Source organism: Anabrus simplex, chromosome 1, assembly GCF_040414725.1.
Source record: "Anabrus simplex isolate iqAnaSimp1 chromosome 1, ASM4041472v1, whole genome shotgun sequence".
In the NCBI taxonomy this organism is placed as follows: domain Eukaryota; kingdom Metazoa; phylum Arthropoda; class Insecta; order Orthoptera; family Tettigoniidae; genus Anabrus; species Anabrus simplex.
Window position 1 is genome coordinate 768,435,167 of NC_090265.1, and position 1,153,433 is coordinate 769,588,599.

Genomic DNA, 1,153,433 nt, shown 5'->3' on the forward strand with positions numbered 1-1,153,433 from the left:
GAAAAACCGTCATTGAAGCTATAGAGCCGATCCTGAGCAGTCACATAGCCGTCATTGAGGAGACGCACATTAATCACCTCCTCATTACCCCACTCAACAACAAATTCATTCCTGCCATCCTCAAGAAACTCAAAATTGCAGACATCCCATCTCCGATTCTAATCAATCCGGTTATTATGTCATCCCAACCAATAACTTCCAATAGCAGCCACCAGACGCCTACCACCCAGGACATCGAAATTCAAACCGACCCCATCTCTGTCAGCTCACAACTGAATACCCAAGATCAAGAAATTCAAACCGACCCTATCACACCTTCCGACCCTGACACCCAGACTCCCCCTACCCCTCCCCCATCACCAAGAACTGACTCTAGCCAAGAACCAGAGCAAACTTCACTTAACTTCACCAGCAGTGCCACTCAGACACGCCGGAGAAGAAGAAGAAGAAGAAGAAGAAGAAGAAGACGAACGCCAGTACAGAAGACTACTTCGAACCCTGAACCAGTCACTCACCGTACCCCCCCCCCCTCCATCCCCCGCCCCTCCCTCGTCGTGCAGTGTTTTAACTGTCTCCAGCTGCATCATACAGCTGGGACCTGCACCAACTCCACCAGGTGCAACCGGTGCGGCGTCCCCCACCGCCACACTGACTGTCAGGAACCTCGCGACCAGCCGAGGTGCGCAAACTGTGATGGAAAACATGCGGCGTCGTTCCCCGGGTGCCCGTACATCAAGAGAGTCATCAAGTCGCATTACAAGAACTCCAGGCACCTGCACCGACCAAGATCTCCACCACCACATCTCAACCACTCCAATCTACCGCCGCGCCACTCACCAGCCAACCCAACCAACCAGGACACCTCTCCAATAATCCAGCTACTTCTTAGTCTTCTTTCCTCTCATCTGTCACCTCAAATTTCCCACCAAGTTCCCTTCATGGCCTCCCGGCAGCTAATAATCCCATAACCAGCTCACCCTGTTTATCGCCTTGCCACCTTCAAATTTAACCAGAAAAACTTGCTATCTTGCCTTCTTCTCCTACATACAATGTCTCCCAGCCTTGCTCACTAGCACTAGTCATATTAAATAACTAACAGTGCAGCGATGAGGGGTTTTCTTTTCTGACAGGTGGACTTGTTTTCGCCTCGACAGAGCCGATTTTTCCCCGCTAGTGTATCGTGCTGGTGCTGATGTGATTTTTCACACTTCGCTGAAACAGGTGAGTAGAGTGGCCTTGTGTTCGCCACGGAACTCCCACCTACGAGCTATCAACAAAAAAAAAAATTGCTGAGTTTCAGTCCTTCCTCCTTTCTATTAAAGTTATCCGGATGTTTAGGTATTTCGATTGCTTCCCTGTAGAGACGGGCGTGAAAGTGGGATGTTGTGGCCAGTATGTCAGTATCCTCGTAACGGATCTCATGCTTTCCGTCAAGCAGTGCATGCTCCGCTACTGCTGATTTGTCGTATTGCCCCAGGCGACAATTCCTTTTGTGCTCCGTCAGGCGAGTATTGACACTTCTGCCAGTCGTGCCAATATAAACAGCTCCACAGCTGCACGGTATCCTATAGACCCCAGTCGATGTTAGAGGGTCACGTGGATCTTTGGCAGAACGTAACATGTTTCGTAGCTGTTGGGTTGGCTGAAAAATGGTTTTAAATTCGTGACGTTCAAGGAGCCTTCCAATACGATCCGTGACGTCCCGTATATACGGCAAATAAGCGATACCTTTCTTCCTGGGTTCTTCTCGCTTACTATTCGCTGGCTGTCTTCTGGGGTGGAGTGCTCTCCTGATCTCTTGTACCGTGTAGCCATTGGTTTGTAAGGCTAGATCAAGATGCCGTAGTTCCTTCTCGATGTACTCTGGTTCACAGACACGAAGGGCGCGATCCACCAAAGTCTTCATCATGGCGCGCTTGTAGCCAGGATGATGATTCGAATTTTTGTTTAAGTATCGGTCTGTGTGTGTTGGTTTTCGGTATACTTGATGCCCTAGGGATTCATCATTCTTCCTCTTCACCAGCACGTCCAGGAAAGCTAATTCTCGATCCTTTTCCTTCTCCACAGTGAATTGTATACGAGGATGAATACTGTTCAGATGTGTAAGAAATCCGTCAAGTGCCTCCTCTCCATGTCCCCATATTACAAAAGTGTCATCCACAAAGCGGAACCAACAGCTGGGTTTATTTACAGCAGTCTGCAGGGCTTCCTCTTCAAAGAACTCCATATAAAAATTAGCAATAACAGGGCTAAGTGGGCTTCCCATGGCAACACCGTCTGTCTGTTCATAAAATTCATGTTTCCATTGGAAAAATGTCGTCGTAAGTAAATGTTCAAATAATACTGTTGTCTCCTCTGCAAAGAGATGTTGAATATGTTGGAGAGTATCCTTGATTGGTACCATAGTGAACAGCGAGACGACGTCAAAACTAACGAGTATATCCCCCGGTTGTACTCGCAAGTGTCGCAATCTGTTTATGAAATGGGCCGAGTCTCTGATGTGTGAGTCCTTAGTCCCTACGTAAGGTTTCAGTAAATTGCTAAAATATTTTGCAACTTCATAAGTTGGAGATCCAACGGTACTAACGATGGGACGAAGAGGGACGTCTGACTTATGGACCTTAGGAAGACCATATAGTCTTGGACACAAGGCTTCTGATTTCTTCAGCTCCTTCTGTTCTTCTGGTAAAATAGAAGATTTCTTAATCAGAGTATTGGTCTTGCGCAGGATACTCATAGTCGGATCACGGGGAAGTTTTTTGTAGATCGATGGATCAAGAAGTTCTTTGATCTTATGTTCATAATCCACGGTGTTCAAGATAACAGTAGCATTACATTTGTCAGCTGCTAATATGATAATACTTTCGTCGGCTTTTAAATTCTTTAGTGCTAGCCCCTCCTTCTTGCTAAGATTACGTTTTGGTAACTTGGCCTTGCAGAGTATCTTGGAACAGTCGTGACGTATTTCCTCGGAAACCTCTGGTGGCAACTGACGTATTCCTGATTTTATGTTGGAAATGATATCGTCTATTGGGATGGTCGCCGGTGTAACAGCAAAATTGCCTCCTTTTGCAAGAACAGTAGTTTCATCTTCTGTGAAACACCGGTTAGATAAATTAATGACTGTCCGAGCAGTATCCAACTTTCGCAGTCGCCAGCGGGATACAGGAGAGAGTATCTACACGACGCCACAGAAGATGACTACCGCAGCAGTAGTCGAAACGTCTGGGAGAAGCGAGAGGAGTGGACCACGGCATAACAGCCCGGAAGATTTTTATTAAATTGAGACAATGGTTTCTAATAAAAATGCCCATCAGGCAATTATGTCAAAGGCTCACACCCGTGTTCTAACCTTCTGTGTAAAATGATTGTGGTGTCCAGTGGGCACGATTGGATACCAATGATACCGATGATAAATGATTAACTCTTCAGGGATTACTTGAATAAATAGGAATATTTTTAAACAGACCTTTCATTTGAGTAGATAGATTAGAATTACTGAACCCTGCCTTTACCTCAGCAAGTGACGAAGAACCCGATACGACCCAAGAGACAGATCTCATGAAATTTTGCTGATAGGTAAGGAAGGTAGGTATCCTTCATATTGGACCATAAGGGAACAATATATTAAAATTAATATTTAAACATGTTCGATTCAAAATATTTATGTTATCCATACACTGAACATTTAATTATAATTATAGGCTATTTTATGTTTTGACCACCCCACTTTCCTGACAGCAGCACTTGAAGAATTTTAAAACTATAATTGAACAATAATCTCAAGATTAACATCAGAAGACAAAACTATTGTGGTAAGTTCTGCTATGTATCTAAATGCTATGGATAATAAAAGTAAATACTATTATTCCTCAAATTTAAGGAACGTCAGTTGGACTACTCCATCTCTCCGCGGTTTCATGGCAAATATCAACGAAAGTAGCCTTTAGGATTAATCATTTTAACAGTATTAGTCAATGTAACAAACTTCTTCATTCCTCTAAATTAAGAAAAATCGACAATCAAAATCATTGTCAGCTGTATATCTCTCTGCAGTTTCATTTCACGACATTATTTTGGCAAATATCAACGAAAGTTAGGATTAATCATTTTCACAGTATCAACTTATACAACATTCTCCATACCTCTAAATTACGATAAATCGGCAATCGGCAACGCATCAAGTCGGCTGTGCCGAACTTAACCTTGTTGATGGTTTCTCCTCCTGATAGCAACACTGTGGTTCCGCACTCATCAACACACACAAAAATTGCCTTTTCAAAAAACCTAATGATCATGAATATGTCTTTCAACAAATGAAACTCAAATATTCATAACGATAACCGCAGCATCTTTGGCGACCAAGGCTTACGATATCAACTAATGTGACGCCACTGACGGTACACGTTCTATTTCAACACACACTATTTTTACAAATCCACAGCCATAGCATCGTTGGTTACTAAGACCTAGATAGCAAATAATGTGATGTCACTGACGGTACACTTTCTATTTCAACACACTCTCCGTCACACATTTTGTTGCGTTACACATATTTTCGGATGACCTCCAGCCATAGGACATATTCATGTCAAAATGACATCTCGGCATTCCCAGCTCAAGTAATCTGCCGCCATTACAATACTGACTGATGTATACATAAATATATTTCCGACAGATAAATGTCACATATAGCACAGTTTCTATTACTTTCAATAATCCAGGACCCGAAAACCATTATTTTTTATGTTTTATTACAACATAACCCCATGTACACAACTCTTATCGTACACAGAACAGAACAGAACAAGAGAACGTCAGTGCATGGATCAAACATGGACGATCTGCGTCCCGACAGATAAATAAATTAATTTAATTTAAAGCAAATTCGCCATAGTATGAAATAAAATACGTATTGTACACAACAGCAACTAAAGTGATACGTTTACGTAAACATCTCTCTCGTAACGTAAAAAATCACTTTCCGTGGCTATTAAGGAAATAATTTATGGTCCTGAATAAGTCCCAAGTTACAAACTATGCTGTACATTTGACGAAAGGATCTCCGCACAATTCAAAACAAGAAGCTCGTAGTGAACTGAAGCGTGTCCGGTGTCAGTGTTTCTCTCTCCGCCAAATTCGATCCCTTCTGAACGAAACCAAGAATGAAGTGGACCCTCCAGGACATTGCAAATGCCCTTACCTTAAGGCGACAATTCGGAGATAAAAAGATTTGTATTTTTTCAATTTTCTTTACATCGCACCGACACAGATAAGTCTTGTGTCAACGATGCAATAGGAAAGGGCTAGGAGCAGGAAGGATGTGACCGTAACTTTAATTAAAGTACAGTCCCAACATTTGTCTTGTGTGAAAATGGTAAACCACGGAAAACCATCTTCAGGCCTGCCGGCAGTGCTGTTCGACCCCACTATCTCCCGAATTCTAAGTGACTCAAACCGCGCAGCTACTCGCTCGGTGCAGTAGTTTGTAGATGAAAGGAAGACAACATTCAGATTTTTCCACGCTATATTAGTGAGGATAAGAGAGAACCTCCGTGGCTCAGGCGGTGGCGCACCTGCCTCTCACCGTTGGCTTCCGTGGTTCAAAAACTTGTCACTCCATGTGAAATTTGTGCTGGACAAAGCGGAGGCGGGACAGGTTTTTCTCCGGGTACTCCGGTTTTCCCTGTCATCTTCCACTCCAGCAACACTCTCCAATTTCATTTCATCTCTCGGTCATTAATCATTGTCCCAGAGAAGTGGAACAGTCTTCGGCAGCCGGCACAATTCCTATCCTCGCCACTAGATGGGGTTCATCCATTCCATTCCTGACCCAGTCGAATGACTAGAAACAGGCTGTGGATTTTCATTACTATTAGTGAGGATAAAGACAAACGGTATACTATGAAAGGAAGAAGCTCCTATAGTATTGTCCGACTCGTTGGCTGAACGGTCAGTGTACCGACCTTCGGTTCAGAGGGTCCCGGGTTCGATTCCCGGCCGGGTCGGGGATTTTAACCTTAATTGGTTAAGTCCAATGGCACGGGGTGTATGTGTTGTCTTCATCATCATTTCATACTCATCACGACGCGCAGGTCGCCTACGGGTGTCAAATAGAAAGACCTGCACCTGGCGAGCCGAACCCGTCCTGGGATATCCCGGCACTAAAAGCCATACGACCTTTCTTTTTTCCTATAGTATTTTAAGCCGTAGTGTTAAGCACTGGAAATACTTAAGCTGTTCGTGAAATTTTATATGATGATGCTGGATTTAGAATGATAAACAACAGAAAACACCCGATTATCCGGGTGCGGATTATTCGTGCACCCCCGAGGTTTATTGTATGACTTTTTCTTAAATTTCCTTTATTTTTGCACCGCATTTTGAATACGTGTGAACTACGCGCTTGAAATTCAAGTGCGCTCTCGACTGCAAGAGTGCTTTATTCGAGAACTAAACACTAAACCATGAACTGTATTGCAATTCTTTGTTGGTATTCTGTAATAGCGGTCATGGCTACGAAGGGGAAGCAACTCGTTTTAACTTTAAAACAAAAGCTCGAATTAAGTGAAAAGTTCGGGAAAAGACAATCAGTACAGAAATTAGCGAATTATTATGGGATTGGGATGTTGTATACTTTTGTACTGGTACCTCAAGTATATTACCAACAATAGACGTAAGTACTTTATTTCGTGGCGTTTGTATTGATACAAGTGGTTATTGAATGTGTTAATCGTTCGACATTATTGCATTTTCAAACAGTAGGCTCAGGATGTGCCAGAATCGCTCTCCCGCGCTAACTGCTCTCGTAGCTTGTGACGTCACTGTGAGGACACTTCTATAGCGTGTTCCAAGCGGTAACATTAGTAAGCGGTCTCCGGTCAGCTGTTTAGTTGTTTATTTAATAAATTAGTACAATGTGTGAGTGAAGTTTAGATTACGTACTGTGATATAGTGCAAGGAGTTTGTGAAATCAGTAAAAGCAGGGATAACTGAGCTGTTGCAGTGTAAAAATATGGCCTTTAAAACTGAATAAAATTTATCTCGGCTTTCCAAAAAAATATTTATAGGCTAAATGAATGTTATGATATCAAAGAGCTGATAAAATCAACCCAATTCTGCTAAAGAAATCTGCACATTTCCTCCCTCATAACTATGAACGGGACCCAGACGAACTGCTGGGCTTGCCATTAAAAAAAGGAAATTGAAGGCAGATGCTGTACCCTCTCAAAATATTCCTAACTGGCATTGAAATGACATCTATGCTACAAGTACAAGAAATAATGACGATAAGTTGACAACATTTGCGCCATTATTGGTATTAACAATTTGCTTTACGTCGCATCGACACAGATAGGTCTTATGGCGACGATGGGATAGGAAAAGACTAGGAGTGGGAAGGAAGCGGCCGTGGCCTTAACTGAGGTACAGCCCCTGGTGTGAAAATGGGAAACCACGGAAAATCTTCAGGGCTGCCGACAGTGGGGCTCGAACACACAATCTCCCGGATGCAAGCTCACAACTGCGCGCCCCTAACAGCACAGCCAACTCGCCTGGTATATTAGTATTAAGATAATTACTGTACCGATATTCTGAATGCAAAAAATCTGAAAGTATTGTGAATAGGCTATTCCTATTTCTACTTGTACACCGAAATGATTACATTATGTTCTACAGAACTTCACCAGTCATCAAATACAGTCACGATTCTCGAGATAGCTGACAATACCAAAGAAGAAATCAATCGGTTGAAAACAGAAATGCAGAGATTAAAGAAAGAAAATTTGTCATTAAGGAAATAATTTATGGTCTTGAATAAGTCCCAGTTACAAAATATGCTGTACCGTTGACGAAAGGATCTCCGCACAATTCAAAACAAGAAGCTCGTAGTGAAATGAAGCGTGTCCGGTGTCAGTGTTTCTCTCTCGCCCTCCCATCGGAACGAAACCAAGAATGAAGTGGAGCCTCCAGGACATTGCAAATGCCCTTACCTTAAGGCGACACTGCGGAGATAAAAAGATATTTTTACGTAATGCATGTATTTTCACGAAATTTTGTGGGAATGCCACCTACATAAAAGTAGAGATATTACGAACATTTCATTTATATACAATTAATCGTTTTCCAAGAAACATTTAAGCTTTTTGAAATTGTTAATTCCATTTTTCATGAAATTTAATGAATATGATAATGTAAACTTGTAATTAGGTAGATAATACTTCTTTGAAAAGCACTACACATCGATTTTTCTGTACATAATTTATATGAGGAGATATAAAGTTTGTGTAATTTTTACGTTCTAAAATTTTGGACTTAAAAATCTCTACTACTTAATATTATGGGAGAAAATGGGATTTAAATGTAAAAGTTACAATTGACAGGAAAATTAAAGCAAAGTTCAAGTGACATTTCTTTCCTGATTCATTACCTAAAAGTCACCAGAACCGTATGTTTTTTCTTCCCTACCTTTCTTAGCAGCTTCTGTACGAATACTGGTAACTCTGGAAGCTTGTCACTTCTTCTTCTTCTTCTTCTTCTCCAAAGAAAGGAAAATGATTCACCTGCATTTTGTTTTTTCACAATGCAACTTTTCCTGAGTCAAAGTCATGGGGATTGTAGTTTCTGTCATCCTGTCATGTCATGATTGTTGGCTACAGGTGCATGACTTACATGGCTTGAAGTTCATGCGACACTTTCCTTATGAGAACAATCTGATCCCGATAACATTTCATGACTTTTTGTCCCTAATTTCTTCAATGGAGACTCCTGTTCTGTTCGTTAATAGCTGATCCCCATCTCTTTCCTATCAAAAGTTCAGCAATTCGTCGCTTAGCTAAGGCTGATTTATGTTTACGCATATTGTTTATTCCCTTGGATACAAGCTATCAATTGTTACAGGACAATAATAACAGTATCCTAATACGCAACTACAAGACGTTACTTGCGCGCGTACTTCACAAAATTGGACAGGCTGGCTACAACCACAGAACCCACAAAAGAAATTAAACATACAAAAATAACAAAACTTATAGCTGTCAGCACTATTATAGTACCATCAGGAATACCAATACAAGCATAAAATATTGCTCAATGACAGCCGAGTTCTGAAATATTAGTCCGCAACAGGCTTTATAAATTCATTCAGAAATATGGTAGATCTTACAGCTTGAATCTGTATAAATATATCGGGAGAGGGGCGGGTGAGGGGGAAGGCTCTTGGCCCATCCCATGCATGCGTAATTCCAAAGAACAGGCATATTTCATTGTGTACCGGGCGGTACACCTCCACGCCGCTAATTTAAAATGTGCGCCAGTTGAAACTCCTCTGCTGGAGGAAGTCTGAACTTTATTGACGGTATTAATTTTCTACTTTCACAGAAGATGTCACTACCTGCAAATTTCGGAGTTTTAGAACTGTGTCATTTTTTATGTGTTTTTGTTTTGCTTGAAGTAAGAAGTGTGAACTTTCTCTTCTAGAGGACACTACTGAAGAACTACAATAGTGCACCCTAGTGCGAAGAAAAATAACTGTTCTTTGGAGAAAATTTTATTTCAAAAGTTTGTTCTTTGTTAAATTCCTTTCTGTTATTGTTTAAGTTGGCTGTATACCCCTCTCTTTCCCCTTGTTTGCATTTAACCAATCCCGAATTTCCGTTATTAATTTCTGACCAATCATAGGTATCTTCCCCCAACTTGAATATGTTGCTGTATCCTACCCAATAAAAAGTTTGTGGGAGGGTGTTTTCATTCCCCTAACACCTAGAACCTTCCGCGAGAGTATATAAACTGCTGATTTTAGGGTCTCTGCGCCACTTCTGTTCCATCTTTCTGTGTGTAAAGTACATAGCAGGGGGCGGGAAGCGCCTCTTTCTTCGGCAGCGGTCAACAACAAGGTAATGGCCAATTAATAACTTCTTTCTTTGCTAGCTCAGCAGTTTAACTCTCGGGGCGGGTTCGAAGTTTTTCCATTATGTAACCTTCCGTAAAATGTAAAGAAACTGGTATCTATCCTATCTTTTAAACTGCATATCGGGATAGAGAGTGCTTAACCCTCTCGAGCTCCCAATCATATTGTTTTGAGGTGAACTTATTTTCTCAACCTATTCTTCGCTAACGTAAAACAAATTGTTCTTTTCTAAAGTCACCTCTGTAGTATGGGATTAGCCCTTGCATTAGTGGCCTAGAGCCGGATTAGGTTTTAAAAACAAGTGTATTAGGAGTGCAGATCGCCTCCTCTCAAATTGTTATTTTAGAGGTCATGTAATTACCCCTTTTCATTTAATAGACCTCAGTAGGTTGGGTATTTTACCCCTGTGTCTATGTCCAGTGAGGACAACTTGAAGGTGGAGTTCGGTGTGGCCTTTGAGAGGCTTAAAGTTGAGAGCGAGTGGCTCTTTTTGTAAATTGAGTGTTGTATGCCTCGTGGAGGGTTTTCAGTGTAATTTGGAGCTAGGGCTCCTAGGCATGAATGGGGTTTTCTGCCCCTCTGTTGAAACTTGTGTTTGGGGTAAAACTGAGCTGATTGCCCAAGCATTGTGTTTTCAGAGCTCGAAGCCCAAATCCTGTAAATATTGTAACTACCCTTTGACTTGCTACTTTGTACCTGCCATGCTTGTTATTTCTTTGTTTTTGAAAAGAAAATATAACCTTGTTAAATTTTAAATTAATTTTACTTTCGTAGTTTGAGACCCGTTCACACCCGCACCTTCTTTCACGCATAACTACCACAAAAATACGGTAACACATTGAATGGAAACATGACTGACATCATTACCTAACAAAGCAGTTTCAGCAGATGGCACACTCATTTCTGCGGTGTGCACACTTGCAAAAAAAGCATTATTAAAGTGATAAATTGTTTGAATTCAAAGAAATGACTTTGTGACAAGAAAGAATAAACTCAATCCTTTCAATTTCAGTCATTAAAAAATTGCCAAATGACCAAAATATCGATTTTTATCTCCGGGGTGTCGTCTTAAGAGCTCTCCCTTCTTAGGCATATGTTTATTTCCGCAAACAGAGATATCCTTTAAGTCGCTCAACCTTTCAAAATTGGGACAAGCATTTTAAAGTGTAAACCTGGAATTTTGACAGAGGTTCTCGATACCATTAAGGCATTTTAGTTAAAAACATTCCAGCAATTACAGAAGGTAGCAGTTATTAACTTCGTCGAAGTAAATATAGATGATCGTATGTTATGATTCATCTAATGACGTGATTTTAGGTCCGCATAATTCCCTGAAATTCACAAAGTAATATCTCTGTATGTGAGAACAAAAAAATTCGTTAGGATTAGACGAACTAGAAAATATGTATGGACATTTCACGAAACAATGCTATGGAGAAGAATCTTCTCTGTGTAGCATTATCATCATTTAAAACGAGTTAATATCTTATTTCCGATAGATATAAGTCTAGATATATAACAAAACATTCTTAAATTACTGCATTTCCTGTAACCTTCATGTCATATAACTCGTATGTTTCTTTCGAATCCGCTATAATTAACTATAATAAGTTGAATACTAACTGTCCTTTAAGTTAAAAAGTGTTGAATTCAGTATTTTCCTCATTCATATGCTTATTAGTTCGAATACTTCGTTCATAAAATGTTATTTTCTCAATTCCGCAATCGAAGCTGTGAGTGTGTGTGCATCGTTACAGCTACATATTTGAGACGCTATGTTTTCGTATTAATTTTAAATGACAAATGTTATGTCCTCTAAAGTTACATGACTAAGTGGAGTGTAATTAAAATAATATCTAACAACATTAACTTTTAAAAAATCTCAGTTAACTGTACCTTTTAACATAACGCATTGAATCCGGTGGTAGCCCTATCCTCCGGGTGACGTCACGCGCACCAGCCAATGGCAGTGAAGCTCCCCGGAATGGCCTACCTCTTAGTATTCTAGTTACATTGCAGTGGGCTGTTGTATGTTCTGTATTATTAAAAGTTTCGTTGCTCACTAAAATTTGCACAAAATCGTATTGTCCCCTGATAAGCCCGGATAATCGGCAGTTTGCTGTAGTAGTATTCCTTGCCGTAATTTCATTCCATGGAATTGCTTGTCCTACGTTTGGTATTTTGGGGGGGGGGGTAAATATGTTTTAACTTTATTATCACACTTCTGTAAGTGACCATTGACAGCGGTATATTTTCCAATTACGATGTATGTGTTAATAATAATAATAATAATAATAATAATAATAATAATAATAATAATAATAATAATAATAATAATAATATTTAGTACACTGCATACAAGGAGGAGTTCATTGCTCAAATTCCTTAGTGTAGTCATTGTTCACAGCTCACACGTTCTTGGACTGTGAAACAGAACATGTCAGGGTGAGATTGAACTGGGTGAGGAAGCAGTAAAGGATTTAGCTAAACTATATTGTAAATTTGCAACTTAATTTCTTGGAACTCTAAGAGGAATACAGCTCAATGTGATCTGAAACAGAACTTTTCCATGACTAAGGTGATATCAGTTTGGAAAGAACGTAGAAATCCTGAATCCCAGGGAGGGAGTATGAAACTGAAGCAGGTGGGTCATAGGATTTATTTTTCAAGGGATCTCCAGGCGAGGGGACAAGTGTTCGATTCCCCATCATAAACATAGAGAATTCCACCCCCGGAGAGGCACTTGAACCTGAGGTTCAATCAGCCTACAACAGAAATGAGCACCAGGTTAAATTAATTTCATGTGTCTATTTCTAGCCGAGTGTAGCCCTCGTAAGGCAGACCCTCCGATGAGGGTGGGCGACATCTGCCATGTGTAGGTAACTGCGTGTTATTGTGGTGGAGAATAGTGTTATGTGTGGTGTGTGAGTTGCAGGGATGTTGCGGACAGCACTAACACCCAGCCCCCGGGCCACTGGAATTAACCAATGAAGGTTAAAATCCCTGACCCGGCCGGTAATCGAACCCGGAATCTTCTGAACCGAAGGCCAGTACGCTGACCATTCAGCCAACGAGTCGGACCGTACTAGGTTGATTAATGGTGAGACAATCAGCCGGGCATAGAGCTAAGTGCCTTCCACTTCTCCAAGTGCCTCAATGGCTGTACGTTCAACCGGGACAACAGTGAATTCTCAGTTGCGAACAACAAGAACGTGAGTTCACTGACGAATTTTTCCTATAGCGCTCCGACTTCGCTGTTTGGGAATAAAAAGTGAGTGGACTCGTGTTATCTAACTCGAAAGTTGAAGGTGGACGATTTGAATGTAACAATATTTATTCCTGGTAAAATCAGGCGAGAAAAAGGGTAGGAGGGAATTCATAAAGAACGGATAAATGGCACATGTGAAGTGGTTGTAGGCCTGCAGGAGTGGATAGGAGAAGAGGGTAGTCCTCAGACATTCAGAGGAGGAGATGATGGTAGTATTTTTACAAGGAAGTACACTCATGTACATAAAAACCAAATCACCTTGAAAGACTAGAGATAGGAAGTTCATGTTAACGGAGCATGTGCATTAGTATGTTCTGAAGAAATGATTAGCATTTGAATCATGTCGGCCCTCAGGTTCAAGGTCAACATCGATATTTCGGCGCACCACCACCGATTGGTAAAATGTACCTGCGGCTCTCGTTGTCGCTATAAACCGAAGGTAATGGATCAGTGTGACGTCAACAGATTGCAAGATGCCTCGCAGACGTATACGTGAACCGTGCCGTAAAATTAGTGAGTTTGAAAGAGGACGCATTATTGACATGATAGTACGCAATGCATCAATCCGGGAAATTGCTGTACGTGTGCGATAAAGTGTGTCGGCAGTGCAACGGGTGTGTTCAGAATGGTTCACAGAAGGCCGTAGAACACAACGACATGGGTCTGGTCGCACCACCCAGACCACCTCCTGAGAAGATCGACACCTCATCCCAATGACACTGCAGGACGGGTCTGGGTCCTCCTCGGCTCTGGCGCAACAGTCGAACAGTGCAACACCTCGTACACTATCAGGAGTGACAGTCCGTCGCTGCTTATTACGATCTCCGCCTACCTTTGACTAATGTGCATAAACATGCTAGACTGCAATGGTGTATGGAACGACGTCACTGGAGGCAGGAATGGCAGCAAATAGTGTTTTCGGACCAATCCAGGTTCTGTTTGTTTAAAAATGATGGCCGCATTTTGGTTCGCCGCGGACAGGGGGAGAGGCATCACATCGACTGCATTCGCACAAGACATACAGCGCCAACTCAAGGCTTTATGGTGTGGGGTGCTATTGGGTACAACCACAAATCACAGTTGGTACAGTTGATACGTGTCCAGGGCACTGTGACCAACTTGAATGACGTCCTGCGACCCTTTCTACATGGCACCCCAAACGCCATATTTTAGCAGTATAATGCGCGACCACATGTTGCTGCACGAACACGTGGCCTGTTGTAACGGAATGTCAGACTGTTGTCCTGGCCCGCTCGATCACCGGAACCGAGCTCGATAGCTGCAGTCACTTAAGTGCGGCCAGTATCCAGTATTCGGGAGATAGTAGGTTCGAACCCCACTGTCGGCAGCCCTGAAAATGGTTTTCCGTGGTTTCCCATTTTCACACCAGGCAAATGCTGGGGCTGTACCTTATTAAGGCCACGGCCGCTTCCTTCCCACTCCTAGCCCTTTCCTGTCCCATCGTCGCCATAAGACCTATCTGTGTCGGTGCGACGTAAAGCAACTGGCAAGAAAGAAGAAGACGATCACCGGACTTGTCGCCAATCGAAAATGTGTGGGATATTGTGTAATGACGGGTGCGGCGCTGTGATCCAATGCCAACCACCAAAGATGAACTGTGGAACCAGGTGAATGCAGCATGGATAGCTATACCCCAAGACGCCATTCGCGCATTATACGCGCCAATGCCATCACGCATGGAACAAGTTATCAGTGCCCACGGAGGACCAGTGCCTACGACGCAACAGGACACATGCTGAGTCTAAGTGACTGAAATGCTAATCGTTTCTGTAGAACACACTATTAAACATGTCCTGTAAATATGAACTTCTTATCTCTAGTCCTTCAAGGTGTTCTGTTTTTTTATGAACATGTGTGTACATCTGAGCAAACATCCTCTCCTGACACTAATCAAAAGGAAAACGGAAGAAGTTCGACACTTTGAAAAATAAAGGTATCGAACCAGGAAAGACAGGGGGCACGAACGATCAAGGGAGATGAGATTGGAAAGATAAAAGCGAGGAGACTATCAAGCTAGGGGCCCTGTGGGGGCCAACCCGCTAGGGTTCCCTTTTAGTCCGCTCTTACGACAGGCAGGGGACCGCCCCCAGGACCTAGGAGAAAATAGACAGAATGAGATTTTAGTCAGAAGAAATGAGGCTACAATGAAATGGCGTATGGCTTTTAGTGCCGGGAGTGTCCGAGGACAAGTTCGGCTTGCCAGATGCAGGTCTTTTGATTTGACGCCCGTAGGCGATGTTAACAGCTCACAACTCAACAGCGTACTTCGCAATATTTCGCAACTTCTTTCCATCAAATGAAAGTTTAATTTCTTGTGAGACTAAAAGCATCCCATTCAGACGACTAATGTACTCAATGTCAGCCAGTGGCAAATACGCAAGGTGGGGCGTGGGGGGGAGGGGCGTTCCTTCTCCTCCTCCTCCCCTGGCATTTCAATTCTCTTTCTTCACTGAAATGTAAGACAATGTATATTAAAATATATTCATATAATAAACGGTTGTACTGTTGATGCGTCAGCTATGTGCAATCCCAAAATGAACTTCCTATCTCCGGTCCTTCAAGGTGTTCTGCTTTTTAATGAACATGTGTCTACATCTGAGCAACCATCCTCTCTTGACACTAATCAAAAGGAAGGAGCCGCAGTAGGGGTACAGACACAGCACAAAACGTCAAAGCATTGCACCACACCAAGCTTTTTTTTTTTCTTTTTGCTAGTTGCTTTACGTCGCACCGACTCAGATAGGTCTTATGGCGACGATGGGACAGGATAGGGCTAGGAGTGGGAAGGAATCGGCCGTGGCCTTAATTAAGGTACAGCCCCAGCATTTGCCTGATGTGAAAATGGAAAACCACGGAAAACCATTTTCAGGGCTGCCGATAGTGGGGTTTGAACCTACTATCTCCCGAATACTGGATATTGGCCGCAATTAAGCGACTGCAGCTATCGAGCTCGGTACCAAGCTTTTATAGACTCACCTGTAGACTCGAAACATGTACCCTACATAATAAAATCCAGTCAACAGAAATGAAATTCGTCAGAACCATGAACCGAAAGACCAGGAAAGACAAGATAAGAAATGAAGCAAACAGGAAGGACGCTGGCATCAAAATACCTGTTACGGAGCTTTTAGGAAGACGCAGGCTACAATGGCTTGGACATGTTTTGAGAATGGGCAGAACGAGAACAGCAAGGAATTACATTTACAGAAAAGTGGTAGGGGAGAGGCCAGTAGGGAGGCCAAGGAATCGGTGCTTAGGCACTGTGAAATTGGAGATCAGCAAGAGGAATGTCTAGTGAGAGGACATAGAGGAACAGAAACTATACTTTGACAGGAAGAAGTGGCGAGCGCTTGTACAGCACACCCGGGAAACTGGAGCTGTAAAATGACGATGATGATGAGGAGGAGGAGGAAGATGATAATGACGAGCAAGCATTTATTGCATGGTCGAACAGTGTTGGACCATCCATAGCACAGAGACAGGCTGCGACATGGTCGGACAGTGAGGATACAGACGTCGAATGACCTGAGGAAGATCCTGCCACAGCTGACGCAGCTGACCCTGCAGATCTGCCAGATATCGGGTCCAATCTACTACCAAGCGCTCTCGATGGGCGAGAGGTCCAGAAATCCTGCTGACCAAGGAAGCATAGACCATCACGAAGCAAGACCTGAGATACCCGCGCTGTGTGAGGCCGGGCATTATCTTGCTGGAAAATAGGGCTGTCCAGCTGCATCAGGAAGGCGAGCACATACAGTTGGAGAATTTCCATAATGTATCACTCTGCCGTCAGGTTTCATTCAATCACCACTAGTGGGGAGCGGGAATCGTAAGAATTGATGGTCAGCCACTCTACAATGAAACATGGACCACTGAGCTAGCCAGGACGTCTCCATACTCGAATTCAGTGCTGATCTGTATCCAGATAGAACTGTGATTCGACGCTGAACACCACTCATCCCCAATAGGCAAGCTGCCACGTACCTGTTTCTGACAGAAGTTCAAACGTGCTCGGCAATGTCGAGGTCGTAATGATAGACGTCGTAGGAGACATCGCGACGATGCGAGAAACGTCGAATCATAATGTTTGGTGGTTATTTATGAAACAAGGATGTTCAATTACTTTTATTATTGTACCGGAGGTACACCTTCTCCGTACATTTAAACTGAGCGCCTCAGAAGGCCATCTGTGATGTGAACCTTGAACTGCGTATTGGAAGGAGTTTTGAACTTGAATTTTCAGATGTCTCTACTATCGACATATGTGCCCCCCCTGGATGGAGGACAGACAGTTAATTTTCAAAAGAATTTTGATATTTATAAGTTTTTAAAACTGAAGTGTTTGTAGATGTGTGTGTGTGTGTGTGTGTGTGTGTGTGTGTGTGTGTGTGTGTGTGTGTGTGTGTGTGTGTGTGTGTGTGTGTGTGTGTTTTCTAAGGTTACTAGCACTTCCTTCTTCATTAAGTTATTAGCCAATCAGAAAATTTTATATTTATTCGGTTAGCCAATCAAAATCGAGTGTATGTAGAGGCCATCGGCCTAGAGAGTTCTGGAACTTTCTCCTCCGCTATAAAAGCTGGGAGCTTTGGGGCCACGTCGACTTCTTCATCGCTCCGGTCTAGGGAAAACATTGCCCGCCGTCGGATGGCCCACCAGCTCAAAGTAATGGCAGACATCTTTTAAATATATGATAGCTCGAGATAGCTGACTTGAGGGGAAGGTTTCAAAATACATTCTTAATGTAAATTTCTAAAATTTAAGATCATCTTTTAAATGTAAATTTTCAAGCGAGTCTAAGGACTTCATTCAAGACCCTGCGGGGAAAATGTAACCTAGGGAATAAAGAGTGTTCACCCTCTTTTAATTCCCATTCAACTTGGTATTGGGCTCACTACAATTTTGTAAAACTTTAAATTTTATCTCTTCTTTTGGAACTTAATATTTTTCTCCATCTAGTCACCCTCTGTAGTATAGTCTTAGACTCTGTAACTTAGGGCCATAAGCCCATATAGGATCTTTGGTGTTTCAGAATATATTTCAAAAGGAGTGCAAGTGTTTAGCCTCCTTGCATTTTGTTTATGGCCGATTTCTTAAACCTTTTCTTTTGACCACTCAGGCCACTTGGAGTCACTCAAGTGCGGCCAGTATCCAGTAATCGGGAGATAGTGGGTTCGAGCCCCACTGTCGCTGGCCCTGAAGATGCTTTTCCGTGGTTTCCCATTTTCACACCCGGCAAATGCCGGGGCTGTACCTTAATTAAGGCCACGGCCGCTTTCCTTCCACTTCCTAGGCCTTTCCTATCCCATCGTCGCCATAAGACATATCTGTGTTGGTGCGACGTAAAGCAAGTAGCAAAAAAAAAATAAAAAAAATAGGCCACTTAGAACTGGCAATCATTGCCTCTGTTTAATCCTTTTCTTACTCATAGTCTACTGTGGATCAGACTGTCGATCAGAAGAGACAGTGAATTCTGTTTTCAAGGTTTACCTAGTGTTTGGATAAGAAAATTGTGCCGTAACGTTGGAGCTACAAGCTCATTCTGCAACTTATTGTGTTCCTGAATTTGGATCAATCCTGTTATTCGAACGGACGAGCTCCTGAATTGTTGCAAAAAGAAAAAAAAAAGAGGAAAGAAGTAAAATTTCAGTTTTTAGTGTTTTAAATTATACTTCGATCTTTACTATGTCCACCCATCCACCTCCTTACACCTCTGCAATCCACGGTATCCCCGTAACAATTATCATTAACGTTATCGTTATTTCACAATGCTCAAACTAACATTTGTACATCCTTGTTTCCTAAATAACCACCAAACATTCTGATTGGACAATACTTTTTATGCATAGCAACTCGTGGATATTCAGCTGAGAAGGAAATGAAAAATTCCAATTTATTATATGACACCAAGATGATAACCCAAGTGAGTAAATTTTACAAAATAGTTAAAGTTATTCAAAATCGGCTGCATTCGAATCCTCCGAAAAAGGTCACTATTATGTGTGAACGCTTATAAACAGTCAATGAGCGTACCACAGATTTAGCTCTAGGATTTGAAAGGTGGTGGTGGTGGTGGTGGTGGCGATTATTGTTTTAAAAGGAAGTACAACTTGGCAACCATCCTCTATTAACACTAATCAAAAGGAAAAAAATAAAAGGGGCCCGACGCTTCGAAAAATGAAGGTACCGGACAAAGAGAGACAAGTGCCACGAAGGACGTGGAAATGAAAGACTCCCTGGGCCTCGAGTTCTCTATTAGCGTCGGGGTCGGAAAAGAACTAGAGTTGACCAAGGGAGGTCGGATAGGATAGATGAAAATGCGGAGCTTGGCACAAGTAAGTGGAGGCAATGCCAGGATTCAGCGAAGGGCCCCATGGCCGCCAATCTACGCTCCCAAGAGCTACTGGGCCCTTTTTAGTCACCTTTCATGACAGGCAAGGTATACGTGGTTGTTATTCTACCAACCCCACCCACAATGGGAAGGATTTGAGTGGAGTGCGGGCAAAATTAGAAGTCAGTGGAGGAATATTTTTCAGAAGTGGGTAAATAGGTCCTCCACGACTGAATTCTGGCTAGAATCTAATCAGTATAAAGATGCTCTTTAAACTTCGCCTCATTCCAATACAGAAGTCGAGAGTGTGATCAATGACCAATAAAAGAACTAAGAATCAAGAGTGTAAGTGGTAGGAAGTTCTTCTATTTGTCGACACAAGTGAAGCTCACATATCAGCAGAAAAATCAATGGCTCCCCAAGTACTTCTGGAAGGGATGCAGTTGAGGAGGGAGGGATCGGGATGATGAAGATGATACATATATTTGTTAGGTGGGTTCGGTGTCATTTAAAACAAATTGTACGCGTAGGTATTTTTCTTTTTCTCCCTGAGCTGTTACACTTAAAAAAGATGTTTTCTGTGTGTGTACACCAACGCATACAGCGCTATTTGCAAACTACCCCATATATTTAGCCAATTCTGCCATTTAGGCAGTCAGGCAATGTTGTTTACATGTTACTTTACGTCGCACCGACACAGATACGTCTTATGACGACGATGGGACTGGAAAGGTCTAGGAATGGGAAGGAAGCCGCCGTGGCCTTAATTACGGTACAGCCCCAGCATTTGCCTAGTAAGAAAATGGGAAACCATGGAAAACCATCTTCAGGGCTGCCGATAGCGGGGTTCGAACCCACTATCTCCCGAATACTGGATAGTGGCCGCACTTAAGAGACTGCAGCTATCGAGCTCGGTGGCAAACTTTTTGTGGGGGAACCAAGCACTTCCCACAAACAGAAGGAAGATTATAAAAGTGATAATAGCAGAAGGAAATATAGAAAGGTGGGGGGAATATTTTGTCACAGTAATACCAAGGTATTTTTGTCCTTACAGTAATATGGCGGTGGAGGGGGATGTGTGTGTGTGTGTGTGTGTGTGTGTGTGTGTGTGTGTGTGTGTGTGTGTGTGTGTGTGTGTGTGTGTGTGTGTGTGTGTGTGTGTGTGTGTGTGTGTGTGTGTGTGTGTGTGTGTGTGTGTGTGTGTGTGTGTGTGTGTAGGGAGGGGGAGCCCACTAAGACACTTTAGTTAAGTTTATTCTCAGTCACAAGTGATTTATATGTATATTTTAATTTATTAATTAAAACCTGATTCATTCAAAACTTCAGAAAGGGTCATTGAATCCAGAGGTAGTTAAACTCGCTAAAGATCGCTTTAACTATACCCATTTTTACATGAACATCAGAACGTTCTTTTTCCCCCTTGAGAAGATTTAAAACTTACCTGAGCTGGAACATGACGCAAGGAAAACTGAATGACAAGAAACAAGAAAACAAGAAAAAAGAAAATGAAGTTCGAAATTGTGGCGAACTCACTTTCTCCCGAATGCAAGCTCACAGCTACACGGCCACTTGCTCAGATGGCGCCCCTGCGAGTCAGGTTTAGCTACTTTTCTTCGTCAAGTGTTAGCAATAATGCGTGACATTTATCTGGACGGTGCCCAGCGAGGCTTGAGGGCTATGAATAGAAGCAGCGATTCAGAAAGGAGTGATGAAAAGCTGCAGGTTGTCGCATCTCCTTTTCAATGTCTATATAGGACAGGCATTAAAGGGAATCGAAGAGTAATTTGGTAAAGGAGCCAGAATCCAAGGAAGGAAATACAAATTATTCTGAGATTAGCCGATGATATTGTTATTTTATCTAAGTCTGTAGAAGATCTGGAGATATTGCTGAATGGTATGGACACAGTCGTAGAGAAAGGGTGCAGGGTGAAATTAAATGCAGTGCAGTCAAACGAATTCGGGTGATGTAGGAAATATTAGTTCAGGAATGAACTCTTCAAAGGAAGTAGATGAGTATTGTTACTAACGATATTAGAAGTAAGGAGAATATGAAACGCAAGCCTTTCTTTCATGGGCGCCCGCAGGATCTTTTCCAAGGGGGGGGGGGGCACATTAACAATTTTCTTGAATATAAATACCAATATAACGTCAGCAACATTAAATTGTTTACAGAAATTTGCGAATATAACAGATGCTAGATGACTGTCAGTAAGTTCAGTTTATGAAATAATCTGGTATGATATTAAACAATTGAACATCAACTTTTTAGAATTCCAGGGGGGGGCACCCCCCCCCTTGCGGGCGCCCATGCTTCTTTTAAGAAAAGAAATATGCTCACTTCGAACACTGATATAGAAATTTGAAAGACGTTTTTGAAGACTTTCTTCTAGAGCATGGAATTGTATTGATGTGAAATATGGCAATAAGTAGCTCAGAAAGGAAAAGAATTGAAGCTTTCGAAATGTGGCTTTACAGAAGACGATGAAGGTTAAATAGGTAGATTGAATCACGTATGAAGAGATACTCAATCGAATTGGTGAGATGAGAACAATTTGGCCAGAAGAAGAGATAGAATGATAGACACCGGATACTTGTTCAAGTTTTTGAGTGAAGTAAGAATTGTAGATCACGGTATGAATATGACAGACAGATTAGAGTAGATTTAGGAGGCATAGTGTGGCATGGAGGGCTGCATCAAACCAGTATACGGATTGATTGCCCAGAGAACGACCAATCTTTTGTTCTCTCGCAAGTTTTGCTGTACTGCTGAAAGTCAGTTTTCAGGGAAGGCGGTACAGATAGTTACATTTACTTTAATTCTGATAGTGGACTCACTGGGCATCCCACGCTCTGGTAAAACTACAAATTGCACACTGGAATAGCACGACGTGCACCAAAAACGAGATTGATTACCTGCATTATTGAATTGTGGGATTGTTGGGCCATGCTGCATTTCGACGTCTTACTTTTTTACTTAATATTATGTCCTCGGTCTGAAAATATTGATCTGGAATCCCTAGTGTTTCATCAGATTGTAACAATGATTTTAAATTTTAATGGCAATATGTCTTTGGATGGGTTGGCGCTAAGGGCGTAGCGTAAAGGTGTGATGAGCACGGAAGAGTAGTAAATCAGAGCGCATGCGCCGTACGCCGGAAGGCAAGCAGAGCCGTAGCGCCCGACTAGCCGGCAGTGTGGCGCGTGCTCTGTTCGTGTCGAGTTATAGCAGTGTCGTGTATTTCCCGTTGACGAGTGCTCAAAATATTTTTTAAAAACAAATAAAAAATAATAGAAGATTTCTTCTAGTGCTCAGTTTTTTTTTTTCTGCAGTTCCTCCCAAGATCCACACGCATCTCGCAGTCCACCCAGCGAGCCACACTCAACGGCACCCAACGGGAACACGCACTGGTTTAAAGTACAACCCCTTCAGCTCTCGACTCGACCAAGTCTTCTTTTTTTATATATAAAAACTTTTTGAGAAGACAGACCGTAATGGAAGGAACCGGCCATATTGTGAAGGTGAAGGAGGGTGCAGTCCACAACCCCACCCCTGTACCAGAGGGCGGAGGAGGCCTACCCCTTATGCAGGTAATGTTTCTCCCACTTATTAATCGTGACAGAAATTGTTTTCAATGATTGTAAGAACGAGAAGTTCACCATGGGATCTGGTAACTTATTGCCGCTCCTGACCGTTACCGCAGTCAAATTCGATTAAATTAAACTTTTTGTGGTAAGTTTGTCAAGGTGTAAATGTTGGCAACTTCTTGTTGCACTTCTTTGAAGACAAAGTATGTATGTAAGTTCATGCGATTATCGTACACGCTATACTGCTGCTGGAAAAGAATATTGTTGCAACTTACAAATGATCTCAATAGGTTTTGTATCGAGCATCAGCGAAATTTCAGACAGGGTGGGCTTTACAGGCACCATTCAGCATGACTGTAGTGTTTCATTTCTTTTTTTTTACAATTGGCTTTAAGTCGCACAGACACAGATAGGTCTTATGGCGACGACAGAATAGGAAAGGGTTAGGAGTGAGAAGGAAGCGGCCGTGGCCTTAATTGAGGTACAGCCCCAGCATTTTCCTGGTGTAAAAATGGGAGACGACGGAAAACCCTCTTCTGGGCTGCCGACAGTGGGGTCCGAACCCACAATCTCCCGAATAGAAGCTCACAGCTGCGCGGCCAACTCGCCCGGTAAATTTAATTTCTTGCCCTGGACGTAATATTACGTGGATTTTACATCTTTTCTATCACGACAGCGGAAATAAGGAGTGCCTTCCCTTATAACCCTTATGAGAAAGGAATTCAGGAAATTCAGGTGCTTTTAAGGAAGAGGCCTGGTGACTTTTCTAAATGATTTACTCTCGCAGTAATCCTGGTGAGTGTTCTGGTTTCGCTGAAACTGGGTAGTTACATTTCTTGAACACCCTATCGGGGTGAGGGAAGCTAAATTCAATTTGAACTTCCTTTTTTATGGCTCAGAGAAAGCTTGTAGTACGAGAGTAAGAAAATAACAAATCATTCTTGTGCACACGTTCACAAACACTGACGATGATTAAGCAGTTCACATCCTGTCTGTAGTGCTACGCGTATTGGCCACGAAATGAAGAGGTTACGCCCCAGTTCCGGTTTCATTCTAGTTCAGTTGAGTACGTTTGTAACCTGCTGTTCAATTAGCAGCAGGCGTGGTAGCTGACTGGAACAGTCACTGGCTTCTCAATAAAGCAGCCGTGGTTCGAATTCAAACCAGTACATGTAAGAGTTTCGAAACGAAACGTCAAGTACCTGCGGTTCGGATTCTACGTGAAACGAGCTCACATGGACAGTAACATAGAACACAAACCTGTTTGCTTTTAACTTGGGGAAGTCCCTAGAAGTGATTTAGTAGGCCTACTGCTCTCCTCACAACTGCGGCCACGTATGCGGTACTGAACAATAGTTTAAGACTGTCAGAACCTCACTATACATTTCTTTCCCATGGAAAGATAGCAACCGAAATTCACATGATCTGTAGCCAGTAGGTATCATTACACCCATGGACCAAAGGAACTTTGTCGCCCCCTCCAGATAACGGCGAATTGAACTGTCTTTAGATATTGGTAGGATATTTTATTGTTATTATTGAAGTATAACCTAAAACATTACGAATTCAAACTCCCAACCACACTACGTCACGCATTAAATAAAAGAGATTTCATATCGTATATCGTATGCATGACACGCAAACGGTATCTAAGTAGGACTCACGAAGACAAAGTAAGTACAAGATAAACGACAAGCGAATAGAAATTCACAATATTAACACATATTTAAATAAAAGTTTGTCTTGATAATTGTACGTAAATGCTGTCGGAATCTAAACGTGCTCACAAACGTACCGAATCTCGTAGATAAGCAATGCCAATGCCATGAAAAATACATGTCGAAGTAGTAAAATAGACATACCATAATTACCTTCATAGAGAACGTTAACTCAAATTCACCGCCAAAACCAATTCGAACTTTCTTTAAATACATAACCACCGGGCGAGTTGGCCGTGCGGTTAGGAGCGCGCAGCTGTGAGCTCGCATCCGGGAGATAGTGGGTTCGAACCCCACTGTCGGCAGCCCTGAAAATGATTTCCGTGGTCTCCCATTTTCACACCAGGCAAATACTGAGGCTGTACCTTAATTAAGGCCACAGCCGCTTCCTTCCCATTCCTAGGCCTTTCCTGTCCTATCGTTGCCATAAGACCTATCTGTGTCGGTGCGACGTAAAACAAATAGAAAAAAAAAAATACATAACCCACTATGTGGGGTAAAATCCCAATAGGCTGAGCTGCTAGTTTCATTTCTCTCAACCTTTCTTACAAGTTTCTAGAAAATTAACTTCCAGTCTGTAGACAACATACATGAAAAATATCAAATATTTCAGCAACAATGCCCATGATGACGAGTCGTTCTCAAATGACGTCATGAGTGCTGACGCCAGTCTCTTTCGCAATACCGTAAACTATTATTGCCGAGACTTCTTGATCATTCAGTGTTTCGCTATTGTTCCCTTAGTTAATGGATGAATACGTACCACTTATTGACTTCTGTCAGGTCAAGGTTTATGGATCGATGACCGCGTTCCTCGGGACACTACTCCACGTCCTGGAGAAGTCTCGTGACTTAGCTCCCCAGCCCGTCCTAAATTTTGGTTTACCGGGCGAGTTGGCCGTGCGGTTAGGGGCGCGCAGCTGTGAGCTCTCGTCCGGGAGATAGTGGGTTTGAACCCCACTGTCGGCAGCCCTGAAAATGGTTTTACGTGTTTTCCCATTTTCACACCAGGCAAATGCTGGGGCTGTACCTTAATTAAGGCCATAGCCGCTTCCTTCCCATTCCTGGGCCTTTCCTCTCCCATCGTCGCCATAAGACCTATTTGTGTCGGTGCGACGTAAAACAAATAGCAAAAACAGAAAAATTGGTTACGTGCCGGAAGCGACCGTACTGGATGCGACCACGCCAAAGTCGTGACGCATGCGACTAATCAATCACCACTGATCTGCGTGTAGGGCAGTCACCCAAGTGCCGGATTGTAGGCTATATCAATTATTTGCCTACTCTTTTCTTAAATAATTTCAGAAAATTTGAACATTCATGAAGTATCTCCTTAGGTAAATTATTTCAATCCCTAAGTTATCCTCCTATAAACGAATGTTTGCCCCAATATGTCCTCTTCAGTTCCAACTTTATCTTCATATTGTGATCTTTCCTACTTTTAAAAACACCACTCAAACTAAATCGTCTGCTAATGTCAATAATTCACTGTACCGGCCATAATTAAATGTTGTTCACAGTTTGCGGTTATATTAGTTCGCTATTTGAAAAGAATAAAGAACAAACCGCCTCTGTGGTGTAGTGGTTAGCGTGATTAGCTGCCACCCCCGGAGGCCCGGGTTCGATTCCCGGCTCTGCCACGAAATTTGAAAAGTGGTACGAGGGCTGGAACGGGGTCCACTCAGCCTCGGGAGGTCAACTGAGTAGAGGTGGGTTCGATTCCCACCTCAGCCATCCTGGAAGTGGTTTTCCGTGGTTTCCCACTTCTCCTCCAGGCGAATGCCGGGATGGTACCTAACTTAAGGCCACGGCCGCTTCCTTCCCTCTTCCTTGCCTATCCCTTCCACTCTTCCCATCCCTCCACAAGGCCCCTGTTCAGCATAGCAGGTGAGGCCGCCTGGGCGAGGTACTGGTCATACTCCCCAGTTGTATCCCCCGACCACGAGTCTGAAGCTCCAGGACACTGCCCTTGAGGCGGTAGAGGTGGGATCCCTCGCTAAGTCCGAGGGAAAAACCGAACCTGGAGGGTAAACAGATGATGATGATGATGATGATGATGATAAAGAACAAATTCATTCCATACCCGGTAAGCAGTGCTATAAACTTTTGTCCAATTTTGTATTTTTTTTTTTCTTAGTTCGGATTTAGCTTACCTTATTTTGGATGATGATATGAAAATCCACAGCCTGTTTCTAGTCATTCGACCGGGTCAGGAATGGAATGAATGGAACACCCATCTAGCGGCGAGGATAGGAACTGTGCCGGCTGCCGAAGACTGTCGCACTCCTCGGGGGCAATGATTGATGAATGACAGATGAAATGAAAATGGAGAGTGTTGCTGGAATGCCACATGACAGGGAAAACCGCAGTACCCGGAGAAAAACCTGTCCCACCTCCGCTTTGTCCAGCACAGATCTCACATGGAGTGACCTGGATTTGAACCACGGAACCCAGCGGTGAGAGGCCGGCGCGCTGCAGCCTGAGCCACGAAGGCTCTCTGGATGATGACATGCCTTATTAAATGAAAATTGGGCTATAAACACTGGTCGCATCTGGCAGGACACCCTAAATTTTAAACCTGCACAAGGAGTACAGAGCCCGAAAACGACTAACAGTTCAAGCAGTTTACTTTTAAGTGCCTAATGAACATATAGAAAAATATGTCAACTGTGAACTGGTCTTTGACATCCGTAGGTGCATGATAGTAGGGGATGGTTGGAGGCTGTTTTTGAAAGGAAACGATTGCCAGCTGTAAAGGACAAGAGCAGCTTGTTGTTCTTACAAGGGAGCATTCCCTACACGTCACCACCGATTTCGCTCAAATTTATAGAACATGCAAGGCTTGGCTAGAAATGACAGTACCCGAAGTGGGAACTCCAGATGGCCAAGCGTATAGAAAATAAAAATAAAAATAAAAATGTTGACACGGCTCTCGCTCCGTATAAGCCACTTACGTTAGCGCGCCTGCCGAGCAGTTGTTGGCGTAGCGGTAAGAGCTCGGACTGGGAATTCGATGGTCGTGGGTTCAACTCACGGTGTTGAGCCTGGTATTTTCTGTCAACCTTTATATTATTCATTTTCCAATTAAGCAAAGAGGTGAATAATTCATTTTATTTACTTATTTATTTATTTATTTATTTATACGCAAAAGGCATAGAAAAGGTAAAAAAATGGGATTTAATTGTCAGACTTTTTTCTACCTGCGCCAAGAATCTATTGTTTGTGTAAAGCCGCCAGGAGCAACCTTCACTTTTCAGGTGAAAACGAATCTTACAGCGAAACAACTATTCACGTTTATGGGACATTCCCCAAGGAGGGGAGATAGCCAATAAAGGAAAAAAAAAGAATTGCCGCCTCTGTGGTGTAGTGGTTAGCGTGATTAGCTGCCACCCCCGGAGGCCCGGGTTCGATTCCCGGCTCTGCCACGAAATTTGAAAAGTGGTATGAGGGCTGGAACGGGGTCCATTCAGCCTCGGGAGGTCAACTGAGTAGAGGTGGGTTCGATTCCCACCTCAGCCATCCTGGAAGTGGTTTTCCGTGGTTTCCCACTTCTCCTCCAGGCGAATGCCGGGATGGTACCTAACATAAGGCCACGGCCGCTTCCTTCCCTCTTCCTTGCCTATCCCTTCCAATCTTCCCATCCCTCCACAAGGCCCCTGTTCAGCATAGCAGGTGAGGCCGCCTGGGCGAGGTACTGGTCATTCTCCCCAGTTGTATCCCCGACCAGGAGTCTGAAGCTCCAGGACACTGCCCTTGAGGCGGTAGAGGTAGGATCCCTCGCTGTGTCCGAGGGAAAAGCCGACCCTGGAGGGTAAACAGATGATGATGATGATGAAAAAAAGAATTTCTGTTTGAACACGTCGGGAATGTTTGCAACTCCAAATTTTCTACATTTGTGCGCTCATTAACAAAATGACGTCCTATATGCCTTTTGCATACAAATAAATAAAATAAAATAAATGAGTAATATAAAAATTGAAAAAAATAATCTCCACATGGGGAGTCGAACACACGACCATCGAATTACTAGTCCAAGCTCTTACCGCTACGCCAACTACTATTCGGTGTGCGTGTTGACGTAAGTGACTTATACGGCGCGAGAGCCGCGTCAACATTATTATTTTTATTTTCTATACGCTTGGCCATCTGGAGTTCCCACTTCGGGTACTTTCATTTCTAGCCAAGCCTTGCATGTTCTATAAATTTGAGCGAAATCGGTGGTGACGAGTAGGGAATGCCCCCTTGTTAGTGACATACAGTCATAGGGGACTTCTAATCTGACAGCCTTGTTGAAAGCCTAGCGATAGTGACGCTGTTGAAGGGGAGAAGGTCCTGAACGCTGTGTCAAGCAAATATCCGGTCTTCTTGTTCCAAAATTAGTCTTCGTCGGAGCTGGTCACATTTTACAATTACCACCTGATTAGATCCACTTAGCGATGTGTAGCGGTGACCTTGACGTTACGTAACAGCTGGCGGTGAAGCACATGTTGTGCGCGCTAAACCAGGCCATTTCTTGGCAAATGGCCTGCTGATTGGTGCTGGGCGGGGTACATTCCTGTACGGTGTGGCAATGTTACGAAATCTCAGATGGCATACTGTTTAATTTCCATGTTATTTCATATTTATTTCAGCCATGTGAGGCATGTTCTCTTCCCTGCTCGAAACTTTTGACTGACGAGGTAGCTTGCTAAGACTGAACAGTCATAGGCGGTGATTATTGTTGCAAGGAGAATTGAGGCCGGCACTGCATGTGGATTAACGCTAAGATGGCGGTGATTATTGTTTTAAGAGGAAGTACAACTAGGGAAACCTCCTCTGCTAACACGATTCAGATGGGGAAAAAATGGATGGACGGGGACTCAGCTAAGGACCCCATGCTCGCCAAACCACGCCCCCAAGGTATCGCCCAAAGAAAGAAAAGGGTCACGAAAGGCGGGGAAAGTAAAGACTCCGTAGGCCCTGACACCTAATACCGTCGGGGTCAGAAAAGAACAAAGGAGGTAGGATAGGATACCGATAGATGAAAATGAGGAGTCTGGCAAGCAATGCCAGGACTCAGCTAAGGGCCCAATGGCTGCTAACCCACGGTCCCAAGTTAAGAGCCTCTGGGGCCCCTTTTAGTCGCCTCTTACGAAAGGCACGAGATACTGTGGGTGTTATTATACTGCCGCGACCCACAGAGGGAATATGGTGTGTATATTAGGAGGAGGAAGAGCAGAAACACCCTGCCCACAAGACAGATGAATTGAGGAACAGATTCGTCTAAAATCCGCTGCCCGGTGGAGAATCGAGCTCGAGGCTCTCTGAACCCAAGATCTGTACGCTAACCACTCAGGCGAGGAGCCGGACAGCAATTCGTTTGAATATAGTTTGTGTTTGATAACGTATGTACACTCTACTTTCATGAATACTCAGATATTAAAGCTGACAGGAGCATGAACAATATCCAGAATTATAACATAAGCCATTCATCTGTTCTCCTTAGGGAAACTAGGACGTGCTCGCGTTGTGACACCACCGCTCTCGAAACGGGGCCGTTGGTGATGGATGATGGTTTACGATTTTCACCTACTTTTCTATCGTGCCAAACACTCGAGTCTTTGGTGCCAATAGAAACGAGCATGTAGGCTATAGTGAATAAGTTCTGTAAAATGGGAGTGATTTGAACATGGCTGGGGGTGTATGTGGAACTTGCGTCATCGCTTTCCCGACACTATTGTAACATGGCAACCAGAGTATACTAGGTCAGTAGCGTCACCTTCTCACTGTGCACAGTAGTCTATCGCCAATCACTAGGCAAACGGCGATGAAAAACCGAAAGAGCCGTTATATTGCCACCTCGAGTTCATGTACACTTGTAAATAGTTCTATTATATACTGTAATTATTAAGATTAAGATTGTGTATACCAGTGGTGAGAGCCTCCGTGGCTAAGGCTGGTTCTCCACGAGCTGGTAAAACGCCGCTGTTCGCCCGCTACAAACCCGCTTGCGGAACAGAACTATGGGGTATTTGTAGAGTTGTCTACGCGGGCGGTTTGCACGCCGCGGGTGGACGCGTCCATGAGCGGGCAGGCGGTTCTAACGCCAGCAGAGGCGTTATTCCCTCTAGCGGTAGAACAGTGAATCATACTCCACGTGGCGGCAGTGAGCAGTTCACCCGCGTCTGTCGCACGATAGGAACTGCTTGAAGTATAGTATATTCTTTACTAGCTGATGTACCCGTGCTTCGCTACGGAATTCTACATTGTATACAGAATTCTAGGTTAGGTAGTGTACACGTTGTGAGCAAGATTGTAATAAATTCCATACCTTTTAACGTTACCCTAGAAACGCGACGGGGAAGTCACCAAACGTCTTTTCTCATATGAAGACTGGGTTAGGGAATATTCATTGTAACGGTAAGCCCGCTTGCCTACCATCAGTCACAATCAAGTTGAGGAGCATTATAATGACAGACACTCAATCTCCACCTGCCTTTTTACACCTCAGAAAGACTGTCTTAGTAATTTTCCCAACTGAAATGAACATATGTCATTACAATGATGTCAGCAGGAATGACACGAATAAAAGCAATGTTTTCATATGAAATACTCGATCAAATGAAAAACCACGCATTTTCTCACTTTTAACGAACAGCCCTACGCTTTCGATCTAACAATCCAAATTTTCAGAGCTGGAATGACCAAGCCGCAGACAGCCGTGATCCGTGAACACTCTTCGTCTTTTTTCGGCGGGGGGTTCGAATAGTGGAGAGTCCCAGGGCAAAACCTATGCCCTTTTACTAGTCTGTTTCCTAGTAATTCACGATGATCGGAAAATCTCAATTCACTACACTGGCGGGGGAAGAAACTATCTGACTTGGACCTAGAGACATAGGGAAGGTTTTCATTCCCTTCCCCGAAGGGGAGGGGCGGGCCACCTAGAAGGGAACGCCTTCTCTCTGGCCAGGAAATTCGGCCGGTTTGGAGGATTGATGGAATTTGTGAGAGGGGGGATGGGGCTTTGATACGGTGAAGGAGTAGGGAGGGGGTCTCGACCGCTTGGCTAAGTGTTTTATTGATCTTTTCAGTTTGTACACTTGGGTTACAATTTACATATTTTGTGCTTTTACAATGAATAGGAGGCAAATTCTTCTTCAAAGCCAGAGGAGAAAGCTCCTCTTCACTGCTAATTTGGAATAAAATGAATATGGATTTAATAAAAGTGAAGCTGAAGAAGCTTTTCTTAAGAAACGGCTTTTTTCAGGGTTGAATTTTGAATTATCTAGTGAATTGTGGTGCTATAATTTGGAGTAGGCCTAAATTGTAATTCCAGACCAGGTCATATTACTGCTACTATTACTAAGTGAGCCTTTGCCTTAAGTGTGCACTCCTCATTCAAAACAGCTCGTCAGAGTAGGGATCGAATAGCTGGAATACTACGATGAACCAGTGTGTTACTTACCAGCAGTATCAGGAAATGTATGAACCGAGGAATGGAATGCTAAAGAAGAAAGTTTTCTAACTTCGCAGGTATTTCCCGCCATATTCAGTCAGGCTTTTATACTCTGTACTCAGCAGTAATCCCATCTATCGGAGTTGAGTGGCAGAATAAGAGACAAAGAACATCACAACAAACAATGGTCAATATAATGTTATTGTTGATGATTGTTATGCGCTTTCGATATTGTAGGCCTTCACATTTAGTTTTGTTCCGACTCTGAAATACCACTCTTATCGTGATAACAGTGGTATTTCAGTAAAACTGAATAAAACATAAAGGTAAGGGTGTATTCTACCCGAAGTCAGGTCCAATTCACGTGCGGTAGGGTGACCAGTTCCTTTCCGATCCTCCATCCCCTTAGCCCCGCCAACAGCGCGTGTCAACCCATCCAAATCTTGACCACGCCCTATGTTGCTTAACTCCAGATATCTCACGGGATCCGGTGTTTCAACACGGCTACGGCCGTTGGCAATAAAACATCAATGATCGGAAATTGTATTCTCTCTAACTTTTGTTATGCAGTACTTTTCGATATAACCAATATTGTAGGTATTTAAAAAATAAATTTTAGGTGCCTTCCCCTAAACTGCAGTTTCATCCAGGGTGAATAAAATTGTTTATAGCTTAGACGGTAGTTTCTTATTCCCCGACTCTATGTACCGATTTTCATTAAATTCTGTTAACCAAGTTTTTCCTGGTTCGGCGTTCATATGGACTTGGCAACAAAAATACAAATTCATGAATGTCTCTGTTATCATAGCCGGTACAGTAAACATGTATGAGACATAAATGATCGGAAATTTAATTCTATGTAACTTTAGTTATGTAATAGTTATCGATAGGACCACCAATAATATAAATATTTGAGAATTAAATTTCAGGCCTTCCCCTAAACTACCATTTCACTCGTTTAGTAATATGCACCTTAAGTTCAAACAGCTCATCGAATGAAGCTAGTTGCTTTACGTCGCACCGACACAGATAGGTCTTATGGCGACAATGGGACAGGCAAGGGCTAGGAATGGGAAGGAAGCGGCCGTGGCCTTAATTAAAGTACAGTCCCAGCATTTGCCTGGTGTGAAAATGGGAAACCACGGAAAACCATTTTCAGGGCTGCCGACAGTGGGGTTCGAACCTACTATCTCCCGAATACTGTATAGTGGCCGCAGTTAAGCGACTGCAGCTATCGAACTCGGTCGTCGACTGAAGCAACTGACATTCTATAATATTGGAAAAAAAATGTCGAATAGCTCCTGTGTTCTCAAAACGTTAAATAAAATTGTCCAGTGGTTAGCCGATTCGATAACGCAGGGGAGTACACCAACGTCCGCCTCTGTGGTGTAGTGGTTAGTGCGATTAGCTGCCACCCCGTTCGATTCCCGGCTCTGCCACAAATTTGAAAAGTGGTACGAGGGCTGGAACGGGGTCCACTCAGCCTCGGGAGGTCAACCGAGTAGAGGTGGGTTTGATTCCCACCTCAGCCATCCTGGAAGTGATTTTCCGTTTTTTCCCCACTTCTCCTCCAGGCAAATGCCGGGATGGTACCTAACGTAAGGCCACGGCCGCTTCCTTGTCTATCCCTTCCACTCTTCCCATCCCCCAACAAAGCCCCTGTTCAGCATAGCAGGTGAAGCCGCCTGGGCGAGGTACTGGTCATCCTCCCCAGTTGTATCCCCCGACCCAGAGTCTGAAGCTCCAGGACACTGCCCTTGAGGCGGTAGAGGTGGGATCCCTCGCAGAGTCCGAGGGAAAAACCAATCCTGGAGGGTGAACAGATTAAGTAGAAGAAGAAGAGTACACCAACGTTTTATCTTACAAGGTTTCTTTTTTAATATTGCTAATAACTGTAGTTGAACAGCTCCAACAACACAACCTATTTGTACGACATCCATAATTATAGGAACGCAAGTTTATCGCTGGTGGAGAATGGCTGCGCGTGTCGCCGGCGTTTTTGGCGGTGTTTACAGGCGTCAATTCAACCGCTCGTGTAGAATAGGCAAAATGTTTAAGCGGTCAGGCGGGCGAACAGCGGCGTTTTACCTGCTCGTGGAGAATCAGCCTACCCTCACTGTTGGGTTCGTGCTTCGAATCCCGGTCACTCCATGTGAGATTTGTGCTGGGCAAAGTGGAGGCGGGACAGGTATTTCTCCGGATACTCCGGTTTTCCCTGTCATATTTCATTCCAGCAACACTCTGCAATATCATTTAATCTGTAATTCATTAATCATTGCCCCAGAGGAGTGCGACAGGCACAATTCCTATCCTCGCCGTTAGATGGGGGCTTCATCCATCGTATTCCTTTCCCGATCGAATGACGGAAAACAGGCTGTGGATTTTTATACCAGTGGTATTCAAAGTGTGGTACGCAGGGTCGTCTCAAGGGGTAGCTTTTGTTTTCAGTGAGCCGTTCAGAAAGGAGTTGAACCTGCTTATTTTCAATAAAATTTTGTTTTGAATTATTGTTTTCGTCTACCACTACCCAGAGTCCCCTTTCCGAACTGTTCATTCATTCTAAAATATGTGTCATATTGTTACATTAATAATAATACTCGTATAAGGCAACGCAAACCTCGTAATTCCACTCACCTTTCTCCATCTTCCTTGCAAAGGCTTGCCGCGTTGCCTGAGAAGGGAACAGAAGATTCAAATGGTCGAATCATTGAGCTACCGTTAAGCAATGAAAATGCCAGGAACAATTCTCCGGCCATTGCTGACCGTTTGACTTTGGGCTTCTTCTGTAAACCTTACTCCGAAGGAGATGCAAGGTTTCCTTTGCCGATCGAGGATATATATGCAATTTATTATTGGCGGGTGTAGCTGCTTACTTGCTTGCCTCTCATCCCGGCGACGGTGGTTTGATTCCTAGTGTTGCTGGGGTGGGTAAAAACATACAACATACATGTTGTTCAGTTGCACCAGGGTATATTATGTGTATACTGAGGGGTTGTTGTGTTAGTGATTCATCTGTCACGGAATGGGCAATCAGATGGCGCTCAGGAGGCCTGTCCGTGCGCACTCTGCAGGCAATAACTGTGCTGAGGTTAGAGGTAAACAGTGTTCGCAATATTCATTCTAGGGTACAAGCATGTCCCGCTGACGAGTACGTGCTCCTGTTGAACAAGTGCAGCCATTCGAACGGGGTCGCATTGTAGGCCTAGATGGAAGTATCGACGGATTGCACAATGTATCAGCGGTGTTGTGTCGCTGCTTTCCAACCTGTAGACGAGGCTCCCGACGTCCGCCTAGTACAGACACACGTCAAGATACGCATTGCGCGAGCAGCGGTGGCCGACCGAACATCACCCGGTCACATGTTGCACCTACTCCGTCACCGAGGACCATTGAGAACTGTCTTCTTGCAGCAGTATTACGATCACCTGTGCCTCTGGCCAGGTTACCACTGACATCACGACACCGCCAAACACGGCTATCTGGTGTCGTGAAAGAGTCGGCTGGAGAGGGGAATGGCGCTCTGTTGTCTTCAGTGACGAGAGTAAGTTCTGTGTGTATGCAAGTGATGCACGTACACTCGCACGGCGTAGACCTGGTAAGCGACCTATTCCAGAATGCATTCGCCCACGACACCCAGGTCCCACCCCAGGCTTCATGGTGTGTGGGGGAAGGGCATCAGTTACTACTCGCGGTCACAGCTGGTGTTTCTATAGGGTAACGTGACCAGTGGCCGCTACATTGCACAGGTTGCTGTCCCCGTGCTACTTCTTCGACAGGAAGGCGATGGGCTTTTTCAGCAGAACATTGTACGTCCACATCAAGCTGTTGCGATGCAGCGAGCTCTACGTGGTGTACAACAACTGCCCTAGCCAGCAAGATCACCGGATCTTTCGCCAATTGAACACGTATGGGACATGATGAAACGGGAACTTACACGTTTTCCAGAGCCCGTACGAACCATTGCTGAATTGCATCAAAAGGTGCAAGATGCTTGAGACAATCTATCGCAGGATCCCATTCGGCATCTTTATGATCGTTTGCACGCCTGCATTGCCGCAAGAGGGGGTTACACTATGTATTGGTGCGACTGTTTGGACACCGTTTACTGTGACGTGTTTGTTTCATTTGGTCTGAATTTGTAACCATATACAGTACTCCTGCAATGAGAAACTGCCTGTCACATCGCTTGAGAATAAAATTACATTGTCCTTAAGGGTGTGGCACGTTTTTTCTTTCTTTCGGCGGTGTAGTTCCTAAGCAATCATAGATTAGTATTACCTTAGTTTATAAATCTTAAAATACTCCTGATCACCAGGAAGGAATTGTACAATAGAAAATCTAGTTTAGTACCAAAAACTACCGCAAGTTGCACGATCTGCGAGCCTCACATTAAAATGGAATGCTAGGACCAAATAGGTCGGCAATTCCAACTTAACCACAGCCGCCGCTCGAAGGCAGCACTCGCTACGCGACACATACAAGACTGAACCCTGCTGGTACAGCCACGGATTGATAACCACGGAAAACCATCTTCTAAACTCAGGGCTGCAAAGCCGTCTTACTCGGAACCCATGTCGGAACTTGAGTGAGATTCATCCATTTAACAGTTCAAAGTGACCAGGGGTGTCAAGATTAATGCAATCATTAATTCTAACAACGAACTTATAATTTAATACTGTTATTTGATTTACGTTCCACCAACTAATTTTTACGGTTTTTGGAGACGCCGAGGTGCCGCTATTTAGCCCCGCAGGAGTTCTTTTACGTGCCAATAAATCTACCGACACGAGGCTGACGTATTTGAACACCTGCAAGTACCACCGGACTGAGCCACGATGGAACCTGCCAAGTTGGGCTCAGAAAGCCAACGTCTCAACCGCCTGAGCCACTCAACCCGGCGGGCATTAAAAAATATTAGGTTTCAACATGTATATATATTTTCTTGTCTCGCATAAAAAAAAGAGGGCATGTCTCTTCCCTTTTATAACAATCCTCCCGGTATTGAAATGGCGTATGGCTTTTAGTGCCGGGAGTGTCCGAGGACAAGTTCGGTTCGCCAGATGCAGGTCTTTTGAGTTGACTCCCGTAGGCGACCTGCATGTCGTGATGAGGATGAAATGATGATGAAGACGACACATACACCCAGCTCCCGTGCCAGCGAATTTAACCAATTAAGGTTAAAATTCCCGACCGTGCCGGGAATCGAACCCAGGACCCCTGTGACCAAAGGCCAGCACGCTAACCATCTAGCCATGGAGCCGGACCTCCCGGTATATACAACAGGACTCTGCGGGGAACGAAGAACCGAACATTTGTATTTTACACAAAGCGTTACGTAGCTTTAGTTCAACTGATTTAACCCAGGTCAAGTAACGAAATGATGGTGATGATGATGATGATGATGATGAAGATTGTTGTTTAAAAGGGCCTATCGTCCAGATCATCCGTTCCTGTAGTAAAGGAACCAATTAGCTCGGCAGCTGGAGTCGCTTAAGTGCGGCCAGTATCCAGTATTTTCGAGATAGTAGGTTCGAACCCCACTGTCGGGAGCCCTGTAGATGTTCTTCCGTAGTTTCCCATTTTCACACCAGGCAAATGGTGGGGCTGTACCTTAATTAAGGCCACGGCCGCTTCCTTTCCACTCCTAGCCTTTCCCTTTCTCGTTGTCGTCGTAAGAGCTATCTGTCTCGGTGCGACGTAAAGCAACTCGTAAAAAGTAGTGTAAAGGAACCCTCACTAAATTAACAAAATGTTTCATAACATGACGGCCAGTCTGTATGACCCCAACAAATAGGCTGGACGTTGATGATCCAATCTACACCAGCGGAGCACGCCATTGCTGCTTAGCTTGGAGAATCACTCGGGTCCCGGTGTTTCAGCATGGCTACGGCATTCCTGAAACAAGTGTTTGTTATTACTGATAAGAATTACATTCGCACCAATTCACATCACATGGCCTACAGTGTTGCCAAATCATGTTTAAGGAAAAGTCTTAAGACACTCCTTTCCAGCAGAGAAATAACTTGTAATGGTTACCGTATCTTGCAGTAAAGAATTCTTTGGTGTCTGCGGCTCTAAAAACAAAATCTGTTTATGTGCAAAACCGCTCAACACCCAGAAGCAAACTGATGAATGCAAGTACCGGGCGATTTCTGCACATCTTTTTTTAGAGACTGTTATGCCTTTCAGCATTCAGTCTGCAAGCCTCTGGGAATTTACTAACCGCCACCACAGTCCTCTATTTGGAACTAGCCCTGTGGCCTCGTTTAGTTCTATACCCTGTGCCCTACAGGACTCTATGGTTCCGGCCAGGCGAAAGCCGGTCTCGAACCCAGAGTACAGTAGTGAAAGAACTCTCACAAACGTGAGCTGGTGCACATAGTCTTACCTGAACACATATCCTGGCTCGGCCATCCAATAGCGCTCTTCTCAGGGATCACATGGGGATCAATGGGCAACATAAAAATAAAACACTAGGATATGTGACTAATCAGGTAAGAATCAGCTAGATAAAAAAAATCTAACAGAAACATCGCTGCATTCAAAGTTTAACAAATAAGGATTTATTACAAAAACAAAATCTAATTACAAAATATAAGAGCTTTCAAAATGCTTGGGTAAAGATAACGTTGAGCCGATGACAACCAGTTCACTGCCTTCACGAAACAGCTGTGCTGTAACAAGCATGTTACAATTGTGTAAGTAACGAAATCTAGAAAGATGGATATCTGCTGAAATACACATCTAACAGTAGTTCCCATAAAATTTTACTATGCCTCGTACCATCGAACCCCGGTGCAAACAAATATAAACACAAAATGTACAGTGTCCTGACTCGGTCACGAACCCTAATCCCATGAAGAGTAAGGCGTATAATATTCATATACGAATAATCTAAAAAGAACGCAACCAACATATCCAAAGTGACAATATCAAACGGGCCAATGTTAAAATTAAAGTAGGACAAACAGATCAAAAAAATCTCTCCCTGCGTTCCAAAACATCAAGGTCGTCTACTCCCCCCTTACACACTCGACACGCTGCAGACAGCAATATCACCGAGTTTCAAGACTGTGACGTCAGACACACCAACCCTCACCATTCGACCACTTGACGAGCGGCAGTCCACATGATTTACGAGCTCAGCTGACTGCAGGCTAAAATACCTCGCCTTTCACCTCACGTAATCTGGCTGCTAAAAGCACTCTTTAAATACACCTAGGCTATCCGCCCTCATCTCAATCTTCTTCTTCTTCGTTTTGCCTCATGACTGAGGCGTCGTGACTATCATAATATTCAGCCCTCTAGCCGATGAACCATACTCCGCCATTCTTCCCTATCTAAAGTTTTCAATGTGGTTACTCTGAGAGAACACTGTAGGGGGCCGTTCACCATGTCAATCCATCGCGCTGGTATTCGTCCTCGTTGTCTGGTTCCCTGGACTTTGCCCTCAACAATCAGCTTTTGTAGACTACCATCTCGGCGCATTATATGTCCAAAGTAGCGTACAATTCGTTGAGAGACCTTACACGATAGACGAACTTTTATCTGAAGTTGGTTCAGGATTGATGTATTCGTGCGATGAGCTGTCCAAGGAATCCTTAACATTTTCCTCCAGCACCACATTTCAAAGCTTTCTATCCGTTCACGATCACGTTTGAGGATGGTCCACGTCTCTGCGCCATACAAGAAGACTGAGAAGACTAGAGATTCAACGAGCTTCTTTTTTTGTCTTAATGGTGATGTTATCTTTCCAGATCTCAATATCACCAGCAATATAACAAATCTTATTTCCGCCTCCCATGGGCTCAACCTTGATAATACAAAGACACAAATCAATATGCGATAATCACATGGCCATAATAAGGCATCTCTAATGCATCCAATACACTCTCAAACTGTGCTGGGCTTTCTCATCTCAAATACATACAGTCAGCTACCTGAATAATGCTCACATCTCTCAAACATTCGGACTTGCTCGCCCTGCCAGTAAAGCTGGGTGAATTACGGGTTGAATCCTGGTCTCAACTCTACCGCCTACGTCTGCAGAGACAAATGCCTGAACGTGACACAATAAATAGTGCCTGCCTGTTAGACTAACCTATCATGACCAAGGGAGTTCGACCTGATCCAAGAAGATAACAAGTACGCTAATCTAATACAATTGAAATGAAGTATAAACACACCAACAAGGAATCTACAAACTATCATCTACCCTAATGTACGGGGTTCGAGCTTGAGGCCTAACTCTATATTACAAAGAATTTTCCTACCATAACTAACCTGTTGACTATTCCTATCTAAATTTAAATGACATGCTTGAAACAGAATTGGAAAGCTCTGACCTTATATGATTGATGACATGACGGAGCGGCCCTCCCTGTGGACCACTGAATTTACCACATCATGACAAACTGCGACGCTTGCAGCAGATACTGGTGAACACTTGGAGACATTCTATCTTGCGTGAGTCCTTCGTACAGCTCCTTAGATGGTTGGAAGATGTCCCCTTCGACGTTGCGCTGATCAGGTACACCCAACGTTCCTGGATCGATTCCCGATGTCGTGTTGGCTTCAGCTCCGGTTGTGGCTTCCTCGCAATGATGATGTAAAGCTCGTTCTGACTTGATGCAGGGGTAACTGAAAACAAATTCCTTTATTACAGACTGTCCAAACTCGATGCCTGTTCCCACTACTATCGTGTCTCACACGTTACATTGACCAAGTCTTGTTCAGAATTTTAAACCTGGTACACTATAGTTTCTTCACCCCTCTTAGTAACACTGTTATTCCATCCTTTCACTCGGACAACATGTAGTTCTTGAACAACTACCCTGAGCCTATATTTATTCTAGCATTACGTCAGTTACAACTTGACCTCACAGAAATATGAAGCTACTAGTTCATCAGTCTATTATAGGCAGTACCTCATCTCACCATAGCATATCAACACAGGTAATATCAAGGATTTAGCTGAATATGCAAGTTGATTACTTACTTCCTCGCCGATACAGTAGTACTAGTTGTATGTGCAGCTCGAAGACAAAATGCTGTTCGCAGTGCCGACTTGTAGCATGACGACTTCGTTCAAGCCGCCTTACAGTCAAAGAATGAGACTGATATGCCAGGCGGCCTCGCTTTTATAATTGGGTTAGCGTAACCACGCCACTTGATCGCGTGCAGGATACGCGCGCCCGCGACTCGAAGTTTTCCCGCACAAGCACGTCAAGTACCTTATTTAGCGAATGCATTTATGATTGCAGCCCTAATGCATATCAAAATAAAGCAGAAATTATGCAGGTTGCAATTCTTGTATCAAATCCAATGCAACTCTTCCGTAACCAAAGATATTTTAATTCTTTCTTCCCTCCGAAGGTGAGTTTTGCCGGGATCCGGGAAGCGTCCCCAATCTTCATTACGAGGCTTGGCTTGGGACATAACTCCCTTTAATGAGGTTCTGGAGATTTCTCATAATGACGCTCCAGCTCTCTTCACACAAGAACGCTTCTTCTGGACTCTTTTATGAAATCTACTATAAGACAATGACTTCGTGGGTGGTCTTATGTAATCCCAATATCCAATACTAAAATCTATACTATTGGTCCATGAACAGTATGGTTCAACCCCTTATCTTTAAATCGTTAGAAAGGAAGTCTAACCATCGTCGTCTTGGTCTTCCTCTACTTGTCTTACTCCATAACAGTGGCCATTATTCTCCTAGGTAACCTATTCTCTTCTATTCGCCTCACATGACGACCACCACCGAAGCCGGTTTATGCGTACAGCTTCATCCATCGAGATAATTCCTAACTTATCCTTTATCTTCTCATTCCGAGTACTCTCTTGCTATTGTTCTCAGCTGTTTGTACCTGCAATCATCCTTACTACTTTCAAGTCTGTTACTTCTAACTTATGAATAAGATATCCTGAGTCCATCCAGCTTTCACTGCCGTAAAGCGAAGGTGGTCTGAAAACAGACCTACGTAAAGATACAGTAGTTTCATCCGGGAGCTACTTCTTTCTTACAGATTACTGTTGATCGAAACTGCGAACTCACAGCATTAGCTTTACTGCACCTTCAGTCCGGCTCCATGGCTAAATGGTTAGCGTGCTGGCCTTTGGTCACAGGGGCCCCGTGTTCGATTCCCGGCAGGGTCGAGAATTTTAACTTTCATTGGTTAATTTCGCTGGCACGAGGGCTGGGTGTATGTGCCGTTTTCTTCATCATTTCATCCTCATCACGACGCGCAGGTCGCCTACGGGTGTCAAATCAGAAGACCTGCACCTGGCGAGCCGAACGTGTCCTTGGACACTCCCGGCACTAACAACCATACACCATTTCAATTCATATTACTGCACCTTGATTCAATCTCACTTACTATACTACCATCCTGGGAAACATGCATCCTAAATACGTGAAATTATCTACCTTTTCCAAGCCTCCGTGGCGTAGGTGGCAGGTCGCCGACCTCTCACCACTGTCTTCAGTGGTTCAAATCCCGGTCACTCCATGTGAGATTTGTGCCTGACAAAGCAGAGTTAGAACAGGCTTTTCTCCGGGTACCGGTACTACGGTTTTCCCTGTCATCTTTCATTCGAGCAGCACTCTCAAATATAATTACATTTCATCTGTCAGCCGTTAATCATTGCCTCAGAAGACCGCGACAGGCTTCCGCAGCCGGCACAATTCCTATCCTCGCCGCTAGATGGGGGCGTGTCATTCATTCCTTTCCTGAGCCGGTTGAATGACTGGAAAAAGGCTGTGGATTTCCATCTCATTCGATGTACCTGTTCCTGCTTTGCATCCCCTATGCGGCATTCAGGTCTCTTTAATTTCTTATCTACTGACATCAATTTAGTCATGGAAAGGCTAATTTTCATACCATACTCATTGTAAATATTTTGAAATTCCAAGATATTAGATTGCTGGCTTTCGACACAATCTGACAGTTGTACGTTTCTTAATGGAATAAACGGAATATTTTTATATACATCTCAGCCACCGATGTATGTTAAATCTGGGTTATCGTTCTACGATAGCCTATTTCGTTAATGTTATGTTGAAATGTCGATCTGTGTTCCAAGGTGTCTCTGGAAACGAGGAGGTATAAAACAAAATAAAAACACTAAGCAGGGACTTCAAATTTAAATCTGTTTTTCTGTATAATGAATGTGATGTAAGAGGAGATTTTCCAAGTCGGAGAAACAGGCTTGTACATTTGAACGGTGCAGGAAAATGATACACTATCTCGTAAGGCAGACGCAGTTTTTTCTCTAATACACATTCAATTACTGCTACAGATAGTGATCTGACTATCTGCGATCCCATTGCTGATATCAAGAGTCCCAATTAATTTCCAGTACTGATGGCCTCCCTCCCCCCCCCCCTCTATCTCTCTCTCTGAGCCCATCCTCAAGACCGAGATCATATTTCTGTAACGAAGCAGTTACCAGCCATTAATTAATGAGTTGAACGGACAGTTCTTAGCAGAAAGTTGGTTAGGCGGGAGGCAGAACTACCCTCTATACATTGAGGTAAAGAAACTTTCAGTTTTGGGGACACTGGTCCTTCTATACACAAACCATCTGTTTCTCTTCATCTTTACATGCGAAAATTGTCGCTTGTAGTCTGTAGTTTTAATAAGTAAATTAGTCTATGTATGTATTTATTAGAGGGTAAAGATGTTCGCCGTTCTGGGGGACTGTGGGGTTAAGGGAAAATGATTAAAAGCAGTCAGAGGCATTTATGCTGAGAACTGGGCTGCAGTGAGAATTGATGGTAGAATGAGTTCTTGCTTCAAGGTAGGCCTACTTACAGGGCTTAGATAAGGTTGTAATCTTTCACCTTTGTTTTTCATAGTATACATGGATCATCTACTAAAAGGTATAATATAACAAGAGGGATTCAGTTAGGCAGTTAGCTTGTCCAAAAAAACCGTGTCAGAAAGGTACTGATAGCTAAGGTACACCTTTGACAACAACTAACAAAACTTGGCAATGTCTTCCACAGCAAAATATGCTGTTAATAGGGTGTATGGTTACCCCTAACTGCCACACATGCTTCGCAGCGACGTGGCATGCTCTCTGTCAGATGGTCCAAGAGCTCTTGTAGCAGTCGATCCCATTCCTTCGAAAGGGCAATGCGAAGGTCTTGGAGGATCTTTGGTGGAGGCTGACGGGATACAATTCGCCTCTCCAATACATCCCAAGGCATGTTCTATAGGATTCAGATCCGCAGACCTCGCTGGCCAGTCCATGCGATGAATGTCTTCCCCAGCCAGAAATTCATCCACCAGAGCAGCGCGGTGCGGTCGGGCATTATCGTCCATTAAGAGGAAGTCTGGACCAACCGCACCTCTGAAGAATCGAACATGTGGTCTCAGTACCTCATCCCTGTATCTCCGAGCGTTTACAGTGTTCCTCGGACCACCCATGAAGATATGCAGGTCCGTACGACCATTCAGCATGATTCCGCCCCCACACCATGACGCCACCACCACCATGCTGGTCCTGTTCCACAATGTTCCTGTGGTTATATCGGCTACCCGGTTCTCTCCAGATTAATGTGCGACGGGAATCGTTCTGCAAACTGAAGCGGGATTCATCTGTGAAGAGCACATGCCTCCATTCATTCACGGTCCAGTTTCGATGCTGACGGCTCCTCAATAAACGGGCCCGTCTCTGTTCTGGAGTGAGCGGGACGCACACCGGTGGACGTCGGACAAACAGCCTTGCTGTTCTAAGCCTCCGGTACACAGTTTGCCGGGAAACGGCAACCCCTGAGACGGCTGCAAGCTCCGCCGACAATTGTCTTACAGATGCACTCCGATTTCGTCGGGCGGTTAAGGCCAGATATCGGTCCTGCTGTGGGTTGGTTACCCTTGGTCGACCTGGTACTGGCCTACGACTAACATCTCCTGTGTTTCGAAATCGTCTCCAAAGCCTGGAAATGACACTTCGTGGCACATTCAAGGATACGGTGACTTCGGTCTGTGTCTTGCCTGCTTCCAGGCGGCCGAGTATTCTACCCTGCAAAACGGGGTCCAAATGGCGTCGTTGTGCCTTTATGTTGTCACATTCACCAGAGGCTACACTCCGCACACTATAACAGGGCAAACACAACTGAGGGAATATGGGACGCAGGCACTGACTCTGTTTACCTTGCAGTTCCGCCACTAGTCAAAGCAGGGAACACTCCTTTCGTATACAGAGCGAACACGTAAGGTTGGTAGATGCATATGTCGTGCGATTTGCGGTCTATTTCCTGTTGGCGTGCTTATTCGTAACTTATGCTTAACTTTTGGACACTAGTGTAGTAAGCAGTTTGGCCTATGCTGACGACTTGGTCTTACTGGCACACTGTACTAAAAGTATGCAATGTAACATCTTGAAACTTGAAAATAGATGCAGTGAATACGATATGAAAGTTAGTCTTTCCAAGACTAAAGTGATGTCAATAGGGAAGAAACCTAAGTGAATTGAGTGATAGGTTGGGAATAAAAAGCTGGCACAGGTATTTACGAAGTGTATTTTCCCAGGGTGGTAGTATAATAAGTGAGATTGAATGAAGGTGCAGTAAAGCTAATGCAGTGAGCTCGCAGTTGCTTTACGTCTCACTGACACAGATAGGTCTTATAGCGACGATGGGACAGGAAGGAGTGGGAAGGAAGCGGCCGTGGCCTTAATTAAGGTACAGCCCCAGCATTTGCTTGGTGTGAAAATGGGGAAAAAACGGAAAACCATCTTCAGGGTTGGCGACAGTGGGTTTCGAACCCACTATCTCCCGAATACTGGACACTGGCCGCACTTAAGCGAATGCAGCTATCGAGCTCGGTTTGTAAGAAAGAAGTCAGCTCCCGGACGCCGGTCTGTTTTCAGACCGACTCAGCTGTACGGGAGTGAAAACTGGGTGGATTAAGGATATATTATTCGTAAACTGGAAGTAACAGATATGAAGGTAGCCTACCGTGAATGATTGCTTGTAAAAATAGATGGGAACAATGGCAGGAGCTTGCCTCACTGAGGACATACGAGTTAAGTTAGGTATGAGCTGCGTATATGAACCAGCTTTTGTAGTGGGGTCATGTGAAGCGAATGGAGGAGGATAGGTTACCTAGGAAAGTGAAGGACCCTGGCGTGACGTGGAAGGTAAGAGAAGCAGAGAGAAACCAAGACGGGGATGGTTAGTGTACTGTATAATAAAGATAATACGTACTTAGTTATTTATCTGGCCTTACTACTCCGTCAAAGGAAACCGGGAAATGTATCGTACCCGGCGGATGAAAGTTGAGGTTCGGGCGACGTCACAAGACACTCAGCAGGCTGTCGAACGTCCTCGCACATGGAAAGTGAGTCTGCGGTTAGACAATGCGAGTTGCATCGGACTAGTGTTGGGCACTATGTCCCTGTTTCGGCACACTGTGCCGGTATACAGTTACGCTCCGCTGTTCCGGAGCACCGAGTATCAGTTGTTCCGTAACATTCTCAAGCGAGATAAGAATTCAACCCTTCTCCAGCGCTTGAAAGGATGTCAGGCCTTACAGGTTTGCGATGTATGGGAAAGTAAACACGGCAATTTCGTACAATTTACATTTTTCCGGGGAGCATTTGCATCTAGATTTGATAGATTGTACGTAAACAAAGACCTAGCACCCAATGTACATGACGTCAGTGTTCAAATAATACCCTTCAGTGATCATCAGCATCACGCTGTCCTACTGAAGATTCCTACCACTAGAGGAATACCTGTTATCGGGAAGGGATATTGGAAACTAAATAATGCGTTGCTAGATGACGAGCAAGTAAAAGAGAACTTTCAACAGATATGGTCAGATATGCTCAGTCGTCTCACCAAACAGGGACCTTTAACTGTTCACAAATGGTTGCATAAGGTTAAGCCAGCAATGCAAGCCTTCTTTAAGGAACATGGAGCAGAAAAAGCAAGTAACAGACGGAAAACTCTACACTCTTACTACACTATATTAACTGACCTTCTGGTGCGTCAACAAGCAGGTTACAACGTAAACAGTCACATAGCCGTAGTTAAACGGAGAATAACAGCCATTTAGGAAAACATCCTACAGGGTTCCTTAGTTCGTTCGTGTTCTAATTCACCCCTAGCAGAAGAAAAAGCGCAGCTTTATCATGTAGCCAATGAAAAAATAACCGGGAAGAGCAAAATATTATCCACTCTTCATACAGGTGACAACAGACGAGTCTTATCTACTAAAGACTGTCTTAATGAAACTGAGAAATACTTTAGATTTAGAGAAACGTTCCGGGACTGTGAGAATTCCCCACTAGATCAAACGACCATTCTGTCTCTCGTCGTACAACAACTCAATGATAATGAAAGGCAGCAGCTCCTCCACCCGATTGAAGAAAGTGAACTATTCGAGGCCCTACGAACGGCCAGTAACAGATCAGTTCCAGGCCCTGATGGTCTGACGTCTTTTTTATACAAAAAGTACTGGCACATCATGAAAACAACCCTTTTAACACTGATGCAAATATTGTTCGCTAATCTACAAGCTTGGACAGGTGTTAATGAAGGAATTATAATCCTTAAACCCAAATGGTGGCGTGCCGGTTACGTGCCAGATGCGACCGTGCCGGATGCGACCCGGTCATTATCGTGCCAGATGCGACCGTGCTGCATGCGACCCGTGCCACTAGCGACCGGCGTTGACAACCTAGTTTTAATTTAACAAGCAGTGTCATCATCCAAGATATGGTAAGCTAAATCAGAACAAGAAAAGGTAGGCCAAACATTTATAGCACTGCTTCCCAGGTTGGGAATTATATTTTTCTTTGTTCTGTTCAAATAGCGAACTACTGTAACCACAAACCGTGCACAACATTTAATTATGTACACTGAATTAGTCGTCGGTAAAGAAAGAAAAAATGGCGTATGACGTTTAGTGCCGGGAGTGTCCGAGGACATGTTCGGCTCGCCAGATGCATGTCTTTTGATTTAATGCCTGTAGGCGACCTGCGCGTTGTGATGAGGATAAGGTGATGGAGACGACATAATAATCCCAGCCCCTGTGCCAGCGGAATTAACCAATGATGGTCAACATTCCCGAACTTGCCGGGAATCGAACCCCTGTGACTAAAGGCCATCACGCTAATCATTTAACCATGGAACCGGAGTCGTCGGTAAATACAGCCGATATAAATCTATACGGAGAACAATCCCAACGACTGCGTGAAAGGTTTACAGATAATAATTAATGAGTACATTTCTTTGACGAAAGTTCAAATAAAACATGCATACATTATATCACACACAAAGGTAATATCTAAAACCAACTCAAGAACTCGTCGTTGAAAACTAAATCACTGTAATGCATAGTTTGGAATGCCATTAATAGAGGTAATCCTCCCCAAGAGGAAACATAGATGGGTCATAAATAATGCAAGAGATATTTAAGGCCAAAACCCTAAGAATGCGGGGGGAAATGTGCAGTCAGGAAAAGCTTGCTCATGTGTGATAGGTAATGGCTGAACCACTTCAGCATATGAGTTTTTCATAACAGCTTCCTTAGTTTCCTTGAATGGCATGTTATATTGGCCGAAACCTCGTATATCTATAATCGTTCGTTATACTCCGCGCACTCTTTACTGGCCTTGACAATGTACACACTGAGGCTGAGGCAATGAGCAGGGGTTTGGAGTAGCCTATGTGGCACACCACAGTCATTGCATCTACCCTGTGAGTGACAGTGTTTACTAATGTGTCCAAAGTGCAAGCAGTTGTAGCAAATACGTACTGGAGCACATATGGAGAAACCTCACAACGTGCCCCATATATTGACACACTGTCAAGTAGAGTCTGAGAGTCAAAGGTAACCACACAAATCCGTATTGGAACAGCAGTTGAAACATTGTCCTTCATTGTGCGTCTATACATACGACGGACTCGTCTGATTGTAACAGAAGAATCTATCACTTGTAATAGTTCGTCTTCCTCGATTTCTGTATGTACATCTCGAATGACACCAAGTCGAGTTATGACGTGTGACGGAATGTAACCTCTTAATTGATGTGAGGAAAAGAAAGTAGAGCTAACAAACCAGTTTGCTGCTTGTGCTGAATGAAATTCCATTTTAAGACGATTTTTCCCGATGGAAGAAATATCTTTGATATTTCGACGTTGAGATGGACACTCCCGATAAATCATTGTAACAAACGCCATCGGATGTAGTTTACCTATGTTTCCTTCTTTCTCTTCCACATAGATGTAGTAAGGCCCTGAAGAATCAATGTGATACCGTTTAACTCTGTTGTAATCATATGCACTGAGCCGAGGCGGTGTTCCGCTATTTTGAGGAGGAAGCACAGCTGGTACCACATTCAAGTCAGAAACACTATCACTTTGACTAGAAGCTGAGCTAGACCCTGAATCACGGGGAGAATACATCTGTTGTGAAGCGTTTTCTGGTGTAACTGCTTGTTTCTTATCGATGTTACCTGAAGGTTCATCTGATGCTCGCTTGTTTGCTGCCACAACAGATGGAAAACTCGCCTCCATATTACAGTCGTAGGTAGGTGACGGATTTAGAACCGCCAAAGCATTCCCGACACTATGAGACACCTGCTGTATACTGTTCGGTATGAGCAGATTAGACTGTGATATTGGGGGAGGACCGCCCTCCCCATATAGGCCTCCTTCTATAGCACTAACTGCTAATTAAACTGCAAGGTATGTTATTAGGCTACACACTAGTAGACGTAGTCACTGAAAGGCATGTCCACACAACTACTAAGTCCGTACGGCCGTACGATAAGTGAGCGTGAGTCACACGGAGCGAACACACAAGCAACTGCACGCCACGAAGGTTACGAACACACACTGAGCGGTATTGTGTATTATGAACTCTTGAAACCCGGCGAAACCGTTAATGCATAACGCTATCGCCAACAAATGATTCATTTAAATCACGCATTGATCGAAAGACGACCGGAATGGGCCAGAAGTTATGGCAAAGTGATTTGTTGCACGACAATGCGCCGTCTCACACAGAAAAATCAGTTCAAGACACCTTGAAATCTCTGGGATGGGACATCTTTCCGCACCCGCCGTACTGTCCCGACCTGGCGCCATCTGACTTATTACTACTTCGCATCAATGGGTAGAGCCCTGCACGGATGCGGATATCCGCGGATTTATTCGCGGATAACCGCGAAGTTAGTGTCTTGGCGGATACAAACTGTATGGCAGTGCGAATAATTTTTCTGGTAATTTCTAAATAATGACGTTTATTGATTTTCACTCAGTTATACTCTTGTTTTTGCTTGTGATTAGACAACCCGTGACACTGGTATGGGAGAATAGTGATATACAAAGAGCATTGAGACAATAAAGGCGAAAATCTGACTAAGCCTAGCTGGCTGCTGTCCTCCGTTAATGGAATTAAGCAACAAAGGTCAATACATCGGTAGTTGTCGAAAGAGAAAGTCCCTCATGAACCTGTGACTGTAGGGGTTCTGGTGCCAGGTACGAGGCCTATTGTATTATGTTAACAGATCTATCCATTTGAATATCTTGGGTGTAATATACCGTACTTAAATATTTACAATATCCGTGGATAACCATTTTGCGGATAATCATTCGCGGATGCGGGTGCGGATGAAGGAAGTGCGGATGCGGATATTATTTTCTGTATCCGCACAGGGCTGTGTCAATGGGGCACGCACTCGCAGAGCAGCACTTCAGCAATTTCGAGGAAGTTGAAAAATGGCTCGACGAATGGTTTGCCGCAAAAGACAAGCCGTTTTTTTGGCATGGTATTCATAACTTACCTGAAAGATGGGCGAAGTGTGTAGAAGCCGATGGTCAGTATTTGAATAAATAAAAAATGAAATTCCCTTGAAAATTAGTGTATTCTTTACTACAAAGCCGGCAAAATCTTATGCATACACCTCGCACATGTAATATATTTGCTTGTGTGCATTATTACAGCGTGGTTTCTCTTCAGTCCGACAAGGGGGCTGAATTATTTACACCAGGCAAACACCGAAGAATACGGTTATAGTAATAATAATAATAGCGCATGGCCTCCAGAGAGGCCTGGTGCACGTCTTTTTCTAGTAGACGGCCTATTAGGCGACCTGCGTGTCTTTGAAGATGAGGACCCTTCCTAGGATGATTTCTAATGTTGAATACGCCACACACACCCAGCCTCCGAGCCATTGGAATTAACCAGTTAAGGTTAAAATCCCCGGCCCGGCCGGGAATCGAACCCGGGACCCTCTGAACCGAAGGCCAGTACGCTGACCATTCAGCCAACTAGTCGGACACGTTTATAGTAATGAGTACATCAAAATAAAGACAGAAATATATAACATTAAATTGAGTGAGGGTGAGAGAGAGAGAGAGAGAGAGAGAGAGAGAGAGAGAGTGTTTATCTCCATAATTCCTCCTTTAAATTGAAAGCCAAGTTAATTATGAATATCTTGATTGATCATTTATTATCATTTACTTGGGTAAGGAAACCTCCATTATTGATACTTACATTGAGGTTAGTTTGTTGATGGTAAAGGCTCGTGATTTCAAAATGTAACTAGGCAAGTTGGCAGCAGTGATGAGCGATTAAAAAAAGAGAATAGGGCGGCGATATTTGCCTTCTAATCTATAACCTTACGTAACGAGTGCTATAGAAATGGCTTAAGCTACGAACCGCTGTAGTCCTTACGGTACGTCTGGTTTGGGAATGTGAAGATCGCTTCGCAAGACCGCTGATCCCAGCAGAACATCTGTATGACGGGAGCGCTACGAATATTGTCGAAAAAACCATAATTTTCGATTCATTTATGCGTTTTAATTATTTTAGCCCACATTTTCGTACTTTAGGAAGAGATTATACGAAAAAAAGCACGTCCAACGGGAAAGTATAAAAATATATCGTCTGGCGCTCAACGTGCGCCTATTATACTAGGGTGATTATTCTTTCTACAGACAATATGTTTACCAATGAACTGCTCCACGTCGAGAAATATTTCGACTACTATTTGATACAAGTGATGATTTCTGTTTTAATAATAAGTCGCCACCGAGCAGTTGGTCGTGCGGTTAGGGTCGAGCATCTGTGAGCTTGCGTTCGGGAGATAGTGGGTTCGAACCCCACTGTCCGTAGCCCTGAAGATGGTTTTCCGTGGTTTCCTATTTTCACACCAGGCAAATTCTGGGGCTTTACCTTAATGAAGGCCACGGCCGCTTTCTTCCCACTCCTAGGCCTTTCCTGTCCCATCGTCGCCATAAGACCTATCTGTGCCTGAGAGACGTAAAGGCAGTTGTAAAAAAAAACTTAATTTCTTCCCTTACACAGTCTACATGTTTCATCTTATTCTGTAACGTAGGTACATTTCTGAAGACCAAACGTGGCGTACGCATCACGTAGGACCATGTTGCTTGTTCATGATCGTCAGTTAGTGTGTGGCTGCTAAGTGACAGGCTCGTTACTAGTTCATCTGCACATACTGTTGTTCTTCAAGAACGTATCTATTCACGAGAAAAATACTCGAACGTAATAGGCGTGGTATTTAGTTGCCTGATTCTTTGTAAATCCCTCTTTAACCATCTACGGTAAGATTCTACTTAATTCTTCTGTTGCTGTTTTCCTTTATTCGTTGAACTGAAATTATGTGCCTTTTTTAATCATTGATTGTTATGGCTCCGTAATTAGCACGCTGGTCATCCGTTATATTTCCGGTCGGGTCGAGGATTTTAACCTTCATTCCCCTGGGTATTTGTACCGTCTTCAATCTTTAGATTTCATCCTAGGTAGGGCACCATCCTTACAGATGTGCAGATCGCAAGCCAGCTTGCAATATCTGCTCAAAGCCCTACGCCATTCTGGCTCTAAATCGTGCATGAACAAATCGCGATTAGTTTTAAGAAAAACGTTCGGCGCAAAAACAGGCTGGTATTACAGAAGAGGTAAACCAAGACCATACCGTTTGTCAAATTAAAAGGCAAAATCCATTCACTATCATCTGTAATAATAATAATAATAATAATAATAATAATAATAATAATAACAATAATAATAATAATAATAATAATAATAATTGTACCGGGATGTACACCCCGACGCCGCGCATTTAAATCTAGCGCCTAAAAGAACTCCTCTACTGGAGAAACCGTGAAATTGAAACTAGATCAACTTATAAACTTACTCAGAAGATGTCACCACTAAAATATGATATAATTTTGTTATTGTGAAGTTTCCTGAACTGTGTGAATTTCTACTTGTTTTGTTTTCCTTTCATCAAGGAGTTTGGACATTCTCTCATAGATGACACTACCAAAAAAAACTATGATCATGCACCCTGATGGGTGGTATAAGAACTTATATTTTAAAGAAATTTTGTATTCATAAGTTTTTTTTTACTAATTGCTGTTCATTTATTTTTTGGGTTGGCAATATTTTTCTTTTCTTTCCGCCAGTTTTGAATCCAACCAATCCCTAATTTCTGTAATTAATTTTCTACCAATCACAGTCTTCTTCTTATTCTTATTCTTATTCTTCGATTTTCTGTGTAATTTTCAAATTCACCAGTAAAGTGAGAGGGTGTGGCTAGTTTCATCTTGAATGATCTCGAACTTTCCCCGAGAGTTTATAAACTGCGGATTTTCACATCTCTTCGCCAGTTGATCGTCATCTGAACTAGTGTGTGTGTGTCAAAGCAGGAGGCGGGCGCCGCCTCTTTCATAGGCAGCAGTACACCGACAAGGTAATGGCCACATAACATCTTTATTTCTTGCTAGCTCCGCAGTTTAACCTGAGGGAAAGGTCCGAATCATTAACTATGTAACCTAGTTTTCCTAAAAATGTAGCTTTCTGCCGGCTAATGTAAAAACATAAATCTTTAATTGTAAATCGGGGACAGAGAGTGATGTACCCTCTCGAGCTCCCCTTCATCTTGCTTTGAGGTGACTACGTTTGTAACTGGCTTTCTTCCTTTCCGTAATGCATTAATTTATCCTTATACGAGTCACCTCAGTAGTTTGGGAATAGCCCCTGTATCTCCGGCCTAGTGCCCTTTAGGTTTTAAGTGCTCATATCTAGGAGTGCAAGCATTCGCCTCCATTCATTTTGTGTTCGGGCCATTTATTTAACCGTTTTTCCTTTTACATGAAGGCCCAGTAGGTTGGGTATTAAATACCCCTGTATAATCATTTTGCTATTGTAAGTTGTGGCTTCAGAGGCCAGAATTTGTAAGTTGATGTTGCCTGGAGTAGGCTTGGAAACTGAGAGCCTGTTAGCTCTTTTTCAAAGTTTTTGTAAGATTAATGAATGCCTCTTGAAGGCTATGTGTTGTAATTTCGGGGAGCAAGTGCTCCGTGAATTAGGGGATTTCTGCCCTTTGAACAATTTGATGGTCGTCTGTAAATTTGAGCTGGGAGCTCAAAAATTGTAAAACTAGGGGCTTGAAGCCCAAGAGTGTTAAAGTTCTGAAATCTTGGATTTTCTAAGTCTTGTTTCCAAATTGCTATTTTGTATATGAAATGTCATTGTTATCTCACTAAGTGAAAATTTGTTAAGTTGTTGTTTTTTCAAAAATATAACCTTCAGTTTACGTTTCAAATTCAATTCTTGACATTGTAGTTAGACTCATTCATCCCGGCACTTTCTTTCACCTCTGCGTTCACGGGTAACCCCGTAACAATAGTAATAATAATAATAATAATAATAATAATAATAATAATAATAATAATAATAACAAACATAATGAATTCGAGGTTGACCTGAAATTGCTGGCATTAATTAAAGCCGTCCTGGAAGATACAAAATCCAAAATAAAGTTCCAAAGATGTCTCTCGGATTCTTTTGATGTCAAAACAGAAGTCAGACAAGGCGATGGGCTCTCTCCGATGCTTTTCAACTGCATTCTTGAGAAGATCATCCGGAGCTAGCGAACGAGATTAATGGAAATCGACTATAGCCCACTGAGAATGGGAACCAAATCCAAGAGAATCATTGTAGACCGTCTAGCTTTTGCCGATGACAACGCCATTCTGTCGGACGACGCAGAAACCGCTACGATTCAAATCGAACTGTTACAGGAAATCGCCGAACAAACTGGCCTACAGATATCGTTTGAAAAAAACGGAAGTAACGACTAAATTAAAGAGGCGCCACCAAAACTTCGAACGAAATACGGGGACATCAGGCGAGTAGAAAAATTTAAGTACCTGGGTGAGGTCATCATGCAAAATGGACTGGACAAGGAAGCAATTATGGAACGGATACGCAAACTTGAAATAGCCTACCAAACGTCACGCACGATCTACAACAAAAAATGACTTTCCCAAAATACTAACATGCGTCACTATGAAACGGTTCTGAAGCCAGTAGTTAAGTATGCATCCGAAACCATATCCCTAAATGCCAATAAAGAACTACTCGAAAAACTGGAGGAAAAATGAACGCAGAATAATTAGGGGAATCATGGGATCCAACTTCAAGAATGACATCCACCAAAGAAGTCTAATACAAAATAGAGAAAATTACAGACACGATCCGCAAAAGATGGGAATCAGATTTTTCACCTACTGTATTTGATTCAAAAGCTAAAACCACGATGCCTTGGTTTAGAAACACCAAAGACCTTCAAGAGCTACAGATCAAACCGGAAGACACCTTTGACAGAGCTCTTTTCCGAAAAAAGATAGTGACGAACGGGCTAAACCGAGACGAACAACCGGAAAGAAGGCACGGTGTCCCTTGGACAGAGGAACGCAAGCAGGCCCACTCAGAAAGAATGACGGAATTCTGGACTCAAAAGAAAGCACTGCCAAATGTAACAGGACTTAACGTGATCCTCGATGGTCTCAGCGATTAAATAACAATAATAATACTAAAATGGTGTATGGCTTTTAGTGCCGGGAGCGTCTGAGGACAAGTTCAGCTCGCCAGATGCAGGTCTTTTGATTTGACGTCCGTAGGTGACCTGCGCGTCGTCATGAGGATGAAATGATGATGAAGACGACAGGTACATCCAGGCCCCGTGCCAGCGGAATTAATCAATTACGGTTAAAATTCTGGACCCTGCCGTGAATCGAACCTGGGACGCCTGTGACCAAAGGCCAGCGCGCTAACCAGTTCGCCATAGAGTCGGACACTATTTGTACTGAATATGACCTAATAAGTTGAAAGTTTATTTCGAGTGCAAAGCTGTCATGAAAATTCAATATTTATTAACATGGAGTATTTTGTATTTCCCGTGCCCTGGATGTCGGAGTTCCGCTCACATCAACATGGCCCTTCTCGTATGAGGCATATATGTGACCGAAATAGGCTGCTTTTCTGCGCTGTATGACCGTTAACTTTCTTTCTTTCTTTCTTTCTTTCTTGATCTGTTTACCCTCCAGGGTCGGTTTTCTCTCGGACTCAGCGAGGGATCCCATCTCTACCACCTCAAGGCCAGTGTCCTGGAGCTTCAGACTTTGGGTCGGGGGATAAAACTGGGGAGAAGGACCAGTACCGCGCCCAAGCTGCCTCACCTGCTATGCTGAACGGAGGCCTTGGGAAGATTGGAAGTGGCAGGCAAGGAAGATGGAAGGAAACGGCCGTGGCCTTAAGTTAGGTACCATCCCGGCATTTCCCTGGAGGAGAAGTGGGAAACTACGGAAAACCACTTCGAGGATGGCTGAGGTGGGAATTGAACCCACCTCTACTCAGTTGACCTCCCGAGGCTGAGTGGACCCCGTTCCAACCCTCGTACCACTTTTCAAATTTCGTGGCAGAGCCGGGAATCGAACCCGGGCCTCCAGGGGTGCCAGTAATCACGCTAACCACTACACCACAGAGGCGGCTATGACGGTTAACACTTGACAAGATTTCCCGGCTTGACGGACTACCCACTCGTTGATGAGCAATACCTCCACATTTCAAAGGCCAGTTCAAACACAGAAGCACACGGCTTCTGCTTCAGTTCTTGTGTTAGACTGCAACCTAGGTGCTTGAAAAGTGTCACCTTTTCTTCTGTGTTACCGTCAGGATGATAGAAGCGGTGATTGCCATGAACGTTGTCTTCAAACTCCTTTTCTGAATTGTCAGCCCATATCACGGTGACTGCATAGTGTATAGAAACGTCGTATTGGACGTAGTAGGCCTGTTCCTCCCCAGCGCTGCAACTAGATATTTCCTCTCCTTGTCTATCTACCATTCATCAGTAGCGATCTTGCGGCTATTGGCTGTGTCTAGACTCCAGAGCCACTGTATTGATTGCAAAGAGCGTGGCGCAGTGGCCGGCCATGTGAGCTCACTCCCGCTCTACTGTCTCAAGGTCTAGACTCTTACTCTGTGGTACATAGTACGAGGAGGGTGGTGCCAAAACACGTGACTGCAGTCATCGTTCAGCGACCCTCTCTTTTATGCGAAAGCAGAACTGCATTATAAAGTTAAACGTGCGTTACTCATTTCAACTCATGGCATATGTTAATTACCGCATGTGTACCATTCTACTCGTCAGAAAGGGCGGTAACTTTGACAAAATGCTTATTCTCCACCGGGAGTCTTCAAATAGCCGACTCCGGTACGGATCTGAACCCCGATGACTTTGTCCCCGGACCTGTGCGGTTTATACGATGTCAAGGTGAAGAAAGGAGAACAAATTACGATTAAAACATTTTAAAAAATATATAGAAAGTAATGTGCGACGTATACGTCCCCTGGCGTTGAGCAATATTTGCTCCACAGATGACAGGGAGATTTTACAAAACAAGACATGCCACTTCTCTCATTAATGAGTTTGGGTTCGTGAATTATGAACACTGAATTTAAATATCATTTTTGTAAAATATTGTTTGTTATGCGAATGCATAATCGAACACTTCTTATTTTTCTTGTACTAAATCCTCATTGAATATCGCCTGTCATCAGGGTGATCTGGTTCTTGCTTTCACCAACTCAGAAAAGAGTGGGGGTACTGAGCCGATACCATTGTCCTAAATTCCGTAGCCGAGATATTCGCATTTAAACATTCAAAAAAAAGCAAAGCAAAGTCATCTCCGTACAGGACATGAAGGTCCTTGGAGGAGTGGAAGGTAAACGCTTCCACTATCCGTAACCTCGGCACTTGATGGGGTAGCATGATTAACTCTACGCCCGGCCGCCTTTGCCCCCAGGAATTAACCTGGTACTAATTTTTGGTGTAGGCTGAGTGAACCTCGGGGCCATGTGCATCTCCGGAAGTGGAAATCTCGTTTCTATCTAAACATTCCACCGGTTGAAATTTAAGAAATGCAGGGAAACAGTGCTCCTTGATAATACAGTAATATGCATGGTATTTACATTTCTCTCTAAATAGTATACGGAGTAACCAGTCACCGCAAGCAAGTCCAGCACCTGTTTTATTCAACCAAATATTTGGACCCTTTTGCAATATTTCCATAAATACGCGTTTTAAAACTCGGTAGTCTCGACCAGCTGCTTACCAGATTGTCCTTTACAGCCGCCGCGCCGGTGGGTGGGTCAAGGCCTAGAAAAGACATACTGCGGATATTGGGGCGCGTTTCATTTCGAGGCTGCTCAAATTATTCATAGATGCCCACTGAACTTGCCATATTACGATAAATTTTTTAGTGTGTAATTGAAATATCTGGTAAGAGAATGCAATAAAAAAGAGAACTTGCGTGACGATAAATCCTAACTCTAGAGGGGAGGGGCTGAGTTAGCTATACCGGGCCGCACGTCTTTATGAAATGGTTAGGAAGGTGTTCTTAGAAATGCAAACTTTTTGGATGACCTCCCCGCACTAAGACATATCCATATCAAAAGAAACCACTTTTCCCATTGCGAAAATCAAGTGGTCATAAATACAGTACTTCTCCCGGTCACGGCCATCCATCAACGGCTGTTAATTTCAGAAGGCAACAAGCCATAACACATAGCCTGGACAGTTGCTAGGTAACATTGTCTGACTATCCATCCATAGGCTACCTTACATCACAGCCTGCACGGCTGCTATGGTTACACTTCGGTCATACATCTTGTCCCGTCACGTTACACATATGTATGTCCAAAATAATTATCCATGAACTAGTAAGTGAAACACCTGGAACCAACACCTCCTAGATATATAAGGCCTCACAACTGTTCTGGGAATATACTGTGACGTCGGCATAGGGAGGCAAGCTTGAACCTTTTCAGTAATAACACAGCAATGAGTTTGGCCATGTAACGCTGAATATAGAAGAGTTTTAATTTGTTTAATGATGCCAATTGCTAATACCGTTGTAAGTAATGGTACTGATGTGTTGCGTACTCAACTGTAAGGAGAATTCCGACAGTGATAACGAAGTGCATGCATTAAGTTTACGAAAGACGAGGTTATGCGGCAAATATGTTTACGTGTAATTCCAAGACAAGACTACAGATTTACTAATAACTCAATGGTGAATAACTATTATTATTATTATTACATTCTCACACAAGCATAATGAGTATAGGCCTATGACGTATTTAACTACACGCAACAGCTGGTGATATATAGGCATATTTACTTTTCAATGATATAAGGTTATGTTAGCTCACAATCATGGGATACATTATTTCAACGGTATTATTATTTTTATCATACGCATTAAAACATACCACCTACAAGAGCTGCTGGTGTAGGCCGAATCATTCTGTAAATGCACGAATTTCGCTCACGATGATACATTATTTTATAGGTACGGTACCGTATGCCACAGACATTTCAAAATCCGTGATATTTTATGGGAAGTAACAGGAAAAACTTTTAAGTACGCCTCTTCCAAGACCATGACTGTCAGAGACTGCAGTGGCTTATATCTTTCCCAACTGCTCATCATATTTATATTTACATTCTGGCAGGTGAGGAGAAAAACCGGACAAAAATGTAGAATAGAATGAGGAGCAATAAACAGAGCCACTGAAGATCGTACATATCTCATACACAGAATTTCAATCCACAATCTTACACAGCTGAAAAGTACAATAAACATGTTGTTACCTGATGGTTGTTGTACTGTGATGAAGGGAACGTAAGTAATTTTTCTGTACGTCGATACATCACGGCAGCCATACTGCATAGCATATGTAATCATCTTATAGGACATGGCCTTTATTCTAAACGGGTTTTATTAAAGTATAAAATATTTATAATGTATATGTGGACAAAATTACTGATACAAATGCGGCATATTCTTTAGTTACAAAACATCATAGCTGCATCACAAGGAATGAGTGTAACAATGTGTAGAAAGATTCAAGAAATAAGTTAATTCTAGTCCAAGTTGGTGAATTGAACACCGAGGATGATGTCTCCACAGTTCATTTAATAGTCATAGTTAAAACATTTCTTAGTTCATAAAGGAGTATGTGTATGATTTTCTTGTTATTTGTTGAACCTTCTGTCTGATATATCCTCATGTTTACAAATTTATGGCCGACCTCGTGGTGAAGGGATATAATGCCTGCCTGTTACCCGGAGGCCCCGGGTTCGATTCCCGGTCAAGACAGGGATTTTTACCTAGATCTTAGGGCTGGTTCGAGGTCCACTCAGCCTGCGTGATTACATTTGTGAGCTATCTGACGGTGAGATAGCGGCCCAGGTCTAGAAAGCCAAGAATAACGGCTGAGAGGATTCGTCCTGCCGAACACAAGACACCTCGTAATCTGCAGGCCTTCGGGCTGAGCAGATCCAAGGCCAAGCCCCTCAGGGCTGTTGCGCCGTGCGATTTTTACAAATTTATGGGACATAGTAGCAATTTAATGTTGCCACATGTCAATACTTTTAAAAGAGTAGGCCCCAGTCTGAATGGTAGTCCAATATTAGGACAGAAACTTACACACTTTCTGGAATACATAAAACATAAAGTTCAAGGTTTCGAACGGAATGACAAATTGGTAAAATCGATGGTAGGTGAAATTCTCATTAAACCATACATGAACTTCAAGGGAGGAAATACTGCAAATACTGCCAGTGATGCTACATCAGCTTAGATGTTAGGCCTATGCTAATATTATACGTGCTAGTTTTCTTTTAAGATCATGTAATGCCTATTTAAATTGAAATATGTTTGTAACATCCTGTTGTGCTGTGAGTAATTCGGCCTAAGTAAGTTAACATTGCAAAATACTGTCATATTTTACAACTGTTTGCATTTTTTCTTTAATGGCAGAGTCACTAAAATACGGTAATAACGACAGTATAATTCAATATCCTTTAAATTTGAAATGCTATTTGTTAATAAATAAATTATTCCACTGGCAAAAAATATTAAAATCATGTCTGTGTTTAACCATGTTCCGCGTTTCTCTGCATTGCTATCACCTCCTTAGCGTGACGTCACCATGCTGTTGTTAGGCCTTATTATCTAGGAGGTGTTGCTGGAACATCATTGCTCCCTTGACTGACTTGACTTCTTTCCTATTGCTACCTCTGGAGCATAGAGCCTTGGCGAAATTTCTTCACGCAGTACGGTTTCTGGCCATTCTCTTAACTTCACTCCAGGTCTTGTCCACCTCTGCGATTTCCTTCTCGATCGTACTCTTCCAGGTCGTCTTGGGCCGACTTCGCTTTGTGGTGCCTTGAGGGTTCCAGTCTAGGGCCCCCCTCTCAACAGCTCCATCCGGCTTCCTTAGTACGTGCCTGATCCAGCGCCATTTCCTCTCCTTGATCTGGATGTCAATCGGCTGCTGGTTGGTCATGGTCCAAAGACCTTCATTTGAGATTGTGTCCGGCCACCTCACATTTGTTATGTGACGCAGACATCTATTTGAACGGAACAAAGAACAATTTCATTCCCAACCCGGTAAGCAATGCTATAAATGTTTGGCCTATTTTATAACCTTTTCTTGTTCTGATTTAGCTTACCTTAATTTGGATGATGACATAGCGTATTAAATTAAAACTGGGTTGTCAATACCGGTCGCATCCGGCAAGATTGCAGATTATGCGGTCACTATTGGCAAGGGTCACATGCGGCACGGTCGCATCTGGCACGACACCGCTCCCCCATTCGTTGTAACTGTACTGCCAAGGCAGAGGAAGGACTCAACTCGCTCAATTTCTTTTCCATTGACTGTCAAGCTGGTCATGATATCAGAATTAATCATCCTCTCTTTGGTCTTGTTTATGTTATCATGAGACCTTCTGCAACCTACCCAGTGTGTCCTCTTATGCCCTCGTACCATTGTGTCATAAGGCAAATGTCGTCTGCAAAGTCAAGATCTTCAAGCCTCTGTCTCATCCCCCATTGAACACTCCACTCCTCTTCCGTACTCCCATTACCCTCTTCATCAGACTATCCAGGACCAACAGGCACAGAGTGGGGGAAAGAACACACCCTTGTCTCACTCCACACTTCTCTGATAGTTTCCCTTCATGACACGCTTTCTCCTCGTACATCTCTTTCATGATCTTGATGATCTTTGATGCAATTCTGTATTCCTTCTGGGTCTTCCACATGATTCTTTGATTTGTAAAATCGAAGACTTTCTCGAAATACACGAATGTGATGTAGAGGGTATTCCGCCATTCCACACTCTGCTATAGAATGATTCGTGATTCGGAGTGTATTGATGAGATCATTGCTCCCTTATTTTTCCTTATTCGTGATTCGGAGTGTGTTGATGAGATCATTGCTCCCTTATTTTTCCTTATTCGTGATTCGGAGTGTGTTGATGAGATCATTGCTCCCTTATTTTTCCTTATTCTACAAGGACGAACAAACAGAAAGGTTTGACGTAAGGTTGTATCCTCTCTCCAATCCTTTTTAACTTCTGCAACACTTTTTTCACAAGTTGCTTTATGTCGCACCGACACAGGTAGGTGTTATGGCGACGATTGGGAAGGAAAGGACTAGGAGTGGAAAGAAAGCAACCGTTACCTTAATTAAGGTACAGCCCCAGCATTTTCTTTGTTTGGAAATGGGAAGCCATAGAATACCATCTTCAGGGTTGCCGACAGCGGGGGTTCCAAGTCACTCTCTCCCGAATGATAGTCTAGCTACGTGAGCCAAACCGTGTGGCCACTTGCTGGGTGCAGCCGTTTTCAGAATTGTCCTTCATGTCGAGAAAGGAATCGACATTATCAGGACGGAAAACACCATCCGGTATCAGTAAACCTTTAAAAAAAACATAATTCATGTTATCACCCTCGACGGAAACGCCACTTCAAGTATCTGCAAGAAGTGTGTTTCACTGTTTAAACCATCTTGTGGGGAATCGTGACTTATTGGCGTGTCATGAAGTGTTTTATGTCATCCGTGGTGATTTTCTGGACACTTAAGGCTGTGTCAATGAACCGAGAGTAAGTACAGCTAACTCTCGATTATCCGAGACTGCACGGATAACCGAAAAACATGGATAGTCCAAAATATACATGTTCTTACTGGAATCTGCGCATTTACAGCATTTTAAAAACATGCTAGACATAAAATTTGAAAGCCCGCTGTATTACTTACGAGTAGCTCACCGTAAACTGGCAAATTATTTACAAAATTGCATTTTAAAATACACTGTATTTCGTATGACTTGTTTTCAGTTCACTTTCTGGAAATCATCGTCCAATTCGTTTCTGTTTTCCATTCACGTTTTTTCTGACTACAGTTCCCATTTTCCGGAGAGTCAAAACATCGGTCTAGTCAAACGAGTTTTGTCGTACGTACTCTAACAACAAATCAACGCATTTCAATGCCACGATGTGCGTGCTAACGCGTTCGCTCTTCTCCTCAGCCGAACACCCTTGTTCACTGTATCCGCGTCCTACGAAAATGGTTTGGCAAAGATATAGACAGGAAATCGGCTGCGGACATGTTACGAGATTAGAGTCATGGCATTCACCTGAAAATAAAATAGGAAAAATATTTCAGGGTCGACCGACGGTGGAAATAGTGTCCATAGCGTGAGTCACATGCACAATAGTGCATTCTAAATGAAAACATTCGTTTAACAATTGAGGACCTGAATTCCAAATCGTGCTAACTCAACAGTTTTAAAGAATCGGGAAAGGGGAAAACCGTACTAGCTTATTTATTTTGTGTTTGTTTATTTTTCACTGAGTTTTACTTTAGATAAGGTACTAATCACAATACATTAATTTAAGGTAATGAATATTTTTGTATCAATTATTTCATGTCTAAAAAAGATAAAAAATAAAAAAGTTTGCATGGTTTGGTAGCAGATGTTTACAAATGCACAAGTACGTTATGTTACAGATGTTATCACAAAAACCTGTTGCGAAAGAAGGAATCAGGTATAAGTTGTATTTGTTATTTATACATATTTATTACCTACTACAGGATCTCTCATATAAACTAAGACCGGCCAAGCGGCGTGTTTACTCTCCGACACGTAAGCTTCAGTATTGGAGGCGCGTGCATAGTTCTTAACCTTAAAGCAGCGTGTACATGTTCGACCTGGCAAGCATCAGTCGCCAGTCTGAATTTCAGCTGTTAACATGGTGAGGCAGTTATCATGGCAACACCATATTTCCGTATTTGAAAGTTTTGTTAAGAACGAGTCGGCTCGACGGGTACGCGATGCATTTGTTCAGAAAATTCCTGGTCACACTCATTAACACAGATTCACGTAACTTAATTGTAAGTAAATTTGAAAGTACTGGCTCATTGCTCAATAAAAAAACATGCGCGCACACGCGAACAGTTTTAACAGAGGAAAAGCTAGATGACATTGGTGCGAATCTTGAACGATCACCGAATAAATCACTCACAAAATTAGCACAAGTAGGGGTTTCTACTAGAGGACCCGTACTGTTCCCCGACATTCATTATAAACAGGTCAAATAACGTAGCTTAATATGGAATTGCTCCATGGTACGTTTTTGAAAAGCTTCTTTTAGGATTTATATCACCTGTTAATGTGTCAAAACCGGCCCAGTGGTGTAGGGGTATCGTGTCTGCCTCCTACCCGGAGGCCCCGGGTTCGATTCCCGGCCATGTCAGGGATTTTTACCTGGACCTGAGGGCTGGTTCGAGGTCCATTCAGCCTATGTGATTAGAATTGAGGAGCTATCTGACGGTGAGATAGCGGCCCCGGTCTAGAAAATAAGAATAACGGCCGAGAGGATTCGTCGTGCTGACCACACGACACCTCGTAATCTGCAGGCCTTCGGGCTGAGCAGCGGTCGCTTGGTAGGCCAAGGCCTTTCAAGGTCTGTAGTGCTATGGGGTTTGGTTTGGTTTGTTAATGTGTCAAATGAATTATTTTTTTTTGTGACATTGACCGATATTTTACGAACTTTTTGAACTTTTAGAATTATTGCTATCTGTTTACTTTAAAGTTTTATTTATTTTTTAAGTTTTTAAGTTGTAGATTGTTTCAGATGGAAGTTTATCCTTGTTGCAGCCCATATTGTCTGTGAATTAGATGATACTTTCAGACAAATAATAACAATAACGTAGGCGATGGTTGTATATGTGTACGCGTCGCGCAATAGATATGATATACACGATTCCAACCGTCATTGGGACTGTCGCCAATTAGTCCAGTGAACCCGAGAACAAATCCTCACACATTGCAGGAACTGAAAGAAAACGTTACGAATTAAATCAGAAACATTGTCTTTTATAAGATAAGGTGTCATATAAGATTGTATACTCGCTTAGAGCAGGGCGGTAGCGCAGAGTACAAACACCGTGCGTTCGATCTTAGTTTATATGAGAGACCCTGTATAATTCACAATACATCTCTCTGTCCGTTTCTGCCACCTTGTTTATCATTAAGAAAACAATAATTGCTTCTCACTTCATAAAAATTTTCGAACTCTGTTCAAATCATATAACCTATATACTGAGATATAATGCTTTTTTACTCATAGTCACTTCCATACTCATTCATTACCACCACCATCATTAGATGGTTTTGATTTTAGGGATTCGTAGAACTTTGTGCCCTCTTCTGGAATGAACTTCATGAGTTTTGTTATTCGTATTGAGCAGGAGTTCAGGAGTTAGACGGGTTTCGTAGTGAAGTATCATGTCTTATTACATAACTCAATTTCGACATTTTGGAGGTGGAATGTTGTAGAATTCAGGTCCCCAGTTGTCTAATAATGAATTATAGTGATGGCGTTGACAACAAAGGGGTACGGAGACGGCGTATTAACGAATTCTTTCTGACATAACATAGAGATGGAATTATAAATAGTAGGTATAGTTAGAGTGGTTATTCACTTATTAAATATTTTGTTAATTAAAGTCAACGAGAATAATTTAATAATAATAATAATAATAATGTAATTTTCTTTATGTCCCACTAATTACTTTTACGTTTTTCGGAGACGCCGAGGTGCCGGAATTAGTCCCGGAGGAGTTACTTTACGTGCCAGTAAATATACCCACGGGAGGCCGACGTATTTGAGCACCTTCAAATACCATCAGAGTGAGCCAGGATCGAACCTGCCAAATTGGGGTCAGAAGCCACTCATCACGGAAATTTAGAATAATTTAAGTCACAATCAATTTTTATTTCTTGTAATATGAAACTACTTGATGGTTTGATATATTCTCACTCGTGGTGAAATTATTGTGATCAAACGTATTATTTCGTACGCAGTAGAAATGTTGTCGAACTCGTATATTAGACACAGGATCGGTATGAGGAATGACATCCTGCCGTAAAGCTGGACCAAGCCCATCAGGGTCTACAGTGTTGACTTACTCTCCGAGCAAAGAGACTAGAATGTATTACTTAATGAAGTGGCACTCGCCTTCCCGTTCCATATGTGGCGGTGATGTCAGACTTCTGGCGGCTAGAACCTTAAATGTAGGCCTACAGCGAGACTCGGTGACGTGGGACCACGTAGTGTAAAAATTATTAGAAATGATTTTGAAAGGTTTATAACGCCACTGGAAGAATTTCGTGAGTCGCTTATGGATGACCAGAGGGTGGCGGGTATTAATGAACGGAAAGAGCTAGGGAAAGCTCTCCTCTCCAAATGAGGGATGCACAGCTGCTGGGGAGAAGTAATTCCTTTATTATAATCGTAACTAATACATGTCCGCTTCTGTGGTGTACTGGTTAGTTTGATTAGCTACCATCACCGGAGGACCGGGTTCGATTCCAGGCTCCGCGACAAAATTTGAAAAGTGGTACGAGGGCTGGAACGGGGCCCACTCAGCCTCGGAGGTCAGCTGAGTAGAAGGAATTTCGATGCCCACTTCAGCAATCCTCGAAGTGGCTTTCTGTGGTTTCCCACTTCTCCTCCAGGCAAATGCTGAGATGGTACCTAACATAAGGATGCGGCTGCCTCCTTACCTCTTATTTGTCTATCCCTTCCGATCTTCCCACCCCCCATAAATCCCTGTTCAGCATAGCAGGTGAGGCCTCCCGGGCGAGGTACTGGCCCTCCGTCCCAGTCTCATCCCACCGATCCAAAGTCTCACGCTCCAGAACTTTGAGGCGGTAGAGGTAGAATCTCTCGCTGAGTCCGAGGGTAAACAGATTAAGAATTAAATTAAAACAAATAATTTGAAATAATGAAGGTATTGGAGCTAACAAATGTTACACAGATGTGTGCCCCTAACTGCACAGTCAACTGCTATGTGACATTGAGTCCTATTAGGTTATTTTAGGTTTCTTATCTACTGGTATCAGTGACGTAATAATAATAATAATAACAATAATAATAATAATAATAATAATAATAATAATAATAATAATTGTTAAGGAAATATCGTGGATCGTACTGGTGTAAGATGCGTGAGAGTTCAATGGGTGGACAAGGAATTAACTAAAGCAGAAGTTAACACAACAAATTTTGAAATTTTATTCCTTTCCTTTTCCTCTAATTTAAAAATTGATAAATGTAAATTCTGAATAACAACAATATTAATGAGCTCGTCAGCTCTAGCAATAACAAGGACTTAAAACTCCGAAAATCAGGTACCAAATTTACGATTGTCAATAGGTTGGTTGATTTACATCGAAAAGAGAGTTTGTGCTCTTGCCAGGTACAAAATTTTATAAGAGCTAGAAAAGCTCCAGGAAAATACACTTCGTAGGAGTTTGCGCTCCAACTCAGAGTTATCAATTTTCTCATTGCGCACTTACAATCCATCGGTTGACTTTAATTAAAGTGATTTACACTAAGTAGCCCTGCTTTGAGCTTGTCTATGGCTAAAAGTTTATAACTTACTGTTCCTAAAGGGAACTTCACACCAGAAACAATTGTCGAATAAACAAGGGGAAGGTTTCAACCTCATGTACATTTCTAAATTTGGTGGTTTAAATGTGGAATTCTCGGCAAGTCTGAGGACTCTTCCCCCTGTGGATGGGGGCGGTAGAATAACACCTGCATGTCATAAGAGGCGACTGAAAGGGGCCCCAGGGGCTCTAAACTTGGGAGCGTGGCTTGAATATAAAAGGAAAAGGTTGATTATGACTAGTTAAGACTAGGAGGCGAAACACTGGCCCTGTTGTTAAAACCCTTATTGGGCTTATGGTCCAATGATACACCGGGGTGACTAAGTAAGAAATATTAAAGCCAAATGTAATCAAAGAAAAAGGTTTTGAAACTTGTAGTCACTCCATGCCAAGTTGAATGGAAACCGACAGAGGATGATCACTCTCTGTTCCTTTACATTACATATTTCGCAGTAAGGATTAGAATAGAGTCCTCAGAGTGGTGGTGGTGGTGATTATTGTTTTAAGAGGAAGTACAACTAGGCAACCATCTATATACCGGGTGGTACAGCTGCCCCTATTTTTCCCGAATATATGCAACCAGCTAGGACGTAAATGCATTGTTAGTCCCATCTTGCGCAACACCTTACAGCAATGTTATGTGCAGTTAACCCGATGTAGACTTCTCCGCACAATGGAAAAATGGTACAAGAGGCAGTAAGTGAGGTCCATCCCAAAAACACTGTACCATTTTATGTAGAGCGGTGTCCAATACTCTACTCATTTTTACGAAATGTTACTATACTGTACAAACCATAAACACGCCTATAGCTGTCGGTACAGAACTGCGCACCTGATTGGTCCAAGAGGCAATTTTCTTTTGATAGAAAGGGCGGTGTCCGCCTCTGTGGTGTAGTGGTTAGCGTGATTAGCTGCCACCCCCGGAGGTCCGGGTTCGATTCCCGGCTCTGCCACGAAATTTGAAAAGTGGTACGAGGGCTGGAACGGGGTCCACTCCGCCTCGGGAGGTCAACTGAGTAGAGGTGGGTTCGATTCCCACCTCAGCCATCCTCGAAGTGGTTTTCCGTGCTTTCCCACTTCACCTCCAGGTGAATGCCGGGATGGTACCTAACTTAAGGCCACGGCCGCTTCCTTCCCTCATCCTTGCCTATCCCTTCCAATCTTCCCATCCCTCCACAATCTTCAGCATAGCAGGTGAGGCCGCCTGGGCGAGGTACTGGTCATACTCCCCAGTTGTATCCCCCGACCAAGAGTCTGAAGCTCCAGGACACTGCCCTTGAGGTGATAGAGGGGGGATCCCTCGCTAAGTCCGAGGGAAAAACCGAACCTGGAGGGTAAACAGATGATGATGATGATGATGATGATGATGATGATGATGATGAGAAAGGGCGGTCGTGGTATCATAGAAAACGTGATAGGGTAAGACCAATTACAGACATGTCAATGCACCACCATTTTGTACAGTCTCATCACATCGAAATTGATAGAAACGTGTTTTGCACTGTAGTTTATAATCTGTGGCACGCAAATGCTGTACAGCAGATGTGATAGCTTACGCCATGTAAGGCATAAAACGGGACCATAAGGCTGTAACTCATCAGCAACTTGTCGAAGCGGGAACTTCCGCTCTCCTCGTGAATACAGAGTTACAAGGATGGCGCTTGTACGTTGCAAATAGCTGCGCGGAATTACGTATGGAAGACATACCTCGAGAGGTTACTTGAAGCAGGAAGGATTCCAACCATTCTTGAGTCATGCATTTTTTTAATGTCATTTCGTATTCGCCTAGGCATCGTTTACGAAGACCTTTCTGAAGTCTCCGATATTCTTCTACGGAAGTTATAATAAACAGGTATCATAAATATCGCCACATACGCACCGATTGTGAATACCACCTGAAACATAACGCTGGACTCATTCAACCAAGTAACGCGTAGAAAATGGTTGCAACTATCTGGGCGTAAGAGAGACGCGATTCTTTAGTTCACTGTGGTGTTTGCACATTTGAGTTCAGAACTTTTAACATCAACGATCAGTATCGAAGCGATAGCCTAGGTCAGGGATGGCGAACCTATGTCACGCGTGTCAGTAGGTGACACGCGAACGCTATTTCGGTGGCACACCACACGCACATATTAACGTGTTTATGTACCTCTTGTGCTATAGATTTTTCATACCACGTGCATCGTATAGTCATAGTGTTTCAGGTTTAACAAATAAACAACGAAGATCTAAATTCTAGTTCCATTTGGACGTGCATTATGGCAACATTGATAGTTCCGGAAGTCAAGTGAGATGAATATCACTTTTTATTTTTACAAGTTGCCTTACGTCGCACAGACACAGATAGGTCTTATGGCGACGGTGGGACAGGAGAGCGTTAGGAGTGGAAAGGAAGCGGTCGTGGCCTTAATTAAGGTACAGCCTCAGCATTTGCCTGGTGTGAAAACGGGAAACCACGGAAAACCATCTTCAGGGCTGCCGACAGTGGGCTTCGAACCCACTATTTCCCGAATACTGGATACTGGCCGCACTTAAGCGACTGCTGCTATTGGGCTCGGTCAGATAAATGCCAGATCCGGCGGACAATCCATTTGCTCACTAGCATCAGTGAAGTTTGGCTTGTACCTGGTGGCCAGCAGCGCGTAATTATTCTTAGTGTCCAACTGTTTATTGAATCTCATAAGACAAGTTGTTGCCAAATACCCCAATTTCGAGATTTGGAGGAACTGTCGTATTTTATTTCAGAACCTCATATTGTACAAATGAGTGATATTAAGGCCAATTTTTTGAGTGGTTCGATATTGCCAGTTTAGAAATGGAGTTGACTGAATTTCAGAAAAGCAGTACATGGTTAAACAAATTCGTACAACTTGGTGAAGCATTGGTGAAAATCGAATGTGCTGTTGATGATGAATACTCTCTCCACAAACCGAACAACTTAATACCTGAACAGCGGAACAGCCTCTCACAAATGTTTTCAGCAATGAGGAAACTTGCTATAGCGCTAGTTACTTTGGGTCATCATACGCCTGCGAGCAGCTCTTTTCTACGATTAACGTTGTGAAGTCAACAGTTAAAAACCGTCTTGGTTCAGATCTACCGGGCGAGTTGGCCGTACGGCTAGGGGCGCACAGCTGTGAGCTTGCATCTGGGAGCTAGTAGGTTAGAACCCCTCTGTCAGCAGCCCTGAAGATGGTTTTCCGTGGTTTCAAATTTTCAGACCAGGCAAATGCTGGGGCTGTACCAAGTAAGGCCACGGCCGCTTCCTTCCCACTCCTAGGTCTTCCCTATCCCGTCGTCGCCATAAGACCTATCTGTGTCGGTGCGACGTAAATCCAGTTATTAAAAAAATGTTCAGATCTAAGTGTTTCTCATGTGTTATTGAAGACAAGAAATCATGAACCTAACATAAATGACATGGGTACTAAGAATTATTGTGGTATTGGCCAAATAGACCACGAAACATGCAATCAAATGTATTATTATTGCAATGTACATAATGTAAAAACGTATTATGAAACACAATTTTGAATTAGGGATGAAAGTCGGGCGTGGGGGTGGGGGGTATGATTTGGAGCTATTACAAACGAAAATAACAAGTGACACAGTAGAGAGTTGAGAATAATACTGCAGACTTAAACTGGCACACTAGTTGGAAAAGGTTCGCCATCCCTGGCCTAGGTAATTCCATTAGTACAGAGCTACGAGACCAGTTCTTTGTTGACTGCAGTGGCTACATGGCACCAATCGCAGCGAGCATACGATATGTTAGCAGGCATTTAGAGTTCGAATCTAGTTACGAGCTTTTCAATTTTATTTTTATATTAAACTTGTAAGGCCATTCGTAATAAATATTTAACGTTCTTAAGTCTCAAAGCCGCCTCTGTGGTGTAGTGGTTAGCGTGATTAGCTGCCACCCCCGGAGGTCCGGGTTCGATTCCCGGCTCTGCCACGAAATTTAAAAAAGTGGTACGAGGGCTGGAACGGGGTCCACTCAGCCTCGGGAGGTCAACTGAGTAGAGGTGGGTTCGATTCCCACCTCAGCCATCCTGGAAGTGGTTTTCCGTGGTTTCCCACTTCTCCTCCAGGCGAATGCCGGGATGGTACCTAACTTAAGGCCACGGCCGCTTCCTTCCCTCTTCCTTGCCTATCCCTTCCAATCTTCCCATCCCTCCACAAGGCCCCTGTTCAGCATAGCAGGTGAGGCCGCCTGGGCGAGGTACTGGTCATTCTCCCCAGTTGTATCCCCCGACCAAGAGTCTGAAGCTCCAGGACACTGCCCTTGGGGCGGTAGAGGTGGGATCCCTCGCTAAGTCCGAGGGAAAAACCGAACCTGGAGGGTAAACAGATGATGATGATGAAGTCTCAAAAGTAATTTTCCACCTTTACAAAGAAAGCATACATACGAAAGGAATAATAACATGCGACTTCCATATGGCAAACGACTGCAGGGAATGAAGCGCAGTGCACGTGTTGTCAACATTCTGACCCACCCATTCAACCAAGCAACCGCGCACGTTCGACTCGTGGCCAACTAACAGCGGTCTACACTTCATACGTAGGGCACATGAAACAGAATATCGTAATCCTAGCAGCAACGTGTGAGCACGTACTGTACGGTTAGCACGAAAGCAAACATTATGTATTCACGGGATGATTATGTGAATATGGTACTACTTTATGGAGAAGCAAGGCAAAATGCACGGGAAGCCAGACGCTTGTATCAAGAACGATTTCCTGGACGAAGGCTGCCAACTGCAGATACATTTCGACGTGTTGAAAGACGGTTGCGTGCAACGGGGTCATTTCATACATTACCCTCCGTTCGGGATGCTCCAGTGACGTCTGGAAATAACGACGAAGCTGTTCAAAATGCAATTGCATACAACCCGCACACAAGCTCACGGGCCATAGGAAATGAACTGAACATCAGTCATGTATCTGTACTGCGAATATTGTACCGCCATAAATTCCACCCTTTCCATCAACAGCTGCACCAGGAACTTCACGGAGATGACTTTCCAAAACGGATAGAATTTTCGCAATGGATATTACAAAGAGTTGAAGCTGATGCGAATTTCTTAATGGACATTCTCTTTAGTGATGAATCCAGATTTCACAACAACGGAACTGTTAATCGTCACAACTTCCATTACTGGAGCGTTGAAAATCCTCACTGGATTAGGGGAGCTCGATTTCAGGTACAATGGGGCGTCAACGTGTGGTGCGGGATACTTGGTGACAAGATAATTGGACCATATTTCTTCGAAGGAAACCTCACGGGACGACGCTATCTAGAGTTTCTTCGTGAGTACCTCCCACTCTTATTGGAGGATGTGCCCCTTATGACACGGTTACGGATGTGGTTCCAGCAGGATGGAGCTCCCCCACACTGGTCGTTGGCAGTACGGAACCACTTGCATAGGACATATCCTGGACGGTGGATTGGACGAGGGGGTCCGGTCACATGACCGGCTAGATCACCTGACCTTACTCCACTCGACTTTTTCCTCTGGGGTTATTTAAAGGAAAGAGTCTATGAGCAGGAGCCTGAGAGCCCGAATCATTTACGGCGGCTCATCACGGAAGCCTGCAGGCAGATTCCACCACATATGTTGCAGCAAATACCGTGCTCAGATGTGCATTAACGAAGCAGGTGGTCATTTTGAACATTTGCTTCGTTAATCGAATGGCCATGCATAAGCCCATCGCACCGCTGTCGGTACAATCTCACTTTATTGCAAATAGCTCTTTTAAGAGCTCCTTAAAAAACAAACATAGCTGAGTACCTGCAACATGAGAACTGATCATGATTTAGATTTGTCGTCAACAACACGACTCTCACGAACATCAACAACGCAATAAAAATATTCGTCGTACACAGAACTCGAACCGCCTACTAACGAACACCGGTACTCTCCTCTAACGTTTAGCAAGCTCGGCTATCACGGGTTGCTGTTTAGCGCTCTTGTGTTGCTGCTACTTCTAGTCATTCACCAATAATATTCTCTGTACAGGACGTTTCTGCGACACACAATTTTCACGATTCTTTACCATCAATCGGTATTTTATCATTAATGCTGATTTGCTTGACACGAATAAACGAATTATGGAAAGCGTTGTAAGAGCAGACATTGTAGTGAGTAGTCAAGGTCAATATTTTAGGTTCGACTATAATCTGCGGGTTGCATAAAACTGCGTGAATAGGGGCAGCTGTACCACTCGGTATATAAAATAAGAGTTTTGTCTGTACATTGCTCAGAATTTGAAAAGAATGGTATTTCTGTATCGATTATGTCCACTGTAACAAGAAAATGCACTTTTTACTATTCCGCAATGTCTGTCTGTCTGTCTGTCTGTCTGTCTGTCTGTCTGTCTGTCTGTCTGTCTGTCTGTCTGTCTGTCTGTCTGTCTGTCTGTCTGTCTGTCTGTACACGCATCACTAGAAAACGGCTGGAGAGAATTTAATGAAAATCGGTATGCAAAGTCGGGGAATAAGTCGCTACAATCTAGGCCATAAATAATTTTATTCACGCTGATGGAAATGGTAGTTTAGGGGAAGGCCTAAAACTTAATTCTTAAATATTTACATTATTAGTGCTCCTATCTCATTGAAAATTGGTATGCAAAGTCGGAGAATGAGCCACTGCAATCTAGGTTATAAATAATTCACTTCACCCTGAGTGAAATGGTAGTTTAGTGGAAGGCCTAAAATTTAATTCTCAAATATTTATATTATTAGTGTCGTATCAGTAAATACTACATAACCAAAGTTATATAGAATTAAATTTCCGACCATTTATGTCTTATACATTTTTACCGTACCGGCTATGATAACACAGATATTCATGAATTTGTATTTTTGTTGCTGAGTCCATATCAACGCCGAGCCACGAGAAAATTGGTTAACAGAATTTAATAAAAATCGGTATAGAGAGTCGGGGAATAAGAAACTAAAGCCTAAACTATAAACAATTTTATTCACCCTGGATGAAATTGTGGTTTAGGGGAAGGCGCCTAAAATGTAATTTTTAAATACCTATGTTATTGGTCCTATCGAAATATACTACATAACAAAAGTTATAGAGAATACAATTTCCGGTCATTTGTGTTTTATTCAGTTTTACCGTACCGACTATGGTAAGAGGGGTATTTCAGGGTCGGTAGAAAACTAAATGTGAAGGCCTACAATATCGAAAGCGCATAACATTAATTAACAATAACATTACATTGACCATTGTTTGTTGTGATGTTGTTTGTCTCTTAAGCTGCCTCTCAACTCCGATAGATGAGATTACTGCTGCGTACCGAGTATAATAGCCTGACTGAATATTGGCGGGAAATAGCTGGGGAGTTAGAAAACTTTCTTCTTTAGCATGCCATTCCTCTGGTTCATACATTTTCTGATATTGCTGGTACGTAACACACTGGTTCATCATAGTATTCCAGCTATTCGATCCCTACTTTGACGCGCTGTTTCGAATGAGCAGTGGGCATACTTAAGGCAGAGGCTCACTTAGTAGAGTAGTAGTTGTAGTATGGCCTGGTCTAGAATAACAGTTAGGGCTATTCCAAATCATAGCACCACAATTCACTAAATAACTCAAAATTCAACCCTGAAAAGAGCCGTTTCTTAAGGAAAGCTTCTTCCTCTTCAATTTTATTAAATTCCACATTCATTTTATTCCAAATTAGCAATGAAGAGGGAGTTTCTCCTCTGGCTTGGAGGAAAAATTTGCCTAGAAGTCAGATAGATTTTTCCGTTGCCAGTTTAGTAAATTGATACTTTCAGATTCATCGGGGTACTCCTAGGAAACAGATTAGTAAAAGGGCATAGTTTTTGCCCTGGGAGTCATCACTATTCGACCCCCTCCCCGCCGAAAATGGACGAAGAGGGTTTACGGCTCACGGCTTGGTCATTCCAGCTCTGGAACTTTGGACTGTTAGATCGGCAGCGTAGTACTGTTCTTTAAAAGTGAGAAAATTTGTGGTTTTTGATTTGATTGAATATTTCATATGAAATCTTTGCTTTTAACCGCGCCATTCCTATTGACGTCATTGTAATGTATGTCTATTTCAGTTGGGAAAGCCACTAAGACAGTCTTTCTGAGGATTAAAAAAAGCAGGTGGAGAGTGTCTACCATTATAATGAAAGCTCCCCGACCTGATTGTTACTGATGGTATGCAGCAAGCGTGTCTACCATTACAGTGAAAATTCTGTAACTCAGTCTTCATATGAGAAAATATGTTTGGTGACTTCCCCGTCGCGTTTCTAGGGTAATGTTAAGAGCTACGTATTTCATACAACCTTGCTCACAACATGTACACTACTTAACCTAGAATTCTAACGTAGAATTCCGTAGCGAAGCACGGGTACATCAGCTAGTCCTCTATATCACACTAATCTGAGTGAAAAATGGAAGGGATCTGACACTTTGAAAAATGAAGATATCGCTCAAAGGAGGACAAGGGCCACGAAGAGCGGGAAAATGAAGGACTCCCTAGCTCTCGCAAACCTAGTAGCGTCGGGGTCGGAAAAGAACAAGGGTTGACCAAGAATGGTCGGATAGGACAGATGAAAGTGAGGAGCCTGACACAAGTAAGTGGAATCAATGCCGGGACTCAGCTAAGGGCCCCGTGGTCACAACGCACGCTCCAAAGTTCAGAGCCCCTGGGGCCCTTTTAGTCGCCTCTTACGATAGGCGGGGGATACCATGGGTGTTATTCTACCGCCCCCACCCACAGGTGAGGAGTCCTCAGATTTGCCGAGAATTCCTTATTTAAGCCACCAAATTTGGAAATGTACATAAATAAAAGAGGTTGAAACCTTCCCCTCAAGCTATCCGCAGGAGCTATCACATGTTTATGAAAATCCTGCCATTACATTGAGTTGCCGGGCCTTCCTAACGCCGCCCGCGCCCCTGCCTCCTGGTTCGCGTCAATACACCCTCCTCACACTGGAGCAATTCAGACAATACTGCGCTAAAGCGCCCCGCTTTTATAGTATTTTTGAGGGGAAGCCTCCAGAACTCTTTACTGATAGGCTGGATTCCTGTACACACCCGCAGTTTTAATTGGCTAGAGAAAATATTTCAAGTTTCTGATAGGTTGAATACTACTGAAGAAAGAGCCAGCTGAAGTGTTGGACAACTTTGATACATAAACCCAACAGTCCTCAAAACCTAAGGTTTGCCAACAGCAAAAATAAACTTTCCTTTATGGCGCAATAGAGTTTGTCCCGCTAGAGGGAGCATTTAAAGCGATGACAAAGACAACCAACAATTGAAGATCAAAGTATCTTGTAGTAGGCCATTTCAAGTTTGTTTACATAGATGGCCTTATAGAAGGCGCACAGTTTAACTGGCCGGAAAAACAGTAATAATAATAATAATAATAATAATAATAATAATAATAATAATAACGACTGAAAGAATCCCTGATACGATCAGGAACAGGAGAGCTGGGCCAGACTCACAAAACATAATCATGTTTACAAGAGTAAGGATGGCAATCAGTGGATGTAAAGTGTAAAGAGAGATATGGCGGAAATATAACACAGGACAGGACAACTTTTAGGAGATTGATACAGAATTTCAAGAGTTTCCAGAAGAAAGAAGAGAAGGAACGGAATTACATCTGGACAGAAGAGAGGAGGGAAAAACATAGTGAAATAATGAAGAACTATTGGAAAGCAAGAAAGGAATCAGGAAACAAACGGAAATGAATACATTGCGTTATGTAGAAGGTCCTAACATGGCCAAAATCGAGAAAATAATAATAATAATGTTTGTTTAACGCCTCTTGAGCTGCTACGCCGAAACACCGGACTTCGGTTCTCAAACGGGTGTCTTCACGGGACAGTAAATCTACCAAACATCCAGAAGATGCACGTGGTTCAACGCCATAACACTGGTGAGTGCAGTAAGTGGTTCATAAACTGAGCTTACTTCCCTCTCGCGCCCCATAAAGCACGCGTACGCTTTCTTGAACATTGGACACAAGCCGCCTTGGGCGCTGAAAACAGAGACATGGCAAGTAGGAGTGTTCTCTGGCGGTGCACATGTTATGATAGTGTATGTTTAGTCCTCAGCCCGAAGGCTGGTTGGATCCTCTACAGCTCCGCCATCAGCTGTCGTAGATGACCTAGGCATCACTGAAGAGGCGTACAAGGGAAATGAGTAGGGAGGTAGTTATGATAGTAAAAACTTGAATGTGTTATTATTGATAATTCTTTCTTTCTTTCTTTCTTTCTTTCTTTCTTTCTTTCTTTCTTTCTTAATTTGTATACCTTCCGAGTTTGGTGTTTCCCTCAGACTCAGCGAGGGATCCCACCTCTACCGCCTCAAGGGCAGTGTCCTGGAGTGTGAGACTTTGGGTCGGGGGATAGAACTTGAAAGAGGACCAGTACCTCGCCCAGGCGGCCTCACCTGCTTGTTGAACAGGGGCCTGGTTGGGGGATGGGAAGATGGGAAGGGATAGACAAGGAACAGGGAAGGAAGCCGTGGCCTTAAGTTAGGTAACATCTCGGCATTTTCCTGGAGGAGAAGTGGGAGACCACCAAAAACCACTTCGAGGATGAATGAGGGGGAGGAATCGAACTCTCCTCTACTCACTTGACCTCCCAAGGCTGAATGGACACCGTTCCAGCCCTCGTACCACTTTTCAAATTTCGTGGCAGAGCCGGGAATCGAACCCGGGCCTTCGGGGTGGCAGCTAATCACGTTAACCACTACATCTTAGAGGCGGATATTATTGATGATGATAATAATAATAATGTTATTGGTTTAGCGTCCTACTAACTACTATTACGGTTTTTGGAGACGCCGAGGTGTCAGGAACAGAGTGATTTGGCCGTGCGGTTTGGGTCGCGTAGCTCTGAGCTTCCATTCAGGACTTACTGGGTTCGAGTCCCACCATCTGCAGCCCTGAAGATGGTTTTCCGTCGTTTCCCATTTTCACAGCAGGCAAGTGCTGAGGCTGTACCTTAGTTAACGCCACGGCCGCTTCCTTCCCACTCCTAGCACTTTCCTATCCCATCGTCGGCATAATACCGTCGGTGTCGGAAAAGAACAAGAGTTGACCAAGGGATGTCGGATAGGGGAAATGAAAGTGAGGAGTCTGAGAACAATGCCAGACTCAGCTAGGAGAACCATGCTCTGATTTGCAGGACTAGAGTGTATTAAGATGAGGATGTCTCAATATCCTGACCGACACCATTAGTGCTGTAAGGACAACAGTGAAGATGATTCTGAACCTGTTGCAGAAGTCGACGAAAGAAGACGTAATTGAGGTGATATTCATCAAGTCAGTGGAGGATTGTACATATCGACTTCTGCTGGCTGTGCCGCATCGGTATCGAATCGGATAGTTGGGTCGATTATATACGCATTTTTTGTGTTCTCGTCGTTTGTGTTCAACGAGCGCTGCCAGTAGTGGAGATGCCGTGAACTTCTTAATGGACGACCATGCCAGAGTCTTTCAAGCTCTTACCCAGGATGGAATATATTTCAGTTTCATTGTGCGTGCAGTGTTCTAAGAGCATGGTGGAGGGTTTCAATCTCGTGACATTGTCGACAACGGTTACTGTCATATGACCTGCCTGGAATAACTCATACTGTTACTACGTTGCCGACAATCTCAGGACCCTTTCACACGATCCATTGGTATCCACGCCACTCCACTCCACCAGAGGTGTAGAAAGTGGCCCGCAGCATTTACGCGAGACACTTCGTGTGCCGCAACCTCTCCACTCGCGTCAACAGCAGGGTGCTGTCAATCGGCATGAAGTGTCTTCCACTCTTGGCGACCGCAAGCTCACCAAATCAGATTAGTTCCTTCAGAAGCTCAACATCATGTGCGCTAGTGTTGGCTACTGAATGCATGATTCGAAGCAGTGTATCAATTCATTCAAGTGTCCGAGTGAATCGATTCAAGGAACGGCGAGCTCACGGCACGCGATTCAGCTTACTCCCAGCGGACAGTGCTGAGTGGTGCACTCACTGGACGTTGACGGGGAGCCGAGCTTCCGCTGAAGTGAGACAGTGAATCATGGCACATCGAAAGAATCGTGAACGAGCGCGGCTCAGTGAGACACATGATACACACGGCTCCTTATCGGCTCACTGGACACGCGGAGAGCCGAGCTTCCGCTGCAGCGAGACATACAGTGAGCCATGGCACACCGAAAGAATCGTGAACGAGCACGGCTCATTGAGACATATGATACACACGGCTTCTTATCGGCTCACTGGACACGCGGAGAGCCGAGCTTCCGCTGCAGCGAGACATACAGCGAGCCATGGTTCACTGAAAGAATCGTATGCTATAATGGACTCTCGAGCTCGGCTCATTTGAAAATAATACCCATTTGCTTTCACTGTCCTCTTCTTACAGGGAGGTTTAAATAATAGATGGATTTATTTGCAGTGTTAAAAAGGTAGTCAAAACATAATTCTGAAGTTGCTAGTAAGTAGGTAGGCTATTAGGTTATACTATTTATTAGTTTAATGAGTCTTAGTATTATAACTTAGTTGACATTTGACAATTAAACTCAACTCTAACCTGCCCTATGACTATGAGTCATGCTCATGACCACTCAAAAGTACCTGTTTTATATTGGGAAGAACGGCTCAGTATTCTCTCAGTTCATATGTCACATCGTTGCACAAGACTTCAATCATACGTGGTCAGACGCAATAACTTAACCAACAGTATGTTGAATCAGAAAACCAGCGGGCTGCTGTACATCTCGGGTAGTCTATACAAAATATGACGATTTAAAAAAATTCTCAGCTGATTAGAAAAATACAAATTTTCGAAAATGACTGAGCGAGTTGTCGTGCGGTTAGTATTGCGTTGTTATGCGCTTGCATTCGGGGGATGGTGGGTTCGAATCCCACCGTCGGCAGCCATTAAGATGGTTTTCCGTAGTTACCCTATTTGCACACCAGGAAATGCTGGGACTGTACCTTAATTCAGGCCATGGCTGCTACCTAACCTTTCCCACCCTGCGTCGCCGGAAACCTTCGATGTATTAGAGTGACTAGCATTTTTTTATAAGAAAGGAGTTCATAGTATGAAGACCAGATGGCAGCTGCGAGCACTGAATGCTGTTGCTGCTGTCTTACCAGCATATACTACACAGATGCAGTAGGAGCGGTGACTAATGTGCCGTGAATCGGATCACTGTATCGATTCAGTAACGTGAACGGAATCAAATGAATCGATTCAGTAAACTGAATCGAATGTCCCATCACTAATGTGCGCCACAAGTTCAAAGTTTTTGTTTCAAAATGTCGGTTCCATTCATAGGTGCTGAAAGGTTAAGAATAGAAATACAAAATCGTCCTTGTCTGTGGGATTTACGGACGACAGACTATTGAAATAAAATTGTAAAACTAAAAATGTGGACTGAAGTTTCCCGAGAAGTGATTCCCAGTTTTACCGAACTGGACCTAGTGAATCCTACTCTTCTTTCTCCTCCAACTTCTTTTCGTAAGAACATAAATACCAAGGACAGCGTTCGACTCCATGGTCCAAAGTCAAACAGAGACGCAAAAGATATGGTGGGGACAAGAAGTTGCCGGAAGTGGACAGCAAGGAAAAACAGTGCGTCTGAGAAGTGGCGTGGAATGGCGTGGAAAGCAGTGGATCGTATGAACGCCATCGCGCCATTTTCTGCTAGCCTTAGTGGTTTCAGATCCATTTGTTGGCTGAGTTTTTGCTTAGAAATAATAACTCATTTTCTTTCTTTTTATTAATAATAACGGTGTAATGGTGGTCATAAACCAACTGCGTCCTCTGTAATACCGTATTGAAGAACGGGTTGAGCCAAACCCTAAAGTACCGGAAACAATACATCAGTAAACATATAAAATAGATTATTTGACGATATCTGTTCCGACGTAAAAGCCGGTTTATTATGATTTTTAAGTGTTTTGTTTGAGATGATCAGTTTATAACAAGACATTAACAATTGTTACGACAGCAATCATAATTATGTATTTAATGTAAAGTGGAGAATCAATGGATTTGAGACCTATATATGATTAAGAGAAGGGAATGACGATTATTTTATTGGTATTTAAATTGAGAAAATTTGAGTGAAGCACCTTTTAACATTATTTTCATTCAGCTATTTGTATTATTATATTTCTCATCCCCAGATTTTACTCCAAGTAATAAAATGATGCCGTCTGCATATGAGAATAAAGATCTGTCTCAATCTTCTTCTTCCATAAATCATTAATATAAATACAAAAGTAAATTTGGTCCGAGGATTGTACCCTGTGGACAAAATATTAATGTTTCGATCATGACAAAATTCATTATCAGTTTTATTTTGCTGAGATGACTCGCTCAAATTCGAGCAACTTCCTATCCTATTTAATTTGTCTACTACCGGACTGAGCCTGGATCGAGCACGCTTTGGCAGAGAAGGCCGGTGCTTCTACCGTCTGAGCCACTCAGGCTGTTATTATTATTATTATTATTATTATTATTATTATTATTATTATTATTATTATTATTATTATTATTATTATTATTATTATTATATATTCGTTTACGGCCATTAGAGACCACGTTAGATAACAATTACATGTTTCTGGAAGCCTTCCTCACAGCCCAGAACTTCAGCATCCTCTCTCTGGCAGCCTGTCTTCTTTCGTCCGTCCACCCACGGTTAAGTTTTGGTTCGTCATGGAATCCCTGAAACCTGTCGATCACTGATCTAAACTTTGTTCGGTTTGAGATATCTTCCGAATTTAGTCCCACCTGTCTGAGATCCTTTCTCACCTCCCTGAACCATTTGTCTGACACTTTAGGTCTGCTGTCTAGTATTGTGAAAATCCTTTTCGTTAGTCTCTTCTCATCCATTCTAAATAAATGCCCATAGAATTTAAGTCTCCGATTATTATTATTATTATTATTATTATTATTATTATTATTATTATTATTATTATTATTATTTTCACCATCGATACTGTTTTTAATTTATGCGATCAGTATAAAGTAATGCACTTGTAGATGCGTACATAATGCCTTAATTTGTAAAAGTATCTCATTGCAGTAGTTTTACAGAAGTAATTTCACAGAAACGAAAACCGGCGTAAAGAAGTCCACTTAATATACGTACCACCCCTTTCGTAGCCCCTTTCGGTACTCCCTGGAGGGGACGAGTGAGTTAGCCGATGGGGGAGCTCCCAGCCGGCCTGGATGGTCTGGACGGCATGGCCGGCCATCCCGTTTATTGTTCTTTTCGGGGGTTCGGGGGCTGGCTGTTTGTGCTGTCCCCAACATCACTGCAACTCACACACCACACACAAAACTATCCTCCACCACATTAACACGCAGTTACCTATACACGGCAGATGCCGCCCACCCTCACTGGAGGGCCTGCCATACAAGGGCTGCACCCGGCTAGAAATAGCCACTCGAAATTAAATTATTAGCTAGTCTTTCGAAAATTAAAGCTCATTCGAGAGAATTTTGAAATAGATATTAATAGTATACCCCTGTAATTAACCTCCCGAAATCGTTTGTCATGTGTTTGGTTCAAAGGCTCAGATGATAGACCATCGGCCTTCTGAGTCCTAGTTCTTTTTACAATTCACTTTACGTCGCACCGACACATATAGGTCTTATTGCGACGATGGAATAGGAAAAGGCTACGAATGGGAAGTGGCCTTAATTAAGGAGCAACCCCAGAATTTTCCTGGTGTGAAAATGGGAAACTATGGAAAACCATATTCAGGGCTGCCGTCAGTGGGATTCGAGCCCACCCACTTCCTCCCGAATTCAAGATTAGAGTTGCGCGACCCTGACCGCACGTGTACTTGCTCGGTGAGTCTTCAGGCGCACGTCTCGTGCTACAGTTCTCTTTCGGTTAGGCCTTAATAAGGGGCGATAAGCTAGATGTTAGGACCCTTTAAACAACAAGCATCATCATCATCATCATCATCATCATCGTTTAGGCCATCTGGAAATCTTCGCCGACTCTGCCTTCACTTTTCGCCGATATCTTTTCATACTTTCTTCTATTCTTCTGTGAAGGATCTTCGTTCCTTTTCTGAATCCTCCCCTGTCACCTGGACACCTCGGAACTCCTTGTCCTCTACTTTCACCGCGATCGATTCTCACTTCCCGAATCCATTTCGGCTCTGTTTTCAGTTGTCGGAACAACATTAACATTCGTTCTGTCAGCCGGGTTCTGTACAACCTCATTGCTCTCTTCCTCGTGAGTTCAACAACTCCTATTTTCTGGTACAGTTCTTCGTTAGGTCCCAGTACCTCTCCCTATTTGTCATCATTGACCCAGAATTGTCCTTCAGTCAGTCAATCAATCAATCAGTCAATCAATCAGTCAATCAATCAGTCAATGAATCAATATGCCACCTGAGCGATGTGTTGCCATCTGCACCGGTGTTTGTAAGACTGCTCAGCTACGTCGCAGCTAGCCACGATGCTCAGGGGTCATACACGGCACATTTTCGAATGGGACATGCCTTCCCGTGAATTTTGGCGAGTCAGCGTATACGTACTGTATATACAGTCGAAACTGGTTATAAAGACTACTCAGGGACCGCCACGGTCGTTACAGGCGACAGTCGCACAAACCGAGCTGTCTAAATATGTCGTATCTGTACGTTATAAGCTGCACACTTACATGATTGATTGACACAATAAAATTAAAACTTCAGAAACCGTAAGTGAAAAATGTACTGCATTTGCAATACCGTATTTTTGGAGTGGGAGTGAAAGGAATTTTTCTTCTAATGTTTACACAGTGCGTACAGCAATGATAATAAAATATAAGTAAACAAAGAAGTAATCAATAATGTCGCACACGGTCTTGGCTAATAAAGGAGAAGTTCTCTCTGTCCTTCCAAATATATTGTAGAAATCGTTGAGTGTGTTACACCCAGTTCCTTCGCCGTGCTGACGTTTGTTTCCCCATTTAGTATTCACCATATTAGGTGTGACGTCCCTTCAATATTAAACACTTTCCCTCTCTTTTGCGACATCTTCACAGCGGTGCATATCTTGACTATTTAACAGACTGATTTGAAATCTACAAACTACTGAAAATAATCTTTACATTGTTGTCAGCAATCCCCAAACGCGTAACAAGCAAAAATCAACATTGAACGTTAAAGTCCCTCTGTGGTGTAGCGGTTAGTGTGAATAGCTGCTACCCCCGGAGGACCGGGTTCGGTTCCCGGCTCTGCCACAAAATTTGAAACGTGGTACGAGATCTGGAACGGGGTTCACTCAGCCTCGAGAGGTCAAGTGAGTAGAGGGCGTTCGAAGTGGTTTTCCGTGGTTTCCCACTTCTCCTCCAGGAAAATGCCGGGATGGTGCCTAACTTAAGGCTACGGTCGCTTCCTTCCCCCTTCCTTATCTATCCTTTTCGATCTTCCCATCCCCCCACAACGCCCGTATGCAGCATAGCAGCTGAGGCCGTCTGGGCGAGGTACTGGTCCTCCTTACCAGTTGTATCTCCCGATCCAAAGTCTCACGTTCCGTGGACGATAACCGAAAGAAAGAACGTTGAGGTCGATACCTTTCTTTGAAAATGTTATAATAAATACGCCATTTCATACGATATGTCGTAATAAGCGATGTTGTACTAAGCTATTTTTAAATGCAGTGTTTATATGGGATTTAGAAATGGCCGGTAGATTTCCCTGTTGTATCGAATACGTCGTTAGAAGCGATGTCGCAATAAAAGGTTTCGACTGTATATAAGGTTATATATTCCCGACAGAGCACTTTTTTTGCCGGTGGCTTTACGTCGCACCGACACAGATAGGTCTTATGGCGACGATGGGAAACAAAAGGCCTAGGAGCTGGTGTGAAAATGGGAAACCACGGAAACCATCTTCTGGGCTGCCGACAGTGGGTTTCGAACCTAACCGCACGGCCAGCTCGCCCGGTACAGAGCACTTTTAACTGCATTCTGTTGTTATTTCGGGATGGATGTTTTCTTGGTACAGTGTGGTTGTTACGGTCAGTCATACTGCAGTGAGGAAAGCAATGGCAAACTCCTCATCGTGCCTAGTACGCCTCATTACGGTGGCGCCATCGGAATTTTCAGTTTCTTTATAAATACATTCTCGGTGTTGCTATTTGAGGATTCAATCAGCCTCAGTGCTGAGGACTAGTGTGCTTCTTTCCGTGGATGGAAGAACATTTCCAGCAGCGAGTATATCTGGCGAGTCGCCATCCAGGGAGGTGTGTTCTCTGGTAACTCGAGAACTTGGCTATTTTTGGCCTGCACTGCCGTCTGTGACGTAAGAGCTCGCCTCTCCCATGTGCTTGTGAGACACGTGCTTCCTTGTGACCCACACACTGAGGGATTCCCCGGAATTACAATCCTGTCTTCTGCGTAACTTACTTAGAACATCATTATCAGCTCCCTCTGTGGATCAGTGGTCGATGCCAAGATAGCAGGTTCGAACCCTACAGGGGTAGTCCATTCGACACTCCCCATCGTAGGTTGTCTGGTGGCACAATTGGTGATTATCAGACAAAATTAATTACAACTCAGTCATATACACCCAAGAGAGATTCTGTTACTCTGCTTTCTCTTGTAGACCTAGAGTAAAACGTAACGTCGAAAATGACGAGCAAGCAGCCAGATGGCGTCAGATTGAAATGCTTGCAGCTGAGGCTATATTATTATTATTATTATTATTATTATTATTATTATTATTATTATTATTATTATTATTATTATTATTATTTCTTCGTTATACCCGACTTAGAAGCGCGATTGAACTTGTTTAGCTGATGTTGCCTTTTTCTTCTCCCAAAATCTCTTCATCTTCTGCTTTTCTTGCGATCTTCTGACGAGATTTTGTTTGTTGGTAGTTCTTGGATGGTGTGTAAGTGGTGATTGTCGACTAATTTTCTGAACTTAGATCTGTCTAACACAATGTCATCTGTGATGCCTATTTGCTAAAGTTATTTTCCAACTTCGAGCAGACAATTTTTTTACTTTCATTGATAGGGCAAGGTTCAGAATCCTTAAAGTGTGAGATTTTCTCTGAGTGCTGGTACAAGTCATGAGATATCCTTATCACCCTGATTTTCCTTGTACAGATTGGTCAAGAAAATGTTCTTAATATTTTTCTTCCATGCTTTTCTACATCTTTAATCAATGATCTACCCCCACTGATCTGTGTTTCAGATTCATATAATGCTTCAGGCTTGATTACAGTGTTGTAATGCCTTAATTTTGCATTACGGAATATTTTTTAAAAAATTATATCTGTTCCTATTGAGTTGGTATGCTCTTCGTAGTTTAGAGATCCTTTCTTTCTGTTTCGAAGCAGAACACATCTTTCAGAGTGGACGGTACCACATGAATGTCCACCTCCTGGACATCGGCACAGCTGGGCTACTTGGAGGTCACTTAATCATTTGAGGAGTGGTACTGGAAGATCTAGGGACAGCCTCAAGAAGCGGAAAACGGACAAAAGTTAGTGGTTGTGGGGCAATACAAAATACCCCACACTGTGTCCTGCACAAGCAACCAAAGAGGGAATTACCCTCAGTGTGACCGCACGAATTATATCTGTAACGTGCCGTGTATTTTGTGTGATCTAACGCATATTTACATATATGTGTATTGTGTCAACGCTCTGATAAGATATAATAATTTTAAAAAATGGACCCAGCCCCGTGGTGTAGAGGTAGCGCTCATGCTTCTTACCCCAAGATCCCGGGTTCGATTCTCAGACACTCCAGGTATTTTAATTTCTCAATGAGGGCTCAGCCTCGTTGAAAATCTCACTGATACTAGTGGTACCGGACTCGGTTAAGAAAGCCATGACGATGACCAGATGATACTCCAGTATCTACCTGGGCAGCAGTCGTCTTGGCAGGCTAAACCTCCTATTGAGCTGGTGCGCCAGGTGTTGCCTTTTTCTTTTTCTTGGGCTTGTTTAACGCCGCACTAGCACATCGAACGTTTTCGCGCCCGGATGCAAGCTCACAGCTGCGCGACCCTAACCGCACGACCAACTCGCTCGGTAAAGTAAAGTAAATTCGTGTCCTCATCCCGAGGTGGTGCAGCTCTTTCCAGGCACACCCCCATTGGAGGTGAGCTACATGTACCATATCAACCACATACCAGCCCTCCTGCCAGTTTTTTTTAATTTCTGGCAGTACCGGGAATCGAACCCGGGCCCCCGAGGACGGCAGCTAATAACACTAACCGTTACGCTACAGCCTCAAGAAGTAGAAAACGGACAAAAGTTAGTGGTTGTGGGGCAATACAAAATACCCCACACTGTGTCCTGCACAAGCAACCAAAGAGGGAATTACCCTCAGTGTGACCGCACGAATTATATCTGTAACGTGCCGTGTATTTTGTGTGATCTACCGCATGTTTTTTTTAATTTTCATTATTATTATTATTCATTCGATTAGGCCATCTTACGAGCATATGAAACAGTTTTCTTCTTCTTGTCTTCCCGAAACTTCACCCTTTTTCTTTTTCTTTTACTGAAAGCATGAGCTATTTTTATAATGCCTTTTATAAAAAAAAATTACAAGTTGCTTTACGTGACACCAACACAGATAGGTCTATGGCGACGATGGCATAGGAAAGGCCTAGGAGTGTGAAGGGAGCAGTCGTGGCCTTAATCAAGGTACGGCCCCAGCATTTGCCTAGTGTAAAAATGGGAAACCACGGGAAACAATCTTCAGTGCTGCCGATGGTGGAGTTTGAACCCACTATCTCTCTGATTCAAACAGCTGCGTGCCCCTAACCGCACGGCCAACTCGCACGGATTATATGTCGTGTTCTGATCTGAACTTCTATATGCCGTTCTGTCAAATAGGTCCCATAATTTTCCTTAGGATTTTCTTTTCTGTTTTGCTGATTCTTTGTTGCGTATAAAGCTGCTGGAAGGATTACGGTTTTGTAGTGCATTATTATTATTATTATTATTATTATTATTAATGCTACTTGCTTAACGTCCTACTAGCTACTTTTGCGGTTTTCGGAGACGCCGATGTACCGGAATTTTGTCCCGCAGGAGTTCTTTTACGTACCAGTAAATCTACCGACACGAGGCTGACATATTTCAGCACCTTCAAATATCACCGGACTGAGCCAGGATCGAACCTGCCAAGTTGAGGTCAGAAGGCCAGCGCCTCAACCGTCTGAGCCACTCTACCCGGCATTATTATTATTATTATTATTATTATTATTATTATTATTATTATTATTATTCCTTTGCTGGCAGGACCTAGTGTTTACAGTGCACTGTGTCTTCTGGTGTAGGCTAGAGGTACTCCAGTTTTCCCTGTCATCTTTCATTCCAGCCATACTCTCCAATTTCATTTTATATGTCCGTCATTAATCATTAATCATTGCCCCAGAGGAGTGCGACAGGCTTCGGCAGCCGGCACATTTCCTATCTTCGCCGCTAGACGAGGGCTTCATTCATTCCATTCCTGACCCGGTCGAATGACTGGAAACAGGCTGTGTTTTTTTTTCATTTTCAATCAATGATACCCTAATTTCCCAACATGTCATCTCTATAAATAAATAAATACATTAATTAATCAGTAGCTGGCGATCTCGGTAAATCACGGCAAGGTTCAATCAGTCTGGGCAGACCTGTGCGGGACTTTTAAGTGCTTATTGTGTTATCCCTCGATGAGCCTCTTCTATTTCTTAGCCCTGGGAATGATTTGACGCTTCCTCTCTCTCAAACGAACTTACGACTTCCTTCTTGCCGTGCTCTGTTGACAACCGACTAACGAACTTACAACTTCCTTTTATCGTGCACACTTGACAACCGAGTAATCTACGTTACTAAGCTACAGAAATGAGATTTTTTTTATTTTTCAGATTAAAATTAGAACTACCCATTCACTCAGTGACCTCGTGGTTAATGTGACAAAGATGAGGGAAAGGGAAAGTAGCCCATTTCAGGTAAGCGTTGAAATAATTATATAAAAATACGAATATTTCTTTTATTTTTTTACAGTTTGCTTTACGTCGCACAGACTCAGATAGGTCTTATTGCGACGATGGGATAGGAAAGGTCTAGGAGTGGGAAGGAAGCGGCCGTGGCCTTAATTAAGGTACATCCCCAGCATTTGCCTGGTATGAAAATGGGAAACTACGGAAAACCGTCTTCAGGGCTGCCGATAGTGGAGTTCGAACTCATTATCTCCCGGATGGAGGCTCACAGCTGCGCGCCCCTAACCGCACGGCCAACTCGTCCAATAATTTTTCTCTAAAAGTGGTGGTGATATTTTGGAGTAGTCTCCCATATTTAGACATCCAGAACTCCTACAATAATACTGAATGAAATGCTTCAACATACCGTATCGAGAAAAACAAACAGCACTGAACTTTTGGTACAGTAGTATGTGTACCACCACGAGCCACACATTGTTCATAACGGTTCTGAAGACTGTTGAACGTTTTGATGAACAAGTTTGTCGAACACGAATATAACGCTCAGAACACTACAAAATATCAGTAAAAATTGAACATGTGGTAGAGTAAAACGAAATGTTGACATTGACGGATAAGCAGCGTAAATGTCATCAAATTAAAATGCCTGCACACTGTACCTCAGGCCATATTATTATTATGTAGCAAAGTCAGTTTATAAAAAAACATAAAGCCGGCACCGAAATCGTTAGATATGGAACAGTCAAAAATCAAGCGGGTAGAAAAGTTTAAATATGTAAGTGAGTGAATAGAATCCAACATGCCTGAAAAAGAAGCCTTAATGCCACGCATGAATAAAATGTAAGTCGCCTACCATCTAACAACAAAACGTCAATATCGTTGAACACCAACCGCACCGTCATTCGTTCGGAGGGCCGTCCTGAAGCGGAGTACCTCACAATAAACAAAACATGCCTTATTGAGAAACTTGAGATCAAAACAGGAAAAGTTTTGATGAAAATCTTGGGCCCCATCACAGATAAATGTGAATGTAGAAGACGGCACAGACACGACCTGTATCTCCACGTGGAAAAGATAACCGATACGATGTGAAAGAGGATTTGTTTCTATGGTCACTTGACAAGAAAGAGCCCTGCAAGGTCGACGAAGCGGATCCTCTACTTCCAAGATAAGAAGACAAAAGGGGCCTGGTTCAGTGAGGTAAAATAAGATCTACAAGAGGTGAGCATCACACATTATGATATCCCGTAGCCCAACGCACTTACGAAGAAACTTGAAGGCCGCGAGGCTTTCCAAGAAAAGCTGAAGTTGAAAACAGGGAAGGCGTGGACCAAAGCAGGACAGGAACAACACCTGCGGCGAATGAGGGAGTAGTGGGCAAATGTTTAAAGCCCGGGGGAGGTTGCAGTTAAAATGACGTGGTCCTTCGTTGGCCGAAACGACATGAATTATTATTATTATTATTATTATTATTATTATTATTATTATTATTATTATTATTATTATTATTATTATTATTATTATTATTATTATTATTTCCTTAGCCCGCCCTGGTAGCCATCATGATCATTTATGATCATTTAACCGTTATGTCTATATGGTCTGACACCGCGGTTGGCCGGTTAGAATCCCGTTAGTCGAAAACATGTTCACCATCGGAATGCCGGCAGGCAGGGTAGGAGAGGTGGTGGTATACAATTTATAATCACCAGACAGCGTGCCAAAAGTCTGGATTCCATTCCAAACCTCCCCAGAGCGCTCATATGGAGTGAGGGCATATGACGCTGTCAACAGCGATACGTACGTCGGATGGGAACGTTAAGCCTTGAGCAGACCCCTTGTTGCTATTCGACAGGAGTAGGCTATGTGTAGGTACCGGGTTTCACCCTCTCCCTTCCTACTGTTTTCATTTCATCTCATTAACTTCTCAGATCAGGTCGACGTCAGGAAGGGCATCCGGTCGTAATAAATCGCTACAAAGATTCATCTCACTTCATACTCAATCCCGTAGAGAACCGGGATAATTCTTGGACACACATTATCATGATTTCCTGGACGAGTTCTAAAATTCTATTAGCCCTCCTGTTTCGATACCATGTACATTTGATTGATATGGCTTAAATTAATTTGGTTTGTTACTTCGAAGCACATGCTTTGTAATAAAAGCTATGCAAAAGTTTTAGTTCTTAGGTCATCTTTATCGCATTCAGCGAAGTTGCTGACCGCTTGGCGCGGGCCGTTATTATAAAACTTTCCACTAAACCGTCTTAAAATTAGATCAGTGATGAAACTGGCTATTTTCAGAGGCGTGACTGGTTCAAGGTCATCTGAAAAATAAAGATCTCTTCATTATTAGTGGTGACAGGTTCTCTATGCACGGAGTAAGTTGCCTGAGGAGTGGAATATTGCATTTATAAATGGTTGTCAGAGAAACCGGTACCAGATCATACTGCAGCTCAATGACGAGTGTTATTTTTAGCGCTCCATCCTCATTGGGAGACTCTGAAGACCTAATAAGCACGGAGGAGGCAAGCCCTCCATCACGAGTGTAGAAGAAACACACCTGCCAGGAAACAGGAACACATTTCCTACTTTATCGTTTGATGTGATGGCGTCAGGACAAGCATCCTCTATTATCACTAATCAGAAGGGAATAAGGCCTCCCATATTTCGTAGAGAACGGAAAGGGCCACGATTCCCCAGGCCTCGCGGGTTCGGAAGAGAACAAGAATTGACCGAGGGAGGTCGAATAGGATAAATAAAAGTAACGAGCTTAGAACAAGTAATTGGAAGCAATGCCAGAACACAGCTAAGGGCCCCATTCACTAATTTTACCGTTTTCATAGATGCCGACATGCCGGAATATTGGCGGTGGTGGTTATTGTTTTAAGAGAAAGCACAACTGGGCAACCATCCTCTATGTAACACTAATCAGAGGGAAAAAGATGGAAGGCATCCGACTCTTCGAAAAGTGAAGTTAACGACCAAAGAGTCCGGCTCCATGGTTAAATGGTTAGCGTGCTGGCCTTTGGTCACAGGGGTCCCGGGTTCGATTCCCGGCAGGGTCGGGAATTTTAACCATCATTGGTTAATTTCCCTGGCACGGGGACTGGGTGTATGTGTTATCTTCATCCTCATTTCATCCTCATTACGTCGCGCAGGTCGCCTACGGAAATAAAAGACCTGCACCTGGCGAGCCGAACCCGTCCTGGGATCTCGCGGCACTAAAAGCCATACGCCGTTTCATTTCAACGGCCAAAGAAAGACAAGGGCCACGAAAGGCGTCAAAGTGAAAGACTCCCTAGGCCTCGAGTACTCTAATAGCGTCGAGGTCGGAAAAGAACAAGAATTAACCAAGGGAGGTCAGATAGAATAGATGAAAGTGACGAGCCTGACACAAGTAAGTGGAAGCAATGCGGGACTCAGCTGAGGGTCTCGTGGTCGCCAACCTACGCTCCCAAGCTGAGAGCCCTGAGGCCCGTTTTAGTCGTCTCTTACGACAGGCAGGGAATACCATGGGTGTTATTCTATCGACCCCACCCACAGGGGGGATGAAAGTTAGGATCCTAGCGCAAGTAAGTGGAAGCAACGCCAGAAATCAGCTAAGGGCCCCGTGGTCGTCAACCCACACTCCTAAGTTCAGAGCCCATGGGGGCCATTTTATTCCCCTCGTACGACAGGCAGGGTATACCATGAGTGTTATTCTATCGCCTCCACCCACAGGGGGTTATTGGTTGTACGTCCCATTCACTAATTTTACCGTTTTCATAGACCCCGACATGCCGGAATATTGTCTCGCTGCAGTCTTCTAACGTGACTACTGACACGAGGCTGGCCTATTTCAGCACCTTTAAAACTGCAATGCAATGTATGGCGGTGAAGCACGTAATATAAGACTAAGACATGAAATCACCAAGAAAGAGTACATGGAGCCTCAGTGCAAATACACATATACATGCCAGGCTGTCGTTTTTGAAAGTACAGTACTTGTCTGGTGTATTGTAGTGAACCTGGCACGATAGTTGTCTTCTTAATTATTGCTCTTAGCTTGTTGGGAGTTCCTATTTCCAGGACGCCAAGATGGTTCGACGTAGCTCAGAACAAATATTTCCTAGCAGGTACATTGACAGATCTAGGTGGTAAAAGTACCGGTTCTTTCGCAACTTCATTTCCCACACTCCCAACGTGACTTGGGAGCCACCCGAAAGTGATTCTAGTCCTAGCTAGTTGTACCAGTGGGTGTTGTGGAAAACAGATGTCAATAGACTGCAGAGAACTTAGGGAGTCGGTACACACGAGGATTGACTACCCACTGTGGATCGTTCCAAGATCTCATCGGTGCGACACCTCTCAGCTCCAATCTGGCTGCAGTCGCCACATGTCAATTTATTATGAAGTCTTTATTTTTACAATTGGCTTTACGTCGCACCGACACAGGTAGGTCTTACAGCGGCGAAAGATGAAGGCTTTCAAACCAGAATATCTCATCCGTCTATATACAGTATATTGTTAACACATATTTCTGCACATTTATGCTCTGACGCACATTTGTTTGTATAATTAAGACCTGTTGTTCTTCATACAGTAGTTTTTATGCATTTTCAACTAGAGTTCTTGATCTATCGGGAATGCTCCTTTGCGTTTGAAATATTTATAAAGCAGAACGCATGTGCCGCAAAATTCCTACTTCTTTAATTTACATTTTATGATGTCAGGCTATAGACAGGTTAGACCTATAGTACTCGTCACGTAAGGCTGTTCACTAAAACGCAAATATCGCCGCCGCATTCTCTTTTTTTTAAATGGCTCATCACTGCTGCCAACTTAACTAGTTATATATTGAAATCACGAGACATAACCATCAACAAACTAACCTCAATGTATCAATAATGGAGGTTCCAATTGAATGATCAATCAATATTGTTAATTAAGTCCGTTTTCAAGATCAATGAGGAATTAAGGAAATACACACTCTCTCACCCTCACAGTAACCGTATTCTTCGGTGTTTGCCTGGTGTAAATAAGTCAGCGCCCTTCTTGAAATTTCCTATTACTTGTCGAACTGAAGTGAAACCACGCTGTAATAATACACACAAGCAAGTATATTACACGTATATATGCCTAAACGCGACGGGTCAGTCACCAAACATCTATTCTCATATGAAAACTGGGTTATGGAATTTTCATTGTAATGGTAAGCCCTCTTACCTGCCATCTGTCACAATCAGATTGGGGAGTTTTCATTATAACGGCAGACATTCACTCTCCACCTGCCTCTTTACATCCTCAGAAAGACCGTCTTAATAGTTTGCCAATTGAAATGAACATAGGTCATTACAATGACGTCAGTAGGAATGGCGCGATTAAAAGCAATGCTTTCATATGAAATACGCGATCAATTGAAAAACCACACATGTTCTCACTTTTAATGAACCGTACTACGCTGCCGATCTAACGGTCCAAAGTTCCAGAGCTGGAATGACCAGCCCAGACAGCCGTGATCAGTGAACACACTTCGTCTTATTTCGGCCGGGTGGGGGTGTCGAATAATGGAGACTCCCAGGGCAAAAACTATACCCTTTTACTGTTTCCTAGGAGTGCCCGATGAGTCGCAAAATCTCAGTTCACTACACTATGATAAACCAGTTTGTTACGTACCGGCAGTATCAGAAAATGTATGAACCAGAGGAATGGCATGCTAAAGAAGAAAGTTCTGCAACTTCCCAGCTATTTCCCGCCAATATTCAGTCAGGCTGTTATACTCTGTACGCAGCAGTAATCCTATCTGAATTGAGCTGCAGCATAAGAGACAAAGAACAACACAACAAACAATGGTCAATGTAATGTTATTGTTGATAACAATGTTATGCGCTTTCAATATTGTAGGCCTGTACATTTAGTTTTCTTCCGACTCTGAAATACCACTCTTATCATCGTCGCTACGGTAGAACTGAATAAAACATAAATGGTAGGAAATTGTATTCTCTATAAATTTTGTTATGTAGTACTTTTCGATAGGACCAATAACATAGCTGTTTAAAAATTAAATTTTAGCCGCCTTCCCCTAAACTACAATTTCATCCAGGGTGAATAAAATTGTTTACAACTTAGACTGTATTTTCTTATTCTCCGACTCTATATACCGACTTTCATTAAATTCTGTTAACCCATTTTCTCGTGGCTCGGCGTTGATATGGACTTAGCAACAAATAGCTGTGTTATCAAAGCCGGTACGGTAACGATGTATGACATAAATGATCAGAAATTTAATTCTATATAACTTTCGTTATGCAGTATTTATCGATAGGACCACTAATAATATAAATATTTAAGAATAAAATTTTAGGCCTTCCCCTAAACTACCATTTCACTCAGTGTGAATAAAATAATTTATAGCCTAGATTGTAGAGGCTCATCCCCCGACTTCACATGCCGATTTTCATTAAATTCTCTTCAGCCGTTTTATCATGATGCGTGTACATACATACATACATACATACATACATACATACATACATACAGACAGACAGACAGATAGACAGAAATTACGGAAAAGTAAAACTTGCATTTCCTTGTTACTATGGACATGACCGATACAGAAATACCATTCTTTTGAAATTCTGAGCAATGTAGGCCTACAGACAAAACTCTTATTTTATATATATAGATTACATTGTATCACTTTACTGTAATAGATTTAATACTAATTAAATTAATAGTAATATGAGAATGATAAGTGATAAGGTTAAATGAAGATTAAATAAATTAGGTATAATAAAAGGATAAATTCTTAAAACTAATATCCTACGTGTAAAAAGAGGTAGGACATAAAATTTAATAACATTTGAAAAACAGATCGGGTAAGAATTTTAGACTAATCTTCTACCAGAACATCCATGGCAATAGAATGGTTGTAAGTAGCAGCATCAAGTTTAAAGATGAACCTTACTGATGCATAAAATGTCTCCACAGAGCTTCCTTGAAAGTGCGAATAGCGCTTAACCTTCTGATACTTTCGGGAAAGAGGTCCCACTCCCGGCAGGCAATTACCGTGAATGATTTATCGTAGATGACAGATCTATGGGTAGGTAAAGCAAGGATGGAATTGTTAGTAGATCGGGTGTTAATACTGTGATAAGAAGATAGGTATTTGAAATATGAAGTAAGGTAAAATGGCTGTGAGGAATGAAGGATTTTATGAAGAAGGCATAGGGTATGAACGGTGCGGCGGATTTCTAGTCGGGGCCAAGACAGGTGGTTATATGAAGGAGTTACATGGTCATAGTACCGTAGGTTACAGACGTATCTCACACATGCATTTTGACCACATTGTAATCTGCTCAATAACTTGCACCCAGCATCTCTATAAATCACGTCACAATAGTCGAAATGAGGGAAAACCAGAGCTTCTACCAACATTTTTTTCTTTTTAGATTTTCAGGAAATAAGTATTTGTACCTGCGCAGCATGTGCAATGCAGAGAATGTTTTCTGAGTGATGTTCGTAATATGCGTTTTCCATGACATGTCATCATCGAAAGTAACGCCTAGGACTTTTACCGGGGACGTGAATGGTATGTTAGTATTACTTAACCTTATAGATGGAATCTCTGGTCGATTAACCTTCGCGAGTAGTTTCGAGTATCCAAGGATGATGGCTTGCGTTTTTGCTGGGTTTAACTTAAGACCACATCTCAAAGACCAAGACGAAAACGATGTCAGATCCTGATTGCTTTTGTCTATGGCCTAAAATATTCGATCTGGAGATGTATGGAAGTACATTTGTACATCATCAGCATAAATATGGTATTTGCAGTGCGTTAGGGTTTGGTAGATATCATGAATGTAAATAGAAAAAGGAAGGGGTCCTAACACCGGCCCTTGGGGCATACCACACTGCACGGATCGCCAAGTTGATTTGTTTAACCTACTGTATCTGTAACACACTGCTGACGGCCATGCAGGTAGGAATGCACCCAAAGGAGGGCACTGTCCGAGAAATGGAGGGAATACAATTTCGAGAGCAAAATGTCAATGTCAACAGAGTCAAAAGCTTTGCTCAAGTCTAGTAGTATTAAAACTGTCACTTCTTTGCTGTCCCTTTAAACAACAAGCATCAATCATCAGAATACACGAACTTCATGTCTGCAAATCGTACGAAAGTCGTGACAAGACAAGATTAGGTTTAGAGTGATAACGAAATTTCTTTCCACTTCAACTAAACTGATCTTTATAGAGGAGGTTATGTTGCTTTCCTTTACGGAGGTGTTCTTGCAAATTTTTCTTGCTTCTTATAGGTCTGCATCCTAATTGCATTTTATGTGTATGAATTGAACGAAATAGGCCATGCTATTAAAATGCTGAAATCGTCATTTAACATCAACTACACTATTACACTCATTATTCGAACATGCCACAGTTCTACTTACCTGGTATTACCCAAACAGTTTTATAATCCTACAGGAAAATATATTGTGCTTTACTCACTCCCGCAACTCAAACCTGCCTAGTTGGGGTCACAAGGCCATTGCCTCAACCGTCTGAGCCACTCAGTCCGGCTCTTGACGTCAAGGTATCTTGATACAGTTTTGGAACAACTGTACATTGACTCTGACTTCTCAGTCCACGATCATAACATACAGTTTTACAATACGGAGTGGCAATACGTAATCTCGCAACATGCAAGATTAGCAGTAACTGTACGACGCTGTATCGGCAAGTAGGGTCCCTAAACTGTATGCTTAGCGACTCTGAATCGAACCCAACAGTCAGTATTAACGGGAGAGAAGGAGTAAGGTTGTATATTCTTAGCTGACAGGGAGTATAGATGTCTTGCCGTCTTGCATTATGATTGAATGAAGACGCGGAAATGATCCATTATTTTGTAGAGTGGAGAATACTTACGCCTAATACAGGACTCTGTTTCCAAGACTTTACTTCCCTTTTAGTCTCTACGTCGCTCGACTCTAGGTGCCAGGGACGTGGCGGTGAACAATAGCCGATGTTCCATGTGTACCTGGCGTGATGTGTGGGAGGACCTTGACATTGCACGCCCTTGGCATTGCGATACCGTACAGCTGTTTTCTTTCTTGTCGCATTAACTTTCTCTGCGCTCATATTTCTTGCATGAGGGAAGCGATTACAGTAATTTGTATTTTAGTCCTCATTGCCCTTGCTAATTTATCGACTGGGTAGTAACTTACTTCTCGCTAACAATCGTGTGTTCAGTTCCCGACTGACACAAAAAATAAGAGGATTGTGAATCTTACGAAAACTGCCTCTCAGGTCAGCTTTAGTGCTCATTCATCTTCATTCTGTACGTTTTTAGCTTCCCCTGTAGTTCAGTGCAGTTTTAGCCTCTATATAGCACCCACGATCCTCTTCACAGCTGCCTGAGGTTATCGGACTAAATTAACCCATTCAGCGGTTCATATATCATGTAAAATATTCGTATACTCGACAATATGAATTAAAACTATATATAGGTCGTCCAATAGTGTTCTGGTTTCTTTGACAACTGGTGTCAGAGAAACGGCGAAATTGACACATAAGCAGTTTAAATTGTAGCAAATCAAAATGTCTACCACGTGTGGTCCAATCTTCTCTTCGCCGAATGTGTTGTTTGGGAAATGAATCCCCAGTTATAAAGTCGCAGGGAAACTCTATGGTGATGGGCAGTGGAATAGGATTACCTAGATCACCCCCACCCCCAAACCGTTACTCTGAATCTTTGTTGAGGTACTAACATTGTACAGCAATAGGAAAATTAAGTAGATCTTTATAGTTCAAATTCGAATTGTACTTCAAGGCCAGCATATGTAATCAATAATCGTTGATGTATTTTTCGGACACTTCGATAGAAAGCACAGAGAAAGAAGTACGAGTATAAACAGATGTCTGACATGTGTTCACAGTCCCTACGTGTTGTAATACGTACTTCGTTTGGTAGCTTATATGACAGCACTGTATGTTTCCTCTCAGTTCTGCCCAAATCGATAGAAGCGAATATATCATTTCGTGTCTCATTCTATTTTTGGCTTCAGTTTGAATAACGTTCTACTGACTACAAATTCTTTCCAATTTATTCCACATTTGATCACGGCAATGCGAGGCATGGCAGTGCAAATGAAGGCCCCCGCGTAAGAAGGGTCTAAGCCACATTTTTCAGCAAGTTGAGTTTTTTTGCGGAATAAGGGTCTATATCATCTCAGGTTATTTCATGCGAACTATGATAGTCATAACTTTAACAGAAATAGGTCATTTGTCTGTTAAAAAACTTCTTTACCTGGAAGAAGGGTCTATGCCACTCATTCAAGATGGCTGCCAGTGTGTTGAATGTTTCGTCCAACGAGTTAAAAACTTGAATAAAACCAGAAAAACTAAGATAAATATGGATAACTGGAAGGATAATGAACGTAAAAGGAAACGAAATAGGGGTGAGGCTTATACAACAACAAAAGGCGTTATAAAAGAAGCAAAAACGAGGCCACAACAGGTGAGTGGAATAAGGGTCTATAATAAATGGGTTATGTTGTGCTAAGAAAGATCCTTAGAATGAATTTGGTCATTGTTACATTATGCATTATACAAACCATTCATTTAATTATCATTACAGTAAAATGGTACGCACCGAGCTCGATAGCTGCAGTCGCTTAAGTGCGGCCAGTATCCAGTAATCGTGAGATAGTGGGTTCGAACCCCACTGTCGGCAGCCCTGAAGATGATTTCCCGTGCTTTCCCATTTTCACACCAGGCATATGCTGGGGATGTACCTTAGTTAAGGCCACAGGCGTTTCCTTCCCACTCCCAGACCTTCCCTATCCCATCGTCGCCGTAAGACCTATCTGTGTCGGTGCGACGTAAAACAAAAAAGTATCCCCGACCGAAAGTCTCACGCTCCAGAACACTGTCCCTGAGGCGGTATAGGTGGGATCCTCTCTGCGAACGAGGGAACACCCAACCCTGGAGGGTAAATTGATAGAAAGATTATTATTATTATTATTATTATTATTATTATTATTATTATTATTATTATTGTACTCCCATAACCACTTCTGTGGTTTTCTGCGACGTTAAGGTGCCGGTATTTTGTCCCACAGGAGTTCTTTCATGTGCCGGTACATCTGCCGACATTCGACTCTCGTATGTCAGCATCTTCAAGTACCGCCGAGCAAAGTCGGAATTGAAACCGCAGACTTGAGCTCAGAAGGCCAGAGCTCTACCGTCTGAACTACTCAGCCCGGTACAGCATATAACCAATACCAATCAGTTCGTACTCTTCATTAAAAAATGAAATGGCGTATGGCTTTTAGTGCCGGGAGTGTTCGAGGACAAGTCCGGCTCACCAGACGCAGGTCTTTTGATTTGACACCCTTAGGCGACCTGCGCGTCGTGATGAGGATGAAATGATTATGAAGAAGACACATACACCCAGCTCCAGTACCAGCGAAATTAACCAATTAAAATTAAAATTCCCGATCCTGCCGGGAATCGAACCTGGGACCCCTGTGGCCAAAGGCCAGCACGGTAACCATTCAGTCATGGAGCCGGACGTACTCTTCCCTAATAAATGAGCTACATGTATAACACAATGTAAGAGCATCGTATATAATACATGTTTACATGCACTGGAATATACTTATTGCTTAAACTGTTTTACTATTAATAATATTGTAAATGCATTTGCAATGGGATAATATGTGTCAATAATCAATCTACAGTATTCTATCCACCTGCACCTATTGCAAACAGAATGTCAGCAGATCAAAATCTGTTATTCATAGCGTAACAAATAATGCGGCGATCTTGAAACGATTACAGCATTTGAATGACAAACGTGGGGGAACACATGCATCTGTGGAATTAGTAATGAAATTTAAATTGTAATTCCTCCTAAGATCACCGTTACAATATTGCCCACATTAAAGCATTTGAATTTTCCGCCCGTGAATTCAATCGGAGGACTACCGGAGGTCTCCGGAGGACGAGCGAAAACAACTGCTCCGCTCCGCTCCTACCGTTCCCAGCTCTAATCGTCGCCACAAGACCTACCTGTGTCGGCGCGACGTAAAGCAAAAAAAAAAAAAAAAAAAAAAAAAAGGTATAGGGTATAACATTTTAATAATTTTCTGCTTCTTCGTTGTTTCGGGGCCGTGTGTATAATCCAGAGTTCTGTAACAAGAATGGGTGTATTCAGCTCACTGACCGTGAAAATGAGGAGTAGTGTAGAGAATACTATACCATGGACCTCAATGAGCAGTCTTTGTTTCTTGTGAATAAGTGCCTCAAAATCTCCGAACCGAAAAAGAGGTGTGATCAGAGAACAGACGCCACTCCACGTCGGAAACATTCTTTTGAATGCCACATTCCAGCAAAAGGCAGTGACAGTAGTTCACTGCATGCATGTAAAATAACTTTTCCAGACATGTTTAGTCTGTCTGTCCAGAGTTTTGACTCCAAAGACGCGAAATGTTGGTCAAAGACCCTAAATTCGAGGTTACTGAAGCAATGTGACTGAAGTTTTTGAAGATGACCCCACATCTGTGTTTATGCGAAGATGCCACAATTTGATTGCTCCTCAGAAAAGATATATCTTAGTTTATGGTGTCAAGAACAGACGGAATCAGCCACTGTTCCTGCCTCAAGAATTGCCACAACTCTACGGCTCAACACTGCCATTAAGAAAGAATAAAGAATGACCTACTGAAGATGTGTGACTATATGTTTCTCAAGAATTCAGAGGATTCGATAATGATTTGAAGCGATTCATATCGCAATAAGTAACACTGTATTAAAATGTGAAAATGTGGTTTAGACCCTTATTCCATGATTTCAAAATGAGAAAGTGCTTTTTTACTACATTAATAAGGCTAATTTGTGATCATTCGGTTTTCAAGTGATCTTTAAACATTCTGACTTATTTTAGAATATATATTTTTCATTTTCTCATTATTCAGACGTTTTTTCAGTTTCCTGAACATTTTAGTTTTGTGGCATAGACCCTTATTCCGGGGGGGACCTTCAAATATTGACGGTTCCTGAAATGCATTGGTGGCAGTATTTCATCACTTTACGCCAGAAATTAACGGGTCTATGGTTTGAGACCATTTTACACACGATACAGTTTTCCAACTGATATATTAATCTTCCGGCTGCCGTCCGAGTTAGGTGATTCAATCGCTCCACTTGACACTTGAAGTAGTGACACTTTACTATGAAAGAAGAAAGAAATGAAGACGCACTGAAGCGTTCCTTGCTTCCTTATTTTTAAGGGAATCCCATACATCCGAGCCCCGCCTATAATTTAGGTCTTCCTCTACTCGCCTTTTGATGGCATCACGACCATCAACGCCAAGAACTTAAATTTCAACTGTTACATTATTATACTCTCTGTCACACTGCATGAAACTTTAATTGAAAAACCACTAAAATATCCTCTGAAATAAGCATTAAAACGACCAGATTTCCCACTGCCCATCGCGTGTTAAAATTCACCCACTGATGAAGAGTAAAAACAATAGATTTAGTGGGAAAACCATTAAGTTGGCAACACTGGTGATGGGAGTAGCAAGGACAGAGTCTGGATGACAAATTAATTCTCGTGGAGGAGGGCTGTATTTAAAACCGCATACTTTTCCCCGGCTTGTAATGGGTAATCTGAGAAACTAATGGACCGATTTTGAAATTTCTTTCACGATTTGAAAGATAATATCATTCCGGGTAACATAGGCTATGTGTCATACCGGAATATGGGAGGATTCCTGCAAGAACCTTGATTTAAAGAAAGTATGGCAGCAATAATAAATCTCAAAATTTGTATGTTCGCCTGTCTGCGTAAAAACTCCTCGATGGATGGAGCTCAAATTTGGTAAGCTGATACCTTTGGTTAACACACAGGCTACTTATTATCACTCTATATTTCTTAGTGGGCAAAATGTGAAGCTTGGGACCCTTAAAATTGAACACGCTGCCTAAACGGTTAGTCTTACTGTATTAAATAATCTAGGCAGCGAGTGTATTTATATATCCTAGAAAAAAGTTTGTAAGTATTTCCTCCTGTCTCTAGTAGGTGGCTACAGGCGGTTGAGGCGCTCGCTTTCTGACCCCAGCTCGGCAGGTTCGATCCTGGCTCGGCCTGGTGGTATTGGTCAGCCTTGTGTCGGTAGATACTGGCACGTAAAAGAACTCCTGCGGGACTAAATTCGGCACCTCGGCGTCTCCGAAAACCATATAAATAGTTAGTGGGACGTAAAGTAAATAACATTATCATCATCTAATAGTTTTCGAGACAAAAGAATGTTTGGCTGTGTTTTGGTGCATGCTTTATCCTTGGTCTCGTTGTTTTGGTTTCTTTCACGTAAAAGCTGCTTTACGGACTGAGCTTAAATTTGGCAAGCATACAAATGGAACCTTTGATTAACATATAGTCTAATTACTATTACAGTGTATCTTACGGGGGCCCTGAAGGGAAGTAAAATGTGAAGGAAGTGACAAGGAAAATGTACGCCTGGGCGGCTTCAAATTGAATAATATGCCTGAACGGTTAGTCCTACTGTATTAAATGATGGAGTCAGCGAGTATATTTAAATTCTATTTCCTACAAACACGTTTATAAGCATTTCCTTCGTGATTCTAACTATTCCAGAAAAAAGATGCTTTTTTGTATTTTACTATCACACTATCTCTTAGCTCGGACACGTCAACTAGTTGTAAAATACTACCCAGAGTGGTGACGCGCTGTTTATGGGACAGAAGATACGGCGCACGCATGTGACACGGTACGATCTTGACATGACAAACAGAGCACCTGTTGTAGGTATGAAGTGACAATATTATAGGTGTAGCATTGATACCTGTCGTAGACACACTTCACTAGCTGTAAGATGTATAATGGCAAGCAAGCAGTTGATACCGTGATATAGTCAGGGAAGCTTCGTCTTTAAGTGACTGTTGATATCGTGATCATGACACACTCCAACTTGTCGGACCAACTGCCTGAGCAACCCGACAAATTGTGCTATCTGTAGACCTGACGGTCGGCCAGGTCGGGTTGGTGAGACCATCCAATCTCTGATACCCTTACCACATCGCCCAACTTATCGTACAGGAGGCCAACTGGCCAACAGTTTGATGCTACGGTCGAAATACTGAAAGAAGCTTTCTGATAGTTCTTAGAGGCAGGTCCGAATACTGCCTGCCTGGGTGGGGAGAAGGAAGTAGGGGCATCTCTTGAAGACATCATTTGCGCGCTCAGTGTACTTGCGGACAAAACATGACGGCCTCTCTTCCTGGAAGCGAGCTGGAAGTCAGCAGTCAGTCACTCTCTGCACCCTGCTGAGTTAACGAGTTTTAAGTGTTCCTTGTTTGGTGTGCAGAGGCTATTTGGCAACTCCGGCGACAGTAGACGTAGTAAATCCTGTAAGCCGCTAATAGACACCGGGCTGCCGCTGGAGAGGAGGTCGTCATGTTTCGTCCCCATGTATATGTACTGCACATTTGGTTCTGATTTCTTGGCATGTCACAATGGTATCATGCAGTAAGTTGACGAGGAAAGTAGAATTATTTATACTGAACTGCTGGAATGTTATAAAGGATATTTGTATATGGAACAGTTCGCAAATTAGGACTGTAGGAATGATGCATATTAAAAGTATGCAAGCAAAAGCAGCACTTGATACACTAAAAAGGAAACTGGAAAATATACGAACTGCATACAAGAGAGAAGGAAGGTACTATAAGTTGTTCAAAAGCCTAATACTTGCATCTATACCAAACATCATGTATGTTCGCTGCTCGAGTACTGTTATATTTAAGTATAAAAAATAATGCGATTACAGGTGAAAGATTGAAAAAAAAAAAAAAAAAAACAGGCGCAGGAGCCCAAGAAATTTACTGTCCAAGTTATGGTGCTTCGACCAGTTAACGTTTCTAGACGAGGAAAACGTAACAGAAGTGGAACTGTTACACTGGATGGAATTGCGTATCACGTTTTCCTATCAAAGGTTTTACCAAACTGAGTAATTCAGTGAAACATTCTTCATTCGTAATAATAATAATAATAATAATAATAATAATAATAATAATAATAATAATAATAATAATAATAATAATAATTTAAATCTAATTCTTTCAATAAACATATGAGTGATTTTTTTCGCTTGTAACAAGAACATGAGTTGACAAAGGGAAGTCGGATAGGATAGATGAAATTGAGCAGCTTAACACAAGTGGAAGCAATGCCAGAACTGAGCTAAGGGTCCCGTGGTCACCAACACACGCTCCCAATTTGAGAGCCCCTGGGCCCCTTTTAGTCGCCTCTTACGACAGGCAGGAGATACCGTGGGTGTTATTTTACTGCCCGCATCCCCAGGGGTCCGTCCTCGGATACCCGGGTTCGATTCCCGATACTGCTGGTAATTTAAGAATGGCACGAAGGCTGGTGTGTGTTTAGAATGGTACATGCAACACGTGTTAGTTCCAGGAACCTTTGTCGCTGTTAGGTTGTACTGTATCTTGTAAGTTCCCTACAGGCTGAAGTAATGTACAGTCACGAGAAGAAAAAGAAGGCTCTGGCAAGTGTTGTGCGGAGAAAGTGAGAAAAGCTCCTGCGCCAGTCTTCGAGTCAGTGACTCCACTCTGCAACGTGCTATTGATCTGTGCGGCATCGACACTGCAGGGCGCCGCGACGCTCCGTCTGGCATCACACGTCAACGTCGTAAAGCTCTTGCTACGGCACATGAATTAACGAATTGTTACATTTTGCGCGAAATGAACCAGTTCTTCATTATACTTCTATTGTGTGGCCGTCTGTGAATAGAGTAAACTTTAAGGGTCGTATTCAAGAACAAGACTTTTAGCGGATGCCTTACACTTCTATTTTGATAGGAAAGTCCAACTTTGCTCTAAGTCTGTTTCATAGATGCTACTTTCCCCAAAGTCGACTGTATTTTAGGTTGGCGATGATAATGTCTGTAATAGTAATAGAAGAGCGGCTTTCATCAAGCATTTTTGGTCATTTCTGATCAGGCCTAGCTTTTCGTAATTATTCGTAGTATATTTAGCTCAACCATGCAAGAAAATTAAAATATTTTCAGCTTGTGAAAACTTGAAAAATTGAGGTCCTTTGCTGGTAATCAGAGAGGTATTGTAGTATTTCCTTACAAACCATATTGAGTACAGTTGTAGCTCTGAATCGTACTTTGACGTCTATGGATCTGCTTACTCTTGACAAAGCTACATACAACTGTCCAAGACCAATCACCAACAGCTGGCACATGCCCTCACTCAACACGAGCACTGCGGGAAGGTTTGGAATTTAATCCAGTCTTTTGCCACGCAGTCTTGTGATTAGAAATTGCATAGCACCACCTCCCTTACCTTGCCGGGTAACATCCTGATAGTAAAATGTTTGTCAACCAATGAGACTCAAGCCGGCTAGTCTCGGTGTCAGACGATGTAGATAGAGTTCACCACAGCCACAGAAAGACTGTTTGCTCAATGTAGATAATGTGCTTTCATACCCCAGAAAAGAAATGACTCATTTATTTTACTGAAAGATAGAATTTATCATTAAACATTGTAACCCACCCATATCTGGTACGAGTTGGAAAGCAACAAAAAGTCAAAGGATGTACATAGTTCGAAGTCATGCTGATTGGTATAGCTGTGTACCTACGTCATCACGTCGATTAGACAATAACTTTGCTGATAAACACATTTTTGAAGTACAAATATCGTGATCGTGAGAGCTTCATTGTATTTTTCTTGTAAAGAAGACATAGTCCGCCTCTGTGGTGTAGTGGTTAGCGTGATTAGCTGCCACCCCCCGGAGGCCCGGGTTCGATTCCCGGCTCTGCCACGAAATTTGAAAAGTGGTACGAGGGCTGGAACGGGGTCCACTCAGCCTCGGGAGGTCAACTGAGTAGAGGTGGGTTCGATTCCCACCTCAACCATCCTGGAAGTGGTTTTCCGTGGTTTCCCACTTCTCCTCCAGGCGAATGCCGGGATGGTACCTAACTTAAGGCCACGGCCGCTTCCTTCCCTCTTCCTTGCCTATCCCTTCCAATCTTCCCATCCCTCCACAAGGCCCCTGTTCAGCATAGCAGGTGAGGCCGCCTGGGCGAGGTACTGGTCATACTCCCCAGTTGTATCCCCCGACCAAGAGTCTGAAGCTCCAGGACACTGCCCTTGAGGCGGTAGAGGTGGGATCCCTCGCTAAGTCCGAGGGAAAAACCGAACCTGGAGGGTAAACAGATGATGATGATGATGATGATGAAGACATAATAATCCATAACTGGTACCAATTTCAGCTGCCGAAAGGATCCCGTTCTCTCAATATCGCTATGAAAAATGTCTAAAACCTGTCCATTAATTAATTCTGCTTATCAACCTAACTACATTCATGGTAAAGGTAAAGTAAAAATTTGAATTATGTAGCATGTATAGTTTCCCAATATGTTTTAAAAATGCATGTCGTTTACGGTGTGGGTTACTGTAGTCACGTGGTGTAGGGGTAGCGTGCCTGCCTCTTACCCGGACGCCCCGGGTTCGATTCCCGGCCAGATCAGGGATTTTTACCTGGAGCTGAAGGCTGGTTCGAGGTCCACTCAGCCTACGTGATTAGAATTGAGGAGCTATCTGAAGGTGAGATAGCGGCCCCGATCTCGAAAGCCAAGAATAACGGCCGAGAGGATTCGTCGTGCTGACCGCACGACACCTCATAATCTGCAGGCCTTCGGGCTGAGCAGTGGTCACTTGGTAGGCCAAGGCCCTTCAAGGGCTGTAGTGCCATGGGGTTTGGTTTGGTTTATATACAAATAGATCTTGTATAGATTATTTTTTCGTATCGATTTTATGTGTAAAATATGGCTGAAAAACTAATTGAATTTTTAAAATGTCTAAAACCTGTCCATTAATTAATTCTGCTTATCAACCTAACTACATTCATGGTAAAGGTAAAGTAAAAATTTGAATTATGTAGCATGTATAGTTTCCCAATATGTTTTAAAAATGCATGTCGTTTACGGTGTGGGTTACTGTAGTCACGTCCTAGTTCGTGAACCATGGGCAACAGCTGAGGGGCCTAATAAGTGGTCCTGAGAGTCGGGATACCAGTTGCTATGAAATGGGGGTGGGCATCTAGGACATGTTCTGAGTCATAGCCCTCCTTGTGCTCAGCGGACTAGGACTATACTGTACATTCCACATGTGGTCCCTAGCCCGTTAGAGGAGAGATCCCCACTTGGACTGTGTGTAAGTAAGGGTACCACCCTGCTTCATAGAACGTTCGGAACGTTTTACGCAAGCCTCGGACCTACGAGAATAACGGAGTTCTACTCCCATTTGGACTCTTGGAAAACAACTTGGCGAACGAAATGGAATTCGATGGGGAGCTATCAGTATTAATGGGGCTTAGAAAGAAAGTAGAACTGGCTGAGTCAGCAAAGAGGATGCGTCTCGATGTTGTTAAGAGTTAATGATATTCGGGTGAGGGAAGATAATGAGGAAGAGGTAGGGGATTATAAAGTGTTCTTGACGGGTGTTAAAAAGGGAAGAACAGAGTGTGGGTTAGTACTGTTCCTCAGGAATACTATTGCACGCAGCATAGTTTCTGTTAGGCACGCAAATGAGCGAATGATGTAGATAGATTTGGCAGTTGGAGGAATTAGGACGAGAATTATCTCAGTGTACTTACCATGTAAGGGTTCAGATGCGGATGAAGTTGACAAGTTTTATGAAGCATTGAGTGACTTCGTAGTGGGGTCAACAGTAAGGTCAGGATCGTGCTAATGGGCAATTTCAACGCGAGAGTTGGGAATCGAACTGAAGGATACGAAAGGGTGATTGCTATATGTGGGGAAGATATGGAAGCTAATAGAAATGGGAAACGTTTGCTGAACTTCTGTGTTGTATGGTTTTAGCAGTTACGAATACATTCTTCAAGCATAAGGGTATTCACCGCTACAACATGGGAGGGTCGAGGCACCAGATCTACATATAATAGACTATGGGCCGGTTCTACCACCTACTGGTAAAGTAGCGCGTAACTTGCCCTCCGCGTAAAAGGATGTTTCCGTTCGACCACCTCCAGATAGCGCTATCGGCAGCATAAATCGTAGTTACCCCGCGCGTAATTTATCGGCCACTTCGAGGGCCCGATAAGACTTTACCTGCCGGGCAAGTTCTGAGAGTTGAACATTATCAGCTGTATTTCTGATGACATACAACTTAAATTAGCTTAGTATACTGAAAAAAGCATGATACTGTAACAGTGGCCGATATTGTATTGCAGGATCTTGAACATTAATGCTACCCTTGAGTTACAACGGTCACACCAGCCTCTCGCATCGGTAGCTTAGAAAAAAAAAATTTATACGTCAAGCTTTCGTAAAGAAACTTTAAAAGGATATAAAATCAAAATCTATTTGGAAATCATTTCAAATGGGCTTTAATTTTCTACTTTTTCGGTTTTCAGGCACGAGGTATAACTTGATGTATGTATCCTAACTACCTCAAGCGTTCTCGTAGCGAAATGGCTAACGCGCTTACTTCGTAATACAAGGTATGCAGTTTTGAATCTTTTTTATGACGAATCTTTTTTATGACGAATCTTTTTTATTTCCATTATTAGCGTTGTGTTAATCTGTATGCCTCTTTTCATACGTTCTTTTGTTAATAATATATTTCATTGAAATATTTAATCGCAATATTATGTCTACGAGGAAATTACTTTATATGTATGCTACTTATAGAAAGTGATGTTATGATTAATAGCATACAGGACTATCACCCAGGTAGCAGATTTCCTATTAGTTGTTTATAATCTTCTTGTAAATTATTTCGAAGAATTGGAAACTATTCCATTCCCGAATTCCTCTTCCTATGAATGGATATTTACATTTACAGTACCTTCCAAGTTTATCTTCATAAAGTTTAACATTAGAATGAAATGCATTATCAATAAATGGAAGCATGTGGAACTAAACGAGGTCACAGAACTAGATGCAAATAGAGCATCGTGGAGATACTTAATCAATTCACAGAAGCCTGCAGATAGAATGCTCAAAGGCAATAAGTCCGTAAAGAAGATGTGTGTGTATATACGTACACGGAAGCGCGTAAAAGAGAGTTAAGAACAACGGCAGGGAACGAAAATGCATTTTAAAATGTAAATTATAAATACGATGAAAACCTGCGTACCTTCTATTACGGAGCGAGCGACTTGACCAATCTACTACGAGAATACTTTTCAAAAACGCTGCCTTACATGACAGGCTCCAATTAGGTATTGATATTGAAGATCATAGATTAAAATCACGAAAGCTTGACATAAATCGCTCTCCATAACTAGAGGCATGATTTTTTCGCATTAACGATAAACGCGACAAAAAATATATTTAAGTGATTTTGCGATATCTTTACGAATCATATGTTTCTGGTTACAAAAATATGGATATTATGTTCGCGAATTAAAGCGATAAGGCCATTTTAAAGTGAAATTCAATTTCGCGATAAGCGCGATATTACAGCGAAATCTGTAGTAAATAGCGAACTTGACATTTTGTTCCAAGATTATGTATGAAAATAAAAGGAAGAGCGAACAAAGATTCATCCACAGGAAAGAAATATGTTATCATTAATGTTCTGGAAATTCTCTTAAGAATTCTCAAAGAAAAGGGGTTGGCTCCACGCTTCTTCATCATCATCATCTGTTTACCCTCCAGGTTCGGTTTTTCCCTCGGACGTAGCGAGGGATCCCACCTCTACCGCCTCAAGGGCAGTGTCCTGGAGCTTCAGACTCTTGGTCGGGGATACAACTGGGGAGTATGACCAGTACCTCGCCCAGGCGGCCTCACCTGCTAGCTGAACAGGGGCCTTGTGGAGGGATGGGAAGATTGGAAGGGATAGGCAAGGAAGAGGGAAGGAAGCGGCCGTGACCTTAAGTTAGGTACCATCCCGGCATTCGCCTGGAGGAGAAGTGGGAAACCACGGAAAACCACTTCCAGGATGGCTGAGGTGGGAATCGAACCCACCTCTACTCAGTTGACCTCCCGAGGCTGAGTGGACCCCGTTCCAGCCCTCGTACCACTTTTCAAATTTCGTGGCAGAGCCGGGAATCGAACCCGGGCCTCCGGGGGTGGCAGCTAATCACGCTAACCACTACACCACAGAGGCGGACTCCACGCTTCTTGCCAAACGAAATGTTTGGAATGTTGTTCCGGTGGTGGCTGGAAATCCCACCGCAGCCTGTTCCCTCCAAAGACTTTAATATTACTTATCCCCTCACGGCATTGTGCAATGCTGGAATGCCTAATGGCGTCTACAAGCATCACAATTGACTGGTGTATTTCGGCTTCGTGGTCGGGTAAAATTAAGAAAGTAATCACAGACAGTAGTAAAGATGGGTCGCTCGACAAGTGTTACGGTGCACAGCAGAGCCAAACAGTTTGCGAGTGAAGGTTTATACGTTTCGGAAAACAATATTTTAATGTGTAAATTTTGTAATGTTCGTATCGAGTGGGAGAAAAAAGATACTGTCTCAAAACATTGTTTTAAATATAAGGAACATTGAGAACGTAAATTTATCACTCCAACAGTAAAACGGCAGGCAGCAATAGAACTCTCATTCGATATGCAAAGAAAGCTAAGAGTGAAAAAATAGAATTTATTCACGAAACAACAGCGATACTACTCATAGCCAACATCCCGCTGGAGAAGGTAGACGACCCTGCAGTTCGGATATGGCTTCAAAAGTATGTACCAGATATGTACAGTCCATCAATTAAGACTCCAAAATCAACGATCAGTGATAGTAATGAAACCTTTAATGATTAATTTTAGAATTTCATCAAAGCGAAATTAAAGCAATACGGCAATATCTATTTCGCGAAATAACGCGAAAATTAGTATCCTTCTCGCGAAAACGTTCAAAAATTAATGCGAAAAAATCATGCCTCTCTCCATAACTCTTAAGACTCCCCTTATTAGGCTTTTTGGTGATAATCAGCAGACGCAAGCACAGGAAAATAAGACAATCGAAATGAGTTTCATACATCTGACGATAGATAGTACCACACTTGAAAGCGAGAAGTCGCTGAAAATCAGTCTAGTTCGTATATCGGTGTCTAGCTCCGGGTAGCTACCTAGCGCTTGCGCGGAGGTGGTTGGACGCTAGCCGAAGTACCAGCCGATTTACACCTCCAGGTAGTTTACCTCCCGGGCAGCTGCCAGCCACTTTACCAGCAGATGGTAGAACCGGCCCTATATCATAACCGACTTTCAATTCAGGAAATCTGTTAGGAATAAGCGGGTATTGCGGGGATATTGTTTATGATACAGACCACTATCTGATCTATAGTGAACTAAGTAGCCTATCTCTAGGCCTAGGATAGAGAAAGTGAAATCTCTCTGCAGACAACTAATGGTAGAAAATCCCCAGGACGAGGAAATTACACAGAAGTACGTGGATATGATTATTAAAAAGTTCGATACAGTGGACAGTAAGCAGGTTCAGGATATAGAAAGAAAATGGGTGGCATAGAGGGACGCTGTAGTAGAAACAGCAAGGGAATACCTAAGATCAACTGCATGTAAAGATGGGATAAACCGAACATCTTGATGGAACGATAAAGTAAGAGCAGCTTGTAAACGTAACTTAACGTAACATAATTCCAGTCTAAATACCTGGTGTTTTGTTCGTAAAAGCGATGGGTTTAGAGTTCATTCATGAAACCAAAAAGGACAGATGTCTAATTATTTAAGACAACATCCAAACACGAGAATGACAGTTACTATATTTCCTAGATATAATTAATTCATTTATATTTATTCATTGTGAGGATGAGGAGCCGGGTGCTAGGTGTACCTTGGTGCGGTATTTACCGAAGTCAGAGCGAAGTGCGGAGCTCGATAACACGCAGAGCAGGACAGCGCAAAGCTTACGAAACTGCGAAGTGGACGTGAGCGCACATTGCCACGCAGGGTCTCGTCGGTTTTCGGAAAGAACATGTTTTCTTTAGACTCTGTGATATTGGGGCATCCAGTATAAAGAGGATCTTTTTTTCTTTTTCTTCAAGCATTCGCGTTTTTTCTCATTTCGATAGTCACCTTCACAATTTCCCTTGTGCTGATGGCAACGCGGTTATTCACCTTAAGACAATCGCAATAAAAACAACCACCTTCGCCAGTTTACAAGACTGAACAATATTTCTATGTTAGCGATGTTCGGCGTTCATATGGACTAAGCAAAACATCTAAATTCATGATTACTTTTTATATATTTTACGTCGCACCGACACAGATACGTCTTATGGCAACGATGGAATAGGAAAGGGCTAGGACTGCGAAAGAAGCGACCGTGGCCTTAATTAAGGTACAGCCCCCCAGCATTTGCCTGGTGTGAAAATGGGAAACCACGGAAAACCATCTTCAGGGTTGCCGACAGTGGGGTTCGAACCCACCATCTCCCGAATGCAAGCTCATAGCAAAGCGATCCTAACGGCACGACCAACTTGCATGGTAAATTCATTAATAGGATCAGAGTGGGGGAGAGGGAGAAAATATGTATTTACAAAGGTTACGTGCCAGATGCGACCGTGCCGGATGCGACCCGGCCATTATCGTGCCAATAGCGACCGAGCGGATATGCACCGTGCCGCATGCGACCCATCAATCACTTACAATTGATCTGCATTAAGGGCTGTCACCAAGTGGCAGATTGCTTCTCAGTAGCTAACTTGGTCTTTTCTAAAATAAAGGTCTGACACCGTTGTTAGCAGGTTCGAGTGCCGTTGGTCGAAAGAAAAATATGATAATGTTGCTGGCTTTACGTCCCAGTAATTACTTTTATGGTTTAAGGAGACGCCGAGGTGCCGGAGTTTAGTCCCGCGGGACTTATTTTACGTGCCAGTAAATCCACCGACACAAAGCTGACGTATTTGAGCGCCTTCAAATACCACCAGACTGAGCCAGGATGGAACCTGCCAAGTTGGAGTCGGAAGACCAGCATCTCAACCGTCTGAGCCGTCGAGCCACTTAGCCCGGATGAAAAAAATTTCACCATGAGAATGTAGGCCGGCAGGGTAGGAAAGTTGGTGTACACAATTTGTAATCACTAGATTGCGTACCAAAAGCCTGGATTCAAATCTAAACTTCTTCGCAGTGTTCAAATGAAGTGAGGCAATATGATGCTGTTGATGGTGATTCGGCCGTCGGATAGGGACGTAAAGCATTGAGCAGACCCCTTGGTATTATTCGAGAGGAGTAGGGTACGTGCCGACACCGGGTTTCATCTTTCCCTACCTCATTACCATAATCTCACATCCAGACGCGCAGGCCTCCCATGTGCGTCAGGTAGAAAGACCTGCACCAGGCAAGCCGAACACGTCCTCGGACACTCCCGGCACTAATAGGACACGATAAGTAAGTAGGCCCAAGTCGTAAATAATTTCAGAGAATTAGGATCTTCTTTTTTTGCTAGTGGTATAACGTCGCACCGACACAGACAGGTTTTAAGGCGACGATGTCCGACTCGTTGGCTGAATGGTCAGCCTACTGGCCTTCGGTTCAGAGGGTCCCGGGTTCGATTCCCGGCCGGGTCGGGGATTTTAACCTTCATTGGTTAATTCCAATGGCCCGGGGGCTGGGTGTTTGTGCAGTCCCCAACATCGCTGCAACTCACACACCACACACAACACTATCCTCCACCACAATAACACGCAGTTCCCTACATATGGCAGATGCCGCCCACCCTCATCGGAGGGTCTGCCTTACAAGGGCTGCACTCGGCTAGAAATAGCCACACGAAATTATATATATTATAGGCGACGATGGGATAGGAAAGGGCTAAGAGTGGGAAGGAAGCGGCATTGTCCTTGATTAAAGTACACATCGACTTTCACATTTGCCTGATGTGAAAATGGGAAACCACGGAAAACCATCTTCAGGGCTGCCGACAGTGGAATTCGAACCCATTTTCTCCCGGATGCCAGCTCACAGCTGCGCGCTCCTAATCGCACGGCCAACTCGCCCAGTAGGAAATTTATTGAACATCTCCCTTGGTAAATTATTCCAATCCCTAACTCCTCGTCCTATAAACGAATATTTGCCGCAATATGTCGTCTTGAGTTCTAAATTTATCTTTATATTGTGATCTCTCCTACTTTGAAAAACACCACTCAAATTTATTCGTCTACTAATGTCCTTCTACGCCATCTCACCACTGTCAGCTCGGAACATCCCGCTTAGTCGAGCAGCTCGTCTTCTTACTTCTAAGTCTTCCTAGCCCAAGATTTGCAATCTTTTCGCAACGCTACTCGTGTGTTTTGTTACCAAACATTATCGATTGTTTTCTGAAAGGGATTCAAACTTAATTTCGGAGTCCCCGGTACAGCGTAATTAGATTCTGATACAAATTTAGATATGACTAGCTAATGTACCCGTGCTTCGCTACGGAATTCTACATTGTATTCAGAATTCTAGGTTAAATACTCTACACGTTGTGAATAAGATTATATTAAACTACATAGCTCTTAAAGTTACTCAGAAAAGCGACGGGCAAGTCACCATACGTATTTTCGCATGTGAAGACTTGGTTAGGAAATTATAATGGCAGGTCCTCTTGCCTACTGTCAGTCACAATCAACTTGGTAAGTTTTCATTATGATGGTAGGCCCACTTGCCTACTGCCAGTCAGTGGAGTTGGGCAGTTTGATGATAATGGCAGGCACTCACTCTCTACCTGTCTTTTTGGTTTTGCCAACTGAAATCATCATAGGTCATTACAATGAAGTCAACAGAAATGTCGCAGTTACAAGCAATGCTATCATAATTATGAAATACTCGATAAAATAGAAAACCGCACATTTTCTCATTTTTAACAGTACTATGCTGCCGATCTAACAGTCCAAAGTTCCCGACCTGGAATGACCAGGCCGCAGACAGCCGTGAACAATCCTCTGCCATTATTCCTTTAAGTGTGCACACTGCTCATTCCAATCAGTGCCACAGAGAAGGAATCAAATGCGTGGAGTACTATGATAAACCAGTATGTTACGTACCAGTAGTACCAGAAAATCGATGAACCAGAGGAAAGTCATGCTAAAGAAGAAAGTTATCTAACTCCAGATTCCCCTGTGGAGGGGGGCGGTAGAATTACACCCACGGTATTCCCTGCGTGTCGTAAGGGGCTCTCAACTTGGGAGCGTGGGTTAGTGACCACGGGGCACTGAGTTGAGTCCTAGCACTGCTTCCACTTACTTGTGCCAGGCTCCTCATTTTCATCTATCCTATCCGACTTTCCTTGGTCAAATCTTGTTCTATTCCAACCCCGACGGGATTAGAACTTTCTAGGCCTAGAGAGTCGTTCATTTTCACGCCCTTCGTGACTCGTGTCTTTCTTTCGCTGATATCTTCCTTTTTCGCAGTGTCGGATTCCTTCCATTTTTCTCCCTGATTAGTGTTAAATAAAGGATGGTCACCTAGTTGCACTTCCTCTTAAAACAATAATCACCACCACCACCACCACATTAACATGTAGCATTTCTCCTCTAATGGTTGGCGTCCAGAAAAGCATCCAGCCGTAAAAGAATGCCAAATCTGCTACACACCCTGACCCGCAGTAAGAACCGGATAGAGTGGGGAGTAATAGAAACGAGCCCAGTGGCATCACTGCTCGCTTCTCACCAAGACAGTCCGGGTTTGATTCCCGGCCAATATTTGTGGGATTTACGAAATGAAATACCACGCCCATTTTCCTGGAGATGAAAAATGGGAAACCACGAGAAATAATTTTCGAGGATGGACGACGGGGTATTCGAACCCAGCAGCCTACCGAAGTAGCTGTAACTAGTCGTCCGGCAACGCACTGACCTAACCTGCTTGGTACCTTCTCCCAGACATGGAGGCTCAGCTCCATATATGGAGATATTTGAGGAAAATACCATTTATTTGCTAATGGCTTTACGTCTCACCGACACAGATAGGTCTTATGGCGACGATGGGATAGGAAAGGCCTAGGAGTTGAAGGGAAGCGGCCGTGGCCTTAATTAAGGTACAGCCCCAGCATTTGCCTGGTGTGAAAATGGGAAACCACGGAAAACCATATTCAGGGCTGCTGACAGTGGGATTCGAACCCACTATCTCCCGGATGCAAGCTCACAGGCGCGCGCCTCTAACCGCATGGCCAACTCGCCCGGTGGGAAAAGACGTAAACGCATCACCATATTTCGTGTTGCAAAACGAGTTTCCCCCAGAAGTGTTATGTAAAGTAGGGGCAGTAGCTGCTTATAAGACTTTTAGAAATTACATTGCACTTCGTTTAGCTTACCTTATCTTGGGTGATGACACAACTTATCAAATGACCATTTGCTTGTCAACGCCGGTCGCATCCTGTCAACGCCGGTCGCATCCTGTCAACGCCGGTCGCATCCGGCACGGTTACAGATTATGCGGTCGCTAGTGGCACGGGTCGCATGCGGCACGGTCGCATCTGGCACGCCACCTTTACAAATGTACTGGTAGATTTTCATCTAGTTGCTACAAGACACAAGATACTAAAATCAATCAACATTGACAATCTGTTGTGAACGCGTTTGCATTTATGGTTGACAAGACATGATAAATTATTTTCCGCACTTATCTCTTCGCATAAATGTGATGATGGATGACGGCGACGGAGTCGGCGATGATGCTCTCCATAATCAGCATTAGATCTTTGTCTTAAATACTCTATGTTGCGAGAACTTGGGTCACGGATTGTTTCATAGATATTTGAGGATTACATTCATTATTATTTTTTGCTGTTTGTTTAACGTCGCACTAACTCATCGAAGGTTTTCGGCGACGGAAGGGTGGGAGATTGGGAAGGTAGCGGGCGTGGCCTTCATTAAGGTACAGCCCCAGCATTTGCCTAGTGTGAAAATGGGAAACCACGGAAAACCATCTTCAGGGCTGCCGACAGTGAGGTTCGAATCCACTATCTCCCGAATGCAAGCTCACAACTGCGCGACCCTAACCGCACGGCCAATTTCTCCGTGGATTGCATTTTAGGCCTTCCTCTAAACTACCTTATTACGCAGCGTGAATAAAATAATTTATAGCGTAGACTGTAGTGCCTTATTCCCCGAATTTACATACCGATTTTCATTAAATTCTGTTAGCCATTTTCTCACGATGCATGTACATACATACGTACATACTGCTTTGCAGTCCACATCATGCACATAGTACCTACAAAACATGGTGAGACCGAACGGCTGCGGTAATTTTCTCCTCCATTTCTTAACTAACTATACGACACGTGCGCAGGAAACTGTGTTTCGAAGACTGCGCGTGGTAGGCGGAAGTAGGTGCAGAACCGGCCTGCTCTGCTCTGTCCTGTCCTGTCTGTCAACTTGCGATGGTGCAATGATTTGTGTGGATTACAAAAATCTGCTCTGCGCTGCGCTGCTTTAGCTGCTTCGCCTGCGTCCCAGTGTGCACCCGGCCTCAGTGCTGTGCTGTGCGGTGGATGAGGCCACAGAACTGTATCAACGTCTGTGTGAACAGTGACGTAGTCTTGTTTTATTCATCCGCTGTGGTTAGCATGCTCGTTAGCACACACCACATAGCTCCGACCACTAAACCTAGCGGAGAGAGGGCGAGGATATTTTTGTATGGTACCTTGTGTTGGACGTTGGCAGTCTCGAAGCAGATCTGTTGGTATCCTCTACCTCTCTCTCCTTCCATGACGAGCTGGAGTATCGCTACTTTCCTTCATTGCTTGTCGTATGTCCGAAGGTTTCTGGCTTCCTTTCACTTTACTCATTCAGCTCAATACGTTTTGGTTAGTCACAAATTCAATGCATGATGTTCTAAGCCACATTTCAAGGGCATTGGTCATCATCTCAAATGCTCTGGTTAAACCCCAGGACTCAACTTGGTAGAAAAATCACAGAGATCACGTAGCATTTAATGGTGGTGGTGGTGATTATTGTTTTAAGAGGAAGTACAACTGGGCAACCATCCACACTAATCTGAGGGGAAGAATGGAATGGATCCGACACTTCGAAAAATGAAGGTATCGGCCAGAGGAAGACAAGGGCTACGAAGGGCGTGGAAATGAAAGACTCCCTAGGCATCGAGTGCTCTAATACCGTCGGGGTCGGAAAAGAAAAAGAGTTGACCAGGGGAGGTCGGATAGGATAGAAGAAAGTGAGGAGCCTGGCACAGGTAAGTGGAAGAAATGTCAGGACACAGCAAAGGGCCCCGTGGTTGCCAAACCACACTCCAAATTTCATAGCCCCTGGGCCCCTATAGGCGCCTCTTAAACAGGCAGGAGATACCGTGGGTGTTATTCTACCGCCCCCACCCACAGGGCGATTCTCATTCTAATCTCCGTCTCTTGGTCCCAGTAGGCCTACTTATTTCGCTGACTTGTCAAGTAGATAATGTTATTGTCTTAACTATCACGAGAAAATAATTGTTTAATGACCGAGCGTGAGGTGGGCGAAACGGCAGTGGACTCTGGCCTGTGCTTGCCACGTGTTCGAGGTCGGCCCCCACATCGTACCACTGGGAATATGTGTTATCATTTTGTGTTATTCATTGAACCTAATAATAATGGTATTTACTTAACGTCCCACTAACTACGTTTACAGTTTTTGGAGACGCCATGGTGCCGGAATGTAGTCCCGCAGTAGTCCTTTACGTGCCAGTAAATCTACTGTCACAAGACTGACGTATTTGAGCATCTTCAAATACCACCGGATTGAGCCAGAATCAACCGTCTGAACCACTAATTGAAACTCTCACCTTCATTTACGTCTTTCATAATAGTGATGTGATTCCTTCTACCCAACTAAAGTGACTTTCCACGCAGTTAATATGTCAGGTGTTGACCGTCTGAAAAGTCCAAGTCATTATTTAAACCGAACGTTTTGGTTCTGAAGGAAACTATTTGATGTGTCACAAAAAGTAGTTCGCAAGCCCCTGCGTAGCCGAGGCGGTTTGTCCAGAAGGATGTGGGTTCGATTTCTCGTCAGAAAATGGAAAACTTAGAAACGAGTTTTCCACTTGTGGAGAGGGAGTTAGCCCTGATTTTACATCAACAGTGAGTACAAAATAAATGAAAGACGGCCGCTAACCACTCTGCGGAGATGTCTCGCTCGGCTGCAGCTCTTCACGCTTCCTGCAGGTCTGTGAGGATGAAGACGACACCCAGTCCTCAAGCCAGCGGAATTAACCATTGAAAATTAAAATCCCTGCCTAACCCGGCCGGGAATTAAACCCATGGAGCAGTAGCAACCGAGGATGAAATGATCACTTGTTGAAAGAAGCTCTTGTACACCTCGACCACCCTCGCGACGTGCATCTGGAGCCACTTAACGAACATCTGTGTTAGTAAGATTCATCTCCCGCCGTCTGTCGTACAGCAGACGTGTCCATGGTTGCCAGAGTCAGTTAAATCTCTAGGTTTTCGACAGAGAAACTGCCCGTGGTATGTTGAACATTCGGAGGTGTCTAAGTTCGTGTGGTGATTTTACAACACGTTTCTTTTATCTATAGCTTGTGATTTTCTTTGTCACGTGAGTGAGTTTACATGAACTTGAGAGGACATCATATCTGAATTGTAGAATCAGGGGATCCCAAAAATATGAGAGCAACAGAGAGACAGCTTCTGTTACGCAATAATGTGAATCGCACTCGCTCAAGGAACATTGTTATGACTGTGTTCTTTGACATTTCAACGCGTTTATGAGAATACTAGCGTTTACCCATCGTTTCACACGCTTGGAATTCTTTCCAGTTTGATATGAATTTCAACCAATAGTAGTTCGCGCCCAAGACAGTAGCAATACTTTAGCGCTCTATGCGAACTGGGGTGTTGGTGGTGGTGGTGATAATTGTTTTAAGAGGAAGTACTACTAGGCAACCATCCTCTACATAACACTAATCAGAGAGAAAAAAATGGAAAGGATCCGACACTTCGAACAATGAAGGTATCAGCCAAAGGAAGACAAGAACCACAAAGGGGGTGAAAATGAAAGACCCTCTAGGCCTCGAGTGCTCTAATAACGTCGGGGTCGGAAAAGAACAAGAGTTGACCATGGGAAAACGGATAGTGGAGGTAAAAATGAGGAGCCTGGCACAACCAAGTGGAAGCAATGTCAGAACTCAGCTGAGGGCCCCGTGATCGCCAACCAACGCTCCCAGTTTCAGAGCCCCTTTTAGTCGCCTCTTACGACAGGCAGAGGATACCGTGGGTGCTCTTTTACCGTCCTCACCCACGGAGGGATATTAGTCGTCAGATACAGTGACAAAATCGCTGGATGGTGTGCTTGGCATATGCTGTACTTTGTGTTCCTAGTGGCTGAAATATAAAGCAGTTTTCACATGTGCCTGCATATACTGCACTCTAGCGGATGAAATTGAAGCATATCTGCAGTCGCTTAAGTGTGGCCAGTATCCAATAATCGGGAGATAGTGGGTTCGAGCCCCACTGTCGGCAGCCCTGAAGATGGTTTTCCGTGGTTTCCCATTTTCACACCAGGGAAATGCCGGGACTGTACCTTAATTAAGACTACGGCCGATTCCTTCCCATTCCTAGGCCTTTCCTATTCCATCGTCGCCGTAAGACATATCTGTGTCGGTGCGACGTAAAGCAAAAAAAAAGAAGCATTGCGCCTTGCGGTCACTGGGACACTCAGCGCATATAAAAGCCAAGCCAGACTGAGCAAAACAGTCTTTTATACAGTGTCTTATGTTTAGACACTGTGTCCGTGAGGTCTGACGCACATACCCCGACAAGCGCCACCAGGGCGCATGTCGGTTTGCGCTCTAGTTCAAATGTAGGCATTCGTGTTCTTGAAATTCAGATTTAACATAAACTGTTCTTGGGACGAAATTAATCGCATATTCTCTCTTTATCATATTGATGGTGCCACCGCACACCGGCACTACCTCATGAGCCGACCCTGGCAAGCAGCACCCAAACAAATACATTAAAACTGTTTTCTAGGAAATTAAATTCTAAGTGCACTTGGTATGCACCGTATTCACTTCCGAGGATCCCAGGCCTACGTTTTTCTCTGACTTACTTCAGATTGTCTTTCGCTGCATGGCCAGTTTAGGAGGTGTCCGGACTTTTCCAGTCACCGCAAAATCACGGACATTTGCGTTTACTGAGATGTGTTCGTCCCCGGGTTGTGTCGGCCAAGGTGCGAGAGGTATCTGGCTCCTAAGAAGTGCTTGGCGCGTTGCCTGAGAACGGAACCAGACTTTCCGTGAAGAAACTTATGCCGAATGTGATTGAAGCAACAATAATTAACGGCAAATGTAAAGGAGAAGATGTGCTGATTCCGCGCATTCCAATGATCCCAACTGATTTGCCCTTCGCATTCAAACGACTACAGTTTCCTGTGCGTCTTGCATTCGCGATGACAGTAAACAAAGCTCAAGGGCAGTCACTGCGTGTTGCCGGATTAAATTTGGAAAATCCGTGTTTTTCGCATGGTCAACTATATGTTGCTTGCTCCAGAGTAGGAACTCCAAAAGCTCTTTACATCTATACACCAAATAAGAAAACCAAAAATATTGTTTATCCACTCGCGTTACGCTAAATGTTAGCATTAGTTTAAATAATATCAAGTTGGTTCAAATATACTGCATGGCGAATGGAATAGTAAAAAAATATTGTTCATTCGCGGGAATTATTAATTTAAAAATGTACATAGTTCATCATGAATTTCTATCAATGAATTATAGATTCTAGATTACATACAGATTATCCATTTTTATATATGCTAAGGTAAATAAATGTACACAGCCAGGACAACGTCTGTCGGGTTTTGCTAGTATTGTATAAAAGACACTATTCCAAGGTGATTGAAAATGTCATTGAAATATGAGAACATATCATCACATTAATACAACAAGGTTACTCAAATTATTTTTCACTTTCATGTTATAAACTGTGCATTTACCGGCATGAAGTGATGACTTGAAGAATGCGATATCTACATATCAATAATAGCTATGCAGCCAGTTCGCATTATTTACTGCAAGACCTGTCCAGTGCTTGCTTTGAACGTTGAACAGTAAGGTGCATCTGTGTAATTTTAATATAAACGTATTTGCATGATACTTGGGGTTTGAAGAGGGAAGACAATGGTTGAAGCTGCACTCATTGTTCCATACCGACCCGGATCGACTCGAGATTTCATGCTTACCTATATCCCTAATTCCTTTTAGGGCACAAAAAGAAAGGGAAGTTAAATTCGGCACCCATATTGTGAGGCTCGAATTGGGTATATTGGAGTGGTACTTTGAAGATTACGTTCAACATAAAGACTCGATTTGAGTATGTTACGGCGTATCCTATGTTTGGCAATTAAATGTACATACATACATACATACATACATACATACATACATACATACATACATACATACATACATACATACATACATACATACATACATACATACATTACATACATACATACTGTACCGGTAAAATAGCCCGACTTCATGAATTAACTTTAAAGTTAGCACGAAGTAGGTCTCACGGCAATTCTGGGTGGTTTCTAGCTAGGGATTGGTACAGGAGGCAGGGTCCTATCTACAAGAAAATTTTTAAATTGATTGAATAATTGTTTTATTCAGAAAATGCATTTCAAAGTGCACATCACCTTACTGTTGATAGTCGCTATCTTCAACATCGCCTTTTGATGACCCGTGCTCCCAGTTCAAAAGGCTGAACGGGGCTGGAACACGTTCTGGAAGTCGCCAATATTTCGTCGAGATAAGGCCGGAACACCCAGATTGGTTTGAGTCTCAAACTTTCGACGTTGTGGACGGTCTCCGACGCTCTCCGACGATGTTGCCGGGTAGTCACTCGTCACATAACTTACACGAGTGTCCAAATTTACACAGTCCCCCGACACTTTGGTTTAACAGCACTATTTAATTTAATATGGTTGGGATAAGCCGTCGAATTCACTCTTAATCTTGTAGATATAATTTATAAGTTCACAAAAGGTGTAGATGCGGGTAGCATCTAGATTGGAAGAAAATAAAGCACAGTTCATGAATAAAAAGAATGAAACTGAAAATTGTTCACGCACTCGGCACAGTTCGTGGTGATTTTCCACTAAATAAAGTAGCACTTGACATTGAAAGAAATGTATGACTGCTAGAGTTTATCAAAGACACTGCTGTCAGTCACACACAGATAATTTACACACTGTTCAGAAGATATAATACACAGTTCTGTTTGAATTGGATAAAAAAACACAGTTTGAATTCACAGTGAAACACTTGTGTCGCAGTACACGATTATACTTTTATCATGGTAATCATTTGCAGTAACAGTCATAGGAAAGTTCGAACACTTTCATAAATACTCGTGTCTATTAAGGAAATTATGCTGACTGAGATATGAAGAAAAAATGTCGCAGTTAATAGTATAACGTAATAGTGTCACACTGAAATTAATGCTATGTTTGTTCAGAGATTACGTTCTGCTGACTGATATTTAAAAAGAAATATCACAGTTCCTAGTATATCGCAGTAGTGCCACATTTAAATTAATATTGGTTCGGAGATTAAGTTTCACACAGGCAACGTAGTAATAAACTCAGTTTCACAAGAACGAAAGTAAGTTATATCAAGAAGTTTCTACATGCGCACAGAATATAAGTTATACTTTACTGTTGTCACCTAAGTCTAATACATGACTTGTCATAATCAGAGTTCTAACACACGCAAAATGTGCAAGTTCAACACGCCTGTCAGAGTTTAAGTTCCACATGAAGACTTTAAATACATATTCGAAGATAGCCTCTGTCAGCACTTCGACGAACACTGCAGCGTGGAGAATCAGGCTGGACACTCAGCTATGACTGTCTGATCTGGGTAAAGTGAACTCTCCTTATATTCGGTTTGGGGCTCCTACGTCATCATATAACGTGATCTCTTGAGGTTGATTATCTCGCGAATCCCTCGACGGATTTACTTGAGATTCACAATTTGAGACGTTTACGTTATCCTCTTCAAAATAACGTAGGTCTCACGGCAATTCTGGGTGGTTTCTAGCTAGGGATTGGTACAGGAGGCAGGGTCCTATCTACAAGAAAATTTTTAAATTGATTGAATAATAGTTTTATTCAGAAAATGCATTTCAAAGTGCACATCACCTTACTGTTGATAGTCGCTATCTTCAACATCGTCTTTTGATGACCCGTGCTCCCAGTTCAAAAGGCTGAACGGGGCTGGAACACGTTCTGGAAGTCGCCAATATTTCGCCGAGATAAGGCCGGAACACGATTATTATTACAGAAGTTTTAAAAATTTTCAATCAAAAGTTCGCGAAGTTCATATCCAGAATATACCAGGCCATGCAGGCTACACGTGGCGTCAGGCGGGTAGTCTAACTTGTCCCTGCAGCTACGTCACACACACAGCTGTCGGCTAGTGTTGGCTACTGAATGCATGATTCGAAGCAGTGTATGAATTCATTCAAGTGTCCGAGTGAATCGATTCAAGAAACGGCGAGCTCACGGCACACGATTCAGCTTACTCCCAGCGGACAGTGCTGAGTGGTGCACTCACTGGACGTTGACGGGGAGCCGAGTTTCCGCTGCAGCGAGACAGTGAATCATGGCACATCGAAAGAATCGTGAACGAGCGCGGCTCAGTGAGACACAAGATACACACGGCTCCTCTTCGGCTCACTGGACACGCGGAGAGCCGAGCTTCCGCTGCAGCGAGACATACAGTGAGCCATGGCACACCGAAAGAATCGTGAACGAGCACGGCTCAGTGAGACATAAGATACACACGGCTCCTTATCGGCTCACTGAACACGGGGAGAGCCGAGCTTCCGCTGCAGCGAGACATACAGCGAGCCATGGTTCACTGAAAGAATCGTATGCTATAATGGACTCTCGAGCTCGGCTCATTTGAAAATAATACCCATTTGCATTCACTGTCCTCTTCTTACAGGGAGGTTTAAATAATAGATGGATTTATTTCCAGTGTTAAAAAGGTAGTCAAAACATAATTCTGAAGTTGCTAGTAAGTAGGTAGGCTATTAGATTATACTATTTATTAGTTTAATGAGTCTTAGTATTATAACTTAGTTGACATTTGACAATTAAACTCAACTCTAGCCTGCCCTAAGACTATGAGTCATGCCTCTGTGGATCCGTGGTAGAGTGTCGGCCTCCGGATCCCAAGATAGCGGGTTCAAACCCGGCAGAGGTAGTCGGATTTTTGAAGGGCGGAAAAAAGTCCATTCGACACTCCATGTCGTACGATGTCGGCATGTAAAAGATCTCTGGTGATACATTTGGTATTTACCCGACAAAATTAATTAAATCTCAGCCATAGACGCCCAAGAGAGATCCGGTTTACTCTGTCTGCCATCTAGCGGACCTAGAGTAAAACGGAACGTCGAAATTGACGAGCAGACAGCCAGATGGCGTCAAATCGAAATGTCTGCACACGGTAGCTGAGGCCATACGATTATTATTATTATTATTATGCTCATGACCACTCAAAAGTACCTGTTTTATATTGGGAAGAACGGCTCAGTATTCTCTCAGTACCGGGCGAGTTTGCCGTGCGCGTAGAAGAGCGCGGCTGTGAGCTTGCATCCGGGAGATAGTAGATTCGAATCCCTGTACCATAATTAAGGCCACGGCCGCTTCCTTCCAACTCCTAGGCCTTTCCTATCCCATCGTCGCCATAAGACCTATCTGTGTCGGTGCGACGTAAGGCCCCTAGCAAAAAAAAATATTCTCTCAGTTCATATGTCACATCGTTGCACAAGTATGTTGAATCAGAAAACCAGCGGGCTACTGTACATCTCGGGTAGTCTATACAAAATATGACGATTTTAAAAAAATCCTCAGCTGATTAGAAAAATACAAATTTTCAAAAATGACTGAGCGAGTTGTCGTGCGGTTAGTATCGCGTTGTTATGCGCTTGCATTCGGGGGATGGAGGGTTCAAATCCCACCTTCGGCAGCCGTTAAGATGGTTTTCCGTAGTTACCCCATTTTCACACCAGGAAATGCTCGGACTGTACCTTAATTCAGGCCATGGCTGCTACCTAACCTTTCCCACCCTGCGTCGCCGGAAACCTTCGATGTATTAGAGTGACTAGCATTTTTTATAAGAAGGGAGTTCATAGTATGAAGACCAGATGGCAGCTGCGAGCACTGAATGCTGTTGCTGCTGTCTTACCAGTACATACTACACAGATGCAGTAGGAGCGGTGACTAATGTGCCGTGAATCGGATCACTGTACCGATTCAGTAACGTGAACGGAATCAAATGAATCGATTCAGTAAACTGAATCGAATGTCCCTTCACTACTGTCGGCAGCTCGCCTGTTCGCTCCTCCGAACGTAACCAAACCAAGATCGCTCTGAACGTCTTGCGTGATGATGAAGTACAATTAATAGCCAAAAAATACGGCATGTACAGGTCGTAACCGGTACAATACATACATACATACATACATACATACATACATACATACATACATATATTATCATTATAGACCGTATTGCCTTTCAGCGTTCAGTCTGCAAGCCTCTTGTGAATTTACTAAACGTCGCCACAATCCTCTGTTTGCAGTTAGTGCTGTGGCCTCATTTTGTTTTATACCTCTTATCCTTAAATCGTTAGAAACTGAGTCTAACCATCGTCGTATTGGTCTCCCTCTACTCCTCTTACCCTCCATAACAGAGTCCATTGAGCTGCCTCTGTGAGTCAGCGGTAGAGTGTCGGCCTCCGGATCCCAAGATAGCGGATTCAAACCCGGCGGAGGTAGTCGGATTTTTGAAGGGCGGAAAAAAGTCCATTCGACACTCCATGTCGTACGATGTCGACATGTAAAAGATCTCTGGTGACACATTTGGTGTTTACCCGAAAAAATTCATTAAATCTCAGCCATAGACGCCCAAGAGAGTTTCGGTTTACTCGGTCTGCCCTCTAGTGGGGGCCTAGAGTAAAACGGAACGTCGAAATTGACGAGCAGACAGCCAGATGGCGTCAACTTGAAATGTCTGCATACGGTAGCTGAGGCCATACGATTATTATTATTATTATTATTATTATTATTATTATTATTATTATTATTATTATTATTATTATTATTATTATTACAGAGTCCATTATTCTCCTAGGAACCTATCCTCCTCCATTCGTCTCACATGACCCCACCACCGAAGCCGGTTTATGCTTACAGCTTCATCCATTGAGTTAATTCCTAAATTAGCCTTTATCTCCTCATTCCGAGTACCCTCATGCCATTGTTCCCACATGTTTCTATCAGTAATTATTCCCGCTACTTTCATGTCTGTCACTTCTAACTTATGAATAAGATATCCCGAGTCCACCTAGTTTTCGCTACCGTAAAGCAAAGTTGGTCTGAAAACAGACCGATGCAAAGATAGTTTCGTCTGAGAGCTGACTTCCTTCTTACAGAGCACTGTTGATCGCAACTGCGAGCTCACTGCTTTAGCTTTACTACACCTTGAACCGAGCTCGATAGCTGCAGTCGCTTAATTGCGGCCAGTGTCCAGTATTCGGGAGATAGTAGGTTCGAACCCCACTATCGGCAGCCCTGAAAATGGCTTTCCGTGGTTTCCCATTTTCACACCAGGCAAATGCTGGGGCTGTACCTTAATTAAGGCCACGGCCGTTTCCTTCCCACTCCTAGCCATTTCCTGTCCCATCGTCGCCATAAGACCTATCTGAGTCGGTGCGACGTAAAGCAACTAGCAAAAAAAAATAAATAAAAAAAAAAACTACACCTTGATTCAATCTCACTTACTATATTACCATCCTGGAGAATACACAACCTAAATACTTAAAATTATTTACCTGTTCCAGCTTTGTATCACCAATCTGACATTCAGTTCTGTTGAATTTCTTACCTACTGACATCAATTTAGTCTTCGAGAGGCTAATTTTCATACTATACTCATTGCACCTATTTTCAAGTTCCAAGATATTAGACTGCAGGCTTTGGGCACAATCTGCCATTAAGACCAAGTCGTCAGCATAGGCCAGACTGCTTACTACATTTCCACCTAACTGAGTCCCTCCCTGCCACTTTATACTTTTCAGCAGATGATCCATGTAAACTACGAACAGCAAAGGTGAAAGATTACAGCCTTGTCTAACTCCTGTAAGTACTCTGAACCAAGAACTCATTCTACCATCAATTCTCACTGAAGCCCAATTGTCAACATAAATGCTTTTGATTGATATTAATAATCCACCCTTAATTCCATAGTCCTCCAGTATGGCGAACATCTTTTCCCTCGGCACCCTGCCATGTGGTTTCTCTAGATCTACGAAACATAAACACAACTGTCTATTCCTCTTGTAACATTTTTCAGTTACCTGGCGCATACTGAAAATCTGATCCTAACAGTCCTTCTGTGGTCTGAAACCCACACTGGTTTTCATCCAACTTCCTCTCAACGACTGATCGCACCCTCCCTTCCAAGATGCCAGTGAATACTTAGTCTGGTATACTAATCAATGAGATACCTCGATAGTTGTTGCAATCCTTCCTGTTCCCTTGCTTATAGACTGATTTTGTCCAATCCGAAGGTACCTTGCCAACACTCCATACTAATCTTATTATTCTGTGAAGCCATTTCATCCCTGCCTTCCCACTATATTTCATATATTTCATCTATTCCTGCTGCTTTATGACAATGGAGTTTATTTACCATCTTTTCCACTTCCTTAAGCGTAATTTCACCAACATCATTTTCTTCCTCCCCATGAGCTCGGTTGTTCGCGCCACCACCGGAAAGATTTCCTTTTACGTTGAAAAGATTTCCAATATATTCCCTCCACCTGTCCAGTGATTCCCTGGGATCTATTATGAGTTCACCTGAATTACCCCAAAAACTGTTCATTTCCATTTTCCCTCCCTTCCTAAGATTCTTTATTACTGTCCAGAAAGGTTTCCCTGCTGCCTGACCTAGCCTTTCCAGGTTATTACCAAAATCTTCCCAAGACTTCTTTTTGGATTCAACAACTATTTCTTTCTCTTTGTTTCTTTCATCTACGTACAATTCCCTGTCTGCATCGGCCCTTGTTTAAAGCCGTTTTTGATAAGCCTTCTTTTTACGTTCACTTGCTGCTCCCACTTCATCATTTCACCAAGATGTTCGCCTTTTTCCGTCTTTACACACAGTCATTCCTCTTTTTCCGTCTTTACACACAGTCGTTCCTAGGGATTCCCTTGCTGTTTCTACTACACCATCCCTGTATACCACCCATTCTCTTTCTATATCATGAACCTGCTTACTGTCCACTGTTCGAAACTTCTCACTAATCATATCGATGCACTTTTGTCTAATTTCCTCGTCCTGGAGATTTTCTACCCTTATTCGTTTGCAGACAAATTTCACTTTCTCTATCCTAAGCGTAGAGATACTTAGTTCACAACAGATCAGATAGTGGTCTATATCATCGAAAAATCCCCGAAAAACCCGTACATTCCTAACAGACTTCCTGAATTTGAAGGCGGTTAAGATATAGTCTATTATGGACCTGTTACCCCTAGCCTCCCATGTGTAGCGGTGAATAGCCTTATGCTTGAAGAATGTATTCGTAACTGCTAAACCCATACTAGCACAGAAGTCCAGCAAACGCTTCCCATTCCCATTAGCTTCCATATCTTCCCCACATTTACCAATCACCCTTTCGTATCCTTCAGTTCTATTTCCAACTCTCGCATTGAAATCGCCCATTAGCACTATACTGTCCTTGCTGTTGACTCTGACTACGATGTCACTCAATGCTTCATAAAACTTATCAACTTCATCCTCATCTGCACCCTCACATGGTGAATACACTGAGACAATTCTCGTCCTAATTCCTCCAACTGCCAAATCTACCCACATCATTCGCTCATTTACGTGTTTAACAGAAACTGTGTTGCGTGCAATAGTATTCCTCATAAACAGCCCCACCCCAGACTCTTCCCTTCCCTTTTTAATACCCATCAAGTACACTTTATAATCTCCTATCTCTTCCTCGTTATCTCCCCGTACCCGAATATCACTTACTCCTAGTACACCCAGTTGCATCCTCTTTACTGACTAGTACATCCAGTTGCAATCTTTACTGACTCAGCCAGTTCTACTTTATTTCTTCCATAAGCCCCATTAATATTGATAGCTCCCCATCGAATTCCATTTCGTTCGCCAAGTTGTTTCCAAGGAGTCCCTCGCCTGTCAAATGAGAGTGGGACTCCATTACTCCCATAGGTCCGAGGCTTGCTTAAAATGTTCTGAGCTCGGTAAATTCATGAAGCAGGATGCTACCCTACTTACGCACAGTCCAAGTGAGGATCTCTCCTCTAACGGGTTAGGGACTACCGGTCGATTGTGTAGTCCTGGCCGCCTGAACACAAGGAGGGACACGACTCACAATATGTCCGAGATGCCCACTTCCATTTCATAGCAACTGGTATCCCGACTCTCAGGACCACTTATTAGGCCACTCAGCCCTTGCCCATGGTTCACGAACTAGGACGTGACTACAGTAACCCACACCATTAACCATCCATTAAATGTATGACCTATATATATATTATTTTTTTTTGGTCGATTAAGGCAAAACCGTATAATACATTATGTTACTTTTAACTTTGCAAATACTGCCAGTATAACATTAATCTATTCGAAAAGGAATACGACATGATTTCACTTGGGAGGAATTTGCGACATGTACTACCCAGAAGCTTTCCTGTGTTTTGAAGAGTTATATATTGATTTGCTGTTAGTTATAAGAAGTGTTAGTTGTAAGGACTAATATTAAGTGTTACTATCCATTCTTATCATGGAGGAAGGACAATTGAACCTATTATAAGGGCTTTTGCACAATGATAGAACAGGTTAACGTTAATGTCCGTACTCAGATAGAGCTAATGTTAACGCTCAGATTGAACTTGTAAATTTGAATGTAAACACTCACATTGAGTAACTTACGTCAGATATGACAGACATTAAACACAAATTTTTGGATAACGTCAAACATCTTAGACAGGAAGTTAATACTCAGATAATAGATATTAAGAAAGATGTACAGGTCCATATTTTTGAACAAATCGACATTAAATTCAAATTATCGAGGTATCTAATAAACTAACTTATTTAGTTACAAGACATGTGGGAGCCAGTAATTGGTTAAGAGAAGATATCAGGAAAGCATATGTTGAAATAGGAGAACAAATTAGGACTTTAGACAGAAATACATTGAAGAAAATGCAGACAGATACAGAAGAACGTAGACGAGAGATCATGAACGAAGTCGGTAGTTGGAAGGAAGAAATCATTAGTAACATTTCCAGTAATGCTCAAGAACAATTCAAGAATGATTTCCAAAACAGTCTTCAGGATCACGAGAATGGGGTACAAGAGTTCCAAAACGGAATAGATACTCAAGTCAACCAACTTAGTAACAAGCTAGGAGACCTTGAATTAAACCAAAAGAAACAGATACAGCATTAGAATATATTGGAAAGAAGCTAGAAGAGAATGATCGTGATCTGCTCAAGTTTAAGGAGATTGTTGATACAAATAAGGCCCAGATAGGAAGTTGTAAAAGAAATGAAGAGAACGATAGGGGAATAGGAGTTAGTAATACTAACCTTGTTACAGGAAGTCACATTATACAACCATTAACATTAGTCAAACTGCACGAAGAGAAACCAAAACAGTTTAATGATATAGGAAGCTACACACCAAAAGAATTCCTTAGTAGAAATGTTAAAGAGTGTTTTCAGGAAGTCAAAGTACCTCTTGAAAGACAACTTAGAAATGTAGGGAAGTTGTTAGAAGGTCCAGTTTCTAATTGATATGCTTCATTTAGGTATTCTTAGGAAACGTTTGAAGACTTTTCAAAGCCTTTCTTAGATAGATATTAGAATTATGATATCCAACATACTGTTCGGATGAAATTATATAGTACTAAATGTAATGGTCATTCAGATTCTAAATATGCAACATTCTTCACACCTCGACTCAGGCAGATGCAATTTCTTGATCCGCCACTGAGTCAAAATGTATTAATACACACAATGATTAGATTATTTCCAATAGATATTCAGATAATACTAATAGCTGCAAAGATCATTGATTTTATGCAATTTGATACTATCCTGAGATGACTGGATCATACTAACTCATTAACGAATACCAGAATTCGTCACAGTGAAGCTAAAATCCACGTATTAAACCCAATTGACCAGAATGATATAGTGACTGCTCCAAGTGTTTTTTTTTTCTACTTGCTTTACGTCGCACTGACACAGATAGGTCTTATGGCGACGATGGAACAAGAAGGGGCTAGGGGTGGGAAGGAAGCGGCCGTGTCCTTAATTAAGGTTCAGCCCCAGCATTTGCCTGGTGTGAAAATGGGAAACCACGGAAAACCATCTTCAGGGCTGCCGACAGTGGGGTTCGAACCCACTATCTCCCGAATACTGGACACTGGCCGCACTTAAGCGACTGCAGCTATCGAGCTCGGTCTACTCCAAGTCAAGACAGACGTAAGGATGATAGCAAACAAGAGGATAGTGGAAAAGGAGATGACTATTTAAGAACCAGAAGAGATAGAACTACTGCATGTCAAGAATGCGACAAAATAATTGCAGACCATACTTCAGAAGAAAATACAGATTTTACGGAAATATATTCAATAGCAAGTATCAGAGATACAATAAAAATAAAAGTGATGATGATCGTAGACAAGAGTTAGTGAGAAGACACAGAGAAACTCAAGAACATCTTGATAGGTTTATGAAGGAGCAGCAGACGCCTAAGAATAACTATAGAAAGGAGAAAATAAGAGTCAACATGGAAGATCACCAGGAGATTTATAAATTATTAGAGTTATCTGAATATTATCAGCAGTATGATAGAATAGATGAGCATGAGAGGAGAAATGGTGTGGTGGTAGGCAACCATCCTGTAGGCTATATAACACTAATCAGAAGGAAAAAGTGGAAGGGATCCGACACTTCGAAATATGAAGGTATCGGCCAAAGAAACACAAGGGCCATGAAGAGCATGAAAATGAAAGACTCCCTAGCCCTCGGAAACTTAATAGCGTCGGCGTCGGAAAAGAACAGGAGTTGACCAAGGCAGGTCGTAAAGGATAGATGAAAGTGAGGGGCCTGGCACAAGTAAGTGGAAGCAATGTCGAGACTCAGGTAAGGGCCCCGTGGTCGCCAACCCACGCTCCAAAGATCAGATCTCCTGGCCCCTTTTAGTCGCCTCTTACGACAGGCAGGGTATACTGTGGGTGTTATTCTACCATTCTACCACCCCCACCCACAGGGGAAGAAATTGTGGTTTTCCTATTAAAAAAGAAAATGACTAAATGGGGATACATTACTATATGACACTGAAACAAAGTTTATCATCAAGATCGAAACATGGCACGTATGAACCTGAAAATGTCATTGAAAAATGAGAACTTATCTTCACATTAATACAACAAGGTTACTCAATTTTTTTCACTTTCATGTTATAAACCGTGCATTTACCGGCATGAAGTGATGACTTGAAGAATGCGATATCTACATATCAATAATAGCAATGCAGCCAGTTCGCATTATTTACTGCAAGACCTGTCCAGTGCTTGCTTTGAACGTTGAACAGTAAGGTGCATCTGTGTAATTTTAATATAAATATATTTGTATGAAACTTGGGGTTTGAAGAGGGAAGACAATGGTTGAAGCTGCACTCATTGTTCCATACTGACCCGGATCGACCCGAGATTTCATGCTCACCTGTATCCCTAATTCCTTTTTGGTCACAAAATGTGATCCCATCTACACATTGGCATTTTTGTAACACCACATTTCAAAAACGCCAATTCTCTTTTCTGCTCTATGTAATAGCCAGACAATAAATGTAAAGTTTTAAACTTTAAGTTGCTTCATTTACGCAGTATTTTGAGTATTTATTCTTGAGAACTGCGTGGACGACGACAGTTAGCAGAAGGTGGCTCATATAGGATCATCCAGGCCTGTATGACAAAGAACAAGAAATCAACGAGGTGAAACCTGGGAATAAAGCGACAGAGTCCAATGATTTGAAATGAATTCTAATGCATAGAAGAAGCTGCTCATTTCCTTGGTCAGTTATTTGCTTCCATATAACAGTCTATTTGAGCAGAGAAATGCGGCAACGCTGTGGACTGGGGGAATGTCAGCTGATAACGTTGTTTGTTGGGGCTTGTGATAAGACCGTCCTAAGTCCAAGAAGTCTGTCGAGGGCAAACTCGTGAGGGAAGAACATGTCGGCCATTCTATTTTATCTGCTGCAGAATACTACTACTACAGCCGGGCAGAGTGGCTGAGACGCTTGCCTTCTGACTCAGTCCGGTGGTGTTTGAAGGTGTTCAAATATGTCAGCCTCATATCGGCAGATTTACTGGCACGTAAAAAAACTCCTGCGGGACAAAATTCCGGCACATCGGCTTCTCCAATAATCGTAAAAGTAGTTAATGGAACGTGAAAGCAATATTATTATTATTATTATTATTATTATTATTATTATTATTATTATTATTATTATTATTATTATTATTATTGAAAATCCACAGCCTGTTTCCAGTCATTCGACCGGGTCAGGAATGTAATGAATGAAGCCCCCATCGAACAGCGAGGATAGGAACTATGCCGGCTGCCGAAGCCTGTCGCACTGCTCTAGGACAATGATTAATGAATGACAGATGAAATGAAACGAAGACGATATTGGAGAGTGTTACTGGAATGAAATATGACAAGAAAAATCGGAGTACCCGGAGAAAAACCTGTCCCGCCTGCGCTGAAGCACGGAACCCAGCGGTGAGAGGCCGGCTCGCTGCCTCCTGAGCCACGGAGGCTTCCATTATTATTATTATTATTATTATTATTATTATTATTATTATTATTATTATTATTATTATTATTATTATTATTATTAGATCGTGGTGGTGATGGTGGCGATTATTATTTTAAGAGGAAGTAGAACTTGACAACCATCCTTTATTACCTAACACTAATCAGAGAGAGAAAATGGAAGGGATCCGACGCTTCGAAAAATGAAGGTATCGGCCAAAGAAAGGCAAGAACCACAAAAGTTGTGAAAAGGAAAGACTCCCTAGGCCTCAAGTGCTCTCATACCGTCGGGGTCGGAAAAGAACAAAAGTTGACCAACGGAGGTCGGATAAGATAGATGAAAGTGAGGAGCCTGGCACAAGTGAGTTAAAGCAATGCCAGGACTCAGCTAAGGGCCCCCATGGTCGCCAACCCACGCTCCCATTTCGCCTAATAAACTAGATCTCTGTTGGGCTCTCTATGGCTAGGTTTTGATCAGTTTTGTCTGGTAGATCATTTGCAAGCCGACGTGGAGTATCGAATGGTCATGTTCTCGCCCTTCAAAAATCCGACTACTTGTGCTGGGTTTGAAGCTGCGATCTTGGAATCCGGAGGCCGACATTCTATCAGTGATCCACGAAGGGAGCTAGCCATATGCATTTAAAATCCCTGACTCGGCCGGTAATAGAGCCTGGGCCCTCTGAGTTGAAAAATCTATACATCAGAGAGCTGGACCATCCCCTCAGAAGAAAAATGCAATCCGTCCAATCTTGGAATAATCAAGATATCGGCAAAAGAAAGGGAGTGTGGTGGTGGTGGTGGTGGTGGTGGTGGTGGTGGTGATAATTGTTTCAAGAGGAAGTAGAAACAGCCAACCATCCTCTATTAACACTAATCAGAGAGAAAAATGGGAGGGATCGGACATTTCGAAAAATGAAGGTATCGCCAAAGGAAGACAAGGGCCACGAAGGGCGTGAAAAGGAAAGATTCCCTAGCCCTTGAGTGCTCTCATACCGTCCGGGTCGGAAAAAAACAAGAGTTGACCAAGGAAGGTCGGATAGGACAGATTAAAGTGATGCGCGTGGCACGAGTAAGTCGAAGCAATGTCAGGACTCAGCTCAAGGCCCCGTGGTCGCCAACCCACGCTCCCCAAGTTCATAGCCCCTCGGGCCCCATTTAGTCGCCTCTTACGACAGGCAGGGGATGCCGTGGGCGTTATTGTATCACCACCATTCCCACAGGGGGGTAGGGCAGATGAAAGAGATGAACCTGGAACAAGTAAGTGGAACAATGCCAGGACTCAGGTTAGGGCCCCATGGTCGCGAAACCATCCTCCAAAGTTCAGAACCCCTGGGGTGGTGGTGATGATTATTGTTTTAACAGGAAGTACAACTTGGCAACCATCCTCTAAATAACACTAATCAGGGAGAAAAAATGGACTGGATCCGACACTTCGAAAAATGAAGGTATCGGCCAAAGAAACACAAGGGCCATGAAGGACGTGAAAATGAAAGACTCTCTAGGCCTCGAGTGCTTTAATGCCGCCACAGAATGGGATAAATAACATGCAGGAAACCTCTACACAGGCCGATGACTTTCACAGAGTACCAATATGTCGGCGATGCACACTGCTCGTCTCGTAGCATGTTTACGACCTGTTTATTGTGGCTCTTTGTACATGTAAAACACAGATTGATGACATCGCTACTTCCGTAACTATGCTTGCTTTTGTGTTCTTTCTTACTTACTGTGTGCTCTGTTTATGTGATATAACCTGCGTTGTGACTAATTGTGCAGACACTAGAAAGGTCCTGGTGGTCGGCCGGCAGTCTGGCACTTCCAACTATCCGGATATTAGTCTTCAATATCTTCATATCTTGAGGTACGAATTGTGAGTACACTGTCTGAACTATTATAAATACAAATGCCAGAATGTCACCAGTAATGTTTGTAGCTCATAATGAAATCCTCATTTAGAAAGTATCCTGTACACTGTGCTTATAATGCCGTAAATCGTCTGGTCCCTGTCAAATTCTAGTATCGCGAGGTAAGGGTGTAGGTGGCCTTGGTTAAATTGCCTGAGCACCTGCCGCAAAGACGTCTTATATATCAGCCGTCACCTAGAGCAAACGTGACATCACCTTCAACGCATTAGCAGATATACTCAGTGAATGTTTAATCCTCATCCCGAAGGCTGGTTGGATCCTCAACAGATCACCCTCCAGCTGTCATAGATAACCTAGGCGTCACTGAGGAAGTGTACTAGGGAAATGAGGAGTGAGGCAGCTTTGCGTTGCTTTCCTCACTGACCTAGAAGGTTTTGTTACATATCACCGACTCAGTGGGAGGCGCTACTGGGTGTTGGTCTGGCCTTGGGAGGAGACAGTACATTTTGCACTCAGAGATAGATCAAGGCAAATATACTCAGTATTCGAGATAAATTCACTCTTCATTAAATAGACACGCAATTCAATCATATTCCACGCAAAATAGCTTGTATAATACGTATCAACTTATCATATTGTACGTCCATGTTATCAGTAGTTAGTTCGTGAAAAATTGTAAGTGCCTACAGTAGTAATATTTCCATCTGATGACCACAAAACGCGTCTGTACTCTAAACCAACTGCACATATTAAACGTGTTTCATAATTTGTTCAAATTTTCGGAGATTCGGCACTAAATATAATTTAATTATCCTTTCTAAGCGGAGAGGCAACATTTCGGTATAAAAACCAAGTACACAGATGTACGCGGGCGAGATGGTCTCCGCAGAATTATCGGCTCTTGGACTTACACTTTCACACGACTGTCACTATTTTTCACAGTATCGGAGAAATGTAGAGATGAGAAAGTTTGTAAACAAAGAGAGTGTCCGGCTCCTCCTCATGATCTGTGTAAACAGCATATAAGGTCCTACCGAACTTGAATACCAGATTACATGAAAATCCTCCAGATCGTTATACCGTGAGGCAAACGGACAGACACCAGACAAAAATGTAACTGAGCCCGACAGTATCAGGTTAACATTCAAAAAGTATGGACATGCAGGTTAGCCTAAGAGTGCATTGCCTGGTTTGCAAACGAAGATTCGCCTTTTACATTGCATGAATTATCGGTATTTAAGGAGTACACATAGATGAGTTAAAGGGCATAGTTTTCGCCCTGGGACTCTCATTTGCTCACCCTAAACACACACACACACACACACACACACACACACACACACACACACACACACACACACAAAAGTAAGTGGATGTCGGATCACCATGGTCTTTCATGTTCAGAATGGCGGGAAGAAACAAAATGACAGCCAATGTTGCCTCAGTTCGCTCCCTACCGGACAGGTCCCTGGGCAACACCCTCTGTTGGCGGTGCCACAGAGAACAAGAAACACTAGTCCATGTCCTGGGTGCTTGTCCGTTCGGATATGTTTTAAGGAATAGTCAACACATGATGGCCGGTGCCCTCAAAGAACGATGCTATATTATCTACGAGGAAGTGTCTGGATGGAGGCAAGAACGGAATGATCATTGCTCAATGTGTGATTTCAATTCCATTCTGGTCAGCCAGATTTACAGAAGAAGAGCATTTGTGAACGTATGGTACACGAACACGACTTATGTTTTTAACATGTAATAATAGATCGGAAATGTACCAACACAGCATATTTTTACATTACGCCTTAATAAAGAAGTATGTGTCAATTAATTATATGCTATATATTTTACAAATTTTATTAGGTTAAAGGTAAATTATACGTTATTCATAAAATGTACCTGTTTTTAAAAATATAATTTTCAGTGATATTTGCGAAATAAGAGAACCTCCGTGGCTCAGACGGCAGCGCATCGGCCTCTCACCGCTGGATACCGTGGTTCAAATCCCGGTCACTCCATGAGAGGTTTGTGCTGGCAAAGTGGAGGCGGGACAGGTTTTTCTCCGCGTACTCCGGTTTTCCCTGTCATCTTTCATACCAACAACACTCTCCATTACCATTTCATAGCATTTATCAGTCATTACTAAATCACTTTGGAGGTGACGACCCCATCGTACTAATAGCCTATATATGGTTCATTCATTACATCCCTGACCCGGCCAAAGACTGGAACACAGGTTGTAGGTTTTCATTTTCATTTGCGAAATAAAATCATGAAACATTCAGTCCAGTGGATTTATGTACACTCCGGGAAAATGAAAAAATAACGCCTTGACGCAAGTGAACAAGGCCTGCCATACTTGCACGGGACAGTACGAGAGGGCAGTGCCCTGGCTCCGGACAGCGGCGACTCACAGATGCACGCCAAGACCGTCGCATCTTACGAAGTGCCGTACTGGACCGCACCGCGACTTCACAACAAATTAAAGACACTGTTGCTCCGGTGGTATCAGAGAGGACCATTCGCAACCGTTTTCATGAAGCAGGGCTACGATTCTGCGTGCCGTTATAGAGTCTTACCCTCTTGTCCCAGCAAAACGTGCAGCCCGCCTCCAGTGGTGTAGCGATAGGTGCTTATGGAAGGATGAATGGAGACGTGTCATCCTCAGTGATGAGAGTCGCTTCTGCCTTGGTGCCAATATGGTTGTACACGTGTGTGGTGTCGTGCAGGTGAGCGGCAACATCTGGGGTGTATACGACAGAGGCACACAGGGCCAACACGCGGCATCATGGTGTGTGTGAGGAGCCATATCCTACATTGGCCGTTCTTCTCTGGTGATCGTCGAGGGAACATTGGACTGTGCACAGTACATCCAAACCATCATTCAACCCATCGTGCTACCGTTCATGCACTAACAAGGCGATGTGTTTTCCGACAGGACAATGAACGCCTACATATATCCGTGCCATCCAACGTACTGTCCAAGGTGTACGTCTACTACCCTGGCCAGCACGATCCCCAGATTGTCCCCCATTGAGCCTATTAGGGACCGGATGAAACGTCATCTTGCGCAGTCTGCACGACCGGCAGGAAATCTGGCCCAGCTGAGGCACCAAGTGGAAATTGCATGTCTGGCCATTCAGCAAAATTATATTCGTCATCTCCACGATCGTCTCCATGGGAGAAGTGCAGCTTGAATTGCTGCAAAAGGAGGGTGTACACGGTGCTAGCGCTGGCATTGCGCACGCGCTGTCCACTGTTCTCAGAATGTATAGCTCTGTCGGTGTGATCATGTGTTGTATACGTCCTCAAGAATGTGTCAATGAAATTTCTCTCTGCTGGGTCGACGAATTGATGGTGTTCATTTTTAATTTTTTCCCTGAGTGTATAATTCTATATAGTACCTAAATGAAACCAAAAGAGGGGTTCCATGATGATTTCAAAGGAAAATGACCGATGGCACACTAGGCAGTAAAAAGTAATAAACAAGACCTAAATTGACACGCTAGTCGGTAGAGGTTTGAAGTTCTAAAATAGTAATAAATAACAATTCAGCCACGTTTCCTGCGATAACTTAAAATCTACAACAATTGAAGGAAGGTTAAAACAAACAACATTCGTTCTGGTCACGACACAGCAATAACGTCAGTTCCAGTACTTTGAATTGTAATGTTCGTGTTAAATGTTCGAGAAGATGGCCACCACTGATGGCGAGTTTTGCTGTCCCGTTCAGCAGTTATAAGGCTCACTGATTACAGCCCAGACTAAAAACCAATTTGTGCTCGGCAGTTACCATTGCCAGTGGTAGGTTAGATAACCATATCCTGTTTGGCTCAGCGGATGTGGGTGCAGTGAAGGCGAGAGGTTACTCCTCACCTGATCAAACCATGTGTTCTAGTGATACGTTCCTTTTCGTGCACACGGCCCATGTTGAAGAAAAAACTGTATCTATAAAATAAAATTATATGTTTATCTGCCCATACACTAGAGCCCGCCTCGTGGCCATGATCGTTAAGGCGTCAAGTCTACATGGTCTGACACCGTGGTTAGCTGGTTCGAGTTTTGTTGGTTGAAAAAAATGTCACCATCGGAATGTTAGCCGGCAGAGATGACGGTGTACAGTTTATAATTAATAGATTGCGTACCAAAAGCCTGGTTGTGCACTAGACTATAGTATATGCTGGTGTACCAATATTAAGGGGGCCACAGCAGGAAATGTCAAATTTCTCCATTAATATTTGTCGTGTCGAAAAACTATAGGTCCTATATGATAACAGGTTGTGCAAAATATAATTTGAGATCTTTAATGTTTCGTGACTTTTTACCATACGAGGAGTAACGGAAATTTGCGATTATTGTATTTTCTCACAAACTTACAGATATCTCTACAGTATATAAAACGCATATCTATTTTTAATACAGAAAATAATACAATGTTCTGTCTTTTATATCCGATAGAGCTTTACCATACAATTCATTATAATGGAGATATTCGTGTATTGCTATTGTTCAGTCATTCTGGTTACGAATAGAGTTTGTTTATTACTAATAATCTGTTTTGATAATTCACTTTGTAGCGCAATTCATGGTCGAGTGTCACGGAAGAAAAGGAAATGTTCACTTAACACTACTACCACGGGGATGGGAGGACAACAGGAGACATGAATCGTCATCAAAAGGAAAAGCGCCAGTATTCGAACCACTAGCAGCTTGGTGACGATTCACTGAACTCGTGGATGTGATCTTTCTGTTCCGGACAAAGAAAGATTGAGTTTGCGGTCGCATTTAGCAATATTAGAAACGAATTAGTGACATAGAATTGATAGACTACTGATTATAAAAAACGGTTGTTCAAGTCCCTCGTCACGTATCACAGCTAAGACCACTAAGGTTTCAGACCAATCGTGGTGGAAATAAACACGTACTAGCCACAACACAGGGCTGGGAGCTTAATCCAATAGGGATTAATTTCGGTTCATTCGTTATTTCGCAGTTCTCCGGGTACTTTTACGTTCTGCGTTGTTAACAGGAATGTTGTATCTTTCTGACGATGGACCACCTAAAGTGACGACATCTGTTTCACCTTTGACACTTGAGAGATCATAGACAGCAGTTATAGAGTCTTCTCTGCTATAACTAATATGCATACAGGGTCTCTTATAAATCCGGACCGTCCAGCGGCGTTTCTAGTCTCCGAGATCTAAGCAGCTGTACGAGAGGCGCGCGCATAGTTCTTGACCTTGCAAGGAGCGTGCACATGTTCGACCTAGCATCAATAGCCAGTCTCAATCTCAGCTGTTAACTAGGTGAGGGAGTAATCATTGAAACACCGTATTTCCGTATGTAAAAGTTATTTTAAGTACGAGTCGGCTCGACGGGTAAGCGATGCATTTGTTCAGTAATTTCCTGGTGAACAGCCACCTCCATGAGCACAGATTCACGTAATTATAAATAAATTTGAAACTACTGGCTCAGTGCTCAATAAAAAACATGCGCGCACACGAACAGTTTTAACAGAGGAAAAGGTAGACGACATTGGTGCGAATCTTGAACGGTCACCGAATAAATCACTCACAAAATTAGCACAACAAGTAGTGGTTTCGGTTTCTTCTGCACACAGAGCTACAAAGCTGTTGCAAATCACGTTTATACGGGCCCATTGCTTAAAACCTGCTGATCCAGCCACAAGAGTGAGATACTGAGAGTGGTATCTTACATCATTGAATGATCGTTTATTTGACCCACAGCTTGTGTTCTTTTTTGATGAGGCCTTGTCGTGTGAACAGTCATAACTCCTACTATTGGTGTGCAGAAAATCCTAATGGCGTTTATGAAGTCCCTCATTGTGAAGGATGACACTTCCAGCATCTTTTATTAGGTAAGATTTCATATACGATTGTATACATGCTTAAAGCAGGACGGCGCGCGCGTTGTAAGTTGAGCTGAGGCAGCTGCTGTAGCGCAGAGTACTGTATAGTACGCGAGCCCTGAGCTCCATAGTGCAGAATGGGAACTAGGGCTCAAGAAAAGGTTCGCGTACTATACATACACAGTGTGTTCGGTCTGAGTTTATTAGAGAGACCCTGTATTGGCCTCCCATTACGATTCATTCTCTCCCTCCATGTCAAATTCTGATGAAGCCAACTTGATTCAGTAACCCTCTGCTCTCTTTATACACTATATTAACACCATCTGAGGGCCACCGGTGTCGTAGACATATTCGTTCTTCTGTAGTACGATGTTGGCATGTGTTTACTCTACAAGAGGATCACTGAGAGCAAGATTCCCCTACGCTACGGGCTAGCGGCAGAGTAAAATGAGATGTTCTTTCCCCTACTTTGCAATTGTGGATTGGCTACCACGATTCACTTAGCTGAGTCTTACGTGGGTCAGACTCTTCACTTTCAAATTCGAATCGGACGTACTTTGGTCGACTCTTGTTTTCTACCGACCTTATAGGCATTACGTTCTCGAGGCCTAGAGAGTCTTTCATTTTCCTGACCTTTGTGGTCTTTCTCTTTCCTTTATCTGATAGTTACCTTCATTCAAAGAATGAGAGCTCGTCCTTCTTAAGTGGGGATGGTTGTGTAATTGCATTTCCTCTGGAAACAATAACTGCCAGTACCTTTCCCCTAGCATTGCTCTGTACGTATTCGCTGTAGTATTGACGGGACAGTCATATGCAAACTTATTGAACTTTCCGCCAATATTTAGGCATTCTGTTTTAGTCGGTACACAGCAGAAAAGACAAATACCATCACAACAATGGTCAAGGTAATGTTATTGTTGATCAGTTGTTTTAGCTTTCGATGCTGTAGGCATTCACACTTCAGTTTTCGTTCGACTCTGTGATATTATTAGGGCACCTAATGTAAAGGGAGCACTTCCTTCTTTCTCGACTCCCTCTTGTCTTATTCTTCAAGCGATCGTTCCTTTACGGTTTTTCTCATTTTTTATAATCATCTTTACAATTTTCCCTGTCGATACTGAACCCTTTCGGTCCATACCGAAGGATACCTACCTTTCTTACCTATCAGCAAAGTTCATGAGATCTGTCTCTTGGGTCATATCGGGTTCTTCGTCACTTGCTGAGGTAAAGGTAGGGTTCAGTAATTCTAATCTATCTACTCAAATGAAAGGTTTGTTTAAAAAAATGTTCCTATTTATTTAATTATTTCATGTAGCATTTCTGCTATATCTACGGTATCATTTAACTCAATTGTGTCCACTGGACACCACAATTACTTTACATAGAGGGTCAGAACACTGGTGTGAGCCTTTGACGTAACTGCCTGATGGGCATTCTTACTAGAAACCATTGTCTCAATTATTAATTAAAGAAAGGAAAGTCTGGAAATCCTTAAATTCGGCTTCCATGTGAGACTACATGTACCATCATAGTTATTCTTTATGGTCCAGCCCTCGTAACACGAACTCTGGACTCTGGGTATAATTAAGGCAGTCCAATCGGTGTGTCCACAGAGTGGTTATACGGCATGGACCCTTAATTGAATCGATGTGACCTGCGACTACGTCATGGACCGACATCTAAACTTCTAAGTTACTTTAAAGTCATTGTGGATGATGACCGCAAGGAAAATGATGCTACAGTGGCATATGGCTCTAATCTAAGTCACTGAGGTTGATGACCCCCTGACCATCCAAGTTTCTAAGCTGAAGGCTAAACACAATTAAGTTACATCGGTTGATGACCAAAGTTTCCACTTTACTATCCCCAGCACATTCACTGCTCAATCAATCAAAGTTAACTATTACAACAATAGCAATGCTCACAATACTTTGTGGCAGTAAAATCCATTACCTTCGGATATGTCCCCTTAATCGTTACCTTAACGTTTACACATTCCCCAGAAAACAAACTAAGATTTCCAGAATGCATCTCCAAGTTATTCGCTTGATTTAAAGTTATTTCAAAATGCGGTTTCACTGAATTTAATAATTAAATAAATTTAAATGATTTAATGAAATCTTAAAGAACAACAAATTCTATCTCTAATTGTTTCTTCACAAATTCCTACGCAATTGTGATGTAAATGTTTTAATCCTGTGATGTTTATCTGTTGATTCCGATAGCTGGAAAAGAACTATTATATCATTCATGTCCAGTTTATATCTTGTTTCATGACCTCACACTTTTAATCTAATCTAACCCTAGCCATTATTAACACTTGGATAACCCTAATAATTACGTACAAACCAAAAGCAACTCGCCATATAATTACGATGTCATATCTCGTCATAACATTTTATAAAGTTTGCACACCCCTCACAGACAATCAATCATCACTACCATGACTCTATACTTTGGACAACCCTGAATTTGGCTAATATTGTTCATTATATTCTAAGTTCGCGGTCTCAAATGCACATTACGTTCCCAATTAAACAAATTTACAGTGTCTAATAACACACACGTTATTCCCGGATGAAAATTTCAACTAAATCTAACATTTAACGTTATCCCCTGCCGAAAAATGCAATCTCAATTCCATGCGTAACACACTCTGCCTGTTCCGTTATCCCAGCGGCGAACCCCTATCAGCTGACGGCATTTCGCCCCAAGCCCGCTTGGCAGTGATGTGAGACATCTGGTCGTTCTACCTAACTGGCCTCTCAGAATGCAACCTTTAAACTCTGCCGACGTAATTAAATAAATACGATATTTCTAAACAACAAAAACACATAGATTATACTTCAAAATGCCCACAATAATTATACACGTCGCAAATTAATACCGGCACGGATCCTTGTATACTGTTTTCCATTCCCAACATTATAAAATCTTCCTCGGGCTTCATTGACAGGTCTCCAACCTGATTCATAAATCTCATCTCTACTCACACGACAAAACTAACCTCTGTTTTCCAAACTCACGACTATCACTGACAAAAGAACTGGAATAAAATCCTTACTAGAATCCACGACGTCTAATAACGCACCGTGCTTTAATAATGAACAACTTCGCATAAAATGATATCGTATTTTTATAACTGGATTTTCACGCAAATGACTGAAAAATTCTACTAAATCTTTTTTTATTGTCAGTCAGACACAGTTTAACCCTTTGTTGCCTGAATAGTGAAAATTGATAAGTTTACTTTATTTTTTCATCTTATTCTAATGGAATATGTTCAAATAGTAAATGTTAATACTTTTGTAGCAGATTTTAGAAGGCAGTGAAAGACAAGAGACAAAAGAAATAACAGAAAAAAAGAAAGTAGGAACCCGATATCGCGAATTCATTTAGATGATGTTTTTTTTGCTTGTAAAATCTTATTGTTGTACATACAGCAGTGTAAATAAATGCATTAAATATTGATTAGTGACCAAGAGTTATAAGCAGTAACATTGGTGACCCCCGACGTGATACAAATAACGGCAAGTTTTCGAAGTGTAGTGAAGTGAAACATAAAGAAGCCACCAATTAAACAACAGCACACTGTTACGTGAGTAGAAGTTCTCAGTCGCATTCATTTCATCACCCTGTGATGAATATCAATCTTAGGCCGTAGACTGTGTTGTAAATTGTGTATTCAGAAACATGTACAATAGGAACTAACCCCGAAATGGCAACCCAGGAAAACAAAGATATTCCAACCGTAGGCTGCGAAGCTAACAAGGTTAGCATAAAAATTCCTCCGTTTTGGTCTGAGAAGCCCGAAATTTGGTTTTTCCAAGTAGAAGCCCAGTTCAACATTAATAGAATCACATCCGAAGAAACCAAATTTAATTACATAATTGCCCAACTCGAACCAAAATATATCGAGAATATTTGGGATATAATAACAGGACCAGGAACTGCTAAATATACGGCCGCCAACTCACGGCTCCTGGATATTTTCAAAGAGAGTGAAGATGTGAAAATCAAAAGATTGTTTACTGGTGTAGAGTTAGGAGATTACAAACCTAGTCAGCTTCTTAGAAAAATGCAGTCGTTAGCTGGAAAGGACGTGACTGATAAGGTTATTAGAACCCTTTGGCTAGATAAGCTTCCAGATTCGATAAAAAATATCCTAGTCGTGAGCGAAGAGTGCCTAGAGCGTGTCGCAGTGATGGCTGATAAGATGTTGGAGATGAACCCCCGCAATGACGTATTCAAGGTTGATACCCAAGACCCAAAAGGTACTATTATTAATGAGTTAATTACTAGGATTGCTCATTTGGAACAACAAATCGCTACGATGTCCGTAGGACAACCCAGCAGTCGAAATCGTAGTCATCGCCGGCGAAGCTCTAGTCGTGACCGAAGCCGAAGTAGAAGAAGATACGACCCAAAAGGCAAGTACTGCTATTATCACTTCCGATTTGGTCAACAATGCATTCCAGAGAAATGTAAACAGCCTTGCTCATGGAAGTCGTCGGAAAACTCCAACGGGCAGTAGAATTAGCGGCTAGTTCACCTGCCGAGAACCATGATAGAAGCCGCAAACACCGGTTATTCGTAACAGATAATAAAACAGGCCTGCGGTTTCTAGTTGACAGTGGGGCAGATGTGTCAATAATTCCACCAAGGAACTGTGATCGAATCGATGATTCGTTTAAACTTTATGCTGCCAATGGTACTGTAATTCCAACGTATGGTATCAAAACCCTAACTTTGGATTTAGGTTTACGCAGACAATTTCAGTGGCCATTTGTAATTGCTAAGGTCAACAAGGGTATATTAGGAGCAGATTTTTTAAACGAATTTCATTTATGTGTCGATATTCGTAACAAACAATTAACAGATGGCGTAACCAGACTTAAAAGCAAGGGTGAGGTTATGTCCATTTCGGAAAATGAAACTATAAGTACAGTGAACAAAAGTATGCAATTTGCCGACTTGTTCAGGTCCTATCCTGAAATAACATCGCCAAATTTGGTACCAGAAAAGATTCCACATAATATTAAACATTATATCAATACCCAAGGAACTCCAGTTTATTCTAGAGCAAGACCATTAGCACCTCATCGGTTACAGCAAGCGAAACAAGAATTTCAATTTATGCTGGATCATGGAATCATCAGGCCATCAAAGTCAGAATGGGCTAGTCCTCTTCACTTGGTAAACAAGAGGGATGGATCACTTCGTCCATGTGGAGACTATAGGAGACTGAATGAACGAACAGTTCCAGACAGGTATCCTATTCCGAGACTTGAAGACTTTCATCACATCTTGGATGGTGCAACGATTTTTTCCAAAATTGATTTATTCAGGGCGTATTTTCAGATCCCAATAGCAGAAGAAGACAAGCACAAAACTGACATTATCACACCATTCGGACTTTTTGAATTTAATGTCATGAGTTTTGGACTTAGGAATGCCCCATCGACATTCATGCGGTTCATCCATGGTGTTTTGAATGGGTTAAATTTCGTATTTCCGTACCTGGATGATATATTGATTGCCTCCAAATCAGTTGCAGAACACAAGCATCACCTACAGCTAGTTTTAGAACGGTTGTCGAAGTATGGCCTCCGTATCAACATGACTAAATCTGTAATAGCTGCAAAAGAACTTGAATTTCTAGGGTACCTGACTACACCAGATGGTTCGAGACCACTTCCTGAGAAGGTACAAGCAATCAAGGACTATAAGTTACCTGAGACCGTGCGTGACTTAAGCACATTCCTCGGTTTGATCAACTTTTATCGTCGTTATCTGCCAAATGCAGCAGAAACTCAAGCTATTCTACACGAATATTTGAAAGGAGCTAAGAAGAACGACAGCAGAAAAATTGTCTGGACCGACGAAGCCAAGAAACAGTTTGAGAAATGTAAAGAAGACCTGATTAATGCTACATTCCTGACATTTCCAGTTCCAGATCTGCCTATAGCCCTTTTCACAGATGCTTCTGATCAGGCTGTTGGAGCAGCATTACAGCAATATGAAGACGCTGGTTGGAAACCTATAGCTTTCTACTCCAAAAAGCTTAGCAGTGCGCAAAAGAATTACAGTGCATATGATAAAGAATTGCTTGCAATATACCTAGCCGTGAAACAATTCAGGCACCTCATTGAAGGTAGAGAACTTACCATTTTTACGGATCACAAACCAATCACCTACGCATTCCAACAAAAGAATGAGAAGGCATCCCCTCGGCAACTACGGCATCTGCAGTACATCTCGCAGTTCACGACTGACATACGTCATGTCAGTGGCAGAGATAATGTGGTAGCCGATACTCTGTCAAGACTTGATGAAATTTCAGTAATTGATTATGAAGTCATAGCAAAGCATCAAGAAAATGATGAAGAGCTGAAGCAGTTACGACAGGACAATACATCACTGAAATTCAAACAGTGTCAGTTAGGTTCTCAGTACATGTTGTGGTGTGATGTCTCTACTAATAACATTCGCCCTTTTGTTCCAAAGTTATTTCGCACAAAAATTTCCAGACAGATTCACGATATGGCACATCCTGGCGTGAAAGCAACAGTCAAAAACGTCGTTGCCAAGTTTATATGGCCAGGAATAAGAAATGATGTGCGTAAATGGGCTCAATCTGGCATTAGTTGTCAACAAAACAAAGTGACAAGGCACACTAAGTCTCCAGTTGGAAATTTCGAGCAACCAGATGATAGATTCAAAGTGGTTCATGTAGATATAATTGGACCCTTGCCACCATCAGAGGGAAACATTTACTGCCTTACTTGCATTGATCGATTCAGCAGTTGGATGGAAATCATTCCAATTGCCAATATCACCGCCCAGTCAGTAGCAAGTTCATTCTACAACAATTGGATAAGTAGATTTGGAGTTCCAGAAGTAATTGTTACGGACCAAGGGAAACAATTTGAATCAGAATTATTTAGAGACTTAACAAAGCTCTGCGGAGTTAAGGTGCAACATACAACTTCGTGCCATCCCCAGGCAAATGGAAAAATAGAACGGCTACATCGTACTCTTAAAGCAGCAATTAGAGCACACAAGGACCCCAGATGGACTCAGAGCCTACCGACAGTTCTACTTGGTCTACGAGCAGCCATTCGAGAAGACTCCAACTACTCACTTGCAGAAATGATGTATGGAACCACGATCAGACTTCCTGGAGTGTTTTTCGAACACTCAGTACAGTTACAGTGCAATCCAGATACTTTTGTGACCCAACTCTGGGATCACATAAAGCATCTTAAGCCTGCTGAACCTAGAACAGTGACATCCAGATCTACATTTATTCACAAAGACCTCTCTTGTAGTTCACATGTGTTCTTGAGGACAGACAAAGTTAAAAAATCCCTCGAGCCACCTTATGAAGGACCGTTCCGAGTGGTAAAGAGGCAGGACAAATATTTCACCATCAGTATCAAGGGCAAAGATGTAAACGTTTCCATTGATAGACTCAAACCTGCTTATATACTAGCAGATGAAGAAACAGAACGAGATACAGTGAGGAATTCTAATCTACCTCCTATAACACCCCCTGTTTCCGAAAAATACCGTGCCAACCAGAAACAGGAAAATACCTTCCAGGACAGTGAAGGAGTCAAGACTACACGTAGTGGTAGAGTGATAAGATTTCCTACGAGATATCGAGACATTAATGACTTCTTAGGTTAGGTTAGGTTAGGTTATCCTTTTGTCATGTACAGTTCATAAAAGTTTTCATCTTCTGTTAACGTAACTTAGTTACTGGCAGGAGAGTGATGTAGCAGATTTTAGAAGGCAGTGAAAGACAAGAGACAAAAGAAATAACAGAAAAAAAAGAAAGTAGGAACCCGATATCGCGAATTCATTAAGATGATTTTTTTTTGCTTGTAAAATCTTATTGTTGTACATACAGCAGTGTAAATAAATGCATTAAATATTGATTAGTGACCAAGAGTTATAAGCAGTAACACTTTCAAATCATAATTTTAATTTTTGGTATGTTTTTGGGGCCTGGTACTTTTAAGTACCGTCAGGCGTATATGAGGCTTCATATTTGGGTAGATAAGAATGTTCACATTTTGGAATTATATCACATTTATTGTCTCAAAGTATTAGTAGAACATGTTTTTCATACCTAAAACTATTACAAAAATGTAAAAGCAAAATTTAAACCAAATATGTGTAATAAGAGTGAAGTTTCCTAATATTATTGTTCATATGTAGAACATCTTTTATACATCCTATACAGCTGACACATTATGATACTCTGCAAAGCAGTTCTTTTTTTCATTGCAGCAAAGAAAAACACTACATGTAGTAAACTTTGAATGTGGTCTTGACTGCACCTTCTTTCTCGAACACACCTCACATCGACCACGGTTTTTTACAAAAAACAACAAAATGATTTCAACGATTACTTAGTCTGACATCACTGGGCGCAGAATATTCTGTTTTCCTCCTTTTTGGTAGACAAGTTTGCTCTGGTGACTTTGGTGATCTCATATCACGTGAAAGTTTTCCTGGAAGAGGAATTTCTTTCTGGTTCATCAGTCGTAGGGCCACATTACGCCGGAATACCATTAGAGGGACTTTTTCATGCAGGTTACAGTATATGATGTAGGCATTGACAAATGCTATCTCAATCATTCCCCAAAATAATCTATGCCACCATTTTTGGATCGACGGTCTAAACCATATAGGCCTACGCCTCGAAGTCTGTCGGCATGGTCCACTCCATCTTTGTGTGCATTGTAGTCTTGCACAACAACCGGGCAATCAACAGTAACATTACTTCCATCCTTCTGTTTCCTAGAAACAGTTGTGGCTTCTGTTCCATGGAAATTAGATGCTAAGCACACACCTTTACTGTCTTTCCACAGAAAAACACTGGTGTCCATTGAAGGAAAGCATTACTTTCGGTTTTGGACATGACTAACATGAGACCCTCCATATGGCCTGACGGTACTTCTAAGTACCTCGCCATTTACTAGCTATATATCCACACCAATTGCAAATTTCATCAATTTGAGTATTTTATTGCATGACAGAAGCATACTTACATGTACTAAAATCACTTGCAGGTCGAATGTAACAATAGGAGCTAAGAAATAATCAATCAAAATGTCATTTGTTTACAGTAGTAACACTATGACTACACTCCTAAGAATGAAACGATCTCCCGCGTTTTTCATCAATACCAACCTCAAAAATCAAATATCTCTGTTTCAAGAATTAATTAATTGAAAGTACCAAAAGGAAAATAATACAAGGGTAGGATTTACTGAATAATTCCAAAGCCATGAAATATGATATGGTACTTTAAAGTACCATCAGGCAACAAAGGGTTAAATGGGCCTAGAAAAACGTTTCACTCCGTGACCAAATTCATCACACTATACTCTCACCCGACAGCGCGCTTCCACTCGATTGAAAATGGGTAACTATGGATTTCTTATATTATTTACGTCACAATTTCTGACAGAAAAATTGTACGTCGAATGAACATCTTAATTTGACATCACAAAATATAGGCAATAAACACACGGAAATGACGATCTACATTGGACGTGATATCACTTCGAAACCCTATTTAATAACTTTTTTACAACATCATACGGCACTCGCAAGACTTCAAAATTTTATCCAAGTGGAAAATAAAACAAATGACCATTTTTCGTCGTATTATGACATTTACAAAAACCACATAGGGGCGACCAAACTGCGTTGTATATACTCCCTTCAATTACACATATTTTAGACATCATGAAACAAGATATAATAGGTGGTAAGATGGTAAGTCACATACCTTATGTCACGCCATCGTTCATCATTGGGCTCACCTGTGACCCTAGCATTTTTATTTAGCCATTTTTACATTTTTGGCTGTACAGATCATTTTATTTTTCCGGTTTCCTGGAAATAAAGCATATAAAAAGAAAATGCCCTTCACTTGTTTTTGTTGAGCGCACACGATGGACTGTAATTATTTCCGCACACGAATTACTTTCTTTATCTACTACCAATTATTTCGGCCCATTGACCGTCCTATTTGGTACAATTATTTCCACTTCAAGAAGAACTCTCTCCACATGGAGTCAAGACCCCAGCCACAACGACTAAAATCTGTGGGTTGGACTTAGTCTACTTTTGTCGTTCGATTTTACAGAGCAGATCAACCCTCTGTATTCAGCCTCGTGATACAAAATGCAGGGCTTCGTCATGGCGTCCCTTCATATTTATAGACACCACCCCCTCTCTCCGGGCATCTCCCCTTGCCGCCAAGAAAATTTCTGTAACTTTTCTGACTTAACTGTAATTACAAGAGTTTTGAAGGTGACTGTATACTTTCTACATTTCCGGCGGTAGTGTTCATGGACATTTAAAATGTATACATTTTCAATTAGCTGGATAAATGACCTCCTTTGATAGGCACTATATTTTCGACTTGGCTTGGGCACGCCACACACATGCGCTCTTCTGAAATAGTTCACAAAATGACTTAAGATTCTTCCGCCGTTGACACGTGCGAATGACGTCACGTATCCCAGAGCGTGGGACAGAAGGCAGCCACCCCCTCGCCACGTGTCAATTCCGTGCTATCAAGAATCGAACTTCTTATCCAATTGACAATTTAATACATAATATTCTTAGGGCACAAAGGTCATGGGTTCAATACGGACCGATGACTACGCGGTTTTACACCTTATGACAATCTCGACAAAAACCATCGCCACTTAACACGATTGTACAATATTTCCATGTTAGCAATGCTCGGCGTTGATATGGATTAAGCAATAAAAGTCTAAATTTATGAAGTCTATAATTATGGTCGGTACAATCAAACTGTGTAAGACATCCATTATCTCGTGGTTCGGCGTTGATGTGGACTTAGCAACAAAAATCGAAATTCATGAATACCCAGCCGGTACGGTAAAAATGTAGAAGACATAACTGATCGGAAATGTAATTCTATGTAACTTTATTATATAGTATTTATCGATAAGACCATTAATAACATAAATATTTGAGAATTAAATTTTAGGTCTTCCCTAAACTACCATTTCACTCGACGTGAACAAAATTATTTGTAGACTAGGTTGTAGTGCCACATTCCCCGACTTTACATGCCGATTTTTATTTAATTCTCTTCAGTCATTTTCTCGTGATGCCCATACAGACAGACACAGACAGAGATGATGGAAAATTAAAAATTGCATTTCCTTGTTTCTGTGGACACGACCGATACAGGTCCATATAACGTATGGGAGAGGGCTTTTTTTTCATCATATGAATAGTCACAAGTACCCAAGGGGAGGACGTGCCTGTGGAGGGCGTGACCGGCTGCTGGTATCTTATAATAGAGAACTTATCTATGTAAACTCTTTCTAGGTAAACAGTAGTAGCCCAACCACTCGTGACTTTCATTCCATTTTGCTCGCAGCTCGGTCAGTTCTCTCGCGCTAGACATTGTGTCTCGATCTGTGGATATCAGAATCAATAAATTTGACCATCGATTGGTCTGTATTGACTAAACTCATGAAAAATACCACGGGCAGTTGTTGGGTCTGCCCTGTCAATATTTATACAATTCGTAAGTTTACACAATTATTACTCGTACATGTTTCGAGATATGGTTATGAATTTTAGAACAGGGCGGACCCAACAACTACCCGTAGCATTTTTCTGTGGATATCAGTCAAACGGAATTTCCTAATATTCTGCAAACTTTAACTGTCAGTTGTATCTTCTAAATCGTTTCAATAGCACAGGAAAAATATTGCATTTTTTGAAAAGTCAACGGAAATATATTTATTTTCAAGATCAAATCATTAAAAGATCACTCAAATAATTGCAGGCGAAGGCTTACCCTAACCCGCAATACATTCTGTAGGCCTACTTGGCAGATTGCTGAGCGACTAACACTTTTTTATTAATGATTACTACCTGTCAAGCCAGAGAGTATACACTTCCTCTGATGATGGAAGCATATTATTCTCTGCTAGGTAATCTTTGTTTCTCTGAAGTTCCCCAGCTTCTGAATATACTAAACCAACGAACTAGAAAGAGGACTATAGAGTGGCTATTGGACCGCCATATTTGAATCTACTTGAACGCTGCGTCCGCCATATTGTAAGCGATCAAATCAAGTGAGCGTGGTGATGAAGCAAGTACAGAGGCTGCGGGAATAAATACCGTTTCACAGTTTTCTAATTAGGGAAGCACCCAAAGATGCATAATGCCTGTTTAAAAGGACATTAAAAATACAAGATACAGGCTATGGTACTTACATATTGTTTAAAGAAAGAAAATTAATGCATTTCCAGTAATTACAAAAGAAATCACAATATATTGCCATTAAACAAATTTAGCCCTACTTACAGAGAATGAAAATATAAAACAGAAGACCTTGAAGAAAATAATATAACAACATCGAAGTATAATTTTGTATAATAATAAAAATAATAATAATACGGAGCTCGATAGCTGCAGTCGCTTTAAGTGCGGCCAGTATCCAGTATTCGGGAGATAGTGGGTTCGAGCCCCATTGTCGGCGTCCCTGAAGATGGTTTTCCGTGGTTTCTCATTTTCATACCAGGCAAATGCTAGGACTGTACCTTAATTAAGGCCACCTTATATTGACAATGAGATTCCCGTTCATGATTTCATATTATTTTCGCCAATTCAAGTCTGTTGCCCCGGCTTACTTTAATTGTTCTAACAATGCGACATTGCAAATGAATGGAGATTTACCTACTAGCCCGGCGAGCGTACTGTACAGTAATGAGTGTAATGACATTCCCAGCGCAGAATAACGCATGTCTGCTGGTATTGAGAGGAAGGCGTTGAACTGGCGAAAGAAAGGGAAGGGCCCTGCGCCTCACAAAACTAATATTGTCGAAGTCGCAAGACAAGAGAAACGTGCCACATCGCAGTCAGGTAAGAGCGGTGCTAGTGATTGCGACAAGCAACCATCTTCTCCTAACACTAATCAAAAGGAAAATGAAATAAAGGTACCGGTAACAGGAAGTGCCACGAAGAGCGTGCAAATGAAAGACTCCCTAGGTCTTACAAGCCTAATACTGTACCGCCGGGTTCGGTAGAGAACACGAGTTGACCAATGGAGGTAGTACAGCAAAGACACGAGTTAGTGGATGCTTTGTCAGACTCGCTGCGGGGGCTCATAGTCGACAACCTACGCTCCCAAGATGAGAGCCCTCCTTTTGCGGTCCTTTGGCCATCCCGCTGGACAAGGCGTGTTCCTTTAGTTATTGGTAATTTACACCTGTACAGGAACTTTCCGCTAATGTCATCTGGCGAGTAAACTTCTTAACTACAGATTTCATCACGTTTCTTGTTATGTTCGCGTGTTTTGAGTGCCGTGCCTTTCCTTTTCATCTATGACCTACCGTAACTGTTGTTTGTAAACAAACACGGCCTCCGCAATGAATGTGACTTGAACGATTCAGATATTACAGATCTTTTGTTGGTTGATAATTTTTCCTCGGAAGATTGTGAATTTGTTGACGAAGGTACTAGTGAAGTTAGTAGGAGTGATAATAATGAAGAAAGTGAAATAGAAGTAGGAGAAATAAATACAAGAGACGATTCTGGTTGGAAGAAGATAAACCCGCCAGGTAATTCATTCAAACATTGTAACTTCACAGTTCCTAATCCTTGTATTGAGTTATCAGGCTCTGTATTTCCCATAGACGCTGTCGGATTCTTTTCATTATTTTTTTTTTTTTCGACGAGCTTTTGACTGAAATAGTGAATGAAACAAATCGATATTCAGCTGCCAAGCTTTCTTGTGTTCCCTTGAGAAGCAATTCTATCTGGTGGTCATGGAAAGATGTTATATTGACAGAAATGAAAACATTTTTAGCTGTTACATTGAATCTGGCATTGAATCATAAGTCTGATGTAAAGGAATACTTTTCTAAAGACTGGCTTTCTTATATGCCATTTTTCAATTATGTCGTTTTGTTCAGATATTATGGATGTTACATTTGAACCCACGACACAATCAAGCTGCAAAGGGTACACTGAGTAGAGGCCAAAATGTTAGGAATGTAGTAACTTACTTGGGGAATGCATTTCTGAAGTATTTCAAGCCTGGTGATTGCATTGCATTAAATGAAAGCACTGTAATCTTCAAGGGGCGTTAGCATTCATAACAATCCTCAGAAACGAACAAGTGGGGATTGCGCGTTTTTGTACTGGCTGATTGTGAAACTGGGTACGTCTGTACGTTCGAACCTTATTTTGGGAGTGCTACAGTACAGTCATTGCCGAGACGTGGAATGCCATTCACCTGTAGAATTGTTTTACATCTCTGTGATCAAATTTTACAAGCAGCTGGTGGTAGTGGGTACCATTCGTTTACCGACAGATTCTACACTAGCCTTCAGTTGACTTTATAAGACCAGTCATCTGTTATGTTTCCCTTCATTTTCAAAATGCATAATTGAATATATTCTGTATTTTGTTTGAATTTATATTTTTGTTTGCATTTACTGTAGTTCATTGAGAGAGCATGGTTACCAAGGTGTACTGCTATCACAGGTGTTATTCTACCACCTCCATCCACTTGGTGAACTTTATTTTCGTGTCGCACCGACACAGAGAGGTCTTATGGTGACGACGGGATAGATAGGGCAAGGAGTGGGAAGGAAGCGGCCGTGGCCTTGATTAAGGTACAGCTCCAGCATTTGCCTGGTGTGAAAATGTGAAAGCACGGAAAACCATCTTCAGGGCTGCCGACAGTGGGGTCAGAACCCACTATCTCCCGAATGCAAGCTCACAGCTGCGCGCCCCTAACCGCACGAGCACTTGCTCGGTACTTGGCGAACTGTCAGTGACGATGCCACTCGGCTATGATGTCCCGCACATAGATGGCATTACTTTCACTTACTTGTGCCAGGCTCCTCACTTTCATCTTTCCTATCCCGTCTCCCTTCGTCAATTCTTGTTCTTTTCCGACTCCAACGATATTAGAGCATTCGAGGTCTAGAGAGTTCTGTTCTCGCCTTCGTGTCTCTCTTTGGCCGATACTTACATTTTTCGACGTGTCGAATCCATTCCACTTTTCCCCTTCTGATTAGTGTTAATAGAGGATGGTTCCCTAGTTGTACTGCCTCTTAAAAATAATCCCTCACCAGGTAGATTCACTACTCCTAAACCTCCTCATGTATTAACTGAAATTCGAAGTTGTTCCCCATTGGCGATGGTGCCATAGAAACATGATGACTGCACTAGAGTCCATGAGTTACATACTATGATCAGTGTTTGCGAAGAGCAGCTTGTGAGTCGCCGCAGCTGAGCCTTTGTGTGCCCGTAAAGCAGTTCACCACCATTTGAAGACGAGACGCTCGGGCAGCTGCTAGGTTTCGTCTTAAGTACACCCGCGTCTTGCTTTCAAGCCAAAGAATGCTTCAACCAGCAGCTGTGCTGGTGCAATCTCCAGGTAACACAACACAAGGAATCTTGGATCATTTGTCGACCGGGTGATGAAGAGATGTGCAAACTTGCAGCTCTTTCATCACACAGCTGTCCAAGAAGAAAACACGGAGTACGGTTCCTACCTGCCTCACATTGAACTCCCTTGGGCTCGTCTACAGTAACTATACTTTCATCTTGAAAAACATGTCTAGTTGGCTGTACGGTTTGGGTCGCGTGGCTGAGAGCTTAGATTCGGGGGATGGTAAGTTTGATCTCCAACGTTGACAGCCCTGTTTCCAATTTTCACACCAGCCGAATGCTAGGGCTGTACGTTAGTTAAGGCCACGACCGATTCCTCCCAAATCCTTTACGTCGCTGAAAACTTTCTATGTTCTTAGAGCGACGTCAAATCACTAGAAAAGAATCCTACTCCGTGTATTTTTGTTTACCTCTTCTTCTGAACTATCGCAGCATGAGCGGAGCGACGCCTTGCTACCCGGCGCTAGTTGGTTCATGTACGTTTAGTTCTGTCAAACTCGAGTGAGGTTATTTCTCTCTCTCTCTCTCTCTCTCTCTCTCTCTCTAGATCCACACGTTCGGGTTACAATTAGAAATGTATTGACCGGGCGAGTTGGCCGTGCGGTTAGGGGCGCGCAGGTGTGAGCTCGCATCCGGGAGATAGTGGGTTCGAACCCCACTGTCGGCAGCCCTGAAGATGGTTTTCCGTGGTTTCCCGTTTTCACACCAGGCAAATGCTGGGGCTGTACCTTAATTAAGGCCACGGCAGCTTCCTTCCGTCGGTGCAACGTAAAGCAAATAGCAAATAAATAAATAAATAAATAAATAAATAAATAAATAAATAAATAAATAAATAAATAAATAAATAAATAAATAAATAAATAAATAAATAAATGTATTGTATTGTATTGTATTGTATTGTAATGTAATACAGTTCTTACGAAAACAACAGCCTGCCTGGTGGCCATGATCATTAAGCCGTCAAGCCTGACAACGTGGTTAGCTGCTTCAAGTCACGTTGGTCCAAGTAGGAGAGGTGGTGGTTTACAATTGCTAATCACTAGATTGCCTGCCAAAGTCTGGATTCAATTCCAGACCTCTCCATATATGACGGTGTTGATGATGATTCGTTCGTCGGATGGATCAATCAATCAATCAATCAATCAATCAATCAATCAATAGGCCTACTGATCTGCATTTAGGGCAGTCGCCCAGGTGGCAGATTCCCTATCTGTTGTTTTCTTAGCCTTTTCTTAAATGATTTCAGTGACATTGGAAATTTATTGAACATTTCCCTTGGTAAGTTATTCCAATCCCTAACTCCCCTTCTTATAAATGAATATTTGCTCTAATTTTTCCTGTTGTATTCCAACTTTTTCTTCATATTGTGATCTTTCCTACTTTTAAAGACGCCACTCAAACTTATTCGTCTACTGATGTCATTCCACGCTATTTCTCCGCTGACAGCTCGGAACATACCACTCAGTCGAGCAGCTCGTCTCCTTTCTCCCAGTTCTTCCCAGCCCAAACTTTGCAACATTTTTGTAACGCTACTCTTTTGTCGGAAATCACCCGGAACAAATCGAGCTGCTTTTCTTTGGATTTTTTCCAGTTCTTGAATCAAGTAATCCTGGTGAGCGTCCCATACACTGGAACCATGGGTGCCCATACCCGGGGGCAAGGTGGGGACGCCCACCCCCTAGCTCTCAGGGAAAGGAAAAATATAATATAGTCAGGTGTTTTTCTTTCATTTAAAAATCGGTATTACGTAGAAGTGGTAGGGGATACCGTGTGTGGTACTCTACCGTGGAATACAAGTCGCCATTCATCTTCCAAAATATTAAAAATAGTACATACCCCCAAGTCTAACCCCCCACCCCCACCCCTAAAAACTATCCTATGGGCGCCCATGACTGGAACCATACTCTAGTTGGGGTCTTACCAGAGACTTATAAGCCCTCTCCGTTACATCCTTGCTACAACCACTAAACACCCTCATAACCATGTGCAGAGATCTGTATGCTTTATTTACAATCCCATTTATGTGATTACCCCAATGAAGATATTTCCTTATATTAGATCCAGACACTTACAATGATCCCCAAAAGAACTTTCACCCCATCAATGCAGTAATTAAAACTCAGAGGACTTTTCCTATTTGTGAAAGTCACAACCTGACTTTTAAGCCCGTTTATCATCATACCGTTGCCTACTGTCCATCTCACAACACTATCGAAGTCATTTTGCAGTTGCTCACAATCTTGTAACTTATACTCTATAGAGTATAACATCATCCGCAAAAAGCCTTACCTCTGATTCCACTCCTTTACTCAAATTATTTATATACCGAGCTCGATAGCTGCAGTCGCTTAAGTGCGGCCAGTATCCAGTATTCGGGAGATAGTAGGTTCGAACCCCACTGTCGGCAGCCCTGAAAATGGTTTTCCGTGGTTTCTCATTTTCACACCAGGCAAATGCTGGGGCTGAACCTTGATTAAGGCCACGGCCGCTTCCTTCCCACTCCTAGCCCTTCCCTGTCCTATCGTCGTCATAAGACCTATCTGTGTCGGTGCGACGTAAAACAACTAGCAAAAAAAAAAAAAAATGTATATATAGCTTTGAGCACACCCCGTTGGTTCTATTCGACAAGAGTAGGATATTTGCCGGTACCGGGATTCCTCCTCCTCCTTCCTACTATCATATATACCGCGCATTTCCTTTCTTCTCATTAACTCCGGTGATGAGGTTGACATGAGGAAGCGTATCTGGGCCTAAAACCTCGCTACGAAGGTGCATCGCGCTTCATACCAGACCCCGTAGACAAACGGGGCAAGGGTTGCACATACACTAAAAAAACAAAGCAAAGCCACCACCTTATAGGCCTCTTGAAGCCCCTTGAAGGCCCATGGAGGAGTTCACCTCACAACTAATAGAGTGCCTTTGTCCCCACTAGTTAACCTGATGCTGCAGGGTCACGAGCCAATAAATGTCTAAATTTTGGAATCCTGACGGGGATTCTAACCGATATCCTTGCTGGTGAAGCCTTTACTGCCTCGGCTAGGCGTCTCTTCTCAATTATTAAGAGGAATTTAAAACTATAGTGTTAGTTGTGTAATATTATTTAAATAGTAAATTATTTTTAAAAAATATTGGTTGTCCGTCATACCAACTACTTTTACGATTTTCGGAGCCACCGACTTCTTTTTACACTACAGGCGGGTTTATTTATATGTACCACCGGGCTCATGGTGATACCGTCTGAACCACTCAGCCTGGCTTTGGGTTATCATGTGTGGTAGTAGACCCCGCCGTATAAGACATAGAAGTGAACTCGTAACCAAGTTGAATACTGTACTTCATTCCAGAACGCTCGCTCTACCTGTGGGTGTGCTATTGTGCTCACGAGGAGGGAGAGTTCTTGTGGCTAACAGCTGGCGCGTGCGCTAGTTGCAGCTGCCATCCGACCCTACTTTCGCGCCAGAATTACCAGGTTGCAGACTTTCCGAAGTTGTGTCATCTAGACAGCCTCCCTACCATTTTCGAAGTTCCGATTATGCTCTTATCTAGCAGCGGTAACGGTAGACTTCTGGACAGTTCGTGTGGCCCAGTAAAGCTGAGTGCTTCACCAGAGGTCGTTACAGGGCCAACAAGGACGGCATCGGCCAGGCTGATGACCGAAAGTCGGTGCATTTTATCCCAGCTTACTCCGGTGGTATTAGAAGGGGTAAAAGTATTTATCAGGACGGAAAAAAACTAACATTATTATAGATAATAATCGCTTGGAGTGCTACGTTTTGACCACCCGGGCCGGGCACTATACAGTTAGCGCTCGTAGTTACGAAGCCGAGAACTCAACCGGTAAGACTGTGAAATTTACGGGATGGTCATGGTCATTTTATTAGCCAATAAGAAGAATGTACCGAATGCATTTGTTCTCATCAATTTTAGTGCAGAGTGCCACGAATTTTTCATGCAGTGTTCAGGGTGGGAAATAATTTGAGCATTAGATTGGTGGCTTGACGTATCACAAAGGACAACGACAGGTAGAATAACCCCTTTTGACGTAGCCAGGTAGTGAGAGATGGGGTTAACATCCTGTCTTGTGTGTTTCATAAAACTATATTTCGGTCAATACCTTGTATCGAGTTTCATTGCAGGGGGGACTCTTCACTGAAAGGGAGATAGAGTGATGCGTTGCTTCGTTAATTCCGCATTATATTCGTGTGAACACTATCATCACTGCAGTGAGGAAGTAGTTGAAATTTTCGTCATCCTTTCTTGAGTAATGCAACTTATTTCAGTATTGAATGGGTCGCTCTTTTACAATGCGTACGAGCTGCTATTTTCGTATTATTTTCAAAAAGTTATTCTAAAGATGTCCTCTAATTAAAAAAATATGCTAACTATTCTCATTCAATGTACAGATTGAGCCGGGAGTGACCCGGAAGGTTATAAATAATGAAGATAACAAAGCCAAGATGTGTTGTACAACTCTATACCGCTAAGAGAGCGATTGCATCTGATGTCGGTCATAACGTGTCTGCAGGTAGACTGTCGACGAGGGAAAAGGTCCAATACTTCCAAGAACGAAAGTATCGGCTAAAGAAAGGGAAGCGCCACGAAGGGTGTAAAAATGAAAGACTCCCTGGGTCTTTCAAACCAAACACGGGTGGGGTCGGAAAAGAACAAGAGTTGACCACCCCAGGTCAGAGAGAAGAGATGAAAGTGAGGAACCTGACGCTAGTGGAAGCTAGGGGAACTGTGGTCGCTCCCGAGTGATCCTCCTTTTAGTCGCCCATACTGTGGATACCTCCAGCACGCCTGGTGGCCATGATCGTTAAGGCGCTGAAGTCTAAACGGTCTGACACCGAGGTTAGCCGGTTCGAGGACCGTTGGTCGAAAAAAAATTCACCATCAAAATGTTGGCCGGCAGGGTAGGGGTGGTGGTGGTATACAATTTCTAATCACTAGATTGCGTGCCAAAAGCCTGGATTAAATTCCAAACCTCTCCGCAGTGCTCATATGGAGTGAGGACATATGGCGCTGTTGATGGTGATTCGTCCGTCGGATGGGAACGTTAACCCTTGAGCAGACCCCTTGGTGCTATTCGACAGGAGTAGGCTATGTGCCGGCACCGGGTTTCACCCTCTCCCTACTATCATATATTACGTCATTCATTTCATCTCATTAACTCCTCTGATGAGGTTGACATCAGGAAGGGCATCCGGTCATAAAAACCCGCCACGACAGATTCATCTCACGGGACAAGGGTTGGACAAACAACACTGTGGATACCTCCAGGACGGTGGTGGGAGGAGTATCTCCTACTGTGTGGCCACATCCACTAAGGTTATATAATCGTACGATGAAGTAAGTCAAGGTCTATCATCTCGGGACAAGGAGGTTACAGCTTCATTGACGGAGTTGGCAGCCCCCAGTGCGTTGACCTCTAGATTGCTTTGCTGGAGAAGTAGGTGTTGCCAACATTCAAACACTACAGTAGGGCCTCTCCTTATACAATAAATAATGACCTGGCTGACGGACGAGCTCTCTTTAAGTACATTTACGGAGGTCTCATTTTGCATCTCCTCAGAAGTTTTAGATTGGAGTTAAATTTGTTTGCCCTCCAATGACTGATTCTAATCGCCGCGCTCTGACTGTAGAACCCAACTTGGAAAGTTTCATCCGGCCTCAGTCTGGTAGAAAGTGTTCAATAATTCTACCGTCCCGTAAAGGATCTCCTGTGGGACAAACTTTCGGTACCTCAGCGTCTTCAAAATTCGTAGAAGTAGCCACTATGCCGTGACACCAGTAGCGTTATTGCGATGGTAAGCGAAGGATTGGCGCTGTGTAGTCAAGATCTTTCTAATGATATCTTGTGATAATTACGAAAACTGTCATACGATGAACGGCAAGGGCGAAATCAAATCGGACACTAGTTCAAGGGACTCAGCTGGGACATTCTATCGTCGAACATGATGTTGATATTGGGAGTTTTATTCTAAGTTGTTGTTATCGATATGTTTTATTACAATTTGTTTTACGTCGCACCGACACAGATAAGTCTTATGGCGACGATGGGATGGGAAAGGCCTAGGAATTGGAAGGAAGCGGCCGTGGCCTTAATTAAGGTACAACCCCAGCATTTGCCTGGTGTGAAAATGGGAAACCACGGAAAACCATCTTCAGGGCTGCCGACAGTGGAACTCGAACCCACTATCTCCTGATTACTGGATACTGGCCGCACTTAAGCGACTGCAGCTATCGAGCTCGGTGAAACAGAAAGCAGTCGAGCCAAACCTGACCAAGAAATACTGTATATCGATTTTTTTTTAACTGCTAGCAGTCACATCAAGAAAGTAGAAAATGCATTGTGATACAAATTCCATAACGGCGATGCATGTAGTGTATACTTTGAAACAGCCAGCCTATCTGTAAGTGGGAGTTACAGCGGCCGTACACTTATTCCTGAGACACACAAAATGTTGCTAGCACAGGCTAGCTTCAGGTGAAGTCTCTGTGCTGTGACCGGGTCAGTCGTGCTGCAGTAGCCCAGTGCTGAACCTGCCACAACGTTGGTTTCCCCACATGAACTGAAAAGTTTTGGCAACCACTATGTTATGGAATCACAGTACTGTAATAGCACACGATGAGCAGCAGTCGAGCCAACCCAGATCAAGAATTACTGCATATCGATGTCTTTTTTAAACTGCTAGCAGTCACATCAAGAAAGTAGAAAATGCGTTTTGATACAAATTCCATAACTGACGATACATGAATTTATAAATAAACATTTACCCTGGGTGGTGGGTATGGTTTTGTAATATGATAAAATATTTGAACCTACACATTACTTCATATCCACAGTGATTTTCTTCTTTCGGTATAATGTGTTATCTTCATACGAGTGATACGTTTTCTTATACAGGCAGCGAGACGATTGGAAAAGGATTATTCAGTTTTCTTCAAACAATGGCTTTGTGTTCTTTCTTCGATATTGTTCATTTTCCATGCGCCTATCAACAGTGTTTTGTTTCCAGTACAATCGCCGACATGACGGCAAACGAAATTGCTTCGAGGTTGCAAGTGTCTGCGTTCACGTATTCAAAATTCATTTTGAGCTCTTCATGTCCTGTTTAAGGTAACTTTTCTGAATGAGTAGAAATACGTACTGTTATATTGTACATTTTTGTACATTTTTACTGTCTCGACTGCTGAAACAATCTAATGTTTAAACGTGAAGTGTAATAATGGCAACATACTGAACTTCGTTCACCGTTGAAAATGACTATTTTTCTCCACACGAGGCACGCGACCTCCTTATTCTTATTCTCCGGTAAAAATGACTAATATTTTCTCCACCTCATAACCCGCTGATGAGGCACGCGACCTTGCCTCACAAGTGTTCAGGTAATGACACAGCTATTATCGGGTTCCTGTCTGACGTCGCGCTATTAACATGACGAGTTTTCTATGGCGAGGAACAAGCCTCACGTTTATGTGCTTCTTTTGGATGTAGGAAGAGAGGGTAGGCCTATAAATAAAATTTATCAAAGGAAATGTTCGACAAATTTCCAAGTTCTTTGAAATCATTTAAGAAAATACTAGATTAACAGTTGATACGGAATCTGCCACCTGAGCGACTGCCCTAAACGCAACCGGGGCTCTCTGAACCGAAGCTCATTAACTGGTCATTAGGGTTAGAAAGTTTATGACCTAAAGAAATACAAAATATTCAAGCAAATACGCCCTAAAACAAGATAAAATATGACTTTAGCATTCGAGTATCGTATTACTAACATTAAACGTGCCAAAACGTTGTTAGCGAAAACATAGCAGACACAAACTGACAGAGCTGCAGTAGGTACGATAGAACTTTATACAGTCATACAGTTATCATAGCCCTGAGGCGCAGTTCTCGCTCTGTTTTCCTAAAATAAGAACCAAAATTCGAAGTATAAGCATGCTTCATGGTTCGGCGTACGTTCGTACAGAATTTTTCTCAGAATCATGTCTTCTAAACGTGCTGCCTATCCGTTTCGGGAAAAGAAAGAAAGATAGATCTACTACAGTATGTCTGTCTTTGAAACTCGGTCCGGATAACATGTAGGGTCTACCTCGTCAAAAACGACGCATCAATTTACACAAAAATGCTCAAAATATAACCAAATATGACCCATATCACTGAAATGAGCAAAATATGACGAAAACAACAAAAATGCTGAAATATGCATTTATATGTAACATCAAATCTTTAAATGGAATTAAGGACCCGTCGTTCGCAGTTATTTTTCAGATTTCGGGTAAAATGAGCTCAGGAAAGAAATATGAGTTTTCCTTAACATCCCAACCTTACTGATTATTCAGCCTAGGAACTGACCTTGGAATCTGGCAGGAAATACGGAGGCCATCCGGAAAGTGGTACCCATTTGCGCAATAAAGACACAGGAGTAAATATTTAAAAATATACTATTTTTTTTTTTGGAAAGAGCATACTTTACACTACTTCTCCACATAATCTCCAAGCAAATTTAGGCATTAGTCATAACGTGGGACGAGTTTTTTTTAAATCAAGTTTATTTATTATCGCTTTAACTTAGAAAGTCATATCGCGACATTCATAATCATACATACAGAATTATTACATTGATTACATAGAGTTACAATTGTAAAAATAACAACAGTACATATTGATCAGATAATGATTATATGTCATTGAATAGATTTGTTTGTCTAAAAAACTTAATGATGTTTTTACACTATCTTTGTTGAATATGTCACAAACTCTATTATGCTGGTTTAAATTACACAACTGTCTTTGTTGATCGTATAGATGACATTCTAGTAAAATGTGGTCAACAGTCTTTCTTTTTTGACAGGTGTCACATATTGGTGGAGGTTTCTTAGAGAAGATATGAGCATGAGTCAGTTTGCTATGGCCTACACGTATTCTAGTAATGAGCACTTGTTCTCGACGCTGAAGGAATGAAACATCAAATTTATCTGTAGATCCACGCCTGATATCATGGAGTCTTGTGGGTTGTTCCCTTGTCCACTCAGTTAACCACTGTTTTCGGATCTTTGTAGTAAGAAAAGGAGCAACGTCGGTGTAGGGGATTAGAAAGTTTGGATCATGTACAGGAAGACGAGTTGCTTCTTTAGCTGATATATCAGCTTGTTCATGGCCTTTTATTCCCTTATGTGAGGAAATCCATATTATGGTAACTTGCTGTCCTTTATTTTTCACGGTATTGTAAGTTTGCAGTATGTCTTGGACTAATGTATTTGAGGATGATGCATCTTGAATGAGTTTTACTGTTGATAAAGAATCACTAAGGATTAGAAAAGGTTCTTTTTGGGGGGAACTCTTTATGGATTCCATAGCTTTTAGTGCATACTTCACTGTGTAATCAGGGTGGACAACAGCACAGCCGCTACCATATTCGGTTTTTGAGCCATCAATGTATATAGGAGTGTGTCTGGGCAGACTTTCACATTTTTCAGATAGCATTTGTTTACGGTACTGTCTGTTGTTTCTTTATTGAATTCACTTAAATCTAATATTATTGGTGGTGGTTCAGCTTTCCATGGAGGGAATGTGTTGTCTTTTTTAGTTCTTGAAGCAATCGGGGGAACTGAAGAATTAATTTCCTGTAAGTATTGCGTAAACCTAATGTGGAAGGGTATATGTCTCTTTTGTTGCGAAGAATAGCGTTGAGGCTGATAGCGTGGGAAAACATACTCGTGTGCCCTGGAATGAGGAGAGGCCGCTATCTTCACTGGGTAGTTGATAGTCAGTTGTTTTCTACGATTCTGAAGCGGGGGTTCATTAGCTTCTATTAATAAACTTGAGATCGGGCTAGTTTTGAATGTTCCCAGGACAATCCTGAGAGACGTGTTTTGAATCGGGTCAAGCATTTTCAATGAGGATGCTGTAGCTGAATTATATATAATAGAACCATAATCCAGTTTGGTGCGAATTATAGATTTGTAAGTGCACATTAATACATGAAGATCTGCTCCCCAGTTGTTAGCTGCCAATGATTTGAGTGCATTAATTCGATGTAGGCAATCTCTTTTTACAGTTTTTAGATGGGAGTTCCATGTTAATTTTCTGTCAAAGGTCATTCCTAGTATTTTTATTTCATTTACTATCTCAATTTTATTTCCCTTGAGGAACAATTCAGGGCAGTTACTATCACTCTTTTGTTTGGAAAATAAGATGCATTTGGTTTTGGTTGAAGAAAAGATAAAGCCTGTGTGTTTTCCCCATTTGGCAATATCTTCAAGAGAATTTTGTATAATTGTTTGGGTGGTTGACAGGTTGCGACCTCTGCAAAAAATAGTCATGTCATCAGCAAAGAGGCAAGTTTTTACAGGAGGGTTAACGCATGACGTGATGCCATTTATAGCTACTAAGAATAGTGTTACACTCAGAACTGAGCCTTGTGGGACACCATTTTCTAAACTAACTTCTTGGGATAGGACACCATTAGCTCGAACTTGAATGCGTCGGTCTTGCAGGAAGTTATAGATAAAACTGATCATGTTTCCCTTAATATTATGTTGCATTAGAGTTTTAATAACGTGAATTTTCCACACCATATCATATGCTTTATGAATATCTAGGCAGACAGCAAGGAGATGTTGTCCATAATGAAAGGCATCCAGGATTTCTGACTCTAATACTACTAAGGTGTCAGCTGTTGAGTGAAACTGTCGGAAGCCACACTGTTCTGCAGTGAAGAAATTCTGTTGTTCTAGAACCCATTTTAGTCTTTTATTTATTATTTTTTCCATTAGTTTGCACATAGTGCAGGTTAGAGCTATTGGTCGATAGTTATCGGGTAACATGTGGTCGCAGCCAGGCTTAGGTATTGGAATTACTATAACTTTCCTCCAAGCTACAGGAAAGACTTTCTGTGACCAAATGAAATTAAATATTTCAGTGAGGAATGCTAGGCCTTCAGGAGGAAGTTCTTTCAAGAAGTCATATATAATATCGTCAGGACCTGGGCTTGTACTTCGACAGCTACTAAGTTCAAGTAATACTTCAGTAATACTGATATTATCGTTGTAGCATTGGTCAGCACTTAGGGCTATTAGGGCTATTTTTCGTAGGTGTTCCCAAATTGTGTTTTGTGGGGTCTGATGAGAAAGGGATGACACATACTTCAGCCAAGATGCTCGTTTACTCTCTTTTATGAATTTTCGGGCTGCAGCACGACTTTCTTGGAACCGTAATTTGTTTTGTAAAGTGGGATGGCGTTTATACTTGTAGAATGCTTGGTTTTTCTTTTTAATTGCAACTTTACAGGAATCATTCCACCAAGGAACTGATTTTCTGTAAATTGTATTGTTGGTCCTTGGAACAGAATTTTCTGCGGCTTTAAGTATGATATTGATGAATTCTCTTACAATAAAGTCAATGTTGTAATTTTTGAAATGGGTAGGTGGTGGTAATCTATATAACTCTGCCTTAATATTTTCTTTATATTCTTGCCAATTAGCATGTTTAGTATTCCATTTATTTGGGCATACACTTGGGTGGGGCTTGCTGTTTCCATTTATTATGACAGGAAAGGTATCACTTCCGAATAGGGTTTTGCTAGCTGATGATGTATATATCGTTGCTGCATCTGGAGTGCTCAGACACAGATCTATAGTACTAAAAGTTCCGTGCTGGAATATCATAATGAGTAGGACCATTCGAGTCTATTAGGATCAAATTTTCAGAATCTAGCAACGATTCAATTATTATTATTCCTCTTGTGTTAGTGTAAAGACAGTTTCATAGGGTGTTATGGAAGTTGAAATCTCCTAAGAGGAGGAATGGTTTAGGAAGTTGATTAATCAGATCTACCAATTCATTTAAATCCATGTTCTGGCTGCTGGCCAAATAAATATTACAGATGCATAGGGAAAATGTTAGAAAGACGGTAACTGCTACTGCTTCCAAATTGGTTTTCAGAGGTATTTCTTTTTGAGGAACATTGTCACAAATGTAAGTAGCAACCCCTCCACTTGCATGAATGGGATTGTTGCGGTTTTTGTGATATGCTGTGAAATGTCTCATATTAGCTACGTAGTTATCTCGAAAATTAGTTTCTTGTAAGCAAATTATTTCGGGTTGGTGTTCATTAATAAGTTGTTGTAGATATTCGTATTGAGGGTAGAATCCGTTCATATTCCACTGCAGTATCCAAGAATCCATGATGGCTTTTTAAAGATGTATTTACTAGATTTGATCCTTATCAGTTATTGGGATTGTCTGATCTGGGGCAGGCCTATTGCTTTCTCCGTTTATGGCTGTAAGTAGTTTCTTAACAAGTCTGGTACTCTGGTTTTTAATTTTTTTGTCCTGATAGTAGGGATATAGTTTATTCAGGGTCTCGATAAGATCTTCAACATGGGAAGTGTAAGATAATGCAATAGGTAAGATATTTGTTGCTGATGTTCCTTTAGTATTTTCAAATAAACTTTTGAGTTGTATGAAATTAAGAATAAAATTTGAGGGATTAGCTTCTATTACTTCCTTAACAGGAAGTAGTTGTTCTTCAAGACTGTGGGGATTTAATACCATTAGTTTCTTCTTAGGCTGTTTAATGTCTTGGGTTTTATGTGATCCTAGAACAGGAAATTCATCATCTGTTTTATCATCTCCCGAGATAGAAGAGTTATCTAAGAAGGAAGTGTTATTTGAAGAGTCACTTGAAAGGAAGGGTCGTTTTATTCCTTGAGGTTTAGTTATGAGTGATTCTTTATTTACTTCATATATTGGGACTGAAGTGTTCAAGTTCAAGGAGACGCCCTGTTGAGGGAGGTTTCTAGAGGAAGATGATGTGTCATTAGAATGTTCAATAATTTGCTGAGGGTCAGTAGTTGGCTGAGGATTCATAGTTGCATTTGCTGGGTTGGAGGTGTCCTCCTTGGAGGAAATTGAATGTTGATCAGGTGGCTGGTTGTTTTATTCTAGAGTCTCAGGTAGTGAGGGACATACTCGGGCCAGGTGGCCTTCTTCTTTGCAAATAAAACAGGTGGGAACGTCTGACGAAGTGTAGATCCAATAACTGGTTCCTTCAAAACATATTTGTAGTGCATTCGGTAGTTTATTGAAAATGTCGGGTTTAACATATAGTTGTCGGCGGAAGCTAAGAATGTGTGTGAATCCCGGAATATTAATTCCAGCCTTTAGGTTAGATATAGAATACATTGGTTTGATACCCAGTTGTTGTAAATGTTCTTCAATGACTGTGTTGGGTAAAATAGGACATACATTGGATAATATCACTCTCTTGTTTGCGACAATTAACGGTCTGAGAGTGAGATCAATATTATTGATTCTAATTACAGGGTGACTGAGTGACAATTCCTGAACAATTTTTGTGTTCGATAGGAATATGCAAATTCTTGAGTTTGAAATACGAGATATATAACGTATGTTAGCTGGATCTGTTATTTATCGTACAGCAAAGACGTAGTCTCTTATTGGGATTCCGTCGTGAGCATCAATAATAATAGCCTGTTCCTTTTTGGTGTTAACTGCATTACAGAAGCATAACTCTTCTGAGACTGTTTAGGAACATTATGGGTAGAACTGTCGGTAAGGTTATGTACGGTCTGATGTTCTTGGTAAGAAGCCATTTCTTTGAGGGTGGAAGGCTTTGAAGCCTCCCTGAATTACGATGTTCAACTGTTGGTTATTGATTTCCTAACGGTTGTGTACACGTAGAACAGAAAACAATCAATTTCTCTCTAATTAAATAAAATTACGTCGAGGCCAGTCCTCGAAGTTTACACTGAGTCGTAATACTCACATTTAGTCCAGTATTTGCATTGAGAAAGAACTTGAAGTATGTTTATTTATGTAAAAACTGGCACACATCAATAACAGATTTGTACACATTCACTGCCACCTCGATCTCCCACGAGTTTTTGTATTCCAGCGTCATAGTCCTCCGCCGCCAGCGTATTGAGATACGTAGTCACGGCTCGTTTAAGTTCTTCATCGCTGTCAAATCTTTTTCCCGCCAGAAAGTCTTTAAACTTCATAAAGAGATGAAAATCCGAAGGGGCCAAGTCCGGGCTATACGGGGGATGATCGAATGTTCCCCACTTGAATTGCTGCAAAAGTTGTTGTGTTATCGCAGCTGCATGAAGGAGAATGACGCCTGTAGACAATAGACCTCGCCGTCGATTTTGTATTGCCCGCCGTAATTTCTTTAATGTTTCACAATACGCATTAACATTAATTGTGTCTCCACGGGCCATAAAATCAATGAGCAATGGGCGATCACAGAAAACGGTTGCCATGAGTTTCCTGGTGGACAGAACTGTTTTGAATTTTTTTGGTTTGGTTGGTGAATGAGCATGATGCTACTCCATTGACTGTCGTTTACTCTCAGGTGATGCATAATAAACCCATGTTTCGTCCCCAGTAATGATGCGAGTCAGGAAAGAGTCTCCTTCATCGGAATAACGTCCCAGAAACGTCATTGCTGTAGCCATACGCTTTGTTTTGTGCTCTTCTGTAAGCACGCGAGGGACCCACCTTGCACAGATTTTTGAATAATGCAGATGGTCTTTGACAATTTCATGAACAATTGTTCGAGACACATTAGGAAAATGTTCACCGAGTTCATCAATTGTGACGCGCCGATCACGCATTCGTCTACTGCGCTCAGTAGTTGGTCTGTAATGACAGATGGTCTCCCTGAACGCTCCTCGTCGTGTATATTCCCCCTCCCCAGATTGAAGTTGCGACACCAGCGCCGAACAGACGACTCGTCGATCACATTGTCTCCATACATCTCCGTTAATTGGCGATGAATATCACAAGGTCGAACGTTTCGTGCATTAAGAAATTAAATACGGCCCTCACTTCACAATTGGCGGGGTTCTCGATTTGTTTAAACATTTTAAACGATCACAGACACAACACAGGCAATGCTGGCGTCACGCAACCTCGCACAGAGCAGGCAGACAAGCCACTGACGCGGTCTGACCTTGCCCAGCGGCTACCCGAGTCGTCAGCGCTTCATGAGACGCTAACGGGTACTACTTTCCGGATGGCCCTCGTAGGTTATTGAGTTGTCTATAGAGCAGCAGTAGCGAAAATATGGCTCCCCATGCTTCCTAACCTCTCCGACCCCCACGATCCCTCTCGACCTCGTTGTGCTGCTAATATAGTCGTCAGTCTGTTGCTTCGATTCCTTCTAGATTCCTTTCACCTAGATGGGTGCTGTCCACGCTGCGTTACACTGTCGCATTTTCGTCAGGGCTGCTGTACAGAAAGCAACGCGCAGGCCGGCGAAGCTGGAAATACAGTCGAAACTGTTTATTGCGACATCGGTTTTAATGACTTATTGGATATAACGGCGAAATCTAACGCACCCTTTTAAACCCTATATAAACACCGTATATTTTAAAAATCATTACGACATATCGTATAAAACGGCGTATTTTTTAATCACATTTCCAAAGAAATGTATCGATTATAACGTCCAATGTTGATTTTAGTTTATTACACGTATGGGGAATTGCTGATAACAATGTAGCTTGTAGATTTCAAATCACTGTGTCTGTTGAATAGTCAAGACAAGCATCGCTGTGTAAGATGTCGCAAAAGAGAGTGTCTGAATAACAGTCACACCTAATACGGCGGTTACAAAATGGGGGAATCAAACGTCAGTGTCGTGAAGGAATTGGGTGTATCACACTCAACGATTTCTACAATATGGAAGGACAGAGAGAACATCTTATTCATTAGCCAAGACTGTGTGCGACATTACTGATCAATACATTGTTGCTACTTCTTTCCTCACTTATTATTTTATATTTTGCTGGCATATAATTGCTCTGCGGTGTAAAGATTATAATAAAAATTCCTCTCAGTCCTACTCCTCAAATATTGTATTGCAAAACTTACCTTTTTTGAAATTTTAACTTTATTCTGTTAATATTAACCATGTAAGTATGAGCCTAAAACTTATAGGTATGACATTTTTAGCAACAAAAAAAAAAAAAAAAAAAAAAAAAAAAAAGACCGGTTTGTGCGACTATCGCCTATAACGACCCTTAATTGGCGATCTTGGGAGTCGTTATATCCGGTTTCGACTTTACTTTGAAGTCTCCTCCACGGCGTTTGTGGCCCACGAGTCACGGGTTGGAAAGCCCTGTATTACCACAGAACGCCAGACCGGTTCTGTCGCGGGTAATTCTCGTGATTAACTTATTGAAATTAAATTTGCAGACGTCCTTGCTGCTTGCTTGTGCAACAGAATAGGGTTCGATCCTCTACCATGAAACTAGAATTTATTGATGACATATTAGGCAACTCATAAGGATTCAACATTGGAAAGCTTGGAGAGTGCTCTGATAAATGATTCATCCACGTACCGACCTACTTACTGCTTTTTGACACGTGTATTATCTGACAACCAAGAGAATCAAGCAGCAGTTAACTCGCCCTTCCATCGACCCAGGTACTGACCTCTCCCACACGTGTTGTTCCCGTTCAGCTTCGGCTGTCAGTCGTCTGGCCAACATTTTATATTAGGTGGGTAGCTTAATGTCTTTAGGACTGGGAAGATAGAGACCGTGGTCTTAACTAAGATCCAGCCCCAGCATTTGCCTGGTGTAAAAATAGGAAACCACGGAGAGCAATATTCAATGCCGCCGACGATGGGATTCGAATCTACCATCTCCCGAATGCAAGCTCACTACTACGCTTCCCTGCGGGCGAAGGTGGTATTTCCTGGCTGTCATAAGAGGCGACTAAAAGGGGAATCCCCAGGGAATCTCATATTGGGAGACCATGGGATCTGTAGGTCCCACGCCAGGTTCCTCTCTTCGGACCACGATGACAGTATGTCCACGAGGTCTACGTAGTCTTTCATTTTCATTCCCTTCGCAGCACTTCCCTCTTTTGCCGATACCTTCATTTTTCGAAGAGTCGGACCTCTTCCATTTTCCCTCTGAATGCTGTTAACACAATAATCACCACCACAGCCACGATCCCAGTGAGATCTTCTTCTTCTTCTTCTTCTTCTTCTTCTTATTCTTCTTCTTCTTCTTCTTCTTCTTCTTTCCCCAGGTCGTATATAATTCATATTAATTCAGTAGTTATAGTCATGTATCCCATTTATGGAAGGATCGCTGTATCTTCTTAACACTGAAAATGAGAGTACTGTAGAAGGCTATTTTGTCTGGTATTTTCAGTTTTCCTCTATGAAGCCGTCCTACAGGCCTAAAGAAAATCGATTCGTTTGAAGTGTGGTGCTGGTGAAGAATGTAACGCATACAGCATTTTGCACCAATGATTCTATTATACACCAGCTCAGCCTAAGAATCAGATTACCATCTGTTTTTAAACAAATAGTTTTAGAATTCTTTGGACACAATAAGCGGCATGGATATGACAGCATTAGAAAAACTGATCATTTTGGAAATATTCCCGGCGAGAGAGGTCGTGGACGAGTTCCCTCCGATTCGACGGTCGAATATTATGAAAAGTATAACTGTGTTTGGTGCAGCACCGCAAGAGAAGGAGACAATTGACCAATAACCTCCTTGGAGATAACGATCCTCAGAATTGAGGGAACGATAAGAGAGTTACGTGTACAGTGACTATAGTTGCGTGTACCATGATAAGACTCATTTCTCACTGTTTATCGCCTACCTTAGAGTCAGTTGAATGATCTGTACAGGGCGCTGTTTGCCGTAAGATTCTGGAGTACTGTCGAAACATTAGTTGTTGCGGAAGAAAATCGATCGAATATCACCCCCCAGGATCACAACCATTTGTATAGCAACGTTTGTCACAGACCTTTTGTCAGGCAAAGAATTTTGATATAAGAGTTAAGAGATCATTATGCACTTTAACATATCTTCATTATCAACTCGTGCAAATTAAACGTGTAAGACTTTCTCTTGAACATAGCCACTGTACTTAGCGTAACTGGTAATTAATTAGCATTCCTACAACCATACGAGAGTCGTGAGGTCTAGTATCACAGGAACAGTAAAATAAATAAATAAATAAATAAATAAATAAATAAATAAATAAATAAATAAATAAAGACACATATATACATACATGGCCGGGCTGAGTGGCTCAGATGGTTGAGGCGCTGGCCTTCTGACCCCAACCTGGCAGGTTCGATTCTGGCCCAATCCGGTACTATTTGAAGGTCCTAAAAATACGTAAGCTTCGTCTCGGTAGATTTACTGGCACGTAAAAAAACTCCTGCAGGACTAAATTCCAGCACCTCGGCGTCTCGTGAAACCGTGTTACCTGGGGAATTATTATTATTATTATTTTGCTAGTGGCTTTACGTCGCACCGACACAGATAGGTCTTACGGCGAAGATAGGATTGGAAAGGCCTAGGAGTTGGAAGGAAGCGGCCGTAGCCTTAATTAAGGTACAGCCCCAGCATTTGCCTGGCGTGAAAATGGGAAACCACGGAATACCATCTTCAGGGCTGCCGACAGTGGGATTCGAACCCACTATCTCCCGGGTGGAAGCTCACAGCCGAGCGCCCCTTACCGCACGGCCAACTCGCCCGGTGATACCTAGGGAATTAGGGACTCGACTATGGAAGGTCCTATTTACAAAGAGAATTAAACGTAAATGCCAGATGCCATGTAATATAATGGAACAGTTCACAATGGATGGAATACGCGTTCAGTTCAACGTTAACATACAGTAGAAGGTTGCAAGGTCCAAGCTTCTGCGCGGAAGTTTATGAGGAACATGAGAAATCAGCCAATCAAAACGCACTGTTGTTGAGTTCAAAGTATTTGGTTCTTCATCAGACTCATCCTCATCCCTTCTTGCATGACAAGAGGAACGGATCGTACGTAGGTGCAGTGTTGAAAGCTAACGTGAACTGAATTCTGAAGGAAAGTAAACAGGTTATGTTAACATTTTCGCTCTGAATGGGCCTAAGAGGAACCTACGAGACGATGATTGGATTGAGTATTATTATATTCTCCAGAAGAATGAGATGGGGAACATCGATCTGGCGAGTGTTCTTGCCGTACCAGTCCCCACGGCCACGTTAGTGTGTCTGCTCTGAGACATAACCAGTCTAGATACCTTATTTATTATTTGGCGTATGATGAATAATGACAACCTATAAACTATTTACACAACCAGTGAAAGGTGAGTACAAAGTAAATACAAATTATCATATCTATACAGTCAAAGAAAGCAATTTACAAAGTTTGAAAATACAAGAAGAAAACACAATATATTTACATCGCTATCCACCTATCAATTCTGACAGTTCATATATACACACTGAGTGCGAGTGATGTACATGTCACTAAATGTGAATGTCCAAACCCGCCACCCACTTCACTGCTTCGGGTGTTGCTGTGTTGAGGTCTTCCATGGTGCCATTGAAAGCACGGAGTGGACATTCCTGCACTACATGTTTCATTGTTTGTCGAACCTCCCCACAATCACAGTATGGAGAAACTGACCAGCCCCAGGTGTGTAAAGTAGATGCTGTTCTACCTACTCCACATCTCATGCGGTTTAGTCTACTCCAGGTGCAACGTGGCAGATCAAAGCCTGCCAGCTTTGTGGATGGGTTATCAATATCCACTATTGCCCGAGCTGGGGATAAAGACCACTCTGTTAACCATTTAGAGGTGGGGTTGAATTCACTAGATGTTATCTTCACGGCTGTCTTCCAAGCAGGCTGGCGAGACTTCAGGCGTGTGCATTTCTGTCTGATATCCTCATGAACAGGTAGACGTTCATTCTTTAGCATTCTGGTCCATAGCTGAAAAAGGGCCTTCTGTCTCCTGATATGTGGAGGTAGTATATTGCTGAGAACCGGTAACCATTGGGTCGGTGTAGCACGAAGTGTACCAGTTATGATTCGCATGGTTTGACGAAGTTGTGAATCTACTAGCTGTGTGTGAGCACTGTTAAGCCAGACACCAGAGCAGTATTCTGCTGCAGAATAGACTAAGGCCAGAGATGTTGTCCTTAATGTGTTTCCATCTGCTCCCCAGGAAGTTCCAGCCAATCGTTGGAGAATGTTATTACGACTTTTTAGTTTGTTGGCGGTTTTCTGCAGATGATTTTTGTACGTAAGAGACCTGTCCAATGTTACTCCTAAGTAACTGGGATTGGCACAATATTGTAGTTCATGGCCCTTGAAGAATACCCTTGGATGGTGGTTTGCTTCTGCGTTGTTCAGATGGAATGTAGATGTCACTGTTTTCTGTGGATTGGGATGAAGGTACCATCTTTGAAAGTAGTCATCCAACAGTTCAAGGTCTCGGTTAAGAACTATTTCAGCTTCTGCGAAGTTGGGTCGTTGAATTGTAAGGCAAATATCGTCCGCATATATGAACTTTCGGGACACTGTTTCAGGCAGGTTGTGGATGTATAAGTTGAAGAGAGTAGGAGATAGAACCGACCCTTGAGGCAGACCATTGTTGACTTTGTGGAATTTGCTTCTGTTGTGTTCTAGATACCTTGAGGGAGAGAAGAATTTTCAAGGCACATTTATTTTGTTGGTCCTCGAAACAAGCAAAACGGCCCTATGTACGAAAAATCAAAGTTGCCCAATTTGCTTCGATGCACTAACACGTTATTATTACTTTAAAATGTAAAAATTCAGAATTTGACTTGGGACGTGAGTCGCTGTTAACAGTCGCTTATGGAGTAAGAATGTCCTCGGACACTCCCGGCACTAAAAGCCATACGCCATTTCATTTCATGGAGTAAGAAGATCACCTTATATGTGCAATTAGAATGTACATTTCAGTGGCCTCGTTACGGACTGTTTCATACAGTTCCAACTGTGATACTCATTGTATCTGTGAGATTGCATTCGGGAGACAGTGGGTTCGAACCTCACCATTGGCAACATTGAAGTTGTTTTACCATTGGATCTCAAATTCCTATCACCCGTTGGGTGAGGCCGTTGGAATAACACCCACGGTATCTCCTGCTTGTCGTAAGAGGCGACTAAAAGGGGCCCTCGGGGCTCTGAACTTTGGAGAGTGGGTTGGCGACCACGGGGCCCTTAGCTGAGTCCTGGCATTGCTTCCACTTATGCCAGGCCCCTCACTTTCATCTATCCTATCCGACCTCCCTTGGTCAACTCTTGTTCTTTTCCGACCCCGATGGTATTAGAGCACTCGAGCGACGCCTAGGGAGTCTTTCATTTTCACTCCCTTCGTGGTCCTTGCCTTTCTTTAGCCGACAGCTTCGATTTTCGAATTGTCGGATTCATTCCATTTTTTCTCTCTGATTAGTGTTATATAGCGGATGGTTGCCTAGTTGTACAGTACTTCCTCTTAAAACAATAATCACCACCAACACCATCTCATGTCCCTATCAGCCAAATGTTGGGGCGGTACCGCAATTAAGGCAACAGTTGCTTCTATGTCAGTCCAAGCCTCTTGCTCTCCCATAGTCGCTAAAAAACCACTGTCCACTGCTTGTGACCCAATTAGTCCTCTCAATTTTAATTATTGTAAGTTATTATTGTAAGTTATTATTTTAATTACTGTAAGTACCTTGGTGTTAACACAAGGAAATATGGTGGCGTGCCAGATGCGACCGTGCCGCATGCGACCTGTGCCACTAGCGACCGCATAATCTGTAACTGTGCCGGATGCGACCGGCGTTGACAAGTAAATTGTCATTTGATAAGTTGTGTCATCACCCAAGATAAGGTAAGCTAAACGAAGTGCAATGCCATTTCAATAAGTCCCATAAGCAGCTACTGCCCCTACTTTACATAACACTTCTGGGGGAAACTCGTTTTACAACACGAAACATAATGATGCGTTTACGTCTTTTCCCACCGGGCGAGTTGGCCATGCGGTTAGAGGGGCGCAGCCCTGAGCTTGCATCCGGGAGATAGTGGGTTCGAATCCCACTGTCGGCAGCCCTGAAGATGGTTTACCGTGGTTTTCCATTTTCACACCAGGCAAATGCTTGCATCCGGGAGATAGTGGGTTCGAATCCCACTGTCGGCAGCCCTGAAGATGGTTTACCGTGGTTTCCCATTTTTACACCAGGTAAATGCTCGCTGAGGCTGCACTTTAATTAAGACCAGGGCCGCTTCCTTCCCATTCCTAGCCCTTCCCTATCCCATCGTCGCCTTAAAACCTGTCTGTGTCGGTGCGACGTAATGCCACTAGCAAAAAAAAAAAAAAAAAAATCCTAATTCTCTGAAATTATTTACGACTTAGGCCTATTTACTTATCGTATCCTATTAGTACCAGGAGTGTCCGAGGACGTGTTCGGTTTGCCTGGTGCAGGTCTTTCTACCTGACACCCGTGGGCGGCCTGCGCGTCTGGATGTGGTATTATGATAATGATGTAGGGAGAGATGAAACCCGGTTTCAGCACGTAGCCTACTCCTCTCGAATAACACCAAGGAGTCTGCTCAGTGCTTTACGTCGCCATCCGACCGCCGAATCACCATCAACAGCATCATATCCCCTCACTCCATTTGAACACTGCGAAAAGGTTTGCATTTGAATCCAGGCTTTTGGCATGCAATCTAATGATTAGAAACTGTCGACCACCAACTTTCCTACCCTGCCGGCCAACATTCTGATAGTGAATTTTTTTTCCATCCAGGCTAAGTGCCTCAGACGGTTGAGATGCTGGTCTTCCGACTCCAACTTGGCAGGTTCGATCCTGGCTCAGTCCAGTGGTATTTGAACGTGCTCAAATACGCCAGCTATTTTTCTTTCAACCAACGGCACTCGAACCTGCTAACCACGGTGTCAGAGCTTTATTTTAGAAAAGTTAGCTACTTGGTGCCCTTAATGCAGATCAATTGTAAGTGATTGATGGGTCGCATGCGGCACGATGCTTATCCACTCGGTCGCTGTTGGCACGATAATGGCCCGATCGCATCTGGTACGTAACCAGGATATATCTTCATCGGGTTTGTAAAGAAAGGTTACAGATCTCTTCACATTATTATGAGGGCATTTAGGGGTTGTAGTAAGGATGTAAAGGAGAGGGCGTATAAGTCTCTGGTTAGACCCCAATTAGAGTATGGTTCCAGTGTAGGGGACCCACGTCAGGATTACGTCCGGCTCCATGGCTAAATGGTTAACGTGCTGGCCTTTGGTCACAGGGGTCCCGAGTTCGATTGCCGGCAGGCTCGGGAATTTTAACCATAACTGGTTAGTAATTCCCGACATAATCGTCGCACTTTTTATACCAAAATTTTCGAAAAAAATAGTAGGGTGCGACCATTATACGAAGAATTTTTAATACCAGTATTTGTATTACTCAAAAAAGGTATTTATAACTAAATTGTATTTGATACAAATTTAAGATGCACGTAATGCTCATGTTTATACATCAACATAATTAAAAGAGTCTAAAACAAAATGTATTGTTATTCGCAACAATTCGGCGAACGTTTTTCCAACCTGAAAATAAAAATGAACGTATTAAGTTAATTGTCATTAATTTTAGTATTAAAGTTAAAATATTACACTTGCAAAATATTACCGCTTTGTTGTGAAATACGGACTTACCGGTACACCATTTATTCCAAATCTTCTGTGTTAATACCGGTATCAGATTCTTCGTCTCTCTGCCACACTGCGTCATGTTCGGATCCGTCTAGTGCATTCGAAATCCCAGTCCTTTTGAAGCTCTTGGAGACTAGTTCAGGTGGTATAATATCCCAACTCTTCATCACCCACGAGCATATCAAGTCCAAGAATGGACGCCTGATATTTCCACCGGGCGTCAATTGCTGATCGCCGTTTATCATTCACTCGTAAAATCGACGTAAGTGGTCTTTAAAGGGTTTATTAATACATACGTCTAGTGGCTGCAAAGCAGATGTTAGGCCACCAGGAATGACTATCTGTCGTGTCTTATTTTTACTGAGAAGTTGCTTCACTTCGTTCACGAGGTGACCTCGGAAACTATCTAAAACAATCAGAGCTGGTTGTTTTAGCAGTACGCCGGGTCTTCTATCCCACACAGTTTTAACCCAGTCCAGCATGAGTTCTACGTCCATCCAGCCCTTTGGTTGCACTCGTACATGAAACTGAGTTATATTGTGTTTGCGCGCTACCTCCCGTCCCTTAATTTGTAACATTTCATATGATACACTGCAGCCATTGCTACGTATTTCATTGACGTACATAAACACTTCTTCGTCAATTATAGGAAAGTTCCCTGTTTTAGGACCTCTAGATGCGCGTCTAGATGGGTTTGTGCTTTTTAGCTTGTTTTTTTAATTTCCGCCAGTCACGCACCAACTTTTCACTCACTGAAAATTTTCTTTCTGCAGCTTTGTTCCCTGCTGTTCGGCGAAGGCAATTACGCTTAGCTTGAAGCCCGCAGAATAGTTTCTATATTTACCCATAATCGCTAATAAATGCTTCACACGTTAATGTTTTGCAATATAAATGACATTCCGTAATTGTTCACTATTAAAACAAATTTTCTACAAACACCCCAAACACAAATTAAAAACTTAAATTCTCACGTACACATGTCTACAGTAATCACATTAGTCACAAACAAATATATTCATCTGTGATCTGTCCATTCCAGAGCAGCCAATATTGTTAGGCAGCAAGGAAGCATGCAGCAATTTGTTATCAGTTGAGGTCGATGGTTGCGGCACACTAGTGCGCTTGCGCAAAGCTCGCAAACCGGAGCAAGGATGTCTTCATACATTGCTCCAGCTAGCGGTGTAGATCTACTGTAGTTGACCGTGTTCCGAGACGTCAGTAACAAACATTCATTTTTTTCAATTTCTTTTAAACATACGGTAATTAGGTTAATATTTCTTTCCAGTTATTGATGATTTTACATTACATTACTGACGAGTTTATAAAATAAAACGTTAATACCATTGGATAATAATTATCTTGACTGATTGGGTAAAAGTTTTCGGTTATCCCATTCTAGAGGTGTGTCGGTACTGGTGTACCGCTACGCATCACCTATTCTCGGAATGGAGCAGTGACAACCTGCTCCAGGAGTCTCTTCTCTAACGGTCCACTGCTACTGTGACAGTGTTGCACTGCGACTCGCAGTTTGCTGCTACCGGTACACTGCTACTGTGACAGTGTTGCGCTGCGACTCGCAGTTTGCTCTACCGGTCCACTGCTACTGTGACAGTGTTGCACTGCGACTCGCAGTTTGCTCTACCGGTCCACTGCTACTGTGACAGTGTTGCGCTGCGACTCGCAGTTTGCTCTACCGGTCCACTGCTACTGTGACAGTGTAGCGCTGCGACTCGCAGTTTGCTCTACCGGTCCACTGCTACTGTGACAGTGTTGCACTGCGACTCGCAGTTTGCTCTACCGGTCCACTGCTACTGTGACAGTGTTGCACTGCGACTCGGAGTTTGCTGCTACCGGTCCACTGCTACTGTGACAGTGTTGCACTGCGACTCGCAGTTTGCTGCTACCGGTCCACTGCTACTGTGACAGTGTTGCGCTGCGACTCGCAGTTTGCTGCTACCGGTCCACTGTTACTGTGACAGTCTTGCGCTGCGACTCGCAGTTTGCTCTACCGGTCCACTGCTACTTTGACAGTGTTGCACTGCGACTCGCAGTGTGCTGCTACCGGTCCACTGCTACTGTGACAGTGTTGCGCTGCGACTCGCAGTTTGCTCTACCGGTCCACTGCTACTGTGACAGTGTTGCACTGCGACTCGCAGTTTGCTCTACCGGTCCACTGCTACTGTGACAGTGTTGCACTGCGACTCGCAGTTTGCTGCTACCGGTCCACTGCTACTGTGACAGTGTTGCGCTGCGACTCGCAGTTTGCTCTACCGGTCCACTGCTACTGTGACAGTGTTGCGCTGCGACTCGCAGTTTGCTCTACCGGTCCACTGCTACTGTGACAGTGTTGCGCTGCGACTCGCAGTTTGCTGCTACCGGTCCACTGCTACTGTGACAGTGTTGCACTGCGACTCGCAGTTTGCTGCTACCGGTCCACTGCTACTGTGACAGTGTTGTGCTGCGACTCGCAGTTTGCTCTACCGGTCCACTGCTACTGTGACAGTGTTGCGCTGCGACTCGCAGTTTGCTGCTACCGGTCCACTGCTACTGTGACAGTGTTGCGCTGCGACTCGCATTTTGCTCTACCGGTCCACTGCTACTGTGACAGTGTTGCACTGCGACTCGCAGTTTGCTGCTACCGGTCCACTGCTACTGTGACAGTGTTGCGCTGCGACTCGCAGTTTGCTGCTACCGGTCCACTGCTACTGTGACAGTGTTGCGCTGCGACTCGCAGTTTGCTGCTACCGGTCCACTGCTACTGTGACAGTGTAGCGCTGCGACTCGCAGTTTGCTGTAATGGGAAGTGTTGTTACTCCTATTCGCAAACGGTCCAGTGATCCAGCCATCGTCATCCCGTACCGTTAAGGTGCGTTCTCCAAGGTGCGATTGTAGCCACAACGGCGATTGTAGCCGCACGGCGACAGCAGTCTTCCATCTCCGCGCATGCGCAGTTTGAATTTGGTCTGCGACTTGTTGCGATTGCGGCTTGAGCCACCACACTGGTGCAGTGAGCAGTGCTGGCGGCCACAGTCGCTGCGACGGAAGTGACAATTGCTCAACACCTCCTCCGCAAGCATTCTCCTCTGTCAATCAAGGGCCGATAAAAGCCGAGCCGTGCTCAGATGCAAACAGTCTTGATATCTTGTCAAGATTAGTGGGTCATAATTTATAGGAATGAATATACAGTGTAAAATGTACTTTTAAATAAAATGCAAATCCCACTCTGCATTATCATTTTTATGAGTTTTTATTGATTCCTTCATTCCCTAAATTACACCAATGGAATGGCATGCAAATAATTGACATATTGGCGCAATTAATGTTGTGTCACTCAATTAAGTTGCGGGTTTGTTAAGCTTGAAGTTTATCGGGCCATTTGACTGTGCTGTTAGGGGCGCGCAGCTGTGAGCTTGTATCCGGGAGATAGTGGGACCGAATCCCACTATCGGCAGTCCTGAAGATGGTTTTCCGTGATTTTCCATTTTTACACCAGGCAAATGCTGGCGCTGTACCTTAATGAAGCCACGGCCGCTTCCTTCTAGCTCCTAGGCCTTTCCTATGCTATCGTCGCCATAGGACCTATGTGTGTCGGTGCGACATAAAGCCACTAGCAAAAAAATCTTGAAGTTTATTACGACCACATATTTACTGATCATTATGTCTTACTGTAAAAACACTTACTCAGCTGAGCTAAACACTGTTAAAAGAAGATTAAAATATCCGTACCTGAGAGTGAGTGCAAGTTTCTCAGCTAGGCCGATAGGCTTCTTGTACCGATTGCACGGGGTTTTCAAAATTTCACTTTTTAACAGTTACAGAATATAACTAAACACTCAGTCTGAAATACTTCCTGAACTTTGTCTCATCACTTAACAGATGCCTGTTAATTAAATTGTTATAGCGTCCTTCCTCATAGTGGATTCAAATATACTGTTGACTTTCCTTCTTTTCGGGCCGAGATACCACATTGACAGTTCTTCTCCTCCTCCTCCTTCTTCTTCTTCTTCTTCTTCCATTAAAATGTCAAGGAAATCTCTGCCACTAACGAAATCGCCCGTGCTCTCCTCCATTTCTGACGGACTGGACTGCGGGACTAGCGGCTGGAGTCGTGTCTAAGAAAACACCCCACGTGCCCGTCGCTTGCGGCTGCTGTCGCCAACGTATATGGCGACCCCAGTCGTTGCGGCTCTGGCCGCCGTGGCGGCTATACAGTAGTCGCACCTTGGAAAACGCACCTTATTAGGAAGGTTGTGACAAGAATAGGACGGAGAAATACCGGTACGGTGTTAATTATTTCACGCGAACGAAAGAAATCCACAGTAATCTACTTCAACACTAAAACGTTTCTATAAATAATAATAATAATAATAATAATAATAATAATAATAATAATAATAATAATAATAATAATACCTTTTTATTATTGTGATTATTATTAACAGTTGTTTTTCTTAACATAGTTAAAATATGGTCAAACGTCATTTTTGATACTATAACTAAACATTTAATCTGGCGAATATGATCATTGAATATTTTAAATTCACAACACTGAATACTTTTTAAAGCGTCAGATATTTCAAAATAATTCTCGGCGATCTCTAAAACAATATTATAAGGCCATTCACATGTCAGAATCTTAGGTAAGAATTGCACACAAAATGCTTTCATTTTACGAGTTGGGAAGTAATTGGGTAAAAGTAATCGGATTACTTGTAACGATTACATTCATAACAAATTTTACTTGATCGTTACGTGTTACAAAAAAGAAGTAATTCTTACTTGTAATTTACTTCTTGAAATAAAATTGTGCCGGGCCGAGTAGCTTGGTCGGTAGAGCGCTGGCTCTCTAGCCCCAGCTTGGCAGATTCGATCCTGGCTCAGTCCAGAGGTATTTGAAAGTGCTCAAATTCGGCACCTTGTATCGTCTTCTTTCTTTTTTCTATGATTTTTTAAAATCTGCTTTACTTCGCACCGACACGGACTTGTGACGACGGCATAGGAAAGGACTAGGCGTGGGAAGCGACCGTGGCCTTAGTTAAGGAACATACCCAGCATTCGCCTGTTGTGAAAATGGGAAACAACGGAAAACCACTTTCAAGGCTTCCGATAGTGGGGTTCGAACCAATTATCTCCCGAATGGAAGTTGACAGATGTCCGCCTCTGTGGTGTAGTGGTTAGTGCGATTAGCTGCCACCCCCGGAGTTCCGGGTTCGATTCCCGGCTCTGCCACGAAATTTGAAAAGTGGTACGAGAGCTGGAACGGGGTCCACTCAGCCTCGGGAGGTCAACTGAGTAGAGGTGGGTTCGATTCCCACCTCAGCCATCCTGGAAGTGGTTTTCCGTGGTTTCCCGCTTCTCCTCCGGGCAAATGCCGGGATGGTACCTAACTTAAGGCCACGGCCGCTTCCTTCCTACTTCCTTGTCTATCCCTGCCAATCATCCTATCCCCCCACAAGGCCCCTGTTCAGCATAGCAGGTGAGGCCGCCTGGTCATCCTCCCCAGTTGTATCCCCTGACCCAAAGTCTGAAGCTCCAGGACACTGCCCTTGAGGCGGTAGAGGAGGGATCCTCGCTGAGTCCGAGGGAAAAACCGACCCTGGAGGGTAAACAGATTACGATACGATACGATGGAAGTTGACAGATACGTAACCTAAACCGTATAGCCAGTTGCTCGGTCAGTAGATTTACTTACTCCTGCGGGACTAAATTCCGGCACCTCGGCGTCTCCGAAAACCGCATTAGTAGTTAGTGGGACGTAAAGCAAATAAGAAGATTATTATTAGTAAATTTACTGGCAAGTGAAAGAACTCCTGCAGAACGAAATTCCGGCGCCTCGCCGTCTCCGAAAACCGTAAATGTAGTTATTGGGACAAAAAACAAAATAGTATTATGTGTGTAATTATTAATTGAAGATAAAAAAATATTTTCGAGTCTTTCTACCTACCACCAGTGTGCCATTATCGAATCAGATAAGACAGGCGTGATCATGACATCATCGAAGAACAGAGCAAATCGTGCATCCCCTGGCTACATAAGCCTACTGATACTATATTCCTCAGCTCCATTTATGCTTGTACCGGTTGCCACTGGACCGGCAGTGTGTCACCGCGCTCTGCCGTAGCTGTGCCAGCATGCTCCTCAGCTCCATCTGTGGCTGGACCGGCGACGTGTCACTACTCCAGTCGTGTCACTGGAGCAGTGACACATTATTTCTGGACCGTCACACCTCTATCCCATGCCCGGACACCTATGACGTAGTAGTGAGATAAGAGTCTAGCGATGACAACTGAGACATCGTAAATAATTCGGCTGACCGTGAGCTGAATAATTCGTGGAAAGCTGTTTTATCGTCTTGGATTTCACTTCGTGCGCAATAACCCAGGAACCGGCCCCGTGGTAGCGTGCTTGCCTCTTACACGGAGGCCCCGGGTTCAATTCACGGTCGAGTCAGGGAATTTTACCTGTATCTGAGGGCTGGTTCGATGTCCACTCAACCTACGTGATTACAATTGAGGAGCTATTTGACAGTGAGATGGCGGCCCCGGTCTAGAGAGCCAAGAATAACGGCCGTGAGGATTCGTCGTGCTGACCACACGACACCTCGTAATCTGCAGGCCTTCGGGTTGAGCAGCGGTCGCTTGCTAGGCCAAGGTCCTTCGCGACTGTTACGCCGGGGGGCGGGTGGTTGTAATAACGCAGAATTCTATCAGACCTCTTGTCTACTAGAAGACAAGTGTGTGTTGGTACCGGTATTTCCTGGCGACGTTACCGATAAGCGATAACTTACAGTCTTACGTATTTCAAATGAGAACTCATAATATGTAGGTGGTGAATAAATTGTACACTGTCTCGCGACCACGTTGTCAAACTGCCGATAGCCTACCGGTAAGCCATGCGTCGTACATATAGGGTACCGGTATTATTTATTTATACGTTGTGCAACATCTCGCAAATGAGACTGTGTTGCCAAAATGCCCATAAACCATACACGTATTTAAATTGCGCATTCATGTGCAACTTACATTGCAGTTCCATTTACCTTTTAACCAGGTTGGTGAACAAAATTTGGACGTGCGACGATTATGCGATTAAATGTTTAAAGTCCGATTTTTGTATTGAAAATAAAGGATGCGACGATTACGCGGTGGCGACGATTATGCCGGGAAATACGGTAAATTCGCTGGCACGGGGTTGGGTGTATGTGTCGTGTTCAACGTCATTTTATCCTCATCACGACGCGAAGATCGCCTACGGGAGTCAAATCAAAAAGACCTGCATCTTGCGAGCCGAACTTGTCCTCGGACACTGCCGGCACTAGAAGCCATACGCCATTTCATTTTATTTCATTGCCAGGATCACTTGATACGAGAACTGGTAAAAGTAGTAGGGCAATAGGGTTCCCAAGACCATCGCGTCAGCATTTTTTTTTTGCTGCATCACCACCTGAGGTCTAGTAGTGTAGCTATATCGGTTCCAATGCAAGGTCATTGACCCCTAGTATAGTAGGTGAGCAATGTCGATTTGCGGATTTTGCATAAAAGAACGATCCTAATCTCACAGTCGCTATCTTGAGGGGCCTAACTACACTTTAACGGATAGTTGCCCTTCCCGACGCCTAAGAGAGCAAACCTAACCTCATGGAGGGGCCTAAACTTAGTTTTACGGCTAGATGCCTTTCTCGACGTGGACAGTCGTTGTCTTGGAGGGGCTTAACCTTACAGGACGTTGTTTTTTGGGCGCGATGCCCTTCCCGACGCTATCTTGCGTAGTAGGACAATGATGATTCTCCCGGCATTGTTTTAAGTAGTAGGGCAACGGGGATTCACATAAGTAAGCACAAATGGAGGAGTCTAACTACACAGGGTCGTAATTTTACGGCAAGATGCCCTTCCCGACGCCAATTGCACAAGATAGCGACTATACTCAGCTCCTTTGAGTCGGTTTAGGGGCGCTTGCGCAAGATGGCAGCTATATATAGGCTCTTATGAGACGGCCTATGGGCGCTTGCGCAAGATGGCGGCTGTTTTTATGAGACGGCCTAAGGGCGCTTGCGCAAAATGGCGGCTGCTCTTATGAGACGGTTAAGGGCGCTTGCGAAAGATGGCGGCTATACATAAGCTCTTATGAGACGGCCTAGGGGAGCTTGAGCAAGATGGCGGCTATATATAGGCTCTTATGAGACGGCCCAGGGACGCTTGCGCAAAATGGCGGCTGCTCTTATGAGACGGCCTAGGGGCGCTGGCGCAAGATGGCGGCTGCTCTTATGAGACGACCTAAGGGCGCTTGCGCAAGATGGCGGTTATACACAGGCTCTTATGAAGAAATCTGACTCGGGGGCCTATTGAGCAAGATGGTAGCTATACACAGGCTCTTATGAAGAAAGCTAGCCTAGAGGCTACTGCGCAAGATGGCAGCTATACATAACCCCTTATGAGACGGCCTAAGGACGCTTGCGCAAGATGGCGGCTATACACAGGCTTGGCTATATATGTGCTCTTATCAGAACGCCTAGTGCCATAACAAATACATTGGTTATACTCAATCCCCTAGCAGTCGAACAAATTATAGGATAAACATTTAACTTGAAATTTCGGTTCGGAAATATACTCTTTGAATCTGTTGGCATGTGTTATAAGCATGTAGCTCATGCGGAAAGTGAAACTAAACGGAACGCCTAGTACTATAAGAAATGCATTGCTTACATTTAAGCCCCTAGCAGTCGAACAAATTATCGGATGAACATGTAACTAGAAAATTTCGGTTCGGAAATATATTATTTGAATCTGTTGGCATGGGTTATAAGCATGTAGCTCATGCGGAAAGTGAAATAAACAATTTGCGTAGCGCTATAGGAAATACATTGCTTTCATTTAAGGCCCTAGCAGTCGTACAAATTATCGCATAAACATGTAACATGAAATATCGGTTCGGAAACATATTATTTCAATCTGTTGGCATAGGTTATAAGCTTGTGGCTCATGCAGCAGCGAAATTAAACAACGCCTAGTACTATAAGAAATACATTGGTTACATTTAAGCCCCTAGCAGTCGAACAAATTATCTGATAAACATATGAAATAAGTACAACATTTTGAATTCAAGGAAAAATTTATTGTATATTTATTTACAAAATTAAAATAATCTACTACAACAGTCTTGGTTTTGCTGCCGACAAGGTTGCTATGCTCTTTAACAGCTTTCTGCGAAGAGGTAGCATGCATCTGAAATTGCAATGCCTCCTGCAATATTCAAATTAAACAAAACATTTAGTGTTTATGAAATACATTATACTATATATGTTATGCTTCACAAAGAAGATAATGCAGTTCTTACTTTGTTGTTATTCATGTGGTTTGTTCCTTGTGTGAATTATCTTGATCATGTACTGAAATGAATGAAAAAAGTTCATCAATACACTGTGTACATTGTTCAATCCTCGGATTTGGTCCTTCACAATCATCATTTTTACCTCGATACTTGTAATGACGTTGACAGGTTTTGCATAAAGCTACGTTGATTGACATCTTACTGTAGAAAGGAAGGATATCCCGAAAGTTATTTACGAAAGGAGCAGCGTACGTAGATAAAAATCCTGGTGGTAAACATTGACTCAGATGTTTCGGCATCTGAGACAAGGTCCCATGTTTATAGAACATCTTAATAACTTTACTTACTTGTGTGAGATAAATAAGATGTTGCGTATTAGCATGCGAACAGCATGCACATTGACAGTTTTGTTTGTTATTAAGAGATTGTCTGTAACCTTGTAGACTTTTTCTTCTTTCTGTTCCATAGCGTACGATGTCGAAGCACACACTAATGTTGATGATAAAGGACTATTCCGTAGAAGGAGGGATTGAGCTAACCTCAGTAACTGTGATGAGGAGGAAGAGGAACGTAGCTGACCTGTGAGGCGGAGGAGAAGGAACACGACTATGTCCGGTTAGAGGAGGAGGAGGAAGAGCAGGAAGCTTGTTATCTTGACAGCTGTTTAACAGCTGTTACATTTAAAAAATAATATCGGGAAGGAACTATGTCATTGACATTTCTCTATCTAAGAACGTGACGATACGGAGGACAGCACAATCCCTTCTCCTCCTCTTCCTTGTCTTTATTACAGGTATAAAAGTCAGCTCAAACCCCTCTTCCTCCTACAGTTCTGTATCCGACAGCGTAACATTGAATTCAAAATGTTGTAATTATTGCATATGTTTATCCGATAATCCCATGCCAACAGATTCAAATAGTATATTTCCGAACCGAAATTTCAAGTTACATGTTTATCCGATAATAGAAGAGGACAGCACAATTCCTCCTCCGCAGCGATGACGTCAATATAGTTATGCTTGTTTAGTTGTGTTCGTTAACAAGGTTACTCTAGTAACCTCAAGCCTTTACGGTAGGCGTAAAGGGAATGCAATAAGTAGAACATTTATTTACTGATTTTATCCTATTTCTACATGTAATGTCACAATAACATTATTGTTGTAACTTGTGTGCGTCTTTACACAATAATACGCCTACGACGTAATTTGTCTTCTATATCTTGAATCTCTTGTACATACACTGTGAATCCAGCATCTTGATAAGCTCTTAGGAGTTGTAATAGTTCAACGAGTAAGTTAACGTCTTTAGAGTACCTTACATCTGCATAGGGTAAGAGAGTTTTGCTAATACGTGTTGACAGCTGATGCGTAGAAAACGGAAGAACTTGTTTTGATGCGGTATGTGCTTCTGCAATGTTATCAGCAGATAAAAACCCGGTTTGTACACAGTGTATGGATGAACTTTTTCCATTCACTTCAGTACATGATCAAGAATTCAGAAAAGGAACAAACCACATGAATATAAACAAGGTAAGAACTGCATTATCTTCTTTACAAAGCATAACATACATAGTATAATATATTTCATAAACACAAAATGTTTTGTTTAATTTGAATGTTGCAGGAGGCATTACAATTTCAGAAGCATGCTACCTCTTCACAGAAAGCTGTTAAAGAGCATAGCAACCTTGTCGGCAGCAAAACCAAGACTGTTGTAGTAGATTGTTTTAATTTTGTAAATCATTATACAATAAATATTTCATTGAATTCAAAATGTTGTAATTATTGCATATGTTTATCCGATAATCCCATGCCAACAGATTCAAATAGTATATTTCCGAACCGAAATTTCAAGTTACATGTTTATCCGATAATCTGTTCGACTGCTAGAGGCTTAAATATAACCAATGTATTTCTTATGGCACTAGGCGTTCTGATAAGAGCCCATTTAATAGCCGAGCCTATGTATAGCCGCCATCTTGCGCAATTGCCCATAGACGTCATCTTTCTCCATAAGAACCTGTGTATAGCCGCCATTTTGCGCAGTAGGCCTCTGGGCCAGCTTTCTCCATAAGAGGCTGTGTATAGCCGCCATTTTGCGCAAGCGTCTTTAGGCCGTATCAGCTGCCATCTTGCGCAGTAGCCTCTAAGCTAGCTTTCTCCATAAGAGCCTGTGTATAGCCGCTATCTTGCTCAGTAGGCTCCTGGGCCAGCTTTCTCCATAAGAGCCTGTGTATGGCCGCCATTTTGCGCAAGCGCCCGTAGGCCGTCTCATAAGAGTATGCATAGCCGCCATCCTGCGCAAGCGCCCGTAGGCCGTCTCATAAGAGCAGCCGCTATCTTGCGCAAGCGCCCCTAGGCCGTCTCATAAGAGCAGCCGCCATCTTGCGCAAGCGCCCCTAGCCTGTCTCATAAGAGCCTATGTATAACCGCCACATTGCGCAAGCGCCCCTAAGCCGACTCAGAAGGAGTTGTGCACAGCCACCATCTTGTGCAACTGGCGTCGGGAAGGGAATTTTGCCGTAAAACTACGGCCCTGTGTAGTTAGACTCCTCCATGTGTGCTTACTTATGTGAAACAACGTCTGAAAAAATCATCATTGTCCTACTACTCAGGATAGCGTCGGGAAGGGCATCTAGCCGTAAGACTACGTCCTTTAAGGTCAAGTCCCTCCAAGATAACGACTGTCCACGTCGAGAAGGGCATCTAGCCGTAAAACTAAGGTTAGGCCTCTCCATTTGTAGGGAGAGGAGTTACGGAATGTAATGTGCTTTTAATGTACGTAATACGCGATTATTACTAAGCTTTGACGGCAGAACTTTTTGGGTGCGAGCAGTTCCACAAATAATATTTCGAACTTCAATATTTTATAATAAGCCGTCTAATAAATTGATATTTACTGTCTGGCAAATCAACTCTGAAGGCGTGAGTTTCAGTTCCTCAACAATCCGTGGTACATATCCTGGCCTCCCTATTGAGTGGTGTATGTTCACGGCCAAGCTGTCACCATGTGACGCAATAACTGAGCTAGATTCTTCTTGATATGCCAAGGTCCTTAATTTTCCATGGGTTTGGTTTTGTTAGTTGTATATGCTTCTTACTCACTCTTAAATGTTTACCTACTTTAATTACTTGTTTTGAAAATGCGTTACAATGTGTTTTTCTCCTCTTTTTCAGGTATGTGCCAACTGAAAAGTAACTGAACGCTCTTAGGGTAAGTCTTGTTAGTTTGAGGAAGTCTGTTTGTATTTAGAATCAAATATCTTTTTCTTTATCATCCTTACCGACCCAAACAGACGTGTTTCGTAGCCAGTTTGTGGGGATTTCGTGGAAGTACTTGTGTAGAGATACAGAGTAAGCGCAGAATGAATGTAAGGTGGATGAAGTAAAGTAGGGAGTACCGTCAGCATCATTGATATTGTGGACCAAAATAAATTAGATACAGGAAAACTCGATAAGAGACGGGAAGTACTTGTGTAGAGATACAGAGTAAGCGCAGAATGAATGTAAGGTGGATGAAGTAAAGTAGGGAGTACCGTCAGCATCATTGATATTGTGGACCAAAATAAATTAGATACAGGAAAACTCGATAAGAGACGCTGTCCAAGAAATCACACGGATACTGCAAGAAGAAACTAAGCAGTTCTCTTTAGGAGCTGCCTGGCCGAGGCGGCAAAGGCTTGCTCGGTTCGCCTGGGAGGACTTGGGTTCGTTTCCTCGTCAAGAAGTCGTAACGAGACTTCCGTATCCGGAGGTGCACATGGCCTGCACCACGTTAATTGAGAGCCGGGCGTAGAGCTAAACCACTCTACCCCACCAGGTGTCGAGGTTACAGATAGTTCCTTCCACCGTTCCGAGAGCCTTTTTGTATGTAAAGTATATTACATACTGGCGTATCATTTCATTAAAATAGTGTAATGGAATTAAATACTTTACACTATATTGTATACACAGTATTACACCCTCCTGACGTCATGGCGAGTGAATCACGAGTTTTTAATATCGTTCTTAACATTGACGATGGAATTGCTAATGAATCAGCGAGCTGTTTCTGGTTAAGATTAGTGTTTTAATCGTGCTGCTTTCGCAAAATTGTAATTAAGATGGTCATGGATTATTGTTTTAAGTTTCTTAGCTCACTCCCTTGTCCATGATTGCTGCATTGGTACGTAAAAACTGGCCTTTCCTGCAGACTCCCTGTGGCGAGATTCATGCAGACTTTGGAGGTTCAAACGGCTACCCGGTGGCTGTTGCACTCTTTCCTAACGAACGAATGAACAAAGAGAGACATTTATCCGACCTTTTTACCATGTATCTGAGACTACTTCAGAATGGAATCCAAGAAGTGTGAATTGATTTGTAATTTCTGGTAGTACCGGGAATCGAACCCGGTCCCCCGAGGATGACAGCTAACTGTTACGCTACGGAGATGGACACTTCCACATGAAGAAGTTTCTCTGGAGAAAATGGGCAAGATTTGAGATTAAACTCGCGAATACAGGGAAATTTCTAATGTGTATTTGGTGTATTTGATGGCTGGCTTGAAATGCATCAAACATCTGAGGTCACAAAGCTTTCTGAGTCTTTTGATTATTTTTGGAAGAGATGGTTGGAAATGCCTCAGTCCAGCTTTGAAGTGCTACAGGAGGAACCGTAGAACCACAAGGATGGCACAACCAAATCACAAACTGCTTCAATCTTTCTTTCTTTCTTTCTTTCTTCCTTAACTTTCTTGATCACTTTATTCTCTAGGGTTGGCTTTCCCTCGGACTCTGTGAGAGATCCTACCTCTACCGCCTCAAGGGCAGTGCCCTGGAGCGTGAGAATTTAGATCGTGGGATACAACTGGGGAGGAGGACCAGTGCATCGCCCAAGCAGCCTCACCTGCTGTGCTCAACAGGGTCCTTGTGGGGGATGGAAAGATTGGAAGAGGTAGACAAGGAAGAGGGAAGGAAGCGGCAGTGGCCTTAAGTTATGTACCATCCCAGCATTTGCGTGGAAAAGAAGTGGGAAATCACGGAAAACCATTTCGAAGATGGCTGAGGTGGGAATCGAACCCCCTCTACTCTGTTGATCTCCCGAGGCTGAGTGGACCCCGTTCCAGCCCTCGTACCACTTTTCAAATTTCGTGGCAGAGCCGGGAATCGAACCCGGGCCCGTGGGGGTAGCAGGTAATCACACTAACCACTACACCACAGAGGCGGACGTTTCAAAAACTTCAATAATTAAAAGAGATGTAACCCCCCAACCATGACACTACAGCCGTGAAAGGCCTTGACCCACCAAACGACCGTTGCTCAGTCCGAAGGCCTGCACATGACGAGGTGTCGTGTGCTCAGCACAACGAATCCTCTCGGCCGTTATTCTTAGTTTTCTGGATCGGTGCCGCTGTCTCGCCGTCAGATAGCTCCTTAATTCTAATCACATAGGCTGAGTGGACCTCGAACCAGCCCTCGGATCCAGGTAAAAATCTCTGACCTGGCCGGGAATCGAGCCCAGGGCCTCCGGGTAAGAGTCAGACACGGTACCCCTACACCACGGGGCAGGCTAAAAGAGATGTAAAAGAAATTTAAAATGTAAATATAAGTAATGTTTGAATATGTAAATAAAAATGTATATAAAGTACATACTGTAACAACTGTAACATACTGTAACAGTATCACTGACGGAGTTAACTCTAGGCTCGACAATTATTATGTATCAACAAGCTAGAAAGAGGACTATAGAGTGGATAGGGGGCCGCCATATTTGAATCTACTTGAACGCCACGTCTGCCATATTCTAAGCGATCGAAACAAGTGGGCGTGGTGATGAAGCAAGTACACAGGCTGCGGGAATAAATACCGCTTCACAGATTTCTTAATTAGGAAAGCACTCAAAGATGCATAATGTATTTTAAAAGGCCATTAAAACTACAAGACACAGGCTACATACTTACATTTATTGTATAACGAATGAAAATTTCCAGTAATTACAAAATAAATCACAATGCATTGCCATTAAACAAACTGAGCCCTTCTTACAGAGAATTAAAATATAGAACAGAAAACCGTGAACAAAATAAAATAACAAAGAGAAATAATGCATAGCCTATGACATGAATAATAATAAAAATAATAATACCGGGCGAGTTGGCCGTGCGCGTAGAGGCGCGCGGCTGTGAGCTTGCATCCGGGAGGTAGTGGGTTCGAACCCCACTGTCGGCAGCCCTGAAGATGGTTCTCCGTGGTTTCCCATTTTCACACTAGGCAAATGCTGGGGCTGTACCTTAATTAAGGCCACGGCCGCTTCCTTCCAACTCGTAGGTCTTTCCTATCCCATTGTCGCAATAAGACCTATTTGTGTCGGTGCGACGTAAAGCCCCTAGCAAAATAATAATAATAATAATAAGAAGAAGAAGAATTCCTGCTCTCTCTCTCTCCTCAGTTACCAGGAATCGGCATTCTGTATGAATTCAGCCCATTTTTACGTTCGGATGCCCTTCCTGACGCCAACCTTAGGAGGAATTATGTATTCACTATTGCGTGTTTCTGTGGCGGTTTGTAGTTATGTTCTGTTGTGTGTAGATGAAGATGATTATCCAGTCTCCGATCCGGAGGAATTAACTGTAGACTACCCAGGTAAAATTCTCGACGGGGTCAAATCCGTGGCCCTCTGAACCGAAGGCCAGCACGCTGATCAATCAGCCAAGGAGCAGGATACTAAATAATAATAATAATAATAATAATAATAATAATAATAATAATAATAATAATAATAATAATAATAAAGATGAGATCGCCGGGTTGAGTGGCTCAGACGGTTGAGGCCCTGGCCTTCTCGCTCCAACTTGGCAGGTTCGATTCTGACTCAGTCCGGTGGTATTTGAAGGTGCTCACTTTCGGCAGCCTTGTGTCGGTAGATTTACTGGCACTTAAGAGAAATCCTGCGGGACAACATTCCGGTACTTCGCCGTCTCCGAATAAGTAGTAAGTGGGATGTAAAACCAATAATAATCAAATTTACAAAGAATAAGTATTCTAGAGACGTATGTTTGAAGTGAACAATGGTGTAATAAAGTATCCCATAATAATAATAATAATAATAATAATAATAATAATAATAATAATAGTAATAATAATGGTAATAATATTAAAACGGGAGTCAGACAAGGGGACTGCCTATCACCAATATTATCTTTAACATTGTTCTAGAAAAAATCATTAGAACCTGGGAAAAAGCCTTGGAAGTGAAAGGAATAAAGGGAATACATTTAGGGAGGAAAGGACAGAACTTAGAAATGAAGTGTTTGGCTTTCGCGGATGATCTTGCCCTCTTGGCTCACAACCGAGAAAATGCCCAAATTATGCTGAAAACTCTACATGAGATCGCTGAGAAAACGGGTCTCAAAGTATCATATGAGAAGACGGAATACATGGAATATGGACATCAAGGGGAGAGACACTTAGAAGTGAAGCATGGGACTGTAAAATGAACTGAGAAATTTAAATATCTCGGGGAATGGATAGAACCTAACGGACTGGATAAAGAAGCGAATAGGGCAAGAATTAGAAAACTAGAATTATCTTACAGGTTAACCCAGAGCGATACAACAAAAGAGCAATATCTTACAAGGCGAAACTTAGACACTACAACACAGTGGTAAAGCCAGAAAGTCTCTACGCTTCAGAGAGCCTGACAATGAATAAAAAGGTTGAGGTTCAAGATCTCGAAAAAAAAGGAAAGGAGAATCTTACGGAAAATTTTAGGAGCACAGAAAAATGCTGATGGTGAGTGTAGGAATAGAAAAAAATGATGATCTTTACAAATACACCGAAAAAATCATTGTCACCATGTGAAAGCGAAGGCTAAAATTCTATGGGCATCTAGAAAAAATGGACGAGAAACGGCTAACTAAAAAATATTCAGGTACATCACTGGACTGAAAGCTTCGACGAAGTGGGTAGAAGAGGTAAAAAAAGATGCAATAGAAAGTGGACTTACAATGAATATGACTCACAACAGAAAAGAATTTAGAAGCCGAGTGGACAGCATCAAAACATTCCAGGAGAAACCACGAAAATGTAGACCCAAACTGGTCATAGTCGTACCTGAGAAAGAAAGGAAGATCAGAAGTGAAAAGATGAAGAGGTTCTGGGAGGAGAAGAAGAAGAAGAGAAAGCCTTAAATTCAATGCGATCCATAGGCGGCCAAATTCTGAAATAAATAAATAAATAAATAAATAAATAAATAAATAAATAAATAAATAAATAATTAATTAAATAAGGAAGTGGCAGTGGCCCGTGTTACAGCAGGTCCCGCATTTGCCTGATGTGAAAATGGGTACCACGGACAACCAGATATCAGGGCTTTCGACAGTGGGATTTGAACGCACCATATCCCGAATGCAAGGTAAGAGCTACAGTATATGCTGCAAACAACGTAGCCAACTCGTTCAGTGGTAGTGGAGATATAGGATTGAACGTAGGCAGAGCGTATGAGGTGACTACGTAATTCAAAACATTGTAGGTGTGGCGTTGGACTGCAAGCGTCTTGTACCATCGCTGTTAACTATTATATTTATTTTCAAAATGCCTTGTGCTGTGCTCTGCAGGATACCATTTGATAGTAAATCGTGTTGTTTTTTTTGCTTTACGTCGCACCGACACAGATAGGTCTTTTGGCGACGATGGGACAGGAAAGGGCTAGGAGTGGGAAGGAAGCGGCCGTAGCCGTAATGAAGGTACAGCCCCTGCATTTGCCTGGTGTGAAAATGGGAAACCACGGAAAACCATCTTCAGGGCTGCCGACTGTGGGGTTCGAACCTACTGTCTCCCGAATACTGGATACTGGCCGCACTTAAGCGACTGCAGCTATCGAGCTCGGTAATCGTGTTATTAGTTTTTCGCTCTACCAACTACATTTTTACGTTTTTCGGAGAAGCTGAGGTGCCGGAGTATTGTCCCGCCTGTGTTACTTTACAGGCAGATAAATCTACTGACACGAGGGTGACGTACTGAGCACCTTCAAATACCAAGTCTGCCAACTTGGCACTCTTCCAGGCAGGAAACCTTTTATTATGTTTTGCTGTTTTGTCAGTTCCTACAAGAAAATAAAAGTCGACCTAGAAAGATCTTTTGCCCCTACCTTGCACCATATGTTATGAAACTGCGTGTATTTGGAAATTGCGGAAGTGTTATGTTGAATGTGAGAAAAGGAACATTAAGGACGACACAAATACCCAGTCCCCAGGCCAGAGATATTAATCATTTATAATTAAAGCCCGATGACCCGGCCGGGAATCGAACCCGGGGCCGCCGGGTGATAGGCGGACGCATTACCCCCTACACCGCGGGGCCGGGGGGGCTAGGCCTACTGTACACAGGCTGGATTGTGTTACAAGCACAGGCAACGTAATTCTGCTAATCGCCATCTGTGTAGGCCTACTTTACTAAAAAAGAACTTATTTGAAATATGTTAATATGTCCTTTATGTTTTCTTTACAATTTATGCAATTGTGAGCCTCACACGAAAAGAGTATAATTCATGCAGTTAATTTGTTCGATCTAATCTACTGTATTAAAAGTAACGCACTGTAAGCGGTGGAAGTATATGGATGGCGCTTAAAATATGGCGTCGCTATTTCGCCTTGGCACTACCCAGAGCGCTGTAGCAGTCATGTTAGCCACTCTATAGTCCTCTTTCTAGCCCGTTGTTATGTATTTTCGCCATTCAGCGGGTCCAAATCCTAGAAAAAGTGAAATGGGAATCGGTTTAAAACATTTTGAAATATGAGACTTTCTTGCCCAATAATACGTTTCACTGACACGTACGGATCATATTGCGCGCTATTTACAGGGCACCGTACTTCCAAGAATATGTTTGACTGACAGCTTGTACTTATACATTAAATACAAGCTTCTGTGAAACATTCCTCTGTTCCGATGCTATTCAACCCTCTATTTGCAACTAGTTCCACACTTCTGTCCGGCTCCATGGCTAAATGATTAGCGTGCATGGGTTACATGGGTCCCGGGTTCGATTCCAGACAGGGTCGGGAGTTTTAACCATCATTGGTTAATTTCTCTGGCACTGGGGCCGGGTGTATGTGTCGTCTTCATCATCATCATTTCTTCCCCATCGCGACAATAATCACCACCACTCTTACGAGCAATCCTTCTCGCTGCTTTCATGTCCGTTACTACCAACGTATGAATAGGATTTCCTGAGCTCGCCCAGCATTCACTTCTTTATAATTTACACTAATACCTTCCTGGGAAAATACACTTCCTAAATAATAGAATATTTAAATACTGGGAGTAACCAAGCCCCACAATCTCAGGGTGTATTATTATAACTCGTGTACTGTGCAGATGGCCTTGAAAAAGACTTACCAGGTCCAATGTATCCCACCTGCGGCATATCTACACAAGCTAACTTTGTATGGTACTATAGCTCAGTCCATGTTAAGAAAACAGCATTGCTCTTATGGATCTACAAGCAGTGAACATACCCCCTCTTAGATCTCATAATTCCTTGTGATTAAGGAATATTATAATGCTTTTTATATCGACGAAAGAAAGAAATTGCATGGGGCATGTTTTTGTCCGTGAGTTATTAAAATAACTACTGAAGCTTTTGTATTTCGTAAATACATTCGCAGGGGGGAAGCATAATGGCCATCGCTTTGTTGCCTTCCTTCATTTTCCTTCTGAGTTGCTTTGGTACATGCAACGCGTAATCCGTTTTATGCTGTGAATCGCCGGCTCCTTATCATTGTTGTAGAGAAGTACGGTAATCTGTTTTTTGTGTCTGTGTTCTAATATTCTTGTACTGTACAGCAGTTGTTACTGAATATTTCGATGCTGTGGTGCGCAGCGATACATCAGGCCATGACTTGTACTGTTACAGAAATTGCCTATGATTTTTATCTGTGCTTGGTTTTGTTATTTAGCTTTTGTTTCTTAAGCGCATGTTTTGGACACAGTTTTACCACTTTTTCACAAGCGTATTTAATTGTTACCATTCTTTTCGTGGGGCGATATGATGGCCCAGTAGCACCCGGTGTTGTCTGTGGAAATTTATTAAATGCAATTATCTGCATCCTCCACCCCCAGCCTATAAAACTGATCTGTTATCTATTTTCTCCCAGTTTGCCTTGAACTTCAATACTGAGGTTTTGTATGTGCAGTACTTTACCCATGTTGCTGTAAAAACATTAATAGGCCGGACCCCCTCCCCCCACTTCTGTTTACAAACCCTGTACCTTAGATTTTTTTTAAATGCAGCTTAGTTTCTTTCTTACGGAGCTCGATAGCTGCAGTCGCTTAAGTGCGGCCAGTATCCAGTATTTGGGAGATAGTGGGTTCGAACCACAATGTTGGTAGCTCTGAAGATGATTTTCTGTGGTTACCCATTTTCACACCAGGCAAATGCTGGGGCTGTACCTTAATTAAGGCTACAGCCGTTTCCTTCCCACTCCTAGCCTTTTCCTGTCCCATCGTCGCCATATGACCTAACTGTGTCGGTGCGACGTAAAGCCACTTGAAAAAAAAAGTTTCTTCCTTCTTTTATTTTGATTTTAAGTACTGAGTTTCACCAATATATATGCTGTGATAGTACATATATCACACCCCCGAATTATATGTAGAAGTTAGAGATATTATTGTCAGTATTCGATTTATTATTATTATTATCATTATTATTATATTTCATTTGTATATTTTGCCATTTATATTGGTAAGCTGGAAGATATCCACATATGTAGGTATGAGTAATTTGTTTTGCACGAGTGGGAAAACACTGCTTTAATAACTCTGGTAATTTGAATGAGTCATATGGCTGCCCCAGTGTGTGTTGTGATGTACTTGTGTCAGGAAATTCTATTAGTCATGTATATATCCCAGCCTGATGAGATGAGCTTGTTGTTGTACCAGGGAAATTTGATGATTCATGTAAAACTCCCCAGAGTTTGTTATTGTCTTGGGAGGAAGAAGTAGTTCAGGGCTTGGTCTTGACTAGAGATCACTCATGATTGGTGGGCAAGCACCAATCCAGACGTATCATCTGAGAGGAGGGGGATGTTGATGTCTATAAAGGTTGATGATACGGCGGCAACCAGGAACATTGTATGGGACATTGTAAGGAACATTGTAAGGGTGATTGTAGAGGTGATTGTAAAGGAACGAGAAGGAAGATAACTACAACCAGTGACACTGTATGAAGGAACGACAACTGGCACACTGTACGGGAAGGAAGTGGTGCTGATACACGGTACTGGAGTGACACGGCTGCAATGGACTGGACTTCAAACGTTCGTAGAGCGTAGTCTTGTTATGTTAGTGGAAAGTGGATGATTGTGGAGAGTGCTTGCGCATTAAGTATTGTAGCACTTGTGGCGGCCTAGCATTATATGTTGGTGAAAGCTATCTCAGACTTTCCATAATTTATGTTGAGGATCGACAGACGTGTGTATATATCTTTACAACAAGTGTTAAAATATGTGAACACAGTAGTACAAGGTACAGTATCTGTGTGATGTGATAACTGCCGATTATGAGAATCGGTAAGTCGAATTGATATAGAGACAGTGAAGGGTATTTATCTTCATACATGTACATTGTTCATCGGACGATCTACAAATGGTAGCTTAGTTCTCGCTTTCGTTTTCCCACGATTTTCATTATTATTGTTGTTGTTGTTGTAAATATGGAGTCTTCCAGCAATATTTTATGTGTGTATTATATGTATAATGTTGTATGTTGATGAGGTGCTCATGCACGGAATGTGTTAAGAATATAGTTAGCTATTTTAGAATCAGTGTTATTGATGAACCTAGGTGCAGTTCCTACCTAATTAGTCGTTTTCAGGAGGTTAGGTAAGGCCTGCAGCAGATGTACCAGTACGCAGCATTATGTACACGCCCTGGGATATAAAGTTTATCATGCTCTTATCTAAATTCGAGGGATCCATTCTGGTGAACTCTGGCGCCCATACTACGGACATTTCGGTTAATTATGCTTATTAATTTTATTAAGTTTTTGAGTAATTTTATATATTTTTATTCATGATTTTATTTATTATTATCATCATCAAAAAAAAGTTACAATGCCACGGCTTTCCCGTGATGCTATTGAGCAGAGATGTTCAATATGGCAACCCTGTTGTCATAAGAGCAATACTGTTTTCTTAACATGGAATGACCTATAGCTACTATACCCAGGTGAGGGATTTTTACCTGGATCTGGCTCGAGATGCGCACAGCCCACGGCGCTGGTCTAGAAAGCCGAGAGGATACATCGCGCTGGTTTGTTTGTTTATGTTCCCCTTTCGTTGTTAACGTGTGTGAAAATTCTTCACCCTTATTTCGTCCGGCTCCATGGCTAAATGGTTAGCGTGCGGGGATTCGGACAGACATTTAACAAACGCTGCTTCTTCACATTCGTCATTTTTGACGTATAGCAGAATTCGAGGAACAGTCCTGCTTTTTATTACATATCCAGATTTCCTCACATGTCTTGTAGAACAGAATGTTAGTTTATCATAGACCCCATCACCTGCACTAGTTTGCGTTATAATGTTGAATTTGAGGTAATCTTCTTCTTGGTCTCATTAAGGTCGGTATGGATGTGTATTTGGCCCAGTTTTACGCCTGGAAAACATTCTCAACGCTCCCTCTATGTGGAGAATGTAGATGAATAAGAGCCACACGAGGCCAGCTCGCTCATTTGTCAGTCAAGGAGTCATATTCGTTGTAATTTCAAGATTGTATTTTTCGTTGATAATAAAAAAGCTACTATTACGACGCTCTGTACCATGCGAAAATTAGGTTATATATTTTATTGCAATATCCGTAAGACTCGACAACTGCCCTGTACCGTACGTTGTGCTGTGAAGTCTGTGTCGCAGCGACATAGATAGGACTAGGATACTTTTCACAGCGACATTTTATGATTGCAACTTGTTTTTAACAAAACAGTTTTACAAAGAATGCATTACATTTAGCGTAATTATACCTGTACGTCTCTGTGGTGTAGTGGTTAGCGTGATTAGCTGCCACCCCCAGAGGCCCGGGTTCGACTCCCGGCTCTGCCACGAAATTTGAAAAGTGGTACGAGGGCTAGAACGGGGTCTACTCAACCTCGGGAGGTCAACTGAATAGAGAGTGGGGGTGTCGACTCAAACTTCAGTCATCCTTGAAGTGTTTTTCTGTGGTTTCCCACTTCTCCTCCAGGAAAATGCTGGGATGTACCTAACTTGAGGCTACGGCCGCTTCCTACCCTCTTCCATGTCTACCCCTTCCGATCTTCCCATCCCCCCAAGGTGAGGCGAGGTACTAGTCTTCCTCGTCAGTTGTATCCTCCGACCCAAAGTCTCATGCTCCAGGACACTCCCCTTGAGGCGGTAGAAGTGGGATCCGAGGGGAAAAAGCAACCCTGGAGGATAAACAGATTAAGAAAGAAAGAAGTAATTATACCTTTGCATTACAAAATATATAAAGAGGGCTTTTTTCTGACGAGAATACCGTGCTCCTTATTCTCCAACGATATAGTGTATCTTATATTTGTGTTTGTGCTCTCTGGACAGATCGATCTACTGCATGTGAATGTATACGAATGGAGTCCCAGTCATTTTTCTCCATCGACCGAATCATGCGTAGCAGAATATTTATTTTCTTGATGCCGCTACGTCACGACGGGATTGCCAGGAAACCCCAAAGCCAACGGCTTCGGTGTTATTCATTATATTTGTTTTGACGATGACAGTACCACATATTAACCATCTTCAGCCACTTGTTCAGAGAAGTACTTGACTACGAATCTACCTCGAGAATTAAACTTCCACTCCCTGCAGCTGAATTGAAAAGATGCTACATTGGAATGTCTTATTATATTTCCCGCCAATGGAAGCAGTTGAAAAGCTTCCACGGAATCGTCATCACCGTTCACTTCCTTTGATATCAAATTCAATTAAATTGTGAGCCTCATTCTAGCAGAGAGTGGATTTGGACACTATACTATAGGATTTTCCTCATTCTAGCAGCGAGTGCAGTTGTTCACTGTACTAGAGAAGCTTCCTCATTCTAGCAGTGAGTGTTGTTTTCTCCATGCTATTACACTTTCCTGATTCTCCATGGGTGTAGAGGCGCAGCTCGCAGTTATAATCGGAGCCGCCTCATTCCTGACCTGACATAGTGAATAATTCATTGGTCCCAGGTAGGCGATGTGAGTGCTCCAGACGTAGGTTGATGACCAGGCGCCCGGAGACTGCTCGCCCGAAATAGCCGCAACCCTGCGCCAGTTGGAGAGCAGAGCATGTTCCCCACACATAGGCCTATCCACGTGCTTGTACTCCTCTGTACATTACGTTGCAATTTCGTTAACATCTCGTAAACTTTGAAGCGTTCTTGTCATGCTTTATCTCTAGTTCGCATTCTTATCAACATTACTGTTTCGACAAACCTCAGAGTCCTAGATTAGAACACCAAGAAATCGTGACTACATGGTAATACTGTTAGCATTGAGTTAAATGATCAGGCTTCGGATAATTGTGCACTTAAAATGCCAAAATATGCATGAAAGTATGTATTAAAAGGTGTCAAAATTTACAATAAAATTTTTGAAATATGCATTGTAAACAACCATAAACCTCATATCGATTATCAATCATCAATGATCTGGATTGAGGGCTGTCGCCCAGGTGACAGATTCCCTATCAGTTGTCTACCTAGCCTTTTCTTGATCATTTTGAAGGAACTGCATTTTATGTCATAGAAATAATATTCAACTTTAAATATCAAAATAACAATAAATTATACACCGTACCACAATAAAATGCTCGAGTTTCTCAATGAAACTCACAAGTCTTGATTACATCATGATGCAACAGGTGCTCAAACACAAACGTGTGCTTTTCACTTAAATGGTTTTATACCCAGAAAACACTCTCTTTACATCACATATCACAATTGGAGCATAACCCAACTTAGTTAAATCAGAGACATTTAATATCGATGCATCGTCAATGTTTTCATTGTCTTGATGAACACCAGAAATGTCTTTAAGTTTACGGAGACCGGAGTTTTTACTGCATTCTTCATCTTTTTTCCGAGAAAACTTGATTTGTTAGGTTTATTAGAGATCATTGACTTCTTCAGCAATTCCAGTAGGCCTACTAACATGAACAGCAATTTCTTGATGGCTGAACGAATGAAGATGAGTTACTACGAATACCATCTTTGCCCAAAACTTCTTGGGTTTCTTAATAGAAGCAGCTACTTCTGTTGGACGTCGGATGAACAGATGGTCTGAAACTATCACTCTCATTCACAAGGTTTAGTTTATTAGGCCAGTTATTTATGGCCTCCTGTTTGAGAACCATTACATTACTGTTGGCACTCGTGGTATTGAGATGAGGAGTGGGATCTGTACTAATCGAGAACTCTCTACTGATTTAATAGGACCTGTATTCTACTCGTACAAGGTGTCAGTCCGTAACTGTAAGAGAAGCTCAGACCACTCGGTCAGGTGACGAAAGAGTGGGAGTATGAACTGTGCAGAGTTCATCAGGGAGAGATGAAAATCAGGAGCCTGGGCCGTCCTGAACGAATAAATATCATACCGGCAACAGCTGTAAAGAAATGCTGATATAACTTTTCTTTTACGTAGAAACAGTGGCGGTGCACAAAGTTCAAACCCGATGTGAGATTCTGCTGCGGTTTATGCCGATGTTACTAGTTGGGTGGACATGGTGTAGACAGATGGGACAAGCCTGCTGATACAGACTTCTTATGCTGTCGTGATAAATGCGTCCAGTGAAACAAGCGTCTATTGATAACTACCCTAATATACGCGTTTATTCCTGTTACTAGAAATGTAACCTAAATTGCTGGCTTTAATATTTATTATAACAAGCCTAATGTTGTATTAGGCCTTAGCCGATATGTATTTTTAAAATTTTGACCGTTCCATTCACACTTCTTTGATTATTATATTACTTTGTTCATGCTTAGGCACCCTAAATTAGGCCTACTGGCTGAAAAATTGATTATGATAATTTTGTCATATAAGCTGTTCTGAATGCCATTGTAACTGCTCACAATATATGAAAACCGAGTGTTTATAGATGACAAAATATAAATCTTAGCATTATTTTACTATTCGCAGGTTATTGTAAAACTATTAATTACTTGTAATCAAATGCAAAAAGACTCATTTTAACAGCTTTTTGTTGTTCTTAAAACCATTTTTAAATACGAAACTCGCCTGTATTCAACGCGGAAACACTGTGGGGAACGCACAGACTTAATCCCGATATGGCGGCTCCATAAGTAACATTGGGTTATTACCGTTCCGTCGTCATTCGTTCGCTTTATATGTTATTGGTTGGTGCACGCATAGCTTACACAGCTGCACGCTCTTCACTATAGAATATTCATTAAGGAAGGTCAAGGGCAATTTGGGGACTGATATAAATGGCGGCTTACTTCGTATGCTTCAAAATCGACACTTATTTCCCTAGTACTTTGTCTTTAGTCTTTGCTCTTCCTGTGATGCCACTTGAGGTACAACGATCATATTGAGACCCACGTAGCCTGGAAAACCACTTTCTACAGTTCCAGGGGCACCTTACATGGCGACCTGTGCGAACCACGCCCAAGAGTGCAACCTTGGCCGAGACCTGCTATGACCTTGGGACACAGAGCCGGTTGGCTGAAAGTTGAGGTGGTAGCCGCTGGAAGCTTTCTCTGGAGGACTGAATTCGGTGCAAACGTTTTGAAAAACCTAAGTGTCCTCTTAAGTGATTTGTCTTATTTTCAGAAGTAATTATAATGTCCAGTAAATACATGTCTGGTTCAGACGTCATCTGTGACAATTCTTAGATGTTGGGCTCAGCCGAATGTTTTAAAAGGAAGTTCCTCTATTAAGAGAGCAAGATGCCGGCCGACACTTCGAGGAATGAAGGAGTCGCCAAAAGAAAGGAAAGGACGACACATGACGTGAAGGTCTCCCAAAACTGAATACCACCGGGCTCCGAAGAGAACAACGGAGATCGGATAGAAAAGTTGAAATTCAGGAGTCTGACAGAAGTAAGTGAAAAAATGCCTGGCTCAGCTATGGGCCCCATGGCTGCCGATCCACGCGAGTCCTTGAGGGTTGTCCCCTTTAGTTGCCTCTTACGACAGGCCACCTCCACCGAATAACATCCGGATCTCATCTACCACCGTAAGAGTATTGTTCTATGTACTGTGCCCTACAGCCTCCGATACACGTCAAGCAAATGCTGAGAACGTATCGGAAATACTGTAGTGTCGTAGAAATACCTTCGTCTGTCGTAAATATTGGCACATAGCTTTCCATCATATCCTGTCCTCCTCAGCTCCATGCTACTCAGTCGGTGAGTTCCAGGGATTTCGTGCGACTTATAAATGCCTAGGTTTCTTTTATATCACGGTTGTAGTGTGAGTTGCCAAAAGAATTGATTTAAAACAAGATAACAATTTATAACATAAAGAGGGATGTAAAATTCAATAGCAAACATGAATCATAGAACAAGAAACTTTGCATAAAGATCTGTACAAAAAATTCTGCCATGAAGTGGCATATTCAATCTTCATCATAATTCCGCCATTAAGTGGCATAATTAATCTTCTTTAGGCGTACTGCTGAGAGATCTCGCTTATGCTGGCTTTGTGTCATGGCGCAGACAGACTCTACTCGAAACCGACTTTCAACCTATTAGATCGTGTTACGTACATTTAGTACGTGTTGAAGAGATGTTAAGTACAGAACAAAAATGGCCAACCAGACACCAGTGGGGTCCGAACCCACAGCCTCCCGATTTCGCGTCGTTTGCTTTACCAATTGAGCTATGGTGACCTAGGCCATCTCTGTTCTGTTGGAAAGGATCTAAGCTACAGGTCTGGTACTACTACCATCACACTGCAGAGTGCGTTTAAGTTGTGGGTTCGGATCCCACTGGTGTCTGGTTGGCCATTTTTGTTCTGTACTTAACATCTCTTCAACACGTACTAAATGTACGTAGCACGACCTAATAGGTTGAAAGTCGGTTTCGATTACAATGCGGTCGTGAAAATTCAATATTGGCCCTCAACGGGCAACTTAAACGCACTCTACAGTGTGACGGTAGTAGTACCAGACCTGTAGCTTAGATCCTTTCCAACAGAACAAAGATGGCCTAGGCCACCATAGCTCAATTGGTAGAGCAACCGACGCGTGGGTTCGGATCCCACTGGTATCTGGTTGGCCATTTTTGTTCTGTACTTAACATCTCTTCAACACGTACTAAATGCACGTAACACGACCTAATAGGTTGAAAGTCGGTTTCGATTACAATGTGGTCGTGAAAATTCAATATTCGTTGGCTTGGCCCTCAACGGGCATGTAATAAAGTACAATAGTGAAATGCGTAGATCCTTGCAGCTTTCAAATACGTACAGGCGACTTTGCTCCAAGCCCATTCCAAGCCACCCCGCCTAGGCCGTTGACCTGCTGCTTGGGTGAGGGAGAGTTTCAAATCAAAACAAATGACGTCAGCAGCAGCTCTGCTTGCCCTTCACTTCTCCAGACATGATTACGTCACACGGCAACCATCATTCTTTGCCACATAAGACCCTCATAATTTACCACCCTGACTATGTGACAGCTCAGTGGGGTCCGTTACACATTCATAATTTTCTTTCTTCCTTGCGTACACGCAGATAAGAGGCGTAACCGCCTGGCCCTTTTCATATTATTATAAATCGCGAAGTATCAATTCTTAATCTCATTTCGTGAGTATATCTGCACACAGTACAGCTCATCTGTGGAACTCGTTACAGGCCATTTAACATCATACATTATACACCTATTTGTTGCATAACCACGCAAATTAAGGCTTATCTAGCCTAGCCACCTACGGGCTGATCAAACTTATACATGTGGTCTTGGCATCATATCTCTGAACTCTGTGATCCACCGTTCAAATCACGCTCATGTATGAGAAATTGTCTGATGGAGCTGTTGTGATGACCTTATTGATTACAACGCTGACAAACAAGTTATGGAAACAACATCTGTAATACATGCTCACGCAAATTTCTCTCTAGCTAGCTCACCTAACTCACAAGGTCTGTCTATCGATGTTACTCGACCGTATGGATCGCTTTCTTTAATGATCTTACTTATCTTCAAATGTAAATGACAGAATCTATTTACACAAATAACAAGAAGCAATCTAAAACAGTGAACAAATATAAACTAACATTGAAAATAAATAAAAATTACACTATCTACGCATGCAGTCCTGAGTGTGAAAATTATTTCATTATAGCCTGAAGGGTGAAAAAGATTTATTTACAAACATCTGCGAAGCTATTCTATCTCTAACCCATGCTTAAAATAGAGTCTGTCTGACCTTAATATTTCCTCATCTTAGCGGTCTTCCATGGTGGACTACAGGCTTTAGCACGCCATGGTACAGCTGTTGTCACACGACATCGATCTTTGGTTCGTCTCCAGTGGCTTCCTCCATGGTCTTGCTTCTTCTCGTGCAACTGGGACGCGCCATTATGTATTGGCACTTACGGATGAGCGTTCGTGGGGTATAATGTAACTGAAAGGAAATGCAGTTTTTATACCTGTCTCTGTGTTTACGTGTATATTCCCTTATTATCGCACATCAGCTTTACTCCTATCGTTTATTTTGAGTAAAGTTTTAAACAAACCAACGTGCTAAACCGCACACGCACTTCAATTCTAGCCACACGTACACCAAAGTTCTAGGCTAGTTCATCCGTCCTCCTAAGCTAAGCTCACTACTGTTTGTGCTATTCACCTAGCTGCTTCTAGCTTAGTCCCCTGTACATCGGCAGATTACATTCTGTCCACATGAAAAGTTTCATTACAAGACTGCTAATCTGCACAGTATAGTCTGAACTCACACAGATCTGAGAGCAAGTTACCATTCAGGCTTCACTGTATTTATGCCTGCACAACGGGCAATTCTAGAAAAATAAGAATGCCTCTAATCCGCATCATCACTAGCTGATTTCTGCTCGATTTTAGAATACAATTTCAAAGTAATTAAGTGGTATTTTAACCGCGCAGATAAAGGAAAGTTCTCCAAATCTCTAACACAGTTCTAAGATGCTTTGTTACACAAAGATATGCCTTAGCGTGATCGACACACATCACATACATTCACGATCGGAATTGGGTGTAGAGTGGGGTCCTGCCCGCGTCTGCTCACTATTTATTAGACTGATAAACCAAGCCCCGCTAAGTTTTTCCCCGTCCGGGATAATTCACATCCACTTGGGCTCCTTGTGTGGAGCTGGCGTGCTTCTCACAGTACTTGAGACGAACATCACTTAATTACAGGAGATGATAATTAGCATAGCCATGCATATCAAATCACTCAGAACATTATTCCTGATATTTCTATTACTTTATCGCCTCCAGATTCCGTCTGTAAGTGGAGATACGTCTCCAGTTTATTTTTTCGTCAGGTCTGGTGTTTTCCGCCTTTCTTGTTAGCAGATTGGCATCAGAAAATCCCCTCGCATCAAGTGGTTGGCGTTCCCTGTCTCTGTCCTTGTCATACAGTGAGCCACACCCGAACTGACGCTATGATGCATCCAAAAATGCGCGCTATTGCACCATATTGCCCTTTCTTCGTGGTCTCATATGATTATTCTCGCTGCATTAAATAGTACGTCCATCGGCCCATGAACAGAACTGTTCAGTACTGACAATAAAATTCCGATTTCCACTGGAACACAAAAGTAAACAGTCTCTCCCGGTGAAAGAGCGCTGCTCCTCACTTGGAGAACATGAACATGAGTGAGCACAGGAAACTTGGTATGCTTTAGACATTTATTCAGTGAATTTTACAGTTAGCCTCCATTTGTGTTTTGGCGCATGTTGATAGAACTAATTTATAACCGAGCAAGTTGGCTGTGCGGTTAGGGTCGCGCAGCTGTCAGCTTGCATTGGGGAGATGGTGGGTTTGAAACCCACCGTAGGCAGCCCTTAAGATGGTTTTCCATGGTTTCCTATTTTCACACCAGCCAAATGCCGGTGCTGTAGCTTAATTTAGGCCACGGCCGCTACCTTCCCACTCTAACCCTTTCCACCCTTCCGTTGCCGAAATCATCCGATGTTTTAGTGCGACATTAAAAACATACGTATGTGCAGTACAATCTGCTTTACGTCGCACCGACACAGATAGGTCTTCTGGCGGCGATTGAATAGGAAAGGGCTATGAGTGGGAATGAAACGACCGTGGCCTTAATTAATGTACAGACCCAGTTTTTGCATAGTGAGAAAGTGCGGAAACCACGGAAAACCATCTACAGGGTTGCCGACAGTGGGGTTTAAACCCGCTATCACCCAAATGCAAGCCAATAGCTACGTGACTCAAACCGCGTGGCCACTTGCTCAGTGTTTTCATTCCTGTTCTAAACTTAAATAATTTGCTGTAAACCTGAACACAAACTTGTACGTACTAAATAGTCCCGATGTGCCGTATCTCTCACGTGATCACCATGTACACATACTTTTCAAATCACTGCGATGGTTCTCGGAGTTACGAATGTTCCATTGATTGACACCCGCATCCACTTGCAGAACAGTCTGTTGTGAGAGGTCAACGACCCGTTACATAACGCTCATCCCACAGGAGCTGTGATTGCGGCCTCGTAACTATCAGATCTTCCTGTGACGCGCTGGCCGTTCAGCCTCCATCACGAGTACAATCGTTCTCATAGAAATCATCTCACATTTAGCGTGAACTTACGGGAAAGCTAACAATGTGTTACAGTACAGTGCTTCCCAAACTTGTCCCAGAAGTTCATGTGGATTTCGCCAACTCGCTACATGTAGATTTATCGACACGTAAAAGAACTACTGCGGGATAAAAATCACGGCACTCTAGCGTCTCCGAAAATTGTACAAGTAGTTAATGGGATGTAAAATAATAATAATAATAATAATAATTATTATTATTATTATATTATTATTATTATTATTAATTTATTTTTATTATTATTTTTATTATTATTATTATTATTATTATTATTATTATTATTATTATTATTATTACGGGTATGCCCGTGGAGCAGAAAGAGGTTAAAGAAGGTGCGGGCTTGAATGGGTCTAACTACGATATCAAGGATTGATTCAAAACTTTAACAAAGGTTATACAGTATATCTTTTAGAACTTCAAACTTAACAATTTTTCATAACAATGAAACATCAGGTACAATGACAATCTTGAAACAAGTCTAGGAAAATCCAAGATTAGTGAACTTTACAGATCCTGGGCTTCAGGCCCCTCGATTTTCAATTTCTCAGCTCCCAGCTCAAATTTACAAAAGAGCACACATTTATTCAAGGGCAGAAATCCCCTAATACAATTTCTAGCCTTCTAGAGGCACTCGTTAATCTGACAAAACCTTTGAAAAATAGCTAACAGGCTCTCAGTTTTCCAAGCCTATTCAAGGCAATCACTGGCCTCTCAAGGCACAACTTACAATTTGAAAAATGATTTTATACAGGGGTATTTAATACCCAACCTACGGGGCCTTCATGGACAAGAACAGGTTAAATAACTGGCCCAGACACAAAAGGAATGGAGGCATACACTGCGCTCCAAGACAATGAAAACCTAAAAACCTAAAGGGCCCTAGGCCGATGAAACAGGGGCTATTCCCCAACTACTTAGGTGACTCGTGTAGAAATTACTTTACCACATTACAGAATGAAAAAAAAATTATAAAACGTAGTCACCTCAAACCAAGATGAAGGGGAGCTCGAGAGGGTAATTCACTCTCTATCCCCGATTTACAATTAAAGGGTTTCCGAAGTTTTCACATTAGCCGAAAGATGATCTACATTTTAGAAAAGTAGGTTACGTAGTTAAAGTTTCGGCCCTTTCACTCGGATTAAACTGCGGAGGTAGCAAGAAAGAATAAAGTTATGTGACCATTATCTTGTAGATGTTCTAGCTGCCGACGAAAGAGGCCGCCCGCCTCCTGCTTAACACACACACTCAGAAAGATGGCGATCATTTGGCCAATAAAACGTGAAAAACCGCAGTTTATAAACCCTCAGGGAAGGTTCGAGATCATTCAAGACTAAACTAGCCACACCCTCTCAATTTTATTGGTTGAGTTCAAAAGTAACACTCAAATACGAACAAGAAGCCTGTGATAGGTTGAAAATTAATTACAGAAATTTTTCAGTGGCCATATTCAAAACTGACGGAAAGGAAAAGGAAATATTGCCAACCCAAAAATAAATGAACATTAATCAGTTACAAAACCCTAGAAATACAAAACTTCTTTAAAAATTATAAGTTCCTTCACTTTGCACCAGGGTGCATGATCATAGTTTTTGGTAGTGTCATCTGTGAGGAAATGTCCAAACTTCTAGATGTATTACAAACAAAACTAGGAGAAATTCAGTCAGTTTAGGAAACTTCACAATAACAAAATTACTCAATATTTTAGTGGTGACATCTTCTGATTAAAGTTCCAAGTTGGTGTAGTTTCAGTTTCACTGTTTGACCAATAGAGGAATTCATTTAGACGCTGATTTTGAATGCGCGGCGTTGAGGTGTACCTCCCGGTACAATTATTTTATTATTATTATTATTATTATTATTATTATTATTATTATTATTATTATTATTATTATTATTATTATTATTATTATTTCGTTATGCCCATTCATAGAACGCGCTGGAACTTGTTCGCCTTCCTATTCTTCCAAAATCTCTTCATGAACTCACTCTGTTGCCTCTTCCGTTCTTCTTTTGTACTAGTCCTGCTGCTAGTTTTCACCACAAATGTCTGTTTATTTACTGAGGTCCTGAAGACTTCGCGATTTTTTCATGACGTCTTCCCTGAAGTTCAATTCATTCAGATCTTCTCTTGTTTCCTCCAGCCAATTTATTCTCTTGTTTTGGGAATTTATTACGTTAAATAACCTTTTTTTGAGTCTACTATTATCCATCCTAAAAATGTGTCCAAAAATTTCAAACGTCTCCTTCGTGCAGTATTGATGAAAATATCTGTATAACTATAGAGATCTGCAGTTCGCCTTTTTAGCCAAATTCCATTTTCTTGTATGGAGCCGAAAATTTGTCTAAGAATTTTACATTCTTTTTCAGTATCTGCATTTTTAGAATGACCTCCAAAAGTTAATGTTTCTGATGCATATAGAGCTTCCGGTAGAATAACTGTTTCGTAATGTTTCAATTTAGCATCACGTGATGACCCCATGTCAGTCTAAATGCTCTCTGAAGTTTTTAGGCCTTTTCTATGTTAGCCAAACTGTCTAGTCCCAAAAGAAGAATGATTTCTCCAAGGTATTTAAAAAAGATACCTGTGAAATTGTCCCATATGCCGTTTCAATTTTATGTTTCTTGCACTTTTGCTGAAAATTCTGCATATACGTGGTGTATTCCAATGATATCTGAAAGCCTGCCTGTGATGCTATTCTGTATAATGTCTCGATAGCATACCTAGTTTCCTCCTTGTTCTTAGTGATTATAGTTAGGTCATCTGCAAAGGTCAACCATTTCACTTTGATTTTGTTCCCACCAGGTCCGATGGTTATGCCTGAGATATCCTTTTCCCAATCTCTGATGTCTTTATCAAAAACGAAGTCCATCTCTTTGACAAGCACCTGTGTGTACTCCAAAAGGGTCAAAAATTTCCCCCTAAAATGTCAGTTTAGATGTTGTATTTGTGAGGATCTGACGTATCAATTGTCTGGTTTTCCTATCCATTCGAAATTCTTCTAGCGCAGGGCCATCCAGCTATTGCGCTCCGAGAGCGCGCCCGCGCTCGGGGAGCACTAAGCAGTCAGACTAGCGCTCCTTCCCCTACCACCACTAAACTGTGGCAGCGAGGAGACCTGAGACGGACGATGTTCGGACCGCGCTGACTAGATACGTACGTACAGTCGTGCGTCCGACGGCTTTTGTGGGTTTGTTGACATCATACTGATAGGGCTGTTTTGCTGTAACAAATATACCGCATATACAAATCGATAGGTATTCCGATGTATGGAATATGCAGGAAACGAAATCAAGTGTTAAGTAAAGAATACAGTAATGCGATTTATTCAAAACTGAAAATTGAACATATCTGAGAGGAAAATTCAACAACCTTTTACCAATGTTTTACCAATATTCTTAAACAATTACGCGAGTTTCTGTCGCTCATCGTTACCCGATATTTACTTTTGGTAAGCTTAAGAACCGAAAAGAAACGCTCACAAATTTATGTACGTTGAGCCGAACATTGATAGAACTTTACATGCATGTTTATATAAAAGGCGATAGCTGCAGTGCTTAAGTGCGGCCAGTATCCTGTATTCGGGAGATAGTAGGTTCGAACCCCACTATCGGCAGCCCTGAAGATGGTTTTCCGTGGTTTCCCATTTTCACACCAGGCAAATGCTGGGGCTGTACCTTAATTAAGGCCACGGCCGCTTCCTTCCCACTCCCAGCCCTTCCCTGTTCGATTGGCGACTGAGGTCTGTCAAATCACCGTAATCATCCCTGTGGTTGACACTGTAATGCCGTTACAAAGTGTGTTTTTTAAAACACATAAAACCTCAGTGGCACACTAAAAAATCGGCTGCTCTCTTCGGCCCGGCGGGCAGACCGCTCGCTCAGCTAGCCAAGCTCCTTCCACCACTACCGAAACTACCTTCCACCAAAGCGCTCGGAACACTGGCTTGGAGCGCGGCCAGAGCGCTAGCGCTCGGGGAGCGCTGTTTGGATGGCCCTGTTCTAGCGTGTGGAACAAGGTCTGTCTGTCCACAGTCATACGCTTTATTCAGGTCCACAAAGGTGACTGTCGTGTTGTTGCTTCTGCGGATCTTCAGAATTATCTCCAGATTCCATATCTGTTCAGCACACGAACGTCATTTCCTAAAACCCGCTTGATATTCCCCAATCAAACGATCTGTTTCTCTAGTCGGCTTAGGAGGGCTTTAGATATAATTTTATAAGCAACGGATCTGTTTTGTCACGTTTCTTATACAAAAGATGAATCAACGCTCACTTCCAGTCCTGCGGGATCGCTTCTGTTTTCCAGATTTATGTTAGGATTGCGTGGATTCTTCTAGAAAGCCCTTCTCCTCCAAGTTTTAACATATCTAAGGTAATGCAATCTTCTGCCGGTGCTTTATTATTTTTAAGAGATCGAATGATCACTGCTGTTTCTTCCAGTATCGGTGGATGTGAATCTGGGTTTGGCGCGGGCTTTTCAAAGTGAAATTTGTCCTTTGATGGGTCACAATTGAGTAGGTCTTTTAAGTAATTTGCTAGGATCTTGCAGTTTTCTTCGGTGTTCGTCTCTAGTGTGCCATCTGATATACGGATACATATGCTTGGAGGCTGATAACTAGATAGACTCTCACGGAACGTCTTGTAGAAATTCCTACAGTTGTTTTTAATAAAATCCTGTTCTATGTCTATGAGTTTGTTCCTGTCGTATGCGCGCTTTACCCTGCGAATTATCTTAGCTGTCAATTTCTGAGTCTTAACGAATGCCTCCCTCCCATCGTTCAGTCGCCTGGTGTCCGTTCCATTTTTTCCAGACTTTGATTCTGTCTTCAATTGCTTTATCACAGGTTGATTCCACCAAGTGTGTTTTCGTTTCTTCGGGGGCCGTCCTAACTTCTGTGCTGATATTAGAATTGTATATCGCAAGTCAGGCCAGTCCTTGGGATCTTGTTCTTTTATGCCGTGAAGAAATGCATTTGAGTTTTGTTTAAGGTATTCAGGATCCATTCTCGGTAATCTATGAAATTTGGGCTTGGATCTATTACGTTGGAATTTCACTTTGACGTGGGTTAGGTGGTGATCAGAATCAACCACTCCCTTACGTACTCTAACATTTTAGATTTCACATATGTTCTGTTTGGAGACTGCTACATGGTCGATCTGGAATTTCCCTAATACGGGATTTGGTGATTTCCATGTTTTCGTCTTGTGTGGAGGCCTGGAGAAATATGTAGACATGGGTTGCAAATTAAAGGATTTATAGCAATCTATTAGGTGTTCACCATTCTTATTTGTCCTCATATGTGCTGGATGATGGCCTACGATCCATCTGTACGTTCTTTCTCCACCATTCTGTGCATTAAAATCACCTAGTAAGATCTTCACATGATGTTTAGGGATGCTGCTGATGGTTTCCTCAAGGAGTTCACAGAAGTCTTCAACTTTCTGAGGGCCGATGACCTTCGATGTTAGGCCCCTTAAAACAACAAGCATGCAAGCAACTTTCTGAAGATTTCTCTTATTGTCGCTGTTTATAGGTGCATGAGCATTAATCAAACAATATTCAGTTCTGAATTTGCTATTGATTTTCTTATCAAAACGGCTGTTCTAAATTGCGGTAGTTTCTCTCCGATTTTTATGGCTGGTTTACCTTTATATATCCTACAGTTTTCTGAATCAAAATGGTTCTTGTTTTGGAAGCGCGTGTTCTGTACTGCTGCAATTTATTCAGGATGTCAATTAGTTGTTTGAGTTTCCCAGTTTTCAGAAGGGTGTTTACGTTGACTGTACCTATTAAGTTATTTTTCTTGGGACGAAGAGATTTTGAGAAGCTCCGACTCTTCTCAGCATGATGCTCTCGATCTCCCAGAATTCGATGATCGCGAAGACTGTGTGCGTCCGGGGCCTAGGGTAGATGCTTTGATCGACTACGGCCCATCATGCCAGGTTCACGAGAAGTTGGAATCATTACTTTAGATGATCACATTATTACAACTCGATTGCTTAGATCGAGAGGTGCCCCTTGATATTCTGTGGCTGTTCAGAGTGTGTTTGGTCCGCGAGAGCTATTTTATTTCGCTCAGATTCACCTGTAAGCCGGTGAGGACCCCCTATCCGCCACTGGGACGCGCCCGTGAGAGTATCGCCTCTCCCCCTGCAACGGCATCGTAGAAGGTCTGTGGTGTTATTATTATTATTATTATTATTATTATTATTATTATTATTATTATTATTATTATTGTAGTAGTAGTAGTATCGGTTCGTTGTGTAATTCACTGTAGTCATGTCCTAGTTCGTGAACCACGGGCAACGGCTGAGTGACCTAGTAAGTGGTCCTATGAGTCGGGATACCAGTTGCTAGAATGGGAGTGGGCATCTCGGACATATTCTGAGTCATGAGCCTCCTTGTGCTCAGGGGACTAGGATTATATAATCCACTGTGGTCCCTAACCCGTTGGAGGGGAGATTCTGACTGGGACTATGTGTGAGTAGGGTAGCAAGCAACCTGCTTCACAGAATTTACCGACCTAAGAGCATTTTAAGCAAACCTCGCACATGTGGGAGTAACGGAATCCCACTCCCATTTCACCGGCGAGGGACACCTTGGAAACAATGTGACGTACCCATTCTTGCCCACAGATGTGTGACAAATTTGTGACGTGGCGGGTCACCTTAATTTTAATATAAATAATATCTCATTGTTTCTTCATAAACAATATACCATGGGCGCCAGCCTTCAAGATATGGCTTGAAAACGATAGTTGATAATTAATAATGATAATAATAACAACACGTAATGAGACTCTAAAAACTCCCAGGGGTAGGGTGACGGAACACTAACCATTAAGTACACTAACTTGCAAATTAAGGATCATTAATAATAATTTCAGAAAATACAAATAAAAACAGCTATTTATTAGGATGAAAAACGTGACGTAACGGCGTATTAACGGAATCTGAACTTACGGAAGCAAAAGAAAAATTGAATGAAATAAACTCTAAGAAAATGAATCGTTACGCGAAGACTTGCAGTAATTTGTGCCATTAGGTCACCATTTGTAGACTCTGTTATCTGGGTGCAATCATGTAGTAGCTGATGTTTGATGGACCTCTCGTACAGGCGGCGTCATCTCTTGTTGTGGATTCCAGTCCTACTTCTGCTTTGTGCATAGCACACTAGTTGTACTACGACTTTCCTCCCTTTTAACACTTCCTACTTTACTCCTTACATAAAGTCGTAATGAGTCCCAATTTTAATAGCAAAACCACCATGGGTTACGTTCATGGAGAGAATACACCTGTATTCTTCCGCATTACGGAACAGTAGCGTAACTAAATTCATAACAAAATCTCTCCTGCCCTATTACAGTCAAAACCGGTCTCCCGTTGACTTTAACTCTCGTCATTGAGATGACAGGTCCCAATGAGAGTAAATTTTGAGTAGTACACTACTAAGATGCGAAGTGAACTAAAGATCTTCTCCGATGTCAAGACGTACAGCGCTCCTCCGATGATAGATTAGAATCGTCCTTCTAAGTAGTTGTAAGTAAGAGTGTCCTTCCAAGTGCGAGTGTCCAAGAGTCTCCCTCCATCAACCACATCACATGGTCCAGTAAGATTTGAGGTCTTATCCCTTCTCCTATGTATTGCTGTGAATCCATCCTGTTGCTTCATTACGTCCATTCACATAGCTTGAACTTCCCCGCGGAAACAAAGCGTCAGGTAGCGAACTTCGAAAAGTAGGCGTTAACAAGGTATTAACTGTCTCTTCAGAGTGTGGAAGGGGTACGGTCTCTCGTAAGCTTGATGACGTACATTTCCTGGTAATGGACTGAAATTAGCCTTATGACTCCGGTCACCTCACTACGGCTATTGGAAAATTTACTGCATGCTATTAATACGAATGATGTTGAAATACTTTACACAATAAGTTGTTCGTTCAGAATACGTTATAGCCGCGATACAAAGAAATGAAATGATGATGTGAAATAGATGATTAAAACCAAAAAAAAATGTTATTTGCTTTTACGTCCCACTAATTTTACGGTCTTCGTAGACGCCGAGGTGCCGGAATTTAGTCCCGCAGGAGTTTTTTACGTGCCAGTAAATCTACCGATACGAGGCTTTTGTATTTGAGTACCTTCAAATACCACCGGACTGAACCAGGATCGAACCTGCCAAGTTGGGGTTAGATGGCCAGCGCCTTAACCGTCTGAGCCAGTGATTAAATATATACATCTCTTCAATTAATTACACAGTTCAATAATTTATTACATGCTGTGATGTTCGAAACATCACAACAATTTGGAATGGAATTCGATGGGAATTTATCAATATTAATGGAATTAAGGAAGAAAATATGTGGAACCATCTGAGTCAGCAAATATATATATGCGTCTGGATGTGCTAGGAGTTAATGACATTCGGATAAGGGGAGATAACCAGAAACAGATATGAGATTTTAGTGTACAGGTGTTAAAAAGGGATGGGCAGAGTGTGGGGTAGGACTGTTAGTCAGGAATACTATTGCGCGCAACATAGCTTCTGTTAGGCACGTACATGAGGGGTAGGTTTAGCAGTTGGAGGTATTAAGGTGAAAATTGTATCAATCTCTTCACCATGTGAGGGTGCAGATGGCGGGGGGGGGGGGGGGGTTCTTGACAAGTTTTATGAAGCACTAAGTGACATCGTAGTCCAGGTCAACAGCAAAGATAGGAGAATGCTAATGGGCGATTTCATTCCGAGAGTTGGAAACTGAACCGAGTTGGCCACACAGCTGTGAGCTTTCACTCGGGAGATAGTGGGTTCGAAACCCACTGTTGGGAATCCTGAAGATGGTTTACCGTGGTTTCCCCATTTTGTCACCTGGAAAATGCTGGGGCTGTACCTTATGTAAGGCCACGGCGACTTCCTTCCCACTTCTAGCCCTTTCCTGTGTTATAAGAGATATTTTATGTGCGTGAGGCGCACGTGATAACCACTAAACTGCGGAAACAATATATGGGCCAATTAGTTCAATACAGTAGTGCAGGTGTTAGGTTCATGAGGGGTAGGTTTAGCAGTTGGAGGTATTAAGGTTCCTAACTTTGCCAGGTATAATATAATATAATATAATATAATATAATATAATATAATATAATATAATATAATATAATATAATATAATATAATATAATATAATATAATATAATATGAAGTACATACATCGGAGAGTGGATACCGGAGGACCTAAGTGAAACGATGGCTCTTGAACAAAAGAAAATCAAATTAGACAAAGCCTATCACTCCTGCAGAAAACTGCATGCCTCAAAGCATTTATCAAAGAATGTAAAACTGAGACACTATAATGCAGTAGTCAGACCATCAGTCCTCTACGCAGCAGAATGCCTATCCCTAACTAATAAGACCCCACTGGGAGCCCTGGAAGTGCAAGAACGGAAATTCCTGAGAAGAATAATAGGGCCAGGGATCCTACAGATGGAAGGCGATGGTACAAACCCAACAATGAGCTCTACCAGCATCAAGAAAACTACATAGATGCCATCAGAAGAAAACGTCTGACTTTCTATGGACACCTACACAGAAGGGATCCTAATAGATTATCCCATAAGGTCTTCAAGGTTGCTAACAAAAGCAAAGCGTACTGGATTCTCCTGGACCAAACAAGTGGACAAAGATCTTGCAGAGCTTAATATTAATCAAGCCCTCATAACTGACAGGAATGCATACCATTTAATGGTCAAAACTAAACCTTTCCTAACATCCCTTACATCAGCTAGCCACAAAGGAGCCGGGAATTGGTCAGAGGAGCGCAGGAAGGAATTCAGCGAGAAAATGAAGGAATACTGAGCCAACAGGAATGCTCAAGAGGCCGCTAAAAACCCAACCAGTACGCCAAAAGGGGCAGACGACGACAAAAACACAGCTAGAACACAAGCACCGTGGTCTGCAGATGGCCTAAACGCAAAGAAAAAAATAATGTAACATAATTAGAGATAATAATAATAATAATAATAATAATAATAATAATAATAATAATAATTTCGTGTGGCTATTTCTAGCCGAGTGCAGCCCTTGTAAGGCAGACCCTCCGGTGAGGGTGGGCGGCATCTGCCATGTGTAGGTAACTGCGTGTTATTGTGATGGAGGATAGTGTTATGTGTGGTGTGTGAGTTGCGGGTATGTTGGGGTCAGCACAAACACCCAGCCCCCGAGCCATTGGAATTAACCAATGAAGGTTAAAATCCCCGACTCGGCCGGGAATCGAACCCGTGACCCTCTGAACCGAAGGCCAGTACGCTGACTATTCAGCCAACGAGTCGGACATAATTAGAGATGAGAATTGTAGGCTCTAAAACAGCTAAAATAGGCAGGCACATAGGCTCTTAAATTAGCCAAAATCGGCATGTAAATATGCACTAAGGTGTAAAATAGGCAACAAAATAGGCACGAAAATATACTTATAATTTAATAACACACTCAATTATTATAAAAGGGATTTACAACAAGCAACTTTTCAATGTTTTCCGGTAACAATCTTGTTCTCCTGTCGGACAGAATGTTTTGTAATGAAAGAAAGATCTCTCAACATCACTGGAAGTTTTTGGACAAAACTTCAAAGAAGCCACTTCGTCTGGTTTTAGTTCAACTGCTTCATCTACCTCACCTCGTAGCACCCTGGCTACGTTTACCGTCGCTTTTCATCATGGATTCAGCTGCAGGACTCTTATGGAACTTTTTGCTGACAGTGGCTACCTTTCCAGAGGTTCGGTCAAAACTTCCCCTGACTTCTTCCACTACTATAAATGACTCCACCAGGGGGGAGGCCACTCTTCTCCAGCTCGGTGATTGCTTCCGGCAGCTTGTTGAAGTTTGAAGATGCTCCAGTTTAAGCACGGGGATATTAGCTCCCACCATTGCAGTGCACAGATCTATAGAAAATTGTTGTTGGTCGTTGTTCACAGTGGACTGGTAGAAAATCTGCGTTGATACAGCTTTTGTACTCGTGTCAAATGCATCGCAGTATTTCTATGTTGATCTATATGGTATCTTTTCACATATGATCTGAAAAATAATAAAATTGACTTAAATTACAATATTCCTATATCTTAAATTTCTACATCTGGGCTAACTGGCAATAATGCTTAGTATTAACATGCATTTGTTTCATTAAAAAAAAGAAAAAGACTATTAGAGGTGATATTTCTAGAAGTACAAAACTTTAAAGTAGGAACAAGAGAATTCGTAATTTGCATGGAAAATGTCCTAAAAAATGTTCAGTTATAATCTGGCAGTTTCCTGTCAAGTTCACCGGGTGAAAAAATAATAAAAATGACGTGAAACGATACCTGAGTAGCGTAGAGGCAGATCTTTTCTATATGCTTGCCAGGGACTCATCAAGCTGCCCCTAGCATTATTTTCACTTAGAGCATCCAGCGTTAAGAAAATATGGGCTTTTAATTCTACTGGTGTTACCCACTTTAGTTCTACATGTATATAAGAATTATAATGAATTCCTATGCCCGACTCGTTGGCTGAATGGTCAGCGTACTGGCCTTCGGTTCAGAGGGTCCCGGGTTCGATTCCCGGCCGGGTCGGGGATTTTAACCTTCATTGGTTAATTCCAATGGCCCGGGGGCTGGGTGTTTGTGCTGTCCCCAACATCCCTGCAACTCACACACCACACATAACACTATCCTCCACCACAATAACACGCACTAACACATATGGCAGATGCCGCCCACCCTCATCGGAGCGTCTGCCTTACAAGGGCTGCACTCGGCTAGAAATAGCCACACGAAATTATTATTATTATTATTATTATTATTATTATTATTATTATTATTATTATTATTATTATTAATGAATTCCTATCAGAATGTATAATTTTTCTTATGAAACAAGCATTGGTTGTGCCATACAATACTGAAGAAGACGTAAAATAAATTTTGTATATGCGGTTCAGTACACTGAACAGCCGGCCATGCTTCTCACATCGCGCGCCACATTTCAGCGTGTAGTGCGGAAGTGTGTACAGTATTCATTCATTCGTTCATTCATTCATCATCTGGTTACCCTCCAGGTTCGGTTTTTCCCTCGGACTTAGCGAGGGATCCCACCTCTACCGCCTCAAGGGCAGTGTCCTGGAGCTTCAGACTCTTGGTCGGGGGATACAACTGGGGAGTATGACCAGTACCTCGCCCAGGCGGCCTCACCTGCTATGCTGAACAGGGGCCTTGTGGAGGGATGGGAAGATTGGAAGGGATAGGCAAGGAAGAGGGAAGGAAGCGGCCGTGGCCTTAAGTTAGGTACCATCCCGGCATTCGCCTGGAGGAGAAGTGGGAAACCACGGAAAACCACTTCCAGGATGGCTGAGGTGGGAATCGAACCCACCTCTACTCAGTTGACCTCCAGCCCTCGTACCACTTTTCAAATTTCGTGGCAGAGCCGGGAATCGAACCCGGGCCTCCGGGGGTGGCAGCTAATCACGCTAACCACTACACCACAGAGGCGGACTGTACAGTATTCAACTCGTGTAATAACTCAGCTCAACTACTGCGCGGCATGTTTTCCATTTTGCGTGTGCCACTCATTACTGATTGCTTATGTAAGGGAGATATTCGGCACATTAAAGTGATCGTCTTTCTGGGGCGCATAGTATTTTGTTATAAATATATTGTGTGTCGTTTTTCGTGTATTGCATTGCTTTTGTCTGTTTAGTATTTTATATAATCAATCAGCGAGTAATACATTTAAATTATGGCTGAACATGTGAAAAGGAGAAGTGATGAAGTTGCCAGGAGAAAGGAACGGCAAATGGTGCTTAATACATTTTCGTATTTGAAAACAAAGCATCCAGGACAAAGTGTAAGCTGGGTAGTAGATGGAGCCGCAAAGTTTTTAGGAATTCTGAGGTCTTGCGTCTTCAGAATAAGGAAGGAAGCCAAAGAGTCCCAGCAAGAAGCGGGAATGGAACAAGTTAATTCGCAATAATTTCAGACTCATTAAATACGATGATTTCTTCAGAAGTGGAATACAGCGCATTGTTCATGAATTCTATTTTAGATATGAACCGCCAACTCTGAACTACCTGATTTTGAGAAATCATACGAATAGGTCATTCAGCATTCTGTATTTTATGTTGCGGAATAATATAATATAATATAATATAATATAATATAATATAATATAATATAATATAATATAATATAATATAATATAATATAATATAATATAATATAATATCACAGTCGATACTGCATAGTGCCAGTGTGTTGTCCTGCTCGTGCCAGTAATTTTACCGACACGAGGTTGACGTATTTCAGCACCTTCAAATACCACCGGACTGAGCCAGGATCGAACCTGCCATGTTGTGCTCTACCGTCTGAGCCACTCAGTCCGGCAATGCATAGTGTGAAGCACAAGCCACTCTCCAGGATCCCGAGCACTCACTCAAAAAAATAGGAACAATTTGAAGGTGCTCAGATTAGTCAGCCTCGTATCCCTAGAAAGAATCCCACCGGACAAAATTCCGACCCCTCGCCGTCTCCGAAAACTGTAAAAATAGTTAATGGTACCTACTGCTATCAGAAGTATTCATGGTGAACAAGAGTCCTTAAGGGTCTCTGCTGTATGTTGGGATAATTTATGCATTTATTGATGTATTTATTTATTTATCCTTTTATCTTCCAGGGTTGGTTTTTCCTCCTCTGCCGCCGCAAGGGCTGTGTCCTGGAGCGGTGTCGTCGCGATTGCGGACACAAAATATTTGGGAAGAGTGCCAGCTCGTTCCAGGGTTTTCCCCCTTTCAGTTGCGTCTTTATTGTGGACAGTCTCGATTGCGGACACATCATTAGTATTCTCGATGTGCCTATTTCCTACAGATAGGCCTTCGTGAAATAAAGTATATCTAGTACTTTTATTACTAGTGCAAGTGCGTAAAGGTTCATTGTTTGTTAGCGCTGACCGGGATATCGTGCCTTTTTTTTTTTAGAGCACCTCGCTTATTTTCGGGGTAGGCCTGCCGTGTAGCTCCGCACATGAAATTAACGGCAGGGGTTCGGAAGACCCACGAACGCCATGAACCCGCACGGTTAACCGTACTCGGCCTTTAAAATAATGATGACCTAGTTCCATAATTAACTGCTTTTTGTTTTGCTTTGGCAGAATAACTGTTTGCACGTTTTAAGAAGTTTGTAGTTTTTACTATTAATTAATGTCCGACTCGTTGGCTGAATGGTCAGCGTACTGGCCTTCGGTTCAGAGGGTGCCGGGTTCGATTCCCGGCCATGTCGAGGATTTTAACCTTCATTGGTTAATTCCAATGGCTCGGGGGCTGGGCGTTTTTGCTGTCCCCAACATCCCTGCAACTCACACACCACACATAACACTATCCTCCACCACAATAACACGCAGTTACCCACACATGGCAGATGTCACCCACCCTCATCGGAGGGTCTGCCTTACAAGGGCTGCACCCGGCTAGAAATAGCCACACGAAATTCTTATACTACTAATTATTTACGTATTGATTTAGGCTTGTTATTATTTCTCATGTATAAGATACGTCATAATTTTACATACATACTGTTAATAATACACTCTTATTTACAACATACGTTTTCTGAACGAACGACACTTACGCCTACTTCATTCTGAGGACAAATGACATCACGTCCATAAACCGTTCCAAGTTGCCATCCTCATTGTACTTCTCGTGCTTCGAGCAATTCTTATTCCGTCCAGTTTACGGTACTTTCTTTTTCTTTTAGTTCCTTCCAAATTTAAGTACATCCGCATAACTGAATGATCCGAATTCTCTGCTTCCAGCTTTAGAAGGTGATGAGATTTCTTATTCTTGGGTGAGGCCTTCCAATTTTATTATTGATTTTGTAATTCCACCCTTCAATTGTATTGCTTGTTCTTTGTCTAACGTTAAAACATTTCGACATCTCCATCGGGATAGATTCATTCAACAGCCATTGCTCAACAAAATAGTCGAATAATTCTGTTAATTTCACATCCAGCGGAGCTTGACTGTGAATTGGAATAAAATGTTAATAATCAAAATAAGAATAACAAATATTTAATAAAAAACAATTATTTTGGTTGCTAACAAATACAACAAAATTAAGTTAAAACATTTCTACGCGCTTCATAACACGTGCAGGGACACTTTAAGTTTGTCAATCTGGAAAAAATTAATTGGATCACAAATAGTAAATATAATGTATTTTAATAGATTTGAAACTGAAGTTTAAATGAATTACAGTTGAAAATCAATAGAGAGGTATACATATTAAAATTATTAAAATCTTATAAGATTAAGTTCTGTTACATATCTTAAGTAAATAATTTTCCTTTGCACTTCTTCGTCCACTCCCTCAAACAAATCCATGTGGTAACACCATATTTACTAATTCTAAACTGTCTGTGACTATAACCATACAATAAGGTACATGGCTTACCTTTCTCCGTCTCAATAAATTCCATAATAGCACAACGATTAATGTGCAGAAACAAGCAAACGAACTAAAAACTCAACACAGTGGTAGAGCTAATATTCAGTATGACAACTAGAGCAGAACTGGATTGTAAGAGGGGTGGAAAACCCTGGAACGAGCTGGCACTCTTCCCAAATATTTTGTGTCCGCAATCGACACTGTCCGCAATCAACACAGCACCCCTGGAGCGTGAGGCGGCCTCACCTGCTATGCTGAACAGGGGCCTTTTGGTGGAATGGGAAGATTGGAAGGGATAGACAAGGAAGATGGAAGGAAGCGGTCATGGCCTTAAGTTAGGTACCATCGTGGCATTTACCTGGAAGGGAAATGGGAAACTACGTAAAAACCATTTCGAGGATGGAGGGAGTCGAACCCACTTTTGCTCATTTGGATCTCCCGAGGCTGAGTGGACGCCGTTCCAGCCCTCGTACCACTTTTCAAATTTCGAACCTGGGCCTGCGAGGGTGGCAGCTAATCACACTAACCACTGCACCACAGAGGCGGACGAAAAGTCATGCCCCAGGTGACGATCGAACTCAAGACCTTAAGATGATGAGACTTACTCGCTGCCGAGGCTCTTATTTATTTATTTATTTAATTTATTTATTTATTTATTTATTTATTTATTTATTTATTTATTTATTTATTTATTTATTTATTTTCACTAAGTCAGATAGATTTTCAGTGACTATGGGATAGGAAATGGCTAGGACTGGGAAGGAAGTGGCTGTGTACAGTCGAAACATTTGCCTGTTGTGAAAATAGGAAACCATGTTGAGGGCTGCCGATAGTGATGTTTGAACCTACCACGTACCACGCAGCCATCGCGCTGGGTGCTATAGTAACTGAGTGTCGTGCTTGTCCCAGTTTCAAGCTACAATCGTGACAGTCGCGTTAGGTAATTAACGAATCTTGTTCACATTGTAAGGGACATGAGGTAAACCTACCGGGAGAGCTATTGTGCAATGATTACATGGAACGGCGGGGAAGACGACCGGAGGTGCGTGAAGTCAAGTCACTCAAAACATGTCTTATGTGAATTAAAACAATTTACATTTAACGCGTTTGGGTATTCAGTAATACAGTTTAATAGTAATTCTGCATCAATGTTGGAAAGTGTGTGCGTCTCACACTCCTTGACAGGTGACATTTTATAAGTACATAGTAGACATCGGATTTATATGCTGTGTGATACTGTATTTAAATATGCACTTCCTTTCGTGCTATTAAACATTTGTATGAAATGCAAACGCAACATTCCTTTACTATACACACGCCATTCACCCACACCATACATAAAATCATGCTCATGAATAAACAACTCAATGACAAACAAATATCACACTATATACAGGTGCGGGTTTTCCACTAATACGAACAGTCCGTGCGCAGTTTTTGAGATGCAATCTGTCATTGTTCACTGTTAAAACAATATGCATACGTCTCGTAGGTAAGACACAATGTGTTATTAGGGTAAATCAATTAGTAAGGTTGCAGTATAAAAAATACAAACGCAAGAAACACACTAAAATACACATTCATCTTTCATTTTATACTACACATCCTAATTTTCTTCTCCACAAGTTGCTTTGCCATGCATTACAACAGTCTTCTCCACGTTTTCTGGTTTAAATCTGTGGCATTTGTCTGTTAAAATAGCTTCAATGTGGAGAGTGATCTGTCTACATCTACGGATGTGACAGGACAGTACGTGAATTCGGAAGCGAGTGTACGTTTTAAACATTCTGGTATATCCACATTTTCAGTACCTGCCAAATATGTTTTTGTAGCTACCATGAATGTCGTTGCCCGCATTTCGTTTAAGGACATCACGATGGTATGTTTGCAGACGGAGTCCGAGGTTATTGGGATACCTTCCACATCACGCTTCACATTCTCCATAATGTTCAGAGAATCACCAAAATGCAATTTATGTGTTTCTAGCTTCTTGATTCATTATAGTATGATTTGGAAGTGTGTCCTGATAAGTGTCAGTTTCCTTTCAAGCGTTTCCTTGCCGAAAGCGTTCACGGTATTAATTACTTAACATTTTCTTGATGACTGCTTGTAAAACACGTTCAAATATGCATAATAAAAGAAAACATGTACAATAAATCCGAAATTTGAAATGTAGGGCCAGTAGTATAATTTGACAGTTCTAGCGCCACCTCCACCTCAGGCTCCCAGATGCCTTCTCCACCTAAGCCAGAGGCCTCTTCCAGTACTGCCAACTTAACCTAACTAGCGCGAAATTTGAATTTGTAAACAAAGCCACGTGCTTTTTGACAGACAACAACGCATCGCTAACCTCAGTACTGCCATCTTGACGGGCCTAAACCTCAGTAGTGCCAACTTAACCTAACTAGCGTGAGGTAAACAAAGCCACGTGTTTTTTGACAGCTGTCATCGACAACAACGCATCGCTAACCTCAGTACTGCCATCTTGACGGGCCTAAACCTTAGTGGTACCAACTTAACCTCACTAGCGTGTGGTAAACAAAGCCACGTGCTTTTTGACAACCACGTGCTTTTTTGACAGCTGTCATCCGCCATCTTTAAACTACAGAGCACTGTGCTGCCCTCTTTAGATGTAAAATTCATCACCTGTCATCCGCAGTGCTGCCATCTTGACGGGTCTAAACCTTAGTGCTACCAACTTAACCTCACTATCGTGAGGTAAACAAAGCCACGTGCAGCTGTCATCCATCATCTTTAATCACAGTGCTGCCCTCTTTGTGGTGGCGGATAATTTGAAAAATGCTTTTTGATAGCAGCCATCTTTGAGCACCGTGCTGCCCTCTATGTGGTGGCGGTAAATTCCACGTGCTTTACAAACCCATGTGATTTTCTGACAGCTGTCATCCGCCATCTTTATTCCAGAGAGAACAGTGCTGCCCGGTGGCGGCAAATTCCACGTGCTCTTGTTTGGAAACAAATCAACATGCTTTTTTTTTGACAGCTGTCAACCGCCATCTTTAATCACCGTGCTGTCCCCTCTTTAGCTACTTACCTTTGACAGCTGTCATCCGCCATCTTTATTCCAGAGAGAACAGTGCTGCCCGGTGGCGGCAAATTCCACGTGCTCTTGTTTGGAAAGAAAGCCATGTGCTTTTTTTTTGACAGCTGTCATCAACCATCTTTAATCACCGTGCTGTCCCCTCTTTAGCTACTTACCTTTGACAGCTGTCATCCGCCATCTTTAATCCAGAGAGAACAGTGCTGCCCGGTGGCGGCAAATTCCACGTGCTCTTGTTTGGAAACAAATCAACATGCTTTTTTTTTGACAGCTGTCAACCGCCATCTTTAATCACCGTGCTGCCCTCTTTAGCTGCTTACCTTTGACAGCTGTCATCCGTCATCTTTAATTTAGAGAGAACAGTGCTGCCCGGTGGTGGAAAATTCCACGTGCTCTTGTTTGGCACTGCATTGCAATCAAACACTGATTAGAAAAAAAATCTCTTCTCAACATGAGCTAGACAATAACATACTTACGAATCTGCTCATCACCTTCTTTCTTGCTTTTCTTCTATGAGTAATAAACAAAAACTCTATCTTGCAAATAAGGAGCGGGAGGGAGGTAATACCTAACCTAAAATAAAAGAATATGTCAATTCTACATTATTTATTTACATCTTGTATGTACAAGTTTTATCTCGAATCGTTTTACCCTAGTGATGTTTGCGTACTTCTCGATGCAATTCTTGAATGTACAAGTTTAAACTCGCCGTACTACTCTCTCAGCGTACCTCTCCCCTACAATATGTACAGTGAATTGCGATGTAAGACAGCGTAACGTAAGTACACACCTCTAGCATAATGTTTACATCTGCTTTAAGTAAAGTAGTACCTATCAATACTACTATGCCCCCAGGCTAGCGTGTTGGTAGAATTTGGAATGACAAACCGTTTGCAATCATCGCTATTAAGGGCTACCTTACTAATTAAATGAGTGTACAACTGGTGCTTCTTGCTTCTAATGACAGGCATTTGCTTATGCAAAACAGGTGGATTACTTTTAATGCAATTGTTATAGTTTTCAAAACTTAGCTGATTCTGAACGACATTCTTTTTAACCCCCTTCAATCTCTTTATTTGTAATTCATTTAAGAGTTTTATGCAATATGACTTGGATTTAGTACCTACAAATGAATCGATAATATTCCCAGCACATTCATCTTTCATTTTACCTAGAACCTTTTTGTTCACTAGCGGTAGATGATATTGATTATCTGCAGGATAGTTACTTGTATCAAACCTACCCAAGTCCGGCTTTATATCATTGTAATAGTCATCAGTTTTGATTTGATAAATAAACGAATCGGTATCTGTGTAGAGCAATTGCGCATTATGCGCGTACTTCTTCATCATATAATCGTAATGGAATTCATACATGAGTGTTTTAGCCAACTCAAGTACTGCAAAGCCGACGTAGGTAGGTTTGTCATACTTAACCTTAACACGATTCATCTGTATAATAACTAAATTCTCATGTATGATGGTGCAGCTGTGGAAATTTGGTTTACTTATTAAATAGTTAGCACCATACCTTTTCTTAATATTATCCCAGTTTGTAATCAATTTTACATCAACGCGTTTGTCAACATTTTCCATAGTCTTACCAAACACACTGTTATTCATGAGCTTGTAGAAATCTTTTTCAAACTCGTTAACCGCATTCGTTCTTAAATTATTGTTCAGATCGATATATGGCTTTAGCCACGGTGACTGATTAAATTCTAGTACGCGATGAATTTTGGATAACTTCAAACCATGCTGCAAACACTGTTTTAAATTTCGGTAATGAATGATATACTTAGATTTATCGCATAAATTAGCAATGAGCATTTTCGTCGTTGATGCAATGTACGGGGGCTTCATATTTTCAGGGCAGAACGGTAGGTCATTATGAGAAGTGTGTAACTCTTTAGGATACTGTAAGTCAATTTCGAGGAAATAACCTTTATCAGCTTCATCGCCTAGGGCGTGTAGCTGTAAAGCATCAATTTCGCACTGCGTCAGCCAGCGGAAACCACTCACCGGTAGATGCTGACTCATCGCCCACCCATACTGATTATTAGCATCCAGATAAACGATATACTGAGATTCCTGACTAGAATCGAAACTCGGCATGTACTTATTATTAGCCCTCGAATATCGTCCGCTGCACTGACTCAGACCGCCTCGAATGGATGCTTTTATAAAGTGCACCATATCGATATCGGTTAGCAGTTCCAAATTCACACGCGTGTATTTTAACATCGCGTCCCAACTTAACCCAGGTGCAGTAAAATACTGACATGGGTCAAGGCTGTAGGTGTTCATGCAAACAAAGCGAAAATTTTCAAAAATATCAGCTAACAAAAGTACATCTGTCTTTAAATATAAATCGGAGTATTCACCTAGCGTTTGAATGTGGAACTGCTCCCAGATATGTTGTGCATGTAAATAGTCATCATCACTAATATCTGCTGAATTCAGCGAGCTGTAAAAGGATTGTTTCGATGGTAAGGCACGTTCTTCGAGGCGGTCTAAGCAGTCGAGATATTCATAACAAAAAACACCCTTACGCCGAAGTAAATTAAACTGCGCTTCTTCAGGGAAAACGCGTCGAATTTCTGTAAATTGTTCAGGCTGTAAATGACTAGAAAGTTTATCGAGGCTACTCGCCCTAAAGCGAAACGAGTCAAGGAATCTCAGTTTTATAGAATGCTCAGCATCTACTTTTACAGACTTTGCAAACGCAATGTACCGCTCTTTATTCTGAGGGATTATATCTACTTTTTCATCCGAAGCTCCAAATTGTGAAATGATGAAATGAGAGTCGTAACCAGATAAGTTATGAAAAATTACAGGGATAAATTTAGGAACTCTATACTTAAGATTACAGCTATAATGAGCGGCACATCTGTAGAAACCAGTTAAATGATCATGATCAAAAACTTTAGGGTCATTTTCGGAAAATTCCCCATCACAAATGCTACACTTTGTAGCACGTTCATGATCATTTAACTGAATTTCGGTGAGTGGCTTCATAGGATTATTACTATTCAGAATACGACCGAGACGAACTGCATCACTTTCAAGTCTTTCTAAAAATATTTTAGCAGCATCATGTCCTCGATACAGCTCTAACTTGTTAAGCGTACTATCGTAACTACACTTGATGTAATACGCGAAGCTATACGGGACATGCATGTGCGTAGTATTAGTGAAAGAGTTGTCAGGATTAGGTGAGCATGTGTTGCATAGCGTGAGGATGGCTTCAAAGTCTGCATAAATCACGAACGGTACCCACATCTGCTTGTGAAAATTTGTAAATTTTAAAACATTATTGCCCGTAGTAGGTATCTCTGTACGTACATGATTGCAGTCATTCTTGGAATGCTTCGTTAACTGATCTTCAGTTCTAAAATACTGCAAGCATCCATCACATAGCCACTTTTTACCATCATGTTTTGACAACTGACTGCCAACAAGTCTACTCAGATTTTTAATCCAGCAAAAGTGGCTATTCTCACTGTTTTCAATATAGAGTAAATTAACCTGAGTACTCTTCTTATGACATGTATAATACAGAGGACCTACTACAGACTTTTTCTCTACACTATACACATTAATACTAATGTTATTTAGTTCCTCAAAGCGCTTAATATCCTTTATCTGCACAGGAAATTCTATACTATCGAAATTTAGTTGCGTTGAATAGTGTAGATATGATGATGTTCTATTCGCTACATTCGATTTAGCAGGATTTAAAGCCGACATCACCGCCCATGCAAAACATGCTTCGTCATTGTTTTGGATGTTTACAACAGCTTTTCTTTGCTGAATCCATGTCGGCAGCTCGATGTGCGAAGATCCACGCATAGGATTGTACTTATTGATGTTAACTTCTAGATACATTATTTCAACTAAAGCCCAGCCTGATTCCTTTTCCTGAAATTCCTCGCTCTTAGTTGAAATAATGTTAGAGACATCCCTAAGTACATCACCAAAATTAGTCGACTCACTTATGACAAAATTCTTCGTATTAAATGATTTAATGTCCGTTATTTCGGATTCATCCGTGCTTTTAATGTACAAGGCGAAAAGTTCAAAATTAACTTTAAATAAACTATGATTGGACAAAGATTTAGCAAGAAGCTGTTGTACATCCGGTTGAACGCGATTTAAAAAGTTTGAAGTGCTCTGAAACTTTTGACTGGTGCGAATTCGGTAACTAGCAATCCTACTTTTAAATGCTGTATTAATTTCCTCGATGTTTGCGTTACTACCACTTCTACACGCATTATTTTTATGCGCATTACTCCGTAAGTGTCCCTGAAAATACGAAGATGGTACATCAGTGTTACAGTGCTCGCAGTGAATAGTTTGAAGTTCATTTTTCCTAGGTTTTTTACTACTAGTACTTTCTACAGCTACATCAGTAGCTGCACGCTTTTTCCCTACTACTACCTGAGGGCAAGTAGATATTTGATGTACCTCTGCTAAGTGAGCCTGGTATTGCTCTACATTAGCGAAGTACAGTCCGCAAACATCACATAAAGCAGATGTTATGCTAGGGTGTTTTGATTTCATATGGCGCATGAAGTTATCTCGCCTTGTAAACGATGCCTCACACTGCTCGCAGGTGAACGTAGACGCTTCTCCATGTTTGATTTGTAAATGCCGTGTAAGGGCATCTCTTCTTGTAAAAGTTATATCACACTGCGAGCAGGGAAACATCTGAAAAGAGAACAACCAATAGAGATTAGCCTAAAGTTGCGATGTTCAACCTATAGAGGTCGGACATGACTGTGAGTTTGAAATTATACGATTAACCTCTTCTATGGCATGCGGGTTAAAGAAAATAACTATTTATCAATAGACTAAAGTTACGATGTTTTACAAGAAACCAAGTTTCAGCCTGTTGAGGTCAGACATAGCTATGCATGCGTGTTTGAAATTATAAGATTAACCTCTTCTATGACATGCAGATTAAAGAAAATAACTATTTGTCAATAGACTAAAGTTACGATGTTTTAGAAGAAACCAAGTTTCAGCCTGCTGAGGTCAGACATAGCTATGTGTGTGTTTGAAATTATAAAATTAACCTCGTCTATAGCATGAGGATTACAGAAAATGACTATTTATCAATAGACTAAAGTTACGATGTTTTAGAAGAAACCAAGTTTCAACGAATAGAGGTCAGACATTGCTGTGAGTTTTAAATTATAAGATTAACCTCTTCTATGACATGCAGATTAAAGAAAATAACTATTTGTCAATAGACTGAAGTTACGATGTTTTAGAAGAAACCAAGTTTCAGCCTGCTGAGGTCAGACATAGCTATGCATGCGTGTTTGAAATTATAAGATTAACCTCTTCTATGACATGCAGATTAAAGAAAATAACTATTTGTCAATAGACTAAAGTTACGATGTTTTAGAAGAAACCAAGTTTCAGCCTGCTGAGGTCAGACATAGCTATGTGTGTGTTTGAAATTATAAAATTAACCTCGTCTATAGCATGAGGATTACAGAAAATGACTATTTATCAATAGACTAAAGTTACGATGTTTTAGAAGAAACCAAGTTTCAACGAATAGAGGTCAGACATTGCTGTGAGTTTTAAATTATAAGATTAACCTCTTCTATGACATGCAGATTAAAGAAAATAACTATTTGTCAATAGACTGAAGTTACGATGTTTTAGAAGAAACCAAGTTTCAGCCTGCTGAGGTCAGACATAGCTATGCATGCGTGTTTGAAATTATAAGATTAACCTCTTCTATGACATGCAGATTAAAGAAAATAACTATTTGTCAATAGACTAAAGTTACGATGTTTTAGAAGAAACCAAGTTTCAGCCTGCTGAGGTCAGACATAGCTATGTGTGTGTACGTGTTTTAAATTATAAAATTAACCTCTCTATAGCATGAGGATTGAAGAGAACGACTAAAGTTACGATGTTTTAGTGAAACCAAGTTTCAGCCTGCTGAGGTCAGACATAGCTATGTGTGCGTGTTTGTATAAATTTAACCTCGTCTATAGCATGAGGATTAAAGAAAATGACTATTTATCAGTAGACTAAAGTTACGATGTTTTAGAAGAAACCAAGTTTCAACGAATAGAGGTCAGACATTGCTGTGAGTTTTAAATTATAAGATTAACCTCTTCTATGACATGCAGATTAAAGAAAATAACTATTTGTCAATAGACTGAAGTTACGGTGTTTTAGAAGAAACCAAGTTTCAGCCTGCTGAGGTCAGACATAGCTATGTGTGCGTGTTTGAAATTATAAGATTAACCTCGTCTATAGCATGAGGATTGAAGAGAACGACTATTTATCAATAGACTAAAGTTACGATGTTTTAGAAGAAACCAAGTTTCAGCTTGCTGAGGTCAGACATTGCTGTGAGTTTGAAATTATAAATTTAACCTCGTCTATAGCATGAGGATTACAGAAAATGACTATTTATCAATAGACTAAAGTTACGATGTTTTAGAAGAAACCAAGTTTCAGCCTGCTGAGGTCGGACATTGCTGTGAGTTTGAAATTATAAGATTAACCTCTTCTATGACATGCAGATTAAAGAAAATAACTATTTGTCAATAGACTAAAGTTACGATGTTTTAGAAGAAACCAAGTTTCAGCCTGCTGAGGTCGGACATTGCTGTGAGTTTGAAATTATAAGATTAACCTCTTCTATGACATGCAGATTAAAGAAAATAACTATTTGTCAATAGACTAAAGTTACGATGTTTTAGAAGAAACCAAGTTTCAGCCTGCTGAGGTCAGACATAGCTATGTGTGTGTGTGTGTGTGTGTTTTAAATTATAAAATTAACCTCTCTATAGTATGAGGATTGAAGAGAACGACTAAAGTTACGATGTTTTAGAAGAAACCAAATTTCAGCCTGCTGAGGTCAGACATAGCTATGCGCGTGTTTGAAATTATAAAATTAACCTCGTCTATAGCATGCGGATTGAAGAGAATGACTAAAGTTACGATGTTTTAGAAGAAACCAAGTTTCAACGAATAGAGGTCAGGCATACCTTAAAATCTTCGCGCTGCAAACTGTTACTCGGATGAATAAAATGCGTGCGTTCAAGCCTGAAACTCGAATGATAATATTCTGGTCGAATCTAAAAAGAAAAGAACAAACATATATGAATGCAGTGTAGGGTGTATCAGCTAGCCTAGTTATCTTTACAACTCAAAGTTCGAAAACATACCTTAAAAATGAATGTGCTGCAGACTGTTACTCGGATAAATAAAATGCGTACTTTCAAGCCTGAAACTCGAATGATAATATTCTGGTCGAATCTAAAAGAAAAGAACAAACATATATGAATGTAGTGTAGGGTGTATCAGCTAGCCTAGTTATCTTTACAACTCAAAGTTCGAAAACATACCTTAAAAATGCATGTGCTGCAGACTGTTACTCGGATGAATAAAATGCGTACTTTCAAGCCTGTAACTCGAACGGTACCTAAAAAGAAAAGAACAAACATATATGAATGTAGATGTCTATTACCTAGCGTAGAAGTTGCTTTGCAGACAGTAACTAACAGTTCTAGCTTACCTTAAGATAAAGGCTGAAGAATAATATTCACAGCAGACAGTACTTAGACGGGAGATGTGTACGTGATAAACGCATACAGAGAACTGTGAGCACTTCACGCAGACTGCAGCGAGTAAATATGCTGCTTGTTACCAAGCGGATGTGAAAATCGCTGACAACTGCAGTACAGTCGGAACGAAGTGTTTATGCAACAAGAGCACTCCTGTAGTCCCGCAGGCTGACGTATTTAAGCCGGAATCGAACCTCCTGTTGATGCCGAGGTGTCAGAATTTAAGAGTTCTGCAGTGGATCGAGCCTTGGAAAGTTAGCGCGCGATCCTCGACTTCTGGACTTAAACGGGAGGGTACTAAGCTACATCCGCGGTATTCCTTACCTGTAGGCACTTAAAGGTATTGGGCTAAAACTACATTTAGCTAGATCATGTAATGACGATCGCGCAGGCCCCTCGCCTAGCATTTGCTATTTTTACGGCTTCTAGTTCGAACCCGCTATCTTCCGAAGTAGCGAGAATGATTGAAGAGTGTTTGAGGGTGATTCATTTGTTGGATGGAGGTGTTAAGCTGGCTTCTTCGGTAGGAGTAGGCTATGTCGGGATATCGATTTAAAATCCTAGTCAGGAGGGGCAACCGGTCGTATAAAACTATGGTGTGAGGCGGGGTGTGCAAAAAAAAGCTAGCAATAAGTAAGGGCTGTTGATGGGGACGTTAAACCTTGTGCAGACTCCTTCGAAAATGATTTTTTGAGTACAAGACGTTGAGGGTGATTCATTTGTCGGATGGAGGTAATAAGCCTTGTGCAGGCTTCTTTGGTAGGAGTAGGCTATGTGTCGGTACCGGGATATCTAGTTATAAAACCCGCTACAACAAATTTATCACGTATACTGCGATTTAAAATCCTAGTCAGGAAGGGCAGCCGGTCGTAAAACTATGGTGTGAGGCGGGGTGTGCAAAAAGCTAGCTATAAGTAAGGGCTGTTGATGGGGGGCGTTAAACCTTGTGCAGACTCCTTCGAAAATGATTTTTTGAGTACAAGACTTGACGGTGATTCATTTGTCGGATGGAGGCAATAAGCCTTGTGCAGGCTTCTTCAGCGGGAGTAGGCTATGTGTCGGTACCGGGATATCTAGTTATAAAACCCGCTACAACAAATTTATCACGTATACTGCGATTTAAAATCCTAGTCAGGAAGAGCAGCCGGTCGTAAAACTATGGTGTGAGGCGGGGTGTGCAAGAAAGCCAGCTATAAGTAAGGGCTGTTGATGGGGGGCGTTAAACCTTGTGCAGACTCCTTCGAAAATGATTTTTTGAGTACAAGACTTGACGGTAATTCATTTGTCGGAATGAGGCAATAAGACTTGTGCAGGCTTCTTCAGCGGGAGTAGGCTATGTGTCGGTACCGGGATATCTAGTTATAAAACCCGCTACAACAAATTTATCACGTATACTGCGATTTAAAATCCTAGTCAGGAAGAGCAGCCGGTCGTAAAACTATGGTGTGAGGCGGGGTGTGCAAGAAAGCCAGCTATAAGTAAGGGCTGTTGATGGGGGGCGTTAAACCTTGTGCAGACTCCTTCGAAAATGATTTTTTGAGTACAAGACTTGACGGTAATTCATTTGTCGGATGGAGGCAATAAGCCTTGTGCAGGCTTCTTCAGCGGGAGTAGGCTATGTGTCGGTACCGGGATATCTAGTTATAAAACCCGCTACAACAAATTTATCGCGTATACTGCGATTTAAAATCCTAGTCAGGAAGGGCAGCCGGTCTTAAAACTATGGTGTGAGGCGGGGTGTGCAAGAAAGCCAGCATTAAGTAAGGGCTGTTGATGGGGGCGTTAAACCTTGTGCAGACTCCTTCGAAAATGATTTTTTGAGTACAAGACTTGACGGTAATTCATTTGTCGGATGGAGGCAATAAGCCTTGTGCAGGCTTCTTCAGCGGGAGTAGGCTATGTGTCGGTACCGGGATATCTAGTTATAAAACCCGCTACAACAAATTTATCGCGTATACTGCGATTTAAAATCCTAGTCAGGAAGGGTAGCCGGTCGTAAAACTATGGTGTATGATCTAAGAGGCGGGGTATGCAAGAAAGCCAGCATTAAGTAAGGGCTGTTGATGTGTTTTAACCTCTCCGTACAATCATAATAGTTTACGTTAGGAACTTACATAGGCTAAATGCTACACATTCCGTAGCAGAGCCGGGAATCGAACTCGGACCTCCGAGGGTAGCAGCTAATCACACTAACTACTACACCACAGAGGAGGACTATTTCAGAATATTTTACAACCTTAATTAGTACTGTGTTTTAAGAGCTTGAATGGTACTCAGCTAAGAAGACCTTCGCGAGTTACAAGCCGCTTATCAGCATGCAGTGTCCTCGTTCAAGGTTACTACTACAGCAGGAAGATACGTGTACAATTTCAGCTAACACACGCATTCCGCGGCTCGCTCTGATACAACTTCAAGGACTGTAGAACAAACCCATAGCCTACAGTATGCATGCCTCTCACCCGGTAGTCACGGGTTCGATTCTCTTGGGAATAAAAATGTGTTTAAATCGCAAGAATTTGTTGAGTTGCCCTTCCTAACGTAAAACTAGCAGTATCTAACCTCATACACTATAGTTTTCAACTGGTTGCCCTTCCTGACGTCAAAGAACTCGGATTAAGAATCTGTCGAGAATCGGGGCTTTTACAGCTAGATTTTAAATCGCTGTATCACGAACTATTGTTTTACTACCGGTTGCCCTTCCTGACTAGGATTTTAAATCGCAAGAATTTGTTTTAAGACTAGTTGCCCTTCCTAACGCAAAACTAGCAGTATCTAGCCTCTTACATCATACACTATTGTTTTCAACCGGTTGCCCTTCCTGACGTCAAAGAACTCGGATTAAGAATCTGTTTTACAACTTCTAACACGAGAATCGGGGATTTACAGCTAGATGGTCTTCTTAGATTTTAAATCACTGTATCACGAACTACTGTTTTACAGCCGGATGCCCTTCCTGACGCAAAACTAAGATTTTAAATCGCAAGAATTTGTTGAGTTACCCTTCCTGACGCAAAACTAGTAGTATCTAGCCTCTTACATCATACACTATTGTTTTCGAACGGTTTCCCTTCCTGACGTCAAAGAACTAGGATTAAGAATCTGTTTTACAACTTCTAACATGAGTATCGGGGATTTATGGCTAGATGCTCTTCTTAGATTTTAAATCACTGTATCACGAACTATTGTTTTACAGCCAGATGCCCTTCCTGACGCAAAACTGGCAGTATCTAGCCTCTTACATCATACACTATTGTTTTCGACCGGTTGCCCTTCCTGACGTCAAAGAACTTGGATTAAGAATCTGTTTTACAACTTCTAACATGAGAATCGGGGATTTACAGCTTAAAGATGGCGGATGACAGCTGTCAGAAAAGCATATAGGTTTGTAAAGCATGTAGAATTTACCGCCACCACATAGAGGGCAGCACGGTGATTAAAGATGGCGGTTGACAGCTGTCAAAAAAAAAAAAAGCATGTTGATTTGTTTCCAAACAAGAGCACGTGGAATTTGCCGCCACCGGGCAGCACTGTTCTCTCTGGAATAAAGATGGCGGATGACAGCTGTCAGAAAATCACATGGGTTTGTAAAGCACGTGGAATTTACCGCCACCACATAGAGGGCAGCACGGTGCTCAAAGATGGCTGCTATCAAAAAGCATTTTTCAAATTATCCGCCACCACAAAGAGGGCAGCACTGTGATTAAAGATGATGGATGACAGCTGCACGTGGCTTTGTTTACCTCACGCTAGTGAGGTTAAGTTGGTAGCACTAAGGTTTAGACCCGTCAAGATGGCAGCACTGCGGATGACAGGTGATGAATTTTACATCTAAAGAGGGCAGCACAGTGCTCTGTAGTTTAAAGATGGCGGATGACAGCTGTCAAAAAGCACGTGGTTGTCAAAAAGCACGTGGCTTTGTTTACCACACGCTAGTGAGGTTAAGTTGGTACCACTAAGGTTTAGGCCCGTCAAGATGGCAGTACTGAGGTTAGCGATGCGTTGTTGTCGATGACAGCTGTCAAAAAACACGTGGCTTTGTTTACCTCACGCTAGTTAGGTTAAGTTGGCACTACTGAGGTTTAGGCCCGTCAAGATGGCAGTACTGAGGTTAGCGATGCGTTGTTGTCTGTCAAAAAGCACGTGGCTTTGTTTACAAATTCAAATTTCGCGCTAGTTAGGTTAAGTTGGCAGTACTGGAAGAGGCCTCTGGCTGAGGTGGAGGAGGCATCTGGGAGCCTGAGGTGGAGGTGGCGCTAGAACTGTCCAATTATACTACTAGGGCCTATGCACTAATCTAAAATATATGCAAATATGCATATATAAATATGCACTATTAAACCTGATAATTTGTCCAATTTCAGCTTCAAACGCATTTCCTTGTCAGTTTTGGAGGTCTACAAAATATGCATTTTCATACAAATGCGATGTTTAGTTATAAGTGCTACTGCTACACTTCCTGTGACCGCCTCTATCAAAGACCGATTTTTAAAGTAACGGATTTAAAATTCCATGAACGCAACGTATTTTGTGTCTCTATTTGAAGACCACTTGTCAGTGAAATTTGGAGGAGCAAAACGTATGAGTGACAAGTGCTCACCACATTCTTGAAGAGGTAAGAGGCATCTTCCATAAAATAATTTAAGAACCTTAGTTTTGTTGCAAACAGTAAGGCCTGCATTGCGTGAGGGCATATCTAATAAACTCAGGAATACACACTCTCAGTTAGCAAGGAAGTATACTGATATTTATCCTACAAGTATTTAAAATCAGGGACAAGAGGGTGTGCATCATAATTCATTTCTTGGGACGTGGTGTGGCGGTAGAGAATGCGAGAAGCGTGTTTTCTCTTGAAGATCGCGTGGAAGACATTCGTGATCTGAAAGTCAATCAGCCGAAAACTGTAAGTATGCCAAAACTCAGATCAATTTAATTTTAAAATCCAAACATAGCATTTTAACTGAGTGGAGTACTAATGTGAATCGCGATATTACGGAGAAACGCAAGAATCTCTCTTAGGCATCTGTGGTTGGGTTTTAATTAATTTTGTTGGGTAAACACCAAATGTTTACATGCCGATATCGTACAACATGGAGTGTCGAATGTACTTTTTTCCTTTCTTAATCCGTTTACCCTCCAGGTTGGTTTTTCCCTCGGACTCAACGAGGGATCCCACCTCTACCGCCTCAAGGACAGTGTCCTGGAGCGAGAAACTTTGGGTCGGGGGATATAACTGGGGAGGAGGACCAGTACCTCGTTCAAGTGGCCTCCCCTGTTATGCTGAACAGGGGATGGGAAGATTCGAAGGGGTAGGGAAGGAAGAGGCCGTGGCCTTAAGTTACGTACCATCCTGGCATTCGCCTGGAGGAGAAGTGGGACCACGGAAAACCACTTCGAGAATGGCTGATGTGGGAATCGAACTCCCTTACTAATTAGTTGACCTCCCGAGGCTGAGTGGACTCCGTTGCAGCCGTCGTTTCACCTTTCAAATTTCGTGGCAGAGCTGTGAATCGAACCCGGGCCTCCGCGGGTGGAAGCTAACCACACTAACCACTACACCACAGAGGCGGACTGGACGTTTTGTCGCCCTTGACAAATCCGACTATTGTACCTTTGCCGGGTTTGAACCCATGATCTTGGGATCCGCAGGCCGACACTCTACCACTTATCACACAGCGATATTAATGGTGCAAAATTGCACGCTTTAAGTTTACCGCTAATGAAATCGAAATGAATAGTTGCTAAAACTGGCGGGATGTTACTGCTAGGAATAGGTGGCTTAAAAGATTCCATGTGCGTAACATCATTTTCCGATGAGTCGATGGCGGAGCGGGCGAAGAAAGTAAGTGATGCAACTTGCATGAACTGGAAAAAAATATCCATTTTTTGAAGGTTACGATATGAAAACGTCTTCGACCTGAATTAATCTAGGCTGTTTTCTCCATCTTTTCCATTTAAACCACTGCAATATGCACGTAGAAAAGTTTCGAAAGTGCGTATAAGTCTCTTTCAGTGTTAATGAAGAAGAGCAACCGTCAGTCATCGGCAGATCTCTTCGTCCAAGATGCTTTAAAAACATGGACTTCGAAATGATTTGGGGAGGAAACACCAAAGCTTGGTTAACAAGACTTATTTTTAAGCAATGGTTTTCAAATGTAGACTACATTTTTTCAACTTGCTTTACGCCGCACCGACACAGATAGGTCTTATGGCGACAATGGGACAGGAAAGAACTAGGAGTAGGGAAGAAGCGACCGTGGCCTTAACTAAGGTACCACGGAAAACCATCTTCAGGGCTGCCGACAGTGGGGTTCGAACCCACTATCTCCCGAATGCAAGCTGATAGCTCCGTGACTCAAACCGCGACCTCCAAAATACCTTCAGGATCAGAAGAGAACAAGAGTTGACAAAGGGAGGTCTCATATAAAAGTTGAAAGTGAGTAGTCTGACTCAAATAAGTGGAAACAACGACTGACTAAGCCAACTCATCCCGTCCTCCTTTGTTGTGAGCCCGTGAGGGATGGGGTCATATTGTAGGTCCGGCTCCAGGGGTAAATGGTTAGCGTGGTGGCCTTTATCCACAGGGGTCGCGGGTTCAATTCCCGGCAGGGTCGGGAATTTTAACCACCATTGGTTAATTTCTCAGGCACGGGGGCTGGGTGTATGTGTCGTCTTCATCATCATTTTATCCTCTTCACGACGCGCAGGTCGCCTGCGGGAGGTCAAGTCAAAAGACCTGCAGCTGGCGAGCCGAACATGTCCTCGAACAATCCCGGCTCTAAAAGCCATACGCCATGTCATATTGTAGACTTTTAACAGATCACTGTTGCAGATAACATTCGTATGACGTCATTGTAAGGGCGAAGGCGAAGTCAAATATGGAGAACAAGAGCGTGGGCGTGTTGAGTTCCCAGCCCCCGTGACGTCATCGTGCCGGCAGGCAGATGCTCTATCGCTATGGCAACAGTTGTATACATTTCCATGGGAGATGAGCTCTGACGCAATTCTGCACGGGCGGTCGGAGCAGCTCGTATCTCCGTCCAATATCCGACACGTTCGCACTAAGATAGCAGCAGGGAGTAGCGGGACTATACAACTACTTAATTTAGAAACGCTGACGGTTTCTTAACTGCAAAATTATGCGTCTCGTATGATGAAGGTGGTAAATGAAACGAATTAAAACGAATTATCTTTAACTCTTGAAACAAAATCGCTTTTCTGAGTGAGGGCCGTGCGCTCAGGGGCGCGCAGCAGTAAGCTTGCATTCGTGAGATAGTGGGTTCGAACCCCACTGTCGGCAGCCATGAAGATGGTTTTCCGTGGTTCCCCACTTTCACAATTCACTTAATTAAGACCATAGCCGCTTCCTTCACATTCCTAGCTTTCCTATACCATCGTCGCTGTAAGACTTATCTGTGTCAGTGCGACGTAAAGCAACTTGTATAAACAAATAAATAATCACTTTAGGAAGTGGTGTTACCAGTTAAGTGGTTTTCCGACTGGATCTAGTTTTTTGAGAAATATGTCACGACTGGAAATATATTTTTTTAACGTTGATGGACAGTTGGGTGACCCAGTGGTAAAGAAGCATTGGCCGTTGGTTGGAAAGAGAAGTTTGTGGAACTCCCTGTCTTACGGAATTGAAATTTTTGAACGTGTTCTTAAAAGAGACAATATTACACAGAGTCTATTAAATATTGGCTAAAATATAATCACAAAGTACGCATTTATTATCCATTTTGGTGAAAAGAGAGAAGTTTCGGTATGTCAGTAGGAATTAGTTCAGGTTTTACTCGTATATACGAATTATCAACTCACATCCGTACAAGAACCAGTGATCAATGAATGGTCTCACAGAGCACTGCAATTCCTCATATACAGTATGTTTTCTGGTGAATGTCTTCCTGTACTGTCACCATGTCTCAGTAGACTCTGAAAATCCCTTACATTGTGCAACCTTTATTTCAGTCATGTTGGCCAGTGAGAAACGCTTACTCATAAAGGTAGCAACACATGTGGCATGGGCATGGATGTCTGAAGATCATAATCAAGACTTTTTGTTGACTATACTGAATATATAACAAGTGGCTCTTTTCCATTGGGCCCCTCAATTATTGAGCCAAGGAATCCTTCCATAGACGTATGAATGTACCAAATTAATTCTTACGTACCATATATCGGAAGTCACGTAGTTTGTCTAACACTGTTTTAGTTTTGTTGAACGTATGGGCTGGATAGCAAATGCGGAAAAACGTAAAAGAAATTCCGGAATAATTAATTTTCATTGCCACAAAAATACTTTTTCATTATCGCAAAAGATTTCTACCTGGAAGCTCAGTCGGGGATGCGTTCGTAGAGTTGCATAGTATTGCTCCCAATAACAATCTGTTATATTTTTTCGAGACTATGTACTGTACTTGAGAACTATGAAAGTGAAGACGCTATATTTCCCTCTAATGTATGCTCCAGTATACCGTACCAGCAGATGTAATCAGAACTACAGATGGTGCGGAGTCGTTTCCAGGCAATTAAAACAACAATTTTAGAAACCCCATCCTTGTATCCACGAGTTTTCGGAAGCTTTAAAGCAATTGCAAAATGAAACTTACCTTGCTTTAACACAGTGGAAAATAAAAGAAAAATAGATAGACGTGACCGTGAAAATCATCTTGTTGCTACTGAATTGTGGGACAGGTATCAACGTGGTGAATTACCGTTACTGGAGTACGGTACGTGAAAAGAATTGCTCATAGGTTCCAGCCTACCCCACCTTAGGACAAGACTTATGGCCGGTTTCACCAAGCTTCGTTTATTAATTTGACGACTGTTTAACTTTGACGATTCGTTTATCGTCCATTTTTTCGTTTCTTCAATATCTGTTTACTTTGAAGATCGTCAAACGCACCGTCAATTTTGCCGCGCCGATTTTCGACCTTCAAACATGACGATTCGTTTAAAATGGTGTATCCGTGTTGTAAACACTGCAGTGTTCAATAGTAGTTGGAAATTACAGATCTCTTTTAAAGTGTTTTAAGCGTTTCGGCATTTTACAGGAAGTGTTAAAGCATTTCACAGAACGTTATTTAGAAGATCATGAATGTGGGAGACAACTTTGATGCTTAATTACTGTATATAGAATTATTGGAAAATCTGGGACCTGAACGTGCAATTTCTGACCGTAATGGTCATTTCTTCTCAATGGATGACTTCAATTTTGTAACTAGGTACAGACTTTCCAAAAGAGTAGTACTGAAACTTTTAGAGCAAATTGAAAATAGACTGGAATATCCTACTAACAGAAACCGTCCGTTACCACCGATACAACAACTACTTTTAACTCTACGTTTTTATGCTACTGGTTCTCTTCAGTTGGTACTAGCAGATGTGAATAGTGTATCTAAATCAACAATTTGTCGCTATATTAGGAATGTTTCCGAAGCAATTGTTTCCTTGAGACCCCTGTATGTGAATTTTCCTGAAGGTGACGAAGCTCGTTCAGTTATTTGCGATTTTTATATGATAAGCAACTTCCCTGGAGTAATAGGAGCCATCGACTGCACACATATACCTATATTGTCTCCTGGTGGACATAATGCAGACGTTTTCCGCAACAGAAAGTCCTATTTCTCAATTAATGTACAGACTATTTGTGATGCTAATTTACTAATAAGGAATATTGTTGCTAGATGGCCTGGATCCGTTCATGACAGTTTTATTTTTGATAATTCTGAAATAAGAATGAAATTTGAGACGGAAAGAATCCAAGACGGACATCTCCTAGGGGATAATGGATATCGGCTTACACATTTTCTTCTTACGGCATTCTTAAATCCACGAAATCAAGGCGAGGAAAACTACATCAGAGCCCATATTAAGACAAGAAACACTGTTGAACGACAATATGGAGTATGGAAAAGGAGATTTCCGGCCTTATCACTGGGTTTAAAAACAACAGTAACAACACCTTTGTCTGTCATAGTGGCTACCGCTGTGCTACATAATATTGCTATGCAAACAAAGGAAGATGAACCCCCGGAAGATGAAGTACTCCATCACTATCTAGAAGAAAAAAGACGACTTAACAGGAATTATTTAGTCTTTGAGGAAATTAATGTAGCCTACCTGGCTTAGCTGATCAAGATGGTCCTCCAGTTGTTAATCGGAACAGAATCGTTGAAAACCATTTCCGTTAAGACTCTGGTTTAAAAGTGGAATACATTTAAAACACACGAGTTCTGTATCACTAATATTATATAAACAAGCACACACTTTATTGATTTCTATAGCACATAACAGGCAATTAATGTGACTGTATGCTTGTTACTAATAGGTCATTGGTTAATGTTACTTAAGTTTATAGGTTAATACATTCGTAGATTATTATTATTATTATTATTATTATTATTATTATTATTATTATTATTATTATTATTATTATTAAATTTAGTCTATTGTTTCTTCAAATAAAAGGAAAGTTTTGCCTCTAGCACTGCACTTCTCAGTTTTTCATTTTCTTGCTTATTTTTTTCGGTTTCTTTTTTCATGTGTATTAAGGCTATTTCTTCGTTATGCCTTAATTGCAGCATGTCTAATTCTTGCTTGCAGAGATCCCTTCTTGCTTCTGACAATTCAGTAACTTTTTCACGAGCTTTCAATGCTTCTGATTTCTTTATATTCTTAAAAGAAGGCCGGTTTATTGATGCCCACGATATCTTGCTACCGCTAGTTGATGGTGAAAGGTCATGGATTGTATATGGGACCGTTTCTTCTCTGGTATGAATAAGGATCTCTGTACTAGGTTCTTCTTCAAACGTCACCAGTACATTGCATGTTTCAATAGTGTTGCTACTGGATGCGGTTAGGCCTACGTATGCAGAATCGCTATCCAAGTTGTTGGGAAGAGGCTCTACTTGGTCCCTGATTATTTCTAGGAGTTGTGATGATGTTTGGTCTAATGAAGGGGTTACAGCAACTCCACCTCCAGTTTTAAACATATTCACCTTATCCTGGCATCTGTTTTGCTTAGCCCTTCTTTTGAAGTTGTCATAAAACATTTTCAGTTGTTTCACTGACCTCTTACAAACAAATTCATGAGAATTAAAACAATTTGCAAGTTCTATCCACGCTTTCTCTTTATCACGCAACGTTATGCCATCGGTTTTCTTGTTTTCGATTGTCTCTTTCCTTTCGGCAACAAGACTCACGAACAAACTCTTCTCGTCTTCAGAGAATTTGGATCCTCTCTTCTTTGACGAAATATTATTATTATTATTATTATTATTATTATTATTATTATTATTATTATTATTATCCATTTTTGAGACCACTCTTACAACAAAAAATTAAATTACAAAACAAGTCTATTTTCAACCACGGCTCAGTACTTCAATTATTAATCGAGAAACGGCAATCAGAACGTACGATAAAACTCGATATATCGCGATATAACGTCGTTTTGAAATGCGAGATCGTGTCAAAATAAACGGAGCGTCTATTCCAGCTCACTAGTGATGATGAAATGTAAAAGGTTTTGACGAAGCGTCAAAAAGAAACGGGTCGTCATTTTTGACAGACGTCAAGCATATTAGGACGAAGCTTGGTGAAACCGGCCATTAGTGTTTCACCGGGCAAGCAGTGTGCTGCGCTGCCAGTTTTAAAGGTAAGCTCTTGTACTGTACATTTTATATTTGCGGTAGTGATGCGGTAATGAAAATAGGAAGTTTCGCGATAAAGCTAGGCTGATTTGCGGAAGTGCAATCCGCCGAACGTATGCACGCATTGTGTATTTTAGCTTTTGCAAGGCTTTTCATACCCTTCGTGGCCCTTCCCTTACTTTCGCCGGTATCTTCACTCTTCCAAGTGTTGGATCTCTTCCATTTTCCCTCTAATTAATGTTAGTAACAATAATTAAAACAATAATCACCACCATCGAGAGAGAACAACAGTTGAGGGGGGGGGGGGATTAAAGCAAATACAGTACAGATAATACGCGACACTGAGCGAGATATCGAGGGACAGCTACTGGAGCTCACTCTAGCGGATAGACCTGAACAGTACTGATTCTGTCATAAGAGCACGTGTATTTTTGTGTGAAGTTCTTGGTGTTATTTATGCGTTTTCAGTGAGTTGACATAAATAAATAGTAGTGTGTGTCATTCCTTGATATCTCCTCTCGACATGAGGGGAAAGGTATGTGTTGTGTTTGGCTCCAGTTAATTACGAAGTAGAGAAAAATGCGCGGTCGTTCTTCAGGTTCCCTCGTGAGAAGAACATGTAGGTAATATTGTGTTTGCATAAATATTCTTCCAGTGACAGAGATTTTTATAGTACTTCATAATCTTCTGACCTGCTCGACCCATATTTTAACTGGCATAAAATGTAATACGCATATTTTATTCTATAGTGCAGCAGTTAACCTTCAATACCGATGTGTTGTTATAGGTGTGATCTGTGGGTTTTGAAATGTCACAGAAGCGATTTGGATAAGGTGTACAAGAAAGAAGGGACGTTACGCTTATATAAGAATTATAAAGATCTGTTCAGATCATTTCCAGGCCAGCGACTTTAGAAATCCTCGACAATACAGCCAAGGGTATGTTACATTTTTGCTCTAATTGTACGTAAATATTCCTTAACGCATCACTATCAACAACATTTTCATACTTTTCTTTCTTTATCCCTCTTCTCAGATTAAAGCCGGGATTTTATAGATTATCTTTCTGTTAGTAGGTTTCATGTTAGGAGGAAAATTGTCCAGCTATTAAATGTTAATTCATTGCATCATATGTGTAAGGAATGTGCCGATATTTTTATTAGCAAGTGTCTTAATGTGATGATACAATGTTAAGCTAAGTGGCTCAGTCCGGTGGTATTTGAAGGTGCTCAAATACGTCAGTCTTGTGTCGGTAGATTTATTGGCACGTAAAAGAACTCCTGCGGGACTAAATTCCGGCACCTCGGCGTCTCCGAAAACCGTAAAAGAGTAGTTAGTGGGACGTAAAACAAAAAACATTATTATTATTATTATTATTATTATTATTATTATTATTATTATTATTATTATTATTATTATTAAATGTAAATTCATTGCATCATATGTGTAAGGAACGTATTTCTGTTAGTAGGCTTCATGTTAAGAGGAAAATTGTCCAGCTATTAAATGTTAATTCATTGCATCATATGTGTAAGGAATGTGCCGATATTTTTATTAGCAAGTGTCTTAATGTGTTGATACAATGTTTTTAAATGAGAAAAAAGACAAATCCAACCGTAAGAGTTCAGGCAGGAATGCTAAAGCTAAAAAAGTAATGCATAAATGAAAGATCAAGCCGTTTCACACCAGTCCATTTCACTTCTTGTTTATATGTCTAATTTCAGTCTTTGAATAATAACTCTTTAAATAATTCTTCATTCATTTATCCAGAATTGCTTTAGCAACTTCGAAGTTAATATCTCAGTAACACTTTCTTTCTAGACGTAATTTATTTATCCATTTCCGTATATAAATTTCCATTGATATTTGAATTTAGCACGATTTGTTCAGGCCAAGTCACTAGGAGCGCCACCGTCGAATTGTCTCTCATTTTAGCAAGGCGAAATCTGTAAGTGTCGCGTATTATCTCTACTGTATTTGGTTAAAGTGAGCGAGTCTGACACAAGTGAGTGGAAGCAATGAGGACCCATACTCCCACCTCCCTCCCCCACGGAGAGGTATTTTGTAAGAAGAGGATGAATTCTTATGCGAAAATATATTTACATTGGTCTATTTTCAGACTTATTTTCCCCCTCCAAGTGATATGTAAAAACCTCTTAAGTGATAAGCGACTGTAACGTCTTCGTACAAGTTTTTTAAAAAAATCAAAAAAAATACAAAATGACCGTAAAATATATCATATTACATATCTTTTTGCTCACTATAAACCAGAGAATGTGATTGTGTAATAATATTGGGTACAGACCTTGATTCCATTTTGTTGGGGGCGGTGAATGGCAGTTTTTCATTTTTGAAAACAACAATGTTTCAACTTTCACTGTACGTAGCCTCAAAACTATAAAAGACCGAGAGTACATATTTACAGTAAAACTAAAGAACAGAAAGTTATGTACAAAAAAACCAAAACTATGTACATCTCCTCCTTGGGCATAATTATTTACTTCGAGTCACTCGCAAGAGTTTTTCTTTGCCGGGCTGAGTGGCTCAGACGGTTGAGGCGCTGGCCTTCTGACCGCAACTTGGCAGGTTCGATCCTGGCTCATTCCGGTGGTATTTGATGGTGCTCAAATACGTCAGCCTCGTGTCGGTAGATTTACTGGCGCGTAAAACTCCTGCGGGACAAAAGTCCGACACCTCGGCGTCTCCGAAAACCGTAAAAGACGTTAGTGGGACGTAAAAGCAAATAACATTATTATTAAAAGAGTTTTTCTTTTCTTCCCCTGTAGAAGTGTTTCAACTTATGGTATCAAGTAAGATGAATGCCATAATTACGCTTAGGGCACCAGAAGTTGCTTCGCTTTCTTTTTATGGCCGGATCTTCCGAACAAACTATGCATAATCTTTCTTTTCGCCCAGGTAAATTTGAAGACAATGTTCATCTTGTTGGCTGAGTCTTGGATGTTCAGGCTGAACTCCCTCTGCTAAATCTAATACAATGCAGTTCACACAAATGCATCAAATACAATGATGTCGAGAAGATTGAAAAATATTATTTTCCAATATTTTTTGCTGGTTCTGCTACAGGACTGATGATAAATGCTTTTCTCACTGTTATCAACACAAAATAGCCAATGAACTAAACTATCGATTAGTGCAAAGTTCGACGATATTCATTGAATGGTTGGCCAGCAATACGGCTCTAAAAATGAGTCGTTAATAACGACTTTAGGCCTAACATTTCACAAAGGCATAAATGAGTCGTTATCACTTGGTCCATTTTCAGACTTATTTTCCTGTACAGTAATGGCAGCTGGGTAGACTGAGCGTACCTTATTTATAAGCTGGAATTTAGAGACATAAAAGTTACGAGAATGAAATAGAAGAGGCGCTTCGTTCACTCACAGGGGATCGCGAGACAGAAAGGTTCTTTGATGCTCCTTTTCTCTGTCCCCTGGTTGTACAATCCGTATGTACTAATGTTTTTGGGTGTCGCAACAATGTGCTCTTTCTTTTTCCTCTGACTGTACAAAATGTATGTCACATTGTGATGCAACGATGTGCTCTTTATTTTTCATCTGATTGTACAAAGTGCATGTTACAGTGTGATGCAACAATGTGCTCTTTCTTTTTATCTGACTGTACAAAGTGTATGTCACAGTGTGATGCAACACTGTGCTCTTTATTTTCTATTTGACTGTACAAAGTGTATGTCACAGTGTGACGCAACAATGTGCTCTTTCTTTTTTATCTGACTGTACAAAGTGTATGTCACAGTGTGACGCACCACTGTGCTCTTTATTTTCCATTTGACTGTACAAAGTGTGTGTCACAGTGTGACGCAATAATGTGCTCTTTATTTTTCCTCTGATTGTACAAGGTGCATATCACAGTGTGACGCAACAATATGCTCTTCCTTTTTCATCTGATTGTACAAAGTGCGTCCACGTCGCATGTTTCCAATGCGTTGTGTGTGGTTCAGAGCTGTAAATGCACGTACCGATAGCCGGGCAGTGTAGCTCTCACATTGTAGAATGCGGTGTTCAGCTATGTCAGCCTCGTGCTGGCAGATTTCTCACACGTAAGAGAACATCTATTATTATTATTATCATTATTATTATTATTATTATTATTATTATTATTATTATTTATTAATGCCTTTTTTACAGTGGCGAAGTTAGAGCTCGAGGCCCTCTCTTCCACTTAACCACATTCATTCTTTCTCAATCTGTTTACCCTCTAGGGTTGGTTTTTTCCCTCTGACTCAGCGAGGGACCCGAACTCTACCGCCTCAAGGGCAGTGTCCTAGAGCGTGAGACATTGGGTCGGGGGATACAACTGGGGAGAATGACCAGTACCTCGCCCAGGCGGCCTCACTTGCTATGCTGAACAGGGGCCTTGCGGGGGGATGGGAAGATTGGAAGGGATAGACAAGGAAGAGGGAAGGAAGCGGCCGTGGCCGTAAGTTAGGTACCATCCCGGCATTTGCCCGGAGGAGAAGTGGGAAACCGCGGAAAAAACTTCCAGGATGGCTGAGGTGGGGATCGAACACATCTCTACTCAGTTGACCTCCCGAGGCTGAGTGGACCCCGTTCCAGCCCTCGTACCACTTTTCAAATTTCGTGGCAGAGCCGGGAATCGAACCCGGGCCTCAGGGGGTGGCAGCTAATCACACTAACCACTACACCACGGAGGCCACTTAACCACATACTAGTGAATATTATTATTATTATTATTATTATTATTATTATTATTATTATTATTATTATTATTATTATTTGATGTATAATTTGGGGGTAGTAAGGTGAGAAAGTCAAGGTTGAATAAAGTTAGGAACATTAAAATGAGAGAAATTATGGAGGTATAGAGGAATTTGTTCGACGGGATTGAAGAAATACTGTAAAATTAAAATGGTTGGGACACGTGAAATTGGTAGCATATGGCATTATCCCCAAGATGATACAAAACTGGAAAGCACCGGACAAGATTGGATGGATGACTTCGAGAGGTTGAGGTGAGGACGTGTTGGTATCTCGCTTCATTAGTCTTGCTCGGACTGTACTGCTGACTCACAGACAGTGCCCCCACAACGTCCTCCATTCATACACATCCCATGTGTCACTGCCTAGTTCTTTTCCTGAAAAAGGCCAGAGAGAGAGAGAGAGAGAGAGAGAGTGTGTGTTTGTGTGTGTCAGGTGTTCTGATTTGGAAGACTGGAAGTGAGGAGGTCATTGGGACTCCATGTGCACCATTTAGCGGGTTCGGTCGTGGTCAAGAAGTGAAATGGAAAAACTCACAGTTCGACATAATGGTGTATTTTTTTAAAGGGTGTGCACCCGGCAGGATTCTTACTCTTACCAAATTCTGAGTTCGGTTACCTGATAGGATTCGCCGGGTGGTGTAAAATTAGAAGGCACACTTACATTCGAGAGGCCAGCGGTGTAGGGGCCAACGCGTCCGCCTGTCACCCGGCGGCCTCGATTCGATTCCCGGCCGGATCAGGGGTTTTTAATTGTAAATGATTAATATGCCTGGCCTGGGGACTGGGTGTTTGTGTCGTCCTTAATGTTCCTTTCCTCACATTCAACACTTTACACTTCCGCAATATCCAAATACGCGCAGGTTCATATCTTTATAGGTCGACGCCCCGAACAAACAGCATTAAAAAAGTACATTCGAGAGCCTAGAGTCTTTCTCTTCGGGCTAAAAGCGAGCTTATCGCGATCATCACCACGGGATCTATAGTTAAACGTGCAGTCCGAACCACTGGGCCAGGAGTCGTCTACCGCGCTTTCCCCAGCGCACAGTGATGACAGGGAAGGGCGTGGAAAACTCCTTAGGCTTGGAAAACATCGGCTTCAGAAGAGAACCAGTAAGTGGAATCAGTGTCAGCTATGGGAACAGTGGTCACCAAGTTAGAGCCCCCGATCCCTCTTTTTGTCGCCACTTGCAACAGGCAGGGGCTGATCTGAGGGCTGGTTTGATGTCCACTCAGCCTACATGGGAAATGTTGAGGAGCTATCTCATGGTTAGATAGCGGCTAAGGACTAGAAAGGCAAGAATAACGTCCGCGCTGACCATGTGCATTTCGTAATCTGCTGACCTTCAGTCTGATCAGCATGCGCCTAACACTTCATATTCTATCGCTTTCCCACAACAGCTGATGCCCTGCATGAAATAGACATCTGTGAAAATCAAACTGAAATGTATACGGAAGAAGTAAGCTCTCGATTCTCTGATGACAACCTGGCCAGAACAGTAACAGTGACACGGGCATTATTACGTATGTTTCTTCCTTGTTATTTATGTTATTTGTTGTTTCATTTTTAAAGAATTCGTTAATATTAAGTCTTTTCTTTATTAAATGTTTTGTTATGCAGTCATTATAAAATGGAATACTTCGTACCTGTATACGATTACTTCTAAATAAATAAATAAATAAATAAATAAATAAATAAATAAATAAATAAAAGCCTTGAGGGCTGCAGCGTCATGGAGTTACATTAAATTACGACTATTCATTAGAAATGAAATTCATTGATATTGATGTGGATATCAGTTCCGTTGCAAGATCGAAAGGGTCAGATGTGGTACTGCGTTAAAATTACAACCAATTTTATTGCAAGAGATGCAATGCTTTGTTTTAAATACTGGGGTAAACGTAACGTTTTTATAAAACATTTTAAATTTTAATTTCTTAAATAAGTGAAATAGTTGTTCCCATCACTTACTAGTAGGTATCATCTGCGATAATAATAATAATAATAATAATAATAATAATAATAATAATAATAATAATAATAATAATAATAATAATAATAAGTATGTGATTATGCTTTGCAGAGCATGTGCAATACTATAAAAATTAACATTGTATTCGTTTTGTAATATACTTGTAATTAAACGGCTGACGACCCGGTTTTAATTCTCGATTGCTCGGTACTCTAATGCGACGCGTCTCTCTGTACAGAAACAGAATGTTCACGTCTGTAAGGTATCAGAGTTTGGACGCTAAGTAATAAAATGATCAATGTTTCAGCTGCTATAGATTTCAAGAGAAGAATTAACTGTGTCACGAACTAAGATCCGAATTATTTCAAATGGCAATCCTGATCTACTCGCTTTCATTGCCAACTTAACATTTCACTACTACTAAAACGTTTTCATTCCGTCAGTAGTTCGCTTCTTGTAATTTGCAGATCAGACTTTACAACGGAGTTGCAATTTATTTAGTGCTTGTGTTTTGTTGAGGGGTACCTTCCTGAATACCACATTTTGCTTATGAATGGCAGGTAATGCCTCCAGCAACCTCGCATTCTGACCCTAGACCTTCCCCTCCCTTAACAAATATCTGTGCCACTTCCTGTTCCATGCGCCATGCCGCGCCGCGCCGTGGAGAATTCCAGACTCCCAGCAGATGTTTCTATTGGCGGGCTGCGTGTGCGCACGAACAAAAGTCCCCTCGCCTCGCCTCGCCTCGCTACGCCAGGCTGAACGCGGTGTAACGCGTAGTGGAATTTTCTCAAATATATACGAGTCATATCTCCTGCGACTTGCTTGTGTAGTTCAGTAAACTGCGAGTAATGATAATTTTGGTGTTTGTAAATTACAAGTTTTTCATTTCAAAGGAACGAAGAATGTTATTGATTTTACGTCCATAGCCCACCTGGTGAATACGATTGTTAAGGCGTGAAGTATATATGGTCTGACACCGTGGTTAGCCGGTTCGTATACTCAGAATGTTGGCCGGCAGGGTAGGAGAGGTGGTTATACAATTTCTAATCACCAGACTGCGTGCCTACAGCTTGGATTGAATTCCAAACCTCTCCGCAGTGCTCATATGGCGTTATGGCATTTGACGTTGTTGATGGTGATTCGTCCGTCGGATGACGACTTAAACCTTGAGCAGACAGGAGTAGGCTGTGTGCCGGCGCCGGGTCTCACCCTCCCCCTTCCTACTCTCATACATAAAGTCATTCATCTCATTAACTCCTCTGAATGAGGTTGGCGTCAGGAAGGGCATCCGGTCGTAAAACTCGCTACGAAGATTCACCTCACTTCATACCCGACCCCGTAGAGAAACGGGACAAGGCTTCGACATACAAATATTGATTTTACGTCCCACTGGCTAGTACGGTTTTTCGAGACGCCGAGGTACCGAAATTTTGTTCCGCAGGAGTTATTCACGTGATGGTGAATCTACGCGGAAGAGGCTGACGTTTTAGCACCCTTACACATGGTCGACCGTGCCTTCAAATATACTGCCGGACTGAACCGGGAAAGAAATCCTTAAATGACCTCAGAAATTTCCTCGTGCAGTCAAAAAATCCCTGGTGTATTGTCCTCAAGTTGTTGATGATGATAGTAATAATACAGAAATAATGAACATACTGAATCTGTACAAACCATGAATTTGAGATAGGCCTATTCATAGTAAACATGAAGAAAAAATGAACTGTCGATGGTAAAGCGTTCTCGACAGTTTGCTTTCCCCAAGCTTAGCTGTTAATCACAATAGAAGCATTTATTACAATAAGATAAGCGTCAACTCCATCAACGTTAATGGTATACGTAGAACAGTGAAGTTGTGAATGAAAAAATCATAATGAGCAAAATTTGTGTATTGAAAATGTAATGTTTGTCGTACGAACAAGACAATAAATTAAGTCGTTTACACAGTGCAAATAAAATTTTCCATTTAGTGACACATTTGCTGTATTACGCCATATTTAAACCTTGCAGGTGTCGCAGTCATCGTCCGTCCTCAGCCATGACACTCTGGAATTCTACTCATATGACAGTCGTCACATGATCTCGCTGCCATGAAAGAGATTTAAGGGGCTTGGCGCTCGCATGACGTGGGGGACCTCATTCATGCGCTGGCGGAACGTGTGACGTCAGAGAGCCGCGTGCTGAGAACATGAGACCAGAAACATCACCGGATGCGCACAAGAAACACCATGAATTCGCACCTTAACATTACAAGTTGCTTGACCTTCAGTTTTCTGCGTTCATAAAGTAGTCTATCTTTGGCCGCCATAAAAAGGATGATTTCTAAGATGAAACATTGCACTATGTAGTGAAACTTTTGGATTAAAAGTGCTAGTAGGACGCAGCGAATGGTATCACAATATTAGCTGAAAAAAGGGGCGCAACAGTATGTTTGACAGTGTATTTGTTTCAGCGTGGTCAAGAAATACTATAATAATAATAATAATAATAATAATAATAATAATAATAATAATAATAATAATAATGTCCGCCTCTGTGGTGTAGTGGTTAGCGTGATTAGCTGCAACCCCTGGAGACCCGGGTTCGATTACCGGCTCTGTCACGGAATTTGAAAAGTGGTACGAGGACTGGAACGAGGTCCATTCAGCCGCAGGAGGTCAACTGAGCTGAGGGGTGTTAGAGTTCCCCCTCAACCATCCTTGAAGTGGTTTTCTGTGGTTTCCCACTTCTCCTCCAGGTTCCTAACTTAAAGCCACGGCCGCGTCCTTCCCTCTTCTTTATCTCTCCCTTCCAATCTTTCCATCCCCCCACAAGGCCCCTGTTCAGCATAGCAGGTGAGGCCGCCTGGGCGAGGTACTGGTCCTCCTCCCCAGTTCATCCCCCGACACAATGTCTGACGCTCTAGGGCACTGCCCTTGAGGCGGTATTGGTGGGATCCGTCGCTGAGTCCGAGGGAAAAAACAGTCTGGAGGGTAAACGGATTAAGAAAGAACAAATAATAATAATAATAATAATAATAATAATAATAATAATAATAATAATAATAATAATAATAACAACGGAAATTCGCCAAGACTGGAAAAATCAGGAATCAAAGTGGCCGACATCACTGACCGAACCTGCTACAGAACGAAAATCAACAAGCGGGAAGTAGAGTCAGAGAGAAACCACAAGGAAAAGACAGGAGCTAAGTGGACAGAAGAACGAAGAACCACGATGAGAGAAAAATTGAAGGCTGCCTGGCAAAGAAGGAAATGTACAACTTCTAAGTGAGCTTTCCGTAATCAGTTTTCTGGTCTTTTTCGCATCTAATAATAATAATAATAATAATAATAATAATAATAATAATAATAATAATAAGCTGTGGGTGGGCCTTAGTTTGGTCATGCTATTTTACTTAGGCTTCATTTAGGCTTCATAATTGTAAGTACTATGAAACTCTCTTGTCATCTCGTCTTATGAAAGCGCTATTTTCTATTGTTGAATTTTGCAGATGAGCGGTATTCTCGATAAAGAAAACAAAGCAACCAGTGAATGCAACCAAACAGATGTCAAAAAGACACCGCATCCCAGGATCATATGACGAGTAGAATATTCCAGAACGTCAGAGGACTGTGATATGGCATAATGCAGCCGATGGTGGGCGGGAAGCAGCGTGTTATTGTGGTGGAGGATGTATGAAGTGCATAAATACCCAGTCCCGAAGCGAAGGGAATTAACTACACCCGGCCGGGAATCAACCACTGACCGGTCAGCTTAGGAGCCAGGCTGTGATACGATAGAAAAACTGATATGCATATTGTGAGCTTACATTAGCTCCGATCTTCTCCGCTTTCCTAAATATATCGTGTTATAACGTATAGCCATACTCTTCTTCGTCTGGCGCCATGGCTAAATGGTTAGCGTGCTGACCCTTCGTCCAAGGGGTCCTGAGTTCGATTCCCGGCCGGGACGGGGATTTTCAGCTGTACTGGTTAATTCCGATGATTCGGGGGCTGGGCACGTGTGTACCGTGTTCAGCATTAGAATTCATTTTAGGTAGGGCTCCATCTTCGTTGACACGCAGGTCGCCTATAGGGGTTGACTTGAAAGACCTATACCAGATGTCTCCAGAGGTCACACGTCATTATAATACATTATATCTTCTTCTTCGCCCTAAAAGACTGCCTAGACTTCGCAACAGGTGAGCATCTGATCTTCAGCCAGCTAGCTCCATGTTAATAGTAGGCTTTACACAACACCAAATTTGTAAATAACTGAATTACCTTCATAAGTTTAATACTAATGATAGCTGGAGACACACACATGACTACATCGGATATGCCGTGCATATCGACCAAGCCACCTTGGGTTTGAACAAGTTTATTGCTGCATTTCATTCTTAGCTGCAGCTTGCCCAAGGAACAAGAGTGTCCTGAAGATGGTTTTCCGTGGTTTCCCATTTTCACACGAGGCAAATACTGGGGCTTCACCTTAATTAAGTTCACGGCCGCCTCCTTCCCATTTCTAGCCCTTTCCTGTCCCATCTTCCCTATAAGACCTATCTGTGTCGGTGCGACGTAAAGCAACTTGCAAAAAAAGAAAAAAAGAACAAGAGTACCCGAACAATAATACAGTAGATACAGAACGAATGAATGGTTTAGCCCTACACAAGATGTTCATTCATGTTGTTTACTTTACAACTATTTTAGAGATAAGTACCAGCTGCATATTAAGTAACATGTTCTGTATTGTAAAATAAAATGTAAACAAATATTTCTGTAATTCCTAACGCGAAGATATAATCTATCTATACTATAGAGGTGGGCAAAACAGTTGCTAGTAAACAACGGTTGCCGCCGAAACAGTTGCGCTCATGTAACAGTTGTATAAAGCGGTTGCAAAATAACGTACTCCTACCGATATGAATAGAAATGAGGTAGTACGTCAACCTTGCTCAGCCGCGGCAACGTCTCTCGACAGATATAAAAGAACTGAACTAATTTACGCATTTCACAGTGATACAGCACAACCATTGGATGTATACAACGCGATCAACCACCCTGAGCCAAGTCCGACTCGTTGGCTGAACGGTCAGCATGCTGGTCTTCGGTTCAGAGGGTCCTGGGTTCGATTCCCGGCCGGGTCGGGGATTTTAACTTTAATTAGTTAATTCCAATGGCACGGGGGCTGGGTGTATGTGTTGTCTTCATCATCATGTCATCCTCATCATGACGCGCAGGTCGCCTACGGGAATCAAATAGAAAGACCTGCACCTGGCGAGCCGAACCCGTCCCGGGATATCCCGGCACTAAAAGCCATACGACATTTCATTTACCCTGAGCCAAAAGGAAAAATTGCCTCACAACATTGACAACACCTTTTTTCCCCTTGGAAATATATCATAATGAAATGTTTAAACAATGTGTAAACCATTCCATTTGGGTTTAATCAGTTAAGGTGTTTTCTGAGACGCAGATGCACCAACACGACGCTCACGTATGTGAGCAAACCCCCTCCGGGCAGATTTTACTTTGAGAAATACCCACTAGGATCGCTGTCTCTTCATTGCTGGTTCAGCATGACACGCCGTGATTTTTCAGCAGAGATGACCACATCACAGTAACAGGAGTTCGATCGTTGGCTGTCAGGGCAACTGCTGAGCTGTCATCTACCGCTTTGGTACTGTACTGTACTGTGCTGTGCTGCGTTAGTTTCTGTCCAACAAGTACTTCGACGAATTCAGGCAAGCTATTGGTGTTTCCAAATATAGAATCGTTCAGGAATATTTTTCTATTGATGAAGACATTTTACGTGCCAACGCACCGTCCACTCCACTATGCTCCAGCACGAATAGATCTTAAAAACTACACAACATGCACCATTGGGCCTCTTATGATTTATTACCCATTCAATGCTTTGTATTTTGAAGCCGAGGCCATTATGCTCACTGTCTTACATGCGCACGTCACGTGCTCGTGACGTAATCATTAGGAAGTTTTATGCTTTCTTTGAAATGTCATCTCAACCTTGACAGTCATGAACTTCATTGTAACGTGACGGCAAATTTCAGAGCAACCTTACTTGTGCTTTCATTCTCTAAATCCGGACTGAAATAGTGAGATCATGATGAAAATACAGTCCAACACAAGAAAAGCTATAACAAATACCTACATCAAGAACTTCTTGTTTACCGGGCGAGTTGGCCGTGCGGTTAGGGGTGCGCGGCTGTGAGCTTGCATCCGGGAGATAGTGGGTTCGAACCCCACTGTCGGCAGCCCTGAAGATGGTTTTCCTTGGTCGGAATAGACCAAGGCAAATGTTGGAGCTGTACCTTAATTAAGGCCACGGCTTCTTTCTTTCCATTCCTAAGCCTTTCATATCCCATCGTCGCCATAAGACCTACCTGTGTCGATGTGACGTCAAGCAAATAGCAAAAAAAAACCTTCTTGTTTAAATGAACGTTTTTCTTTAAAAGTGATTAATCATTTTAAATATATACACGTTCTTCAAAAATGAAAATCCAGAACCTTGAAATCTTCAATTTTAAATCTTTCGGAAATGTGAAGTGTGAAACATGAGGCTGTTTTGCCGGGCTGAGTGGCTCAGGTGGTTGAGACGCTGGCCTTCTGACCCCAACTTGGCAGGTTCGATCCTGGTTCAGTCCGTTGGTATTTGAAGGTGCTCAGATACGTCAGCCTCGCCTTGCAAAATTTACTGGCACGTAAAAGAACTCCTGTGGGACAAAATTCCGGCACCTAGGCGTCTCCTAAAACCGTAAAAGTAGTTAGTGGGACGTAAAGCAAATAACATTATTGAGGCTGTTTTGTTATTTCCCGGAGTGTATCAGACCAGAACGCTGTTTGACTGGAAACGGTTGACCAGGGATACTCGCAAGTCGTGCTGGTCGGAATAGACACAGGTTTTTGAGGGAAATCTGGCACGAAAGACAAATGAAACGAACATCACCCAGGTAATTGGGAGCAATGCTGAATCGGCCCATGTAATCAAATGTGAGACCCTCACAAGGCAATTCTAGGATTTTTACTTCTGGACTTTTAAACTAATTTGGTAATTATTTATATTCCTCAGTTCACTAAAACTTTAAATTAAAGGCGGTTTGTGGTTCGGTAGTTTTTCCCTCTAGAGTGGCTTCGTTTGGTTTTACAAATCCTCTGGGTCCCTGCAAGGAGTCTTTGAGATCGAAGATTACCTTTGTTTTTTGTTTTGTTTTTTGTTTTTTTCATTACAGATACTTAATTGTTGGAGTACATGAAACAAATTAACACGAAACACTTGTAATAATTGTTGGCTTTACTGAGCACTGAACTTAAAAAAATTCCAAATCCCCGAAACAGAAACAAGAATTTTAGTACCGAAATACAGTATGTGAAACGGTCGTAAACCAATAGGGAATCGGTGCTGTCCTCATTCAACATTTTACAAATATCACAAGATGGTCACGTGTTTCAACGTGACCTGGCGAGCGGAAATTTCGCGCCCTGCTTTAAGTAATCTAACTTGAATTTCGACTTTATTCCAGATTACGCACAAGTACGTCGTAGGCTTCGTAATTGCAATTTCTTTCTTAATCCGTTTACCCTCCAGGGTTGTTTTTTCCATCGTACTCAAGGGCAGTGTCCTGTAGAAGTGTGAAACCACGGAAAACCAGTTCGAGGATGGATGATGTGGGAATGGAACTCCCCTCTACTCAATTGACCTCCCGAGGCTGAGTGGACCCTGTCTCAGCCCTCGTACCACTTTTCAAATCGGGAATTAACCCGTGCCCCGGGGGGCACAGGACAAAATATCCGAATTTCAGAGGACAGTTTAACAAACCAGTTCGCCACCTGGACGACGAGTCTCAAAATATCCGAACTGCTTCAAAACACCCTGCATGTAGGGTACCACAAGAAATGAATTTCATAGTTAGTCCTGTGTCACAGGACACCACAGAGGCGGACTAACTGCGATTTACTTCGTAGAATCTATAACGTGTAAAATGAAAAGCAAACGGAAGCTCTTTGAAGGAAATAATTTGTCAAAACGAAATAATATTGATGTGCTGTTATATTAGCAAACACGTATCACTTGCTCCTTTAAGAGCTTAGGAAACTTGGTTGCCGTGCGTCCTATGCAGAGGCAGAACAACTATTAAAAAAATAGTCTTGTTACTGCGTGTCGTCTCAAAACATCCGAGTCTCAAAATATCCGAATTTCAGAGGACAGTTTAACAAACCAGTTCGCCACCTGGACGACGAGTCTCAAAATATCCGAACTGCTTCAAAACACCCTGCATGTAGGGTACCACAAGAAATGAATTTCATAGTTAGTCCGTATTGTCAACCTTAACAGGTTAGGGGTTCTTAATGGTTGGGTAATTCCACCTTTACAGTACTATACAAGTTTTATTCCTTTTTCCATTTAAAAATTGACATGTTTCGTCTTTCTTATATGAGACATCATCAGCCATATACAATCATAGTAAAAACATAATACTCCTGATAATAATAAAAACAGTGACTTATCCACAAATCTAGGAGTCAGTATGACTCAGTCATATCATGCATAAAAATAACTGAAAGCAGTTCATATTGTTAAAATATCTTGTGATGAAAATATTATGTCATAAAGGTAGGCTGATGGAAATTGTAATTTCCATTGGATGTATAATTCTTAAAATAAAAGTTCAATATTAGAGTAACAATGATGTTTAGAAGTAGGCCTACGTTGTTTGTAGTGGAACGTGGCTTATTTCATCTAGGTGGAATTTCCTCAATGTATTGGTTGCGTTGCCGGACAAACCGTGTGGTTACGTATATGGTGGATTGTGAGAATGAATCTAAAACTAAAGAAAGAAGAGGTATAAGACCTGAACAAGTTCTAAGGCGTCTGAGTACTCTCTCTCTCTTGCCCTCCTTGCCTGTGTGTATGCAGTATTATCATAATAAGCAGAAAGTAATACATCAAGGTTCGAAATGGTTCATTGTTAGCACCCGGTGGAGCTGCAGGACCTGCCCTCTTCTAAGAAAACCTCAATCTTGAAGTGTGCCTGCCGCATAGCCTCACACAAACTTATACGACGGGGACGCTGAAAACCCTCGCAAAATTAGGCCTAGTTCCATCGTTTGAAATGCAGTTATTGCTCTGTCGGATATGAACTACCTTGATCACTTACAAATTTTACTATGAAAATATTTTTTCGTCAGAATGTTGCCACAGGTTTCAGACCGTTATGACCATGTAGCCGTTTTGATTCTTTCTTTCTTTCTTTCTTTCTTTCTTTCTTTATCTGTTTACCCCACAGGGTCGGTTTTTCCCTCGGACTCAGCGAGGTATCCCAACTCTACCGCCTCAAGGGCAGTGTCCTGGAGTGTGAGACATTGGGTCGGGGGATACAACTGGAGAGAATGACCAGTACCTCGCTGAGGCGGTCTCACCTGCTATGCTCAACAGGGGCCTTGTGGGGGGATGGGAAGATTGGAAGGGATAGACAAGGAAGAGGGAAGGAAGCGGTCGTGGCCTCAAGTTAGGTACCATCCCGGCATTTACCTGGAGGAGAAGTGGGAAACCACGGAAAACCACTTCCAGGATGGCTGAGGTGGGAGTCGAACCCACCTCTACTCATCTGACCTCCCGAGATTGAGTGGACCCCATTCCAGCCCTCGTACCACTTTTCATATTTCGTGGCAGAGCCGGGAATCGAACGGGGTGGCAGCTAATCACACTAGCCACTACACCACAGAGGCGGACCGTTTTGATTCTTTCGTCTAAAATGCAATATCTTCTTCCCTTCGACCCTTCGAGATTCATATCCACCCTGGCTATTTGAAAATCAGATGGTCCAGCTTCTCAAACAAGATACCAACTCCTCGAGGTTCGATTCCCGGCCGGGTCAGGGGTTTTAATTGTAAATTATTAACATTCCTGGCGTGGGGACTGGGTGTTTATGCCGTCCTTAACGTTCCTTTCCTCACATTCAACACTCTACACTTCCTCCATTCCAATTACACGCAGGTTCATATCACATGGTCCAAGTAGAGGCAAAAGATCTCTATAGGTCGACGCCCCGAACAAATAGAAAGGAAAAAAAAAACATCCTTCGACAGCATTATTTGTTCGGTGTCGTTTTCCACGGCAATTTCACTGCTCAAGTGGTATTTGTAGACTGTCCAACCACTGGTCGTCGAAGTAGTCGGAAAAATCTTTCAAATAAAACGAAAGTAGCGAAGTACGGGCACCCAGCTAGTAAAGTAAAGAACTGTTTGTTTTTAAGCCCCTGTCACGTATGCAGCTACCTACACGTCTCGGATATTTTGAGACTCAGTAGCTTATTTATTTTAGGCACATATATCTTGCGGATATTTTGATACTGTTTTCTGTCATGTTGTCTGTCTATCATGTTGAATATTTTGAGACTGATTTGACTTATTTCTATTTGGAGGATGGATCTACTATCATATTTTAATAAATATGATTGAAATTTAATAGAGGACTATTCTTGTACTATTTCTTCATCATGTACAGTACCAAAGTGAACTACGGTCGAGATCAGTGGTAATAAACTCCGGCGAGCTGGTAGAGTTCAGCACTACTGTTTGTTATGCACCAGATCGATCTGTTCCCTGCCTTGTACGTTATTCTTCCCTTCACCCTACACACGAGCTGCAATTTCCGGAAGGAAACCTTTCACCTTCACCAATCATGCAAAGCCACATTTTGTTTCAAGTACTGATGGGGCGGAGTGTAACTTACATGGGATTTACTCAAGAAAACTAGGCGGCTGTTCTATATTTACTGTTGTTTGCCCAAATGTCTTCACCATTTATAACAATTTGAACTGTTCGCCATATCGTTGCATGGAAAAGGGCTTCATTTTATATCATCATCATCATCATCATCATCTGTTTACCCTCCAGGGTCGGTTTTCCCCTCGGACACAGCGAGGGATCCCACCTCTACCGCCTCAAGGGCAGTGTCCTGGAGCTTCAGACACTTGGTCGGGGATACAACTGGGGAGAATGACCAGTACCTCGCCCAGGCGGCCTCACCTGCTATGCTGAACAGGGGCCTTGTGGAGGGATGGGTAGATTGGAAGGGATAGGCAAGGAAGAGGGAAGGAAGCGGCCGTGGCCTTATGTTAGGTACCATCCCGGCATTCGCCTGGAGGAGAAGTGGAAAACCACGGAAAACCACTTCCAGGATGGCTGAGGTGGGAATCGAACCCACCTCTACTCAGTTGACCTCCCGAGGCTGAGTGGACCCCGTTCCAGCCCTCATACCACTTTTCAAATTTCGTGGCAGAGCCGGGAATCGAACCCGGGCCTCCGGGGGTGGCAGCTAATCACGCTAACCACTACACCACAGAGGCGGACTTCATTTTATATGCGCAACCAATATGAGAAAATTTGACTCAATATATTTTCTATTACTTAAAAAAAATTAAATTGCCGAGAGAGCATGTAATACACCACATCTAGATTCGTCCGCTGAGTTTGTGACTGTTCGCTCTGATGTAGGCCTGGCTGGCCTTTGGTTCAAAGGTCCCTGGATTAGATTTCCGGCCAGGTCGGGGTTTCAACTTGAATTGGCTAATTCCACTGGCTTGGAGACTGTGTGTGTGTGTGTGTGTGTGTGTGTGTGTGTGTGTGTGTGTGTGCGTCGTCTTTAACATGAAAATTGTGTATAAAATTATTTCATCACGTTTAACAATAAGGTACGACCAAACTTTCAGGACGTATTCCTCACATGTAGAAGGAGAAAATATGTAATATGGAGATATTATTTCCATGTTAGAACTCGTTTTCTACAACTGTACGTAGTACATTAACACAGGAACAGAACGTACCAGCATATCACATGAAACTGTTTCTGACATTGAAATGCCCTCCGCTAATATTGATACATGTGTACGCAGTACTCCAGGGATACATCAGCTGAGGCACCAGGGTGACGCCGTCTCTCAGGTTGAGAGATTTGTTACGGTGAAAGAGATGCTCGGAGAAGGTGAGGGGGTTGGCGGCCGTGGCCTATACTAGGAACTGTTGCGGCATTCGCTTTAGTGCAGGAAAATGGAAAACCACGGAAAACCATTATCAGGATAGCCGACGGTTGTGGCTAGCCCCGTCCCGTCTCCCGAATGCAGAGACTTAGAGCTACGGTAGAGCCGTGACCACGCCTCCTCTGCTCGGTTGGCCGGTCGGAGTGCAGAGCTGTTGGACCACAGACCAGCCGTGGCCACTTGTGGACCGAGAGCCACTCTGCGTCTACCGACCAGGGCCTGGACAGCATGTCCTGGCGTACCCCTGGAGCAAGTGTTTGAACAAGAATGGTGACTAGGCCTATGTTGAATAGTCCTACTATTTACCTGCATCCAGCATGCTAGCTCTTAATGTGCTCAAGCCATTATTATTAGACATCATTAATACATGGCCGCCTGCTTGATGGCCATGATCGTTAAGGCGTCAAGTCTGTATGGTCTGACATCGTGGTTAGCCGGTTCGAGCCCCGTTGGTCGAAAACTTATTTTAGCATGAGAATGTTGGCCCGTAGGATTGGAGAGGTGGTGGTATACCATTTCTAATCACTAAATTGTCGTGCCAAAAGCCTGAATTCAATTCCTTAATAATAATAATAATAATAATAATAATAATAATAATAATAATAATAATAATAATAATTGCTTTATGTCACATTAACCACTTTCACGGTTTTCGGAGACGCGGAGGTGCCGGAATTTAGACCCGCAGGAGTTCTTTTACGTGCCAGTAAATCTACGGACACGAGGCTGACGTACTTGAGCATCTTCAAATATCACCGGACTGAGCCAGGATCGAACCTGCCAAGTTGGGATCAGAAGGCGAGCGCCTCAACCAGCCGGGCGATTCCACTCCAAACCTCTCTGTAGTGTTCATATTGACTAGGGGCATATGGCGCTGTTGATGGTTATTCGTCCGTCCGATGGAGACGTAACGCCTTGGTGCTATTCGACATGAGTAGGCGTTGTGCCGGCGCCGGATTTCACTCTCTCCCTCACTTCTGTTATATATCATCGCATTAACTCCTCTGATGAGGTTGATGTCAGGAAGTGTATCCGGTCGTAAAAGGTTGCTTCGAAGATTCAGCTCACCTCATACCGGATAACACGGACGGGACAAGGATTAGACACACACAAAAATTATAATTCTTTGCCGTTTTTCCGGAATTTTAATTTAATAACTAACGTTTGGACAATTTTAAACGTAACCTAGTATTCGGTTTAGTATTTGTTGTATTAAATTGCTGGTTTCACATCTAATTCCGTACTCTGATGAAAAGTGTTAGTCAGCCCAAAGGTTGTAGGAAAACAGGAACACGTAAAGAGGCGTACAATTTATGATGAGGAGCGAGGTAATTTGCCTTTGCTTTCCCCACTAGGCCACAAAGGGATATTGCAGCACGACCAGCACCTTTCATAACAGCCGGACGCAGTCTTCTTCGCTGTGTTAAGAGACACATGCAGTTGCAGTGTTAAAGTGCGTTTTCCAAGGTGCGATTGTAGCCGCAACGGCTATTGTAGCCGCACGGCAACAGCAGTCTCCATCTCCGCGCATGCGCAGTTTGAATTTGGTCTGCGACTCGCTGCGATTGCGGCTTGAGCCACCACACTGGTGCAGTGAGCAGTGCTGGCGGCCGTAGTCGCTGCGACGGAAGTGACCATTGCTCAACACCTCCTCTGCAAGCATTCTCCTCTGTCAATCAAGGGCCGATAAGAGTCGAGCCGTGCACAGATGTTAAACAGTCTTGATGGTTTCTTGTCAAGATTAGTGGGTCATAATTTATAGGCATGAATATACAGTGTAATATGTACTTTTAAATAAAATGCAAATCCCACTCTGCATTATCATTTTTATGCCTTTTTATTGATTCCTTCATTCCCTAGATTACACCAATGGAATGGCATGTAAATAATTGACATATTGGCGCAATTAATGTTGTGTCACTCAATTAAGTTGCGGGTTTGTTAAACTTGAAGTTTACCGGGCCAGTTGACTGTGCTGTTAGGGGCGCGCAGCTGTGAGCTTGCATCCGGGAGATAGCGGGATCGAATCCCACTATCGTCAGTCCTGAAGATGTTTTTTTCGTGATTTTCCATTTTTACACCAGGCAAATGCTGGCGCTGTACCTTAATGAAGCCACGGCCGCTTCCTTCTAGCTCCTAGGCCTTTCCTATGCTATCGTCGCCATAGGACCTATCTGTGTCGGTGCGACATAAAGCCACTAGCAAAAAAATCTTGAAGTCTATTACGACCATAGATTTACTGATCGTTATGTCTTACTGTACTGTAAAAACACTTATTCAGCTGAGCTCAACACTGTTAAAATAAGGTTAAAATATCCGTACCTGAGAGTGAGTGCAAGTTTCTCAGCTGGGCTGATAGGCTTCTTGTACCGATTTTATGGGATTTTCAGAATGTCACTTTTTAAAAGAGAATATAACTAAACACTCAGTCTGAAATACTTCCTGAACTTTGTCTCATCACTTAAAAGATGCCTCTTCATTAAATTGTTATAGCGTCCTTCCTCATAGTGCGATGCAAAGATACTGTTGACTTTCCTTCTTTTTGGGCCGAGATACCACATTAACAATTCTTCTTCTTCTTCTTCTTCTTCTTCTTCTTCTTCCATTCAAATGTTAAGGAAAGCCCTGCCATTAACGAAATCGCCCGTTCTCTCGTCCATTTCTGACGGACTGGACTGCGTGACTGGCGGCTGGAGTCGTGTCTAAGAAAACACCGCACGTGCCCGTCGCTTGCGGCTGCTGTCGTCAACGTATATGGCGACCCCAGTCGTTGCGGCTCTGGCCGCCGTGGCGGCTACACTCGCACCTTGGAAAACGCACCTTTATGCGGTTGTATTTTAAATCGCACAGAGTAACAGTTCGCCTGTGTGGTGTAGTGGTTAGTGTGATTACCTGCCACCCCCAGAGGCCCGGGTTCGATTCCCGGCTCTGCCACGAAATTTGAAAAGTGGTACGAGGGCTGGAACGGGGTCCACTCAGCCTCGGGAGGTCAACTGAGTAGAGCGGGGTTCGATTCCCTCCTCAGCCATCCTGGAAGTGGTTTTCCGTGGTTTCCCACTTCTCCTCCAGGCAAATGCCGGGATGGTACCTAACTTAAGGCCACGGCCGCTTCCTTCCCTCTTCCTTGCCTATCCCTTCCTCCCCAGTTGTATCCCCTGACCCAGAGTCTGAAGCTCCAGAACACTGCCCCTGAGGCGGTAGAGGTGGGATCCCTCGCTGAGTCCGAGGGAGAAACCGAACCTGGAGGGTAAACAGATTACGAACGAACAGAGTAACATCTTCTTTAAAAAAAGGATCGATGCTTCCCGACCTGTGCCACTGTGCTGTCGCTACCACATCCACTGCCAATTAAATCAGCGTCATTCACGTGCCATGCGTACTGTCACTTGCATCACATGATACCAAACATGATACGATGCTCGACACTGGCGGAAGACGGCCTTATCGTGCCGGAAGTTGTATTAACACCCTCTTGAGAGAAACCACACTTCCCCGCTCAGGATGGCTCTACATTTCATTCTTCCCAACCCTAGGATCAACTCTTCTTTGCTTTTGACCGCAACGAGCACAGAGTGTCTTTATCTTCATAGTATTTTCTTTTGTGGATCCCTCTATCCTCCAAAAGGTCGGACGTCTTCCAGTTTTCCTCTGATTAGTATTAACACCACCATCAGGGGAAGCCGAACAGCTTGGCTGACGTCCGGGGGTCGAAGATCATGAAGTGAAGTGTGACTGTGACATCCAGAACCATTTTAATATTTTAGATTTTAATTTTCAAGCTAATTTATAATGTTTCTGTCCGACTCAATGTCTGAATGGTCGGCGTACTGGCCTTCGGTTCAGAGGGTCCCGGGTTCGATTCCCGGCCGGGTCGGGGATTTTAACCTTCATTGGTCAATTCCAGTGGCCCGGGGGCTGTCCCCAACATCCCTGCAACTCACACACCACACATAACACTATCCTCCACCACAATAACACCCTCATCCATGGCTGTGACAATATGGAAGTTGCTGGGGTATGGGTAGTGCTGAGTAATGACGTTCAGAGCATGACTAGTGCATCTGAGTGTAATGAAAGGTGCTGCTCATAGGGTCAGTCGTGCTGCAATAGTACTTTCTGACCCAGTGAGGAAAGCAATGGCAAACTACCTCACTCCTCATCTTGCCTAGTACGCCTCATTTTGGCGCTGCCATTGGTTTTTGGGGTTTCCTTATAACCGCATAACCTTTAGTGGTGCTATTTGAGGATCCAACCAGCCTCTGAGGTGATGACCTAACAGACACATGTCCTTCTGCGTTCAGTCTGCAAGCCTCTGTGAATATGTCTGGTATCGTCTCTAAGACCACTCAGCCATTGCCCATGGTTCACGAACTAGGACGTGACTACAGTATTCCACACCAAGTCTTCCCAGCCCAATGTTTGCAACATTTTCGTAACACTACTCTCTTGTCGGAAATCACCCAGAACAAATCGTGCTGCTTTTCTTGGGATCTTTCCCAGTTCTCGAATCAATGCAAGGGTCTGATTGGGGTCTAAAATGTTCAGCTCGACTAACTCGTAAACCATAAAGGATGTCCACTATCTGTAATATTGTGTTGGGTGTTAATAATCGCTGAGATAACTATATATTTTTAAATGGAACTATACTGGTGGGAAATTCAAATTCAAGGGTGTGGTTGTTTTCAAAATCTGAGAAGGCTTCGTGAGCCAGCCTATTCGAATGAATGTTATTGCATATCCGTGTTACCTATCGCGATATCACGCGAGTGTGTGCGGGCACAGCCTTAGTAACTTTACTGAAAGTGAAAACAGATCGTCGTTATTTTTAACAGTCTTACGAGTGATTTGTTCGTCTGCTGCTGTAGGATGCTGTGGCAATATTGTGTATGTCATTCTACCAATTTCTGGGATTCGAAACATGACAATCGGCTAAAAACAGGAAGAGTTAAAATCACCATGCAAGTGAAGGAAACTGCGAGGTCAGAGAGTGTCGACAGATGACCTTGAGATCCGCCCTCTGCTGTGCCATGTGCGAGCCTAACGGAAAGTTCCTCTCGCGTCAGATAAGATAAGAGGGCAAGCGTTGGGGTGAGCGCCAAGTCCACCTGTTGCTTTAGCTCTCCGTCTGGATCAGTGGTAGATCCTAAGATCGCCTAAAACGTCGGCATGTAAAACATTGCTAGTGACACATTTGGTGTTCACCCAACAAAATGAATTAAAACTCAGCCATAGATCACCTAAAAGTAAAATGAAACGTCGAAATAGACTCTCTGGTAGTCAAAGTGGCGTCGAATGGATATACCTGCACACATTAGCTGGAACCAATTTATTATTATTATTATTATTATTATTATTATTATTATTATTATTATTATTATTATTATTATTATTATTATTCGCAGTGTAGAAAATTTCGAGATTTTTGTCACGATCTCTTCGTACGAACTGATACCAACTATTAAACTTCAGAAAAAAAAAAAGAAAAAAAACGAACCAGTTTAAGCAAGATAGCAGATTATTTGACAACTGCACCAACCTCGTTCCTGCTTCTCCAGTTTTAGAACTCATTTTGCTGTAATTCTGAGCCCTTCTGAACATTGTCCTAGACCGGAAGTGGATGGGTGTCGGTTAAGGAAAGGGATACGGAGGGAAGAAAGATGAGAATCACAAACCGGATACGCCTACTGCCAAGTGACGAAAGTGAGAACTCTGGCATCATTTATTTAAACTGCAGATCAGACTGACGCAGACCTGTCAAACAACACAATACCATTTTTCATACGGTGAGTGTTTCCACGTAGATGTTATTTACTAGCTCTTACCATGAAACGGTCCGGCTCCATGGCTGAATTTTTTCTTTTACAAAATCCTATATGTTCTTTTGTCCCTACTTGCACCATGTGATATGAACCTGTGTGACTGGCGGGCGCGTTGCCCACTACACCACGGAGCCGGACCTGGCTGTGTCGCGGATTGATATTGGTTACGTCAACAACGAAATATCTATGTATTCTTTGTATATGTATAGTTGCCTTCTTTACTCTGTGACGTGTGTGTATTGTTGATAATAATAAACGTGATATTGTGAACACGACGGTGAAGTCCTCTTTTAATTCAGTAGTTACGATTTATAACACAAAATCTTGGTGCCGAAACCTCCGGGAATATTACGAGTTCAACGCGACACGAGAGAACAGAAGAGGATTTTCACACCACGGACACGTATGTTGAGCGACTTAAATCTCGACATAGGTTATCTACGCATCTCTGAGGAGGAGAAAGGATCACCAACGCAGAACTGCCTACAACTTCAAAAGTAGTATAATGGGAGAGTTCGGCGGCCGCCACCGCCACCGGGCTCCCAGAGGCCACCTCCACCACCACCACCACAGCCAGAGGCCTCCCAGATGCCTCCTCCACCACCACCACAGCCAGAGGCCTCCCAGAGGCCTCCTCAAGCACCCGCGCGAAATTTGAATTTGTAAACAAAGCCACGTGCTTATTGACAGCTCTCATCGACAACAACGCATCGCTAACCTCAGTACTGCCATCTTGACGGGCCTAAACCTCAGTAGTGCCAACTTAACCTAACTAGCGGGAGGTAAACAAAGCCACGTGTTTTTTGACAGCTGTCATGGACAACAACGCATCGCTAACCTCAGTACTGCCATCTTGACGGGCCTAAACCTCAGTAGTGCCAACTTAACCTAACTAGCGCGAGGTAAACAAATCCAGGTGTTTTTTTTGACAGCCACGTGCATTTTGACAGACAACAACGCATCGCTATCCTCAGTACCGCCATCTTGACGGGCCTAAACCGCAGTAGTACCAACTTAACCTAACTAGCGCGAGATAAACAAACCCACGTGTTTTTTGACAGCTGTCATCCGCCATCTTTAAACTACAGAGCACCGTGCTGCCCTCTTTATCGCAGTAGCTGCAAATTCGTCACCTGTCATCGGCAGTGCTGCCATCTTGGCGGGCCTAAACCTTAGTGCTACCAACTTAACCTCACTAGCTCGAGATAAACAAATCCACGTGCTTTTTTGACAGCTGTCATCCGCCATCTTGAATCTATAGAGCACAGTGCTGCCCTCTTTAGCTACTTACCTTTGAAATGTGGTGGCGGATAATTTGAAAAATGCTTTTTGACAGCAGCCATCTTTGAGCACAGTGCTACCCTCTTTGTGGTGGCGGGAAATTCCACGTGCTCTACAAACTCACGTGCTTTTTTCTGACAGCTGTCATCCGCCATCTTGCATTACAAACCTCAGTGCTGCACTCTTTAGCTGGATGCCTTTGAAATGTGGTGGCGGCAATTTGAAAAATTCTATGTGCTCTTGTTTGGAAACAAAGCCACGTGCTTTTTGACAGCTGTCATCCACCATCTTTAATCAATAGAGCACTGTGCTGCTATCATGCGGGCAATTTCGTCAGCTGTCATCCGCCATCTTTAATCCACAGAGCACCGTGCTGCCCTCTTTATGACATGTAGTAGCGGGCAATTTGAAAAGTTCTGTTAGCTATCATCCGCCACCTTTAATCAAGAGAGCACCGTGCTGCCATCTTTAGCTAGATACCTTTGAAATGTGGTGGCGGCAATTTGAAAAATTCTATGTGCTCTTGTTTAGTAAACAAAGCCACGTGCTTTTTTGACAGCTGTCATCCACCATCTTTAATCAATAGAGCACTGTGCTGCTATCATGCGGACAATTTCGTCAGCTGTCATCCGCCATCTTTAATCTACAGTGCACCGTGCTGCCCTCTTTATGACATGTAGTAGCGGGCAATTTGAAAAGTTCTGTTAGCTGTCATCCGCCATCTTTAATCAAGAGAGCACCGTGCTGCCATCTTTAGCTAGATACCTTTGAAATGTGGTGGCGGCAAATTGAAAAATTCCACGTGCTCTTGTTTAGTAAACAAACTCACGCGCTTTTTTGTCAGCTGTCATCCGCCATCTTACATCGCAAACCTCAGTGCTACACTCTTTAGGTACATACCTTTGAAATATGGTGGCGGATAATTTAAAAAGAAAAATTCTACAGCAGCCATCTCTCGGCGCTAATTGCACAAGATGGTGGCTATACATGACTCTTTAAAGGTGCTTATGCAAGATGGCCACTATACATAGGTTCTTATGAGACGCCCTTGGGATGAATGCGCAAGATGGCGGTTATACATGGCTCCTTATGAGATGCCCTATTGGTGCTTGCGCAAGATGGCGGTTGCTCTTATGAGGCGGCTTACGGGTCCTTGCACAAGATGGCTAGAGACGCCCTAACGATGCTTGCGCAAGATGGCGGACGCAAGATGGCGGCTATACACGACTCCTTATGAGACGCCTTAAGGGTGCTTGCGCAAGATGGCTGCTGCTGTTATGAAGAAAGCTAGCTTAGAGGCTAACGCGTCGTGCTAGTTCGATTCATTAAATTTGGGGCTTAAATATCAAATGTTAAATATCTCGAACGCGGTGCATCGTAGAGCAAAACGGACAAAAAATTTTCTGCCCAGTACCTCGGTTAGCAGTACGAGGAACAAGAAAAACATAGTCTAATGATGAGATCAATGGTTCGGTTCCTCCTAGGCCCTTTGGCATTCGCTCTGTTTTAGCTTGTATTGAAGCAAGTCTTCGTAACATGATCAGGTTTAGCTATGGTAGAGAGTATAACGTGCCGTGCAGGTTCGATTCATTAAATTTAGGGCTTAAATGCAAAATGTTAAATATCTCGAAAACGGTGCATCGTAGAGTAAAACCTGATACCTAGGTTTGCAGTATCAGGTACATGATAGCATAAGAAAAACATAGTCTAATGATGAGATCGACGGTTCGATCCCTACTTAGGCCCTTTGGCATCTGCAGCTATCTAATTCTACAAGATGGCGGCTATACATAGCTTCTTATGTGACAGCTTAAGAGCGCTTGCACAAGATGGCTGCTGCTCTTATGAGACGCCCTAGGGGTGCTTGCGCAAGGTAGCAGCGACAAGACGGCGACTATACACAGCTCCTTATGATACGGCGAGAGGTGCTCACACAAGATGGTGGCTGCTCTGATGATGAAAGCTAGCTTTGCATCGTGCAGATATCTTTATAGCACTAAACCTCATACCTTTGAAATGTGGTGGCGGGTAATTTGAAAAATTCTACGTGCTTTTGCTTAACAGCAGCTATCTTTAAACAATAGCGGCTATACATAAGCTGTTAAGGCCTCCTCTTATGTCAAGGCATAGCTCTATCGAACAAGTTTAAAGCTGCATCGGGATAGCTAGAGTAAGCACGTGCTGCAGTGATGACGTCATTATGCATGTTTAGATTTGCAAATCACTAAAGAAATATAACAAGACTAGAATCGAACACTGCACTCTATGCCGTTAACTTTATCATGTGATCGGAACATTGATTGTAGTGTTTAGAACGCTAAATAAGTAGAATCGAACACTGTACTCGATACAACATGTGTTTAGAACATGTCAGGGGATACCTTTGTTCTAAGAAGATTAGATTACTACACATTCCTTGTAGGGCTAATAGGCTAAAGGGCTAATGGGCAAAAGGGCAAAAGGGCTAAAGGGCTAAAGGGTTAATGGGCTTAACGGCTAAAGGGCTAGGGTGCCTCTCCTCTCTTTATCCGGGCTTGAGACCGGCTCTACAACTAGAGGCGGAGTTAACACCCTAAGGAAGTAAGAATGTTGGGAAATAATCTATACGAATATAGCTACTCGATCGACTATATACTACAGATGGATGACTTAGGTGAGGGTAAGCGCTTACTTAATAATACCTACACGACGTAATTCATGCTCTATTTCAAAAATATCTTCTTTGTACTGTGTGTAACCAGCATCATGATAGGCTCTTAGCAGTTGTAAACGTTTTACGAGTACGTTGGGGTCTTTACAGTACCTTATATCTACATAGGGTAACAGAGGCTTGTTGTGAACTTTGAGTCTATATGCAGACAGTTGATGTGTAGGGACTTGTTTTGATGTAATACGTGCTTCAGCAGTAGCGTTTCTAGGTACAAACTTAACTTGTTTCGATAGCGATGAAGCGTTGAAATTTCCTTCTTCTTTACCTTGCATCTCTTCTTGAGATGTTTGCACTGCGACAGAACGTGTAGTAGGCTTAGGAAATGAAGTAAAATCATCAAGCTGTAATGGCAATGAATTTTCTTCTTCTACTTCTACTTTCCCTTTACTACTGTTTTGATCAACATCATTATCCTTATTATCATAATCATGATCTTGCCTCTCTTTATCTTGAAGTTTGTGCTTAGTAACAGAACTCGCAGCAGGTCTAGACAACAAGGGATAATTAAAAATCTCTCGCAGAGGTGTACTTTTTAAACATAAATCAGTGTTCCCTTGAATATGGTTGAGCTCTTTGTATTTTGTTCCCGATGAAGCTACATTACACGCGGATTCATGACGTTGAGCGTTGTATGCGTTCTTGAACTCTCTTCTACAATGTTTGCATTGAAAAAGTGTCCTACATGATATCTCATGACGTCTCCTGTGATAGCTTCGGGAAAATGCTTTTCCACACTCTTCGCAAATATACCTAGAAGTGGGTTTATCCATGACGGACTTTTATCTTCTACTAACAGATTCTTCTTTAAATCTACTTGACATTTGTTACTCTCTACTTCGATGATGCGAACAGCTTAGCGATTAACAGTAAACTAACACAAAAGCGTATAACCAAGGTAGCAACAGTAAGGTTTAAGCCCATCAAGATGGCAAGAGTGAGGTTAGCGACGTTCTGTTGTTGGATTTTAAATTCCGCGCTATAACATGCATAAGGTGGCAGCCTTGAGGTTTACCGCCGTAAAGATGGCAGCGGTGAGGTTAGCGACACTCTATTGTCCTTCAATGTGAGGTTAGGGTCCGTCAAGAAGACAGCTGTAGGAAAAGCACGTGGCTTGGTTTACTAAACAAGAGCACGTGGCAGTGACGTCACGGTCACGTAGTATGCTGCTTCAGAATGCTAAGTTCAATGTCTACACCTACGTAGTTAACACTCTGCTATGTTCACAAGATTTTTTTTCACATAGTTATTCTTTATGCTTTAAGTTCGTGCACATAGGTTATGTTAATATAGCAGCACATGTACAAGCGTTGGCGCACGCCCGCGTAGAAGTTGTTTAGTACGATAGTTGATGTATGCATTATCAAAAGGTGATATGTACGCGCTTTTAAACCTTGCTATTCTTACTGTTACTATGTTCGCAAAGATCGCTATTCTTTACGCTTTAAGTTCATTCGCATATGTCATGCAAAAATAGCAGCGCAAACACGTGTGAACCTTGTACATTCTAGCAGGATGTGTTTAGTACGATAGTTGATGCATGCAAAATCGATAGGTGTTGTGTACACACTTTGAAACTTAACTATTCTTCGTGCTTTAAATCCGTGCACATAGGTTATGCTAAGATAGCAGCACACTCTAGCAGGAGAAGTTTTGTACTCTAGTTGATGCATGTATAATCGATATGCAATGCGTGCACGCATTTAAAACATTGCTATTCTTACTGCTGCTGCTATGTTCACAACATTTTTATACATCAGTATTCTTTATGCTTTAAGTTCATGTGTATAAGTTATACTAAGTTAGCAGCATACTTATAAGGTTGTCGCACACTCTAGTGGAAGAAGTTTAATAGGAAAGTCGATGCATGCAAAATCGATAGGTGATGAGTACACGCTTTGAACTTGGGTATTCTTTGTGCTTTAACTTCATGCAGATAGGTTATGTTAAGATTGCAGCACACACAAGCGATGATCGCACGCTGTTGTGGAAGAAGTTTAGTACGATAGTCGATGCATACATCATCGATAGGTGATGTGTACATGCTTTGGAACATAGCTCTTCCTTGTGCTTTAAGTTCGTGCACATGGGTTAGGGATACACAAAAGCGATTGCTACATGCTCTAGCGGAAGAAGCCTAGTACGATAGTCGACGCATGCATCATCAATACGTGATGTGTACACGCTATTCTTTATTCTTTAAATTCACATACATAGGTAGCAGCACAGAATTGCGAACGTTGTACACTCTAGCGGCAGAAGTTTAGTACGACAGTCGATGTATGAAAAACCGATAGGTGATGTGTACGCGCTTTGTAATATAGCTATCCTTTGTGCTTTAGCTTTATACATATACGTTAGCAATACACATATGTGATCGTTGTACACTCTGTCGATGCATGCAAAATCAATAGGTGATGTGTACACGCTGTTAAACATCGTTATTTGTTATGCTTTAAGTTCGCGCGTACAGGTTATGCTAACATAGCAGCACGATCTAGCGGAAGAAGTTCAGGGTGATGTGTACACGCTTTGAAACATGGCTATTCTTTGCATTTTAAGTTCATGCACATAGGTTATGCTAAGATAGCAGCATAATCTAGCGGAAGAAGTTTTAGTACGAGAGTCGATGCATGCGAAATCGATAGGTAATGTGTACACGCTTTGAAACATGGTAATTCATACTGCTGCTCTGTTCCCAAGATTTCTAAACATAGCGAATCCTAATGCTACTGTTAACGACGTAGAGCTGAGGATTGATTGCGTGACCGTGACGTCACTGCTACGTGCTCTTGTTTAGTAAACCAAGCCACGTGCTTTTTTTGACAGCTGTCTTCTTGACGGACCCTAACCTCACATTGAAGGACAATAGAGTGTCGCTAACCTCAGTGCTGCCATCTTTACGGCGGTAAACCTCAAGGCTGCCACCTTATGCATGTTATAGCGCGGAATTTAAAATCCATCAACAGAACGTCGCTAACCTCACTCTTGCCATCTTGATGGGCTTAAACCTTACTGTTGCTACCTTGGTTATACGCTTTTGTGTTAGTTTACTGTTAATCGCTAGGCTGTTCGCATCATCGAAGTAGAGAGTAACAAATGTCAAGTAGATTTAAAGAAGAATCTGTTAGTAGAAGATAAAAGTCCGTCATGGATAAACCCACTTCTAGGTATATTTGCGAAGAGTGTGGAAAAGGATTTTTCCCGAAGCTATCACAGGAGACGTCATGAGATATCATGTAGGACAATTTTTCAATGCAAACATTGTAGAAGAGAGTTCAAGAACGCATACAACGCTCAACGCCATGAATCCGCGTGTAATGTAGCTTCATCGGGAACAAAATACAAAGAGCTCAACCATATTCAAGGGAACACTGATTTATGTTTCTGTTACTAAGCACAAACTTCAAGATAAAGAGAGGCAAGATCATGATTATGATAATAAGGATAATGATGTTGATCAAAACAGTAGTAAAGGGAAAGTAGAAGTAGAAGAAGAAAATTCATTGCCATTACAGCTTGATGATTTTACTTCATTTCCTAAGCCTACTACACGTTCTGTCGCAGTGCAAACATCTCAAGAAGAGATGCAAGGTAAAGAAGAAGGAAATTTCAACGCTTCATCGCTATCGAAACAAGTTAAGTTTGTACCTAGAAACGCTACTGCTGAAGCACGTATTACATCAAAACAAGTCCCTACACATCAACTGTCTGCATATAGACTCAAAGTTCACAACAAGCCTCTGTTACCCTATGTAGATATAAGGTACTGTAAAGACCCCAACGTACTCGTAAAACGTTTACAACTGCTAAGAGCCTATCATGATGCTGGTTACACACAGTACAAAGAAGATATTTTTGAAATAGAGCATGAATTACGTCGTGTAGGTATTATTAAGTAAGCGCTTACCCTCACCTAAGTCATCCATCTGTAGTATATAGTCGATCGAGTAGCTATATTCGTATAGATTATTTCCCAACATTCTTACTTCCTTAGGGTGTTAACTCCGCCTCTAGTTGTAGAGCCGGTCTCAAGCCCGGATAAAGAGAGGAGAGGCACCCTAGCCCTTTAGCCGTTTAGCCCATTAACCCTTTAGCCCTTTAGCCCTTTTGCCCTTTTGCCCATTAGCCCTTTAGCCTATTAGCCCTACAAGGAATGTGTAGTAATCTAATCTTCTTAGAACAAAGGTATCCCCTGACATGTTCTAAACACATGTTGTATCGAGTACAGTGTTCGGTTCTACTTATTTAGCGTTCTAAACACTTCAATCAATGTTCCGATCACATGATAAAGTTAACGGCATAGAGTGCAGTGTTCGATTCTAGTCTTGTTATATTTCTTTAGTGATTTGCAAATCTAAACATGCATAATGACGTCATCACTGCAGCACGTGCTTACTCTAGCTATCCCGATGCAGGTTTAAACTTGTTCGATAGAGCTATGCCTTGACATAAGAGGAGGCCTTATCAGCTTATGTATAGCCGCTATTGTTTAAAGATAGCTGCTGTCAAGAAAAAGCACGTAGAATTTTTCAAATTACCCGCCACCACATTTTAAAGTTATGAGGTTTAGTGCTGTAAAGATACCTGCACGATGCAAAGCTAGCTTTCTTCATCAGAGCAGCCACCATCTTGTGTGAGCACCTCTCGGCCGTATCATAAGGAGCTGTGTATAGTCGCCGTCTTGTCGCTGCTACCTTGCGCAAGCACCCCTAGGGCGTCTCATAAGAGCAGCAGCCATCTTGTGCAAGCGCTCTTAATCTGTCACATAAGAAGCTATGTATAGCCGCCATCTTGTAGAATTAGATAGCTGCAAATGCCAAAGGGCCTAAGTAGGGATCGAACCGTCGATCTCATCATTAGACTATGTTTTTCTTATGCTATCATGTTCCTGATACTGCAAACCTAGGTATCAGGTTTTACTCTACGATGCACCGTTTTCGAGATATTTAACATTTTGCATTTAAGCCCTAAATTTAATGAATCGAACCTGCACGGCACGTTATACTCTCTACCATAGCTAAACCTGATCATGTTACGAAGACTTGCTTCAATACAAGCTAAAACAGAGCGAATGCCAAAGGGCCTAAGTAGGAACCGAACCGTTGATCTCATCATTAGACTATGTTTTTCTTGTTCCTCGTACTGCTAACCGAGGTACTGGGCAGAAATTTTTTTGTCCGTTTTGCTCTACGATGCACCGCTTTCGAGATATTTAACATTTTGCATTTAAGCCCCAAATTTAATGAATCGAACTAGCACGACGCGTTAGTCTCTAAGCTAGCTTTCTTCATAAGAGCAGCAGCCATCTTGCGCAAGCACCCTTAAGGCGTCTCGTAAGGAGTCGTGTATAGCCGCCATCTTGCGTCCGCCATCTTGCGCAAGCATCGTTAGGGCGTCTCTAGCCATCTTGTGCAAGGACCCGTAAGCCGCCTCATAAGAGCAACCGCCATCTTGCGCAAGCATCCCTAGGGCATCTCATAAGGAGCCATGTAGAACCGCCATCTTGCGCAAGCATCCCAAGGGCGTCTCATAAGTACCTATGTATAGTGGCCATCTTGCATAAGCACCTTTAAAGAGTCATGTATAGCCACCATCTTGTGCAATTAGCGCCGAGAGATGGCTGCTGTAGAATTTTTCTTTTTAAATTATCCGCCACCATATTTCAAAGGTATGTACCTAAAGAGTGTAGCACTGAGGTTTGCGATGTAAGATGGCGGATGACAGCTGACAGAAAAGCGCGTGAGTTTGTTTACTAAACAAGAGCACGTGGAATTTTTCAATTTGCCGCCACCACATTTCAAAGGTATCTAGCTAAAGATGGCAGCACGGTGCTCTCTTGATTAAAGATGGCGGATGACAGCTAACAGAACTTTTCAAATTGCCCGCTACTACATGTCATAAAGAGGGCAGCACGGTGCACTGTAGATTAAAGATGGCGGATGACAGCTGACGAAATTGTCCGCATGATAGCAGCACAGTGCTCTATTGATTAAAGATGGTGGATGACAGCTGTCAAAAAAGCACGTGGCTTTGTTTACTAAACAAGAGCACATAGAATTTTTCAAATTGCCGCCACCACATTTCAAAGGTATCTAGCTAAAGATGGCAGCACGGTGCTCTCTTGATTAAAGGTGGCGGATGATAGCTAACAGAACTTTTCAAATTGCCCGCTACTACATGTCATAAAGAGGGCAGCACGGTGCTCTGTGGATTAAAGATGGCGGATGACAGCTGACGAAATTGCCCGCATGATAGCAGCACAGTGCTCTATTGATTAAAGATGGTGGATGACAGCTGTCAAAAAGCACGTGGCTTTGTTTCCAAACAAGAGCACATAGAATTTTTCAAATTGCCGCCACCACATTTCAAAGGCATCCAGCTAAAGAGTGCAGCACTGAGGTTTGTAATGCAAGATGGCGGATGACAGCTGTCAGAAAAAAGCACGTGAGTTTGTAGAGCACGTGGAATTTCCCGCCACCACAAAGAGGGTAGCACTGTGCTCAAAGATGGCTGCTGTCAAAAAGCATTTTTCAAATTATCCGCCACCACATTTCAAAGGTAAGTAGCTAAAGGGTTCAGCACTGTGCTCTATAGATTAGAGATGGCGGATGACAGCTGTCAAAAAAGCACGTGGATTTGTTTATCTCGAGCTAGTGAGGTTAAGTTGGTAGCACTAAGGTTTAGGCCCGCCAAGATGGCAGCACTACCGATGACAGGTGACGAATTTGCAGCTACTGCGATAAAGAGGGCAGCACGGTGCTCTGTAGTTTAAAGATGGCGGATGACAGCTGTCAAAAACACGTGGCTTTGTTTATCTCGCGCTAGTTAGGTTAAGTTGGTACTACTGAGGTTTAGGCCCGTCAAGATGGCGGTACTGAGGATAGCGATGCGTTGTTGTCTGTCAAAAAGCACGTGACTGTCAAAAAACACGTGGATTTGTTTACCTCGCGCTAGTTAGGTTGAGTTGGCACTACTGAGGTTTAGGCCCGTTAAGATGGCAGTACTGAGGTTAGCGATGGGTTGTTGTCGATGACAGCTGTCAAAAAACACGTGGCTTTGTTTACCTCCCGCTAGTTAGGGTAAGTTGGCACTACTGAGGTTTAGGCCCGTCAAGATGGCAGCACTGAGGTTAGCGATGCGTTGTTGTCGATGACAGCTGTCAAAAAGCACGTGGCTTTGTTTACAAATTCAAATTTCGCGCGGGTGGTGGAGGAGGCCTCTGGGAGGCCTCTGGCTGTTGTGGTGGTGGAGGAGGCATCTGGGAGGCCTCTGGCTGTGGTGGTGGTGGAGGTGGCCTCTGGGAGCCCGGTGGCGGTGGCGGCCGCCGAACTCTCCCATTATACTACTTTCAAACCAACAGATAAGACGAAACACAATTGCAGTATACGTAGTGTCGACCGTAGATTGTAATTTTTTCTGAACATTTAATGCATAGAAAATTGAAGGAATTTCAATATTACTCGTAACAAGAAATATAACCCCACCTACGTCAAAATATCCGTAATGGCTTCCATTCCAAAGAGATCTATGCATGCAACACTCGATTAGAACACTAGCGCCGTCTGTTGTAAAAAGGGAGTAACTAAGCTATGATCTTTAACTTTTAATAAGACATCTCTGGCAATCATTCATTGACAATAGTGTATGACGTAACGTTGAGCCGCGCAATCATTTCACATGTTTATTTTTTTGTCTGAATATTTCAAGGAGTAATACTTTTCAGATCAGTGAAGAATTGATTTACTAGTAGGAGACATTATGGAAGGCAGTATAGCGAATCAGCTCACGAAATTGAAACGTAGACGAGTAACTCAACGTTCGAACACTATGCGTTTTATTAATGAGATTCATTCGTTCAATCAATCCACGGACTTAGATGAAATAGAGCATATCCGCGAGCGTCTACAGGAAACGTTAGCGTCCTTAAATGCGTTAAATGACAGTGTCCATGATTTACTCGATGACGCGGAGTACGAAGACGACGTGGCAGCCTGTGAAGAATATCTGGACAACTCCAAACGGGCGATTAGAAAGGCCACGGGCCTCATACAACAGAAAAGCGCGAGGAATGAGGCCGACTCTACCACTACGTATCCGAGTGTCCTTGTTCAACCCACGACTACAGCGGAGATAAAGCTTCCTACCATTAAACTGCAGTCATTCTCAGGGAACGTAGAAGAATGGCCGGGATTCTGGGAGCAGTTCGTGTCTTCCATTGACAAAAATTCGTCGGTGTCCGTCGTAAACAAACACGTATTTCTCCGTGGGTACTTAGAGGGAGAACCAAGGCGTCTTGTAGACGGTATATCTATAACGGCAGACACATACGAACAAACTAAACAAATTCTGATAGCACGATATGGTGATAAGAACAGGATTATTCAGTCTCACCTCGATTACTTGGAAAATCTCGAAGTTGCAGTCTCGGAGGCCCCCGAAGTATTAAACACGACCTACATTGAATGCCATCGCCGGATACAAGCATTAAGAGCACTAGGTGAAGACGTCGACGCATATGGTCGAATTTTAGGACCCAAACTATTACGAGCCTTTCCAGAGGACATCTGTCGCCGTTGGCTCGTTCACGCTAAAAGACTAGGCATACAAGAAGGGGACACGACTCGACTAATGGCGTTCCTTAACGAAGAAGTAGAAGGAGCTCTTAACGCTCAAAAGATACGGGGTGGCGCCCTATTAACGACTTCTTCATTACCCACAGCAGCCACTCTTCACGTAAACACAAAACCAAACAAACAAAAGGGGAAGCAGACACCTCAACCAGACCCGTTCTCTGTGTACTGCGAAAAGTGAGGTCACTGGGGTCAGGATTGTCAACAGATGAAGGATCCCCAGGTGAGAGTCGAGAAACTGAAAGCCACAAACCGGTGCTTACTTTGCCTACGCCGTGGGCACAACAAGACACACTGTTTTAAGAAGAGGAAGGCATCCTGCAACAAATGTCGAGGGTCACACCATGTATCCATTTGTACCGAGGGCAGCAGTCAACACACTTCCGTGGGCAAGATAGGGGTCATCACGTCCGATTTCACACATCTGCAAACGGCCCGTGTATGGATCAAGGGGCCGACAGGGCGAAAAAGACTAACTCGTATCCTGGATGCAGGGAGTCAATCGAGCTTCATCCACAATTCTCTGATTGATGCGTTGCAGCTTAATGTTACTGATCGCAAGACTCTTGAGATAAGCACGTTTGAATCACCCTCCAATATGTACGATATTAGACGGAAGGTTTGTTTCGATATTATGGGCTACTCAACCAGAGCTCAAGTATCGATTACCGACTTTGAAAGTCACAGCTCCTACACTTTTCAACCAACTGCACCCCAAGACATAACCGCGCTAGCATCGCTAAGGAAGATGAGGCTGGCTGATCCGAGTGACGACCTTGACAAAGATCTTCCGATCGAGGTACTTATAGGTGCGGATTCATACTGGAAGATAGTAGCAATGAAAGAACCTATCAGAGTAACAACATCACTGGTTCTTCTTCCTACTATCTTCGGTTACGTTCTCAGCGGAAGTAGATCTGGCACTACGATCAACCAAATAATGGTCCATCATGTCTCACTCACAACGGATCAGATAACTGATGAAAGCGTGCGACAGTTCTGGGACTTAGAAACTATTGGAATTGTGGATAACCAAGAGCGAAAATTATCCATTAAAGAAAACACTATTTTTCAAGAGTTTCGCGACTCTTACCGCACCGAACATGGACGGAGAGTTGTATCATTACCTCGAAAGGTAGGCATTACAGGACCAGGGCATGAACCAGAGCTGCACGTCTTCTGCGATGCTTCGGAGAGAGCATACGGAGCTGTCGTCTACACGAAGTCAACGCTTAACCACACTCCGGTCACAAAACTCGTCTGCAGCAAAAACAGACTAGCACCCGTGAAGAAGTTAACTCTACCAAGACTAGAGCTGCTAGCTGCACTTGCTGGTACACGCCTTCTTCACTACTTCTCACAAGAGACTGGCTGTGACATCACGAAGGCTCAGCTGTGGAGCGATTCTACTGTTGCACTTGGATGGATTCGCAACGATCCGAATAAGTGGAAGACCTTTGTCTGCAACCGCGTAACAGAAATACATAATCACGTAAACCCCAGTCAATGGAGACACTGTCCTGGAGATCAGAACCCTGCAGATCACCTCACTCGAGGAGTATACGCAGATCAGCTAGCCTCCTTAGAAACATGGTGGCATGGTCCTCGCTGGCTCATCAAAGACAGAGGCGCATGGCCACGTGACCCAACACCCACCTGCACGCAGTTGCCAGAAGCCAGGAAGACGCAACAAGTTCTCACGATCACTATAGCGGAACCCCTACTGGATATCTCGAGGTATAGCTCATACTGGAAATTGCTACATGTCACAGCTTGGGTACTTCGTTTCGTCAGTATGTTGAGCAAGAACACAAAACACCCCAATGCACTAACGGCTGAAGAGCTACGTGCGTCACGCACATACTGGATCAAAAGGGTTCAAGAGGAACGGTTCACTATTGAACTAGCTGCATTGCGAAATGGTGAACAATTACCAGGCACTTCACAGATTGCTAGATTTAACCCATTTCTACATGAAGGTATCATCCGACTTGGTGGCAGACTACAATTCTCAAATTTGTCTCAAACTGAGAAACACCCAACAATTCTGGACGGCCGTCACAGGTTCACCGAGTTAATCATTCAAGAGACCCACATCAAACTTCACCATCTTGGAGTACGCATAGTACTGGCAGAACTACGTGAAGAATTCTGGATTGTGCGAGCTCGACAAATAACTAAGAAGATTCTGCATTCTTGTCTACCGTGCAAATTAGCGCACAACAGCAGACCAGTGGTGATTGAGGCGCCATTACCAGCAGACCGCCTACAGATGACACAACCCTTCTCTGTGATTGGGATCGACTTCGCTGGACCCCTGTACGTTAGATGTGGCAACAATGTTAACAAATCGTACATCATTCTTTTCACTTGTGCCACCACCCGTGCTATCCATCTCGAGCTATCTACGGATATGTCTACGGATAGATTCTTGATGGCCATGCAGAGGTTTGTCAGCAGACGAGGTGTGCCGCACACCATATATTCTGACAACGCTCAGACCTTCCTCACTGCTCATAACGAGCTTATGGAACTCAATAAGATTATGACAGACACCAAGGTGCACCACCACTGTGCTCACAATGGTATTTGTTGGAAGTTTATCGCACCAAGGGCGGCTTGGTGGGGAGGCTTTTGGGAGAGAATGGTTGGCTCTGTAAAAAGATGTCTAAGAAAGGTACTCGGCCATTCCCAGCTGAACGAAGAAAGTCTCAATACAGTATTGACAAGTGTTGAAGCCACCCTCAATAGCAGGCCAATCACCCAGGCCACAGACACGGGAGATCTCCTGACACCATCCCATTTTTTAGTTGGAAGAAAACTAACGTCCATCCCAGAAGGGCCAGAACCGAGCACGAGGAAAAATCTCGTAAAGGAATACAGATTACAACAAAAGGTCTTGGGGGACTTTTCACGACGCTGGAAAAAGGAGTATCTGCTTCAACTGAGAAGTCACCATGAGGTCAAAAATCAAAAGACCAATACACATTTGCCCAATATCGGAGACATCGTCCTCCTCCAAGAAGACGTCAGACCTCGCCACATGTGGAAGAAAGCGAGGATAGAAGAGATGCGCCCAGGAAGAGACGGACATGCAAGAACGGTCGTTCTGCGGCAGCCTGACAACACGCTCATTACTCGGCCAGTGCAGCTGGCCATCCCTTTGGAGATAGACCAGGGTGGGGAAGATGTCGCGGATTGACATTGGTTACGTCAACATCGAAATATCTATGTATTCTTTGTATATGTATAGTTGCCTTCTTTACTCTGTGACGTGTGTGTGTATTGTTGATAATAATAAACGTGATATTGTGAACACGACGGTGAAGTCCTCTTATAATTCAGTAGTTACGATTTATATAACAGGCTGAATGGTTAGCACGCTGGTCTTTGGTCCAAGGCGTCCTGGGTTCGGGTCGGAGATTTTAACTTTCATAAGTTAATTTCTATGGTTCGCGAGCTGGCTGTTTGTGCTGTCTTCATCTTAGGTAGGGCCCCAACCTCACTGACGCGCAGGTCGCCTATACGGCGGCAAGTCGAATGACCTGCATCAGGCCTCTCCGAAGGCCATACGGCATTAATTAGCCTTGAAACGAAATACTGGTATTACAGTAACCTTGAAAGGAACTGTTTGAGAACAACTGATTACCACCACCACTTAAACTCAAGGTTGCGATACCGAATCTCTTTTGCCACATTCGAGTATTTAAATGCTGTTTAATTTGTAATTTGCATACAATTTTCAGTATTGATTGTTATGGCTTTAAGTAACGAACGTGCAGGATCCATGGTAAATACGTTTAAGTAAATATGTGTGAAGTAGAGTTCTAGATGTCTGGTCTATGCTTAAGGAAGACGATGGAAATGTAGAAAATGCCTGCTTCTGTTTCATAGGAACTTCGTCACCGAGCCGTAGGTTATTCAGCTGGGATGAACTGAACTCACGTTTGCAACTCCAAGGGGGCACACAAATGGATAATGTAAGGTGGGACTACCAAGCGTTAGGTCCTATGTTGCATGATTGCTGGTTGGTATGATTGTCTGTTAAGAACTTTTGTTAATTGGCAGAATTATAAAGGCGTATAGACGTCGTTGCGACAAGTTTACCCTATTTTCCAGTATTTCAGGAAATAATGTGGAGGTGTTGAAATATGGAGGTGGCAAAGTGGAAGGCGTAACAAGGTACCGGCTGGGTCTATAGGGAGATGAGACTATTAGAACGTACAGACAAGCATCTGCCATCTGTACGGGCACGCATTATGAGGACCACAAGGAGTTTGGTCGTAGTGATGGCATGGGCATGCAGTATTGGGAGTGGTGGGTTTTGTTTGAGGTTAGTTGGTGCTGGTTGAGAAGGATAGAAAACATTCTAATAGCTCTATTGAAGTGAGACTGCGCGGTGTGATTGTCTGAGATGAGGGGTACAGGTGATATTGAGGCTTGAACGAGACAGGTGTTGTTGAGATGGTGGTTCAGAGCGCTGTAGGTGTTTTCTTCTGGTGTAATGAGCCTCGAGTGCTTTTTTTGAAGAAGAGGCAGCCAGGATGTGATGCTGCGTGGCTGTCAAGGCAGTTTGCATGTTCCCGGGACACTGTGCACTGTTTGCCACATGTGTTACAGTGGGTGTCATTAGTAAAATTTGCAGTTGAAGACCGCGGTAGCATAGTGTGATGAGAGAAGGGTAAATGTGAGGTTTCCGGGGGTTAGCGCGGGTAGGAAGGAGGGGTTAACCTGTTTTACTGTAGGTACAGTCGGTTGTTGCTAGATTTCAGTTAGGATAGGTTGTGGGACTGGAGAGTGTGTTTGGGTGTTTGGTTTTGATTGCTTTAGTTTGTGTATAGGCTTGGCGGGTGAGGACAGGTGCAGTTTGAGTGCTAGAATCCACTATGGACAGCGAAGTGCTGTAGTCAGTTAGTACAGGAACAGGTTCTTCGTATTCTTCTCTGACTATAATCTATAGTTGTTTTTCAGTCGCGTACGGAGACATGAGCCGTGAGACACCCGGTGTTATGTGATTTCCTGTGTGAACGCTTGAGTGTGCTGTCAGCTGCTTGTGACTGAAGGTGTGGCAAGCAGAGTGCCATGTGATAGATGTTCCTAGCAAGCTCGGTAGTGATGTACTGAGTAACTTATCGTGCTTCTGGGACCGCTTGATGGCCGTAGTAAAACGGTCCTTTTAAATCACATGAGCTTTGTATTGCACTGCGAGCCAAGGGTCGTTGGCGAAACTAACTCTTTTTCTTTCCGGAATGGATGTTTAAAAGTCTCGATATTATTATCCCGTTATGGCCTGCTACGGACCACGTGCCAGTTTTAAGTTCTCCTGCCTTTGGCGTTTCTTCCTATTTTCTTTCGAATCCTTTCACTGTGTTTCTCCTTTCTCACCTCAGACCAGATTGTACCAGTTTTCTTTTCCCTTTTGCTTTCGAATCGTTCCATATATTACACTTTGTTTCTAAAAGTACCCCTTTCTTTGATTTCTTCTTCTCATATTATTTCGTTACGAATCTTTCTTGATCTCTTGAATCCAGGTTGTTGTTGACGATTTCCCCCAAAGATATTTGAATTTTTTTTCTTAGTCTGTTTTCATCCATCCTAAAGATATGCCCAATAAATAAGAGTTTCCATTTATTTATTGTTTCCGTTATGTTTTGTATGTTCTGTATGTTCTGATAGGTTTCTTTATTACATCCACAATTTTCTACTTTTCAGTTGACCCCGCATTTTTCTAATGATTATTCTTCCTAATATTTCAAGCTTATCTAATCTATAATATAACACTAGTCATTCGCTCGCTAACAGACATTCCGGTTTCACTACTGCGTTATAGTGCCTTATTTCAAGAATTTTGGACAAACACTTTTTATTGTAAAATTCCTTACTAATACCATATGCCCATTCCATCTTATGTGTCCTTTCTTCTACAGAATCCTTTTCTAAACCATTTTCCTGAATTATCTGACCCCAGACATTCCAGTTTATTCACCTTCTCGATCCTATCAATGTCTGTCTTTAAAAAAATAGGAGCATTTTTTAATGTTCGGAATAAATTTGGCTTTGTCTTAAACCTGTTTCGTTGTTTATTTATTCCAAGAGATTGATTTGTTTTGCTGCATTTGTTAGGTTTTCTGAAAGTATAGCGAAATCATCTGCAAATGCCAGGCAGTTTATTTCACCTTCACCTTTTCTCCCCAGTTTTATTGGCGAACTTTTGTGTTAATTTAATTTTTATTTCCAAATTCTTACAATTTTCTCTAAGAAACAGTTGAGGAGGATGGACGATTAACCATCGTCTTTCCTTAAACCTGTGTTTATCTTCAAAGGTTATGATATTTCGCCCGTAAAGTTTAACTTTGATATTGATACTCCAAATTTCCAAATAGGCCTAATTTTATCCATGATTTCCATATCAACAGTCAGATTTTAAAAAAAAATTCCAATGAATGTTACAACTATGCCCTTGGAGTAAATTACTCTGTGGCAGATTATGGACCACAAATTAAATATTTGTTCTGAACAAGATCTGCCTCTTCGAAATCCACCGTGATATTCACCCAGTTGATTATTGGGGATTGTCTGTACTCTGTTTAGCAGATTTTTGGATAATATTTTGTAAGCAACTGTCAGAAGGCGGCCGTAGCCTTAATTAAGGTACAACCCCAGCATTTGCCTGGTGTGAAAATGGAAAACCATCTTCAGGGCTCCCTCTAGGGACACCATGACCTTGACGTCGGTGTAGGGGCTTGTGTGCTTGTTGATCCCGAGGGCTGTGCCAGCTCAGGGTTACCCTTGCTGGATTGGCCTCGGTGTAGGGCCAGACTAACAAGGTGTCCCCCGAGTTGCTTGAGAGGTGTCTGTGCTCTTTATTCTTCATCACTGTTTGTACCTATCTATTCTCACCTTCTTAAATTTCATTCCTCTTCCTGTCTGGCCACCCACTCTGCCTCGGGTAGATTAGGTTAGTACGGAGGTTTTATCCTTCCCCAATCACAAGTTTCGGGTCGTGGCGAGGTGATGCATGGCTACTGGGAGAGTAGTTCCTAGCGACCCCCTCCAGATACCGGGCGCCCTCTGGAGTATATAGCCTTGCCTTCGGCACGTTTCCTTGGCTCTGCCGAAGGTCGACCTCATATTTCCGGAGTACACGTGGGACCAAAAACGGAACCTCTCTCTTCTATTTCTTCTGTTCCAAAGGGTGGCACCCTTCAAAAAACAGCGTCAAAAATTGGTAAGAAACGAAAGCGGTATATTCCAGTTCCAGTGGATTATGTAAGTGACGAACGTCTTCCTCGATTCCTGGTTGCTTCCGGGGTCGATGGTAAGAGTTTTCTTGATGAATGTCCTTTCATGATCAGCAATTCCATCGAAGAAATTGTTGCTGGTGAAGTCGGCGAGATGCGCAAGCTCCGCGATGATACTATGATCCGGTACCTAGCACGTCGGGGTGTAACCGACATGAAGAGGTTGAAGAGTCGTGTGGGTAATAATCTACTCGATACGGGTGCTTTAATCCTTACCTTCGACGCCGAGACCGTACGTGAACGGATAAAAGTGGCAATGTATCGTCTGACTATTCGTCCATATATTCCGACACCACTGAGGTGCTACACCTGTGTGCGTCAACTGCCCGAGTGTGCATGCTCCAATCTCCAAGGAGTGCCCCACATTCAAGCAGGAGAAGAAGATCAAGGAGATAAAAACGCTGGAAAAGCTATCTTATCCAGACGCCCGGAGGAAGTTCAAGACTATGGCTGCTCCGGAGTTCTCCATCTCCTTCGCTGAAAAGGTCGCAAACGTACGGATCACTCCACAGAGTTTTGTACAGAACAGCAGTATTGAAAACGCATCGATAAGTCAAAGCCAGCAACAAAAGAAAATCGCTAAGGAAACTGAAGTTTTAACAGCACAAGGACCGAAAAGTGCGTTATTGCCGACGTTGCATGGGAAGGTTTTTTCCCAGGAACGCTCGGCTGGGAAGACCTCCCCCAACAGGGCGGGGGGAATGACGTCCCCAAATAGGGCTGGAAAGTCCAGCCCTCCTTCCAGTGCCAAGCTTACAAAGGAGGAGAAGGTGAAGCCACAGAGCTCCCTAAAAAACTGGAGAAGAAGCCTTCTCCAACTAAATCGGGGGTCACAGGATCCCCGAAGAAATCTGGGAAGCCATCTGCCGGCTCTCCTCCAAAAAAGAGAGAAACGGTGGGCAAGAGCGAGAGGCCCCGACGCCCTTTTGTTCGATCACTTTCTGGAGAACCTAGTTCTCCCAGGAAGAAGGCCCACTGTTCCCGATCAGTGAGATCACCCTTCGCGGAGGGTCCAGTCACCGCGCCTCCTTCTTCTGAGGAGACAATGGAGACTGAACCACTCATTGCAGTAGATGGTGATAATGACAAAAACTGTACCGACAAAGGCGGCGGAACCTGGCAGGAAATGGACCGAACGAAGGGCAAGAAATTGCTCTGAATTCGAAGCTTTACCTATCCACACAATGGCACTATTGCAGTGGAACTGCAGTAGTTATCACTGTCGCCTAGCTGAGTTTCGTCAGTTGATATCCGTCTGTGCGGCCTCCATAGTCTGTCTACAGGAATCTCGTTTGAGACCTGGACACGACACGACTATGAGAGAATATCGTCTTTATTCCAAAGACAGAGTAGCTGTGGATGGCGCGGGTACTGGGGGCGTTTGTAGCCTAGTTCGCTCCGACATCTTCAGCGAAGAAGTACCGCTCCGTACTCAGCTAGATGCAGTTGCAGTTCGCACTCCGTTGCCAGTAATGACAACGGTTTGCAACGTGTACATTCCACCGGATAACGACCTTGAAATTTGTGCACTACAATATTTGATCACTCAGTTGCCTCCTCCTTTCCACATGCTGGGAGATGTGAACTCCCGTAACATACTATGGGGTTCTCCGTCCTCCTGTTCTAGGGCGAGGATGCTCGAGCGAATGATCAACCAGTTTGATCTTTGCGTGCTTAATACAGGGGAACCGACACATTTCAGCAGCGCACATGGCACATTCTCACACCTGGATGTCACTTTGTGCAGCCGTGCGCTAGTTCCCCTGCTACGGTGGCAAGTACACGACGACCTCTGTGATAGTAACCACTTCCCGATAATTCTATCTCTCTTGAATCAAAGACAGTCCGAAGTACCCAAGCGTTGGTTACTTCGGTGGGCAAATTGGCCAGAATTTTCGAAACGCGCAGTGATGGTTGATGATAAACTGGAGTCCGTTGACGACCGCGTTTCTTCCATTACTACTGGAATTTTGGCTGCTGCGGAGGAAACAATTCCTTCCTCATCCGGTATTCGTCGCCGGAAACAGGTCCCATGGTGGACGAATGAAATTGCAGCAGCCATACGTGATCGCCGACGGGCTTTTAAGCATTCTCGTCGGAATCCTACGATGGCCAATCATATCACTTTTAAGCGTCTGCGCGCGAAGGCCCGTTTTTTGATTCGAGAAAGTAAGAAAGCTACGTGGGATAAGTAAATGGTGATAATGACAAAAACGATACCGACAAAGGTGGCGGAACCTTGTCATCCATCACGGCAGATACTCCGTCATCACAAGTGTGGACAAAACTCTGCCGTATTGTCGGAGTAGAGAATGTGCCCTCAGTACCCGGAATCTCCATTAATGGAGATATAGGTACGATTCCTTCAATCGTTGCCGACTACATCGGGTCACATTTCGCAGATACGTCCAGCTCTAGGGGATACGACTCTGCATTTCTTCCAATTAAGCGTGAAGCAGAGGCACGTCATCTCTCTTTTGCCTCTAGTGCTTCGCATCCCTACAACGTGCCCTTCACGGAGTGGGAGTTGCGGAATGCACTTGCGCTATGCAGAGATACGGCTCCTGGACCGGACAAAATCCATAATCAAATGCTTAAGCATTTGAGTGACAAGTGTCTCAAGGATATTCTCACCCTATTCAACAGAATATGGAGTCTTTCGAGTCCGAGTAGGGAATGCATTTTCTCAATATTACGTTTAGGAAAATGGAGTACCTCAGGAATCTGTACTGAGTGTCATGCTGTTCGCAATCGCCATCCACGACATAGTTGCCGCTGCTGGGCCCACAGTCGTTCCATCGCTGTATGTAGACAACTTAGCTCTATATTACAGCTCCGGAAGGGTGGCGTTTGCTGAGAGACAGCTACAGCAAGCTATTACCCGAGTCGACAGATGGGCCCTGCAACATGGTTTTCGATTTTCAGCAGCAAAAACCTCAGTTGTACACTTCTGTCGACGTCGGCCTGTTCATCCCGAACCAGAGCTCCGCTTGCGAAACAGTGTCTTACCAGTGGTTGACACCTGCAGATTCCTGGGTCTCCATTTTGATAAGAGAATTACGTGGCAGCCCCACATCCGTCAGTTGAAGGTTGCCTGCATGAAGAGACTTAACATGCTTAAGTTTCTCAGCGGCACTTCGTGGGGGGCTGACCGTGCGGTACTGCTACGATTTTACGCGGCGACGGTCCTCTCCCGAATTGACTATGGAAGTGCGGCTTATGGCTCAGCATCAAAATGTACGCTGAGCCTTTTAGACAGTATTCACCATAGTGGAGTAAGGCTGGCAACGGGAGCTAGCCGCATTCCCAGCCTACTCGCTGAAGCAGGAGTTCCACCTTTACGGATAACGAGGCAGCAGTTACTCCTCACGTACGCTGCCAAAATTCGTGAAATGCCGCTTCATCCAAGCTATCAATGCATCTATCGTACCCAATACCACCAGAGGTGCGAAGACCGGCCGAATGCCGCACGGCCGGTTGGGTTTCGGATTGATAGCTTATGTCATGATTTGAATATCGATATCGGTGGTTGTCTTGAAAGAACTAGGTTCCTCCGTGGTTGGTTCCGCGACTGGTTATACGTCTAGATCTGCTCCGTGGACCCAAGGTGAACATGGATTCCTCCGTTTATCGGAGGTATTTCCAGGACTTCGTTCACCAATATCCGGCTGCGAGACATTTCTTCACGGATACTTCTAAAATCGGAGATAATGTTGGTTGCTCTTTCGTCATTGATAATATGAGCACGAAGATCTCGCTTCCTAGAGTATGTAGGGAGTATACTGCAGAGCTTTACGCAATTTTAGAGGCTCTGCAGTTTGCACTGTGTGCCGAAAGAAGCCACTTTCTTATGTGTACCGATTCGTTAAGCTCTCTGCAGTCTGTTGAAACCTGTTTCTCGCAACACCCACTGGTACAGCAGATACATGACCTTCTAGCCAGGTTAAGGGATGCTGGCGCCAGAATCACTTTCGCGTGGCTTCCAAGCCACGTTGGGATTGCGGGAAACGAACTTGCGGATGAAGCTGCAAAGGAAGCTGTACTTTTACCTCCAAGACCAGTCAATGTACCTGCTAAGGATATTTGTTCTCAGCTACGTCGTGCCATCTTGGCGCCCTGGGAATCGGACTGGCTAGCTATCCGAACTCCCAACAAGCTGAGAGCAATTAAGAAGACAACTACCGTGTGGCGGTTCTCTTTCCGACCTTCATGGAGAGAGGCCATAGTATTGTGCAGGCTGAGGATAGGTCATTTACGATCCACGCACTCTTATCTCCTAAAGAGGGAAGACCCCCCCCCCCCCCAAGTGTGTTCTTGTGGTGCCGACTTCACCGTGGCCCACATCCTCACAGAGTGCGCTGATCTCTCTGGCCTAAGACGGAGCCCCGGCCTGCAGGATAGTGTTGGCTACTGAATGCTTGATTCGAAGCAGTGTATCGATTCATTCAAGTGTCCGAGTGAATCGATTCACAGGAACGGCGAGCTCACGGCACACGATTCAGCTTACTCCCAGCGGACAGTGCTGAGTGGCGCACTCACTGGACGTTGACGGGGAGCCGAGCTTCCGCTGCAGCGAGACAGTGAATCATGGCACATCGAAAGAATCGTGAACGAGCGCGGCTCAGTGAGACACATGATACACACGGCTCCTTATCGGTTCACTGGACACGCGGAGAGCCGAGCTTCCGCTGCAGCGAGGCATACAGTGAGCCGTGGCACACCGAAAGAATCGTGAACGAGCCGGCTTAGTGAGACACAAGATACGCACGGCCCCTTATCGGCTCACTGCAGCGAGACATACAGTGAGCCATGCTACACTGAAAGAATCATATGCTATAATGGACTCTCGAGCTCAGCTCATTTGAAAATAATACCCATTTGCATTCACTGTCCTCTTCTTACAGGGAGGTTTAAATAATAGATGGATTTATTTGCAGTGTTAAAAAGGTAGTCACAACATAATTCTGAAGTAGCTAGTAAGTAGGTAGGCTATTAGGTTATACTATTTATTAGTTTAATGAATCTTAGTATTATAACTTAGTTGACTTTTGACAATTAAACTCGACTCTAGCCTGCCCTATGACTATGAGTCATGCTCATGACCACTCAAAAGTACCTGTTTTATATTGGGAAGAACGGCTCAGTATTCTCTCAGTTCATATGTCACATCGTTGCACAAGACTTCAATCATATGCGGACAGACGCAATAACAGTATGTTGAATCAGAAAACCAGCGGGCTACTGTACATTACGGGTAGCCTATACAAAATATGACGATTTCAAAAATCCTCAGCTGATAGAAAAATACATATTTTCAAAAATGACTGAGCGAGTTGTCGTGCGGTTAGTATCGCGTAGCTATGCGCTTGCATTTTCAAAAATGACTGAGCGAGTTGTCGTGCGGTTAGTATCGCGTAGCTATGCGCTTGCATTCAGGGGATGGTGGGTTCGAATCCCACCGTCGGCAGCCGTTAAGATGGTTTTCCGTAGTTTCCCCATTTTCACACCAGGAAATGCTGGGACTGTACCTTAATTCAGGCCATGGCTGTTACCTTCCTAATCCTAACCTTTCCCACCCTGCGTCGTCGGAAACCTTCGATGTATTAGAGTAACTAGCATTTTTTCTAAGAAAGGAGTTCATAGTATGAAGACCAGATGGCAGCTGCGAGCACTGAATGCTGTTGCTGCTGTCTTACCAGCACATACTACACAGATGCAGTAGGAGCGGTGACCAATGAGCCGTGAATCGGATCACTGTATCGATTCAGTAACGTGAACGGAATCAAATGAATCGATTCAGTAAAATGAATCGAATGTTCCATCACTACTGCAGGAAACACTCGAACGCATACTAGCCGATGACGCGACTACTGCTGATCTCGTCATCCGCTTTATGTGCGACAGTGGACTTATCAAGGGTATAAAAATTACAAGTGCACTGTTACTCAGGGAACGCAAGTTCCCTTTTGATTCGTTAGTAGTTTTTCGGCCTAATTCTGTAATTTTTTTGCTTTATTTTGTACTGTGTTTCCAAATTCCTTTGTTGAATAAATAATTTTGTTCTTTATTTTAAATTTATTTTCCACTAATTTTTTCGGAGAGAATGATTACCTCGTTGTACTTCCTCTTAAAACAAAGTCACCACCACCACCACCACCACCACCACCACCACCACCACCACCACCACCACCACCATCTTCAGGGCTGCTGACAGTGGAGTTCGAACCTACTATCTCCCGAATGCAAGCTGATAGCTACGTGACCCAAACCGCGGGACACTTGCTCGGTAACAGTTTTAATAAACTGAATAAGAACTATAAGATGTGAGATATATCATAACCACGTTTTCTTTTCATCCTTCCTTGGAATCCTTTCATTCTTTAAGACTTTCTTCTTAAAAATCTCTCTTTCTATAGTTCCTCTTCCCTCAGTTTATTTCAGTCTATATCTTTTTAGACATTATTATTATTATTATTATTATTATTATTATTATTATTATTATTATTATTATTATTATTATTATTATTATTTCATGTGGCTTTGGGGCCCTTGTAAGGCAGACTTTTGGCTTAACCATATTTGGTTAATTCTGACGGCACGGGAATGGGTGTATGTGTTGTCTTCATCATAATTATTTCTCATCACGACGCTCAGGTCGCTTAACTGCATCTGGCGAGCCGAACTTGTCCTCGGACACTCCTGGCACTAAAAGTCATAGCCTACGCTATTTCATTTCATTTCGGACTAAATCAACTTTACATTGGTCTACTTTGAGACTGACTTTCTTGTACGATATTGACTACTTAGAAGTTAACAGAGATGAAGGGAGCGAGAATGATTGCTGGTGCGAACAATGGCTGGAAGGTACTCGGAATGAGGAGAGAAAACCAAAGTTAGGGATGATCTCGATGAATGAGGCTGTTTGTAGAAACCCAGCTTAGATGCTGGCATTTTGAGAGGCGAATGGAGGAAAATAATGGACTGTGCCATGGAGGTTAAGAGACGTAGATGGAGATCAAGTTGAAGATGGTACTCAGTTTTACATGATTTCATGATAAGAGATGTTGGACTGAAGAAGACCTGGAGGCTAGTTAATTGCAGATGGAGGATTGTGGGATGTTGCACTTGCACGTGTTGACAGCACTGCTGTAGTTATTTAAGACTAAAATAGGAAAACTTAATTAACCTACTTCTTTTTGTTTTTTAATTTGCTTTACGCCGCACCGACGCGCATAGGTCTTATGGCGACGATGGGACAGGAGTGGGGAGGAAGCGGGCGTGGCCTTAATTAAGGTACATCCCCAGCATTTGTAGGGTGTGAAATGGAAATCCAGGGAAAACCATCTTCAGGGCTGCCGACATTGGGGTTCGAACCCACTATATCCCGGATGTAAGCTCACGGCTGCGCGACCTTAAGCGCACGGCCAACTCGCCCGGTACTTTTGTTCAGTTGAAGTGGAACCTCGCCTATATGCCACTTTTTGCTACGTTGCGGCAGTCTGCAGTTGTAGTGGAACACTTAACTTTGACCCTAAATGTGCCGGACTTCTTGACAGCTCACAGAAAGGCGCTTTCTCAATAATCTTAGATACGGTTATGTGCAAACACGCGCGTAATGCTTTAGGTCCTAGGCCACGCCGAAGTCGTCGAGGAGGAAACGTATTTGGCAGCGAAAGTTATTTCGAGAAACTCACCTGTGTTACCTTTAAAGGTTAGAAGGTGGATAAGGTCGATTGGTGGCGCCTATATACTAGTGGTTTCCTGTTTCTTTCCGCTGCGTAGGTGTCAGTATTCAATTATCTAATCTGTATAATGATTTCACGTTGCACTGCGGAAACATACAGTATATGACGATCGTGGACAATGTGGATGCAGTTTTAGGTCACTTGTAACTCAATATCCGCTATTCTTTGAAATTCATGTACGAGTGCGTCATTTGTGACCTATAAACCTCATCCGTCACACAATGATAACATATTACGGAGTTACTGTCTGGAACCAAGGTCACGGAGATGAATAGTAATTACCTGGAGAAGTGCTCAATCTCGTCTGCTGACCACGTTGTTTTTTTCTTTCAGATTTGCCAGTACAGCATTAATATAGCTCGTACATTGAAGGAAGACCATAGTATTTCTTCCAGCTATTTTCTCACGCATTGTGGGAAATGCTCGGCAGGATTGTACAGCTGGGCAACCATCCTTTATTAACACTTATCAGAAACAAAACAATGAAGAGTTCTGAACCTTCAAGGGATGAAGGTATCGGTAAAAAGTGAAGGGTGTGAAAATCAAACATTCCCTAAGCCTTGCACCATCGAAGTCAGAAGTCAGATGATCGAGGAAGGCCAACCCACAATACCAAAATGCGGTTCAAGAGAAGGCTTGTCGCCGTTACGTCACTTGTCTTATTCACACGGGGTTCAGTCACTGCAATTTTGCAAACCATTTCTACCGGATAGGAGTTCCAGACCCGCCTTCGAGTTCCTGTGACCGCCAAGAAATCGCTCACCCAAACACATCTTCTCGTGCCAACTTAACCATGTGCAGCGGAAAAAAATAATAACAACTTTACTTTCAATCAACTTCCAACTCCCATTTATCATCCTAGCAACCAGAGGTGCATAAAGCAATTTTCAAGTTCTTAAAAAACACCGATTTAAGACTATATAAAGTTTGCAGGGCTACAACATCGAAAAATATAACTTATCAGACTACAATAATAATGATATTGCCTTTACGTCCCACGGTTTTCGAAGAAACAGACTACAGTTGCAGTGTGTACATTTCTTCTTTATTCTCTCTCTGTGTGTGAGAGTATTCTGTAAGGACGAAATCCAAGTACACTATTATGGAAGATTCATACGTGCGTATGTGTTGCAAGCGTATATATACTGTTCATGTTTTTTTATTCAAATGTATTTGTAGCTTGCTGTTTGCTCTGTTACCTAAAGCCAATATATATATACTAAAGAGAAGGATATCTTGGCCGAAATCCCTATCTCGTACCCACGCATTAGGATCTACAAATCGCATCCCCCGTTTCCTGCATATCCACTGCATAGTGTCATGTATATCCCGATCACCTTCCAGTCAATATCCCACTGATGACAATCTCTTCACCCGCGCTGTCATAACCCGATCCCACACATCCCCAGTTGCGGTGGTACATTACATCGTCGGTATCAACCTGCTCGTCACCCTCCTCTTACTTACACTTTCATCAATATCTACCTTCACATAATTCCTGAATAGAGTCTAATACTCTACCCTAGTTCCCTTTCCTCTGCTCACTTTCCCCACGTGCCTAACAATGGAGTTCCCCATGGCCAGAGCCTCATTAGATTCCCTCCCCTCCTGGTCCTGTAGAACCTACTTCCTTCTCCCTTTTCTCACTCTCATGACCCTGTTCTACTCTCCGCTTCCCTTTCCTACCTTTCCCTATCCTCTTACCTCCCCACTTCCACACTTCCCTCTGCTGTTCTACCTGCTGTGACTCATACAGATTTCTTAGCAATACCTCTCCTGAACTCTCCATCTGAATGAACTCCTTGGCCCTCAATTTCCTTCCGTTTAAAACATTAGCCTACATGTCTTCTACAACTTTGCCCATACCTTCCCCTCCCTCTTGTACACAGTACCTATCAAATCCTATACATTGTTGAAGGGAGAGGGACACCTATCTTCATTCCTGTCCTCCGTTAGAATACTAATCAACTCCCTGTTGTTCGGTAATTTCATATCACGAATTCAAATTAATTGGTGCACATGCTTAATATTAGAGTAGACAGGTAATTTAGCCTAACTGCTGATAGTACTTCTGTCAATAAATCTCTGGATATGTTCACTGCAATCAAGTTTACCTTGGTTTCTCACACTTTTTCTCTTCATCCCGGACAATGCTCTTCATGTCTCTGATCAAACCTATATTCCTATAATTCACCATTTGTCTCACATAACAGTAGTGTGAATAATTAAATAGAACAAGTAGTTTTGTTTGCTTTACTTTTTTACTTGTCATATTTATGAGGGCTATGACTTGGACGTCGAAAACGACACCGAGTATGGGAAGACGCAGTGGCCAAACAACCGTTCCGTGAATTTCTATGCAATGTTGAAACCTGGCGAGAAAATGTATAGAAATGCACGGATCATCATCCAGTGTAAGAACAGGATTTGGGCTGTGAATGGTGCGTCCTTGACCACCTTGTAGCTTTATTACTGTCAATTGAAAATAATTCATTTAAGACTCATAATTTGATGAGCCATTACCATGTACTGACTGTGATAATTAGGCTCCTGTTTTCGGAGGAAATACAACTGGGCACAGGAAAGTCCGCCACTTCGAACAATGAAAGAGTCGGGAAAATATAGGGAAGGCCACGGGCCTCGCAAACCTACTACCGTTGATGTCGGAAGAGAGCGAGAGTTAACCAAGCAAGGTTAGACAGCCTAGTTGAAAGTGAGGATTCTGACAATGCCAACTTATGCTCCCAAGCTGAAACCCCTGGTCGCACCTGACAAGTGGGGGATACCGTGAAATTTTTGTTGAACACCGCGCTGACCATGGTCACACACAGATTCACTTGCCGCTCCGAAATATGTGCGTGTGCCTCTAGCAATTGGTCGTCAGGCTAGACAATCATCTCATCACAATACTCGTCGAATATTTTATTGTACATTTCCGTTCTTTCCTTAGAGCAGAAGGCACCAGTAATACACGTTCCCTTGGTCAGGGGAAACTTGTTATCTGCCAACATCCGGAACAAAACGCATACTTTGCGTTTCAGTCCTTGTAGAAACTATACCTACGTTCCTCATTTAGCCACTGAGAGTGGCTACACACCTAGGTGGTCACAGTTCGAATGCCAGCCGATGTTTTCAGATGAAAGGTGTTGTCTCTTGGCCTGAATTACACATAAAACTGGAGGTCGTCATCCGCTGTCACGTAATACATGTATTTCATTTCCACATACAATCTGTATCGGCCTTGGATTATATTTCTTCCGTTCAGCTCCTGTGGGGACGTGATGTGGCTGTTTATGGATGCCAGACACATTTATCCCATTAGGCGCTATTGGCCAGATTAGCTTAGGTCGGGTTAAATTGCCTAACTACACAGTGGTCGCGTAATTTCGACTGTTAAGTTGCTGCGGTCCTTCTTCCGCCCACACATTCCTTTTTATGAGAGGGAATTACATCTGTAGTGTTGTCACAGTATTATCAGTGAATGTGACTCGCAACTTCCCGCGGAATCTCTCCGTCTTTGTTTCGTATTGCCCTAGCTACCGTGTGCACGCTATCTGGCTGTTTGCTCCTCAATTTCGACGTTCCGTTTTTCTCTAGGCCTGCTAGATGGCAGAGTAAACCGAATCTCTCTTGGGCATCTATGGCTGAGTTTTAATGAATTTTTTCAGGTGAACACCAAATGTGTCACCAGAGATCTTTTACATGCCGACATCGTACGATATGGAGTGTCGAATATACTTTTCTTCCGCCGGGTTTGAACCCACTACCTTGGATCTACCACTGATCCACAGAGGGTGGCCTAAGCATAGAAGAAGTGACCACTTGATGTTTGAGTTGAGAGTAACCTACACACACAAACAGAACTCTGGGTATAGGGGGGGGGGGGGGAAATCAGCATCCTAGGAGTCGAATTTACTTTTCCTTTGTACAAATGCTCTTCATAATTGTTTGTTCCAATATTCGAGTTTACAAGATAGTGTTAACACAACAAAAGTCCTTTGCTAAAGTTGGGAGAAACTAATCAGGTGCTCGACAAAATCACAACTTCAACAATGTTTACGAACAGTTACTTAGAAATAAACACTGCATTTCTTCAAAGAAACAGGTCCTATTTAGGCCTACATGAGGCAGCCGACTAAATCTGATAGCGAGATTTTCAAATGTATGTGTAGCGATCTTACTAGCAGTCTCTGTTTAATACCCAATATCCACCAGCAGATTTTGATCTGCCACGTAAAACGTGGGTTGCCTTTAACAGGTGTAAGTGGGGCATAAGAACTTCACCTTAACTGCAACTGTGGTGCGTAAAACAGAGTATTCGGCATATTATTACTGAATGTCGTAACAGGGCGTACTTGGATTCGCTGGAAGGCTTTGCTCGATCCTCTAGAATGGCTATAGATAGCTAGACAATTTAGATATAAAATTTTAAATATTTCAGGTGCCCAGAAGATTGTTTTCTTTTTTAGATTGTTACAACCAAAACTGAAATTTTATTTTATATATATTGTGTAATTTTCCATAAGCTAAATAAATAAATAAATAAATAAATAAATAAATAAATAAATAAATAATATAACAAATGCGCACATTTGTGCATTTTTACAATATGAAATACTTCTCTACCTGTATTTTAAGGACAAACTTAATGTATGGCAATAACTAGGTCTTCAATGTAATGTAAATAAATAAATAAATAAATAAATAAATAAATAAATAAATAAATAAATAAATAAATAAATAAATAAATAAGTGGCTCTAAGTACATGTTGGTGTAGGCTACAGACACGGTTAGCGCTATCCAATCAATCGTAACTATGATTCAAATATGTGCAAAATATTTTATTTTGCTTTGGAACAACGTGCGATGGCTACTCGATGCCCTGGTTCTACAAGGAAGTGGCCTTTGTACATCTGTGTCGGATTATGAGGTAGATGAGGACTTCCTTGCAGTCGTAAGAAAGAACGAGCTAAGCTTGACTGAGGGTAGAGAGCGACGCCACCTCTCATTACACACCACAGCTTCTCACCAGTCTCGTTTTATTGTGTGAGTAAATAAATATTACCGGTAGGCCTATTATAAGTTTGATGCGATGATGGCATAATTGCACCTGAAGCATGTATCGGATGCCTATCCTCTAAGGAACATGAACCTCATATAAGCCACGAACACTTCCTTCACTGAAAAATTGTCTTATTTAAACTAAAGTCTCTTACATTGCTGGATAAGTGAGGAAGAATGATTATTCAGTTGAGGAGATACAAGAACGTCATCTCTGTAATAACTGTACAGCACCGGTAAGTTAAAAGCATTGCCATGAGATTTGGAAGTTACATCTGGATGTTTTCGCTTTCCGTCTGTGGAAATCAGAGCAAGGCACTATCTGTGGAGACTTGTTTTCCACACAGGAAGACGAGATTTGACAAGGACAGCAGGTCATTCTCCATCATCGACACCTCCCACAAGAACTCTCGGTGACCCACTGCCATTATGACAGGTCGTCTGCGTGGGGTTTCTTGTTTCGTCATAGTACACCACCATATTATCATATACTTACTCGTATGCCGTCACTAAACCAACTAGTGTTGAATGCTGTAATCAACGGTGACTTCATTTAGGTCTCTCGTTCCCTGTGATAATAGATTTATTTTGTCTGTGCAGTATATAAACGATTGTTTCTTGATCTATCCCTGAAGAACACAACTTAAATCAAGCAGTCCTCTGTACACCCTATTAGTTCCTGTAATTGTGGCTTAAGAGGCGGCCGAAGTCAGTTCTAGATTCGCATTTTATTTCAAAATATCGCCACTAGTCTCGTTGCTGTCGACAGCTAACTCCAATGGTAGTTACATCGCGGGTGCATAGATGTCAGTATGACAGGCCAAGGCCGAGCGAGCGATTCCCCTCTCACCCTCCAGCGTCACATAGTCTGTCACCAGGAAGTTGTGATACAGTACTTGCACGGAGCTGATGGTGTTGACATTTGTACGGAATGCGAAACATTCCAGGAAATTATTGAGCCTGGGTTAGTGCTGAGCAAAACAGTCAAAATAAGGTACTGTTTCCGACAAATATAAATGAAATGGCGTATGGCTTTTAGTGCCGGGAGTGTCCGAAGACAAGTTCGGCTTGCCAGATGCAGGTCTTTTGATTTGACTCCCGTAGGCGATCTGTGCGTCGTGATGAGGTTGAAATGATGATGGAGACGACACATACACCCAGCCCCCATGCCAGAGAAATTAACCAATTATGGTTAAAATTCCCAACCCTGCCGGGAATCGAACCCGGGACCCCTGTGACCAAAGGCCAGCACGCCGGACACTGTTTCCGATGTTGAAATGAAGTAGAGCATCAATCCCGTCCCCGCCTCACGTCTTCCCTGTACCGGCCAGTCAGTGATACATAATATAATTCTATCCAATGAAAATACAAACTGATATAACAGAAGTTAATTCATTTACGAATTTTTTAGTCACACAGTGATACTTTGGACATACGATAAATATTGTAACGCGACCAAGAACGGAATTTTCCAACAACCCTGAGTAAAAAAAGAGCCTTAGAAATTTATAACATTTTTTCCTCTTGGAAACAAACAGTTCTGAAATATATAAACAATGTATAAAACATCCCATTGTATATTGTGTTAAAATTTGAATTCGATCAAATAACTTGTTTTCGGAGACACAGAGGTGCCGCAATGTTGTCCCGCAAGAGTTCTTTAACGTGTCGACCTTCCAATAACACAGCCCTGAGCCAGGATCGAACCTGCCAAGGGGCAGAAGGCCTGCTTTCCCGAGCCATTGTGAGAGTCTCTTTGTCTTTACAAAGACGGATTTGAAGTCGTATGCTTTCGTATAAGTTTTAAATAATAAATGTTACCGCATCTAAATATCCATTAGTTCTGTATTTCATGACTTAAGTGGAGTGTAATTAGAGTAACTAAGCTCAAAAATATACTTCATTCTCGCTCTCGGTGACGTCAGGCGCTTTAGCCAATAGCAACGCTGCTCACCGGAATGACCTATCTGACCTGTGAGTTATTCCAGTTGCGTTGGATAACCCAATTTCCAAGAAATACAAGGACTGTAAACGACGGTTTTGTATACCTACCCGTTATGAAACTCGGAAACGGTGGTGGTAAAGAACGCAACAGCTGAGGGGCACTGCAACTTCCCTCTGTAGGTGGGGGTAGTAGAATAACACCCACAGTATCCCCTGCCTGTCGTAAGAGGCGACTAAAGCGGGCCACATAGGCTCTGAACTTGGGAGTCTGGGTTGGCGACCACAGAGCCCTTAGCTGAGTCCTAGCTTTATTTCCACTTACTTGTGCCGGGCTCCTCACTTTCATATATCCTTCTTCTTCGAGTGACATCTCCTTTTTTTGCTAGTTGCTTTACGTCGCACAGACACAGATAGGTCTTATGGCGACGATGGGGCAGGAAAGGGCTAAGAGTGGGAAGGAAGCGGCCGTGGCCTTAATTGAATCGATTATTTCAGAAAGCAGTCAAGTGCCCAAAAATGAGTAATACGCACATTTTGGTGCTGAAACCAGTCAAGAAACGTCGTCCTATAATAGTCACGCATTACGTTGAATTTCGTATTTAGTTCAGAAACCAGTTAAGTGACACCGCTTGGTTGGTTTCTGCGATAAACTGCTGGTACCTTTCCGGTTGGCGCTGCTGTTCTGAATCCAGAATAACCAGCTGTTCATCTGCTTTTGTTGTCATTGTAGTGTTTCTGGAATCGTATGTTCCTAGTTTTGTGAACAACTGATTCAAAAAGTGTTTCTTTTGTTCAGTGCAGTGTTTTTTATATTCTTAGTAATATGTCTCGCCTCTGTGGTGTAGTGGTTAGTGTGATTAGCTGTCACCCCCAGAGGTCCGGGTTCAATTCCCGGCTCTGCCACGAAATTTGAAAAAGTGGTACGAGGGCTGGAACGGGGTCCACTCAGCCTCGAGAGGTCAACCGAATAGAGGTGGGTTCGATTCCCACCTCAGTCATCCTAGAAGTGGTTTTCCGTGGTTTCCCACTTCTCCTCCAGGCAAATGCCGGGATGGTACCTAACTTAAGGCCACGGCCGCTTCCTTCCCTTTTCCTTGCCTGGCCCATCCATTCTTCCCATCCCTCCACAAGGCCCCTGTTGAGCATAGCAGGTGAGGCCGCCTGGGCGAGGTACTGGTCATTCTCCCCAGTTGTATCCCCGACCCAAAGTCTGAAACTCCAGGACACTGCCCTTGAGGCGGTAGAGGTGGGATCCCTCGCTGAGTCCGAGGGAAAAACCAACCCTGGAGGGTAAACAGATTAAGAAGAAGTGATATGTCTGAAAATTCAGAAGCGGGTTCGAATCCCACTGTCGGCAGACCTGAAGATGGTTTTATAAATGTATACACACAGAGATAATACAGAAACATTAGTAGCAACTACTATTCAGTATGCGGATTCTCAACCATTACTACATCTCTTTCTGTAACGTTACGCCGTTTAGCCATTCTTTTAGTGAGATATGTTGTAGCTTATTCGAACTGACGATTCACCTCCGACCTACAATTACCAATAAAAATAAGTTAATTGTCTTAGTTTGAATAGTAAACATCATTGCGTCACTAATATAACAAAGACAATTCAATAAAGTCGGATAACACCTACCTCAGATAAGGCAGCTGTTCTAAGTTCATTCGCAATTTCATGGTGTTCTTCACCAACATATTTGTCATATTCTTCGGCGTGTTTTAAAGAATAATGTCGATGAATGTTAATTTTTTTTTGCTAGTGGTTTTACGTCACACCGACACAGATATGTCTTATGGCGACGATGGGATAGGAAAGGCCTATGAGTTGGAAGGAAGCGGCCGCGGCCTCAATTAAGGTACAGCCCCAGCATATGCTGAAAATGGGAAACCACGTAAAACCATCTTCAGGGCTGACGACAGTGGGATTCGAACCCACTATCTCCGGGATGCAAGCTCACAGCCGCGCGCCTCTAACCGCACGGCCAGCTCACCCAGTGTTAAAATTTTTAATAAAGTTTAATGCCATTCCATTGCACTCGGTAAAAAGATACGGCATAATGAAACACGACAAAATATAACGTGCTATTGAAAGGTCATACCACAACTAGCGAGTAACAAAGTATTGTCAGCCTGTCCACTGCCGCTTGTTATGAAGCAAGGGTGAGGAAGCGACTGATAGCAGCTGAAGATCTCGCTCACCACATCCCTGCGTGGGTAAGAGCTAATCTGTCATCATCCCTCTTCAAGGACAAGGCGCTGCGGCATCTGACGGAAACTGGCTGAACTACCAGCACTAGAATTCGGCCGACACTCGTAAGTCAATAAGCAGAGCTTTATTAAAATCACGATTAAATATATAAAGAATCCCTAATTTTGAAGTATGTTAAAGTAGCCCCTTAGAGAAAAATATAAACTTCGCTACGGTATAGTTTGCTTCCAATTTGAACACCATCTTGACTTAAAACAAGTTTAGGAAAACCGCGGTTCAGAGCTCAATTTCATATGGAGATTCGTTATTTTAATTACCATTTTATAACTATATTTGAATTTCTTTTTGAAATGTTTTTGCACTAATGAAAAGTGTATCACAGACTACCGTGCGCTATAAAAACAAAATAATTTTACCTTGTTCCGTTTCCTTATAACAACTCTTACAAACTTTTGACCCATGTTACAACAACTACTGAGCTGGTGGCCGGCCGTTCCAGCTCCGGCCGCCTCTTAAACTGCGGATGTGGAAATACTCGCTGGTCTGCTGTATTGAAACTGGTCCTGATCCTTCATGTTGCCCCCTCGAGTCGATTCTAACTTGAGTAAACATCTCTTCGCTCAAAAATAGTGGTATATAAAAGATAGGAAACTTTGTTTTGTACGTTTTTGTGAGGACTAATTATTAACGAAGATATTTGAAAATTAATTGTGAGATTTCCTCTAAACTTTTACTCCACTTGTTATTTATAGGCCCAAGTCACTTGATAGATGGACAGATATGCAAATGAGATTCCTAGAACTGGTTGACAACTGACGAAATGAAGAAAATATTGAATTTCCTGCGACGTAACCTATTGCTCATGTCCTCCTTTACCACCCTGCTAAACCCAAACCCCACGGCGCAACAGCCCCGAAGGACCATGGCATAGCAAGCGAACGCTGCTCAGCCGCCCGAACTTAGACGGTGGCCGCTATCTCACTGTCAAATACATCCTCGTCTGTAATCACGTAGGCTGAGTGGACCTCGAATCAGACATCAGATCCAGTTAATAATAATAATAATAATAATAATAATAATAATAATAGCATGCGGCCTCCGAAGAGGCCTGGTGCAGGTTTTTCGAGTTGACGCCGTGTAGGCCGTATAGGCGACCTGAACGTCTTTGAGGATGGGGCCCTACTTGTGTTGAAGATGGCACACACGCGCACACACACACACACACACACACACACACACACACACACACAGAGAGAGACAGAGAGAGACAGAGCCACTGAGGCATCGGAATTAACCAACGAAAGTTAAAATCACCGACCTGGCCGGGAAACGAATCCTGGACCCTCTGAGCCAAAGGCCAGCACACTACCCATGGAGCCGGACTCAGATCCAGGTAAAAGTCCCTGACCTAGCCAGGAATCGAATCCGGGGCCTCCGGAAAAGAGAGAGCCACGCTACCCTACACCGCGGGGTCAACCTACCACCTTCCTACTTCCTTTTAACTCGACTCCATATAAACTGCCTGCGAGTAAATTTCGACGTTCCAGTTTACTTTACCAGATGGCAGAGGAACGGATCTTTGTGGATGAGTTATCAGGTAAACACCTAATGTGTCAGCAGAAATCGACATCCTACGTCATGGAGTGTCGATGAACTTTTTACCATCCTTCAAAAACCCAACTACTTCTCCCAGTTTCCATCCCGTGATCTTGGGATTCGCAGGCCGACACTCTGCCACTGGCCCACAGAGGAAACTTAGGTGAAATTATTTCATTCACTGCAGCAACGTGTATGTTATATGTAGGAAGGGATTTTAAGGTGCAAAGTATGGTCAGAAAAGGTGAAAAGATTCTGAAAATATATACAAAAAGGTGCAAAAAAGGTGCTGGATGAAAGCACGTTGTTAAGATTTAAACCAGTTACATATACTTTCTTTATCCAATTTATTGGGTTTTAATAATTGTTATATTAGATTACACACAACATTTCAATGTCTTTGACAGTAAGTCGCTGGCGCTTTGAGTCAATTGATCCTTAAAGGATCCATAAAGAGAGAACATCAGAGGGTGCATAATATTTCACTCAGACTGCATATTAATACGTGAATGGTGATGTTAATAATGATAATAATGTGTTGTTTGAGCCATCAGTCCATAGACTGGTTTGATGCAGCTCTCCACACCACCCTATCCTGTGCAAACCTTTTCGTTTCTACATAACTCTGTAATTCGGCTTCTCGCTGTTTTGGTTTCCCAAATAAATAAATAAATAAATAAATAAATAAATAAATAAATAAATAAATAAATAAATAAATAAATAAATAAAATAAATTAATAAATAACTGCTGCATCCTACATCTGCTCTTATCTGCTTGTCATGTTCATACCTTGGTCTCCCCCTACCGTTCTTATCCTCTACACCTCCCTCAAAAACCAACTGCACTATTCCTGGGTGTCTTAAGATGTGTCCTATTATTCTATCTCTTCTTCTCGTCAAATTTAGCCACAACGATCTCCTGTCACCAGTTCGATTCAGTATCACTTCATTCATGATTCGATCTATCCATCTTACCTTCAGCATTCTTCTGTAACACCACATTGTAAAAGCTTCTATTCCCTTTCTTTCTGAGCGAGTTATCATCCATGTATCACTTCCATACAATGCCACACTCCAGACGAAAGATTTCAAAAATATATTTTCTAATTCCTATGTCATTGTTCGAAGTGGGCAAATTTCTTTCCTTGCTGTGCAACCCTGCATTTTATGTCCTCCTTACTTCTGCTATCGCTAGTTAGTAACAATATTCATCTATTTCTTTTTTCATCTTGTACACCTTACACAAGACTCCGTCCATACCATTCAGCACTTTCTCCAGATCTTCTGCAGCCTCAGATAAAAAACGTTTCTAGCATGAATAACAATAGACTAAATAAACAAATCATCAAATTGAACAGCTATAAATTCAAGCCAACGTGGTTCATTGAAATTGAAAACGATATGAAAAACGCTGGAATTAAAATAGATAGGTAGTAAACAGAGCACGTTTCAGAGAAGTAACACGAAAGACAGGATTTCAGGAGAGAAAGAAATTAACTGGAAGAAAATGGACTCTAGAGGAAAAGGAACAAGGTTATCAGAAAATGAAGGAAGTTTGGAAACGAAGAATGTTAAATGCAAAGAAAAGTAACCAAAGCTGATTTATCGTACCCTCAAAAGAGTTATTTGATTAATAATAATAATAATAATAATAATAATAATAATAATAATAATAATAATAATAATAATAATAATAATAATAATAATAATAAATATCATTATAGACTGTTATGCCTTTCAGCATACAGTCTGCAAGCCTCTGTGAATTTACTAAATGTCACCACATTCCTCTATTTGGAACTAATGCTGCGGCCTTGTTTCGTTAGATAGGTCAATTGCCTCACACGACTCCGCCACCGAAGTCGGTTTATGCATACAGCTTCACCCATCGAGTTCATTCCTAACTTAGCCTTTATCTTCTCATTCCGAGTACCGTACCCTCCTGCCATTGTTCCCACCTGTTTGTACCAGAAATCATTCTCGCTACTTTCATGTCTGTTACTTCTAACTAATGAAACGATATCCTGAGTCCACCCAGCTTTCGCTCCCGTAAAGGAAAGTTGGTCTGAAAACAGACCGATGTAAAGATAATTTGGTCCGGGAGCTGACTTCCTTCTTACAGAATACTGTTGATCGCAACTGCGAGTTCACTGCATTAGCTTTACTGCACCTTGATTCAATCTCACTTACTATATTACCATCCTGGGAGAACACACAACCTAAATACTTGAAATTATCTACCTGTTGCAGCTTTGTATCACCAATCTGATATTCAGTTGTGTTGAATTTCTTACCTATTGACATCAATTTAGTCTTCGAAAGGCTAATTTTCATACCATACTCATTGAATCTATTTTCAAATTGCAAGATATTAGACTGCAGTATTTCGGCACAATCTACCATTAAGACCAAGTCGTCAGCATAGGCCAGACTGCTTACTACATTTCCACCTAACTGAACCCCTCCCTGCCATTTTATATCTTTCAGCAGATGATCCATGTAAACTACGAACAACAAAGGTGAAAGATTACATCCTTGTCTAACCCCTGTAAGTACCCTGAACCAAGAACTCATTCTACCATCAATTCTCACTGCATCCCAATTGTCAACATAAATGCCTTTGATTGATTTTAATAATCTACCCTTGATCCCATTGTCCCCCGGTATGGAGAACATCTTTTCCCTCGGTACCCTGTCATATGCTTTCTCTAGATCTACGAAATATAAACACAACTGTCTACTCCTCTCGTAGCTTTTTTCAGTTACCTGGCGCATACTGTAACTGGTCTATCTGTAACTGTAACTGGTCTGTAACCACACTGGTTTTCATCCAACTTCCTCTCAACGACTGATCGCACCCTTCCTTCCAAGATGCCAGTGAATACTTAGCCTGGTATACTAATCAATGAGATACCTCGATAATTGTTGCAATCCGTCCTGTTCCCTCGCTTATGGATAGGTGCAATTACTGCTTTTGTCCAATCTGAAGGTACCTTACCAACATTCCATACTAATCTTATTATTCTATGAAGCCATTTCATCCCTGCTTTCCCACTATACTTCACCACTTCAGGTCTAAGTTCATTTATCCCTGTTGCTTAATGACAATTGAGTTTATTTACCATCATTCCCATTTTCTCAAGTGTAATTTCACCAACATCATTTTCCTCCTCCCCATGAGCTCCGTTGTTCCCGACACCACCATGGAAGATTTCATTTTACGTTAAGAAGATTTTCAAAATATTCCCTCCACCTGTCCAGTGATTCCCTGGGATCTATTATGAATTCACCTGGATTACCCAAAACACTGTTCATTTCCTTTTCCCCCCTCCCTTCCTAAGATTCTCAATCAATCAATCAATCAATCAATCAATCAATCAATCAATCAATCAATCAATCAATCAATCAATCAATCAATCAATCAATCAATCAATCAATCAATCAATCAATCAATCAATCAATCAATCAATCACTACTGATCTGCATTTAGCGCAGTCGCCTAGGTGGCAGATTCCCCATCTATTGTTTTCCTAACCTTTTCTTAAATGATTGCAAAGAAATTGAAAATTTATTGAACATCTCTCTTGGTAAGTTATTCCAATCCCTAACTCCCCTTCCTATAAACGAACATTTGCCCCAGTTTGTCCTCTTGAATTCCAACTTTATCTTCATATTGTGATCTTACCTAACTTTAAAGACACCACTCAAACTTATTCGTCCATTGATGTCATTCCACGCCATCTCTCCACTGACAGCTCGGAACATACCACTTAGTCGAGCTGCTCGTCTTCTTTCTCCCAAGTCTTTCTAGCCCAAACTTTGCAACATTTTTGTAACGCTACTCTTTTGTCGGAAATCACCCAGACAAATAGAGCTGCTTTTCTTTGGATTTTTTCCAGTTCTTGAATCAAGTAATACTGGTGAGGGTCCCATACACTGGAACCATATTATAGTTGGGGGTCTTAACAGAGACTTATATACCCTCTCCTTTACATCCTTACTACAACCCCATAACCATGTGCAGAGATCTGTACCTTTTATTTACAATCATATTTATGTGATTACCCCAATGAAGATCTTTCCTTATGTTAAGACCTAGGTACTTAAAATGATCCCGAAAAGGAACTTCCACCCCATCAACGCAGTAATTAAAACTGAGAGGACTTTTCCTATTGAAACTCACAACCTGACTTTTAACCCCGTTGCCTACTGTCCATCTCACAACATTATCGAAGTCATTTTGCAGTTGCTCACAATCTTGTAACTTATTTATTACCCTGTACATAACAACATCATCCGCAAGAAAGCCTTACCTCTGATTCCACTTCTTTACTCATATAATTTATATATGTAAGAAAACATAAAGGTCCAATAATACTGCCTTGATGAATTCCTCTCTTCATTATTACAGGGTCAGATAAAGCTTCACCTACTCTAATTCTCTGAGTTCTATTTTCTAGAAACATAGCCACCCATTCAGTCATTCTTTTGTTAAGTCCAATTGCACTCATTTTTGCCAGTAGTCTCCCATGATCTACACTATCAAATGTCTTAGATAGGTCAATCGCGACGATACAGTCCAATTGACCTCCTGAATCCAGGATATCTGCTATACCTTGCTCGAATCCTACAAGTTGAGCTTAAGAGGCATAACCTTTTCTAAACCCAAACTGCGTTCTATCAAACCAGTTATAATTTCGCAAACATGTCTAATATAATTAGAAAGAATGCTTACCGAAAGCTTACGTGCAATGCATGTCAAACTGACTGGCCTATAATTTTCAGCTTTATGTCTATCACCTTTTCCTTTATACACAGGGGCTACTATAGCAACTCTCCATTCATTTGATATAGCTCCTTCATTCAAGCAATACTCAAATAAGTACTTCAGTTATGGTACTATATCCCAATCTATTGTCTTTAGTATATCCCCCGAAACCTTATCACCGAGCTCGATAGCTGCAGTCGCTTAAGTGCGACCAGTATACACTATTCGGAAGATAGTGGGTTCGAGCCCCACTGTCGGCAGCCCTGAAGATGGTTTTCCGTGGTGTCCCATTTTCACACCAGGCAAATGCTGGGGCTGTGCCGTAAATAAGGCCACGGCCGCTACCTTCCCACTCCTAGCTCTTTCCTGTCCCATCGTCGCCATAAGACCTATCTGTGTCGGTGCGACGTAAAGCAACTTAAAAATAACCTTATCAATTCCAGCTACTTTTCTAGTTTTCAGCTTTTGTAACGTATTGTAAATGTCATTGTTGTCATAGGTAAATTTTAATACTTCTTTAGTATTAGTCACCTCCTCTATCTGGTCATTATCCTTGTAACCAACAATCTTTACATATTGCTGACTGAATACTTCTGCCTTTTGAAGATCCTCGCATACACACTCCCCTTGTTCATTAATGATTCCTGGAATATTCTTCTTAGAACCTGTTTCTGCTTTAAAGTACTATACATACTCTTCCATTTTTCACTAAAATTTGTATGACTGCCAGTTATGCTTGCCGTCATGTCATCCTTAGGTGACTTCTTTGCTAGATTCAATTTCCTAGTAATTTCGTTCAATTTCTCCTTACTTCCACAGCCATTTCTAACTCTATTTCTTTCCAGTCTGCACCTCCTTCTTAGTCTCTTTACTTCTCTGATATAATATTGTGGATCTTTACCATTCCTTACCACCTTCAAAGGTACAAACCTATTTTCACATTCCTCAACAATTACTTCATAACAATTTCTTTATTACTGTGCAGAAAAGTTTACCTGCTGGTTGATCTAGCCTTTCCAGGTTATTACCAGATTCTTCCCCCGACTTCTTTTTGGATTCAGCAAGTATTTGTTTCCTCTGTTTCTTTCATCTACGTACAATTTCCTGTCTACAGGAGCCCTTGCTTGGAGCCATTTCTGATACGCCTTCGATTTACGTTTACAAGCTGCTCTCACTTCATCATTCCACCAAGATGTTCGCTTTTTCCCATCTTTACACACAGTTGTTCTTAGGAATTCCCTTGCTGTTGCTACTATAGCATCCCTGTATGCCACCCCATTAACTGCTTTCTGTCCACTGTTCGGAACTTCTCACCAATTATATCCATGTACTTCTGTCTAGTTTCCTCGTCCTGGAGATTTTCTACTCTTATTCGGTTGCAGACAGTTTCACTTTCTCTGTCCTAGCCCTAGAAATACTTAGTTCGCTACAGATCAGATAGTATTCTGTTTCATCGAAAAAACCTAATAATAATAATAATAATAATAATAATAATAATAATAATAATAATAATAATAATAATAATAATAATAATAATAATAATAATATAGAAAGCCTTTACGGCCTTTACGAGAATCTTGCAATGATCGCTGCTTTTCAGATCGTGAAGCGAAGGCGTGTGCTTAGGTTTCGACTTCGAAGTTTAATGTTCTTTATAACCTATGTTTTATGTTTGCTGTATTGCATGGAGTGATTTATTGTTATTGGTTGCTTGTCATCGTTTGCGATATTTACTTCGCAAACGGCACATCGAAGAATGATGCCATCAGTTTCGATAAACTGCATGTTGAATTCTTCTGAAAATGCATACAACTTCTCCTCGTTAACCATGGGCATTATTTTGTGATGTAAAAAATACGTTCTTGTCCGGACTGATAAAACACAAACACGACCAACAACAGAGTACACAGTCGGTAAGTGGAATGGTTAAATTCCTGCCAGTACTATATAAATGAACTTTGTTTAAACTGTTGCAGGATCATTGTTTAAATTTTACTTTGGTATCACAGCTCCAGATTGGCCATTCTTGCTGAGGTTTCCATTGTTGCTGGAATGTGAATTATCAGTTTTAAAAAATATATATTTTAATGTGTATTTATTGACTATTATTGACTTCTGCTTAAACAAAATTTTAAAAATCTGTTCAGTAAGATAAAAATCTGTCTATAGTTTTAAAATTTGGAGATGCAGTGCTGAAACATGAAAGAGAAGGAAAAAGGGGAGAAGTGTAGTAATATCACAAAAAGGTGCAACAAAGTCTGTTTATTACGCTTCATTTCGTGTCCCCACATACATATATTGACCTAAACCTTAAAATTCTTTCATTAGTGACATGGACATTCTAACAGTGTTTTAAAAACTGAACTGCTGCTGCATAATATCTCGAGAGACCAGAGCATGTATCACGATTTACTACTGACAAGTACACTCAGTATCGGAAATGTTCCCTCTTGTTACATTTTCTATTCAGGATATAGTTCTGTATACTTGTAGGTTCCCTCAAGAAAGTGGAAGGGGATATAACCTTCGGACGGATAAGCAGTAGTGGATGGACGTCGTCTCCCGACGCTATGATCACGCGATATCTGGTGAAGGTCATCCACTTCAGCACAGAGAAATATGTCAAATGAATCGTGGAGCATAACTCGTCTCTTTAAATATTTCGCATGTATTTCACTTATATATCAACCACTGAAGGATCAGCTTCGCAAATCTCAGTGTTATATTTGCAAGTCAACACTAAACCTGTCTCTTATAATGTTCCTTACTTCTAATTGCCCTTTAAGATTCTAATCCTCCGTGATAATAGCGAATTTGTGGTCAGGTTGGCAACACCGCAAACACCCAATCCCCGGCCATTCTCTCGTAACGGCCAAGTAATACTAAGGCCTGAAGACATGACATTGGACAGCGTCCCGATAATTCCAAATAGAAGTGGAACTGAATGCCTCGTCGACACCAGCAGTACGAAGAGTACTGCTAGAGAACGATCACCAACGAACCTGAAGTGGAAAACTTTTGAAGCGGGGCTCTTTAGGTTGTTGATGATCAGTCAGCCGGAAACTGAAGTAGAACACTTTGGTAGCGGGTATATTGTGCTTCTTGATGATCGATCAGCCCGGAAATGAAGTAGAACACTTTGGTAGCGCGTATCTTATACTTGTTGATGACTAGTCAGCCGGGAACTGAGGTAGAACACTTTGGTAGCGGGTATCTTGTGCTTGTTAATGATAAATCAGGCGAGAACTAAAGTGGAACACTTTGATAGCGGGTATCTTGTGGTTGTTGTTGACAAGTCAGCCGGGAACTGAAGTAGAACACTTTGGTAGCGGGTATCTTGTGCTTGTTAGTGATAAATCAGCCGGGAATTGAAGTAGAACACTTTGATAGCGGGTATCTTGTGGTTGTTGATGACCAGTCAGCCGGGAACTGAAGTAGAATACTGTGGTAGGGGGTATATTGTGCTTGTTGATGATCAGTCTGTCGAGAACTGAAGAAGAATACTTTGGTAGCGGGTTTCTTGTGGGTTGTTGATGATCGATCAGCCGGGAACTGAAGTAGAACACTTTGGTAGCGCGTATCTTATGCATGTTGATGACCAGTCAGCCGGGAACTGAAGTAGAACACTTTGGTAGCGGGTATCTTGTGGTTGTTGTTGTTGACCAGTCAGCCGGGAACTGAAGAAGAACACTTTAGTAGCGGGTATCCTGTGCTTGTTAATGATAAATTAGGCGGGAATTGAAGTGGAACACTTTGATAGCGGGTATCTTGTGGTTGTTGTTGTTGACCAGTCAGCCGGGAACTGAAGTAGAACACTTTAGTAGCGGGTATCCTGTGCTTGTTAATGATAAATTAGGCGGGAATTGAAGTGGAACACTTTGATAGCGGGTATCTTGTGGTTATTGTTGACCATACAGCCAGGAACTGAAGTAGAACACTTTAGTAGCGGGTATCTTGTGCTTGTTAGTGATAAATCAGCCGGGAACTGAAGTAGAACACTTTGATAGCGGGTATCTTGTGGTTGTTGATGACCAGTCAGCCGAGAACTGAAGTAGAACACTATGGTAGCGGGTATATTGTGCTTATTGATGACCAATCAGCCGGGAACTGAAGTAGATCACTTTGATAGCGGGTGTATTGTGGTTGTTGATGATCGGTCAGCCGGGAACTGAAGTAGAACACTTTGGTAGCGGGTATCTTGTGGTTGTTGATGACCAGTCAGCCGGGAGCTGAAGTAGAACACTTTGGTAGCGGGTATCTTGTGGTTGTTGATGATCGGTCAGCCGGGAGCTGAAGTAGAAACACTTTGGTAGCGGGTATCTTGTGGTTGTTGATGATCGGTCAGCCGGGAGCTGAAGTAGAACACTTTGGTAGCGGGTATCTTGTGGTTGTTGATGATCGGTCAGCCGGGAACTGAAGTAGAACACTTTGGTAGCGGGCATTTTGTGCTTGTTGATGACCAGTCAGCCGGAAACTGAAGTAGAACACTTTGATAGCGGGTTGATGACCAGTCAGCCGGGAACTGAAGTAGAACATGTTGGTAGCGGGTATATTGTGCTTGCTGATGACCAGTCAGCCGGGGACTGAAGTCGAACACTTTTTCCAGCGGGTCTCTTGTGGTTGTTGATGACCAGTCAGACAATATGGTAAAACAGTTGTTTAGCCCACTGCCTTCCTGTCGGAGTAATACGCCTGTTCAGTTCCAGGATAATGACATCAGTACTACGCCCTTCCTTCGTCCAGGTAGGTCAACGTAACAGAATTTCCCAACCAGCTTCTCAGGGGTTCTTGCAGTTGCGATGTATTTTTTTAGCGTGGGATCCGGAGAAGACTTTGATGCGCGATACGAGTTCACCCATTTTCAACCTGGTGCGTTATTAATCCTTTTTATCTCCCCCGATGAACGTCTACATCCGACTCATCAGTAACGACATTCAATCAATGAAAAACTAACTACTATACCTAATTCTAACATGATATTCATACATAAATTCTCAAGTGGGGTTTTCTTAATCTAGCATTATTATCGCAATGCTCTCCTATGGTATAAAAACTGTTGGCATGACTTGGATTCATTCACACTACGGTCACTTCTTACTTCAATATACATGGATTGGCACATAGCCTATGTTAATCGTGAGAGCTAGGCATGTCAAAGAAGTTGATTTCGTCGATCACATCAGGCACAATAATTATTTTACACTTTCAAACAACATTATATTCTATCAAACTACATAAATATCTTAAAATAACAAGAAACTTAGAGTCTATCTCAATTCCTCCGCGATTTTGGGATGGACTGGTCTGCTTGGACACTTCTCCGTGCGGATCGATTGTGTTTTCTAAGTTGTACTTTCCGTGAAAAAGCGTGTTCTTTTTCCTTGTTTGCGAATGGATATCGCTAATACGTTAATACGCTTCTAGGTTAGTATTTCCTTTTCTTTTCTGCAGTTTTGTAATGTAATTTTATTTTCTTGGCTGAATTACTGTACGTCTGAATACTTGGATTGCCGATAAAATAGTCGTTCATATTTTTTCTACTGTTGTCTCGTTTTAATAATCCAAATCTCATTCCTTTGTCTTTTACACGGCCAGCTAATCTGGATTTCTATGACAATGTATGCTTATGTTTGATGTCACCGCCTGCCATTGTATTTATTCCGATCACCTTAATATTTCCACTTTAGGGATAGCGTCATGGTACAGTACAGATACCAAGATCACACAGATTATCATACTCGCTAATCGCGAAAAATTCGATGGAATGGCCCACGTCTGTTCATATAATATCTATTATCTGAAGTTATTGGTTTCAGATTCTGATTTGCGTTAGCTGTAGAAAACCAGTAGGCAGCCTGAATTTGTTTTTCCGTGGTTTCGCAATTCCACAGCAGGTAAATACTGGGCTTAATTAAGGCCACTGTCTTCACCTTCTTAGTCCTTTTTGCCCTTGTCAATGGGGGCTGGAGAAGATATCTACGGTATCCCCTGCCTCTCGGAAGAGGCGACTAAAGGGGGACCAGGGGCTCTGAACTTGAGAGCGACCACGGGATTCAGTGCAATTGCGGGTGGATGCATGTATCCGTGCTAACGGATTTCATGTAAGGAAGAGTGGTATGCTGGTGCGTTCTGTTCCTGTGTTTCCCATCATCAATGTAGAGTTGTAGAAAACGACTTCTAACGTGGAAATAACATGACTGTATAACGTGTGAGGAATGTATCATGAAAGTTTGGCCCCTGTCCTCCCAGTAGCCTTATGCTTGAAGAATGTTCTAATCCCATATTAGTACTACACTCCTTATGCACACTGCGGAAAATCCAGGTTTTTGGCACGGAATCTAGTGATTAGACATTTTAGGCTATATCACCACCTCTCCTATCCTGCCGGCCAACATTCTGATGGTGATAGTTTTTTCTACTAACAGGCCAACCACGGTGTCAGACCATTAATGAACCTGGCCAGCAAGTGGACAGTGAGCTCACTGATCTAGTTGCAGGTGGTTCTTAGTTAATTCACATAGGCTCGCAGACTGAATGGTCTAAAATAATGATGTATTTTATGTATCGATAGGGAATTTCACATGTACGAGTTCAAAATTCCGCCGCGCACGTTGACGTTTGAATGTAGACTTGGATGGTGTGGGATCGTGGTTCATTGGCCTGGTACGAACAGCTGTGCGATCTATTGAATTAGTGTATCATATCGAAAGAAGGAGAAGTGGATTATCGCATCGGGAAGAGAGTGAGGTCATAGGGGCTGAACCGCTTAGCAACCAAGGAGACATCCGTTGGCCAAAGAACATCAGCAGTTTGAAACAAATTAAATTGCATTTTTTACCATCGTCATTATCTGTCTAATTTGGAAACACAAATTTCATGCCTGAACTGACTCTCCAATTTCCTCTCCCCCATCCAAGTACTGACCACGTCCAATGTTGCTGTGTTTCAATTTGCCTGGTCCGCTGGTACGGTGTTGGTTTAACTAGTGTTTGACTGTTGCACCAACTCAGATGAGTTTTTGGCCGTCATCTGATTTATATCATTCACATATACAGTGTTTCATAGGAATAACAAGTGCCACTTGTACAGATGAGGAAACACCTTCTGTCGAACTGTAAGCTGAACATGGGTCTATAATGAAGCAAAGGGCGGACAGGAAAGATGAAAGCTACTAGACGGAATTACACAAAATGCAATAAATGAATATCGGAAACAGTTTGTCCAGACGAGTCGCTGAGGTCATGTCTTTTGCTCTTATTCACATTCTGTAGGTCATTACCATGTACTATTTATTGATGATAATAATTTCTTTCTTTCTTTTCGTTGCAGGTAAGGCTCATGGAGAACAATGTTAGAATTCAGGTAACAATATATTATATAAAAAACATTATCTCAGAGTTTCAAGGGGTCACATTTTACAGGAGTAAGTTACATTCACACCACCACCAAAGTCTACCAGTTTATATTTCAGCATAAATTGATCAAAGGCATTTCTCAGACAGAACTGACATGGCATTTCGAAACATCACACTGAGAACTCTCGATCAAACTTCAAAGGTGTGGTTAAAAATGTTTGATCAATTTATAAAGTGAAAACCGTTTGATCAGTACCTCGTTAAAACTGGTTTAAATTGTTGATCAACTTGTAGGTTTAATTAAAACTGTTCAGTCAATACCTCATTCCTTTTTCCCCCGGTCATTTCTTTCTTAGGATGCTTTTATTAACAAAGTCAATTTGGAATATCGCATGGTATTGTATTTAGCCTCTCTTGCTCAGCACATCCTTTGCTGTCTTAAATCTTCAAACTCAGTTTTGTGGGATAATTCCAGGTCCGTGTAAATAAGGATTACAGAACATGTTAACACACCAGGATAACAATTAAAAATGGGATTTCTGATCGCTGTGGAACCTTTCTATATTGTGAACAGAGTCCATGACCAATGTAAAATGATTGACTCGCATGGCAAGTAAGCACCTATTCTGCCACATCATCTGAAAGACCAAAAACAATTTCCTTCTGTTTGTCTCTCAAAGAGCTTCTGGGTTTTCATCCCGTTCAAGCTCATGTTGAAATTTTGGGTAACATGAATATGATTGGTCAGCCTCTTTTTAACCGCATGTGGGCCGATGACCTAGCTGTTAGGCCTCTTTAAATAACAAACATCATCATCATCATCATCATCATCTTCAACCGCATGGAAAATAACTACTTCAGTTCGTTCAGTTATTTCTGTAGACTGTGTCACGACGTCTTCATAGCGCTGTAAACGATTACATTGAAAGTGTGTCCGACGTACTTCCCCCTATTTCAACAGTGCAGGTCACTGCCGCACATCACAGGAATCTCTCGGCGACACTTTTGTATAGAGGGCGCAGTTTCAACTCCAGTGTCTAGTAATATCCACCCCTCTCGGCGAACTGGAGTGTTGTTTTCAAGAGTGACGTATGGAAAAGTAAATGTAGCTGCTGCTTGTGGAGTAGTTGTAATCGACCTGCAAAATATACGCTGTAAAAGGAAGATAAAGTGAGTTTCTCTCAATGGTTGGCCGGCAGGCGCGCTCAGCTTATCTGCCTCCCGTTGACTCATCACTCCCCGCTCCGCGGCATAGCAAGTGTCGTGACCTACCTGTCCTGTGAGACGTCCTAGTTGGTTAGTCACCAGGCCGTTGGAGTTGGCGAATTACCTGTCCTGCCGAGCGGTAAAGTAGGGAGGTAAATTGTAGGTGCGAACTCTGTCCCGCAACTCCCAAAATAAAAGATGAATTAGCTTCACTGTCCTTTATTACCCAGGACGACTATGTACGCCATATATAAATTCATTTACAGGTTCTGAATAAGTCGGTCTGACGAGAGCTTGCTTCACGAGTCTAACCTACGGATATGCGCTAAATTCGAATTCTGCCCTGTGGCATGTAAGTACAACTTCACTGTCACCACTAACTGCTCGGAAGAGCCTGGTCCTAAGAGTACGAATTACTAGTCGAGAGAGAGCCCCGCGCCATCTTGGCTTACGGTTATATCTGCTCACCTAGAAGCAAAGGTCGGTCCCTTCCCACTACCTTAGGGGTTGGGCCCATGGGCGTTACCTAGCTGATCACCTTGTAGGTGGCGCCCTCAGTTACTATTCTGAAGTAATTGTCTCAGTAGGTGCTGCCCTCTGGGCACTGCTGTCTCTGTCCCTTTCCTTGCACTTTTGTTTCCTTGTCTCTACTAGAGTACAACTGTACTAGCTCTGTGCTCTTTGTTGGCGAGCCGCCGGCTCCTGTACCGACTATTAGACTCTGCTTGTCAATACACAAACAAGCGAACATCCGCTGTTGTAAACATATTTTCGTAGGCGCGTTCCGCAAGCCCTCTGCCTGACTAATGCTCTCCATTACTTGTAACTTCACTGAAAGCTTCTTCTTCCATCTAATTATTAAATCTTAATATAATTACCATACAATTGTTCTGGCACTACAAGGTGTCCCGTATTACTGGTTATTACTCTGACACTGATATTCCAAGATCGAATCTCGGCTGCGAATCCTGGCTGCCGTTCATCTGACAGTCCGCCGGTTCGAGCCCTTGGGAGGTCGGTACACGACACAAGGACAGCACTTTGCTCACATTATCCGTGCATGACATGAGATAACATTTAAAATTAGGAAAATACGAATTTAAAAAATTAGTAATTAAGAAGTTACCTTGTATGTTTTCAATTTTTACATTTTCGTAGCTCTTCGAAACCCTAGCTTCTTGTCCATAATCATTTTTGTAGGATTTTGTAGGCGCATGTTCTAATCTTTCTGCGCTTTCATTTACTTTCTCCCCGTTAAGAACACGTTTTGTAACACTTCGCTTCTTATCGAGTAAGAACCAGTTCCTCTCAATTTGTTTACGAGTTTCCGCTCGATCTCTCTGTATGGAGGGTGTACACTTGAAAATTGTGTTACAAATCGCCTAAACTTCCCTGCAAGACTCTGTTTTCACATAATTATCGTACATAAATGTTCTTTCCTCTACCGTGTACACATGTGGAGGTATTATGAGAATTATACCCCGAAGTAAAACTTCACAACTGGAGAACAGTTGGAGCGACAATAAACGTTCTGAGCATGAACCTGAACTGCGAAGTGCGGGCATTCCCATGCTGCCGCTGGGCTGTGTAACGGGAAGAGATGAGTATATGAGAGGCCGATAAGGTGGGTGCGCCTGCCGGCCAACCGATGAGAGAAACTCACTGTAGGAATTCTACAACATTTGTGTAAATCAGCAGATAAATAATTCATCCTCTTCTGTCAGTGTAGTTTGGAATACAGTATTACAGTGCTGACAGAAAGTAACAGCAGTATGAAAATAAGAATTATATTTTTGCTGCCTATGGTTAAATTGGAAACAATATATTCCCTGAATAGGCACTGGTACAAATTGGTGAAAGGCTCTGATCCTTAGTAGAGAAAAGACCTCGTTCCCGAATGTTTTATCTCGCCCTCTATCGCAGTTATATCCACCTCTGTAGTGTAACTTTCGGCAGGGAAGGCTTGGGAGTAAGGATACAAGTATGTATCGAGTTGTCAGTGGAGAGATGGCGGTGGAATGACATTAGTAGATGAATAAGCTTGAGCGGACCTTTAAAAGTAGGAAAGATCATAGTATACAGACAAGAAGTGAGGGGTTGGAATAAGTTATCAAGGGAAATGTTTGATAAATTTCCAAGTTCTTTGAAAACGTTTAAAACAATTGATAGGGAATCTGCCACCTGAGCGATAGCCCTAAATGCAGATGATTGATTGATTGATTGATTGATCGATTGATTGATTGATTGATTGATTGATTGATTGATTGATTGATTGATTGATTGATTGATTGATTGATTGATTGATTGATTGATTGATTGATTGATTGATTGATTGATTGATTGATAACGGTTAGTGCTGTTTGACTGCTTCCTCGGAGGTCCTGGTTCTATTTCCAGTACTGCCAGATATTTAAGATTGGCAGGAAGACTTGTACAGTAGATGCAGCTCACCTGTAAAGAGCTGCACCACCTCGGGGAACTGAAAGCCCACCAGAACGTATGCAGCGGTCTAAGCTACCATCCGTGTTCCAGCTCTCTGTAGAGTGTGTCACCACAGATCTCTCACATGAGGATACAGGACTTCTCTCCGTCCTCTGCCACGGTGTCGGGATCCCTAGGCCGAAGTGGAGCTTAACCAGCAGACTATCGAGTACAAAATACAAAATATGTAAGGAACATTATAACATCTGGAAAATAAAACATTTTATTAGTGAGACAAATACTTGTTTCTTTCCCTCAAGAACTCTTCAGATGCTTTCAAAATAGTTATTTATCGTGCGTATAAAACTTGTCACTGATTGTGATGTGCAGGTGCAAAAACAAAGCAATTAACCGTGATCAACAACTTTTATAATCAGTGACAAATGTACGCAACTTAAAAACTTATATACGCATGATAAATCACTGATTTAAGAGAATCTGAGGATGCTCTAGAACAGGGATGGCGAACCTATGACCAAGTGTGCCACTAGGTGACACGCGAACACTTGTGTGGGACGTCAGACAACATACTAACATATCTGCATGTTGTTAACATGTAATAAATAGCATATTTCAATTACGCTTTAATAAATAAGTATGTCACAATTAATTCTATGACCATATTATTTACAAATTTTAATAGTTTAAAGCAAAAATATATCTTATTCTTAAAATTAGCCTGTTTTTAAAAATGTAATTTTCAGTTATGTTTGCAAAATAAAATCACGAAACACTCAGTCGAATGGATTTATATGTAATGCACTCTTAATATCTAAACGAAGTCAAATGAGGGGAGTTTCATGATGATTTTAAAGGAAAATCACCGATGGCACACTAGACGGTAAACAAGTAATAAACAAGACCTTAACTGACATGCTAGTCGCTAAAGGTTTGCCATCCCTCCTTTAGTAGAATGAAGCATGGAATTCTGTTATTTATATGTTTTATTTCCCAGGTATGTTGGTGTTTTACGTTCGACAACTGAAAAAATTAAAGATTACATTAAGTCGGCACTGAAAACTAATATTATAAAGAGGAAAAATTTGTTTGTAACGAATAGACTCAAAAACTACTGAACCGATTTTAAACATTTCTTCGCCTATAGAAAGCTACATTGCGAGTGAGTAACATGGGCTGTATTTTATTTTCAAAACAATTCGAAGTGGGGGGCACGAGGGGGAGATATAAAAATAATAGGCTAATATAGGAAAAAACGAATTTGTCGTATAAGGACGAGACAAAGCTCAATTTAATCCTCTTGACGCAAAGAACAAAACTCCGTAAGCCCTACGGGCCCGAAAACCATGTTTTAAGGCCCTAACCAACCGTTACGGAGATATTGGCACCACTCTACCCCTGCTATAGGAATCGGATAAAGTAATGAACTGCCGTAACCATGGCAACGTCAGCTCCAGGATTCTACAGCAGCGAAATTATCTACAATAAATCACAAAAACTTAACATGTTACAGGCATGAAAATTGATATTTGGAATCCTCTTTAAAAATAAAAGAACACAAATATTCGTTTTCAGAAAATCCGCTTAAGGGGGGCGGGGTGAAAGAAAGTGAGGAAGGAGTTGAATTATTTATATGAGGATACATATATCTAAATAAAAGAAGATGTTACAGACTTTAAAATTTGTACTTGGAATCTATTTTTTAAAATGAACACACTCTTTTTGGAAAATCCACTTAAGGGGGTGAAAAGAATAAAAAAGCGGGTGAACTTTTTAAAAATGAGTGTCTTCTTCTTCTATCGCTTTATCCACACCTGTGAGGTTGCGCGTGCTGTGTAGCACATGTGGATTAAACCCTGTTTTACGGCTGGATGCCCTTCCTGACGGCAACCGTATGTGTAGGGATGTAATTTATACTTCTATACTAATATTAGATATAAAGAGGAAAAATTTGTATATTTGTTCGTAACGGATAGACTTAAACACTACTGAACCGATTTTAAAAATTACTTCACCTGTAGAAAGATACATTGCCATTGAGTAATATGGGCTGTATTTTATTTTCAAAACAATTTGAGGGGGTTGGGGGGAGACGGGGGAATATATAAAAATATTAAAATAATAGGCTAATATAGACGAAATCGAATTTGTCGTACAAGGACGAGACAAAGCTCATTTTAAGCCCCTTGACGCAAAGAACAAAACTCGGTAAACCCTTCGGGTTCGAAAACCATGTTTGAAGGCCCTAAAACCAACCGTTATGGAGATATTGGAACCACACTACCCCTGCTCTAGGAATCGGATAAAGAAACGAACGGCCGTAACCATGGCAACGTCAACTCCAGGATTTCTTTTTTTTTTTTTTTTTTTTTTTTTTTTTTTTTTTTTTTTTTTGCTATGGGCTTTACGTCGCACGGACACAGATAGGTCTTATGGCGACGATGGGATAGGAAAGGCCTAGGAGTTGGAAGGAAGCGTCCGTGGCCTTAATTAAGGTACAGCCCCAGCATTTGCCTGGTGTGAAAATGGGAAACCACGGAAAACCATTTTCAGGGCTGCCGATAGTGGGATTCGAACCTACTATCTCCCGGATGCAAGCTCACAGCCGCGCGCCTCTACGCGCACGGCCAACTCGCCCGGTCCAGGATTTCTACAGCAGCTAGATTATGCATGTACGTTTGGGCATAGCTGCCGACCAAAATTGATACACATATGATTAACTATCTGGAAAAAATAAACTGTTGTGTAAGACGCTCATAGCACTCCTTTGAAGGGGGATGGAAAGGGAGTGAAGTATAAAAACAATAGCCCCGGAGATCTCCGTAGTACAGCGACCAGCGGTTGCCGACGGGCCTCCGTTTTTACGTACTGGCTTAGGTTTCAGCATTTTGCGGAGTCTGTTACATGTAGTTTAAACTATTTTCTATCAAATCATGGAGTAGTAGGATCACTGATGTTAATAGTGCCGATATTTTGGTCCACTTTTACGATCATTGTAACCATGAAACCTATATACTGTACACAATTGTCAAGATGGTGCGCCCATTATTTGAAAAAAAAAAAAAATTCTCAACATTTATACTCAGATTCATTATATGATGTGCGACATGAGTGACAAGCTCTGAGAATTATAATTCTCGATAATTATAGTAGTTTCTTTTATGCATCGCGTATTTCCTTTATCATTTGTAATAGTTATGAAATGTCGGGTCAAACAAATACATTCAATAATATTTATATTTGTGGTACTATCTGCCGAAAGTATACTTACACTAAACCTGCAGCTTTGTGAAGGGAGCAGGTATATCTAGGTGGGAATGAAGGAAAAACATGGTAGCAAAAGATCTTAGAGGTCGACGCTAATTAGGAACTAATATTTAGAGGCCCCATGAAGAAAAGAAGAAGAAGAAGATACACTATAATTCCAAACATGACAAATAATTTCTACGTAATTAAGTAAATACACCAGTGATATAAATATCTAATAAAGTCAGTCACACCGATAGTATGAGTAACTAAAGTCAGTTTCTGATAACCCGTACGAAGAACGGGTACTTCTGCTAGTAATAAATATGTGCTGTATGAAAATAATTATTATTATTGTACCGGGCGGTACACCTCCACGCCGCGAATTCAAATATTGCGCCAGTTGAAATCCCTCTACAGGAGGAAGCCTGAACTTTAACAATCTGTATTAACTCAAAAGTTTCTCGGAAAATGTCTCTACTGTAAATTTTGAAGTGTTCTGAACTATGTCTGTTTCGATTTGTATTTGTTTGCTCTGTAGTAAGAAGTGTGAACATTCTCTTCTAGATGGCACTACTTAAGAACTACAATTGTGCACCCTAGTGCGAAGTGAAGGAACCTTTTTTTGAAGAAATTTGGTATTCATAAGTTTGTTCTTTGTTAAATTTCTTTCAGTCATTGTTTGGGTTGGCAGTATAACCCTTCTCTTTCCGCCAGTTTTGAATTTGACCAATGAGTAATTTCTGTAATTAATTTTCCACCAATCCTAGATGTCTTCTTCAGTTTTGACTTGTAATCTTTAGCCGACCAATACAAATTTATGGGCGGGTTGTAATCATTCATGAAACGTCTCGAATTTTCCGCGAGGGTATATAAACTGCTGATTTTCTGGTCTCCTCGCCACTTCAGTAACATCTCTCCTAGTGTGATTATGTAGCAGGGGGCGGGAAGCGCCTCTTTCTTCGGGCAGCAGTTCATCCATAAGGTAATGGCCATTTAATAACTTCATTTCTCGCTAGCTCAGCAGTTTAACCCTCGGGGCAGGTTCGAAACTTTTCTCATGTAACCTATCTTTAAAATGTAATAGACACTTGGTAAAACTTCGTCTCTTTAACTATAAATTGGGATAGAGAGTGCTAAACCCTCTCGAGCTCCCACTCCTATTGTTTTGAGGTGACTTTGTTTTCACAACCGTTTCTTCCTTTCTTAATGTAATAAAGTCCTCTTATACAAGTCACCTCTTTAGTATGGGATTAGCCCTTGTGTATGCGGCCTAGTGCCAAGTAGGTTTTAAAAGTGTATTAGGAGTGCAAGTTACGCCTCCAGTCAAGTTGGTATTTTGGGCCATGTAATTAACCTGCTTCTTTACTGAATAGGCCCAGTAGGTTGGGTATTTATTACCCCTGTTCTTGGTATGCCTTGAGGGCAGTTTGAAGTATAGTTTGTTGTGGCCTTTGATGGGCTTGAATCTTGAGAGCGGGTTTGCTCTTTCTTAAATTTGGTTTCTGTGTGCCTCGAGGAGGCTTAATATGGTAATCAGGAGCCAGTGCTCCTTGGCATGATTGGGGTTTTCTGCCCCTTTGTTTGAACTTGGTATATAGGTAAAGTTGGGCTTATAGCTCAAGGTTCGTGAGTGTCGGGCTCGAAGCCCAAATTTTGTAATGAACTAAAATTGTAGTTTGTTAATTTGTTGATCTGCTACTTGGTACCTGTTATATTCTGTTATTTAATTATCTTGAAAAGAAAATATAACCTTTGTTAAAGTTTTAAATTAACTTTAATTTCGTAAGTTGAGACCTATTCCCGCCCGCACCTTCTTTCACCTCTGCTGTTCCACAGATACCTCGGAACAATTATGATGATGATGGTTAAACGCTTCTCTAACAGGTAGAACTCAAATGAAGATTATACTGATCACGTCCACTTTATGATTATTTGAATCATAACAATGTTTAGTACGTACGAGCTGTGAGCACACCACTACCGACGCCCCAGTGTCTTGTTCTTTTTACGCTTTCTCTGCTACCAGTACGTCCTGGAAGCACGCAACGTCCGAATATTCCCCGCGCTCCACAACACAACGCGGCCGAATTGACTCACACAAAGCGCGTACAATCTCGTCTTTCATTGCTGTATCTCAACGACTTCTGAAAGGTTCTGGGTAAAACAGAGACAAGATGAATATTTTAGCAATAACGCTACATTGTGGCATTACGAGTGCCAGTATTCTTTTCTTGTCAGTTTTCCCGAATACATGAATGACTTCATGCAGTTTTGAAAGCATTACGAGATAAGCTTGCAGTGCACGCAATAGCGAAAATAAAAACTGCATTTTTTTTACAGTTACTTTACGTCGCGCCGACACAGATAGATCTTATGGCGACGATGGGGCACGGAAGGACTAGGAGTGGGAAGAAAGCGGCCGTGGTCTTAACTAAGGTTCAGCCCTAGCATTTGCCTGGTGTGAAAACGGGAAACCACGGAAAAACATATTCAGGGCTGCCGACAGTCGGGTTCGAACTCTCGATCGCCCGTCTGCAGCTATCGAGCTCGGTAAACACCGCGTTACTATCGACTTCGTTTTTAGGAACAACTTACAATTATCTGCACTCCACCCTATTCGATGAATGTTTAGATATGAAATTTTATTTGCAACTTCTAATCGAGGTTGAGTAGAATACTACGACTTTGTCATACCTGTGTCAGCTTCTTCGCAAAAGGGATCACGAGAAAATATATACAAACATTGATAGCCTGTAGTTCTTCCGATGGCACGAAGGGCTCGTGTCACCAGCTACTCTGGGGCACGCTCTTTCTTAACTTTGAAGCGCGTTAGGACATATTAGATCACAGACTTTGGTTTTCGTGCTCAAGGAAGGTTGATGCAGGACTTATCTTACCGTAAAGAAACGAGGGAAGTCCTCTCATTAAAAAAGAGCCATGTTAAATTATATTGTGTCGCTTTGTTACATTTTTCACGTCTTCTGTGTAGCTAAAGTATGAACGTGACACATTCGGCGGGAACGTTACATTTTTCACGTCTTCTGTGTAGCTATAGTATGAACGTGACACATACGGCGGGAACTTGGAACAGCTAAGCTGCCTTGCCGTGTGTCACATCAGCTGATTCGAACGATAAACAGTAAATACCGTGGACCACACTCAGGCTTGCAATATGCTCATTGTTGATATTAGTCTATATATATAAAATCAGAGTTTTGTCTGTACATTGCTCAGAATTTGAAAAGAATGGTATTTCTGTATCGGTCATGTCCACAGTAACAAGAAAATGCATTTTTTTTACTTTTCCGTAATGTCTGTCTGTCTGTCTGTCTGTCTGTCTGTCTGTCTGTCTGTCTGTCTGTCTGTCTGTCTGTCTGTCTGTCTGTCTGTCTGTCTGTCTGTCTGTACACGCATCACGAGAAAACGGGTGAACAGAATTTAATGAAAGTCGGTATATAGAGTCGAAGAAGAAGAAACTACAGTCTAAGTTGTAAACAATTTTATTCACCCTGGTTGAAATTGTAGTTTAGGGGAAGGCGCCTAAAATTTAATTTTTAAATACCTATGTTATTGGTCATATCAAAAAGAACTACAAAACAAAATTATAGAGAATACAATTCCCGATCATTTATGTTTTATTCAGTTTTACTGTACCGACTAGAGTGGTATTTCAGAGCCGGAAGAAAACTAAATCTGAAGGCCTACAATATCGAAAGCGCATAACGTTGATCAGCAATAAGATTACATTGACCATTGTTTGTTGTGATGTTCTTTGTCTCTTATGCTGCCGCTCAACTCAGATAGATGGGAATACTGCTGCGTAACGAGTATAACAGCCTGACTGAATATTGGCGGGAAATAGCAGGGGAGTTGCAGAACTTTCTTCTTTAGCATGCCAATTCCTCTGGTTCATACATTTTCTGATACTGCCGGTACGTAACAGACTGTTTCATCATAGTATTCCAGCTATTGGATCACTACTCTGACGCTCTGGTTTGAATGAGCAGTGTTCATACTTAAGGCAGAGGCTCACTTATTAGTAGTAGTAGTAGTAGTAGTAGTAGTAGTATGGCCTGGTCTAGAATTACAATTTAGGCCTATTCCAAATTACCACAATTCACTGAATAACTCAAAATACAACCCTGAAAAGAGGCGTTTCTTAAGAAAAGCTTCTTCTTCAGTTTAATTAAATTCTACATCATTGTATTCCAAATTAGCAGTGAAGAGGGGATTTCTCCTCTGGCTTGGAGGAAAAATTTACCTCCAAGTCAGACAGATATTTCCGCCGCCTTTGTAGTGAACTGAGATTTTCCGACTCATCGGGTACTCCTAGGAAACAGATTAGTAAAAGAGCATAGTTTTTGCCCTGGGAGTCTCCACTATTCGACACCCCCACCCGGCCGAAATAAGACGAAGTGTGTTCACGGATCACGGCTGTCTGCGGCTGGTCATTCCAGTTCTGGAACTTTGGACTGTTAGATCGGCAGCATAGTACTGTTCGTTGAAAGTGAGAAAATGTGTGGATTTTCAATTGATCGAGTATTTCATAGAAAGCATTGCTTTTAATCGTACCATTCCTACTGACGTCATTGTAATGACCTATGTTCATTTCCGTTGGGAAAACTACTAAGACGGTCTTTCTGAGGATGTAAAAAGGCAGGTGGAGAGTGTCTGCCATTATAATGAAAGCTCCCCAACCTGATTGTGACTGATGGTAGGCAAGGGAGCCTACCATTACCGGTACAATGAAGATTCCATAACCCAGTCTTCATATGAGAAAAGACGTTTGGTGACTTCCCCGTCGCGTTTCTAGGGTAAAGTTAAGTGCTATGCAATTTAATACAACCTTGCACACAACGTGTACACTACCTAACCTAGAATTCTGTATACAATGTAGAATTCCGTAGCGAAGCACGGGTACATCAGCTAGTATATTTATAAATGCATCAGTATTTACATGAATAAAGATTTACACATGAAAACTATGCAGATTACATTGGTATTCGTTTTCACTACCTATAACATACTTTCAAACAATTAAAAGCGCAAAACACATTCTAGTTGGATGATGCAGCTGTACTCACCAGACAGGGAATAGACTCCTGGATATCCATTATTTGTCTCACTACATAGCTATGTATTACACTGATACCGTACTACGTGTTAATTGTTACGATTTACGCATTACTTTCACACCTACCCTTCGCAGTCATAGTAGTTACTTTTACACGGTCTTTGATAACATAAACAACTAGTTTCCTGTTCATTGTGGAGATACAGAAATTATTGCCGTGTCGAACTGAAAGAAATTCATAAATGTGACATAAAACAAATGCACTTCCGAACAAATTCAAATTCTTGAGGTTCATTAATCACCAGTGAAACAACTCCAAACCCTCAGTCGCTTGACAAAGAGTTCGATTCCTTCTATTTCACCTAGCTATCTGTGTCCTCCACATCATCATCCTCATCGTCGAAGCTTGCCCACACTAATGATCTAGGGTTACCATACGTCCCCATTTATGCGGACATGTCCGTATTTTCGACATTTAATGTAACATTCGCGTACATGTATACAATTTCTGCTAATGTCCGCATTTTTTAAATTTTGGGAAGCAAGATATTTTGATATTTATTTCCATTTCGTATCGTCAACAAGTTGTATGTTTTTGTATATTAATTAATTTAATTTTCACAATATGCATAAGTAGAGTCAGCTACTTACGACACTTTGGTGTAACGAATGAGACCACCGTGAGCTGAGGCATACAAGAATTGAAAGCCTCGATAGCAATCTTGAGGCATCACCTCTACGCTCCATCCACTTGACTACATCATTTAAAGTAATTTATCTGCTGTTTCTTCGTTTTTTGTACATTATCAATAGAATGATTGTTTTTACACTGTACTCTGTACATAATTTAAATTGTATGATATTCTTTGTCGGTTTGGCAACCTCAGTCATTTGAGGAAGAATAAATATATCTTAAATCTTAAGCACTTTCACAGAATTTCGTCAGAGACATTTCTCTGCGCTTTCATGTCATTACGTGATATATTTTACATGGTTTATCACAAACTTTTCATACGCATATTTTTGTTTATCGATTATTGAATTACACAGTTTGTTTTTCGCTTACGATCGATGCATCAATCTTTCAAGCAAGCTTAGAGACATTTCTTTTTCCTTCCAGTTTTTATTTAACAATTTATGTTTGTGCGATACACGTATAGACTCGAGCGAACTAGTGTATTCATCCAGTTGCATCTTCATTGAATTACATATTCTTCACCCAGTGAACCAAACCGGAAGAAATGGTGCAAGTACACTGAGTCGTGTAATAGCGAAGAACTATTGCGCAGTTCTTTGCAGTGCCAGTCCGTAACACTTGTTCTCCTTAATACAGCCACAGTGGGCAAATGAGCGAAATAGACTGACAGTTGATTCTGTAAAAGATATTGCAATGGTAAAATTTAATTTTAGACATGTGAATTGCAAAAACATTTTGTGTCAACAAAAGGAACTGTTAAAAAAGATTCAGTCCAGTGAGAAATACCCATGGGACATGGGCTCTAAAATGTAGTTATGTCGATGTATTTTGTTTGTTTCCTATATAAATATAGCTATTTGACGACCAATAACGTTTAATTCGGGATTCAGCAGTCCTACATGCGTGTTGAGGGTGTCCTCATTTTGGTGTTTCAGAATATGGTAACCCTAATTTCATCCGCTGCAGTATCTAAAATTCCCTCTCGATCCATTGCCTTCTTTATTTCCTTCTGCACATAACTCAGCCTATCCTTGGGTCGAGCCTCGATGAAATCTTCCCTAACCAATCTTTCTACCTCCGTCAAGTTGAATACGCTGGCAGTATGGAGCACTAGGTGACAAATATCAGCCAATGGGAACTCGCCGACGTCCATATTTGGCTGCTCCCACCACCCTCCACATCCATCCACCATATAACTACTTCAAACAATCATAGCACTTGTTATTAACCGGACCTAAATCCAGAGACAGCCCCTTACCAGCCACTCCTCCCCCTAACCCCCACCTCCCTTCGTACCAACCATACAATACTGCATGCCCTAAGCATTCCTTCTCCTCTCCTTACGAGCTAGTAAAATTCCCTAGTCAAACCTCGTTCAGGCGAAATTTGTTCCCTTTCAAAGACTCCCCAATACCTATTCCAGACGCTCCAACTATTCTTATCCTGGAAGCACTGGAAATAGGGTTAAATACGGTTCAGCACGTTGCACTGACTATATCGCGAGAAATCCCGCGCACTTGAGTACGCGCGACAATGGTGCTGGTCACATTGTCATCACTGACAATGTCGGCGGATGCAATCTCCCGCCAAGTAGCGGTTTTGCGTCTCGTTGCGGGGTCCATAATAATAATAATAATAATAATAATAATAATAATAATAATAATAATAATAATAATAATAATAATAATAATAATAATAATAATTCACGAAATTTACTTATTTGTCATAAGTCTGTACAGAGTTCTCCTCCATTTTCACGGACACTATACATATGTGTATATAAATGCCTGAATGAGTTATTTTTAATGAATGATTCCATGACCGAATTAAATTGTCATGCATGCATGAATAAATGAATGAATGCTTCTCAGTCACGGATAGCCACCAACTGAGGAGAGAGCATTCGCTGAATACCTCGAACTAGCTCGGGAGATACGTATTCGACTACTCGAGAGAAAGATTGAAAAATGGGAGGAACTATGCCGTAATATCTCTGAAAACGAGTCAGATCGCGAATTTTGGCGGATCACTCGCAATCTGACCAACCCCCCCCCCCCCCTCCCTCCCTAGGCGTGCTATTCACGGCAGCCAAGGCTTAGTATTTTCCCCTTATGATAAAGCTGAGGCCTTTGCTGACTCAGTTGAGAGTCAATGTATAACTCACGACATTTCTGACGTTGACGACGACGAAAACGAACGACTAACCCGTGAGATACACAGAAAAGCCTAAACGTTCAAACGACAATGAAGACCTGACAATGACATACCTGACGTAAAGCCTCAAGAGGTCCGCAGGGTCATCAAGGGCTTAAATGAGAGCAAGTCTCCCGGAGATGACAAGGTATCGAATAAAAAAATCAAATCACTGCCTTATAAGGCACTATTATTTTTGGCATCCATCTTTTCGGCTTGTATGAAAACGGGTTACTTCCCTGGGACTTGGAAGACGGGGAGGATGGTCGTTATTCCAAAATCGGGGAAGGGCAGACTTTTCCCACAAAATTACCGCCCGATCACCTTGTTATCGCATATCTCTAAGATATTCGAGAGACTTCTTCTTACGCGGCTCACTGCCTACTTGGACCCGCGTAGGATTATGCGACCCCAGCAGTTCGGCTTCAGGTCCAGGCGCAGTGCCTCTGTTGCGGCGTTGCGCCTAGTCCAATACGTCACAAGGTCGTTCAGTATACGCCGTAGCGTGCCGGCAGTATTTTTTGATGTTGAAAAGGCTTTCGACACTGTCTGGCACGAAAATTTAATTGTGAAACTGCTGGAAACTTACAAAATCCCAGCGTATTTGGTCAAAATTATTCAATCTTACTTAACTAATAGGAGCTTTTATGTCTCCTGTGAGGGGGAGAAATCGACCCCAAGGGCCCTCCCAGCCGGAGTCCCCCAAGGGGGAGTCCTCTCCCCGATATTATACGGCCTATATGTGAACGATCTTCCCACCCTGCAAGGTGTCGAGGTCCAGCAGTACGCTGATGACATAGCCATTTATACCACACAACAGAGAAATAACTATGCCCTCAGAGCGCTGCAAAAATGGATATCACTGTTCTGGAAGTGGTGCGTAAGGAACAAGGTGAAAATTAATCCTGCCAAGACGCAGGCAATTGTTTTCACCAAGCGCCTTCCTAGAATTTGGCCGTCTTACTATTGATAATGTCCCCCTATCTCGGTCTAAATCTGTTCAATACCTAGGTCTCACATTAGACCGCGGGCTAACGTGGAAACTGAATATAAAACAGGCCTTACAGCGTGCTACGGCAAGGGTGGCAGCCCTGAGACCCCTGCTATGGAATAGGTACATCTCTAAGTGTATTAAGAGAAGCCTATACCTGGCATGTGTCAGGCCTATACTCCTATACGGCTGTGAGGCCTGGTGCTATATTCCGAAAACACATATGCAAACCCTTCAACGCTTTCAAAATAAAACCCTCCGCCGAATAACAAATGCACCAATTCTGCGGTCTAACAGGAGGATACGAACTGAACTACGTATCCCTCTTGTTAGAACTCAGATATATAAAATAGTTAAGGCGGCTAAAACTAGAATCCTCCTTAGTCAGTCTGCCGACCCTGGCATCCTACTCTTAAAACAGGTCGTAAGAACCAAGAAGCCGAACACTCGCGGCCCTTGGCTAACTTATGACTTGTTTTAACTGGTAACGCCCCCTTTTTCGGCCTCATTTTTTCCTTTATAACTGAACCTGCCAAATTCAAAATTCAAAATTAACCCCCCCCCCTGAAACGGCCCGTTTGTTAAGAAGGAAGCTCCCTACCTCTTAAACAATTTCTTCTTCGCTCAACTTTACTCCGACCCGACTATTTGATTTTTAACAGTGTAGCGACGTGGAGAAATATTTCTTCTTCACGACATATTGTTTTTCCCCCGCCAGTGCACATGATGGAGATTTTCCGACTCATCAGCTATGTCGCGGAAACAGATGAGTAGAGGGCATAGTTTTCGTCCCGGGACTCTCATGTACTCGCTCTCAAAAAAAAAAAAAAAAATGCACTGACTACAATGTCATAAAGTGAACCAAACGTACAAACAAGTCATGCTCTACGAGCACCCAAATTAAAATGAAATTTGTGACCTATCAGGTCATTTGATACATTCTACTCTGTCAAATTTATTTCTTTTAGACTCATGGCTTTCATCGTAGTTCAAGTCCGCCTCCGTAGTGTAACGGTTAGTGTTATTAGCTGGTGTCGTCGGGTTCGATTCCCGGTTCCGCTAAGGAGGTATACAAGTTGAGATACTTCATCATACTTGGAGAGCAGGAGTTTGGCCATTGTCGAAGTCTCGGGTTCTATTTCCGGCTGGGTGAAAGGTTAACTCCCTCGACTCAGGACTGCACCTTAGTGTTCACCCGAATATTCATGCAGCTTGTGCACCACGCATCACGTCAATAAGGCAAACGCAGGGGCTGCATCCGGCTGTAATAATCACTCGTACCATTTCATTATTAAAAAGCATGGGTACTGGGAAGGCTGGATTGCCCGCTTTAATATTTCTAGGTCAAGTCTTGTTCTACCCATACGTGTTGGGCCTGGGACGGGAGTCGTAAAGGAGGGCTGATTATCCCATGCATTGCAGAGAATCCACCTGAAGGTTTAATCACGTCACTCTGTATCGAGTACGTGGTGATAAGAGCGCGGTTCAATCGCCATCGCAAGTGGACGTGACTGCAAGGCCCTCTGACCGGTACAGCTCATACACCGTCCCCTCCTAGTGGAGCGGTTAGCTCATGATTCTTGGTAGGAGGGCTTTAAGGTAGCTGCATCACCTCTTGAAACACAGAGCATTATCACACAGGTAAAAACTTGAAGATTGTAAATCACGGACAGCCACCTTCAGGGTTGACGATAAATGGGGTTCGAACCCGACATCTCCCGAATGCTACACGACCTATTCTGCTTAACCACATCGCTCGGTAACTTGAAACTTATCGGAATTGGCCTACATTTTCAGTTCTTGTCTGTCATCCGGAGGGACCAGGTTTGATTCTTGACTTGTCTAAGGGTTTTCATTCTGGATAGGGTTGGACTAGAGTTCATTCAGCCTCGAAAGACCAACTGAGGAGCCGTATGATATGAGAGGCATCGGACAGCAGGCAGGCCAAGGGTTTTGTTCTTTTGTCATTTAAAACGTATTGTTCGGTATTGCATTTGAACACGAGCACGGCATCAGAGTGGTGACTGGCCTCAGAAGATAGATGTACAGTCGCTCAAGAAAAGAATGAGCGCGTATTCCTCGCATTTAATATTTTTTCAGACGAACTTATCAACAAAATATATGGCACCCCCTGTGGATCCCCACGTTGTTGTTGCTTGAGTCATTAGTCCATAGACTGGTTTGATGCAACCCTCCGTGCCACCCTATCCTGTACTAATCTTTTTATTTCTATGTAACTGCCACATCCTACATTATGTTCTAATCTGCTTGTCATATTAATACCTTTGTCTACCCCTACCGTTCCTCCCGCCTACACTTTCCTTAAAAAACAGCTGAACAAGTCCTGGACGTCATAAGATGTGCCGTAACATTCTATCTCTTCTTCTCGTTAAATTTCGCCAAATCGATCTCTTCTGACCAATTCGATTCAGTATCTCTTCTTTCCTTATTTGATCTGTCCATCTCACCTTCAGCATTCTTATGTAACACAACATTTCAGAAGCTTCTATTCTCTTTCCTTTTGAGGTAGTTATCGTCCATGTTTCACTTCCATACAATGCCACGCTCCAGACTAAAGTCTTCAAAAACATTTTTCCAATTCCTATATCAATGTTCGAAGTGAGCACATTTATTTTCTTAAGAAAGGTCTTCCTTGCTTGTGCTACTCTGCATTTTATGTCGTCCTTACTTCTGCAATCGTTAGTTATTTTACTACCCAATAACGATATTCATCTACTTCCTTTAAGACTTCATTTCCTAATTTTATATTACCTCCATCACCTGACTTTGTTCCACTGCACTCCATTACTTTTGTTTTGGACTTATTTTTTCATCTTGTACTCCTTACTCAAGACTGTGCCCGTACCATTTAGTAATTTCTCCAAATTTTTTGCAGAGTGAGATAAAATAACATATCATCTGCAACATCGGGTTTTGATTTCTTCTTCTTGGATTGTGAATCCCTTTCCAAATGCCTTTTTGATTTCCTTTATCGCCTGTTGTAAGTTATGTAAACATTGAAAAGGAGAGCGGACAAACAGCAGCCTTGCTTCACTCCTTTCTGCACTGCTGCCTCTTTTTCGAAGCCTTCGATTCTTTTCACTGCAGACTGATTTTTGTACAGATTATAGGTAATAACTTTCACCGGTGTCTGATCCCGATCATCTTCAGAATCTCAAATAGCTTGGTCCAATCAACATTATCAGACGCTTTTTCTAGGACTAGAGAAACATTGTAACTTCAATTATTATATCTGAGAAAAGTGCTTCTAACTCAGCGTCAGCTCGCTGCTGTCTTAATAAGATCATGAGGTGAATAAACAGTATACAAAATTAATGTCAAAATCATCATCTTGTTCAACAGTTTCCCGCCTATAATCACAATATCACTTCATACTGGAGGTGCTGAGACTATCTTTATATCACGTAACCTTCGACGGGTCTCTCCTTTATTCTGGACCACGGGATCTACAAGGCCGCACCTAAACGCTACTTGCCTGGTTGTTCCTTCCCTGAGGGATCGGTGGGGGGCTGTTGGCTCTTTCAGGGTGTCAGGTTACCACTCTGCGTTGAGTCGCTGACTGCATGCCTACTGGTCAAACTATCTCATTAATGTAAACATATTGTTTTGTCATTTTAAGGCACATTTTTTTTGTAGAGCACATTATGCTCAAAATCTGTCTGTCGTTGTCAATTTAAACTCTGAAAATGTAGAGGACAGCTGTGCTTATAATGTCATTTAAAAATCAAGACGACACAATTATGTCGGTTTTTAATTATACACTGACCGGCCCCGCGGTGTAGGGGTAGCGTGCCTGCCTGTTGCCCGGAGGGTCCGGGTTCGATTCCCGGCCAGGCCAGGGACTTTTACCTGGATCTGAGGGCTGGTTCGAGGTTCAGGCAGCCTCCGTAATTACAATTGAGGATCTATCTGACGGTGAGATAGCAGCCCCGGTCTAGAAAGCCAAGAATAACCGCCGAGAGGATTCGTCATTCTGACCACACGACACCTCGTAATCTGCAGGCTTTCGGGCTGATCAGCGGTCGCTTTGTAGGCCAAGGCCCTTCGGGGCTTTTGCGTCATGGGCTTTGGTTTTTTTTTTTAATTATCGACTAATGACGGAGCTAAGATTACGAAAACCGGTTATGGATTAAATTATTTTAATGTATGCTGATATAGACTGTTTTAATGTTAGTGAATGTATCAAGCCATCATGACCGAGCGGGTTAGCCGTGCGCAGCTGTGAGATTCGGGAGATAGTGGGTTCGAACACCACTCTCAGCAGCCCTGAAGATGATCTTTCGTGGTTTCCCATTTTCACACCAGGCAAATGCTGGATCTGTATCCTAATTAAGGTCATAGCCAATTGCGTCTCACTCCTAGCCCTTTCCTGTCCCATCGTCGGCGTATGACCTCTGTGCGTCGGTGCGACATAAAAAATATAATCAGAAGTTGAATATGACTCCCCACCAATATTGATACAAGTTGTAAGCTCTCTTTCGAGGTATGGAAGATCCTTCTCTATTTGTTACACAGAATTCTTCAGTAAGATTAACATCAACAACGATACTCTGCAGGAAATAAATAAGCAATTCAGAATCGTAAGTATTTTCGTTGTTATTCTTCGAGTGATAAATTTGTACTGCGAATAAGATCGGAACTTTTATTTTGTACAACTCCTGTTATGTACCATTTATCGAAAGGACCAGTATTAACCGAGATATTTGAGAAAAATATTTATAACCCTCTCTCCGACATTCATAAGTACTGATTTTCAATAACTCCTGTTCAGTATTCTCATGGTGCTCGTGCATAAATATAGACAGAACATAACCATGAATTTTTAAAAATTGCTTTTCCTACCTATTCTGGACAAGACCGACAGACAGATACGAATTATTAAAAAATCTGCCCAGAGTATATATAAAACTATTATTTACTTAAATGAGTTGTTGACATGAAGACATCATTCGTGCAGTAGTTTAGCTACAGGGCCGATGACCTTCGATGTTAGGCCCCTTATAACAACAAGCAAGCAAGTTTAGCTCCAGGCTTTCCGCTCGCACGGCAGAGGTTCAAATCCCAGTCGATCCTGGATTGGAAGTTTCACCTGAATATCACGTGGTGTCAGAAAGTATATCCAGCGTTAAACCCCGGCCTAAACCAAAATCAACCTGGATGACCCCAGTGACCCCAGAAATGTCTGGGATAAGCTGAAGACGTACGGAGTTTCTTTGCCCTCTGATTAAATTGTACTTTATATTGTCGTAGGCAAAGTAAGCCAGAGGTCAGTCCCGTTATTTTGGCAGGTAACATTACCGTAAGTAGAAGCAGACATTCACAAGTTATTTAACCCGATCCACCGTGCAGCTATATGTTGAGACTTATTGAATTTGGCGTTGCGAACTAGCCTCGAGCCCAGGAACATAGTAGCACGTAAGAGCTGAAGAAAGTGAGATGTACGGGGATAACATTCCTAGGCACGCTCTTGACCAGCGGCGAGCGAGAGTGATGTAACAGCCTCAGGTGTTGAGCCATACTTATTAATTGGAAGTTATAATACTTGTTCACCAGTTATCTTGTCCTCGGACACTCCCAGCACTAAAAGCCATACGCCATTTCATTTCACCAGTTATCTGGCAAACATATCCCAGTGTAACATGTTAGCACGTTTTAAATGGCTCATGTGGTGTGGGTTCCAGAAGAAGAGCCCTTGAGGAATTCTCCTGTATTTTAAACGGTTCATATTACGTGGTTTGTGTACTAGCACCACTCTCCTGTAATTTAAATGGTTCATATTAAATGGTGTGGGTTCTAGCAGCAAGACTCCTTTATTTTAAATGGTTCATATTACGTGCTGTGGATTCTAGCAGTAAGACTCCTGTATTTTAAATGGTTCATATTATGTGGCGTGGGTTCCAGCAGAAGAGCCCTTAAGCAAATCTCCTGTATTTTAAATGGTTCATTTTACGCCCTACACTGCATGATGTTTTATTTTCTCTTTATTTTAATTCTAGACATATATAATGTAATCCATAGTAAGGCAAAAATAGTTAAAAAATTCTTAAAATGATTTTGAGAGATTTATTGCAAGAAAACTAACATGAGCCTAATTAGTCCCACCATGCACTGTCGACATATTTGTTTTGAAGGTGCACTTCCCATTTTCAGGTTGCTCACTTGTGGAGAAATTCCTTGAAACAATTCTTTTTGTTTGTAATGCACAAAGCTACACCACACTTTTCGCAAAATATAAGGATTTTCCCCTTGCACAAGGGAAATTTGCACCGTTGTTGAGTGTCTTTGTGAATTGGCCATTGTTCCAAGCTATCTTGACTGACTGGTTGTGGAGGGTAAACTGCTGCTGAGGACTTCTTCCTCTTCTTTACGAGGTCTCCTTGTACTTCAAAACTTGGCTGTCCTCACTTTGGGGTGATTGACAACCCCACTTGACGGAGTGAAAGGGCTAAATCTTCCCGCAATTTCATTCGACATTGCAAGTGCGTGCAATATCTCCTCTCTCAAGAATTACACTTTTTATCATGTTTCTCACCTAAAATATTATTCTAAATGGAATTAATATATTTGTTGACATTTACACACATAAAATGCAATGAAGTAGGTAAGCAGCATATGTCATTCCATGTTTGAGGTTATCATACCACTACATGATCAAACTGCATAATGGGACGAATTAGTCACATATTTATTTTTCTAAAATAAATCTATACCAAACATCAAAATGCTTTTTAGTGTATAGGAGTATGAGCAGAAGACTTACCAGTAACAGTATGACTTATCTTTTTTGCACAAGATTACAAATACGTGCTATTATTGCGTGTGACTTTTAGCGTGAATAATCAACTCCCTCCCGCTCTGGAGGACTTTCAAATATTTGCTTCTGCTTGTGTTTCCAACCTTACGAAATATAAAAAATGCTTGCTTACATACACAGATGTCACAATCCTTCGTCCCATCACCCATAAAGGTTCACTTTATCTTGCGTAACTATAGTTACGGTGAAATATTTATTATGTGCCGAAATCGTCCCACCATGCAGTGTAGGGTTAGCACGTTTTAAATGGCTCATGTGGTGTGGGTTCCAGAAGAAGAGCCCTTGAGGAACTCTCCTGTATTTTAAACGGTTCATATTACGTGGTTTGTGTACTAGCACCACTCTCCTGTAATTTAAATGGTTCATATTAAATGGTGTGGGTTCTAGCAGCAAGACTCCTTTATTTTAAATGGTTCGTATTACGTGCTGTGGATTCTAGCAGTAAGACTCCTGTATTTTAAATGGTTCATATTATGTGGCGTGGGTTCCAGCAGAAGAGCCCTTAAGCAAATCTCCTGTATTTTAAATGGTTCATTTTACGTGGTGTGGGTTCCAGCAGTAACTCCTGTATTTTAAATGGTTCATATTACGTGGTGTGTGTTCCAGCACCAACTCTCCCGTATTTTAAGTGGTTCATATTATGTGGTGTGGAATCCAGCAGTAACATTCCAGTATTTTAAATGGTTCATATTATCTGGTGTGGGTTCCAGTAGTAACAATCCTGTATTTTAAATAGTTCATATTACGTGGTGTGGGTTTCAGCAGTAATATCCTGTATTTTAAATGGATCATATTACGTGGTGAGGGTTCCAGCAGTAACAATCCTGTATTTTAAATGGTTAATATTGCGTGGCGTGGGTTCCAGCACCAACTCTCTTGTGTTTTAAATGGTTCATATTATATGGTGTGAGTTCCATCTGAAGAGCCCTTGAAGAACTCTCCTGTATTTTAAATGGTTCATATTATGTGGTGTGGGTTCCAGCAGAAGAGCCCTTGAGTAACTCTCCTGTATTTTAAATGGTTCATAATACGTGGTGTGAGTTCCAGCACCAACTCTCCTGTATTTTAATGGTTCATATTATGTGGTGTGGGTTCCAGTAGTAACAATTCTGTATTTTAAATGATTCATATTACGTGGTGTGGGTTTCAGCAATAACGCTCCTGTATTTTAATGGTTCATATTACTTGGTGTGGATTCCAATAGTAACACTCCTGTATTTTAAATGGTTCTTATTACGTGGTATGAGCTCCAGCACCAACTCTCCTGTATTTTAATGGTTCATATTATGTGGTGTGGGATCCAGCAGAAGAGCTCTTGAAGAACTCTTCTGTATTTTAAATGGTTCATATTACGTAGTATGAGTTCCAGCACCAACTCTCCTGTATTTTAATGGTTCATATTATGTGGTGTGAGTTCCAGTAGTAACAATTCTGTATTTTAAATGATTCATATTACGTGGTGTGGGTTTCAGCAATAACGCTCCTGTATTTTAATGGTTCATATTACTTGGTGTGGATTCCAATAGTAACACTCCTGTATTTTAAATGGTTCTTATTACGTGGTATGAGCTCCAGCACCAACTCTCCTGTATTTTAATGGTTCATATTATGTGGTGTGGGATCCAGCAGTAACATTCCAGTATTTTAAATGGTTCATATTACGTGGTGTGTGTTCCAGCACCAACTCTTCTGTATTTTAATGGTTCATATTATGTGGTGTGGGATCCAGCAGTAACATTCCAGTATTTTAAATGGGTCATATTACGTGGTGTGGGTTTCAGCAATAACACTCCTGTATTTTAAATGGTTCATATTACTTGATGTGGGTTCCAATAGTAACACTCCTGTATTTTAAATGGTTCATGATACGTAGTGTGGATTCCAACAGTAACACTCCTGTATTTTAAATGATTCATATTACGTGGTGTGGGTTCCAGCACCAACTTTCCTGTATTTTAATGGTTCATATTATGCGGTGTGGGATCCAGCAGTAACGTTCCAGTATTTTAAATGGTTCATATTACGTGGTGTGGATTCCAGTAGTAACAATCCTATATTTTAAATTTTTCATATTACGTAGTGTGGGTTCCAGCAGTAACATTTCTGTATTTTAAATGGGGGGGGGGGGACAACAACGTTGGTCAACGTCCGTAGGTTTAACCTTAAAGTACCCTACACGTGTTCTCTGGGTGGTGCTGATAGAGCAATAACAACAATAAGATGCCGTCGTGCTGCCCTACAGGGCTTCACGGTTATGACAATCGAGAAATCAAGTTAAATAACAATAAAAGCAGTCCTTCTGAGGACTCGCATTTTCAGACCCGAACCTTCGGATATCAGTTAACAATCTGGCAACTTAACATCGAAGGAATCAGTAAGGCAAAATGTGAATACTTATCCAAAATCATTTTGGATGATTCCGTGGATGTAGATGTGCTTCAGGAAACTCATAGGGAAGATGACCTCCAACTGAACTGTAGGGGTAACATTCCTAAATACCAATTAGCAACAGCAGTAAATCATCCTAAATATGGCATTGCCACTTTGGTCAGGAAAGATAGAGTGAACTATGATGTACTTGAAAATGCTGTGAATCAAACTTTCTTCTCCTCATCTATACAAGTGCAGAATGTTGTGATAACTAATGTATATAAGCCACCTACAGTCGATTGGCCAGATCCCATCGTGCTGGTACCTACAGAAAATAGCATAATCATTGGAGACTTCAACAGCCACCACAGTTTATGGGGTATGATGAGTGTGATGAGAATGGTGACAGACTGCTTGAATGGATGGACAAGAGAGACCTTAAGCTAGTCTACTTTGGCCGTTGGAATAAAGACTATTCACCCGATCTCTGTTTCGTTTCTTCCAATCTCATGACATCACCAGTACACAGGCAGATACTGAAAAATTTTCCTCGAAGTCAACATAGACCCATAATTTACAAAATTGGCCTGCAGATACCTGTCATTAGGTCTATACCTAAACCTGGCTGGAACTTTCAAAAAGTTGATACCGGGCAAGTTGGCCGTGCGGTTAGGAGCGCGCAGCTGTGAGCTTGCATCCGGGAGATAGTGGGTTCGAATCCCACTGTCGGCAGCTCTGAAGATGGTTTTCCGTGGTTTCCCATTTTCGCACCAGGCAAATGCTGGGGCTGTACCTTAATTAAGTCCACGGCCGCTTCCTTCCCATTCCTAGGCCTTTCCTGTCCCATCGTCGCATAAGACGTATCTGTGTCGGTGCGACGTAAAGCAACTAGCAAAAAAAAAAAAAAAAAAAAAGAAGCTGATTGAAATGCTTATGCATTGCACATAGATGCCAATATTAGATGGATAGCTCCAACTTCAGAAAATTACCGTAGGTTTGTTGGACTAATAAAATCGGCCACAAAATGAAGCTATCGAAAGGATTACATTCCAGGTTGGAATGAGGAAACCAGTCGCTTGTCCGCTGAATATGAGAAAGAATGTAGTCAAGAGAAAGCAATCGAACTTCTCAAATCCTCAGATTATGCTAGAAGAGAGAAGTGGATAACAACTGTAAGGGAGCTCAAGTTCACACATTCCAGCAGAAAAGCATGGTCTCTCATCAGCAAGCTCGATCGAACTTCCACACCATCAAGAAATCACTCCTCAATTAATGTGGAAACCATACCTAATCACCTCGTCTCAACATCGCGCATTTCAGGGGATAAGAAATTCACCAAGCAGTTTAAATCAGAACTAAGGCAGAGTAAACAAGACACCCAGCCAAATGACCAGTATACAAGTCCATTTTCTCCAGAAGAGGTATAAAAAGGTTTGGACACACTCGGAGATGGTAAAGCTTCACGACTTGATAGCATATACCCTGAACTTATAAAGAACTGTGGCCTAGCAACCAAACGTTGGTTTGCTTCTTTTTTCAGTGATCTTCTGCAATATTTCTGCTGCTTTATTCAAAACAGCTAGAATTATTGCTATCTTGAAGCCAGGCATGGATCCGAAATCACCTCAAAGCTATAGACCCGTATCTCTACTAAGTGTTGCATATAAGCTTCTAGAAAGACTGATCCTTAATAGAATATGTCCTGCAATTGAACACCTTATTCCACTTGAGCAAGCTGGTTTCCGGCATGGTCGAGACTGGGGTGATCAGGTTCTTTCTTTGACTTCCTTCCTTGAAGCAGGATTCGAAGGAAAATGAAAAATCTATCTGTGTTCCTTGATCTCACGGCTGCTTATGACACCGTTTGGAAAGAAGGCCTTTTCCTGAAACTCATCAGGACTATACCATGTCTTAAAATTTTTACCAACCGGGCGAGTTGGCCGTGCGCGTAGAGGCGTGCGGCTGTGAGCTTGCATCCGGGAGATAGTAGGTTCGAATCCCACTATCGGCAGCCCTGAAGATGGTTTTCCGTGGTTTCCCATTTTCACACCAGGCAAATGCTGGGGCTGTACCTTAATTAAGGCCACGGCCGCTTCCTTCCAACTCCTAGGCCTTTCCTATCCAATCGTCGCCATAAGACCTATCTGTGTCGGTGCGACGTAAAGCCCCTAGCAAAAAAAAAAAAAAAATTCACCCTGATAAAAAAATATGCTCAGTAACAGATTTTTCCAAATTCTTACAGAACATGTCCGTAGCAGATTCCATAAACTTAAAAATGGCTTGCCACAGGGATCAGTCTTGTCTCCCATTCTCACAACTTATACATCCATGTTCTCCCAGAAACTGTATCTCGCAAGTTCACCTATGCAGATGATATCGACCTCATCATACAAACAACATACTTCAATGAGGCAGAAGGCGATGTATCCCAAGACCTTGACAAGATGGGTGATTATTTAGAAAATGGTGCCTGAAACCTAGTCCACTAAAGACAGAGGTAGCTACGTTCCACCTAAATAACAGGCTGGCAAACTATCAACATACGATCAGGTTGGAAACCACACACTGCAGTGTAATACCAACCCAAAATATCTTGGTGTAAGTTTAAACAGGTCCTTAACCTATCGACGCCATCTTGAGAAACTGGCTGCTAAGTTTAAAAGCCGTAACAACTTGCTGGGTAGACTAGCTGGAGCTTCATGGGGCACAGATGCATGCACACTACGAACAACTGTTCTATCAATAGTATATTCACCAGCTGAATATTGTAACTGTTCCCTCTCTTCAAAACACTTGGGGAGATGAAAGTTATTATCTTGGGATACATGAATATTAAATAAACTATTTGTAGCTTGCCCGCAAATTGCCACGCAAATAGAAACAATTAACATTCCATGGTTCCCCATTTCTCTATGTAATGTTTGGGCGCCATGGTTACAGTTTTAAATAAAACTGTAAACCAAAATTTATATTTACTAGCATAGAGACTTATACATAAATCACAGGGGTAGGATTTTAAATAATTAACCATTAAGTATCGCTTAAGAAAGAAAATTAACGCAATATAAAATACAAATGAATTTATTATTTTTAAAAAAATGAGATGAGTCGGAAAAGTTTCCTTAAAGCGTGGAGGAATTTAGAATTTACTGAATTTACTATCGCTTGCTTTATCTAATTGAAGCTCACCAATTGCAGCTTCCGTTGAAGTCATCTGGTTTCCGTGGTTACTCGTACTCTTCTTCTCGATGTAGACTTTGCTCCATGGAATCCTTCCTTCCTTCTCTGATATGGTACGGGCTATCTGGACTAGCACTCCCTGCTTGCCTAGTCTTTAAAATAGATATTGGCCCTATACTTGTAAAAACTGACCAGCGTTGATCGTATGAGGAGAAAATTCAGAGATATGAATTTTTCCATATTAGTAGAAATCTCAATCCAACTGAGCTATACTATTTATACGGTACAGACTTGTACCAAATTTCCGTAGACTTGAACTAAACATAGTTCTTCGTCCATAATATTTACTGAAAATAACACAAGCCGTAAGCTTGTTTCTTCTCACGCAGATCCGATAACATTACCGCAACTAAGTACTGTATTGAAACGACAACACATTGTACAAAAGTAACTATGTCGCAGAGCGACCACACACTGTTTCAAAAATCAAATTACGTCGTTCAAAGTTGATGTTCACAGTAGAAGTACTAGTGATGGAGTATCCGTAGTTAGGTTGTAAGGTTGTTAGCTCGAAAGGCCGTAAGGTTGTAAGGTTGTAAGGTCGTAAGGCTGTATAGTCCCGTTCTCGTGTTGAGAATCAGTATATATCCGGGCTCACCCCCACTCTTGGTAACAGTTCAATCTCAACACTCATATACAACGAAGTATGTGATTCGATAGATCGAAGCATCAACTCCCCTTCTCTTCCTCGACAAGTCCAGAAGGCGTGGCGATGATATAGCTGACCAGCTTGCAAGCCTCGCGCACGGGTCGCTGTTTACTAGCCTTGGTCATAAAATAAACCCATGACTCACGCAAAATCCCAAGCTTCAAGAATAACCCTCCGTATACACAAACATGAGATGAAATGAAAACAACTATGTCTCAACATATTGACCGTATTTACAACATAATGAATTCTTATCCTACATAATATAATAATTTAAATAATAAAACGATGTTATCATATATACAATATGATTCCAAAAAGCCTTGATTACAAATGATTGACGTTGAATAAATATGTTATTACAAATAATTGCCGATGGCGGATAAACTTGATATCAAATGATATCGCGTAAAATGATATTATATTAAGTTAGTAGGGCTGGAGAAGCCTGGACGGTTACAATATTGTTCCTCTGTATGGCTCAAAAAGCTCCCATGCTAGTCTAGTTGATGTCCAACTGCACCACATAATGAGAATTATATCTGGTACATTGCGCTCTACTCCTATTCAATGGTTACCATTACTGAGCAACATTCAGCGTCCTCGCATCAGACGGCAAAGCGCCCTTGTTAGACTGCGGACCAGGATAGCGAAGAACAATTACCTCCCAATACATCAGGATACAGATGAAAATGCCGTAATGAGACTTAACTCACAGAAACCTGCCTGGAAGACGGCAAAGGAATTAGTTAATTCACATTTCAAGCCTGATGAAATATGCCTGTTAAGAACTTGTACATTGTCGATTGTCAACTGTAGCATCATACGCTACATAAATAATCAATTTTTAATGGTTCATATTACGTGGTGTGGGTTCCAGCACCAACTCTCTTGTATTTTAATGGTTCATATTGTGTGGTGTGGGTTCCAGCAGTAACAATCCGGCATTTTAAATGGTTCATATTATGTGGTGTGGGTTTCAGCATCAACTCTCCTGTATTTTAAATGGTTCATATTTCGTGGTGTGAGTTCCAGCAGAAGATCCCTTAAGCAACTCTCCTGTATTTTAATTGGTTCAGGTTACGTGGTTTAGGTTCAAGGAGAAGAACCCTTAAGTAACTCTCCTGTATTTTAAATGGTTCATATTGTGTGGTGTGGGTTCCAGCAGTAATAATCCGGTAATTTAAATGATTCATATTGTGTGGTGTGGGTTCCAGTAGTAACATTCCAGTATTTTAGATGGTTCATATTATGTGGTGTGTGTTCCAGCATCAACTCTCCTGTATTTTAAACTAGCTGATGTACCCGTGCTTCGCTACGGGATTCTCAGAAATACTGACTTTGTGGTTTTCCTAACTGAAATCAACATAGGTCATTACAGAAACGTAAGTATGAATGTAGCGATTAAAAGCTATGCTATCATATAAAATACTCAATCAAATGGAAAGCCGCACGTTTTATCACTTTTAACGAACAGTGTTGCCGCACGTTTTATCACTTTTAACGAACAGTGTTGCGGTTAGATTGCGGTGCCAATCTAATAGTCCAAAGTTCCAGAGCTGGGATGACTAGGCCGCAGATTGCCATGAACACTCATCTGCCATTATTCCGCTAAATATGCACACTGTTCATTCCAATCAGTGCCTCAGAGTAGGGATTGAATAGCCCGCATGCTATGATGACCCAGTGTGTTACGTACCAGTAGTATCAGAAAATTTATAAACCAGGGGAATGGCATGCTAAAGAAGAAAGTTATCTAACTCCCCAGCTACTTCCCATCAATATTCAGGCAGGCTGTTACACTCTGTACGACTGGGCGAGTTGACCGTGTGGTTAGCGGTGCGCAGCTGTGAGCTTGCATCCGAGAGATAGTGGATTCGAACCCCATTGTCGGCAGCGCTGAAGATGGTATTCCGTCGTTTCCCACTTTCACACCAATCAAATGCTGGGCCTGTACCTTAATTAATGCCTAAGGCACTCCTAGCCCTTTCCTATCCCATCGTCGCCATAAAACCATTCTATGTCGGTGCGACGTAAATCAAATAAATAATACTCTGTTCGCAGCAGTAGTCCTATCTACTGGAGATGAGGGGCAACAGAAGACACAAAGCCACCGCCGTCCACAAAGCATATCACGACAAACAATGGTCAATGTAATGCTATTGTTGATCAATGTTAGGAGCTTTCTCTATTGTAGGCCTTCACATTTAGTTTTCTTTCGACTCTGTGATTTGTAAAATATTTTATACCGTAAACTGTAGTTTCTTATTCTCCGACTACATAGCGATTTTCATTAAATACTGTTTACCTATTTTCTCGTTACTCGGCGCTGATATGAACTTAGTAATAAAAATCCAAATTCATGAATATGTTTGTGATCATAGCCAGTACGGTAACAATGTCATGAATAATACATGAATAAGACATGAATAATAGGAAATTTAATACTATATAACCTTAGTTATGTAGCATTCATCGATTACACCTCTAATAAGAAATATTTGAGAATTACATTTTAGGCCTTCCCCTAAACTACCATTTCACTCAGCGTGAATAAAATATTTTACAGCCTAGACTATAGCGACTTATTTCCTGACTGTGCATACCGATTTTCATCAAGATAGGACTACTAATAACAACAATACTTGAGAATTAAATTTTAGGCCTTCCCCTAAACTACCATTTTTCTCAGCGTGAATACAATTATTGATAGCCTAGATTGTAGAGGCTCATCCCCCGACTTCACATACCGATTTTCATTAGACCACTAATAACATAAATAGTTGAGAATTCAATTTTAGGCCTTCCCCTAAACTACCATTTCACTCAGCGTGAGTAAAATGATCTATAGCCTAGATTGTAGAGGCTCATCCCCCGACTTCACACACCGATTTTCATTAAATTCTCTTCAACCGTTTTCTCGTGATGCGTGTACATACATACATACATACATACATACATACATACATACATACATACAGACAGACAGACAGACAGACAGACAGACAGAAATTACGGAAAAGTAAAAAGTACATTTTCTTGTTACTGTGGACATGACCGTTACAGAAATACCATTATTTTCAAATTCTGAGAAATGTACAGACAAAACTCTTATTTTATATATATAGATGGTTCAAATTTCGTGGTGTGGGTTCCAGCAGAAGATCCCGTGAGCAACTCTCCTGTATTTTTAAATGGTTTATATTACGTGGTGTAGGTTCCAGCAGTAACAATCCTGTCTTTTAAATGGTTCATATTACGTGCTGTGGGTCCCAGCAATAACACTCTTGTATTTTAAATTGTTCGTATTATTGGTTTTGGTTCCGGCAGAAGAGCCCTTGAGGAACTGTCCCGTATTTTAAATGGTTCATATTACGTGGTGTATGTTCCAGCATCAACTCTCCTGTATTTTAAATGGTTCGTATTATGTGGTGTGGGTTCCGGCAGAAGAGCCCTTGAGAAACTCTCCTGTATTTTAAATGGTTCATATTACTTGCTGTGGGTTCCAGCACCAACGCTCCTATATTTTAATGGTTCATATTATGTGGTGTGGGTTTCAGCAGTAACAATCCGGTATTTTAAATGGTTCATATTATGCGGTGTGGATTCCAGCAGTAACAATCCTGTATTTTAAATGGTTCATATTTGGTGGTGTGGGTTTCAACAGTAACACTCCTGTATTTTAAATGGTTCATGTTACTTGGTGTGGGTTCCAGCAGTAACACTCTTTATTTGAAATGGTTCATAATACGTAGTGTGGGTTCTAGCAGTAATACTCATGTATTTTAAATGATTCATATTACGTCTTGTGGGTTCCAGCAGTAAGTCTTCTGTGTTTTAATTGGGTCATATTACGTCGTTTAGGTTCCAGGAGAAGAGCCCTTAAGCAACTCTCCTGTATTTTAAAATGGTTCATATTACCTGTTGTGGGTTCCAGAAGAGGAGCTCTTAACCAACTCTCCCGTATTTTAAATGGTTCATATAACGTGGTGGTGTTCCAGCAGAGGAGTCCTTAACCAACTATCCCGTATTTTAAAGGGTTCATATAACGTGGTGGGGTTCCAGCAGAGGAGTTCTTAACCAAGTTTCCCGCATTTTAACTAATTTTTGTCATATCAGCTTCCGTATTTATCTCCAAAATACTCCCGTATTCTTAATAGTCAATCATTTTTGTCAATTTTACGACTCTAAGGAAACTATGCTGCGAAATAAAATTTCCCACATATCAATAATTTGGAAAATTCTAATTGATACAATTATATTCCCATCTACGTAAATACATTAAAGTTCGGCGAATATGTTTTAGCATTGTGTTCTTGTGATCTTGTAACATTTGATGCGATTTTAATTACCGATACCCATTTCGAATAATCAAATCGTTGGTAGCAATTTTCAAAACACACTTTATGATTGTGTTTGTTTCGTTTCTTGCGTTCATACCAGCCGTTGTATCTGCATTCAACCATAGTCGTCTCGATCTCCCTCTGCCTTTCTTACCCCCTGTGGATGAGTGCTGTATGATCGTAGGTCTCCATTTGCCTCACACGACCCCACTACAGCACTCCACACGACGTACCCGAGGAGTTCAGTTCGGTTTAATAGTCTTGGCTTTAGCATATGCCTGATTTCGTTGGCACATCTGTTTTCATTACAGAAGACATTCTATCCATACATTAGCCTACAGTCATCTCCTCGGTATTCTCAAACGCTAAATATGATAAAACATTTCTTGTTTCAGTTCTCTCTTGAACACGATACACGGCAGAGCAGGCTCCTTTGTAACCGCGTAGAAGTGCGTGTATAGAGATGAACAGTTCGTTAATGTATTGCTCTTTCTGGAATAAATACCTTAGGAGACCCTTTGGACAAAGCTAAATGAGAACTCCGACCTGCCTACATCACCCTTACAGCAGGCAGGAAATATAGGGCAGTGATGCCATATTTCTGAGAAGTTGAAATAAACCAGTTAAATGAGAAATCCGGCAGTGGCGCGTCTGCCGTTGTGTCATCAATGGCGGCAGAGCGATGTCTTACATCAGGTTTGGCTGCCGTCCAGCTCCGTCGCCTCGAAATAGCATCGCACTCCTCAGCGATGCCAACTATGTGATAGTAAGTCACATGGTTTCCAATTCCGTATGATGAGTTCGTAAAGCAGCGCAGTCCGTCCGTACGTCCGTAGAGGTCGTGGTCCATTGGTTCGCAGGTGGAGGAAGTACTCCAAATCCTACCATTTGTGAAAGACTATCTCAAGTACGCACTTCGTCCAACACACCAACACACGATCCACGTAATGGCTGTCAGTACTAGTGGCTGGGTGGTTATTGTACCAAAGATCGTGAGCTAGATCCCGACCGAGGTTCTTGGATTTTTTAAAAACGGGAACATCCGTAATCATGTCGGCACATTAAATGTTCATTGTGATGCGTCTACACAGGGTTGTCGTTAATGACAGTGGCGTGAGTTGTTAGCGAGAAGCTGATTATTATTATTATAATTACTTGCCGAAAATGCAGGTAAGAAACTCGTGTCCTCATCCCGAAGTGGTGCAGCTCTTTTCAGGCACAGCCCCAATGGAGGTGAGCTCCATGTATCATTTCAATCACATACCAGCAGTAGTGTAAAGTGGACAGTTCTAGCGCCACCACCGCCACCTCCTCCTCCTCCTCTACACGCTCTCGGGAGAGGCCTCCTCCACACGCTGGCTAATAGCGCGACCCTAACCTCACATCCGCCATCTTGGAGGGGCTTAACCTAACGTTTTATGCGTAAGAGAGCTAGCCTAACCTCATGAAGAGGCCTAACCTCAGTTTTACAGCCGTATGCCCTTCCTGACGCTTAAGGTCGCGACCCAAACCTCACACCCACCATCTTGGAGGGGCTTAACCTAACTCTTTATGCGTAAGAGAGCTAGCCTAACCTCATGGAAAGGCCCAGCCTCAGTTTCACAGCCGGATGCCCTTCCTGACGCCCAAGAGAGTGAGCCTAACCTCACATCCGCTATCTTGGAGGGGCTAAACCTAATGTTTGACGACAAGACAGCAAGCCTAACCTCATGAAAGGGCATAACCTCAGTTTTACGGCATGATGCCCTTCCCGACGCCAATTGCACAAGATGGCGGCTATACATGGCTCCTTATGAGACGCCTTAAGGGTGCTTGCGCAAGATGGCGGTCGCAAGATGGTTGCTATACATAGGCTTTTATGAGACTCCCTAGGGATGCTTGCGCAAGATGGCGGCTATATGGCTCCTTATGAGAGAACTTAAGGGTGCTTGCGCAAGGTGGTGGCTGCTCTTATGAGACGGCTAAAGGGTGCTTGCACAAGATGGCTGCTATACATAGGCTCTTATGAGACGCCCGAGGGATGCTTGCGCATGATGGCGACTACAAGATGGCGGCTATACATAGCTTCTTATGAGACGGCTTAAGGGTGCTTGCACAATATGGCTGCTGTACATAGACTCTTATGAGACGCCCTAGAAATGCTTGCGCAAGATGGCAGCTGTCTAATTCTACAAGATGGCGGCTATACACAGCTCCTAATGAGAAGACCTAGAGGTGCTCGCACAAGATTGCTGCTATACATAGGCTCTTATGAGACGTCCTACGGATGCTTGCTCAAGATAGCGGCTATACACAGGGTCTTATGAAGAAAACTAGCTTAGAGGCTACTGCGCAAGATGGCAGCTGCTGTTATGCATGCGGTGGAGGACAATTTGAAATTCCACGTGTTCTTGTTTGTAAATAAAGCTACGTGCTTTTCGACAGCGGCCATCTTTAATCAACAAAGCATCGTGCTGCCATTTTTACCTACTAATTTTGAAATGTGGTGGCGGGCAATTTGAAAAATTCCACGTGTTTTTTGACAGCTGCCATCTTTTAACTTCAAAGTAACGTGTTGCCATCTTTAACTACTACCTTTGAAATGTGGTGTTGGCAATTTCTACATGCTTTTTTGATAGCGGCCATCTTCAATCAACAGAGCATTGTGCCGCTATCTTTACAGCACTAAACCTCATACCTCTGAAATGTGGTGGTGGGTAATTTGAAAAATTCTACGTGCTTTTTTGACAGCTGTCAGCGGCTATCTTTAAACAACAGCGGCTATACATAGGCTGTTAAGGCCTCCTCTTATATCTCTATCGACCAAGTTTGAACCTGCATCGCGAAGGCAAGAGTGTGCAGCGATAACATCATTATGCAAGTTTAGACTTGCAGATCACAAAAGAAGTGACTGAAACATAACAAGACTAGAATCAAACGCTGTACTCGATGTCATTAACTTCAATATGCGTTCAGAACATTGTTTGATGTGTTCAAATCACTAAACAAGTGATCAAGACTAGAATCGAACACTGTACTCGATACAACATGCGTTCAGAACTTGTCAGAGGATACCTTCGTTCTAAGAAGATCAGATCGCAAAAGAAGTGATTGAAACATAAGACTAGAATCAAACACTGTACTCGATGTCGTTAACTTCAGCATGTAATCAGAACATTGACTGATGTGTTCATAACAGTAAATAAGTGATCAAGACTAGAATCGAACACTGTACTCGATACAACATGTGTTCAGAACATGTTAGGGGATACCTTTGTTCTAAGAAGCTTAGATTACAAAAGAAGTGATTAAGACTAGAATCGAACACTGTACTCGATGTCGATGTGATTAGAACATTGATTGATGTGTTGAGAACACACTAAATAAGTGATTAAAACATAACAAGACTAGAATAGAACACGATACACGATACAACATGTGTTCAGAACATGTCAGGGGATACCTTTGTTCTAAGAAGATGGATTCGAACAGAGAAAAAAATAATAAGACTAGAATTCTGAACAGCTGGTGCAAGATAGCGGCTGTTATAATGTCCTCCTCCTCTTCCCGCTTGGTTAAGGCATATCTCTATCGAACAAACAACGCGATCTCATGCATAAGGCAGTGCACATACTGCGTAGCCAACTCGCACGGTAAACGATAATATGAATACAACAAAAGTACAACTTTAAATGATTTGCCTTCTATTATTTGTCTTGTGCGAAAAGCAGTCGAACAAGTTATCGCATAAACATGTAACATGAAATATCGGTTTGGAAACATATTGTTTCAATCTGTTGGCATGGGTTACAAGCATGTAGCTTATGCAGGCGAGGGCTACTACGCAAGATAATTGTAAAATGCTGAACCGGAAAAGTAATCGTGCTACACACATGATAGGGAATGGAACCCGGGGATTATGTCTTTTCAGAAGGGCAAAGGGATGAAAGGACTCTTCCTCTACCCCCTTCTCCTGACTGTGTCCTCCTCCTCCTCCTAGGGCTAATGGGCTAAAGGGCTAAAGGGCAAAAGTGCTTTATTGTTAAAAGATGGCAGCTGTCAAAAAACACGTGGAATTTTTCAAATTGCCCGCCACCACATTTCAAAATTAGTAGGTAAAGATGGCAGCACGATGCTTTGTTGATTAAAGATGGCCGCTGTCGAAAAGCACGTAGCTTTATTTACAAAAAAGAACACGTGGAATTTCAAATTGCCCTCCACCGCAAGCATAACAGCAGCTGCCATCTTGCGCAGTAGCCTCTAAGCTATATTTCTTCATAAGAGCCTGTGTATAGCCGCCATCTTGCGCAAGCATCCGTAGGACGTCTCATAAGAGCCTATGTATAGCAGCCATCTTGTGCGAGCACCTCTAGGCCTTCTCGTAAGGAGCTGTGTGTAGCCGCTATCTTGTAGAATTAGATAGCTGCTATCTTGCGTAAGCATCTCTAGTGAGTCTCATAAGAGCCTATATATAGCAGCCATCTTGTGCAAGCACCCTTAATCCTCTCATAAGAAGCTATGTATAGTCGCCATCATGTAGAATTAGATAGCTGCCATCTTGCGCAAGCATTCCTGGGGAGTCTCATAAGAGCCTATGTATAGCAGCCATCTTGTGCAAGCACCCTTAAGACGTCTCATAAGAAGCTATGTATAGCCGCCATCTTGCGCAAGCATCCCTAGGGAGTCTCATAAAAGCCTATGTATAGCAGCCATCTTGTGCAAGCACCCTTAAGCCGTCTCATAAGACGCTATGTATCGTCGCCATCTTGTAGAATTAGATAGCCGCCATCTTGCATAGCCGCCATTTTGCGCAAGCACCCCTGGGGCGTGTCATAAGAGCCTATGTATAGCCGCCATCTTGTGGCTACCATCTTGCACAAGCATCCCGAGGGCATCTCATAAGAGCCTATGTATAGCAGCCATCTTGCGCAAGCGCCCTTAAGAGGTCCCATTAAGGAGAACTGTATAGCCGCCATCTTGCAGCCGTCATCTTGCACAAGCATCCCTAGGGCGTCTCATAAGAGCCTATGTAAGCAGCCATCTTGTGCAAGCACCTTAAGTTGTCTCATAAGAAGCTATGTATAGCTACCATCTTGTAGCCGCCATCATGCGCAAGCATCCCTAGGGAGTCTCATAAGAGCAGCAGCCATCTTGTGCAAGCACCCTTAAGCTGTCTCATAAGAACAGCCACCATCTTGCGCAAGCACCCTTAAGTTGTCTCATAAGGAGCCATGTATAGCCGCCATCTTGTAACCGCCATCTTGCGCAAGCATCTCTAGGGCGTCTCATAAGAGCCTACGTATAGCAACCATCTTGCGACCGCCATCTTGCGCAAGCACCCTTAAGTTGTCTCATAAAGAGCCATGTATATCCGCCATCTTGTACGATTGGCGTCGAGAAGGGCATCCGGACCTAAATCTGAGGTTAGGTCCTTCCAAGAGGTTAGGCTTGCTGTCTTGCGCGTCAAAAGTTCATGCGCAAGCACCCTTAAGGCGTCTCATAAGCAGCCATATATAGCCGCCATCTTGTGCAATTGGCGTCGGGAAGGGCATCCGGCCGTAATACTGAGGTTAGGCCCTTCCATGAGGTAGGCTTGATGTCTTGTAAGCCAAAATTTAGGTTAAGCAGTACCGGGAATCGAACCCGGGACCCCGAGGAAGGCAGCTAAGAACACTAACCGTGCAGGTAAATGGGTGCCAGAGGTCATCATAGGATTCCTCAATTTAGAATAATAATAATAATAATAATAATAATAATAATAATAATAACAACAACAACAACAACAACAACAACAACAACAACAACAACAACAACAATAATAATAATAATAATAATAATAATAATAATAATAATAATAATAATAATAATAATAATAGGAACTTATAATTTACGATAGAGCATGAAGAATTCCATTTTGGGTAGTGTAGATAATGACTGGCAAACTGGTATCCTGTTGACAGGGCCTTACCTAATACTGCCATAAACGATACAAAATGGTAGGAGCAAGCAAACAAGGCTGACATAAATTACTTTAACTATCTATTTGACTCTCTAAAGAAAACAACAATGAATATATAAAAATTGCTTAGAAATGAGAATTTACAATGTGTCTGGCGTGAATCTGATCAGCCCTAAAACACTTTTCCCTGTAGAATGTTTCATTTACTTCCCACCTTCGAACGGGCGCGGTTACTCGCTTCAGAGATTGTTTTTTCCTTCTCTGGTGTTGAGCCATGCGTCCTCAAGCTACGGAGCTGTTATTGTTTCGATCTCCTGGTGAAGACAGTGCCGTGTTATGCATCCTCTCCTCTCTGCTTGTGGGTGCCGTCCAACTTGGCACACTTGATAATACTTACCACATAATCCACGCAATAAACGTACAGTCCGAATAAATACAACAGTTCGTGTGATATAATTTTAGTACCTCAACCGAATTATGACAAAAGATCACAGATGTCGCCTTTGTTGTCCTGTGACTTTACGACGTTTGTTCCCGATCTTGTCTATCTAGTTTTCTCCATGGCTCTTCCTCTAAGTTTTTTTTAATATTTTTAATCTGGGTGTAGGGTTTTGGCGAGCGACATAATGTTTACCCACGTTTCTTTTTACAAGCGTTATTTTAAACGTTCTAAGACGCAATGTATTTTGTCTCAGGTTCCCAACGTGCTTTTGCACATGTGTTAAGGTAATGTTTTCTGGTTTTGAAGTTGGCCTTGTGGCATTGTGGTTGGCCACTATTTCTTGCTCTCCGTAGGTATTTATTTATTTATTTATGCATTTATGTATTTATTTATTTATTTATTTATTTATTTATTTATTTATTTATTTATTTATTTATTTATTCGGTGGCCCGGTTTGTTCTTTCTGTTGTTGTCCATGTAACGTTATTTATATCGGCTATGTTTTCCTTTGTGTCACAGTTCGGTGTATTGATTTGCGTCTTGCTGTAATTGAGTGTCTGCATTGCGTGAATGAGCTCGGTTGCACCTTGGACGTGTGTTACTTCGATTTTATTCTACGGTCCATTTACTATATTGCTCTCCGATGTCGCCACTATGCTGTCGTGTATCGGAAGGGCCTGTACATGGATGGTTTGTGCTGTTTTGGCTTTTAAATTGTGTATGAGAGACGTATTGATGATGTGATTTGGGCCTCCGATCTTGTGTGGGTTCGGCTTTGAATATCCGCGTGAGACGATATTTATGAACCGTGGTTCTACATTTGGGTCCTTTTGACCATTGTTATCTTTTATGCGTTCCCTGTGTCTTGGACCCCTTTAAAAAAATTGTGTAAGTATTCGAATGTGAGATATGTGGGATGCATATCATATTGTCTAGTTGTGTCGTTTGTTCTTATTTTTCCTTTTTTGGGGGCTTTGGCATTATTTTTCGGGCGTGTATGTGTTCCTTTTGCAACGCCTTGTTTGTCCCTGATCCGGGGCGCCATGCCTGCGTCCGCCTTCTTTTCCTTTGATCTTTGGTTCGGCCATATTTTATCTTTCGTCGTTCTTTTTTTTTGAGTTCATTGGAAACCATTGTTGAGTGGCATCCCATAGATCGGCCGTGTATCGCGACTCGTCCTGTTGATATGGAGATCTAATAATTTATTATTTTGGGGTGAGCTCTGCATCACGCATTCATTGTATTTTGTTCCCAGGTTACAATTTCTTTTGTTATTTTCTAATTAATTGTATTCTACGTGTGGTTGAACCTGTCGGCTGATTCACGTTATGAGGAGGCGCGATGCTATGAGGATAGTGAATAGTTTATTGAGCTCATGTTGTAACTTTTTTGATGACTACCATTAAATAAAATCATGAATAAAAATATATAAATAAAATTACTCAAAAACTTAATAAAATTAATAAGCATAATTAACCGAAATGTCCGTAGTATGGGCGCCAGAGTTCACCAGAATGGATCCCTCTAATTTTAGATGAGCATGATAAACTGTATATCCCAGGGCGTGTACATAATGCTGCGTACTGGTACATCTGCTGCAGGCCTTACCTAACCTCCTGAAAACGACTAATTAGGTAGGAACTGCACCTAGGTTCATCAATAACACTGATTCTAAAATAGCTAACTATATTCTTAACAAATTCCGTGCATGAGCACCTCATCAACATACAACATTATACATATAATACACACATAAAATATTGCTGGAAGACTCCATATTTACAACAACAACAAAAATAATGAAAATCGTGGGAAAACGAAAGCGTGAACTAAGCTACCATTTGTAGATGGTCCGATGAACAATGTACATGTATGAAGATAAATACCCTTCACTGTCTATATCAATTCGACTTACCGATTCTCATAATCGGCAGTTATCACATCACACAGATACTGTACCTTGTACTACTGTGTTCACATATTTTAACACTTGTTGTAAAGATATATAGCCTACACACGTCTGTCGATCCTCAACATATAAATTTATGGAAAGTCTGAGATAGCTTTCACCAACATATAATGCTAGGCCGCCACAAGTGCTACAATACTTAATGCGCAAGCACTCTCCACAATCAGCCACTTTCCACGAACATAACAAGACTCCGCTCCACGAACGTTTGAAGTCCAGTCCATTGCAGCCGTATCACTCCAGTACCGTGTATCAGCACCACTTCCTTCCCGTACAGTGTGCCAGTTGTCGTTCCTTCATACAGTGTCACTGGTTGTAGTTATCTTCCTTCTCGTTCCTTTACAATCACCTCTACAATCACCCTTACAATGTTCCTTACAATGTCCCATACAATGTTCCTGGTTGCCGCCGTATCATCAACCTTTATAGACATCAACATCCCCCTCCTCTCAGATGATACGTCTGGATTGGTGCTTGCCAGCCAATCATGAGTGGTCCTCTTCTCAAGCCCAAGCCCTGAACTACTTCTTCCTCCCAAGACAATAACAAACTCTGGGGTATATTCCATGAGTCACCAAATTTTCCTAATACAACAACAAGCTCATCTCATCAGGCTGGGATATATATATGACTAATGGAATTTCCTGACACAAGTACATCACAACAAACATTGGGGTAGCCATATGACTCATTCAAATTACCAGAGTTATTAAAGCAATGTTTTCCCACTCGTGCAAAACAAATTACTCATACCTACATATGTGGATATCTTCCAGCTTACCAATATAAATGGCAAAATATACAAATGAAATACTGATAATAGTAATAATAATAATAATAATAATAATAATAATAATAATAATAATAATAATAATAAATCGAATACTGACAATAATATCTCTACCTTCTACATATAATTCGGGGGTGTGATATATGTACTATCACAATGTATTGTTTCCACCTGGGCCTGTTTTCCAATTTTATTTTCGTGTGGCCATCTACTATTTTTATGTAATTACTATTTAATAAACTCTTTGTTTATCTATCGGCGTTATTATTGTAGGAGTAGGAGGGCTAGCCTTTTTAATTTTATTCTCTCGGTTTAATAGGCTCGAGTTCAGTTCATGACTTCGTCTCTATAGTCATTTTCGACTCGGTCTACATGAACATTACCGTTACCTCAGGTTGTTTTGAGCTTCCACCGATTTTTTTTCACACCAATAAATACAGCATTTTTCGTTATCTTGTTGCCTGTGTATGCGTTGTGTTTTCCGGCTACTTATTCCTCGGTGCTCATCGTGCCCAGACCTGTCGTGGGCATGCAAGAAGAATAACACGGGGCTGGTCTAACAAAACAACATATCGTATTCAGGTTCGCATTGTGGGGGTACACATGGCAGATGGAATAGTAGAAAATTGTCGCTTTAAACTAATGAGTCCTCTGAATAACACTCCCTGTTTATAAGCTCACCGGACAAAAAAATAGTCACCCCTGGAAATACCATTACACGCATCATTTAATACCGTGTAACTCTGTCTCTGGACTTAACAACCACCTGGATTCGGTTAGTAAGTATGTCCACAAGGTAGTGCAGTTACGCCGCATCCATGTTAAGTCACTCGCTGAGGATTTGATCGCGCAGTTATACCAAATTGCGGGTATGCTGATGTCGTCGTTTTACCCGGTGTTACAACATATCTCACAGATTTTGAATGGAGATCAAGTCAGGTGATTTTTCAGTCCAATCGAGATATAATAGTGTGGGGAGTGTCCATAAAACCAGTGGCATATGCGTCCAGCCCGATGAACTTCGCTGTTGTCATCTTGAAAAATCGGGGTATCAATACTCATTATGCAGTTGTTGACTGAAAGGCAACATCTGATCATCCAGAATGTGTAAATAAACATGCTGGTTCATGTTAGTGGTCACAGGGGCCGATTACGTTTGATGTTAGGCCCCTTAAAACAAGCATCATCATCATCATCATCATCATCATGTTAGTGGTCACCTCAGTGGGCGGGCCCAATCCGTGGTTTTTGTGCGGGCCCAATCCGTGGTACGAAAAACACCCCCAAAACATCACAGACCCACCTTCGGCTTGATCCTGACTTTGCACACATCCAGGATGAAATGCTTCACTTGGCCTTTGGTGCACTCGACGACGTACGCCATCGGAACATAGGCAAAAACATGATTCGTCAGACCACTGTCCACGTTCGATAATTTCTAGCCCATTTAAGACGTGCAGATTTATGTGGCTGTGTAAGCAATGGCCTCTTGCCAGGTGACCGACTCCAACTGTTCACTGCATGCAGTTCCCGTCGCCATGTTCTCTCGCTAACATGTTGGGATGGACCTTCCTTCATTGACTGCAGCAATTCCTGTCGGGTTTGGAAGCGATTTTGATTCACAAGCCGTGAAACGCGTCTCCGGTCGGTTTCAGTCATATTTTTCCGAGCACAAACGTCATGTTTCGCGACCACGTGTAGTATACCGCTGCTTGTAGACACGTTGAACAGTCCGCTCCGAAATACCAATAAATACAGCAATTTTACGCACTGTTTGGCTAGGGACACGGTCAAACATAATTGCCCCTTTCTGCCACTCTATCGCCCTCAAATCAACCCATGTTGGCGTACACTGTCCGCTTGAAATATCGGTGTCTCACTGATCGCTACTGCATTATGTTCGCGTAGAGGCAGTGCGCGTGCGGTTGAGCACGGGACTTGTTCGCTGTGCCGTCTGTACAGACTTATCTGTGCGTGCGCACTAGGGTGACTAATTTTTTGACCGGTGAGCTTATATCCGTTTTTCACGTTTTCAACTTAACTTGAACTTCAGTTACTTCCGTTCCTGTCAACCACGTTTTCCTAACAAGTTACTCGGACAAACTCTCTTCTCTCGGAGTGTCCACCTTTCTCTGGCACGCAAGTAAGATGAATTGCGATGCCCCAGAAAATGGCTGTCTGATTCTTACCACGTATATAAAGAGTTTTGACTGCACGGAATGCCTTACTTAAAAATTATAACCCATAAATTTACATCATGCTACCAGAAATGTAATTATGCCATAATAATATAAAGGCCCCTTATTTTTTCACATGAACAACCTAATATTCATAAATTGCCATGCGTGTAACACTTCACTCACACACAGAGAGAGACAGAGAGTGAGAGAAAGCAAGTTTGTTTTTAACGTGACTACTGATATCATGAGCATAACCACATGACCTCCAGTTTAACGTGACTACTGATATCGTGAGCATAACCACATGACCTCGAGTTTAACGTGACTACTAATATCGTGAGCATAACCACATGGCCTCCAATTTAACATGACTACTGATATCGTGAGCATAGTCACATGACCCCCAGTTTAACGTCACTGCTGATATCATGAGCATAGTCACATGACTTCCAGTTTAACGTGACTACTGATATCGTGAGCATAGTCACATGACTCCCAGTTTAACGTCACTGCTGATATCATGAGCATAGTCACATGACTTCCAGTTTAACGTGACTGCTGATATCATGAGCATCGCCACATGACCTTCAGTTTAACGTGACTGCTGATATCGTGAGCATAGTCATGTGTCCGCCAGTTTAAAGTGACTGCTGATATTGTGAGCATTGTCACATGACCTCCAGTTTAACGTGACTGATGATATCATAAGCATAGTCACATGGCCTCGGAATCCTGAGTACAGGGAAATGACTTTTCATTACCAAAATGGCACGTACAGCGCCCGGTATGGTGAGACATGCGGCTACAACACCCCCACAGAGGGGAACTTGAACACTAACCTAACACTACCATAATTAATCCCCAATTACACACATGTCACGATGTCTGTCTTAAACAGTCTGCAAAAAAGTATAATTACAGTAGAGCACCGGTTATCCGGAACAGTTGGGGATTGGAAGTGTTCGAATAAACGATTTTTCTCATAACCGATGTTTGTCCAACCCTTGTCCCGTTATCTACGAGGCCGAGTATGAGATGAGGTGAATCTCTCGTGGCGGGTTTTATGACCGGATGCCCTTCCTGATGTCAACCTGATCAGATGAGTTAATGAGATGAAATTAATGACATGGTTTATGATTGGAGAGGGTGAAAGCCGGTGCACGTAGCCTACTCCTGTCGAATAGCACGAAGGGATCTGCTGAAGGCTTAACGTCTCCATCTGACGGACGAATCACTATCAGAAGCTCATATACCCTCACTCCATATGAGCACTGCGGAGAGGTTTGGAATTTAATCCAGGCTTTTGGCACACAATCTAGTGATTAGAAATTGTATACCACCACCTCCCCTACCTTGCCGGCCAACATTCTGATGGTGAAAATGTTTCGACCAACGGGACTCGAGCCAGCTAACCAAAGTTTCAGACCGTTTAGACGTCAACGCCTTAACGATCATGGCCACCAGGCGGGCTATTTTTTTGATAAGCGATTATTTACGAAAAAAATGTTAAACGCAAATCTGTATATATTTGTATCACGTGTCTTACACAATAACTTTACATAAAGTAATGCATTAAAGTAGGTCTACAGTTTAGGAAAAGAAGTTCAACATTGTTCTTGCTTTTACTGGCAAGCACACTTGAAAATTTTATAATGACATCACTGTTCCTTTTAATGTCCGATATTGTTTGCAACGCCATATTCCCGAGCTAATTATGATCCACTAGCACCATTCTTCAACGCTGCTATTATATTAGCACTGAGAACAACGCGTTTACGTTTAGCCGCCACCGAAAGCGGCACAGTTTGCCGAAACGCTTTCGGTATTAGGGTAATCGATGGTGTACTGGCCTTGATTGTGCAGTGCAGGCTGTAGGAAACAAATACTCAAATATATCCTAAGAGGAGCACATTGTGGACCTCCAGCAAGGTTCAGGGGAGGGGCCCCGGCTCAGTCCGGTAGTATTTCTGCGGGACAACATTCCGGCACCTGGACGTCTGAAAACCGTATAAGTATTTAATGGGACGTAAAATGAATTCAGTACTGCCACATGGTGTGATACAATACAGTACCTGTGTGGATCTCATAGTTGTGAACAACCGCAGCCTAAGCGACGGTAGTCCAAACTGTTTAGTGCTGTCTGAGAAAAACTCTCCAACGTAGTAGCCAATTGGAAGTTATCCAAAGGAGAACGCCCGCCATAGATACAGGTCCAGGGATCAATCGTCATGTCTCGCTTCCGCCTGGCATAAGGTCAGAGGGATAACGAGATGAGTCAGGACTCAGGAGAAGGCGTGTTTCTTCTGCTGCTTTCCAACTTCAAGAAAATGTGGTCGAGAGAACTGGAATGTTCTCGCCAACAGTTGAAATATTTGCATGGTTTCTCCCAATAGGAAAGTAATCTAAAAATATCTATTATGAAATAAAATTGTATAGAAAGATTCTTTATATCAAAGTAATTGGCCTACCATTGCTCTGTTGTTAGAAATCGCTAATTGCGTAAGCGTTATATTTTCGAGAAAATGTACGAAGCACCAATGTTACCATACATAAAAGACAAAATTTCACTTCCCAACAAGACAGCTGCCATTAAGGTAGCTTTTATAGGAGGCAAACACTATATTAAATTGCCGCAATATGCTGTCAGGGAGTATGGGAGTTGAAATTCACGTTGAAAATGACTTTTTTGTGAAAACATTCTATTTTCTTTTTTCTTTTTGCATTTTATGAAAGTTTATCTTTCTAGTTTCACAGAATAAGTTATATAATTAATTAGGCCTACAAGATTGTGAGTGGCTTCAAAAAAACCTTAACCGTGTTGTGAGATGGACAGCAGACAAGGGGGGATGGGGCGGAAGGTCCATTGTGAGTTTCACAAAGAAGAAAAGTCCTCTCAGTTTGTATTAGTGCTGATGGGATGGTAGTTTCTCATGGGGATCATTGTAAGTACCTACGTGTTAATATAAGGAATGATCTTCACTGAGATAATCACATAAACGGTACAGACCTCTTCGCATGTTTATGAGGGTATTTAGGGGGTTCGAACCCCACTGTCGGCAGTCCTGAAGATGGTTTTCCGTGGTTTTCCATTTTCACAGCAGGCAAATGTTGGGGCTGTACCTTAATTAAGGCTACGGCCACTTCCTTCCCACTCCTAGCCCATCGTCGCCGTAAGACTTGTCTGTGTCGGTGCGACGTAAAGCAACTTTTAAGATATTGTTTCTCGACGGCCAGGCTCTAGCTGAAGTGAGTGGTTTGGGGCAGCAGTATTCATTGACATCGATTGAGTTGGAAGAAATAACTGCTATTCTTTGCAGTTCTAGTTATATACTCAATGAGAACAGAATTGAACGGTGACACTTCATGGTATTCTTTCTCTTAATTACATTCTCTTGAAGACAATATTGTCACCTTAATTGAGATCTTTGCTGCAATTCTCATCCTTTGTAGTTGTGATTACGTACTTAATACGAGTAGAATTAAAGCCTGACACTTCATGACATTCATTCACTTGAAGATGATATTGTCACCTCAATAGAGCCCGTAACCCCTTTGTAGTTGTGATTACATACTTAATACGACTAGAATTAAAGGTTGACACTTCGTGATATTCATTCTTTTGAAGATGATATTGTCACCTCAATAGAGCCCGTAACCCCTTTTTGTAGTTGTGATTGTGTACTTAATACGTATAGAATTGGAGGTTGACACTTTGTGGTATTCATTCCCTTGAAGAGGTATGAATTCCTGTTGAATACGGTCTCTCGTACAATATCTAGTAACCTTTAATGCTGGAGACAGCACGTTCACATCTCCACAATGCGTTAGGCTGACGATAGCAATCCCCTCCTACTCTCTCATCAACTCTTTGTATTCATTGGCCTGGGACATTGAAGACTTCCATCTCGTCAGAGACCTTTGGCGGCCATCAAACATTTAAGCTACCCGTATCAGCGTTGCCATATCACGATGTCGAACCAGGGCTGGAGATTCCGCAGCCAGGATAATCTTCGACACGTTTCTCTGCTATGATCACTAAAGGCCTCAGTCTTCGCATGATTTTCCGGCACCTTCTCTTTGTAAGATTATTTATTTATCGTGTCAGAAGCGACAAACATTACATTAAAGAAATAATAGTGCATGTATAAATAAAACACTTAAAAAAACAAGAAAAAACACATAAACTGTACTGTGTGGTCGCAGGATTAAACTGTAGAGGACCAAAAGCTGGCCACTTCAAGAGTATTTGGTGTCGCCTTGAGCAGGTCTTCCACTGTACCACGTGTTGGTCATGCACCACATTGCAAGCCCCACTTCTGCATCACCCATCAATTTAGATGCTGGCTTCTTGCTTGCCTCTCTTTAAATTTTACTTGCCGTGATGTACCTGGAACTGCCTCAGCAGATCGTAAGAAGCTTATTCTTGGTCTAAGACGTTGGCAGGCTGGTTGATAACCAAACCGAGGATGTGCTTGAGTGCCTTATTCTTCTCCTTCCTGGCAGCTGTTTCTCGACGGATGTCGGGAGGTGTTATACAGTGGAGCTTTTCCAGAGGTTTAAGACGCAAACAGCCAGTGATAGTTCAGCATGTCTAGTTGAGTGCCATATCCACGGTTTTGGCATGGCAGGATTTATGTCATACTGGGCAGATGTCTTCACTACATCTGGACGTGCTGTTCCAGTCAACTTCCGTACGATGTACTGTGTAGCAACATCTTTGTAAAATGAAAGCACGTCATTGGATGCGAACTCTCTTTATTTCTTCACAGAAGAGACAATATTAGAACACAATTTCTGTGGGTTCATGGAGTGAAGAAACTCCAAGGAAATAAAACGAAGGCACCAGTCTTAAACGTTAATGGTTGAAAGTAGAACAAAAGACTTCCACATGTTTATTAGCATTTCAGATCATGATTATGATAAGAAATTTAACTTTCTGAGGGTTCATAATGTTCTTAACGCCAAAAAAAAGTTATACATATTTTATGTCCTCTAGATATTTACGCATTAAGCTGGTATTCACTGGATGATTGAGCTGTGCGGTTTGGGTCATGCAGCTGTCAGCTTGCATTTGGTTTGAACCCCACTGTCAGCAGCCCTGAAGGTCGTTTTCCGCGGTTTCCTATGTTCACACCTGGCAAATGCTGCGGCTATACCTTAATTAAGCTCACGGTCGCTTCCTTCTCCAACTTGGCAGGTTTGATCCTGGCTCAGTCCGGTGGCATTTGGAGGTACTCAAATACGTCATCCTTGTGTCAGTAGATTTGCTGGTACGTAAAAGAACTCCTGTGGGACAAAATTCCGGACTTCGGCGTCCCCGAAAACCGTCCCCCTGTGGGTGGAGGCGGTAGAATAAAACCCACGGTATTCCCTGCCTGTCGTAAGAGGCGACTAAATGGGGCCCTAGGGGCTCTGAACTTTGGAGCGTGGGTGGGAAACCACGGGGCGCTTAGTTGAGTCCTGGCATTGCTTCCACTTACTTGTGCCAGGCTCCTCACTTACATCTATCCTATCCGACCTTCCTTGGTCAACTCTTGTTCTTTTCCGACCCTCGACGCTATTAGGTTTGCGAGGCCCTTCGTGGCCCTTGTCTTCCTTTGGCCGACATCTTAATTTTTCGAAGTGTCGGATCCCTTCCCTTTTTTCTCTGATTAGTGTTATATAGAGGATGGTTGCCTAGTTGTACTTCCTCTTAAAACAATAATCACCACCACTACCCCGAAATCCATCAAAAAGTAGTTAGCGGGACGTAAAACAATAACATTATTATTATTAGACCTCTCTGTGTCGGTGCGACGTAAAGCAGATTCTAATAAAATTAAAAAGAAAATACAAACATGATCCTTCTGACATTTCCAAAACACGTTGTAGGTCTTAGTACACAAATGAGTGTTAACTGTGCTTGATCATATTTCAAGTGAAAGACGTCGAGCTTGTGGACTCCTTATTCTCTAAGCTCATCTCCTCTGAAAACTATGTTTAATGTGACGAACATATTGTGATTGATTGATGATTGATTGTTTAAAGGGGCCTAACATCTAGGTCATTGGCCCCACGAACATATTTTAACAAGAGAATTATCAAGGTAAATATTCGCTTCAAACTGATTTTAGGGTAGGCCTAGTAAGTGCCCGCCGTAGGCCAGTGGTGGTGGATCCCAGCTCACGAGTTAGTCTGAATTGCATTCGGTGTTTTCCCGACAAAATGAATTTAAACTCAGCCATAGGGCTCTTGCCTTACTGATCGTTAGCTTTCGGCTCTACAGTTGCTTGGTGAATGGTCAGCGTCGAGGACTTCGGTTTAGAGGATCGCACATTCCCTATCAGTTCTTTACCTAGTGTTTTCTTAAATGTTTTCAAAGGACTTGGACATTTATCGAACATTTCCCTTGATAACACATTCCAATCCCGTACTCGTCGTCCTATAATTGAATATTTGCCCCAATTTGTCCTCTTGAATTCCAACTTTGTCTTCATAGCCTATTGTGATCTTTCCTACTTTTAAAAACTCCGCTCAGGCTTATTCGTCTACTCATGTCATTCCACGTCATCTCTCCACTGACACCCCGAAACTTACCACATAGTCGAGCATCTCGTCTCCTTACTTCCAAGTTTTGCCAGCCCAAAATGTTGTAAAAATTTCGTTATAAATAATAATAATGCCATTTGTTTTACGTTCCATTAATAGCTTTTACGGTTTTCGGAGACTCCGAGGTGCCGGAATTTAGTCGCGCAAGAGTTATTTTACATGCCTGTAAATCTACCGACATGAGGCTGACGGATTTGAGCACCTTCAAATACCACCGTACTGAGCCAGGATCAACCTGCCACGTTGGTGTCAGAAGGCCAGCGCCTAACCGTCTGAGCCGCTCAGCCCGCCAAAATTTTCATAACACTACCCCTTTGTCGGAAATCACCCTGAACAAATCGTGCTGCTTTTCTTGGGATCTTACCCTCTCCTTTACATCCTTACTACGACTCCTAAATACTCTCATAAACATGCGAAGAGATATGTAATCTTTCTTAACAATCTCGTTTATATGATTACCCGAATGAAGATCCCATGAACACAGTAATTAAAATTGAGAGGACTTTTCCTCGTGGTGAAACTTACAACTTGAATTTTCATCCCATTGTCCGCTGTCCCTATCACTACATTGTTAGTTCCCCTGCAGTCGCTCACAATCCTGCAACTCACTTACTACTCTATACAGTAGAAAATAGCCTTATCCGTGATTCCAGGTTCTTTACTCATATCATTTATATTCATAAGAAAACATAAAGGTCCAATAATACTGCCCCGCGGGACCCCCCATCTTAATCATTACAGGATCAGATAACAGTTCACCTAGTCTACTTGTCTGAGTTTTATTTTCTAGAAATTCAACCACTAGTCCAGTATCCCTTATTATTCTCTGTAGTCTCGCATGATCTATCCTTGGATAGGTCAATAGCGTTACAGTCCATTTGACTTCTTGAATCTAAACTATTTGCTGTGTCTTGTTGGAAGCCTACAATTTGGTCCTCACTGCAACAACAACACAGTTTAATACGTCCACGGTATCCCCAGCCTGAAAGGAGCCCGCCTGGACTGACTCCGACATTACCACGCTCCTCATTCGACCTCCCTTGATCTCCGCGGTTTTAGGTTTGTGAGCTCTAGGGAGTCTTCTTCACGTCCTTCGTGCGCCTTCCCTTTTCTTTGTTGCCGATATTTTGATTCATACGACCATTCTCAAGCTCTTCTAGACAACTGTAGCGTCTGGTCTAAGCAATGACGTTGTCCTTGTGATAACGTCGACAACGGTTGCTGTTATACGATCGGTCTGGATATGTATCGACCAAACCAAAAACTGTGAAAGACAATTGCAGTTCAGTAAATTAGAATAGACCATATTTCACATTTATGACCTGATGCATCGTCCGTCGGATGGAGACGTTAAGCCTTTAGTAGACCCCTTGGTATTACTTAGTAGGAGTAGTCTATGTGCCGACAAACGGTTTCACCCTCTTCCTATCTCCTCCTCATCATGATGATCATCATCCATCCCAATATTATAAAGTGAGAAAGTTGGAGACTTTGGAAACCATTCAACTGATTTTAGTATGTCTTATATATTGTTTACAAGTGGATCATGCATCGGGGACCTTCTATTTAACAATAATAAACATACATGCAATAGTTAAAATTGAATTTCTTATTAAAATATTAACACACATTTTCTATAACGGTTTGCCGAAAAATTTGCATTGCGAGTATGTCGAGCGCGGTACTGTCGTGCATTGAACACTGTTCACTCGTTAGATAAGAATAAATACGAGTGGCTTCATGTCACGTCTCGCTGCTGTTTAAATTGTATAGTGCATTTTCTCACGCTCTTGTTACTAAAACCATCCTGTCACTGATTTCTCCTCTGATCAGCGATGTACTCCTACACCAGCAGATCGAACAGGTTGGCTGGGTGCGTGCTCATGAGACACGATCATAATAATTAATAATGTCATTGGCTTTACGTCCCACCAACTACTCTTACGGGTTTCGGAGACATGGAGACAAAATCCCTCTTCGGCCATTCTCGAAATGGTTTTCCGCGGTTTCCCATTTTAAACGCCGAGATGGTGCCCTTCTCAAGGCCACAGGCGCTTCCTTGCCATTTCTAGCTTGCATAGTGACTAATACTCGCATACAGCGGTACTTGTAGCTCACTCCCATGGGAAGACGCTACACAACTGGCAAGCCGAACATATCCCCGAGCACTCCATACGCTAAAGGAAAAAAATACCAAGACGATCGAAGAGGCTGTGATAGCTGTACCACCAGTCCTACTCGTGTCTGTTTCGGTACGCAAAGAGAGGGGTTGGTGCACACCCCTCCACCGTGTCAACACCCACACATTCCGGTTTTTTAATGGTCCATGCATTTTGCTATTTGCTTTACGTCGCACCGACACAGATATGTCTTATGGCGACGATGAGGTGGGAAAGGCCTAGGAATGGAAAGGACGCGGCCGTGGCCTTAATTAAGGCACAGCCTTCAGGGCTGCCGACAGTGGAGTTCGAACCCACTATCTCCCGATTACTGGATACTGGCCGCACTTAAGCGACTGCAGCTGTCGAGCTCGGTGGTTCATGCATTTATGATATTACGAGAGAAAAATAGGAAATTCCACAAATGTCTATTTATAATTACTTCATAAAATAAACCGTTGTGACCATCATAAAACCCTACTTTTCTTCAGAAAATGTTTTGTTATACTGTTTCTGTTCCTACGGTTATATGTTCACCTCAGATGTTTCGATCTAAATCATTATTGAACAAGGGGTGTGTGTATGTGACGAGAAGTATTTCGTCAGCGGTATGTAAAGATAATTGAACATAAGGATAAAGTCCAGGTAGGGAAAGTGACTAATACTAGCGATGTATTGAAATTTACCTATGATAACAAAGATATTTAAAAAAATACAAAACTTGAAGACTAGAAAAGCAATGGGAATTGATAAGCTCTGGCAATGGGCGGGGAAATAGTGCCATATCTTAAATAATTTGATTATTGTTTGCATGAATGAGCTATTCTAAATGAATGGATTGTTGCTATAGTAGCCTCAGTGTATAAAGGAAAGGGTGTTAAATAAACGTAAAGCGGATAATTACCGGCCAGTCAGATTAACATGTGTTACATGTAAACTCCGAGAAAACATTCTTTCTGATTATACTGGACACAATTGCGAAATTACTAACTGGTTAGGGAAGCTTATTTTAGTGAGGCTCTACTTGTAGCAAGATATAGCAGATATTTTAGATTCAGGAGGTCAAATGGACTGTAGCGCTATAGGCCTATCCAAGGCCTTTGATTGGGTTGATCATGGGAGAATACTGACGAAAATAAGGGCTATTGGACTAGACAAAAACGTGGCTGAATGAGTGGCTACATTTCTTGAAAACAGAACTCGGGAATAAGAGGAACCCTTTAATGATTAAGAACGGGGTCCTGAAGGCAGTATTATTGGACCTTTATGTTTTCTTATATATACAAATAGGGTATGTCTGGCCAACGCGGTAAAGGGGTGCTGGATTCACCCGGAAGGACATGGGTTCGATTCCCCGTCAAGAAGTCGAAAAATTTAAGAAACGAAATTTTCACTCCCGGGGGTGTGCATGGTCCTGAGGTTCACTCAGCCTACACAAAAAATGAGTACCAGGTTAATTCCTAGGAACAAAGACGGCCGGGCACAGAGCTAACCACTACACGCTATACCCCACCAAGTGCCGAGGTTACGGATTGTAGAAGCCTTTACCTTCCACCGCTCCAAGGGCCTTCATGGCCTGTACGAAGATGACTTTGCTATGTATATAAATGATTAATGAATAAAACACTGGAATCACAGATAAGGCTATTTGTGGATGATGTATAGAGTGGTAAATAAATTACAGGATCATGAGTAACTACAAAAAAGACCTCGAAGATGGAATCGTACAACTTTAAGAGATTGTTCTTGTGCCTTGTTGATGTTCATAGCGAAACTGAAATAAACGGGGAACTGCAGACATCTAAACTTAAAATGTATACCCGAAGAAATTATTCGAATCCGAGGAATGAATATTACTTCGCTCACGGCATGTCCAATCATGAGAATGGCTTCATTAATATTAGTCATCAGTTTCAGAGTCGTGTACATTGCAGAGGGCAGGATTCTTATTCTTAAGAAGGATAATCGGTGCCACAATCGTCCGCTCTAACATGTTGGAGGGTACTCCAGGTGACTCCAAGTCTTTCAAAAGCTCTGCCGTGTAGGCGATAGACTTGTAACTTTGTAGAACATCGGGTAATTCTTGTAAAAGTTGCTTGTTGATGGCGTTGACAGCTTCCCTTCTTGGAGCAAGAATTGCTCTTTGACATAGCCATGCGTCTTAGGTGAAAACCTGTGCCCATCTATGACAAACATTTCAGATCTTTGTTTGACGTAGATTTGGCTGGGCATCGCACAGAGGCAGACAGACAGACAGACATACAGACAGACAGACAGACAGACAGACAGACAGACAGACAGACAGACAGACAGACAGACAGACAGACAGACAGACATCATGGACCGAAGGAAAATGGCTTCCCATTCCACGGACTTAAACTGGCATCTTGACTGATATATGTATAATTCCTTGTTTATTCTTATCGTCTATGTTGTGCCCTATATATTTCCTCTAAATGTATACATGCCCAAGCCTTGTCCCCTTTCTCTACGCGGTATGGGTATAAAGTGAGATGAATCTTCGTAGTGCGTTTTTACGACCGGATATCTTTCATGACGTCAACCTGATCAGATGAGTTAATGGGATGAAATGAATTATGTGACATGATATATGATTGTAAGAATGAAGATGAAACCCGGAGCCGGCACATAGCCCACTCCTCTCGAATAGCTCAAGACTTTACGTCCCCATCCGACAGGGGCATATGCCCTCACACCAAATAAGACCAAAAACGGCTTTCTACGCCATGGACGTAAAATGTCTCCTTGAATTGTGTTTTCTACCTACCTTATGTACGTTGCTTAGCGACAGTGACTCTATGCATATAATCTTGGTGACAGCACGTTGAATTGTCATATCCCAATACACGTTTTCCGATGGGTTTTCGTTCATAACTTATCAACGAAAGCGAAAATGAAAATTCCGGCTTCGAGATGCATTCGGACCCCCTTCCATCTACCTATGTTCAAAATTTCAGATCTCTGCGTGGTGTAGATTTTGCTGGGCATCGCGCACAGACAGACAAACACTTATATTATAGATTTAGGTTTTGTAGTAAGGATGTAAAGGGAAGGGCGTATAAGTCGCTGGTAAGACGACCCAGAGTATGATTCCAGTGTATGGGATGCTCACTAGGATTATTTGATACGAGAACTGGAAAAATCCAAAGGAATGCAGCAAGATTTGTTCTGGATGATTTCCGGCAAAAGAGTAGTGTAATGAAAATGTTGCAAACTTTGGCCTGGGAAGTCGAACTGCTCGACGAAGTGGTATGTTCTGAGCTGTCAATGGAATGGCATTAGTACGCGAATGAGTGGAGGTTTCAAAAGTAGGAAAGATACGAAGATAAAGTTGGAATTCAAGGTGACAAACAGTTCATTTATAGGAAGAGTTAGGTATTGGAATAATTTTCGATGCACTTCTGTTTCGAAATTATTTTAAAAAGAGTAAGTAAACAACTGTTTGCCTCCTGTGTGACGCAGCTCCAGGAGCTCTGGTCCTCGTTTTACATGGCTAGGGCCTGAATGAAAGAATCAGAGGATGAATCTACCTCTCTTCAGTCATTGTCTACATTTCCTCATGTGGAGGAAAGAGCGTTGACATGTCCCTTAAAACACCCATAATTCAGTCCTTGGGTTCAGTGTTGAGAATACACTGTATGACGAAAATGTTGAAAAGAAGTTGTGAACTAATGCTAGTTATTCATGACCTATTACATTGAGCTGGGTGGGAGCTCTTGACCCAGGCCATAAAATTTTACGATCTCTAACTACAGGTTTAGAGTATTGCAGTTTATTGAAGATGCTCTATAATTAGAGGTAGGTTGCTGAAAATGTCTGTATTACATTATGCTTGGCCAAATCAGGGATGGCTTTTATTTTATTTTATTTTATTTTATTTTATTTTATTTTATTTTACTGTATTTTATTTTATTTGGAGGCAGATATAAAAAAATCAACTCAAAATGTATGGCTCACTTTTTCATTTGTGCGCTCTTGCTGTTGCTGTTCTTCGTTATCAGTGAGAAGTCTTGTCATATCCTCCTTTTGGTTGCAGGCGGTATAATACATCTACAGTCGTACGAGGCGACTAAAAGGGAGACCTGAACGGCATGGGTTGCCTATCATGGAACTGTTACCTACTTTTCTGTCAGGCTCTTCCGACCCCGACGGTTTTTCCTGGTAGATTTCTTTCTTTTGCTGATACCTCCTTTCTCCGAAGAATCGTACTTTTCCCTTATTAGTACTAAGGGGAGTCGTTTCTGAAATGTTGCGATTTTTGACCAAAATATAATTTTCAGTTTTTACCTTAAAAATCCCCAATTCTTCCTCTTTCAAATCCCGTTATCAGGTTTTACTCAACGCCATTTTTAAAGCTCTAAATGCCTCACGCTGAGTTCTTTCGGACAACCATTTCAATAGTACCGCTACCTTGTAGTAGGCCTACGCTGTGCGTGACGGGAGAAAGACAACTGAGGGGGCAATTTACAGTCCAGGGCAGTTTCAAAGCAAGTAGGCTACGTTTCTTAAAACTTTCAATTGCTCTTATCTATCTTAAAACTTCTTCAGCTCTTTACCGTGTGTAAAATGTTCCTTGCAACAGAGTTCATATCGCATTGAGCTGAAATTTCCAGAGAGTCTTTGAATATGAACAGGAATTAAAAGTAGCTCTGCATTTTATTATCAGTTGAATATTACCTTCATGTTTATACTCCTGAAATAGCATGAAACTAGATTTTTGCCTATTGAATGAATAATGAAAAATTGAGGAAGTCTTCTATACTTTATATCTGACTGCAAAAGCCGGAATTTTTCTTATATATATGAGTATTTTTGACAAGTCTGCCAAATGATAGCACAAAAAAATGAAAACTGTGACGCAAGAAGCATTAACATTTTGTATTTGTCAATAACTCTGCTTGTTACTTGTTGTTTAAAGGGGCCTAACATCGAAGGTCATCGGCCCAATAACTCTGCAAGAAATTAACTAATCCATTATATCTTATTACTATGTGCTTGTATTTTAAATTTAGTTTTGATACGGGTATTTTAGAAGTTCAAAATTGCAGTCACGACTTTCAGTCACGACTCCCCTTAAGAGAGGACAGCTCTGCATCCAAGTGCCGATGTTTGGTTTGTGATGAATACGAGTTGAGACACTGATGAAGACCCGTTCCTGGACTTTAGAGAGAAAAGAAGGCTACAGTTCTTTTATGTTTGTGCGGAAATGTTTCGGTATCATCTCAAACATCTTACAACAGCTTAAAAACACATTTCCGGTAGCTCGATGTGTTCAGCTGTCTGAACAGATAATTATTAATGGCGCATGACCCCCAGAGGCCTGGTGCAGGTTTTTTGAATTGATTCCTATAGGCGACCTGCGTGTTTGTGAGGAGAGGCTCTACATAAATTGAGGACGACACACACACACACACACACACACACACACACATGCACAGTCCCCGAACTAGAGGAACTAACCTAGCCAGGAATCGAACTCAGGAATCCTTGGATCAAAGGCCAGCAATGGAGACGGATATCTAAGAGATTTTATTTTAGATTCTTGTTGCGGACTGCTTTCACTCTGGATGACGTGGATGTGGAGACCATGCGTGTCGGAGAGCTCGCCAGCTCGACGTCTGTGAGACGTGAAACGATGGCGCTATGAACAGGACAGTGAGAATCAGCCTCGTGTCCCCTTAGCCTCTGGGTCTCAGATTCTCTTTACAAGACGGCGAGTTCGACTCTGGCTGAAGTCGGTGGCGTTTGAGTGTGTTCGGCAGGGACATCTCCTTATCGCTGTCTGTTCAAGTCTCTTACAACTGAAGGGACATTGAACAGATTACGCTATTGTGTGAAGAGAAACAAATTATAAGGAGACTTTTCGTTTCGAGAAGACTTAGATTACGATGTAAGCATTAAAAAAAAATCTTGCGTATATGTTTGAAGGCAATAACTGGGGCACAGAGTTGTTTGGAGACAATAACTGGGGCACAGAGTTGTGTACTGCAGAGGAAACTGACGTCTAGAACTGATCATAACCACCTTCATTCTTCATCATCTTGGCACTGATTATAAATGTGAACTGTTAAACACTATCCGAGACCGATGACTACCAGGCAGTTCCCGGAATTTCAATTTGCTTCTACTGTACTTGTGATAGGTTCATTCTTCCATCTCTGCGCTGTAGATAAGGCCAGCAGACAGGTCTGGAAGAGCGCTCCACCAGAATGTCGTAACCTACGATAGTTTATGGGTAAATCAGAGGGTTTCGACCTACCTCGTGCTCCAAGAGAAACAGTTCAGCACATTGTGGAACAGCATAGCGAGGAAAACCCTGGGACTTTTTGCAGCTGGCGGCGTCGAGTGTGGACTGTATAAATAATGTGAATAGTTCCTTAATACTGCGATTCTTATGTGTTTCTTTTGTTTTCATATGTTCAACAAACGAACTCGTTCATCTTTCTTGTCTTATCTCTTCTGGTAAAGTAAAGCTTGCAACCCTGACCGCATCTTTCGTCTGTTTGTTCCCATTTCCTAAGTATCAGCCAAGTCTTCTTCTTACTTCCCCTATTTCATTTTCTTTTCAATGGAGGGTGCTAAGTTGTGAATAGAACTATTGCTTGACATAACAATACATTGTCGTCGGTTCCTTGCCCCGTGCAGTTAGGTCGTCGTGTGGATGATTGTCTAAAGGCGCCAAGGTGAAAATCTCCGGTCTTTTATGGTTCACTTGTATGCAAACACACTTGATGACAATGTCAACGTTCAGATTTAGGCGTCAGGTGTTCTTTTAGCGCCAACCGTAGCACAGTGATAACCAGGTGTTGTGTGTTGCCAGTCAGAGAATATATCAGGTAGAACGACTGCTTTTGTCCTCTGGCGCAAACAACAGTGCAGAGGTGTGACTGTTCATTTAAATTCTTCCAAGATAACCGTAACACTGTGCTGTACTGTGACAATCATATTCACTTGATGCAATGATACTGTGAGCTGTCGCCGGTTGCTGTTCAGCTGTCCGCTCGTTTATCAAAATATTCACTTTTTAAAATAAGCTTTCCAGAATCACTGTCACTCGCCCTTAGCTGTCAGTTACATTCCAGAAAGTGATCTTTTCTCAGTCCAAGTCCAAATCGAAGCTTATTTGCGACCCAGCTTGTGTGGCAATGAAAGTTGGGATTGCCGACCACAGACACGTCAAGTGGTTTGTAGTTTGGTTGTTTCAACTGTTGTTTAGAAATTCGAATGTGACGTCGTTACAGTCATATTTTTATCCTATTTTCCAGTGTTTCTAGGAAGAATAGCGACCTTTATTGGAGTGACTGAAATGTGGTTGTGGCTGTTATGGGTATAGAGCGAGGTTTGAGCGGGGTTGCCGTTAGTTCTGGGACGCTTGTGAGGGCTACGAGGAATGTAGTGCGGTATGTTGACGGCATACAATATTTAGGGGGGGGGGGGGCTTACAAGGGTTTAGTTGGAGTTTGTTAGGAAAACAGTCTGTGACTTTAGAAGTTCTGTTGGTTCGAACCCACCTGTCGGCAGTCCTGAGGATGGTTTCCGTTGTTTCCTATTTTCACACCAGACTAATGCTGGGCCTGTACCTAAATTATGGCCACGGCCGCTTTCTTCCCATTCCTAGGCCTTTCCTATCCCATCGTCGCCATAAGACCTATCTGTGTCGGCGCGACGTAAAGCAACTTGTAAAAAAACAAGTAGTCCTGTTGTAGAGTGAGGCTGAGAGGCATAGTTTATTGCGATAGGGTCAGTAGGGGGATTAATTTTGATACCTAGGAGGGACACGGGAGGTTGAGTTTGTGGGTTGTAGTAGTGATAGAAGCTGTCGTCTGGCGTCAGGCAGGATACAAAGCTGCGTGCACACTTCGCCTGCTAGACCTACATAGAGTAGTAGTGGTGTAGCGGTGTCGTTGGTGCATTCTGCAGGCGAATAGTGCAGTTGGAGGCAATTATAGCACATTGTGGATGTGAGGTTTTTTGTAGTTGGTTCGGGTTCGACCCTTGGTGTGGGCAGTGGTTTGCGTTGCGGAATGTACCTGTTTGATTGTGGATATTGTAGGCAGTTTAGATTGGGGTGTGGCGGGCAGTTCTTCTGTCTGAGTGTATTGTGACGCTGCGGGATGAGTTGGTTTGTGTTCCCTGCTATTTGGTTTTAATGGAGTTGGTTTGGTTATAGGCTATACGGGGACCCGTAGAACTAGAGTAATCATTTTCTTGCAATGAAGATTTACAAAAAGTATATTTTCCCCTAACATATAAGTAGGAAAAGATTTTTTGAAAGCCTATTTCAATAGGTAAACTGCTTTTTTTGATACACTTAAAACTCTTTATTGTAGATACTAGTGTTATTAACTCGCACCAAAACAATTGGTTTCACAGTACATTCCACGAATTACTTTTGCTGGTTCGGAGCTGCCGAGCTGCCGAAATTTAGTCGTAAATAAGTTATTTTAGTGACATGTTTGAGTACCTTCGGGTACCAGGTTCGAACCTATCTATTTGAGCTCAAAAAGCCAGGGCCCTAACTGTCTGAGCCACTAATCCTAGTGGAAACAACAAAACGAAGAACGGCATCTGTCGTAAACATTGTACCTGAAGTTGTGGCAGAAATGTGAATTGTTAAGTGTAATTTGTTCCTATTTACATCCCTGTTAACAGGTGATATTCCTAGTTGATGTTAGATATGAACCTAGAATTCGTGAACAAGTTCTAACTGGTCTAACACTGCCGCTAAACATAAAATAATACTTGGCCATTCAACTCCACGTGAATGCTTGGATGGTTCCTTATGTTCTTCACAAGACTAATACTATACCCTTTAATACCGCTAGGTTCATGATGGACATAAATAGCTTGTCGTTGAAGATGAGTGGAAGGAGAGGAAAAGCTATCAAACTTGTTTCCATCGGGGCCACTAAAGAACAAGTGTCGAGCAAAGGGAGTCCGTGTCGTCTCAAAATATCCGAATTTCAGAGGACAGTTTAACAAGCCAGTTTGCTACCTGGACGACGAGAGTCTAAATATCCGAATTTCAGAGGACAGTTTAACAAGTCAGTTTGCTACCTGGACGACGAGTCTCAAAATATCCGAATTTCAGAGGACAGTTTAACAAGCCAGTTTGCTACCTGGACGACGAGTCTGTAAATATCCGTATTTCAGAGGATAGTTTAACAAGCCAGTTTGCTACTTGGACGACGAGAGTCTAAATATCCGAACTGCTTCAAAACATCCTGCGTAAGCTTAAAGTAATACTACAACAAGGTGCGAAAAGTCTCATTGAATCGTTTGTTTCAGAAACGACACTTCTCCAACGTACCAAATTGTTCAGATAAACAGGAAAAACTGTCTGTAGTGTGTAATGTCATTTCTATCCTTCCGATATTTATTTTGCTTATTCTGCTGTTGAAATGACTATGCCAGATAGGTTGTTTGTATGAATTAGTCCAATACTTTCCTTTACAGACTTTGTTGAAAATGGTGGAGACGTGCTGTTTCTGCAACAAACGCCATTAATGAGAATATAAGGAAGTGTAACATTGATTTTAACGACATTTCAATTTCAAAAGGAACTTTATTAAATAAAGTACAACCGGGCGAGTTGGCCGTGCGTGTAGAGGCGCGCGGCTGTGAGCTTGCATCCGGGAGATAGTAGGTTCGAATCCCACTATCGGCAGCCCTGAAGATGGTTTTCCGTGGTTTCCCATTTTCACACCAGGCAAATGCTGGGGCTGTACCTTAATTAAGGCCACGGCCGCTTCCTTCCAACTCCTAGGCCTTTCCTATCCCATCGTCGCCATAAGACCTATCTGTGTCGGTGCGACGTAAAGCCCCTAGCAAAAAAAAAATAATAAAGTACAAATTTTGTACTGAGGAAATACAGTGTTTTAACCCATTATTTAATAGTTATTTGTAAGACTTACTTATGTGCACATATTATGATTAGACCACATTGTATAGGAAAATAAACAGAAGAATACTCCTTTTATGTCCCTTTCCAAAGTTCAAAATCTTATCTTTGAACAATGCTTCTCACATCTATTGCGCTGATGTTGTTCATGCAAACAGTACATTATAAAACTCATGGTGTTCTTCTGGTATGTAAGATTCCAACTTCTTTATGTCTGCTAATTTATTTTCATTTAATGGAACACAGCCTTGTGGATAAGCAAGTCTAGTTGGTAACACAGGGAGACTGGTTGCAGAAATAAGCAACTTGAAAGTATGAACGCACAGTCCATCAATACAGTATTTTCCTAAGACATGATTTGCCTCATACTGAAACTCCACAAATTGATTTATATGAAACGCGACTTTTGCATCTCTTTTCACACCTCCTCCTAGCGACTCAAGTGAAGTAAAAACAACACCTCTCCAGCATAAGTGTTCTTTCTGCACAAAACGGAAGCTCTCATTCGCGACTGACAGGCAGAGATATACGGTAGAAGTGTTTTTTCTGCACAAAATGGTAGCCCTTCGTGCATTAATCATGGCAGTATTAATAACTCATATAGTGTCAAAAAGTGGAGAAGTGCTGTTTCTGCAACAAACGATTCCATTGTTTTCATCAGCTGGAGCTGCGTGACCTGCCTTCTTCTAAGATAAACCTCAGTCACGAGGTGTGCCTGCCGAATAGCCTCACACAAACATATACGACAGGGGTCAGTACACCCTCGGACACTATGAACCCTCGGACACTATGAACCCGCGCGAAGTTAGGCCTAGTCCCTAGTCCCATACAGCTATTGCTTTATCAGATATGAAGAGCCTTTAAAAATTTTACCATGAAAGTCAAAATTTTGCCACAGGTTTCAGTCCGTTGGGATGACGTACGAGATTTCTGCAGTTTCCTCGTATTTAGCTGTAGCCCTTCTGATTCTTTCGTCTAAAAATGCACCTATTTCAACCTTCGAGATTCATATGCATCCTGGCTATTTGAAAATCAGATGTTCCAGCTTTTTTTTTTTTTTCAAACAAGATACCAACTCCTTGAAGTGGGAATGAGATTTGTTTTATCAGGCGGTTGAACTTACAGCACCATTCTTCAACGGCATTGTTTGGTCGGTGTCTTTATCTATTACAATTCCACCGCTCAAGTGGTATTATTTTTCAGATTGTCCAGTCACTGGTCGTCGAAGAAGTCGAATTTTTTTAATAAAGTAAAATGAATAATAATAATAATAATAATAATAATAATAATAATAATAATAATAATAATAAATTCACCCTCAACGTTATGAAGTACGACACCTAGCTAGTAAACTTAAGAAGTCCCTATAACCTATGCAGCCTACACTTCTCGGATATTTTGACACTCATTAGCTTATTTATTTCGACTACCGGAAGATCAAACAGGAAGCTCGAAGGATGTAAAAGCAATTCAGCGCATTCCGGATTTATGTTTTACACAGCCTTCAGGTTCGGCTTGAGATGGGAGCTCGCAGGATTGTTACAGTTTCCTACTAGGCTCCCGGTCATTCATCTCGGATCCCGCGTACTTAAGGCTACTACCACTGTTCTTCTAAATAAAAATAATTTAGTCAGAGTAGGTGGGGAATGCTTAGTTACAGAGTTCAGAAACAATGAGTATGAAATAAGTAAAGCATTGAAACGTTTATTCGGACTGTCATATTTACAGCCGGAAGACGTCCTGGACTGTTTCACTGAACATTTAATGACTAACAAACCACTTTAAAAGTTTTTGACTATATTTTTTAAATACTTATTTATTGTCGCTTTAACTTAGCAAGTCATATTGCGACATTCATAATTATAAATAAAGGATAATTACATTGATTACATAGAGTTACAATTACAAAAATAACAGTACATATTGATCAGATAGTGATTACATGTCATTGAATGGATTTCTTTCTGTAAAAAATTTAATGATGTTTTTACACTGAGTATCTGTGTTCAAGATGTCACATACACTATTATTCTGGTTTGAATTACACAATTGTCTTTGTTGATCGTATAGATGACATTCTAGTAAAATGTGGTCAACAGTTTTTCTTTTTTGACAGGTGTCACATATTGGTGGAGGTCTCTTAGAGAAGATATGTGCATGAGTCAGTTTGCTATGGCCTATACGTATTCTAGTAATGAGCACTTGTTCTCGGCGCTGAAGGAATGAAACATCAAATTTATCTGTAGATCCACGCCTGATATCATGGAGTCTTGTGAGTTGTTCCCGTGTCCACTCAGTTAACCATTGTTTTCGGATCTCTGTAGTAAGAGAAGGAGCAACATCGGTGTGAGGAATTGGAAAGTTTGGATCATGTACAGGAAGACGAGTTGCTTCTTTAGCTGATATGTCAGCTTGCTCATGGCCTTTTATTCCCTTATGTGAGGGAATCCATTTTGTGGTAACTTGCTGTCCTTTATTTTTCACAGCATTGTCTGCAGTATGTCTTGGGCTAATGTATTTGAAGATGATGCATTTTGAATGAGTTTTACTGTTGATAAAGAATCACTAAGGATTAGAAAAGGTTCTTTTTGGGGGGAACTCTTTATGGATTCCATAGCTTTTAGGATAGCATACAGAACACATGTGAATATGGAGCATGTAGCTGGTAGTGCATACTTCACTGTGTAATCAGGGTGGACAACAGCACAGCCGCTACCATATTCGGTTTTTGAGCCATCAATGTATATAGGAGTGTGTCTGGGCAGACTTTCACATTTTTCAGATAGCATTTGTTTACGGTACTGTCTGTTGTTTCTTTATTGAATTCACTTAAATCTAATATTATTGGTGGTGGTTCAGCTTTCCATGGAGGGAATGTGTTGTCTTTTTTAGTTCTTGAAGCAATCGGGGGAACTGAAGAATTAATTTCCTGTAAGTATTGCGTAAACCTAATGTGGAAGGATATATGTCTCTTTTGTTGCGAAGAATAGCGTTGAGGCTGATAGCGTGGGAAAACATACTCGTGTGCTCTGGAATGAGGAGAGGCCGCTATCTTCACTGCGTAGTTGATAGTCAGTTGTTTTCTGCGAGTCCGAAGAGGGGGTTCATTAGCTTCTATTAATAAACTTGAGATCGGGCTAGTTTTGAATGCTCCCAGGGCAATCCTGAGAGACGTGTTTTGAATCGGGTCAAGCATTTTCAATGAGGATGCTGTGGCTGAATTATATATAATAGAACCATAATCCAGTTTGGTGCGAATTATAGATTTCTAAGTGCACATCAATACATGAAGATCTGCTCCCCAGTTGTTAGCTACCAATGATTTGAGTACATTAATTCGATGTAGGCAATCTTTTTTTTAAAATAGTTTTTAGATGAGAGTTCCATGTTAATTTTCTGTCAAAGGTCATTCCTAGTATTTTTATTTCATTTACTATCTCAATTTTATTTCCCTTGAGGTACAATTCTGGGCAGTTACTATCACTCTTTTGTTTGGAAAATAAGATGCATTTGGTTTTGGTTGATGAAAAGGTAAATCCTGTGTGTTTTCCCCATTTGGCAATATCTTCAAGAGAATTTTGTATAATTGTTTGGGTGGTTGACAGGTTGCGACCTCTGCAAAATATAGTCATGTCATCAGCAAAGAGGCAAGTTTTTACAGGAGGGTTAACGCATGACGTGATGCCATTTATAGCTACTAAGAATAGTGTTACACTCAGAACTGAGCCTTGTGGGACACCATTTTCTAAACTAACTTCTTGGGATAGGACACCATTAGCTCGAACTTGAATGCGTCGGTCTTGCAGGAAGTTATAGATAAAACTGATCATATTTCCCTTAATATTATGTTGCAGCAGAGTTTTAATAACGTGAGTTTTCCATACCATGTCATACGCTTTATGAATATCTATGCAGACTGCAAGGAGATGTTCACCATAATGAAAGGCATCCAGGATTTCTGATTCGAATACTACTAAGGTGTCAGGTGTTGAGTGAAACTGTCGGAAGCCACACTGTTCTGCAGTGAAGAAATTCTGTTGTTCTAGAACCCATTTTAGTCTTTTAATTATTATTTTTTCCATTAGTTTGCACATAGTGCAGGTTAGAGCTATTGGTCGATAGTTATCTGGTAACATGTGGTCGCAGCCAGGCTTAGGTATTGGAATTACTATAACTTTCCTCCAAGCTACAGGAAAGACTTTCTGTGATCAAATGAAATTAAATATTTCAGTTAGGAAGGCTAGGCCTTCAGGAGGAAGTTCTTTCAAGAAGTCATATATAATATCGTCAGGACCTGGGCTTGTACATCGACAGCTATTGAGTTCAAGTAGTACTTCAGTAATACTGATATTATCGTTGTAGCATTGGTCAGCACTTAGATGGATGTGTGACTGTAAATCAGGACAAACTTCACGAGAGGATACAAATTCCTATTCATAGTTTGAATCACTTGAAATTTTTGCAAAGTTCTCTGCTAATGCATTTGGAATATCGTGATGTGTAGTTGTAACTGAAAGTAGTTGTTCTTCAAGACTGAGGGGATTTAATACCATTGGTTTCTTCTTAGGCTGTTTAAAGTCTTGGGTTTTATGTGATCCTAGAACAGGAAATTCAACATCTGTTTTATCATCTCCCGAAATAGAAGAATTATCTAAGAAGGAATTATTATCAGCCTTGAAAGTGTTATTTGAAGAGTCACTTGAAAGCAAGGTTCGTTTTATTCCTTGAGATTTAGTTATGAGTGATTCTTTATTTACTTCATATATTGGGACTGAAGTGTTCAAATTCAAGGAGATGTCCTGTTCAGGGAGGTTTCTAGAGGAAGATGATGTGTCATTAGAATATTCAATAATTTGCTGAGGGTCAGTAGTTGGCTGAGGATTCATAGTTGCATTTGCTGGGCTGGAGGTGTCCTCCTTGGAGGAAATTGAATGTTGATCAGGTGGCTGGTTGTTTACTTCTAGAATCTCAGGTAGCGAGGGACATACTCGGGCCAGGTGACCTTCTTCTTTGCAAATAAAACACGTGGGAACGTCTGACGAAGTGTAGATCCAATAATTGATTCTTTCAAAACATATATGTAGTGCATTCGGTAGTTTATTGAAATCGTCAGGTTTAACATATAGTTGTCGGCGGAAGCTAAGAATGTGTGTGAAACCCGGAATATTAATTCCAGCCTTTAGGCTGGATATAGATGACATTGGTTTGATACCCAGTTGTTGTAAGTGTTCTTCAATGATTGTATTGGGTAAAATAGGACATACATTGGATAATATCACTCTCTTGTTTGCGACAATTAACGGTCTGAGAGTGAGATCAATATTATTGATTCTAATTATAGGGTGACTGAGTGACAATTCCTGAACAATTTTTGTGTTTGATAGGAATATGCAAATTCTTGAGTTTGAAATACGAGATATATAACGTATGTTAGCTGGATCTGTTATTTTTCCTACAGCAAGGACGTAGTCTCTTATTGGGATTCCGACGTAAGCATCAATAATAATAGCCTGTTCTTTTCTTGGTGTTAACTGCATTACAGAAGCATAACTTATCTGAGACTGCTTAGGTACATTATGGGTAGAACTGTCGGTAAGGTTATGTACGGACTGATTTCCTTGGTAAGAAGCCACTGAGTGGTAATACATTTAGTCCAGTATTTGTATTGAGAAAGGACTTGAAGTATGTTTATTTAGATTAAAACTGGCACACATCAATAACACGTTTGTACTCATTCACTGCCAACTCGATCCCACTCACTATATTTTTGAAACTTTATATAGGAGAAGATTGCAACTTGGCTCCCTAAGCGTGCGCCCTCTGCCCTTCTCTTTCTACAAACAAGTGGGAAGCGTTTCCTAGCAAGTTCGGCAACGTGTGGAATGCTGCCGATGTTGTGGATGTATTAAAAAAATGAAATAAAAACTCGCAGCTAGAGGAAGACTGTCCACGTTCAAACATTCGTTAGGATCTTTCCTTTATGTCACAGATAGATCTTATGGCGACGATGGGATAGGAAAGGCTTAGAAGTGAGAAGGAAGCAGCCTAGTGTGAATATGGGAAACCACGAAAAACCATTTTCAGGGCTGCCGGCAGTGGGGTTCGAACTCACAATCTCCCGGATGCAAGCTCACAGCTGCGCGCCCCTAACCTCACCGCCAACTCGCCCGGTAGGATCTTTCCGGTGAGCTGAGTACTCAGAACTTCATAAAATACAGTGTGTTTGCCGAAATCAAAAGTCTGTGTAGCAATAACATGACGCACGGCGTGAGGGAACCCTCTTTACTGCATAACCACCTACCGACTTCTCGAATGGAAGTAGTATAATTGGACAGTTCGGCGGCCACCACCACCACCGGCTCCCAGAGGCCACCTCCACCACCACCACAGCCAGAGGCCTCCGAGAGGCCTCCTCCACCACCACCACAGCCAGAGGCCTCCCAGAGGTCTCCTCCACCACCCGCGGGAAATTTGAATTTGTAAACAAAGCCACGTGCTTTTTGACAGCTGTCATCGACAACAACGCATCGCTAACCTCAGTACTGCCATCTTGACGGGCCTAAACCTCAGTAGTACCAACTTAACCTAACTAGCGCGAGGTAAACAAAGCCACGCGTTTTTTGACAGCCACGTGCTTTTTGACAGACAACAACGCATCGCTAACCTCAGTACTGCCATCTTGACGGGCCTAAACCTCAGTAGTACCAACTTAACCTAACTAGCGCGTGGTAAACAAAGCCACGTACTTTTTTGACAGCTGTCATCCACCATCTTTAAACCACAGAGCACTGTGCTGCCCTCTTTATCGCAATAGATGTAAATTCGTCACCTGCAACGAGCTAGAAAGAGGACTATAGAGTGGCTAAAATGGCTGCCACAGCGCTCTGGGTGGTGCCAAGGCGAAATAGCGACTCCATACTTTAAGCGCCATTCTTCCGCTTACGATGCGTTACTTTTAATAGATTAAATCGAATAGATTATGCTCTCTACGTGTGTGGCAAGCTAATGCATAAATTGTAGAAAAAAACACGAAGAATGTAATCATATTTCAAATAAGATTTTTTTTTTACTAAAGTACACAGTTATGGGCGATTAGCAGAATTACGTTGCCTGTGTAGCACAATCCAGCACGTGTAGGGTAGGCCTACTTTTATTTTGTTGTAGGAACTGACCAGACAGCCAGACACGATAAACTGTATCCTGCCTGGCTGAGTGGCTCAGACGGTAGAGCGCTGGTATTCTGAGCTAAGTTGGCATATTTGGTATTTGAAGGTGTTCAGATACGTCACCCTTCTATCAGTAGATTTACTAGCACGTAAGGGAACTCCGGCGGGACATATGTCCGCCACTTCAGCGTCTCCGAAAACCGTACCAAGTAGTTGGTAGGACGAAAAACTAATAACACTATTCATTATTACATTGTATCCTACAGAGCACATTTCCCTAGCATTTTGAAAAAGAAGTAATGTGAACAAATACTTATTTTTCGTAAATTATTATTAGTTTTACGTCCTACTAACTACTTTTTCTGATAAGCCGAGGTGCCTGAATGTAGACCCGCACGAGTTCTTTTGCGTGCCAGTAAAACTACTGACACGAGGCTGAGGGATTTGAGCACCGTCAGATACCATCGTACTGAGCTAGGATCGAACCTGCCAAGTTGCTTTGTGTCCGGCTCCTTGGCTGAATGATCAGCGTGCTGGCCTTTGGTTCAGAGGGCCCCGGATTCGACCGAGTTGAGGATTTTTACCGGGTAGTTGACAGTTAATTCCTCTGGATCGGCGACTGGATAACAATCTTCATCTACACACAACAGAACATACTACAAACCACCACAGAAACACGTAATAGTAAATACATCATTCCACTCAGGGTTGGCGTCGTCCTCAGGAAGGGCATCCGGTCGTAGAATCAGGCTAAATCCATACAAATGCCAAATCCAGGTAACTGGCAAAATACCAGGATTTATTATTATTATTATTATTATTATTATTATTATTATTATTATTATTATTATTATTATTATTATTATTATTATTATTATTATTAAAGTTATCGGAGCCTCCATGGCTCAGACGGCAGCGCGTCGGCCTCTCACCGCTGGATACCGTGGTTCAAATCCCGGTCACACCATGTGATATTTGTGCTGGACAAAGCGGAGGCGTGACAGGTTTTTCTCCGGGTACTCCGGTTTTCTCTGTCATCTTTCATTCCAGCAACACTCTCCATTCTCATTTCATAGCATCCATCAGTCATTAATAAATCACGTTGGGAGTGGCGACCCCATCGCACTAACAGCCTATATCTGCTTCATTCATTACATTCCTGACCCGGTCAATGACTGGAAACCAGGTTGTAGGTTTTCATTTTCATTAAAGTTATATGCATTATTTCTCGATGTTGTTACATTACTTTGTTCAAGGTTTTCTGTTCTATATTTTCATTCCCTGTATGTAGGTCTAAATTTGTTTAATGGCAATGTACTATTGTGATATGTTTTGTAATTAGGGCTACCGTACTGGAAATGCACTAATTTTCTTTCTTTATACAATATGTAAGACGGAGCTCGATAGCTGCAGTCGCTTAAGTGCGGCCAGTATCCAGTATTCGGGTGATAGTGGGTTCGAACCCCACTATTGGCAGCCCTGAAGATGGTTTTCTGTGTTTTCCCATTTTCACACCAGGCAAATGCTGCGGCTGTACCTTAATTAAGGCCACGGCCGATTCCTTCCCATTCCTAGTCCTTTCCTGTCCCATCGTCGCCATAAGACTTATCTGTGTCGATGCGTCGTAAAGCCAATAGCAAAAAAAAAAAAAAAAAAGATATGTAAGTATGTAGTCTGTACCTTGTATTTTTAATGTCCCTTTAAACAGGCATTATGCATCTTTGAGTGCTTCTCTAATAAAGAAAACTGTGAAACTGAATTTATTCCCGCAGCTTCTGTACTTGCTTCATCACACGCCCACTCGATTTGATCGCTTACAATATGGTGGACGTGGCTTTCAAGTAGATTCAAATATGGCGGTCCAATAGCCACTCTATAGTCCTCTTTCTAGCTCGTTGGTCACCTGTCATCCGCAGTGCTGCCATCTTGGCGGGCCTAAACCTTAGTGCTACCAACTTAACCTCACTAGCGCGAGATAAACAAATCCACGTGCAGCTGACATCCGCCATCTTTAATCTATAGAGCGCAGTGCTACCCTCTTTAGCTACTTACCTTTGAAATGTGGTGGCGGATAATTTGAAAAATTCTTATTGACAGCAGTCATCTTGCATTGCAAACCTCAGTGCTGCCCTCTTTAGCTAGATACCTGTGGTGGCAGACAATTCTACGTGACAGCAGTCATCTTTGAGCACAGTGCTGCCCTCTTTGTGGTGGCGGCAAATTCTACGTACTCTACAAACTCACGTGCTTTTTTCTGACAGCTGTCATCCGCCATCTTGCATCACAAACCTCAGTGCTGCACTCTTTAGCTAGATACCTTTGAAATATGGTGGCGGCAATTTGAAAAATTCTACATTCTCTTGTTTGGAAACAAACCTATGCGCAGTCATCCACCATCTTTAAACCACAGAACACCGTGCTGCCCTCTTGCGTCAGCTGTCATCCGCCATCTTTAAACTACAGAGCACCGTGCCACACTCTTGCGTCAGCTGTCATCCGCCATCATTAAACTACAGAGCACCGTACCGCACTCTTGCGGGGTAATTTCGTCAGCTGTCATCCGCCATCTTTAATCAAGAGAGCGAAGTGCCGCACTCTATGTGGTGGTGACAAATTCCACATTCGCCATCTTTAATCTACAGAGCGCCGCGCTGCACTCTTTGGTGGCGGACAATTTGAAAAGCTGCCAAGAGAGCATCGTGTTAGCATCTTTATTCTTCGACATGTGGTGGCGGATAATTTGAAAAATGCTTTTTGACAGCAGCCATCTTCTATCAACAGAGCACCGTGCTGTGCACTCTTTGTGGTAGCGGTAGACAATTTAAAGAACATGTCAAGGAATACCTTTGTTCTAAGAAGATATTACAAGAGAAGTGATTAAGAATATAATCGAACACGGTACTCGATACAACATATGATTAGAACATCGGTTGATGTGTTTACAACATATCAGGTGTATACCTTTGTTCTTAGAGAAAAAGTAAGACTAAAATTTTGAACAGCTTGCGTAAGATAGCAACTCTTATAACTTCCTTTACTTTGCTAAGGCATAGTTTTATCGAACGCAATCTTGCACATATCGCGTACCTACATGTTTATACTTGAACACATACTGCTGTTCATAGTTCGATATTGTAGAACACTGCATTGCAAGACTAGAATCAAACACTTTTGAGGTAAAAAATTCTGTTTTCGACATACTTACCGAACTAGGCGATACTATACTTACGAATCTGCTCATCACCTTCTTTCTTGCTTTCCTTCTATGAGTAATAAACAAAAACTCTATCTTGCAAATAAGGAGCGGGAGGAAGGTAATACCTAACCTAAAATAAAAGAATATGCCAATTCTACATTATTTACATCTTGTATGTACAAGTTTTATCTCGAATCATTTTACCCTAGTGATGTTTGCGTACTTCTCGACGCAATTCTTGTATGTACAAGTTTAAACTTGCCGTACTACGCTCTCAGCGTACCTCTCCCTAAAATATGTACAGTGAATTGTGATGTAAGACAGCGTAACGTAAGTACACACCTCTAGCATAATGTTTACACACACATCTGCTTTATGTAAAGTAGTACTGATCAATACTACTATGCCCCCAGGCTAGAGTGTTGGTAGAATTTGGAATGACAAACCGTTTGCAATCATCGCTATTAAGGGCTACCTTACTAATTAAATGAGTGTACAACTGGTGCTTCTAATGACAGACATTTGCTTATGCAAAACAGGTGGATTACTTTTAATGCAATTGTTATAGTTTCCAAAACTTAGCTGATTCTGAACGACATTCTTTTTAACCCCCTTCAATCTCTTTATTCGTAATTCATTTAAGAGTTTTATGCAATATGACTTGGATTTAGTACCTACAAATGAATCGATAATATTCCCAGCACATTCATCTTTCATTTTACCTAGAACCTTTTTGTTCACTAGCGGTAGATGATATTGATTATTTGCAGGATAGTTACTTGTATCAAACCTACCCAAGTCTGGCTTTATATCATTGTAATAGTCATCAGTTTTGATTTGATAAATAAACGAATCGGTATCTGTGTAGAGCAATTGCGCATTATGCGCGTACTTCTTCATCATATAATCGTAATGGAATTCATACATGAGTGTTTTAGCTAATTCAAGTACTGCAAAGCCGACGTAGGTAGGTTTGTCATACTTAACCTTAACACGATTCATCTGTATAATAACTAAATTCTCATGTATGATGGTGCAGCTGTGGAAATTTGGTTTACTTATTAAATAGTTAGCACCATACCTTTTCTTAATATTCTCCCAGTTTGTAATCAATTTTACATCAACGCGTTTGTCAACATTTTCCATAGTCTTACCAAACACACTGTTATTCATGAGCTTGTAGAAATCTTTTTCAAACTCGTTAACCGCATTCGTTCTTAAATTATTGTTCAGATCGATATATGGCTTTAGCCACGGTGACTGATTAAATTCTAGTACGCGATGAATTTTGGATAACTTCAAACCATGCTGCAAACACTGTTTTAAATTTCGGTAATGAATGATATACTTAGATTTATCACACAAATTAGCAATTAGCATTTTCGTCGTTGATGCGATGTACGGGGACTTCATATTTTCAGGGCAGAACGGTAAGTCATTATGAGAAGTGTGTAACTCTTTGGGATACTGTAAGTCAACTTCGAGGAAATAGCCTTTATCAGCTTCATCGCCTAGGGCGTGCAGCTGTAAAGCATCAATTTCGCACTGCGTTAGCCAGCGGAAACCACTCACCGGTAGATGCTGACTCATCGCCCACCCATACTGATTATTAGCATCGAGATAAACGATATACTGAGATTCCTGACTAGAATCGAAACTCGGCATGTACTTATTATTTGCCTTGGAATACCGCCCGCTGCACTGATTTAGACCGCCTCGAATAGATGATTTTATAAAGTGCACCATATCAATATCGGTTAGCAGTTCCAAATTCACCTGCGTGTATTTTAACATCGCATCCCAACTTAACCCAGGCGCAGTAAAATACTGACATGGGTCAAGGCTGTAGGTTTTCTTACAAACACAGCGAAAATTTTCAAAAACATCAGCTGACAAAAGTACATCTGTCTTTAAATATAAATCGGAGTATTCACCCAGCGTTTGAATGTGGAACTGCTCCCAGATATGTTGTGCATGTAAATAGTCATCATCACTAATATCCGCTGAATTCAACTAGCTGTAAAAGGATTGTTTCGATGGTAAGGCACGTTCTTCGAGGCGTTCTAAGCAGTCAAGATATTCATAACAAAAAACACCCTTACGCCGAAGTAAATTAAACTGCGCTTCTTCGGGAAAAACGCGTCGAATTTCCGTAAATTGTTCAGGCTGTAAATGACTAGAAAGTTTATCGAGGCTACTCGCCATAGAGCGAAACGAGTCAAGGAATCTCAGTTTTATAGAATGCTCAGCATCTACTTTTACAGACTTTGCAAACGCAATGTACCGCTCTTTATTCTGAGGGGTTATATCTACTTTTTCATCTGAAGCTCCAAATTGTGAAATGATGAAATGAGAGTCGTAACCAGATAAGTTATGAAAAATTACAGGGATAAATTTAGGAACTCTGTACTTAAGATTACAGCTATAATGAGCGGCACATCTGTAGAAACCAGTTAAATGATCATGATCAAAAACTTTAGGGTCATTTTCGGAAAATTCCCCATCACAAATGCTACACTTTGTAGCACGTTCATGATCATTTAACTGAATTTCGGTGAGTGGCTTCATAGGAATATTACTATTTAGAATACGACCAAGACGAACTGCATCACTTTCAAGTCTTTCTAAAAATACTTTAGCAGCATCATGTCCTCGATACAGCTCTAACTTGTTAAGCGTACTATCATAACTACACTTGATGTAATACGCGAAGCTATACGGGACATGCATGTGCGTAGTATTAGTGAAAGAGTTGTCAGGATTAGGTGAGCATGTGTTGCATGGCGTGAGGATGGCTTCAAAGTCTGCATAAATCACGAACGGTACCCACATCTGCTTGTTAAAATTTGTAAATTTTAAAACATTATTGCCCGTAGTAGGTATCTCTGTACGTACATGATTGCAGTCATTCTTGGAATGCTTCGTTAACTGATCTTCAGTTCTAAAATACTGCAAGCATCCATCACATTGCCACTTTTTACCATCATGTTTTGACAACTGACTACCAACAAGTCTACTCAGATTTTTAATCCAGCAAAAGTGGCTATTTTCACTGTTTTCAATATAGAGTAAGTTAACATGAGTACTCTTCTTATGACATGTATAATACAGAGGACCTACTACAGACTTTTTCTATACACCATACACATTAATGCTAATGTTATTTAGTTCCTCAAAGCGCTTAATATCCTTTATCTGCACAGGAAATTCTATACTATCAAAATTTAGCTGCGTTGAATAGTGTGGATACGATGATGTTCTCTTAGCCACGTCTGATTTAGCAGGATTTAAAGTCGACATCACCGCCCATGCAAAACATGCTTCGTCATTGTTTTGGATGTTTACAACAGCTTCTTTTCGCTGAATCCATGTCGGCAGCTCGATGTACGATGAACCTCGCATGGGATTGTACTTATTGATGTTAACTTCTAGATACATTATTTCAACTAAAGCCCAGCCTGATTCCTTTTCCTGAAATTCCTCGCTCTTAGTCGAAATAATGTTAGAGACATCCCTAAGTACATCACCAAAATTAGTCGACTCACTTATGACAAAATTCTTCGTATTAAATGATTTAATGTCCGTTATTTCGGATTCATCCGTGCTTTTAATGTACAAGGCGAAAAGTTCAAAATTAACTTTAAATAAATTATGATTGGACAAAGATTTAGCAAGAAGCTGTTGTACATCCGGTTGAACGCAATGTAAAAAGTTTGAAGTGCTCTGAAACTTTTGACTGGTGCAAATTCGGTAACTAGCAATCCTACTTTTAAATGCTGTAGTAATTTCCTCGATGTTTGCGTTACTACCACTTCTACACGCATTATTTTTATGCGCATTACTCCGTAAGTGTCCCTGAAAATGCGAAGATGGTACATCGGTGTTACAGTGCTCGCAGTGAATAGTTTGTAGTTCATGACTTTTTCTAGGTTTTTTACTACTAGTACTTTCTACAGCTACATCGGTAGCTGCACGCTTTTTCCCTACTACTACCTGAGGGCAAGTAGATATTTGATGTACCTCTGCTAAGTGAGCCTGATATTGCTCTACATTAGCGAAGTACAGCCCGCAAACATCACATAAAGCGGATGTTATGCTAGGGTGTTTTACTTTTTTATGTCGCGTAAGTGCATCTACCCTCGTAAACGATGCCTCACACTGCTCGCAGGTGAACGTAGTAGACGCTTCTCCATGTTTCATTTTTAAATGTCGTGTAAGGGCATCTCGTCTTGTAAACGTTACATCGCACTGCGAGCAGGGAAACATCTGAAAAGGGAACAACCAATAGAGATTAGCCTAAAGTTGCGATGTTCAACCTATAGAGGTCGGACATGACTGTGAGTTTGAAATTATACGATTAACCTCTTCTATGGCATGCGGATTAAAGAAAATAACTATTTATCAATAGACTAAAGTTACGATGTTTTAGAAGAAACCAAGTTTCAGCCTGTTGAGGTCAGACATAGCTATGTGTGTGTTTGAAATTATAAAATTAACCTCGTCTATAGCATGAGGATGGAAGAGAACGACTATTTATCAATAGACTAAAGTTACGATGTTTTAGAAGAAACCAAGTTTCAGCCTGTTGAGGACAGACATAGCTATGTGTGTGTTTGAAATTATAAAATTAACCTCGTCTATAGCATGAGGATTGAAGTGAATGACTATTTATCAATAGACTAAAGTTATGATGTTTTAGAAGAAACCAAGTTTCAGCCTGTTGAGGTCAGACATAGCTATGTGTGTGTGTTTGAAATTATAAAATTAACCTCGTCTATAGCATGAGGATTGAAGAGAACGACTATTTATCAATAGAGTAAAGTTACGATGTTCGGAAGAAACCAAGTTTCAGCCTGTTGAGGTTAGACATAGCTATGTGTGTGTGTTTGAAATTATAAAATTAACCTCGTCTATAGCATGAGGATTGAAGAGAACGACTATTTATCAATAGACTCAAGTTACGATGTTTTAGAAGAAACCAAGTTTCAGCCTGTTGAGGACAGACATAGCTATGTGTGTGTTTGAAATTATAAAATTAACCTCGTCTACAGCATGAGGATTGAAGAGAACGACTATTTATCAATAGACTAAAGTTACGATGTTTTAGAAGAAAGCAAGTTTCAGCCTGTTGAGGTCAGACATAGCTATGTGTGTGTGTTTGAAATTATCAAATTAACCTCGTCTATAGCATGAGGATTGAAGAGAACGACTATTTATCAATAGACTAAAGTTACGATGTTTTAGAAGAAACCAAGTTTCAGCCTGTTGAGGTCAGACATAGCTATGTGTGTGTTTGAAATTATAAAATTAACCTCGTCTATAGCGTGAGGATTGAAGAGAACGACTATTTATCAATAGACTAAAGGTACGATGTTTTAGAAGAAACCGAGTTTCAGCCTGTTGAGGACAGACATAGCTATGTGCCAGCTTAGCATTGGCCAGCAGGTATTCATCGCTGATCGCGCGGAATTTGAAATGTCGCAACTTTCAAGCACCGTAGTTAACGCCCTAATGAATGTTGGCACCCAAACTTGATGCCGACATCGTTTCCGATGTTCGGAAGAAACCAAGTTTCAGCCTGTTGAGGTCAGACATAGCTATGTGTGTGTTTGAAATTATAAAATTAACCTCGTTTATAGCATGAGGATTGAAGAGAACGACTATTTATCAATAGACTAAAGTTACGATGTTCGGAAGAAACCAAGTTTCAGCCTGTTGAGGTTAGACATAGCTATGTGTGTGTGTTTGAAATTATAAAATTAACCTCGTCTATAGCATGAGGATTGAAGAGAACGACTATTTATCAATAGACTCAAGTTACGATGTTTTAGAAGAAACCAAGTTTCAGCCTGTTGAGGACAGACATAGCTATGTGTGTGTTTGAAATTATAAAATTAACCTCGTCTACAGCATGAGGATTGAAGAGAACGACTATTTATCAATAGACTAAAGTTACGATGTTTTAGAAGAAAGCAAGTTTCAGCCTGTTGAGGTCAGACATAGCTATGTGTGTGTGTTTGAAATTATCAAATTAACCTCGTCTATAGCATGAGGATTGAAGAGAACGACTATTTATCAATAGACTAAAGTTACGATGTTTTAGAAGAAACCAAGTTTCAGCCTGTTGAGGTCAGACATAGCTATGTGTGTGTTTGAAATTATAAAATTAACCTCGTCTATAGCGTGAGGATTGAAGAGAACGACTATTTATCAATAGACTAAAGGTACGATGTTTTAGAAGAAACCGAGTTTCAGCCTGTTGAGGACAGACATAGCTATGTGCCAGCTTAGCATTGGCCAGCAGGTATTCATCGCTGATCGCGCGGAATTTGAAATGTCGCAATTTTTAAGCCCCGTAGTTAACGCCCTAATGAATGTTGGCACCCAAACTTGATGCCGACATCGTTTCCGATGTTCGGAAGAAACCAAGCTTCAGCCTGTTGAGGTCAGACATAGCTATGTGTGTGTTTGAAATTATAAAATTAACCTCGTCTATAGCATGAGGATTGAAGAGAACGACTATTTATCAATAGACTAAAGTTACGATGTTCGGAAGAAACAAAGTTTCAGCCTGTTGAGGGCAGACATAGCTATGTGTGTGTTTGAAATTATAAAATTAACCTCGTCTACAGCATGAGGATTGAAGAGAACGACTATTTATCAATAGACTAAAGTTACGATGTTTTAGAAGAAACCAAGTTTCAGCCTGTTGAGGTCAGACATAGCTATATGTGTGTGTTTGAAATTATAAAATTAACCTCGTCTATAGCATGAGGATTGAAGAGAACGACTATTTATCAATAGACTAAAATTACGATGTTTTAGAAGAAACCAAGTTTCAGCCTGTTGAGGTCAGACATAGCTATGTGTGTGTTTGAAATTATAAAATTAACCTCGTCTATAGCATGAGGATTGAAGAGAACGACTATTTATCAATAGACTAAAGTTACGATGTTTTAGAAGAAACCAAGTTTCAGCCTGTTGAGGTCAGACATAGCTATGTATGTGTTTGAAATTATAAAATTAACCTCGTCTATAGCATGAGGATTGAAGAGAACGACTATTTATCAATAGACTAAAGTTACGATGTTCGGAAGAAACCGAGTTTCAGCCTGTTGAGGACAGACATAGCTATGTGTGTGTTTGAAATTATAAGATTAACCTCGTCTATAGCATGAGGATTGAAGAGAACAACTATTTATGATTAGCTTAAAGTTACGATGTTCGGAAGAAACTAAGTTTCACCGAATAGAGGTCAGACATACCTTAAAATCTTCGCGCTGCAAACTGTTACTCGGATGAATAAAATGCGTGCGTTCAAGCCTCAAACTCGAATGATAATATTCTGGTCGTACCTAAAAAGTAAAGAACAAACATATATGAATGTAGTGTAGGGTACATCACCTAGCCTAGCTATCTTTACAACTCAAAGTTCGAAAACATACCTTAAAAATGCACGTGCTGCAGACTGTTACTCGGATGAATAAAATGCGTACGTTCAAGCCTGAAACTCGAATGATAATATTCTAGTTGTACCTAAAAAGAAAAGAACAAACATATATGAATGTAGTGTAGGGTACATCAGCTAACCTAGCTATCTTTACAACTCAAAGTTCGAAAACATACCTTAAAAATGCACGTGCTGCAGACTGTTACTCGGATGAATAAAATGCGTACTTTCAAGCCTGTAACTCGAATGATAATATTCTAGTTGTACCTAAAAAAAGAAAAGAACAAACACATATGAATGTAGGTGTCTATTACCTAGCGTAGAAGTTGCTTTGCAAACAGTAACTAACAGTTCTAGCTTACCTTAAGATAAAGGCTGAAGAATAATATTCACAGCAGACAGTACTTAGACGGGAGATGTGTACGTAATAAACGCATACAGAGAACTGTGAGCGCTTCACGCAGACTGCAGCGAGTCAATATGCCGCTTGTTACCAAGCGGATGTGAAAGTCGCTGACAACTGCAGTACAGTTGGAACTAAATGTTTATGCAACAAGAGCTCTCCTGAGGGTCTTACGCTGAGTTCTGCAGGTTGACGTATTTAAGCCGGAATCGAACCTGCTGTTGATGCCGAGGTGTCAGAATTTAAGAGTTCTGCAGCGGATCGAGCCTTGGAAAGTTAGCGAGCGATCCTTGACCTCTGGACTTAAACGGGAGGGTACTAAGCTACATCCGCGGTATTCCTTACCTGTAGACACTTAAAGGTATTGAGCTAAAACTACATTTAGCTAGATCATGTAATTACAAGTTATGACGATCGCACAGGCCCCTCGCCTAGCATTTACGGCTTCCAACAGTAGGAGTTCGAACCCGCTATCTTCCGAAGTAGCGAGAATAATTGCGGGTACAAGAGTGTTGAGGGTGATTCATTTGTCGGATGGAGGTGATAAGCCTTGTGCAGGCTTCTTCGGTAGGAGTAGGCTATGTGCCGGTACCGGGACATCTAGTTATAAAACCCGCTACAACAAATTTATCGCGTATACTGCGATTTAAAATCCTAGTCAGGAAGGGTAACCGGTCGTAAAACTATGGTGTATGATCTAAGAGGCGGGGTGTGCAAAAAAGCCAGCATTAAGTAAGGGCTGTTGATAGGGGGCGTTAAACCTTGTGCAGGCTTCCCCAAAAATGATTGTGAGTACAAGACGTTGATGGTGATTCATCTGTCGCATGGAGGCAATAAGCCTTGTATAGGCTTCTTCGGTAGGAGTAGGCTATGTGCCGGTACCGGGATATCTAGTTATAAAACCCGCTATAACAAATTTATCGCGTATACTGCGATTTAAAATCCTAGTCAGGAAGGGTAACCGGTCGTAAAACTATGGTGTATGATCTAAGAGGCGGGGTGTGCAAAAAGCCAGCATTAAGTAAGGGCTGTTGATGGGGGCGTTAAACTTTGTGCAGGCTTCCCCGAAAATGATTGTGAGTACAAGATGTTGAGGGTGATTCATCTGTCGGATGGAGGTGTTAAGCCTTGTGCAGGCTTCTTCGGTAGGAGTAGGCTATGCGCTGGCACCGAGTTTTACCCTCTCTCTACGGTAGTATATTACATTCTTAGGCAGTTTCGAGGGTGTGCAAAAAAAGCCAGTATTAAGTAAGGGCTGTTGATGGCGGGTGTTAAACCTTGTACAGGCTCCTTCAACAGGAGAAGCCTACATGCCGGCGCCGTGCAGGCTCTTTCGATAGGGATAGGCTATATGCTGGTACCGTGTTTTAACCTCTCCGTACAATCATAATATTTTATGTTAGGAACTTACACGAGCTAAATGCTACACACAGCTAAGAAGACGTTCCGTGAGTTACAAGTGGCTTATCAGCACGCAATGTCCCCGTTCAAGGTTAGTGCAGCCGGAAGATGCGTGTACAATTTCAGTCAACACATGCATTCCGTACCTCGCTCTGAATGACTGCGCCGATACAACTTCAAAGATAGTGTTCTATGCGGTAGAACAAAAAATGTAACCCATAGCATGCTACTAAAGCTTAACACTGTAAATGTTTGGAGCTCCTGTTTTACAGCTAGATGTAGTTCCTAACGTAACAGGACCGGGATTAAAAATATGTTTTACAGCCGAGTACCCCCTTCCGTAAATAGCAAGGATCTGTTTTACGGCCGGTTGCCCTTCCTGACGCGAGATTTTAAATAACAAGAATCTGTTTTACAACAGGATGCCCTTCTAGGATTTTAAATAGCAGTATCTAGCCTCTTACATCATACACTATTGGTTTCGACCGGTTGCCCTTCCTGACGTCAAAGAACTGATTTAAGAATCTGTTTTACAACTAGTTGCTCTTTTTATCACGAGAATCGGGGTTTTACAGCTAGATGCTCAAAGCAGTATCTAGCCTCTTACATCATACACTATTGTTTCACGGTATGGCCGGTTGCCCTTCCTGACGCGAGATTTTAAATAACAAGAATCTGTTTTACGACTGGTTGCCCTTCCTGACGAAAAACTGGCAGTATCTAGCCTCTTACATCATACACTATTGTTTTCGACCGGTTGCCTTTCCTGACGTCAAAGAACTGGGATTAAGAATCTGTTTTACAACTAGTTGCCCTTTCTAACACGAGAATCGGGGTTTTACAGCTAGATGCTCTTCTTAGATTTAAAAAAGCAGTATCTAGCCTCTTACATCATACACTATTGTTTCACGGTATGGCCGGTTGCCCTTCCTGACGCTGAAAGACCAGGATTTAGCCAGTTACCCTTCCTGATACAACAAGACTAGGATTTATTTTTTTAGACTGCACTTGGCTAGAAATAGCCACACGGAATTATTATATAGAAAGAGAATTACCGGCTCCTGCAGTTTGGTTTAGTGTGCTTGCCTCTCACCCGGCAGTCTCGGGTTCGATTCTCTTGGGATTAAAAATATGTTTTACAGCCGAGTGCCCTCCCCCTCCTGACGTAAGAGTTTAAATCGCAAGAATCTGTTTTACCACCGGTTGCCCTTCCTAACGCTGAAAGACCGGGATTTAGCCAGTTACCCTTCCTGATACAACAACTCTAGGATTTATTTTTAGACTGCACTTGACTAGAAATAGCCACACGAAATTATTATATAGAAAGAGAATTGCTGGGCGGATGACAGCTGACGCAAGAGTGCGGCACGGTGCTCTGTAGTTTAAAGATGGCGGATGGCAGCTGACGCAAGAGGGCAGCACGGTGTTCTGTGGTTTAAAGATGGTGGATGACTGCGCATAGGTTTGTTTCCAAACAAGAGAATGTAGAATTTTTCAAATTGCCGCCACCACATTTCAAAGGTATCTAGCTAAAGAGTGCAGCACTGAGGTTTGTGATGCAAGATGGCGGATGACAGCTGTCAGAAAAAAAGCGCGTGAGTTTGTAGAGTACGTAGAATTTGCCGCCACCACAAAGAGGGCAGCACTGTGCTCAAAGATGACTGCTGTCACGTAGAATTGTCTGCCACCACAGGTATCTGGCAGTACTGAGGTTAGCGATGCGTTGTTGTCGATGACAGCTGTCAAAAAGCACGTGACTTTGTTTACAAATTCAAATTTCCCGCGGGTGGTGGAGGAGACCTCTGGGAGGCCTCTGGCTGTGGTGGTGGTGGAGGTGGCCTCTGGGAGCCGGTGGTGGTGGTGGCCGCCGAACTGTCCAATTATACTACTAATGGACGTGTGTTTGTGTGTGTTTGACCACAATACGGCGCTCCAGCTGCATCAGGCGAATACCCTGGCCAACATTTGTACGTAGGCCACAGGGCTGGCGGCCGTTGGGCTCCTGGCTGAGTGTAAATTGTTATCTTCCTATTCCGAAGGCTTCAGGTTTTCGAGCCGTGAGGAGACGGTCATTTCCACGCCCTTCGTGGCCCTTCTCTTCATATCGCTGTTTCTTTCATTCTTCGAAATGTTGGACCTCATCTTCTGATCAGTATTAGAGGGTGTAGTTATCTGGTTGTACTTCTTCGTCGAAGGATTTGTTTTACACGGGCTGCACCGCCATTACCACCGGCACCACCAATCCTCTCCATTCTTTCTTTGCTAGACACGCACCTCTTTTCTTACGGGCTGCACCGCCATTACCACCGTCACCACCAATCCTCTCCATTCTTTCTTTTCTAGACACGCACCTCTTTTCTTATTTAGTCGACTCGCGAGCATGTGCGAGGAAAAGTGAGTCTTGCAGGGTTTTTCATCTTACTCTAAGCTCTACGGCTGAGCAGTCAGCGCCTTGGCATTCGACTTTCAGGTTCCTGGATTCGATACCCTACCGGGTCGTGTGATTTTAAAGGTGAGCAGTGGGTGTCTGCCCTGTTATACCTCTGTCTTGGAACTTCGTGAGACTATCGAGTTAGTGTCTATCTTTCCTGGTATCGGTTTTAGAATTATGTCGCCTGATAAATTTTCCAAAGGAAACGATGACAGATATAATAATATTTGCCATGAAAAACAGGGAATTCTTTTGTTATCAGTCGGAAATGTTTTCGTGTAGACGAGTAGCTTTCTACATAACTATGTTAATAGACAGCCCGCAGGCTTCCACGAACCACGTGGCATTGAATCCTTTCTTTGCTGGATAGCGCTGCAGTAATATAGGTGAAGTGAATGAGCTAGTACAGGACTCCAGCTGAGTCAGGCACTTCCTTGTGTCAAGCTTCTCACCCTCGGTTTTCCAATACAAGCCACGAATCACATGTATGGAACTAACCAGTCATTACAACGATCAACCCACGTAAAGTAATAACTAGGGCCCGGAGGTTTATGAGCTAAAAATATTAGAAATATGCAAGCATTTATGACCTAAAATGTATTAAAATATGACAATAAACATGACAAAAGTTTTTTGGTCACATTTTCAAAATCTTCAAAATCTTGCCGTTGTTTAAATTAACATTAGAGTATATTGAAGATCTACTTTTACAGTCTAGAACATTCAATAATAATATCAATTTTATTATTACACTTTGAATTTATTTAATTACTTAATTATTTAATTACTCAGTTACCCTGGACAGAATGAAATGAATGTCACATTTTGATGGGCGATCAGAAAGAATTACAATAACAAATTAGGCCCTACATACATTTTAAAGTTTTCAAACAGGAACCATCTTCTATTTTCACGCAACATTGACTTATAACGGGGAAAAGGACCGCTCAACATCGCAGGATGTTCAGGATGTTCAGGATATTATTGGGCCATATTTGAAATACGTCAAATCATTAAGAGTTAAATTGAGGCTGTCGCTTTATACGCATCTGTCTCTTTCTACACAGCTTACCCTTCTATTTCACATAGATACGTATTTCTAAGAAAGATAATTGAAGAGAAATTACAGACAACAATTAGATGAAAAATCCGTCTTTGATACGAGGGGGGGCCCTAGTAATAACCCATGGGTAGAAGATGATTTTTTCGCATTAAATACCCTATCGCTTGAATTCCGCTATAAAAATGTCTTAAAATTGTTCATAAAAAGTCCTGTTTGTGTGATCTGTGAATTATTTATGTGAAATATATATAAAGAGTAACAATATAGATAATCATTCATTATTCCTTATGTAATGCTTGATTAGCACTTGCCTTTTCACCTTACATGACCATAGTTGATATCTTCGGTTAACGTATAGGCTACTTAGTATCACGCTGTCTTTTAAGTGGGCCAAGTAGCGAAAGAAGTCGTGAAGCAAGTCAGAGGAAAACACTATATCGCCATTCAACATTAAAAACCATCTTCAGGGCTGCCGACAGTGGGGTTCAAACCCACTATCTCCCGAATACTGGATAGTGGCCGCACTTAAGCGACTGCATCTATCGAGCTCGGTCGTTTCAATATTCTAGGAAATCCCTTAATGGTATGGCGATATAGCATACAATAAAGGGAAATTTGATTGATCCACCTTTTTTTTTTCAATAGGCTACATAATATTATGTTGTTACTTTTCAATACGGACCAGATATGGTTTTCCGTGGTTTCCCATTTTTACACCAAGAAAATGCTGGAGATGTATCTTAATTAAGGCCACGGACGCTTCCTTCCCACTCCTAAACCTTTCCTGTCCCATCGTCGCCGTAAGACGGTGGCGTGCCAGATGCGACCGTGCCACTAGCGACCGCATAATCTGTAACCGTGCCGGATGCGACCGGCTTTGACAAGAAAATTGAAATTTGATAAGCTTTGTCATCACCCAAGATAAGGTAAGCTAAATCAGAACCAGAAAAAGTTAGAAAAATGGCCAAAAATTTAGAACACTGCTTACGGGGTAGGGAATGAAATTGTCTTTGTTCTTTTCAACTACTAATCCGCAAACTGTGCACAACATTAATGTACACTGAATTAGTCATCGGGAAATACAACCCATACAGTTTTTTTACGGAGAACAATTCGAACGATTGCATGAAAAGCTCATAAATAATAATGAATGAGTACATTTCTTACGAAAGTTTAAATAAAACAAACATTACTTCACACACACACACACACACACACACACACACACACACATTTTAACAAGGATTATTTGTTTTACAGTTAACTGATCTGTAAGTACAGCTCTTGGGGATCATCAGAACCAGTCCCTGGATTTTCGGGAAACAGATATGACAGAGCAGCATCTTCTTCAGTTGCTTTTCAAGAACTTTCCTGTGAAGTACCAGTACGGAGTGTAATGTCATTTCAACAAGTCCTATAAGCAGCTGCTGCCCCTACTTTATGTAACACTTCTGGGGGAAACTCGTTGTCTTACAACACGAAATATGGTGATGCGTTTACGTCTTTTCCTAAAATATGTCCATATATGGAGCTGCGTTTCCATGTCTGGGAGAAGGTACCAAGCAGGTTAGGTCAGTGCATTGCAGCACGACTAGTTACAGCTACTTCGGGAGGCTGCAGGGTTCGAATGCCCCGTTGGCCATTCTCGAAAATGGTTTCTCGTGGTTCCCATGTTCATCTTCAGGAAAATGCCTTGATGGCACCTTCCTCCAATTTCTACCCGTGCAGTTACACCCACAGGCAACACCCTCATACAGCATACATCCTCGGACACTCCTGGCACTCAAAGCCAGATGTTAAAAAATGTTAATCAATCAGTGCTTTGTTGTGTCTCCTAGTGAGGAGTGTTGTAGCAGGTATAGGCCCTACAGAGAATAGCTGACATTGAAAACGCCATGCCCATGCGTGAAGCTGGTGGGTCTGGGCCTGATCTTCGTACAGAGGACCGCATATTAGAATTTACTGCAGAGGACCCCCAGCAGCAATACTCGCCAAATCGCGGCACTGGTAGGAGTGGACCGTCCTACGAACATAACGGGAAGACTGGCAACATCAGTATCATTTGCAGTGTGTTCAGCACTACTGGAAAGAAATTATGCACCGCAGATAACCTTTTGTGAATAGGTCCATCCTCAACCCAAAGACTTCATGTTCACAAATGAGGTCTCGTTTACGAGGAATGACAGCTTCAGTTTTGACAACGCGTATGTGTAGCGGAGAACAAGCCCCATGCTATGAGACGTTCCCACCACCAGGTTCGGTTATCCCATTAATGTTTGGACAGGGATTTTGGGGATCATTATCAAAGAATCTGTGATATTACCTCATAGAATGGCTAGCGTATCTTATCTACAGTTTCTAGGAGGCACTCTACCACTACTACTACTAGAGGATGTTCCACTCCATACGCGACGGCATCTGTGATTGCAACATGATGGAGCACCCCCGCACTTTACCAACGCAGTGCGCCGTCACCTGGATGCCGCCTATCCGCAGCGATGGATCGGCCGACAGGAAGTCCCGATCAAAATCCCTTAGATTACTTCTTTTGGGGGTACATGGAATCTAAGGTTTATCGCAGAGAAGTGGAAATTCTGCAAGAGTTCCGGGAATGTGTCTTGGAAGCTGCTCAGGACATCAGTCAAAACAACGAGGTACTGAAGCGTGTTCAAGAGAATTTTCTCCGAAGGTGCCGAGCATGTATTGGCACCAATGGTATTTTCTAACACTGTTGTAACAATGAAAATCATTTCCCACGGCCAACCTGGTCAAGTGTAGTATTCTCTAAAAGGTACATAAACGTTTGTCGTTGTTTTAATGTTTGTCTTTTAAAAAGTAAATGCGTTTAGAGTTTTACGTGACTTTTACTTTTGTGATCATGAGCCACAGGACCTCCATTTTAATGTAGAATCCGACCCATAGGACGTGTCATTTAATTTCGTAAATCCCACACGTATTGGCCGGGAATCAAACCGGGACTGCCTTGGTGAGAAGCGGGCAGTGGTACCACTGGGCTAGTTTCTATTACTCCCCACTTTATTCGGTTTTTACTGCGGGTCAGGGTTTGTAGCAGATTTGGCAGACTTTTACGGCTGGATGTTTTTCTTGACGCCAACCATTAGATGAGAAATGCTACGTGTTAATGTGGTGGTGGTGATTATCAGAGAGAAGAAATGGAAGGCATCCGACACTGCGAAAAATGAGAATATCAGCGAAAGAAAGACAAGGGCCACGAAGGGCGTGAAAGACTCCCTAAATACCGCCGGGGTCGGAAAAAAACGAGAGTTGACCAAGGAAGATGGGATAGGATAGATGAAAGTGAGAAGCCTGGTACAAGTAGGTGGGAGCAGTGCCAGGACTCAACCTAGTGCCCCGTGGTTGCCAACCCACGCTCCCAACTTGAGAGCCTCTTAGGACAGGCAGGGAATACCCTGGATGTTATTCTACTGTCCCCACCCACAGCGGGATGTGGAGTTAGATAACTTTGTTCTTTATCATGACATTCCTCTGGTTCATCGATTGTCTGATACTTCTGGTACGTAACGCACCGGTTTATCATAGTATTCCATGCATTTGATCCCTACTCTGAGGCGCTAATTGAAATAAGTAGTGTGCACTCTTAAAGGAATAATGGCAGAGGAATGTTCACAGCCGTCTGCAGCCTGGTCATTCCAGGTCGGGCGTCTTGCGCTTCTGGATGTGAGACTATGATAATGAGGTAGGGAGAGGGTGAAACCCGGTGTCGGCACGTAGATCGGCAGCATAGCACTGTTCGTTAAAAATGAGAAAATGTGCGATTTTCTATTTTATTATTTCATATGATAATATTGCTTGTAATCGTGACATTCCTACTGACTTCATTGTAATGATAATGACCTATGATGATTTCAATTGGGAAAACCACAAATACAGCCTTTCTAAGGATGTAAAAAGGAGTTCATTACTATTCATAAACTTTAACAAAAAGGTAAGCTAAATATAAGCTAATGGGTTCATACCCCGTAAATAGGATTGTCCTCCTTTTTAATCTTCACTACTCCTGCTAAAACTTTATTTACTACAACTTTAATTTTAGGCACACTCATTGCCACTACATCAACTTCGTGATTAGGGGTTTGAATAGGATTAGAAATTAACCTCTTATCTTTTATTCCCCTGATAACTGACACAAAAAACCTTATATCAACAGAAGCTTCCCTAAAATACTTCTTAGTGCAAGCCTTAGCATCCGCTGCACTACTTTTCTCTATTATTTTAATGTTTGTATTATCTAATAATCCTTTTTATATAAATACCGAAGTCTTTTCAACCTTGATATGTTCAGCATTGCTACTAAAAATGGGAGCCGCCCCCTTCCATTTTTGGTTTCCAGCAACAATAGAAGGTTTAAGATGAAAAAACTGTTTTGTTCTAATAACCTGACAAAAAATTGCCCCTCTAATATTGTTGGCATATATTATTGAAATAAACATTTTCATTAGAATAATTATCCTTTCCTCAGTACTAATTGGATCTTTAGGAGGATTAAATCAAAGCTCTCTACGAAAGCTAATAGCTTATTCTTCTATTAATCATATTGGTTGAATAGTTGCCGCCATAGTAGTAGGAGAAAACCTATGAGAACTATATTTTATTATCTATACATTTCTCACCTTATCTCTTATTTTAATGTTTAATGTTCATCGCATTTACCATATCAACCAAAACTTCTTAACAATAACTAATAACCAAATTACAAAATCTTGTTTATTCCTCCTTCTACTTTCTCTTGGTGGTTTACCTCCTTTCTTAGGATTTATACCTAAATGATTGATTATTCAAACCTTGGTTGATCTAAACTATCAATTCATCGTCATCATCATAGTGATTATAACCTTAGTAACATTATTTTATTATCTTCTATTAACATTCCTTGCATTCCTATTCTCCTACACTGAATTAAAATTAACTTTAGTTGGTTCCTACAATCGTACTTTTTTACCCCTCCTATTAACCTTTACTGGAATTTCAACATTGGGATTACCCTTCTGTTCCGTCGTCTATTTTATGCTTTAAGGCTTTAAGTTAATAAAGCCTTCAAAGCTATAAATAAAGACAAAGATCTTTAAGCCTTAATAGGTTTTACCTACTCCTTTAGAATTCCAGTCTAATATCATCATTGACTATAAAGCCTGGTAGGGGAGAAGAATTCTCCTAAATAAATTTACAGTTTACCGCCTATAATCTCAGCCACCCTACCGCAACAATGACTTTTTTCAACTAATCATAAGGATATTGGAACATTATACTTCATTTTTGGTGCCTGAGCAGGAATGGTAGGTACATCTCTCAGCTTATTAATCCGTGCAGAATTAGGACAACCAGGTTACTTAATTGGTGATGCCCAAATTTATAACGTAATTGTCACTGCTCACGCATTTGTAATAATTTTCTTTATGGTAATGCCCATCATAATTGGAGGATTTGGAAATTGATTAGTCCCTCTAATACTTGGGGCCCCTGACATAGCCTTCCCTCGAATAAACAACACAAGTTTTTGATTGCTCCTCCCTTCACTTGTCCTATTACTTAGAAGTAGCTTAGTGGAAAGCGGTGCAGGCACTGGTTGAACAGTTTACCCCCCTCTCTCCTCGGGAATCGCTCATGCTGGTGCTTCTGTTGACTTAGCAATTTTTTCTCTCCACTTAGCAGGAGTATCATCAATTCTAGGGGCCGTTAATTTTATTACTACAACTATCAATATACGAGCCCCTGGAATATCACTAGACCAAACACCTTTATTTGTATGGGCTGTAGCCATTACCGCTCTTCTTCTCCTCCTCTCCTTACCCGTTTTAGCAGGTGCTATTACTATACTATTCACTGACCGAAATTTAAATACCTCATTCTTCGATCCTGCAGGTGGGGGCGATCCTATTCTCTATCAACACCTCTTTTGATTTTTCGGACACCCCGAAGTCTATATTTTAATTCTCCCAGGATTTGGTATGGTCTCTCATATTATTAGTCAAGAAAGAGGGAAAAAGGAAGCATTTTGTACTTTAGGAATAATTTATGCAATAATAGCAATTGGTCTTCTCGGATTCGTCGTATGGGCACACCATATATTCACTGTAGGAATAGACGTAGACACACGAGCCTATTTCACATCCGCCACCATAATCATTGCGGTCCCTACAGGAATTAAAATTTTTAGTTGATTAGCTACACTTCACGGAACCCAATTAACTTATAGTCCAGCCTTACTTTGAGTATTAGGATTTGTTTTCCTCTTCACAACAGGAGTTGTGTTAGCCAATTCCTCAATTGACATTATTTTACACGACACATACTATGTCGTTGCCCACTTCCACTATGTTTTATCTATAGGAGCAGTATTTGCAATTATGGCTGGATTTATTCAGTGATATCCATTATTTACAGGATTAACCTTAAACCCTAAATGATTAAAAATTCAATTTACAAATATGTTTGTTGGAGTAAACCTAACATTCTTTCCTCAACACTTCTTAGGACTAGCTGGTATACCACGTCGATATTCTGATTATCCAGACAGTTGTACATCTTGAAATATTGTTTCAAGCCTAGGGTCAACTATCTCCTTTATTGGAATTATCTTCCTTATTTTCATTATTTGAGAAAGTATAATCTCAAATCGAACTGTATTATTCCCCTTAAACATGGTAAGTTCATTAGAATGGTATCAATCCTATCCCCCTGCTGAACATTCATACTCTGAGCTACCTATATTAACTAATTTCTAATATGGCAGAATAGTGCGGTAGATTTAAGCTCTACATATAAAGTTCATCCTTTTATTAGAATATTAAAATATGGCAACCTGATCGAATTTAAATCTACAAAATAGTGCCTCTCCTTTAATAGAACAATTAATTTTCTTTCATGATCATACACTTTTTATTTTATTAATACACTGACTGACAGAGCAAATGCAACACCAAGAAGGAGTGGTCAGAACTTTATGCCAATTGCAGGGTAGACTGACGTCACTGAGGTATGCTCATGATGTGAAATGCGCCGCTGTGCTGCGCACGTAGCGAACGATAAATGGGACACGGCGTTGGCGAATGGCCCACTTCGTACCGTGATTTCTCAGCCGACAGTCATTGTAGAACGTGTTGTCGTGTGCCACAGGACACGTGTATAGCTAAGAATGCCAGGCCGCCGTCAACGGAGGCATTTCCACCAGACAGACGACTTTACGAGGGGTATGGTGATCGGGCTGAGAAGGACAGGTTGGTCGCTTCGTCAAATCGCAGCCGATACCCATAGGGATGTGTCCACGGTGCAGCGCCTGTGGCGAAGATGGTTGGCGCAGGGACATGTGGCACGTGCGAGGGGTCCAGGCGCAGCCCGAGTGACGTCAGCACGCGAGGATCGGCGCATCCGCCGCCAAGCGGTGGCAGCCCCGCACGCCACGTCAACCGCCATTCTTCAGCATGTGCAAGACACCCTGGCTGTTCCAATATCGACCAGAACAATTTCCCGTCGATTGGTTGAAGGAGGCCTGCACTCCCGGCGTTCGCTCAGAAGACTACCATTGACTCCACAGCATAGACGTGCACGCCTGGCATGGTGCCGGGCTAGAGCGACTTGGATGAGGGAATGGCGGAACGTCGTGTTCTCCGATGAGTCACGCTTCTGTTCTGTCAGTGATAGTCACCGCAGACGAGTGTGGCGTCGGCGTGGAGAAAGGTCAAATCCGGCAGTAACTGTGGAGCGCCCTACCGCTAGACAACGCGGCATCATGGTTTGGGGCGCTATTGCGTATGATTCCACGTCACCTCTAGTGCGTATTCAAGGCACGTTAAATGCCCACCGCTACGTGCAGCATGTGCTGCGGCCGGTGGCACTCCCGTACCTTCAGGGGCTGCCCAATGCTCTGTTTCAGCAGGATAATGCCCGCCCACACACTGCTCGCATCTCCTAACAGGCTCTACGAGGTGTACAGATGCTTCCGTGGCCAGCGTACTCTCCGGATCTCTCACCAATCGAACACGTGTGGGATCTCATTGGACGCCGTTTGCAAACTCTGCCCCAGCCTCGTACGGACGACCAACTGTGGCAAATGGTTGACAGAGAATGGAGAACCATCCCTCAGGACACCATCCGCACTTTTGTTGACTCTGTACCTCGACGTGTTTCTGCGTGCATCGCCGCTCGCGGTGGTCCTACATCCTACTGAGTCGATGCCGTGCGCATTGTGTAACCTGCATATCGGTTTGAAATAAACATCAATTATTCTTCCGTGCCGACTCTGTTTTTTCCCCAACTTTCATCCCTTTCGAACCACTCTTCCTTGGTGTTGCATTTGCTCTGTCAGTCAGTGTAATTACTCGACTGACTGGCAGTAGGAAGTGGGCCTGCCATCGTAATGAAAACTCTCCAAGTTCATTGTGACTGTAGTAGGCAAGAGGAACTGCCATTATAATTCCCTAATCCAGTCTTCACATGAGAAAAGACGTATGGTGACTTTCCCGTCGCTTTTCTGGATAACTTTAACAACTATGCAACTTAATACAATCTTACACACAACGTGTAGAGTACTTAGCCTAGAATTCTGAATACAATGTAGGATTCCGTAGCGAAGCACGGGCACGTCAGCTAGTCATATCTAAATTTGATTCAGAATCGAATTACGCTGTAGCGGGGACTCCGAACTTAAGGTTGAAACCCTTTCAGAAAACAATCGGTAATGTTTGGTAACAAAACACACGAGTAGCGTTACGAAAATGTTGCAAATCTTGGGCTGGGAAGACATAGAAGTAAGAAGACGAGCTGCTCGACTAAGCGGGATGTTCCGAGCTGTCAATGGAGAGATGGCGTAGAATGGCATTAGTAGACGAATAAGTTTGAGTGGTGTTTTTAAAAGTAGGAAAGAGTTAGAATTCAAGACGACAAATTGGGGCAAATATTCGTTTATAGGACGAAAAGTTAGGGATTGGAATAATTTACCAAGGGATATGTTCAATAAATTCCCTAATTCTCTGAAATTATGGTCTACTTACTTATCGTGTCCTATTAGTGCCGGGAGTGTCCGAGAACGTATTCGGCTCGCCTGGTGCAGGTCTTCCTACCTGACTCCCATGGGCGTCTTGCGCTTCTGGATGTGAGACTATGATAATGAGGTAGGGAGAGGGTGAAACCCGGTGTCGGCACGTAGCCTACTCCTCTCGAATAACACCAAGGTGTCTGTTCAAAGCTTTACGTCGTCATCCGACGGACGAATCACCATCATCAGCATCGTATTCCCTCATTCCATTTGAACAATGCGAACAGGTTTGGATTTGAATCCAGGCTTTTGGCACGCAATCTAGTGATTACAACTTGTGTACCACCAACTTTCCTACCCTGTCGGCCTACATTCTGATGGTGAAAATTTTTTTCATCCAAGCTAAGTGGTTCAGGCGGTGAGGTGCTGGTCTTTCGACTCCAACTTGGCAGGTTCGATCCTGGCTCAGTCCGGTGGTATTTGAACGTGCTCAAATACGTCAGCTTCGTGTCGGTGGATTCACTGGCACGTAAAATAACTCCCGCGGTACTAAATTCCGGCACCTCGGCGTCTCCTTAAACCAGAAACATAGTTACTGGAACGTAAAGCTAGCAACATTATTATGATTATTTTTTCGTCCAACGACACTCGAACCTGCTAACCACGGTGTCAGACCTTTATTTTAGAAAATACCAAGTTAGCTACTGATAAGCAATCTGCCACTTGGTGACAGCCTTAAATGCAGATCAATTGTAAGTGATTGATGGGTCGCATGCGGCACGATGCTTATCCACTCGGTCGCTATTGGCACGATAATAGCCGGGTCGCATCCGGCACGGTCGCTTCTGGCACGTAACCCCGTACCGTATGACATATCTGTGTCAGTGCGACGTTAAGCAACTAGCCAAAAAAAAAAAAAAAAAAAAAAAAAAAAAAAAAAAAAAAAAAAAAAATGGAAACGAACAGATCCTTGTGTCGAATTGAGAAATCCTTATTCTGCCTTCTGTTGCCCTTCACACACGTAATATTGAAATACAATTTCAAGCTCGGTATTTTCCATGAATTTCGCTGCATTGTCGTACTTACCGCAAAATAAATAAATTTCACTTTAAACTGGCCTTGTCGCTTTAATTCGCTGTAATTCGCTAACACAGTATCATCGTTGTCTTAACCAGAATCATATGATTCTCTCTCAAAGCACCCAAGTATAAACCTAAGTACATAACTTTCAGAAATACGAAGGATATAAACGTGGATTACTTGAACGTTATCAACTACCATATGGAGTCTAAATGACTGACGCTAAAGTTAATACAATGGTAAAAGGCTTATATGACAAACATGCCCCTAGGGTTTCTCACCCTTCTTGTCCATCATTATTTGATGAAATCAAGACAACCATGGACCATCGTGACTTGTTATATGGACGTTATAAACAAACCCCAGATGATTCAGACTTCGAATCTTTCCCCATCTTAAGAAATCGCACAAAGCAGTTGATCAGAAATGTAAATATGTAGATATTTCCGTAATTTAGCTAACAACTTAAATTCTAATCGCGCATGGGACCAACATCGTTTCCTGGGAATAGAGAGAGAGAAATCCTGACATTCCATTTGACGAACTGAACGTTTACTTTATATTCAACCTACCCCCCACTTAACTGCACTGACATACGCCCTCCCCTCCTGCCAGTCCACCATGTCATAAAAGATCACGTTAAAAATCCTATTACTTTTATACATAACATTAAGGATCCTGTACGAAGCGGAGACGGGACAGGTTTTTCTCCGGGTACTCCGGTTTTCCCTGTCATGTTTCATTCCAGTAACACTCTCCAGTATCATTCCATTTCATCTGTCATTCATTAATCATTGCCCCAGAGGAGTACGACAGGCTTCGGCAGCCGGCACAATTTCTATTCTCGCCGCTAGATGGGGGCTTCGTTCATTCCATTCCTGACCCTGTCGAATGACTGAAAACAGGCTGTGGATTTTCATTTTCATTATGGATCCTGTCCTGCCTGTACTGACGAACATACTACATTAATGTAGTACCTTGTGGAATACCGCTGTTTATGATTTGAAAGGAAGATCTAACTTTCTTTACCTCGTAATCTACTTCATAATTTACTTCAACGCACTGCTTACGCTGTTGTAAGTAAGGAGGGTTTTTTTTTTTTTTTTTTGCTAATTGCTTTACGTCGCACCGACACAGATAGGTCTTATGGCGACGATGGGATAGGAAAGGCCTAGGAGTTGGAAGGAAGCGGCCGTGGCCTTAATTAAGGTACAGCCCCAGCATTTGCCTGGTGTGAAAATGGGAAACCACGGAAAACGATCTTCAGGGCTGCCGACAGTGGGATTCGAACCCACTACCTCCCAGATTCAAGCTCACAGCCGCGCGTCCCTAACCGCACGGCCAACTCGCCCGGTAAGTAAGGAGTTAGCAGATGTGAAGCGACACTACAATTTCTTCAGCAATATGTCATCGACTACACAAGTCTAAAAATATTGAAGTAACAACATTATTATAATCAAGATGATTTAAAACATTATGAGTAAAAGTTAGAGCAGTAACAGCTGACAAACCTGTCCTGAATCCATGTTCAAAAAATCTTGCTTGTTGTGAAATTGTTTCCCATAAAATGCAAGTAGGCGTTATTAAATTACTTTCTGGAGGAGTTTACCTAAAGCAGACGTTATAATTATTGGCCTGCTCCTTTCGTATCAATAGGTTTTCAGACATATTGGGAAGATTCCATACATTGGCGCTTGGTTTACAAGGTTCATTAACGGGATAATGCATCCAGTTGAAAGAGAATTTCCTGGGCTATCTCACTTGGGTAATTATAGGGAATTGAAAAACTGATTTGCCTAATCTAGGAAGGTTGTTAATCTCATGTGCACACAACTTCCTGTGATATTTCCATGGCGAGAATTTATTGAAAGTAGTGCACACTTCGTGTGGGGGTTAACTGTAGAATCATTTATATTTAAACATACATTTCTAGGAATGTTGCTGTGAAGTTCATTTTCCCTTCTTATTTCATTAATAAAAATGTAATGGCGTATGGCTTTTAGTGCCGGGAGTGTCCGAGGACATTTTCGGCTCGTCTGGTGCAGGTCTTTTGATTTGATGCCCCTAGGCGTCCTGCGCGTCGTGATGTTGAAGAAGACACACACACACACACACAGCCCCTGTGCCAGCGGAATTAACCAATGATGGTTAAAATTCCCGAATCTGCCGGGAATCGAACCCGGGATCCCTGTGACCAAAGGCCAGCATGCTAACAATTTAGCCATGGGGCCGGACTTTTATTTCATTTATAATATTCCATACAGATTTAGTCACATTACTGTATTTTGTTAGCTTTCTACTAATATTTTAAACCTGTAATTTAGTAAGAGTCTCTCTGCAGTGAACTCCGAGAAATTTTTACTCATTGCAGTGAAATTCTGAATCGGTTGACTTTAAATTTCATTATGCTGCTTTCATCTTCTCTTGAATGTATTTCAGTTCTGATGACTCTAACCTACCTACCGATGTCTTTTTGTTCTCAACCTTCGTTTTTTCACAGGCTTTGTTGTGGTGGATACTGAATAGCTCGTGAAATACATCGATTATAAAGATTAGATTCCTATTTGAGGACTTTTTTAAGTAATTAACGTAGAGGACACTAATATACCTACTGGTATGTTGTTCAGTTATGTTCTGCTGGATGATGTATCTGTTATATGACCACCTGTGGATATCTCTGTAGTCTATAAGCCAACCTGTAATTTTGAAACTTGTAAAATGTAAGTTCTCTTTCCTAAGACCGTGTTCTGCTACAGTGTTTACTGGTAGGAACTCGCCTACTGATATTGAACATTCTTAATGTATCATTTATTATTTGTTCTGAAACACCATTACTTGATTTTTTTTTTTTTTGCTTTACATCGCACCGACACAAATATGTCTTATGGCGACGATAGAATAGCAGAGGTCTAGGAATTGGAAGAAAGCGGCCGTGGGCCTTAATTAAGGTAGATCCATCTACAGGGTTGCCGACAGTGGGGTTCGAACCCATGATCTCCCGGATGCAACTTCACAGCTGTGCGCCTTTAACCGCACGGCTAACTCGCCCAGTTTTTTTATATGTCTAAAACCACGTAACCTATGATCAACGTCTGAATTGCTATTTGTTGAACTATGGAAGCCCCTGACTGCATTTACATTATTAATAAAGGGAGTACTGTCAGAAGAATTGTCCACGTATCTTATCGCCCATATGGACAGGTTTCTTTCTTTCTTTCTTTCTCCTACCATTGTTTTATTAAATCCAATTAAATTTTCTAGCTGACTGCACATTTTGTTCCTGTGAGGCCCAGGCCTTGTAAACTGTTATCTGCATAATCTCTCCGGTTGATATGTTTTCATGAAGTTACCATTCTTACACTGTGGTTATTAGTCGCGTCGGCTGACTGGACCTCGAACCAGCCCTCAGATCCGGGTAAAATCCCCTGACCTAGCCGGGCTATTGGGCTGGAGCGAACTGCACATCCAGCGACTCGATGCTGTTTTGTTCATACCGGGTCACTTGCTTATTCATAACGACAGGCCGAGCGAGGGTTTGAAATAGCATTCCTTTATATTTCTCGTTAGGACTGTTACCTTGCATCTCTGAGACGGTCCCTGTGTTAGATCTACCTCACAAGGTATGGACAACACTCAATCGGTTGAGAACAGAGTATGGAAGATGTGCAGACTCACTCTTCAACTGGAGAGTGCAATTCTCACTCGCATGGTGACTGTGACGCACCACGGCAGACAATTCAACACATTACGGAAGACCTGACTGCAGAAATAGAGCCTACGGGAATTCCTAATGGCAACCCTGAATTCCATCAGATACATCCAAAAACGAGATGTGTGTTTATAATATAGTAATGAATGTAATTATGTTTCTCAGAATGTATCCGAAAAGCCATACGCTAAATAAAATCAATCTTATGAAAGTAAATACCCAACCCATGATGCAACAGCCCCGAAGGGCCATGGCCTACCAAGCGACCGCTGCTCAGCCCGAAGGTCTGCAGATTATGAGGTGTCGTGTGGTCAGCACGACGAATCCTCTCGGTCGTTATTCTTGGTTTTCTAGACCGGGACCTCCATTTCACCGTCAGATGGCTCCTCAATTGTAATCACGTAGGCTGGGCTGAGTGGACCTCGAACCAGCCCTCAGATGACATGGCCGGAAATCGAACCCGGGGCCTCCAGGTAAGAGGCAGCCACGCTACCCCTATACCGCGGCGTTGGCATAAAAGTAAATACTGTGTATAGTATTTTTACGGTTCGAACCCCACTGTCGCCAGCTCTGAAAATGGTTTTCCGTGGTTTCCCATTTTCACACCAGGCAAATGCTGGGGCTGTACCTTAATTAAGGCCACGGCCGCTTCCTTCCCCCTCCTAGCCCTTTCCTGTCCCATCGTCGCCGTAAGACCTATCTGTGCCGGTGCGACGTAAAACAACTAGCAAAAAAAAAAAAGTATTTTTACGGGCGGGTAGGTGGGTCCCTTCGGTAACGCAAAGTAAGGCAATAGTTGACTTAACAATGTATCGGTAGGATGCGCGCTGAAGAAAAGTGAACGGAGTTCGGGATGTGGAAGGGGCAGAGAGGGGCAGTGGAGGGGAGGGATTAGGCAATTCCACTCCGCTGTTTGACAGCTGGAAGCGTGTTCAGTCGCTTGCTTGCCCTAGCTGAGGGCTTTACTGTGAGTATTGTAGTGCTAGTGAGTATCTTAAGTGCACTTGACGGCTACGGCTTCAACCACGGATATAGGACATTCTCTGGATGTGAGTATCGTAGATTTAAGGCCTCATTTGAAATCTTCAGGAAAATAAGAGAACTGACCATTTGCGATGAAACTGTTGTCCGCAACATGACAGAATGCGTGATTCTGAATGGGAATAGTATGCACCTTTATTGATAATTTCAGACTGCATAATATAATCCATTATAATTGAAACAGAAGTATTGAGAATAGAATATTTTGACACGTTCATTTACGGTACTGTACTTTTTAGTAATATGGGATTGTAGGGGATGAAATACTGCTCTTATCGAAATCTCATCCGGTGAAAAGTATTTTATGTGACTTTATAGTTATGTTTCTAACTGCTCTGAGCCTTCCGGCTATAAATTACACTACCGTTGATTGTACGGCAAAAATGATTACTACTATTAAATTTAGGACATGCATTGATCATTCACCCAAGTCGAGTCCAACGGTTCGCTTTGTAAATAGAGTGAACTGTGCATTGCAGACAGAGCGTGTAACCTGATATCATGGGGTCATTTGACCAATTTTCTGCTGTTGCCTGGACGAACACACTGCTTCATGTATTTGAAACGTCTATGAGATTGTTCCGTCGGAAATGCACAATAGCCTAATTTTCTTTGGTAGGTTCTTAAGTGACTATGGTGAAGGTAAACAGGTGGATGAATATTTACTGTTAAAAATTGCGGTGCTGACTTGTAGTAACCTCTCTGCTATAATGTTATGTGGACGGTGAAGTAATACTGGAGAACGTCTAGTAGACACCTTTTTCGAAGTAGACTTGTATTTTAACTCGTGTCTTAGATAACTTGTGAATCATCCATCATAATGAGCTTGAGTAATTTTTACGTCGCGCTTCAGCTGAAGTTGGGAAATGTTATTTGCCGTTAGTCTTGCAAATATTAACACTGTTTAATTAAGTTTCCTGACGTAAGATTGAGTTATGTAATTGTCCCGCTGAAGCTCGGCCAGCTTTGGTAGGTCAGTAATCCCAGTCGCTGAAAGGCTTTAGCACGACCCATTTCTCTGTTGACTTGCTCGCTGGCTCTGCTCACACATAGTCTGTGGTAAAATACATCGCATAACAGAAGAATACGAAAACTGTTCCAGGAAGTGTGCCTGTGTTAGTAAACAACTGAAAGTTCGATGAGACAACTTTTTGAACTTTTTTCTCTAATACAGTGTTGTAAAGAAAGAGGATGTTAGTTCATTCAAATATTCTAATCTCCTTTGTAGTGCCATGGTTGATTATATTTTGCGGTAGAATCTGCTGTGATGCAATAAATTGCTTCGAATTGCTAACCTCGGGTTAATTTCCTTTACAAAATGGTTCACTGTGTTACACCCAACACTTTGATAACGTCTAAATCAATGGTGAAGTGGTGATATTAAGAGTTGTTGGTTTAAGTAGGTTATTTATACTTAATACAGATTTCACTAGTAGCGAAGATGGGGAGTACCTCAGTAAACATAGGAATGCTAGGATGTGAAGTTCCTTCCTCCTAAAGACATACACCACTTCAAGCACTCGGGAAATGGAGAAAAGTAATCGCTGAAAAGTTACGGTTACCGCAAACATGAGTTGCGATGCATTGTTAAAGAAACATTGCATGGTTACCATGTTTGTTGCCCAACATAGTGTGTGTGCCGTGAAAATGATGTTCAGATGGCAATTCCTGTTAAATGATTTAGAATTGTTTGAAGTCACTATGATGTATTAATCCTTGCACGCAACGAATAGTGAACACCGGGAGATAGTGGGTTCGAACCCCACTGTCGGCAGCCCTGAAGATAAGTTTTCCGTGATTTCCTATTTTTACACCAGGCTGAATCTTAAGACCACGAACGCTTCCTTCCCTATCACATCGTCGCCAGAAGACCTAGCTGTGTCGGGTGCGACGTAAAGCAAATTTGATTTTTTTTTTAAAGTGAAAATTAGATGAGGTCAAAATAATTCGCTGCTCTGAGACATCGTTCCATTGGTCATTTGTACTGGGTAATGAAATCATTAATACTGTTATCAGGATACGCATTGAAACTTAATAAACATTGTGTCTGGTAACAGAAAAGGCCTGCTATACTAAAAAGTGGTGCATTTGGCAGAATTTTAGGCCCACCCTTTCAGAGCAGTTGATAGCAGTCGTGAAGATTGCCGTTAATGTGAATCATATTTGATCGTGTTTTCATCACAAACTAGACGGAGTGGATTAATCAAGCGTATGTATGTAAATGTCAAGTGCCCTGTTACTAAGGGAAATTAAGGTTTCCTTTCGATAAGTTTCTGACGTCCTCGGCGTAGAACAATATTTTTTTTTTAATTCATTTTCAAATTCCTTCGTTGAATAAAATAGTTTTGTTTTATTTTAAATTTCTTTTCCGCTTAATTTGTTCAGAAAGGACAGTTACCTATTTGTACTTCCTCTTAAAACAAAAATAATCACCGCCACTCTCATTAACTCCTAATGAGATTGATGCCAGGGAGGATATCCGGTTGTAAAAACGCGCTACGAAGATTCGTCTCGCTTCATACCCGCCTCCGTAGGGAAACGGGACAACGGTTGGGCATACATGAACAATTAAACTAAGATATAACTGTAAACATCATGGAGTGTCACGATATAGTCCATTTTACAACCATAGTGCAACATTGTCCGTGGTCATGGACATAACACATCATAGAAATGAGTCAAAAATTGAGATGCTTTACTATTACGTAAGTAATGCTGTAAGAGAGGCTTCCTAAATGCTACAAATTAAATCGCGACTGGAAGATAAACTGTTCAAGTATCGTTATCACTTTGTCACGAATTAAGGCGTACCTATTAAGACAAAAACAGGTGCATTGAAATCATAGAAAAGTGCACCTCATTTTGGCAGAAATCCGACAGTTGGGTAGGTCTAAATGTGATACCATAAAATCGACAATAGGACTGAAAGGGTCAAATATTTCTAGGGCTCCTCGAAACACTACTATAAACATGTACGTAGATGAGACGTTTCAGGACGTCCCTTAAGGGCGTGGACGATTAAAGGGACAGTAGTGGATTACTTGCGAGATAAGTGCTAAGAATGGTCAGTCTTCTCGAGTTCTCTACAATCTGCCCATGAACTTTCAAGGTTGAAACAGTTCTGTGATGTCTTTTCAATTGTCTGTCTGGCTACTGCCATGCTCAGCTCACGTCAGCCTTGACTTAGTGCTGAACTAACAAATAGTCCCGTAACACTGACCTTCATTCATGTCTGAGATAACGCTACTCCTGTCGTGTGGATTTTAAAGAACTGTTGGTAATATTCAGAGGACGTACGTTCAACGTGTTCTAACTTCGACATTCAGCTCATTCGCTGTCCTAAGTTGAAGGAAACTTTTCACTTGATCGACGCGTTACTGCGGACAGCCCAAGGTGCACCTCTGAGGTAAGGCAGTTGGATTGTCCGAACCTCTTTATTTAGAACTAGCTTGAAATCCTTCCAAGAATAATCCTTTTGGCTCTTCTTCGATCTGACATATTCTGTGTGTGTGCGACGCCGGTGTTAATTATGCCCTTTACCTTGGTTATTCGATAACTGTTTTTATAGAATACACATATTTATGCAGGAAGTTGGACAATTTCCAACGCGTGGCCATGATCAGCTTTTGTAAGCTATTTCTTCAGTGCATGACTTGTCCGAAATATCGCAGAATCGGAGACCTTGACGGTTAGGCGACCAACACATTCGTACAATGAGCTGCTAAAGGCATTCTCAGCCTAATCTTCTAGCACCATATTTCAAACGCTTAGATTGGTGCACGATGATACTCCGGGAGTCCACATATCTCTCAAGTGTGAGAAGTCTGGTGACTCAGCTTCTCCCCCGGGTCGGTATTTAAGCAATTTCGATGCTTTATTTTTCTTTCGTGGACCTATCATTGCTTGAAGAGAACTAGGTGTTGTCTTCTCTTTGACGTGAACGCTTCATATTTGAATATAAGAAGTAATTTTTTACATTCCTTGATTACATATTTCGTAGAAATGCACGGTTTAAGGGAATTAAATTATCTAAAAGGCAAGAAATATTTGTGGGCTAAATGAAACTATAAAACAGTGTTCGCAATGTGTCTAGGAACTAGTGAGGTTGTTGTTGTTGTTGTCGTTGTTTGGATAATCATTCCCAAGACAGGTGTGATGTATTTCTGCATGTCGCCCTATCCTTGCTAACCTTATGTTCGCAGTGAGCGAATTAATTTGCTTAAGAAAGGCATTCCTTGCTTGTGGTAGTCTGTATTTTATGTCCTTACTTTTGCCATAATGTTCTACTACCCAAGTCATATTCATCTGTTTCCTTTAAGACTTGAATTTCTTAATCTAATATTTCCTGTATCACCTGACTTTGTCCGACTGTACTCCATTACTTTTGTTTTGGATTTATTTATTTTCATCTTGTACTTCTCCAAGACTACGTCCATACCATTCAGTAATTTCTTCAGACTCTGATTAAATATCAGTAAATCTGAGTTTTGATTTCTTCTTTCCTTTTCCAAATTCCTCTTTGATTTGTTACCGCTTGTATATAAACATTGAAAGAAAAGAGGGAATAAACTGCAGACAGATTTTTGTACCAGTATAGTTTGTAGACAATTCTTCGTTCTCGGTATCTGATCCCTATCACCTTTACAATCTCAAATAGCTTGATCCAATCAACATTATCGAATCCCTTGTCTAGATCTGGATCTACGAATGCCTTGTCTAGATCTGGATCTACGAATGCCATGTTCGTGGGCTTGTATTTCTTAATTCGATCCTCTAAAATCGGACGTAAAGTAAGGATTTACTTCACGTGTTCTAAATTTCTTTTGAAGCCAAATTGATCTTCTTCCTACTCAGTTTCAACTTGCCTTTCCATTCCTCTGTAAATAATACGTGTTAACGTTTTGCAAGCGTGAGATACTGAACTTATTGTGCGGTGGTTTTCACACTAGTCAGCATTTGGTTTCTTGGGAATAGGTAGGTATAACAACATTGTCTAAAATCGGATGGCACTTCTGCACACAAAATGGAATAACCTTGTCCTGCCGGTTTCTCCTAAGGTGGTCAGTGATTTTGAACGTATGTCATAAATTCCTTTTCCAAGACTTTTATTAAGATACTATATGAAATGCACCTTGGCACTTCATAATTACGTAAGTATTTTTTATCACCGCGGTAGTTCCTTCTACGGACCAGTGGCAGTGTAGACACAGGTACCGGAGTTTTGAAGAACGGATAAAAAGTTCATTCTGCACTCCATGCCTTCATATCTGGTGGTCAAAATTCACCCATAGATCTACCTCGACGCGCACACAATGCCTGCACACTGTAACTAAAGCTAGTTAATAATAATAATAATAATAATAATAATAATAATAATAATAATAATAATAATAATAATAATATTACAGCGGTTTTGGAGCTACTTGTGAGCATTAATTCGAAAGTGAGATGCAATGCACGTTGCATTCTTCGTCTGTTTGAAATGGATATCAGAGCGGTTTTCTTATTCGCAGACAGTTAAGTTTCCATATAAGCTCAATTATAGGAGTGTTGCACTCGAAGGAATTCAGAAGTAATCAGTTGAATTCGAACTCCCACAAAGTAAACTCGTCAATTGCACTGGGACCATATTTATTCGCAATAAGTGGCGATACTAACCAGTCAGAATCGCTGGGTCCTCCGTCTCAACATAAGGGGCACACTGAAATCGGAAAGAGGTTACAATGAAGTTTGGTTTGACATTCTGCCATCCTGAGATATTTTTGCTGAACAGCCAAAACTCAGCACTTCCGGATTATTTGCTTCAACTTCTTAGCATCTGATGAATTATTTCCTTCCTGAGATTTGAGTTTCAAATACAATTACTTAGGGAGTGCGTTGCTCAGTTTAACGCCTAATTTTAGCGGTGTACATCCACTTCCAAAAAAAATTTGTAGACGCCGTCATTCCAACACAAACTGGTATACATTATATTAAAATGAGACACACCGAGCTCGATAGCTGCAGTCACTTAAGTGCGGCCAGTATCCAGTATTCGGTAGATAGTGGGTTCGAACCCCACTGTCGGCAGCCCTGAAGATGGTTTTCCGTGGTTTCCCATTTTCACACCAGGCAAATGCTGGGGCTGCACCTTAAGGCCACGGCCGCTTCCTTCCCACTCCTAGCCCTTTCCTGTCCCATCGTCGCCATAAGACCTATCTGTGTCGGTGCGGCGTAAAGCAACTAGCAAAAAAAAATTAAAGACCGCAAACATTGTGTTGAAGAGCTGATTGCTCAAGGTACTGAACACAAAGAAATAGTAAACATTACCTTAGGAGTATTTATTTACTATAAACACAGCTCAGTTCGGAATATTTTGAATACCGTACGCGCACCTTTTAGCGATACATGGACACCCTAGTGCTGAATAGGTCGATCTCGGGCATCTTCGAGATTCGTATTGGCAACCTTGGAAATACAAACTATGAATCGCTTATGCATCGCTGTGTGGCATCTGGCGTACACTTTACGTACTAGTACTGCTGTTGTTTATACAGCAAAACCAAACTATAGAATTCATGTTGGGAACAAGATTCGCATCGAGAAATGTTATATAATGTTATATAAAGTGTGTATGACAGTTGTTGACTTAAGATAATAAAGGTTTAGAAAATTCATATCGATCGATCATATTATCGAGTCAATTCAGATTTCATTTTCATTCCGTTGGCAGTATTACCGGAACCGTGAGAGGCCCCTCCTTGCTCCACCCCCCCCCCCCATACAAAGAAAAGGTGCGCGGACTATACAAAATTGGTGATACAATGGTTTTGAACACTTCGAGTGCCATTATGATTATTTTAACCATACCCGTTGTAGCAAACAGCTCCATGCAGAGTCGTAAGAAAAACTGATCAACACAGAAATTAACCACCGGACGCAAAATTATACCCAGGCCGGGCTGAGTAGCTCAGACAGTTGAGGCGCTGGCTTTCTGACTCCAAGTTGGCAGGTTCGATCCTGGTTCAGTCCGGTGGTATCTGAAGGCTCAAATACGTCAACCTCGTGTCGGTAGATTTACGGGCACTTAAAAGAACTCCTGCGGGACAAAATTTCGGCACCTCGGCGTCTCCCAAAACCGCAAAGGTAGTTAGTGGGATGTAAAGCCATTATTATTATTATTATTATTATTATTATTATTATTATTATTATGTATACCCAGATTTGACCATCCTACGCAACTGATGCGGTCCGCCGACCAGGTTGTTAAATGGTTAAGGACCGAAACTCGCTACAGAACGTTCGTTAAGAGTGAAGTATAAATTCATGTGTGTAGTCCGATCACATTGCGTACGAACTGCGCAGAAGATACTACTTCCGTAGTCACGTGTTTTCTGAAATACCATGAGCGTACCGCGAGCTTCAAGGGGCTCACAGTTTACGAACGTGGATTGCTAGTGTGCTTTGTTTCCGCAATCCTGTCTTCCGACCTAATGTCACTTGTAACATGTGACAATTGTAACATTACTGCTACTCTTAACATTATTACATTCATTCGCCTCGCGCTTGGGCTCAAATTATAACAACTCCGCATATCTCAAATAATAATAATAATAATTATATATTATATATAAAATGCATGATATTAATGAATTGCAATTTTCTGCAAGTGCCAGTAAATGGGCGCCAGAAGTCTCTATAGGATTCCTTAATTTTGAATATTAATAACGATAACAAACAGTGGTAGAAATTATAGAAGCATGTAATCAAGATTGCCATAAGTGAATTGAACTGACGGTGATTTTACTATTTGTACGAACATAAAAAGAATGTTAGATGAATCTGTAATGTTCACAATCTGAATTAGACCAGCCTTGGTAACTATTCCTCGTGGGAGTCTCAATATAATTCCCATCTCAGTAATGGGCTAGGACTCACTCCTGCTGATCGTACTTCCCTATTCGGTTTGGACATCACTTCCTGATGATCCACTGTTGCCCTTGGTTCCGTCCCCTGGCTGGGATATATACTAGAATATATGCAGGCGCGCATAACACCATCCTCATTTTGCAGTAGTAGGTCTATCATTCACATGACTGGCTGGCATAGCAATTGAAGTAAAGTGTAAGAGCAGTTTAAACTTACGAACCAATACCAGTGCCGTTCAATCTTTCACCTGATGATCCTTGAGACTATGACCACATAGCCTAACATGGCTCCCTAAAAACTAGGTATGCTGGCCCGCCATTATGGTTCATTCCTGCACTACGTTGGTAAGGCAGTTGACCGCCCCAGCCTTGTATATCCCTCTTTTTCTTCTGTTCTCCACGCAAGAAAATAATGCTAAACATACTGTAAAAAAACTCATTCTCAGTATTACTCAAACGGTTACTCAACATAAATGTTAGTATATTTCACATTATTGTGTAATCTTTACTCGAGACGGTGATTGTAAATGCAAAGTCGTTGATAATTTGCCTTTTAATTAACATACTAGGCATGTACTTAGTGGAGAAATATTAGAAAAAATAGGTCGCTAATAAATCGGTTTTATTATATTAAGTAGAATGTTGTTCATAAGCTATGCGCTGGCGGTACCGTCAGATGAAATGAGGAATACCCGCGTATTCATCTAGGCTACTGTCATTCTTAAATCGTGGAATTTGACGTGGTAATCGGTCAATGCCGAAGATATATAAATTGTTATAGAAGATTTTGATACCATACTGTGATCTGTCTGTATTTCATACTTGCGTGAAATTGATTCAGCACTATTTTCAATGTTGTCGAAATAAAAAAAAATCGTCGAAAAAAATGTTGAAATATGATGTATGAAGACGAAAACGCTCAAGTACCTGGGATTCTTTAAGTTTTTCTTTTAAAATTTAGTCCCTTTTCTTATTTACCACTATTTTAAGACATTCTATATGTAAAATAAACTTAATTTTTGGTGGGTGTTATGAATCTCATCAACTTATGCAGTTGTAATGAACAGGATTTTAATTTATTCAACTGAACATTCATGAAAAAATGTTATAAATTACATTCGGGAAGAAAATTGGAATCAACTACTTCTATAGCTGAATCTTCTCTCCCAACCTGAAGTATTGCACTGATAATCGGTTACCAGTGACTTGTAAGGGAAGTGACCCTCGAGCTGTGGATAATATTGAACATTTTGACTTTGGCAAAGTTAACGGTTCTTTGTTTTTCTCTTCAGAGATTCCTCTGGTTTGAGAAGTAGTATTTCTCAACACGACTCGCCTTATGCAACTTCATTAGAGTTGCAACATTGGTTAACTTTCTCAGGCAGCACATTCAAAAAAATATTTAAGTAATATTTTACAAATTTACTGTCTCCTTTTATTACAGTATTTACAAAACAATAACATCCCGTTCTTTGTTTATATTTTTCTCTTTTCCGAAGCATCCCTTACATTTTACCTCATTTCCGTACATTCTTGTTAAAGTCCACAACAGCATAGGATCGAATTTTGAAGAAGTGTCATAACATTTTTTCTTTTAAATTACAGCACGTTGGAGAACATGTACTGGTACATTTTTCATTCGAAATTTTCTCCCTTAAAAGGTTTGCATAATTTTGCTTTATATAATGCTTATAGTTCGTATAAAAGACCTCACAATTACAAATTAATTTCATAACTTCACAATTTGGTTTCTTTAGACCACCCAAATTTAAAAAAAATACGGATGTTTCAGAGCTTGAGTCAGTAAGCTCATGGTTTAAAACCTGTCTGCATATAGTCCTACCACAGATCTTAGTTTTTAATAATGCATTTGTTGTACTACCACGAATGTTAAACAAATTATTTCTGTCATATGAATTTAGTTTTGACAAATATTGTAACTGTGGCGTTTGGATGTTGAACTCCTGTTGCTGGACTTTGGGAACAGAACTGAATATTGAATGGTCAATGTGACTGAATTAAGGGGTGTAGTAATGTCGGTGGGAGCTGGATGCAGGTTTTTAAGTCAACAGTTGAAGTAGGTGTAACAGAGGAGTGGAGGCATAATGAACCAGAAGGGAATCTAAACATGTATCCCGCAATAGAGACATTACTACAATTAGGTGCAGAACAACCCACCATAATGTAAAAAATATCCACACTAATATAGCACTATGCTGTCCCTGCACGCGGTGATTAAAGCAATACGTTCAATGTGACGAAACGAGCACTCGTAGGAGAAACTAGTCTGATCACATAGCCCATTGGACCGGAATGGCGGCTTAGCATACCCATCTTATAGAGCCTTAGCCTAACAGCCTAGAAACTAACGTCACTTCATAGATAATTTCTCTGCAACGATTAAAATATAGCTATTTCTTCAATTAATATCCGCTATACTAATTCAGAAGATATGGCAGCAAGTCAACTAACCATAGCTGATGTAGGACAGTTCTTTCTCATTTCGTCATTCATCTGAGTTTATTCTTAGACTTCCCATATTTAGGTATATTACCATGTTTTAATCTTAAATTAATTTCGTTTTTAGGTCACCCACCATAGTTTCTTAAAATCGCGAACACTGGCGAATACTTATCTGGGTACCTCCAAACTCGTTATGTAACAGTACCGATGTTCGTTCAGATTTCACGTTTTTCACTTCATTTTAACTCGAGTTCACGCGCTGGTAACTCCTGGCTCTGGGTTTCTCCAAGATCAACTCATTTTGTTACACAAGACTGGTTCTTACCCAGTATAACTTACACGTATCTCACTGAAAAATTACAATCCATTAATAGAATAACTCTCGATACATTGCCCCGTAATAAAATGCACGTAGTTAATGTACGTGTACCATATGTTACGCACTGCCAATCTTCAGTTTCCACCTGTACGTAGGGGGTGGGAGAACCGTGCGACCTTCTCCGGCCGCAGCGTGTGATAATTCCCTCGTGTAGGCATACACACTGCAGACTTTCATTTTCAGTGGTTGCGTAGGCGAGTGGTTCACATGTATTTAGCATACCTTGGTGTCGCAAGTCCCAGTCTTTCCAGGGCTGTTCTTCCAGCTTCCAGTTGGCTCTGAAGTTCTTCTGGGCTGTAGGGTACCTTAAAACTGTATCCCAAAGCCTTTATCTTTTAGAACAGCACCTTGTGACAAATATGGGATCGTGCGTACCCAATTTATCAGACTTGTTACTATCCGTGAGATGAGTAAGGGAAAAACAATTCAGTGATTTATGGGAGCTGAGAAGAATGCATGGGGATATAATTTGCACTGCTACTACAAAGTAATATACTATGGAATATGTACAAATAACGTTCTTTTGAGGGAGTTATGAAAGACTCAAAGGAAGGTCAGTGTATAATGAAGATTCGTCCTGTACTAAACTTAACAGTGCGGTAATGTAATCATCCTAAAGCTGAAGTGTAGGAATCAGATCAGAAGATGGTCCGGGAATACTCTGGATGCTCTCCTAACACTAATCAGAAAGATGTCCGATGCTAAGAACAATGAAGGTATCGGCATAAGAAATGCCTTGCGCGTGTTGGCCAACGGAGGTCGGGTAGGAAAGGTGGAATAGTCTCTCAGCGAGAGGTCCTGTGGCCACTAACTCACGCTCTTGCGACAGGCTGGGGGATAGCGTCCCGCCCACAGGCAGTGTAGTCGTCTTCTATATGCCGTATCCAGTCTCTCGGACGTTGGCGATCTATATGGACAGTGTAGTTGTAGGCAGTAGATATTAATTTCTGTCGGAGGGCTGATGATAGTTTTCCGTGGTTTATCAGTCTAATGCTAGGCTTTACCTCAAGGCCACGGCCGCTTCCGTTTTACTCCTGTCCCATCGTTGCCGGTGCGACGTAAAGCAACTTGTAAGAAACAAGCAAAAAAAAAAAAAAAAAAAAAAAAAAAAAAAAAAAAAAAAATCATCGGGTAATGAGAAGGCCAGACTCCAGGTTTCGTTCTTACTGCAGTCTACAGTATACTCTGTACTTCATGTATTATTTCCCAGGGCGGTTCATACGTAAAGCAGCGAGTTGAAGGATTGATCACTCCGACAAACTTAGTGTCCACTTATAAAACATTTCATGCAAATACGTGTATTTTTATTCTTTGGTCGCAAGTCGGCGTGTTACATCAGCAGTGGCTATAGACTAACGTCGCTACAAAACAAGCATTTTTTGTTGTTTTGAGTTTGTACTGCCGCAGAAAGCATCTCTCCCTAAATGAGAGTAACATATTCGAGCGAAGAGTCAGTCGCTGACGTGAACATAGTGACTTTTACTTTTCAAAGTGAACGCTATGTGCACTATTGACCTACACAGGTGGCCCAGAATACGTAATGCCTAATGCAACACCGGCTGCCTGTTGCTGGCGCGCGCGTGAAGATGTTTCTAACAGAATCGTGATCGGGGAACCGGTCTTGCAATCGGATAACGAAACTGCCTCATGAGGTGATTCCTCACTTTCCCTGTCTGTTGGTCAGTGCTAAAACATTAGGAAGTATTCTTCATAAGATATTGTAATGGCTGTTACTGGATCATTGAAACTAGTAAGTTACAGGAGCTGGGATGGAAAAGACACAGTTTCAAGCGTTCTTGCGTTTGCTTGCACACGAGTTAACTTAAGTTTCTTGAAGCTGAAGGTAGTCTTCATTGCTCTCACCGTCAGTTGGTGACGTTAAGCCTTGGTGTTATTCGACAGGAGTAGGCTCTGTGCGGACACCAGAATTCGCCCTAATTTCGAGTACCCTACTGTCATTGTTCCACCTATTGTACCAGCGATCATCGTCGCTACTCTCATGCCTGTTACTTCTAACTTATAAGATCCTGAGTTCACCCAGCTTTCACTCCCATACAGTAAAGTTGGTCTGTAAAGATAGTTTCGTCGGAGAGCTGACTTCTTTCTTATAGAATACCGTTTTATATAAATTCTCGCGGGTTTCTTCCCCCGACATCGATTTAGTCTCGGAAAAACTAATTTTCATATTATACTCATTGCACTGATTTTCAAGTTTTAAGATGTTATCCTGCAGACTTTAAGCACTCAGCTATTATGGCAGCCGTCGCATAGGCTGAACTTTTTACTAAATTCTCACCTGAGTCTCTCTCTGCCAGTTTATACCTTTTGAATAGATGATCCATGTAAACTATGAACAATAAAGGTGAAAGATTACAGCCTCGTCCAACCCGTCAGTATCTTGAACCAAGAACCAGTCTACAATCAGTTGCCAACATAAATGCCTTTGATTGCTTTTAATAATATAACGTAATCCCAAGAAGACTTCTGATAGTACGTGACCTGCATGTCTGCGAAACGGGGCCCTATCTAAGATTATTTCTAATGCTGAACACATCACGAACACTCCCGAGGCAGAAGAATTAACAAATTACGGTCCTACCCGGCAGGGAGTCGAACCCGGGACCCCTTGGACCAAAGGCCGGCATGCTAACCATTAGATCTACGGAACTGTCTATTCCTCTCAATTTTATGGCACGAATGGGGTTACGCGTAACTCAATTGGAAAATTACGTATTTTCCGTCACTGTTCATCAGAAAACTGGAACGCACATGTCTGTGAATGCCACGCTTATGTTGAGAATCCCACATATGTATATCAACAGATAAAATACGCTGTCAGTGAGCAATTGTGAAGCTTCTTAGCGTTTAGTTAGTGTGCAGGTTGTTACTCGTAAAATGTCAGGGAGAACTGGCAGGAAACTGCGCGAATCATCTAATGAACACATTCTTTCGTTACGAGACTTCGCAGCGAAGATTACGGCTACTTTTGCCTCTCACGTCTGAGAATAAAGATACTAAGAAGACTAAAAAGATTGGAAAGAAATAGTTAGAAATGGCTGTGGAAGCAAGGAGAAATTGAAGGAACTTACTAGGAAACTGAATCTAGCAAAGAAGGCAGCTAAGGATAACATGATGGCAAGCATAATTGGCAGTCATACAAATATTAGTGAAAAATGGAAGGGTATATATAGGTATTTTAAGGCAGAAACAGGTTCCAAGAAGGACATTATAGGAATAATTAATGAACAAGGGGAGTGTGTATGTGAGGATCTTCAAAAGGCAGAAGTATTCAGTCAGCAGTATGTAAAGATTGTTGGTTACAAGGATAATGTCTAGATAGAGGAAGAGACTAATGCTAAAGAAGTATTAAAATTTACATATGATAACAATGACATTTGCAATAAGATACAAAAGTTGAAAACTAGAAAAGCGGCTGGAATTGATAAGATTTCTGGGGATATACTAAAGACAATGGGTTGGGATATAGTACTATATCTGAAGTACTTATTTGATTATTGTTTGGTTGAAGGAGCTATACCAGATGAATGGAGAGTTGGCCATAGTAGCCCCTGTGTGTAAAGGAAAGGGTGAAAGACATAAAGCCGAAAATTACAGGCCCGTAAGTTTGACATGCGTTGCATGTAAGCTTTGGGAAGGCATTCTTTCTGATTATATTAGACATGTTTGCGAAATTAACTGGTTCGATAGAAGGCAGTTCGGTTTTAGGAAAGGTTATTACACTGAAGCTCAACTTGTAGTATTCCAGCAAGATATAGCAGATATATTGGATTCAGGAGGTCAAATGGACTGTATGGCGATTGACCTGTCTAAAGAATTGGATAGGGTGGATCATGGGAGACTACTGGCAAAAATGAGTGCAACAGGACTTGACAAAAATGACTGAATGGGTGGCTATATTTCTAGAAAATAGAACTCGAAGAATTAGAGTAGGCGAAGCTTTATCTGACCCTGTAATAATTGAGGGGAATTCCTCAAGGCAGTATTATTGGACCTTTGCTTTCTTATATATATATATATATATATATATATATATATATATGTGTGTGTGTGTGTGTGTGTGTGTGTGTCTAAATAAGTGGAATCAGAGAAGGCTTTTTGCGGATGATGTTAGTCTGTATAGAGTAATAAATAAGTTAAAAGATTGTGAGCAACTGCAACGCGACCTCGATAATGTTGTGAGATGGGTTAAAGGTTGTGAGTTTCACAAATAGGGAAAGTTCTCTCAGTTTTAATTACTGCGTTGATGGGGTGAAAGTTCCTTTTGGGGATCGTAAATAAAGGGTACAAATCTCTGCACATGGTTGAGGGTATTTAGGGTTTTAGTAAGGATGTAAAGGAGAGGGCATATAAGTCTCTTGTAAGACCCCCAACTTGAGTATGGTTCCAGTGTATGGGACCCTCACCAGGATTACTTCATTCAAGATCTGGAAGACATCCAAAGAATAGCAGCTCGATTTGTTCTGGGTAATTTCCAACAAAAGAGTAGCTGTGAAGAACTGAGAAAGAAGACGAGCTGCTCGACTAAGTGGTATGTTCCGAACTGTCAGCGGAGAGATGGCGTGGGATGACATTAGTAGACGAATAAGTTTTGAGTGGCGTCTTTAAAAGTAGGGAAGATCACAATATGAAGATAAAGATGGAATTCAAGAGGACAAATTGGGGCAAATATTCATTTATAGGAAGGGGAGTTAGGGATTAAAATAACTTACCAAGCGAGATGTAATAAATTTCAAATTTCTTTGAAATAATTTAAGAAAAGGCTAGGAAAACTGACAAGGAATCTGCCACCTGGGCGACTGCCCTATATGCAGATCAGTATCGATTGAATGTCTTTTCAAAACGAAAAATAATGTATCTTCATATTAATAAAATTGTTTATAGTAAAAATAAATAATAAATAAATAATCGTATGGCCTCAGCTACCATGTGCAGACATTTCAATTTGACGCCATCTGGCTGTCTGCTCGTCAATTTCGACGTTCCGTTTTACTCTAGGCCCCCGCTAGATGGTAGACCGAGTAAACCGAAAATCTCTTCGGCGTCTATGGCTGAGATTTGATGAATTTTGTCGGGTAAATACCGAATCTATCACCAGAGATCTTTCACATGCAGACATCGTACGACATGGAGTGTCGCATGGACTTTTTTCCGCCCTTCAAAAATCCGACTACCTCTGCCGGGTTTGAACCCGCTATCTTGGGATCCGGAGGCCGACACTCTACCGCTGATCCAGAGGTAGCTTGTCTATAGGAAATGCATTCTTAATATATAAATGTTAAAATGCTGTGTCTTGACACACCCCTAGTCTGCAGTTGAAGTACAACCTCCTCTCTCAGCGCATTCCCATAGTGTAGTAGTCAGTGTAGTTCATTGGTCAGTTATCATAATTTTATGACTGAACTAGGAGTAATTAAAAGGTTTTAAAGTTCAGTTCACGACTTGAGTACCTTGTTTAATGACCTTGAAACTCTCTTAACTGTGTGGCGAATGTTATCTACTGTACTTCTGGTCGAGCGTTGATACGTATCTTCTAGCTCCTCCGTGCATAATGTTCGGTATCTGAGTCCGACTTGACGTACTCCCATACGCCACTAGAGACTGAAAATAGACATGTCTGGCGGCCCCCGATGACGTTTTGCCGTTAGTCCGACCTCCCGTGGTCTCTTCGTGTTCTCTCCAATATGAAGAGGTCATGGGAATCTTTATCTGTTACGTATCGTAGATAGACGCCAGTCTTCTATATTCAAGAGTGGAATAGCAGTGTGCGAAATCAGAAAGAAATGGAGGGGTGGGGAGAAGCATCGTAGGGCTTGACTACTAGTGTTTATTTCAGGCAGTGCCCAGTGGGGGAGGGGGTATACAATTCACCGGTATGTAAATTGCCCCCTCCACAAAAATAAAAATTTTAAATCTTTTTGTTTGAATTGTTATAACAAGAATGAAACGCGTTGGAAGGTTATTCAGTTTGTACGTTCCTTAACCGAATATTGTCCTATTGTCTCCTTAAACGTTTAGTCCCACTGTTCTATAAAAGATTTGTGACCAGGACTGTGGTAATCTGGTATAGCCTCTCCCAGTTGGATTATGTAATATTTGCGACTGATTAAACTTCATGTAAAATGGTTCTAACTTCGAAACAAACGGACCACTTGACTTCTTGTGTTGGTTAGTACCCTTCGAGCTCGACCAGACTTCTTGGTAGGGGCGGTTCTCTTCTTTGGAGCGTGGGGTGGTGCTCAGTTTGGTCAACTCTTGTTCTCTTCCGACCCCGACAGTATTAGCTGTGTGAGGCCCAGCCAGTCTTTAATTTCCACCACCTTCGTGACTTCGAATTGTCGGACCTTTTCTGTTTTGTCTCTGATTAGTATAGTGTTAATAGAGAATGGTTATCCAGGTGTTCTATTACAACTACCACAAGAGTTGCTTTGTCGGAGTGTCGAAGAACTCTTGCCACCTGCCGTAATGGTCTAACATTACATTCAGAGCGTTCTACCTTGTGCTGAGTTCTGGTTGGTTTGACCATGCATTGCATAGCAGAGGTTAATTAATATAAAAATGCTGTAGAATGATAGATTGGTGCTAATCTTAAAATTATATTTAGAAAAGGGGGACTTTGAAGCCTTCACTATGTCTTGCAGTCTGTTTATTACCGGCGAAATACAACAGATCGTCTAAAAATGTCTTGAACGTTGGGAAAATTAACTTATTTTCATTAGCTGGTTTCATTTATATCTTACATTCGTGTGATGGCCGACGAAAAACTTAATCAACTGGATGGAACACCGCCGTTTATTAGGGTTGGGCATTGATATGGGTTTAGCCCAGCGTTATAGTTTTCTCTGTAGAAATGTATTAACACAAGCACAAACACCCTTGCTGGTACTCATTAAGTGACCATTACTAGTAATTGTTTAATAATAATAATAATAATAATAATAATAATAATAATAATAATAATAATAATAATAATAATATTATTATTATTATTATTATTATTATTATTATTATTATTATTATTATTATTATAGTAATGTTATTGGCTTTACGTCCCACTAACTACTCTTTAGTTTTCGATTTGCCAGAATTTTGACCCGCAAGAATTCTTTTCCGTGCCAGTAAATCTACGGACTCGAGGCTGACGTATTTGAGCACCTTTAAATACCACCAGACTGAGCCAGGATCGAACTTGCCAATTTGGGGCCAGAAGTCCAGCGCCTTAATCGTCTGAGCCACTCAGCCCGATACTGGTAATTGTTCAACACCGAGTGATGTAGACCGGGAGACTGGCGGGTTCAAGTACTAGAATGAGATTTCTAGAGGAGTGCAGTGAATTGGTAAATGGTTAATTATATGATTGAATTGTGATTGTGCATGCATGCATGAATGAATGAATGAATGAATGACTCTTTTCACGCGGTCACGGATAGCCACTAACTGGGGAGAGAGCATTCATTGATGAATGTGTGCGACTTGGACGAATTGAACATTCCATTATGAATGAAATCCAAACTGCTAAAATGAAGAGCATGAGCGAATGGACTGTATTCCAAGTCCCCTCTCCCAGTCGCGGATAGCCACCAACTGTGGGGAGAGTTACATGAATTATGAATTGATGAATGGATGCTTCCATGATTGAATTTTTCATGCCTGAGTGAATGAATAATCACTCCTCTCCCAGTCAAGGACAGATCTTTCTATAACAATGTGAAATTAAAATTGAATTTGCATAAAGCTAATAGTAAAATTGAAAGTGCACAAATAACAGTACAACTGTATATCCCCTTTAATTCGTCGTGCTGAAAACGACACCTCGTAATCTGCACACTGGCCCGAAGGAGAACACTGACCCTTCGATTTATCGGAGGCTCTTTCTGTCCTTTTTGGCCGGTATCCAGGGTCAGTCGTCGTTTACACGGATGGCTCGAGAACAGACACTAAAGCGGGCTGTGCGTTCGTTGCCGAGACTGATAGGTTTCTTTTTGCTCTCCCGGAAACCTGTAGTGTGTACGCAGCACAGCTCTACGCTATCTGTGAAGCTCTGCGGTATACACCGTCCGATGAGCGCCGACACTTTCTTCTGTGTACTGACTCCTTGAGCTCGCTACAGTCTATTGGTAAGTTTCCCTCGGCATCCTCTGGTGCAGCGGATCTAGGACCTGCTGGCCGGGTGTTCAGATGCCGGCACCAGAATCACGTTTATGTGGCTCCCAGGCCACGTCGGTGTAGAGGGAAGTGAGTGAGCAGATATGCCTGCCAAGGAGGCAGTTACACTGCCCCCGTTACCTTACAAGGTTCCAGCAAGTGATATTCGCACTCGGCTGAGACATTTGGTTATGTCCCTTTGGGAGATGGAGTGGCAGGCCACTCCACTTCCAAATAAGCTGAGAGCAATAAATGGTACAAAGAAGGTATGGAGGACTTCCCTTCTGGCTTCTCGGAAAGAAGCAGTGGTATTATGTCTTCGGATCGGCCACGGTATACTAACGCACTCCCATTTTTTGAAAGGAGAACCCCCTCCGGTGTGTACTTGCGGCGATCATCTTACCGTTTTACACATCCTTACGGAGTGCGTGGACCTGGTCGGTCTGCGCCGTAAACTAAAACTCCCGCGTACCATCTCCCTCATCCTGTGCGATGACGAGCAGTCCGCAGACCTCGTCATCCGTTTTGAGGGATAGTGGTCTTTTTTCGCGTGTGTAATATTGTTCTTGTCTTAGTGTATTTTTGTCGAATGCGCTTTTAACCCATTGACTCTATTTTAGTTCGTGTTGCTTAGTTTAATGTGTTATTTTAACTCATAACTTGAATTATATATATGTCTAGGCAGTGCCTTAGTCGACTATCACCTATTTTCTATCCTTTTATTAGAAAATGAGGCATTGCGAATTAGATCCACTGCTTTTTTAAGTCTCATTTTTCATCATTTTAAATTCTGGTCAGTGGATACATTTTAATATTTTACTTATCTCATGTCAATCTCGTACCATTAGGGGCCGATGACCGTAGATGTTCGGTCCCTTTAAACAACAAGCAGCATCATCATCACGAGAGGGCTCGCACCTCACACACTAGAACACTTTTGTTCTGTCATTCGTATTCTCCTATCACTTCAATGAAGTATATTTTAGCATCTGCACTGTAGGTAGGGCCCCAAAGTGTCGGCTTTTCTTTCTAGAAGAAAAAGTTGTTATATTCTCTTACATTAAATTAAATTAGTTTTATATCTCATTTTACTATAATTTTCGCATTTTATCTCTTACTCAGAACATTTCAAAAAGTGGTGTACTGGTCGTTCCGAACACTTCACCACCACTAGCAATAGGTTGTGTTGTTAATATAGTGCTGTCCGGCTCCATGGCTGGCTTTTGGTCCAAGAGGTCCCGGTTTTGATTCCCGGCCGGTACTTCCATTGCTTAATTTGTCTGACACGGGGACTGGGTATTTTTGTTGACTCAATTAGATTAGACGCGCAGGCTGCCTGTACGGCGTCAACTTGAAAGACCTGAACTAGGCGCCATTTTTTAGTGCTGCGTTTTGAGGAGGATGAGATAACATTAAATTATTCAGCATTATTCAAGAGAAGTTCGCCCATTTGGGTGTTCACATGTTACCGAAGCTAAACTGTAAAACAAGTTCCCGTTGAATTCCTTATTTTTCAAAACAAAACACTACATTGACAGGCTTTGAAATATTTAAATCTACAATTAGACCACCTTGCTACGGTTTGAGGCCGGATGCCTTCCCTGGCGCTACGTGATTTTCCTACTGAAAAAATCGTTCCCACGATTGACCAGGAGATAGCGAGAAGTTACAGCCAACTTACGCGGGATAAAAAGACCTAAGAGAATGAGGCAGTGTCAAAGAATAATTATATGAAATAAATAAGGATAATATCTCGCTGTCTTGAATTATGGGAGTAACGTTTCATTAGACAAATCTTCAGGCAATGGTAGTGTGTATTCGTGCCACACCGCCAGCCATGAACACCAAATCTTAACACCAATATGTTGAAATAGTTCAGGCGTAGCGAAGCAGTAATTACGATTCTGAACACTGGAAAGCATACATTTCGCCACTTATGCTTTAATATGAAGAGGAAATAGAGGACTAAAGCTGCGCGACTTATGATTTCATATTAAGAAGTAGAAGTTAAAAGCCGCGAATGAACGTACCCCTCCTCCTCCAAGCAATCGTAAGCTTTCCAGCAGTCAAATCACAATTGACCCCGGCAGTACCCATTCGTTAATAACTTCCAGCAACGTATCCTTGTTTCTACTTTCTACTGGAACAACAAAAAAGTGTGATCGCCCCTTTCAACACCCCGAATAGCCACTGACTGACCTGTAATATATCTGCCGCGGTGGTATTTAGACTTGCCGAATTTGCTTTCGTCTATTTCCACAATAACATTCGGTCCACCTATTTTTCTGTTCCGATCTACTCATGCGACACAAACTTCACGGCAAAAGCTACTCAAATCTACCACAGTTGTGACCGAAACCTTTAAAATAGCGTATCTCGGCTTTGGTAAAGTGCACCAAAGTACAACGAAATATCCTATATCGAATAACGAATGTTTCAATTTCTCAAAGAACGGATTTCTTTTAGCACTAACCCACCATCCACATTTGACACCGTTGTATCTTCGAGAGCACCTAAAAAATAAATCGCTGCCTGACGAACACTGAGTTTGGTGCTTTTTCCACATTTTTCACATTTTCTCTCCCTCGTGATGAGGCCTTGATAAAATAAAACGATAATAAGTCTTAGAATTTACACCTAAATAGAGCAAAATTTACTATTTTCACACAGCAGTCTCCACAACCAGCGACATTCATTTCAAATGGTAAGTTGTTGATTAAATGATTACCATAGCAACGAAAAGAATAATTAAACATCGCGCGCAATCAGTACCCTCCCGTTCATCGCCCGGCCAAGTTGGTAGTTCGTGCTACGTAATGTTACGAACTAAGTTTAGTTGTTGGTAAGTCATACTAGAAACTAATTAAAGTTGGTACCACCAACTAATTGAACTGACTTACATCCCCAATGACAAATGAACATTAAACAGCGGTTCTGTGTAATTATTTCACTCGGTTCTTCCATTTGCTAATTTCTTAAATTCCTGTTATTTGTTTGTAAATCTCGTATATCGTCCACTGCGGAAGGAATCTAAAAATCCACAGCCACTCTCACTGTCTCAATATTGAGGCTTCTGCAAAAATATACACACATTGTCTAACTGTGCGGAAAAATGCCTTAGCATATTGCGCGGGGTACTTGTTTGGTATCGATGCGTTAATCGGGCTTCTTACGGGCTCCAGTATTAAAACATGAAGTTATTCGAGCCAATAATTCGAGTGAAACCATCGGCGCAGCTCACGGCGGGTGATCTTGGGTTTGTGGGGGAGGGGCTGGACCTTGCGCCAGCGCCCTATGGCTCGTGCGTCATCACCATATGAATGAGGCTGAGAGACCTCCTGCCGGAAATGAACTCGCTGTGCTGTAATACAAGATCATGACCCTGTTCCTGTCGTTACACACGGGTTACGATCGCCTCTAATTGTTTTGCGTGCCAGCACCTTCAAATACCATTGAACCGCCTAGCCATTCAGCCTGGCTTACCGAACGGATTTTGATGCCGGTTCATTTATCGAGGAAGATTCAGGTATACAACAAAAGTGGCAATTTTACAGTTCGGTCCAAAAAAGTATCCCCACCTACAAATTTTACTTGATGCATGTCAAAACGAAGAGGCTATATTTCATTTGATTACTAAACTTTTTTAAGATTAAAAGTTAAATTAAGTTGTACAGAACATATTACATAAAAATCAACTTACATTAATATTTTGTGTGTTCACCCCTATTTAAGGGCCTGAACTCGATATGTCATTGACTCGAGTTTTTCACATGTATCAAGTGGAATTTCATGGTACCAGACTTGAACAATTTTCTCAATTAACTCTACTTGTACAGCAATATTTACATAGTTTTTGAGACATAATTGCCCACCAATTCTCAATATGGTTCATGTTGGGAGAATTTGGGGCCCACCATAACCGCTCAAAACCCAGGTCTGCACAACACTCCTGGACAACCCTGGCACGGTGACAGCTAGCACTGTCATCTTGGAAAATGAAAGGCCCAAGATTTTCTCCACTGAAATGATCCTTTGCTGTATTTAATACCTCATTTTTAAGGATATCACAGTATTTTAACCCTGTAATTGAACCTGCGCAAACCTTAGTTCTTCCCACTCCTTTCACAGTGATTGCTCCCCACAGCATTACACTTTCGCTGAATTTCGTTTCCACTACACAATCTTTCTTTAATTCCTTTCCTGGTTCAATCCACAGTTTCAAAGAAGTCATTGCCATACACATTAAATTTCTTCTCATCCGAAAAAATCACTCTTCCAGTCCTCGGATGTCCATTGTTCGTACAGATCGACAGACTTTTTCTTTCTTCAACATGCTTTTGTGTTAGGAGGGCTTTCTTTGCAGGTTTTTTCTTCAGGTTGAGTTCAGAAAGGCGTCTTTGCACTCTTTGACGGGAAGTTGAGGTCCCAAACTCCTGCTCAATCTTAAAAGCAATCTGCCTTGAACTCGGTTTTCTGTCTTGCTTTGCCATAATTTTCATTGCCCTGCACAATCTGGGACTGGAGATTTTCTTCCGATCACATTTGTACCTCAAACTTGACTTTCCGGTTTCAGATTGTTCCTTTATTTCCCACAGTTTTGTGGTCAATTGATAATTTCCTAGCAACTTCCCTATTCGAGAAACCCATAATCTGTGAAACCAAATATTTGTATGAATAACCACGGAAACAGTCATTGTTATTTACGCCTTAAATAGCACAATAGATAAATATAAAAACTGTCTGGATACTTACGGAATTAGGTTTTCACACAATTCTTCATAAAATGCACATAATTCAGCTTAACAAACAGCTGACAGAAAATTGGAGGGAAGACAAACTAGACAACTGGGGGAGTGAAATAAAACTTCCAAGTATCTAAGTGCCATCTATTATCAATTTTTGTAACTGATGTATATTTCATTTCAAAAACTTGTCGAGTCAATGACCCATCGAGTTCAAGCACGTAAAAAGGTGCGAGGTGGACACACACAATATTAATGCAAGCTGATTTTGATACAATATATTCTGTACAACTTAATTTAACTTTTAAAGAGAAAAAGTTCAGTAAACCAATGAAATATAGCCTCTTTGTTGTTGTTTAGACCTGCATTAAGTAAAATTTGTAGGTGGGGATATTATTTTGGACAGAACTGTAGTTACGGAAGTCGAAGAAACGAGCATTCATCGTGGCTTAAACAGTCACTCGGTGGCCCTGGGTTTGATTCCCGGCCAGGTCAGGAATTTTTTATCTGGACCTGAGGGTTGGTTCGAGGTTCACTTAGCCTACGTGATTACAGTTGAAGAGCTTTCTGACGGTGAGATGGCGGTTCCGGTCTAGAGAACAAAATACCTGCCGAGAGGATTCATCGTGCTGGCCATGAGTCACCTCATCTGCAGGCCTTCGGGCTGAGCAGCGGTCGCTTGGTAGGCCAACAGTACCAGTTACTTCGTGTTTGTTTTGAAATATATTCCTGGTAGTTGCGTTGGCCATGATCCTTAAGGCGTCAAGCCTTTATGGTCTGACACCGTGTTAGTCCCGTTGGTCGAAAAAAAAGGAACCATCAGGATGTTGACTGGTAGGGTTAGTGGGGGTGTATACAATTTCTAATCACTACATTGCGTGCCAAAAGCTTGGATTAGATTCCAGACCTCTCCGCAGTGCTCATATGGAGTGATGGTATATGACTCTGTTGATGGTGATTCGTCCGTTGGATGGGGATGTAAATCCTTGAACACATCCCTTAGTGCTTTTCAACAGGAGTAGGCTATGTACCGGCACCGGATATCTCACTCTCCACTCCAATCGTATATCAAGTTATTCATTTCACCTCAATTTCTCCTGGGGTTGACGTCAGGAAGGTCATCCGGTCGTATACTCACTACGAAGATTCACGTGGCCGGTCGTATAATTGTTGTATAAACTCGCTACGAATATTATTTCAATATTAGGATCAACTATTTCATTTATTGGAATTATTGTCCTCATTTTCATTATCTGATAAAGTATGATTTCAAATCGAGCTGTATTATTTCCTATAAATATAGTAAGTTCATTAGAATGCTATCAATCCCACCCACCGGCTGAACATTCATACTCGAATTGCCCATATTAACTAACTTCTTATATGGCAGAATAGTGGGGTAGATTTAAGCTCATACCCGACCCCGTCAGTGCTGGGAGTTGCGTTTGAACAACCATATACACAACGTCCGTGAGTTTGTTCCTAATATTCGTAGAGTATTCAGTTGGCTGCTTTGAGCGTCATAGTGTGACGTATTAGAAACTACGTGAGGCGGATACTCTTTACGAACGGGTGGAAGGACGTGGGAGACCTAGTACAGGATTGTTGCTGTTTATTTTACTGAGGGCTAGGACTAGGAAGGAGTGGGGTCCGAACCCACATGGCCCGCCCCGCATAGCCCTCTTCCTCAGTGGGATGCAAGGTTTCATTTACACAACGTGGAAAGGCTCAGCAGTCTGTAATCTGTAATGACAAGTAATATTTTCTTGCCTAGAAAACGCTTTGGGGGAGTTCAGGAACATGCGAATGTTATTCTTATTTAATTCCAATGGCTAAGGCATTAAGACTAACTAGAGTGCGAAAGAAACGGGATGTGGGTTCCCAGTGTCAATGAAAATGGAATTGTGTGAAATTTCTTATATGTAACTGAATAAGGTTCTAGTCTCCTTCAGTCTGGTTTTGGTGCCTCAGTAATTCTCACTTTGATGATGCGAATGTTTGGCAAAATGTTTTTCTGCTCTCCGGTGATAGGTTGTGTAATATTAGCGAGAGTGCAGCGTTTGCAAGAACAAGTTAAGCGAAAGTGTGCAGCTAAGTGGTGCATTCCTGATGTAGTCATCGGACGAGCCTTATGCAACCCGCTATAAGGAGCAGAGCACATTCCTGACGCGAAAGTTGTGCTCACTTCCTCTGCACTTCGTTGGTGAAGAAATGGGAGAGGATTGTTTATTTCACACCGCGCTCCTATGTCCAGGTTATCCTCCACCACACCCTCTGCACGTTGATGAGGTAATGGTAGACAATTAGGGTTTATTGGTTGTTAAAATTACTCTCGTATGTTATCCCGAATTCTCATCCACCAATGTAAGGTGCTATATCTTCGCTGAGGCAACGGATTCTGGAATGTAAATAAGGCACAAGAGTTGAGTTTGCGGCCTTATCCCTAAAGCGGTTGGAATATGTTACAACCTTCAAAGCTTAGTCATTATTTCATCTCGTCCTCAGTAAACGACACTTACTAAATGTTCTCAAAGATATGTAGGCGTTATCAAACTATCTAATTAGATATTCAAAATGGGTGGCTGTTCGTGTCTATATTCATAGCTCGGCCATTGTTTTTTCTCAGTTGTACTGTTCTACAAACTGATCACTTGCAAAAATACATTTCCCAAAAAGCGCTAATTTTAAATTTTACTTTAAATAAACATATTCTTTTTTTCTTCCTTTTGAATGCAAATATTTTTTATCCAAACAACCGACAACCCCAGGCACATGATTGTGGTGAGTTTGGTAGACACTGTCAGCTTGCATTCGGGACATAGTGGGTTCCAATCACACTGTTATGAAGCAAGGGTGAGGAAGCGACTGATAGCAGCTGAAGATCTCACCACATCCCTGCATGGGTAAGAGCTAATCTGTCATCATCCTTCTTCAAGGACAAGGCTTTGTGACGCTGCGGCATCTGACGGAAACTGGCTGAACTACCAGCACTAGAATTCGGCTGACACTCGTAAGTCAATAAGCAGAGCTGTATTAAAATCACGATGAAACGTATAAAGAATCCCTAATTTTGAAGTATGTTAAAGTAGCCCCTTAGAGAAAAAAAAAAAAACTTCCCTACGGTACAGTTTGCTTCTAATTTGAACACCATCTTGACTTGAAACAAGTTTATGAAAACCGCGGTTCAGAGCTCAATTTCATATGGAGATTCGTTATTTTAACTACCATTTTATAACTATATTTGCATTTCTTTTTGAAATGCTTTTACACTAATGAAAACTGTATCACAGACTACCGTGAACTATAAAAACAAAATAATTTTACCTTGTTCCGTTTCCTTATAAACACTCTTATAAACTTTTGATCCATGTTACAACTACGGAGCTGGTGGCCAGCCGATCGAGCTCCTATACACTACCGAACTTGCAGGGGATGTTAATCTGACCGACATGACAAAACAGAACCTGACGTGGGTATCAGGCATGTTGTAAAAACCTTTGAGGTGCCGTGACCTATACCGTTTGAAATAGTATTTCAGGAGGCGGCCCGAGTTTAAATGGGACGGTCAGACTCAGGAAAAGGAACTCAGAGTAGGCACTTATTGTAAAGATAATCTTAAGTGAGAAGGTGCAAAGTATAGGACGCTAAATATTTCCAATTTCAACTGAATTTTAATTTCATCCCCGCAAAATCAACACTAATTCTGGTTCCAAGTGTTACGCCTAGGGACTCGTTGTTCGATGTGTGTGTATCAAGGTTAGATTGAACTAGGTTTAAAGCCCGAATTTATTTATAAATCTTGCTCTTTCGGTTGTGAGTAAGGGTTCTCAACCTGCAGCTTAATGTGGTTAGTGGTACAAAGAATGCAGACAATGCCGGCTGTTTGGTTCGTCCTGATTACAACACTCGGTGTTTCTAGACGCCCAGTTAGATGGAGCGCCATGCACTTTTGCCTCAGTACATTGGGTATTTGACATTAATATTGAGTTTTTAAAATGTCTACCCTTCCGGTAGTCGGTGCGTGCAGCATCTATATAATGTCTAGGGGTGGTTATTACCTACAGTACCTACCACATTTTACACTATATTTGTAGTTGTCAATACACTGTCTTTTTGAGAGCCTCCATATGGGGGATGGAGAAATATATACATTTATAAATAAAAATGAAGTGATAGCTCGCACGACGCGGCGGTCAGACTGTAGTGCGGCTCGTTTTTCTCAAATTCCGTAATGGCAGAGGTAACTGGTGTATGACCTTTCAAGTCGTCGGAGGAGGATGTGGGATTGTAGTCCACATCAGTACTGACAGATGTCGTGTCCAAGGACACGAACCTTCATCAAGTAGCAGCACATAATACATAGTGATTATTTTGGTAACTTAATCCATTGGCCTTGCTGTCGGAGCAGCCATGTGTTGGGGGTGATATAGAATGACAGTTAAAAACAGAGTTGTGAGGTCAAGAGGTCTCACGAGGAAGTCGATACGGACAAATCTAAAAAGTCACGTCCTGTCGTCTGGAGATGGCAAGAAAAGGGGGTAGTTTGAAGGATACCATACTTAAAATTAATGGGCGACCCAATTAAGTGAAACGGGACGCAGTCATGTTTATGATGACAAGTATTAGAAATGGGGGAGTTTTTTTGAGCATAGGTTTAAGGGGGAGAAGTAAAGTTCATGTTAATAAATATTGCCACGTGCATAGTGTGGGATTTGAGATACATGGGGGAGGTAGTAGCACCAATAGTAAGCCAGTAAGGCTTTATCTGAGAGGAGGGGAGACCCTCATATATTGCTAGTCCCTTTAAATACGTATGTAATTGAAGGAACGAGCGTCTTATTGCATTAGTCTTCGCTTTGGGAGCCTTGCCTTCCGCTCACGTTAGAGAATTGCGACCAATTCTCCAAGCGGTCTCGCTACTTAGAATATTTCTTAGATCAGGTTGAACGGTGGTGCTAACACTTGGTATTCACCATTCATACTTTGATTCTCGACTTAAGCCCTAGTTCTTCTGGGTTTTATCGTAGTTGACAACTTAAAGCTTGAGGAATCTCTGTGAGACTCCACGATACTCTGTTTTTAACATCGCTTAGCATTTCAGTGGTACTCTAATGCTTTAGAGTCCACTTGCATTTACTTGGAGTAGCCGTTCTGAGGAAGGCTAGTTCCAGTACGTCACAATACGTGGCCGACTTCAATTGTACGTGTATATTCTTTGTACGTCATCTGTCAATATACGCACATATATAGGAAATCATGAGTTTCAATTCTTAACAACCAACTTACCTAACGCCTATAAATTACCATCTTATATCCCTTTCGTTTTTAGTACTGTTGTTAGCCATCAGGTGATTCCACTCACCGCTCGGCGTCTCACCTGTTGGCCGGGATACGACAGATGATGTGCACACTCAGGACGCCAGGACGTTGAGATAGTTAGCCTGCAGGAGTGTAAATTCCATTTTAACTACGGTTCTCCGTACAATGCATGCATATATTCTTTCATATAAGGACATACATAATTAAATGTGTTCAAGACGGCGTTTGCGTAGCATGTGCCGAACAACATGCTTTATAATCGCCGTATACCAGGAAAATAAGCTACTTTAAATGTCGTCATAAGCAATGTAAAAAAAATAAGGCATTTATTTGTTTTTTTCGCTATTTGTTTTACGTCGCACCGACACAGATAGGTCTTGTGGCGACGATAGGATAGGAAAGACCTAGGAATGGGAAGGAAGCGGCCGTGGCCTTCATTAAGGTGTGAAAATGGGAAACCAGGGAAAACTATCTTCAGGGCTGCTGACAGTGGGGTTCGAACCCACTATCTCCCGGATGCGAGCTCACAGCTGCGCGCCCCTAACCGCACGGCCAACTCGCCCGGTGTTAGGGATTTAACATGCTGAACTCTATGATCTGACGAATACTATGCCACTACCATATCGCTACTGTAGCAGAACGACACCTCGTTGGTGTGCACAGCCCGAGTCAGCAAGTCGACTTGCGCCCGCGTGCACAAGTACTGTGCTCACGGCGAACAAGCTTCGACACCCGTGGCATAGTGTATGGGGAAGAATAGAGCCAGCCGTGACGGGAAGCCCTTCCTGTTCCAGGAAGCAGGATGCTCTCATGTAAGGATTCCACAGCAGGTGGGTAGAGTCCAGCTTCACATCTGCTCGAATCGCCATAAAGAAGGTGGTGAGCGGTTTGTAGAAACTGAAATTACTTCGCACATGTCAAAATATACGAACACCTCATCGAAGGTTTACTCAGCCAGTTATCGTCTTCGGTTAGCGGGACTTAGTGTTCTGAGCCGCGAAGGCTTACCTGGTTACCCACGATATTTTAGTGCGTATATTAAGTTAACTGCCAGTCCCGCGGTCTGGACTAGTGATTCTGTATCTTGCTGAGAATCTTCGGGTTCGACTCCCAGCCACACCAGGAACTTTAACCTGGATCTGAGAGATGGTTGGAGGTCCACCCAGCTTTTGCGTGAACAGCTGAGAAACTGACAGTGAGAACGGTTCCGGTCTAGAAAGCAGAGAATTAACTGCAGAGAGGATTCGTTGTGCTGACCACGCGCCGCCTTGCATTATGTAGGCCTTCGGACTAGGCGGTGATCGCTTGGTAGGCTAAATCCCATCCAAGGCTCTAGTGCCGTGGATTTGTTTTTGCATAAAGCTAATTAAGAACGAGTCTAGTTTTATTTTGAATAGTGTTAATATTTGTTTTTCATTAGTCCGAAAGTTGTTGGATCCCAGTTTGTCATAGGATAGGTAACACTGAAAACGAGTACTAATTCACTTGCATATGTCTGTCAAGCCGACCAACTCTGCATTATGAGGGATCGTGTTACTAGCATCACTCATACAGTACTTCTACATTGTCAAAGCCGAGGAGACGACAGGTCGAACGAGAAGACGGTGTATTCTGAACATGCTCTCTCCAGAGATGGGTCTTGGCTAATTCATATTGCGGCAGTGTAAAAATATAGGTCGGCCATTCCGTAACACTTTCTAATCGTACAACTCGTTGTGTGATACTGCATTGAACATAGCAGCGCAGTATTTGCCGTCAGATACTGGAACTAACGTCCCTCGGTTATTCTTTTTCCCATGCCCAGTCTCCCACAGCAACTCGGTACAGTTGTTCAGGGCTCCGCATACCAGTCCAGTCTTTAATATGTTAGTGTAAGGGCACACAGGAAGCGGCGCGGCGCGGCTCGGGGCGTGCCGGGTCGGGGCGGCGCGTCGTCTGCGCGGGTATTGCACACACAGGACGCGATATCGTACAGGTGGTAATCGACAACATGGCACTGCACAAAGCTGCACGTACAAGTATCCTCTGTGCAAGTAACTCTTTTAAATTGACAATTTTGAAGCGACGGTGGAGGAGAGGGTGGGTAAATGAAGTGTGTTTAAGGAGAGCTGTTCATGGAGAGTATCATCACTTATTTCCAGTTTAAAGAAAGCACGAGGAACACTTTTTACGTTACACAAGAATGTCAATATCAACATTTGGGTATATCCTTAGCAAAGTTAAAAACGATCTGGAAAAACAACCAGCCAACTGGAGAAAACCTATCGGTCCAGAGGAGAGACTAGTTGTTTGTCCGAGGTAAGTCAGTTTCATATGGCTTATATCAGCATTACTTTTGCATTTGAAAATAAATGAGCTGGTAGAGGTGGTAAATGAAGGTTAGAGTACATGCTTTGTAAAATATACTAAATGTATTCGAGCCATGACATTTTATAAAACAAATGAAATCAGAATTAAAGATCCCCTGAGGGAACTTTTTGAATGACAATGTAAAACACAAACTGTTTCAATGTAGATATTTCTTTATATTTTACCACTGCTGTTGTGGAGTCTCATGATTAGAAGGTATACGTTCTTCGTCGATGTAATGAAATGTTCCAAAAGCACCACCATGATCTGATTTAGCCATTTTCGCATCAATGAACAACTGCGTAATTTTATTTCTCATTGTTAACTTTTCTAAAGGTGACATACCTTTAAAAAGAGGCAGAAAGCTCATTAAAAAGTGATAATCTTCACATTGTTCATTAATATTTTAAGGAGTTTGACTTTTTGCTCTTCTACCAGTAACATTTTCTTTGCTACGATATCTTGCACATTTTTTTTCCTCTTACGGGGATTTTGAGAACCGAAACTTGAGCTAGGGTGGGACATAATTGAGGGAGTTTCAGAACGTGATGCAACAGTCGAACACTCGCCTTCTACCTCCTCCACACCGTCCTGTTTTTGTAACTGCGTACCATCGCCGCTATCATCAAGTTAATCGAAGTTCATGTCGTTGGCATACGGGGATGAAATCGTAGGAGACGGGTTCAGGTTTTCAGATGTACTTGGATTCATCTCATCTTTCAAAAAGTAGAGCAACTCAACAAATGGCCAGGTCGAAAGTTGCGTTTTACCGTCGGCATCACCAGATTTGTATTTCATCATCTTTTCCAATTCCTTTCTGTAATTATCTCTTATGTTCTTCCATTTACTTCGAGCTTCAACCTCTGAAAGAAAGTAAAAACACTTCTGAAACAAACTTGTTTTCTGAGTTAATGGGGTAGCTTGGTATAGTAGGTCAAGCCGGGTTTCAGTAAAAGAGTAACAGACACTACCCCCATTTTTATACTATGTAGTATCGATAAATTTTATCTTTAGAACTGGCAGCGTTGGAGGTCCTTATCACTTAGTGTTTTATTTAATTTCATAATTTATTTCATTTTTAAGGGAAACGGCAATTGCTGTCACCCTGTTGCTGTAAAATCTACCAAATGTTTTTTACATATATTTTGATAACAAATTACAACTATTGTTGCTGATATATTAATTTGATTTTGTTTTAGGTGTTTAGCCACAGGTGCTTCATTTCAAATGCTGGCTTATTCCTTCTGAATGGGATATTGAAGCATGAAGTCTATTGCGATAGATTCGTGCAAATTACTGTGGAAAACCCTAGTGGAAGATCACATGCCTGTGGCCATTACTGAATAATTAAAGCAATCAAGAGCGGGCTTTTGGGACTTATGGAACTTGCCAAATTGTGTAGGAGCACTTGATGGAAAGCACTGCAGAATAAAATGTCCTCCACTTTCTGGATCGGAATTCTAGAAAAAAAGGTTTTTCTCAGTAGTCCTGCAAGGTGTGTCTGATCCGGAATACAAATTCTTAGCCATTGACGTAGGTGCGAAAGGTAGCCAGAATGACGGCGGTACGTTTGCTGCTTCTTCACTACGAGTATATGCAAGCCTCGAAAACAACACTTTCACTATGCCCCCAGACTTGCGAACTTCCTACTTTTTTCGAAATATTACCAAACGTTCTCATTGCAGATGAAGCATATCCATTGAAAACGTACCTGCTGAAACCATATGCGCGGAATGATCTGACTCCTGCAAAAACAACCTTCAATTATAGATTATCATGAGCTCGGAGGTGTATTGATTGTGCTTTCGACATACTTTACTCAAAATGTCGCATTCTTCAGAAAGACATTGAAACGACTGTACCCCACGCTATAACAATAATAAAGTGTGCTTGTGTTCTCCACAATGTTGTGAGGGACAAAGATGGTGAAAATTACCCCGTGTTCAGAAGCCACAACTCTACGCAAACATAGGAGAAATAACAGATACACATCTCGAGCACAGGAGATCAGAGATAAATTTGCCAACTATTTAAAAACTCAAAAGACTTTTGAGAGGAGACTATAGTGTCTAAAAGTGTGGTTAACTTTATTATTTCATAAACTATAGTAGTTAGAATAGAACTGAATTGAATTGAAAAGAATTTCTTTAGAAATAGTCTAACATCAACATTATATAACCATACCAGTATGCTGTGTTGTTTTGCGAAATATAGCTAGGTACTTACTTGTTGTATTCATTGCTCTTCCTATTTCATCCCACAGCTTCTCAATCACACCTCTGTTGCGATAATGCTTGTGCCTCGATTGCCAAATAGGCGGTCTAGCAAATACCTCGTTAATAAGTAGTTCACCGTCCATGGTACAACGTGCAGCCCGCGTCAACCCGCCTCAAGAAAACAAACTCGACTGTTCCAAGTTGGCCCGCGCCGCCTCGCGCCGCTCCGGCTCGCTTCAAGTCGCTGTTTGTTTGTGCAGTCCCATAGCTCAGTGCGTACTTGTTCATACCGCCCCGGACCGGCCCGGACCGCCCCGCGCCGCACCGCTTCCTGTGTGCCCTTACACTTAGTGTTCCCCCTTTGCCCTTCAGATTTTCCCTTTAAAATAACTTGCAGAATCTTGTATTTTTCGCCACCGGGTATATGGCCCAAGTAAGCTATCTTTCTGCTTTTGATAGCAACCAGTAGTGTGTTTCACTGTGCACCCGTTGTAAAACCCGTTCGTTGCTTATATTCTTTTAAGCAGCTTGTAACATTCTCTTGTGTAGCATTCACAGCGATGTCGCAGTTTTAAAATTGAAAGAATCATTACATAACAAGGATTTGATTCTGTTAAGTGTGGTTCGAGCTATTTCTGTACGGGTCTTGACTTCCAAATCGGGATGTAAAGCGTCAGAAATCCAGAAAACCAAATTCAATCCCAAAAGTAATGCTGTTTCATTGTTCGGTAGCACTCTTGTTCTGTATCTTGCTGAAAATCATTAGTTTTGGTTCGTCAGCATTTAAGCCCATTTCTTCACCGGTGTCATTCAACTTTTTTAGAAACGGCTGTAAGCTCTCATATCGTAGTGTGCTTACATTTCTCAAATGACACGCACTTCCGCATCTACTACGCGGACGAATATCTAGGTGATTTGTCACATCTTAATCACAGCTTTTTACTTCCAGTCACTGCCTTCGTAATGATCAGGCCGTACTGTAGCTCCGGTGACGTCACCCAAAGAGGCGGTCGGCTAGGTCCGTCCGACCCGCGCAGTGCAAACACACATCGTTGTAATGCGATACAATTTGTCTTTTTGTTAAGAAATATTAACGAATGGTTTAAATAATATAACAGATGAAAACAATAACACTGATCTCTCGAAATACAGTAAATAAGGCAGACATAACTTTAGGAGTACTGTATATGGTTTAGAACGTGCTAAAAATAGTCAAAGCACTTGTCAACGCACTCAAATCATATTTTATTAATAAAAGCATGGTGAGAACGAACGTACAAAAAATAAAATGTATAATAATATAACGCATTACCTCCATAACATTAGATGTCCATAAACACGGCAGATTTCCTGGTTTTCTTCTTGGAACTTTCTTCCACACAAACATTTGTTTAAATTTTATTTTAGTTATTTAAGAATACGTTCGCCCAAATGGTAACACACCGGTCAGCAAGATATACTGTTTTCCCACATTAACATACAATTGTAGAGGAACTAAATTGCATTGCTTCTAGTACCAGATGATTAAGCGCAGATTTTGGGTCCTCAGAATACAAAAATATTTTGTAACTATCAGAAACAAGAACTTCAAAAATTTTATACACCTGAATTCCAATTTCAAGTGAGAAACTAGATGGATACTTCAACTCTCCACAATTTAAATGGTTTAAATAACTCACTTCAGGGGGTAAATCACAAATTAAGTCTGAAGCTGTAATTAGTTGTCTTACACAAGCATTCACATCTGAGAGAGACTTTAAAGCTAACACAGCCAGCAAGAAAGATTATTTCTAAAGCAGAGGATTCCATCTCAATTTAATCATATTCAGCAGGCAAAAGGAATTCATTGGATATGTCTTGGTCTGAAGCTGAATTAGTACCTTTGATCATCTCAGAAACATTGAAAATTGCTTGCCTAGACTTTAACTTCAGTAAGTTTGTAACTTTCATTTTTCTCTCAGATTCTATTATCTGCTGAACATAAACATTGTAGTTGCAGCCACTCATCTGCCTATACTTCCAAATCTTTGCTCCAAGTCATCAGTTTGAAAAGTGCCTAAAATGACATAATGAAACCTCAGATCATTCAGAAGGTATTTATAGTTCGAGCAAGTTCTCAGTGGAATGTAACAAAGCTGAGAATGTCTCCTTACTGAGCTTTCCAGAACTTTTGGGAGAGTCAATGATAACAATATCATTCCAGCTTTTTAGCCAGGAACAAAAAGGAATACAAATACTAAACACTTTCCTGATCCATGTTTCTAATAGGTTCAGCATATCTCTCTCTCTCTCGAACGAATCCCCTCCTCGGGATGCTTCACATTAACAATCCACCCCTTCCTGATAATTTGCAACCACTCTTTCGTACCCTCTGTATCCTGGACAGTAGACATTGCAGCAATTGTTTTATCGTCAAAAAGCGCTACAGCATAAGTAACATTTTGTCGTTCAAAACTGTTTGGATAGCACACTCGAAAGGAAAGTCCTGGGGCGTGCTTTACAAGATGAAGTTTCTGGTCCTGAAAAATTCTTCTGACATCCTGAAATTTACACAAAAACTAAATTGTTAACATCGTCCATTGATGGGTAGATGAAAGTACTGTCCCTCTAATTTAATCAATTTTCTTAAATTCAACAGATGAACTGTATCAAACAGTAAAAAGTAAAAGGGTGGATCACACTGTCATTACTTAACAGTGTGTAACATTTAACATTAACCTTAGCATTGTCTGCAATAACAGCAACAACCTCATAGCTTGCTTCATGAAGTGTGTGTAAAAAAATTAATTACTGACTTATGGAGAAAATCAGCATCCATACTTTTTAACTTTTAACTTTCTGTTTTGACAAAATAGTGTGCCCATTGCATTTTCTGACGTTACAAAATGGCGTCAAAGTAGACGTATATCCCACACAAGTCAGAATTATGTAAAGTGAACTATGATTTAAAAGTTCACAGGAGGCCAAGATCGAGGAGAGAGCACAATTTCGAAGTAAAGAACATTAAAATATCAAGTGGATTGTTTAAAAAGAAACATTACACACTAATTTGCCAAGATACTAGACGATAACTGAAGACATTAGCTGCGTTGAAATCTCAAGTAAGACACAAGCAATTACTTGTCTTAAGAAGATTCGGCGTAATACAATAGATTCAGCGCACAAGAACAGAATTGCAGCGTAAAATAACAAGATTTAAATTAAATAAGCCAAGCAACTGGTCAGACAAGGACCGTAGCGTAACGTCGAATGCTATAGAAGATCGAGATCGGAGGACAGAAAAAAAAAAAATAGTCAAGAACTTTACCTAGAAAGCAGAATTAAGGGATTCAAGAAAATTAAAAACGGAATCATCTGAATTCTATACAAACATTAAGGCAGAAATAATACTGGAAATTCACTGAACCCAGTATTAAATATGTTGGGAATTGTCAGCTCGATAAGCAAGCATATGAGCAAAATTGACAAGATATTTAGACTGCACGAAGCATTGATATGAATTTTTCATATCGGGATTTATTTATGTTAAACTTAGCGCAATAATGAAGATGAACATGAGTTGCTAAATTCGCACTGGACCGACCTGGAGATAAGTATGTCACCGGCCAACCAACCAACCTGATGGTTAGATTCCAGTTGATCCACTGTTTCCAGCCGGGCAAGAACAGCTGTAGCGCAGACAGGTACAAAATCGTCATAAGCCAGAGAATGATAAGCTAAGTTTACTCAATTATAGTTCTTCCACCGAGCTCGATAGCTGCAGTCGCTTAAGTGCGGCCAGTATCCAGTATTCGGGAGATAGTAGGTTCGAACTCCACTCTCGGCAGCCCTGAAGATGGTTTTCCGTGGTTTCCCATTTTCACACCAGGCAAATGCTTGGACTGTACCGTAAAGCCACGGCCGCTTCCGTCTCACTCCCAGCCCTTCTCTGCCCCTTCGTCGCCATAAGACCTATCTGTGTCGGTGCGACGTAAAACAACTAGCTATATATATATATGTATATATGTATATATATATATATATATATATATATATATATTAGGATGTAGTAACCTCATGAAATTATTAGTTATTGTGATGTATTTAAGATATCGAGTGACTCAATGAAGTGCAATGTTTGAATTAAAAATAAGTTGTGATAAAATCGATATATCTCGAAGAAGTGACTACATATATATTGAGTGTATTATGATAGCTATGGAATTTATGATTATTTGCGAGAATGAGTATAGATTTCACACAGCAAAATGAGAGCATATGTACGTGATAGATTTCTTAAATGGCTTAGAAAGCCGAACATGCTCTTGATCATCATAATGATATGATATGGAAAGGATATGTAGATAGTATGAACTATTCCTTGTCGATCTTCGTCATGAAGAGGTATCATGGTATACTAGATGTTAAATGCTATTTCTGAGAGATGATTTATGATCCAGTGAAGCGAATATAGATTCAATGAAGTTGAATACGTCGTGGGAATTATTCTATATGAGAAGAGGTTATGATATAAAGGAAGATGGTTATGTTGAGAAGTATCATTGAATGAATTGAACGATATGCAGAATTTAATGGAGAAATGAGAAGGCATTGGAGTGAATTGTTATGATATTAGATGCAGAGGAGATGTAATGATGGATGCTGAATACAAATATTAAACTTCTGGATCAGTTATATGAGGCAAGTGCATGAATAGATTAATACGTCGTGGGAATATCGTAAGTCAAGGTAGGCATGGCTAATCCAAACGCATATGTCAAAGCAAATGATTCTTGCTACATTTAAAATAATGTTGTGTTGTTAGGAAATATCCATATCGAAGGTCATATAGAGGTAGTGCAGGGATTGAAAGATGGAATGTATATGTAGCGGTGTTGAGTATTGATATCTGAGATGATAATCAAGCTATCATACTAAGTTGAAAGGTGTCACTTAACTTTTGAATGCAAATGAGACTTCATTTAGAGTCAAATGTGGAATAAGGGGTCAAAATTATAATTAAAAACTAGAATAATTAGAAATGAGATTCAGATTTTTATTTTTATTTTAGAAAGATACAAGATGATTTTCAAGTGATTAAATATAGTAAGACTAGGATGATAGGTGCCAAGATTATAAGTGGCAGTAGGTGTTAGTAACCTTAGTACGTCACTCAATGGAGATAAATATTGATGAAGCAATGACAAACAATTTAGCGTTCGAAAACTTAAAGATAAACATTCAGATATGAGAAAAAGCCTCCGTGGCTCAGACGGCAGCGCGTCGGCCTCTCACCGCTGGATACCGTGGTTCAAATCCCGGTCGTTCCATGTGAGATTTATGCTGGACAAAGCGGAGGTGGGACAGGTTTTTCTCCGGGTACTCCGGTTTTCCGTGTCATCTCTCATTCCAGCAACACTCTCCATTCTCATTTCATAGCATCTGTCATTAATAATTCACTTTGGGAGTGGCGACCCGGTCACTGACTGGAAAACAGGTTGTAGATTTTCATTTTCATTCAGATATGAGAAATACGGGTCATTTTAAACAGTGATATGGTTGGTTTTTAAACTAATTATCATTTAAACATGTGGTGAACTAAGGAAAATATTTAAATATCAGATAGCGGGTGAAGATAAGGTGTTAGCTCATTAAGATTGAGAATGAACAATTTTAATCAGCGTTGATGAAAATGAAATCGTTGGATAATGTTAATTTTGCTGATTTATGGAGCAAATGCTTAAATTACTCTTTCTTATGCATTTTATTAAGTTAATAAAGTTGTTGGACGTGTGTGATTAATTTGTAGGTTGCTGTTGTAGGATAATTTAGTCGTAAGTAGATTTTTGCGATCTTTGATATTATGTTGCGTTGGGACAGTATGCGAAAGGATGGAGACGTTCATCTGATACTAAATCATGAGTTATTGCGGTTGTACTTCTCTTCTGAATTCACGTAAAACTGGACTATTTGTAAGAAGAATTACCCTGAGAGATGATAGAGTAGTCAGAGTATTTTTATTTAAGTCGTTGCTGGACGCAGGAAGGGCGCAATAGATTTAATCATATAAAGCCTGAACAGTAGCTGCTGATGTAAGATCCAATGAATTCCTTGCCATGCCAACAATTTTGTTGCCTTTGTATGTAATTTTTGGTTTAACATATCTAACAGACGTCCGGCTCCATGGCTAAATGGTTAGCGTGCTGGCCTTTGGTCAGAGGGGTCCCGGGTTCGATTCCCGGCAGGGTCGGGAATTTTAACCATCATTGGTTAATTTCCTTGGCACGGGGGCTGGGTGTATGTGTTGTCTTCATCACTTCATCCTCATCACGACGCGCAGGTCGCCTACGCGCGTCAAAACAAAAGACCTGCACCTGGCGAGCTGAATCTGTCCTGGGATCTCCCGGCACTAAAAGCCATACGCCATTTCATCTAACAGACATACCAGTTTTTCATGCGCTTCTAAGGCATCACATTTTACTTGAAGATACTTCTCAAGCGAATCATTAACATCAGAATTAATGCTAGACAAGGTGAATGTTTTGAGATAAGAGGGATGTGGCAACACAAGAGTTTACAAATTCCTAAGAAATCTATAAGCAGTAGGAAATGAATAAAAAAAGCTACAGGAAAAACTAAATTATCAACAGAATACCTCATCTGACTGGAAAATAAAAGTGCAAGCAGTTCACTGATGAAATCCAGAGCAGCTGTTATTCTTTCCTCACAAACATCATTACACGCTTTAAGAACAATCTGGATATGTCTAATTTTATCCTTAATTTTAGCATCTTTAGTGCCGTTAACAAATTAACCAGTTTAGATTAAGAGTTGCATATCAGCTCTGGGCCTAAAATATATGAAAACTGCCGTACCTCAATACTTATCCTATCAGCATCAATGTTTACTTTTAATTCTTTATCAATGGTCACAGTTCTTTTAAGGGATGCACATTCACTGAAATCTACCTTCATAAAATACAATTTTTCACTTTTACCTTTGACTGTCCAATCTAAATGATTATACTTTGATTCATTATTTAAAACCTGATCTAAATTTTAAATTTCATCTTCTGAAAACCACTGAGTATATTTCCTGTTTTCATTCTCGATATAACTTTTTTCTCTGGATCTTTACGATGAACGCGATTGTCTGAAGTAATATACTTTGGTAAATTTGGGAATATTGATGGTACGGCATCACTTGTCAGTTCCAATTTCTTGCGTGGTACCACCCTTTCAGTTCCTAAGCAAAAACAGTTGACCCATTTGTTGTCTACAAGATAAACATAATTTTTTCAGTGTTGCAATAATGCTAAAATCTAAAAGATTAGGATTTATAAACTGCATTCATTTCTACATTTTAAGCTGTTTTAATCTTGCTTAGCATCAGAGGAAAAAAGGCAGCTAATTCTCAACATTCCCTACCCAAGAAACATCACAAATTCAGGCTCACTTACTGACCTTTAAATTACTTGTAGGCTTATTATGCAAAACTCCCTACTATAAATCTGTACCACAAGAAGAAAGAAAAAAGCAGGACTCGCCATCAGCACGGGTTGCTCTGATTTCTCTCACAATCTGGTCTTCAGGAAAATGAATGATGCATACTCCTGTATTCCTTGTAATTTTTAAATTTTCCCTTGGCATTTTCCTGAATTCTTTCCTCATCCGAAGGAAATGAAATACTGGTGTATATTCACCTGTGTAGTTGGATTTACGTTCTGGCACACAACAGCTTCTTGGCATAGTGGCAATCGCTTTTCACACACACACACACACACACACACACACACACACACACACACACACTTCAACTCAACCCATTATATTTACACAACAGAAAATATTCAATTAATATATTTAACAAGGAGCAATATCCTCTTAACTCCCCACGAGATAGCATACCTAACCTAAACGACATTCTCACTATTTCAATTACAGTTAACTATGTGAATCGTTTGATTTGATGAATTAAGATAATTTAGAAGAAAAGGCATTTATCGTACTTAAAAATCATTTACTTCCAATGACCCCTATTCACAGAAAGCTTTCAATCATTTCGTATTAAACTCAGATGCAACTCGTAACATTAGTCCTAATCGATCAGCTGATTGCCTTCGCGCGCTTCCTACAGTACGGCCTGTTACATTACGAAGGCAGTGTTCCAGTTGGTCCTGTCACGTCTATCGCAGTGCCGTGTAACAGTTGAGGGTTTCCCTTCTCTGACTGTCAGATGTTTCTTCATAGTCTGTGAAGCAGGCATATAAATACACTGACTGACAGAGCAAATGCAACACCAAGAAGGAGTGGTCAGAACTTTATGCCAATTGCAGGGTAGACTGACGTCACTGAGGTATGATCATGATGTGAAATGCGCCGCTGTGCTGCGCACGTAGCGAACGATAAATGGGACACGGCGTTGGCGAATGGCCCACTTCGTACCGTGATTTCTCAGCCGACAGTCATTGTAGAACGTGTTGTCGTGTGCCACAGGACACGTGTATAGCTAAGAATGCCAGGCCGCCGTCAACGGAGGAATTTCCAGCAGACAGACGACTTTACGAGGGGTATGGTGATCGGGCTGAGAAGGGCAGGTTGGTCGCTTCGTCAAATCGCAGCCGATACCCATAGGGATGTGTCCACGGTGCAGCGCCTGTGGCGAAGATGGTTGGCGCAGGGACATGTGGCACGTGCGAGGGGTCCAGGCGCAGCCCGAGTGACGTCAGCACGCGAGGATCGGCGCATCCGCCGCCAAGCGGTGGCAGCCCCGCACGCCACGTCAACCGCCATTCTTCAGCATGTGCAAGACACCCTGGCTGTTCCAATATCGACCAGAACAATTTCCCGTCGATTGGTTGAAGGAGGCCTGCACTCCCGGCGTTCGCTCAGAAGACTACCATTGACTCCGCAGCATAGACGTGCACGCCTGGCATGGTGCCGGGCTAGAGCGACTTGGATGAGGGAATGGCGGAACGTCGTGTTCTCCGATGAGTCACGCTTCTGTTCTGTCAGTGATAGTCACCGCAGACGAGTGTGGCGTCGGCGTGGAGAAAGGTCAAATCCGGCAGTAACTGTGGGTCGCCCTACCGCTAGACAACGCGGCATCATGGTTTGGGGCGCTATTGCATATGATTCCACGTCACCTCTAGTGCGTATTCAAGGCACGTTAAATGCCCACCGCTACGTGCAGCATGTGCTGCGGCCGGTGGCACTCCCGTACCTTCAGGGGCTGCCCAATGCTCTGTTTCAGCAGGATAATGCCCGCCCACACACTGCTCGCATCTCCCAACAGGCTCTACGAGGTGTACAGATGCTTCTGTGGCCAGCGTACTCTCCGGATCTCTCACCAATCGAACACGTGTGGGATCTTATTGGACGCCGTTTGCAAACTCTGCCCCAGCCTCGTACGGACGACAAACTGTGGCAAATGGTTGACAGGGAATGGAGAACCATCCCTCAGGACACCATCCGCACTCTTATTGACTCTGTACCTCGACGTGTTTCTGCGTGCATCGCCGCTCGCGGTGGTCCTACATCCTACTGAGTCGATGCCGTGCGCATTGTGTAACCTGCATATCGGTTTGAAATAAACATCAACTATTCGTCCGTGCCGTCTCTGTTTTTTCCCCAACTTTCATCCCTTTCGAACCACTCCTCCTTGGTGTTGCATTTGCTCTGTCAGTCAGTGTATTTCTGTTCTTGGCATTTTTGCAGAACTAGCAGTTCGAAAAGTGTTTCGGGAGTCCCCAAAATATTTTCTTCAATATATTTTCGCATTTCTTTCTTATTCTATCGTGAACTACTGACAAGTTACTGGCTTATTAAACTGATCAAGTCGATAGTTAGCGCATTATCATGGGAACATCTCCATACATTTCACCTTGGACACGGTTATAATTATTTCGTTCTGCGATATGACTATAATAAAAGAACTGTACTTCTATCAAAAGGATTATTGCTCTCCAATGGTTTGGCCCCGTCTTGCAGTGATAAACTGCAGAAATAAATGGTGTTAAGTGAAGTAAATGCCCTGGAGCCACTCGGAGACCAGAATTGATGCAGAACTCCCTAAATTTCGGCTCAGAGAGTTGGTGGGAGGAATCTCATTTTGTCTGGGTGTTAAAAGAAATAAACAGCTATATATCCCTGACAATTTGACTTAGGTCTTTTAGTGTTGGGAAAGTTGTTTGTCCCATCACAATCGTAGAGGAGACAACTCGTGTTGGAATCCCAGTAACGGCATAATTAATGACTTCGTCGCTTTATTTAGATTTAACATATCCTCAATTGTACAACGCGTTATAGGTGTTTCAGAGCCGCAATATTGTCAATAACAAATCTGAAAAATCTTTCTGGCGATATTATTATTATTATTATTATTATTATTATTATTATTATTATACAATTTCAGATTCGAAGATCCAGTGAGCAAGAACGTAAGTTATAGGCTACCTGTCTTTGTACGGAAATGAGTTAAGAGTTCGGCCACATGTTTCAATAATTTCTCACAAAAGTGCCAGAGTAATTTAATATTTTAAACAATAACAAGCCAGTGGTGAAAGGTGTGTGATAACGCTAGGGGCCCGACAGGAAGCTGGTTATACCAGTTCCGGTGCCATGGCGCCCCCGGCACCACATCCGCTACTGTGGATATTGCACGAGACATCAGTAGTCAGGCCCACTTGGACAACAGTTCATGTGAGTTCTGTCATGTTTAATGGACTGAATCTGTCCTTTAAGAGTTTTAATGAGATGAAATGTGGATCATACGTTATTACCAGCTGATAATAGCGCAATCCATAACTTTATTGCAGTTTTATAGATCTGTGGTTGCTGAATGACTTATTTCAAATTCTGGTTACGTGTTTATTTTTAGCAAACTACATTGACATAACGTTTAAATGAGTCGCATTTTCGTACAATTCCTCCATCACAGACATTAGGATATTGGAAAAATTCAAGTTCTGAGCGCTTAGGAATGTTAGAACAACCTTGATGTACTAAAGTATGCTGTATTTTTTATTACTTCTGTCCATTTTTCTAGCATTTAAAACTTCAGTCCGCATTGAACTGAGCCGATTTCGAAACGATTAATTCATGCAAGTGCCTTTTTTTTTATAATGAAGTCGCCGAATTGCAGAAATAATGGGATGTTTGATAGTGTAGTTTCCGGTAAATACGGTGTGTGGTCAGACTATTCGACTGTTTATGGGTGACAGAAGAAGTCGCGCTAAATCTTGGGGAAACACACAAACCTTTTTGTTCGCTGGTTGTAGAATCATCTGTTAAATTCAGGACGGAATACAACGAACTTACATGTTTTCACTCGGTTTCAGGTGTATGAGGGATCGGTTCCACATTGTTGGCTTAGAGTAGCTTCAAACCACCTCTTCTGGGCCTTTTCACTTCATGTCGATTTGGAACGGCCGGATGCCCTTCCTGACGTAGTCACTATTACGTTCCCCCTGTTTGTGGGTGCGATAAAATAACTCCCACGGTATCCCCTGCTTGTAAGAGGTGACTAAAAGGGGCCCCAGGAGCGTGGGTTGGCGACCACGGGGTCGTCAGCTGAGTCATTGCATTACTTCCACTTGTGCCAGGCTCCTCACTTTCATCTATCCTATCGACCTCCCGTGGTCAACTCTTGTTCCTTTCCGATTCAAACGGTATTCGAGCTCTCGAGGCCTAGGGAGTCTTTCATTTTCACGCCCTTCGTGGCCCTTTCCTTTCTTTGGCCGATATCTTCATTTTTTGAAGTGTCGGATCCCTTCGGTTTATCCCTCTTAGTGTTAATAGAGGAGGGTTGCCTACTGTAGTTGACTTCCACTTACCGATAGTAACAACAACAACCACCACCACCACCATTGCGTATTTCTGTGGTGTGGTGAATGTAGAAGTGTAGTAAGACCTCAAAGGTGCCGGAGTTTTGTCTCGCAGGAGTTCCTTTACGTTCCAGTAAATCTACCGAAGAGACTGGCATGTTTGAGCCGGGATCTGCCATCTTCAATTATTTCTCGTCAAGTAAAAGATTTAAACCTTGGCATGCATGAAGTGAAGAGTGAAGACTACAGAGAAGGGTGGAACCAGTTCGCGAGCTGATGTCAGGGAGCAAGTATTTGGGTGCGGTGCAAGTTGAGTCCGCGGCTCGAAACCGGGTCAAGGATGTTCTGGTGCAGGGAATTAACGGGACTGGTTGTAACGTGAGATGTTCGGCGCTTCTTACTTTCCCTTCGTGCCTGCTAAGGGTGAATTCGTTCGCTTTAGATGGGAGTGGTTCTCGGCACGCTTATGGCTCTGAGAAATGTTAACTTCACCAGGTACTGCATCATCGTGTTCAATTAAAATTAGTAAGTTCGTACTTGGCGGTGTACGTGAACTTGGCCGATCTTATTTTCTTTTGCTTATATTTTAATCAGTCAAGTATTTTTAATTAGGATTTTAATCCGTCATATTTTATTGAGGTAAAGCGTTCTCCCTTCTGACTGTTTTACTTCATCGCAGTCAGTCGGTATTTTTAATATAATTCATTTGATGTCACTTGAAACAGATGACCTTAAATTCAGATTCTTAAGACGATAATCACCACCACCACCATCAGAAAGTTTATTTCTAGCTGTAGCTAGAAACGGTTCCCTTGAAACCACGATTGAAATGCAGCGTGGAGTTCGGAAGTCGCTTGTGAAACGGTACGTAGTCTTCGTTTTGACGAATTAAAACCATGTCTTATTTTATAGGGGAAACCTAGAGCTATGCAACATTCTCTCCAACCGCACAAAAGATGCTGATACTCTTTTGTCTCAAGATCGCACTGTGGTTGGTAAACGCTTTGAGGTGTAGTACATTAGGACCATAAAGAATCGAAGTTTCGAAGTTTTTACCCTTATTTTGAAAAATGTAATTCCCTGAACGAGAGAAACATAATTTGTGCATTTTTATGGGAATTCGCAAACAAATGAAGAAAAATATAAAACTTTGCTCTGAGACAGAGTTGAAGGTAACAAGTTTTAACTGCAGTTTCTCGGAAAATCATTTGATAGACGCATGTGAACTATTGTTACTGTATCTAGAGACGTGAACGTTTCCAAACCCCTTTATAACTACGGTGACACGAAAACTGTAACAGTTTTAATGTGGCTTTTAAATTGTTCTATTTCTAAACCATCGTATTAAAAAAACTTGTTATGAACTTCAGTCAGTGATGTAGTAAATATTTATCAAATTTAAATATTAAACATATCGCAATGAATGAATGTGTAATGTATGCTAAACATTTGAAGGCTGTAGTACCAATACTTCAAGAGCGTGTATCTAACGACATGTTTCAGCGAGACTTTGAACAGTTGCACAGTTTAATAAAGTGATGGTAGTTTTCTGCATCATTTCAGTTCGTAGTTTGCCCTTAAATAATCCATCTTCTCGGTAGGTCTATGGCGGGCGTACGAGAGTAAATTATTGTTCCGAACAGACAGCAGAACAGGAGCGATGTAGGTCGGTGTGTGGGGGACCTAACAGTGCGAGCGACGCCTCGTCCTTGCCATTCAGACGAGCTTCTTTGCTTCAGCAATTGAGATAACAGGATGACTGCTATTAAGGTTGGCCCAAAACGGCAGGCGACGCCTCTTCTCTCTTATTGAAATTGTAGGGCCATCACGGGAAGTACAGATAGTTCCCTTATATTTCCTACAAAGTAATCTCTCCTGATCCCGGCATGACTCAAGGAATCTCCCATTTTCCCTTCATTATTTGTGAATGGGACCGCTTCCTGTTTCTCGTAAGATTAGTGTTAAAATCTTATTTTCTAGCTAAAACACCGGCAAGACACTATTTCAAAAGCTTATTTATTCTTTCTGCTTTGTCGACGTTTTGAGTTCCGAACATCATCGCATTCCGCACAGGTCTTCAACAAAATATTCTGGTACTTCTAATTTTATTAAACTCATGCCATTTTTCTTTCGGATTTTTTATTTTCCTCTTGACTTGTTTCACCAAGACACTGTCCATATCATTCAGCAATTTCTCGAAATCTTCTGTAAACTCAGATTAAAAACATTGTCGGCAAATCTGAGTTTTGATTTCCTCTGTTTGAACTAATATTTCCTTTTCTCCAAATTCTTCTTTAATTTCCTTCGCAGCCTGCTCTGAATACACATTAAAACGTAGAGGGGAGGAGGGAGGGAGACGAAAAACTGCAGCCCTGTCTGCAAACTTGTTTCCTTTCAGCAACTTTCTGTTCATCAATCTCATTTAAGTAGCTACTCCTTGGATCGATTTATTTTAAAATAACTTCGTCAAATAAAAGTAGCCTGCGGTAGTAGAAATGGTGATACTTAGAACACCAACAATAAACAATGCAATACAGACGAAATCTAAAATATAAAGGAGTACATAAATCCTTATTTAAGATGAGTTAAAATAATGTCCCCTACTCGTTAAGCGGACTAAAAGATGTATGTAAAATATGTCTACTAACTGATTCATCACAGAGCCAAAACTACTGGACATTGTGAAAAATGCTCACTAAGAAAGGTCTCTTAGATATTCTGTGTCTGAGGGGGGTGAAAAGGGGATGAATGTTTTAAAATGAGTATATCTATATTTTCTATTTTTGGAATCTCGGTTTAAATTAAACAAGTATTTTGTTTTCGGAAAATCCACCTGAGTGGAGTAAAAATAAGTGAAAAAGGGGTTGAATCCTTTTTATGAGGATAGTTACCAGGTGTACACATGGATTTTTGCTAGTTTTGTGGTAAATAAAACTCGTAATTTTCAAGGAAATTAATTTGTTTATTCAGAATATTGGTCATCGGATTCTACTCACTTCGCCGATCTTGGTTATGAATACCATACCAGAAAAACTGCTTGTCTTTTGCGGCAAACCATTCGTCGAGCCATTTTCCAACTTCCTCGAAATTGAAGTGCTGCTCTGCGAGCGCGTGCCCCATTGATGCGAAGAGGTGACAGATGGCGCCAGGTCGGGACAGTATGGCGGGTGCGGAAGGCTGTCCCATCCAAGCGATTTGAAGGGATGTTTCACTGATTTTACAGTGTGAGACGGCGCATTGTCGTAACTTTGCCATGTCTTCTGGCCCTTTACGGTCGTCTTTCGATTAATGCGTGATTTAAATTAATCATCTGCTGGGATAGCGTTGTGCATTAACGGATTCGCCGGGCAATTGCTCATCTTCGCACTTTTGTGGTCTACCAGAGAGCGCTGTGTTTCACGTTGAAATCACCGCGTTTAAATTGTCGAAACCATGTCTCACATGTTCTAATCGATAGAGCGTGTTCACCATATGTTTCTACCAGCAAACGATGACTTTCCACAGCCTTTTTCTTTTGATTAAATAAGAAAAGCAATGCGTGCCGCAAATGTCTTTTCAGGCACACACGTCGACATGAACACTAAACGATACAATAGACTCTAGTGTTTGGCGGACTCAACTTGTGTTGGTAGGTTAATGCCACACGAACAAACTGACGTATGTCAAATTCATACGCTGCGTACTGTTCGCTGGCGCCAAGTTAGTGAAACCGGAAAAGACTTATGCATACACCTGGTAGGCCTATATCTAAAAATGGAAGATGTTACAGACGTAAACATTTGCATTTTAAACATAAAGGAACATGTATTTTGTTTTAGATTTCAGAGGGGGCGGTATCTGACATGGGGTAGATGAATCAGAAATTTCGTTGAATTTTTATACTTAAGGGATTTTCAGTGTGTCTTACTGCAGTACCGAGGAACGATTACTTTAATCAAATTACACATTCCACGCGAGAAAAGCTGCGGGTAACAGCGAGTAGATGTATATAACATAATTATGTAATTCAGGAGAATGGTAGAAAAACTTAATTGTCTGTTTTTACAGAAGGGAATGAAAATGAACGTATTACCACGAAATAATTACGTTTAAACCAATTTGTAGTAAAATCATTTCAAGAACTTATGCGATTAAGGAAGACATCTTACAAGAACAGGGAAGTGTGTTCTTGAGTTCAGTTTGACAACTCTATCATTAGAACTAGCAATGGGATAGTGAGAAACACAGGCTTCCCTGGAGACTTGATTACTGTGCTGCAACTGTTCGTATCAAAGGCAAAGAAACGAGCAGGAAATCTATTGGTGTCTAAATCTCTGTGGTGACATGGACGGATTTAAGGTAAGAATATTGTGTAACATTCGCAGATCTTGGTATATCTTCTGTCGTTTTCACAAAACGTGTATAGAGGCATGTGATAAATTTACCCAAGTTCATTCCAGCAGCAATGTGCTGCTGATTACAGTTCGTCTCCATTGTTCCAAGGAGTCCTGAGATCGATTCCCCTTCGGGTTATGTATTTTCTCTGGTTGGGGCAGAGTATTTGCGTAGTCTTCAGCCTAGTTAGGGCCCCATCCTCACAAATGCCCGTCGCCCGTGTGCGTAAACTCGAAACTTATCCGAAGGCTACACGCCACTTGTTCTTGTTGCGTGCTCGTGGTTTGTCAGCCCTGGTAGCCGCCTTCTGCATTACTTGGAAGGCATGGGTGACTCAGGCGGGGTGGTGGACCTTCTCGAAGGCGAAACGAGAATATTCCTTTTCTGGCCGCACCCCGTAGATTCCATTATTTCATCACCGGGATGTGTTCCCTGTTCAGTGATCAGTGTTGACGGTGTTGTATCGTGTCGTTGTGGTTGGATTCGAATGAAGTGAACAGCAGTCGTGTGTTGTTATAAACTGACTCTAATATAGGATTGTTGACTGCGTGTAGTGAAAGCGAGGCCTGTTAGTCAGGATTAATTGCCGTCCCAGGTAATACCAGTGAGCCAGAGGACAGACTTCGTAAATAACCACTGATTATGGAACTGTGATCAGTCTGGTTAATTTCCGACTCTGGGACTGGGTTGTTGTGTTCCTCACATGCAGAAGTTCATTTCAGCACATAATTCACAATTCATGCAGAATATTACGCTTAGTAGTAAAATATCGTATACTGAAAAATGTATATACTGTACTACTTTAACATGTGCAAGTTGTAACTTTTTTTTTATGATAATAATAAATAAAATCATGAATAAAATATATAAATAAAATTACTCAAAAACTTAATAAAATTAATAAGCATAATTAACCGAAATGTCCGTAGTATGGGCGCCAGAGTTCACCAGAATGGATCCCTCGAATTTAGATAAGAGCATGATAAACTGTATATCCCAGGGCGTGTACATAATGCTGCGTACTGGTACATCTATTGCAGGCCTTACCTAACCTCCTGAAAACGACTAATTCGGTAGGAACTGCACCTAGGTTCATCAATAACACTGATTCTAAAATAGCTAACTATATTCTTAACACATTCCGTGCATGAGCACCTCATCAACATACAACATTATACATATAATACACACATAAAATATTGCTGGAAGACTCCATATTTACAACAACAATAATAATGAACATCGTGGGAAAACGAAAGCGAGAACTAAGCTACCATTTGTAGATGGTCCGATGAACAATGTACATGTATGAAGATAAATACCCTTCACTGTCTCTATATCAATTCGACTTACCGATTCTCATAATCGGCAGTTATCACATCACACAGATACTGTACCTTGTACTACTGTGTTCACATATTTTAACACTTGTTGTAAAGATATATACACACGTCTGTCGATCCTCAACATAAATTTATGGAAAGTCTGAGATAGCTTTCACCAACATATAATGCTAGGCCGCCACAAGTGCTACAATACTTAATGCGCAAGCACTCTCCACAATCATCCACTTTCCACGAACATAACAAGACTACGCTCCACGAACGTTTGAAGTCCAGTCCATTGCAGCCGTGTCACTCCAGTACCGTGTATCAGCACTACTTCCTTCCCGGGAGATAGTAGGTTCGAATCCCACTATCGGCAGCCCTGAAAATGGTTTTTCCGTGGTTTCCCATTTTCACTTCAGGCAAATGCTGGGGCTGTACCTTAATTAAGGCCACGGCCGCTTCCTTCCAACTCCTAGGCCTTTCCTATCCCATCGTCGCCATAAGACCTATCTGTGTCGGTGCGACGTAAACCCCATAGCAAAAAAAAAAAAAAAACTTCCTTCCCGTACAGTGCGTCAGTTGTAGTTCTCTTATACAGTGTCACTGGTTGTAGTTATCTTCCTTCTCGTTCCTTTACAATTACCTCTACAATCACCCTTACAATGTTTTTGGTTGCCGCCGTATGATCAACCTTTATAGACATCAACTTCCCCCTCCTCTCAGATGAGACGTCTGGATTGGTGCTCGCCCACCAATCATGAGTGAACCTCTTCTCAAGCCCAAGCCCTGAACTACTTCTTCCTCCCAAGACAATAACAAACTCTGGGGTATATTCCATGAATCACCAAACTTTCCTAATACAACAAGCTCATCTCATCAGGCTGGGATATATACATGACTCATGAATTTCCCGACACAAGTACATCACAACAAACACTGGGGCAGCCATATGACTCATTCAAATTACCAGAGTTATTAAAGCAATGTTTCCCCACTCATGCAAAACAAATTACTCATACCTACATACGTGGATATCTTCCAGCTTATAAATATAAATGACAAAACATACAAATGAAATACCGATAATAATAATAATAATAATAAATCGAATACTGACAATATCTCTACCTTCTACATATAATTCGGGGGTGTGATATATGTACTATCACAAAGTAAAGGCTTGCTACATGGTCGAATAAGATCGGAAGCATTTTTTTAAAAAGAAAACTTTTCCCTTTGTGAAAATCAAATGATCATAATATATGTCTTTCAGTCATGGCCATCCATCAACGGCTGTTAATTTCAGATGAACTCCAGTCATGTCATAGCCTCACGGTTGCTGTGTAACAGTCTGACCAAAATCCATACCTTGCATCACAGCCTGCACGGTTGGTAGAGTTACACTTCCGTCATACTAGCTTCCTTAACGAAAATTTTCAGATGACTCCCCGTCCATAAGACATTTATGTCAATAAATGTTGGTGTCAAACGGTTTAGGTAAACTGAATATCGATCATCCCGTGAAGCTCTAGCAACAATTGAAGCAAAACTTAGAGCTTCAGGAGCATTTGTAGCATATTGTTCAATTACGTAAAGAAAGCAAATGAGTTCTGAGCGCGCGAATGGTACCCAAATCCTTGGTATTACACAGTACGTACGCTACCCGCTGGGCCATTTACAGTGAGTAAAAGAAGCGCGAAGAAGTAACAGGCATATATCATAAGTAAAATGTGGAAAATTTCCCGTTAGGGTTAATGTCATAGAAATATTTAGTTTCCTTTCATCACACTTAAGGTTTGAATAAAATGTAACAGAAGGTGAAGATAAAATATTTGTTTTGCTCGAACCTTATTAGGCTATCTACAGCCACTGAGGGCGGTCTGCGCAGTGTAATGTATCACTTAACTCATCTAAAGGAATGAGAAGAGTAGAGAAACTATATTCACAGGAAAAAACGGTAATTACTCTACATAGTAAAGATAAGTTAGAGATATTGGCAGCATTGTCAGGGATGCTTCTCATACTGTTGTGTACATAATTAAAAAAACATAGGACAGAATATTTACTCCGAAATAAGTCACAATCAGGCCGGTCAAAGAAGCTGTTTGTCCACGATGAAAGCTTAATTCTTCGATCTATGAAGGGAAGAAATAAAAGTGCTAAGGTGTTCACTACTTCACTCGCTCTGGACTTACACCTCACAGTCCGAACTAAAAGTAAAATAATCTGGATTCCGAAGGTGTGTAGGTAGAATAGTCTAGTACGTCTGCAGCAAACTGGAAGAAACGGTTACCGCTTGATGAAAAGTACTCATATGAACCTTTGTAATTTTGGAAAATAGTTATCTTTTTAAATGAGACCAATATGTCTGCAAGGAAGTGGCGCAGAAAGAATGAAGCTTATACAAACCAAAAATAACATTTAAAAAATAGAATATTTCCTCAACTGTGAAACACGGAAGAAACTGTTACGGTTTTGGGTTGCGTGAATTGTAATGCGGTGGGTAACATTGATGTTATCTACGACATTACAAACTAGAATTACTGTAATAGGATATTCAACTTTACAAAAGACTCATCTAAAGGGAAGTGCACAGAAAGTTGGGTTGGATGGTCGTTGGATGTTCAGCAAGATAACGATTCCAAACACAGAGCATATTATATTCGACAGTGGATACCCTCTATCAAACGTCCTACTACCTGAAAGTTCCACCTCAGTCCGGATTTAAATACGATAGAGAACCTGTGGCGTGAACTTAAAATGAATTACGGGTATGCCAACCGTGCAGCAGAAGAGAATTGATTGCGTGCATCCCAGAGGAGTGGGCTAAAATGGTCACCGGTATTTGTCAGGAGTACATAAATTCGATGCAAATAGTTCAAGCCTTAATTTCAGTCGAAGGCTATCAGGCCAAGTATTGAAGTGGACATTTGTTCTTTGTAGATGTTTTTCTTTGTCCAAACATCGTGGGGATGGAGGCACTTCCGTGTGTGTGTGTGGGGGGGGGGCTTCCCCTTTCTCCATCTACCACCCCTAGATTGTAAATCTACAATTTAAGGAAAAATAATTGTAATTTGTTAGAAAGAGGTTGCTTGTTCAGTCTGTGTTTTTTATTGTGGATGTACTATATTATCGCCAACATGTAACACACTGCGCGATACGCGGTATGAAATAATGTACTGTATTAGGAATATACACTTTTTAAAGGCGTGCAAATACTTTCTTTACTCACTGTGTATATGCTTTTAGGATTCATTCGCTGACCACAGAGCGTATTTCGGGACTCCAGAGCAAAAATATACTCGCACTCACTGCTCTTAGTTGGTATAGCGGTTATCGTTATCGTCAGGACATGAAATGTACTATCTTTCTCACAGTTCTCATTACACGTTACACGACTTGATTAAAATATAGATTCATCAAACGGTTCAGATTACAAAACATTCTAGTACTGATGGAAACTAGCCAAAACAGCAGTTTCGAATGAAGATCTAGTCAATAAGTAGTGTTCTCTCTCGTCCTTGGCCACTACACATTAAGGTACTCTGCTTCGGAACTTTGACGACTGGATAACTGTTAGTTCTCTTGAGCACGCTGATCACCATTAGCCAATGGTGGCAGGTTTGTTCCTCATTGTAGCACTCTATGACTAAGCCGGTTTAAACGCACCTACCGACCTATTAATAACCACTTGTTTATAACGGTGTTATTTCTGTGGGTGTGGAAATGCAAGGCCGCATAGCGCCTTGTCACTTCACGGTCTGTCCATCTTTCGAAGGTGTAATAATGAATTGGTTAGTTAAGTCTTTGGTGCGCCATCAAAATAGCTAACATAGGTTATGCAGGTAAAGGAAATCTGCAAAACCTGCCATAGACAAAACTGGAAATGACCTAGTTTGCTATCGCTGGACCAGGAAGTGCCTACTCGGCAGCTAGTCACAGCTGAGGCTACCTGTGCCGAGAAATAGCTAGAGGTAGGCTGTTCATGTAAATGGTTCAGTCGTTGCGTAAGTTATCTTCCCACATAATGGTCGGACAGACTTGTTAAGGGATAAATAGGTTTATTTTGTTCCATTATAAAGAAATCTGCCTGCAACATTTACAGATTGCCACAAGGAATGCCGAATACAAGAAAGAATTAGTAAATATTTTCGAAGAAAGTGAAAAAGACGACTATGTACGCGACAAAACCATTAAGAAAAAGGTATGATTCTGAGTGAAATGCTTTGGTGATTCCGAATCTTCTACAGAATGGTTCCTCCAGCTCCTGACAGTCATAGATTCGAAATTATTTAAGTAGGTTCGTAGATAAGTCTCTTTTTGCGTAGACATCTTCAGCCTCAGGTTGGCGATCTATGAATGGAGGTTTAATTTCGTCTGGTAAACAAATGTCTCGCAGATTCCGAGTGTCGAATGCATTTCCTTCAGGTTTGAATCCACTATCGTCGGATCCACAGTCACGAGGCTGTCGGACGGACCCAGGATCTGAACTGCTTATCGCAGCGTTCTCGACTCGTTCTGTTGTTAGTTCTTTTGAAACTTGTCTGAACAACATAGGAATGTAAATTTACGCAGAGGCTTGCAGTCTTAACGCTGAAAAAGCAGGTCAGATGCTTAGGCCTTTGACGTATTGCTTTTTCTGTTCACAAATTCTTTGTATACAGCATAAGTCTGTAACACTGTATCTGTATGTTTGTTGTAAAAAGAATGCGTACAGTGTTCAGGGTTTGTGGACATTCCTCTATTCTCAGCCGACATCGTTCCCAGTCCTTTTCTTCAGGCATGTTTCTTACCTGCAACGCCCGAATCCCTAGGGTCTTCCAAGGCCTTGCTGCAGGACATCATGACGTGTTAAGGCTCATCCAGCTTGTTCATTTTTTTTTCTTTTTTTTTTTTCTTTCTTACCTCTCCTTCAAATTTTTATACTGACGTCAGCCTATAACATGTGAAATAATGAAGAAATGCAACGATAGTTACTGCAATTCTTTCTAAGCAGCTTCTTGTAGATAGATCGTTCATTGAAATGCCTCTAATCTGTCCATGGAAACGATAAGAATACTATAAGAATTACAGGAAAGAACTCTATTTAAGTAGCAATGTCCTCTTCCAGATAATGTAGCTTAGTTTCGACATTAAATTCTGTACGTATTGGGTACGTAACAGGGGCGTAGCCAAGGTAGGGTGGTTACTGGGGGGAAGGGGTAGAATCCCTCACCCCCCTAGAACGTTTACAAAAGAAAACTAAACAGAAAACTGATAATAAACAAAGTAAATTAACATTCAGAGACGTAATTTTAAAACCAACAGATTTGTTGAATCTACTTCCTAAGAAGCCTCGAAAGTTCGATTTTAGATTGTAAACTGAAACTGTAAAACTGTTGACCTTGATAATATTCTTGTTCTGTATTTTAATGTAAGATTTTGTAGTCTACTGCAATCTGAATATAAATATAATTCACTTGCATTCCTTAAGAGTCTTGTATGGGTACACCACACCATTGTTCCATCAATTTAACTATAACGCACGCCCCCCTCCAATAACCCGATCCTGGCTACGCTACTGGTACGTAATGAGAGCTATAAAGGTAAGGAATTACAGCTAAGAATTTATTTGAAAGTATCCTCTTCTATTATAGGGAATGCGTGTTAGAGAATATCACAAATCGACAGCCTTCAGACCAGAGCTGAAAGAATAATTAAAACCACTAAGAGACAGCCCTGCCCCAAGCTGTTCGCTTCGACCGCCTGATAGAAAAGAGCGCTGGCATTAGCTGTAGTGTCATAGAAAATGCAAGGTGTGGAGAAATTTGATACTACTACTACATTCTTCGGGTAATACAGTTGCGTGCAAGCGAGATAGAAACAATGGGCAGGAATCGATCTCATACTTAAAGAATTTCTCAGAACTACGGTGTAGAAAGAATACGCGTGCAACGTTTGAACTTCCTAACTCTCCTGGAAGTCGGTGAAAATCCTCGTCATACGAGTTAACTACTCGGACACTCACACCTCGACAGAAAGCGAAGTTCTTTCCTACAGCATATACAGGATTATTAAAGGGTGTAGATTTGTAATCTGTTGTACAGTACCTCCTTTGAAACTAAATGTCGTGCCTTTAACGGCTAATCTCCGAAATCTAAACTATACCGAGCGAGTTGGCTGAGAGCTTGCTTTCGGGAGATAGTGGGTTCGAACCCTACTAGAGAAAACTCTGAAGAATATTATTTTGTGGTTTCCCCATTTTCACACCAGGCTTCCCATTCATAGCACTGTCCTATCCCATTGTTGCCAGAAGACTTCTTTGTCGGTGCGACGTAAAAAATAGTAATTTAAAAAATTACCTTAAGCTGTCCGTGACTGCGCTTGAAACATCTCACCCTTCAAACGCACACATTGGGACGAACTCTTGCTTTGTCTTAATCTACCTACGTACATCTAGAATTCTACCACACTCCAAAGGGGCATCCCTCTGGAAGTCATTCCCAATTTTCCAGTGCTGTACATTGTGAAATCTAGAATAAGATAGAGTAAATGATGCAGAAATTGTACAAAATTAATTCCTCAAGTTTGCTAAGGTCGTCAGTCTCGAAGAGCGGTACTGACATTGAACTAGTTTGGGTAGACTTTGAGCGACTGTCGGTTATCGAGCTGAGAAGATTGTGGTAGACGTCAGCCCAGTTTCTCTGTGATAGTGTAGACAATTGATCGGAGCCGCTTGCCACAACGACGTCACACTCTCGCTACACAATGTTATCGATCACATGCCCGGAACGCCTGCTAAGCTAACTCATTCATATTTTAGGTAAACCATAATTACTGCTTTCACTTTCATCCTCCCGTGGTCGACCCTTGTTCTCTTCAAACTCCGACGAGATCTAGGGAATCTCATTTCACAGCCTTCTCTTCCTTCTTTTTAGATGAGGGTTAAGTGTTGTACTTCCCACAACGCCAAACCTTTTGTTCCGACAACTCCAGTTATCTGATAGATGCTGCTGTAGGACACTCTATGCCCACTCTAGAGTAACACGTAATCTCACCCAGGCAGCCACGGCTCGAATCCCGGCCTATGAATCTCGGGTTTATAAATTAAAGACCCCCTGTGGATGCGGGCGGTAGAATAACACCTGCGGTATCCCCTGCCTGTCGTAAGAGATGAATGAAAGGGGCTCCAGGGACTCTTAAATTAGAAGCGTGGTTTGGCGACCACGAGGCCCTCAGCTGATTCCTTGTCAGGCTCTTCACATTCATCTATCCTATCCGACCTCCCTTGGCCAACTCTGGTTCTTTTCCGACCCTGAAGGTTTTAGAGCATTCGAGACCTGGAGTCTTTCATTTTCACGCTCTTCGTGGCCCTTGTCTTCCTTTGGTTGATGCCTTCATTTTTCGAAGTGTTGGAGCCCTTCCATTTGTTTTCTCTGATTAGTGTTATATAGAAGATGGTTGCACAGTTTTCCTTCCTCTTAAAACCACCACCACCACCACTGAATTCAAGTCCCGTCTGTATGGTTCGCATCCCACGTAAAACTTGTCATATTAACAGTTAAAAGGGAGGATGCCGGAAGATGCTCTGGCATAAGCTCGTGGCTCCTTTTCTCCGGTGACTGGACCAGCCTGACCTTAGCAACACTTTACCGGCAACTAGGATTGATGCCAGGCAACATTACTTTTATACAATTTACACAGCTTGTACACACTTTGAATGACCTTCAATTTCATGTTTGTTGTAGAAAACTATTTTAAAAAATTCTTCCTTGTAGTGCTAAGTGGAGACAATGACTCTTTGAACTATATTCGCGTCCAAAATTAAAGTAACGAAAGGAACTCTTTCCTCCTATTTTTCTCCAACCCTTCTGTTGTCCCGTTTCTCTACAGGGTCGAGTATGAGGTAGATGAATCTGTTGTGGCGGGTTTTTATGACAGAATGCCCTGCATGACGTTAACCTCATCAGAAGTGAGATGAAATGAATAGCGTGATATATTATAGTAGGGAGAGGGTGAAACCTGGTACTGGCACAAAGGGATCTGCTCAAAGGTTTACATCTCCATCCGACGGGCGAATCACCATCAATGGAGTCATATGCTCTCACTCCATATGAGCACTGCGGAGAGGTTTGGAATTTAATCCAGCCTTTTGACACGCAATCTAGCGATTATAAATTGTATACTACGACCTCTTCTACCCTGCTGGCCAGCATTCTGATGGCGAAACTTTTTTCGACCAACGGGACTCGAGGCGGCTAAGCACGGTGTAAGAGCGTTTAGCCTTCATCGCCTTAACGATCATGGCCAAATGGTATCAGTCATATTATATAAAGTATAAACAATGTAAACACTGTGACATTTTTATTTTTGAAACGATGGTCACAAACCACTATTCTATTGTCATAAAATCCAGGAAAATAGGGCGTGTCATCACCTGTGGCAGTAATACATGCCCGACAAGGACGTGGTTGGAGAGTGGTTGGTGGAGTTGGATGTACTCTGTTGTGGTTGAGCCGAGAGAGCAAGCAGGCCAATGAATTTGAGCTAACGCTTAATCAGTCTGTGCAGGACCTCGAAACAAACACGGTGCCACGATACCCGACGGCCGTAAAGCCATGCGGGTTTAGACGTACAAATTCATGAAAAGGTGTTTCGTGATCACAATCCTCACTCCCTCCCGACCATTATTGATTCACTTCCAATTTGGTCCCTTTTCACAATGTTTCAGGGCCGTAGCAGTGTTTCAGGTTCTCGCCAGATGCGAATCCGTCGTGGATCATTCTGAAGACCGGCCATGTTGTGTTAACTACCCTCTAGACGTAATCTTCTATGCACACATTCATTCCGTGGCCTCTCTGCTTAAGCATTTAGTTTGCCTCTATAAGCGTTTGCCATGAGGTCAGCAGTCCTACGCTTGTACCGTCCCGCGCTTATGGCTTCTTTCGGATATCACTCTTGGTCGTCCTTGTCCTGGTCTTCGGGGCACATTTTTGGGACTCCAAACACTGGTGTTACGTCCAAAAAATAAACGTACAGTCGCTTGTCACCTGGCCACTTCAGCTTGCGACTGTCCATCGCCCTCCACCGCAGGGAGTCGAATATTGGATGAATACTCCAGTACACATCTGTACGAAGACGGGTATGCTGTCTGTCGGGCAGAATACGGATGTAGTTTGCACATTACGATCACCTTATTTCCTCTTTTGCGAGGTATGTCAGTATTAGTACGTTACCATAGTTCTGAAAACAGGAATCATATGCTTCCTTTGCACATTTTGTCATACTCCGCACAGAAACTTCTCATGAACTGACGTCATTCATCCAAGTTGGAAATGGAGTCCTGCCGGCACGTTCTGACGTCACTGGCCTATTGATCGGCAGAGCTGTGACGTCGGAACATGTGATTGTTTGACCCAGTGCTGAACTTGGCTATTGATTCCTTCTGCTAAGGTGAAGAATCTGTGCTCCATATTGACGGAATTAAAGGGTGTCATTGACATACGGCAGTCTCGTTACACTTTACGTTACGTTACATTGAATGTTTCGGCATTAAACGGAAGTCTTAGTATTACGATGCGTTTCTCTGTAAGTGATCATAAGAGAATTCATGCTCGAATCCCGCGAGCGACCGCGTCTGTACCACCTTCGTCGTATAAATAAAATCGCCACGATTTCTCAGCGCGTTATCCTCTGAACGGCCGTCTGCTCCAGCATCAAGGAGAAATTGGAGAATCCTTCCTCGCGATATGAATTTCGCTTATTAGTCTTCCTTTTGAGTCGAAGATGCTGAGGTGGACACCTGACACCAGGGAGAGATTGACGTTTGCTTGCAGACAAAATGCGCGAGGGTCTTCTAGGATGGTTTGGACATATACTGAGGACAGGAGCTGTGATACTGTTGTGAAGACGGGTTACATGTTAGAAGTCGTCGGTAGGAGACCAAAAGAACGACCAAAACAGCGATGGGCGGCCGATGCCTTTCACAAATATCTGAAGAGCGTCAATCTCCACCCTGACATGGCCCAGGACCGAACTAAATGGAGACAAGGAATCCATGTAGCTGACCACACCAGGAGGGACAAACGCTGAAGAAAAATATTAGGCCTATTAAAATTATGACTAATCATGACACATGAAAATATCGATAAAAATGTACGCACGAGCAAACTCAACCAAAGCTCGGGCACTACTGCAACGTCATTCGACCGTAAGCCCTGTATGCACCAGAATACTTGGCAATGAATAGAGAACTGAGGTACTGAAAGAGCGTGAAAAAAATCTTTCGACGTGTCAAAGAAAATTGTGACAGCAAGATAATCGCGAGCCACGTACACGACGGGACATAACAATGAAGAGGACGACTACATTATGTGGACACCTAACGTGAACGAACTCTGAGATATTGAGCAGCCGTAGGTTTTCCTACTTTCTAAACAGGAAAACAGAGGGATTTGCAATAGTGGCTATCATAAATAGATATCCAGGAACGCAGTCTTTCTCAGGAAAATCTTCGGAGTACACAAGACTTTCCAGAATTAGTCGAGGCTGGAAACGAGCAAAACGTGCACAGAAAAAAGGATGCATGTGGGAGTAGTGGTGGTGGTGAGCAACCGTTCTCTTCACACTAATCAAAAGGAAAAGGAAAGAGGCCAAATACTTCGAATAGTGAAGGTATCGGCAAAGAAAGGAGGACATGAACGACTTGAAAATGAGACTCCATAGGCCTAGCAGACCTAATAGCGGTGCGGTAGGAATACCGAGGGAGGTCAGATAAGGAAGATGAAAGTGGAACCTGACACAAGTAGAAGCAACGCCAGACTCGGCTACACTCCCAGGATACCCTTTTAGTACCTTATACTGGGAATACTGAACAAACGTTTAAGCTCAGATTGGTCATAGATGGTAGAAAGGAAATAATAATAATAATAATAATAATAATAGTAGTAATAATAATGTTAGTAATAATTGGATGGCTTCATTCAGCTACCGAATGCAGCCAGTTTGATCTGAGAGCACTCAGGCTGCCTGGATATCAATTTCTACCTTCTACGGCGCGCCAGAGAAACAGATCTCATTGGCTGATTTTTGATATTGTAGGGTGAGATGTACCCGACAGTCCCGCCAATCCAACTACATATTTTAAAGTAGCCTACCCAAGTTGTAATAAAATAAGGGGGAAAATGCCTTGAACGAAAAATCTTTGTATTTTCATCATTCTTGTATGAAATCGATGTATGTCCAGCCCTTGTTCAGCCGGGCTTTGTGGCTCAGGCGGTTTAGGCTCTGGCCCTCTGACTCCAACTTGGGAGATTCGATCCTGGCTCAGTCCGGTGGTATTTGAAGGTGCCCAAATAATCACCCTCGTGTCGGTAGATTTACTGACACATAAAAGAACTCCTGCGGGACAAAATTCCGGCACCTCGGTGTCTCTGAAACCGTCAAAAGTAGTTAGTGCGGCGTAAAGCCAAAAGCATTTATTATTATTATTATTATTATTATTATTATTATTATTATTATTATTATTATTATTATTATTGTCGAAGAGCACCAAGGGGACTGCTCAAGCCTTAACGTCCCCATCCAACAGACAACTCATCATAAAGGGCGTTATATGCTGTCTCTCCACATTAACACTGTGGAGAGGTTTGGAATTGAATCCCGGCTTTTGGCACGCAATTCTAGCGATTAGAAATTGTATACCACCACCACCATCTCTCCTACCCTGCCGACCAACAGGACTCGAAACGGCTAACCGCGGTGTCAGACCATATACTGTAGACTTAGCGCCGTAACGATCATGGCAACCAGTCGGGGTTCATGCATGGATTCGATACATACTGCAGTCTATTTGCGTTTGTATTCTGGGGCAGAAATCGAAATGAAGAAATATAAGAAATTTAATCGGGTTTCATAGAAATGAATAAAACAGTCTCTAGTTATTTCTGTTCGGTTATTTTATTACACATTCTTAGAGTTAGGTGCTCTGCTAGTTTTCGAAAGAGCATCTGATTTAGATGCACATGGCCGTTTTATCCGTCCCTTGATTCTCTATCAGTTCTTGTAGCAGTTGCACGATTCGCCTGTAGACACGCAGTATCTCCCGCTTTTTTCGTTCATAAGCTTCAGATACAGTTCTCATCAGGGATGTTGTAGACAGTAACTTGTATCACACTACTTTCTGACTGTTGTGGCGCAGTTTCCTGAACACCAGCCGTGTAGTTGCATAAGAAGTGTGGAATGCAGCAGCAAGGTCGAAGGCGCGATTTAGTAGAAAGCGTGTTGCGTGTGAGGAAAGCCAAGGTCATTACTCCGTTAGATTCGACCTACCATCCATCCCTAATGTTTGGACTTCCTCTTGGACTCGACGCAGTGGTAACGTAGCCCCAGAACTCAGTCCGTACTCCGCAATGCGCATCCCGGAGATAGTGGGTTCGAACCCCACTGTCGGCAGCCCTGAAGATGGTTTTCCGTGGTTTCCCATTTTTACACCAGGCAAATGCTGGGGCTGTACCTTAAGGCCACGGCCGCTTCCTTCCCATTCCTAGCCATTTCCTATCCCATCGTCGCCATAAGACCTATCTGTGTCGGTGCGATGATAAGCAACTAGGAAAAAGACCTTTGCATGTGACATCAGAATTAAGTGTTACGGTGCAAAGCGACAGACTCAAAACTACCCGTCGCATTAATGTGGCGTAGAAAGTCTACTGGTGATGAATTATACGAATGTGTAGTTATTTCTAGAGCTTTACACCAAATTAATTTACATTATCGGTAAAAAGATCGACCTAATCCCCTTGTATGTTAAAGTAATCTGCATAAGAAATACATGTTTTGTCGAGCTGAAAATTGAGACCTGTGATAAGTGGAGTGTCTGCCATATTCCCACACTCTAAATACCAAAAGTGCGCAGCTCATTCTTAAAGGTGTAACCACACCGATGTCAGGATATTTTCGTTACATAACGCGAAGTCCATCCGCCTACAAAGAGAAACTCCCGAGCCACGTACTGGACCAATAATAGACCTGTTTTCCAATCATCTGTCAGTGTACACTCGGACTAACGGTTTTGCATGGTTAACGAGAAAGCTCCATACACTTCGTAAAGTTACATCAGAATTCGAGCAAGTAAAAGCATGCGATGGCCATTGAAGTGGTGCATTATAAAGGCCTTTTAGTTCAACAGTAACCAGCACGTTCCGGACGGAAATTGTAGTGTACGATCCTCTTACTCAAAGGACCAAGGTTCAATTAGCAAACCTCTTTCAGTTCGTTTTCATGTCTCCTTCGGCGTCAGTCACTTCTTGAATTCATAGAGGCTACCAGCCTCAGCAAAGAGTTCATCCCACTCCGACATAAGGATCCTTTTGGTCCGATGTTCACCCCAGACATGTTCGAGCTCGCAAATCAAACTGAGATGATGTTACAAGACCAGATTTTTTTTTCAAATAAAATCTATTGCATGGGAGTGCCAGGGAAGAGCTATGGCTGTAAACGGCGGTGAAAACTCGGGTTGCAAGTTTCACCAAGAGAAAAATTCCTCTGCTTTGATTGCTGTGTTGATGGGCTGAAAGTACCTCATGTGGATCACTCTAGCTACAAAAGTGTTACTATAACTTTACTGGGGTTGATCACATTAACGAGTTTGTAAATAAAGGTTGCATGTCTCCTCTTATGATTATGATGGTATTTAGGGGTTGTAGTAAGGAATTAGAGGATGTATACGTCGTTGCTGAGACCCCAATTGGAGTATGTTTCTAGTTTATGGGACCCACACCAGGATTGCAAGATTCCAGAACTAGAAAAGATTCAGTGGAAAGCAGCAAGATTTGCTCCGGATGCTTTCCGACAAAACATGTTGTGAATTGTGGGCTGAGAAGACTTAAGTGTAAGGAATCGAGCTGCTCGACTAAGCGGTGTGTTCAGAGTTGTCAGTAGACAGATGGAGTGGAATGACATTAGTAAACGAACAAACTTGAATGGAGTTTGGACATAAACACAATGTGGGAGGAAACCAAGCTAGCAATAAATACAACGGCGCAGGAAGTACTTGGAGAGAGAAGGAAACAGAATAGAAATAAATTGTATGACGAAGTGGGTAAGGTTCTGGAAGAGAGAAATCTTGCCCGACAAAGAATGCTACAGAGATCCACTCGAAATATGGCAATTTTTAAAGAGAAACGGAGAATAACAAAGACATAGATAAGGAACAAGAAAAGAATAGAAGAAAGGAAGAGTGGATGAAATGCAGAAGAATTTTGAAAACAAACAAGGTAGAAATTTCTTCCATGAGGTTGGACAAGTAAAGGGATATCAACCTGGAGTGAATATGCTTAAGGATGAGACTGATAACTCATTGTTGGGAAAGAACGAATTCTGGAAAAATGGGCAAAACATTTTGAAACATTACTTTGTCAGACCAATAAATGAAGAAAGAGAAGGATCAGGCCGTATGGAAACTTCAAAGAGAGATGAGGGTGAATATGGAGATGAGTGTGAGAGGGAAGAGAGGAATGAGGAGAATGGAGATGAGGATGAAGACTATATGGGATCACCATCGATTGAAGAAATAAAGATAAATTATAAAACAGTTGAAGAGCAGTAAAGCCCCAGGGAATGACCTCATAACGGCAGAAATGGCAAAACATGGAGAAGTGTTGGTGAGGAAAATACACGAGATAATTAAAAAGGTATGGGGAACAGTTACAATGCCAGAGGACTGGACACTAGCAAATATATGCCCTATACATAAGAAGGGGTCACGCATGCAATGCAAGAATTATCGAGGTATATCCTTACTGAGTATAGTATATAAAATCCTCTCTACAGCCATAACAAGGAGTTAGTAGTAGAGCAGAAAGAATTATAGGGGAGTACCAAGCTGGTTTCAGACCTGGAAGATCGACGATGGACCATATTTTCACCATGAGAATGACTCTGGAAAATAATGAATACAGTAAAACGTTCGACTAGGACCTCTTTTTATAGATTTTCAACAAGCCTATGACAAAGTTAAGAGATCGACATTGTGGGAAACAATGGAGTGTAAATTCCCACAGAAGTTAATAAAATTGACTAAGATGACCCTGGAGAACAGCAGAAGTCGGGTAAAAGTGCAGGGAAATCTGTCAAGATCTTTCAGAACCGAAGAAGGCCTAAGGCAAGGGGACCCCTTATCACCAGTGTTACTTAATCTAGTGTTGGAGAAAGCTGTAAGATCAGTAACTACTAATCCGGGTGGTAATATTTACAACAGATTGATCCGAATTTTGGCTTACGCAGATGTGGTGATATCTGCTAGAAGTAACGAGGCACTTACAACTGCCTTGAAAGAGCTGAAAGATGCGGCTGGGTCCTTGGACTTGGAGATACGTGGTAACGGAGAGAAGTGGAACACTAAAGAACTCCAAGTGGATGGTTACACCTTTGAAGCAGTAGATAGCTTCACATATCTTGGCTCAGCAATAACATCAGAAAAAAAAGTTGAGACAGATATTGTAAATCAAATTAAGGTTGCCAACAGATCCTACAGGGCACTGTATCCCCTTCTGAGAAGTAAAAACTTAAGCAGGAAATTAAAACTGACTCTCTACAAAACAATTAAATCAGTGCTTATATATGGGAGTGAGGCATGGGTATTATTGACAGAGACCACAGAGAGGAGATTAAATGTGTGGGAAAGGAAAGTGTTGAGGAAGATTTTTGGACCGGTGAAGGAGGGAGATTTATGGAGAATCAGAACAAATGAAGAAATAAGATTATTGTATAAGGAGCCGGACCTGGTGACCTCAATCAAAATGAGACGGATTGGATGGCTGGGGCATGTACAACGGATGGAGGAGGGAAGACTTCCAAGGAAAGCACTAACAGGACACCCTGGGGGCAGGAGGAGGAGAGGTCGGCCCCGGATGAGATGGCTGGAGGATGTGGAGACTGATCTGAGGACTGTTGGAGTCAGGGGGTGGTGTAGGCGTGCTGAACACCGGGACGACTGGAAAGCTGTGGTCAAGGAGGCCAAGGTCCTTAAAGGACCGTAGAGCCATGGAGTAAGTAATAAACATGGAGGGAAAAAAAACATCTACCCATTTGTGCTGTCCAGTTTTGTTTCCTAATATCTGATCGAAATTCCTGAGGTAGCACATCTTCAACTGTGCTATGGCTTCGGTTATTCTGGTCTTCAAATCATGATCAGTCACAGGTGGTCTGACATAACTATGCCACACAGTGCCTTTTCCACTGCAGAGGCCATTTGATATAGAGAAATCAGTTCTTCAACTGAATAAAACTTTTCGAGTTGGCGGTTAATATATTTTTTCCGTGTGTAAATAAAATGCTGTTACATAATGTACATTTGTAAAGTACTTTCAGAGGCATCCTATATTTGCATTATTTTGTGCAATATCTAATGAAATTCCGCTAAGCGATTTAGACGTGATGTTTCAGAAAGTTGACAATACTTCATTGGCCACATTTTCACAGCGTGTCACTGTTGAAGTGCCTCTTCTCCGCAGGCTATTTTTAAGAATTGAGGAACCTGAAGTACCAGTGATTGCGAATTCAAAATATTCTTGTCGCAGTAACCGTTGCTAAGCAACAGAGTACTAGATAAAGGGATTGAAGCAGCAACAACGAAAGCTTTCCGTATTATTCGTTGATAGCGTGGATTATAGACGCCAGAGTTAAGCAAGTAAAAGCACCTTAACCCAGAGAATGCTCAGGTCAGTAGTAAACACGAGAAAGACCAGGCGATGGGAAAGAGTAAATAAAACAGCAGTTAAGGGGAGGGACGAGGAATAATGCAATTAGAACATTGGACCTGATCATAGAAGGTAAATATTTCTAAGCAATCCGTTCAGAGTTTGATTTATGGATGGGGTGGAACAAACCTGTCAAGGCGTCTGTTCATAAGCATGTGTAGCCGAGCTAGCTAGGTGCATGTTGTTGAGTGCTAAAAGTGGTGTTACGGGATCTGGTAACCAGGTAGAGAAGTGGCCTTGAGCAGCGCGGACAGCCTTGTGTACTGGCCACCTTTCTAATGTCTCCCGGACAATCGTCCAGGTGAAATGCAGGCAGACTGCCTTGCCCTGCCTTGCCTTTGTCATGAAAATCAAGGTTAAACTCTATAAGGAATTTCTTCAGTAGAAAAACTTGGAGTAAGCCAAACGAAGTATTAATTTTCCAGTACATTCTTTCCAAAATTGACTCATCCTCAGGTGTACAGCAAGCTTCACAGGATTCCAGCGTTTTTATATCTTTCTTATGGTTCATGCTTATTTGTACTGTTCATATCGAATCAACGCTTTGATGCAAAATTATGGTAATAATCATTCTGTCGAACAATAGTCTCACGAGATATTTGTAATTAACTTCCGTAACTTTAGGATGTAAATCGAAATTGATCTAAAGACGACTCGTACAAATATTTTCAGATGAACAGTTTAAGAGTTTAAGCTACTCTGTATCTTACAGAGAGACCTAGGCCCTTTCGTAGTAATTACAGTTCATTATCAAAGATGTTCTACAACACTTCTGTTGAATGTACAATCGGAATGAGCGAATGGTAATGTGTGCCCCTCGCATTTAATATATCGGACTTGATATCATTTACATACAAACCCTGTGGATACCCACAATATTTATAGGTTGTTATTTCTGAGAAAAGTATTGCACCTGCGAGGCTTTTGCAGTACTATGCGCTCATTGTTTTGAGTGACTGACTGACTGAATGTAAAGTACCTGTCCTTTCTTGCTAATCTGTACCGGTATTCGAAAGTTCACATAGGCCTATAATAATAATAATAATAATAATATAATAATAATAATGATAATAATAGTCGAACCTCGATATCTCGAATCACTGCGAGAGCTGAATTTTATTTAGTTATCGAAATTTCGAGACAGACTGTTCCCGTCTTTGAGGATTGCACGTAATCGAATTACGTGGAGCAACGGCTTGATACTGTCGTAAGTGTTAACCATATGAAAACAAACTCGTATTTTGTCATTTTGACTACAGCACTTGAAGTCGTTGAAGACAGAATATATACAATAGTTGATCGTAAAACATACCTCCGTTAAGAACTTAGCAAAAATCTGTTAGTTTCACTCTCAAGCTTTTTCTTCCACATAGGTTTCAACAATTGTTATTGCTATAAAAACATTAAAGTTACATTCGACTGACTCAAATAATTGTCGGTGCACTTAACACAACGAGCTAGAAAGAGGACTATAGAGTGGCTAACATGGCTGCTACAGTGCTCTGGGTGGTGCCAAGGCGAAATAGCGACTCCATAGTTTAAGCGCCATTCATATAATTTCTCCGCATACGGTGCGATACTTCTAATAGATTAGATCGAAGAAATTATGCTCTTTACGTGTGTGGCATGCAATTGCATAAATTGTAGAGAAAACACGAAGAATAAATATCATATTTTAGATAAGATTCTTTTTTTTACTAAAGTACACAGTTTTGGTCGATTAGCAGAATTACGTTGCCTGTGTAGCACAATCCAGCACGTGTATATTAGGCCTACTTTTATTTTCTTGTATTTGGTATTTGAAGGTGCTCAGATAGGTTACCTTTGTGTCAGATTTACCGGCCCGTAAGGGATCTCCGGCACTTCAGCTTCTCCGAAAACCGTACTAAGTAGTCGGTAGGACGAAAAACCAATACCACTATTTATTATTACATTGTATCCTACTGAGCACATTTCCCCAGCATTTTGAAAATATAAAGTGAACAACGATGTTACAAAACGCCTGCTGTCCAACGCCACACCTGCAATATTTAGAATTTCCTAGTCACCTCATCCCCTTTGCCAACGATACGGAGTAATATGAGGACTTTCAGTCCATCACCACTACTACTGAGAGAGTTGGCTACGTGGTTCGCGGTATATAGCTCTTAGCTTGCATTCGGGGTATAGTGAGTTCTAATTCCACTGCCGACAGCACTGATAGCTGGTTTTCCGTGGTTCCCATTTTCACATCAGGCAAATACGGGGGCTGCTGTGCCTTAATGCCACTGACACTTCCTTCGCAGTCCTAGCCTTTTCCTATCCCATCGTAGCTATAAGGCGTGTCTGAGTGGGTGCTACATAAGGCAAATAAAAAATCGGCGTTACCATAATCTTCTTCCAAAGATAATCGAAGTGAATTATTCAGGAAAGTTAACTTATGTGATTTAAGATCATTATCACAAGAACTGTTCTCTTTTTTAGCAATTATTTCAAATTGTTTATCCTACAAATTCTTGTTCTTATTTTATTATTATTATTATTATTATTATTATTATTATTATTATTATTATTAAGGGATACTTTATTACACCATTGTTCACTTCAAACCTTGTACCCCACGGCTCTAGAATACTTATTTTTCGTAAATTATTAGTTTTACGCCCTACTAACTACTTTTTCGGATAAGCCGAGGTGCCGGAATGTTGTCCCGCAGGAGTTCTGAGGGATTTGAGCACCTAAATACTATCGTACTGAGCCAGGATTTAACCTGCCAAGTTGTTTAGTGTCCGGCTTCTTGGCTGAATGATCAGCATGCTGGCCTTTGGTTCAGAGGGCACCAGATTCGACCGGGTTGAGCATTTTAACCGGGTAATCGACAGTTAATTCCTCTGGATCCGGGACTGGATAACCTTCATCTACACACAACAGAACATTCCACAAACCACTACAGAAGCACGCAATAGTAAATACATCACTCCACCTAGGGTTGGCGTCGTCAGGAAGGGCATCCGGTCGTAAAATTAGGCTAAATCCATACAAAATGCCAATTCCAGGTAAATGGAAAGATATCAGGATTTATTATTATTATTATTATTATTATTATTATTATTATTATTATTATTATTATTAAAGTTATATGAATTATTTCTCGATGTTGTTATATTGCTTTGCTCAAGGTTTTCTGTTCTATATTTTCATTCCCTGTAAGTGGGTCTAAATTTTTGGTAATGTCTTGTGATTTGTTTTGTAATTCGGACTAGTGGAAATGCGCTAATTTTCTTTCTTTATACAATATGTAAGTACGTAGCCTGTATCTTGTATTTTTTTAATGTCCTTTTAAACAGACATTGCGCATCTTTGAGTGCTTCCCTAATAAAGAAAACTGTGAAACGGTATTTATTCCCGCAGCCTCTGTACTTGCTTCATCACAAGCCCACTCGATTTGGTCGCTTACAATATGGCGGACGTGGCTTTCAAGTAGATTCAAATATGGCGGTCCAATAGCCACTCTATAGTCCTCTTTCTAGCTCGTTGACTTAACACCTAGTCTACCGAGCTCGATAGCTGCAGTCGCTAAAGTGCGGCCGGTATCCAGTATTCGGGAGATAGTGGGTTCGAACGGCAGTCCTGAAGACGGTTTTCCATGGTTTCCCGGTTTCACACCAGGCAAATGTTGGGACTGTGCCTCAATTAAGACAACGGCTTCGTTCCCACTCTTAGCCCTTTCCTATCCCATCGTCGCCATAAGACCTATCTGTGTCGGTACGACGAAAAGCCAATTGAAAAAAATGCCTGGGCTAGTGACGGTCCAGGAGAGGGTTCAAACGGCTCCTATTGCCTGTGGTCAACGCACCAGGGGTGGACAGATAATATATACTGTAGCACCTTAACGAATGCCTTTGGTGGCAGGACCTAGTGTTTACAGTGCACTGTCGTCTGGGCGAGAGCAATTCTGTTGCTTTCATAGATCTGTCTGTCTTATCCTTGGCTTTGACAATATGAAAGTGACTGAGATATGAGCGATGCTAGTAATGCCAATCCTTATGCAGCCAGTCCTTGCTATGAATGGTGTGAAAATGTTGCTCATAGGGTGGGTTGGTGTAGGCATTTCAGTGGGCTTGGCAGACTGATATGTAGTAGCAACTCTGACTCGCTGAGGAAAGAATGGGAAACTACCTCACTCCTCATTTCCCTAGTACGCCTCATCAGTGATGCCTAGGCCATCTATGACAGCTGATGGCAGAGCTGTTGAGGATCCCACCAGCGGCATCGCTGACAGACTGAACATGCATACACCTTAAGGAACGTGAGCCTCCGTGGCTCAGGCGGCAGCGCGCCGGCCTCTCAACGCTGGGTTCCGTGGTTCAAATCCCGATCAATCCATGTGAGATTTGTGCTGGACAAAGTGGAGGCGGGACAGGTTTTTCTCCGGGTACTCAGGTTTTCCTGTCATATTCCATTCCAGGAACACTCCCCATCATTTCTTCTGTCATTCATTAATAATTGCCCCAGAGGAGTGCGACAGGCTTCGGCAGCCGGCACAATTCCTATCCTTGCCGCTAGATGGGAGCTTCATTCATTCATTCCATTCCTGCCCCGGTCAAATGACTGGAAACAGGCTGTGGATTTATTTCATTTTCATTTTCACTTCAAGGAACAATAACACAAACTTTAAATGCTGTATTGCACAAAATTGTACAAAATTAGTTAGGGAATATTTTTTAGCTTCTGTGGAGGAAGAGTTTGTTTAGAGAAATGGAGAAATTCGTGTAACCGAATTTCGAGTATCCCAAATAGAGAAATGCACGTGAAGAATAGAACAGACGGTAGGGAAACTGAAATTATTTCGAGGTACTGAAAATTCGAGTAATAGGGGTTAGAGATAATCGAGGTTCGACTGTGTGTTTATTATTATTGTCATTATTTTTTGTTTTAGAAGTTACTAGTTACTAGCTAGTTCAACAACTCCGAGGCCAGAGCCGGGACGGGACACACACACAGTTGGTGTCTGATTTGAGAGTGAATGTTGCTGGGCAGTAGTCGCTTCGGGCCGTATTTACACTTCTGTAGTTAATTCTGATCTCTCTTGACTCTTATCATTTACGATTTCCAAATGTATAACGGGATTTAGTTTGCATGAGAGCTCTGTCAGTTTCATATTCTCGGTCAGCTTGAACGCTGGGTGAATACTGACAGCAGTCCTCAGAGAAGGTGCTGCTGCAAAAGTCTCTGCTCTCATCATTCCACTCCGCAGGTGGTTGGAGAATCGAACATTGCTCTGGGTTGGCATTTAAGACTGCGTTAATAAGAGGAAATCATATTGTTGGAATCTCTTGAGACCGTGTGGGTTGTTAAACGTATTCCAGTACACATTAAGCTTTTTATGGTTGAATTCTCACATTTTCAGGGCTAAAAATAATTTTATGCGTTAAACAAATATTTATTAACCCAGCTAACTTCCATTTTGTATGACGATAGTGTCTCTTCGACTTGAAGCAGCTCTTCACAAAGGCGACCGCTGTTCGAATTTCTACCAATGCATGTGCGATTTTTTTTTAAAAATAGGCCCCCGTGGTTCCGATTCTACGTAAAATTGGAGGTTCCGTGACAATGATCACGATATCAGCAGTGAATAGTAGAGAAATAAGCAGTGTATGTATTCTCCCGCTGCTGTGGGCGTTCTTGAACTCCAGAATGTTGTCCCGTACAGTCCAGCAGATGGCAGAGCTAAAATTACGTGGCTGCGTGGTTTGGGTCACGTAGCTGTGGCTGCGAACCCCACTGTCGGCTGAAGATGGTTTTCCATGGTTTACAATTTACATACCAGGGAAATGCTCCGACTGTAACCTTAAGGCCGCGGTCGCTTCCGTCTCATTCCTAGCCTTTTCCTATCCCATCGTCGCCATAAGACCTCTGTGTTGGTGCGAATTAAAGCAAATTTTAAAAATATACAAGAAAATGAAGTCGTGTTGCTAAGAAGAAAGATTATAGTGGAAGGAATTGGCTGCTACCTGCCCCAAAGCAATTGGGTCAGTGTTCAAGTGAAGGGTGTCCCGTAAGATTGCATTGGCACTGAATCCGTGTTACATGATGGTGGTCGTATTGACAGGGCCTATTAATAATAGGTACCGTATCTGGTTTAGATTTACTTCTAGGTACGTACGACCACCTTAGCAGCTATCTTGTAACTGCAGACTTACTGTCGGGTTTATTATGGACACTCGAATTTACGCTTTACTAACGAATCGATAGGCCTATTTCAAAGTGAGTTTTACCAATATTGTCTTTAATTCTGCATTAGGGTGTATAAGACAAGTTGTTTTTGAAGTTCATTGTTTATTTGTGGTTGTGGTAAATATTGCCCTTGACTTTGGCTTCTTCTCTAGGAACCGCTCGGTTAAAAATTCATACGTAGAAAACTACTTGTCCGGTGATGACATTTTTATATGTTAATAGCCACATGTATTTGTAGTGTAATAATAGTTACAATTTTTTTCAACCACTCCAAACAGGAGTTCTTAGTTTTTTTAGAACATTTTCTCGACGACCCAGGATAAACGTACAACAGGAAACTTGGGCTTGTTGTGAAGCATTCAGCAGTGGTTATCAGATACTACAACCAATGTAACCGTACAGTGTGATACTGAATTTACGAAGAGTAAAATTGATAAGTTGTGCGTGCCCTGGACCGTGCGATTAACAGCAGACGGGGTGGTGAAATCGGGTACAGGGTTGCCGCGTACTCACCCCCGGCAGTTGAGTTGGAATGCCCTAACCTCGGCTTGTCCGCATGTCATTTTCAGTCTGCCTGTGTTCTACATCACTACAAGATGCCTCCGAGACCACCGTTGTCAGAGGGCGGACTTACGATCGTTTCAAGTCAATAGTTTTAAGTGCTATTTGTTTCCTTCAAAGTGGGGAGTAGGTGAGACAGGTTCCCTGTGTACCAGGAAGCGGCAGATTGCTTTGGATTATTGATGTCGTCATTGAACAGTGGAAACCGCTTCAAAGGAGAATGATAGAAATATATCATCCAGGTCAAGAAAGCAGTGTTTGAGCCCGATGATTTTACTTTAGCCACAATACGAAGAAGTATACACGTTTTTTACATGAATAAGGCATTCCCCCAGTTAACAGCCTCCGCCTAAAACTGTTGGAATTGTTTTCTTTTTACTGATACGTCAATTTCTATGCTTTTGAAACTCGGGAAACAATGTAAAAAATAAAAATAAAAAAAAGGCTAAGAAAATAAACTACCACTGGGAGAAAGGACTGTCTGAAACTTCCCTCATTTCGAGCCAGTCATAATCAACATGAATTACAATACTTCCGATTCATCAGAATACAGTGACTTTTCAGACGAGGAATATTGACGGAATTAAATATTGTAAAGATTTGTAAATAATGTAAATAACCCTTGTAAGAACTGTACGAGTTGGCCGTGCGGTTAGGGGCGCGTGCCTGTGAGCTTGCATCCGGGAGATAGTGGGTTCGAATCCCACTGTCGGCAGCCCTGAAGGTGGTTTTCCGTGGTTTCTCATTTTCACACCAGGCAAATGCTGGGGCTGTACCTTAAGGCCACGGCCGCTTCCAACTCCTAGGCCTTTCCTATCCCATCGTCGCCATAAGACCTGTATCGGTGCGACGTAAAGCCACTAGCAAAAACTGTACAGTGTGACATTTCTGAATTAGGAATACAGTCATTTTTAAACCTGCAATTGAACGCCCGAAGTCCTTACGAGAAAAGGTGATGGGAAGTGGAATTTTTACGAGGAAATAAAATCGGCGGTTGAAAGTAAACAAAACGCTGGGTGTTGCGCGCTGTGTTTACTATTGAACGCGGTAACGCTGTACCAGATTTCTGTTAATCGCATGCCCAGCGCGCACAAAACTTCTCATCTCCAGTATCACACTGTACGGTTACAGTGGGTGAACTTTCTGATTACCACGTCTGAGTGCTTGAAAACAAGCGCAAGTTTCTTGTTCTGCGCTTAATCTGGGCTGAGAAAAAGTTGCTTTAGAACAATAAGAACGTTCTTTGGGGTGGTTGAAACAAATGGTAACTTGAGTATCACACTACGAATAGATGTGGCAATAAGATATAAACGTTTCATTACCATCAGATAAGTATATATTTTTACGTGAGCGATTCCCAGAGAAGTTAAAAACCCGGGCAATATTTTCTACAATCACAAAAATACTTAATGAACTTTAAAAAAAATTCTTATACAGTCTGCAGAATTAAACAAGGAAAATATTAGTATAACTCGTGAAATAGGCCTATCGGTTCGTCAGTGATTAAAGCCTAAACTAGTGTCCAAAGCCTAAACTAGTGTCCATAATAAATCCGACAGTAAGTTTTCTTCTCCCCTCCAGTTTCTCAGTCTTGAATATCAGTGTCTGAAGCACGTGTGGGTCCACGACTTCGTTGTTGCTGAATGTGTTGATGTGCAAACGCTTGACATACGATAACGGAACTGCTGAAGATGGTCTTTCGCTTGGCCATCATTTGGTACTTATCGGGCCATGACTTTGATCAAGCTAGTAATTTTAATTTCAAGTCTGTCGTGTTTGCAGGAAATTATCATGTCGCCTGCTTGTTTGCTAACGATACTGGATTATCCAATTCCGAGGTGCCAATGGAAACGGTAAAGAATTAAGACTAGTGCAGTCATTGTTTTAATGTGTGGTTTTTGTGTTGGGAGTGTCAGAGAACGTGTTCGGATCGCCTGGTGAAAGTTTTATTTGACGTCTTTAGACCACCTACGGGTCTGGGTGGATAATGTACGAAAAGCGTGAAACCCGGTGTCGGTATGTAGCCTACTCCTGTCGAATAACACCAAGGGTCTACTCAACGGGTAACATCTCCATCCGACGGACGAATTACCATGAACGCCATGCGCCCTCGCTCCATATGAACACTGAAGAGAGTTTTGGAAATTGATCCAGGAGTTTGACACGCAATCTAGTGATTATTGTATTGCATACTACCACCTCTCCTACCGTGCCGGCCAACATTCTGAAGTTTTTTTTTTTTCCTTTTGCTACCAACGGGATTCAAACCGTTATTTATTTTAACTTTAGCAGTGGCGAAGTTAGGGCTCGTGTCCCTCTTACACTTAACCGCATAAATTACGGGCCAATAAGAGATGTACTATTCTATTGTAAAATAAAGGATAACTAACCTAAGTAGCACATATAGAGAACATATAAAGAAGAATGAAAGCATTACTGTACTGACATCGAAATGGATTTCAAATTGTCTTCCAACTGATCTTTCATTCCCGACTCCGTAGCTCCGCCATGGCTTCGATGTTCCTGTTCGTCCATCATACCCTGATCCCCATCTCAGTCCAGCCCATCCTGTTTATCGTCCACGACATCTCGCGAGATCGTCCTCTTATTCCGCTACAGTTTCTTTTGATCTTCGCTCTATCTTTCTCAGGATTGTTTTCCCTTTCTCCAGTTCTGCTCCATATCTTCGTATTTTCGTCTCTGTCGTTAGATGTAAATAACTCACGGTTAAGTCCGCCAACTTTTCTAAGATAGTTTTAAAATTCTTCGACTTTTCAGGAGAAAACTCAAAGCTGCACTTACAGTACATTTCGGCCTTTATCGTGGAAGTCGTATATTAAACCGTTCAGCTATAATGGCCGAATTCAAATACAGACTTAAAACTTCAATCTCGTGAAGACTAGTGAGAAGTGGGTTCGAATTCCACATTCGGCAACAGGAAATTTAAAAAAATCTGATTTCCCACTTCAGCTGTAGGTGAATGCCACTTTCTTTCTAGTAAACACACAGGTGTTGATGACCAGTACGTCCCAAGCCGTGGTATTTTTTTCCCGAACGCGACTACATACACGTGACGGCATGTTTTGCAAATTCACGGGATGAATTGCGGAGGAGTTCTCCAGCTTCAAGCTTGAAGTTACAGGTAATTGAAACACTGTTCTCTTACTACAGAATAAGCCTCTCCGCCGTGTACGAAAGTAAAAGCTGCTGTTAAATGTTACGGCAGGCAAGGCACGTTGCGCAGCTGCTCGGTGGTGTACAGCGTACGCCCTGGAGGCACCAGTGAGTCCCGTTAGCTGCAGACACAAACAGCCCGCCCTCGCGTCTAGCTGTATTCCCCTTCCATTTGGTTATGTCCCGCGTTTTGTTTGAATCTTACAACTACTGCTACATGCCTCTTCAGTTGTAGATGATGCATGAGGTCGGAACTTTATCCAGCAGGAGTTTTGTGCCGGAAGTCTCATCAATCTCAGCCAAGTTCGAATCTGTTGTTTGGTAGATAACTTATATGTTAGGCCCCGCAAAACAATTATCATAATCGATCTGTTATCTTCGGGACAGAAGGACCGGGAGCCCAGCAAAGTGGGAAGCTGTACTTTCATTCCGGAGATGAGAGGCTCTCTGCAGCGTTTCAAAGTTATGACCGTAATTAAATGGCTTCGGGCCTGCCTCAGTGTGGAGGTACTCACTCCAGCCAGATACGCCATTTCGGTAGATTAACGTAAGAAATCTCCTGTGGGATAAAATTTCGACCTTACAACTTGTCCGGAAACTGTAACTGTTCGTGGGAGGACCGGGCGAGTTGGCCGTGCGGTTAGGGGCGCGCAGCTGAGAGTTTGCATCCGGGATATAGTGGGTTCGAATCCCACTGTCGGCAGCCCTGAACATGGTTTTCCGTGGTTTCCCATTTTCACATCAGGGAAATGCTGGAGCTGTACCATTATTAAGGCCACGGCCGCTTCCTTCACACTCCTGGGCCTTTCCCATCCCATCGTCGCCATAAGACCTGTGTGTGTCGGTGTGACGTAAAACATTGTCAAATGTTCGTGGGAGGTAAAACAACTTCTACGACAAGTTTTTTTCCGTCATAAAATTAAACCTTGAATGCTTTCAATTTTCAAGATACTGTTCTCAGAGCAGGATTGCCATTCACAATATTGAACGAAGGTTACCGTATCTTCCATAGCGATGGCGTTCTGGGGAAAGACATAGAAACCATGAAACACACTTTTTTGTCATTCAAGGGATAACTTCATCCTCGTGGTAGAGGTGGGAAGGCGGACGTGTGAGCCAAGAGTGAACTTTTCACATAGCTTAGCGCTGCGGAGAACTCAAGCTTGCATCCTCTGTGCTACCATTACATATCCCGGCCACCTTTGTTTCAGCAATCCAGTTGTCCTTGGACGAGGATCTTACCACTGACGAATTTGCCGGATGTTTTGCAGCCTTGTAAGGAATTCTTAAGGAGAAATTACTTCCAGTATAGCATATTCAGTTGTGGAATGTTAATGTTAGGTTGTGGGAATCTTACATCATAGTTGCCTCACACAGTGTTTGACTTTTCCGAGCATATATATATATATATATATATATATATATTTTCTATTTGCTTTACGTCGCACCGACAGATAGGTCTTGTGGCGACGATGGGATAGGAAAGGCCTAGGAATGGGAAGGAAGCGGCCGTGGCTTCAAGGTACAGCCCCAGCATTTGCATGGTGTGAAAATGGGAAACCACAGAAAACCATCTTCAGGGCTGCCGAAAGTGGGATTCGAACCCACTATCTCCCGGATGCAAGCACACACACACGCACACATTATATATATAGACTACTTTTTTCAGGGGCAACTCGAAATATAAAATGGGCAGACAGACTGAGCGTAGTCTACATAATCAGCCTTGCTAGAAAGTGGCATGTGCTGTTTACAGTCTAAAGTGATCTTAAGTTTTTTACAGCTGTTGTTGTCGTACTCTGAGATACCCGGTTTGATTATTTATTTTATTTATTTCGCCGTAATGGGAGACTACGGGATTAAGGGTAGATTACAATCAAATGCATTTACGTAGACAACAGACTACAGTGAGAATTGATGGTCGAATGAGTTCTTGGTTCAAAGTACTTACAGGGTTTAGACAAGGCTGTAATCTTTCACCTTTGTTGGTCATAGTCACATGAATCGTCTGCTGAAAGAGAAGCAGGGAGGGATTCATTTGGTTGAAAATGTAGTAAGTAGTTTGGCATATGCTGACGACATGGGTCTCAATGGCAGATTGTGCCAAAAGCCTGCAGTGTGATATCTTGGAATTTGAAAATAGATGCAATGAGTATATGAAAATTAGCCTTTCTAGGAATAAATTGATGTACGTAGGTAAGAAATCAAAGATAATTGAATGTCAGATTGGGAATACAAAGCTGAAACGGGTACAATATTCTGTAAGAAGTAAGTCGGCTCCCGGACGGAACTATCTTTACATCAGTCTGTTTTCAGAGCAATTTTGCATTACGGGAGTGAAAGCTGGGTGGACTCAGGATATCTTATAAGCCATAAGTAAGACATGGCAGTAGCGAGAATGATTACTGGTAGGCCTACAAACATTTGAGAACAATGGCAAGATAGTACAGGGAATGGCGAGATAAAAGCTAAGTTAGGAATGAACTCGATGGATGAAGCTGTAAACATAAACCGGCTTCGGTGGTGGGGTCATGTGGGGCGAATGGAGGATTGGTTACCGAGGAGAATAACGGACTATGTTATGCAGGGCAAAAGGAGTAGAGGGTGACCTAGACGAGGATTACTCAGTTTCTGAGATTTAACGATAAGAAATATAGAACTAAACAAGGCCACCGAACTAGTTACAAATAGAGGATTGTGGTGGCGTTCAGTAAATTGACAGAGGCTTGCAGACTGAACGCTGAAAGGCATAACTATCTATAATAAAAATATATGTATATTTATGTTGGTGTGCCGGATATTTTACGCTTCTGCGATGTTTTACACTTCTGCGAAAACTTTGAGGATACATTTTCTCTACATTTCATGATCCAGTGCGGTTACATACTCCCTGCAAGCGCCTTGGCCATATTAAGATCTGTCTGCGAGCAGTTCGTCATGGCTGGCGAGTAATATATCGGTACAGCTCGATGTGCAGTGGAAATCGGAACTGACCGACCAACACTTTTCGTTACTGTATGTGATGTCTGCTTGTACGATGGAACACACTACGAAATATATAAATGCAAACCAGAAGAAAAGTGCCGTGTCTGAAATGTATGAACACCAAAGTTTATAACCAAACTTGCTGCCCAACTTCTGTGGATACACTTCCGATCTGTGAATGGCAATTCCGAAACTGTGTTGCTAGGGCTGTCGTTCTAAGATTCTCCCTTCTGTAATCTCGAACATTCCTTCCACTATTCCTTCTTAACCTCAGGGCTTCTACGTGGTGAGACATTTTGAGAGTCCGAATCCCTTTCGGTGATGTAAGAGCAGATCATATTGTGCAAGAACAGAACACCTGTCAGGAAATTTCACTTTCTTCAGATGCCATATACAAGCGTGCAATAGGGTTGTTATATTCCTTATTAAGTCACCCTTAACCAGGAAGATCAATGACCTCCCTCCACTTGTCGCACCTCCTTGGAAACGCGAGAGATGCGCGTCGCTCCTTTGTCCTGATCCACTTTGGCCCTTAATTATCAGGAGCAGTTTGGTTGGCTTCTTAAGGAGCAGCAACTCTCGTCTACGTCTTATAAATCGATAGGGAAGCTGTCCCATACTTTATCTAGCGTAAAATTTATTTTTAAGTTACTCATAATGTTGAGAAGCACAGTTCGGTTTGTTAAAGCCTCCCACATCTTCATATTGCAAATTAACTGGTCTCGCTCTTGGTTCTCTCACCGTTTATCGCCCGTATTCATTATCTTCATTCCGAGTAAACTTCTCTTTCTACCTGCATTCATATCTGCTACTTCCGGCTGAATCTATTCAGCTTTGTCTCTTAGAGCTAAGTCCGTGTGAAAATAGACCCACGTTAAGTTAGCTTTCTTTATCAGCTGCTGGCTTTCCACTCGGAAGGCAGAGGTTCGAATCGCGGTCGATCCTGGGTTGTGATTTTTGAGATGAAAATCTCGATGTCAGGAAGGGTATGCGGCCTTAAACCCCTGACTTCAAAACTGAAAAACCTGAGGGGCTCCAGACACCCTAGAAACGACTCGGATGAGCTGCAGAAAGTAGTAGTATTTGTGTATTTATTAATTTATAATCAGAAACGGCATTGCTGTGTACTACAAAAATCTGTTAAAAATTGAGATTTGAAACCTAATGTAACTCTAATACCCGATTTATCCACCTACCTATAGTTTGCACATATTTTACATGCGTTCCAAACTGAAATAATTATTTTCCACGGCTTAGACATGACTCGGTTTCTCAAGTACAGGAGTAGTACGATATTAACTGTTCGTGGCAAGATTCAACCCTCTGTCGAGCGGTTGAAATGGCACAAGTCTGTTCTAATGTAAAAAAAAAAAAAAAAAAAAAAAAACCCATGCATCAGGGTTGATATTATTCCCGTAGCGATCAAGTGTAATTAGTAACTTTACTCTCTTTGATGGGTTTCAGGACAAATTATGCGTATCCTGTTGACTATTTAGCACTGTGTATAGAAAAACTCTCGAGCATTATTAACTAAAGAGGCATCCCGTTATGGCTTAATAAAGAAGCGCCCATCTTCACTTTTTTGCACTCTTCTCTCTCACTTGACCTAAGAAGTGTGAGTACATGATTTTCAGAGTTTTTGTATTGTCCTTGTTCAGCCATTATATTGATTATGAAATATATTCGCAAACTGGTGAGGGTTCTGCTTTTAGCACCTTCATTTGTATCTGATTTATGCATTCCTTACTTTTTAGACACACTTAGATAAAGTTCGTCATCTGTAGCCATTGTTATAATTGATCATCGTGAGATTATGTATCTGTTGCGGGGTATTTGAGACTAGATAATGAGGTATCAGGTGATGGACGAACGGTGCGTTCATATTGACCTTTGGTCTCGGATCAGATTTGCATAGTTTCTTTTCTGAGAAGGTACTATTATGCACTAACGTGTGTTGCTCGACGTAATTACAACCAATTGAAGGTTCTAGTGAGAGAAACAAGTATTCCACTTCGACAAGAAAGTTTTCTAAAGCGTTGTTGTTGTTGTTATTATTATTATTATTATTATTATTATTATTATTATTATTATTATTATTATTATTATTATTTGTACAGTAAAGGCATATTATTTTTTCTTCTTAGCCTATTGTTAGGTAAATTAATGCAAAAGATCTCAAGATAGCAAGAGAAGACTGGAAATGGCCAAAACTCAATTATTCATAGTTGGTGGCATAGCTCTCACTAGACCCCCCAGTTGTGAGAAGAGTATGGGATTGAGAGGTTGCTGTACTGTTGCTATCAATTTAGTGATCCAAATCCAAACTCGTATGCAACTCGCTTGTGCGCCCCAGTCTTCGGAACATTACTTGGTAAGTTTCACCCTTCATTTTTAGAAAAATGCTGTGATGGTTCCGTGTTTATAGGTCCCATCGCATAGTTCACGGACCTGTTGATCAGTGCCCAACACAAGAAGCTCGGAGGCAGACGTAGCGGACCAGTGTCACTTCAGGTACTTACTGTCCACAACCTCCTGGAAGGGCATATGCGAACTCGTAGAGGCTAGAATAAAAAAGAACGTGAAATTAAGCTCGTAGCCATGTCTGGATTTATGTAGGTGAAATAAGTGAATGCGCCCATTTACAATCTGGTTTTTGTCCCCCCTATTGATCTCGTGAGTGGAACTTGCGTGGGCGTCTAAAATAGTGGTGGTTTGGCCCGGGCTACAATGACGTCACACTGCTTTACTGGAGTGGCCGCAAGGTTGCACCACATTATCGCCGGCTCGGCTCCTACGCTCCTGCTATTGGCTTGACGTCACGAGTTCCCTTTCACTGAGAGCGTTCGTTGCTGGGTAGCGCGGGCCTACTGCTCGACTCATCAGTGCAGGAGCGACTGTTCGCACTGATAGAAGCGTTGTGTGTAGTGTCTGTGGGCAGCTTGTCGATAGGTGGTACTGACACAGCGGACAACTTATTTCTGTGGATTACAACCTTTATCTCATCACTTGCATCCAGGGATACAACTGAGGTGATAGTCTTTTTATGTTTTCAATCTTTAAAGGATTGTCAGATTTAATCTTTTCGACACTTGTTGAATACTCGTGTACATGTGTTCCTATGACAGCGGTAAGATTTGAACATTTGTCAGCAGTGAATTTGGGCAAGTGCCGTACAGAGCATGAGAATAGGGACAGTTCACTTCAACATATTGAAAGTGGATTTTATTTTACATCGCAATCTCTCTTCTTGAAGTGGCAATTAAAGCTAGTATTGCTTAAGCCCCTGTATTTGTTAGATAGCATCTAGAAAGTCAGAGGTAGGAACTTAAACTTCTTATTTAACAAAAAGAGGATCGTGGAGGAGTTTAGTAAGTTCACAGAGGCTTGCAGACTGAACGCTGAAAAACGTAAGTCTTTTACATGCATACATTTTCATAGTAAAAATGTATGGATGTAAAAGTTACTCTAGGTTTGCTTGTGGCTAGGTATATATTGTTTTAAGAACAAGTGAATGGCTTACTTCAGCTTATATTTGACCAATGTAGGTATCGTTCTGGGCGGTAATGCTTTTGAACACATTGGTGCGATAAATAGTCTACACAACTTAAGTTTATGTATGAGCTTGAACAGAAACGGTCTAAATGGTGTTACGCAAGGGACTGTACAGTAGTTAAAGAGATGCAATGTGCTTAATAGGGCAGTATTATTTCGTGGTATGTTGGGAAGTTCTTATACTGAAATGTTACACTATCCTTGACGTGAATGACGCGCATGCAACTCACATTTTCTTGGAATTCACATCTGCGCGCTTGAAGGGGCATACATAGTTCGATGCTATTTGGATGACATTTCATGAAGCTGTTGAGATTTATTGCCTTCACTTTCCTGTTCGCTCGTATGTGCTTGCAGAAATTGGGAATTAAGTGCTCTTACCTATTCATGATTTTTAGAGCATGTATTTCTTTTAAAGCTCTGCATTCCTACACTCGTTGTTCTCTGTAGGTTGTCTGTACACCATTTAAAAACTTCAGAATATTTTAGCTAACAGAGAAACTTAAAGGTCGCTGTCGCATCGTAGGGCGACTGGTATATTGCGACATGTAGGAATTTTTTCGGTGTTTCAACTAAAGTTCCATCTAGTTCATCAGTCCCAAGTGTTTAATGCTTTCAGCTGCCTATGTAATTTGACCCACATACTTCCGTATCTTGGTGGATACTGTTATAAAATATAGAGATAGACTACTAGTTTCTTGCTTCTCGGTTTATACATTTCAACTTTTTTGAAACCTCAAATATGAAATGATTTATATTTTCCAATCGTGTTATTCATTACCTATGTTACAATGTTGGGTATAGATTTAATGTTTTTTTAATTTTTATTTTAATTTCTCCTAACTGATTACGTTTTGTTTGTTGCAGTGTGGCTCCTTGGAGATTGGCGAGGAGCGTCGCCGTCGTGTCACAATGATGGAGACATTAAACCTAAGCCAAGTTAGTAAGAGTACCAGCACCAGTGACAACACACAGCAGCGTCTCGCAGTGCTCAGCTACGAACAAGTAAGGCGTCTCAATGATGTTATGGACGAGGTAGTCAGCATTCATGGTCGGGGAAACTTCCCCACCCTTGAAGTGCGTCTTCGTGACCTGGTGACGGTAGTACGCGCCAAACTCGAAGGAGAGACTGCGTCTGGCGGCGCTGGCATGCGCGTCCGAGACATCCGGCTGAACGGTGGTGCAGCTTCCCATGTACTAGCCACGGAGTCTCAACCCTACAACGATCTGGACCTTATCTTCGCTGTAGAGCTCTCTGGAGGACGTAACTTTGACCGCGTGAAGACAGCAGTTCTGGGCTCTCTGTTCGATCTTCTGCCGGAGGGGGTGAGTCGCAAGAGGATCACCACGTGCAGTCTGAAGGAGGCTTACGTCAGCAAGATGGTGAAAGTTAACAATGATGGGGACCGTTGGTCGCTCATCTCTCTTGGCAACTCTCGTGGACACAAGAACGTTGAACTGAAGTTTGTGGACACTATGAGGCGGCAGTTCGAATTTTCTGTAGACTCTTTCCAGATAGTTCTTGATTCACTGCTTTTGTTCTATGAGTGCAGTGAACTTCCTATTGGTGAAAACTTCTATCCGACTGTCGTGGGCGAATCTGTGTACGGAGATTTCCAGGAAGCCCTTTATCACCTACAGAAGAAGCTGATCGCTACGAGGCATCCCGAGGAGATTCGTGGTGGCGGACTGCTAAAGTATTGCTATCTGTTGGTGAAGAACTACCGTCCTGCTCAGCCCGATTATATCAAGACTCTAGAGCGTTACATGTGCTCGCGGTTTTTCATCGACTTCTCGGACATCCAGCAACAACGTGCCAAATTGGAAAACTACCTGTGGAACCATTTTGTGGATCCCGAGGAGGAAAGTCTGAAGTACCAGTACCTGATGCTGCTACATAGCGTGGTGGAGGAATCGACGGTGTGTCTTATGGGGCACGAGCGACGCCAGACGCTGGCGCTCATCGAGGAGTTGGCGTGCCAGGTGCTGTTCGCAGAGCAGCAACGCCTCCTGGCACAACCCACCGCTCTGCTGTACGCAAATGGCTACTACTACGCGCCGGTCATCCCTTACACGTGCACATGTGCGTCGTGGATGGCGTGTTCATCGTGATGGCGAGACTGACACTCTATGGCTCTGTAGAGGGCAGCGCTAACCTCGCCCAAGACAACAGTTTTTCCGTCGTGTTTTAAAAATCACGTCCGTGAATAAAGCAGGTGAAATATTTTTGTGTACGTGTGCCTATGGTCTGGGGATATTTAAGTGTGTGATGTACAAAGATGAAGAATGAGGTGCATGGAATTTACGGTAATATTGTAAAATTCAGTGGAGAAACTGAGGCCTCTCAACGTCTTGTGTACCTGTGAAAGTAAGAGAAAAAAAAAAGCTAGTTTGAAATTTTTAGGCGACTAATAAACACCCATGTGAAGTGTATTTGCATATTTGGTGATGGCTACTTGACAAGGGCACGTACGCTGTGCTGATGTTGGTTTCATTCGAGAGGTTTCGGCCTGGTAATTTTCCATTATTTTTCAAGCTAGGAAAAATCAAACGTGTTTATACTGCAAACCCTCAGTGATGAGTGGACAGGAGACATTTTCAAACAAATATGTAAAAATCTATCTACCAAACCATTCCGAGAAAGTTACTCATTCTGATTGATTTGGTGTGTGGCTGTGAACATGTCTATTTCTGGTTGTGTATCTTTGAAACTGACGTTACAAGTGAGCTAAACTGATTGTACTCATTTAAGACTGTAGCCTGAAGTGCCAAGTGATTCTCTTTAGGTTCATCCGATTGTAAAAAACCAAAGTTAAAATTTTCTCTTGCGCAGTGCGAGGGGTTTAAAAAAATACCAACGTATTTGTAGTGAATCGTGTAAGATGTATAACAATTGGGGTGGGGGGTTATGCGCGGGTAGAATGGGGTTCACCTGCTATGATGAAAGGGGAGGGGGGTCATATTGGGGTTAAGATAAATGTGTGAAGGAATTCGAAACACGGATTGTTGCTGTTTTAGCATTTTGGGTTGCACTTTATGTAATCGCTGTTGCATTTGTGGAATTTTATTATTTATTTCGCATGGCTGATCAAACGTGCAGCTGCAAGAGCGAAAGTGTTAAGCAGGCTGGCCTCTTATTGGCTACCAGCCAAACGCCTGCATTTCGTGGTTAGGTAATTGCTAGATCAGTAAAATGAAAGTGAAAATGAATGGGTTCGAACCGTGGCAGATGATGCTAGAACCTGTTTCATAGTGTTGTGTAATTCGCAGAACAAGTGAAAGTAGATCCGATCTTCATGTTTTGGGAGTGTAACATTTAGCGCGCCGTGTGATTATTTTAACTTTATTGAATTCCTTTACGAATGTATTTATGCGTTAATCGTTTGAGGTAGTTTTGTGTAGTAATTGTGCGTTAAGATAGCTTAGATTGTGGAAGTGTTTTCGTAGGCTAGTTGTGATTTAAATTTCATTACAGATGCCAACAAATATTTTATTTTTTAAAGGAGGCATTTTCTTTCTAAATGATTCCAAATAATAGATCTCAAATGGTAATTAATTTGTTAGTGCTGTGTACAGCGAAACTGTAACATGCTTTCTCATGAGTCAGTCCTTTGTTGAAAGATGGTCCGTATATAACAGCAACGTATTCTACCGTTCGTTATAGATTTTATCTCTGAATTCAATGTTTTAGTAACACTAAAGTTAAGTTTTCTTTTTCACCTGGAGCTTCAGGCTGTAGTCTGATAAGCTGGAAAGATACATATTGTGATTGGTAAGGTTTTAATTACACTTTATTTCTAATGAAGTATTTTTTTGTTTTGTTTAAAGTGGTCATAGCTTAACCTTAGTTGTTTCGAGAATGCGAGATGTCTGTGCTTGTGAACAGAGAATTGACTGACACCCTCCCCTTCCAAGTCCTGTTTCACTTTACCCTGTCCCCGCAACAAAGTATATTACAGCCGTTTTTACTTATTTTATTGTGTTCACATAACTAGGTAGAACATGAATGTGGGGAAAATGAAAAGAAAGTTGATTAAAAAATTACTTGAAAAACTCTTCTTTTATTTGCCAAAAATAAATTCCAGCCCCTTTTCCTACCAATATCCGAATTTCTGGGAAAGGGTTTGAAAGTGCTTACAAACATTAACTTCTATGCGAGTAACTGATTATTCACTGAAGTGTACGGAGGCACGTTAAAATATAAAAAATATACTTTTGTTTATTGCAATAAATATTCAAAATTCTATGTACAGAATTGTCTGTACTTTTAGGTACATATTTTGTTTTTAGAACTGCTTATCTCAAAGTTTTAGAAGTACTAATGGGTGTTGGTAAATAGGATGAATGATATCCAATAGATTTGAAGAGATTAATTTATATTTTGAAAGAATAAACACTCAGAAATTGTACCTAAAATTTCAGATTTCTGGAGTTTTCAGTAAGCATTCTACTTTTGTACTTAAAAGTATTTTGAAATACAGTAATGAAACTGTTGAGATTCAATCTTTTTATTAAATTACTGGGAAAAAAGTGAACAAAATCCGTTAGAAACTTGAAAAAAGTGTCGATAGTACCAGGAAGTTGAACATTTGCCTTTATAAAATAGTCTTTTATTAAAATTGTAAGCAAAATTGTTGCTGTTTCTTCACCAGTCTTCAGTAAGGTTGCCAAAGGCAAACCTGTGCAAGATGAGGTAAGTAGTATTTCTTCATTTAAATAGTTATCTCTGTATTTATTTTCACACTATAGGATTTTACATCCAGTGGCATCAGATTTATAGGACTATATCTGTACAACTAATTGATAGGCTTGAGAGTAAATGATGGTAAGGGGCATAGCATGTTAGAAACCACAAATAAATTACAATATTAATAAGTTTGTGCTTGCTATTAAACATGCAATGTTCCTTACCATTGTTTACTCCTGAGTCCATCAAATTGAGGTAATGGTACAAAATTATAAAGTTTTCAATTTTATAAAATTGAATGGAAAGTGGTAAGGAATTGTTTAAAGTTTAGGTAGGCTAAATGAGTACTGAAACAGTCCGTTCAGTGGAGAGTTTTTAGGCAATGTCTTATTTTAGTTTGCAAACGTGACGTTGTTCCTTGATTGGTGCATGGAAATTTAAGAGAAAAAGGAATTCTGAATCAACGGAATTATTTGTAATTTTGAACAGGAATTTCGTAGAATCATCCACGTTTCCAGGCTATTTATTTTGAAATTTAGTAGAAGGTCCTGATATGCTATCGTGTGGATTGTTGGCAGTTCTTTTATAATAGATATTTTAAGAATTTTTGTTTTTAAAACATTGAGACAAATTTTGTGACTGCACATGACTTGCATACCGGCACTAGTATACTATTGTACTGGGATGCATTTTTGAAAAATGGTTTTCATGTTTCTGGTAGTGAATCGGTGTCTTATCAGTCGGGTACTTTCTGTGCATGGGGGAATTAACGTTAATTCTCTATTTAGCAATGCCCATAGATCACCTTCACGGGTTTCAACCTAATTTGTAATAAAAAAACAATGGGGTTGATATTTCGCTTGAACGACATTGAAATACATTTTGCTACACAAAATTCTAATGTTATCTGTTGTCCATTCCATTGTTTGAGTCTTAAGCAAGTCGCAGGCGGTGGGGATAAACTGTTCCTATACACCTTGAAATTAGCAATATAACAGACAATTAGAATACTTTGTAGTACTTCATTTGTCAGCTTGGAATACAAAAGGTCGTAGGTTAGCCCTCTGAACTATTCCTGAATCTACTGCAAATTCTTCAGAATTTTTCTTGTGAAATGACTCATTGCATCCTACCATTGACATAGGAACTAAACGCGAAGGTCGCCTACGGGAGTCAAATCAAAAGATCTGCATCTGGCGAGCCGAACTTGTCCTTAGACACTCCCGGCATTAAAAGCCGTACGCAATTTCATTTTTTTCTATGGTATAAATTAATTCAGGTCTTCTCTATCGCTGATGATATACATATAAGTCGGAAGTTGCTAACCTCCTGCTTTTCCCACACCTGTGTGGTGGCGGGTGACACTTGCTGCACATGTGCATTTGGCCCTGTTTTACGGCCGGATGCCCTTCGTGCCACAACCCTATGTGGAGTGATGTAATCACTATTGTGTGTTTGTGGTGGTTGGTAGTGCAGTGCTGTCTGGATATGAAGTGTTCGGACATACAAATACCCAGGCCTCGAGCCAGAAGAATCAGACGCCAGGAATCGAACCCGGGGACCACCTGAACAGAAGGCCTCAACGCTGACCATTCAGCCAGGAGTCGGGACACTTAACATTTAGGCCGGGCTGAGTGGCTCAGACTGTTGAGGTGCTGCCCTTCTAACTCCAACTTGGTCGGTTCTATCCTGGCTCATTCCGGCGGTATTTGATCAGTTTCTCGTAGGTTGATTGACTGGCACGTAAAAGGATTCCTGCGGGGCTAAATTCTAGCATGTCGGAGTCTCCAAAAACCGTAAAAGTGGTAGTTAGTGGGACGTAAAACCAATGGCATTATTACTTAACATTGGACTTGTTGGTTTCAAAATCTGTCATGTCCAACTTGGTTTCCAGATAGATAGAAACGTGGTAGTTTTGATAATTATATTGTATGTTCAGGCGAGGATACTTAATTACCCTTAACTATTTATGGTGGAGTGTGATCTGGATCAGGTGATGGTTTCAGCCTAAATTCTTTCATAGCTGCTTCAACTCATGTAAGGTAACTTTGTCAGTGCAATGTAGTAAATGGATTGCTAGGAATGCAGTATTTGGCTTTGTTAGAACAAAACGATTCAAAACACGTCGCAAATGCCTCGGCTATGTCTTGGTCATTGCTGAATGTTTTACTGTCGTAGTTCTATCACCTTCTATAGATTCGATACGCTTTTTATGTGCTGATTTGCCTTCGGACCTTATTGTCCTAAGTTGACTGAAGTAATCAGACTAGAATTCTATTAGTTCCCTCTAATATTCCTTCTCTAACTTTTGAAAGATGGAATCCGTGAACCATACAGGGTACTTAATTTTCTTTCGCGAGGTTTTCTATCGCATTTAGATTGGAGTACAAGCAGTGTGCTGAATTATAGACCTCAGTGCATGCGTACAAATAGCCCCAGTCTGTTAAGACATGTGAACGGTATTTCAAATTAGCATTTTTAAAACTTTACGATCGGGCGAGTTGACAGTGCTGTTACGGGAGCGAAGCTGTGAGCTTGCATCCGGGAGATAAGTGGGCTCGAACCCCACTGTCGGCAGCCCTGTAGATGGTTTTCCGTGGTTTCCCATTTTCACGCCAGGCAAATGTTGGAGCTAAACTTTAAGGCCACGGCCGCTTCCTTTCCACTCCTAGGCCTTTCACATCCCATCGTCGCCATAAGACCTGTGTGTGTCGATGTGACGTAAACTGTAAAAAAAAAAACAAAAAAAAAAACTTCGTGACGTCCGAGAACTGAATTCTTTATTCTTAGAAGTGGCCTGCACTTCTATGGCCAGAGCGGGGTTGTGTGCGTTCAATGTCCCTTGTACGTTTGACAGCTGTGACTGGCTAAAACGAGGTCTAACTATTTTTTTCTTTTACTGTTACGGTTTTGAGGTAAGTTATGCGGATTTATAAAACTCTTTAGTTTCGGGCTCGCTGAGTTGCATTTAGATCATTTCTCATTTGGGATATCTGGAACCCCATGAATTTAAAGTGTTCCTTTTAGTATATTGCTCTGCATTCTCTACACGGTTGTCTGATACAATGAATTTCTCCTTTAGATTGCGATTTCCCTGGATTAATTTTCCAGTCTGATGAAAACATTCAGGCAAGTCTTTGTTTTACGATTAAAAGTAGTGTCGTCTAGCTTCTTATGACAGAGTTCAAGAGTTCTCTAGATCAGTTTCTCGAATTTTTGGTCTTCTTTCATGTGTCTAAATTCAGTCGTTAATACTCTTAATAATGTAAATATAGGCTATTGTGTAGAGGTGGGGGACATGATTTCCGTGTACTGTTACTCTCACTTACACTTTTCATAGTCCCACTCGTTGAATCTTTTGAAATGTACACAATTCTTTTGGTACCACTTTTTATAAGTTACTCACTGTATCTTGAAAGCCCTGCCTAGTTCTTCCCTGCAATCTTCGCAAGCGCTCAGCTGATTAAGCTTCAGTGAGGCACTCCCTTGCTCTTAATAAACGCGGGATCACTAGTTATGAAAATAATTGCCAGTTATTCATTAGACGAAGTATGTTTACACTCGAGTCTCGTACAGGTACACACGGAAATCCCAATTAAGAGACTCGTAATTACACTATTTATAGAGGACACTCACTTCTGCGATCCTCGCTCTGCCACAATCTTAAGTTAACTGTAGTCATGAGTTTAGTACAGTGGCGGCGCGTGACTTTCGTCCCTGGGGGTTCAACAGAAGGAAATATCCCCCCCTCAATATCTCCTCTCCCCCCTGTCACCTGTGCCATGACTAAGTTCAGAGAATGGGCATAACGGTGCACATAATGTGCATGCCTAAAATCTTCCCTGATGAGAACTTGCATCCTGAATGGTGACCACTCATTACATTTACTCCATCGTAACCTTGTGAAATCAACTTATCTCTATTATCCACAACTTCGCTCAAAGAAAAATTTAAACACTCTGCTATTGTCTTAGCATCATGACTAGAGGGTAGAGGAAACCCCAGAATCTTTCAACTGGCTTATCGTTGGGAAGAATGATAACAAATTGTGCTGTAGTTGATATATCGGTGGTCTCATTTGCGATTACCGAAATGAAGTGCGCTGTGGTGATTTATTTTCTCACGACAGATTTCATACATGCACGAAAGCAAATCATTCTGAATGTCTTTCGAGATGCCTTTGAAAACAGTTGCTTTGGACAGATGGTCTCTTAATGCAACGTCAATTTCAGAATGTAAATTGACGAGGCCTCGAAATATGCCAGGATGTGATGATTCACTTGTTTCGTCATGCCCGCGCAATCCCATCTCAAACGCGCCACATACTTTACACAGCACATAACGAATTTTCCGTACATGGTCGTTGTCTCTATCCACAGACTGCCTGTAAGCACAGTCAAATTACTGACGGTTATCGTGTCTTCCCAGGAGATCGAATTGTAACTGGGCAAGCATGAGATTTAGAACTTCTGTGTTTCTTTATTATTTTTTTGGGCAGATATCCTATATCTACCACTCCGACTTTGGTCCAAGTCCCTTCGCTTTAATCACTTATGAATCATAAAAAAGGAAAACAAATCAACATGTTAGTAATTTCTCACCCACAGATCCACTCGATTATTTTATACGGTATAAATCCAATCTGAATTTACGCACGATTTCATTACTTTTACTTTTAGGATGCCTCGTTATATCAAGATCAGGCATTGGGCGTCCGGCATCCTTAATCTTAAGTTTACGCTCAAGAGAGAGAAGGAAAGGTTGTCTTAAGTATCATATCACTGTTCAGACTCATTATGTAGCTCCTTACGTTTCCCGGGAACAAAAATTATGGACGCAACTACAGTGCACAAAAATACACACACGGAGAAAATATTGTAACTTCTTTATGTCCTAAAAATTAAGTTTCTGAACGGCACAACAGTGCAGAAAAACACTCGCACGCTTGCACAGCGTACAACAATATTACAAATTATGACAACTATTGCAAACTGTTGTAAACACTAGCATCACACTTGAAAAACAGAGTAAACTTTAGGGATGTATGTTCGCAATGCTGGTAACTTAATTTTAAGAACTCCTGTGGCTAGGCAATTAGCGCTTTCTTTGGTATTACATTCCCGCTACTCTTTGCCTCGGTGATTAAGTCTCTCCAAAAAGTAATTATTCCAAAGAAGGCAAAATTTGGGAAAATACATCAATTGGAATTCGGCAGTTTAATGTGACTGCTGGCAGCAATGATGCTCTTCAACACTAGCGCTAATTATGTGCACTATCTTCTGCTACGTAGTTGAATTCCTGTAAGGGCAACAGATGGCAGGCACATGCCCCAACACCCCTGACAACACGACTAGAGAGTGGTATATTGCGCATGCGTAAACCACGGATATCTTTTTCTGCGATATCCTGGTCTAGTCTACGTGCCGGCCGATGTGTCCCCGCACCACGCCACTCCCTTCGCCCAGGTATGGACGGAGAGAGCGCCTTCGAAGGGGGTTCATTCCAGACAAATATCCAGCCACGGAACGTGCGCAGTTCACATGAATTGAAAGCCAGTACAAGTATATTACGGATAGATGGGCTATGCAAGAGCTTCGAGTAGTTGAATACAATTTGATATAAACTGGAGGTTCATTGCTCCATTGCGCTATACCAGAAACCGCCACTGGTTTAGTACCTACTTTAGAGTTCGACACAGAGTTCTGTAACTTGAATACAATGACGTGAGCTAAAACAAACATGTTAATTCACCAACGGGTAATATTATAAAACTGATCGATGTATAAAATGAGACGGTAGTTACCCGACAACCAGTTTATAAGTCATTTACATTTAGGGCTGCTGGGCTGAGTGACTCAGACGGTTGAGGCGCTGGCTTTCTGACCCCAACTTCGCAGGTTCGATAGCAGTCCGGTAGTATTTGAAGATGCTGAAATACGTCAGCCTCGTATCGGTAGATTTACTGGCACGTAAAAGAATTCCCGCGGGACTAAATTCGGGCACCTCAGCGTTTGCGAAAACCGTAAAAGTGGCTAATAGGACGTGAAGCCAACAACGATAACATTTAAAGGCTGTGGCACATTCCTCATCACTTGTTTACCCAGACTCGTTTTTAAAAGATCTCGGAAATTTATCTAACATTTTCCGGGATTTGTTTGTGTCAGAAGCCGGAAACATAAAAAGAAAATACCTAGACATAAAATAAAAATACCTTGAAAAAAAAGAGAACTCTCACACAAACTAAATTGTATGGTCGCAGGATTAGACTGTAGAAGACCAATAGCCGGGCACTTCACAAGAGTATTTGGTGTTGCCTTGATAAGTTATTCCACTCCCTTATTCCTCGTCCTATAAATGAATATTTACATCAGTTTGACCTCTTGAATTGCCACTTGATCTTCAAATTGTGATCTTTTCTATTTTTAAAATATCCACTCGAGCTTATTCGTCTACTAATGCCATTCCACGTCATTTCACCGCCATAGCTGCGTGACCCAAACCGCGCACCTCCGTGCTCGGTCCCCAGTTTAGTGTTCGTGCTTTCGCTGAACTCGGAAACATGGACCTCTATACTGAATCAGAACACCTAGGCAGATAGTCTGATATCTGAACGTATTGTAGTTAAAGCTTCCCGTTATTTAAGATGTTTCGTAGGGTTGCAGAAATAAATTTCTCTGCAACTAGCCAACATGTGCAGCGCGCAGTCTTGTTCCTCGGAGCCTCGCCACCCGTTCTCTTAGCTTTATCAAATTAATTCCTTTCTGCACCTCATTCCCCAAAATATAATGCTGTATTAAGCATGAATTTTGGAGCTTTGGTGCCCTTAATATTAGTTTGTCCGATTGTGTGGTTTTATGTGCAGTCGCTTAAAAAGAAAGAGTGCATGATATAGAAATTTCTTCCAGGTTCACTTCTCAGAAACAATTGTCCGGGGGCCGATGACCTTCGATGTTAGGCCCCTTTAAACAACAAGCATCATCATCAACAATTGTCTGACTCTTTGGTGAATGGTCAGTATTGAGTCCTTCCGTTCAGGGGCTCCCTGGTTCGATTCCCGACCGGGTCGGAGATTTTAATCGCGTATGAGTAATTATTATGGCTCGAGGACTGGTTGTTTCAGTCCTAACACACTCCGATTCATGTTCAGACAACACACCACATTACCAAGCACCACAGAAACACGCAATAAGTGATTACAGGGATCACATCCTTCCAGATAAGGTTGGTGTCAGGAAGGATATCCGGCCGTAAAGCAGGGCCAAATCCACATATACCGGGCGATTTGGCCCAGGCAAATGCTGGGGCTGTACCTTAATGAAGGCCACGGCCGCGTCCTTCCAACTCCTAGGCCTTTCCTATCCCATCGTTGCCATAAGACCTATCTGTGTCGGTGCGACGTAAAGACACTAGCGAAAAACAAAACAAAAAAACACACACACACACATGTAGCGGCACCTGAGTAGATGCCTGTCCATACTGTAAGAGGTGGTTGTGGTAATTTTTGTTTTAAGAGGAAGTGCAACTAGATAATCATCCTCTCTGAACAAATGAAGTCGAAAGGGGAAAACTTAAATAACATAATTTCGTTTATTCCACGAAGGAATTTCGAAACGAATTACAAAATAAAACTAATTCTATTAAGCCGAAAAGGTCCATACTAAAAGATATGGTATTTAAAGGAATAAGTGATTACTGATCATGTGATCAAATGTAATTACTGTATTCTTAACATTGCTGAATTATGCTCTGAATGTCACTAAGCACTGAAGAGTGGACTTTACGTTAATTGGCGTTTCACTCTCTTCTATTGGAGTATAAAGGGCGCTAAAAGAGAGATCGTATTAACTATTCGGTTTGCATATGACAAGTAGGTATGTTCTTTGGTGTGCCCCAAGTTTTTCCAACGATTTAGCTGAAGCATTGTGATCCTGTAATGATGAAGCACTTTGGGGGTGGGGGAGCTGCAAGGCAGTATAATTGGACGTTTGTTTTGTTATGTATATAAACGATGCGTAAAGAACCGAAGTCACAGAGATAGGTCTAACTCTTCTTGCAGATATTATAGGCCTACTGTGTAGAGTAGTAAATAAGTTACACGATTTTGAGAGACCACAAACATACCTCGACAACGTGCAAGATGGACAGCGGATAATGGTATGATGGTAAACGGGATGACAAATTAGACTATTTCACCAAGGGGGAAAGTACTCTGTTTTAATTACTGTGCAAATAGCTCACTGAGATCAATCAAGTACTTAGGTGTTAACATAAGGAAAGATCTTCATTGGGGTAATCACATTAATAAGTTTGTAAATAAAGGTTAGATACCTTTCAGTATGTTGAGGGTATTTAGGGATTGTAGTAAGATTGTGATTATTGTTTAGAGGAAGTAAAACTAGGCTACCATCGTCTATATAACACTAATCAGAGAGAAAAAATGAAGGTATCTGCCGAAGAAGGACAAGGACTACGAATGGCGTAAAGATGAGACTCCCTAGGCCTCGAGTGATTTAATACCGTCGAGGTCGGAAAAAACAAGTGTTGACCAAGGGAGGTCGGATAGCATGGATGAAAGTGAGGAGCCTGGCACAAGTAAGTGGAAGCAATGCCAGGACTCAGCTAAGGACCATGTGGTCGCCAACCCACGCTCCCAAGTTGAGAGCCCTGGGGCCCCTTTTAGTCGCGTCTTATGACAGGCAGGGAATACTTTGGGTGTTATTCTATGATATAAAGGAGATGGCTTATAAGTCTTTCGTTAGACGCCAATTAGAGTATGGTTCCAGTGTACGGGATTCTTACCAGGATTACGTGACTTTCCGAAGGAAAGCACATGATTTGTTCTGGATGATTTCAGATAAGTGTTTCAAACATTGGGCTGGAAAGACTTAAGTAAAATGACGAGCTCATCGATTAAGTGGTCGGTGGAGTGATGGCGTGGAAACACAGTAGACGAATAACTTTGAGTGGAGCTTTCAGAGGTAGGAAGGGACGAAGATAAAGGTGGACTTCAAGGGAAAATTAATTACGTACTGGAATAACTTATCGAGTGGGGTGGTTGGATGAATTTCAGATTTCCTTGACATCATTTAACAAAATGCTATGGGCGGCAGCCCTAATGCACATCAATGATGATTGAAATTGTTTTGAGTGGTATTTGCTCGGAAATCTCGCTTTTGTTACAGATTTGTCTTTCGGCATGGGCAGCAATACCAAGGGCAATGTGACGTACGTACGTAAGTCCTCAGGTGAGTCACAAGTGGTGCGGGTTATCCTCGTAGTTATTTAATCGTATGGTATTTTTTGAGAGGTGACAAGGTATACAGGACATGGTGTAACATGTCGTTTTTGTATCGTAACGTTGATACATGCATGAACCCTCCGTCGCGCTGATGTATTAAGGCTATGTGTTCTGTTCCTCAGTGTTTTCCAAGGAGGAGTTCGAACATCCCGACCATATTTTCTTCTACGTGTGAGGAATATGTCCTGGAAATTTGCCCGTACCTTGTTAAAGTCGATATATCACTATTTTCGTTCACTTTGCAAATAAACATTATATATATATATATATATATATATATATATGAAAACCTACCTGTTTTCCAGTCAGTGACCGGGTCAAGGATGGAATGAATGAAGCCCCCATCTTGCGTCGAGGATGGGAGTTGTGCCGGCTGCCGAGACCAGTCGCACTCCTCTGGGGCAATGATTAATGACTACAGATGAAATGAAATGTCAACCGCGCCGTATCATTTTATGGTACGTTTGCCTTTTCTGAAGTCTTCACGTTCCTAGCGAACTCTTGTATTATGCACTATTACTCTTTCCCATCATGTGTTGTTACCACTATGTAATCTTTCCTCATTCCGGTAGATGGCATCTCATACGTTAACATAGGTCAAAGCATTTCTTTTCTGTCCCGTCTTGTTGGGTTATCTTTCTGGTTGGTTGTGGGGGGAGTTTTTTGACTTGAGAAGATGGAAGGATTGGATTTCCAAGTCGCCTTTGTGGCTTATAAAAGATATTTCAACAGATTCAAGATGTCTGTACATATCTCGGCCTTTCGAGAATGTTAATTGCTTATGTAATCGAGGTATTTATTTTTTCTTTAATCTTCTCTTGGTTTCATTATTGCTTCGTTCTGTGCTCACCACGGTTTGTTTAGAAAGGCTTCCCTCATTACATGTGTTTCTAATTTATTTGTGTGTTAACTTTACTTTTACACGCTTCTTTCGGTATTTTCATTTACCGATCCACTATGTTTATTTTGAGAACAGAAGGTGACGCGGATTCATGTGTGTGTGTATGAGATTGTTTGTTGTGTGTGGCCGAGACCTTTTACTCATGTCGCTTCATTAACATTCCGCTTGAGCTCATGTTATATTATTTTATCGCTGTGCTGTATAATTCATGTCCACTTCATAAACCTGGTATGAATTCAAGCTAACTACGCGATTTGCCTGCTGCTGTGTGTTTTGGTGTTGGATACATTCCGTCTCTTTAAGATGGACCACTTTCTGGTTCATACTGTCTGAGCTCGAGAGCGGTTGTTTATTTTGTTATGTGCTGTGTATTGACGTTCTTATATGTCCCTCTATTCGGCGACCTAACCTCTCGGTCTATGTGTGAGCGTGGGTGGTTCTGACGTTTGAGTCTGTGAAACCTTTTGTGTCTAATTTACTTATTTATTGTTCGTTTCACATTGCCGTCATTGGCTTTCTTTACCTATTTTCTACTTTAATTTGTTTTATTCTTTGCTGGACGCCTTCTGCGTTATTTTAGTTGTTTTGCGTGAAACCATGGTAACCGCCCCTTTTCCCTTTTTCTCTCTGCTTGAATTTTATGAGCTCGGTGCACCCTTCCCTCTTCTCCCATTTTATGCTCCTTTACTTAATGATATTGTATTCTCGGGGGACGTGATTTTTATTGTTGAAAGATGTTTGTCTTATCTGGGGAATTGAAAGGGAGAATGTTATGATTAAGTGCTGTTACTCCCAAAACTTATGACTGTTTAGACCCGATGTGCTACAAAGAAATGTTTTGTACTCGCCTGAATTCATATTCTTCAATTAATTGATATAGATGCCAAGTCCTTATTCCAAACTTTTCGTCACGTCTTTTATGAAGTTAAGCGTGTGTGAAGGTAATCAATGAGTCTGGTGTATTTTGATTATGGGCCACATATTATTATTAGCTATTTGAGTTTTGGCCCCCTTATTTTACCTATGCAACTTTTTTTGATTTCCTCTCCATAATAAATTTTTGTTGCTCTTATTACTGATATATTTTTATTTCTTTGCGTCTCTTATATGTTTGTCTGTAAGAGGCCTGGGTCCAGTTCCTGGCAGTTTTTTGCTACTTTTGACCAAATCCACCGCACTGGGTCTTCGTCGAGTTCCTAGTGTCAGTTCAAATGGTAGCGGAGAGTGTAGCTGAAATGAAAGATGACGGGGAAAACCGGAATACCCGGAGAAAAACCTGTCCCTCCGCTTTGTCCAGTACATATCTCGCATAGTGAGCGGGATTTGAACCACGGAATCCAGTGGTGAGAGGCTACCGCCTGAGCCACGGAGACTCAAACATTATATACACACAGGGTTATTCACCTAAGATGTTACACGGAAATAACGTCTAAACCATTCAAGATATCGGTATTCTATTTTTATATTCGTAAATGATACCTAGGAGCTTGTAAAATAATGTGCTACTTATTCTCATTGGAGTCATTAATAACCGATTTATTGATACCCACTCCATATTTTTAAATGGAACGGCGCAAATACATACAGCTGGCCTAAAAGTTCAATTGCGTACAAATTCAAATATGTAAGTATTTTCAAAATCGGGATGTTATTTTTTGAGATATCAATAAAAAAACTCATTTGGGCTCTTGCATGTCGCATCAGATAGCGTAGGGACGGCCAAGGACTTATTGGCACGCAAGCTGCAGGGGCGTATTCTCCTTGAATGCAAGGCATTCATTGCATGCGTTATGATAACACAAAGAACTGTCTGATTTACGATTTTAGGTTGTTTCAGGTCAAATATTAACGATTTCATCTCTCAGAAGTTCAAAAGGTCCGCGCAACTGTACTAGTTCCGTTGCTTGATTACGTGTGGTGCTGGTGTAGTCTCGCCGTCTACTCCACTCTCGGAAGAAAGAGACAGCAAATGTAGGAGTTACGGACGTAAGGCATTCAATCTTAAAATTGCATTCAGTGGCAGACGTAGTTCTGAAACCCTCCGAACGATTTCGCTGCAATTGAAACTTGGTCAGAATTTGTCACCCCATACCCGTGCTACCCTCTGCCATCTGTTAGCAACTTCGAGAAGTCGACATGTTTACAGCGAACGGGACACACAGATTACCCCCCAGCGAAAACCCAACGTGACGAAACTGACCAATGCCACTGGGGTGACTTACCTCCAGTGCTTGAGTTGTGGCTAACTAGTGAGTTAATTCATTGTGTGTTTTGCTGATTAGTGAGTTCATTCTGTGTGTGCTGTTCCTGTGCTATTCGTCGTTTTCGGTGTGTTATTATATTTTGCGCACATGTGGTATTAACGACGGATGAGTCTAAAACGGATATAATTGTAAATCAGTTTGAAAAGCCATTTACTGGCCGTTCGTTTGATGAAAAGATGCAAATAGTTAAAGCCGCGAGACCTCTACCTTCCCTCGTAAATTTCTTCTTCTTCTTCTTCTTCTTCTTCTTCTTCTTCTTCTTCTTACCCTCCAGGGTTGGCTTTTCCCTCGGACTCAGCGAGGGATCCCTCCTCTACCGCCTCAAGGGCAGTGTCCTGGAGCTTCAGACTTTGGGTCGGGGGATACAACTGGGGAGGATGACCAGTACCTCGCCCAGGCTGCCTCACCTGCTATGCTGAACAGGGGCCTTGCGGGGGATGAGAAGATTGGAAGGGATAGACAAGGAAGAGGGAAGGAAGCGGCCGTGGCCTGAAGTTAGGTACCATCGCGGCATTTGCCTAGAGGAGAAGTGGGAAACCACGGAAAACCACTTCGAGGATGGCTGAGGTGGGAATCGAACCCATCTCTTCTCAGTTGACCTCCCGAGGCTCGTACCACTTTTCAAATTTCGTGGCAGAGCCGGGAAGCGAACCCGGGCCTCCGGGGGTGGCAGCTAATTACACTAACTACTACACCACAGAGGCGGACCCTCGTAAATTTAAAAACAGAAAACAAGAATTGTGTACGCACGTTCAATCCAGAAACTTACAGTAAAACTGTTTGGCTCGAGTTCACCTACATGTAATTAGGGTGAGTAGAATTGAAATTTACTTAATACATTGCGTTAACTGCATGGTTACTAGTTGCATGCCTCAGTGGAGATTCCAGGATACGCCACTGGCAAGCTGTCTCCTGGCATCGATTCCAGCCACAGAACGGATACCAGACATGAACCGTAAACTACCGTACACATAATGTGATGCACCATAACATACCCTGGGTGTGCAACGTTATTGTGTGACTGGCGAACACAACGGGGAGGGGAGACTGAAGTTTTTTTGGTTTTGTTTTGAAATTCATGTGTAACAGGTTGCGCTCAGTTTGGCGCCTTTCCCCACGGATGGGAATGGGAAGGATTCAGAAAGGACGTCGGACGTGACCTATCTCAAAGGTACCAATCCGGCATTTGCATGGCGCTGAACATGGGACACCATGAAAATCACTTTCAAGTCGGGCGAGGCAGGACTCGAACCTGCGCTCTCTCGAATGCACGCTACTGCAATCGCACTTGAGCTCCGCGGAGATTAATGCGCGTAAAATAAATAAATAATAGTGTTGCTGGCATCTCAGCACTATCATAATTGTAAGTCGAGCTGTTTGTCTCCTAATGTCCAACCTGTCCCAACCCAATTAATCCAGCATTTATAGTAAAAATGCTCCTTCGCCTGAGATAACCTATAACAAAAACCCATTACATGTGTACAATATGCTTACATGCCTGGTATCCATTTTGTGGCTGAAATCAGAGCCAGAAAACTGCTTTGCGCGTCAATATGTCCTTGCCCGACTGCACGCGGTCTGATGCGGCATGCAAAACCGCGCAAGCTGTTCTTATTGATATCTCCAAAAGTAACTGTCCGGTTTTGAAAATACTTACATATTTGAACTTGTTCGCAGTTGAACTTTTCGGCCAGCTGTACGAATTTGTGCCATTCCATTAAAAAATATGGAGTTAGTATCAATATCTCGGTTATTCATCACCCCGTGAGAATGCGTAGCACATTATTTTACGAGCCCCTGGATATCATTTACGAATATGAAAACAGATTACCGATATCTTTAATAGTATATACATTATTTCCATGTAACAACTTAGGTGAATAACCCTGTATAATGACTTTTAAATTATTTATAAGCCAGCTAACATCACGAGTAAGATCATAATGTCTTGAACGTGTCCATGATGGGAAGGCTGAGGGCAGCGTTGAATAATATACCAGGGTCGGCCAACCGGCTGGCGTGTGATGTAAGAGAGACCATGTGACGTCGGAGAGACCATGTGACAGCCTCGCTTTGTAGTAAACACGTGAAGTGCCATACATGCTGATGGCTACGGCTTTTATAGACACTTTTCACAACAAGCCACACACATCCTTCTTATTTAAAAATTTATCTCGTAGTTCTCTACCACACTGTAAATCTAATAACTCTAACTGTAGGTCCAGATAAACGTTATCTGCAACACCTGAAAATGGCGTGGTTAAAAGTTGAATATAAGTTTCCAGACATTCCAAATTGTTAAATCTAGGATCAAATTCCGAAAAAAGGTTTTTAATGATTTTGACATACCTATCAGTAATCCTCAGCCGTATAGTGTTAGTGGTACAGTACATAAGTATGGACGAACCGGGCACATCACGGTGCGAGAAGCTATCTACGCCTCCGATCTTTTTATCTTTATGGGAAGATCTATATTTATTTGTTGAAAATGATAGGATTGCTACAGCTAAATGTTTAGTTTGTAGAAAAGAGCTACAATATGTAAAAATATATAATTTACATGCCTTTGCTGGCAGGACGTAGTGTTTACAGTGCACTATGTCTTCTGGTATGGGCTAGAGCAATATTGTTACTTTCATTGATCTGTCTCAGCTTTATCCTTGGCTTTGACAAAATGAAAGTGACTGAGGTATGAGTGATGCTAGTAATGCCATTCCTTATGCAGCCAGTCCCTGTTATGAATGGTGTGAAAATGTTGCTCATAGGGCCGGTTGTTGCATGCATTTCAGTGGGCTTGGCAGACTGATATGTAATAGCAGCTTCTGGCTCGGTGAGGAAAGCAACGGGAAACTACCTCGCTCCTCATTTCCCTAGTACGCCTCTTCAGTGATGCCTAGGCCATCTATGACAGCTGATGGCGGAGCTGTTGAGGATCCAACCAGCCTTTCGGCTGAGGACTAAACATACATACATATAATTTACAACGCCACTACAGTTTGTATCACGCTGCAGATTATGATCATTATCAAGGCGAGGAAAGGGTACGTGTGATTACAGAACTAAAAGGTAAATTAAATAACTATGTCGAGCATTCGATCAGTGAGTCTGAGTCAGCAGTTCGACTGAGTTATAAAATTTCATATTTAATTGCAAAGAAACTTAAAAACCGTTCAGTGGTGGTGAGTTCGCAAAGGAATGTTTAATTCTGGCAGGTGAGGAGTTTTGTCTAAATATCATTCAAGAGTTCGAAGCTACCAGCTTGTCCGCGCACACAGTGTCGACAAAAATTCAAGACCTATCTGATGATGTCCACCTACAATTATTAGAACTGACAAAAAGCTTCCGCGCATACTCCTTAGAAATTGACGAGGGCACAGATATTTCTGACATGGCCCAGCTAGCCGTTTTCATACGAGGGGTTGACAAAAACTTTACAATTTGGGAGGAAATACTGGATTTAGTGCCTAATGAAGAATACCACGAAAGGCATCGACATTTTCAAGTGCATTGTAAGTGTTGTTGAAAATGCTTCTTTGCCATGGAACAAACTAATTTCAATAGCAACAGATGGTGCACCTTCTATGTTAGGGCGCAATTCTGGAGTAGTTGGGCTCATAATATTTTTAAAAAGGTTTCCCCGATTGCATAGGTTTGCAGCGAGAATGTTGAGTATTTTCGGTTCCACATATGCCTGTGAACGAAACTTTTCTATTTTAAATCAACAAAACCAAAACATTGAAGCCGGTTGTCAAATCACGATTTGAAGTGTGCTCTTAAACACAGTGTTTCCTCAAACATTAACTCCAAATATTGCAAAACTAGTAAACGAAACAAGACTGCAAAAATCAAGGAAACCCACGAGTGGCAACTGAGTATCGATATCATGAAATAAAACGTATGTTTTGAGTTTACAGATTACTCTCTGTACTATTTTTGTTGTAAAACTGTGCCTTTTGTCACTATTAGCGCTATTTTTTTACAGTTGGTGGTATTGTAAAACACAGCAATCTTGTGTTGAATATCAATTCCGAAGATTCACCGGAAAAAGCTAGTTTAGTTTGTATATGTAGAAATAAAGTAGCTTTATAAATTTTATGTTAATTCATAACAAAGTTACGTTACAATAAATTATGTGGAGAGAAATATGTACTACACATAACTGCATTGTACTAGGAATGACGTTGTGATTCCCCTCGCCCCTCTAGCCTTCACTTCTCAGTTACAGTACTAAGTACCTCGTATCGATGCCCGAGCAGTGTGTGTGACGTGTTACCTGACATCACACGTACACGCAGTTGGCTGACCCTGTAATATACTCAATGATCTGCAGTCTCTCCATGCCCACATATTGTTAATGTCGCTGTATTCGCTTTCCAACTCAGCCCGCCTGGTGGCCATGATCGTTAAGGCGTTGACCTCTAAACGGTCTGACACCGTGGTTAGCTGGTTCGAGTCCCATTGGTCAAAAAATATTTCACCTTCAGAATGTTGGCTGGCAGGGTTGGGGAGGTGGTGCTATACAATTTCTAATCACTAGATTGTGTGCCAAAAGCCTGTATTAAATTCCGAATCTCTCCACAGTGATAATGTGGAGTGAGGACATATGACGCTGTTGATGGTGATTCGTCCGTCGGATGGAGACGTTAAGCCTTGAGCTATTCGAGGGGAGTATTCTATGTGCCGGCACCGGGTTTCATCCTCTTCCTTCCTACCATCATAAATCACGCCATTCATTTCATCTCATTAACTCCTCTGTTGAGTTTGACGTTAGAAAGGCCTTCCCGTCATCGAAAAACTCGCCACGACAGATTCATCTCGCCTCGTCCCCGACCTCATAAAGAAACGGGGATCAGGGTTGGGCAAACATTCGCTTTCCAACTCAACTTTTACGTCATAGCTGTTTTGCAAAACTTGCGAGTGTGTTTTTGTTTTAAAAATATATCTGTTATTACTATTATAAAGACTGGACCCAGTAAATAGGGTATATTCTAGTTAGATTTGTTATTGCTATTGTTTGAAACGTCAGTACGTAGACTGGTTTCATGCAGTTCCCATGGTTCCCTAAGCTGTGCTAACTTCTTCATTGCTACGTAGACCTAACTACTGCACCGTACATGCATTCTAATGCCATGTCCTGACCTTCACCTCTCACTCTACAGTGCCATTTAAAGTCGTGGGGTCCCAAGATGTGTCCTGTCTACGGTTTTCATTACCTCTTGATTAGTGAACCAATTTACCTATCTCACTTCCAACTCGCTTCAACGACAACTACTGTACTTAACGTCTAGTCTGCATGTAGGCCTACTGTATGTATTGAACATGCCCTAGTAAGGCGGAAGTCTATTTTAAACTTAGTTTGTTACTTTGCCAGTTAATGTGCATAGTTCTCCTCCATACAGTCCCATACTCTGACTCCTCACAAAAGCCTTCAAAAAATCTAATATGGATGTCTATGTTTTCAAGTGGACAATTTATTACCTTTTTCTAATTTATGATTGCAAATAATTCAGTGTTATTGGCTTTACGTTCCACTAACTATTTGTATGTTTGTAAAGGAATATCTTTCATGCTTGGGCTTATCTTGATGTCATCTCCTCCTTACTTCTGCCTTCACTGATTAATACGCAATTAACAGTAATATTCTACTTTCTTGTAGGGGGTGGAAACACTTAGATTTTTATCTCTCAAACATTTTTCAGATAAAATTATTCTGGTTAGAAATGGGTTTTTTGTTTGTTTGTTTGTTTGTTTGTTTGTTACATTCGTTCTAGAATCATGGTTTCTGTTGCGGAATTAAAATGACTTCGTTTGTGAAATGCTTGTATTGAAACTTTTGCACTCCTAAAATGACCAGGGGCGGTGCGTAGTACTGTTGCACGGTTGCACAACTCCCATAATGTTGTACTTCACTTGTAGTCATTGCTCCTAATGTTTTAGTTTAATAAACCTAACATGTATTCGAAAACATGTTAAAATCAACCATCGTCGGTCATTCGCTGTACGAATGCTTCGTAACGGACCAACAAACACTGCTGGCTTCGAATCAAACTCAGCGGGTTGGCTTTCCTACGGCAAGTCCCTAGCGGACAGAGCGGCACAGTGTACCTCAGCAGGGACGAACCTAAGCCGTAGCATCAGGAGAATGATCGCCAGTATCGGTCTCGGGGAGTTGCACTAGACTAGCAAGTCCCCCACCGAGAAACAGTTCGAAATGTCCGCGTTAGATTGCGCCACTCTGCGGAGATTAATTCATTCCTACTTTCCTCTCACAAAGGTAATTCATTTCCATTTTTTAAATTTACAAATTTCATTTACGTTGCACCGACCCGGATAGGTCTTACGGCCACGACGGAATAAGAAAGGGCTAGGAGTTGGAAGGAAGCGACCGTGGATTTCATTATGGCAGAGACACAGCATTTGCCTGGTGTGAAAATGGGAATCCGAGGAAAACCATCTTCAGGGCTTTCGACAGTGGTGTTCGAACCCACTATACCCCGAATGCAAGCTCAGAGTTATACGACCCTAACCGCACGGCCAACTTGATGGGTAATTTATTTTCCACGCCATACCAGACGATCCACAATATTACCAACATCTTGCTTCAATGAAAAATAGGACGGCAAATTTTCAATTCAAGTGAGGCAAAAGTAACTGCGCCAGGCTGGGTGGCTCAGACGGTTGAGACGCTGGCCTTTTGACCCCAATGTGGCAGGTTCGATCCTGGCTCAGTCCGGTGGTATTTGAAGGTACTCAAATACGTCAGCCTCGTTTCAGCAGATTTACTGGCATGTAAAAGAACTCCGGCACCTCGGCGTCTCCGAAAACCGTAAAAAGTCGTTAGTGGGACGTAAAACCAATAACATTATTAAGAGTAACTGTAGTTACAGTGTATAATTAGCATTTTATTTCCTGGGTTGTAATTGCCAGATATATTTGAGATTTAGTAGGAATGTAGTTCATTAATAGAGTTTCTTGTTATTTCTGTAAGCTATAAAACTGTGACACTAAAATATTAGCGCAACACCCAGCTTCAGATACCACCAGTCGCCACTGAAAATGACTTGTTATAAACTGCCGTGGCTTACACTAATTCGTAGAGTATGGTATTAGTATTGTCATAAGAACGGCTGACCGCAGTTCAGTGTTTGAATTATAATTCAGCCTGGTTTTATAAGCTATCACACTACGCTACGAAACTCTGATGTCGAATTTATTTCATCTCATTAACCCCTCATCTCACTTCATAGCCGACTCCGTAGAGAAATGGGACAAGGGTTGGACATACCAAATGTTTTGAAATACATTGTTACTTGCCAGCCCTGTATTTCCTGGAAGGGATAAGTGGGAAGTGGGAAACCACGGAAAACCACTTCCAGGATGGCTGAGGTGGGAATCGAACCCACCTCTACTCAGTTGACCTCCCGAGGCTGAGTGGACCCCGTTCCAGCCCTCGTACCACTTTTCAAATTTCGTGGCAGAGCCGGGAATCGAACCCGGGCCTCCGGGGGTGGCAGCTAATCACGCTAACCACTACACCACAGAGGCGGACGGCATTGAATATACGGGTGAAATACCTTTACGTTGTCATGCCGCTACAGTACATTCACTCGGTAGTTTACTCGATACAACCGGATGATGACGTCACAACAACTGCAGCGCTCCGTCCCAGCCACTAGCCAGCGCTCTACCGTCTGAACTACTCAGCCGGGTACAGCATATAAACAATTCCAATCACTTCATTCTCTTCAGTAATAAATGAGCTTTCTTTCTTAATCTGCTTACCCTCCAGGGTTGGTTTTTCCCTCGGACTCATCGAGGGATCCCACCTCTACCGCCTCAAGGGCAGTGTCCTGGAACTTTAGACTCTGGGTCGGAGGATACAACTGGGGAGGATGACCAGTACCTCGCCAGTCGGTCTCACCTGCTATGCTGAACAGGGGCCTTACGGGGGGATGAGAAGATCGGAAGGGATAGACAAGGAAGAGGGAAGGAAGCGGCCGTGGCCTTAACTTAGGTATCATCCTGGCATTTGTCTGGAGGCGAACTAGGAAACCACGGAAAAGCACGTCCAGGATGGCTGAGGTGGGAATCGAACCCACCTCTACTCAGTTGACCTCCCGAGGCTGAGCGGACCCCGTTCCAGCCCTCGTACCACTTTTCACATTTCGTGGCAGAGCCGGGAATCGAACCCGGGCCTCCGGGGGTGGCAGCTAATCACACTAACCACTACACCACAGAGGCGGACGCAAACCGAATTTCAACAGATCAAAATCTGTTATTCACAGCGTGACAAAATAATGAGGCAATCTTGAAACGACTGCAGCATTTGAATGACAAGCGTAGAAAGACACATGCATCTGTGGAATTGATACTGAAGCCTAAATTGTAATTCCACCCAAGATCACCATTACTACATTGCCCACATTAAAGTATTTGAATTTTCCGCCAGTGAATTCTATCGGAGGTCTCCAGAGGAAGAGCGAAAACAATTGCTCCGCTCCGCTCCTACCGTTCTCAGCTCTAGGCTAGTGCTGGGGACGGAGCGGAGCGGAGCGGAGCAGTTGTTGTGACGTCATCACCCGGTAGTACCGAGTGAACTACCGAGTGAATGTCCTGACGCGGGACGTTTAAACACGTTATAGGTACGGCACTGCGATGGTATTGCATCCTCCTATTAATACCCTTCTCTCACAACGTAACAACTGTAAATAACTGCATATATATTCACTATAATTGTTATATACGTAACTGCTAGGGAGTAGGAGGTAGTATGTGGAATAAATGTTAGTAACTCGTATAGTTAACTCATTCGAATAGTGAAACAAAGTATGGCACATACCTACCGAAAGGGTTTGTATACAAGGGGATTGGAAGTTAACAGAAAAGTAATGTATTAACAACTATTTCGTAAGTTCATGTGATACGGTACACTGTTAATGAGAAGAATAACCTGAATATAAAGAATCTTATCAGAATATAATGAAAAACACTGACATAATTTCATCTACAGGATGACAAAAGTAATTACGTAAATGAACGTTGACTGGAATGTCCTTCTTTGCAAATGTGATTACAAAACATATCTGACAACATACTACTACACGTCCCAATGCCAAACAGCTCTCAGTAGAATGCTTCTATAAATACAGTTATTATATCATTATATATTATATTATATTATATTATATTTGATGTGCCACCACCCGTCGCGTATGTGCGGCCACATGCGTGTTTCCTATTATCAGTGATGTCAAAAAACTGCCAGGCATCCGAAGGTTTTCGTGGCATTTGTGGAACAACGTTCTGTAAAAATTTCTTTAAATGTTCTAAAATATAACTACTATCTACGAATATGTTTAGATATCACACTAACACCACAAATATAATCTAACAGATTTTACATTATCTACAAAACATAAGAAGCGTAGGAAATATATACGTACATTCGAAACACACAGATTGAATACAGGTACTTTCGTACGTGTGTTGTGCGCTACACTGTGCTTAGGTCCTCCGCGAGTACTCGCAGTTGTAAGCGGAGGGGATCGGTGTTGCGCTCTACCGCTACAACCGGATTACTCATCGGTATTACTCGCTCCGTCCCCACCTCTACTCTAGGCAGTCTGTCTTCGTCTTAGCTATGTCATGTTCCACAGTTTCATCTGAGATTGCATCAGTTCGTCATTGGACGTAGAGCTGGGAACGCAGCAGTTGCTCCTATGATTGCAATCGGTAGTGCGAGTGCAGCGCTCCCTCCGGTATTCTTTGGTAGTAAACTGTTGCTTGGAAACCAATCGGTGGTTCGGTCGGCGAGCGGAGGACGGAGGAACAGTATTGAATGTGTGCTCCCTTGCCGTTCCATCCGTGGTGCGCAGCGGATGTGGTAGCGACATGGTAAATACTGATTTATACGTATGACGAAGGCGAATATATGAAATATACACATTGTCATTTATCGTTCGTGTTTCATTTGTCGATTACTTTTGTAACAATTTGCTTTACGCCATGCCGTCTTATGGCGACGATGTGATAGGAACGACTAAGGAGGGCAATTTCTAGACGTGAAAATGGAAAACGACGTACAACCATTTTCAGAGCTGCCGACAGTGGGGTCCGACCCCACTTTCAACCGGGAGATAGTGGGTTCGAATTCCACTGTCGGCAGCCCTGAAGTTGGTTTTCCGTGCTTTCCCATTTTCACACCAGGCATATGCTGGGGATGTACCTTAGTTAAGGCCACGGGCGCTTCCTTCCCACTCCCAGACCTTCCCTATCCCATCGTCGCCATAAGACCTATCTGTGTCGGTGCGACGTAAAACAAAACAAAAAAGTATCCCCGACCGAAAGTCTCACGCTCCAGGACACTGACCTTGAGGCGGTATAGGTGGGATCCTCTCTGCGAACAAGGGAACACCCAACCCTGGAGGGTAAATTGATAGAAAGATTATTATTATTATTATTATTATTATTATTATTATTATTATTATTGTACTCCCATAACTACGTCTGTGGTTTTCTGCCACGTTAAGGTGCCGGTATTTTGTCCCACAGGAGTTCTTTCATGTGCCGGTACACCTGCCGACATGCGACTCTCGTATGTCAGCATCTTCAAGTACCGCCGAGCAAAGTCGGAACTGAAACCGCAGACTTGAGCTCAGAAGGCCACAGCTCTACCGTCTGAACTACTCAGCCCGGTACAGCATATAACCAATACCAATCAGTTCGTCATTATAAAATGAAATGGCGTATGGCTTTTAGTGCCGGGAGTGTCCGAGGACAAGTTCGGCTCACCAGATGCAGGTCTTTTGATTTGATACCTTAGGCGACCTGCGCGTCGTGATGAGGATGAAATGATTATGAAGACGACACATACACCCAGCTCCAGTACCAGCGAAATTAACCAATTAAAATTCCCGATCCTGCCGGGAATCGAACCTGGGACCCCTGTGACCAAAGGCCAGCACGGTAACCATTTAGTCATGGAGCCGGACGTACTCTTCTCTAATAAATGAGCTACACGTATAACACAATGTAAGAGCATCGTATATAATACATGTTTACATGCACTGGAATATACTTATTGCTTAAACTGTTTTACTATTAATAATATTGTAAATGCATTTGCAATGGGATAATATGTGCCAATATTCAATCTACAGTATTCTATCCACCTGCACCTATTGCAAACTGAATGTCAGCAGATCAAAATCTGTTGTTCATAGCGTAACAAATAATGTGGCGATCTTGAAACGACTACAGCATTTGAATGACAAACGTGGGGGAACACATGCATCTGTGGAATTAGTAATGAAATTTAAATTGTAATTCCTCCTAAGATCACCGTTACTACATTGCCCGCATTAAAGCATTTGAATTTTCCGCCCGTGAATTCAATCGGAGGACTACCGGAGGTCTCCGGAGGACGAGCGAAAACAACTGCTCCGCTCCGCTCCTACCGTTCCCAGCTCTAGTGTAGAGAGAACTTCGAGAGGCAACATTACATGCTCCGCGCCAGTGGGAATGTGCCTGTACGGAACGTGCTGTGTGGTGTGTGCCTGTGTGTAGTTATGGCCATGGTCCAGCATAAAGCTGCAGGGAACGTGAACGAACAGTCGGAACACTGAAATTCGCGCCCAATAATCACGTTTAAAAGCTGCTTTTAGGTTAAGCGTTTTCTGATCAATATAAAATACACATAACACGGTTACAATGGCAGTGCAGGTGTTTAAAAGTAACCTATTCAAGAATATTTTCACCAGTTGAATGTATTGGCCTGTATTGTGAGTAATTAGTGAGTAATTAATATCTCGAAAATTTCCCTTAACACTTTCTCGGGGATTGACGTTAAAAATTAATTTGGACTTTAAGGAAACTTTTAAAACCAAGAAAAATATGGGTCGTCGCTTTGGAATTAAAAATATAACGGGATGAAAACATTGATGTACTTTCGTGCTGTTATGCTCTCTGCACTTCGAATTCCTTCCCTCTCAACTTCCATTTACTTTCTTCAATATCTCGAAAATTTCCCTCAACACTTTATCGGGGATTGACGTTAAAAATTAATTTGGACTTTAAAGAAACTTTTAAGCCCAAGAAAAATATGGGTCGTCGCTTTGGAATTAAAAATATAACTGGATGAAAACATTGATGTAATTTCGTGCTGTTATGCTCTCTGCACTTCGAATTCCTTCCCTCTCAACTTCCATTTACTTTCTTCAATATCTCCAAAATTTCCCTCAACACTTTCTCGGGGATTGACGTTAAAAATTAATTTGGACTTTAAGGAAACTTTTAGGCCCAAGAAAATATGGGACGTCGCTTTGGAATTAAGGATATAACAGGATGAAAAAATGTTGACACTCCAGCACAGGGCGGCACACAGCCGGTATCGACAGGCAGACACAGCCAAGGCCAAGTAATCTATCTAGTGCGGCCTTGACACAGCACGTTCGGTTCAGGCACATTCCAACTGAAGCGGAGCATGTCCTGTTGCCTCTCGAAGTTCTCTCTAGGACGCAGTTACAGTCCTGCGTCCGGTGTCCCGGCACTCTGTACCGAAACACTCCGCCTCAAGCTCCTAATGTTGCGGAACAAGTGAATGTTCCGGTCTGCCCAACCCTAGACCCTTGATTTTAATGTGCTTGTCACAAGCATTACGCCTTTTCCATTCAATTCTTGTGTGGCAGTATTTACAAAGCACAACGTTATTAGCACTTACACAAAACCCATGTTCTCGATATTGTTCAATTCGTGAATTCGCACTTTTTCGCGATGTCTTCGCATGTATAAGAGCAGGCTTTAACCAGCTACATTATACTTGGGGACAATGGGGGCGGGGGTTATCGTTACAAAATGATGATACAACACAACGAAGGTGCCGGTGAATCATGAGACATTGATAGGTCTCTAAGTTCAGTCAACTTACATGATTACATTACATGATTTCTCCAATAACTGCAGGTAAAGGCTTACCCTAACCCGCAATGGTGCGCGAATGCGGGAATGTCATTATAAGGACACTGATACAGGTCAATTATGTTGATATTCAGATTGCAGTAAATTACAAAATCTTACACTAAAATACAGAACAATACGATCAAGGTCAACAGTTTTAAAGCAAATGGTATGTTCTGTTTACAGTCTAAAATCCAACTTTGCACGCTTCTTAGAAAATAGATTGAAGAGATCTGTTGGTTTTACAATCATCATCATCATCATCATCATCATCAGTGTTTTGACATATGGCAGGCCTTCACATGGCAGCTCTCCACGCAATCCTGTCTCTTGCAGTGGCGGCGCGTGACTTTCGTCACTGGGGGTTCAACAGAAGAAAAAAAATTGCACCCCCCCCCTCCACCTCTCCCGTCGTGGGCCGTAACCTCCCAAAATAAGATGATAGAAGTTTTGAAAATGTGATCGAATACGAGAGAAGCAGACAATACATGCCGATATTTACCACATGCAAAATTAGAAATGTTTCACAATCGACTTACCCTATGTAGACAGCTTATACAAAAAATCCATCCTGCGCTCCTTGAGGGATGCAAATTTATCTATAACTGCTTCGTTGAAGTCCACAGAGTCTCGAACCAAGTCCTTTTCAATTGACAGCATAGCAAGAGCATTAAGTCTATCCTCGGTCATTGTGCTGCGCAAGAAAGTCTTTATTCTTTTCAGGGTTGAGAAGCACCTTTCTGCTTCAGATGTCGTCATGGGAATAGTAATAACTATATTTAAAAGTTTTATGCTTTCACCAAAGACACTCTGCAACTTATTTTCTAAAAGAAACTGCAACAAAGTCGTAGCCCCAGAAACAGTTCGAAAATCATTTCTCATGTATAATATTTCAAGTTCGGTTCTCAGTTTCGGTTTGTCGAGAAATGGGTAGGCCTCACACGCTTTGTACAGAAGTGAGTGGGGAAACTGCTTCTCAAAGCTGCCGAAATTTTCAGCTTGAAACAAGTTTGCTGCAAGAAGGTGGTTTGTGAATTGAAACCGTTCCTTTGCTTGAAGAATGACTGTGTCACAAACTTCTTTTGCCGCAACTCGTTTCGAGGTACGCAGCGGCCCTCGTGATACCTTCACTGGCGGGGGCAGTATATCATGTTCGTCAGCGATGTGGTCAATTTTATTTTCCCGAACCATTTTTATAGCAGCCTCGAAACCTGAAAGTGCGCCTTTGACTTCCAACGGATCTGAATTTCGCTTTTGTAGCTGACTGTATAAAATGTCCACATGAGGCATTATCTGATGGAAAACAGCCAACCAGAACTGAAATAACGGGTGCTCCAATTTTAAACGCAAACCTCTTGCTTGCGATATGGTGTTAGGCTGTCGAGAGGTAGTTTCCAGTTGATCAAGGCATTCGATGAGGGCATCTCTGTTCTCGTAAACTACTTCAACGGTCCTTGATTTAAAATTCCACCTTGTGTTTGAAGCATGAGGTACTCTTCTACCAACTATTTCGGTCAATACACCTGATCGCTGCGGGGAGTTATTAAAGAAGCTGGGGATTTCACTTAAATCTGCAAAAAATATACGGACATCCGTATTCTGGCTTGTCGCTTGTGCCATGACTAAGTTCAAAGAATGGGCGTAACAGTGAACATAATGTGCATGCTTAAAATCTTCCCTGATGAGAGCTTGCACTCCTGAATGGCGACCACTCATTACATTCGCCCCATCGTAACTTTGTGAAACTAACTTATCTGGGCTATCAACAACATCGCTCAAAGAAGATTTTAAACACTCTGCTATTGTCTTAGCATCATGACTAGCGGGTGAGAGGAAACCCCAAAATCTTTCAACTGGCTTACCGTTGGGAAGAATGTAGCGCAGTACAATAACTAATTGTGCTGTAGTTGATATATCGGTGGTCTCGTCTGCGATTACCGAAATGAAGGGCGCAGTTGTGATTTCTTTCTTTATTTTCTCGCGACAGATTTCAAACATGCACGAAAGCAGTTCATTCTGAATGTCTTTCGAGGTGCCTTTGAAAACAGTAGCTTTGGACAGATGGTCCTTTAATGCAACGTCAATTTCAGAACTAAAATTAACGAGGCCTCGGAATATGCCAGGATTCGAGGATTCACTTGTTTCGTCATGCCCGCGCAATGCCAACTCAAACGCGCCACAGAACTTTACACAGTCGATAATTTTTGACAGCACATAACGATTTTTCCGTACTTGATCGTTGTGTCTTTCGACAGACTGCCTGTAAGCACAATCAAGTTGCTGCCGGATATCGTGTTTTCCCAGAAGATCGAATTCTAACTGGGCAAGCATATGAGATTTAGAACTTTCGTGTTTCTTTATTTTTTGGGACAAATGTCCTAAATCTACTACTCCGACTTTGGTCCAAGTCCCTTCGCTTTCATCACTCACGAAGCATAAACACGGAAAACAAAACAACCTGTTAGTAACTTCGCACCCACAGATCCACTCGGTTCTTTTGTATATATCCATTCTGAATTTACGCACGATTTCTTTACTTTTACTTTTAGTCTGCTTCGTTATAACAAGATCAGGCATTGGGCGCCCGGCATTCTTAATCTCAAGTTTTCGCTCAAGAGAGAGACAAGAAAAGTTTGTCTTCTTAAGTATCTGGACACTGTTCAAACTCATTATGTAGCTCCTTACCTTTCCGGGGCACAAAGATTGTGGACGTAACTACAACGCACAAAAACACACACGCACACGGACAAAAGATTGTAACTTCTTTATATCCTAAAAATTAAGTTTCAGAACGGCACAACGGTGCAAAAAAACACTCACACGCTTGCACAGCGTACAATAATGTTACGAATTATGATAATTGCTAAGTACAAACGTTTACAAACACTAGTTTCACACTTGAAAAACACGAGGAAACTATAGGAATGAATGTTCGCACTTTTCACAATGTTGGTAACTTAATTTTAAGAACTAGTGTGAGCTGGTCAATTAGCGTTTTCATTGGTATTACCTTCCCGCTACTCTTTGCCTCAATGATTTTTAAGCTATGTTTCTCTCCAAAAAAGTAATTATTCCAAAGAAGGCAAATGAATAGATGTTTAGTAAGTATTGATATATTTGGGACAAGGTATCAATTGGAATTTGGCAATTTAATATGACTTTTGGTAGTAATGATGCTGTTCAACACTAGCGCTAATTATGTGCACTATTCTCTGCTGCCTGGTTAAATTCCTGTAAGGGCAACAGATGGCAGGCACATACTATTACAGTTTTCTTACCCCAACAACACGACTTGCGACAGACTTGAGAGAGAGTGGCATACTGCGCATGCCTACACACGGATATTCTTTTCTGCGATATCCAGGTCTTGCTTTAATGCTGACAGACTTCCCCCCGCACCTCACTGGTCCCTTCGCCTAAGTACGGACGGAGATGCAGCCTTGTATGGGGGTTCATTCCAGACGAGTCTCCAGCCACAGACTATGCGCAGCTCACATGAATTAAGAGCCAGTACGAGTATATTACGGACAGATGGGCTTAGCACGAGCTTTGAGAATGACAAGGGAATCGTGAAAATTAAGTAGCTGAGTACAATTTGATATAAACTGGAGGTGCATTGCTCCATTGCGCTATACCAGAAACCGCCACTGGTCTCTTGCCACCCTCTTTGTTTCCTCATACTTGCATTCTATCCTGATACTGTCCAGCATCTGATATCTTCTCCGTCCTCTTTGTTTTTTTCCATTTACTGTTCCTTCTATATCATCTACAAGCAAGTAATATCTCCTCATCCAATGACCAATCCAACTGTGCTTTCTCTTCTTGAATGCTTTTAATATATTTCTCTCTTCCCCAACTCTTCTCAAGACTTCTTCATTTTATACTTTTTCTATCCATTTTATACTTTCCATTCTCCTCCAAATCCACATCTCAAATGCTTTCAGTCTTCTTTCGTTTTCTTTTCTCAATGTGCGTGTCTCAGTTCCATACACTGCCACGCTTCATACAAAGTACTTCACAAATCGCTTCCTCAAGTCTCTATCCATGCCCCCACAAAAATAGTCTATTCTTCTTATTAAATGCTTCTTTCGCAATCGCAATACGAGTTTTCACCTCTCGACTGCACCCCATGTCCTCTGTTATTACTCTTCCAAAGTATTTGAAAGCATCCACATGTTCTGTTATTTCCTGCCTTAACTTTATGGTTGTCTTCACTTTTCTTGTGCTTATCATCATACATTTTGTCTTTTTCTTATTAATTCTCATTCCAAATTCTTCACAGACAGCATTTAGATCTGTTACCATCGCCATCATAGCTCGTTCACTCTCTGCCAGTAGGACCATGGCATCAGCAAATCGAATACATTCTATTCTCCTAGCACCAACTTTCACTCCTTTTTTTTCCATTCATGCATTTCTGGATAATCTCTTCCAAATACATGTTAAAAAGTACGGGGAGAGACAGCAGCCTTGTCTTACTCCCTTCCAATTGTGGTTTCCTCTGTCACCTCATTGCCTATCTGCACTCTTATCTTCTGCTGTAGATACAGATTCTTAACCAGCCTTCTCTCCTTCCAGTCGACTCCGTTCCTGCTTAGAATCTCCATTAACGTTCTCCACTGTACTCTGTCAAAAGCTCTTTCCAGGTCAATGAACACAGCATATATTTCTCTTCCTCTTTCAATGTATCTCTCACCTAATGTTCTTAATAGTCCAATTGCATCACTTGTTCCTTTACCTCTCATGAAGCCATACTGTTCCTCAGAGATACAGTTGTCTAGTCTTCCATGAAGTCTTCTGTTCAGTATTATCAGTAATACTTTGGCTGCATGTGTGATCAGACTGATGGTTCTTCACATTTCTTTGAATTCTTTTTCTTTTCAATCGGTACCATTACTACTGAAAGAAAATAATCTAGCCATTCGCCGCTTTCATATATCTTATTACAGAGATGTGTTAGCTCTTTTACACCTTTATTTCCAAAAGTCTCAAAAAGCTCTATCGGTAATCCATCAATCCCACTTGCTTTGCGATTCTTCATTTCTTTCAGAACTTTTTCTACCTCCCCTTCCAAAATGCTGTATCCTTTTTCGTCTTGTATTACTCTTGTCTCAGCTTCTATTTCTATATCATCTGTTCTTTGATCACACTCATACAGGCACTCTACATACTCCTTCCAACTGTACCTTACTTCTTCAGATTTATACACCAATGTGCCATCATTTCTTTCTATTTCCGTACTGGTCCTGCTTTTCCTCCCTTCAAATACCTGTTCTGAAGCTAGTTTATACATCATTTCATATTTCCCTTCCTTTTCTTGTTTCTCTATTTCCTCACATATCTCTTTCATCCACGTCTTTCTTGCATGATCTATTTCTCTCTTTGATTCGTTGTTCAGTTTTCTATACATTCGTTTACCTTCCTCTGATCCTACATTCTTCCATTTCCTTCTTTCCTCCATCTTGCTCAGCATTGCATTTGTGACCCTTTCTTTCCTTATTCTTGCAGATGTCCTTTTCCCAACCACTACTTCTGCAGAATCTGTGAGGTTTTCTCTCATCCGCTTCCATGTCTCATTTGAACTTTCTTCATTAACCTCTTCATTCCCGGACTGAATACTCCGGAAATGGAATTTTTATATATGCCATCTCTGATAATATAGGTCACTAGTAAGCAAACCCTGCAATAAAATTTTTCTTCGTAATGCGCCTAAGGGGCATAACTGAGGGTCCTCATATGTAGACCTCAGGTCTTTGTTAACACATTATGGATTACACTTCTCTTGATTTAGTAGGTAGGTTTTTTAAAACAATATGCGTTTTCATTTCAATTATGTCCGCCTCCGTAGCGTAACGGTTAGCACAATTAGCTGCCGCCCTCGGAGGCCCGCGTACGATTCCCGGTACTGTCAGAAATTTAAGAATGGCAGGAGGGCTGGTAAGTGGTTGAAATGGTGCATGCAGCTCACCTCCATTGGGGGTGTGCCTGAAAAGAGCTGCGCCACCTCGGGACGAGGGCACGAGTTTACTATTCCAATTATGTACTTTAATTTCTTGAATAAACCGAAACCTATTTTAAAACACTATCATACATGGAAACACTGTATTACTAACGTACAATAACCTAAATCTATTTTAAAACACTCTCACCATAACATAGGAACTCGGTGCATACATAGAAACTAAATACTGTATGTATATTATTTAACAATTTCTCATTACACAAGTCATTCTACTCATTACTCGGTGTGATAATGCCAGAAACAGCTGTGCAAAACCGTAAGGAAGAGAATTAAAATCGACTTAAAGAAATTCAATGAGGATACTCCTAAGAACTTGCTTATCCGAAAAAACAAGTTTAAAGTCTGCTAAAAGGAAGCTACAGATCGTCAAGAAGCAATTAATTGCATTAGATAGGGACAACGGCCGAATTACTGATAAGGAACAACTTTCTGAGTTCATCAGAAACTTTTATAGCAACTTGTGCGAAAAGGTTGACGATAACCTGTCTTTATCTGACTTATCCAATATTTCCCAAGTTCCGGAAGTTCTCCCATCTGAGGTCAGACATGCTATAAACAGTATGAAAAAGGAATCAGTCACAGGTAGCGATAACCTTCAGTTAGCGTTCTCAAACTTGCTGATGATGAAACTTTAAGCCACTTGGCAAAAATATTCACGTCTTGTCTACGCAATGCATTCATCCCTCCGTCTTGGAATAGAGCAATGATAATTTTCCTGCACAAAAAAGGGAACATACATGACATCAGAAACTATCGTTCTATTAGCTTGCTCTCTGTCCTACACAAGGTTTTCAGCAAGGTACTGACAAATCGAATCAGTTCAACGCTTGATTTTGCCCAGCCAATTGAACAAGCAGATTTCCGCTGAGGTTTTGGAACAATCGACCACATACTTACCCTTCGTGAAGTTATCAGCTGAAGTAATGAATATCAAATGCCGCTCTGTCTAGCCTTTGTGGACTTTGAAAAGGCTTTTGACTCGGTGAGCCACGCTGCTGTTATGCAAGCCTTAACCGAACACGACGTCGATGCTGCCTATATAAGAGTACTCCAGGATATCTACGAAACCTCTTCAGCCTTCGTGAACGTCAGTGTGCCAACCACGGATTTTCCCATTCAAAGAGGTGTAAATCAAGGCGACTCCATATCTCCCAAGCTGTTCCCAGCAGTATTAGAAATGGCCATGTCAAAAATCAACTGGCAGGGTACAGGAATCAAAATCATTCGAAAAAGGGTGAACAATTTAAGGTTTGCAGACGGCATTACACTTTTGTCCAATGACATCGATGAACCACAAACTCTAATACAAGATCTTGTCTCAGCCTGTCAAAAAGTGGGACTATCCATGAACCTTTCTAAAACCAAAGTAATGCTCAACAAATGGGCCCCAGCAGGAAAGCTGCACGTGAGAAACTCCACACTAGAACAGGTCAAAGAGTATATCTATCTTGGTCAGCTTGTAAACATGAAAGGGGACTTAAGACCGGAAATCTTTCGACGTATTAAAACAGGATGGCAAGCCTACGGAAGAAATTCTTCAGCCTTCAAATCCAACATCCAACCCACTTAAAGAAGATAGTCTTTGACCAGAGTGTTCTCCCTGTACTGACATACGGTTGTGAAACCTGGACATAGAGCGAGTTTGTCTGTTTCGTTCGTCTTCCTTGTTGCCACGCACATCATTTTCTATTTATGACACACTCCTTTCCAAGACTTTCACCTTCATTAACATCACCGTCATCATTATCGTACACAGAAGATGAGCCAAAGTTAGTAACATCGGTAATTTTTAATTCGTCAAGCTCGCCCTCGGACAGATCCGCATCATTTTCATCCAGAAAAGCTCATATATCTCTTCCATCAAGAATATTCCGTCTGTAAAGAAGGAATAAACATAAAGTAAGTTATTTTGCCATAAAATAACGTATTTCCTGTAATATCTTTCGGTAATTGTGATTCTATTACTTATCGCTCCCATACAAAACCTATAAAAATAATATACCACTGAACCTAGGTACGCGTATGAGGACCATAATATTGTGCGATAAATATCAGTACCACTTAACTATATTGATAAACTGAGTTAATTCGTAGACTCTACAGATGCTACAACACACTGACAAAAATCAGCTTAGCAAGATCCTCAGTTATTTACTGGGCAATATTTACTTACTTTCAGCATGATGGGAGGAAGCCACCTTCCCGCAGACCGCTATTTAAATTTAAACCTGACAGTTGTGAGTACTACAGTAAGGTGAACTACCAGGTCCACAGACGAGGATTGCGGTCGCTACGCAACAAAACCCACGAGAAATTAGCTCACAGCTGATGTTCACATATTATGTGGGACGTCGGAACGTACAGGTTAGAGCCTCTATTCCATTTTGACATAAGTATGTCTTCCAGCTCCTTGTATTTACCTTTTTTTCTTTAGAATTTCTAGGTCAAATTTTTCTCTTGGTTTACTCTTTCTCACTTTTTCAACCGCACGTGCAAATCTCCCAGCATCAAGTTGTGGTCTGAACCTATATCTGCTCCGGGGTATGCTTTTGCATTCTTTAGACCATTTCTTTACCAATTCTGTATCATGATATAATCAATTTGATACCTGTCACCATTCAACCTGAATGTCCACGTGTAATGCCGTCTCTTGTGATGTTCGAACAAAGTGCTCCCAATCACAAGTGAGTTTTCTCTGCAGAAATTAACCAACATTTCACCCCTGTTGTTCCTTGTACCCAGTCCGAACTTTCCAACTACTTCTTCTTTTCTTCCTTCACCAACCACTGCATTACAATCCCCCATTACAATAATGCAGCCACTTCCCTTCTCCTTTACCATACGTTCTTAAATCTTTTCATAGTACTCTTCTGCTCCTTCATCCTAGTGTTGGCTTGTATTAGAACAACATCCTTCTTGTCACCTTTTAATCTAATCATCATCAAGCGAAAGTAGACAAGTTTAACTCTCTTTAATCACTCTGTATGAAAAACACACCCCTTGGCGGCAGATAAAAGTTACTCCCCAATTTGTCCTTGGCTAAATCATGAAATTAAGAACATGATGACCCACCACGATGCACTTTACCGACGCTTTAAATGAACTCGTGGCCAAAGCGACTTCGAAAATTATCGGGTCCTTAGAAATAGAGTTAAACAGTTCGTTAGAAACCGTAAAAATACTTACTTGTAAAAACATGACTGCAAACATGAATTCTAGCAGTGCTTGGAACACGCTTCGTTCCTTAGGCATAGGGAAACCTCAGCAACAACCTCATGTTCCAGATATACCACTCGATAAGTTAAATGAGCTTTTTACTAAAGAAAGAACACCACCTAATGCACTATATTCCCCAAACTCAGTACCCAACTCCGTTATGAACCCTTTACTTGACCAACAACATTTTACATTCCACCCCGTTACTGCTAAAAAAGTTAAATTCTATCAAATCAAAAGCCAGAGGAGTGGATGATATCCTTATAACTTTCTTACACAACATTATTGGTGCTGTTTTACCAATTATTACCCACATTTTTAACGACTGGCCGGAACCTTTCCTTCACTATGGAAACTAGCCAATGTTATCCCTGTGCCTAAGAAACCTGACCCCTCCCAACCATCCGACTACAGACTAATTTCTATTTTACCTGCGATTTCCAAAGCACTCGAGCGTCTGATTCATGAGCAGGTATTGGAATACTTAAACAACCATTCTCTCCTAGACCCATTGCAATCTGGCTTCAAGAAGGGACACAGCACAGCAACTGCCCTGCTCAAAGTGACTGAGGACATACGACACGCAATGGACCAAAGACTGGTGGCAATACTTACTCTCCTCGATTTCAGTAGCGCATTTGACACTATAAACATCCAGGCTCTATTAAACAAGATGCAATCTTACTACTTTGATCAAGGAACTATTAATTTCTTTTAATCGTACCTCAAAAATCGCACGCAACGAATTATAACACTCGATCAAACCTCTCACTGGCTAACCAGGAAGGAAGGCACGCCGCAGGGTAGTGTTTTAGGCCCTTTTTTCTTTATTTTGTACATAAACGACATTTCATCTAATTTAAAGACTTGTAGCTACCATCTTTCTGCGGACGACTTACAAATATACTGTCACAGTAAGACATCTGATTTGCCTCATGGCATAACAGGCATCAGTGCTCACCTTCAGCGACTTAATGCTTACTCCTTGAAAAATTCCCTCATCCCTAACCCCTCCATGACACAAGCAATCATTATTGGCTCTCAAAAATTGTTGACCACACTACGATACGAAACTATTCCTCCAGTTATACTGAATGGTAGAGTTATTCCATTCAGCCAAACTGTGAGAAATCTTGGAGTGACAATGAACGAAACTTTAAATTGGTCTGAATATATTAAGAATGTGTGTAAAAAGATATTTTCGATACTTAATTCGGTTAAAAGAAACAGCGACATTTTACCTTTAATGTGCGAGTGTAACTCCTACAAACACTAGTGCTTCCGTCCTCGACTACTGTGACGTCATTCTCGTAGACACAACAAAAGAGCAGACTTCGGAACTTAAAGCGAGCGCTTAATTGTTGCCTTACATTTATGTACAGTCTGAGTTATGATACATACGTCACCCCATACTATCACACTATTTCATGGCTGAAACCTGACAAACGACGAACGTACCACATACTGATACAGATATACAAACTGCTCTCTGAAGATACATACTATACATCCCAGCTTAAGTATTTGTCCTCCTTTCACAGCAGTAACACCCGCTCTGGTTCCTACCTTTTTATTCCTGTTCACCGATCCTCCTCTTTGTTGTGACGGATTCTAGACTTTGGAATTCCCTGCCTGTCAGTGTCAGAAATTCAACCTCATTACTTAAATTTAAGACTGCTTGCCGAGACAACCTGCTGAATGCAGCTGAATAACTTGTATGACTGGATGATCGAATGAATGTGAGTTAGAAAAGTGTAATGTATTTTTGTGTAGGTTATTGCATACATACATACATACATACATACATACATACATACATACATACATTATCATTATAGACTGTTATGTCTTTCAGCGTTCAGTCTGCAAGCCTCTGTGAATTAACTAAACGTCGCCACCATCCTCTATTTGCAACTAGTGCTGTGGCCTCATTTAGTTCAATACCTCTTATCTTTAAATCGTTAGAAACTGAGTCTAACCATCGTCGTATTGGTCTACCTCTAGTTCTCTTACCCTCCATAACAGAGTCCATTATTCTCCTAGGTAACCTATCCTCCTTCGCTCGCCTCACATGACCCCACTACCGAAGCCGGTTTATGCGTACAGCTTCATCCATCGAGTTCATTCCTAAATTAGCCTTTATCTCATTCCGAGTGCCCTCCTGCCATTGTTCTCACCGGTTATTACCAGCAATCATTCTCTCTACTTTCATGTCTGTTACTTCTAGCTTATGAATAAGATATCCTGAGTCCGCCCAGCTTTCGCTCCCGTATAGCAAAGTTGGTCTGAAAACAGCCCGATGTAAAGATAGTTTCGTCTGTGAGCTGACTTCCATCTTACAGAATACTGTTGATCGTAACTGCGAGCTCACTGCATTAGCTTTACGACACCTTGATTCAATCTCACTTACTATATTACCATCCTGGGAGAACACACAATCTAAATACTTGAAATTATCGACCTGTTCTAGCTTTGTATCACCAATATGACATTCAGTTCTGTTGAATTTCTTACCTACTGACATCAATTTAGTCTTCAAAAGGCTAATTTTCATACCATACTCATTGCACATATTTTCAAGTTCCACGATATTAGACTGCAGGTTTTCGGCACAATCTGCCATTAAGACAAAGTCGTCCGCATAGGCCAAACTGCTTACTACATTTCCACCTAACTGACTCCCTACCTGTCATTTTATACCTTTCAGCAGATGATCCATGTGAACTACGAACAGCAAAGGTGAAAGATTACAGCCTTGTCTAACCTCTGTAAGTACCCTGAACCAAGAACTCATTCTACCATCAATCTTCACTGAAGTCCAATTGTCAACATAAATGCCTTTGATTGATTTTAATAATATACCTTTCATTCCATAGTCCCCCAGTATGGTGAACACCTTTTCCCTCGGTACCCTGTCATATGCTTTCTCTAGATCTACAAAACATAAATACAACTGCCTGTTCCTCTCGTAGCATTTTTCAATTACCTGGCGCATCCTGAAAATCTGATCCTGACAGCCTCTCTGTGGTCTGAAACCACACTGCTTTTCATCTAACTTCTTCTCTACGACTGATTGCATCCTTCCTTCCAAGATGCTAGTGAATATTTTGCCTGGTATACTAATCAATCATATACCTCGATAGTTGTTGCAATCCTTCCTGTTCCCTTTGTTACAGATAGGTGCAATTACTGCTTTTTTCCAATCTGAAAGTACCTTACCAACACTCCATGCTAATCTTACTACTCTATGAAACCATTTCTCCCTGCCTTCCCAGTATACTTCACCATTTCAGGTCTAATTTCATCTGTTCCTGCTGCTTTATGACAATGAAGTACGACCATCAGTGCCCAACATCGAGGGAGCTGCCCTCTCTAGTATATTCATGGAAGTTATCAAGCCATCCAAGGTGAGGCCGCAAGAGGCCATTAGCAATAACCGAACAGTAATAATTGGGAATTAGCCATGCAGATTTGGCTCAATATTTTGTTTTTCAGCTATTTTCCTATCATAATTGCCACGCCATTACTACCACCAGTTTCATTTCCTGAATAAAACAACATGTAGTCTCCACTTTCTACCTCACCACAGCTTCTCCATCTTGCTTCACACATTCCTAAGGCATCCAGTCGATTTTTCTTTATCTCCTGTTACACATTTTCCAGTTTGCCACCTTGTAGCAGTATTAGAACATTCCATGTTCCAACTCTTACCTTCTTTTCCTTCCTCCTAACCTGCTTTGACCTTCCTTTCTCATCTTCCGTCAACTTATTTTTGGTTGGTCTCATTGGAATCCACTCCCGGAGATCCGATTGAGGGGAAGTTTTACTTCCGGAATCATTTGCACAAAGAGCCATACCATGTGTTTCCTGGGAAATATAATGTGGTAGTATCCCGTTACTTTCCACGCTGGCAAGAAGCTGCCCAACCTAATGGGTGATTATCCCATTGTGAGCGAAGATGTTCACGGTTTTGGGTTGTCATTTCCTCCAAAACCAACTAGGTATGGTTTACCCGCCAATACAATTATGTCTCTGAGTGTTTATTGTCAGTTTCTGTATATTTTCTTCTTGTAAAATTTCCATGATGGGGGGTGGGTTCTAACCCCCCAGTAAATCCCCCTTGATTACGCCCCTGCTTGGGGACAAAACATGACGACCTTAGTTCATACCACTCCTCTCCAGCGGCAGTCCGGTGTCTTGCAGGATTTACTACGATACGTCTACAGTAGCCGGAGTTGCCATATAACCTACCGCATTCGATACGAAGAAAGGGTAAAGTCTGAAGAGAGTATTGAAGAAAATGGTTTGACAACCTCATCACATCAAACAAGGAGCACTTAAAGGGTCCATTCACATTCAAGCGGGTTGGCGAGCCAGTCCACGAAATTAATCCCCGCCTCGAACCCCCAACTGGCTCCACTGTTACCATACACCAGCAAATCGGTTGGCGCACCGGTCCGCCAGACTGTAAGTATACCCCAATGTGGGAAGTTCACAACGAATTTAATAATACTAATAATTATATTGATTTTACAGCACACTCACTAATTTTGACCGGGCGAGTTGGCCGTGCGCTTAGGAGCGCGCAGCTGTGAGCTTACATCAGGGAGATAGTGGGTTCGAGCCCCACTGTCGGCAGCCATGAAGATGGTTTTCCGTGGTTTCCCATTTTCACACCTGGCAAATGCTGGGGCTGTACCTTACCATGGCCGATTCCTCCCCACTCCTAGGCCTCTCCTATCCCATCGCCGCCATAAGACCTATCTGTGTCGGTACAACGTAAAGCAAGTTATAAAAAAAAATATTTTTGACTGTTTTCAGAGATGCCGAGATGTCAGAATTTTGTTCCGCATGAGTTCTTTTACGTGCCAGTAAATCTATCGATACGAGACTGATGTATTTGAGCACCTCTAAATACCACCGAACTGAGCCAGGTTCGAACCTTCTAAGTTTGCGGCAGAAGGCCAGCGCTGCAACCGTCTGAGCCACTCAGTTCGGCACAACGAAATGAAAATACAGTAGTATGTGGTATTGCACAGTTCTTCGTTATAGCCTAACGTAAAAGTGTTCAAGTGGCGGTCGCTTTTTGCAGCGCTGTTGTACATTGATGAGTAGGGAGCGGATTTTTATGTGCTAAAAATGTGAAAAATATTTATTTTTTATGTGCTGAAAAACTTTAAAATATGTGATAAATAATTGAAATTATTTTCCTTTAAATATCATATAACTAGTCGCGCTCAAGAAGTAAATAAGTATAATGTTTTGTATTAGAATATGGTGCTACCAAACGTGCTCCTTAAGGCAAAATGATGTCTGTGTATGGAAACGTGCTGTATGGTATCTTAAGTTTAGATATGCCAGAGTAGATATTATGAATGGTTATTTCTTTAAAGGTAATGTTTTGTTTAAATATGGCAAAAGCAACCTATCATCTTTGAAAAAGTAGTATCAGTTCGTACTCACCCATCACACGCTGGAATATTAGTTGCTAGAAGTAGTCTCAGAATTGCAGTGAACAACGAAGGTCATCTCCAAATTGTCCATCACAAATGCATGCCGATTATCTCTAAAGAACGCCTTATACTGCGAAAACGATCGCTCCACATCACAGGAAGTCAGATGAGCAACAATAACACCATCAATTTCGCCAACATGAGCACCCTCTAATACATTAGAAATTTGCCACATTGTTTGAAATCCTCTGTTTTTCCTGAACAAATTTTGATATTTGACCTTTAACAGTCCCTGTACCTGCGAAGCCGGGAGTGAATCTAATTTATTTTCAACAGCGCGCAGTTCCTTCACTGTTTCGGACAACAGGTTAGTGGACTTTTCAAGTATGTCTATAGTTTTACACAAGAAGCTTAGATTGGCAGATATAAACGCCAAATCATTTTTCAAAGAGCTGTCTTTTAGTATCTCTTGAAGAATCTCAATTGACGACGCGTCGTTTTTATCTAGCACGTTCACAACGGATGCAAAACTTTCGAAATTGTCTGCGTAGTATACCACAGCGCTAAGCCAGGTACCCCACCGCGTAATAATAGGCAGAGGAGGAAGCGCAAGATCCGGGTTTTTCTCTTTAAAGAGATCGATTCTTGAGGGTGCTTTTACGAAGACTTTTTTGCCATTAGACACTAATTTATCCACTTGAGGATACTGAGCCCGCACAGTTTCACATAACCTGTGTAGAGCATGAACAACGCAAGTTACGAGTATCATTTTCGGAAAGCTCACAGAAAGGCCTTCGGCTGCCTTTTTCATGTAAGCTGCACTGTCAGTAAGAAAAAGCAATATATGGTCGTATTTTATACCTTTTGGCCAAAGTAAGTGCATGGCTTCATTGAATAACCTAGCTACAGTGACATGGTTTGCAGCAAGCATTTCTTTACACGCTAGCAAATAAGAATGTTCGCAAGCAGTTTTGTCATTCTTCAACACACCAACTACAACATTTCCTACTTTTCTGCCACTTGAATCAGTGGTTTCGTCAATGCTCACCCACAGTTTTTCGCTATCGCATACTGCCCGAATTCTCTGTAAAGTTTCTTCGTAACATTTTGGGAGATAGTTTTTCCTTAATGTGGATTCGTCTGGAGGCTCAAAATTAATGTACTTTGTTAGGAAATTTCTCAGTCCCGGATTATTTATTTTATTACCAAGAGGAATGTCGGCGCAAACAAATGCTCTGCACACATTTAAATAATACTGGGAATATTTAGATGGGCTTGCATTTGAAGTAGCTGGTTCAGCTATTAGTAATTGTCGCGAACGCACACGCGAAGCAGCCGCAGTATGCTTATTTCCAGACAAATGCTGGATTACTTGAGAACGTTGATCTGCACGTACTGTTTTACCTCACGGTTGGCAAAATAAATACTTTTCCATCGGTAGGGAAAATGCTTTTAAATTCCACTACATATTGTTGAAGACGCGACCTTGTACTCGACTTCTCTTTTGGCATTATTTTGCAGGTTATGACACACGCATTTACGGTGAATCACTGTTTCAATAAAAAGAATAGCAGCGGACACTGAAGGAAATATTCCTTATAAATCCATACAAAATCACACGATCACGGGAATGATATATGGACCCGAACAGCTAACCTTACTCTTAGGAGTGATGAAATTCCACTACCTAATGGTGGGGCAATATTCTTCCGAGTCTCCCATGTCGTAACAGAATTACGTCACCTTATCTCTCCGTGATCTCCTTTCGCTGATATTCTATAAACAAAACCCGAGAGGGCTGACTCATAAAGAGTTGGAATGACATCATTCAAAGAAACATCTTGTGCAGCAAATCAAATCGCTGTCTAAATGTAACGACGTAGCCAGTGACCAGCAAGTTTTAGAACTTATGGAGGGAAGTCCATAAATAGCCGAAACATTCAGATACATTATGTTAAATACACTGCTAAAAACAATACTGTAATCGTAAAATGAAAATATGAGCATTGTTTTATAACACAGAAGCATTTTAAATTTTATTGATCAACAAATATTGCCGATTTATGTGCTTATTATAGATTTTCTTAAAATATGTATTTACATTTTTAAAATGTGAAAATATGTGTTTTTATGTGAAATAAGATTCAGTTTTTACACTTGGGGATGCACAATAGGAATAATGAACTTCGTAACTTGCGTTAAAACTTACGCAAAAAAAATGTAATTACATAAAAATCCGCTCCCTAACAAAAGAAGAATGTGGTAGAATGTCTACAAATAATATCTGATGGAGAGTATCAAGCGACCATGGATTCTTAAGTAAATAATTTTCCTTTGCACTTCTTCGTCCACTCCTTCAAACAAATCCATGTGGTAACACCATATTTACTAATTCTAAACTGTCTGTGACTATAACCATACAATAAGGTACATCGCTTACCTTTCTCCGTCTCAATACATTCCATAATAGCACAACGATTAATGTGCAGAAACAAGCAAACGAACTAAAAACTCAACACAGTGGTAGAGCTAATGTTCAGTATGACAACTAGAGCAGAACTGGATTGTAAGAGGGGTGGAAAACCCTGGAACGAGCTGGCACTCTTCCCAAATATTTTGTGTCCGCAATCGACACTGTCCGCAATCAACACAGCACCCATGTGACATTGATCGGTCTCTAATTTCAGCCAAGTTTGAGTAAACATAAAATCAAATCATTAAATGATTGCTCCAGTAATTTCAGGCAGAGGCTTACCCTAACCCGCAATACATTCCTCACTTAGCAGGTTGCTAAACGACTAACACTTTTATTAATATTCTGATATATGTGATTTTCATCCTTACTAATGTCATTGCATGCAGCCTTGTTTGATTACTACCTGTCAAGTCAGAGAGTATACACTTCCTCTGATCACGGAAGTATACTATTCGCTGCTAGATATTCTTTGATTCTCTGACCTTCCCCAGCTTCTGAATATACTCAACACATGACAGAACGTTCCTAATAATTTATATGCTGTTAAGGGAAAACAGTCTACTTACCGTACGTACAGACGGGAAGGTATCTAGTCGACTAACCTTCTGTATGACCATTAATAAGGCGCCTGGACAAACGCTTGAAAAAGTGGGTGTCTACTTACCTGAATCGGTATTCAGTCACGGCCAATTGTATGTTTAACTATCTCGGGCAAGATCTCTTGAAAATGTTAAGATCGAGATACGGACGAATGGTTGAAGAACAGCGAATATGGTATGGAAAGAAGTGTTATGAACTACAATATGTTACCGGTATTAAATGTTAATAAAACTGTCGAAAAGGGCAAGCAAAACTATATGACGATAGTCATATCAAGACGCTCTGACCTATTTATAAGGAATGCTGCAGAGCAGCACTGGTTCGCTAGTTATTATTACGATTATTATTATTATTATTATTATTATTATTGTACCGGAAGGTACACCTCAACTCAGCATATTTAAAAGAAGCGCCTTAAGGAACGCTATCTCTCATACAAATCTGGAAACAGCAAGTACATGAAGTTGGGACATTAATCGGAAGATGTCACTCATAAATAACAGAGTATTGTGTTATTTTAATGTTTCCTAAACTGTCTGGATTTATTTATTTTGTTTTGGTGTACAGCAAGAAGTTTGAACTTTTCTCCATAGGTGTACTTACAAAAACTGTGGTCATGCACTCTGGTGCACGGTGGAAGAACTAATGATTTAAAGAATGCGTTCTTATGTTTTCTCAACTAAATTTTCATTTATTTTGATATTTCAAGGTTTGCAACACTTCCTTCTCGTCTCGCCAGCTTTAACTTTGGCCAATGCGAAATTTTCTGTAATTATTTTTCAGCCAATAATACGCTTCTTTTAACTTTTAAAATATCCAGTAGAAATGAGAGGGTGTGTTCGGATTTAATCCAGAGCCTTCTCGAACCATCCCATCGTGTGTATAAGCTGCGGCTTTTTCAAGCTACCTTGTCTTATTGATCGTCGAAATACTGAGTGTGTGCGTTAAGACAGGAGGCGGGGTGCCTCATCCTTCGGCAGCAGAACATCAGCCCAGGTAATGGCCACCAGTTTTCTATCTCTGTAGGTATCTCCGCAACTTGCCCGAGGGGGAAGGTTCTAAGCTTTAACTAACCGTTTGATTTCTAAAATGTAAACTTCTTCCTTTTCATGTAAAATTTCATAAAGTTTTAAACTGTAAATCGGGGATAGAGAGTGCGTTACCCTCTCGAGTTCCCCTTCATTTTATCTTGAGGCGACTACGATTTTGTAACTGTTTCTTTTCCTGAAATGCATTAAATTAACCTTTCATTCTAGTCACCTTGGTAGCTTGGGATTAGCCTCTGTATCATCGGCCGCGAGCCCAATTAGGGTTTTATACTTTGTTTCCTAGGAGCGCAAGTGTACGCCTCCGTACATTTTGTGTTTGGGCCAGTAATTTAACCTGTTCTTCTTTTCCACGAAGGCCCAGTAGTTCAGGTAATAGACACCCCTGTGTACAAAAATTGTAAAATGTAGGTTGGGCCTAGAGAGGCCAAAAAATGTAAGATATTTTGTGTAATGTTGCCTTGAGTAGGCTGTAAGAAATTGGGAGCGCAGTCTCCTTGATTAAATTTGGAGAACATGTGAGCTCTTTTCTGGTATTTATGTAATATTGTGTGGGGCCTTTGGAAGGCCATATTTGTAACCGTTGTCGCAAAGGGCTCTGGAATAGGAATATTTCTGTCCTTGTCTAAATAACACAACATTGGCGAGGTTGTAAATTTGTAAATTGGGAGCTTTAGGCTCAAAACTTATAAATTCCCTATTTTGGGGTTTTCTGCTCTTGTACCAAAACTGTTATTGTACCTGACCTTTTTTTTTTCTTCACATAGTGAAGAAGCAAGTTTGAAATTTGAAAAGAAATATAACCTTTATTTAAAGTTTTAAATTAATTTTTTATATCGTAGTTCGACCCATTCAAGCCTACGATTTCTTTCACCTCTCTCTGTGATCCACAAAACCCCGGTAACAATTATTATTATTATTATTATTATTATTATTATTATTATTATTATTATTTTGCTAGGGGCTTTACGTCGCATCGACACAGATAGGTCTTATGGCGACGATGGGATAGGAAAGGCTTAGGAGTTGGAAGGAAGCGGCCGTGGCCTTAATTAAGGTACAGCCCCAGCATTTGCCTGGTGTGAAAATGGGAAACCACGGAAAACCATTTTCAGGGCTGCCGATAGTGGGATTCGAACCTACTATCTCCCGGATGCAAGCTCACAGCCGCGCGCCTCTACGCGCACGGCCAACTCGCCCGGTATTATTATTATTATTATTATTATTATTATTATTATTATTATTATTATTATTATTATTATTATTATTTTAAATTTGCTTTACATTGTACCGACTCGGACAGATCTTACGGTGACAATGGGGTAGGAAAAATACTGGTAAGGAAGTGGCCATGCCATTAATTGCGAAACAGCACCAGCATTTGCCTGGTATGATAATGATAAACCACGGAAAACTATGCTTAGAACATCCACCATCTCCCGAGTGTGTTCACAGCCTTAAAGTGAAAAGCTACAGATAACACACCCAAAGTTTAAAAATAAAGAAGTAACACAATGGGCCGGGCTGGGTAGTTCAGGTGGTAGAGCGCTGGTTGTCTGAGCTCAAGCTGGGGGTTTGATCCCGTAGGCATTATTAGAAGGTGCTCAAATACGTCAGCCTCGTGTCGGTACATTTACTGGCGCACGAAAGAATTCCCCCGGGGTAAAATTTCGGTATCTCAGTTTCTCCAAAAATTGTAAAAGTAGTTAGTGAGACGAAAATAATAATATTAGTGTTATTATTATTATTATTATTATTATTATTATTATTATTATTATTAGTAGTAGTAGTAGTAGTAGTAGTAGTAGTAGCAGCAAATCCTACCAATACTGGAAGACGTTAAGCAAATAACTCAATCAGTTCTTCTGTGGGTTGTTCTTATTTTTCCAATAGGTTTTCATTGTTTCCGAGTAGGCTTGTTTACATTCTTCGATCACTTTGGTCTGTACTGTTTTTGTTGTTGTTGCTCTGGTGTAAATTCCAAGTTGTTTACTTTGTGTCTAAAGATGTCTCTTTCTAGAATGTCTGTTGAGCTTATGTTTGCGTTTTTGAGGTCCTTGCGAAGTTCGTTAAGCCAGGGTGTTGAGTTCTTAAGCGAGGTTACATAATTTGCTACCTTTTTGTCAATCGATTTTCTGGTAGGTAATCTAGTGAGATGACCGAAGAATTTCATTCGTCTTTTCCTAATGTAATGTCAATTTCGATGTTGGAGAACTTTTCTGTTGTTTTGATTGATTGTAACCTGTAATAACCGCTTTGGGTCTATCTTGCTCCTAATATTTTTCTAATGATCTTCTCTTCTTTTGTTGATTTCTTCAAGTTCTTGTTTTCTGTTGAGTGTCAGTGTTTCACTTGCGTAAAGGACTCTTGGTTTTATGACTCTGTTGCAATGCCGAATGTTTGTATGTCTTGACATGGACGTTTTGTTGTAGATGTTTTGGACTAACTCTGATGTTCTTTTATTTTTTTGAGATGACTTTGTTGTGAGATCTTTTCATGGCCTGTCGGTTCGATAAATTCTTCGAGATATTTAAAGCAAGGAACCCTGTCAATTGTTTCATATTTTGTTCTCAGACTCTTGATATCTGTCTTTGAACATACGAATTTAGTTTTCTCGAACGATATCTTCATACATTTTCTACACTTTCTTTAAGTATCTCGAGCTGTTAAACGGCAGTCTCCTCATCTTTTGTTAGCATTGCCAGATCATCTGCAAAAGCGAGGTATAGTATGTAGAGGGTTATTGGTTTATTATTGTTACTCAATAGAAAGTTCTTTGAAATAACCAGTACTGTTAAATTTAATATTTGCTTCATCCTTTGATTTTACCTCCCAGAGGAAACAAGGACTTGCCCGGAATATTTCAATACATTCTTCCCAAAACTGCTTATTCTCCTCAAAAGTCATATCATTACCAATTCATTCACTTAGAAATACTTGCAAACTAGATTAAGCTACAGACAAAAGCACGGCGAGCCGGTCGGGTATTTGGCTAAACACACACTCACGGGTTGGTGGACCGGTCGGGCTCGCCGGCTTATTTGTCAAACAGCCAACACGAACCCAACCTCGAACCCCCCCCCCCCACCATATACAGTATATTCTAGCCGGCCATTGCGACCAAGGTCACGGACCGGTTGGGGAACCCGTTCGAATCTGAATGGGCCCCTTTAAAACTCGTTAACTCAGCAGGGTGCAGGGTGTGATAGACTGCTGGCTTCCAGGAACGGAGGAGTCATGTTTTGTCCTCAATGGGCACTAATAGGGCCGAATTCATAGACAGCACTTATACATAAATGACCCTTATAAGCCAGGTTTCATTTCATATTACCTACTTAAGTGTCCCACTTATTGCTATAAGTGGACCTCCCACGCACACTTACGTGGCTCACTAATGTTGCAGCAAGAGGGAGGATAATGATTTTGCTGAATATGTTGCATTTCGTTCAGAGAATGCTTTCCTTGCACACAGTAGAGATGGGACATTCTGTCGAAATGTAATGTGACCAACAATTTAAAGAAGGTTTCGTTTTAGTAAAGTGAGAGTTATGAATGTTCTTGTTCCTTTGATCGAGAGAGTGAACATAACCTCTAGAGGACTCACTACCTCACCATTAATGAAGATATTGTATTGAGATTTTATGCCACCTCTTAATTTCAGGTTATTATTATTATTATTATTATTATTATTATTATTATTATTATTATTATTATTATTATTATTATCACCGTCATCATTACCGGTATTTCGCTTAACTAATTGGAAACGTGTTAGAAGTTGATAAGTTATCAAGACTGTAGGTCTATGGCATAGTAAAGAACTATGCTGAGTTATAAGAAAAATGAACATGTTGCACTACCACCATTTATTTTAAGGTTGATTTGTGCTAATTATATGAGGTTAGTTCGTTACGTGCCAGATGCGACCGTGCCGGATGCGACCAGGCCATTATCGTGCCAGTAGCGACCTAGCGGATAAGCACCGTGCCGCATGCGACCCATCAATCACTTACAATTGATCTGCATTAAGGGCTGTCACCAAGTGGCAGATTGCTTATAAGTAGCTAACTTGGTCTTTTCTAAAATAAAGGTCTGACACCGGTGTTAGCAGGTTCGAGTGCCACTGTCGAAAGAAAAATATAATAATGTTGCTGGCTTTACGTCCCAGTAACTACTTGTATGGTTTAAGGAGACGTCGAGGTGCCGGAATTTAGTCCCGCAGGACTTATTTTACGTGCCAGTAAATCCACCGACACAAAGCTGACGTATTTGAGCACGTTCAAATACCACCGGACTGAGCCAGGATCGAACCTGCCAAGTTGGAGTCGGAAGACCAGCATCTCAACCGTCTGAGCCGTCTGAGCCACTTAGCCTGGATGAAAAAATAATCACCATCAGGATGTTGGCCGGCAGGGTAGGAAAGTTGGTGGTAGACAGTTTCTAATCACTAGATTGCATGCCAAAATTCGGGATTCAAATCCAAACCTTTTCTCAGTGTTCAAATGGAGTGAGGGGATATGATGCTGTTGATGGTGATTCGGCCGTCGGATGGCGACGTAAAGCATTGAGCAGACCCGTTGGTATTATTCGAGAGGAGTAGGCTACGTGCCGAAACCGGGTTTCATCTCTCCCTACTTCATTATCATAATCCCACATCCAGACGTGCAGGCCGCCCAAGGGTGTCAGCTAGAAAGACCTGCACCAGGCAAGCCGAACACGTCCTCGGGCTCTCCTGGTATTAATAGGACATGATAAAAAAGTAGGCGTAAGTCGTAAATAATTTCAGAGAATTAGGATCCTTTTTATTGCTAGTGGCATTACGTCATACCGACACAGACCGGTCTTAAGGCGACGATGGGATAGGAAAGGGCTAGGAATGGAAAGGAAGCGGCCGTGGTCTTAATTAAAGTACAGCCCCAGCATTTGCCTGGTGTGAAAATGGGAAACCACGGAAAACCATTTCAGGGCTGCCGACAGTGGGATTCGAACCCACTATCTCCCGGATGCAAGCTCTGGACCGCGCGCCTCTAACCGCATGGCCAACTCGCCCGGTAAAGACGTAAACGCATCACCATGTTTCGTATTGTAAAAATAGTTTCCCCCAGAAGTGTTATGTAAAGTAGCTGCTTATAGGACTTATTGAAATGGCATTGCACTTCGTTTAGCTTACCTTATCTTGGGTGATGACACAACTTATCAAATGGCAATTTGTTTGTCAACGCCGGTCGCATCCGGCACGGTTACAGATTATGCCGTCGCTAGTGGCACGGGTCGCATGCGGCACGGTCGCGTCTGGCACGCCACCGGTTAGTCAACCAATCGTTTGCCGCATTATATCAGAAGTTTCTGAAATTATGGCATCGTGCATTAAAACATTAATTAATTAGGCCTATTTCAACGTAACGGCTACGGATATATTTGTCAAGTCATTAAAAACGTTGTAAGACTAGGTATTCTACATTTAGATGAATATTTGTGTAGGTTCGAGTACCTGGATAACTATAAAATTATATTAAAAAGAAAATTATACTCTGGGCATTTTCGTAGTTTGCATTGTCCACAACAAGTTTTTCCCACGTCATTCATATTCTGATGAGAAACTGCGTCTGTCTGCTTGTTCTATATAATGTGCATGTACTTCGACACACGTTCTTGCAGGTGCCGTCTCAGCTCGCTGTTTTGTTATCCATTCTGATAACCAAATGCAATATAGACCTCAAAAACGTCGCCTTCGATAAACAAAACACAATAGATCATCCCGCTATTCGGTAGCCAGAACTACACGATCCAGGAAGCATGGGGATAATATACAGCATTGCCACATCTTCAGTGAATACTTACAGTATCAATAAGTATGCCTTTTAAGTGCTGTCTATGAAATGTAAACTCATATAAGTGAATACTTATTATAAGTGATCCCTTATTACTTAAGTGTTCCACTTATGTACGAGTGCTGACTATGAATTCGGCCCTGAGCCACTTTCTTCAAAGACTCGTAGGACAGGTCAAGAATACGCTGGAAACACCCTGACAATTAGCAATAACATCCTTCCCCCCCCCCCCACCAAAAAAAGGTATAACAGGAACCCCAGGTAACAACCTTAAAATCCATCTCGCAAAAGGAGCGGGAGGTAGAGAGAATTCCAGGAAAATATTTGTTCCCGTCATCGAACAGGAGAGGTCTTCAACGATGCACTGTATGTTCCATTCTATAGTTTCGTTCCTTCACCACAATTTCAAAACGAAGTTTGCATTATTTGTGACTTCATGGCGCGCAATTGTTAATGTTTAATTGAAGATTTGTTTGGAAATTGTTTCTTTCATTTCAACATGAAATGAATATACGTTTTTTCTAGTCAACATTAAAAAGCTTTCTCTTTTATCACCAAAAAACCCCAATATTTTCGAAAAAGTACATACACCACAACTCCTGCAGAGCAAAACCGTAAAGTATTGTAGTTAGTGGGACGTAAAGCAAGTAACAATATTATTATTATTATTATTATTATTATTATTATTATTATTATTATTATTATTATTATTATTACGGGGATTCCGTGGTGGACAGAGGTGAAAGAAGGTGCGGGCATGAATGGGTCGTTATATTTATTTATTGCACTAATACCTCAAATACCTCAAAAACTAGTTGAAAGGTAATTCGAGTGAGTATCTCACTCTCGTTTGCCCAAATACATGTTCACAATACCCGTAAAACGACATGAACCATTCCTCCTACCGCCTCCTACCATATATGATTACTAATTTACATCTAACTGGGTCGATATAAGACAGTCAGAATATTAATTTAAAACTTTAAAATTGGCAGTTTTATTTCTTCCCTTATCTCCCCTTCCCTTTATCTTTTCTTTCTTTTCAGATGTTAAATTTTAACAAAACAATTCGCTAAGCAAAAAACACGATCTTAATAGCTTGCCAAGTAATTAACAATTATTTACAAAAGTTAGCCCGTAGGCTTGAAACAACACCTTTAGAGAGATCTAAAATAACAATTTTACAGGCTGAGCTTGAAGTTCCCAATTACAATTTTCCATGAGTACAACTGCTCTCTTGTAACCCACAGTCACGGAGAAGGATATCCCAATTCCTTTTACACCACTAGGAGGCAGAGTATCCAAAATATACAATCTCACAAGAGCACCTTTGCTCCACGAAATTATCGAGGAGACTACTCTCCGAACATTATAACATAACAGCCTTCCAAAGGCACCATTCAACCTTTACATTAATAGAAAGAGCGTCTTTGCTCTATAAGTTTACACCCAGGAACCTATTCAAAAAATGTCCAGGCCTATCAAAGGCACAAATTACATTTTACAAAATCAAACCGTACTCACTGTCTTGAATGCTCAACAGTCTGATATCTTTAGCCTGAACAGAATAACATTGCTTGTAACAGGGGTAACACGTACCGATTCTACAAATCCTTTTGGTAAAAACAAAAGGTTGACTTACTGGCCCAAAAACCAAAATGGAGAGGAGGTGTTCTCTTGCACTCTTAGAAATTTAAAATCGAATGCATAAAATCCTATTTAGGCTTATGGCCTGACGTTGCAAAGGCTAAGCCTATACTACTGAGGTGACTAGATTGAGAGAATATTTAAGTTACGAAAATTACAACATACAAAATATTACAAAATACCTCAAAAGCTAGTTGAAAGGGAATTCGAGAGAGTATCTCACTCTCTATTCCCTGATTTTGGCTAAGTTCTTTCGACTTGTCTGAAATTTACATTTAGAGTTTGAAATTTACATTTTAAAATGTTGAGTTACATTACTAAGGGTTTGAAACCTTTCCCTCGAGCTAACTTTAAAGGACTATCAGATTTTAGACTGGGTCCGCCATTACCTTGCGCTGGTGGACCTCCTGAAGATGGACGAGGCGCCGCCTCCCTTTACGAACACACACACAAAGACTGGAGCGATCAATAAGATAACCTGGCCCGAAAATGTGCCAGCTTTTATAGTCAAGGGGAAAGTTCCAGAAAGCCCTGGGCTAAGGCCCGACACACCCCTAATTGTTATTGGATGATCAAATAAATACAGAAACTTTAGATTGGATGAAAAATAAATATACAACATTTTCTATTGGCCAACATCTTAATTTGGCGGGAACAGATAGAAGTGTTGTAAACTTTAACACACCAAAAATAAAGCATAAACAATTCAGTTTAGTAAACCTTAACATGCAAAATTACTCTACAGTTTTAATAGTCAATCTTCACTCCAGAGGGCATAACATAAGTTTATAGCAGCGACATCTGTAGAGAAGAGTCCAAACTTCTTGTATTAGTTGTTGCAACTTCATATATCAGATGGCTTTCTCCAAGGCAAATACAGTAGAGACAATACGCGACACTGAGCGAGATATCGAGGGACAGCTATTGGAGCTCTCTCTAGCGAGTAGACCTGAAAACTACTGATTCTGTCATAAGAGCACGTGCATTTTTGTGTGAAGTTTTGGTGTTATTTTATGCGTTTTCAGTGAGTTGACATAATTAATAGTAGCGTGTGTCATTCCTTGATATCTCCTCTCAACATGAGGGGAAAGGTATGTGCTGTGTTTGGCTGCAGTAACTATGAAGTAGAGAAGAATGCGCGGTCGTTCTTCAGGTTCCCTCGTGACAAGAAAATGTATAAGTAATATTGTGTTTGCATATATATTCTTCCAGTGGCAGAGATTTTTATAGTACTTTATAATCTTCTGACCTGCTCGACCCATGTTTTAACTGGCTTAAAATGTAATACGCCTATTTTATTGTATAGTGCAGCAGTTAACCTTCAATATCGATGTGTTGTTGTAGGTGTGATCTGTGGGTTTTGAAATGTCACAGAAGTGATTTGGATAAGGTGTACAAGAAAGAAGGGACGTTACGCTTATATAAGAATTATAAGATCTGTTGAGATCATTTCCAGACCAGCGACTTTAAAAATCCTCGACTATACAGCCAAGGGTATGTTATATTTTTACTCTAATTGTACGTAAATATTCCTCAAAGCATCACTATCGACAACATTTTCATACTTTCCTTTCTTTTATCCCTCTTCTCAGATTAAAGCCGGGATTTTATAGATTTTCTTTCTGTTAGTAGGTTTCATGTTAGGAGGAAAATTGTCCAGCTATTAAATGTTAATTCATTGCATCACATGTGTAAGGAACGTTCCGATATTTTTATTAGCAAGTGTCTTAATGTGATGATACAATGTTTTTAAATGAGAAAAAAGAGAAATCCAACCGTAAGAGTTCAGGCAGGAATGCTAAAGCTAAAAAAGTAATGCATAAATGAAAGATCAAGCCATTTCACAGCAGTCCATTTCACACCTTATTTATATGTCTATTTTCAGTCTTTGAATAATAACCTTTTAAATAATTCTTCATTCATTTATCCAGAATTGCTTTAGCAACTTCGAAGTTAATATCTCAGTAACACTTTCTTTCTAGACGTAATTTATTTATCCATTTCCGTATATAAATTTCCATTGATATTTGAATTTAGCGCGATTTTTTCAGGTCAAGTCACTAGAAGCGCCACCGTCGAATTGTCTCCCATTTTAGCAAGGCTAAATCCGTAAGTGCCGTGTATTGTCTCTACTGTATTTGTCCAAGGCGCTTAATTTAACTGTACGTGGCGGGTGTACCTCCGGTACAATTATTATTATTATTATTATTATTATTATTATTATTATTATTATTATTATTATTATTATTATAAGCTACTTAAGGAGAGTACAATATTGGCCGAAACAATAAGGACACCTCTCATAGGCTTCTCCATCCTATCCGTAATATACCTGTATTGGTAATTTTGAATTATTAGTGGAAAGTAGAAAGAATGAACAGACTTTTCGAATAAAAAGATATACAAAACATGGATTTTGATTGAAGAACAAGACAGTTATACCTTTCTAAAAAATTTGAGCATAGAAACCCCCATTTCAAGGGAAAAAGTTGGCATTAAAGATACTTGAAATCTGACGTAGGCCTATCAATAAACCTCATAAAACCTATTAGACGTATGGCCTAAAAAATTGGGGAAAATTGTGACGGTGAGTGAGAACGTCGTATATTTCTTCGAAATTTTCAGAAAATACCCCTATATTTTATGCTCTGTTAAAAATATTACTTCGACGTCTGCCCTTAATTCTTCTTCACAAATATCATTTCCGTCTAAACAGAGGTGTATCAAGCAGGGCCATGACAACACTTAAGCGCTGGCTGCATTTTATTGACATGGGGTTTTTCCTGAAAATTTCGAAGAAATATATGACACTCTCACTGACTTTCATAGCTTTCCCTAATTGTTTACGATACGCGTGATTAGGGGGTGAGTATTTTTTTTTGTCTGGTGTGCTTATGTCAGACTTAGCTCAGGGTCTGGCGTTGTTTTTCACGTTTCATCCGTTGCGAGCCCCTATGGGGGAAGTGTTTGATAGAGTGGATCCCCATGTTACATGTGTAAGACTTAAAACAGTGTTATTCAAAATAACATAATTTTAATGTTAATAAAATATAGGTCTCATAGGACCAAATGTTTGAGAAACCTTCGATGCTGTGGTATAGAAGCGAAGGCTAAAAACGATCAGAGTCACATTCTTCAGGATTTAAATTTTAAGGTTGTAAGTCGAAAATCCAATCTTAGAAAACATGCGAACACTCATTTTATTTCAGATAAAGTTAATAAAACTAGTGTTTATGTATAGAGAAATGAAAAGGGGAATGCTTCAGTAAAAATACGGCACATTAATCTTTCCTGCCTGTTAGGCGCTGTCGCCTGTGAGAGGATCATCTACGAACTCGATATCTCTCATCGTCATTCTGTGCATTGCCACAAACTAATGCTTAGCGCAAATCCTGAACCTTATGGCTAATCAAATTTTGTAAGTTCAACTTTGCAGGTTTCACGGGTAATTTGCACAAACCTTTCGGTACATCTGGGTCCATAATTTACTTCTTTTAACTTTTAATATTTCACCATTTTCGGCACCACAACAGCTGTAATGTCTCTTCCAAAGTAATTACTATTTTATAAGATGAATTGGCAGTTCTTTGTCAATTTTTCATATATTCTGATAAGTCTTGTAGGCAAATGGCATTTTGGTTTGTATAGCTTCAACAAAACTGTCCATACGTTAAAGTTGTCTTCACTAGCACAGTTTACTACTCTGAATGGCGAAGGTTTGATTCGGATGTCATCTGGTGTCTCAGTGTAAGATTATTATTATTATTATTATTATTATTATTATTATTATTATTATTATTATTATTATTATTATTATTATTATTATTATTGTTTGTCTCCTGTGCTAGTATTGGGAACACAACTTCCACACTATCGGAACGGTTTTTCTCGTGAATTTGTTTGGTTTGGCCAGCATAAGAATAACGGGAAATTCCGAAATGCCGTATGTCTGAGCTAAACGCATTACTCACTAAGTGCTCCGACATTGAGCAAACATCATTGAGCAATGCTCTCATCATACGCGTAAGACACTGATGTGAAACTGGATAAAAGATGAATATTGAACGATATGAAATTAAGTACAAGGTGGTAATAAACATCAGACGTTGTAATATTTGGGCTGGATAAGTTCTTATGAGTTCTGTTTTCTTCATAGTTTCCTTTCTGCATTTTATTTTAAAGAATAATATTTTGAACTCTCACGTGAGTGAAATTTCTTCGTCGTTTCGTTTTTATAACGGTACTTCAGTACATTGAAATTGAAGTGGAGGTATTCGGACCCTGATCAGTTTTGCCCGTCAGCACGTGGACTTGATCACCTTTAGCCGTTACTTCATATCTTGCCCCTTCATTACTAGCGGACTGTCTATATGAAGCTATACATTGACAGTACAAATTCGTTTTCCATAAACAATGGACTACGATCGTTTTAAACATGTCCGACTCGTTGGCTGAATGGTCAGCGTACTGGCCTTAGGTTCAGAGGGTCCTCGGTTCAATTCCCGGCCGGGTCAGGGATTTTAACCTTCATTGGTTAATTCCAGTGGGCTGGAGGCTAGGTGTTTGTGCTGTCCCCAACATCCCTGCAATTCACACACCACACATAACACCATCCTCCACCACAATAACACGCAGTTACCTACACACGGCAGATGCCGTCCACCGTCATCGGAGGGTCTGCCTCACAAGGGCTGCACTCGACTAGAAATAGCCACACGAAATTATTATTGTTTTAGACATGTTTGTAAAATTAATACATGGTTCGACAGAAGGCAGTTCAGGTTATTCCACTGAAGCTTAACTTTCTGGATCTTAGATTCAGGAGGTCAAATGGACAGTATCGCTAGTGACCTATCTAAGGCGTTTGCTAGGGTAGATCCTGAGCAACTATTGGCAAACATGAGAACAATCAGTCGAGACAAAAGAGTGGTTGACTGGGTGGCTATATTTCTAGAAAAGAGAACTCAGAAAATTAGAGTAGGTGAGACATAATCTGATCCCGTAATCATTAAGAGGGAATTTCCTCAAGGCAGTATCAGTGGACCATTATGTTTTCTTATACAGTATATGTATAAATTATATGAGTAAAGAACTGGAGTCAGAGAGAAGGGTTTTTGCGGATAATGTTATACTGCATAGAGTAATAAATTAGTTACAAGACTGTAAGAGACCGCAAAAAGACCTCGACAATGTTACGAGATGGACAGTATGATGATAAATGGGGTTAAAAGTCAGGTTGTGAGTTTCACAAATAGAAAAGACCTCTCGGTTTTAATTACTGTGTTGAGGGTGTGAAAGTTCCTTATCGGGATCACTGTAAGTACCTAGGTGATATAAGGAAATATCTTCATTGGGGTAATCACATAAACTGGATTGTAAATAATGGGTACAGATCTCTGCACATAGTTATGAGGGTATTTAGGGGTTGTAGCAAGGATGCAAAGGAGAGGACATTTAAGTCTCTGGTAAGACCCCTACCAGAGTGTGGTTCCAGTGTATGGGACCCTCACCACGATGACTTGATTCGAGAACTCAAAAACATCCACAGAAAAACAGCTCGATTTTTTCTTGGTGATTTCCGACAAAAGAGCAGCGTTACGAAAATGTTGCAAAGTGTAGGCTGGAAGACTTGGGAGAAAGGAGACGAGCTGCTTGACTAAGTGGTTTGTTCCAATCTGTCAGTGGAGAGATGGCGTAGAATTACATTAGTAGACGAATAAGTTTGAGTGGTATTTTTAAAAGTAGGAACGATCAGAATATGAATATAAAGTTGGAATTCAAGAGGACAAATTGGGAAACATATTCGTTTACAGGAGGAGGCGTCAGGGATTGGAATAATTTACCAAGGGAGATGTTCATTAAATTTGCAAAGTCTTAGCAAGTATTTAAGAAAAGTATAGGAAAACAAGTGCCACCTGGTGAACTGTCCTAAACGTAGATCAGTGGTTTATAAGCCGCCGCCCTTCTAGTGTTACGAGTATTACCAAAAATATGTACGAGTAACATACGTTGTTGTGACCTGAGGTCCCCGCAGATTCTTTCTGTCATAATTGCGCTTTCAATTACCATTTCGTTTTAATTTCCATATGATTAAAAGAAAATAGAATCATACGTTTCCTTAGTTGAGTGCCACACCGAATAACTTCCTCAAACTGCGCGCTCGACGCCATGGACATACCAAAACCAGTTTCTAAGGAGTGTGCAGTGCCAGATACGCATTTGCTGATTATACGTTATCATCTACTTCCTTCCCCTGATACAACTGCTGAATATACCCCAGCAACATAGTCTATTCGTGAAGATATATAGAAGTCGGACTTGTTTTATCATCCTCTATCCTTAAAAGATAAAATACCTTTTTACTAAACGTATAAGAGTGTTTGCAGCTTTAAAAGAAGCTTGTTTCTTACACTTCTCACATCAGTTTCGAACTAGCAAATCAAAGCGCTCATAACCGTTAGTGTTTATTAGCAGTAAATGACAGCAGTTACTGTTTTCTGTGTTTGCAGGATTGGGGAAACACTGAGTTACTGATCTACGTATTTACTCATTGAATAGATACTGATGGTGTACTTATTTAGTTTGAAATATTAATGTTGTGGAGAAGAGTTTAGAACAAAAAATGTTGACTCTTTTGCACTGCATGTTTTTAATACGGTAACTTCCTTAAAACAGCAACAAACACACATACACAATAAGTTTCCGAATAAATGAAAGGAAATGAGAGGGCTGGGCAGTGGCCTTCAGATCGCAGGCACACGAGCCGGGGATTTTAGCCACGTCTGGGTAGTTCTCTAGCTGAGGGGCACTCCAGACGACGTCAGGTAGAAACTGGCCGCAGGAACGACCTCACGCAATTGGAAAAAAGCTAGGAGAATGAAGAAGATGAAGAAGAAGAAGAAGAAGAAGAAGAAGAAGAAGAAGAAGAAGAAGAAGAAGAAGAATGTTTTAGGTCAATTTCGAAAGAATATTTGTCCCACTATGGTTCATGTTTGTGGGTTACTGTAGTCACGTCCTAGTTCGTGAACCATGGGCAACGGCTGAGTGGCCTAGTAAGTGGTCCTGAGAGTCGGGATACCAGTTGCTATGGAATGGGAGTGGGCATCTCGGACATATTCTGAGTCGTGGCCCTCCTTGTGCTCAGGCGGCCAGGACTACACAATTCACCGGTGGTCCATAACCCGTTAGAGGAGAGATCCTCACTTGGACTATGTGCATACAGGGATGCTGTAGTAGAAACAGCAAGGGAATGCCTAGGAACAACTGTGTGTAAAGATGGGAAAAGGCGAACATCTTGGTGGAATGATGAAGTGAGAGCAGCCTGTAAACGTAAAAAGAAGGCTTATCAGAAATGGCTCCAAACAAGGGCCGAGGCAGACAGGGATTTGTACGTAGATGAAAGAAACAGAGCGAAAAAGGAAATGCTTCATGAATTTACCGAGCTCAGAACACTTTAAGCAAGCCTCGGACCTATGGGAGTAATGGAGTCCCACTCCCATTTGACAGGCGAGGGACTCCTTGGAAACAACTTGGCGAACGAAATGGAATTCGATGGGGAGCTATCAATATTAATGGGGCTTATGGAAGAAAGAAGGTAGAACTTGCTGAGTCAGCAAAGAGGATGCATCTGGATGTGCTAGGAGTAAGTGATATTCGGGTAAGGGGAGATAAGGAGGAAGAGATAGGAGATTATAAAGTGTACTTGACGGGTGTTAGAAAGGGAAGGGCAGAGTCTGGGGTAGGGCTCTTTATCAGGAATACCATTGCACGCAACATAGTTTCTGTTAGGCACGTAAGTGAGCGAATGATGTGGGTAGATTTGTCAGTGGGAGGAATTAGGACAAGAATTGTGTCCGTGTATTCACCATGTGAGGGTGCAGATGAGGATGAAGTTGACAAGTTTTATGAAGCATTGAGTGACATCGTGGTCAGGGTCAACAGCAAGGATAGAATAGTGCTAATGGGCGATTTCAATGCGAGAGTTGGGAATAGAACTGAAGGATACGAAAGGGTGATTGGTAAATGTGGGGAAGATATGGAAGCTAATGGGAATGGGAAGCGTTTGCTGGACTTCTGTGCTAGTATGGGTTTAGCTGTTACAAATACATTCTTCAAGCATAAGACTATTCACCGCTACACATGGGAGGCTAGGGGTACCAGATCCATAATAGACTATATCTTAACAGACTTTGAATTCAGGAAATCTTTTAGGAATGTACGAGTTTTTCGGGGATTTTTCGATGATACAGACCATTATCTGATCTGTAGTGAACTAAGTATCTCTAGGCCTAGGGTAGAGAAAGTGAAATCTGTCTGCAAACGAATAAGGGTAGAAAATCTCCAGGATGAGGAAATTAGACAGAAGTACATGGATATGATTAGTGAGAAGTTTCGAACAGTAGACAGTAAGCAGGTTCAGGATATAGAAAGTGAATGGGTGGCATACAGGGATGCTGTAGTAGAAACAGCAAGGGAATGCCTAGGAACAACTGTGTGTAAAGATGGGAAAAGGCGAACATCTTGGTGGAATGATGAAGTGAGAGCAGCCTGTAAACGTAAAAAGAAGGCTTATCAGAAATGGCTCCAAACAAGGGCCGAGGCAGACAGGGATTTGTACGTAGATGAAAGAAACAGAGCGAAACAAATAGTTGTTGAATCCAAAAAGAAGTCATGGGAAGATTTTGGTAATAACCTGGAAAGGCTAGGTCAAGCAGCAGGGAAACCATTCTGGACAGTAATAAAGAATCTTAGAAAGGGAGGGAAAAAGGAAATGAACAGTGTTTTGAGTAATTCAGGTGAACTCATAACAGATCCCAGGGAATCACTGGAGAGGTGGAGGGAATATTTTGAACATCTTCTCAATGTAAAAGGAAATCATCATGGTGGTGTTGCAAACAGTCAAGGTCATGGGGAGGAGGAAAATGATGTTGGTGAAATTATGCTTGAGGAAGTGGAAAGGATAGTAAATAAACTCCATTGTCATAAGGCAGCAGGAATAGATGAAATTAGACCTGAAATGGTGAAGTATAGTGGGAAGGCAGGGATGAAATGGCTTCATAGAGTAGTCAAATTAGCGTGGAGTGTTGGTAAGGTACCTTCAGATTGGACAAAAGCAGTAATTGCACCTATCTATAAGCAAGGGAACAGGAAGGATTGCAACAACTATCGAGGTATTTCATTGATTAGTATACCAGGCAAAGTATTCACAGGCATCTTGGAAGGGAGGGTGCGATCAGTCGTTGAGAGGAAGTTGGATGAAAACCAGTGTGGTTTCAGACCACAGAGAGGCTGTCAGGATCAGATTTTCAGTATGCGCCAGGTAATTGAAAAATGCTACGAGAGGAATAGGCAGTTGTGTTTATGTTTCGTAGATCTAGAGAAAGCATATGACAGGGTACCAAGGGAAAAGATGTTCACTATACTGGGGGACTATGGAATTAAAGGTAGATTATTAAAATCAATCAAAGGCATTTATGTTGACAATTGGGCTTGAGTGAGAATTGATGGTAGAATGAGTTCTTGGTTCAGGGTACTTACAGGAGTTAGACAAGGCTGTAATCTTTCACCTTTGCTGTTCGTAGTTTACATGGATCATATGCTGAAAGGTATAAAATGGCAGGGAGGGATTCAGTTAGGTGGAAATGTAGTAAGCAGCCTGGCCTATGCTGACGACTTGGTCTTAATGGCAGACTGTGCCGAAAGCCTGCAGTCTAACATCTTGGAACTTGAAAATAGGTGCAATGAGTATGGTATGAAAATTAGCCTCTCGAAGACTAAATTGATGTCAGTAGGTAAGAAATCCAACAGAATTGAATGTCAGATTGGTGATACAAAGCTAGAACAGGTCGATAATTTCAAGTATTTAGGTTGTGTGTTTTCCCAGGATGGTAATATAGTAAGTGAGATTGAATCAAGGTGTAGTAAAGCTAATGCAGTGAGCTCGCAGTTGCGATCAGCAGTATTCTGTAAGAAGGAAGTCAGCTCCCAGACGAAACTATCTTTACATCGGTCTGTTTTCAGACCAACTTTGCTTTATGGGAGCGAAAGCTGGGTGGACTCAGGATATCTTATTCATAAGTTAGAAGTAACAGACATGAAAGTAGCAAGAATGATTGCTGGTACAAACAGGTGGGAACAATGGAAGGAGGGAACTCGGAATGAGGAGATAAAGGCTAATTTAGGAATGAACTCGATGGATGAAGCTGTACGCATAAACCGGCTTCGGTGGTGGGGTCATGTGAGGCGAATGGAGGAGGATAGGTTACCTAGGAGAATAATGGACTCTGTTATGGAGGGTAAGAGAAGTAGAGGGAGACCAAGACGACGATGGTTAGACTCTGTTTCTAACGATTTAAAGATAAGAGGTATAGAACTAAATGAGGCCACAACACTAGTTGCAAATCGAGGATTGTGGCGACGTTTAGTAAATTCTCAGAGGCTTGCAGACTGAACGCTGAAAGGCATAACAGTCTATAATGATAATGTATGTATGTATGTATTTGTCCCACTAAGTCCTGTAGTCATTGAATAAATATGGATGGTGTACTTGTTTAATTTTAAAATGTAATGTGTAATTATTTATGCAAGCCTCCGTTGCTCAGGCGGCAGCCTGCTGGGTTCCATGGTTCAAATCCTGGTCATGTGAGATTTGTGATGGACAAATTGGAGGCGGGACAGGTTTTTATGCGGGTACTCCTGTTTTCCCTGTCATCTTTATTCCAGCAACACTCCCCGGTATCATTTCATTTAATCTGCCAGTCATTAATCATTGCCCCAGACGAGTGCGACAGGTTTCGGGAGCCGGCACAATCCCTATCCTCTTCTTCTTCATTCGAATAACCCATTTGGAGGGTACGAAGAATCAACTTTGGTTACTTTTCATTGTGTTCGATTTCCTTTGCTTCCAAATTTCCTTCATCGTTCGAGAGTGTCGTTCCTTCTCTTCTTGAGTCCACTTTCTTCTAGTTGTTGGATTTTTCCGCGCCTGAAACCTTGCCTTTTGAACTGCTTCTCTATAAAGTATTCTGTTTTAGATTATATCTGTTTTAATTCCAGCATTTTTCATGTCTTTCTCAATTTCAATGAACCATATGGGTTTAGATTTGTAACTATTCAGAAGGTTGAAGATGCGCTTGGTTAGTCTGTTGTCATCCGTTCTGTAAACGTTTCCAAAAAATTGTAGTCTTCTTTTCCTCATTACGTCAGTTAGTTTTTCAATTTTCAAAACAGTTTCTGTTTGGTCTTAACCTGTATTCTGCATTATTATTTCGTTTAGACCCCAGTATTTTTCTCAAAATTCTTCTTTCAGCCTTCTCTAGTTTTCGAGATCTCCAGTTCTTGTTAGTTTAAGTGTTTCTGTCGCATATAAATTTTCAGGTCTGACTACTGTTTGGTAGTGTCTCAATTTTGTGTTCCAGGATAAGGATTTTTTGTTATATATATTTTTTGTCATGTGAATCATCCATTCCATTTTGTGTACTCTAGTTTCTATAGCAGTTTTTTCTTTTGTATCATTCCTTATCCACTCTCCTAAGTATTTAAAGCAATTTGTTTTACATATTGTGTTGTCATGAATTGTCATATTTTGTGGGGTATCACTGATGTTTTGTCATGAACTTTGTTTTTTCAAATGATATTTGTAGTCCTATTTTAGCTGTTTGTTTTTTAATTCTCTGATTTGTTCTTGAGCATTATCCAATGAGTCATTAATTAACGCCATGTCATCTGCAAAAGCTAGACAATCTATAGTGATTTTATTTGGATTTCTTCCTAGTTCAACACCTTTAGTATTGATGGCTTTCCTCCATTCTCGAACTATCTTCTCTAATGCGCAGTTGAAAAGCAGAGGTGACAAACCATCTCCCTGTCTTACACCTGACTTTATTTCAAAAGGTTTTGAGAGTTCGCCCCTAAATTTTACTTTGGATCTTGTGTTTGTTAACGTTGCTTTAATTATTTCAGTTGTTTTATTATCGAGTCCTCATTCCTTTACAATGTCAATTAGAGCATTTCTGTCAATTGAATCTTAGGCTTTCTTAAAATCCACAAAAGTAACTACATATTTCAAGTTCCTGATTTTCTTCATTTCTGTTATGTTCTTTAAGTTTAATATTTGTTCGGCACATAACCTTCCCTTCCTAAATCCTGCTTGATACTGTCATCGTTGTTGGTCGAGTATTTGTTCTGCTCTTTTTAAAAGCGCCTTGGGCATGATCTTGTAGGTTACTTGCAGAAGAGAGATTCTCCTATAGTTGTTAGGATATCTTTTCTTCCCTTTTTTATGTAGTGGACGTATTAGTGCAGATGCCCATTCTGGTGGTAAACGGTCTGTTTTCCAAATTTCTTTGATGATTTCTGTTAAACACAGTATCATATTGTTACTAGAGTATTTTCATAATTCAGCAATGATATTGTCTTCTCCAGATGCTTTGTTAAGTTCTTTTATGATTTCGTTTATTTCTTCTGTTGTTGGTGGCTTTGAGTCCGGTGGTATTGGGATTGTGTTATCAAAATTAAATTTATCTTTTGATGCATCGCAGTTATATAGTTCTTCAAAGTATTCTGCATGTATTCTGCAATTCTCAGCGTTATTACATGCCGTTTTCAGAGTTTTTGGGTCTGTGAAAAGTAAACTTGGTGGAGTGTATTTCTTTAGCTAGTTTAGAAGGTTTTGTAAAAGCCCCTTGTGGTGTTCTGTTTGAAGTTTGATTCCATTGATGTTAGCTGGTCTTTCATATGTTGCATTTTACTCTTTTTGAGGCATTTTGATGCAAGCTTTTGGGCTTCTTTAAGGTTGTTCCTATTCTTATCATTTTTATATGTAATCCAGATGTTTCAAGCTCGTTGTTTTTTTAACATTAATTCATCACACTCATCATTCCACTAGGCATGTTTCCGTTTTTTCTTAAGGAGTATGGTTTCTTCTGCTGTCTGTACTATATCTTTTTGAAATTTCTTCCATGCTCCAGGTGTTATTTTTTTCCAGAATTGCTTTGAAATCATTTTCCTTGGCTAATTTGTGTGTCGAACTTTTTGGGTTTATATTGACTCTTTCTTCTATGTATTGGCCTCATTTTGAATTTAACGATAGCAACGATAGCAACTTTTACATTAAGTATCTCCGGTATAGACTGTCTAATTATAGCAACATGGTCAAGTTGTTTCTCCCCACAGACTGGATTTGGAGATTTCCTAGGAAGGTTTTTGAAGAATGTAGATTTTAGGACTCTGCGTAGACTAACGAGTCTTTCTCCATTTGCGTTAGGTATTTTGTGAGCAGGGAAATTGCCTACTATGGATCGATGGTGATATTCTTTGCCGATTTGAGCATTAAAATCTTTAAGTAGAATTATTGTATTTTTGGATGGAATTTTATCCAGAGTGTTTGAGAGTTCTTGCCAAAAAAATTCAGTTTGTTCTTCCTGCGTTCTGTTTTTCTCATTTGTTGGTGCATGTGTATTTACAATAGTGTAAACTTTGTTTACTGATTTATAGGTTAGTGTTGAAAGTCTTTCGCTAATGGAATTAAATTGTAGCAGTGAGTTTAATATGTTTTGGTTTACAACGAACCCTGTTCTTAAATTGTGGTACATTCTTTATTACTCTTTTTCCGGGCTTTCCCTTGAATATTCTGAATCCTTCTGAATCAAAGCGATTTTCGTCAGTATATCTTGTTTCTTGAAGGGCTGTTATCAAAATATTTTTTTATAAAATTTATTAAAGTTTTCCTGTTTTCAAAAGCGAATTTACATTGAAGGTAGCCAGATAACTTATGCGCTTGTGTTTAATTTTGCATCTTCCTTGCTTATGGCAGGTTTCAGGATGCTCCAACTCATCCTCCGTACATTATTGTAGGCCCCCGGAATCCGAATGCCTACTTTTCATTTTATTGGAAATGGGAGACTGGTTACTCTCTGGGGGTAAAATATCGTACAAAGTGCGTATCCATTGTTGATTGATTGTTAGATTAGAGGAACAAGTCCCTTAAAGATTCTGCTCGAGGTTGTTAGCTCCGAAGAAAGGTTCCCAGCCGCACCTTTGGTGAATAGACGTTGACCACACAACCGCTTGTTCCAAGACAGACGCGAAGTGGATTTTTCTTGATTTGCCTCTTTCGCCAGTTCTGCCGTACCGAGACCTATTATCTCCGCCTTCACCACCGTTGAAGTCTTCACTATAATCCCAGCAAGGAGCCCATACAAGGTGCTATCACCCGGGCCAGGTGAACCTTGGATTTTAGCGAGGTTGTTACTCCTCCCCCTCCTCCTTCCTCATCCCTTGCATGATGAGGCCCCAGGCTTGGGACCGGTATAGCGGAGTTTCCCTATCCTCTACTTAGTTCCCATGATGATGATGATGATGATGATGATGATGATGATTATTATTATTATTATTATTATTATTATTATTATTATTATTAATATTATTAGGGGCGGATTTCTACGACCTAAAATGTGTGAAATATTGAACCCGACAGGGGCATGATCCAAGGACCTTAGGTTGATATCGATCTCCGTAATTACGCACGCAATGCTATTAAAGGGAAAGAACGCAGAAAATGATTAATATTCATATCATTAATAGAGGTCATACCGAAACTAATTAATATTCATACCATTGAGATGGATAAATTGTGTATTTTAAAATTATTCTACGAGATTTCTTTGTCTGCGACTTATTGCGCAGTATTATCCTTTGTGTAGCGGGGGCCCTGCAGATGAAGCCAAGCCAACTTAGACCCGGGAGGGGTTACGAATGGGGATTCCCTGTGACATCACTCGAGAGAAGACATCCCTCCTCAAGACTCACAGAATGAGGGGAAACTAACTTTTTCGAAACGGAATATAGAAGCCATCTTGGAATCGGACTGGCCAACTTAATTACCTACGAGGTAGAAAATTAATAAAACTCGAATTAGGGGCTCATCTCCCGATTTTAAAAGGGATAAATGTTACTGGGACATTTATTTAGAGTGTTTAATGTCCTCTTCCGTGATAACTTTCAGCAGAAGAAAGAATACTGTGTTGTTTCTGCGTGGAAAAGTACTGTGGCCATCTGGTTAGTCTCATGACACGTCCTCGACGGAGGGACTTCACCCCGTGTGGTAGGGGAAGCAGAACATATTTTAATTAATTTGAAGAGATTCACCGAAGGATAATTGAGTGGTTATGTCACAATCGCACCAACTAGATACTGGTCACCGGTCACCCGCACTATTTTACCTCGAGTACGCCGGGAATAGGCGCTACGCAAATTAGTGGAAGGGGTATCGCTCCCTAGTAAAAACTACTGCAGGAAGGGACAAGGGTCAGTCTGGACTGGTGGCTTACAGACGGCGAAGCTACGTGCATTCGAGCTTCCAGCATTCTTTTGTTTGAGTGAATTTAAATTTAATTTACAAGTGAAATCGCGTACTGTGCGTAAATATTGCAGAGATTGGATAGACCCGATGCTAGTGTCTAAACTTTAAAGATCAGGGACGTGTCGCGAACATTAAATATAATTTGTAATAATATTATTATCATTACTACGGCGCTACTGTGTCGAGTAGCAACAAAGGTACGCGGAATCCGATACTGAACCGCGGATTGCGGAGTGAGGTCCGATATCGTGGCTGGACGTTCACACTGAATGTAACTAAACAAATCTTGGAATAAATAGTGACGTATTGTGTGCCTCAGGAATACTGCCAGCGGTTTCGTCAACCTAGAACAATGGACTCCCGGTTGGAAAGAAGAATGGTGCCTCCAGTAACTGCTTTGATGCCTATGGGTCAGCACTAAACCAGCAATGGACTTCCTGAGCTGACAACGGGTCATCGAGTGATGGAGATGAGTATCAATCATATTTAATATGACGTAATCAGATTGGGCGGGGAACAGTTATCATTACCTGACGCTATAATGTTAGAGATTGTAACTCTAGATGTAGATGTGCTACCATGATACACGTAGCTTCTATTTACTTTATTTAATTAGTAACACGTCTGAGCAATCAATTGTAAATAAAGGGGTAATACGATAAGTTTGCATGCAGTAGTAGATTGACTTAATCATTTTATTTGGGGAAACTTGTAATTATTGATGCGTCAGGAAACCAATTTTTAGTAATTCAGAGTAATTCAAGTTAGGTTGTAGTTAGTCCAGCGTTGTTAATGCATGGCTGGTAAATGGTGTAATTTTATTCCGTGAGCACCCAGAACTACGAGATATGACTTCGGAACTGACACCACAGGCCACCACTGACATATATTTAGATAGGAAGTGTACGATTTTAATTGGCAGGCTTATCACAATTTAAGTGCAAACTGAGGAATATTTAATTCATAATTGTATTACCGTGTGACGATTTTATCAGAAATCACAATTTAGATATGGATTAATTACACCGTTATTACGAGGAAGTTAATTATGATCACGCAGTATGGTCTAATTTCCAGGTAAGTCGTGTAGGGAGATAGTGTAATGATGAACCCAATAATAATAATAATAATAATAATAATAATAATAATAATAATAATAATAATAATAATAATAATACATTGTAGTTATGGTAATCATGCAAGTACTGGTATCATAGAAACCGGTGTCGCGTCGCGGGATCATGATATTGTAAACGAATGTGTGTGTTGAATTGAAGTGAAGTATTGCGAGCCGATGTAATTTTGTTGAATGAACAATGAAGCTCAGTTTATTAGTGAACGATCCCCGAGATGGGGCGTTTTGTTAAGAAAGGGCGTTATGCCTGTGAAGGCCGAGGCCATTGACCACCCGCCGTGCAGGGGCTGGGGGCAGTTGACCTAGTGAGGAGAAGTGTTGGTTTTTTTTTGTATGCTCGTCCGCTCGTATAAGGGGGAGCCTTGAGTTAAAGAAAACGAGGGCCGGAAGAATCGCCTAATAATGGAATATTCAACACGCCAGAATGATGTAGTCGCTAATAAATGACACGGCGATTGTTACCAGTACTTGTTAGTTTACTGTCATTACACACCTGAGTATAATGTAGCTTAGGGTTTTCAGAGTCCCACTTCCATCCCAAGGGGTGTCAGTTCAGTTCCCGACAGCGGCATTGGTACCCCAATGCTCAACCGAAGGCTGGATGTCTCACATGTTTACTGTATATAATTTGTGTTCTCTAAGTGTTTATGTATCTTGTTCTGATTATAATTGAGTTGCCGATGGTGCTGACCATCGGGGTGGTGAAATTTTTACAAGTGAGGGTCGGTTCAAACCCGGGCGTTTGTTCCACATTTTTATGAGTTCCTTCTTGGTACTTCGTTGGGGAATGGTTGTGTGTTTAGTATAGGGATTGCTCAGATTCGTTGCATGCATGTTAATCCTATTGGTCAATGATATCACATAGCCTCAGTGTCTATGATAAGTGTTTTTCCGTTCGAATCTCGTCATAATGGATCGCTCTGCGATAGATAATACTCGGATCCATCACATACGACTAAAAGTCGATAACAAACAACAACAATTGATAATAATCCATGTAATTCATTTGTATATAAATGCGTCATTACCATCATCATCATTAAGGCCTAATAAACCACTTGTATTAATCTAAACTTTAACCCGAATGTGTTCTCATTGTAATTAGGTATGATCCGTCTCCTACCCTGTATGCCTTTAAGCTAAGTCTAGTTCAGCGCCTATTTGTTTTATTCCAACCCGTTAACGCCCTGTAGATATCATGCCGGAGCCATTATGTGTAAGGACGGGTGCATACTAAAAATGGCGCTTCCAACGTGGTGCATATATATAAATAGGCGCGTATATTTATTCTACATGACTTGTACACGTTGCGCGACATACTAAAATGTCGGCCCAACGTGGGACGTGTTCTAATGTTAAATAGGCGCGTATATTTATATTACCTGACATTTACACGTTGCGCACCATACTAAAATATCAGTCCAACGTGGTGCGAGATAAAAGGGCGTAAGTGAACTGTGGGGGCTCGATATGTCCGTAAATAAGGGCTACCCAGATTTAGGAAATTTAGCGCCATATAGAATGACATCCAATGTCTGGCCATATAAATACGTCCCAAGGTGGGACATATTCTACGGTTTAAGAGGCGTATTTTGATGTTTAATAGGCGCATAATTATCCCACCTATTGCATACCATTAATGCAAAGATAGGGGCGTGTTGTGTTGTGTATTAGGCAAGGCATACTTGTGCGGCTTCCAGGAGTGGGCACGATTATTTTGGTAACCCATGTCTGCTTCTGACATTTCCACGCGAGGCCCAGTTCATTATAGTTGAATAAGTGATACCTTGATGTCAATATTAAATCGTTTTATGAATGAGAACACAGTCATGGTCCAATGATATGGGCAGAGCCATGACATCCGAGTAAGCAGGGGCGTATCCAAAATTCAAGGGGATTAGTTCGAATCCCGGGAAACAATAAAATGAATTTCCCATAAGTGAGGTTTGAAGTGAATATTGGCTTTTTCTTAGTGCCTATTTATTCACGGATATTAGCCAGTGGTGCGTGTTTCGTCACCAAACAACCTGCTATTAGGAAATATATTTTACGTTAGTATAACCGTGGATGAGAAGAGGTAACCTCACGCCTATTTTTCTCCTTTTCGAGTGGCAGTAGGTTGATTTCATGGGTTCAGTTTGAGATTCTGTTGACTTTGTGTGTTTGAAGGACCTCAAGGCTGAGGGCATGGGTTGATTTACTGGCACCATACCACATGTGTTGGTATTTAAAATCGAGCCCAATTTTAGAATCACAGGTCAACCGGCAACTTTATTAACTGAATTTGAGGGCTAATGTTATAATCATTTTCGGAAATTTCCCGTTGCCTTCTTATATAAATTTCATGAACCTTAATGATGTTAGGCGGTTAGGCAGCTTCAATGATAGCCGTTTTTGAGGCTTAATTTGCAATGATGATTAAAGTAAAAATTATTTGAAGCTGAAATAACGTAAAGTTTGGATAGAGGAATTTTTTCCTTTAAAATAAATAATAATTATATATTGTTGTGGTTTGTTGACGCCGACGTTAGCGAGGGGGGTCCTATCATCTCAAAGGATAGCGACATGGATAGTGAAGCCATGCGGCCCTTTTTGGAGGAGATTAGGGAGATGATGAAGGAAATGAAGGACGATATGAGGAAATATCGTGAGGAAATGAAGGACGCCTTTAAATCACTCGGAAATACGATAGATCGGAGTTATGCGCAGATTAGGGACGGTGTGAAGGACGATATTAAGACGGTTGGAAATAGAATGGAGCGGCAGTATGCAGATGTGAGGGAAGCGAGTAGCGGGATAAGAAGGCTCACAGAGGAACTGAGACAGGACAGGTTAAAAGGGTTCGGAGTTAAATCGAAAGTGCAAATAGATCAGAATAGTCCCGAGAGTAGTGAAGTGATGAACAGTACAAATGACTCTGAGGATAAGTTTACAAATCTTGAGGATAAGGCAGAAGAAAAACGAACAGAGATAGAGGCAGTGAATGAAAGGAAAGTCGAGGGAATAGTTGAGCGGCATGAACAGGTTGAGACCAGTATCACGCGAGACAATATCCACGTAAACGACGAAATCAGGAGCGTCAAGGGAAAAATGGAGAATATGGAAGACGAGATGAAAGCTGAGGACGGAGCAGAAAGGAAGAGATCGTCAAGTCGATACAAGAGACGACAACGCAACAAGCAACGTCGAGTTAAGTATGGATGGCTTCCCAGTCAAAGAGGGACATGTTTAAGAAGAAGACGTCGGGATACCAGAGGTTCGAAGCTACAGCATGTGAACTGGAGAGGCGAGATGAGAGATGAGCGAGTTCTGAAACCCAAACGCTACGTAGAGCAATTGAAACGTAAGCGAGGAAGCAAGAAGGGCCAGCCCTTGGCAATATTACAAGTAACAAGAAGAAGTGGAAGTCTTGAGTTCGTAGCACGTGGGGACTCAAGCCGGAAGAACATGAAGGTAATCGACGAGGTTACAGAGGATCCAGGAGGATGTTCTGTGGCTTAACGAAGGCAGACCTAACTTATCGACGGTCATCTTATGTATGTAAATATTTGTAAATATTATCACCCAGGCATAACTGATGAATTACATTAATTACCCGAACGTGACAGCAAATCTGAAGTTGTACCATACGTCCGGAGGCAACTTAGAAGACGTGGACAACGCTGAAGAACTTGGGGCAACGGACGAAGAAGAGGATGAGGATGACGGAGAAGAAGATCGACGTGACGTGTCGGATGAAGAGTCGGGACCAAATGAGGAAGCCGAAGAAGTCAATTATTTGGAGAATTTGTTTTCACAGAGAGATCTTGGGGATGAAGAATGTCCAGAATGTCAGTACCTGGAGAACTACAGAGAAGCATTGCGTCAGATAGCATATTATCTGGAAAGAGAGAACCAGGAACTTCGCCAGAAAGCAAAGGTTTGGAAACAGTTGTGAATCGATATTGCCAATTGAATATTTAGCGACGAAATGTGTCCAGTGCCTGTACCCATTTCTTCTCGGGGAGAGGGGAATATGAACCCGACAGGGGCATGATCCAAGGACCTTAGGTTGATATCGATCTCCGTAATTACGCACGCAATGCTATTAAAGGGAAAGAACGCAGAAAATGATTAATATTCATATCATTAATAGAGGTCATACCGAAACTAATTAATATTCATACTATTGAGATGGATAAATTGTGTATTTTAAAATTATTCTACGAGATTTCTTTGTCTGCGACTTATTGCGCAGTATTATCCTTTGTGTAGCGGGGGCCCTGCAGATGAAGCCAAGCCAACTTAGACCCGGGAGGGGTTACGAATGGGGATTCCCTGTGACATCACTCGAGAGAAGACATCCCTCCTCAAGACTCACAGAATGAGGGGAAACTAACTTTTTCGAAACGGAATATAGAAGCCATCTTGGAATCGGACTGGCCAACTTAATTACCTACGAGGTAGAAAATTAATAAAACTCGAATTAGGGGCTCATCTCCCGATTTTAAAAGGGATAAATGTTACTGGGACATTTATTTAGAGTGTTTAATGTCCTCTTCCGTGATAACTTTCAGCAGAAGAAAGAATACTGTGTTGTTTCTGCGTGGAAAAGTACTGTGGCCATCTGGTTAGTCTCATGACACGTCCTCGACGGAGGGACTTCACCCCGTGTGGTAGGGGAAGCAGAACATATTTTAATTAATTTGAAGAGATTCACCGAAGGATAATTGAGTGGTTATGTCACAATCGCACCAACTAGATACTGGTCACCGGTCACCCGCACTATTTTACCTCGAGTACGCCGGGAATAGGCGCTACGCAAATTAGTGGAAGGGGTATCGCTCCCTAGTAAAAACTACTGCAGGAAGGGACAAGGGTCAGTCTGGACTGGTGGCTTACAGACGGCGAAGCTACGTGCATTCGAGCTTCCAGCATTCTTTTGTTTGAGTGAATTTAAATTTAATTTACAAGTGAAATCGCGTACTGTGCGTAAATATTGCAGAGATTGGATAGACGCGATGCTAGTGTCTAAACTTTAAAGATCAGGGACGTGTCGCGAACATTAAATATAATTTGTAATAATATTATTATCATTACTACGGCGCTACTGTGTCGAGTAGCAACAAAGGTACGCGGAATCCGATACTGAACCGCGGATTGCGGAGTGAGGTCCGATATCGTGGCTGGACGTTCACACTGAATGTAACTAAACAAATCTTGGAATAAATAGTGACGTATTGTGTGCCTCAGGAATACTGCCAGCGGTTTCGTCAACCTAGAACAATGGACTCCCGGTTGGAAAGAAGAATGGTGCCTCCAGTAACTGCTTTGATGCCTATGGGTCAGCACTAAACCAGCAATGGACTTCCTGAGCTGACAACGGGTCATCGAGTGATGGAGATGAGTATCAATCATATTTAATATGACGTAATCAGATTGGGCGGGGAACAGTTATCATTACCTGACGCTATAATGTTAGAGATTGTAACTCTAGATGTAGATGTGCTACCATGATACACGTAGCTTCTATTTACTTTATTTAATTAGTAACACGTCTGAGCAATCAATTGTAAATAAAGGGGTAATACGATAAGTTTGCATGCAGTAGTAGATTGACTTAATCATTTTATTTGGGGAAACTTGTAATTATTGATGCGTCAGGAAACCAATTTTTAGTAATTCAGAGTAATTCAAGTTAGGTTGTAGTTAGTCCAGCGTTGTTAATGCATGGCTGGTAAATGGTGTAATTTTATTCCGTGAGCACCCAGAACTACGAGATATGACTTCGGAACTGACACCACAGGCCACCACTGACATATATTTAGATAGGAAGTGTACGATTTTAATTGGCAGGCTTATCACAATTTAAGTGCAAATTGAGGAATATTTTTAATTCATAATTGTATTACCGTGTGACGATTTTATCAGAAATCACAATTTAGATATGGATTAATTACACCGTTATTACGAGGAAGTTAATTATGATCACGCAGTATGGTCTAATTTCCAGGTAAGTCGTGTAGGGAGATAGTGTAATGATGAACCCAATAATAATAATAATAATAATAATAATAATAATAATAATAATAATAATAATAATAATAATAATAATAATAATAAATTGTAGTTATGGTAATCATGCAAGTATTGGTATCATAGAAACCGGTGTCGCGTCGCGGGATCATGATATTGTAAACGAATGTGTGTGTTGAATTGAAGTGAAGTATTGAGAGCCGATGTAATTTTGTTTAATGAACAATGAAGCTCAGTTTATTAGTGAACGATCCCCGAGATGGGGTGTTTTGTTAAGAAAGGGCGTTATGCCTGTGAAGGCCGAGGCCATTGACCACCCGCCGTGCAGGGGCTGGGGGCAGTTGACCTAGTGAGGAGAAGTGTTGGTTTTTTTTGTATGCTCGTCCGCTCGTATAAGGGGGAGCCTTGAGTTAAAGAAAACGAGGGCCGGAAGAATCGCCTAATAATGGAATATTCAACACGCCAGAATGATGTAGTCGCTAATAAATGACACGGCGATTGTTACCAGTACTTGTTAGTTTACTGTCATTACACACCTGAGTATAATGTAGCTTAGGGTTTTCAGAGTCCCACTTCCATCCCAAGGGGTGTCAGTTCAGTTCCCGACAGCGGCATTGGTACCCCAATGCTCAACCGAAGGCTGGATGTCTCACATGTTTACTGTATATAATTTGTGTTCTCTAAGTGTTTATGTATCTTGTTCTGATTATAATTGAGTTGCCGATGGTGCTGACCATCGGGGTGGTGAAATTTTTACAAGTGAGGGTCGGTTCAAACCCGGGCGTTTGTTCCACATTTTTATGAGTTCCTTCTTGGTACTTCGTTGGGGAATGGTTGTGTGTTTAGTATAGGGATTGCTCAGATTCGTTGCATGCATGTTAATCCTATTGGTCAATGATATCACATAGCCTCAGTGTCTATGATAAGTGTTTTTCCGTTCGAATCTCGTCATAATGGATCGCTCTGCGATAGATAATACTCGGATCCATCACATACGACTAAAAGTCGATAACAAACAACAACAATTGATAATAATCCATGTAATTCATTTGTATATAAATGCGTCATTACCATCATCATCATTAAGGCCTAATAAACCACTTGTATTAATCTAAACTTTAACCCGAATGTGTTCTCATTGTAATTAGGTATGATCCGTCTCCTACCCTGTATGCCTTTAAGCTAAGTCTAGTTCAGCGCCTATTTGTTTTATTCCAACCCGTTAACGCCCTGTAGATATCATGCCGGAGCCATTATGTGTAGGGACGGGTGCAATATGTATGTACTTATGACCTATAAAATTCAAAATATGACTTAACGAACAACATCTTTTTACTATTTGCTTTACGTCGCGCCGACACAGAAAGGTCTTATGGCGATGATGGGATAGGACATGTCTAGGAATGGAAAGGAAGCGGCCGTGGCCTTAATTAAGGCACAGCCTCGGCATCTGCCTGGTGTGAAAATGGGAAACCACGGAAAACCATCTTCAAGTTTGCCGACAATCGGGTTAGAATCCACTATCTCCCGGATGCAAGCACACAGCTGCGCAGTAACCGAACAGCCAACTCGTCCGATACTATAGCATCTACATTACATACAGAAACACTTTTATTACGATTGCTACAGGTTGCAATTAATGTAGAGTTAAAATAGTTTTAATTCTTCGAAATTCTTAACCTAAAAGATCAGCCATAGTTAATTAACTCATTAAGGTTATATCTTAGGCAAAAATGGACGCTGTGGAAGAAATAAACTCTACAGATTATTTCATTATTCAATTTTCAATGAGTTTGTGTTACACACACAACATGAATGAAGCTCTCATACCTGATCTAGTCTCCACTATCAGGTTTGTTGCAATTTATGGCCACATGTATCTTAAGGTTGTTGAATGAGAATCCTCTCCGGTTGTCGCTGAGTATCGTCTTGTGGTGAGAAAAACTTCTTTCAACATCACATGAATAGAGTTAAATCATTTGGAGAAAATATCTGCAAATCTGCAGACAAATAACTGCAGAATTGACTTTGCTTCCGTGAAAACATTTATTTATTTATTTCATATGGCGTGGCTCAGTCTATGAAGACTGTTCTTATGCCATACCATATTAACTGTGCTACATTGTACAAACTACAGAGTCTTAAGTTTCCTAATTACATATAATTAATTATGAAATTAAACTTCATAGTTATAAACGAAAGATAAATTTCTGAGAGTTACTATAAAGAAACATTACATACTCATTTCTTTAAGTCTATTTACCATTTACAACATCTTTCTTTAATTGATTTCTGTATGTCTCTAATTAGAGCCGGAATGCAATTCCACGAGCGTAAGGTTGCAGGTATGAATGAGTTGCCATTACTTGACGTGCGGTAAATTGGGAAGCTCAACAGGGAAAAAAGGTTTCTGACCTCTTAGGTATATTGTTTGGGGATGACAAGTATTTAAGTCTAGGTAATCAATGTAATTATTCCTTTATGTTGAGCCCATATTGAAGTGATCATTCAATTAATCAGTCATCTATTCGTATGTGCAGAGAATATTTCATTTTTATTAAGTACTAGTAACTGGCAGGTAACATCTACATTCAGCAGCAGATGTCGAAATTTCTGCAGGGAGCTTGGAGCTCAAGTTTGTTTTCTCGTCACCTAAGTTTAGAAGGAGAAATTTCGACATGATATACACAAAGCAGAACAAGGAAACAAGAGAACACCAACGGTCAGATCAACGGACAACATTTCGAAGGCCCAGCGAGAGGCTAGAGGAGTTGCAAATATACGTTTGAAGTAAGCGTCCGGTACGCGATGTGTTGAGCCAATGAAATGATGGAGCCACAGTAAATTTGGCTAGGCATTGGTCTATGCGAGTGATGGCCCCGATCGAGGATACAACAGCGTCTTAGAGGACGAATTGATAAAAGCGATGTGAGCGTGAGCTAGCTACCCTATTATTCGGCGAGATTTTGTGCAGGTAACATCAAGAGAAGTATTATTTACGCGAGTGCGGGTCAGATCTTACGTTTCTTGATCGTGTGGGGACTTGAACTTTGGTTTAAGACGCCCATTCTGCATTTCAATTATTATTCAAGATGTTAAAACTTTTGAGAACGGCATTTATTTTTCGATTTCCGGAGGGAAGAACAGTTTCCAGTTTAGTAGCTTGCCGGTGTAAACAGATTTTACGAGGACATCAAATTCAGTAATTTCCAGTCCAGCATTTAAATGTGAAATATTTGACCTAATTACGGGGATTAGATAAGAGAAGTTGTTCTGTGACCGAATGGGAACTGGTTTCACTGTCAGCGGAAATTACCCCGGCTGTAGTATTCTAGTAACTGGTGGGTTAATCTTGACCCAGTTTCATACACCGTGTACAATGGGATGTTTTAGATGACATCCAGAAGCAGAAGCAACGACGAAAAATACATCACTTTTCTATGCCAGGATGGAGACAAATGGACTGATCCAAGTCTTTTCTGAAGGCATCATCATCAATATGACTGGCTAAAACACGATGGAGGCCGGCTGTTCCGGAGGCTGGCGGCGATAAGTCAACGAAATACATGAGTACTGAATTTTCAATGTAATTGTGTGAGTGTGAACGTGTTTTAATATTGCAGAAGGGGATGGGATAGTTTTAATTTTTAATTTCAGTAAATGTAGCTTTCGTTTCGAAGGACAACGTCCTATTTAAAGTAAATTTTAGGAAGCTTGTTAATAAAAATATAATTGTAACGTAAATGTGGACCAATTGCGTAAGGTCTCTTACATTTTTATTCAGATTTATTGGCTGAGTGTCAACATCTTTTACAAGTCAGTTTTTTATTTTAGCCTCATTTATTTTTGATTTGTTTTGTTCTGATGTTTGAGACGCAGTGTACGTCTCGGGACTTAAATGTAAATAAGGATTAAAATTAAAGTCATGAAGGACTAGATTGAAGTATTGTTAAGGGGAGCTCAAAGCGTACGGAAACATGCCGTCACGTTTTCTGGGATTTATTGCGTGATGTGTGAATGAGAGTGTGTGGGACGCTGGAGTTTGGATCCACAAATTTTGATAGCGTCATCTTCACTACTATGTTTAATATCAGATGAGCGTAAATTAGTGTTTGACTCATGAATTCCTCGAACGCAGTTTCGTATTTCAAGTTCCGAATAATTAGAATCCATTTTCTGTAAAAAAGTTTTATTATTATTATTATTATTATTATTATTATTATTATTATTATTATTATTATTATTATTATTATTATTATTATTATTATTATTATTATTATTAATGCGAGTTTCTCGAGTTTTAAAATTGAGATATTTCAGTAACTTTCCGATGTTCAGACATGATCGATTGTCTATGTGGCAATTTCATAGTTTCAGATTTTGATATTTATTACAGAGTTGGCCACTTTATCATTCAAGTTTAGCTTTACGAGTGCGAGTCCTATGATTTGTGACCAGCGCGGTCGTATTTCTTTTCATGCGAGTGAATGTTGATGACGTCATTTATACTTATTCAGTTTTGGCAACTTTAGGACAAGTGATATGGCTTAGTGTGATTTTGAGTAAGAGGACGCGTCCCTCATGTTTGTGTGACTTGCCTCCGGTAGACTGTTGAGCAGCGTGTGCTTTTGGTATTTGCTGCTATATTTTGGGAGACTGATTCTCCGCTTTTGAGTCATTCCGCCGTGTGTTGGCGAGGGTGATAAGTGCGTCTGCCGAAGAGAGTTTATTTTAGCGGCCTATACTTCGTGATGATTTTATTGGGTTTTGTCCATGTCACTACGTGTTGCAGTAGACGAGATGTTTTTTATATCGCAACGTTTCGTTTGGTTTTTCTTTCATATTACCGCGCTGTCATGTGATTTATTTCAGGAACCAACGTTGAATTATGTGTTGAAAGTTAAAGCCTCCTCTGTTATTTTTTATGAATTTGTGTCATATAATTTATTTCAGGAACCTACGTTGAATAGGATGTGTTGCTTAAAGTGTAAAATTATGTTTCCTTATATTTTCCATCGAGTCTTTGAGTGAATGAGGATTGCGTAAATGTAGCATGCTTTTCTTGGTGAGCCCTGGAAAATACGACATCATGTTTTTGTTTCTTTGAATGTGTGTAGTTGCCTTTTATGTGATTTTATTTTGTGTAGTTCCGATCCACATTGTTTGTTGTGCTCATGAGATTGCTCATGATTCGAGGTGTATATATCGGTGCGTAGGATGTTTTACCGCTCAGCGTGTTATATTTTGTACAGTTAGATTAGTTTTTGTCTCCCCCTTGCGCATTAAATCACGTCTTTTCTTAAGGTTAGCGACCCCCACTGCAATGTCAAGTGTGCAGGAAAGGGAGCGTACTCATCTACAATTCAAACTATTGCGAGCACGCAAGCCAATGTGTTAAAATTAATGAAACCTCAAGATTTGATTTGATATGTTAAGTATGTGTGTCGGCATCCATTGCATATTTGTAATGTATTTTTGATTCTCAAGATGGACTTTATCAAGATGAAAAATTCTGAATCATGTAAAAAATTGAATCATTTGATACTTTTACTATTTTTTATATTTATCTTGTTCATTTTAATGAACAGATTTTCCTCCAAAACTGACGTCATGCTTCGCCTTGCTTTATTTATAGCTTTTAGTTGATATCACCGTGTCCATATTTTGTTATATGTTCCCCATCAAAAATGCAGCCTGTATATATTTTTAGGGCATTATTTTTATCATAGTTCGGACTGAGTACGTCTGGGATCGGCTGACTACTCTGGGACAAATTACCTTGATGGTAGAAACGGGGACAATGTATAATTATGAATGTCGCGATACGACTTTCTAAGTTAAAGCGACAATAAATAAGCTAAACAATGTATTTAAGACCCGTTCTTAGAAACCTTGCCATGTCTGTATGGAAGATGATGTGGACAAGCGAGACGGAGTGAAGGTTTCTTCCCTCTGCCAAATATAACCACGACGGCTGTTCAAGATATTCAATACTTATTCAGTATAAAATACATATTCAATACAAAATGGACGCATGTATCATAAGCCCACTGAAGTTTTGCGTTAAGTGTGTTCTTCAGGTTGTTGTATAATACGTCACCATAATCGAAGATGGGTACAATTAAGCTCTGAACAAGTAAGTTCCTCGTATTTAGTGAAAGAAAATCCCATAACCTTTTAAAGGAGTGTAAAGAAAGGAATACTCGTTGACCCGGTTTACAGCAATTGACCCAGCTAGCTAATAAGAGCTCTTACTTGCTAGAAACATTCCATTCGCTACTTTTCAATGGTTCTTCAGTAGAAGTATATTCCTGTCTACCCTGAAAAATAATTTCTAGACCTTACTCTGAAAAAAAAAAAAATAATTCAAACGACAATTACCGAAGTATGTCGTTATACTGAGATTTTGTTTAAAATATGCCAAAAAACTAAATCCAAAGTATATGTTTATATGCCCAATAAAACCCATTTAATTTTGATTATCATGCTTGGAAAATATTGAAAATACAGAACTACATAATATAATGTCAAGGAAAAAATGACTTGTCATAGAAATCCACCCCGTAATTATTATTATTATTATTATTATTATTATTATTATTATTATTATTATTATTATTATTACATATAAGTATGTCTCAGTCCAACTACTTGGCTGAATGGTCAGCGTTGAGGCCTTCGGTTCAGAGGGTTCCGGGTTCGATTCCCGGCCGGGTTGCGGATCTTAATCGCGTGTGACTAATTCTTTTGGCTCGGGGACTGGTTGTTTGTGTTTGTCCCTACATCGTCCTCTTCATATTCAGACAACACACTACACTGCCAACCGCCAAAGGAACACGGAATAAGGATTACATTCCTCCACATAGGTTTGGCGTCAGGAGGGACCTCCGGTCGTAAAACAGCGCCAAATTCACGTGTGCGACACAGTTCGCACCCGAGACCCCACAAGGTGTGGGAAAAGCGGTGGAAGAAGAAGAAGAATGTCTAATGTTATTTCAGTTATAATTTATTTTGATCGTGTTTAACCGTGCTTTTATTAATTATGATTCTGATGTGTAATAATTGGTTTAGTGTAAGAGAAGGCCCAATGGCCTTAACTACCCCAATACAGATATTTATCTATCTATGTACCTGTCCTCGCCGCTAGATGAGGCTTCATTCATTCTATTCGTGACGTGGGTGAAGCTGGAAACAGGCGGTGGATTTTCATTTTGAATGTGTGTACATTCAGTCCTCAACCCGAAGGCTGGTTGGATCCTCAAAAGCTCCACCATTAGCTGTCATAGATGGCCTAGACATCACTGAAGAGGCGTACTAGGGAAATGATGATTTAGGTAGTTTCCCATTGCTTTCCTCACCGAGCCAGAAGTTGCTATTGCATATCAGTCTGTGAAGCCCACTGAAATGCATGCACCAATCGACCCCATGAGCAACACTAGGTCTCACCAGCGAAGGCATTCTTAATGTGTAATTATTTCTATTCCAACGTAACCAATTCTATATTCTCTACGTTGTTGTTACAGGGTTCTGTTTACGAAGTATGTCTCCAAGATACAACATGGGAGATGGAAGATGATCCATCAGTCGAGGCTTCAAAGAGAAAGAATTGTTATCCACAAGAAACAGTGAATTCAGAATTCCATTAACACATTTTCAATCAATCAATCAATCAATCAATCAATCAATCAATCAATCAATCAATCAATCAATCAATCAATCAATCAATCAATCAATCAATCAATCAATCAATCAATCAATCAATCAATCAATCAATCAATCAATCAATCAATCAATCAATCAATCAATCAATCAATCAATCAATCAATCAATCAATCAATCAATCAATCAATCAATCAATCAATCAATCAATCAATCAATCAATCAATCAATCAATCAATCAATCAATCAATCAATCAATCAATCAATCAATCAATCAATCAATCAATCAATCAATCAATCAATCAATCAATCAATCAATCAATCAATCAATCAATCAATCAATACTGATCTGCATTTAGAGCAGTCGCCCAGGTGGCAGATTCCCTATCTGTTGCTTTCCTAGCCTTTTCCTAAATGATTTCAAAGAAATTGGAAATTTATTGAACATCACCCTTGGTAAGTTATTCCAATCCCTAACTCCCCTTCCTATAAATGAATATTTGCCCCAGTTTTTCCTCTTGAATTCCAACTTTATCTTCATATTGTGATCTTTCCTACTTTTATAAACGCCATTCAAACTTATTCGTCTACTAATGTCATTCCACGCCATCTCTCCGCTGACAGCTCGGAACATACCACTTAGTCGAGCAGCTCTTCTTCTTTCTCTCAATTCTTCCCAACCCAAACATTGCAACATTTTTGTAACGCTACTCTTTTGTCTGAAATCACCCAGAACAAATCGAGCTGCTTTTCTTTGGATTTTTTCCAGTTCTTGAATCAGGTAATCCTGGTGAGGGTCCCATACACTGGAACCATACTCTAGTTGGGGTCTTACCAGAGACTTATATGCACTCTTTGTAACGCTACATTTTTGTCGGAAATCACCCCGACCAAATATAACTGCTTTTCTTTGGTTTTTTCTTATTTCATCTTCTTCACCGAACGCTTGGAAACCGTTTTTAAAAGTAGGACAAATCATTATGTAGCGGTATAATTATGAGGACCATGTGGAATTACCGCTACACCGGAAATTTGTTCATGTGGAATTTAAAAGAAAAGGTGAAAGGAATCCATTGATTAACCTTGCCCTATGTAACGCATCTCTGCGATTACTAATTGTCGTATATTTGAGGTTCTTATTGGTGGAAATTGTAATATAACTGTGGGCTGATCCATCACCATTGGATATTCCGTGGGGCTTTGTTGTTGTGAAGTTGGTATTGGTTAGCGCGCGACTTGACTGTTTTCCACAGCGCCCCCTAGCGTAAGCGGCGGGTACCGTGTTGTTGCTGGCCAGTCTCGCTTGAGGAAAGATGGCTTGTAAGAGGGCTCCTGTTCCAATGGCCGGCAGACGGTCTGTGTGTGTTTTCAAACCACCGTAATGTGAGCCTTCGTGGTGAATTAAAGTACTGTTAGTGGTGGGTGGTTGATACTTATTGTGTGCAGTTCTTATTTTAAAAGTTTTAATGTGACAGTTCCTTTCACCATTGAAGCATGCCGTAATACATGGGTATAACGTCGTCAAGGACGGAAGTTTTAAAAGTTATTCAATATTGTGAAACAGTCTCATCACCTTGGTAAGTCCAACTTTATTTGTTATATAAACTGTCTCGGCGAAATTGATGAGCGTAGCTTCGTCAAGCTTACTGGTGAACGAAATTCAAAATGTCGGATCGGCATGCAATATTAATTATGTTTTTTGACTGAAGATACCATTCGCCTTCCGACCATTTTAAGTGTTTGAGTGAACATTTTGTGAAATTATTTAATTCCGCAAGTTTTAACCATGCCCAAGCTGTTATGTTATTTCTGGGCGACTAAATATTTAAATTGAAAGGGCATACTTCTACGTCACGAGAGCCATGTGGTTTTAAAACGACTTGCTCTTATAACTGGAGCTGTGACAAGTTAAATTACTGTATCTGTTGTATCATTAGCCTCGTAAAGGCGACGGAGTTTTTAAAATTGATGTAACGTTTGATGATTTTTGAACCCACGTGAATGCTGGAGCGTGCTTGGGGTCGTATTAACTTTAATTCCATTTTCTTTCTTAAAATTTATTTTCTTCCTTAATTATTATTATCATCATTATTATTTTATTTAAATTTTCCTTCCTTTACATTTTGAGTGTGGTTTCGGGTTCTGAAGCTACACTCCATTTAATTCCATTGTTGGAGTATGTTCCGTCTTTTGTTTTTCTGATAACGGTTTGATTAGTTTGTAATATCGCGGCGTGGTCAGTGTTGTACCAATACTGGAGATGTGCTGACCTTTCGTTGTTGTGTGGCGTACTTAGGCTGTTGGTGTGATGAACTGGGTCACAAGATGAGTTTTAATTGCTTCTATATTATTGCGCTATCTTATTATTATTCTTGATTTCCTTCAATCATTCATTGTTTTTCTTTTGATGTGGGCTCTTTCTTAATTTTTGCCTAACTTAATGCTACCTCTTTGTTTTCTTTTGAAACGCTTCCGTGTTCACTGAGGGACCTCAAACATGTAATAATTTATTGTATTAATGCCTGTTGGATTTTAATTGTTAAAAAACATTTTGTAAATTGTTTGGGTAATGTTAATAGGGATGCGCGCATACCCAAATAGGTGCACTTAAAATATGAATGACTCGGAAAATAATAATAATTATTATTGTATCTTCTTTTAAAGGAAGATGGGTTCGAGCTCGAACAGTAAATTGTAATGAACCTCTAAGTCAAACTGAAGTTAATTCCGTCTGAAAATATGAGTGAACCTTTAAATTTGGTTGAAACTGTTGGTATGGTGATCACGCTTTGTAGTAATTTTATAGACGAGCCTTGTCATTCGTTTTCCTTTTTTAAACTTAATTGTTTTCAATTTGCTTGATATATATTTAAATTGCACCACCCACCCGACTTATTTTCTTTCTTATATTATATTAAATGTTGGTCTTTAAGTGTGACGGAGAGTGTTATTTTAGTGAATTGCTCTGCCCTTATTCCTTCCATCCTCTGTTATGGTCCTTGACCTCTTGACCTTGCCCAGATTCTATCGCTTCCCCATTCTGTGTATGTGTTTTATCGAGGCTCTTCCCTCCGTAGTCGGCGTGATTCGCCCTGGGAGGCGCCTCTTATCTCTTTGGTGGCCGCGCTGACAGTCGAAGACTTGGGATGCGGTGTTGTAGCTTCAGTTGTTTGGTTGCCCTCTTCGATTGTCAGTATGCCACAATTATATGAAGAAAAATTTGTAATTCCAGATGAAATTTTGGGGCAAATATTCGTTTATAGGAAAATGAGTTAGGGATTGGACTAATTTACCAACTTCTTTGAAATAACTTAGAAAAACTACATCAAGTAAAGGAATTCAGATATGTCGGAAGTCTCATCTCATCTGATGGAAAATGTGCGAGATAACTAGGCCTAAACGCTTGAACTGTACAAGCGAAGGAAGATTTTTCAAAAGATTAGTGTCTGTTAACATCTAAGAGGATCAGAATGGAGGCATGAAAGAATTTTTAGAACATTTTTTATGGAGCTTTGTGAGCTATGGGATGGGTCAGAAACAAGCACCGTGCGAAAAGCGGAAGTTTTCAAATTAAAGGCATTTGTGATGTGGAGCTGGCGTCGACGCCGAATAATGCTTTGGACTGCTAGGGTCACAAAAGAGAACTTTCTCTCATTAGGGGAAATGAGACACGCACTTTAAACAGGAGAAGACATAGCTTCGTTTACCACTTACTTAGCCATTCTGACTGATGCACCGTCCTGTTTGAAGGAAAACTAGAAGGTTGGAGGCGCAAAGGAATACCAAGAGCACAATTCATAGACAACACACACTTTTGCAAATTGAAGTTGTTGTTATTGTTGTTGAGCCTTTCGATAGAATGGCGGTTTCTTCTTCATTTAAAGTTACTTTAGACAGGTAAACTACAGGGGGGGGGGGTGGAATTTCTCAATTACATTTTTAGACAAACTAGTCTCTTTAGACTGGTTTTTCGCACCTCATTCTATCAAAACTCGCCAAAAAATCAACAAAATTTGGCTAAGAAATGATATCCGTTTTCTACACAAGAAAATATCTTACTTGAATAATAGACTTTAGGAGACTCACCTTGAAGCAGCCAATTTGCTCCCTAGTGCCCAGTGGAATCTTTTCCAAGACCTAATTAACAACAGATTTTTGACAAACATTCACAGAAACAACTTACATTAGACAAAACATTAAACACTTTAAAAATGAACACAACTCCACCGAAGGCTGAAAGCACAACTGGCCTAACCTGAACAAAATGAACATCGCCACTACTTTAATTATTGAGTCTGAGGCCGCCATCAACAAAATGCCGTTAGAACAACACGACGAACTTAGATTCGAAGTAAAAAGGAAATTAGACAAAATGTTTACCTCTGACAACGTAAACAAAAGATTCTCCTTCATTAATCCCGCTGACAATAAGCAGATTTCCGAACACAAACGAATCGCCGAACTTAAAAAGATAATCAATAATAACGACCTAATAGTCACTAAAGCTGATAAAGGTAATACCACAGTTATAATGAATAAAACCGACTATGTCTCCAAAACTAAGGAATTTTTTAACAGCAGCACCTTTTCAATAATTAAGAAAGACCCAACCCAACGAATTCAGCGACAATTAAAACAAACCCTAAAGAACACATCCTTTCTTTTCACGGACCTCGAAAAATATAATCTTTTAAATATGAACCCGGGTCTTCCTACAGCTAAAGCCCTCCCAAAGATCCATAAGGCCAACATCTCTATCCGCCCTATTATTAACTATAGGCCTAGTCCTCTGCATAAAGCCTCTCACTTTGTCCAAAGTTTCTCTGCTAAAAACTACCATTGTCTTGCCAATAAGTCTATTAAAAACACCATCGAACTAATTGACAAACTAAAGACCTTCGACTTGCAACCTAACCACTCCCTTCATTCTTTCGACATAGTCAACATGTATCCAAGCATATAAACAGCAAAGCTTTTCCCTATCATTGGAAGCAACTTAAAGAAATACAGTCCTCTTAGCAAATTTGAAATATATGACTTCATCTCCATTCTGAAATTAGTCGTCAATAATTACTTTTCACTTTTGACAAAACTATTTATCAACAATACGGATTAGCAATGGGTTCACCCGCCTCTGATATCGTAGCGGAGACTTATCTAGATTATCTGGAACACTCTGAAATCAACAACAACTTTCCCAACATTCTACTATGGGCGAGATACGTGTATGGCACATTTGTAATTATGAACGAAGAAATTAAGAACGTGGCCTCTACCCTTCACGATCTTAACAGCATCGATCCCCACTTTAAATTTACACTTGAGTCTGAAACAAACAGGTTCATCAATTTTCTAGATTTGACCATTCATAGACACCCTTCCTTTTTTTCTTACAAAATCTTCAGGAAACCCACACAAACTGCAACTACCATTCGTCAAGACTCCACACATCCCCAAGCACACAAACGTGCTACCTATAATAGTTTAGTCCACCGTGCCTTCACAATACCCATGTCAAAGAAAGACTTGAACAACGAACTCAATACTATTCGTGCAATCGCCAACTTTAACGGTTACAATAAACCCTTCATAGAACAGATTATCAACAAATTCAGACACCGACCTAAGACCACTCTTACTAAAGAAAACTCTAAAGACGCCACTTCTTCCACCTTTACTTTCAAGAAAGGTGTCTACAAAATCACCAATCTCTTCAGTAAACATAACGTAAACATTTCTTTCAGAACAAATAGCAGGAACTCTGGAATTCTGCACAAATCCCCATCAGTTAACATGTCCACTACTTTATTAAAGTCCGGAATCTACAGATTCAAATGCAATGAATGCAATTCCTCATACTTCGGACAAACAGGACGCAGTTTCACCACTAGATATTCAGAGCACGTCAACGCTATAAGATACAATAGGTTTTCAGCAGTAGGTCAACACATCTCTGACTCCAACCACAAGTTTACCGACATTGAACACGATTTAGAGATCCTTCAAATGGCCAATAAAGGGCCTCTCATGAACATGATCGAAAATTGTTTCATCCATTTCGATCAATACTTTAATCCTAACTTCAACTTAAATGAAATCTCTGACAAGCCTAGATAGATAGATAGATAGATAAGAAATGGGTGAGCCCTGTCTTCGCAGAGCTCCACACGTAGGTCTATGAAGACCCTTTGTGCCTCTTAAACAGGTTTGCCTAGTCCAGCCCTAGTGCTCCTATAAAGGATACTAGTGTCCGGATATTGGCATTCCTGATGTCTTCCAGGCTCACAAAATGTGAGCCAAGGTATCGATGTCTGGTGCTTGCGGACATAACACATGCGCGGAGGTCTCCTCCTTACCGCATCGTCTACACATCGGATCCTGGGTGATTTTCATGATGTGTAGGTGTCTCTGTAAGGTATTGCGGCCTGTTAACAGTCCAACTACCATTCTCATTCTGGTCCTATTCAAGTTCATTAGGACCTTTTTATAACTTTGGCTAGGCCCTTTGATAAGTTCACGTGCCTGCCTTGCTATAGTTAACCTTTTCCAAATATCTAAGTGAGACTGGTTTGTCCTCTGGGATATTACCAGTCTCACACTTCGGAGTGACACTCCCAGGAAGGGCTCTGGTCCTGTGAAAGAACCTTTTGAGCCTTGTTTCGCTAGTTTGTCAGCTTCTTCATTTCCACTGATACCTGTGTGCCCAGGGACCCATAATAGGATAACTGAGCTAAATTTACACAGCTGATCTAACATCCTTTGGCATTCCCATAGCAGTTTTGATGTTGTTTTAACTGCACATAGTGCTTTTAGTGCTGCCTGGCTGTCACTGCAAATAGTGATGCATCTTCTGTGTCCAGGCATATTCCATATATATACAGCACAGGCTAGTATTGCGTGTACTTCGGCCTGGAAAACAGTAGCATATTTACCCATAGGAAGGGAGAGCCTTGTCTTAGGCCCCCAGACCCCGGCGCCTGGGCCCGTCTCCGTCCGCGAGCCACCTGTGTACCATGTACAGCCCCCAGACTTAAGATGGGCCCCAGCATCCGCGGCCCACTCCTCCCTTGTGGGTATCACCACTGTAAATTTATAATTCAAATTAAAGCTAGGCTTCATCAGATTCCCGATCATCATTGTCATAGGGCAAGTCTGGTGGAGCCTTGTAAGAATAAAGGCATGACCTCTATTCGGGTTTTTGAAGGACCATCCTCCGAGTGACCAGAGGCGATAGGCACTCATTCCCGCTATTACCTTAACATATAAATGTAAGGGGGGGGGGAAACCTAGGATGGCCTCCATTGCACATAATTGTGTAGTATCCAGTGCCCCTGTTATTCCTAGACACGCAAGTCTTTGGACACTGTTTAACTTGGTGGTTACAGTTTTACTCTCCGAGCCTGGCCACCGGACTAAAGATGCATAGGTGATCGTGGGCCGTACAATAGAGATATAGAGCCACTGGACCACCTTAGGTCTTAGGCCCCAAGTCTTCCCGACGGCCCTGCGACAGGCCCACATAATCTTGCGAGCCTTATCCACCTTATGATCTATATGTTTCTTCCAACTCAGTATTGCTTCAAGGATTACCCCTAGGTACTTAACTGAGGTTGTCTTAGCTAATTATTTCCCAAATAGGAAAGGCTCTGACAGTCCGTCTAGCCTCCTCCTCCTGATAAATACCACGAGCTCCGTCTTATCGGGATTAACCGACAAGTCTGTCTCGTGGCACCATCTTTCCACCCTACGTAAAGAGCTCTGTACGAGCTCGGAAACCGTGCCGGGGAAATTTCCTACCGCCATCAGGCTTATGCCATCTGCACAGCCTTGGGCGTATATTCCTCCAACATTTAACCTGGTAAGTAGTTCATCCACTACCAAACACCATAAGGTTGGTGATCATACTCCTCCGTGTGGACACCCCCTGTAGTAGTATAATAGGCGGGTTCTGCGGCCACCTCCACCTCAGGCTCCCAGTGGCCACCTCCACCTCCACCTCAGCCAGAGGCCTCCCAGATGCCTCCTCCACCTCCACCTCAGCCAGAGGCCTCCCAGAGGTCTCCTCCACCTCCCGCGGGAAATTTGAATTTGTAAACAAAGCCACGTGCTTTTTGACAGCTGTCATCGACAACAACGCATCGCTAACCTCAGTACTGCCATCTTGACGGGCCTAAACCTCAGTAGTGCCAACTTAACCTAACTAGCGCGAGGTAAACAAAGCCACGTGCTTTTTGACAGCCACGTGCTTTTTGACAGATTTGTAAACAAAGCCACGTGCTTTTTGACAGCTCTCATCAACAACAACGCATCGCAAACCTCAGTACTACCATCTTGACGGGCCTAAACCTTAGTGGTACCAACTTAACCTAACTAGCATGAGGTAAACAAAGCCACGTGTTTTTTTGACAGCCACGTGCTTTTTGACAGATTTGTAAACAAAGCCACGTGCTTTTTGACAGCTCTCATCGACAACAACGCATCGCAAACCTCAGTACTACCATCTTGACGTGCCTAAACCTTAGTGGTACCAACTTAACCTAACTAGCATGAGGTAAACAAAGCCACGTGTTTTTTTGACAGCCACGTGCTTTTCGACAGATTTGTAAACAAAGCCACGTGCTTTTTGACAGCTGTCATCGACAACAACGCATCGCTAACCCCAGTACTGCCATCTTGACGGGCCTAAACCTTAGTGGTACCAACTTAACCTAACTAGCATGAGGTAAACAAAGCCACGTGTTTTTTTGACAGCCACGTGCTTTTTGACAGATTTGTAAACAAAGCCACGTGCTTTTTGACAGCTCTCATCAACAACAACGCATCGCAAACCTCAGTACTACGATCTTGACGGGCCTAAACCTTAGTGGTACCAACTTAAACTAACTAGCATGAGGTAAACAAAGCCACGTGTTTTTTTGACAGCCACGTGCTTTTCGACAGATTTGTAAACAAAGCCACGTGCTTTTTGACAGCTGTCATCGACAACAACGCATCGCTAACCCCAGTACTGCCATCTTGACGGGCCTAAACCTTAGTGGTACCAACTTAACCTAACTAGCATGAGGTAAACAAAGCCACGTGTTTTTTTGACAGCCACGTGCTTTTTGACAGATTTGTAAACAAAGCCACGTGCTTTCTGACAGCTCTCATCAACAACAACGCATCGCAAACCTCAGTACTATCATCTTGACGGGCCTAAACCTTAGTGGTACCAACTTAACCTAACTAGCATGAGGTAAACAAAGCCACGTGTTTTTTTGACAGCCACGTGCTTTTCGACAGATTTGTAAACAAAGCCACGTGCTTTTTGACAGCTGTCATCGACAACAACGCATCGCTAACCCCAGTACTGCCATCTTGACGGGCCTAAACCTTAGTGGTACCAACTTAACCTAACTAGCATGAGGTAAACAAAGCCACGTGTTTTTTTGACAGCCACGTGCTTTTTGACAGATTTGTAAACAAAGCCACGTGCTTTTTGACAGCTCTCATCAACAACAACGCATCGCAAACCTCAGTACTACCATCTTGACGGGCCTAAACCTTAGTTGTACCAACTTAACCTAACTAGCATGAGGTAAACAAAGCCATGTGTTTTTTTGACAGCCACGTGCTTTTCGACAGATTTGTAAACAAAGCCACGTGCTTTTTGACAGCTGTCATCGACAACAACGCATCGCTAACCCCAGTACTGCCATCTTGACGGGCCTAAACCTCAGTAGTACCAACTTAACCTAACTAGCGCGAGATAAACAAAGCCACGTGCTTTTTGACAGCCACGTGCTTTTTTGACAGCTGTCATCCGCCATCTTTAAACAACAGAGCACCGTGCTGCCCTCTTTCGTCACCTGTCATCGGCAGTGCTGCCATCTTGACGGACCTAAACCTTAGTGCTACCAACTTAACCTCACTAGCTCGAGATAAACAAATCCACATGCTTTTTGACAGCTACGTGCTTTTTTGATAGCTGTCATCCGCCATCTTTAATCTATAGAGCACAGTGCTGCCCTCTTTAGCTACTTACCTTTGAAATGTGGTGGCGGATAATTTGAAAAATGCTTTTCGACAAGCAGCCATCTTTAATCCGGAGAGAACAGTGCTGCCCTCTATGTGGTGGCGGCAAATTGAAAAATTCCACGTGCTCTTGTTTGAAAACAAACTCACGTGCTTTTTTGACAGCTGTCATCTGCCATCTTTGAGCACAGTGCTGCCCTCTTTAGTTTGAAATGTGGTGGTGGTAAATTCCACGTGCTCTTGTTTGGAAACAAAGCCACGTGCAGCTGTCATCCGCCATCTTTAATCAACAGAGCACTGTGCTACTATCATGCGGGCAATTTCATCACCTGTTATCCGCCATCTTTAATCCACAGAACACCGTGCTGCCCTCTTTATGGCTACTACCTTAAGCACGTAGTAGCGGACAATTTGAAAAGTTCTGTTAGCTATCATCCGCCATCTTTAATCAAGAGAGCACCGTGCTGCCATCTTTAGCTAGATACCTTTGAAATGTGGTGGCGGCAAATTGAAAAATTCCACGTGCTCTTGTTTGGAAACAAACTCACGTGCTTTTTCGACAGCTACCATCCGCCATCTTTAATCAACAGAGCATAGTGCTGCCCTCTTTAGTTTGAAATGTGATGGCGGCAAATTCCACGTGCTCTTGTTTGGTAAACATAGCCATGTGCTTTTTTGACAGCTGTCATCCGCCATCTTTAATACAGAGAGCACCGTGCTGCCCTCTTTATCGTAGTAGATGTAAATTCGTCACCTGTCATCCGCGGTGCTGCCATCTTTAGCTAGATACCTTTGAAAAGTGGTGGCGGATAATTTAAAAAGAAAAATTCTACAGCAGCCCTCTCTCGACGCTAATTGCGTAAGATGGCGGCTATACATGACTCCTTAAGGGTGCTTACGCAAGATGGCTGCTATACACAGGTTCTTATGAGACGCCCTTAGGATGCTTGCGCAAGATGGCAGTTATACATGGCTCCTTATGAGATACCCTAGGGATGCTTGCGCAAGATAGCGGCTGATCTTATGGGACGGCTTAAGGGTCCTTGGACAAGATGGCTTGAGACGCCCTAAGGATGCTTGCGCAAGATGGCGGACACAAGATGGCAGCTATACATAACTCCTTATGAGACGCTTTAAGGGTGCTTGCGCAAGATAGTTGCTACTCTTATGAAGAATGCTAGCTTAGAGGCTAACGTGTCGTGATAGTTCGATTCATTAAATTTAGGGCTTAAATGCAAAATGTTAAATATATCGAAAACGGTGCACCGTAGAGCAAAACGGACAAAATTTTTCTGCCTAATACCTAGGTTCGCAGTATGAGGAACAAGAAAATCATAGTCTAATGATGGGATCAACGGTTCGGTTCCTACTTAGGCCCTTTGGCATTTGCTCTGTTTTAGCTTGTATTGAAGCGAGTCTTCGTAACATGATCAGGTCTAGCTATGGTAGAGAGTATAACGTACCGTGCAGGTTCGATTCATTAAATTTGGAGGCTTAAATGCAAAATGTTAAATATTTCGAAAACGATGCATCGTAGAGCAAAACGGACAAAATTTTTCCGCCTAATACGTAGGTTCGTAGTATCAGGAACAAGAAAAAACATAGTCTAATGATGAGATCAACGGTTCGATTCCTACTTAAGCCCTTTGGCATTCGCAGCTATCTATTTCTACAAGATGGTGGCTGCTCTTATGAGAAACAAGATGCCTTGAGACGTCCTAGGGATGCTTACGCAAGATGGCAGACACACAATGGTGACTATACATAGCTCCTTATGAGACGGCCTAGGGGTGCTCGCACAAGATGGCGGCTACTCTTATGAAGAAAGCTAGCTTAGAGGCTACTGCGCAAGATAACAGCTGCTGTTATGCATGTGGTGGAGGGCAATTTGAAATTCTATGTGCTTAATCAACAGAGCACCCTGCTGCCCTCTTTAGCTGAAATGTGGTGGTGGATAATTTGAAAAATTCTTTTGACAGCTATCATCTTTAAAAACAATGGCGACTATACATAGGCTGTTAAGGTCTTATCATTCTCCTCCTCCTCCTCCTCCTCCTCCTCCCCCTCCTCCTTCTCTACCTCCTCCTCCGCCTCTTATGTCAAGGCATAGCTTTATATCGAACAAGTTTAAACCTGCATCGCGAAGGCAAGCGTGTGCAGCGATAACATTATTGTGCATGTTTAGACTTTCGAAACATAAGAAGAGTAGAATCAAACGCTGTACTCGATACGACATGTGATCAGAACATTGATTGATGCGTTCAGAAAAACAAAATAAGTGATCAAGACTAGAATCGAACAATGTACTCAATACATCATGTGTTTAGAATATGTCAGGGGATACGCTTGTTCTAAGAAGATCAGATTGAAACATAACAAGACTAGAATAGAACACTGTAATCGATGTTGTTAACTTCAACATGTGATCAGAACATTGATTGATGTGCTCAGAACACAAAATAAGTGATCATGACTAGAATCGAACACTGTACTCGATACAACATGTGATCAGAACATTGATCGATGTGTTCAGAACACGAAATAAGTGATCAAGACTAGAATCGAACACTGTACTCAATACAACATGTGTTTAGAACATGTTAGGGGGTACCCTTGTTCTAAGAAGATCAGAATGAAACATAACAAGACTAGAATCGAACACTGTAATCGATGTTGTTAACCTCAACATATGATCAGAACATTGTTTGATGTGTTCAGAGCAAAAGTACAATTTTGATGATTTGCTTAGTGTAAAATCAAAAACTATGGAAACACACTGTGCACATATCGCGTAGCTAACTCGCTCAGTAAGCAATATTGCAAAACTACAACTTCAATGATTTGCATAGTGTAAAAATCAAAAACACACTGTACCCATACTGCGCAGCTAACTCGCTCGGTAAACGATATAGCCAAAGTATAACTTCAAATTATTTACCTTCCATCATTCGTCTTGTGTGTAAAAATCAGTCGAACAAGTTATCGCATAAACATGGCTGAAAAAAAATCGTGATAGGGTATGGAACCCAGGGGTTACATCTTATCAGAAGGGCAAAAAGGATGAAAGGACTCTTCCTCCTCCTTACCGCACATTCCTTGAAGGGCTAATGGGCAAAAGGGCTAAAGGGCTAAAGGGCTAATGGGCTAAAGGGCTAATGGGCTAAAGGGCTAAAGGAGCAACAACCTCGTCGATCGCTATCAGCAAGAACGCTTGTACTTTGTTAAGTGTAGAAAATTAATCTTTATTTGTAAATGGTTTCATGTTCAGAACAAGGAATGGAAAATCCCCGAGGTGCGATGAGTTACGTTTTTCGAACTAGTGTTTGGAACACTGAACTTTTCAAGATGATAGCAGAGAGTTTAGCAATGTTCTGTTGTTGGATTTTAAATTCCGCGCTACAACATGCATAAGGTGGTAGCCTTGAGGTTTACCGCCGTAAAGATGGCAAGAGTGAGGTTAACAATGTTCTGTTGTTGGATTTTAAATTCCGCGCTACAACATGCATAAGGTGGTAGCCTTGAGGTTTACCGCCGTAAAGATGGCAAGAGTGAGGTTAACAATGTTCTGCTGTTGGATTTTAAATTCCGCGCTATAACATGCATAAGGTGGCAGCCTTGAGGTTTACCGCCGTAAAGATGGCAGCAGTGAGGTTAGCGACGCTCTATTGTCCTTCAAAGTGAGGTTAGGGTTCGTCAAGAAGACAGCTGTCAAAAAAGCACGTGGCTATGTTTACCAAAGAAGAGCACGTGGTCGTGACGTCACGGTCACGTAATCAATCCAGCTCGACGTCGTTAAGAGCAGTATTAGGGTTAGCTATGCTTAAAAGTCTTGGGAACAGAGCAGCAGTATGAATTGCTATGTTTCAAAGCGTGTACACATGACCTATCGATTTTACATGCATCGACCATCGAACTAAACTTCATCCGCTAGATCGTGCTGCTATCTTAGCATAACCTATACCCATAAAATTAAAGTACAATGAATAGCCATGTTTCAAAGCGTGTACACATCACCTATCGATTTTGCACACATCGACTCTCGTACTAAACTTCTTCCGCTAGATTGTGCTGCTATCTTAGCATAACCTATACGCGTGACCTTAAGGTACAAAGAATAGCCATGTTTCAAAGCGTGTACACATTACCTATCGACTTTGCATGCAACAAATATCGTACTAAACTTCTTCCGCTAGGTTGTGCTATCTTAGCATAACTTATACACATGAACTTAAAGTACAAAGAATAGCCATGTTTCAAAGCGTGTACACATTACTTATTGATTTTGCATGCATCAAATATCGTACTAAATTTCTTCCGCTAGATTGTGCTGCTATCTTAGCATAACCTATACCCATGAACTTAAAGTATAATGAATAGTCATGTTTCAAAGCGTGTACACATCAACTATCGAATTTGCATGTATCGACTCTCGTACTAAACTTCTGCAGGTAGATTGTGCTGCTATCTCAGCATAACTAAGACGCATGAACTTAAAGAACAAAGAAGAGCTATGTCTCAAAACGTGTACACGTTACCTATCGATTTTGCAAGCATCGACTCTCGTACTAAACTTCTTCCGCTAGATTGTGCTGCTATCTTAGCGTAACCTATACGCATGACCTTAAGGTACAAAGAATAGCCATGTTTCAAAGCGTGTACACATTACCTATCGACTTTGCATGCAACAAATATCGTACTAAACTTCTTCCGCTAGGTTGTGCTGCTATCTTAGCATAACTTATACACATGAACTTAAAGTACGAAGAATAGCCATGTTTCAAAGCGTGTACACATTACTTATTGATTTTGCATTCATCGAATCTCGTACTAAATTTCTTCCGCTAGATTGTGCTGCTATCTTAGCATAACCTATACCCATGAACTTAAAATACAATGAATAGTCATGTTTTAAAGCGTGTACGCATCAACTATCGATTTTGCATGTATCGACTCTCGTGCAAAACTTCTTCAGGTAGATTGTGCTGCTATCTTAGCATAACTAAGACGCATGAACTTAAAGTACAAAGAATAGCCTTGTTTCAAAGCGTGTACACATTACCTAATGATTTTGCAAGCATCGACTCTCGTACTAAACTTCTTCCACTAGATTGTGCTAAAATCGTGTAAGTGTGCTGCTATCTTAGCATAACCTATCGATTTTACATGCATCGACTATCGCAAGCATAACTAAGACGCATGAACTTAAAGTACAAAGAATAGCCTTGTTTCAAAGCGTGTACAGATCACCCTGAACTTCTTCCGCCAGATTGTGCTGCTATCTTAGCATAACCTATACGTATGACTTTAAGGTACAAAGAATAGCCATGTTTCAAAGCGTGTACACATTACCTATCGACTTTGCATGTATCGACTCTCGTACAAAACTTCTTCCGCTAGGTTGTGCTGCTATCTTAGCATAACTCATACACATGAACTTAAAGTACAAAGAATAGCCTTGTTTCAAAGCGTTTACACATTACCTAATGATTTTGCACGAAACGACTATCATACTAAACTTTTTCCACTAGATTGTGCTAAAATCATGTAAGTGTGCTGCTATCTTAGCATAACCTATCGATTTTACATGCATCGACTATCGTACTAGACTTCTTCCGCTAGAGCATGTAGCAATCGCTTTTGTGTATCCCAAACCCCTGTGCACGAACTTAAAGCATAAAGATGAGCTATGTTCTAAAGCGTGTACACATCACCTATCGATAATGTATGTATCGAATATCGTACTAAACTTCTCCTGCTAGAGCGTACGAGTATCGCTTGTGCGTGCACGAACTTAAAGCATAAAGAATAGCAATGTATAAAAATCTTGTAAACAAAGCAGCAGCATTACGTATAGTCAAGATTAAATGCGTGCAGACATCATGTATCCATGATGCACACAGTACTAAACTTATTCCATTAGAATGTACAAAGTTCGCATGTGTTTGTACTGCTATCTTAGCATAGCCTATGTGCATGAACTTAAAGCAAAAAGAATAGTTATGTGTAAAAAATCTTGTGAACATAGCAGAGTGTTAACTACGTAGGTGTAGACATTGAACTTTACATGCTGAGGCAACATACGTGACCGTGACGTCACGACCACGTGCTCTTGTTTGGTAAACATAGCCACGTGCTTTTTTGACATCTGTCTTCTTGACGAACCCTAACCTCACTTTGAAGGACAATAGAGCGTCGCTAACCTCACTGCTGCCATCTTTACGGCGGTAAACCTCAAGGCTGCCACCTTATGCATGTTATAGCGCGGAATTTAAAATCCAACAGCAGAACATTGTTAACCTCACTCTTGCCATCTTTACGGCGGTAAACCTCAAGGCTACCACCTTATGCATGTTGTAGCGCGGAATTTAAAATCCAACAACAGAACATTGTTAACCTCACTCTTGCCATCTTTACGGCGGTAAACCTCAAGGCTACCACCTTATGCATGTTGTAGCGCGGAATTTAAAATCCAACAACAGAACATTGCTAAACTCTCTGCTATCATCTTGAAAAGTTCAGTGTTCCAAACACTAGTTCGAAAAACGTAACTCATCGCACCTCGGGGATTTTCCATTCCTTGTTCTGAACATGAAACCATTTACAAATAAAGATTAATTTTCTACACTTAACAAAGTACAAGCGTTCTTGCTGATAGCGATCGACGAGGTTGTTGCTCCTTTAGCCCTTTAGCCCATTAGCCCTTTAGCCCATTAGCCCTTTAGCCCTTTAGCCCTTTTGCCCATTAGCCCTTCAAGGAATGTGCGGTAAGGAGGAGGAAGAGTCCTTTCATCCTTTTTGCCCTTCTGATAAGATGTAACCCCTGGGTTCCATACCCTATCACGATTTTTTTTGAGCCATGTTTATGCGATAACTTGTTCGACTGATTTTTACACACAAGACGAATGATGGAAGGTAAATAATTTGAAGTTATACTTTGGCTATATCGTTTACCGAGCGAGTTAGCTGCGCAGTATGGGTACAGTGTGTTTTTGATTTTTACACTATGCAAATCATTGAAGTTGTAGTTTTGCAATATTGCTTACTGAGCGAGTTAGCTACGCGATATGTGCACAGTGTGTTTCCATAGTTTTTGATTTTACACTAAGCAAATCATCAAAATTGTACTTTTGCTCTGAACACATCAAACAATGTTCTGATCATATGTTGAGGTTAACAACATCGATTACAGTGTTCGATTCTAGTCTTGTTATGTTTCATTCTGATCTTCTTAGAACAAGGGTACCCCCTAACATGTTCTAAACACATGTTGTATTGAGTACAGTGTTCGATTCTAGTCTTGATCACTTATTTCGTGTTCTGAACACATCGATCAATGTTCTGATCACATGTTGTATCGAGTACAGTGTTCGATTCTAGTCATGATCACTTATTTTGTGTTCTGAACACATCAATCAATATTCTGATCACATGTTGAAGTTAACAACATCGATTACAGTGTTCTATTCTAGTCTTGTTATGTTTCAATCTGATCTTCTTAGAACAAGCGTATCCCCTGACATATTCTAAACACATGATGTATTGAGTACATTGTTCGATTCTAGTCTTGATCACTTATTTTGTTTTTCTGAACGCATCAATCAATGTTCTGATCACATGTCGTATCGAGTACAGCGTTTGATTCTACTCTTCTTATGTTTCGAAAGTCTAAACATGCACAATAATGTTATCGCTGCACACGCTTGCCTTCGCGATGCAGGTTTAAACTTGTTCGATATAAAGCTATGCCTTGACATAAGAGGCGGAGGAGGAGGTAGAGAAGGAGGAGGGGGAGGAGGAGGAGGAGGAGGAGGAGGAGGAGAATGATAAGACCTTAACAGCCTATGTATAGTCGCCATTGTTTTTAAAGATGATAGCTGTCAAAAGAATTTTTCAAATTATCCACCACCACATTTCAGCTAAAGAGGGCAGCAGGGTGCTCTGTTGATTAAGCACATAGAATTTCAAATTGCCCTCCACCACATGCATAACAGCAGCTGTTATCTTGCGCAGTAGCCTCTAAGCTAGCTTTCTTCATAAGAGTAGCCGCCATCTTGTGCGAGCACCCCTAGGCCGTCTCATAAGGAGCTATGTATAGTCACCATTGTGTGTCTGCCATCTTGCGTAAGCATCCCTAGGACGTCTCAAGGCATCTTGTTTCTCATAAGAGCAGCCAACATCTTGTAGAAATAGATAGCTGCGAATGCCAAAGGGCTTAAGTAGGAATCGAACCGTTGATCTCATCATTAGACTATGTTTTTTCTTGTTCCTGATACTACGAACCTACGTATTAGGCGGAAAAATTTTGTCCGTTTTGCTCTACGATGCATCGTTTTCGAGATATTTAACATTTTGCATTTAAGCCTCCAAATTTAATGAATCGAACCTGCACGGTACGTTATACTCTCTACCATAGCTAGACCTGATCATGTTACGAAGACTCGCTTCAATACAAGCTAAAACAGAGCAAATGCCAAAGGGCCTAAGTAGGAACCGAACCGTTGATCCCATCATTAGACTATGATTTTCTTGTTCCTCATACTGCGAACCTAGGTATTAGGCAGAAAAATTTTGTCCGTTTTGCTCTACGGTGCACCGTTTTCGATATATTTAACATTTTGCATTTAAGCCCTAAATTTAATGAATCGAACTATCATGACACGTTAGCCTCTAAGCTAGCATTCTTCATAGGAGTAGCAACTATCTTGCGCAAGCACCCTTAAAGCGTCTCATAAGGCGTTATGTATAGCTGCCATCTTGTGTCCGCCATCTTGCGCAAGCATCCTTAGGGCGTCTCAAGCCATCTTGTCCAAGGACCCTTAAGCCGTCCCATAAGATCAGCCGCTATCTTGCGCAAGCATCCCTAGGGTATCTCATAAGGAGCCATGTATAACTGCCATCTTGCGCAAGCATCCCAAGGGCGTCTCATAAGAACCTGTGTATAGCAGCCATCTTGCGTAAGCACCCTTAAGGAGTCATGTATAGCCGCCATCTTACGCAATTAGCGTCGAGAGAGGGCTGCTGTAGAATTTTTCTTTTTAAATTATCCGCCACCACTTTTCAAAGGTATCTAGCTAAAGATGGCAGCACCGCGGATGACAGGTGACGAATTTACATCTACTACGATAAAGAGGGCAGCACGGTGCTCTCTGTATTAAAGATGGCGGATGACAGCTGTCAAAAAAGCACATGGCTATGTTTACCAAACAAGAGCACGTGGAATTTGCCGCCATCACATTTCAAACTAGAGGGCAGCACTATGCTCTGTTGATTAAAGATGGCGGATGGTAGCTGTCGAAAAAGCACGTGAGTTTGTTTCCAAACAAGAGCACGTGGAATTTTTCAATTTGCCGCCACCACATTTCAAAGGTATCTAGCTAAAGATGGCAGCACGGTGCTCTCTTGATTAAAGATGGCGGATGATAGCTAACAGAACTTTTCAAATTGTCCGCTACTACGTGCTTAAGGTAGTAGCCATAAAGAGGGCAGCACGGTGTTCTGTGGATTAAAGATGGCGGATAACAGGTGATGAAATTGCCCGCATGATAGTAGCACAGTGCTCTGTTGATTAAAGATGGCGGATGACAGCTGCACGTGGCTTTGTTTCCAAACAAGAGCACGTGGAATTTACCACCACCACATTTCAAACTAAAGAGGGCAGCACTGTGCTCAAAGATGGCAGATGACAGCTGTCAAAAAAGCACGTGAGTTTGTTTTCAAACAAGAGCACGTGGAATTTTTCAATTTGCCGCCACCACATAGAGGGCAGCACTGTTCTCTCCGGATTAAAGATGGCTGCTTGTCGAAAAGCATTTTTCAAATTATCCGCCACCACATTTCAAAGGTAAGTAGATAAAGAGGGCAGCACTGTGCTCTATAGATTAAAGATGGCGGATGACAGCTATCAAAAAAGCACGTAGCTGTCAAAAAGCATGTGGATTTGTTTATCTCGAGCTAGTGAGGTTAAGTTGGTAGCACTAAGGTTTAGGTCCGTCAAGATGGCAGCACTGCCGATGACAGGTGACGAAAGAGGGCAGCACGGTGCTCTGTAGTTTAAAGATGGCGAATGACAGCTGTCAAAAAAGCACGTGGCTGTCAAAAAGCACGTGGCTTTGTTTATCTCGCGCTAGTTAGGTTAAGTTGGTACTACTGAGGTTTAGGCCCGTCAAGATGGCAGTACTGGGGTTAGCGATGCGTTGTTGTCGATGACAGCTGTCAAAAAGCACGTGGCTTTGTTTACAAATCTGTCGAAAAGCACGTGGCTGTCAAAAAAACACATGGCTTTGTTTACCTCATGCTAGTTAGGTTAAGTTGGTACCACTAATGTTTAGGCCCGTCAAGATGGTAGTACTGAGGTTTGCGATGCGTTGTTGTTGATGAGAGCTGTCAAAAAGCACGTGGCTTTGTTTACAAATCTGTCAAAAAGCACGTGGCTGTCAAAAAAACACGTGGCTTTGTTTACCTCATGCTAGTTAGGTTAAGTTGGTACCACTAAGGTTTAGGCCCGTCAAGATGGCAGTACTGGGGTTAGCGATGCGTTGTTGTCGATGACAGCTGTCAAAAAGCACGTGGCTTTGTTTACAAATCTGTCGAAAAGCACGTGGCTGTCAAAAAAACACGTGGCTTTGTTTACCTCATGCTAGTTAGGTTAAGTTGGTACCACTAAGGTTTAGGCCCGTCAAGATGATAGTACTGAGGTTTGCGATGCGTTGTTGTTGATGAGAGCTGTCAAAAAGCACGTGGCTTTGTTTACAAATCTGTCAAAAAGCACGTGGCTGTCAAAAAAACACGTGGCTTTGTTTACCTCATGCTAGTTAGGTTAAGTTGGTACCACTAAGGTTTAGGCCCGTCAAGATGGTAGTACTGAGGTTTGCGATGCGTTGTTGTTGATGAGAGCTGTCAAAAAGCACGTGGCTTTGTTTACAAATCTGTCAAAAAGCACGTGGCTGTCAAAAAGCACGTGGCTTTGTTTACCTCGCGCTAGTTAGGTTAAGTTGGCACTACTGAGGTTTAGGCCTGTCAAGATGGCAGTACTGAGGTTAGCGATGCGTTGTTGTCGATGACAGCTGTCAAAAAGCACGTGGCTTTGTTTACAAATTCAAATTTCCCGCGGGAGGTGGAGGAGACCTCTGGGAGGCCTCTGGCTGAGGTGGAGGTTGAGGAGGCATCTGGGAGGCCTCTGGCTGAGGTGGAGGTGGAGGTGGCCACTGGGAGCCTGAGGTGGAGGTGGCCGCAGAACCCGCCTATTATACTACTCCCTGTCTATATTAGCTCTCAACATTACAGCGTTGAGGGTAAACAGAACTTGACGGCCCTGCAGTGAGGCCATAATCCATTTTATGAGCATACTGCTCACTCCTCTTCTCTCTAGACTACGTTCTATGGAGCCCAAAGATGTATAGTTAAAGGCCCCTTCTATATCTAGGAATACAACCATAGCAAGTTGTTGCTGATCCAAGGCACTCTCCAGCCTAGAAACTAGCTGGTGTAGTGCCGTCTCAACCGACTTCCCTGGTTGATATGCATGTTGATGAGAATGCAGGGGAAAGTCCCTTAATACTTTCTCCCTGATATGTCTATCCACCAGCCTTTCCAAGGTCTTAAGTAGAAAATACGTTAGACTAATGGGTCTATAGTCCTTAGGTCTAGTATATGAAGACCCTCCGGGTTTAGGTATATACACCACCTTCGCCTGACGCCACAAGGAGTACACGTACCCCATAGTGAGACAGGCTCTAAAGATTCTGACCAGGTATGGTATAAAGACCCCCCCCCCCGCTTCCTGAAGAAGTGCCGGGAAGATCCCATCCACCCCTGGGATTTTGTAAGGGGCAAAGGATTCTAATGCCCACTTAACCCTTCTTGGGGTAACAATCTCTGCGGCTTCCTTCCAGCCACTTTTATCGGGTCTGAAGGATCCGCTCGATTCTACCTCACTATTCGTGACTACCGAACCTGGAAAGTGGGCATCAAGCAGTAAGTTCAGGGTCTCCCTCTCTGTGGATGTGTATCCACCTGAAGGCGACTCCAGTGAACCCAGCCTTGCCCTTTTATCCAAGGTTAAAATTTTATGAAGCCTTGCCGCTTCATGTTGACTTTCAATGGATTCACAAAACTGTCTCCAAGATTTCCTAGAAGCCTTTTTGACTTCTGACTTGTACCTTCTTTGTGATTATTTTTAAGAATCTAGGCTTTCTTGATCCTGAAGTTCCCTGTATTTATTCCAGAGCCTTCGTGTATATCTCCTCAGGTGTTCAAGATAACTATTCCACTTGAAGCTTCCTGTTACTCTTTTTGCCTTAACAGTAGGGCAGTTTAATTCATAAGAGATAACCAGTGTCCGTGTGAGAAAAGTCACACTGAGCTCCAGCTCCTCTTTGTTTTTAATTATATTTGAGGGTCCTCCCTCCAGTCCCCTCCTCACGTCCTCCCTAAAAGACGTCCAATCGGTTCGTCTAGGGTTTCTGTAAGACGGGATCTCGAGGGAGCCCTCTTTATAAAACACAATGTGTCTATGATCTGACAAGGAAGGCTCCAAAGAAACCTTCCAGTCTTTAAATTCCTGTATGATTCCCATGGAACCCAGGGTAAGATCTATGATCCCCTCAGTCCTATTATTAATGAAGGTAGGGATATCACCAATGTTCATGTTCTCAAGATCAGTTGTACATAGAAATTCTATGAGGTGCTCTCCCCTTCGGTTTGTATATTTACTTCCCCAAATGCTGTGATGAGCATTGGCGTCACATCCTACTATGAGGTTTAATCCTTGTTTCCTACAGTATATCACCAGTCTCTTGAACTCCTCCGGCGGGGGTGGAGTTTCAGAGTCTCCTGGGAAATATGCAGAGCAGACAACCAAGTCTTTTGGCTGTCCGCCCTCTTCATATCTCACTAGGACTGCTACCAGGTCTCTAGTAATGAAGCCTGGTATAGCCCAGGCGTTGTGATCTTTAACTAGTATACATGCTCTAGGCTTCTCCTCTGCTATTCCACTGAATAAAGTGAAACCTGCACATTTTAGTCCCATGATATGCTCCTGTCTAAGCCAGGGTTCTTGTATCAGGGCGACCGAAAACCTGCCCTTCTGGATACTTCTAATAAGTAACCGAGAGGCCGCTATACAATGTTGTATATTTGCTTGTATGAAAGTAATCATTCTTACCTTTATGCAGTACTTTACCTTATGCGGTCTCCGGAACGTGCTGCTCCGTCTGCCGCGATGAGTCTTGAGGCTTGTCTGGCCCAGGTTCCTGTCCGGGCTCCTGCTCTTCGCCCCTGTTAGTCTCGGTATTTTCTGTGGTGGGGTTGGTCTTCTGCTTGTCACGCTTGCCCTCCACCAAGGTGAAGGTAACCACATGCACCCCGCAGAAGATCTTCTTCCCCACCACTTTCTCCACGTCTCTGGAGTCCATGCTAACCACAATTCGGACACCTCTCGTCTCCTCCTTATTGTTGTTGTAGTGTTTCTCTCGGAGGCCCCAGAAGAGCTCTCCGGTTTATGGATGGCTACCGTATTCATTCAAGTCCCACGAGTAGCTAGGAAAATATATGTCCGCCCAGGCAGAGCCCCGCATACCTGGGTAAGGCTACTTACTTCGAGAGGGCGCCAAGTATCTCGAAGGCTCCGTTCAAGACACATCTCCCATGTGCCATGCACCCCATCGGCACGGGTCGCATTACACCTTAGGGTTGGGCGGTGCTTTAGCTTCCTCCTCCTTGTATACCGAACGGTTATCCAATGGGGCTCCATTCGGCATCGCAAGAAAGGAGCTACTAGTCCCCTTCATCATGAAGGGGATTTTCAATTGAAGAGGGTAACCAGGGTTAGCCCCCTACCATTGTAGAAGCACACACGAGGGGGCTGACAAGCCTAATATCCCTTTCGATTTCTTAATTAACTTGTTTAAAAATATCAGATTTCCAAACACTAGCGCTGTCTTTCAAGCCATGTGCAATCCACATCCCCGTCACTTACCCCCACTACCTCATCCCTCTGCCCCACCATACCCTACTCTTCACCTTTAGCTCCTCCTTTTCCCCCTTCCCCTCCCCTCACTCCCCCTTCCCTTCCGCTACTCGGCCTCCATTATTGCTCTCTTCATTAGCCCAGCTCCTCTCCTTTCAACATCTATGCCATCACGCTACTCAAGGTGAGTTCGCCTCCTTTCCCTTATATTTCTTTTGGCTATGTACATTTATATCACGCCTAATTTGGCTTTCAATCTTTTCGTCAGGTCTCCACGTTTCCATACTGAACTGGGAATCGTGACGTTAATTCAAATTATGATCTTCACAAGACCACATTGTTTGCTTCAAAACCACCTGAATTAAGCCTGTTAATTACCGCAACTTAAGAGAACAAGATTATTCTTCCCACTGATAACATATGGGCCCTTATGATTTATGCAGTTCAAGCTGGACTATTCTCTTGTTTATCAAGACTCAACAACTGGGATACCTTCTCAAAAATGTTATGTTTTACAGTCAGACACACCACATCATTTCAACTGGTTATAATCTAACAGTGACTTTATAGGTGCTGCCATATGTTTTAGAAAGTTATACGCACCATACCCTCATCATTTTAATGTTACATTTAAAATTTGCCTTAGTTGGTGCATTTAAATGTTGTGTATAGATACGCCGTATGTTCTACAAACCTCAAGCTGGACTACTTTCTCGTTATCATATCCTAACTATTGTTACCTTCTCTGTTTTGATTTCATTGTTTTAACTTTTGACAATTTAGCTTTCAACATTAATCCTTGTATTTGCTGTTAGTGTTTTATATTTCAACTAGTCATAGTTTAACATTTGTCTTGTAGGTGCTATCATGTTATATATATTGCTATTCGATAAGTTGCATTTTGCTCAATTGATTTGTTGGCTGATGATGACGCGCAATGAGCGTCGAAACTAGTACCAACCTTCTCTAGAAGTTATGTGATATATATTCACATCAATAAACATTCATGGTATTGAGAAGGAGGACCTTTAACATTTTCATTTTACTGTAATCCCAGTTCAATACGGAACAAAATGAAGTTTCTGACTTTCAATAGATTCTCGTCACCTTTTACGTATTGTATTACATCTTCTATCTCTTCATATACTCTTGTAGGCCTACGGTACAAGATTACGGATTAGGATGCGTATCAAAACAGCCAAGAAAATTAAACACACTTTAATGAATTATCATATATTTCGAAGGCAACCTTTCTACGTAATTTTTTTGTAACATAGACTGGAAATAAAATTTACACTAAACAAATTGAATTTGATACTGATCTATTAATACTCACATTTCTCGATTCGAAACAGTTCTCTCATTCACATGAACCGATACGTATTTTCTAGCTCTGATTTATTGTCCCATGAAAAGTATTAAATTATTAATTTCAGTTCTTGCGTAATAGCTCTGTACCTGTGGCGCAGTGTAATTTAAAACGCTGCTTTAAGAGAAGTTTTTCATGGTGGCGTAATGGATTTCCTCACTGAATTCCGTAGCAGTAAATACATAATCGTTACTGTAAAATAACTACCCTACAACTGACGTGGGAACTTCAGTCTGTAACTTAAACATAAGGTTTATATTATATCTTCGCGATGTGACTCTTTTTCTGAACACTTTTTCAACCAAGTGGCAATTTCACATCATGAGCTGGATAAAGAGACTATATTTTATATCGTTCTAGGCAAAAAGTTCTTTCTTCTCTTCGGAATGCTGAGAGAACATAACCTTCAGACCGGTGTGGCATTTAGTTTTCTTTCTCACCTCATGGATGACATTTCCTGCTATATACTCAACAACATTTTTAGAGTACTTGGTGAATGACTCGTAATTTGTAGCAAAGCAGTCATGATCAGCAGAAAGGAACCGTACAAAGTAGAACATAGATAAGAGAAGCATCACTTCTGTCGATGGGTCAATCTGTCCTTATTTCTGTTTTTCCCCTACCGGGCGAGTTGGCCGTGCGGTTAGGAGAGCGCAGCTGTGAGCTTGCATCCGGGAGATAGTGGGTTCGAACTCCACTGTCGGCAGCCCTGAAGATGGTTTTCCGTGGTTTCCCATTTTCACACTAGGCAAATACTGGGAATGTACCTTAATTACTACCACGGCCGCTTCATTGCCATCCCTAAACATTTCCTATCCCATCGTCGCCATAAGATCTATCTGTGTCGGTGCCACGTATAACAAATAGCAAAAAATATGTTTCTCCCCTATTACGTATGGAATTGTCGGCAATTCCTCGGTCAGTTTATGTCTCCTATCGACCTACTACAGAAGCGGGGCAAGGGTTGGACCCACACATATAGTGTTCTTCAACGTTCTGAACAGACAGTACTTTGTTGCTTGGGATACCACTTGTCTCTCCATATTATTCATCCACTGCCTAATCAGCTATTTGTCTTCTAGTGTGAACCTCTTACGAAATTTTGAGCTTTACAGTGGCGAAAATTAAGATGATCTTTCAATATATGTAGCCTTCTTTAGACAAGAAATGAACTCACCTAAAATAAGATACACCGTTTGTTTTTCTCGAACAATAGCATGCGAAACAGAATGAAGGCATATTCACGCTACAATTTATAAAGCCAAACTATAAAATAATTTCTATTAACGATGAACTTGACACACCTACGATATTACTCAGACAGCTGGTGGCGTTAGCTGGTACATTTATTTCATGGCGGCCGTAGTGTTGCTTGCCTCCACCCGGAGCGCTAATCGAGCTACTGTAGCCACTCCATATATTATATTCTAGCTCTTTGACAGTAACCCAAACTAGAGCTCTGCATTGTCGTGTTTCGCTCGAGCGTGATCAAGGGATCAGTTTGTTAAGTAGTGTACCGCTAGACAGAGTGAGTGTACGAGGCTTTTTCGCCCGCCAGCGAACTAGGGGCGAGTGATGCTCGTGACGAACAAGCAACACTCGTCGTGTTAGTTGCTTAGTCAACCTGGAACGGGAAACTAAAGAGCTGGTGAAGGAAGCCAGTTGGCTTCAACAGTTCTGTGTGGGAAGAGTTTTCTATAGCAATTAATCATGATGGTAAGCAGGTAGACTTTGTATCCTGTAAACAGTGTTGTTCATTGTGAACGTACAAGGCTACAACATCGCATCTGAAGTCATACGTTATAGGGATGTAAATTCAATAACATCACCATTGAGATCACATGTCTCTAAAGTACGTGTCGACAGAACACAGAGTACTGTACCACAAGCTGTTAAAAATTGTTTACGTAGAAATGTGTAAAAATGTGCACTTCTGATTTACGTGTCGGGCGATGGCTTTCATAAGATGTCTCAAGAACTGTTAAATACTAGTGCACAGTATGGAAGAGTAAACGAGGATGATATTCTACACCCTTCTAAATCCATCTCGCATAACACAAACAAAGGCCGCTGAAATAAGTGCGAAGATGCTCATTAGGTTGATCCCAAATGAACGGCGAAAAGCCTTGTCTTAGCGACATCCATTTTCCCAGACAACAGAAGAAACTAGATAAAATATCAGCTCATCGAACTGGGAATAGAGCTTAAATTTATACGACATACTGAAACCGTTCAATACCACGTTATTAGACATGTCAGGAAGCCTAGTAAGATATATGTGCCGTTTTCCTTATCAATTTATGAAATACTTTGTTGCAAATAACATTTTATGCCCTGTCCGGGATACGAACGGCCCTGCGAGAGTTTGGAGACTGGAACCGTAATTACGCGTAAAGAGAGAGAGAAGCTCTGAATACAGCGTTACCTTGGTATTACCCTCTCTATCGTGCAAGAGAGCTAACGATATGGCGCTAAGCTTAAAATGCTGCATGTGTCAGAAGACGTGGCTAGGTTACAGGGTTGCAACCTAAGAACTGTATATTACCATCACTTCCCTGTCTATTTCCTGTATACCAACCAACAGATTTCGCGGGCCCACTGATAATAATGAAAATTCGTCACAAGCTCTAGAAAACTATATAAGATGGATCACTAAACTCGTTATAATTTGCAGTATCTAATAATGTAAAAATGCGATTTGCTTCTCGACGCCTTCTTAATGACGCCACTTAAGACAGTATCGCAGTGATATAGACCAGATAGCTTTTGGAGATTTTCTTAACTCAGAGCTGGGAGTCCCCATCACCCCCACTACGCGCGCCAAAAATCCAAAGAACGCAGTCGTAATTACTGTGAAGCACACGCTCCGATTTGAATGAAAATAGTTCAGTAGATTGAGGGTATAGTGACCAACAAATTGAACATCCATTCGACTTTGAAAGATGGCTACTAACGGAACGAAAATGTACAAGTCCGAGGGGCGTTCCCTTTCCATAGCGAACTCCACTAGTCTACTATATAAGGCGTTTCACCCTGCACATTTCAGCTTATTCTGTATAATGGTTTGTGTGGTTCGCGTCACAGTGCAGATCAAGTGTTTCTTTGTGCACATCTCTACTGTTATTGTGTGATAGGTGTGTGTTATATCGACATCAGTTACGTGCGACCAGTACTCCTCTTGTGATGGCGTGAACACAAGATATTCTCGTGATATTCTGTACAGGTTAAATAAATGGGTTTCATTTAGAGACCGAGTCACGCTATCTTTAATCGTCAGTAGGTAGTGACGCAGTGAGTACGGAGATCTAAAGATCATTGTGGTACAGTTAGCGCGTGTACAGTTATCAGAGGCTATAAACGCTATCAAATAAATGTAGTCATATTAGCCAAGGACGAGTAAACTGAATTTTTACGCTCGGTTTGGAGGATAGGTGAATTCTTTAGTATCGCTATCTTTAATGAACGGGGCGCGAGCGGCGATCTTCATGGACATTAATCACTACTTGTAGTAGTCCATCTCAAGCCTATGAGTGGTCACTACCATTATTGCATTTATCTTGAAATCAGATAAACATTACTTCGAATAACCCGACCTACATATTTGTTCACATATATGTGAGTGCCTACAGCTCCGAGATAGCGCCTATGTGCCAGCAGTATTCCTGAGTGAAAGGACAGCGTGGGATTCTTAACGGCTTGGAGGTAGCAGTTTCCAGTACATCATGGAGTATGCGCAGAGCCAGATGAACCCAGGATCTTCTACTAGCGAGATGGCGGTCATGGATAACTAAATACATATGGGAATCGCCAGATGTCAGCAGGTTACACACCGAAACAATAAGTACATTCCAATGACATCTTAGCAAGAAAATCCGTCAAAGGTCACATTAATATGATAATTTAACTTTATAGATAAATTCAACAGCATGCATTTTGATTTCATGTATAGTGTGTAGATAGCGAGATACGCGTGTCCCTTTATTAGCTTTATTTTTCTTGTCTTCTGGGTGATTATTGGTTAATCACAAAATTTATCTTCGGAAATCTGCATGTTCAATGCTCTGTATGTTGTTGTGTATTTAGTGAAGCAGTTTCATTATTAATTGTCCAGATGCTTCACCAATTAAATCTTGCATGGTTATAGAAATCCTCCTTTAGTTTAGGGATGCTGATAAATGAAGAAAGAAAATGACGACTCGAGGGGCGAACAAATGAACTAGAAAGATACGCGAGTGTGTGAAGTATTATACTTTAATTTCCTGTCGGTAAGGACCATCTTAATCTACCCTAGAAGGTATTTGAATAGTGTGGATGTGTTTGAAACTGAGGGCAATAAAGAGAGTATGTGACAGATATGCAGGACATGAGAAATAATGATGATGATAGTAATCATGAACATCATGATCTAAAGTTTTCCCTTGTCGCTGCAACCATTGATCTCTTCTCTCTGCGATCCTTTCCCTCTCTCCATAACCTTGGCATCCCATCATCTCAACTACCTCTTCACCGACCATCTTCCGTGGTTTCCCTCTGCCTTTTTTTACCCATCACCTTACCTTGGAACAAGTAATAATAATAATAATAATAATAATAATAATATAAGCCAGTAGTGTAATTTGCAGAAGCATTGGAATAAAGTGAATTATATATGAATAATGTACATGGAGGATAATATGCCCGGAAAACAGGCGATACATGAATTAATATTTAATCGTTTATTCCGGATGGAATTGCGAGCAACCGCTCAGCTGTGCGGCCAGGGCGAGTTCCCTAGGCGAGTGAAATATGGCCTCAGAGCGGAGGGGCGAGGGGGTGTCGAGACTCCAAACCTTTCATTCATGTTTGTTTCGTTTTTGCTGGTCCTGTTTCCAGATGATATTCTTGACCTGCAGAGATATTTTAACGCATGATACTTAAATATTCACTCGCATATTAATTTGTCTTTGTCGTCGGAAGGCTCTGTGTTTAGTGAGCCGGTAGTTGATGCATTCCCTCCAATTAGGGCATTAAAATAAAATCCTAGTCGGGGAATTTCATCTAGCACCTCGAGTCAGGAAGGCGTGGTTCGAAGTTCTTGAGTCAATACCATGAGATTCTGGAGAGCATTGGAGTGTATTTATTGTCTTTTCTACAGGGAAAATGCCTTGTGTGCCTTGTGTAATTGTGTGGTTATTCATTTTGGAGTTATAGGCTCAACAGCGTTGTAATGTCCACATTGTAAATAGTAGTAATAAGTTTGTCACCCCGGAGAGACACGTGTGTTTCGGTAGCGTGGTAACGTGTAATGTGATATTATAGGAAACATTCGTAATAGGCGACGGCGGGATTTTCATGACTAGGTAGTGTGTTGATGTATGTGGAAAGTGCTTATTAAATACTATCAAGATCATAAAAACCACTTAGAGATACCATGTCTTCGTGTAATTCATGATGTTTCTTTTACAATAATAAGTGGATGGTTTATCTGCCGTAAGGCAAAGAAGGCTATCGACCCATGTAAAAAAGTGGACATTCAAATGATATAGTTATCAATGTTGAAAGGAAAGGTCCCTAATATTTGGGAGTGAATTTTTAATATATGAAGTGTTGAGTGATTCCGACTTGGGAATGCCAGAATGCAATTTAAGAGTGTATAACGGACTAATAAGGACATTAAATGGCATTACCCATGCGATAAGTTAAGTGTAGCACATCTTAAAAACTGCCACGCAGGTAATTATTTGACATCTCATGTGTGTACAAAGTTTTTCACCAATGATATCTCAGTGAATAAAATTGTGTTTTGAATTTGGTAAAAATCCATTCTTATTATTTCTTAGATTAATGTAATTCCTCTTGCTATAGTGCTCTACTTTCAAGATATTTATGTTACATGCCCACTTTATTTCGCCGGACAGTACCATAACCCATTTTCTCTCGAGCGTAGCCATTCCTTTGAATAAAAGTAGGGAGGATGGAATTTCGATGCCCGGGTGTGTTTCTCCGAAGTTCTTCATCCATAAAACTTCCATCCGTGACGTATTTGTGGGGTAGGCTTTTTATACTTAGTACTCTGTCGATCCCCGGGACAGGTACAATGTGTTTTACGTCCGATCGAGGATCAAATATCTTGAAGTCCCTTCAACCTTACACAGTGTGTTATATAAAATGAACTTCATTGTAAAGCCCGTATCGTCGTAAGTATACTTTGAAGGTTGAGTCAAATGTTCCACCTTTACAATACCAAGATTCGTTATTATCTAATTATTTACAAATCATTTTTAAAAATATGACGGGACATGTTTCGTCTAACTTGTAGACATCATCAGCAGCAAGAGTCTTTAAGAGAAAGCAACAAAGACATGGTCAAAGCAACACATTTAAATAATTCGGGTAACCGAATACGTCAATTAAATTGGTGAAGAGTGTTCAGGATGGTTCAGAGCACAACAATTAAAAATATAATGTTGACATTAAAATTAAAATTGTCCATATGGGATGATTCAGTAAAACTTGGCGTTAAAATTCTTCTGTTTGAAGGTGCTGTGTTGGCATACAATATTCTGTTGTGTCGGTGAAAGTTTGATAATGTGGTGCACAATGTTAAATGTATAAGGAATCCGGTGAGCGGATGTTAAGGTCGTCTTATTGGCATGATGTTGACATTTCTTGCTGAGAAGTTAGGTGGAATATTTGAACATGATAACGTTATGTGGAATGTGCAGTAAAGGGCCCTAGAAGGAGAATGATAGCTGTATTCTAGTGTTAAAATAGGCAAGTTTTTGTATCTTGTGATATAAAGCAATAAATAATTTTTTTTATAAAGAGTGCGACACATCTGATTACTTACGTTCTCGCCTGTTCGAGAGCGACTAGTTCAGCGTGGATGATTGTGGCTGACTGGGGGTGAACTATGGAGGTCGTGTGTGATGGGAGCTGGTATGAGGGGAAAGTAGGGGAAGGTTGGAATCAATAGGCGGGGAGCTATTACGTGGAAGCTTGTTTGTAAGTTTGTCAAAATAGGAACTTTTAACCAATGCCTCGAAAATTACGTTCACAGTTTCTGAATTTTCATTCAAATTGTGAATGGGACTACGTTTTGATCTACTGTATATTAATATAGATGTTTTCTAGAACGTTAAGTAAAGTGCCCTTATTATGAAAATAAAGAATTTTTGAGTCCTGTTCTATGGAAGTAAAGAAATGATTGGACTCTGTCATATGAGTGCTCATAGCGGAGTATCTTCTGTGTTTGGTGGCGTTGATATGTTCCTTATATCTAACTGAAAAGCCTCTTCCGGTTTGCCCAATATAGCTCGCGGGATATTGGTTGCAATTCAACTTATATACGCCTGATTTATTATATTTATATATTGATAATGTGGTGCACAATGTTAAATCCAGTAGCATAAAAACGATGTATAAGGAATCCGGTGAGCGGATGTTAAGGTCGTTTTATTGGCATGATGTTCTAGGGCCCTTTACTGCACATTCCACATACGTTATCATGTTCAAATATTCCACCTAACTTCTCAGCAAGAAATGTCAACATCATGCTAAGACGACCTTAATATCCGCTCACCGGATTCCTTATACATCGCTATACTGGATTTAACATTGTGCACCACATTATCAAACTTTCACCGACACAACAGTATATTGTATGTCAACACAGCACCTTCAAAAAGAAGAATTTTAACGCCAAGTTTTACTGAATTATCCCATATGGACAATTTTAATGCCAACATTATATTTTTAAATGTTGTGCTCTGAACAATCCTGAACACTCTTCACCATTTTAATTGACGTATTCGGCTACCCGAATTATTTTAATGTGTTGCTTTGTCTTTGTCCTTGTTGCTTTCTCTTAAAGACTCTTGCTGCTGATGATGTCTACAAGTTAGACGAAACATGTCCCATCATATTTTTAAAAATGATTTGTAAATAATTCGATAATAAAGAATCTTGGTATTGTAAAGGTGGAACATTTGACTCAACCTTCAAAGTTTACATAGTGTAAGAATTATTATTATTTTTTGCAATTTGTTTTACGTCGCACCGACACAAATAGGTCCTATGAAGACGATGGGAGAGGAAAGGGTGAGGAGTGGGAATAAAGCGGCCGTGGCCTTAATTAAGGTGCAATCCCAGCATTTTCCTGGTGTGAAAATTGGAAACCACGGAAAATCATCTTCAGGGCTGGCGACAGTGGGGTTCAAACATACTATCACACGAATGCAAGCACTACACCGACATGTTCGGCAAATTATTTTTAGAAGTGCATTTATTCGATATCATTGTTAATTTTATCCCAAGACATAATTTAATTACGTTCAGTCTAGTGAACAAGAATAAAATACATAGTATACGGTATATATTTAGTCAATTGCCACGGCAAACAATTATATTTAATGTCGTATACTTCTTATTTTTTAATCCGCTTACCCTCCAGGGTTGGATTTTCCCTCAGCGAGGGATCCCACCTCTACCGCCTCAAGGGCAGTATCCTGGAGCGTGAGACTTTGGGTCGGGGCGATACGACTGGGAAGGAGGATCAGTACCTCACCCAGACGGCCTCACCTGCTATGCTGAACAGCGGCTTTGTGGGGGATGGGAAGATTGGAAAGGATAGACAAGGAAGAGGGAAGGAAGCTGCCGTGGCCTTATGTTAGATACCATCCCAGTATTTGCCTGAAGGAGAAGTGGGAAACCACAAAAAACCAATTCGAGGATGGCTGAGGTGGGAATCGAAACCCCCTCTACTCCATGGGGTGGCAGCTAATCACTCTAAGCACTACACTACAGATGCGGACTAATGTTGTTTACAAGATAAAAGTACCTATTTAATTTTAATTCATTCAGTGTCTGCATTACGAAGATGGCACCGAGTATAAATTAAAATTAAAAGACAGATCAATGCTGGGACTGCACCTTAATTAAGGCCACGGCCGCTTCCTTCCCATTCCTAGGCCTTTCCTGTCCTATCGTCGCCATAAAACCTATCTGTGTCGGTGCGACGTAAAGCAACTAGGAAAAAACGTCAGGACAAACGTAAATGTTATGGGATTATCTAATAACATTGTAAATGATTGCATGTTTTTTCCTTCTCGCGAGCATAGTTCGCTCGTCAATATAGTTTCAAGTGCTCTCTGCTCGGGGGAAACCAACTCGAGTCCAGGACCTTCGAACGAATACGAGCAAGTGAAAAACATACATTGCAGTGCTCTAACCTATACCCGTGTGAGGGAGTGGGGGAGAATAGGCTAAGGAGGGATGGGTTGCGAACAGAGTCGCGAAGAGTCGATACTGCTGCCTCTGGAACCGACATTCTCGACTCCAGTGTCGACTTCACTGATGTACTAACGCCATCTAACAGCTGTTTTCAGAACTGCTTGGAATTATAGTTCCACGTTCCTCCCTTGATAACTTGTAATACGGTGAATACGAGATGATTATTAGCCAGCAAACATTATATATTGCTTCGGTTTATTATCATCGTTTTTGTTAATATTGTAGGTCTATTTTGGCGATAGTGATAATAATAATCTGACAGTATCCTTTTAAATAATCGCCAATATTAACTTCAATGATGTAAAACAGAAAATAAGGCGAGTGCTTAGAGTATGATTTTACAACAAATAATTTACGAATTATTGTGCATCCGCAGTCTATGGAGGCCCCGGGACCGATTCCGATTTTTACCTGTATCTCAGCTTTCGTGACGACGGTGAAACATGCGCGAATAATATACGGGCGTCATTGGTATGGTTCATTCGTGAAACGTCTTTTGTGGGACGAATGTTATTCAGTGTTTATTGTCGCACTGTATAGCCATCAACATGTATGGTTAAGGCTTCGTCCACAGTGTTTATTTTTAATGGTTTCATCTATGTTCGAATTATGACAGTGCCTTTAATCATATCAGATTTGTTTTCATGGTCCATGTGCAATTCATAATGATTTACTATCGATATGTGTTTATCAGTTTCCTGATCACGACAAATAAAGACGTTGTCTACTATGCCGATACTTTCTGACTTGACACGTTTTATTTTATTTCAAATACAGCATTACGCTCGTTGTCTTCATTAACAGAAACATGCATGATCTTTCATATTATTTTCCGTGCTTCGACATGCTAGCGGCACTGCAACGAGAGTCAAGTTAACTTGGAGTCGCGAGGCTTCCTGGGAAGCGACCATGCGGCCCCGCAATGCACATCAGGTTAATCCGGTGTTCGGTGTCGATGGAGTCGCCACTCTCGATTCCAGGCTTCAGTCGTGACCATCCCTAAGGCTAAGCGAAGTTGTAGGAGTTCAAGACGACTATGGTTAGACTCAGATCCTAAACTTTTAAAGATAATACGTATGGAAATAACAGAGGCCACAGAACTGGTTATGAATAGAGGATTGTGGAGGCGTTTGGTGAATTCATAGAGGCTGTAGACTGATCGCTGAAGGGCATAACCAGTAACGGCGATTAGGGAGAAACGATTACATTTGTATTCCACTTCAGCCGACTGAAACTAGAAATTATTAACAAAACCCAATTTGTACAAGCCCTGCTGTCTTATCAACTAATCCTTTACTTTATTTTCTTTAATTATTAACAACATTATTAGCGGAAATACGCACAATATGTTGTTCGCCGCGGCTAATCGTTTTGTATAGCGCCACAGCTAGTAGTGGACACTTGGTGTCGTATGAGTTGCGCCGAGTAAAAGTTGCGCCGTGTTAAAATCAGTAAAACTTGCGCCGTGGTCATTAATCATTCTAGGAACTAGAGGTCTTGTTTGGGAATTCCACAGGGAAGTTTCGTGTTTCAGAATGTGACAGTGTCCACTCCCTATTTACCCCTTATCAGAGTTTTCCAGCCTCGTCACAAATCCTCATCACGCACGCATAAAACTATTCCTAATTTCTTACCTGGATCTCGTTGTGCATCGTTTACTTGAAGAACGCGAGCGATGGAGTTCATCGAGACCACAAAGGGAAGAACAAGCTTAGTTTTGGAAGGTTTTTGCTACCGAAAACGAAGAACAAATAAAGACAATTCCATTGTATGGCAATGTATCTACGAGAAAACCAAATGTTTAAGGGGGCAGTAGTGAGCCTAAAAGATCAAGTAATCAGAGTAAAAGAACATGTGTGTGTTCCGAACGAAGCTGCCGTGGAAGTGTGCGTTGCAGTCTCAAAAGCCAAGAAAAGAGCCAGAGAAGTTGCCAGCACTTCAATTCCTCAGGTACGTAAATGTTGATTATTTCTAACGTATTCTAATTATGCTATTTTCGTAATCTGTCTTTAATATTATATCAGATTATAGTAGATCGAAACAACCAATAGTTACTTATAATGTATTGTGTACTGAACCCTTTGGTCCATACGGAAGGATACCTACCTTCTTACCTATCAGCAAAAGTTCATGAGATCTATCTCTTGAGTCGTATCGGGGCCTTCGTCACTTGCTGAGGTAAAGGTAGGGTTCAGTAATTCTAATCTATCTACTCAAATGAAAGGTTTGTTTAAAAATATTTATATTTATTCAAGTAATTCCTGAAGCATTCCTGATTTATCAACGGTATCATTTAACTCAATCGTGTCCACTGGACAATCATTTTTACATAGAAGGTCAGAACACAGGTATGAGCCTTTGACGTAACTGCCTGATGGGCATTCTTACTAGAAACCGTTGTCTCAATTATTAATTAAAGAAAGGAAAGTCTGGAAATCCTTAAATTCGGCTTCCATGTGAGATTACATGTACCATCATAGTGATTCTTTATGGTCCAGACCTCGTACACGAACTCTGGACTCTGGGTATAATTAAGGCAGTCCAATCGGTGTGTGCCACACAGTGGTTATACGGCATGGACCCTTAATTGAATCGATGACCTGCGACTATGTCATGGACCGACATCTAAACTTCTAAGTTACTTTAAAGTCATTGTGGATGATGACCACAAGGAAAATGATGCTGCAGTGGCATATGGCCCTAATCTAAGTCACTGAGGTTGATGACCCCAAGACCATCCAAGTTTCTAAGCTGAAAGCTAAACACAATTAAGTTACATCGGTTGATGACCAAAGTTTCCACTTTACTAACGCTAGCACATTCACTGCTCCATCAATCAAAGTTAAATAATACAACAACAACAACAATGCTCACAATACTTTGTGGCAGTAAAATCCATTACCTTCGGATATGTCCCCTTAATCGTTACGTTACCATTTACACATTCCCCAGAAAACAAACTAAGGTTTCCGGAATGCATCTCCAAGTTATTCACTTGATTTAAAGTTATTGCAAAATACGGTTTTCACTGAATTTAATAATTAAATAAATTTAAATGATTTAATGAAATCTTAAAGAACGACAAATTCTATTTCCACGAACGAAAGGTTTCTCCACAAGTCTTGGCGTAGTTCATTTTTATCATGTTTGCTGTTTATCTGTTGATTCCTATTGCTGGAAAAGAAATACTTTATCATTCATGTCCCGTTTATAACTTGTTTCATGACCTCACACTTTAAAATCTAATCTAACCCTAGCCATTATTAATACTTGGATAGCCCTAACAATTACGTACAAACCAAAGTAATTCACCGTATAATGTAAGCCAATTACGATGTCATATCTCGTCATAACATTTCATAAAGTTTGCGCACACCTCACAGGCAAACAATCATCATTACCATCGCTCTATATTTTGGACAACCCTGAAATTGGCTAACCTTACTCATTATACTCTAAGTTCGTGGTCTCAAATGTACATTTCGATCTCAATTAAACAAATTTACAGTATCTAATAACACACACGTTATTCCCGGATGAAAATTTCAACCAAATCCAACATTTAACGTTATCCCCTGCCGAGAAATGCAATTTCAGTTCAATGCGTAACACACTCTGCATGTTCCGTTATTCGAGCGGCGAACCCCTATCAGCTGACGGCATTTCGCCCCAACCCTCGCTTGGCAGTGATATGAGACATCTGTTGGTTCTACCTGACTGGCCTCTCAGAATGCAACCTTTAAACTCTGCCGACATAATTAAACAAATACGATATTTCTAACCAACAAAATGCACATAGATTATACCTCAAAATGCCCACACTAATTGTACACGTCGCAAATTAATTCCGGCATGGATTCTCTAATTCTGCATGTTCCGTTATTCGAGCGGCGAACCCCTATCAGCTGACGGCATTTCGCCCCAACCCTCGCTTGGCAGTGATATGAGACATCTGTTGGTTCTACCTGACTGGCCTCTCAGAATGCAACCTTTAAACTCTGCGGACATAATTAAACAAATACGATATTTCTAACCAACAAAATGCACATAGATTATACCTCAAAATGCCCACACTAATTGTACACGTCGCAAATTAATTCCAGCATGGATTCTCTAATTCTACTTTCCATCCCCAAACATTATACGAAATCTTCCTCGGGCTTATGCCTATCCCGGATTCACAAATTCCATCTCAACTCAATACGACAACTCTGAACTCTCGTCTCCACTGGACGGCTCTCACTGACAAACAAGACTGGAAACAAAATACTTGGAATCCACGACGCCTAATTCGTACAAATACCTTACTAATGAACACTTCGCATGATGATCTCGTATATTTCCAAAACTGGACTTTTTTTGTCAGCGAGACACAGTTTAAATGGGCCCAGAAACTCCGTGACCAAATTCATCACTCCATACTCTCACCCGACAGCGCGCTTTCACTCGATTGAAAATGGGTAACCATGGATTTCTTCTATTATTTACGTCAAAAATTCAGACAAAAATTTTACGTCGAATGAACATCTTAATTGGACATCACAAAATATAGGCAATAAACACACGGAAATGACGATTTACATTGGACGCGATATCCCTTCGAAACCCTATTTAATAACCTTTTTACAACATCATACGGCACTCGCAAGATTTCAAAAATTGATCCAAGTGGAAAATAAAACAAAAGACCCTTTTTCGTCGTATTCTGACATTTACAAAAACCACATAGGGGCGACCAACTGCGTCGTATACACCCCCTTCAAATACATATAATTTAGACATCATGAAACAAGATATAATAGGTGGTAAGATGGTAAGTCACATACCTTAAGTCACGCCAGCATTCATCTTAGGGCTCATCTGTGACCCTGGCATTTTTATTTAGCCATTTTTACATTTCTGGCTGTACAGATCATTTTTGTCTTCCGGTTTCCTGGAAATAAAGCATAAAAAAAGAAAATGCCCTTCACTTGTCGTTCTTGTTGATCGCACACGACGGACTGTAATTATTCCCGCACACGAGTTACTTTCTTTACTACACACAATTTTATACAAATTCCTTCGGTACCTTGACCGTCCTTTTTGTACAATTATTTCCACTCAAGAAAAACTATCTCAACATGGAGTCAAGACCCCAGCCACAACGGCTAAAATCTGTTGGTTGGACTTAGTCTACTTTTGTCGTTCGATTTTACAGAGCAGCTCAACCCTCTGTCGTCAGCCTCGTGATATAAAATGCAGGGGCTTCATCATGGCGTCCCTTCTTATTTATAGAAACTATCCCCTCTCTTCGAGCATTTTACTTTGCCGCCAAGAAAATTTTCGTAACTTTTCTGACTTAACTGAACTGTAATTATAAGATTTTTTAAGGTAATCACATACTTGCTACATTGCCGGCGGAAGTGTTCATGGACATTTAAAATTTATACATATTCAATTAGCTGGATAAATGACCTCATTTGATAGGCACTATATTTTGTCGACATGGCTTGGGTACGCCATACACACGCGCTCGTTCTGAAATAATCCACCAAAATAACCTAGATTCTTCCGCGGTCGACACGTGCGAATGACGTCACCTCTCAGAGCGTGGGACAGAAGGTACCCACGCCATGCCACGTGTCAACTCCGTGCTATCAAGAAATCGAACTTCTTATTCCCATTGACAATTTAATACATATTATTCTTAGGCCACAAAGGTCACGGGTTCAGTACATAACATGTTAGTGAAAGTTGAATGAATGTTGAGTGAAAGTTGAATTTTGAAAATTAACGTCTCCTTTTCAGGTATTCAAGGAAGAATTGGAACCTCTCCAGAATAGAGGGTACGAGCTGGTCACAGCAATGCCACAGTATGAGACCATGAAAGTGACGTTGTATTCACTACGAAGGAAGGAGCAAGGAATCCTAAGGGAACCAGAACGTTCGGATGATATATGCCTTGACGAAAACATTCTTAAAATGTTTGATGGAGATTCTTTTCTTTTGGCTGACTATGTGGACGGTGAGGAAAGAATAATGATTTTTTGTATTGAACAGGGGAAAGAGATTATGAAAGAAAATAAGACTTTCGTCATGGATGGGGACTTTCAAGAGCTGTAGCAGGCAATTTGTGCAGCTATACACTATCTACGTGGATTTAGGCAGCACACAGGAAGTGACGAATATCGCTCCATTTATTGCACCCGTAACGGCGGTACAAAACTAAGTCCCCGTAACGGAAATTTAAAACTTACGCGTTACGCTCCAGACCGGCAGCGAAAGACTGACTGAACAGCGAGCAACAGCTGTGTGCGTGTGACGTAGAACGAGTGACGTCACAGCCTGCCTCACTGCAACACAGAAAGCCTAGACTAGTGTGGAATGTTCGTCGAGGTTCTATGGAAAATAACTTTCCCCACAATAACAATTAGATAAAATTAACCACATTATCGTGTAGCCCAATCCTTTATCTACGTTCCTCCAAAGTTCCACGTAAATCCGACGTGAGACGACGAAGTTATGGAATGAGATGTGAAGGCACGGATCGGATATAAATACAGTACTGCTTCGCTTAGCAGATCAGTGTGTGACCAGTGTGTGTATGCGCACGCATGGCAGTGGAGTTCGTGCAGTCGGTTCGCGAGGACCGCAATATAGCGTGAAGCGGCCGCCATACTTCGAGTCCGTGGACTTTAACTCAATCGCGACGAGTATGAACTTGTACGAGTTTTTTTTTAAACTGTGAGTGATAAACTTCTGCTATAACGGGGCGTGATATAAATTGTGCTTCACCTGAACATCATCAAGTGACTGTTTATTCTACACGAGTGTCTAAGGCTTGTGAATATTTTTCAAGTTTAATGTTGTGGACAGGATTTGGAACAGTTTGCTCCTTACAAAGTACTAAATACTTCAAGTTAACGAGACTGTGCTTTAATTCAGAATTACTCAAATTGCAAGCATGACTATGTCACTAATTTACCATTTCATGAACTGTGTAAATATTTGTAGGCTGTGTATGTGAACTGTGCATTTCAATTCTATTAAGAACTGTACATTTCAATTCTACGAACATTCAGCTGTGCGTTTCGATTCTACGAACAGTCGAACCGAGGACTGTTAATACATGATTAATTTCGTTTTATTTTTATTTCATGTCATTACCAATGCGTGAACAAGTCTGAATTCACGAGTGAAACATCCTTATTTTTTCCAATGCAATTGATTACATTGAATGGTGCTTCAAACTAAAAACTAAGTCGTGTGGCATAACTTCACATTATGCCAAGTGCCACAAACTTTAAGTGACTATTTTGGAATTTGACGATAAGTTTCGAGTAGATTTTCATTTTATGAGTGTTAAACTTATATACTCATTCGAAAGCAGTTTTTGCATTAACTCGCCCCAAGGCTTAACGGTGTTCATTCACGTTTATCATTTACGTGGTCTACCTCAACGCCTTTCATCAGCACCGTATGGATCTTATGGACGTTGAATGGATCTTCTAGAACTTCCATCGAGGGAGGAATGGTGGTCCACTGGTATGGAAAGGGGAAGAGCTGTCGGAATCCAAGGACATCGCCAACCCTAGGGCGAGGAACACTTTCTACTGTATCTTCTGTACAGAGGTGACATGATTTTGAACTTATTAATAAACTCAGAAACATTTTTTTGAAAGACTTTCTCTAAACAATCCCTCTCCCTCTGTATGCACTTCAACAGATTGGTACACGCCCTGCGTTTCTCGTGCTCACCGAAGTACCACATTTACTGTTACAGAGGAGAGGGTGAAGAAATTGGCGCCCCAGTCGTGTTGGGCCCGATTTGGAGTGCAGTAGAACTAGAAATTAGCGCCCCAGCCATATTAGAACTTAATTATGAGTGCAGTAGAAATGAAATTGACACTTGGCTATTCTAGGCTCAATTTTGAAGTACAAGTAACAAATTTAGAAGTGCAGTGATAGACAAAGTAGCACTCAAATCGTTTGTCTTAGCAACTTAATCCAGATACATTTACAGTGCTTTGTGTGGAATAGCTATTAACATTCCAGTGAACTTTCTAACAAGATTTAACTTTTCTTTTATAAGAAATGCTATCAATGATGTGGGATAATTTTTTTGTGTTAAATGATTTGGAAATTTTTCTTTATGAGAATGTTTGAATGACTTTGAACATGAACTGTTAACCATTGGACAATAATGGTGATATCTGAATTCTTTTCAAGTGATTTATGATTTTCTTGTTGCTTGGTTTAAATACATTACCATCAAAATGGAAAATATTTTAGCTGCTATTGAAGCTCTTTAGATTAGTTTAAATGAACGTATTGCCGAATCGCATGCTCAAGTAGGTGCTGATTTATGAGCTCGTATTAACCAGGCCAATGCTGCAAATACTCACGTAGGTACTACTTTAGAATCTCGTATTAATGAGATTAACACTCGTATTAATGAGGCCAATGCCGCAACTGCTCAATTAGGTACTACTTTAGAAGCTCGCATTAACGAATCTAATGCTGCAACTACAGCCAACTTAGAAAGTCGTATCACACAAGTAACTAAAATAATTAATACCAAGTTTACCGAAGTTAATGCTAATTTGGAAAATGGGCTTACTAAAGCTGGTTCTGAGATTGATGAACGATTCTCAGAAACTAATGCGAAGATTAATTCTAAGTTTACGGAAATAAACGAACGCCTCACCCGTGACTTAGAAACAGTAAAACAGGACCTTAAACTACAAATAGTTGAAGACTTAAAAGCTTCGTTTCCTACCTCACATCAATTGATTAACGAAGTTGAAAGCTTAAAGACAGAATTTAAAGAATCTCATGGTCAGTTATCACATGCACAAGCAAAAAGAGCCTCTATTCAGGATAACATCCATGAATCTTTTAAGACTAACTTCCAGAAAATAAGTAATGAGGTTAATTTACTTAAAACAAAGCAGGAGGAAACAGATAAGCATGTAAAAACCCAATTAGATAGCGCACATACTCAAATCATTCGCGTAGGCCGCGACGTAAATGAAGTGAAGCAGGACCTCGAAAAGGAAGTCCAGAGCGTGGAAAACTCCATCCGTGGACAAGTTAAGACTATCAAGGTCGAATTGCAAGGAAAAATAGAGACCTTTGATAATAGGATATCTCAGGTGGAGAAGGAGGTGTCTACACACCAATGTCAAGGGTCTAGCGGAGATACTTCTAGCATTTCCACAGTTTTAAAATTATCAGACGATAAACCTGCAAAATTTTCTGGAAGGGAAGAGTACACAGCGAAAGAATTCCTTCTCAACATTGAAGAGTACTGTCAAGAGAATAAAGTACGATCCGATTATCAATTGAGGATAGCTTCTAGATTATTGGAAGGGAAAGCATGAAATTGGTACACAGCATTTAAATTTAACATTAAAACCTATGATGAGTTCAAGGAGGCCTTGTTGAAGAGGTTGTGGAATTCAGAAATCCAACATTTGATTAAGCTACAGTTGTACTCTAGAAGATATAACACAGCGATTAATTCCTCGCGATATTCTGACTTTCTCATTTCTCAATTAAAGAAGATGCTATTCTTTGATCCTTCTTTGCCAGAACAGGAGTAAATGCAGGTAGTAACTTTACAGTTCTCGGTGCACGTGAAAGAAATTCTTGTGGCAGCCAATATTCAAGACCTAGAACAACTTGATGATTTATTAAGGAAACTTGACACTGCCCATACACAAAATCCGCCCAGGGTAACTAAGACGAAAGAGGTTGCAACCAACCATGTCGAAGTTAACAACCCGCCGTGATCGAATCCCGAACCCCGTGAGGAAGTAGAACCACGGAGAGATTCGTTATCTCATTTCTGGCGATTTAGGAGACGTCCATACGAGCAAAGTACGCCTTACAGACGTAATCAAACGTGGAAGAAACCTATCGTGTCGCTTGCTCGAGATGGAGATTCACCGAGAGCCGAGATCGAAAGAAGATGGAGAGAAACTCGCGAATATATCCAGAACCGAAAGCGAGATGAAGGATTACCTGGCGCTACCTCTTTAGAATATCAAGAGCACGCTAGAAGACAGAATACGACGCCTGAAATAAACCCTGAATCGACGGGCGCAATAAAAAGCTTTGACAACACCACAATAAGATTGTCTGAAAACCGGAGTAGAGAGGAAATAATTTGTGTCACTAACATTAATTACTGGTACTTGGATGACTCAGATCTCTTGTATGAAGATCCCTCTCCTACAACACCAAAGGTCCAACGAAGTCTTCCAGTTATTAATATTACTTTGGATACCCTTTACGTAACTGCCTTAATCGATTCTGGAGCTCAGGCGTCATTAATTTCTGAGAGGTTAATTGAGATGTTGAGATTATTGATACCAGTCGCACAGATCAAAATTAAAGGGATAGTACCGGACAGGCATATCAAATGTAAATTTCAAGCTTTCGTTAAATTTGACATTGAAGGTGTCCAGTTCGAGCACATATTCCTAGTAATTTCGCCGATGAAATTCAACGTCATCCTAGGGTCAGATTTCCTAGCCAAGTATGGGGGAATCATTGATTATCCTGCCAACGTCATACGATTTTTTAACATCGACTCTGTAGAGTTGCAGCTGGTAGACTGTAATAGTTTGAAGTGCCAAGGTCTGGGTACCCCATTCATAGAAGCCGAAGACAAGATGAGCGATGCTCTGCCTGTCGATGAAATAGATTACGAAGAGGGTAGACCCGGTCAAGAGGGACCCGTCGAGGGCCAGGAATTGCCCATTATTGAGGATGTGTTCGACGAAGGTCGTGATCACTTCATATTTCTCACCACTGCGGCTGAAAGCCCAGAGTTCGATTTCCGCGTGGCAGAGGCAACTCGACAAATATTTGAGAAATTTCCTGGGGTTTTTGATGACAAACCCGGCGTTATTACAGATTTTGAATACCAGCTGTATATTGAGGACACCTCTCCTTATAAAAACGGCCCTATCCAGTTCCTGAGAAGTACCGAGAGAAAGCCAGGACTGTGATCAAAGAGATGGAAAACAACGGTATCATTTCTAAATGTGTCACTCCGTATCTAAACCCCCTGGCCATTTTTAGAAAACCGAACGGCAGTCTCCGTTTGTGTTTAGATGCACGCATGCTCAATGATAGACTTGTATTGGAACATGGTCACCCACCTTCACTCAGGGATGTCATCCGGAAAATTAGAGGCATGAATTTCTTCTCTACTATGGACATGACGCCATCTTATTTCCACATCTTATTGGAAGAGGATAGCAGGACATTTACAGGCTTTATTTTTGAGAACATTACATATGCATTCAATCTTTCCCTTTCGGGATCAAGAATTCGGGGGCAGTTCTCATCAGGGCTCTTGAGAATCAGTTATCCGATGGGATTAAAGAAATCTCAACGATTTATGTTGATGATATCCTGATAGCTTCGGAATCCTTAGAGCAACACATTGAAGACATCAATAAGGTACTCAGCGAACTCAAAACCAAAAATGTTAAGATAAATGCCCCTTAAAAGCCAGTTTTTAAGACAGAGATACTGTTTTTGGGTCACCTCATTAGTGGAGACGGGATCAGGTCTAATCCGGCCAAGATTCAGAGCATTTTGGATTTCCGGAAACACAAAAATTAAACATGTGAGACAATTCCTGGGACTGTGTAAGTTCTTTGCACAGCATTGCTCAGATTACACCAAGACAGTGGCACCCTTACAGCTGCTGTCAAGAAAAATAACAGCTGGAAATGGTCAAAGGAATGCGAGGAGGCTTTTTCTGAAACGAAGAAAATGCTTCAGGGAAGTGTACAGTTAGCATATCCTAACTTTGAATGGCCCTTTTGCCTTGAGTGCGACGCCAGCTCCGTGGGCATCGGCGCAGCGCTGTACCAAATCGATCCTGAGAAGCCTGATGTCCGCATCTTCATTTCATTCATGAGCAGGAAGTTAAGACCACATGAGAGATCTAATACTATCACGGAACTTGCGGCTCTTGCTATTGTGTATTCCTTGTTGTACTGGAGGAAGATTATATATGGGTATCCCGTAACCATCTACACGGATCACAAAGCCCTGACATTTATCATGTCTTCTGATCTAACTAGTGAGAGAGTAACCCGGTGGGCGCTCTTTATTCAGCAGTTCAACATAACTGTCATCCACAGTCCAGGAAAGAAGAACGTCCTAGCTGACGCTTTAAGCCGCAATCCGGTCGATGTTGTCACTAGTCATCACATAGAAGTCATGAGAAACGAAGATGAGGAATTTCTTAGGAAATTACAGTACTTACCTCAAGCACAGGAGAGAGATAGGAAGTCCCGAGAATTGATACGATTTTTTAAGGTTTTGATTCCTGCAAATGACGATAACTATTTTCGCATCTCACAGTGGCTCAATCCTTTTGCTTTCATGATGGATTGTTATACAAGTATCTTGATCATGCCAAAACCAAACGCCGAATTTATGCTCCTCCGCGCTTAAGGTCCAACATTATCTGGCACTGTCATTCAATATCCGGATATGCCGGCACGGATAAAAAATGATGATCATAAAGGAAAAGTTCACATGGGAGTACATGAGACGTGCCATTAGAAACCTTCTCCGAACTTGTGATGTCTGCCCCCGGACTAAGCCTAATAATAGATTATTGAGGGAGTTTCCGAAGCCACTTCTTCCCGAAAGACCCGGTGAAATACTGGCTTTAGACCTATATGGGCCGCTGCCCAAGGCGAACTGCGGCAACAGGCACATTGTGGTGGCAGTAGATGTCTTCTCTAAGTATACCATGCTACTGCCCATACAGAAGGCTAATGGCGGAAATATCCTCCGAAGGATTAAGAAAAGCATTATTCCAGGAATAGGGAAACCGGAGTTCCTACTCACCGATCATGGACCCCAATTTACATCTATGGAGTTCCAAACGGCACTTGAAGAACTCGGTGTAAGACACATTATGAATTCTATTCGACACCCAGAGGTTAATCCCGCTGAGAGAATCATGCGCAAGATTGCAGGGTTTTGCCGTTTGTATTGCAGAACTCAACACTGGAAATGGATCAAAGTCTTACCCGTGATGCAGCAATGTGTTAATTCAACCATTCATGAGTCTACTCAGGACATCCCCATGACAGTACATAGGGATGTCATGCCTGGCAGGCCATGGGACCATGTTCTACCATCACCTCAAGGTCCAGCAATCACTGATCAGACTCGCGTGGACGCAACAAGGGAGAAACTCAGATACGCTGCTAGGATTAGGGAGAACCGATACCGAAACCGCGCGTTTCGACAACCACTTAGGGTCAATGATTATGTTTTGATAAGAAAACCAGCTGTTTCGCACCCCGAACTTCGCATTTATGCAAAGTTTTGACCACTTTATGTAGGACCATATAGAATTACATAGATTCTCGAAAACAGGGCATATAAAATTAAACTGGATGGAAGCATCGAGGGCATTTACAATGCAAAAAGCAAAAAAGTAAAGTCTCCTCGGTACAGGCCATGAAGGCCCTTGGAGGAGTGCAAGGTAAAGGCTTCCACTATTCGTAACCTCGGCACGTGATGGGGTAGAGTGGTTAGCTCTACGCCCGGCCGCCTTTGCCCCCAGGATTTAACCTGGTACTCATTTTTGGTGTAGGCTGAGTGAACCTCAGGGCCATATGCACCTCCGGAAGTGGAAATCTGGTTTCTTAAATTTAACGACTTCCTGACAGGGATTCGAACCCACGTCCTTCCGGGCGAACCGAGCACGCCTTTACCGCCTCGGCCAGGCAGCCCCTATTTACAATGCAGCCAACCTAAAGAAATATTTCAGGAGAGAACATCATTAAAAAAATCCTATCGAATTTTCTTTTCCCCAGGAGGGGGGTGATGTACCCGTAACGGCGGTACAAAACTAAGTCCCCGTAATGGAAATTTAAAACTTACGCGTTACACTTCAGACCGGCAGCGAAAGACTGACTGAACAGCGAGCAACAGCTGTGTGCGTGTGACGTAGAACGAGTGACGTCACAGCCTGCCTCACCGCAACACAGAAAGCCTAGACTAGTGTGGAATGTTCCTCGAGTTTCTATGGATAATAACTTTCCCCACAATAACATTTAGATAAAATTAACCACATCATCGTGTAGCCCATTCCTTTATCTACGTTCCTCCAAAGTTCCACGTAAATCCGCCGTGAGACAACGAAGTTATGGAATGAGATGGAATGAGATGTCGAAAATATGTTCAAGTTGGTAGCACTTCACCTCAATGTTTACATTAACAGATTCTTCCTCAAATAACTTAAATTTGGCTCGTAATACATCACTAATTAAGAACTAATAAAAATGTAATATGTATATCAATTCTTCAAACCTTAGTAATCCAGAGGCACACGGTTTCACTTCGTTATTCAAACTACGTACAACCAAAATCACAAGATATTGAGGAGCACTACCGTCACACACCCACTACTCAGCCATTCACAACAATAAATGTACGTAAATTTGAACATGGTCAGCCAACTATGATCAATCCGGTGTGACTTCACAATTTTATCCTTTTAATATTAACGATGTCATTTTAGCGCTCATACAATAGGCAAAATAAGTATTCATACACTGCATGTGCGGCTTGTCACATGTCTTTTGTAAACACAAATACTTCATGCTCTGGTACATGAATGATATTTCTTAATGAAGTCTGAAGAACCATCTACGGCTATAAATTATGATGTCTTTACAACAAAACAAAACGAATTTAATTTTCTGTCCGCAAAGTTAATATTCATACATGTTGAAATGCTGTCCTCAATCCCACCCAGCTTTACAGTCAATACTTCGTATGTAATCCCTGGGCATCTAAAACTGACATGGAGCTTACAAGGTTTGATGCAGTTTCGGCATCAATTTTTGACCATTCCTTCCTCAGATGATCGATGAAGTCTTCTTTTGACGAGCATGTCCTTTTCTTTACTCTCCGTTCTCACAATGACCACAGGTGGTCTATGGAATTTAGGTCTGGGGACTGCGGAAGCGAACATTACACAGCAGCCATTCTTATGTTATACGAGCAGTATGCTTAGATCGTTGTCTTGTTGAAACACAAGCTAGTCCTCAAGAGTTAATTTCGCAACACTGGCCAACAAATTATCACAGAGTATGTTCACATACGCTGTGGCGGTCGTATTATCCTCAACAGCAACAAGTTTTCCTACCCCAGCCTAGCTCATGCATCCTCACACCATGACATGACCCCCGCCATGCTTAACAGTTGGTACAATTTTCTTAGGGTCAATTCTTGATTTGGTGTACGCCACACATACCTTTGCCCATCAAATCCAAGAAGGTTAAAGTTACTGTCACCCGAGAATATAATCTTATTCCAGTATTCCATGGGTTTGTTGAGATATGGGCGAGCAAACTCCAGTCTTTACAACAAAACAAAATTAATGGTTCTTTTCTTGGCACTCTGCCCTTTAAGCCAGCTTCCTGAATGTATTTTCGTATGGTTTGAGGTGTAGAGCTTTAAGATGTCCAGACCTTCGCACATTCGCATGAGATCTTGTTCGTATATATTTGTTCACAACATACTGGACAGCAGCATGCGAGAAGTTTAGTTTTTCACCAATGTTTCGGCAACGAAATCCCTCTTGCCATAAGGAAACTATTTTTCCTTCACAACAGTCTTCAACCCACCCGATCGACGTCCCATTCCTGTACACCATTAGTTTCAGGCACTAATGCTCACTGTTATACTAGATACATGATGTAATCACAACTAGTACCGTAACAAAAAGTTCGATGTCTCCCTAAACAATTGACAGACAGCAGTCTGCTATTTACTGCCGCATTCCTGTGTCGTGACGTCACACACCTTGCTCCCTCACTCAGTCTCGGTACATGACCGGAGTCGGCCATGATTTATTTCTATTAATAGCTTACTGCTGACGACTGGGGAACCAACTGCAGGGTGAATCTTACTTTCCCTGTCCCTCTCGGAAACTGGCCCACATAGCGCACGCATAATCATGCATGGGCGACTTGCAATCGTATCTATTTCATTATCAATCCAGCATAATCTCGCTGCTGCCTCCCTTGGGCTTATCCATTACAGTACAAAAGCGCAATCCACAGCGCTATCATTACTTGGCCATAACCAGGCATATCAAATTCATATAACATATTATTAATCTGCGCTAGGGCTTTCTCTACTTCAATTTGCACAGTCAGCTAATTACATAATGCTCATATCTCAAACATGATGACACGTACCTCCTGACACGTTAACTTGAGTAAGTTAAGGTATAAGTCACGATCTCCAATAAATTATATAAGACCTCAAAGCTATGTACCTGACTCTGCTCTGTCAACAATATCTATCTGCCTGACATCGCTTACTTGACCAAGACGATCCGACATGAAAAGTGGAGACAAGTACTCTATCATAATAATACCGAATGGAAAAGTTAACACACAAACAAGGAATATACAACATGCAACCTACAATTTAATATACTGAGTGCGAGTCCTGGGCATAGCTATACAGTACAAACATCTATCCTAACATAACTTTACATGTTGGCTGACGGCCAACCTGGTTCCTATCCTGTGAGGTTTAATATTGCATGCTTCTTACAAATTGGAAAGCTCTGACCTGAAATGATCGATGGACATGACGGAACGGCCCCTCATTGGACAGCTGGAATTACTGCATCATGATATGCTTCGACACTGGTGACAGATACGGGCTGATGACTGGAGACATTCTGGCTGGCGAGAACATTACTTGTAGCTTCTCAGGTGGTTGGAGGATGTCCCCTTCGGTGTCGTGATGAGCAGGTGCGCCAGATGTTCCTAGGTCGACTCCCGATGTCGTGAGGACTCCTTGCCTTCTTCAGCTCCCGTTACTGCTTCTTGACTATGAATGTGCAGTAGCTCGTACTGGGTTGATGTAGGGAAAATTCTCCCCAGATTCAATCTTGCTAGGTGTATGCAGCTCGAAGATAAAGACGCTATCCTAGATGCCGACTCGCAGCGTGACAACCTCGTTCTAGCAGCCGTACAGTCAATGAATGAATCTGACGCGTTCGGCTGTCATGTATTTATAGTCAGGCTGGCGTTACCACGCTCGCGTGTTGGCGGTCTGTGTAGCCGCGCCCGCGACTGGAAGCTTCTCCCGCACAAAGGGCGACAAGTACCTTACTTAACGTATGCACTTATAATTATAGCCATGTTGCATATCAAAATTAACCGGAACTTATGCAGGTTGCAATTCTGTTATCAGATCCAGTGCATCTCTTCTGTAGCCGGAGATATTAAATTAATTTCTTCTTTCCTCCAAATCATTGTCAGCCCGCGAGATTCACGTCCAACACTATTAATAAAGAGGCTTCGCCTGGGCAATAAATTCCTCTTATGAGTCTCTGGAATTTTCATAATGATACTGCTGCTATGTTTCCACGAGAAATGCTCCATCTGGACTCTCTTATATAATAAACTGCTATACAATGACTTTCATGGTGGTCTCATGTAATCCTAATATCTAAGGCTAAAATCCAGACTATTTGCACATGAACTGAATGGTTCATTACATACATACATACATACATACATACATACATACATACATACGTACATACATACATATATACATACATACTTACATACATATATACATCTTCATTTATGGACTGTCATCCCTTTTAGCAAGCCTCTGCGAATTTACTAATCGCCACCACAATCTTTTCTTTGTAACTAGTCATGTGGCCTCTTTTACTTCTATATCCCTTATCCCTTAACCCTACTAGGACGCGTGGAACAAAGATTATATGCCAGTATACCACCGAACGCATACGGCTTCACCCCGGGCAGATCGGGCTGTTCAAGAACTCCTACAAGAAATAACAATGACACTGGCCCAACCCGCCACACAATTGTATGTGATCTGTATAGACTACTCCAATGCATTTGTCAGTATAGTAGGAGAATACTCAACCGAAAACTAGAGAATACGTTAGGCAGCAAAAACAACGAATTACAAACAATCAAATCAATTTTAAATGCAAACTATGTGACAATCTAGCCATGTCGAAGAGTATCACCCAAACAAGGGGAGTCTTGCAAGGAGATCCGATGACCCCAGTTCTCATCAATGTAATGGCAGCAGACATTGGCCCGACTATAAGCACAAGAAATGCTTAAATTCATTTTGTATGCAGACCAGTGGCGGCGTGACATTCCTCACTGGGGTCAACAGAAGGAAAAATCCTCCCTCGATATCTCCTCTCCCCCCTGTCACCTGTGCCATAAGTTCAAAGAATGGGCGTAGGGCGAACGTAATGTGCATGCCTAAAATCTTCCCTGATGAGAACTTGCACCTCGAATGGTGACTACTCATTACATTTGCTCCATCCTAACCTTGTGAAATCAACTTATCTGGATTATCCGCAACTTCGCTCAAAGAAAATGTTAAACACTCTGCTATTTTCTTAACATCATGAATAGAGGGTGAGAGGAAACCTCATGATCTTTCAACTGGCTTACCGTCGGGAAGAATGATAACAAATTGTACTGTAGTTGATATATCGGTGGTCTCATCTGCGATTACCGAATTTCAGTGTGCTGTGGTGATTCCTGTTTTTTTACTTTTCTCACGACAGATTTCATACATGCACGAAAGCAAATCATTCTGGATATCTTTCGAGGTGCCTTTGAAAACAGTAGCTTTGGACAGATGGTCTCTTAATGCAACGTTAATTTCAGAACAAAAATTAACGAGGCCTCGAAATATGCCAGGATTCGATGATTCACTTGTTTCGTCATGCCCGCGCAATGCCATCTCAAACGCGCCACACAACTTTACACAGCACATAACGATTTTTCCGTACTTGATCATTGTCTATTTCCACAGACTGCCTGTAAGCACAGTCAAATTACTGACGGTTATCGTGCCTTCCCAGGAGATCGAATTGTAACTGGGCAAGCGTATGAGATTTAGAACTTTTTTGTTTCTTTATTGTTGTGGGACAAATGTCCTAAATCTACCACTCCGACTTTGGTCCAAGTCCCTTCGCTTTCATCACTCATGAATCATAAAAAAGGAAAACAAATCAACATTTTAGTAATTTCGCACTCACAGGTCCACTCGATTCTTTTATATATATTGTACCCGGATAAGATAGCCCATAGGTATCATGATTGATATTATAAAATACATTAAGCCATATGAGAGTATTGAAATATACACATTGTCAGTCTGGGGTAGACCGAAAGATTTCATCATTGTCAGACGTCCTCACGACAATCTGTCACTAAGAGTTAAGCCTCTCATAATGGGTGATATATTTCCTTGTCAACAGCTAAGAGGAAAAAACGAGAACTCAGAACAACAGTCCTGATTGCTACGAGGAAGGAAGGGAGCATTTATTCTTGGACAAGGGCGAAGTCCGTGCGTCACGAATACGGAGAAAATGTCGCAATAGGGTTTCCCATGCCTCCTGGCATATTGTTGTTAAGTTGTCCGAGGGAGATATTTAAATGAACTGCTGCAGTGTTAGCCAATAACAAAATTTGTAAAGGACTTGCAGATGCGCCAACATGACAGAAGTCAATATGAACTCCAGTTATCTCCAGTTATAACAAAAATTAAAATATTCCAACCACCGAATTGAACATATGGGATTTTTTAGATATCATCCCCATGTTGATTCTTTGTAACTTTGATGAATTAAAATAAAGAATTCTAGGAAAAGTTCCACGCTGTGTTGCTATTGGTCAGCATGGTCGCACCAGCATAGACGCCGACTTAGCGCGCGAAAAGTGGAAGACAGAAATCAAGTTATATATTTGTGATCGCCGAACGATATGAGATCAGAATACGACACGTGAATGTGTACCACCAGTTTATTAAGTGGGATAAATTCAAAGATCCAAATCACCTCCCGCTGGTATGAGCGCGGATGATCCCGGCGGGAAACCATATCGTCCATAAATAACAAGGAGTTGAACCTCTCATCATCAGTTGTTGGAAGTAATTGAGACTCTAACACGTTGACTCTGCAAGTCAGTACCTCAGGACGCATTCTAAGTCTGTTAGAGCTGAAAGTAAGTGAGTCGTTACGAGAGTATATCAGTATAAGGTTTCACGTGATTGAAAATAAATAATTAACGGAACGCCGATAGTACTTTTTGACGGCAGTGTGCCGAGCCTGAAGTAAATATTTCAAGATAGACGGTGAAACAATTATCTGTAGCAGGGAACTGTAGGAGAGAGGCGATCACTAGACAGCCTAGAAATACGTCAGGAACTGGCGGTTGACTAACGCGATACCCGCCGGGTCGAATAAAACGACACATCGTCGTAAAGTGTCACGACTTGTGGTTCGCACTCAAGTGAAGAATATCATTGTGAAATTGTAATGGGTCTTTAGGCACCTATATGTGTTTTTGTGTAAATTATTGTAAATTTTTAGTAAGGTGTTAATAATGGGTAATCGCCCAAGAGTGTTTCTTTATATTAATATTATAAAGTGCGACATGATGCACGAGTAAACCAACATGGGGCCATGAGGCTTCTCATTCGCCACGAGACAGTGGAATTCTACACAGGAATGAGTACACAAATTTGATATATTTGGGGATGTTATCGCGATAAAACGGGACTCAGTGTAAATTAATCATGGTTACGTAACGTAACACATGGATCGCTTCCCGAATCCGTGATTTATTTAAGATAGATGGACGAACTAATTTACATTAACGTAATTATGGGTTAGACTAATTAATTGAATATTTGTTTGTTGTATATAATGTAAATATGGGATATATCTTTCAATTAATGCATGCTGTTTGTGAATATTTTGATTTAAGTTCATTTCAAGTGTTAGATTTTTCTTTTATGCTAACCCAGTTTATTTTGATTTTTCAATCACTGCGGTGATTATTTGTACCTTAGTTAGGCATATTTGTTACCAGACATCCAGATATATGAAAGTGCCGTAGTGTGTAATTATGTGTTTGCGTACGGAAGGTCATGAGAAATAATAATAATAATAATGCTTTGTGAGTGTGCAAGTTAAAGTGAAGGAAATAATAATGCTTTATGAGTTCGCAAGTTAAAATATAATAATAATAATAATAATAATAATAATAATAATAATAATAATAATAATAATAATAATAATAATAATAATAATAATAATAATAATGCTGTGAGAGTTCGCTGGTGAAAGTAATAATCACTGTAGAGATAACATGTGGCGTAAAAGACTTTAATTCAGGCAGTAAATTTGATTTTTACGTAAATTGAAGATTTCACGCTTTTGGGCTCTATAATAACCATAAAAATTTGTTTAGAAGCGATAGAGGCACGTGTATAGGATGGTCACGTTATGTTGAAAGCCCAGAGTGGTTTGAGCCCATTTTTGAGATTGAAAGCCGTGCGGGACAAAAGTCCGGCATGAGGTGAAAATTGAGCCGTACTGCTTTTGATGAAGAAATAGATAAATCTCGAGGTCTAAGACGATATAATATGCCAATTCCGGTGTTATGAGTGGCAGAATATACGCACCGAGGATTAATTAGTAAATTAAATGTTCGAAGAGTTCCAGTGGAATAAATGGACTTCAAATAAAAAGGAAGGAATAATTTAGCAATCGCAGGCATTGGATGTATTTGCCCAGCCGCGATGTGCCATGGGATCTGAGATGTGTCTTGGGAGGACATGGTGTACCCATAAAATTAACGGCAGTACGAAAATGAAGTTTGCGGTCCCGAATACCGTGGTGTCCCGACCGATATATGTCGGATATTGGTGGTTCATAATGGGACTCAACATATGTGACTAAATTATAACGAGTGGAAATTAAAATATAAAGCTTTCAATTTAATAATAATAATAATAATAAGAATAATAATAATAATAATAATAATAATAATAGTAACAATTTCAGTGAATCTTGTCTTAAACTAGACCGAAATTGTAAAAGCTTATGCATTGAACATAAATATTGCTAACGGTAGTGTAACATGTGAAATTAAGTTATCATAAATAATAATAATAATAATTCGAAGAGGAATAATAGGAAGAATTTATTAGATTAATTTGAGAATCATTATGGTGAAATAAATTGAAAATATTAAATCCATGATGAATAAGTGATACGATAATGATAATCTCCACCGAAGAAAACATTAATAATAATAATAATAATAATAATAATAATAATAATAATAATAATAATAATAATAATAATAATAATAATAAAACGTTGAAGAAGCAGAAGAAGAAGAACTTGCAATAGTATTTTGAGAATCATAATAATGATGAAAGGAAATTAAAATATGTAATTGACGATGATTCAGTGTTACGAATATGATAATCTGTAATAATAATAATAATAATAATAATAATAATAATAATAATAATAATAATAATAATAATAATAATAATAATGTATTATGAAACTGATCATTAATTTGTGCGGATTAATTACGAGGAAAACGACCCTTCGTTGAAACGTCGGCAAAGTTTAGCATATAATCATCCCGGATGATAAATGGTAATAATCAAATATATGATGATAATTGAGATAAATGATAATAATAAAAATAATTGATGGTAATCACAAAATATGATAACGATCAGATAAAAAATAATGATAATTATTTAATAATCATAGGAAGATATGATAGGGACAGTAGTCATGTGTCGAATTGATCGGAACCAAATGTGGGTTTTTCAGATGGGAGATTATTGGCGGTATGTGTGAAATAACCCACGGACGGCACATGTCTTAATTGTGCGAGCATAATAATGAACCTTTCCGTAGGTCTTGTCGTATTGACAAATGTGAATATTGAGAGAAGCTTTGAGTTGATGAGCTCCGTATGGCATGTTTGTAAATCTGTTTATATTAGGCTAGAGTTTGTCCGTACAATTAATTCCCGTTTTAGATACGATATCATTTCCACAGTGGGAATCCGGCCTACTAGAATGTGCATACCGGTAGTGACTCATATCCAACGGAACGTAGAGATGACAGTAAATAGTTACTCTCATGTCCACGTCTCTGAAAGAAGATCTCCAGCGGTGAAACGTCCACTCATACGGACGTGGATTCGATCCCCAGTGACCAATGGGGCGAATTCACCAAATATTTCACACTACCAGAGTGGTGAGGTGAATCCAAATTTATGTATTCTTTTTAAGGATATGGTTCATGTTTGTGGGTTACTGTATTCACGTCCTAGTTCGTGAACCATGGGCAACGGCTGAGTGGCCTAGTAAGTGGTCCTGAGAGTCGGGATACCAGTTGCTATGGAATGGGAGTGGGCATCTCGAACATGTTCTGAGTCATGGCCCTCCTTGTCTCCTTGTACTCAGACAGCTAGGACTATACAATTCACCGGTGGTCCATAACCCGTTAGAGGAGAGATCCTCACTTGGACTATGTGCAAGTAGGGTAGCATCCTGTTTCATGAATTTACCGAGCTCGGAACATTTTAAGCAAGCCTCGGACCTATGGGAGTAATGGAGTCCTACTCCCATTTGACAGGCGAGGACTCCTTGGAAACAACTTGGCGAACGAAATGGAATTCGATGGGGAGCTATCAATATTAATGGGGCTTATGGAAGAAACAAGATAGAACTGGCTGAGTCAGCAAAGTGGATGCATCTGGATGTGCTAGGAGTAAGTGATATTCGGGTAAGGGGAGATAACGAGGAAGAGATAGGAGATTATAAAGTGTACTTGACGAGTGTTAGAAAGGGAAGGGCAGAGTCTGGAATACCATTGCACGCAACATAGTTTCTGTTAGGCACGTAAATGAGTGAATAATGTGGGTAGATTTATCAGTTGGAGGATTTAGGACAAGAATTGTATCCGTGTATTCACCATGTGAGGGTGCAGATGAGGATGAAGTTGATAAGTTTTATGAAGCATTGAGTGACATCGTGGTCAGGGTCAACTGCAAGGGAGAAAAGTGCTAATGGGCGATTTCAATGCGAGAGTTGGGAATAGAACTGAAGGATACGAAAGGGTGATTGGTAAATGTGGGGAGGATATGGAAGCTAATGGGAATGGGAAGCGTTCGCTGGACTTCTGTGCTAGTATGGGTTTAGCTGTTACGAATACATTCTTCAAGCATAAGGCTATTCACCGCTACACATGGGAGGCTAGGGGTACCAGATCCATAATAGACTATATCTTAACACACTTTGAATTCAGGAAATCTGTTAGGAATGTAGCCCACGAGTTTTCTGGGGATTTTTCGATGCTACAGACCACTATCTGATCTGTAGTGAACTAAGTATCTCTAGGCCTAGGGTAGAGAAAGTGAAATCCGTCTGCAAACGAATAAGGGCAGAAAATCTCCAGGACGAGGAAATTAGACAGAAGTACATGGATATGATTAGTGAGAAGTTTCGAACAGTAGACAGTGAGCATAATCAGGATGTAGAAAGTGAATGGGTGGCATACAGGGATGCTGTAGTAGAAACAGCAAGGGAATGCCTAGGAACAACTGTGTATAAAGATGGGAAAAGGCAAACATCTTGGTGGAATGATGAAGTGAGAGTAGCCTGTAAACGTAAAAAGAAGGCTTATCAGAAATGGCTCCAAACAAGGGTCGAGGCAGATAGGGATTTGTACGTAGAAAGAAACAGAGCGAAACAAATAGTTTTTGAATCCAAAAAGAAGTCATGGGAAGATTTTGGTAATAACCTGGAAAGGCTAGGTCAAGCAGCAGGGAAACCTATCTGGACAGTAATAAAGAATCATAGGAAGGGAGGGAAAAAGGAAATGAACAGTGTTTTGAGTAATTCAGGTGAACTCATAATAGATCCCAGGGAATCACTGGAGAGGTGGAGGGAATATTTTGAACATCTTCTCAATGTAATAGGAAATCATCCTGGTGGTGTTGCAAACAGCCAAGCTCATGGGGAGGAGGAAAATGATGTTGGTGAAATTATGCTTGAGGAAGTGGAAAGGATGGTAAATAAACTTCATTGTCATAAGGCAGCAGGAATAGATGAAATTAGACCTGAAATGGTGAAGTTTAGTGGGAAAGCAGGGTGGAAATGGCTTCATAGAGTAGTAAAATTAGCGTGGAGTGTTGGTAAGGTACCTTCAGATTGGACAAAAGCAGTAATTGCACCTATCTATAAACAAGGGAACTGGAAGAATTGCAACAACTTTCGAGGTATCTCATTGATTAGTATACCAGGCAAAGTATTCACTGGCATCTTGGAAAGGAGGGTGCGATCAATCGTTGAGAGGAAGTTGGATGAAAACCAGTGTGGTTTCAGATCACAGAGTGGCTTTCAGGATCACATTTTCAGTATGCGCCAGGTAATTGAAAAATGCTACGAGAGGAATAGGCAGTTGTGTTTATGTTTCATAGATCTAGAGAAAGCATATGACAGGGTACCGAGGGAAAAGATGTTTCACTATACTGGGGGACTATGGAATTAAAGGTAGATTATTAAAATCAATCAAAGGCATTTATGTTGACAATTGGGCTTGAGTGAGAATTGATAGTAGAATGAGTTCTTGGTTCAGGGTACTTACAGGGGTTAGACAAGGCTGTAATCTTTCACCTTTGCTGTTCGTAGTTTACATGGATCATCTGCTGAAAGGTATAAAATGGCAGGGAGGGATTCAGTTAGGTGGAAATGTAGTAAGCAGTTTGGCCTATGCTGACGACTTGGTCTTAATGGCAGACTGTGCCGAAAACCTGCAGTCTAATATCTTGGAACTTGAAAATAGGTGCAATGAGTATGGTATAAAAATTAGCCTCTCGAAGACTAAATTGATGTCAGTAGGTAAGAAATTCAACAGAATTGAATGTCAGATTGGTGATACAAAGCTAGAACAGGTCGATAATTTCAAGTATTTAGGTTGTGTGTTCTCCCAGGATGGCAATATAGTAAATGAGATTGAATAAAGGTGTCGTAAAGCTAATGCAGTGAGCTCGCAGTTGCGATCAGCAGTATTCTGTAAGAAGGAAGTCAGCTCCCAGACGAAACTGTCCTTTCATCGGGCTGTTTTCAGACCAACTTTACTTTACGGGAGCGAAAGCTGGGTGGACTCAGGATATCTTATTCATAAGTTAGAAGTAACAGACATGTAAGTAGCGAGAATGATTGCTGGTGAAATCCGGTGGGAACAATGGCAGGAGGGTACTGGGAATGAGGCGATAAAGGCTAATTTAGGAATGAACTCGATGGATGAAGCTGTACGCATAAACCGGCTTCGGTGGTGGGGTCATGTGTGGCGATCGGAGGAGTATTGGTTACCTAGGAGAATAATGGACTCTGCTATGGAGGGTAAGAGAAGTAGAGGGAGACCAAGACGACGACGATGGTTAGACTCGGTTTCTTACGATATAAAGATGTATAGAACTAAATAGGGCCACAACACTAGTTGCAAATAGAGGATGGTGGCGACGTTTAGTTAATTCACAGAGGCTTGCAGACTGAACGCTGAAAAGCATAACAGTCTATAATGATAATGTATGTATGTATGTATGTATGTTTTTCAGGATGGAAATTTCTAAGTGTAATCATTGTCATCACTTGCAGTGTGTGAATTAAATAAATAAATTGCTCCTTATTGCAAATTCAATAGGAAACAGTTTTCATATCTTTTTATTGTAGTTTGTCCAGTGTGCCCATGGAATTTAAGTTGTCACTTCCCAGTCCTATTGTGGAGTCTATAATTTGTATCTATGAATGAGCCGTCCTCTTTACCTTAATTTGCATGTCCCGTTCATCGCTGTGTTCATTTGGTGCGCGTATATATATATATTTTTTTTATTGATTAAAAATTTTAACATCTTTTACGAACTGATCACCCCTGAGATTAAGGCTAGTCTGGGACTCAGGAGGTGGCGGGTGCAATATATCCATGCTGAATTTACGCACGTTTTCATTGCTTTTACTTTTAGGATGTACGTCTTCATGGCTAAATGGTTAGCGTGCTGGCCTTTTGTCACAGGAGTCCCGGGTTCGATTCCCGGTAGGATCGAGAATTTTAACCATATTGGTTAACTTTTCTGGCCCCGGGACTGGGTGTATGTATCGTATTCATCATCATTTCATCCTCATTATGACGCGCAGGTCGCCTACGGCAGTCAAACCGAAAGACCTGCACCAGCTCTCCCCGGAGACTTTTAGGATGCCTCATTATATCACGATCAGGCATTGGGCGCCCGGTATCCTTAATCTTAATCTTAAATTTACGCTCAAGAGAGAGAGAGAAGAAAAGTTTGTCTTCTTAAGTATCATATCACTGTTGAAACTCATTATGTAGCTCCTTACCTTTCCCGGGAACAAGGATTATGGACGCAACTACACTGCACAAAAATACACACCCGGACAAAATATTGTAACTTCTTTATGTCCTAAAAATTAAGTTTCTGAACGGCACAACAGTGCAGATAAACACTCACACGCTTGCACAGCGTACAATAATATCCCCGATTTATGATAATTATTGCAAACATTTTAAAACACTAGCATCACACTTGAAAACACGAGTAAACTTGAGGGATGTATGTTCGCACTGATCACAATGTTGGTAACTTAATTTTAAGAACTCCTATGGCTAGGCATTTAGCGTTTTCATTGGTATTACATTCCCGCTACTCTTTGACTCGGTGATTTTTAGGTTAATTTTCTCTCCAAAAAGTAATTATTGCAAATAAGGTAAATGAATAGACGTTTAATAAGTATTGATGTATTTGGGAAAAGACATCAATTGGAATTTGGCAGTTTAATGTTACTGCTGTTAGTGATGATGCTCTTCAACACTAGCGCTAATTATGTGCGCTATTTTCTGCTACGTACTCGTAGTTGAATTGCTGTAAGGGCAACAGATGGCAGGCGCATACTTATTCCAACAGCCCCGACAACACGACTTGAGAGAGTGGCATATTGCGCATGCGTAAAACTCGGATATCTGTTTCTGCGATATCCTGGTCTTGTCTACGTGCCGGCCGATGTGTCCCCGCACCACGCCACTCCCTTCGCCCAGGTACGGACGGAGAGATCGCCTTCGAATGGGGTTCATTCCAGACAAGTATCCAGCCACGGAACGTGCGCAGTTCACATGAATTGAAAGCCAGTACGAGTATATTACGGTTAGATGGGCTATGCAAGAGCTTCGAGTAGTTGAATACAATTTGATATAAACTGGAGGTTCATTGCTCCATTGCGCTATACGAGAAATCACCACTGATGCAGACGATGTGGTTATCGTCTCCAAGAACCAAGATGATCTGCAGACAGCGGTGGAGAACGTCAGCGTACATAATAGCGCAGGAATCCTACTTTATCGAATATATACGAAGTTGCTTCGGGCCACCAGAAATGTAAGCATAAAAAGTCGTATCGAGGAGAGACATACAAAAGCCAGCGAAATACCGAAAGAAATAATGGACACAGAAGCGATGAAAAGAGAAACCTGGAAGGGACCAAACTTCGACCTCCGCCATCTCTACACAAGATTCGCTGCCCACGGTTTCCACGGGAAAATATGCCAGAATGTTTCATACCACGAACCCAAGGAGGACTGCGTCTGCAAATTATGCAACCAACCATGCCCCAAGTACCATTTGGTGAAATGTGGAAATATAACTCAATCCTTAAACTCGCTGACAAAGGACTGGTGAAAACCAAACTCAAACTAATGTAGGCCTAAACATTGTGTTTAATACAATTATTATTATTATTATTATTATTATTATTATTATTATTATTATTATTATTATTATTATCTTTAATTCGTTGGAACTAAATCTAACCATCGTCGTCTTGGTCTTCCTCTACCACTCTCACCCTCAAGATCAGAGTCCGTTATTTTCCTAGGTAACTTATCCTCCTCCATTCGCCTCACATGACCCACCGAAGCCGGTTTATGCGTACAGCTTCATCCATCGAGTTCATTCCTAACTTAGCCTTTATCCTCTCATTCCGAGTACCCTCCTGCCATTGTTCCCTCCTGTTTGCACCAGCAATCATTCTCGCTACTTTCATGTCTGTTACTTCTAACTTATGAATAAGATATCCTGAGTCCACCTGGCTTTCACTCCCGTAGTGCAAAGTTTGGCTGAAAACAGATAGTTTCGTCTGGGAGCTGATTTCCTTCTTACAGAATACTGTTGATCGCTACTGCGAGCTCACTGCATTAGTTTTATTGCACCTTGATTCAGTCTCACTTGCTATACTTCCATCCTGGGAGAACACACATCCTAAATACTTGAAGTTATCTACATGTTCCATCTTTGTATTCCCAATCTGACATTCAATTCTCTTATTTTTTACCTACTGACATCAGTTTAGTCTCAGAAAGGCTAATTTTCATACCATACTCATTGCATCTGTTTTCATGCAAGAAATATTGTCATATTTGTTAGTTATCACTAAAATCCATGTCATATTTACAATTTTCCGGTCATATTAATCTAGTTTTAGGGCATAGGTCATAAACTTGCGAACCCTAGTCGAAGGGCTTATTTCCAAAGTGACGCATCACCAAGAAGCATAATTTTTCAGGAAACGCCATTTTTAATTACTTGATATCCTAATAAGATATACTTAATTTTTTCTATATAGCATTATCACTTCGAACAAAATCTGCTTGTCATGATGGCTATCTTGTTGTAAGGAATACCATAAAATGGGCGGGGGATCTTGCATTTACGTCGCTTTGGAATTGAAGACTGGCTCGAAATACGAATGATGTAGAACGGTGTAGGCTAGGTTTCTTCGTAGGTGCTCAAACATTGAAAATATAATACTTCACAAATACTGTACGTATTTTATTTCATGCATGTTATATGAATAGAGAATAAAATGCCTACAATGTAAAAAACATCAATTTAATTTAGCAAAACGAAACATATGACTAAAAACAAACATAAAGACGATTATCTCGTATTTCTGAACACACACATTTTCGGGGGGAAATGGTTGGAAGGACTTATTGGTCCATATACTTCGTGTTCAACAAACAAAATAAATGTAAATAATCATTATTACATTCAAGTAAAGGACGTAATGTTTTTCTTTGTGGGTTTCAAAATTCATCAGTTGAAGAAGAAGAGAGCATTTTATCATAAAATGGCATGGCAGGATGTCCTTCACGTACACCCAGTTTATCGAGGAGGCTTCCCCTTCAAGAAACAACCATTTCCTACCTCTTTTCAGCAGGGTATGTTTGCACACTGCAAAACCACGAGCGAAAGAGCAGAGTCCCGCCACAATCAGCAAGTGGTCACGTGATATGTGCGCGCTGAGCTATTGGGCATGTGGAGTAGCCGCACTTTGGAAATTAAAACTTCGACGACTTGCGTCACGTTGGAAATGAGTACTACTTTTGAATGCCATTTTAATTACGATATACTCCACTTTGAAAATAAATACGTTCCCACGTGGTTAAGAACTACTGTGGGAGTACATTTGCACGTTCAGCTTGAAATCCGAAAATGTGGAGTTGCGCACTTTGGAAATAAGTCCTTCAGTTATGAATATCTATGATTTGTTTTCTGTTTATGCACTTATATCATCTCTTGACTTATTTAATTTTGAAGTCATTCTCTGTTCTGAATCTCTTGTTGTATACGTACTTTGTTTACCATTGCTCGGGCACTTCCTTCGCGCTCCTAGCCCTTTTCTATCCCATCGTTGTGCGACTTAAAACCAATATGAAAGAGAACTCTTCCATTCTCAGGGAATAGCACATACGTTCATCACGCGAAGGCGATGGAAGGCCTGCCCACGAGGAGGATAGCAGAATCCCTCATTTGTGGCGGAGAGGTAAGATATGCTCATAATTTATCGAATGCGCGCATGGAAGTATTTTAGAAAATAAAGTGAAAAGTAATGTTTCCCCCCAGTGCATTAGTTTCGAAAGCGAAAATTCATTCTAATTTGTTTAAGGGCCCTTTCACACGATCCACTCCACACTTCGTGTCGCAACCTCCGTCCACTGCTGTCAACAGGCCTCAAGTGTCTTCCACTCTGGGCGACCGGAAGCTCACTAAACCAGATTAGCTCATTCAGACGGTCAACATATGAGCCACAAGTTCGAAGATTTCGTTTCAAAATGTCGGTTCCATTCATAGATACTGAAAAGTTAATAATAGAAATACAAGATCGCCCTTGTCTGTGGGATTAACGAACGACAGACTATTCAATTAAAATTAAAGGCTTCAAATGTGGAATGAAGTTTCCCATGAAGTGATTCCAAATTTTGCCGAACTGGACAACTCCAAATAGAGAGAAGTTGATAACTACAGTAATAGGCTATATGTATAGGCTTTATGTGTTATATGTTAACTATATATTCGATATTACAATAAGATGGGCCATTGAAAAAGAATTAATCAAGGTGTTTAGCAGTCTTTATTATTTCAAAAGAACTGCTTCCACTTAAATTACATAATAACATTTTCTTATTCGGACCGAGCACGATAGCTGCAGTCGCTTATGTGCGGCCATTATCCAGTTTTCGGGAGATAGTGGGTTCAAACCCCACTGTCGGCAGCCCTGAAGATAGTTTTCCGTGGTTTCCCATTTTCACACCAGGCGAATGCTGGGGCTGTACCTTAATTAAGGCCACGGCCGCTTCCTTCCCACTACTAGCCCTTTCCTGTCCCATCGTCGCCACAAGACCTATATGTGTCGGTGCGACGTACAGCAACTTGTATATATAAAAAAATCTTTTTCGTGAGAACTACCAGTGTTTTATTTACATAAATTAGGTGCAGGTAGCAAGGCCATACTGGTAGCTCACTAAATCAGTCGTTAAAACGGTCAACATTGTGTGCGTCACAAGTACGAAGTTTTTGTTTCAAAATATCGGCGAAATATATTTTCTCTTGTTGGTGTCGTAATGCTGTAAACTTGCTTCAAGGATTGACAACAATTCAAACAAATTCCCACTCATACGAAAGTAATTAAGAAATATTTTTTGATCACTGGTACGTTCATCTAGAAGAACGATGAGCTCCTCGTTCTAGGTTTTATGAATTCAATGGATGGACCCAATGAACCATAGGACTCTTCTTTCATTTCAACCTTCTCTTCGTACGAATATAAATCCCAAAGATAACGTTCGCGTCCATAGACCAGATTCAAACCGAGACGGAAAATATGTGGTGGGGACTAGAAGTTGCCAGCAAGTTGACGGAAATGGACAGCAAGTGTCTGCGAAGTGGAGTGGAGTGACGTGGCGTGGGTGGAAAGCAAGTGGACCGTGTGAAAGGAGCCTAAAACTCCTTCAGGAAATAGTTTCTTGTCAATCAATCAATCAATCAATCAATCAATCAATCAATCAATCAATCAATCAATCAATCAATCAATCAATCAATCAATCAATCAATCAACCAATCAATCAATCAATCAATCAATTCTTGTAATTTGAGGTCAAAGGAAGTGCTCGGGATGCTGTTGCTAACGACGGAGCGAAGACCTGATAGTAAATGGCATGTTATCACTGGCTGAGCCATTCATTCGGCGGTGACCTTGAACGTTATCTGCTGTGCGTGACACTCGTTGACCTTGTAGACCACGAGCTGCAACAGCTCACACATTATTAAGCGTCTCGTGTCTTGTTATGTCGGTCGGTAGATGCAGAGTGGGTCTCGGCCCATAACTGGCCATGGCTGGTCCGTGGTCCAACGCCTCTGCACTCTGACCGGCCAACCGAGCAGAGGAGGGGTGGCCACGGCTCTACCGTAGCTCTACGTCTCTGCATTCGGGAGACGGGACAGGGCTGCACCTCACGACTGGTCCCCACCGTCGGCTGTCCTGAGAATGATTTTCCGTGGTTTACCATTCTCCTACACTAACGCGAATGCCGGATAGGCCACGGTCGCTAACCCCCTCACCTTCTCCGTGCATCTCCTTCACCGTAAAAAGTCTCCTGGCCTGAGAGACGCCATTACCGTCAAGGGGCCCGCTTCCCCCTTCAGGGGAGGAATGAAAACATTTTAGTAGTAGTCGTTAATGTCGAGGTAGTGGAATCGAATCCCAGCACGAAAAGTACTAAAATTATGAGAATCTATTCTCATTCGATTAACTTGTTGTTTTTAGGGCGGCTGTTGACCGTTTCACTTGCAATATTATTTCTGACTGGAATATTTCATTTCTTTGCATTTACATCACCATCATCATCATCATCATCATCATCATCACCATCACCATCATCATCATGATCGGTTCTCCACTCCAGCAGACCTCATGTGGAAATGAACAGGCTTTTCCCCGTCTCGTCACAAAATATTCGAGTATTAAAACATTCGAGACTCAAAATATCCAAATTCCAGAAGATAGTTTAACAAGCCAGTTTGTTACCTGGACGACGGGTCTCAAAATATCCTATTTTTCTGTGTTGGTACTGTTTCAAAATACCTTGCATGTATACAGCATTGTTGTTAGTTGTTTAAAGATCCGCCTTGTCAATACAATTCAAAGTCTATTATATTTACTAATACATCAAATACATAAATATAGGCTATAAGTACATGTTTCGAGAATTAATTAATATTCTCTTCTTCAGCTTACAGGTTAAAATCACATGCATGTAATAGACCTTAATAAAAGATTATGCCCTAACATAAATGTGGTTAAAACATTACAATAAAACACATTAAAAATTCAAACATGAATATCATTGAATTGAATTGACAAGGTGGATCTTTAAATAACTAATAACAATGAATTAAGTCAAAACGGACCATTGGTGGCCATTATGGTCAAGATTATAGATGCTTCTTTTTCTACCGCTTTTCCTCACCTGTGGGGTTGCGAGTGCGAACTGTGTCGCACATGTGGATTTGGCCCTATTTTGCGGCCGGTGACGAAATAGAGTGCCAGGTTTCAGGTTTTGTTTGAACGTTTGCAAACGTGGCACGTGTTTCGTTGGGCGCCGGGCTGAGTGGCTCAGACGGTTAAGGCGCTGGCCTTCTGACCCCAACTTGGCAGGTTCGATCCTGGCTCAGTCCGGTGGTATTTGAAGGTGCTCAAATACGACAGCCCCGTGTCGGTAGATTTACTGGCACGTAAAAGAACTCCTGCGGGACTAAATTCCGGCACCTCGGCGTCTCCGAAAACCGTAAAAAAGTAGTTAGTGGGACGTAAAACAAATAATATTATTATTGTTTCGTTGGTGACAATAGGAGGCCTACAGTGTGTGAATTGAGTGAAATAGCTCAGGTAGCTCAAGTCAGTTATCAGTATTCTGCTCCCCAAAGCGTATTCATGTACATACGATTCATACGTCCGTTCACAAAGGGCCGTAAAGAGATTATTTCAAGAGAAGTTTCCTGATGTTCAAGTTCCAGGTCGGACTTCGATTCATAGATTAATAAATAAAGTACGTAAGACGGAAGTCTTCTTAATAAGAAACGTAATAAACCACGTACAGTACTCACACGAGAAACTGAAGATACTATTGGTAATGCCCTGGAAAGATCCCCTAAAAATCACTTCGACGACTTGGTCAGGAAATTGAAATTTCCTATGGTTCTGTTCGAACGGGTACCAAGTAACTGAAGGATAATGAATAATTTCCTAAGCAGGTGCCAGAAATGCTTGAACAACGAAGGAGGCAGTTTCATAATCTGGCGTGAGATATGCGAGTATTTTTTGTGTTGTTTGTTTGTTTGTTTGTTTGTTTGTTTGTTGGAAATAGCTTACGCGACAGTGTATTTACAGTGGATTGCCTTTCACGCACGCACCTCCGCACCTTTCTTTCTTTCTTTCTTAATTCGTTTACCCTCCCGGGTTGCTTTTTCCTTCCGACTCAGCGAGGGATCCCACCTCTACCGCCTCAAAGGCAGTGTCCGGGAGCGTGAGACTTTAGGTCGGGGGATGAAACTGGGAAGGAGGATCTTGTGGGGGGATGGGAAGATCGGAAGGGATAGACAAGGAAGAAGGAAGAAAATGGCTGTGTCCTTAAGTTAGGTACCATCCCGGCATTTGCCTGGAGGAGAAGTGGGAAACCACGTGGATGGCTGAGGAGGGAATCGAACGCTTCCCTCTGCTGAGTTGACCTCCCGAGGCTGACTTAACCCCGTTCCAGCAATCGTACCACTTTGCAAATTTTGTGGCAGAGCCGCGAATCGAACCCGGGCCCCCGAGGGTGGCAGCTAATCACGCTAACCACTACTCCACAGAGGAGGACCTGTGTTTTCTATCCCACCACTTATGATGTAATTTCATTACAAACAGTACCGGTACATTCGCGCTCAGACTTGCCATAAGGTCGACAACATTTTTCCCTACTGCAGCCAGAGAATTTCCTTTTTCTCTAAGAAGTATAGTTAGCTCAGTGGCTTAGCTGCTGGCTTCCCACCCGGAAGGCCGAGGTTCGAATCCTCGTCAATTCTGGGTGGAGATTTTCATCTCAAGAATCACGTGGCGTCAGGAAGGGCATCCGATCTTAAACCCCCGGCCAAATCAAAAATGAGCCTGGGTGACTTCAGTGAGCCCAGAAATAAAGAAGTTGATGAAACCAACAGCGTGGTGATGATTGTTGTCTGAAGAGGAAGTACAATTGGACAACCATATTTTGTTAACAGTAATCACTATCGGAGTAAAAAAGAAGCCGTCTAATCCTTCGAAGATGGAAAGTATGGTTGTATCATACGACTGATGCGTCACGGCTCGAGTGTTAATGTAAGTTGCATGCACGAACATCTTACCATGAGGGACGTGTTGAATTAAGCCAACAATCCGTCACGTGACGGGAGAAGAAATATTTGAATGGCTATTGATTAGATATTGATAAAAGGAAAGGAAAGTACCCTTGACCTACACGTAGTGAAGAAGAGCGTCCTTCTGCTGCTCCTTGGTGAGGAATACGCTGGAGATCAGAGGATAAACTTCTATCCCTTTCGAAACTGGTCTGATAATACCAATACCTTGCCTTACCTACCCGTACATCTGCTATTCATCGTGCCTGCCGTGAGTGGAACCTGTAGCATCTTGGGCCCATGAAAGAAAATATAGAACTAACTTTCGCGAGATCAAGGAGGCAGGGAGTAAAAGGGAAGGCTGGTAAAAACAAACATGAGAACACGCATATATATGTATTTAACATTAGTTACATTTAGTTATAAACACATTTGAAAATCAAACGTGCATCAAGTGGTGACTTCCGACGTGATTCAGCCATCTTTCAGTTTAGAGTTACCGGTAAGTGCGTAATTATACAGTAGAGGAACATAACCCCAACGCGGGAAGGAACGATGAAAGTGAGCTTGAAGGCAAAACATATGATATTAGTAAGGTTAGTATAAAGATCTCCCCATTCTGATCGGAGAGACCGGATATATGGTTCTACCAGGTGGAGGCGTAGTTTGCCACAAATAAGATAACAAAGGACGAAATGAAACTCAATTATTTAATAGCCCAACTAGAACCGAAGTATGTGGAGAATATCTGGGATATAATAACTGGAAATGAGGTAAATAAGTATTCTACCGCAAAAATACGACTTCTTGATATTTTTAAAGAAAGTGAAGATAAAATAATTAAGAGGTATCGAAATAGGATATTACAAGCCGAGCCAATAACTAAGGAAAATTAAGGAAGAGATGTCTCTGAAAAAGTTCTTCGCACTCTTTGGATAGAGAAACTTCCCAACTCAACTTGACAGAGTTGCCGTTATGGCAGACATACTGCTAGAAATCAATCCTCGCAGCGTATCGTTAGTGTCAGCGGAGAATCTACGGAAGGTGCGTCAGTTAAAGAGTTAGTTGCTAAAATATCAAAGCTAGAGCAACAAATAGCAACACTGTCAAGGGCGAAGCCGAAGCACATACCGCAGATCTCCAAGCAGAGGCCTCAGCTCGAGTCGCAGTATGAGGAAATTCGACCCTAATGGTAAATTTCTGCGATTACCATTTTAAATTTGGAAGGAAATGCATGCCTGAAAAATGCAAGCAGCCTTGCTAGTGGGATGCACATGAAATCTTCAACCAGCAGTAAACATAGCGGCCAGTTCAGTTGCCGAGAATCAGGACAAGACCCGCAAACACCGCCTACTTCTTTCCAAGATAAGTCCGGCTTGTTGTTTCTTGTTGACAGTGGAGCATATGTTTCCATTATTCCATCATCCAAAGGTGATAAGTTAGACAACAATTTTAAATTATATGCTGCGAATGAAACTCCAATTTCAACTGGAGGTGTGAAAGTCTTCAACCTTGACCTCGGCTTACGCCGACTATTTCGATGGCCATTCATTGTTGCTGATGTGAAGAAAGGAATATTGGGAGCTGATTTTTACGTACATTCAATTTATTGGTCGGCATTAAGAAAAGAACATTGGTTGATGGCATAACCAAAATTGGTACCGGTACCTCAGGTGAAGTGATGACTGTAACAAACAAATATTCCTTGAGTACTGTCTGTGGAAGCATTACATTTTCAGAGTTCTTTTAGTAGTATCCTGGCATTACGAAACCAACCTTAGTGCCCAACAAAGTTACCTACAATATTAAGCACCCAATTACAACGAAAGGACCGCCAGTTTACTCAAGTTGGATCCACAACGTCTGTCTCAGGCCAAACAGGAATTCCAGTTCATGTTAGAAAACAACGTCATTCGACCATCAGAATCAAAATGCCCAAGCCCACTCCATATCGCCAGAAAAAGGATGATTCCTTAAGACCATATGGGGATTACAGATGTTTGAATGACGGAACCGTTCCAAACAGATATCCCATTCCTAGGATAGATGATTTTCAACAAATTCTAGGAGGTACAAAATTATTTTCTAAAATTGATCTATTCGAGGCATTCTTGCAGACCCCAGTGGCTGAAGAAGATAAACCAAAAACTGCCATAATTAACCCATTTGGATTGTGTGAATTCAGTGTGATGAGGTTTGGGTTACGCAATGCCCCATCAACTTTTCAACGATTAATGAAGTGCTGCAAGGTCTGGTATTCGTGTTCCCGTACCTTGACGATATCCTTGTTGCATCAAAGTCAGAGGAAGAACATTATGAACACCTGAAAATTGTGTTGGACAGACTAACTAAATTTGGTTTGAGAATAAATGTTGCGAAGTCTATAATTTGTGTTCTAGAACTTGAATTGTTTGGTTACATAATAACACCTGAAGGCTGTTATAAAATTCCAGAGTAAGTTAAGGCTAAAAGAGATTTTAATCTACCAGAAACAGTTCGTGAATTTCGCACTTTTTTAGGTGTTATAAATTTCTACCGTCAGTACATAAACAATGCAGCACAGGCACAAGCAGTACTGCATGATTACCTGAGAGGAGCCAAAAGAAATGATCGAACGAAGATCAACTGGACAGAAGAGGCAAAAATCCAGTTTGAAGAATGCAAGAAACGCCTAGCAGACGCAGCCTTCCTTACTTTCCCTAGTGCCAGTTCTCACCTTGGTCTGTCCACAGATCCATCAGATCAAGCAATTGGCGCAGTACTCCAACAAAAGGAAGACACGGGATGCATACCCGTCGCCTTTTATTTTAAGAAACTGGGTCCAGCTGAGAGATCCCACAGCACGTAGGACAAAGAGCTACTATCGATATACAGTACTTGAGTGTGAAGAAGTTCAGGCATCTATTGGAAGCAAGACCTTTCTTCATCTTCGCGAGACATAAGCCACTGATCTATGCATTTAAACAGTAAAATGAAAAGGCTTCTCCTCCACAGTTTCACCATCTGCAGTACATATCGCAGTAACCACAGACATTCGACATTTTAGTGGAAAAGATAATATAATTGCTGATACGCTGTCACGACCGAGTGAAATTACAGCAGTTGATTATGAAGAAATAGCAAGAGCTTAACAGAATGATAAAGAACTAAATATCTTGAATCAGTCAAACCATTCACTGGATTTCAAGCAATGCTAATTGTCCTCAGGAAATATCCTTTTTTGTGACACTTCAACGTGCAATATCCGACCCTACATATCTAAAACATTCCGCTTTCAAGTTTTCGAGCAAATCCACAATTTAGCTCATCAAGGTGTTAAAAAGTGACATCAAAACTTGTGTGGCCAAATATAAAAAATAGGTTAAAGCCAGCATTTATTTTGGCTTCAAGACACGACTCTTGTGTTCAGCCTCCAACTCTTAAAGATGACCAGGAGACGAGAACAAGAAGAGGTCGAGTGTATTCAGTATTTTGTTAGAATTGTGATAATTAATAGTAGGTTTCTTCTCATTGTTATGGTCCATTTTAATGGAATTTATTTGGAATAACAGTGCCTCTAGAACTAATATCGTTACTGGCAGGGGAGAAAACTGTAACATCTTGGCCATATGAAAGAAAATATAGAAACTCATAGAACTAATTTTTGCGAGATCAAGGAGGCACGGAGTAAAAGAGAAGACTGATTAAAAACGTGAGAGCACACATGTATATTCTTTAATAAATGGGATGTTTCTGTATTTAACATTGGTTACATTTAGTTATAAACACATTCAAAAATCAAACTTCCTTCCTGAATGTATTAGAGGGATAAGTCTGTTGTAAGACCACAACTGGAGTATGGTTCCAGTGTATGATGCCCTCACCAGGATTACTTGACTCGAGAACTCGAAAATAAATACAAAGGTAAGCAGCTCCATTTATTCTGGATGATTTCTGACAACAGAGTAGCATTACGAAAATGTTGCAAAGTTTGGGTTGGGAAGACTTCGGAGAAAGGAGATGAGCTGATCGACTAAGCGGTATGTTTCGAGCTCTCAATGGAGAGATGGCGTGGAATGACTGTAGACGAATACGTTTGAGCGGTGTTTTTTAAAAGTAGGACGTAATGCCTATTATCACAATATGAAGATAAAGTAGGAATTCAAGAAGAAAAATTGGGACAAATATTCATTTATACGAAGAGGAGTTAGTGATTGGAATAATTTATAAGCAAGACGTTTCATGAATTCGCAAGTTCTTTGAAAACATTTAAGAAAAGACTATGTACCCGTAAACAACAGATAGCAAATCTGCCACCTGGGCGACTGCCCTAAATGCAGGTCAGTGGCGATTGATTGATTGATTGATTGATTGATTGATTGATTGATTGATTGATTGATTGATTGATTGATTGATTGATTGATTGATCTATTATAGACGATGGTGTGTTATATTCGAGTAAATACCGTATTTTTTCTTTCTAACAAAGTTGTCTGTTTGCCTTGTAATATCCGCCCCCTCTTTTGACGACAGTCGGGTCTTACAATCTCCGTGTTAGACTAGTATTTTGCAGCTAAACTTTAGGTACAATGAGGTAATTCATTCAGTCGTGCCAACTGTCTTCCGTAACTAAATCCATTAGCACGTCAAATGTGTTTTATTGAAAGTAGGCGTTCCTCCTGGCATACAATTGCGAAACAATTTCATTCTCGCTGGATAAATATGAATTTAAACGCCAGCAGCAGACAAGGTGAGAGAAAGATAATGTGAGAGCTTCGGAATTGTTTTATTAACAGAACGAGGCGGAACGAGGTTCGTGTCGAAACTCCCAGGCAGACGATCATCTAGGTCATCAGCGCACGACTATTGAATAACTTCAGTTAGGGATGGTTATTAGCCCGTTAGCGCCTGGAATTAGTCCTGCGGCTTTGGTTATTAACCCATTTCGTCCCAACTTTTTGTTTTTTAAAATAATATGCAGAAATTCCATAATTTCCCTTTAATTTTGATCCTTCAGACATACGACAACTTAATTTGAAATAATTCAACCGTATTTCTGGAAAATAATCCATGTTCCAAACATGGAACTGTGGGGTCTAACGGGTAGGGTGTTTAGAGAGAAGAATTTTGCTGTTTATATTCAGTAACACTTTATTTTTATTCCAGATAGGTCTCTTTTACAGCTCATACAAAACCAGTCATTTGTTTCTTGTCTTCAGATTTAACAAACTATGTACTTACAGAATTTATTCACTTCAGTAGTATACACCAGTGGCGGCTCGTGGCTGTAAAGTATGGTGAAGAGCTATAACACGTTCGGTTTCGAGTGACAGATTTAGGAACTTCTTTATTTCTTTATTTGCTTACCCTCCAGGGTTAGTTTTTCCCTCGGACTCAGCGAGGGATCCCACCTCTACCGCCCCAAGGGAAGTGTCCTGGAGCGTGAGACATTGGGTCGGGGATACAACTGGGGAGAATGACCAGTACCTCGCCCAGGCGGCCTCACCTACTATGCCGAACAGGGATGGGAATTGATAGGCAAGGACGAGGGAAGGAAGCGGCCGTACCCTTAAGTTACGTACCATCCCGGCATTTGTCTGGAGGAGAAGTGGGAAACCACGGAAAACTACTTCCAGGATGGCTGAGGTGGAAATCGAGCCCACTTCTACTCAATTGACCTCCCGAGGTTGAGTGGACCCTGTTTCAGCCCTCGTACCACTTTTCAAATTTCGTGGCATAGTCGGGAATCGAACCCGGGCCTCCGGGGGTGGCAGCCAATCACACTAACCACTACACCACAGAGGCGGACAAGATTTAGGAATTACGTGTTGTTTTTGGTTGTTTTGTACTCGTACCTCGTACTTGTGACTGGCAGAGGGTCAAGCACGTGACCACGATTTATTGAATTTAATGTTTCGTCATGACCACGAAAAGCTAGTTCTTGCTTACTTAAATAGAGCACTGCATCAATTACCAACTGAAGGAAAAGCCTATTTAAATGTACATTTTTATTGAATTGTACAGTTACAGTATACAGTCTGGCATTTTCTTTCAGGACATCAGAGATCGTATTTTGGTTTGTTTCCAATGTCTTCAAATCTAGCTGCCATATTATATGTTCTGCAGAGTCTGAGTGCTTATGTGAAGAAGGTGTTATGTTCAAAAGGGCTGAAAATCCTTCTTTATTCCAAACGTTATTTTTATTGATAAAAGGCAAGCAGGCCCAACAAAACAACTTCTGTAGAGCTGGAGAGGAGCACAACCATGGAAATTCCTTAAACCACGATCGTTTGAAACTAAGATTGTAAGATTTACCGGAATGTTTCACTTCTATTGTAGCACACATCTGCAGTGATTCAGTAGAGCGATCAAAACGTAGAACTTCATTCTGATCTTCGTTTCTCCAACGTGAAAATGTTTATAATAAAATACACACTATGTCATAAATAGAATACATGTTTAAATAAAACAGCACAACACTACGAATGAAGCACGATGCGAAAGTACTCGTACTTCACACAGGATGACGCACGGAAGACGAAACATTCCGATCCTCCGACAACTTGACTTGCACTTTTTTTTTTTTTATTCGGGGGGGGGGCCCCGAAGCCCGCTCCCCCCCGCGTGACCATCGACTCAATCTACATGGCCTCCGACATGCTATTAGTTCTAAGAAGAAAAAGATAGCAGGGAGGAGTGGAAGTGTGATACTACAGGAGTATCTGCCTGTCCCCATGCTCAGCATGCTACCAGGCCAGATGTGGTCGTGGGTATAAATAGTGGTGTAATCAGGTAGTAAGGGTCAGGACAAAACCACATAGGCGGAAATAGAAAGGTGCCTACATGTAAAACCTGACATTTTGTAGATAGCACATGCAAGGATGTGGTTCTGGAGAGGTCCAGGTAATTGTGTTAGTTGGGAATAGGTATCATGCACCGTCATAAGCCTATTCCTCGCCGTTCCAGTTATTCAGGGGATCAGTCCTTCTGGGCACTGCTGTGACTAGCGCGGGCCGTGCCGGTTGCCGAGCCATGCGGCAATAGCCACTAGTGCCTGCCGCACCGCCCGACCCCCTTGAGGTCCCTCGTACCCAGTCTCCAATCCCGGAGAATGAGGCCAAGCCCGCCGAGGCGGGGACCTGCTGGATGGTTGTGGGACATGGCGCCGGGCCTCCTTCCTCTCTGCCCGCGCTATGGCCCGGTATACAGGGCAACTGCGATGGGAGGCCGGGTGGCCCCCCGCGCAGTTGGCGCACACCGGCGCCTCCCTAAGTGTAGCGCAGGCCGTGTAATGGTGATCACCACCACAACGGTTGCACCTTACTTGGAGCCCACAGCTGACCTGTCGGTGGCCCCACCTCAAACAGCGGAAACACTGCAAGAGCTGTTGAGGGGGACGTTCTGTTCTCACCTGACTGCCGCTACCTGCTGAGGTCCTCTCCTGATTGGCTCCTCGGCTGACTGCTGTCCTGGGAGCAGTCCTGCGTTGCAGCTGGGCAGTCCTCTCGTGGTGGGCCGGCGTCGCCTTCTGCTTCCTGGTCCGGCGTCGACGTCTTCTTCTTCCCTGGGGTTTCTTCTCGGCGAGGGAAGAGGCCTCGTCCTGGTGGCCCTCCTCCCGGCCTGGTGACCCCGGGGTGGCTGGTGGCTCCGCTGCGTCGCCGTCTTCTTCCTTCTCCTGGCTGGCGGCGGCGGCGTCGGTCGGTACTACCACTCGACTGCGTTCCCGGTCCTGGAGGGCGCACATCGAGGTCTGCAGCTCGACAGACACGATGGCAGGCTGGGCCTGGGTAGCAGTCTCCGAACGCCATGGGGCGTCCTTTTCCACTGCTGTGCTGCCATCCGCCATCAGGGGCGCCTTCCTAGATTGCGCCCGGGTGACAGTCCCTTCCTGGTAGGCCCGGGTCTGTGACCACTTCGTGGAGGTGGGCCTTGGAGGAGCGGTCTGCGTCCACTTCGCAGTTCCGAGTCGCTCAGCCTGGGTCGCACAGTCGCGGCGCCAGGGGGCGGCATGCTCCACCTGTGGAAGGACGTGTTCCTCCCGCTCGCTCTCTCTCTCCTTGCCAGGCGCTCTGTACTTTCCCAGTACTAGTCAGGCAGCTGTACTTGTTAGTACATCTTCGAAGGAGCTTTGTCTAAGCTGAGCACTTCTCAGTGCTCGCTTCTCTCTTTCAGGATGGCCACGACGAACTTCAGGGACGGTCCTAATGGCATGGCGTTGGCGAAAGGAGTTATCTACAGGGGAGGCCGCTTCTACCCAACGCGGCAATGGATGGAGGACCACCCCGAACCGAAGACACCGCCCTCACCGAAGGAGCAGGACGCGTCGCAGGCCGAGGTGGAGACGGAGCCGCACAGGGACGGGTGCGACCCCCCTGAAGGCTTTTTCTTCTCTGAGGGCTACACCGATCCGGAGCACGAGGCGCTGCTCGTCTACTACAGGCCAGGTCGCCCTGTTCATTCCGAACGGGCCCTAGTACTGGACAGAGTGCGGCGCCCCCTCCAGGGAGGCAGGAGGCTACCGACGACCATGTCCGTGGAGAGCTTTCTACCAGGAGGCCTCATCATAAGGCATCACGACCAGGAGCGGATGCACGACGTGGAGATGGAGCTCTCTACTCTGTTTCAGGTCGTCCGTCTACCTGGGAGGGACGGCGTGCCAGGGACGAACGCCGGCGCCCTCAGGAGGAGTGCTGAGCCGGAGACCAAGGAGGCCATCACCCAGACGCCGAGGAGGTTAAGGCATAGGGCGGTTAACACCGACCTAGTCCAAGCCACCCAGCCGGAGACAACTTGACTTGCACATTCTGCTATGTGGAAAGTACGCGGGTGACGTCACGGTTGTCATGGCAACCGCCAAGGCCAAGCGCTAGGAGGGAGCACTTGGGAGGTAGAGGCAGCTGCGGAATCTCTTGTCTTCACTCAGTCTCACGTTCGACTCGTTGGCTGAATGGTCAGCGTACTGGCCTTCGGTTCAGAGGGTCCCGGGTTCGATTCCCGGCCGGGTCGGGGATTTTAACCTTCATTGGTTAATTCCAATGGCCCGGGGGCTGGGTGTTTGTGCTGTCCCCAACATCCCTGCAACTCACACACCACACATAACACTATCCTCCACCACAATAACACGCAGTTACCTACACATGGCAGATGCCGCCCACCCTCATCGGAGGGTCTGCCTTACAAGGGCTGCACTCGGCTAGAAATAGCCACACGAAATTATTATTATTACTCAGTTTCACGCGCCGTGCTGTGGCCGACAGCCGGCGCTTTCGTGAGTTCCCCTGGTTCTCATCAAATGATGCGAGTTCTTGGTGCTCCGAACGCCGTACAATAAAACATTTTCTTTCCGTAAAACCAACACTTGTCATAAGAAAAATAAATTTAAGTAATTAATTATGGTAAAAATAAGTGGTGAAGTGGCACTTCACCTACTTCACCTGAAAAACCGCCCCTGGTATACACACTTAAAATGAATGTGATTACAGTCGTTTATCCTATTAATTACGTGAAAGTGATTCACGTAACAAAGGACGGAAACACTGTCACACATTAATGATCACTAGATAACACACTAGTTTATATTTATAGTTTATGGTACTGTGAGAAACAGTTGGCATGCAAAGGAATGTTACACTTGCTGCCTAATGGCGTGACGATGTGGTCTACTCTGTCGTATCTTACGTCATCGAGAAACGCTTTTGTTGAGTGATTTGGGAGTTTTCAGAGGGCGACCAAGCGAATGGTGTTGAGAATACTTATGGAAATAAGCATTTGTTATGTAGCGCGTAAAAGCAACAAGATCTAATGGGCCGGGCTGAGTGGCTCAGACGGTTAAGGCGCTGCTCTTCTAACCCCAACTTGGCAGGTTCGATCCTGGCTCAGTCCGGTGGTATTTGAAGGTGCTCAAATACGACAGCCCCGTGTCGGTAGATTTACTGGCACGTAAAAGAACTCCTGCGGGACTAAATTCCGGCACCTCGGCGTCTCCGAAGACCTAAAAAGTAGTTAGTGGGACGTAAAACAAATAACATTATTATTATTAGATCTAATGGTTTTCCTGTACCACATGACATTTGCCTGTAGAAGAGCCAAGCATTGTTCACTGAAGCATTGATTGGAAAAGTAAACAGCTGGTAGCACCACTTCTTCATTCGGAAATGTATTCTCAAATTTCTGGTGTTTTCATCCATCCAGACGATCATACCTGGCGTAGAGATTTCAACATACTTCTTATCTGCTTGTCTATAGCGATTTGATTCACCAGTTGGATGTACTCCAATCCTGTTGGAAGCTACTATTACTATATTATTATCGTGAAATCTCACCAGTGGTATATACGTGTTGGCATCAACTACTCGGTCATAGGTCCACCTTTTTTTCCTTTTTGAGCAGCTTTAAGTCCTTTAGGGGAGCACTTTCCATTCTATTTGCTCTTATTGTATATAAAATTCCTCTAACGTGGCCACTATGTTATCAAAAGCCAGTCTGTGAAGAAAAAACGCACTTGAAAACCACCCTCCTATCTGCTCCCACAGTTCCAATATTGGAACATGTGCATTTGACCTTTTATTTCTAGGTTCTTTTATGTTATGTCCCGGAAGATTTTTACAAGGCACACTTTGTGTACATTCAACTACTGTTTCATCGGATCAACGTAGTATCTTGTAATTAATTACTGAAACAATTAATTATCCCCTTTTAGAACCATATTTGAAGGAAATCAGCATATTTAGAACCGAATTCCAGCTTCTTCTTCTATACCTGAAGGGCACCAAGGTTCTTAAACACTACTAAAGGTTGGGCCCAAAGCGAGACGACCTGCTATTGGTTAACGAAATGACGTCACAGTAGGAGCAAAGCAGCCGAGCCCAGAGAGCGCAAATCAGGAGGAATCTCGTAATACCAGCAAACATTACAGTTTCTCAGGACTAATTGCAGACCAGACATAAAGATTACTGCTGTTATAAGATTGAATGAGAGTACAGCATAGTAAGTTTTCATTATTTCTATTACGAATAAGGCGTAAATGTAACGTGACGGCACACTGACCAACGCTTGAAATTTATTAACATTTCCAACGTTCTCTATTTAGTTTGAGGAAGGTTATGCGCTCTTAAATCTATAAACATAAATATTTAGAGATATGAAATATTTGTAATATTAAATCTTGACAGCAGAACTTCCGTAATGAAACTACCGTATGCTGACATACGATACACTGACTCACTTCCGCAGGTACCGTTATCGAGTTTAAAGCTTAACACATATTATAACAGCAGCAGAAGTAAGTTCATATTCGAAACCATGCATAGATATTCCTACTTCTTAAAGTTAAAGAACAAGAAAGAACAGGAAAAACACTTTAATTAGAACACAGTCCTACCTGTGAGATCAGATGTCGTGAAGTGGTTGTTTTTGAAGATGAATTCCATTGTTGTACCTTTCGCCGATGAGCTGTTATGGATTTTTCACTCTTATTTTTTTGTTTCCTTTTTTTTTGCTAGTGGCTTTACGTCGCACCGACACAGATAGGTCTTATGGCGACGATGAGGTAGGAAAGGCCTAGGAGTGGGAAGGAAGCGGCTGTGGCCTTAATTAAGGTACAGCTCCAGCATTTGCCTGGTGTGAAAATGGGGAAACCACGGAAAACCATCTTCAGGGCTGCCGACAGTGGGATTCGAACCACTATCTCCCTGATGCAAGATCACAGCCGCGCGCAAGGCCCCACACCGCTGGCTGCGCAGTAGCGTGTGACTGGGGAAGACATGTCCATGCGCGTAACGCCATGTTGCGGGCGCTCCTCAGCTTGACGCGGAGATCGTATGGAATACGTGCTTTAACTTAAATTTCGCACTCATGAAAACATCCACCCTACAAAATTAATGACAGCCTACACCGACTACCGTGTACACACGCAATAAATATACATAGTATGAAGACTGTGGTAATATTAAAATATATTTCTCTATAAAAACGGAACAATCTACACAAATCCTTTGGATAGCCCATAGGTGGCGCACCTAAAAAAAAAAGACAATAAGAAGACTGAAAAATACACTACTACGAAAATACACTAGCAGTACCTCGAAAATTATCATGTCGCTCACTTTAATACTGTATAAGTGTCATGTTTGTAACTAATTTGTTCGAACATTGTACGGTACGTATCGCAAGAAGGCCAGACTCAAAGGACGAGGATCACGTGACAATCTGTCTCTTGAGAAACCTAGACTCTACAATTTAGCTTTATTGAAAATAAGAAGACATGTTCCAAGAGCAGTCTACAACTGAAGTATGATTACATATCGTGAGATAAAAATTGCCTGTCTCTCAGCAGACTGCAGAACACAAATATTTATAAACTCCTGTACCGATAATAATAATCTTCAATATCAACAAAAAAGGAAACCTGTGAAATAAAATCTTTCTATGAAAGGTAACATAGCTTACGATTCCTCTCTGATAAGTCATTAGGCCTACAGCAAATTTTACTCAATTCTCTGAATACATTAATTAAAAAGTACATGACTGCAGAAATCATTCTAAAATAATCAGATACATGTTTTATCATTTTCTGAATATGAAATGCCGGCTCTGCGGTGTAGGGGTAGCGTGTCTACTTCTTACCCGGAGGCCCCGGGTTCAATCCCCGGCCAGGTCAGAGATTTGTACCTGGATCTGAGTGCTGGCTCAAGGTCCGCTCAGCCTACGTGATTACAATTACGGAGATATCTGACAGTGAGATAACGGCCGAAAGAATGTGCCGTGCTGACCACATGACACCTCGTAATCTGAAGGCCTTCAGGCTGAGCAGCGGTCCCTTGGTAGGCCATGGCCTTTCGGGCCTTTTGTGCCATGGGATTTGGTTTGGATATGAAATAACGTAACTGGATGAGCAGAAGTTAAGTTATTGTATCATTATTGTGTGATTTGGATTTAGGTAAATGCTGCCTGACATTTGTTACACTAGTGCTAGTCTTCTGTTGTGTATTTCTTAAAATGAAATTAATGTCTAGGGTTAGTTTGAGTTTAGGGTTAAATTTTATTTTTACCAATTTGCTTTACGTCGCACCGATACAGATAGGTCATCGCGACAATGGGATAGGAAAGGCTTAAGAATGAGAAGGAAGAGCCCGTGGCCTTAATTAAAGTCAGCCCCAGCATTTGCCTGGTGTGAAAATGGGAAACCACGGAAAACCATCTTCAGGGCTGCCGACAGTGGGGTTCGAACCCACTATATCCCGGATGCAAGCTCACAGCTGCGCGGTCCTAACCGCACGGCCAACTTGCCCGGTTAGGCTTAAGTAAGAATGGTATCATTTAAGATGTAAAACCCTCCTCATGAATATTACTGCTTTTACAAACTCATTATGAATTAACATTATCCGAGCAGATAAAAATTGAAAGTGCGTTCTAATTTTTCTCTAATATGAGCACCATGATTTACACCAGAATGAAAATAGGTGAAACTCAAATTAAAGCACTTGCAAACAAAAAATATTAATATCATAGTGAACAATTATTTTGATTAGCGTTTTCTACTGCAGACTAGGATTGACAAGACTGTAATGAGCTTTATTTAGACTTTATATTGTCAGATATTACTGGAATAGCGTATTAACAATTGTATTCTTTTATTATAAAGCAAATGGGAAAAATTGGAGAAATGAAGACATACGATACTAATAAATCATTTTTCAGATAACTGATAATTTGAAGCAATACCTTACCCTAATATTAAAAGGTTTTATCAAGTTGTATCAATCATATCTTGCGGATTCTAGGCCCAGGTTTATCAAATTTGTAATACCGCAACACAGTTTATGTGAAAATTATGTAGCCTTTTTCAGAACAGCTGTTTAGTTCTAAACAATTATCTCCGATGAATTGGAAAAAGGCAAACAAAAAAAGAAGAAGCAGCCTAAATATTCTAAATGTCATGTCCATGCGTTCTCTGAATCAATCACCCTATAACCTGTTTAGTTCTCGATTATGGTAAATTAAAGTTATTTTATAACAGTTCTATTTCTACTCACATGTGAAAAGAAATACCAGATCCCTTCCGATAGCAACCTGTACAAATGAAGGCTGCACACGAATTCACCCTCGTGAATATCTTTCCATTCTACAGGTAAGGCCTAACTTTAGGCCTAATATTGCCGAAACTACTGTAATATATCAGCTCCCACTTTCCTTGAAAATATTTGACAATATATTAACACTCCGTCACATATAATACTAAAACAGATCCACTAACAGGCATGATTCAAATGAAATCGAAAACATGCAAGGGTCTGTAAACATTACAACGTGCTAGTCATCCATTCGAAGCCGAAGCGCCCGCAACATGGCGATGCGCGAAAGTGTTCAATATTCCGCATAGCATCAGCGCGCTCTGTGAGTCTAGATAAGTAATATTAAAGTCTTTGGCCGCGCGTCCGTAACCGCACGGCCAATTCGCCCGGTGTATTTTTTTCAGTCCTTGCCCGAATGTTCATTTGTCGTATGCGTATAAATGTTCTCGTTCTAACATACACTTTTACTATTTCCGGTGGTACAGCAGGGAATTTACTGCTAATTATTTGACGCACTTTGCGTGTAATATTAGGTATGCGTCATCGTTCAGCATGTTCGTGAGTGTCCGTGAAAATTAACTCAAATTCCTTTATTTGGATTAGTCATTCTTTGGATGGAACGAGTAGACCTCCCCGAGATAACACTTCTATCCATCCCACAGGGGCTGTATCAGAAGAAATGGAAACCATTTCCCCAGTCAGACTTCCCGTTGACCTGTCATATTTTCTTCGACGGTAGGCGATGTAGCCGGTGAGGTACCGAAATCCTTCTCCTGATCAATCAGGTCTCGCTGTAGATTGCGGTGAATCATTAACGGCACGGTTTGCTATCGCAATGATACTATGAACACGAGAGATTTCACTCCAGCTACTATTACACTGTTCGTGCAACTAACGAAAAGAAAATAAGTGTACCTTACAGCACGAAACACAGCAACTTAACAGAGATCTCACAGAAACGAACTACGACGCACACACTATGCAAAATACAGTAGGCCACTATATAAACCGACAGCAATATAAGGAAAGAAATTACGTACAGATATTACGTGGAAATCTTTTCTTTATAAGACAGACAGCTATAAACAAAGAAATAAGATACACACGCGGTTGTGTGCTACACAGTCACGGTGCTCCTGTGATGACGTCACGAGCAGGACGAAGGAAAACTAACATATACTGCGCAACCAATCTGGGCCACCCGTGGAACGGCACAAGCGCTAATAAAATAAACAATGGGGTCTATAACTGTCTACTACATACTCATTTTCGACTAACAATGAGAATTTGTTAAATGGCAGGAGTCTGCATTGATGTTTCAATAATGGAACAGTGGGGTCAAATGGGTTGGGATATGTCATATAATGGGAACAAAAATTATATCATAATATACTAGAGATCCGCTCCAGCGGAACATCATCTCATGCTTTTTGCATTAACGCTTAATGAATCAAATCCAGGATGTTCGGGTAAGAGACAGGCACAGTACTCATACACCACCCCCTGTCGGTGGGGGTGGTGGAATAAAACCCACGGTATCCCCTGTCTGTCGTAAAAGGCGACTAAGAGGGACTCCAATGGCCATTAACTTGGGAGCGTGGGTTAGCGACCACGGGGCCCTAAGCTGAGCTCTAGCATTGCTCCCACTTACTTGCGCCATGCTCCTCGCTTTCATCTTCCGTATCCGACCTCACTTGGTCAACTCTTGTTCTTTTCCTATCCCGACAGTATTAGCTTTGCAAATCAAAGAGAGTTTTTCATATTAATGTTGAAAACTTTTCTTAGCGGACAAAGGTAGGGATCCTCATAATACGAAAAACGTAAAATTAAGCAATCTCCTCAATTGCGCCGAAAGTTGAAGGGCTAAAGGGCCCGGTAAGGTTACAAATTGTGAGTCTTGGATAGGTCTATTGATTTGCAAGTAATCAGCTTCATTGTCCGTATCAAAATTTAATCACTAAATTTTACACTATTGAGAATCTTCCACCGTTTTGATACTTTATTTTGCCTTTTGGCAAATTTTTTATTTATATGTTAACAGTACATGTTTCGTTCCTTGTTTAGGAACATCCTCAGCTGTTATAGTGGCGATCAGCTCCAAAGGTTTCCACATTAGACTCAGTCAAAAGCACTATAAGCAAGCACACAACATACAACAACTTACCTGGAAGGAAAGGAAGAAAAACTTTCAACAATTCGAACAATGCTATGAAGTCAAACATTTTTTAAAGAATTTTAATTGCATACAGACTTTTTATGTAACAAAGTGAAATTTTTTTTGAACAACTATTCCAATGAATAGACATAGTTTTAAGTCAATCAACCATGTAATCATCTGCTCTCATACCAGTAACACACTAACCCCACACTGTTTTTAATATCATCTATCTTAATTCGTATTTAGTTTTTAAGTGAATCAATGTATTTGTAAATCTACGTATTTTAAAATTTTAACCATTCACCTAAGCCAGTATAACAGCTGAGGATGTTCCTAAACAAGGAACGAAACATGTACTGTTAACATATAAATAAAAAATTTGCCAAAAGGCAAAATAAAGTATCAAAACGGTGGAAGATTCTCAATAGTGTAAAATTTAGGTCTAATGAAGTAAGAAAAGAACCAAATTTTTAAAATCACTTCCGGCCTAAATGCAGTTTCGGAAAAAACAGCCTAAAATCGCTTGTGAAACTCTGCTCTGACTCACATTAGTGCTCGTAGTGGTGCTTAGGTGAAACAATGCATTGACTCACATTAGCGCTCGTAGAGGTAGAAAAAGGCAAATTGCTAATCTAATCAACTGGATAACGACGAATAAGAAAATAATATTAATTTTTAGGAATAAATAAAGAATATATTCTCATACTTTAATATATTTTATTTACCTAAAATTCGTAGCTCATAACCCTAGGATGTTTTCATCATTTAGTAGCTTGCCTGAAGAACTGTGGATTTTTATGCCCTTCGTGGCCCTTGTTTTTCCTTTGACCGATACCTTCATTTCTCGAAATGTCCGAGCCCTTCCATTTCTTCCCTCTGATTAGTGCTAATAGAAGATGGTTTCCTCGTTGTACTTCCTCTTAAAATAATAATCACTACCACCTTAGCTGAGTCCTGAAATTGCTTTCCATTTACTTAGACAGACTTCTCCCTTTCACCTGTCCTAACCGACCTCCGTTGGTCAACTTTTCTTTTTCTGGCCCCAACGGCATTAGGTGTGGAGGCCTAGGGAGGGGTTCATTTTCACGCTATTCGTGGCCCTTGTCTCCCTTTGGCCGATACCTTCATTTTTGGAATTGTCGGATCCCTTCAATATTTTCTCTCTAATTAGTGTTTGCCGGGTTGTACTTCCTCTTAAAACATTGATCACCAACACCTCCACCCCTATATCATCTTAAAGCAGGTCAAATAGATAGAGCACAACCTATACGGGTTGCTGTCGACTTCTTCAGAATAACAGTTGATTGTGCGCTCTATGGCCAAATGTACTGTTGAAAATATTTCAACGCGCTACTCTCATAGATTTATATCAAGACAAGCGGACGTAGGTGAGCGAAAATGAAAGTGATAACACGAAAACCATAAAAATGTGGTGATAGGCAACTGACATTCGTATACCGGATTGCTTATTGGAAGTCGCGCTTCGATAATCATGCAACTATACTGCAAAAATAATGAAAAATGCATTTAAATATGCACTTATTTTCATGCTATTGAACGCTTGTATAAAATGCAAACGGAAGATTCCTTTACTAGATTCACGCGATTCACCGACACCAAGATATGATCATGAATAAACAACTGAATGAAAAACATTATCACACTACTTACAGCTGAGCCTGTTCCATTATTACGAACAGTGCGCGCATAGTTTGTGAGACGTAGCGTTCACTGTTAAAACAATATGCACACTTCTCCTAGATAAGACACAGTGTGTTAATTAAAACACATTATAAACAAATTAAGCAGATACTTTTGGGGGGTTTGGCCGCATCCGGTATCCGGTGGCCCCTGGATAAGGCCTGTGCCGATAAGTGACGTCAAGCGCGGTGCGGACTGCTAGCTAAGAGCGCGCCCTTAACCCCACATGGTGTTACAGTGGTTACGTGTTCAGGCTTAACCTCACAGATCCCGCGTTCGAGTCCAGGCCTAAGGGCGTTAACCTTACAAATCTAAGTTCATTGCCAAGGCTAACTGCATAACAGCGCAGGCTTAAACTTACATTATGTTAATGGCTAAGAGTGTAGGCTTTACCTCACGCTGACCAGGCTTAACCTATCCGACTGCCATTCCCTACACTCTGACAAGATGAGATTAGATATGGTCCAAAACTTTGATGCTGACCTTGGCACAAGATGGCGGCTGCACATGGGACTAGGGAGATGGTGTAAGGCGTAATACATGTGATTTATTCATAGGGGCGTAACATTGGGAAGCATCTTTGGTGCTTGAAGCTGAACAATTGCAGAATCATTCCCCCTCCTCTTCATCCTCCTCCTTATAGTCTCCTCCTCAGTGCAAGCTTAACCTAAGAGGAACGGATTTAACGACAGGCTTAACCTTACAAGAGCGTTAAAGACTCAAGTTTGAGATTCGATCCCAGACTTAACCCAACTGAACAAGATGAGACATGGTCCAGGGGCTTTGATGCTGAGCTTGGTGAAAACTGAACTTAAACAGAGAAGGGCAAAAGGAGAGAAGGGTGAAAGGACTAAAGGGCAAACGGGTTAAAGGGGAAAAGCTATGGTCTAGGGATTAGAGCTGAACTTGGCCTAAAGGGCAAAAGGACAAATGGGCTAAAGGGAAGAACGGCCAAAGAGCAAAAGGAGGAAATGGCAGAATGACCAATGGGATAAAGGTCAACAGGGCTTAATGGTAAAAGGGCTAAAGGGCAAAGGGTAAAAGAGCTAAAGGACAAAAGGGATAATGGACTAACGGGCTAAAAGGGTAAAGGGCCGCTAAACTGATGAAGGACACAAGGGCTAAAGGGAAAAAGGGAACCAATGGGCCTGAAGAGCATTAATTGGCTAAAGGTTCGAAGGATGCTAATGTAACACTCAATATTTTATTTTATCGGTAGAGATTATAGATTTAAACTCTAGAGACTTATAGTAATTTTCTGTATTATTTATATTACTCAGAGACTAAACCCTTGAGTTCAGATTCGAAAAATGGTCGCATTACTTGCATGGTAAAATACGTTAGGTCTTACTTAATTTATTCTAACAACATTTGTCAGACATGTAACTAGAACATGCTCTTTTAAAACGTCTGCATGGAATAATACTCATCTGTAGTACAGTGCAAAAATGTTCTCTGGATAGCTGTACATATATTTGTTGATGAAAGTAGATATTAGACTGAGGTAATAGGAGTGTTGATTAAAGGGACAAGCTTACTGGAACAAATAAATAAATCAATAATATTTTAAAGTTTATAATATATTATCACAACTGAAATAAAGCTTTCGAAAAGCGGTTACTAAAATGTATGGTAGCGCTAGTTTAATATTTTCATGGATCTTATTTATGCAATATATACAGTATATTTACAAAATTATGTGTTACACACACTAAGATCAGCAGTCTTCTATAAAGTAATACAGCTTACAATTAGCGTTTACTACAAATTGCATAGCTCTAACTGATTATTCAAAAAGATTATTCATACTCTCACCGAGACAACTGCCTTATGTGAAGTAGTACCTATCAGTACTAGTATACCCCCAGGCTAGAGTGATGATAGAATTTGGAATGACAAACCGTTTACAATCTTAATTCTTAAGAGCTACTTTGTTAATTAAATGAGTGTACAACTGATGCTTCATACTTCTAATAACAGCAATATACTTATGTTAACCCTCTACTGCCCAAATTATTTTGTTGTGTTTTAAAAAATTTTCTCTGCCATATACTAAGTAAATATGTTGTAAACTACACATAAATGCAGTTTTTATTGAATTTTCATTTTTGATTTTCAAAAATTAGGTTTGTGACTTCCAGGTCACACTGGGCAGTAATGTTTTGATATGTGAAAATTGACTAATTTATAAAATAACAGTCTCATAAAATATACAATCTTTGGTTTCTATATTTTTTATGCATATAATTTGTTAGTAATAATACAAAACATAATTGTAAAACTAGCTATCCACCATGTGCCTGGGAAATGCTCCCAACCATACATTTGGCGCTCCCTGGTGGCTTATTCATATAACTACACTGACTGACAGAGCAAATGCAACACCAAGAAGGAGTGGTCAGAACTTTATGCCAATTGCAGGGTAGACTGACGTCACTGAGGTATGCTCATGATGTGAAATGCGCCGCTGTGCTGCGCACGTAGCGAACGATAAATGGGACACGGCGTTGGCGAATGGCCCACTTCGTACCGTGATTTCTCAGCCGACAGTCATTGTAGAACGTGTTGTCGTGTGCCACAGGACACGTGTATAGCTACGAATGCCAGGCCGCCGTCAACGGAGGCATTTCCACCAGACAGACGACTTTACGAGGGGTATGGTGATCGGGCTGAGAAGGGCAGGTTGGTCGCTTCGTCAAATCGCAGCCGATACCCATAGGGATGTGTCCACGGTGCAGCGGCTGTGGTGAAGATGGTTGGCGCAAAGACATGTGGCACGTGGGAGGGGTCCAGGCGCAGCCCGAGTGACGTCAGCACGCGAGGATCGGCGCATCCGCCGCCAAGCGGTGGCAGCCCCGCACGCCACGTCAACCGCCATTCTTCAGCATGTGCAAGACATCCTGGCTGTTCCAATATCGACCAGAACAATTTCCCGTCGATTGGTTGAAGGAGGCCTGCACTCCCGGCGTTCGCTTAGAAGACTACCATTGACTCCACAGCATAGACGTGCACGCCTGGCATGGTGCCGGACTAGAGCGACTTGGATGAGGGAATGGCGGAACGTCGTGTTCTCCGATGAGTCGCGCTTCTGTTCTGTCAGTGATAGTCACCGCAGACGAGTGTGGCGTCGGCGTGGAGAAAGGTTAAATCCGGCAGTAACTGTGGAGCGCCCTACCGCTAGACAACGCGGCATCATGGTTTGGGGCGCTATTGCGTATGATTCCACGTCACCTCTAGTGCGTATTCAAGGCACGTTAAATGCCCACCGCTACGTGCAGCATGTGCTGCGGCCGGTGGCACTCCCGTACTTTCAGGGGCTGCCCAATGCTCTGTTTCAGCAGGATAATGCCCGCCCACACACTGCTCGCATCTCCCAACAGGCTCTACGAGGTGTACAGATGCTTCCGTGGCCAGCGTACTCTCCGGATCTCTCACCAATCGAACACGTGTGGGATCTCATTGGACGCCGTTTGCAAACTCTGCCCCAGCCTCGTACGGACGACCAACTGTGGCAAATGGTTGACAGAGAATGGAGAACCATCCCTCAGGACACCATTCGCACTCTTATTGACTCTGTACCTCGACGTGTTTCTGCGTGCATCACCGCTCGCGGTGGTCCTACATCCTACTGAGCCGATGCCGTGCGCATTGTGTAACCTGCATATCGGTTTGAAATAAACATCAATTATTCTTCCGTGCCGACTCTGTTTTTCCCCAACTTTCATCCCTTTCGAACCACTCCTCCTTGGTGTTGCATTTGCTCTGTCAGTCAGTGTATTAAACTATAAACAGTTGAAAATCACACAGCCATACTGTAACTTGAAAGTTACACTGGGAAGTAGTGGCTCAATTGCATTCTAACAGTAAAAAATGTGTACAGAATGATGTGTGACTTCAAAGTAACATTGGGCAGTAGAGGGTTAAATGAGTGGATTATTATGTATACAATTTTCATAATTTTTAAACTTAGCTCATTCTGAACTACATTCTTTTTAATACCTTTAAATCTCTTTACTTTTTGTTTATTTATTTTATTTAGATTTAGTACCTTCAAAAGAATCTATGATATTAGTAGTATAACACTGGGATTCGGCCGCCGCCTCCGCCTCCGGGTTCCCAGGGGCCTCCTCCTCCTCCTCCTCCCGAGGGGCCTTCCCAGGGGCCCGTGCCTCCTCCTCCAACCAGGAGCCTTCCCAGGGGCCTGCTCCTCCTCCCGCGGGAAATTTGAATTGGTAAACAAAGCCACGTGCTTTTTTGACAGCCAGGTGCTTTTTGACAGACAACAACGCATCGCTAACCTCAGTACTGCCATCTTGACGGGCCTAAACCTTAGTGGTACCGACTTAACCTAACTAGCGCGAGATTTGAATCGGTAAACAAATCCAGGTGCTTTTTGACAGCCACGTGCTTTTTGATCGACAACAAAGCCACGTGCTTTTTTGACAGCGGTCATCTTGACGAACCCTAACCTCACTTTGAGGGACAACAGAACATCGCTGACCTCACTGTTACCATCTTTACGGCGCTAAACCTCAAGGTTGTCACGTTATGCATGTCGTAGCGTGGAATTTAAAAATCCAGCACCAGAACATCGCTAACCTCACTGTTGCCATCTTTAAGGCGCTAAACCTCAAGGCTTCCACCTTATGGATGTCGTAGGGCGGAATTTAAAATTCAACAACAGAACATCGCTAACCTCACTGCTGCTATCTTGTCGGGATTAAACTTTACTGTTGCTACCTTGGTTATACGCTTCTGTGTTGTTTTACTGTTAATCGCTAAGCTGTTCGCATCATCGAACTAGAGAGTGACAAGTGTCACGTAGATTTAAAGAAGAATCTGTTAGCAGAAGATAAAAGTCCGTCATGGAAAAACCTATTTCTGCAAAGAGTGTGGAAAGGCATTTTCCCGAAGCTGTCACAAGAGACGTCATGAGATATCATGTAAGACAATTTTTCAATGCAAACATTGTAGCAGAGAGTTCAGGAACGCATATAACGCTCAACGTCATGAAGCAGCATGTATTGTAGCTTCATCGAGAACAAAATACAAAGAGCTCAACCGTATTCAAGAGAACAATGATTTATTTTTAAAAAGTACACTTCTGCGAGAGATTTTTAATTCTTCCTTGTTGTCTAGGTTTGCTACAAGTTCTGTTACTAAGCACAAACTTCAAGATAAGGAGAGGCAAGGTCATGAGTATGATAATAAGGATAATGATGTTGATCAAAACAGTTGTAAAGGGAAAGTATAAGAAGGAAATCTTAATGTTTCATTGCCATTACAGCTTAATGATTTTACTTCATTTCCTAAGCCTACTGCACGTTCTGTCGCAGTGCCAACATCTCAAGAAGCGATGCAAGATAAAGAAGAAGAAACTTTCAACGCTTCATTGCTATCGAAACAAGTTAAGTTTGTACCTAGAAACGCTACTGCTGAAGCACGTATTACATCAAAACAAGTCCCTACACATCAACTGTCTGCATATAGACTCAAAGTTCACAACAAGCCTCTGTTACCCGATGTAGATATAAGATACTGTAAGGACCCCAACGTACTCGTAAAACGTTTACAACTGCTAAGAGCCTAGATTCACAATTAAGTATTTATTTTCCACCTAGTCGATACAATGATTGCTTAAGGCAATTTTTAATGGTCAAAAGTGGTACATATTTCGTATATTATCAACATCTTCAGCCACATGACACTGTTTAGATGAAAAATGTATAAAATTGACAAAGTAATGCTTTAGAGGAAGTGTCCTTAAAATTAACATAAGATTGACAAGATTAAAACAAACAAATAACTCAAGAGAAAATATATAAATTATTTCTACAATAGAAAGCAGTCGTCAAGGAAACACTTGTACAATATTCCATAGAGAAATTGACCTAATAAATATTCTTTTCTTAATAATTCATGAAAAAAGATCAATTTATAAATTAAAAATTATACAATTTATAAGTAATTATCGAAATGAAGAAATCCTGATATCACAGTGCGGCTCTTATTATTAATGTAGATGAAGATATAACTAATTCCTAGTTGTCAAATCTTATTAAGCCTGCTTTCCTTTGGAATAGTAACTCCTGTCATTCTTTCACAGTTTTGCGCCGGGTGTAATATTGATGATGCGTTCTTCCTTGCTCTTGCACCTGAGGAGGTGGAGGAGCGGGGGATATAGGTGTGTCAAGAACTTCCTTGCTGTCACCTATAGCTTCAACTGAGGAGGAATAAGTTGTAGGGCTATCTGTAGGAGGAGAAATTCCAATTCTTTTTTCGTGATCCTTCTCAAGCATTTTCAAATATACTAGAATTTGATAATATAATGGATTCTTATATTCTACAGCCTCATTAAGGTTATCATTTTTCTTTACAAGTTGGTCTAGATGAATGTACAGGTCTTCATATGTGTTCATTAAGCTGCCCTTTTTTAACTTTTTTATGATGGTCAGGTCTTGTTCTATGTTGGTAAATTTATGACCTGTGGCAGTCATGTGTGATCCCATTGCTGAGAATCTTCTATGTTTTTCAGCATTCACATGTTCCAAATATCTAACTTTAAAATTGCGGCCAGATTGTCCTATGTATGTATTCTTACATTCAAAACATGTGAGTTTATATATTCCGGAATCAAAAAATTTATCTTTTTCCGAGAGATTTATTGTATCATGGTTGAAAATACTATGTTTCATGTTGTTATTGGTGGAAAATGCAATTTTAAAATGTTTTCTCTTAAATAAATTTGTTATTACATGAATGTTTGGATTATTATATGTGAACTTGATATATTTTTCAGTTTTGCTAGGTTCGACTGCTAATTTAGATTGTTGCTTCTCCGAAAATTTATTAATTATTTTATCAATCATGTTATTGTTGAAACCATTCAAGAGGGCTTGTTGTCGGATAAACAACAGTTCTTTATTCCTTTCAGATTTGGATAAAGGAATACTAAACGCTCTGTTAACGTAACTATAATATGCTGATCTTTTCTGTGCCTCAGGGTGTAACGAGTTGTTCTTGATAGTGGTCAGTGTGAAAGTGGATTTTCTGTGTATTTTGAAAGAAAATCCTTTTTCTTCTCTTGTTGTGACTATGTCCAGAAAATTCAGTGATCTTTCAACTTCTTCTTCTACAGTGAATTTTATATTGGAATCCAAATTATTCAGTATATTTAAAACTTTATTGCTATCGGTGAGTCTGTTATCTATTATAGCGTAAACATCGTCCACATAACGTGTCCAAAAATCCAATCCCTCTATTTGATTAATAATTTTCGTGTGTTCCAAATAGTCTAAGTATATATTAGCCAATATTCCTGATGCTGGGGCTCCCATTGAGAGTCCTTTTTGTCGGTAAATTTTATTATTAAACGTAAAATAATTTTGATTTAACACGAATTTTAAAACATTAATAAAATCTTCAATTTCTGGTATGCTTACTAATTTGTTCTTCGTTAAATTCTTCTTAATGTTTCTGATAGTGTCTTCTATTGGAATGTTTGTATACATGTTGGTTATGTCAAACGAACATGTCGTGTGAGATGATCCAAGTTTAAAATCTTTAACTAGATTGCAAAAATCCACTGAGTTTTTGATGGGTGTTTTACAATGAAATACATATTTACTTGATAAGAAATTATGTATAAATCTAGAAGTTTTGAAAATGGGGCTATTTTTGAAATTTATGATAGGTCTAATCGGTTCTCCCTGTTTATGTAATTTCGGTAGTGCTCTCGCAGTCGGGAGTCTAGGGTTCATATTTATTAATGTTTGCACATCATGTTCATTAAACAAGAAAGACGTGCTTTTTAATAGTTTTTTAAGATCCCTCTGAATACGTGATGTCGGGTCTTTATCAACTGTACTAAACGAATTGTTATTAAAAAATGTTTCTGTTTTTTCAATATAAACATTTCTATCTAGGGCTACAACTGTTCCTCCTTTATCTGCTTTTGTGATAATTAAGTTATTTAGTTTGATTTTTTGTTTCAAGTTATTAACCACCTTGTTGGTGCCTCGAAGTGATTGTAAACCTTTTACTAAAATAGGAATTTTCTTCTTAGCTTCATACCTTATGTCATTCTGTAAGTCTACAGGCAGATTCTGTATTGCTGTTTCTGTTTCAGCTAATGTGGTGATTAAATCATAACTTTTGTTTGAACTTGGCCAATTGAAATTAGGGCCTTGACTTAAAATAGAGGTTTCTTCTTCATTAAATTCTATCTCAGACAAGTTTTTAATTGGAGGTGGATAAACACTATCATCAAACGTAACATTAGGAACTAACCTTCTTTCTTCTCTATTAGATGCTAAATTTTTCAACTTAAATAATTTATTATCCAAAATTTCTTGTTTCATTTTAAGTGTGTTCTCCATTTTCTCATTGATATGTTTCTGGAAAGAATCCCATTCCAGAGGAAGCAAGTTCAGTGGTGCTGAGAGGTGCGCGAAGTACATTTTCTCATTAAGAAGTTTCTTTCTTTTATACATAAATTGAATTTCTCTTTTTAACCATATTTTATTGACCTTCATTTGAGTAAACTTATGATGATTAGAATATATAGTTTTTCTTTGGGCACTTTTTAGAAAACTGGGAGTCAAATTATTTTTAAGGCATTCCTTCAAAAACACTATATCTTTTGTCACTTTAGCTATTTTCATCTTTAAGTTGAGGTAGGTGTTAGCTTCTTTGCTTGCCTGGTTGGCCTATCATGATGCTGGTTACATACAGTACAAAGCAGATATTTTTGAAATAGAGCATGAATTACGTCGTGTAGGTATTATTAAGTAATAGCTCTCTCTCGACAGTACATCAGCTTAAACGCCTTCCTACAATCCCAGCGCTTACCCTCACCTAAGTCATCCTTCTGTAGTATATAGTCGATCGAGTAGCTATATTCGTATAGATTATTTTCCAAAATTCTCCCCTCCTTAGGGTGTTAACTCCGCCTCTAGTTGCAGAGCCGGTCTCAAGCCCGGATAAAGAGAGGAGAGGCACCCTAGCCCATTTTCCCTTTAGCCCATTACCCCTTTAGCCCTTTAGCCCTTTAGCCCTTTAGTCCTTTTGCCCTTTAGCCCTACAAGGAGTGTGCGGTAATCTAATCTTCTTAGAACAAAGGTATCCCCGGACATGTTCTAAACACATGTTGTATCGAGTACAGTGTTCTATTTTAGTCTTGATCACTTATTTAGTGTTCTGAACACTTCAATCAATGTTCCGATCACATGATGAAGTTAACGACATCGAGTGCAGTGTTCGATTCTAGTCGTGTTATGTTTCAATCACTTCTTTTGTGATTTGCAAATCTAAACATGGATAATAATGTTATCGCCGCACACTCTCGCCTTCGTGATGCAGGTTTAAACTTGTTCGATAGAGCTATGCCTTGACATAAGAGGAGGCCTTAACAGCTTATGTATAGCCACTATTGTTTAAAGATAGCTGCTGTCAAGAAAAAGCACGTAGATTTTTCATATTACCCACCACCACATTTCAAAGGTATGAGGTTTAGTGCTGTAAAGATACCTGCACGATGCTCTGTTGATTAAAGATGAGGGCTGTAAAAATAGCATGCAGAATTTTACAAACAAGAGCACGTGGAATTTCAAATTGCTCTCCACCGTATGCATAACAGCAGCCGCCATCTTGCGCAGTAGCCTCTAAGCTATCTTTCTTCATAAGAGTAGCCGTTATCTTGTGCGAGCACCCCTAGGCTGTCTCATAAGGAGCTGTGTATGGCCGCCATTTTGTGTCCGTCATCTAGCGCAAGCATCCGTAGGGAGTCTCAAGCCATCTTGTGCAAGGACCCTTAAGCTGTCTCATAAGAAGCTATGTATAGCCGCCATCTTGTACAGTTAGAAAGCCGTCAATATCAAAGGGTCTAATTAGGAACCAAACCGTTGATCTCATCATTAAACTACTTTTTTCCTATGCTATCATATTTCTCATACTGCGAACCTATGTATTAGGCGGAAAACTTTCGTCCGTTTTTCTCTACGATGCACCGTTTTCGAGATATTTAACATTTTGCATTTAAGCCCCAAATTTTATTAATCGAATCAGCACGGTATGTTATACTCTCTACCATAGCTACAGTTCAGTTATTATGTGTTTCGACTTGACGTTTGAGCGCTGCCTTTTGGCGGAGGGTAAGTGAATTAATCAACAGCCAATCATAGACAGTCGATCGCTCCGATAGAGCGTGTTAGACTCCAGTTGCGGTTAGCAATATTGTCGATTTGTTGTTTACTGTAACCACGTGCTATCAGCTGTGTGTTGTATTGTGCTCAGTTCTTTTCGCGGTCTTTGTGTCTTTGTTCTAGGTTGTTGTTCGTTTATATTTCGTAGCATAGAGTTTATAAATGTATGGTTTAGTATCTTTAATAGTATAGCGCGTTATATTGTAGTAAATAGTGTGTGACAAGTGATCTATTTTATATAGTAGCTTAGTTTAACATTTCGTTCGGTAGTTATATAGTAGGTTAATTTTAGGCCCGTGTGCGAATTTGATGTTCTGTCATGTCGACGCCTACGTTTAAGGATGAAGCTCCCAAAAGAAGAAAGCCCTTCGGACGAGGTACTCCACTAAGGAGCCGGGCCCGGAAAATAGTTTGTAATGTTAGAGAGTCATTTTTGACAAAGCACCAACAATGACGGCTAGAAAGAATGAGTTGATTAAGTGGTTGAAGGAGCACAATATTTCGGTTCGCGATGACATGGGGAAGGCGGATCTTATGCATCTCTTGAAACAAAACAAGGCCCAGTACCCAGTTTATGTGGCGGTAAGCCAGAAGGAACGGGCATAAAGTAGTTCAGACGATTATGTTGAAGACTTTATTATCTCTTTAGGGTCAAGCGAGAGTGAAACCTCAACAGACGATGACAATGCCGACAGTGACTGAGAAATGAGTGGTATATTCGCTTTGTAGGATTATTTCCTTCGTTACGGAAAACTGAATGTAACAGCAACGCGAGATCTTCTATATGGTGAGTAGAAATTTAATTTAATTTTCTCACGGTTTATCTGTTCGAGCATTGACATATTTTTATCTTGTAGCCTTATCCTAAATGTGTTGTGCAGTATTGATATTACGTGAATCATGTACGTTGCTACAAAGAATAACCGATTTTGGACTTATATTCCACTAGTTACATTTCTGTTCGTGTTGTGTATTGTAAATCAGCTGTTTGTATTCGTGGCAATTTGGCACCACCGGCTGACTTCCGGCTAACTGTCAAGTCGAAACTCATAAAAACGGAACTATAGACCTGATCATGTTACAAAAACTTGCTTCAATACAAGTTAAAACAGAACAAATGCCAAAGGGCCTAAGTAGGAACCGAACCGTTGATCTCATCATTAGACTATGCTTTTCTTATGCTACCATGTTCCTGATACTGCGAACAGAGGTATTAGGCGGAAAAAATTTGTCCGTTTTGATCTACGATGCACCGTTTCCGAGATATTTACCATTTTGCATTTAAGCCCCAAATTTAATGAATCGAACTGGCACTGCACGTTATGCTCTCTACTGATCATGTTACAAAAACTTGCTTCAGTACAAGCTAAAACAGAGCAAATGCCAAAGGGCCTAAGTAGGAACCGAACCGTTGATCCCATCATTAGGCTATGTTTTTCTTATGCTATCATGTTCCTCATACTGCGAACCTACGTACTTGGCGGAAAAAGTTTGTCCGTTTTGCTCTACGGTGCACCGTTTTCGAGATATTTAACATTTTGCATTTAAGCCCCAAATTAATGAATCGAACTACCACGGCACGTTATCCTCTAAGCCAGCTTTCTTCATAAGAGCAGCGGCCATCTTGTACAAGCGCCCTTAGGGGATCTCATAGGGAGTCGTGTATAGCCGCCATCTTGTGTCCGCCATCTTGCGCAAGCATCCTTCGGGAGTCTCAAGCCATCTTGTGGAAGCACCCTTAAGGAGTCATGTATAGCCACCATTTTGTGCAATTAGCGTCGAGAGATTGTTGCTGTAGATTTTTTATAATTATCCACCACCATATTTCAACTAAAGAGTGCGGCACTGAGGTTTGCGATGCAAGATGGCGGATGACAGCTGTGACGTAGAAATTTTCTACTACTACGATAAAGATAGCAGCACGGTGCTCTGTTGATTAAAGATGGCTGCTGTCAAAAATGATTTTTCAAATTGTCCGCCACCACATTTCAACTAAAGAGGGTAGCACGGTGCTCTGTTGATTAAAGATGGCGGATGCCAGCTGTCAAAAAAGCACGTAGGTTTGTTTCCAAACAAGAGCGAGTAGAATTTGCCGCCACCACATTTCAAAGGTATGTAGCTAAAGAGTGCAGCACGGTGCTCTCTTGATTAAAGATGGCGGATGATAGCTGTCAAATAAGCATGTAGCATTGTTTCCAAACAAGAGCACGTGAAATTATTCAAATTGCCGCCACCACATTTCAACTAAAGAATGCAGCACTGTGCTCTCTTGATTAAAGATGGTTGCTGTCACGTGGAATTGCCTGCCACCAGAGTGCAGCACGGTGCTCTGTCGATTAAAGATGGCTGCTATCAAAAAGCAGTTTTCAAATTATCCGCCACCACATTTCAAAGATATGTAGCTAAAGAGGGCAGTACGGTGTTCTCTTGATTAAAGATGGCGGATGACAGCTGTCAAAAAAAGCATGTAGATTTGTTTACCGATTCAAATCTCGCTCTAGTTAGGTTAAGTTGGTACCACTAAGGTTTAGGCCCGTCAAGATGTTGGTACCGAGGTGTGCGATACGTTGTTGTCGATCAAAAAGCACGCGGCTGTCAAAAAGCACCTGGATTTGTTTACCGATTCAAATCTCGCGCTAGTTAGGTTAAGTTGGTACCACTAAGGTTTAGGCCCGTCAAGATGGCAGTACTGAGGTTAGCGATGCGTTGTTGTCTGTCAAAAAGCACGTGGCTGTCAAAATATGCACGTGGCTTTGTTTACCAATTCAAATTTCCCTCGGGGGAGGAGGAGGAGGATGCCCCTGGGAACCCTGAGGCGGAGGCGGCGGCCGAATCCCTGTATTATACTGCTGATATTTCCGGCATATTTGCCTTTCATTTTACCTAGAACTATTTTTGTTGACTAGTGGTAGATTATGGTCATTATTTTGAAAATAGTTACTAGTATCAAACGTACCTAAGTCTGCCTTTATATCATTGTAATAGCCATCAATTCTGATTTGGTAAGTAAATGAATCAGTATCTTTGTAGAATAATTTTACATTATCGGCGTATTTGTTCATCATCATATTATATAATTGAATTCATACATCAGTGTTTTAGCTAATTCAAGTACAGCAAAGCCAACGTAGGTAGGTTTGTTGTACTAGACTTTAACACGATTTATCTGTATATTGACTACATTTTCATGTATAATAGTACAGCTATGGAAATTATTAGGACCAGCCGAGTTGGCCGTGCGGTTAGGGGCGCGCAGCTGTGAGCTGGTATCCGGGAGATAGTAAGTTCGGACCCCACTGTCGGCAGCCCTGAAGATGGATTTCGGCCTTTTCCCATTTTCACACCATAATTAAGGCCACGGTCGCTTCCTTGCCTTTCCTACCCTTTCCTATTCCATCGTCACAATAAGATCTATCTGCGTACAGTAGGTGCGACGTAAAGCAAATAACAGTACAAATAATAAAATTGAAATTAGGTTTACTTATTAAATTTTTAGCACCATATTTCTTTCCAAAATTTTCCCAGTTTTTAATCAATTTCACATCAACCCGTTTGTCAACATTTTTCGTTGTTTTACCAAACGCACTGTTATTCATGAGATAATAACATCTTTCTCAAACTCGTTAACTGCATTTGTTCTTAAATCACTGTTGAGATCGATGTATGGTTTTAGCCACGGTGACTAGTGAAATTCTAGTACGTGATGAATTTTTGTTAACTGCACACTATGTTGCAAACACTGTTTAAAATTCCGATAATGAATGACATACTGAAATTTGTCATACAAATTGGCTATTAGCAGTTTTGTTGTTGATATGATGTACGGAGACTTCATATTTTCTGGGCAGAACGGTAAGTCATTGTGAGAAGTGTGTAACTTTTTAGGATAATGTGAGTCTGTTTCAAGGATGCCTTTATTAACTCTGTCGCCTAGGGTACGCATCTCTAAGTCGTCAATCTCGCACTGCGGTTTCCAGTGGAAGCTATTTAATGGCAGATGCTGGCTCATTGCCCATTCATACTGATTGTTAGCATCAGGATAAACAATATATTGACATTGTTGACTCGAGACTAGAGTCTTAAGTTTAATCCTCAATTTTATAGTGCAAGATAAACAATATATTGACATTCTTGACTAGAGTGTAAACTCGAATAGATGATTTTATCAAGTGCACCATATTGATATCTGTTACAGTTCCAAATTCACTTTTGTGCATTTTAACATGGCATTCCAACTTAACCCAGGTGCTGTAAAATACTGGCATGGTCCAAGGCTGTATTTTTTCTTGCAAACACTGCGAAAATTTTCTAGCACATCAGCTAGCAAAAGTACATACATCTTTAAACATAAATCAGAAATTTCGCGTAGTGTTTGAATGGGGAACTGCTCCCAGGTACGTTGTGCATGTAAATAGTCTTCATCACTTATTGCAGCTGAATTGAGCCAGCTGTAAAATGACGGTTTTAATAGCAAGGAGCATTCTTCGGACGTTGCAAACAGTCTATATTTTCATAAGGGTATACAGCTTTACGTCGAATTAAATTAAACTGCTTTTCTTCGGGAAAAACCCATTGAATATCTGCAAATTGTTGTGGCCGCATATTACTTGAAAATTTAAGAAGGCTACTCGCCATGAAGCGAAACGAGTCAAGAAACCCCAATTTTATAGTGCGAGATAAACAATATATTGACATTGTTGACTAGAGTCTAAACCCGGTATGAACTTATTTGCGTTAGGATACCGCCCACTTCATTGACATAAACCACCTCGAATAGATGATTTTATAAAATGCACTATATCGATATTTGTTAGTTCCAAATTCAAATTCAACCTACGCATTTTGTAAATGCAATATACCGCTCTTTGTTCTGAGGGACTAGATCAATTTTTCATCCGAAGCTCCAAATTCCCTTATAATAAAATATGAGTTGTAGTCAGATAAGTTATGCAGAATTATAGGAATGAAATTAGGACCTTTGTACTTTAGATTGCAGCTATTATGCGCTCAACATCTGTACAAGCCAGTTAAGTGGTCATGATCGAAAACTTTACGGTCATTTTCTGAATAAGTATGGTGCTAACAATTTAATAAATAAACCTAATTTCCACTTTATTATTTTTTATTGTAATTTGATTTATGTTGCACCTACACAGATATGCCTTAAGGTGACGATGGGATAGGGATGGTTAGGAGTGGGAAGGAAGCAGCCGTGGCCTTAATTAAGGTGCAGCCCCAGCATTTTCCTGGTGTGAAGATGGGAAAAGGCCGAAATCCATCTTCAGGGCTACCGACATTGGGCTTCAAACTTACTATCTCCCGTATGCAAGCTCACAACTTGCCGCCCCTAACCGCACGGCCAACTCGCCCTGTCCTAATCATTTCCATAGCTGTAATATTATACATGAAAATTTAGTCATTATACAGATGAATCGTGTTAAAGTCTAGTACAACAAACCTACCTACGTTGGATTTGCTGTACTTGAATTAGCTAAAACACTGATGTATGAATTCAGTTATATAATATGATGGTGAACAAATACGCTGATAATGTAAAATTACTCTACACAGATACCGATGCGTTTATTTACCAAATCAAAGTTGATGGCTATTACAAAGATATAAAGCCAGGCTTAGGTAGGTTTGATATTTGTAACTTTTCAAAATAATGCCTCTAATATACCACTAGTCAACAAAAATAGTTCTAGTTAAAATGAAAGGCAAATGTGCTGAAAAAATCATAGATTCTTATGTAGGTACTAAATCTAAATAAAATAAACAAAAATAAAGAGATTGAAAGGTATTAAAAAGAATGTAGTTCAGAATGAGCTAAGTTTACAAAATTATGAAAATTGTATACCTAATAATCCACCCACTTAACATAAGCAAATAGCTGTTATTAGAAGTAAGAAGCATCAGTTGTACACACATTTAATTAATAAAGTAGCTCTTTAGAACGAAAATTGTAAACGGCTTGTCATGCCTAGGGGTATAGTAGTACTGTTAGGTACTACTTAACATAAGGCAGTTGACATTAGTGTGCAAGGTTTACATATATAACCTATATTGTTTGTGTGTGTGTGTGAGTATGAATAATCTTTATAAATACTAAGCTAGAGTTATGCACTTTGTAGTAAACGTTAATTTTAACTTATATTACTTTACATAAGAATGCTAATCTTCGTGTGTGTAATACATAATTTTGTAAATATACTGTATATATTGCATAAAAATGATCCGCGAAAATATTAAGCTAGCGCTACCATATTTTGTAGCAAACGCTTTATTATATGTTACACTAAAAAATTATTAATTTGTTTCTTTATTCCGGTAAGCGTATCCCTTTAATCACCACTCCTATTACCTCAATCTAATGTCTACTTTCGCCAACAAACAGATGTACAGCTATCCAGAAAACATTGTTTGCACTGTGCTACGGGTGTGTATTATTCCATGCAGACGTTTCAAAAGATTATGTTCTAGTTACATGTCTGAAAACATGTTAGTATATATTAGGTAAGTCGTTTATGACGTCTTTTATGGGAGTCTACGTTGCTCCACGTCCGTAGGTCTATCCACCACACTGCCCCACACGTGTCCTCCGGGTGGTTCTTAGAATGCAACAGTGATATAATGAGACCGAACTGTCGGAAACGACCTCTCGGTCAAAGGCCAAACAAGAAGGAGATGTGTGGTCCTTTCCAGGGCCCTCGAGTTCGTAGTATTTGACCATCGCTGCGCTTTGTCAATTGATTATCGAAGGGATTAGTCAAGCGAAATGTGAGTTTTTCCAGGATTGCACTAAAATATGCACTTGATGTCATCGTGATTCAGTCGAACTACAGTCACAGAGTAGGGGAAAAATTCGAGGCTTTAAATTGATAGCGTCTAACTATCATCAAAATTATGGCCTAGCAACTTATGTCAGGAATTACGGTATATAACAAATTACCAATTACTATCAATAAACTATGAAAATTACATTTTTACTACTACAGTTAACATTGAAAACTTGACAATAGTTAATATATACAAGCCACCAGATATTACGTGGCCTAACCCTCCTATAGTTTCTCTCCAGTATCCTACTTTACATCTCGACGATTTAAACAGTCATAATCATGTTTGGGGATATAACAAGGATGACCCTAATGATGAAGTTCTTCTAGACTGGATGAAAACTGAAAATTTCAATCTGATTTTTTATGCTAAAAACCTGCCTACCTTTCAATCAACTCACTGGCATCAAGGCTACACCCTAGGTCTTTGTTTCACGAATGGGCTTCATAATTCACACAATCACGTTCGACGTACAGTGCTCAATGATTTCCCACATAGTAAACAGAGGCCTGTTCTCTTGGAGTTTGGGATGTCTATACCTGTTGTTCGACCACATCCTAAACCGAGGTGGAACTTCAAGAAAGCCAACTGGACTGAATTTGCAAAGCAAACAGACTCCAGTCCTTATCCGATTGGTGATTCTCGACTGTCGTATTGGAGGATCGTACACGTTTGTACACGTTTAGAAGGGTTCTCAACTAGACGTTTCTTGACTAGTGAAGACTGATCCCACTGGGCTTTCCATAAACTTTTAACATGAAAAGAGTTCTTTTAAGATACAACATACAACATACAACAACTACAGCAGATTTGTAGGGGTTATAAAAAGTGCAGCCAGACGATGCATTTCTAGAGGATATCATAAGGAGTACATCCCTGGCTGGAGTTCAGAGAGCGAGGAATTACTGAGAAAATACGAAGAGCATCCTAATTTCGACATTGCAGCTCGTCTCCCCCAGTCCTTGGATGAGCGTTGGAGAAAGATTTGGCATGAAACAGTAGAATCCCTAGATTACAACGATTCTAACAGAAAGGCCTGGTCTATAATTAGAAAATTCGGCTCTTCAAAGTCTGTAACTAAAGGATAAAAAACGGCCATCTATCGGAATGATTTTGTTAATCATCTAATATCAATTTCCAAACATACAAAAGACAAGCGATCCAAAAAGGATATCAAATTAAAATTGAACATCTAGAAAAGAGCAGCGCCGCAGTCTTCTGAATTATCTACTCCATTCAAAGAAGAGGAAATTAAAGCCACAATAAAAAGTATGAAACTTGAAAAAGCTGCCGGATTTGATGGAAATGATCCTAAATTTTTGACTCATTGTGGACCAGCCACAATAAAATGGTTAACCAACTTCTTCACTAATATTCTGCAAACTGGAAAGATCCCACCTTTGATGAAGAAAACAAAGATAATAGCCATACTGAAACCGAATAAAGATCAATCTAAAGTGGAAAGCTACCGTCCAATAGCACTTCAAAGTGCCACATATAAACTTGTGCGACTGATCTACAATATAATTAATAAAGCAATCAACAGCTACATTCCTATAGGGCAGGCAAGATTTAGACCTGGAAGAATTTGTAATGATCAAATACTGTCTCTCACCATGCATATCGAAAATGGATATGAGAGGAAGTCAGTAAGCGCGGCTGCCTTTTTGGATCTATCATTGCCTATGATATTGTATGGCGAGAAGGACTCCTTCTAAAATTTTTGAGTGTTATCCCATGTCGTAAATTTACGGCCTTACTTAGCAATATGCTTAGTAATAGGTACTTCGAGATCTACGCTGGTAATGACAGAAGTAGATTGTTTAAATTAAACGATGGTTTACCTCAACGATCAGTCCTGCCTCCCATTGATTTCAGTCTGTATATATACGACTTCCCAGACACATCTTCAAGAAAATTCATTTATGCTCTTGACATTTGTTTGGTGACTGAATGCTCCAACTTTTATGACGCTGAAACTACTTTAGCCACTGATCTGGAAACCTTTGATGTATACTTCAAGAAATGGTGCCTGGACCCAATTCCTCAGAAACAAGTTTTATCTACATTTCACTTACGCAATAGACAGTCTAATTCCAAACCAATAATCAAATTCCGAGGTCAAGTATTCCCGTTCTGCAATACACCAAAATACTTGGGAATAACACTTGATAGAACTTTGACTTTCGCGTAACATCTCTTAAATATAGCTGCTAAAGTTAAAACTAGAAATAATATTCTTCAGAAACCTGCTGGTACATCATGGGGAGCCAATACTCATGTTCCAGGATCAATCGCATTGGCCTTATCATATTCTGTTGCTGAATACTGCTGCTTCTCTTGGATCAATAATGTTCACACTAAAAAGATTGATGTTCAACTCAATCAGGCAATGCGCATAATCAGGGGATGCATTCGGAGCACGAATATGCTATGGCTTCCTGTTCTCAACAACATTCAACCTCCATCCCTAAGACGATGGGAAGTTGTCCTAAACGTTTGGAAAACATTCAGTAGAACCCCCAACTACCCATCCATCAAGATATTACAAACACTGAAGATCAACGACTGAAATCAAGGAAACCGCCTTGGTTTACGGCAACAGATCTTAAAAGAACTCTTTTCATGTTAAAAGTTTATGGAAAGCCCAGTGGGATCAGTCTTCACTAGTCAAGAAACGTCTAGTTGAGAACCCTTCTAAACGTGTACAAACGTGTACGATCCTCCAATACGACAGTCGAGAATCACCAATCGGATAAGGACTGGACAAGGCAGATGTGGTTATGTATTGTGCAAATGGGGTTGGTTTAGCTCTGCAAATTGTGATTGTAGTGCCCATTCTCAGTCAATCCACCACATTGTTGCTGACTGCCCAGTTCGAGCTTTTTTGCTAGTGGCTTTAAGTCGCACCGACACAGATAGGTCTTATGGCGACGATGGGATAGGAAAGGGCTAGGAGTTGGAAGAAAGCGGCCATGTCCGTAATTAAGGTACAGCCCCAGCATTTGTCTAGTGTGAAAATGGAAAACGACGGAAAACCATCTTCAGGGCTGCCGACAGTGGGCTTAGAACCGACTATCTCCCGGATGCAAGCTCACAGCTGCGCGCCCATATCCTCACGACCATCTCGCCCAGTATTCGAGCTTTCAAAGGAAATCTCATTGGCATTCACCGCACATCGAATGAAGCAGTTGATTGGGTCAAGAGACCTAGCGTTGTAGTATTGTACGGACTTGTGACTACGCACATTTATTCTGAAGCTATCCATGTATTCATCGTACGATAAATAAGTAAATGTCTTTTATCATGCAAGTAGCGCGTTAAGTTTTCGGTTCTGAACTGAAGTGTTTTAGTTCCTGAGTAATATAAATAATACAGTGTTTAGAGTATAGAGTTTAATTCTGTTAGCTCTAATATTAAAGAAAAAATTATTGTTCCTTACTTTTGCATCCTTCGAACTTTTCGCCAATTAATGTTCTTTACGGCCTTTGGTTCTCTTTTTACCATTTAACCCTTGTGTCTTTCAGCTGTTTAGCATCCTTTTACCCTTTTTTTACCTTTAGACCTTCGTCCCTTTTGCCCTTTACCCTTTTCCTTTGAATCCTTTAGCCCTTTTACTATTAAGCCTGTTTATGTCCTTTAGCCCTTTTTGCCTTCAGCCCTGTTGCCCCTGTGACCTTTAGTCATTCTGCCCATTTGCTCTTTTGCCCTTTGCCCGTTCTGCCCTTTGGCCATTCAACCCCTTTTCCCTTTTGCCTTTTAGCCCATTTACCCTTTGACCATTCTCATCTTTAGCCCTTATGCCCATTAGCCTTTTTGCTATTTTACACTTTTGCCCTTTATCTCTTTTGCCATTTAGCCCGTTTTCCCTTTTTCCCTTTATCCCTTTTGCCCTTGTTCCCTTTTGTCCTTTAGGCCTTCGAAGTTAAGTTCTGAGCCCTAAAACAGCCTTTTTGCCCTTCTGCCATTTTGCCCTATTGCTCTTTTTCCCATTACCTTTTTAGCCCTAGGCCTTTAGCTTTTTTTTGCCCTTTTGCCATTTAGTCCTTTTGCCCTTTTACCCTTTAGCCCTTTAGTCCTTTCGCCCTTCTGTCCTTTTAGCCTTCTTTTTTTTAAGGTCAGCTTCCGCCAAGGTCAGCATCGAAGTTTCTGAACCAATTCTCATCTTGTCTAGTTAGGTTATGCCTAGGATCGAATCTCAAACTTGAGTCTTTAACGCCCTTGTAAGGTGAAGCCTGTCGTAAAACCCGTTTATGTTGGGTTAAGCTTGCACTCAGGAAGAGGAGGTAGTCATATGCAACTATGTCTATAATGAGAAGGAGGATGAAAAGGACGGGGAATGATTCTGCAGTCGTTCAACTTCGAGCACCAAAGATGCTTCCCAATGTTACGCCGCTATGAATAAATCATATGCAATACGCCTTACACTATCTCCCCAGTTCCATGTGCAGCCGCTATCTTGTAACAAGCTCAGCATCCGAGTTTTTGACCATGTCCCATCTTGTATAGTCAGAGTGTAGGTAATGGCACTCGGATAGGTTAACCCCTGCTCAGCATAAGGTTGAGCCTGCACTTTTAGCCAGAGTCTAGGGAAGGGCACTAGTTAGGTTAACGCATGGACAGCGTGTGGTTAAGCCTACACTCTTAGCCATTAACATAATGTAACTTTAGGCCTGCGCTGTGATGCGGTTAGCCTCGGCATCGAACTTAAGTCTTTAAGGTTATCGCCCTTAGGCCTGGGCTCGAACCCGGGATCTGTGAGGTTAAGCCTGAACAGTTAGCCAGTGTAACATCCTGTGAGGTTAAGGGCGCGCTCTTAGGTATCAGCCCTCACCGTGCCGTGACGTCATCTACCGGATCACGTCTCGTCCAGGAGTCACCGCATACCGGAAGCCGCCGAACCCACCAAAAGTACTACTCAATTAATAAGGTTCTAAGAAATCCGTGTAATAGGCAAAGACGTCAACATACACATTGAAATACATATTCTTCTCATTTTACTCTGCACCCGCTTCTTTTCCTGTCGGAAATTTGTTTGCAGAACTCTACAACAATCTTCCATTTTTCTGGTGTAAATCTATGGCGTTTTGCTTTTAAAATTAGGTTCAACGCGGAAAAAGATATCTCTCCTTCTCTCTCTGTCTCTTTCTCTCTCTCCGCTGATGTGACAGGACCGTTCTTGTATTCGGGAGCGGACGCTGTGTTTTCTCTTGATTCTTCCTTGAAATCTTACCGCAGCTGTAAAGTTCGTTCAGAACAAGGTCACTTATTCCACAATAGTTCACAGCATTAATTACTTTATATTTTCTTGGAGACTGCTTGTAAAACATGTTCAAGTATGCACAATAAAAGTAAAATATGTGCAGAATAAAATATAAAAAATATGTACCTATAATTCCGAAAGGCATGAACTAATCTAAAATATATGCAAATATGAGATCAAATTCTTGGATGAACTGTCTTGAAAGTATTGCTCGGGATCAAACGAAACAGCTGCACTCTATGTCTTCATATTTTTCATTGATGTCGGAAGTTTTGAGGATGTTTTCTTATGAATCATGTGTGCCAGTAAGTCGGATACGTTCTTGCATAACTTTATTCCGTGAATAGTGTGTGAAACCATAGAAATATAACAATGAGTGGTAGTGGGTTCTTTGTACCCACCACCTCCTACTTCTTCCTTTATTTCTCTTAACATTTGAAATAAAAGCCTGAAAATTTATTTATTGTTACCAAGTAACAATAAAGAAAGATGGTGTAGTTAATTTGCTGATTTTTGCTGTCTTGAGGCGGAGCAGAAGCATGAAGTGACCCCTCGTCGGTAACTGACGTAACGAATATCTTTTGATGATGATGATCAGTCGACGTCCACTCGTGCCAGTTACATGGGTGGACTGGCTCCAGACGTTTCGGTCCTCAACCATGTACATCACATCTTTCAGTGACGTGTTCATCTTGGATTAGGATGGAGTTTGTCCATCTCAGTGATAACCGCCCTCGTATCCGAGACCCCTCCACCTTCCCAAGCGTAATAGTCGCTTTAGGTAAATCAGAGCGTCTCATAATGTGTCCAAAATATGATAGCTGTAATCTTGTAATTCATGCCTCAACAGACTGATCTGGTTTGATCTTCTGAATGACCCATGCATTTGTATTCTTGGATGTCCAACGGATACCCAACAACCTTCTTCAACACCAGAGTTTAATGCATCAATATTCTTCCCACCTCGTTTCCTTGTGGTCCATCCTCCACAACCATAAGCAGCTATTAGAAGTACTAATGCCATAACCATTCTGACTTTAGTATGCAAAAGTACCTCTGAGTACTTGAAGATCTTATACGGGCCTTTGAACGGTGCTCTTACAAGGGCAAGTCTTCGACGAATTCCCGCACTGTTTGAGCCACTTCTGCTAATGATTGATCCCAACAAACAAAACTGTTCTCCTCTTTGATTACGTCATAATGTTTGATGGTAAACAAGTTGTCATGATCTTGGTCTTGTTGATATTCAGGTTCTCTGTCCTCTATATCTCATACACCTGCGCAAAACACAGTTCCAGGACTGTTATCTGCCAAACGTGCAGGAATAACAGTGAAAGTTATGGTTTATCAGACTGAAAGTAGAACATATTTGCTTTTAAACAACAGATCTGCCAACTTTGTTTGTTGGCAGCCATTTGAAACTTTGGCAGCTGATAATGTGACCAAGTTGAAAGATCTCTCTTATTGTAAGTTATAGGAAAGCAATATTGTTAAATACTTTTTGTATAAATACATCAATTAATAAAAATAGATTCTCAGAAACTTGGCTTTAAGATTTATTAAATCACTCCGCCTCCCCCGTTTGTATACAATCAAATGTGGGAAAGTCATCCTGATACGATCCGTACTTCTGCAATGGCGCTATGTTATTCCGCAACAGATTATGCCTGTCCGTATTTGGTATAGTGACATACATGCCAAACAGGTGGATACAGCTCTTAATGAAACCTGTAGAATTGTAACAGGCTGCTTGAAATCGATTCCTGTTAAATAGGTTTACAACCTGGCAGGAATAGCATCACCTCCTATGCGAAGAGAATAGCTGCCAATAACCGAAAAGGTATAGCAGAAAAGAATCCATGTTTATCATGGGCACGAACCACACCTTCCTTAGAACATCAAAGGAACTTACAACCACCGCCGAAAAAGCTAGGCTACAACAATGGAAGAGTACGACCTACCTTCCCACTGGTTAGAGAATAATTTAGGAAACTTTGCCTCCTGGCCATGACGAGGAAGTCCTTCAATAGACTGGGATCTGGAATGGGCAGATCAAAGGTTAATTTAGTCACATGAGGCTATTCAAAAGTAAGAATGATATTTAGTGTTAATGTGGAGAAGTCTAGACTGTACAACATTTGCTTCAATGCCAACTGTGTCGAGTCTGTAGTCAAGAAGACCTTCATTACTTCAAAGCAAATGTACGGGAAGCAACCAAGTTCTGGTCACAAATAATATAATATAATATAATATAATATAATATAATATAATATAATATAATATAATATAATATAATATAATATAATATAATATAATATAATATAATATAATTGTTACCTGCGTAACAATTTTTCCATCTCGGTAAATATTTTTTGAACTAGCCACATGGCTGTAGAAAAACTGTGTTCTTAAAAAGTGGTTCGCCGCTTCGTTATTTCTTCTTTTCAAAACTTATAACTGGAAACTTCGCCGCTGGAAAGGTTATTCGTTGCCCAGCTGACTGTATGCACGTCCTATCTGTGCCTTACTGTATTCTCCTGCACTCTTGTGGCGTAGGTATGTACTACCTCGCGAGGTACGTTTCCACTCGGTCGCTTACCCTCTGTGTACATGTGATCGCTGTGGCTGTGCACTGTGGAATCTTGGGAAGACGCCATTGCTTTTTGGTGAGAAGATGGAGATGGACGTGTGTGGCTTCTCTCTCCTTAGCGAGATGATTTCTCCAAAAATGTTCGAGCCTGGTTAAGGTTACATACGTAGGGCTTTGCCCTGGTGAAGAACTGCAAGTTGTTTTGGTTTAAAATTCCTCGCCTGGAAATTGTATGTTATGCATTTCTTCAAAATATGCAAGTAGAATTACTACCGAAGCCGACCTCACAACTTCATCTGGATGAAACTGTAAGTGTTGTTCCAACTAAACTTTTACTGATTTATTGTGAAAGACCTGAAAATTTCCCTATGTGAAGAAAGTGTGTGCGACACGAAGTAATTTGCGTCACCTAAAAACTAAGTCTTGCCTTTGTGGAATTTCAAATTTTTGGCTTGTTAATTAGAACTTATAGCATGTGTAATTACGTCTGCTAACTTTGGGACTTGCGTGCTATGTGAACGAATTTGTTTTGCATTAATCGAAAACGTAATCTGGAAACTTGATGTTTATTAATGGCTTTCTAGGCCTAAAAGTTTTGTGGTAAAAGGCTATTATTTAACTGGAATTATTTAACAAGCGGGTCGCTCCAAGGATGTAGGAGTTACATGTACATTCTGTCCCGGTTCCCTTTACTTTTCTTGCTTCTCTGATTTATTTTAATTTTTAAATTAAATTAATTATTTTCTTCTTTTATTGGTATTTGGGTAATTTTCTGCGTCCGGTTTTCTTTTGTCCTTTGTAAGTATTCGCCTATTGTTGTTTGGCGGCCTGTGATTGGCCCCTTCCTTCCCTTGACCCATTGTTGGTCGTTGCCATGGGAATGCGAAGGTTGTTGATGTTGTTGTGATGGGATTGATGATTTGTATTTGATGTGCCCGTGATGAATTCAGCCTTGTGCGAGGATTACCTCGGTCCCTTTTATTTTTCTTTGGGATTTTGATTTTTCCTTCTGCCGACTTTTCCCCCCGGTGTCGCGGAACTTATTGTTTTAATTATTATTATTATTATTATTTTATTTTGTGAAAAGTGTACGTAATACCTACCCATCCTTGTAGGGGCTCGGTTGGATACATCCAAAACAAGGTTTTCAGTATCAATATTTAAAAAAACTGTTTCTGTCAAGGTTGTCTTTCATGGTTGAAATGTGGTTTGAAAAACTTTGGTACTGGTCAAAGAAACCTTTTGGTCTGTAAGAAACCTTATGAGTTGATGAGGTGTTTCATTAATATACATAGTCTTACTAAGTCCTTTAAAAACTAAATAATTCATTTCTTTGTTAACGGTCGACCGTAGGGTTTTGGTTTGAGTTTAAATTTTTAATTTTTAATTTTATTTTTTCCAGCGAGGATATTTGTTTCTGTTTGGTTAAATTCTTAATTTTGCTGATTAAATATCTTTGTTCCCCAAGGTGTTGGTGTTTTCCTTTAAGGGGTGATAATTTGATATGACCAGAGGTACTTTATCCGCTCCTTTGGGGGCTCTCTCCCTTTTTTTCTCATGGTAAGTGTGTTTTCTTTCCTTTTATTTGTCTTTGTCTAGCACGTTTCCATGTATCTGAACCGTGCCTTTGGTGCATGGTCAGACCTTTGGTGCTGTCACTTGGGGTAATTGTGCCTTTAATTGCTCTAAGTGCTACAGTTCGTGGCAGCAGAGCTCTGGTTAATTGATTTGTGTGCCTCTTACTTGGATCTACCCGTAGGTCTGTTGTATCCTCATTAGATTTATTTTGCACTGTGTAATACATGCTTTATCTCCCTTTCAGTAAGCTTATCTATTTTGTTGGTGCCAACCACCTGGGTTTTTTTTGCATTGTCCCTTTAAAAAACCTGGTCATGGGGGAACTTTAAATTATTTGAGGATTCAAAGAGTGTAAAAACTGAAACTTGTAAAGTATCTTACTGTGAAAGGAACGCTTTTATTTGGATTAATTTTTTAAATTTATTGTTTCATGTACATCAATTATGGCGAGGGCTGTGCTGTTCCCATACCAACTCAGGAAATCTGAGCTAGTTTATGAGCTCACTATCAGGGGTATCAGTCCTGCTAACACTGTTGCTGAGTGCGCTGCCTTGCTGACATCGCATGTCCAGGTTCCTATTAATCTAGATTCTGTAAAGATGTGCTGCAACTTTGGTGAGTCCTTAAATATAATTACAGATTCCCTTACTGAAATTGAGATTGTGAGACAAGAATTCATTCAAACTTCCCCCACTAAGGGGCAGATTAACAGACTTAAGGCTAGGGTGTGGCATTATTTAGGTCGCATCCAAGATTTGATTACTATGTGTCCCCAACCCAGTCTTGTTTCTGAAAGTACTAAGCTGTTAACCATTGCTTCTAGTATTTCTGCTGAACTAAACATTATGCTAGCAAGTAAGTATATGGAGAATTTATCGGTTTTTGAGAGGGAAACCTCATTTCCTAATTCTAACTATGCTTCTAGTCATGCTGGTGCCTCACTTAATAATCAGGCTTCATGTTGTGCAGTCTCCCCTGTTCTTGAAAATCTGTTAGCCCGTTTAAATTGTGCTCCTTCTCACTCTTCTCTACAGGATCTGTTCAACGGAGTTAAAAATTTCTCCGTCAATTCTATTGAAGAAAGTACCAGGTTTCTGAGGTTCCTGGTAGAAATGACAGAGTCGGGTAGTGTGTATTCTGTTGATGACTTAGGAATTTTTCGACCCCTATTCTCTCATTGTGAAGGAATTTTGAAACGTGAAATCTCTGAAGCAATTTCAAATAATTTAACGATTGTGGAATTTCATGAACTTGTATTGTCTAAATTTATTCCTTCCTTAGCATTGCAGAGTTTGATTCCTCAGTATTGCTTTCGGACTCAAATGCTCCATGAAAATCTTTTAAGCTATGTACTAGACTTGCAGTTTTATTGCAAGGTATTTAGAATTTCGGTGCCAGAAGAGGAAATGGTGGCCCGTATTCTGAAAGGTATATCCCCTGCCTATCGATCCTACCTCTCCCTCACGAAGAGTCCGACTAATTTTCTTGAATTAGAAGCTCCGTGTACCTTTGCTGAAGATGTAAAGCACGGGGATGCTGCAAGACCTATCTGCCACCCTCCTCCTACTGTCAACCCTGTTTCTCCTCAAACTAGGGATAGTGGGTCTCTTAAAAAATGTTATAATTGCGGGTCACGTGATCACCTTAGGAATGCTTGCCCTCAGTCAAGCGTGGCTCTGGTCCTTGTTGTTATTTGTGTGGCTCGAGGCAGCACCTTAAAAATAACTGCCCTACTTCGTTTCGAAAACGTAGTCAATGACTAAGACTTGGTAATTCTGGTGAATCGCTTGCGCCAGAATTTTACGTGGATTCTGAAAAGGTTATTTGCCCGCGGGAATGCAATAAGATTTCTGCTTTGGTTGAGTCTAAAAGTACCTTCGCGAAAGTGGAACTGAATAGTGAACCCCTTGTTGCTCTTATGGACTCGGGTAGCGTCGTCACCTTAATTGATGCTAATTGGTATAATGAAATGAGGTCCCCTTGTAAACTGCCTGAGTTGAAGAAGGTCAATGTTGCATGTGTCACGGCTAATAAGCATAATATGAAAATTCTAGGGTCCGTTGATGTGAAATTGCGTATTGGTAATTTTACTTGGAAGGTTCTTTGCTTGGTAACTCCAAAGCTAGCGTGTAGCATGATTTTAGGTACGGACTTCTTGTCAAGAACTGGTTTAATTTTGGACCTCCAGGCTAGAAAATTTCACTTTAAATTTTCCCCAAATTGTAAATTTGATATTATTGATGCTCCTTTGGGTACCTTCAGTGTTTCTTGTGTAGGTAGGCCGCTACCTAGGGAGAACAACGAAATAGATAAGTTGGATCTTAGTCATTTGGATTATCAGCAAGCTAATTGTGTGCGTGACTTGTGCCACCAATTTGCCGATGTGTTCACTAGGAAGTTAGGAGTTACTGATGTTCTTGAGTATCAGATTGAGCTATCTGATAACACCCCTGTTAGATCTCCTCCTTACCGTCTTTCACCACCTAAGATGTTAGAACTCAAAAAGATTATTGATCAGATGCTTGCCGATGGGGTCATTAGACCGTCCACTTCTCCTTACGCATCTCCAGTTTTTCTAGTGCCTAAACCCTCTGGGGGCTATCGTGCTGTAATTGACTACAGGGCTTTGAACCGCAGGATCATCTTGCAATCAATCCCCTTACCCGATTTGCACACTTGTTTTGGGTGGTTCTCAGGGACCAAGTTTTTCACTGTGTTAGATCTCATTCAGGCGTATTACCAAGTCCCATTATCTAAGTCATCCATTCCACTGACTGCTTTCATTACTGATTGGAACCTTTACGAATTTCTGAAGCTCCCGTTCGGAATCTCTTGTGGTGCGGCCGTTCTTACGAGGCTGTTAGATTCGATACTCTCAGGTATTAAGTTCAAGTTCGTCTTTCATTACCTTGACGACCTCGTAATATTCTCAAACTCCTTTGAAGGACATGTCGAACACGTTAGAGATGTCCTGGATCGCTTGAGAAAAGCTGGACTAACTGTTAAGTTGTCTAAGGTAGCGTTTGCTAAGCCGAGTATGTCTTTCCTCGGACATGTGGTTTCCTCTGACGGTGTCTCCATCGACCTCTCTAGGACTCAGGCTATTAGGGACTTTCAACCCCCTAAAGATGTCAAAGGCATCGCACGGTTCGTGGGCATGGTGAACTTCTTCAGGAAATTTTCCAAATTTTGCTGAGATAGCAGCTCCTCTAAATCATCTCAGACGTAAGGATGTCAAGTTCATCTGGGGCCCCTCCCAGCAAGAAGCCTTTGAGACCCTGAAGCTTGCCTTGTCCAATGCTCCTGTGTTGGCTATACCCGACTTTAGTAAACGTTTTATTGTACAAACCGATGCCTCTGGAAAAGCAGTTGCTGGTGTACTCTTACAGGAATATGAGGATGGTCGTAGACCGGTTGCCTGTGTGTCTAGGATCCTCAATGATCTGGAGAGTAAGTACTCCATCTATGAATTAGAATGTTTGGCCGTGCTGTTTGCTCTTGAAAAATTCAGACCTTTCATTGAACATGTAAATTTCGATCTAGAAACAGATAATCAGGCTCTGTCTTGGGTCTTGAACCGTCCCAAAAGAACGGGCAGAATCACTAGATGGGCGCTTAGGATCTCAGCCTTCAGTTTTCAAGTAAAGCATATTAGGGGGTCGGAAAATGTCATCGCTGACAGCCTTAGTAGGATGTTTGACGGGAGTTTTGGTCTTGATGAAAAATCTAAGGTTGAAGAAAATGATGAAACTAATGTTGCTAGTGTGGGTGCCATTCTTTCGGATCTACCTTTGTTGTACCATCAGTATGCAGATCATCAAAAGGCTGATCCTGATTTGAGAGAAATCATCGACAAAATTAGTGATGGAATTGTGGTCAAACCTTATTCTCTAGTGAAGGGTGTCTTATGCTGTAAAGGTCGAAGGGACGCAAATTTCAAAATTGTTGTTCCCAAGGTTTTAGTGCCAATCATCTTCAAGTACTATCACTCTTGCCCCGTTGGTGGCCATTTAGGCACCTTTAAAACTAGGCAGAAAATTAGACAGTTCTTCGTTTGGAAAAGAATGGATGGTGATATCCGAAACATGATTAGGTCCTGTAAAATTTGTTCTATCAGCAAACCTAGTTTGAACAACCGTGCAGGTCTATTATCTTCCTCACAAGCATCTCGTCCTATGGAACGGTTATTCATCGATTTTGTAGGTCCGCTCCCTCGCTCTACCTTGGGAAACACTCATATCTTCGTTGCTATTGATGCGTTTTCTAGATTCTCTTGGATTTTCCCCACTAGATCTACGACTGCTCGTACGACTATAAGTTTCCTTAATTCTATCTTCGCATCCTTCGGTCCCCCCAAGTTTCTGGTTTCTGACAATGCCAGTGCTTTCACTGGTCACTTGTTTAAGAAGTACCTTTTTGAGTTGAGCATTTCCCATGTCACCACTACCCCATACTATCCTAACCCTTCTTACGTCGAGAGAATGAACCGGAACCTCAAATCTGCTCTAATTGCATATCATCACAATAACCAATCCAAGCGGGACTCTTGCCTGCACTGGTTGGCTCATGCCTTCAATTCTGCCACACACGAAACTCATGGTAAAACCCCCATGTCACTTATGTTCTGCTACACCCCGTACTCCCCTATATCCAATGTTCTGGGCATTGATGATCTTCTTCCAGACTTGTCTAAACCAAATGACGTTCAGAAAATCTGGGATGAAGCCAAGAAGAAGTTGTCTGTATCCTATGAGAAAGGCAGGGTTAAGTATAACAAGGGTAGAAAGTCACCTAGGCAAAAGGTTGGAGATCAAGTTTTTGTCAAGACCTATCCCATTAGCAAGGCTATTAACAAATTTTCAGCCAAACTTGCTCCTCGGTATCATGGTCCCTGTACTATTTTACAGTTTTTATCTCCGGTGTCGGTACTGGTGAGTGACCCCATCGCCAAGAGGATTAGACGGGTTCATTTATCCCAGTTAAAAACAGGTTAATGCATGTTTGGACTTGCGGATGAGAGCTACCTTTCAGTGAGCAAATTTGATAGGTCACCGTGGGTTATTATGTAATTATTCTGGTCTGGTGTGAATTTAATCATGTAATATTTTTTTCTTCCTTTTCTAGTGTACTGTATTTATTTTGAGGAGTTTTCAGTGTTGCTTATTGTACTTAACTTCTTTTCCTGTCAAACATGGTTGCTTAGTTGGGTGCGCATTTTTACCACGTGTTTAAGCTTTGGTACCTTATCTGCTGCGTTCACGCCTCCGGTGATTCTTGGCATGACCATGTAGTACCTTCTAGCGTGTACTTGTTCTAAATATTGTATTTTGAAAAGGTAATTGTGGTTTGCGAGAAGCGTGTGTATTTTCCCTTGCTCTATTGGTACCCAATTTGTTAATTGTTAATATCCAACTACTCTTTGGGTCTGGGTGCAGGTCAGCTCCGTCTATCATAATCCGATTATATCCTGATCATTTACGTTTCCAAAATTTTGATCATAAATTTATTTATTGGCTCTTGAACTGCTGTTGCCTTGGTTCGGTACTCATTCTGAAAAATTGTAGGCAATTTCTGCTCTGTGCGTTGTTGTTAATCCGGTAGGAAAGCTGTTTGTCTCCTAACCCCTATTTATCTTGCCCTGTTCTAGTTTTTGGTCCTAGTTCTTGTTATCTGATTCCTTGCGGGTAATATTTCGGTTATCTATTCCAATGGTGGTTTGTTTGGTGTGCATTTGTTGAAAAGAATTATCTTTTGGTTATTTTGTTGGTGTAAATTGACTAGGATCTGGATATCCCCGGTATTAGGTCCTGTTGGGTATGTTTTGTTTTGCCTGTGGGTATTGGCAATGGCGGAACTCTGTCGTACGGAATTGGTGGTGGTTAGCTGTTTGTCTTTACGGCATGGACTTCACAGTCTTCACTGTTTTCTGTCTCCAACTTCTGGCGACACGATTCCCTAGGTTGCGAGTGCTCTGATGTCCTTCTCTGGGGCATTTCTGTTATCTGTTGTAATTCTCCGTTTACTGAGTTATCTATTCCTAATCATTCTTGTACCGATGTTTTTCTGGCGAGAAAAATCCTGCCCCGGCTAACCTTATTTGGTAAATTTTTCTTTGGGTTTTCCTTCTTGGTTGTGGCGGTTAACTTAATGGTTTCTTATTGTATTTCTGCTTGCAGGTGGTATTAATTCTACACTCTTCTGAAGTCCTTACTTCCCTGGTTTTAGTCCCTAATGTGGTGTATTATTCTTGTAGTATGTTATTTAAATGAGTTGTAGCTCCATGTCGTCCTGCCCAGTCCTTTTGTTATTGTGGTGTTTCGCATGTATTGCACTAATGGATCCTGAACCTGAGGAGTGCGGTCTCCTTTCGTGCCTAGTAGGTATTGGTTTCGGTCCTGACTTAGTAAAGTTGTAAACGGTACCGTGGTTTGGTTTTAGGTTTATTTGGTGAGGTGGAATGATGGCTTCATGACATGTTGTTGAGGGTAGTTGCTGTTTTCCTCCCTTTTTAGTTAACGCATGTCCGTTGTGGTCCATTTTGGTTGTATTGTTGTCGAGTAGTATTGGTTACTTGTTATTTCTAAATATTTTTGCTCTAGTAGTTATTTCCAAGTTGCCTGTGTCACTCTATGAAGATACAGCGTTCTCCTTAAATTTTTGTCTTTCACATACAATTATTGATATAGGTCAGATTAACTAATTAGAACGCCACTAATTTATTTTATTATAACACCTTAATTATAACTAATTAGCTTATTTTCCCGTTTCAGTAATGCCAGTATCTTCGACTGCAGACTTTGATATTACGAGTCACACGTTTATTTCTTAGGTCCTGCCTACGCAGCGCATGCAGCCTCGTTTTACGGAAGGGCTCTTGCTTAAAAAATTGATGGTATGAATACGAATTACCTTGATTTTGGAACATTAGAACGTTCCGATAGTCAGACATCACAGTTTTCTTGTCTTCTTTTCTTGTTCCAATATATTTAAACTTTAACTTTATCAATTAACTATAGCTCAGTCCATGTTAAGAAAACAGCATTGCTCTTATGGATCTACAAGCAGTGAACATACCCCCTCTTAGACCTCATAATTCCTCGTGATTAAGGAGTATTATAATGCTTTTTATATCGATGAAAGAAAGAAATTGTATGGGGCATGTTTTTGCCCGTGGATTATTAAAATAACTACTGAAGCTTTTCTATTTCGTAAATACATTCGCAGGGATGAAGCATAATGGCGTGAACAGCCATCGCTTTGTTGCCTTCCTTCATTTTCCTTCTGAGTTGCTGTGGTATATGCAACGCGTAATACGTTACGCTGTGAATCGCCGGTTCCTTATCATTGTTGTAGAGAAGTAATCTATATATTTGTGTCTGTGTTCTAATATTCTCGTACTGTACAGTAATTGTTACCGAAGATTTCGATGCTGTGGTGTGCAGCGATACCGTACATTACGCCATGACTTGTGCTGATACAGAAGTTGCCTATGATTTTTATCTGTGCTTGGTTTTGTTATTAAGCTTTTGTTTCTTAAACGCATTTTTTGGACACAGTTTTACCACTTTTTCACAAGCGTACTTAATTTTTACCATTCATTTCGTGGGGCGATATGATGGCCCAGTAGCACCCGGCGTTGCATGGGGAAATTTATTAAATGCAATTGACTGCATCCCCCACCCCCAGCCTATAAGAATTATCTGTTGTCTATTTTCGCCCAGTTTGCCTTGAACTTCAATAGTGAGGTTTTGTATGCGCAGTAGTTTACCCATGTTACTCTGAAAACATAAATAAGCCTCCCCTCCCCGCTCTTTACAACCCTTGTACCTTAAATTTTAAAAATGCAACTTAGTTTCTTCCTTCTTTCATTTTGAACTTAAGTACTGAGTTTCACCAATGTACTGTATATGCCACTGTATTTTCGTGATGCTGTTGAGCAAATCTCTTCGATATAGCAACATTGTTGTCATAAGAGCAATACGGCTTTAATAATAATGATGATGTTATTTGCTTTACATCCCACTAACTACTTTTACGGTCTTCGGAGACGCCGAGGTGCCGGAATTTAGTCCCACAGGAGATTTTTAACGTGCCAGTAAGTCTACGACACGAGGCTGTCGTATTTGAGCACCTTCAAATACAACAGGACTGAGCCAGGATCGAACCTGCCAAATTGAGGTCAGAAGGCTAGCGCCTCAACCGTCTGAGCCACTCAGCCCGGCAATACTGTTTTCTTAACATGGAATTACCTATAGGCAACTTCCATTAAAAATATAGAGGAACAAATGACGATCAATTAGCGCATAACGCTTGCTACTCGTGAGACATCTATACGTTTTCTTTGGAGAGGACTTCGAGAGGATTTTATTTTTTATATTTTGTTCTTATTTGATAGGCTCCAACGAGCAAATGATGACATAAAGGGAAAGTGGAATTGATTAATAATATGATGATTGCCACACTAAACATGAATATTGGCTAAAACACTAAAATTTCAATAAACAATTTTTGTTACTCATATAGTTTTGTTTCAGACAGACTTTGAGGGTGATTTGATTTCACTAGGTAAGTTGTAAGATGTCTTCATGATATATTTAGCACCAGATAGGCCATATTTTTCGTAAACTAATATGCTTATATTGAGGCAGGACCGCAGTCAGTGGTGGCGAATTTATTGTTGATTGCAGAGTCACGATGAGAAAGATTTTGGAACATACAGACACAAGCAGAAGTGGGTGGCAAAATATGTATGTGTCAGTTTACAAAGAAATTATGTTGGTGCTTGTGGATGTAATCAATAAATCATTCAGCCTTAACAATTAAATGGCATTTTAACATTTGCCAATGTTGTCACTTGAGGGGAAACTGAGAGAGGTGTTCAGGGGAGACTGGATCTTTGGAACACCAAGTTTAAAGAATACTAGCAAATATACCCGTGCTTCGCTACGGTATTCTACATTGTATACGGATATCGAAGTAAATTACTGTACGTGCAATGAATGAGATTTTTAAATTTGCATGCCACTTAGCGTTATCCAGAAACAGCACGGGGAGGTTCTCATACGTTGTTTCCAATGTAAAGTGCGAGTTGCGGAGTTGTGGTGATAACGGCAGGCTCACTTGCCTACTGCCATTCACAATAGAGTAAGAAAGTTTTCATTATAATTGGAGGTTCCATTACCTACTGCGCGGTCAAATCGATTTTGGGAGTTCTCATTACAATGGCAGGTGCCCTTTCCTACTTCCAGACAGATTACTGTTGAAGAGTTTTTATTATAAAATCAGGCACCTTCCCTACTGCCAGTCGAAATTGAGTTGTGCTGTTATCATTATAATGACAGACGCCTTTTCGTAATGACAGTGACACCGAATTGGTGAATTTCCTTTATAATAGCAAAAACACTGTGTCTAATGCCAGTCACATTCTAGATGGGTGAATTTGTTTATTATGGCGGGCACACTTGCCTACTCCCAAACACAATCGGTTAGGGGAGTTTTGAACAAAATTGCATGCTCCCTTGACTTCTGGCAGTCAAATCGAGAAGTGAATTATTATTTACAATGGTAGTCCCTCGTTACTAATGCTAGATACAAAGGAGTTGGAAAAGGATCCCATTCCTATGCCTGTCAAAGTCCATGGTGAGAGTAAAATGATCACAATAGCAGACGCCCTCCTACTGAGAGTCACTATCGATGTAAAATATTAATTATAATGGCAAACACACTCTTTCTGCATCGCTACAAATCGACTTCAATGAATATATATAGATCGACATACGAAGTATATGCATGTATACAGTATTGCAAACCTTCATTTACAGATTAATAGCTGCTAAACGATACCACATATCGGCAAACGGATTGTACTATAAGACGCCTCATTTAGTGGTCTAAATGGCTGGTCTTAAGATATTTTCTCCTCTCTCATCTATTTAGAAACGTTGATTAGGGTGAAATTTGGGTAACGTTTTCTCACAGTGCATTTAATTTTTTATACTAATATGACAGCTACAAACATAGAATTTGGCTCACGTATGGTCACTTGGCGGGGTGGGGGTGGGGGGGGGGGAGGGTGGGAAGGTATGATCGTGTGGAATTAGATGATTCGACCTTTCCTATAAGTGATTCGAACTACGACTTATACGTGTACAAAGAGTAAAATGTAGGTATAATCGAGAAATAGAGATAGATCTAACATATAAGGAATAGAGATACGACGAAACGTCATAGGACCAAAGTTGTAGATCACTGCAAATTGAACCGAGATTGTGCCATCCGTTTTGTGATACGACTTACGGTTTAGCTGCGAAATACCTCGAAACGAAGGTCTGCACCGTCATTGAAATTGCCTCAATATTCCGATATTTTTCGGGGGTAAAATATGAAATGTTTAAAGATCTTAGAAGCTTTCCGTCGATTACAGTTTAAGACATGTAACTTCGTCAAATTTCTATTTTCTGGCTCGTCTGACAGATTGTGCCTCAATTGTGATTTGAGGGCGGGGGGGGGGGGGGCGGTTAAATAACTATCAGGAAACTATAGCTAACAAATATGCACATGGTCATTATTACACTTGAAACAGATAGCTGTACGAAAATTTAGCCAGAAAGGTCTATGTACAGACACACGGTCTTTACGAATTTATTGATATAGATAAGAAGTCTACTACTGTATACGTAAAACACATTTTGGGCTATGTCCGCTGGACGTAAGCTGCAAACCAGGCCGTTCATGATATCTCCATTTTTAATCCTCCTACCGAAGGAATGTAGGCCCCTTCATGAGAAAACATTTAGAAATGGATTTCCCTCAAGTTTGGTCGATTTCCAATCAGATTGGTCTTGTATATATTTTGGGAGAGTAAAATCACTGTTTCGGTTGCCTATAAACCCCCAGTCCATTCCGGGAATTTGACATGGTATGGACCTGAAAGCTTACATTTTGACAGGTGGATGCTAAATATGAAGTTTGGTTGAAATATCTCCAGTAGTTTTCAAGTTATAAGGAATACACTTTACACGCACCCTCTCTTGAATTAAGTCCGGTGGGACTTGTACCGAAAACCGGTCCGTTAATGATGTCTCCCTTATTAATCCTCATATCGAAGTGATGCACATGAGAAAAAAGGTTTAGAAATTGATTTCCGTTAAGGCAGGTGTATTTTCATTAAGTTTGGTTGTCTTATCTTCTGTGCGAGTGCAAAATTAGGGTTTCGGTTTCGTTCAAACCCCCAGTCAGTTCAGGGATTTAGAAACAATATTGGCCCTAAAACCTACCTAAGGATAGGTGGATTCTAAATATGAATTTTTGTAGAAATATATCCAGTAGTTTTTGAATTATAGACAAACAGACAAACAGGCAAACAGACAAACAAACCGACAGACTGGTTACGTGAATGATGTTGATCCACGAAATATCGCTGTAATATTTGTCACAAATGGAAGATAGTAATTGCTTTTACTCAAATGATTAAGAAATAACACGAAATATTTTATTTTAGAGAATACATACTTTACTGCCTTACAACTATTTCTGCTACGTCGCAGCGCTTCCGTAAGTGCTTTGTTTGTCTAACACTGTCGTCTATGATGTCTTTGCTCACTGAAGTTCTTTGGTGTCGTTTTATTGGCTTTTCTCATTCGATGTATTTGATGGGCTGTCACTTCATGCGCATTAATTGATTCATTAAACGATTTATTGGTCCAGGGATCATGCTATTTTCCCTTTAAAAAACATATATATTGGTCCAGGGATCATGCTATTTTTCAACAAAATACTCGCACTCCCATTCGCTAGAGAGCTCGTTGGTGCCGGCCCTGGACCTCAAGAAAAAAAACAAAAACAAAAAACGACGGCGCGAGCAGCGGAATGCAACACCATGGACTCCTATTTACAGCCAGTAAATACGTATACATATTTCTTGCTAGTAATGACGGTATTTCTTAATCAACCTGGGATTTGAGACTTTATTTGAGTAAATCAATGATTACCTTTCGTTTGTGACAAATATTACAGTGATATTTCGTGGATCAACATCGTTCACGTAACCCGACAGACTAATAGACACCAAGCTAAAAAATAGGCATATGGTCATTATTGCACATGAAACGGATAACTGTACGGAAATTTCGTCAAAATAGTCAAAATATAGACACTCGATCGTTACGATTTTATTTATATAAGAATAAGTTAACTGTGAGCAAGAGCATAATAGTGGTAATGAAAGTTACCAGGTCAAATACACCTTGTAACCTCACCTTCGAGGGAGATAAGATTGAATGTGTAAATACCTTCAAATATCTGGCGAGTACAATATCAAATGACGGAAGTGCCAAGAAGTGTTAGAACAGGGTGCGAAAATGATCCAACTTCTTCCATCAAGTACGGAACATAGTCTGGGACAAGGGGGTTCCTCATAGGGCTAAACAGACCCTGTTTTAGTCTTATCTCCTGCCGTCATGGTGTATAGTTTGAAGAGTTGCGACGTACATAAAAGAGAAGTAAGTCAACTGCAAGCTGTTGAAATGAAGTTCCTTAGATCAGCTGTACAGAAAACGAGGAAGGACAAAATTAGGAATGATCAGATACGAAGAGACCTGCAGGTCAACCTGACCCTGGAAGAAAGGCTGAGTGTTACACGGCTGAAGTGGCTAGGACACGTTAGGCGGATGCAGGCAACTCGAACACCAAGGAAGTATTTTGAAAAAAATCATTCCGGGACGAAGACCAATTGGACGCCCTAGGAAAAGGTAGTTAGATCAGATAAGAGAAGATCTAGAGAAGTGATGAGAACCATGGGATGCCCTAGAGAGAAAAGAAGCGTACCAGGACATCGTTCTGAAACATTCTACCCGGCTAGTTGGAAGGAATTCATGGTGATGAATTAAATAGGAATACATTCACAATTTTCCGGGAAAATAAACTGTACGAATTTCTCTATTGTGCAGAATTTTAAAACGTTTTGATAGAAGCAGAATATTCTATTCTTGCCGCGAGTGACAAAATATCTGTCAGTTCCTAAACACATTTTGTCGGTCTTCATGTTTGTAACGATTACATTGTTTGAACCGCTCTGTTCTGCACCACTTCTATAGATCGAGTATCATATTTGTTTTCATGAGACCAGACCAGGCGAGAATGAGTTAAGTGCATAATAAATACTTTTTAAACGAACAGAAGGTAATATTGCTTCCAGTCTGCGGTGACTTAGAAAAATATAAGGACACCCCCTTATAAATGTGGATGGTCATCCGTCCTAATATTTTTTAAAAATATCAAGTCACGTGTTAAGCATGGGGCTATATGTGTTAAAAATGAATTGTTTTGGTGAAAACCAGAAGTCTTTATGTCTTAAAGATAAAACGTTACTGATTATTAACGAAGTATTCTTAATAAAAACAGTAAATAACTTGCCGACCAATTGGGGAAGAATTTTCATTTTTGGTAAAAAAAAAATCAGCTTTACCCAAAGGATTAAACGTCAAGTTTATTTTAAAAATTGTTCTGTTTGACCCAACTGGGTTGGAATGTGTGGTTTTCTAATGGTCAAATTAAGCACAAATCTTGAATTTGACCACAGTACTAAAATATTTAAAATTTCCCGCCTCTTTGAATTGTGATTGCACAGTCCTCTTCATAATGTTCCTTCCCGTTGGAGACAACAATGGACGTTCAATAGACCGTCAGTTCCTTAGTTACGTTTTATCACCTTCGTCTTAGATTTTGTTAGTAGTATCCTAACTATCTTACAAGAGGCTAAGTCCAAGATAAGTGCTGATCCAGTGTTAATTCTAAGTAGACTTAGTGATGGAGAGTTCATGAACCTGTGGTTTATTTGGGTGAAGCACCATAAAGACTGCTTTCCCCAGATTGAGGAAGAGAGGTTATTGATGCACAGCCATTGGTGTAGTGTACTTCATTGACTTTATTATTGGTGCAAAGGACTCCTGTATTATCTGAAAATAATGATAAACTTCCTTTAAGTTCCACGTTGTCAATACTAATCATAAAATAGGACCTAACTCAAAACTTGTGGTATACTACCTCTTACGGGAAGTACATCCTTTTGCACTCCATTTACTGAAATGTCCTGAAGTCATTTGAAGAGATAACTTTCAACCCACTGCGGAGCAATTCCATGGATTCCAATTCTCTCTTGTTTGTTTAAAACTATTTTTAACAGCTAATGACATAGCTCTCCCTCGTGAACCATGTGAGCGGCTTGTGCGTCCTAATAAAGCAGACAGTCGCGCTAGGTACAATAATATCGCTGTCCAGAGACCAGACTAACGACTGGTTAATCGCAAGGGCGGCAATATGATCACTGGAGTGTTAAATATTATACAAAGTGTATAATATTTAACATGGCTTAACTAAGTTGATACTCCTATACGACTGAAAGAAACGGGGAACTACAGTCGTAAATTCGGGGAAATGCAGCTCTCTCTGATTATGTAGCAATGAGAAGGTTAGTGGCATGGAGGACTTATCAGAACACTCTGTAGAGTGATTTCACGAACATCAATACAGCAACACCCTGTCCAGGTATAAAACCGATAAGCTGAGCCTTTACCTTTGATAATGACAGGATGACTGTCGATGTATTGCAACGCTGGCTGAAGAATTGTCGTTTCACAATAATTTAAACTGAAATAAGCTGCCGGTAATTATTAAGTCACTAACTACTAAAATATTGTTACAGTTCGTCTTAAAGCCAGTATTCTTCTTTTAGGTGAATGTTGCGGTGATTTTCAACTAGGTCAATTTCGTTATAATTTTATATCATTATCGGACAGTTTAAGAGGATGATTACATGTGCTGAATGGTCATCAAGATCAGGCTTGTTTATTGGGTCAGCGTAGCAACCTTTGCTTCAGAGGGTCCTGGATTCAATTTCCAGACAGGTCAGTGATTTCAGTAGCGAGTGGTTATTTTCTCTAGCTCGGGGACTGAGTGTTTACCTCTTCATCTGCACACAACAACTTAAGAAATATACGTTCCTTCATATAGTTTGGGTGTCAAGAAGGGCATCCGACCGTAAAACTGGACCGAATCTATGTGTAGTGCGTACCTTAAAAATTGAGGAAAGGTCATGAAGAAGAAGTTTAACGGGGCGGGAGGGGATAAGCGAGATGGTAAAGGTACCGTTCGGTTCACCTGGAGGTACAGCGAAATCTATCTCAAGACCACCGTATTAAGAGACCATCCATCATGTCGACCAAGTATTAAATGAATTGAGTTAAAATCTCGTATGGATAATGTATTTTGTACCTCAAAAGACCATCCCTCTCCCCGACCACTGACCAGGGAATTCCTTTGTCTAATTTCATTCCAAGGACCACTTTTCAGGGACATTTGGAGAAGTATAACACGCACGAGAAAGACTCATGACTGGCAAATCCTTACCAAGTTCTTGAAGAGATAAGAGACGCAGTCTAACACAGTTTAGTTGTGAAGGTTAAGGTCAACATTCCGTATCTGTGTGAGTAATCGGCCGAGCAGGGCATACCTGATGAACTTCGGAAATCCCACTCTCAATTAGCAAGGAAGCCCACTAACCTTTATCCTTCAGAAGTTTAAATAAACTGTTCAGTGCAGTTTGTGTTTATCAGTTCATTCCGCGACAGAGAACATCAAAATATTAAAATCTGTTTCGAACAATGTAACGACAAACAAATGTCAATAATCAGATCGCATGCGTCTGTCAAAACAGCTGGTTCATCTAACGGCGAGTATAAGAATTGTGCCGGCTGCCGAAGCCTGTCGCACTCCTCTGGGGCAATGATTAATGACTGACAGATGAAATGATATTGGAGAGTGTTGTTGGAATGAATTATGAGAGGGGAAAACTGGAGTACCTTGTCCCGCCTCCGCTTTTTCCACCACGAATCTCACACGGACTGACCGGGATTTGAACCACGGAAGCCAGCGTCGAGAGGCCGCCTGAGTCACTTCACGAACTGACTGATATTGACTGTCAAAGAACTTCAAGAGCTACAGATCAAACCGGAAGTCCAGTAGTTGGACCTTTGTTTGGTGGATGCCATTCTTGTAGCTGGATCTCACGATTCCCCTAATTATTCTGCGCTCCTTTTTCTCCAGTTCTTCGAGGAGTACTTCATTGGCATTTAGAGATAAGGTTTCTGATGCATACATAACTACTGGCTTCCAAACATTTTCATAATGGCGTATGTTAGTGTTTTTGGAAAGGTACTAGATCGTGCGTGACGTTTGCTAGGCTATTTCCATCTTGCGTATTCTTTCCTTAAGTGCTTCCTTGCCCAGTCCATTTTTCATGATCTCACCCCGGTACTCTACTCGCCTAATGTCCCCGTATTTTGTCCGAAGTTTTGGTGGTGCTTCTTTGATGTTACTTTTGTTTTTACAAACGATATCTACAGGCCAGTTTGTTCGGCTCACCTGGTGCAGGTCTTTCTATTTGACTCCCATGGGCGACCTCCGCGTCTGGATGTGGAATTATGAAGATGATAATGATAATAATAATGGGGTAGGGAGAGAGTGAAACCCGGTGTCGGCCGGTCAACATTCTGATGGTGAAATTTTTTCGACCAATGGGACTCGAACCGGCTATAGACGGTGTCAGAACGTTTAGATTTTAACGCCTTAACGATCATGGCCACCAGGAAATCTATTATAATATAATAATAATAATAATAATAATAATAATAATAATAATAATAATAATAATAATAATAAAGCATTCTTCCAATTGCTATACATTTTAAGAGCTGAAGATCAAGGTCTCACTAAGGGCCGATGACCTAGGTGTTAAGCTCCTAAAAATTACAATCACACTTAACCTCCTTTAAATGCACCAACTTTGCGCGACTCGTTGGCTGAATGGAGAGCTTATTCTTCTTCTGTTCTTAGGGTCCCGGCTACGATTCCCACCCGGACCGGATATTTTAACTGTTCCTCAGGCTCGGGGATTGTTATCGGTCGTTAATGTATATATACATCCCTTCAATCAATCAATCAATCAATCAATCAATCAATCAATCAATCAATCAATCAATCAATCAATCAATCAATCAATCAATCAATCAATCAATCAATCAATCAATCAATCAATCAATCAATCAATCAATCAATCAATCAATCAATCAATCAATCAATCAATCAATCAATCAATCAATCAATCAATCAATCAATCAAATCAATCAATCAATCAATCGCCACCGGCCCCCTGTCTGTTGTTTACTTACTATTTTTTTCAATTACTTCAAAGAATATATCGAACATTTCCCTTGGCAAATTACTCCTACGAATTTGACTCAATTTGTCTTCTTCGGTTCAAAATTTATCTTCACATTCTGATCTTTCCTACTTTTAAAAGCACCACTGCACCTTTTTTGTGGAAGATGGTGGGTTCGAATCCCACCGTCGGCAGCCCTAAAGATGGTTTTCATTTTTACGCCAAGCAAATGCTGGGACTGTTCCTTAATTTAGGCCATGGCCACTAGCTTCCCCTTTCCCACCCTTCCATCGCCGAAAACCTTTGGTGTGTCATTGCTACCAGCACCTTATTCGTCTACTGACGTCATCTGTTCACTAACAGCTCGGAACATAGTTGATGTCAGGTAGGGCATCTGGCCTTAAAACTGGACCAGTTCAACACACTCGAATAAGCCAGAGACAAGAGAATGAAATGCACTAATTCTGGTATCTCGCGACTTAAAGAGAGGGCGCCAAAGGAGTCTGGCTCCAGAAACTGAATCATGTTTGCGACGGATCAGTGTGACTTTATCAGCCACGTCACGTTGATAAAGCAGTAGATCAATTGTCTCAATGTTTTCCTGGAATCTGACTGGACATAGATATGCTGATCTTATTGTCACCATCGAAGGTCGTTATAGATAAGGTAGCTGGGTCTGTGGGTAATTCTTCATCAAGTAATAATGAGTGTTTCAGGTCCAATTCCGCTGTTTCTACTCCACAATGAAGTAGGAAGGTGTAAGTGTGCAGAGCGACGCTTCTCGTACATTCTATACTCCCTGGCATGTAAACGCACACACTAAGGCTATACATCTTACTCCTTCTCCCCTGTTAATACTGAAGGTGGTGATTTTCTAACAGCTGGGTTCGATTCAGTGCCGCTAGTCATACATACTTGCCGATACGACGTCATTGTTACTGCTAATCTTGCACGTTGGGAGATTAACGTATTGCCACTGCCGGATTGTAAAGCTGACTCGTGTTACATTTGCGGCTATAACTAAAGCATAGTTTCTTTTTCTGTACGAATATAAATTTGTTTGGTTAAAGCAGGTAAGTAGAATTGAGTCATATTCGAATAATGCATAGTTGGTGTTAAATGACGAATTTTAATAATACGGCTTTACTTCGTCCAATTCGTATGTATAGAATACAATTAGGATGTATAAGAAGCAAGACAAATCTGCAAGATCTCCTCTCGAAAGGAAAGCAACGTTACCTCCTCTATACAGATCAGTTCAGTTAAAAAGCAAGGAAATTTCGCTATCAACCTAACTTAACCTAACGTCGTCGTCTCACGAGTTTGGTACGGTTTGCAGACTTAGCCTTCGTGTATTGTTATTGACTTACGGCATTTGTACATGAAATATATGTGTGTGTTTTATTGCAGCATGGTTACACGTAAGTCAGACAAGTAATAGAAAATTTGAAGAAGGGAGCTGAATTATTTACGCCAGGCAAACACCGAAGAATACGGTTATAGCAATGCGTCTATCAAAATAAAGACAGAAATATATAACATTAAATTGAGTGAAGGAGTGTGTTTATTTTCTTAATTCCTCACCGAGCTTGAAAACCGACTTAATTAATAATATCTTGATTGATCATTTACTTGAGTAACGGAACCTCCATTACTGATACTGTTACGAATATAAAACTCCATCTGTTCATTACTCTAATTTATTTCAGGATAGCCTAATAAATACACACACACATATTTAAACACAAGCAATTCTAACCAGTTATGAATGGCCACACTAATTACAGTCTCTTCTGTATTCACACCCGGGAGTCCCGGCCGGTTGCTACCTGGGAACCGCTATAATCCTCACTTTCACTTTCCCAAGTCCAGTCAATCAACTCATACAGCCGCTGTGCGTAGACAGCTGGATTTGAACACAGTGTCACTGGCTATACAACACACGACGACTGTTCGTTGGTTCTACTCCACATGAATCACATGAAGTAAACAACAATCAGCAGTATCCAACAGCAGGACGATACTCACAACAGCGAATATTAACACACGTCCAATTATCCTCACACTCACGATAACACGAAGCGCTCACACACACACACACACACACACACACACACACACACACACACACACACACACACACACACACACACACACACACACACACACACACACACACACACACACACACACACACACACACACACAACTCTAAAGGTTGTACACAGTCTTCTGTCCCTTACGCCGTCTACCATGCCGCTACTCTCTGGACACTCCGACACCACAACCATAACTCCTGGTTCAGACCTCGGTGGGACACTAGTGACAGCCAACACCTCTGTCGCCCTCAGCCCAGCCTCCGAACCCCAGCTCACTGAGTGTCACACTGGCTCCACCTCGAAGCCCATCTGTCGTTCACTCTAACACTGACTCCCAAACGGAGTCCAGCTCTAACTGATTCCCCGGGGCTCGTCTCCCTTTTTATAACTCGCGTAATTTAATCGAGAAATTTCACGATGTCACTGGAGGCAGAATAATTCCGTTGAATCTCAAAGAAACTCACTGGTAAGCCGGCCGCCGAGAACAATACACGGGAAGGTCGGCCCCAGCTCACAGGCCGGTTGGGAGATTCCAGGTCGTCTGAGTCACCAGCCCTTTCCTGGAAATGCATAAAGGAGCTACAACGCGAATGACACGTAAGAATACTTACACTGAGGTTAACCGAGCTCGATAGCTGCAATCGCTTAAGTGCGGCCAGTATCCAGTATTCGGGAGACAGTGGGTTCGAACTCCACTGTCGGCAGGCCTGAAGATGGTTTTCCGTGGTTTCCCATTTTCACACCAGGCAAATACTGGGATTACCTTAAATAAGGACACGGCCGCTTTCTTCCCACTCCTAGCCCCATTTGCTTTTTAGTGAATAGCCTTACGTGACGAGCAGTATACCAGAAGCGTCTACAGTGACAGGATTTGGAATCCTGGTGCAGTCACGAGTAGTTTTATCAAGTTCAACGCGACTGAATGAAGTTAGTACCCATGTCGTGAATGAGAGAGAATGAAATTTGGTTTACAGAATTGCGGCGCACCGAGCATACAGTATATGGCATAATATCAACAATCTAGTTTCGAGAATTGAGGATTTCATATGGACGGACAGACAATCAGTTATCATAGATCTGCATTTAGAGCTATTGCACAGGTGGAAGATTCCCTATCAATTGTTTACCTAGTCATTTCTTAAATGATGTCAAAGAACTTGGAAATTTGTCCAACATCTCGCTTGGTAAATTAATCCAATCCCTACTCCCTCTTTCTATGAATGAATATTTTCTCCAATTTGTCGTCTCGAATTCATATTACGTCTTCATAAAGTGATCTTTCCTACCTTTAAAAGCTCCACTCTAGCTTATGTGTCTAATGGAGTCTGTACCGGGCGGTACACCTCTACGACGCAAGTTCAAATCTAGCGCCAATTGAAAGTCCTCTACAGGAGAAGCTCTGAACTTTATAACTGAACTAATTCTACGGGTTATCAGAAGATGTCACTGAGTGTTTTTGATTTGCTTTTGTTTTTCATGGATCAAGAAGTGTGGACATTATCTAACAGATGTCTCTACCAAAAACTATGATAATACACTCTGGTGTAATGGAATGTACTCTCCTGAAGAAATTTTGTATTCCTAAGTTTTGTTTTTACTAAATTTTGTTCTGTGGTTTGTGGGTTGGCAACATTAATCCTTTCTTTCCGCCTGTTTTGAATTTAACCAATCACTAATTTCTGTAATTAATTTTCCTCCAATCATTGCTTTCTTCTTCGAATTTCCATGTGTAATTATTTGTCTACCAATAAAATGGGGGGGGGGGTGTCTACTCATTCCTGAAAGGTCTCGAATTTTCCACGAGGGTATAAAAACTGCTGATTTTCTTGTCTCGGTGCCACTTCAGTAACATCTAACTTAGTGTGTGGATATGTAGCAGGGGGCGGGAAGCGCCTCTTTCTTCAAGCAGCAGCTCTTCAACAAGGTAATGGCCTGTTAACATCTTAGCAGTTTAACTCTCGGAGAGGGTTCGAAACCTTTAATATGTAACCTACCACCTTTAAATGTAAATTCCTCTTCTGTCTATCTAAAAACTACAAATATCTTTTACTGTAAAGCGGGGATAGAGAGTGCTGTACCCTCTCGAGCTCTCCTTCATTTTGAAATTGAGGTGACTACGTTTCATAACCGTTTCTTCTCTTCCTTAATGTATTAAAGTTTTCTCATACGGGTCACCTCCATAGATTAGGATTAGCCCCTGTATTCTCGGCCTGGAGCCACTTAGGTTTTAAAGTGTAGATTTAGGAGTGCAAATTTACGCCTCCGTCCTTTTGTTTTGGTCCATTTAAATTAAACTAGTTTTTGCACACTAAGGCCCACTAGGTTGGGTACGAGATACCCCTGTTTCTTTATTATGCCTTGATGGCAGTTTGTGTAAAAGTCCGTTATTGCCTTTATAGGCTTGAAAGATCGAGAGCGGGATAGCTCTTTATAGGGTTGTGGTAAAAGTGCCTTAGAGAGGCTTGAGATGTAAAGTTGGGAGCTAATGCTCCATGTAATTAAGGGTGTTCTGTTCTTTGGTATTTTGTTGTTGTGAGCTGAGAGCTCAGAAATTATACTAGGGGCTTGAAGCCCAGATTTTGTAATAACCCCCAAAACCTTGTAAAAACCCCCTGAACGGGTAAAATTATTTTGTACCTGCCTTTCGTTGTTATTTCACCTAGCGGAAGTTGTTAAATGTTGTTATCTGTTATTTGTTGATTTTGAAAAGAAAATATAACTTTTGTTAAAGTTTTAAATTAACTTTAATTCTGTAGTTGAGACCTATTCCAGCCCGCACCTTCTTTCACCTCTGACTACCACGGATATCTCCGTAACAGTGTTAATCCACACCTTCCCTCCAATGACAGCTCGTATCATACTGCTTAGTCGAGTAGATCGTCTTCTTATTCCCAAGTCTTCCCCGTCCAAAGTTTTCATCAGTTTCGTAACTCTTCTCTTTTGTCCGAAATCATAAAAAACAAATCACTTTGTCAGTTTTGTTCGGTGCTTAGAATGTGTAACACGTGTCGATTTGTGGCTCCAACTGATCTCGAGTAATGACGTGTTACTGCCTCCTCATCTGTAGGCTGCACAGGAAGGGTATTCATGCACGATGGTTATGTGAGGAGAGAGTCTTGTGGGGAAGCACAAGGGTCTCTCATATAAACCCAGACCGAACGCACGGTGTTTGCACTCTCCGCTACGGCAGCTGCATCAGCCGAACTTATGTCGCGTGCGGCCGCCCTGCTTTAAGCGTGTGTACAATATTATATGAAATCTTACCTTTAAGAAAGATGCTGGACATGTCGTCCTTCCGGATTGAACAGGCAATATATCTAGTAACCACATTCTGGCTGACACGATTGAGTTCTGCCACTGCAGTGTTTCTGATTTCATTCGTAATGTTTTCTTTCAGATCCTGCAATGTGTGAGGATTTGTTCGATACACTTTTTCTTTCAGTTTACCCCACAAGTAAATATCACACACTGTTAGATCTGGAGAACGAGGGGAAAATACACCAGCACTGATTACTCTGTCTGCAAACACTTCCGAGATTGTAAGAAGATAATCTTTTGCTGTATGAGCAGGGGCTGAATCTTGTTGAAACCATCCACGCGATTTTTCTTCTTCCTTCAACTGTTGGAAGAACGGCGTCAAGATGTCACCTTTGCACCTCTCTGCATTTACAGTTATCTTGAGAAAATAGACCCAATTATTCGTCTTGCACTAACAGCATACCAAACACCAATCTTCCTATCATAATGAGGGTCTTTATAAACACCATTAGGATTTTCTGCACACCAAAAGCGAGAATTAGGAGTGTTCACACGACCACAGATGAAACCAGAGTTTTTACATACAAAAATACCGTGTTGCGATTATAAGGTGTTGCGATGATAACCGTCTCAATATGTTAACAGCTGGGATTCAGAATGGCGACTGATGCTTGCCAGGTCGAACACGTGCAGGCTGCTTGTAAGATCAAGAACAATGCGTTTGCCTCCCATACTTAAGCGTACGTGTTGGAGAGTAAAAACGCCGCTTCGACAGTCTTAGTTTAAATGAGAGACACTGTAGAAAAACCGTGTGGAAACTGTTAAACAAATTAAGAACAGCCGACGAGAAACGAGTGCTTAGTGAGGAGAAAGTAAAGGAATAGAAACAGAATGATAGGGCCTCTGTTTTTAGGGCACTATTAATGCACGAAGAAGTAGGGATAATATATTCAAATTATTTTTTGACGAACTGACTGATATTGACTGTCGAAATGGATATTTCCAGCAAGATTCTGATGCCGCACATAGAACTAATGACAGTTTTTTGACGATAGGGTTATTACTACGGATTTATGGCCGTCACAGTCCCCGGATTTAACTGCTTGAGTTTTTATTTATGTTAGAACTTAAAAATAATGAAATATATGCAAGGAACCCCTACACGCTAGAACTTATCAGCAGAGAGACAATCTCAATTAAGGAAGAAGTAATGCGTGTGAATCGGCGTTCCCTAACATCGTTTCAAAAAAGGAGAACATTTCCAACATCTCCTGTCATAAGGTTGGTGTTTATTTTGATACACCGTGCGAGTTGACCGTGCAGTTTCGGTCACGAGCCATCAGTGAGTTCGAATCCCATTGTCGGCAACCCTGAAGTTGGTTTTTCAGTTACCAATGATCTGAAGTAAGGACAGTATCGTCGCCATAAGACCTATCTGTGTCGTGAGAAAAAAAAAACGGACAACAAATCCACTGTATAAGGTTTGCGGATGACATAGCATTAATTGCAGATTCAGAGAGGGAAATAAGTAAAATGCTACAAGTTTTAACATCAACACTACAAGAATCAAAATTGAGACTAAACAACTCGAAAACAAAAGTATTAGTTGTCAAGAAATCAAATGAGAAAATACCAATAAACATTAAGGTAGGTGATGAAAATGTACAACAAGTAAGTCAATTTTGCTACTTGGGAAGCATTATCACCCAGGACAACAGGTGCACCACAGAAATCAGGAGGAGGATTGCTCTAGCTAAACAAGCCTTCAGTAACAAGAAACAGCTTCTGACAAGCAGGAACATTAACATTAAAATGAGGAAAGAATATGCCAAAATGTTTGTGTGGAGTGTTTTGTTGTATGTTTGCGAAACATGGGTCTTAGGAAAATAGGATATAAAACGCCTGGAAGCAGTGGAAAAGTAGATACGGAGGAGGATGCTGAAAATAAGTTAGACAGAGAAAAAGTTAACAATATGGTTCTTAAGGAAATAGACGAAACAAGGGAAATGATCAACACTATGAAGAGAGGAAAACCAAATTCCTTGGCCACATACTTCGACATAACGCATTCCTCACGACTCTGCTGGATCGAAAAGTTCTGGGTAAGAAGGGAAGAGGAAGGCCGAGGAAGAAGTATCTGGATTCCGTGATGGACAGGCTGAATTTGAAAAAAATATGTTGACCTGAAACGCTCAGCAGAGGAGAGACAAATGCGGTTGCAGCGACAAGGCCTTGCCTTTAGGGTATGAATGAGTGAATGAATGTGTCGGTGCGACGTTAAGCAACTAGTGACGGAGTTAGGGAAGTCGGCCTGGTGGCAGATTCCATCTCCGTTGTTTTCCTATTTTTCTTAAATAATTTCAAAGAATCTGGAAATTTTTCGAAATTATCCTAATCCCAAACTCCTTTTCCTATAAACGGTCATTTGCTCCAATTTGTCCTCTTGGATTCCAAATTCATCCTTACATTTCGATGTTTCTTACTTTTGAAAACACCACTCAAACTTATTCGTCTACTAATGTCCTTCCACACCATCTCTCCACTGACAGCTTTGAACGTGCCACTTAATGAAGCAGGTAGTCTCTTTTCTTACAAGTCTTCTCGTATCCCAAACTGTCTGCCACGCAATGGTTCTTTAACTTTGGGGATGGGGGAGGCAGGTCCGGTGAGTATGGCGGCTGTTCCATTAATTTCCACCCCCATCCGTATAGCGTCTGCTGCATGCGGTCTGGCATTGTTGAGAAGATCCGCGTGTCTCTGAAGGAAGGTTCTGTAGTACGCTGTACCATTTGGAACGAAGTGACACGCAGTCACGCCTCTGACGTAAGCCACAATGACCATCAGCTTCATGGTTGAAAGGTTTTGCCAGAACTTCTGTCTTTGCGGTGATCCTGCTTGTAGCCATTCTGCAGACTGGCGTTTCAGCACTACTTCATACCATCATCATCTACTAAAGGCAATGCCTTGTCGCTGTAGCCACATCTGACGATCTTCTGCTAGCCTCTTCATGTTGCTATATTAACCACATGCCAGTTCACCGACGGAATTCTTGATGTATGACATCCTTGGTCGTCCACTGGGTCTCTTTCCCAGTACTTTACCTTCAGTGATGGTTTAGAGAAGAGAGTCATGTCTCAGTACGTGTCCGAGGAACTTTGTTTTCATCTTCTTTATCGTATTTAACAAACATTGATCCTCTTTTACGTTCTTTAAAACAACTCTCCAACTTGTTTTTGCAATTCTTCTCCAAAATAACATTTCAGCAGCCTCAAGTTTTGTTTCTTCCTGTTTCCTTAATGTCCAGGTTTCGCACCCATACAGTAGGACGCTCCAAGCAAAGGTCTTGAGAAACGATTTTCTGGTCTTCAAACTGAGGTGATTGTTAAGGAATAAGTTGTTCTTATTTTGGAAGGCTTGTTTTGCTATCACTATTATTTTCTTGATTTCTGAAAGGGATCTGTTAACAGAGGTAATTACACTACCGAAATAGGGGAACTCAGTGATTTTTTCTAACGGTGTGTTATTTAATTTTAAGTGTTTTGTGCCTGTAGGCTTCTTTTTGTCTAGTGTCATGAATTTTGTTTTCTTTATATTTATTTTTAGTCAACATAGTTTCTGTTAGTCACGTAAATGAGCGAATGATGTGGGTAGATTTGTCAGTTGGAGGAATTAGGACTAGAATTGAAGGGGTAAGAGTGCCAAGAAACATTTTTGACAAAACAGAGCTCTCGGTGCCATTTGTTGAGGATTATGATAAGCTATCAGTAAACACTGGAAACTTGCATAGAAACACATTCAAGTGGCACTACATGTGACTTTCATCTTGTTGCCCCCAAACAGTTCTTAGAAACACTCGGAGCAAAACAGAGTCAAGCAACCAGGAGACCCAGATTACCATGGATTGTAGGAGGAAGCTTGTGTGTTCGAGTGATGCTGAAGAATATCTCAGTGATCCTGATGTAGACGCTGACTATCTTCCTCACATAGCATGCGAAATTTCCTCTCAAAGTGGAAGTGAGGTAAGTGTTGCTTGGCATTATTTTGACCACAACTAAAGTTTCCGCCGTTGTTGCTGTGGTTATGCAACTTATTAAGTCATTAGGTTATGTTTTAGGAACCGTTATAATACACTCTTGGATCTATAGTAAGTGGCTTTTTCAGTTCAAAGTTTACTCTGGTTAGTTTAAGGCCTTTGTTGACCAACATTCGCAAATATGCATTGTGTGGCTTGGTACTATATTGCTCCAATTTTAAATCTGTTGCTGTCAGTCATCATTTTTCTCAAGAAAGGTTACATTGTCACTTGCGACCAGAGATTTATACAAGTTAACAGGAAGACTACTGCATAATTTTGCAGCAACCTTGTTAAAGTAATCGTTATTAGTTACATAGCAGAGGATACAACATGGGCATTTCTCGTACTAAGACTTGGTGTTTTGCACTGTTTAGGATATCCTGGATTATTCAAGGACACCGTTACATTCGCCTGAGAAAGGCCCGAATTCTAGGAATATAAATAGACGTATTAATAAGATACAGATGAATAAGAAGAGGCGAAACGAAGGAAGAGAATATGTAGCGCGTAAGACAGGAAAAGTTGTTCCAGGAACAAAAGTTGGAGAGCTATATCGTTGTCCCCTGAGATGTTTTGAACTTAAAGAACAACAGATATTGTCAATATTTAAGGAGTTTTGGGATCTCGCTGATTTTGAAAATCAAAATTGTTATTTATTTGGATGTATTGAAGCTATTTCTGTAAAACGCAGATACAGGACACCTGAAGGAGAGCCAAGCTACGGAAATTGTGGACATACAATGTAGGCATTCATGACTGTGGTAAAGACTTAGGGTGCATGTTTTTGTGGGATGAGAGTATTGCAGGAAGATCAGTGACGAAATAGGTAGTGCAGTTTTGAAGTATCTGAAAACAAACGCTGTCGATGCTAAAAAGCTTGTGATTTTTTCTGATAACTGTGGGAGCCAGAATAAAAACTGGAATATAATGGCACTCTGGCCTTATTTAATTCATACTAAACGATTTAATGAGATCTAACACTGGTTTTTAACATCTGGCCACACATTCTCGCCATCAGATAGAGACATTGCCAAAATTGAGAAGTACCAACGAAATCAACCGCATGTGTACGACGCTGCCGACTAGAAACGTATCATTCAAGAATGTGGGAGAAAGAAGTAGTTCAGTGTAACAGACATGAAGCAAGACGACTTTTATGACCTGACAGCACTAAAAGTTGGACTCCTGAACACCAGTAAGAAAAACATGTGTAAGTGGCATGGAATTTAAATTCACAGACTTAATTTGATCACATTTAAAGCAAGTAATCCATGGTTTATCAAACTAAAAACAAGAGTGAATATGGATTTTGAAGACTGTAGCGTGCGAGAAAGAGGCAACACCACAACGTTGAGCTTGAAACGAAAGTACACTACTGTGCGAAAAATAAAGAAAAACAAACTGCAAGATGTGTTGAAACTCCTGGTCTGTGTCCCACCTGTCCATCACCAGTTTTATCTCGGAGCTTGATTCCTGATTCTGAAGACACTAATGAAGTTGAAGAAGTGCAGGAAAGGAGCAGCTGATCTGTTAGTTTTAATGTTATGCATATGCAGTTATAAGTTCCTAAATTCCATATTTTGAAAAGAACAACATAGTTAAAAGATACAAACAGACCTTTTTCCGTGACGGATTTATGTTGATTTATTTAAATTTCTTTTCAGTTGCCAGTTCTACCCCGATTTCCACTGCTAACAATTTAGATATTATTGGTGTAAATGTTATTTTAATTGAAGTTTGGTGTTAGGTTTCATTTCTGATTAAAATAGTTGAAATATCAGACATTGTTTCATTATCATAAAATAATATTCGTAAGATAAGTGTCACTACCATTGGGGCAATAAAGTGCCAAGCCACAGTATTCTGTGACGTGGTATTAAAATTACTGACTTTTGATCCCTACAAACAGCAGCCCAAAAGAAATTATGCCTGCAAATCACAATGAATATTACTGAACCTTTCAAAGCTATTAATACACCATTCCCGTGAATGGTACGATTTCACGATTTGAACAACTTTCTAACTGCTCTCCCTTAAAATTAAGACAATGTTGCTTGGCACTCTTTTGCCCCGACCCCTTCAATTGTCTCCGTGTATTCACCATGTGAGGGTGAAGATGAGGATGAAGTTGACAAGTTTTATGAAGCATTAAGTGACATCGTAGTCAGGGTCAACAGCAAGTATAGAATAGTGCTAATGGGCGATTTCAATGCGAGAGTTGGGAATAGAACCGAAGGATACGAAAGGGTGATTGGTAAATGCGGGGAAGATATGGAAGCTAATGGGAATGGGAAGCGATTGCTGGACTTCGGTGCTAGTATGGGTTTAGGAGTTACGAATACATTGTTCAAGCATAAGGCTATTCACCCCTACACATGGGAGGCCAGCGGGTACCAGATCAATAATAGACTGTATCTTAACCGACTTCGAATTCAGGAAATCTGTTAGGAATGTACGAGTTTTCCGGGGATTTTTCGATGCTAAAGACCACTATCTGATCTGTAGTGAACTAAGTATCTCTAGGCCTAGGGTAGAGAAAGTGAAATCTGTCTGCAAGCGAAAAAGGGTAGAAAATCTCCAGGGCCAGGAAATTAGACAGAAGTACATGGATATGATTAGTGAGAAGTTTCGAACAGTAGACAGTAAGCAGATTCAGGACATAGAAAGTGAATGGGTGGCATACAGGGATGCTGTAGTAGAAACAGCAAGGGAATGCCTAGGGACAACTGTGTGTAAAGATGGAAAAGGGAGAACATCTTGGTGGAATGATGAAGTGAGAGCAGCTTGTAAACGTAAAAACGTAAAAAGAAGGCTTATCAGAAATGGCTCCAAACAAGGGCCGAGGCAGACAGGGAATTGTACGTAGATGAAAGAAACAGAGCGAAACAAACAGTTGCTGAATCCAAAAAGAATTCGTGGGAAGATTTTGGTAATAACCTGGAAAGGCTAGGTCAAGCAGCAGGGAAACCTTTCTGGACAGTAATAAAGAATCTTAGGAAGGGAGCGAAAAAGGAAATTAACAGTTTTTTGAGTAATTTAGGTGAACTAATAATAGCTCCCAGGGAATCACTGGAGAGGTGTGGGGGAGTATTTTGAACATCTTCTCAATGTAAAAGGAAATCATCCTGATGGTGTTGCGAACAGCCAAGCTCATGGGGAGGAGGAAAATGATGTTGGTGAAAAGGATGGTAAATAAACTCCATTGTCATAAAGCAGCAGGAATATATGAAATTAGACCTGAAATGTTGAAGTATAGTGGGAAGGCAGGGATGAAATGGCTTCATAGAGTTGTAAGATTAGCATGGAGTGTTGGTAAGGTACCTTCAGATTGGACAAAAGCAGTAATTGCACCTATCTATAAACAAGGGAACAGGAAGGATTGCAACAACTATCGAGGTATTTCATTGATTAGTATACCAGGCAAAGTGTTCACTGGCATCTTGGAAGGGAGGGTGAAATCAGTCGTTGAGAGGAAGTTGGATGAAAACCAGTGTGGTTTCAGACCACAGAGAGGCTGTCAGGATCAGATTTTCAGTATGCGGCAGGTAATTGAAAAATGCTACGAGAGGAATAGACAGTTGTGTTTACGTTTCGTAGATCCAGAGAAAGCATATGACAGGGTACCGAGGGAAAAGATGTTCGCTATACTGGGGGACTACGGAATTAAAGGTAGATTATTAAAATCAATCAGAGGCATTTATGTTGACAATTGGGCTGCAGTGAGAATTGATGGTAGAATGAGTTCCTGGTTCAGGGTACATACAGGGGTTAGACAAGGCTGTAATCTTTCACCTTTGCTGTTCGTAGTTTACATGGATCATCTGCTGAAAGGTATAAAATGGCAGGGAGGGATTCAGTTAGGTAGAAATGTAGTAAGTAGTCTGGCCTATGCTGACGACTTGGTCTTAATGGCAGATTGTGCCGAAAACCTGCAGTCTAATATCTTGGAACTTGAAAATAGGTGCAATGAGCATGGTATGAAAATTAGGCTTTCGAAGACTAAACTGATGTCAGTAGGTAAGAAATTCAACAGAATTGAATGCCAGATTGGTGATACAAAACTAGAACAGGTCTATAATTTCAAGTATTTAGGTTGTGTGTTCTCCCAGGATAGTAATATAGTAAGTGAGATTGAATCAAGGTGTAGTAAAGCTAATGCAGTGAGCTCGCAGTTGCGATCAACAGTATTCTGTAAGATGGGAGTCAGCTCCCTGACGAAACTATCTTTACATCGGGCTGTTTTCAGACCAACTTTACTTTACGGGAGCGAAAGCTTAGGATATCTTATTCATAAGTTGGAAGTAACATACATTAAAGTTGCAAGAATTATTGCTTGTACAAACAGGTGGGAACAATGACAGGAGAGTACTAGGAATGAGGAGACAAAGGCTAATTTAGGAATGAACTCGATGGATGAAGCTGTACGCATAAACCGGCTTTGTGGGTGGGGTCATGTGAGGCGAATGGGGGAGGATAGGTTACCTAGGAGAATAATGGACTCTGTTATGGAGGATAAGAGAAGTAGAGGTAGACCAAGACGACGATGGTCAGACTCGGTTTCTAACGATTTAAAGATAAGATGTATAGAACTAAATGGGGTCACAATACTAGTTGCAAATCGAGGATTGTGGTGACGTTTAGTAAATTCACAGAGGCTTGCAGACTGAACGCTGAAAGGCATAAGTCTATAATGGTAATGCATGTATGTATGTATGTATGAAACTTTTCTAAGTATTTGTGGCGGCGGTAGGAATCGTAGTACATGAAATGATGGGAATAAAACGGTTAACTTAGAAATGTTACGAAAATGAAAACCATACGCGAGGTAAAACTTAACTTACGGGTAGTTCAAACGACAGCTACGGAAAGGACGTGGAAGTGGCGGGAGCCCTATTGAGGTCCGTGGGAAAGCATAACGTTATGGGGAAGAAAAAGTTCTCGATAAGCACCCCCAAATTAATCTATTAATTATTAACCAAATGAATAAAGATACAAAAGCAAATCAAATAAAAACAAATGACATAGTGGATGACAATTACGAACACTTAAATCAAGGGATATTTACATAAAGCGTTATCTATTCAAGTTCTTCAGACAATGGTAGATAAACCTTTAACCTAGAAGTTGATACCGAGTAAATGGGGCAACCAAAAAAAGGAGACAAGGTTTAAATATGACGTACAATTTCGCTTATCAATAGAGAAACATTTACATTAAATTATGAATACTAAGCCTGAAAGGAATTGCCTCCGTAAATAAGATGCTATGACTGTTTGTCGAAGCACAGTCATTCAGAAAACACAACATTGGTGAATGTGGAAGTCTAGAGGATAACTCCGATACATAAAATTGAAAGTCACATTACCACGGAAGTTACTTAAATCAAACAAAGTCCGAAAGAGAAGAAAGAATGTGAATCAAATCAAATATAAGATGATAGCGCTTACTTAGTGTGCTAGAGTTCCGAGACGGGACGGACGCAAAGCGCGTCCGGCAGCTAAGGTGATCATTATTCAAAAGACGCGGTGAGTTACCTCTATTTCACGAGGAGCACTAAACCGGAAATCGAGCTATCACAGGAGACCAATGAAAACACCGAATTTCCCCAGATCTCCATATTCACCAATAGGAAAGGTCGTTGTTCCGACCAATAAAAATACACTTACTTACATGGGCAAGTTCTAGAGAGTTCGATTGCGACATATTGAAATTTCGTCGTTAAAAATCTCCACGTGGCAGTACAAGCTGCCTCAAAAGTTAGTTACCAACATTAAATGCACAGTTACTCAACATTACAAAATCCCTGCAAATCAACATTCAACTTGCACATCTTCATAGACTGAAACTTCTTCATCATTAACAGTTCATAATGTATCTTTCTCATCACATTTCCAAATTTAGATAGATAAAGAAAACGTATATATAACAACGATTTGAGGCTTCCGAAATTAAATACTGTTCGTAGTTTTCCTAAAATAATAGGTGAATAGTTTACATGTTCGAAATTAGGTAAGATGAGACCTCCTAAAGAACTATACGAATACACAGACAGACTCACAAGCATGATCAGAAAACGCTCACTAATGTCCTATTGGCACCTACAGAGAAAGGACAGCAGCAGACTCACAAAGAGGATTTTTGATGTAGGTAAGAGCTCAATAAAGAAAAACAATTGGCTGAAAAAAATGGAAGATGATCTACAACAAGCAGGTATCGACAAGGCAAATGATAAACGAAATAAAAATATTCAGAAAGAAAATTATGAATGCAAAATTTGAAGTAAAAGTAAAACACAGGGAAAGTATGGACTGAACAATGGAAACAAGAACACAGTCAAGGAATGAAGAGATTTTGGGAAGAGAAAAGGAAAAACCCAAGACGAAATTGAATAATCATGTAACATTCAATGGCAATTGTTGCGGCCTTTGTGTTGGTACTCGCCTGCCGCATTTCATTTTGTGACAGTTGGCAATGCGCTGCTGCGTTTTTGTTTTATACACACACACTGAACATGGCGACCGGCAGCAGTACACGAGTTTTGGTGTACCTCCGAATTTGTTGTACATAATGTGTATATATGCAGTGTTTTATTCATGTGTAATAAATGTTTGAATCACCTTGTGAGTGATGTGTTTGTGTCTGCTCGTTTGGGGCAGTCTGGTCCTCCAACTGACTTGTTTTAAAATTGTATTTGTGCGCCTATGGAACTGAACTTTGTTATGTGCGGCCGATATGTTGTTTCGTCGTCCGCCACATAAAATGTTGGACCTTCCGAGCCGCGATGAGAATCATTGTGAACTTTGAACATTGTGCTAGTCACCATAAAATTGTTATTGTCATGAAATTCTGCCTGCAACCGCCATTTGAACATAGCAACGGACTTGGCGCGAAAAGCATCGTGAACAGTTATTGTATAAAAGCACCAGGATGTCGTGCTTAAGACTAATTACTACGAATGTTTGAATTCGTCATATTGAGATTTCAACGAAGTCTACATGGTTTTGGAAATGTTTTGATATCGCACGTTAACAATCTGTGGAAGTTACCACGTGCTAACGCATTTGTTCTTGTCAGCTGTTTACGCCAGCTTGTATGTGATACCCTGATGTTCGAGGTGTTAAATGCTGCTTGGAATTTGGACTCCAGCGAACATCACATCGCAGACGTCATCCTTTGGACTTTCCAGTCACTTTGGCCATGTGGTTCCATGTCAAGGAGTGTTTCCAGTGGTACCTAGTGATGATTAATGATACAGCACCGCTATGTACTGTAAGTCTGTTCCATTTGTCTTTATTGTTCCTATTTTGACTAGGGTGGACATCCTGCCTAACATCCTAACCCTACTGCTAGCACTTTCCGTGTATAGAATTAACAAATTTGTCTTGACTTCTCATGGGCATTATACGATTTCGTGCTAATAATTTGTTGGGCCGCTTTGTGTATCTTGCATATTTTAGAACGTACGTGGTTTATCATACGTTATTTCATGCTTTTGTGCATCTACCTACATTGTTGGTTCCATGCAAAGACTGTCACTGATTCTAACAATGCAAAATGAATGCAGTGCACTGATTATAGAGCTTATTGTTTGTATAGTCACCATAGTTGTAAGATTGATTTCTATTATTATCTTGTCAATAATTGATTACCCGAACTATTCATCATGGTGTTTGAATCCGAAGCAAAGGCTGTTCAAAAATGTGGTCTACTTAAAAGGTCATTAACTCACCTTGAAAATTACTTGAAGCAAGATAACATCAACCACTACGAACTGATTTCCAAACAGAATAGGTTGCCGGAAATTTGGAAGGAATTCAGTGCAGTTAGGGAGTATTTAGAATGCGAATTAGACTCAAAATCTAGCGAAACTCACTTCAGAGAGCATAATGAATTTGAAAACAGGTATGATACAATAGTTGGTAGGATTCAAGAATTGCTTTGTTCATTTGAAAGACCCAGGAGTCCTAGTAACACATCCATTGTCTCTGATAACTCTACTCTATCCAACTGTAGTTTGAAGCTCCCTCCCATTGAATTGCCTGTTTTTAAGGGAGATCTGACAAAATACTTGAGTTTCAGGAACACCTTTCAAAGCTTAGTCATTAACAATACCCACATTGACAATGTGCAAAGACCACACTACCTATTGTCGTCTCTTCAAGGCGAACCTAGGGATTTGTTGGATAACCTAGCCATATGCGCGGAGAACTTCACTGTTGCTAGGAATTTAATTGATGAAAGGTACATTAACAAACGCTTGATTGTTTCACAGCAATTGTTTCACCCACTGCCATGAAGGTTGTTTCAGGACTAGGTTCTAATGTTTTTCTGAGCACGGCGTGTGTAGGAGTAAAAGATAGCTCAGGAGAGATTATACTAGTTAAAGCTTTGTTAGACTCTGCGAGTCAATTATCCCTTGTGACTTCTGATCTTGTCAAGAAGCTTGGTATCCGTACTAGGTCTTGTCGTCTACCTATTGTTGGTATAGGCAATGCGAATGTGTCTCCTGGAAGTTCCACATGTAACCTCTTTTTATTCTCAAATGTATCAGAGTTGAAGTTGAACTGTGCAGTCGTGAACACAATCACAAGTCCACTCCCTGCGCAGGAAATCGATTGTTCCAATTGGGTTATTCCTCATGATATTATTTTGAGTGATAGGACATTTAATCAGCCCTCTACTATTGATATTTTGCTAGGTGCTGATGTCTACTACGAAATTGTGTCTCCTAATATTTTGCATAAGAAGGGTTATCCCGCCTTATTAGATACCGAATTTGGTTGGGTGCTATCAGGCACTTTCCCTGAGTCGTGCATTAATAATAATGCCAAGGCTCGTCGTGCCAATCTTGTAAAACTTGATTCTGTTGACACTAAACTCCAAAGGTTCTGGGAGCTTGAAGAACTTCACCAACCAGTTCTTACTCATGAAGAAAGGGCTTGTGAAGAACACTTCGTGAATAGTGTTCAAAGAGATGATTCTGGTAGGTTTGTTGTCAAACTTCCTATTCGTGCGGAAGTGCCACCTGTGGCTGAGTCTAAGCATAATGCTGTTAGAAGGCTCAAAGAGATGGAAAATAAATTTGCTAAGCTTCCAGACTTGAAAGGGAAGTATGTAGATTTCATGCGTGAATACAGTGAAATGGGTCACATGGAAATTGCACCTCCAGAGACCTCTAACCCTTTAAGCTTTTACATGCCCCATCATTGTGTGCTCAAGGATTCTAGCACTACAACCAAGCTGAGAGTTGTTTTTGACGGAAGTTGTGAATTATCAAATGGGATAGCATTGAATTCTATGTTAATGTTTGGTCCTACTATTCAGCCCGACTTGCTGTCCATTGTTTTAAGGTTCAGAACCTATTTTGTTGCTCTTATGGCTGACATTGCTAAGATGTATAGATGTGTGCTAATTCATCCTGACCACAGAAATCTTACTACTGTCACATACGGTACAAGTTCCGCCCCTTTTCTTGCTACGAGATGTCTGGTTCAACTTGCTGATGAACGGAAGGAATCTCACCCCACTGCATCAGAAATCATTCGCTCTTGTTTTTATGTTGACGACCTGCTGACAGGTACTAGTTCAGTTGAAGAAGCTAAGGAACTTCAATCAGAAATCTTTTCTGTGCTTGATAGTGCATCTTTTCATCTTAGACAGTGGACGTCAAATTGTCCAGAAGCTCTTGCCAATGTCCCTGTAGAGGATAGAGAAATGTTGTCACCTTGTAACCTCACTAAGGATGAAGCTATTAAAACATCAGGTATCGTGTGGCATCCTAAATGTGATGAGTTTCAGTTTCAAATAAATTTGAAGAAAGCACCTAAGGAATTCACTAAGAGGAGCATTCTCACTATCATTGCTTCCATCTTTGATCCCCTTGGATTGTTAGGATGTGCCGTAGTTAAGTGTAAACTTATCCAGCAGTCTCTTTGGCAGTTGAAAATTGATTGGGATGATGCGTTAGAACCTTCATCTGAAATTATTGAAATCTGGAATGCTATCTACCGTGAGCTCCCCTTGCTCAACGAACTCACATTGCAAAGAAATGTAATGCCTTTTGCTAAGAACAAGGTTATTGAAATCCATGGCTTTTCTGACGCTTCAGAAGCTGCCTATGGTGCTTGTGTGTATGTTAGGACAGTATCTGATAATGATGAGGTATCAGTGATCCTGTTGACTTCTAAATCGAGAGTTGCTCCATTAAAACAGCAATCTATTGCCCGTTTAGAGCTTTGTGCTGCTCTATTGCTTTCTCGCCTAATGAGTAAGGTCACTGAATCGCTGAAATTGCACATTCCTTTCTCCACATACTGCTGGACTGACAGCACGATAGTTCTGTGTTGGTTACAGAAACCCGCCAATTGTTGGAAAACCTTTGTCGCTAATAGAGTTGCTGAAATTCAATCCCTCACTTCAGTCTCAGATTGGAGACACGTGCCTACCCACAGCAATCCAGCTGACCACTTGTCTCGAGGTGTTTTACCCTCACAAATGTTTTCTCTTGATGTATGGTGGCATGGTCCATCCTGGTTGCACGAATTGTTCCCCGTGTATCCTGATTTTGTTACCAGTAATACACCATCTGCTGTGAATGCAGAATCGAAACCCTCTTTGAGAGTCCTGCTAGTTAACATGCACCCACTTGAGTTAGAGAAGTTTTCGTCCTTTCTCAAACTTAAGCGAGTTTATAGCTATGTTCTGAGATTTATTACCAATGTTCGCTCCACTAAGGATGCTCGTGTCATTGGTCCACTCACCCCTGATGAATTGAGGATTAGTAAAATGAAAATAATAAGTCTGATGCAAGCTAGTGAGTATGGAAAGGAACTTCATGACTTGAGGTCTAATAATGTAGTTGCCTCTTCGAGCTAATTGAAAACTTTGAATCCATTCCTCGATGATTACGGTTTGTTGAGAGTCGGTGGTCGACTCATGAATTCTCACTTGGAATACAATGAAAAACACCCCATCATTCTTCCTCCGAAACACTTTGTTACTAAATTGATTGTTAAATATGAACATGAGATGCTATTGCATTCCGGACCTCATTCTATATTGTTTTCCTTGCGTAACAGATTTTGGATTCCATGTGGGAAGACAGTTGTTCGTGGTGTGATCCATTCATGTTACAAGTGCTTCAGGAGCAAACCTCCACTCACGACTCACATAATGGGTCAGTTAGCCTCATATAGAGTTGAACCATCGTTACCATTTGTTAAGGTTGGTCTTGATTATAGTGGTCCAGTCATCATAAAAGGTGATAATCCGATGAGTAAGATAAAGTTTAAAGCGTACATTGCTCTCTTTGTTTGTCTTGTCACTAAGGCCTTAATTAAGGTACAGCCCTATCATTTGTCTGGTGTGAAAATGGAAAACCACCGAAAACCATCTTCAGGGCTGCCGATAGTGGGATTCGACCCCACTGTCTCCCGGATGCAAGCTCATAGCCGCGCGTTCCTAACTGCACGGCCAACTCGCCCGGTAAGGTTCATTTTAACCTGGCTGCATAATCGTCTATTTCCTGAAGGGAACGGCTTTACAACTTGTTTAAACACCATTTTATATTATACTAGCAAGATACCCGTGCTTCGCTACGGTATTATACTGAAATTAATAACTGAATGCTTATTGTTTTATATATAATCCGCCGAAATTCGCGATCTGACTGGTTATCTGAGAGAATCCGCCAAAATTCGCGATCTGACTCGTTTTCTAATAGATTACGGCAAGTTCCCTCCCATTTTACAATCTTTCTTTCCAGCAATCGATTTCGTACTTCCCGGGCTAGGTCCAGGTATTCCACCCGGTCAGTTGGGTCCCTAAATCTTTGCCATCTTTTCCTATAAGAATTTTTAATATGGATCAAATCCTTGAGGAGATCCGGCGTGGTGTCGTCTTGGGTGCCTTGGCGGTACTGAACCCGCGGCTGGACTGCATTCTTAGTCATTACCCGTCCAGGACCCGTTTCCAGCGCGGTCTGCACATTTGACGACGTTCCAGAACATTATTATTATTATTATTATTATTATTATTATTATTATTATTATTATTATTATTATTATTATTATTATTATTATTATTATTATTATTATTATTATTATAGATGTTCTGGACCCCACAGCAAGGTGCAAGACCGCTACTTGGCGGTAAATAACATCTGCTGCCACTGTCATTGTTGTGACCAGCACCATTGTCGCGCGTAGCCAAGTGTGCGGGATTTCTGGTGATACGAATGACATTCCGTGCATTAATACCTTATTATAAAGGTGAACAATTGGACGGTCAATCTCATTCCTATCGTTTGTTTCAAAGGTGTTTAAATTTGTATTTATATGCCATGAGAATGTACTGTAATCTAAGAACGTTCTCCGAAGAATAAGATGGCTCTTGAAAACGAACCCAGGAAAGATAAAAAATGATCGGTTTATGATCAGAATAAGTACATCGGAAATCTACAGCCTGTTTCCAGTCATTCGACAGGGTCAGGAATGGAATGAATAAAGCCCCCATCTGGCAGCGGCAATAGGAACTGTGCCGGCTGCCGAACCCTGTCGCACTCCTCTGGGGCAATGGATAATGAATGATAAAGGAAATGAAATGATATTGGACAGTGTTGCTGGAATGAATGATGACAGGGAAAACCGGAGTATCCGGAGAAAACCCTGTCCCGCCTCCGTTTTGTCCAGCACGAATGTCTCATGGAATGACCGGGATTTGAACCACATAACCCAGCTGTGAGAGGCAGGCGCGCTGCCACCTGAGCAACTTAGGCTCCTTATAAGTACATTATGAACAGTAAAATCAACTATTCTCATCTCCTTTTACACCCCACCGCCGTTAAGTTTATTTACCCTCCCCCCCCCCCCCCCCCACAAAAATAACAGAAAGGCATGTTTCTTTATGTTTATAGGGGATTCCAAATACCAATGTTCACGTCTGTTACCTTCAGTTTTGAGATATAAGTATCCCCATAAAAGTAATTCACTTTTTTCACTTCCTTTCACACTCCTACCCCCCCCTCTAAAGAAAACGCGTTTTCTTTGTTTTTAAAGGAGATCCAAATACCAATTTTCACGTCTGTAACAACTTTAGTTTTTATTAGACGTAAGTATTCTCATACAATTAAGTCAATTAATTTTTCAATTTTTTCACCCCCCCCCTTCATTGGATTTTTCGAGAATACGTGTTTCTTTACTTTAAAGCAGAATCCAAATATCAAATTTCACGTCTGTAACATCTTCATTTTTGAGATATCAGTAGCTTAATTAAAATAATGGCATTCAACCCATTATTCACCCTTTTACACCCCTCCTATTGGGATTTTCCGAAAACAAAAAATACATGTTTCTTTATTTTTAAAGGAGGTTTTGAATACCATTTTTTACATCTGTAAACTTTTCAAGTTTTAAGATGTAGATACACTCATTTTAAAAATTCACCCCCCTTTTCACCCCCCATATTTGGATTTTCCAAAAACGAAAAAATACCTGTTTCTTTATTTTTAAAGTAGATCCCAAATACCAATTTTCAGGTCTGTAATATATTCAGTTTCTGAGATATAAGTATCCTCATTAAATGCATTCAACCCATTTTTCACCCCTTTCCACCTTTCCTATTGGGATTTTCCGAAAACAAAAAAATACGTGTTTCTTTATTTTTAATGAAGATTCTAAATACCAATTTTTACATCTGTAAACTTTCAAAGTTTTGAGATATAGATACACTGATTTTAAAATTTAACCCCCCTTTTCACACTCCCATTAATTGGATTTTCCACAAACAAAAAAATACGTGTTTCTTTATTTTTAAAAGAGATCAAAAGCACCAATTTTCAGGTCTGTAATACCTTCAGTTTCTGAGATATAAGTACCGGTATCCTGATTAAAGGCATTCAACCCCTTTTTTACCCTTTTTCACCCCTCCTATTGGGATTTTCTGAAAACAAAAAAATACGTATTTCCTTATTTTTAAAGAAGATTCTAAATACCAATTTTTACATTTGTAAACTTTTAAAGTTTTGAGATATAGATTCACTCATTTTAAATTTTCACCCCCCTTTTCACCCCCTTAGCGACGGAATATCCAAAAATCCTCTCTTAGCGAGCACCTACATCTTAATATGAATGTATCCCCAAAATTTCATTTCATTATGTCCAGTAGTTTTGGCTCGGCGATGATGAATCAGTCAGTCAGTCAGTCAGTCAGTCAGTCAGGACAAGCTATTTTATATATATAGATTTAATATGATCCAATTCGATGTCGATAATGTCCGTAGTATGGGTGCCAGAGTTCACCAGAATTAATCCCTCAAATTTTAATAGAGCATGATAATTCTCTCGCCCTGGGCGTGTACATAAAGCTGCGTACTGGTTCATCTGCTTCAGGCCTTACCTAACCTTCTGAAAACGACCAAATAGGTAGTAACTGTACCTAGGCTCATCATTAACTCGACTGATTCTAAGATAACTAACCATATTCTAAATAACATCCGTGTATGTGCACCTCATCAGCACATCAAAATGTACAGTACATAAAATACACTCATAAAATACTGCTGGAGGACTCCATATTTACAACAACAACAGTGGAAAACCAAAAGCTATGACAAAGCTACCATTTGCAGTCAGTCCGTTGAACAAAGCATATCTATATATGTAGATAAATACCCTTCACTGTCTCTGTGTATCAACACAACTTGCATATTCTCATAATTGGCACTTGTTATATCACACAGACACTGTACCTTTATAATACTGTGTTCACTGATTCTAACACTTAGCAGATACTCGAGCAACTCATGCTTGTTGTTTCAGAACATAAATTATGGAAAGTTTGAAATACAGCACACTGGGCGAATTGGCCGTGCGGTCAGGGGCGCGCAGCTGTGAGCTCGCATCCGGGAGATAGTGGGTTCGAACCTCCCTGTCAGCTGCCCTGAAGATGGTTTTCCGTGGTTGCCCATTTTCACACCAGGCAAATGCTCGGGCTCTATCTTAATTAAGGCCACGGTTGCTTCCTTCCCATTCCTAGGTTTTTCCTGTCCCATCGTCGCTATAATATCTATGTGTGTCGGTGCGACGTAAAGCAAAATAGCAAAAAAAGAAAAAGAAAAAAGAAATACAGCACCCCATAGCTCTCACCAACATACATGACACCAAGCCGCCACAAGTGATACAATACCAAGTGCCTAAGCACTCCACAGTTTGTACGTCACTACCACACATCCCATTCCACAAACTTTCACGTTAACTACGTTCCACTAAAGTTACACCTCCTCTGAAAGTATTAATTTAAGTCTTCCCCGCCGTTGTCTCACATGCCTAAATAGACCTCAGCTTCCCCTACTCTTACGTGCTACGTCTATATTGATCATGGCCATCCAATCATGATTGAATTATCTTCCCATACCAAGACGACGCCCCGAACCTCTTCCGGGTCCTAAGACATCGGACTCTGGGCTATACGCATGACTCACGCAACTTTCGGAGTTGTAAATAGCACTGTTTTCCCAACCGCTTGTAGAAAACAAATTACTCATACCATATAGGAAGACCTTCTATCTTAAAATATTAAGAACAAAATGTAAAAATGAAATAATGGTGATGATAATAATAATAATACGAATAATGGCAATAATAAAATATCTTATTTCTGAATATAGTGCGAGGGTGTGGTACATGTGCTATTACAACAGACACACCTAAAATGTTGAGTACCGGGCGAGTTGGCCGTGCGCGTAGAGGCGCGCGGCTGTGAGCTTGCATCCGGGAGATAGTAGGTTCGAATCCCACTATCGGCAGCCCTGAAAATGGTTTTCCGTGGTTTCCCATTTTCACACCAGGCAAATGCTGGGGCTGTACCTTAATTAAGGCCACGGCCGCTTCCTTCCAACTCCTAGGCCTTTCCTATCCCATCGTCGCCATAAGACCTATCTGTGTCGGTGCGACGTAAAGCCCCTAGCAAAAAAAAAAATGTTGAGTTTAAACTATGACAAAATGGACTTTACTTCCATACAATTTTTTATCAACTTTTAACATGTTTATATTGTATAAGTTACAGGTTTAGTCTTCGTAGAGCCCACCCCCCTGTTTAATTAAGTCTTAATGTAAATATATGAATTTTAACCTATATAGCTGAAGAAGAGAATTAACATATTTCTCAACATGTACTGTTCACTCTAAAGTGTTACATGTAAATAAATTGTAATACATAGTATTGAGTAGGTGGATTATCCATCTTTCTATTTATTGTATCACGCTGTATGTAATATACTTGGTGAAAAAACATGGCCGCCTCAGTTCCTGGAAGCGAGCTGGAAGCCAGCTGTCAATCACACCATGCACCGTGCTGAGTTAATGAGTTCTAAGTGATCCTTGTTTGATGAGGAGAGGTTGCCAAAACACTCTCTTCAGTGTTTACCCTTTCTTCGCGTCGAGTGCAGTAGACGATTTGGCAACTCCGGCTATAAACCGTTAATAGACACTGAAGGGTAGTGATGTGAAGCGAGGTCGTTACGTTTGTTCCCAAGTATAATAATAATAATAATAATAATAATAATAATAATAATAATAATAATAATAATAATAATGATAAATTATATATCTACCCTTCAGGGTCGGGTTTTTCCTCGGACTCAGCGGGGGATCCCACCTCTACCACCTCAAGGACAGTGTCCTGGAGCTTCAGACTCTGTGGGTCGTTGGATACAACTGGGGAGAAGGACCAGTGCCTCGTCCAGACGGCCTCACCTGCTATGCTGAACAGTGGCCTTATGGAGGGACGGGAAGATTGGAAGGGACAGGCAAGGACGAGGGAAAGAAGTGGCCGTGGCCTTAAATTAGGTACCAACCCGGCAATTGCCTGGAGGAGAACCACGGAAAACCACTTCGAGGATGGCTGAGGTGGGAATCGAATTCACCTCTACTCAGTTGACCTCCCGAGGCTGAGTGGACCCCGTTCCAGCCCTCGTAGTACTTTTCAAATTTCATGGTGGAGCCGGGAATCGAACCCGGGCCTCCGGGGGTGGCAGCCAATTACGCTAGCCACTACACCACCGAGGCGGACTAATTATTCAGTTTATTGTTGTTAATTTAATAGGTGCCTGCCTCTGTGGTGTAGTGGTTAGTGTGATTAGCTGCCACCCCCGGAGGCCCGGGTTCGATTCCCGGCTCTGCCACGAAATTTGGAAAGTGGTACGAGGGCTGGAACGGGGTCCACTCAGCCTCGGGAGGTCAAATGAGTAGAGGTGGGTTCGATTCCCACCTCAGCCATCCTCGAAGTGGTTTTCTGTGGTTTCCCACTTCTCCTCCAGGCGAATGCCGGGATGGTACCTAACTTAAGGCCACGGCCGCTTCCTTCCCTCTTCCTTGTCTATCCCTTCCAATCTTCCCATCCCTCCACAAGGCCCCTGTTCAGCATAGCAGGTGAGGCCGCCTGGGCGAGGTACTGGTCATTCTCCCCAGTTGTATCCCCGACCAAGAGTCTGAAGCTCCAGGACACTGCCCTTGAGGCGGTAGAGGTGGGATCCCTCGCTAAGTCCGAGGGAAAAACCGAACCTGGAGGGTAAACCGATGATGATGATGATGATGATGAAGTAGTTTATTTTTCCAATACAATGTTCGAATTGTAACTGGCAAGCATTTATCTCACTTTAGTGTAAATACGAAAGGTAGCAGGTAGAGACCCTCCTTGGAGGCAGCTCTACCCAGGGAGTGGCGCCCCTGCCTGTGTGAGTCCCAGAGCACACTGACCCGGTGTGTAGTATCTGGTAAGGGTCCCAGCTCAGGGTTACGAGTGAAGACCTCAACGACATCAACGGCGGAGAGGGTAACCTTCGGTACGGCGGAGATGTTGGAAGAGGCAGCCCTGTACTTGGGGATTAATACGAGTACAATACACAAAGGGCATGACAGTTCCACATGTTAGTGGCGGTACCCCGACAGCGTCTGTTCCCCATGTTAGGGGCGGCTGAAGCACAACTCACCAACACGTCTGGCAAGCGTGGTGTTTTATTGCCGAACACCTTCCATAAACTCCTATGACTTCGAATTTTCAAACGAAACTACCCCAGGTGAGTAGAGTGAAAGACTCAGAATCTCACACTGACAATACGTCAGTCTGCCTCAAGGATTCTGGGGGAGGCAAAAATTCGAAAAGAACGAGTAAAAAAGTAAGAATAGCCACATACAACATAAGAACTATGAGACTAGCTGAAGATCTTGAAAGGCTAGAACAAGAACTGCATGACATAAAATGGGATATTCTGGGTATTTGTGAGACTCGCCTTCAAGGAGAAAAAGCTGAGACCCTTCCATCAGGGCATGTCATCTTACGTAATAATGGGGATGCTTCTACACATGGGGTTGCTATCCTTGTCAATAAAAATATCAAAGAATTCATACACAAGATGATTTGTGTCTCTTTCAGAGTGATATATATCGTCCTCAAATTGAACAGTAAGTTCTCCATACAAGTCATACATGTCTGTGCTCCAACCAGTACTTCTGACGAAGAGGCAGTGGAACAGTTGTATGAAGATATCACCAAAGCGAAAAATTCAGAAAAGACGCAACTCTGTATCATCATTGGAGACTTCAATGCAAAAGTGGGTCAAAAGGAAATTGGAGACCCAGAGAACATTGGTACATATGGACTAGGCGATCGAAACGAAAGAGGAGAAAGATTGCTAGAATATCTCACAGCCGAAAATCTCTATTGCATGAATACTTTCTTTAAAAAACCCATCCAACGAAAATGGACATGGAAGAGCCCCAATGGACAAACCAAGAATGAGATAGATTTTATCCTGACCAACAAGAAGAAATATTGTACAGATGTTACTGTTCTCAACAGATTTGATACAGGAAGCGACCATAGGCTAGTTCGAGCAACCTTCACATTTGACCTCAAACTTGAACGGTCCGAACTGACAAGGGGGCACACTTTTCCAAGAGTAGAGGACTTAGAAACACATCAATCATCATTTCAACAAGCTCTTACCAAAAAACTTAACCCAACAGAAGATTTGAAATACTTGGACGTGAACGAACTTAATGAGAAAATTACAGTCAGTATTCAAAATGCAGCAAAGGAGATCCCATTGAAGAAAACTACTAAGAGGAGCCGACTTTCACTTAATACCATGCAGCTCATTAAGGACAGGAAGACAATGGACAGGGATACAGCAGAATACAAAAATCTTAACAAGACCATTCACAAGGAAATAAGGAAAGATCTAAGGAAATTTAATAATAACATGATCATGCAAACAATTGAAGAAAATAAAAACATGAAGATTTTAAAGAACAACATGTCTACAGGAAGACCAAAAATTACAAAACTTAAGAACCAAAATGGAGAAATAGTCACAGATAGGCAAAACATTACTGAAGTTATTACAGATTTCTACTACAAGCTGTATACATCAACCATTAATAAACTATCCAGCGATGAACAACTAGCCCAGAATTATACACATGAAGTAACACCGGAAGTAACCACTGCTGAGATTGAAAATGCACTTAAACAACTAAGGAATAAAAAATCCCCTGGGGAGGATAAAATAACGAATGAAATGCTGAAATTAGGTGGAAGAGATCTGCTAGAAGCCATGAGAATACTCTTCAACAAGTGTATTAACTCTGGAAGAATACCAGAAAATTGGAAAAATGCTGAAGTGATACTTCTCTTCAAGAAAGGTGATAAGGAAAATTTAGAGAACTATCGTCCTGTGAGTTTGTTATCACACCTTTACAAGCTCCTGACTAAAATTGTAACCAACCGCCTCACAAGAGAACTGGAGTTTTATCAACCTGCAAGCGGGATTTCGTAAAGGTTTCTCAACTGTTGAACACATCCAGACTATTCGTCTTCTTCTTGAGAAAACCACTGAGTACAACATCAAGATTCATCTGGCCTTCATTGATTATAAAAAAGCTTTTGACTCAGTGGAGATTTGGGCAATCATGAAGGCACTTCAAAATGCCATGATAAACTCAAGGTATATAAAGCTTCTGGAAAACATTTATGATCAAGCAACAATGGTAGTCAGAGTGGACGAAGACCTCATCACCAATAAAATCTCAGTTGGCAAAGGAGTTCGACAAGGTGACACAATTTCTCCAAAGCTGTTTACCCTTGCCTTGGAAGATGTATTCAAAACCCTTCATTGGGATAATAAAGGAATAAAAATCAACGGGGTATATTTGAACCACCTGCGTTTTGCCGATGACATTGTGCTCATAAGTGAAAATATAGATGAGCTAGAAAGCATGATCCAAGAATTAAAAACTGCTTCTGCTAAGATTGGTTTGGAAATGAACATTAATAAAACAAAAGTACTAAGCCCAGAGAGTCGACCACTTAAAATGGGAAACCAATATATAGAAGCTGTCGACGAGTACATCTATCTTGGACACAAGATAAAACTTGGAAAAGACAACCAACGTGCAGAAATTCCTCGCAGAATAGGTATGAGTTGGACTGCATTCCGAAAACTAAGATTCATCCTCACCAACAAGGATGTTTCAATTAACCTGAAGACCAAGGTTTATAATACGTGCGTGCTGCCAGTTACAACTTACGGTCTGGAAACGATGACTCTGACGAAGGAAAGCGCTCGCAAGCTTCAGCGAACACAACGAGCTATGGAGCGACAGATGCTAGGGATCAGCCTTAGGGATAAGATCCGTTCAGAGGACATCAGGAGAAGAACTAATGTAACAGACATCCTAGAGAGAGTAGCAAGACTAAAATGGCAATGGGTAGGACACGTAGCTCGACAAGACTACAACAGGTGGACCTCTAGGATTGTTCACTGGAGACCATGGGGACACAAGAGAGGCATTGGAAGACCCCAGAAGAGATGGCTCGACGACGTAAAGCTGTTGGCTGGAACACGCTGGTTCCAAGTGGCTCAAGACCGAAGACGATGGAAACATATGGAAGAGGCCTATATCCAGCAGTGGATTGAAATAGGCTAGAAAAGAAGAAGAAGAAGAAGAAGAAGAAGAAGTGTAAAAACTTGGTATTTTAATGAAGTCAAATAAAGGTGACCTCCTGAACGTCCGGATTCGACGGATGAATCACTATGAACAACTTCGTATACCCTTACTCCATATTAGCGGCGCAGAGAGATTTGGAATAATAACCAATCTTTTGGCATGCATTCTACCTATTAGGAAATGTGTGATATCACTTCTAGTACCCTGCCGACTAACAATTAGAAGGTAAAAAAAAAAATTGACTCTTGGGAATCGAACCGATAAATAACGGCATGGCAGCAGCAAGCACTGGCACCATAACGACCGAGGCTACCTAGAAAGCTTATCGGTTATGTGTTTGCGTTCAAGTCATATAGTTAGTGGCAGCAACTTTCTAGTTTGGGAAGTTAAAAAAAAACTGTGTTAGCTGGATATGAAGCGTGATATATTTTACAAATATATACATAGATTATATTATAACAAATTATTTTTCGTTTAGCATCATGCAGATGTAGATTCGTCACGATGTGCAGCCGTCTTGATTCTTACAGCGGTGCCCCCGGTAGGAGCACAGTCCCAGATAAGAGCGTTAACTGCGTTTTCAACTTCCAGATAAATGTGCAAACTGCCACATAAATGTAGACCGCAATTTTATCTGCCTGTCATAGTACAGGCCCTCAGTGTATTGTTCGAGTTTCAGGCGAGTTCCCGTAGCGTAGCGACGTAGTGGCGGTAAATTTGTTAAATGCCTTATTGTCGCTAAGCGAGAATGGGTGGAACTTGGTACTAGGTGTGCTTAGGATCTGAAAGGGCAGTCAGGTGATTGCTATGGTCAAAGACGTAACGCCAAACTTGTGCTGACAGGGTCAGCACTTGTGAATTTCTAAGGTAGAGTTTTTCCATATAAGTATAGATTAGTTCTGATTAGGAGTGGAAGAGCTTGTTGCCTGTCTGACTGTACTGAGAATCTGATGATAGGAATAATTGTTCAAAAATGACATAACGTTTTTATCGCCGTATGTGCTTCTGATCTCCGCGCCCCACAACTTTGCAGTGGTCTAGAGCCATGACTTGTCCGAGATGTTCCCTAATCTATTACAGAAACTTAGGTCACTGGTGACTCACGAACTAAGATGTAATCTCCTTCTTGATGATGAAATACTGTGCAATCAGCCTCGTTATGTCTTGTCTCTTCACCTTTTTCCTGACCTTTTCCGAATTATCTGCGTTCGGCACTTTTCTAGATGAAGCTCACTTTCATGGGAACTATTCATCAACGCGTGTGGTGAATGGTAAAGTAACGTATGTCTTAAGACCAACACCCAAGCACCAGTCTGGAAGAATTAACCATACCCGGTTATAAACCTCGGTCTGGCCGGGAATCAAACCCGGGGCCCTGTGAACCGAATGCCAGCACGCTAGCCGGACTAAGAAGTGCTAAGAAGTACTGATGGACAGGATCTAGTCGTCTCTGGCTTGACAATTTCTCATATGTATAAAAATCATATTTTGAAGGAAATTAAGAATCCTAATATAATAATTATTTTTTGACACGTTTATTTCAGAACATTTGTTTGAATACGAAATATTTGCATTCAGTAAGTTAAACTTTGAATAATGCTATTTTAATAACAATAAATTAACTTCGTGGCTGGATATTTGATATCTCACAGAAAATACAATTTTCCGCTAAAATGCCATTAAAATCCCCAATACCCGACTATGGCGGTCGAGGTAGCGGTGGTGATTACTTTACTTGGCAACCACCGTAACTATGTTGGGCCCTAAAACTATCGCTGGTTCAAACATCCTTTCTCTGCGTTTGGGGCTGTTGTCCAACTAACAGATTCCCTATCCACTGTTCACCTCCTGGTCTTTTCCTAAGGGCCATACGGAACGGTTAACATTGTCAAAATCATCATATTTTATAAGTCCCTGAAGTCTGCCCTATAAAATGATGCATAATATATGATAGTTTAACCATTAGAAATTATCACAAATTTGAACATGCGCTAGCAATAAGAAAATTGCCAGCAATGCCAGCGAAACCGAGATGAATTAAATTGCCATAACTGGTGCAAATATTTAAAAGCAAAAGAAGAAATAATTCCCTATGTCCTTTCCAAACACACACATCATCCTCTTGCCTGTATGAAGGAAATGAAGCCCATTTTTAGAGATCTGTCTAGTCCCCAGCTGTTGAAGAAGTGTGTCTTCATGGCAAAATTCATAACCCCAGTGAATCGATAAACAATGCTATATGGTCTCGCATTCCTAAAGGCACTTCTGTAGGCATAAAAAGATGAAGATTTGGAGTTCTGGATGCAGCGTCCTATTTTAATAAAGGTATCATTGCCAATTGTCATGTATTACAGGAGTTAGGACTAAAAGTAGGAAGGAATTGTGTCAATGCCATGAAGGAGTTGGACGGAGAGAGACTACGACAGGCTGAAAAAAAGGCTCAGGAAGTGAAAACAAAAATGCTAGTGAGTCCAGAGACAAGGCTAAACGAAACCTAGACGACTTATATAAATCACAGGCAGATCCAGATTCTCCTTCGTATGGGACAGGGATGCACTGAGATATGAACACATCTGAGAAAAGTTTCAATTGCAGTTTTCTCAGTTTCTTATTTTAAAAATGCATTTTCCTTTTTCTATGTGACTATTTATCACAGAGCCGTATAATTTTCACCATTAAACTGTATTATATTGATTCACATTTTAACGGAGGGATTTCTTTCTTTAAGCAATACTTTTTGAAATTTGGCTGTTCATTTTAGGAAAAATAATTAAAGTTTGGCTCTTAAAAAAATCTGAAATACCAATCAAGTACCGGCTGTGTTACTACATTAAGTTAGCTATGAAGAATATGTAGCAGAAATTAACTCTATTAGATCCTGAGGAAAAGGAACATGCACTTACCTAATTTAGATTGGCGAGATACGCGGTTCCGTATCCCCTTAAATTATTTCAAAAACTTGGTAGTTTATCGAACATTTCCCTTGATAAATTATTCCAGTCCATAATTCCCCTTCCTCTAAATCAATATTTGCCCCAATTGGTCCAGATGAAACAGATTTTAACAGTCGTTCATTGTTTCTTCTAGTTCAACTCGCCTAAATTACGATCTTGATCTATAGGTAATATGGAAGTAGGCCCGACTTCCAGTACTTCCATTGCTTCGTCCTTACACGTAAATTGTTTGTCTATCAGAACTCGTGAACTTTGTAATAAATGTGTGGTTTCTACTACCACCAGCAAGGTTAACTGCTCTGCCGTGGACGTTATGGGGATGACGTAATATCTGTCCTAAAAGTGGAAGTGTACTAATCACTTATTGTGGCTTGAGACCAGCCCATCATGGAGGATATGCCCCAGCTACTTCTAATTATAATTATGTTCATCAGAGGGAGGAGGGTACAATAACTGAGCCGTAAAATACAGCTCATTCATCATCTGGTGATGCTCACACATTGACTGGCGCAGATTCTCTCGTTATCAGCAGCTAGGTCAAACATACGGCTAGCAACAGAGAGATGAACAACTCCCGGTCTGCTCTTACCACTCCATATACCTACACAATTGTGCATTTTACGTCATCTTCACCATAATTTTAAAGAGCATTTAGTCGATGTTGGTCGCCGAGTGAAGTGGCTCTGAATCTGCATTGTTACGAACACATTAAGCTCCGTTTCTTTGGGCCTCATATACGCAGCTGAACTACGTCCACCCCAAACCAAGGCTCACGCCTGTAGTACAGTGCAGATCTTCTACCCGCTGCAACAAATATGGCAGAAACGACCACCGCACAAATTGTAAGGTGCCTCGGGACCAAGCGAAGTGCGCAGACTTCCCTGGCTGTCCCTACATCAGAAAGACCATTATCGCACGTCGTAATAGCTAAGTTACCAGTAGTATAATAAGCGGGTTCTGCCGCCTCCTCCGCCGCCCGCCTCCTCCTCCTCCTCCCTCCTCCTCCCGCGGGAAATTTCAATTTTGGCGGGAGATTTGAATTTTGGCGGGAGATTTGAATTTGTAAACAAAGCCACGTGCTTTTTGACAGCTGTCATCGACAACAACGCATCGCTAACCTCACTGCTGCCATCTTGACGGGCCTAAACCTCACTAGTACCAACTTAACCTAACTAGCGTGAGGTAAACAAAGCCACGTGTTTTTTGACAGCCACGTGCTTTTTGACAGACAACAACGCATCGCTAACCTCAGTACTGCCATCTTGACGGGCCTAAACCTCAGTAGTGCCAACTTAACCTAACTAGCGCGAGATAAACAAATCCACGTGCTTTTTGACAACCACGTGCTTTTTGACAGATTTGTAAACAAAGCCACGTGCTTTTTGACAGCCACGTGCTTTTTTTGACAGCTGTCATCCGCCATCTTTAAACACTGTGCTGCCCTCTTGCGTCACCTGTCATCCGCAGTGCTGCCATCTTGACGGGTCTAAACCTTAGTGCTACCAACTTAACCTAACTAGCGCGAGGTAAACAAAGCCACGTGCAGCTGTCATCCGCCATCTTTAATCACAGTGCTGCCCTCTTTAGCTACTTACCTTTGAAATGTGGTGGCGGATAATTTGAAAAATGCTTTTTGACAGCAGCCATCTTTGTGCACCATGCTGCCCTCTTTAGCTAGATACCTGTGGTGGCAGGCAATTCCACATGACAGCAGCCATCTTTGAACACTGTGCTGCCATCTTTAGCTAGATACCTTTGAAATGTGGTGGCGGCAAATTGAAAAATTTCACGTGCTCTTGTTTGGAAACAAACTCACGTGCTTTTCTTGACAGCTACCATCCGCCATCTTTAATCAACAGAACATAGTGCTGCCCTCTATGTGGTGGCGGCAAATTCCACGTGTTCTTGTTTGGAAACAAAGCCATGTGCAGCTGTCATCCGCCATCTTTAATCAACAGAGCACCGTGCTGCGGGCAATTTCGTCAGCTGTCATCCGCCATCTTTAAACACCGTGCTGCCCTCTTTATGGCTACTACCTTAAGCACGTAGTAGCGGGCAATTTGAAAAGTTCTGTTAGCTATCATCCGCCATCTTTGAGCACCGTGCTGCCATCTTTAGCTAGATACCTTTGAAATGTGGTGGCGCAAATTGAAAAATTTCACGTGCTCTTGTTTGGAAACAAACTCACGTGCTTTTTTGACAGCTACCATCCGCCATCTTTAATCAACAGAGCATAGTGCTGCCCTCTATGTGGCGGCGGCAAATTCCACGTGCTCTTGTTTGGAAACAAAGCCATGTGTAGCTGTCATCCGCCATCTTTAATCCAGAGAGCACCGTGCTGCCCTCTTTATATGTAAATTCGTCACCTGTCATCCGCAGTGTTGCCATCTTTAGCTAGATACCTTTGAAATGTGGTGGTGGATAATTTAAAAAGAGACATTCTACAGCAGCCCTCTCTCGACGCTAATTGCATAAGATGGCGGCTATACATGACTCCTTAAGGGTGCTTACGCAAGATGGCTGCTATACACAGACGCCCTTGGGATGCTTGCGCAAGATGGCAGTTATACATGGCTCCTTATGAGATGCCCTAGGGATGCTTGCTCAAGATAGCGACTGCTCTTATGGGACGGCTTAAGTGTCCTTGCACAAGATGGCTTGAGACGCCCTAAGGATGCTTGCGCAAGATGGCGGACACAAGATGGCGGCTATACACAACTCCTTATGAGACGCTTTAAGGGTGCTTGCGCAAGATGGTTGCTACTCTTAGCTTAGAGGCTAACGTGTCGTGCTAGTTCGATTCATTAAATTTAGGGCTTAAATGCAAAATGTTAAATATATCGAAAACGGTGCACCGTAGAGCAAAACGGACAAAATTTTTCTGCCTAATACCCAGGTTCGCAGTATGAGCAACAAGAAAACAATAGTCGAATGATGGGATCAACGGTTCGGTTCCTACTTAGGCCCTTTGATATTTGCTCTGTTTTAGCTTGTATTGAAGCGAGTCTTCGTAACATGATCAGGTCTAACTATGGTAGAGAGTATAACGTACCGTGCTGGTTCGATTCATTAAATTTGGAGGCTTAAATGCTAAATGTTAAATATCTCGAAAACGGTGCATCGTAGAGCAAAACGGACAAAATTTTTCCGCCTAATACATAGGTTCGTAGTATCAGGAACAAGAAAAAACATAGTCTAATGATGAGATCAACGGTTCGATTCTTACTTAAGCCCTTTGGCATTGGCAGCTATCTATTTCTACAAGATGGTGGCTGCTCTTATGAGACACAAGATGGCTTGAGACGTCCTAGGGATGCTTACGCAAGATGGCGGACACAAAATGGTGACTATACATAGCTCCTTATGAGACAGCCTAGGGGTGCTCGCACAAGATGGCAGCTACTCTTATGAAGAAAGCTAGCTTAGAGGCTACTGCGCAAGATAACAGCTGCTGTTGTGCATGTGGTGGAGGGCAATTTGAAATTCTATGTGCTTAATCAACAGAGCACCCTGCTACCCTCTTTAGCTGAAATGTGGTGGTGGATAATTTGAAAAATTCTTTTGACAGCTATCATCTTTAAACAATGGCGACTATACATAGGCTGTTAAGGCCTTATCATTCTCCTCCTCCTCCTCCTCCTCCTCCTCCTCCTTCTCTGCCTCCTCCTCCGCCTCTTATGTCAAGGCATAGCTTTATATCGAACAAGTTTAAACCTGCATCGCGAAGGCAAGCGTGTGCAGCGATAACATTATTATGCATGTTTAGCTGTACTCGATATGACATGTGATCAGAACATTGATTGATGCGTTCAGAAAACAAAATAAGTGATCAAGACTAGAATCGAACACTGTACTCAATACATCATGTGTTTAGAATATGTCAGGGGATACCCTTGTTCTAAGAAGATAAGATTGAAACATAACAAGACTAGAATATAACACTGTAATCGATGTTGCTAACTTCAACATGTGATCAGAACATTGATTGATGTGTTCAGAACACAAAATAAGTGATCATGACTAGAATCGAACACTGTACTCGATACAACATGTGATCAGAACATTGATCGATGTGTTCAGAACACAAAATAAGTGATCAAGACTAGAATCGAACACTGTACTCAATACAACATGTGTTTAGAACATGTTAGGGGGTACCCTTGTTCTAAGAAGATCAGAATGAAACATAACAAGACTAGAATCGAACACTGTAATCGATGTTGTTAACCTCAACATATGATCAGAACATTGTTTGATGTGTTCAGAGCAAAAGTACAATTTTGATGATTTGCTTAGTGTAAAATCAAAAACTATGGAAACACACTGTGCACATATCGCATAGCTAACTCGCTCAGTAAGCAATATTGCAAAACTACAACTTCAATGATTTGCCTAGTTTAAAAATAAAAAAAACACACTGTACCCATACTGCGCAGCTAACTCGCTCGGTAAACGATATAGCCAAAGTATAACTTCAAATTATTTACCTTCCATCATTCGTCTTGTGTGAAAATCAGTCGAACAAGTTATCGCATAAACATGTAACATGAAATATCAGTCAATCTGTTGGCATGGGTTACAAGCATGTAGCTTATGCGGGAAGTAAAATTAAACAGAACGCTAGTGCTATAAGAAATACTCTGCTTACATTTAAGTCCCTAGCTGTTGAACAAGTTATTACATAAATATGTAACATGAAATATCGGTTCGGAAACATATTGTTTCAAGGATGAAAGGACTCTTCCTCCTCCTTACCGCACATTCCTTGTAGGGCTAAGGAGCTAATGGGCTAAAGGGCTAATGGGCAAAAGGGCAAAAGGGCTAATGGGCTAAAGGGCTAAAGGGCTGAAGGAGCAACAACCTCATCGATCGCTATCAGCAAGAACGCTTGTACTTTGTTAAGTGTAGAAAATTAATCTTTATTTGTAAATGGTTTCATGTTCAGAACAAGGAATGGAAAATCCCCGAGGTGCGATGAGTTACGTTTTTCGAACTAGTGTTTGGAACACTGAACTTTTCAAGATGATAGCAGAGAGTTTAGCAATGTTCTGTTGTTGGATTATAAATTCCGCGCTACAACATGCATAAGGTGGCAGCCTTGAGGTTTACTGCCGTAAAGATGACAAGAGTGAGGTTAACAATGTTCCGTTGTTGGATTTTAAATTCCGCGCTATAACATGCATAAGGTGGCAGCCTTGAGGTTTACCGCCGTAAAGATGGTAGCAGTGAGGTTAGCGACGCTCTATTGTCCTTCAAAGTGAGGTTAGGGTTCGTCAAGAAGACAGCTGTCAAAAAAAGCACGTGGCTATGTTTACCAAACAAGAGCACGTGGTCGTGACGTCACGGTCACGTAGTATGCTGCCTCAGCATGCAAAGTTCAATGTCTACACCTACGTAGTAAACATTCTGCTGTGTTCACAAGATTTTTTACACATAACTATTCTTTATGCTTATGTTCATGCACATAGGCTATGCTAAGATAGCAGCACAAACACATGCCAACTTTGTACATTCTAATGGAATAAGTTTAGTACCGTGTGCATCATAGATACATGATGTGTGCACGCATTTAAACTTGACTATACGTAATGCTGCTGCTTTGTTTACAAGATTTTTATACATTGCTATTCTTTACGCTTTAAGTTCGTGCACACACAAGCGATAGTCGTACGCTCTGGCAGGAGAAGTTTAGTACGATATTCGATACATTATCGGTGGGTGATGTGTACACGCTTTAGAACATAGCTCTTCTTTGTGCTTTAAGTTCGTGCACATGGGTTAGGGATACACAAAAGCGATTGCTACATGCTCTAGCGGAGGAAGTCTAGTACGATAGTCGATGCATGTAAAATCGATAGGTTTTGCTAAGGTAGCAGCACACTTACACGATTTTAGCACAATCTAGTGGAAAAAGTTTAGTATGATAGTCGTTTCATACAAAATCATTAGGTAATGTGTACACGCTTTGAAACAAATCTATTCTTTGTACTCTAAGTTCATGCGTCTTAGTTATGCTAAGATAGCAGCACAACCTAGCGGAAGAAGTTTAGTACGATATTTGATGCATGCAAAATCAATAAGTAATGTGTACACGCTTTAAAACATGGTTATTCTTCGTACTTTAAGTTCATGCGTATAGGTTAGGCTAGGATAGCAGCACAGTCTAGCGTAAGAAGTTTAGTACGAGAGTCGATGAATGCAAAATCGATAGGTGATGTGTACACGCTTTGAAACATAGCTGTTCTTTGTACTTTTAGTTCATGCGTCTTAGTTATGCTAAGATAGCAGCACAATCTACCTGAAGAAGTTTTGTACGAGAGTCGATACATGCAAAATCGATAGTTGATGCGTACTTGCTTTGAAACATGACTATTCATTGTACTTTAAGTTCATGGGTATAGGTTATGCTAAGATAGCAGCACAATCTAGCGGAAGAAATTTAGTACGATATTTGATGCATGCAAAATCGATAGGTAATGTGTACACGCTTTGAAACATGGCTATTCTTTGTACCTTAAGGACATGCTAAGATAGCAGCACAGTCTAGCGTAAGAAGTTTAGTACGAGAGTCGATGAATGCAAAATCGATAGGTGATGTGTACACGCTTTGAAACATAGCTATTCTTTGTACTTTAAGTTCATGCGTCTTAGTTATGCTAAGATAGCAGCATAATCTACCTGAAGAAGTTTTGTACGAGAGTCGATACATGCAAAATCGATAGTTGATGCGTACATGCTTTGAAACTTGACTATTCACTGTACTTTAAGTTCATGGGTATAGGTTATGCTAAGATAGCAGCACAATCTAGCGGAAGAAGTTCAGTACGAGATTTGATGCATGCAAAATCGATAGGTAATGTGTACACGCTTTGAAACATGGCTATTCTTTGTACCTTAAGGACATGCTAAGATAGCAGCACAATCTAGCGGAAGAAGTTTAGTACGAGAGTCGATGCTTGCAAAATCGATAGGTAACGTGTACACGCTTTGAGACATAGCTATTCTTTGTACTTTAAGTTCATGCGTCTTAGTTATGCTAAGATAGCAGCACAATCTACCTGCAGAAGTTTAGTACGAGAGTTGATACATGCAAATTCGATAGTTGATGTGTACACGCTTTGAAACATGACTATTCATTGTACTTTAAGTTCATGGGTATAGGTTATGCTAAGATAACAGCACAATCTAGCGGAAGAAGTTTAGTACGATATTTGTTGCATGCAAAATCGATAGGTAACGTGTACACGCTTTGAGACATAGCTATTCTTTGTACTTTAAGGTCACGCGTATAGGTTATGCTAAGATAGCAGCACAATCTAGCGGAAGAAGTCTAGTACGAGAGTCGATGCGTGCAAAATCGATAGGTAATGTGTACACGCTTTGAAACATGGCTATTCATTGTACTTTAATTTTATGTGTATAGGTTATGCTAAGATAGCAGCACGATCTAGCGGATGAAGTTTAGTTCGATTGTCGATGCATGTAAAATCGATAGGTGATGTGTACACACTTTGAGACATGGCATTTCATACTGCTGCTCTGTCCCCAAGACTTTTGAGCATAGCTAATCCTAATGCTGCTCTTAACGACGTCGAGCTAAGGATTGATTACGTGACCGTGACGTCACGACCACGTGCTCTTGTTTGGTAAACATAGCCACGTGCTTTTTTTGACAGCTGTCTTCTTGACGAACCCTAACCTCACTTTGTAGGACAATAGAGCGTCGCTAACCTCACTGCTACCATCTTTACGGCGGTAAACCTCAAGGCCGCCACCTTATGCATGTTATAGCGCGGAATTTAAAATCCAACAACGGAACATTGTTAACCTCACTCTTGTCATCTTTACGGCAGTAAACCTCAAGGCTGCCCCCTTATGCATGTTCTGGCGCGGAATTTATAATCCAACAACAGAACATTGCTAAACTCTCTGCTATCATCTTGAAAAGTTCAGTGTTCCAAACACTAGTTCGAAAAACGTAACTCATCGCACCTCGGGGATTTTCCATTCCTTGTTCTGAACATGAAACCATTTACAAATAAAGATTAATTTTCTACACTTAACAAAGTACAAGCGTTCTTGCTGATAGCGATCGATGAGGTTGTTGCTCCTTCAGCCCTTTAGCCCATTAGCCCTTTAGCCCTTTTGCCCATTAGCCCTTTAGCCCATTAGCTCCTTAGCCCTACAAGGAATGTGCGGTAAGGAGGAGGAAGAGTCCTTTCATCCTTGAAACAATATGTTTCCGAACCGATATTTCATGTTACATATTTATGTAATAACTTGTTCAACAGCTAGGGACTTAAATGTAAGCAGAGTATTTCTTATAGCACTAGCGTTCTGTTTAATTTTACTTTCCGCATAAGCTACATGCTTGTAACCCATGCCAACAGATTGACTGATATTTCATGTTACATGTTTATGCGATAACTTGTTCGACTGATTTTCACACAAGACGAATGATGGAAGGTAAATAATTTGAAGTTATACTTTGGCTATATCGTTTACCGAGCGAGTTAGCTGCGCAGTATGGGTACAGTGTGTTTTTTGATTTTTAAACTAGGCAAATCATTGAAGTTGTAGTTTTGCAATATTGCTTACTGAGCGAGTTAGCTATGCGATATGTGCACAGTGTGTTTCCATAGTTTTTGATTTTATACTAAGCAAATCATCAAAATTGTACTTTTGCTCTGAACACATCAAACAATGTTCTGATCATATGTTGAGGTTAACAACATCGATTACAGTGTTCGATTCTAGTCTTGTTATGTTTCATTCTGATCTTCTTAGAACAAGGGTACCCCCTAACATGTTCTAAACACATGTTGTATTGAGTACAGTGTTCGATTCTAGTCTTGATCACTTATTTTGTGTTCTGAACACATCGATCAATGTTCTGATCACATGTTGTATCGAGTACAGTGTTCGATTCTAGTCATGATCACTTATTTTGTGTTCTGAACACATCAATCAATGTTCTGATCACATGTTGAAGTTAGCAACATCGATTACAGTGTTATATTCTAGTCTTGTTATGTTTCAATCTTATCTTCTTAGAACAAGGGTATCCCCTGACATATTCTAAACACATGATGTATTGAGTACAGTGTTCGATTCTAGTCTTGATCACTTATTTTGTTTTCTGAACGCATCAATCAATGTTCTGATCACATGTCGTATCGAGTACAGCTAAACATGCATAATAATGTTATCGCTGCACACGCTTGCCTTCGCGATGCAGGTTTAAACTTGTTCGATATAAAGCTATGCCTTGACATAAGAGGCGGAGGAGGAGGTAGAGAAGGAGGAGGAGGAGGAGGAGGAGGAGGAGGAGGAGAATGATAAGGCCTTAACAGCCTATGTATAGTCGCCATTGTTTAAAGATGATAGCTGTCAAAAGAATTTTTCAAATTATCCACCACCACATTTCAGCTAAAGAGGGTAGCAGGGTGCTCTGTTGATTAAGCACATAGAATTTCAAATTGCCCTCCACCACATGCACAACAGCAGCTGTTATCTTGCGCAGTAGCCTCTAAGCTAGCTTTCTTCATAAGAGTAGCTGCCATCTTGTGCGAGCACCCCTAGGCTGTCTCATAAGGAGCTATGTATAGTCACCATTTTGTGTCCGCCATCTTGCGTAAGCATCCCTAGGACGTCTCAAGCCATCTTGTGTCTCATAAGAGCAGCCACCATCTTGTAGAAATAGATAGCTGCCAATGCCAAAGGGCTTAAGTAAGAATCGAACCGTTGATCTCATCATTAGACTATGTTTTTTCTTGTTCCTGATACTACGAACCTACGTACTAGGCGGAAAAATTTTGTCCGTTTTGCTCTACGATGCACCGTTTTCGAGATATTTAACATTTAGCATTTAAGCCTCCAAATTTAATGAATCGAACCAGTACGGTACGTTATACTCTCTACCATAGTTAGACCTGATCATGTTACGAAGACTCGCTTCAATACAAGCTAAAACAGAGCAAATATCAAAGGGCCTAAGTAGGAACCGAACCGTTGATCCCATCATTAGACTATGGTTTTCTTGTTCCTCATACTGCGAACCTAGGTATTAGGCAGAAAAATTTTGTCCGTTTTGCTCTACGGTGCACCGTTTTCGATATATTTAACATTTTGCATTTAAGCCCTAAATTTAATGAATCGAACTAGCACGACACGTTAGCCTCTAAGCTAAGAGTAGCAACCATCTTGCGCAAGCACCCTTAAAGCGTCTCATAAGGAGTTGTGTATAGCCGCCATCTTGTGTCCGCCATCTTGCGCAAGCATCCTTAGGGCGTCTCAAGCCATCTTGTGCAAGGACACTTAAGCCGTCCCATAAGAGCAGTCGCTATCTTGAGCAAGCATCCCTAGGGCATCTCATAAGGAGCCATGTATAACTGCCATTTTGCGCAAGCATCCCAAGGGCGTCTGTGTATAGCAGCCATCTTGCGTAAGCACCCTTAAGGAGTCATGTATAGCCGCCATCTTATGCAATTAGCGTCGAGAGAGGGCTGCTGTTGAATTTCTCTTTTTAAATTATCCACCACCACATTTCAAAGGTATCGAGCTAAAGATGGCAACACTGCGAATGACAGGTGACGAATTTACATATAAAGAGGGCAGCACGGTGCTCTCTGGATTAAAGATGGCGGCTGACAGCTGCACATGGCTTTGTTTCCAAACAAGAGCACGTGGAATTTGCCGCCACCACATAGAGGGCAGCACTATGCTCTGTTGATTAAAGATGGCGGATGGTAGCTGTCAAAAAAGCACGTGAGTTTGTTTCCAAACAAGAGCACGTGAAATTTTTCAATTTGCCGCCACCACATTTCAAAGGTATCTAGCTAAAGATGGCAGCACGGTGCTCAAAGATGGCGGATGATAGCTAACAGAACTTTTCAAATTGCCCGCTACTACGTGCTTAAGGTAGTAGCCATAAAGAGGGCAGCACGGTGTTTAAAGATGGCGGATGACAGCTGACGAAATTGCCCGCAGCATGGTGCTCTGTTGATTAAAGATGGCGGATGACAGCTGCACATGGCTTTGTTTCCAAACAAGAGCACGTGGAATTTGCCGCCACCACATAGAGGGCAGCCCTATGCTCTGTTGATTAAAGATGGCGGATGGTAGCTGTTAAAAAAAGCACGTGAGTTTGTTTCCAAACAAGAGCACGTGAAATTTTTCAATTTGCCGCCACCACATTTCAAATGTATCTAGCTAAAGGTGGCAGCACAGTGTTCAAAGATGGCTGCTGTCATGTGGAATTGCCTGCCACCACAGGCATCTAGCTAAAGAGGGCAGCATGGTGCACAAAGATGGCTGCTGTCAAAAAGCATTTTTCAAATTATCCGCCACCACATTTCAAAGGTAAGTAGCTAAAGAGGGCAGCACTGTGATTAAAGATGGCGGATGACAGCTGCACGTGGCTTTGTTTACCTCGCGCTAGTTAGGTTAAGTTGGTAGCACTAAGGTTTAGACCTGTCAAGATGGCAGCACTGCGGATGACAGGTGACGCAAGAGGGCAGCACAGTGTTTAAAGATGGCGGATGACAGCTGTCAAAAAAAAGCACGTGGCTGTCAAAAAGCACGTGGCTTTGTTTATCTCGCACTAGTTAGGTTAAGTTGGCACTACTGAGGTTTAGGCCCGTCAAGATGGCAGTACTGAGGTTAGCGATGCGTTGTTGTCTGTCAAAAAGCACGTGGCTTTGTTTGCAAATCTGTCAAAAAGCACGTGGCTGTCAAAAAGCACGTGGATTTGTTTATCTCGCGCTAGTTAGGTTATGTTGGCACTACTGAGGTTTAGGCCCGTCAAGATGGCAGTACTGAGGTTAGCGATGCGTTGTTGTCTGTCAAAAAGCACGTGGCTGTCAAAAAACACGTGGCTTTGTTTACCTCACGCTAGTTAGGTTAAGTTGGTACTAGTGAGGTTTAGGCCCGTCAAGATGGCAGCAGTGAGGTTAGCGATGCGTTGTTGTCGATGACAGCTGTCAAAAAGCACGTGGCTTTGTTTACAAATTCAAATCTCCCGCCAAAATTCAAATCTCCCGCCAAAATTCAAATTTCCCGCGGGAGGAGGAGGGAGGAGGAGGAGGAGGATCGAGGAGGAGGAGAATGGCGGCGGAGGAGGCGGCAGAACCCGCTTATTATACTACTGTTACCCATATCACTTCGCAACTCTCCACCAACTCTCTCCCCTTCTTCATCTCCCCACTACCACTCCAGAACCGAACCAACTAACTAGCCAAACCCAGCCTCCACCATCCCAGGATCGGACCCTTCTCCACACTGTCTAATCAATCAATCAATCAATCAATCAATCAATCAATCAATCAATCAATCAATCAATCAATCAATCAATCAATCAATCAATCAATCAATCAATCAATCAATCAATCAATCAATCAATCAATCAATCAATCAATCAATATGCATTTAGGGCAATCGCCCACGGGTGGCCCAGATTGGTTGCGCAGTAGATGTTAGTTTTCCCTCGTCCTGCTCGTGACGTCATCACAGGAGCACCGTGACTGTGTAGCATACAACCTCACGTGTATCTTATTTCGTTGTTTATAGCTGTCTGTCTTATATCGAAAGGATTTCCACGTAATATCTATACTTAATTTCTTTCCGTATATTGCTGTTGGTTTATACAGTGGCCTATACTGTATTATGCGTAGTGTGTGTGTGTCGTAGTTCGTTTCTATATCTCTGTTAAGTTGCTGTGTTTCGTGTAGTAAGGTACACTTACTTTCTTTTCGTTAGTTGCACGAACAGTGTAATAGTAGCTGGAGTGAAATTTCTGTGTTCATAATATCATTGCGATAGAAAACCGAATCGTTAATGATTCACCGCAATCTACAGTGTAGTGTTGGCTACTGAATGCATGATTCGAAGCAGTGCATCGATTCATTCAAGTGTCCGAGTGAATCGATTCACAGGAATGGCGAGCTCACGGCACACGATTTAGCTTACTCCCAGCGGACAGTGCTGTGTGGCGCACTCACTGGACGTTGACGGGGAGTCGAGCTTCCTCTGCAGCGAGACAGTGAATCATGGCACATCGAAAGAATCGTGAACGAGCGCGGGTCAGTGAGACACATGATACACATGGCTCCTTATCGGCTCACTGGACACGCGGAGAGCCGAGCTTCCGCTGCAGCGAGACAGTGAATCATGGCACATCGAAAGAATCGTGAACGAGCGCGGCTCAGTGAGACACATGATACACACGGCTCCTTATCGGCTCACTGGACACGCGGAGAGCCGAGCTTCCGCTGCAGCGAGACATACAGTGAGCCATGCTACACTGAAAGAATCGTATGCTATAATGGACTCTCGAGCTCAGCTCATTTGAAAATAATACCCATTTGCATTCACTGTCCTCTTCTTACAGGGAGGTTTAAATAATAGATGGATTTATTTGCAGTGTTAAAAAGGTAATCGCAACATAATTCTGAAGTAGCTAGTAAGTAGGTAGGCTATTAGGTTATACTATTTATTAGTTTAATGAATCTTAGTATTATAACTTAGTTGACATTTGACAATTAAACTCGACTCTAGCCTGCACTATGACTATGAGTCATGCTCATGACCACTCAAAAGTACCTGGTTTATATTGGGAAGAACGGGCTCAGTATTCTCTCAGTTCATACGTCACATCGTTGCACAAGACTTCAATCATATGTGGACAGACGCAATAACAGTATGTTGAATCAGAAAACCAGCGGGCTACTGTACATCTCGGGTAGCCTATACAAAATATGACTACTAAAAAAATCCTCAGCTGATAGAAAAATACTTTGTTAAAAAAATGACTGAGCGAGTTGTCGTGCGGTTAATATCGCGTGGCTATGCGCTTGCATTCGGGGGATGGTGGGTTCGAATCGCACCGTCGGCAGCCGTTAAGATGGTTTTTCCGTAGTTTCCCCATTTCACACCAGGAAATGCTGGGACTGTACCTTAATTCAGGCCATGGCTGCTACCTTCCTAACCTTTCCCACCCTGCGTCGCCGGAAACCTTCGATGTATTAGAGTTCCAGCATTTTTTCTAAGAAAGGAGTTCATAGTATGAAGACCAGATGGCAGCTGCGAGCACTGAATGCTGTTGCTGCTGTCTTACCAGCACATACTACACAGATGCGGTAGGAGCGGTGACCAATGAGCCGTGAATCGGATCACTGTATCGATTCAGTAACGTGAACGGAATCAAATGAATCGATTCAGTAAAATGAATCGAATGTCCCATCACTACTACAGTGACACCTGATTATCCAGCAGAGGGATTTCGGTACCTACCTCGCCGGCTACATCGCCTACCATGGAAGAAAATATGACAGGTCAATGGGAAGTCCCACTGGGGGAGTGCTTCCCATTTCTTCTCGTACAGCCCCTGTGGGATGGATAGAAGTGTTATCTCGGGGAAGTCTACTCGTTCCGTCGGAAGAATGGCTAAATCATATAAAGGAATTTGAGTTAATTTTCACGGACACTCACGGACGTGCTGAACTGTGACGCATACCTAATATTATATGCAAAGTATGTCAAATAATTAGCAGTAAATTCCCCGCTGTACCACCGGAAATAGTAAAAGTGTATGTTAGAACAAGAACATTTATACGCATACGACAAATGAACATTCGGGCAAGGACAGAAAAATCGATAGCAGCTCATCGGCGAAAGGCACGACAGTGGAATGCATCTTCAAAAGCAACCACTTCAAGACATCTGATCTCACAGGTAGGACTGTGTTCTAATTAGGTGTTTTTCCTGTTCTTATTCTTTAATTTTAAAAAGTAGGAATGCATGGTTTCGAATATGAACTTACTTCTGCTGCTGTTATAATTATATGTGTTAAGCTTTAAACTCGATACCTGCGGAAGTAAGTCAGTATATCGTATGTTAACATACGGTAGTTCCATTATTGAAGTTCTGCTGTCAGATTTAATATTACAAACATTTCATATCCCTAAATATTTATGTTTACAGATTTGAGAGCGCGTAACCTTCCTCAAACTAAATAGAGGAACTTGAAAATGTTAATAAATTTCAAGCGTTGGTCAGTGTGCCGTCACGTTACATTTACGTATTATTTATAATAGAAATTATGAAAACTCACTATGCTGTACTCTCATTCAATCTTATAACAGCAGTAATCTTTATGTCTGGTTTGCAGTTAGTTCTGAGAAACTGTAATGTTTGCTGCTATTATGAGATTCCTACTGATTTGTGCGCTCTGGGCTCGGCTACTTTGCTCCTACTGTGACGTCATTTCGTTAACCAATAGCAGCTCGTCTCGCGTTGGGCCCAATCTTTAGTGGTGTTTAAGAACCTTGGCAATCGCTCAGGTGGTAGATTCCCTAACAATTTTTACATAGCTTTTTTAAAACGTTTTCAGAGAACTTGGAAATTTATCGAACATTTATTTTGATAATCTATTCCAATCCCGTACTCCTCATTGTATAAATGAATATTTGCTCAATTTTGACCTCTTGAATTCCAACTTTATCTTCATATTATAATTTTTCCTACTTTTAAAAGCTCCACTCAAGGTTATTCGTCTACTAATATCGTTCCACGCCATCTTTCCACTAACATACTACATAGTCGAGCATCTCATCTCCTTACTCCCAATTCTTCCCAGCCCAAAGTTTGCGACATTTTCGTAACACAACTCCTTTGTCGGAAATCACCCAGAACAAATCGAGCTGCTTTTCTTTGGATCTTTTCCAGTTCTTGTATCAAGTAATCCTGGTGTGGGTGCCATACACTGGAACCATACTATAATAAATTGGGGTCTTACCAAAGACTTATACGCCCTAACCTTTACGTCCTTACTGCAATCCCTAAACAATCTCAGAAGGATGTGAAGAGATTTACTGACCCTCCTAACCAAAAACTCTGAATTTAAGCGAAAACCCACCCGAAAACTTAAGCTTCTTCTCTAGACCGAAATCAGAACAGTTAGCGCCCTTCGGTGGATAGAGTAGCTGAGACCATGACAGCAAAGAATGCTCCTCACTCATCCCCTAAAATAATAAATGCTGCATCCCCTAACAACAAAATCCTGCATCCCACATCACTCGTAGCCCTTCACAAGCGTGCCAGAACGTGCGTTGGTAGCCCCATCCCCCTCAAATCCTCATTCAAACATTTTCAGTGCAAGCCAACACCCTCCAGCCGCAACCACGTCGCATCTCCTATTTCTCAGGAAGCACGGGAAAACAGGATGCTTCACCCCTGAAGCGATGATTCGACTCGAAAACTGGAATTATTCATCAAACCAATTGAACCAGGCAATTCAGCAACGCGTTGTGATGGGACAAAGAATCAGTGAAAGGTCAGTGGCCCCCTTCGGAAGGGTTAGGAACACACAAGCGAGTTGTTCATAGACTGTAACTGTTTCACCCGTGTACTAGCAGAATGTAGTAAATCTGTCATCAGCAACTCCCGAGATAGCTGTGCTATACGTCCAACAATATGGCTGCAATATGGCGACTAGACATCAGGTGCATGTAGAATATGAACAAGAACAAATGGGCCTATGTTCACCATTTAGTTAGTGGCGAAAGAAATGTGTACACTTTGTGATTCAGGTAGGCTGTCCTTTGTTCGAACAGGAACAGAACAGTTCTCCGTCCGGACATCCGAGAAACCATTCTCAAGCATTGGTACTTGGAATGAACTGATATTTGAGGAAGACCTTTAACCGTCGTGTCTAACAGGTAAATAGCGAGAAACACCTCGCTCGTAACGTTAAAGATCGCTTTCCGTGGTAGTTGCATAAATAGCTACTTCCCTGTTTTTCTCTGATTTGTGTTATATATAGGATGATTGCCTCGTTGTACTTCCTCTTAAAGCAATAATCATCATCACCTTGTAAAAATGAGCAAGTGGCTGTGCGGTTTGTGTCACGTAGTCATCAGGTGATTGTGGGTTCAAACCCTACTGTCGTCTGTCCTGAAGATGGTTTTCTGTGATTTCCAATTTTCACACCAGGCGTAAACGTATCACTTTATTTCATACTATGGTCAATTTACTTATTTTAAATTAAATTAATTATAAATCTTTTTTCAATTGTCCATGTTTGATCCATGTACTGACGTATTCTTCTTTTGTTTTTCGTGCCTTGCTATGAAAGATATACGAGTTGTGTACCAGGTGTATGAATACGTCTTTTCCGGTTTCACTAGGATATGGCGCCAGTGAACAGTACGGAGCGTATGAATTTGACACAGAAGTCAGTTTGTTCGTCTGACATTAACCTACCAACACACACAAGCCGGGATTCAAGAGTTCAGTGGCGCGCGAGATGTGCCGACACGACCTTCATAATATATTTAAATATTCGTCACACGGAAGGGAATGATTTTATGTATCTCCTGGTGGTGAATTCAGAGACTATACAGCTTCCTTGATAAGAATGTACTGATACGGAAGGACTACGACGGTTTCTAAACGAGTCTGCACGAGGGATGAAATATAATTCCTGGCACTTTCGGAGAGTACACGGAGGAATGAAAATTCATCCCTTGGCGCTGAAAGAGCTAAGAATGGTCTTAGTATGCTACTATGACAGAAGGATTTTCCCAGACAAAAAACATGAACATATTCGTACACATTGTGTACACCTCTTGGCGACAGAAGTATTTCGCATAATGTCGTTAATAGTGTTTGATGGAATGCTTGTTGGAATTCCTAGAATTTTAGTTTGATCAGGTGCTTGATGGATACCGAAAACATAATTTATTTCTTACTATAACGTAATTTCCTTCTTCCCGCACTCGAAAGAGTAGGGAAAATGACCATTTACCGTACTCTGATTACACACTGTCTCTGATTGGTTGAACTCCGCTTCACAGTAACGTAAACACTAATCAGAGAGATCATGAAACAAGTAACAACAAACTTACCGTGTTGAATTGTTTCTCCGCTTGATTGCAGCACTGTCGTCTCGTGCCCAACTACACAAAAAGTAGCGTCTCTGTATTCCCAGTTCAAGTAATCTGCCACCATCACAAAACTGATTAATGTATAGGTTAATCCATTTCCAACAGATAAATATCACATACATCACATTATATTATCAGATTCATTAATGCAAGACCAGAGGACATGTTTACGACTCTGGTAGCTTAGTGGATTGTTCACTGCTTCAAATACCTTTAACGTTTATATTTTATTACAACATAACCCCCTGTACCAGGTGTATGCATAAGTTTTGCCGGGTTTTGTGGTAAAGAAAACACGTAATTTTCAAGGGAATTTCATTTTTTGTTTATTCAAAATATTGGCCATCGGCTTCTACACGCTTCGCCCATCTTTCAGGTAAGTTATGAATACCATGCCAGAAACTTTTTTTGTCTTTTGCGGCAAACCAATCGTCGAGCCATTTTTTAACTTCCTCCAAATTGCTGAAGTGCTACTCTGAGAGCGCGTGCCCCATTAATGCGAAGATGGCGCCAGGTCGGGAGAGTACGGCGGCTGCAGAAGGATGTCCTATCCAATTGATTTCAAAATGTTTTCACTTGTTTTTCTGCGTGAGACGGCGCACTGTCGTGTAACAAATCACTTTCCATGCCTTCTAGCATATTCCCGTCGTCTTTCGATCAATGCGTCAGTTAAATTAATCATTTCTTGACGATTGCGTTGAACAGCACGGAGCGTATGAATTTGACACAGGCGTCAGTTTGTTTGTCTGACATTAACCTACCAACACACACACAAGTGGAGTCCGCCAAACACTAGCGTCTGTGTTGTATCGTTCAGTGATTATGTCGACGTTTGTGCCTGAAAAAGAACGTTTGCGGCTCGCATTGCTTGTCTTATTTAATCAAAAGAAAACCGTGTTTTGTGTGTAGTGGGACCGAGCGGTATTGTGTATTACGAACTCTTGAATCCCGGCTTGTGTACGAATATATTCATGTTTTTTGTCTGGGAAAATCCTTCTGTCATAGTAGCATACTAAGACCATTCTTAGCTCTTTCAGCGCCAAGGGATGAATTTTCATTCCTCCGTGTACTCTCCGAAAGTGCCAGGAATTATATTTCATCCCTCGTGCAGACTCGTTTAGAAACCGTCGTAGTCCTTCCGTATCAGTACATTCTTATCAAGGAAGCTGTATAGTCTCTGAATTCACCACTAGGAGATACATAAAATCATTCCCTTGCGTGTGACGAATATTTAAATATATTATAAAGGTCGTGTCGGCACATCTCGCGCGCCACTGAGAAGGTTAAAATTAACCTCTTCTTCTGTTGGAATATAAGAATATTCATCCTCAAATAATTCTTTCAGTAACTTTGGATTCGAAGAGGGCCGTTCTTCGTTCCTGCTAGCACTTGCTTAGGCGACAACGTGTTTACAAACGATGATGATCTAGCTGATGGCATGAATAGTACAGAGAATGACGATTATGTAGTCAGAAAGTTAACAGGACTTCATAATAGTATTGAATACTCTTCTGGTGAGGTTATGGTCAGTGAGAGTGATTCTGAAAACGATTTTATAAGAGGAAAAACAATGCAAATTGCCGTGGTTAGAGATAATTCGGAAAGTAACGAAGATTTCCACGGTAATATTGGTATTGATAATACTGTAATATCACCACATTGCCATTATTCAGTGGAGTTACCCCTGATAGTGATTTCCATACCTACCATCTCACCCTTACCTCGAGTAACCGACTAAAACATGCCCCTCCCCATGATGCAGAACCTACTGGTTTTGATTCTTTTGACATATTATCATTCCAAATAACGTCCGACTCGTTGGATGAATGGTCAGTGTACTGGCCTTCGATTCAGAGGGTCCTGGATTCGATTCCCGGCCGGGCCGGGGATTTTAATCTTCATTGGTTAATTCCAGTGGCTCGGGGGCTGGGTGTTTGTGCTGTCACCAACATCCCTGCAACTCACACACCACACACAATACTATCATCCACCACAATAACACGCAGTTACCTACACATGGCAGATGCCGCCAACCCTCATCGGAGGGTCTGCTTTGCAAGGGCTGCATCCGGCTAGAAATATCCACATTAAATTATTATTATTATTATTATTATTATTATTATTATTATTATTATTATTATTATTATTATTATTATTATTATTATTATTATTATTATTATTATTATTATTATTGTTACGGAGTTTTCCGTGGTAGTTAGAGGTGAAAGAAGGTGCGGGGTGGTGAATAGGTCTCAGGCTACGAAATTAAAGTGAATTTAAAATTTAACAAGGTTATATTTTCTTTTCAAAATCACGAAATAACAAACATGGCAGGTACAGAGTAGCAAGGCAACAAAAGTACAATTACAATATTTACAGGATTTGGGCTTCGAGCCCCGCGATCACAATCCCTGAGCAATCAGCTCAGTTTTACCCCAAACACAAGTTTCAACAGAGGGGCAGAAAACCCCATTCATGCCTAGGAGCACTTGCTCCAAAATACACAAGTAAGGCCTCCTTGAGGCGCGCAGAAAACAAAATTTTCGGGAAAAGAGCAACTTGCTCTCAAAATTCAGGCCTGTCAAAGGCCACACCTAATTCCACTTTCAAACTGCCCTCTAAGGACACATACACAGGGGTAAAATACCCAACCTACTGAGGTCTATTAAATAAGAAGAAGGTTAATTACATGACCTCTAAAACAATAATTTGAGAGGAGGCGATTTGCACTCCTAATGTATTTGTTTCAAAACCTAATTTGGCTCTAGGCCACTGATGCAAGGGCTAATCCCATACTACGGAGGTGACTTTAGAAAAGAAACAAATTTACATAATGTTAAGGAAGAATAGGTTGAGAAAATAAGTTCACCTCAAAACAATATGAGTGGGAGCTCGAGAGGGTTAAGCACTCTCTATCCCAATATGTAGTTTAAAAGATAGAATAGATACAAGTTTCTTTACATTTAAGGAAGGTTACATAATGGAAAAACTTCGGACCCGCCCCGAGAGTTAAACTGCTGAGCTAGCAAAGAAAGAAGTTATTAATTGGCCATTACCTTGTTGTTGACCGCCGCCGAAGGAAGAGGCGCTTCCCGCCCCCTGCTATGTACTTTACACACTGAAAGATGGAACAGAAGTGGCCCGGAGACCCTAAAATCAGCAGTTTATATACTCTCGCGGAAGGTTCGAGGCGTTAGGGGAATGAAAACACCCTCCCACAAACACTTTATTGGCTAACCGAGAAAACCCCTACACAATATGAAGAAGAAACACATTATTGGTGGAAAATTAATTAAAGAAATTCGGGATTGGCTAGATACAAAACAAGGGGAAAGAAAGGGTTAATATTGCCAACTTAAACAATGACTGAAAGGAATTTAGCAAAGAACAAACTTTTGAAATTGAATTTTCTCCAAAAAAAAAAACCAGTTCTTTCACTCCGCACTAGGGTGCACTATTGTTGATCTTCAGTAGTGTCCTCTAGAAGAGAAAGTTCGCACTCCTTACTACAAGCAAAACAAAAATACGTCGAAAATGACACAGTTCAAAAACTCCAAAATTTCCAGGTAGTGACATCTTCTGAGAAACTTGAAAATTAATACCGTCAATAAAGTTCAGACTTCCTCCAGCAGAGGAGTTTCAACTGGCGCACATTTTAAATTAGCGGCGTGGAGGTGTACCGCCCGGTACAATTATTATTATTATTATTTGAAATTAAGACAGGAGTCCGACAAGGGGATGGTCTGTCGCCAATATTATTTAACCTAGTTTTGGATGAAGTGGTGAAGCAGTGGAGACAGTTGAATAGAACCATGGGAATTGAAGGTGTACATATTGGATATAAGATCAAAAACAATGTCATAGTGGATTGCCTTGCCTTCGCAGATGATATGGTGTTGTTACATGAGAAGGAAGAAGACGCAAAGTTGGCACTAGCAAATCTAGCAGAGACTGCAGCAAAGGTTGGTCTGAAAATAGCCTACAACAAGACGAAGGTACTGAATACGAAGACCGATTGGAATGTAAAAGGCCAAGTGGTAGAGAGAGTCGACAGCTTCCGGTACCTAGGTGAGAACATCACGGGTAAAGTACAAAGCAACAAACAGAGCTCAACTGCTGCTGAAACTACGATATGCAGCCATGACTACATATGGAAAGAAGAACCTCTCGAGGAACGCCAAACTGCGACACTACATGATAACCATCAGGAATGCTGCATTATATGCAACTGAATCGCTGACATTGGGCAAGAGAGCTTGCATACAATTGGAGAAGGAGGAAAGAAGAATCTTGAGACATATATGGGGCACCAAAAAGCAAGGTGAAATCTGGGTACACAGGTCAAGGTAGGAACTATATGCGAGTATAGAACCAATCTCGAGTGTGATAAGAAAGAGAAGGTTAGGATTTGTTGGACATCTCATGAGGATGGATGACAATAGGCTGACGAAGAAGATATGGAATGCAACCTGCTTAACTGGAAATAAGTGGATGAAGGAAGTCAGAGAAGATTGGGAGACTATTGGCACAAAGGAAAAATATCCGCTGATGAGAGTACAGGATAGGTCCAAATACAAAAAGCTCGTGGAAGGTCACAGATGGACAGACACCAGGATCCAGATTCAGATCACGGAAGCCGAGAGAAAGAGGAGGAGTGAGAGAATGAAGAGGTATTGGGAAGCAAGAAGACGTACCGAGCAAGTCACTCGTGAGCCTCAGTGGTCGTAACGAACCTAATAATAATAATAATAATATTAAATTCCAAATAACATATTTTTTTTTCTAAAATGACAGTCAAGAGGATGTACTACAAGAAATATCAACAGTTAGTTTGTCATACTGATTTTTAGAACTTCATATTTGCCTTCAAATGTGGATTTCTATGAACTGAATTTGAAATATTTAAATTAATTATTTATTGTAATTTTAACAACACATATTTTTAGATATAAAGTGCCATTAATTCAAAGAGATATTCCTTTTATATATCAGAAAATAAACTGAAAATGGGTATAAATTGAGAGAGTGATGATTTTTTTTTCTAGTAGTTGAAAATCGGTCAAAAAGTGGGTGGTACTCTTTTTTTTTTGCTAGGGGCTTTACGTCGCACCGACACAGATAGGTCTTATGGCGACGATGGGAAAGGAAAGGCCTAGGAGTTGGAAGGAAGCGGCCGTGGCCTTAATTAAGGTACAGCCTGGTGTGAAAATGGGAAACCACGGAAAACCATCTTCAGGGCTGCCGATAGTGGGATTCGAATCTACTATCTCCCGGATGCAAGCTCACAGCCGCGCGCCTCTACGCGCACGGCTAACTCGCCCGGTGGTGGTACTCTTCACTGGTACCTAACAAATATGCGCGGCACTGAGAGGGTTCAAATTAACCTCTTCTTCTGTTGGAATATGAGAATATTCTTCCTCAAATAATTCTTTCAGTAACTTTGGATTCGAATAGAGTCGTTCTTCTTTCATGCTAGCACTTTTTTTCATGTACTTTGTGGAATGATCCACTTCTGCTATGATGGCTCTGAGTTGTTATCAGTATTTGAAAAAATCGGTCCCTTAACCTAGACAGTATCCCACCGGCAGGTTTTGCAGCAGGTTTTGTCTACACTATGGGGCACAACGAACAGTACAGAAACACAACCAATAGATATCTCACGAATAGTAGACGGTATGCGCTTATCGATAGTCATTTGTGCTTCTGTGTTTTTAATGGAAGTTGCCCAGTTAATTGATGACGTTACAGTTTTATTATATAATAACGACATAAAAGAAAACAAGAAAACTTTGATGCCTGACTTTGCATTATTCCAATGTGCCAAAAGCAACGTCAGTCTTATTCATACCATCAATTTCCTAAGCAGACCTTCCATAAAAAGTGGTTGCATGCTATTCGTCGGCAGGACCCAAAAATAAAAAGTTTGATTCATAATATCAAAGTTCGCTCGAAGCATTTTGAAGTTGAAGATTTTGCCATTACTGAAACGCGCAACTAACCTAATTAGTTCTAATTAAGTTAATTTTAATAAAATATAGTGATATTCTGAGTAGTTAATATGACCTACTTCATTAATTTTAGTTGAAAGACGAAGGCTGTACCTTCGATGTTTCCTTGAGTGACACCGTTGCCTGGGAAATAACTCCTAGATCAAGATGATTTACAAATAGGGAAGCAGCCAAAACACCGCGTGCGGTGGTGTACCCTGAATCACAGAGTGACCTATAATTTAACACAGAAGCACCATCAATTTCAGACTTCTTTAATACGAAATAATTCATCAATTTCAAATTTGAAATACTTATATCTGTCTTATGACATGAAACAAGGTCTTGAAACTCGTGCGCTGAAGGGAAATGCAATCAGTCGTGCTGGATGTAGCCATTGGTACGGCAGTCGGAGTAATATCGTGTTTGACGTACGCCCCTAACCTAACATAAATATCAGGAAAATTTTCAGAAGACTATTTGCAAGAATTCAATCTTAACAAAAACACTACAAAACGATTGCTACTTTTAGTCATTTTCTTTCAATGAACTCTAGCTTCTTTCCGGATATTTTTCTGCCCTTTTTCTTCAATTCAGCTTTCAAATCCGGAATCGTCATTGTACTTATATTAATTCCCACGTCTTTAAAAATATCAGCAGAATATGCTAATTCGATTTTCGTGCATTTAAAGTACAGTTTCGATTATCACCAACTTAAAAATACTCCATGACGTAAGTCTCATGTAAAACAATCGAGAAGCGGAAAGCCCATACCGTCTATTACCATCACGCTGCCTAGCGGACAAGTTTTGTGTGATACATCCCTAGAAACCTGCTACAGTCCACATCTTGAGAGGGTTCACTAACAGCACTCTGGAGATCTGTATCCTTCTCACTCCCCGGAGATGACGCTCCTAGATGTCCACATATGGGACATGCTGAGAGAATACGTTTCCTAGTGAGTAACCCACCTTCTTCAATATGATCGACGATCTGTAGGACCGTTATGAACAGGGCGCAGATTTTAATGATCTAATAAATACCGAAAAGTGACCTAAAGACCACCTCTGTGGTGTAGTGGTTAGTGTGATTAGCTGCCACCCCCTGAGGCCCGGCTTCGATTCCCGGCTCTGCCATGAAATTTGAAAAGTGGTACGAGGACTGGAACGAGATACACTCAGCCTCAGGAGGTCAGTTGAGTAGACAGGGTTTCGATTCCCTCCTCAGCCATCCTCGAAGTGGGTTTGCGTGGTTTCCCACTTCTCCTCCAGGCAAATGCCGGGAAGGTATCTAACTTAAAGCCAGGGCCGTTTTCTTCCCTCTTCCTTGTCTATCCCTTCCAATCTTCCCATCCCCCCACAAGGCCCCTGTTCACCAGAGCAGATGGAGCCACCTGGAAGAAAGTACTGGTCTTCCTTCCCAGTTCTATTCCCTGACCCAAAGTTTCACACTCCACGACACCGCCCTTGAGGCGGTAGAGGTGGGATCCCTCGCTGAGTCCAAGGGAAAACCAACCTTGGAGGGTAAATGTTTTAATAATAATAATAATAATAATAATAATAATAATAATAATAATAATAATAATAATAATAATAATAAAAATAATAATAATACGAGCCTATATTCTGTAACTTCTTTGAACGTCAATACATACATTTTGGAAATTCTCTCGAATGGGCCGTCATTTTTCAGCTTTCAAACACCTGTTATAAGGCGCCATATAAGCGAACACAAGTGGCAGAGTGGGCAAGACGGTGGCACAGTCTTGAGCTTCCATCCTCTCATTTTCAATTTAGTTTTAACTGTGTGTCTTTTTCTGTACGTCCACTTTTTGATAATCTGTTTCATTGTAACATTTAATCAGAACATCACTTTCTACGAATACCACGTTCTCCTAACAGAGAGTCTTGAAATATAATGCACAAGTTATAGAGATACATTCATTCAGGCGAGTGAAACAAATAGTTCTTTTCTAGGTGAAGGAAACGACTGATGGCGAAACTAACAATAATTTACGTTCATACATTGCCTTGCCTTTATAGTGTATCTACAGTCTTGATGGTCAGTTAAAACATGTTAAGGATACACAGAGAAGCGAAAGAAAGAGCGAAAGGAAGAAAGAATACTTACTTAATGTGTTTACCCTCCAGGGTTGGTTTCTTCCTCCGATTCAGCGAGGGATCCCACCTCTACCACCTCAAGGGCAGTGTCCTGGAGCGCGAGACATTGGGTCGGAGAAACAACGGGGAAGGAGGACCAGCACCTCTCCCAGGCTGCCTCACCTGCTATGCTGAACAGGGGCGTTGAGGGGGTGGGGACGGGAAGATTGGAAGGGATAGACAAGGAAGAGGGAAGGAAGCGACCGTGTTATTAACTTAGGTACTATCCTGGCATTGCCTGGGGGAAACCACGGAAAAGCATTTCGAGGATGGCTGAGGTGGGAATCGAACCCTTCTACTCAGTTGACCTCCGGAGGCTGAGAGGACCCCATTCGAGTCCTCGTACCACTTTTCAAATTTCATGTCAGAGTGGGGAATCGAACCCGCACGTTCGGGGGTAGTAGATAGTCACACTAACCACTACACCACAGAGGCGAACGGAAGAAAGAATAAAAAAAGGAAAGTTCCATGTTATTGATTTTGTACTCTTTGTTTCGTTCGCCTAGATAACTGTACATAGCAATCAATTACTCCTCCATAAGAGGCAGTTAATTGAGAAAGTTTCAGAAACTTGATTTTTTTTTAAAATTTGCTTTTTTTTTTGCTAGGGGCTTTACGTCGCACCGACACAGATAGGTCTTTTGCGATGATGGGATGGAAAAGGCCTAGGAATTGGAAGGAAGCGGCCGTGGCCTTAATTAAGGTACAGCCCCGGCATTTGCCTGGTTTGAAAATGGGAAACCACGGAAAACCATCTTCAGGGCTACCGACAGAGGGGCTCGATCCCACTATCTCCCGATTACTGGATACTGGCCGCACTTAAGTGACTGCAGATCGCACTTATGGCAGTTAGGAGGAAAGAGGTACGAATAAGTGGAAGCAATGACAAATTCAGGTACGGTAACGGCGGTCCTAAGTTCAAAGCCCCCGGTCCCAGTTTTCGTGACCTCTGGACACAGAGGATGTGTCGCTCCAGCCGAGCCTGCTGGGAGTTGTTTTTGCACCAGAAGTGAACGTCTTCCCGCCCCGCCGGATGTGATATCATTCGAAACAAAGGCCGGTGGAAGGAATCTCGGGCGTGTTCTCCAGATGTTGGGGCGGCAGTAATGGGTCAGGGACTTGTGGAAGTCCAGAGCGGTACGTGAGTTAAATGTCAAGCGCTTTTCTCTCAAAGATCCCACTTTTTATCACATGGAACTCTCAATCAGCTCAGGGTTCGTTTAAAATACGCAACGTATTTGATGTCTTCCATTACGTCACGTTTTAAATCGAGATCTACTCGTACCACTGATGACGTCACTTTTGACATTCGTAACTTACTTGACGTCACCAATGGCGCCACATTTTGAATTCAGAATGTACTTGATGTCTCCGATGATATCCTGGTGGTTTAACCTCGCCCGAACACTCGAAGGTGCAAGGATGGGAAAGGGCTAGGAATGGGAAGCTAGCGGCCGTGGCATTAATAAAGGTACAGCCACATTATTTGCCTTGTGCGAAAATTGGAAATCACAGAAAACTATTCGCCAACGATGGGATTCGAACCGACCATTTCCCGAATGCTAGCTCGCAGCTGCCCGACCCTAACCGCACGGGCAACTCGCTCGGTACGTTTTAAATCAAGACCAACAACATCAGACCGTAATCCGGAAGAAACGTGGCGGACATCGGTGGGCGACATGAGAGGTTAGGGTAAGATTATATATAGTTATTCTGATTCACCTAAAGAAAAAATCACAAGTCAAACGTGGTGAAATGCAACTCATTAACTCAAAATATGAACAGTTATACACCAAAAACAACGTTATCGCGGAATTGTAATTGCAATTTCAGAGGGAAATAACGGAGGGAGAATTATTTTATCAACGTCAGGTTGAAAAACACATACACTATAAAAATATTTTACGTATGAAATTCCGGACAGCAAATAAGATAAATAGTTTTCAACGGATAACATTATTAACCTTACGTGCAATACCAAACAATATCATTGTTAACCACAGACTACTATGTAAAACATGCAAACAAATGCATTTCTCGAACAAAATTTCAACTCACTACAATCCACTTCACGAGAAATAGGGTTAGATTTCGTTCACGTACCTCCGTTGTAAACCACTTGTACCCGTTTAAGAATGTTTCATATCTCAATCGTAACACTTGAGGAACGATTTTTCGGATATTTACGGGACTGCTTTCATTTTAGAGTTGGATGGTTGAGGAAAATGCTAGGATAGGCAACATTAGGTAGGTAACCACAGAAGTTTGCGTGGAACCTGAAGCAGATAAACATCTATTATGAGTATAATATCTTCCCTAACAATACATTTGATATCAAAATAATAATGCACACAACACTAGTATCACTTACTTCGAAGTTTACCCTATGAATGCATCTAACCAATTTACCTTTTGGAAATCTGAACAGTGAACGTTTTGCTCTGCCCCTGTAATTGGACTTACATCCAGGAACACAGCAAACACGACCCATTGGCATACCCACAGGTAAGTAAAAATATAAAGAAAACAAGTTCTTGTTCGCATACGCTTTTTTATGAACAAACAGCTTCTTACGGCACTGAAAGAGGCCCTATAGCATTTTTAATGTTATAAACTGGTATAATTTTTGATTAATAATATTCAAATTTCTGTAAATATTTGGTAACAACACGACTTACACAAATTAAAACAAACGCACGCTAGGACTCCAACTGCCACCATTATGAGCAGTTTCTGTAGGTCGCTCAAGGTCTGAGGTATTGTAGTTGGTCTTGTTTAAATACAAAACTACTCGATCTTACTAACTCTCTCATCCAGAGATCAGGCGATTCAGCTTACAGGAGCAATGGTTCGTCCCACAATTTCAGTTAAATTGCAACGCCTCCTGAGAGGTAAGTAAGAAGATCTGACCAGAGGAGTGCATGCACTGTTCTGCGCCTGCTTTCCATGCATATAAGTCTCAGATCTACCTTTATTTTCGATTTTCTGTTTTTTTCATTCACAACTTGCTTTACGTCGCACCGACACAGATAGGTCTTACGGCGACGATGGGACAGAAAGGGCTAGGAGTAAGAAGGAAGTGGCCGTGGCCTTAATTAAGGTACAGCCCCAGCATTTGCCTGGTGTGAAAATGGGAAACCACGGAAAACCATCTTCAGAGCTGCCGACAGTGGGGCTCGAACCCACTATCTTCCGAATACTGGATACTGGCCGCACTTAAGCGACTGCAGCTATCGAGCTCGGTAGATTTTCTGTTTCTAATTGACATACGTATGTCGGGTCATCTGAAAATCTGCGTTACGAAATTGCTGTCACAAAATGTGTGACGGAACTGTTTACCTAGCAAACGGGCAGACTGCGATGTAACTCGATCACTTTTCAAATTCCGAAAGAACTTCATGCCTTTGGTGACGTCACCTTTTAAATTGGGTACTATTTGATGAGACAAAATTCAGAATGTACTTGGATACATTGTTGATAACATTCGCTCGCTGCCTGCAGTAATAGATTGGTAGTGGCGGCTGGTGCAGAAAATAAGTTGTGTGCTGTAACCCACCACCGTCCAAAATATATATCAAATAAGAGTTTTGTCTGTACATTGCTCAGAATTTGAAAAGAATGGTATTTCTGTAACGGTCATGTCCACAGTAACAAGGAGGTGCACTGTTCACTTTTACGTAATTTCTGTCTGTCTGTCTGTATGTATGTATGTATGTATGTATGTATGTATGTATGTATGTATGTATGTATGTATGTATGTATGTATGTATACGCATGACTAGAAAACGGCCAAAGAGAATTTAATAAAAATTGGTATGCAAAGTCGGAAAATAAGTAGCTACAATCGAAGCCATAAATGATTTTATTCATGTTGATAAAAATGGTAGTTTAGGGGAAGACCTAAAATTTAATTTTCAAATATTTATGTTATTAGTGGCCCTATCTTAATAAAAATTGGTATGCAAAGTCGGGGAGTAAGTCGCTACAATCTAGGCTATAATTCATTTTATTCACGCTGAGTGAGTGAAATGGTAGTTATGGGGAAGGCCTAAAATTAATTCTTAAATATTTACTTCATTAGTGGTCCTATCTCATTACAAACTGGTGTACAAAGTCGGAGAATGAGCTACTACAATCTAGGCTATAAATCATTTTATTCACGCTGAATGAAATGGTAACTTAGGGGAAGGCCTAAAATTTAATTCTCAAATATTTATATTATTAGTGGTTGTATCGATAAATACTGCATAACCAAAGTTATATAGAATTAAATTTCCGACCATTTATGTCTTATACATTTTTACTGTACCGGCTATGATAACACAAATATTCATGAATTTGTATTTTTGTTGCTAAGTCCATATCGATGCCGAGCCACAAGAAAATGGGTTAACAGAATTTAATGAGTCGGGGAATAAGAAACTACAGTCTTAGCTATAAACAATTTTATTCACCCTGGATGAAATTGTAGTTTAGGGGAAGGCGCCTACAATTTAATTTTTAAATACCTATTTTTTGGCCCTATCGAAAAGTACTACATAACAAAAGTTACAGAGAATACAATTTCCGATCATTTATGTTTTATTCAGTCTTACCGTACCGACTATGATGAGTGGTATTTCAGAGTCGGAAGAAAACTAAATGTGAATACCTACAGTATCGAAACCGCATAACATTGAGCAACAATAACATTACATTGACCATTGTTTGTTGTGGTGTCTCTTATGCTGCCTCTGAACTCCGATAGATGGGATTACTGCTGCGTACCGAGTGTTATAGCCTGACTGAATATTGGCGAGAAATAGCCAGGGAGTTAGAAAACTTTCTTCTTTAGCATGCCATTCCTCTAGTTCATACATTTTCTGATACAACTGGTACGTAACACACTGGTTCTTCATAGTATTCCAGTTATTCGATCCTTACTCTGACGCGCTGTTTTGAATGAGCAGTGTGCATACTTAAGGCAGAGGCTGACTTCGTAGTAGCAGTAGTAGTAGTAGTATGGCCTAGTCTAGAATAACAATTTAGGTCTATTCCAAATTATAGCACAACAATTCACTAAATAACTCAAAATTCAACCCTGAAAAGGGCCGTTCCTTAAGAAAAGCTTCTTCTCACTTTTATTAAATCCTACATTTATTTTATTCCAAATTATCAGTGAAGAGGGGATTTCTCCTCTGGCTTGGAGGAAAAATTTGCCTCCGAGTCAGATAGATTTTTCCACCACCAGTGTAGTGAATTTATATTTTTCAACTCATCGGGTACTCCTAGGAAACAGATTAGTAAAAGGGCATATTTTATGCCCTGAGAGTGTACACTATTCGAACCTCTCCCCGCCGAAAAAGCACGAAAAGTATTCACGAATCACGGCTGTCTGCAGTTTGGCCATTCCAGCTCTGGAACTTTGGGCTGTTAGATCGGCAGCGTAGTACTGTTCGTTAAAAGTAAGAAAATGTGTGGTGTTTCATTTGATCGAGTATTCCATATTGCACCCGTCCACCTCCTGAGTCCCAGACTAGCACTTATCTCAGGGGTGTCGGTTCATTATTTAAGCCATCAAATATATAAATATAGAGGCCTCAGTGAACACGGGAATGAACGGGGCAACTAAAAATAAAGATGGAGAAAGCTCAGTTGTAAACATAAATTTAAGGACTCCATGATAGGACTAGAAAGTGACATTTAACTTTAGAAAGGGCATAACATTTAACTACAATAAAAAGATTATGAGAATGATTTCCTTTGAAATAATGGCCAGAAGGAGCAGTTTATTGCGCTATCCGGCGCACTGAATTTTGATACACTTGATAACCACCATTAATTTTACAACACGTTACATCAAATAAATCACTTGCTTCACCGCAAGTGGTGACTATATGCTGCTGATGTTCGTCCTGGAAAAGAATTACAGTTGTGGGGTATAATACACTGTATGATCGCATTAGGATCGAACCTATGCCCATAGGACTCGAGAGCCCCAGGATAAACCATGTTTATTGTCGGCTTCTCGATTTAAATTAGATGAAGTACCTCCGACTATCTACATTTCCCTGAGGTCGGCACTCAGGATGGGAAATGTCATATGATCTCGGGAAGCATTATCACGGGTTCTATTTTATATCCAGCTGATGCCATGCCACTGGAACTAACATCTACAAATTATTTACACATGATCTAAATACTGCCCAACTCGGCCACATGGTTTCAGTAGGTTAGTGTCTCGATGAGATAACGTGGGGAGCAGTGGAAATTCCCGGCCGATGAACTCCACTCACCCTGCAGGCAGAAAATAAACAAACCAAGCATTACGGTAACATGACTCACGCAAGAGCCAGCTAGTTACGAGAAAACGTGTGATTATTACTCCGATGAAATCGCAAGCTGAATGATGTCGTCATTACTTTAATTCATTATTATTCTGATAATTATTGTTATACTGATCACTACGATTTATCACCGTTCTAACATTATTATTATTATTATTATTATTATTATTATTATTATTATTATTATTATTATTATTATTATCGGTCTCAAACCATCAGTTATATTCCTCTTTAACATATTTATCCTCGTTTATTTATTTAACACGGTCCAACTTCTTGATCTGAAATATTTATTATTGTTATTACGGTATAATGATTATCATCACTTGTCATTTTAACAATTACAACATACGATCATTTATGTGGAATCTGAACCTCTCATTATCTTTAGGTTCGTAGTATTTCAACAAATGGCTGCGCAGTCTATTTACTTCGTACATGCTGTCACGGGTTCGAATCCTGCCCGCTACCAAATTCAGTATTACTCTGTTACATTGCCCGTACTTTTACACTAATTTCCCTGTGTTCATCATTAATTTCATACATTTCCTCGCACCATATTATTTCAACACTGCTTCATCATATGCTAAGTGTTTCCCATACGGAATTTATATCTCTTTCTATCTCAACATTATTTTATTCATTTATTTATCACAGAATTATCAACTGACTTATATTTCTCATCTATGACATCGTAAGACATTTTTATATCCTGACTGTGTGATCTTTATAATATCTCTCTTCCCATCTGATTTATTTCTGAGGTCATTCTCCACAAATCATCGCAATAACCTGGAATTATATTGCCAACATTTGACAATCATGATCACGTAATTCATCATCCTACGTGTTACGGTTAAAGCTTGCAAATGAAATATCTGATATTTATTTATAAAATATTGGACCGTAATTTAAACAATACGTCTATTAGCATATAAGGCTTATTAGCACCGATGTCACTCATGATTAATTCACAAATTGAGATTATCACTCATATTAAGTCCGAATTAGAAAAACATACCGGTTACATTTACGATTCCCGATAATTTCAACATATCATCACACAAAATTGACTATTACTCGCTGTTACATCGAAAGACGATATCTCAAGAATTATTATTATTATGGTTATTATTAGTGGCAGTCCCTCCAACTTTTGACAACGTCAAACGGAGACTATTAACATAACAACACAAACACAGCTGCCCTGACACATGGCTGGATTTTCCCTAAATATTATTATACAACTTGTCGTCAAATGAAATAACATAACAGCAAACTCCGGGTCGAATTGAACACTACACAAAATCAAAACTTGTCGATAAATCTCGACTATAAAATACTGGTAATACCTGCATGACTTAACTGCTATGCTCTACCTACAGACATTTTATGTACAACAAAATGAATACCTATTTTGACCCGACATTTACGTTAGAATTATTTAATCCCGTTCGTTATACAAATTTAGAACGGCATCGAGAATCGACTCATTTCATTACGTGAAGTAACCAAGTCAAAATCAAACTACTACCCTTCCCTTGTCATAGTAACGTCCCCAAATATTATTTACATTTTGGTACTCATCTGGTGGTTGTAATTCATGGTGGCATAGCAGACGAGAGACCCATTTGGCCCTATCTGCTGTTTACCCTTCCATAATGGCTGGGTGCATGTCACAGGTAACTTCCTGGCAATCCGCTATACTTATTAAATTCTCACACATTAACTATTTCAAATATTAACACTGTTGGTATTCACTGAAATACAATCATAACACTTAATCATCCTAGACCCAAATTAACTTATTTACACTGTTATCTCTTCGTCCCCCTTACGCACAAAGGACTTAACACAACGGCGCAGTGTTAATATACACGCCCGACGCGTTTCGCGTTGTCCGGCTCGTCCGAATCACGTCGCACTCTTGAAGAGTTTATCATGATGACGGTTCGATTCCTACCATACAGGCTCCATTAATTTATTGTTATTTCCTTGTACAGCTCGTCACACAGTAGCGTAACTCTGCATTTACTGTTTTAGGAAAAGAAAGTATTTTCTCTCCTTGGAAATACTATCTACTATTTAGACTTCACAAACTATAGATCTCAAAGTCTCAAATCGTAACATGTTTTGGAATGTTTAACTTTACTCTACTGACTGGAACAAGACGTAAATACTACAAGTCACTTCGCCCACACACGAGCACATCATGTAAGTACATGCGGTCGTTCGTACAAAATGCAAGTTAATTCAGCGTCAAAGTAAAATTTCAGAGTAAGCTCCACGACGAGTTAGCGCCAACATGAATTCAGAAGTGACTACTGATGAGTGTTCATTGCGCTCATATTTATCGGTGAATGTCTTCCTCCTGGCTCCGCCGCCGTCATGTCTCAGAGAGAGGGGGGGGGTGGGTTTCTCAAATCGGCACTTTCACTCCGAACTGGAAATTATAATTTATATCAAATTAATCCCCTCATTTGAAACATACGAATGATCGAATATGATCTACTAACGATCATAGATTTCGGAGATATGGACGGATTTCGCTCCTGACTTTTCGCGGGCTCGAAAGAGTCTATCCCAACGTGGTCACCTTCCAGCCAATGGCAATCGAGGAGCTCAAATTCCAAGAAAGTCGGTTTTCAATTAATTTAATTTGCCATTTATTATGGATTATTCTTCCACGCGTGACATCTAAAAAGCTCCTTAAATGGATCCATATAACTGCAATAATTTATTGATGATTATATCCGAAGCTAACTTTATTATTTCACCCAGATCCTTTAAGGTGGTATTCCTGAGTCGCCAACTAAAATTTTGTGATTGGTCTGCCAGCGAGTGGTCGGTCTGAATTTTCACCTGCAACAACTTAGCCAACGATTGCCGTGGAAACACTGTAATTTTCCATTCTCCGATTCCGAGAATCTGTGACGTAGCAGAAAGCTTGTGCTCACCCAAAATATACCAGCGCAGCGCTCACTATGCAACCATTCTATTGTCTCTGGCTCCCCTTTCTCTTCTTGTACGAAACATATTTGTGGATATGCGTATCTTCTGGTCGCTAAATTAAAGGGCCCCCTGCCGTGAGAGGCAGCTCTCTGCTGTTGTGACAAGCTAATCTCTCAGGCTCCAGTCTGTCGTGTACTTAACTCATATTTCAACACTACACAGATGAAATATTGTCAACTAAAATTCTGTACTTCAATAAATGTGCCCTATTCTCTTTCATATATCAAATCATGATTAAATTATGACCCCGATCATGCAGGTTCAATATGAAAGCATTACTTTTGATCGCGCCACTCCTACTGACGTCATTGTAATATACGTTCATTTCAGTTGGGAAAACCACTAAGACAGTCTTTCTGAGGATGTAAAAAGGCAGGTAGAGAGTGAGTTTCTACCATTATAATGAAAACTCCCCAACCTGATTGTGACTGATGGTAGGCAAGCGGGTCTACCAATACAGTGAAAACTCCCTAACTCAGTCCTCATATGAGAAACGATGTTTGGTGACTTCCCCGTCGCGTTTCTAGGTTAACGGTAAGTGCTACGCAGTTTAATGCAATCTTGCTCACAACATGTACACTAGAATGCCGTATACATTGTAGAATTCTGTAGCGAAGCACGGGTACATCGGCTAGTAAAACATATTTAGAAACATACCGGTATGCGGTTTTAAATGGGCTCTCCACTGAGTTTCCCACACTGAACAAACACGCAAACAACTCTAACACATATACACACACCTCATATAAAACTATATAATTAAACACACAATAACACCTGCAGTGATAAAATATTCACGAACTCAAACACTTGGTGTGAGCGCGCAAAAACAGAATTTCCCATTGTTAACAAAATCATTGAAATAAAAGAAGCAACTTCGTAATGCAAAATTACATGTCATGTTTTTATAGCGACATTTATGAACTAGGTATTTTTAATTAAAGAACATCACAATATCATTCCTTATTTTGATAACATAAAAAGTAAAATTTTTATAGTTCATAGATTTACAAATGTGGCCATGGTATAGGCAAGTTGGGAGTATTATATCATCTTTGGCATTAAAAGATCTGGCGGGAGCAGCTGATGGATTCCTCTACAGTATTTTGTTTTCCCGATTTCTTCTTAAATATTTCCGCTGTGTCAAGAGGGTGCCACCTGCCACGTTCTCATTTCGGTCGTAATGCAAGTGTGACTAGTGCTACCCCTCTGTGGTCGAACGAAGAGTCGCTGTCAAGTAATGTTTTAGCTGTTATTTCCACAGCCTGTCGGAAAAGTTGGACACGCATGCACAAAAGGAAGAGTTTCTGTTTTCTGGTTAAAAGCTTACAAATTCTCGCTGAGCTGTGATCTCACAGCCACCCGGCGTGGAGTGCACAACTAGTTACCTGGTTGTGATGGGGGTTTAATGATTTCCTATTCTTTGGTTGACGTCTTTTTCAATGCATCGTATTTGATTGTAGATCATATTTTTAAAGTAATTTATTTTCCAAATAGGCAATGTGCTGCAGCACTTCAGCACATATGGTACGGCCGCCCCTGTAGATCGGTCATTTTCCTGTACGTTTAACTACAACGACAATGTGCAACTGTCAGGAAGCGTTTTATTCTCTTAATTTGTAGCAGGAAATCAATACGAAATGTTTTATGGGAATGCAAATTCAGGTCATAATAGATTTAAAAATGCGTTTTTTTTTTCAGAATTCACATTTTCAGAATTCCAACTTCAACTTTAGATTCAATCGCTTGACACTTACATATTACATTTCTTATTCCATGTGCTAAATACTTGCAGGTTGTCAATACAAAGAACAACAGGATCAAGATAAAGTATAACGCATAAAATGAGAAAATGAGAAACTCCTTTAAACAAAGAAACCAATTTTCCCTTTACGATAATCAAATCATCATAAATATGTCTCTCCGTTACGGCCATACATCAACGGCTGCTAATTTCAGATGATAATAATAATAAGAATAATGTTTTTACGTCTAACTACTTTAGCGGTTTTCGCAGAATGTTGTCTCACAGCTGTTCTTTTAAGTGCCAGTAAATCTACCGACACGAGGCTGACGTATTTGATCACCTTCAAATATCACCGGACTGAGGCAGGATCGAACCTGCCAAGTTGGGCTCAGAAGACCAGCGCTCTACCGTCCGAGCCACTCAGTCTGGCAATTTCAGATCGCCACCAACCATACGATATAGCATGCACGGTTGCTAGGTCACATTGTCTGATCATCCACTCCTGCCTTACATCATACCCCACACGGTTGCTAGGTACAAAGTAACATTGTCTGGCCATCCATCCATACCTTACATCACAGCCTGCACGGTTGCTAGGCAACATTGTCTGACCATCCACCCATACCTTACATCACAGCCTGCACGGTTGCTAGGCAACATTGTCTGACCATCCATCCATACCTTACATCACAGTCTACCGGGTTCCTAGGTAGCATTGTCTGGCCATCCATCCATACCTTACATCACAGTCTACCGGATTCCTAGGTAGCATTGTCTGACCATCCATCCATACTTTACATCATAGCCTGTACGGCTGCTAGGTAACACTCTCTGGCCATCCATCCATGCCTTACATCATACCCTACACGGTTGCTAGGTAACACTCTCTGGCCATCCATCCATGCCTTACATCATACCCTACACGGTTGCTAGGTAACGTTGTCTGGCCATCCATCCATGCCTTACATCATACCCTACACGGCTGCTAGGTAACACTGTCTGGCCATCCATCCATGTCTTACATCATACCCTGTACGGTTGCTAGGTAACGTTGTCTGGCCATCCATCCATGCTTTACATCATACCCTACACGGTTGCTAGGTAACACTGTCTGGCCATCAATCCATGCCTTACATCATACCCTGCACGGTTGCTAGGTAACGTTGTCCAGCCATCCATCCATACCTTAATGACCGTGAATTTCTCTCCCTCCTCGTTCACCTTCGTTATTTTGAATTTTATGAACTATGGCAGATCGAGTCCGGCCCCACGGTGTAGGGGGCAACGCGTCCGTCTGTCACCTTGTGGCCCCGAGTTCGATTCCCGGGGCAGGGTTTTTACTTGTATCCTCGTCTAGAGACTGGGTGTTTGTGTCGTACGTAACGTCCCTTTCCTCACATTCAACACTCTACACTTCCGCGATTCCAATTACATGCAGGTTCATACCATACGGTGCAAGGAGTGACAAAAGATTCACAGGGGTCGATGCCACGAACAAATATCATTTATTAAAAAAATGGTAGATCGATCTGTGTTTATCGTGATATTATTTGTGTGTATGCTCTTTCCCTGTCTGTTAATAAATTATATATTGCCCCTTCCCCTTTATGGCCCCAGGGAAAAGGGAAGTTTTCTTCCGCCCTGGGGTATTCCTATATTCAGGTTGGCAGGCCTGCTTCTTCCCTCCACGCCCGTGTCATCACGCCCCGGCTCGAATGGAGAGGGGGCGTGGCACGTATATACTGGGTCCAGTGCCTCTAGCAGAGGTAGGGATGGGTCCAGTTAGTTCATTTGCTTGAACTAGTTCATTACATACCGTTCATAGCCTTGAGTCGTTCAAATGAACGAGGTAATTCATGAAGTGATGTCATAGAAACGGTCCTCGCGGCACTTCGTTCAAATGAACGAGTTAGTTTATTATGAGCACGAGCAGAAATCAGGTACACAATGCCGCTGCCAGTCTGCCTAAGTGTGGAAATGGTATCTACGAGAGACGGAGAGACAGATAAACTTTCTAATTTTGAATAACTCCTTCTATCCCAGTTGAGAAGCGAGTGTGATGTGCTGTCACGTGACCATTAACACGGCACGCCATTGGCCATTCGTGTGCAAGCTTATTTGTCGTTCAAATGAACGAAGTAGTTCATTTGTGCTGTCTTCGTGGAAACAGCTCTCGCGGCACTTCGTTCAATGAACGATGTCGTTCAAATGAACGAAGTCGTTCAAATAAACGAGGTAGTTCATTTTTGCTGTCTACATGGAAACAGCTCTCGTGGCACTTCGTTCAATGAACGAAGTCGTTCAAATGAACGAGGTAGTTTATTATGAGCATGTGAGCAACAGCATAGCGGTGCGAGCTAGTACGTATATTTTACGATAGATGGTGCTTGCTTTGGTCTTCGTCCTCCCTTAATATGACCGAGAAACCATATAGTCTTCGACCGCACCCCCCTCTTAAGCTATTTGAAGCTCGGCGGTTCGAGGGGCGTATTAATCAGCTGTTTGAGAAAGAAGAAGCTATTTACCGGTTTTATCCACGGAAAAACATTTCTCTAAGGTGGTAATTGTTCTTTTTAGCTGTTAAAGAGCTGGAGAAGATGACTCCTGTGGAAACGTCCTGTTAATAAGGAATCTTCCTGAATAACTAACTAATATTACAATGCTAGATATGCCTTTTCAAGTGTTTACTCTATAAAACCAGTGTTTTTCCTTTTAATATGCTCTTTTGGTGTGTAAAACATAATTTCCTTAATATTTCCATTAATATTACATTGTAATGACTGAAATTATCGGTATGAACTTCTATAGTTTCCTGTCGATCACCACCTAATTTTAACCACTACTACATACATCTCATTTTAGACATCATTAAACATGGGACAGGACAGATAGTGACCGAGAATAGGACTCGTCTCACACGAAAAAGGGTTAAGCAGCTATTATTTCTGAACAATAATATCTGAACTGTTTAACGGCCCCATTTATTGTTACGGTTTCCATGGAGGTCAAGGTGCCGAAATTCTATCCCGCAGGAGTTCTTTTACGTGGCAGTAAATCTTCTGACAAGAGGCAGTCGTATTTGGGCACCTTGATATTTATGAGCGTTTTCTATGTGTATGAACAATTTTAACATATGTCGTTTTTTTGAGTTCATTATTCTTCTACGCCGATACACTCATCTCAAGATAACCTGTGCGTACTGAGTACAGTACCGTAGTCTCATGTCGGTTACCATGTGATAACATGATTTTGCTACTCCGCTCCAAATGCGTGTGATTTCGTTGTGCCTCATGTAGTTAACATTGATTATTTTGTGTGTAGACAAAGTATTTATTTACCAGTGCCGGTGTATAATTCCCACAACTGTCGTGTATTATAGTACGCTTACAGTACGTAAGTGCTAGACTGTAAACACGTTTTTATTTTTTTCGTAATGTTTTAAGAGGTAAACCAGCGACAATGGAGTGTGGGCCGTATCTTGCATAAGAGTGGACTTGAACAAACATGAGCTCAGTTATAGCTAGCAGGCAAGTACATACGACATTCTGCGAACTTGGAATTTGATTGTTTATTTCGGAGCTCCTAGCACAAACAGAAAACAAGTACCCAATGCACAGCGCCGTCGCCAGTTGAGAAGTGTGAGAGGAGAGGAGATGTGCTGCCATGTGATCATTAACACGGCACGCCATTGGCCATTTAAGTGCGAGCTTATTTTGTCGTTCAAATGAACGAGGTAGTTCATTTGTGCTGTCTTCGTGGAAATAGCTCTCGCTGCACCTCGTTCAATGAACGAAGTCGTTCAAACGAACGAGGCGCGAGCTAGTACGTACATTTTACAATAGATGGTGCTTGCTAAGGTCTTATTCCTCTAACATGCTGTATGCTCCCGTGAACGACCCGTTCAAAATATTAGAACGAACTCGTACCAGTTCAAATAAAAGAGTCGTTCAAATGAACTAGTTAGTTCATGAACGACCCAACTCTAAGCAGAGGTTTCCTGACATTGCTGTGTACGGTGTAACTTGGTTTGGCCGCTGGTGTGGGCTTGCCCCGGTCGCTCATCGACCCCAGGCCCTCTACTGGTGTGTAGGTAGGAAGTTCGCTTCTCGAGATTTCTTTTGGTCTAAGGGAGGGAGAATTTTTCTATCTTGGAAATGTATTGTTCCGTTGTAATTGTTTTTGGAGAAGCCTACGGGCGTAGTTATTTGAAAAGAATTAATTCTTTAGGTCATGTTAATGTATTAGATTATTTGCTTCTAATCTAGTCTTTTATAGTAAATTTTTACAAGATTGGTTGGGAGGCTGAGCCCCCGTATGTTACGTTCTCTCTTAAGCTTTAGGCAGATTGGGCATTGTGTATTATTTCACTCTCGATGAAGATGAGTCATATATGGCTAAATGCCTTTAACATTATTACATTTTCAGGTTGTTTGAGAACTGTATGTAATAATTTTCTTCTTTTAAGGAGATGGTCTGTAATATTGAAGGAAGCGTATATTCGAGGTGCTCCTCACCTGTATCATGGGGACCCGCTCATAAGATTATATTTTCGAAAGGGACACACACCCTGATCATTGTAACCGAATGCATTTAAGCAATACTTGTTAATATTTGGGTTTCCTTGTATTAATAAATGTTTAGCATAACAGATAGCTTTTGTTCGCTCTAACCCTTTCCACTCGTATCATAGTCTGACTGGTTTAGGGCTCCAATCTTTGGCCCGCACATTCTTTCCCTTCCACTGTCTATTAACGGTGCAGAATTCTGGTAGCAGAGCGTTTATTTGAGCACCTACCATTCTTCATTTTTCGGGCGATTGTGAGCGCGGGAGGCCTTCTCCGTTCGCGGTTACTTATCCTGCTTGGTGGCCGGGGATAATTATATCATGGCTACTCGAGACGTGACCTACCCGGCATCTCTTCGAAAAGGAGGTCTTATACGAATTATTAATTCGTAATTTAGGTTCAAGAGGGACAGTTAAAGCGGATGAGCTCTTATTGCGAACGAACTTAGGCAATGTCATCGTAGTGCCCCATTTCGCCGAGAGTTAGGTTACGAGTTCGGCGTCCCTGATTCAAGCTAATTTAACTGATATGTCCACAGTTTTGGATTTCCTCGCAAATAATGTATCGTCCCCTCATCAGCTAAAACGAATACAAGGGCGCCTAACCCATTATGCTCACCGCACGGAAGACTTCGTGTTTCCGTTTTTACCTGGAAATTCCCTTTGTACTTAGCGGCAGATTTACCGTACCCCGTTATTCTCGGTTCGAATTTTTTGTTCATTCTAGATTGGTCTTGTATATGCAGGAACGGTCCTGCTGGTTCAAGGTTTGTCAAACTATTAGAATCCATTTAGGTAAGGTAAGGGTTATTCTGCCCGAAGGCAGGTCCGAACCTCCGCAGAGGTGCTCCTGAGCCGGAGTTTACGTGCGGTAGAGTGGGCAGTTCCTTTCCGCTCCTCCATTCCCTTACCCCCCACCAACAGCGCGTGGCAACCCATCCAACTCCTGACTACGCCTAATGTTGCTTAACTTCGGATATCTCACGGGATCCGGTGTTTCAACACGGCTACGGCCGTTGGCAGAATCCATTTACGTATTATTAAGTCTGTTTCAACGTTGTTGGCGTCGCCCCCTCAGGATGAAGTTGTATCACATCTTAGCCATTTAACTGAGGATCAGGTGCAGTGAATCAGGGAGATGTGCGATGCCTACCCGGATGTGTTCACTGAGAAACTGTGGATGACGGATATTTTCGGGTATAAGATAGAGGTTACGGATTCGGTTCCCGTCAGATTTCCACCTTACCGGTTATTTCCTAAAATGCAGGCGTTAAAGGAGATCGTTAATAAAATGCTTGAGGAAGGAATAATCCGTCCCTCTATCGCAGCTTACTCCTCCCCCAGTTTTCTCGTGCCCAAGCCGCAGGGAGGTTATAGGGTTGTGTTGGATTACAGGGCTCCCAATAGAAAGGTGGTATTGCAGTCGGTTCCGCTCCCAGATTTGCATTCGTGTTTCTCGTGGTTCAAGAGGGCTAGGTACTTTACGTTGTTAGATTTGAATCAAGCTTATTATCAGATTCTCCTCGCGCAGGAGTCTCGTCATTTGACGGCTTTCGCAACAGATTGGAATCGTTATGAATTTTGCAGCTGCCAATTTGTGATTTACACGGGCACTGCTGTCCTCACTAGACTCCTTGATCAGTTGTTCTCTGATATTAAGGTCGACTGTCATTATCATTATCTTGATGACGTGTTCATATATTCTGAGACGTCTGAGGATCAACTCCAGCACCTCAACAATTTATTACCGCGTCTTAGGAAGGCCGTTTGACAGTCAAACTATCTAGGGTGTCATTTGCCAAGCCCCAAATGTCTTTTTAAGGCATATTGTGTCCTCTAGCGGCGTTTCGATCGATCAGTCCCGGACTCAGGCCATTCGGGATTTTAAACCTCCGTAGGACGTTAAAGGCGTTACGCGCTTTGTCAGAATGGTTAACTTCTTCCGAAAATTCGTTGCTAATTCTGCTAATCGTGCGGGGCCTCTTAACGCACTCTGGCGAAAGGAAGTAAAGTTTCAGTAGAGGGATTCTCAGCAAGCGGCTTTTGAAGACCTGAAATTAGCGATTGGCCTTGCTTGATGTTACAAAGACCTTTATAGTTCAAACCGATGCTTCGTCGACAGCCGTCGCCGCCGTCTTGCTGCAGGATTCTGAGTTGGGGAGACGCCCTATTGCTTACGCTTTCGCAGGCTCTGACTCCTCTCAAAGCTAAATACTCCGTATACGATCTCGAGGGGCCGTCCTTTTCTCTCTAGAACGGTTTCGAATGTACCTAGAGCACGTTAAGTTCGAGCTCGAGACCAACAATCAGGCGCTGAGTTGGGTGCTTTGGAAACCAATGATAACTGATCGTTTGGCCTGTTGGGCCATAAGGATTTCCGCGTTCCAGTTTGACGTGCGTCATGTCCGAGGTTCAGATAATGTTGTAGCTGACTCCTTCAGCCGTATGTTCTCCGATCATCCGACTCTTGATGAAGAACCCTGCCTCTCTGCGTCTATACCTTCATTACCTTTGGTTGGAGCCATTTTATCTGATACCCTTCTCTTGTGTCATGACAAAGCTAAATTTCAATTAGAAGATCCTGTCTTGGGACCTATCATTCAAGACTTGAAAGATGGAAAAATTGTTGACCCTTACGTATTGAGGAACGGCGTTCTTTGTTGTCCTTCCCTCATGATCGTAAGATGGTGGCAATTCCATCAGTGTTGGTACACATGCTTTTTAAGTACTTCCAGGAAACTCCCCTTGCAGGACATCAGGGAGTATTTAAAACCAGAGGAAAGATCAGAGAAAATTTTATTTGAAAGGATTGGACGGAGTATTTCGGGAATTTGTCAAGGCATGCAAGGTTTTTAGGGTCAGTAAGGCGTCCATTAATTCCCGAGATGGTGTTTTTTTGGCTTCTACGCAAGCTACCCAACCTATTGGGACATATCCCATCAACCCCCATAGCTCATGGGACCATGTGACGGCGAAAATTACCCCGAATGGGTCATCATGGGACCACGCGACACAGAGATCGATAGGCAAGGGACCTTCTCTGTCTAGTGACAAATGTCACCTCATCTGGATTCTAAAATATGATCCGAACTCATGAACTAACAAGTGCTCTTACGACAGTGCGAGTTCAACCGCACCTCCTCCACTCCGAGATATGAACATAGGCCTTTCAGGGCCACAGAACGTCCGCGGCTACAAAATTCAACTAACTTAAATCTACCTTAAATTCTTAAATGAACGGAGGAGATTAGGATGCAATTTCTTGTCAAATGATAAGCATAACAATTTTTGAAGAATTTAATCCCTCTTGTTAAACCTCAAAAAAATTATTAACCCTGATAATGAAATATAATTAACACAATTTATTGATTTAAAATTTAATAAAGCCATAGAGATCCATCTCCCGTTGTCAAAAATCAAATGAAACACTAATTGCATCCTTCATAATAATCAATAACTTGATTTTACAGTTCATTGGCTTCCAATTATCGATTGAATTGTTGATCAACCCTTCTTTTAATTAATGGATGTTGAGTACGAACTTCCTAATCCTATTACAATAAATTTCAAACAAAATCATCTCTTTACATATTTACAGATTTTGCGAATGCGAAGGTATTCCCCAGGATCTTTCCTGTTTACATAAACAATATAACACTTTAATTCATCTGGGATGAGTCTCAGAGTGGTCGCCTAATTAAAATATAACCCATTAAAATTATAAACAAAACGTGAGATGAACAAAACTTTAAAACACTTTCCGTATATTAACGACACATAATCCATTACTAACTGACTGGACTGGGAGTGAACACACATATCGCCACATACGATGACCAACAGCACAAGGTAGAGAGGGTCAGAACCTCTTCACGTCAATAAACACTACATAAGAAATTCACGAACTCATATCCAAACAGTAAACAATATTTACACATAAAAATTCACTTGAATATATAGAATTCTGAAAAAGAATGACATATGACACATACTGTACACTGGCTGTATTCTTGTAGTAAGCATGTTGCTGTGTGACTGTAAATCTCTCATGTGTCCCAGGACTCGAACTAGTGGCCTCGATTTCACCATCAGCATGGGATCCTGTAAGTCCCTAACTAGCGCATCAACAAGGAAAATAACTGATAAATCTGACATTTAATCATATCTTTGTTACTCAAATGAGGAAACCAAATATTATTGCCTCTTCTACTACGAGCTGTCTTTGTGTAGATACCCAGTACTGTATCTCACATTGAAACTTCCGTTCGCCCTGCAATCCCTTTAACAGCAAGACCTCGTACAGGGAGAGGTTCATTTCTTTAAAACCAAGTCTCCCTACAAATAGACGTATTCTCGATGTATCTTTGCGGCTAATTATTTCAATACAACTGCACCAACGTAACAACATCAGTGCTCAAATCACTTCGTGCATGCTCTGCACTCTTCAAATATATCACTATATCTCGCCGCCTTATCATTTATCACACCTCTTCTTCACAGAACGCTTGGGTTCACACACAGCTCATCGTATCGGTTTCCCTCGAACACGAGCGATAAATTATCATTAACTCAAAACAAAAGATATGCAACTGTAAAGTAAATTAACTTTAAATAAAATCAAAGCATTTAATCTCAAACAATAATAAGACATCGGACTTGCTATATTGGGAAGGATGGTCTTTCGAGTCCCGGGCACGCCGCTTCTTCACACACAGGTTGTACAGCCATTACTTTCTCTAAACATGCAATCTAAACTACAGACATATTTTATGAATAGAGTGCCTTACTAGTCCCGCATTTAAAACAATATCAACATGTAATTTTGAGGGCCCTATCCTCAACTATTGACTCATAATGAATATCTAAATTAGAAGAAGGCTACTACGATAAGTTAACAACAACATTAACAATTTCCTCCCTCTCTAAAGCACTCTCAGACATTAAAAATAAACAATACATGCACATGCAATTAAATGAATCAAATTAAGATGTTTGAAATTAACCTCACACGTTTCCATTCCCAGATAAACTCACATAATTAAAATAATATCCTACGGACCACTCTAAGCTATACCTATCTGACAATCTCATATTCATCAATTTACTCTAATTCTATCCTGACATTATCTACATACTTACAACAAAAATCCCCCACATTCACATAAATCAGAAATCTGTACTCCACATCGTGTCGGGTTGTCCATCATTCAAGCCTCGGGAGGGTCACGGCGTAGCATACTCCATTCTGAAGCTGTTGTAGGTACGGGTTCCAAACGTCTCGCGTCGATTCTGGAAGTCTTCATGGTCCTTGAGTTCACAAGCACTGGAACAAAACTAATCACTCCACTTTCACAGAGAATCTTTCTCCACACGTCACAGTTATATTGAGCCGATACTGATAACTCTAAAATTGCACTAGCTTTCAGTAGATGAGCTATATATTCACTAATATAGTTTTGGCATAAGCTCTATGTGAAAATAATGAAACTCCACTCTTCTACTTTAACCAGGCAAAGTCCATTCACGGCAGACACCGATACGATCACTGCTACAGTTTAAGCAACTTAAAAGAATGTGATAGTGGATTCCTATGATCAAAACCCTGTCACAGTTATCTGTATTTCTGCAGACAATACGTAATATTTTCAGTATAATTTATACTTCAAAATATAGTACTATCATTTCACATGGAGCTTCCTCCTTCTCTATCCGCGTGTTTATCCACACGATTTCACCAGTCTATTCCCGATCACACTACGGGCTTCGTCTCTATCACAAGGCATTGTCTTGAGAACAGTTCCTTTTTCCCGATGCACAGCGCAATACCACGTCACGATCTCGCGATACGAATATAGGCACAGTCTAATCATACGCCCAACAAATCGCGATCGTCCCGTAATTTGAACGACACTCCCGTTTTCAGAGTTCTGCACTATCAATGTGCTATTACAGAAATTTGATTACCGCACTCCCGTTTACTTGCGCGGTTTCACATAGAAACAAAGGCAAAGTCCGATCGCCAACCGGCCGTGTAACTGCGTCACAAACTCCACGAAGGCTGTCTCTCCACCCACAAGGGCGGTCCCTTATATGGTTTCACCCTGGGTCGGAGATGGACAGAGCGAGGTTCCCCACTCAAATTTTTAGATCTCCTGATCTACGAGACCTACTGTAATAGCGATGCGATAGATTGTGTAGCCCATCAATTAATATCACTTGCTGCGATGTGCAACCCAAACCAATCGGTAGATTAATTATAATCTGCGATCTAAAATCAGGCCTACTTCTGTAAATCCTTATTGGACGCATTAGTTCGCGGCTAGCATGGGTACGCTCCGGCCAATTACATAATGCTTGGCAGCGTAATTTCATACATAGTGCTAAATTAATCTGACATATTTTTTAAGGACCAAATATTCTCAATTTTGATTTCACATGTTTTCTTTGTATAATATAGGCGACGTTTTACCAAATATTCATCTAAAATCACCTTCACACTTTGGCACTACTGTGACCCGGCATTTGTATTAGGGGCGGAGTTAACCAGATATATTTTCCTTCCTTGTCTTTCCTACTCGTGCGCTCTCACTTTGGGTTTCTTCAGCCACGAAACTCTTGAGTTCGGCGCCGCCCAGTCGGGTATATTGCGCATCATGATGCAACCTATCTCTCATACGGAGAAAGAAGTTCGAAGCATGTCTTCTTCCCATATATTAATTTCATAATGAATATTCATAATACTGATACGGACACACTATGGAACGTCTGTATATCGATTACGTAGGGCCTCTCCCGAGATCGAAGACTGAAGGGAATATGTTTATACTGGTATGTTTCGATGGCTTCACTCGTTTTTCGTGGTTGTTTCCGACGAGGATGGCCGATGCTGAGACTACTATTAGGTGTTCAAAGACAACATTTTCATCTTTTGATCCTAGTCAGTATTTGGTTTCTGAAAATGCTACAGCTTTCACTTCCAACCTACTGAAGAAGTTCTGTTTTAGCCTTTCGATTTCTCATGTGACGACCTCCCGCTGTTATCCCCAGCCTTCGTACGCTGAGAGAGTCAACCGAAATTTGCGCTCTGCCCTCATCGCCTTCCATCATCAAGATGTTCAGAGTTTGGACACTTCCTTGCCATGGCTCGCTAAGCGTTCAATACCGCTATCCACGAGGCGCACCAATTTCCCCCCTTTTCCCCTCATGTTTTCGTTTGTTCCTAACTCCCCGCTTTCTAATCTATGGCATATTAATGACTTGTTGCCCGAAAGAGTGGATCCTCTTAACATCCGGGCTAATTGGAAGAAAGCTAAGGAAAATTTTAACGTCTCCTATCAAAGGGAAAAAGAGCACTATGATAAGGGACGTCGTCCTACCTGCCTGGCGGGCGGAGATAATGCATTTACTAAGAATTTCCTTCCTCACAGGTTCAATCCGCTTAGTGAGTGTTTAGGTCTTTATTGTTTGGCGAAAACCTGCGCTGCCTGTTATGTTATATTCAGTTTCGGTGTGTTTTTCCCTTGTGGTTTGGTAACTGGACTATTTGGAGGTGTCGTAACTCCCTTAGGTTGTAAGAATGTTGATTCATTGATACGTAAGCCCTCGTGGAGCCCTACCTTGCCTTTCTCCTCCACACCCAGCGTGATCACAGGGTCGATTTTGCCATCTCATTCCTTCGTCCTTTTCGGCTTTTGAGTGACTAAAATTGCTAGCCTTTAAACATTTGTGTTGCAGTATTATGGAGTTTTTACCTTCGCCTATCGCTCTGTGGGAAGTGACACACATGTGGGTAAATCTTGGCGTGCGCCGACTCCGTGGCCTGTTCCTCTCGGCCGCTGTTTCTTTATGCACAGTGTGGGCCAGCGTCTGTGGCCGGTAGTGGGACGTAAGCGCCATCCAGTTTTCTACGTGTTGGTGTGGCTGTCTGCGGCACGCTCTGCATCGTGCTTGACCTTGGGCTTTGCCTGTGCCCGTCTTAATTCGGCCCGGGAAGCCGAAAATGTTCACCTGGTGATGCTGTTGGGACGCCTTCCTTTCTTGGAAAATGTGTCTTGTTCTCATTGGTTATTTGCCAAGCAAGAATATGTGTTCACAAATTTTATTGGCGGTTAAGCAAGATGATATTGCACCCTGGTTGGGGTGTTATCTGCGTCATTCAATTGTAATTAATTATTGTAATTTATATATTGTAAATACGTGCCAGTTCGAATGGTACAGTGAAACCTACCACAAACTGATGTCTCCTAGAGATTAGGAAATACAATAACTAGTTTTATCAGAATTTGTGACGAGGTGGAAAGAGAAAGGCAGAGGTATTTCCGAGTAAGTGGAAAAGTTCCATAGCCGCGGGCGATGTTATAGTTGGAACAACGAACGGGCCGAGAGCAGAATTCCTAGAAATGACGCCAGGGGAATACCAGTGTACCAGCCGAGAGTTGGGTGCACAGTTGGTACTTAAAGAAAAAATATGAAACTTCTCAGTCCCGCGTAAGCTTGGGCCAATAGTAAAATTCGCTGGGAGACACAGTCACGACCACTTCATATTGTAAGAAGCACTATCAAAGGTAACTCCAGGGATTAAATTTAAAGAAGGAAATGAATTATAAATTCGAGATAAGGTGAAATTTAGAAGCCTAACCATATAATAAAAATTATGAAAAGTTATTAATTGAGGGAGATTGACTGGCGTAATTCTGAGATTTCATGGACGCTATTAGCTGATTGGCTGCAGGCAAGAGACGCTACAAACGGCGCGAAATTTCCCGCCCAGTATACGGGAGCTAAATTTACAATTATATTAATTACCAGCGAACGATATTAGTTGAGATTTGGCATAGAGGCTATAATAACATTATTACATCAGTGGATTCCAAGTTTAAGCCACTGGCTGGTCGGCAAATTGTCGCATGAGGATATTGGAACTGCTCACTCTAAGGTGACCTCTCGTGAACTCGGAGGAGAGGTGAGAGTAATATAAATACATGGTCGTGGCGACGGACGATACTAACTTGTGAAGAATTGTTCGAGCTGTTACTACGCCAGGGTGCGTACTTACTCGTGGATAATTGTTGGAGTTGTTAAGACGCAAGAGCGTGTAGATACTTATTCGTGAGAAATTGTTGAGCTGTTAAGACGCAAGTGCTTGTAGATACTTACTCGTGGAGAATTGTTCGAGCTGTTACTAGGCCAGTGTGTGTACTCACTCGTGAAATATTGTTTGAGGTGTTATTATGTTACGTAGCACAGTGACCCAGGATGTGAATTAGTACGTATTACAGACTTGAACAGTCTACTATCAGGAGTTCGAACATTTACGGAACTCATTAAATCGAAACCAACGGGTAGGGTTGAGAGATTCTATCTCGAGAAAAGTATATGTTACGTGAGATCGGTCGCGGGTGTTCGACGTAATTTGAGCAGTGAACAGATGTTTACGAACTGATAACTGGTTAGCCACGTGAACGTGAGACGGGAGAAATGCGAACAGACACGGAAGTGCCGGGTCAGAATTTCAAGTGCGCGCCGGGCCGTTCAAGGTGATACCGATGTATTCCATGTTCTTAGTGCCCGGGAAAGGAATGAAGAATGTATATTTACATTAAGTGGGCTAGATAAAAGGACAATAGTGTAAAATTTCTGTGTTAAATTTAGAGTGGAAAATATTCCGAGTGTAAGAATTTATTTGTTTTTCTAAGATTTAAAAATGTGTAATATTGAAAAGTGTCAAGATTACCTCTTCAAGCTGGCATGAATACCAGTAGGATGCAGTGCTAAAACTGGGCCGGGTCGATGCTCCTCGCCCAGTTTAACAAACTACAAGGCAGAGATGATTACCCCATTAATATAAATTTGTAGATTGCTAACGTTAGCAAAAATAAAACATAAAGTTGAAATAATTGATTACAAAACTTAACTCGATAAATTGATTCTCTCGCCGTAACCATTAATGTACAAATTCAAAAACTTAATATTGTTACTTGAGTAGTAATAGTTATGTGCTTGAAACTCAAAGAAGTTGGCGGTGTTTTAGTCTTTTCAGAGGAACCTGTCCTGTAATCGATAATACACGTTATAATGAACTATTTTACACTTCTATAAAAACCCTTGTCATCATCGTATTGTCAATCACCTTTACTTTTGGACTCCACAATAATAATAAATATTTGTTTAGAAGCGATAGGAGCACCTGTATATGATGTTCACGCTATTTTGAAAGCCCAGAGTGGTTTGAGCCAATTTTTGATGTTGGAATTCGTGCGGGACAAAAATCCGGCATGAGATGAGATTGAGTCCTACTGATGTTGATGAAGAAATAGATGTATCCTGAGGCCTAGGTCGAGATAATATGCCGATTCCGGCGTTATGAGTAGCAGAAGAGTCCACGCACCGAGGATTAATTAGGGAATTAAATGTTTTGAAGAGTTCCAGTGGAATAAATTGACTTCAAAAGAAAAAGAAGGAATAATTTAGCACTTGCAGGGATTGGATATATTTGCCCAGCTGCGAGGCGCCATGGGATTTGTGATTTGTCTTAGGAGGACAGGGTGTTCCCATAAATTAACGGTAATAACAAATGAGGTTGCGGGTTCGAATACCGTTATTACGTCCCGACCGATATGAAATCGGATCTTAGTGGTTCATATTGGGATTTAACACATGTGACTAAATTCTAAGGATTGAAAATTAAAATATAAACATTTAAAATTAATAATAATAGTAATGATAATATTCCAAGTAAATCATGTCTTAATTAATTGATTAGTGCCAAACTAGATCGGAATTGTAAAGGATTATGCATTAAACATAATAATAGTTGACTGCAGTGTATTATCATAATAATAAATTGAAGAAGAATAAGAAGAATAATTTATTATATTATTTCTGACAATAATAATAATGGTGAAAAATGAAATTGAAATAATAAATCAATGATGATTACGTGTTACGATAATAATGATCTCCACTGATGATAATAATAATAATAATAATAATAATAATAATAAGAAGAAGAAACTTAATAAAATTAAAATATTTTTTATTTCTGATGATGATGTTAACTGATACTAGGGAAGTCAGCGGACAAAATAACGTAATAATATCCAGTTGTTGCAAATAATAAGTTAAATTTGTTATTTGTAATATGATGGCTTTTTCCTACATCTGGACCATTAGGTTAGAGTCCGTTTGTAGTTTCCTTCAGTTAACGATTAGCATATCTTGGTTAGGAACCCAGGGACGGTTTTGTATTATCCCAGGTTGGTCTCATCTCAATAAAGGCGGAGGCGAAGGAAGGCATGATGCATGTGATCGCGCCCACCTACCCAGCTGGTAATTGGTCTATGTCCATAAATGGTCATTGTGTTCGCGAGGGTCGAATTGCAACCCTCAGAAATCAACGGTTTCTCCACCCAAGTGGATGGATGGTCAAAAGTGTAAAATATTAATATGTGAAATTTTCACGAATGATTTGCCAAATTACCGGCAAAATAGGCGTCAACGAATTTTGTTGTGCGTTAAATTTTTAACTTAAATAAAATGCTCCTTTAGCATTTGCAGGGAAACAGTTCCAAGTCCTTGTTCTTGTAGAATAGTAAACTCTTGGTGATCGTTTAAATATCCGCCCCCATTCCTAGGACGGAGCCTTCCAATTTTTTCCCTTTGATCTGATTTAATATATGTTTGTGTGTTTTTATGATGAGCCTCAAAGTTAATGATTAGAGTGTCCCGTTCAACCCTGTAGTACTGATTAGATGGCGTCATACATTTAATTGGAGATCTCATATTTTCATAATTTTTTTAAATTGTTTATTAGTTGCGATAGATTCGGACCGTAACACCCCCTGAGATAAATGCTGGTTGGGACTCAGGCTTTCAGCGGGTACAATATGTACCTATTGCAGGAGAATTACTTTTCTCAAGAATTCTTATGTCTGAGAAAAAATAAACCTTCCCAACCTGGTTGGCATTTAGAGAGTGAGTTCTGAACCGTGAATTTCTCTCCCTCCCCGTTCACGTTCCTTATTTTAAATTTTATGAACTATGGCAGATCTATCTGTATTTATCGTGATATTATTTGTGTGCATGATCTTTCCCTGTCTGTTAATAAATTATATTTTGCCCCTTCCCATTTATGGTCGCAGCGAAAAAGGAAATTTTCTTCCGCCCTGGGGTTTTCCTCTATTCAGATTGGCAGGCCTGCTTTTTCCCTTCATGCCCGTATCGTTACGCCCCAGCTCGACTGGAGAGGGGAGGGGGTGGCACGTATATACTGGAGTCAGTGCCTCTGGACGAGCTTCACTGTGCTAGCGAGAACACGTACGTGCTTCTCGCTCCGCTGTCCCACTCCTCGCCAGGTGATCTGTACCTCCTAAGTGCGAGCCAGGCAACTGTACTTATTAGTACTTTTCCGAAGGGTCATTTGTCGGAGCTGAGCACTTCTCAGTGCTCGCTTTCTGTTCTCTTTCAGGACTTCTTTCTCAGCAGGACCAGGGTAGAGAAGCTAAGCCTACCAGCGACACCGGCCGGCTACGACTACAGGGGAGCCGTAGCGAGACTACGAGTGGCGCTCAGCTCAGGGGTCGCCCCTGACGTCAGACTCACGTCGCTGTTGGTGTACAACCACTGGAGGATGCGCACCAACCGAGGAACGGTCCGCATACTCGACCTCCTCAACGCGGCTGCCGAGTTCATGGGAGAGTCGAGCATCGAGATCATCGGCGAGGTGATCCCTGGCTGGGCGGTCATCATACGCCCCAAGGACGCGGCCCGCTTCAAGGCCTACGAGGAGCTGGTATCCCAGCACTACCAGGTCATCCGGCTACCAGGACTCAGGGAGCACCTGGACCTCTCTGGCTATCAGAAGGCAGCCACCCAGATGGAGCCGAGGACCGAGGACGACGGCGGCGCGACGGCGCGACCCCAGTTGGACAACTGTACTTTACTAAGAACACGCAGACTAACAATTCCGCCAACCAGGAACGTCGACCACCTGCCAGGGCGAAGTGGACGCAGATCCAGGCCCACCAGGAAGGGCCTGTAACCCGGGCGCAAACCAGGAAAGCGCTCGTGACGGTGGATGGCAGCACGGCAGTGGAGAAGGACGCTCCCTGGCGATCTGAGGCTGCTGTCCAGGCCAAGCCTGCCTGCATGTATGTCGAGCTGCAAACCTCGATGTGCGCCCCGTAGGACAGGGAACGCAGCCGAGTGTTAGCACCGGCCGAAGCCACCGCCGCCAACCAGGAGGAAGAAGACGGCGACGCAGCGGAGCCACCCGCTACCCCAGGCAGGGAGGAGAGCCACCAGGGAGAGGCCTCTTCCCCAGCCGAGAAGAGATTCCCGGAAAGAAGACGCCGCCCCAGGACCAGGAAGAAGAAGAAGAAGAAGACGCCGGCCCACCAGGAGAGGGCCACCTAGCCGCAATCCAGGACTGCTTCCAGGACGCCGCCGATCGAGGAGCCAGCCAGGAGAGGACTTCACCAGGTAGTGGCAATCAGGTGAGATTGAAACGTCCCCCTCAACAGCTCTTGCAGTGTTTTCGCTGTTTGAAGTGGGGGCCACCGGCAGGAGAGGTGTGGGCTCCAAGTGAGTTGCAACCGCTGTGATGGTGATCACCACTACACGGCCTGCGCAGCACTTAAGGAGGCGCTGGTGTGCGCCAACTGCGCGGGGAGCCACCCGGCCTCCCATCGCATTTGCCCTGTTTACCCGGCCATGGCGCGCGCAGAGAGGAAGGAGGCCCGGCGTCATAACCCACCCCCTTCCAGGTGGCCCCCGCCTCGGCGGGCTTGGCCTCATTCTCCGGGATCGGAGTCTGTGTACGAAGGACCCCTACGAGGTGTCGCTCTGCGGCGGGCCCCAGTGGTACTCGGCGCATGGTTTCGCAACCGGCAAGGTCTGCGCTAGTCACGGCAGTGCCCAGACGGACTGATCCCCTGGCAAATGGAATGGCGAGGAATAGGCTTATGACTTGTGCATGATACCTGTTCCCAACTAACACTACCACTTGATTTTTCCAGCCCATATTCTTGCATGTGCTATCAAAGGATGTCAGGTTTTACATGTAGACTATTTCTCTTTTCTGCCTATGTGGTTTTTCCCTGACCCTTCAATTACATACCTTAACACTATCCAACCAACATAACCTCGCCTGGTAACGTGTCTAACATGGAAACAGGCATGCCGTGGTAGCGAGTTTACTCGGAAACCGGCAGATACTCCTTGTATCATTTCCCACTCTTCCCTGCTTTCTCTTTCTTCTTAGAAATAATATCATGTCGGAGGCCACGTAGATTGAATCGATGGTCACGCGGGGGGAGCGACCTTCGGTGCCCTCCCCCCCCAGAAAAAGATCTAGCAGAGGCTTCTTGACATCGCTGTGTACGGAGTAACTTGGCTTCGCCGCTGGCGTGGGTTTGACCCGCTCGCTCCTCGACCCCAGGCCGTCTACGGGTGTGGGGATAGAGAGTTCACTTCTCGTGATTTCTTTTGGGCTAAGGAGGGAGAGTTTTTCTATCTTGAAATGTATTGTTCTATTGTAATTGGCTTTGGGGAAGCCGACGGGCGTATTTATTTGAAAAGAATTAATTCTTTAGGTCATGTTAATGTATTAGATTATTTGCTTCTAATCTAGTCTGTTATAGTAAATTTTTATAAGATTGGTTGGGAGGCTGAGCCCCCGTATGTTACGTTCTCTCTTAAGCTTTAGGCAGATTGGGCATTATGTATTATTTCACTCTCGATGAAGTTGAGTCATATATGGCTAAATGCCTTTAACATTATTAAATTTTCAGATTGTTTGAGAACTGTATGTAATAATTTTCTTAACCTAATCTTTTAAGGAGATGGTCTGTAATATTGAAGGAAGCGTATATTCGAGGTGCTCCTCACCTGTATCATGGGGAATGATGAAACTGTGAACTGTATAGGGGCAGGTCCCCGCTGAAAAGTTATATTTTCGAAAGGGACACACAACCTGATCATTGTAACCGAATGCGTTTAAGCAATACTTGTTAATATTTGGGTTTCCTTGTATTAATAAATGTTTAGCACAACAGATGGCCTTAGTTCGCTCTAACCCTTTCCACTCTTATCATAGTCTGACTGGTTTAGGGCTCCAATCTTTGGCCCGCACCTTCTTTGCCTTCCACCGTCTATTAACGGTGCACCTTACGTCATAGCGTACACGGTTGCTAGGTAACGTTGTCTGGCCTTCCATCCATACCTTACATCATACCCTGCACGGTTGCTAGGTAACGGCCTCCCAATCTCTCGTAGCTGGCGGTTGCACTGGCGTTTGCTGAGTTTCTTGATCCGTCATGGCTTGAGCCTTGAGGAGGTCCAGTTCAGAGCGGGTGATATGCGGTATCGCAAGGGTGCCTCCGGGAACAGATGAGGACGATCCTGTAGCTTTTAATTTTCCTTTCTTCTGTTCGCGGTAGTACGATGTGGGTTCTGGTTGCTGAGTCATTTCAAACCCAATGAAGAAGACTCCTTCCCCGACCATCATCATTTTCGGTGGAGGAAACCACACGCAGTACCGCCGCATCATTAAATAATGTTATTATTTTCTTTTCCAATGAGAAAAATATCAGGAACGGTTTTCCACAGAAAGTAAATAATGTTTCCTAAACAAATTTTAAAATTAATTTTCTTCGTAAATTAAACGATTTTCAAATGCGTGCGAAAATACTTTTTCGAAGTGTCGGGCATTTCCCTCTGATTTTTTAGTAGAGGATGGTTGGTCAGTCGTACTTCTTTTTAAAACAATAATTATTAGCGGGCGGATTTTGGCATATTTACATGTGTTTTTGTTTCAAGATATAATATGCTCATAATAAATAAAGGCGGTTCATACCATTTGAAATCGAATGGCTTAGTTTTATAGTGCATATAAATGCAGAATTGTATTTTTGTTATTATTTTGTATAACTAACACACACACACACACACACACACATATATATATATAAATCGGCACAAAAAGGCAAATAAATGAATATATAAAAGTCCCGTTCGCCGCCGGAAGCCTTGACGGGTCGATAATATTAACAACAGCTTGACAATGTGTAATGTATTTCGGTGGCGTTTTGGTATTCGCTTCGGATGTTGGAATAATAGAAAAATAATGTTTCACGAAACTTGAAGTAGCAAAGAGGAGGGATCATTCTTCGATACTTGACAAGGACCAACCTGCCCGCTCCAAAAGATATTCTTACTTACATAGAAGAATTAAAACAGAAACTGCCTGAAACTAAATAATGCCAACATTTTCTTTGTTCCTATGGTGTTGTTGCTAGCAGGACCTAACCAGTCCAGACCAATAGTCTGTAGCTCTAAGCTGTCTTTACTGTTCATCTTTCGTGCTATTCAGTATCTCTGGATAAGCGCCGACGTTTGCAAGCCTGTTTAGTGCATTGAAAGCTCATCGGAGCCACCGCTATGTTGTATCTATAACCTATACTTTCATTTCTTCGTTGTATGAAGACCAGTGACCACTAGAAATCATGCAAAAAGAAAAAAAAAACGATAAAACTATTCTGTGCTTCAGCAGTTGATATTTGGAGAACCAACGTTAGAGGAAAAACAAGTATTTTGGAGAGTATGGAATAGTGCATCTATTGCTGTTTTAGATGCCCATGAATCCGCTCTACCACGACTACTCTTGATTTTCAGTGAGAAATATAACAACGAAACATTGGTGCAATTTTTTAAACATACATAATAATTAGAAAAACCTATACTAACCTTGGACTTATCTAAGTTCTGTCCAGTTGTGAACTCCCCCCCCCCCCCTCCCTGCATATCTGAGAAAATTCCCAGGTTTTCTTGCATGTATTTATTTCTATATCTCTAATTTGTATTTCTATTCAAGGTCAAAAGATATACGTCAATTGAGCGAGCGATAAGAGAAGTACTGAGATATTTATGCTAAACTTATGACGTCAATTTGAGAACGTTCTGTTAATACGGAAGTCTGATAAGGAAGAGCGCAAAGAAAAATTAAACTTGTATCCCGTAACTTGTAAAAAAGTACGGGGAGTAATACCAGATACTGTACACCCGTTGCCACCGAAGAACGCTCCTGCGTAACGACTAGAACTAAAGTAATGTCTAGTTTGAGAGGCGTGCTGGCAGCAGAAAATAAGGCTGCCATCCATTTGACACGTCTTCCGTACATCCAGCAACAATTTACACTTGTTTTCAGTTGTCCGAATTAAAGAGCAATGCCGTGAAACGGATATACCTTGTATCTTTAGGGTTAAAAAAACTGATATTTGTTCGTGGCGTCGACCTATGAAGAACTTTTGCCACTACTTTCACTATTTGAGAGCAACCTGCGTGTAAGTGGAATTGCAGAAGTGTAGAGTGAGGCAAGGAACGTCAAGAACGACACATACAACCAGCCCCCAGGCCAGGGATATTAATCAATTACAATTAAAAACCTGGACCCGGCCGGGAATCGAAACCGGGGCGGCCGGGTGACAGGCGGACGCGTTGCTCCCTACACCGCGGGGATCTTTAGGGGTAACTTTGTATTGAAAGTGAAAAGAGATTTTCCCCCACCTTTTATCGTCCTTAATCCGTTTAACCTCCAGAGTAGGTTTCTCCCTCGGACTCAGCGAGGAACCCCACCTCTACCGCCTCAAGAGCGGTGTCCTGGAGCGTGAGACTTTGGGTCAGGGAATACAACTGGGAAGGAAGACCAGTACTTCGTCCAGGCGGCCCAACCTGCTATGTTGAACATTGGCCTTGTGTGGGAGGGGAGGGGGGATGGGAAAATTGGAAGAGCTAGACAAGGAAGAGGGAAGGAAGCGGGCGTGGCCTTAAGTTAGGGGCAGAGTTGGCGCAGTTGGCCGAACCTGACTGGAATTATTCAAGGCAAGAGGGGAGAAACTGCAACACTCTAGAAGAGGGACGGCGAACCTATGACACGCGTGCCGCTAGCTGACACGCACTGATCTCTATACCTGGATGGCTGGTAGCTTGGGTAGCAGTAAGCCGAATAGAAGATGACTGGTGTGGTAAGATGGCAGCGAGCGCATAGTGCAATAGACTACGAGGAGCGCGCTTGCTTTGTTTATGCTTAGTTCAGTGACGCCAGGCCTCTTGATTGTAGTTCCACGAGTGTTCTATGCTGTGTTATTGCAAAGTAAATAGTAGTGTATTTTACGAATTTAAATTCGTTGCCTTGTAGTATACTTGTGGATTACAGGATTCAATTTAAATACACTGACTGACAGAGCAAATGCAACACCAAGAAGGAGTGGTTCGAAAGGGATGAAAGTTGGGGGAAAAACAGAGACGGCACGGACGAATAATTGATGTTTATTTCAAACCGATATGCAGGTTACACAATGCGCACGGCATCGACTCAGCAGGATGTAGGACCACCGCGAGCGGCGATGCACGCAGAAACACGTCGAGGTACAGAGTCAATAAGAGTGCGGATGGTGTCCTGAGGGATGGTTCTCCATTCTCTGTCAACCATTTGCCACAGTTGGTCGTCCGTACGAGGCTGGGGCAGAGTTTGCAAACGGCGTCCAATGAGATCCCACACGTGTTCGATTGGTGAGAGATCCGGAGAGTACGCTGGCCACAGAAGCATCTGTACACCTCGTAGAGCCTGTTGGGAGATGCGAGCAGTGTGTGGGCGGGCATTATCCTGCTGAAACAGAGCATTGGGCAGCCCCTGAAGGTACGGGAGTGCCACCGGCCGTAGCACATGCTGCACGTAGCGGTGGGCATTTAGCGTGCCTTGAATACGCACTAGAGGTGACGTGGAATCATACGCAATAGCGCCCCAAACCATGATGCCGCGTTGTCTAGCGGTAGGGCGCTCCACAGTTACTGCCGGATTTGACCTTTCTCCACGCCGACGCCACACTCGTCTGCGGTGACTATCACTGACAGAACAGAAGCGTGATTCATCGGAGAACACGACGTTCCGCCATTCCCTCATCCAAGTCGCTCTAGCCCTGCACCATGCCAGGCGTGCACGTCTATGCTGTGGAGTCAATGGTAGTCTTCTGAGCGGACGCCGGGAGTGCAGGCCTCCTTCAACCAATCGACGGGAAATTGTTCTGGTCGATATTGGAACAGCCAGGGTGTCTTGCACATGCTGAAGAATGGCGGTTGACGTAGCGTGCGGGGCTGCCACCGCTTGGCGGCGGATGCGCCGATCCTCGCGTGCTGACGTCACTCGGGCTGCGCCTGGACCCCTCGCTCGTGCCACATGTCCCTGCGCCAACCATCTTCGCCACAGGCGCTGCACCGTGGACACATCCCTATGGGTATCGGCTGCGATTTGACGAAGCGACCAACCTGCCCTTCTCAGCCCGATCACCATACCCCTCGTAAAGTCATCTGTCTGCTGGAAATGCCTCCGTTGACGGCGGCCTGGCATTCTTAGCTATACACGTGTCCTGTGGCACACGACAACACGTTCTACAATGACTGTCGGCTGAGAAATCACGGTACGAAGTGGGCCATTCGCCAACGCCATGTCCCATTTATCGTTCGCTACGTGCGCAACACAGCGGCGCATTTCACATCATGAGCATACCTCAGTGACGTCAGTCTACCCTGCAATTGGCATAAAGTTCTGACCACTCCTTCTTGGTGTTGCATTTGCTCTGTCAGTCAGTGTATGTATGTGTTTATCTGAAATATGAATGAAGAAACATTCTACGGGGTATTAACATACCGCAGTGTTCAGCTTATGGATGTACAAACAGAACAGATCAGCAGAAGAAGAAATCATTTCATCGGGGAGTTTTATACTGTACATAAGAATCTTCCTAGGGTAGTGTTTTGAGTTTTAGGTTTATTGTATCTTTTTTCGCATATTTCGGGAGCATAATGGCAATTAATTTTTGTAGGTTTCCTTTCTCGTGACCCAAACTTCTAAGATCATGGATTATCAGGCGGGAGAATTGGGAGCCTTCTAAAACAGCTGTTCTCTGCTCGGATCACTTAGAGGAAGACTGTTTTGATAGAAATGGACAAACTGTACACCTTAGAAGTGATGTACAGCCAACTGTTTTCAATTTTACTGAACATTAACTGCAAGTAAAGATTTACTTATATTTTTTTCTCATAATTAAACTGACGGTTTCGATGAAATAATTGACGTGACCTTATAACAATCTTAGAAAATGAAGTCTGGAGGAATTGTAGACCTTATTTACATCAGTAATAATTATGGGTTTCAGACACTGGAGTGGTGGGAGAAGGGAAAGTGTGGTGGGTGTTGGGGGCTATCCCATTATACTATTCGTGGTATTTGGGACTCTTTTAACTGGTGTTACATATTTCTGATGATGACTATCAATATCGCTTTATTAGCTGAATTTAATTAAAGAGGTCTCTAATAGTAAATTAAGCTGCAGGTAATGTGATATATTGGCAACTTTTGAATATTTGCTGGTTTTATAAATGTGTACATTTGCTTCAATGATATTTTAATTTGATAATATGCGCGTTATTTCATGGAAACAGGAAACATAAATTCATTATCAAGCACCGATTACGATATGTCGAATCTAGGCCTGTATAGTGAGCTACGTTTATAGGTACATCATTTTAAGAATGCATAATTTCGTGGCATACATGTATACAATTTACAGCAATGTTTCCAGAAACTGGTTGTCACTCGTATTGTGTTACCGATCGCTAATTGCATGTATTCAGCACCTAAGTTAATATTTGTCGGCCGTTATTATACACTCATGGTTATTGCTATCCCGGAGATTTACTGACCTCGGAATGACGTGTCAGTGATCCCAATGTTCTTATGCTTTGAGTGAACACGTCTCTATATTTTTAATTATTCCAATGCGCCATTAAATGCGACTTAAAATTGACTATATTATCATTGCTTTCCCATAAGGAGAGCTCTAGGTTGGGTACGCCAACATGGCGAACCGCGCGGTCAACTTGGCGTACTTTCTCCTGCAGCGGAAACCTGCCATCAGCGATCCATGTATAGAGATCAGTGGTGACACGTGAACACGATTTCAGTGTTCGTGTTTCCACGAATATATTGTACGTATTTTTTCATTTAAATCTTGATTATGATGATTGCTCTAATTAAATTACATCACTTATTTAAATTTAAGTTTAGTTTCATACCTTTTTTATCTTATGCTTTAATAATCTCATTAGAGTCGCCCTATGCGACCCTGCTCCTTCAGTGATTGTGTCGTTCATGAACTAACTAGTTCATTTGAACGACTCTTTTATTTGAACTGGTACGAGTTCGTTCTAATATTTTGAACGGGTCGTTCACGGGAGCATACAGCATGTTAGAGGAATAAGACCTTAGCAAGCACCATCTATTGTAGAAAGTACGTACTAGCTCGCGCCTCGTTCGTTTGAACGACTTGTTCATTGAACGAAGTGCCGCGAGAGCCGTTTCCACGTAGACAGCACAAATGAACTACCTCGTTTATTTGACTGACTTCGTTCATTTGATCGACATCGTTCATTGAACGAAGTGCCGCGAGAGCTGTTTCCATAAGACAGCACAAATGAACTACCTCGTTCATTTGAACGACAAATAAGCTTGCACACGAATGGCCAATGGCGTTGCCGTGTTAATGGTCACGTGACATCATATCTCTCCCATTTCTCAACCGGGGGAGGACTTATACAAAATTGGAAAGTTTATCTGTCTCTCCGTCTCTTGTAGATTCCATTTCTTCACTTAGGCAGACTGGCGGCGGCATTGTGTACCTGTTGTCTGTTCGTGCTCATAATGAACTAACTCGTTCATTTGAACGAAGTGCCGCGAGGGCTGTTTCTGTGACATCACCTCATGAACTACCTCGTTCATTTGAACGACTCAAGGCTATGAACGGTATCTAATGAACTAGTTCAAGCAAATTAACTAACTGGACCCATCCCCAGTGATTCACTTTAGACTGCAGCACACGTTGCTGGTTCAATATGTCTACCCTTTGTTCGAGGTCTTTCTGTTCGCGTCATTGTGACGTCACCGGTAACTTGCCTTGTTATTGGCTGTGAATGAAATAATGCAAACCTCCACGGTTATTATTTCTTCTTTTACAGTGTTATTTATTTAATTTTATATTATTTATTATTGAGTTTCTGTTCTCTTAAGGCCTACAAAGGATTTTTCCTGTTATTTGTTTATTATTGGACTGTAATTTAAAATGTGTTCCTTTCCGTGTTACGTTTTACTGTGTTATTCGCCGCGCATTACTCTCAATATAAGGACTGCGCCTGACCTACTGAGCACGACAACTGGACAACTTTTGACAACTCGGGCTGATCTAGCCCTCGCCGGAACGCTGCAACTCTAAGACACTCCATAAGTCAATGTCAGGACTCAGCAAGAAAGACAACTAGAACTGACTTAGCCCACTGTTGTGTAAAGTGCTGTTTTGTGTTGTCTGAAAGTTTTAAAATCTCCTGGGATATTTTCAAATAAGATAACTGTAAGTGGTGAAAGTGAAATTCAGAAAATAAAATGTAAACTGGGGAAAGTAGCCATGTGGCAAAGTTGGGGCAGTTGGCCGATCCTGACTGGAATTATTCAAGGCAAGAGGGGAGAGACTGCAACACTCTAGAAGAGGGACGGCAACCACGGAGGTTTACATTACTTCATTCACAGCCAATAACAAGGCATGTTGCCTGTGACGTCACAATGACGTGAACAGAAAGACCTCGAACAGAGGGTATACATAGTGAACCAGCAACGTGTGCTGCAGTCTAAAGTGAACGGAACGGTTGAACAGCTCAGTTCTACACAGCGATGGCCAAGATTCGCTTTCTCTTGTGCAAGACCCTGTCTGCATAGCTCGGCCACGCGTCATGCAGCAGAATACAAAACCTCTGTGAATATGCTTACTGGACAGGCACCTTTTATTGTTTAAGCTAAAATGAATGTAAGACGTTCTCCGTAAAATCTTTGTGGTCAGTAGTGACTAATTCTTTTGAATGTAGCCTTGCTACATATTTTGCTGAGTCTCAATTTGTTTGAATACTGTTCAATTGCCTTATGGCACTCTCGTAAGATTTAACGCAGTCCTAACTGCTTTTCAATTTCAGGACTTTGTCCTTCTATGCAATTGATTCTTGATTGCCTTTCATGGCTTTTTGTAAAGTTTAACTATTCAATTGTTTCTTAATTGTCTTTCATGACTGTTCCGGGGTATCTGTGGAACGCAGAGGGGAATGCCGCGGTGAATGGGTCTAACTACAAAATCAAAGTTAATTTAAACCTGTAACAAAGGTTATATTTTTTTGATCTTTTTTTTTCAGAACTTCAAACTTAACAATCTTTCACTAGGTGAACACAACAATGTATATGGTAAAATGACAAGCAAGACAAGAAAGATCCCAATTTTAGTGATTTTAACACTCTTGGGCTACAAGCCCCAAGTTTTACAATTTTGAGCTCCTAGCTCAGTTTTACCAAAGCACAAATTTTAACGCAAGGGCAGAAAATCCCCACTAGCACTAGCTCCAACAAAGACCAATTCAGGCCTCCCAGAGGCACTATTACAACACCTGAAAAGAGCTGACACGCTCTCAGTTTTTCAAGCCTATCCAAGGCAATATCAAAACCTTATAGTTAATTGCCATCAAGGCACAACTTGCAAAAATGAAACAGGGGTATCTTGTACCCAACCTACTGGGCCTTCATGGAACACGAATAATGGTTAAGTAAATGGCCCGTAACACCAAATAGAATGGAGGCGAGTATTTGCACTCTTAAACATGCATTCTTAAAACCTGAAAGGCACTAGGCCGAAGAAACAGGGGCTATTCCCAAACTATGGAGGTGACCCGTATAAGAAGAAATTTAAAACATTAAGGAAGAGAAGAAAATCAGTTACCAAAATGTAGTCGCCTCAACCCAAAATGAAGGGGAGCTCGAGAGGGTAAATCACTCTCTATCCTCGACTTACGGTTACAGATTTTATGAAGTTTTACATAAGCCGGCAGAAAATTACATTTTTAGGAAAGTAGGTTTCATAGTAAAAGTTTCGGACCTTTCCCGCGGGTTAAACTGCTGAGCTAGCAAGAAACAAAGATGTTAAACGGCCATTACCTTACTGAAGACCTGCTGCCTGGTGAAAAAGGCACCTCCCGCCTCCTGCTTCACATACACACACTTAGTTAGATGTTGATCAAGTGGCCAAGAGCCATGAAAATTCCCAGTTTATAAACCCTCGGGGAAAGTTCGAGACCTTTCATGAATGATCAAGCCACACCCTCTTACTTTATTGGCGGATACAAGGTTACACACAAAATCGAAGAAGAAACCCGTGATTGGTTAGAAATTAATTACAGAAATTAGGGATTGGTTGAATTCAAAACAGGCGGAAAGAAGAGATCATTATTGCCAACCCAAAAATGAATGAACATAATAAAGTAAAGAACAAACTTATGAATACAAAATTTCTTCAAAAGAATGTTTATTCACTTCGAGCCAGGGTGCATGATCATAGTTTTTGTAGTGGCATCTATGACAGAATGTCCACACTTCTTGATCAATGGAAAACAAAACAAGTTGTAATTCACACAGTACTGGCAACTTCATAAACACAAAATTACAGTAGTGACATCTGCTGAGAAAAAGTTTAAGTAGGTCTAGTTCCAAGTTCAGTGTTTCTCCTGTAGAGGAGGTTTTAATTGGCGCAAGATTTAAATGTGCGGCGTAGAGGTGTACCTCCCGGTACAATGACTTTTTGTAAATTTTATCTATTCAATTGTTTCATAATTGCCTTTCATGGCTATTTCAATGTCAAGTATTTATGATTTTTATATTTGTTAGCGGGATTTTGTGGATCGCAGAGATGTGAAAGAAGGTGCGGATGAATGGGTCTATCTACCATATCAAAGATTAACTCAAAACTTTAAATAAAGGTTAAATTTCTCTTCAAATCAGAAACTTAACAAACTTTTCACTTAGTGAAATAATAAGGTTAAAGGTACAACTAGCAGTTTGGAAATTACAAGTGCTGAGCTTCCAGCTCCAAATTTACAAGTTTACAACATCACAAATGTTGCGTTCAGTTGGACAAGGAGAGAATCTCCCACTTCAAGAGCACTTTGCTACAAAGGTTACAAATACGGCTTTCCAAAGGCCCCACTCAATATTAAACCAAAAATCAGAAAGAGTTTAGTCTCTCCGAATTCAATAAAGGAGACTGGCTCCCGATTTCGTACAGCCTACTCAAGGCAACATTACACAAAAAATCTTACAATTTCTATCCTCTCTAGGTCCAACCTACAATTTACAGTTTTTATACCGGGGTATCTATTACCCAAACTATTGGGCCTTCGTGGAAAGAAGAACAGGTTAAATTACTCGCCCGAACACAAAATGTATGGAGGCGTACACTTGCGCTCGTATAAAATTAAGTATAAAATCCTAATTGGGCTCGCGGCCCGTGGATGCAGAGGCTAATCCCAAGGTACTGAGGTGACTAGAATGAAAGTTAATTTAATGCTTTACAGAAAATAGAAACGGTCACAAAATCGTAGTCACCTCAAGATAAATCGAAGGGGAACTCAAGGGGGCAACGCACTCTCTATCCCCGATTTACAATGTAAGTCTTTATGAAATTTTACATGAGCCGAAAAAAGTTTACATTTAGAAAATAGGTAGTTACATAGTTAAAAATTAGAACCTTCCCCTCGTGTAAGTCTGCGGAGGTAGCTACAGAAGTATAAAACTGGTGGCCATTACCTGGGCTGGTGCACTGCCTGGTGAAATGAGGAGGAAGTGTTGCATACTTTTAAATATAGAAATAAATGATAGTTTAGTTGTGAAAACCTATAAATACAAAACTTAAAATCACTAATTCTTCTACCTTGCACCAGAGTGCATTACCTCAGTTTTTGTGATGACATCTGTGGAGAAAAGTTCAAACTTCTTGACGTAAACCAAAACAAAACAAATAAATCCAGTCAGTTTAGGCAACTTCACAATAACAAATTACTAAATAATTCAAAGGTGACCTCTTCTGGTCAATGTCCCAACTTCATGCATTAGTTGTTTCACGTTTGTTAGATAGATAGAGTTCCTTACGGCGCTTCTTTTAAGTGTTCGGGGTTGAGGTGTACCTCCCGGTACAATATTCACTACTTTTCCTTTATTCACAAGGTTTAATTTAATAAAATAATATTTTTTGTAAATCTATGATTCCAACCCTGTAATTCCAAATATTAGTGAATCTTCACTCGTTCCCCAATGGTAGGGATTTAAACCCTTATCTTCGACTATCTCTCCTTCTGGCACGTCAGACAACATAGCACATACCGGCATTTTAATTTTTTTAACTTGCAATAAATAAGTCGAAGTTCTAGCAACGTAGCATATTTTAACATTACCCTTTTATAAATAAGTACATCTCAATTACTTCTATTCCTATATTCTTTACAAATTGTATTAGGTCAAATTTACCTGCTTTTAAAATGCAATTATTTTCAGTGATGTTTACAAAATAAAATCATGAAACATTCAGTCAAATGGATTTGTATGTAATGCAATATAACACCTAACTGAAGTCAAATGAGAGGTTTCAAGATGATTTTAAAAGAAAATAGCCGATGGCACATTAGACAGCAGAAAATAAAAAACAAGACCTTAATTTACACACTACTGTCCTCTAGACAGATCAGAGAAGATGTAGGAGGAGGCTCATGTGAGGAAATGAAGAGATGAATTTTCCGTTGTTGTGACTCAAGGGTACTAAGGACAAGACAGTTTCGCTTTCAAATGGCCATGGCATTCCAAAGGGAACTTACAGACATACCGTACGACACTGTGTTGAAAATCAATGAGACCAGTGCTCAGTTAAGTAGCTGAAGAAAATTGGTGGTCTCATTCCATTTTCAGAAAGGATTCTTACGATCCAATGAATCACCTTTTGGACACTTTGGGAATGTGAAAAGCACTGCAGAAAACTTTGTTAACAGCATTTTCCCAATAAATCCTGAGAAAGAGGGGTGTTCAAAAACTTTTGAGTGGTAGTGTTACTTTCACCCCATTAACATTTTTCTTCTTGGTGAAACTTACAGCCTTACTTTTCACGTCATTTACCATCATACCGTTATCTAAAGTCCATCTGATATCTTTGTCAAGGTCATTTTGCAGTCGCTCACGATCCTGTAACTGTACATCAGGCATGTCAAGGACGTGTCCTTCGGGCCAAATGTAGGCCCCGTCCCATTTTTGCATTTAATAAATAATTATATATTTTATATGTATAATGATTTGAAATCGTCTGAAGATTATTTTTCTTTGTTTAGTCATTCATTCTGCTTTGATGTTCAGCAGGCAGGGAGGGAAATATTATTGAATTAATCACCGATTTTTTTCGTCATTATGACTCGAGCGTACTAAGGACAAGACAGTTTCGCTTAGACGTGGTCGTGGCGTTCCAAAGAGAACTTACTGGCATTCAGTGCGACACTGTGTCGAAAATCAACATCAATTAAGTTGATATTCCTAACTCTGAAATGCTCGTCTGCTGCCATTTCTTGGTGGATACAGTACTTTTGTATCCGTCTCTCGGCACAGGCCAGAGCAAAGTGTAGCTTTCACCGAAGTCCCAGTCTCACCCATAGCTGTGACAGTGTGGAAGCTGAGTAATGACATTCAGAGCACGACTGGTGCAGCTGAGTGTTATGAAAGGTGTTGCTCATAGGGTCAGTCGTGCTGCAATAGCACTTTCAGACCCAGTGAGGAAAGCAGTGGCAAACGACCTCACGCCTCATTTTGGTGTTGCCATTGGTTTTTTGTGTTCCTTATAACCGCTATTTGAGGATCCAACCAGCCTCTGGGCTGATGACCTAACAGACAACTCTGAAATGCGCCATTTCACATACTAGCAATGTTTGGATCTACGTATTTCTGTGAACAGTTATTTTCGTTTATGAAGCAAAACTGCTCACGGATCAAGACTGACAGTACGACATTTATCCTCCATCTTGAGAGTGTCATCATCACAAAATCAAGTGACTGACATTGAATGGTTTCTAAAAATAAGTGTCAAATGTCACACTCCGTTCTCCAGAAATTCCTATTTTTATAAAATATGCATACAGCCAAATTGGAATAATGATAATTATATAATTGTAATGTTTTATTCCATAATTCCATAATTTTTTGTCCAGATAATATATTATATACGCACTATTAGCATCAGTAAATATATTGGACAGTTCGGCCGCCTCCGCCTCCGCAGGCTCCCAGGGGCCCGCTCCTCCGCCGCCACCCGAGGGTTCTTCCGAGGGGCCCGCTCCTCCGCCCCCACCCGAGGGGCTTTCCCAGGGGCCCGCTCCTCCTCCCACGGGATATTTGAATTTGTAAACAAAGGCACGTGCTTTTTGACAGCTGTCATCCGCCATCTTGCATCGCTAACCTTAGTGCAGCCCTCTTTATGGCACTGCTGGTAATTTAAAAAAATTCCGTCAGCTGTCATCCACCATCTTGCATCGCAAACCTCAGTGCTGCACTCTTTAGCTACTTACCTTTGTGGAGGGCAATTTGAAAAATTCTATTTGACAGCAGGAATCTTTAATCAACAGAGCACCGTGCTGCCCTCTTTAACTACATACCTTTGAAATGTGGTGGTGGGTAATTTAAATTCCATGTGCTTTTTGACAGATGTCATCAGTAGTATAATGCAGGGATTCGGCGGCCTCCTCCTCCTCCGGCTCTCGGGAGAGGCCTCCTCCTCCCGCGGGAAATTTGAATTTTGGCGGGAAATTTGAATTTTGGCGGGAGATTTGAATTTGTAAACAAAGCCACGTGCTTTTTGACAGCTGTCATCGACAACAACGCATCGCTAACCTCAGTACTGCCATCTTGACAGGCCTAAACCTCACTAGTGCCAACTTAACCTAACTAGCATGAGGTAAACAAACCCACGTGTTTTTTGACAGCCACGTGCTTTTTGACAGACAACAACGCATCGCTAACCTCAGTACTGCCATCTTGACGGACCTAAACCTCAGTAGTGCCAACTTAACCTCACTAGCATGAGGTAAACAAAGCCACGTGTTTTTTGACAGCCACGTGCTTTTGACAGATTTGTAAACAAAGCCACGTGCTTTTTGACAGACAACACCGCATCGCAAACCTCAGTACTGCCATCTTGACGGGAATAAACCTTAGTGGTACCAACTTAACCTAACTAGCGAGAGGTAAACAAAGCCACGTGCTTTTGGACAGCCACATGCTTTTTGACAGCTGCCATCCGCCATCTTTGAGCACCGTGCTGCCCTCTTTCATCACCTGTCATCGGCAGTGCTGCCATCTTGACGGGTCTAAACCTTAGTGCTACCAACTTAACCTAACTAGCGCGAGGTAAACAAAGCCACGTGTTTTTTGACAGCCGTCATCCGCCATCTTTGAGCACAGTGCTGCCCTCTTTAGCTACTTACCTTTGAAATGTGGTGGCGGATAATTTGAAAAATGCTTTTTGACAGCAGCCATATTGCATCGCAAACCTCAGTGCTGCCCTCTTTAGCTAGATACCTGTGGTAGCAGACAATTCCACGTGACAGCAGCCATCTTTGAGCACCGTGCTGCCCTCTATGTGGTGGCGGCAAATTCCACGTGCTCTTGTTTGCAAACAAACTCACGTGCTTTTTTGACAGCTACCATCCACCATCTTTAATCAACAGAGCACAGTGCTGTACTCTTTAGCTAGATACCTTTGAAATGTGGTGGCGGCAATTTGAAAAATTCTATGTGCTCTTGTTGGGAAACAAAGCCACGTGCTTTTTTTTTTGACAGCTGTCATCCGCCATCTTTAATCAATAGAGCACTGTGCTGCGGGCAATTTCGTTAGCTGTCATCCGCCATCTTTAATCCAGAGAGAACAGTGCTGCACTCTATGTGGTGGCGGCAAATTGAAAAATTCCACGTGCTCTTGTTTGAAAACATACTCACATGCTTTTTTGACAGCTGTCATCCGCCATCTTTAATCCAGAGAGAACAGTGCTGCACTCTATGTGGTGGCGGTAAATTCCATGTGCTTTACAAACCTATGTGCTTTTCTGACAGCTGTAATCCGCCATCTTTAATCTAGAGAGAACAGTGCTGCACTCTATGTGGTGGCGGCAAATTGAAAAATTCCACGTGCTCTTGTTTGAAAACATACTCACGTGCTTTTTTGACAGCTGTCATCCGCCATCTTTAATCCAGAGAGAACAGTGCTGCCCTCTATGTGGTGACGGCAAATTCCACGTGGAAACAAAGCTATGCGCTTTTTTTTTTGTCAGCTGTCATCCGCCATCTTTAATCACCGTGCTGCCCTGTGACGGCAAATTCCACGTAGAAACAAAGCCATGTGCTTTTTTTGACAGCTGTCATCCGCCATCTTTAATCACCGTGCTGCCCTGTGACGGCAAATTCCACGTAGAAACAAAGCCATGTGCTTTTTTGACAGCTGTCATCCGCCATCTTTAATCACCGTGCTACACTCTATGTGGTGGCGACAAATTCTAAATGCTTTACAAACCCATGTGCTTTTCTGACAGAGCTGTCATCCACCATCTTTAATCACCGTGCTGCCCCGGTGACGGCAAATTCCACGTGCTCTTGTTTAGAAACAAAGCTTTTAATCCAGAGAGAACAGTGCTGCCCCCCACGGTGGTGGCAAATTCTACGTGCTTTACAAAGCTATGTGCTTTTTTGACAAAAAAAATTCTGCTCTCGAGATACTTACCGAACTATACTCACGAAACTGCTCATCACCTTCTTTCTTCTATGAGTAATAAACAAAAACTCTATCCTGCAAATAAGGAGCGGGAGGAAGGTGATACCTAACCTAAAATAAAAGAATATGCCAATTCTACATTATTTATTTACATCTTGTATGTACAAGTTTTATCTCGAATCATTTCACCCTAGCGTACTTCTCGATGCAATTCTTGAATGTACAAGTTTAGACTTGCCGTACCAGCGTTCCTCCCCGAATTGTGATGTAAGACAGCGTAACGTAAGTACACACACCTCTAGCATAATGTTTATGTAAAGTAGTACTTATCAATACTACTATGCCCCCAGGCTAGCGTGTTGGTAGAATTTGGAATGACAAACCGTTTACAATCATCGCTATTAAGGGCTACCTTACTAATTAAATGAGTGTACAACTGGTGCTTCTTGCTTCTAATGACAGACATTTGCTTATGCAAAACAGGTGGATTACTTTTAATGCAATTGTTATAGTTTTCAAAACTTAGCTGATTCTGAACGACATTCTTTTTAACCCCCTTCAATCTCTTTATTTGTAATTCATTTAAGAGTTTTATGCAATATGACTTGGATTTAGTACCTATAAATGAATCGATAATATTCCCAGCACATTCATCTTTCATTTTACCTAGAACCTTTTTGTTCACTAGCGGTAGATGATATTGATTATCTGCAGGATAGTTACTCGTATCAAACCTACCCAAGTCAGGCTTTATATCATTGTAATAGTCATCAGTTTTGATTTGATAAATAAACGAATCGGTATCTGTGTAGAGCAATTGCGCATTATGCGCGTACTTCTTCATCATATAATCGTAATGGAATTCATACATGAGTGTTTTAGCCAATTCAAGTACTGTGAAGCCGACGTAGGTAGGTTTGTCATACTTAACCTTGACACGATTCATCTGTATAATAACTAAATTCTCGTGTATGATGGTGCAGCTGTGGAAATTTGGTTTACTTATTAAATAGTTAGCACCATACCTTTTCTTAATATTATCCCAGTTTGTAATCAATTTTACATCAACGCGTTTGTCAACATTCTCCATAGTCTTACCAAACACACTATTATTCATGAGCTTGTAGAAATCTTTTTCAAACTCGTTAACCGCATTCGTTCTTAAATTATTGTTCAGATCGATATATGGCTTTAGCCACGGTGACTGATTAAATTCTAGTACGCGATGAATTTTGGATAACTTCAAACCATGCTGCAAACACTGTTTTAAATTTCGGTAATGAATGATATACTTAGATTTATCGCATAAATTAGCAATGAGCATTTTCGTCGTTGATGCAATGTACGGGGACTTCATATTTTCAGGGCAGAACGGTAGGTCATTATGAGAAGTGTGTAACTCTTTCGGATACTGTAAGTCAACTTCGAGGAAATAACCTTTATCAGCTTCATCGCCTAGGGCGTGTAGCTGTAAAGCATCAATTTCGCACTGCGTCAGCCAGCGGAAACCACTCACCGGTAGATGCTGACTCATCGCCCACCCATACTGATTATTAGCATCCAGATAAACGATATACTGAGATTCCTGACTGGTATCGAAACTCGGCATGTACTTATTATTAGCACTCGAATACCGGCCGCTACACTGACTCAGACCGCCTCGAATGGATGCTTTTATAAAGTGCACCATATCGATATCCGTTAGCAGCTCCAAATTCACACGCGTGTATTTTAACATCGCGTCCCAACTTAACCCAGGTGCAGTAAAATACTGACATGGGTCAAGGCTGTAGGTGTTCATGCAAACACAGCGAAAATTTTCAAAAACATCAGCTAACAAAAGTACATCTGTCTTTAAATATAAATCGGAGTATTCACCCAGCGTTTGAATGTGGAACTGCTCCCAGATATGTTGTGCATGTAAATAGTCATCATCACTAATATCTGCTGAATTCAGCGAGCTGTAAAAGGATTGTTTCGATGGTAAGGCACGTTCTTCGAGGCGGTCTAAGCAGTCGAGATATTCGTAACAAAAAACACCCTTACGCCGAAGTAAATTAAACTGCGCTTCTTCGGGGAAAACGCGTCGAATTTCCGTAAATTGGTCAGGCTGTAAATGACTAGAAAGTTTATCGAGGCTACTCGCCATAAAGCGAAACGAGTCAAGGAATCTCAGTTTTATAGAATGCTCAGCATCTACTTTTACAGACTTTGCAAACGCAATGTACCGCTCTTTATTCTGAGGGATTATATCTACTTTTTCATCCGAAGCTCCAAATTGTGAAATGATGAAATGAGAGTCGTAACCAGATAAGTTATGAAAAATTACAGGGATGAATTTAGGAACTCTATACTTAAGATTACAGCTATAATGAGCGGCACATCTGTAGAAACCAGTTAAATGATCATGATCAAAAACTTTAGGGTCATTTTCGGAAAATCCCCCATCACAAATGCTACACTTTGTAGCACGTTCATGATCATTTAACTGAATGTCGGTGAGTGGCTTCATAGGAATATTACTATTCAGAATACGACCGAGACGAACTGCATCACTTTCAAGTCTTTCTAAAAATACTTTAGCAGCATCATGTCCTCGATACAGCTCTAACTTGTTAAGCGTACTATTGTAACTACACTTGATGTAATACGCGAAGCTATACGGGACATGCATGTGCGTAGTATTAGTGAAAGAGTTGTCAGGATTAGGTGAGCATGTGTTGCATGGCGTGAGGATGGCTTCAAAGTCTGCATAAATCACGAACGGTACCCACATCTGCTTGTGAAAATTTGTAAATTTTAAAACATTATTACCTGTAGTAGGTATCTCTGTACGTACATGATTGCAGTCATTCTTGGAATGCTTCGTTAACTGATCTTCAGTTCTAAAATACTGCAAGCATCCATCACATAGCCACTTTTTACACCTTTCTTTGGATAACTGACTACCAACAAGTCTACTCAGATTTTTAATCCAGCAAAAGTGGCTATTCTCACTGTTTTCAATATAGAGTAAATTAACGTGAGTACTCTTCTTATGACATGTATAATACAGAGGACCTACTACAGACTTTTTCTCTACACCATACACATTGATACTAATGTTATTTAGTTCCTCAAAGCGCTTAATATCCTTTATCTGCATAGGAAATTCTATACTATCGAAATTTAGCTGCGTTGAATAGTGTGGATAGGATGATGTTCTCTTAGCTACGTCTGATTTCGCAGGATTTAAAGCCGACATCACCGCCCATGCGAAACATGCTTCGTCATTGTTTTGGATGTTTACAACAGCTTCTTTTCGCTGAATCCATGCCGGCAGCTCGATGTACGATGAACCTCGCATGGGATTGTACTTATTGATGTTAACTTCTAGATACATTATCTCAACTAAAGCCCACCCTGATTCCTTTTCCTGAAATTCCTCGCTCTTAGTTGAAATAATGTTAGAGACATCCCTAAGTACATCACCAAAATTAGTCGACTCACTTATGACAAAATTCTTCGTATTAAATGATTTAATGTCCGTTATTTCGGATTCATCCGTGCTTTTAATGTACAAGGCGAAAAGTTCAAAATTAACTTTAAATAAACTATGATTGGACAAAGATTTAGCAAGAAGCTGTTGTACATCCGGTTGAACGCAATTTAAAAAGTTTGAAGTGCTCTGAAACTTTTGACTGGTGCGAATTCGGTAACTAGCAATCCTACTTTTAAATGCTGTATTAATTTCCTCGATGTTTGCGTTACTACCACTTCTACACGCATTATTTTTATGCGCATTACTCCGTAAGTGTCCCTGAAAATGCGAAGATGGTACATCAGTGTTACAGTGCTCGCAGTGAATAGTTTGAAGTTCATTTTTCCTAGGTTTTTTACTACTAGTACTTTCTACAGCTACATCAGTAGCTGCACGCTTTTTCCCTACTACTACCTGAGGGCAAGTAGATATTTGATGTACCTCTGCTAAGTGAGCCTGGTATTGCTCTACATTAGCGAAGTACAGCCCGCAAACATCACATAAAGCAGATGTTATGCTAGGGTGTTTTGCTTTTATATGACGTGCGAGGTTATCCTGTCTTACGAACGTTGCCTTACACTGTTCGCAGGGGAACATAGTTGGGTTATAGTCGCAAGCAGATAGCTGATGATGTTTTGTTTTTACATGGCGTGCAAGGTTGTCACGTCTTGTGAACATTGCCTTACACAGCTCGCATGGGAACATAGTGTCTTCTCTTTCTTCGAATAAAGTGTTTAGGTGAACAGCGTATGCAACAAGTTCTGAAAAGAGAACAACCAATAGAGATTAGCCTAAAGTTGCGATGTTCAACCTATAGAGGTTGGACATGGCTGTGAGTTAGGCCTATAGCATGAGGATTGAAGAGAACGACTAAAGTTACGATGTTCGGAAGAAACCAAGTTTCAACCTGTTGAGGACAGACATAGCTACGTGTGCGTGTTTGAAATTATACCACGTCTATAGTATGTTGATTAAAGAGAACAACTATTTATGATTAGCTTAAAGTTACGATGTTCGGAAGAAACCAACTTTCAACCTGTTGAGGGCAGACATAGCTATGTGTGCGTGTTTGAAATTATACTACGTCTATAGTATGTAGATTAAAGAGAACAACTATTTATCAATAGACTAAAGTTACGGAAGAAACCAAGTTTAAGCCTGTTGAGGACGGACATAGCTATGTACGCACCTCGTCTATAGTATGTAGATTAAAGAGAACAACTATTTATCAATAGACTAAAGTTACGATGTTCGGAAGAAACCAAGTTTCAGCCCGTTGAGGGCAGACATAGCTATGTGTACGTGTTTGAAATTATACCACGTCTATAGTATGTTGATTAAAGAGAACAACTATTTATGATTAGCTTAAAGTTACGATGTTCGGAAGAAACCAAGTTTCAGCCTGCTGAGGTCAGACATAGCTATGCGTGCGTGTTTGAAATTATAAGATTAACCTCTTCTATGACATGCAGATTAAAGAAAATAACTATTTGTCAATAGACTAAAGTTACGATGTTCGGAAGAAACCAAGTTTCAACCCGTTGAGGTCAGACATAGCTATGTGTGCGTGTTTGAAATTATACCACGTCTATAGCGTGAGGATTAAAGAGAACAACTATTTATCAATAGACTAAAGTTACGATGTTCGGAAGAAACCAAGTTTAAGCCTGTTGAGGATGGACATAGCTATGTACGCACCTCGTCTATAGTATGTAGATTAAAGAGAACAACTATTTATCAATAGACTAAAGTTACGATGTTCGGAAGAAACCAAGTTTCAACCCGTTGAGGGCAGACATAGCTATGTGTACGTGTTTGAAATTATACCACGTCTATAGTATGTTGATTAAAGAGAACAACTATTTATGATTAGCTTAAAGTTACGATGTTCGGAAGAAACCAAGTTTCAGCCTGCTGAGGTCAGACATAGCTATGCGTGCGTGTTTGAAATTATAAGATTAACCTCTTCTATGACATGCAGATTAAAGAAAATAACTATTTGTCAATAGACTAAAGTTACGATGTTCGGAAGAAACCAAGTTTCAACCCGTTGAGGTCAGACATAGCTATGTGTGCGTGTTTGAAATTATACCACGTCTATAGCGTGAGGATTAAAGAGAACAACTATTTATGATTAGCTTAAAGTTACGATGTTCGGAAGAAACCAAGTTTAAGCCTGTTGAGGACGGACATAGCTATGTACGCACCTCGTCTATAGTATGTAGATTAAAGAGAACAACTATTTATCAATAGACTAAAGTTACGATGTTCGGAAGAAACCAAGTTTCAGCCCGTTGAGGGCAGACATAGCTATGTGTACGTGTTTGAAATTATACCACGTCTATAGTATGTTGATTAAAGAGAACAACTATTTATGATTAGCTTAAAGTTACGGAAGAAACCAAGTTTCAGCCTGTTGAGGGCAGACATAGCTATGTACGCACCTCGTCTATAGCGTGAGGATTAAAGAGAACAACTATTTATCAATAGACTAAAGTTACGATGTTTTAGAAGAAACCAAGTTTCAACGAATAGAGGTCAGACATACCTTAAAATCTTCGCGCTGCAAACTGTTACTCGGATGTATAAAATGCGTGCGTTCAAGCCTGAAACTCGAATGATAATATTCTGGTCGTACCTAAAAAAAGAAGAAACATATATGAATGTAGTGTAGGGTACATCATCTAACCTAATTATCTTTACAACTCAAAGTTCGAAAACATACCTTTAAAAAAATGCACGTGCTGCAGGCTGTTACTGGGATGAATAAAATTGTTGCGTACTTTCGAACGGTACCTAAAAAAAGAACAAACATATATGAATGTAGATGTCTAGCGTAGAAGTTGCTTTGCAAATAAAAAAAGGTAATTAACAGTTCTACCTTACCTTAAGATAAAGGCTGAAGAATAATATTCACTGCAGACGGGAGATGTGTGCATGTAATAAACGCATACAGAGAACTGTGAGCACTTCGCGCAGACTGCTGCGGCTAAATATTCTGCTTGTTACCAAGCGGATATGATAATCGCTGAGCTGACAACTGCGGTACAGTCGGAACGAATGCAAACAAGAGCTCCTACCTGCAGGCTGACGTATTCAAACCTCCTGTTGATACCGAGGTGTCAGAATTTAAGAGTTCGATCCTTGGAAAGTTAGCGTGTGATCCTCGACTTCTCGAGGGTACATACGCGGTATTCCTTACCTGTAGGTATTGAGCTAAAGCTAGATCATGTAATGACGATCGCGCAGGTCCCTCGCCTAGCATTTACGGCTTCCAGTTCGAACCCGCTATCTTCCGAAGTAGCGAGAATGATTGAAGAGTGTTTGAGTGTGATTCATTTGTTGGATGGAGGCGTTAAGCTGCCTTCTTCGGTAGGAGTAGGCTATGTCGGGATATCGATTTAAAATCCTAGTCGGGAAGGGCAGCTGGTCGTATAAAACTATGGTGTGAGGCGGGGTGTGCAAAAAAGCTAGCAATAAGTAAGGGCTGTTGATAGGAGGCGTTAAACCATGTGCAAGCTCCTTCACCAGGAGAAGCCTACATGCCGGTACCGTGCAGGTTCTTTCGATAGGAGTAGGCACTGTGTGTGTTTTAACCTCTCCGTACAATCATGATAGTTTACGTTAGGAACTTACATAGGCTAAATGCTACACATTCCGTGGCAGAGCCAGGAATCGAACTCGGACCCCCGAGGGTAGCAGCTAACTACTGCACTACAGAGGAGGACTATTTCAGAATATTTTACAACCTTAATTAGTACTGTGTTTTAAGAGCTTGAATGGTACTCAGCTAAGAAGACCTTCGCGAGTTACAAGCCGCTTATCAGTGTCCTCGCTCAAGGTCGAGCCGGAAGATACGTGTACAATTTCAGCTAACACACACATTCCACACAACTCGCTCAGAATGACTGTGCTGATACTTCGAGGACTGTAGAACAAATCTATAGCCTACAGTATGCATGCCTCTCACCCGGTAGTCTCGGGTTCGATTCTCTTGGGGATAAAAATGTGTTTAAATCACATGAATGTGTTGAGTTGTCCTTCCTGATGCAAAACTAGCAGTATCTAACCTCATACACCATAGTTTTACGACCGGTTGCCCTTCCTGACAACTCAGATTAAGAATCTGTTTTACAACGTCTAACACGGGGAATCGGGGATTTACAGCTAGATGCAATTCTTAGATTTTAAATCACGAACTATTGTTTTACGGCCGGATGCCCTTCCTGACTAAGATTTTAAATCGCAAGAATTTGTTTTAAGACTAGTCGCCCTCCCTGATGCAAAACTAGTAGTATCTAAGCTCTTGGTTGCCTTTCCTGACAACTCGGATTAAGAATCTGTCGAGAATCGGGGATTTACAGCTAGCTTAGATTTTAAATCACGTACTAACAAGAGCACGTAGAATTTACCGCCACCAGGGTAGCACTGTTCTCTCTGGATTAAAAGCTTTGTTTCCAAACAAGAGCACGTGGAATTTACCGCCACCAGGGTAGCACTGTTCTCTCTGGATTAAAAGCTTTGTTTCTAAACAAGAGCACGTGGAATTTGCCGTCACCGGGGCAGCACGGTGATTAAAGATGGTGGATGACAGCTCTGTCAGAAAAGCACATGGGTTTGTAAAGCATTTAGAATTTGTCGCCACCACATAGAGTATAGCACGGTGATTAAAGATGGCGGATGACAGCTGTCAAAAAGCACATGGCTTTGTTTCTACGTGGAATTTGCCGTCACAGGGCAGCACGGTGATTAAAGATGGCGGATGACAGCTGTCAAAAAAAGCACATGGCTTTGTTTCTACGTGGAATTTGCCGTCACAGGGCAGCACGGTGATTAAAGATGGCGGATGACAGCTGACAAAAAAAAAGCGCATAGCTTTGTTTCCACGTGGAATTTGCCGTCACCACATAGAGAGCAGCACTGTTCTCTCTGGATTAAAGATGGCGGATGACAGCTGTCAAAAAAGCACGTGAGTATGTTTTCAAACAAGAGCACGTGGAATTTTTCAATTTGCCGCCACCACATAGAGTGCAGCACTGTTCTCTCTAGATTAAAGATGGCGGATGACAGCTGTCAGAAAAGCACATAGGTTTGTAAAGCACATATGTTTGTAAAGCACATGGAATTTACCGCCACCACATAGAGTGCAGCACTGTTCTCTCTGGATTAAAGATGGCGGATGACAGCTGTCAAAAAAGCATGTGAGTATGTTTTCAAACAAGAGCACGTGGAATTTTTCAATTTGCCGCCACCACATAGAGTGCAGCACTGTTCTCTCTGGATTAAAGATGGCGGATGACAGCTAACGAAATTGCCCGCAGCACAGTGCTCTATTGATTAAAGATGGCGGATGACAGCTGTCAAAAAAAAGCACGTGGCTTTGTTTCCCAACAAGAGCACATAGAATTTTTCAAATTGCCGCCACCACATTTCAAAGGTATCTAGCTAAAGAGTACAGCACTGTGCTCTGTTGATTAAAGATGGTGGATGGTAGCTGTCAAAAAAGCACGTGAGTTTGTTTCCAAACAAGAGCACGTGGAATTTGCCGCCACCACATAGAGGGCAGCACGGTGCTCAAAGATGGCTGCTGTCACGTGGAATTGTCTGCTACCACAGGTATCTAGCTAAAGAGGGCAGCACTGAGGTTTGCGATGCAATATGGCTGCTGTCAAAAAGCATTTTTCAAATTATCCGCCACCACATTTCAAAGGTAAGTAGCTAAAGAGGGCAGCACTGTGCTCAAAGATGGCGGATGACGGCTGTCAAAAAACACGTGGCTTTGTTTACCTCGCGCTAGTTAGGTTAAGTTGGTAGCACTAAGGTTTAGACCCGTCAAGATGGCAGCACTGCCGATGACAGGTGACGAAAGAGGGCAGCACGGTGCTCAAAGATGGCGGATGGCAGCTGTCAAAAAGCATGTGGCTGTCAAAAAGCACGTGGCTTTGTTTACCTCTCGCTAGTTAGGTTAAGTTGGTACCACTAAGGTTTATTCCCGTCAAGATGGCAGTACTGAGGTTTGCGATGCGGTGTTGTCTGTCAAAAAGTACGTGGCTTTGTTTACAAATCTGTCAAAAGCACGTGGCTGTCAAAAAACACGTGGCTTTGTTTACCTCATGCTAGTGAGGTTAAGTTGGCACTACTGAGGTTTAGGTCCGTCAAGATGGCAGTACTGAGGTTAGCGATGCGTTGTTGTCTGTCAAAAAGCACGTGGCTGTCAAAAAACACGTGGGTTTGTTTACCTCATGCTAGTTAGGTTAAGTTGGCACTAGTGAGGTTTAGGCCCGTCAAGATGGCAGTACTGAGGTTAGCGATGCGTTGTTGTCGATGACAGCTGTCAAAAAGCACGTGGCTTTGTTTACAAATTCAAATCTCCCGCCAAAATTCAAATTTCCCGCCAAAATTCAAATTTCCCGCGGGAGGAGGAGGCCTCTCCCGAGAGCCGGAGGAGGAGGAGGCCGCCGAATCCCTGCATTATACTACTGTCATCAACATCTTGCATCGCAAACCTTAGTGCTGCACTCTTTACGACACTGCTGGTAATTTCAGCTGTCATCCACCATCTTGTATCACAAACCTCAGTGCTGCACTCTTTAGCTACTTACCTTTGAAAAGTGGTGGCGGTAATTTCAACGTGCTTTTTTTTCAAAGCAGCCATCTTTAATCAAGAGAGCATCGTGCTGCCCTCTTTAGCTCTCTTGTTTGGAAACAAACCTACGTGCTTTTTTGACAAGCAGCCATCTTTAATCAACATAGCATCGTGCTGCCCTCTTTAGCTACTTACCTTTGAGGCGGCAAGTATAAAAAATTCTATTTGACAAGCTGCCATCTTTAATCAGATATAACAGTGCGTGATTTTTACTTGTGGGGTAAACTGAAAGAAACAGTGCACCGAACAAATCCTCACACATTGGAGGAATTGAACTCAAACATTACGAATGAAATCAGAAACATTACAGAACTCACTCGCGTCAGCCAGAATGTGGTACAATGGCTGTGTAACCCAGGAAGTACGACACTTCCAGCATCTTTTGTAAGATTTCATTAAAGATTGTACACACGATTCAAGCAGAGCAGACGCGCGTGGGGTAAGTTCGGCTGAGGCAGTTGCCGTAGCGCAAAGTACAAACGCCGTGCGTTCGGTCTGAGTTTATATGATAAACCCTGTAGATTAAAAAATTATATATATACACTACTGCGGAACAGCCCTCTTACTCACTGCAAAATTGCATAATGTTTCTGCTACACTGATATCTGTTCTCTAGAAATTTAGCACCGAGCGAGCTGGTCATGGGATTAGGGGCGCGCAACTTCAAGTTTGCATTCGAGAGACAGTGTGTTCGTATCGCGCTGTCGCCATCCCTGAAGATGGTTTTCAGTGGTTTCCCATTTTCACACCAGGAAAATGCTACGGCTGTACATTAGTCAACGCCACGGCCGCTTCCTTTCCATTCCTAAGTACTTCCTATTCCATCGTCGTCATGAGACCTATCTGTATCGGTGCGTCGTATAGCAGCTTTGTAAAAAACAAAGTAAACAAATTGGCCACCCATTCAGTCAGTCTTTTGTCTACTCCAATAGCGCTGATTTTATTCAGTAGTCTCCCATGATCTACGCATCAGAATTGTTGTATCCTAGAATTAATTCATTTATTTTTATTCCCTGATGTTCAACACTTGAGCAAGACTAGGCGCTAGGCTAACTAAATGGAGGATTAATCTGCAGGTTCAGGGTTGGGGTTGGTACGCAGTGCGAAATGCAGGGCACTTCCATGCTCATTACACAGTTCAGTGTGGATCTAAGGGCTGAGCAGTGGTCTCCGAGACCCTCGCCTCCCTCAGTGGCCACAAAGTGAAGGTTGCGACTGGGCGGGACGAGAAGCGAGGCTCTCATATTTCACCACATGGAGGTTTGTTTCGAGGATATGCCCAGAGCCGCGTTTCCTTAGAGGGGTAATCATTTTCCTATTAAAAAGAAATGAATCGGTTAGTTTTAAAACCCCGCAAGTCACATTTTTGTGACAATTTCGTTTTCAAAATTAATGTTCAAGGGTAAATACATCATTTTGTGTAGAACCCCCGTAAGCCTGCCGTATAAAATGGCCGTGAAGAGATCGTCAGTATTTGGTTTTGTTTTAAGACTTTGTGAGTCACTGACTTGAGGGGTTTCTCGAGGTAACACAGTTTTACCGTTAGTGTGTGCTGTCAGCATCAGCTGTTGGTAACACGAATTTCACTAATCGCGGGAAGCACATTGTTTTGCGTTTGTTATAAATCGTTTCCAATTGTTGTGCAAGCATGTCTTTGGCATATGATAACGATGTTAGTGTCAAAAAGAATAAAGGAATTAGAAATACGCATTTACAGTATATAAGTGTAACAAAATACAAACTGCAAGAGTGAAACAAACTTCATTATGTAGGCTACAATGACAAATAAGTGCAGGTAGTTTGATACCCAACCTAATATTTGCTTACTAATGATGCATAATTTAATTGAAAATAACTCCTCCAACCGTTCTAATTTGTCTCTGGAATGCTGTGTATAACTGGAGCACAACTAAGGAGTGAATGGGGAATTTTCATTTTCATTTAAGTGAACAAAAACATGTAGCGAAGATCGTTTAATCTCGAACAATTTTCGTAGATGAAATGCTGCAACAATGTATGGATCTTTTCGCAGTGCCTCTTGAGTACCACCCGTCCTGAAGCTTCACTCACACAAGTTCAAGCTGAGGTGGAAGAAAATCAATTTGGCATCAGAAGAAATGTAGTAGCATTCGAAGCGAAGAACGATTTCAGATTTTGAAGGCGTTCGGGGTTAAATACCGAGAAGCACAAAAGGATCCGTAGAAATAACAGTTTGTAGTGATAAGAATCAAGGGCATTGAACAAGAAGCAGCAATCCAGAAAGTAGTGAAGCAGGGCTACAGTTTGTCCCGTCACATTTCCACCGTTTGATTGGAACAAGCGGTAAAGGAAATGAAAGGGCAATTTGGAAAGGGAATCACAATCCAAAGCAAGGAAATCAACTCTCTGAGGCTTGCTGGTGATATCGTTATTTTATTTGAGTCTGCGGAATATGTGGAGGAATTGCTGGGAAGAGGAATGTAAGATTACAATAAATAAATCTTAAATAGCAGTAATGGAATGCAGTCGGAGTCAGATGAGCAGGAAATATTAGATTAGAATTAGAAATCCTAAGGGAGGTTGTTAGATGGTTAACGGAATGACTAACAATGGCAGAATTGAGCAGGACATAAATGCAGACTAGCACAAGCAATGAAGGCTTTTCTTAACAAACAAACAAACAAACAAACAAACAAACAAACAAACAAACAAACAAACAAACAAACAAACAAACAAACAAACAAACAAACAAACAAACAAACAAACAAACAAACAAACAAACAAACAAACGAAATTTGCTCTCTCCGAACATTGGTATAGGCATTACAAAGACGTTTCTGAAGACATTTGTCTGGAGCGTGGCATTGTATGGAAGTGAAACATGGAAAATAACTATCTCGAACAAAAAGATAACGGAAGCTTTTGAAAGGTGGTGTTACAGAAGAACACTGAACGCGAGATGGGTAAATCACATGACGAATGAAGAGATGGTGAATCGAAATGGTTAGAGGAGAATGAATTGGTGAAATTGTATCAGAAAAAAGACAGAATAATAGGACACATCTTAAGACACCTGGGACTAGTTCAGTTCGATTTTAAGGGAAGTGTAGGCAGTAAGAAGAGACATGATACGCCTAGGTGTAGTAGTTATGTGACCGCAGGTCATGGTGGGATGGAGAGCAGAGTGAAACCAGTCCATGAACTGACGGCACAAATTGCGGTATTGGGGTCGAAAGTAAAAATAACCCATTCTTTGGAAGCTTGTCGAGACAGGACTCGGGGTGTTTTGAAGTCAAGATAAAGGGGTATGTTAATTAAAATGCATCAGTTATTTAAGGAGGCGCCAGAATTGACAACACATCATTTTAAGTAGAAAACAAGATGGGAATGGGGAAGAAACAATAGATGTGAAGCGTCTTTGGACAACAGTGATAAGCGGATGAACAAATGATGTGTTAGGAGTTTACATAAGACACAGTGGTCTTTACGGCTTGCTGGCTGGGAGACGATTCTACGTGCCGATACGAGGCTGACATACTACTGGACTCGAACCTGCCCCCTTGAGCTCACAAGACCAGGTTCGTTCATTTACTGCGCCCTACATAGTTTCCGTGGGAATCGAATTTCGACCCTCCAACTAACGGCTGCTTCGCTGACCATTGAATTGAAAAGTCGGGCAATAATCATAATACATATTATTAATATCTTCTAACTACCGAGCGAGCAGCTGCGCAGTTTGAGTCACGTAGCTGTCACCTTGCATTCGGGAGATAATGGATTCGAACCCCGCCATCGGCAGCACTTAAGACGGTTTTCCATGGTTTCCCATTTTCACACCAGGAAAATTCTGGTGCTGTACCTTAATTAAGACCTCGACCGCTTACTTTTCACTCCTGGCCCTTTCCTAACCTATCGTCGCCATAAGATCTATCTGTGTCGGTGAGGCTTAAAACAAATTCTAAGAAAGAAGCGCACTTTTCCCTTTGCGAGAATAAAATGAAGACAAATATCTCTCCCGGGCATGGCCGTCCATGAGACATAGCTTTCACGGCTTCTAGGTAACATCGTCTGGCCATCCATCCATACCTTATATCACAGCCTGCACGGTTGTTAGGTAACATCGTCTGGCCATCCGTCCGTACCATAGATCACAGCCTGCACGGTTCCTAGGCATCATCGTTTGGTCATCCATCCGTACCTTACATTACAAGCTGCACGGTTCCTAGATAACATCGTCTGGCCATCAATCCCTACCTTACATCACAGCCTGCATGGTTGCTAGGTAACATAGTCTGACCATCCATCCATACCTTACAACAAAGTCTGCACGGTTGCTAGGTAACATTGTATGACCATCCATCCATACCTTACATCACAGCCTGCACTGTTGCTAGATAACATCGCCTGACCATCCATCCATACCTTACATCACAGCCTCCACTGTTGCTAGATAACATCGCCTGACCATCCATCCATACCTTACATCATAGCCTGCACCGTTGTTAGGTAACATAGTCTGACCATCCATCCATACCTTACATCACAGCCTGCACCGTTGTTAGGTAACATAGTGCAACCGTTAGGGCTTTAATCGTCGCACCAAATTAAGTATGAACCAGCTCTGAACACAACAGGCGACAAAATGAAACTGGCCCCGTCAGTTGGGCAACAAATGAGGCTTACTCTGGGTATAATTAGGGCAATATTATTTAACTTGGTTTCACAAACAGATGTACAGATGAAACATTTGGATGAGAACCGCCAGAAGTCACTTACCAGGCTTGAAGTCTCATCCTCCCTACTTTCATAAGATCACCGGCTGAATTCGTAGAGCAATATGGGTAATGGAATGTTCGATAAAGAAATAAAATAGGCACTATCTAAAATAATGAAAGAAGGATTCTATAATGTGAGAGGAATATGCTAATATTTGTTAAATGAGAAGAATCTCTGTTCAAGTATATATTCTAAACATTTTATTTATACTGATGTGAACCACACAAATAATGTTCTATCTCAACATGTGAGCAAAAGAAACAATTAAACTGACACAATTATATACATTGTATGCCTTCTTTCTTGAATTGTCCAGGCATAATTGGTTCTTGACGTACACCAATTCATTCCACCAACATACACTGATATGTGAGTCTATTTATTTATTTATTTATTTAAAAATGGATATTAAATGGTATCATTTGTTAAACTCTCGTCACAAATGGATATTAAATATGGTTCCGGTACCGGAGATCGAACTCGAGCCTCCTGGGTGAGAGCCAGGTATCCTTTATTTACTAGTCATGATTTGGATAGAGAGAAAAAAAATATAACACAATATAAGCACATCTGTTATACACACGAGATTGCATTGCCGAGTATCGAACATGTGATCCATTTGACCACGACAAATGTATATTTACATTGAACACTTACGATGAACATACACGCTGAACATATATGTGCGTATCCTGGGTTTACCTAACATATTATATATTTAAAGAAAATCAGTCAAAGCTGGAATCAAACCCATCTCCATAATATATTTTGGGAAATAATAAAACACACAGAAGCATACATGTAAAAAATATCAAATATATTTACACAACACATCTTGAAGATATGGCTTAACCAATCCATAATATCTGGTTAAATCTTCGCTCCAGCATCATTCGAACCAACAGGCTTCGGCTTCCAAGGTAAACATTTTTGGACTCCAATCAGAGGCTAAATTAATCCTTAGCATGAGAAGGGATCTATCCTTCACAAAATCCGGAAATTATTCGTGTTACTCGCAACGTATAATTAGAATAGAATTGAGACTACTTTGGTGAATGAAAGGAGCTTGACCCGTTAACATCGCTTTGCTGGAGACTGCAAAGTTTGCTCGGCCTAAAGTCGACCGGCATATACCTGTCAATCACAATAACAGCTGTAAGCAGCCCTAGGCTTTGGACACCATAAATCGTCCGTCACTCACTCTTTCATTTTCCTTACATATCATCTCGGCTTATTGTCAAGTATGCACTCACTTGAAAGCCATTATTTCTTATTACTCGTTATCTGGCTATATATTCAGCCCAATTTAATATCTCACAACAGCTATCATTATTTATTCTTCCTTGTCACTCCAACAACATAACATGTTACAGCTTCGCCCTCTCATGTCTTGCCATCGTATCTCAATCCGTTCATTTAATTCACAGAGAAGACTCCATTATTTCAGGCTATTTAATTCTTCTCACAATTTCATATATAATTATAAATTAATTACACCTCGGTTTGGATCAACTCCAATGATTATCTAATATTATCCGGGAATGGGATGCATGAATGAGAGTGAATATGGTTGTTTATTGCAATGTGTTCCTGTATATAATTTAGTTATACATTACTCACCTTAGTTTAGTTAGTGATACTTTAGTTGCTTTAGTTATACTTTAGGTTGTAAAGATTTCATATGTTTAAATTTTATGTAAAATATACATTGTATATACATGAAGTGGTTAAGTGTAAGAAAGGGCCGGGAGCGCTAACTTCGCCACAATAAAGACGCTTTAATAATAATAATAATAATAATAATTACAAATACCTGAATCGCAAACGTATAATTTATATCCAAACTACTCCGAAGATCTTTACCAGACGAAGAAATATAAATCTAGCTAACTTGCCGTTCTTCCCAAAGATAGTTCATATAAGCTAAGAACTTTGAAGTCTATATAATAATTCATGCAAATGAATTTTTGTTAAATATCAATGATTATCTTAAAAATCACTTGATGATCCTAACTAATAATAATAAATCTTTCCCAGTCATACGCGCATAATGTTCCCTACATATTTAATATTTAATTATGACATTATAATATTTACAAATATTATTATTACTGGCATGCATCTCTCGTGTTTAGGGCATATAAAAGTATGTACTTAACACTTGGTGAGTAAGGCTTGCTGTCATCTAGGGTACATCTTAGATCTTTACACGAACATGATGAATATTCTTGTTCCTGGTAGTCCTCGGTTCTTCTTCATACGACGATCCATGATTCGAACTGTTGTTTTCTCAGTAGAATTTTCGGAACGATCCTTGTAAATCTGATTGCAGGCACTCAGGCGCGACTCTTGTAGGCTCCGAGTCTTGGGTTCGACGACCACTCACAAACATACAGAAAAATGGAGAATGAGTTATCAAATACTGTTTTATGCACTTTCAAAGGGGGGCCTACTTGTAACAAGATCCACTCTTAAGTTGAAATAGATGAACGCAAGTATTGATAAGTTGTAAAATCACTGTTCATTCCCTGACCGCCACACAGACTATCACAACGAATGTCCCTGAAGGATGCGAATATTAATTTTGACAAAAACAGTTATTTAATTTTTGCTCAAATGTCACTCGTTCTTAAATACTCAGGAGCGGTGATAATTAACTCTCGTATATTAATTGACTGTGTCACCACGCCAAATAACCTGAAGCGTTTGCCCTCCGTTGGTGATTGCACCATAAGTCATAACTAACTATCTTCCACGATTGTGATATTAAAATGCCAAATTAAAGCTTCTATTCGGCAATTATGTACATTAACTTGTACCACACGGCTTATTCCGTAAAAATATTAAATCACATTGATGTATTTCTTCAGTGGCACAACACTTGGTACACTGATATCCAAGTAACTGATACCCAGGTCCACTTCTAATATGTTGAGCTGCAACTACACAGACGACAACAAGATAACGTGTTACCACTGCAGCTACACGGATGAGAATGAGATACAGTGTCTGGGTCCTGGATATATTTATAGCCTAGGGACAAAATGGTCAGGGGGGAGGTGAATATGTCCTTGCTGAAAACGACGGTCCGGTAATCGGAGTCTCTGAACGACGTGATAACAATCGAATTAAAGCTTATGACCCCTTCTTTCTACTGAACATATGTGAAACCAAAGCGATCAGTAGGTCATTCATAATCTTAAAAGCGTCCTTTTGGAAGATTACGCGTCATGTTTCATCATGCAATATCTCCCACTTTTTTCCACATGTTGTCAGATTTCAGTAGTCACCTTTGATCTGCGTACTACTGTATGATAGGCGTCATTACTGATCCATATTTAAAGTATTGTATTTATATGCATTGACAGTCAGCCTAAAATACATTGGTTCGAATGGGACCTGATTTATAAATTCAGAAAAATTATTTCATATAGAAGTATTCTTCTTCTTCCTCTTTTTCGTAAATTATGGTGAGGTGGTACTAATGAATGCGGTGTTGAATTTATAGTGGGCATTTATTTTTCAAAAGTTAACACACCTTAATTCGGCCCGGTCTCCAAAAACCTCCATCTCCATGCGTAGCGTTATCTTCTCTTCTCGCTCGCTCGGAAAGAGAGCGCGGTTTCAAGGTTAGCAATACTGCGTTGCCCTCTTCTCATTACAGCGTAGGAAAAATGCTCCTTCCGGACTGGGGCGTCGCGGATCATACCCCGGTTTGACATACAGAATGCTAACTACTGCGTCATATGTCACAGGATGTAGCGGAAAACGGCATATATAATTAGCCAGACCTCCTAACATGTCCATAGCATGATGGTGAACGGTCACAATAGTCTGACAATCCGTAACTTAAATCACAGCCTGCACGGTTGTTAGGCAACACCGTCTGGCCATCCATCCGTACCTTACATAACAGCCTGCAAGGTTCCTAGGTAACATTGTCTGGCCATCCATCCGTACTTTACACAACAGCCTGCACGGTTCCTAGGTAACTTTGTCTGGCCATCCATCCGTACTTTACACAACAGCCTGCACGGTTGCTAGGTAACTTTGTCTGGCCATCCATCTATACCTTACACCACAGCATGCACGGTTGCTAGGTAACATTGTCTGGCCATCCAGCTATACCTTACAGCACAGCCTGCTCGCTTGCTAGGATTACACTTCCGTCGCGTTAACTTCCGTAAAGCAAATTTTCAGATGACACCCAGCGATAATACATATTTATGTCAAAAAAGAAACAAAATCTTACAACCTTTCTTCCAGCGGGTTTTCCGTTTCTTTGGTGGTATGGCAATGAACTATGTTGTACATCTTGACCTGGACAAGTTTCACAGCCAGATGTCCTTGTTGTCACCAACCCTGTGTGAATGTATGTTGCGTGTTTCTGTGGGGAATAGTTGTGTGGTGTCTCTGTCCCCGAGGCAAGTGGCTGAGGGATGGTGGTGGCGATTGTTGTTTAATGAGGAAGTACAAAGAGGCAACCATCCTCTATATAACACTAATCAGGGAGAAAAAGTGGAAGGGAGTGGAAGGACAATGTATGTTCTAAAACAATGGGTGCTGCGTCAGCATTTTCCCACGCTTTTGGCGGGATATTTGAATTTTTGCTGAGTCAGCATATTTCTGGTGCGGGTGACGTCATTTGCAGGCAAGGTCATTGACCTCTAGTTAATGATGTCACAATGACGTCAAATCTTACCTACGTAAGCTCGTGATTTGAGTATAATGGTGTGTCAGTAAGAGAGACGAAAACGCGTTGCTTGTGCGCAGGTGGCCACATAACTTGCCGCTGTTGTCTTTTAGTGTGATAAACCTGCGTTATGTATTGAAATACGTGCCATAAATAATTTGAAGGTATGTTATTATTCTCATTAATGCAAACGGATGACACTTTTGAAAATGCTGTTAAAGCTACTACAGAAAAACCAAAGTATCAGACACAAATTATTTTTCATTCCCGTAAAAATGAAAACTTTGCCTGACTATGGAAAAACGCACGTCGGTGCAATGATAAATTTAGTTCGAATCATGGTATGTATTTATAAAATATGATAAATGATTATTGTCTTTATTGAATACATGCTGTGTTAAGTTAATACGGAAGTTTCTTATTACTTTAAGTCGAGTTTGTTCGCTCCATTTTCCTACGACGTGTTTTGAAATCCCTTCAAGACAACAACTACTAAATTATCGGAATAAAAACAGCCGTAATTTAAAACCGCATACATGAGAATATACCACTAGTACGAAATATATTAACTCCTAATAACGACAGGGGGCTTGAGAGGGAAAAGGGAAAAGAGAAATCGACATAAGTATGTAGCTGAGCTTCTAAGATCGCCGGCTGATGATTTGGACAAGTAAGTGAAGAAACACAATAAATACATGTTTGCATGTTATATAACATTCCCACTTTTTTAAGCTGAAAGAATGAACAACTTGTCTATGTTAATCTTAGGGAAGATGAAACTGAAGAAAAGGACAATGGAGCTAACGAGTTGGATGATTTGAGAAGTAAGATCCTGCTGTTGGAAAGAGAAAATAGTGACTTACGAAAAAAAATGTGAACAGTTATAGAAGAATGAATGGGAATTACTACAACAACTAAAAAAGGCCAATGCTATTTCTGAGAGTATTACTTCAGTGCTTTTCTCCAGGGCAAATAAAAGTGTTAATGAACCACGAAAATAAGAGCAAAATATCAAAGATGAATGACTTAATAACAAACAGACAATAGTAACATATTAGTGGTCTCTCGACCGTAAATGAATACATTTTGAACGATGTGGCCCTCTTCACAGCGCGAGAAATGTTACCGCCTTCCTTGCTTTGCTACCAGCATGACGTCACTGCGTTAGACGCACCGTTATACTTACATCATGCGTGGGCTGGCTTAACCTCACGTATTTGAGGTTATGACGTCTTAACCTAATCTGCAATCACGGGCAATAACCTAACCCATTAGTTTAGGATAGGAACCAAGGATTTTCGGGAGGGTGGAGAGGGTCCTCTCCACCTCTCAGCCCCCTACGAAAAATAGGAGAAGGGAGAGAGGTTGCTCTCTCTCCCAGAGGAACACCTCCCGGTCATCGACCAAAAATATTGCCAGCTTCTTTGCCAAGAATGGCCACCTTCTCTTCAGAACGTGGCGAGGACCGTACCGTGTCGTCGTGTTTTATTGAGAGGTCGTCGGGGTGGGGATGTGTGATGTAGAGGGTGAATAGATAGTGCGCATGCGCGAGAGAGATTGCAGAACAGTACGGTGACTGTGTGGGTTACTGTAAAAATGACTACTGTATCACACCCCACCAGAGATATAGCAGAGCGCTCCCACGCGGCTAAGAAGAAATTCAGAGTTGCGCTAGCTAGCTAGCTAGCAGCTAGTTGCTAAGACAGCTAACCGACCGCACAATAGCAGTTTGTTTTATGTTTTCCGCTAGTAGAGCATGCGAGCAAGATGGCTGATACGCGTCTATCTTTTTTGCAAGTTGTTTTACGTCGCACCGACACAGATAGGTCTTATGGCGACGATGGGGCAGGAAAGGGCTAGGAATGGGGAGGAATCGGCCTTAATTAATGTACAGCCCCAGCATTTTCCTGGTATGAAAATGGGAAACCACGGAAAACCATCTTCAGGGCTGCCGACAGTGGGTTCGAAACCACTATCTCCCGAATACTGGATACTGGCTGCACATAAGTGACTGCAGCTATCGAGCTCGGTACGCGTCTATCTAATCGCCAATATTAAACCTTAGTATGTGTTTAGAACCTACGGGATCTGTTGTTCATCCATAAATTTAAAATCTAGACGTATTTTGTAACGAACAGGAAAGTTTAGAACAGTCCTCAAACAATTTATTGTATTCTGAACTGAAAAAACAAAACCAAACATTATGCTCGTTGAGGGAGTGGTGCGTGATGTGAGGAGACTTTGCATGTGGTGTTTGGAAGGGTTACGGGGGTGTATTTTTTTTCCCGAGGTCAGGGACACTGAGGTATGATGATTCACCCGCTTGCCGCACGCATTCGTCAGTCTGGCAGTCTCTTCAGTGTCTGTTAGTTTTTAGTGCCTGCTGGCAGGACCTAGTGTTTACACTGCACTATGTCTTCTGGTATAGGCTAGAGCAATTTTGTTACTTTCATAGATCTGTTTCTGTCTTATCCTTGGCTTTGATAATATGAAAGTGACCGAGGTATGAGCCATGCTAGTAATGCCAATCCTTATGCAGCCAGTCCCTGCTATGAATGGTGTAAAAGTGTTGCTGGTAGGGTCAGTTGGTGTATGCATTTCAGTGGGCTTGGCAGACTGATATGTAATAGCAACCCTGACTCGGTGAGGAAAGCAACGGGAAACTACCTCACTCCTCATTTCCCTAGTACGCCTCTTCAGTGATGCCTAGGCCATCTATGACAGCTGATTGCAGAGCTGTTGAGGATCCCACCAGCGGCATCGCTGACGGACTGAATGTACATAGTCATATACTGAACTATTTTTTTCACCGAGCTCGATAGCTGCAGTCGCTTAAGTGCGGCCAATATCCAGTATTCGGATGATAGTGGGTTGGAACCCCACTGTCGGCAGCCCTGAAAATGGCTTTCCGTGGCTTCCCATTTTCACACCAGGCAAATGCTGGGGCTGTACCTTAATTAAGACCACGGCCGCTTCCTTCCCACTCCTAGCCCTTTCCTGTCCCATCGTCGCCATAAGACCTATCTGTGTCGGTGCGACGTAAAGCAACTCGCAAAAAAAAAGAAAAAAAAAAGAAAAAAAACTATTGTTAGTTGTATAATCACGTCTCACTTCTATTTAATTGTAATAAATGTATAATAGTGTTCCTTTGGTGAAAGTTTTATCATATAGCATTGAATCATAATCTCAAAAAACTGTTATTAACACACTTAAATAGGTAAAATGTCAACCTTTATCTAGCCGTCGAAATTCGTTCAGAGAGCATTAAAAGCTTATCACTTAATAGCTTTCTCTCGTTTTGGTGTATATAACCCGCCGCCCGATATATCCCACAAACCCGAGTACTTTTTGTTATCTGTACATTCCTCCCCGCCTCCCCCCCCCCCCACTTCTAATTTCGCTACGTTAGAGCAAAAAGAGAGAAAGATTCCCCTCAACGTTCTTGACTCAAAGTACAAAAACAGGGATCTACATAAGAATGTCTCCTGCTCTAAGATAGAGAAGATCACGGACACAATGCGCAAACTCAGAGCTCGCTTCTACGGTCACTTACGATGGATGAATGACCCTCGATGGACAATATGCAATTTTAACTATTTTCACTCAAAATCAAAAATAGTTCCTTGGTACGTTAACGTCAAGAAATGGGCCTACGACCTGAAGACGCGCACAAACGAGACCTTTTCAGAACAAGTATCGTGACTTCTGGAACTTTCTGAGATGAGAAATGAACAACTGGTGCCAAGTGCTCGACACAGCGAGCTAATAAAAACCTACTGGATCAAACGAAAACTGAGAAATGTTCAGAAACTTATCGTGGTTCCTAGTTGGCCGATTAGCGAATAATAATAATAATAATAATAATAATAATAATAATAATAATAATAATAATAATAATAATAATAATAATAATAAAATTATAATAATAATAATACCGGAAAGAAAACTCCTACGGAAAATACTCGGTCCGCTAAGAACTACCGAACGCTAGAAATCAAGAAGTAATGGTGAAATATATCGGAACATAGAAAACATAACAAATACAATGCAGAGGAGGCCATTTATATTTTTGGACATTTATACAGAATGAACAACAACATGAGAACCAAAGATATTTGCAAATATCTTCGGAACAAGAAGTCAACAACATCTTGGATTCATGAAGTCAGGAAGGATTTGGAAATAAATAACGTAAATGAAGAAGAAGCAACACAGAGAGAGGTTTTTAGAAAGAAAGTGTTAAAAACAGAAGAATTCCAAGGTCGGGAGGGAAAGAAAACAGGGTCAGAATGGTCCGAGGAGAGGAAAAGGAGGCATTGAGAGCAGATGAAGGAGTATTGGGGAAGAGGAAGGAACAACAAAGGATGAAGCATTGAAATTGTCTCGTGGTCCCTAGAAGACCCTAACGGAGAAAGAAATAATAGTACCGTACAGTAGAAGTAGCAGTTACGGTAGTCTCTGTCACTGAGGAGAAGTTGACATGCAGTGGACACTTGCTGGTGGCTCTTGCTGCCAGCTATACTAATTAGTTCACACTGAAGTGTCTGTCACCTGTTATCAAACTACTCTAAACAAAGATTGCATAATAAGTTTAGAAAGTTGGTGCTAAAGTAGTCCAGTGGTCAGAGATGATGTGAATAACTAAATAAAAAGAGCCTTCACTTCAGTTTATAGACCATACAGTTTGTAAGGCGTTACAAGGCTGAAAGTGAAGTTTAACGCATGAGCTTATTTTTTGAAACGTGTTTATTTATTTATTTATTTATTTATTTATTTATTTATTTATTTATTTATTTATTTATTCAATCATGCGTCTACCGTATAACGAAGGTTAGCTCCAGCACGCCTGATGGCCATGATGGTTAAGGCGTCAAGTCTATATGGCCTGACAACGTGGTTAGCCGGTTCGAAACCCTTTGGTCGGAAAAATTTCACCATCAGAATGTTGGCCGGCAGAGAAGGGGAGGTGGTGCTATAGGCTACAATTTTTAATCACTAGATCACGTGCCAAAAGCCTGGATTCAATTACAAAATTTTTTGCAATGCTTTGTCCGTCGCATAGAAACGTTAAGCCTTCAGCAGATCTCTTGGTGTTATTCGACAGGAATAGGCTACGTGCCGATACCGGGTTGCACCCTCTCCCTACCTCATTATCATAATCATCCCACATCCAGACAAAATTCACTGTACTTGTCGCAAGCTATACATTGCCCAAACACGCCGGTCCAGTGGTACTCGTATCAAGGAGCACCACCGCAATATCCGTCTCAACCAGCCAGGCTAGTCAGCAATAACTGAGCACGGCCTGTCGTCGGGTCATGATGTCGTGTTCCAAGGTGAGCTCTTGCCCACAATAAACACTACAGGTCTAGGATTATACGGGAAGCTGTGGAAATACACAAAAATCCTAACCATTTCAACAGGGACAATTGGCTATCAATTAATATGTGGTTGGCAGCCATTAAGATTTACGTAGGTGGTTCTCTTCCCTGTCCTTTCACTATTGTTATTTCGTTTCCGTGTTTTACAAACTCGCACGTTCCTCATCACCAGTTGGCTCATTTCAGGCTGTGTGTTAAGCGTCATGTTTTCATAACGCGTCTACACCTGTTATCCCCGCCGACTGACTCACACTCATTACCCTCTGTTTTCGACACACTTTCTTTCCATTCTTCAGCTCTGTTCTATTCTTCTATCCTATGAGTCTTTCATTGAATTGCTTTTTATTATTTTTTATTTATATTTATTTCTTCTGCCACGTTCATACCTGATTCGTCTGATGACCTTGCTGTTACTTCGCAACGCACAGACGGTGTAACAAGAAACATCTTAATTGGAGCTTAGATGCTGTCGTCAGCTCCTGCTTCGAATGCTAGCGTACAGTGAGCCATCTACTGACGAATGGGAGTACCACTTACTATAGACCATCGGTAAAGCATTCTTATAAGGCGTGATCAAAACGTTTTCGTTTGAGAGCGTTGATGTAACGGAAATGCAATGTAGCGCGACTCCGATGGCGGTATATAAGCGCGGAAATGAAGGCAAAGGCATTAGTGTGGCAGTCGTGTCGTGCCGAGGTGCGTGTATTAAATACGGCCAAGTGAACTATGGTGACATTATTACCGAATGCGTCCGAACAGGACCAACGTGCTGTTATTCTGTTCTTGGCTGCGAAGACAAACACCTGTGTATGAGGCAGCATGTCTGTCGAAAATCACCGTTGTGGAATGGTGCACCAAGTTCCTTGCGGGTCGTGTTTCGACACAGCACACTGGTCGATCTCGGAGGCCAGCCTCATCCATTACGGGCGGTAGATGAGGCGATTAGGGCGGACGTGATCACTCCGCATGCGATTATCACGCCTTCGGTCCCCTCAAAAGAGGCCTTGCGCTTCCTGTCGGACTTCTTCACGCGGCCTTCAACCTGGTGCGTCGGTGGGATGAGTGCCTCAAAGCTCATAGCGATTTTGCCTCATTGGCATCGCGATTCAGGACTGTAAGGCCGTGGAACGGAAACTTTTTGATCGCCCCTTATAAATTCAAACCTTCATCATTGGAGAAGTCTTCCTGGTAAAGAGTCGAGATTTTCTACTGAAAACCCGGCGTGTTGGCCGAGCGGTTTGGGGCGCGCAGCTGTGACCTTACATCCGGGAGACAGTGGGTTCGAACCCCACGGTCGGCAGCCCTGAAGATGGTTTTCCGTGGTTTCCCATTTTCACACCAGGAAAATGTACCTCAATTAAGACCACGGCCACTTCCTTCCCACTCCTAGCTCCCTCCTGTCCCATCGTCGCCGTAAGACCTACCCTATCCGTGTCCGTGCGATGTAAAACATATTCTTAAAAAAATCTTCTGAAGACGCAGAGCGAAGTCCTCTGCGAAACGTTAAGAATTTCACCTTGTTTTCTTGACGTGGCAAAAGCGCAAAAGCTTATTATCATGTCTTTAACAAGTAAGTTATTGCATAATATACAGCATTGATTATAGAGTTAGGTAGGAAACTAATAATCTACGCGACTTAGTGAATCTTAATACAAGTATAAATTAATGTAAATGCTTAGGTATAACATTCATTCTCATATTCACCCGTGCATTCATATAACCTGGCTACGCGCTTAGGAGGAATTCGCGGCAAGATCTTTTAAAGCAGGCTAATGTTACGCAGTTCTAACTCTCAACGGTAGAAAATTCTCTGTACCAAATTTCCAGATTGTTCTATTTATACCATGGATTCAGCGCTTGTTCTTCAAGTCTTCCCACATGAAAAGGACTGACCACAAAAGTCTACTAAAGCGTAGTTTTAGTGAAAAGCAAATAGTATTTGTTAACAATTTAAAGCAACAAACATATTAGTCGTTGTACGGCAAACTATAGGCCTAGTGGAGAACGGTGCACATGAGTGCATTTAACACCTAAAATGTTTTGTGACATGTGCACCTTTTAGTAGTGGGCACGAATGACTGTGAGAATTAACTGAATATTAAAAAATACAAATCTATGGCAATCAGCTCACAATCGATAAAGGCATATTTTCCCCCCAACATGCTCAGAACTTTTAACGCACAACTCACTTTGAAGTTATTTTGACATGCATACGTCTTAACGCTTGGGGTCATGCGAAAATTTGTGTCACGTGACGTGGCGAAATGTGTAATGGAAGTGACGTACAAAACGTTTAACTAGCAACAGTGAGGTTGAGAGGTGCACGGGCTGTATGGAAGGCACTAGTGTAGTACCACAGTCAGCAGTCGGTCGTGGAAGTACTAACATGGCCCCCCTCCTACGGTACACATTGTGCACAGCCTCCTGTTTACGCTGTTTTATGGCTGTCGGTCATCTGAAATTAGCAGCCGTTCATGTTTCACTCAGTAACAATGACCTGGAGGCACACCGAAGAGAAAAAAGAACCTCTGTACCCGTCTCTGTGAAATGATGCACATAAAGCGTTCGTTACCAATATTTGAGTTTCATTTATTGAAGTACATAGTCGCATAGTTCGCAAAGGGAAAAGTTCTCAAAAGTTTTTAAAGTTAAATTTCTGTCTCTCTCCCTTCCAGCTACTCAACTTAATTTCCGAACAGTCCTGCGGGACAGCGACAGATGTTTTATGAGCGAATCTGCGACTGCTGTCGACCACCTCCTGGAGTCGAACTGGAAGTACTTACGTTGTGGGCACCTTCCTCACCAGCAGTACCCAAGGCACTGTATTCACAGGTGAGGTGAGGTGACGTCTGGTATCCTAGGTTTGATCTCCCTCGGTGTGCTACTTCAAAGATGGTTCAATATACAGATCATCGTGTGACCAAAAGTAATACAGATTCCAGTTGTTTTCTACTAGACCTGGAAAACATTGATCATTGAAATGCCTATAAACTCTTCAGAAAGCAAACCTATATCACTAAAGCAGCATCACATTTCAACGACTGACTATTAGTAGTGATTTTAAGTGGAATATACAACCGACTACGTCAGGTCTAAAGTCTGAAGATTGTTCGGGTTTGTTTTTCGTAACCTCAGAAGGTGCAAGTCTTCATCCAAGACAGCAACAAAATTTTGCTCTCGTCCCCCCCATAATTACACATAGAGCCACTGCATGTTACCCAATTTCTAAGGAAAACATTTAGAAACTTGAAATCCTAGATAAAAGGGCCATAAAATTCATCAACTCTTTCAAACCCAAAAAAGATCCCGTTCTTCCCCTACAAGAAACATTAAAACAGATGATTTTCTGGCAACTACAATACCGATCCCCTACAGTATCTACAGTTAGGATACAGATCTGTAGCTCGTGGGCGAGGAGTGACTTTGTACACTACTCAGGCCCGCATCTCAGCATTTCAGATCACATAGGCCTGCTACCCTAGAGTAGTGATGGGATAATCGAATACATTTAATAATCGAATAACCTACAACCGATTATTTAAATAATCGAATAAGTTTCAAATATCATTCAGTTGTAGTGAGGGCACACCTATTTTTTATATTCGAATAACCTCCATCCAATTATTTTAGATAATCGAATAAATTAATCGAATGAGTTTCAAATAGATTTAGTTGTATCGTATAGAATATTCGGATGCGTCACGAATCAATTTTTCGATTTAAGTGTGTCGGATGGATGATCGATTGAAATAAACGAATACATGAACTCTTATGAAAAATTGAAATACGCCTTTTTCCAAACGTATCCCCAAATGTTGAAACTAAGATTGAATTAACATCACTTTTCATTCGATTATTTCGAAAGCATTCATTATTTAATTGTTTCATTCATTCGAATGCAGTTCTGAATGAGTAATCGAAAAAATAATGGGATGGAAAAAATTCACTATTCAATGAATAATCGAAAAATAATCGAATGGAAAATGTAATTGAATAATCAAATAAAATGAAATTATCGAATAAGAAATTATTTTAAATTAGGTTACCCCATCACTACCCTAAAGGTGTTCAGGGCTGTAATTTCCTTCCTTCCAAACTAGGGGCTCTCAAAACCACTCTAAAAGCTAGCCTGAAACCAAAGTGAATACTGTTTGTCACTTCTTCGTTCAGTCTGAACCTCTTTCCCCCTTCTCGCTATATACAGTAAAACCTGCCCTCAACGGAAATCCAAGGGACTGAATTTATTTTCTACTGTATGCAGGATTCCAGTTCATAAAGATGGTTGAACATAGGGTGACCAGATGCATACAGATAAAAAAGAGGACAACACTATTTAAAAAGGAGGACAATGCTAGAAAAGAGAGGGAACAAACATTCTCCACTGAGAGTCTGAATGTAGACATACTGTATATTCTAATTTTCACATACGTGTATCCATTTTCATATTCTTACAAAATTTGCGACAAAGAAAATAAGAAAATAATTTACTACAAAAAAGTATCTTTCTTCATCACCACTAAATTGTACACTTAGATTTTTCCTAAAATTATTATATTTTATAGTAACGTTGGGACAAGGACTTTGTGTTTATGAATTATGTAATGAAATGTGTAAAAAATATAAACATACAAACATTTTTATGAAGGATTATAGTAAAAATTATTGCACTTTTTATAACTTTCTACGCACATTTTTCTACGTATGGTTCATGATGTTGGTTACTGTAGTCACGTCCTAGTTCGTGACCCATGGACAACGGCTGAGTGGCCTAGTAAGTGGTCGTGAGAGCCGGGATACCAGTTACTATGGAATGGGAGTGGGCATCTCGGACATATTCTGAGTCTTAGCCCTCCTTGTGCTCGGGCGGCTAGGACTAAACAATCCACCGGTGGTCCCTAACCTGTTAGAGGAGAGATCCTCACTTGGACTACTGTATGTGTAAGTGGGATAGCATACTGCTTCATGAATTTACCGAGCTCAAAACATTTTAAGCACGCCTCGGACCTATGGGAGTAACGGTGTCCCACTCCCATTTGATAGGTGAGGAACTCCTTGGAACAACTTGGCGAACGAAATGGAATTCGATGCGGAGCTATCAATATTAATGGGGCTTATAGAAGAAAGAAAGTAGAACTAGCTGAGTCAGCAAATAGGATGCATATGAATGTGCTAGGAGTAAGTGATATTCGGGTAAGGGGAGATAACGAGGAAGAGATAGGAGATTATAAAGTGTACTTGACGGGTGTTAAAAAGGGAAGGTGAGTCTGGAGTAGGGCTGTTCATCAGGAATGATACTGCATGCAACATAGTTTCTGTTAGGCATGTAAATGAACGAATGATGTGGGTAGATATGGCAGCTGGAAGAACTACGACGAGAATTGTCTCTGTGTATGTATGTATGTATTTATTAATGAACAAAACAGGCGTTCAGCCCCGAATACATGTTCACAATAATAATAAATAAATAAATAAATAACTAATAATAAACGCAGTCCAACCCAAGCCACCACTCTCCACCACATACAAAATAAAATGAAATGAACACCTCATCAGCCTGTTTTATGTTTACAATCTGCTGCTGGTGTTGCAACTTGCTGCTTGTTATCACTCACACGTACCCACTCATCACGCGACCTTCTTGCTTCAGCGTTTTCATCACCTCCATTGTTCCCTGACCTACTCCAAAATAAGCTACACCAGCAACATTACACGATTGCATACCAAACCAGCCATGATACTAACATTGCATTCAATCTTTCAGGTTCCACCTCCTATAGTACAAGTCTGAATAATAACAACAATATTCCGTCATTGCATTCCAATCCATCATACCACAACTTTTACCAATCAGCGTTAACATTGCTTCATATCATTTCAATCCGCCATAACACTCCATAATAAAATTACCTCTCCATCTCCCAAAAATTTCGACCATAAATAACAAATACCAATCACGCCTATACCAACACCTCTCCAGCATCATACTCCTTCCTCCTCTCCATACAAACAAACCACAATTTACAAAATGATAATAAAATCACCTCTCTCCAGCTCCAAAAATTCAATACTCATACCAGACACCAATACAATAATACCCCCTCCCAACTTCCACGAATTCGGCCGTAAATAAATCATCTCAATACCATACCATACATCACCTAATCATACATACTAAGCCTCCAATGCTTCCGACACCATATCTCAGCAATACAACACATACCAACACCTCTCCAACATCATATTTCTTCCTCCTCTCCATACAAACAAACCAAAATAAACTCACCTCTATCCAGCTCCAGAAATTAAATACTTATACCAGACACCAATACAATAATACCACCTCCCAACTCCTACGAAGTCAACCATAAATAAACCATCTCAGTACCAAACCATACATCACCTAAATACTAAACCTTCAATACTTCCAACACCACATTTCAGCAATACAGCACCAACTCCACATTATATACCACCTCTACTTATATCACCACTTCTCCCACACCACATTCCAACGATATAACACTTTTCCAACACCACATTTACCACCACTCCTCCAACTCCAAATATCAACAATAAATATATCACTTCACCATTACCACATCTCAGCCTTCACAAATTATTTACCATCATAACCTAATGAAATTACAATGAATAACAAATACCAGTCACGCATATACCAACACCTTTCCAACATATTTCTTCATCCTATACCACTTCTCCATTACCACATTTATACCACCACTCCTCCAACTCAACATATCAACAATAAATATACCACTTCACCATTACCACATTTCAGCCTTCACAAATAATTACCATCATAACCTAATAAAATTACAATGAATAACAATTACTAACATATCATAAAACAAACAGACCATGCAATCCTGTCCTCTTACCCAACTCCACCTACCTAAGTACTCAGTCCCTATATTCCCTAATCCATTAGAATTTTAACATACTATCCCCTTCCCTTATACAGATAACTATTCCACCCCCCTATTCCCCTGCCCACCCTCTAACTCACTCTCCTTCATTTTACTCTCGCAGGCCTTTTTTATCGCACAAAAATACCTGTTCAATTCACCCCCTTTTTCCCATTGTTTAATAATCCCTCTCAGTATTGCGTTCTCATCCCCTCTCCCCAGTATTTCCCGATGCTCGGCACTCAATAATCCATGTCTTAACCCCCTCGTTACCTCACAGTCTCTTAGCAAGTGAAACTCATCATTCACATCTCCACAAAGTACACACCTTGTCTTATCCCTGCCCTGTAACCAGCCTTTATTCCTTGGCAGACCTAAAAGCCACCACATCATCCCATATCGTTTTGACCTATCGACGTATCTAATATTCAACCCTGCTATCTCCTCTATTTTCGTCAAAACAGTCAGCGAATTTCTTAGTCTGCTTTCCCCCAATAATTTCTGCCTATGGATATCTCTAATTCTCCTTTCCAATATATTCATCCCTCTCACTTCTGTCTTTGACCAAACCTCCCCCCACAGGTGTCCTAATCCTATCCTCTCCAAATATCCCTTTATTTTTTCTAACCATCCACCCTTATACATGCTCTTAAATTGCTGTACATATGCTGCCTGTAAAACTCTCCCACCTTCCTGTCTTTTTAAATTCATCCAATATCTAACTATTCTTTTCACACCCTCTGATTCCAAATCCTCCCCACACATTAATTCCACCCCTACATTTGCTGTACACCTCGGTAAGCCCATCACTAACTTAGCAAAACTACTAACAATCCTTCTTAGTTCCTCTCTTTTCTCATCCAGCCCCCAAACTTCTGCTCCGTATAATACCCTCCCAACGATTACCGACCTGAACACGAGTCTCAGTGTTTTGTAACTGATCCCCGGGTACTTGAGTAGCAAATTTCTGACTGAGGCTAAGGCTGCCAATCCTCTATATTTCACTCTTTTGATCTGGTCACTCCAAGTTCCTTTATCATTAAAAATCACTCCTAGATATTCCAGCTTTCTTACCTGTTCCAATCTTTCTCCCTGAATTACCCAATTCCCTTCTATCTTTCTTCTTTTGTTCACCTGTACTACCAATATTTTAGACTTATTTCCATTAATTTTCAATCCCCATTTCCTCGCAAATAGCATCACTGACTCTAAGGCCCTATTCATCGCCCCTGAAGTTAACGTCATCAATAACACATCATCCGCAAATATCAGTCCTGGCACTTCCAAACCATTAATTACTGGTACAGCCCAATTTTCTGCCCCAAACCCCTCTAAAATATCGTTGATAAATAAAATAAACAGTATGGGCGATAACTTGCATCCTTGTTTTAAACCCACCTTTGACTCTAATGGTCCACTCATTCTCCCGTCTCCCAATTTTACACAAAACCTGACGTCCCTATATATTCCTCCCACTGCCCTCAACATCTTCTCCGAAATCCCTAACCTACCTAATTTCTCTAGTAGGGCCTCTCTATTCACCTTATCAAAAGCTTTCTCAAAATCTATTGCTGCTACATAAACCGTACTTCTAGCCATATTCTTATACTTTTCTAAAATAGTCTTTACTATCATTATATTATCCACTGTTCTTTTCTTTTTCCTAAATCCCCCTTGGTAATCTGTCAAAATTTCATTTTCTTCCGCCCACCCGCTTATTCTGTTCGCTAGCACCCCAGTATATATCTTACTCAAAGAATCCAACAGAGATATACCCCTATAACTGTTCACATTGTTCCTACTACCCTTTCCCTTGTATATAGGGCATATAATTCCTGTTTCCCATTCCCTAGGGTAATTTCCTCCCTCGAATATCCTATTGAATAGTTTCACCATGCCCTCTATCATTATCTCATTTTTACTAATTTCCTTCCAAAACTTATTATTTATACCATTACACCCCCCGGCCGACTTCGTTCTAGCTCTGCTTATCACTCCCCGGATTTCCTCTCTTGTGATTTCTTTATCCAAGTCATAAATTGCCACTCCCCTATTCCTCCAAATTACTTCTTCTCCCGAACCTCTCCATCTATCACCCCCCTTTTTTCCTAGTAATTCATCGAAGTGCCTGACCCATTGCACTTCCTCAATACTCGTTCTCTCCATATTCCTTCCACCCTTAATAATTCTGTTAATCTTATCCCAGACTCTCTCAAAATTGTTAGTCTTGCAGTCATTATTTATGGCTTCCATTTGTTCCTCTAACCACGTCTTTTTTGTCTCAGAGATTTTCTTTTTATACTCCTTCCTCAATCTACAGAAAAACTCCCTTTCTTGGTTCCCACCTTTCCTTCTATATTCTCCTAACGCGTCCATCACCTTCCTCCGCAATCCTTCACACTCCCTATTAAACCATTCTTCTCCCTCTTTCTTATTTCCTTTTCTAGCTTTCACCTTCTGCGCTATCATCTTTATTGGATGTAGCAACAATTCCAAGGCTTTATCAGTATTATTCTCTTCTAACGCCCCTTCCCACCCATATTTCAGAAGATGTAGCTCCTCCTTCACTACCCTATTCCAATCCCGGCCCACCTTCTCTGTCCATTTATACTTATTATAACCCCTCCCTCGTTTATCCTTTGTCTCATTTTCCTTCATTGTACACTTCTCTTCCTCTCTTTTCAGCATAACCCTCACCGGGAAATGGTGTGACTCAATCCAATCCCCTATTTCCATACTTACAACTTCCTCAATCATCCCTTCCGAGCTCAAAACCATATCTATCACACTACCCCCTTTCTCCGTAACATATGTCAATTTCCCCGTCCTGTCACCCTCTATCCACCCATTCAGAATATACAAGTTTCCCACAGCACACATCTCTAGGAGCTTCTCTCCATAACTATTTGTAATTTTGTCCTCACTCCTTCTGCTTTCTAACAAACACATTCCATCCTCCCTACTATAAACTGGGCTCTGTTCTCCTATTCTCGCGTTCCAATCCCCAAATAACAACATATCCTCCTCCCCTGGATACATTCCCCTTATCCTACCAATATCCACCAATAACTCTTCAAAAAAATATTTATTTGCATATTCTGAATTACTAGGGTGGCAGTAAACAAAAGCTAGATTTATTTTCTTCCTCCATCCCTCTCTCCCTCCCAAATTCAATCTCAGCCATATGGTTTCCATCATATCGGTCTCTATATCCTCTACTCTTTCACTAATTTCTTCCCTAATTAAAACTATCATCCCTCCTGGTGCTCGTCCCTTATTCCTCTCTTTTCTTCTATATTTATATTTTATCTCAAACCCCTTCCATGCAATCTCCCTCCCTGTTTCCAACCACGTCTCCAAGAGTGCCACAACATCAAAACTTTCAATTACTTCCCTAACTTTCTTGTTTCCTAATTTGTTCCTTACTCCTTCAATATTCACACATCCTATCTTCCAATATTGTTATAACTTTCCCTCCCTCTCTTCTAGGTCTCCCCCTCTATTCTTACTTCTAGTATTTATCGACCTTTCTCCCTCTGTATCCTCCATCCCTTTACGTACTTTTCCCCATATGTCTTTTAAGCTCTTACTCCTGACTTTACTCATAATTTTTTTACCTTCTTGTCGATCTGTCTCCTCTTGACCTTTCTTGTTCACTACACCACTGCACCCTGTACTCACCCCTTCTTGCTGCTCACCCCCACTCACCCCCTCACTATTTTGGACTTCTGAATCCACCTCCCTTTGTCTTTTCTCGCTCACTGCACCTCTACACTCTCCTCTCCCAGTTTCTTGCGGCCCACTCTCACCGTCCACTTCACTATCTTGGTCTTCTGTCTCCCGGCTGCACTGCCCATTCTCTTCCGAGATGCTCTGCTCTCCTGCCACGTCCCTCCTCCTCTTCTTTTCTTCTTTCTTCTTCCCATCTTGCCTTGTCCTCTCACCACTCTCAACCCTCTCGTTTTCGTCCATTTCCTTTAGCTTAGTCACTGAATGTACTCTAACCCATCGCCCGTTTGTCACCTCCAACCTCAGACCTCTTATTCGGGCCTTTAGCCCCTGGTTCCTCGCTCTCCATAGGTGCCTATTCAAGATCTTCGCGTTTTCACTTCCTTCTCTTCCCATGTCTCCTTTCACCCCTATTTTCCGCCCTTGTAAATTCTTGCTGTTCCTTAACACAGAATCTGCCATTAAGGTTGAGAACAATTTAACCCTAATTGGCCTCCGACCTTTGACTTTACCAACTCTCTCTACATCATCAATGTCTACCTCACTAAAGTTTATCTTCATTACATCACGTATAGCTTCCACCACCTTAAATATCAGCTCAATCTTGCTCTCTCTCGCCCCTTCCTCAACTCCATATATAAATATGGCTTTTTTCAATCTCTCCTGCCTGTACCCCTCCGCTTCTTTCTTCATCTTCATCACCTCCTCTTTCAGATGTTTCACTTCCCCTCTCAATAACTCGATTTCTTTCTCGTTATTGACCACTCTCCTGCTCGATTCCTCTGTCTTCGATTCAAGCCATTTCTTCATGTTCCCTAACTCCCTTCTCTGCTCCTCCATCATGTCCTTTATTTCCTGCACCTTATCCCATTGACACTTCTCCTGCATAACTTCACTTACAACCACCCTGAGTGCGGCCAAATCCTCCGTACTATATTTTCCACTGGTATTTGGGCCTGGGTTTACTTCCACCCCCCCAATAACCAGTAACACTGCTATCACTGTCACCACCAGCACCGCTTCACTCATTTTCAATCCGTCCGTCACCAATCCACTCCTGACCTCCTTCTTCTGCCTTGCCTGCCATTTCCCAATAGCGGCCCGGTACTGTTCAATGCCGACCATGTTTACAGCACGCACTTCGCTACGCAACCTCTCTCCTCGACCGCTCGAGCTAGACTGTCCTACTTTATAAGAGAATTGTCTCTGTGTATTCACCATGTGAGGGTGCAGATGAGGACGAAATTGGCAAGTTTTATGAATCTCTAGGCCTAGGATAGAGAAAGCGAAATCTGTGTGCAAACTAATAGAGTTAATACAGTAAACGCCTGAAAAGCCTTACATCTGATCTGTTTTCTTACATGCTCTATTGGTGGAAAAAAATCTAATTCCCTCCATGGGAACTTAGAATTTCCATTCAAACTAATAAGGGTAGAAAATCTCCAGGACGAGGAAATTAGACAAAAGTACATGGATATAATTAGTGAGAAGTTCCGAACAGTGGACAGTAAGCAAGTTCAGGATATAGAAAGAGAATGGGTGGCATACAGGGATGCTGTAGTAGCAACAGGAAGGGCATGCCTAAGGTAAAAGCGAACATCTTGGAGGAATGGTGAAGTGGGAGCAGCTTGTAAACGTACAAAGAGGGCTTATCAGAAATGGCTCCAAACAAGGTCTGATAAAGACAGAGAATTGAACATAGATGAAAGAAACAGAGCGAAACAATTAGTTGTTGAATCCAAAACTAAGTCGTGGGAAGATTTTGGTAATAACCTGGAAAGGCTACGTCAAGCAGCAGGTAAACCTTTCTTCTTTTTATGATGCCGTCTCCCTCCGAAGGTTGGCGATCTAATTGATTATGATTACGCGCGAAACGGCAGCACGGAAGATTTCTATCGACGTATGTCCATACCACCACCACCAGTCTTTCAGCCAGCAATTTCTCCGTCTTCCCACAGATCGTTTCCCATCAATCTTCCCTTGAATGAACAGTCGGAGAAGTACGTATCGTTCACCTCTCATGATGTGCCCGAGGTAGATGAGCTTGCGCTCCTTGATGGTTATGAGAAGCTTTTCCTTCTTGTTCAAGATGTTGAGGACTTTTTCATTTGTCTTCTTTTCTACCCAAGATATTTGGAGTATTCTTCTGTATAAATACATTTCAAAAGATTCAATCCGCTTCTCCATAAAGGGCTAAGCGTTCACCCTTCGAAACCATATAGAAGGACAGGAAAGACGTAACAACGTAGCATTCGAACTCGCAGCTGGAAGTTGAGTTCTCGGCTGGTGAATAAGGTCCTCATGGCATTGAACATACTTTTTGCTTGTCCAGTCCTGGATAAGATTTCACATTTTGAATCACAATGCTGGTTCACTAGAGTTCCAAGATATTTGATGGAAGATACTTGTTGGACGATGTTGTTGTTGATGTAAAGGGAGGCCTGTTTTGGTGTTTTCGAGAATACAATCACCTTGGTCTTGTTAATATTCAAGGTTAAACCGTAGGTTTCACTGGTCCTCACGATGCTGTTTATAATGATTTGAAGATCACAGGGGTTGCTGGCTAACACAATCGTGCCATCAGCAAATCGGATGTTATTAATGCCATAGCCATTGATCTTGATACCTAGATTAACATCTTCCATAGCCTCTCTGAACACAGCTTCAGAGTAGATGTTGAAAAGGAGTGGGGACAGGACACATCCCTAGCGGACACCTCTTCGTACAGCTAAGTCCTCAATAGTAGTTCCTTCTATTTTGACCTCTGCCGTTTGATTCCAGTATAGATGGGTAATGATACGAAGATCACCAACATCTACACCAGTAGATTTTAAAATCTCAACAAGTTTTGCATGAGATACGCAATCAAAAGCTCTTCGGTAGTCGATGGAGCAAGCGTGCACATCTACATTCATATCTAGGCATCAAGGAGAAAAGAGCCTCACGAGTACCCAGCCCATACCTAAAGCCAAACTGAGTATGTCCAAGTTGGCTTTCGCATTTGAGGTATTCGAGTATGGATGATACGCAGAAATACCTTTAGCACATGGTACATTAGGCTGATCATACGATAATCATAAAGAATAATAAAGAATCTGAGGAAGGGAGGGGAAAAGGAAGTGTTTTGAGTAATTCAAGTGAACTCATAATAGATCCCACTAATCACTGGAGAGGTGGAGGGAATATTTTGAACATCTCAACGCAAAAGGAAATCTTCATGGTGGTGTCGCAAACAACGGAGCTCATGAGGAGGAGGAAAATGATGTTGGTGAAATTACGCTTGAGGAAGTGGAAAGGATGGTAAATAAATTCCATTGTATAACGCAGGAGGAACAGATGAAATTAGAACTGAAATGGTGAAGTATAATACGAAGGCAGGGGTGAAATGGCTCCATAGAATAACAAGATTAGCATGGAGTGTTGGTAAGGTATCTTCAGATTGGAAAAAGGCAGTAATTGCTTCTATCTATAAGCAAGGGAACAGGAAGGATTGCAACAACTATAGAGGTATCACATTGATTAGTATACCAGGCAAGTATTCACTGGCATCTTGGAAAGGAGGGTGCGATCGATGGTTGAGAGGAAGTTGGGTGAAAACCAGTGTGGTTTCAGAGCACAAAGGGGCTGTCAGCGTCAGATTTTCGGTATGTGCCAGGTAAGTGAAGTATTCTACGAGAGGAATATACAGTAGTGTTTATGTTTCGTAGATCTAGAGAAGGTATATGACAGTGTATCGAGGGAAAAGACGATCATCATACTGGGGGACTATGGGATCAAGGGTAGATTATTAAAATCAATGAAAGGCATTTATGTTGACAATTGGGCTTCAGTGAGAATTGATGGTAAAATGAGTTCTTGGTTCAGGGTACTTACAGGGGTTAGACAAGGCTGTAATCTTTCACCTTTGTTGATCGTAATTTGCATGGATCATCTGCTAAAAGGTATAAATAAAGTGACAGGGAGGGAATCAGTTAAGTGGAAATGCAGTAAACAGCCTGGCTTACGCTGATTACTTGGTCTTAATAGCAGATTGTGCCGAACGCCTGCAGTCTAATATCATGCCACTTGAAAATAGTTGCAATGAGTATGAAAATCAGCCTTTCTAATATTAAATTGATGTCAGTAGGTAAGGAATCCAAGAGAACTGAATGTCAGATTGGTGATACAAAGCTGGAACAGGTAGATAATTTCAGAAATTTAGGATGTGATGTGACCGTTCACAACGTCACCTATGGTGTGTCATGATATCCAGGAGATGAAATATGCCATTTTCCGCGTCATTCTACGATAAAAACTGCCCAAGTTAGAATTTTTCCACCCGCTCCAGGACTCGATTTGCAGTATCCAGAGTCGCGCGATCTAGCTCTAGTTGCTGGTAATTTGCAGCAAGGCAGTGCAAGAGCGCTTGTACGTGAAGTTTTCTCACTCCAACCGCGAGCGAGCTCATTCACCACTGCCAACTTATCGAATTCATTTGTTTTTCCCTGTTAATTTTTATAAATCGCAAGATACTCAATGGATAATTAAGTGCAAACATTCATATTAATCAGGGAATTTTACGCATAATTACGAGACCGAGAAGTGCTCTACTTGACTGACAGGGCGGTAACTACGCTGTAAACAAGGGCGCGTCTTAATGGTTAACAGATGTTGAGACCCAACCGTGCCAGAGAACACAAGGAATCCCCAGCGCTCGTCATCATTCACCAACAGAGACAAAAGGACGCTTTTGAGATTGCTTGAGAATCTACGAAGCTATTTCAAAAACATTCACTCAGTGAAAATGGGAATGCAGGAGCTACATTTTGGTACCCTGTTCGTTACTCCACGATGCATATTACCGGACCGAACTCTGAGAAGGAATTGCATTTCCCCCCACTTTCAGCATCCGAGTCTCTCGCGTAGCTCGCCTATATATTCTAGAGCTGAGAGGCAGACACTACCCAGTTCATTTTCAGTGCAATGCCAGTTCGGTAGTAGTTTGTCGTGATTTGTGTGTGAGTCCTTTATGAAGAAATCTTTTTTTTTGTGAACAGTGTAACACAGTAATTTATTGAAGCCTGTGAATATCTTCGGAAATAACCACAATCTAAGTAAGCTTTTTGCGAGCACAGCGTGCAGCTAATTAATATAGTAGGAACAGTACGAAACCGTAATGACCGCTGTCCGTGTGTCGAAGAGGTCGTGCGTCGACCCTCATATATGCCTAAACTAATACGGCTCAATTAATCTCATTAGCCAGGTATCTCAGTGCGTGGAATGTGTGTGTGCTCGATATAAATGAGAGATACAAAGAAAGTGAGTGAAGGGCTCAGTGTCGGCATAATTAAGGGCAGTGTCACGTATATAAATCCATAATGCAGTTGAGAGCCTGACTTACGCATGACTAGGTGAAATAGAATATGCATGAAGTGCGGTCGTGTGAGACGAGAAATTTTAACCCAGTAGGGGCCTAACCAGTGACATTCTTTATTCAGGGCCTAGAATAGCTGTAGGCTGTTTATAAAAGAATAGGTATATGAGAAGGGAACAGTGTCGGGCGACAGAGACATTACTGGCATTGGGTTGGAATGCTCGTGCTATTGAGCAGATCCAACCATATATTCAAACTGTGATGTGTAATAAACTAACGCATTCACATGAGATGACTTCCCCTCATTTACATGTCTATGAGAACGTCGACATCCAGCTGAATGCCAGAGTTTTGCCTGTGTACCGGAGAGAACGAGACATCTAGCTGTTTGCCGGAATTTCGCCTGGTAGCAGAGAACGTCTGGAACGTCACTGTCATGTTCGTGACCAGCCAGGAAGTCATCACAGGTCTTCGCATCGCTGATGACGTGATGGAAGCCGAGTAAACCATGGTTGCCTCCCTGTAAAGCTGTGTTCGCGGTATCCAGAAAGGCTAAGTACACTTCCAAAATATTAAGTAGCTTTGAAAGTCGTTTATCTATTGTAAATTTAAAGGTAAAGTTGCATGCAGATATAATGCAGATCGCCAATATCCTATTTCAGAGGGATAATAATAATCTCATTTCTTTATGGTTTTTATCAAATAGTCATCATGGTTTGGGAATAACCATACTTTACTTCCATTTTTTTTGTATATAAGGTTTAGTAATGCATGACGTAATTATAAGGACTTTAGATTAATGAAGTGTGAAGCGCTGTCAAGTAGAGAGGGCTTAAATATTCTGTAAAAATGACTCCATTTATCATCTTTCCATAGCATATACGAGTCATCAAGATTTTTTAGTAATTCACTTTTTCTGGTGCGCTTCACCTGGTAGAGATCCCTCCTAATTAGTAACTAAGGCACCTGGAACAAGGCATCGAGACAGTGGGTATATTACATCATTAATTATTTAGTTCGCGAGTGCGTGAGGTGAATTTTAATTTTAATTTTAAATCTGCATTGTAGTCAATGTACCGAGAGGAGAAACGAGATGGTTGAACAGGCTGTAGCCATAATATATAGTGTGAAATGAAAATGTGAAGTTCCCTTGGAATCTGTTATTAAGATACGCGATATGGATATCGCGATATGAATGTGCCGATTACGGCTGAATATAAACCCGGGATTTGTTGTGATGCTATTGTGGCCAGTACTGAAAGAAGTGAATAGATTATTTGCTGTGAAATAACTGTCTGGGAAGGGCTGGCAGGCCGCCGCTTGGAAGTGTGTCACGGGCAGGGAACAGCTGAGATTTATGGCTCCCTTTAAAGGGAGTAAATGTATCTCCTTCAGTGAAAGGAAACAACTAAAGTGGCGAGTTTCTTTCCTTTGGATACAATGATTACGTGCATCTATTTAAATATTGCCAACGTCGCACAGATTCCAACATGCATTAAAAGAAGGGTCCCTCCAAGTCCTTTTCTTAATTATTTACAGCGTGCAGGGAATTCCAGGTTAGATATACCCCGTCTCAGAAGATCCTGGGTTCGTCCAGGAGACAGTGAAAGTTTATGTTCATGGTTACCAACAGCGGGTGGCTTGTACAATCTGTGATTCGAGTGAGTGTGTGAAATGTATATATTCTTGTCCATTTATTGCAGGTAGTGCTATGATACTTTGTTTATGATGTCTGGTATTGAAGTCGCTAAATGCTTGTCCAGAGGTAACATCGTTGAGGAAATAATGTTCTGATATATGTATTGATAAAAATCCTAATGAAATGAGCGTGTTTATTATATTGCCTATTTGGCAACGTTTAACTTAAGGAAGTGTTGTAACGCGACTTTCAAAGGATTGGGAGTGTAAGTTGCCTATTTCAGTTCATCCGATTCTAGCAGACTTATATCATAATTTGATACAATTTGAATATATTAATTCTCGGCAGGTAAACAGATTTACAGCGGGGTATGTCCATACTGATTAAATATGTGTGTGATTAATGTAAGTGTAGAGTGAAATAATTCGAGAGGAAGCGCCCCTCTAAATCTTAGATAGTGTAAATAATCCAAGAGGGAACGCCTTGTTAAGTTTGAATATTTGAACGTATAATGAAGTGTAGAAAAAGACTACCGAAAATTTAAACGTCAAGATCACCCAAATTACTGTATGTAAGGTGTTTGTATGGCATATCCATGTAAATAATATGTGTTTCACTATTATAAGTAAAATTTGTTATACAAGATACTGTCTCTCTTCTCATTAGTAATGAAATAGTATTCCTCTCATAATTAACTTTTTCCCCTACTATAGAGACTATTACTAAAGAACTTACCGCCCCATCGGACGGTCTGCAGACCCAAAAATGCGATACCGACTCAGCTAGCGAATTATTCTAGTAGCGGAGGGTAAGGCTTCGACAACCAGGCTGAGTTCGAGGCTCACCGATGGTGCTCCATTCTAACGTCATATTTATGAACAATGGTAACTGGTTCATGTACTGATGCCTTGGAAAGGTACAGTGTGTTCTCCCAGGATGGTAATATAATATGTGAGATTGAATCAATGCGTAGTAAAACTAATGCAGTGAGTTCGTAGTTGCGATGAAATTTTTCTGTAAGAAGGAAGTCAGATCCCGGACGAAACTAATATCATGCAACTAGTTTCTACGTGTATAAGAAATGCAATAAAATGACAAAAATGCAAACAAATCAATTGATAAATATACTTGTATGACGAATTTACAGGAAATGATTTTAATATTTTAATTTTATTTTCAAATTGTATTGCGCAGTTTCCATCAACATATCTATGTGGTCTGATTTCAGACAAACTTTGCTTAACGGGAACGAAAGCTGGGTGGACTCAGGATATCTTATTCAATAAGTTAGAAGTAGCAGACATGAAAGTGGCGAGAATGATTGCTGGTACAAACAGGTGGGAACAACGGCAGGAGGGTACTCGGAATGAGGAGATAAAGGGTAAGTTAGGATTAAACTCGATGGATGAAGCTGTACGCATAAACCGGCTTAAGTAGTGGGGCCATGTGAGGCGAAAGGAGGAGGATAGGTTACCTAAGAGAATAATGCACTCTGTTATAGAGGGTAAGAGAAATAGAGGAAGACCAAGACGACGATGGTTAGACTCAGTTTTTAACGATTTAAAGATAAGAGGTGTAAAACTAATTTAGGCCAAAACACTAGCTGCAAATAGAGGATTGTGGCGACATTTAATAAATTCACAGAGGCATGCAGACTAACCGCTGAAAGGCAAAGGTCTATAATGATGATGTATTATGTATGTACGTACGTATGTATGTATGTATGTATGTATGTATGTATGTATGTATGTATGTATGTATGTATGTATGTATGTATGTATGTATGTATGTATGTATATTTTACGTGTATAAGAAATGCAACAAAATGACAAAATTGTAATAAATAAATTGATAAATATATGGCGAATTTACAGGAATGATTTTAACATTTTAATTTTATTTTCCAATTGTATTGTGCAGATTGCTTCAACATATCTATGCGGATCTGTTTCGTCTACACTGAGTTACATCAAATCAAAATACCGAGCATGGCTAGATGTTGACAGTGATATGAGGTGTGCACTATCACAGCTGGAACTAAACATTAAGAAACTTGTGAAAGAAAAACAGTGCCAGCCCTCTCATTAATTATTTATTCTGTTATTACAAAATCAAATCAAATATGTAGTTTGAAATGTTAATTCCAGTGAGTGCAGAATCCTCCGTAGTAGGTATTGTCTTTTGTTTTATTCCCTTGTATAATAATAATAATAATAATAATAATAATAATAATAATAATAATAATAATAATAATAATAATAATAATAATAATAATAATAATAATAATGTCCTATCTATGTGCACTAACTTAACTACGTAGAGCGCGGAATTTAAAATCTACGTGCTTTTGACAAGTTCTAACCACGTGGGAGTAGATTTTGTACTTCGCGTGCTGACGCAGCATACCACGTGACCGTGACTTCACGACCACGTGCTGTTGTTTGTAAACACAGCCACGTGCTTTTTGACATTGACAGCTGTCATCTTGACGGACCCTAACTCACTTTTAAGGACAATACAGCATCGCTAACCTCACTGCTGCCATCTTCGCGGTGCTAAACCTCATTGTTGCCACCTTATGCATGCGGTGGCGGGCATTTTAAAATCCACGTAATCTGAACTCGGTAGAATATTCGTCTGTTAGCCACGACATGCAGTCGACGCACACTGCCGTGTCATTAGTAATTTAACGCTTATTTCCGGTCGCGTGCCAACCAGCTCGCTGCAAGCAAATATTTACTTTGAATGTAATGTGTGTTAAATGCAGATATGTTCTTTTCCCTTTCAATATGTAAGAATTGTTAATCTCAGGTATGTGTGTGGGTTTCTACTGTGCAGTGCTAATAATGTACACGTCAACGCCTTCAAAAACCGGATTCATCTTGTGGATGCGTGTGTAGTTTACGATGCAGAGTAATAATAGGCAGTGATTATTGTTTTACCGTTTATTCACATGTTACTGCATGCAGCTATCAGCTTGGAGTGGGCATGTTCGAACCGCACTCTGAAGAGGCGTTTTCGTAGTTTCTCATTTTCGCCCCAGGCATTTTATGGAAGTTGTATCTTGGCTTTAATCAACTTTAGACTGTAAGGTTGGCAACGTGTTAGCCTCCGGGTCGTAAGATAGTCGGTTCAAACTGTATTGTTAATCGTGGTAGTGGTGATTATTGTTTTAAGAGAAATGTAACGTTGAAATGGCGTATGGCTTTTAGTGCCGAGTGTGTCCGAGGACAAGTTCGGCTCGCCAGATGCAGGTCTTTTGATTTGACTCCCGTAGGCGACCTGCGCGTCGTGATGAGGATGGAATGATGATGAAGACGACACATACACCCAGCCCCTGTGTCAGAGAAATTAACCAATTATGGTTAAAATTTCCGACCCCGCCGGGAATCGAACCAGGGACTCCTGTGACCGACGTTTAAATCGGTATTTCGTAGATCGATTTTAAACATTGTGTGTTCTAAACATGTGATGTAAGTATCGATACCGTCCTACTATCTGGCTGTGGGTTCGATTCCTAGTAGCATACAGCTTGTGCGCGCTAATCACATCAATAATAGTAGTAGTGAATATTGTTTTATGACGAAGTACATCTATCCTCTACTTCTATTGTTCCGTTGACTTGGATTGCCCTTCTTTCAATGATTACAGCGTTATCGTTGCACAATTACGTAATCACTTGTTCGATTCCCGGGATTACAAGAAGATGGTATGTATAGACTGTTGTGATGTTTTAAAATTCTAATATGAATATCGACAGAAGATATATATAGTGGCAAAAATCGCATTGTCTTGTGTTATTTTATATGCATAGTAGTAGTGATCATTGATTTAAGAGGAAATACATCAATTCCTCTCCCCCTGGGATCTAAGTGCGAATCCTATAATTTTACTTTCTCTATGGTGTTTGCGATAGGAGAACAGGGTTTGAAACCGTGCTTTTTCCATTGCAACAAAATCAGAGTTCGAAATCTATTGTACCATTACGTTACATTTGAGGCGGTAACTATTATGGAAATACAGCGGACAAATATGGCGCGGAGCAGCTTCAGGCGGCGTAAATGCGAACGGAATATAATCTTACAGCAAGTCGATCTTGATCAGTAGGCGGAGGCCGATATTGACCGGCAAAAGAGAAAAGAGTTTTCAAGATTGAACAACTATGGACCATGAAATAATTGAATTGATTCGATTCTTAAATACCTTGAGAAGAAAAACTGCGTGAAGGAAGAACTGTACGTCTTACTACGAGATAGCGAAAGAAAATCAACGAATTATAAATACTAAAGTAATTTACAGTACATATAATAAATCGAAGGAATAAACCTCCAATATTTGCAGGATACTTAAGGAATCAAAGGAAAACGCCAAGATATTGAAGTAAAGTGTGACTGCAGCCGAGTCAGATATCGACGTAAAAAAAGGGGCCGAAATAGCAAAATAAATGGCCAATCTATACTAAGAAACGCAGAAATAACTATCTCAAGTTATAAGCAGTACCTGTTTAGGCGACATAGTTGACGAAAAGCAGACCAAAATTGAAGAAATATATAATTTAAGAGAAATATTTCTATCAGTTATAAAATATATAAACTCAAGTACACGTATTGGAAAACCTGCAATTAATCAGAGAAATATGTATTCTACAAAATATTTGCTGTCTTTTCGTTGCATGATCCCTGGTGACGTAATGAAGCTCGCCTAAACGGACGGAGAAAGATTGCGCAAGATGAACTCAGCTTAAGCCAAGATGCCCAGCCGAATCCAGCCGTGACGTGATTCTGGGACATGATTGACTACTCCGAGATGTCCTAGTCAAGGAAGGAGCCAGCAACGGGAAAGTCGTCACGAGAAAAGTAATGTGGTTTCGAACTTTGTATTATAAAATTGTAACTAATTGCTAGGATATATTTATTTGAGTGCAGAAGTGCCTACAGATATATATAAAGTGCCAATAAGTGAATACTATGGTCTGGATTTAAATAATTAACCGCTGACATGTGCTATTTTAAGTAATACAAATGCAGTACTCGTGAGATATTTGTAGGCTGTTATAAACAAGATCAAAATGAGCATATCCATGTTTTAAATGCCAATCTACTTGAGAAGACCAATTTATATCGAACTATTTGTGGTTAAGAGGAATGTATGCGATGTACGTAACGTAACCTAGTTTTTATGAGCACTTGATCGGCAGACATAGCCAGTACGATTATATATTGAAAGGAAATGATTAAATATTAGGGAGTTGCAGTTTATGAATGGAAACTCAGGCTATTGGACTGTTTTGACTGTAACACAGAGGTTATTGAAATGAAGTTGAATGTGTACTTTTTATATATGAAGGTATCGGGAAGAATTGAAATATGAGAATTGTATAATGTTGTTAGTCTGAGGAAATGTGTGTTGTTCTCTGCGTAAGCAAAGCCTAGATGAGGTTATTGCGAATTTCTGTGTCGGTTACGGTTTTTAATATAGAGGTTAACAATGCAAGAGATGGAATTAGGTCATGTTTATGTGAATGTATGTTACAGTCCAAGCGTTGTATGGTCGACAAATAGCATTGATGCCAGACATATCGCTAGGTTATTTGAGTATTACATGCAATATAATCTGAATATACGTACAGATTGAAGGAACATCGCATAACTAAATATATGTCTTAATTTGTGAATGTAGATCGGTAGAGTAGGTTTTTAACCTAAGTTTGGCACAGCGGTGTATAACTTGAGAGTTGGTTTTATATGCAATGGCACGTATTTATGAAAACATTTGGCACGACTTCGTGACTACAAGTGATTGATTATCTTAATGGTGGCACTCAATAGTAAGAATACTTGAGTTAATCTTGCACATATGAAAGTATATAATTATAATAAGCTTGATATCAGTATCGATAGGTACATTTATAGTTGCATTGATATTTTTTTTGAAACCATAATTTAGAAACATATTACTTATCTCTCGTCGTGAAGAAGTTATAATGAAAATCCAAACCAAAATTTCAAATGAGAATCCAGAGGATGTCCCAAAGCTAGCCCAAATAATACTAATAGGAAGATATACCACTCCCTCCATGATGAATAAAGAATTATCACTCTCTTACCCCATGAAACATATTAAAATAATGAATATGAATATGACCGGATGATATTCAGTTTAATGAATATAATATGATGAATTCAATTATGTTTACCATGATGATTACGAGTTCAAGAATGATATTATATTATGAATCCAATTTTTTTCACTGTTGCTGATAATTTAATTCCTATTTCAATTATAAAATATTAGCATGCTAATAAATTAGATCTAGGCTTATTTATGTGTTTCTTTTCTCGAAGTAACTTGTAATACGTAGTAATAGGATTGTATTAGGGCTATTTAAGGTTAGATATGCTGTATAATGAACATCATATCGGGTTTTTACCTACTTGCGGGGGAATTGAATGATTGATTAGAATCATGACTACTCTTCAACGGAACCTACAACTGTTTTGTATAATTTGAGAGTTTAATGAGATGTTTTACCCTGAGAACCGAATGTATACCTCCGACCATCGTACTTATTCATGCGAGAGACTTCCGTTTACATGATAGATATCTTAGTTTAGGGTCATTTGCAGCCGAGGCATGATATTATGATCGCCCAACGAGAGTTATATGAGTAGATAGGTACCGATGACAGGAGAGTTGATGGTTGGAAAGGTGTACTATACACGTTTTTTCTCTTGCATGTGTTCGAATCCCGCAAAAATCCATCTCCTTAGGCCAAATTGTTTTCATAGTGTCCCCTGCTAAGTAGTAAAATAATTTTATCTGCAGTGATTAAGAAGAAGTACGTCGGATAGAGATATACAACATTTGCAATTCTATGTGTGCGCGCTGATTGCATAGAAGTGCGTTTGTATCAACAGAGAGATTAATCTTATAATGCATATTACAAATCTCATAATTTATTGCGTTATAAGTTTCCTGTCTAAACACTATTTGTAAACATGTTTTGTCTTGTTCTATAATCAATTCTAGTGTGTGTTAATTGTAACTTGTCCTGTCGAATAGAAACATACAGCACAGTAGCGTTAAAAGTTTTATCTGTTCTGTTCTCAACACTACTTGTCAACATGTTTTGTTATGTCGGATAAAGTCATACAACATTAGCATGTTCTACAATCAATTCTAGTGTGTGCTAATTGTAACAGGATTGAACCTGTCTTGTCGAATAGAGACATACAGCACAGTAACTATTGTGTTAGCATTATAAGTGTTTTTCTGTTCTAAACACTAATAGTCAACATGTTTTCTCTTGTTCTACAATCAATTCTAGTGTGTGCTAATTGCAACAGGATTCAACTTGACTTGTCGAAAAAACATATAGCACAGTAACTATTGTGTTATAAATCTTTTCTGTTCAATAGACAACATGTTTTCTCTTGCCCTCTTACGTCCCGTCGCCGGAGTAGGCTATAAGAGCTTATGTATAGCCAAGAGGAGGAGCTCTTTTGCCCTTTTGCCTTTTGGTATAACAATGAGGGGGAAGAGAAGGAGGAGGGCGGCTGTGTTCCGTGCCTTTTGTCCCTTATGTTATACGAATAAAGACGGGGAGGAGGGCGGCTGTGTCCTGTCAGAGAAGGAGGCCATACGAGCCTATGTATAGCTGCCATCTTGCGCAGTAGCCCCTAGGCTAGCTTTCCCCATAAGAGCCTGTGTATAGTCGCTATCTTGGGCAAGCACCCTTAGGCCGTCTCCTTAAATCCTATGTCTTCTCTACGCCAGCTTTGTCTATAAGAGTCTATGTATAGCCGCTATCCTGCGCAGTAGCCCCTAGGCCAGCTTGCTTCATAAAAGGTTGTGTATAGCCGCCACCTTGCGCAAGCACCCATAGGCCGTCTCATAAGAGCTTATGTATAGCCGCCATCTTGCACAGTAACCTCTGACTCAGGTTCTATGAGTTAGTCTCATAAGAGCCTGTGTATAGTCGCCATCTTGTGCAATCGCCCATAGTCGTCATCTTTCACCATAAGAGCGCGTGTATAGCCGCAATCTTGTGCAATCGCCATGGCCATCATACTGTATTTCTCTATAAGAGCCTATGCATAGCGGCCATCATGTGCAATCGCCCATAGCCGTAATCTTTCTCCATAAGAGCCTATGTATAGCCGCCATCTTGGGCAATCGCCCATAGCCGTCATCTTTCTCTATATGAGCCTGTGTATAGCCGCCATCTTGTGTAATCGCCCATTGCCGGCAACTTCCTCAATAAGAGCCTATGTACAGCCCCCATTTTGCGCAATTCCCCATAGTCGGCGTCCTTCTCCATAAGAGCCCATGTTTAGCCGCCGACTTGCACAATCGCCCATGGCCGTATCTTTCTCCAGAAGAGCCTATGTATAGCCGCAATTTTGTGCAATCACCCATAGCCGTCATCTTTATAACAGCCCGTGTATAGCCGCCAGCTTGAGCAATCGCCCATAGCCGTCATCATTCTCCATAAGAGCTCGTGTATAGCTTCCATCTTGTGAAATCGCCCATGGCCGTCATCTTTCTCCACAAGAGCCCATGTATAGCCGCCAATTTGCGCAAGCGCCCCTAGGCCGTCTCGTAAGAGCCTTTGTATAGCCGCCATCTTACGCAAGCATCCTTAAGCCGTCTTTGTACAGCCGCCATCTTGCGCAAGCGCCCCTAGGCCGTCTCATAAGAGCCTATGTATAGCCGGCATCTTGCGCAAGCGCCCCTATGCCATTTCATAAGATCCTATGTCTAGCCGCCATCTTGTGCAAGCGCCCCTAGGCTGTCTCATAAGAGCCTATGTATAGCCGCCATCTTGCGCAAGCCCCCCAGGACGTCTCATAAGTGCCTATGTATAGCCGCCACCTTGCGTAAGTGACCTTCGGCCTTCTCATAAGAGCCTATGTATAGCCGCCATCTTGCGTAATTGCCCTTCGGCCTTCTCATAAGAGATTTTGTATAGGCGCCATTTTGCGCAAGCGCCCTTAAGCTGTCTTTGTATAACCACCATCTTGCGCAAGCGCCCCTAGGCCGTCTCATATGAGCCTATGTATAGCCGGCATCTTACGCAATTTTATAGCCGCCATCCTGCGCAAGCGCCCTTCGGCCGTCTCATAAGAGGCTATGCGTAGCCGCCATCTTGCACAAGTGCCCCTAGGTCGTCTCATAAGGGCCTATGTCTAGCCTTCATCTTGCGCAAGCCCCCCAGGCCGTTTCATAAGAGCCTATGTATAGCCGCCATCTTGCCGAAGTGCCCTTCGGCCGTCTCATAAGAGCCTATGTATAGCCGCCATCTTGCGCAAGCGCCTCTAGGCCGTCTCATAAGAGCAGCCGCCATCTTGCGCAAGCGCCCTTTAGCCGTATCATAAGTGCCTATGTATAGCCACCATCTTGCGCAAGCGCCCCTAGGCCGTCTCATAAGTAGCTGTGTATAGCCGCAATCTTGTTCAGTTGGCGTCGGGAAGGGCATCTTGCCGTGAAACTAAGGTTAAGCCCCTCAAGATGGCGACTGTGATGTTAGGCTCGCTCTCTTATGCAAAAATCCGCAAATCTACATTGCACACCTACTATACTATGGGTCAATGATCTCGGGTCAGGACCCGCATACCTGCACTACTAGACCTCGGGTGCTGACATAGCAAAAAAGTGCTGACGCTATGATTTGGGACCCGCCTTGCCCTACTACTAGTGTTCACCCTCTATTAATTCCCATTTAACTTGAAATGGGGGTGACTATAATTTTCTCCAAACCATTTTTTAACTTAATATTTCGCTATCGAGTCACCCTCTGTAACTTCGGGCTATAAGCCCGTGTAGGATGTTTAAGGGTATTTCAAAAGGAGTGTAAGTGTTTCGCCTCCTAACATTTTTGTTTATGGCAGATCTCGTAAACCTTTTTCTTTTGAACACTAAGGCCATTTAGAATGAGCACTTATTGCCCCTGTTTAAAGTCTCATTAGTTATTGACGAAGGTGTAACGGACTCTCGAGCTGGAATGACAGTAAACACTGTTTTCGAAGTTTATCTGGTGTAAAATTTGGTTAAGAAACTTGTGCCTTTGGGAGGCAAGTGTAATGGAGTGGAGCAAATATGCTCTTTGAAAAAATGTACCTTTAGAGCTACCATGCTCATTCATTTGTAATTTGTTGTGCCGATATTGTTACCTATTGTACCTGATTTGTGGACTTAGAGTTCAACCTTATTATAGGAGCTGACGAACTCCTGAACTGTTAATGTTGTTGCTTATTCAGATTATCTATTAAATTTTAAAACCAGCAAAAAGGAAAGAAATAAAATTTCAGAATTTAGTGTTTTAAATTATGCTTTGATCTTTTCTCTGTCCACCCATTCACCCTGGCACCTTCTTACACCTTTGCGTTCCACAAAATCCCCGGAACCATAATAATAATAATAATAATAATAATAATAATAATAATAATAATAATAATAATAATAATAATAATAATAATAATAATAATAATAATAATAATAATAATAATAATAATAATAATAATAATAATAATATGTATATATATAAAGTAACATGTCCTGACCGATTGATTCATCACATTAAGAAATGAAATTTTGGAAATACATTTATATTAGAGTGTAAGTGCTCACTAAGGGAGGATATTTGGTTATTCCATCGCTAAGGGGGTGAAAAGGGGGGTGAATTGTTTAAATGAGTATATTTATATCTCAAAAACTTGAAAGTTTACTGACGTAAAAATTGCTATTTGAAATGTCCTTTAAAAATTAAAAAGATATATTTTACTGTTTTCGGAAAATCTCATTAGGGGGGTGAAAAAAGGTGAAAATGTGGTTGAATACCTTTTATGTGGATACTTATATCTCAAAAACTGGAGATGTTACAGGCATGAAATTCGGCATTTGGAATCTCCTTTAAAAATAAGGGAACACATATTTTTTGTCACTGGAAAATGTAATTAATGGGGGATGGAATGAAATGTCGTATGGCTTTTAGTGCCGGGAGATCCCGGGACGGGTTCGGCTCGCCAGGTTCAGGTCTTTCTATGTAACTCCCGTAGGCGACCTGCACGTCGTGATGAGGATGAAATCATGATGAAGATAACACATAGGCCTACATCCAGCCCCCGTGCCATTGGAATTAACCAATTAAGGTTAAAATCCCCGACCCGACCGAGAATCGAACCAGGGACCCTCTGAACCGAAGGCCAGTACGCTGACCGTTCAGCCAACCAGTCGGACATTAATCGGGGGATGAACAGGAGTGACAAAGGTGACAAAGTGGGTGAATTAAAAAAAGACTATGTCAACAGTATATCTCCGCAACGTAACATTTTACAGACGTGAAAACTGGTATTTGGAATTTTGTAAAAGTAAAGAAACACAGATAATTTGTTTTCGGAAAACCCACCTAAGGGGAGCGCCATTTTGAAATAATTGAAAAACTACTTGAATGTTTTGTATTAGGATACTTATAACTCAAAAACTAAAGATGTTGCAGACGTGAAAATTGGTATTTGGAATCTCCTTAAAAAGTTAAGAAACACGCATTTTTAGGGGAAAATAAAATTGTGGAGGGGGTGAAAACGGAGTTTAATTATTTTTATGAGGATACATATATCTCAAAAACTGAAGATGTTTCAGTCGTGGTAATCGGTATTTGGAAGTTTCTTTTTTTTGAAGAAACAAGTAATTTTTTTTTCGGAAAATTCCCTTAAGGGGGAGGGTGACAGGAAGTTAAATAATGTAATTTTTTTATGGGGACACTTATAAAAAAATATGAAGGTTTACAGACGTAAACATTGGTATTTGGAATCTATTTTAAAAACAAAGAAGCATACATTTTGGTGGGGAGGGGCTGTGGTTGGAATCAACTTAACGGCGATTAGGGGCTGAAAAAGTTGTGGAGGATTGGGGGCGGGGAAAAGACTGATAAACGGGTTGAATTCTTTTCATGGGGATACTTACATCTCAAAAACTGAGTATGTTACAGATGTGGAAATAGGTATTTGGAATCTCCTCTAAAAATAAAGAAACAGTTTTGTTTATCGACGTGCTAGAAAACTGTCTCTCACATGTACAGTTCTATGTCGCGTGGTCATCTTAGCCCCAAAAAGCAATACCAGAAACATGGTTTACAAAGAGTTTCTGGGATAAATGAAACTCAATTTTTGGGTGAGTTTTTATACTTTAGGGATTTTCAGATAATGTCTTGGTACAGTACCGAGGAACGATTACTTTTAACAAATTACGAAATCCACGTGAGCGAAGCCGCGGGTAATTACTAGTAATAGTAATAATAAAAACAATAATATTAGTCTAATAACAAGACTGGTAAGTCATACGACTCCGTAGACCGACAGGCAGTGTTTAACGTGCTAGAGGAATTCCAGATTGACAAGGAAACAAGACGGTGCGACGTAAAGCCCCTAGCAAAAAAAAAAAAAAAAAAACAAAAAAAAAAAAAAAAACAAGAGAGTTGATCAAGCAAACATTGAAAGTAATTCTTTAAGATAAATTTCTGAACTATTTGAAATCAAAACAGGAGTCAGACAAGGAGATGAATTACTTATCTTACTATTTAATTTAGTTCCAGAAAAAGTGATCAGGATATGGCAAAATGAATCTAAAGGTATAAATATTGGTAGATGTATCCAAAATTAACAATCAACCATTAATCACCAAATATGGAAATATCGGTCAAGTAGACAAATTTAAGTATCTAGGTGAATTTATTGAACCATCAGGGTTAAATCTGCGACCTAACAAAGAAAGAATTGAAAAACTTCAAAGTGCACACAAAATTACTTGGAACAGATACAATCAAAGGAACTATATCAAAAAGGACAAAATTACGAAATTATAACTCACTAGCTAAATGTAAGCATTTTATGCATCTGAAACTATTACATTTGGTGGCAGGTCTCGAATGAAGATGATCGAAAAACAAGAAAGGAAAATCTCCAGGAAAATCTTAGGACAAAAGTGCGAAAATGGAATTCGGATGAACAAGAAATCACATGAAATCTATGATGTTATTGAAAAAATCAGAGATACAACCAGGAAACGACGATTACAATTTTATGTCCACTTATATATAGTATGGATAATGACAGGCTCACAAATAAAGTTTTAAACTTAGCCTTATCAATGAAAAATCACAATAACTGGGTACAAGAAATCAGTGAAGACCTAAATGAAACTGGCATTAATGAAGAAACCATTCAAGATAGAATAAAATTGAGAACCTTAATTCGCAGACACAAATTCTCTGCAAAGCCCATCCGACTAAATACAGGATGGACTGAAAAACGTAAAAAGGAATACAGTGAAGAGTTGAAGAAGAAAAACCAAAAAGTGCTATTAAGTTCAAACGCGCTCCTTAGTCGGGCGTAGCGAATCAAGAAGAATACTGGTACGTCACTGTCTGATGCTAGGTGACAGAGACAAGGTCGCGCGTGTTTACCTACAGCTGTCCATGCTTCCCGGACAGTCGGGCTGAAACTAAATCTTGTTTCGTCACTAATGAAAATGACAAGCAGGAAGTCGTCTGCGGACTCGGCCGGAAGTGTACAGTGTTGTAGGGGAAGTTGGACCATAAATATCCTTATAGCTAAGTATGTTTACTGGTGCAATATCAGTTCTTATCGGCTTTGCAGCACGAGTTTCTATTATCTAGAAACTGCTACCAACATTAATGATCCGGTAGTTCATTTTGGGAACTGGTTCTTTAGGCGCTCAGGTCGTTGGATCTATTTGGGAGCGAGACCCTCACTGACAGGATGTTAAATTAAATGCATGACGTTATAATATCTCTGCATTGTTCTACATAGGAGGCTTTCAGTGGTGCACTACTAAACGGATAGTCTTGGAAAAGGCGAGCAATCCAACCGATGAGCTCACTGCTACACTGGGGCGAAACGCTGGTAATTTCACGATTGAAAAAGCCTAAAGAGCTTAAATGTTTCTAACATTTGCAATCGATGGCATTAAATTACTGTCTCCCTCTGGGAACTTAATTTTTTTATATAAAAGCCAAGGGCAGGCACTTGTACAAGTGCAGGTAAATACTTCCTCTTGTGCACCGTCGCAGGAGGCTTGAAGTGGAGTCTAGCATGTGCTGTAAGGATGGCATTTATATCACATAGTCATAGACTGTTTTCATTTTCATTATTATTATTGGCTGTTTGTTATTTCAGACACAATTGTTGACAGTCTCCTTCATTATCTTCCATTCAGAGAGCGTAAGCACAGAACATCTGAAGGTTTCTTTAAGTCTCCTCCTGCATACATTATTTTAACACAATCACAAATATTATTGTTGGCTGAAAATGTTTCAGTATACTCTATCCACTCGTCAGTAAGAAAGATATTTGATGATAACGTTATTCATACATCTTCATTATAGACTTTTATGCCATTCATCGTTCAGTCTGCAAGCCTCTGTGAATTTACTAAACGGTGCCACATTACTCTGTAAATAGCTCTGTAGCATCATTCAGTTCTTTGCCTCTCATCTTTAAATAATTTAAAACTGAGTCTAATCATTGACGTCTTGGTCTACCTCTGCTTCTCTTACCGTCCATAACAGTGGCCATTATTCTCCAAGGTAACCCATCCTTCTCTATTTGCCTCACCACCGAAACCGGTTTAGGCGTAGACCCTACAGCTTCGTCAGTTGAGTTCATTCCTAACGTAGCCGAGTACTGTCCTGCCAGTCTTCCCACCTGTTTGTACCGGCGATCATTCTCGCTACTTTCATGTCAGTTACTTCAAACTTATCAATTAAATATCCTGAGTCCACCCAGCTTTCATACCTGGAAAGCAAAGTTGGTCTGAAAACAGACCGATGTAAAGGTAGTTTAGTCCGGGAACCGACTTTCTTCTTACAGAATACTGTTGATCGCAACTGCGAGCTCACTGCATTAGTATTACTGCACCTTGATTCATTCTCATTATATTACCATCCTGGGAGAACATACATCCTAAACACTTCAAGTCACCTACCTGCTCCAGCTTTGCATCCCCAATCTGATATTCATTTCTTTTAGCTTTCTTCCCCACTGACATCAATTTAGTCTTGGAAATGTTGATATGATACTTATTGCACGTATTTTCAAATTACATGATATTAGACTGCAGGCTTTCGGCACAATCTGCCATTAAGACCACGTCGTCAGCGTAGGCCAGACTTCTTACTACATTTTCAACTAACGAAATCCATCCCCGACAATTTACACCTTTTAGTAGATGATCCATGTAAACTATGGACAAGAAAGGTGAAAGAGTATAGCCTTCTCTATTATTCTTCTTCTTTCGAATGGGTCACCAGGGGACCACGTGCCAATTTCAATTCCTTCTTCTTTGTTCTTTCCTTTTCTTCCAGTACGCTTTCATCTGTTCACTATGTTTCTTCTTTCTGTCTTCAGACCACTTTGAACCAGTTTTTTTTTTTTTTACTCTCCTACTTTGGAATCCTTCTATTTTCAATACTTATTCCCGAAAGCCTTCTCTATTATTTATTTCTTCTGTTGTTAAATTGTTTTTTTCTAAATCCTTTCTTACTTCATTGACCCAGCTTGTCGTTGATTTCTTACCCCACAAATATCTGAAAATCTTACTGGTTAATCTACTATCTTGCATTCGATATAAATGTCCAAAAAACATAAGTCTCCTTTTCCTCATTACATGTGATATTTCTATTTTTTGATATATTTCAGCATTACTTCGTAATTTCCAACCTTCTGCTGTGTTTTGTGGGCCTAATATTTTCCTCATGATTCGCCTTTCTAGTATTTCTAGTTTATCTAAATTATAGTTTAATGCCAGACATTCGCTTGCATATAGGCGTTCTGGCTTCACTACTGTGTTGTAATGCCTTATTTTTGCATTTTTGGATTATTATTATTATTATTATTATTATTATTATTATTATTATTATTATTATTATTATTATTATTATTATTATTATTATTCCGAGGTATCTGTGGAACAGCAGAGGTGAAAGAAGGTGCGGGCTGGAATAGGTCTCAACTACCAAATTAAAATTAATTTAAAACTTTAACAAAGGTTATATTTTCTTTTCAAAATCAACAAATGACAACAAATAACAAAAGTGTAACAGGTACCAAGTAGCAAATCAACAAATTAAGAAATTATAGATTACAGTCGTTACAAGTTTTGGGGCTTCGAGCCCCGTTTTACATTCCTTGAGCCCTCAGCTCACAACCAAAGGGCAGAAAACCCCTTCATGCCAAGGAGCAATTGCCCCTAATTAGAATGTCAAGCCTCCTAGAGGCAAGCAGAGATCAAATTTGGAAAGAGCAGTCCCGCTCTCAAATTTACAAGCCTATCAAAGGCCACAACAAACTTCACTCCTAACTCCTACACATACAGTGAAACAGGGGTATCTTGTACCCAACAAAACTTTGGGTTAATTAAATGGCCGAAAAAACCAAATTGACTGGAGGCGTAGCTTGCACTCCTACATGAAACTTCTTAAAACCTAGGTGGCACTCGGCCAGTTATACAGGGGCTAATTCCATACTAGGGAGGTGACTCGTAGAAGAAGAATTTATTACATTAAAAAGAGAAGAAAATCGGTTATGAAAACGTAGTCACCTCAAAACAACATGAGTGGGAGCTCGAGAGGGTTAAGCACACTCTATCCCAAATTGCGGTTAATTTACATGAATATAGTAAGGTTTACATTGAAAAGGATTCGAACCTTCCCCCGCGGGTTAAAACTGCTCAGCTAGCAAGAAATAAAGTTCTTAAACGGCCATTACCTTGTTGATGAACTGCTGCCCGAAGAAAGAGGCGCTTCCCGCCCCCTGCTACATAATCACACACTAAGCAAGTTGTCGATGAAGTGGCCCCGAGACAAGAAAATCAGCAGTTTATATACCCTCGTGGAACATTGGAGACTTTTCATGAATGATAACAACTCGCCCACAAACTTTTATTGGCTAACAGCAAAAATTAATACACAAGACGATGAAGAAACACCTTATTGGTGGGAAATTAATTACAGAAATTTATGATTGGCTAATTTCAAAACTGGCGGAAACAGAGATCAATATTGCCAACCCAAAAAATGAAAGAAAGAAATTTAACAAAGAACAAACTTATAGATACAAAATTTCTTCAAAAACAGTTCGTTCACTTCGCACCAGGGTGCACCGTTATAGTTTTTATGTAGTGACATCTAGAAGAGAATGTCCACTCTTCTTGCTACGGAGCAAACAAACACAAATCGAAATAGACATAGTTCAGAACACTTCAAAATTTACAGTAGTGACATCTTCCAAGAAACCTTTGATTTAATACAGATTTTAAAGTTCAGAGTTTCTCCTGTAGGGGATACTTTTTAGGCGCACACTTTAACTTTGCGGTGTCGGGGTGTACCAACCGGTACAATTATTATTATTATTATTATTATTATTATTATTATTATTATTATTATTATTATTATTATTATCCGTTTCATTAGCTGAATGGTCAGCATTGAGGCCTTCGGTGCAGAGGGTCCCGGGTTCGATTCCCGGCCGAGTCGGCGATTTTAATCGGATGTGATTAGTTATTCTGGCTTGGGGACTGGGTATTTGTGTTTATCCCAACACTTTCATCTTCATATTAAGACAACGCACTACACTACTAACGACCAGAGAAACACGCAATAGTGATTACATCCCTCCGTATAGAGTTGGCGTCAGGAAGGACATAGGCCGTAAAACAGGGCCAAATCCACATGTGCGACACAGTTCGCACCCGCAACCCCACAGATGTGGGAAAAGCGGTAAAAGAAGATTATTGTTATTAATTGTACACGATGATGTAAATTATTATATTGCTTATGCAAATTCAACTTACAGTTCACCTTGCATGACATTTTGAGCAAACGAGTGATTTTAAACCTAATAGTAGAATGTATCTTGTCCCTCTGTGGGTGAGAGCGGTAGAATAACACCCACGGTACCCCTGCATTCGTAAGAGGTGACTAAAAGTGACCCCAAAGTCTCTGAACTGGGGGAGCCTGGGTTGGCGACTACGGGGACCTTAGCCGACTCTTGGCATTGCCTCCACTTACTTGTGCCTGGCGCCTCACTTTCATCTATCCTATCCGACCTCTCTTGGTCAACTCTTTGTCTTTTCGATCCCAACGGTATTAGGTTGCGAATCCTACGGCTTTCAATTTCACGTTCTTCGTGGTCCTTGTCTTGGCCGATATGTTCATTTTTCGAAGGATCAGATCCCTCCCATTTTTCTCTGTGGTTAGTGTTAGTAGAGGTTGGTTACGTGGTTGTACTTCCTCTTAAAACAATATAATCACCATCACCAATCTACTTGGTGTGTGGTGCTGGCTTAGCATGCTATACATTATGTGGGCTGAGCAAAGAAGAAATAGTGTGATCTTGGAAGAAGAACCATTGCCATTCTGTGTGTACCAAGGAATTTTTAGTTGTTTTTGGTAACATGCGCACAATAGATGGAACGGCCATTTTACAAGAGGGAAAACATGTAAATATCTCCGCTAGACGGAGAAATGTGTTTTGAAAATTCGAAGACGAGAGACTGAGTATAAAATCTTTGGTTGTTCCCTATTAGTAGCCTCTTGCGATATGCAGGGTTACAGATAATGAATGCATTCTTTCACACCACCCGCATCCGCAGGGGAGGTAAAGAGTTCCGATGAATCATAATAAATGCATAATTTCCTCTTCCTTCACAGTGTTAAGAAAATTGATGTTTTCTCGTTAAAATTATTCCCTACTGCTTTGTTTGCAGCCTTTCTTTATAGGTCTAACACGTCCATCAACATCTTCTGTCCTTTCCGTCCATCAAAATGGCGTCGTTCTTCCATCCATATATGACTTTTACACTGGTTATCTAACGGTGTCTGTTTATCTTCAAGTGCCATCTGCTCTTAGAAGGTCGGCTACCATCATAGAGATTCTTGCTTTTGTGACTGGGCGACACGTCAAGAGTACATAAATTTCCAAAAGAAGAAGAAGAAGAAGAAAAAGAAGAAGCAGAAGAAGAAGAAGAAGATTCTTGCTTTAGATGAAGCAGCGCGAAACAACTTCGAGCATACAAATAGACAGAGAGGGTGCTGCCAGCAGAACACGGTGCCAAGATACAAAGCAGCTGATGTTGGGCACCTATCGTAATTTGCGCGGGCCATCAGCGTAAGCGGGGAGATTTCAAGGATTCATTGTCGACAAACCAGGCTTTTTCCGTGAAATTTTAATATATTAAAGACATAAAAAACACGTATTTTCGTTGATGTGATAAGTTAAGTACAACAGTCTGAAGGAATATAGCAAAAATGGTCATATCTTGCTCTGCTTAAATTGCAGTCAGAGATTTGAAAAGGGGAGTAGGATATCTTTTCACAGGTAAAGACACTGTCTTGATTTCATACAGTATCTAGGCTGCCAGGGAAAACGAGTATAAGTCAGGAAATGACTTCTTCTCTCACATATAGATATTAACATGGTTACTTGTATCGTTGGGATCAAATGAAATATTAGGCCTACATATAGTTTAATACTGACTTATACTACGTCGTGGACTTATCTTAATTTGAACATTTTTTGACATACTCGTTTTCCCGGGTAGCCTAAATTTATTTCTGGATCTCACAGCACAGCCGTAAATCGCGCACCATGTCTTTGCGGCCGAACCGGGTGTCCGGAGATAGAAAGTTCGAATCACGGTGCTGACAGTGGCCATCCTTCAAGTACCGGTAGTGTTTTTCTCCGGGTTTTTCCATACTCCCTCCAGGAAAATTCTGGGATGGTACCTTGTTTGAAACCCGAATTCTAGACCTTAAAAACTAGTTACACACACTAGGTTATCAGACAAATTCAACAAACACCTAAGTATACGGGGATGATGGCCAATATGTCCCAAGCCACTCAAATGAATTAACATAATTTATTTAATGTAAGATACCAATTTTGGGGGAGGGGGAATAACAATGGGTTATTGTGGGATATATTGTTGGATATCACCCTCTAAACATAACTGATTATGTTATTCACTTATTTCAGTTTCCCTTCAGACCCCGAATTGCTGAAGAACTAGGACATGAACATGAAGAGAGAGGATTTTCAGCCAACAAAATTTAGTAAACTTTGTTCAAAGCACTTTGAACCTAGCTGCTTCGACAAAGAGCGATTTGGCCATCCATTTCTTCTGAAAGGATCAGTTCTGAAAGTTATTGAATTTCCGGAACACCTGAACAAAAAATCCCGGCATCGTAAGCTACCGAAAAGTCCAAACAACCCTTGCACTTCATCTTCACTTCCAGTAAGTGAAAGTAATGATAATTCAACTGAGCAGCAGACTCCATCCACCGAAAACATTCCCAGTGCTAGATCTAACGTTCCAGGGAACTCTAAAAAAGAAAGCAGTACATTGGTGGTTTTGAAGAAAGTGACATGAATTCCCCAAAAAGGCAAAGAGATGTATATTCAAGGCAAACGGCACAATTTGTTCTCAGAGGAAAGGACTGAAAAACATACTGAAACAAAATACAAGAATTAAGAGAAAAATTAATTCATTAAATTCATTTGTGGCTCATTTACAGAAGGAACTAAGATAAGTTCTACAGCAATGGTAAAGGTCAGTAGAACTCTTTTTTATACTCACTAAATTTGTTGGGTCAAGAGAAATTTGTGATCTTAAAAATCTTCATTCATTCCTACTTACAATCCTTTTTACCTTCACAGGCTTCCTTCTCAGGTCCTGCTGAAGAACTGTTTCAGGAAATGTTGGGGAACAAACAGCAACAGTATTTTGAAGGGTTGCGATGCTTTGCCCTTACATTGCACTTCTATTCCAGTAAGGCTTACGGCTATGTAAGAAAGGTGTTCAATATATACTTGCCTCATCCACGCACTTTAAGGAAATGGTACCAGCATGTTGATGGCTCTACTGGCTTCACAAAAGAAGCACTAACAGATCTAAAGCTTAAAGTGGAAGAGGGTAATGCCAGAGGTAAATCTGTCCTTTGTAGCCTCATCATTGATGAAATGTCCATATGGAACAAGATAGAATGGGATGGAAAGGCCACATGTGTTTACGTGGACGTGATGATGATTCACTCCCAGAAGCAAAGGAGGCCCTTGTAGTTCTAGTAAATGCCATCAATGACCACGGGAAGGTTCCCATAGCTTATTTTTTAATTGATAGTTTGTCAGGCGAAGATAAGGCAAATTTAGTAACCACTGCTCTGACCAAATTACATGACACTGGTATTCATGTAGTCAGTTTTACGTTTGATGGGGCAGCCAGCAACTCGTCAATGGTAACAATTCTGGGCCTGGATATTCACCAAGCCAATGAGAAAACTTCAATTGAGCACCCAGTGACAAAAAAGCCAGTGTTTACTTTTGTAGATGTGTGCCATATGCTGAAATTGGTGAGGACTACTTTGGCTTCTTTGGGCACGATTTTTAACAGTCCATGAAATGGAAATACGTAGTAAAACTAGCGGAAATACGACTAGAAGAGGGATTAACGCTTGCTACTAAGATTCGTAACCGCCATATTAATTGGGAGTCAGAAAAGATGAAAGTCAAATTAGCAGCCCAAACTTTCAGTAACAGTGTGGCTCAGGCACTCAGGTATTTGAAAAATTCAGAGTATGATTTATCTGAAGACTGTGAAGCTACAGCTGAATTTGTAGAAATTTTTAATAACATATTTGACATTTTAAACAGCAGGAATATATTACAAAAGGGATTTAAGTGTGCATTCTCTCCCAAAACCGAGGCCTTTATAAATGATTTCCTTAGCAAGGAAGAATCATGCATCATGGAGCTATCAACATCAAATTCATCAGACTCTTCTCTTCCTCACTCAAGAAAAAAGATTGGATTTCATGAATTTTTGGTGTGCATAAGAAGTTCCGATGGCCTCTATAAGTATTTAGTCCTAAGTGAACAGCCTAAATTGAAGTACTTGTTACTGTTTAAAATTCAGTCAGGACCAGATGGAGGTATTGTTCTCTGTCATTAGAAGGAGAGGAGGTGATAACAATAACCCGAATGCTATTCAGTTTAAAGCCGCGTACAAAGGATTGTTGGTTCGCCATGAGGTAAAAGGAGCAGATTCAAGCAACTGCATTGCCTTGGATCAAATAAATTTATTAATTGTATCTCGCTCCGAACCCAGTTCATATTTACAGTGTCATGCAATTCTCGCAGTATTACAGGATAGGGTTGCAGATATCCCACTCATTACAGATTTTGATCATGACTAATGTGCTCATCCAGCATTTGAACAATTGTCCCCATATGTGAGCGATATTGTGACATAATGCCTTATCAAATGTGCAGTATGCTTGAGTGCTCCGAGGAGTGCCAGAGAGAACTACACAGACTATGCTTTAATCAAGGAGAAGATGTACTTTGGAGGTGAGGGATTAATCGTGCCCGCCAAAGATGTGATAGTGTTTTGTAAGTTGACTAAAAGTGCACCAAGAAATATCAATGTACCGTACCAGCCGTACCGTCGTTTAGCTGGTACAAGTCAAACATAGACAAGGAGTACCAAATACTCGAAACCAATAATAAATTAAAACCAACAGAATACTCACCATAAATGGGAGAGTGGTCAAAACCCCAGAGATCAGAAGATTGATGAAAATCTGGGCACGGTAAGAAATTGTTGAAATGTTATGAAAAAACCCAATAGTTTCTTGTGAAAATAAATTAATAATTTAATTCAAAAACATGCACTTTAATAACATAAGTAGGAAAGTCGTCTTCATAAGTAAAATACATACATACATTACATACATACATTATCATTATAGACTGTTATGCCTTTCAGCGTTCAGTCTGCAAGCCTCTGTGAATTTACTAAACGTCGCCACAATCCTCGAAGTAAAATAAGCATGTAACTAATTAAAATTAAACTAATTAATAATAGTAAAGATTAAATTCCGCCGGCCTTTAGAAAGATTGAAATTGAACAAGACAATAACCTCGACCCTATAATACCAATAGGTCTGATAAAATTAACTAGATATATTTTTCACAATTCACTTCGACGTTACACTTAATTCGAAAATTTCTTCACTTCATTCGGTTTTTAAATTATTCCAAATCAGCTTAAATAGCGAACACGGAGTTTTCACCAGGTAATCGAATCCCAAACTCACGTTTCAGAAAAGATAAACAATTTGCATGAGAAACTCAAGCCAAGGGAGAAAACAAGTAAACATGCAAACATAAAGGAAAGATCACCTCACAATACTCCACCAAGAAACCAGACAAATCACGGTCCAATCATCAAAATCCACACCCACACATGTCAACAATGCAATAAACATTTCCATCACTACCAGTTTCTATGGAAGCAACAACACGCACAGAAACAATAGATACCATCCAGTACCAAAAGACGAAGCCACAAAGGTACAAACTCAAAGAAAATAAAAAAGCGAGAAGAAGAGAAAAGCAAAATACGATAATAAATTAAATATAGGTAAGGCAGAAAATAATTGAAAACCCGAACCGAGATTCAGAAACCTAGGTAAAATCTCCCGTGTTCCTTAAACCTTCAATTGGTTAGTTTCTTTAAGTTACCTAACACCATAAATGGTTAAATAAATTTCATGAGATCCACCTCCTTAATGCAATACCAAAATATAAGTTATCACGCAAATAACAAGTAATAATAATATTATTATTAAAGTGGATGTAGCATAATGACCAGGATACAATTTACCTGTAAAATCCCCTAGGGAGTATAAATTAGAAAAATAGTACGAAACCCGATATTCAGATTAGCATCAGCTTAAAAAAATAAAGTGACTGAAGATGGGACGAAAGTTGTGATTACTTCATTGAGATATCAAACACGCGAACAGTCCAGGAGAAGATATTTCCAGAAGTGATTTTTAGATTGTCCCGGAAGAAGGTATAAAATAAAATCACGAAGGACTTATCTGTTGTATTCAGATTATCAGTAACGCCTTGGCGTCCGTAATGCTATACTCACATAGATGAGATAATCCAGTAGTTATTTCAATACTTACAAATAGAAGGATGAATTCCGACAAAAACAAGAAGAATTTCCTGAGGGTGAAAACTCTCGCATTGAACCAATCTACCCAGGATTCATGATGTATGCCTAAGCCTAAAGTTGGCGCGGGCACCACACGCGTCTTGCTTTAAGCAACAACTCATCATGGCGGGCAAGCTCACGCCCAGCAGAAGCCAGTATAAAAATGGCGGAGCGCACTGAGGACGAGTTCGACAGCCGTAGTGGAAGGACGTGTTCCTCCCGCTCGCTCTCTCTCTCCTCGCCAGGCGCTCTGTACTTTCCCAGTACTAGTCAGGCAGCTGTACTTGTTAGTACATCTTCGAAAGAGCATTTGTCAGAGCTGAGCACTTTTCAGCGCTCGCTATTTCTCTTTCAGGAGCTTTATTTTCAGGAGGACCAGGATGGAGAAGCCGACCGAGGCAGCCTTCGAGAAACTACAAGACGCGCTCTACACGATGGAAGCCCCCCCACTATGAACGCCCGGGGCTGGTGGTGTTCAACCGGTGGGGGGAGGACAACCACCAGGGGACGCTGAGAGTATTCGACCACCTCAACGCGATCGCGGAGTCCATCGGGGAGCCAATCCTGCAGATCATAGGCCATATGGTCCCTACCAAGGCGAAGTGGTCACAGACGCAGGCCTACCAGGAAGGGCCTGTTACCCGGGCGCAAGCCAGGAACGCGCCCGTGATGGTGGACAGCAGCACAGCAGTGGAGAAGGACGCCCCCTGGCGTTCTGAGACTGCTGCCCAGGCCCAGCCTGCCTCCATGTCTGTCGAGCTACAGACCTCGATATGCACCCCTCAGGACAGGGAATGCAGTCGAGTGTTAGCACCGACCGACGCCGCCGCCGCCAACCAGGAGATGGAAGATGACGGCGACGCAGCGGAGCCACCAGCTACCCCGGGGTCACCAGGCCGGGAGGAGGGCCACCAGGACGAGACCTCTTCCCCTTCCCATCGCAGTTGCCCAGTCTACCGGTGCATGGCGCGGGCAGAGAGGAAGGAAGCCCGGCGTCATGACCCACCCCCTTCCAGGAGGCCCCCGCCTCGGCGGGCTTGGCCTCATTCTCCGGGATCGGAGACTGGGTACGAGGGACCCCAAGGAGGTGGTGCGGTGCGGCAGGCCCTAGTGGTACTCGACGCATGGCTCCGCAGCCGGCAAGGCCCGCGCTAGTCACGGCAGTGCTCAGACGGACTGATCCCCTGGCAGATGGAACGGCGAGACTATGGTTCATGGCTAGCTGGTGCATGATACCTCTTCTCAACTAACACTACCACTGGACCTTTCCCAGTCCACATCCTTGCATGTGCTATCACAAAATGTCAGGTTTTACATGTAGGCTCTTTCTCTTTCTGCCTATGTGGTTTTTCCCTGACCCTTCAATACCACACCTCAACACTACCTTACCAATACAAACTCTTGCCGTGGTAGCGAGTCTAACTCGGAAACCGGCAGATACTCCTTGTATCACTTTCCCACTCTTCCCTGCTATCTCTTTCTTCTTAGAAATTAATAGCATGTCGGAGGCCATGTAGATTGAGTCGATGGTTACGGCGGGGGAGCGGACTACGGGGGCCCCCCGTAAAAAAAAAGATTGACCAGAGAGGGAGAGGGGAGAGTGGTAGGCTCGCTCTTAATATAAAGCCACAGCTAAGAACGAGAGATCTCTTTTCGTGGCAATTTAAAGAAATACATAAGAAGACTTTAAACGATAAAACAATGCTCCTAGGATGGAGAGGATATAAATAAAAATTAGCAACATGAAGTCCCACAGAAAATAGTGGTGGAAGACAAGACGGAATAAATTCCAATGGACACCAATTTCCACAGCGATAATGCTAGTTCGAAATATAATGGAAGAGGGCTAGAAATACGTCACCAAGGTGACAGCCTCTCTCCCTAAAACTTAACATAACGTCCCTTATAGTACAGTGATCCAGAAATCATTTTAATTTTGGGTAGATTAGATCACATGAGATAAAGTTGAAACACAGTCATTGCAATTTGAATTTTTCATACACCCAACCCACATTCTTGGTTTTACACACTTGTGTTCCTTCAGGGAAAATTTTACATCACAGATCGCACTTATTTCAAATGAGTTCGTCGTACCAAATTTATACGAAATCACGCGTTAACGCAGAGTACTTTCCAAAACTTTAGTTACCCAATTTGGTAACAGTAGAACAAAACACTCTGGCCACTCGCTAAGTTTCATTTATAATTTACGAGTTTTGGGAGTTGATATTCAGCAGCAAACCATAGTTCTCACTTAAGAACACGAAGATACTCCACATATCTCAGAAGGTGTCACCGGAGGTTCATATATTAAATTTCTCTTTACCATAAGTTTCTTGATCTAATGCGCTTATATCAAATAGAAGGCTTTAGTTATCGAATTTCCTCTATAAAAGAGGTGCAACGTCTTGTTTCATACCTTTAATGCAATTAGCATAAACATCATAGAAGGAATGCAAAGGTGCAATAAGTACAAAATCAATTAAGATCAACTAAAACGGAACGAAAAGACTCAAAGGAGGGCAACATAAGGAAGGGGCAAAATTGGTGATTGAAACTCTATAGGATAACCAAAATACAAAGATTAGTATAAACATAAATGTTAAGTTACACCCGATTGAGCCAGGGCCACCAAGGAAAATCAAGCCCAGGAAATGGAATTAGATATACATCAGCAGAACAAGGCAATCCAACAATATTGAATAGAATAAATAGAATATAGTATATATACATCCTCAAGTACATAACGCAGAAGGCAACACAAGTAATCAGAAGGGTTTACCTACAATACACAAGACTGGATATTCAAGAAGAGTGCATAACTCACAAGACTTAAGGGATATCATAATTTCAACACTCAGCTAAATCAACAACACAATACCTAGGTACACATTACTACTACCCAGTAATTCATCAATAAATGAGCATCAAGCACTACCCAAAACACAACGAACGCAGAGAAAATCATGTTAAAGAACGGGAACAACAAATAATTCCTATACCAACCATATTAGTTAACCACATTCGGACCAGAAACACATTACACTAGTTGAACCCAAGGAAACATGACAGGCACAGAAGTACGATACAGTGAACTTACTCAATTTTAAAATTTCTCAAATGCACCACTCGTTATTTAATACATTTCCAACTCAATCTGGTCCAACATCTCATATACACACCATACATAACCTACATGAATAAGAATGAAGATCATAAATAGTTACACCAATTCATCAGTAACACACCAAATAACAAGGTTTAAGAAAATAACAAAATCCATAGGTTAAAGGTAATAATTATTCTAGACAAGGATAACAGTTGAAGGCCACTAGTTCAATTAGATGGTGGGCACGCGTTACGTTTGCCATCAACAACATAACTATCAACAACACCAAGCAATGGATAACACAAGGATGGAAAACAATATCTGACGAGACCATCATAACACCATGGGATAACGGGACAGGAATAGTTTATAGGAAAAAGCTCAGGAGGGCACACACCCAGAAGTGACATAACCCACCCACTTCACAGAATTACCAAAAATATACATCAAACAACGGTACACCCTATAAAATAGGAAAAAAAGCGGTAGAATACACCTCAAACCTGATGACAAACAGGAAATTAGGAGTACTGACCAACACAACATGACCCACCGTTTGTCCATAAGGGACTTAGGCATAATCTGCTCTAAAAATGAGTGACATCCTCAGATTCACCCTGTCGCTCTCCAGCTAAACAGGTACCTCCTCCTATCGCACAGGAGGCAAGGTAAATAAAACATAAGTGGTAGATAATGAGGCAGGACGATGGAAAACGCTTAATAGTACAATGAAGGAGGAAGGAACACAACCAAGAGATCCTATAATCAATTAGCAGGGTAGCTTTAGTACCGCTTGGGAAATACTAGGTAAACCCTTACTTATCCAGCGAAACCACTGAACGGTAAGAAGACAAATCAACAATAACAACAAATACTATTAGTTCCACTGAGGAAGAAGGCCATAGACTGGCAGGTTAATTTTAAATGAACTTTACAGTACTACAAACTAAATGCATGAAGATGTGAGATCAGAATGTTATGCAGGAAATGAGAAGGTGGAGAATACAGAACGCACAAGAACAAAAAAATACTCTCGACAAGAAGGGGTTATTCCAAAAGACCTGCAGACGCATACAAAAAATGACCAAATCTGCTTGGACACAGAGGTAAACATAAAGAATGGACAAAAACGTCAGAGTACATGGTAAATAATTGTAATTCCTCTGCTATCAGCAAACCTTATAGGAATTCTAAGGTTGGTTTGCTATAATCTTCGCAAACATCTCGCCCAGTGGAACGGTTATTCATTGACTACGTGCGTTTTTCAGATAAAAAATGCTTAATTCTCAGTCTACTTTTGAAAAACACACAAATGAGTATCAAGGGGAGAATAGTGATTGTTGCGAACGACGAAACAACATATCGGCCGCACATAACAAAGTTCAGTTCCATAGGCGCACAAATACAATTTTGAAACAATCAAATGGAGGACCAGACTGTCCCAAACGAGCAGACACAAACACATCACTCACAAGGTGATTCAAACATTTATTACACATGAATAAAACACTGCATATTTACACATTATGTACAACAAATTCGGAGGTACACCAAAACACGTGTACTGCTGCCGGTCGCCATGTTCAGTGTCTGTGTATATAACAAAAACGCAGCAGCACATTGCCAACTGTTACAAAATGAAATGCGGCAGACGAGTATCAACACAAAAGCCGCAACATACTCCCCCCTTTGAGGGATCTCAACACTCAAAATCAAAGTCAAGTGTTCATGTTCATCACGGACAAATTAATAAAAAAAATAAACTCAGATACAACATATACAAATATACAACTATACAACATCCTTGGGCAATGGACACAATTTCACTATGGCACGGCGCAAAAGACCAGTTTTAGTCTTTACACTGACCACACGAGTAATATTGTCACAACCAGGATGGAGCTCCTGGATTATACCAGTCTTCCAAACCAGAGGAGGAAGGTTATCCTCCCTAAGAAGCACTAAATCTCCCACAGTTGGAGTCCATTTTCCTACAGAAGACCATTTACGTCTTTGTTGAAGTGATTGTATGTATTCTTTTGACCACCTCTGCCAAAAATCGTGATACAGCTGTTGCACCAAATTCCATTTAGTTAGACAGGAGCGGGAGCTGTTGGATATGTCTGGAGAGGGGATAGAGGTCAATCGTCTCCCTACTAGAAAATGTCCAGGTGTCAAATAGCACTGATCATTGGGGTCGTCAGTCATTGAACAGAGAGGTCTCGAGTTCAACACAGACTCAATTTGATACAAAAGAGTACTCAGCTCTTCAAAATTAAGAATGCATTTTCCTAGGGTCCGCATTAAAAGTGATTTTGTAGACTTTATTCCAGCTTCCCAAAGCCCACCGAAATGAGGACTGGAGGGTGGAATAAACTTCCAATTCACATTCAAATTAGATGAATATTCCTCTATTTCAGTAGAGCTATCCTTAATAAATCTTAATAACTCATTGTTGGCTCCAACAAAATTTGTGCCATTATCACTCAAGATGAGATTTGGAAATCCTCTACGCGCCGTGAATCTTCTAAATGCGGCGAGGAAGTCCTGAGTCGTTAGACTCTTCACCGTTTCAAGATGTATTGCCTTAGTGACAAGACAAACAAAGATAGCAATGTACGCTTTAAACTTTATCTTACTCCTCGGGTTATCACCTCTAATGATGATTGGGCCACCATAATCAAGACCAACCTTAACAAAGGGTAATGATGGCTCAACTCTATACGAGGGTAACTGACCCATTATGTGAGTGGTGAGTGGAAGTTTGCTCTTGAAGCACTTGTAGCATGAATGGATCACACCACGAACAACTGTCTTCCCACGTGGAATCCAAAATCTGTTACGCAAGGAAAACAATACAGCCTGAGGGCCGGAATGCAATAGCATCTCATGTTCATGTTTAACAATCAGTTTAGTAACAAAGTGTTTCGGAGGAAGAATGATGGGGTGTTTTTCATTGTATTCCAACTGAGAATTCATGAGTCGACCACCGACTCTCAACAACCCGTAATCATCGAGGAATGGATTCAAAGTTTTCAATGAGCTCGAAGAGGCAACTACATGATTAGACCTCAAGTCATGAAGTTCCTTACCATACTCAATAGCTTGCATCAGACTTATTATTTTAATTTCACTAATCCTCAGTTCTTCAGCGGTGAGTGGACCAATGACACGAGCATCCTTAGTGGAGCGAACATTGGTAATAAATCTCAGAACATAGCTATAAACTCGCTTAAGTTTGAGAAAGGACGAAAACTTCTCTAACTCAGGTGGGTGCATGTTAACTAGCAAGACTCTCAAAGAGGGTTTCGATTCTGCATTCACAGCAGATGGTGTATTACTGGCAACAAAATCAGGGTACACGGGGAACAATTCGTGCAACCAGGAGGGACCATGCCACCATACATCAAGAGAAAACATTTGTGAGGGTAAAACACCTCGAGACAAGTGGTCAGCTGAATTGCTGTGGGTAGGTACGTGTCTCCAGTCTGAGACTGAAGTGAGGGATTGAATTTCAGCAACTCTATTAGCGACAAAGGTTTTCCAACAATTGGCAGGTTTCTGTAACCAACACAGAACTATCGTGCTGTCAGTCCAGCAGTATGTGGAGAAAGGAATGTGCAATTTCAGCGATTCAGTGACCTTACTCATTAGGCGAGAAAGCAACAGAGCAGCACAAAGCTCTAAACGGGCAATAGATTGCTGTTTTAATGGAACAACTCTCGATTTAGAAGTCAACAGGATCACTGATACCTCATCATTATCAGATACTGTTCTAATATACACACAAGCACCATAGGCAGCTTCTGAAGCGTCAGAAAAGCCATGGATTTCAATAACCTTATTCTTAGCAAAGGGCATTACATTTCTTTGCACTCTGAGGTCATTAAGCAAGGGGAGCTCAATGATAGTGAGAATGCTTCTCTTAGTGACTTCCTTAGGTGCTTTCTTCAAGTTTATTTGAAACTGAAACTCATCACATTTAGGATGCCACACGATACCTAATGTTTTAATAGCTTCATCCTTAGTGAGGTTACAAGGTGACAACATTTCTCTATCCTCTACAGGGACATTGGCAAGAGCTTCTGGACAATTTGACGTCCATTTTCTAAGATGAAAATGTGCACTATCAAGCACAGAAGAAATTTCTGATTGAAGCTCCTTAGCTTCTTCAACTGAACTAGTACCTGTCAGCAGGTTGTCAACATAAAAACAAGAGCGAATGATCTCTGATGCAGTGGGGTGAGATTCCTTGTGTTCATCAGCAAGTTGAACTAGACATCTCGTAGCAAGAAAAGGGGCGGAACTTGTACCGTATGTGACAGTAGTAAGACGGTAGTCCTTGATTTCTTCATCAGTAGATTCACGCCAGACAATTTTCTGAAGATTTCTGTGGTCAGGATGAATTAGCACACATCTATACATCTTAGCAATGTCAGCCGTAAGAGCAACAAAATAGGTTCTGAACCTTAAAACAATGGACAGCAAGTCAGGCTGAGTAGTAGGACCAACCATTAACATAGAATTCAATGCTATCCCATTTGATGATTCACAACTTCCGTCAAAAACAACTCTCAACTTGGTTGTAGTGCTAGAATCCTTGAGCACACAATAATGGGGCAAGTAAAAGCTTACAGAGTTAGAGGTCTCTGGAGGAGCAATTTCCATGTGACCCATTTCACTGTATTCACGCATGAAATCTACATACTTCCTTTTCAAGTCTGGAAGCTTAGCAAATTTATTTTCCATCTCTTTGAGCCTTCTAACAGCATTATGCTTAGACTCAGCTACAGGTGGCACTTCAGCACGAATAGGAAGTTTGACAACAAACCTACCAGAATCATCTCTTTGAACACTATTCACAAAGTGTTCTTCACAAGCCCTTTCTTCAGGAGTAAGAACTGGTTGATGAAGTTCTTCAAGCTCCCAGAACCTTTGGAGTTTAGAGTCAATAGAATCAAGTTTTACAAGATTAGCACGACGAGCCTTGGCATTATTCTTAATGCACGACTCAGGGAAAGTGCCTGAGAGCACCCAACCAAATTCGGTATCTAATAAGGCGGGATAACCCTTCTTATGCAAAATATTAGAAGACACAATTTCATAGTAGACATCAGCACCTAGCAAAATATCAATAGTAGAGGGCTGATTAAATGTCCTATCACTCAAAATAATATCATCAGGAATAACCCAATTGGAACAATCAATTTCCTGCGCAGGGAGTGGACTTGTGATTGTGTTCACGACTGCACAGTTCAACTTCAATGTATAATCTGATACATTTGAGAACAAACCAAGGTTACATGTGGAACTTACAGGAGACACATTCGAATTGCCTATACCAACAATAGGTAGACGACAAGACCTAGTACGGATACCAAGCTTCTTGACAAGATCAGAAGTCACAAAGGATAATTGACTCGCAGAGTCTAACAAAGCTTTAACTAGTATAATCTCTCCTGAGCTATTTTTTACTCCTACACACGCTGTGCTCAGCAAAACATTAGAACCTAGTCCTGAAACAACCTTCATGGCAGTGGGTGAAACAATTGCAGAACTTGTAGTATTCATATTATTATTGTTATTATTGGGACTTGCTTGTTCTTTGTGAACCAATAAGTTGTGGGGCCCATTACACTGGGGGCACTTGTTTTGCTTACACTGTTTAGAAACATGAGAAGCGGAAAAACAAAGATAACAAAGTTTATTTTCCCTCAAAAACTTGCGACGGTGATCAATGTTTGCTTGTTTGAACTTTCTACAATCAGAAATGCCGTGATTATCAAGTTTGCAAAACCTACAATTCAAGGAAGTGCTATTGTTGGCAATGTGAAGGGCTTTTAGGTTGGATTTTAAGTCTCGTTTTTGCTAAATAACAGGTTTCTTGCATTCTGTTAGCTCTAGTGTTTGACATTTTCTTTCCAAGAAATCAATTAAATTATTTAGTGTGGGAATATCAGTAGAGGCAAATTTGTTTTCCCATTCACTTCTATGGTTGGACTTGATCTTACTTAGAATCAATTCCTGTAGCAAAATTTCATGTAGTGGAACCTGACCCTCTAAATTGTCAACAGCACCAAGATTAGATTTTACTTGGTTTATCAATTTGCGATATTCAACGGAAGATCCACTAGTACAATTATGGAGATTGAGCAAATGTTTTACATGCTGTGAAACAATCAAGCGTTTGTTATTGTATCTTTCATCAACTAAATTCCAAGCAACAGTGAAATTATCAGCACATATGGATAGGTTATCTAACAAATCCCTGGGTTCGCCTTGAAGAGACGACAATAGGTAGTGTAGTCTTTGCACATTGTCAATGCGGGTATTGTTCATAACTAAGCTTTGAAAGGTGTTCCTGAAACTCAAGTATTTTGTCAAATCTCCTTTAAAAACAGGCAATTCAATGGGAGGAAGCTTCAAGCTACAGCTAGATCGAGTAGAGTTATCAGAGACAATGGATGTGTTACTAGGACTCCTGGGTCTTTCAAATGAACAAAGCAATTCTTGAATCCTACCAACTATTGTATCATACCTGTTTTCAAATTCATCATGCTCTCTGAAGTGAGTTTCGCTAGATTTTGAGTCTAATTCACATTCTAAATACTCCCTAACTGCGCTGAATTCCTTCCAAATTTCTGGCAACCTATTCTGTTTGGAGATCAGTTCGTAGTGGTTGATATTATCTTGCTTTAAGTAATTTTCAAGGTGAGTTAATGACCTTTTAAGTAGACCACGTTTTTGAACAGCCTTTGCTTCGGATTCAAACACCATGATGAATACCGGTAGTTCAGATAATCAATTATTGACAAGATAATAATAGAAATCAATCCTACAACTATGGTGACTATACAAACAATGAGCCCTATAATCAGTGCACTGCATTCATTTGCATTGTTGAAATGAGTGACAGTCTTTGAATGGAACCAACAATGTAGGTAGATGCACAAAAGCATGAAATAACGTATAATAAACCACGTACGTACTTAAATATGCAAAATACACAAAGCGGCCCAACAAATTATTAGCACGAAATCGTATAATGCCCATGAGAAGTCAAGACAAATCTGTTATTCTATACACGGAAAGTGCTAGCAGTAGGGTTAGGATATTAGGCAGGATGTCCACCCTAGTCAAGATAGGAACAATAAAGACAAATGGAACAGACTTACAGGGCATGACGGTGCTGTATCATCAATTATCACTACCACTGGAAACACTCCTTGGCTGGAATCACATGGCCAAAGTGACTGGAAAGTCCAAAGGATGACGTCTGCGATGTAATGTTCAGTGGAGTCCAAATTCCAAGTAGCATTTTACATCTCGAACATCAGGGTATCAGATAAAGGCTGGCGTAAACAGCTCACAAGAACAAATGCAATAAATAGCACGTGGTAACTTCCACAGATTGTTAACGTGCGATATCAAAGCAGTTCCAAAACAATGTAGATTTCGTTGAAATCTCAATATGACGAATTCAAACATTCGTAGTAATTAGCCTTAAGCACGACATCCTGGTGCTTTTATACAATAACTGTTCACGATGCTTTTCGCGCCAAGCTCGTTGCTATGTTCAAACGGCGATTGCAGGCAGCAATTCATGACGATAACAATTTTTAGGTGACTAGCACAATGTTCAAAGTTCACAATGATTCTCATCGCGGCCCGGAAGGACCAAAATTTTATGTTGCGAACGACGAAACAACATATCGGCCGCACATAACAAAGTTCAGTTCCATAGGCGCACAAATACAATTTTGAAACAATCAAATGGAGGACCAGACTGCCCCAAACGAGCAGACACAAACACATCACTCACAAGGTGATTCAAACATTTATTACACATGAATAAAACACTGCATATTTACACATTATGTACAACAAATTCGGAGGTACACCAAAACACGTGTACTGCTGCCGGTCGCCATGTTCAGTGTCTGTGTATATAACAAAAACGCAGCAGCACATTGCCAACTGTTACAAAATGAAATGCGGCAGACGAGTACCAACACAAAAGCCGCAACAGTGATAGTACTTAAAAATCATGGTTACAAGAACTTTAGGAGAAACAATTTTTTGGGAGTACAATGGTTACGGGTTTTTCAACAGAGGACGCCCTTAGATAACAAATAAGGCTTGACAGAAATGCCACAATTAATTTTATCTTCAATTTCTCTTATTTCTGGATCTGATTTTTGAGGCGTTAATAATGTAAAATATACAAATATGTAATTTGGAATATGAACATTATACGATACATGTATTTTAATGGCGTGTCTTGTGGGCACGGTTCATTTCCTGTGTTATATGCCTTGTGCAATTGGCCTCTGTGTTACTACTAATCGAGCTGTACAACATACGCTTACGCCATCTGTGTGCGAAAATTGGAACATGGATTGTGTACTGACTTTGCTCGCCAGACCGCGTATGCCGTGCTGGACTGTGGCGCGACTAGCAGCCTACCTCGAAATTGTGGCTGTCGACTGTTAGACTTGCTTGCAAGTGGACGCTTACTGTAGCGATGGATAGCTTCCCAGCTTCTAACATAATAACTGAACCTTCTGGTATAGGTTGAAGTGGATAATAACTCCAGCAGGGGATTGTTTTTAATACTTTCTTTAAATATTAGTGTAGTAATTCAGGTGTAAATATATATTTTAAATCTTACCTGTGAGTATCGAAACACGGCGAGTTACCTTGGCATATATGGCATATATATAAGTACACCCTTTATGATTTACTTCTGCTAATATTATTTCACTTGTATGAGTCGTTTAAATGTTAGCTGGTGTATTTCTTGGGATCTGAATTGTGTCTCGGTATTTGTGTTGTATGGCGTTCAAGCTTCAAGTGAGTGCCGTGTGTAAAGGTGATGCCATTGTTGTTTCGGTAACGTTTGAAATATTCCTTTGCCTTGATAAAATTTGTTTTTACCTTGGATAGTTTTGTTTTCCTGCGTATTTGCGTGTGTTTCAGTGGTTTTACCTGGATGCGTGTGCGGTTACTATTTTAAATACATCGCTGTCGTTGCTGTGTTTTGGTGCACGTAACGGTGTTTACTTTTCTGTTGTCATTCTCATCTGATTTATTCGTGTGTTTCGGCCTTCTCGTGCCCGTGTTTCGACCTAAGTACTACGCAAGCACTAATCATCACAGTTTTTTTAATATTAATATTATTATCATATTTCGTAAATTTTAATTCTTCTTTGGTTGATATATTTAGGGTTAGAATTGTATGTTTTCATCATTACTGCGTGTGTTTTATTATATGAGTAACTTGTAACATAATGGGATTTCACCAAGGGCTTTGGATAGCCCTACTGTGAGCGATCTGACGTTAGGGTCCTTATCTCTTCTTCCTATTGTTGTGCTATCTAATCGTGGCTTGGCAGTTACGTAACTGATTGTCCATTATTGTCTTGTCTGGGATTGCGTCAAGTCGTGTGTGGCGTCGTGAATTTAATAATGTATTGTTTTTCGTCTTGAGGCGAGATCGTGTGTTTGACTCTGTTGTGTTACTTGTACTGCCTCGTTCTCTGTCTCTTTTATATCGGGTTGTGCATTTGTTGATTACCTAGTCTATGATGGCATTTGTGGTTTAAAATTTCATATTATTTGAGTTAATATTTTCCGATTCTGTGCGGGCTTGTGTTAAACATTTTGGTCTGCATATGTTTATGTTTCTATTTCAATTGATGAGGTATGGAACTACGTTAATGTGGGATTGTGGGTGAATGATCACTTCACTGGGGTCTGTCAGAAGCCTCTTTTTAAGCTATTCAACCCATTTTTCATCCTTCATTAATATTTTAAATTTTATTTAATCTTATGTATTCTAGCAACTTTTTATGACTAATTTAAACAATGGTGCACCATAAAACTTTTACTTGGTGGAATAGTATCATTTAAAAGAAAACTATATTTATTTACTAAATTTTAATTATACTATTAATTATTCTGTTCTTTTCAAGTTTCCCTTTAGTTTTATTAGTTCCGTTTGGGCCTGCTATGGACCACGTGGTTCTTATCTGTAGCAGCTTCCTTCTTTGACCAGTACTCCTTCATTCTTGCACTGTGAATGTGTTTTCGCTCCTGAGTCCATTTCACACCTCCTCCCGGACGTACTGTTTTTTCTGTTAATGACTGGAGAGAGTTTGATGTTCTGATCAACGTTCTGTACCTATTCCTGTCATAAATTTCACTGGGAGCAACGTCCAATTCTTGAAGGTCTCTTCTGACGAGTCTTGCCCACTTGGCATTAGTCGCTTTCCCTCTAGAGATGGTGTGGAAGATTCTGGAGGTGAGCCTCTGAATGTCCATTCTCATGACATGACCATAGAAGTTCAATCTCCTCTTCCTCTTAGATGTTGTAATGCTCTCCAATTGTTGGTACAGTTCGTTGTTGTGCCTGATTCTGTACTTGCCTTCTTCTTTAATAGGGCCCATGATTTTTCTCAGGATCTTCCTATCTTTCAGCTCCAGTTTTCTAAGTTGCCCTTTTCTTACCATGGTTAGGCATTCTGAGGCGTATAGTACTGACGGTCTCACTACGGTAGTGTAATGCCTGATTTTGAGGTTAAGGGAGAGGGATTTGGATTTGTACATATTCTTACATAGGTGGTAGGCGCTTTTCAGTTTGATGCATCTGCTGTTTATGGCCTGATCTTCATTCATGTTTGGGGTTATCCATTCTCCTAGGTATTTGAAGGAGTTAGTCCGTTTTACTGTTTTGTCCCCCAGTGGGATTGATTTGGGTGCATCTTTGATGTTGGTGATAAACTGTGTTTTGTTGATGGCGATCTTCAGCCCTACTTTAGCTGCTATGTGGTCGAGAGAGGATAGTTGATGGATAGCTTCCTCCACACTGGATGCCAGGAGTGTAAGGTCGTCTGCGAAGGCTAAACAGTTGACAGTTAACTTGTCTTTCTTGTAGCCTATTATCAATCCAGAGTCATACTTTAGCATTTTCGTCCACTCACGAATGACTTTTTGAGAAGGCAGTTAAAGAGGATTGGAGATAGGCCATCCCCTTGTCTAACACCTGTTTTGATCTCAAAGCTCTGGGACAGTTCCCCTCTGAATTTGATTCTGGCTGTAGTGTTGGTAAGAGTTGCTTTTACTAGATTTAAGGTTTTCTTATCTAGTCCCAGTTCAGCAAGTGCCTGGAAGAGTGACTCTCTATCTACTGAATCGTAGGCCTTCTGAAAGTCAACAAATGTTGCTACGTAGGGTGAGGCGCTTAGGTTTTTGTAAGTGATGATGGTTTTGAGGTTCAGGACTTGTTCGGCGCATGACCTTGACTTGCGAAACCCAGCCTGGTACTCTCCGATGCGGAAGTCTAGTTGAGCCTCTACTCTTGTGAGTAATACTTTGGAGAGTATCTTGTACGTCATTTATACAAGGGAAATCCCTCTGTAGTTGTTGAGATCTGATTTGTCGCCTTTTTGTGTAATGGGTGGATGATAGCTGAGGTCCAGTCGCTAGGTAACGCTTCTGTCACCCAGATATTAGATAGGATTTCATGGATACTTTGGATTGACTCCTCATCAGCGTATTTCCAGAGCTCTGCTATGATTCCATCCTCGCCCGCTGCTTTGTTATATTTCAATTTTGAAATGGGTTTCTGTCTCTCCCTCTTGGTTGGTGGGAGAGAGTCCGACTTAGTAACATTCTGAGGTTCGAAATGCAGTTTCTCCTTGGGTTCCTTTGAATTTAGAAGGTTGTTGAAATACTCTCCCAGAACTGTGGTGCACTCTTCATTGTTCATTTTCAGCTCTCCGTCAGCTCCCCGAAGGTGAAGTGTCGGGGCCGAGTACGGTGTTATTTGAGATTTAAAGGTTTGGTAGAAGTCTCTAGTGTTGTTTCTTTGAAAATCCCTCTCTGCTTGTTCAATGATATCTTTATTGTACCGCCTCTTGGTGTTCCTGAAAATTTTCCTGGCTTCTAAGAGGTTTTGTGGTTATCCAGACTTTTGTTACGGTTCCATTTTAGCCATGCTTGCTTTCTCTCTTCTATTTCCTTGTCACAAATAGTTGTCCACCATGGATGTTTGTTCTTTCTGACCGCTGGTATGGTGGTTGTCGCTCCATCTATTAGTGCCTTCTGTAGTTGGGGCCAATCTTTTTTGTCTTTGTTTTTAGCCAGAGTCTCGGTGAAGTTATTGTTATCTTTCAGCCTGGCTGGATTGAACCTTGGAATTCGCGACTTGATGCAGTGGTTTCCTCTGCTTCTTTTAAGAGGGATGAAATTGGTTTTGATCAAATAAAGATAGTAGTCTGAATCAATGTTTGCACTTCTCAATACTTTGACATTTAGCACTTCTTTGCTGTTGTTTCTACTGATGGCTACGTGGTCCAGTTGGAATCCCCCAAGCATTGGGTTTGGGAATCTCCAAGTCATAGCTTTCCTAGGAAGGCGTTTGAAAGCTGTAGATTTGAGGACGAAGTTGTAATTTCTGCACAGGTCAATCAGCCTTTCTCCATTCCTGTTGGTCCTCTTGTGGGCTGGGTAATCTCCAACTATGTTCTTGAATTTCCTCTCTTTGCCAATCTGGGCGTTACAGTCCCCCATTAAAAGAGTTATGTGGTGCTTTGGGATCCGGTCCATTGTCTCTTCGACTACCCTCCAAATGTTTCCACGTTTTCAATATATTTCCTGCTGGTGTCATTAGTAGGTGCATGGAAGTTAAAAACTGTGTATGCTTTGTTGAGAGTTTTAAAAGCTATTGTGGACGTTCTTCCACTTGGAGATGAAAAGGAGATGATGGAGTTGATCGTTTTGTTGCTGACTAAGAAGCCTGTCCCCAAGTGAGGCACATTCTTCATCACTCTTTCACCGGGTTGCCCTTTTGTAGACCCGATAACCTTGTGGTTCTATCACTTCTTGATCGAGAAATCTGATCTCTTGTACAGCTGTTATCAGGATGTTGTGTTCAGTTAAAACATCTAGTGTATGTTTTTGTTTTCCTGTCTATAGGAAGGAGTTGATGTTGATGGTCGCCAAGAACTTAAAACGTTTCTTCGTCTCACATGAATGTGCAAGCTCCCCAGAATCCCAAGGGTTGCTTGCCCCATCAAAACTGGGGGTGGATTTGATACCACCTGGGGTAGTTCTTCCGTTGGTCGTTTTCTCCATGTTGCGAGAGTTATGAAAAAAATTAGGGTGGTTACCCGTAGGTAACAATTTGTTAACTGTCAAGGTTGTAAGCCTTGAAGCCCCAGCACTGATCTGTTCGCCGACCCAACTTCCCGCTGGGATTGATACCCAACCTTCCACTGGTTTGCTCGGCTTAGGAGGGGCACCTCTTGCAGGTTATGTGCTGGACTCGGATTGAAAGAGGCTAGATGGATTCTCTTGCTGAATCCAATATTTTTATGTTGCAGATGATTGGCAACAACGCATTCCACTCCCATTTGCTAGAGTCATAATGACTCCTCCCAGGTTGATTCCCAGGACCCTTTATTTATTTATCAAAGATTTATAGATTTTCAGTTTATTAAATTGTAAATATTATTTGACCTAAGTATAGTTTTATTTTAATTTTTTTGAAAATTTGGTGTTATTTTTGGTGAATATCTCAGCATTCCCTTGGGATCCTTGCCTCTTGTTTTTTATATGGTTTTGGTTTTCAGCACACTTTCTTGCTTCCACGTATGGTTGGTAAGTTGTCGCCTGATGTTCTGTACTGTTTGTTTGTTTTTCATTTTATCCTTGTGTGCACACTACCATATGGCGTTATCGAGCCTAACGTCATTCTCTGTAATTGTTAGGGGGTGTTGCATTTTTGATGATCACGAAGTTCATGATACAGCAAAGGAAGATCAGACAAAATGGCAACGACAATGTCGTTAGTCTCATCAGGGACAAAATAACCAACACAAGCAACTTTAGGAACCTTCAACGGGTCAAGTTAAATCTAATATTTAGGTTAAATTTAAAGAATAAATTTCTGCTTTGCAGACATTGACCATCTTCATTTTAACTATTTAAGTAATGAAGAAGCTAATCAAATCCGTGCACTGTGTAAACAATTTTCCGATGTATTTAGTAGTAAGTTGGGTCTAAGTGGTGTTTTAGAATATGAAATTGAACTGTCTGACAACCAACGGGTTAGATCTCCCCCTACCGTCTTCGCCCCGTACGCATGCTTGAGTTAGAGAAGATCATCGATCTTGCTGAAGTTGCCGCTCCTCTTAACTATCTCAGACGAAAGGACGTTAAATTCACTTGGAGTCGGAATTAACTTTCTGAAGAAATTCACCATTCCCACAAAGCTTGAGATTCCTTTGACGTCCCTAGGAGGTTTGATGGCCTGGGTGCTAGAGTGGCTGATGGAGATCCCATCGGAGGAAGCAATGTGCCCTAAAAAGGATATTCTATGTTTAGCCAATGCGACATTTGATAATTTTGCAGTGAGTCCAGCTTTCCTTAAACGCTTCAGAACTTTCCGAACGTGATCCATGTGCTCTTCAAAAGTTATGAAAAAATTACCAAGTCATCTAAATAGTTGAAGACAGACTTAAATTTAATATCTGAAAGAATTGAAATCAACAACCGGGTAAGAACTGCAGTACCACACTGTAATCCAAACGGCAACCTTAAAAATTCATGTAGGTTCCATTCTAAGGGGGGATAGATAACTTAGAGTGAGGCACTTGTTAATACGCCTGATTACGGTCCAGTACCGTAAAGAATTCCGCTGCAGAAAAACACCGGAATCAATTGTGCAAGTGCGGCAACGGGGAAGACTGAAGACATTTTTTACAGTTGAGAGCACGGTAATCCACAAATGCTGCAGTATGGTGTTATTAGGCCCTCTACCTCTCCCTATGCCCCTCCTGAATAGCTGGTACCTAAACCTCTGGCGGGTTTAGAGCAGTGATGGATTACCACATATATAGCAACAAATATTAGTGTTATATTTCATAGAAGGGTATGCATTCCTTAGATGGTCTTTCGACCCACAATTAAAACATTTTTAACATTCACACCTTTATACGTCAGGTAGGGAACGGGGCATACAGGATCACTAGATTTTTTAGGATCATGAATTGTACACAGCTTTTTATTAGTCTTAAGTCTTTTACCTCTTTTGCTAAACAGCCCAAAACCATACAATGACCCTGCCAAAAATGGGTTGAATAGCTTAAAAAGAGGCTTCTGACAGACCCCAGTGAAGTGATCATTCACCCACAATCCCACATTAACGTAGTTCCATACCTCATCAATTGAAATAGAAACATAAACATATGCAGACCAAAATGTTTAACACAAGCCCGCACAGAATCGGAAAATATTAACTCAAATAATATGAAATTTTAAACCACAAATGCCATCATAGACTAGGTAATCAACAAATGCACAACCCGATATAAAAGAGACAGAGAACGAGGCAGTACAAGTAACACAACAGAGTCAAACACACGATCTCGCCTCAAGACGAATAAATCAGATGAGAATGACAACAGAAAAGTAAACACCGTTACGTGCGCTAAGACTGTGCACCAAAACACAGCAACGACAGCGATGTATTTAAAATAGTAACCGCACATGCATCCAGGTAAAAACACTGAAACACACGCAAATACCTTGAAGAGGTTGGTACTGTGGGTCCAAAACTACCCCTGTACTATTTAAGAAGTTAGTCCCCAGAATCATATTGCAAGTTTATCGGGCACTTAGTCAAAGAACGATAGGACCTGTGCAAGTGTAACATCCCTTTCAAAATCCCAGCCACTATCTCTTCTTCAGGTACCGACATTTTGAAAACTTTACAATAGAATCTAAGATCCAAGGCGTAATTCAAGTTATTTTCACTCAGGAATTATGTTCTAAAGCAATATTTAGGAATTAAGTTCTGGAGAGCTAATGACGGGATGAATTTGGAGATTACAAGTTCGTGCAATTCAGTAATTTTTAGATTTTTCGAAATAGCTTCCGAGATTTCGCTTTTCAAAATTCCCTCACAATGTGGAAAGAGAGCTCGAACTATACTTAGATCATCCACTGAATAGACGCTACCTGACTCGGTTAACTCGACTAAGAGTCTCAAACATATTATACTCTGCTCAATCGAGTTCACAGGAAAATTCTTTACCTCCAAGGAAAACCTCCTTTAATGGGTTATAAGACGGTGTAGAATTCAACCGGTATACCAGGTTTTCTAAGACAGATTAATAAGCACAACATGAAGTTTGGTAACTAGGAGGGGAAACGACATGATTAGAGGAAACTTCAGAGATAGGATTATAGCAGCTTTCTTTTTCAGTAATATATAATTTTTGTACATCTCTACTCGCAATCATTAAGTCTACTTCTGCAGAGATACCAGTGGGAATGGTCAACAATTTCGTGCATTCTGAAATAAGTTCGCCTTCGCGATGGGTCGACAAAAGGTCTTGAATAAGCCCTGAATAGTGATGCATCCTAGCCTTAAGACGATTTATTTGAGCCTTGGAGTGAGTTTGCTCAATGAACTATTCTCTAATAATTTCTATCTCAGTTAGGGAATTAGATGTAATATTCAAATATTCACCAACATTGCACGGCAGGATGTAAGAGGGGATACTTGGTACCTGAGCTTAGTGGACAGGAGAGCTGGGAAGAATGACTAAATGACAGAAATCTTTCCGGAAAACGACAGAAAAAGATAAGTTTCTTCAATAAAATGTATATATCGATAAATAGAAACAAGTTTAGTATTTTGTACTTAAAGACCGCAGTAATAGATATGTGTTTAGTGTCCTCAGAATGATTTAAGTGATATTACATGATATTAGCGACGGAAAAAGATAAGTTTCTTCAATAAAATGTATATATCGATAAATAGAAACAAGGTTAGTATTTTGTACTTAAAGACCATAGTAATAGATATGTATTTAGTGTCTTCAGAATGTTTTAAATGATATTAGATTCTCGCGAGTGTTTATATATGTGCCGATGATATAAGGGAATAGGTAATCTTCATCAGAAATAAAACAAACCCCAGTTAGGGAGTGTTTCAATGAGAGCAAAGAATCCCAATAAGCCATGTTATAGGCCTACCGTATCATATGTGAAGTGTATAAGAGGAATAATTTTAGGATCCCCGATACGTAATTCCAAGTGACATTATGATTAGTAGAGATTAGATGTTACCATAATAAGTTACGATATGTGTTAGATATAGACATGTGAATGTTATTTAAGAAGGTATTGATCCGATACGACGAGTACCGGTATTTGAAAATAAAGTTAGTTAAGCGCCAAATAAGGTATATATGCGAAATGTATGAAAGAATATGAAAAGAGATGTGATAAAATGAGTTATGAAGAAGATATTATGATGTTACATGGTGAATATGTTGAAAGAATAAGTAATGCTACGACGAAATATGAGATATAAATGATGTATTTGAAATGTTAGGAAAGAAATGTTGACGTACAGTAGGATCATATGTTCATTATGCAAAGAAATGGACAGATTAGAGGCATTTGAATTACGGCCGTACAGAAGGATACTTCGACTGAGTTGGACAGATAAGGTCGCAAACGATGAGGCGAATGGGAAAGACAAAGGAAATACTAAATACTGTAAAAAAACAGAAAGCTGCTGTACCTCGGTCATGTGATGCGAGGAGAGATATATCATATACTGCAGATGGTCATTCAAGAGAAGTTACAAGGCAAAAGAAGACCAGTAAGATGACGCAATTCTTGGACTGATGATCTGAAAACTTACTTCAACTGTTCCGCTATTGAGCCTTCATTAATATTTTAAATTTTATTTAATCTTATGTATTCTAGCAACTTTTTATGACTAATTTAAACAATGGTGCACCATAAAACTTTTACTTGGTGGAATAGTATCATTTAAAAGAAAACTATATTTATTTACTAAATTTTAATTATACTATTAATTATTCTGTTCTTTTCAAGTTTCCCTTTAGTTTTATTAGTTCCGTTTGGGCCTGCTACGAGCAAAAGAAACACAACAAAACAGTGTTCTGCTAACACTCGCAGCTCAGGCAAATGGAACACATCAAACACATTGAACAGCCAAATTAAAATACAAGGTTCCAGTTATTAACAGTGGGAGGCAGTTATGAATCACAACATGCGGTACTCCCGCACCATGTCGCTTATGCACAGAAATAGTCACCAGACTTTAAGGTTATGCTAAGTTATTCATCAAGTTCAAACGCCAGTTTGAACGCAATAGATAACACTGTTCATAAGAAGATCATATAATGTACTGCATTAGGACTTGCACTACCAAATTACAATGCCAGAAAAATATAGCCAAAACCGTAAGTGTGAGAACCAATACATAATGCCGGACATATAATATAATAAGACGTTCTCAGGTTACAGGCCACCAATCGTAACACAGGATACCGGATAAACTTCAGCCGAAGCATGAATAGTCAAATTAAATAATTAAATAAGGTACAATTGATTCGCTCCCTGAAATCGAAGTCAATATACACAGCTTGACAGTAAATATACCAGACCGTTTACCAGGAAAAAATATTTAGAACACGTAACAAATGGTGGTACACTCATGGCCCAGAGCCAATCGATCTGTGCTCAAGTATCAGTTTAATAATTTCAAAGTCAAATACATAATATCATACCTCACAAAAATATAATTAATGATATTCAATGACTCACCAAATTAGCCGATACATGGGAGCATAATTTACAGGGTACCTGAATGCAGCAAGGCTGGGAGTCAGAATACACCGCAACATTACCAGTTGGTTGAGAGTCACCAACAGCACGTACATAGACCAAATCGTTCTCCCACAATACAAGAAAGAAGAGGACAGCAAGGGCGCCCATGTCCGGGAGCAAGGGGGACGCTGCCCCCCTAGCTCCCAGGGAAAGAAAAAAGTCTAATATAGTCAGGTGGTTTTCTTTCAAGAAAATGTTTTTAAAAGTCGGTATTATGTAGAAGTGGTAGGCGATGCCGTGGGTGGTATTCTACCGTGGAATACAAGTTGCCATTCATCTTTCAAAATATTAAAAATACTACAAACTCCTAGGTCTAGGCCCACCTTCAAACTATCCTATGGGTGCCCTTGGAGGACAGTACACGCCCAGATAACATTTACATGAAACAAACAATTAGGGTAATAAACAAGGTCACTGCACTCCCTTGTACAATTTTATCTGCCAGAATTTCATTTCTTACTTTTCTTTCGATATTCCACAAATCTTGTACGGTACCGTGCACCGTTTAGATAAGGAAGAAAGTTACCAACTTACAGATAGTTACGAGCTGCCGGTACAAAAATAATAACCACAAGCTCTGATACGACTTACTCTATCAGTCGTACCGTCAATTAACTGGTACAAGTTAAACATAGACAAGAAGTATCACATACTCGAAACAAATAATAAATTGTTATTAAATTATCAGCCCAGAGGCTGGTTGAATCCTCAAATAGCACCACCAAAAGCTATGCAGTTATAAGGAAACCGTAAAAACCAATGGCAGAGCCCAAATGAGGCTTACTAGGCAGGATGAGAAGTGAGGTAGTGTGCCATTGCTTTCCTCACTGGTCCAGAAGGTGCTACTGCAGCACGACTGATTCTATGAGCAACACCTTTCATAACACTCGCCGCTAGTTGTGCTCCAAATGTCATTACTCAGCACCGCTTATACCCCCAAGCAGCTTCCATATTGTCACAGCCATGGATGAGACTGGGACTTCGGTGGAAGCTACACTTTGCTCTGGCCTGTGCCAATAGACGGATACCAACAATATACTCACCATAAGTGGAAGAGTGGTCAAACCCAGAGATCAGAAGATCAATAAAAATTTTGGCACGGTAAGAAATTGTTGAAATATTATGAAAGAAAACCAATAGTTCCTTGTGAAAAACAAGTAACTATTTAAAATTAAACTAATTATTAAGATTAAAGATTAAATTCCGTCGGCGATTAGAAAGATTAAAATTGAACAAGAAAGTAACCTCGACCCTATAATACCAATAAGTCTTTGATAAAATTAAGTTGATATATTTTTCAAAATTCACCTCGACGTTACACTTAATTCGAAAATTTCTTCACTTCTTTCAATTTTTTAAATTATACCACATCAGCTTACGTAGCGACCACGGAGATTTCACCAGGTAATCGAATCCCAAACTCACGTTTCAGAAAGGAGAATTAAATAATTGGCATAACCTGTCCAAAGACCGATATGACAAACTCAAGCCTAGGGAGAAAACGGGTAAACATGTAAACATAAAGGAAAGATCACCTCACAATACTCCACCAAGAAGCCAGACCAATCTCGGTCCAATCATCAAAATCCACACCCACACATGTCAACAATTCAATAATAATTTCCGTCACTACCAGTTGCTATGGAAACAACACGCCCAGAAACGATAGATACCACCCAATCCCAACAGCCGAAGCCACAACGGTACAAACTCAAAGAAAATCAAAGAAAACGAGAAGAGAAAAGCAAAATACGATAATAAATTAAATTAAGGTAAAGCAGAAAGTTGAAAATAATTGAAAACCCGAACTGAGTTTCAAAAACCTAGGTAAAATCTCCCGTGTTCCCTAAACCTTCAATAGGCCAGTCTCTTAAAGTTACCTAACACCATAAATGGTTAAATAAATTTCATGAGATCCACATCCTTAACGCAATACCAAAATATAACTTATCACGCAAATAACAAATAATAATAACATTATTATTGAGGTGAATGTAGCATCATGACCAGGATACAGTTTACCTTTAAAATCCCCTAGGGAGTATAAATTAGAAAAAAAGTACGAAACCCGATTTACAGATTAGCATTAGCTTAAAAAGTAAGGTGATTGAAGATGGAACGAAATTTGTGATTACTTCATTGAGATACCAAACATGCGAACAGTCTAGGAGAAGATACTTCCAGAAGTGATTTTTAGATTGTCCCAGAATGAGGTATAAATTAAAATCACGAAGGACTTACTTGTTGACTTCAGATTATCAGTAACGCCTTAGCGTCCGTAACTCTATACACACATAGATGAGATAATCCAATAGGTATTTCAATATTCCGACACAAACAAGAAGAAGAATTTCCTGAGGGTGAAAACCTTTGCACTAAACCAATCTACCCAGGATTCATGATGTATGCTGAAATTAGAAGTTGGCGCCAGCACCACACACGTCTTGCTCTTGTCACGGTTACGCAAAAATTCATCATGGCGGGCTAGCTCACGCCCAGCAGAAGACCGAGCGCAGTGATTGGCCAGAGAGGTAGACAGGAGAGGGGTAGATTCACTCTTAATGTAACGCAAAACTAAGGACGAAATATGTCACTTCTTGGAAATGTAAAGAAATACATAAGAAGGTTTTAAACGATATGAATGCTCCTAGGACGGAGAGGATTTAAATAAATATTAGCAACATAAAGTCCCATCTAAAATAGTGGTGGAAGACAAGGCGGAATTAATTCCAGTGGACATCAGTTTACACAGCGATAATGCTAGTTCGAAATATAGTGGGAGAGGGCTAGTGGGCTAGGTGACAGTACTAAGAAGCAAATAAGTTCATCAGAAGGTCCTTTGTAGGGTGTTGGGGTCGGAGAACGGAAACTTGTTTAATGGTATAAAGGACCATTTGCTTGAGCGAGAATTTGCACAGAATTGTGAAGTGTTATATCAATTCCAGTATGCGACATAAATTTGCTAAGGAAGAGGAGAAAAGAGACAGAAATAAAGTAAAAAGTGTATTGAACAGGTACATATTGTTCAATCATCAGCGACTGAGGACAGTATTGTGAAGACATGCAATTCTCAGTTTTCAAAACTTTCCTGATGTTCATTCTGGAGAAGAATGGTGTATAATTTATATGTAGATATTTGTTTTCTGCAGATGGCTGAAGATGTTCTGATGAGTTATATCCTGCATGGCTTCCTGTCTTTTTTCATATTGTAAATTATGTTTTTGTACATTTTAAGGTTACTTTTGTCTCTCTTACATCCTATTAGGCTTAACTAACTCAATTATAGTTTTATGTTCTATCATACATTTGTGTATTAACTGGCTGCAGCTGTTTTGGTGAGTTGTAATTCACATGGCTTCCTGTCTTTCACCATATTGTAAATTTTAAGGATGGTTTTGTGAATATTACATCTCATTAGGCTTAACTAACTCAGTTACAGTTTGATACAGCCTGAGCATTTAGAACAATTGAAAAACTTTGGTGTGTGTGTGCTTATTCATGTCTGATAGTGGATGACAACCTAGATGTTAGGTTGTTCTTTGTGCGTTCATGCATGATAGTGGCTAATAACCTATATGTTAGGCCCCGTAAAACAATAATTATCATCATGCACAACTGTACATGTATAAACTTAATGTGAAGGTCTGTACATAAGTGTGACGGTTATGATTATTTAACGACAGAACCTTGAGGTTATTAGCTGCATTAAGAATTGGTAAGTTCAACGTTTTTTGATGATAATTATTATAGGTGCAATGGGGACTATTACGTTATTATAGGTCACGTTTTTTGATTTATAAGGCTGAACCAGCATAAAATCGGAATTACAAGAAATGCAGGTTATTGGTATTATAACCTTCCAATGTCTGTGGATTAAATTTAGGAGAACATTGGAAGGTTATTATAACACAAGGTTAATGAAATCATACGCCCAGTCATTGTACGTCCAATCGTCATATGTCCAAGTAAATGGAATAACTCGCTCAGTGGAACAAATAATAGATAGAAAATTGAAGGTAGGGGTGAATTCAAGCTCATAACCCCATGGTATTTTATTAGGTGACGGTCGGTAAGAAAATGTCACAGAACGATGAGATAATATTGAATAGATAAGGAATTTTCTTCAGCGGAAGATAAACAGATATCAAAAATAGATCGCACGGAACCCTAATGACAGAGGAGGCCATGGAATGTGTTGAATCAAACGGGCCAAACTAAATTCATATACGGTGATCATACATTGTCTATCTATTACGATATAATTCGAGAATCGAGACCCATGTTGAGTTAGTCGATTGGTACAAGTCATGAAGGCGACGGATTGTTAAACATGTTCCTTTGCCAAGATCAACGATTTCAAGAGTGTGTTATGCAGTAAATGTCAAAATCATCTGGAAGGGAGATTACAGGCCGAAGCATTCGGAAGATGTACTAAATGCAAACCAACTTTTATTATTGTGTCGTAGAGGTGTATTTTGTTTTGAGAAAACAATAGGGACAATAAATTCTTCTAAAAGGGTAATCAGACGTATTGCACACGACTAGAAAGAAGCAAGATCGTAGTCAATTATGACTGTAAAGAAATATTATACGAACAACACGAATTGTTAATTGTAAAAGGGAAGAGATATAATCTATTCTCTTAAAAATAAGGCGAGTGTTAATTCAGTATATTGTAAATGCCATGTATGTGTATGATATTGTACTAATTGTTCATTACAAGTTTCAGGTGTTACTATATCAACATGTATGAAGAGTATTGATTCAATGACATCACATTATCAAATAATGAGGCACTAAAAAATAAGCGGTCCCAAAAGGGCCAAAAATGTTGTGATGGATGTCAAATGATGAAAGCTAAGATCTGAGAGATGGGAGACGTCATCTTCCCGAAGCCACCAGTTCGATAAGTACCCAAAGATTAATGTTTATTGCCTATTCTGTTATGTAGATGCTTAAAGCAGTGTAGAATTAATTTTATGGTGTCAAAAATGTGACCTGTAAACGGTAAAACAACTTGAATGATACCGTAAAATCGTCGTTCATTATTCCGTTACGAACAGGACATGTTATGTGTTCATCATGAATAATCCACGAAAATTATTATATTTAGTCTGTTATATATTTCTGTTCAGGCGGTTAATTGTAGATATTATGCAGGAGATTTTCAGTCATGATTGCTGCATTTTATTGTTAAGCGAATTTCGCTGTGTGATTTATTTTGATATGTTTAATTTGAAGGGGATCATAAGACAAGTGATATGTGCGTCAGCTAGAGTCATCCAGTATAGATTTTTACGTCATATAGGTGATTTTTGCGGATAAGATGACGGTGTTATCACATTAAATGGTGAATTTTGAATAGGAATGGATAAGGTAATCTTCGAGAATAACGTGTTTGAGTATTCGGAGAATTAATTGAGAGTTTATCGAGTATGGTGCGCATATATGTAAGAAGGGTTTTGTATAGGATTGTCGAGATGAAGGAAATAGTTGATGTGTTGTATGAAGTATAGACATTCATTGGGGTTGTGCATTAAATAGTGTGATGCAGTCTTCGAAATTTCCCGATGATATGTTTATTGAGGTGAATTGATGTTCATCATGCGTGTGAATTTAATGGTGGTAATAAATGTTGTGTACTTAAGCATGAATGTAATTTTGTGATAGGGTTTTCGAAGAATACTAGAATTGATTATGTGATAGTCGTAAAAAACGCGATAACCTGAAAGTTGATGCGAATGAATTACGCACAGATGTGAAGGGATGAACTAGAATGTTCAATAATAAGTGACATCATTTAAATGAGAATAATATCGCAGATCAGATGTGTAGATATTGTTCTGAGTAATGCATAGCTTGATTTTCTTGCTAAATAATATTCTTTTGGTAGATCACAAATTTGGTAGTGAGCATTGAGCGCAGATTTTTCAGGATTTTTCGTGGAATATCAGGGGCTGCAGAGTCATCGGAAGTTGGAATTATTATTGTTACGGAGTTACCCGTGGAAGGCAGAGCTGAAAGAAGCTGCGGGCTGGAATGGGTCTAACTACAAGGCCGAAAGATGATTTAAAATTTCAATAAAGGTTATATTTTCGGACATAGCAAGATTTAACAATTTTTACATAGTATTTGAGAACTTAACAAGTACAAGAAGTCAACAGCTATCCAATAATCAGGTACAAGGTATAATTTTACGAACGAAAGTACAAGTTTCGGGGTCTTAACAAGTTCTGGGCTTCAAGCCCCAATTCCACAATCCTTGAGCTACTAGCCCAACTTTACCAAGACACACATTTGTTCAAAGGGCAGAAAACCCCTTCATACAAGGAGCATTAGCTCCAAAAAACATATCGGACCTCCTAGAGGCACATTACCACCTCAAAAAGAGCTGATCCACTCTCAATTTTTCTGAGCCTACCAAAGGCCATAACAGATTTTACCAAAAATTGCCCTCAAGGCACAACTTACAAGAAAACAGGGGTATCTTGTACCCAGCCTACTGCGCCTTAATAGAAAAAATAATAGGTTAATTTAAATGGCCCAAAGTGCAAAAGGAATGGAGGCGTGAATTAGCACTCCTAAATACACATTTTAAAACCTAAGAGGCACTAGGTCGATGACACAGGGGCTATTCCCAAACTAGGGAGGTGTCTCGTATAAGAAAACTTTTAACACATTAAGGAAGAGAAGAAAATCGGTTACGAAAACGTAGTCACCTCAAATCACAATGAAGGGGAGCTCGAGAGGGTAAAATACTCTCTATCCCCGAATTACAGTTAAAGATATATGAAGTTTTACAAAGACTGAAATAAATTTACATGTTTCATGAGATAGGTTACATATTAAAGGTTTCGGACCTGCCCCGCGGGTTAAACTGCTGAGCTAACAAGAAATAAAGATGTTAAACGGCCATTATCTTGTTGAAGAGCTGCTGCCCGAAGGAAGAGGCGCTACCCGCCCCCTGCAACCCGTCCATACACAAAGCTAGATGTAGAAGAAGTGGCGAAGAGCCGTGAAAATCATCAGTTTTTAAACCCTCGGGGAAGTTTCGAGACCTTTCATGAATAATTAAGACACACCCACCGTCTTTAATTGGCTAACATCAAAAGTTACACACAAAATTGGAGAAGGAACACATGATTGGTCAAAAATTATTTACAGAAATTCTGGATTGGCTAAGTTCAAAACTGGCGGAAAGAAAAGATTTATATTGCAACCCACAAATGAAAGAACGAAATTTAGTAAAGAGAAATACTTATGAACACAAAATTTCTTCAAATAAAGTTCCTTCAGGGTGCATGATCATAGTTTTTTAGTAGAGACATCTGTAAGAGAAGGTCCACACTTCTTGATCAATATAAAACAAAACACGTTGAAATCCACACAGTATTGACAACTTGGTAATCACAAAATTTTACTGCAGTGACATCTTCTGAGAAACTTATAAATTGGTCCAGTTTTTAAGGTTCAGATTTTCTCCAGTAGAGGAGGATTTATTGGCCCAAGATTTAAAATTGCGGCGTGGAGGTGTACCGCCCGGTACAATTATCATTATTGATGTCCTTATTTTCAGGAAGTTGTTATTACCTAGATGCACCTGTTGCAGTATTTTGAAGGAGGCTGTTTTTCTAACTTGTTATGTGACTTTGTTGATTAGTGGAATCATAATGTAATCCTATTTATTGATCGCATTTTGGTACAAGTGTCAACGTTGATAACATATTACTGTAGCATTCAAGTTGTTTTTTATTTTATTTAGATTTCTCAGATAGGCGATGACTTTAAAGATAACTGGATACTGAAAGACACGCTTTCTTAGGGTTAGTGAACACGAGTGCTAATGAATAAATTTCTTTAATTTAATTTTAATAACCAAAGGATTATCGATGTGAACAATGAATTTAGAATGGAATTAAGCCGTCAGCGTTTCGAATGTTGTTGTCTTTGTTATTTCATTGAGATTTTGAGATTGATAGCAAAGTCAACATGTTTTAATTTTATTTGTGAATGGAATTTGATATGAAGACATTTGATAGCCAACAAAGTTTAGAGACTTTGAACATTTATATTCAGTCACGATAGTTAATGTTAAAACAGACGTCCATTTGTGTTGTTTTCCGTTCCATTATAGTTATGTTTTTCCAAGATATGCTTTTATTAAAACGGAACACCCTTCGGAGAAAGATTTATCTTTCGATCTCTCATTAGTAGGTTAAGTTTTCATGCGTTAATCAGAATTCGAAAATCCAAATGGTGAAATCCTGTGACCAGGCTCTACGAACTCGCACGTCCCTTGAGTGGAGTTCCTTGCATCTCCGCATGACACCAGCCGAGGCATAACATCAACGATTTTGAACCCTAAATCAAAATACGTGAAAGGTCACAGTATGTTTTGTTGAGTTTATTGTTTGCAGCACTGTGCAATTATTTGAAATATAATTATTTCAGACGAATATTACTGAGAAAAATTAAACTTGTGAAATTAGAAGACAAGTAACTAAAATAGGTTAACAACGTGAGGCCTAGTCACGTGACCGTATCGCTTAAATGATACATAAACACATCAGAATATCACACGTATATGATACTTAACACTTTTCATACAAACAGGAATGGAAAAATTCCTAGGAAATTGAATTTATCACCATCTTCAATAGTTTAAATCAATTAAACATAAGGGGCACGTTTAAATCGGGATTTAAAAACACTCCTCAATGCTCTTCTTATGGAAGACCGCTTTGTTTTGCGCTATATCAGCTGATCGCTCAGAGTTTGTTGTTGGTGCCACGCTTGGCCGGTAATAATATAGGGAGCGCCCTCTCTATCTATTTGTATGTTTGAAGGCTCAATAGCGGAACAGTTGAAGTAAGTTTTCAGATCATCAGTCCAAGAATTGCGTCATCTTACTGGTCTTCTTTTGCCTTGTAACTTCTCTTGAATGACCATCTGCAGTATATGATATATCTCTCCTCGCATCACATGACCGAGGTACAGCAGCTTTCTGTTTTTTTACAGTATTTAGTATTTCCTTTGTCTTTCCCATTCGCCTCATCGTTTGCGACCTTATCTGTCCAACTCAGTCGAAGTATCCTTCTGTACGGCCGTAATTCAAATGCCTCTAATCTGTCCATTTCTTTGCATAATGAACATATGATCCTACTGTACGTCAACATTTCTTTCCTAACATTTCAAATACATCATTTATATCTCATATTTCGTCGTAGCATTACTTATTCTTTCAACATATTCACCATGTAACATCATAATATCTTCTTCATAACTCATTTTATCACATCTCTTTTCATATTCTTTCATACATTTCGCATATATACCTTATTTGGCGCTTAACTAACTTTATTTTCAAATACCGGTACTCGTCGTATCGGATCAATACCTTCTTAAATAACATTCACATGTCTATATCTAACACATATCGTAACTTATTATGGTAACATCTAATCTCTACTAATCATAATGTCACTTGGAATTACGTATCGGGGATCCTAAAATTATTCCTCTTATACACTTCACATATGATACGGTAGGCCTATAACATGGCTATAACATAACTGGGGTTTGTTTTATTTCTGATGAAGATTACCTATTCCCTTATATCATCGGCACATATATAAACACTCGCGAGAATCTAATATCATTTAAAACATTCTGAAGACACTAAATACATATCTATTACTATGGTCTTTAAGTGCAAAATACTAACCTTGTTTCTATTTATCGATATATACATTTTATTGAAGAAACTTATCTTTTTCCGTCGCTAATATCATGTAATATCACTTAAATCATTCTGAAGACACTAAACACATATCTATTACTGCGGTCTTTAAGTACAAAATACTAAACTTGTTTCTATTTATCGATATATACATTTTATTGAAGAAACTTATCTTTTTCTGTCGTTTTCCGGAAAGATTTCTGTCATTTAGTCATTCTTCCCAGCTCTAGATTCTGGTAATTCTGCTTGGCCGGTCATCGTGATGTCATCAGACACCAGGGGTCATCTCTACCATGTCGGTCCAGCTCAGAATCATCCAGATAGTAGATCTCAAATCTTCTTAGAAAGCCACGGTTTCCTTCAAAAGTCAGTTAAAGAGACAAAATACATTGATGAAATCAGCTGTGACATATTATCGTTTTCAAAGTCTTCTAACATAATTAACTACTTAATTCCGCTTAATATTGCTTCGTGTAATCTCAATTACTATTAGATCTCCAATATGTCTGCTAAAATTTCAAGTTTATCTCCTTAAAATGGCTTTACTTGTTATTGATGGTTTATGCTGTGATGTATTGAATATCTGCTTTTATATTCACGGCCTTGTCTTCGAGTTTTTATATGCCGCTGCTAATCAATTTATAAGTCTCGTATTTCAATATTTTACGCGTATTGTTTAATCTTTTTATATGTTCTCTCATACGAGGGTCGAGTCATAAATCATGGCAACGATTTCTTATCTCGCGAACAGGAGGCAACACGGAAAATCTAAGATATGCATTTGGAAATATAGGGCATGTACTTATGCATAGTGCCTGAAGAAAAATTCTGACTTCAGGAGATTCTCGTAGGAAAGTGACAGAACACGGCCATTGGTAAACATTGTTTTATTTTGGTGTAGACAGCAAATACACGAGATTACGTACAAAGGACAGGTTTCCACGAGTTACAGACCTTCGAAATAATTACCTAAGGTTTCCACTGATCGACCACTGTCATCCGTACATCTTTTTCCATGGACACTGGACGGCATGGGCGAGGCAAATCATTTGAACGTCTTCTCCCACCTCGCCACTGTTCTATAGGGTATGGCATGCACACCTAATGCTTCCCGCAGCTCTGCACGACATAGGCGTGCATTTATGCCGCGGAGAACCGCTATTTTAATATACGATCGTCGCTCCTGCTTGTTGACTTCCACTTTGTGACGCTCTCACTCACACACTGAACTTGGGGGCATGCTTAGACCCACACTGTTGTTTACATACACCATCTAGTGGCATCATACGCAAGTACAGTACATACCGTACGTTTCGAAATGCGTATCTTAGATTTTCCGTGTTGTTCCTGTTCGCGAGAAAAAAAAATGATCGCCAAGACTTATAACTCGACCTACGTATTTTTGTTTAAACGTTATAAATATCCTTCTTTTCTTAAATTCTTCTCTCGTTATTAATATCTGATATGATTTATGCAGCTTCTTGCTTGTGACACGTCCAGACCCTTGAGTTAGCTTTTCATTTTGTGATTTTTAAGCAGAGTTTGTCTTAACAAATCGAATATCTATTTTGTCTTGATCACTGCCATCACGATCTTATTCATACCAACTTTGCGTTATTCTCAACTTCCTTGACATTTTATATAATTTATTCATTGTGTTTAACTTCATTACTAGCAATCGCGTTCGTCTTAATTCGATTGAGCTTAATTTCTGTAATAGTGGAATGGCACAGTATGGACTTGAGTGTCCGAGGATGTGTGGCAGCGGGTTCATAAGTTGCAACTTAATTTATAGCAACACGGGGAACTGTATGTGCATCAAGTGGTGTTTCAACAGTGAGTCTTGAGGAGGAGTCGCAGTCTAAATTGCGGCTCCGAAAGGTGCTTTGAAAAGCCTAAAGCCGAAACAGCTAAGTAATGCAGAAAACACGTCAGTTTCTTCAGTATGGTTTGAAGACACAAAATTCAATTCTTCGACTATATTACAGAAGATTATTTTCCAAAGTTACAAAATTTAAAAAAAATAAATCAAAATTGAGATAATAATGGAAAACATGTCAGTAGAAAGCTCCATACTACGAAAGAAAAATAAATTTCGAAACGGCCCAAATTCATGTCAAACAAGGCCTTAAAAATCATGTTTGATACCGAGCGAATTTGAAGATGGTTATCTGAGGCTTCCCATTTTCACACCAGGCAAATACTGGAGCTGTACCTTAGTTAAGGCAATGGCTGGTACGTAGGTGGATCAAAAGGTTATTTGCACTAACGCGCCGCAGCAGCGCGCTGTGTGTCGCAAACTTGGGCACAGCGGAGAAAGGGACAGACATTGCCCTCACGTCTGTTAGGCAGGTCACTGTGGTGTCTCGTCTAGTATTGTGTGAATAGCGGCCAAAGGCAATGGCGCGTCAACTGAACGTTCACTCCAAATATGAGGTGCGTGCGACAATCCGATTCCTATGGGCCAAAAGGAAGAATTGCACGGACATTCATCGTGAAATTAGTGCTGTGTATGGGGAGCGGGCCATTTCCCGGCAAGGTGTCGTAAAGTGGTGTCAGCAATTCGAAGCTGGACGCACGGATATCACGGACAACCATCGCGAAGGCAGGCCCGCAACGTCCAGGACCCGTGCAAAGGTCACCAGTGTGATTGCGATCATTAGACAGTACCAGCGCATTAAACTGAGAGAAATCGCGTCGCAGCTGAACATGTCGTATGGCAGTGTGTTCGCCATTTTTCACGAGGACCTTGGATATCGTAAGCTGTGTCAAAGATGGGTCCCACGTCTTCTCACCGATGAGCACAAGGGACAATGTTTCCAATCCTCCCTGGCATTTTTGCAACGCTATGCCGCAGACGGCAACGGGTTTCTGCGGCGAATCGTCACAGGCGACGAAACGTGGGTCCACCACTTCACCCCCGAAACGAAGCTAACATCAATGGAATAGGTGCATCCCTCATCACCACAACGAAAGTAGGCCAAGGTTCAACCTTCAGCCGGTAAAGTTATGGCGACAGTGTTCTTTGACATGGACGGTTTGCTGCACGTGGAATTCATGCCGAAAGGAACGACGACCAACGCGGCGTCGTATTGTCAAACGTTGCACCGGTTGCGTAAAGCGATTAAAGAGAAGTGCCGGGGGAAATTGAGCGCTGGTGTGATTTTTTCCACGATAACGCAACACCTCACAAGGCCCGTCAAACGAGAGAACTGCTGCAGCGTTTCAAGTGGGAGGTCTGGCAACATCCACCCTACAGTCCCGACCTAGCGCCATGTGGCTTTCATCTGTTCGGTAAGCTCAAAACGGAGCTCGGTGGTCGACGTTTCCAGACCGATGAGGAGGTGAAGGCCGCTGTCTCCGAGTGGTTGCAGAACGCTGGAAGAAATTTCTATGCATCCGGCATCCACAGGTTGGTTGTGCGTTCGCAGAAATGTTTGAAGTCTCTTGGAAATTATGTGGAAAAGTGACGTTACAGTGTATGTCGTTATAGTCGTGTTGCTGTTGTATAGATGGTGTAATAAATGGCCATAACTGGGAAGTGCAACTTATTTTTTGATCTGCCGTCGTATTTTCAAATCCTAGCTCTTTCGCATTCTTCTGCCCCAAAACATAATGCATCCATACAGCCAATGAGGAGCCATTTTACAGGTCGCGTGACCAGCAGCAACGGAACACTTTCTTAAATTTACGTTGTTGTGTTGGGTGATTTCATTTAATATTATTTAACTCATCTGTGCCTTCACTGTAAATAGTTAATTTTGATCATTGTATATTTAAATACGGTGACTGCAGTTAAATGTATGACTTTCAGAGGAAGGTATTTAGAGTTCCAGTGACAAACGTACCAAATACATCCTGTTTTCTTGAATATATTTTGACCTGCAAAAATTTTAACCGGATATAATTTGTATAATCTTTATATTTAAAACACTAGGCTGATTATTGTCGCGGGGATTTGGAGAGAACGGCTGAACCGATTGACATTCTGGCGAAAGCTCTTGGCCTGTAGATTTTCAGATTTCCTGCCGTATATTTTGAAATTATTAAAGAAAACTGTAGTATTCTGATTCGCCAAAGCGCTCGCCAGTACTTCAAGACCACCTGGACTGTGGTAGCGCTGAAGCACACGATGCGAGGGGGGATATGGAAGGGGACAAGCACGCATGCGCGGACGGAAGCCTTCCTAGTCAACTGTTCCAGTTGTGTTGTACTGCAGTTGCAGAGAATCGCTTAGTCAAGAAGCTAGTCATCGCAATGTTGCTGTCCCTTTGTAGCTCTCCCTATATTTGCTAGCTGGAAGTGATGTCCGAGAAATATAAAAGTCCTTTCCTCCGTGTCGTAATTTTAACACTAAGGCTGTGAACTTCTTCCGCTCCGGTAGATAGGAAAGTAAGTCGATCTTCCGTGTCGTAATTAGTGTCATGACAACATGATGGATTGTTTGTGGCTTTACTGCCAATGCGCCAATTTTCAAATCTGATTTGGCTGACACGGTGCACATAGCAAACCAAGAGCAACTTTCAATTATATTAACGAAATCCTCGACATTCCCCAACAGAAAACACGAATGTCAAGATTGTATTTTTCATGGATGGTCCCGTGCGCACTGAAGAAACGTATATATAACGATGCCGAGAAATAATACAAAACTGGTTGAGTTTAGTGCTTCGCGTTATATTAGTAGCGTGGAGAGGAATAGCCACGATTTTGCTTCCCAACGGTCAATCAGTGCACTGTACATTCAAAATAGGCAGAGATCTATAATACCCCGAGATGAATTTAAATGCTTCACATAAAACAGTTCCATTTTCTTTTAAGTGGCACCGAATTCCAATTTTCTTGGCATTTTGTATCACGATGAATAAAGCTCAAGCGAAACACTGGAACGTGCAGTTTTCAGCCGTGGAATATGTTGCAATGTCAGTGAAGTTGCAATACTGCCAAAAGCAATTATACAAAGAATGTCCTGTACAGTCGAACCTGCCCAAATGGACACATTTATTCAGCGCACACCTCTCTATACGGAAATTTTTCCACGGATCCGATTTTATTTTACTTAGGACACGTGTTAAATAAGCCTCATTTAGGCGGACACCTCGAATTCTGGACAGCAGACATCGCCATTAGCCTCGTCCACTTGTCTTAAGTGGACACTTTACGCGTTCCAGGACACATTATTTACACCAGGCTGTAATTCTTTCTCTTAATATCATTCTGCAGGCATGTGGGATATCCTTTTGAATACTCGTACTATTTCAAGTCCAAGGAATAGGCAGGTGAAACGTACACAGCAATGATGAAGTAGCCGTGAAGTCAACTGTTCTGCACAGGGCTCTTTCCAAATCTTTCTTTAGGGTAATTTTGTGTTCTAGTTGGTGTACATTCTGAGAATTTTAATTAGCTGGGAATGCTACCAATGACTGCTTCCTCATAACTAGGGTTCGGAGTTTTATGACCTGAAGAAGAACAAAATATGCAAGCAAATAAGTCCTAACGAGGAGCTACATATGAACATAAAAGGCAAAATATGACTTCATTTTAGGGACAGGCAACAAGTATTACTAACATTGAATGTGCCAGAACGCGATTAGCGATAATACAGCAGACAGAGCAACAGTAGGTACGATAACCCCTTATACAGCCACACAGTTATCATAGCGATAATACAGTCGACACAAACTGACGGAGCTAGAGTAGATACGTTAATACTTTATAAAATCATACAATTATCATAGCGATAATACAGCAGACAGTAGTACGTTAACACTTTATCCAATCACACAGCTATCATAGCGATAATACAGCAGACAGAGCTACAGTAGGTACGTTAATACTTTATACAATCACACAACTATCATAGCGATAATACAGCAGACAGAGCTACAGTAGGTACGTTAACATTTGATACAATCACACAGCTATCATAGCGATAATACAGCAGACAGAGCTACAGTAGGTACGTTAACACTTCATACAGTCACACAGTTATCATAGCGATAATACAGCAGACAGAGCTACAGTAGGTACGTTAACACTTTATAAAATCATACAGTTATGATAGCGATAATACAACAGATAGAGCTACAGTAGGTACGTTAACACTTTATACAATCACACAGCTATCGTAGCGATAATACAGCAGACAGAGCTACAGTAGGTACGTTAACACTTCATACAGTCACACAGTTATCATAGCGATAATACAGCAGACAGAGCTACAGTAGGTACGTTAACACTTCATACAGTCACACAGTTATCATAGCGATAATACAGCAGACAGAGCTACAGTAGATACGTTGACACTTTATAAAATCATACAGTTATGATAGCGATAATACAACAGATAGAGCTACAGTAGGTACGTTAACACATTATACAATCACACAGCTATCATAGCGATAATACAGCAGACAGAGCTACAGTAGGTACGTAAACACTTATACAGTCACACAGTTATCATAGCGATAATACAGCAGACAGAGCTACAGTAGGTACGTTAACACTTTATACAGTCACAGTTATCACAGCGATAATACAGCAGACAGCGCTACATTAGGTACGTTAACACTTTATACAGTCACAGTTATCACAGCGATAATACAGCAGACAGTGCTACAGTAGGTACGTTAACACTTTATACAATCACAGTTATCATAGCGATAATACAGCAGAGAGAGCTACAGTAGGTACGTTAACACTTCATACAGTCACACAGTTATCATAGCGATAATACAGCAGACAGAGCTACAGTAGATACGTTGACACTTTATAAAATCATACAGTTATGATAGCGATAATACAACAGATAGAGCTACAGTAGGTACGTTAACACATTATACAATCACACAGCTATCATAGCGATAATACAGCAGACAGAGCTACAGTAGGTACGTAAACACTTATACAGTCACACAGTTATCATAGCGATAATACAGCAGACAGAGCTACAGTAGGTACGTTAACACTTTATACAGTCACAGTTATCACAGCGATAATACAGCAGACAGCGCTACATTAGGTACGTTAACACTTTATACAGTCACAGTTATCACAGCGATAATACAGCAGACAGTGCTACAGTAGGTACGTTAACACTTTATACAATCACACAGCTATCTTAGCGATAATACAGCAGACAGAGCTACAGTAGGTACGTAAACACTTATACAGTCACACAGTTATCATAGCGATAATACAGCAGACAGAGCTACAGTAGGTACGTTAACACTTTATACAATCACACAGTTACCATAGCGATATTGCAGTAGACCGAGCTATAGTAGGTACGATAACCCCTTACACAGTCACACAGTTATCATAGCGATAATACAGCCGATACAAACTGACGGAGCTACAGTAGGTACGTTAACACTTTATACAATCACACAGCTATCATAGCGATAATACAGCAGACAGAGCTACAGTAGGTACGTTGACACTTTACATTGTTGTATGCGCTAGCGAGTTGTTGGCTGTTCCAAGAGCTCTGTATTTTCTTAGTGATAAAGTAGTTAGTAGTTGTAAAAATTTAGCAAATTTTGTGTGTGGGTGATACATTTTGTTCCTCAAATATTGGTGTTTAGTGTTTGTAGTAATCTACGATTCACACTGAGTAGTTCCGTAGGCTTTTGCTAGATTACAACCTGTAATTTAGAGCCTCGTGAAAGAAGAAATATTTCTTTCTTTTTAATATTATTATCAAAATATCAGTAGGTTTGTTGATAAAATACTTACAAAGACGGGATATTAAAAGGAGTCGTAATTACTGACTAATTAGTCAGCGTTTATAGTATATTAGTGCAGACATTTGACAGGGTATTTCAAATAGCAGTTCAACGGTTTCACATATCACGAAGGTAATAACTTTATATAACGCGATACTGCTGTAAATTTTGTTTAAAGAAAGGATTTCAACAGAATATACAGTATTTCGCTGGCAAAATCGTTAACAGTCGTATTGTTATTGATTATTGCGCTCTTAGTATTCAAATATTGGCATTGTTGGCTACAGTCGTGAACAAAGGGTGTAGTGTATCAAGAAAATATAAATAAAAATCAGCTGATTCTTGTATTCCGATCATTGTACAGTAGTTATGAGTAGGCAGTTTAAGTATCCGTAATTTATATTTCACACCCTCGATCTTTCAGTACCTAAGTATGAGCGGTTAGGTAATAATCAAGTTCCTACATCACAATAATTGCAATTCAAGTCCCTGGCGTAGTTTAGACAAAAATAATCTTGAGAAGTTATTGTAAACAACCTCATATTTTTCGGCATCTAAGGACACGTTTATTCTCCGTCCCGCAGAGTAGGGAAATAATAGTAATCTACCATCCGTAACCACATTTCAGTTGAGAATTATAGTGTAGATACGGTATATTACATAGTATCTTGCCTGTTATATTCGTGCGTATTTTTGGGCAAGCGGCAGGTTTCATTTCTATTACAGCATAGTAGGATAAAGTAGTACTAATATTGATCAGTCTACGTGTTTAACTTTGTTGGTAATCCTTGAGTACCGGTAATTCTTGCGAATACGGTGTCTATCTTTAGGCCTAATTGGAATTTTCATTTCTATTTGTGCTCAGTAATAACCTATTGCAATTAGGATACGTCTGAACGTAGTTTAAACATTATTGCAGTGTGTTATAGTAACTTATTAAGAATTAGAGTGCTTATTCTATAATTTTGAGTACCGGTAGTCTTGTGAATTTCGATTTTTAATTGTAATTTCCTTTTCTGTTTGTGCTTAGTAATAACCCGTTGTGATTAGAATACGTCTGAACGTAGTTTAAAATAATTGTAGTGTATTGTAGTACGGTATCTGAACGTAGTCTGAACGTAGTTTAAAATTATTGTAGTGTATTATAGTATCTTATTAGAAAATAGTGTGTTTATTCTATTACCGGTATTGTGAAATATTTGTATAGTATAGTATATGTGGTATATGTAGTAACTCTCTTACTAGAATTCTGTTGTAGTAATTAGGGTAGACTTACCTGCAGTTTAGAATTGTGTAATGCTTGTGTGTCATTCTCTGTTTCCAGTAATTAACAGCAATTTTCATCCTGTTAGGGTGTTGTAGGAATAACAAATCGTACAACTAAGTATGTATTGTAGTAGTAGCCTATATTAATTACCTGATTGTCGTATGATCTTTGTGAACTATCCTAGACAATAATTCCTTCCATTCATTATTATTTTGCACAGAATAAGTTATCTTATTTTTCCTTTTCTGTTCATTATTCAGTAAAGAATGGCTAAGGAGTGCAAGTGTAGGGGCTGTGGGTGTGACCAGGCATTAAGGGGTATGAGGGATGAATTGGACAGAAAGGAAAGTAGGCCTCCCTGAAACAATGTATAGGACACAGTAGGTGTAAAAAGAGGGCTGGGAAGGAAAGGGGGTAATTGTAGAAGACAACTGGTCTAATGTTTTTTTTTTTTTTTTTTTTGCTGTTGGCTTTACATCGCACCAACACAGATAGGTCTTATGGTGACGATGGGATACTAAAGGGTTAGGAGTGGGAAGGAAGCGGCCGTGGCCATAATTAAGGTACAGCCCCAGCATTTGCCTGGTGTGAAAATGGGAACCAACGGAAAACCATCTTCAGGGCTGCCGACAGTGCGATTCGAACCCACTATCTCCCGGATGCAAGCGCAAAGCTGCGTGCGCCTAACCACACGGACAACTCGCTCGGTGGTCTAATATTTTAAGGGGGAGGAGATTGTAGGCTAAGGGCTCCATTCAGGACCAGAATTCAGGACAGGTGTCTGTAAGAAATCGGTACGAGTCACTGCAGGTAGAACGAGGGAAGATGAGGAACAGGGAACTGTTGCTGAGAAGTGTGGAAGTAGGAGAAAGGGAACAGGTAGGAAAGGGAAATCTGGAGTACTGGATAGGAAAAGACAGGTGGAACAGGGTCATGGGATGAAAAAATTGGAGGAGGAAGTAGCTCCTGCAGCTTTGAGGAAAGATAGGACTGACCAGGAGGGAAGGGGATCAAATGAGGTGGGTAGGGTTGAGGCTCTGGCCATGGGGGATTCCACTGTTAGACATGTCGGGAAAGTGTATGGAGGGAAGGGTACCAGGGTAGAGGGTTATCTAGGAATTAGGTTAAGGCAGATGTTGAGGAAAGTAGAAGAGAAGGAGGAGGGAAAGTTGAAGGTGGTAGTTTTTCACGTTGGTACTTACAACGTAAGACAAGCGGGTTTATGTACCAACATAGTTGGGGATGTGTGGGACCTGGCAAATGCAGCACGGGTAAAGTTTAAGGGAGCGGAGATTGTTATCAGTGGTATACTGTGTAGGAGGGAAACTGACTGGAAGGTGATTGGGGATTTAAATGAGACTATGGAGTGGGTATGTGGGAACCTGGGAGTGAGATTTCTAGACCCTAATGGACGGGTAGGAGATAGGGATCTGCGCTCAAATGGCCTTCACTTAAACCGCAGTGGAACATATAAGTTAGGAAATTTATTAGAAGGGTTATAGTGAGGTACATTCAGGGAAACGGGGTGGCCTAGGGAGCGGTGATAAGTAAACAGGGAACTGGAAATCAAGTAGGATGACATAAAAATGTCAGTGCACAATGTAGAAGCATTGTAAAGAAAGGAATTAAATTAAGTAATTTAATAGATATATACTTACCAGATATTGTAATAGGAGCTGAATCATGGCTGAGAAATGATATAATGGACGCAGAAATTTTTCTCACGGAACTGGAGTGTGTATCGTAGTGATAGAATATGAATGGTAGGAGGGGGAATGCTCATTCTGGTGAAAGAAGAATTTGTAAGCTACGTAAAAGTTAAAGATGACAAACATGAAATTCTAGGTGTTAGGCTCATCTCTAAAGATAATAGGCAAGTTGATGTCTTTGGAGTGTACAGACCGGGAAAGAGTAGCACAGACGCTGATTCAGAGTTATTTGATAAGATAATCAGCTATGTGGGAAACGATAAGGCAAGGAACGTGATTGTAGCGGGTGATCTCAATTTACCAAATGTCAATTGGGAAGGTAATGCGAACGACAGGAAGCATGGCAAACAAATGGCAAATAAGTTAATATGGGAAGGGCATATGATTCAGAAAGTGATGGAACCAACTAGAGGGGAGAATGTTCTGGATGTGGTGCTGGTAAAACCAGATGAGCTCTATAGAGAAACCGAAGTAATAGATGGTATTAGTGATCACGAAGCTGTTTTTGTGGTAATTAAAAATAAATGTGAAAGAAAGGAAGATATTAACATTAGGACTCTTAGGCAGTACCATATGGCTGATGAAACAGGCACGAGGGAGTTTTTAAAAAGTAACTATGATCGGTGGAAAACGGTAAATAAAAATGTAAACAGACTCTGGATGGGTTTAAAGCAATTGTTGAGGAATGTGAAAATAGGTTTGTACCTTTAAAGGTGGTAAGGAAACGTAAAGATCCACTATATTATAACAGAGAACTAAAGACACAACGAAGGAGGTGCAGGTTGGAAAGAAACAGTGTTAGAAATGGCTGTGGAAGTAAGGAGAATTTGAAGGAACTTACTATGCGATTGAATCTAGCAAAGAAGTCAGCTAAGGATAACATGATGGCAAGCATAATTGGTGGTCATACAAATTTTAGTGAAAAATGGAAAATTATGAATAGGTACTTTAAGGCAGAAATAGGTTCCAAGAAGGATATTCCAGGAATCATTAATGAACGAGGGGAGTGTGTATGCGAGGATCTTCAAAAGGCAGAAGTATGCAGTCAGCCGATTGTAAATATTGCTGGTTACAAGGGTAATGTCCAGATGGAGGAGGTCTCTAATACTAAAGAAGTATTAAAATTTACCTACGACAACGATGTAATTTACAGTAAGACAAAAGTTGAAAACTAGAAAAGCAGCTGGAATTGATAAGGTTTCGGGGGATATACTAAAGACAATGGGTTGGGATATAGTACCATACCTGAAGCACTTAATTGATTATTGTTTACATGAAGGAGCTATACCAAATGAATGGAGAGTTCCTATAGTAGCCCCTGTATGTAAAGGTAGGGTGATAGACATAAAGCTAAAAATTACAGGCCAGTAAGTTTGACATGAATTGCACGTAAGCTTTGGAAACGCATTCTTTCTGATTATATTAGACATGTTTGCGAAATTAATAACTGGATTGATATAAGGCAGTTTGGGTTTAGGAAAGTTCATTTCACTGAAGCTCAACTTGAAGGATTCCAGCAAGATATAGCAGATATCCTGGATTCAGGAGGACAATTGGACTGTATCGCGATCGACCTATCTAAGGCATTTGATAGGGTAGATCATGGGCGACTACTGGAAAACATGAGTGCAATTGGACTTGATAAAAAGTGACTGAATGGGTGGCTATGTTTCTAAAAAATAGAACTCAGAGAATTAGAGTAGGCGAAGCTTTATCTGTACCTGTAATAATTAAGAGGGGAATTCCTCAAGGCAGTATTATCGGACCTTTATATTTTGTTATATATATATATCAATTATATGTGTAAAGATATGGAATCAGAGATTATGCTTTTTGCAGATGATGTTATTCTGTACCGAGTAATAAATAAGTTAAAATATTGTGAGCAACTGCAAACTGACCTCGATAATGTTTTGAGATGGACAGTAGGCAATGGTATGATGATAAACGGGGTTGAAAGTCAGGTTGTGAGTTTCATAAATAAGAAAAGTCCTCTCAGTTGTAATTACTGCGTTGATGGGTTGAAAGTTCCCTTTGGGGATCATTGTAAGTACCTAGATCTTAATATAAGGAAAGACCTTTTTTGGGTAATCACATAAATATGATTGTAAATAAAGGGTACAGATCTCTGCACGTGGTTATGAGATTATTTAGGGGTTGTAGTAAGGATGTAAAGGAGAGGGCATATATATCGCTGGTGAGACCCCAACTAGAGTTTGGTCCAATATATGGAACCCTCACCACGATTACTTGATTCAAGAACTGGAAAAAATCCATAGAAAAGCAGCTCGATTTGTTCTGGGTGATTTCCGACAGAAGAGTAGCGTTACAGAAATGTTGCAAAGTTTGGGCTGGGAAGACTTGTGAGAAAGGAGACGAGCTACTCGACTAAGTGGTATGTTCCGAGCTGTCGGTGGAGAGATGGCGTGGAATGGCATCACTAGAGGAATACGTTTGAGTGGTGTCTTTAAAAGTAGGAACCTCACAATATGGAAATAAAGTTGGAATTCAAGAGGACAAATTGGGGCAAATATTCGTTTATAAGAGGGGGAGTTACGGATTGGAATAACTTTCCAAGGGAGATGTCCAGTAAATTTCCAATTTCTTTGCAATCATTTAAGAAAAGGGTAGGAAAACAACAGATAGGGAATCAGCCACCTTTGTGACTGCACTAAATGCAAATCAGTAGAGATTGACTGATTATACATTCATACAGTTATAATAGCGATAATACAGCAGACACACACTGACAGAGCTACAGCAGGTACGTTAACACTTTATATAGTCACACAGTTATCATAGCAATAACAGTGGCGGCTCGTGGCTGTAAAGTATGGTGAAGAGCTATAACCCGTTCGGTTTCGAGCAACAGATTTAGGAACTACGTGTTGTGTGGTTTTTTGAACTCCTACCCCTTACCTGTGACTGCCGGAGGGTCCAGCACGTGAACAAAAATGTATACAGACCGGAGCGCTGTGTAACGTCACAGCGCGGCAACCATGTGGCTGCCTTTGCTCTACAATGCAAAGTATAGATAAGATCTGACCGGGAGATTAACAATTATCGAAGCGCGGCATCCTCGGGAAGAGTTGGACATTTTGTCGTGTTTTCATTTTCGACGCACACCTGTTTACTGGCGCTAGAAACCGAAAAATTTATAGTAGTAAATAAAATATATATATTAATTTTTTTCTTAATAATTGAACTCACCTATTTTTTGTACATCAAGTCCTTTAAAGCTGCAAACTTGTCGGTAATATCTTCATAGAATGGTTGTTTGTGTATTAACTGCAGAGTAAGTTCATTCTGAATAGCAATATTCCCCAAATAAGAAAGTCTCTCCTCTAAAATTGCATTTCTAAGGTATGTTTTTATTCGTTTGAAACTAAAATTGTAAGATTTACCGGAATGTCTTATTTCTTTTGTAACACAAATTTGCAGTGATTAAGTAGGGCGACCCAAACGCAGAACTTCATTCCGTTATTCGTTTCTCCAACGTGAACAAGATGTTTCTAATAAAATACACACTAAGTCATAAACATGATACATGTTTAAATAAAACAGCACAACACTACGAATGAACCACGATGGGTAAGTACTCGTACTTCACAGAGGATGGCACAGGGAAGACGAAACATTCCGATCCTTCGGCAACTTCACTTGCACATTCAGCTATGAGGAATTACGCAGGTGACGTCACGGTTGTCATGGCAACCGCCAAGGCCAAGCAGAAGGAGGGGGCACTCTGGAGGAAGAGTCAGCTGCGGAGTCTGACGTCTTCACTCACTCACTCCACTGGTTCTCATCACGTGATGCGAGCTCTTGGAGCTCCAAACGCCGTACAAAAACATTTTCTTTCTGTAAAACCAACAAAGGTTATAAGAAAAATAAATTAAAATAAAATTCATTCTGGTAAAAATAAATGGAGAAGTGGCATCGCCCTTGAGCGATAATACAGCGGACACAAACTGACAGACGTACAGTAGGTACGTTAACACTTTATACAGTCCCACAGTTATCATAGCGATAATACAGCAGACACAAACTGACAGACCTACAGTAGGTACGGTAACACTTTATACAGTCACACAGTTATCATAGCGATAATACAGCAGACAGAGCTACATTAGGTACGTTAACACTTTATACAGTCACACAGTTATCATAGCGATAATACAGCAGACACAAACTGACAGACCTACAGTAGGTACGTTAACACTTTATACATTCACACAGTTATCATAGCGATATTACAACAGACAGTGCAGCAGTAGGTACGTTAACACATTATACATTCACACAGCTATCATAGCGATAATACAGCAGACAAATCTGCATACGGTACGTTAACACTTTATACAGTCACGCAGTTAACATGGCGATGATATAGCAAATAGTGCTACAGTAGGTACGTTAACACCTCGTACAGACATACAGTTATCATAGCAATAATACAGCAGACAGTGCAGCTGTAGGTACGTTAACACTTCATACAGTCATACAGTTATCATAGCGATAACACAGCAGACAGTGGAGCAGTAGGTACGTTAACTCTTTATACAGACACACAGTTATCATAGCGATAATACAGCAGACACAAACTGACAGACCTACGGTAGGTACGTTAACACTTTATACAATCATACAGTTATCATAGCGATAATACAGCAGGCACAAACTGACAGAGCTACAGTAGGTACCTTAAAACTTTATACAGTCACACAGTTATCTTAGCAATAATACAGCAGACAGTGCAGCAGTAGGTACGTTAACACTTTATACAATCATACAGTTATGATAGCGATAATACAGCAGACACGAACTGACTGACCTGCGGTAGGCACGTGAACACTTTATACAGTCACCCAGTCATCATAGCGATAATACAGCAGACACAAACTGACAGACCTGCGGTAGTTAAGTTAACACTTTATACAATCAAACAGTTATCATTGCGAAAATACAGCAGACAGTGCAGCAGTAGGTACGTAAAACTTTATACTTTCACACAGTTATCATGGCGATAATACAGCAGACAGATGTACAAAAGGTACGTTAACACATTTTGCAGTCAAACAGTTAACATAGCGATAATACAGCAGACATTGCTACAGTAGGTACGTTAACACTTCATACAGTCATACAGTTATCACAGAGATAACACAGCAGACAGATGTACATAATATACGTTAACACATTTTACAGTCACACAGTTAACATAGCGGTAATACAGCAGAGAGTGCTACAGTGGGTACGTTACCACTTCAACAGTCATACAGTTATCACAGCGATAATACAGCTGACATAAACTGACTGAGCTACAGTAGGTAGGTTAACACTTTATACAGTCACACAGTTATCATAGCGATAATACAGCAGACACAAACTGATAGACCTACGGATGGTACGTTAATACTTTATACAGTCACACAGTTATCATAGCGATAATACAGCAGATACAAACTGACAGAGCTACAGTAGGTATCTTAAATCTTTATACAGGCACACAGTTATCATAGCGATAATACAACAGACAGAGCTACAGTAGGTACGTTAACACTTTATACAGTCAAACAGTTATCATAGCGATATTTCAGCAGACAGAGCTACAGTAAGTACCTTAACACTTTATACAGTCACACAGTTATCAAAGCGATAATACTACAGAGCGATAATACACCAGACAGAGCTACAGTAGGTACCTTAATACTTTATACAGTCACAAAGTTATCGTAGCGATAATACAGTAGACACAAACGGACAGACCTACGGTAGGTACGTTAACACTTTATACAGTCACACAGTTATCGTCGCGATAATACAGCAGACATTGCTACATTAGGTACCTTAACACTTTATACAGTCACACAGTTATCGTAGCGATAATACAGTAGACAGAGCTACGGTAGGTACGTTAACACTTAATACAGTCACACAGTTATCATAGCGATAATACAGCAGACAGAGCTACGGTAGGTACATTAACACTTTATACAATCACACAGTTATCATAGCGGTAATACACTAGAGAGAGCTACGGTAGGTACGTTATTACTTTATACAGTCACACAGTTATCGTAGCGATAATACAGCAGACACAAGCTAACAGAGCTACAGTAGGTACCTTAAATCTTTACACAGGCACACAGTTATCATAGCGATAATACAACAGACAGAGCTACAGTAGGTACGTTAACACTTTATACAGTCAAACAGTTATCATAGCGATAATTCAGCAGACAGAGCTACAGTAAGTACCTTAACACTTTATACAGTCACACAGTTATCATAGTGATAATACTACAGAGCGATAATACACCAGACAGAGCTACAGTAGGTACCTTAACACTTTATACAGTCACAAAGTTATCGCAGCGATAATACAGGAGACACAAACGGACAGACCTACGGTAGGTACTTTAACACTTTACACAGTCACACAGTTATCGTTGCGATAATACAGCAGACATTGCTACATTAGGTACGTTAACACTTTATACAGTCACACAGTTATCGTAGCGATAATACAGTAGACAGAGCTACGGTAGGTACGTTAACACTTTATACAGTCACACAGTTATCATAGCGATAATACAGCAGACAGAGCTACGGTAGGTACGTTAACACTTTATACAATCACACAGTTAACATAGCGGTAATACACTAGAGAGAGCTACGGTAGGTACGTTATTACTTTATACAGCCACACAGTTATCGTAGCGATAATACAGCAGACACAAACTAACAGAGCTACAGTAGGTACGTTAACACTTTATACAGTCACACGGTTATCATAGCAATAATACAGTGGACACAAACTGACTGAACTACTGTAGGTACGTTAACACTCTATACAGGCATACACTTACAATAGCGATAATACATCAGACAGAGCTACAGTAGGTACGTTAACACTTAATACCGTCACACAGTTATCGTAGCGTAAATACAGGGGACACAAAATAACAGACCTGCGGTAGGTACGTTAACAATTTATACAGTTACAGAGTTGTCATAGCGATAATACAGCAGACCCAAACTGACAGAGCTACAGTAGGTACGGCAACACTTATACAGTCACACAGTTATCATAGCCCCGAGGTGCTCTTCTCGCTCTGTTTTCCTCAAAAAAAGGGGAAAAAAGGGAAACACCGAAGTGTCAGCATACTTTTTGGTATGTGCCGACGCACGTCTCTACTGCACCTCTTTCTCGGAATCATGTGTTGTAAACCTGCTACCAGTCCGCCTCCATGCCAAAATGGCTGCAGACCTACGGTAGGTATGTTAACACTTTATACAGTCACACAGTTATCATAGCGATAATACAGCAGACAGAGCTACGGTAGGTACCTTAACACTTTATACAGTCACGCAGTTACCATAGCGATAATACACCAGACACAAACTGACAGAACTACGGTAGGTACGTTAACACTTTATACAGTCACACAGTTATCATAGCAATAATACACCAGGCAGAGCTACAGTAGGTACCTCATCACTTTATACAGTCACACAGTTATCATAGCAATAATACACCAGGCAGAGCTACAGTAGGTACCTCATCACTTTATACAGTCACACAGTTATCATAGCGATAATAGACCAGACACACACTGACAAATCTACAGTAGGTACGTTAACACTTTATACAGTCGCACAGTTATCATAGCGATTATACACCAGACACAAACTCACAGAGCTACGGTAGGTACGTTAACACTTTATGCAGTCACACAGTTATCGCAGGGATAATACACCAGATAGAGCTACGGTAGGTACGTTAACACTTTATACAGTCACACAGTTATCATAGCGATAATACACCAGACAGAGCTACAGACACACAGTTATCATAGCGATAATACACCAGACAGAGCTAGAGTCACGCAGTTATCATAGCGATAAAATACCAGACAGAGCTACGGTAGGTACGTGAACTCTTTATACAGTCACACAGTTATCATAGCGATAATACAGCAGACACACACTGACAAATCTACAGTAGGTACGTTAACACTTTATACAGTCGCACAGTTATCATAGCGATAATACACCAGACACAAACTCACAGAGCTACGGTAGGTACGTTAACACTTTATGCAGTCACACAGTTATCGCAGGGATAATACACCAGATAGAGCTACGGTAGGTACGTTAACACTTTATACAGTCACACAGTTATCATAGCGATAATACAGCAGACAGAGCTACAGACACACAGTTATCATAGCGATAATACACCAGACAGAGCTAGAGTCACGCAGTTATCTTAGCGATAAAATACCAGACAGAGCTACGGTAGGTACGTTAACACTTTGTACAGTCACACAGTTATCATAGCGATAATACACCAGACACAAACTGACAGACCTACGGTAGGTACGTTAGGTCCCGTGTTCGATGTCCGTTCGGGTCGGGGATTTTAACCTTCCTTAGTTAACATCATAGGCTCGGGGGCTAAGGGTCTACCTTACAAGGGCTGCGCTCGGCTAAAAATATCCACACGAATCTATTATTATTATTATTATTATTATTATTATTATTATTATTATTATTTTATTAACCTGTAAACTATTTGTTTCTGGAAAATAGAGAAAAAACATCTATTACTGTATAGTATTTGTAAATTCTGTGTTTGAAACTCGACGTAGATGCGTTGTAATAGCGACTCCTAAATTTAAACATAATGCTCAAAATATAACCAAATATGACCTTATATGAGTAAAATGAGCAAACTATGACCAAAACAATAAAAAGATGCTTTATGTGAATAAATGCTTTAATTGTGGTCAAGGACCTATTTTTCTTAGTTTTTATTCAGATTTCGTGTGATAGGTGCTCAGGAGAGGAATTTGATTTTTCGTTTACATCCGTACCGAACTCATAAATTAAACCCGAAAACCAAAAACAAACCCCATGGCACTACAGCCCTTGAAGGGCCTTGGCCTACCAAGCGACCGCTGCTCAGCCCGAAGGCCTGCAGATTACGAGGTGTCGTGTTGTCTGCACGACGAATCCTCTCGGCCGTTTTTCTTGGCTTTCTAGACCGGGGCCGCTATCTCACCGTCAGATAGCTACTCAGTTTTAATCACGTAGGCTGAGTGGACCTCGAACCATCCCTCAGGTCCAGGTAAATTCCCTGACCTGGCCGGGAATCGAACCCGGGGTCTCCGGGGAATCTAACCCGGGGCCTCCGGGTAAGAGGCAGGCACGCTACCCCTACACCACGGGGCCCGCTTACTCATAAATTACCAACATATTTTCCAGCATATCTTGTATTATTTCATTCATAACACAAAAATGAAATGGCGTATGGCTCTTAGTGCCGGTAGTGTCCGAAGACATGTTCGGTTCGCCAGGTGCAGGTCTTTCGAGTTGCCTCCCGTAGGCGACCTGCGCGTCGTGATGAGGATGAAATGATGATGAAGACAACACATGCACCCAGCCCCCGTGACATTGGAATTAACCAATTAAGGTTAAAATCCCCGACCCGGCCGGGAATCGAACCCGGGACCCTCTGAACCGAAGGCCAGTACGCTGACCATTCAGCCAACGAGTCGGACTTCATAACACAGATTGTCTCTGATAAGGTCGAGGTCAGGTGGTCGCTTGACACGTGTTCATGTGCTACCATAGCATTTCAGTCGCCCAGTAAACGTGTGTACGAGGGACGAGCCTGTTTAGATCTCGAGGCATATAGTGCGAAAGCACTTTCTGTGGGAAAGGTTCCTTGAAAACTTGAACTACGGGAAAACACAATTATGGAGAATAAAAATGTTATTTTAAGTGAATGGGAGGAAAATTGATTCGAGGAATGAAATGAAAGAGGGAGAGAGTTTTCGCGGAAGTTAACATTGCGGTGTATGACTGGTTCAGATATGTTGGAGGATAGGAACTCTAAGTGAGACCGCCAATGTTAAAAGAAAAAGTGCGAGAGATCACAAATAACCTGGAAGTTGAGGTGTGTGTTACGCTGGGTCGTTATTACCTTCTTGAGAATAGCGCATTAAAAAAAGTGCTAAATTTTACAAACAGCTGAACGATTACTCCCCGAAAATGTGTTGGACTAGTCTGTAAAATCACTTCTAATATCTCCCAGGCAAATATTTAGTTAGAAATAATTTTGAATAATCAAAGATGTATGCTTATATTTGTTCTTTGCCTTTAAATGTTCGATTAATTTTTAAAACCTTGTTTTGGCAGGCACTTTTCGTAACGGATACTTGTCCACGGAACCGACGGTGTTCGCAGAAGAGAGGTTCCGCTGTATACGGTATTGAAATCCTTCCCTAAAGTGACCCTCATGTTTTGACGTATTTCGGCTAGTAATTCATTTATTCTAGTTGAGTTGAAATTTTACACTCTGAGTGATTTTACTCTCTCGTGTAGAATTTTAATTTTGGATGTGGTATCTTTTGAAAATAAGTTTCACATTTGTGTATGCATATTTCTCTCGAAGCATTGCCCTAAACACTGTCTTATTAACACTTACAGTTTCTGATGTATCCAGGTCATTTCTGCAATTAAGGGGCGTATGGATAGAACTCAAATCACTCAAATCAGTCTATTAATGTAGACAAACTAAAGCAACGTACAAACCAATATTTTCATTGATTATATACTGCGTAGTCCGCCTCTGTAGTGTAGTGGTTAGTGTGATTAGCTGCCACCCCTGGGGTCCGTGTTCGATTCTAGGCTCTGCCAGATATTTGAAAAGTGGTACGAGGACTGGAATAGGGACCACCCTGCATCGGCAGGTCAACTGAGCAGAGGGGGTTCGATTCCCACCTCAGCCATCCTCGAAGTGGTGTTCCGTGGTTTCCCACTTCTTTACCAGGCGAGTGCCTGGTACCTCAATTAAGGCCACGACCACTTCCTTCCCTCTTCCTTTGTCTATCGCCTCCCCCAATGGGGCCGATGACCTTACATATTAGGCCCCTTTAAACAATCATCATCATCATCATCATCATCATCATCATCATGTCTATCCCTTCCAATCTTCCCATCGCCACAAGGCCCTTGTTCAGCATAGCAGGTGAGGCCGCCTGTGCGAGGTACTGGTCCTCCTCCTCAGTTTTATCCACGACAAAATGTCTCACATTCCAGAACGCTGAGTTTAAGGCGGTGGAGTTGGGACCCGTCACTGAGTCTGAGGGAAATACCAACCCTGGACGGTAAACTAAGAAAATAACAAAATTAAAATATGGAAGGGACTAGATCAACAGTCAACCCAATCACCAAATATCGCTCAAGTAGACAAATGTAAGTATCTAGGTGAAATTATTGAACGAGAAGTATTAAATCAGTAAGCTACCAAAGAATTACAAAACTTCAAGGAGCACACAAAATTACTTGGAACGGATACATTAAAGGAACTATATCAAAAGGGCAGAATTACGATATTATAACACAGTCGTTATAACATAAGCACTTTATGCATCTGAAACTATTATAATTGGTGGCAAACCTCGAATAAAGATGATCGAAAAACAAGGACGCAAGATTCTCAGAATAATCTTAGGACCAAACTGCCAAAGTGGAATTTGGATGAAAAAGAAATTACATGAAATGTATCAAGTTACAGAAAAATCACAGGTACGATCAGGAAACAGCGATTACAATTTTATGGTTACTTATATTAGAATGGATAATAACAGGCTCAAAAATAAAATTTAAACTTAGCCTTACCAATGGAAAATCACAATAATTGGCTAAAAGAAATCTGTCAAGACCTAAATAGATTTGGCATCAATGAAGAAAGTCAAGATAGAATAAAATTAAGAACCTTAATTCACAAACACAAATTTTCTGTAAAGCCCACCCGACTAAATACAGGTTGGACTGAACAACGTAAGAAGGAACACAGCGAGAGGATGAAGAGATATTGGGAAAAGAAGAAGAGAAACAAGAAAGTGCTAATAATTTCAAACGCGCTCCTTAGTTGGGCATAACAAATCAAGAAAAAAAAAAAGAATTCCACTACTGAGAGCATAAACAGTTGAAGTTGCTGCTAACATTTTACATAAAGGCAGAAAACATTACTATTAAAACGAACGTCTCTGCAATGCAGCATTTGACAACAGTTCTACCTTTTCATATTTCCATTCTATAGTTGGCCACGGGAACATATCATTGCAGAAATCCTCACTTTCGGCAGATTCTGACACGTTGGCAGCAGATTTATTAATATCAGACACTTTATTGATGGGAACTGCAGTGTCTGGATGTGCAAACCGCACAGGCAGACCAATATTTTGTTGTAGACAAAGACAGGTGAAATGTACGGCAGTTCGAGCCACCAGCATAATCACAGGCAGTAACCAACCCTTTCATTGACACATTAGTAGACACACTGAAAGAAATCTCGCACCGATGCACGAAACATAGCCAACTTCAGAACGAAAAGGAGGCCGCAATACTGGACTCTGAAACTTCCTGCACTCAACTAGTAATTCGTCCTAAGTTTTCAACCTTAGATCTCTGTGCGCTCCGGTTTCTGTAGACAAAGATGTTCCAGAGATTGATAGCTAAATCTGAGGGGGGACATAGACAATGTTGTTAAATGGGCAGCGGATAATGTTATGTTGGTAATGGGATGAAAAGTTAAGTTGTTAGTTTCACCACGAGAAAGAGTCCTCCCGGTTTTAATTACTGTGTTGATGGGATGATAGTACCTCTTGGGTAACGTTGTAAGTACCTAGGTGTAATTACATTGGTTAATGAGGTTGTTAAGAAAGGTTACAGGTATTTACACATAGTTATGAGAGTATTTGGGGGTCGTAGTAAGGATCTAAAGGAGAGGGTGTGTAAGTCTCTAGTAAGATCCGAATGAGAGTATTGTTCCAGTGTATGGGATCCACACCAGGATTAAATGATACGAGAACTGGAAAAGATCCAAAGAAAAGCAGAACGATATTTTCTGGGTGATTTCCTACAAAAGGGCAGTGTTACGAAAAATGTTGAAAACTTTGAAAACATTGCGCTGGGAAGACCTGCGAGTAAGGAGACGAGCTGCTCGACTAAGTGGTATGTTTCAAGTTGTCAGTGGAGAGATGGCGTGGAATGACATAAGTAGACGAATAAGCTTGAGCGGAGCTTTTAAAAGTAGGAAAGATCACAATATGAACATAAAGTTGAAATTTAAGAGGACAAATTGGGGCACACCTTAATTTATAGGACGAGGAGTATGGGATTGTAATACATTATCAAAGGAAATGTTCGATAAATTTCCAAGTCTTTTGAAAACGTTCAAGGAAAAGGCTAGGTAAGCAACTGATGTGGAATCTGCCACCTGGGCGACAGCTCTAAATGCAGAATATTGATGATGGGTTGATTGATTGATTGATTGATTGATTTATTGCTTGATTTATTGATTGAGATAAATGTTACTCAGATCCATTCGACAATCGTGATTCTTATATAATATTCACAACCAGTGATATTAAATTTTGGTTCTCTTCTGGGAAATTAATTTTTGATATAAAAGTTGGGATTATGCTCAGCCAGTGTGGGGATGTGATCAGGAGCAGCAAGTCCTCGGAGACTGACTTGTACGACACCGCGACAGTTATTTAACTCGCAATTAAGCGACTTGTTTCGTGACGTAACTGTCCCAGTTCCTAGATAATTGTGTCTTGATAGCAGCTTCAGCATAAACATGTAAAATACGAGATTTTCTCTAACTCATGCGACACACTCACACACACACACAAACACACACGTAATTATTGTGACAGCTGCACAGAGATTTTGTCATAAACTGTTACACTGCCAGCATTGATGGGAGAAGTAATGACTGTTGTGGGTGATTGACCAAATTTCTCACAGGCTTCGAATAGAGCGACAGTACAACCTCAATTTGATGCAATCTAGGGTGCCTGCGTGTAAATTTCAGCGTTCTGTTTTACTCTTCCAGATGGCCTCAGAAAGGGAGAATTTATTGGGTGAAGTACCGTATTTACGCGAATAATACCCGCATATTTTTTTTTTTAATGTGAGGCACGAAATTGGGATGCGGGTTTTATTTGCGTCAATGTTAGCATTTTTTCAAAATTAGCCTTCCTAAAGTTAGGTCGCGGGGATTATTCAGTGGCGGGGATTATTCGCGTAAATACGGTATTTCACAGATTTAGTTTTTTTGCTATTTGTTTTACGTTGCACCGACACAGATAGGTCTTATGGCGACGATGTGGGACAGGAAAGGCCTAGGAATGGGAAGGAAGCGGCCGTAGCCTTAATTAAGGCACAGCCCCAGCATTTGCCTCGTGTGAAAATGGGAAACCACGGAAAACCATCTTCAGGGCTGCCGACAGTGGGGTTCGAACCTACTATCTCCCGGATGCGAGCTCACAGCTGCGCGCTCCTAACCGCACGGTGATTTAGTTTATTTAATGTTCTGATCACCAGAAATCCTTCACATGCCAACATGGTACGATATGGAGAGATGGGTGGAACCCTAGATAATAATCTAGCACTGCATCACACAGGGAGCTAGTTTAGAGTCCCGTAATGATGTTCAGGAATGTTGGAGGACGGCAAATGTCCGGAAACGTTCGAGTTAAAATCCAAGTTGTTTAACGTCCGTCCGTTCTTAACAGACGCCGAGTGTCGGAATTTCGTCCCGCAGTTTGAACCCGTTAACTTGGAATTAGTAGACCAACGCAGCATTTCCGTTTGAGTAGCGTCGCAGGCACCGAGATCTTCTTCAGTCTTGACAGGTGTGTCATACACAAGGCTTTTACACATGGCCCTACAAGAAGAAATCAACTTAACTTTTGACTGACGCCCGTAGTGGTGCAGTGGTTACGGCGAGAGTAACCTGGACTCTCTTAAGGTACCAAAGAGCGGGTATCCCACGGGAGTAGCCAATACTCGGGTAATTAAAATGACGTTTTGGATTATTATTATTATTATTATTATTATTATTATTATTATTATTATTATTATTATTTAGTGAATTGCATGAGTTACTTGGATTAATTTAAGCCATCATTATGATTACTACTAATCTTCGTTAAGAAAAAGAAGAAGAAGAAGGACAATTTTAATACCCTCCTGGATATTTTTCTCATCTTGTTCTTCAATTTTCCTTAAGAAGTAGAAGATAAAGGAGAAGAGGAAGGACAATTTTACGATCCTCCTGCATATTTTTTTCTTCGTCTTCCTTAAGAAGTAGAAGATAACGAAGAAATAGAACAAGAAGAAGAAGAGGAGGAGGAAGGAGAATTTTAAGACCCTCCTGTATCTTTTTCTCTTCTTGTTCTTCAGTTTTTTAAGATGAATAAATAAAAGAGGAAGTATCATTTTCATCGTTTTCTACCTGTACTTCTTATTCTTATTCTTCTTCCTCATTATTACCAATACTAGCTGTGAGTTCCCATCCGGGAGATAGTGGGTTCGAACCCCACTGTCAGCAGCCCTGAAAATGGTTTTCCGTGGTTTCCGATTTTCACACCAGGCAACTGCTGGAGCGGTACCTTAATTAAGACCACGGCCGATTCCTTCCCATTCCTAAGCTTTTCCTGTCCAATCGTCGCCATAGGCCTATCTGTGTCGGTGCGACGTAAAGCAACTAGCAAAAAACAAAAAAAAATTACCAATAGTGTGCCATTTCACTGTTATGAGAAGTTACGACCGTAAGTAGAACAAAGATGGAACCCATGTATCTTGGAATAATTAACGCCGAAAGGTCTGATCATACCGCATGTGACGGCGAAAGTACTCACATCAAGTGGGAGAGAAGAAGAATTAAGATCCAGAAGGCAGTGAAAAGGATCGAACGGGAATATTGTTACTAACAATTATGAGAAAAAAAAAATTAGCAAAACGAGATTGGACTGCTACCTAAAAAATATACGAGTTGAAGACGGAAGTAACTGCACTAGAATTTTAAGGACGGTACAACAAGAAATCAGCTCAGCGGGATAAAGAATGAATTTTTAGAAGCTACATTGCGAATTGAGTAGGAGACTAATAATTTCATTCAGCGAACTCCAAGAGACGTGAAGAGAGGAAAATAACAGCAACAAGTTTATGTCACCGCAGTCCCTGCTGACGTACTTCACGATATTGCCGAAGTGAAGAGTTACAGAAAGGGAATCCTACAATAACTCGAAATTGAGTGAAGAAAGAGAATTAATCATTTCAAATTATAAAATTACATCACCCTAAGGAGAATATTCAACAAGTAAATCAACTCTTTCAAAGGGAACAATCTTCGCATTAGACAGTTTCTCACAGTTATTCACAATGGAAATGCTAATTAATCTTATATGCTATTCTATTCCAACTAGACAACAGATGGACAAGATGCTCTAAGATGATAAGCCAGACTGCCCAAATGGGTGCCGCAGGATGACGTTGCCGACCGAGATGACAGCCCAGAGGAGGAATATGCGAATATTTCCCGTCCACCCAGGGAAATAAGTAGCGACGTTTCAATATGTCCTGTCAACTGGACATATGACGGCGACTGGAGCTGCTGAATTCAGATAAGTCTTACTTTTAAATCAGTGTAATAATGTTTATATTCAACTGTAAGTGTAGTATGATTTATTAATTTGTTCCGTGCGAAGTGGTTAAGCGACAAGAGTGGTGTGATAAGTTAGAATAAAGGTGGATAGGTAATCTTCAGATATGCATGACAAATCCTTAGATAGGTAGTCACTCAGTGATGAAAGCCTACGTTCGAAATGTGATCCATGTAGTGTGAAATTCTGAGTTAGTCAAGGTGACAGTAAATTGTATGATATGTAAAAGAGCGATATAGATACGTGTGTACATTGGTTATAGTAAATGAATGTCAAGTTAGGAACCAGCAGTAGGATATGCTTGCTAGATAGACAAATCTGTTTATGATAAATGGTGGTTATGACTGAATGAAGGTCATAGTATCTGGAAAAGTATCCATGAACCGTAATTGAAATAATAAGGGCCACGATTGTAAGAAGTGAACCCGTGTTAGTAAGGAGACAGATTATGGTTTTGAAGTGTAATAATAATGTTTTTTAGAGAAGTTGATACGTGATTGATGATTTAGAATAATGATAGTTATTGATTCTTCGCGAGGATGAGCACGGTGACGTGGCTATGCACTTAATGGTTTTCATGTAGAGTTTTGCTAATTAGGAAATGAACGTGTAGCAATTTCATGTACTGTTTATCTTACGAGCAAGCATAAAGAAATGCAAATAAGATCGGAGTGACATCTGTTGGTTAGAACGCACACTTGGTAGTGTCAATAAAATCTCAATTAGGAGGACGAATTAAACACATGTGCTGTCACAAATGTTTTCTAATACCAATCTATTCTCAGACGAGAGGAACGTAGTAACTTCTTAGGCGACATCCTATCACTGATGACTGAATGGAAATGTAGGAATGATATTCAACGGTCAAGTCTTCACACCATGCACCACTCTAGATAGCATATTTCAGACGAGACTAGTAGAGTAGTCGTTAACAAGTATAATATCGCACCTACGTTTAGCTTAAAATGACGAGAGGATTTGGAACTTTAAATGGTATATGTATCTTATTGGTTCTGGTTGAACTTTTTATGAGAACTACATTGATTTGAAAGGGGGACTTATCGGACTTCACGCAGAATAAATTGACGTAAATAAAGAAGCATTAATATTCAACATTCAACATTCAATATTCAATATTCAATGTTCATTATTCTATATCCAACATTGTGACTTAACTATGTATGGAAATATTAGGGAACTATCCTCCCAGATTAGCACCCATAGGTATTTATTAGTATGTTGAGAAGGATAGGATTATTCTATGGCAGTAAATGAATATGAGCTCCGAGGGAGAGCTAACAGTTAATTCAAACCTGATATGTAGTAGGGAAAAATTCCAATTCTTGAGATATGGTTATAAGTCTCAAAATGCGTCCTGGATACCATGAAGAAGACACCCTCAGTCTATATTTTTGCTTATTGGAACTCATGTTGTAAATATTTTTTTTCCTTTGCTAGGGTGCACCCAAACAAATAATTTTTTTTGTTACCCAGATAAGTTACTAACTATACAGATAAGTTATTCTTTAGTTGTCCAAGTAAGTTTTCAATTACTTATACGAATTTTTAATTACCTATGTTAGAAAATATTTCACTAAGTTAAGTAGTCAAACATATTTGACTTCGTTTCAATCCATTAATTGAACGCTTTATTCCAATTTGATTATAGCTTTAAGGGCCTAAGAGGGAGAATTTGACATTTTCTTTTGGACTTATGATTTTTAATTTGATAATTATGAGTTGGAGCATAATGGTATTCAACTTAATAATGGCTTATGCGGAACTTAATACCTTGCCATACACTGTATTCTGTCCCTGATTTTGTGGGCAAGCATGACCTGAGCACTTAATGTAGTGGATTCCAGTAGATCTATTACAGATGATGACAAAATCAAACAACTTTTACTTTAGAATGTATAGTGGGCGCCGGATGTGCTAAATACCGGTGGATTTTCCATAAACATTGGTTACATATATTTTTGCACGATACCGCCCTTTTCTTCGATTCTTCTTTCCACCCAGAAATGTGGAAGTGCTGAATGAAGGAATGATATAGAGCAATTAGAAGAGAAACAGAAATGATTAATTAAATATTGAGTGGAGAAATAGGTAGACTTATGAGGTTAAGTCCATGTTCCCTAGAAATAGGCCAAGTGAACAGTCGATCATACAGTTTCCTTTACCAGATTTTTCTTGTGGAGGATAGCTCAATATTCGAATTCTGGATTGAAACGTTTGTGTAATAAACAAATATGTAAAATGTTAAACAGTTCTTTCAATGTGTTCGTAGTATAGAGACCTAGATTTAAGTAAATGAGAGCGGTAACATCTTGATAGCATAAGAATTAGAATAAGCAACATATGAAAGTCGTTTCCATAGGTGATTTAAGTCTTATTTGGCTCCGTATGGTACATCTTTCTCTGATTCGGAACTCACCACCCAAATTAGAGACCTATTTAGTTGGAAAGGTCATAATTAAGCTAGCCTGGATATTATGCGTCCTCTCAGGGAGCCGGGAACGGCGCAATAGTGAGCAATATTATTAACAGCATTGTTGCCCACTTCTGGTGTATGGAAGAAGAAGAAGGAACACGCGTATTTTAACACTGTCTTGTATCATTTTGTCTCTTTTTCTACAATCTTCATTAAGAAAAAATAAAGACAAGAAGAAGAAGAGATGGAATTTTCTTTCTTACATTCTTCTAATGCCTTTGCTGGCAGGACCTAGTGTTTAAAGTGCACTATGTCTTCTGGTTATGGGCTAGAGCAATTTTGTTACTTTCATTGATCTGTCTCTGTCTTATCCTTGGCTTTGACAATATGAAAATGACTGAGGTATGAGCGATGCTAGTAATGCCGATTCATAATGCAGCGAGTCCTGTTATGAATGGTATGAAAATGTTGGTCACATGATCGGTTGGTGTAAGCATTTCAGTGGGCTTGGCAGACTGATATGTAATAGCAACTCTGGCTCGGCGAGGAAAGCAACGGGAAACTACCTCACTCCAAATTTCCCTAGTACGCCTCTTCAGTGATGCCTAGGCCATCTATGACAGCTGATGGCAGAGCTGTTGAGGATCCAACCAGCGTTAGCGCTGACGGACTGAACATACATACATACATACATACATTCTTCCACGTTGCGTAACACGTTCTCATTATTCTTTCATTATTTCGGTTACTGATTATTATTATTATTATTGTTACCGTGTTTTGGTGGTAGTTATGCATGAAAGAAGGTGCTAGGTGGTGAATGGGTCTCAAGCTACTAAAGTGAAATTAATTTTAAAATTTAACAAGGTTATATTTTCTTTTCAAAATTAGATAACAACAAATAGAACAGGTACTTAGTAGCCGAAACACGATTGACAAATACATTTACATAGGTACCCCATTTGGGGCTTCAAAAGTCAGAAACATAATTCTTGAGCAATGAGCCCAACCTTACAATGAACACCATACAACAAAGGGGCCGAAAACCCCCAAACATGCCAGAAACATCTGCTTCCAATTACATCCATAAGCCTCCTTGAGGCAGAAACACAATTTTCAAAAAGGGCAACTTCCCCCTAAAATACAAGCCTATCATAGGCCACTCCGAACTCCACCTTTAAGCCGTCCTCAAAGGACATATACACAGGGGCAAAATACCCAACCTACTGAGGTCTGTTAAATAACAAGAAGATTAATACATGACCTCTAAAATACAATTTGAGAGGAGGCGAATTTGCACTCCTAATACACTTTGCTTAAGACCTACTTGGCACTAGGCCGTTAATACAAGGGCTAATCCCATACTACAGAGGTGACTTAATAGCAATTTACGTTACATTACGGAAGAATTGGTTGAGAAAAATAAGTTCACCTCAAGACGATGTGAGTGGGAGCTCAAGAGGGTTAAGCACTCTCTATCCCGATATGTCGTTTTAAAAGAGAATATATGAAAAGAGTAGTTACATTTTAGGAAAAGGTTACATGGTTGAACGCTTAGAACCCGCCCCGAAAGTTAAACTGCTGAGCTAGCAAAGAAAGAAGTTATTAATCGGCCATTACCTTGTTGTTGACCGCTGCCGAAGAAAGAGGCGCTTCCCGCCCCCTGCTATGTACTTAACACACTGAAAGATGGAACACAAGTGGTCCGGAGACCCGAAAATCAGCAGTTTATATCCTCTCGCGGAAGGTTCTAGGCGTTAGGGGAAAGAAAACACCCTCCCACAAACTCTTTATTGGGTAGGACCCCGCAACAGATTCAAGTTGGGGGAAGATACACCAGATTGGTCAGAAATAAATAGAAGAAATTCGGGATTGGATACATTCATAACAAGGGGAAGAAAGGGGTAAATATTGCCAACTTAACCAATGACAGAAAGAAATTTAACAAAGAACAAACTCTTGAAATTAAATTTTCTCCAAAAAATAGTTCTTTGACTCCGCACTAGGTTGCACTATTGTAGATCTTCAGTAGTGTCCTCTAGAAGAGAAAGTTCACACTTCTTACTTCAAGCGAAACAAAAACACATCAAAAGTGACACAGTTCTAAAACTCCAAAATTTACAGGTAGTGACATCTTCTGAGAAGGTAGAAAATTAATAACGTCAATAAAGTTCAGACTTCCTCCAGCAGAGGAGTTTTAACTGGCGCGCATTTAAATTAGCGGCGTGGAGGTGTACCACCCGATACAGACCTCCCCCCCCAAAAGTTCCTCCAAGGGGTAACACAGAAGAACATAAACTTTTGTTTGAAAATAAGGTCCAAGTTTTGATGTTGATATTAAAATAAATTGCAGAAGTATTTGAGAAATTTCTTAATTCAGTTCCAAAATTTTTGTTGTAATTGGTAACGTAAGGTATTTATGTTTGTAGAAGGCGAATTTCTGAAGATAATCTTTTAAAAGGTGATGAAAAATTTTGCAATGTCCACCAAATTTGTTGTTGAATTCCCAAGTGTAGTCATCTCTAATAGTGACTGTCCATGTAGTTGATGTAGGCTAAGTTGGATGGCCAGACCGGCCGTTGCAGCTTGCGTCCAAAGGAGGCCGCTCGGACCCCTCAAGTACCCTGAGATACCGCTCGCCCGCACTATGAGGGGAGCAGAGGTGTTGAAGCACGCCGCGCCCGCGGTGAACATATACAGGCTGCGGGCAAGTAGCAGGTCGTGCGCCGCACATCAGCCTTGGCCGGGAGGAGAGCTCCGGCTCGCCGTGCACACGTCGTCCTCGCTGGGGCCGAGGGGGCCCGTCCTCTGCTCCAGTAGCTGCACGGCGTCGCGCGGCTGCGGGGGCACTGAAACATTAAAGCTTGGCGGCAGAATTGTGTTGGACTATCATCTTTGTTTTTTTTAAGGGCACAGGCTTGGTGAGGAGGTTGAGGGGTCAGCGGCGTGCAGATATCCATGGCATTTACTCAAATCAAGCCACAGTGTGTATAGAAGCAGGAGACGGGAGCGTGGTAATGGCCGAGGCAAGGACAGAATGGCAGTTTAACAATCGGGGAGGTTTACAAGAAATGCTTACATATAAAATAAAATATAATAGAAGGAGCAGAATGCCTTAAGAGTGGAACTCAAAAAAAAAAATATAACCTTCATATTCCTATCAAATTATATGAAGCAAGTTGACACAAAATTTACACCGGTTTCACCTGGGACAGGTGAACCCTAAATATCCTCTCGGTGGCTGGATTGCTTACTAACAATGTAACCGGCGTAAGAAAATCGAGAATGATGCATGGCCCATGAAATCTGGGGGCAAGCTTGCCCGCGGGAACAAAATTTTTGACCATAACCTGGTCACCTACCTTCAAAGGGGTGGGTCTCCGTCCACGATCATACCTTTCCCTAACCTTTTCATGAGACACTTTAAGATTGGCTTTAGCCTTCTTCCAAAGATCTTTAATGTTATCCGGATCTATTGTCTCGGGTAGAATGTCATTCAGAGACCAGAGGTTAGAGAGCGGCGAGTTGGGAACAAACTTGAACATCAAAGAAGCTGGAGTAAACTTGTGAGATTCATGAACCCCCGAATTCAAAGCAAAAGCTATCCAATGCAGGGACGTGTCCCACCTGGAATGATCTTCATGATGATAGGCAATAAGTGCGGACCTGAGATTACGGTTAACCCGTTCAGCCAGAGATGGTTGAGGGTAATAAGCAGAAGTAGTTACATGAGAGATTGATAAGTCAAAACAGAATTTACGAAATAAATTAGATGTAAAAGCCTTAGCATTATCAGATACAATATATTGGCACGGACCAAAAGAAGCAAAAATAGAATTTAAGCAAGTAATTGTAGACTGAGCGGTAGCCAGCTTAGTCGGAAATAACCAAGAAAATCTGGTAAAACCATCTACGCACACAAAGATGAACTTGTTAGCATTACCCTTTGACTGGGGGAAGGGTCCTACATAATCGATATACAGGCGTTCCATGGGGCGCGACGCTTGATGCGAAGACAAAAGGCCTACCTTGGTGGACATGGTGGGTTTACTGAGCAAACAAGGTTTACAAGCTTTTACAAGTTCACGGATTTCACCGTCCATACCTTTCCAGATGAACATTTCACGAATCTTTTCACGAGTTTTAAAGATACCCAGATGCCCTCCTAGTGGGGTCTCATGATAATACTTGAAGATCATAGGTACCAGAACAGCTGGAACGACAACTTTCATCATCTTGTCATGCCTCGAAGGGCAACATAAAACACCATTCCTCAGAACATAAGGGACAACATGTTCCCCAGAAGAAAGGGTTTCCATTATCGGAGCCAGCGTCGGATCTTCACGTTGGTATTTCTCGATATCCCTAAAAAGCATGGGAGCATCTGTTAGGATGGCATTAACCTCAGATAGCATGGACTCGGGAGGTGATGAACTGTCGACCTGTTCATGGTTCTCAACGTCGTCTGAAAACATACGGCTGAGTCCATCAGCGACAACATTTTCGGTACCTCGGATATGCCTGACGTTGAATTGGAAGGCAGAAATACGGATGGCCCAACGGGCTATACGACCAGTACGACGCGGCCTACCTAAGACCCAGCTTAATGCTTGATTATCTGTCTCCAGGTCGAATTTGACGTGTTCCAGATAGAGACGGAACTTTTCTAAGGCGAATAAGACTGCCAAACCTTCGAGCTCATAGATGGAATACTTGGCTTCTTGAGCCGACAATGTCCTAGACGCATAGGCGATGGGTCGCCTCCCTAGTTCAGTCTCTTGAAGAAGGACTGCAGCTACTGCTGACGACGATGCGTCGGTTTGGACAATGAATTTCTTCGAGAAATCAGGCATAGCAAGGACAGGGGCATTACAAAGCGCTAATTTAAGATCTTCAAAAGCGGCTTGTTGAGAAGGTCCCCACTCGAATTTGATGCCTTTCCTACGAAGGAGGTTTAAGGGCGCCGCTCTATTAGCAAAGTTAGGAATGAACTTTCTGAAGAAATTCACCATACCAATAAACCTGGCGATGCCTTTAATGTCCTTGGGAGGTTTAAAATCACGGATGGCCTGTGTTCTAGAATGATCGACTGCTACCCCATCGGGTGACACAATATGCTCTAGGAATGACATAGAGGGCTTAGCAAAGGCAACCTTGGACAACTTAACAGTTAACCCAGCCTTACGAAGGCGATCGAGAACTTCTCGCAGATGATCTAGATGTTCTTCAAAAGTCTCTGAAAATACGACGACATCATCTAAGTAGTGATATAAGTACTCGAATTTGATGTCGGAGAAGACCCTATCTAGTAGCCTAGTGAGTACAGCTGCCCCCGTGGGGAGCCCGAAAGGCACGCGGTTGTATTCGTATAAATTCCAGTCCGTGGCAAACGCTGTAAGGTGTTTAGACTCTTCGGCAAGGGGAATTTGATTATAGGCCTGATTCAAGTCCAAGATAGTGAAGAACTTGGCCTTACGAAACCATGAAAAGCAAGAATGAAGGTCAGGAAGGGTCACAGATTGCAACACCACCTTCCGATTGAGAGCCCTGTAATCAATGACAGGCCTGAAGCCTCCTTGGGGTTTCGGGACTAGAAAAATAGGAGATGAATACGCCGACTTAGAGGGCCTAATAATACCATCCTTTAACATCTGATCGATAATTTCTTTCAGAGCCTTCATTTTAGGTGGAGATAGCCTATAAGGTGGAAAACGGACAGGAATCGAATCCGTGACCTCAATTTTGTATTCAATAAGGTCAGTAACACCAAGAGTATCAGAGAACACCTCTGGAAATGACTGACATAATTTACGAATACTATCAGCCTGCTCCTCAGGTAGATGTCTAAGGTCTAACAACATCTCATCCTGGGTAGGCGAAATAGATGAACATGACACAGAATTACACTTAAACAAGGGAATTTTACAATTGGACGCAAATTTGAATGTGCACGACTTACTCTGAAGATCGAGCACAAGACCAGTGTGAGAAATAAAGTCCGCTCCCAGTATGATGGGGCAAGACAAGTGCTTAGCCACAAACAATTTAATTTTCCATGTAAATTTAAAAATACGAATTTTGACCGGTACGGAACCTAGAATTTCTAATGGAGATGAATTAGCCGAAACATATTGAATAGGAGATGAGACGTAGTCAGGTAGTTTACAAACAGCTTTCAATTTAGAATACCATTCAGCCGAAATAATCGAACAAACACTGCCTGAATCTAAGAGAGCTGTTATAGGCTCGTTATTTAACTCAATCTTAAGAAAAGGAACAGGTGCGGGCGTATCCGCCGCAATCCTAAGACACTCTTTGGGGCATTCAAAAGATGTATTCGAAGACTTATCGTTCCCTGAATTCTCGACCTTTTTGCCAGGGGCTGAGCCTTGGGAAGCAGAATTAGTTGACTCAGCCGCAGCCACTAGTCACTTTTGATTGTTGGCATAGGTGGAATTTGCACCAGAAGTTGAGCAGGAGGGGGTGCTATTTGAGTTGGGACAATTCTTGGCAATATGTGAGAAAGCCCCACATTTAAAACAGCCTTGTGATGACCCGGCTCCATTCCTTGTCCCACTTGACTTGATCAGCGGACACTTGTTGCGCAGATGGTCAGGCGACCCGCAAGCATAACATTTACGGGGATTGACTGGTCGGCGAGGTGGAGGCCGAGTGTTACTAAAGGAAGGCGGGGGTTCTTTCGCGACACGCAAGGAATCGGCGTATCTAACTCCTTCCGCTGAGACGGCCAATGCTTCAAGTTCAGAGAAGGTTTGCGGGCACGCCGCGAAACACAAATATGACCTATAGGGGGGTGAAATTCCCTCTACAATAGCCTGTACAATCTGATCTTCAGGAAAATGAAGGGCAAACACCCTAGTATAAAACTTGATATCTTGAATGAAATCAGCCAAGTTTTCATCCAAGCGCTGTACACGATAATAGTACTTCTGAATAAGGGAGGACCTGGCCCTAGCCGGGATGAAGTTAGCTAGCAAATGGGCATGGAAATCCTCAATAGAAGATTGCTCGGCAATGGCTCTAACTATTTTGTCAGAGAGAATACCAATAGCATACGGATAGATAATTCGCAAGATTTGACATGGAGAAAGAGAAAAAACAAGGGCATGATCCTGAAATTCCACTAGAAATCTTAAAAATGAAATTACGTCACTGGTGGTATTAACGGAAAACTTAGAAATACCTCTGAGCAACATTGCCAATGGATGAGGCAAGCTACTAAACCCGGGTGACATAGTAGGTAAAGGCTTCAATGGCAAAGAAGTTAATTCAGAACGGATGTTACTCAATGATGCGCGACGTTCAGATTCGTTGTCCAATGGGGCAGGGATAGTTTGAGCAGCAACGGTTATTCTATTAACTTCTCCCTTGGGAGGCGCTTCCTCACTACCAGTATTCACTATGGTGGGTTGATCAGATTTGGGAGGAACTTCCCCAGTTAACAATTGAGTGACCTTACTAGATAATTCGGAAATATTTTCCAGGAGCGTACTAGCTTCCTTCCTCTGAACATCATTCAGTTTTAGAGACAACAGATCGTTAACCCTATTCGAAAAATGATATAGCCTGCCTTGCACACGCTTAATTTGATTAGGAGACGGATCATTTTCATCAAAAAAACTAACTACAGAAGCTAGCCCAGTAATATTCTCCGTGATCGTGGAAAGAGAGTCGTCAATTTCTTTCTCTCCCAAATTAGGGATGGAAATGGGCAAATCAAGGGACTCTCTAAGCTTGTTAGTGTCTATTGCAACCGTGCCTCCAGATTGCACATTTCTGATAGTTAATTCATAGATCAACTCCTCCTTGCGCAAATAGTTAAGAAGGAGAACATCGCGAGGGCCGGGCATGATGACCGAACAATTTTGAAAAGTCAAAAAAAAATTCCAGCAACTGAGAAAATGGTTAGAGTTCGGATCTAAACAATGTCTAGCCGTCAAAAGGGGCTAAATTGAGACCCATTCAACCACGCTCTGCTACCACTTGTTACCGTGTTTTGGTGGTAGTTATGCATGAAAGAAGGTGCTAGGTGGTGAATGGGTCTCAAGCTACTAAAGTGAAATTAATTTTAAAATTTAACAAGGTTATATTTTCTTTTCAAAATTAGATAACAACAAATAGAACAGGTACTTAGTAGCCGAAACACGATTGACAAATACATTTACATAGGTACCCCATTTGGGGCTTCAAAAGTCAGAAACATAATTCTTGAGCAATGAGCCCAACCTTACAATGAACACCATACAACAAAGGGGCCGAAAACCCCCAAACATGCCAGAAACATCTGCTTCCAATTACATCCATAAGCCTCCTTGAGGCAGAAACACAATTTTCAAAAAGGGCAACTTCCCCCTAAAATACAAGCCTATCATAGGCCACTCCGAACTCCACCTGTAAGCCGTCCTCAAAGGACATATACACAGGGGCAAAATACCCAACCTACTGAGGTCTGTTAAATAACAAGAAGATTAATACATGACCTCTAAAATACAATTTGAGAGGAGGCGAATTTGCACTCCTAATACACTTTGCTTAAGACCTACTTGGCACTAGGCCGTTAATACAAGGGCTAATCCCATACTACAGAGGTGACTTAATAGCAATTTACGTTACATTACGGAAGAATTGGTTGAGAAAAATAAGTTCACCTCAAGACGATGTGAGTGGGAGCTCAAGAGGGTTAAGCACTCTCTATCCCGATATGTCGTTTTAAAAGAGAATATATGAAAAGAGTAGTTACATTTTAGGAAAAGGTTACATGGTTGAACGCTTAGAACCCGCCCCGAAAGTTAAACTGCTGAGCTAGCAAAGAAAGAAGTTATTAATCGGCCATTACCTTGTTGTTGACCGCTGCCGAAGAAAGAGGCGCTTCCCGCCCCCTGCTATGTACTTAACACACTGAAAGATGGAACACAAGTGGCCCGGAGACCCGAAAATCAGCAGTTTATATCCTCTCGCGGAAGGTTCTAGGCGTTAGGGGAAAGAAAACACCCTCCCACAAACTCTTTATTGGGTAGGACCCCGCAACAGATTCAAGTTGGGGGAAGATACACCAGATTGGTCAGAAATAAATAGAAGAAATTCGGGATTGGATACATTCATAACAAGGGGAAGAAAGGGGTAAATATTGCCAACTTAACCAATGACAGAAAGAAATTTAACAAAGAACAAACTCTTGAAATTAAATTTTCTCCAAAAAATAGTTCTTTGACTCCGCACTAGGTTGCACTATTGTAGATCTTCAGTAGTGTCCTCTAAAAGAGAAAGTTCACACTTCTTACTTCAAGCGAAACAAAAACACATCAAAAGTGACACAGTTCTAAAACTCCAAAATTTACAGGTAGTGACATCTTCTGAGAAGGTAGAAAATTAATAACGTCAATAAAGTTCAGACTTCCTCCAGCAGAGGAGTTTTAACTGGCGCGCATTTAAATTAGCGGCGTGGAGGTGTACCACCCGGTACAATTATTATTATTATTATTATTATTATTATTATTATTATTATTATTATGTGGTTATATAGATTGCAGTAACGAAATGTACTATATGGGTAGAAATACTATTTGAAGTATTATAGGAATTTAATGCATTTTTGGTGGTCATTTTGCAATTGTTTTGTGACGCGTCCGAACTAAAACAGTCATAACTTCTGAAGTATTCGTGCAAATTAAGTACTTTAAAGGTTGTTTACATCCCTATACAACTATAAAGGAGACAGAACAATTTATTTTTTTAGGAAAATTCGTGAACAATCTCAAAATAGTTTTCTAATTTTAAGGTGTTATTTTTTTACAGAGAAGATTGCTTATAAGGGGGCAAACAGTGAGAGATATATATATGCCGTCCCAGATTTTTTGTAGAGATTTTTATGCTCTACAATTCGTACGCTTACACCTTGGGTCTAAGGATTACGGTTCAGGCAGCGTAAGCGAAGAAAACGCTCGGTCGCGAATTTTTCCCAAATCTCGTCTTAATTACTTTCTTTTTGGCGTTAAATCCATCATGACGTAGTGCACTCGTTTGGGTTACGACACCCTGGAGTGGTTATCTTAATTTCCGATACCACTCAACATAGCCCTATAGATCGCACTAGCATATGGGCTGCGCACGTTGGCTGAAGTGGTGGCCGGCTCTGGCACTGCGGAGGCCATTTTGCGAACGGCCGGATCCCCCTAGTACTCTGAGCCCTAAGGGCTGGTTTACACAGGTAGAGTAGCGAGGCGAGTAGAGTAGCCACGTTACTCTACTCTACCACTGTCTGGTAGAGTTGACACTTGTATCGTTCATACGGGAGTAGAGTCATACCGTAGAGTAGAGTAGTAGCACCATGTCAAGACGCAAGCACATCTTAACGAAAAGTTTAAAGACATTTGCAAACATATTAATGCAAGAGGTTAGTGAAGCATTAGAAGAAGCAAATGAGGAAAGAAAGGAATGGGTAAGAGGCTGGCTTAGGAGATACACTCGGGGCATCAACATTAATTCTGAGAGAACTTGCGACAGAGTATCAAGAAGAATACAGAAAGTGTATGAGATCGAAGCCTGATAACTTTCAGACACTGTTAGATGCTATAACACCGCAAATTCAAAGACACAACACAGTGATGAGAAATGCAATAACACCGAGATTTAAGGTTGAGGTGACCCTGAAGTTCTTGGCCAATGATAATAGCCATCAGTACACTGTAAATCACGCTGGCGTAAGCCTAATTTGTAGTAGCTTCTTTGCCATAAATACCCCAATTACTGATCTATTTATATAATTCGTTTGTTCGTTGCTTGTACGGCCCAGGTGTAGAGATTAAGTTTCAAGACCTGCCATTGTACTGTAAACAATAATTATTTTGGATATTCCAAATAAAATATGAACATTATTCTATTTGTTGTGGACATTACTGTTATTGCTCAAAATTAATGGCATTGTCAAGTGATACGAGGTAGAAGATCCCTATGTATGTTATTAATATGATTAAAGTACACAGTTGTGCATCATTGTCTAACTTAAACACGTCGAGACACATGATGAACACGCTGTGTTACACTGAAACTTGAGAAACCATCATCTAAAGGGACAATCCAGCTGACACTTGTTTATATTTCTTGTTGCATCTTCGAAACTATTATAGGTTTAGGTATTTTTTAAATCCTTCTTCCATCGAAAAGAGGGAGGTCTTTTCTCCATTATAGGACAATACACCTGCATTTGTTTGACCTCCAAAGGTGCACCTCCCCTTAATATCACTGAGCTATAATGTTACGTTGTGGCTTTTAATATTCTTCTTTCTTTATTAATCTGCTCACCCTCCAGGGTTGATTTTTCCCTCTGACTCAGCGAGGGACCCACCTCTACCGCCTCAAGGGCAGTGTCATGGAGCATGAGACATTGGATCGGGGGATACAACTGGTGAGGATGACCAGTACCTCGCCCAGGCGGTGTCACCTGCTATGCTGAACAGGGACCCTGGTGGGGGATGGGAAGATTGGAAGGGATAGACAAGGAAGAGGGAAGGAAGAGGCCGTGACCTTAAGTTAGGTACCATCTCGGCATTTGCCTGGAGGAGAAGCGGGAAACGAATTATATAAATAGATCAGTAATTGGGGTATTTATGGCAAAGAAGCTACTACAAATTAGGCCTACGCCAGCGTGATTTACAGTGTACTGATGGCTATTATCATTGGCCAAGAACTTCAGAGTCACTTCAACCTTAAATCTCGGTGTTATTGCATTTCTCATCACTGTGTTGTGTCTTTGAATTTGCGGTGTTATAGCATCTAACAGTGTCTGAAATTTATCAGGCTTCGATCTCATACACTTTCTGTATTCTTCTTGATACTCTGTCGCAAGTTCTCTCAGAATTAATGTTGATGCCCCGAGTGTATCTCTCCTAAGCCAGCCTCTCACCCATTCCCTTCTTTCCTCATTAGCTTGTTCTAATGCTTCACTAACCTCTTGCATTAATATGTTTGCAAATGTCTTTAAACTTTTCGTTACGATGTACTTGCGTCTTGACATGGTGCTACTACTCTACTCTACTGTATGACTCTACTCCCGTATGGACGATACGAGTGTCAACTCTACCACTGTTTGGTAGCCCTTTACTCGGACGTGAGAGTTTTGTGTCGTACGCCTCTCGTACGGTCCTGCCGGCCTTGGCAGTGGACGAAGTGAAGATGTCACGATGGACGGTGGAGGGACCCGTTCCCTATGGAAAGCCCGCCGGCCGGGTGAGAGCACGTGGTCGCCGGCCTAAGAAATTTTAGTTGGCGGCCACTCGGCCGGCCAACGGAGCAAAGCAATTCTGTGTCCCGCAGGCCGCACTCCTCGGCAGCGGGCTATGACGTTCGGTTTCGGTTCTCGAGCCAGCCAGCCCCTGGTTGATCCTGCAAGTAGTCATATGCGTGTGTCAAAGATTAAGCTATGCATGTCTCAGTGCAAGCCAAATTAAGGTGAAACCGCGGGTGGCTCATTAAATCGGTTAATTCCTTAGATTATACCACTTTACTTGGATAACTGTGGTAACTCTAGAACTATTACATGCAAACAGAGTCCGACCAGAAGTGGGAGGGAAGCTTTTATTATATCAAAATCAATTGGTCGGCTCGGCCGGTCCGTTTGCCTTGGTGACTCTGAATAACTTTGGGCTGATCACACGGTCCTCGCACCAGCGACGCATCTTTCAAATGTCTGTCTTATCAAGTATCGACGGCAGGTTCTGTGTTTGCCATGTTTACCGCTACATCCCGGCGGATGCAAGGCAGTGCACTTTATGTAAAAGCGTATGTTGTACGCAGCCTGTGGTCATGCAGCGTGTCTCATTAACCCTGGAATCGTACACTTACGGGGACACTAACCGTACACCGCGGCACTGGGTATCCCACAAAAGAAACACGCATTTTACACGTTCAGGCTTACGATTTATTTTAAAATCTCATGAAATCAGTGACATCGATTATTTTAAACACATGAATCAATATTTGCAAACTAGAAGAATGCTAGTCGCTAGTAATGAAATAAAATAAAAACGACACATTTAAACAAAAATATACCTTTGTTTTTTGGTACTACTATAAAATTCACTTCGCACAATTTGGACACAACTCCAGCATATGGTTTTCACGTACGAGTATATTTAGTTCAGTGGAAATAATACAGATTATAGACTCTTCGGACAGTTGTTACATATTCCAGTCCTCGTTATACCCACGATCGAATTAATTCTTCTGTAAGTATGAAAATACATTCATCCGAGGGACAAAGTGACAATATGGGAATGGGTGAGGTCAGAAAGGACTTTTTGGTCAAATTAAACTGATGTAGCCATTTTTTAGCTTATACGCAGTCACACCAAAAAGTGGAAGGAATCGACAAAATCAACGAATTTCTTTGGCGCTATTGGAGGATGAAATTCAGACTGGGTGTTTTACTCAGCTTGTTACCAATTTGCTTTTGTAAGGCTAAGACAATATGGTAAAATTATTATAAAGCCAAAAATAAGATAGCACCCTTTCTTTTACGTTCACGCAGTATTAAATGAATAAATTAAGGACTATAAAATATCATCTATCTTGCACTCATATCACCTGAATAGTCTTGATGCTGAAACTTGCGAATGCAGTTCAGTGAACAGCATTTGGAACTCCGTCGATGTCGTGATGTCCACCGTAGCACCACGTACCATCTCCCACGATGTACCACTGTACCACGTTTTAATCCCACGCTGTGCCACGTCAATTCTCAAGTCGTATCAGGTGTCAGGCTGATATGAGGGTTAAACACTCGGTCAAAGTTTCTGGTGTCACTTAGTAAAAGAAAGAGAAGGTTCAAGTAAGAGAAAGTTCAATTGACAGTTTAAATGATGAATGTCGGAATAGCAAGATTTGATAAAGTGAAAACTGGTAAACCACTAGTAAACAGTACTTAGAAACACAGTTCGAATCACAGTCTATCGTGTTCAGTTCAAAATAAGAAGCACAGTTCAGAATAAATGCAGCTTTATTAGCTAGAAATACAGTTCGTAATAATTATGGCTTTGATTGAAATAGAAGCACAGTTCAAAGCACAGTTTATCAAAAATTCATCCTATTTACACACGTAATGTCACTGTCTTTCAAAAGCTCACTGTATTTGGTTTTAAATAAAACACGAAGGCTAAAGATTATCGTGTTATCAAGTGCAAAATCAGTTCACTCACCACACACCTAAGATGTAGTTTGAATGTTCCTGACCATTCGTTACACCAATATTAATTAAGGAGATAACATGCGTTATTTACTTTAAATAGAGTTAATATTTCTCTAATTTATTATAAAATAACCTTAAGATTCACTTGATTATCTACTATCACTGTTCAAAATAAGTCAAGTTTGAATTCAATACAAGACAACTTTAGATTAAAGTTGTTCACTCTCTGTTACGAAAATGCTAAGTTCAGAAATCTCAAAAATATTATAAGTTCCGAGCTATTACTGTCAAATGTTAAAGTTAATCTTAATACACGCTGGGATTTTATAAGTCCCGAGCTATTACCGTGAAATGTTAAAGTTCGTCTTGATACACGCTGGAATTTTATAAGTTCCGAAGCACTGTAGAAATGTTTACAAGTATGACGATTAGTTCAACATAACGCGCGACAGAGTTACCAGGTTCGAGACCCGTACGCGGAAACAGTATGACGATCCGTCATCGTCGAGTTGCAATTTGTAACTAACTATACCTCTCCAGTGTCCGTCCTTTTATACTGAAAGTATACCTCGTGGAAAAATGTGATTTCTTCTCAACTCAATATCTCGAAAATCCATGAGCCGATTTACGTGAAATTTTAACACGGTGACGCTCAAATAATGGGCTTCACGATGATGTAATTTATTTTTCTGTATACTAAAAGGTTTAGGAGATATAAAAATCTTCTAGTGCATTCCAGACAATTAGGTCAGCTTCACGTGATGATTGCGTCATCCCGCATGCTTCCAGGCGGTGACGTAGTTTTCTGAATCTTCGATTGCAGCTTCGTGCCGTCCCGTTACCTTGCGCGTTGTACTCAAGCATTCTAGCCGCTCTGTTGCAAATACTTTGATGATTAAAAAAACTATGTTTCAGGCCTTTGGCAATCCTGGTACAGTACATTGACTATTTCGGCGAAATTTTCGTACATTTCTCCGTTTCGGGTGTAATAATGAGCATCTGCATATATTTTAGCTTTCGTTTCCTGAAAGTCCTCATTTTTACTCCTCCGACGGAAATATTCCAATATGTTTCAATTTTTCACTTTTTACTCCCAGAAAATTTCGAAATTTGGATTCATTTTTAATGATGGTGCAGACCTTCGGTTCGATTTATTTCCTGGCTAAACGGTAAATCGTATCACAATACGGATGGCGCAATCTTCGTTCAATTTGGAGTGCTAAATAAGTTTGGCCCTATGACATGTTGTCATATCTCTCTCACTTATACGTTAGATTTGGCTGTATTTCTCCACGGTTACTAGACTAGACGGTAGGCGTCACGCGCAGGCTCAATTTGGCTGGTGACGTCAAGTGGCCCCCACTGCTGGGCTTGCAGTGATCACGACCATAGCCATCATGATATAGAAGCCTGCTACCAAGAAATGTGACGTCACATGCTTATTGCTAAGCCTTCGTTGCCGCGTGTAATGCCTATACTACTGATACGATACTTTTTATCATAATATAGCAATATAAATGCAATAATAAACTTATAAACACATAACTTTGAAAAAGCGCTATCAAAATAAATTACATTCAAATATAGAAATATATGTACTCAACATATGTTGGATATTCAAAATATTCGAATGATGGCTACTCAACTGGACTGTACGATGACAGTCACTAGGCGAATTGTTCTCTCTAAAAATAATGTCTTTGTTTTATGCTTGTTCGAGCACATGTTAATTATTTATGAATAACTGTTAAAAATTAGATGACAGATCTTGGACACAACACTAGTTAATTCTTCACCACACACCCATGCTTGTCACCGAAATTGGCCAGGTTATTCAACTTTCATTTTCAAAACATTAAAAGAAAAATCCGTATGTTTTGCACTGTGTTGTGACATAAGAGTATATAATGACTGCCCATCATCGTCAGTTAATTTTGGCCTTTCCCTAGGGACAGCTGAAACGAAACCGTGTGGTCTTTTATCCGTGTGTACCCGAATTATAGTACGATATATGATTATCAGAAAAATGTCGAATATAGACACAGGCATATTTACTGGGTTCAAAATTAGCTCTGTGTATAGCATGACTCCATTTATTTCGTTCTCCTTATCGCTAGGAAACGTAAATGTTGAGATAGCCCCTTCCTTACTTGAACGGTAATTACAGTATACGTACAACCAGGCACACTACACGTTCGTCCCATTAGACTAGACTAATACATTATAATGCTAATTAAATGATCAGCTTTAAAATACGTTAGACAATTTATTATAGGTCAGTGGGTGTATGTAATCTATCACATAACCAAGAAATACTTCCTAATATCAGGCTGCTCAAGTTATAATGCTGTACTCGCAAACACATACTATTGCTGTGAACACATCTTTTACTGATGCTTTTTCGTTTGAAAACACCAACGAAAACCTTTAATAATGTTAAATAACAACAACTTGCTACCAAACCACCATGAAAACAAGACTCATGCTTCCATATCGAAGCACTACAAGTGTGACGTCATCCCTGTGAACTGTCAAGTGTAGCAGGCCGGAACTACCTATCGAGGTGGCGTTTCTATTAATGATTTGCTTGTTTTTGTTCAACCTTGCTTAATATTTTTCAATTTTGTCAAATATAATTGCCAGTTGTTATGTGTAGATGAATTACAGTATTTTGTAATTTATTTCAATATTGTTCAGAACATTACAAGTAATATAATAACACTACTTAACACGAAATATTCCAGTATCTTTCTCAGTACTAAATTATCTTTCGCCTCGCAAATAAAGTATTTACATTTCTGTTTTCGTATTTTCTATCCATCCAGTGATTTTAGAACGATTTTATACGCAGTTTTATTTCTAAAACTAGTTACTAAAATTAAATAAACATGACCAATTGCACGGAATGCTTTTCACCGTTATTTTGGCGGATTGTTGGTATTAAATAAAATTGTAAAAACATAATATTATATTTTTGAATAAGTAATTATTTATAATTGTGTATTGGCCGGTGGAATGTTGGTGAAAAGCCCTGATGAGCCGCCAACCTCTTCCACCATGTCAGGGGTCACTCTTTTTTAGGGGAAAGAAGCTTTCCGTTGTGAAAATGAATTCGAATAATTTGTCAAGCGCATGACTTTGTTGCTCCGTACAATAGGGAACATGCATAATTTTCAAAAATATTTTTTTGAAAAGTACACCAAGTGCTTTTCCTCAAGGCGAGTGAAACGGCCTCTGACGTACGCGGCGCGCTGTATCGTCACGATCCAGTACCGCATGCAGCTCTACCAGCCATTGTGCGTCAGCCGTTACTAAAAGCCGATTGTTTGTTATTCGTGATCGCGAATAACTCCGAAATGACGGAAGAAAGATTCAAAACAGCAGAGTCAGACAATCTATCATGTGTAGATGTCATCATTCTTGAAAAATAGTGACTTTTGTGGCCGCAGAAATTCGCGGATAAAAAGCAAGTTTGTAAGTGGCATCTTTTATATACGTGCAATGTATTGCAACTCATAGTATTAGGATAACAACGAACCTGGATAGAAATCACATCACTTTCAACATTTCCTTCTAGACTGATTCCCATATTAAAGAATAACATTACATTTTCGGGCTTTCAGCATTAGTAAAGTAAAGAAATCGGATTTCAGCACTAACATAAACACATAGGTAGCATTATAGTACTAGTCTGCCTCTGTGGTGTAGTGGTTAATGTGATTAGCTGCCACCCCCGGAGGCCCGGTTTTGATTCCCGGCTCTGCAATGTAAGTTGAAAACAAATAGTACGAGGGCTGGATCGGTATCTACTCAGCCTCGGTAGAGGGGTTTCGAATCCCACCTCAGCAATCCTCGAAGTGGTTTCTCGTATTTTCCCACTTCTCCACCAGGCACCTAAGGCCACGGCCTTTTCCTTCCCTCTTCCTTGCCTATCCCTTCCAATCTTCCCATCCTCCAACAAGGCCCCTGTTGAGCATAGCAGGTGAGGCCGCCTGGGCGAGGTAATGACCCTCCTCACCAGTTGTATCATCATACCCAAAGTCTCACGCTCCAGGACACTGCCCTTGAAGCGGTAGAGGTGAAATCCCTCTCTGAGTGCGAGGGAAAAACCAAACCTGAAGGATAAATTGATTAAGAAAGAAAGAAAGAAAGAAAGAAAGAAAGAAAGAAAGAAAGAAAGAAAGAAAGAAAGATCATAGTACTATAGGTCTATAATCTATCATTCCCGAAAAAAATATATATTTATGGTTGGGGTAACTGGCCTACCCACTTCCAGGGCCCATGAAAGAGAAACATTAAATATCTTGGTGGAGGGAAAAAGTTAAACATGACAAAGATAAATATGACTTCATCTAGTTTTCACAAGTCGGGGTGAGTGGTTCAGACGGTTGAGGTGCTGACCTTCGACCCCAACTTGGCAGGTTCGATCCTGGTTCAGTCCGGTGGTAGTTGAAGGTGCTCAAATACGTCAGCCTCGTGTCGGTAGATTTACTGGGACGTAAAATAACTCCTGCAGGACTAAATTCCTGCACATCGGCGTCTCCGAAAACCGTAGAAGTAGTTAGCGGGCGTAATGCCAATAACATTAATTACATTTGGCTTTCAACAAGCTGAGCATATCACGCAAGAAAAGTGTCTTGGTGATATTTTAGTCGTTCAATACAGGAATGTATTTGGGTACTGTGACTTTTACCTTTTTTTAAAAATCGTACAGTCACAGATAGGTCTTATGGTGACGATGGGACAAGAAAGGCCTAGGAATGGGAAGGAAGCGGCCATGGCCTTCATTAAGGTACAGCCCCAGCATTTGCCTGGTGTGAAAATGGGAAACTACGGAAAACCATCTTCAGGGCTGCCGACAGTAGGGTTCGAACCCACTATCTCCCGGATGCGAGCTCACAGCTGCGTGCTCCTAACCGCACGGCCAACTCACCCGGTATTTTTATCCTTCGGTTTATTGACTTGGCTTGTATACCCTAAAACTTAGGCCAAGTTGGATAATATTTTAAACACCAACATCACTATGTGCAATTATGTTATTTATTTCACTAATATTATGATAATTATTATAATTGAGCAATGTTAACTTATAAGACCCCAACAGACAAGCATTGGTTTTGTGTAGAAATATATATTTGTTAAATTCACGTTGTTTTCTTTCATGACGTACACACCTAATTTTTGTTATATTATAGAGTATTTAGTTATAGCCTAATTTTCTTTACAAATGTGAGCTCTTCAATAAAGACATAAATAACTGTCGCATGCCAAGGTAAATTGGTATAATTAGAGCTGTCAATATGGTTCATAACCCCTTTGGTTTATTACCTAGTCATGGATCACCCAAAACATAAGTTAGGTTTGGAGAATACTTTAATAATCAGCATTAATCAATGCACTGTTTATTACTTTCATATTCCAAGATGTAAATGAAGCATTTAACTAAAGCATCATACATTAAAATTCAAAGTGTTACCACTAGAACAGCTGACATGGAAAAGTGATTGAAAATTCAAACAAATTCAACTTACGTCAAAGTGATCTTTAAAAAAATAAACTGTAGACTTTTCCGATATATCACCAGCATTTCTTTGGCTCGCCAAAATCCATTTCTCCCTAGTTTTAGCGTCTTTGGAACATTTATAAACAATTTGTTTGGGATGGTATGCAATGTGCTATTGCTCATCGGAACTATACACCATTTATAAGTTTTCTGCCTCACTGTCAGCGCAGGATTCATTTTAAGTCTAAAATATACTACTCAGATTATTATCCAATGTATAGACCTCGAATTTAACTATACCAGACACTAATATAATGTAGAAATACGCGACGTGTATCCTGCTTCTCAGCACACTATGTGTTATTTCGTCTGCTAATTCAGCAATCCTGACTTTACGTCTGATCTTAGAGGATCGAATCAAGAAGGACAAGCCCACGTACATGGCATTCGTAGATCTAGAAAAGGCATTCGATAATGTTGATTGTACCAGGCTATTTATGATTCTGAAGATGATAGGGATCAGATACCGAGAACGAAGAATTATCTACAACCTGTATAAAAATCAGTCTGCAGTGATAAGAATCGAGGGCTATGAAAAAGAAGCAGCATTCCAGAAAGGAGTGAGGCAAGGCTGCAGTTTGTCCCCTCTCCTTTTCAATGTTTACATAGAACAGGCAGTAAAGGAAATCAAAGAGAAATTTGGAAAGGGAATCACAGTCCAAGGAGAGGAAATCAAAACCTTGAGATTTGCCGATGATATTGTTATTTTATCTGAGACTGCAGAAGATCTCGAGAAGTTGCTGAATGGTATGGATGAAGTCTTAGGTAAGGAGTACAAGATGAAAATAAATAAGTCCAAAACAAAAGTAATGGAGTGCAGTCGAACGAAGGCAGGTGATGTAGGAAATATTAGATTAGGAAACAAAGTCTTAAAGGAAGTAGATGAATATTGTTACTTGGGTAGTAAAATAACCAACGATGGCAGAAGTAAGGAGGACATAAAATGCAGACTAGCACAAGCAAGGGAGAGCTTTCTTAAGAAAATAAATTTGCTCACTTCAAACATCCATACAGGAATTAGAAAGATGTTTTTGAAGACTTTTGTGTGGAGCGTGGCATTGTATGGAAGTGAAACATGGACGATAACTAGCTCAGAAAGAAAGAGAATAGAAGCTTTTGAAATGTGGTGTTACAGAAGAATGCTGAAGGTGAGTTGGATAGATCGAATCACGAATGAAGAGATACTGAATCGAATTGGTGAGAGGAGATCGATTTGGCTACATTTACGGGAAGAAGAGATAGAATGATAGGACACATCTTAAGACACCCAGGACTTGTTCAGTTTGTTTTTGAAGGAAGTGTAGGTGGCAAGAACGGTAGGGGTAGACCAAGGTATGAATATGACAAACAGATTAGAGCAGATGTAGGATGCAATAGTTACGTAGAAATGAAAAGGTTGGCACATGATAGGGTGGCATGGAGGCTGCATCAAACCAGTCTATGGACTGATGACTCAACAACAACAACAATTCAGTCAACCTGTACGATGACGTCAGACCAATGAGATCGCGTACTTGCGTGACGTGACATTTTCGTACTTTAATTTAGATATTTATCATGTTTGGAGTTATTATGTGTACATTCTGATCACATTTTTGAAGTCTGCGTGAAATTTTGAATCAGATTAGCATACTTTTAGTTAAAACACCGGATCATGCATGTTCACTATTCCCATAGGAACTTTTTAAGCTGTTTGTACCACACACGTTGGCACGGGAGTTTAGAACGTCAAATCCATTATTAATCGTGATTACAGTTTCTCCTACATAGATGAATTTTGTAAATTCTTCTTTTATAATACATTGCCCAATTTTTAGTTGATATCCTTCCGCAGTAAGTGCATGAGGCATATCACAAGAAAACCATATGTTACGTTCCTTACTTGATGGGTTTTCCAGCGACGGTTTGTCCAACAAAATACTCAGATCAGTCATACATTTCCTATTTGAAAGCTCCATGTCACATACAACTGCTCTAACTTTAAATCCAGTGCTTTTTACGACATGAATTACTTCTACTAACAGTTCTCTTGGCATCGCTGTATCAAAGTTGTAGTAGATCGGTTGCAGCCACTTTTGAGCTAAACTTCTCATTACAATGACTTGGACATTATCATGGGGTCCTCTAACCATTTCTTCATTTTACCGGGTGAGTTGGCTGTGCGGTTACGAGTGCGCGGCTGTGAGCTTTCATCAGGGAGATAATGGGTTCGAATCCCGCTGTCGGCTGCCCTGAATATAGTTTTCCGTTGTTTTCCATTTTCACACCAGGCAAATGCTGGGTCTGTAACTTAATTAAGGCCACGGCCGCTTCATTCCAAATCCTAGGCCATTGCTATCCCATCGTCACCATAAAACCTATTTGTGTCGGTGCGACGTTAAGTCACTAGCAAAAAAATCTTCATTTTGATCAAAGCACAAGTCGTTGTTAACCTTCATTTCATCAAAGCTAAGAACAACATCTCTTACAAAATTTGTAAAAAGACTTGATTGTGTCTTTAAGATATTAATGCTCAACTCAATGAATACAGAAGAAATAGAAAACTGTCTTAGCCGTCGTTTGATTGTAACTTCGCTAGGAAGAGGGTAATTAACCACGTCTCTAACAAAACACAATGATATAGACTGTAAGGTGACCACCTTAGCAATGTCCTCACATGACCAGCTTGAGCCTCTGTCGTTTACTAAAGCTTGCTTTTGACTATTAGAAAATGTACCCTCAAACACTTGGACATTATTTTTAATTTATCTCGGTATTAGCTGCACTAAGCAAGATCCTTATTTTGTTGTTTAAAGTCAAATTTTCTAGTCTAATCAACTCCAATTCTACAGTCACTTCAACAATTTTCTCATCACAGAAAAATTGATGTTTACTTTTGTTATCAAATTCCTTCCTCAAGACTGCATTATTAACATTTTCTTCTTCAATTGGTGACTCAAATTGTAAAATTTGCCGTATCTCATTACGATGATTTCACTTTTATGTCCTATTTCACGATCTTTACTGGACTGACTCGCTAAATCATTACCTACTACTCAGTGGCAAATATAAATGTGGTACTGCGTCAGGCCTTAAATAACGTATAATTGGAAGGTTTATCACTCTTCTAGTCTCTTATGTAGTCCGAGTCGTAGAGAGCACACACGAGCATTCGCAATAGTAAGCGAGTCAGCCCGTTTTCAGGAATTAATTCACTTTAATTTAATGCCACTGCTCTTTGGAAAACGTTGACATTTAATGTATAAGTCCTTCTGGTGTCTATCGTGGTTAAAGCAACCCGCGACAGCACAACACACCATGGCAGAGTACAGCACAGCACAGAAAAATTAGACTCTTACACTGTTACGAGGGTAAACACCATCACTAGAGTAATGGCGCTCTGCGTGGTTTAGCGAACTTGGGAACCGTGTGACGTCAGGAAGCGTGGCTTGCTAATGCGCACCCAACTGATGACCCCTGCCGTCTAGTCTAGGAACCGTGTATTTCCCGAGTGTAGGCCTACGTAAACTTTGTGCTTTTTTACAAGTATATATCATAATTTGACACACCTATACGAATGATAGAGTCATCCAATTTGCCACGCTCATTGAGACAACCGATGCCCATATGCGAGCTAAATTTCATTATTCTAGCTTCCATATAAGTATTCGAAAAATAATGTAAATATTTACAAATGTGCCAAATTTCACCCTATTCAATGTTTCTAACTCAATCTCATAACCATGCGAGACACAAGAAAAAATTGTTGTTGTTGTTGAGTCATCAGTCCATAGACTGGTTTGATGCAGCTCTCCATGCCACCCTATCCTGTGTTAATCTTTTCATTTCTACGTAACTATTGCATCCTACATCTGCTCTAAACTGCTTGTCATATTCATACCTTGGTCTACCCCTACCGTTCTTACCACCTACACTTCCTTCAAAAACCAACTGAATAAGTCCTGGGTGTCTTAAGATGTGTCCTATCATTCTATCTCTTCTTTTCGTCAAATTTAGCCAAATCGATCTCCTCTCACCATTTCGATTCAGTATCTCTTCATTCGTGATTCGATCTATCCAACTCACCTTCAGCATTCTTCTGTAACACCACATTTCAAAAGCTTCTATTCTCTTTCTTTCTGAGCTAGTTATCGTCCATGTTTCACTTCCATACAATACCACGCTCCACACAAAAGTCTTCAAAAACATCTTTCTAATTCCTGTATGGATGTTTGAAGTGAGCAAATTTATTTTCTTAAGAAAGCTCTTCCTTGCTTGTGCTAGTCTGCATTTTATGTCCTCCTTACTTCTGCCATCGTTAGTTATTTTACTACCCAAGTAACAATATTCATCTACTTCGTTTAAGACTTCATTTCCTAATCTAATATTTCCTGCATCACCTGCCTTCGTTCGACTGCACTCCATTACTTTTGTTTTGGACTTATTTATTTTCATCTGGTACTCCTTACCCAAGACTTCATCCATACCATTCAGCATCCTCTCGAGATCTTCTGCAGTCTCAGATAAAATAACAATATCATCGGCAAATCTCAAGGTTTTGATTTCCTCTCCTTGGACTGTGATTCCGTTTCCAAATTTCTCTTTCATTTCCTTTACTGCCTGTTCTATGTAAACATTGAAAAGGAGAGGGGACAAACTGCAGCCTTGCCTCACTCCTTTCTGGATTGCTGCTTCTTTTTCAAAGCCCTCGATTCTTATCACTGCAGACTGATTTTTATACAGATTGTAGATAATTCTTCGTTCTCGGTATCTGATCCCTATCATCTTCGGAATCATAAATAGCTTGGTACAATCAACATTATCGAATGCCTTTTCTAGATCTACGAATGCCATGTACGTGGGCTTGTCCTTCTTGATTCGATCCTCTAAGATCAGACGTAAAGTCAGGATTGCTTCACGTGTTCCTACATTTCTTCTGAAGCCAAATTGATCTTCTCCCAACTCAGCTTCAACTTGTTTTTCCATTCTTCTGTAATTAATACGTGTTAAAATTTTGCAGGCATGAGATACTAAACTAATGGTGCGGTAGTTTTCACACCTGTCAGCACCGGCTTTCTTGGGAATAGGTATAACAACATTCTGCCGAAAATCAGATGGGACTTCTCCTGTCTCATACATCTTGCACACTAAATGAAATAACCTTGCCATGCTGGTTTTTCCTAAAACAGTCAGTAATTGAGAGGGAATGTCATCAATTCCAGGTGCCTTGTTCCTATTTAGGCCACTCACAGCTCTGTCAAACTCTGACCTCAAAATTGGGTCTCCCATTTCATCAGCATCAACAGCCTCTTCATGTTCCAGAGCCAAATTATCTACATCTTTACCTTGATACAACTGTTGGAAATGCTCCTGCCATCTTTCTGCTTTGACTTCTTTCCCTAGATGTGGCTTTCCATCTGAGCTCTTAATATTCATACACCTAGATTTCCTTTCTCCAAAGGTTTCTTTGATTTTACTGTATGCAGCATCAACTTTTCCCAGGACCATACAGCCTTCGACATCCTTGCACTTCTCCTTCAGCCATTCTTCTTTAGCTACCTTGCACTTTCTATCCACTTCATTCTTTAAACGCCTGTATTCTTTTCTGCCCTCTTCATTTCTAGCATTCTTGTATTTTCGTCGTTCATCAATCAGGTCTAGTATCTCCTGAGTTATCCACTGATTCTTAGGTGATGTTTTCTTCCTTCCTAACATCTCTTCAGCAGCCCTACTGACTTCATTTTTCATGACTCTTCAGTCCTCCTCTATAGTGTTTCCTTCAGCCTTTTCATTTAGTCCTTGTGCAACATGTTCCTTGAAACAATCCCTCACACTCTTTTCTTTCAACTTGTCTAGATCCCATCTTTTTGCATTCTTTCCTTTCTTCAATTTCAACTTCAGATGGCATTTCATGACCAAGTTGTGGTCAGAGTCCACGTCTGCTCCTGGGAAAGTTTTTCAATCCAACACATGCCTAATCATAATGAAGTCTATTTGATACTTTCCAGTGTCTCCAGGTCTCGTCCACGTATACAGCCGTCGTTTGTGGTGTTTGAACCAAGTATTGGCAAGGACCAAATTATGATCAGTGCAGAATTCAACCAGCCGACTTCCTCTTTCGTTCCTTTGTCCCAATCCAAATTCTCCTACTGTACTACCTTCTCTTCCTTGGCCTACCACTGCATTCCAGTCTCCCATCACAACTAGATTCTCGTCACCTTTTACATATTGTATTAAATCTTCTATCTCCTCATATATTCTTTTAATTTTTTCATCATCCGCTGAACTAGTAGGCATATAGACCTGCACTATTGTGGTGGGCATTGGTTTGGTGTCTATCTTGACGACAATAATTCTTTGACTATGCTGGTCGTAGTAGCTTACCTGCTGCCCTATTTTCTTATTCATTATTAAACCAACTCCTGCATTTCCCCTGTTTGATTTTGTGTTGATAATTCGGTAGTCGCCTGACCAAAAATCCTGTTCTTACTGCCAACGTACTTCACTTATACCAACTACATCTAACTTTAGTCTATCCATCTCCCTTTTCAGATTCTCTAACCTACCACAACGATTCAAACTTCTAACATTCCACGCTCCAACTCGCAGCATGTCAGTATCCATCTTCCTAATGATCGCCCCCTGTCGTGTAGTCCCCACCCGGAGATCCGAATGGGGGACTAGTTTACCTCCGGAATATTTTACCCGGGAGGAAGCCATCATCAGTACATCATTCATACAGAGAGAGCTGCATGTCCTCGGGAGGTAGTTACGGCTGTAGTTTCCCGTTGTTTTCAGCAGTGTAGCAGAATCAGCACAGCTAAGCCATGTTGAGTATTATTACAAGGCCGTATCAGTCAATCATCTAGACTGCCGCCCTTGCAACTACCGAAAGGCTGCTACCCCCCTTTCGATGAACCATTCGTTAGTCTGGTCTCTCAACAGATACCCATCCGATATGTTTGCACCTGCGGCTCGGCTATCTGCATTATTGGGACACGCAAGCCTCCCCACCGCAGCAAGGTCACATGGTTCACAGAGGAATGTTAGAAAATGTTATGGAACCAATTATGTAGAATAATAAAAGGGTCGTCTGATGGCGCAGACCGTTTGTCGATATCATGTACTTTTAGGATCAGTAAATCTCAAAATGAAGGTCTGCACTTATAAACGTGCCCATGCTTATCTGTCATCTACATAAATAAATTCGTAACGACCGTGTGTCTGTACATTGACTATTTTGGCGAAATTTTCATTCAGTTATCCGTTTCCGAAGTAATAATGACCATCTGCATATTTTGTAGCTTTGGTGTTTGTCTGAATTCTTATAACTTAAAATCTAATGGATATATTTCTACCAAACTTCATATTTAGAACCCACCTTTCCTTGTGTAGCTTTTAGGGCCAATATTGTTTCTAAAATCCCTAAATTAACTAGGGGTTTGTACGAAACCGAAACCGTGATTTTGCACTCCTACAAAATATACACAACCAAACTGAATGGAAGTCTACCTGCCTTAATGGAAATCAATTTCTAAACCGTTCTCCTCACGTGCATCATTTCGATACGATAATTAATAAGGGAGATATAATTAATGTACCGTTTTTCAGTACAAGTCCCACCGGACTTAACTCAAGAGCGGGTGCGTGTAAGGCGTATTTCATATAACTTGATATATTTCAAGATATTTCAACCAAACTTCATATGTAGCATCCACCTGTCCAAAGGTAGGTCTTTAGGTCCATACCATGTCAAATTTCTGGAATATATTGGGGGTTTATAAGGAAGCGAATCAGTGATTTTACTCTCCCACAATATATACAACCCAACCTGACTGGAAATCGACCAGTCTTGAAGGAAATCCATTGTTTCCCATGTTTTTCTCTATAGGAGAATTAAGAAAGGGGATATCATGAACGGTCGGTTTTGCAGGCTGAGTCCAGCGGACGTAGCACAAAAGGTGTTGTACGTGGAGCAGATTCCGTATCTATATACAGTGAAACCTCAGAATGCGAGTAACTTGGTCTACGAGTGTTTTGCAAGAAGAGCAAACATTTTAAATAAATTGTAACTTGATAAGCGAGTGAGGTTCCGCAGTACGAGCGTCACGTGTGCCTACGTTTTCCCCTCCCCTGTTCGTTTAATGAATGGATGAACGAGGTCTTTGGTCCTATAGTGAAGAAATACCTTTCAGAAAATAATCTGCAGCTCGAAGTCTTGCTAGTTATGGACAATGCTCCCGCACATCTTCCAGGCCTTAAGGACGACTTACTGGAGGAATTCAAGTTCGTTAAGGTTAAATTCCTTCCTCCCAACACTACTCCACTACTCCAGCCTAGGGATCAGCAAGTCATTTCGAACTTCAAGAAGCTATACATCAAAGCACTATTTCAGCGATGCTTCTAAGCGACCGAAGAAACAAACCATGCTCACCGAGAGTCTGGGAGAAATCATTTCCCCATCGTGAACTGCCTGAAGATCACCTATAAAGCCCGGGATAATCGAGTCACCAAGAGAACTCTCACTTCCGCTTGGGGAAAGCTGTGGCCTGACTGTATTCTTGGACGTGACTTTGATGGGATTGTTGGTGACAATAAGCCGCCGATTGTCGATGAAATTGTGCCCTTAGAGTAGACTATGGGCTGGAAGTGATGATGTGGACATTCAAGAGCTGGTGGAAGAAAATAGCCAGGAACTGACCACCAACGAACTGATGGACCTGCATCGCAACCAACAGGAGAAGGTTATGGAGATCTCGTCCGGGGAAGAGGAGGAGGAAAAGTCAATGGAATCTCTCACTTCAACTGAGATTCGGGAGAAGTACAAAGTGTGGGAAACAGTGCGAGATTTTGTAGAAAAACACCACCCGAATAAGGCTGTAGCAGTGCGAGCGATGAATCAGTTCAGTGACAATGCAATGTCACATTTTTGTGAAATCCTCAAAAAGAAGCAAAAGCAACAGTCATTGGACAAGTTTCCTCGTTAAAATTGCACGAAAAGAAAATAATTCCAGTGAGCAAACAGATAGCAGTGATGCCGTAAGTGAAATTCGTGCTACACGGTAACTCTTCTCATGTCATCTCTCGTCTCACTCACACCAACAACGATTCTATTGTCAGGAAAAGTGCACTTTACTTTGTTTTACGTTATATTTTGTTTTAGAAATGGTATGAAAATAAATATTTTTGTGTTGTGGGCAAATCATCCGCGTTTTAATTGTTTCTTATGGGAAAACTTGGTTTGATATACGAGCGCTTTGGATTACAAGCATGTTGCCGGAAGGAATTATGGTCGCAATCCAAGGTTCCACTGTACTAGGTAAATGAAATCGTAACGATAGTGTGTCTGTACATTGATTATTTTGGCGAAATTTTCGTACAGTTATCAGTTTCAGGTGTAATTATGATCACCTGCACATTTGTTAGCTTTTAAGCCCCACCTCCACCGACCAAAGCAAGATTGCGGCACAGTCTGCCAGACGAGCTAGAATAATGAAATTTGGAAAAATTATGTCAGCCTGTAACCGACGGAAAGCTTCCAAGATCTTTAAATATTCCACTTGTTGCCCCCGAAAAATATCGAAATATTGAGGCTATTTTAATGTCGGTGCACACCTTCGTTTCGAGGTATTTCTTGGCTAAACGGTAAGTCGTATCGCAAAACTGATGGCTCATTCTCCGTTCAATTCTACACGAACATTGGACCACCCATTATTCATACGTGATATGCAACCATGGTCCTATTAGGTTTTGTCGTATCTCTCTTCCTTATACGTTAGATTTGTCTCTATTTCTCGATCTACGTACATTTTGCACTTTGTACACGTATAATTCATAGTTTGAATAACTTATACGAAAGACAGAAACATCTAATGTGAACCAAATTCTATGTTTGTAGCTGTCGCATAACTATCCAAAACCTTACCCAAATTTCACCCTATTCAACGTTCCTAACTCAATCTTACCCATAAATAGATGAGATACGATAACATATCATAAGACCAGCCATTTAGACCGCTAAATGAGGCGTCTTATGGTACAATCCGTTTGTCGACAAGACGAATCGTTTAACAGCAGTTAATCTGTAAGTGAAGGTTTGCAATATTGTAAATATGCATATACTTCGTATGTTGATTCATTTACATGCATTGAAGTCAATTTGTAGCGATGTAGAAAGGGTGTGTCTGATATTATAATTAATATTTTAAAATCGATATTGACTCTCAGCAGGAGGGCGTCTGCTATTATAATCATTACTCTCAACATCGAGTTTGACTGGCAGTAGGAATGGAATCCTTCTCCAACTCCTGTGTAACTGGCATTAGTTGCATTCCCTTCTCGATTTGACTGGCAGAAGTTAAGAGAGCATGCAATATTGTTCAAATCTCCTCTCACCGATTGTGTTTGGGAATAGGTAGATGTGTCCGCCGTTATAAACAGATTTACCCATCTAAAATGTGAAGGGATTAGGCATAGTGACCTCTTACGATAATGGAAACTCGGCAACTCGGTGTGACTGACATTAAGAAAAGGGGTCTGTCATTATAATGATAACAGCACAACTCATTTTTACTGGCAGTAGGGAAGGTGCCTGTCATTTTAATAAAAGCTCTTCAACTGTAATCTGTCTGGAAGTATGAACAGGGACCTGCCATTGTAAAGAAAACTCCCTAAATCGATTGTGACCGCGCAGTAGGTAATGGGGCTGCCATTATAATGAAACTTTTTCCTACTCGATTGTGAATGGTAGTAGGCAAGTGAGTCTGCCGTTATCATCATAACTCGGCAACTCGCAGTTTACATTGGAAACAACGTATGGCAACCTCCCCGTGCTGTTTCTGGATAACGCTAAGAGACATGCAATTTAAAAGTATCTTATTCACTGCATGTACAGTAATTTACTTCGATATCCGCATACGACGTAGAATACCATAGCAAAGCACGGGTACATTTGCTCGTACATATATAAAATAACATGTCCTGACTGACGACTGATTCATCATCGCCGAGACAAAACTACTGGACATAAAGAAATAAAACTTTGTGGATACATTTATATTCCAGTGTAGGAGCTCACTAAGGGAGGATTTTTGGATACTCCGTCGCTAAGGGAGTGAAAAGGGAGGGTTATATATTTAAATGAGTATATCTGTTTCTCAAAACTTAACAGTTCATAGACGTAAACATTGGTGATTGGAATATCTGTTAAAAATAAGGAAGCCCGTATTATTTTATCTTCGGAAAATCCTCTTAAGGGGGGGGGGTGAAAGGAAGTTCCAAATTTGTTCAATTATTTTTATGAGGATGTTTATACTTCAAGAACAGAATACGCTACAGACATGAAAATTGTTATCTGCAATCTCCACTAAAAACTAAAAACACCTATCTTTTGTTCTTGGAAAACCCACTTAAGGGGTGAAAAGAAGTGGGAATTCTATTTATGAGGATAGTTATATCTCAAGAACTGAAGATGTCACAGACGTGAACGTTGGTATTTGAAATCTCCTTTAAAATAACGAACACGTATTTGTTTTCGGAAATCCACTTAATGGTGTCGACGGATCAATAAAGCGCAATTCAGTGGACGGGTTGAAACCAGATTTCCTATTCAAAGAAAGCACCAATACCATCACCGACGTTCAACGTACCAAACCTACCAAAGGAACCGCACAAATGTAGGACTGACCCAAACCGTCACCATATCAGGACGCATGGTTGAACTTCCTGCAGGTTTTCTTGGAGCCGCGGGTAACAGTTAGTTCATCGGACTCTCAAAATAGAGGAACTAGGGTATATTGCAGCGAAGGGGTTCATTAGCGGCCTGAACCTTCCTTCGCAAAATACATATGGCGGAAAAACTCCCGTTAAGTAAAAACTAGACGGTGTCTCAAAAGTTATGTACTATATACGTGATTAGCAGAAACAGTTTTAGGAGAACATTTTGACTTGTTCACCAACAAGTGCTCCGGGCGATGATGACAGTGGCTAGTGGTACAAGAGGCATACTAGACATACTTTGTATCAAATAAGCAGTATAACCTACTAAATATATATTGTTTTACGTTATGAATAATTTACAAAATGTTGACGGGTGTAAAAAGTAATGATAATATTGATTAACAAAGTAAATTTCTGAACTGGATTAAATTGTTGTAGACTCTTCGTAACTCCAAACCCAGTGAGATAAAAAAAGCCATTCAGTTGACTTTATATTGAGCCAGGAGCCAGAATATTAATACTACTTGATGATACATATTGCAGCATGGTAACTATTATACTAAAACCGTTCAATACCATGTTACTAGACGTGTATGGAAGCCTAGTAAGTTATATATGGCGTTTTATGCATCAATTTGTGATTATTTGGTTGCAAATAACATTTTATGCCCTGTCCGGGATACGAACGACGCTGGGTGAGTTCGGAGGCTGGAGTCCTAATTACGCTTAAGTACAGAGCGAAGCTCTGGGTACAGTGTGACCTTGGTATTAAACTCCCTATCGAGCAAGAAAGTTGGCGATATGACGCGAGGCTTAGGATGCTGCTTGTGACAGAAGGCGTGCCTAATTTGCAGAGGTTTCAACCTAAGAAGTGTATATTACTATCACCTGTCTGCCTATTTCCTGGATACCAACCCAAAAATTTCGCTTGCTCACCAATAATAATAACAGTGGGAATTCGCCACAAGCCCAGGAATACTACATAAGAAGGATCTATAAACTTCGCATAATTTGCGATATCGAATGATGTAGTAATGTAGTTTACTTCTCGACGCAGTTTTAATGACGCCATTTAGGGCAGCATCTCGGTGATACATACCAGATGGCCCTTGGGGGTTTCTTAACTCAAAGCTGGGGAGTCCCCATCGTGCTTAACATCCTAAAGATGCATTCGTAACGCACGATCCGATTTGAATGAAAATAGTTCAGTAGATAGAATGTGTAAACAACTACAAATTGAGTATGCATTCGACATGGGAAGATGACTACTAATGGGGCGTATATATAAAAGTGGGAGGGGCATACCCTTTCCCTGGCGAACTCCAATAGTCGGCTATTTAAGGTGTTTCACTTTGCACATTTCAGCTTATTCTATGTCATGGATTGTGCGAGTCAAGTCACAGTGCGGATTAAGTGCATCGCAGATACGTGTTTCTTTGTGCACATATCTACATTAATTGTGTGATCGGTGTGCGTGATATCGACAGCATTATGTGTGATCAGTACTCTTCTTGTGATTGAATGAGTACGAGATATTATCACGACTGATATTCTAGACAGGCTAAGCAAATGAGCTTCATTTAGAGACCAGGTCACGCTAATTGTGCTCGTCAACATGTAGTTGATACTGATTAGTGAGAACAAAATACCATAGTGCTACAGTGAGTTTGTGTGAAGCTACCAGTGGCTATAAAAATATCAGATAACTTATTCATATTAGCCGGGGACGAGTCCGTTGAATAGTGACGCTCAGTTTGTGGGATAGGTAGATAATCAAGTATCGCCATCTGTAATGAACGGGGTGTGAGTGGCGATATTTAGGAACATTAAACGCTATTTGTGATAGTCCATCTCGAGCCTATGAGTGGTCACCATCATTATCGTACTTATTTAGAAGTCAGATAAACAGTACTTCGAATAACTCGACTTACATTTGTGTTCACACGTATGCGATTGTCCCTTGAAACCAGTACCAGCGATGATGAGAACGCACCTATGTGACAGAGGTATTTCTGCGTGGAAGAACGGCGTGGGAATTTCGACGTCTTGGAGGTAGCAGTTTTCTAGTACATCACGAAGTCAGCGTGGAGCCAAATTAACCCATGATCCTCTACTAGCGAAATGGCGGTCATGGACAACTAAATCCATATGGGTATCGCCAGATAATAGCAGGTTACATACCAAAATGGTAAGTAAATTCCAATGATATCTTAGCATGAAAATCCGTCAAAAGTCGCATTAATATGATAATTTTGTAGATAAATTCAACAGCATGCATTTTGATTTCATGTGTAGTGTGTAGATAATGGGATACGAGGTGTCAAAGGGGTATAGTTTGTTTATTATCTTTTTATACTTGTATTCAGGGTGATTATTGGTTAATCACTAAATATATTTCCGGGAATTTGCATGAAATAGTGTTTAGTGCCCTATCTGCTGTTATGTGTGTTTAGTGCAGCATTCGTAAATGGGGTGGATTTAAATAATTCGACTTACTTTCATAATATCCCCATTTAAATCAGCTGGTAGGAACTTCCTAAGTTCCCATTATTAATTGTGCGATGAAACTGTAGGCAGGTGCTTCACGAATTAAATTTTGCATGGTTATAGACGTCCTACTTTAGTTTAAGGATGCTGCGAAGCGAAGAAAGAAAATGGTGACTTGCATGAACTATTGACCTAGAAGAATATGCGAGTGTGTGAGGTATTATAGTTTAATTCCCTGTCGGTAAGGATCATCGAAATATATTCTAGAGGCATTTGAGTAGTGTATGAAATGGAGGCCGGTAGAGAGGGTATGTGAAAAGATATGCAGTATATGAGAAATAATGAGAAAAATATAAACCAGTAGTGTAATTTGCAGAGGCATTGGAAGAAGGTAAGTAATATGTGATTAACGTCCATCGAGGTTAATGTGCCCAGAATAATATGCGATACATATGGATTAATAATTCTATCGCTCGTTTCGGATGTAATTTTGTATAGTCGTTCAGCTGTCTTCGCCAGGGCGTGTTACACTAGGCGAGTTATAAATATAGCCTCAGAGTGGGGGAGTGAGAAGTAAGCGAGACTCCAGCCACTTTCGTTGTGTTTGTTTTCGTTTTTGCTTGCCCTATTTCCTAGTACGTTATTTTCTCGACATGCAGATATATCTTTGCCCTTTTAAACGCACATAGAGTAACATAAAATATTCACTCGCGCAGTAACCTGTCTATACCACGGAAAGACTTTGTGTTTAATGAGCCGGTAGTTGATGCATTTCCTCCAATTAGGGTATAAAAATAAATTCATAGTTAGCAAATTTCAGCTAATACCTCGAGTCGGAATAGCGTGGTCCGATACCCGACTGGTACCGAATTCTAGGGTCGATACCAGAAGTCCTTTCTGGGATCACGGACTCCGGAGAGCACTGACTGTTTTTTGTCTTGTTTACAGGGAAAATGCTCCACCGTATTATGTATCTTATTGTTTGCTACTTGTGTAATTGTTTGGTGATTCATTTCTGGAGTTACAGGCTCACCAGCATTGTAATGTCCACATTGTAAATATTAGTAACAAGTTTGTCACCCCGGAGAGACATGTGTGTTCGGTAGTATGGTCATTTGTAATTAGATATTATAGGAACCATTAGTAATAGACAACTGCGGGATTTTCATGATTATATATTATGATGATCTATGTGGAATGTACTTTCTAAACATTCTCAAAATAAGAAAATTAAGAAATGTCAATTTAACAACAGTGGTCAACAATTATAATATTTTTGTAATTTGTATTTTTCTTTACGGTAATAAGTGGATGGTATATTTGCCATACGGGAAAACATGGTCATTGACCCTTGTAATGAAGTGTGAATATGCAAATGATATCATTATCCAAGTGAAAGGGAAGAGTCCCTAATATTTGGCAGTGAATGTGCAATATGTGCAATGTTGAGTGGTTTCTACCTGGGAATGTCAGAACGCAATTCAAGAGTGAATAACGAACTCATAAATACATTATATGACATCACACATGCGATAGGTGAAGTGTAACATATCTCAAAAATTGCCACGAAGGCAACTTAATTGGCATCATGTGTGTACAGAATTTTTATAGATGATCTCTCAGTGAATAAAATTGTGTTTTGAACGAGATACAAATCGATCTTATTCTTTATTAGATTAATGTATTCCTCTTACTATAGTGCCCTACTTGCAAGATATTTATTTTACATCCCCACTTTATTTTCATCGGACAGGACCATGACCCACATGTTCTCGGGAGAAGCCGTTGCTAAGAATGAAAGTAGGGAGGATGGGACTTAGATGCCCGCGTTTGATTCTCCGATGTTCTTCTATCCATAACATATTTATGAGGCATGATTTTTATACTTAGAACATTATGGATGCCCGGGATAGGTATAATACAAACTAATATGCAATTTTATGTTAATCACTCTGAATAATAGTTTTCTAGTAAACAGTTGTTTTAATTTACCGAAAGCTACTGCGAGTGGAAACTTTTCCATTTTAATGTCACACATTCATCAGATCATCATCTTCGACAACGTTTATTTCCATCATCGTCTAGAGCATCGACGAAATCATCAAGGATATCAGGCTCAGACTTATAAGATCCTGGAAAAATCTGTTCAAGGCAATCAATTTCAAACTTTCTTAACACAAAGTACAAAGGTGCGTGTTAAAAAAATATGAAAAACCAGACTGGCTATGAAGACGTAAAGTTTCATTAACCGTACACCGGGGAGATGTATGCCCCAAACATATCTCTTGATATAAAAGCAGTCATTAGAGTGCACGAGCTGTGAGAATAGGAAGGTCAAAAGAAAAGTTACTGACTTATGAGACTATAGGGATTGCCAACAACAAATTAATGCGAATTAAAAATTCTTTGGGGTACTCAGTTCCTTGGTGTACGGCTCCAGGGGTGCAAAGTCCAACGTGTTCTCGTCTTGTGCCACATCACTTGAATGACGATCAGAAGCAGGCACGTTTAGAGGGTTCACAGGAGTTTGTCGAAACGGCGGATGCGATACCAAATTTCTTGAACCGTATTGTCACTGAGTATGAAACCTGGTGTCTCAGGTACGACCCTGAAACGAAACGGAAAAGCATGGAATGGTGTTCTCCGGGATCCCCACGTCGGAAAAAGGTCACAGTCGAAAAGTCACGCATCAAACTCGCTTTGAAAGGAAAGCGATTTGACAATATTCCTGACATCCAACGAAAAGTGACGAGGCTTTTGTACACCATCTCAAAGGAAGCCTTCTTGCAAAGTTTCCAGGACATTTATCGCCGATCTCTGCAGTATATAGTTATGGGAGGGAACTATTTCGAAGGACAGGAAGGTCACTGTCGTGCATTGCTCATCTATGTTGATTGTGCAGGACTATTCACCGAACTTTATTGTCACAGGTTGTACCTTAGCAGGACATTTAAACATGGGCGCACGTGAAATCAAATTATATCATTATATCCCGAGAAATGTGGTAACTTTTGGAGAAAACACCTCAATTTTGGTTTTTGGACCATTTTTGCTTAAAAACTCAGTAGTATCTCCCCTTATGGGAGACTGGGACTGAAATGTCTACTTCCTGTAAATATTAAGATACCATCTTAATATTTTGTTTGCTCAAAGTATGTGGTAGTTTGAACATCTGCATCAGTTCTAACAATTTGGCTTTACTAGTTTCATAGATATTAATAATTGTCTAATATTCATATGCAAATTATTCGAATATTCTAAATGTCAAGCCTGCCAAATCGATCCAGATAGCACAATTTTTCTATTATTATTATTATTATTATTATTATTATTATTATTATTATTATTATTATTATTATTATTATTATTGAATATCCAGTTAAAACCCCTAAATTACAAGTAGTACATTAGGGCTATAGATAGTTAGACTAAGTTAATACATGACAATTGCATTTAAAAAGGAGATGACTTATAAATGAGGTGGAGATATTTAACAAACATTTTATAACAACATTTTCTCTGAAATACCACAGTGAGAGGTGCTTCATATTCAATATTACACGTGTTTAAATGCATTAAGATTCATATCTACTCCTGTCAAAAATTCCACACTCAAATAAAAGATGAGGAATAGTTATGGCATTCATTCTAAACCTCTCGAGGTACGATCCAAACTTTCCTGTCTTATCAGAAACTGAGTTAAAATATGTTCATGTTGCAATAACCTAGTTTGTAGTCTCTCTTGAATATTTGGAAAGAATAAGTCCCTTGTTAGCCGGCCGTTTGTGCTGGTGATCCATTGGTTGTTCCACAAATCTTGTGTATACTCTCTCAGTTTCCATTTTTTTTTTTTACAAGAGACACAGGGCACTTTTCATGTACCAACAATCTTCTATATAAATAAAATAAATGAAATCGTAACGACCGTGTCTCTGTACATTGACTATTTTGGCGAAATTTCCGTACAATTGTCCGTTTCAGGAGTAATAATGACCATCTGCATATTTGTTAGCTTTGGTGTCTGTCTGTCTGTCTGTCTATAACTTGAAAACTACTGGATATATTTCTACCAATCTTCATACTTAGAATCCACCTGTCCTTGGATAGATTTTAGGGCAAATATTGTATCTAAATCCCTGAACTGACTGGGGGTTTATACGAAACCAAAACCGTGATTTTGCCACTCCTTCAAAATATACACAACCAAACGTAATGGAAATCTACCTGCCTTAATGGAAATTAACTTCTAAACCTTTTTTCTCAAGTGCATCATTTCGATGCCAGGATTAATGAGGGAGATATCATTAACGGACCGTTTTTCGGTACATGCCCCACCGGACTTACCTCAAGAGCGAGTGCGTGTGAAGAGTATTTCTTACAACTTGGGAACTACTGAAGATATTTGAACCGAACTTTATATTTAGCATACACCTGTCCAAAAGTAGGTTTTAAGGTCAATACCATTTTAAATTCCCGGAATGGACTGGGGTTTTACAGGGAACCGAAATAGTGATTTTACTCTCCCACATAATATACAGTACAACAACCACCTCACTGGAAATCGACCAAACTTGATGGAAATCCATTCCTAATTTTTTTGTCTCATGTGAATTTTTTGGACAGGAGGATTAATAAGGGAGATATCATGAACGGTCGGTTTTCAAGGTTAAGTCCAGCGGACACAGCCCGAAAGGTGTTGTACGTGGAGCAGATTCCTTATCTTCCATATCAATAAAATCGTAACAACCGTGTGTCTGTACATTGATTATTTTGGCAAAATTTCCATACAGTTATCCGCTTCATGCAAAAATGACCATATGCATAATTTTTAGCTTTGGTGTCTGTCTGTTGGTTTGTCTGTTGGTCTGTTTGTCTGTCCTTCTATAACTTGAAAACTACTGGATATATTTCCACCAAACTTGATATATAGAATCCACCTGTCTTTGGGTACGTTTTAAGGCAAATATTGTTCCTAAATCCCTGAACTGACTGGGGGTTTATACGAAAATGAAACCGTGATTCTGAACTCCCTCAAAATAAGCACAACCAAACTTAATGGAAATCTACCTGCATTAATGAAAATTAATTTCTAAAACTTTTTTCCCATATTCATAATTTCGATAAATTGGTTAATAAGGGAGATATCACAAACGGACCGTTTTTCGGTACAAGTCCCACCGGACTTAACGCAAGAGCGGGTGCGTGTAAAGCGCATCTGTTACAACTTGAAAGCTACTGAAGATATTTGAACCAAACTTTATATTTAGCATACATCTGTCCAAGGGTAGGTTTTTTGGTGTCTGTTTGTGTGTTTGTCTGTTGGTCTATATGTCTCTCTTTCTATAACTTGAAAACTACTGGATATATTTCCACCAAACTTTATATTTAGAATCCGCCTGCCGTTGGGTAAGTTTTAGAGCAAATATTGTTTCTAAATCCCTGAACTGACTGGGGGTTCATACGCAACCGAAACCGTGATTTTGCCCTCCCTCAAAATATACACAACCAAACTTAATGGAAATTAATTTCTAAACCTTTTTTCTCATGTGCATCATTTCCATACCAGAGTTAATAAGGGAGATATCATTAGCGGACCGTTTTTCGGTACAAGTCTCACCTGAATTAACGCAAGAGCGGGTGCGTGTAAAGCGTATTTCTTACAACTTGAAAACTACCTACTGAAGATACTTAAACCAAACTTTATATTTAGCATCTACCTGTCCAATGGTAGGTGTGAAGGTCAATACCATTTTAAATTCCCCGAATGGACTGGGGTTTTATAAGTAACCGAAATGGTGAATTTATTCTTCCACAATATATAAAGTACAAGACCAACCTGGTTGGAAATCGACCAAACTTGATGGAAATCCAATTCTATGTATTTTCTCATGCGCATTATTCAACAGGAGGATTAATAAGGGAAATATTATTAAAGGTCGGTTTCTCAGGCTAAGTCCAGCGGACATAGTCCAAAAGGTGTTATACGTGGAGCAGATTCCTTATTTATCTATATACATCAAATCGCAACGACCGAGTGTCTGTGCGTTGAATATTTTGACGAAATTTTCGTACAGCTTTCCGTTTACGGGGTAATAATGACCATCTGCGTATTTTTTAGCTGTAGTTTCGTGAAAAGTCCTAAAATTAACCCCCCGCCCGCCCAAAATCAAGATTGCCTCACAATCCGCCATACTAGCTGGAAAATTTAAATTAAGCAAAATTATACGTTTTAGCCGGTAACCTACGGAAAACTTCCAAGATCTTTAAATGTTTATTTTTTTATGCCGAAGAATATTGAAATATGGAGGCAATTTAATGACGGTGCAGACCTTCCTTTCGAGGTATTTCGTGGCTAAACGGTAAGCCCTATCACAAAACGGATGGCAGAATCTCCGTTCAATTTGGAGTGAACCACAACTTTGGTCCTGTGGCATTTTGTCGTCCCTCTCGCCCCCTTATAGGGTAGATTTGGCTGTATATTTGGATTGCTCGTAAATATTGTGCACTTTGCACGTGTGTTACTTAGTTTGCGACACTTTGTAGGAATGATAGAGTCATCGAATTTGGCACGCACATTGACACGACCAAATATGCGAACCAAATTTCATGATTCTAGCTTCCACATAAGTATGTGAAAAATAATGTAGAATGTTAAAAATGCACCAAACTTTTACCCCATTCAAATATCGTAACTCAATCGAACCCATAAATACGAAAAAATGTTTTAAAACCAAACATGAAGGGCGATAAAAGGGACGTCTGTGGGTGCAAACCGTTTGTTTGTATGATCTACCATTTAGAAGCAGTAAATCTCGAAATGAAGTGTTGCACTTACAAACGTGGCCATGCATATCTGTCATCTATATAAGTATAATCATAACGACCGTGTGTATGTACATTGACTATTTTTGCAGAAAATCCGTACAGCCGTTTCAGGTGTAATAATGACTATCTTCATATTTCTTAGCTTTGGTGTCTGTCTGTTTGTCTGTTTGATTGTATGAGTTCTTATAACCTAAAAACTACTGAATATACTTCTACCAAACTGATATTTAGAATCTACCCGTCCTTGTGTAGGTTTTAGGGCCAATATTATTTCTGAATACCTAAATTTACTGGGGGTTTATTCGAATCCGAAACCATGATTTTGCACTCCCTCAAAATATGCACATCCGAAATTAATGGAAATCTACCACCCTTAATGGAAATCAATTTCGAAACCTTTTTCTCATATGTATCATTGCGATATGAGCATTAATAAAGGAGATATCATGAACGGTCAGTTTCTCAGGCTAAGTCCAGCGGACATAGCCTAAAAGGTGTTGTACGTGGAGCAAATTCCTTATCTATATAAATAAAATCGTAACGACTGTGTGTGCCTGTACATTGGCTATATTGGTGAAATTTTCGTACAGCTATCCGTTCGAGGGGTAATCATGACCATTTGCTTATTTTTGGTGTAGTTTACTAAGTAGTTGTCTAAGTTCTAATTTTTCCCCCCTCACCCAAAATCCAGATTGCGGCATAATCTGCCAGACGAGTAAGAAAATATATATTTGGCCGAATTATACGTTTAAGATTGTAAGGAACGGAAAACTACCAAGATCTTCAAATATTTCACTTTTTATCCCCGACGAATATCGAAATATAGAGGCAATTTTAATGATGGTGTGGATCAACGTTTCGAGGTATTTCTTAGGATAAACGGGACGCCCTTTCACATAACGGCTTGCACAATCTCCGTTCAATTTGGAGTGATCTTCAACCTTGATCTTATGACTTTTTGTCGTATCTGTATCCCTTATACGTTAGATTCGTCCCCATTTCTCGATTTTAAGTAAACTTGGACTTTCTACATGCATAATTCATACCTTCAATCACTTACAGGAAAGTTAGAATAATCAAACTCTACACGAACATTGGCCCACCCAGTACCCATATGTGAGCTAAATGCTATGTCTCATAACTATCCGAAAAGTAAAACATTGTAAGATAATCTTACCCAAATTTCACCCTATTCAAAGTTTCTAACTCAATCTGACCCATGGATAGACGAGATGCTAGAAAATACCATAGCACCAGCCATTTAGGCCGCTAAGTACGGCGTCTTATGGTACAATCCTTTGTCGATATGACGTACCATTTAGCAGCAGTTAATCTGTAAATGAAGGTCTGCAATATTGTAAACATGCATATACTTTCGTACCGGTATGTCGATCTATATATATTCACTGATGTCGATTTGTAGCGATCGAGAAAGGGTGTGTCTGCTATTGTAATCACGGCTCCCCACACAGAGTTTGACTGGCAGTAGGACTGGGGTCCTTCTCCAACTCCTGTGTAACTGGCATTAGTAAGGAGGGAATACCATTGTAATGAATAAATCACTTCTCGATTTGACTTTCAGAAGGCAAGGAAGCATGCAATTTTGTTCAATACTCCCTACCCGTTTGTGTTTGGCTGTAGGCCAGGGTGTCCGCCATTATAAACAAATGTACCCATCTAAAATGTGACTAGCATTAGGCACACTGGCCTGCTATTTTAATGGAAACTCACGAACTCTGTGTGACTGGCAGTAAGCTGGTTGGCACAAGGAAAAAGGGGCTGTCATTATAATGATAACACGACTCAATTTTGACTGATAGTAGGGAAATTTCCTGCCATTGTAATAAAAGCTCCTCAATAGTCTTTTGCCTGGAAGTAGGATAGGGGCCTGCAGTGTAACGAAGACTCCCCAAATAGATTGTGACCGCCCAGTAGGCAATGGGGCCTGAAATTATAATGTAATCTTTCCAACTCGATTATGAATTGCAGTAGGCAAGTGAGCCTGCCTTTATCATTACAACTCCGCAACCCACACTTTACATTGGAAACAACGTATGGGGATCTCTTCGTGCTGTATCTCGGATAACGCTAAGGGTCATGCAATTTTAGAACAATCTTATTTAATGCACGTACAGTATTTACTTCCATATCCGTATAAAATATAGAATACCGTAGCGAAGCACGAGTACATTTGACAGTCTATTTATATAAATCAAATCGTAACGACCGCGTGTCTGTGCAATGACTATTTTGGCGAAATTTTTGTCCAGCTTTCCGTTTAAGGGGTAATAGTGACCATCTGCATATATTTTAGCTATAGTTTCCTAAAAGTCCTAAATTTTATCCCCCTCGCCCAAAATCAAGATTGCCTCACAGTCTGCCACACGAGCGGGAAAATTGAAATTAGGCATAATTATTCCTTTAAGCTGGTAACCTAAGGAAAACTTCCAAGATCTTCCAATTTTTCACTTTATATACCGAAGAATATCGAAATATGGAGGCAATTTAATGACAGAGCAGACCTTCGTTTCGAGGTATTTCACGGCTAAACGGTAAATGCTATCACAAAAAGGATGGCACAACCTCCATTCAATTTAGATAGATCTAAATCTTTGGTCCTGTGACATTTTGTTGTCTCTCTCCCTTATACGGTAGATTTGGCTGTATATTTCGATTGTTCGTAAATTTTTTTGCTCTTTACACGTATGTTACTTAGGTTGACACACAGGAAAGATAGGGTCATCGAAATGGGTACGCACATTGACACGACCAATGGCTATATGCGAACCAAATTTCATGATTCTAGCTTCCACATAAGTATGTGAAAATTAATGTAAAATTTTAAAAATGTACTCAAATTTCACCCCATTCAAATAACGTAACTCAACCGAACCCATAAACATGGTAGATACGACAAAATGTTTTAAGACCAGACATGTAGCGCGATAGAAGGGACGTCTGAGGGTGCAAACTGTTTGTTGATAGGATGTACCGTTTAGGAGCAGTAATTCTCGAAATGAAGGTTTTCACTTACAAACGTACTCTTGCTTATTTGTCATATATATAAATATAATCGTAACAACCGTGTGTCTGTACATTGAATATTTTGGCGAAATTCCCGTACAGTTATCCGTTTCAGGTGTAATAATGACTATCTGCATATTTCTTAGCTGTGGTGTCTGCTTGTTGTCTGTTTGATTGTATGAGTTCTTATAACCTAAAAACTACTGAATATATTTCTACCAAACTTGATATTTAGAATCCACCTGTCCTCCAGTAGGTTTTAGGGCCAATATTATTTCTGAATACCTAAATTTAGTGGGGGTTTATTCGAAAACGAAGCTATGATTTGCACTCCCTCAAAATATGCACATCCGAAATTAATGGAAATCTACCACCCTTAATGGAAATCAATTTCGAAAACTTTTTCTCATGTGTATCATTTCGATATGAGCATTAATAAAGGAGATATCATGAACGATCAGTTTCTCAGGCTAAGTCCAGCAGACATAGCCCAAATGTGTTGTACGTGGAGCAGATTCCTTATCTATGTATATAAATAAAATCTTAAAGACTGTGTTTGTCTGTACATTGACTAATTTGGTGAAATTTTCGTACAGCTACCCGTTTGAGGTGTAATAATGACCATCAGCATTTTTTTGGGTGTAGTTTTCTGAAAGTCCTAATTTTTACCACCTTCACCCAAATTCCAGATTGCGGCATAATCTACCAGACGAGCACGAAGATTGAAATTTGGCAAAATAATACGTTTTAGGCTGTAACGGACGGAAAACTACCAAGATCTTTAAATTATTCACTTCTTATTCCCGAGAATATCGAAATATGGAGGCAATTTTAATGATGGTGCAGACATTCGTTTCCAGGTATTTCGTGGGATAAATGGGAATTCCTATCACAAAACACGTGGCACAATCTCCGTTCAATTTGGAGTGATCTTCAACTTTGGTCTTATGATTTTTTTCATTTCTGTATCCCTTATACGTTAGATTCGCCTCTATTTCTTTATTTTAAGTAAACTTGGCCTTTTACGTGCATAATTCATACTTTCAATCACTTACAGGAAAGATAGAATCATAACTCTACACGAACATTGGCCCACCCAGTACCCATATGTGAGCCAAATGCTATGTCACATAATTATTCTAAAAGTAATGCAATGTAAGATAATATTACACAAATTTCACCCTATTCAACGTTTCTAACTCAATCTGACCCATGAATAGATGAGATTCGAGAAAGTATCATGGGACCAGCCATTTAGGGCGCTAAATACTGCGTCTTTTGGTACATTCCTTTGTCGATATGACGTACCGTTTAGCAGCAGTTAATCTGTAAATGAAGGTCTGCAATATTGTAAACATGCATATACTTTCGTACCGGTATGTCGATCTAAATATATTCATTGATGTCGATTTGTAGCGATCAAGAAACAGTGTCTTCTATTGTAATCACTGCTCCCCACACCGACTTTGACTGGCAGTAGGAATGGGGTCCTTCTCCAACTCCTGTGTAACTGGCATTAGTATGGTGTGCCTACCATTGTAATGAATAATTCACTTCTCGATTTGACTTGCAGAAGGCAATAGAGCATGCAATTTTGTTCAAAACTACCCGACCAGGTTGTGTTTGGCTGTAGGCCGCCCTTATAAGCAAGTGTACCCATTTAAAATTGATTAGCATTATGCATAGTGGACTGCTATTTTCATGGAAAGTCACCAACTCTGTGTGACTGGCACTAAGCTGACTGGCAGCAGGAAAAAGCGCTTGTCATATTAATGATAACACATAACTCAATTTCTACTGGTAGTAGGGAAGTTTCCTGCCGTTATAATGAAAGCTCCTCAACTGTTTTTTTTGCTTGGAATTAGGATAGGGGCCTGCAATGTAACGAAAACTTCCCAAATAGATTGTGACCGCGCAGTAAGCAATGGGGCCTGCAATTATAATGTAAACTTCGCAACTCGATTGTGAATGGCAGTAGGCTTGTGAGCCTGCCGTTATCTACACAACTTCGCAACCCAGACTTTACATTGGAAACAACGTATTGGGAACTGCCCATGCTATATCTTGGATAACGCTAAGAGACATGCAATTTTAAAACAGTCGTATTTACTGCACGTACAGTATTTACTTCGATATCCGTATACAATGTAGAATATCGTAGCGCAGCACGGGTACATTTGCTAGTCATGAAATAAAAAAATGGAATATAAATGCAAAATTTCCTCTACAATATTTATTTGTCTTCAAACATTTGAAGTGTTTATATACACTGAATGACAGAGCAAATGCAACACCAAGAAGGAGTGGTTCGAAAGGGATGAAAGTTGGGGAAAAAAATAGAGACGGCACGGACGAATAATTGATGTTTATTTCAAACCGATATGCAGGTTACACAATGCGCACGGCATCGACTCAGTAGGATGTAGGACCACCGCGAGCGGCGATGCACGCAGAAACACGTCGAGGTACAGAGTCAATAAGAGTGCGGATGGTGTCCTGAGGGATGGTTCCCCATTCTCTGTCAACCATTTGCCACAGTTGGTCGTCCGTACGAGGCTGGGGCAGAGTTTGCAAACGGCGTCCAATGAGATCCCACACGTGTTCGATTGGTGAGAGATCCGGAGAGTACGCTGGCCACGGAAGCATCTGTACACCTCGTAGAGCCTGTTGGGAGATGCGAGCAGTGTGTGGGCGGGCATTATCCTGCTGAAACAGAGCATTGGGCAGCCCCTGAAGGTACGGGAGTGCCACCGGCCGCAGCACATGCTGCACGTAGCGGTGGGCATTTAACGTGCCTTGAATACGCACTAGAGGTAACGTGGAATCATACGCAATAGCGCCCCAAACCATGATGCCGCGTTGTCTAGCGGTAGGGCGCTCCACAGTTACTGCCGGATTTGACCTTTCTCCACGCCGACGCCACACTCGTCTGCGGTGACTATCACTGACAGAACAGAAGCGTGACTCATCGGAGAACACGACGTTCCGCCATTCCCTCATTCAAGTCGCTCTAGCCCGGTACCATGCCAGGCGTGCACGTCTATGCTGTGGAGTCAATGGTAGTCTTCTGAGCGGACGCCGGGAGTGCAGGCCTCCTTCAACCAATCGACGGGAAATTGTTCTGGTCGATATTGGAACAGCCAGGGTGTCTTGCACATGCTGAAGAATGGCGGTTGACGTGGCGTGCGGGGCTGCCACCGCTTGGCGGCGTATGCGCCGATCCTCGCGTGCTGACGTCACTCGGGCTGTGCCTGGACCCCTCGCACGTGCTACATGTCCCTGCGCCAACCATCTTCGCCACAGGCGCTGCACCGTGGACACATCCCTATGGGTATCGGCTGCGATTTGACGAAGCGACCAACCTGCCCTTCTCAGCCCGATCACCATACCCCTCGTAAAGTCGTCTGTCTGCTGGAAATGCCTCCGTTGACGGCGGCCTGGCATTCTTAGCTATACACGTGTCCTGTGGCACACGACAACACGTTCTACAATGACTGTCGGCTGAGAAATCACGGTACGAAGTGGGCCATTCGCCAACGCCGTGTCCCATTTATCGTTCGCTACGTGCGCAGCATACCTCAGTGACGTCAGTCTACCCTGCAATTGGCATAAAGTTCTGACCACTCCTTCTTGGTGTTGCATTTGCTCTGTCAGTCAGTGTATTTTACGTAGTAATAGTGCCTTTATCTAACTCTGGTTAGTAGCACAATGCAAGGTCAGTAGTTCAGAGGGTATTTCAAATCTAGGGGATACCGTGGGTGTTATTCTACCATCCCCACCCACACGGGGGTGCTACACTCAACACTGTCTGCTGCGAGTCACCTCGCCGCTGCTGTGATTCGACTCACTCGGAAAATTGAATTATTCGATACACTGCTTTGAAGCGTACACTCAGTATAAAGATCTCGGTCAGAGGAAAGAAAACCACCGCAGCTCACAAGCTCAATCCTGTGGATGCCAGAGGGGAGTAACACGTGACCAAGTACAGACTCGAATTCATAGACAAGGGGAAGTGTTTGCTGTTTGTACTGTGAGGAGGTCCTCTCATTTCTGAGTGTACAGGTTATGTTTGAACACATTTCTCTGTCCCTATGTACGTTATCGAATTGAAAATGTGAGAAGTTGAGTTTTGTTGTGCAAATGGCTTCTACTAGTACTTTTGCAAGCGAATAACGTAAAAACTATGAATGAGCTTAATCAAGGAATATAAGTATCTATAGCGTGGAGCGCTTTCCACGTAGCTCAAATAAATAGCATTCTCAAAAGTATCGAATTTAAAGTTTTTCTAGAATAAGTAGTGAGAATGGAATTCCACTAGTCAACATGGAAATAAAAGTTGTCCTTTTCCTTCTCAAAAAATAGTCATTTCCAGTTAAATATGAGCGAAAGTACATGAATATGGCTTTTATTACCGGTAGCTCTTTGTTTTAAGATATTTGTTTGTACTGAACTCAACCTGATGCACTCTTATCCATTTACCTACCTATTAGAGCGTTTCTACATATTCTTATTCTTCTTCTTATTATGCATCTTTTCCCACATCTGTAGGGTTGCGTGTGCGAACTGTGTCGCGTGTTTCTGTAGTGGTTGGAAGTGTGCTGTGTTGTCTGAATATGAAGAGGAAAGTGTTGGGACAAACATAAACACCCAGTCCCCGAGCCAGAAGAATTAATCAGATGCGATTACAGTCCCCGACACGGCCGGGAATCGAACCCGGCACCCATTGAACCGAAGGCCTCAACCCTAACTACACAGCCAAATAATCGGACTGACTGGAGAGTTTCTGTTTCTTTGATTTTCGTTTGTAGTCTATTTCTGAGGCATCTCTCATCATATTCCAGTAATAGTCTACGAGCAGAGATGATTTCAATTGCCCTTGTACCTTCTTTCAGTCGCTACAAGAGTTTCTCTGAGGAACACGAAACAGAACATAGCCGCCATATGTGTCCGTGCCATCAGATGAGGCTGGCGATCCCAAAGATCTGCATCTAGTTACTGATGAGGAGTTGGGATATTGAGTCTAGGTCCCCAACATTTCTACTATCAGACGACATAATAGCCTGGATGACACATGGTAGGGACATTAGGAGAGAAATGGTTTCCCACTGCTCTCCTCTCCGAACCAGACGGTGCTACTGCTTATGAGTCTGTCAAGTCCACTGAGACCGACCGCCCCTATGACAAACAGTTTCAACCATTCAGGGACTGGCTGAATACGGAATTGTGTTATTAGCACCGGCCTCCTTTCGTACTGCCTAAGGCAGGGGCGCCCAGATTTTGTTGTAGCGGGTTATATACAAGACACAACAAGAGGTGCGGAACATAAAATACGTTATAGTTTATAATATAATATAATATAACATAATATACAATTTCTAATCACTAGGTTGCGTGTCAAAAGCCTGGATTAAATTCCTAAGCCCTCCGCAGTGCTCATATGAAGCGACGCCATATGACGCTGTTGTGGATGATTCCTACATCGGATGTGGACGTAAAGCCTTTAGCAGACCCATTGATGCTATTCGGCTATTCGACAGGAGTAGGCTATATGCCCTCATCGGCTTTCACCCTCTTACCTAATACTATCATATATCACATCATTCATTTAATGAACTCGGGTTCTCTCCCCTTTGCAAGCTGTAACAACATGATTACGGGAGAAAAGCTTACGTCATTATCCAAATGATGACACTGTACCCATCTAGGAATTAGGTAACGGGAGTCGGTAAACATCAGGTGAATTTATGGTACTAGAATAGTGGGTGCTCGGTTGCACCAGGTCAGGATAGCGATTTGGGCCATGACTGGTTCAAGATGATACGGAGCTCGATAGCTGTAGTCGCTTAAGTGCGGCTAGTATCCAGTATTCGGGACATAGTGAGTTCGAACCCCATTATCGGCAGCCCTGAAGAGATGGTTTTCCGTGGTTTCTCCATTTTCACACCAGGCAAATGCTGGGGCTGTACCTTAATAAAGGCCACGGCCACTTCCTTCCCATTCCTAGCCCTTTCCTGTCCCATCGTCGCTATAAGAACTATCTGTGTCGGTGCGACTTAAAGCAAGTTGCAAAAAAAAAGTTCAAGAAGACAGTTTAGGGAATGTAAATTGGTATCATTCTTTCTTTAGCAAGGCATTTGACGAACCGCACAAAGGTTAAAACTCTACAACAGGGCCTCTCAAATGCCCAAAATCTCACGCGTGCAAACTGCGGCGCCGAGTTCCTGTGCACAGTGCATCGGTCCCCCTCGGCTCGGCTCGGACCAATGCTTCGTCTCTGAGCTACTCGGCTAAGCTCGGCTCAACTCGGCTCGGATTTAGAGCGCTACGGAGCAAGTGAGGAAGAGGGGAAGCGAGCGAGATAGGCGTGGGGAAAGAGAGGAACAGCGCTATTGCTCCAAATCGAGGAGTGGGGGTCTGCACTCTGGTCAACCTAGCGAAGTCGTCTTTTGCACCGTGCACAGGGCATGCACCCTGAGAGGTCCTGCTGTACAACATAATGTAAGAAGAGCCCGAACTGAGAAACAAGCAGACATATTCCCGGGAAGGATAGAGTGCAAGCGAGGAGCTGCTAGACCACCGGTGTCAAGGCTCCAAAACATCAAAGACTCGACTTGCATCAACAACATTGAACAACTCTTCAAGTTGGTTAAATAAAGGGGTGCTTTCTTCATGGTGACCTAGGGGACCGGATATGACTCTTAAAGAAGAAGAAGAAAATAATAAGAAAAATCAGAAGAAAATAAGAAGAGGAGGATACAAAGGAGTAGAAGATTGATATACAATACTACTCAATATAGTCGCAATTGTTGCCAAAGTACTTGTTTCAACGCCCGGTACTTTTTTTTTTGCTAGGGGCTTTACGTCGCACCGACACAGATAGGTCTTATGGCGACGATGGGATAGGAAAGGCCCTGGAGTTGGAAGGAAGCGGCCGTGGCCTTAATTAAGGTACAGCCCCAGCATTTGCCCGGTGTGAAAATGGGAAACCACGGAAAACCATCTTCAGGGCTGCCGATAGTGGGATTCGAACGTACTATCTCCCGGATGGAAGCTCACAGCCACGCGCTTCTACGCGCACGGCCAACTCGCCCGCTGGTCCCGGTACTATTGATGCGGCGCTGAGCAACTCTGCCGCGAGTTCCTGAAGCCACGCCATATCATCGTACCAGCCAGGTGCACCTTCAAGTGTCCCAAGAGATTAAAATGAATGGCTAGCAGATTTGGGCTGTAGGGAGGATGGTCTAGTACCTGCCACCAGAAGCGCAATAAAGGCCATCTCGCCCATAAATCTAAGATACGCTAAGCTACACTATGCTAAACAACGCCAAAATTTCCTGTGTCGTGTTGCGAATAAAAAGCTAATCTAAACTACGCTAGGCAGCCGTTTAGAGATGGCGGATTAATTGAAGAGGGGACTTTTTCATAGGACGCTGTCGGAAGACGAAGAAAGAGAATGAAAAAGAAACAGGAGAAGATACTGCACACGTGTAATTGGAGGGAGAATAATTAATCGTGAATTCCATCATTTGATTCAAGCATTCCATGGAAATGATAAAAAAACTAAAAATTACTTTCATCTAAATCAGGAACAGTTTCAGGAACTCCCATTTACTGAGGTTGATATTAAGAAAAAATTGAATATGAAGCACCCAAATTATAGCGTGTACTGTAGAAATATATGTGAAAACAGTACATACAATCAGTTTCCAGAGTTTCATTTATTTGTTACCAACATTTGTCTTTCATGGTTACGTCTCTTTAAAAATTCGACATGTATATTTTTGTATCTCTTCAGTCAGACTTTTAATCTTTGTTCTACCTTCCATCATAATTAACTAACATAGAAGCAATTAAGCAATATAATAGATACTACGTTGATGTAATTCACGGAAGCCACACGCACAAAACGACTGTTTGCTAGACGGCGGGCAAAAACAACAAACCACGAATGGGCGCATGCGCGATGCCTGCTACAGCTATGAAAATCACCTCCTTGACGATCTGTAAAATTTAGCTTGGCACGGCTTAGGATACCGTGGCTTAGCATAGCAGTCTGTGTGCGCATTCCATGTAACTTTATTGGAGCGACTTTCTCGTTGGGTTGCACAGCATAGGGTAGTTTTCTATGTATGGTGGCGTTGACTGTTCGTGGATGCTGTGGGCTGCTTGTGGACTGTCTGTGTGTGGTTGCGTTAACTGTTAGCGGATGCTGTAGGCTGCGTGTGGACTGTCTGTGTGTGGTTGCGTTAACTGTTAGCGGATGCTGTAGGCTGCGTGTGGACTGTCTGTGTGTGGTTGCGTTAACTGTTAGCGGATGCTGTAGGCTGCGTGTGGACTGTCTGTGCATGGTGGCGTTAACTGTTGGCGGATGCTGTAGGCTGCGTGTAGACTGTCTGTGCATGGTGGCGTTAACTGTTCGTAAATGCTGTAGGCTGCGTGTAGACTGTCTATGTGTGGTGGCGTTAACTGTTCGTAAATGCTGTAGGCTGCGTGTAGACTGTCTATGTGTGGTGGCGTTAACTGTTCGTAAATGCTGTGGGCTGCTTGTGGACTGTCTGTGTGTGGTTGCGTTAACTGTTGGCGGATGCTGTAGGCTGCGTGTAGACTCTCTATATGTGGTGGCGTTAACTGTTCGTGAATGCTGTAGGCTGCGTGTAGACTGTCTATGTGTGGTGGCGTTAACTGTTCGTAAATGCTGTAGGCTGCGTGTAGACTGTCTATGTGTGGTGGCGTTAACTGTTCGTGAATGCTGTAGGCTGCGTGTGGACTGTCTGTGTGTGGTTGCGTTAACTGTTCGTGGATGCTGTAGGCTGCGTGTGGACTGTCTGTGCATGGTGGCGTTAACTGTTGGCGAATACTATAGGCTGCGTGTGGACTGTCTGTGCATGGTGGCGTTAACTGTGCGTGGATGCTGTAGGCTGCGTGTGGACTGTCTGTGTGTGGTGGCGTTTACTGCTAGCGGATGCTGTGGGCTGCGTGTGGACTGTCTGTGCATGGTGGCGTTAACTGTTAGCGGATGCTGTAGGCTGCGTGTGGACTACCTGTGTGTGGTGGCGTTAACTGTTCGTGGATGCTGTGGGCTGCTTGTGGACTGTCTGTGTGTGGTTGCGTTAACTGTTAGCGGATGCTGTAGGCTGCGTGTAGACTGTCTATGTGTGGTGGCGTTTACTGTTAGCGGATGCTGTAGGCTGCGTGTGGACTGTCTGTGCATGGTGGCGTTAACTGTTGGCGAATACTATAGGCTGCGTGTGGACTGTCTGTGCATGGTGGCGTTAACTGTGCGTGGATGCTGTAGGCTGCGTGTGGACTGTCTGTGCATGGTGGCGTTAACTGTTGGCGAATACTATAGGTTGCGTGTGGACTGTCTGTGCATGGTGGCGTTAACTGTTCGTGAATGCTGTAGGCTGCGTGTGGACTGTCTGTGTGTGGTGGCGTTAACTGTTCGTGAATGCTGTAGGCTGCGTGTGGACTGTCTGTGCATTGTGGCGTTAACTGTTGGCGAATACTATAGGTTGCGTGTGGACTGTCTGTGCATGGTGGCGTTAACTGTGCGTGGATGCTGTAGGCTGCGTGTGGACTGTCTGTGCATGGTGGCGTTAACTGTTCGTGAATGCTGTAGGCTGCGTGTGGACTGTCTGTGCATGGTGGCGTTAACTGTTGGCGAATACTATAGGCTGCGTGTGGACTGTCTGTGTATGGTGGCGTTAACTGTTCGTGAATGCTGTAGGCTGCGTGTGGACTGTCTGTGCATGGTGGCGTTAACTGTTGGCGAATACTATAGGTTGCGTGTGGACTGTCTGTGCATGGTGGCGTTAACTGTGCGTGGATGCTGTAGGCTGCGTGTGGACTGTCTGTGTGTGGTGGCGTTTACTGTTAGCGGATGCTGTAGGCTGCGTGTGGACTGTCTGTGTGTGACGGCGTTAACTGTTCGTGGATGCTGTAGGTTGCGTGTGGACTGTCTGTGTGTGGTGGCGTTAACTGTTGGCGAATACTATAGGCTGCGTGTGGACTGTCTGTGTTTGGTGGCGTTAACTGTTCGTGTATGCTGTAGGCTGCGTGTGGACTGTCTGTGTGTGGTAGCGTTAACTGTTCGTGGATGCTGTAGGCTGCGTGTGGACTGTCTATGCATGGTTGCGTTAACAGTTCGTGGATGCTGTCGGCTGCGTGTGGACTGTCTGTGTGTGGTGGCGTTAACTGTTCGTGGATGCTGTAGGTTGCGTGTGGACTGTCTGTGTGTGGTGGCGTTAACTTTTCGTGGATGCTGTAGGCTGCGTGTGGACTGTCTGTGTCTGCTGCTCTCTACTATGGGCAGCCTTGGCTGTGATTTCCCATTATCATAGCAGGCAGGTTGACCTCAATGTGGGCCACGGTCGCTTCCTTCCGTGTGCTATCCCGTAAGACCGACAGTATGTCTGTCGGTGCGACATAAAACTCCTCCGAGAGTCTACACAGCCTGTACGGAGACTGACCCTCAGGTCAGCCAACCTACTGCTAGAGCCCCACGCCGATATACAGATTATTATCCGCGTCCGCAAATTGCTATCCGCGGATATTGTAAATAATTTTTTTTGCTATTGGCTTTACGTCGCGCCGACACGGATAGGTCTTATGGCCACGATGGGATAGGAAAGGGCTAGGACTGGGAAGGAAGCGGCGTTAGCCTTAATTAAGGTACAGTCCCAGCATTTGCCTGGTGTGAGAATGGGAAACCACGGAAAACCATCTTCAGGGCTGCCGACAGTGGGGTTCGAACCCTCTATCTCCCGAATACTGGATACTGGACGCACTTAAGCGACTGCAACTATCGAGCTCGGTATTGTAAATATTTAACTGCAGGTATTGATACGGCTAAATCTGTTAACATAATATGAAAGACCTGAAACCTGGTACCAGAACCTCTACGTTGCATCCGGGAGATCGTGGGTTCGAGCCCCACTGTCGGCAGCCCTGAAGATGGTTTTCCGTGGTTTCCCATTTTCACACCAGGCAAATGCTGGGGCTGTACCTTAATTAAGGCCACGGCCGCTTCCTTCCAACTCCTAGGCCTTTCCCATCCCATCGTCGCCATAAGACCTATCTGTGTCGGTGCGACGTAAAGCAAATAGCAAAAAAAAAAGAACCTCTACGTGAAGGTTTCTGAGAGATTTACTCTTTTGCCAACTGCCCATTAATTGCGGGCAGGAGCCAGTTGGGATTAGTTCAGATTCACTGCTTCACGGTTTCAAGGCTCCTTATTCATCACCATTCTCCCGCACTACTGTCATCATGGGTCATCTAACCACAAGCAAAATTAAGAGTATACCTGAGTGAAAATCAATAAACGTCATTGTTTAGAAATTATCAGCAAATTTATCCGCACTGCCATACAGTTTGCATCCGCCAAGACACTAAATTCCCGGGTATCCCCATCCGTGAAGGGTCTAGCTACTTCCTAGTCTCCATCTGTTGATGAACACAAGAAACATAAAGATAAGATAAATATGAGAGGAGGCACGATCAGTAGAGTTTGTGACAGTGACACAGTGCGTGATGATATGTTATCACGTGACATGCTGATCACTTGATCTGAAAGGATCACGAACAACACGCATCAGTTAACACCAAGCCTGTCCGTGGAGCTCTTCCAGGTTTCCTGAAGGGGACAGTAATACCTGCAAGGTCGTCAGTTGTTGAAGATCTAGTACCTTCTAGCAAGCAGATAACCACATTCAAGAGTCTCTCGATTTGGGAGCGTGGGTTTGCAACCACATGACCCCTACCTGAGTCTGGCATTGATTTCACTTGTAAGTTTCATATTTCGTATCTGGCCAACTTTTGTGGGAATTGCCCTAAGGAGAGGGTGGCATGACTCAACCCAGTGACAATTTCATTTAGTGAAATATTTTATTTTAAGTACTTCCAATATTTACATGGAAATATATTGTTTAAGCATGAGAAAAAAAATAAAAACATATAAATTCACAGTTGCACATTTTCTCCGCCCTTCGGTAAAGTTTAGGGCTTAGAAGACGAGATTCTTTGGTTGTTCCTCTCTTAGTAGCCTCTGACGACATGAAGGGGTACACAAAATGCATCCTTTCACTCCACGCACAGGGGAGCGAAGGAGTTCCGATAAAGCGAAAGGAACATAGTGTATAAAAGACTGGTAAAGCTCACGCATTGCGAAAAAAATTAAAGACATTCTAGGCCTCGTATATGTAATACTAACCTAGTTCTTAGCCAATCCTGTGGTGTGGTGAAAATGAAACTCCACAGCCTGTTTCCAGTCCTTCGACTGGGTCACGAATGGAATGAATGAAGCCCCTCACCTAGCGGCAAGGATAGGAACTGTGCCGGCTGCCGAAGCCTCTCGTACTCATATGGGGCAATGATTAATCACTCACAGATGAAATGCTATGATATCGGAGAGTGTTGCACCGAGATCGATAGCTGCAGTCGTTTAAGTGCGGCCAGTATCCAGTAATCGGGGGATAGTGGGTTCGAATCCCACTGTCGGCAGCCCTGAAGATGGTCTTCCTTGGTTTCCCATTTTCACACCAGGTAAATGCTGAGCTTGTACCTTAATTATGGCCACGGTCACTTACTTCCCACTCCTAGCCCTTTCCTGTCCCATCGTCGCCGTAAGACCTATTTGTGTCGGTGCGGCGTAAAGCAACTTGTAAAAATGGAGAGTGTCGCTGGAAGGAAACATTGCAGGGAAAACCGGAGTACCCATCTCCGCTTTGTCCAGCACAAATCTCACATGGAATGACCGGGATTTCAACCTGTGGTGTAATGCTTGTCTCTTATTCGCAGGCCCTGGATTCGTTTTCCGGCCAGTACAAGGATTTTATTTCTGGACTGAGGAATAGAACGGGGTTCACATGATACGAGATTTAATTAGAAGAAGAAAGCGCACAGTGAGAAGATGACGCTACTGGTTGCCATGGTTACAAAAATGTAAGGCATTCACGAGGCTAATTCCGGATATAGCTCCAACATATCCACGTTAAAATGAAAAAATGAAACGGCGTATTGCTTTTAGTGCCGGGAGTGTCCAAGGACATGTTCTGCTCGCCAGGTGCAGGTCTTTCGATTTGACTCCCATAGGCGACCTGCGGGTTGTGATGAGGATGGAATGATGAAGACGACACATACACCCAGCCCCAGTGCCAGCAAAATTAACCAATGATGGTTAAAATTACCGACCTTGCCAGGAATCGAACCCGGGTTCCCTGTGACCAAAGGGCAGCACGCTAACCATTTAGCCATGGAGCCGGACAACGTTAAAATAATGTGAAAGGAGGGACTCGTCAACAGATACTCCGAATTGAGAATACTTTACTATTTTACTATTTACCGGCTGTGGTGAAGACAAGTTTCCTATTATCTCTGATAGAACTCGTCACATGACTGCAACATTCCGTGAAAATAATAAAGACACCATTTGTTGTAATGACCACACCCTGCATGTTTCACCCGTCCGCCCAAACAAAACGAGCTTGTAAAGAAAGGTTACAGCTCTCTTCACATGGTTAAAAAAAATCGTGTTGCTATTTCTAGCCGATTGCAGCCCTTATAAGGCGGACACCCGATATGGGTGGGCGGCATCTGCCATGTGTGTGTAACTGCGTGTTATTGTGGTGGAGGGTAGTGTTATGTGTGGTGTGTGAGTTGCAGGGATGTTGGGGACAACACAAGTACTCAGCCCCCGAGCCATTGGAATTAGCCAACGATTTTTAAAATCCGCGACCCGGCCGGGAATCGAACCCGGGACCCTCTGAACCAAAGGCCAGCACGCTAACCATTTAGCCATGGTGCCGGACTCTTCACATGATTATGAGGGTGTTTAGGGGTTATAGTAAGGATGTAAAGGAGAGAGTGTGTAAGTATCTCGTAAGACCCCCAACTAGAATATGCTAGAGTAGGCGGTATGACCGGGCGAGTTGGCCATGTGGTCAGGGGCACGAGGCTGTGAGTTTGCACCCGGGAGATAGTGGGTTCGAACCCCACTGTCGGCAGCCCTGAAGATGTTTTTCCGTGGTTTCCTATTTTCACATCAGGCAAATGCTGGGGCTGTACCTTAATTAAGGCCACGGCTGCTTCCTTCCAACCCCTAGGCTTCTCCCATCCCATCGTCGCCATAAGAACTATCTGTGTCGGTGCGACGTAAAGCAAGCAAAAAAAAAAAAAAAAAAAAAAAGCGGTAAGTTCAGAGCTGTCAGTGGAGAAATGGCGTAGCGTGACATTGGTAGACAAATAAGTTCGAGTGCTGTTTTTAAAAGTAGGAATGATGACTTACAAATACGTATTTTACAAGTGATTTCTTCGCTACTCTGTTTAATTTATCTCAATGGAACAAAATTATCGTTGCAAAATTGCATAGATTTCCTATATAATGTTGATAGAAGTAATGTCTAATATTATTTGCGTTGTTCAAATTCTGTTCAAATAGCGAATTACTATAACCGCAAACCGTTCACGGCATTTGATTAGTACACTGAAATAGTCGTCGGGCTTCACCCCTATTATGTTCTTGGTGGGTTTTCATTGTACACCCAGCATTTTGTAATGGTGTGCCGAGGTCATTCAGCTTTTCCTCAGTGTAAAACTTAATCTGGGATAGGGTGTTCACATTTCTGTGGGTGGTGTCTGAGCTATTTGCTCAACTACTGTATTTTTAAAAAAATGTAATTTTCACTGTGAACTTGTTATCTGCTGAAAAAAAAAAGAACATACAAGGTTTAATTTTTCGGAGTTAAGGTTTGGCTTTGTGTACCCATTCAACCCAGGCGCTTCATGTTCCTCTGTGAGCCACGGAAACTCCGTAAGATTGGGGATCATCAGGATCAGTCCCTGGATTTTCGGGAAACAGAAATGACAGAGCAGCTACTGCCCTACTTTACGTAACATTTCTTAGGGGAAGCTGGTAGTTTTTACAACACGAAATATGGTGATCCACTTACGTTTCATCCTATAACATGCCCATATATGGAGCCACGTTTCCATGTTTGTGAGAAGGTTGTCTCAGTGCGTTTAGGCACCACCAGTTACGGCTACTGTGGGAGGCGGCTTGGTTCGAATCCCCCTCGTCCATCCTAGAAAATGGTTTTTCTGTGGTTTCCTATTTTAATCTCCAGTCAAATGTCGGGATGGTACCTTGCTCTTGTCCATGACCACTTCCTTCCCATTCCTAGCCCGTACAGACATCCTCACACAATAGTACATGTAGCTCACTCCCATGGGGTGTACCGGAAACAGCAGCTACAGACCTGGCGAGCCGAACATGTCCTCGGACATTCCCAGCACTAAAAGTCATGCGCTTAAAAAAGGAAACGTTCTAGGAAACCATACGATCTGATCGACTGATCTGATTGATTGATTGATTGATGATTGATTGATTGCTCTGATCCACCGAACTTTCTTTCTGTGAAACGTCAGAAATGCGCGAAATGGTCACCAACACATGACAATTACAATTATGTGGAGATTTGTTAGGCAATTAGCAACTGTCTGCAGCAGTGCAAATTAAAAGAGACACATTGTAACAAATATCAGATGTTTCAACAACAGGAAAGAAGAAAAGGTGGAGAGGAAATCAGAACTTCCTGTGGTTAGGTCAGGTGGCCAGTAAGAACACTGCTACACTGTACACTCAGATCAAACTGGAGATCGGTTTGTTTATAAACACGGGCTGCCTTGTCAACAAGACCAGAACAATGCACTCGAATACCTCCGTGCGACCTCTGAGTTAGATACAGCACAAGGACGGAATGTGTTTTCATTTACTTCCACGGTATCACGTATTTCGTTGCAGGTACCTTCTTCGCTGAGAAAGCGTTAAAGTGCAACAAAGATTATACTGACTCTGTTTTTCCTGTCCATTTCCTATCACAGAAATTGTCGTATACTTTAGGCTTGTTATCTTGTGAACTATCAGGATTGAATTTCTATTCGCTCACGTACGAGCCACTTCACACCATTCCCACTTCTGAAGCACTGGAATATCATTGGTCTCTATTTAGTGCGGTCGCCCAAGTGGCAGATTTTGTATCAAATGTTTATCTAACTTTCTTAAATATTTTCCAGAGAAGTTGAAAATGTAAAAAAATTTCCATTGATAAATTATTCCATGGTCTAATTCCTCTTTCTAGAAATGTATATACCTTCATTTACCCCATTTTTCCTCTTGAATTTCAACTTTATCCTCATATTATGATCTTTCTTCATTTTAAGAGCTCCGCTCAAGATTGATGTAATTCCACGCCATCTCTCCACTTACAGCTGGGATCATACCACTTTCTGCTAAGTCTTCCCAGCCCGAATTTCGCAACATTTTCGTAACGCCACTCTTTTTCCAGAAATCACCCAGAATAAATCCTTTGGGTCTTTTCTAAAGCTCGAATCATGCAAACCTGGCGGGTGTCCCATATACTGGAACCATATTCTAATAGTAATAATGCTATTGTTTTTTACATCCCACTAACTACTTTCGACGGTTTTCAGGGACACCGAGGTGCCAGAATTTTGTCCCGAAGGAGTTCTTTTAAGTGCCAGTAAATCTACCGACACGAGGCCGACGTATTTGAGCACCTTTAAATACCACCGGGCTGAGCCAAGATCGAACTTGCCAATTTGGGGTCAGAAGACCAGTCTCTCAGTCCGGCGAACCATATTTTGACTGGGGTCTAGATTCGGTACGTGCGAGGTTTCCTTGACAACCTGTACCCTGCCGTGAATACTATGCAAGGTACAGCTGGAGTTAGAATCGAGGGGACATCCCTATCCTCCGCGACCACTTTTTATGGACATCGGATTTGTACGCAAATATATGTAGATCAGCAAAACCGACAAGGAAATGCGCTGAAGGAGAAACTGGACGAATTATTACATTTAGGCCTAATAGCAGGGGCCTATATGTATGCATATTTGTATGTATTTGAGTTTAATGCATACATTTCAAATTTCGGACGTATTGACCATGTTTTCGACATTTATTGTGCATATTTTAAAGTGTTTTACTAGCAGTATGCAACAAAATGTAAATTAATTAATGCTGTGAACTATTTCGGCAAGGAAACAGTTCAAAGGGAATTGCCATATATCAAGACACATTTCCAAATCACACCCAATCAGTCAAAAAGCTAGAAACACGTGAATTGCGTCTTGGTAATTCGCTGCACATGACGGAGAATATCGAGCGTGAAACTGAAGGTATCCCAGGAAACCTGGGAGTCCGTCTGTAAACAAAATATCGCGATGTCCTTAAACGAAATCCGGGCAATCATAGCTATAAACAAACAATTAGCTGGTAATGATAATGCTCAACACCTGAACTCGCTCAAGATGTCACGCACTGCCCTGTCACATCCATAGATGTAGAGAGACCTTTCTCTGCACTGAAGAGTTTTAACAGACAAAGGTCACACATTTAAATCAGAAGACTTGGAGAAGACTGCTTTTGTGTACTGCAAAGCGAATAATGGACAGGAAAATAGGGTGTGCAGTGTTAAATATGAGACAAAAGTGTATTTATTTGTATATTTGGGTTTTCTAAACGGTTTTCTTACAACCATACTAATTGGTTTATCATGTGTATTAATTAACACATTGTGTCTTATCTAGAGACGTGTTTCACCAGTGAACGCCAAGTCTCATAAACTATATGCGCGGACTGTTTATACATGTGAAATAGCGCAGCGGTAAGTAGTGTGATTTCTGTTTTTAATTCATTTATTCATGGTCATGATTTTATGTACTGGTGTCGATGAACCGCGTGAGTCTAGCAAAGGAATGTTACATTTGCATTTCATTCAAGCGTTGAATAGGACAAAAATAAGTGCATAATTAAACACATATTTCACCACTTTTTGCAGCATCGTTGCGTGATTATATTGGTGATTTATACAGCACCTGATAACTTGTCAGGGATGGGACTAAGCAACAGGCTACATTATTGAGAAGAGTAAACTCGTGTCCTTCCCGTCTGGTGACCATGATCGTTAAGTCCATATGGTCTGACACCGTAGTTAGCCGGTTGGAGTCCCGTTATTTGAAGAATTATGTTCACAATCGAGATGTTGGCCGGCAGGGTAGGAGAGGTGGTAATATACAATTTCCAGTCATTAGATTGAGTGCCAAAAGCCTGTATTCTGCGCAGTGCTCATATGGAGTGAGGGCATATGACGTTGTTGATGGTGATTTGTCCGCCGGGTGGAGACGTAAAGCTTTGAGCAAGTCCCTTGATGCTGTTGAACAGGCGTAGGCTATCTGCAGACACCGGGTTTCATCCTCTAACTAGCTCATTATTATCATCATCCCCCATCCAGTGTCTCAGACACCCATGGGCGTCAACAAGAAAGACCTGCATCAGGTGAGCTGAACACGTCCTCAGACACTCCCGGCAATAGGATAAGTAAATAACAAGGCGTGTCCTTGTGCAGCTCTTTGACCCAAACGGAGGTGAGCTGCGGCTATTAAGTGAACATGTCGCTAATGACTGAGCACTTCACACAACGACAATAGTGAAGATCCTTGTTACTAGTTGTGGCAGAACTTCTCGAATAGCTATGTTAGTAGGTATAGTGGAGAGTTCAGCGGCCGCCACCGCCGCAGGCCTACCGCAGAGGCTTCCTCCGCCACCTCCTCCTCACGCTCTCGGGAGAGCCCTCCTCCTCGACCACCGCCACACGCTCGCAGGAGCTACCTCCTGCTCACGCTGGCTGAGCGCGACCCCAACCTCACATCCGCCATCTTGGAGAGGCTTAACCTAACTTTTTATGCGTAAGAGATCTAGTCTAACCTCTCGGAAGGACCTAACCTTGGTTTTACAGCCGGCTGCCCTTCCTGACGCCCAAGAGAGTGAGCTTAACCTTATATCTGCTATCTTGGAGGGGCTTAACCTAACAAATACAGCAAGCCTAACCTCATGGAAGGGCCTAACCTTAGTTTCACGGCTGGATGCCCTTCACGACGCCAATTCCACAAGATGGCGGCTATACATGGCTCCTTATGAGACACCGCCTAACCTCACATACGCTAACACAAGACAGCAAGCCTAACCTCATGGAGGAGTTTAACCTCAGTTTTACACCTGGATGCCATTCCCGACGTCATTTGCCAAGATGGCGTCTATACATGATTCCTTATGAGACGCCTTAAGGGTGCTTGCGCAAGATGGCGGCTACAAGATGGCTGCTTTACATAGGCTCTTATGAGACGGTCTTGGGATGCTTGCGCAAGATGGCGGACACAAGATAGCGGACAGAAGATGGCGGCTATACATAGCTCCTTATGAGGCGCCTTAAGGGTGCTTGCGCAAGTGGCTGTCGCAAGATGGCTGCTATACATAGGCTTTTATGAGACGCCCTTGGGATGCTTGCGCAAGATGGTGGACAAACGATGGCGGCTATGAGACACCTTAAGGGTGGTTGCGCAAGATGGCGGCTGTACATAGCTTTTTATGGGTCTGCTTAAGGGTGCTTGCACAATCGCGCTGCTATGTTTAGCTACATACCTTTGAAATGTGGTGGCTGCAATTTGAAAAATTCTACGTGCTTAAAAAAAGCCACGTGCTTTTTGACAGCAGTCATCGACAACAACGCATCGCTAACCTCACTGCTGCCACCTTGACGGGCCTAAACCTCATTGCTACGAACTAAACTTTACCAGATCGGGATTTGAATTGGTAAACAAAATCACGTGCGTTTTTGATAGCTGTCATCCTCCATATTGCATCGCTAAACTTAATGCTGCCCTGTTTAGCTACTTACCTTTGATATGTGGTGGCGGGTAGTTTCTACGTGACAGCTGTTATCCGCCATCTTGCATCGCAAACCTCAGTGCTGCACTCTTTGGCCACTTACGTTTGAAATGTGGTGGCGGCAATTTGAAAAATTATTTTTGACAACAACCATCTTTAATCAACAGAGCATCGTGCTGCTGTACCTTTGAAATATGGTGGCGGGCAATTTCCACGTGACAGCTGTCATCCGCCTTCTTGCATCGCTAACCTTAGTGCTGCCCTCTTTAGCTACTTACCTTTGGAATTTGGTGGCGGGTAATTTCTACGTGACGGCTGTTATCCGCCATCTTGCATCGGAAATCTCAATGCTGCACTCTTTAGCTACTTACCTTCGAAATGTGGTGGCGGCAATTTGAAAAATTCTATTTGACAGCTGCCGTCTTTAATCAACAGAGCATCGTGCTGCTATACCTTTGAAATGTGGTGGCGGGCAATTTCCACGCGACAGCTGTCATCCGCCATCTAGCATCGCTAACCTTAGTGCTGCAATCTTTACCTACTTACCTTTGAAATGTGTGGCGGACAATTTGAAAAATTCCACAACCTTAGTGCTGCTATCTTTACGGTACTGTGGGTAATGTAAAGGCTACGTCTTTTTTGACAGCTGTCATCGGCCATTTTTAATCAAGAGAGCATTCTGCTGCCCTCTTTACCTACATACCTTTCAAATGTGGCGGTGGGTATTTTAAATTCCATCTGCTTTTTTGACAGCTGTCATCCACCATCTCGCATCGCTAACCTTAGTGCTGCCCTCTTTATGGCACTGCGGGTAATTTGAAAAATTCCGTCAGCTGCCATCAACCATCTTGCATCGCTAACATTAGTGCTGCCCTCTTTACGGCACTACCTTTGAAATGCGGTGTCGATAATTTCCACGTGCTCTTGTTTGGTCACAAACCCATGTTTTTTGACAGCTGTCAACCGCCATCTTTAATCAAGAGAGCACCGTGCTGCTATCTTTACGGCACTGCAGGTAATTTGAAAAATTCTAAACAGCTGTCATCCGCCATCTTTAATTAACAAAGCACCGTGCTGCTATCTTTAGCTACATACATTTGAAGGGTCGGGGAAAAACAAGGTAAGTTACTTTTTTATATCGAAATTGAGATATTGTTAAAGTCCGCTTCAGAGTGATCATGCGCATCTATTGAGAGGTCGGAAATGGGAAATAGCAGGCGAGTCAGGAGAAATTAGCACTCAAAGTTTCGCTATTGGGAAAAAGAACTAGGGAAGTCAAGCACAAAACTTGCTTATTCTCAAGTTGTACAAATATTGACTCTCCTGGTTTTTTCCCCTGACTCTTCATTTAAGATGTGGTGGCGGTAATTCGAAATTCTATCTAGATGCCATCTTTAATCAACAGAGCACCGTGCTACTATCTTTAGCTACTACTTTTGAATTGTGGTGGCGTATCATTAGAAAAAAATTCCGTTAGCTATCATCAACTTTAATGCATTTGCGAACCTTACCTCTCACCTACCATCTTGAAGAAATCATCCTTAGATTACAACAAGATGCCCCTCGCGGCGCTAATTACTACTTAGAGGTTACTACACAAGATCGCGGTGGCTGTTATGGCTATCTCCTCTACCTCCTCCTCCTCCTCTTCCTCCTCCTCCCCTACCTCTTCCGCCTCCTCTACCTCTTCCTCCTCTGTCAAGGCATAGCTTAATCGATTATGCATTGCTAAGGCGTGAGTGTGCAGCGATAACATCATTGTGCATCTTTAGACTTGCGGATTAAAAAAGAAACATAACAAGACTAAAATCGAACACTGTGCTCGATGTTGTTAACTTCAACATGTGATTAGAACATTGATTGATGTGTTGAGAACACTAAATAAGTAATAAAGACTAGAATCGAACACGGTACTCGATACAACATGTGTTTAGAACATGTCAGGGGATACCTTTGTTCCAAGAAGATCAGATTGAAATATAACAAGACTAGAATCGAACACTGTACTGGTTGTTGTTAACTTCAACTTGTGATTAGAACATTGATTGATGTGTTCAGATCACTAAATAAGTGATCAAGATTAGAAACGAACACTGTACAACATTAGAACATGTCAGGGGATACCTTTTTTCTAAGAAGATCAGATTGAAACATAACAAAACTAGAATCGAACACTCTACTCGTTGTTGTTAACTTCAACATGTGATTAGAACGTTGTTTGATGTGCTCAGATCAGTAAATAAGTGATCGAGACTAGAATTGAACACTGTACTCGATACAACATGTGTTTAGAATATGTCAGGGGAAACCTTTGCTCTAAGAAGATCAGATTGAAACATAACAAGACTAGAATCGAACACTGTACTCGATGTTGTTAACCTCAACATGTGATCAGAACATTGATTGATGTGTTCAGATCACTAAACAAGTGATCAAGAACAGAACCGAACACTGTACTCGATACAACAGGTGTTTAGAACATGTTAGGGGATACCTTTGTTCTAAGAAGATTAGATTGAAACATAACAAGATTAGAATCGAACACTGCACTCGATGTCGTTGACCTTAACATGTGATCAGAACACTACATAAGTGATTAAGACTAGAATCGAACACTGTACTCGATACAACATGTGTTTAGAACATGTCAGGAGATACATTTGTTTTAAGATCAGATTGAAACATAGCAAGGCTAGAATCGAACAATGTACTCGATGTTGTTAACTTCAACATGTGATTAGAACATTGTTTGATGTGTTCAGAGCAAAAGTACAATTTCAATGATTTGCCTAGTGTAAAAATCAAAAACACACTGTGCACATATCGCGTAGCTAACTCGCTCAGTAAACGATATAAATTCAATGATTTGCTTAGTACGAAAATCAAAAGCACACTGTACACATATCGCGTAGCTAACTCGCTCAGTAAACGATATAACTTCAATGATTTTCTTATTGCGAAATTTTAAAAACCATACTGCGTAGCTAACTCGCACAGTAAACGATATAGCAACACTTCAAATGATCTGCCATGTCTTGTGCGAAAATAAAAAAACATACTGCGTAGCTAACTCGCTCACCGCACTGCTAAGACCCTCAGTAATTGCAACTACACTAGAACACTAATATACGTCATGTAAAAATAAAAAATCCATACTGCGTAGCCAACTCGCTCGTTAACTCGCTTAGTAATTGCAAATACATTACAACACGACTAGAACACTGATATTCGCCTACACGTTACTCTTTTTTTCGAACACACGGACAAGAATGTTGCGAGGTACTACATACTTACATGTTAAAAAATGGGAGGATGAAAAATCATAAATTATTTGTATATATGTTGTCTCCTCCAAGTTGTAAGAGCAAATGGAAGCAGTACTGTGAGTTTCTGCTACAGCTTGCGAACGGAAGTGGCATGTTATCTCAGCAAAAAATACGCATGACCTTGTCCCTGCATTCACGCAAGTCAGACACAATGACGGATACCGCGATTCAAATCCTGGCAACTTATGCCGTCAGGAAGGGCATCCAGCCAGATCCTTATGTTTCATGTAATTACAAGTTGACAGGAAGATTGACGATCGCGCAGGAAAAGTCTAGCAGCGGCTAGCCAACCCCCACCCCTCTAGCATTTGCTATCTTCAGGGCTGCCGACAGTAGGGGTTCGAACCCTCTATCTCCTGAAAAGTAACAGAAGTAGCGAGAATGATTGCGGGTACAAGCTGTTGATGGTGATGCATCTATCGGATGGGGGCGTTAAGCGTCATGCAGGCTTCAGCGACAGGAGTAGGCTATGTGCCGGCACCTGGTTTTACCCTCTCCCTACTCCCGCATATTATATCCTCAGGGAGGTGGTAGTATACAATTTCGAATAACTAAAGGGTGTGCAAAAAAGCCTGCGTTAAATTCTATAAGAGTAAGGGCATATAACGCTGTTGATGTTGATTGACATGTCGGGATGGAGGCGTTAAGCTTTGGGAGTAGGCTATGTGCCGGCACTGGGTTTTACCTTCTCCGTACTGTTACATATTGCATGCTCGGGTTGGTAGTAGTATACAATTTTAAATAACTAGAGGGTGTGCTAAAAGCCTGCATTAAATTCTAAAAGATTGAGGGCATGTAATGCTGTTGATGGTGATTTACATGTCGGATGGGGATTTAAGCGTTGAGTAGACCCCTTCGACAGGAGTAGGCTATGTGCCGGCTCCGGGTTTTACCCTCTCTGTACAATCATAGTACTTTATCTCAGGTACTTACACGAGCTAAATGCTAGATAGTAATCCTAAGGGAATTACCTACACTGTCAAGAAAATGCTATTGCACTGTTGTCGATTGTTGAGGTACAGGTGTCTTATCATACAGACAGTGTCCTTCCTGCTTGCTCAAGGTTACTACAGCCGGTAAACAGTGTACAATTTCAGTCAACGCATGTGTTGTTTTGTTTTTGAAAAATCCAATGAAGAAGGGGTGAGCGGGAATGACAAACGGGGGTGAAAATTTAAAGAAATATATCTAGGCCTACAATATATCTCAGACACCTAACATGTTACAGACCTAAAAACTGGTACATGGAACCTTCTGTAAAAGTAAAGGGACATAGATATTTTTTCGGAAAATCCACTTAAGGGGAACAAGAAAAGGGGGTGAATTTTTTGAATGAGGATATCTACAGTATATCTCAAATACTTAACATGTTACAGAAGTGAAAATTGATACTTGTAATCTCTTTCAAAAATAAGACACACGTATTTTTGTTTTAGTAAAAACCACTTGGGGGAGGGGGGAGGGGGGTGTAGAAAGGACTGAAAAGTGGGTTCAATTATTTGTATTAGGATACTGCTATCTCAAAAACTGAAGACGTTACAGACGTAAAAATTGGTGATTGGCATTTCATAAAGGAATGCACATTTTTTTTTTCGGAAAATCCACTTAGGCGGGGGTAAAAAAAATGAAAAAATTGTTAAATTATTTGTAGGAATCTACTTTTATCTCAAGAACTATAGATGTTGCAGACATTAAAAGTGATGTTTGAATCCTCTTTAAACGTAAAGTAACATACATTCCTTTGATTTCGAAAAATCCAATTAAGGGGGGGGGGGGTGAAAGAATTGAAAAAAATATTGAAACATTTGAATGAAGATACTTACAGTATATCGTATGAAAACTAAAGTTGATACAGATGTGACAATTGGTATTTCGAATCTCCCTTAAAATAAAGAAACGCGCATTTTATGGGGAAATTAAACTCGTGGTGGGTAGGGGGGGGGGTTGAAAGGGAATTTAATTCCTTTTATGAGGACACATGTCTCGAAAACTTATGATGCTGCAGTCGTGATAATTGGTATTTAGAATCTCCTCTATAAATAAACACTTACTTTTTTGTTTTCGGAAAATTCACTTAAGGAGGGAAGGTGAAAGGAAATGAAAAATTTAATTAGTTTTATGTGGTTGTAACTGGTGGTTGCAGACGTGATAAATGGTGTTTGGAATCTCCTTTAAAAATAAAAGAAACGCGCATTTTCGAGGGAATCAACTTAACGGGGGTGGGGTGAAAAAGGATTTGAATTTTTCTGTGAGGATACTTATATCTAAAAAAAGTTACAGACGTGAAAAGTTGGTATTTGGGATCTTCTTTATAAATAAAGAAACACGCCTTCTTTTGTTTTCGGAAATCCAGTTACGGGAGAAAAGAATTGAAATATTCGTTGAATTCTTTGTATGTGGATACTTTATCTCTAAAAGATAAAGATGTTACAGACGTGAAACTTGGTATTTGGAAACTCCTTTAAAAATAAACACTTATTTTTATGTTTTCGGAAAATCGGCTTGGGGGAGGGGTGAAAATAAGTAAAGAAGGAGTTGTATTCTGTTTAAGAGGATACTTATATATCAGAAACACATTTTTGGTTTTCGTAAAGTACAATTAAAGGGAGAGGAGGTGAAAAAAGAAAAATAAGTTGAATTCATTTTATGAGGATACTTATATCTCAAAAGCTGAAGATGTTACAGACGTGAAATTTGGTACTGTATTTTAAATCTCCTTTACAAATAAAGAAACACGTACCGGTACATTTTTCTGAAAATCCACTTAAGGGGTTGAAAAGAATTGAGGAGTGGGTGAATTCTGAAAATGAGTACCGGTATATCTACAGTACCGATCAAAAAACCTAACATGTTACAGGCATGAAACTTGGTATTACCGGGCGAGTTGGCCGTCCGTTTAGGAGCGCGCAGGTGTGAGCTTGCATCCGGGAGATAGTGGGTTCGAATCTCACTGTCGGCAGTCCGGTAGATGGTATTCCGTGGTTTCCCATTTTCGCACCAGGTAAATGCTGCGGCTGTACCTTAATTAAGGCCAAGGCCGCTTCCTTCCTATTCCTAGGCCTTTCCTATCCCATCGTCGCCATAAGACCTATCTGTGGCGGTGCGACCTAAACGCAAAATACAAAAAAACTTGGTATTTGGAAAGTCCTTTAAAAATAAGGAACACGTACTTTTTGTTTTCGGAAAAGGCAATTAACGGGGGGTGAAAAGGGGGGGGGAATGAAGTGAATAATTTTTAATGAGGAAACTTATATCTTGCAAACTGATGATGTTACAGACACGAAAATCAGCATTTGAATCACCTTTAAAAGTAAAGGAACATGTATTTCTTTTTGTTTTGGGAAGGACTGATAAAGGGATTAAATTCTTTTTTGTGGGGATTTTTATAGCCTATCTCAAAAACTGAAAATGTTACGACGTGGAGATAGATATTTGGAATCTACTTTAAAAATAAACATATTTTTTTCGATTTGAGAGAAGACTTTTTCTCATATGTACAGTTCTATGTTGCATGGTCATCTTAGTCCCAAAAGGCAATAACACAAACGTGGCTTACAAAGAGTTTCCGGGGTGAATGAAACTCAATTTGTCTGTGAATGTTTATACATTAGGGATTTTTCAGATAATGTCTTAGTATAGTACCGAGGAACGATTAATTTTATTATTTTACGAAATCTACGCGAGTTTAGCCGCGGGTAACTGCTAGTTAGTAAATAAGGATGAAACATTTTCGATCTTAATTCTGGATTCAGATATTGTGAACCATCAAAATGTCAATAAGGTGTGTGTGTCTCTATGGCGTGACACAGTGTCGTAGTCCAGGTGAAACATCAAGCGAAGCGCGGCTCCATATATACGTACTTACTGTTTATTGCGACACCACCTTTAACGGCGAAATATAACGGTCCCGTCTAAATCCTATATAAACACTGTATTTAAGACATTTTTACTACGACGTCGCTTATTATGACATATCGTACAGAATGGCATGTTTTTATCACACTGTCGGAGAAGTGTATCGACTATAACGTCCAATGTTGATTTCTCTTTCTTACACGTTTGGAGATTGCTGACAACTATGTGGAGCTTATTTTTAAACTCTTGGTTTTAGTGGATTGTAGATTTCAAATCAGTGTGTCTGTTGCAAGGTCAAGGCAAGCATCGCAAAAGAAAGGTAAAGTGTTTAATATTGAAGAAAAGTCAGATTGCAAAATGGAACCAAACGTCAGCGTGGCCACGGTATCAGACTCAACTATTTCTACAATGTGGAAGGACATTTATTAGCCGAGACCGTGTGCGACATTGTTACTACTTCATTCGTCACTGCTGATTATATCATTGTGTAAACAGTAGACAGAGAATTCCTCTCACTCCCACTCCACAAATACTGTACTTATTTCCCTTACGTGTTTTGAAGTTTTAACTATAAAGTTTATATTAAGTAAGTGTGTAGCCCAAAACTTACAGATATAACATTTTGAGCAACAAAGGGAAAACCGCTTTCTGCAACTATCGACTATAACGACTCTTAATTGGCGGTCCCTTCGGGGTCGTTATATCCGGTTTCGACTGTATTTAACTATCTTGTTATTTATTTGCATATTTCAAACTTTCTTCATTTTGCCCTGAAAGCACAGTTTGAGAATCACTGGGATAACGTTAGAACAGGACATTGTGCAGCCCACTCGTTCTACAACAAGGATACGAAGAGGTGTACCGTCATCCTCCCTCTTCAAGTGACCTTAGAGCAGTGGATGTATTTCACAAGACACGACGTCATGCACATTGATCAACGTGCCCTTCAGTCTATTTCACACACCCACGCAGAACGCCTTGTTGATAGGGGCATCGTAAGAAGCGTCTAAAAGGGATGTCTCGCAGTTGGCTATCAAGTTGATAACATCAAATGTTCAAACTCGCCCCCGTTAGCTTCGATACGGACACAAATACTGTCTGCATCTTGTACCGGGACGGAGGGCATTTTGAACATTTCGTGTGGTATGTGTGGATCAGTGGTAGAGTATTGGCCTCCGAATCCCAAGATATCAGGTTCAAACCTGGCAGAGGTAGTCGGATTTTAGAAGGGCGGAGAAAAGTCCATTCGACACTCCATGTCGTACGATATCGGCATGTAAAAGATCTCTGGTGGCACATTTGGTGTTTACCCGAAAAAATTCATTAAATCTCAGCCATAGACGCCGAAGAGAGCTTCGGCTTACTCGGTCCTTCGTCTAGTGGGCCTAGATTAAAACGAAACGTCGAAATTGATGAGCAGACAGCCAGATGGCGTCAAATCAAAATGTCTGCACACGCTACCTGACACCATACGATTGTTATTATTATTATTAGTATATGGTAAGCTGGTACGTTCTGTTCCCGTATGTTTCTCAAGATTAATGCACGATGTAGAGTTGTAGAAATCTATAAATACACTGACTGACAGAGCAAATGCAACACCAAGAAGGAGTGGTTCGAAAGGGATGGACGAATAATTGATGTTTATTTCAAACCGATATGCAGGTTACACAATGCGCACGGCATCGACTCAGTAGGATGTAGGACCACCGCGAGCGGCGATGCACGCAGAAACACGTCGAGGTACAGAGTCAATAAGAGTGCGGATGGTATCCTGAGGGATGGTTCTCCATTCTCTGTCAACCATTTGCCACAGTTGGTCGTCCGTACGAGGCTGGGGCAGAGTTTGCAAACGGCGTCCAATGAGATCCCACACGTGTTCGATTGGTGAGAGATCCGGTGAGTACGCTGGCCACGGAAGCATCTGTACACCTCGTAGAGCCTGTTGGGAGATGCGAGCAGTGTGTGGGCGGGCATTATCCTGCTGAAACAGAGCATTGGGCAGCCCCTGAAGGTACGGGAGTGCCACCGGCCACAGCACATGCTGCACGTAGCGGTGGGCATTTAACGTGCCTTGAATACGCACTAGAGGTGACGTGGAATCATACGCAATAGCGCCCCAAACCATGATGCCGCGTTGTCTAGCGGTAGGGCGCTCCACAGTTACTGCCGGATTTGACCTTTCTCCACGCCGACGCCACACTCGTCTGCGGTGACTATCACTGACAGAACAGAAGCGTGACTCATCGGAGAACACGACGTTCCGACGTTCCGCCATTCCCTCATCCAAGTCGCTCTAGCCCGGCACCATGCCAGGCGTGCACGTCTATGCTGTGGAGTCAATGGTAGTCTTCTGAGCGGACGCCGGGAGTGCAGGCCTCCTTCAACCAATCGACGGGAAATTGTTCTGGTCGATATTGGAACAGCCAGGGTGTCTTGCACATGCTGAAGAATGGCGGTTGACGTGGCGTGCGGGGCTGCCACCGCTTGGCGGCGGATGCGCCGATCCTCGCGTGCTGACGTCACTCGGGCTGCGCCTGGACCCCTCGCACGTGCCACATGTCCCTGCGCCAACCATCTTCGCCACAGGCGCTGCACCGTGGACACATCTCTATGGGTATCGGCTGCGATTTGACGAAGCGACCAACCTGCCCTTCTCAGCCCGATCACCATACCCCTCGTAAAGTCGTCTGTCTGCTGGAAATGCCTCCGTTGACGGCGGCCTGGCATTCTTAGCTATACACGTGTCCTGTGGCACACGACAACACGTTCTACAATGACTGTCGGCTGAGAAATCACGGTACGAAGTGGGCCATTCGCCAACGCCGTGTCCCATTTATCGTTCGCTACGTGCGCAGCACAGCGGCGCATTTCACATCATGAGCATACCTCAGTGACGTCAGTCTACCCTGCAATTGGCATAAAGTTCTGACCACTCCTTCTTGGTGTTGCATTTGCTCTGTCAGTCAGTGTATATAAAATAAGAGTTTTGTCTGTACATTGCTCAGAATTTGAAAATAATGGTATTTCTGTATCAGTCATGTCCACAGTAACAAGGAAAATGCATTTTTTAATTTTCCGAAATTTCTGTCTGTCTGTCTATCTGTCTGTCTGTCTGTCTGTCTGTATGTATGTATGTATGTATGTATATACACGCATCACGAGAAAACGGCTGAAGAGAACTTCATGAAAATCGCTATGTAAAGTCGGGGGATGAGCCACTACAACCTAGGCTATAAATTATTCAGTTCTCAAATATTTATATTATTAGTGGCCCTATCGATAAATAGGCCTACTACATAACTAAAGTTACATAGAATTAAATTTCCGATCATTTATGTCTTATACATTTTTACCGTACCTGTTACGATAACCGAGATATTTATGAATTTCGATTTTTGTTGCCAAGTCCGCATCAACGCCGAGCCACGAGAAAATGGGTGAACAGAATTTAATGAAAATCGGTATATAGAGTTGAGAAAGAAGAAACTATACCCTAAGCTATAAACAATTTTACTGACCCTGGATTAAATTGTAGTTTAGGGACAGCAACTAAAATTTTTTTAAATAGAAAAGTACTACATAACAAAAGTTATAGAGAATACAATTTCCAATCATTTATGTTTTATTCAGTTTTACCGTACCCACTATGATAAGAGTAGTATATCAGAGTCGGAAGAAAACTAAATGTGAAGGCCTAGAATATCGATAGCACATAACATTGATCAACAATAACATTATATTGACCATTGTTTGTTGTGATGTTCTTTGTTATGCTGCCACTCAACTCCGATTGATAGGATTACTGTTGCGTACCGAGTATAACAGCCTGACTGAATATTGGCGGGAAATAGCTGGGAGGTTAGGAAACGTTTTTCTTTTGCATGCCATTCCTCTGTATCATACACTGTCTGATACTGCCGGCAGAGTAGTACTGTTCGATAAAAGTGAGAAAATGCGTGGTTTTTCATTTGATCGAGTATTTCATATTGCTTTAAATCGCACCATTTCTACCGACGTCTTTGTAATGACCTATGTTCATTTCACTTACGGAAACCAATATGACAGTCTTTCTGAGGATGTAAAAAAGGTGGAGAGTGAGTGTCTGCCATTATAATGACAACTCCCCAACCTGATTGTGACTGATGGTAGGCAAGCGGGCCTACCATTACAATGAAATTTCCCTAACTCAGTCTTCATATGAGAAAAGCCATTTGCTGACTTCCCCGTCGCGTTTCTAGGGTAACGTTAAGAGCTATGCAATATAATACAATCTTGCTCACAACGTGTACACTACCTAGCCTAGAATTCTGTATACAATGTAGAATTCCGTAGCGAAGCACGGGTACATCAGCTAGTTGGAAATAAAACGTGTTTCCAGAACCGTGTCTATATAAGATATTTTCTTTTCCTACGTGTGAGAAATGCGTCCTGAAAGTTTGTTACACCTTCTACAAAGGGTGGGCCATAAGTCAGTTGTAAAAAACCCGCGCTTGGTGCAATAATACTAAACAAATGGAAATACAAATTTATTATCTACACATACAGTACATGTAGAGTTCCATGTAACTATAACAGATACTCAAAATCGTTTCCATTCTGTTTTAGGCAAACATAGCATTTTTCGAAAATCTTCCAGGACTGTACGTTTTCAAATTCTGATTCGATTCGTTCCTTCAAATGCTCATTATCACGATCTTGGAGGTCATTTAATAGTACCCTGTCTGCCAATCCATTCATCAAAGTTACCATTTAGAAAGTCTCTCACAATAAGTTTATAATGCGGGGCTGCTCCATCTTGTTGCCATATCAACATATCCTTAACCGGCTGTAGATGTTCACAAGTGGACTATTTTTCAGTTCTAACAATACTATTTTATACTCCCTGGACGCTTTTTTTTTTTAAGTTTTAGACGTGATTGGACAAAACATTGCGCGACAACATTAAGATTCTCTACTGTAGTAACAGACTTCGGCCTACCTGAACAAGGAAGATACTCTATTCAAATCTTAAATCAAATTTGCGATTACCTTGTCGAGATCGAGGTTGTTGTATTTGGAAACGTTCCGCAAACAAATCACAACCTTCACTGTAATGATGGTCATGTTTCCACCACGTTTTCAAAATATCTACACGTTCTTCTATAGTTAACTTTCTCCCACAACAACAAACAACATACCATAACTTCAAAGTGTTAGTGTCAACTGACTTATTGGTACCACGCATAAGTCAAATTCACAACTGACTACCATTACGCTAGGCTAAACAAAGCGTAAGAATTGCTAGTGACAACTGACTTATGGCCCACCTTGTACTGACATTACGAACAGGATTGCTAATATCATACTTTGTTCCTAACACTACGTACAGTATTTACAAGTATATGCAACCATAGTAAACTGCAGGCGTACAGAGCCATGCAATGAGCGAGTGTCCACTCGTACTACGAGACTGCTGCTAAAACGAACACATGCAGTCTGGATACACTCCAACCAAACTGTTCAGTCATAGTGCGCTATGTTTGAACAATAAGCTTTGTGTGTTAACTTAAACTCGAAAGTCGATCACAGGCTCGGTGTATCAATCCAGTCGGCGGGTGATCAAAGTGCAAGCTCTGGGCTTCTTCTGCTTCAGTGATGGAGCAAAATTGTGCCGATGTGGCAACAATGTACCAGCAAGTGAATCTCTTGAACTTCCGAGTTTCAGAGCCGCACGATCTGCCCAGACTCGTTTCAGCTTATTGTGTTCAAACTGTATGAACAGATCGGTAGATTCATGGGTTCGGTGAACTTGAGCGATCTTTCGAGTTTGGTTCTTTCAAGCACTCATTCATCAGAATCATGTTGGTCGAGCAGGAACTTTGAATAAGTTAAAAGTCATTTTGAACAGATTTACGTGTCTAAGGCAATGGCGAAAGAAACCATTTTTTCACTTTGCGAAAGTTAAATGATCATAATAATATGTCTTCCGGTCATGACCATCCGTCAACGCCTGCTAATTTCAGATGGCAACCAGCCATAAGACACAGCCGGCACGGTTGCTAGGTAACATTGTCTGACCATCCATCCTTGCCTTACATCGCTGCCTGCACGGTTGCTAGGCAACATTGTCTGACCATCCTTCTATACCTTAGATCACAGCCTGTACGGTTGCTAGGAAACATTGTCGTACCATCTTTCTATACATTAGATCACAGCCTGTACGGTTGCTAGGAAACATTGTCTGACCATCCTTCTATACCTTAGATCACAGCCTGTACGGTTGTTAGGTTACATTGTCTGACCATCCTTCTATACCTTAGATCACAGCCTGCACGGTTGCTAGGTAACAATGTCTGACCATCCTTCTATACCTTAGATCACAGCCTGCATGGTTGCTAAGTAACATTGTCTGACCATCCTTCTATACCTTAGAAGTAGTATAATAGGCGGGTTCTAGCGCCACCGCCACCGCGGGCTCCCAGAGGCCACCTCCACCGCCACCACAGCCAGAGGCCTCCCAGAGGCCACCTCCACCGCCACCACAGCCAGAGGCCTCCCAGATGCCTCCTCCACCACCACCGCAGTCAGAGGCCTCCCAGAGGTCTCCTCCACCACCCGCGGGAAATTTGAATTTGTAAACAAAGCCACGTGCTTTTTGACAGACAACAACGCATCGCTAACCTCAGTACTGCCATCTTGACGGGCAAAACCTCAGTAGTACCAACGTAATCTCACAAGCGCGAGATAAACAAATCCACGTGTTTTTTGACAGCCACGTGCTTTTTGACAGAAAACAACGCATCGCTAACCTCAGAACTGCCATCTTGACGGGCCTAAACCTCAGTAGTACCAACTTAACCTAACTAGCGCGAGATAAACAAATCCACGTGTTTTTTGACAGCCACGTGCTTTTTTGACAGATGTCATCCGCCATCTTTAAACCACAGAGCACTGTGCTGCCCTCTTTATCGCAGTAGCTGCAAATTCGTCACCTGTCATCCGCGGTGCTGCCATCTTGGCGGGCCTAAACCTTAGTGCTACCAACTTAACCTCACTAGCGAGAGATAAACAAATCCACGTGCTTTTTTGACAGCTGTCATCCGCCATCTTTAATCTATAGAGCACAGTGCTGCCCTCTTTAGCTACTTACCTTTGAAATGTGGTGGCGGATAATTTGAAAAATGCTTTTTGACAGCAGCCATCTTTGAGCACAGTGCTGCCCTCTTTGTGGTGGCGGGAAATTCCACGTGCTCTTGTTTGGAAAGAAACTCACGTGCTTTTTTCTGACAGCTGTCATCCGCCAACTTGCATCACAAACCTCAGTGCTGCACTCTTTAGCTAGATGCCTTTGAAATGTGGTGGCGGCAATTTGAAAAATTCTATGTGCTCTTGTTTGGAAACAAAGCCACGTGCTTTTTGACAGCTGTCATCCACCATCTTTAATCAATAGAGCACTGTGCTGCTATCATGCGGGCAATTTCGTCAGCTGTCATCCGCCATCTTTAATCCACAGAGCACCGTGCTGCCCTCTTTATGACATGTAGTAGCGGGCAATTTGAAAAGTTCTGTTAGCTATCATCCGCCATCTTTAATCAAGAGAGCACAGTGCTGCCATCTTTAGCTAGATACCTTTGAAATGTGGTGGCGGCAATTTGAAAAATTCTATGTGCTCTTGTTTAGTAAACAAAGCCACGTGCTTTTTTGACAGCTGTCATCCACCATCTTTAATCAATAGAGCACTGTGCTGCTATCATGCGGACAATTTCGTCAGCTGTCATCCGCCATCTTTAATCTACAGTGCACCGTGCTGCCCTCTTTATGATATGTAGTAGCGGGCAATTTGAAAAGTTCTGTTAGCTGTCATCCGCCATCTTTAATCAAGAGAGCACCGTGCTGCCATCTTTAGCTAGATACCTTTGAAATGTGGTGGCGGAAAATTGAAAAATTCCACGTGCTCTTGTTTAGTAAACAAACTCACGCGCTTTTTTGTCAGCTGTCATCCGCCATCTTACATCGCAAACCTCAGTGCTACACTCTTTAGGTACATACCTTTGAAATATGGTGGCGGATAATTTAAAAAGAAAAATTCTACAGCAGCCATCTCTCGGCGCTAATTGCACAAGATGGTGGTTATACATGACTCTTTAAAGGTGCTTATGCAAGATGGCCGCTATACATAGGTTCTTATGAGACTCCCTTGGAATGCTTGCGCAAGATGGCGGTTATACATGGCTCCATATGAGATGACCTAGGGATGCTTGCGCAAGATGGCGGACGCAAGATGGCGGCTATACACGACTCATTATGAGACACCTGAAGGGTGCTTGCGCAAGATGGCTGCTGCTCTTATGAAGAAAGCTAGCTTAGAGGATAACGCGTCGTGCTAGTTCGATTCATTAAATTTGGGGCTTAATTGCAAAATGTTAAATATCTCGAAAGCGGCGCATCGTAGAGCAAAACGGACAAAAAAATTTCTGCCCAGTACCTCGGTTCGCAGTACGAGGAGTAAGAAAAACATAGTCTAATGATGAGATCAACGGTTCGGTTCCTACTTAGGCCCTTTGGCATTCGCTCTGTTTTAGCTTGTATTGAAGCAAGTCTTCGTAATATGATCAGGTTTAGCTATGGTAGAGAGTATAACGCGCCGTGCAGGTTCGATTCATTATATTTAGGGCTTAAATGCAAAATGTTAAATATCTCGAAAACGGTGCATCGTAGAGCAAAACCTGATACCTAGGTTTGCAGTATCAGGAACATGATAGCATAAGAAAAACATAGCCTAATGATGAGATCGGCGGTTCGATCCCTACTTAGGCCCTTTGGCATTTGCAGCTGTCTAATTCTACAAGATGGCGGCTATACATAGCTTCTTATGTGACAGCTTAAGAGCGCTTGCACAAGATGGCTGCTGCTCTTATGAGACGCCCTAGGGGTGCTTGCGCAAGGTAGCAGCGACAAGACGGTGACTATCCACAGCTCCTTATGATACGGCCTAGAGGTGCTCACACAAGATGGTGGCTGCTCTGATGAAGAAAGCTAGCTTTGCATCGGGCAGGTATCGTTACAGCACTAAACCTCATACCTTTGAAATGTGGTGGCGGGTAATTTGAAAAATTCTACGTGCTTTTTCTTAACAGCAGCTATCTTTAAACAATAGCGGCTATACATAAGCTGTTAAGACCTCCTCTTATGTCAAGGCATAGCTCTATCGAACAAGTTTAAACCTGCATCGGGATAGCTAGAGTAAGCACGTATTGCAGTGATGTCGTCATTATGCATGTTTAGATATGCAAATCACTAAAGAAACATAACAAGACTAGAATCGAACACTGCACTCTATTCCGTTAACGTTATCATGTGATCGGAACATTGATTGAAGTGTTTAGAACGCTAAATATGTAGAACCGAACACTGTACTCGATACAACATGTGTTTAGAACATGTCAGGGGATACCTTTGTTCTAAGAAGATTAGGTTACTGCACATTCCTTGTAGGGCTAATAGGCTAAAGGGCTAATGGGCAAAAGGGCAAAAGGGCTAAAGGGCTAATGGGCTAAAGGGCTAAAGGGCTAAAGGGCTAGGGTGCCTCTCCTCTCTTTATCCGGGCTTGAGACCGGCTCTACAACTAGAGGCGGAGTTAACACCCTAAGGAAGGAAGAATGTTGGGAAATAATCTATACGAATATGGCTACTCGATCGACTATATACTACAGATGGATGACTTAGGTGAGGCTAAGCGCTTACTTAATAATACCTACACGACGTAATTCATGCTCTATTTCAAAAATATCTTCTTTGTACTGTGTGTAACCAGCATCATGATAGGCTCTTAGCAGTTGTAAACGTTTTACGAGTACGTTGGGTTCTTTACAGTACCTTATATCTACATAGGGTAACAGAGGCTTGTTGTGAACTTGGAGTCTATATGCAGACAGTTGATGTGTAGGGACTTGTTTTGATGTAATACGTGCTTCGGCAGTAGCGTTTCTAGGTACAAACTTAACTTGTTTCGATAGCGATGAAGCGTTGAAATTTCCTTCTTCTTTACCTTGCATCTCTTCTTGAGATGTTTGCACTTCGACAGAACGTGTAGTAGGCTTACGAAATGAAGTAAAATCATCAAGCTGTAATGGCAATGAATTTTCTTCTTCTTCTTCTACTTTCCCTTTACTACTGTTTTGATCAACATCATTATCCTTATTATCATAATCATGATCTTGCCTCTCTTTATCTTGAAGTTTGTGCTTAGTAACAGAACTCGCAGCAGGTCTAGACAACAAGGGAGAATTAAAAATCTCTCGCAGAGGTGTACTTTTTAAACATAAATCAGTGTTCCCTTGAATATGGTTGATCTCTCTCTATTTTGTTCCCGATGAAGCTACATTACACGCGGCTTCATGACGTTGAGCGTTGTATGCGTTCTTGAACTCTCTTCTACAATGTTTGCATTGAAAAATTGTCCTACATGATATCTCATGACGTCTCCTGTGATAGCTTCGGGAAAATGCTTTTCCACACTCTTCGCAAATATACCAAGTGGGTTTTTCCATGACGGACTTTTATCTTCTACTAACAGATTCTTCTTTAAATCTACCTGACATTTGTTACTCTCTACTTCGATGATGCGAACAGCTTAGCGATTAACAGTAAACTAACACAAAAGCGTATAACCAAGGTAGCAACAGTAAGGTTTAAGCCCATCAAAATGGCAAGAGTGAGGTTAGCGAGGTTCTGTTGTTGGATTTTAAATTTCGCGCTATAACATGCATCAGGTGGCAGCCTTGAGGTTTACCGCCGTAAAGATGGCAGCCGTGAGGTCAGCGACGCTCTATTGTCCTTCAATGTGAGGTTAGGGTCCGTCAAGAAGACAGCTGTCAAAAAAAGCTCGTGGCTTGGTTTACTAAACAAGAGCACGTGGCAGTGACGTCACGGTCACGTAGTATGCTGCTTCAGAATGCAAAGCTCAATGTCTACACCTACGTAGTTAACACTCTGCTATGTTCTCAAGATTTTTTTCACATAGTTAGTCTTTATGCTTTAAGTTCGTGCACATAGGTTATGTTAATATAGCAGCACATGTACAAGCGATGGTCGCACGCTCGCGTAGAAGTTGTTTAGTACGATAGTTGATGTATGCATTATCAAAAGGTGATATGTACACGCTTTTAAACCTTGCTATTCTTACTGCTACTATGTTCGCAAGATTTTCAAAGATCGCTATTCTTTACGCTTTAAGTTCATTCGCACAGGTCATGCTAAAATAGCAGCGCAAACACATGTGAACCTTGTACATTCTAGCAGGATGTGTTTAGTACGATAGTTGTTGCATGCAAAATCGATGTGTTGTGTACACACTTTGAAACTTAACTATTCTTCGTGCTTTAAATCCGTGCACATAGGTTATGCTAAGATAGCAGCACACTCTAGCGGGAGAAGTTTTGTACTCTAGTTGATGCATGTATAATCGATAGGCAATGCGTACACGCTTCTAAAACATTGCTATTTTTACTGCTGCTGCTATGTTCACAAGATTTTTATACATTAGTATTCTTTATGCTTTAAGTTCATGTGTATAAGTTATACTAAGTTAGCAGCATACTTATAAGGTTGTCGCACACTCTAGTGGAAGAAGTTTAATACGAAAGTCGATGCATGCAAAATCGATAGGTGATGAGTACACGCTTTGAACATGGGTATTCTTTGTGCTTTAACTTCATGCACATAGGTTATGTTAAGGTTGCAGCACACACAAGCGATGATCGCACGCTGTTGTGGAAGAAGTTTAGTACGATAGTCGATGCATACATCATCGATAGGTGATGTGTACACGCTTTGGAACATAGCTCTTCCTTGTGCTTTAAGTTCGTGCACATGGGTTAGGGATACACAAAAGCGATTGCTGCATGCTCTAGCGGAAGAAGCCTAGTACGATAGTCGACGCATGCATCATCAATACGTGATGTGTATACGCTATTCTTTATTCTTTAAATTCACACACATAGGTAGCAGCACAGAATTGCGAACGTTGTACACTCTAGCGGCAGAAGTTTAGTACGATAGTCGATGTATGAAAAACCGATAGGTGATGTGTACGCGCTTTGTAATATAGCTATCCTTTGTGCTTTAGCTTTATACACATACGTTAGCAATACACATATGCGATCGTTGTACACTCTGGCGGTAAAAAATTGCCGATGCATGCAAAATCAATAGGTGATGTGTACACGCTGTAAAATATCGTTATTTGTTATGCTTTAAGTTCGTGCGTATAGGTTATGCTAATATAGCAGTGCAATCTAGCGGAAGAAGTTCAGGGTGATGTGTACACGCTTTGAAACATGGCTATTCTTTGCATTTTACGTTCATGCACATAGGTTATGCTAAGATAGCAGCATAATCTAGCGGAAGAAGTTTTAGTACGAGAGTCGATGCATGCGAAATCGATAGGTGATGTGTACACGCTTTGAAACATGGCTATTCTTTGCACTTAAAATTTATGGGTATAGGTTATGCTAAGATAGCAGCACAATCTAGCGGAAGAAGTTTAGTACGAGATTCGATGCATGCAAAATCAATAAGTAATGTGTGCACGCTTTGAAACATGGATATTCTTTGTACTTTAAGATCATGCGTATAAGTTATGCTAAGATAGCAGCAGAATCTAGCGGATGAAGTTTAGTGCGATATTTGATGCATGTGAAATCGATAGGTAATGTGTACACGCTTCGAAACATGGATATTCTTTGTACTGTAAGTTCATGTGTATAAAATTATGCTAAGATAGCAGCACAATCTAGCGGAAAATGTTTAGTACGAGAGTCGATGCATGAAAAATTGATAGGTTATGTGTACACGCTTTGAAACATTGCTATTCTTTGTACTTTAAGGTCATGCGTATATGTTATACTAAGATAGCAGCACGATCTAGCGGAAGAAGTTTAGTACGGGGATCGATGCATGTAAAATCGATAGGTGATGTGTACACGCTCTGAAACATGACTATTCTTGGTACTTTAAGGTCATGCGTATAGGTTATGCTAAGATAGCAGCACAATCTAGCGGAAGAAGTTTAGTACGAGAGTCGATGCATGCAAAATCGATAGGTAATGTGTACACGCTTTGAAACATGGCAATTCATACTGCTGCTCTGTTCCAAAGATTTCTAAACATAGCGAATCCTAATGCTACTCTTAACGACGTAGAGCTGAGGATTGATTGCGTGACCGTGACGTCACTGCCACGTGCTCTTGTTTAGTAAACCAAGCCACGTGCATTTTTTGACAGCTGTCTTCTTGACGGACCCTAACCTCACATTGAAGGACAATAGAGCGTCGCTGACCTCACTGCTGCCATCTTTACGGCGGTAAACCTCAAGGCTACCACCTTATGCATGTTATAGCGCGGAATATAAAATCCAACAACAGAACTTCGCTAACCTCACTCTTGCCATCTTGATGGGCTTAAACCTTACTGGTGCTACCTTCGTTATACGCTTTTGTGTTAGTTTACTGTTAATCGCTAAGCTGTTCGCATCATCGAAGTAGAGAGTAACAAATGTCAAGTAGATTTAAAGAAGAATCTGTTAGTAGAAGATAAAAGTCCGTCATGGAAAAACCCACTTCTAGGTATATTTGCGAAGAGTGTGGAAAAGCATTTTCCCGAAGCTATCACAGGAGACGTCATGAGATATCATGTAGGACAATTTTTCAATGCAAACATTGTAGAAGAGAGTTCAAGAACGCATACAACGCTCAACGTCATGAAGCCGCGTGTAATGTAGCTTCATCGGGAACAAAATAGAGAGAGATCAACCATATTCAAGGGAACACTGATTTATGTTTAAAAGGTACACCTCTGCGAGAGATTTTTAATTCTCCCTTGTTGTCTAGACCTGCTGCGAGTTCTGTTACTAAGCACAAACTTCAAGATAAAGAGAGGCAAGATCATGATTATGATAATAAGGATAATGATGTTGATCAAAAGAGTAGTAAAGGGAAAGTAGAAGAAGAAGAAGAAGAAAATTCATTGCCATTACAGCTTGATGATTTTACTTCATTTCGTAAGCCTACTACACGTTCTGTCGCAGTGCAAACATCTCAAGAAGAGATGCAAGGTAAAGAAGAAGGAAATTTCAACGCTTCATCGCTATCGAAACAAGTTAAGTTTGTACCTAGAAACGCTACTGCCGAAGCACGTATTACATCAAAACAAGTCCCTACACATCAACTGTCTGCATATAGACTCCAAGTTCACAACAAGCCTCTGTTACCCTATGTAGATATAAGGTACTGTAAAGAACCCAACGTACTCGTAAAACGTTTACAACTGCTAAGAGCCTATCATGATGCTGGTTACACACAGTACAAAGAAGTTATTTTTGAAATAGAGCATGAATTACGTCGTGTAGGTATTATTAAGTAAGCGCTTAGCCTCACCTAAGTCATCCATCTGTTGTATATAGTCGATCGAGTAGCCATATTCGTATAGATTATTTCTCAACATTCTTCCATCCTTAGGGTGTTAACTCCGCCTCTAGTTGTAGAGCCGGTCTCAAGCCCGGATAAAGAGAGGAAAGGCACCCTAGCCCTTTAGCCCTTTAGCCCATTAGCCCTTTAGCCCATTAGCCCTTTAACCCTTTTGCCCTTTTGCCCATTAGCCCTTTAGCCTATTAGCCCTACAAGGAATGTGCAGTAACCTAATCTTCTTAGAACAAAGGTATCTCCTGACATGTTCTAAACACATGTTGTATCGAGTACAGTGTTCGGTTCTACTTATTTAGCGTTCTAAACACTTCAATCAATGTTCCGATCACATGATAAAGTTAACGGCATAGAGTGCAGTGTTCGATTCTAGTCTTGTTATGTTTCTTTAGTGATTTGCATATCTAAACATGCATAATGACGTCATCACTGCAGCACGTGCTTACTCTAGCTATCCCGATGCAGGTTTAAACTTGTTCGATAGATCTATGCCTTGACATAAGAGGAGGTCTTAACAGCTTATGTATAGCCGCTATTGTTTAAAGATAGCTGCTGTTAAGAAAAAGCACGTAGAATTTTTCAAATTACCCGCCACCACATTTCAAAGGTATGAGGTTTAGTGCTGTAACGATACCTGCACGATGCAAAGCTAGCTTTCTTCATCAGAGCAGCCACCATCTTGTGTGAGCACCTCTAGGCCGTATCATAAGGAGCTGTGTATAGTCACCGTCTTGTCGCTGCTACCTTGCGCAAGCACCCCTAGGGCGTCTCATAAGAGCAGCAGCCATCTTGTGCAAGCGCTCTTAAGCTGTCACATAAGAAGCTATGTATAGCCGCCATCTTGTAGAATTAGATAGCTGCAAATGCCAAAGGGCCTAAGTAGGGATCGATCAGTCGATCTCATCATTAGACTATGTTTTTCTTATGCTATCATGTTCCTGATACTGCAAACCTAGGTATCAGGTTTTGCTCTACGATGCACCGTTTTCGAGATATTTAACATTTTGCATTTAAGCCCTAAATTTAATGAATCGAACCTGCACGGCACGTTATACTCTCTACCACAGCTAAACCTGATCATGTTACGAAGACTTGCTTCAATACAAGCTAAAACAGAGCGAATGCCAAAGGGCCTAAGTAGGATCCGAACCGTTGATCTCATCATTAGACTATGTTTTTCTTATTCCTCGTACTGCGAACCGAGGTACTGGGCAGAAATTTTTTTGTCCGTTTTGCTCTACGATGCACCGATTTCGAGATATTTAACATTTTGCATTTAAGCCCCCAAATTTAATGAATCGAACTAGCACGACGCGTTTGCCTCTAAGCTAGCTTTCTTCATAAGAGCAGCAGCCATCTTGCGCAAGCACCCTTCAGGTGTCTCATAAGGAGTCGTGTATAGCCGCCATCTTGCGTCCGCCATTTTGCGCAAGCATCCTTAGGGCGTCTCTAGCCATCTTGTGCATGGACCCTTAAGCCGCCTCATAAGAGCAACCGCCATCTTGCGCAAGCATCCCTAGGTCATCTCATATGGAGCCATGTATAACCGCCATCTTGCGCAAGCATCCCAAGGGCGTCTCATAAGAACCTATGTATAGCGGCCATCCTGCATAAGCACCATTAAAGAGTCATGTATAGCCACCAGCTTGTGCAATTAGCGCCGAGAGATGGCTGCTTTAGAATTTTTCTTTCTTTTTTTTTTGCTAGGGGCTTTACGTCGCACTGACACAGATAGGTCTTATGGCGACGAAATTTTTCTTTTAAAATTATCCGCCACCATATTTCAAAGGTATGTACCTAAAGAGTGTAGCACTGAGGTTTGCGATGTAAGATGGTGGATGACAGCTGACAAAAAAGCGCGTGAGTTTGTTTACTAAACAAGAGCACGTGGAATTTTTCAATTTTCCGCCACCACATTTCAAAGGTATCTAGCTAAAGATGGCAGCACGGTGCTCTCTTGATTAAAGATGGCGGATGGCAGCTAACAGAACTTTTCAAATTGCCCGCTACTACATATCATAAAGAGGGCAGCACTTTGCACTGTAGATTAAAGATGGCGGATGACAGCTGACGAAATTGTCCGCATGATAGCAGCACAGTGCTCTATTGATTAAAGATGGTGGATGACAGCTGTCAAAAAAGCACGTGGCTTTGTTTACTAAACAAGAGCACATAGAATTTTTCAAATTGCCGCCACCATATTTCAAAGGTATCTAGCTAAAGATGGCAGCACGGTGCTCTCTTGATTAAAGATGGCGGATGATAGCCAACAGAACTTTTCAAATTGCCCGCTACTACATGTCATAAAGAGGGCAGCATGGTGCTCTGTGGATTAAAGATGGCGGATGACAGCTGACGAAATTGCCCGCATGATAGCAGCGCAGTGCTCTATTGATTAAAGATGGTGGATGACAGCTGTCAAAAAGCACGTGGCTTTGTTTCCAAACAAGAGCACATAGAACTTTTCAAATTGCCGCCACCACATTTCAAAGGCATCTAGCTAAAGAGTTCAGCACTGAGGTTTGTGATGCAAGATGGCGGATGACAGCTGTCATAAAAAAGCACGTGAGTTTGTTTCCAAACAAGAGCGCGTGGAATTTCCCGCCACCACAAAGAGGGCAGCACTGTGCTCAAAGATGGCTGCTGTCAAAAAGCATTTTTCAAATTATCCGCCACCACATTTCAAAGGTAAGTAGCTAAAGAGGGCAGCACTGTGCTCTATAGATTAAAGATGGCGGATGACAGCTGTCAAAAAAGCACGTGGATTTGTTTATCTCTCGCTAGTGAGGTTAAGTTGGTAGCACTAAGGTTTAGGCCCGCCAAGATGGCAGCACCGCGGATGACAGGTGACGAATTTGCAGCTACTGCGATAAAGAGGGCAGCACAGTGCTCTGTGGTTTAAAGATGGCGGATGACATCTGTCAAAAAAGCACGTGGCTGTCAAAAAACACGTGGATTTGTTTATCTCGCGCTAGTTAGGTTAAGTTGGTACTACTGAGGTTTAGGCCTGTCAAGACGGCAGTACTGAGGTTAGCGATGCGTTGTTGTCTGTCAAAAAGCACGTGGCTGTCAAAAACACGTGGATTTGTTTACCTCGCGCTAGTTAGGTTAAGTTGGTACTACTGAGGTTTAGGCCCGTCAAGATGGCAGTACTGAGGTTAGCGATGCGTTGTTGTCTGTCAAAAAGCACGTGGTTTTGTTTACAAATTCAAATTTCCCGCGGGTGGTGGAGGAGACCTCTGGGAGGCCTCTGGCTGCGGTGGTGGTGGAGGAGGCATCTGGGTGGCCTCTGGCTGTGGTGGCGGTGGAGGTGGCCTCTGGGAGGCCTCTGGCTGTGGTGGCGGTGGAGGTGGCCTCTGGGAGCCCGCGGTGGCGGTGGCGCTAGAAGCCGCCTATGATACTACTCTTAGATCACAACCTGTATGGTTGTTATGTAACATTGTCTGACCATCCTTCTATACTTTAGATCACAGCCTGTATGGTTGTTAGGTAACATTGTCTGACCATCCTTCTATACCTTAGATCACAGCCTGCACGGATGCTAGGTAACATTGTCTGACCATCCATCCTTACCTTACATCGCTGCCTGCACGGTTGCTAGGTAACATTTCCTTACCGTCCATCCTTACCTTACATCACAGCTTGCATTGTTGCTAGGTAACATTGCCTTACCATCCATACATATATTATATCACTGCCTCCACGATTGTTAGGTAACATTGCCTTACCATCCATCGTACATTATATCACTGCCTGCACGGTTGTTATTTAACATTGCCTTACCACCCATCCTTACCTTACACCACGGTGTGCATGGTTGCTAGGTAACATTGACTTACCGTCCATCCTTACCTTACATCACAGCTTGCACGGTTGGTAGGTAACATTGTCTGACCATCCATCCTTACCTTACGTCGCTGCCTGCACGGTTGCTAGGTAACATTGCCTTACCGTCCATCCTTACCTTACATCACAGCTTGCATGGTTGCTAGGTAACATGCCTTACCATCCATACATATATTATATCACTGCCTGCACGATTGTTAGGTAACATTGCCTTACCATCCATCGTACATTGTATCACTGCCTGCACGGTTGTTATGTAACATTGTCTTATCATTCATCCTCACCTTACATCACAGCCTGCTTGGTTGCTAGGTGACATTGCTTTGCCATCCATCCATACCTTATATCACTCCCTGCCTGCATGGTTGTTAGGTAACATTGCCTTAACATCCATCCATACCTTACATCACTGCCTGCACGGTTGCTAGGTAACATTACCTTACCGTCCATCCACACCTTACATCACTGCCTGCATGGTTGCTAGGTAGCATGTTCCGGCCATCCATCCATACATTACATCACTTCCTGCACGGGTGCTAGGTAATATTGCCTTACCATCCACCCTCGCCTTACATCACAGCCTGCACGCTTGCTGGGTAACATTGCCTTACCATCCATCCATACCTTATATCACTGCCTGCACGGTTGTTAGGTAAGATTGCCTTACCGTCCATCCATACCTAATATCACTGCCTGCACGATTGCTAGGTGACATTGTCTTACCATCCATCCATACCTTATATCACTGCCTGCACGGTTGTTAGGTAAGATTGCCTTACCGTCCATCCATACTTTATATCACTGCCTGCACGGTTGTTAGGTCACATTGCCTTACCATCCATCCATACCTTATATTACTACCGGCACGGTTGTTAGGTAACATTGCCTTACCATCCATCCATAAAAGCACGTGGAATTTTTCAAATTGCCCTCAGTGCCGTAAAGACTAAGGTTAGCGATGCAAGATGGCGGATGACAGCTGTCAAAAACGCACGTGGCTTTGTAAAGCATGTAGAAGGCCTGTGGAGGAGGAGGAGGAGGAGGAGGAGGAGGAGGAGGAGGAGGAGGAGGAGGAGGCCGCCGAAACCATCCACTTATACTACTAATGTTTTCAAATAAAATACTCGATCAAATGGAAAACCGCACATTTTCTCACATTTAACGAACAGTACCATGGTGCGGATCTAACAGTCCAAAGTTCCAGTGCTGGAATGACCAGACCGCAGACAGCCGTGAACACTCCTCTGCCATTATTCCATTAAATGTGCACAATGCTCATTTCAATCAGTGTCTCAGAGTAGGGATTGAATAGTTCGAATGCTATCATGAACCAGTGTGTTACGTACCAGTAGTAACAGAAAATTTTTGAACCAGAGGAACGGCATGCTAGAGAAGAAAGTTATCTAACTCCCCATCTACTTCCCGCCAATATTCAGGCAGGCTGTTACACTCGGTACGACCGGGCGAGTTGGCCGTGCGGTTAGGGGCGCGCAGCTGTGAGCTTACATCCGGGAGGTAGTGAGTTCGAACCCCACTGTCGACAGCCCTGAAGATAGTTTTCCGTGGTCCCCCATTTTCACACCAAGCAAAAACTGGGGCTGTAACATAATTAAGGCCGGAGCCGCTTCCTTCCCACTCTTCGCCCTTTCCTATCCCATTGTCGCCATGTGTCCTATCTGCGTCGGCGCGACGTAAAGCAAATTTAAAAAAGAAACCATCGGCATACAGCAGTAATCCCATCTATCGGAATGAGCGGCAACAGAGACATAAAGCACGTCACAACCAACAATGTTCAATGTAATGTTATTGTTGATCAATAGTATGAGCTTTCTGTATTGCAGGCCTTCATATTCAGTTTTCTTTCGACTCTGTAATATAAGAGCGTCTTATAAAATTAATTATAGCGTAGACTGTAGTTCCTTATTCCTTGACTTTACATACCGATTTTCATTAAATTATGTTTACCTATTTTCTCGTGGCGGCGCTGATATGGACTTAGCAACAAAAAAGTCAAATTCATGAATATCTCCGTTATCATAGCTGCTACAGTAAAATATAAAAGGTATGAACGATCGTAAATTTAATAATATATAATTTAGTTATGTACTATTTGTCAATAGGACCACTAATAACACAAATATTTGATCATTCAATTTTAGGCCTTCCCCTAAACTGCCATTTCACTCAGCGTGAATTCAATTATTTATGACCTAGATTGTAGCGACTTTTTCCCCGACTTTGCATACCGATGTTCATTAATATAGGACAAATAACATAACTTTTTGAGAATTAAATTTTAGGCCTTCCCCTAAACTACCATTTCTCTCAGCGTGAATAAGATTATTTATAGCCTGAATTGTAGCGACTTATTCCCGAACTTTACATACCGATTTTCATTAAGATATGACCACTACTAACATAAATATTTGATAATTAAATTTTAGACCTTCCCCTAAACTACCATTTCTCTCAGCGTGGAAAAGATTATTTATTGCCTAGATTGTAGCGACTTATTCCCGGACTTTACATACCGATTTTTATTACATTCTCTTCAGCCGTTTTCTCGTGATGCGTGTACAGACAGACAGACAGACAGACAGACAGACAGACAGACAGACAGACAGACAGACAGACAGACAGACAGACAGACAGACAGACAGACAGACAGACAGACAGACAGACAGACAGACAGACAGACAGACAGACAGACAGACAGACAGACAGACAGACAGACAGACAGACAGACAGACAGACAGACAGACAGACAGACAGACATTACGGAAAATTAAAAATGCATTTCCATGTTACTATGGATACGACCGATACAGAAATACCATCCTTTTTAAATTTTAAGCAATGTGCAGACAAAACTCTTACTTTATATTATCTTCATATCATAATTTTTCCTACTTTTAAAACTTCACTCAAGATTGTTCGTCTACTAATATTATTCCCTTTCATCTCTCTACTGGCAGCTCGGAACATACCGCTTAGCTCGTCTCCTTTCTGTTATAAGTCTTCCTAGACCAAAGTTTGTAACATTTTCGTAACGTTATTGTTTTGTGTGTGTGTCGGAAATTAGCCAGAACCAATCTTGCTGCTTTTCTTTGGATCTTCTTGTTTCAAGTAGTCCTTGTATGGGTCTCATACACTGGAAAAATACTCTAATTGGCGTCTAATTAGTTGTATAGGAAATGATATTACAAGCACTGCTATACCTCAGTCACTTTCGTATAATGTGAAATACCTCTGGATGAGAAACGGAAACATTTTCACGAGGAAAGAAGATGGCTCACAAATAATTAGAATTCAAAGCGAAAGTGATTTAAATAAATTAAATGTTAATTTCACGCTATGATATTTATTACCAGAATCAGAGGTCTCAGGTCAAAGTCAAACTTATTATATAACAATGTGTTGTGTAATTCTTACGATCTTGTTGCATTAACTGAAACATGGCTCAATAATTCTATTTATGATTCAGATGTGTTTGACGATAGGTAACATGTATATCGTCAGGACAGAAGTACACAAATCACTAGTAAGAGCAGAGGTGGAGGGGTGTTGATTAATGTAAAAAATAGTATCATCATTGAAAGAAAAAATCTAGTTGAAGGAAATGCTGATTCATTATGCATTTCATTCCTTAGTAACAATGTAAGGTACATTATTTGTGAAGCTTATTTTTTTACCAAACTCAGACTTGACAGACTACAGTTTCTACTTTGAAAGCCTAATTCAAATCAAAGGTATATTTACATCGAACATTATTATAATGGGTGATTTTAATTTACCTGAAATTACAGGCAGCAATTATGACATGAGTTAAGGTAGCAACAAGGTTAAAGAAGTCCTAAAATATTTACAGTTGTTAAATTTAAAGTAAATTAATTATGTAAGTAACAAAAATGGAAGAACCCATGACCTTGTGCTTTCAAATATAGATATAACTAGCTGATGTTCCCGTGGTTCGCTACTGAATTTTACATTGTATACAGAATTCTAGGTTAGGTAGTGTACGCGTTGTGAGCAAGACTGTATTAAATTGCATAGCTCTTAACGTTACCCTAGAAACGCGACGGGGAAGTCAGCAAATGCCTTTTCTCATATGAAGACTTAGTTAGGGAATTTTCATTGTAATGCTAGGCCCGCTTGCCTACCATCAGTCACAATCAGGTTGGGGAGTTTTCATTATAAAGGTAGACACTCACTCTCCACCTGCAATTTCACATCCTCAGAAAGACTGTCTTCGTGGTTTTCCCAACTGAAATGAACATACGTCATTTTAAGTTAATGATCTGCCTCCTAAGGTCAAGCTATCTGATACATATAGTGCTTCAGATTAATTACAGTTTTATAGTGTTTTGATTTAGCGTTCCGCGGTATTTATTTTTGTTGTACATTTTCCATGTGATTCTATAGGCTTCTTGTAATTTAGAAATTCTCTCTTTGTTTGCTTCACGATTTAATCTGGATGATTGGATGGATCCCCTAAGTATTTAAGGGATTTTGCCAGACTGAGTTACCAGAGGTTGTTCTTCTAAGATCCTTCCATGTATCGGGTTTTCTCATATGAGTTTTAGATGCCATAGCTTCTTGCCTGTTGTTAAGATCCTTCCATGTATCGGGTTTTCTCATATGAGTTTTAGATGCCATAGCTTCTTGCCTGTTGTTGAATAGAATTACCAGGTCATCTATCCGGCTCCATGGCTGAATGGTTAGCGTGCTGCCTCTTGGTCCAGAAGGTCCCGGGTTCGATTCCCGACGGGTCGAGGATTATAACCGTCATTAGTTCAATCCGATGGCTCGGGGGCCGGGTGTTTTCATCATTGGAATTCATCATAGGTATGGCCCCATCCTCATCGATGCGCAGGTCATCTCGAAGGACCTGCACCAGGCCTCTTTGGAGGCATTATTATACCAGATCATCTGCGAAGGCCAAACATTTTTTATTTATTAATATTACTATTATTGTTAATATTATTGTTATTAATATGATTGGAGCAGACCTCGTGTGTAGAGTTGTAACTGTGTACGCCGTAGCAACAGGCCAGTTTGTTCCCCACACGACTTTCCCCTCGTGATCAACTTACACCTGCTGTGTACCGTACTACGTCCCTCCAAAAGGCTCACCACCTGTCAAGTACTGCGTGCGGTTAACCCATTAGTTCATGGGTTCTGGGGGCTTCTCCGTACTTGCTGTTACAAAGCATAATACCGGTACCACATAACATGAAAGCAGTACAGTAACAATGATATGAAATGATGTGACTCTACCCCAGGAAACTGACAAACTGCTCAAATGTTGAAATATATCCATTCTAGCAAATGCACCCGTGCTTTGCTACGCTATTCTACATTGTAAACGGGTTTCTACGTAAATTACTGTACACGCAGTCAGTATGATTACATTGCATTGAATATCTCTTTATCTGAGAAGCACCACTAGGAGGACCCCATACGTTGTTTATGTTAGGTGTGGGTTACGGAGTTTTGATGATAATGGCAGGCTACTGCCATTCACATTCGAGTTCGGGAGTTTCTACTACAACGGCAGGCTCACTTGCCTACTGCCACTCACAATCGATGTGGGAAGTTTTAATTATAAAGAGAGGCCCCCTTCTCCTAATGCCAGTCACAATCGAGTTGGGAAGACTTGATTATAATCGAGAAATGCAGCTCCATCTAAAGAATAAGGGATCGAGATACGACAAAAAGTCATAGGACCAAAGTTGTAGCTAACGATTACTCCAAAACGAAGGTTTGCATAGTCGTTAAAACTGCCTAGATGTTCGATACATTTTGGAGTCAAAACGTTACACATTTGAACATGTTGGAACGTTTCCTCAAAGGAAAGTGCCTAGGTTTCGGAATTAACACTCACATACATACACAGAAATTAAGGAAGAAACAAATACAGTTAAGAATGATGACATTAATAATTATTGAGTAGAGAATAATAACTCTAGACAGCCGGATAGGACATATATGTAAATACCAAGTGGATGTAATGGAAAATGTAATGTCCCTCACTAAATTGCAATCCATCCATCCATCCATCCATCCATCCATCCATCCATCCATCCATCCATCCATCCATCCATCCATCCATCCATCCATCCGCCCGCCCGCCCGCCCGCTCGCTGAATTTAGGCCTGTCGTCCAAGTGGCGGATTAGGTATCAATTGACCTAGTCTTTTCATAAATGATTTCAAATAAGTGGGAAAGTTATCGAATTGGTTGAGATAAAGTAGTAGGCACCCTTAGTAAATAATTCAACTCCGTAATTCTTCTTCGTATCAGTACTTTGTTTGGAAATATATTTATTTGAATTGCCTTTCTCTTTTAAATATAATAGACTACCTCGTTCAAGTAATCTATCAGAAAGATGAATTTCAATTATACTACGTCTGTTTCACTTCAGATTATCTTTGTCTCTCAATCTCAGAATCGATCTCATGTTGTCTGGTTACGTATGTATTTTCGTATGAAACATTTTACCACTCAAATCGTTGGCAACGTAAATACTTTATTTGACTGACAGTATATCAGTTGACACCTTGTTCTCTAATTTAAGAAAGATTATACATTATTCATTCACAGCTAATTAAACAGCTTTTTCACTTTTCATAACCCCACTTTTAAAAACCTCGAAAGGCATTATAGTAATTTGGAAATGTACTAGGGATGGGCACCAACACAGAGTTTTGGGCTTATCTGGTAAAAGTAGCTCATAAAGTACACGATAGACATCCCTTCTAGAGATAAATTTATCCTCGAATGTTTTCATGCACCCTAGTGAATTATTTGTAACTACGAAGTCATCACGATGCATTAAGTACCCTTGATATGAATGGTGAGTGCATTTGTTTTATTTCTGAACTATATCCAGGCTCACAATACAATCGACACGTCCTAATATATCATATTAGTTTTAAAACCAACTTTCAATAAACACATCAATATACTAACGTTTTCTTATCAAACTAAACCAAACCAACAGTATGAACTAAACTGATGCTTCGCACATGCTCTTGTTTACATTTGAATAAACCGAACGCGGCGCCATTTTAGGTAATATCGATAGCTGCTTTATGGTCTGATGTATTGTGGTTGGTTATACTAGTATAACGTAGACTACGAGTTGGTCTTGGTTGTGTAGGATCCGAGAATTAGTTTCGAACGCAAGTTTCGATTCCTAAATGTTCTCGGATGCACAGTAATCAATTCTGGACAATATTCGATTCTGCCCATCACTAAATTGGATAAATTAGAGGCCCATGACTGTGGTAATTGTCACTGCTTTTTGGATGAATTAAAGACACATGGCCCCCTGAGTACTACTGTGAATTACTACCGAGGGGAATAACAGCGAGTAAAAGGAGCTCAAGAAACTACAGGTTCGCAATGGTTAATGACAATATCACGGTAAGAGTTTTACTAGAATGTTGGGTTGGTAGAGGTTTGTTGACAAAATGTGTAACATACACCCATCGCCACATCCGAAGTGTATCATTTGCGGACACTTAACAAATACAATCAATATGCCGCTAATCGTGGCCGCGTTCATTCTGAATCGCCCTGAATTGCTCTTATGAAGTCTAGGTCCGTCTGCAACAAAATAAGGGAAAGTAATTTTAAGACGCGATGCTCAATTGCATGAAACGCGAGAACACAGCTCATCTGAATTGTTGGACTGTTGGGGGCACCTCAGGATAGCAAAGTATTTGAATAGTGAGTGTACCATCGACAGAAACCAGAGGACTAAAATGATCAGAGCAGCTTGTTGAATGGATTTGTTGGACTGTGGTGGAGTCTATCTGACGTAGTGAACACGTGCACCGTTCATCAGGAACGACGCGGGTCCCATTCCCTAGTAGGAAGTAGAAATATTAATAACGACATTTCCACTTCATCAGGGGCAAATGGCCCTGAGGTTTGCTCAGTCTACAACACATATGAGTGTCAGGTTAATTACAGGGAGCAGAAATCGGCCTGACATAAAACTAACCACTCATGGCCTGTAACGACATTACAAGTACTGCAGGCTACTGACAGCACTCTTTGATGAAATAAATCAGAACTTAGCTCCAGGAAAGTCTTGAGTAAGTTATATCAAATAATTATCACCGAGAGGCAACAATCTAAATATTTTCATGCTGGGCTAAGTGGCTTAGACTTTTAAGGCGCTAGCCTTCTGATCCCAACTTGGCAGGTTCGATCCTGCTCATTCCGGTGGTATTTAAAAGTGCTCAAATATGTCAGCCTTGTATCGGTAGATTTCCTGGCACGTAAAAAACTCCTGCGAGACTAAATTTCGGCACCTCAGCGTCTCCGAAAAAAATAAAAGTAGTTAGTGGAACGTAAAGCAAATAACATTATTATTTCATCTCGTATTTATCATGTCTACGTCGGCATGTAAGCGTAGTCGGTAATGGGACAACCTAACTCTTTCTCTCCTGTTAATACTAGGCCTAAGGAAGTGATTTATAGTTATTTTCTAACATTTTTTTTTACACAATTAGCTCTACGCCGCACCGACATAGATAGGTCTTCTGGCAGCGGTGGGATAGGAAAGGCCTAGGAGTGGCAAGGAAGCGGCCGTGGCCTTAATTAAGGTACAGAATTTTCCCGGTGTGAAAATGGGAAACCACGGAAAATCATCTTGAGGGGTGCCGATAGTGGGGTTCGAACCGACGATCTCCTGAATGGAAGCTCGCAGTTGTGCACGGCCAACTCGCTCAGTATATTTTCTAACTATTGGACTTGATTCAGAGTGGCCAACCTGCTTGCCGATTTGACGTCTTACAGTTACTGCTCACCTCGCATGTTGGCACTACGTAGTAACTTACGAGATATAAGTACTGCCACTCCTGTCTTGTGAAAACAACTAGTTAAATTTGCGAGCAGAAGTGAATCCTGTTGGATTGTAAATCAGTTTGGGTATATCAAGTAGGAAGAATTGTGGCATGTTCAAATAATGCAGTAGTTGCTGCGAAATGACGAACACAGCATTTTATTAATACGGTCGTATTTCGTCCAATTCTTCCTTTACTGCTTATTGAAGTGAGACGAAAGATTTATTAAATAAATGCTTCGTTCAAGATCTAGCCTCTTTTCAGGAATACGGATATAACAGCGCGTCTATCAAAATAAAGGCGGAAATATGTAACATTAAGTTGAGTGAGGGTGAAAGTGTGTGTTTCTTGATTATGAATGTCACAATTTATCTCTGGGACGTTGACCTAGATGTTACGACCTCTTTCAACAACAAGCATAATCATCATCAGTTTATTTCTATGATTTATTCGGGCAAGAGAAACTGAGGTTAGTTTGCTAATGTTACGTCTGGTGATTACATTATGAAACTACTCAAGTTGGCAGCAGTGATGGGCCATTAAAAAAGAGAATAGGGCGGCCTTACGTGCTGCGGACTGTACACCTGTCACAGTAGTGATACTAGGTTCACAAGTAAAGGAGAACACATTATCTCTCTTATAAACATCACTGGCTTTTGTTCATTCACTGTTTGTGGTCACTCTGTGGGGCACAAACCAGATCTTGTTTTTACCTTTAATAACCAATGTCGCATCCAGTCCTCGCCCAAGTCCCAGAGGCATTCTGTTGCCCGTAGGAAATAGGTGGTCAATCTGGGTATCAGCCATCGCACCTGTACAGGACCTCAGACGCAACTGTCATACTGGTATGTATCTATGAGCATTCCTGTGACAACGTTACCTCACAAGATGGAGATCTAGAACTGCGGCGAGTTCATTTCTATTTTGACACTACGATACTGCCTTTTCAAGAGGAATTGGATACGTGCCGTGCTTGGGATCGAGTTCATGGGGCTCCATAGATGGGCATACGTTCTGCTTCCGCAGAGCAGAATACAGACCCGTCACTGCCTCTCACGCGGTGCAAAATCGTGAGGTGATTCGCCCAGAAGTCGAACTGAGGCCACTGTAGAGAACCATAGCAACTCAATGGTCACCTCAGCCCGACTGGTGACCATGATCGTTAAGGCGTTTACGTCTATAATCTGAAACCGTAGTTAGCCGGTTCGAGTCCCGTTCGTCGAAAACGTGCTCACCATCAGAATGTTGGCTGGCACAGTAGGAGAGGTGGTGGTATACAATTTCTAATCACTAGACCGCGTGCCGAAAGCCTGGTTTAAATTCCAAACTTCTCCACAATGATCTACGGAGTGAGGACATATGATGTTGATGGCGATTCGTCCGTCAGATGGAGAAGTAAAGCTTTGAGCAGACCCCTTGGTGCTATTCGTCAGGAGCAGGCTACTTGCCGACACCGGTTTTCATCCTCTCCCTACTTCGTCATCATCATCCGACATCCAGACGCGCAGGTCGCCCATGGGTGCCAAATAGAAAGACCTGCACTAGGCGAGCCGAACATGTCCTCAGATTCTCCCGACACTAAAAGCGCTACGATACATTTAAAAATGCGGTCACCTCGTGAAGTTACTATTCTGGATTTAAACTACCCCACGCCCCTTCTCTATCGTTATCCTGTATCTTGGAATTACGAAATGGACGTCGGAACTGTCCGATATGTTGTTTCTGGTGTTGGCGGCGTTGTTTACTGTTTTACGGGGAAGTAAAACTAGAAAAAACATCCCCTATTAACAATAATCAGAGGAAAAGTGGGTTATTCTTGTTCTTTAAAACTATAATTACTACACTATGCACTACATTTACTGGACTGCTATTTATTTGTACTAATATACATACAAAGAGAGTCTGCGAGTTTCTTTATAGGGGGTGGTTCACCAGCCCCTTGCGATTTAGTTTTATGCATCCCGTCCCTTTTACTACATTTATGTCCGGCTCCATGGCTGAATTGTTAGCGTGCTGGCCTTTGGTCACAGGGGTCCCGGGTTCGATTCCCGGCAGGGTCGAGAATTTTAACCATCATTGGTTAACTTCGTTGGCTCGGGAGCATCATTTCATCCTCATCACGACGCGCAGGTCGCCTAGGGCGTCAAATAAAAAGTCTGCATTTGGCGAGCCGAACTTCTCCTCGGACACTCCCGGCACTAAAAGCCATACGCCATTATTATTATTATTATTGCCACAATTCTGAAATAAATCTGTCCCTCTCCCTAAACCGTGGTAATACAGCGAGATGTGTGTTTACGGGCTAGAAACCAGGAGGAATCGTGAGTGCCACTGTGAATTCATTGCGAGTACTCCAAATAAACCCGTAAAACTAGTACACATACGAAGAATATGTACCTTACAACAGGAGGCGCACACGCAGACCAGGAAAATTTATTTTATAGGCTGCAACTGTTCTCTGGATGTTAAGCCTCGCAATAGCTCACTTGGAGGGGCGCGGTGGGAGTTGTGATAGTGGACGGTGCTCGAAGGTTCGAATCTTACGCAAGTTTCTTTTATTTTTACAGCCGTTTGCCTGGAATGCGGCAAGGTTGCATACTTGATGGCTTCTACAGACTGATTTGTTTATTTAGCCCTGAAAAAGGCCATTGTTATCGTGGCATATGATATGAAGCGAGGTTGGAAGAGGCTAGGAAACATGTGACAGGGTTGCAGTTACCTACATCTTTTAACGCAACACCTGCTCGAACTGACGACCTCCGTGGTCGATACAGAACTGCGCGAGATATTGTAAGGACCGTCTGGCACGTTGTAACATCTCCGGCGTAACGGACCGGCATGCGCCGGTGATGAGCTGTCCAAGATGGCCAGGATTGCTCGGCTCCTGAGCATACACCAGTTATTTTACATGGTCCCACAGAAAACAATCCATGGGCGTAAGATCGCGTGTAGTCCTCCCCTTCCTATCCTTCTATCAGAATACGTCGCACGGAGATGGTTCCGGACGCCCACCACCGCGTGTGTTGGAGCTACGTCGTGTTCAAACCACATCCTGAAGCGGTCAAGGAGGGGCACGTATTCCAAGAACAGTGGTAGTTCATCTTGGAGAAACCGAAGATAGCGTTCTCCCGTCAGAGGTCCATCACAGAAATGGGGATCAATGAGGTGATAATGCACGATGTCACACCATACGTTCACACCTCACTATAACAGGAAAGCTGCTTCTCGTACCCATGGGAATTATCTACACTCCGGTAACGCATATTATGCCGATTAACGGTTCCATTGTTGTGGAACCACGCTTCGTCTGTAAATAGGATGGTCGCTGAAAGGCAGGATGAGTGTCCACATGCTGCAGGGTCCATTGAGAGAACATCACCCAGGCTTCAAAATCATGACCATGGGGCTCCTGGTGTAACTGCAGATCGTACGGGTAAAACTGCTGGGCCTGCAATATCCGCATATCAGACGCCCAGCCAGATGTTCGTCTCCTTTACAATGGTCCGTGTGCTGGTGTGGGGGTTATGCCGAACACAACCTCTTCATTGTGAACAGATGTCACTGGATGATCTCGAACAAGCCGTGTCCTTCCCAAGAACGCAGTCTTTTCACACTCCGAAATGCCATGCCCGTCGGTTATCTTCTATGCAGATAGCGTTTTTGGTACAGGTTTTGTGCCTATCTAGTTTCTCCATAGATGAGTAACATATCTCAAGACAGTGAATTTTTTTTTGCTAGGGGCTTTACGTCGCACCGACACAGATAGGTCTTATGGCGATGATGGGATAGGAAAGGCCTAGGAGTTGGAAGGAAGCGGCCGTGGCCTTAATTAAGGTACAGCCCCAGCATTTGCCTGGTGTGAAAATGGGAAACCACGGAAAACCATCTTCAGGGCTGCCGATAGTGGGATTCGAACCTACTATCTCCCGGATGCAAGCTCACAGCCGCGCGCCTCTACGCGCAGCAGTGAATTTTGTGTTGTGGTGTAACTTGCCTCGAAGGACGGAAGTTCGCACAACTACACACCTACCCGACATCGCATGTTGTTATCGTCCCAATAGAACACACTTTGCCCTACCTGTGATCTACGAAGCTTGGAATACGTATGACGTAGCTAATTGGTTGCCTGTGTCCTAGCCTTAGCCAACCCAGCTCAATGCCATGAGACATACGGCCCATTACAGGGTCAAATAAACAACTCAATCTGTGGAAGCAACGGACCGGATCTCATGCTGTCATAAGGAAGAGAGACTTGTAAATAGACAGCAATTAGTATGTGTGGCAATTCATGGTTGATTAGAACTGTGTGTGTATGTGTGTGAGGGCACTTATTGGGTCATTCTGAAGTAAATTAGAGCAATAAAATAGACGCTGTTTTATTCGTAATAATAATAATAATAATAATAATAATAATAATAATAATAATAATAATAATAATAATAATAATAATAATAATAGTAATAATACGTTTGTGAAGAGTAGTTCGGATTTATGCCAGGAAGAGAACAACGGACGCAATATTTGCACTAAGGCAACTGATGGAGAGGCACAGAGAGGTAGAGGCTGATCCACATGTGGCTTCCATTGATCTGGAGAAGGCGTATGACAATGCCCAGGCAAGAGCTGTGGAGAAGTATGAGAGGTAAAGTCCTGCCAGCAAAGTAAATGAGAGTAGCAAGGTGAAGGTGAAATGACGCAAGTTAGGAGCAGTGTAGGTACAACGAAGGAATTTTCAGTGAATGTAGGAATATATCAAGAATCTGCTCTCAGCTCGTATCTCTTTGACCTGGTAACGGATGTGCTGGTTAAAGATGTAAAGAAGGCGGCGCCATGGAGCATGATGTTTGCCTACGATGATGTACTCTGCGATCCGACCCGAGGGATACTACAAGAGAAGCTTGAAGAGCAAAGGAAAGCTCTGGCAGTAAGAGGAATGAGGATCAGCAGGGTGAAAACAGAATATATGTGTACTAAAGGAGCACCTGCAAGAACTACCGTTGGTCAGGAAGTTTAAATATCTGGGTTCATACCTACAAAGTGATGGAGGTCTGGAGGCTGAAATACAACACAAGATAAATGGATGGATGAATTGGAAGAAACTGAGTGGAGTACTGTGTGATAAGAAGGTCAGTTGCAGGATGAAATGAGAGCTCTATAACCTGTGGGGAGACCGATGCTTTATAGTGCAGAAACTTGGCCGAGGAGCCCAAGAGAGAAAGATAGAAGTGGCAGAAATGAGAATGTTAAGACGGATGAGTTGGCTTGCAAGAAAGGATAGAGTAAAGAATGATTACATCAGAGGATCAGTGAAAGAGGGACCCAAAGGAAAAAAAGGTTCAAGAAAGTAGGCGGTATGGACATGTACAGAGAAGAGCGGAGGACTACGATGGGAAAATAATTGGAAACCTGGAAATTGAAGGGTCAAAGAAGAGAGGAAGGCAAAAAATCAGATGGAAAGACAAGCTAGAAGGGGATCTACAAGAAAGAGTTTGGAAGAGGGAAGAAGCTTTGGATAGACATTTATGAAAGAGAAGAATTCACCAAAGGAATGCTGACGCTACGTAATGTGGAAAAAGGCTGAGATAAAGAAGAAGAAGATGAATAAGGAGAAGAAGAAGAAGAAGAAGACGAAGTGGCTTGTAACAGCAAATGATGCAGGTTTAAACTCCTAAATATGCTTTCAGTGCTTTCTTAGGAATTGTAGCTTGCTTTTCTAGGAATTTGACATTTACTCCCTACAAGCCCGATAGATTTTACGGGTTGCATTCCTTCCCAAAATCGCCAAGCCAGTAGTTTCTACGGGGTCGTTCATTAAATGAATGGTATTTTGCTATGCGGTGTTCCTATAGGCCTGAACATCGGGAGATTATGTCTAGTACTGTTAGTGACGATACTGAGCAAGAAATGACACTCCAGTTGACATACTACCGGGTGAGTTGGTCGTGCGATTAGGGGCACGCGGCTGTGAGCTTGCATCCGGGAGGTAGTGGGTTCGAATCGCACTGTCGACAGCCCTGAAGATGTTTCTACGTCGTTTCCCATTTTCACACAAGGCAAACCTTAATTAAGGCCACGGCCTCTCCCTTCCAACTCCTAGGCCTTTCCTATCCCATCGTCGCCATAAGACCTATCTGTGTCGGTGCGAGGTAAAGCCACTAGCAAAAAGAAGAAAACAGTTGACATATTTTCAGATTTAAGCCTTTCTCATGACAGTGTTATTATGCCACTTCACCGCGCGCTCGTGAGTGAAATGGAAAGTATATCCAGGCATGATATTGAGGAGTGTTTCGCTAATGTAGATGACGACGTGGATGATTTGGAATATGACAAATGATATGCTAGTATATACGAAGGTATATACTTGAAAAATACTCTACAATAAGCACGGTATAACTATCTAATGAGCGTTTAGAGAACAGTACAATTTTCTCCATTTCACATTTCTGTTTCCTAAATTTCCTCCAGCATTTCTGTCTCCACAATCAACTCCAGGCTTATGCATAGTTAGCGGTTTGAGTACTTTCTTCTAGAACCAACGTTTACAGCGCGAGAAGGAAGAAAGGAGACGCACCACCAGTGTGAGCAGTGCGGTGTTGCGCTGTATATGGAGCCATGCTTCAAAATTTATCACTGTCGTAGATGCAGAGTGGGTTCTTGTCCCATATGCTCTGTACTCTGATCGGCCAACCTCGCAGAGGCTCTACCGTGGCTCTACGCCTCTGCATTCGGAAAACGGGTCTGGAGCACAGTGCCGGACTTCAAGCCTGGTCCCACCCGTCGGCTGTCCTGAGAATGGTTTCCGTGGTTTTCCATTCTCCTGCACTAAGGCGAATGCCTACCCCCTCACCTTCTTCGCACATCTCCTTCACCGCAACAAGTCTCCCGGCCTGAGAGACGGCGTCACCCTTCAGGGGAGGAATGAAAACGTTTAGTAGTAGTAATTCATCACACGAAGAAACAATATGATTCAGTGTAGTAATGCACTTAAAACTGATAATAATTGTGTAAAACATGATATAAATTCATTCTATAGTGACAATAAGTGTGCCGGCCCCGCGCTACCGGGGCAGACTGCCTCTTACCCGGAGGCCTCAGGTTCGATTGTCACCCATGTCATGGATCTGATGGGTGGTTCAAGGTCCACTCAGCCTACATGATGACAATTGAGGAGCTATCTGACGGTGAGATAGCGGATCCGGTCTAGAAAACCAAGAATAACGGCCGAGAGGATTGGTCATGCTGACCACACGACATCTCGTAATCTGCAGGCCTCCGGGCCGCTTGGTAGGCCATGGACCTTCGGGGCTGTTGTGCCACGATAATAAGTGAAATGATACAGTTTTATGAACAGTGATCCTTTGTCGGACTTCTTTTTATGACATTTACGTGGTTGAAAAATCCCCCGTAAAATCCGAGATTTGTTGGAAGTCATTGCGTTTTTTATTATGCGCTAAAGTTTGTAGCATAATTACAACACAAAATAAATTTAAATATCGTAGAAAATGCCTGGTTTCCAGGGACATGTACACAAAATAATTTGGTCTGCTAGTGAGAGTGTTAATTGTTGCTCGTGACGCTTAAAAATGTTGACAGGTTTACTCAAATGCTCTGCATGTTGTGTCTGGGAGTGTCTCGTAAGTTTTACAGCTTTCAAATTATCGTTGGCTAAAAAATCGAGGCAAAGAACTCAATATGGCCATTCCTGGTAGGTGAAACCTACTTTTATATAACAGTTTTGATATTTACTCACTTTTGTTTTTGTCGAATAATTAATCTCACTGGCGAGAATTGAAGCAGATGTGGACGGTGAACATCCTGTTCTATATCAGGAATATTGCTGGGAGAACAGGGACTGGACGAAGCACTTTAACGGGCGCGTTCTTTAGCACTGTGTATCTGCCACCATTATGACTAGCGGGTGGATTTCTATGACAAGTCATATTTTTTCCTTAACATTATATCATGTAGTCTTGTATTTTCAACACGTTTACAAGCATGATACTAAAAATTAAACAGGTTTTATTGGGCATATAAATGCACATTTAGACTTTTTTTAAGTTTTCTGACATATTTTGAAAAATCTCATTTGTAAGGACATAATTTCGTAATTTTCTTTTGATTTTTGTTTTATAAAAAAGAGTAAGCTGTAGAAATTATTTTACAGGATTAAATGGACTAGACTTCTACTGAAGAACCATTGGAAAGTAGTGTATGGAATGTTTCTAGCACGTAAGAGCTACTGTTTGCTGGTTGGGTCAATTCCTTGAAACCGAACTATTGTTTTCACGAAAACAGAGGCAGTTCTGCAGTTATTTGTCTGCAGATTTCCAGGATTTTTCTCAAAATGATTTCACTATTCAAGTACGCTCCCATCACATCATGTGATGTTTCCGTGGTTTCCCATTTTCACACCAGGCAAATGCTGGGGCTGTACCTTAATTAAGGCCACGGTCGCTTCCATCCCACTCCTAGCCCTTCCCTGTCCCATCGTCGCCATAAAACCTATCTGTGTCGGTGCGACGTGAAGCAACTAGCATCATGTGATGTCAAAATAAGTTTTTCTCGCTACAAGACGATACTCGGCGACAAAAGCTGAGTATTCTCATTCGACAATCTTAAGATGCATGTGGCCATAAATTGCAACAATCCTGATATTGGAGACTAGATCAGGTTCGAAAACTCCATTCATATAGCACACATTTTGTGTATAACGTAAATCTGATTAAATACTGAACAGTGAACCTAACTGTAGTGTTTGTCTTCCTTGCCTAAGAGTGTGCAGTGTAACCTTTATGAGTTCATGAACTATTCAGCATTATAGTTGATTTTTAGGTGAAGGATTTCGAAGAATTAAAACAATTTTAACTCTACCTTAATTTCAGCCTGTAGCAGTCGTAATAAAAGTGTTCTGTATGTAATGTAGATGCTATTCATTGAGTCATATTTTGTATTTTATAGGTCATATTTGTGTGTTTGTTAGGTCACACACATTTCATACAATTTTAGGTCATAGAAATCCGCCCCGTAATTATGACGATACATTTACGACTATCACTCAGAACGCGCCGTGTACTATTCACTGACTGATGAGTTTCAAGCCGAGATGGTAGAATCTATTCTCGTAGCGTAGCGACGTAGTGGCGATAACAATGGCAAGTGCCTTATTGTCACTAGGCTACAATGGGTGCAACGTGGCACCACGAGTGGTAGGTTCGGATCTGAAAGGGAGCTGGAGTTATTGCTTTGACCACAGCATCTAACCTCCGAACTCGTGCTGGCAGGGTCTAATTGCCAGCGTTTCTGGTCAGCACTTGTGAAATTCTAAGTAAGCATGTTTCCCTGAAAGTATAGATTAGTTCTGAACAGTGGCGTATTCTCCCATAGAGCAATGGAGCAAAGAACCTCTATCCTCCGTGCTTATACATCGTTGTATTTATTGATTCCCCCGGCCAGGAATATATTTGAAATACGCGCCCAAGTAACTTGTGATGTGGCATTGTTCCCAGCACATAGTGGTAAATACCAAACCCCAAACCCCATGGCACTACAGCCCATGAAGGGCCTTGGCCTACCAAGCGACCGCTGCTCAGCCCGAAGGCCTGGAGATTACGAGGCGTCGTGGGGTCAGCACGATGAATCCTCTCGGCCTTTATTCTTGGCTTTCTAGACCGGGGCCGCTATCTCACCGTCATATAGCTCCTCAATTCTAATCATGTAGGCTGAGTGGACCTCGAACCAGCCCTCAGGTCCAGGTAAAAATCCCTGACCTGGCCGGGAATCGAACCCGGGGCCTCCAGGTAAGAGGCAGGCACGCTACCCCCAGCGGCGAAGCGTGAACTAAGTAAGGGAGGAGACAGAGATTTTTAAAAATTTAAACTATTTTAATGACATTAGTGTATATATGGAATTTCGTTTTCGACGCATACAGATATACATTCAATATTATATTAATGACTGAAACTAAGACAAATTCTATAACAACCTATAATCCTACATGCACTCGTTTTATTTTTAAATATAGACTAAATGGGCAGTGGGAGTTGTCATATATTGCTATGTAGATTTAATAAGAGAAATAAGAAATAAATAGATTTTCGTACAAGTCACCTTAAACAATATTTTTGTAAAAGAGTTCAATCCGCCTGTCCTTCATTTCAGAAAATGTATCTATTACCCTCGTCTTGAAGTCTCTGGTTGGTCACTGAATTCCTTAAATAGGTTTTAATTCGTTTCAAGGCATTAACAGCGCGTTCACTAGAAACTGACGTTAACGGAATATACGGCATCTAGTTAAGCAAATTTTGTTGTTTCCGTATGCACACACTGGAGTTCATTATTCAGAATGTAAGCCAGTAGTTGTGGGGGTTATAATACCTTAACTAATAATGGCGGACAAAGAAATGCATTTAATTGAAGGGTTTTCATGCTGTCATTCATTTATTAGGTGTAAGTTTGCTATATTTCGTATTTGAATATGATTATTTAGTTTTAGACTGTCTTATAATAAAAATAAATTCAAATTAACTACATTAAAAGCATGTCTGAGATGATAACCAATAAGAGCACCTTTATACCTGGGATCCAAATATAGCCAATGAGAGCAAGACGAGACGCTGGCAAGTCTGTCTACTTGGCGGAGAAATCTCGCTATAGGAAAGTCATAGTTCCACAGTCAGCACCTACAGATAGCGTTAGTGTTGCTCTATCTGAAATCAAAGGAATCATACACAGAATGGACAGCGTCTACTTCCAGTCGGACTGATGACTCAAACAACAACATGCCACATGTTGATATTTTATCCAACCAACTGCAAAGGAAACATCAGACCCAGTCGAAATTAAAAAGGAAATTTATAATTTTGACTGTGTCACCCAGAAAATTAGAAAAAGTAAAATTAACTCACTTTCCAATGCATAAGATACAATGATCCAGCCAGTAAAGTGTACACGCATCTCGAAGAAAGAGACAGCCAAGGAAATTTCTGAAACAGTTATTCTCCAGGCCACGGAACGTTCTCAGTTCCCCGATCATCTTCTTGCTGCGAACTTGTTTCATGCTGATAGTTTTGAAAAGTACGAAAGGCAGTTCCCATTTGTTACTTCGAAGAAAGTGTGTGAAGTCTATCCGTTTATTGAGTGAAATAAATCGGAACTGGACATTCTATATACGAATGTAGATTTTTTATCTGTGTACGGTGCTGTACACCTTCATCAATTTTCGCTTCAAACTAACTTAGTGACCACATTTAGTGAAATAATAAAATGACTGAAACTCATCACAACAGTGCCGATGACAACATCGGAAGCTCAACGTTGTTTTTGAACGTTGAAGAGGATAAAGACTTTCTTACGTAGTTCAATGAGTTCAACGAGTCTGCCATAGACAAATTTGCTCCAGTGAAATAGAGAAGAAAAACTTCATGTACAGGCAGTTTGCATAGGTGAGCGTATAATTTATTGACATAATAGGGGCAATATTTATAATGAGTTTTATAGCTTTCTCAAGGAGATCCATAAGTTGTGTTTTGATTTCCAATATTGAACCCCGAGAGTCGAGAGTCACCAGCCGCCACTGGTTCTGAATAGGAGTGGAAGAGCTTCTTTCCTGGCTTACTATGCTGAGAATCTGAGGATAGCAATAACTGTTCAAAAATGAGATGAAATTTGTGTATTCAGGAAGCCATTGTTTGAGTGTTAACATGGTTAATAGAACTTATAGGCTTTTCAAATTGTCTAAATACGACCCCGTGTAGACGGGAGTGGTAGAATACCATCCGTGGTATCTTCTATCTGTCATAAGTGGTGACTAAAAGGGATTCCATAGGCTCAACTCGGGAGCATGGATTGGCGAATAACGGATCCTTACCTGAGTCCTGGCATTGCTTCAACTTACTTGGCTCTTCGCTTTCATCTTTTCTGTCCGATCTCCCTTGGTCAACTCTTTAATCTTGCGACAGCGACGGTATTATGTTTCTGAGGCCTTCGTGGGTCTTGTCTCTTGTCCGATACTTTCATTAATCACCACGACATGCATAAACACGAAATATAATACTGTACATAGAACACTCTAACATGCCTTTAGAAACTGCACAATTTAGGGGCCAATGACCTAGATGTCAGGCCCCTTTAAACAATAATCATCAACAAACGGGACAATTATACTGTATCGTCATATGAATGTCCTATCTTAGGCAATCCCTCCTATCCGCTAGATTACTCTGCATACCAACTACTTTGACGACCACTATTCTAGACAGACTGGAGTGCGCCAGTTGAACTAAGAAGTATAACAGTTAGGTTCTACTTCCAGATCATTCAGGGCGCTGAGTCCACTGTTGAAATACCATGTAGGAGCATCCTTATCGCGAACCTCAACAATAAGGCGGCACTTTTGCTCGCTGTCCGCACTGCCGCCGCTGTGCTGGTCCCGCACTTGCCCGTCATTCTCACAATATAGAAGAACTGCAGCCATAAGCGGGATAGAGACCTGAGCCCCCTAACCTGTCCATCCATCAACAAGTAGCAGAAGCTCGCTTTCAAGTTATCCTTAAGTAACAGTTATAGTTGAAGCGAAGGACTATTAAAGTAGGGGAGCAGTGGGGTTCCTGGATCCGGAAGTGAGTCAGCATTTTTCTGCTGCGTCAGCACACGAGGTCATTGACCCCGGCCAAGTTCATTGACCCCGCCACGTCATGACCACATGACAGTGACGTCAGCAAGGTCATTGACCCTGTAACGTCATAACCACGTGCTCTTGTTTGTAAACAAAGGTACGCACGTTTTTGACAGCCACGTGCTTTTTGACAGCTGTCAAGTAGCCATCTTGCATTCCTAACCTCAGTGCTGCCATCCTTACGGCACTAAACCTCACGGGCGGGAAATATGAATCTTAGCGCGAAATTTGATTTTGTAAACAAAGCTACGTGGTTTTTTGACAGCCACGTGCTTTTTGACAGCTGTCATACACCATCTTTAAACAACAATGCATCGCTAACCTCAGTGCTGCCATCTTGACGGTATTAAAGCTCATAGTTACCACCTTAGCTACGTGGTGGCGGCCAATTTGAAATTCCTAAAGCTGTTTTGACAGCCATGTGCTTCTTGACAGCTGTCATCGGCCATCTGTAAACAAGAACGCATCGCTAACTCCAGTGCTACCATCTTTACGGCACTTAACATCACGGCTAGTACCTTTGGTGGATGGTGGTGGGCAATTTGAAATTTCACGTGCTCTTGTTTGTAAACAAAGCCACGTGCTTTTTGACAGCTGACATCGGCCATCTTTAATCAACAGAACACCGTGCTGCTATCTTTACAGCACTAAACCTTATCCTTAGGCATGTAGTGGCGGGCAATTTGAAAAAGTCCACGTGATTTTTATCTAGGTACGCTGCCCCTTACGTACATGATTTTTTGGACATCCTTCCTCTACACAGTAAGATCGAGGGGAAAAGGGTGATGATGATTGACCAAATGGACCAAATCCGAGGATTGAACATTGTACACAGTGTATGGATGAACTTTTTCCAGTATCTGATGACGATGATTCAGAAAAGGAAAAAATCACATGAATAACAACAAGGTAAGAACTGCATTATCTTCTTTGTAAAGCGTAACATACTTAGTATAATATATTTCTAAATGTTTTGTTTAATTTGAATGTTGCAGGAGGCATTACAGTTTCGGAAGCATGCTACCTCTTCGCAGAAAGCTGTTAAGAAGCATAGCAACCTTGTCAGCAGCAAAACGAACACTATTGTAGTACATTGTAAATATTTTTTTGCATTCAAAATGTTGTACTTATTGCATTCCTTTGCCTCCTTACATCTACTCATTGTTGAGAGAACAAACAAGTCTAAACATGCACAACTATGATGACGTCATCGCTGCAGGTTAAAACACGTGCACACTCTTGCCTTTGCGATGCATGTTTAAACTTGTTCGATAGAGCTATGCCTTGACAGAAGAGGAAGAGAAGGAGGGCATAACAGCCTATGTATAGCCGCCATCTTGTGCTGTAGCCTCTAAGCTAGCCTTCTTCATAAGAGCCTGTGTATAGCCGCCATCTTGCACAGTAGGCCCCCTCAGCCAGCTTTCTCCATAAGAGCAGCCGGTATCTTGCGCAAGCGTCTTTAAGCCACCTCGTAAGAGCAGCAGCCATCTTGCGCAATCGCCTATGGCCGTCTCATGAGAACAGCGGCCATCTTGTGCAGCGCCCCTTGGCCGTCTCATAAGAGCTCATGTATAGCCGCCATCTTGTGCAATCACCCATAGTCGGCATCTCTAACAGCATCTTGGTTTAAAAACTAAGGTAATAGTATGTTGAGAAGGGCAGCTCGGTAAGTATATTGAGAAGGGCAGCTTGCTATAAGATCGTAGTAAGTTGACAAGGGCAGCTTGCTTGCTTTCGGCGTGGATAAGTCCCGCGCTATAAAAGTTTACTTCCGTCAAGATAGCAGTAAGCCATGTGCATGTAGTTAAAGATAGTGGCTGACAGCTGTCAAAACGCACGTGGAATTTTTCAAATTGCCCGCCACTACATGCCTAGGGATAAGGTTTAGTGCTGTAAAGATAGCAGCACGATGTTCTGTTGATTAAAGATGCCGCTGGAAACTATCAAGAAAGCACGTGGAATTTCAAATTGCCCTCCACCAAATGCCTAAGGATGAGGTTTAGTGCCGTAAACATAGCAGCATGGTGCTATGTTGATTAAAGATGCTAGCTGTCAGCTGTCAGAAAGCACGTGGCTTTGTTTTCAAACAAGAGCACGTGGAATTTCAAATTGCCCACCACCACGTGCCTAAGGTAGTAGCCGTAAGGTGTAGTGCCGTAACGATAGCAGCATGGTGCTCTGTTGATTAAAGATGACCTCTGTCAGCTGTCAAAAAGCACGTGGCTTTGTTTACAAACAAGAGCACGTGGAATTTCAAATTGCCCGCCACCATCTGGCAAAGGTAGTAGCCGTAATGTTTAGTGCCGTAAAGATGGCAGCACTGGAGTTAGCGATGCGTTCTTGTTTAAAGATGGCCGATGACAGCTGTCAAAATGCACATGGCTGTCTAAAAAGCATTTGGAATTTCAAATTGCCCGTCACCACGTAGCTAAGGTGGCAACTAGGAGGTCACGGTCACGTGTTCATGACAGCACGGGGTCAATGACCTTGGCCGGGGCCAATGACCTCATGTGCTGACGCAGCAGAAAAAATGCTGAGTCACTTCCGGATCCAGGAACCCCACTGCTCCTTTGCTTATTAGATTGTTTTTACGAGATAATCGAACTAGGCTAGAAGATCGCGAATGTTGAGCTTATCGCACTTTAAACTTTCTCTAAGAATTAAATTTAATTCAAACTTGAGCTGTTCTGCGAAATTGTCTTTCAACGTGATTACTGAGAATGAAGCAAAACTTATTTCTATCGCAAAAGTTGAATCTCCTCACATAAAGACTCTTCAGTTATAATCTACTTCATCGTGTTCATTCTCAGGTTACAGAGCAACGGTGCATGGCTTGTAAAACCGAAGTCAAGTAGCAAGTGGAATTAGGTTTGCGTTAAGTTAACGATTCAGTCACCGTCGAGTTCTTTACAAACTCTCATGCCTGCTACTTGCACACGAAAAGAGGGCGTAGGTAACGCAACAGGACCGAAGATATAGTAACTTTAATCACTAAAAAGCAAAATCACCGCCCTAGTCTCTCCTTTTTTAAAATGCTCATCACTGCTGTCAACTTAACTAATTACATATTGAAATCACGAAACATAAACATCAACAAACTGACATCAATGTAAGTACCAAGTAAATGATCAATCAGGATATTCATAATTAAGTCGGTTTTCAAGCTCAATGAGTAATTAAGAAAATAAACACTCTCTCTCACCCTCTCTCAATTTAATGTTATATACTTTTGCCTTTAATTTGAAATACGCATAACTATAACCGTATTCCTCGGTGTTTGCCTGGTGTAAATAATTCAACTTACTTCATGAAATTTCCTATTACTTGTCGGACTGAAGTAAAACGACGCTGTAATAATTACATTTACATATGCTGTAAGTCAACAAGAATACACAGAGGTTAAGTCTGCAAACCATACCAAAGTCGTGACGAGATGAGGTTAGGTTCGGTTAGATTAGGTTAGGTTATGTAAGGTTGATAACGAAATTTCCTGATCATTATAGAGGAGGTAACGTTGCTTTCCTTTTCGGAGGTGTTCTTGCAAATTTTTCTTGCTTCTTATTCCCCCTTATTGAATTCTATACTTACGAATTGGACGAAATAAGACCGTGTTAATGACATGCTGCGTTGGACATTTCACACCAACTACGTTATTGAATGCATTACTCGAACATGCCACAATTCTACTTACCTGGTATTACCAAACAGATTTACAATCCTACAGATAAAGAAAGTATGCTTTACATACTCGCACAAGTGTAACACTAGTGGTATTCACAATACGGCAGTGGCAGCACGTGTAATCTCGCAAGTAACGAAAAAAAAGCATGACTACATAGTGCCAACATGCAAGATGAACAGTAACTGTAAGACGTCGTATCGGCAAGTAGGGTCCCTAAAGTGAGTGGTTAGCGACACTGATTCGAACACAGCAGTTAGAAAATAACTATAAATAACTACATTCAGTAGATAGCTTTGACACTTTTAAATGTATTTCGCTGAAATGTTGTACGCCGCCTCTGTGGTGTAGTGGTTAGCGTGATTAGCTGCCATCCCCGGAGGTCCGGGTTCGACTCCCGGCTCTGCCACGAAATTTGAAAAGTGGTACGAGGGCTGGAACGGGGTCTACTCAGCCTCGGGAGGTCAACTGAGTAGAGGTGGGTTCGATTCCCACCTCAGCCATCCTCGAAGTGGTTTTCCGTGGTTTCCCACTTCACCTCCAGGCGAATGCCGGGATGGTACCTAACTTAAGGCCACGGCCGCTTCCTTCCCTCATCCTTGCCTATCCCTTCCAATCTTCCCATCCTCCTACAAGGCCCCTGTTCACCATAGCAGGTGAGGCCGCCTGGGCGAGGTACTGGTCATACTCCCCAGTTGTATCCCCCGACCAAGAGTCTGAAGCTCCAGGACACTGCCCTTGTGGCGGTAGAGGCGGGATCCCTCGCTGAGTCCGAGGGAAAAACCGAACCTGGAGGGTAAACAGATGATGAGGATGATGATGATGATGATGATGATGATGTGTTGTACGCCTATTTTCAGTACTACATCTGATATTATGGCATGTTTTTATGACATAATTTTGAAAAAATAATCAGTACAAAAATATTTCACATCTACGCAATGATATGGTGCATTTTCTTTAGAATGACTGGGGTATTTTTCAATTATTTTCGTCTCATGTTTAGACAGCCTCATTTAAAAATCCTGTGGAGCAGAAATTTGATATGTTTTAAATTACTTAATTTGTAGAAATATGCATTTCATTTAAAAAAATCTGTTTTATATGTCTTTGTCCATATTCTATTTTCTATACTAAGTATTTAATTTAAAGTAGCACAGAATTGCGCACGTTATCATTCCCAATAAAAGCACCAAATTTCATTTCTCTGCATGCAGTAGATTTTAAGAAACTGCACGCTTAATGTGAATAGATGTAAGTTATGAGAAATTTGGTTTAAAGTTTAAACTATATGTAGAGTGCCGACACCGAGCTCGATAGCTGCAGTCGCTTAAGTGCGGTCAGTGTACAGTATTCGGGAGATAGTAGGTTCGAACCCCACTGTAGGCAGCCCTGAACATGGTTTTCCGTGGTTTCCCATTTTCACACCAGGAAAATGCTGGGGCTGTACCTTAATTAAGGCCACGGCCGCTTCCTTCCCACTCCTAGCCTTTTCCTGTCGCCGTAAGACCTATCTGTGTCGGTGTGATTAGCAATAAAAAAAAAAGAGTACCGACAATGCCAAACCTTTATTTTCATAGTTATCGAAAGTCATAGATAGTGAACCAGAATTGGCACAAGTCTTATGAAATGCCGCAGTAAGTATCTCGATATATACTAGTCTGGAACTAATACTACAAGTTTCCTTGTTGTTAATTTATAGTCAAATACCATAACTGATATTTTTCTGTGTCTGAAAATTAGTGAGACAATTCTATTCAATGTATTTACATACTCAAAACGATTTATCTTCATTCGCTTAAACACTTCTTCTTCTTCTTTTCTAGCCTATTTCAATCCACTGCTGGATATAGGCCTCTTCCATGTGCTTCCATCGTCTTCGGTCTTGAGCCACTTGGAACCAGCGTGTTCCAGCCAACAGCTTTATGTCGTCGAGCCATCTCTTCAGGGGCCTTCCAATGCCTCTCTTGTGTCCCCATGGTCTCCAGTGAACAATCCTAGAGGTCCACCTGTTGTAGTCTTGTCGAGCTACGTGTCCTACCCATTGCAGTTATTCTCCCCATATTTACATTAACAATTACTATAGAACACAATTACAATTGAAAATCAACTTATACTTTGCAAGAAAACAATTCCCACAAGCAACACTTGTTTAGTTATCATATGATATCTTGTAACGTGAAACTGGAGGTCTTGTGGTTATCATGGCGATATCAACAGTCATATAAAACTAGAGGTCCTGTGGCTATCATCACGATATCAAGAGTCATATGAATCTTTAGGTCCTGTGGCTATCATCAGGATATCAACAGGCATATAAAAGTGAAGGTCCTGTGGCTATCATCACGATATGAAAAGTCATAGAACTGAAGGTTCTGTGCCTATGACTAAGGTATTAACAGCCGTATCACGATATCACAATGTGAACAGTCACATAAAATTGGCGATCCTGCCACTAAGATTACGAATTCAACAGTCACATAAAACTGGAGATCCTGTGACTATATCACAATATGAACGGTCACGTAAAACTGGAGATCCTGTGACTATATCGCAATATGAACGGTCACATAAAACTGGAGATCCTGTGACTATATCACGATATGAACGGTCACATAAAACTGGAGATCCTGTGACTATATCACAATATGAACGGTCACGTAAAACTGGAAATCCTGTGACTATATCACAATATGAACGGTCACGTAAAACTGGAGATCCTGCCACTATAATTACAATATCAACAGCCACATAAATCTGAGAGCCCTGTGGATATTGTACCGGGCGGTACACGTCTACGCCGCACATTTGAATTTTCCGCCTTAAAGTACTCCTCTACAGGAGAAACAGTGAACTTAAAACTGGACCTACTTAAACCTTTCCTCTGAAGATGTCACTGTGTGAATTTCGACGTGTTTTTGTTTACTATTTATCAAGAAGTTTGGACATTCTCTCACAGATGTCACTGCCTAAAAATTATGAACCTGCACCCTAGTGCGAAGTGAAGGAGCTTTCTTGAAGAAATTTTGTGCTCATAAGTTTTTTTTACTAAATTTCGTTCTTTCATTTGTGGGTTGGCAATATTAATCTTTTCTTTCCGCCGGTTTTGAACTTAGCCAATCCAGAATTTCTGTAATTAACTTTTGACCAATCGTGTCTTTCTTCTTCGATTTTGAGTGTACTTTCAAGACTGACCAATAAAGTAAGAGGGTGTGGCTTGATTATTCATGAAAAGTCTCGAACATTCCCCGAGGGTTTATATACTGCTGATTTTCTTGTCTCTCGGCCACTTCATCCACATCTAACTAAGAGTGGACACGTGACGCAGGATGCGGGAAGCGCCTCTTTCTTCTGGGAGCAGGTCTTCAATAAGGTAATGGCCATTTAACATCTTTATTTGTTGCTAGCTCAGCAGTTCAACCCGTGGGAAAGGTCCGAAACCTTCACCATGTAATCCATCTCTATAAATATGTAAATTTCTACCAGCTTATGTAAAAACTTAAGTAAATTTGTGACTGTAATTCGGGGACAGAGAGTGATATACCCTCTCGAGCTCCCCTTCATTTTCGGTTTGAGGTGACTACGTTTTGGTAACTGAATTCCTTTTTTTCCGTAATGTTCCGATTTATTTCTTATACGGGTCACCTCCATAGTTTGGGAATAGCCCCTGTTTCATTGGCCTAGTGCCTTTTAGGTTTTAAGAAGTTTCATGTAGGAGTGCAAATTCACGCCTCCATTCCTTTTGTATGTCGGGCCATTTACTTAACCTGTTCTTTTTCTGCTAAGGCCCAGTAGGTTGGGTACAAGATACCCCCGTTTCATCTTGTAAGTTGTGCCTTGAGGGCAATTAATGGTAAAGCCTGGTATGGCCTTTAATAGGCTCCAAAAATTGAGAGCGGGTTAACTCTTTTATGTATTGTAAATGTGCCTCTGGGAGGCCTGATATTGTAATGAGGAGCAAGGGCTCCGCGTATTAGGGTATTTCTGCTCTTGAAACAAAATTTGGGTTTTGAGCTACCACTCAAAAATTGTAAAACTAAGGGCTTGAAGCCGAAGGTGCTAAAGATTTAAAATCTGAATTTTTTTCTGTGAATCTTGTTTTTAATTTGCCATGTAATTGTTATCTCACGAAGTGAGGATTTGTTAACTTGTTGCTGTTCAAAGAATATAACCTTCCATTTCTGTTTAAATTCTTTCTTGACAAAGTAGTTAGACCCATTCACCCCAGCACCTTCTTTCACCTTTGCTGATCCTCCAACCACGGTAATAGATATGATTACGAATTTAACAGCCATATAAAACTGCGCGATGTTTTGATTTATGATAGTCAGTTGAAGACTGTTAAACCTTGCCCATGTGATTGATAATTTTCTTATTTAGTGCCCTTAGTTGCTCACCAAATAGTAATTTAATTCGTTTCTACCATCTCCTTCGTTGAGAATATCGTCACAAAACAATTGCCTTAATCGCTAAGAACAGCAGGCTACCACTGGTGAACTCCCCGCGTTGGATTCCCTGTTTTGACAAGAAATTAATCGTTCTTGCTTGGCATTTCGCCGAGCGCGGAACTGTGTTTAACTTCATAATTACTCAGAGATATTCACTGCTCGCTCTCTGCCTGTTACTGTGCTTGGTCATATTGTTTTGTCCCTCATGAATAACGATTCCGTCAATAAAACTAGAATAATTATCTCCATATAGGTGAGTTCTTTGCTCCTCCTATAACATTATAAGGGTACGTAGCATATTTCTGCACATTTCAAGTATTTCTTAATGATATTCAGTGTTTGAAAAGATTGGTACAAGTTTAAATACGTACATTCCTGGTTTTTATTTACAATTTGGTTTACACCCCACTGACACATAGATCGTATGGAGTCGACGGGATAGGAAAGGGCTAGGAGTGTAAAGGAAGCGACCGTAGCCCCATCATTGCTTGGTTTAAAATAGGAAACCAAGTAAAACCATCTCCAGGGCCGACATTGGGGTTCCAACCCACTATCTCCCGAATGCAAGCTCATAGCTGAGCGACCCTAACCGCTCGGAATATGTACATATATGCATTTTCATTATAGACTCTTATGTCCTTTAGCGTTCACTCTGCAAGTGGCTGTGGATTAACTAACCGCATTCGCAATTCTATTTTTGCCACAAGCGATATGACCTTATTTTGTTGTTCTCTTTATCAATATATAATTAAAATTGAGTCCTACCCATGTCGTCTATGTCTCCCTCTGTTTCTCTTACTCTCAAATACAGAATCCATATCCCCCTATGTAAACTATTCTCCTCCATTCGCCTCACATCGCACGGCCATCAAAGCCAGTTTATATGCAAAGCTCTATCCATCGAGTTCCTAATTTATCCCTTATCTTCTCATACCGCGTAATCTGCTACCATTGTTTCCACCTGTTTGTACCAGCAGTTATTCTCGCAGCTTCATGTCTTGTGTATAACATAGCCCGAGTCCTCCCAGCTTGCACCACCGCAGAGTGAGAGATAGACCAATGAAAGGAGATGTTCGTCCCAGAACTGATTTCTTTCTTGCAGAAAACCGTTGATCGTAGATGCGAGCTCACTGTTAACACCTTCAGTCAGTCACCAACCTGAGAGAATAGTCATCCTAAATACTTGAAGTGATCTGCCTGTTCCAGTTTCGTGTTTCCTACCTGACTTCCAGTCCGCAGGTTCCTTACCTAGTTTTAAGTCTTGGAAATGCTAACAGCCTAACATATTCATAATAGAAAATGAAGTATAATATACATTTGAAACGCTGCATACCACAGTTATTGACTGCAAGGCGATGTGACCGGTACGACAGATTATATTATGTTCTGGTAGAGAAATGTGATACACATAGTCATCAGTCCAGACGCAGCTCTCCAGGCCACACTATCCTGTGCTAATCTTTTCATTTATACTGTACATTCCTACTACATCTTACATCTGCTCTAATATATTTGTCATTGTCGTACCATGGTCTACCCCTCGCGTTCTTACCACCTACGCCTCCATCCAAAACCAACTGAACAAGACCTGGGTGTCTTAAGATATGTCCTATCATTCTGTCTCTCCTTCTCATCAAATTTAGCCTAACCAATCTCCTCTCACGAATTCGATTCAGCATCTCTTCATTCGTACTTTCATGTATCCATCTCACCTTCATCATCACTCTGTAACACTACATTTCACAAGCTTCTATTCTCTTTCTTTCTGTGCTACTTATCGTCCACGTTTCACTTCCATACAATGACACGCTCGACATGAAAGTCTTCAAGAACAACTTTCTAATTTTTACATCAATCTTCCAAGTGAGCAAATTTATTTTCTTAATAAAAACATTCCTTGCTTGTGCTAGTCTGCATTTTATGTCCTCTTTACTTTTGCCGTCGTTAGTTAATCTATTACCCAAGTAACAGTATTTACCCACTTCCTTTAAGACTTCACTTCATTTTGGCATCACCTGACTTTATTCGACTGCACTCCATTACTTTTGTTTTGGACTTATTTATTTTCACTTTGTACTCCTTCACCCTGCCTGCTGTCATTTCTTGATGGATACAGTACTTTTGCATCCATCTCTTGGCACAGGCTAGAGAAAAGTGTAGTTTCCACTGAAGTCCCAGTCTCATCCATGGCTGTGACAATATAGAAGCTGTTGGGGTATGGGTGGTGCTGATTAATGGCATTCAGAGCACAACCAGTGTGTCTGAGTGTCATGACAGGTGTTGCTCATAGGGTTAGCTGTGCTACAATAGCACTGGCCCAGTGAGGAAAGCAATGGCAAACTACCTCACTCCTCGTCTTGCCTAGTACGCCTCATTTTGGTACTGCCATTGGTTTTTGTGGTTTTCCAATAACTGCATAGCCTTTGGTGGTGTTGTTTGAGGATCCAACCAGCCTCTGGGCTGATGATCTAACAGACAGACACTCCTTCACCAAGACTACGGAATACGAAATGTTAGTTCAGACTTCTCTCAGGATGAACCAGAATCCACCTAGAAATAAATACTTATACTATTCCATTTCACAGAAATGTGTTATCGCGGTCTAAGGATCTCATAATGAAATGCCTGGACAACAGTACAATTGTGTTAGGAGGAGTCTTGGACTTCACTCTCATGTCAGCGTGTAATATCTTATAATAATAACATCTGCTGGAAAATCCTATTCTACACGACGAAGATTCCCTTGTCCTCTACCGCACTGGGAGCGATATTGAAGGTCATCAGTTCTCTCTGCTTTGGAATTATGTTACCGTGCAATTCTTACCTCGCAGTAAGCCCAGACGTATTTCTGGGGAGACGTACTATGAAGTGTACTCTTGTCTTCTGATGCGCAATAGACCAAATTTGTATTAACCCGTTTATTATCCCAGAATGGTTGTACACTGAGTGGCCAAAAGTCACGGGAAAGGGTCTCCCATTAGAAAATGTGCCATCTATGATCCTTGAGCGTTGCGGATAGCTGCGGCGTAGCTGAGCAGTCTGTCACAGGCACCAGTGTCGAGAAGTTGGTAACACGTCGTCAGTTAACCGACTATGAACGTAGAATGATCATTGGCGCATGGCGCATTGCGGAGGTTACATGCGAATTCGGGCTTACAGGGTCAACAGTGTCGAGAGTGGATGTTCAGTATCGCAGAGAGAATGTTACCACCTGCGTAAACCACCGCACGGGAAGTGATTAATGAACGGACATCACGTCAACTCCGCAGAACCGTACTGGGCGTTCGACGGACTGCTGTGAGTCCGATCACTGCCCAGAGAGTCGGGAGCCCATTCCTACCCGGTCTGTAAGGAGGCAACTGAGGCAACTGCACCGCATAGGCTTCACCAGCCGACGACCAACTCGTGTCCCTTTGCTCACACCTCGACACAGAGCTCAACAACGTGAATAGGCCTCGAACATCGGCAATGGGCCATGAAACAGTGGCGGCGTGTGGTATGATCCAATGAATTTCGGTTCCAGTTGTATCGAGCTGATGGGCGCATGAGAATGTGGCGTATGGCCCACGAAGCTGTGGATCCTGCGTGTCAACAAAATTATTTCCAGGCGAGAGGTGGCTCAGTTCTGCTGTGCGGCTTTCTCATAGTCGCAAGTAGGCCCAATTTTCCTGCTGCAGGGAGCGCTGATAGGTGCACGATATGTAGACATTCTTTCTGCCTGATGGAGATGGCATGTCTCAACAGGACAATACGCCATGCCATCGCTCTGTGGTGGCACGCAGATGGTTGGAGGAGTACTCCAGTGAAGTTATGACCATGGATTGGCCCTCCAGATACCCCGATCTTAATCCAATCGAGCATTTATGGGATGTTGTCGATGCTGGCGTACGCTACATGAACCCCACACCAACTACACAAGACCAATTGTGGGTAGCTGTGCAAGATACGTGGGTCAAGATCTCTCCAGAACGATTCCAATGCCTTGTAGAGTCGATGGTTCGTCGTATTTCAGCTGGTTTGAGGGTTCGCGGAGGAGCAACTTGTTATTAACATCACATTCAGGCACTGACAAGCGCGGACGTGTTGAATAGAGGGTCCCGGTAGAGAGTAAGGGGATCGCCGGAGTGGAGTGCATGTAAGAAGTGAAGATTTTATAGAAGATGATCGGTGTGGAGAAATACAGAGCCATTATAGGAAGATGGCAGAGAAGAAAGAAGACGTGAAAATAGGAGGGTATAGAATGGAATTAGGAATGAAGGAAGAGATGATGCTGACAGCGGTGGTGATTATAGTAATGCTATGGATAGGGGGTGTGGAATTGAACCTCGGGCCGACCTACAGTGGAAGTATGAGTTGGGAAGACGTAGAAGTAATCAGAAGGGTAGTAAAAGAGGTGGTTGAAAAAGTGTGTCCCTTTGAGCATATAAAAGGTATGATACAAGAGCAAACGAGTAAGTTCGACAAAATGAAGAAATGGTTCGGGGAAAAGGCCGAGGATACAACATCCAAAGTGATAAACAACGCTGAAGAAGTGGCAACATTAAGGGAGAAAATAGGTCGATTAGAAGAGAAGGTGCTGAAGCTTTTAACAGAAGTAGAAACCAGTAGTCAAAACCGTAGAAAGAAATGCTTATTTATATATGGTGTGCCGGAGAAGAAGAGGGAGGACAAAGTGCTTATAATTTACCAACTTGTGGATTTAATTCAGGGGGTAAATGAAAATTAATTTTAGTGAAGTAGACGATGTGGAGAGAATAGGGAAAGGAAAAGGAAATAGACCTATTCAAGTGCAACTGTTATCCACGTTGATGGCCGATATAGTGACTGGAAATGCGGGTAATATACAGAGGGAAAAATATGGATCAAGCGAGACATGAGAAGTGAAGGGATCAGGAACGCTAAAATTCTTAAGAAACATATGGTACGAGCTAGACATCAAGGACTGTGAGCCTTTATCAGGGGGCAGGAACTAATAGCGACTAATGGCAGCCGGAGAAGAATCTTGACTGTAACTAAATTACTGAAGCTAGAAGGAAAGATGAAACAGGAGGAAGACACGGTAATGAGTATGGAGAAATAGTGGAAGAAGGATAAGCTATAGAAGGCAACGAGAGGGAAGACGGGCAAGGTGAAAATACCAAGGGAATCAGGAAGTTGATGAAGAAAGGCAGGGAGAGGTACACAGTGAAAGTATGATTATAAGCAGTGAAAAGGAAAGTGCTGTGGACAATGGAGTGAGGATAGGAATGTCTAGGGATCCAGCTAGGAACACAGGCAGAGAAGAGGAGCGGAATGAAGAAGGCAGTGAGAGGAGCATAGTGAAAGTGTGATCATAAACAGTGAAGAGGGAAGGCGGAGAAGTAAAAGCAGTGAAGCAAGGGAAGCGCGGGGTAAAAAGGTAGAGTCAGAGGAAACCTGGGAGAGACTCGAACAGGGTATGAGCAGAGGGAGGAGCAGAAGCTTAAGAGAGCTGTGGGGAGTTAAAAAGAATGACGAGAGTATTGTAACAAGAAGCAAAAACTATAATAAAGTTACAGTAGTAAGTAAATAACTAAGGACATGGTTGTCGAAGACGTGTGTTTATGAGGCGGAGTTGGAGGTAGGTGTCTGTATAGTGAATTTGACGGTGATGGTGGTAGTTTTTGGTAGGTAATGAAGTGTGCTTATTTATTGCTGATGTTTTAATTGAAATGTATGAGTAAGGGATGGAGTTGATGGTATGAGGAGGTATGTGTTTGTATAGTGAAGTTAATGGTAATATCTGGAGTGTATTGGACTGTCTGTAAGTAAGGTAAATTGGAAGAGGGATTTGTTGAGTGAATTCGATCGTGATGGGGTATGTGTTAGTATAGTAGGTATAGTGAGTTAATGGAGGAAATGGTAATTGCTATATAGTAAGGCAATTTGGAATTGATTTTTAGTGTTAGGTGTAAGTGAATGATAGTGGAGTTGGATGGAGTTTTGGTAGGTAATGAAGTATGTTTATTTATTGCTGATGTTGTAATTGAAATGTATGAGTAAGAGATAGGGTTGATGGTATATGGAGGTATGAGAGGTTAATTTTGGCATGTCGATGGTAATTTTGATTTGGAAGTAATGGTGGATTGATTCTATTTGTGTGTTCGGTAAATAGGCAGGGTTGGTAAATTTTGGTTTGGTGGACGTGATGGCAAAATTTAATGTGGAGAATGGCTTGGTTTTTAAATTAGATTAAGCGTGGTTAAGTGTTTATTTATTGCTGTTGTTGTAATTGAAATGTACGAGTAAGTGATCGAGTTGATGATATATGGAGGTATGTGTTTGTATAGGGAAGTGGTTTTGAGGTGTATGATATACATAATGGCAGAATTTAAGTGGGGAGATGGAGAAGTGGTGGAATACGTTATGGCAGAGAGAAGAGTGATTATGAATAAGAGGTGTGTGAGAGGTATGAGATTGGAAAGTATGATATAGAAGAGATAAAGTTGGTGGTATGTGATTGGAGGGTAATTTTGATTTGGAAGTAATGGTGAGTTGATGCTATTTGTCTGTTCACTAAATAGGCAGGGTGGGTAAATTTAGGTTGGGTGAACGTGATGGCAAAATTTGATGTGGTGAATGGCTTGGTATTTAAATTAGATTAAGCATGGTTAAATATAATGAGTAGGAACAGAGAAGTAGTCCAAAGATAAAGATGCAACGTGAGCAGAATGACGTGTAAGTCTTGACTCATCTAGCCAGAGTGGGTCAAGTAATGGTATGAGGAATGAAATGTGCAAAGGTTTGCGTGATTATACAGGAGGGACAAGAGAGTCGTTGTCATTCACAATGCCTTTATTTTATTTCAATTTCATTAGGTCTTTTAATTCTATTTTATTTAAACTGCATATTCCGAAAAGGCAATATGAATATTCAGGAGGACATTGCTCGTGGCAAGCAGGGACTTTGGATGACTACTGTGGTGATCCTCGCCTCTGGTTCACGTTTTCGGAGTATCCTGTGGACCTCAGGACATGTCCAAGGAGAATCGTGCTTCTTTTCGTTTGATTATTATTATTATTATTATTATTATTATTATTATTATTTTCATTTATTACGTATATTTGTCCGATTATGCCCATTGCATGCCAAGGCGTATGTTTCACTAATAAGGGTTGATCATGGGCCATATGGCAGTGCATACGGGGAATGAGTGCCTTTTATTTTCTTTTAGTTTCATTTTATTTAATTTTGCTGGTTTTTTTATTTTATGTCGTTTACTAGATTCTAATGTACTGTCTTTTGCATCCTGTAATTGGCTTAGGCTATTCCAAATTCCAAATTTGAACCATGTGTTCAATAAAACTACTACTGCAACTACAGCAGTGTCTTTCGATGACTTTTGGCCACTCAGTGTATAGTAAGTGGAAATGAGTCAAGATGCAGCAAATGTAATGCAGCGAGATCAAAGTTGCGATGAATGGTAATCTTAAATCCCCCGAGAAGGACTTGCGGTACAGTATATATCGATGAAGTTACCACAATTATGGCAACATTGCACATTGAATGAATTAACACACGTTTTAAGAATCATTCAGTACAGCTAACGTGTGTGTGTTGTGGGCCACGGTTAATGAATCGCGCTCTGAACTGGCGCAATCTTTATGTGAAGCGACAATGACTGTTCGTCTGAGGCAAACGGCATTATTGACTGACTAAGATAACGTACACGAACTTGACGACAATGTAAAACATACTTATGAATCTGTAAGTTACATGAGCTCTTTTCTGGGAGAAGAAGAAATATGCTGGTATCGTAGCATTTCATGTTGTTATTCTTTCTTTTCAAACTACGAAGTCAATGATTACAACCTTTAGATTTCATGAATGTATGAGTACGACCTGTATAGATTTTTATTAACTGACTAGCTGTAGTACCCGGCATTGCCCGGGTAGTTTTTTGAATATATACTGTTACCGTGTTTTTGTTGAAAGAAGGTGCGGTCTTGAATGGGTGGATATAGAAAATATCGACATTTGTTAAAAACTTTAAAATTTCTTTCTTCCTTTTTTCCTGTTTTCTTTTCTTTTGTTATTGAGAGAAATTTTGTGTTTATAGGTTTTTCTCTTTCATTTACTTTTTATGTAATTCTAGGTTTGCAACACTTCTGTCTCATTCCGGCTGTTTTGAATCTGGCCAATGAAATTTTTTTGTAATTAATGTTTAGCCTAACACAGGCTTCTTGTTCGGTTTTGACTGTAACTTTAGGGTTCAGCCATAAAAATGAGTAGGTGTGTGCGGATTAGCTCAGAATCCTCTCGAACTTTCCCTGGGGGTATATAAGTTACGGCTTTTCAAATTTTCTTGTCTCTTGATTGTCGTCTTTCTGAGTGTGTGTGTTAAGGCAGGAGGTGGGACGCCTCATTCTTCGGCAGGCAGTACATCAGCCAGGTAATGGCCACCTAAATTCTCTTTTCTGTAGCTACCTCGGGAGACTTACCCGAGGCGAAGGTCCGAATTCTTAACTATGTAACAAAACTTTTCTAAAATGTAAATTTTCTTTCGGCTTATGTAAAACTTCATAAAGTCTTTAACTGTAAATCGGGGATAGAGAGTGAGTTACCCTCTCGAGCTCCTCTTCATCTTGGTTCGAGGTGACTACGATTTCGTAACTGTTTTCTTACTGTAATGTATTAAATTCATTCCCATGCGAGTCACCTCAGTAGCTTGGGACTAGCTCCCTGTTTCGTCGGGCCCAGAGCCCTGTTAGGGTTTTAATATTTCATTATCTAGGAGCGCAAGTGTAGGTCTCCATTCAGTTTGTGTGCGGGCCATTTATTTAACCTGTTCTTTACCCGCAAAGGCACAGTAGGTTGGGTACTAGATACCCCTGTGTAAAACTATTTCCATTTGTAAATCGTGCCTTGTGAGGCCAGAGAGTGTAAGATTTGGATGTAATGTTGCCTTGAGTAGGCTGTAAGAAATTGAGAGCATGTGAGCTCTTTCATAAGTTTTGGTAATAGTGAGGGGTGCCTCAGGATGTCTAGAGATTGTAATTCTTGGAGCAAGTGATTTTGGATTGGGGGATTTCGTCCGTTGACTAAATTATTCTTCATTTGGAATTGTAAATTTTGTAAATTTGAGCTTGTATTTCAGAACTTGTAAATGGAGGGATTGAAGCCCAAAATTGTTAAACTCCCTATTCTGGGGTGTTCCACCCTTGTTTGGCGTTGTACCTGAGATATCATTGTTATTCTTACCAAGTGAAAATGGTTAAGTTTGTTGTTTTTGAAGAAATACAACCTTCAGTTCAAATTTTAAATTAATTTTGTTATTGTAGATAGACCCATTCACCCCATTAGACCTTGTTTCACCTCTTTCTGCTCCACGGATATCTCCGTAACAACAACAATAATAATAATAATAATAATAATAATAATAATAATAATAATAATAATAATAATAATAATAATAATAATAATAATAATAATAATAATAATAATAATAATAATAATAATAATGTGTACACATCGTCGGTGAGCAAGGGAGATCTCGTTACTTATTCGGAGTAAGGTTTACAGAAGAAGTCCAAAACTGAGCGGTCCGCTACGGCCGTAATACTGTTCTTGGCATTTTCAGACAAAAAAAGAGTGGATTTCGAAACAAAAAAATGAAAGTATAATTTTTTCATAGCACCTACCTAGTCAATGGGAGGTACAAATTGAAAAACATTTTAGGACGAATAGTTTAGAAATGGGACTCTGTGTAGTGGCAGACAAAAACACTCAGTGAAAACAGGATTTTATTGAACATGAGCAGACTAAACTGCTCACTGAAAACAATCAGAAGCTACGATAAATTTGCGTAGCCCTTGAGACGAACCGCTAGTGGTACGCGTAGCACCACTGTACTAGGCCAAACAGCTAACTAACTAGGACGAGACTACACCATGAACCATTATTTTAAATTGTAACGTCGATGTTTCGAATGTGTTGCAGTCAATGTCTTTTTACAACCCACAGAAAAAACGGTCATTTAGAAATATCTTATTTATTTCAACGGGTGGATCAGATTAATCAAAACTCGCCAGTAGGGCAATAATGCTGTGCAACAGTGTTCAACGATACATCGACAGTACAGCAGAAGCTATGTTTGCTTTTTCCTTTTAACTCTGCACTTCTTTATATTTTTAATACATAAAATTAAATTTAAAACACTCGAGTGTGAAATATGCAGATGTTTTGATGTTTGATAAAATTAAGTATTATATTGAAAATATGTTAGCTGTTCTTATAGTTAGACAATATGATTGTGATGTGAGAATGTTGCATTTTATTGTGATGTGATATTAGTTATGTAATGTTTCACGTTCTTTATAACCTTTCTTGTTTGTCACTGACAAGTAATTTAAAGAACATGTTCTTTTTTTACATACTCTATAAAACATAAATCTTGAGTTTTATCCCTCCTAAGCGCAGTTTCGTAGTCATGGTGGTGGATGCCGTGCCCGTAGTTATAAAGATGTGACAATTATACCTGTTTATTGCCCTGTTAACGACTTGTGACAACTGTTATAGTTGTTGCCTAGTGACACCGGCACGTGGAGAAGGACACGCTCCGCCAACTGGCTGGCTTCGTTTTACAGCCACGAGTTATCCACTAGGCTGCATGGGTGAGAAAATCATTTTAACGTAGAAAGCGTTTTTAACAGGAATATGTTTTCGGATTCGGGGTCTATCTCGAATGAATGCCATCCTTTAGCGCGGACTGAAAACCGATACCGTTATAACCAGGCAAGCAGTGCTTGTCATCTTCTTCGTCACGTTATTACGTGTGTCAGAACACCGTCTCCTACATACAGTAGGTACAAATTGCGCCGGGTTTTGAAACGAGTTTCCGCTGTCTTGGGGGTGAAGCTGATTCCTGCCCGTGGTGCCCCCGCTAAGGTAGTTGGAATTCCATTTCCATTTGTGAACTGAATATCAGCACTTGGCGGTCAGACTGTCTCTCGAGATCTTCTGACCAATAGTACTAAAAAATGACAGCTCACAAAAACTATTTTTAGAGCCAATCAACCAAACCTCTGGGTTCTGTATTAAGAGTCCTTCAATTTAACATAGAAGATATGAGTAAATCTAAGGCTCACTATTTGTCCAAACTGTCATTAGAAAATAACATTGATTTAATCCGTTTCCAAGAAAGTCATATCTCTGATGAGTCACAAATGCACTCAAGAGGAATGATCCACGGTTACAGATTATTGGGAGTTACTTATCATCAATCGTACGGTTCTGCGACCTATGTTTGCAACTCCATCACTGATGCCATAAGAACAACATTTTTAACATTGTGACTCAGATTAACAACTTGACAGTTATGAATACTTATAAACCTCGAGGCATCCAAGGGCCTGATAATGTTCTTCCAATCTTTGAACATTGTGCTGTCTACGTGGGTGACTTTAACAGCCACCACACCTAATGGGAATACAGATGAAATGACCTTTGTGGAGAAAACTTACTGAATGGTCAGACTTGTCCAATATTCAGCTCATCTTCAACCCAAGGGAAAAAGACTCCTTTAAATCAGCAAGGTGGAACACAGAAACCAATCCTGACTTATGTTTTGTGTCCACTGATCACCAGGGATACAGTGTACCTGCTATTCGTAGAGGGCATACAAACCTCCCACACAGTCAGCACCGTCCTATTCCTTTGTCAATAGGCATTCAGATCCCCATTATTAGTTCTCATCCTCTTCCACGGTGGAATTTTGTCAAATCTAACTGGGACAGTTTCTCTGCTGATCTTGATAGCAGCATAAGATGGATTCCTCCTGTTGTCAACAACTACTGTAGATTTGTTAAAGCAATACTTGCCACTACAGAAAGACACATTCCTAGAGGAGTCAGAAACGAGTATATACCCGGATGGAATGAAACATGTGAAAAACTCCACAGTGATTTTCAAGATAATAGAATGAAGAAACGGATTGTGCTGATGAACTCATGAACAACTTGGATGAAGCCAGACGGAACAAGTGGACATAAACTACGGAGACGATGGATTTCAAACATTCCAGCAGGAAGGTTTGGAGCCTCTTAAAGAAGATGGGGAGATCACCTCACATTCTACAGCCCAAATCTGCTGTATCACCTGATCAAGTTGTTAAACAGATTGCTGGATTGTCTAAAGTGAAACCCAAGAAATAACTCAATCGGTTAATAAGAAAATAACTAACCTTCATGAAAAGACATAATATTGGTTCATCAAATATTTCTGCCCTTTTCACAGAAGAAGAGCTCCTGTCTGCTCTGAAGATAACAATGAATCGCAAAGCACCGATTTGTGATGGCATTCACGCTGAATTTCTCAAGCATTGTGGGAAGAACACAAGGAAATGGTTGTCATGGCTTTTCTCAAATAATCTGATTCCAGGCAAACTTCCTCCAGAGACCAACGAACCAAGATACCGGCTATTATAAAACCAGGTAAACCTGATTGTCCTGAATGTTACCGTCCAATCACTCTAACGTGTGTTTGTTACAAACTTCTGGAACAGCTCATCTACAATAGAATAAGCCCTTTAATTTTAAGATCGCTCCCAGCAGAACAAGCCGGTTTTAGACCTAACCGTAGTTGTGAAGACCAAGTTCTTGCGTTAATAACCCACATTGAAGCAGGTTTTGAAAAGCGACTGAAGAGTGGTGCAGTGTTCATAGACCTTGCAGCCGCTTATGATACGGTTTGGAGAGAAGGAGTTGTGTATTAGTTTTTTAAACTTGTTGGATGGACAGGATTGTCACAACTCAAAAACAACATTCTATCAGATAATATGATCCAGGAAGTTATGGATAACAAACATAGTAAAGTTAAAAAGCTCAACAATGGTCTCCCTCGAGGATCTGCACTCTCTCCATTGTTGTTTAATATGTACATTGCCGGTATACCTGGCACTACATCACGCCAATTTGCTTATACGGATGACCTAGCAATAGTTACTCAGCAATCCAATGTGAATGAGATAGAAGCAATTCTAAACAGAGACCGTGACATTTTGAGCGAGTACATTGATAAGTGTTGTTTTATACCTAGCACCAGTAAAACAGAAACCTGTCACTTTCACATTAATAATAGGCAGGCAAACATTACTTAGAATATTTCTCTCGACAACTCTCCTCTACCACACAATCCTAACCCCAAGTACCCTGGAGTAACTCTTGATCGGACACTATTCTTCAGGAAACATTTAATTAATACCGCTGCTAAACTGAAGACCAGGAACAATATCATTCAGAAACTTGCAGGTTCTACATGGGGAACATCAGCATCCACTCTAAGGTCTTCAGCATTAGGACTGGTATACTCTACAGTCGAGTATTGTTCTTCTGTTTGGCTGAATAGCCCTTATGTTAAGAATATTGGTGTTGTTCTGTATCAGACGATGCGCTTGTCAGCGGCGTAGTCAGATCTACTCTTCCTTTTTGGCTGCCAGTCATGAGCCATATAACACCTCCAAGAATATGCAGACGAAACAACCTAATATGCGAGTTCAGGAAGATAACAGTGAACCCAAGTCTTCCCATTCATGAAGACATGGTTGTTAGGACTGGACGTCTGAAATCAAGATCTCTGCCCATTCAGACTGCAAGGGAACTCATCAATAGCAACCTTAACGGTTCTGATGAATGGCATTTGGAGTGAACCAACACAGATCCAGATGAATGGCAGACCCTCTTTAGTCTTCAACATCCACCACCTGGTTTTAATTTCCCCAGAACAAGTTGCGTTCTTCTCAACAGAGTCCGTACCAATCATGCACGATGTGAGTCATTGTTGCATAAGTGGGGTGTGCGCTCCTTCCCTGAGTGCGACTGTTGTGAGAAGAAACATACCATCTGTCATATTGTCATTGAATGTCCAAGGAGGTCATACTCCGGTCAGCTGAAGGAGTTTATGTGTGCTTCTGACGGAGTTGTACAATGGTTGGACAGTTTAGATTTGAGTTTGTGTACTGTTTTTGAGATTGGTTGATTCTTTGAAGTGTTATATTGTTTGTTATATTTTTGAATGTTTATATGTAGAGTTATGTACTAGCCATAAGCTAAATAAATAATCCACTGTCTTTGACTCGCGTTTCTTCTATGTAATAGCAAAGCCCCTTACACATGGAACGCCACAAAAGGAAGCAGAAATTTTCTCATAATATGTATCTTGCGAATATTTACGGTCATTTCGTGACAAATCAGCGACCATTTTGTTGGACGTAGATCTTGATAGGTGGGGCTATCTCGTGACATGCCATGGGAATGTTGTGTGCTGGATCAGTTGCCATATTGTTGGACGTAGATCTTGATAGGTGGGGATATCTTATGACATGACATGGGAATATTGTGTTGGACGTAGATCTTGAAACTACAGTGAAACTCCTGTAAGCTGTACACCTACGGTTCATTTAAAATGTGTACAGTAATGTAATGTTCTCTTACCTTCCGCCATCAATTCACCCTGGCACAATTTCTAACCTTACTTTCTTCCCCGGATCTCTACACTTACACTATACGCGTCATATGTTCTTGAACTTTCCAATGTTTCTTTCCCCTCTCGCCCCTGCCATTACGTCTGTTTACGTTACAATCTACCGTCGGCCGTCACTTCATTCTTTGTCACTGTGCATGGATCAGCTCGGGACTGGAACCTATTTCCACTCCGTCTACATGACAGATCTTTACTTCATTCTACCTGAAGATTCAGCATTGACCCAAGTAGTTAGAGAGACCTTTTAACTTTCTAGGTAAGCTGGTTCGTCCCAGTTCAGTTCTTTCTTATAATTTTATTCTACAGTGTCACTTTCCTAAAGTGTTATATGGTCCTGGGGACCCCATTCCATGGACTGGTAGAGTTTTCTGCTCTCCCTTATTTTTCTTTAATCTTCGATTTGTGCCTTCAACCGAAATGCATACTATAGAACTCTAAAGGCTTTGCCTGTCGTGCCGGTGCTCCGATCTTCTTTTTTGAACTGTTAGAACATCTGTATTTTGTGTGGTCAAGTTGCCTGGACTGTTGTGTCATGGCTACTCTTGTAAACAGTGTATGATATTTCTCTTTTGAACATGTTCGGATCTTACTCTAAATTCCCTGATTGTCCGTTATTTATTCACTGTGAGTATTGAAATTGTCAGTTCTTTTCTATTATTTGAAGAAGGAAACTTTACTCCTCTGGTTGTTGATCTTTCGTGTTTTCAGGTACCTAGGCCTTGTTATTCTCTCATTGTTATTGTTAAATGTTTAAAGTGTAAATTTTATTTATAGATATGCTAGCCTTTGGAGCATTACTTCTTATTACCTATTGTTTGATCGCATTTATCCTCCCGGTGATGTTATTTTTTAATAGTTTATATATCACAATTCAAACCGTTCTTAATGTCCTTAGTTTTTGCTAAAAATTATTTTGTCATGTTAAAAACACTCATGATCGTTATTAATTAGATTTAAAACTCGTTGAAAAAATTCTTTCAATCGTTTGTACATTCCCGGATCCCCTCTGATACCAAACGGTCCTGTACGTAGTTATATGGTTCCAGTCCTTTCTTTCGAATATTCCTGCAATTATACGTCTATTTTATCGTATGCCCCTCTCTATGACATATCATATATCACCATACACCTCAGTATAATTGAGTGTCCGATCTATGGGGAGGGTGTACATTATTTCAAAAGTACACTAACAGTGCAGGAAAGGATAAACTCGGAGCTAGTGTGTACTGTATGGACAAAACAAAAACAGTGGTTCTTTGAATTTATACAGAGTACAGTACACTGAATCTCATGCATTCTAAAATTTTTTTAAAAGAAGCACTACAGTACTTTCTTATGTTTTATTTTGCACATTGTACTGTACAGTTATAACCCTTGCTGCTTAGCGAAAAAATAAATCAAAATACATTTTTATTTTTTTCTACGTTATCCAAATAAAGTTTCAATCATGTCAGGTTGGTTATACACAAACGCAAAACGTTCCAACTCATTAATACACTGCACAGCTTTTCGATGACTAGGTGGCTCCTTGGGGACTGAAACAGTTTCTCTTTCTTCTGCTTCAATCTTTCTTCTGAGGAAATCACTTTTTGTAACAATCCATCAGTTGTTCCAGGAATGGCATCGTGGACTGAAAATATTAACGTATCACAATTCACTTCGAAGCACTTCAGAGAGACAGCTGAATTCCTCAGTCAACACATTTCTATAGATTCGGCCATCCATGCACCATGGACCCAACAAACTTCGTCGAGGACCGTCACACTCCCTGTAAATTCGTTTTCAAAGTTATATTTATCACCAAAATCACAGGAAGACTCTCTGTCGTAACGTTATTGTTTGTAAATACTCTTGGACAGGTAGCATTTCCAATGAAAATCTTAAATTTATTTGCACTAAACAAAAATAAAAGCAAAACAAAATTCAGTTTTGAACCTCACCAAACTGTCATTTAATGGCTGTCCAATGTCCAGAGCTGAGGTGTGTAAAATGTACAGGGGATTTTAACATGTAAACTTATCGGGAATTAAATGGTGCACTCAATATATGTTCAATCAAGAGGGGTGTCCAGGCTATAGGGTTGTCCAAAGTGAGGGGTTTCACTGTACATATTTGTCGGAACTCTTTATCTCCCGTGTGGGTGGAGTACTCCTACATCTTGTAAGAGGCTACTAAAAGGGCGCAACCAAACAATCTGAACAAGTTCTTCATATTCTAAGCCGTATACAGTATGCACTAGCCATGCGTCTTTGTGGGTGTGCTAAGTATCATTGATGAGCCCAACTTAAGCACACGGGGGGAAACGCTGGCAACCGGGAATGAGTTAGCTGGAAAATTTACAATGTCCAATAACGGACCATTTATATTGGTATTATAAATTTACTCATTCAGGACAAATATTTCAGGTTCCCTATGGGAATCAACATCTATATCATCCGATGGCCAAGCATCCATCAATTATTGGTAATAAGACACTCTCATGGTGCTTTGGCACTGCCGGTGGCTCCAAGTAGCCTAAGCAGTGGCCCCCACGATTTGCACTAGCCATGTGTCTTGGTGGGTGTGCTACGTACCAACTGATGAGCCCAACTTAGCACACGAGGGCGAAACGCTGGCAACAAGGAATGAGTTAGCTGGAAAATGTGTAATGTCCAATAACGGGCCATTTACATTGGCATTATAAACTTACTCATTCGGGACAAATATGTCAGGTTTCTTATGGAAATCAATATCTATATTCCAGGTTATGGCAAAAATTTACAAAACCGACGTATCTGGTTTTTCTCCGGGAAGAGCGATATATCGTCGTCTTTCCAAAATCACAGATACGATGCGATAATGACGAATTCAATTTACAGGACACTTAGGAAGAATGGACTCTACCATACTCCCATAAAGATTACAAATTTCTGACGAACAAGGCCACTAGGCCAAAGTGGTATAAACTTATTGACCAAATCTAGTAGATCGGAATTAAATCAGAATTATAGCTCAAGCACGGGAATTTGAGGAGGACCTATATGAAGTAAATGATCAGAGGAATGGGAACCTGCACACTCCTTAAGATTGAAGAACTTCTGAGGAAGAAGGAGGGCCGAAACGATGTTGTTCCGCGTGCTCCTAAGTTACCCATTCGCGAAGAGGAATCGGGTCGTTTAGTATAGAGTGGTGGATAATTTATAAAGACAAGCGTAGTTGGATGTTACACTCACAGCAGGCAGATCGACACTCTGAAGAGCATATGGTTGCAGTGTATGGGACTCGCACCAGGACTACGTGGTACGAGAACTCGACAATATCCAAAGGAAAGCAGCACGATTTGTTCTCGGTGATTTCCGACAAAGGTGCAGTGTTACGAAAATGTTGCAAAATTTGGGCTGGGAGGACTTGGGAGTGAGGAGACGAGCTCCTCGACTATGTGGTATATTTCGAGCTGTCAGTGGAGAGTTGCCATGGAAGAGACATTATTAGACGAATAAATTTGGGAGGAGCTTTTAAAAGGTAGGAAAGATCATAATATCAGGACAAGTTAGAATTCAAGAGGACAAATTGGGCCAAATATTCATTTATAGGACGAGGAATAAGGGACTGGAATAAATTATCAAAGGAACTGTTCGATGAATTTCCAACTTATTTGAAAATATTTAAAAAAAAAAAGGCAAGCTAACGAATTGATAGCGAATCTACCACCTGGGTGACAGTATCACTGATTGATTGAAGGGCAGTAGTAAAGAAGTAGAGACCTGGAAATAATAATATTACATTGAAAGTTACTCACATCTGTTCAGGACTCCATTTTGAATACTTTCACCTCCCGGAAACGAGGATTTGAAGGGAATTAATCATTATGTTGGCCATAATATGTCACACACACACACAACTTATTTTTTATTGACGCCATGTTGAAAGCAAAGATATTAAGGAACAGACTGTTCATACAATGAAAGCACTGTGTAAATTAACGAAGATACAATTCCAAGGAATAATAGACTTTCCTTCAGTTTGTAGAGAATTCAGTTCAGTTTACGTCATTATCTGTAACCTTTGCAAAATCCAGGCCAAGCTCTGATATGAGAATAACATATTTGCATTGTAACGTCCAAGCTTTATGTTGCAACATCCATGCTTTATGTTGCAACATCCATGCTTTATATTGTAGCATCCATGCTTTGCATTGTAACTTCCGTGCTTCCATGCTTTCCAAAGTCAAAGTAACCAGTCTATTCCATAACATCTCTGGAAACAAAGATGGCTATCATACTTCATATGTGCAATTATTACCAATATTACCCAGAAAATCACTAAGACTTCGTATGTATAATTATTACCAATATTACCCACAAAATCACTAAGAATACGACATTTCTGGACCTAAAAATATTACCAATGGAGTCCTGAACACACGTGAGTGATTATCAATGCAATATTATTATTATTTCTAGTTCTCTACTTCTTTACCGGAGCCGATTGAAGCACCTGGCAGAAACACTCGTCAGGTTCAGAATCTATGAAGAGTATTATACATGTTCTGCAGAATGACACACAATAACTTACGGAGTTGCACAGTGTCATCGATTGTTGCATAACGCTCATACCATTACAACTGCCTCAAATTGGCGTGTTCAGGTCTGTAGCGTGAGAGTTTGTGTCGTCGGCATCAGGACCATCCTACTCCTTGATTTATTTATTCGTTAAGCCTTTTTCGACCCGTAGCTATTGCCAGAGGTTTTCGGTGAATTTTTCGGTCAACTCGAGACCACTCGCCAACCTAACTCTGAAATGCTACAGTAAAACATCCATATATATCAAACCGCTATTCTCAGACCTACTGAGAAAACGAAAATGTTTCAAGAGATGACCAGTTATAGGTTGTTATGTCTTCTTTATATGAACAAAAATGAACTTCTCACGACCACAACTTTTGTACTTTTTGGTTTCTCTCAGCAAAGTTATTGTCTCATCGCTATGATGTGCACAGCTATATCTATCGGCACGAATTGGAACTACGTACATCCTAACTTCTATTGCCTTCCAGCTGGTACCAGAATAATGCAATATTAACCATCCTACTGGTTAGCAAAGAATTCTATATCTCAGTAAAATAAATGTATCATTTATTCTATTCTGGGGTATGAAAACACATTATCTCGGACGATAAGCACGAAAGCATATAGTCTGTCTGTGGCCGTGATCACCATGCAGACGTAGGTACACAGCTATGCCTGTCGGCATGATGTCGAACTCCGTACGTCCTGGCTTTTGTTGTCTTCCACAGACACATTTGAGAGTTTTAAACTGGTACCAGTTATGACCATCATACCTGAACTGTCCCGTGAAAAATACCATCTTTCAGTGAAATGAATTAATATTTTCTTTTCCATTCTGGGATTTATATCTCTCGATAAGCACATCGTCGATTTTATGCCAAAACTATGAATGACCCATTATTTCCCTTAAGACTGGTCACGGCTCCCAGCCATATATTGATATGCAGTCCACCACAATAAATTTAGTTATGCTCGTTTCCCTATACTAAAGTGTAAAGGAAACTGAACCTACCCCGCGGTAGCCCTTTTTGGTACTTCCAGGAAGGGGCTAGTTACCCAGGCGACCTGGGATCTCCCAGCCGGCCTTTCCGCGTATTGTTCTCGTCGGCTGGCTTACCTGTGAGTTTCTTGGAGATTCACCGGGAATGTTCTGCCTCAAGCCACCTCACGAAAATTCTGGCTCGAATCACCCGAGCTATAAAAAGGGAGGCTAGGCGCGGACAGTCAATCACAGTTGGGCTCCGTGGTGGAGTCAGTGTGTTGGGGTTCGGTGATTGGGCTGAGGGCGACAAAGTGGTTGGCTAGTGTTCCGCCGAGGTCTGAACCAGGAGGTGTTGTGGTGGTGTCGAAGAGACCAGTGAATGGGTGGGCTGGAGACGATGGAACAGAACACTGTACTCTGTGTTCGTACACATCTGTGGACTGAGGCTCGGCGTGAGTCAGCGAGGGAAGCCTCTATCGTGAGTGTGAGGGTAAATGGACCTGTTTTAATATTCGCTGTTGTATGCTTCGCCCTGCTGCGGAATGCTGTTGAGCTGTTTAGTTGTTCACTGCATGTTACTGTGTGCATTACTGGACTGTCTGTGGAGTCGAACCAATGAACAGTCATCGTGTGTCCGGTGGCCCGTAGCCCCGTGTTCAGATCCAGCGGTCTACACACAGCTGTTGTAAAGGTGACAGGACTTGGGGAATGAAGGTGAAGATTAACCGTCCGCAGATATAGCAACGGGCTGGACCGCCTGCTGTGCCGTAAGGAAGATAATTGTAAATAGGCAGTAATTAATACGTGTGGTCATTCCTACCTGAATAGATTTATGCGTATATGTGTGTGTGTGTGCATTTATTGGGTCATTCTGAAATTAAAAAAAATGAAATGGCGTACGGCTTTTAGTGCAGAGAGTGTCCGAGGACAAGTTCGGCTCGCCAGATGCAGGTCTTTCGATTTGACGCCCGTAAGCGACCTGCGATTCGTGATGAGGACGAAATGATGATGAAGACGACACATACACCCAGCCCCCGTGCCAGCGAAATTAACCAATTATGGTTAAAATTCCCGACCCTGCCGGGAATCGAACCCGGGACGCCTGTGACCAAAGGCCTGCACTCTAACCATTTAGCTATGGAGCCGGACATTCTGAAATTAATTACGAATGATGATACAGACGAAGTTTTATTTGTAACAGCATGTTTGCATGGCATATTTACCCGCTCTTAGATGTATTTAAGGATCATTTTCTTTTACACATGTGCATAGGAAAATGAACCCAACGAAAATTTTTCTGATGTATTTCATATCCATGTGTGGCTGGGAGGCGTGACCTGTCTTAAGGAACATAATGGATAGGAAGAGCATTGTAACATTCGTGGTTTTGGCACAGGAGTGAGGACATGATAGAGCAGCCCACCTAATGGCCGTGGTCCTTAACGTCGAGCTTATTCATAAGATATATTAATAGCCCATTTAAAATTTGCAATGATTTTATAGATGGTAATTTCGACTGTCGAACTCAGGCTTACGTACTACTTTAGTTTGTCATAATTGTAGAGTGAAGCACTTTAAAGAATGCACACTTCTAGTCAGAAAAACTGCCTGCTTTATTGTACGAAGAATCAGTCTCAAACATCACCGTTCGTAACAAAATATTTATTATCTTTTTTTTAAAAGTATTTGTTCCTGGCGTCGACCCCCGTGGTTCTTGTACCACTACTTGCACCCTACGATATGAACCCGCGTGTAATTGAAATTGCGGAAGTGTAGAGTGTTGAATATGAGGAAAGGAACATTAAGGACGACACAAACATCCAGTCCCCAGGCCAAGGATAATAATTATTTGCAATTAAAAACCCCTCACCCGGCCGGGAATCGAACCCGGGGCCTCCGGGTAACTTACTGTTGAATATACTTTGTATCCTGAAATTTTGGATCTATAATTTTGACCGTAAATGCCACATTGGTGCGTATTGACTTTAATTGGTGTTATGTATTATGGATCCGCGTTATCAGTACAATACCTAGTTTATTGTGTAACACATACTGATATACTGTACCCTATAGCAGTCTGGTTACAATCAAGCTATTGCTGAGAACAAACCAGAAATACTATAGTGGAAGAATTACTCACCTAAATGGTGCCAAGAGAAAAGGATAATTCAGGGTTAAACTACCACAAACCTACTGAAAATAACGTTAGTCGCAACGAAGTTTTGATAATCAAATAACAAAATTTTATTTACAAATTGAGAGATGAAACTCTAGATATGTTTAACTGGCGATATAATTGAATTAATTTACAATCGATATTGACACATTTGAAAAGCAAAATAATAATAATAATAATAATAATAATAATAATAATAATAATAATAATAATAATAATAATAATAATAATAATTTAAAAAATGGCACTTACGATAATTGCCAGTAATCCTGCATAGGAAGTCATATGTATTCTTCTTCCGAGCTGTTTGCTGAATATTTCACCTACTGCTTCTCAAGGTGCAGACTGATCCTATGAAGGTCGTTGTCATCTCAAATTCAAGATTTAAAATATATATATATATAATTTAGGGATGGATCACTTCGCACAAATTAATCTCACAATTTCCCTATAATTAAAAATATTTACATTGCATTGCAGGACATTTTAAACTATAAAACAAGAACTTATCACTAGACATGCAAATCACGTCACGTCATGCCCGAGACATGAACCCATGACTCGGGTAGGAGACATGCAATACCTCAAATTAAATCCCAGGATTAAAACAATATTTTGACAATGCGCAGAGTAGCTCAGGTATCTCCACATTCCTGTAATTTAAAATACAAAAAGTACGGCGTATATATTTCACTTCTAAAAGTGTGCATAAACCAGGTTAAAACTCTTGGCAGAGACAACGACCCTTTTATCTGCTCAGTGAAAGAAACAGCAACCCCAACAAGTGACGTCAGAGCTCTCCCTCGGCAAGTCCAGACAGACGACTGGGTTTGTCTCACGGCCATCATGCATTACACAAGTGATTTACGTGTCTACCCACCGGTAGGTACTGTAGTAGTGCAGCTGATGGCGAGACTCCATTCATAGAATACAGGCCTTACCTAATAACATAATTAGCTTGCTCTTTCGTTACCTTGTTTAACGTGAAACTGTCACCCTTATTACTTATTGTGCATATACCAGCACGCAAATTTATTCATCAATAGAGCTCAATTCAGAGCCTTCGTACGTCTTATTTCCTGTGCATTTCACTGCACGCACATATTCTCGTCCACAAAGCTTCATACAGGCCATTATACATCATATTACAACGCGTATTCTTGCGTTACTCACACAAAATAGGTCTCATTTTATCTTAGCATCACTGGGCTGATTAAGCATATTCTTATTGCCTGGGCCTTACTTTCTACATGAATGATCTGCCGTTCGACTCCCGCTCATTGTCTGAAGATGTGTTAAAGGAACCATTGTGATGATCTTACAGCTTCTACCACTGACAACCAAAGGCGATGTATCTCTAAACATGCCCATGCATTTCTATCTAAAGCCTAAGACACAAGGGCTGCCTATAAAATTTCTTTAGACTGCGTAAGTCTTTCTATTGACGATCTTACAAACAATCCCTTCCTCAACTAGATGACAACTTTATATACAGCGATAGGAAACAATCTAAACTATGATCAATGAAAATCAGCATGCAAATAAACAAGCAAGACTGATCGTGCATTCCTGTCCTGAGTGTAAATGCTATTTACATGTTCGCCTGAAGGGCATTAAATTTATATATACATTATTTGGCGAAGCTACCCTACCCTATATCATGCTTATAAGCTAAAATCCGCCTGACCGTCATCAGTGGGTACATTTAACGATCCTCCATAGCGGACGTCAACTTTAGTAACCCATGTTACTGTTGGTGGCAGAAGACAGCATTCCTTGGTTCGATCCCTGTTTTGCTGGAACCTGGTACTGATGGCTCGTACGGAACGTGATGAGCAAAACCACTCGGTACTGAATCTTCGTCTCCCAGTTACTGATGAGCTCCACCTTGATCTCGTTCAACAGATAAGCGCCGTGATAGATTCGCACTGGTGGGCGAATACTTGTGATTTAAGGCAATAACGAAATGCAGTGTTATTATACGTTACTAGTTAGATGCGTGTTTTTATCTCGCATTCTAATGCACTCCTTGTAGTTATTAGCCTAAAATTTAAACTGATACTCGTGTAAATCGCACACAGACTTCACGTTCAAATAAAGTTCTGACTTCAGCTATCTTACACTTACGCCACATAAATTAACATACACTGCTGTTTGTTGAAAGTGAAACACCAAGACCGAGAGCTGTGATCACAATGCAATTTATTCCACATATTAGGGACGTGACAAGACACAAATGATAACAATTACAGAACTGTACATGCACGGTGACCGTGGAAATTCAGTACGGCGTAGCGCCACCACGTGCTGCTATCGGAGCCGCAAGACGTCGTGGCATGGAATCAAAGAGCAACTGAATATGCTGCTGGGGAATACTCTGCCACGCGGTTTGTAGGCGCGTCCATCGATCATCAACAGCGGCTGGAGGAGGACCTGAACGAACAAGGTGCCGACCGAATATTTTCCAGACGTGTTCATTGGGTGACATATCCGGCGAACGAGCAGGCCAGAGAAGCAGTGGTATCCATCGTTCTTCGAAGAAGGCTTGTACATTCCTCGCCACATGCGGCCGGGCATTGTTCTGCTGGAATATGACGTCTGAAACGGCCTGAAGGGGCAGTGCCTCGGGCTGTAAAACCACCCTGATGTAGCGGTAGCTGTTCAGATTGCCCTCAAGACGTAGGAGGCGAGATCGCATGTTATAGGCAATTGCGCCTCAAACCATCACACTTGGCGTTTGTCCGCTATGCCGCTCAACAGTACAGTCTGCCCGATGGCGTTCACCACGGTGGCGTCTAACGCATATGCGGCCATCACTGTAGGACAAGTTGAAGTGGGACTCGTCCGAAAACACTACATTTTGCCACTCAGCATGCCAGTGTCGGTGTTCAGGTGTCCATTGCGGTCTACGGCGTTGGTGGTTGCTGGTCAAAGGAAGCCGGCGCAATGGCATGCGTGCCACCAGTCCGGCCCTCAGAAGACGGCGTCGAACCGTCGATGCAGACAACCCCACACCCGTTGCAGTGCTCCAACGTCGAGCCAACACCGTGGACGAAGCTGTTCTGTCCGTTACGGCCAAGCGGACAAGATGGCGGTCATCTCGCGCTGTGGTCACATTGTGTCGTCCAGTACCCTGTCGGCGCTGTGTACGGTCCTCTTGTCTCCACTGCTTCCACATACGCCTCACTGCTGAAGCAGCGTACCCTGTACGAGCCGCAATGTCACGGAACGACAGACTCATCTCCCGGAGCCCCATCATTCTGCCCCGTTCGAACGCACTCACGTGCTAATATTCCCTCCTGTGATGTCAGCGAGGCATAGTGGCACTTAAGTACACGTTTCCACTTCGTATGACGGCTCCGCACTGACTGAGCGTTGCGTAACACTGCCCTGACCGGTCACACACAGAAGGGCACTGCTGGACCTACGTGCACGCCATCTCTCTGCAATTTAAAACACGTATTATGGTTCCACTGTTCGACACGTCCTCTGATTTTGGCATGTTTCAGACCATTACTTCTGAGTGTTTCACTTTCTACAAACAGCAGTGTAATTACAGTTCACGGCGTTTATTTAAGTTAAATGCCTAATGTTTCTGCAACCACTTTCTGGCCACGTGAATTAGTGTGTTCCAAGGCAATTGAGTTTATTCTATTCACTCTGAGCCTACACCGACTTAGACACAGTTAGCGTCAGACTATTGTGAAATTAATTATTCGTAGAATAATTGTACCAAAGAAATTATTTCTAACTGGTATCATCTTAATCAGCCCACTGTTCAAATCTAAAATGCACATTTACTATTTTTGCTTTTCACTTGCTACTCAAACAAATAAAGTTCTCTGCCTTCGAATAACCGGTATGAATGATTTGTTCTATCGAAGAGCACACGACACACGAGACACACCTCACAAGCAGCGTTGAGTATAGAGAATGATCTCTGCGTCTCTTCGGCGGAGTATTTATTTCAGCGACTAGCCCACGCCTCGCGGTGTTCTTCCCCGCGTTGGCCACTTGAGTTCCTCTCCCGGGCTGGAATTTTTCTCATGGTACTTGAGATGAATGTCAATTAATTCACATAGATGATGATTAGCTTCATGAGGCATATCAAATCACTCAGAAAATTGCTCTTATTAATCCTATTGTTTTATAATCTCTATATTCCTTCTGTGAGCGGAGATATCCCTCAAGTATTGTTTCCATCGCGCTTGAATTCTCCCGCGATTTCTTACATAGATACAGGCTTGAGAAAGCCCGGAAGTGAAGTGTTTGGCTTGGCTTCATCCCCCCCTTCGTCTGGCTGAGAACTACAGCTCCAAACTGACGCTATGCTGCCCTCAAAACCGCACAATGTCGCGTCATGTTGCACAATCTTATCTAATGTTATATTATCCCTATGTGGTCTCATCTGCATATTGTAATTACATTGATATCATGTCTAATGGGTCATGAACAGAACGGCTCAACACGAGTATATGTTTCGAGATTATAAAAGCATTCTCTTCTTCAGCTTCTGGTTAAAACCACTTGAGCACATTAGATCTGTTAAAAATTGTACAATCTAACATAACACTGTCCACAAACTCTCTTCAGTTAAAAATACACTGACTGACAGTGACAATGCAACACCAAGGAGGAGTGGTTCGAAAGGGATGAAAGTTGGGGAAAAAACAGAGACGGCACGGACGAATAATTGATGTTTATTTCAAACCGATATGCAGGTTTCACAATGCGCACGGCATCGACTCAGTAGGATGTAGGACCACCGCGAGCAGCGATGCACGCAGAAACACGTCGAGGTACAGAGTCAATAAGAGTGCGGATGGTGTCCTGAGGGATAGTTCTCCATTCTCTGTCAACCATTTGCCACAGTTGGTCGTCCGTACGAGGCTGGGGTAGAGTTTGCAAACGGCGTCCAATGAGATTCCACACGTGTTCGATTGGTGAGAGATCCGGAGAGTACGCTGGCCACGGAAGCATCTGTACACCTCGTAGAGCCTGTTGGGAGATGCGAGCAGTGTGTGGGCGGGCATTATCCTGCTGAAACAGAGCATTGGGCAGCCCCTGAAGGTACGGGAGTGCCACCGGCCGCAGCACATGCTGCACGTAGCGGTGGGCATTTAACGTGCCTTGAATACGCACTAGAGGTGACGTGGAATCATACGCAATAGCGCCCCAAACCATGATGCCGCGTTGTCTAGCGGTAGGGCGCTCCACAGTTACTGCCGGATTTGACCTTTCTCCACGCCGACGCCACACTCGTCTGCGGTGACTATCACTGACAGAACAGAAGCGTGACTCATCGGAGAACACGACGTTCCGCCATTCCCTCATCCAAGTCGCTCTAGCCCGGCACCATGCCAGGCGTGCACGTCTATGCTGTGGAGTCAATGGTAGTCTTCTGAGCGGACGCCGGGAGTGCAGGCCTCCTTCAACCAATCGACGGGAAATTGTTCTGGTCGATATTGGAACAGCCAGGGTGTCTTGCACATGCTGAAGAATGGCGGTTGACGTGGCGTGCGGGGCTGCCACCGCTTGGCGGCGGATGCGCCGATCCTCGCGTGCTGACGTCACTCGGGCTGCGCCTGGACCCCTCGCACGTGCCACATGTCCCTGCGCCAACCATCTTCGCCACAGGCGCTGCACCGTGGACACATCCCTATGGGTATCGGCTGCGATTTGACGAAGCGACCAACCTGCCCTTCTCAGCCCGATCACCATACCCCTCGTAAAGTCGTCTGTCTGCTGGAAATGCCTCCGTTGACGGCGGCCTGGCATTCTTAGCTATACACGTGTCCTGTGGCACACGACAACACGTTCTACAATGACTGTCGGCTGAGAAATCACGGTACGAAGTGGGCCATTCGCCAACGCCGTGTCCCATTTATCGTTCGCTACGTGCGCAGCACAGCGGCGCATTTCACATCATGAGCATACCTCAGTGACGTCAGTCTAACCTGCAATTGGCATAAAGTTCTGACCACTCCTTCTTGGTGTTGCATTTGCTCTGTCAGTCAGTGTACATTAAAAATCCAACCGTGAATAAACAATCATGTTGTGTGATGATCCCATAAATATCGTCTGAAAGTTCGTACGTACTGTGTTGATTTTCAAACACTGTTGTTGTATGACTGCTGTGCGAGCTTCATATACCAAACTTCCTTCATTGGTCTCTTATTGTTCCTTCGAGTAGTGATTCAAATTGTCCCTGCTTTTTGGCATAATCGTTGCCAAGGAGCATACAAATGGAAAGAAATATCGCCCAAAGTAAAGTTAAGTTGAAGTGAAATCTCATTATCTGTAAGAAAAGAGAAGTTAACTAATACATGGTGGCCCTAATGTGACTTGACGAAATAAGAATTCAACGTGTGGGTTAGGAGTAACTTACAGTGAATGCAGAGGCCCTGGATATCTGTTTACACTTTCAGCTGAGTCGGCAGACTGTTGAGCTGTTTCAAATTAAAAACAAAAGAACAAATGATCAGCTCCTCCAAAAATGCATAAATAAAAAGTACCATGTCGAAGGACTCTAGAGAATGCTTCGTAGTGAAACTATATATCGAGAGATTGATCTAATCAACAGCACAATGAAGTGTTATGAACATGTTATTCCTTTAACATCTTTCGACTGCCAGGAAACTGGATTTGACAACAACTAGTGAAGAGAAATCTCGGAAAGAAGTTAGAAATTCAGCAACATCTCAAAGCAGTTGGACTCAAGATAGCAGAACAAATTTCACCTTGAAGAGCCTACAGCGATTTCAGAAAATTTGGGAAAATGACATGGATCATCTACTGAAAGATATAAAGTGGCAGGGAGGGATTCTTATTCTTTTCCTACCGCTTTCCTTACACCTGTGGGGTCTGCGTCGCACATGTGGATTTAGCCCAGTTTTACGGCCGGGTGCCCTTCCTGACGCCAACCCTATATGGAGGGATGTAATCACTATTGCGTTTTCCATGGTGGTTGGTAGTGTGGTGTGTTGTCTGAATATGATGAAGAGAGTGTTGGGACGGACACATACACCCAGTCCCCGAGCCAGAAGAATTAATCAGAAGCGATTAAAATCGCAGGGAGGGATTCTGTTAGGTGGAAGTGTAGTAAGCAGTCTGGCCTGTGCTGACGACTTGGTCTTAATGGCAGATTGTGCCGAAAGCCTGCAGTCTAACATCCTGGAACCTGAAAATAGGTGCAATGAGTATGGTATGAAAAATGTCAGTAGATAAGCAATTTGATAGAACTGAATGTCAGGTTGGGGATACAGAGCTGGGACAGGTAGATAACTTCAAGTATTTAGGATGCATGTTCTCCCAGGATGGTATTATACGTAGTAAGTGAGATTGAATCAAAGTTCAGTAAAACTAATGCAGTGAGCTCGCAGTTGCGATCAACAGTATTCTGTGAGAACGAAGTCACCTAACGGATGAAACTATCTTTACATCGGTCTGTTTTCAAACCTGCCGGGCTGAGTGGCTCAGACGGTTGAGGCGCTGGCCCTCTGGCCCCAATTTGGCAGGTTCGATCCTGGCTCAGTCAGGTGGTATTTGAAGGTGCTCAATTACGTCAGCCTCGTGTCGGTAGATTTACTGGCACGTAAAAGAACTCATGCGTGACAAAATTCTGGCATCTCGGCGTCTCCGAAAACCGTAAAAGTAGTTATTGGGACGTAAAGCAAATAGCATTATTATTATTATTATTATTATTATTATTATTATTATTATTATTATTATTATTATTATTATTATTATTGTTGTTTTCAGACCAACTTTGCTTTTCGAGACTGAAACCTGGGTGTAATAAGGATATCTTATTCATAAGTTAGAAATAACAGACACGAAAGTAGCGAGAATGATCGCCTGTACAAACAGATGGGAATAATGACAGGAGGATACTCGGAATAAGGAGATAAAGACCAAGTTAGGAATGAATTCGACTGATGAAGCTGTACGCTTAAATCCGCCTCGGTGGTGGGGTCATGCGAGATGAATGTATGGGGGTGGTGGTGGTGGTGATTATCGTTTTAAGATGAAGTACAACTGGGCAACCCTCCTCTATATAACACTAATCAGAAAAATGAAGGGATCTGACACTTCAAAAAATGAAGGTATCGGCCAAAGGAAGTCAAGGACCACGAAGGGCGTGAAAATGAAAAACTCCCTACGCCTCAAGTGCTCTAAAACCTTCGGAGTCAGAAAAGAACAAGTGTTGACCAAGGGAGGTCGCATTGGATAGGTGAAAGTGAGGAGCCTGGCACAAGTAAGTGGAAACAATGCCAGGACTCAGCTGAGGGCTCCGTGATCTCCAACACAAGTTACCAAGTTAAGAGCCCTTGCGGCCCTTTTAGTCACCTCTTACGACAGGCAGGGGATACCATGGATATTAGAGATGATTGTAGGAGGATAGGTTACCTAGGAGAATAATGGACTCTATTATGGAGGATAAAACAACTGGAGAGTTGTGTTACGTTCAGAGTTCCTCCGAGCTGAAATTAGAAGGTAACTGTCATCGATTGCAGTGGTACCGCTCGGTCACCTGTCCGAGGACAGTTCCTGTCTCTTTGTATCGCTTTCATGTTCGAACCACATAATTTTGGTTACGGCCCACACGCCAAACAACTCCGCTTGTTGAAAATCTTTCTTGATATAATGTGATTACGCCTGCCCGTTCACAACTCGACATTGCATGTCGTGCCGTCCTAGACAGGAGGATACTCGGAATGAGGAGATAAATAAGTTAGAAATGAACTCGATTGAGTCTAACCATCGTTAAATGGGTTGGAGCACGTGCAGTTGTGAGTATGTTCACATACATTGTAAGATTCGTCTTTCCGGTCTGCATTTAAGTGACACACAGGGGTGATGATAAACTTGTTTGATGTGTATATCGAATACACTTGAATATTCTAGTTAGGAAAGCTACAATGAGTGTTTGCGGAATTGTTCTTTTAACTTATTGTAAAGGCAGGGAAGTACAAAGTGTGGATAAACCTCCGCGCTTTAACTAGCCAAGGTATGTGGTCTGATGAAGCTTGATGCACAGTAAACCGTCATAACTGTCTCTACTGGGGTTCAAACTGAGCACACTTATGTGGGCAAAGGAGTCGAATTACCGGGATTAATATCTGTGTGGATTGTTATCCAGCGGATTGTTTGGGCCATTCCTTTTCGAAGGTACGTTCACTGGCCTCCCTGCCTGTGCCTATTTTCCCGACCATTCGTGCGTTTTATGTGGATGAGCAAGCAGTATGGCGCACCATCATACTACCACGCGACACCAGAGCCTAACTTGATGGCATGTTAGCAGGACATGGGTAGGACGAAGAGGTGATGTTGAATTCCCGCCGCATGCCCCTCTCGACTTCTAGCTGTGGTGTGCCTTGAAGAATAAGTGAAACGCACAAAATCGGCAATACCTCATGTTTTATGGGGAAATATTGAGAAGGCCTGCATAGTTCATGCAGTAGTTCAAGGAAATCAGAAGTGTTCTCAGAATTCTAAGAAAATCATTTCATAAGTTTATTCTAAAAGCAGACATTGCTAATGAAATACTGAACACGTTCAAACGTATTTTCCTCAGAAGCGAGATTTTTGACTTAATGAGTATCTGACACATAAATCAGAAGAGACAAACACGAAAATAGAGAATTTTTACCGCTAAAAACTTGTAGGAACAATGGCAGGAGGGCTCCCGGAATGAGGAGATAAGGAATAAGTTAGAATGAATTCGATTGATAAACTGGCTTGGGCACTGGGCTCAGGTTAGGCGAATGGAGAATGATGAACTCGGTCAGGGGGAGTAAAATAAGTAGAGGGAGACTAAGATGACGATTGTTAGACTCAGCTTCTAATGAATTAAAGATAAGAGGAGTAGGCTCACTGAGGCTAGTTACAAATAAAGGAGTTTGGAAGCGTTTAGGAAATTCACAGAGGCTTGTAGACTGAACGGTGAAAGTCTATGATGAAGGTGTATGTTTTGCTTGTAAAACGACAAATGTTATTGTAGTGCCGACGTGATGGGTGTTTTGTAACATGCATATCATAACTGCAGCGGTATTTCACGTGAAGTTCAGCAGGAAATTACGTGAAGGAAGCAGACGTTGTAATGTCAATGGGAAGTTACTAAACCGAATCTCCCGAACAGCACTTGTTTCTAATTCCAACTACGATCCATATCACTCAACATAAATACTAAGTGTCACTACAAATTTATCATTTTACCTATTTATCCTTGCTTCAATAGACCTTCCTGAACACTTTACTGTGCTGGTCTTACGAAGACCCCGTTTCAATACCCCAAACCCCACGGAAATTGACGCCCTTGAAAGGGCCTTGGCCTGCCCAGCGACCGCTGCTCAGCCCAAAGGCCTGCAGACCCCGTTTCAATAACCTGCCTAAATTGTTACTCTTAACTGAGCAGTCCAAAGCCACATAAGTGCTGAGTTACTTAATGCGATTGCACCTTGTTATCTGGTGTCACAATGGAGCCCACATAAGTGAAGCTTGAAGCTCTTAATTGTTCCGAACAGATAATCTCCTACTTCGTTTCCCTTATTATATCCCTTTCTCTCTCTTGGAGTCTGCAGTCACGTCTGCTTGTACTAAGCCGGCTACGACTATTCGATCTAACGGATGTCTCCTAACAGCTGCCCTCAAACAATGTGTAAATAAGGCTAATATCCTACTTCATAGAACTTTACTGAGTTCAAAACGTTTAAGTGAACCGGGAAGTGTTATATTCTGAAAAATATCAATTTTCGGTTTTGAGCATTAAAAAATCTCCATTTTATCGTGAATAATTTGGTGTATCAATTATTGTGCTGAATATATATTTCAGCAATAACATTAGAAATAACATAACTGCACGCTGAATATCATTAGATGCTAGCTACCAGTCAAACATTCTTTTTGGATTTTCCGTAAGGCATATTTTTTGAATTTTTATCTACCTCTTTCCCGGAAACTCTCACAGTATATTTGACACTTGGTAGTCTCTTGGACACTATATACATCTGATTGTGGAAGTGAATTTTATCAGATATCTTGATTAGTTCATGGAAGCCATCTTGAAGGGCATTGACAATTTTACAAAAAAATCAGTTTTCAAGCAGGATATATAAAAAGTAGTTTCTTAACTCCCGTAAACAATAGGATAATAATTTTATTTCAGCAGCACAAAAAAGTTTTAAACATTAAGCATTAAATTTTTGGGTCTGGTTTGAGTATTTTCTCTGAAAATAGTACATCGTTTAAGAGAATTATTAACAAAAATTTAAAAAAATATTATTTATGTAATGTTGTTTCTGACGCACAATAGTAAACACAGAAGCTTCACATTATACGCAAATAATGTTGAATATATTTTGAATATATCAAAGTAACATTCAAGGAAATGTGTCTTTTAGTTTCTGAGATATACAGCTAAACACCGGAAGTCCCATTTTTCTATCGTTTCAGACTTTCCGGTTCTCTTACGCAAGCATTAGTCCTAGGGGAGTGACGAAGTCCCACTTCCATTTGACTTCGCTATAAGTGAATGTGTTACGAATATGTTCCAAACTTTGCGCTGGGAAGACTTGAGAGTAAGGAGACGAGTTGGTCGACTAGTGGCTGTGTTTCGAGCTGTCAGTAGAGAGATGGAGAGGAATGACGTTAGAAGAAGATTGAGTTTGAGCGGAGCTTTTAAAATAAAATTGAAACTGGGGCATATATTTATTTATAGCACGAGGAATAAGGGATTGAAACAATTTGTCAAGGGTAACGTTTGATAAATTTCCAAGTTTTTCGACTTTTTAATATTGATGGGGAATCTGCCAACTGGGAGACACATCATTGGTGAGTGATGTTGAGTGAATGCTGGGTGGACTCAGGATAACTTATAACTAGGCAAAGGATTTTTAGGGGTTAGAATACAATCGTATTTAACCAAAGCGCAAGTGTCTTCTACCCGCACAACGGTTCTGCAGTGAGAGTTGCATAACTGTTAGTGATCTGTACTATCAGAACCCCTAAAGCTTATGCAACTCACCGACATAACTGTATAACGGGTAGATTATATATGTGCCTTTTTCAAAAATACGTTTGCATTCTGACATATTCGTGCCCAAAATTCCTTTCCCTGCTTAAAAGTTATAAGAGATAAAAGAACAAAATAAACACAAAACACTCGTACATTTTTGGGTTTAAAAGACGAGAGCTGGATTGTGCGCTTTCCTCTGTGTGTGAGTTCGAAGTACGAGAGTCTGCACCGGAGTGTAGACGTTCAATTAAGTAATCTCCTCGAATTAAACAAGACAATACTGACGGAATGAAACACAAAATTCCAAATTAATGTACAGATATACTCATTGGCTGAATGTTCAGCGTTGAGTTCTTCTTCGTTTCAGATGGTCCCGGGCATGATTCCCGCCCGGGTTGGGGATGTTAATAGTTTTTGATAAATTCTCCAGGCTCGGGGACTACGTATTTGTATCAACACTCTCCTCTTTGTATTTAGAAAACACACCACACTACCAACCAATAAAGAAACACGGAATAGTGATTACATACCTCCACAAAGGGTTGGCGTCAAGAAGGGCATCCGACCGTAAAACAGGCAAAATTCACATGTGCAACACATTTCGCACCCGCGGACCCAAAAGTGTGGGAAAAGGGGTAGGAGAAAAAGAATAATGTACAGACATAGGTTTGGACTGGGCTCGGTAGCTGCAGTCGTTTAAGTACGCCCAATACACTATACAGTATTTGGGAGATAGTCGGTTGGACACCCACTGTCGGCAACCCTGAAGATGGTTTTCCATGGTTTCCCATTTTAACACCAGGTAAAAGCTGGGGCTGTACCCTTATTAACGCCACAGTCGCTGCTTTCCCACTCCTAGCCCTTTCCTGTCCCCTCGTCACCATAAGGGGCGAGATGAAAAACCCAAACCCCATGGCGTAACAGCCCGAAGGGCCATGGCATACCTTGCAGCCCCTGCTCAGCCCGAAGGCCTACAGATTACGAGGTGAGGTGTCGAGTCGTCAGCAGGACGAATCCCCTCTGCCGTTATTCTTAGCTATCGCGAACGCGGTAGCCATCTCACTGTCAGATACCTCCTCAATTGTAATCACGTAGGCTGACTGGGCATCGAAGCAGCTCTCAGATACAGGTAAAAATCCCTGACCTGCCCGGGAATAGAACCCGGAACCTCCGGACAAGAGGGAGGCACGCTACGCCTACACCACGGGGCTGGCGGTGAGACGCAGAGCAAATTGTAAAAAAAGTGTAAATGTCATTATTATTATTATTATTATTATTATTATTATTATTATTATTATTATTATTATTATTATTATTATTATTATTATTAAATTTATGGTACATTACCTCATCATTCAAACAAGCTTCGCTGAGATTTGTTCGTTCCAGTCCGAGCAACGCCCTGCCAATCGCTTTGCCCGCAATCACCAACAAACTTTTTAAGCGTCATGGTTCCCCAGGAAGAATGTTTATGGTCCCAGAGCGAAGTGGATCTGTTACGTAGAAGATGAGTTGTGTGTGCCACTTGCTCACGGGCCGTGGACAACGAGCTTCGGACAAGTTTTATATAACTCGCGCTCACAGGGTTCAGACCATGAACATGCAGACACGGCGACATCAGGCTCCATAAACTCGGATCTTAGTGTAACGGAATGATCTGCTCACACTCAGGCTGATAGCTCTTGAAATAAAGACACGATCAGGATGGTTGCCGTACACTTTGACTCGAAATACGGGACATAAGATGAGATAAGACAATCAGTGGGTCTAAGTTAAGTTGCTGCATAAGTTAGAAGCTTTTTTCGTAAGTTAATTGAACACATAAGATACACATCATCATCATCATCATCATCATCATCATCTGTTTACCCTCCAGGTTCGGTTTTTCCCTCGGACTCAGCGAGGGATACCACCTCTACCGCCTCAAGGGCAGTGTCCTGGAGCTTCAGACTCTTGGTCGGGGGATACAACTGGGGAGAATGACCAGTACCTCGCCCAGGCGGCCTCACCTGCTACGCTGAACAGGGGCCTTGCGGGGGATAGGGAAGATTGGAAGGGACAGATAAGAAAGAGGGAAGGAAGCGGCCGTGGCCTTAAGTTAGGTACCATCCCGGCATTTGCCTGGAGGAGAGAAGTGGGAAACCACGGAAAACCACTTCCAGGATGGCTGAGGTGGGAATTGAACCCACCTCTACTCAGTTGACCTTCCGAGGCTGAGTGGACCCCGTTTCAGCCCACGTACCACTTTTCAAATTTCGTGGCAGAGCCGGGAATCGAACCCGGACCTCCGGGCGTGGCAGCTAATCACGCTATCCACTACACCACAGAGGCGGACCACGTAAGATACACACTAGACATAAATCATAATAATAGTATTTGCTTTACGTCCCACTAACTACTTTTATGCTTTTCGGAGATGCCGAAGTGATGGAATTCTTTTTCGTGCCAGTAAATCTACCGACACGAAACTGACGCATTTGAGCACCTTCAAATAACACCGGACTGAGCGAAGATCGAACTTGCCAAATTGGGGTCAGAAGGCCAGCGCCCCTACTGTCTGAGCCACTCAGGCCGGCGAAGATATATAGGGCCTACACATATATAATATATATTATTATTATATAACATATATTATATATATTACATTATATATTACATTTGCATCACCTCGCGCCGACACAGAGAGGTCTTATGGCGATGACGGGAAATGAAAGGGTAGGAGTGGAAAGGAAGCGTCCGTGGCATTAATTAACATACAGCCCCAGCGTTTGCCTGGTGTGAAAATTGGAAACCACGGAAAGCGATCTTCAGGGCTGCCGACAGTGGGCAATGCAAACTGATAGCTACGTGGCCCACACAGCACAGCCACTTGCTCCGTTTGGGACGTAAAGCCATTATTATTATTGTTACCGTGCTTGTGTGGATCACAGAGGTGAAAGAAGGTGCGGGCATGAATGGGTCGATATAAGACAATCAGAAGATTCATTTTAAACTTTCAAATTAGAGCTATGTTTCTTTCTCTACTATCTTTTGGTTTCTCTTAAAATTTGAAATTTTACACTTTGCCAAGAAAGCAACCACTCAGGTACAGAACTAGCTAATTCGCTTAGGTACAATGTTGAAAAAATCAGATCAAGCAATAAATTGCCAATTAACAATCCGAGCTTAAAGCTCCCAATTTACAAATGTTACTTGAGCACTACTGCTCCATTCAGTCAATAATCAAGGAGATGGATATCCCAATTTCTTTTACACCATTACAAAGAGCATCTTTACTCTACAAGTTATCTATGAGACTACTCGCCGAACCTTATAACATTACAGCCTTTCAGAGGCACCATTCAATCTTTACATTAATAGAAAGAGCGTCCTAGCTCTATACAATTTACAACTTAGGAACCTATTTCCAGAAATATCCAGGCCTATCAACGGCACAACCTACAAATTACAAAATAGCACAGTGTACACTATTTAAAAAGCTCAACAGTCTAACATCTTTCCATGAAAATAATGAAAAGAGTTTAACAGCGGCATCGAGTACCCATTCTACCAGGCCTTAGTGAAAAACAACAGGTTAAAATTACTGGCCCAAAAATCAAAATGGTTAGGAGGCGGTCATTTGCGCCCCTTGAAAATTGAAATTAAAAGCTTAAAAACCTATTTGTTACAGAGGCTAAGCCTGTACTAATGAGGTGACTAGATGGAGAAAATATTGAAGTTACAAAGATTACAAACTGAAAAAGGTTACAAAATCATAGTCACCTCAAAATCAAGTTGATATTGAACACGAGAGGGTAGTTCACTCTCTATTTCCTGATTTCGGTTAAGTTCCTTAGGTTTATTTGAAATGTACTTTGAAATTTTGAAATTTACATTTTGGAAAATCAAAGTTACGTTATTAAATATTGGAAACCTTCCCCTCGAGCTAGCTTTCAAAGACTATCAGATTTTAGACTTAATCTGCTATTACCTTGAGCTGGTGGACTTGTCGATGATGGACGAGGTGCAACCGCCTCCTTCGCAAACACACACAGACTAGACTGGAGTGATGAATAAGACAACCTGGCCCGAAAATATGCCAGCTTATATACCCGTGCGGAAAGATCCAGAAAACCCTGAGCTAAGGCCCGACACCCCTCCCCCATTCTTATTGGTAATTAAATAAATACTGGACAATGTTGATTGGCTGAAAAATAAATATACAAAATTTTCTATTGGCCAACATCTTAAGTTGGCGGGAAGAGATAGAAGTGTTGCAAACTTTAACACACCAAAACAAAGAGTAATCAATTCAGTTTAGGAAACCTTAGAATATAAAATTACTTTCAAATTTTAATAGTCAATCTTCACACTAGAAGGCATTACATACGTTTATAGTAGAGACATCTGTAGAGAAATGTCCAAACTTCTTGTATTAGTTGTTGCGAGTTTTAGATTTTAGATTGCATTTTCCAAGGAGCTTCATTTAAATGAACGGGGCGGGTGTACCTCCGGTAAATTATTATTATTATTATTATTATTATTATTATTATTATTATTATTATTATTATTATTATTATTATTATTATTATTAAGAACAGGCAGTAAAGGAAATCAAAGAGAAATTTGGAAAGGGAATCACAGTCCAAGGAGAGGAAATCAAAACCTTGAGATTTGCCGATGATATGTTATTTTATCTGAGACTGCAGAAGATCTCGAGAAGTTGCTGAATGGTATGGATGAAGTCTTGGGTAAGGAGTACAAGATGAAAATAAATAAGTCCAAAACAAAAGTAATGGAGTGCAGTCGAACGAAGGCAGGTGATGTAGGAAATATTAGATTAGGAAATGAAGTCTTAAAGGAAGTAGATGAATATTGTTACTTGGGTAGTAAAATAACTAACGATGGCAGAAGTAAGGAGAACATAAAATGCAGACTAGCACAAGCAAGGAAGAGCTTTCTTAAGAAAAGAAATTTGCTCACTTCAAACATTGATATCGCAATTAGAAAAGATATTTTCGAAGACTTTCGTGTGGAGCGTGGCATTGTATGGAAGTGAAACATGGACGATAACTAGCTCAGAAAGAAAGAGAATAGAAGCTTTTGAAATGTGGTGTTACAGAAGAATGCTGAAGGTGAGATGCATAGATCGAATCACGAATGAAGAGATACTGAATCGAATTGGTGAGAGGAGATCGATTTGGCTAAATTTGACGAGAAGAAGAGATATAATGATAGGACACATCTTAAGACACCCAGGACTTGTTCAGTTTGTTTTTGAAGGAATTGTAGGTGGTAAGAACGGTAGGGGTAGACCAAGGTATGAATATGACAAGCAGATTAGAGCAGATGTAGGATGCAATAGTTACGTAAAAATGAAAAGGTTAGCACAGGATAGGTTGGCATGGAGAGCTGCATCAAACCAGTCTATGGACTGATGACTCAAACAACAACATTATATATATGTATATATATATAATTCGCTGGGGCCATCAAGGACCACGTTAAGTCTTGTTGCATTTGACACTAAACTTGGCCTTCTATAGAGCCCAAATTTCCCTCATTCTTTGTGAGTGGGCCTGCTTACGCTCCTCTGTCCAAGGGGCACCGTGTCTTTTCTTCGGTTGCTCGTCTTGGTTTAGCCCGTTCGTCAATATTTTCTTGCGAAAGAGATCTCTGTTAAGGGCGTCTTCAGCTGAGATATGTAGCATTTGCAGGGCTGCTTTGGTATTTCTAAACCAGGGAATTGTGGTTTTGGGGTTTGAATAAAAAAAACTGAAAGATTTCTTTAGTTAACTTCTTTCTTCCGTCCATTCTTTTCAGATGACCGTAAAATCCTGCCCGTCTTTTTCTGATTGTGTCGGCAATTTTCTCTATTTTGCTGTAGACTTCCTTGTTGGATCTCTTTTGATGGATTCCATTTCTGTACTTTGATCCCAAGATTCCTCTCACAATTTTGCGTTCTCTTTTCTCCAGTTCTTCAAGGAGTTCTTTGTTGGCATTTAGAGACAGGGTTTCGGCTGCATATAGAACTACTGGCTTAAGAACTGTTTCATAGTGACGTATCTTGGTGTTTTGGGAAAGGCATTTTTTGTTGTAGATTGTGCGGGACGTTTGGTAGGCTATTTCCAGTTTGCGTACTCGCTCCTGAAGTGCTTCTTTGTCCAGTCCATTTTTCATGATGATCTCACCTAGGTATTTGAATTTGTCTACTCAGGTGATGTTCCCGTATTTTGTATGGAGTTTTGGTGGAGCCTCTTTGATATTAGTCACTTCTGTTTCCTCAAACGATATCTGCAAACCAGTTTGTTCGGCAATTTCCTTTAAAATTTCAACTTGAGCTCTAGCGGTTTCTATGTCGTATGAGAGAACAGCAATATCATCGGCAAATGCTAAGTAGTCTGTTGCGATCCCCTTCGATTTGGTTCCTATTCTCAATGGACTGTAGTTGGTTTCCTGTAATCTCACCCGCCAGGTTCTGATGATCTTTTCAAGAACACAGTTGAAGAGTATCGGGGATAGCCCATCACCTTGTCGGACTCCTGTTTTGATGTCAAAGGAATGCGAGAGACATCCGTGGAACTTCACCTTGGATTTTGTATCGGTCAGGGTGGCTCTAATTAATTCCAGCAGTTTCAAATCAACTCTAAATTCATTTAAGATGTTTAGCAGGACTTCCCGGTCAATAGAGTCGTATGCTTTCTTAAAGTCCACAAAGACAGACACATGCTGCTTGGATCTTAGTGTACAATATCTGATGATCGTTTTGAGATTTTGGATCTGTTCAGCTGTTGAGCGACCTTTTCTGAACCCTCATTGGTATTCACCTATTTGATGTTCGACTTGTGCTTCCAAACGCTCCAGGATGGCAAGTGATAGAATTTTGTAAGTCACGGGTAGCAAAGATATTCCTCTGTAGTTGTTGATGTTCTTCATGCTGCCTTTTTTGTGTAATGGATGGATCTTAGCTATTTTCCAATCTTCGGGTAGGGTATCCTTGTTCCAAATTTCTTCTATTTGCTTTTGCAAGATATCAAGTGATTCCTATGGGGCATATTTCCATAGTTCTGCTACTACTGAGTCTTCCCCCGGCGCTTTGTTATTTTTGAGACGGGCAATGTGGCGCTTGATTTCATCTCTGTCGGGTGGTCTGGAATCTGGGTACCTGAGTAAGGGTTCCTTGGTCTCAATGGCGCTTTGCGGTTTAGAGCAATTAAGTAAATTCTTGAAGTAATCTGCCAGAATGCTGCAATTTTCTTCATTTGACGTCGCCAGTGTGCCGTCCTTTCGCTCAAAGCACACAGATGGTGGTTTATAGTCAGTGAGTTTGCGTTTGAAGGCTCTGTAGTAGTCTCTGCTTTCATTCTTCCTAAAGTTTTGTTCTATCTTTTCAATGAGAGATTTTTTGTATTGACGTTTCTCAGTTCTGAACACCCTAGCTGCTTGGGCACGTTGGATTTTGTAGGTTTCCCAATCATTTTCTGATATCGTAGAGTAGTACTGTTTCCACGCATTGGGTCTTTTTTGGAGGACTGATTCGCAGGTACGATTCCACCAGGCATGCTTTTTGCTTCTCTTGATTTCTGCAACGTCTTTGGCGGCCTCAACAAGGAGACTTTTGGCGTTGCTAAAGTCACAGTCATTTGGTCTAGCCTTCCCCTGGAACTCCTCGACCCTTTGCCTAAGTTTATCATTGTCGAAGCGTGTGATCTGTTTGGTTGTCTTCCTTGTGTTTGCGGGAATTGGTTTGAATTTGATAAGAGACATATAATGATCTGAGGCCACATTGATGCCTTTCTTTACCTTGACATTCATAATCTCAGGGCTGTTTCTCCTGGAGATTGCAACATGATCAACTTGGAACTCTCCGAGAGCTTGGACGGGAGAACACCAAGTCATTTGCTTTCTGGGTAGATGGCGAAAGTGGGTCGAAATGACCTGCAGGTTGTGATTTTCGCAAATGGACACCAGTCTTTTGCCGTTGGGATTGGTTCTTTTGTGAGCAGGGTAATTTCCTATAACTTTCTTGTACTTCTGTTCACGACCTAGTTGGGCATTGAAGTCACCCAAAAGAAGCTTGACATGGTGTTTGGGGATTTTGTTTAATTTTTCATCCAGTAGGTCCCAGAAATTATCAACTTCGTCTGGATCAGACTTGTTCTTATCGTTTGTAGGAGCATGTGCGTTAACTAGGGCGTAGGTTTTGTTCGTGTATTCAATTGTGAGTATAGACAATCTGTCATTCACAGGTTCGAAATTTGCAACCGATTTAAGGATCTTGGTTCTAACAGCAAACGCGGTTCCAAGCATCACAGCTCCATTGAGGATTCCTCTTTGCGCCTTGCTCTTGAAAAGTCGGTAGCCTTCGGATTCAAAAATCTCTTCATCTAGGAACCTTGTTTCCTGTAGGGCCATTATGGATATCTGATTTTCGTGAAGAGCTTTGGTGAGGGTTTTCAGCTTGCCAGTTTGTGTAAGTGAATTTATGTTGAAAGTTGCTAGAAAGGTTTTAGATTTTGGCCTGAGTTTTTGACTCTTCGGGGTACACCGAGACGCTCCGACTCGTCTCTTGCATGATGTCGAGTCTCCCCCAGAATCCGAACGAGACTCGTGTGCCGTAGAGTTCACGACGAGAGATTTATCCGAAGATTTACCTCTGGGGTATGTTTCTTGAAATGTTGTGCCATCATGCTTTTTGACTTGACTTTGCTTTGGACGGGTACCCATCCTTTTACAACTAGGGTTGTTAGCCCTAGAGGTTGCCTCAAGATGTTTTCTGGCTTCTGGTCATTTACCAATCTTCGCCGTAACCCTGGCAAGGGTCCAGTTTTTTTTCACGGTGGTATTTTATTTCCCTACTACCCTCTGACTCTGCTGGCGGCAGAGCCAGCGAGCTTCCCCAATTCCAATGGGACGCGCCCGATGGAGGTAACCGGTAAATCCCCACACGGGGATTCTTCTTCTTCTTATTATTATTATTATTGTTGTCCGACTCCTTGGTCGAATAGTCAGCGTTGAGGGCATCGGTTCAGAGGGTCTCGAGTTCAATTCCCAGACGGGACGTTGATTTTAATCGCGTCTGATTAATTCTCCTCTGTCGGGGACGGGGTGTTTGTGTTTGTTCCAACACTTTCCTCTTCATATTCAGACAACACTCGACACTACCTACCAGCACAGAAACACGCAATAATGATTACACCCCTCCATATAGGCTTAGCGTTTTCGACAGAAAGGGCATTCGGCTGTTAAACAGGTCAAAACCTCGTGTGTGATATACACTGACTTAGTAAATGTCATGGGATAGTCATCTAATAGTGTGTGGGCCTCCTATGGCCCTGCGAACTGCAGTGAGACGCCGTGGAAGTGAGTCGACAAGTCCTTGGTAGTCCTCTGGACGCAGCTGACACCAAATCGTTTGCAGAGCGGCCGCCAATTCTGGTCTGTTCGTGGGTGCAGGATCCATGGCACGGAGCCTGCGTTCCAGGACATCCCAGATATGCTCGATAGGGTTCATATCGGGGCTCCTGGGTGGCCATGGCAGTCGTTGGACTTCCGCTGCATGTTCCTGGAACCATTCCCGGGCGACGTGGGAGCGATGTGGCGGCGCGTTATCATCTTGAAACACCGCAGAACCGTCTGGGCGCTGGAAGGCCAAAAATGAGTGGAGATGGTCTCCGAGCAGCTCAACATACCGCGTACCATTCAAAGTCTCTTCCACAACAACTAGGGGGCCCATTCAATACCAAGAAAATGCACCCCAGACCATAAGAGAGACACTAGCATCCTGGACCACACCTTCGAGGCAGGCGGGATCCATCGCTTCGTGTGGTCTGCGCCCTGCACGGTGCCTTCCATCGGCATGGTGCAGTTGAACTCGTGATTCATCTGACCATATCACGTTACGCCATTGTTCCAGTGTCCATTCCTTGTGACTGGCGACAAATACGCGTCGTTGTGCCCGATGACGTTGGGTTAACAGTGGCACCCGTGTGCTGCGCCGGCTCCCATACCCCATAGAATCCATATTCCTACGTATTGGCCACTGGGAGACGTGTCTGTGTGAATTGAATCGTGATTTGTTGCACGGTTGCCCGTCTGTCACTATTGACAATCCGTCTCAGATGTCGCCGGTCACGGTCATCGAGGGTCGGTCGTTCATCTGTTGTGGACGGTGACACCCGCATTCAACCATTCACGATACACCCTGGACACGGTTGATCGTGTGAAGCCGAATTCCCACACCACTTCCGAAATCGCACTTCTCATCCGTCGGTCACCGACCACCATATCCCGTTCGAAAGGTGTCAGCTCACGACGACGTTCCATGTTACACCTGTCACACGCACAGCCACTGCTCACAAGGTCTTCTATACAACTGCCGCTGGCACATGGGGCGTGTGGTGCGCAGACAACACACCTGCGCATCAGTGCTCCGCTATTCCATGGCATTGACTCAGTCAGTATAGTTAGCATCCGCGACACCAAGGTGTGGGGAAACCGGTAGAAGGAGAAGAAGAAGAAAAAATTATGAGATGTCGAATGTTCTTGGATCTGGTTTGATCTGTTTGAACCAAATTGATGTTTTCTTCCGTGTGTTATTATTATTATTATTATTATTATTATTATTATTATTATTATTATTATTATTATTTCTGGTCTCGTGAATTAGAGGTAACGGGATTGCCTCTCACCCGCAGTCCGTGGGTTCGATTCGTGGCGAAGTCAGAGTTTTTTCACCCGCTTGTGAGATTTGTTTCAGGATCCACTCACCCTTAGGGTAAAAAGCAGCTATCTGACGGTGAGATAGCGGCCCCTGTCTACGAAGCCACCCTCACCTCATATGACGTCATTATGTGCAGTCCTTCGGGCTGAGGAGCAAGGGCCGTTAGAGCTACACTACATGACAGCAGTGTTGACATAATGACCAGTTAGCAGGTGCACACACAATGGGTCCAATTTCTTTTCTGGCCTGGAACATGGAAGTACACCCAAGATCTTTGTGACGTCAAACAGAGGTACTTGCTACCCAGCTGCCGGTGTGCGATGTGAGGCAATCCACGAACCTTGACATACCGACTGGGAACTAGGAAGTATTGAAAGGTGGACTCAGACCCCGAATAGACCACACGTCCTGTCCCCACTTGAAGGTCACTCATCTGATAAAGCTGGTTAGCTGTTCCTCTTCTACTGTAAGTTCGAGGAGCATGAGAAGAAAACACAGTTTTAAAGTGTACAATAATTATCAAATATTCCTCTGGGTACATTTGCTGCCACGGCAGATATTGAAGTCCTTCCAACGATACGGGTACGCAAAGTTCAATCACTAGATATATTTTTGTTTCGTCAGTAAGAACAGTATATCAGATTTTACATTGTATGGCGAAAAGTATTATAAAAACTTTGCATTACAGAGCTGCTATTGAACCATTCGGTTCATGACACATTAAATATGATCTGCAGGTAATTATAGTATGCAGATGAGACCACCCATGTATTACATAAGGCTTTGTATTATTGTGCAATATCACGCAAAATTGAGCGCTTTTTAAGATATCAGAGAGTCAGCATTAGGGTGTAGTTCCCAGCCTGAACAAAGGGGAGACGAAGCCACGCCAACTACTTCACTTATAGGTGTGATGCCAGCATCTCTGTAAGAAATAGCGGGAGAATTCAGGCTGGAGAGAAATAAAACTTGACGGATATCTCTGCCCACAGGAGGAATATAGAGTTTATAAAACGATAGCAGGAATGAGGGCAATTTTCTGAGCATTTTGATGTTCCGCATGAAGATATTTATAATCTCTGTGAATTAATGAGTATTTGTCTCATGTACCGTGAGAGAATTTCCATTCCGGGAGGGGAGTTCAATTGGACCACACGTGGGTAAGTCACTTCAATAAATATTGCACGCTTGGGACTCGGAGATCATTCCCTGTAAGCAATGCGGCATGCGAGGTGTACGTCGTGTATCAGAAGCTCACCGAGACAAGAAAGCCTTCATCTTGATTATTGGCAATTAAGAGAGACTTCGTTGTCCGAGTGGCAAGTAAGTAGCAATCTTGTAAATGTTGATCTGAATTTTGAACAGTGAAGTGATTTAAATGATTTTTGTTGTAAATATTTCTTTGCCACTATTACTCTAAGTAGAGTTGAGTATACAGTAGTCTGCTGCTAACTTGTTCTAATTCAGTGTACTCTCGGAGTATCAGTATCACTTCAATTGCTATAGAATAATCTATGTCATACTGCAAGTTTTTTGTATGTGAAGTTCGCGTACACTGTGTTACAAATAGCAGTTCAAATGATAAGCAAGGTAGCTACAAGGAATGCGTTTGAAGGCAAGATAGTGACATATGCATCTAACTAGTTATGTATAATAATACGGCATTTCCTGACAGTTGTCTTACATCAGGAATTAACCCGCCCGTGCTAATTCATCACGCCGGGTGCCGGTGACACGTGCAGCTCAACGGGGACATCCTTCGCCGCAGGGAGACAACGATCCAGGACCCGCTGGCGGTGGTCATCACGCCCAGTCAAGACGCCATAAGCAGCTAGGAGACGGCGATCAAGTTTTGAACGGGGTTGGTCAGCACGGTCCATCCAGTCGTCGGTACGAGATTCCAGTCGAAGAACGAAGACCATCGTGATGTCGCCGAGCACGAACCCAGGACCGCTGCCTTCTACCACCAACACTAACATGTGTCACTAAAATGATCTCCGTCACGGAGAGTCGCTAAGTGTAGCCACAGGTGAAGGTCAGACAAATTCTAAATTATAAGCATGAATCAGGGATAGGGTAGCTTCGCAAATGGAAAAATATAATGTAACGCCCCTCAGGCTAATTTGTAAATAGTGTTTTGTGCCCTCAGGCACCTGTACATACATTATGCTCAGGACAAGTCAGGCATGATTAGTGTAGCTTAGTTCTTGAGTGTATTCTTTCATAACGGCTTCGTTTGTGTCTTACATTTGATGTACATGAGGTCAACAGCCATTGGAAGAAAGGGTTGTTAAAACCTCATCAATGAAAAGACTTGCGCAGTCTAAGAATTTTTATAGGTAGACCTTCTGTCTTAGGGCCTGGTTAGAAATGCACGAGGCATGTTTAGACATAAGTGCCCTTGTTGTCAGATATAAAGCTATAAGATCCTCGCAATATTTCCTTTAATGCATCTAGGGGCCGGGCACGCGAGTCGAACCGCGATGCATTCAGGTAGAAAGTGGATCACAGGCGAGAAGTATTTGTTTAACAAACCCAGTGAAGTTAAGATGGAATTGAGCCGAGTTTGTGCGTGTAACGCAAGAATAAGCGTCAATATGATATCTATTGCTGGTAGTCAGCTATGGAAATGAGAATATGAGCATGCAGGAAATTGTATGGGCAATAATGATTATGAATGCCCTGAGTCGAGCTCTATTGATACATTAATTTGTGTGCTGGGATTCACAAAATGTATAATAAGAAGAAATGTGATAGTTTCACGTCAGTTTATGATAATGAGAGGGTATAGTAATTAAATCCCTTTAATCGGGCTGGTAGTTTCATGAATGGAATCTCGCCGTTCGTCTGTTTACAACTCACCAGCTGCTTGTAAATCACTTGGAGAATTCATGATGGCGCTGGGCGACTGCTGTCTGCTGCTCGGTCTCGCAAAAAGAAGGATAGGTGGTCTGACGCCACTTTGGTTGGGTTAGACTCATCCCTTTACTGAGTTGAAGACAAGTTAGTTATTGTTCACGATATGGGGTTTTAACGTTACTTCCACCGGCTTTTAGAAGCGAAATATATACGCATTTTTTGTAGTATTTTTATTACAGTCATCTGGAGATCCCATATTATTCTGTGCATTACTAATTGATTGCTTTTTACGTTGTGTTGAATTTGAGGTAAGAGTCATGTGTTCGTGTCTCGGATGTCATGAGTTGGGTGGTGCATGTCTAATGTTAAGTTTGTGTGTTTGTAATTTTAAAGTCCCGCTGTGTAATATATTCAGATATAGGATTAAGTACCATTCGTGTGTGCGAAGTGATTCCCCCTGTGATTCATTTGTTCCTATGTTTGAGGTTAGAAATAAGATCACGGTTAGGATTTGTCTGCACCTAAACGAGCAAGGAGGAAACGTTGAATGCAAACGAATCGATGGAAGAAGATGTCGGAATTTCCCGTCTCTAATTCTGGCAACGATTGAGGATTCCACTTCTTGGTTTCCAATGGATTTGAGATTTAAATGTATAAAATTGATCACCAATTGAAGCATGTGAAACCACATCTCTCATTGTGTAAATAAATTTGTTATGTGATTTTCATATTTTTGGCAACTCACAGTTAATTTATTTTATTAGGTAGTTAGCTTACACCTGATCAATTCTTTCCTATTTATTCTTTTCGACGCCCTTTTTTCACCCACGATTATTCTTCGGCTGAGCTAACTGTGCTGCAGAAGAGGATTTACGTATTTCAGGTAAGCTATGTGCTAGGGTTTCCACTATAGCGCATCTGGTCGGTTCTCAGCATTAGCTTCATTGCGACCCGATCGTTGTAGGGCACACTATAAAGGAATTGCACAGCAGGTATCACGATATGAATAGATATAGGTTTTTCCAGCGCCTTGGTAGAATTATCACCGTACTGGTATTCGCTTCAGAGAATTCTGACTGCGTCTGGCTTGGAGACTGGCCATTTGTGTTCGTACACAGAACAGAGCACACCACTACAGAAACACATCTCTCCACATTAGGAAGGGCCACATCCAGCTGATGACAAAAATCATGTGAGCGGAAGATGCCAGGCAACTCCACTGACTCACCTGACTTATTTGATAATCCTCTTTCACGCCGGAAGTAATTCATCACCGTGTGCAGTCGCTGTTCATGTTGCAAACAAGGGTGTTGGTGACGCGATCTGAGACTGATACATGTTCTTTGGATTGTTATTTATTATTTTTGCATCTTGTTATTCTTATGTTTTTTATGTGAAAATAAACACAGCTCTGCACAAAACATTTTTTGGTCCTCGAAAGGCCGGATTGTTCCGGAATTTGGTTAGAACTTGGAGTTCGGAGATAATTTTTGTACGGTATGTGGGTAGTGTTATTTGCTATAGACTGTAAGCATCAATATTTGCGAGTGCTTATTGATAAACCACTAATTCTTTCGTGATGCGTGTGTGCAATGCATCTTCGAGAGACTGAATCATTGTGTGACGTCAGCCTGTGATACAATCATTCATCTCAATATATTCTCTGGATACAATCAATGACCTCTAGTGCGGAGTGGACCCATTAACCAAAGAGTACTATAGAACTATACGAGAAAACTTCTGAACGAGCCTACGCAGAGCCATCTGTGTCGGACATCCAAAGCTGTTGTATTAGCACTAAATACCTACGTAAGTTAATCTGGTTTATTCCTTGTTTCTCAGTACTCCTTCCTTTCTACTATGGAAGAAGCTCAGAAGAGAGCTCTTATAAAAAGACGAGCTATCATCAAAGCCTGCGTAACTAGAATAGCTACATTTGTTAATAATTTCTCTGTGGGCTCTAACCTTAACGATATAAAAGTAAGACAGAAACACTTACAGACTAGTATAGAGGAATACAACGAGATTCAGACACAATTAGAAGGTAATGACCCCAATGAACCTCATGATTTAGATCGAGAGGGATTTGAAGAAATCTATTTCCAGTTGCAGTCAAAGATGGAAACATTATTAGAGGTTAAACCGTTGTCATCTATTAGTGAAAGTAGTGATATAAGCCATAGCGATAATAGTGATCTGAAACTGCCTGCCATTTCACTTCCTAAATTTAATGGGCCACTGTCAGAATTCATGCATTTCCATGATACGTTTAAAAGTTTAGTAATTGATAACGATGCCCTGACAGATATTCAGAGGTACCACTATTTACTGTCGTGCTTATCAGATGAGCCACATAAGTTGATAGAGAATTTACCAGTTACACAGAATAACTTCAAATTAGCATGGGAATTGATCTGTAACCGATACAACAATCCTAGGTTGATTCTGGATATGCATGTTAGACAGTTGTTATCGTTGCCCTCTGCCAAGAGTGATCATCCAAAGGAGCTGAGGGCATTAATAAATCAAACGTGCAGTAATTTAAGTGCCATTGAAGTAATGAAAGTGCAAACCCCTTTACATGAAATTATAATGTCGCATTACATTTTAGAACGAATCAGTATTAGTCTTAGAAAACAATGGGAGGTCAAAACCTCAGGCCAACCATATCCTAGCTTGAAAGAACTAATATCATTCCTTGAAAGTAGTTGTCAAACTTTAGAGCTAGTCAGCACTAATAAACTAATGAATGAAAGACAATCCCAAGGAACCAGATACAGCAGTAGTAAGAAGGAAAGTGTAGGGCAAGCCTTTGTGACCACATCATCAACGTGTAAGCTCTGTGACGCTCCTCATGTCTTATTCCAGTGCTTAAAATTTAGGGATATGGGAATTAATGACAAATTAGTGTATGGAAAACGGCATAAGCTTTGTTACAATTGCTTGAAGAGTGGTCATCAAACCACCCACTGTTCCTCTCGAAACTGCAAACTGTGCAACAAAAAGCATCATACATTACTACACAACGATACCGGTAACATTTCCCAACAACAATCATATTGTTCTTTAAAGGGAAAATACCACACCTGTGAAGTGTTGCTATCAACTGCAATCATTAGGGTTACCGACAGCCAAGGTCACACTCATGACTGTCGCACTCTTCTGGATAGTGCCTCACAGATGAACTTCATGTCGAAAAAGCTTGCTGATAAATTAGGATTAGCTCTCAGTCAACTCCACGTTCCTATTCAAGGAATTAGCAACTCCAGAGCTATAGAGTCATCACACATTTGCCAAATTCACATTTCATCTAGGATATATGATTACAGCCGTCATATTGTTTGTTCAGTTTTGCCCACAATTACTGGACAGCTTCCTTCTTCTCACATCGACTGTACAGATTGGCATTTACCTTATGAAATTAGCTTGGCAGATCCAAGATTCAACGAACCAGGAGAAATAGACCTACTGCTAGGAGCGAGCGTATTTCTTGAAGTTTTGCGTCCAGGCCAATTCACCCAAGAAGGACATCCTACCATCCAGAATACTGTATTTGGTTGGGTGCTGGCAGGTTGCATACCTACAACAAACATGAGTCAGAAAAAGTCTGCTGCCGTAAGTTGTGTAGCAACTCATGACTCTCTTCATACTAAGGTGGAACGTTTCTGGCAACAAGAAGAGTTTCAAGGTCCTCCACTCTCTCAGGAGGAGAAACTTTGTGAAGAACATTTTATGAAACACACAACTCGAGATGAAACGGGAAGATATACGGTTAAATTGCCTTTTCGAAGCCAGCCAGAGCAACTTGGAGATTCCTTCAACTATGCCATGCGTTGTTTCAAAAATATGGAAAGGAGACTGAAGCCCCAATCATCCATGAGGAAATCCTATGTTGAGTTCATGGATGAATATGCTGCATTAGGTCACATGGAACCCATTGAAGAAATTTGGCCGAGTCAATCATCCTACTACATGCCACATCACGCTGTTATCAAGGAAGATAGTACCACCACAAAACTTCGTGTAGTATTCAATGCGTCAGCTAAATCTACTAATTCCCTCTCATTAAATGATATTCTGATGGTGGGCCCAACAGTACACGAAGACCTGTTTTCCATTATTTTAAGATTTAGAATGCATAGATATGCTCTCACTGCAGACATTGAAAAAATGTACAGAGGAATAAAGGTGAATCCAGAAGATCAAGATCTGCAAATAATAATTTGGAGAAGCTCATATCAAGAACCTATCAAAATCTATAAATTGAACACCGTGACATACGGTACTGCAGCAGCACCTTTTCTGGCAACCAGGTGTCTTGTGCAGCTGGCTCGTGACGAACAAGAAGTATATCCTCGGGCTGCAGAAATCCTGAAGAGAGACTTTTACGTGGACGACCTACTTACAGGAGTGGACACAATTCAAAACGCAATTGAGCTGCAAAAGGAGTTGGTGAGATTGCTTCACAGCGGGGGTTTCACACTTAGAAAATGGTGTGCCAACCACCCCAAGATCATTGAAGCCATCCCTAAGGAATTTCAAGAAACTAGACTTCCATGGAGGCTTGACAGTAAAGAAGAACCCATAAAAACCCTTGGTTTGTTATGGCACCCATCGAGTGATCAAATCCAATTTGTCGCCTCTAAGCACACAAAAAAAACAACTTCGACAAAACGGAAAATACTGGCCAGTATAGCCGCAATATATGACCCACTTGGCTTACTAGGTCCTGTCATAGTCAGATGCAAGATAATTCTTCAACATTTGTGGGAATTACCGAGTAAATTGGGATGAAACATTATGCGATGAGCTCCAAGAACAGTGGCAGCAAATACACAACACACTTTCATCTCTTAATGATATACACATTCCTCGTTATGTTCTCGGAAGTAGTAATAGCACCCGTACAGAGCTTCATGGATTTTCAGATGCTTCAGAGCAAGCCTATGGTGCTTGCATTTACTTGCGATGTGTGTACACCAAAGGAAACGCAATTGTTTCATTGTTAACTTCAAAATCTCGAATAGCACCACTGAGAAAAGTATCCTTGCCACGTCTTGAGCTTTGTGGTGCCTTACTCCTAGCTAGGCTAATGAAGAAAGTGAGAACTGCTATCAAAGACAGAGCAGAACGTGAATTTTATTGGACTGATTCTAACATAGTCTTAGCTTGGATAGCTGGACCACCTAACTCATGGAAGACATATGTGGGAAATCGTGTTTCTGAAATACAAGAGCTGTCTGATACAAAGAATTGGAGACATGTTCCTACTCAAGATAACCCTGCCGACATCATTTCAAGAGGAGTTGATCCTCAAAATTTGAAGCTAACTCGGCTATGGTGGGCGGGACCTTTATGGCTTAAGGAACCTCAATCCACTTGGCCAGAATTACAAAAAAATGAAGCAAAGGAAGTACCAGAAAGAAAACATGCTAGTATCAGTCTACTTTCCGTGAATTTGCCATGGGAACACCTTCTGAATTATTTCTTCTTATGGTCAAGGTTATTGCGAACCTTGGCATATGTTCTAAGATTTATATACAATCTCAAATGCAGTGATACGAGACAACGCCTGACTGGAAGTCTGACAACCACAGAGCTTAATAAATCTACGAACGTCATTGTCCATAATGTTCAGCTAAGTACTTATCATAAGGAAATCAAAACGCTGAAACAAGGTCGGTCAGTTCCCGTTGATAGCAAGTTAAAATCTCTGCATCCTTTCATAGATGCCAATAATGTGCTCAGGGTGGGCGGTAGGTTAGAGAACTCATCAGCACCCTATGATCAAAGACATCCACTGATAATGCCTCCAAAGCATCATGTAACAAAACTGTTGATATTGTACGAACATCAAAGGTTATTACATGCCGGCCCTCAATTGCTCCTTGCATCTCTAAGACAACGCTTTTGGATACCCAACGGGCGATTTGTCATCCGAAAGACCATCCATAAATGTCTTCGCTGTTTCAGACTGAAGGCTACTACAACAGAACAGCTCATGGGTCAGTTGCCTCCTGCAAGAGTTGAACCAAGTAAGCCATTTTTTAATTGTGGTATAGAATGTGGTGGACCATTGTACATCAAGCAAGGCACCGTACGCAGCAAGGTGAAGATAAAATGTTATATTGCCTTATTTGTATGCTTGGCTATTAAAGCAATTCACCTTGAGTTGGTGAGCAGTCTTACTACAGAGGCTTTCATAGCTGCACTACGAAGATTTTTAGCACGGAGAGGTAGATGTAGTAACATTTACAGTGACAATGCCACCTGCTTCGTGGGTGCAAAAAATGAACTCAAGGAATTGCATCTTCTATTTAAGTCACGGAGTTATCAAAGTGAAGTACTGGCCTTTGCCTCTCAAGAAGGAATTGAGTGGCATTTTGTCCCCCCTCAAGCACCACACTTTGGTGGATTGTGGGAAGCCGGGATAAAATCTGTGAAGTACCATTTAAAGAGAGTAGTGGGGAACACAGTTCTGACATTTGAAGAAATGTACACACTCCTCACACAGATTGAAGCTTGCCTCAATTCCAGACCCATCACTCCTTTACCTAACAGCACTGATGAATTTTCCTTCTTAACACCTGGCCACTTCTTAGTAGGTGAACCACTTATTTCCATGCCGGAGCGAGATTTGCTTCCAGGTCCAGTGTCACGTTTGTCAAGATGGGAACTCATTCAGCGATGCAGACAACAGGTGTGGAAAAGATGGTCTAGCGACTATCTGTCTCAACTTCAGCAACGCAGTAAATGGTCTACAAGACTACCCAGTCTACAACCTGGTACATTGGTAATCGTGAAGGAGGACAATTTACCCCCACTTGTGTGGCAGACTGGGGTAATTGAGGCGGTTCATCCTGGGGCTGATGGGCACGTCCGTGTTGTATCAGTGCGCACTCCAAAGGGCGTGTACAAACGCCCTATTACAAAACTTTGTGTGTTTCCTCAAGAATAATTTGTTCAATAACTTTTTTATATCCTGAACCATTTCTTGCTCGTGTACGTTACTTCCTTGTTATTTATTTGAAGTTTTATTGATTCTAGTTACGTAATTTGTTCCTCAAATTAGGTGGGCGGCATGTTGGTGACGCGACCTGAGACTGATACATGTTCTTTGGATTGTTATTTATTATTTTTGCATCTTGTTATTCTTATGTTTTTTATGTGAAAATAAACACAGCTCTGCACAAAACAAAGGGTTTTGTTTTGATCATATCCTTGGTTCACCAAACTATCACCTTGCTAAGTGCAATTTGTATATTGCTCGAATATAATGTATTCTCTGGCACTTTAGTCAGGAGACTGCGTTTGATGGTGTAGAATGTTGGATGAAAAATAAGGTGGTTTGAGACCACACAGGGGCTGTCAGGATAACATTTTCAAAGTACGTCAAGAAATGTAAACATGCTGTGGGAGGAATAGACACTTATATTTATGTTTCGTGTATCTACTTGCAGAGCAATGAGGCAAAAGCTGTGGAGGGTTACATGATTAACGGTAGGTTAATAGAGGCATTAATGTATGCAAATTCAGTGAGTATTGTAGGTACAATTACTAGAAATAATAATGGTATTGTTTTTACATCGCTCTAACTACTTTTACGGTTTTCCGAGAAGCCGAGATGTCGGAATTTTGTCTCGGAGGGTTTCTTTATCGTGCCGGCATTTGAGACCTTGAAATACCGCCGGACTCAGCCACGATCGAACGCGCACACCTCGGCTCAGAAAGCTAGCACTACTCCGTATGAGCTATTGAGGCTGAGTATTTTTCCGTGGTTTCTGACTTTCACATCAGTCTGATTCTTACAATAGAAATGTGCAAAATGTTGGAAATGATACGTTTCTTTTCAATTACATCACTTTCGCTACATTAAAGATACTGTGGGAATTATCCGCGCGGCAACTCTACTGTGGTTCTTGGGTGAACGGCTGAGCCAGCAGGATCAAGCATGACTTACTATTTATTTAAAGACCATGCAAGAAGAAACTAAAACACCACATATGCTATGTAAAACTCAGCTAAGACTCGTAGTAACACTCCTGAAAGAACACGCACATGTGAAGAAGCACTTTTATAAAGCGAGAATTCTAAAGAGCAATGTAGGATGCAGACTTTAGAGAAAGGAAAGGGAAACTGCCCAATTCGTAATTTGCGCATCGAGACTCTAGCTCATAAGATGTAATATGTACTGTATTTGAGAATACTCTGTGGCTTAGTGCTTAGTGTGATTAGATGACGCCCCGGAGGTCAGGATTCGATTCCCAGCTCTGCCACGAAATTTGAAAAGTGATACGAGGGCTAGGAAGGGGTACACTCAGCTTCGGGAGGTCAACTGAGGGGAGGTGGGGGGGGGGGGGTCGATTCCTACCTCAACCATCCTCCAAGTAGTTTTCCGTGGCTTACCATTTCTCATCCAGGCAAATGTCGGGATGGTACCTAACTTAAGGCCATGGCCGTTTCCTTCCATCTTACTTGCATATCTCATCCCGTCTTTCCATCCCCTCACAATGCCCCTGTTCAGCATAGCAGACGAGGCCGTCTGGGCGAGGTACTGGTCCTCCTTCCCAGTTTTATCGCCCGACCCAAAATCTTACGCTCCAGGACACTCCCCTTGAGGCGGTAGGGGTGGGATTTCTCGCTTTCTAGGGAAAAACCAACCCGGAGGGTAAACAGATTAAGAAAGAAACGTTTTGTCTCAGTAGATAGTAGGACAACCCTTCAGGAATATGTCCTCCGGAGTGCATCCACTTCATTGACAACAACAACAACAACGTACTAATAATCATAATAACATTTTTAATTTTTTTGTTTATTCCACGTTTGGTTTCTTCCCTGGACTCACCTCGACCGCCTCCGGGGGAGGGTCCTGGAGTGTGTGACATTTGGTCGGGAATACGACTGAGGGGGAGGAGGAGGTGCAGTATACCCTCCCAGGTGGCCTCCTTTCCTATGTTGAACAGGGGCCTTTTGGCGGGATGGAAAATTGGAAAGGATAGTCAAGAAAGAGGAAAGGTACTATCCGGAATTTTGCTGGAGAAGATATGGGAAATTACGAAAAACTACTTCGAGTATGGCTGAGATGGGAATCGAACCCCTTCTGGCGGTGGCGGTGATTATTGTTTTAAGAGGAAGTACAACTAAGCAACCATCCTCTATATAGCACCAATCAGAGGGGAAAATGGAAGGGATCCGACACTTTGAAAAATGGAGGTATGGGCTAAAGGAAGACAAGGGCCACGAAGGGCGTGAAAATGAAACACTCCCTAGGCCTCGAGTTCTCTAATGCCGTCGGGGAGGGAAAAGAACAAGATTTGACCAAGGGATCGGATATAGATGAAAGTGAGGAGCCTGGCACAAGTAAGTGGAAGCAATGCCGTTACTCAGCTAAGAGCCCCATGGTCACCAACCCACACTCCCAACTTGAGAGCTCCTATGCCCCTTTTATTCGCTTCTTACGACAGGCAGGGGATACCGTGGGTGTTATTCTACCCCCCACAAGGGGATCGAAGCACCTCTATTCAGTTTACTTCCCGAGGCTAGGTAGACCCTGTTCCAGCCCTCGTACAAATATTTTTTCAAAATTTCGTCGTAGAGCCGTAATCGAACCCGATCCTCCGGAATGGTAGCTAATGTAATGATACTGACCGCTACACCACAGAGGGGGAAATAATAATAATAATAATAATAATAATAATAATAATAATAATAATAATAATAATAATAATAATAATAATAATAGTTTTTACAATTTGTTTTACGTCGCAACGACACAGATAGGTCTTATTGCGTCGATGGGACAGGAAAGGACTAGGAGTAGGAAATAAGCGGTCGTGACCAAATTTCCGGTTTTCCAACACGAGGAAATAACTTCCTGGACCTTGCTTTCGTGTCTGAAAAGTCACTAATAATACCCTGTGTGAAGCAATAGAACAGTTAGTACAATCAGATAATTCTGCGCTTGAGCTCAGACTTCATATTTCCCGTGTTCCTCGTTTACCACAGACTACAAAATCATTATTCGTTTGGACAAAAGCATACTTTTCTCATCTACGAAATATCTTATCCCGCTGTCCGTGGAACGTGCTCGAATCCTGTCCATCTCTTGATGCCGCAATTGACTTGTTTTATGACATACTGCACAGCGCTCTTAAGGACACCGTAACTTCGCGCATAATGAAGACTAGGCATCTTCACTCTTGGTATGATTCCGAACTTACAGACAAAATGCAGGCTAAGGAAAGTGCAAAGAAACGAGCTGCAAGGTCTTCACTTCCTTCAAATTACATCGAATTCGCGTCGATAAGAAAGGAATACAAACAAATGCAGCAGAGAAAGTACAGGGATTATGTCGGGTCTGTTGAGGAAGATATTATCGACATCCACAAAGATTTTGGAAATTTAGTAATTGCAAATCAAAATCTAGGCGGCTACCATCTATGATGATTAATGAAGACAAGGAAATTAGCTCACTGAAAGAAATTCTGGATAATTTTGCTGACACTTTCAAAAAATTCCATTCCCTGTAATTCTCACACCGAACAATTCGAGGAAATTAACTTATCATCGTCGGAAGTCTGCAACATCTTGAAGTCGATGGATACGAAGAAGTCTTGTGGTCCAGATCACATTCCAGGAATTGTGTTACGTGAGTGTGCTGAGGAGCTGGCAACCCAACTAGCCACGGTAATCAACTGGTCTCTTCGCACAGGCAATTTCCCGTCCGAATGGAAGAAAGGATGTGTTATACCAGTCTTTAAGAAAGGTGACAGATATTTATTTGCGAATTACAGACCAGCAGTTCTTCTTTCACTCATTTCCAAAGTAGCGGAAAGAGTCGTATACAAAGCCTTGTATAGTGCAGTCAGTGGTTTAATTAATATTAACCAGCATGGTTTTGTCCAGAAACGCTCAACTACCACCAGTCTTGTTGTGTACTCCCACTTCATATCTAGCGCTCTGGACAATTGCAAGCAGGTTGATGCCGTGTACACGGACTTTTCACAGGCTTTCGACTCAGTGCAGCATAATGCTCTTCTGACTAAGTTGTCAGCATATGGCATTCATGGAAGCTTGCTTGAATGGTTCGAATGCTATATTTACGACAGGAGGTATTCAGTAAAATACGAGGGTGTAATTTCTCGTCTTTATCAGCCTATGTCTGGCGTTCCACAAGGTTCACTATTGGCACCTTTATGTTTCCTTCTATTTGTTAGTGATCTGCCATCACAAGTCCATTCGATGAACTACCTGCTCTATGCTGACGACCTTGAAATATACAGGGTGATTGAAAATATGAGAGACTCAGAATTTTTACAGTCTAATATAAATAATATTAGTGATTGGTGCAAAAAGTGGCATTTAACCCTAAATATATCAAAGTGCAGTGAAATATCCTTCACGAGAAAATTGCAAGTATTCAATTATCATATAAAGGATCAAGAAGTGACGCGCGTTATTAAAATTAACAATCTTGGTGTTACGTTTAGTAATCAAAATGGTCTGTCTTTCAATGAGCATGTGTTAAATATCGTTAACAAGGCATTTAAAAAGTTAGGCTTCCTCAAAAGAAATTGCAAGAGTTTTAAATCTCTTATCCCATTGAAAACCCTGTATTTCTCGCTTATACGATCTAGTCTAGAATACTGCCCTGAAGTGTGGATCCCCTCACAGCAATACTTGGTTAATGCCTTAGAGCGAGTACAGATCGGATTCTCGAAATGGATCAGTGAAAAGTGTTTGGGTATCAAGCTGTCATCGATAGATTATGATGTGTAACATGTGTATTGAGTCTCTTAGGATTAGGCGCAGGTATGTCAACACACGTTTCATACACAAATGTATCGGTAATTTCCTTGACTGTCTCAGTTTACTCCAGTTGCTCCCAATTCATGTTCCTTCCTGTAACACCCGACAGGCTGTCACCTTTCACTTACCCTGGTGCAGAACGGAATCACACAGGAACTCTTGGTTTATGCAGGCCCTAAGATCCCTTAACGAAATTAGCGGGATAGTGGATATATTTCACTCGTCAGCTAGTGAAATTCGCAGACATCTTATGGACGCTTCATAGACAGAGTGGTCCTTGTATCTTGTTCTGCGCATTTGGTAACTGAAAGTTATACTTTCTTCCTTCGGACATTTCAAATGTATAAACACTTTTCTGTTTTCATGTCTTTTTTTCTTTCTTATGTTTTTTGTAAATATGTGTATATTATATATTGTTTTGATGTAATTAGTAGTAGTAGTAGTAAGTGCTGTTAATATTGGTATTATTTGAATGTATTATATCATCTGTAATTGGAGAATTAATAACTCTGTTGATGATAAATAATCAAATCAAAAAAGTGTACATTATGTGTTCTGTCTCGGAAACCATGATCGTTCCTGTCATATCCCTGAATATTGGTCCTGGGGCAACCTTGTATACTTTTCTTCACATTGTACTTGGGTGCTTGAAAGAACAACCTAAAGCATTCGAACCAAATCCATTCGTGTTTCTAACGTGAAATGAGGCGTTTTCACTTACATGAAATAACAACAGACAGTAGTGTAATATCTCAGAGTCTCTGGAACTCGTGCTATGACGTGTAGGGCCGTAATTTTCTAAACAGCAATCAGAGTTACAAAGAAAATGAACAGGACCTTTTATTTTGTAGAAAACTGAACTTAAAATAGATATATTAGGTTTTACTCTGTGGTACGCCTAACAATTTGTACGTTATATATATATAAAATAACTTGTCCTGACTGACTGATTCATCATCGCCGAGCCAAAACTACTGGACATAAAGAAACGAAATTTTGGGGATACATTCATATTAAGATGTAGGTGCCCGCTAAGAGAGGATTTTTGGATATTCCGTCGCTAAGGGGGTGAAAAGGGGGATGAAATTTTAAAAAGAGTGTATCTATATCTCAAAACTTTAAAAGTTTACAGATGTAAAAATTGGTATTTAGAATCTTCCTTAAAAATAAGGAGACACGTATTTTTTTGTTTTCTGAAAACCCCAATAGGAGGGGTGAAAAAGGGTGAAAATGGGGAAAAATGGGTTGAATGCCTTCAATCAGGATACCGGTACTTATATCTCAGAAACTGAAGATATTACAGACCTGAAAATTGGTACTTTTAATCTCCTTTAAAAATAAAGAAGCACATATTTTTTTGTTTTTGGAAAATCCAATTAATGGGAGGGTGAAAAGGGGGTGAATTTTTAAAATGAGTGAATCTCTATCTCCAAACTTTTAAAGTTTGCAGATGTAAAAACTGGTATTTAGAATCTTCATTAAAAATAAAGAAACACGTATTTTTTTGTTTTCGGAAAATCGCAATAGGAGGAGTGAAAAGGGGTGGAAAAAGGGTTGAATGTCTTTAATGAGGTTACTCATATCTCAGAAACTGAAGATATTACAGACCTGAAAATCGGTGTTTGGGATCTCCTTTAAAAATAAAGAAACACGTATTTTTTTGTTTCTGGAAAATCCAATTAAGGGAGGGGGTGAAAAGGGGGTAATATTTTAAAATGAGTGTATCTATATCTCAAAACTTTAAAGGTTATAGATGTGAAAATTGGTATTTAGAATCTCCTTTAAAAATAAAGAAACACGTATATTTTGTTTTCGGAAAATCCAATTAATGGCGGTTAAACAGGAGTGACAAATTGGGGTGAATTTTTGAAAGACTATATCTACAGAATATCTTGGAAACGTAAAATGTTACAGACGTAAAAAGTGGGTGTTTGGAATCTCCTGTAAATGTAAAGAAACATAGGTGATTTGTTTTTGGAAACTCCACTTAAGGGAAACTCAAAAGGGGTGAAATTTTGAAATGAGAATTTTTACAGTATATCTAAAAAACTTAACATGTTACAGAAGTGAAAAATGGTATTTTTTTATCTCTATTAAAAATAAAGAAACGTGTATTTTTAGTTTTCGGAAATATCACCTGGGTGGAGGGGGGGGGGTTAAAGTGACTGAAAATGGTGTTGAATTCTTTTAATTAGGCTACTGATATCTCAAAAATGAAGATTTTACAGACGTGAAATTTTATATTTTCAATCTGCTTTAAATGTAAAAATACACTTATTCTCTTAAAATCCAATGAAGCGGGGGGGGGGGGGTGTGAAAGAATTGGAAAATTAATTGGCTTAATTGTATGAGAATACATACATCTAATAAAAACTAAAGTTATTACAGATGTGAAAATTCGTATTTGGATCTCCTTTAAAAACAAAGAAAAACGCGTTTTGGGCGGGAAACCATCTTGGAGGGCGGGAGTGTAAAGGAGTTGAATTCCTTTCAAGAGGACACATAAATCAAAAACTGAAGAAGTTAGAGTCGTGATAATTGGTATTTAGAAGATCCTTTACTATTAAAGAAACAAGTATTTTTTCGGGAAAGTTCACTTATGGGGGGGGGGGGGGGAGTAGTGTGAAATGAAGTGATAAAAGTAAATTACTTTTATGGGGATACTTATATCTCAAAACTGAAGGTAATAGACGTGAACATTGGTGTTTGGAATCTCCCTTAAACATAAAGAAACAAGCCTTCTTTTCATTTCTTTTTGTGGGGGGGGGGGGGGGGGTTGGCGGTAAATAAACTTAACGGCGGTGGGGTGTAGAAGGAGGTGAGACCTATTGATTTTACTGTTATTAATGTACTTACAAGGATCCTCCGTTGCTCAGGCGGCACCGCGCCGGCCTCTCAAAGCTGGGTTCCGTGGTTCAAATCCCGGTCACTCCATGTGACATTCGTTCTGGACAAAACGGAGGCGGGACAGGTTTTTCTCCGGATACTCCGGTTTTCCCTGTCATCAGCCATTCCAGCAACACATAATAATAATAATAATAATAATAGTAATAATAATGTTCCGGACCGTCGTCAAATGTGCGACCGCGCTGGAAACGGCTCCTGGACGGGTAATGACTAAGAATGCAGTCCGGCCGCGGGTTCAGTGGCGCCAAATCACCCAATATGACACCACGCCGGATCTCCTGAAGGATTTTATCAATATTAAAAATGATTAAAGGAAAAGATGGCAAAGATTTACGGACCCAACTGACCAGGAGGAATACCTGAGCCTAGCCCGGGAAGTACGAAATCGATTGCTGGAAAGGAATATTGAAAACTGGGAGGAAACGTGCTGTAAAATAATAGAAAACGAGTCAGATCGCGAATTTCGGCGGATTATATATCTAAAACAATAAGCATTCAATTATAAATTTCAGTATAATACCGTAGCGAAGCACGGGTATGTTGCTAGTCTATATATATATAAAATAGCTTGTCCTGACTGACTGATTCATCATCGCCGAGCCAAAACTACTAGACATAATGAAATGAAATTTTGGGGATACATTCATATTAAGATGTAGGTGCTCGCTAAGAGAGGATTTTTGGATATTCCGTTGCTAAGGGGGTGAAAAGGGGGGGTGAAGTTTTAAAATGAGTGCACCTACATCTCAAAACTTTAAAAGTTTACAAATGTAAAAATTGGTATTTAGAAACTTCTTTGAAAATAAGGATACACGTATTTTTTTGTTTTCAGAAAATCCCAATAGGAGGGGTGAAAAAGGGTGAAAATGGGGGAAAACGTGTTGAATGCCTTTAATCAGGATACCGGTACTTATATCTCAGAAACTGAAGATATTACAGACCTGAAAATTGGTACTTTTGATCTCTTTTAAAAATAAAGAAACACGTATTTTTTTGTTTTTGGAAAATCTAATTAATGGGAGGGTGAAAAGGGGGTGAATTTTTAAAATTAGTGAATCTATATCTCCAAACTTTTAAAGTTTGCAGATGTAAAAATTGGTATTTAGAATCTTCATTAAAAATAAAGAAACACGTATTTTTTTGTTTTCGGAAAATCGCAATAGGAGGTGTGAAAAAGGGTGAAAAAGTGGTTGAATGCCTTTAATGAGGCTACTTATATCTCAGAAACTGAAGATATTATAGACCTGAAAATTGGTGTTTGGGATCTCCTTTAAAAATAAAGAAACACGTATTTTTTTATTTCTGAAAAACCCAATTAAGGGGGGTAAAAAAGGGGTAATATTTTAAAATGAGTGTATCTATATCTCAAAACTTTAAAAGGTTATAGGTGTAAAAATAGGTATTTAGAATCTCCATTAAAGATAAAGGAACACGTATATTTTGTTTTCGGAAAATCCTAATAGGAAGGGTGGAAAAGGTTGAAAAAGGGGTCGAATGCATTTCATGAGTCTACTTATATTTCAGAACCTGAAGATATTACAGACCTGAAAATTGGTGTTTGGGATCTCCTTTAAAAATAAATAAACACGTATTTTTTGTTTGTGGAAAATACAATTAATGGGGGGGGGGAAAGGGGGTGGTTTTTTTAAAATGAGTGTATCTATATCTCAAAACTTTTTAAGTTTATAGATGTAAAAATTGGTATTTAGAATCTCCTTTAAAAATAAAGAAACATGTATTCTTTTGTTTTCGGAAAATCCCAATAGGAAGGGTGTAAAAGGGTGAATAATGGGTTGAATGCCTTTCATGAGGATACTTATATTTCAGAACCTGAATATATTATAGACCTGAAAATTGGTATTTTGGATCTACTTTAAAAGTAAAGAAACAGGTATTTTTTCGTTTTTAGAAAATCCAAATATTGGGGGGTGAAAACGGGGGTGAATTTTTAAAATGACTGTGTCTACATCTTAAAACTTTAAAATTTACAGATGTAAAAATTGGTGGTTAGAATCTCCTCTAAAAATAAAGGAACACGTATTTTTTTGTTTCCAGTAAGACCTAATAGGAGGGGTGTAAAAGGGTGAAAAATGGGTTGAATGCCTTTAATGAGGATACACATATCTCAGAAACGAAAGATATTACAGAACTGAAAATTCGCATATGTGATCTCCTTTAAAAATAAAGAAACAAGTATTTTTTAGTTTTTGGAAAAGCCAATTAATGGCGGTTAAACAGGAGTGACAAATTGTGGTGAATATTTTGAAAGACTATATCTACAGAATATCTTGGAATTGTAAAATGTTAAAACGTAAAAAGTGGGTGTAAATCTCCCGTAAATGTAAATAAATATAGGTTATTTGTTTTTGGAAACTCTACTTAAGGGGAACCCAAAAGGGGTGAAATTTTAAAATGAGAATTTTTACGGATATCTAAAAAACTTAACATGTTACAGAAGTGAAAAATGGTATACTTTTATCTCTATTAAACATAAAGAAAAGTGTATTTTTAGTTTTCGGAAATACCACTTGGGTGGAGGGCGGGGGGGGGGTAAAAGTGACTGAAAATGGTGATGAATTCTTTTAATTAGGCTACTGATATCTCAAAAATGAAGATGTTACAGATGTGAAATTTGATTTTTGCAATCTGCTTTAAAAGTAAAGAAACACGTATTCTCGGAAAATCCAATGAAGGGGGGAGGGGTGTGTGTGAAAGAATTGAAACATTAGTTGACTTAATTGTATGAGAATACATACATCTATTACTAAAGTTGTTACAGACGTGAAAATTCGTATTTGGATCTCCTTTAAAAACAAAGAAAAAGGCGTTTTGGTGGGGAAACCATCTTGGAGGGCGGGAGTGTAAAGGAGTTGAATTCCTTTCATGAGGACACATAAATCAAAAACTGAAGAAGTTAGAGTCGTGATGATTGGTATTTAGAAGATCCTTTACTATTAAAGAAACAAGTAATTTTTTGCGGGAAAATTCATTTAGGGGGAGGAGAGATTATTGTGAAATGAAGTGAAAAAAAGTAAATTATTTTTATGTGGATACTTATATCTCAAAACTGAAGGTAATAGACGTGAACATTGATGTTTGGAATCTCCCTTAAACATAAAGAAACAAGCATCCTTTTAATTCTTTTTCGGGGGGGGGGGGGGTGGCTGTAGATAAACTTAACGGCGGTGGGGTGTAGAAGGAGGTGAGACCAATTGATTTTACTGTTATTAATGTACTTATAAGGATCCTCCGTTGCTCAGACGGCAGCGCGCCGGTCTCTCACAGCTGGGTTCCGTGGTTCAAATCCCGGTCACTCCATGTGGCATTCGTGCTGGACAAAACGGAGGCGGGACAGGTTTTTCTCCGGATACTCCGGTTTTCCCTGTCATCAGCCATTCCAGCAACACATAATAATAATAATAATAATAATAATAATAATAATAATAATAATATTCCGGACCGTCGTCAAATTGCGGACCGCGATGGAAACGGCTCCTGGACGGCTAATGACTAAGAATGCAGTCCGGTCGCGGGTTCAGTGCCGCCAAGGCACCCAGTATGACAGCACGCCGGATCTCCTGAAGGATTATATCCGTATTAAAAATATTATAGGAAAAGATGGCAAAGATTTACGGACCCAACTGACATGGAGGAATACCTGAGCCTAAGCCGGGAAGTACGAAATCGATTGCTGGAAAGGAAGATTTAAAAATGGGAGGAAACGTGCCGTAAAATAATAGATCGGGAATTTTGGTGGATTCTCGCAGAGAACGAGTCAGATCGCGAATTTCGGCGGATTATATATCTAAAACAATAAGCATTCAATTATAAATTTCAGTATAATACCGTAGCGAAGCACGGGTATCTTGCTAGTCTATATATATAAAATAACTTGTCCTGACTGACTGACTGATTCATCATCGCCGAGCCAAAACTACTGGACATAAAGAAATGAAATTTTGGGGATACATTCATATTAAGATGTAGGTGCTCGCTAAGAGAGGATTTTTGGAAATTCCGCCGCTAAGGGGGTGAAAAGGGGGGGTGAAATTTTAAAATGAGTGTATCTATATCTCCAAACTTGCAAAGTTTACAGACGTAAAAATTGGTATTTAAAGTCTTCTCTAAAAATGAGCAAATACGTATTTTTTTGTTTTCAGAAAATCCCAATAGGAGGGGGGAAAGGGTGAAAAAGGGGTTGAATGCCTTTAATCAGGATACCGGTACTTATATCTCAGAAACTGAAGATATTACAGACCTGAAAATTGGTACTTTTGATCTCTTTTAAAAATAAAGAAACACGTGTTTTTTGTTTTTGGAAAATCCAATTACTGGGAGGGTGGGAAGGGGGGTGAATTTTTAAAGTGACTGTATCTATATCGCAAAACTTTGAAAGTTTACAGATCTAAAAATTGGTGCATAGAATCTACCTTCAAAATAAAGAAACCCGTATTTTTTTGTTTTCGGAAAATCCCAATAGGAGGGGTGAAAAGGGGTGAAAAAGTGGTGGATGCCTTTAATGAGGATACTTATATCTCAGAAACTGAAGATATTACTGACTTGAAAATTGGTGTTTGGGATCTCCTTTAAAAATTAAGGAACACAAATTTTTTTTGTTTTTGGAAAATCGAATTAATGGGGGTGTGAAAAGGGGGTGAATTTTTAAAATGAATGTATCTATATCTCAAAACTTTCAAACTTTACAGATGTAAAAATTGGTACATAGAATCTACTTCCAAAGTAAAGAAACGCGCATTTTTTGTTATCGGAATATCCCAATAGGAGGGGTGAAAAGGGGTGAAAAATGGTTGAATTCCTTTAATATGGATCCTTATATTTCAGAAACTGAAGATGTCACAGACCTGAAAATCGGTATTTGGGATCTCCTTTATAAATAAAGAAACATGTACTTTTCGTTTTTGGAAAATCCAAATAGTGGAGGGTTGAAAGAGGGGCGAATTTTTGAAATGAGTGTATCTATATCTCAAAAATTTTAAAAGTTTACAGATGTAAAAATTGGTACTTAGAATGTCCTTTCAAAATAAAGAAACGCGTATTTTTTTTTGTTTTCGGAAAATCCCAATAGGAGGGGTGAAAAGTGTGAATAAGTTGTTGAATGTCTTTAATGAGGATACTTATATCTCAGAAACGAAGACATTACAGACCAGACAGTTAGTATATGGAATCTTCTTTCAAAATACAGAAACATGTATTTTGTTTTTTGGAAAATCTAATTAATGGGGGTTAAACAGGAGTGAAAAATTGGGGTGAATTTTTAGAAACACTATATTTACAGTATATCTCAGAAACGTAAAATGTTACAGATGTAAAAACTGGTATTTGGAATCTCCTGTTAAAGTAAACAAACAGGTATTCTCGGAAAATCCAATGAAGGGAGGGTGGGTGGTGATGGGGTGGGAGGTGAAAAATTGAAAAATTAATTGAATTAATTGTAAGAGGATAC

The 1,153,433-nt window shown here is 41.3% G+C and overlaps 1 protein-coding gene across 3 annotated transcripts; it reads left to right on the forward strand.

Annotated features, from left to right (window-relative positions):
* Positions 1–22,720: 22,720 nt before the first annotated feature.
* On the forward strand, positions 22,721–518,608 carry LOC136857505 (terminal nucleotidyltransferase 5C). Of its 3 annotated transcripts, none has more exons than XM_067136210.2 (2): positions 22,721–23,112; positions 515,423–518,608. In XM_067136210.2, the coding sequence occupies exons 1-2, from the start codon at positions 23,017–23,019 to the stop codon at positions 516,665–516,667; spliced, it is 1,341 nt and encodes a 446-aa protein (XP_066992311.2). In that variant the 5' UTR covers positions 22,721–23,016; the 3' UTR covers positions 516,668–518,608. The 3 variants fall into 3 exon arrangements, with proteins under 3 accessions (XP_066992311.2, XP_066992313.1, XP_066992312.1); XM_067136212.2 differs by lacking the exon at positions 22,721–23,112 and adding an exon at positions 430,151–430,296; XM_067136211.2 differs by lacking the exon at positions 22,721–23,112 and adding an exon at positions 513,877–514,032.
* The last annotated feature ends 634,825 nt before the right edge of the window (positions 518,609–1,153,433 follow it).

Bases quoted from the DNA above. Each gene is read 5' to 3' on its own strand.
- LOC136857505 (XM_067136210.2), top strand. From the start codon at position 23,017: ATGGAAGGAACCGGCCATATTGTGAAGGTGAAGGAGGGTGCAGTCCAC. The intron at 23,113-515,422 runs GTAATGTTTCTC...TGTTTGTTGCAG, and splicing joins GAGGCCTACCCCTTATGCAG to TGTGGCTCCTTGGAGATTGG.